We start from the raw sequence: 1,153,433 nt of genomic DNA, 5'->3' as shown, positions 1-1,153,433 counted from the left end.
ATGAACTGTTCGCCTTAATTATTAGCTATATTTTCCCATTTTAGTAATAAGAACACTATTTCCTAATATTGCTGCTATTGATTATGTAAAAATAACCAGGCGACATAGCTGCTCTTATTCCTCATTCGGGTATGATATTTTCCATTTTTACATCACGACCATTTGATGGAAAGAAGGATTACACAATATTTGTTGTAAAGTTAGGTTCCAGTCCTTCCTCTGATATGCATATAGTGGCCTATTTACAAGCCTCTTACACCACTTTTGCGACATTTTTAACATGGGAAAAGTGACATACGGGCGGCGCTAGGGGCTTGTAAATAAGCTCCTAGTTTTCCATTGGGTGTTTTTTTTGTGGTGTGTGTGTGTTCTTGCGTATTTGTGTCTGTTTGTGAATGCTTTTCATCTGCCATTTCAAGACCATATTATATGAGGAAACTAAAGCTAAACTAATGTAAACACGAACATTTTACGCATACTTTAAATCACATTCCATTTTACACAAAGGATGCACCTCGTATATCAAATGTATTGATAAGGGCTATGAGCTTTTCGTCATGCACAGAGCATGCATAGGAGGAGTCAGGGATTCATCCTTGCAAAGGTCGCCTTTATTTGTCAAACATTAAAACCCATTAGAATATGTCTATTACAATAAACGATTGATCGTCTCCAGTCGCCATGTTACCTTCCCAGTAATTTCCTAGCGGGACGCTCCACCATATTTCCGAAATTACTAAAACGTTAAAGTGACTATAGTTATAGACACTAAACCAGGCAGGCGCCCAGTTGAAAAATGCAACTGTATTGCAATAACGGACATTCCCTTCTTCTTCAGTGACCTTTTCCTTGACCTGGAAGAAAACAGCCCACTTCATCAATACAAGATTATGCTCTGACTACCAGAGCTCGAGGGCGCACAGCTGTGTTTATGTCTAGTATCTGCAACACTCCTTATCAGCGACGCTGAGTTATTCATTACCACAAGGTTGTGAAACATAAACAGTGCAAACAATGCTGCATTTATCATGGGAATCCAAATGCAGGTTTCCTTAGTTTGGCTCGGTTTATCAACTGATATTTGTGATACAATATTCTGTAAATAAGAATAACCCAAACGGCGCCGTGGATACTGCCGGTAGAAACCAATGACAATTAATACGGCAGGAAAAAGTATTTAATAATTCAAATTCAATCAACTAGGTCTCTAAAAACGACAATTCCGTTTACACTGTTAGGTATTAAAAAGAGACACGCAACCACATAGTTTTCTACACTTAGGGGTCTAGTTATGAAAGTCACCTTGGAAAAGACATGAATGCACCTTTTGTAGGGCTATTTGGCGCACTCCTGCCTTTTCCTTTGCGCTGGCGGCCGGGCGTCAACATAGAACCCGTGCACCATGGTGCAAGGGAGCCTGTGCTGCATGCAGGATTGCTTTTGTGCAGGAAGGGGCACCTTCCTGCACAAAAACAATCCTGGGAGGCATATCCCTCTATCTATGTGTGTTGAAGAACGCAGCACACATAGAAAGAGGAAGTAAATAGGAGAAATAAAGATATTTCTCCTCATTTCGATCTCCTGAAACCTATTGTTTGGCACATTCCCAGGTTTACCAGATCTGATACATCTGGGAATGTGTCAAAAACCATGGGAGTGTCATGGGAACACCTCGCAACAACCACGGAATGCCTTCTCAGGGCAGAGTAAGGCAACACAGCACTCGTAATTCAGATGTATGGAGCCACTTAAAGTGGCCTTGCGTGGCTTCATAAATCCGACTTAGGGTTTGGGGCACTCTTGCACCACGTTGCATGGTGCAAGAGTGATGCAAACCAGCTTGAAAATAAGTTCCTTTTTTACATTCTCTTTTTTTTAAGCAAATATTTGTGAGAAGTGTTACATAATGCAGATCTTGCCTGAAATTAAGTTTCTGGTTGGCAGAGGTATGCACCCTGTCCAAGCAGGAACCACAATCCTAGTCAGGGTAAGTACACACTAAAGGTTTCCCTGTGCTCACCCTCTGGTAGCTTAGCACAGAGCAGTCAGGCTAAACCAGAGAGGCAGTGTGTAAAGTATTTGTGCGCACGCACACACATACATACACACACACACACACATTAACAAAGTGAAAACACCACAAAAGTACTCCACACCAGTTTAGAAAAATAGCCAATATTTATCTGGGTAAAAAAAGAGCAAAACGATAAAATTCCAAGTTGCAGAATTCAAGATATACATTTTGCAAGATTAAATCAAAATGAAGTACTTAGAAGTCAATAGCTCCTAGTGGGTGCTATCTGGTCTTTCTTGACTGTGGCAAATCCAAAACTTCAGTACAACCACAATGGAATACAGGCTGGATACAGGAGTCAAACAGACCTACTGAAGAGTACCTTGGATGCGTCAAAGCTCGGGACGATATGTTAAACAAAGGAGGGGATGCGTTGCTGTTGAAGGTGATGCGTTGTTTCCGAGGCCGGGCAACGTTGCTGATGCCTCGATGTCAAGAGCGCAGTGAGTGAGGCTGAGGTGTCGATGTAAAACCAGCAGGCTGTAGGCGAAGCATTGGTGCGAGGCCGCGTAGCGCCAAGGTTTTGGCGGAGTCAGGAGAACAGTGCAGCACAGACGACAGTGATGCAGTGTCTGAGAGTCCTGCAGCTGCAGTGATTCGGAGGTGCTGTCTCAGCAAAGTCGAGGCTGCATTGCAAGACAAGGTCATTGCGTTGCGCAGTCGGTGTCCATGGCTTTAGTGTAGGCAGCGGTGATGCGTTCACATTAGCAGAGAAATGCACCGGTTTCAAATGATGTTTCGTTGCCGATGCGTTGCTTTCTTGGGTTGCAGCCCTATCCACTCACTTCCAAGGGCCAGTACTGAATTTGGCACCATTTGGCAGAGCCGGACTCACACCATAGGAGTCAAGGTGCTGGTAGCAAGATGCAGGTGAAGTCTTTGATATCCCTAAGACTTCAGAAAAAAAAGACAAGCCCTCCAAACCCTTGGAGAACCTTTAGAGATGCAGGAAGTGGAGAGTCAAGTCCAGCCCTCTCACTCCTAAGCAAGAATCAGCAGGCAACAGGGCAACAAGCAAAGCGAGCAGCAATCCCTCCTGGCAGCACAAAAACCCTTCTTCCTGGTACTGTCCTCAGTTCCAGAAGTGTTCTGAGTATATGGTGTCAAAGGTCCAGTACTTATATCTTTTACAACCTTTGAAGTAGGGAGACTTCAAGGAACGGTCTTTGTAGTGCACAAGACCCTGCTCTTTCCTGTCCTGGCTCCAGACACACTACGGGGTGAGGTATGAAACTCTCTGTGTGGGGACAGGCACAGCTCTATTCAGTTGCATGTGTCAGCTCCTCCCTCTCACACAAGCTCATCAAGACCCCTCAGCCTTGTGATGGGTCATCAGGATATGCAAGGCACACCTCAACGATCTTTGTGTGACTGCCTGGAGGGAATGTACAAAGCCCAGCTTTCATCCAACCCAGACTTGTATTTCAAAGACAGGTAGAGGCACAGAGTGGGTAAAGTAAGAAAATGCCAACGCTCTAATAGTGGCATTTTCAGACCTGCAATTTAAAAGACAACTTCACTAAAATATATGTTTTTGAATTGTTAGTTTGTCCAAAAGGTTGTTATGCCGTTCCTCTAGTGGTAGAGTCACAAGTTCAACAAGAGGCTGCGTTCCACTACACCCTTTTGGGTTTATAGTTGGGAATCCACTTGTTGGATTGTAATGCCCTCACACACCCTTTCAGGTGTCATGCTTCATCATATGGGATGCTCCTTGTTGGGTCAGCGGTGCAATACCCAATGGGCTCCCTCAGAAGGGGCACTTTATCGGAGATCTTTTTTCCAACAGCCGTAAGGTGAAGTGCGGGTTTGGGGCCAGCACCGTGTAGATGTGTAGTGGTGAATTTAAAATAAGATTGGGAGTACCTAGCATGAATTGATTTATTCTGGGGGTCTCCTATCCTAGTTAAAAACAGTGAACAAGGCACTCATCCAAGTGTTATGTCTCGTGGTGGAATGTCCTTTGTTAAAAATTGTTAGTCAACATGTTTCTCGCTTCCAGTGAAGTATACTAGCGATTCTTCAGGACCTAGAAAAAGAACTATCTACACTTAATGTTAATAGTATGAAAAATACTCACTAACCAATTTATCTCACGAAAAAGTGCCTGATGCGACCTGGATCTACCTGTTACAGGGAAACAAAAAGTTTTTGGGTATAGGTATCATGCAGGTGCTACAGTATACAGTACATATCGGCGCGGTACTTGTGGTGACTCTTAAATCTATTTCTTATTTATGTTCAGTGAGGGACAATGCATTTGAGGACATCTCGTGATAAAAACAAGTGATGAATCCCCACAGTGAGCTATTGTGGCTAATTGCCCAATGTGGACATTCAGTATTGTAGCAGAAATACATAGGTCAGGACTCACCCTATTCAGTAAATTCCCCAGGCATCATCAGTACCCGGTGGATCACGCATACGGTTTAGCTCCTATGTGTGCAAGACTAAACAGTGAGGGAATAAAAACAAACAGTATGACAGTAAAATGGCGGGTGACACCGACAGTATACATTTCCTTACAATTGTAACTACCTCAGGCAAGGTGCACCTGGTAGCGTTCTGGTTAAGTGTAACATTGTGGTGTCTGCCTAGTCTTTTCATTGATAACATATTCACAAGTTAAGTGCATGCCATTCTCAGTTGTTAAATCTGTATTGAAGATCACATAGTCTCCAAGGGTGTGTTTCCTTAAGCTGTTAGGGAAGGCTGGTTAGTGTATTATCTTGTGTGTTTCAAAACCCCAGCCTTAATCGGAATGTGCATTGTTGCTCAATTGCTTGCCTTAATGATTAGCCTTTCTCAATACATTTATTTTACCCTCACCAAAATCTGCTGTAGCCTCCTTGGTATTATACACATGCTAACGTTAGACCAGTGTATTGCGATTTTTATTGTTACGGTGCGTTTAAAGAATTTGCACGTGATAGTGCATCTGTCTCTCTTTCACTCCCCACGCCTGCTTTGCCTGCATTTGCCTGCAGCCGCTTCAGTAGCCGTCCTGAAGCCGGGTGTTGGCCGTGTATAGATTGATGCAGTAGAACGGCAAATAGTACGGTTCCCCATCTAATGTGTGTTAGGTGGTTACTTAGCTCTGCGTGTTTCGTGATCTTAATATAGCGAGGAGTGGTGCTGTTATTATGCGGTTGTCCATTTAGCGTGTTTAGAATATTTACACTGTGCATAACGTGTCATTGGTATTACAAAGAGTTACCACTACACTCTCCTAATGCGTAGTATCTCTAATGGCTGTTATCCGATAGCATTACCTAGTGAAAGCATGCCCAAGGCATCACAATTCCTCAAGTACTGCATTTAGTCCGTTCTAATAATCGTTCGTGGTGAGGCACCCTGCTGCCATAGTTTCGACAAACATGCAATTGCATTTACTCACTGTTATCAGCATTATGTTACACCCACGACCTGCCCTATCCACCGGGTCCGGTAGGTGCCATGGTGTTTGACTGCCATTCTTTTAACACTGTGATGTATCACATGACCTGGGGTGGGTCATGAGGCTGCCCCATAGTACCGGATTTACCTTTGTGGCCATCTTGCAATGGTGTCCATTGTGATCAAGTGTATTGTGGCACTTATTAAACCTGTTTAGAACCTGCTTCTTTGCAATTCTGGATTTGCGTCTATACTTATAAGCCCTATTGTAGTTTACCGCAAGTAATCGTGGTAAAGAATACGTTATGTGCGAGGGCAGCAAGTACAGATTAAGCCATATTTCTTTATGCTTGTTGAAATGGTTTAATCACTACCTCTGGTGGCGGCCATCTTGGAGCGATGTTCATCGCTTCAGATGCGCTGGTTGAGAAGGTCAAACCCTGTTACTGTTGGACAATAATCTCTCATTCCTACTTGGAATCACACCTGAGTGGTTCAAGGTACTTGTACATCAAGGATTTTAATGGGTAATGTTACTGGGCATGGTGCTCAATATTGAGGCTTGCACCCTGTGTTGAGTTTAACCAGGCTATGGCTCTCGAGATTTAAATGCAATTGGTCATGGTGGTCAACGTGAGGTATCAAGTATGTTTGTTGTGTAGTAATCATAATATTATGTATGCATTTATCAGTTCAAGTATCTCTATTTGGCAGGTGTTTGACAAGTCAAATGGGCCAATTGTTTTGGTACTCGATCTCACTGCTTGCATTTCCCCTTTGTCTGGGTGTCTACTTGAGTGCATATATCTAAGGTGATGTTGGGATGACACTTAGGTTCTGATAGCACTCCATGGTATCTCCTCATTGAGGCCCTTATCATAAGTGAATAACCCATGTATCCATCTTTGCTCCTTCGAGAACAGGTTTGATTTTGATATTGTAGTTGTTGCCTCTAGGATGACCCACTTCAGGGAGTCTACAGAGTGGTTCTTTTCTAGATAGTGTGCACACATCTTGGTGTTGTTCTTGTAGCAACTGAAGTTTCTGCGATGTTCTGATATCTGCAGTTTAATGGGACGGGTAGTCATCCCTATATAGTAGAGATTGTATGGACATGTCAATAGGTATATGCAATTTGCTGTATTGCAATTTGTATGTGATCTCATCTCCCATTGGAAGGTATTGTTCAGTGTTATGGTTTTGTGTACAGACATGAAAGCACAAGCGTTGCACATACCACATGGGTAGTGTCCTGTGACGGCTGGTAGTTGCCAGAGGTTTCCTTGTAGGTTTTTTGCCTTTGGCTTAGGTCTAGTGTGGACGATCATGTCTATAATGTTTTTAGAGCGTTTGAATGCAAACCGCGGTTGCTCTATATTCATGGCACCGGTGTTCAATATGTTCCAATGTTTTTTTATTACTTCAGTCATTTGATTGGAAGCCGGTGTCAATGTTGTCACACAGTTAAGGTCTCTGACACAGTTATTTCTTTGTGTTCTAGTAGGCCTTCTCTGTTGTTGTAGCGTGCTCTCTTTCTAGAGAGTGCATACTCCTAGGGGGATAATCCCTTGCTGAAGGTTTTTTTGCGAGTATTGCGGATTCTTGTTTGTATGCCTCAACTGTGCTACAATTTCTCCTTACTCTAAGAAACTGCCCGAATGGCAGGTTCTCTTTGAGTGATTTGGGATGGTGACTCCCAAAGAGTAGAAGGCTATTGCGGTCTGTGCTTTTCCTGCACATTGTTGTGGATAACTGACCTCCTTCAGTTTTGATGGTGAGGTCCAAGAAAGCTATCTGGGAGGGAGATGCAGTGATGGTGAAGTTCAGGTATGGGTTCAGATTATTGATCCACTCAAAGAAGTTCCCATAGGTTTCTGGTGTCCCTGTCCAAAAGACCAGGATATCGTCAATGAAACGCTTCCATAGCCGGATGTTGTCACGGTATGGGTTCGAGTCATGGAAGATGTGTCTACCCTCATATGCCGCCATATAAAGGCAGGCCACACTGGGAGCGAAAGTGCTCTTCATGGAAGTACCTTGCATCTGATGGTACAGCTGACCTTTAAACTCAAAAAAGTTCTCAGTCAGGGCGAGTGTGGCGCATTCCATGACGAAGCTGGGTGGGGTCAATGACTCCCAGGTGGTGGCATCCAGATCTTCCACAATCACTTCTAGGGTGGCCCTTTGTGGTATGTTTGTGTACAGAGCTTCCATGTCTAGAGTGATGAGGAAATCGATTTTGGTGGTATCTTGACATTGGTCAAGCAGACGCAGCACGTCCGTAGTGTCTTGTATGTATGACGGTATCTGTTTCACCAGTGGCTGAAGAAAATGATCATAACATTTTGACAATGGTTCTAGAACAGAATCAATTCCAAAAACAATTGGTCAGCCTGGCACTGGGGTGACTCCCTTATGAATTTTTGGTATTACTTAGAAATAGGGGTCTTAGGTTATTTTTTGATGAGGAAGGATGACTCCTTCTTACTCAACCATCCCTAAATCTCAGCGGAGACAACCAGTCCTGTGATAGATGTTGTTAGGCTTTCAATGGGGCTTTTAGGAATAGCTCTGTAGTATTTCCTATTACTCACTTTTCGTAGACATTCTGTGTTGTACTCAGAGTTTGCCATTATGACTGTTGCTCCACCTTTATCAGCCTGTTTTATAGTGATTGTGGGGTCGTTGGTCAGTGAATCTATCTCCAGCATTTCTTGTTTAGAGATGTTGTTGAACTGTCTCACTTCAGTCATGGCTTTTACATCTTTTAGGACTGCCTGTTCATAAGTTAAACCTCATTGGGTACCATCTCACTGGTGGCGGTAAAGGTGGAGGGGTTGTGTAGGCCTGAGTCCTCTTCAGGTTCAAAGGCTTTTCTGTCAAAAAATGATTTAAGGCGAATTTTGCGAAAAAACTGACGTATAAGCATGGGCGGATTTTGCGGATCCACGATCCGCGGATTTTGCGGATTTGCGGATCGTGGATCCGCAAAATCCACGGATTTTGCGGATTTGCGGATCCGCGGATTTGGGGTGGGGCTTCCATGCGAGTGCACATGCCTCTTGTGTGTTTGAAAGGTCTGAGAAAGATCAGTTCAGCAGATAAAGAGAAAGAAGCCCCTGGTCACAAGAACAGCACAGGTATTGTGCTTGTGAAAGTCAAGGATGCAAAGGCCTCTATCCAGCATCACAGCTGATTTTCCACGGTAGAGTTGGGAAGAAGGCACACCTGTCCAGCCTCGACGACGCTCACGATTGTTTTTGGGCTAATGAATGAGTCACTGAATTTGAGCATCAACTAGTTCGAGCGACCATGTGTGTGTTACTATGCAATCGCCCCGAAGGGCGCAGGGGTCCCTTGAGTGAGCTGTCCATCATAGTGGGTGAATGGCGGGAAGACGGTGCAAACCGCGAGTGTGTGGGCGGGGCCAAAGGGGCAGGGCTTCCATGCGAGTTCACACATGCTTCTTGTGTCACGGGTATTGTGCTCGTGAAAGTCAAGGATGCAAAGGCCTCTATCCAGCATCACAGCTGATTTTCCACGGTAGAGTTGGGAAGAAGGCACACCTGTCCAGCCTCGACGACGCTCACAATTGTTTTTGGGCTAATGAATGAGTCACTGAATTTGAGCATCAACTAGTTCGAGCGACCATGTGTGTGTTACTATGCAATCGCCCCGAAGGGCGCAGGGGTCCCTTGAGTGAGCTGTCCATCATAGTGGGTGAATGGCGGGAAGACGGTACAAGCCGCGAGTGTGTGGGCGGGGCCAAATGGGCAGGGCTTCCATGCGAGTTCACACATGCTTCTTGTGTGTATAAAAGGTCAGAGAAAGATCAGTTTAGCAGATGAAGAGAAAGAAGCTCCTAGTCACATGAACAGCACGGGTATTGCGCTCGTGAATGTCAAGGATGCAAAAGCCTCTATCCAGCATCACAGCTGATTTTCCACGGTAGATTTGGGAAGAAGGCACACCTGCCTCGACGACGCTCACGATTGTTTTTGGGCTCACAGGAAGGGCTTGTTGTAAATATTTTACAATGGCGCCGGCAAGCTGCCAGCGCCATCCTAAAATACTTACTAAATTAGCTTCAACAGGAAGCTCTAATAGATATAATAAAGCAGGTGCCATCGTAAAATAGTTACAAGTTGACAGGCCAGCCAGGCTTCAACTTTTGCCCCCAGAATCCGCCGCTCGCGGATTTGCGAATTCACGGTAAATTCGCGGGAGTTCCCGGATCGCGAATTTACCGAAAATTCGCAAAATCCGCGAGCGTAACGGATTTTGCGCTCATACTTACTGACGTAGTTCGCCTGTTTGTTTGAAGTTATCCACCTTAGGTGTGGGGACAAATCCTAATCCTTGCTGAAGGACTTTTTCCTCTGTGTTTGTCAGTTGTCGTGGTGAAAGGTTGACTACTAGGTTTGTTTTTTGGTTGTATGACTCCTGGTCTCCATCACCTGTTGTTGTGGTTCCTCCCATTGCACACTTTTCTCCTGTTGGTTGCCTCTTCTTCGCCTGCGCCCTCTGCCCCAACCTCTGCCTAAAAAAGGCTGGCTCATACCTTGGGGTCCGTATTGGGGTTGGCATTGAGGTCCAAACTGTGGTGGGCCTTGTGGAAACGTTGGGTACTGCCAAAAAGGTGGTCCTTGGTAATGGGGAGGTCCAGGGACACCAAACATACTCTTCCTATTTTTTACAATTGCAAGTTACACTTGAAAAGTGTGACATGGTAGTGCCAATGCTAAGCTATTGGAGAGATGGGCCTTACTGTAGTGAAAAATAAATGTAGCAGTTTTTCTCTACCACTATATGTAAAACTCCAAAGTACATGTCCTACCTTTCAAATGCACTGCACCCTGCCCATGGGGCTACCTAGGGCATACCTTAAGGGTGATTAGTATGTAGTAAAAGAGAAGGTTTGGACCTGGCAAGGGGATGAACTTGCCAGGTCGAAATAGCAGTTTAAAACTGCACACACATGTTCCTCAGTTGAGGGCACTCATTTGGGTGGCACAATCAGTCCTGCAGGCCCACTAGTATGGTTTAATTTATGGGCCCTGGGCACATATAGTGCACTGGACTAGGGACTTATCAGCAAATCAAATATGTAAATCATGGAGAAACCAAATGCCACTACACTTTAGACACAGAGCACATGTCCTAAAGCCAGCAAAAACAAATTAAAAAACAGAGGAGGAAGAAGGCAAAAAGCTTGGGGTAACCCCACAAAAACGGCCATTTCCTACTCCTGTGCTAAGCATTATCTATGTACACATACATATCCAGGACACTGAATGGACCTTCAAACCAGATGTAAAGATCTTGGGTTAGATTTTAATTGGAGAAGGTTAATTCCTTTTCCAGCCAAAGTTCTACCATCTGCCTCCATTTCACAAAATGCATAGGTTGGGAACCTACCTAACTTATGTGGGGCCTCTGCCTCCACTAGCAGGCTGAAACCCATCCAGCATCAGATGAAGATCATACTCATTGCTATGTTCAGATATTGGTGGCGAGACAGGGAGTGGGCCATTGCGGCAGCAGTGGGCATCCAAAGGAGAGAGCTGTTGGCTGTCCCCTGTGGCTCCTGTCCTGTACTCCAGATTTTCATATGACTTACACTGTGGTCTGCTGCACCAATCCATTGATGTATTCACAGCTGGATAGAAGTGGACTCCACAGACGTTATCCTTTGCTTGGTTGGACAAAGCAGGACATGGGTCTCTCCTATAGCTGGAGAGTGTGAATGCCACCAAAGAAGGGCAATGCTCACAAGGACTCAATAAATCTCTGCCACTCTTGGTTGCACCCTAAATGCCCACATGAAACCTTCAAAATGAATCCAACGTTTTCCTCAGGCCTGGCTATGCATATGTGGCCCTGTGCTGCAAGTGACCATTTCTGACTGGTTCAGACCTCTGACAGAACAGGACATCGTCATGGAGATAGTGGTATCACTGTAATGGTGTCTTTGAATACCATTACCACTCAGCTACCTTTTAAACTATGATTTAAAAAAAAAATTCATGTCAGACAGCAGAGCATTGGTCAGAGAAAGAATTGAGCAGAGGCAGTGTCTATGTCCAAGTCTAATTGAGGACCTTACAGGCATAGTAGGGCAATATCAAGAGTATCACATCCTTTTTTAATTCTATTAAACATTATGGGGCCAATTACCAAGTTCGGTCGGAGGCTTTCTGATCGACACTGTCGGTTTGCTGTCTGACCGCCGAATTATGATGTCGGCTGTCGGCGCGTGAACCAGTCGTTCATTCCGTTGTGGTTCCGACCGGCTCTCTGAGTCTTTCTGCCGGCCAGAACTGCACAGCCCTATGGACGTCGTTTCTGCCGTCAGGATTATGATGTCAGCTTCCCACAGACTTTCCGTGCCTGCCTTCCAGACAAGAAAATGCTGTCAGAATGCAACTTTGGGGGTCCCTAGTAGGGCCCCCTTGCCTCTATGGCCTACAGTGTGTGGCCGAGGGGTACCTAGAGTGCCCCACTGTAAATCCATGCACTGGGGTGCCTGCCACAGGGTGTAGGGTTTTACACACACACCCATTTCTTTATGGGAGCCTATATTACGTCCGGTTTTTGAGACTGGGATGGTGTCTATTGGAGGCAACACTAACCAACATCGTAATAGGCCCCATCATGTCCAAGATCAGTTTTTATTACATTCCACAGCTGCCAATTTCTACTAATTTACCCACTATTAAGTAGCACAAAAATAAGGCATCTGTACTATTCATTTTAATCTTAAATTCTGCCTTATACTAATTAGTTGTGCATTCTCTCTTTACTCTTTGACATAGCACATAAAATACCATGATCAAAAGGTATAGTCAATAACAAAAACATTTTAACATGAATTTTCCTTAACTTTGTGGTGGAATCACCTTTGAAATGTGATATCAATAACGCCAGCAACAATAATTATGTTTATTTGGAAAATAGATTCTACAAACAGTTGCATAAAATACTTAATGAATGCAAATCATGCAATCACAATTAAATAAAAACAAATCATATGCATGTCGTTACAATAACAACAATATGTTAAGTCCTACCATAAAATAGTCAACAAAAATGTGCTTGTACTAAATTAATATCCTAATTTAGAGATGAGCGGGTAACGTAAACTACACAGTGAAAATATTAGAAACCTATTTTGTGCCATAGGTGAAATTTGCAACAATTTAGAGTTGTCAGAATCAACAGTAAATGTAAAGTTCTTTATCTCCTTGGTCAGCCATTGTTTCCGTGAAAAAATCAGTAGTAAATTTGCCAAAAAAGAGATGAGAAATTCACGATATTGACAAGGGTATGTGGCTGAGATACCCGCCACCCCCTCTCAACACAATCCCCAAGGATGGGAAACCGGAAACAGTTCTGAACTTTTGGAAGACGGGAGGGAGTGACCCTCCCGGCCATATTTATTAAAATATGAAACAAAATTAAAACATTAAAATAACAGTTTCATATTATGTACAATTTCATTACCACATTGCGATGTTTGGCTAACCTTAACATATTCTCTAATACAAAGGTTCTCCTAGCCGAACTAACATCCTACAAAACATCTAACTTGAAATCTTGAAATTGTACATCCTAACGTTTAAGGGCCAACGGCAAGGTCGTAACCGGTGTCAAGATCCCTAACCAGAAATATCCCCCTCACTTGTGAGGGGCGACCGCACAGAGGTGTACCTCGAGTGCAACTACCAATTTCCCTTGACTTGACGGGGGCCCCAATAAACTCGACGCCACTTAAAGGTCGTCCGAGGACTCGTGTGAGGAATCTAGAAGGTAGCGTAGACCCCCCCCCAAACCCCACACAACTTACCACATCTGCCGTCGCAGATGTCCTGGCCCCGGGAAATTCTCCTGGAGGGGGCTGTAGCCCCTCCTACCCAGGAAGGGGCCTTGACCGCCTTCCCTTTCCTTTCGGCGTCCCATCCTTAGAAGGGACCGCCTTCCCCGTTGAGGGGCCAATGGCCACCTCCCTCGAGCGCTCCCATCCGTAATGGGTGACGCCCACTCATAGGGATCTTCCAATTAGTGCTCACCGATCATGACCTTACCGCCCGACCAAAATAAATACGACAGTTCTAAACTAAATGAGTTCTAAACTAAATGACTAAATTACTTAAAAGACAGTTAAAAGCAACAATTTTATTAAAAACATGCTACTGATCAACACTAGAGCAGGATTACTTTATTTGCAAAACATACCACAAATTGACCATTTCTTTATTGCATATTCAAAGTTAACACGATAATAATCCGGACCTGCAAACAAAAGAGTTACCACATCAAACTTTATTCAAAACCACTTGCTGTCCTCAGGGGCTGGTGGGTGGGTCAAAATTGGCTCTTCGTTCCGTCTCGAGCTCACGTGCATCGAGGTGGTGCAGCTTCAGAGCACAGGAACAAGAGGATGCTTCCTTGGCTTGTTGCTCCTTTTATCCGTCTTCAGGGCGGGCGTAAACCCGCCCCGGCCTGCCCCGAGGGCGTGGCCCGGCCGCGTCAGTGTCTAGGCCAGCCCACTCCAGGGCGGGAAAAAGGCGCGCCCCGGCTACGCCGCTTCGGGCATACCAGCCGAGACTCGCCTCCCGCCCAAGATGGCTTCCCGGGGGGATCGTGGTACTCCGCCATACGTTCGGGGGGACCGAATGGTCACCCCTTTCCAAAATACACTGTCACATCCCGTTTGTGGGTCCACAGGGAAGACAGGGGCTACTGGGCTCAAATGGTGGTGGTTTAGGATATTTTTCATGGATATCTTTGGCCCATCCCACAATGGCTCTGAAACTGGGCCAAGTACGCTCTTTCAGCTTTTGACTTTCAGGTAGCGAGGGTGAGCAGTCACAACAACTCAAGGGGTTAGCTTGGGGCAAAAGCTCAGAGCTCAATGATCAAACAATGGACTCAATAAATCAGTGGCCAGCCCAAATGCTTTTTTATTTTAGATAAGAAAGTACTTTCTTCAATCTCAACAGTAAAAGAAACTACAAAGTTAGATAGGTATCGGATTTAAAGTTAAACAATCTCACCACTGGGCTTATAATCAAGCACTGCACCTGGCTTGGTACGCTCCTCCTCACTCTATGGTGTCATTCTCCCCACATGTTTACGGTGGTCCCCTCCTATAAGTCAGGTGTATGGGAAATTAGGCACATGTGGAAGTTTCACTAAGCTGATGCCATGATTAACTGTTGAATCTACTCATATAGTTCTTTGTCTGGTTCCTAGTCCGAGGCAGACCTCCCGCTGAATCAGTGAATGGGTCCTCATGGGTGCACCACACATTGGTAGCATCAGTCCTCTGACTTCAGAAATGCTGCTGGCACAGACTTATGTAGGTGATTTTTTAATGATTGTTTTAAACCACTAAAACCATGCTGCTTTGGGAGCTCAGACTCACAGCACAATCCATCATGGTGAAGCTCCCATAGAATAATTAGCTTGTTTATTCTAGTTATGTCACGCACTGGGCAATGGCTAGTCAGCCTCTACTCCTGCAGCACCAGGCACTCTCCTCTCTCTGACCAGGCAGTCACATTTCTAGGCACTAGGCAGGCCTTCAGTATCTCCAGGAAGTTGCAGACTTTCGGTGATGTCCCCTCACCCCGGGCAAATGTCTGCCATTCATACACCAGCACTGGTCTCATAGCAGTTCTTAAAGTAATATGTGGAGCACTCACTTCCTTGCTCAAGAAGAAGTTAGAGCTGGTTCATAATGTGGTCATTTGGGTCCCACTTTTACACTCATTTTCCAGACATGGAATGTGGATCTTCGGTCTGAGGTGCTGGAACTGGTTTGATGCAGTTCACTTTCAAAGGTAATTTTCTGGTTACAGTGCAGATGCAAACTTTGTGCAAGGTGATGCCTCAAACAGCCAATGGAGATGATACTGGCTCCAACCAGAGTATACAAAACATGCACAGTGAAGTTTGGATACACTGTGCCTGGTTATCATTAGCCTTCTTGAAGTAGAAATCAAGGAAAAATTAAAGGATAGGCCCTGCAAAGGAATTTCCCCACTTTTAAAAACAGAAACTGCTGATTCACAACTTCCCCCATGTTGTCCACAGGTAGTGCTGAGGAAGATTTAATTAGTAATTGCTTGCTAAAGGTACTCAAAAGAATTGCTATGCGACCACCTTTCTCCATCCTCCCTCACTTCAATATCTGATACTCGACCCTCTAGCCCAAGAAATGCAAGGAATTCCCACATACTACTGGGGAGAGAAAAATCCATTCACCATGTTGTGCCATGCTAAACAAGTAGCCGCTCAGAATGGTTCCCTCTAGTCCCAGAAAACATATCCACATTATACATAGTCTCAATGTCTTGTAATTGCCACGCTCTTACACCAGCGCCATGAAACCGCTGGTGTAAGAGCGCTATATAAGAATTTTTAAACTCAAACTCAAACACATTCACTGTGTATACATACACCCAATGCACACTAGATGTCAGCACAATGGTCTAAGTGCAACACTAAAGCAGAACTTTTAATAGAATGTGGCCAGTAGGCCCTACTCTTTCCTGACACACAAAAATGTTTTGGTCAGGGCTATTATTTAAAACAAAATGGTACCCTGTCACCACCACATCCCAGAACACAGAGTAAAGTCACATGTCATGAAAAGAGGGCACATTTGGCAGAACATAACACCAACAAAATAGCTGATTGTGCACCAAAATTGCCCTTATGTATAAATGGAAGGTATTAAACAATAACAAAAGAAATTGTTAAAACACAAATGGTTACTATTATGTCACATTTTATGTGATTACATATAGTACATTTAAAGGAAGGTGGAAGGCATGACGTGTTGACATTGTCATTAACTATTGTTAATTCTGGAAAATACATTGAAGGATTACCATTAATGTCCAAGAGGACACCGGTTAAATTCATTGCGACTTGGTTTTTCATCAAAATTCATAGACAGTAATGAAGAACAGCCATTTATATGATACAGAGAATACACTTCTGGTACATTTGCTGTGTTTATGTAAGGTGCACATAGCCAACAAGCACAGTCTACTCTTGCAATCGAATGTAGGACAGACATCTCTTTACTAATACACTGGTTTTGGAGAGGGTTTTGCAGCGTGATACACATTGTATTTGTAAATCCATGCTATAAATACATGGAAATGTCCAACAAGTCTATGCTGGAATATATTGGCCTTGATGACCTGGCTGTTAGGATTTAATCCATTCTATTCACTCTTCTGGAGACTTATGGAAGAAACACAGCACCAACACCATTCAATATGTTGTCAGTTCTTTGTGTTCTCTGCTGGCAACCCTACCCACATGCACCAGAGACAGCTTGATCCGGCTCATAGAATGGATTATGGATTATGTTATTAGAGACTGCTCACAAAAATAAAGATGTATGCTTTTTTTCTTACTATAACTAGAATAAGATGTTCTAGGATAGTGTCAGGGATATACGCTGTCTCATGGTTCTGAAGAAATCCCCCGAGACATTCTGCACTTATCAAGGTAAAGACAGGTAGACCTTGATGGGTTGAGGAAGAGGATGTGCTATTCATTGCCTAGTTTTTACTACTTCTTTTGTTTTTAACCTTGTACAGAATAGGCTTTCAGAAATAAGATAATACAGTGTTTGCAGATACCTGACACCTTTTTGAAAGCTTTTATTGGGCCCCTCCGACAGGCCGCACCTTGCAATCATAAAATGAGCAAAGGGCCCTGGATCAGACCGATGAGCATCCAAGATAGTGCTAACAAAGAAGCAACCCCATTTATGAAGCATGCCATGTACAGTGGGTGAGGGGGTCTCATCCTCTTTGAAAACATATACTCCTGGTAAAACAATTACATCTGTAGCTATGTCTCACAACAAATAACAAAGTATCACATGCACATTGGGACTGGGACTCTTGCTACGTAAAGTGTTTATATTTTAATTAAGACAAAGCCTACAAGTCCTTCTGCTGTTTGGATATATTGTTGGATAGGAAAGCGATAATTGGTTAAATGCTTAATAATTCCTCTTATTCACCCATTTGTTATTATATCTTTTATTATAGCATTTTAAGCCTCCCAGAGTGTACCTGTACTGTCCCCTGATTGTTCATTGATGTCATTTTTAGAGGCTTGTAATGGGTTGTCTAATACTTTTATGTTGGTTAACTCCTTCCATGCTCATGACAAGCCCATCTCGTTGTGCGCATGACGACCTGGGCTCGTCATAACAGCCACGGCCCGCCCACGCGCGATTGATTCCCCGCCTGTGAGGGAGAATTAATCAGTGGGCGGGGTTGTGACGAGCCCAGCTCGTCATGAGCACAGCTCCACCGTGGCTCATGACGAGCACCGCGGCGCCCTGCTCCCCACCTCCCCCGCACCGTGGGAGAATTTCCCCCACAGCGAAGGGGTTAAAAACCATGATGGTTGTCTCCAGTCCTCAAATTATTGTAGCTGTCACATTTAACCTCATGCGCGCTATATGAATTCTGCACGTATGCTGGGTTTTTTAAAAAACCATGTTACATGACGAGCTGGGCTCGTCATCAGCGTGCAAGGAGGCTACACCATGACGAGCCCAGCTCGTCATGAGCGTGGAAGGGGTTAAAGGACAGTGAAAAGAAACCTCCTTCGCTGTGCAGCTTGCATCGGTGAATCTGTTCACAGTTCCCTATAGCATGTAGAAATGATGATTCCTAGAGTAGAAATTTTGAGCTATAGAGTCATAAGTTTTTTAGAGCCATGCCTGTCCGAATTCCAAAACTTTACACCTCCTCGAGGCAGGCCAAAGGAGGAGAAGTGTTTTATTTATCCTTATTTTTCCAACTATCTATATGTGCTGCATTGCACAGCACACATACAACGTGGGACACATTTTAAAGGATAGATTGTAATGGAAGGGTGCCCTTCCAGTACAAAACATAAGAAGGCAAATACTCTTATATTATAGTGCAAGGGTGTGTACATTGGCAGCCAAAAGTGTAGCAGAGCTATGGAGTGGACAGGTGCATCATATTTTCGTAGATATCACCATATGTTAGTAGCTCTGGCACATTTTGCCACACACCTTTTGACACAAGGCAGCACAGCAACCTTGTTCGCTGCACAACATTGCATCAAATATTAGTACATCTGAGCCCCATTGTCTTTCCATTAATCTAGTAGCGCATGTATCCTTTTGAAGGCATCCATTTGTGCCCCTCTTTGCCCAAAGTGGTTGGGCACCATAATGCATCTGCTATATTTTGTTGAGGAGCTGTCTCTCCTCAGGAAAGATAATCTGTAGTTGGAGGATGGAGAGAGGTCGTTCATACTGCACACCTCCTCAGAAGGCCACTGCTATTCAGTCTGTCAGCCCTAGAATGAATCAAAAATCTCCTTTAGGTCCCATACCCTTGGCCCAAGGTCCCCAAGGCATAATCCTTGCAGTGCCAACACGAGCCAGTTGTTGTGGACTGAAGAGATTGTTTGACAGGGTACCACATCTCTACTCCTAGACACAGTTGCTCAGGATAATCTCTGCAGAGGGGTATGAAAGGAAGAGGCAGGGTTAAAGAAGACATTAAACTTGGCCCATGTGCTTGGATCCCCTGGCAGACCCTGTGACTCCAGTTGAAGCAGATGATTGTCAAGGCCAGGCCTCAAGATTCCCACCTCCACCATACCGTCTGAATCTTTGGCCCCCTCCTTCAATGCCCTGGTGTAGGAAGGTGAGGTTCTCAGACCTGGCTATACTCCGGCATATCTTTCATCTCTTCCAGTCTGCAGGAAAGGGCTCCTCCTCACTACCCTGTACCTGCTCTGCGCTGTTACCCCCAGTGCCAGCACTGACCCTCTGGGTTCTGGACCAAGCAGGCTAAGGGTCATCAGTCTTTAAGGGACAGCTGACTCACCTTGCCACAGCTGCAACTGGAAGTCCAAGCCCACGGGACAGGCTATTTGCTCAAGTTAGACAATGTTCTGGTGGAGGCTTACACAGTAGAGCAGACCTCAATAATACTATTTGCTTTGTCAAGGAGACTGCATTGTGACCTCTGTTCTTTAAAAGCCACAAGCAGTGCCGCATTGTGAATTTAACCTTCTAGAGTACAAAGACTAGACCATGTAACTCCTGTTCTCCTCACCAACCCTCAACAAGCACAGCATCCACTGTCAAGAACTGATAGCTGAAACTGTTACCGCCTGCTCTCTGCAGGATGCAAAGCATTTGTGTATATCCATGTAATTTTCACTAAGGAAGGAATTCCTATTACTGGCCCCTTTCCCATGTTACTCACAATGTGTGCATTGCAATTTATAATGATACAAATTAATTGTGAAGCGCTGTTGTGTTGTGAAGTTAGGGCCCTATTTGCAGAATCACAGTGTTTTTGCCCTCAAACGAGTTTTTCATGATGTTCAGAAGCCTTACATAAGTCAGAAAGTTGTTTCTGAAGCAGAACAAGGGTTTGTGTAACCTTTTCCAAATAGGTGGGGGTGTGAAAGGGTTGTCCGCGTATTATTTGCAATTCCTAAAGGTAGGTAAAAAAGTTTTTTTTACCATAATTGTGTTTGTGAACCATTGATACGTTTTCATTCCTCGACTTGGGATGATAACTGATTCACATGGGAGAAACTGTCCCTGATAGACAGCTACCCCTTTGGGAATCGTGTGGGTGGTACCTGAGCCCACATGACAAGCGCCTGCTCCAACAATGTTTTCCCAAACATTTTTGTTCTAATTAGCACCTATCCCTTAAAGAGACATGCGTTACTTTAAAATATATATATATATTTTATTCAGGAAAGCTAACACAGGAATGTGGGTCTGCTGTCCCCTGGAAACCTCTGTCCCTGTATTTGCAGCTAATCGTACATAGTGGCAGGAACTGTGCCTTGCCTAATTACATGATGCAGGCTTTTTTTTAAACCCTTTGCATTTGAACAGTATGCATTGTGACCTAGTAGTATGTGCATTCCCATCCGCAAACCAGTCAGGGGCTTATTTACAAGCCCCTTATGCGCCCTTGCGTCACTTTTTGTGACGCTGCGACAGTGTTAAAAAATGTGCCACACTGTGCCATATTTACAAACTGACGCCTCTAGGCAGATGGGTCACTTTGTAAACCCCTGCGTTACATTATACATTTGTCAGGTATAATGTATCCAGGGTGGGCATGCCGGGGCAAAAAATCCTGCGTCAAATCCTTACGCCTTCTTTAAGAAGGCGTAAGGGGTGACGTAGGCCTTTTCACACGAGGCTTGCCCCATATGAAATGTCACATTGCTGGAGATGCGTCTGTTTCCAAACACCCTCCAGCAATGTGCCATTTTTGCACCAACAGATACGTTAAGATTCCTGACGTATCTGTCAACACTTGCGACATCGAGCACCGTACAGTAAATACAGTGCGCCCATGATGTCGCAAGGAGGGATACTGAAAACTGTTGAATCTCTGTTTTACCGCAGTGATGCAACACTTTTCATAAATGATGTCACAGTTTGCTAAATGCATGTCAATGGCTTGGAATGGAGATCATATATCATGCCTTTAGACTTTGCATTGGCAATGTCAGTTGCACTGGCTTTGTGACTCAAAGTCTTTTGTGCCTCGAGCTCCTCATCTTAATCAAGCTGCCCATGGATCGCACCCACATTTTTTGAAGAAATGTTTCACGCACTTTGAAATTCTACTAACGAACGTTCTCACCTGTGAAGGATCATTCTTAGCACGAGCGATATGCCCGCACAGGGCATGTTATTTCAGTTGATGGCAGTGATGACGAGTCTAATTCAATCCTGTGGAAGGAGCGGGCTGTGATGAATGTAAACGCCGGACATCAAAGGGGAACAAACATTCTCTCAGGTTCAGCCCGAGGGCAGAATGTTCTCGATCGTGAGCTTCGAGTAGATTCATATCTCAACACTCAACGTTGTTTCATACCTGCTTTACTGTTACTTCTTCAAGAAGCGGGCAGTTAAGGTACTAATATAAACATGCTGGCAGGGTGCTTCTGAAAGGCAGACTCCTATTGGTGACTTTGTCCAGGAATAAGCCAAAGCAAGACAAACCAATAAGTGGGCATTTAACCTCCTTGATGTTGTTTCTGCTTCAACAAAGTGTTTAAAATACAGCTGTTGCAGACGGGAGCACGGTCAAAACATTGCACAGAAAATCGAATTAGTTTGTTCATGAAAGAGATGTGTTGATTTCAGGTTTTAAGGCATCTCATGGCTGCAGAATGAGACAGATCAAGAGAACATAATTTAACTTCAGGATAAATCATAAAAGCAGGCTGTTATTTAATGCAGGTGGAGGGCAATGCCAAGGTGTTGGAAGTGTGCTAACAGCAAAGTTTGGTGTTAAAATGAAATTGCACTGCAGGCTTAAATAAAGGTCTGCATTTTGCGATGACGAGGTCTAACAGCATAAAATAATGTTACTTCAAAAGCTGGTGTTAGGAATAGCACTACAGATGTCAGGGCCCGAAACTTGGAATGGTGCCCAGAAGATGCCTATGTGCACATGACTTTGACTGCATATCTCGGCAGGAACTTTTTTTGCCCTTATATTTCATGGAAAGTCGTTTGTAGTGCTCTGCATTGTTTTCATTTGTTCTTCATATTTAAAATATGCATTTACGCAAAATCTATTAGTTTCATACAACAACGAATGTAGGGTGATATTTACAAAAAATGTTAGGCCATGGAGCTGTGACAAAATGAGCAGTGCTACATTCTGAAATTTTTAAAACGCAGGGATGCCCCCTATTCACAGTGTTTCCCCAAGTGCTGGAGCAAAAAAAGCTGCCTGTCGCGAGCTCAGGCCCCCTGCCGCCATGTTGCGAGGGTGACACCGCTGGAAGGGCAATTGTTTATGTGGAGGAAGGTACACCTTCCTTCACATAAACAATAATTCATAGCGATTTGCTCTCTCTATGTGTACTGCAGAATGTAGAATGCAGCAAACATGGAAAGAGCAATCAATAAGGAGAAATCAATGAATTCTCCTTGTATCGCCATTCTAATGCCGGGTAATCCATGGCGTTAGAATGGCGCTGTTTTTTGACACTGCCTCAGCCTTGTAAATCTGGGGCAGTGTCAAAAAGCAATGGGTGTTGTGGTGGAATGCCCATAGCAACATTCATTTCTCACCCCCTTGCAGCAGAGGAATGTGGCGGAAAGGGGCATATTTACAAGGTTGTGTTAAGCCATGTTAAGTGGCTTAGCTCCACCTTGTAAATATGGGAAATGGCGCTACGCTACCGGAGCGTCAAAAAAAGTGACGTGCCGGTGGTGATTGGGGCTTATAAATATGCCCCATAATTTTAACTCAAGTCCACATTATCTCGTATGGTCACACTAAGACCCAGATCTACAGATTTTTCGTGCAAAGCAGCAGAGCATCCAGATTTGCTGCACTATGTTGCACATGAGGGAGGACATATACTGCAGCATCAGTTCTACAAAGATTGGCCTGCTGTGGCATTATCCCCTGGGTTGGCACTCAAGTAAGTCTGCATTGTGTGACACACCACCTCACATCATTGTGTAGAGGTGAGAGTGCATTGTCTAGCATATAATTTGTTCTGGAGGTATTTCTTCTACTATAACTTCCTATGCATAGGCAAACCCAGGAGGTTCCCATGTTTTGGATGAGTACTGCGCATGCTAGCAAACAAACAATGCATCATGTTTTTGAGAAATATCATTTTTTGCCATTGTTTGTGTCTGCTTTGCGTAGACGCTGGCCCAGATTCACGGAGAAGTCACACAACAGCTGCAGCAAGTAAAGTTGCTGAGCTACATTGAATGAAAGGGAGAAAGTGAAAGGCGCCATATCTACTAAGAAGTGCTTCGCTTCTATTCAACTCTCTCCCTGCGCTGGAACTCTTTTGGCTGCCACGCGCCAAAGCAGACACCCTTGTATCAGCTTTTTCCACATAGTGCAAGGGTGTCTGCATTTTGGGAAGCATAGATTTTGTGCTGAGAGGGGTCCCTTCCAGTGCACAATCTATGCTTTAAGATGGTTCCCACAGTGTATGTGTGGTGTATAATGAAGCATTCATGCAAAGTAAGAAAAATGAGGAGAAATGAAAACATTTTCCCTCATAACACTTGCCTTGATGAGGCACATAATTTTGGTGCAAATCCCTGTCTACAATTTTTGTTGATAGGGATTTTTGTCAAAACCCAAGAGTGGTTGCATGGAACCTACATGCACCACCCATGGAACGCCCCTTGGCACAAATGCAAGGCAGTGCATTGCTCAGAATTACATTAATGTGGGTAACAATCCAATGCAAATCATGATTTGCATTGGTTTGGAAATCCCACCACTTTGCACCAGGTTTGTGTTAAAAAACAAGACCCACTGTGTTTGTTAATGCGGGCCATTATTTTTTTAGGCAAAGTACCGCCTGGTTCTCTTAGTAGGCCAAGCTTTGCATCCAAAACTATTAGTGTTTACGTTGGTCTGCTCCAGCAACACTCTCCTTGATGCCAAGCAATGCAAAACATTTTTGTGCGCTGTGAGCAATACACGTTTCCATTTGCAAAACACTTTTGAACTCATTGGGAAATAGTGTGCTGTGGTTTGCACTGCAATATAGCCTTAGTAACTCTGTGTTATAAACAATATAAGCCCTGCACTTGAAGGCAATTCTCAGTTTCATTAATGACTTACACTTGTGTTTGGAAATGGTATTTTCTGAAACAACCAAAAAACTTTACATTTGCCCCGTTCTATGGTACTCCCCCAGATTTCCAAATTATGAAAACCTCATTAAGAATGTAGCACAAAGGAGGGCTGTGGCTAGCACCCAAACTGCACAGTAGCCTATCCGCAGAGCTTCACTGTGACTCACCAACTGTTTTGCCGATCCTGTCACACAGGCTGCACACTACGAATGTATGACGGAATTCAGCATGCGTTTTTCACTCATGCCTTAGGAACTCTGTAATTTGAATGAATATGGCTTTAGCATACATTTGTTCGGCATGCAGGTTGTTTTAATGACTTGCGTTAGTGGGGCGCTGGATATTGGAATTGTTTAATTTACTATTCCAACTCCAGTCTGCACAACAGAAGGGAAAGTGTTGTACTTTAATTCCAACACCACTCCACCATTGCGCTCCCCCTAAAGCAAGTCGTTGCAATGACTTGCATGCAGAATTGCGTGCTAAATTGCATTTATTCTGTTGCCGGCGCTGTGATTCCGGCTTCGTCCTAAAGGACAATTCCCGCACACTACTTCACAGAATTCTGAAAATAAATTTCCTGTGGCCGCAAGAATCGTTTTTCCTGGGTGATTGCAGCTGCCCTACTCAGTACCGGCCTGAAAGGCCCAGCTGTCTCCTCTCCACCTCCTCCAGCATGATGTGAGTAATGCATCTGGGAGCCTCAACACACCGCTCCTTGGAATGCACCCAAAAGGCTCCTGTGGCACCGCTCCAATATGCCAGCAGCCATGTTTTTGGGCACAAAAGTGAGGCAGCCTCTGTCTAATAACAGTGTAGGCCTTTCTCTTCTAATTCTTCACAACGTGGATGATGCTCCACGGAGCTCCAGTGCTCTGCTCCCTGGTGCATGCCTGACCGGCTCACACAGCATCTTAGAATCGGCCTGCAGCTGTGCTCTTACATACAGAGATACTCCAGAACTCCAAGAAGATTTCACAACCACAAGTCTAGCCTCTTGTCTTTCTTTAATCAGAAGCTTTTGCCTGTCCGCCATCTCATGAGTGTCAGACAGGGTCAGGCGTACTTCAAAATGGCCGACATGATTCCACATTACATAGATCTTTCACCACTGAGGAAATAATGTTGGCTACGGCATAATTCCTGCCACTAACACAGCGCTTCTGCACTTGCTCAGTCATCTATTCACCAACCTAATCCCGGCCACTCAACTATTACAATGCTGTACTGATGCTTTTTAGCATATCGCATCATTCATCTGTTCTCTACAACATACATAGATTTGGATTTTAATACTTCTTCTCTTTGAATGAGCATTGGTATGCGTGGCTTATACCCTCTGTTACCTGATTAATATACCGAACAGTCTGCTGCTCGTGCTTCCAATGGGACCTATACTCTACTTGCATTTACTCTGCGCCACTAAGAACAAGCATTTGAACCAACAACCAAACTGGTTGCCTCATTGGTGCATGTGAGTGCCCTCCGACATTATCTAATTCCACCTCATCCAAATGATCATTCCATTCACAATGCTAACATGTCTTGCACGATCAAGGATCTTAAATACTCTAAACCTGGGGTCAAAAAACCTAAACTTGTTCCTCTGCTACTTGAGTCACTTATAAAGACTAAAAGTGACATGGGCGCTAACCTTGAGTTGGTAATACAAAGGCTTGCCTTAAAACTGGATCTGGCACAAAGGCTAAAACAAACACCAACCTTATGCAAGCACACCTAAAAGGCATTCACAATCATAATAAAGGCTTAACAAGTATTACCTCAGAAGAAGAAACCTGCACTGGTCATCCTGAAGACAGGTGCTTGTCCATAGAGAAAATATCATGATCAACATCTTCAAAGATCCACAACCTGTCCAGGGAAGTTACAGAAATGGAAGATGTCAACTGCCCTGGCCTACCAGAGGATTCTGCTAACTGTAGCTGAGTTCCTGGCAACATGGTTTCCTCATGTTCAATGTATCGCCTTATCCAAAGACTTCGAGATTGAACCAGCCCACTGTATTCCAACTGGCCAAGTGTCGCCTCAGCCTTACAGCAATATAACATTTCTTTGATACCCAATCTTTAAACCTTTATTCTACAAACATGTTGAGGAGATCATAAACCATATGAAAAAGAATATGGAGCAGCACATTGGAAGGAAACAGGATTTCCATTGCTCAAGACTACTCTAAAGATACAGTACAAAGCAGAAAAGTATTCCTTTCCCTTTGTAGCATGCTCTGCAATATTTCCATACCATTCACTTTTGTAGATCCATCCCACTTCAAAATCATTGTCAATGGAAAAGCAAGAATCTACACTGAACCCTACAACCTTCATTCCTTCATCTCAATGCTAATACTCTCCAAGATGAACCATTGAAATAAGCTGCTAGAACTTGACTAACACCTCAGTTTAGATCTCTTGATCAGCACATATTACAATCGCATACTGTTGTTTCTCCACAGTCTAACACAGGAGAGACCTCATCCTTTTAACTATCCTTAATACAATTTCAACATCATTCTCACCCCATCAACTATTCCCTTGTTTATTGATTTAGTAATGAAATCATTGTCACTTTAACAGCTACATTACTGCATTACCCATGATATCCCCAGTTGGTGTCTGTGGTAGATCTTTCACCAGCAAAATGTTTTACTTGGTTTATACAGCATTTCTTTATAGGAATCTTCTACATCTAGCCATTGCTTTTTCCTTACAGGCTAATGTCATTGTATTTTAGATTAAGTTGCCCTTATGTTTCAAATCAGCAACTGTCTAAGTAATCTAAGTAATCTTGGAGAGAAACTCCTCTCTAACTAATCGCAGTTTTTTCACTACAGGTTAATGCTATTGTAAACTAATCTGTATTCATGCTTTAACTCAGCAGCTTCCTAAGACATCTAAGTATGCCAGAGATGTCTTATTGGCTCTATGCAGCCTGTTTTGGGAGAAACACCTCTCTAGCTAATCACTGTTTTTCTCATACAGTATAATGTTATTGTCATTTAGCCTAACTTGAACTTGTGCACCAACTTAGCAACTGTCCAAGCTACTGGCCCTTTGAACTGTTGCTAACTATATCCTCATATGCTTATAATACTACACCAGTATTGAGCTTTTAATCATATATATGTCTCTCTTTATATTCTAGTCATGTCTTAAATTTCCATATTATGCTGCACCTTCTATGTATACATCACATACTATTAACTCTTCCCCAGCTCAAGGTTCTTTCCTGTTCTCTGTCAGTTATATGTCCTTGTTACTAAATCTATGTAAAAACATTTAGATAACCATTACAATTCCACATAAGGAGCTCCTGGTTTACAGTTTTCATATATAAGCCTGTTCCCAAGTCCATTTAAATGCATTTATGCATGAAACGTTATACATGGCCCTGTTTGTGGTTCTCCTCCTCTCGTTTCTCCATTCTATCCACATGTGGGGTAGCTTTGAGAGTGTACTCGCTCACAGGGAGGTTCAGAAGGGTTTCACTTCAGAGTTTTTCTTATGTTTTGTCTATGTCTTCCCTCCCTCCCTCCTTTTTATCCTTACCCCCCTTACTTCATTTCTTTTCCTAATCGTTGTTTCTTTTTCTCTGTAAGTTAGGGTTGGTTAATCTAACTACCCTCTCTAAACATTGTACCCATACACCTCTTACAAGCACCCATTGATGACATTATGACATTCAAAAATTAAAATATTATCCCTTAACACCAAAGGTTTTGACCATCGAGCCAAATGCAAAACAAATATTGACTATTTCTATAAGTAGAAAGGAGATGTGATGTTACTGCAAGAAACCAGATTAGATACTATTGACAAACAAATTTAACTGTCACTGGATTTCAGACCAATTTCGCTCCCGTGCTCCCCACAAAAAGAATGGTATTATTACCTTAATCTTTAAAAAATCAAATTTAGTATCATCCCTCATTTCTCAGGACAAGGAAGGTAGGTGGGTAGTCATATCTGTCAAGAATAACACAGTTGAAGTCTATATTATCAACATTTACACCCCGAACAATGACAACCCAACATTTTGGTAATCCTTGCACAAATCCATTTCATATATCCCCCTTGAACTTAGGGCTCATTCAAGGAAGATATCTCAATGTCCCGAGGATAGAAAGCTAGATAGAGATAGAATTTTGAAAAATAAATTTTGGCCTAATAGAGTTCACAGAAAATTCTCTCTGTCTCACCTATACAAGTACCTTAACCTTACCTATCCCTAGCATGACTTCAACCTCTTGGGGGGGGGGGGTGATTATACTTTTACTCATACCCCATTGCACACTCTCTAGAATAGATTATCTACTAGTCAATGCTAACTTGCTAAAATATGCCTCCATCCCAAAGACTGAACAGTTCTGGTATCTGACAATACCTGCATTTCTCCAGAGTTCTATCTTCTTCACTCAGTCCTCCCACCAAAATCATAGGCTTGACTTTCTAGTTGAAGTCCCTGCCCCAAAAGCTGAAATTCAAGCAAATATATCAAATTATATTAATGAAAATCACATTCAATCCACTCCACCTGTAACTTTCTGGGATACCCTCAAACCTGTACAAGAAGATCTATGATTAAATTAAAGCCTGTACCAAAGGCTCTACGATGAACCTCTTGGCTGCTAAAAACAAAAACACAATATTAGGCTGCATGATCTTGAAACAAAAATCAAAGCACTCGACCATAAAGCTCCGCCATACTAAAAGCTTGGGTTCCCTCCCAGCTCTGAGAAATCTCAAATATCAATATAATAACATACTTAGGAATAAAATACTTATCTGGATCAATTCAAACAATGCCAAATCTCTTACCAAAAACAAAGTAGGTCAAAACTTTACCATCTACCTCAAACCCAATTAAACAAACTATCTATCCCTTCTCTAGATGCTTCTTTAAGAAGCACATTGAACAAACCCATAGACTACAAGGAAATCAATGAAGCTCTTCATGACATGAAGATGGAAAAGCCCACGCGCCCGATGGCTTCAATAGTACATTTAAAAAATAATTTGTGGACCTACTAATCAACCAGCTCCTTAACCTATTCACTCATTTTGCTACTGCAGTTTTAATACAGGGGGAAGCCTCTAATTCCACCATCCTGATAATACCCAAATAACAAACACCATCTTAAAGTAAAACATCTATCAACCCATATCAGTGATCAATTTGGATTGGAAAATCTACTCCAAAATCCTTGCAAACAGACTCAAAAAGCACCTGCACCTTGTTATGTTATGTTATGAGACTTTTATATAGCGCACGGCTACTCGAGAGGAGTGTCCCGGCGCTTTCCACCTGCAACTCAGAGTAAAAATAACACAACACAGCGAAAATGAGAGAAGAACCAAAAAGAAAACAGTAAGAACAGCCTAAAGATTAAAAAGCCAGGTTTTCAGGCTCTTCCTGAACTGGAACAAATTTGCAATGCTGCTGAGTGAAAGAGGAAGTGAATTCCACAGCTGGGGAGCTCTGCAGCTGAAAGAACGCCCTCCCACACGGGCCTTCCTCACCCGCGGGACCACCGCTTTATAGAGGGATTCCGAACGCAAGGAGCGGACTGGTCGATAGAAAGCCAGTCTCCGCCGCAGATATCCAGCCCCTGATCCAAACAGGGCTTTGTGCATCAAAGTCAGGGATTTGAACTGAATCCGCTTCCGGATGGGCAGCCAGTGTAGCGCCTGTAGCAGCCCGGAAGCTCGGTCTCGTCTGCGCAGGTCAAAAATAGCCCGGGCGGCAGAGTTCTGTACCACCTGTAGGCACTGAACCAGGTAATCAGGGAGGCCAAGAAAGAGGGCATTAGCATAGTCTAGCCTTGAGCCAACAAGAGCCTGCACAGTGATCCGCCTGTGCTCCTCAGACAGCAGGGGCAGGAATTTGCGTAGCATTTTCAAAATTCCGTAACAGGTGCCAGCCAGAGCAAGAATATGTGTTCTCAGTGACAGCTGGTTGTCCAGCTTGACACCCAGATTTTTAGCCACCAAGGAGGACTGTGCAGGAGGGCTCATGTCGGACGGCCACCATTGCTGCCACTCCGGATCGGCGACGCAACCAAAGAATAGAACCTCAGACTTGCTTGAGTTGGCCCTCAGACTGTTCCGTTGGAACCAGTCGAAGACCAGTGCAAGACAGTCCCTTATTCTCTCTCCACCAAACTCCTGGTCTTTCCCGCATGTGAAGAGGAGTTGCGTATCGTCGGCGTAGGAGACGATCTGGGCCCCGTAAGCCTCCACCAAGGCCGCCAAAGGGGACATAAAGATGTTAAACAACGTGGGGCTCAACACAGAACCCTGTGGAACCCCAACTCCCAGTGGCGGCATCTCGGCAGAACTCTGGGAAACCCAGACCGTCTGGCGGCGGCCTTCAAGGAAAGATGTGAACCACCTGAGCACCGTCCCCCTAAGGCCGATGTCATACAGCCTAGCTAAAAGCGCCTGATGGGGGACGATGTCGAAAGCCGCCGAAAGGTCTAACATGACCAACATGGCCCTACCGCCGACATCCAAGGTCTCCCTGATGATCTCAGTGACCTCCACCAAAGCCGTTTCCATAGTAAAATTAGGACGGAAGCCGGATTGGGAAGTGTGGAGCAGATTGTTAGCTTCCAGAAAGCTCGACAGGACACCGTGGACGTGTTTTTCCGTGATCTTCGCTAGAGCTGGAAGAAGCGAAATTGGCCTATAATTGGCCAGAGCCTCGGCGTCGAGACCCGTTTTTTTTAGGAGGGGGATCACCATCGCTCTTTTCCAAGAGCTAGGGACACTCCCCTCCCTCAAGGAGGCATTGAGGATGGGGTTGACCAGCGGATTCACCACCGCCGCCATCCCGGCCAGGAATTTGGCGGGGCAGGGGTCAAGTGGCGAACCAGATTTAAGATTGGCCAGCAACAGCCTGGACACATCGCTGGGAACAACAGGGAAATCGGACAGCACCGCCGCAGGTGTGTGCGGAAGTCCGCAACCCGTCCTCCGGTCCCTCCACAAAGGAGGCCTGAATGGCCTTGATCTTATTGGTAAAGAAACCGGCAAGGTCACACGCCCACGCATCCGCAGAAGCTAATGGGGGCGATTGGGAGCTGGGGGTCGTGAACTCCTTCACAATGGTGAAGATCTCCTTACAGGAGTTCGCAGATGCCTCGATCCTCCTAGCCAAATATTCCCTCTTGGCTCCCAGGATGTCCCGATGGTAGGCCTTCACCGCCGCCTTATAGGCGAGTTTAGCCTCCCCATCATACAGAAGGCGCCAGGCCCTTTCGGCCACCTTACATTGGCTGCGAGCCACACGAAGCGCCTCCGTAAACCACGGTGCAGATTGCCGTGCCGCCGAGGACCGGGGGGCTGCCTTAGGGGCAAGGTCGTCCAGCCTGTCAGTGAGCCATAGCTGCAGAGCCTCAGTATCGCTTTCCAAATCACCCGAGAGATGGCATGGGTGATCCAGCAGCGCCTGCTCTGACATATCAGGTGTCACTCTGTGCAACGCTCTCGAGGCCGGTCTAGACAGGGTAGAGGCTCTGTTATCCGGCCGCGCGCACTCCAGCACTGAAAATCTGATCAACCTGTGATCGGTCCAAAGCACCGGCAGGGTATCAACCTCCGTGAGCGGGACAGACGAAAACACCTGATCCAGGGTATGCCTCTTCTCATGTGTTGGCCCTGACACGAACGGTATAAGACCCAGCGGAGATGTAACATCCAACAGTTTGGCCGCATCCGGGTCGTCCGCCGCTTCAAGGTGAAAGTTGAAGTCACCAGCCACGATGCAATGCTGTGTGGTCAACACCAGCTCAGAGACGGCTGTCTGCAGATCTTCCAGGAAGAAACCCACAGGGCCTGGTGGTCTATAAACCAGCAACCCCTTCAGAGCCTGGCCCGGAGACAGTCTGAGCGACTCAGCGCTCCCAATGGAGTTCAGGGGAAGCACTGAGCAGGAAACGCTCTTTTTCACCACTACCGCCACTCCCCCACCCCTTCCCTTTACTCTATCCTGCCTGAAGATATTGTACTCCGAAGGAATGGCTGAGAAAACATCCGGATTGGAAGCCTCTCCCAGCCAGGTTTCGGTAAATAACAGACACAGGGGATTTTCCCTGACAAGAAGATCGTAAATATGCAGGGCATGGCATCCTACCGACCTCGTATTCAGCAACAGGCAGAGATGCTTCACGCCAGCTGTTGCTGGACGAGGAACATTGACACGAGTCCAGGAAGGCATCCAGCCACAGCCCGGGCAGTGTCTTTTGCCCTTAAACCGCCCAGGGGAGACCTACTTATTCACCATGTGCAAAGAGGATTTATTAAAAGAAAATTGGCCACAGATAATATCAGAATGTTTTGCCATGTCCTAGAGAAATTCAAACCCCTTCTGTCCTCAGCCATGGCTATAACCCTAGACAAGGAAAAAGCTTTTGAAATGCATGGACCTTCTGGAAAATTATACTTCATACATTTAACTTCAGAGATCAGTTTTCCAAAATGATCCTCACACTATACTCTAATACTCTCGCTTAGTCAAACTCAATGATTTTACCCCCAAATAATTCAAACTTCAATGAGGCACCAGACAGGGTTGCCCCCTTTCATCACCACTTTTTCTACACTCTATTGAACCCCTACATCAGAGCAGGCTTTAACATCAAAAGGATACCCTTCTGCTCACGCACTCAGAAGGTTGCCCCATATGTGGATGAAATTCAGATATTCTCTGATAATGCTGACCAGGCTATCCCAAACATTATGAAAGTTACTTATGACTACGTGAAGGTCTCCAGATATTCCTTTAACAGGGATAAAACAGAGGTCTTCCCCTGAGCATTCTCTGCAATTGCGCTGTGATTCAGGACCTAGGCTTAAAAAGCTAAATTCATCACTAAAATACTTAGATATCTCATTCAAAAAAGACATGACTGGAACATTGTCCGTGAATAGGTAACATTTCCATGATAAATTCAAATCCCTTCTATCTCAATGGTCATCCAAATACATGACTTGATGGGGTCATGTAGAAATGATCAAAATGATGATCACCCCACTTGTCAACTTGCTAATATGCCCCCACAATGCCTTTCACTTTCTTTTTTCAACTCCATAGACTATACTGTCTCCAATTTCCTCTGGAGGGACAAAACCCCCAGGATCTCCTGTTCAAAACTTAAACTAAACAAAAATGAAAGTGATGCACATTATCCTGACTATCCAAAATATCAAATGGTTTTCCCACTTCACACCATTCTCCTCCCCCTCACTGAGTAGGCTCCAAATCCAGAATAAAGAATGTCTCTATCCTATCTCCTTATGTTCCCTATTAACCATGTACAACCAATCTCATGTGGAGATTGTGTACTCCCACTCAATGCTCCTCAATAATTAGAGGCCCTGAACTAATCGATTGTAAAATTAACAACAAAGTTCCAAAATCTTAAATGGCCTTCATCTTGCATAATAAACACAATAAACTGTAAAAACGTACTCTATACTGTGAAAATTGAGCATCAAAAGGGAACAGACCTCTGCTCCTAACACCTTCACTGATATCCAATCCACTTACTTTCTTCCCATTATTAAATTCTATAATTACTCAAACTGAAAGTCTTACTTAGAAAGTTTTAGATAATCCACGCTGCTGATCTCTCTGACTTCTTATCAAAACTCAATGTCTCTGGTCATCTTGCCTCAGATATCGCCAACCTTTTAACATCTTAGAAACTATACCTCACTAAGAGAAGACTATCAGGGCTTGGCATTCTCCTAAATCTCCTTCCTGGGATTCACTATTTTCTACTACCACACTCAAAAACATGTGGTCTTTCGACTTCAAAGACAATTATTCACCCTTAATTGCACAAACTAGCTTATGGTCACTAAATAACACATACTGGACTCCTTCTAGACTTTCTAAACTCGGTCTCATTGATTCTGACCTCTGTAGGAATTGCAATTCTGCTTGATTGGAAAAAAGGACTGGCACTGGGTAAAAGTGCTACATATTCAGTTGTGCAGCAATTGTATCATAGATATCCAAACATGAATATAATTCACACATTTATTTTACTGAAATATATCTTTTTTATTTCTTTTTATGTCTTAAGGTTTATGGTTGATATCAAAATATTTGAAAAAAGACATACATACATACAATATTAAGCTCATATGTTTGGAAAAACCTTCACAAATATTTTTTTATATGAGTATAACCACACAGAGAGATTGACAATAAAATATCATCTTCTTGTAAAGTGCAAAGGAATAGTAATCACAACAATGAAACTAGTTGTAGCTTGCACCTATTATAGGTAAAACACTGGTTACAAGACATGGTTGTCACCAACGCGTTTCGGTGTTAGCCCGTATGTGCATGTTAAACTTGAAGCGCATATATGTGATGCGGAATACCAATGAGCTAATATTCACCCCCTCATATCTAAAGGAAATAACACACTCTAGATAAGCCGGTATGTGCATATACATCTCAAAACACATGTAGGCGATGCGGAGTGCCGATGAGCTGATGATCACCCCCTCAGTTTTTTAAGATAATAACACACTTAAGTTAAGCAATTTCTAGAATTTGCCTACGGAATGGCAATATTCCATGTCAGAATTAGTGCCAGTATATGCATATTAAACGAAAAACGCATATAAACGGTGTGATATACTGATGAACTAATATTCCCCCTTTTATATCCCAAGGAAATGATACACTCGAGGAAAGTCGATATATATATATATATATATATATATATATATATATATATATATATATATATATATATATATATATATATATATATACCAATTAAAATGCATATGGGTGATGCGGTGTGCCGATAAGTTAAAGGTCACCCCCTCATTTCTTAAAGAAACAACGCACTTTACATATGGAATGCCAAACTTCTGTGTCAAGAGTATTAACAAAAATTGGCTTTGAGAAAGATATTTACGCCTAGCTGTAAACGTATGTGGCGAGAAGATTCAAATAATCCTAACGTCAACGAGTTAAAAATAACATTCAGTTCAAAATAGTATCGTCTTCCAAAGTGCTAACTCACTTTTACTTTACATTTTAGAGACAACACACACTTCTGTAAAGAAGGGACAACGTGACTTTAACTAAAAGTACTAATCTGTGTCTTATCCCGGCATCCGATAGAGAGTTAGCTCACCTGTGTCAAAAATGACGACGAACTGCGCCTCACCGAACCAGAGTGAAATGGGATCCCAACTGATCCTCATTTCTTTCTAAAAAAATATACCTCTTGCTATGCGACGACGTTTCGCGATGACGTCATCTTAGTGAGTTTCTCTCGGTCAAATTGTAAGCAAACAAAACGGCCATCTTGGTAGTACTGCGTGTAGTTTATAAGGATATTGCTGATCCATGTCCGATTTTCTAATACCATAAGACTCATTTCCGAGCTTATATCGGCCAGATATCAAACAAACGAGGTGGCCACTTTTGAAGTACCTCCAACTGAATTATGAGATTATGTAGGCCAAGACCGATTTTCTAATCCTATTAGACCTCTTGCTGAGATGGCAACTTGTATAATGAAGTTTTCAATGTAAAATGCAGTAATGATTTAAAAGGGGAAGCAGATGATAATAAACAGCAACCACCCTAACAAAATATTTTATTTGAATGTGTGTTTCTTACCATGATAATAAAAACAAACTGTGTTTGAATCAGTGTTTCCTGGGAGCAACAACCAGTTATAGACTGCAAAGATGTCAGTTGTTATGTATTGACTTTATGCTATAATTAAAGATCATACTCTTTTATCTGATGGTCTAGAAGTCATATGCCAATAATAGTATAAATTGCGCTAATGGTATTATATCAAACTGTATTATTTGCTTGTCTAGATCTAAAAGCGATAACTACCTCTTTTAAACTGAAGGTCTTTGTCTTTTGCAACATGCATTATTATCTATTCATGACCCAATTCTGCACCATGCACCTCAACACATATGTTGTTTGACTGTAAATACATCTCCCCTCTTTGGTCCCAAATATAATCCCTGATTTACTAAATATTTTGCATAAAAATGTCACTTTCCCCTTCTACCTTCTTACTAAGGATGCATCCCACTCTCCTTTCATTCCGCAGACTGTCCTCATGTTAATCGGCATCATGCTTATCTGGGAAGTTAAACTGATTCTCTCATAATTGAAAAGCTCCTCTAAAATCTCCTTCTAGAACTGGTGGAACTGGCCGTGCTTCACAAGAAGAACAGATCACATATGTCTTCGTTAGACACAACCTAAATTAATCTAGAAAATGTTGGGATTTCATTACCCTACACCTCCAAAAGAAGAATCCTCCGTGATCATTCACCCTCTTCACTACTCCATCCCATTATCCTTTCCTGTTGGCCAAATCTCCTCTCAGTCCTTAAGCTCCCCAGATACAACAATTCACCTTCTCCCTTAGTCTAGAATAGCTTCTTTCTTTCTTTCTTTCTTTCTTTCTTTCTTTCTTTCTTTCTTTCTTTCTTTCTTTCTTTCTTTCTTTCTTTCTTTCTTTCTTTCTTTCTTTCTTTTTTTCTCTCCCACCACTCACCTACTAACTCTTCCTCTGTAGAATCTCTACCCCTCCTCACCTTCGTCCCTTCTTACCCTTATTTATGCACTCTTTTTTATACATGTTCCCACCCTTCCCCCGCACCTTCTCTCCTCTTTTATTCTTCTTCTAATTGTTTTACAATAACATATCTCAACTATACCTAATTTTGATCAAGCTATCTCTATCCTCCATTAAAACCGAGGAGCATATATCCGAACTTGTCTTTCTTCGCCACACAGTAAATCACCTTGCTGCGCTGTACTGTGTGACAAGGAAAGGGAAGAAATTCATTATATTTAAGGCAATATGTTGCATTCCTGCCTTTTCCCCTGTGTTGGCGTCCTTTTGATATATATATAAAGAAAGTGGTCCTAGACACAATTTTAAACACAGCTAGTGATGTGAGTATTACTTCTTCACAGTCAACAAATAGTCAGACTTAATCTGAACATACAAACAACTGGAGATGTATTGGTTAGCTAATTCAGCTATAAATGCAACAAAACGCAAAAAATGCAATGAACCCAACACAAACGTATCACAACAAATTCTACTGCAGTTTATTTACAATTTCATAAAATTTCAGCAAGAAAAGGAAAGGAGGAAATTGGTGCTCAGGTGAAAGAAGGTGTAAGTAAAGGTTTTAGGGTGATTCAGTGCAACAAAGAGAATAATTTTACATTGCACAAGTAAAGCCTACCCATTCACAATCTATATACAATATCATACAGGGGGACAGGGAGGGACTGGTGTAGGCTTTAAAGAAAAAATGGGGGGGATCGTCATTAAAGCCTACACCAGTCCCTCCCTGTCCCCCTGTATAATATTGTATATAGATTGTGAATGGGTAGGCTTTACTTGTGCAATGTAAAATTATTCTCTTTGTTGCACTGAATCACCCTAAAACCCTTACTTACACCTTCTTTCACCTGAGCACCAATTTCCTCCTTTCCTTTTCTTGCTGAAATTTTATGAAATTGTAAATAAACTGCAGTAGAATTTGTTGTGATACGTTTGTGTTGGGTTCATTGCATTTTTTGCGTTTTGTTGCATTTATAGCTGAATTAGCTAACCAATACATCTCCAGTTGTTTGTATGTTCAGATTAAGTCTGACTATTTGTTGACTGTGAAGAAGTAATACTCACATCACTAGCCGTGTTTAAAATTGTGTCTAGGACCACTTTCTTTATATATATACATTTACCCAGGTCCTATTGATTTATTGGGTTTACCCCATTGTTTTCAATGATGGCGTCCTTTTGATAGGCTAGTGCCAACTCAGGCACCCTTGCTCCATGGTGCAAGGGGGCCGGTGTTGCATGCAGGTTTGTTTTTGTGCAGGAATGGAGACTTTTCACTAAAACAATCCTGAGAGACATATTCCACTGTCTATATGTGCTGAAGAATGCAGTACACATAGAAAAAGGAAGTAACAAGGAGTAATAAAATGCTTCTCCTCATTACGCCTCTCTGGGAAGGCGTATCTTTTTGGTGTAATCCCAGATTTAACAATTCTGGTAAATCTAGGAATGCATAAAAAACCTTGGGCGTTACGTGGAAAACCCATGCAATGCACATATAATGGCTCCCTTTCCCAGAGTAAGGAAACGCAGCAATTTCCACTACATTGCTATACTCCAGATTTATTGAGCCACCCAGAGCCAGGCAAAGTGGCCATGCGTGGCTTTATAAATCTCATTTCGGACTTGCTCACTCTTGCACCACATTATGTGATGCAAGAGCGACGCTATTTTGCTCGTAAATATGCCCCCAACTGAACATGCTTAAAATACATTGCCATTGACTCAGGTTCTGTTACAATATTTTGTCACTGCCTATAATGATACAACCACATGTATCCTGTGACTCGTTCATCTTCAATGTTTAAATGCTTGACTTTTTGTATCATTGTCAATAAAAGTTTTAAGTTTTTAAATTTGAAAAAAATAATGTAGGATAAAATGCATTTCCACCAGTGACACTAAACAACAAATTCAAAAGATGGCTCAGATGTAATGTATCAACTAGAACAATGAATGGTGGCTTATACCCCATGGCACACTTTTGAAAATAGTGGTGAAATAGTGGTGAAATAAACTACATTACATTTCTCATAAATGTCCCAAGAGACAAGTGCAGACAGATTCAGGCTCATTATGGAATTGCACATTCTTGCTTTCAAGGCTGTCTGACACTATATACATTTTGCTGATGTAAGGTACAGACTCTTAATGGAGGAGTTACTTGCAAACAGGCCTATTTAAAAACTGCATTTAAAGCATGCAAACGTACTACTAGAGTTCTACAAAATGCAATTAACCAACTTACGAGTGTAAATCTTCACCTCCACCTCTCCCATGTTTCCTAAGAGGAGATCCTCACAGATGTAAGTTTACTACATATGGGCCGAGTTCGATGTTGGATGGACCTGAGCCCATTCAACATCGATCTGGAACTGGAACCCACCAACCTTCTGTCGGCAGTCCCAAACTAGCAATTAGGATGCGACCAAACACTGTTTGGTCACAATCCTATTCTTGACAATGGGAGCATGCATTCCCACCGCAATGCATGCTCTCATTGTAAAGAGCTTGGGTGCAGGGAAGCAAGGTGCCTCTGGGTGCAGGGACCAACGCAGGCTGCCATCCAGAGGTCTTGCGCCCATGGGTCCCATTTGGTTGCTGCCCCGAAATTATGGAATACGCTCCCCCAATCCATTAGATCTAGCCCAAATCTACTGTCATTCAGAAAGCAGCTGAAAACCTGGTTGTTTAACCTCTAAGAGCAAGAAGCCGAGCACAGGAGAGTTTACAATAGTACAGCGCTGAGACGCCTGCGGGCAATTGTTCGCGCTCTATTAAATGTCAAAAATAAATAAATAAATAAATAAATGGGGGCCTTGCTGTGGGCTCCTAAACTTGGATTCCCACAGCCATTCTGTGTCCGAAGGTCCACACAGAAAGGCTGTAGGAAACTGACTTCATAATCCCTCAAGAGGAAAAAGCCACCCTTGGGATAACAGGCCTCCTTCTGAATGGCAGACAGGCTCTCCAAGCAAGATGTAAGCCATTCAGAAATCCTGTTTGGATTAATTTCTGACCGACTCCATCAAAATCATTCAGGGGATTACAATGTCATAGGAACGGCTCCTACCTAGGGTCAGAGCTGTTTCCTACGGCATCGTAATCGGACCCTTAGTAGTAAATGTCTGTGAAACAAGGGAGATTGGCTGGAAAAAGAGCATACTGACTGCTAAATAAGTGGTGCTGAGAATAGAGCAAAGAGGAGTTTTGTGAAGATAAGACAGGGGCTTTTAGGATGGACTTGTATCCACTCATGAACGATCAAGCCCATTCCTATTCACAAACTGCACTTATAAAGCTACTACAGCCAAAAAGGGACCCAAAGCAGCAGTACATTACTTCAGCTGAAGAAATTCCAGCACCACAAAGGGCTAACCACTGGTATTGCAACACCCTCTCATAGAAACTAATGGTTTAAAAAAACAAAACAAGTTTGGTTCATAACATTTCAAAAGGCAGCCGTTGGCTTGTTCTCCAATCAGAATCTCAAAGACTGATGGAACATGTTTGGGGTAATCTCCTTCCTTCGGCTTAATACCAAAGAGAGGCCCATAATATTTCAGGACTCCTGCGAGGCAGTATAGTTTGAAGTTAGGAAGCCCCCATCTTCCTCTATCCCTAGGAAGAGACAAAAATAAGTTGACCCTCCTGGTACTGCCATAAGACCAAATAAACCTAGCCACCTCCCTCTTGATTCACCTGAACCAATCATTCTGTATTTCTAGGGGGATCGTACGAAAGATATACAATCAATTTGGCAGGATCATTATTTTATTTAAATTGCACTTCCCCATTATTGATAACTTTAAATTCTCCCATCGCCGAAGGTCATTCTGAATTTTCTCCAATACAGGGGCCAAATTCAAAGCTACGACATCCTCCACCTTTGCCGTAATATGTATACCTAGATAAACTGCTTCCTCCACAATCCTGCTCTCAGAGGCAGTGATGAATCTATTTATCAGGATCTGAGTTTTCGTCTTATTCAATGAAAAACCTGATTGGGCCCCAACATTTTCTGCAACATTTTCCACTGCATGCAGCGCTCTCTCAGGGTTGGAGGTAATTATAGCCACATCATTGGCATACGCCAGCAACTTAGTACCCCAGCCCTGTAAATTGACAGGGATGATATCAGTAGAGACCTCCAGCCATCTAAGGAGAGGATCTACATATAAAGCAAACAACAGGGGAGAGAATGGGCACCCCTGCCTTGTTTCCCTTCCAATTACAAATGATTCAGATTATTCCCTTATAATGGCGCTGTAGGGTTAGCATATAAAACTTGTACTGCCTTAATAAAGGAGGCCCATAGACTGTTAGCTTCCAAGATCCTCCATAAGTAGCTCCATGATACTCTGTCAAAAACCTTCTCGGCGTCCAAGATGGCAACTCCCATAGGCTTCATGAGGCCCGCTGTAGCGTCAAAGAGTGATATTACCTGCCTTACATGCTCTACTGTCCCCCTCCCCTAGAGAAAACCATGCTGCGAAGCCGACACAAGATGCTGCACTACATTATTCAATCATGTGGCGAAAATCTTTGAATATAATTTAACATGGCTATTTAAAAGTGTAATAGGTCTGTAAGAGCCCAGATTAATAGGGTCCTTGCCTTTTTTTTTAGAAAAGTAACAATATTGACAGTGTCACTGAACCTGAAGATGCAGCCCTATCCCTGGCCTCCATAAATAGTCTAAGTATTTCCTGGCTAGTCACTTAAAAAATGATTTTTATAAAATTCTAGAGGGAAACAATCAGTTTCCTTGGGTTTACCCGATGGGAGGGCTTGGTGAGCCTGATGGAGCTCCTCCAAATAAAAATACGACCCCAGTACGGCATCCTCCTCCTGAGAGACCCTCCCCTTTGGGTTAAAATCTGCCAGCTCACCATACGGTTGGAGGCCAACCTTAGGCGAAGCCCTATATAAATACTCATAAAATTCCCCAAAGGCCTCCCTAATGTCCGCAGGGTTTGAGACTATATTTACGTGCATGTTCCAATCCTGCTCTATATGCCCTGCTGCCATCTGTTGCCTAGCCCTGACTGCTAATAATTGGTCAACACTTTCACTGTTTTCGTAGCAACCATGTCTCGTGGCAAGGTATTTCCCTGCTGTCTTCTCGGCAATAAAATCATTCAGACAGGTTTTAGCTACAGTTATTGAATTCAGAGCTGGAGAAATATCTCATCCTCTAGTCACGGTACTAATTAACTCTGTTTCTAAAAGAGCAAGTTTTTGATAGAGCCCTTTAATATGACCTGCCCCTTTCTTTTCTTTGATCAAGCTATATCACAGCATTTCTACTCTTACTGCGGCATTGAAAGCATCCCAGATCATTCCTGGGGGGGCACTATCCTTGTTGATATAAAAAAACTCCATAATCTAACCCTTCATATAGTTAACGTATTCTTGATCAAATAGGAGGGCCCTCTCAAAAGACCACCTCTTATATTTCTTTCTCAGTCCCACAAAAGGAAGTTCCAGAATGATGGGATTATGATCTGACATTACTCTGGGAAAAAGCTCCACGGGCCTCCTGAAGTAGAGATGGTGAAGTTAAAAAGTAATCCAGCCTAGCAAATTTGAAGTGAGGAGCAGAGTAATAAGTGTATACAGTCTCCAGGGCTTTTAAACTAGTGCATACATCCACCAATCCAATATCCCTTATGAAATTTTCCATTGCCCTAGAGGACTGTGGTTTACGCCCCTCATTAGAGACCCCCTGACCACCTGAAGCACCTCTGGATCCATTAATAATCATATACTCACAGACTACATAAGGTGCAGGCCAGGAGGGTAATTCAACAGCTAAAAAGTTCAATAGACCAGGAACATCTAATACTGGAGCGTAGACTGAACATAATGTAAATGAACCCATACCTCCTCTACATTCCAGTATTACCCATCTCCCAATTTTATCCACTGCTTTTCTCCCAGGTATAATAACACTGCCTTTCATTAAATTGGCCACCCCCTTGGTCCTAACATCTTGAGTTGTATACTCAACAACTGTTAGCCCCAAAGACTTAAGAAAATTACTTTTACTATTTGTTTTGAGTGAAATACATTTATTTTCTTACCTTTCCCTATACTTTAATATAAAGAAAGTCGGGGTGGAGATCTCCCTATGATAAAGTATAGGGACATTTTAAAGGTTTATTAAAATATATTATATATTAGTAAAAATATTTTGTGTTAAATTTTATATTAAGTGCATTTTATAAACCTTAATTATCACAGTAAATTCAATTAAAAAATACATTCCCAAATAAAGTACCAATGTAATAGTTTTTAATAAGTATTATTAACTATTACACATGTATAGAAATATTTACAGTATTTTTTAATTTTAAGGTAATATAATGTAATATTGCTTTCATTTATCAATTTAAAAAAGGTTGTCAAATATTTCATGATCAAAAAATAATGTTTTATTTTGAAATGCTTTTTCACTTCAAATTATATGTATTTATAATTAAACAGTTTTTAATATTTTAACTTAATTTAACATTATCTCCTGTAGGTTTTATTTTAAGTCCCTATCTCCATTATTATCTTTGTGAAAGTGATACAGTATCAGTGGTTGACCACATGTTGCACTGGACTTACTACTATTTGTTTTTGTGAATATTAACTTCCCCTCATAAAATTGGTTCTGTCTCCTTTTTCAGGGGCGGAGATTTTATTTTTTTATTTTTTTAGATTTTTTATTCTAATTTTGAGAATAGCTAAAAGTAGTAAAGATACTCAAAAGGGGATATTCTGACAAAAAACTGGATAGACCAATTAACAAAGTGGATCAGAAAACTAGGGTATATCTACTTTTCAGATCTTCAAAGATGTACAGCAAAATACGGGACAAAATAAGATTGACAATAAAAAAGTCTCACTCCAATTTATGAAAATAGAATATATTTTTTATTTTTAGTTAAACACAAACAACACAAACAAAAGTCAGATGAAAGTAAGTGGAGTTATGATTTTTGCAAGATTTTCATAATTCACTGCTTGTCACTATAAGAAGATTTAATTTTTTTTGAAAAATGTTATCTATCACTGCTTCTCGTTTTTAGTGGTAGTCTATGAGCCTCAAATGTGAGGGCCTGGGGAAACATCAAAGTTTCAGGGCAATCGAGATGGAATTTTGATGCAGGAGCCGGGTTGGTACATGTCAAGATTTTATCTTCACAACTAGCAGCCCGCCCCAGCGTTGCCTGGGGCAGAAATGGGCTGGGGACAGTACACCCGCTCCCGCCCGACCCCCTCCCGCACCGACTCCCTCCCGGCCCGACTCACTCCCGCCCCCCTCCCGCCCCCCTCCGCCCGACTCACTCCCGTCCCCCTCCCGCCCGACTCACTCGCGCCCGCCGCGACTCACTTGCGCCCACCTCCCGCCCGACTCACTCGTGACCCCCTCCCGCCCGACTCACTCACGCTCCGACATTTTCCTTTACTGCTGCCTCCTTCTTGCCTCCCCCTGAATCACAGTCTCGCACTCAACTTTCCCTTTCCTTACCTGTGCCGCCGCTCGTCACTGCACCGCTGCTCCTCCTTCCTCGTCATCACGCACGTCGCGTTGCGGTCATCACGCACGACGCGTCGCGGCAGCGCTAGGTCCCGGCCGGCGCTACTTTCAGGAAACTACTTTGTTTACAAACTTAATTTTTTTAATTTACTTTTTTATTTATTTATATAAACTATGTCCATCTACACACCCTGACATTTCCATAGATGTATCGGGTGTGTAGATTGGCGCTGTGGTTCCCAAGTTTACCTGGCCAAAAGATGCAAGTTCTCTCTTTATAATAGTAGTATAGATTAGAAACATTGATGGTACTTTTTCTCATTGACAGTGAGGACGATGGAGTCCTCTGCAAAAGGACTGCAGCCTTAAGTTCAACATTGAATGTTGGGCAAAGTCCAGGAGTACTGTGAAAAGCTTGGTTCTTAACAACATTTGAGGTTACACTCAAACTAGCAAGTAGCTGTAGTCTATAAGCCCTGTGTTAAAAAATAATATTTTTGGCATTGGCTCACAATTTGAATTACTGTGGCGAGAAAGAGTACACATTAGCACTAACCAATGGTCCAGGACCTTAGAAAGATCTCCTGAGGGCTAGGGCTTGATTTCTCAGCTACACCAGCAGAGTTCAGGGCAAGTCTAACTCAAATTGGACAGAGGGGCACTTTGCAGGCACAGCTCTTTTTTTGCTTTCGTGTTCCTGAAAATTAAACGGAGGCTAGCCAAATAGCCCTTAGGAGTCCACACACTGATCTTTAGCTCAATTGGGAGCAGGTCCAGCCCTCGGGATTTCTCACCACTGGTCCAACAGTATGAGAAGCCCTTCTCTTTTTGAAGTGCTGTCTTAGTCCAGTAAATGCAGCAGGTGCAGACTTCCTTCATGCAGCCTCTCTTCCTGGGGTCCATCAATTCAGGAGGTACAGTATTTTTCTGTTAGTTCCAAAGTCATCAGCGATTTTATTTTGTTCTTTATTTAAAATACATATATAAAATTAATTTGCAATAATATTTAACAAAAAAACTTTTTACAAATGTTTTTCAACTGTAGTAAACGTTGAGCCTGGTTTAAAGTTTGGTGGATGTGTTACACCATCACAAACATGATAGATATCCCATCCGCCATACTAGAAGTGCATTATATCCATTGACACTTGCAATACAGTGGACCGAATATCCGTCATGTTTGAGACAGAGTAACCTATCCTCGGAACTCTAAATCAGGTCCTTTGTTATTTTACCCATTATTTATCATTGGGACATGTTTGCCATCCAGGCATAAATCTTCCTATAGTAAAGTATAGGGAGAAAACTTTTATTGAGCTTGAAAGAAACTACAACGAAAATATTCATGTTAAATGTTATTGTAAATTAATTTTATATATTAATTTTAAATGAAGAACAAAACAAAAAAACCTACAACACAGTTAACTTAATTTCGAACAAAATAATAAAGGGTACCATTATGATGGCGGGCGGACCGTAACGGTATGCGGGACCGTCCACCAGGGATGCGACGGTCCTGCACCTGCAATCAGGATGCCACTGCTACCGTGATGGTGGGATCCCCCATTCCAAGCCTTGTGGCAGGCGGTGCTCACAGCCCCACCTGCCACAATGCTGAGAATGCACGTTGTGCATTGGCATGCACAAGGTGAGAGGCAATGCGTGGTGCCTGCCACCTTTGTCCATGCCAATATAGGAGGGTACCACAGGTTCCCCCCAAGTGCACCCCTCAACCCCCAACACTCAGGGGGCTCTCAACGGGCCCCCACAAGCGGAAACCGCATGCCTTTCCACCCCCCTCAGCCATGCTAATATGGCGGGGGTCATTCAGGCAAGGATGGCAGGCAGAACGCCAACGCTGGGAAAGCGGTGGCTGCCACCAGCCCAGAGGAGGCGATCCACCAGCCATCCTAATGGCCCCCAAAATAATGAATTTAAAGATACTAAATTAATTTAACAGGTTTTTCAAAACATTAATAACCAAAACAAACTTACCTGAATAAAATTATTTATAGGTAATTATAATGTATTTTAAATTACTAAATGATATGTGCAGAATTATTTTAATTTATTTAATTATTTTTTACAAATGAGTTGCATTTAATTTCAAATAAAAAAAGGCTATTAAAGTATTTTAAAGTATAATATATTTAAATTACATTTAATTTTGTTAACAGAGAATTAATTGTATGTATATTTTTACAAACACCATCATGTTAGCCCCTATTGAAGAGTCTTCATTGGCTCCAGGTGGCCAAGCGCTGTAACTTCAAGTTGGGTTGCACTATTTTGAAAACTCTTGCTGGCATTGGTCCAGTCTTTGTTTCGTCGAGGTTTCAGGGCTATATCCCCTCCCGGGAGCTGCACTCCTCCTACCTGAACCTACTGACCACTCCAGCTTTGTTATGTTATGTTATGTTATTTATTTTTGTATAGCGCTCGACTCACCCGGGGGCATCTCGGCGCTGCCTAGCAATATTCCTGCAGCTGAAAGGGGAGCAAATAAAACTAGAATAGGAAAGCTTTAAGCTGTTTCCTGAATGTGCTGTAGATGTTCATTGTTCATGTTCAAGGATGGCAGGCAGAACGCCAACGCTGGGAAAGCGGTGGCTGCCACCAGCCCAGAGGAGGCGAGCCACCAGCCATCCTAATGGCCCCCAAAATAATGAATTTAAAGATACTAAATTAATTTAACAGGTTTTTCAAAACATTAATAACCAAAACAAACTTACCTGAATAAAATTATTTATAGGTAATTATAATGTATTTTAAATTACTAAATGATATGTGCAGAATTATTTTAATTTATTTAATTATTTTTTACAAATGAGTTGCATTTAATTTCAAATAAAAAAAAGGCTATTAAAGTATTTTAAAGTATAATATATTTAAATTACATTTAATTTTGTTAACAGAGAATTAATTGTATGTATATTTTTACAAACACCATCATGTTAGCCCCTATTGAAGAGTCTTCATTGGCTCCAGGTGGCCAAGCGCTGTAACTTCAAGTTGGGTTGCACTATTTTGAAAACTCTTGCTGGCATTGGTCCAGTCTTTGTTTCGTCGAGGTTTCAGGGCTATATCCCCTCCCGGGAGCTGCACTCCTCCTACCTGAACCTACTGACCACTCCAGCTTTGTTATGTTATGTTATGTTATTTATTTTTGTATAGCGCTCGACTCACCCGGGGGCATCTCGGCGCTGCCTAGCAATATTCCTGCAGCTGAAAGGGGAGCAAATAAAACTAGAATAGGAAAGCTTTAAGCTGTTTCCTGAATGTGCTGTAGATGTTCATTTTGCGAAGGAAATCTGGTAGCTCGTTCCAGTACTTTGGAGCTAGGTACGAGAAGGATTTTCCTCCAGAGCGACACAGCCTTCTGCGTGGAGTTAGCAGGAGATCTTGCAGCCCGACCTAAGGTTTCTGTGGGGTACATATTTGTTAAGTCTCTTTTGGAGGTATTTGGGGCCTCTTCCTTTAAGTGCTGTATAAGTAAGACAGCAGATCTTAAAGTGTGATCTTTTTCTCACTGGTAACCAGTGAAGTTCGCGCAGTAATGGAGCTGATGCGGTGCCCGCTTTTAAACGCAAAAAGCATGGGGGTCTTAGATTTGCGGTCGTGGCCCACAGTTCTGGAACTCTCTCGCCATGGAACAGAGGTCTACGTCCTCTTATGCCCAGTTTAGAAAACTCCTCAAGACCTTGTTGTTTTCTCAAACTTACCCGTAAGCCAATGTCCTGCTCTGTCGATGCCACCTCCCCTTTGTCCCCAGCACCATAAAACCGCTTGGTGACAGTGCGCTTAATAAGTACCTTTAAAATAACATAACATAACAAGTCTGAATAATATAATATAGTTTAACATTATTTCCAATGAGTTCCTATTTTAAGTCCCTACCTTCATCATTTTTTATGGGCGAGAGTTGGACTATCAGCGGTTGGCCATTTATGGTGCTAGGCTTACTACTTCTCCTTTTTGGCAGTAGTAACTTTACATTTGTAAATTATGGCTCCACTCCTCAGGGAGTGGAGACACATAAGTCTACAATTTTGAGTATATTTATACTTGAATTTTGTGAAGTTCAGAAAGTAGTTAAGTTAATCAAATGTGTAAGAATAAAGGGACTGAATATGATAGTGGACGGACTCTAGTCTGTTCGCCATCGTTTCGGGAAGTTGTACCTCCTGCCAACAAGGTGGCAGTCCCACAGGGGGTATTAGGATGCGGCTGCCACTGTGGCGGTCGCACTTGCCATACTTTGCATTGTAGTGGGTGCTGCTGGCTACAGCACCCGACGCAATGTAAAAAGGGAACTGTTTACATTTCCCTACACTATGTGGCAGGCACCATGCGGTGCCTGCCACATTGTGCAGGGAAATGTAGGGGGGACCATATGTGCACCCCAACCCCAAATCAAAAGTGCCCAGGATGTAGGGGGGTCCACTAAAGGCCCCAAAAATCCATCCTCACCAGCCTTTCCAGGGCAGGTGAACCGCCATGGAAATGCTGGCGAGGATGGACCATCGTAATCCCAACGGCGGTGCCTGGTAGGCACTACTGCCATTTATGGGAATACGAGGGTCTCCGCAGCAACGGCGGGCTCAAGGAGCCTGTCGGATGCGTGTCGGTCAGAGTTTCCGACCGCCACGGTACCGCCCACCATTATAATATGACGGCCAGAAAATGGCCTCACAATGACAGTGAACCCGCCATCGACAGCCTGTCGGTGGCAGGTTCACCAGCATCGTAATCAGCCCCAAAGTTATTAGTAGTGAATCTGCATGTGTAGATTTTCCTTTGTGAATAGACTATTCTCTTTTTCTTTATCTTTTCCCACAACTTTCTTTTTTGTTATAGAACAGGGGACAACTTACTTTTGCAGATGACTCATCCGCAAACCTGAGTTGACCGGAATACTTGATGCAACCTCTCGTTCTGACTTCACCGCACCTCGGTTACAGCCTGCTATGACATAGTTGGTGTGCTCTATTGCTTTTTCATGAATGCCACCATATTTCACTTTGAATATTCTTTGCAAACGACCTCCATTTTATGTTGTTCCCCTACTCCGTTAGCAATTTTTTTTCATTTCTTTCTGACCTGGGCGTTTTAGTATTGTCTCATTTACTGTCCGCCTTATGTTTCAGATGTATCTACTCATTGACTTTCTGGTGACTTGCTCCAACTTGAGAAATGTCTGGCTGTGTTGATACTATCTACAAATGTGTTGCCCTCTTGTTTATTTTACTGCAGTTACCTCTGGACTCAATGGGATTTCTCCTATACCATTACTCTGTGTGTGTGATTTCAAAGATGGGAACTTCTAGTGTTTATCGTATTCTCTTATTTAAGCTATTATAGCTTTCTTCAAATGGAAGTTTGATGTTGCATTGTCATGATGTTTGATGTTGTGATATTACATTATATGTTTCTGGTCTTCCTAGCAGGTTTTCCTATCGCTGTAAAACCTCTGAAGAGGTGCAGGGGTACGAAATGCATTGGGAAACGATTAACATAAATGGAAGGAAAAAAAATGACGTTGGCTATACCGAACTCTCATTTCCTTCAAAGGGATTGCTTTCCTGACCACGAACCCATCCATGAATAATTTTCAAAAATACATTTAGCCTGCAGCTAACAGAAGTACAAGATGGAATCTGGAAAATTCTCCAGGTCACAAGTAGCATCATTTGAGCATGTAAATGCAGATGCTAGTACTAAAATAAAGGGGCATATTACCAACAAGTAGCGATATTTATCGCTAAATAGGCTTAGCAACGATTTTTTTTATTGCTGCCTATCGCTGGATTTGTTAGTGGAGAGAACATGCTATTAGCAACGTTTTTCTCCAGTGTGCTAAAATATCTAGCGATAGCGGCGAAATGCGTGAATATCGCTGAGAATACAGCGATATTCACGCATTAGCGACAAAATGCTCTTAACCATGTTATCCACCTCCCATTGGATAACATGGCTAAGAGCTAGTCGGGGCAGGTGTTAGTATTTGGAGATATTTGCGATTAGCGCAAATATTTCCAACGCTACGCCTGCCTTTCTAATAGGTGATAGCGACGTTAGCGACTGCTTTCAGTCGCTAACTGGTTGGGTACGCCCACTTAGCATGTCATTAGTGATAAATATCGCTGTCATGCAAAGCGGGCCCCAAACTGCTCCCTATCACCTAAAAGCTGTCGCTAACATCAGTTAGCAACAGCATGCTAGGAGGGCGATAGAATTATCGCCGCTTAAAACAGCGATAATTGCCTATTGCCCCCCTTGGTAACATGCCCCAAAGTATTTTCCTTGGTGGAGATCAATTCCAACCCTGGATTGTATCCACTTAAATGCATTCCCTTTAGACTCTCTGGGGCTGATTTACAAGCTCCTTGCGCTGCCAGTATGTCACTTTTTGTGATGCACTGGCAGCGCATTACACTGCCCCATATTTACAAGGACAGGAAAAGCCACCCTGTGTGGCATTTCCTGTCCTTGTAAATACGGCACTTTACATGCAGCACTTTGCGTGAAAGGGGCGTTCCATGGGTTTTGCTGTGGGTGTTCCCACGCAGCACCCATGGAAGCAGACACATTTCTAGATTTATGAGGATTCGTAAACCTGGAAATGCGTCAGTATGCTGCGCCACCCTAGGGGTGGTTTAGCGAGGCACAACAAGGAGAAATGTTTTAATTTGTCCACGTTTTTTTCCTCTTTCAATGCGTGCTGTATTCTGCAGCATGCATTGAGAGAGGAAAATGCCTGTAGTGATTGCTTTGGTGCAGGAAGGTGCCCCTTCCTGCCCAAAAACAATCTCCCCGTGACACAGGCAGCCTTGCACCATGGTGCAAGGGTGCCTGCACAGGCGCACGGCAGCTGTTTGTGCGCCAGCGCAGGGGAGTGCACAGTAATGCGAGATATTTTTTTTAAATATGTCGCATTCCTATGTTGTGAAAGTGCCGCAGCGTGGCGCAGCCAAAGGGCTTGCGGTGCCACGCCACGCATTTTTAAGACTGCTCGTTTTCATATTTCCCTTAATCTGTTATGCGTTGAATATTAGTATCGTTTTGACTTCATCCGTCTAAAATTGCACAATCTACTTCTTCAGATTATATTGTTTTCTGCTTTCATCTTGAAGCAAGGTGAAATCTCACATGGATCTCTGAGGAAAGTATTTCGAAGTCGTTCATATTTTTATTTTGCTTGCAAATAATTTAAGATGCAAAGAGCTTTTCGTGCATTCGTCTTCAGACAATGCTACAATTTCTGCTTCAAAAACAAACAACTCATCGTGAAAGAGGTTGTTAACAAGCCACCTGCACGCACCATGTGGGATATTTTTCAATCTGATGTTTTTATCAAGTCACCGATTTATCTATGAAAACGTTGTCATTCTTTAGTATTTTGAATTGATATAGAAATATGTGCTTTCACTCATCACTCTAAAAAATGATGCTCCCTTTAGAGTGATATCTGATCTGTTTGAACTCAGCTATTCCTCAAAAGGCAAAGTGTGACTTCATCCCAAATCAGTACGTTGTATGTCTACCTCCTTTGTTTCTTGTTATTTATTTTGTTGTTTTAAATTCTTCAAAGAAAATTGAGGGATTATTATCACTCTCAACATGTCCTGTTAAGCTTTCTCGAATCCTGAACGCATTTGACAGCGTGTGTGTTAGATATAAAAACATGTCTAGAAAATCTGTGAAATATTAAAATTCCTTTTGAAGTGAGAGTGAACGTATGCAAGTGAAGGCTCGCAAGCAAAATCACAGTACCATCTGTACACACTATTCTGACTGTAAGTAATGCAAAATAAATGCCAATAAAATCAAACGTAAGTTGAAATAGCATCCAGCTAAAATAATGTTGATTCCTAATGTATATTGATCTCTAATATGCCCAAATCCTGAGAAGCAGCAGCATGGAATGACCATTTTCCACCTCTGAACATTCTCCTAGGACATCCAGGTATGTCTGTACTGAACAGTATATTATTACTACTTTGTAGTTCTATCACAGTTATACAGAATCTATCAAAATAAATTACTTTAATGTGTTCTGTGGGAGCAGACAGTTTTCCTCCATTTGTTCAATCCCTGCTCTGCCAAATGGCCATGTAACTGATGCTCTCCAAGACATTGATCAAGGCAGCCATTTTGCATAAGGTAGGGGCTATTTACCTGCGCACCTAATAAATTGCACATTTTCTCTTTTATACTGCCTTACTTGGTTACTGGCTTGATCCTGCTTAAAAACGTTGTCCCCTTTTATAAGAGCAACTCTGACCTACCCCTCACTGTTATCATCTACCCTATGTTGTCACTCAGGAAGTACTAATAATAAGCACCCTTTTGCTAGCAAGGACCGCACAGAATTTCTATGGGTAGCATTTCCTCCATACTTTCTCAATGCAGTTCTGAGTCTTCACTCACATGGATGCGGTTAATATAATACACTTGGGAAGCTGTATCCACTCTTCATCACATGCCTTGCCAATCAAGGGCCAACCAAAATGCACGCTACTGGTCCTAGCATTAGACTTTCATTACACATGAATTCTTACTACTACACCCTTGCTACATATCTCCCAAAGTTTCATGCACACAGAATGTCAGCGTGAAGATGTTGGAGACACACAGACTACTCTACTGATCTTGACAATCTGCCTCCTTGCTTGCGTTCCAAACACTTCTGCCACATTGATACTTCCAACACCCTTCATCTATCCCTAAAAACAATTCAGGGAAAAAGTGTGGTACTCATGAAATCACTGCTGGGCTTGTTTGCCTGTGTTATCTCAGCTGGCAATCAGAAACCTTTTTACTCAGAATCTCTCTGTTGGACATCTGAGCAAATCTACCTTGAGCCTGTGTCACCCTCTCTTCTGCTCACTAAGGCCTCCCTACGATCCTGAGCTCCCCTTTGCTGATTGTGTCACGATTCGACATACTACTCGGGGTCAGGGTGATGCTTAAAGGGGTCCACCTCCTGACCTGCCCAAACTCTGACTAGTGATCAACACACAGAGCATAGAGGTAATCAAGCGAGGGAAGGAAGGGAGGGGCAGCAGTGGAAGGGATACCTGAAACGAAAGAACACAAAAGGTTTAGGCAATCCTTACATCCTATCTACCCTCATTAATTCTCGCTAATCACCACACCTACCTAAATGAAACAACTCCGGAGATGAACCCTTCCTTCTGCCTCAAACCATAATAAAGTCCTACAAAACCAAAACACGGATTATGGACCCAAACCAAGAACCAAAACTGCACTTTTATCAACATTCGTTCATTGCATACGTACACTAGCTCGCACTCCCTCTAAAACTAAATCAACATTAAAGTTCTTTCAATAGTCTTGAGTAACGGAAAAGGATTCCTGGATAAAGTGACTAACAGAACCTTGATCCTTACTGAACCTCTGAAGCACGGTATAACAGTTCAGAATCCCAGGGCTTTCCCACTCCAGAGTATTTCAAAACGTAAAGCAAATTCCAAATGAATATGGCAGTCACGATAAGCAAAGAAGAACCAATGTGCATTAGAATCCCCGGGCTTGCCCACTCCAGAGTACTTCAAAACGTAAAACAAATTCCATTTGAAGATGGCAGTCAAGATAAACAAAGAAGAAACAATGTGCATAACAATATGGTGAAAACCAGTCCATCCCAGGCGAGACGGCTTACCGAATCTGCATCTCCCTTTCAGCCATCGAGAATGTAGCTCTGCCAAACATCCTTGGGAGATTAGGGGTTGGTTCCAGGAGGAAAGAACAAGATCCTCGTAGCAGCCGCTACACAAGGAATGCCAAGATAGACCTGCTCTGCCGAACAGTCTAAGTAGCCAGTATCCACTGGCTCGAAATAAGGAGGGGGTCCCGCCGGACTCGGACAAACAATCCCCGTAGCAGCCGATGGCGGAGGGGGGAGATACACAAAAGGAGAAACCTGTTCAGCCGAACAGGATTTGGCCAACACCAGTTCACTAACGAGTTCAGCCGAACTCGGAACTTCCGGGTTTCCGCAGCTGCCGCTAGCGGGACTCCCAGAACAGAAAACACTTCTCAGCCAAGCAGGAAGGGAGCCAGCAGCTATGGGCTCAATCCAACCGGGCGTCCCAGCAGGGAAGCTCCAATGCGGCAAAGTAGACAGACGCGGAAACAGGACGGCGTCTCGTCTTCTTACAGCTACAGACCAAGTACAAGAATCACGTACAAAGCGCTACTGTGTCGCGTGATTGAAATAGAATTGATCCTCCCAGAAGGTAATGTAGTCCTGGGTAGTTCTTTTGTAGGTGCCAATGTCAGTTCCTGACAGATTGCCATAGCCCTTTTGCCCCAACCTTTGGTAACCATTAATCATTTTTGCAGGCTTCAGCTAATTTAAGTTTCTCAAAGTCTTTCTGCTATCCTTCACAGACCACACTCCTTTTCATCCATCCACATTAGGACTTCTCTGCCAGGTTTCAGCCCCTATGGCCTCTGATCTACCCTTAGACTACTGTGCCAGCATCAGGCAGTGTCTGCTATCACGCAGGGGTGTAACATTACTGGTTTTCTATTTAATATGCATGCATGATATTTAAGCAAATACTTACCAGTTCTATAACAAGGCTGAAACTGACGGAGTTTCTAATGGTTGACAACATATGAATCATGAATAAAGACAGTTTACAAAATGCATATTCAAGTACATCTGGCCTAAAATAACATAGGTACCCTCCTGCTCCTAGTCTTCTTACTTGTTCCCCAGGTCCTTATATGCCTTATGGTGTTCATTCTGCTCTTGGTCGTGTTCCAAGTCCTCCTTCCTCCTGGTACTCATCATGACCCTGGTCTGACTAAATTGGTATACCCTGACGGTATTTTGCTGGATATGATGCTTCTGGTTCTAGTCCTAACACTAGTCTTCCTGTTACTGCTCCAGGTCCTTCCCTGTATTAACCCTTCCTGGTCTCCTGATCCTGGTACCACTGATCCTCCCTACCCTTTTCTGGCTAGTTTGCTTGGTCCTTCTCTGCCTAGCCCGGCTGTCCTTGTTCTCCTAGGTCAAACACTCCTAGTCTTCCTGGTTTGGGTCATCCTGATTCTTCTTGCCCTGGTCCCCATCCTCCTGTTCCACCTTGTACTATGTTGACCTGTCCTGGACCTGCTCATTAGGTCCTCCTGATCTGGGCCTGATGATTTTAGTCCTGGTCTGTGTCCATTGGAGCTCATGACTCTGATTGTCCTGGTCTCCCTGATCCTCACCTGCCTGATCCGGATTCCTCAGTTCCGGGTCATCCTGATCTACTTAGTATTTTAGGTCATGGTGCCCTTTGTTCCGTCCACTGTCATCCTCCTAGCCCTGGCTATCCTGATCTTTCTACTTCACCTAAACCTCTCTCATCTGGTTTATGGTCCTAATTTCCATAGACCACCTGCTCCTGATCTGACTTGTTCTCCTGCTCCTCAGCCATCTTTCATGATAATCTGGGCCCTTGTCCTCCTGCTTCTTGTCATCTTAGTTTTGTACTAACTTGTCCACGTAGTCCTGATCCCTTGTTTCAGGTCATCCTGTTCTTATCCACCCAGCATGGTCATCCGGGTCCTGATACTCCTTTTCCTTCTCATCCTGGCCTTTTTTGACCGAGTACTCAAGGTCCTGAACCTCTTTTCTCTGATATTCATGGTCCTTTGTTTCCTGACCTGGTCCATTTTGTGCTATTCCTTTCTGGTCCTCTTGACCCTGGTCCCCTTGTCTTGGTTCTCCTGACCATGAACCTTCTAGCCCTTATACCACAGACCTGGCCCTGCTGTTCCCTTTGATCCATCTGGCCTCTCTTGTCCTATCCCTCCTGGATCTGTTCCTTGTCTCTTAGTTCTGGTAGTGCTGCACCCACCGGTCCTAGTCCTCCTGACACAGGTTCTTCTTGTTAGGTCCTTCTAAGCCTGGTCATTTTGGTTTTGGCCCTCCAGGAATCAACTGTTCAATTGCCTTGGTCTATCAGATTCTGGTTGCCTTTCTTACATCTGATCCTCCTCACCCTGGTCTTGCTACCCAGATGATTGTTCATCCCCACTTGGCAATCCAAGCTCTGGTCCCCCAGGTCCTAACTTTATGGCCCTCTTAGCCTTTGTTTCCAGTCTTTCTGGCCATGATCCTTTTAGCCCATCTATTCCTCCGTGCTTAGGTCCTCTGGGTACCCTTGGTCCTGGTTGCCCTGGTATTCTTAGTCCCAATTCTGCTTATCCTGGTCTCCCAGTCCAAGTGACCATTGCCTTCCCGAAGTTTATAGTCACCCTCATTTTGGTACTGATCCTCATGGCCTGAGTCCTTCTACTTCTTGTCCTCATGATTCTGCTTTAACTTATACTGGCTCACCACAGATCGTCCTTGCATTTCCTAGTTCTGATGGGCCAGGATGTCTGTTTTATGCCAGCCTTAGTACTTATTGGACCTGTACTTCCTGGTTCCGTTCTCTCCAGCTGTCATGTACTCCTGCCCCTGGTCTCATAGATCTGTTTCACAGACTCCCAGATCTGGATGTTTCATTCTCCTTAACCTAATTCTGGCACCTCGGTCCTTTTGGTCCTGCTCCCCTGGTGTAGCTAATCTTTTTGGTTTAGTCCATGTTGTCCTGGTCTTTGTTCTGATACTCTTTTGACTCATCCTTCAGTATCAGGTTTTCTGGTGCTGGTCCCACCTCCCTTTATTTCTCTAGCCCTCTTAGTCCCTGGCCCTACTGCTCCATCCGAGTCCTAATAGTCCCTCTTTGTCTCCTGGTTTGCCTATTAAACCTTTTCCTTGTCCATATGACATTGGTCCCCTCTGTCATGTAATGGTCCTCCTGGGTCTCGTCTTCCTAACCCCTGTAGCACTGGTCCTTCTAATTCCCATGTTGAAGATCACTGGGATTCGTGTAGTTCTTGTAATCCTCTTTTAGTGACCCCTGAATCTAAGCCTCATTGACCTTGTGATCCTGGTCACATTGTGCCTAGACTTTTTGGTCCTTTATTTTCCTCTTTGCCCTGTTTATATGGGGTCTCTTGCCCATATCTGGGTATGGTCTTCCCATTCCTGGGCAATTAGCTCGCTTCTTGGCCCTCCTTCATCTGATCTGTGTAGCCCAGGTCCTCCTGTCTCAGGACCTTTTTCAATAGTTTTTCTGGTACTAGTCCCCTTTGGTCTGACAACATGGGTCTGCTACGCCTGATTGTCCTCATCCCTCTGGTCCTATATTCGGTGTGCTCAGGTCCACCTAGCCTCTTCATCCTGCTGGTCCAGGGCTTTCCATCAATCTACCTCTGGTCCTTCTGTTCCTAAGGGCCCTCATCCACTGGACCATCATACCCTGTTCCACATTCTCATGGCCCTCCTGATCCTTCTCACATCTAGCCTTGTTTTTGCTTGTCTTCATCCCCCTCGTCTGTTTGTTCCTGGTCCTCTCTTGCCTTGGAACCCTTGTTATCATGGATGATGTCTCCCTGGTCCTGGTTCTTCTTGTACTGGTCCTTCTGGCTCTGTTCACCTGGCCCTCCTGGTGACCCACGTCCTGGCCTTATCCTCCTACTGGTCATGACCTACTACTAGTCCTACTTCTTCAGTCCCCAGACCTGCTCAACAATGAGTTTCGTTGAGTACAGCCTCCAAGCCTGTGAATCAGATTTTATCTTTTTTGGCCTTTAGATTTCTTTTGGTGAGACAGCACTGTCACAGAAAGAAATGAGCGATCAGTAGAGACAGGACCTTGGCCACTTAACCCCTTGTCTGCTTATGACGGAACCGCTCCGTCATCAGCTGCAGTGGCGCTGTGCTGATGACGGAGCGGTTCCGTCATGGCCCGCTCGCTGCTCATGCGCGGCGCGAATTCCGCGCCTACGCTGAGCGTTCTATTGAGCGGGGCGGGCCGTGACGGAACCGCTCCGTCATAAGCACAGCGCCACCGACGCTGGTGACGGAGCGGTTCCGTCACCAGCATGCGGCCGCCACGTGGCCGCCCCGCCCCCTTAGCACTGCGGCGGAATAGCCGCCGCAGTGAAGGGGTTAAAAAACAGGTTATCGTGGTAAAAGCGAAACTACCATTTACAGGATACATTTTGCAGGCGACTAACATGTAAGTGTGGCTGATGGGGCCATTCATGACATGGGACCATTAAGCATCTCTGTCTAAAACCTACTCTGCTGTAGAATAGCATGAAACCATTTTTTATTCACCAGGCAGTTGAGTGAATAAACACTCCAAGATGCATTGCTTACTTTTCGCCTGCTTTCACTTCCCCATTCCACAGAAGCCTCACTGCTGTGTCTCACTCCGTTTTTCTCCTGTAAGTGTTTCTAAGCATTGTGACCCCAAGCTCCAATTGCCTACTATAGGTGTCCGTCCCTCTTAGGCCCAGATACCTCGCTGCATTCCCTGCTTGCTGCTACTTGTTCACTGTTGCTATCTTGTCAGGAGTTAAATACTGAGCTAGCAAGCACAATTCTCCTTAAAATAAAGAATAAAATTAAGACAAGTTCTTCCACAAGAAGCCCAAAAGGAGCTCAGCCCTAAAAAATGATCAACGGTAAGATGATGAGCATTTAAAAAGACAATGTATCCTAATTAATGACAAAAAAATGTGTATGTAACATGCTTTAAAATCATAAGGCATTAATCTTTGCGGGCAGCCAAATACTACTAGACTGAAGCGTAAAATATCTGTGTGCTATTTCCTGAAGCTCCTGTAACAGAAGTTTGATTCCTACATTTCTTATTACATTATTTATAACATAAATGTTTTTATTCACAATTGCTTTAATCATTTTTTCAGTTGTAATCTTAGTTTAATTCCTGCACTTACCTTTGTGCACACTTTTGTATATTTGTATATGCAGTTACTTTCAAATGCTTCAAACATGCTGCATCCCGCTTTACAAGATGGCCATCATACCACTATTGGAGTTCCTTTTTTTCTTCATGTCCGTCTAAATAAAGACCTCTGTCACACTATTTATCAGGCCTCCAGTCAAAAAGTACACAATCTCTATGATTTAGCCTGCGGCTGGATAAACAGTGAAGTTTCAGATACTTAGCTGGTTGCTAGCTAAAAAGCTGAGATTATGTACTATTTTGCTGCCTGCTGAATACAAAGTACAGATTATGCACTATTGACTTGCGACCAAATAAAAAAGCATTTCCTTTCCATAAAAGCACTATTATAGCACATTATTTTGTAGTTTGTTGCCAGGTAGAGGGAATCTGTAAAACTTGGACTGTTTTATTCCAGTTCCCATTACCAACAGATATGCCACTTCAATGTCTATATGGCACCCCTTGCTAAACTAGTCAGAGTTTTTGGGTTTGAAATTATGTCATACGCTGACGATAAACAGCTGTTTTTTTCTCCTTTGGAATAATCTATCCAAATCCAAAGCTTCATTGTCCTCCGGGATAAAAGCCATTGCTACCTGGATGTTGGAAAATAGACTGCAGCTCAACCCTTCAAAACCAGAAATCATGTTATTTGGACAAGCCCAACCTCTTTGGGCTCCTGACTGGTGGCCAGCAAAACTGGGCCCTGGCCCTGTACCCAAACCGGTGGTAAGAGATCTGAGAATCCATCTGGACCAATCCTTCTCCATGAAAGAACACACCTCGGCCTGTACCGGCTCTTGTTTTCATATGCTAAGTCTGTTGAGAAGAGTTTTCCTTCTTTTACCACTCTCTTCAAGGAAAACCCTCTCCAAACCTTGGTAATCAGTCGCCTTGATTACAGTAACTCACTCTTGGCCTTCATAAATGAGAATTCGCTCTCTAAACTTCAGGTTGTCCAGAACACTGCAGCTCGTCTCATATGCAACCTCCCCCCGGCCTTGGCCACAGTCCCACTTTTCAGTCTTTACACTGGCTACCGATGAGAAAGAGAATCATTTTTATTAAAATATGCTGTCGAACCCACTGTGCTCTTCATGGTTAAGGGCCCTCTTACCTAGCCTCGAAGCTTCTGCTCTAAACTCCTTTGAGACTTCTTAGATCATGTGATAAGGCCCTGCTCAAAGTCCCTAGGTTTAAGAAGCCCATAGCAGGCTGCACATTTTTCTCTTTCCTTGCCCCTCACATCTGGAATAATTTGCCTACGCAAATATGCTTCTGTGAAAATCATTCCCTTTTCAGGAAGGCGCTTAAGACCCATCTATTTAGGTTCACCTGCAGCCTGTCCCTATTGTCCTGGTCCTGCACCGAGATATTCCTTTGGGGGGAATTTGAGCGCGTAATAAATACAAATAACATAACATATGCATCAGTCTGCAACTGGTGCAAACCTTTCTCATTGGGTTGCATCGTGTGCATATTCATGGGATTGCATTATAGCTATGTGACCATAGAACTAGAGTACTTCTTTGATATGAAGAAGATATCAAAAAGGAGCATAGCTAGCATACGTACAACACATCTGTCATTACACAACACATTTACCACACAGTCTTTATCACGCAGGTAAGTACCAAACAGTCCATTTATAGGTACTTTACAATGCAAGACATAACCACTGAGGTAAGTTATTTTTTTAGTGACAATTATGTGTGTGTGTGTGTGTGTGTGTGTGGGTGTGTGTGTGTGTATGTGTGTGTGTGTGTCTGTGTGGATGTGCAGTGAATGTGTGGCAAGAAGTGAGGGCTCAGACATTGAAGTGAGAAACAATGGAGAAAACACATCCCTTTGAGATTCATTGAGTCTTTGTTAACCCCTCCCATGCTCATCATCAGCTATGGTGCTTGTGTGCTGATGACGAGCTGAGCTCGTCATGGCCGTTAGAACGCTCACACACGAGGATAATTCCCCCGCTGTGCTGAGCGTTCTAAGGAACGGGCATGGCCGTGACGAGCTCAGCTCGTCATCAGCACACGAGCACCATGGCTGATGACGAGCTGAACTCGTCATCAGCACCGGGGCGCTGTGCTCGATCCGCCCCGCCCCCCAGCACAGCAGTGGAATTACCCCCGCTGCGAAGGGGTTAACAGAAGGCTGCTAATTAGTTTTTCCTGAGCACTGCTATTTGTTAGTTTGTCAGTTTTGTTGTTCGAAGTGAGAAGATTTCTAGCCAATGCCTCTCATTTAGTCTGTCCCGTTATGTTGCTTTAGGAAGACTGAAGACTGTCAGGTGCAGAGATCTCACACTTCATTGTGTCCTTATTTTGAAATACTTCTGCTTGGACTGAGCAACGTTTAGAACCTCTGTGAGAGCCACCACCTTGTGCAACGACTAAAACAAGTAAAAAAGAATGAGGATGTGGAGTCATACCCCCCAACTAGAAAAAGTGTATACAATATTTGTCCAAACCACTTAGAGTTATTCTTCTCCAAATTCTTCATTAGCACGGATTGGAGTGTTTCACAGAGTACTCAAAGTCTCCCAGAGGTGTAATGACTGCTCCAAATGTCTACACTTCCTGCTGGAGAATCTGAGGGTCTGTCTGCTGCCTATAAGCCTTAACCCTTGATCAGAGAAGGAAGGAGAGTGCCTGAGATTGCAAGAGCAGAGACTGTCCATGAGGAGAAACTGAGCATGGTGCCAACCTGAGGAAAACCCAGAGCAAAGCTGACTACAAGATGGAGTGTAGCTAGGAGACACCCATGCTGTTAGGGAGTCTCCTGGTTCCTCTTTTTTCTCTTGTCATTGAGATCCGCACCTTAACTTCATGGACAAGCATCACTGTGTCATCTACAAGTCTATTGTGAGCTCGGGAGACTGGTACTGCTGATGTGAATAAGAGGACCCGCATTTCTGCCCAAGTAGAATCCCTGTTCAGCCTATGTTTGCAACCGCAGAAGACACACCATGGTGGACGATTAGGCATGGAGGATGCACCTGTTGTACCTGAGCACCTACCTGGCCAGGGAGACAGTCACAGGTCAGGGCTAATTCTGATGTTCAGGCATGCAGCTCTGCCTATATCCAAGACTTACAATTTCAAATTCATTTTGAACTGTGTTTTATTTTGCTTTGGTGTGAAATTCAAGAGTTTATTTTAAGTGAGAGATAAGTACTTGCTGGACAACACTTTTCTTGTCTTGCATACTACCGCCATAAGAACCCCTTGCTTGCTCATTCATGCTACCTTAAAAGCCAAGCATGGGAAGAATTGTACTTGGCCCAGTTTGGTAGCTGTAATAAGATGGTCCCGAAGACACTAATGGTATCCACCTAAACCACCATGGTTGGGGCAGAGTAGCCCCTGTCGGCCCTTTGCTCAGCCCAAAAAGGGGTCTGACCAGCCTGCACAATGAGTACAGGGATCAGGACATGTAGTTTGGCAATCTCTGTTTTCCTGAACCCACTACACTCACACTTTGACTGACTGGATGCACAGTCAATTGTCTTCAGCTGTGTCTTACAACCAGTCATTGTATCTCAAAAAACACTGCACATTCACATAGCTTTGGATCTGTGCAGCTTCCATGCCTGGGCTGTAAGTAGTGCTTAATTTGAGACGTGGTTTCCGGTGCTAGGGACTAGGACTTAATTGTCAACACGTGCTTGTGACAGTCAGCCACAAGGTGGCTCTCTGTAGCTAATTTAGATATGACAACCAAAAAAAGTTAATTATTAATTCAATATACATTGAAATGACTATTACCTGCCGCCCAAGCCATTTTTGTAGCTTCAGACGCCTGACATACTCCGAATTGTCGCACTTGTAGGAATGTGATGGTTTGAGGTTCTGTTGTTACTATTATTGGAAGCATGGCAGGGGCAATGTGTGGCGCAAGCTGCAGTGGCCTCCTAAAGAGAGCCCTTGCCCGTATTTTTTTTTCTTTCAAATTAAGCACTGGTTGTAAACCATGTCCTATACTCTGTACTTACGCTGCTTTGCATGGAGTTCATTCCTGTGCAGACTTGGGTGATGCTCCATCCAGCTCCTATTTCCTTAGACTCACTGGGCCTCATTTATGAGGCCATGCGTCACTTTTACGCTGCCAGTGCGTCACTTTTTAAATCCCTGCGCTACATTATACCTACGCCAGGTATAATGTATGCAGGGGGGCATTCTGACGCAAGAAAGGGTCATTGAAGTGACGCAGTGAAATCTATAAGATGTCACTGCGCCGCTTCTAGGACACAAATGCGTCAATTTCATACTCCTGCCTCACAGCAGGCGTAAGACTGACACAGGCCCTTTCACATGGGGCTTGCCCCATGTGAAAGGACACATTGCTGGAGTTGCATCAGTTTTGTGACACACTCTAGCAATGCGTCACTTTTGCGCCATACAGATACGTCAGAAATACTGACGTATCTGTAACTCCTTGCGCCATGATGCGTCATACTGTAAATATGATGCATCATTGGTGTCGCAAAGAGGGCGCAGTGAAAAGTGACGCATCGCTGTTTTCACGCAGCGATACGTCACTTTTCATAAATGAGGCCTACTAGGTGCAGGACATGGCTACCCTTCAACTAGTCTTTCTGCCGCCAAACTGGCCTTCAGCTGTGTGCATTGGCTACTGGCATCTGACCATATGCCCTATTCTAATGACAACATTAATCTCTGTGCGTAACCTTCACAGCAGTCAAATGGTGCAGGGAATGGCATATTGGTATGCCCTGCGCCAATTCACATCTCTTCAGTGCCCACTTTAGAGCAGAGATTATCTTACGAGCTCTCCAACAACGCTCTGCTTCGAGATAGCTGTGATCCTGATCACTTAAAAAAGTGCAATCGTTTGTTGAATGGTTTGAGAATTGCTGCAGTTGAAAGGGATCATGATCAACTTGAAATCATGGTGCTTCTTGCTAACCATTATGCCTTACTTTGCTCTTTGTGCTCTCAGTTCTTAAGAGTGATTAGAAATAATGATCCTTGTACTTCTTTGGTATATCTATGTATTTGTTTCTGCTCTGTGGGTCACAGGAAGTAGCACATCGCATTTTCAGAAATGTTGGGTTTCAGTCGGATTTCATTGCTTGCAGACTTTTTTTTAAATATTAATTTTATATGCCAAAGCACCTTACTTTTTTTCTTCCAGAGCAGTACTCATCTGCCCCAGTTTTCTTGTGTGCATATGGGGAGGATAGTGCATTGGTGCAGCTGAGGAATGAAAGTTGATCACGTGACCACCTTTGGCTTATGTTTTTTGTAACTGCTTTTTGGTTCTAAAGCCTCCCTTGCCTGTTTCAGCTTTTTACTTTGTGCTAGAAATCATTTTCCTTTAGACTAGAATGTTCCGGTGGGTTTTTGGATATCTTCTACCCAAACCCTCATATTCAGGACTAGGCAAACCACATCTTGGACACCCGAATCCGTGCCCCACTCCAGACAGGCTCCCGCACACACACAAAGTAAGCTGGATGAGGCTGTTTTGCTGAATGTGTGTGGATTAATATGATTGCCTCCTGCCCACGTGCGGCTTCTCCGCGAGCTGATAGAACGGATCTCGGATGAGCAGCGCCGAGGGACAGGCTTTGTTTGCTTTTTGAAAGGCAGAAAGAAGGCCAAGGTTTGGCAGTTTTACAACGGTACACCCTGTTCTAAGATTTCGTGTAAGAAAGACGTCATGGGTGCTCCTTGGCAGTATTCCTGTATTTGTTTTTCATAGAGATCGGGTTGATCCGTATACCCTCGTGGGCCGGGTAATAGAAAGTATCAAGTAAAAGAGCCTACACGGGATATTGTTTGAACATCAATTATATTTCTTTAGACAGTGTTTATGAATGCCCTCAAATTCACATCCTAGCAAATGAATTTCAACTAAAAATAATAAGCCATCCTAATAATGAATTCATATTTATTAAAGATTAATCCATTATTAATTTGACTTATATAATAATAATAATAATAATAATAATGCATCTCAATAATGAATTAATCTTTACTAAAGATTAATTCATTATTAATTTGCCGCATATAATAATAATAATAATAATAATAATAATAATAATAATAATAATAATAATAAGGCATCTTAATAATGAATTAAGCTTTATTAAAGAATAATTCATTATTAATTTGCCTTATATAATACCACTACTAGTACAAATAATAATACTAATAATAAGGCATCCTAATAATGAATTAATCTTTATTAAACATTAATTCATTAATAATTTGCCTTATAATAATAATAACAATCATAATAATAATAATAATGACAATGCGTCCTAATAATGAATTCATCTTTATTAAAAATTAATTAATTAGTAAGTTGTCCTATTATTTTTTGTTGAAATTCATTTGCTAGGATGCTAATTTGAGGGCATTCATAAACACTGTCTAAAGAAATGCAATTGATGTTCAAACCATATCCCTTGTAGGCACTTTCACTTTATACACGTAGCATTCATGGCACTCTTCAGATCTACAGTTACAAATCTGCAATATTTTAGTGGTAAACCATGTAATGAAGCCGAAGACAGACTGTTGCAAGGGCCAGGTTTGGATAAACGCTTTGCTGGTAACCCTCGCTTTCCACATGTTGCACCTCCCCCGGTAGGTCGAAGCACACAGCATCCCTTTTCTCCCAGAAGACACTCCCTCATCAGAGGCCTCATTTATGAGAAATTACGCATCGCTGCGTGAAAGCAGCGATGCGTCACTTCTCTGTGCGCACTCCTTGCGACATGATTGATGCGTCACATTTATAATATGACGCATCATATCGCAAGGAGTTACAGATACGTCAGTATTTCTGACGTATCTGTAGGCGCAAAAGTGACGCATTGCTGCAGTGTGTCACAAAAGTGACGCAACTCCAGCAATGTGTACTTTCACATGGGCAAGTCCCATGTTGTTAGTGCCTGCGTCAGTCTTACGCCTGTCATGAAGCAGGGGTAAGATTTTGACGCATTAGCGGCCAAGAAATGGCGCAGTGAAATCTTATAGATTTCACTGCGTCACTTCCATGACCCTTCCATTACCCTTTCTTGCATCAAACCCCCCCCCCCCCTTGCATACATTATACCTGGCGCAGTTATAATGTGGCGCAGGGGTTTACAAAGTGATGCATCTACCCAGATGTGTCACTTTGTAAATATGGCGCAACAAGGTGCATTTTTTACGCCACTGGTGCGTCACAAAAATTGTTGCACCGGCGGCGTAAAAGTGACGCACAGCTTCATAAATGAGGCCCCAGGTTTCCACCGCATGCACAAGTCACCCCCCCCCCGAAGGGCATCTCATATTCCACCATTTGAGGTCCACTAATGCGAATACCCTTCACAGTGCTACCGCAGAACAGGATTAACAGATGCTTCAGGCTAAAAGCGTTCCATTATTCCCCATTCTGCCCCCTGCCTAGATTTGTGCTACTTGTGTGTTTTCGACAATTTAGGCTATGAACCAATAAGCTCTGTGCGCACGCAGCATTATGGGAGAATCCCGCAGTGGGCACTGCAGGGAATTACAATATTTCCCCTAATGTACTGATGATCACCAGTAAATTTTCAGAGCATTTGTGCTGTGAGGTGCTTAAACTGGATGGATTGCTCCTTGAATAGAATGCTCTTGACTGCGCGCTCAAGGTCACAAGTTCGAGGAGATGTGGCATAACGGCCAGAGCTGCCGATTTTGGAGCTTGGGGGCCAGGTTCGAGTCTAGGCGGGGGCTCAACATTCTGTGATTGTGAGCTAATCACTAATTCTCCACGCCTCTACATAAAAAAAGGAATGTGTCCTTGCCTGATATATGTGGTGCTCGTGTAAAGCGCTCCAATACCTTCTGGTGAGTTCGAGCTATATTAAAACTGCAAAAAGAAAGAAAGAAAGAAATGTGTGTTTGATCATGAACTTCAAAAACTGCAAAGTTCACTAGAGAACACTATTGACACACTACACTACGTTAGGAAGTTCAACATATCAATACATCCAGATAAGCAAATATATGAAGCCTACAAACATATAGTGCCCATTCAAGAAGGTAAAGGGCCTTCACCTTTAACGTTCACATAAAGTATGGCTACAACCACAGGTAATATTAATTGCACTTTTCCGTTTTCACAATAATTACACTTGTAGTGTTTCCTACACGAGCTAAACAGCTCGCATTTCTATATTCAAGTTACGGATTGATTGACATACTTCTAAAGGTAGAAACTGGAAGGTATGACTTTAAAATGTATGTATATCCTGCAAATGCATTTCACTCCACTCGATGTAGACGGAATGTTTCTTACTGGAAACATGCGAAGCACAGGACTCGAAATGGGACTAGGAAACTAGCCATAGTCAAGATGCTCCTCGGAGTGACAGTTGCGCTCTATAAACATACCATTACATTACATTATATATGTGGCCACGACTCAGCACACCAGCAGCAATCAAATGTTAAGCACCAAAGTAGAACACATTCCAGAACCCTGCCCTTTCCCAATTTTGCCAAATGTAGTTGTGGATCAAGAGAATATAATGTTATGAGAAAATGTATGACATTCTACTCAAGTGGAAAATGAACTTGGCTAAGGTAATACTCTGGGGTGACCCACTATGTGGACTTCACCCTTTGCCTACAGACACGCACAGTGGACCAGAGCAACAAGCTATTTAGCAGGAAGTCACATATCGATGTAATGCTAGGAGGCGGAAGTAAGCAAGTTGCGAAGTGCAAAAAAGTGGTAGGATAAGAGGAAAGATGGGAAGGATAAATTGGCCAGGATGCAGGGGGCAGCTGTATTCCATTGTGGTACCCTGGTATATACCTTTGACTCTCACTGATTAAGCAGAATAGCCGTACCAAAAATATGCACCCCACCATATGCAGGGTCTGAATGTTCCTGAGACTATAGTCATAAGAGCAGGTAAAAGTCAAGCGATATTCATGCATTACCGAGCTAATGCTCTTAGCCATGTTATCCACCTCCCATTGGATAACATGGCTAAGAACTGCTCAGGGCAGGTGTTAGCTTTTTGAGATATTCGCGCTTAGCGCGAATATCTCAAAAAGTTGGTAATAGGAGATAACGATGTTAGCGACTGTTTCCAGTCGCTAACATCTTGGCACGCCTACTTTACATGTAATTAGTGATAAATATCACTGACATGCAAAGTGGGGCCCAAGATGGTCGCTATCTCCTACTAGCTGTCGCTAACTGGTGTTAGCGACAGCTAGGTAATAGGGAGATAATTTTATCTCCGCTTTCTTGGCTTTTAAAGCCAAAAAAGCGGAGATAAACCCCCTTGATAATATGCCCCCAAGTATTTGTAAAGCGCACAATTACCCAAGGGTGTCAAGGAGTCAAGGCACACAATTACCCAAGGGTGTCAAGGAGTCAAGGCGCTGGGGGCCGTCGGGAAGATTAAGCAAGCTATTGCCCAGAGTAACATGGTGCTGGGCTTACCTTTCGCCGGCACCAGGGATCGAACCGTTCTCATCAAAAAGCGTGGTAAAGTGACAATTAATGTTAGGCCTATTCACACAATACCATGGACTGTCACATGACATCTGATTGGTTAGTTTCACCTACCCACGTGTTGTCTTCTCCTGTATGGACCATCCACTGCTTGTTTATCTGTGCTCTTCATATGCTTTTCTGCAATGGAAATCTATAAAAATATGCTTGTCCTGGTTCATCCATATATCTATTGTCTCCTCTTTTGCATGATCTGGGTTGCTACCCCCTCTGCTAGTAGTCACAACCTCCAGTGATTTTGTTATTCCTGCAATGCTGTTAGGACTGATGACACAAACTAAAGACAGATTTTGGAACATATTGTTCATCAAGTCAGAAACTGTTTGTAAGAAACTAGGTTACAAGTTTAGAAGGGTTAAAAGTAATAGGACTGCAACTTTCTCTTTACTAGGAACCAAGAACCCCATTGGAGCACTGGACTCTCTCAGTGTAGAGAAGGAGAGCAGTCCATTGCCTACTCAGTGGAGGTGATGTGGGCTTATAACACTGGACTGTTAGTATACAACAACATCACTCAAAAAATCATTGTCCAATCTGTGTTTTTAATTCTGAAAAGGAAAAGTAATTCATTACACAAACTCTACTGAATACTAGAAATTAATTTACAGATATATACAAACAGGCAATTGGAAAACCCCTAGGTGACATCTGCAGAACAGTTAGCCCCCCAGCATGCCATAGCCAATAATCCCAGTAGTACTCCTACACATATGCCCACACACAATGTCGAAGGGTGCAATTATAAAAAGTGAGGCCTATTGGCTTTATCACAGCAGAGCCACATTGCAACAAGTCAACATATGGAATAAAAAAGCAATATAACACCATCTTATATGACTCTTTATTAAAGCATAATCTATTGAATTGTCAACATCACCTTTGTCATTAAAGCATTATTAAAATAATTCAAGCTGTACATTAATCTTTTTTCTACTTTGACCAGACTGCTAATGCAGCCATCAAACTTACCAACAGGAACCACATAATTCCTGAACCAATGTGCAGAAGCATAACCTCCAAAAGTGCTTTAAAATGAGCTGGAACCTCTTCCAGGAGCATAAAAGCAACTCTCTGGCAGACTTTAAAACAACTTTTGGGGCCAACTTAAGGGGAGGCTGCTGCTTCTCTGGTAGCCTCCACACCAGGGGTGACTCCTCCATTAGAGCAGAGGAGTGTTGCCCCACTTAAAAATCCCCCCAAAGATGAAAAATAAAACGTTAATTAATGATCATTTTATTTTTCATTCCCTGACCCAAGCTGAGCGCCAGAGCGGAGGCGGGGCTGCTGCTAAGAGACAGAAGCATGTCACTCAGCAGGGAGGAGGGTGGGCTGGTATGGCACTGTCTAAAGTGCGTATGTCTTTTTGGCTGTCTGTCTTGCGATGCCCAGCCACACATGCACACTTTAAACCTCTCAACCCAGCTATCATATGACAACTGGGTTGAGAGACAGTGCAGACCTGCAGGGTCTGTGTAACGCTGAGTGAGGCCACTCCCACCAATCCTGGTGCTGGTCACATGCTGCTTGTGAGCTGTTCCATGTTTGGGAAAGGGAGACCAGCATCTGGTTCCAGTTCTGAGTTGAGAAGAGGTCCAAGGCGAGGACCTCGTGTCAGGTAAAAACATTTATATATTATTTTCCCCGCACGTACCCCCCTCCTCCCGGTAGATGCCAGCTGCCACTGGCCCAAACACTCTACAGCAATTTTGGTAGTTCCGCTGCCATACTGGGGCACCACAGTAGAGTGAAATGGACATTTCTGGCCTTTAGCAGGGGATTATAGGGGGTTCCAGCACCATGGTCAAAAACAAATGATGATTGCTGCAATGCTTCTGGTTTCTCATGCAGCGTTGCTCCACAACCCTTTTTCATGCCGGGTGTCCCCGCTTCTAACGAATACCTACATCTTATATAGTGTGGGGCGCCACTCCTGTGCTGCCGTGCCAGTCCAATATTATTTTGCACTGGTGCCGGTATATGTCTTTTCTCCAACATGCATGAAGCATGGGTGGAAATGACAGCAGGGTGCATCCCTCCCTCGAAGATACAGGGATAGGGGGATGGGAGAGACATCATGATCCTTAGTCTGGGGCAATAGGGTCCGTGGGCAGTTCTTAATGTGGCAGTCCCCAGGAATTGGATCTGAGGATGGGGTTCCATGAATGCCACCTCTCCATTAAATTAAATAAGTGAGTCTGCACTGACCACTGTGTGCTTAGTCTCCCTGGTAGATTTTGTAGAACTAGCAGCGGAGTGCTATGCACTCGGTTTCCCGCCCAATCACAATGGTGAAGACTTTGCTTATAAGGTATGATGCAGTGAGCGCAAACCCTTTTCAGCAAAGCACTAAAACCCTACACTATGTATGCCCACTTACATTATAAGGCCTACAACAGGTCAGAAACAATCCCTGAAGGGTCCCTTCTGTGACAGGCTACCTGTGCAAAGATAATTAGCTGAGCTAGACAAAAGACTCACAAGCTCAGCCCACACTTACTTGCCCACATGCACTCCCAAGTTCACCTGTAACCATCCTGCAGCAGCAGTGGGTCTACTTTTAAAATGCAGACTGGCTTTAGTATTCTTAGACCACTTTTTTACAGAATTTAGTGAGACTCGGGTAGTGAGGCTCATCTACTGTAAAGGTCCAAAACAGGTAGTCTGAAAGCGAACAATACAGGGGGATTAAATAGTCGGAGCATATTTCAAATGTCATTAAACTCTTTGTGCAGTATAGAAAGCTGAATTCACTCCACATGGTGCTGAAAAAACACCAGCATGTGCATAGTTTGTCCAACACTGTCATGTAGTGGGTGTGCTCATAAATCCCAGCTTGTTTCCGGTCCAGGGAAGACATGGCTTGGCAGTTCGGGCTGGACTGTTCCCATGAGGCACAGGGTCAGACTGATTTGCATATAGCCATGTCTGAACTGGGGTGGCAGAGTGGGCTAAAGAACGGTGATGGATTAAACCCAGATCTTTTGACTGGGTGTGAGTGTTTGATTGATTCAGATGCTCCGTCCATCATCACCCCCTTTTGCACCGCTTTTGGCCGTCATAAGTGCGGCAGGGTATGCTCAAACGTGAGTCCCTTGCTCACTTTGCCACTGGATTCAAGCAAGCCGGGCTGAAGGCGGCTGGAATGCCAGAAACCGGTCCTTGTAAGCTTGTTTCCGGTCCAGGGAAGACATGGCTTGGCAGTTCGAGCTGGACTGTTCCCATGAGGGACAGGGTCAGACTGATTTGCATATAGCCATGTCTGAACTGGGGTGGCAGATTGGGCTAAAGAACGGTGATGGATGAAACCCAGATCTTTTGACTGGGTGTGAGTGTTTGATTGATTCAGATGCTCCGTCCATCACCACCCCCTTTTGTACCGCATAAATCCCATCTCAGCTTTGCTCTGATCTTTCTGGCATTCTAGTGTTGCCCATCCCTGGTATCTATAACCTCTAGCTTTAAATACAAGCACAGTTGTGTCTAGGCAATATTGTTAAAGTTGGTATATGTTCGTGACGTCCAAATGTCATGCCATAGAATGGGGAGTTAGTCAATGTGATCAACATTTATACATCTGCAATATAATGTACTTTCACTGGGCTTGCATGGTATTTCGGCTACATACTAACATATCGAGAAATGTGACACCTTAAAATGCCACATCCTGCCTAACAACAGGAAATAACATGATTGTGCAAGCCCAAGTCACAGAGACTGGTACGTGGTAACATCGTATTGCCTTGATCCCCAAATATAGTGCACCTCGTAGTTCAATTTATAATTTAATGACATCCTATATCTAAATGTATGATAATTACATTTTCCATGTGTCAGTACTCATGTATTTAGAACACCATTTCATGCGTATGAGTGCAACTCCTGTTCTGTGCATAATGTGCATGTCACCCTTGTTTTCACCAAATACTGCATCTTTCAAGTTCATGATTGCCACATCCGCTGGTACCATGGTGGCAGAGCTATGTACAAGATCAGGATCATCCAAACACAGACTCCCTGTGCAATGGGAGGGAAGATATGACATGGGGAAATAGCGCCATGCCCAGTCAGAACACTATGCAGAAGCAGCCTTTCTTGTTTGCAAATTGTCAGTGTCATGGAATGTCCCATCAACTGTCATTAAGTAACCTGACATCAAGTAGCATGTCATGAAAGTATTGACATCCTTAGATTACCACATGTTCATTAAAAAAAACAAGTGTTTTATTGGATTCTTGGGCATTTTACAGCAGATAAGTTACCAAATTTGGGCTTGTGTCTGTCTAGAGTTTTTTTGTCCACATGATAGAGTTTAACTGTAGTAACTACTACTAGGTAACAACAATCCAACTAACCCCATCTTGTACTATTTTTGTTTAATGTTCTGTGCTGCTGCAATTTCAACATAAAGCTGTCTGGCTGCCTGTCTTCATGTTGTGTGATTGTTTCTTACTAATTCCGAATATGTGTGTCCCCTGAGCCTATGCTTTTTTCTGCTTATGAGGAGGGGGGCCTGTGTGGGAATGCATTCTGCGTTTTTCTCCCTACCTCCCCTATACCATTGCTTCTCACGGCCATTGATTTTCCTCACCTATCCCTCTTCATAATCACATGGTCCAATGCTCCAAATCCACAAACCATGGGGCATATTACCAAGCAATAGCGATAATTATCACTATTGCTTTGTTAGAGACAAAAATTTACCGCTGAGCTGCGGCGATTTTTACCGCAAATAAACCTTGGTATTACCAAGGTTTATCGCAAATGCGATAAAAATCGCCGCAATGCATGAATATCGCTGAAAAGTCAGCGATATTCATGCATTACCGAGCTAATGCTCTTAGCCATGTTATCCACCTACCATTGGATAACATGGCTAAGAACTGCTCAGGGCAGGTGTTAGCTTTTGGAGATATTCGCGCTTAGCGCGAATATCTCCAAAAGTTGGTAATAGGAGATAGCGATGTTAGCGACTGTTTTCAGTCGCTAACATCTTGGCACGCCCACTTTGCGTTGTCATTAGTGATAAATATCACTGACATGCAAAGTGGGGCCCAAGATGGTCGCTATCTCCTACTAGCTGTCACTAACTGGTGTTAGCGACAGCTAGGTAATAGGGAGATAAATTTATCTCCACTTTCTTGGCTTTTAAAGCCAAAAAAGCGGAGATAAACCCCCTTGATAATATGCCCTCATGTCACTAGTGTATACAACACTTGTGGGAGAGGAGCCGAACATGAGCACTTCATCAACAGGTGGTTTTACTAAGTAGTTCGATGAGAGAAAAGTCCTACTTGTCCATGCCAACATTCCAGATACTCACAGCTCGGTTTAGCACAAGAAGTTTATGATTCCAGTGCAAAACCTTATGAATCCTGTACCTACCACCATTTCTTCATCCAACAACAAAGGCATCCGGAGTACATTGCTGGTCAGCAGTCTCTGTATGGCAATCTCCTGCATTTGCATTGATCAAAGCCTCAGATACTTTGTGCTACTTTGTACTACTTTGCGTCAATGGCGCAAACCATGGGTCACACATGGACATTTCCATGCAACGACCTATGATTTTTGATGCAAAGCCCTATCTATTAAAAAATGGTAGCCTGGGCTTGCCACAAAAAGTGTGTCTCTAAAGGCAGGTGTAATGGTGGAGAAAAGTTTTCCTTAAAAAGAAGTGGCACCAAGAAGTTGATGCTGCCCAAACACAATCTCCCTTCAGAGATTGAGGAAATAAAGAAAACGGGTTGAGCCGCGGTAGTGGGGACATATTTATTGTTGCAAGGTGAAAACACCATCCTTGTCTAGTGATTTTCATTTGTCTGGACAGTGCTCCAGGAGAAGGAGGGACAGGTGAGTGGGCAACATTATAAGTGATTGTTGTGGCCTGACCCATGAAACCACTTCATTAACCTCGCCTGGAGAACCACCTGCCTCACTGTTTTCTGAACACATGGTTGTGTAGAGGTTTACTCATCTACCATTGCTTCTGATTCCCAGGGAGAATGTGTTGATTTTTTTCTCAGCCTTGGGGGGTTTAGGTGTGAGATAAGCTTCTCCTGTGTCCAACTTCCCACCTTTCTTCTCCTTCATGATTGCTGTGGGTTTGCTTGCCTTCCCTTCCCTTTCAGCCAAGGGCATGTGCTGGGGAGGTCTTTAGTGCTTGCTTTTTCCTGTCTGGGACCACCTGCTGCAGACAAAAGAGAGACTAGTCCATCAGTCAAGATGTGAGTGATTGAATTGTATACTGCACATAAGTTATGTCATTTTGCAGTGTCCAGGATAGGACTTAGCACTAGTTTCTGTGCCTCACATTTGATCACGTTAGTGGTTGATAAATGCCCTAATGTCACCGTTTTCTGGAGCTTCTATGGATAACGTTCCACTCTACATGTTCTGTCCTTTTACTGCATAGAGCAACAACACTAAACACATCTGAAAAAAGGGCCAAAGTGTGATGGATTCTCCTAACCAAGCCATATGTCATTGCTACTTGGAAGACACTCCACCTTTTAGACATGAGGGTGGTTCCAGTCAATGTAAAGTTGTTTAGAGGCAACTTTAAGTTCGACAGATGGAGGTCCCTATGGATGGCAGCTATAGTCCTCTATCATTCCAACATAATAAATTCCATTGGACAAACTCTAAATAATATCCTTGTGTTACACATCACTAAACCCTGCCTCACTATGCAAAGGGGACATAAAAGAGAACTCTCACAGGGATTCTGGTAGTAAAGCACAACTGTTCCTAGGGATAACAGGCTGTAAGAATGCAGGGACTGAGTCTCTCCACCACGTCAGCACCTGTAGGCCCAAATACAGCATGCTCACTGTGCCTTACCTCAACTCCTAACCTTTCCAGAGTAACAGGTGATTTTGGTAACCTAGAACATGACCCTCTAGTCCCCAAAGGAACCGTAGAAACAGATCATCACCTTTCATTTCTCACTCATGCATACCCATAGTAAACAAAAGAAAGACATGGAGAACGTTTACAATATATTTATTGAAACTATGATAGTCTGTTATGAACCAGATGTGCTGCAATTAGTAGACAAATACAACTAAGCAACTTAATCATTACTAGCAGGCCTGAAACAACAAACAACCAAACCATGGCAAATAATATATCTGTCTAGGACTACCCTCACTTTGTGAGCAATGGGATATATTATTGATCTCTGGGATCAGCAATAGACCTCATACCTGGTGTATGTGTAGTTAGGTGGTCTGCATTATAGGTGTAAACTCAGTTTGCGCAAGGCTGCTGCCTTTGTTCCAGGACAGGACTCTCTGCTAGAATTCTCCTCTCTGCCCTCGTGGGGCCAAGGCACAGTTTATATGATAAGGAATGTCGTATTGGAAAGTTGCAGTTGTTATACTGTGTTATGTTTAGAACATTGGGAGCTGTTGCTGACCAAGTAGAAAACAATACAACATGGTGCTATGTATTCTAGATGATCTTGTGCGAAATGTACAGACTGAATCCCTAGAAGAGTCACTAAGTAACAAAACATCATGTATAGCGTGTTTCTAAAACAATATCACAACATCAAAAGTGTTATGTGTAGGTGTGCATGCTGGGCAGCCTAAAGCGTCTAAAACGTTAAACTAACGGAGAACTAAAGTGAGCCCAAAAGGTAAATCACTACAGAGCCATCATTAGCAACCCAAAGAAAATCAGATTTACTAAAGTAGTGCAACCTGGCTTTGTGTTGAATATTGGACCCAAATGAAACTAGGGGTAAGCAATGGATAAGCAGATCATTGTGCAACATGTAATTTCAGCAATATTACGCATTTTATGTTGCTTATCCATGGAAGCTTCTCTAAGCATTGATATTTGTACTGGGGTGAGTGAATTGAGTACATATTTCATGCAAAAAACACTGCTCACTTGCAATTGTGCTGAGGCATGATGTTTAGCATTGTGCTGAAATGTTTTTTTTTCCCACAGGCACTACTGATGACATCATAGGCGCAGCTCTGTGGAAATGTGGCTCTGCACATTTTTTTCCATTTTACAGAAAGTTGTGCAATAGGGTCTCAAGCATTGCTGCAAATAACTATATTTAGTAAATCTCACACGCCATTTTCCTGTGCCCTGCTGCCGCCTGGGTTGCCTGAAAGGTACTCCATTCCCTAGAAGCCATCACTCTCCCAGAAGGGAGGAGGATCTGCCCATGCGCTCAAAAGGGCTACAGTCTTCCCACGGGGCGAGGTGCCGTTTTTCTGCGCCCTGCTGCCGCAGCCTGGGTTGCCTGCAAGGGTACCCCATTCCCCAGAAGCCATCCCTCTCCCAGGAGGGAGGAGGAGCTGCCCACACATTAAAAAGCACTACAGTCTTGAGAGAGCGCAATTTGAATAAAACATATATCCGAGCCATATTTACAAGCATATCGTATAAACGTAGGAATGAAATGTATACCGTAACATGAAGTTGACACTTATAGCATAAAGTTAACCGATGTAATCAAGGTAATATAGGAAATGTAACTGTATTTACTCTTGAAATGCGTTAGATTCAGAAGGTCGTATACATAGTAGACTAATGTAGAAATGTGTAGAAATGCTTACGAATTGAAGAACGTGCAAAGTAGAATTCATGTACATGTGTAACTTTAAATGGAGAAACGGCGAGAAATGTAACATGGAGAGATGTGCAGAGAAAATACATAACGATGTAACGAATGAGAATATAACTTTATATTCTAGGTAATTTATATTCTATGTAGAATGTATTCACTTAAGCAAACGATTTACTAAATGCGATTATATATAAATATGTGTTAAAGGTTATACTGTGTAGAAAGCTTCTTGTAAGAATGTTAGAAGGGTTTAGGTCATGTGTGATTTTAACCTAGCTGACCAAGGGTTCGCAGGAGTGTAGTCCGCTGTTTGTAATTTAGTGGGCTCACAGGAGTCGTGAATAGCCTTGATGTGAACGTGCGAGCCAAGGGGTCTAGTCTTTGTTAGATTTAAGGTGACAATGCCGGACGGAGTTTATGGCCTAAACGTGATAAGGGGCGCTTGGAATTTGAGTCTTGTTTTGAAATGACCATTCACAGGACCAAGAAAGGTTATGCATATAGTTGTAAAGAGTAAAGTTCCGCTGAGGTGATAGACTTTTGCTCCGAAAGGACAACTGATATGTCAATGAAGTCACCAACAAGAAGACGAAGATGGCGCCTAAGGAGAAGGGTCAACTTAACGGACGACGGGAAGAGATGAAGCCATGGAAAAGAGCAAAGAATGAGATCATGGGGAAAGTCCGCGGTGGGCGTCGAAGGGGCGTTCCACCCACACTGTGATTGTGTATTTTTAGGGACAGCACCCCGGGGAGAAGATAGCGAAGGCGAAGGCGAACAGCTCAGAGCGAAGGGGGAAGAGTAGATGACTTGAGCAGATGCGCTGAGAGAGATCAGAGCGCAAGAGAGCAGTAGGCCGAGGACCCTTAGAGAGCGGATGGGTAGGCAGAGAGGGTACTGCTACTCGATAGGAATTACCTTTAGAGGCTAAGAGAGTTTGTACTTCTTTGGAAGTCAAATTGCTGACACCTTTTTAGGTTAGGAACTTGCGAAGTAGGGATGTCACTTAGTATAGAGTAGGGACAGATTAACTTGATTATTTTTCTCTTTCTTTAGATGACGCAACGGAACCACATCATATCTATGCTTTTAATTTGTTGATTCTCGAGCTGACTTTAATTGTATTCGTTTGTAGACTGAGGTTCTTTAGGGAATATATGTTCCTTCTAGTTTCTGTATATTTGATGAACCTTATCCTGAGAGGATTGTACTTGCAACTTTTCTTAATTTTATATTAAAACTTTTAACTTTATCTAACCTATGCGGGGTTTGTCTTTTACTCAATGACAGAAAACAAGCGATCCAAAATTGACGAATGAGATAAGTTATTAAATCGATCATAAAAAGATATTAAAATCTCATTCCCCGCAGTTGGTAGCAGAGAAAGATGGTTTTCTTCTTGAGGAAGACAACCTAGGTCAGGTCTAGATTACCCTAAGGTCCCTAGTCATCGACGACCAGAAGAAGAATCCCTGCCGAAGACGGTGCTGACGGTGCGTCGAGAGAAAAGCAGCAGAGTCGGTCGAGAGTGAGTATAAGGGTCATGCGTTGTAAGATTGCGGTATTTTATGTTGTACCTGTGTTGTAATGTCAAGCGGAGTTGAATGCCTGTAGTGTGATTGAGGGAAGGTTGTGAGCGCGCGCAACCGGATAAAATCTTAAGTTCAAGGAGAGCTTAAGTGGTTCGGGTGTATCGAACACCCAGAGTAATTTGTCTACCATTGAAAGGGGGTCATGAGGTACCATTGATCGCCCGACAGACCGATGATAGGGGGAGCGTAAGAGTGAGTGTATGAGTAACGGACGCTGGTCGTACGTTTACTGTGTGTAAGTAACCTATCAGTTAAGGCGATCGTCTGACCGTGAGAGGAAAGACGTTTCGTCAGTTGAGGTGACAATTACAGTTAGACTGTGGCCGTACAGTCAGAGAAAAGTGATCGCTTGGACGGAAGTAGTCATTTTTCAGCGTATGAATGAAAACGCATGCGAGATCGTGAGACGAGTTGAGAAAGAAGGGGAACTGCTGCAGAGGGAACGAGTGACGTCAGCATAGAGCCGCGCTGAGATTGGTTAGTTTGTCATACGTCAGCGTAGAGCCGCGCTGAGATTGGTCGGTCAGCGTAGAGTCGCGCTGGGATAGGCCGATTAGCGAGAGTCGCGTAGGGATTGGTTGGTTTGTCATCGGGACGTAAACAAGGAAGAGAGTAAAGGAAAATTGTAGTTTATTAAAAATGAGGTGTTTTAAACATTTAAGGGCGATCTTTAAGAGAGATAGAGGAAACTTGTATGCCGGAGAAGAAGCTCCACCAGAAGGCACACCAGCTTATCATATGGCAGTAAATGTAGGCTTACACTCGATACTATGGATCTCCGAGTGGAATAAGCTAACAGAAGGGAATAAGGAACTGACGTTTCCGAGATACGGGACGTTTAAATTGGAAGTATTGAACCAACTGAAAGCGGTAATGCTTGCAACAAGACCTCTACCGAGGCCAACACAGTTCGAAGCCCTTAGTGCATGCTTTAGAGCAGCACACGAAAAGAGCGTAAAGAGACGCCAGGAAAGAGTAAGGCGATCGGTAAAAGCAGTGCAGGATGCTAAATGGGACGATGAAGCCAAAAAGTGGAGGGTGCAGAAGATAGAAGCAGACAAGCTGTACCCGATGCTAGAAGTTACGGGGGAAAAGAAACCTCTAGAAGAAGATGAGGATAGCGAGACAGAAGAGGATCTGATAGAGAGACTACTAACAGATAGACCACCTCCGTACAGCGGAGAAGCCGAAAGTCCTGTATTACAACAAGGGGACGGAGCTAGATGGGGGGGATTATAAATCACTTCCAGTAACAGAGTGGGATGCCAAGAAGGGTGAGGAAGTACCTCAATCTAGTTCCGAACAGAGGGTAGTAGGAAGATTCGTGGTCCAGAAGGTGCCAGAAACACAGTATGCAAGGTCGTATCAAATGCCAGATGCTCTGCAAGTACCTGTTACCATAGGGCCTATAGTGTCAATCTATAACCCGGAGGGAGTCCAGCAGGAGGAACAGGCACAATGGGACAGGGAAAGGGCAGAGATGGAGAATAGGAATAGGACGATGAATCCTCAGAAGCAGATACTAGCACCAATGAGTCGGAGTACCCCACTAGATCCTGCAACGGGTCCCTGGGTAGAACAAGGGGGCCAAAGAGGACAGATGGATTTAAGGGGACCGAAACCGAAATTCTATAAGGAATTAAGGGAATATTTGAGAGAATGGGATACTGCCGAAGAAACTGAGAATAAGAAATTAGAAACAGGAGCAGAATGGAGTGATCAGGATAACAGGATCCTCTCTCATTGTGGAGCTGGCGAAAGCAGCCCAGAGTGGGAGAGAGGGAGTCAAGGAAGCAGAGGAGATACTTGCCATATTACCAGCGGCAATAGGAAAATGTGTAACGACAGGAGTGCAGGGTGTGGGGAGGTGCCCCGCGTCACCTTTAGTGAGGGAGAACGAAGGACGCAGGAGTACCGAAATAGTTTCAGATGCACTCACCATGCCCCAGATGAAAATGCGCGACATTGGAATCACGGGAACATGGAGAGTCGTGAAACGTCTCGACATGCCTCCGGTGATTACAAACGAAATCACGGAAACATGGAGAGCCGCGAAGGGTCTCGCCATGCATCCGGTGAACACGAACGAAGTCACGAGAATATAGGGAGTCGCGAAACGTCTCGCCATGCGTCCGGTGATCACGAACGAGATCGCGGGAGCATGGAGGGCCATGGAGGATCTTATCGGTTGTTGAGCGACACCAGACAGCAAGCGAGTTACAATGGTTTAGAACAGCACGGTGGATCCTATATCGTATCTGGAGACACCGAGCCAGAAAGACGGAATGTAGTGATGGGGAATGGAGCAATGTTCCACCACACCCCAAGGGAAGATGGAAAGGCTTGGGATTTAGAGAGGTGGGAACAAAGAGATGGAAGAAAAACTCCTCATAACTCACCTGTGCTTAGGCGTAGGGCGCATAGTGGAGGTGAGAGGGATGTAAGAGAACAACCTAGGACTGACGTACTGAGAGCTGAAATAAAAGCAAGACGGATTGATGTAATGAGTTTAAAATCAGACTTGGATGAAATAATTGACGGCACTGTGGCAATAGAAAGGTTAGAGCTGTACGAACCAGATGAAATATTGTTTTTATCTAAGGATGTTACTCGGAAGGCAAGGGCAGCTCATGAGAAATTATCTGAATTGGCAGACAAGAATATGATAGACATGTCACGAACTAAAGCCTTACAGGCCAACCATAGGCTGAATTGCACAGATCGAGATCTAGATGAGCGTAGGACGATTGGGCTAAGAGTACACATAAGGGAACTGATCATGTGTATTAGGATATGGAGAGATCTGGATAGATGGGAGGAAAAATGGTCCAAGAGGGGATCTGTCAGAAGGAGTGCACTTGTGAAGTCCCAGGATGGAGACCTAATGCGAATGGAAGCTTTCCCTTTGCGAGAAATCGCGAACGGAAACTACGTTCATGTACCTTGGAGTAGGGGGGATTTAGCGGCATTCACTAATTCTTTCCCCAAGTTAAGAGAGAACCCCGTGGAGTGGTACAAGCAGGTAGAGAGGTTCGTGAAGATCTCTAAGGTGCTGTGGATCGATTTGAACACCTTGTTCGATATCGTAGTACCCGGAGATTTGTGGACGGCATGCAAGCTTAGTGTCGAATGGCCCGCTTGTGAGCCTCCGAGAGATGCCAGGACGAATGGTCCATCAGATAGAGTCATGGAAAAGTACGAGAGAGTAATAGCATGGTTAAAGGAGAAAGTGCCAGTGCAAGATATAGACTGGGTTAAGATAGATCGAACAACTCAGGAACCTAAAGAGACAGTTCACGAATTCTACGAGAGATTGCTGAAAGCATTTAAACAGTATAGCGGGTTGGATGTCATGGATCCTAAAGACATAGGACAGTTTGTGTCAAAGTTTGTTCTAGGATTGAGACCAGACATAAGCCTAATGATACAACAGCATTTGATTTGTTGGCAGAACAAACCGTTAGATGAGATTCTGAGATATGCAAGGTACTGTAGCGACGAAATAGACTCAAAAGCAAAGAAACTTAAAGAAAAGCTGATGTTGGTGCAGATGCAATCAGCTGGAAGGGGTGGACAGAGGCAACAGGGAACAGGAACACCAGTAAAGAAACAGAATACTCAGATTAGAGATGAGGAAGAAAGACCGAGACCGAGAATGGATATCGCGACACTGAAAAAGACAACGAGGTGTCATCAGTGTAACGAGGTGGGACATTGGAGACGCGAGTGTCCATATAATGTCGAGACGGGGGAATTAGAACAGGAGGAGGATGAGGTTCAACCCAGCATGGTAAAGGGAACAGCAGCCCCGAAGGGAAAGTTTATCAAAGGGGGGAATCAGACTCCTCGAGCCCCGTTTCCTCAACCGCCTCGCATTACAAATGGAGGAAAAACCTATAGACAAATGCCATTGTTCGTAGGAGGAGAAGAATGCTACTACGTTGATCCTCTTACAGGGCAACGAGTGAATAGAGAAGAAGACTGTACTCTAGGTGCAGCCCTGGAAGTAGATCAGAGAGGACCCTACGTAGAGGCTGAAGTAGCTGGATGTCCTACGACCTTTTTGGTAGACACGGGGGCCACTAGATCCACGTTGAGATCAGCGGTAGTCCCAGGTTTGCCAATGTCGGGAGAGACGATACAGGTGGTAGGAGTCGCAAACAGGAGGATGACGAATCCCCTGACAGAACCAGTATCAGTGAAGATAGGGAATTACAGTGATGAACATCAGTTTGTAATCTGTGATTCTAGCCCTGTGTGTCTGTTAGGAAGAGATCTGTTGTGTAAATTGAATTGCACAATACATTGCACACCTGAAGGAGTAGAAGTGCAGACCAATGATGAGGATGCCGATTTTAGAGTTGTAAACTCGCAGGAATGCGTGGAACTATATCCTACCTTGACAGTGGAGGAGCTTCCACAGGACTTGAGGGAGAAAGTGTCAGCTGAAGTGTGGGATTTTACAGGAGAAGAAATAGGATTGATTAAAGGGGTAGAACCAGTAAAGATCATGGTAAGACCCAATGCCGAGTATCCGAGAATACCACAATATAAGTTGACACCAGAGACGATTGCAGGAATAAAGCCTGTGATCGAATCCATGATTAAGCAGGGAATACTGAAGGAGATCGTGGGAAGTCCATGTAACTCCCCGATTATGGGTTTACAGAAGCCTAGTGGAAAATACAGAATAGTGCAGGATCTTCGAAAGATTAATATTATTGTTGTCTCATGTTGTCCAGTGGTACCGAATCCATCAGTGATATTATTTCAGATACCGTTCCAGGCTGAATGGTTCACCGTAATAGATTTGTGCCAGGCTTTCTTTTCGATTCCTTTAGATGAAGAGAGCCAGTATCTTTTCGCTTTTAAGCTGGAAGATCGTGTTTTAACATGGTGTCGTATCCCTCAGGGGTATACAGAAAGCCCATCGATTTTTAACCAGCTACTGAAGAAGAATCTTGAAAGTCTAGTACTGCCCAAGAACTCGGTTCTAGTCCAGTACATAGACGACCTCCTAGTTGCGTCAGAAACTGAGGAAGCTTGCAGAGTAGACACCATTACCTTACTAAATCACTTGGCCGAGAACGGACACAAGGTGTCTCCAAGTAAATTGCAGTATTGTAAGACTGAAGTACAATACTTGGGCCACAGGATTGAAAAGGGAAAGCGGAAGGTGTCTCCAGACAGAATAGAGGCGATCATGAAAATGAACGCGCCTACAACACAAAGAGAAGTCAGGATGTTTCTAGGCATGGTCGGTTATTGTCGGCAGTGGATAGCCAACTTCTCACTGAAGGCAAAACCATTATTACAACTGACGCACAAAGGAGTAAGTGATCCGGTACCATGGGACAAAGATTGTTTGATGGCGTTTTTGCAGCTGAGGGAGGACTTATGTCGTGCCCCGGCTTTAGGAATGCCTGATTACACAAAGCCATTCTTGCTTTACTGCTGCGAAAGAGAGGGATGCGCTTTAGCAGTTTTGGCCCAGATACACGGAGATGCGCGTAGGCCAGTTGCTTATTTTTCGGCTACATTAGATCCAGTAGCCGCAGCGTTGCCCGGATGTCTCAAATCCGTTGCTGCAACGGGTGTCAGCATTGAACGTTGTGAAAGTGTGGTAATGGGACATCAGTTAGTGGTGTACGTACCGCATTCTGTAGAATTGTTAATGACCAGGACTAAGACTCAGCATCTGACAAATAGCAGGCTCACACGCTACGAGCAAGTCATACTGGCTGCCGAGAATGTGACCTAAAAGAGATGCTCCGTCTTGAATCCTGCAACTTTGATGCCACTTCCAAATGAGATTGATGATGAAATTTGTACAGATCATGACTGCCTTGATGTGACTGAACTATGCACCAAACCGAGACCAGATATCGTGGATGAGCCATTGACTGACCCCGATGAAATATTCTTCGTTGATGGTTCATGCGTAAGAGACGATATTGGTCAGCTGAGAGCAGCTTATGCAGTTTGTACTATTACCAGAGTTGTGGAAGCCGCCTGCCTGGAAGGAGTACATTCCGCTCAGGTAGCTGAAATTATTGCTTTGACCCGTGCCTGTTTAGCAGATAACAAAATTCGAGTCACCATATACACCGATAGCCAGTATGGTTTCGGGGTAGTTCACGATTACGGGCAGTTATGGTCTCAAAGAGGTTACATGACCTCCTCGGGTTCTCCAATTAGGAATGGAGAATTCGTGAGACTATTGTTAGAGGCATTGCAAGGTCCGTCAGCCATAGCAGTTGTCAAATGTGCCGCGCACACGAAGAACGTAGACTTTGTGTCGCAAGGCAACCGTTATGCTGACGAGGTAGCGCGTTATTGCGCAGAACAAGGTTATTCTCACACCAATGTAGAAGTGGGGGGAATACAGGAAAGAACTGAATTGACAATGTTGTTAGACACTGTAGATACGTGGGATGAGCTAAAGAGTGTTCAGGAAAATGCACCAGAGGATGAGAAAAAGGGCTGGGAGACAGCTGGATGTACTAGAAGTGAGATGAATTTTTGGATCTCTGCAGATGGGAGAGCAGTTTTACCAAACGAGCTTGTTAATCCAATGGCAAGGAAATTGCATGGATCAGCACACATAGGTAGAGATGCTATGGTGAGAGTATTCAGACAAACGTGGTTTAACCCGAAGTTTAGAGTAGCGGCAGAAGCAGTATGTCAGCGATGTGCGATCTGTCAGCAGCTAAACGTAGGAAAGAGAACGCCAGTCACATTGAGTCACATTGGGAGGTCTGGGGGGCCTTTCAATAGAATGCAGTTGGACTTTATTGAAATGCCCAAGTGCAATCGACTCAGATACGTTTTAGTGATTGTCTGTATATTTTCTAGATGGGTTGAAGCTTACCCGACACGTAGGTGCGATACACTCACAGTAGCGAAATTGTTACTTAGAGAGTTGATACCGAGGTTTGGGGTGCCATCCTCTTTGGAATCGGACAGAGGAACTCATTTTAACAGCGAAATAGTGAAAATGTTGTGCTCAGCTTTGGGTATCGATCAGAAGCTCCATTGCAGTTATCGACCAGAAGCTTCAGGGATTGTAGAGCAAATCAACAGCACGATAAAATCCAGACTCGCCAAAGTTTGTTCATCAACATCCCTGAGTTGGCCAGACGCACTTCCATTGGTTCTTATGAGCATACGTAGCACACCCAATAGGAAAACAGGTCTCTCTCCACATGAGGTGCTAATGGGGAGAGCTATGAGATTGCCATCGGTTCCGACTGCAGCGTTGTTGAACATCACAGACGATTTGATCTTGGACTACTGCAAGGGACTATCTGATGCCATTAATTCTGTGTCCCTCCAGGTCCAGGCTGCAGAGGTTCCATCAGCACAAGACTTGTGCCATGACCTGTGTCCGGGGGACTGGGTCCTGGTGAAGAAGCACGTTAGAAAGAACTGTCTAGACGTGCGTTGGCGAGGACCGTTTCAAGTCATACTTGTTACGAACACTGCAGTAAAGTGTGGAGGCCTGCCAAACTGGATACATGCTTCACACACCCGAAGAGTACCAACACCTCTGGAAGAAACAGCTCCTCTCTCGGATGAGAATCCAGCGGAAAGCGGAGAAGCCACAGAGGGGGAAAGCCAAGCTGTAGAGGGGATCGAAGAGGTTGAGTCGGTGTCGGAACAGGTTGACGACGGTCAGGACACCAGTGGGACCGAAGTCGCCTCAGGAGAAGAAAGTAATTGGGAGTCCGAATCAGATACCGAACAAGCTGAGAGTGACCAAGAGATAAGTCCAAGAACAAGGAGTAGGAGGACAAGGAGTGACGAAGCTAGTTGGCCGGAGAGAAGGAGAAGGCCAAGCTTAAAAGCAGATCAAGAAAGAACCCTTGTCCCGATCGCTGAAGAGTCGGACCAAGAAGAAGAAACTACAGACTCAGGCACTGAGAGTCCAAGGAGATCAAGAAGGGTACGTGTGCCGTGCAGAAGGTACGCCACCCCAGAGTGGACCTATCTAGCAGATGTCTTGGGGACAGAAATCTGGGAGAGTGAAAGAAGTGAAGGTAATCGATCTCGATCCATTTGTGGCAGTGGAGATATGGATGTTGACGCCTGGACTCGAGACTGAGGGGTTACTGACCTTCACACTTCCCATACCCCCATACCTAAGTCGGATCAAAGATCTAGTGCTAAATCGATTACAGTTTCCAACTTTTGGTCATCAAATTCCAGAAAAAGAAGAAAAGGTTGTTCGTTTTGAACTATTGGAACTTGTTGTTAAAGCTGCAGGTACGAGAATAATTGTTGATGCATAAAGACTTTTGTATATAAGCTATAAAGAAGAAGATAACCTAGAGCCGAGTGGAAAGAAGAATAAATTTAGGGATTACATTTAGAGGACAGAGAAGGGTTAGGGTTGTCTGTTGCTAAAGAGAAAAAGACATTGTTGTGAAAAGAGACTTTTGTTGATAAAGAGCACTTTATAAACTGAGAGATCGAACAAGGCAATTAAAGCAAAGACTGAAAAGAAAAACTTTCCTCGCAAAGGAAGGAGTTACGCTGTTTTGATAACATGGAGAACGGCAACCCAAACCGAAAAGCTAGATGCATAGTGGGTACACTAATAGCAGTAGTAATTTTTCTCATAATTACGGTAGTTACCATATCATACATGGTAGGACATGAGAGTGATGAAGAAACAGCAGATGTAAAGCCTGTAACAACTTTGAAACCTGCTCTTGTTGGGAAGAAGGAGGAGAGCAATGTCATCCGTGAAAAGGCGTTACTGGCGAATGAAGCTCGTAGGTTACACGTAGACGAGTCACAGGGAAACTTTAGGTCAAATGCATATGCCAAATTGTTGTACGAGTATATCGATGCCATGGAGGCCAAAGAGTGTTACGTTTGTATGCAATTGCCGGCTTCCGTAGACGAAGGCATCCGATATCATCATCTCCCACTGACTTATGGGATAACATGTAGTTTACTGCTTAGTATATTTTATGGTAGGGAAGGATTTGAGTACTACTTTTCAAATTATGATTCGGTACTACCTGAAGTTCCGAATTATAAACAAATGAATAAGTGGGACTATTATAAAAAGGAGGATAGACTAGCTAAATTCTTTCTTCCTTGGGATACACTAGATACATCATACGCACGCAGAAATAATCTGACTTGCAAAGTGTCAGAAGTAGAGAAAAAGTTCATAGGACAAGTAGACGATAGATACAGAAGGCAGAAGATTCTGAAAATGTCAGGACAGTGGAAAACAGATTGGACCGAAGAAGAAAAAGCACACAAGGAGAAAGGTAGCAATGGTCCAATAGCTTTGGATAGAACGCAGAAAGGGAAGTTATGTTTAACTCGAAGTAAGACGTATTATGAAAGTGTATTTGTAGGTGAAGTAAATTGCGAACATGCTTTTAGGTTAGAGTACTACACGAAGGATTTCATGAAAGGGATGCAAGCGATTCCTAATGTATATTTTGTATGTGGAAGAAATGCCTATGTAAAACTACCTAACAATTGGTATGGTTCGTGTTACTTGGCAATTGTCTTCCCCAAAATATATCATGCAAAGGATTTAGCGATCATAGAAGGAAAGGCTTCGACAAGAACGAAAAGGGAAGTAGGAGATGCAGAAGTAGTTGGAGACATATTTGGAGCGATGTTTCCTATTTTAGGTTTGATACTTAACGATGTTAAGATCAGGAGACTAGCTACAGTTGTAGATAGATTATCTGCAAGTACTGCAAGGTCATTAATGTTAGTAGAAGGAGAGATGCAGTCGATTAGAGCAATGGTTCTTCAGAACCGACTTGCTTTAGATGTACTGCTAGCAAAAGAGGGCGGAGTTTGCAAGGCTTTGAAGGTCCAAGAATGTTGTACTTACATTCCAGACAATTCAAAACCACTTGAGAAAGTCATACAGAACATTACACAGATACATAAAGAAATCGAAGATTTATCAAGAACAAATGCTTGGGAAAAAGTAGGTCATGGAGTAGGAAAGGTTGGAAGTTGGTTTGCCAACCTTGGTAAAAGCATAATATGGTATATATTAAAACCTGTATTGATAGTATTGATTTGTATAATCATAATATTAGGGTTAGTGAAATTGTATAAATGGTATAGGTCGAACCGGTTACAAAGATCCATGAGAGAGCAAGAAAGGAGATTAGCTGTTTTACAAGATCAACAGTACAAAAGCTTAAGAGCTCTCGAAACGATAAAAAGAGGGAATATTGTAACTAGTTCTGTGTAAGGGTGCTATTCAAATTGCTTTTAGTGATGACTCCCAGAAGTCATCAAAGGGGGGAACTGAGAGAGCGCAATTTGAATAAAACATATATCCGAGCCATATTTACAAGCATATCGTATAAACGTAGGAATGAAATGTATACCGTAACATGAAGTTGACACTTATAGCATGAAGTTAACCGATGTAATCAAGGTAATATAGGAAATGTAACTGTATTTACTCTTGAAATGCGTTAGATTCAGAAGGTCGTATACATAGTAGACTAATGTAGAAATGTGTAGAAATGCTTACGAATTGAAGAACGTGCAAAGTAGAATTCATGTACATGTGTAACTTTAAATGGAGAAACGGCGAGAAATGTAACATGGAGAGATGTGCAGAGAAAATACATAACAATGTAACGAATGAGAATATAACTTTATATTCTAGGTAATTTATATTCTATGTAGAATGTATTCACTTAAGCAAACGATTTACTAAATGCGATTATATATAAATATGTGTTAAAGGTTATACTGTGTAGAAAGCTTCTTGTAAGAATGTTAGAAGGGTTTAGGTCATGTGTGATTTTAACCTAGCTGACCAAGGGTTCGCAGGAGTGTAGTCCGCTGTTTGTAATTTAGTGGGCTCACAGGAGTCGTGAATAGCCTTGATGTGAACGTGCGAGCCAAGGGGTCTAGTCTTTGTTAGATTTAAGGTGACAATGCCGGACGGAGTTTATGGCCTAAACGTGATAAGGGGCGCTTGGAATTTGAGTCTTGTTTTGAAATGACCATTCACAGGACCAAGAAAGGTTATGCATATAGTTGTAAAGAGTAAAGTTCCGCTGAGGTGATAGACTTTTGCTCCGAAAGGACAACTGATATGTCAATGAAGTCACCAACAAGAAGACGAAGATGGCGCCTAAGGAGAAGGGTCAACTTAACGGACGACGGAAAGAGATGAAGCCATGGAAAAGAGCAAAGAATGAGATCATGGGGAAAGTCCGCGGTGGGCGTCGAAGGGGCGTTCCACCCACACTGTGATTGTGTATTTTAGGGACAGCACCCCGGGGAGAAGATAGCGAAGGCGAAGGCGAACAGCTCAGAGCGAAGGGGGAAGAGTAGATGACTTGAGCAGATGCGCTGAGAGAGATCAGAGCGCAAGAGAGCAGTAGGCCGAGGACCCTTAGAGAGCGGATGGGTAGGCAGAGAGGGTACTGCTACTCGATAGGAATTACCTTTAGAGGCTAAGAGAGTTTGTACTTCTTTGGAAGTCAAATTGCTGACACCTTTTTAGGTTAGGAACTTGCGAAGTAGGGATGTCACTTAGTATAGAGTAGGGACAGATTAACTTGATTATTTTTCTCTTTCTTTAGATGACGCAACGGAACCACATCATATCTATGCTTTTAATTTGTTGATTCTCGAGCTGACTTTAATTGTATTCGTTTGTAGACTGAGGTTCTTTAGGGAATATATGTTCCTTCTAGTTCCTGTATATTTGATGAACCTTATCCTGACAGGATTGTACTTGCAACTTTTCTTAATTTTATATTAAAACTTTTAAACTTTATCAGTTGTAAGTGGTTCTTCGGAGTTGCGTCAGTTTATGGGGTTTATCTAACCTATGCGGGGTTTGTCTTTTACTCAATGACAGAAAACAAGCGATCCAAAATTGACGAATGAGATAAGTTATTAAATCGATCATAAAAAGATATTAAAATCTCATTCCCCGCAGTCTTCCCGCAGTGCGAATCACGGGCAGACCGCGCTCGAGCAAAGGGTGAGCCCGTCCTTGCCTGTCATTGCCAGGAAGAGGCAGGGCAGGGCCACCCCCCTTTCATTTGGCACATGGACTGAGGACATTGTTGCGGGCAAGCTTATTCCGGTTAAAGTACTGTGTTTATTGTTTCGCCTATGTTTTTCATCACACGGCCCTTGAACGTCTAAACTGTGCGTAGTAACCGGTCTCAACCCCTACATAGAGTAATCATCCCGAGCTCTTGTGCCATCTTTGTTTGATTCCAATTGGCCATTGTGTAACCCAGAGTCAGACGGTTGAGCTTTAGTGGGTGGGCCTGCTTACTTGTTCTGTCATTAGTCAGAAGCGTAGAAAGATGGGGAAAAGAAAATCTATGAAGGGTAGGGGGAGCAGTGGGGGAAGTGTTAATGGTCGGACTAACAAAGGTAAAAAGGCAAGTATGTTGCCACCCGGAAATTATTCTCCATTCAATTCAGGCGATTCCCATTAGTCAGCCAGTATAATCGTGTTGTTAGGCAATCACGTACTTATTTGGAAGGAAGCTCCTCAATGGATGCAAATGACTGACTACTGAGTGAGCCGCAAATTGCTTTGGAGCCTGTTATTGCTCCCATAACCTGTAAAGTCCTCACTCCCAGTAACCAGGTACCACCTAACAGCGCTGATTAGATGCCTAGAATCACACCAGCTAGACCTATTCTCGATGAAGAGAGGCAGGTTAATAGTGGCATGGCGCTTAATACACCGTAGGGCAATTGGTATCTTGCCTTACTCCAAACAAATTAGCTGTAATATACTGGAATAATCAAAGGGTTGAGAATTAAGGTCACTTCCTCTGATTGGCTCGCATTAAGTGAGGGTTATGGCATTTGTCTCTTCCAGGAAACATGGTTGATGGAGCCCCTTCATTGCATAGGTTATCTAAATTACCATATTCCAGCTACCAGTGGGGGAAAAAGCTGTCCATCAGGGGGCTTGACAATATAGGTTCGCCAAGCGATTAGCTACAATATCCAGGTGCTTCCAACACAGAGCAGGGACATCCTTGCAATTAGGTTGGAAATGGACACTAAGGGAAATATTGACATTTATAATGTCTATGTAAGAGGCCTGAGTTGAGGGAAGAAGTCGGAAGTTTTAGCGACTCTCGACAATCTCCTAGATTTGCACTCCATGTATTCCCAAATCTTAATAGCAGGAGACCTTAATTTGAGCTTTGAGCCCCTTGCCACAGAAGAACACAATCTTACATGCGAGGAAGAAGCTTAGTGGGGCATCCCAAAATTGAAACTTACTCCTATAAAAAAGTGGCTGATGTTCTTATGGGGTGCGATTAAGGCAGGGGACCCTGTCATAGTACAGTCAGCCAGACTAAAATATAGGAGGGCCCAGGAAAAGGCAAAGAAAGCATGGGATGAAAGCAGATGGCAGGACCTCAGCTGGCTTGTGTTAGTAATAACTCCAAGCATTTTTGAAATATAGTAAAATAGGACAGGGAAGGCCAGTCACCACCACCATAGAATCATGTAGCCCAGGAGCAATGGGTCAACCATTTCAAACCTCAATATGCCAGTAGTATAACAGAGGGTAATCAAGCTTAGCTTCTTCACTTGTTCTACCAAGGGACACTTTATGAAGGGGCCGTTGATATTACCGCCCTAGGAGTACTGCTCCTAGATGGTATCCCGGCTGCTATATTTCTTCATGATAAATCAAGATGGTGCCGGTATATTGTTCTGTTAGCAAACACAATTGCCCAAGGTGCACTGGTGCTGGATTCCTGGAAAGGGGCGGAGATTATCCCCGTTTTTAAAAAAGGGGATAAATCCCACCCAGGTAATTTTAGGCCTATCAGCCTAATAGACTCCTTGCAAGAAATAATGGGGCGGTTAGTTTTAAATAAGGTCTAAGACTAGATAGATGAGCTGGGCATTTTATTTTCGCAGCAGGCTGTGTTCCCGTCACAAATCAGTACAATTGACCAGGTGTTTAGGTTTATATTAGTGTATTGGAGGTCCGTGGTCCTAGCTAAGGGCAACTTGTATGCTGCCTTTGTCAGCTTTTGACCTTGTGTCCCGTACAAAATTATGGTCAGTAGAGCAGGAGTTGGGGATGCCTCTCGAACTGCTTTCCGTCATTGCTAGACTCCACGAGGACAATTTTACCCAAATTCGCTGGCGCACCCAGGGTAATGTTACCACCCTTTTCCCATAGAGAGAGGTGTGCGCCAAGGCTGTGTCATGGCTCCCACACTGTTCTCTCTGTTTATCAATGGGATCCCAAAGTTTTTAGAGTCTACACCTACTGATGCCCCAATCCTAGATGGTGTAAAAATTCCTATTTTAATGTTCGCTGACGATAAGTTAATCATCTAAAAAAAAACCCTTAAAGGTCTTCAACGAGCATTGAAACTTTTTAAGGAGTTTTGCTTTTTACCGGGATTGGAAATTAATGTGTCAAAAACAAAATTCATGTTGTTTAACCCACACCGAGGGCCTCATTTATGAGAAATGACGCATCGCTGAGTGAAAGCAACGATGCGTCACTTCTCAGTGCACACTCCTTGCAACATTCCTGATGCGTCATATTTAATGTATGACGCATCATGTCGCAAGGAGTTACAGATAAGTCAGTACTTCTGACGTATCTGTAAGCGCAAAAGTGACGCATTGCTGGAGTGTGTCACAAAAGTGACGCAACTCCAGCAATGCGTCATTTCACATGGGGCAAGCCCCATGTGAAAGGGCCTGTGTCAGTCTTACGCCTGCTGTGAGGCAGGCACAAGATTTTGACGCAACGGCGTCCTAAAAGTGACGCAGTAAAATCTCATAGATTTCACTGCGTCACTTCTACGACCCTTCCTTGCGTCAATACGCCCCCTTGCGTACATTATACCTGGCGCAGGTATGCGTCACTTTGTAAATATGGCGTAACAAGGCGCATTTTTTACGCCACTGGTGCGTCACAAAATGTGACGCACTGATGGCTTAAAAGTGACGCACAGCCTCATAAATGAGGTCCCTAGGATTTAGAGGAGGCATACTCAAGAACGATCACCCCCTGGAACAAGTTAGCACTTTCACAAATATCTAGGTTTACACTGCAGAGTGATGGGAGGTGGGACCGACTGCTTGACATGGCCACGTTAAAGCAGAACACTGGGGGTTTGAGAAGATGCCAAAGCTAACAGCAGCTGAAAATAGGTTCTTACGCAAGGTCACGAGCCTGCCGCAAAGCACCCCAGTCCGTCCATTGCTCTGTGATTTAGGAAGGAAAGCACTAGCTTATATAGTGATACTGCACCCTATATCATATTGGAGTAGAATTTGGTGCACCCCAGAACTGGCAATCCATGCTGTAGGCCAAAAAGATCTAATCAGGGCTGACCGCTTTCACAAAATCAAATGGCTAACGGAGGTCAGAGCATCCTTAGTAAGCATGGGCATGGCAACTCTCTGGGAAAATCCCTTATGTGCCCCCTTCCCTTCTATGGAGATCCTAAAAGAGAAAAATTGGGGACCCACAACTGCGACAGAAATGGTGACACGCCTTCTCTAATGGGCAGATTTATAGAATGTAAACCATCCCCAAGCCTGGAGCAGTACTGGGACACAGTAGCAAAACAACATGATTGGAAACTATAATTCCAATTCAGGGTAGGCTCATTACCAGTTAAGTCCTATACAGAAAAATTGGTCAAACCGGGCAACAGAGTCACTGTCCCATTTTCTGTTTGTCTGCCCCGGTTATGATGGCCTGCGCCGATCGTGGCTGATGCCAGTTTGTAAGACATTGGGCACCAGAAAGAGTTGACACGCACAAAGAATATTGCCACGAACACTTCAGCCCCCATTGTTATTGCAATAGTGACATTTCTGGGATGGTCCTGGGCTATTAGACCGACGACACTCCATGCACTTTGAATGGTTTATCAGCCAATTTTGACCTGAATTGCTACATAAGTACCATGTGAACATGTTTTTGTTGCCTGTGGTTTTATTTTGTACCCCAGTACCAATTCACGTAATTAATTTGAATTGTTTTTATGTCTTAGTATCTCATAGCTGTTTTCAACCGTTTTTATCTCTTCACCAATCCGTCCTAAGATCTGAAACATCAAATCATGATTTTAAAACGTGTATATGTATTGTGTTTTATGGAGTATGTACTGTATGTACCGTGTTTTTATGATTTGTACCTCGAATAAAGCTTGTTGGATTGATTGGTAAATCTCACTCACTTGGACACACATTTCTAGTCTAAAATCATCAATGCTTTAAGATGAATCTCTCCACTGAATACTGAAAGCAGAGGTCACACAAATGCTGAGAATGAGCCTTTCATCATTTCAAGGTCGGCAAATGAGAAGAATATATTGAGTAACAATAACAACTGTCGTTCGTAGCTCTTAGAAATGGAAGAAGTGTGGTTTGAAACACTATGTAAACATTTGGAAGTGATTCTAATGTCGTCCTGTGAAGAAATTAGTCTATGCTGAAAACGGTCTGCATTTTTTTTTTAGTTAGTCCGATAAAATGTGTTAAAACCTGAACTAACTATATGGGTGGATACACCTGGCATCAATCATTTCTTTATAAAGTATGTGATTAGAGTTTCTAGGTGATTTCGCTAGGATTTGAGGATTTTGGACGTTCGAATTTATTTGGTTCACGTCCAAGGAATGAAGGAAATTATAAAGCAACACTGCCATCTCGAGCTCATATTGGGAACTTTTTTCAGAGTTTGGAACAGTAAACAGCGATTATATTTATTGAACAAATCACATACTAATGTACATCGTTTTTTATATTTATATTAAATGTGTTACTTATTCATAGTAGTCAACATTCTCACGCGTTCCTTCATTTTACGAGAGTTTATAGAACTGCATTTATTCATAGTAGTCAGCATTCTCACGCGTTCCTTCATTTTTCGAGAGTTTATAGAACTGCATTCATGATGCCTGATCTGTGACATTTGTGTTAAAGGTTTTATGATTTTGATTATTGGAAGTCATTATTCAAAGAATGGACGTAATATTATATATAGAAATCAGTGAAAAAAATAAAGTTATTACACTATAGTTAAATGAAAATTTTAGTTAAACCATAACATATTAAACTAAAAAAAACACACTGAGATTTACCAGTTATTGTTACCTCAAACAACTATAATTAGGCTCTAAAGTAACTGTAAGTCATGACCCTGCAATGCTCAGTGTAGTTATCAATGATGTAAATTAAGTTGTTTTTTCAAAGATATCATACAATATGTCATAACTGAAGTCATGAGTTGTAATTGGTTAAGGGCACGAGTTGTAGTTAATTGAGATGACTATAATTTGTGAATTTGAGTAGTTTTATTAGTTTAAAACATTATGTTTCAACATTTTAAACTACACATTATGTTTTAACTGGCCTCTTCCCTCTAACTTTTTTTTAAGCAAATATCTAAGGTTTTTCTAACATAAAGTAAGATATTGTTAGTTTGGTGTAGGGTCTGGCCTGTGGCAAGGCCTTGCAACTTACCCCCTTTTTAAATATTTAACTACAAAAGGAAGGCCTATGGGCTTCATCAGGATGTGAGCACATCAACATATATCAAGTATACCAATTGACATTCTCAAAAAATCACTAATTATTTTATAAATATAGACATTGCAATATTTAATAATACTTGTTTGTCACAAATTTAAAGCAATCTTTAAAACAACTTTAACTATGTCCTTGGGTATTTTTTTTTTAGCATTTTTAAGGCCACAAAATATAGCCATAGAACCAACTACAAAGTCTCCCTGCACGCCAGCTTAAGAACATGCAGCTCTAGTGCGAGGTACTTTAAAATTAATGGTAAGCTCGCCTGGGCTCATCAATTTAATGACCCAGGAGAATTACTGTGATTTTTGTTTAATGTTGCTAGGGTAATGCTGTGCTCATTGTAGCCCTCTACAACATCATAAGGCATAATTGGGTGTTGCTTGCCTGTAGCAGTAAATAATAGAAAAACATTATTATAAATATATTTTTGTGAATGTCGGGGTCCCACTCCAGACACCCACATCTTATACAAACTTTGTATCCACATAGGTAGCCCCAAGGGCCCTGCAGACCTCTATCTGCTCCCCAGCCAACACCCATTGTGGTTCTGGATAATTTTCTTTTACTATGGGTGCCCCATTCTCTACCCGGGTCACCCACACCTTTTTTTAACGTTGGGTACTGTGGAGGGATTTCCAAGGACCCAGTGGCGCCTGCCAGCTCCCCAGCCAGCACTCATTCTGGGCATTGGTGGAAGCCAGACTTTTTTCTTCAAACATAGGGCCATATTCCCAAACCCCTATTGCCACCACAACGCCATTTTTAGTGATGTTGTGGTGGCGATAATGGCCTTGCCTTATTCACAAGGCAGCGTTAAGCCACGTTAAGTGCCATGTGAATAGGCCCCTTTCATGCTGTGTTTAGCGTAAAAGGGGCGTGCAGTGGGCGTTCCACCTCAAAACCCAATGATATTTACGCTGCCCCTTATTCACAAGGGCAGCGTAAATAGGAGCGAACGCCAAACTTAAGACCAGGAAAACCCAGGTATTAAGTTGGCGATATGAGGAGAAATGCTTAATTTCTCCTAGTTTTTGCATTTTCTTTGTGTGCTGCCTTGTGCAGCACACATGGAAAATGCAAAATGCCATGGTTTGTTTATGTACAGGAAGGTGTCCCTTCACATGTACGTTCCAAACTGGTATTTTAGGTTTGTTTCTGAGCAGGAAGGGACACCTTCCTGTACATAAACAAACCTCCCTGCTTGCAGACATCCTTGCACTCTGGTGCAAGGGTGCCCGTGTTTGTGCTAAGTTGTGAAACTTAGTACCATCGCAGGGGGAAAAGCAAGGCTGCACCATGTCCTTGTGAATATTGTGCAGCCTTGCTTTTCCGGAGTGGCAGAGAGAGGAGTTAAGCCAAAAAGGCTAACGCCTCTCTCCGCCACTTCCTTGTATATTTCCCCCATAGGATTTTTAATAAAGTAGAGATACTTTAGGAGAGCACCAGCTGCCCCTGGAGCCGCTGCCGAGTTCCTAGCCAGCACACATCCTTCAAAAGGGTTGTATGTTCTTACAACGCATTCCGTTGCAACGCATGCCTTTACACGCACCAAAAATGGTTTTTCTACGCATAACCTTTTCCTCGATTTCTTCCGTGGTGACGTTGGACGTCGTTAAGAGGAAGCGGAAGTTCCTTTCTGTTTCCTCTTAAAAAACGCCGTTTTCCAGCACATCTCGACGTTTCTTCTGGTGAGTTTTTTTTGGGGGGGAGACCCCCCCAATCCCCCCCTTTTTTTTTTTTACCCTTTACCACACATGCCTTTACTACGTACCTAGGGGCAGATTTATGTTAACTGGCGCATCCCCAGGGATGCGCCAGTTAACGTGCGCCACAGTGCTCCAAAGCTCCGCCACCCATGGTGCGCCGCATTTATAATGCGGCGCACCATGGTGCAAAAGCGGCACAGATGCGTGACGCATCTGTGCCGGAAATGTGGCGCATTGCTGGAGTTGCGTCGCAACATCGATATTTCTTACCTTAACTTCGATATTCTGGTTGTAGATATTCTTGACTTCGATTTTTTGTCCCTACGATATTTAAAACTTGATATAACTCTGCTTCGATATGTAAAAATTGATATTTTGACTGTCCACCCTGGGAAAGGGCAGTGTGAGCTCTAATGCCACATCCGCTTCTCCTTCATAGTCCCCTTCATGGGCTGAAGCATTAGTCCCCCGTTTTGAATCTTAGAGAAAAACGTTCTCATCTCCATAGTTTCAATGACCATGTCCTGCACAAGTAACAACAACATACTTTTACCACAAATTGTCAATTTCACAAAATGTCAGGGGCAGCGGAAGTGTTATCACACTCTTTGACCCCTCAACTTATGACTTCACAGGAAGTGACCCATACAACCTTTGACCCCAATGATATCACATAAAGGCATGTCTTGTGACTGTTGGCATATATATTAATATAATAAATTACTTATCTTCAAAAACATGTACAAAAAAAACAAGACTAACAAAATATACAGAAAAAGTACCAGAGAAGACAAACGCTACTCGAGTTACCAACCAAAAATGGTATGGTAGATGTGCAAACATGGTAGACCGGCGCAAAGCAATCATAGAATAGCAGTACAGCACTGGCATCTGCTAATGCAAAATCATTGTATTCCCCTACATAGTCTCACATGCTAAATTAGAGCTTCAAAAGAGTATCTGTGCAGGTTCTCCCCCTCAGAACTTATCTGTATGTTGTATGCTCACTCGGCCCTTAAAGCATCCAAATCCTATGGTTACTGCCCCTAACAACCAACTGTGTGCTCAAGACACTGGGGTGTCTATTCTAATGAAATCATGCTTAGTCTAATCACTCTGTTGTGTACTATATAGACATGCAAACAAAATGTTCTGAAAATGGTGATAGTTTGGTTTTACATACACTTAATATGTTTGGCATGTTTACAGCACACTCAACATCACTGAGTGGATTTAGTAGTAATAGTAGTTCTTGATGAGTGAGACCCTGACCCTTTTCTCTGGGAATAGCAGCTGTGCCTGCATGTCTATTACAAGGTGCAGCAAGCATTTAGCCCATGGAGCTATCACACCACCTATAAAGTTATAACAACTTTATCAGAATAGGGTTTTTGGGGCTATAAATGACATTTCATGGCATTTCATGTATTGAAAAGTTAAATTTGCATTTGAGAGATTTTTTATCAAAGTACATAACTGCCCTGAGATAGATATGTTCATCCCAATTGATGTAAACAACGTGAAGTAACCTTGTTCTTTAAGAAAAAACATTGCACCCATGTTGCTTTGCACTGTAGGAAGTATACTGGTTCTTCTTTAACTGTATTCCCCTTCATATAATAATCATTGATAACTGAAAAGGTGTTCATAAAAAGGGAGGAAAAGGAGTCAAGCTGCATAGACTGAAACCCAAATGCAATGCTAGAAATACTATAAATGATTAAAAATCACCTAATGCCAAAGCTGAACAAAATTATTTATTATTATCAGATAGAATTTCCATCTTTGGCTCTGACTTTAAGAAAAATGTTACCTCACTATTAGTCTTAATAGTTTGAATGTCCACCCAAACAACCCAATTTGCACATTTGTTATTAGCTAACTTCCTTTTTAGGTTGAGGCCTACCAGACAGCACAGCTGTCTGGCTTGCTAAAGACATCTTGGGGACATTCGGAGAGCTTCTCTGGGAATGCATTCCATCCATTCCTTATCAATTGCGTTGCAGTTTAAAACTCACATGTGCTCGGTTTCTATTTACAGGCTTTATTTGTTTTAGTTTGTCCAGCTTAAGTTTGTCCCTTTCATAGAGCACTCCTTGTTATCTTAATCCGACCAGAATACTCGATTTCTGGAAACAGATCTTTAAATCTTGTTCTTATCTTGTCACACTTGCTGTGCATTAAAAAACAGAGGTCCAATGTCAATCTATGTCTTCTGAGGGAGCTTGGTGTTTACCTTTCTTTCTGTGACTCCAAATTGAGAGAATTTTTGTGACAATTGTGCTGGCTACTGGGGGTGTGCTGGAGGAAGGCTGTACACTGTTATTTTTTTTCTAGCACAACAAGATTTAAGTTTCTGTAAATGAAATGTGCAGATATTTCAGAAAATATCTTAATAAGGAATGCACAAATTAAGATTATTTCTTGGTAATTCTGAAGTGTGTTGGAAACAAATATCTTAATACAATCAAAACAAATCAATACACTAGGGGATGACATTTACACACATTATCGTTTTGCGTGCTGTATACTTTTATTAGTAAAACTGTATCTCTGTAATGGCAGTGCAATAGCACACCATGCATACTCCACTTTACGCCACTCTACTCCACTCTATGCCACTCTACGATTCTATAGTTCACTTTGCAACACTCTGTGGAACTCCCTCTACATTTATCTCCTTTGAAAGCCCCCACCCCCTTTAGTCTCATGTTACAAATATTGCAATATTAGACTGGGTAGTGGAAATCTAGATGTATTCCTGGGATACATGTACAAAGGGGAAGTAGAACTCTATTTAAAACATCAGTTAGCCTTCTCTGAGGCCAATACCAGTTAATTCCATTCTGGCTGAACTTGTGACCTCTGTCCTTTCACTGCTTTTGTAATACTGGCTGAACAAACCTGAAAGCAAGGACAGGCTGCCTGGATTCAATCAAAACAATGATGCTCTTTTGTCTGACACATAAGAATCAGATAAAAAAAACACAAGTCTTTGTTGAGTAAGTGTTTTAAGCATTTGAAGGTAATCTCACCTGCTTTCATTTTGTTTTCAACATAAACAAAAACATAAATCAGTGAGCCCTTTCTGATTGTGGTCTGTAGAAGCCAGGGGTCGCAAGGGTACTGGTAGGGGTCTCAAAGATCCCTAATTGATGTACATGCTTTACTGCTGTGTTCAGTTCTTATTTTTCAAGGTAGGCCCAGCATGTTGTGATGTGTCCCACTGCTAATCAACTTCCTGCAAAAGCAATTGAGAGTGAAATGAAGAGAAAGTTAACGAGATATGATAGAAAGAGGGGTAACAACAATAAAAGAGCAACTGATACCATGCGGCCGTTACAACGCAAGTGCCATTACCATGCATGTTTTTACTACGCATTTTTGTATCCACAGATATACCTTTGCCACGCATGCCATTAGAATGAAATGTAAGTATAACGCAGGTAATAGTAAGTGTGTGTGCGTATGTGTGTGTGTGTGTGCGTGTGTGTGTGTGTGTGTGTGTGTGTGTAAATATATATTTGGGAAAGGTGATTTTTTTAGGGTTTAGGGATGGGTAGTGGTTTTGGGAGGGAACTATAGTTTTAAGGTTTAGGGATAATATGGGTTTTTGGGTGACAAGGGTATTTTTAGGGTTTAGGCTGGGTATGGGTTTTTGGGTGACACAGGCAATCGTAGGGTTTAGGGTGGGTATGGGTTTTTTGGGGGCAATGGACATTTTAGGGTTTAGGGTGGGTATAGGTTTTTGGGTGGCAAGGGCAATCTTAGGGTTTAGGTGTGTGTGCGTATGGGTGTGCATGTGTGTGTGTGTGTGTGTTTAAATATATATTTGGAAAAGGTGATTTTTTTAGGGTTTAGGGATGGGTAGTGGTATTGGGAGCGAAGTATAATTTTAAGGTTTAGGGAGAATATGGGTTTTTGGGTGACAAGGGTATTTTTAGGGTTTAGGGTGGGTATGGGTTTTTGGGTGGCAAGGGTAATATTAGGGTTTAGGGTGGGTGTGGGTTTTTGGATGGGAAGGGTCTTTTTAGGGTTTAGCGTGGGTATGGGTTTTTGGGTTGCAAGGGTAAGTTTAGAGTTTAGGGTGTGTTTGGGTTTTTGGGTGGAAAGGGTATTTTTAGGGTTTAGGGCGGACATGGGTTTTTTGGTGGCAAGGGTAATTTTAGGGTTTAAGGTGGGTGTGAGTTTTTGAGTGGCAAACTGCAACTTTTTAACATTGTATGAATTTGATTGATGTATTTTTAAAATACCAACGTTACAAACGTAGTCGGTGTCTCAGGCTCCCCAGCTGCTTCCTGGTCACTCCCCTCTGGGGCGGCCAATCACAAAGGGCGAGGGGTGGAGCTTAGGCAGACACCAGACATATACGCCAGCCGCAGCACGGGGCGCCAAAGGCAAGCCTGTTTGTGCCCGTCCCCGCCCATCTCGGCCCAATCCCTCACGTACTCCTTCCAAGAACTAAGACAGCTTCACTCAGCCTTATGCTCACTTAATCCTGCCACCAGCGCAAGCTTGAATCAAAATGCAATCTTGCTGCCACGGAAATTCTCCCCCAAAGTCTCACAGCTTAAACACCACACCATCCAGCCACACAGACAAAATAGACACAGGTGCTCTGCACTATCAATTTATTACTTAAATACAAGCTCCTTAGTCAAGCACCAGCTTGACATCTTTATACTTCTAGCATCAGAAAAACATGACATCCTTCTTGTAACCGAAACCTGTCTCTCACACAAATCTACATCCTTCAAACAAACCAGCCACCAGGTAAAACGGGTGGTGGAGTAGCGGCCATCATTCCCCAGGATCTTAAATTCACAGCTCTCACTCCACTCTGTCTCCCAGCAGTAGATAACGTTGTAATCAAATTGGAATCTGAATACACCCAATCATATTTATTCTACTTTACAGACCCCGACAGCACATGCCCCCATTCCCCCACTCATTGGGCGAACAAGTTGCCGATTTGGTAACTAATCATGATAGACTCCTGTTAACTGGTGACTTCAACTACTGGGCTAACGACATACAAGGTGAGCCCCAATCCTCCGAGATGACCGAATTATTTACTAATTTAAACTTTGCTCAGCAGGTATCCTCAGCCACACACATTAAAGGGCATAAATTGGATCACGTTTGGACCAATAACCTGGTACTGTCCGCACTCTCAATCTGACCGTGCATATGGTCAGACCATTACCTAATAAAGTTCACCTTACTGAACCCTACCACGGCTAAAAACCCTACAAGTGAGGGGTGATTGGCTAGGAAATGGAACACCATTGATAAAAATTATTTTTCATCACACTAGTCAACACAGCCACAAGCACTGTACCCGATGTTAACCTCCATGAGGAAACTATTTCAGCTTGGCTACTAGCGACCAGTAACAAACATGCCCCTGTCAAAAAAAAAAAACTGGCTCACTGTCTAGAGGCTCAGAGATGGTTCTCTCCTGAATTAAAATCACAGAAATTGCCCTCTGCCAACAGGAAAGGAAGTGGAGACAGAATTACTCACCAGAAGGAAAACACACTTACCTAACGGCAATGAGGGAATATAACAAGTCTATCTTAATGGCTAAAGCTGTGCAATTCTCCTCTAGAATCCTGACCTCTAATAACAGATCTAAGGAAATCTTTACAATTGTAAATGAATTGTCCAACTCAGACAGAGTCCTAATTAAACCTACACCCACTCAAGCTCTCTGCGACTCCCTGAACAAATTTTTTATTGAAAAGATCTCCACCATTAACGCCAGTATTCCCACATGCACCTCTCAGGAAACATCCTCTCCTATGCCTGGGAACTTTCACTCTCTCAAATCCTTTCCGGCCATCAACACCCAGGCCTTCCAGTGTCTTTCAGTCCAAAGTTAAATCTGGATCCCCTACAGACTGCTGCCCACCCCATGTCCTAAAAGATGCCCTCACCGCCCTCCCGGGTCCAGCCCTCATTCTTTTGAATGGCTCCCTATCCAAGGGTAGTGTCCCTAAGGCCTTTAAAGAGGCAATTGTGGTTCCCCTCTTGAAGAAACCAGGGGCAGACACCCAGATATTGTCATACTACCACCCTATCTCCTTGCTCCCGTACCTGGCTAAGGTACTGGAAGATCATGTGGTGCAGTGTTTGTCCAATTTTATGGAACAAACCAACCACCTCGATTCACACCAAGCTGAATTCCATCCTGCCCACTCAACGGAGAGAGTAATACTGGCAGTACTGGACTCCCTGTGTGAGAAGGTTGACAGAGGTACTCCTCAAGCCCTGGTGAGGTCAGATCTGTTGCCTTCCTTTGACACGGTCAACCATGGCATCTTGGCAGATCGTGTCAGGGAGGCTGGCATCCAGGGCTCAGCTTCTGGCTGGATCAGCACTTTTCTGGAGGATTGTTCTCAGTCAGTCCGCATAGCCCAGTTTATGGCTCCTAAGTTAAAAACCACGCGTGGGTGCAACAGGATTCCTCACTATCCCCTCACTTGTTTAACCTCTACCTTCTCCCTCTGATAAGGTCCCTGAAGGAAAGGAAAGTGGCCACCTTTAATTATGCTGATAACCTACAACTAATGTTCACCATCGACAATTCACCGCAATCAGCCTCTGGTTTTCAGTCTACCATGCTGTTCATCCGCCACTGGATGTACTGCTACCATTTAAAGCTTAACCCAGGCAAGACCGAACTAGTCCTGATGGGTGGCAGCCACAACTTCTGGGGCCCACACTATTGGGCAATGGAACTAGGACCCCACCCCCTCCTCCTCTGCCAAAAGCTTTGGTGTCAGAATAAACAATGACCTTTCTCTAAAATCACATATTGACTCTGTGATCTCTACTTGCTTCTTCCAGCTGTGAAAGATTAGAAAGATTAGTAGACTACTCACCCAAGCAGCATTGATACAGGTCAAGACAGCCATGGTTCTGTCACACCTAGACTACGCCAACTCAGTCAACCTTGGTGTGGTATTCTCTATTTATTTATATACAACTTGTAATGTGTTACCTGCATGTGCATGAAGTTCTAACATAGAACATCTGTAACTTAGAATGTTAGATCTCAAGCTGAGTCAGTTGCCTGCTTGACTTCTGAGGATGAGGTCTTTATCTTAGAGTTTACAATAAACTCTCCTTTAACCTACATCAGCCTACCTGTACCTTATTTCATGATACTATATTTTGGCGACGAGGATGGGATATGTATAAAGAAAATGGATCTGCATTATCTTCCCAAACTCAGTATGGTACTAGAACGTTTTCACTTTGGAAAGAGGATGCATAGGCAGGATGAAACTGTAGAACAATATGTTACTGCTCTTCGGAAACTTGCTACAACGTGTTCTTTTGGTGGTTCATTAGATCAGCGTCTTAGAGATCAGCTTATGCTCGGCTCTTCTCTTGAAAAGGCGAAAGACAGTCTATGGCAAAAAGACAATCCTTTACTTCATGAAGTAATCACAGCACTTAAATTACATGAGCACTCTAATACATGTTCAGAAGTCATTCGTAAAAATAGCTCTGAAGAGAAAAAGGGGTCTACTGAGGTAAAGGAGATAAAGACATCATCAAATTCCACATCTCAAAAGTCAGTTCCTCCTGAGGCAGGGAACTCCAATGATAATAAGAATTCAAGCTATAATTCAAAATTGTCAAATGTCAGGTGTTATTGTTGTGGTAATTTAGGTCATTTTACCAACGCTAGGGATTGCCCTGGATAATTGGATACCTTCATTCATGACTTTGACTCGAAGTCTGCTCGCGAGATTAAGACGTCTGCTCATGTGATTAATTCCTGCATTTTGTGTTCTCGTCGGACACTCTTCCCTGAGTCTCTTGGTTTTGGGTTGATGTGTGGTTCTGGCTGGAAACACGAATAGCTTCATTTTAAAAAAGAAGGGAAAATCTGTTTTACTCTTAAATCAGCGGACCGCTCATGGTGTTCTTCTTTGAATTGCAAACTAGCAACCCACAGACTCTCTACACAGTCACCCAAATGTGCTGACGTTCCGTCTTCTCTATCCAGTGGCTCTGTGTCAGTTGACGCTATGTGGAGCAACGTCTTCGTCATCACGGTGCGTGGGGACGTCGACACGTTTTCCGCCATCTTTAAAGTAGAAGTCGTCCGTCTACGCATTTCAAGCCGGTCCTTCTTCTGGTATCTCCGCTGATCGGCACAGCTTCAAGCCAATCTCTCCATCTTAACTGCTTCACCCACGCTAATCGGCACAGCTTGAAATACATTCCTGCATTTCCACTTTAATGCCTACGCTGATCGGCACAGCTTTATGCCGGTTGCGTTAAGTGTAAAAGCCGGTTGCTACAGATTAACCCTTTTCACTACCCTGATTGGCACAGATAGTGTTGTACATTCTGGTAAGACATTTATTTTCCTTAACTGTCCTCGCTGATCGGCACAGGTCCCGCCGATTAATCTGGTGAAGTTTTATTTTTTCACACTTCAACAGTAAAGGGGTAGCATGTGTTAAGTTGATCTTTTCTACAGTTTTACAACATCTTTCTTAAGTTATTATAACCTATATCTCATAAGTACATTTTGTATTCATTTATTGAGGAAAATCTTATATTACTCATGACTCAATCACTATGCAGAATGTAACAACACCACCTTTTTTCCTCACTGAGCCTGGTGATCCTCCAATTCCCTGGCTTAAGTGGAAAAAAGTATTTGCTCACTACGCAAGAGTGTGTGGTACCTCTCTGAATGCAGAGGGAAAATCCTCATTGTTTATGCACTGTCTGGGTTCAGAAGGCCAGGATGTTTTTGAAAATCTTCCTGATTTATCTAATGAAGATGGAAACTCACTTAATGAGTATGAGATATGTATAAAGAAAATGGATCTGTATTGTCTTCCCAAACTCAGTATGGTACTAGAACCTTTTCAATTTGGAAAGAGGATGCAAAGGCAGGATGAATCTGTAGAACAAAATGTTACTGCTCTTCGGAAACTTGCTGCAACATGTCCTTTTGGTGGTTCATTAGATGAGCATCTTAGAGATCAGCTTATGCTCTGCTCTTCTCTTAAAAAGGCGAAAGACAGTCTATGGCTAAAAGACAATCCTTTACTTCATGAAGTAATCACAGCACTTAAATTACAAGAGCACTCTAATACATGTTCAGGAGTCATTTGTAAAAATAGCTCTGAAGAGAAAAAGGGGTCTACTGATGTAAAGGAGATAAAGACATGATCAAATTCCACGTCTCAAAAGTCAGTTCCTCCTGAGGCAGGGAACTCCAATGATAAGAAGAGTTCAAGCTATAATTCAAAATTGTCAAATGTCAGATGTTATCGTTGTGGTGATTTAGTTCATTTTGCCAATGCTAAGGATTGCCCTGGATGGAAAACTACATGTTCAGCATGTAAAAAGAAAGGCCATTTTTCAAAATGTTGCAAATTTAATAGGGCACAAAGAAAAGTGAGAGAAGTTGATACTTATGATCAGCCACAAGAAGAATGTTTAGTGTGCCAAGTGAATGTAGTTGGTATGGATGGTCCAATGGAAAGAGTATTCATTGATGATTGTCCTGTGGATATGTTATTTGATTCCGGTGCAAAAAATTACATTGATACCTAGATCCTTTTTTGAGAAATATTTACAAAACAAAGTTAAACTACTTAAACCAGACATTATTCCCAGAGGTTATGGTGGTCAGATCATCAACTTATTGGGATATTTTGTGGGCACTATCGATTTCAAGGGGAGAATAACAGCTGGAAATATATATGTCTCAATGAAGGGAGATTCTCTCATTAGATGGGCACATCAAAGAGAGCTGGGTGTTTACCTTGATCCAAACCAGGTTCCTTCAGTATGTTAGAGAGACCCTTCCTCTGGTGTGGAAGAAATTTCAGTTAACTGTGATTGGGCCAAGAAATATCCAAGTGTCTTCTCCAAAGAACTGGGATGTCTTAAAAAGTATCTACACTTAATAAAATTAAAGAATGACACCGTCCCTAAAGTGGCAAAAGTAGGAAATGTTCCGTTTTTAGTTCGTGACAAAATGAAAGCCGAATTAGATAAACTATTGAAGAATGGGGTCATGGAAGAAGTTGAGGGCACTGAATGGGTTTCTCCGGTGGTTATGGTCCGCAAGGCCAATGGCGAGGCTTGATTGTGTGTGGATATGAGAGAGTTAAACAAAGCTGTAGTTGTTGACCATTATCCTCTGCCTAATATTACTGAAATGATGTCTTCCCTGGGTGGTGCCACGCACTTCTCCAAGTTAGATCTTTCCTCTACATATCACCAGGTCAGATTACACCCTTTGTGTCAAGATTTCACGACCTTCATCACACCTTTTGGCACTTATAGGTTTCTCAGGATGCCTTTCAGCCTGATATCGGCTGCATCAGTTTTTAAGAGGGGTGATGGAGGGCATTCTGGTTGGCATCCTTGGAGTCAAAGTTTATCAAGATGACATTTTGGTGCACGGGATTACTCGCAAGGAACATGATATAAGAATGTGTGAAGTTTTAGATACGTTACAGGAAGCTGGACTTACACTAAGGGGCTCATTACGATTGCGGTCTTTCCGCATCCTCCAGGCCGGCGGAAGCCACCGCCGGCCCGGAGGATGCGGAAAGACCGCAGCGGACCCACCAAAGACCCACCGCCACATTAGGATGGCTGGTGGGTCCTGGTTTCCGTCCGCAGCTTTTCCGCCACAGTTGGCTTACAACCGCGGCGGAAAAGCTCTAATATGGCGGTGTCTCTCAGACACCGCCAGCCATATTAGGATGGGTTTAAAAAAGGGCTTTTCCGCGGCGGGTTTTCCGCCGTGGAAAAGCATGTGGAACTTTACTGCGGGGGCCTGTTGCGGGCCCCCTGGGTGAAGGGGGATTGGGAGGTGCACATGGAGGGTACCTATGGTACCCCCCTGCATTTGTATGCATTTGTATGCAGAATTCGGCAGGCACCGCACGGTGCCTACCGCTTTCTGCATACAAATGCAATGTATGCATTTTTACCATTGCGGCGGGTGCAGCTTGAAGCCGCACCCTCCGCAATGGTAAAAATAGAGGATGTGACCGCCACGGTGGCGGTCACATCCTAATTGGACAGGAGGGAACTCCGCAGGTCATGCGGAGGTTCCCTCCTCCTCTATGGTCGCGGACGGACTCAAGTCCGTCCGTGATCATAATGGGCCTCTTAGATTGGATAAATGTAAACTTGGCGTTGATAAAAATAAATTGGTCATCTTGTTTCAGGTTCAGGCATAAAACCTATACCATCACTGTTGGAGGCTATTTTCAATCTTAAGTATCCAAATAATAAGGATGAATTGGCCAAATTCTTGGGAATGTCTGAATTTTATAAAAATGTGTTCCGGGGTTTGCTCAAAAGACAGAGAAGTTGAGAAATTTGTCGAAGAAAGGACAAGAATTTATCTGGGATAAAGGTTGTTGTGATGAGTATGATCTCATTAAGAGTTGCCTTAATAATGCTCATGATTTAGCCAGTTTTGATCCCAGTAAAGATTCTTATATCATGACAGATGCTAGTTGCAAAGGTATTGGAGCTGTCCTTTTACAAAAAGGAGAGAAGGTAGACAACACCATTCTGTTCATTTCAAGGCCTTTAAGAGGTGCTGAAAGCAATTATTCTGTTGTAGAAAAGAAAGCTCTTGCGGTTTATTGGGCTATTCACAAACTCAAAAAATTTGTGTGGGGAAAAAGATTCTCAATACTTTTGGACCATAAACCCCTGAAAGACGTTTTTGAAAAGAAAGGGATTGATTGTATTTCGCATAGGATAAGAAAATGGGTTGTGGCTTTACAAGAATTTGAATTTAATGTTTCTTATCTACCTGGATCCAACAATATCTTGGCTGACTACCTGTCTAGACTTACTGGAGATAGTGTCTCTGAAAAGCATGAGGATTTTTTCTTTTGTAATGAAGATTTTTCTGAGAATCTAAAAGTGTGTGCTGTTATGGAGGGTGTCATCACAGAGGGTGAGTGGAATACTGTGTTAAGTTCAGATGACGTTCTCCAGAGATTTATTAGATTTGTGCGTGATGGATGGTGTCAAAAGAAAGACTGTTCTGAAGAGATTAAAGGGTTCTGGGGTGTGAAAGATCAGTTATCTTTACTTAATGTCTGTTAGTGAGGGGCAGTAGGCTTGTTCCTCCTGTTATTCTGAGGTCCAAGATTGTTGACAACGCTCATTCTAGTCATATGGGTATAGCAAAGACCAAAGCGAGAGTTAGGGAGGTATATTGGTGGCCTGCAATAGACACTGAAATTGAAAGATTGGTACGAAATTGTGCACAGTGCTCTGTGAGTGACAAGATTGTAAAGTGTAGGACGCAACCTATGGTGATCAGAAAACAGTCTAATGGTCCATGGGTAGACATTTCCTTGGACATTCTGGGTCCGGTCAAAGTGAAAAGTCAGTATTTATATGTTATCGTATGTGTAGACATGTTTTCAAGATGGCCCTTCATCAAAATTGTGAATCGTGTGTATTCTTCATCTGTGATCTCTTTTTTTGATGAGTTGTTTGCGAGTGAAGGTCTGCCGAATTCAGTTCTTACTGACAATGGTGTGCAATTCACTTCTGGTTTGGTTGAGAGTTTTCTGAGTGAGAGAAGTATTCTTCACAAACGTGCTTCTGTATATCATCCTGAAAGCAATGGTGTTGTAGAAAGATTTATCAAAGTCCTTAAGGAAGCTATGCAGTTGGCTCTTGTTTACAGATGTGATTGGGAGGGGGCTATTAAGAAAAAGGTTTGTGAATATAGGTTTGCGGCACATACCTCTACTGGTGTCTCACCTTTTGCTTTGTTCAAGGGAAGATCCGCTAGCACTCCCCTTAAGCCCTCGTGGGTTTCTAAGAAGTTGCGTGATGCTGCAGACTCAAATGACATCTCTCACAACACTAATTGATTGGAAGGAGAAAGAATTGGAAAAAATGGAAAAAAGGAAGTGTGAGTATAATGCGAGAAAGGCTGTAAAGAAAACAGTGGTTTGTGTAGGAGATGTCGTAAGAATCAAATTGCCTGAGAGGAAGTTTGGAATTTCCAAGTTTAGTCAACCTATAAAAGTTGTCAAACTTTTAGGGAATGCTGTTAGGACACAAGATCATAAGGTTTGGAACCTTAGTGGTATACCGCTCCAGTAATGTTGAGGTTGAATCTTCCTCTCCCTCCACTTCCTCACTCGCTGGTCAGGTGAGAAGATCTACAAGAGAGAGATTTGTTCCTTCTCACTTAAATGATTTTGTTTCATCCTGAATTCATTCTTTTATCTGTTTCCAATGTTATGGTTGATAAGAGGGAGGTGTTGTGGTATTCTCCATTTATTTATATACAACTTGTAATGTGTTACTTGCATGTGCATGAAGTTCTAACATAGAACATCTGTAACTTAGAATGTTAGATCTCAAACTGAGTCAGTTGCCTACTTGACTTCAGAGGATCAGGTCTCTATCTTAGAGTTTACAATAAACTCTCCTTTAACCTACTTCAGCCTACCTGTACCTTATTTCATGGAAGATACTATACTTGGTATGCCACATTTTCTAACCAAACGGTTACAGATGGTACAGAATCAAGTGACCAGACTGGCTTCCCATTCCTCAACGCTGCACATTCAAAGTAGGCTGTTTGGCATTTAAATCCCTACATGGCCGGAGCCCCAAATTCATAGATAGCCTCATCTCACAGTACACCCCTGCATGCAACCTTTGCTCGGCTCACCTCCAACTTTTGGCAATCCCTACCTTTAAGCTGAAGCGGCGATGGGGATGCAGGTTTGCAATAAGTGTGGGCGCCAAATTCCTTCCGCTTGCGGATTTTGCGGATTTTTGGCAATTTTGCGATCCGCGAATCTTGCGAAATTGCCGAAAAATCCGCCCGCGAGCGGATTTGCAGATTTTTTCAACACAGTGGCATCTTCGTGGATAAATATGCAGGCAGGATTCATTCTGGCACGATGCTCCTGTCACAACAATTAAACCTCAACAGGAAGCACTTCCAGATATAAATAAAGCTGATGTCTGAGTTGCAGCTCAAATTCAGTCACGCATTATAATCAGCCCAAACAACTAGTGACGTAGTGAGCACGTTCGAGGCTATGCAGGTGTGCTTCCTCCCTATATCTAATGCCTACAATTAGATGTATTCCTTGACGGAGGTCTTTGCATCCACGATTTTCTTCAGCGCAATCCCCGTGTTCTTCCTGTGACCAGGAGGCTGCTTCCTTCTCATATGCTGCTTTGATCGGCCTCTGACCCTTTATAAACAAGAGGCATGTGAACTCGCATAGAAGCCCCGCCCGTTTGGACCCGCTCAACACACACTAGCGTATGCAACATCTTCCCGCCCTTTCCCCTACTGTGATGAACAGCTCACTCGAGGGACATCTGCGCCTATTGGCGTGGTGGCAAAGGTACAGACACACGTGGTCACTGGACACAACTCTTCTGGCCTTTTGTGCAGCTGTAGTGTACCAAAAGCACTATACATTTACCCAACGAGGTATCACTTACTGATTAGCCAGTAGAAAGTACTCCAGTAGAGTAGAGGTATGGCACAACACGGTGGCATCTTCGTGGATAAATATGCAGGCAGGATTTATTCTGGCACGATGCTCCTGTCACAACAATTAAACCTCAACAGGAAGAACTTCCAGATATAAATAAAGTTGGTGCCCGAGTTGAAGCTCAAATTCAGTCACGCATTATAATCAGCCCAAACAAATAGTGACGTAGTGAGCACGGTCGAGGCTATGCAGGTGCGCTTCCTCCCTATATCTAATGCCTACAATTAGATGTAATCCTTGATGGAGGTCTTTGCATCCACGAGTTTCTCGAGCGCAATCCCAGTGTTCTTGCTGTGACCGGGAGGCTGCTTCCTTCTCATCTGCTGCTCTGATCGGTCTCTGACCCTTTATAAACAAGAGGCATGTGAACTTGCATAGAAGCCCCGCCTGTTTGGCCCCGCCACACACACACTAGGGTATGCAAAGTCTTCCCGCCCTTTCCTCACTATCATGGACTGCTCACTCGAGGGACCTCGGCACCTTTCGACGCGGTGGCAAAGTTACAGACACACGTCGTGAGCACATATTTTTACAAATGGCAAAAAAATCTGCGAGTTTGCGGGAAAATCCGCGAACTTGCGGATTTTTTCGCCATTTTGCGTGGATTCGCGGACTGCGAATCCGCAAATTTCGCCCATACTTAGTTTGCAACTCTGGCTCCCAGACTGTGGAACTCCCTTCCTCTGGAAATTAGGTCATGTACCGACCTACTGAGATTTAAAAAATCCCTCAAAACATGGCTGTATATCCAGGCCTATGAATAAACTCCCACTCGGTTCGGTATTTCCTAGAAACAGAGCCAAGAAACCAACTGGGGTATGAGCAATTTATAAAACCATCATATCATAACAAGGGAACTTTTAGGGTTTAGGGTAGGTATGGGTTTTTTGGGTGGAAAGAATAATTTTAGGGTTTAAGGTCGGTATGGGCCGAGGGGTTGTGAGCTTTTAAGGAGAGATATATTTGTATATTCATATATATATATACGCCTGTATTGATTACAGTGGTCAAGAGGTATTTTACGTCCGGTAGGGCATTATGTTGTTACATGATTGTCCCCGCTTACTCACCTGGCCTGAAGGGCTGTAGCAGTTCGAGGGAAGCTGAAGAGGCGCCTTTTGAACTTTGGTGCAACTCTGGGGACTATTTTCGTCACAACCTGCATGCATAGCACTGTGTTTTTTCATGTGAAACACCTCCCCACACCACCGACCCAGATGCATGATCATGTTGCATTCTGGGAGTTGAAGTGTGATATTATATTGCTACGAGCTACAGGTGAGTCTTGACTGCTTGGGGAGGAGCGTATGAATCTCTATGACCTTAAAAGAGAAGTAGAACTATTCTTTGTTGATGAAGGTCTTCAATCTGTGTAGGGTGCTGAGGATGGCATATTTAAATGCCAAAATGCCTTTGCCGCCGCCGACTTTTGTTTCGAGGCAATAATTATAGTTAGTTGGACATTTCACTCGTACAAAACCATAGAACTTCCCCTGTTATAATTAGTTCAGCTGACTGTGAGCTCCCTCTGTGGCTATTGATTACTACTTAGTTAGAAATCTCAAAACTATATCATGCATATACTGTAGTCGTGCAAATCTGTGAAATACTAAGCATAAATCCATTTCATAAAATCGTGCATTGTTTTTCAGCTGTGCAAAAGCCATCTCTTTCTTAATGAAATACTGAATATCTCGGAGTGCACGCCTAGTCGAAAAAAAACATGCTCTACCTGACAATGCTCAGACACAAAAAGTCAACGTACTAGTCGATTAATTCTTTATAATAAACACATGACTTGGCTTTTCCCTTGAGAAAATCTCAAAGTTATTTCACTTAAAGCAACACAGTTGACAATAAATATCCTTGAACCGTATCTACAGTTTTTCAACACATTCTAACTTCCCAAAACACAGACTTCGAAATTTAAAACAACCAGATAAATCATTCATATGTACCACGCTTTGAAAGCATTATCCCACAGTATCACTTCGGCTCCCTTAATTGGTTCCTGTGAGAAGTCTGCCTTTTAACCAGCACAGAGCATAATTCCAATGTAAAATTGAATTCACATTGGATGGAACAATATTATAAAGTAGCACATGTTCATAAAACAACTTTGACTTAAGATTCTTTACTGTTAAGCTTGCACTGTTATTTTCTTCATACAGATCTGCAATATAAATCAGTGGTAATCAATAGATATTTCTTTGACAATCTCGATCATTTTGTCAAGTAAATCGTGTAGTAATGAGAAAATATTTTTTTCGTAATTGTATTTGATTATACTGGAAAAAGTAATTGATTATTTTCTGCTACAAGCTACAAGGAAACCAATTTGTGATCCTGTGTAACTGGAAAGTGAATGGATGTATTTTGGATTTCAGTTTGAAACTTCCAATTCAAAAAGTGCCCATAATTTTATTGTATTGTATTGTAATTGGATTTTTATAGCACTTACTCCCCCTGACAAGGCGTTGAAGCACTTCATTGTGAGTAGTACGCTATTCCGGACCCCAAGGTTAGTGGTTAGTGTTTAGTTCAGTGTTTATTGTTGGTTATTGTGGTTAGTCACGTGCTCTCAAGCAGTGGCGTAACACAGGCCCCTGCAGCCCTCACAGCCCCCGCAGTCCTCGCAGTGCGGGGGAGTCCCGAGCTGCAGGGACCCCCTCAGCTCAGTACTCTTTCTCCGAGAGCTCCTGATAAAATCTGGAGCAGGGTCCCCTCTCTGCACCTTGCTGCAGGGGGGCCTCCTCAGATTTCGTAACACCACTGCTCTCACAAAAACTTGCATCCATTTAATCCAGTTACTTTGTGATCTATTATTGCCAGGTAGGAGGATTATTTTGAAGGCGCTATATGGATTCAGGTGATTTGTCAGTGGTATAGATAGGCTGGTGGAGATTAGATAATGTTTGATTTCAGGGATAGCGGAATTGAATGTACCTATTTATTACATTCCTAACACAATTACTAAATACAACCCAGTTTGTGACTGAATTAAATTCATCTCATAGAATTAAGTAACCATTGGCAGTGCTATTTGGGTAGGATATTTACCTTCAAGTGCACTGTGAATTTTTTCTTGCCTTGTTCAGATCATCTTGGACTCAATCAGATCCCCAAGAGAGGTAGCCAGAACTCGGTGGTTCAAAGTAGGTCCTAATTATGAGTTTGGTGGTCCATAGGACTGCCAAACTTGTGGTGGGGGTGCAGTGGTGGTCGAGGACTGCTGTACCAGTGGTCTGACCACCGTATTAGAACTATGACTGGACTGCCATAGAATCGCAGCAATCGCCAGGGACTGTGATCGCCGGCAGTGGTGCGGTGGTCTAAGGGCTGCAATATGCTGGCAGTGCCCCTGTGTCACCGCCAAGCATATTACGAGTTTCCTCACCACCACAGGTTTCATTTCGGTGAGCCAGACATGAAACCTGTGGTGGTGAGGAGACTAAGGGGGCTCTACCGGGCCCCCCGTTTGCTCATGGCCTGAGGATGCCTGCAGAGGGGCACATGGTGTGCCTCCCTGGATGCATGCACCCTCTTTCCTGCAAAGCATGCACTGCACAGTACATACCGGGAGGCACGGGCTTTGGCATTCCCATTGCAGTGCCTTTTTTATTAGGAAACACAGTGGGAACACCAAAGGACCGCCCTCCAGACTATGAGAAATCTCATAATCTGGCGAGTGGCTGGCGGTAAAGTTTGGTGGTGTGCCGCCCCACTCCCATATAGCTGAACTCATAATCAGACACTCAGTAACCACAGCAATCAAGCAAGGCCAGAAAAATTTGAAAAAGCCCAAAGTGTAATTCCAGATAAAAGACCACTCAGCAGAGATCACAGAAGAAAGACCATCAAACCAAGGCTGCTAAGGAAAAGACAGAGACCGTAAAATGACTGTGGTTTATGTTATGGCACTTATGGTTGATTATTACTCATTTTTCATAAGGTGTGTACTAGGATAGTTATATGTACTGGCAGTTTCAATGCTCAGATATCAATACATTTTTAATCACTAGAAGTAATATTTGACCCCATCGGTAGCCATTTCCAGAAAAGCCCCTCATTTAGAAAATGCCTTGTGAATACTTTAAATTTTAGCCTCTGACCCTGATGGTATCAAACCATGTATTTTTAGCAGACGTCTTAGAAATATTTCGACAGTATTTTTTAGGACAGAACAAGCATTACTGTAAGTATGTTGAATACAATACATAAAACACACTTTAATGCTTCTTTATTTCACTTCTCATTTGAGGATGTTCTATGCTTGCAAATATCCATTGATATGTTATTTAAGTTTTCATGGAAAATGAATATGTTGCATTGGGCTTATATAAAACCATGAACTTCCCCAATTCAAGCTATTTTACAAAGAGAAACTGATATACTGAAAATAAGAAAATCTCTAACTTTTCTATAAAGGTGCCCTTTTTAAAACATGTTGACGTGATCCTCATTGTATTTTTTAGAGTTTAAAAGAGCTGTGAAAAAATGAAGTAAGAACAGACCAGATGACCTTGCACTCTTGGAAATTGATTTTGTGTCCACAATCCCGTTGTAGCCAGATCATGTTCACACTCCCATGCCCTCTTGAAAATGTATTTGCTAATATTCTCATTTCAGCAGGATTCATTTTCCACTGATTAATGATACGTCATAAAATCCCTTAATGTGGGGGGAAGATTTGCCACATCATTTTTTTAATCAAGCAATGTCTCAAGTGGGCTAACACAAAGGCCATCACACTGTATTATCTTTGTGTGAATTACACGAGTTTCGACAGACAGCCAAGGCTGTCTTCAAGGCAAACCTGAAAATGAACAGGTTTGACATTAAAGGAGTAGTCCCTGGCAGACAACAATCTCAGAGGCAGTGTGTAAAGCATTTGTGAACACATACAGTAATACAGTGAAAACATTACAAATGGACACCAATCCGGTTTAGAAAAATAAGTAATCTTTACTCGACTTAACACAAGACCAAAGGACAAAAATCCACAATACTGTAATCCAAATAAGTCTTTATAAATGGTAGAAATAGCTTAGTTCACTTTAGATTGTGAATGAAATACTTTACTCTCACAGTACCTGGATGCGTAATGCAAAACAAACAAAAGGGTCGCAGGGAAGGTAATGCGCCGTTCCCTACAATCAGGGGAGTGGATGCGTCAGTTCTTTACTGCTGCGCAGGGGAGTTGAGGATCGCTTCCTTACTGTGTGGGGAGTTGACGCGCCGGTTTCTTACTGCGATCCGATGCAATGATGCTCCGGTGTGATGGGACAAAATGGCGTCTTGGTTACGGTGCGACAATGTAGATGCGATAAGTGCATGCCCGATGGGCGTGCGGCGACTCGATGAACTTCTGAGCTGCAACAGGCCCTGCGACACGTTTTCCGGTGATGCAATGGCGACCTCTGCGGCGGCAGCACGCTTCTCCAGTGATGTGATGCGCTTCGGTGATGTGATGGCGACAGCAGCAGCGGCGGAACGCTTCTTCGGCGATGTGACGGCAACTGCTGCCGCGCGAACATGCTTTTCTTCTTTGAGTCGCGCTTCCAGCTCCCAGCGACACACAGTCTCATAGAAGGCCCTGCACAACAGCAGGCACTTCAATTCCCAGCAAGGGACTTCAGTGGGGAGCTGGTGGTGTAGTCTCATATCCATGAAACTTAAGGCAGGAAGCAAGCACAGTTCAAGCATTTGGAGATTCTTCTTCAAGATGATAAAAGCACACTCAGTCCTTTTTCTCCTTTCTTTGGCAATGAAGCAACCATTGCAGGCCAACCCCCAAACAGCACACACTCAGGGGTAGTCTCCTCCTTCAGTTTCTCTGGTTCTTCTCCTCAGCAAAGGTTTGTGTTGATTCCCAGAAGTGATCTAAATTCCTGGGGTCTGGGTCCCCCTTTTTATACACACAAATCCTTTGTCTCTGAAGGCAGAGTGTGTCTGTACCTAGTCCAAACCAGTTCTGGGTGCATTCTGCCAGTGCACAACTTCTTCCTTTGTCATTGTGGGCCAAGATCATCAGACTCACCATAGGAGGTGGAGCCAGCATTGTGGAAGGCAATCACAGCCCGATTCAGGCCCAGGTGCTACTTCTCCTACCACTCCCAATGCAGATAGGTCTATTCTGCCTTGTGCTGACTCACCCTGTCTCCTGGAGCCACCCCAGCCCCTGTCACTCACAAACCAGACATGGAATACACACCCTAGCAGAGGCAGGCTTGGATGGTTAGACAAGAAAATACCTACTTTCTAAAAGTGGTATTTTCAAAAACAATGTTAAAACCAACTTCGCTAAAAGATGTATTTTATCTTTCTGAGTTCAGGCATATTAAACTGAATTCCAACCTAGTTCTCTGAGTCAGTTAGGATTATAAGAGATTATAATCAAACTGGGCCTTCTGGCCTATGGGAACAGGTAGCCTTGCAATAGTGAAAAACGAAATTGGCCGTAATTCACTATCAGGACATGCCACACACATCAGGGCATGTCCTACCTTTTACATACAATGCACCCTCCCATGGGGTACCCTCGGTCTACCTTAGCGGTGACTAACATGTAGAAAAGGGAAGGTTTAGGGACTGGCAAGTGGGTACACTTGCCAAGTCGACATGGCAGCCCCAGGCTGCACACAGGCTCTGCAATGGCAGGCCTGAGCCATAGGTTACAAGCTGCTCCGGTGGGTGGCACAATCAGTGCTTCAAGCCCCCCAGCAGCATTTGATTTGCAGGCCCTGGGCACACGTGGTGCACTGTACTAGGGTCTGACAAGTAAACCAAATAAGCCAATCATAGAGCCACTAACCCATTACAATACTTTACAATAGGGAGCACTTGCACTTTGGCACTGAATAGCAGTGGCAAAGTGCAAAAGCATCTAGACCAGCAAAAACATTGCAAAAATACAGGATGCTAGAGCAAAAAATGGAAGGGAGACCCACGCCATTCGTACCAGGTCTAACAGAGGTGTTTTAAGGTGTGGTTTGACTTTAAAGTTTGGGAATACCCACAAACATGGAGGTTTTTAGCATTCCTAAACTAAGATCCTACCACTTGCCACGCTGCAATTGGGTGAATATTTATTTACTCCAGCACATGACTGGCGTAGTTCGCCTTCCAGCTTAGAATGGAGAATAAATCACTTCCACATTTGGCAGGGGTGTCGAGGAAGGTATTTCTGTAAAGGGAAAATATTTTTCCTGCAGACAAATAAAATGCAAAAAAAGAGCATTTTCACAAAGGAATCGATTCCGCCTGTTCTCCCGCATGTAGAATAAGAAAACTTCAGTTAGAAAGTGGGTTCCGTTGGAATCTGCACCTTTCCATGCGAAATTTAGGAAACCTGCACCCACACATAGAAATAGGTCGCTGTTTGCAGATTTACTCGCTTTATGTGAATGAGGCACTGTATAATGATTTTCTAGTGCTGAAAGACCTAGTGTCACTATTAAAACTTCAGTAAGGGTACGTTTTTTAAACAGCTTTATGTTTTTACTTCTAGGTCTTATTTTCATGCGTCTAAGTCTATCTTGTTACTCTTGTGTCTTTCTACTTGGACGTGTATTGTGATACTGTTGACGTTTTTTTTTACAGGTTAGTCACTTCCAAAACGGCATGTATTTATGTTTGTATTAAACCACAATGCATGAATTACTCCATTTCATAATTGTCTTCAAATTATTACAGGCGAAGGGCACAGATTCCAAGACTTTGCTGTGTGGTGTGACTTGCTCAAGGAGGCAAACCATCTTTGAGAATTCGGCCTTTGCCCACTCGTTCTGAAAACCTTTATGTCTGGTACCTTATGCACTGGTGCCCTCTTTCGGCAATTATCGGGTGGTTCATGTTACTTAATGGTTAGCTTACACTATCTAGCCGTAAGTACAGAAGAGCATGCTAGAGTAAAGAGGAAAAATATATTTCGCTTAATAAACTATATATATATTAGTTTAATGTTTTCAATCTCAATCGCAAGAGAGGCGTAGGCTTGAAACATCACGCAGCATAGCTCGCACTGTGAAGGAAAGAGGATTTCCCACTGGCACTGGGAAGCAGGCATTATTTGACGTGGGGAGGCCTAAATGGTATTTTGATCGAAACAGCCACTAATCCACTGATCCCTGTGACTGATATGGGAACAGGAGATGCCCTTTCTAAAACTAGGGGGTCTCTCAAAGGGGCGTGGTCAATGTAATTAGGGACGTGGCTTAAAACCCCAAAGCTAAAAATCTGTGTTTAGCACAGTGTGCTGCCTGACTTGTATTTTGCTGTTCCTGTCATTGCGTCCAGATATATGATACAACAAGTCACATCATATCTATAAGTCAGGACTATTGGCTTTGTCAATGGTTTCTAGTTGCATAGGATAAATACGCAGCAGCTATGGCTTGTATATAATATTGAAAAAACGTCCACTTAAAGCCCTGGTGACACCACAACAATGTTGCTGCTTCTGAGTATCAAAAAAAGAAGGGGAATCCAGGGAGAAAATGACTCTCTTTAAAGGATTTCACTTCATCTACAATGCTCACCAAACGCACATCAATGTGCCTGTCACTGCAGTCCAGAAAAATAAATGGACCACCTGTGCCAGGGCACAAAACAGAGCCCGATAGAGATCCGTTTCGAGGCCCCCTCAAAAAAAACTGCCGGTGCTCAGACCCGGCCCACTTAAGCCCAGGTGGTACGCTTTCTTTGCCACACATCGTCTCTACATTTCTAGCCTAGTCTCCCAGGATGCATCAGGAAATATACATTTCCCTGGTGTCCTTTAATGGATCTAAGTTAATGCAAAAGACTTTAGAGTGAATGATTGAGGCGCCACCATTTTTTTGTCATTATTCATCGCATAATAGGGATGATGCACCCAATTGTGTTTTTGAAGGGACATACGCCACCTGTCTAAATCTTAATTGGTTAAATGTGCCTATCGTGATTGAGGGTGTTTAATGTGGTTTCAGAATGAATTCTGTTAGTTCCACCCTCTTCATCGGGCCCTCGTGCCATAGCACTGTAGAAATATCATCATGAATTCCCAACCTACCTCATTCATAGACAATAATCAGCTGTTAGATGATACCCACAGCCGTCAGAACCCACAACCACCAGAAACAACTTCCACAACGGGATGAAGGCCATCACCACCCGGATGAGAGACAGCTGCCTCAAACTCAGACAAGACCGAAGTCCTCATCCTGGGAACCACGCCCTCAGTTTGGAATAACACCTGTTGGCCCTCCACGATAGGAACCCCCCCCACACCCACAGACACATGTCCTCGGCATCATACCGGACTCCTTGCTCACTATGAACCACCAGATCAAGGATGTTACTGTATCATGCTATCACACGCTTCACCTGTTACGAAAGACCTTCAGATGGATTCCCACTGAATCCAGAAAGACAGTCACTCACACACTCATCAGTAGCAGACTCGACTAGGGCAACGCACTCTACGCCGGCGTCACCCAAAAACTCCTCAGGAAACTACAGACCATTCAAAATGCCACACCCAGACTTGTCCTCAACATTCCCAGTGACAGCCACATCACTGAACACCTACAAGAACTCCACTCAACAAAATAATCACTTTCAAGCTTCCCACACACACATACAAAGGCCTTCATGACACAGAACCAGCATATCTGAACCACTGCCTCTCATTCCAAGTACCCACCAGACACCTGCGCTCCACCCAAAATGCCCTGGCCACCGTGCCACAGATCCACAAGACCAGGACCGGAGGAAGATCCTTCTCCTACCTAACTGCCAAGACCTGGAACACTCTGCCTCTCCACCTCAGGCAATCCGCTCTGTCTCGCTGACCAAATTCCGGAAGGATCGGAAGGATTTCAAGACCTGGCTCTTCGACTGAATCCCAGCCCCCAGACGGTTCAGCAGCCCCACCACCTCCCAGTGTTTTGAGACCCTCATGGGTGAGCAGTCGCACTACAAACCCTAATTGATCGATTGACCCAGTTTGGATTTAGAAGTAGCCACAGTACCGACAGCACTTATTCTGGCCACAGAGGAGATTAGGACAACATTAGATTAGGGCGGCAGTGCAGCACTTATTTTGCTTGATCTCTCCTTAGCATTTGATCATTTGATACAGTCAATCAGGTTTTGCTTTGCAGAGCATTAGAATTAAGGATGCTGCCTTGGCTCTTCTGCACTCTTTGTTAGCTGATTGCGTTCAAACTAGGACCAGACTTGGAACCAAACGCTGCCCTAATGTTGACAGACGAGTCCTCCTGTTGCTTTTGTTACTGGGGACCGATATATAAGCACCACTGCAAAACTGGCCCCCAATAAGAAAAACGGCCCCCACCACTTCAAAATCACACTCACATTTCTAGCCTGCCGGGGAAATGCCTGATGCCCACTACAGTCAGTTCGGCCCTAGTTCAAACAGTCTCCCTTAAGGAGTCTACCACTGGACCTTTTTAGATGCCATGCGGGGTCCAGCAGGGCTCTTTGTTAAGTCCAACCCTGTTAAACCTTAATGTTACTCCTCTGGCTAGCCTGGTCAAATCTGTTGGGCTGTTAACAGTATCTTATGCTGACAACACACAGATTGTAGTTTCACTTTCCTACAGCAGTCAGAATAAAGGGGAATCATTACGGAACTGCATGAGTGTAGTTGGCAAGTGAATGGATGGAAATTGCTGTAAATTGAATTCCTCTAACAATAAAGTCATTTTATTTGACCACAATGTTTCCTTCTGGTCCCATTGTGGTGGTCTCTGGAGCTAAGGCCTCTGCATCTCAAACAGTTTAAAAATCTAGGAGCTGTAGCTAATGAGAAACGAACTTTTAAAGACCAAGGGGAAGATTTACAAGGAAATGGAGGAGCGCAGCAAATTGTGCAACGCTGCGCCCTTCCATTTCCAAAATGCAAGGATGCACTGTATTTACAACAATACTGTGCACCATGTGTTTTCCCCACCACTGGTGCTAAAAATAGCTCATTGCATCAACACAGACACCTTAGCGTCATAGTACCATGGTGCCTGCCTTGCAGGGAAAGATTGTTTATGTGCAGGAAGGGACACCTTCTTGCACATAAACAATCATTCCCTACAGGTGTCCATTCCTGCAGATAAATAATCAATAATGGTGATTTGCTCTTTCTAGAAAAAGCAAAAACGAGGAGAAATAACAGTATTTCTCCCTGTTGTGCCATTCTAACGCCTGCTAATACATGGTGTTAGTTTTTGGCGCAGCCTCAGATTTACAGATCCTTGTAAATCTGGGGCAGCGCAAAAAGCAATAGGTGTTGCAGTGCAGTGGTCATAGCTGCACCCATTGCATGCTTCTTTCATGCAGATACCTGCGTGGAAGGGTACCATATTTACAAAGTGGTGTTAATCCACAAAAAGTGGCTTAAGGCCACTTTGTAAATATGGTGCAGAGCATTGCGCCACTGGAACGCCAGCAAAAGTGATGTTCTGGTGGTGCAATTCCCTTGCAAATATACCCCCTAGTTAGCTGTTAAAGAAATTGCCAAAAACAGTTGTTACTGCATTAGTTCTATCCGGGCTAGACTATTGCAATGGTCTTTACTAAAACCTTCAAACAAGATCTGTACACAAACTTCAGGTTCTGCACAACTCGGCTGCACAGATGCTTCTGAATGTGCCTAGATGGGAAGCAGGCTACATTGACATCACACAAAACAGCAAATCAATTTTAAGCCTTCGTGAGGAGGCAGGAGTTTTGTCATCTGCATCACCATGAATAGGAATAGTCTTCTGCCAGAACTGAAATCTAAGCCCTCTTCATTGGGATTTAGGAAATGTCTAAACACTTGGCTTTTCAGTAACTAGTGGACTTTACGTTCTTGAGTACTTTCAGTGTCAAGATGCCCTCAGGCATATAAGTGCTCTACAGCATCATCATCATCATCATCATCATCATCAGGAAAATATGTCAGCTAGGGATGCCTGGATAGAGAAAGATTGCAAAAACGAAGGGCTGTAGTAATGGCAAAGTGGTGCAGGAAAGCACAGTAATTCACCTTTCTGTGCTGCACTGCACCACTGGGAAAGGGAAGGAATGTGCTGTATTTTAGGCATACAGCACATTCTTTTCCTTTCCGTTGGCGCACAATGGGCTGCCTAGCGTCAATGTTGGCACCCTTGCACCATGGTGCAGGGGGGCCTGCTTTGCATGCAGGATTGCTTTTGTACAGGAAGGGTCACCTCCTTGCACAAAAATAATCCTTAGAGGCATATCCCTCTATCTATGTGTGCCGGAGAATGCAGCACACATAGAAAGAGGAAGCAATGAGGAGAAATAAAAAAAGATCTCCTTGTTATGACTCTACAAGGGAGAGCATATTCTGAGTTTCACCAGGTGTGGTAATTCTGGGAGTGCATCGAAAACTATGGGAGTAGTGTGGAAGATCCACGCAATGCCCTTGGAATGCCTCCCTTGCAACTCATCGATTTGTGCTGCATTGTGTTAACTCCAAATTTTTGAAGCTGCTCAAAGTCATGCAAAGTGGCTTTGCATAGCTTCAAAAATATGACTTAAGGGTTGCATAGCTCTTGCACCATACAACAAGTTGCAAGAGCGATGCAAACCTTAAGTCATATTTTTAAAGCCACACTGTAATGAAATGACCATGGAGGCCCCTATAAACTGTGATACTCAGTGCCCTGGGGTTATTGGCAATAAAGGAGTCAGCATGCTAGTAGCCGGCTTCTCTCCCCCCAATCAGAATAAAACCAGGGATGTCAGAGGAGACAATGGCACAGACCCAGAAGTGGAACGACAGCTTGAAGCAAGATGTGAAAGAGACTGGTGTGTGGAGAAGAGGAGTGTTGCAAGGGACCTGTGGTCTCTGAAGGACCTCTGGTGGATCAGCACATTATTAGAGGGGATTCCCCTTCCAGGGATGGACCAAAGAGAGGCAAAGAAAATCACCACAAGCATGGCGGAGGACACAATGTGGTATTAGGCAGGAGGCAAGCAGCGGAGGTCTTCCCTAGGGAGAGGCCTTCTGGACCTGGCGGCCGCGGCTCTAGACCAGAGCCGTGATCTCAGGCACATGATTGAAAGGGGCACAGAGGGTGGTTGCAGGTGAGTTTTTCATCAAGTTTTAATAATTTCACAGCTGGTCCCGCTTTCTTGTTAAAAAGCTCCTCCTTCATCACTAGACACGCTATAAACTGCACAACTGTATTGCATATGCAGTTCACTCCAGTTTATTTACAAATAGATGTGAATGCCTCTCACTATTTGTCTCATATCACTACTGAGACACTTGAATACAAGTAGAATAAAGAAAAGAGTAAAGAAAAGTCAGCAGATTGCAATAAAAACTTAAGATATTGATCACTGAGACCTATGACCTTTTCTCCCAGAGGATATTCCCCCCTTGAGGTACCAGAAAAAAGATGAGGAAATCCAGGAGAAAAGAAAAGGAGAAAATCAAGATGACCAATAGTTTGGCTGTATTGGAACGTTAAAAAGCATCATAGCAATAAAACCCCAAATATCTTCAAGACTTCTGTGGCTCAGTCTGATCCATCATCCTGTTACACACACACAAAGCATTTTGAAGCCACTTAAAGCCTTTGGGTGTCTTCAAAAATATGACTTAAGGTTTACGACACTGTTACACAATCCAACATGTTGCAAACGTGATGCAAACCATAAGTCATATTTTTGAAGCCATGCAAAGCCACTTGGCATTGGTTGAGTAGCTTTACAAATATTGAGTAACGCAATGCAGCACAAATCACTGAATTGAATTACTCTGCCTGGGTAGGTGTTCCATGTGCATTGCGTTGGTGTTACCAAGCAACTTCTGTGGTTTTTGACACATTCCCAGATTTACAAGACCTTGTAAACTTGGGAATGCGCAAACAATATACTCCTCCTCAGGGGTGGCATGACGAGGAGAAATATATTTATTTCTCTTAATTCTTTCCTCTTTCTAAGTGTGTTGAATTCTGCAGCATACATAGAAAGAGGAAAACACCTCTCAGGGTTGTTTTTGTTAATGAAGGTGCCCCTTTCTGCACAATAACAATCCTGCCTACAACTCAGGCACCCTTGCACAATGGTGCAAGGGTGCCTGCGTTGGCTCTAGACTGACAAAATGGCAGCAGAGGAAAGGGCAGGAATGTGCTGTGTTGGATAAGTACAAAACTAACAATTGAAGGACGGAATGCTGACAAAATCAATCATTCACCTCCAGTCACAGATCTGGGTTTAGTCCATCGTTGTTTTGCTCACCAATCTACCCCAGTTTGGACCCAGCCATATGCAAATCTGTCTTGACCCTGCTCCCCAAGGGAACAGTCCAGATTGAGAAAAAAAAACAATGGATTTAACCCAGATCTGTGACTGGGAGTGAATGTTTGATTTTTTCAGCATTCCTTCCTTCATTTGTTCTTTTTGCCTTTGTTGACATAAGTGGGAAGGGTATGCTGAGACATGGGTCCTGGGCTCACTGTGCCACTGGATTCAAGCTAGCCAAGTTGATGAGAGGTCATAACACTGAAAATGGTGCCAGAATGCTTGCTTCATGTCCAGGGAGGACATGGTCCCATACTCACTGTGCCAGTGGATTCAGGATAGCTTGGCTGATGAGGGGTGATACCCCAAAATGCAAGGTGGCCTTGCATTGCTTGGTGGATCTGACTCTAGGACTGTGTTACCCTAGGAACACCCTTCGTGATGCAAGGCCAACACAATCCCTTGATGAATTTTGGCCCCGTCTAAATGTTACTGTCCATAGCAAAGCAGAGTCATACATTCAGGTACATATTTTTAAACGTGAGGGGAAAAAAGGTCCCAATCACTTTACTCGCCTAAAAAATGAGCGTGCATGTATTTTCTTCTTCTTGGATGTTTCCCTTGACAGGGGGAGTGACCCCCTAGCCCCCTAAGGATAAGCAGGATTTTTATGGTTTGTCTGGGCAAGATTTTTCTTGTTTGAAGTATTCTGGAAAGAATTCCAAATCTGCACTGTTTTTTTTTTAAGGTGATACTAGATTTATTTGTACTCTGTTCTTCAGAGTAGGTGGAAAGAAACAGCCAACACGTGTTTCCCCCACCTTACTAGGCCATCTGGCCTGGGGCTTCCTCAGAGCGAGTGGAAAAATAGTCTAATCAGTCAGCGTCGTAAGTGGGTATAATCCTTGATGATTCTCATGTATCGGGCTTAATACCAGGACGGGATGCTGTGTTCTGGTCGCGTTGGGGGCAAAACATGTGTTGGCTGTTTCTTTCCACCTAATATATTCAGGGCAGTCTCATTAATTTACTCAAGTTCAGCATTGTATGGTGAACTGGAGACATATATAACTAGTACAGTCTCAAATGCTCAAGTAAACGTGTCTCATATGCTCAATCTGATGCACTTATTCTCATCACCCTCATACGTCTCCATGAGGCATCCACCTGCTCTTCAATCTTAAAATATTTACTATTCATATTGTAGGAGGGCAATGGTTCTGGAGGTAAAATGGGGGTATGAAAAACCTTTCCCATTTTACTTAAAAATTGCATGAACTCTTCATTGGCACCTCAAATAGCAAACCTCCTCCATGGCATTTCAGGTTTGGGGCGGTTACCAGGGTCAGCTTTACCCTGTTTAACTGTGCAATGGCCTGCCAGGGCAGCAAACTCTATAGACTCTGCTTCAGTAGCTGAGGACGACTCATCATAGCTAGAGATCCCTAACTGCCATTTGTAGCTCTTTTAAGCCTCATTTGCAATGGCAGGTGTGGAGGTAACAGTCAGTGGTGGCTCCTCCGCTAAGGCGGAAGAGCATCGCCCGCTGTTCAAAAAGAAAATTAAATGATAATAATGTATAGTTATTGCCATTTTATTTTTCCTATTGCAGTCAGTGGCAGGGGGAGCAGGGGGAGGAGTGGTTTGTACTCCCTAAGGGTGCATGACTGTTTGGCCAGCCCTCTTGGGCCAGCCAAAAAATCATGCGCACTTTGCATGTTCCCCACCAGGCAGCATTACACAGCCTGGTGAGGAACCCCGTCTGAGCACTGATCCAAGGTGCTCAGACCAATCACAGAGCTGCATTACAGCATTGTGATTGGCTCAGGGGAGCCTGTGAGTCCAGGTGCTTCCTGCTGCCAGCCAGGACTTGAGACAGGAAGAAGGAAGATGAAGAGGACGGAGGCTAGGCAGCGCCCGGCCATTCCAGGTAAGTCCTTTTTTCATTCCCTCCCGCCCCACCACCCACGTCCTGTAGCAGCTGCTACTGGTTACAGTGAAGGTCGCAAACTTTGCCTTGTTTGCGGTGCCCATTTAATATAGTATGTTTTTTCAGAAACTACCCATCATGGTGATGGGAGGTTTGTTGTTGTACTGTACTTGATTGAAATACGCTCCAAACAAGCACATATATATTTCTTGCTAGACCACAAGGCCCATTGAGTTGGCTAGCTGTTTGCCACTTTAAGAACATTTCATAAAAATTCACAGGGTCTACATACATTTTTGTAAATATTTGCAGACAGCATATAAAACAAATGAGGAGGATGTAGATTATAAGTACTGTAAATGTTTTCATTAATCTGCGGTTCTTGCAAAAAGTTGGGTCTTCACCATCTCTTGTGAAACTCCAAGTAAATGGGGCTAAATAGGAAGAAGAGAAAATAAATGTCACTCTTAATTTTCACAAAAGAAGAACAAATCAGTTATGCTGTGCCTTCCACTGCAAGCCCTAGTAATGCTGGCAGGTAGCATTCCACATCAGAATTTCAAGTGAAATTATTTGATCACCATTTTTTCATGTTCAACCGAGCAGACATGAAGAAGGGGATATTGAAAGTACATTTGGATAGGTCAATGATCCGCTAAGACAAGTTCTCCTTGGTGACTAACTTTTCTCTATTAATGCCTTCCAATTCCAATCCATACGTAGCCACTTTAACAGCCTTAACATTGAAATTCTTAGGGCCTGAGATTAGAACATACCACAATACCAGGCTGAAAATATTTTCATGGCCCTTTTCTCTTTGGCCAACGTTAGCCATCCTTCATTGTACACCATTTCCAATCATCACACAGGCAGACTCCCAAATATCACAATTTAGGGACTCTCTCTATAGTAATTGAGTCAAAGCTAATATTGTTCTTTTTGGACAGCACTTTTATTTGAGCTTTAACAAGTACAGTAGATCAATTTTAATCATCGCAAAAATATGTTTAGAGATCACAGTATACAGTAGGGGGCATATTCTCAAGCAGTTATCGCCGAGTTAACAATACCTTATCACAGTCAAAGTTGTGATAAAATTATCACCCCATTTACAAGCTGGTGGTAACAGTCCCTAGCACCAGTTTACCCGTGATAGTAGCCGCAAAAGAACATTGCCACAGATGACCCCAGCAACTATCACTAATGAGATGTAGAGTAGGCATTCCCGTGCAGAAGCGGCAAAAACACCACATTCTCAACGACCAGCCAGATCGGTGAAAAGACCACGGAACATGCAATAAGGCACATTAGCAGCAGGAAACTGACACCTGCTCTGACCTGGTGCAAAGTCAGATGACAGCCTGCACCACAAAACGAAGGTCTGCCCAGAGCCACACCTGAAAAACAACAGATGCCATGGAGCCACTGAAGATGCGGGCTGGACACCCAAGTGGGCCACAACACCCACCGCCACCACCCCCATGACCCCCCCAACACCCCGGACCCCTACAGCCCCGGACCAACACTGAGGCAGCGCAGACAAAGACAGTGACCCTCAGAATATGGACCAACCTCACAGACCCAACACAAGAGAATGTCATTGCCCACTACATGCTCAAAGGGACAACCGTCCTCCACATCCTGACCACCATTGTCCACAGGCTAACGGTACCACCAGAGCGGACAACCAACATCCCACCTCAGACCAAGCTGCTGGCTGTGCTGAACCTGTTGGCCTCTGGTACCCTCCAACCAACAATCGCCCGAGTCGGTAGATTCGCAAGGCCAAGCCAATCCAAGTCCCTTACAACGGTCATGGATGAGACCATCAGCTTGGTACCCCACAATCTATACTTCCCACACACTGCGCAGAAATAGCCAGAGACCAAGGAAGACTTCTACGCCACAGCTGGCTTCCCGCACGTGTCAGGAGGCAATTGACTGCACACATGTCCGACTTGTGCCCCCTGGCAACACTGCACACAATAAGCACAACAGAAAGCGCACATATCCCACCAATGTACAGGCACTAGTGGACTACCTGGGAATTTCCGCCAATGTCGCCGCCAACCACCCAGGCAGTGTGCATGATTCATACACCTCTGACAGTCCATCATAAATATGCGCTACCAGGATGGCACCCACGGAAATGCACTGCTTGTTGGCCAATACCAAATGCACACACAACACACCTCAACTCCACAATCATGCAACTCACAACACAGGAAATGCACACGTCAGAAGCTCACATACAACATGCACACCCACCAGACACAACAGCACAACTCACTGGGGGAATGTGGCCCAGCCATGTACATTAGCCAAAAACGGCATGGCACCTCAGCCACACAATAGCAGAATGTCGGAAGAGGTGGGGACCAGGCATGTGCAAAGGAGGCAAGTGATCGACGAATCAGAATGTACACAACGCCAAGTGCGGTGTGGCTGTGACTGCGGTATGCAGACCACACACACATTTTCATTTTATACACACACCGCTGGTATTTGGAGTGTAGTGGACAGTGGACGCAACCATGTCACTCCAGCCGGTGGGGAAGATCGTGGGAATGTAGCTTGTTATGTTCCCCTGTAAGCTTGAGCAGAGTGGGCTGGCCTGCCATATGCCAGGCCAGCGTAGGGGTGTGAAAAAAAGGCCCGTAACTCTAGGCATGGTCCTCTTCTGGAATGTCCAATGTCTCCACCAGGATGGCACCTCTCTCCTCACCACGAGGCAGACACCATCTCCAAGAGCGGAGTTGCCTGCGATCCTGTGCGCCTGCTGCACCCCTGGACGCTGGTCCCCGACACTGTCTTACTGACCCATGTGCACCCGGGCCTAAATGCTCAACTGCCGACATTGGCGTGTGTCGAAGAGGGCCCACCACATGCCAGTGTATGCTCCAAGCCTGAGGCCAATGACCCTGGCAACCTGCTACGACCATCACAGCCTCTGCAAGCAAGGCACACCGTACTCTTTTCACGTTATCGTACTCTACATGCTGACACAGCAGACTAGTTGGTCACACATTTGGAACTGAGTCTTGATTATACTATGGCAGACGACAATGTTTATGGCTGACTTGAAATCACAATACTCCCTTCGATGTGGTGCCACCAAATCTGTGCATAGCATGACAACCACACATGCATGTGGGCCCACAAGGACTATTGCCTGCAGCCTATGCTGTGCTCGAGTAGGTCACAGATTTGGAACTGAACATCCATTTTTCAAAGACAGAGTGCATATAATTGCACACAAGCAGAGGTGTAAGAAGATGACCCGTTGCATTTGGGAGGAAAAAAGGATCATCATTACGGAGGTGACCGAACACTAATGACGACTGCCCTGGTGTCACTAACTCTGTGCATCGTGAGCCAATGACACGTGGCTGTGGACCACTGCTGACCGCTGCCTCCTGCCTACACTGTGATCCAGTAGGTCACAGAGTCTTGATTTTGCTATGGCGGAGTTAATATCAGTGTACCGGCATCCTTGCAGACTACATCCCCTCTCAGCACCGGTGCCACTAAGTCTGTTCCCCGACAATTATGCTCACTCTCTGGTCGCACATTGGTGGCGTCCGATTCTATGGACTAGGGGGTAGTTTTCATCCTCATGCAGGTGATACTGAATTGGTGGTAGCAAAGAGGCTGTCGCGTTCCACTCCTCCATTTGCTGCTTCCAGATAACATCAAAGATCGGCATCATGCCCTGGAGGACATCATCCACTGTCCCCCGCAACCCTCTGCCACATTACCCCTGTACATTGACGAGGACATGCTCAGTCAGCGTGTCCCTACTTCAGTGCACCACAAGTCACAGTCCTGTGGCGGTGTGCCTGTGCCGGCCCCAGTGCATCCGGGGGCCACTAACTCTGTGTAGCTCAAGTCAGGGACCCTGTTTGATTCAATATTTGATGGCCTCTGAGACAATGGCCTTGGGTTCGTCAACGCCATGTGTCTGTGGACCTGTGCTGTCCACTGCCTCCGGCCTCAACTGAGGTCCAACAGGGCTCACACATCCAATCGAGTCCAGACCGGCCCAGACCACCTCGAACTGCAATCTGCCAGAGTTGAAATGGTGGTAATGGCAGAATAACGGAGTTGCTCACACCTGTCGTGGATGCCATCTTCTGCCTGTTACCCTGCTCAGCACTCCAGGTGCCACTAACTCAGAGCACCGCAATCCATGGACCGTTACTGATAAAGTTTTGTGCTGTGGAGAGGTTATCCGGTAATGTCACCTCAGGCAGTGTGGGAGACCTGGGACGTTTGGTTTGGAAGATGATGCTGGTTTAACACACCCCACTGCGTCTGCATCAGGAATATTCAGAAGGGACACAATCCTAGTAATTTTCCTCACATGAGCGCGCGCAGCTCTAGTGCCCCAACCTCAGAGCACTGCAACTCACGGACACTTCTGTTTGTATGTTGGGTGACCTCTGTACTTACTCCGGTTCACTACATGTTGCTCAGCAGTTGACTCTGTTATGCAGGTTTCTATGTTTCTATTGCTCTGGTGTCCACTGTTCAGGTTGTTGCCAGCACCAAGAACTCCATGCGGGCTGGCTTACACTCACCCCATACACATCCAGCACAGGCGTCACTGTACATGTGGCCCTGCCAATAAAGGGGCCGGACGCACGTGCCCGCAGCCAGTTCAACATGATATCTGCGTGTGTCCCTGTGGTCTTGTATCATGCATGAGGGCCCTGGGGCCTACCACATTGCATTGTGCTGTGTACCGCGGATGCAGACATGTCACCGCAGGCAGCGGGTTAGAGCTTGGAGATGTAGCTTCGTCAACACCCACTCAATTCGTAAGGGAGTGGACTGGGCTGTCGTACTCAGAGCCAACGTGGGTGTGTGACTGATGTTTGCGTGCCCCTGGCCGTGGTTCTGTACTGGGAATGTGCATCTGCATGTGTCTATGGCAGTGTGAGTCTCCTCGGTTGGGTGTAGGTGGTCAATGAAGGATAATCGACACCCACGTCTGTGATCTAGTTCGCCTTCCATGGGTTCGGACCCCACCGGCACCTGCTTGGCCACCTCCTTTTGGCATTCTGACACCTGGCATTGGGGTGCCATGTGTGGGTCGGTGAAGTGTTGTGAGCCAGCCGTGCTTGCTGGTCCTTCCTGCTATGTGGTCCTCTGAGTAGCTTGGCTGCCCTGGTCCTGGTGTTGGGTTTTGTGGGATGTCCATGAGCTGTTGTAGGGCGTCAGTGTCAAAGGAGTGGTAGTCCTCTCTGGCATCACTGATGTGTGGTCTTCTGTGCTCTTCTGGAGGTGTCGTGTCCCTCTGCAATGTGAAGGGGAGATGCATGTTGACACTGTGTTGACATGTATGTTGGTGCATTGTTCTTGTTTACATGCAGACTGTCTGACAATGTACATTGTGACTGTTTGGGAGGTGCAGGATTTGGATGTGGATCCGTGTACATTTGGACTACATGATGGATGTGAGGTCGTATGCCTACATTCCCATTTCACAGTTTCCAGCTCTGTCAGATGTAGTAGGCCTGTTTCTGTGTGTGTGCAGACCCAGTTGTGTCCTCTGTTATGCAGAGTCGTGTTTGCGCATTGTACCACATTGTTGTCAATGTGGGTTTGCTTTTCTTGTATGTGTGTGTGCTGGAGTGTGCCACAGGGATCATGGACATGATCCAGGATCATTGTGGGTGTGCAGTGTGCTACACCTCGTTGTACATGTGTGCCATTTTGCCCATCTCCCCCGTCCCCCCAGTCCCTGATCGTTACTCACCCTGTTGATGTTGTGTCAGGTCCTCTCGAGCTGTGTCCATACACCCTATTCCTTGCACCGTCTCCACACTGATGACTGAGGCCTCGGTTTACTCCAGCGCCTCCTGTGGCACAGGACTCCCACCTCTTGTCACCTTTGCTGCCTTCCTGTTGACAGCGGGTTTGTGCCTGGGTTAGGTTATCACATCATGCCAGCGCCTCTTGGCCTCCTCGATTGGCCTCCTCGACACTCCTACTGCATTCCCGGTGGTCTACTTGTGGGTCAGTTGATGGTAAAGTTCTGTCACCTCCGGGACGCTGATCTGGTTTTACTGTGGACTGCACCCGTCTTCCTCTCCCTCTTCTCCTTGGCCGTCCCTGTCCCTGTTGTTCCTTGCTGGTTGTCTGTGGGGTTGTGGGGTTCGCGTTGGACTTTGCGCTCGGTCAGGGTGCATCCATGTTGCTACACGCTTTGGATTGTTTCTGGTGTGTTGTTTCTGTCGTTTTTATACTGCATTTGTACGCCAGACGCGTGGGATTTGCAGGCCTGTTGCTGGTTTTCACTGCTTTTGTACCACGCTTTGCCTCATCGCAAGATTTTTTGCGTTCCTGTTTTGCATTTTTACGGCGTGGCGTTGATTTTGATGTGGACATTTGACACGTTATCTGGAGACTATCGCATGGTACCACTGTGTTGAGAATGCTACGTTAACATGGCATCATTTTCCTGTGATAGACTGCGATGATGGAAGTTGCGTTAAGTTACTTTTGTGATGGTTATCACACATTCTTGAGAATATGCCCCTAGGTTTCTAGTGAGTAGTAAATAACACACGAATGAATGAATTAATAAAACAGCATTCTCCGAGGAGTGTCCCGGTGCTGGAAAATTTTATCTGCACGCTAGAAGCTGGATGATTACCTCACTTGCTAAACAGGCAGGCTTTCAGCTTGTGCATGAAAATTGAAAGTTTTGTGGTGCCACGAAGTGCGGGCAGAAATTGATTACCAGCTTTAGCTCCGAGATATGAAAATGATCTACTGCCAATTTTGATCAGGTGGATTATTGGGATGGTGGCTAGGTGGCCATAAGTAGACCTTAGTGTCCTAGAAAGGCATAAGTAGAAAGCCTCCTCCTAAGATATACTGCGCCATTTCCATGCAGAGCTTTATGTACCTGGGCCATTGTATTGAATCAAATCCTCTTTTTCATGGGAAGAAGTGGGCTGAATATAAATGTGGGGACAAATGGGTTCTAGGGTGAGCTTGAGATTGAGAACTAATCTGGCTCCTGCATTCGGAACCATTTGCAACCGGCTCAAAAGATATTCAAAAGACACACAATTGGTGGACGGAATGCAGAACAAATCAAAACATTCACCCCAGTAAACAGATCTGGGATAAATCCATAATTCTTTTGCTCACCATGCCACCCCAGTTTAAACCTAGCCATATGTAAATCAGTCTTGACCCTGTGCCTCATGGGAACAGTCCAGCCCGAACTGCCAAGCCAGGTCCTCACTGGACCGGAAACAAGCATCCTGGGACCGGTTTCGGGGTTTCACCCCTCTTCAGCCAGGATAGCTTGATTCCAGTGGCACAGTGAGCCCAGTTCTGCATTCTGTCCATCAATTGTTCTTTTAGAATTTGTCATCCCGAGTGGGGCGGGTATGCTCAGACGTGAGTCCCATGCTCTCCATGCCCCTGGAGTCAAGGTATCCTGGCTGATGAGGGCTGAAAGCCCGGAAATGGTCCTAGGGTGCTTGTTTCCAGTCCATGGAGGACCTGGCCTGGCAGTTCGGGCTGGAATGTTTTCATTGGGTGCAGGGTCAAAACTTATTGCATATGGCTGGGTCCAAACTGGAATTGCATGGTGAGCAAAAAAACTATGGATTTAGGCCCAGATCTCTGTACTGGGGTGTAAGTATGAAATTGTTCTGCATTCTGTCCATCAAATGTTCTTTTTTAATTTGTCACCCCGAGTGGGACGGGTATGCTCAGTCTTGAGTTCCGTGCTCTCCATGCCACTGGAGTCAAGCTATCCTGACTGATGAGGGCTGAAAGCCCGAAACCGGTCCTAGGATGCTTGATCCAGTCCAGGGAGGACACGGCCTGGCAGTTCGGGCTGGACTGTTACCATCGGGTGCAGGGTCAAGACTGATTTGCATTTGGCTTGGTTCAAACTGAAATGGCATGGTGAGCCAAAAAAGTATGGATTTAGGCCCAGATCTCTGTACTGGGGTGAATGTATGACATTGTTCTGCATTCTCACCATCAATTGTTCTTTTTTCAAAAGATATTCAGGCGGACTTAAATACAGTCATTCAAATAGGGATGACAGGGGGAAGAAAGGCAATATAGGGCAGCCCCCCACTCAACAAATATGAAACAGAAAGTCCTATTCAGCCTGCATGGTTTGATTCTCAAAATCCCTGTAACTCCTAGGGCCACACCTCTTATTGGCTCACCAAGACGAGTTTAGTCACTGTTGTGTTACAGGTCAGACCATACCTTAAAAAATTGATAATCGCTGTGTACAGATTCACCCACATAGAAACAATATGTGAGAAAGCAAGGAAAGTACCTCACGGACGTGACACCCGAGGGGGTTCCAGGTTTGTTAATCACCGGTATATCCACTTATCATCATCAGTTACTTTCCTTGCTGAGAGGATGAAACGTGTGCAGAGGAGATGTGCACAAGTGAGAATAGATAAAGACAAACAAGGAGTGTACAGATACACTGCCTAGTAGGACAGAAAAAAGTGCTTTAGAAAAGAATCACAAGTGCCTACACCCAACAACCAACAAATATAAAACAAGTGACGTTTGGCTGGCTGAGTAGATTTTATTCTGATGCTGCCAAACTCCACCATTAAAAAATGGTTAAGTCAATACCATTGATTTTTATAACTGGACCGACATGTTTCATTGCCTTGTCATTGGCAACTTCGTCAGGGCACATGATGTGAGTAACCGCTGCCGAGTCCCTCCGGCGCTTGAGACGTCGGAAGCGCCGGAGGTACTCGGCAGCGGTTACTCACATCTAGGAGTTTCCACGACGGACACGTGATCTTCGACACGTTGTCTTTTGATGCTCGATGGTACGACCACCACAGTCGAGCATAAGGTCCTCACGACAAAAAAACGGAGGATTGAGAATAGAGACCCAACTGTGTGCCCTGACGAAGTTGCCAATGACAAGGCAATGAAACATGACGTCGGAAGCGCCGGAGGTACTCGGCAGCGGTTACTCACATCTAGGAGTTTCCACGACGGACACGTGATCTTCGACACGTTGTCTTTTGATGCTCGATGGTACGACCACCACAGTCGAGCATAAGGTCCTCACGACAAAAAAACGGAGGATTGAGAATAGAGACCCAACTGTGTGCCCTGACGAAGTTGCCAATGACAAGGCAATGAAACATGTCAGTCTGTCGTAAATTGGCCCGTCCGTGTTAGCGATTAGCTGAACCTACACGTTGTCCTCCTTAACTTGACTACATACGATGAACGCCATTTTGAATGTTGCGGCGGCCATCTTAGCTCATGAGCGGCCTCGTGGCCGACGTGCCCTTTAGTCCTTTGTCCGTTCCGCTGACCACTCACATCTGCCCAGCAACAGGCTATTTTTAGTACTGGTCAAGCCACACATGCGCAGTCCTTATTAACCCGTAAACCTTCAGGAATGTGCCGCAAACTGACCAGTGGGTTTGAAACCCTCCAATAAGCTGGCAGTATTCCAAAACATGACCATATATGTCTTTAAAACTGTGTCTTAACTTGTGCCGCCTGTCTTTTATTGCCCCAAAAGTGTATATAAAACGGGGTCACACCGGTGTTCGGTGTGATACCTCTTGCAATACCGAAGGGTGCTGTTTGAGTGTACCACCACCCCATGGGGTTTTAATAAACTTGTTCTTTGCCTTTTACAGCTTCCGTGCCAACAGTTCTTTTGTGTATGTGGGTAATCTCTGGAGCGTGTAGGCCTTGGGAACCCCAAAATACTTCAATTGGCGACCACGAAGGGACTCATCGGCGACTCGGATGCCCGAAGGAGAGGTCGTGACGAAGGCTTGGAAACTCGCCATGGACGCGCACTGCCACGAGTGACCCGAGTCTTGGCTGCCAAGGTGTTTTTTCCTTTCCTTCCGATCTGACCTTCCAGGTGGCGCCGGTCCCCGACTGAGTTTCCGAGTGTCCGCTTCACTGAGAAAGCGCCGTTTGGCTGATTTGGCTTACAAAACCTTGGCAGTTGGAATCTGGACTTTTGAGAATTGGTAAGCTTTGTGTTCGGTAAGGTAGTCTTCGGACGCTTACTGAAGTCTTGAGATTTGTGATCGGTGAGGTAGTCTTCTGACGCTCGCCGAAATTTGTGAACTTTGATTTGAGTTAGCTAACAGTTTGAATTTGTGATCTTTGAACTTATATGTGTAGTGCACTTCACATAGGCAGGCATGTAGAGATGTTTCTCTAACTCTGTTGTTTTTTTCCTTTGAGCGGCACAATCGTGTGAAGAACTGTAAGTGCCATTTGGGTTGGTGTCACGCTTTTGTGATACTCTTTGAACATGCCTGTTTTCAGCAAACTCCGGGGAATGTGTTGCTTAGGAGATGATGCATCAATTAGGTTAGCGGAATCACAGCCGGCTCCCCCAGAGGGAACACCAAATAGGGAAATGTATATCAAGCTCGGCCTTCCACCTATTATGTACAGTAAATTATGGCATAAGTATACTAAGGCCGATCCCGAATTGCAATGGCCCCTACACGGGTCATACGATTTGAGTAAAATCCAATTTGTCGAGCAATGTATGTTTCAACGTAGGTCCAGACAAAATATGTTTGATTGCGTGCGAATGTGGGAGAAAGCGGCGCGTGAACGAATGAAGCGTGAGGTTGCCTTGGCGGACAAAGAGCAGCGCAAGGCTGCTCGGGATAAGGCTTTACAGCTTGAGGAGAAGGAGGCTCAGGAGAAGAAAGAGAGGGAGGAACGGGAACGCAAATTGCAAACGACTGGTCAGTTTCCTATTCGCCGACCGCTTTATCCTGTCCTTAATAATGAAATTGATGATTTTTCTTTGTTAGATCGGTCACCGCCTCCGTACGTTTCACCGACGGCTCCGACTGCGGGTTCCGAGGATGATGGGCAGGTTCAAGTGAGCCAGAAAGGGGTATCGGCTCTCAGGTTTACCGCGGAGAGGTCCGCTCATTTGCGCAGTTGGGCTCGTAAAGTGAATAAGCATTGTGTTACTCAGGAACAGTTGGTAACAGAGAAAAAGGGGTGGTCGGATCTTGAATTAATGTATTTCTTGTCCACTTTAGCGGATGAAGTTGTAAATGCATATCGTGAAGTTTCTGAAACGTTAGAGCCTAAAGTTTTGTCGGTATATCGTGAGAATTTAGCTAAAGGTGATTTTGATCTTACAGATGTGGATGACCTGTTCAAACAGTTGATCGCGCTGCGGGATGAGACAACCTATTTGCGACAGGAACTGAAACGGAGGAAAAAGGAGTCCGAGCCGGGAAACGACGGGGCGGTTAAGGAGTGTTCTCTTCGTGGTTCAGATAAGAGCTCTGCGTTGCATGTTATGCCTATGCGTGAAGCCGCGCCTTTGTATGTTCCACCAAAAGGGGACGGTACGGATGATGATAAATTGTCAAAGGATGCGAAGGGATATTTTGTGTATAATTGGGTGTATACGCCATGGAATAGGGCAGATGTCATGGCACTTAAAAATTCTTTACCTGATCTCCGAAAGAATCCAGCGGCATTTTATGAGGGGTTGGAGGGGGCTATATCGTCTTGTGTGATGACTCTTGTAGATATAGATTTGTTTTTTGGGTTGATATTACCACCTGACATGTGGCGGCAGATTCGTAAAAATAATAATGAGACAATATTGGGAGGGACATGGAAAGAAATAAATGCTGCAGATTTAGATAGGGAACCAGCATGTAAGCCTTGTCAGCTAATCCTAGAACTCCCGGCAGCTATTTTGCGTAAATTGAAAACGCTTGTTCCCGCCAAAAAGATTGATTGGACCATGTTAACGTCGTGCAAGCAGAAACATGATGAAACGGTTTCAGATTTCTTTACGCGCTTCGAGGAGGCCTTTCATGATTACAGTGGTCAATCTTTAACAGACGATACGGGTCGGCATCTGTTTGTAGATAAGTACGTAGCTAATCTCCTACCGGAGATTGCTAAGCGATTGAAATCGAGCGAAAGTTCCTGGGCCACGGCGACCCCTGCGTCTTTGTTAACTATGGCTCAGTACTATGAGCGGCAGGAGGTGGAAGCTAAAGAAAGTGTGGAGAAAAAGGCGAAGGAATTGAAAACGAAGGTGATGTTGGCGCAGGTTCGGGGAACACAGAGCAGAGGGAATGATAGAGGTAGACGAGGTGGAGGAAATGCGTCGTATGGTCGTACGGACATTGCGGAGGATCAGTGTGCTTATTGTAAGGAGTTTGGGCATTGGGCCGACGATTGTCCGGTACTTCGTGAGCAGCGTAGTCAACGTGGTCGAGGCAGTGGAAGGTCAAGAGGAGGTTATACTGGAGTGAGAGGTGGCGGAGGAGATCGTAGACAGGTTGAGGAGGGGGGCCGTGGCCAGGGCGAACGAAACACGTTTGATAGACGGAATCAATATCAGATTTCGGAAGGAGAGAATGTGGAACACCAGGATTATGTGCATGCATAGGATTGCGTAGGATGGGGTAAGGAATCAGTTGAAGTGCGGGTAGATCAGCAAGGTCCATATGTAACAGCGGGTATTTTGGGCTCTACTGATAAATTTTTAGTCGACACAGGAGCTACTCGTAGCGCTCTGTCGAAAAACTTGGTTCCGAGGGCTCCCCTGTCTGGCGAAATGATTACGTGTGTAGGGTTCGATGGCACACCCTCCCCCAGCCCATTGTCCAAGCCCCTTGCACTATGCATCGACAAATATTTTAGCTTTGGCCAATTTTTGTTATCACCTCATACCCCAGACAATATCCTGGGCATTGATTTGCTTAAATATTTTCGAGCAACAATACGTTGCGCTCCAGAGGGAGTGCGGGTTATCTTGAATGACAACTACCCTGACCCTGATGATTGTATTGAGCCCGACAGATTTTATGCCATATTGGATATCCCTGCTTTGGCCTCCCTGCCGCACACATTGTGGGCGACATCGGATACGGATGTGGGAGAGATGCGCATTCCACCAATACGCATTACTGTTAAAGAAGGGGCCCCTCTACCACGAGTGCCACAGTACAAGATCTCAAAGGAAGGTGAAATTGCACTGACACACATTGTTCAGGACTTGATTTCTGCAGGGGTGGTGGAGGAGGTCCCTTATAATGTTTGTAATAGCCCTATTCTACCGATTCTAAAAAGAGATTCAGATGGCAAGATCTATCGATTTATTATTGATTTGCGTGAAGTCAACAAAATTGTCATTCCCCAATATCCAGTGGTGTCCGATATCACGACCTTGCTCACTTTGGTTCCCCCGACGGCCACCACTTTTACTGTTATTGATCTAAAGAATGCGTTCTTTTCTATCCCTGTTCATCCAGATAGTAGATATCTGTTTGGTTTTACGCTCAATAATAAATCATATAGATTTTGTCGTGTTCCTCAAGGATATACTGAGAGCCCTAGCATCTACAGCCAGGCTTTGAAACGACAATTAGATTCCTTTGAATTGCAGTCTGGCGTTGCGCTCATCCAGTACGTGGATGACCTTTTGCTTGCCGCCGACACCTATGCACAATGCGAACAGAGTACACTTGCATTACTTTCCTTTTTGGCACAGAACAATCACAAGGTTTCCAAGAAAAAGCTTCAATATTGTAGACCCCAGGTGACCTACCTTGGTCATCTGTTGTCTAAGGAGGGGTGGGCATTAACATCTGATCGAATTCAGGCGATTTTAGATACACCAGTCCCCCGCACGCAGAGAGATGTGCGTGCCTTTATAGGGTTGACATCCTTTTGTAGGCAATGGATCATGGGTTTCTCACGCATCATAAAACCTTTGCTAGCATTATTGTCAAAGACCACACCAATGCCTCTTGAGTGGACAGATGAATGTCAGAAAGCTTTCGAACAGTTAAGACAGGCCCTTTGTTCCGCACCCGTGTTGGGAACACCAGACTACACAAAACTTTTCACATTATATGTACATGAGAATGATGGGTGTGCATTGTCAGTGTTAGTGCAGTTACACGGGGATAGGCAGAGACCATGTGCATACTTCTCTGCCATCTTGGACCCTGTAGCACGAGGGCTGCCTGGGTGTTTTCGAGCAGTAGCGGCAACAGCAGTAGCCATACGACAGAGTGAGGGCATAGTGCTGTCACACAAATTGCTGGTGTTAGTCCCCCACGCAGTAGATGCCCTGCTAAACCAAACTAAGACCCAATATATTACGAGTGCACGACTCACAGGATATGAGTTGACACTCTTAGCGCCACATATAACGTTAAAAAGATGCGCTACTTTGAACCCTGCCACCTTGTTGCCTGATCCGGCCGAGGAGGGTCAGGAAGAAAAACATCATGACTGTGTTTTCCTGACTGAGGAACAGACAAAGGGTCGTGTTGACTTACAGGATGTGCCACTTCCCGATGTGGATGGGGAGCTGTGGGTTGATGGATCGTGTATACGGCTGCCAGATGGTACGACTTCCGCAGCATATGCGATCACGACTCTTAAAACGGTGGTAGAAACAGCTAGGATACCACAGAAATCGGCTCAGGCAGCAGAGCTGATAGCTTTAACAAGAGCCTGCGAATTGAGTGCTGGCCTATGTGTGAACATATACACGGACAGCCGCTACGCCTTTGGAGTGGCTCATGACTTCGGCCTTCTTTGGAGGGAACGTGGGTTTCTGACATCACACGGGGAGCATATTATGCACGGAGAGTTAGTGCGTGATCTCCTAAATGCGTTGCTTGGCCCTAAAAAAGTAGCGATAGTGAAGTGCAGTGCCCATAAGAAAGTTACGGATAAGGTGGGCCAAGGAAATGCCTTTGCAGACAGCATAGCAAGGCAAACGGCTATGTCTCGAACTAGCTCCCCCATGTACGTGGTACAATCACAGGCTGAACGATGGAGTGACGCTAGAGCAGAGATACGGGATATACAAAATTCAGCTACAGAATCTGAGCTTGCGGCTTGGGCAGCAGATGGGGTACTAGATGACGAGGGGTGTTGGAGAAGCAAAGACATGGAGAAGTGGAAATTGCCTGCGGCTTACTTACAGGCGATGGTCCAGATGACACATGGACTGGCTCATGTTGGAGCTCTTGCAATCACTCGGCTTTTAACACGAGTTTGGGAACATTCCGAGATTGCGAACACTGCAAAGAGAGTAGTGCAGACCTGCCTGGTATGTTTGCAACACAATCCTGGAAAGGGGGCCTATACTCCGAAAGGAGGGTTCGTTCCACCTTCTGCACCGTTTGAAGTCCTTCAAATGGATTACATCCAACTCGAGCGCTGCAATAACCTGAAGTACGTCTTAGTGGTGGTGTGTGCTTTTAGCAAATGGGTTGAGGCCTACCCCACGAAAGACAATACGGCTTTGACAACAGCTAAGGTATTGCTTAAGGAATTCTTTCCTCGCTTTGGAGTTTGCAAATTTTTGTGGAGCGATAATGGGCCCCATTTTGTCGGAAAGATTGTGGAGTATGTACTGAAGGGGTTAGGGATTCAGCAAAAGTTCCACGCTGTATTCCACCCTCAGTCAGCAGGTTTGGTCGAGCGGTACAATGCAACGTTGAAGCTTAAGCTGGCCAAAATTGTGGCGTCTACATCATTGAAGTGGCCAGATGCGTTGCCGCTAGCACTACTGTCTCTTAGATCAGTACCCCATTCACGAACTGGCCTTACACCTTATGAGGTGGTGTTTGGCCGCCCCATGAATATCTGGGGAGTGCCCAAGCCGCGATTGATACATGATGTGCCTTGTGTTATGATGAATGATTATTTGGCACGATTAACAAATGATTTGCTCTCCATTCATCAACAGGTTCGAGAAGCGCTCCCTGACAACTCTACTGGAGAAGGCCACGATCTTCGTCCTGGGGATCATGTGATGATCCGTTCGTTTGAAAGAGCAAGCAGTTTGGAGCCCAGGTGGAAGGGCCCCGAGCAGGTCCTTCTGGCAACCCGCACCGCCGTACGAGTGACCAACCGGAAGCGGTGGGTGCATTCGACTCACTGTCGTCGAGTCTCTCCGGATCTGGTGACTCCTGCTGTGCTTACAGATTATAAAGAGATCTTGGAGAAAGAAAAGAGCCCAGCTGTGACGTCGGCCGAAGTAGAGGGAGCCTTCCCGGACCAATCTGCTACTGGAAGAGAGCGCTACAATCTACGACCGCGATAAAAGAAGATTTTTGTTCCTTTTTGAACTGGTTGGTAACCGCTCCAGGTTTGTGAAACGGAAACCGGGAATTCCAAGGGGGGGGGATCAGTTCTGCCAGAGTAGCGACACCCGTCTTGGCCCGGAGAAGAAAACAACGGCTACCTCGGAGTTCAGCACCGCATTTTTCTTTTTTTTTAGGTATACACGTACGTGTATCAGAGACCACTTGTGAGAAACTGTGAACAATTTGTGTTATTTGAGACTTTGCACAGAACTTTCTTGAACTATGGCATCAACGGCATCGCGTGATAAGAAAATACTGGGTGCCTTTCTTTTTGTTTTCACGATTGTGGTGATAGCTGTTATAGCCTGGGTAGTCGAACTCGTAGTGCCTGTACGTGAACATTTGCTGCCGACTACCCCGGCACCGTCTGAACATTTCCATTTTACATTGCCTTTTCATGAAGAGCGCCACCGTCAAACGTACTTAAATAACAGCTTCATTCAGATTCTTCACCACACACATAATATGACCAATACCTCTAATTGCTGGGTGTGTGGAATGTTGCCTGGGCACCAGAAGAGAGGGGGCACCCCACTTATTCCACTCCCGTTTTCGCATAATGGGTCTTGCAACGCCTGGTACACCCTCCTCTTTACCCTGAGATGGCCAACCAAAGGGGGGGTGCTTTTCCGCCTCAATAAAGAATGTCCCCATGACAAGGATGGGTTTCCACGGGCTGAGGGTACTCGTTTTGAATGGGAAGAGTATAAGCCCGACAATGTGTCTGCTCCACGAATATACAGCAATCAGAGAAATGTGAATGTATCAAGTGCTCATGTTATAAATGTCATTGCTACAAAAGCTGATTTATGTATCCGAAATAAGGGCACGATTGCGGTGGGGAAAAGTGAATGTAACGTTACTCTCACGTTCGATAGCCCGAATGGCATTTCATTTGTTGCATCCAGAAACACCTACTTCATCTGTGGAACGAAGGGGTACCATCAGCTTCCAGTGGGGTGGTTGGGCACATGTTATGTATCGTTTGTGCTACCTCCTGTATTCATTGCCCCACCGATGTATCACAACGACTATACTCTGTACCACGATTTTGTTTTGAACAGAGTTAAGCGAACTGTTGCTTTAGAGGACATTGATCAAACGGACACTGCGTTGCAACAATATGTGGACTTTAATCTGGGACTCTTCTCCTTTGTGGGGGCTGCATTGAACAGTCGGAAAATCAGACGGCTGACTCGCGTTGTCGAGGCTGTTGCGAATGACACTGCTATTGCCTTGGGAAATATCACCGAAGAACTGCAGATTTCTAGAATTGTCACCCTCCAAAACCGGATGGTGTTGGATGTTGTTTTGGCTGATCGTGGGGGGGCATGTAGAATTATCGGAAGCAGCTGTTGTGTTTACGTGCCTGATAACTCTCCATCTGTGTATGATGCGATTTCCAAGCTGCACAAAATAGCCGCCGAAATACATCCGGACAATGGAACTTGGACACTTTCTGGATGGTTCTGGTCCATGATTGCAACTTGGGGCTGGAAACTGCTGACAATTCTCTGTATACTTGTGGGAGCAATGTTTTTTATCTGCTTGTGTATCCAATGTGGTCCTGCATTGTGTTCAATGTGCCTATCGGCCTGTTTGCCATCGAGACGAGCTCTTGCCTACGATAAAATGATGCTACATAAGGAGGTGACACAAATTATGTTAATTGACATCGAGGACGAACATCCGGACTATGTTCACTATGAGGTAGATTCAGCTAAACGCTAAAAGGGTCGTCTGTCGTAAATTGGCCCGTCCGTGTTAGCGATTAGCTGAACCTACACGTTGTCCTCCTTAACTTGACTACATACGATGAACGCCATTTTGAATGTTGCGGCGGCCATCTTAGCTCATGAGCGGCCTCGTGGCCGACGTGCCCTTTAGTCCTTTGTCCGTTCCGCTGACCACTCACATCTGCCCAGCAACAGGCTATTTTTAGTACTGGTCAAGCCACACATGCGCAGTCCTTATTAACCCGTAAACCTTCAGGAATGTGCCGCAAACTGACCAGTGGGTTTGAAACCCTCCAATAAGCTGGCAGTATTCCAAAACATGACCATATATGTCTTTAAAACTGTGTCTTAACTTGTGCCGCCTGTCTTTTATTGCCCCAAAAGTGTATATAAAACGGGGTCACACCGGTGTTCGGTGTGATACCTCTTGCAATACCGAAGGGTGCTGTTTGAGTGTACCACCACCCCATGGGGTTTTAATAAACTTGTTCTTTGCCTTTTACAGCTTCCGTGCCAACAGTTCTTTTGTGTATGTGGGTAATCTCCGGAGCGTGTAGGCCTTGGGAACCCCAAAATACTTCAAGTCCAGTTATAAAAATCAACGGTATTGACTTAACCATTTTTTAATGGTGGAGTTTGGCAGCATCAGAATAAAATCTACTCAGCCAGCCAAACCTCACTTGTTTTATATTTGTTGGTTGTTGGGTGTTGGCACTTGTGATTCTTTTCTAAAGCACTTTTTTCTGTCCTACTAGGCAGTGTATCTGTACACTCCTTGTTTGTCTTTATCTATTCTCACTTGTGCACATCTCCTCTGCACACGTTTCATCCTCTCAGCAAGGAAAGTAACCGATGATGATAAGTGGGTATACCGGTGATTAACAAACCGGAAACCCCCTCTGGTGTCACGTCCATGAGGTACTTTCCTTGCTTTCTCACATATTTTTTCTACGTGGTCGAATCTGTACACAGCAATTATCAATTTTTTAAGGTATGGTCTGACCTGTAACACAACAGGGACTAAACTCGTCTTGGTGAGCCAACAAGAGGTGTGGCCCTAGTAGTTACAGGGATTTTGAGAATCAAACCATGCGGACTTAAATACAGAACATTTCCATAATCGAGAAAGAAAAGAAAAACAAATCATATGTCTTTTGATATTAGTGCAATACTATATTTATTCAGATCTCCTCTCATCATGTTGTTTCTCAATTTTCTTTTTTGATTTTCTCAGCCTTACTGTCTTCTTCGCGAATGTCATCACCCAATAACACAAAGGTATGGTTCCATCTTTAACACTCACTGCACTGATGCTATAGAGTTCATTTTGTGCATTAAATGCTCTTATGCATCCTCCTGCCTGTGGCACTAATGTCCCAAAATATGCCCTAGATTCGCATAAAACAGACAGGAAATTGGTAGTCTTAAACATCAACCTTTCATGTAATGCTATTTGCATCAATTCTGATCCATTCATCACATGAGAGGGTAGTGGTCTTCCTCCAATGTCGTAAAATACATACTTAGGCTGTGGTCAAAGATGTTGTGAGCCATCTGTGAATCTGCTCCTGTATCCTTTTTATTGCATAGAAATCATGTTTAAGTGCTAAGTGTGCAGAGTGCGGAATTTCCAGGCTCTCTACAATGAATAGAATTGACTACACGTTTGACCAGAATGTTTGGATCATTTCACACTCCCATATTAGATGTATCAAGCCCCACCTGCAATATTTGCACCACCAACAATTTGACTGGTTCAGAAGCATTGCCTGTCAAAGCTTGAATTGTGGCCTGTGGAACATTTTAGGCCTTGCTTCTAAAATGTATTTATTGTGGGAAAGGAGTTGAAAGGCCTAGTCCTCCTCTGTGTATTCACTTTGCAGTGATGGCTGCAGGGGATTGATTGACTCAGACCCCTCAGAACCCGCCCACAGGCTGGGACACTCTGCTGATCGCCTTTTAGCGCATCGGTTCTCCGTTGCCTCAGAGCAGTGTCATAGACATATGGGAAGCCATATGGGCGGCATTGCAGCGGTCGGGTGGTGCCCCTCTGCATTCCCACCCATGGAGGTCATGACAGATGTTGTTATTTTACCGCAAACCACTCTGCCTATATTGGGAGTCACATTAAGTCTGCCTATGAGGCTGACTCTTGGGCTGCTTCTTGGCTGTTCTGGTAACCACCAACCACTGGCTATCCTGCCCAAAAGAAGCCAAATTAGAGCCTAGGAAGCTCACCTTCCTCAGCTGCCACCACGCTGAAATCACACCTGCCACTGCTTTCAACTCACCTGGGAACCTGAGTGAGTTGAGCGTGTGGCAGAGTGGCGGGTGGTCTGGCTGAGTCAGGCTTTTAATGCCCACAACGGGGGTCACCTGAGCATGATGAGGTAAGGGTCCTGAGGTCTTCAGGCCATCCTTTGACTGCCTTCCACTACCTCGGTTTATAGAACTCAGTGTTAAAAACTTGGGCAAAGAGGTTTGCGATCGCCCTGTGAAACTTCAAGAAGATTTGTGGAGATTTATGAGGAAAAGACACTAAAAAGACACTGAAAGTCTTTGGATGATACCTGGGCATTAAAAGTTTGTGAAAGTACATCCAAGTGTTCCCTTGTGTGAACATGTACGTGGAGGCAGTGGTGGGCATCAGTAGCGACTAAGAAAGGAGGTAAGTGGTTTATACTAGGATTCTCCACTTTATACTTGGTGGTTATATCTATTTCACACCTTCTGTAGTTGTGCTCAGCTGGCCCAGGCTGGGCTGGGGTGCCTTGGCTGACGTGAAATGGAATTGTTAGAAATGAAGGTCACTAGTTGGCAGAGGTAGGTACCTTTGTCCAAGGAGAGAACTGTGCTTCTAGATAACCACTGCTCACCCACTGGGTAGCTTGGCACGAGTAGACAGGCTTATCCCAAAGGCAATGTGTAAAGTATTTGTACTAAAAAACACACAGTAATACAGTGATAACACCACAAATGGACACCACACCTGTTTCGAAAAATAAAGTATATTGATCTAAACTCAACAAAACCAAAACAACAAAAATCCAACATAAAGGTAATAAAATATGAGTTTGTAACAGTTATTGCAAAAATAAAGGTTGTTATTGCGACATCGAGACAGCAATAAATCCAAAGTACGGTACCGACCGCGAGGAGTGGGGTGTCGGACGCAGAGTCACATTGACCCCCAAACAACTTGGTAACGAAGTCTATAATGATGCACAGAGTCGTAGAGGTGAGGTGTCAGTGCAGAGGTCGAGGCCGCCTCCATGGCTGCCACAGGGGAGGTGAGGCATTGTATTCTCTATCAAGTCCTGCATGGTTGCACTGATCTCTTCATGCCAACCTGGGATTCTGTATTGTTTAAAATGAATTACCTTTGTAGCCTAGGGCACCTTTACTGGGAGAGTCTTCAAGTGACCCACCCTTATAGCGCCAACTGAAATGTACTTCTTTGATCCAAATTGATAATGCCCATCTTCCAAATAATTAGGCCCGATTCACAGAACTAACTTAAGACAAAATCCTAAACTTTCCACCATTTTGGTATTCACAGAAGGCACTTACTCATTTTGGGATTCACAAAAGGTACTTACTCATTTCGGTATTCACAGAAGTTAGGACTCCTAACTTTAGGACTCCTAAATGCCTTCTGTGATTACCGAAAGTCTTAAATTAGGATTTTTCTCAGCTTAGTAGGAATAAAGTTAGGACTCCTAACTTTCGGACTCCTAAATGCCTTCTGTGAATACCGAAAGTCTTAAAATTAGGATTTTTCTCAATTTAGTAGTAGTAAAGTTAGGACTCTTAACTTTAGGACTCCTAAATGCCTTCTGTGAATACCGAAAGTCTTAAAATTAGGATTTTTAAGTTAGGACTCTTAACTTTAGGACTCCTAAATGCCTTCTGTGAATACCGAAAGTCTTAAAATTAGGATTTTTCTCAACTTTACTACTAATAAACTGAAAAAAATCCTAATTTTAAGACTTACAGTTTTGACAGAAGGCATTTAGGAGTCCTAAAGTTAGGAGTCCTAACTTTACTACTACTAAATTGATAAAAATCCTAACTTTAGGACGTTCGTTATTCACAGAAGGCATTTTGGAGTCCTAAAGGTAGGACTCCTAACTTCTGTGAATACCGAAATGAGTAAGTGTCTTCTGTGAATTCCAAAATCAGTAAGTGCCTTCTTTGAATACCAAAATGGTAGTAAGTTTAGGACTTTGTCTTAAGTTAGTTCTGTGAATCGGGCCCAGAGTCATTCCCTTCAAAATATCAATTCCAATAATATATTCAGGAAGGGGCACAATCAATACAGTGTATTTTCTTTTTGGTTTTCTCCCTATTTTCATGTGGACCTTGTCTGCACTGCTGGTGTCTCTTTACCACCTAAGCCTGTAATTGGGAAATACTGTCCTTTAAATTTCCTGAAATTTCCACATATCCAAGTGGCCTCCGCTCCGGTATCTACTAGGGCTAGGGCTCTCTGAACATTATGATGTTTCCAATCAATTTTTATATCAACGTAAGCGGGTCGATTCCGATTCGGGAAAAAGCGCTCCGATTAGCTGTACGGAGCGTTTTTCCAGTACGAATCGTACCCCTTCAACGTCCCCGTACGAACAAGCAAGTACGATCCGAACCCAAAGCGCCACTCCGTACAACTCGTACCAAACACCATACAACTAGAAAGTACATACGGATTATATCCGGCTGACGCGGTACGCTACGTCCGAACGCAAATAGGCCGCCCTTTCCGAACCAGGAAGTACGATCCGTGTCGACGACACTCCGTACGGCCCTGTTGCTACGAGAGCTGAGAACTGCCTTAAAAGCAGAGTCCGGCCAGACCCACACCCTGGTACGCAACATACAGGACATGAACCCCATCGTCCGTGTTATCCCAGTCCTGTACGCCTACGACCTCTTACATCGAAACCGGCGACGGCGCAAATGGTGAGTACAACGTACCACAACAACCTAAGTATACCTGTATGGTGCGCCACACGCCCACATCACCATTGCAATAGTGATAAGTGCCGCTCATACACCATCAATGTCGGGGTACGTTGCGCCACACGCACGCGCATATTACCATTGCAGTTGTGATACGTGCCGCACATACGGCATCAATGTCGGGGTACGTTGCGCCACATTAACGCGCATATCACCATTGCTGTAGTGATACGTGCCACACATACGCCATCAATTTCGGGGTACGTTGCGCCACACGCACGCCCATATCACCATTGCAGTAGTGATACGTGCCGCACATACGCCATTAATGTCGGGGTACAGTGCGCCACATGCTAGAGTATATCAGCATTGCAATAGTGATAAGTGCGACACACACATCTGTATTGTATGTGTACGGTGCGTCACATCTGAGTGGTGGGTGCATAGGACTCCCAGCAGTGCCCAGACAGTATAGGGGGTGACTGGATAGGACTCCCAGCAGTGCCCAGACATAGGAGGGGGGTGTAGATAGAACTCCCAGCAGTGCCCAGGCATAGGAGGGGGTGTAGATAGGACTCCCAGCAGTGCAAAGACATAGGAGGGGGGTGTAGATAGGACTCCCAGCAGTGCCCAGACAGTATAGGGGGTGGCTGGATAGGACTTCCAGCAGTGCCCAGACATAGGAGGGGGTGTAAATAGGACTCCCAGCAGTGCCCAGACAGCATAAGGGGTGGCTGGATAGAACTCGTAGCAGTGCCCAGACATAACAGGGGTGGGTGAATATGAATCTCAGCAGTGCCCAGACAGTATAGGGTGTGCCTGGATAGGACTTCCAGCAGTACCCAGACATAGGAGGGGTGTAAATAGGACTCCCAGCAGTGCCCAGACAGCATATGGGGTGGATGCATAGGACTCCCAGCAGTGCCCAGACATAACAGGGGTGGGTGGATAGGACTCCCAGCAGTGCCCAGACAGTATAGGGTGTGGCTGGATAGGACTCCCAGCAGTGCCCAGACATAACAGGGGTGGGTCGATATGATTTCCAGCAGTGCCCAGACATAGGAGTGGGGTGTAGATAGGACTCCCAGCAGTGCCCAGACAGTATAGGGGGTGGCTGGATAGAACTCCCAGCAGTGCCCAGACATAGGAGTGGGGTGTAGATGGGACTCCCAGCAATGCCCAGACATAGGAGGGGTTGTAGATAGGACTCCCAGCAGTGCCCAGACAGTATAGGGGGTGGATGGATAGGACTCCCAGCAGTGCCCGGACATAGGAGTGGGGTGTAGATAGGACTCCCAGCAGTGCCCAGACATAGGAGGGGGTTTGGATAGGACTCCCAGCAGTGCCCAGACAGTATAGGGGTGGCTGGATAGGACTCCCAGCAGTGCCCACACATAGGAGTGGGGTGTAGATAGGACTCCCAGCAGGGCCCAGACATAGGAGTGGGGTGTAGATAGGACTTTCAGCAGTGCCCAGACATAGGAGGGGGTGTAGATAGGACTCCCAGCAGTGCGCAGACAGTATAGGGGTGGCTGGATAGGACTCCCAGCAGTGCCCAGACATAGTAGGGGGTGTAGATAGGACTCCCAGCAGTGCCCAGACAGTATAAGGGTGGCTGGATAGGACTCCCAGCAGTGCCCAAACATAGGAGTGGGGTGTAGATAGGACTCCCAGCAGTGCCCAGACATAGGAGTGGGGTTTAGATAGGACTCCCAGCAGTGCCCAGACATAGGGGCGGGGTGCATATAGGACTCCCAGCAGTGCCTAGACATAGGAGGGGGGTGTAGATAGGACTCCAAGCAGTGCCCAGACAGTATAGGGGGTGGCTGGATAGGACCACCAGCAGTGCCCAGACATGGGATATCCTTCCACCTCTTCCTGATGTTACGGATCCTCCTGCGAGGGCCCCCCTCACTCCTGACAGCCCTAACTATGTCCAGCCAGATCTCCCCCTTCTCATAGGTAGATACCTGTCAGGAAGGTAAAGTGAAACAACATCACTACACCTGGTCCATGTCCCAAAGACACACACTTGCACCACATTGACGATGACAACAGGGCATAGGATGCTGACCGAACTTGCATCATTGTCCATGTAAATATGGCCTATGAGCAAACACCAATGCACTACATGCCTTTGAAAGGCAACAGATGCCATAAGGGGTGCAAACCACTCACTGAGCATGGCACCACTGAACAAGATATGCTACTTCAGGGTGGTGGACAGCACGTGACATGCTGTCACATATCCCACTACACCTAAGAACCCTCAGCAGACCACACATGCACACCCTGGCACAGATCATTTGCTTGTCATTGACAACAGTGTATACAACATCATTTTGCACATGTCACACTTTAGAAAGATGTGACACAGGCACCATGCTAACTGTCTAAGTCATGCATACTTGTCACATCAGATGGGTACAACTTTGGCATACGCCATGCATCAGTGTTTCAAAACATCACATACACAATTAGCCAGGTGACAAAGAACAGCACACTCTTCAATGTCCATGACTTTAAAGCATGCATTTGTCCAACATCCACACAGGTCATGAAAACCAATCATCAACAGTGAGTACATTCATCTGTCACTCTGGTGGGAACACTGTTACACCTCAGTAAATCTTGCCAAAAAAACATGCAAGGTGTGGCACAGCAGAAAGTGTGATTCACATTGCATTGAATGTCACAGTTAGCACAATGCAGGTAAGCAGTAAACACTATTTAACCACATCATTCACTGCATGGGAGATACCACAATGTACACACCCGGCACTCACTCCGAACAGCATTGCATCTGTGTTCCATAAATACACAATGGCTTCTGGCCACGACTTTAAGGAAAGCTCAGAAATTAATCCTATGGAGCATTGCTTACAATGTTTTTCAGTACCCCCTCCGGAAACGCTTATAAACATTTGCAAAAGCGTCAAATCGGGTTCTCCCCGTGACCCAGCCCCTCCGAAAGTACTTACCACTAGCTTACAAGTACTGGAATCTTACTTCAGGCATGTCACTCAAGTATCCTTTTCCTCTGCCTGCCTCCCGGAGGATTGGAAAAAAGCTATAGTATTGCCCATTAAAAAGAAACCCAATGTGAGTCAGGAGATATTAGAAAATCTGCGACCTATTTCCCTCCTTCCATATCTTGCGAAAGTGGCCGAAAAAATAGCCAACAAGCAACTTATGGCCCACTTAGAATCTAATAATTCCTTGCATGGATCCCAATCTGGTTTCAGAACGAACTATTCTACTGAGACAGCCCTTTTAAGAGCGACTGAAACTCTTCGGGCAGGAGCTGATGAGGGTCACACAATGGCACTTATCATGCTGGACCTCAGTGCTGCGTTTGACACTGTAGCACACTCCATCTTGCTACAGTGTCTAAACAAAGCTGGGGTCACCAAGACGGCACTAGGCTGGCTAAAAGCTTTCCTCTTAGGCCGCAGTTTTCAGGTCCAAAAAGGTACTTTCCTCTCAGACAGCATTACTCTTGAACAGGGGGTGCCTCAGGGCTTTGCCCTGAGCCCCATCCTGTTCAACCTTTATATGGCCCCGCGGGCAGATGTGGTACAATCGTACGGCATAAAATTAGTATCCTACGCCGACGATACCCAACTGCTCATCTCATTATCCCAAGCCCCTACCTTAGCTGCAACCAACTTCAAAATTTGCATGCAGGAGCTTGCAGGTTGGATGAACCAACACTGCCTGAAACTCAATGGCTCTAAAACAGAGGTTCTTGTGATTGGTGGTAGCGCTACCAGCTGGACTCAGGAGTGGTGGCCTCCTTGTCTGGGTCCTTTACCTACCCCCGGCAAGGAAGCCAAGAACCTAGGGGTCTGGGTTGATCCCAAACTCTCCTTTGACAGCCATGTCCACAAAGTAGTAGGGAAGTGCTTTGGGGTGCTAAAAACCTTAAATCGAACTCTGGACCTCCTTCCTTTAGAGGCCAGACGCACCCTGATCCAAGCACTAGTCATCTCCCGTATTGATTACGGTAATGTGCTACTCCTAGGGACAACAGGAAAGAATATGAAAAAGCTACAAGTCCTCCAAAATACGGCAGCACGGTTAGTCCTTAGGCTACCTAAAAGAGCACCATCGAAGCCCACCTTGGATGCTCTCCATTGGCTTCCGATAAAAAAGAGGATCCTTTTCAAAGCACTCCTCATATGCTACAGGATTAACTCTATGAAAGCCCCTGAATACCTCAAGGATCTAGCCATTCCCTATGAGCCCAACAGAGCACTTCGCTCTATGGGAACTGGTCTCCTCAAAATTCCACGTATAAGGAAGGCCAGAATGGGAGGACGATCTTTTTGTGTGTTGGCAGCCAAAAACTGGAACTCCCTCCCTATGAACATTAGACTAGCTGGAACAGAAACAATATTCAGGAAACTTTTAAAAACTTACCTGTATACCCTTTAATTTCGCCCTCTCTCTTGCTACTCTCTCCTGTCATGTGCTTATCTAGGTTCCTGATCGATACTGTGACCTTATGCCCCTATTCGGCTATAAAGCCCTTTATTCCCTATATTGGCATAACCGTTCAAGTATGATTTTCTGTAAAGTCATCTCTGGCCTCACACGAGCAGAGCCACAGAGCCACATTCCAGCATGACTCTCTGCTACTTCCTTTGCGACCAATTAGTGCAATGACAGAGCAGCAGTCACTATCTGATATTCCTAGATAACACTCCGAGTTCTTCAACAAGATAAAAACTTAGCAAACCTGGAAATCCCCGCTTGCTATGTTTTGATTAGTAATAGAACTCTAATGAGCAACTGATAGCTGCCACTTCCTAGTGACATCTTTAATTGACGTCTTATGTCCAGCAAACTTGCGTCAAACCCGGCACCTGTCAGGTATAAATATTACCAACGTTGCCTTAAGCAATGAGCGAACATGTTGCTGATGCCAGCTGCCTGCATGACCCCGTGTTGGTAAAAACTAGCACTCTGTCGCTGCAGCCTGCTATCCTGTGGTGGTGAAGCTACTGATTACCATTATCGCCGCTATAGCGCGACCTATGGTGCAGTACGCTTGAGGAGCCGTGCAGCCGTCCTCTGCGAAGACATCCAGCCCAGCTGCCCGCGGACGCTGTCACCCCTCCTTCCTCCAGACGCGCTGAGAGAAGCCGCTGCCTTTCTCGTGCAGAGAAATCCAGTCCCGGCGCTTCCGGTTTACCCTCGCAGGTGGACTGGGATATCGAGAGAGACCCCTGAAGGAGATACCAATCCTCCATCATTCTATTCAGAGGTATGGTGTTGACTAAACCCTTAGAAGAGAATTCTTGAAACAAACCTTGGCAAAACCAACTTAACTTAAGCTACTTACTTACTCCCCCTTCTCACGTGTTAGGCCTAGGTCAGGCACACTGGGGTAGGCTTAGTTAGAAGCACCAGTTGAGTATGTTAGCCTAATGTATATATGACTGTATAAATGTTTTATTACTTTTAAACCATTGTATGGCTAAGAAACCATATCAATGCTTTTACAGTTCTATTTCGCTATTCTTATCTTACTGTACGTACTTTTCATAATAACAGTTATTGCAATTGTGGCAATACATTTCTCTTGTATGAGAAGAAAGACTGTTCAATAAATGTTAACCCTTTATTGATACACGCCCGTCTCTCTATTCTCTACATACTGTGAAAGTAAACTGCACCAGACTGACTGAGTGAAATCTATGTCTATTGTTTCACACGACCCTAGAGATCGACTCTTGATCTGAGGAGCAAAGTTGTCATGTTGCACGGTTGTTGGAAAACTGAATCCCTTCTTGTCTGTGCCAAGGAAGCTGATCACTTCCTATGCAGAGAAGAAAGTTTCCAGTGACCTCTGAGCTAGTTGGTAACACAACCCAATTAAGTTTAGCATAGTCAGTGGAGGCCTGGAATATAGCCAGTTCCACGTCGATACTACTGTTTATGTTATTCCAATGCGCAGGGCCTAGTGGGAAACTAGGAACTACACTACATGGCGCCCTAACGTTTGGTAAGGCGATAAACTAACGTAAGACTTGTAGAGTAACTCAGTCGTGCATATTTCACACCCCTTTCTCCCGTAAATACTCCAATAGACGTCTGGAGTGGGTGAAAGGTTAAAATCCGCCCGACCTTAGTAGGAAGAGATTCCTATGTAAAGCTCTGGTTTATTCAACGTTGAAGGATACAGTGTTCCAAAATATTGTGCATCTAATCTTTGTCTCCTTGGAGACCTACTCTGCAAAAACTGCATTTATACAATGTCAGTAGAAAACAACGGCACCACTGGGGCCGCAGTAGATGCGACTCAGCAAGGTCCCGAATACACAGACCCGGATGCTATTATCATCCCGGTCCACTTAAGAAGATCTATAACTTTAAAACTTATAGAACATGGACTGACACCTCAAGGTGGTACAGTAATTTTCGTGATAGAGGCTCACGAGTATCGGCAGACAGAGGTATTCTATTCATGGATAAACTTTCCAGCGGTAAACGCTATAACACAAGAGTTTCACTATTACAAAATAGAGGAACCTCCGGGAGAGTACGCTCCTTTCGAGGAGGTTGAAATCCCACTTAAATTTCAAGAGCACCTGCTCTGGTTTAATGGCGCCCTAAAACACAATGATCACATAACTAGGCTCGGTCCACTAGGTAGACCAGGAGCCACGTGGCCGGTTCTAGCCAGCTACACACCACATCCTGACATTGCAAAAATGTCTAAAGAAGAGCTGTTAGCACAGCTAAACACATTAATAAAAATACATAGGCAATTAGTCCAATATGTACTGCGGACTGCAACAGTCCAGCCAGCTGTTAATTCACACCAGCTGACCCCTCATCAGGGGAACACAAATAAAATTACACCACAGAACATACAGTCATGTCTTGGTAAAACACCCGTAAAACGGGAACAAATTCCTTTCTGGTTAGCCCAGAAAATCACTCAAATAGAGGCAGTATTTCCTGATACTACCCCTATTGAGAAACACAGAATCTTGACCATCTGCCTTCCTATGGGAATCGCACCACACGTGGAGGACTGCGACACTTGGGGTACAGTCTTTGCTTCCATTTACACAAAAACACACGGTGTTCCGTCCATGGCGGTAATACCAGACGTGCTAAAACAGATTCAAAATGAATTCGGTCCAGAACCAGCCTTAAATCTAGGTATGAAATTACTGAAAGATTTCAAGCAGGTCACGGCTATATTATTAGCCAATGTAAAGGGAGAAGCAGCATCTGTGGCGATTCGCCAGAAGTTGAGGGAAACAGATATAAAAGATCCTGTTGAGCTTGCAAAAATCATAGAAAAGTGCTATGAAGAATTAGGTAGAGACAGCTTGGGTGGGAAACCAGTTAAGCCCCAACTGCTCGAAAATCCAGAAAAATTATTTATTAAAAATAATTCAAACACTCCTAAAAAGAGCTGGGATGGAAATAAACAATCCACTCCCAAGGAAAAAGTTTTCCAGTCCAGAGGAAGGTCTCCTCGACGGAGGGAAAGAACTCCGACTCGAGAACGCCAGTCTCCCCAACGGGAGCCCTCTGAGAAAAGATATAACCTTAGAAATAGGGATAATATAAAAAGACCTGATAGATATCAAAGTATTGATACACGTCCCTCTCGATCTTTTCCACAGAATTCGGAAAGAAGAGGACGGTCAGACCCAGGAGAGCACACCAAGTCCAAAGACAAGGAACCTGCTCAAAATAAGAAATCTCAATTTCAGAAAAAGAAGGTAGCCAGTATTAGAGTAATCAACCATGCCGAGAATACTGAGGACACAGTTGAAAAACGGGGAGTGGGCATTGACAATGTTGGACAGTGCAGCAGAAATCAGTATAGCGCGCAAGATCTTGATGAGTCATCTGGAGACAGTGGACACGAATGAATACATTCAGGTTGAAACTGCCGACGCCAGGCTTAGCGAGCCCCATAAAATATACGAAATAACATTGCGTATAGAGGGTGATAAGACTAGGAAAATTAAGGGTCTGTTTTGGGATAAGCTCTCGAAAGGCTATGATATTCTGTTAGCTGAAAAAGATTGGCCCCCAGAGTTTGTCAGGGAGTGCCCTCGTGGCGAAGAGGTAATTATGCCTGCCTTCTCGAATCACATACCGATTCACAAAAAATACACATATGCAAGGAAATGGGCAGTAGCCCAGGCACCTGCATTGTATAAAAATCATGTAGGATGGGATGAGGATTCTACGCCTCACAAAATCCAACTAAAAAGTGAACCAACTGCCCAACGGCAGTATCCCATAAAGCAAGAAGCTAAAAAACAAGTCAGGGAGATCTTAGATCAACTTGAATATCAGGGGGTGATTGAAACATGCACCTCTCAAATGAACAATCCTTTGTTTCCTGTCTCCAAGCCAGACAATTCATATCGTCTAGTTTTGGACTACAGACATCTTAATACATGTTGCAAAACCTTTGCAGTACAAAACTCGCATAGTGCAGCCCTAATGAATAACATAGTTAGGAAAAAATACAAAACGACATTAGACATTTCTAATGGTTTCTTTTGTCAAAACATTGCACCAGAAAGCAGATACTTGACCGCTTTCTCCGCATTTGGGTCGCAGAAAAAATTCTGTCGACTCCCACAGGGGTTCAAGAACAGCCCAGGACTATTCTCAGCTAGGGTAACAGAGTTACTACAAATCTATGATGATGAAGCATTATCTTACGTAGATGATATTTATCTCACAGACGACGACTTGGATACTCACTTGAAAAGAGTGAACACCATTATACTTGGGTTCGCAGCAGAGGGTTACAAATTCAACTTTAAAAAGTCCCGAATTGCCCATCTGACAGTACTGTTTTTAGGGTACGAATTATCAAGTGAAGGGAAAAGCCTAGCGGACAACTTCTTAGAGAAGTGCGCTGTACTCCAAGCTCCAAAAACGCTGAAGAATTTACAATCAATACTAGGTTTTCTGAATTTCGGAAGAACTTACATCCTAAATTACGCAGAGAGGGTTAAACCTCTCTACGAACTAATTAAACCTGATTTAAAACAAATCAATTGGACTCAAAAACACACAGAAATTTTGAGTTCACTGCAAACAGACATGTTAGCAAAAACAAAATTAGAGACACGTGACAACACACGTGATCTTGTAATCCGAGTCATCCCAGGAAGATGCGGATTCACATACCTAACCTCTAATGAGGGAGAAAAGGTACCAATTTCAATTAAATCTCACTTGTACACACAAGCAGAAAAAACATTCAGTCGCACAGAAAGAACTGTGAACGCAGTGCAAATCGCATTAGCAAATGAAAGAGAACTAGCACACGGCAAACGGATTAATATCCTTACAGTGGAATCCGCCTTCGAAGCGCTATTCAGCCCAGTAAACCTGCCTACAGTGTCACTGGATCCAAAATGGATACAGTGCATAGATTCTCTAGGAGCGGAAGATGTGAAATACTATTTCGCCCCGCAATACAAAGAACTGAATGATTTAGAATATGAAGAAGAATATCCTCTGCCAATCGAAATCCTGCCTCTCCCACTATATGCCTGTATAATCTATACAGATAGCTCTGTACAGCATTTCAACGTAGAGAGAAAATCCTACGATGCAGCATGTGCGATCATTAAATGTCGTTGGCTGTGCGGTAAAATCAAACCGAAAATAACAAAAACTGAATCTGTAAGAAACTGTTCGGTTCAGAGAACTGAAATCAGATCTTTAAAGATGGCGCTCGAAAATGCAGAACGCGAATTCCCCACACTTATCGTGTGCGATTCTCATTTTTGCGTCAATTCTTACAACAATAAACTGCAGAGTTGGATCGAAAACGACTACAAAGATGACACAGGTGCCACAATAAAGCATAAAATGCTTTGGGAACAGGTAGCTCTTTTACACAAAGAACTACAAAAGACTCACGTGATTCACGCACAGAGTCTTCAGCGTGATGGCGTTCACGTTGCAGGGAATTCATTGGCTAATACAGCCACCGCGGAAGCAACTAACCCGGCTTCCGTAGCCACAAAAAAGCGTACAGATAAGTATATAGACGGGGAAACCATGCTGGCAGTAAAAACGACCGTAAAAGGCGACTGTGCAGCACTACCCGTAAACTATCCACTCAATTATGCATACATAATCGATGCAAACTCCGTTCCTTTTGCTCGAATCCCTGGAGTGGGGGATAGAGTAATTCCAAACAGGAGCAGGAGGGGCTTCCTCCTACTGGAAGCACACATGGGGTTGGGTCTGAAACACCAAACAATCAAAGCCTCTCTGAAAGAATTGCAATCAGAGTACTGGTGGCCAGGAATGAGTATAGATATTCAATGTTTTGCTCAAAATTGTGAAGACTGCAACAGAGATCGCAGTAATGAACAGGCCAGTGTAGTTTCAGGATCCCTTCTAGACAGCATAAGGCGGTCTATCTGCGCAATCAAAGAAGAGAAGCGCGTCCCAGTGTACAACGTTTAAGACGAAATGCACTTAAAATATGAGGCCACCAGCGCTCGGCTGACGCTAGAACGGTTATAAAAAGATTTGCGAGTCCATATCGGCACATACGCAATTACCACGTTCCATTCTGACCATGGTCCTGCTTTCAGCTCTCGAGCCTATAAGGAGGCCATGGCCAGCATGGGAATTGGGTTGCGGTATTCTTGTCCGTCGCACAAGTGTGATAGAAAGAAAAAACCGGGACATAAAGCAATCTATAACAGCGAAGGTATTAGGTTCAGGCGCTGGGTGGGTCAAACATTTAATAAGTGTCCAGACTAGTCTTAACAACATGCCAAGAAATTCTCTAAAAGGTTTCAGCCCATACGAACTATTGTTCGGAATAAGAATGCGCGTTCAGGACCTCGATAGTCAGATGTCAGTGGTACAAAAAGAAACAAAGCAGTTTGAAGTAAAAGACCGTTTGGCTGTTTTACAGGAACTGAATGAAACAAGAAAATCATTAAGCAACATAAAGTTAAAGCAACAGCCAAGTACCACTGACGAGGCACCACCCGCAACAGCCCCAGCAAGGCCTGTCTGGATTCCAAAGATTGGGGATCTAGTCAGAGAAAAGATCGCGGTTAAGAAGGAATTTGGGCCTTCTTACAGAAAAGCAGTACCTGTCTTAGCAGTCACCGGAACAAGATCAGTTGTGCTACCGCCCCTTGCTGGTAAAAAGGAGAACAGAGTCGTGTCCATCGATCTGGTAAAACCACAAGCATGTGGCCTATAATCAACAGTAGGCCCAGTGGACTCCCAAGAAACAACAGAATACCCAAACTTGCAACAATCCAAGAGGTTCAAACTGAAAGACTAATCACATTCGATCAGCCTGCAGTGCACAATGAAGGACTATGCAATACAGCCATGGAACTCGTGCCTCTTGAAACACAGATTGAAACAGTTCGTCAAGAAACAACACCAGTCTACAATGATGTGGCATCAGAAAGTGCTACCGAGAGACAGATTGAAAGAACAATCCCATCAATTGACAGAACTGCCTCTGGTTATTTCATCAACTTCGACAACTTCTCTGAAGATCAAAACGATCCCGAAGTGATGCCAGAAACAAAAAAGTCTTTTAAAGAAAAAGCAACGGAACTCTTTCATCAACTGAAGGAAATCTACCTTGTTTCCCCTTGGCTAGAGTTCTGGTTTGGTCTAGGTGTATTTTTCCTCCTGCTTTGGCTCATCATGGTACTGTGTTTGGGAAAATTCATTGAAGGAAAATATATTACAATGGACACAGCAAGTCAGAACATCAACCTAGTCCTGAAACCACACAGATCATCCCACGTGAAGAAAAGAGAACTGTCAACAGTAAATGTCACAGCAATTCCAATACCTGGTGGGGTAGTATGGGAGAAAACAGACTATGAGATCTATGGTCCGGTCGAAATCCTGAAGTATCCTCATCAACTAAAGGTTTCTTTAAGTGACTTTGTTACACCAAGTACATTCTCTGATGATTGGGACTTTAACAGTATTAATGACATGATGTCTGATTTAGTAATGTCAGCTAGATTCACAGATCATGATTATTTACAAGGTTCATCTAGTTATGAGCAGTTATTCTGTTACACCCACTATGGGGATCATTACTTGCATAAATCTGCACAGCCTAGAAATGTTTTTATGTATAATCAATGGGAACATTGTAGTACACCACCTAAAAGCAGTTCTAAAGCATTTTTTGAGAAATTCAAATATTTTTCAGGGTTTAACACCAGTGATGCAGAAACGTTTTATTATAAACTGTTAGATAAAACAGGAATGAAAACAATGCTGACAAATTCAAAATTGATATATTCAGAAGCATTTTATGACAAAATGATGACATTTGGTTTTGATTATTGGAAAAATAATATTGAAACGAAATCAATTTGGGGTACAAAAGATTGGCAGGTGCAAGGCATAGAAGCACTATTTAGAACCTGCATGATACCAGAACAAATGTTATTTTTAAATGACACTGTACACCAAACATCTTGTCTTGGCCTAGCCAAAAACAAAGAAATGAAAACACCGTCTATACCAAAGCCAATAGCTGAGAATACAACTGCAGATAATGAGTTAGACGTGTCACACATTTTTCATTTCAACAGAACACATCCTGATTGGAAAAAGTGGTTAATCTGGCCTACAGACACAAATAGCTGTCAAGATAGGTTCCTGAATAAAACACAGGGTTTAAAAATGACCAGATTAGACTCAAGATATTCCCAGAGACAACATCCAGGAATTATAACCACATACAGTGTAGGCAAACTCTGCCTAGAATGGCTAACTACATCCACACTGGCTGAAATTAAGCAACACTTGTCTTTATTAAAAGATGGTGCTGATTTGCGCGATTTCATTCTTGGACCACGCAAACAGCGTCAAAAGCGTTTCATAGCGACCAGCATCTATGCGGCTTACAACGAGGCTTGGAAAGTAAAGCAAATTGAAACTGCAGAAAAGATACGAGAAATTGATCGTATTAATTTGGAAAAATCACTTTCTGTGGTAGACAATGGGTTAATGACTCTGTCTTCCAGAATATATTCTTTGGACAATATTGTATCATCTGCCTTTGATGTGATAGACAGAGATTTGCTAATGTTACAACATGGCCAATCTCAATTACGCTCTATTATAGAATTAGGCTGGACGCTGCAAAATCTTCGTTCAGGCTATGTGCCTTGGCGTCTGATAAACACAACGTCATTATTTTCCATTTTTAACCTTACTGATAAACAGATCAGTTTGGCACAGAAAGGAGCAGACTATACAATCTTGAGCATCGAGAAACTCGAGAGATTACCATTGACAATGTCAGAGAGCCCTGTCATTGAATGGATAATACACGGAATTATCACAATTCCGATAACAACTTTCCGCTTTAAAAAATGCCTTGAATACATACCTGCTGGCCAATATGAACAATTGGGTAAGGGATATGTTAAATCCGAATGGAAATTACCATACACTCATTCTTGCTATAGTGACAGCGACAAAAATGTATTTCTTAGTGGTGACAACTGTAAACACTCACTAAGCGGTATACTTTTGTGTCAGGGTATTAATTTACACGGAGCATGTGATGGCAATTCAAACAACCTTTCATGCCACCAGCTAGTCACACCTGCAACTCAGATAGAGCCTTTCTTTATGCAACTCGCAAACGGGAGTTACATTCTAAGAACGGATCACAGGTGCTGTGGCCTCGCGCCCGGACTAAGTTATCTAGTAGAAGTAACGTCCATGGTCAAATGTTGCATGCAAGCATTGTTTCCGAGCGGGCCTCCAGACTTAGTGACTCCCCTCTGGCCTCGTCTGAATCTCTATTCTATACGAATTGATACATTAAGCAAAATGAAATCTGTGCTTTTACAGACAACAGTGCCTATAACGTCATCTAAAGAGACGTATGATCTTCTAGTCGCAAGGACGGCTACTGAGGTCCATGACCTTTTATCAACAAATTGCCCCGTGCATTTCGTACAAATGCTCGAGCAACTCTTTAACATGTCTAGTGCTACGAGCATCCCAGGCATATTTAAGACAGTCTTTACGGGACTGCTAACACCCTTCCAGGCAATTTTGGGAATCTTTCCTAATTTTGTGCACTCCATCTTTGGTGGTATTCCACTATTTTTTGGACTCATCGCAGGGATTCTATTTTTGACCATCCTGCTACGTTATGGCAAACCTCGGCTCAGACATAGCTCCCATGGGAATGGAAGAAACAATCCTAGCAATGCGCTACAGGGACAGGATAACTAACGTCCTCGGATTGGCCAGGCTGAGAGATCTAAACATGACCTGGTTCCTTTCATTCAGACCGATATGGCAAAATTGCATTTTACCTGTGCTACGGTGTATGCTTTGCGGCGAGGAGTGCGTGTTGGACATCTGTCTTTCACTTCCATCAGCAGTACCAATGGACGTCGATACTTTGCTAAGTCCGATAACGGCTCACGCATTGTGTTGTCCCCAGCGGCTACCAATCCTGATGACGGCATTCGTGGAGACTCCTGTACTACAGCCAAGTGGTAACAGTGGAGCGAGTGACAAAAGCAACATCATCCAGGTACAACGTTCTGTGAGCATTGCTGATCCTGCCTTCGATGACAGCAATCATTCTCACACCTGCCAAGTTACAGCGCTATCTAATTTGGTTGAACTATCACCTGATTTTGTAGACCAATTCTTTGCGAGCCTGTCTGATACGATGTTCTCACCCACAGAGAAACAATAACTTTTGAAAAGCTTTCCGACACACGGCGTTCCCATGAACTCTGAATTCGGCCTTCAGTTTTGATCAACAAAAAACTGCCAGGAGCTTTGGTAAACTGATTTTTCTTTGAATTGGACAATTTTTAATATTGACCCTTTCTTTTTTTGGCACGAACAATTCTTTGCTTAACGTAAAAACTATTCTTAGAGAACAGAAGCTTCACACTTCTATTTCTAAAACACATCTAGAGACATAACAACATAACACCAGCCTCTAGCACACACATTATTACAATGCATTTTTATGTGATGATTTATCTCGCATTTCTTCTGTCAGAGATACTTCATGTGTAATTCTTTATGCATAATCGTTCATTGACTTCATATGCAATAATTTTTTGAATGATTACTATGCTTTTAAAAAACGTACAGTATCTAAATTCCATGTATTACAAGTACGCCTATTTCGAATGCATTTATGTATTTTGGGGTGGGCTATGTTACACAATGTTACACATGCATCTAATTGCTTAGTTTTAGTAATTTTGATGGACATGAATTCGTGGAGTGGGTGTCATGTGCTTATCTAGGTTCCTGATCGATACTGTGACCTTATGCCCCTATTCGGCTATAAAGCCCTTTATTCCCTATATTGGCATAACCGTTCAAGTATGATTTTCTGTAAAGTCATCTCTGGCCTCACACGAGCAGAGCCACAGAGCCACATTCCAGCATGACTCTCTGCTACTTCCTTTGCGACCAATTAGTGCAATGACAGAGCAGCAGTCACTATCTGATATTCCTAGATAACACTCCGAGTTCTTCAACAAGATAAAAACTTAGCAAACCTGGAAATCCCCGCTTGCTATGTTTTGATTAGTAATAGAACTCTAATGAGCAACTGATAGCTGCCACTTCCTAGTGACATCTTTAATTGACGTCTTATGTCCAGCAAACTTGCGTCAAACCCGGCACCTGTCAGGTATAAATATTACCAACGTTGCCTTAAGCAATGAGCGAACATGTTGCTGATGCCAGCTGCCTGCATGACCCCGTGTTGGTAAAAACTAGCACTCTGTCGCTGCAGCCTGCTATCCTGTGGTGGTGAAGCTACTGATTACCATTATCGCCGCTACAGCGCGACCTATGGTGCAGTACGCTTGAGGAGCCGTGCAGCCGTCCTCTGCGAAGACATCCAGCCCAGCTGCCCGCGGACGCTGTCACCCCTCCTTCCTCCAGACGCGCTGAGAGAAGCCGCTGCCTTTCTCGTGCAGAGAAATCCAGTCCCGGCGCTTCCGGTTTACCCTCGCAGGTGGACTGGGATATCGAGAGAGACCCCTGAAGGAGATACCAATCCTCCATCATTCTATTCAGAGGTATGGTGTTGACTAAACCCTTAGAAGAGAATTCTTGAAACAAACCTTGGCAAAACCAACTTAACTTAAGCTACTTACTTACTCCCCCTTCTCACGTGTTAGGCCTAGGTCAGGCACACTGGGGTAGGCTTAGTTAGAAGCACCAGTTGAGTATGTTAGCCTAATGTATATATGACTGTATAAATGTTTTATTACTTTTAAACCATTGTATGGCTAAGAAACCATATCAATGCTTTTACAGTTCTATTTCGCTATTCTTATCTTACTGTACGTACTTTTCATAATAACAGTTATTGCAATTGTGGCAATACATTTCTCTTGTATGAGAAGAAAGACTGTTCAATAAATGTTAACCCTTTATTGATACACGCCCGTCTCTCTATTCTCTACATACTGTGAAAGTAAACTGCACCAGACTGACTGAGTGAAATCTATGTCTATTGTTTCACACGACCCTAGAGATCGACTCTTGATCTGAGGAGCAAAGTTGTCATGTTGCACGGTTGTTGGAAAACTGAATCCCTTCTTGTCTGTGCCAAGGAAGCTGATCACTTCCTATGCAGAGAAGAAAGTTTCCAGTGACCTCTGAGCTAGTTGGTAACACAACCCAATTAAGTTTAGCATAGTCAGTGGAGGCCTGGAATATAGCCAGTTCCACGTCGATACTACTGTTTATGTTATTCCAATGCGCAGGGCCTAGTGGGAAACTAGGAACTACACTACACTCCACAGCGCGGGGACACACCGGGATGGCGTCACCAGGCGCTTTATAAACTCCTTTATTATTATTATTATTATGGCTGTAGTGTCACACACACAACAGGTGCACAGTCCAAGGTGGTGCAGTCATCACTCACCTGTTCCCCTGGTCTCCCATACAGCTTGCTGTAGTTTGGCAGGTGGGCATCCAGCAGGGCCTTGTTCTCCTCACTGAATACAGGTGCCCTCTCCATGCTCAGCAAAATCAGGGTCCAGGGAATGCACAGACAGCAGCAGTATGGTCCACTCCAATGTTGTGCAGGCAATTGCCCTCTTACAGCCACATGCAGCCTTAAATCAGTTCTGCTGAGGGGCTGTCAGTCCAAGGAGTACAGTGTGATAGGCCAGATACATTTGAATCCTATGTTTCATCTAATCCCATTACACATAAGGCCATGACACACATTTGCATGGTTTAAAAATTGATCTTGAGCACCACAACAAATTTTGAAACATTGTATAGTTTTGCCCAACTGAATTTTTCAGAACACCTGTAGAACACACTCAAATCTCTGTTCCCTTGAGAACTAGCCTGAATTCTGGGCATTTTACTCGTCCCCTAGATGTTCCCTATGGATTTCCTGGGATCCCCACACAAGTACGGTGCGTTTTTCCGTCACGAATGCAACTTATTCAATAGAGAAACGTCCCGCACACACACACACGCAATGGCTGGGTATGCTCCGCTCGCGTGTGGCTCGAATGCAATTGTGAAATGACCCGTACACACGCACGTACTATTGGGGTACGCTCCTCTCGCGTATGGCTCGAATGCAATTGTGAAATGACCCGTACACACGCACATACTATTGGGGTATGCTCCGCTCGCGTATGGCTCGAATGTAAAAGTGAAACGACCCGTACACACGCACATACTATTTGGGTACCCTCGGCTCGCGTATAGCTCGAATGCAATTGTGAAACGACCCGTACACATGCAAGTACTATTGGGGTACGCTCCGCTCGCATATGGCTCGAATGTAAAAGTGAAATGACGCGTCCACACGCATGTACTATTGGAGTACACTCCGCTCATGTATGGCTCGAATGCAATTGTGTAACGGCCCGTACACACACACGTACTATTGGGGTACGCTCGGCTCGTGTATGGCTCGAATGTAAAAGTGAAACAACCCATACAAACGCACGTACTATTGGGGTACGCTCCGCTCGCGTATGGGTCAAATGCAATTGTGAAACGACCTATACACACGCACGTACTATTGGGGTACACTCCACTCGCGTATGGCTCGAATGTAAAACTGAAACGACCCGTACACACGCACGTACTATTGGGGTACTGGGCGTTTGACACACTCTAGTGAATGCATGTGTACGGTGCGTTTTACGAGCTCACGCATGTGACCATTACAATAGTGATACCAGGAAAACACATGGCAGGGATGTAGGTGTAAGGTCAGAATGAGGATGTCGATGTATATATTGGCAGGCCCCAGGTGTGGCAGACCGTGATATAGCACAGGGCATGTGATCATGTGTCACAGTTGAGGTGTGATGAGCTGTTGAGACATGTCATTTGTGATGGGGCACTATGTGGGTCACATGACCTTTACACTTGTCACATAAGTAACCTCATAAACATGTTGTGATGCACATCAACACTGGGATGGCACACTATTCAGTATGGGCATCTGTCACATGATACCAGGGACAGGGGCACTGTCTCACTTGTAAAATTGACGCCCAGCATGACCCTGTGTGACAATGTAATGTTTGTGCCATGTGAAAGATTAGGCATGCTGTTTGTATCCTGTATACTTAATCTGCTGTAGGTGCATCTATGATGGGTCTGTGCCGTGATTGCAAGGGTTTTCCATGTACGCACACCATGCCACAGGGCCATTTTAACTGCTCATTTGTGTGATGGCATCATTGAACTTTTGTCCACAAACATACAGGTCTGCATTCAGATAATGGCAGTGGTGTAGTTTAGTTAAATGCTCACCTCATTCACAATTTTACAGATTTGTGCAATTGATGGCAAATGTGACGTGGGTGTGTGCCTTGCAATCAGCTGTCTGGATGTATTGACAACCTTCTCAATCAGGTCACGTAACGTGTGTCACAGACGTGATACTTTGTCCTGCTCACTAAGACCAGCCCAGCAGATCATTAGTGTGCATGTCATGTCAATTTCACATACAACAGGTGTATAAGTTCTAATGGAGGAGGTTCAGCCAGATGGCCTATGTGTCCTTGATGTACAGCCCATGCCAGACTCAATGGTGATTTGATGTGTTGAAGCATTGTTGCTTGTGCTATGTACATTGCAATAGTTGTTGGCTGACAGTTGTACACCTTTTTCCACAAAGATGTTGTGCAGGGCACCCCCTCTGCCAAGGCCGTTGCCAGACTTGGATGCCATGAGGGAACGTGATTGCATCCGCCGATACCGATTCACTCAACAGTTGATTCAGGACTTGACGGACAGGCTGGAACCACATCTCCTACCACGACACAGGTATCCAACTGCGCTGACACCCAAGTTAAAGGTGATGGCAGCCCTACATTTCTTTGCCACAGGGATGTTCTAATTTACCATAGCCGATGTGGGGGGGATGTCCCAGACCATGTTCAGCCGTGTACTATATGATGTGTTAGCTGCTATGTTGAGTCACATTTGTTAAGGGAATACATACAACTACTGGTTTCCCCACCTGATTTTCATAAGGTTGTTGATTCTCATCTGTACTCATTGTTCCTTGTCTCTTGCATACATTCCCCAAGTGAGATAATATCTTAGCCTGTATCTTGATATTGTTATTTCAGCTTGTTCATTTGTATTTACCAATGTTTGTTTGCTAAGTCAGCATTGCTGTTTGCACCTCTTAATGTTTGTTGGGCAACGCCTAAATAACACGTGTAATACTAACTGAACAATCCAGCGTGCGAGCTATGCAAATATTAAACTGCCGATCTGAAAGCTATTTAAAGGAGCGCTCGTAACGTGACGTTGTTTCGTCTCTGCCATTCGTCATGACGAGCGCTCCAGCCTTCACTCGAGAGTCCAGCCTTCAGCTCGCAAAACCCAGCCCTTCTTTCCAATTCCCCTTCCTTGCCGTCATCTTCTGATCTATCCTCCGCTTTCCCCTTCCATCCAACCCCCGTTTTCGGCTTCCCTACCTGAATCCTCGCTCAGACTTCCCTGGACTTGTCAGTCACCGGAGGACCTCCGAGGAGCTTCCGGAGACCATGAACATCCGTCTTCTTCCTGGAAACTGGCAACAGAGTCTAGGAGAGAGAAGTAGGACAGTAAGCTTACGAGAATTTGTTTTTCAAGGAATTAAAAGCATAGATAGTAAAAGGACCTCTGAAGGCTTCCCAAAACAAAAAAAAAGCCTTGGCCACAACAAATTATTGGAATTACAAAAACTTACTTTTTATTCTCAGAACTTTAGGGACATTACTGTTTAATGTTTTGGCATAAGATTATCTGCAATTGATATTACATTGTCTGTATTACCAAGTTGAGATTGAGTATAATTCTCAAGTACAACAACACCAGGATAGTCTGCTGGTCGCAGATGTTATTGGTTGCTCGTATCTTTGTTTGTTTTTTCCTTTGTTTTATTTACAGAACCCTTTGGAGGATTAACCAACTGGTACACAGGTATGTGCATGGTATTAGTGTGAATATTAACAACCACTAACCACTAATCTTATGCTAAATAAGGAAAGACTTCAGTATTGAATACATCCTATTTTATCTCTTAAGACAGTAGGGCCGCTTTCTCAAACGGTCAGTAGTATATGTACATTGTATATGATTTTTAGACAATAACTGTTACAATTTCTGAAAAGAGAGTATTGAAATTTGTGTACAATAACACAGGACACATGAGAACGAGACTTCGGCCAAGAACACTTCTTGAGAAGCAACAGCTGGAACTTGTGAGGAACCAGTGTTTGTTTGTTTGTTTCTCTTCCACTTCCCCTTTCCCTTGTGGACTAGAAGGCTCAGTAAGAGTTTAACTTCCTTGCTAGGCTGACTAGTCTCTGAGGGAGTTGGGACCTAACGGCGCAAAGAGGAAACAACTGGAGCACCTCACTTGATTGCGCTACAGAAGACGAAGCCGCACATTTGTTTCCTTTTGGCTCCGTAAACCTCTCCCATGGATATACCCTGGTTAACCCAGTTAGTGCACAAGTTGTCTGAGGAAATGGAGGAGTTGAGACTAGACAATCAGGGGTTTAGACAGGAATTGGACCAAGCCAGGGCAGGTTTCACTACTTGGAGGGACTCCTATCAGGAAAGAAAACCTATATTTGCTCCTCCTAAATTTGGCTCTACAACTTATCAGACACACTCTCTTAATAATCAAAATCTAGATCACCCTGTACAGGTCACAGTAGTCACTCCAGACCCAGTCCCGTTAGCTAACCCTAAAAGATTCTCTGGAGACAGTAGTAAGTACACTACTTTTGTAAGTCAATGTCAACTGCACTTTATGTGTAAACCACAGGTCTTTACCACTGACACTGCCAAGGTAGCCTTTATCATCTCTTATTTAGGGGGGTAGCTGCCAACTGGGCCATGCCATTGGTTGAAACTAATGATCCTCTTCTTCATAATTTAAATAATTTTAAAACAGCTATGTCCGGTTTGTTTGCTAAGCATGTGTTTATTCAGGCATCAGACAATGAGCTTCTAGGTCTACGTCAAGGTTCAAAAGACTGTATTTCATATATCACAACCTTTAACAGACTTTTAGAAGAGACTCATTGGCCTGCAGAGAAAAGAATCTCATTGTTTTATAGAGGTCTTAAAGATGATATCAAAGACTCGCTAGCTCACATTGTTAATTTACCTGATGATTTCGCTGAATTCCAAGACCTAGTGGTAAAAGTAGATCACAGGTTAGGGGAACGAAGACGTGAGAGACCTAGGGGAGACTTTAGAAACTTGCATTTTCGAACAGATAAGAAAGAGTCTGAGGACAAAACTTCTTCAATAGAACCAATGCAAATTGGAGGAATAAAAGGTCCCTTAACACCTGAAGAAAAAGAGAGAAGACGCAAAGGTAACTTGTGTCTTTATTGCGGAAAACCTGGACACTTCGCTAAGGATTGTTTTGTGAAACCTGTTAAGAAAAAAGCTTTGGTGGTAAAGACAATTTCCCAATCTCAGTTGGAAAACTAAGTTTCTCGAAGAAAGATGAGATCGTTTCTTCGGGAAATATTGTTCCTAAGGTCTCTCACTACGCCACTAATGTTACTACTTGTGTTCCTAAACATTTTACCATACGGGTAATTTTTATTTTATCTACCCAGCAGAGACACAGCATGCCAGTGCTTCTTGATTCCGGAGCCACTGGGAACATTTTTGATTTAGAACTTGCTCGGAAATTACACCTGGTTCTTCTTCCAAAGAAGGAACCTGAGCCAGTAAAAGCTGTGGATGACTCAGCTTTATCTTCAGGTCTGATAAGGTTTCACACTGGCTGAGGGTGGGCCTTCACTAGCAAGGAAACAGTGTGATGTAAAACAGTAACCCCACCCACAAAACATTAACAACATCGTATGTAAAGTAGAAATATATAATTTAATACCCTAACAAAAATAAACTATGTAAAAAAAAGCACACCTGACCCACCCCTCTCCCTAACCCCAACAAATGTCCGTAAAGAAAAAGTCGAACCTAATGTCCAATTGTCCAAAGAAACCCCAACGCCCGATTCACACCCACCAAAAGAATAAATAAAAAAGGGGCAATGAACAGGGTCTTATGTTCGGCAGACTCAACTCTGGAGGACACGTACTTGCTCCTCTAGGTGGGCAACATGGCGCTTCAAAGCGTGGCAGTTGCATCCATAGTGGGGAGGGCAGCAGTGATGGTAAAGGAGGGGATGGTGGCTTACGGCTACCAGACGGTGAAGCCGTAACACTGGAGGACGGTGGCTGTGGCCCAGGGCATTGGAGGAGGCTGTAGCTTCTGCCGCCTCTTCCTCCTTCTCTTCCAGAAGCTCCAGCCGACTGTATTCCCACTGTATGGCCTCCAGCTTCTGCTGCCGGGCCTTGGCAGCCAACTCCTTCCTGACAGGTTTCCCCTTGGAAGAGTAGCTATATATCAAGAAGAAAAAACAATACTATTGTAAAATATACTCTTAGCAAAGCAGTAAGACAAATTAATTTTACACATAGTGGCACGGTAGCACTAGCAAGCACAGTACATAACATTAGTGGTATGTTTCTATCCTCCCACTTCCTTAGCCTTTAACATCTATGGGAGTTTGAGGCATTCAATCAACCATGCATCTGATTCCTATCAGCCACCTATGCATGCATGCATCCCACGTATCCTTCTCTGTCAGTCATAAATATTAAATCTCGCCCGTCCTTCTTCCTTCCACCCTTCTTTCCCTTTTTGTTCAACCCATCCATCAAGGTCATCTGATCTGACTTTTAGTCTTCTCCATAAAACTTTCACAGCTGAGTTGAAATCAGATAGAAGAGGCCATTGGTTACTCAACACTCCCGCTGCTAATGCTTTTACTAATGCCAAGTAAAGGGTTTCTTCAACCGTTCACAACAACTTCTTACTTAGTAAGTCTCAACAGTACAGTATACAGTACACCCTTGCAGTGAATGTAATGTCAATAGGTAAGGATTAGGAATCTAACCACCGCCCACCACTGCTGCCGGCTCACCCCCTGCAGCTCCCCCTGCAACTGCCACATCCTCTCCTCCATCACCAGCCGCGTCATCTTCGCCGCTGGCCCTAGCACTGGTGGTCGGTAGTGCGTCTGGACAAAACATGACACATTTTTTAGGTGTCATATATACCTCCCCCTATTTTTCAGTATCAAGATTGAAAAATGAGTTAATAGTAATACATACATATTCAACATACATCACTAGTACAAATCAGGTAGTAGTAGACTAGACACTTGTAGTTATATGGTCCCTAGAGTCCTTCTAGTCTTTGCTTAGTTAGCCCGAGCCATGCAACCATTTTACCTTTGTATCTTTTATTTTTGCACACGTTACCTCGTAGCTTGTTGTATAAGACGCCTTTGAGCCCACATGTGCTCATACTGCTACTGTCTAAGTGCTGAGTGCAAGGTCAACCAAACCAAGCCACTTTGTTATGGAGTTCTAGTATTAGTCCATATTGCTTATCCATAAAAATGCTACACTTTTTGACACGACTGAGAAATGCTTGCAATATACTAACCCGCACCATTTTTCTCATAACAGACGAAAGATTCCCTTCTACGAACCAGAGCTTTGCAGAGCTTATGCTATAAGGTTCTTCTAAGGTTAGGGGTCCCCAGAATTTGCTCAGGGATCTTCATTTATAATTTTATATAAACTACATTCCTACCAAGGGGATGGTGGTGCTTCCACCACTGTTCAGTTATTGTCATGATTTCACATTTTTTCCCTTTGTTCTATGGACTTGTAGTTGTAAGGGTAACTAAGTGTGACAATGTTTATTGTTTTAATCTTATGCATTTTGCTGTTGGTGCTGCATTATAGAACAACGTACAGAGCGTGTCAGTTGCAAATAAAACTTTTGAACTTACATAGACTCAGTGGTATTTGGTGTGGATGGACTTACACAAGTGAGCGAGCGAAAGGAAGGGTGTGCATGTACATTGATTCCACGACTAAGAGGTCGGGAGTGTTATGTTCTGGGTTGTCTACTCATTGGGTATCTTGGGTGGGGGGTTCCGAGAGCTAATTAAGCATGGGCGAATTTTGCAAATTCAGAATTCGCGAATTTTGCAAATTTGCGAATTCGCGATCCGCAAAATCTGCGAATTTGCGGATTCGCGGATTTTGCGGATTGTGTGGGTAATGGCCGGGCGGGAAAATGGTGCACATCGCTAGTGTGAGGGGCAGGGCCAAACGGGCGAGGCTTATATGTGAGTTCACATGCCTCTTGTGTATATAAAAGGACAGGCACGGATCAGAGAAGCTCGTGGTCACAGGAACTGCACAGGGATTGAGCTTGTGAAAGTCAATTATGCAAAGGCCTCCATCAAGCATCATAGCTAATTTTCGACTATAGATATGGGGAGAACGCACACCTACCCAGCCTCGACAAAACACACATCGTCCTGTAACTATTTTAGGATGGCGCCGGCAAGCTGCCAGCGCCATCCTAAAATAGTTACTAAATTAGCTTCATCAGGGCACTAATAGATAAAATAAAGCAGGTGCTCGAGCACCTGCTTTATTTTATCTATTAGTGCTTCCTGTTGAAGCTAACTTAGTAACTATTTTAGGATGGCGCTGGCAGCTTGCCGGTGCCATCCTAAAATAGTTAAAAGTTCAACAGGCTTGAACTTTTGCCCCCCAAATCCGCCGCTCGCAGATCTCGCGGATTTTCAGTAAATTCGCGGGAGTTCGCGGATCGCGGATTTAGCGAAAATCCGCGAAATCCTCGAGCGGAACGGATTTTCTGCTCATACTTAGAGCTAATAGTTATGAGACACTACTATAAGTTGTTGGGAGGGGATTGTGGTGGGTTCTGATTGAGGCGGGAGGAAGGTCTAACCTCCCATCACCAACATCCTATTTTCTTGTGCAAAGTTCTGTATGTGAAAAATCCCTACAACAGTAGTAGTATGTCATATCCTATCAAAATAGGAATCTGGTTGGACATTTTGTTGGTCGGAATTGTCGAAAAGCTTCACGATTAATAAAGCCTCAAGATTAAGAAGACTAGAAGGAGCACAAAGGACTGGACAGAATGGCTAGAGCTACTGGTGAATCTGAGTTTTATTTAAAACCTTTTAAATTAAGAGTGGCCAACTGGGCAAGCTTAGCTACAGACAGACTAATAGTAGTAGTACAGAGTGTCATAGCAGAGGCAGTTAGAGGCAGAGATAAAAAGAATTTAGAAACAGATAGTTTAGATCGAAGGATAATTGTTGCTAAAAAATAGCATTAGGAAACGGAAACAACAGTTCGGAAAAAAATATTAAAAACAGGAAGACTTACTGGGGCCAGCAGAAGAGCCCTGGTCCTGGTCCTCATGTCGCTGGTGTTCATCTGCTCCCTCCGACTCTAACCCTGTCTTCTTGCCCCTGGGTGCTGATCATGAAAGTTATAAGAAAGAAAGAGACAAACATTGATGATTGGTGTGAAACTAATAAAATATTTTTAAAAGACGGTCAAAAAAACATTTATGTAAACAACAATTGCAATAAAATTGACCTATCTAATCTGGTCGATTAGTAGTATTGCGGGATTTGCGGACAGACTAGTTAATATTTATCAACACTAATCCAGTGTTCCATTCTGATTCCAGAATACTAACTAAGCCTAAGTAGGACATACCACCTGACCTTGCCCACCTGTTCCATGCATGCCAGTTGTACATTAAGTAATCATTTCCACATTTTTAGTCCTCAAAAATGCATAAATGGAGGACACATGCCTACATTTTTGCATACATCAAAAAGTTGGTTGGTTGATGCTGATGTTCTGCTAGTGCTAAGCCTATTACCACTCACTGAACAAACTACAAAAGGTTCTACTGAGGACTGGGGTAAGCACTAGCAGCACTCAGCACTATGTGACGTAACAAAGGGGGCGTCACGCAGACCACTAAAAAATTACAAACTCATTATAAGTAACTAAACCTATGTATCAATCCACCCCTATCGCTTAGTGACAGGACAAAGGAAGGACTAGAGTCACTGTAGCATACCTAACTTAAGTTCTCTAAAATAAACTCTTACATGATCATGCAAAACGAGTGCAAACACAAAGTTAAAAATAAGTAAGATTAGTTAGTAGCGCGGAGCACCTATGTCATAACAATCACAGAAGACTTTTAAACATAATTTACCTGTAATGTAAGCAGCAGCATTCTAGCTGGTCGGAAAAAAATATATATTTGCAATATATAACACAGAGCAGGAGAACAGACACAAAGTACTATTAAATAGCTACTCACCAGCATGTCCTGCTCCGGGTCCAGGATATTGGACGACTGGTGCGTCAACTGGTTCTGGGTGCACCGGACACCACAGCAGCAAAACACTGCCCGGCGCACCTTTCCCCACTGCTGCCGAAGCTCCCGGAGCCCGGACCCAGGCTTGCCGCCTGCTGCCAGGGTTAAAGGGAGGTGGCGCTGCACAAAAAAAAAGATAGAGCGACCAACTGCACCTCCCCAAATAAGGCCCGTGCCTGCACCCCTTGTGGGCGCCGCCTTCTGCAAGGAAGGCGGTCGCTGCTCTGGCTGCAATGATGAGCCCTGTGGCCCTTTGCCATGGTTCTGGGGTAGGCGTGGGCGGAAAGGAAAAGGTAGAATTAAAAAAGTAAGTAAAAGTAATGAATAAAGCAGGTAATAGAAAAAGAGTGAAAAAGTAGTTAAAAACACACAAAAAGTAGACAAAGACAAAAAATATACAATCAGAAAAATAGAGAGAGAGATTATAAATAAAAAAGATCCAAAAAAAGTTTCCAGAAACAAAGGATTGAAAAGATAGAGGGAGTATTGAAAAGCAGGCCCCAGAATCATAGCAATAGTGTGAAAAACAAGATGGCCACGCCCAGTTTGCGTGATATTTTCCCCCGAGGACGCAGAAAGCGTCGCAAACATGTAATACGCGTCCCCGAACAGGAAATACTTATTTCAAACGGGTGCGAGCATGCATTGCGTGACCCGGAACAGGAAATAGCATCGCGAGCGGGTGGGACAAGTGAAAACAAGATGGCCGAGCCCATTAGCGACCGCATGGGCAAGTTGGCGACACATTTCTAATGCGATCACGCAAAAAACATCACAAACAGGTGGGACAAGCACTTCCGCGTCTTCATGATATTTCCGCATGCTCGCGGAGATTTTTGACGTTTTCGCAAAGGTTTGCATAACGCGATTACGCAAATTCCACCCACCCCCAGTTCTGAGCCCTTTTGCAGCATTGCCAGTGTGTGGCCTTCTAAGATGGCGGCTTGCTACGATTAGAGTCAGCGGCTGAGCCGCGGAGTGGAGGGGAGGCACACCGCGGCACCGTAGAAATGGAGGCCACCGGCGGATTTCATCCCCCACCCAGAGCGAGCTCAATGGTGGCGTGACGTAGCAGTCCACTCATCACAGATGCTGAAACGGACTGCCTTCCAGGTGTGAGCGAACCAGAGGCGCTGTGCTGGTGGGAGAGGGCCCGCTGCCTCCAAGTGCTGCTATCCAGGGCCAGCCAGAGCTGAGCGCTGCTTCTTGGATGGTGCCTCAGGTGCGAAGCGGTCGCTTTTTCCCTGCCCCCAGCTGTTTGCTGCCTGCACGCAGTGGGACACTGTGAGTTGCCCGCTCTGAGGCCACATAACAGCGATAGTTCCTTTGTTGGGCCACAGGAGGAGGACAAGGTCAGCAGGCCCCTATTCTAGTTGCCTGGCGGTGCTCGCCCGAGGTCACCTGCGTGCTCTGGCTGTGGCCCATGGGACTTGCCGGTCTGTGTGCTGCTGAGGAGGAGGGAGTGGTGGGCCCTGGGGCGGGTCGTGCCGCCCAGGGCCAAAGGAAGTGGCTTCCGGGGTCCAGAGATCACGCACTGTAGATGGCACGGCAGGGGCGAGAGGTCAGACCTCACGAGTCTGGCATACAGGGGACTGCAACGCATGGTTCACACACCTCGCCACCTCAGACATGCTCATATTGAGGGTCCTCCAGAAACCATGCAGGCGTGAGGGCGACAGTCCACCACGCAGGCAGAGGGCGGCTTGGAGGCTATCCTGTTTTGCCTGGCCTAAGAACTGAGGACACAGCATGGGATACATTGCTGGGACACCAACTGAAGATCGTGGTTGAGGGTGAATGCATCGGCATTTGGCATCCTATTGGTCGACCATCAATGACGAAAGATAAGGAACCGAAAACATCCCAATAGGGTAAATTGGATTGTTTTGCCAAAGTACTCCCTGGCATGGCGGGAGCAGAGGGTGGTACAATCCCACTCCCAGATGGGGCGGCCATATTGCAGGCGATCTGTGAGTCCAGGGAAAGCTTGGAAGGGAAGTGGCTGAAGTGTGCTCGGAAGTCACACTGCTACGCCAAGACCTGCGAAAAGTGTCCTAGCGGGTTACTGAAGCCGAACACCGCATTTCGGAGCAAGAAGATACTTCTCATTCCATGCGAAAGGAGGTGACGGGCTATTAGCTTCAATGATGGCGGTGGCCTGGAGGGTAGATGATGCCAAAAACAGGGCCTGCAGACATAATCTCCGATTTATTGGATTTCCAGACAACACAGAGCAGACGGATCCGGGTCAGTTCCTCTTTCAGTTTTTCAAAGCCACCCTTCCAAATACCCAGATCTCAACCTGCTTTGTCATATAGCAAGCACACAGTATGCCAGCTGCTTGTCCGCCTCCTGGGGCCCCTCCTAGACCCTTGATAGCCCACTTTTTGAACTTCAAAGATAGGGATCTGATCCTACGTGAGCTGAGGAGGTTGGGGAAATTAAATATGAAAATACGGGGATGATGGTTTTCCCGGACTACTCCCGAGACGTGGAAAAACAACGGCGCACCTTTGATCCCATCACGGTGAAGCTTCGAGCACTCAAAATGTTGTATATCTTATTGCTCCCAGCCAAGCTCAGGGTCATCTTCCAGGACAACAAATTGTGTTTTCAGACTCCAGAGAAGACATGGGCATGGACTGAGGAACGACCTTAACTCAGGCGTCGAAAGCCCCAGGCTCCGGATCGGTTCTCCGGGAAAAGACTAGGGTCAGAATGGAGTGACCAGAAGAAAAGCACAGGAGACTTGTGCTAAAAACCAGTGGGACACCAGCGAGGTCCTTATGACCTAGAGAAAGTAGATCTCAGATATCGGACTCGGCGGAGGATGTTTTACAGGGCCAGATGTGCAACACCTTGTTAAGAACCAGTGACAATACACATCCTGAATTGTTGGAAAAGGAAGAATCAGCGGATGCAGATAGTGAGCACCTGCTACTGTAGAACATTCAACGTTTAGAAGCCCCAGATCTGGTTGTACTTGACGCAACCGCGCAACAGCAACATCAGATGAGCAATGGCGAAGAGGACTGAGATGGGGCAAGGCTATCCACGGACAGTAAGACAAACCTAAGGCTTGGTAGACATTGCATACCTGGGGCTTGAGACAGGGAAATACATAGAAAGTTGTTTATTTACTGTTGATTAGTTAAATTGAGGGGGTTGGGAGGGCTACAGACCTCTGATTGGATTACCTGCTCAAGAGTTGTCATGTTGACGATTTGGGGGAGGGTGTGGGTACCAGCATAGTTTAAGGTGGGGGGTGAACTAGAAAATGTCTCCTGTTGGGTGTTGAGATAGTCACAAGGGGGGGAATGTGTTTTTTCCGTTAAATCAACAGAATGTCGAGAATGAGCCGGATATGTGGAATGCGGGCAGGGGGTGGGGTGTGTAATGAGTCATGTCTCCTATTTCCATGACAGGGGATAGATTTACGGTGTTAACATGGAATGTCAATGGGCTAGGAAACAAATCAAGCGGGGTCTTGTATCTCAATATCTCAAACGCCTTAAACGTGACATAATTTTTTTACAGGAAACGCACCAAATGGGTTTGAGCTGTTCTTTTCTGGGAAGGGGACAATATACCACCCTAGCACATGCAGGCTTCACTAAGGGGTCTAGAAGAGTGGCAATTCTCATTAAAAAGTCACCTCCCTTTCGTATTACTCGACAGTGGCTAGACCCTGATGGTACCTATGCGGCAGTGCAGGGTATTTGGAATCATACAACATTCCTGCTTATTAGTGCATGGAACCTGCCCCAATCCATAAAAAGGAAATAAAGAGTTTGGGATTCTGGCTTGACCATGAGCTCACCTTAAGAGCCCAAGCCAGGAAAACAGCGGCCACCTGTTTTGGCCTGCTGAGATCAATACGAAAAATGCTGCCCCTACTACCTGAGAACTCTAAAAAAATTCTAATCCAAGCCCTCATACTATCGAGGCTGGACTATAGTAATGCCCTTTATTTAGGAGCCCCCATCTCTGTTATCCACAAACTCCAGGTAGTCCAGACCTCAGCAGCAAGACTCCTTACAAGCACCAACAACCGCTCCTCAGCTAAACCGGCCTTAAAAACACTCCACTGGCTCCCGATACAGGAGCATATACACTTCAAAGCTCTTTGAATCGCTCACAAACAGTTGCAGGACACAGGCCCAACTATTCTTACCAACCTTATTAAACCCTACAAAGCAACTAGGAGCCTCCGTTCTAATGACCTACTCCTAGCTGAGGTCCCCAGAATCAGGAAGTCCCGCACAGGTGGTCTCCTCTTCTCCTATAATGCATCCAAGCTATGGAAGCTCCCTGCCTTTCCCCAGGGAAAGGCAGGGATGCTTTTGGGTAGTTATGCGTTATATAAGAGCATATTCTATTCTATTCTTCTATTCTAAAGTCGGGTAAAACCCCGGGTCTCAACGCCCTCCCGGGAGAATTTTTCAAACTGAATAGTACTCTGCTTGCACCACACCTACTAAATATGTTCCTAACAGCAAAGGAGCAAGGGATTCTTCCAGCAAATCTTGGGATGGCCACTGCAGTGGGAATTCACAAGACTGGGAAATCTTCAGAGGATTGGGGGATCACAGCGACCCATATCTCTACTTAACATGGAGACCAAAATTGTAGCTACCATTCTTGCATCAAGGCTCCTGACTGTCATTACCCTTTGATCCCTACGGACCAATCAGGTTTTATGCCTAAGCGAGCCACACGTTTGTACCTATGTCGCTTGGGCAATTGGATGGCCGCGGTTTGAGGTTCCGTGACAATTGTAAGTGGTGTTTTCGACTCGCACGAATATGGTCGAGTCTGGTATCTACGAACCGCAAATGACGAGTTTAGTAAGTGTGCGCAGTTTCGCTGTGCTAAACTTAACCCGTTCGTTTGTTATGTGGGCTTTTCATCTGTACCCACGGGTTCCATCTTAGATACGGCATCCATTTTGTCTCTTGCCCTCAAGTAGTCAGCGAACGGACGCTGTCCGCTTCGCGACCCTGGGACTCCCAAGATATTTTGCGGAAGACACATGTTCTTTGTAAGTGTCTTTATGGCGGGGGGGTTGCTGCTGTAAGGCAGGTGGCGCCGCTCGAGGCTCATCTTGCCGCACGGGCTTATTGTCTCAAGCCGTGCATCTCATTAGGCACGTCCCTTTGATGCCTGTATCTCGTGTTTCTCGATACCTCCCCTTTTACACCCTTTCCGATCTCCCCACTGTCTCCGTCTTCCTCTGCACCTGTCTTCGCTCCTATTTCGATCTACTTTACTGCTGATTGGAATTTGTTAATGGTGGGAAGATGGGTTTTTACAGTTGGGAACCGCCAAATGTTTCCGCACTTATGTTCCGGACCTTGTGTGTTTCTAAGTGACCAAAGCGACCCCTCTGGGAGCTAAATGTGGGAACCGGGTTGTAAACTTTTGTGTTCAATGTTATCCTATGGGTAAAAACTGTATAAAAGGAGCGATCCACAGAACCAATTTGAAGCAGTCTCCCCGAACTACACTCGATGTACTTCCTGTGATTTCTGTGTTCCCTGCAGCAAATAAACCTTGAATCTTTGACGCCCAAGGAAGTGTCCCGTGTCTCTGTGACTTGTACGCCGGAGCAGGTTACCCACGAAGGTTTCAGGTGTTGTGCCCTGGCACCGCTGGGTCCAAAAGAACCCAGTCCTTCAGTTGGCGCCCAATGTGGGGCTGCATCAGTGGTACCGGTCCAAGCCCGACGATCGTGAGGAACTTCGTGTGAAATCTCCGAGGGAAGGTGCACCCCGCTTCATCGATCCTGTTGTCGAAATAAGTGGCCCGAAGACTTTTCCCGCGAAGATTCCCGCCTCCTGACGGCTGCGACGGACTGCTGCCCTGACTGTAGACCTGTTTTGGCGCCTGGCGTAGACCTTGGTATAGCGAGACAACTGACGGGCCTTCCTGGTGACGCCATCGATCTTTGAGTTAAGTATTTGTGGGTCGCTCCCAGAGTTCTTGGTTGTTGACACTTTAGCGAGTGTTTTTGTTGTTCACGCTGTGTGAGTGTTTTTGTCGGTGACACTTTGCTAGCGTACTTTGTTGTTGTATTTGTTTGACGACTGCAGCCGCCAAAAACCGAGGGTTTTGTTCTTTGCTGGGACTTGGTAAATCCCGTAACCCTTGAAGTTTGTGAAACTCGGCTAGTGTGCAACATGCCTGGTCGCAGTACTTTGTTCAGTTGTTTCAGACCTTGTGGTGCGGATTCCCTGCTGGAGGACTCGTGTCCGATACCTCCGGTTGGAACTCCTACTTATGACTTATATAGCAAACATGGGCTAGGCCCGATTGCTTTTAACGATTATTGGATTAAATATACAAAGAAAGACGGCGACCTTCGTTGGCCACCTCACGGTAGCTTCGAAGCGTCGATCTTAGATAATTTGGAAATAAAATTGTTCGAACGTAAATCAAGGCCGGCCATGTTTGATGCCTTTCGGTTGTGGCGCAAAGAAGCCCGACAGAAAGAGATCAGACAAAATAAACGTAGTCAGCGAGATACTGTTGCTACCATAGTGAAGAAAGCTGAGCAGTTCCAGCGTGATAAGGAGGATAAGGATAAGGAAGTGTTTGAGAGGCTACAGCGTATGACCATAGATAAATGTTATCCCGTTTTGCCTACGGAGTCGGATAATAAGGAAGAGGCAGTTGAGGATCCTTTAATGTCCTATCTTATGAAGTCGCCACCTCCGTACGTACAGGGTACCGCAGTTCCTGTGGTCCCTGCCGTACCTGTTCTTCCACCTATTGTTCCTCCACCTGTTCCTCAACCTGCACCCGTTCTTCCGCCTGTTCCTGCTCCTTTGTCTGTTTCTATCCCTACTGCTCCTCCGCTTCCACATACTCCTGCTCCCGCTACTGCTCCTGTGTTGTTAACCCCTGTTGTTGCTACTGTCTCTACTCCTTCTCTTGTTAGTCCTGTGTCGTATCACTCTCCCTCTACTCGTAATCGTAATTCTCCTATTGCAGCTAGTTTCTTTCAGTCACTCGGACCTGTTCGTGGGTCTGCTGGTTCTGATGGTCCTCAGAGACGTAGTCAGCTTCCTGGAAACAGAGAACGTGTTGCGCTATATAATATGGCGATGGGTTGGATGGTAAACCCCCTTAGAAATCCACCCCGTGTTGTTCTCGAGACGTTTTGTCAATTCAACATACCGACTCAGAGATATGTGTTTGACGAAATGTGCAAGTTCCTTCATGATCAGATAGCGGCCGATGCGCCTGACGAGGTGCTGACCGCCCTGTCTGAACTTCGGCTTCAGTTCGCAACTGGACTGATAGTAGATACTAATGTTCGACGGGCTATTGAGCGGTTGCTATCTCTTCGTCCCGCTCCTATTCCTCATGCCTTGTTTGTTGAGGATATTGAAAAACAAGACGAGTCTGGCCAATATCCTATGCGTGAAGTTCCGCCAGTTTGGATACCAGCGGATACTACTGCTAATCCCCAGGTAGTGGCGCACTTTGAGAGAGTGTGGATACACCTCCCATGGAAACGATCGGAAGTGCTTCAGGTGAAACAATCTCTGCCCGATCCTCGTAAAAATCCTACTGGGTATTATAAGGAATTATCGCAGCTCGTAGATGCTACGGTAATGAATCTTGCCGATATCGACATGTTGTTTGGTAATGTCGTACCGCAACCGGTATGGGCTAAGATTCGTCACCAAGATCACGCAAATGAATTAGGTGGTGATTGGGCTGCCATTACAGCGGCAGATGCTGGACAAGTGGCTGCTACTAAATCCGATCAATTGATTATTGCTCTTCCTCAGCGAATAATAACATTAATGAAAACGCTTATGCCAGCCATGAGAGTCAATTGGGACAAGTTGTCAGCCTGTAAGCAGAAGAAAGATGAGAATGTATCAGACTTCTTTACGAGGTTTGAGGAAGCATTCATTGATCATAGTGGACAGGATATGGGTACTGAGGGTGGACAGAGGTTGTTTGTGGATAAATTCGTGTCGAACTTGTTGCCCGATCTCAGCAATAAATTAAAGAATTCAGAAAGTGCATGGGCCGTTTCTACCTCAGCTCAGATATTGGCTACGGCACAATATTACGAGAATAGAGAGAAAGAGGAAAATGACCGTGCTGATAAAAAGACGAAAGAGCTAAAAACTAAAGTGTTGTTACAACAAGCGTATCCGCCACGTTCTAATCAGAATGCGTCTCAACAGAATAGATCGCAGCCGCAATCGAATCGATCGCAGCCACGTAATGATTCCTCTTTCCAAAGATCCTCGTTAGGGTACAATCAATGTGCTTATTGTAGACAGGAGGGACATATTAAATTTGATTGTCCTGCTTTAAATGGACGTAATAGCGGTAATGCGTCTAAAGGAGGTCGTGGTGGTTCACAACAGGCATCACGTGGTAGAGGTCGTGGTGCTCAGAACGACCGCTCAGACAATTCATCAAATTCTAATAATTGTTTCGATCAATGTGGATCATCGCAAGGACGATCTGCGCAGTACAATGTAGACGATTATTACGTCGATCAGGGAACTGACGACAGTAATTACTAGGACAGCCAAAGACAAGGAGAGGGAGTGGTATCAGTTCCGGTTGATCAGAGAGGGCCTTACGTCGCAGTTGCTACATCGGGCGTCGTTGAGCCTTTTCTGTTGGACACTGGTGCAGCGAAAAGTTCTATCATGCATTCGAAACTCCCTGGCGCACCTTTGTCTGGCTTAACAAATGTTTCCGTTGGATTCTCTGGCGCCCCCGTTAGCAATCCAGTTTCGCACCCTTTGCCCCTTAAAATTGGGCCTCGTGAGCTCGAAGCTCCGTTGATTTTGACTACTGGTTGTGGCGAAAATCTTTTGGGTCTGGATTTGCTTAAACGCTTGTATGCAACTTTGTATTGTTCTCCTGCGGGTGTAAAGCTTACGTTAGGAGAGAGAGTAGTCTCTCCCATGTATTTGTCTCTCGATAAGCTTCCACCGGAATTGAGTTCTCTTCCTGCGTCTTTGTGGGCGACGGGTCCAAATGACGTGGGCCTACTTGATATCTCCCCTTATGTTGTTCAGTTGAAAGCTAATGTGCGATTGCCACGTGTTCCCCAATACCGTATCTCCCTTGATGGTGAACGAGCTTTGTTAGCGATCATCTATGATTTGATCGAGAAAGATGTTATTGAGGAGACTCGGGGAAACGTGTGCAACAGCCCTGTACTGCCCATTCTTAAACGTACTGATCCTACCAAACCGCCTGTTTATCGTTTTGTTATCGATTTACGGGAGGTAAATAAAATTGTGGTTCCTCAATTCCCTGTTGTGCCTGACATCACGGCGCTACTGACTCTGATTCCAGCTACTGCTTCATGGTTCTCGGTGATTGATTTGAAAAATGCATTTTTCAGCATCCCGATTGCCGAAGAGAGCAGGGACCTTTTCGGTTTCTCTCTTGGTGGACGTAGCTTCCGGTTCAAACGCGCTCCTCAGGGCTACTGTGAAAGTCCATCGATTTACAGTCAAGCCTTGAAGGGTCAACTGGATGCGTTTCGGTTGCCGGTTGGTGCGGCTTTAATCCAATACGTCGACGACTTATTGGTGGCTGCTGATACTCAGGACATTTGCAAAATTGCTACGGTATCGTTGCTGCAACATCTCTGTGAGTTAAATCACAAGGTGTCACCTTCTAAACTCCAATATTGTTGTCAAGAAGTAACCTATCTAGGTCACTTATTGTCAAAGGAGGGAAGGAGATTGACCCCAGAGAGAATTGCAGCGATTGCGCGAATGGCTGTGCCAAAAACCCAAAGAGATGTGCGTGCCTTTCTAGGTATCACGTCGTACTGCAGGCAATGGATTCCTAATTTTTCATTATTAGCGAAACCATTGGTGGCTCTTACGTGCAAGGATGTTTCAACTCCTTTACCATGGACGGAAGAATGTCAGAAAAGTTTTTCTGAACTACGTGATTCATTGTGTTCGGCTCCTGTGTTAGGTACCCCTGATTACAGTAAGCCGTTTACGTTATATGTTCACGAGCGGGAAGGTTGTGCTTTGAGCGTCTTAACGCAACCTTTTGGTGGTAAGCAACGTCCATGTGCATATTTTTCCTCGACCTTAGACCCAGTAGCTAGAGCATTGCCGAGTTGTTTGAGAGCAACTGCGGCAGCTGCGGTCTCCATCCGACAATCAGCAGGATTGGTCATGGATAATATGCTTACGGTGATGGTTCCGCATGCAGTTGATACTCTGTTGAATCGTACGAAAACTCAGCACTTGACGAGTGCGAGGTTGTCTGGGTACGAATTGACGCTCTTGGCAAGCCATATTCAGATAAAACGTTGTAATGTCCTAAATCCGGCAACTTTGGTACCAATTAGTGCAGAGTCAGATGAAGTAGCAGAACATGACTGTTACTTGCGGACAGAAGAGGAAACAAAAGGTCGAGTGGACCTTAAAAACACCCCATTGGAAGACCCGGATGGCACTCTGTATGTGGATGGGTCATGTTTTAAGTTGCCGAATGGCGATGTGACTACTGCTTATGCTGTTGTAACATTGAATACTGTTGTTGAGACTGCAAGATTGAATCAGAATTCTGCCCAAGCTGCAGAGCTGATTGCTCTCACTAGAGCATGTGTGTTAGCGAAAGGGAAACGTGTGAATGTGTACACCGATAGCCAGTACGCTTTCGGTGTAGCGCATAGTTTTGGACGATTGTGGCGAGAGCGTGGTTTCTTGACGTCGCATGGCACGAAAATACAGCATGGCCAGCTTGTGAACGATCTTTTGGATGCATTGACTTTGCCTGCGCAAGTTGCAATTGTTAAGTGTAGTGCGCATCGTAAAGTGACGGATGATGTTGGTCGTGGTAATGCGTTTGCAGATGAGATTGCTAAGGAGACTGCCCGGAACCTTAGCACTCGAATGTATGTGACGAGTTCGGTTAGGTGGCCTACAGAATCAAGTATGTGTGAAGATACCATAGAGAGCGTGAAAGCAATTCAGAATGAGGCCACTGAGACTGAAAAGACGAAGTGGAAAGAAAGTACGGGAAAGTTGGATGCGAATGGTTGTTGGATTGATTTGTCAGATCAGAAAAGATGGATGTTGCCTGATGCGTATGTGCTGGCCGTTGTGACAATGGCACATGGGTTAGCACATATTAGCGCGAAAGGTATTTGCAAGTTGTTGGCTGATGTGTGGAAGAATGATGGCATTACGAAATGTGCTGAACGTCTGGTGAAGAATTGTATGGTGTGCATAATGTACAATCCTGGCAAAGGAACCCCAACTCCCCCTGGCAGTTTTGCTCCTCCTTCGTATCCCTTTGAGGTGATCCAATTGGACTTCATCCATATGGAGCGATGCAATAACCTGAAATACGTTTTGGTTGTGGTTTGCGCATTCTCCCGATGGATCGAGGCCTATCCCCTCAAAGACAATACTGCTTTGTCTACTGCGAAAATCCTACTGAAGGAATATTTTCCTCGGTATGGAATGCCTAGAGTCGTGTGGTCAGATAACGGAAGTGAGTTTGTTGGAAGTGTGATGAAGAGTGTGTGTAAGGGCCTTGGAATTAATCAGAAATTCCACAGCGCCAATCATCCTCAGTCAGCTGGATTAGTTGAGGGGTACAACGGCACCCTTAAACTAAAGCTAGCAAAGATTCAGGCTACGACTGGTCTTTCGTGGCCTGACGCTTTGCCTCTAGCATTACTGTCAACTAGGGCGACTGTACACTCCCGAATAGGGCTTAGTCCCTATGAAATAGTGTTCGGCCGTCCTGCGAATGTGTGGGGGGTTCCTAGGCCAGGAATATTCTCTGATCTTGAGTATCCAATGTTGATTGACTATTTACATGACTTGACTGCTAAACTGAGGTTAATTCACCAACAGGTTTACGACGCCTTGCCGACGCAGACGGAGGGTCCAGGCCACCAGCTCCAGCCCGGGGACTGGGTGGTTACTCGTAACTTCTCACGCAAGAACAATCTGGACCCCCGATTTGTCGGACCTTACCAGGTGCTCCTGGCCACGAGGACTGCCGTTCGTCTTGAGGGGCGGAAAAATTGGGTACATGCTACCCATTGTAAGCGAGTCCCTATTCCTTTGCCGGCAGACCCGTGGGTGAGGAAAGGCATTGCGTCAACAGAAACAGAAACATTGTCGGCGTTTGTACCTTTCAGCGACGCACAGCTTGTTGGAGAACCCTCAGCGCAGCAGAGAGCCACTGTTGAACACTTGTCAGCAAAAGACTCAGGACCAGATCAACCAACTGATCAGCAGGACGCTGTTTCTTCAACGGATCCTTTGTTCGACGAGCAGACACGTCCCGGGAAACATCGATATTCTTTGCGATCTCACACTAAGGACAAATAAAATTTTCTTGCTTTGCTGAAATTGACAACTGCAATATCTTCGTTTCCCATGATCAGTTTTGAACATTCGTATCATTGAAAATTTTTTGTACATATATCAAGCTTCCTTCCTTGTATCTTTTTACTTCCACAGCTGAGAGACATTGTGCTTATATATAATACATATTGTGTATTGAAGGCCGTAGGGCCGCGCGCGTACTTCCTTCTGGACAGTAGGTCTTGACGCTAGGTTAAAGGCCGTCGGTTCCTAGGAATTCCTGGGGATTGACTATTGCTGCACAGAACGGAGTGCGTCAAGAAACGTTGCGGACGGTCGTAGGGAATGGCATTTTCGAAGCTGAATGATTTGGAAGGAGCTCAGGCGTACAGAGTCAAGCTGCAGCAACTCAGTCGTACCAAATGTTTCATATTTCAATTGTTTGTGTTGTTTCTGACTGCTTCTGCATTATTGGCGGGTGGGGTGTATTACACTATGTCTTACTTCTTACCTGCTACCCCTACTCCTACTCCTCACCCTAATCTTACCACTACTGCTTCTCCCCATTCCTTTCACATGTTACCGGAACACGAGCAGGCTAGACGTGTAGAATTCCGCAACAATTCCTTTATTCAGCTCCTCCATCAGCATCAGTTAGTGGTTAACACTACTAATTGTTGGGTGTGTGGGTTGATGCCACATACTGCGGGTAAGGGAATTCCATATCTGGTGTTACCGTATAGTTCCCAAGGGTCAGCTCGAGCATTCCAAACGATGTTTCGAAGCACACTGGGTTTCCACCCCATTCAAGAACAACGTTCCCCCAACTCTGGTCCTACCTCGTATCAGAGGCTGCTATCGATGGCAATAGAGGATATGGAAGATGAGATCCATGATCCTTTTCTTATCCCTGAAGAGGAGGTACAAGCCTATAGGGTCCTAAGTAGAGGGGAATATAGTATGTTCACTAATGAAAAGCAGCTTAAAAGCTCGCCTCCAATATGGGTCGTACCCCACACTGGTAATCTTTGTCTTGTGGGTCGTGGTTCGCAAGCCCTACCTGGAGCAAGTGCTTGCACTGAAAGTTACGTTCTGCCAATGTTCTCGTCCCCTGTGTTTCTGGCTGCCAAGGGTACATACTTCATCTGTTATGATCGTGCATACACATGGTTGCCCGCAGACTTTATGGGCTCATGTTTTATTGCAAATCTGTTGCCTCCGACGTTCACTGTAGATGCCGATTATCATAAGACTAGAGTTGTGCGAGGCGTAATTAGCGAAGAAGACACTGCCGGTCAAGAGGCAGGAGACTTTTTCAAGGGTTTCCTCCCGTTTTGGGGACCTATGGTTAATAGTAGGAACCTGAGACAGTTGACTCGAGTGGTAGAATCGACAGCTAATATTACTGCCAGTGCCCTTGGTAATATCACCGCAGAACTTCAGGCGGAGAGACTTATGACGTTACAAAACCGTATGGTTTTAGATGTCGTCTTAGCAGATCGCGGTGGGGTATGTAAGGTGATCCATTCGAGCTGCTGCATTTTCATTCCAGATAATGCTCCTACTGTCTATCAAGCCATCTCGAAGTTGCATAAGATCTCCGAATCCATACACGTGGATGTAGGGGATTGGACGCTACTTGGATGGTTTTGGGGCCTGATATCGACTTGGGGTTGGAAGATTCTGATGATCATCGGAGTTGTGGTAGTGTTCCTGTTCACGTGTTGCCTTTGTGTGCAGTGTGGTCCTGCCTTATGTGGCCTCTGTGCTACAACGTGTATGAGACAACCATCTGTTACCAAGGGGACTCGATTGGACAGAGCTATGCTACAACGACATCTTGATGGTCTGATGAATATCGAATATGATTCCGACTAGTGCTTGCCTACATGAGGGCAAAAGGAGCGTCTGAGGTTCCGTGACAATTGTAAGTGGTGTTTTCGACTCGCACGAATATGGTCGAGTCTGGTATCTACGAACCGCAAATGACGAGTTTAGTAAGTGTGCGCAGTTTCGCTGTGCTAAACTTAACCCGTTCGTTTGTTATGTGGGCTTTTCATCTGTACCCACGGGTTCCATCTTAGATACGGCATCCATTTTGTCTCTTGCCCTCAAGTAGTCAGTGAACGGACGCTGTCCGCTTCGCGACCCTGGGACTCCCAAGATATTTTGCGGAAGACACATGTTCTTTGTAAGTGTCTTTATGGCGGGGGGGTTGCTGCTGTAAGGCAGGTGGCGCCGCTCGAGGCTCATCTTGCCGCACGGGCTTATTGTCTCAAGCCGTGCATCTCATTAGGCACGTCCCTTTGATGCCTGTATCTCGTGTTTCTCGATACCTCCCCTTTTACACCCTTTCCGATCTCCCCACTGTCTCCGTCTTCCTCTGCACCTGTCTTCGCTCCTATTTCGATCTACTTTACTGCTGATTGGAATTTGTTAATGGTGGGAAGATGGGTTTTTACAGTTGGGAACCGCCAAATGTTTCCGCACTTATGTTCCGGACCTTGTGTGTTTCTAAGTGACCAAAGCGACCCCTCTGGGAGCTAAATGTGGGAACCGGGTTGTAAACTTTTGTGTTCAATGTTATCCTATGGGTAAAAACTGTATAAAAGGAGCGATCCACAGAACCAATTTGAAGCAGTCTCCCCGAACTACACTCGATGTACTTCCTGTGATTTCTGTGTTCCCTGCAGCAAATAAACCTTGAATCTTTGACGCCCAAGGAAGTGTCCCGTGTCTCTGTGACTTGTACGCCGGAGCAGGTTACCCACGAAGGTTTCAGGTGTTGTGCCCTGGCACCGCTGGGTCCAAAAGAACCCAGTCCTTCAGGTTCAGGGTCAGTACAAGCCTCACCTGCTCCTTTAATTGGACGGCGAGAAGGTGTTAGGTACCATTCATTGGTCCTTCATGAGATGCACCCTGGAGAGATTTGGCTTCTGCCCCATCATTAGAGGTTGATTAGCCCTCCTGTATAATGCTACTGTGGCCAAGGCCCAAGTTAACGGGGTAAACTTGCAGAGTTAGCCGATTCAACGAGATACTAGGCAGGGCTGTTCCTTACCGCCCACTATTACTTCCTCTTATATTGGAGCCACTGGCCTGTGTGGTCCGATCTCAACGAGGTTTCAAGGTTTTGTAGACGACTCACATTTTTTAGCAGAAGATGTATCTCATTACACGCTATGATATTTTATTATAAGTCATCGATCCGGTAGTGACACTCCCCAAACTGCTATACATTTTTGGAGAATAGGGCCGTCACGCTGGGTATAAGATAAATTGGGCCAGATCTACTTTGTACTCCATAGCTGGAACGGTGGAGCCCCATGCTTATCAAAGCTGCGTTCGGTTTTCTAGGGAGGGGTTCACCTACTTGGGCCTCTATATCACTACTGAGCTGGAAGCAAACTTAGAGCGTAATATCGGGCGGATCCTAGCAAACTTCCAAGGCGACATCAAGAGATGGAGGAAACTCCACTTGACGATTATGGGGAGGGCGGCTTTGTACAAAATGACTACGCTCCCACAATTGCTATACATCTTGCAAAATACTTATTGTCAGATCCCAGAGACCAAGTTTGCAACTCTCAACAGCGAGCTGCGCATACTGCTGTGGGACGGAGCCCACCCGCGAATAGCATTGCAAACGCAACAAAGTAAGCCATGCAATGGTGGCTTTGCCCAACCAGATATCAGAGCTTACTACAGAGCGGCTCATCTCATTGTCATTAATGAATGGATCCATGCTCCAGGGGACCATCCCATCTATAGGTTGTAAAGGCTACAATCTAGAGAGTGTACGCATTCACACTTTATTTATGGGAGCAAAGGTGGTACTCAACTCCTACCTGCATCCCAATGTGTACTGGAGGCATGGCAAACTGCTGGGAAGCAAATGAAATGGGATCGGAAACCAACTAGGGAGACCCTGCTGTAGGAAGGAGCTAGACTCCTTGAAATTAGGAAACTAAGAGGATTTAAACAGTGGGATTTAATAGGGATTTCAAAGGTAGGGGATGTACTGCAGGCGGGCATATTGGCCCCATTCACCTGGTTTCAAGCCACATATCAACTTCATGATAACCAAGCTTACGCCTATCTTCAACTGAAGCATGCTTGGCGGGCGGAGAGATTGGACACACAGACACTGCTGGAATATGCCCCATTGGGAGGCAGACTTTTGTAAGAGGAGATTCAGGCTCAGGCCATCTCCCTGACCTATAAAACTATGATTAATATTATACCTGATACACTTGGCGCTCTTTGCACTAAATGGGACCTTACCACATGTCCACTAGAGGATATCGACTGGGAGGCAGCCCTTATGCACCCAAGAGAAGTAGTGATTAACCTGCACCTATGTCTTATTCAATTTAAAGTTCTGCATAGGACCTTCTTTGACAAGGCACAACTTCATTCTATGGGGAGAGCAGACAACCCTGACTACCTCAGATGATGCACACACCGAGGCACATTTATCCACACCCTTTGGGAATGCGCTAGGGTTCAAGCTTACTGGGGTAGGATACTGCAAGAACTCAATAGCATACTGGAGGCAAACTTGAGTGAGACGCAAAACTCCTCATACTAGAGATCCCCACTGACGTAGACCTGACAAGGCATAAACTTATTATTGGCTAAATTGGAGGTTGTGGTTGCCAAAAGGGATATAGCTAAACACTGGGGTGATCATCGGCTCCCTACACTCGAAGAATGGAGAGCAAGCCTATACCTATATATGGTAGTGGAGAGGGTGACCTATAAGGCGAGAGGCTGCTCCTGAAGTTCCGAAAGATATGGGCGCCTTGGATAAAATATTATGGGTTGGATCTGGGCAATGAGGAGGGGGAATTTGCCCTTACCAGAGCTTGGAGTGGTGAATCTCCTGGTTGTCAGGGATTTGATTCAATTGGTTCGGGAGAAGAATGGCTCAATGGTTAGAGTGGCAGGCCCTGATAGAGAGGTCTGGCCCGGGACCAGGGTTCAATTCCCGCCTTGGCAGCTCCTGGACTCAATCTCCCCAGACCTAATAATTCTCGCCTCAGTGGCTAGTCTAATCATGGGTCCCACTCTATGACTCTGGGAAATAGCTTGCTTAATCTCCACAATGGCCCCAGCAGCGCTTGGATGCCTGGCTTCACCTTGGGGGTGCCCAGGAGTGGACATCTCACAGGAAAGCCAGGAAGGGTTCCACAGCGGTATGAATACAGTGCTACGAGACCTCTGGGTAGAAGGCGCTATATAAATACAAACACATTTACATTTACATTCTGATCTTTAATTTAGGTATATGCACTGTGGTGAAATCTAACCTTGTGTTCTCTTTCAGGAGAAATGTAGATGTACTTTTCCCCTATGTCCCTTGCGATTGCTTGACTGCCGGGCTGTAACATGCATTCATGACTTTTCTTTGGATTATATGTTCACATTATTAAAAACAAATAAACATATTTTGGAAGAATAAAGTACTTCATTCTGCTGGCCTAACTGGGTCCCTGTACGTCCCATGCTTCATCGCGGTTGGCCTGAACTTGGGATTTTGTCCCAGTCCGGTGCAACCAGCGTGTCATGCTTTTTGGAGCTATATTCATTGGAAACTTTAAACTTCAATAAATCCAATTCTACTAATTGGATTTTTGTCATTTTGATCATATTGTATTTATTAAACTAAGCTCTATTTTCCTAACTTAGTGAGGGATCTTTTTGTGTGGTGTTTCACTGTTTTAGTGTTGGAAGTATTGCACAATTACTTTACAACCTACCAGGTGGCTGAACACAGGTTAATTTGGGGTTGCTTGTGCCTTACCCTGTCTAGGATTGTGGTTGTTGCTTCAACAGGGCTCACACCCCAGTCAACCAGAAATCCAAATTCGAACAGAAGAATCTTTAAGAAATTAGATTTTAAACCAGCAAAGCACCCCAAACACAATAAGAGTCTCAATCCCTCTATTGTTGGAATAGTAATATTGAGGAATTCTTTAATATGTGGTTATCATCTCAAATCAGAGACATAACATGGGTCAGACAACTTGACTTATTTTGATTATGCTTACCTGACTGGAGCAGTAGAAAGTCAACTATCTAAACAAAGTGTTAAATTTACTAGAAATATCAGCAGGGTAAATAGACAAAAAGTAGTTATGGCAAATGTCTTTCATTTTAAAAATTAGAGGAGAAACATTTTTGAAACTAGAAGCGAAAATTCCATCCAAACGCCATTAAGAGAAAGAGACCTGAAGGACTTTTTGGTTAATCATAACTAAAACAAATGGTGACAAGATATGTAGAAAACCACTTCCTATAATCGAAGGCAATTGGAGGGAGTGGTGAGAATAATTTATCAAAGGATAAGTGTGGGCGACTGAGGTGATGACTGTATTGGACCAAATTCTAAAGTTATTAATCCACCAAGAGCTCAAGGCAAAACTGAATATGTGTAACATTATTAAAATCAACCCTTTAGATGGGCCTCTGCTTTTCAAGTCTGTTTGAATATTGCTTTAAGAATGAAAAGGAATCTGATTTATGGAAAGCGAGCCATGTTGTCCCCCTCTATAAAACAAGCATTAGAAAAAAAACACTAAAACTATTCTGCTTTTGACCATTTGGTTGCAGCAATAAAATCTATGCAAATGGTTTAATGAATTATATGAAAAAGACGGTAAACAGTATGTTAGAAATTGTAGTGTAGTTCCTATATTCCCAATAGGCTCTGCGCATTGGAATAATATACACTATAGATTCGACATAGGACTGAGGTCAGTATGTCTCTATTGAGTATACTAAACTTAATTGTGTGTGCCAACTAACTCAGAGGTCACTAGAAACGTTCTTGAATAAACAAGAAGGGATTAGTCTCTGACAACCGCATAAACATGACAACTTTGTTTCCCCTAGAATCGAAACATATCTTCAGAGTCATGGGAACAATATTTAACTATTTCGCTCAGTCAATCGTGCATGCTTCATTTCTACAGAGTTTGCACTGAAATAGATAGACGGGCGTTTCAATAAAAAGGGTTTATTGAACAGTCTTCTTTCTCATGCAAGAGAGGTGAACTGCTACAATCGTTAGAATATGAAGTATAATGCGTACAGAGAAAATAGTAATATAAAATAATACTGTAATAGCATGGTCTGTTGCTGTGAAAATACATACATAAATAACACAAGCTAAAATACTCAACTGGTGCTTCTAAAATACGTCTACCTCAGTGTACCTAACTTAGTTCTAGTACGAGGTTAGAAGTAGGTGTTTGTCTTTTAGCATAGGTTTAGTTTTGCCAAGAATTGCCAAAGGTTTCTCTGGGTTCTAATCAGCTCCATACCTTAGAATGAGAGAGGTTGGTATCTCTGTCTCGGGACTCAATTTCCCAACACCCCGCAAGGGGAGTCGAAAGCACTGTAGCTGGATTTCTCGGCAGGAGGATGACAGATTCTGGTTAGTGCGTCAGCTGAAGAGTTGGCTTCCTTAGGCACTTGCTGTAGCGAGCTGCGTCGTGCAAGTAGGTAGTCGAACTACACCGAACCATACCGTGCTTTGCCATAACAAGTGAAGGTATATTTATACCTTGAAGGTGTTTAGGAATGCCAGTATTGACGTAAAATCGGGCATATGAACGTCATGAATGAACCCCTATGGAATAGATGTTCATGCATAATAATGAATTTCTTGGAGAAATCAATATCCAGGCTAGGGGAAGTCCCTTCAGCTTAAGCATCTGGTTTTCCAAGAAATCATTGTGACGTACATGAACGGATGGAAGAAGCTATGCCTGTATTTGGGGAGCATGGGCTATGCCTAAATAAGGATTGGATTTCTATGCCTTTATAAGGGCAATGCGAATTATACCTATATAAGGGCACGAATCGGAAAGTTCATTTGGAATCTAAAATCAAACACAACAAAATGAGATTTCTGGTTGGCTAAGGCTTGCACCAAAGCCAGGCAGAAACCACCACTCTAGTCAGAGCAAGGGAGTTACACACTGATGATAACCCCTGCTCATCCCCTTGGTAGCTTTGCACGAGCAGTCAGGCTTATCCCAGAGGCAATGTGTAAAGCGTTTGCGCAACACAGACACAGCAGCTACAAACTAGACACACCACAAAAGAAACTCCACACAAGGATATATTACAAATAGCCTTTGTATTATCATAAACACATTAGAAACATAATCACACATTTACACTGTGCCAACTGGCACGTGCAATATTCACAGGAGATTATATACAGGACCAGGCCAATCGGGCCATGGCCAGAACCTTCAGAACAGGTCAATGTAAAACACAAACAGTAACTACTGGTACCATAATGACCTAAGCATTATCACATTAGCATTTAGACACCATCCTGAAATATCATATCATGATATTAGGCAATAGATCACATTAGGCCTAAACCTTATTAGCATAAACACATTATGCACTAGACCTTACCAGCATGAACACAGTTTACCTAAACATCCTAAACATAAACACATTATGTCATAAACATCACAAGCATAAAAACACATTATGCATCTCATCAGGCCTAAACCATATTATGCCTAAATCACATTACGCATGAATCAGCAGTGCACCACAGTACATTACTACCACGTGCATACATCACCTTAGGGCCTTGCGCCATTTTAACATCACATAGAGGACCCCAGGCCAACTAGCCTTTTCTAGGGCACCAATGCCCTATGTCCAGAAATCAATGCAATATGTCCAGAAATGTCAGGGCTCCTTCAGGACCGTCCACTGGTCCTTTAGCTGCCAATGCAGCAAAAAGCGATGTTCCCCAAAGCCCTGGGTGTGCAAATGCACTGGGGCGTAGGGTGCAACTCACCTCTTTTCTGGCACAGAACTGTCCCCCAACCGTTGCAGCTGCCTGTTACGGCGGCACAGCTGATAAAGCAAACAAGCACTGGCACGGGCACTTCTGGACCCCCACTGGGGGCCCTTCAAAACAAATGTTGCAAAACATTGCAGCTGCCCGCGCTGGTGCGGTGCAGCTCTGTCAAAATTTAGGACAGAAATGAGACCTGGCACTAATGTGCCATGAGAGCCCCTGAAAGGAAAGCAGCCTGGTTACCGTTGCTCAGAAACAATCCCGCATGGCTGCCCAGGTGCCTCGACAGCACACATAACAAAGAAAAAGAGAACGACCTCGGCCCCACTCACCGGGGTTTGGATCAGGCTCCGTCTCCTCTCTCTTGCCAGCTCTTCTTCAGTGTGGCAGAGGCAGGCACAGCGGCATCTGGGGAGCTCCCGCTCCTCAACGACTCTGCCTCAAGAGGCTACTCTTCTGCGGGCCGTGGCAGTGATTTTCAGCAGCAGGACGCGGGGTGGGCACCCGCCTAAAAATAAACAATGCGGGGTGAGCACCCACCACCAAAGGCACCGTAATACGGGGTGGGCACCCACCAACATAAAATAAGCATAAAGCAGGGCTTCAATTGCGGGGTAGGCTCCGGCTGACTAAATTAGCATCACGGGAGAATCTCTACACTGGGATTCCCTCTAAGAGGGTCTGCAGCTCAGTGCTGTGAAGCCCTCATTCATCCTCGTCTCCTGGGGAAACTCAAATTTAAGCGCTCCCAGGGCGCAAAATGGAGCAAAGGTCCTGGACTATAACACAAGGAAAAAGGTCCAAAAGCAAAGTTCCTAGGGGCACAGCTTGGCCCAGGGAGGCCAGCACACAGGGCCCTCCAGCAGGAAGGCAAATCCCCATAGCGGGTCCTCCTGGGCCCCCAGCAGCAGCACGCCCCAGTAGCACAGGGACAGCACCTCTTCATGGGGTCACAGCCCAAGTACTCAGCACAGGGCTTTGGGGAAACAAGATACAACTGGTTCAGGGGTTTTTTGTAGCACTCTGTTGACTAGGCTTCTCTTCCACATTGCTAGGTGGGGGTTCGTCACCACAGGGGGGCGGACCAGCATTCACTAGGGCAGGCACCATCCTATACCTTTACACCTTGTTGAGCTGGTCTCAACATTTTTTTGCTTGTTCTGCTTATCTGTTTGGACAATCCACACCAAGGTATTTCTTTTCTACACGTATATATGTATATACCCACCTCATGGTTCTAACGATGATACTCTATTTATTTTCTCAATCTACACAGAAATCTGGGTGAGTTTCTTTGGTTATTGTATATATCTTACTCTCTATCTTGGTCCACACTCCTCCCTTTCATTAATTGATATTGATTCTGGACCTTTAGTTAATATAAAATGATCCATAGTCTCGTGGCTAACATATTCTCCTCCCTGAGGTATCACATTGTGGAAAATTGTTTTGATAATCTGAATGTATAAACATGATCATTATCGACTATTGAAAAATAAGTATTGATTGTTTTTACTCCTCCCCTCCCTAACCCTATTAGGTTTCTTCTCTTGTGTCCCACATATGTATCTGTGTCGCCCTGATGAAGGTGTTACCCGCATTGGGTCAGACACCAAAACGTGCGTTGGCGCTGAACAACCTTGTGCTTCCAGATCTAGCTACAACCTTTAACCAAGAGAATGCATGAGAGCCATTTCTATTAATAACAATGTTCTGCATAGGATCCCCCATTGTTTTGCAATCTTATGGATCTGTTTGTTGTTATACTGTTTTTGACTGGTTTTGAGTGCTTGATTGTGGAACCGTATCTATATTTATATGTCTGGTGTGTATTATATGTATAAGTCTTTATCCTTGTTCTGCTAATTTTGATAAATGATATGAATGACAATAATGAATTTTTATTTACACATTATGTAAAATGTATTCTTTGGATTCTTATCTTGGGAAATACCTATATGTTAGCCCAGCGTTGTTGATTATTTAGTGACCCTAGTGGGCACAATTTATCCTATATATAGGCTGATTGATCTGTTTAGTACTATTTTTGACCATCCTATTCAGTGACCAGGGACTTCCCCTCCCACTACGGCACTCTGTACCTTCTCTAGTCAAAATGCTTCTTTGCTTGTTAACTTAGCCTAGAGAGACACATGAATGGTCAATTGTCTATATATTGACATATTTATATGTGCATGAGTGCTGGATTACGAGTCACTTACACCACCATTATGTGTCTTTATATGTATTCAGCAGCTAAAGTGACATGTGGACATGCCCCCAGGGTACCTATGTATCTGGAATGTGATCTGCACAAAGTGTGGGTGGGCACTGTGACATATTCAGATGAACAGAAGCAACATTAGTCCACACCCCTCAAACCCTCCTGTCCCTGGTTGTTACTTACCCTGTTGTTGATGTAGCTGGTCCTATTCAGCACAATCCTGTCCCTCAACTGCAACCACTGACTCCTTGCAGATGACTGTGGACACCTGTTCCTCCAAGTCATCGAGTTTCTCCTGTGGCGCTGGATTCTCACCAGCAGTCTGCAGTGCTGCCTGTCGATTGTTGGACAGTTTCGGTTTGGTCTTGCGATTGGCATCATGCCAGCGCTTCTTGCAGTTAGTCACTGTCCTCTTGACCTCTGCTACTGCATTCACCATGGTCACAATGTACTGGCAAATAAAATTGTTGGTCCCCAATGCCACCCTGGAGCTGACAAAAAGCTACTGTTGTTTCTCTGTCAACTCCGCAATCAGGATCTAATTTTCCTGCTGGCTGAATCTGTTTTTTCTCTTCCCCTGGGACTTTGGCTGGTGCTCTTGCATGCTAGGGCAGTTTAGGGGGGTTGTTGACTCTTGCTGAACTGGGTCCAGCCTGCACAATTTTGCTTCCAGGTACATTTTTATTTGTATTTTTTGGGTGCTTCGCGGATTTTTGTAGTTTATTTTTCCTGCAAATCTTGAAAAAAGTGACGTACTGCTGACTAACGTGAGTGCAATGGCTGTTAACTGGCCGGCCGTCACTTTTTTCACGTTAGCGTCAAACATTTTATCGCTATGATGTTGGTGTTAACGACAACATTTGCCGCCGCAAGAATATTCTATTGCCATGTAGCAATGTACTGTAAATATGTTCATACCATGGTGATAGTTTTAGCGGTACGCTGCGGTAGGAAAATTGCAGCTAACTAACGCTTGCATTAGTTAGCTACAATTCTTGTAAATATGCCCTAGCCAACTTGGTCTATACAGATATTTACTTTGCATTTGACAATGTTGACATTGAGGAGAAATGATAACAAATGAATACCCTGGGTTTACTATAAAAGGCCATTAAAACAGTGTATCTTACCAATTGAATCAGGATCATTCTAGGCTATAGTTATGAGCTCGCTTAAAAAATTACTCTGTTGAATGGCTTATGCTGAAAAGTGTAGTTGACCCCATTCTTTTATCCCCAAATTTTGCTAATGTGTCATTCTTTCAAAAAAGATTTGTTTGGACCAAAGATTGCAGGAAATGCATTTTCCTGCACTTATAACCTTATGTATGCATCATTTTTTAATCTGACAGAATACTGGAACCCAAAATTTTGAAAGACACAAATATTGTGTACAAAATAAAGTTGACCTTAAAATGGAAAATGGAAATCAAAAAAAATATTGTCTAAATATATAGTGGAACAGAATATCGGCAAAAACCACGAACACGTTATTTAAAAAAAAAAGTCAGTTTAAAGATAATTTCAAACAATTTAAACAGTTAAACTTATTGTTATGTTAAATATATATTTATTTACTGCCCATTGTGTCATACAAAGAGGAGCGCTCTTGAGAATGTCCCCAGATACACTGACCACTTTCTTAGAAATTATGTTGTCACTTTGCCCTCCTATGTTAGGTATACAAAAGACTTCCTTACGAAAATCAAAGATCTTAAGTGACAAGAGGGTTACCTCCTTATCACCATGGATGTCAACTCTATATACTGTCATCGAACATGAACAGGGGTTGGCTGCCTATGTCAAATACTTGTCCAGGAGACCCATTTGGGCACTTTGATCATACACAGATGCTCCTGGACATAATTAAATACTGCCTCGAGAATAACTACTACATGTTTGATGGCCGTGTCTACAGAGAGGTTCTTGGCACTGCCATGGGAACTTGTTTTGCACCTAGTTTTGCAAACCTGTTCCTGGGTGCCTGGGAGGAGGAAAGTAGGAGTGACATCACCTTGATGAATGACTCCACCAAGGTGGTCCTATGGCTAAGGTACATTGATGACCTGTTTTTAGTCTGGCAAGGCACTGAACAGGATGCCACCAACTTCACAGAAAGGTTAAATTCAAACACAGAGAGAACAAACGAGAGGAGTATCACCACAAAAACCTTTAAAAAAAGAAGAAGGTTCTGAATGGGATGTGCTTAGAACATTATCCTTTTGTTAAAAAAACCCTCACTCACCAACCTGGTTGGTGAAATGCTTCATCATTGTGGTCCACCCTGACGACCGAATGCCATCAGGGTGTGCTGCGACTCCTGAATTACAGTGGAGCTGGTTTCTTTGAGTGATTAGTTTAAAAAGTGGTGTTAAAAATTGTCCTGGTATAACTTTTTTGAAAAAACTTTATTCATAAGCAACTGGACAACATTAAAAACAATAAGAAGATACTCGTGGGTGATTATGACAGTGAGTGTCTATGTGAATGGTCTACATGCTTCAACCTTTACAAGGTAAATCCCAGGTTTTCATCAGGACCAGAAAAAGGAAAAAGAATGGTCTACACACACTAACGTGCATCCAATCCTAGATTCCTGTGGCCTAGTTGCAAAAATCGGCAGTAGGCAATATCTCAGACCTAAATTAGGAAAGGAAAAAAGACTGCTATTGCAGGTCTAAAAGGCTTCGAGGGGGCAGAGGGACGGCTTTCTCAGCGAAGAAACATACTTGTTTCGCCGAGTCTCAAGGGCAGTCTACCTACGTGCCTCTCTGGTGTCCCCGCTACCTAGCCCCATTCAGAACCTTCTTCTTTTTTTAAAGGTTTTTGTGGTGATACTCCTCTCTTGTTATCTCTATATTTAAGTCCAAGGGACTGGGAGTACGTTCCTTTCACACATGTTTAAAATCCCTCACTCTCTCCTTCTGTTTATACATAAATTCAAACACAGACAATCTCACACTTACCAGCATAGTGAGGAAAAAGGAAGTGGAATTTCTGGACATCAAGGTGGAGATAATAGACAACAAGATTCACAGTAGCCTTTTTAAGAAAAGCACAACGGGCAATACATTGCTCCATGCCTTAAGCAGCCACTTGTACAACCTCAAATGTAGTATCCCCTATGGGGAACTGTTCAGAGCCAAACGCAAATGTAACTCTGTTAATGCATTTGAGACTGAGCAAATGACCATGACCTCAAGTTTCAGGGAAAGAGGATATCTATGTGGGTACTCTGAAGGGCAGTTGACAAGGTTAAGGAGGTCAATAGGAGTAGGACCTTGCATGACAATCTTGTTGGCACAAAAACCACTGGAGAAAACAAAGCCAATGTCATACTTACCTACATTTGGAACTCGGGAGACATGCAAAAAATCCTATCCAACCACTGAGGCATGCTCACCAAAGATCCCATTATAGACAACACCATCCCAGAAAGGCCCAAGACAGGAGAGGTCACAGTCTACAGGATCTCTTGGTACATAGTGACATCACCAACACACACCAAAGTAGAGGTATTAACCTACATGGCTTCTTTCCATACGACCACTGCAAGGCCTGCAGCAGTAGGCGTATGAAAAAAAATATTTAAACACCTGCACCAACACCCTGATACCTATAGAAGAATTTCTAACCTGCAGCTCCACCTTCATCATATTTGTCCTTGAATGCCCCTCCAACCTTAAGTATGTTGGAAGTAACACACACATGGGCAAAAAAAGAATTTTGGAGCACATGAGAGCCATCACTAACAAAGACCAACATTACCTCATTGCCAGACACTTTGCAACTCACCATTACTCAGACTACTCCAAACTGAGCTACTATGCCATTGAACAAATCAACACAAACATCAGAGGGAACAGGGTACTTCAGCTTAGGTAGAGGGAGTTTAGACATATCATCAGTCTTGGGACCCACTATCCAGAGGGCCACACATTGAATGAGAAGATGGCTGTTCAGTTACAGGAGGAATACAATTCTGTCTTCTATCACCAATTTGTCCTTTGCATTAACATGGGCTGGATATGTGCTAGTTTTCGAAGGTTTGTGCTGTTTAACTCCAAAACAAAGTTGGGGGTAGTGGTTTGATTTATATACTTATTTATGTATTGTCTATATACTGTTGGTGTACATCTTTCCCACCATTTCTAATTTAGACCTGTTCTGTCTGCCTTTTCAGGAGGAAAGGAATGGACCCAAGATCCGATCCAGTGGCAACATTGGGGTCCCTACCCTGTTCTTTGAGACATCCACCTAGTGTATCGTGCCTTCCAGATAAGACATTTTCACGCATTCTTATATTTATTTTATTGATTATTGTGCACTATGTTTGGGTTTTAGAGAGTTTGATACAACAGTAGCATTGTATTGAGTGTCCATACAGATGTTCTTATTACCACTATGACCACTGTTTGCTTTACCTTTCGCATTGACATGGCACCTGGATAGGTCTTTTACTGCTATTATCTGAGCACCCTGGTTTACCATGCGGGTGCAAGGCACTATGCCGCACATGACACTACACATCCAGGGATTTTGAGGGCTCCATTAAGGCACTTGCCAATCCAATGAGAAGCTCAATCACTTATGACACTGTAGACTTTTTAATGAGCAGACCACGCTCATGCAGCTGACAAGAGTACTTGATCTTATGTCATACTGAACTCTATATGCCATTTCGGGTATTCATTGTAACACACTAAACATTCACTTGTCTTTTTCACTACATGACAGGTGTCTCACAGCCATTATTTTTTATGCCCTGACCTACTCGTGAAGTATGGCACTATGCTGTATATGATATATGATATTGCACATCCTGGGCATTTGAGGTATCCACTTAAGCACTCGACGCACTTATGCTCATTTGTATGTACTGTACATAGCAGAAAATATTCACAAAAAAAACAAGAGTACTCAAACTTACGCCTAATCCAACTCAACGTATATAACACTGAGTACTTACTGAATGTAATGTAAGCATTTACATGTTATTCTCACTGTGTTCAAATGTTTAATGAATGTAACATAAGCATTTACATGTTACTTTCACTGTGTTGACATGTTCCAAGATGTCTGCCACAGTACTGGCTATCTTGCAAGCATGCTGTGAGTAGTCCTTTGTCAGTGTCTAGCATGCAAAGTGTATGTATGGATACCAAATAGTGTACTCCGGTGTGTGATCAAGACCGCGCTACAGTCAAAACGCGTCACAGAGGATTTACACCAGCAATAAATCCCTTTTTCGTTGATACCTTTTCCTCAGTTTTTGGCTTGAGTGCATGCTCCATTGCATTTTGGTTGGGGATTTACAGCCGGTAACTCAGCCGGCAAGCGCGCCACCTTCCATGGGTGCAGTTTCTCAGAAGGAATTTCACCTATATATATATATATATAGGTATATATATATATATATATATATATATATATATATATATATATATAAAAACCATAGGTTTCACACCAGTTATGGTTAGCTGGAAATTTTACTGACATAAAACCATAGAAATTCCAACGTTATAGTTAGTTGGACTCACTATAACAAGCACGCCTGCAATGCACTGCTGAAGACGTCACATATTACATCACTCATGACTCTGTTCCGTAGACGCCTCAAAACTTGGCTATTTTCTTCTATTTGGATTGCTCTTTCTCCTCCTGCTGACAGTTTTTAGCGCCGGGACACCCCCGTTGGGGGTAGCCGTGCGCTTTACAAAATCCGTAAATAATAATAATAATAATAATAATGACATCGTCAGTGACATCACTCATGACATCACTGATGACACCAGCCAGTGAATGTATGTCTTTCTGAAAAATTAATATGTTTAATATTTGTATTTGTAAAGGTTGATGGAATAATAAATGCTTAAATAAGTGTGTAAATTGATGTTTTAGAAAAAAAAAAATATTGGTTAACTGCCTTATTAAGTGTATTTTATTGAATACATATATTAGCGAGTAACTTTTAAATATTGAAATATATGTATCAGTGTTTCACTTTGTGTATAAGTAGCTGCATGGGTTGGTGACTGACTCACTGTTTGTATGTGTTTTGAAGACAGCATATGTGCAGAACTGTATGGGTGGATGAGTGTGTATATGGTGTGTTAGTGAGTGAATGACTGTCTCACTATTGTCTTTTTTAGTAACGACATATATTTTAATCTAGTGTATGTGAGTTTTGATGTATATAAGTGAGTATATGTGAGAGTAAGAGATTGTAAGAGTTCCTGTTTAAATAAGTATGTGGTTATATAACTGATTGTTTAAGAGAGTAAGTATGTGTAAGTTTCCTTAGAAGTAAGGAGGTAGTGTGTGCATAGTTTTATATGCAAATAAATGGATGTTCAATCATTTATTTGCATGTGTGAGTATGTGTGTGAGTAACTTTTGGATGACTGTCGGTGTATAACAGGATGTATAGATGTATCACTACATATGATGAGTGAGTATATGTATGAGTGACTATATAGAACTGTTGGTAAATGAGTGGATGTGTATATAGATGGTGGAATTACTGAATTGGTTGTTGTAACTGGTATGTGTAGGATGTATGACGTTATAACGCATACCATTACAACTACCTACCATTACAAGGCGACCATTACAACGCATACCATTACAACGCATAGCGCTTAGAGGTGCTGGATAGTGGTAAGTATAATTTACTATTCCAACTCCAGTCCCCGTGGACTCTAGGGAAGGTGTTGGATAGTAAATTAAACTTATTCCCTATCCTAGAGCGCCCCCCAGCGCAATGCGTTGTAATGGTATGCGTTGTAAAAGTTGCGTTGTAATGGTAGGTAGTTGTAAAAGTTGCGTTGTAACAGGTGTATACCGTATGTGTATCTCCATTTTTTTGAAAATGTTAGTTTCTATTTTTGAATATGTGTTTCAAGGGTTACATTACACTAAAAGGAGGTCTGTCACTCTGTCACAAAGATGGTGTCATAAGTGATGTCATGAGTGATTTCACTATTCAAAACAGATTGGAGGTGCCCCTGTTTCTTATGGCAGGGAGGGGGCTAGAAACGTTAGAAAACTTTGAAGTCCCTATTTTTCCCAATGATGGGTAAAGTGTTCCTGTGTTTTTCACTATAAAGAAAGTCTGGCTGAGGGACAGGTTTTCCTATATATTCTTAGACATTATACAAATACATAGTAGGGCAGAGGAAGCTATTACCCTTGAATGAAACAAATTTTTAAAAAAACGATAATTGATAATTGAATATGACGGACAAACACTAAATATAAGGTTTTTAAAAAAGGGATATAGGTTTTATTGTTTTTCCTCCCGACTGGGTTACAATCTAAAAACAGTATCACAAATTCATTAAAAAATCACGAAATCTGGTATTCCAAATAATATATAAAGTGCACAACAATGGTTAAAAAAGACAGTCAAAATAGTCAAAACAGTCGACACAGCGTTTCGGTGCTTTCTTTCTTTTGACACCTTCTTCAGGACATTTGGACTTTTGACGCCATATTATTCTAAAAATAGAGTAAAAGTATTTTAGTGTTTGTTCTTAGTTATTAAGCTTACTCTCTTCTTGTTTAGTGTGCTCCCTATTGTTCTATACTTTTTAAATCATGCCAGACCACTCTCTAAAAAACAACCAGGATCTTTATTTATGTTGGTTACATCAGGGAACTCCTATGGAGAACACCTGTAAGGTATTCCTTTACCAGACGATGAATGGCTAGATGTACCATTTTAAACACTGAACAAAAAATTGTTTTTACATTATATACGGGTTGTCCACAATACCTGAATCATGGAACCAATCAATTTCAATTTGATTTCTCGCAGGTTGTTGGCTGCTCAGGTTTATTCAATTCCCTTGAGCTATATTGATTATAAAATAGAAACCCGATTTAATATTTCATCTACATTAGATTGAAATGACATATTCCTACATACAAGACAGTTTTACCTTTATAAAACAACCGTCAGCATATATTCACACGGAGGAGCCACCGTCAATGGGGGGGATTTCTTGTGGTCTTTTAAACCTACATAATTACATAAGCAAACAGTTGTATACTCGCCTGATTTTCTATGTTATCTTTCACAAAAGCAAAATTGCGCTATCAAGTTATAATGCGCACCATGTACTGACCTGTACATGTATTTGTACTTCACTGAGCCTGCTACGAACGCTTTCAATTGCTCGGGCTCTTATTGGATATTTTCTTAGTGCACAATCCTACAATGCGTGGAATAAAAAGAGAAATTCACCTAGGGGTTCATAGATACTCTAATCTTAAGAACTGCATTTGATCTCTAATTCTATATATTACGGTCTAGTGTGCTCACCTAACTAGTGTTCCCCGCGTGAAACGAGGTGCTTTACACCTTTGTATATTTGGGGCTGTTGCTACATCTCTCAGGTGCCTTTTGTCATCCCGAGGAAAATGTCACTTAGGCGTTACGTCGGGTACAGTTATGTACGAAAAACGGCTCTAAAACAATTCATTATGCCTAACATGCATCCACCAGTTAAATGTACCTGCTCATATTGAGCGTGGGGCGTTATGTCGGGTACAGTTATGTACGAAAAACGGCTCAAAAACAATTTATTATGCCTAACATGCATTTTGTACCGCTCATGTTGAGCGTGGTAATAAGTTAAAATAAATTATCGCTGGTCGGGATTTTACACTAGGATAACGATCTAAAGCCTAGTGCAGAGTCTCACCTTGTAATTGCAGTGCGGCCTCCCTGCTCCTCCGTGTTTACGTCTTCGGTTAAATGGAAGAATGACACGGGTATCCTGGAACCGCAGATTTAAGTTCCGCGGGATGAAGTTGACCCGGAAGCACTACCGGTCGGATTTTAATCAATTAGTGAGCCTTAGTTTATGTCGGTGGTTTCGAGCGCCTACATCTATTTAAATAAGGATGTATATGGCTAGAGATGCATGATATTCATTATTCTAACAATTGTGCCGATAGTCAAATTTTTAATTAAAATTGAATGTATGATGACCCGGAAGTGTACCTACGGGAACCGAAAACATTTTTTAAGATATTTTTAGGTGGATAAATAAGCCTATAATTACTGATAGACACGTAGACAGGAGGCATGTTAATCTGTCTGGTCTACATAATGAAAATGAAAAAAAAATTTTGTTTCAAGAAATTATTTTCGGAGGAAACGGCGGCCATCTTAGAACGGGCGGCTCGCAGTCAAGTGCTATACACAGTGTGGGTAACAGCGAACTTGCTTACTCGATATTAAGGGATATTCCAGTGTAGCCTTGACATTATCATCACGATTAAGGAAGTTGAACATACATTCATATCTATTATTAATACATCGAGTCACGCCCCAGCATTATTTTAAAAAAACATGTATTACCATCTACATAGAGAAGGGTACATGTATCTATTGGAAAGGCATACAATAAAATGTCACAATTGCATAACAAGATCTATTAATTTCGACATATAGATATAGTTTTAAATCTAGTACATATGCAAAACGATTTAATAATATATAGATTGGCTAATTTGTATTTCAACCGAAACTCATATTCAAAAAAGCAATGCCATTTTATGCATCAAATACATTTTGCATTCCTGTGTATTAGACAAAACCCCCCCGCAACTGTTGCCTGAACGCAAGTTATAACTTAACATATGTCTATATTGTTTAATGTCAGGGCAAAAAAGACAACGCACTGATCTATGGTTTAGGGTGGGGATGTCTAACTAATGTGGGAACGAGTCAGATACCAACTGGGTTTGTTACATATCCCATGGGTTGAGTTTATAAAATTAATCTCTCCCACTATTCCCTGTTATTCAGTCCTGTGCGGAAAGTGTTAAAGAGGGACATATAGAACTGCTCCCTTTTCTTTCTTTTGATGTCTATATTGCCACCTCTGGTATTGTGTGAAATAGCTTCTAATACACACCATTTGAGATCGTCTATCTTGTGTTTATGTGTTATCCAGTGGTCCACTAATGGAGCGGATTTCTTCGAGGTTCTGATAGCGGATTTATGTTCTGTAATCCTTGTTTTTATTTCTCTTGCAATTTCGCCGATGTATGCTTTGTCACACGGACATTTAATCATATAGATTACGTTTCTGGTTTTGCAATTCACGAAATTTGTGATCTTATGTTCTGTTCCGTTATGTGTCACTGACTTGCCTTTAATTAGTGTTGTACAATTTAAACATATATTACATGTAAAATTGCCAACTGGGAGAGGTACATTATTTATGGTGCTTTGATTAGTCCGCTTTTTTTCTTTAAAGGTGTGGACAAGACAATTCCTGATAGTTCTATTTCTCCGAAAGCTAAACATCGGTTTAGGAATCTTTTCACCGGGTCTGTCATTCAGTAGTGACCAGTTGCGGTTTATGATGTTTTTAATTTTATTACTTGCCGTACTAAAATTCGTTACAAAGATTAATCTATCTTCCTTGTTGTTAACTTTCATTTCATCATTATTTTTGTCAAACAATGCCTCTCTGTTATAATATTTCGCACGTTTGTATGCCCGTTTGATCAAGTTTTTTGGATAGCCTCTCTGTGTAAGTTTTTCTGATAGCACATCTGCATGTTTATTAAAATCTTGCATGTTAGTGCAGTTTCTTCTTATGCGCAAATATTGTCCGAACGGTATATTGTTCTTCTGACTGTTAGGATGGTTGCTCTTGTAATGCAACAAGGTGTTGCGATCAGTAGGCTTGGTATACAAATCAACCCCTAGTTTACCGTTCTCCACTCTGATTTTGATATCTAGAAATTCTATAGTTTCCTTATTGAAATTGCATGTAAATCTAAGATTTTTATCTCCCAGATTCAACCAAAGGATAAATTCGTTGAGTAAATCTGATGTGCCGGACCAAATAAAAAAAATATCGTCGATGTATCTCGACCAGTGTGTGATATTTTCACTGAAAGAAGCTAAGCTATTGAAGATATGTACTTCTTCAAATGCTGCCACGTACAGGCATGCCAGACTTGGGGCGCAGGTCGCGCCCATACTGGTCCCCTTTGTCTGCTTGAAGAATTGGTTATTGAAAAGAAAAATGTTATTTTTTAAAATGATTTCTGCACAGTCTTTAATGAAGGTTGCATGTTGATTTAAATCTTCCATGCCGACTCTTAAGAGACCCTCTAACATCATGATGGTATCATCCTGTGGGATGTTTGTGTAGAGGGCCTCTATGTCCATTGTGACCAACCATTGTGAAGAGATGTCATATGGGAGGCCTTCCACTTTGTTGATCATACTTGTCGTGTCTTTTACATATGCCTTTTGTTTACACACTATCGGTTGGAGAAATGTATCGATATATTTACTTAGAGGTTCTGTGACCGAGTCGATGGATGACACTATGGGCCTCATTGGGGGGTCCGTCATGCTTTTATGGACTTTTGGGAGCCCGTAAAGGGCAGGAATCATGGGTGCCTCATTTCTAAGAAATTTATATTCGTCTTGACAAATTATTTCGTCATCGCGGGCATAGTCTAAGAGTGAGTTTACTTTTTGAATAAGAGCATTCCATTCTGATCTGCTGGAAGTACAATAATGTTCTTTGTTATTGAGAAGGGACATCATTCTTTTCTCATAATCGTCAGAGTTCATTAAAACAATGCTACCGCCCTTGTCCCCGGGCTATCTATGAACCCCTAGGTGAATTTCTCTTTTTATTCCACGCATTGTAGGATTGTGCACTAAGAAAATATCCAATAAGAGCCCGAGCAATTGAAAGCGTTTGTAGCAGGCTCAGTGAAGTACAAATACATGTACAGGTCAGTACATGGTGCGCATTATAACTTGATAGCGCAATTTTGCTTTTGTGAAAGATAACATAGAAAATCAGGCGAGTATACAACTGTTTGCTTATGTAATTATGTAGGTTTAAAAGACCACAAGAAATCCCCCCCATTGACGGTGGCTCCTCCGTGTGAATATATGCTGACGGTTGTTTTATAAAGGTAAAACTGTCTTGTATGTAGGAATATGTCATTTCAATCTAATGTAGATGAAATATTAAATCGGGTTTCTATTTTATAATCAATATAGCTCAAGGGAATTGAATAAACCTGAGCAGCCAACAACCTGCGAGAAATCAAATTGAAATTGATTGGTTCCATGATTCAGGTATTGTGGACAACCCGTATATAATGTAAAAACAATTTTTTGATCAGTGTTTAAAATGGTACATCTAGCCATTCATCGTCTGGTAAAGGAATACCTTACAGGTGTTCTCCATAGGAGTTCCCTGATGTAACCAACATAAATAAAGATCCTGGTTGTTTTTTAGAGAGTGGTCTGGCATGATTTAAAAAGTATAGAACAATAGGGAGCACACTAAACAAGAGGAGAGTAAGCTTAATAACTAAGAACAAACACTAAAATACTTTTACTCTATTTTTAGAATAATATGGCGTCAAAAGTCCAAATGTCCTGAAGAAGGTGTCAAAAGAAAGAAAGCACCGAAACGCTGCGTCGACTGTTTTGACTATTTTGACTGTCTTTTTTAACCATTGTTGTGCACTTTATATTTTATTTGGAATACCAGATTTCGTGATTTTTTAATGAATTTGTGATGCTGTTTTTAGATTGTAACCCAGTCGGGAGGAAAAACAATAAAACCTATATCCCTTTTTTAAAAACCTTATATTTAGTGTTTGTCCGTCATATTCAATTATCAATTATCGTTTTTTTAAAAATGTGTTTCATTCAAGGGTAATAGCATCCTCTGCCCTACTATGTATTTGTATAATGTCTAAGAATATATAGGAAAACCTGTCCCTCAGCCAGACTTTCTTTATAGTGAAAAACACAGGAACACTTTACCCATCATTGGGAAAAATAGGGACTTCAAAGTTTTCTAATGAGTGATTTCACTGACAATGTCATGAGTGATGTAATATGTGACGTCATCAGCAGTGCATTGCAGGCGCGCTTGTTATAGTGAGTCCAACTAACTATAACGTTGGACTTTCTATGGTTTTATGTCAGTAAAATTTCCAGCTAACTATAACTGGTGTAAAACCTATGGTTTTTTCAGTGAATTTAATAGGTTTTTTAAATGCTAATTCCTAACTATAACTGGTGTGAAACCTATGGTTTTTTCAGTGAATTTCATAGGTTTTTTAAATGCTAATTCCTAACTATATATAGGGCCTCAAACCTATGTAATGTAATATTTTTTATAATGAATCCTATATTGTATATTTATATAATACTATTTTTTTTTTGCCCTGGAGCGCTCCCGGAGCACGCCCCGGTGTGCGCACCGGAAAGCGCAGTGAGCGTCCTGTTAGCGCTATTGCTGCGAACGAAAACATCATCGTGACGTTTCGCATAGCCGCGTCCACGTGATACGCACGGCGTAAGCGCACCCGGAAGCACTCGAGCTAATACGATCGCGCAACGTAAGCATCCGACGTGCTTACGCGGCGCACCCCGGGGTGCGCTTCCGGGCACGCCCGGGGACGCGTCGCGTGAGCGCGTTGGGTCATGTGACCGGAAAATAACACTTTTTATTGGTGCAGAACAGTTTTGGTTTCCAAATGATGAAAGCTCAGGTCATGTGACCTGAAAATAACACTTTTCATTGGTTCAGGAAAGTTTTTTTTTTCCAAATGATGAAAGCCCCCACCTTTTTTCTTTATTCTGACGTTGTCCTTTGACTGAGGAAGACCTGTTTGGAGATCTTTGAGTAATATTTTGTACTTTAAAATGGCTACAGTAGCAGCAGCAGCTGGAGCATCTGCACCACCACCACCAAGAGGACCACCACAACATCACATTGGTGGTCAAGAAGAAGAAGAGGAGGAGGAGGAGGAGGAGGAGGGGAGGAGGTGGCTGCCAGAAGACAATACCCCATACAGGCCAAAGCATCACATTGTATGGGAGTTTTTTTCCATCCCAGAGGGAAAGAAGAAAGTGAATGCGCCAAAGGGGACTTGCCAAATCTGTGGCATTGAACTTTCAAGGGGGAAACCTAATAAAAAATATTCATTTGGTAATAACACTATGATTCGACACATGCAGCGCAAGCATCCCAACAACTATGCTGTGGCAGAGGTGAGAGAACTGGCCAGCAACACTCCCCAATCTTCACCCAGCACCTCCAAACGAAAGCAACCCACTCCATCGGGACCAGAAACAAGGGAGATGGTCCCAAACATTCAACAAAAGTTTGGGCAATACAAGATCACTTGTATTTTTTGTGGTAAGACCATCACCTATGGTGAGCAAAGCATAGCGCTCATCAACCGTGCTGGTGACAACCACAAATGCCCCAAAAATCCATAATTTTTTCATGGTTTTTTTTTGCTCCAGTTGAGCCGTTTTCAATTCCCTGTTTTTTGTTTCTCCCCATAAAAATAACAAAAAAATATAAAATAGTTCATAAAAGCCAAAAAAAGAACAAAATGTTCCAAAAAACATAAAAAAAATATAAAAGAAGAAAAAAAACAGTTCTTTTTAGAACTACCTCCAATTTAAAAAAAAAGGCTAAATTTTTTTAAAACTCTACTTTTATAGCCCCCACATCAAACCTAGGGGGTCAAGGGGGTCTACTCTGCCCCCTTATGGTCATTTCCCCCTTTATTTTTGCCCCCTCTTGTGTCTCGATCTTACCGACACACAAGATGGCGGCCGCTCCGGACTGTTTGGAATGTTGACAGACACCCGAGAGCCAATCAGCTTTCCGCGCGCGAACTCGCGTAGCGCGCTGGTTAGCGCCCCGGTGCGCGTACCGGGGAGCGCTTATAGATATATATATTTTTTGAACCTAAATTACTCAAAATCCACTGGAGCACATTTCTTGAGACATAGCAAAGGCACATCGGGCTACCAGTCCCTACAATTTTGCCAAGTTTGGTGGAAATCCATTCAGCCGTTCGGGCTAAATGTGAAGTCGACCGCCCTATGGAAATTAACATGGGGAAAACACGTTTTGGGACCCCCCTTTTTTCTTGCCCCCGCTTGACAAATCCCCCCCAAACTTTCAGGGAAGGACCAGAGCGCTGCGAGGCAAATTTGAGGAACTTTTCAAGCAGATTCGTCAACCGGCTCCAAAGTTATGCACATTAGAATGTTGAGATTTTCTATTGAAAATAATCCTAACTATAACTACCTACTGGCGACCGCCAGTAGGTAATATATATATATATATACAAAACGCAGCCAGCCATCCACCAAACACTGGTACTTTCACAGTGTTTCTGCTTTCACTAAGAGCCGTATCCCGAGACTACTTTCCAAATCCAGGAAGACACCAATCATCAATTATCATCAAATCCCCGGCTCTCGGCTCCCGCAAGCCGCCAGATTTAGATTGTAAGATCCCTTCATTTACAGCCGCATGACCACCAGAATCGTCATCCTTTTAATCAAGCCTTGCGCCCATATAATTGAATGTGGCTTGAACAAACGCTATAAATACGGGCCTATTTTGAGGAATTACCACTCACAGCAACTGACGTTGTGGCACTGACCATCATGCCCACCTTTATCCATTACTAGTTTTATCAGGAGAGTTAGCGTTTGATGACTGGCGGTCTTTATACGCGCTCTCTCTCTTTCGTTGTATGGCCTGGATAATGAATGAATGAATGAATGAAGGCGTTTTTGTAACGCGCAAACTTAGCCCCGAAGGGCGTCAAGGCGCGGAGACAAACAAACAGAATGTCCAGGCTACCAACTGCATAACCATAGAGCACTGGGAAGGTAATCACTAATATGCCTGAGAGAAAAGCCAAGTCTTCAGGTGTTTTCTAAAAACCGCCAAAGAAGATTGACTTGAGAGCTCCAAAGGAAGGGAATTCCAAAGTTTTGGAGCTAGAGTGGAAAAAGCTCTACCTCCCCATCTTGCCTTCGCAAATCTGGGGACCGAAAGCATGTTCCTGGATGCTGAACGGAGAGTTCTTTTTGGAGTGTACCATTAAAGTAATGGGGTAACCCTAAAGGTACTGGACCTGGGTAATAACTAGTATAAACAAACAATGGTCCGAGACCAATCTATTTCTGAAAGCAATAGGTCAAAACTTAAACAATTTTAGGCTTGTATTATATTCACCAACCTGAACACAATTAATGAAAAGCGGAAAAATAGGCAACAGCAACAGATCCAAACCATATGCAATATTTTAATCTATTGTCGTAATGAAGGATCAATCCACAGTATTATGTACATTTTATATACAATGCCCCGTATCAAGAGCGTGCAGTAAAGAAAAGGAAGTGTCAAAAAGGCGTGATCGTGATAAGATAAAAGGAAAAGAAATCACACAGAGTATATAAAAATTATTCTGTATTATTCAGAAAAAAACAGCCAATAAGGACTGGAACAATATGTCCTGGCCACTCCAATAAGTCAATATACAGTCCTTAATGCTATTCATAAGACATAAGATGTATAAATGTCTGCACTAATAGAGGGGGGGGAGGGGGAATAACATTAGTGGTCCAGGTTTTTGAGTAGGTGTCGACGTTTCGACTCGTCTTGCGGCCTTGCGGTTGGTTATGCCTGGGCCATGCGAGTCTTCTTCAGGACAAATATCACGGGGCAAGGGATCTCGTAGATGACCCTATAGAAAATACAAACAACCATGAGGGTTGGGGCTGTTGCCTATTTAAATTAAAAACTAAGGGTAGAGTTCCAAGAATGCTTACCCTTCACAGGATGAAATGGACGTAATTTCCTTCCAAAGTAACTTAGTCCTTATATATCCAATGGAAATATTGTCCAGAAGCTCTGGAAAAATCAATAAGGAACCTGTATGTAACAGCAATGTATATTTTTCTCGCAGGATTTACACCAAGGATGGAGAATATAAAATTATTACCTGTTCTGTCTGTTTTGGGGTTCCTATCTTACTCCTAAGACCATGTAACAATACATGTCTTTTTACTTGAATTCCAATGTAAAATAGCCAGCTTGTAAATCTTCACCAATATATTATCCTGAGGAGTGAAGGACCAAATAGTGGTAAACCTATGTACAATAGTAATCCAATTACAGATAGATTAATAACCGAATTGAAGGAGCCATTTACCTGAGTTAGGCTATCTGTAGTGGATTCATGGGAAGAGTTAATTTGTGAATCACTCGCCGATTCTGAAGAAAACCGGCAGCTGAAAACAAAGACCAGGGATGAGTGTCTTATCCTAAATGGCTAAATTGCTCAGGGTGGTTTGGCAAGGGTCTCGAGGAAAGCTAGCTTACCGGTAAGACAGGCAGCGTGGCTAATGTTAGGCACGCGTCCAGGTAGAACCCCAGGGCAACCGCTCACGGAATGGAGCGCGGCGTGGTCTGGCACCCTGTGTAAGTGCCTTGTTATTCCGCGTTCAAATAGTAGAGCGCGAGGAAGGACTACCCCGTTCACCGCCCGCTTCCGGGTAGGAGAGGGTAAGGAAGGACTAGTCCAGTCACTTCATGGAATTCAATTTATTCCTAAAGATCCCTAAAGACACAATTCAGAGGGCCAACTGTACCACTAATTGCGCATTTACGCGGCAGATTATTATGCGCATGGGTACAACATTATCCCATGGTTGGCGCGGTGCACATTCCAATTCTTAGTAATTAGCGTGTTGACAATCCTAAATTTGACACATTAAATAAAAAACAATGTAATGCATGCAGGACAGTCTTGGTACACTAATCAAAAGAAAAGCAGCCTAAAATGAAAAGCGTGGCGGCCATTTTGAATTGGGAAGACAGTTGTCAATCCCCTATTGCCACTATTATGCACATGTTAAAAGCATATTTACAAGAAAAGTAACTTAAGACACTATTTACAAATGCCAACAGACAATACATACACAATTAACATATTACTTAACATCAAAACAAACGAGCGATATCTGTATATCATATAGTCATTGATTTATTCGAATCAGAAAAGCGGCATTGGTTAGAGGATTGCCACTTGTCTATTGATCTCCTCCAATTCATTTAACCCTTTGTGTGCCGTGTCTAGAAGGTGTATCCAACGGCATTTTCTCCTACTCAAGATGCTCTGTAAATCACCTCCTCGTGGATTAACTTGTACTTTCTCCACGACCCACCATTTGATACTCTCTGGGGGATGTGCAAATGTGGTGAAATGCTGCACGAGTGGAGCACCTATTGTTTTGCATCGTATCCGGCTAACATGTTGGAGGATCCTACACTTTACTCTCTGAATGGTTTGACCCACATACATAAAACCACAGGGGCAAAGGATGGCATAAATCACCCCTGTGGTGTTACAGTTACTGTGGACTTTCAATGTATGTGTTTGATCGTTGTGGGTAAAGGTGGTACATTCCACAGACAAGGGGCATGCTTTACAATTCCCACATTTCTTGTGTCCAATTACAGGTGGTAGACCCCATAGTGTGGTTTGGGAAGGGACTGTTGGTATTGGAAGAAGTGATTTGATGAGATGGTCTCTAATGCTTTTCCCTTTTCTAAAAGCATGTAGGGGGGTTGGAAGTCCACCCACTTCATCTTGTACCAGATGCCAATGACGATTGATGGCTTTTTTTATCTGGTTGCTTTTTGTATTGTACGTCGTTACACAGACTAGCCTTTCTTCATTTTTGTCCTTCTCTTGTATCGTGAGCAATTGGTCCTTATGATTGTGCCAAGCTCGTTTTCGTGCCCTATGAGTAGGCGGATGGGGTAACCTCTCTCACTGAGTCTGGCAATCAAGAGAGAAGACTCATCAAAGAAGTCCTCCTTCCTGGTACAATTCCTTCGGAGCCTCAGGAACTGTCCAAAGGGAAGGTTGTCCCTGACGTTCCGAGGGTGATGACTAGAATACCTAAGAAGTGTGGTACGTTCACTACTCTTCCTGTACAGGGTAGTATACAGGTATCCCTGTTCTGATTTTATTTGTATGTCCAGAAAACTAATCATATATTTGTCGCACTCTAGGGTGAATTGAATATCGGCCAGTTGTTGGTGGAGCCAGTCATGGAATTCAGTCAGAGATGATTTACAACCGTTCCAGATAAGAAGGACATCATCGATGTACCTGGCCCAGAGTTGGATTCGGTCTCGATAGGGGTTTGTTTGACTCAGCACAAACGTCTGTTCATATTCATTCATAAAAATGATAGCTAGATTGGGGGCAAAGCTCGCCCCCATAGCTACGCCCTTCGTTTGTATATAGAATTTGCCCTGAAATGTAAAGAAATTCTGAGTCATGGCTATATTAAAGAGTTTAAGGATGAATTCAGTGGGAACTCTATGTGGGGCCGGTCTGCGGTTTAAAACGACTTCAATGCAATCTAATGCAGCCTGTTGCGGAATGTTAGTGTAAAGGGCAGTGATGTCCATAGTTGCAAGCAGGCTGCTCTCCGGGTCATATTGGAGTCCGTCTACCAGCTGTATGGTTGCCGTAGTATCCCTTAGGTAAGTGGGGATGGAGATTGCTATCGGTTTCAAGAATATATCAATGTATTTACACAGTGGCTCCAAAACGGAGCCACATCCTGAAATGATGGGTCTCCCCGGTGGATCTTCTAGGCGTTTGTGCACCTTGGGGAGTGTGTAAATGGTAGGCATGCGCGGGTGTTTATTGTTGAGAAAGTCGAATTCATGTTTGGTGATATATCCTTCCTGTAATGCAAGGCTGGTCACAGTGCTCACTATTTGACCAATTGTCTTAGTCGGGTCTTTTTTGAGGAGTTTGTAATTACCCTCAACATGTAGTTGAGACAGTATCTCAGTCTTATATTTCTCAACACTTTGAATGACAATCGCCCCCCCCTTATCGGCGGGCTTCACTACAATATTGGTATTGTCTTTTAGACCGTAGAGGGCCATTTTTTCTTGTTTATTCATATTGTATGGTACATACTGCCTGGTGTTCAGAATCTGTTCTACGTCTCGTGTGACCACTTGTTCATAGGCCAGGATCTTACTATTAACCATGTGTGATGGCGGGTTAAACTTGGAGGGAGGTCTCAGCCCACTAGCTGAAAATATTGGATTGTGGGGGACTTTTTGGAAATAGTGTTTTAGACGCACCTTCCTGAAGAATTGCTGTAGCTCAATTTTTAGATTAAAGTCGTTGGGCATAGATGTAGGGACAAAAGAGAGCCCTTTTGAGAGCACACTCTGTTCGTCTTGGGTCAGTACATGATCGGACAAATTTATGACCGGATTCTCTGGTCTATGGACTACCATCTGTAGTGTTGGCGTCTCGTCCTGAACTCGCCGTGGGAGTCCGACTGGAATGTTTTTTTGCCCCTGCCTGTCCCTCGATTCCATGTTCCACCCCGTGCTCCCCTGGGTCGTCCCCAGGGGCGGCCTCTGCCGCGTGGACCCCACCATTGATCCTCGCCTAAAAAAGGCTGTTGGTCTTGGAAATTCTGGGCTGAAGAGTTTGACCCTGTACTTGTACTTGGACGTTCTTGATCACTATCCGAGCCACTGCTTGCCGATGAGCCCGAAAAAGTATTGTAGCGTCTATACCCTCCGCGGCCTCGGCTAGAGAAAACACCTCTCTGGTCCTGTGTGTAATATCCCTCCTGTAGGTAGGGGTATGTCACCTTTTTGTCATATGCCTTGATGTCCTTGGCCACTTTCTCTAATTTAGTTCCTTGTGTATATATATCAAACTCCTGGATGGTTTTTTCTAACCTCTCTAGTGCTTCCTTAGCATTAACTAAGGCTTTGTCATCAATAATTTCCTTTCTAAGTATTGCTATCTCCCTGGTCAGCCTTTCTACTTCAGCTACTGCCGTTTCAATGCCTAAGACCATCCAATGTCTTGAGCACGTATTGGATATAAAACTGAAGCCCTCCTTAAACTTCGGGTTCTCCAGGAAGATGGCTGGTTCGTTCCGGACTTGTAAACCTATAGGGATGACGTTTGATCTTAAATATTTGGCCAATGTATGCCCATGCAACCTGGTGCGTATTAGCTTCTTTTCCAAGCGTTCTAATTTGGTAATCTTCTCATTCAGTGTCAGATCATTGGTAGTAGTGGGGTCAGTAAGAATGGTCCCACTACCCTCTTCTAATAAGAGTTTATCTATATAGTCCTCACTATAAGATAAAGTCTCTTTTTCAGACATTCTATGAACAATGGGTTCCTATAAACAGTAGTTTCAGTGACTATAATAAAGACATCATAAACACAGTAATCCACAATTAAACAATACACACAACCCTCGCAGACGAACTGCACAAGGTGACCATTAAAGTAATGGGGTAACCCTAAAGGTACTGGACCTGGGTAATAACTAGTATAAACAAACAATGGTCCGAGACCAATCTATTTCTGAAAGCAATAGGTCAAAACTTAAACAATTTTAGGCTTGTATTATATTCACCAACCTGAACACAATTAATGAAAAGCGGAAAAATAGGCAACAGCAACAGACTCAAACCATATGCAATATTTTAATCTATTGTCGTAATGAAGGATCAATCCACAGTATTATGTATATTTTATATACAATGCCCCGTATCAAGAGCGTGCAGTAAAGAAAAGGAAGTGTCAAAAAGGCGTGATCGTGATAAGATAAAAGGAAAAGAAATCACACAGAGTATATAAAAATTATTCTGTATTATTCAGAAAAAAACAGCCAATAAGGACTGGAACAATATGTCCTGGCCACTCCAATAAGTCAATATACAGTCCTTAATGCTATTCATAAGACATAAGATGTATAAATGTCTGCACTAATAGAGGGGGGGGGAGGGGGAATAACATTAGTGGTCCAGGTTTTTAAGTAGGTGTCGACGTTTCGACTCGTCTTGCGGCCTTGCGGTTGGTTATGCCTGGGCCATGCGAGTCTTCTTCAGGACAAATATCACGGGGCAAGGGATCTCGTAGATGACCCTATAGAAAATACAAACAACCATGAGGGTTGGGGCTGTTGCCTATTTAAATTAAAAACTAAGGGTAGAGTTCCAAGAATGCTTACCCTTCACAGGATGAAATGGACGTAATTTCCTTCCAAAGTAACTTAGTCCTTATATATCCAATGGAAATATTGTCCAGATGCTCTGGAAAAATCAATAAGGAACCTGTATGTAACAGCAATGTATATTTTTCTCGCAGGATTTACACCAAGGATGGAGAATATAACATTATTACCTGTTCTGTGTGTTTTGGGGTTCCTATCTTACTCCTAAGACCATGTACCAATACATGTCTTTTTACTTGAATTCCAATGTAAAATAGCCAGCTTGTAAATCTTCACCAATATATTATCCTGAGGAGTGAAGGACCAAATAGTGGTAAACCTCAGTACAATAGTAATCCAATTACAGATAGATTAATAACCGAATTGAAGGAGCCATTTACCTGAGTTAGGCTATCTGTAGTGGCTTCATGGGAAGAGTTAATTTGTGAATCAGTCGCCGATTCTGAAGAAAACCGGCAGCTGAAAACAAAGACCAGGGATGAGTGTCTTATCCTAAATGGCTAAATTGCTCAGGGTGGTTTGGCAAGGGTCTCGAGGAAAGCTAGCTTACCGGTAAGACAGGCAGCGTGGCTAATGTTAGGCACGCGTCCAGGTAGAACCCCAGGGCAACCGCTCACGGAATGGAGCGCGGCGTGGTCTGGCACCCTGTGTAAGTGCCTTGTTATTCCGCGTTCAAATAGTAGAGCGCGAGGAAGGACTACCCCGTTCACCGCCCGCTTCCGGGTAGGAGAGGGTAAGGAAGGACTAGTCCAGTCACTTCATGGAATTCAATTTATTCCTAAAGATCCCTAAAGACACAATTCAGAGGGCCAACTGTACCACTAATTGCGCATTTACGCTGCAGATTATTATGCGCATGGGTACAACATTATCCCATGGTTGGCGCGGTGCACATTCTAATTCTTAGTAATTAGCGTGTTGACAATCCTAAATTTGACACATTAAATAAAAAACAATGTAATGCATGCAGGACAGTCTTGGTACACTAATCAAAAGAAAAGCAGCCTAAAATGAAAAGCGTGGCGGCCATTTTGAATTGGGAAGAAAGTTGTCAATCCCCTATTGCCACTATTATGCACATGTTAAAAGCATATTTACAAGAAAAGTAACTTAAGACACTATTTACAAATGCCAACAGACAATACATACACAATTAACATATTACTTAACATCAAAACAAACAAGCGATATCTGTATATCATATAGTCATTGATTTATTCGAATCAGAAAAGCGGCATTGGTTAGAGGATTGCCACTTGTCTATTGATCTCCTCCAATTCATTTAACCCTTTGTGTGCCGTGTCTAGAAGGTGTATCCAACGGCATTCTCTCCTACTCAAGATGCTCTGTAAATCACCTCCTCGTGGATTAACTTGTACTTTCTCCACGACCCACCATTTGATACTCTCTGGGGGATGTGCAAATGTGGTGAAATGCTGCACGAGTAGAGCACCTATTGTTTTGCATTGTATCTGGCTAACATGTTGGAGGATCCTACACTTTACTCTCTGAATGGTTTGACCCACATACATAAAACCACAGGGGCAAAGGATGGCATAAATCACCCCTGTGGTGTTACAGTTACTGTGGACTTTCAATGTATGTGTTTGATCGTTGTGGGTAAAGGTGGTACATTCCACAGACAAGGGGCATGCTTTACAATTCCCACATTTCTTGTGTCCAATTACAGGTGGTAGACCCCATAGTGTGGTTTGGGAAGGGACTGTTGGTATTGGAAGAAGTGATTTGATGAGATGGTCTCTAATGCTTTTCCCTTTTCTAAAAGCATGTAGGGGGGTTGGAAGTCCACCCACTTCATCTTGTACCAGATGCCAATGACGATTGATGGCTTTTTTTATCTGGTTGCTTTTTGTATTGTACGTCGTTACACAGACTAGCCTTTCTTCATTTTTGTCCTTCTCTTGTATCGTGAGCAATTGGTCCCTATGATTGTGCCAAGCTCGTTTTCGTGCCCTCTTGAGTAGGCGGATGGGGTAACCTCTCTCACTGAGTCTGGCAATCAAGAGAGAAGACTCATCAAAGAAGTCCTCCTTCCTGGTACAATTCCTTCGGAGCCTCAGGAACTGTCCAAAGGGAAGGTTGTCCCTGACGTTCCGAGGGTGATGACTAGAATACCTAAGAAGTGTGTTACGTTCACTACTCTTCCTGTACAGGGTAGTATACAGGTATCCCTGTTCTGATTTTATTTGTATGTCCAGAAAACTAATCATATATTTGTCGCACTCTAGGGTGAATTGAATATCGGCCAGTTGTTGGTTGAGCCAGTCATGGAATTCAGTCAGAGATGATTTACAACCGTTCCAGATAAGAAGGACATCATCGATGTACCTGGCCCAGAGTTGGATTCGGTCTCGATAGGGGTTTGTTTGACTCAGCACAAACGTCTGTTCATATTCATTCATAAAAATGATAGCTAGATTGGGGGCAAAGCTCGCCCCCATAGCTACGCCCTTCGTTTGTATATAGAATTTGCCCTGAAATGTAAAGAAATTCTGAGTCATGGCTATATTTAAGAGTTTAAGGATGAATTCAGTGGGAACTCTATGTGGGGCCGGTCTGCGGTTTAAAACGACTTCAATGCAATCTAATGCAGCCTGTTGCGGAATGTTAGTGTAAAGGGCAGTGATGTCCATAGTTGCAAGCAGGCTGCTCTCCGGGTCATATTGGAGTCCGTCTACCAGCTGTATGGTTGCCGTAGTATCCCTTAGGTAAGTGGGGGTGGAGATTGCTATCGGTTTCAAGAATATATCAATGTATTTACACAGTGGCTCCAAAACGGAGCCACATCCTGAAATGATGGGTCTCCCCGGTGGATCTTCTAGGCGTTTGTGCACCTTGGGGAGTGTGTAAATGGTAGGCATGCGCGGGTGTTTATTGTTGAGAAAGTCGAATTCATGTTTGGTGATATATCCTTCCTGTAATGCAAGGACGGTCACAGTGCTCACTATTTGACCAATTGTCTTAGTCGGGTCTTTTTTGAGGAGTTTGTAATTACCCTCAACATGTAGTTGAGACAGTATCTCAGTCTTATATTTCTCAACACTTTGAATGACAATCGCCCCCCCCTTATCGGCGGGCTTCACTACAATATTGGTATTGTCTTTTAGACCGTAGAGGGCCATTTTTTCTTGTTTATTCATATTGTATGGTACATACTGCCTGGTGTTCAGAATCTGTTCTACGTCTCGTGTGACCACTTGTTCATAGGCCATTGATGACAAAGCCTTAGTTAATGCTAAGGAAGCAGTAGAGAGGTTAGAAAAAACCATCTGGGAGTTTGATATATATACACAAGGAACTAAATTAGAGAAAGTGGCCAAGGACATCAAGGCATATGACAAAAAGGTGACATACCCCTACCTACAGGAGGGATATTACACACAGGACCAGAGAGGTGTTTTCTCTAGCCGAGGCCGCGGAGGGTATAGATGCTACAATACTTTTTCGGGCTCATCGGCAAGCAGTGGCTCGGATAGTGATCAAGAACGTCCAAGTACAAGTACAGGGTCAAACTCTTCAGCCCAGAATTTCCAAGACCAACAGCCTTTTTTAGGCGAGGATCAATGGTGGGGTCCACGCGGCAGAGGCCGCCCCTGGGGATGACCCAGGGGAGCACGGGGTGGAACATGGAATCGAGGGACAGGCAGGGGCAAAAAAACATTCCAGTCGGACTCCCACGGCGAGATCAGGACGAGACGCCAACACTACAGATGGTAGTCCATAGACCAGAGAATCCGGTCATAAATTTGTCCGATCATGTACTGACCCAAGACGAACAGAGTGTGCTCTCAAAAGGGCTCTCTTTTGCCCCTACATCTATGCCCAACGACTTTAATCTAAAAATTGAGCTACAGCAATTCTTCAGGAAGGTGCGTCTAAAACACTATTTCCAAAAAGTCCCCCACAATCCAATATTTTCAGCTAGTGGGCTGAGACCTCCCTCCAAGTTTAACCCGCCATCACACATGGTTAATAGTAAGATCCTGGCCTATGAACAAGTGGTCACACGAGACGTAGAACAGATTCTGAACACCAGGCAGTATGTACCATACAATATGAATAAACAAGAAAAAATGGCCCTCTACGGTCTAAAAGACAATACCAATATTGTAGTGAAGCCCGCCGATAAGGGGGGGGGCGATTGTCATTCAAAGTGTTGAGAAATATAAGACTGAGATACTGTCTCAACTACATGTTGAGGGTAATTACAAACTCCTCAAAAAAGACCCGACTAAGACAATTGGTCAAATAGTGAGCACTGTGACCAGCCTTGCATTACAGGAAGGATATATCACCAAACATGAATTCGACTTTCTCAACAATAAACACCCGCGCATGCCTACCATTTACACACTCCCCAAGGTGCACAAACGCCTAGAAGATCCACCGGGGAGACCCATCATTTCAGGATGTGGCTCCGTTTTGGAGCCACTGTGTAAATACATTGATATATTCTTGAAACCGATAGCAATCTCCACCCCCACTTACCTAAGGGATACTACGGCAACCATACAGCTGGTAGACGGACTCCAATATGACCCGGAGAGCAGCCTGCTTGCAACTATGGACATCACTGCCCTTTACACTAACATTCCGCAACAGGCTGCATTAGATTGCATTGAAGTCGTTTTAAACCGCAGACCGGCCCCACATAGAGTTCCCACTGAATTCATCCTTAAACTCTTAAATATAGCCATGACTCAGAATTTCTTTACATTTCAGGGCAAATTCTATATACAAACGAAGGGCGTAGCTATGGGGGCAAGCTTTGCCCCCAATCTAGCTATCATTTTTATGAATGAATATGAACAGACGTTTGTGCTGAGTCAAACAAACCCCTATCGAGACCGAATCCAACTCTGGGCCAGGTACATCGATGATGTCCTTCTTATCTGGAACGGTTGTAAATCATCTCTGACTGAATTCCATGACTGGCTCAACCAACAACTGGCCGATATTCAATTCACCCTAGAGTGCGACAAATATATGATTAGTTTTCTGGACATACAAATAAAATCAGAACAGGGATACCTGTATACTACCCTGTACAGGAAGAGTAGTGAACGTAACACACTTCTTAGGTATTCTAGTCATCACCCTCGGAACCTCAGGGACAACTTTCCCTTTGGACAGTTCCTGAGGCTCCGAAGGAATTGTACCAGGAAGGAGGACTTCTTTGATGAGTCTTCTCTCTTGATTGCCAGACTCAGTGAGAGAGGTTACCCCATCCGCCTACTCAAGAGGGCACGAAAACGAGCTTGGCACAATCATAGGGACCAATTGCTCACGATACAAGAGAAGGACAAAAATGAAGAAAGGCTAGTCTGTGTAACGACGTACAATACAAAAAGCAACCAGATAAAAAAAGCCATCAATCGTCATTGGCATCTGGTACAAGATGAAGTGGGTGGACTTCCAACCCCCCTACATGCTTTTAGAAAAGGGAAAAGCATTAGAGACCATCTCATCAAATCACTTCTTCCAATACCAACAGTCCCTTCCCAAACCACACTATGGGGTCTACCACCTGTAATTGGACACAAGAAATGTGGGAATTGTAAAGCATGCCCCTTGTCTGTGGAATGTACCACCTTTACCCACAACGATCAAACACATACATTGAAAGTCCACAGTAACTGTAACACCACAGGGGTGATTTATGCCATCCTTTGCCCCTGTGGTTTTATGTATGTGGGTCAAACCATTCAGAGAGTAAAGTGTAGGATCCTCCAACATGTTAGCCGGATACGATGCAAAACAATAGGTGCTCCACTCGTGCAGCATTTCACCACATTTGCACATCCCCCAGAGAGTATCAAATGGTGGGTCGTGGAGAAAGTACAAGTTTATCCACGAGGAGGTGATTTACAGAGCATCTTGAGTAGAAGAGAATGCCGTTGGATACACCTTCTAGACACGGCACACAAAGGGTTAAATGAATTGGAGGAGATCAATAGACAAGTGGCAATCCTCTAACCAATGCCGCTTTTCTGATTCGAATAAATCAATGACTATATGATATACAGATATCGCTTGTTTGTTTTGATGTTAAGTAATATGTTAATTGTGTATGTATTGTCTGTTGGCATTTGTAAATAGTGTCTTAAGTTACTTTTCTTGTAAATATGCTTTTAACATGTGCATAATAGTGGCAATAGGGGATTGACAACTGTCTTCCCAATTCAAAATGGCCGCCACGCTTTTCATTTTAGGCTGCTTTTCTCTTGATTAGTGTACCATGACTGTCATGCATGCATTACATTGTTTTTTATTTAATGTGTCAAATTTAGGATTGTCAACACGCTAATTACTAAGAATTAGAATGTGCACCGCGCCAACCATGGGATAATGTTGTACCCATGCGCATAATAATCTGCAGCGTAAATGCGCAATTAGTGGTAAAGTTGGCCCTCTGAATTGTGTCTTTAGGGATCTTTAGGAATAAATTGAATTCCATGAAGTGACTGGACTAGTCCTTCCTTACCCTCTCCTACCCGGAAGCGGGCGGTGAACGGGGTAGTCCTTCCTCGCGCTCTACTATTTGAACGCGGAATAACAAGGCACTTACACAGGGTGCCAGACCACGCCGCGCTCCATTCCGTGAGCGGTTGCCCTGGGGTTCTACCTGGACGCGTGCCTAACATTAGCCACGCTGCCTGTCTTACCGGTAAGCTAGCTTTCCTCGAGACCCTTGCCAAACCACCCTGAGCAATTTAGCCATTTAGGATAAGACACTCATCCCTGGTCTTTGTTTTCAGCTGCCGGTTTTCTTCAGAATCGGCGAGTGATTCACAAATTAACTCTTCCCATGAAGCCACTACAGATAGCCTAACTCAGGTAAATGGCTCCTTCAATTCGGTTATTAATCTATCTGTAATTGGATTACTATTGTACTGAGGTTTACCACTATTTGGTCCTTCACTCCTCAGGATAATATATTGGTGAAGATTTACAAGCTGGCTATTTTACATTGGAATTCAAGTAAAAAGACATGTATTGGTACATGGTCTTAGGAGTAAGATAGGAACCCCAAAACACACAGAACAGGTAATAATTTTATATTCTCCATCCTTGGTGAAAATCCTGCGAGAAAGATATACATTGCTGTTACATACAGGTTCCTTATTGATTTTTCCAGAGCATCTGGACAATATTTCCATTGGATATATAAGGACTAAGTTACTTTGGAAGGAAATTACGTCCATTTCATCCTGTGAAGGGTAAGCATTCTTGGAACTCTACCATTAGTTTTTAATTTAAATAGGCAACAGCCCCAACCCTCATGGTTGTTTGTATTTTCTATAGGGTCATCTACGAGATCCCTTGCCCCGTGATATTTGTCCTGAAGAAGACTCGCATGGCCCAGGCATAACCAACCGCAAGGCCGCAAGACGAGTCGAAACGTCGACACCTACTTAAAAACCTGGACCACTAATGTTATTCCCCCTCCCCCCCCTCGATTAGTGCAGACATTTATACATCTTATGTCTTATGAATAGCATTAAGGACTGTATATTGACTTATTGGAGTGGCCAGGACATATTGTTCCAGTCCTTATTGGCTGTTTTTTTCTGAATAATACAGAATAATTTTTATATACTCTGTGTGATTTCTTTTCCTTTTATCTTATCACGATCACGCCTTTTTGACACTTCCTTTTCTTTACTGCACGCTCTTGATACGGGGCATTGTATATAAAATGTACATAATACTGTGGATTGATCCTTCATTACAACAATAGATTAAAATATTGCATATGGTTTGAGTCTGTTGCTGTTGCCTATTTTTCCGCTTTTCATTAATTGTGTTCAGGTTGGTGAATATAATACAAGCCTAAAATTGTTTAAGTTTTGACCTATTGCTTTCAGAAATAGATTGGTCTCGGACCATTGTTTGTTTATACTTTTTGGAGTGTAGACACATAGAAGGGAGCTTATACCCTCTGAGCCTGAGCCATGTATAGTGCTGTGACAGAGAAGTTTAAAAGAGATCCTAGAGGAAAATCGGAAGCCAGTGAAGATCCCTTCTGGCCATGGTTACAGAAGCTAGTCTAGGAAGGTTCAAAACCATCCTGGCCGCGGCGTTCTGTACCATTTGAAGACGGTGGATGGAACCCTTGTTTATGCCACTGTAGAGGGCATTACAGTAATCTAGCCTAGATGACACTAAGGCAACCGTTGCTTGTTTCCGAGCTGCCTGGGATAGATATGGGGCGATCTTCCTCAGTGTTCTAATAGGGGCACAGCAAGTGGACACCGTTCGGCTCACCTGTGTGTCGAATGAGAGAGCCGGATCAATTAGGACACCAAGGTTTCTAGCCAAAAGGGTGGGGAGGGGGCAGTCCCCCAGGGAGGGTGGCCACCAAACCTTTGACTATAAGTCTTGGCTGCCTCTAAAGACCATAATTTCGGTTTTATCCCCGTTCAATTTCAAATAGTTGCGCACCATCCACTGGGAGACTGCCTCCATACAAGCTCTAAATTTGGGAGCCGAGTCACTTACCGACTGAGTGATAGATACCAAGATCTGGGTATCGTCGGCATACGATAACACCTCCAGACCGAAGGATCTCACCACTTTGGCAAGTGGGGTGATATATATGTTAAAAAGTAAGGGGCTCAACGAAGAGTCCTGTGGTACCCCACATTGCACTTCTTGAGGGGCAGAGAGAAAATTGCCCATTTTGACTCTCTGCTCTCTATGATATAGAAAGGAGGAGAGTAAGCTAAGGGCAGTGCCCTCTACTCCAATATCCATAAGCCTGGAGATCAGGATTGATGGGGACAGGGTATCAAACGCTGCTCTGAGATCTAATAACACTAGCAGCGTAGGATGTCCCTTATCCACCTCCGTACGGATATTGTTGATCACCACCGTAAGGGCAGATTTGGTGCTATGAGCTGCCCGAAACCCATTTTGGGAGGTGTCTAACAGGCTAGTACTCTCAATAAAAGCAGAGAGGTTCCGATTGATGTGAGACTCCAATATCTTGGCTGGGGCAGGGAGAAGGGAGATTGGACGGTAATTTTTAAGTACTCCCGGGTCCAGAGAGGGCTTTTTAAGCAGTGGTCTGACAACAGCCGTCTTCCAAGATGAAGGGAAGATACCCTCACTGATAGCCAAGTTTATAACCTGCAGTAGGGGAGGGAGAACTGACACTCTACAGGTCTTCAAAGTTCTTAAGGGACAAGGGTCAAGGGGCGAGCAAGACTTAGTGGAGTCAAGAAGAAGGTCAAGATCTTCCAGGGTCAAAAGGGGGAAGCAGGAAAGCAGCGGATTAGAAGAAGCAAGGACGTTCTCGGGATAGGGAAAGGCACCCTGCGTTGCCATGATGGGGCATGCTTCATTGGCATCCAACTCATGGTTGCGAATTTCGAGGGAGGCATAAATATCCGCAATCTTGGAGTGGAAGAAACTCGCGATATTATTGCATAGTTCCTGTGTTTCGGTGGTAGGGTCAGCTATTTTAGGTGCTGATAAGGAGTCAATTATATTAAAGAGGTCTCTGGACGATTTAAGGGAGGCCGTCAGATTAGTAAAATGGCTCCTTTTTTTCTCAATAATGGCTTTCTTGTAGTCTCTAAGTAGAGATTTGTGAAGAGCTTTTCCCGATGGGTCAGGATAGGCGTGCCAACTCCTCTCCTGTTGTCTACACTTCTGACGAAGCAATCTTAAACGGTCAGAGAACCAGGGTTGAGAGGGGCTCTTGCGGGCTGAGTAGTGCCGTTTAGCCGGGGCAAGAGTCTCTATAGCATTGGCTAGTGCATTAGAGAGACCGGAGGCAGCCTCGTTGGGATCCGATAGAGAGAGACGTCTAAGAGCATCCAAAAAAGGTGCCAGAGTGTCATTATTAATCTCTTTATAATTTCTTCTGGTTTCCCACACGTTGCACTTGGATTTATTGGTGGGATAAGGATTAATTTTACAGTGAAAGGGGACTGCCCAATGACCAGGAGAGAGGGATTGGAGTACCAGTCGAAATTCTGGCGTCGTTTGTGAAGATGCCATCCAACGTGTGGCCAGCAGAGTGCGTAGGGTCCTTGACCAATTGGCCCAGACCACAAGAAGCTAGACTATCTGTTAGTGCCACCGTATCCTTGTTATCTATGGCCTCCAGATGGAAATTGAAATCACCCAGAATGCTAAAATGAGGCTTATCAACAAAGGGCTCTATTAGTTTAAGTATATCCTGGGGAAAGGTAGTTCTGGGACCAAGAGGTCTATAACAGACGATGCCAGCGAAGGCAGCTGAGGGAAGAAAATTTAAAGAGAAATACAGTGCCTCGAAGCTATCAGAAGGCGAGGAAAGAGGCTCAATACGACATGTGAAAGTGTCTCAGAAAAGAATTCCTAGCCCACCACCCCTACGCCTGGTCCTGTCCATTCTGGACATAGTGTAGCCTTCGGGAACTGCCTCCACCAGATCCGGGCCTGAAGAATCACAGCCCCACGTTTTAGTGATAAATACCCAGGGGGGCTTTTTTGGGAAAGAAAATCCCTAAATGCTACGTTGTTTCGAACTAAGGACCTGGCATTAATAAGCAGACCAGCCTCATTTAAAAAGTTAAAATCAGGCGGTGTGCTCCTATATTTAGCCTGATTTTTAAGGTGGTAACGAGAGCGTATTGATCTAGCAGCCCCTTTACAACATTTATACTCAGCCAAGTTATCAGGAGATAGAGTAGAATGACAAGGCCTAAACGAAGGTTTGAGTGCATAAAGCATTGCATAGGAATACAACTCACAATTTGCTTGGAGTGTGAAGTGAGGCCCAGCCCGCCTGGCCTCAGGCGCGTCCTTAACGCGGACGGGCGCAGACGGGCTTAACTTTGGCGCAACTTTGGCGCACGACCGCTGTGCGCGCCCGCTGTGCGTGGAGAAAAACATCCCGGTTACATGTGTAATAATTTTTTCTTGCAATAGACGGTCACCTGAGGAAGGCTGCCTAGCCGAAACGCGCGTAGTAAACTACCCTACCGCATTGCCTCCATCATCTGCCATATCTAAATCTCATTGTCTGCTTGTTATGTGATTTTAATAACTTTTGTACATGAATTGTCTATCATCTTTATAAGAAAAAAGGAGAAAAAAAGACAAGAAAGTGTCAAAAAAAGATAAAATATATATACAATTTATGAATAATAAAATGAATAATTGATTTATCAATTAGATGGTTAGTCTTTGTACTGTTGGGCGATATCACTACACATTTTATTAGGGGTTTCTATATATATTGTTTTGTATTTTCAGTTCCCTCACTTGGCTATAGACCGTTCTCAAAATAATTTGCCTTCCCAAGGAGAATACATTTCGGCCCTGCAAATTCAGCCAACATAAGAAATAGCAAAAAGGCCTCTCATCGCAAAGCAGAGAAAATCAGTTAGACTATTACACGTTTAAACATGTCTTTCCTAAGGTACATTATAAGTGAGGCCCAGCCCGCCTGGCCTCAGGCGCGTCCTTAACGCGGACGGGCGCAGACGGGCTTAACTTTGGCGCAACTTTGGCGCACGACCGCTGTGCGCGCCCGCTGTGCGTGGAGAAAAACATCCCGGTTAAATGTGTAATAATTTTTTCTTGCAATAGACGGTCACCTGAGGAAGGCTGCCTAGCCGAAACGCGCGTAGTAAACTACCCTACCGCATTGCCTCCATCATCTGCCATATCTAAATCTCATTGTCTGCTTGTTATGTGATTTTAATAACTTTTGTACATGAATTGTCTATCATCTTTATAAGAAAAAAGGAGAAAAAAAGACAAGAAAGTGTCAAAAAAAGATAAAATATATATACAATTTATGAATAATAAAATGAATAATTGATTTATCAATTAGATGGTTAGTCTTTGTACTGTTGGGCGATATCACTACACATTTTATTAGGGGTTTCTATATATATTGTTTTGTATTTTCAGTTCCCTCACTTGGCTATAGACCGTTCTCAAAATAATTAGCCTTCCCAAGGAGAATACATTTCGGCCCTGCAAATTCAGCCAACATAAGAAATAGCAAAAAGGCCTCTCATCGCAAAGCAGAGAAAATCAGTTAGACTATTACACGTTTAAACATGTCTTTCCTAAGGTACATTATAAGCAGCAATTTAGTTACTCTCCATAAATGTATAAGCAAAACTACACGTGCAGACTTTAATATAGTGCACATTTAATCCAAATGCAGCACTTTATACGTGAACTAATCCATTGTGCACCATCTAAAATACATTTTTGATTAAACACCACATTGCTCTTCATAAATGACATGGTTACATTTCTATTCGCACTAATATATGCTGTTTTAGTATCGCATTTCTAATGAACACTCGTTAATACATTCCTCTAAATATACGGGTGCTGACTATCGGTAATTATGATGCACCCCTACAAATTTCAGACCATCATGTTATGCTAAAATTACTTGTAAAGCGCACGTACACCAAGCGGTTCCATGGCGCTGAGAGCGGGAGCGCAACAGTTACACAAGACAGGTACTTTACTTAAATGCCTGGGAGAATAACAGGGTCTTCAGGAGTGTTCTGAACTGAGGGTAGGAGGTGCCTGATCTCAGTCCAGGAGGGAGAGTGGTCCAGAATTGCGGGGATAGAATTGAAAATCTGAGACCACTGTGTTTTTTCTGTTTGAAAGCGGGGATAGTGAGCAGGTTAAGATGAGAGGAGACAAGTTCACGAGAGGGGGTAAAGCGCTGAATTCTAGAAGAAATGAATGCAGGGCCACTCCCAGTAAGTGCTTTGAAGATGGTGCAGCTCAGCTTAAAGGCACATCGTTTAGCCACCGGGATCCAATGGACGCTCTTCAGCAGGGGGCTGACATGTTGATGTCTAGTTTGATGATGGATCAGCCTAGCTGCCTGGTTTTGTAACAGTTGTAAGCAATGGAGTTGATATGCAGGAATCCCGACATAGAGTGTGTTGGAATAATCAATTCGGCAAGTGACCATGGCCAGGGTGACTAGGGTCAGGGCCTCAGTGGTCAAGAATCTGCAGATCCTACAGATTCTGCGAAGCTGGAAAAAACAGGCAGAGACCACCACGCTAATCTGGGGTTTCATAGATAGGTCGTTGCTAATTATAACCCCAAGGCTTTTTACAGCTCCTACTGGGCAAGGGGGACTACCTAGAAGTGGGGGCCAGAAGATTGAGTTCCAGGGATTGGCCGTTCCTCCAGTTAGTTTTATCAGGGTTAAGTTTTGATTGATTGGCATACATCCACTCGCTGATAAAACTCCTGGTGATTGAAAGTTGGAGACTGAGGTGTTAGAGGAGTCAATTTCAAACACCAGCTGGAGGTCATCGGCATAATTAAATGCCTTGACCCTTCTTTGGCGCAAGGACCAAATCAAAGGAAGCAAGTATATGTTAAAAAAAGGGGCGAGAGGGAGGAGCCCTGAGGAACCCTGCATATCAAATTAATTTTCTTGGTTTGAGAAATTGGCAAAGCAAACTGCCTGAGAACGGTTACAGAGGAAGGAAGGAGGAGATCCACTTCAAAGCCAGACCCTGTATGCCAGCATTACTGACACGGTCGATCAGGAGCCCATGATCAACTGTGTCAAACGCGGCAGATAGATACAGGAGTACCCGAGCCTGAGTGGGATTTTTATCGGCCCCTCTCCTTAACTCGTCCATGACTGCTAAAATGACTGACTCCGTGGAGTGTGCTGGTCTGAAACCACCTGGTTAGAGTCAAGTAACTGGGATTGCTCAATGAAAGAACTATGGGGCATAATATCAAGAAACGGCATTAGAATTATCGCCGCTTTAGTGGCAGGAAACTGCTGCTGAAGCAGCGATAATGGGCTTGATAATATGCGCTTGTGAATTCCCATAGAAGACCATGTTCTGGTGTGAACATGGGCTTCGATTGGGATTCTCAAGGGCATGTTATCGAGCCCATTACCGCTGCTTTAGTGGCAGTTTCCTGCCGCTAAAGCGGAGATAATTTTAACACTGTTCTTGATAATATGCCCCTAAGACAATTAGCTACGTGGGCGTCAAGGATTTTGCTTAGATAGTGTGGCAGGAAATGGGGCGGAAGTTACTAAGGACCAGGGGATCGGAGTTGAGTTTCTTCAGGATCGAAACAATTACTGCATTTTTAAGGTGTCTGGGACAATGCCTTCTTTGAGAGAGTTATTCAGAAGTGCCAGGGGCGGGCCAGGGCATGTGAGGAAGGCCTCCCGCAGGATATGGGGGGGCAGCAATCAGTAGAGGATCCTGATCCAACTATTTTAAGTAATATAACGAATTATTCCTTAGAGTTTGGGGGGATCTGGACAAGGAGAAAAGGGTTTTTGCATGTAATAGAGGGGGTAGATGGGGGGAATGAGAATAGGAATTTTGGGTTTCATGGTGCTCTATCAGGTAGGAAGGCCAATTTGTCCTGCTCGAATAATGGGATTAGGGACATTGGTGTACTTACTACCCTACTGAAGATAATATGCTCATATTACTTAGCACCAATTATGTGTCTTTCAAACGATCCTGTTTCTGACACGCCCCGCCCCATATCTAAATGCCAAATTTTGGAAGGTGTGTTATATGCATGGCACTAAACCTGGGAGGCTACTACAAACATGATCAATTGTGTATCAATGTGCGACAGTGTAATGAAAATTAGAACTAAGCTGTGTGGTGCAGACTCTGCTATAGACATGGCGGCGGGGGAGAGGAATGTAAATGCTTAGCCAAAGTTAACTAGCTTGCTTCACTTTTGGGAAAAGGCATGCATACACCTCTTTGAACTAAATTAATGGACGCATCTAGTTTCACTTAACCGTATAATTATTAGCACAAAATACCTTTTTATTATAATGCACTGACCAGAAAAAAATCAAACGAAAACAAGTCATCATACATCATAAAAATGTGCGCATCCCTCCCCAGTGACAGGCCATTTAAACGCACCCACAGAGGATCACTTTAGCTCCAACCCTACTACTGCTTTGCCTGTCCCTCCTACTTTCAATCACACTAGAACCACAGCTGCGCTGTTCCTGGGCACTGTGTGTCACGTGATGGTAGGCACTGTTCAAATTGGCTCTTTAATGTCCTAAAAGATAAACACATAAGCTTCCTTTTCCGAGAATCACATTAACTTGACGCTAACACTATGTCACCATGAGAGCTGATTTTCATGTTTGTGAGAGCTAAATTTCTTGTTTGTCAAATAGTAATTGTGGTGACGCAGGTCGCCGGGGCAAAGGGTAGCCGAGGCCACAGGTTTTGGGCCTTCTCTAGATCAAGGAAGGCCGAAGACCCCGAGTGGTCTCGCGCTCTTTCATTTATACCCTTGGGAGAGCCCGCCCTCGGGGTGTGAGTGTGTGTGTGTGTGTGAGTGGACGGGCCTGGTGGCTGCGTCATTACATCCCTCCAATCTTTCGGATGCATGAACTCTCCTCCCGGGAGGACTCAGATCTTGTGCGCACACCATGCAAAGTCTTTCAGTCTCTGGCTCTGGGTGTTCTTGCTTGCTTCCGACCCTGCCGGATACTCCGCGGGGACGGTCTCACACTCCGCGGGACCCTTCCTAGTTGCTGTCATTTACGGTTCTCTTGAAAGTTGCTTTTGCGTTTCCTCCTGTCGGCTCAGTGAGGTCTCTGCAGAGATTGTTTCTTTTCCCCACCATTGCTCTTCAGTCAGTAGGTCATGAGCCCCCCGATCCTTGTGGACTCTCTTGAACCAGGATCTATTCCGTGTAACCACTCGGGTGCCTCTCCTGGCTGAAACCATGGTTCCTTGGGTGTTGATCACTTCCCACACTTCCGGCTCATATGCGGTGCGATAATTCCAGATTGGGTGGCGATCTTTCATTATTTCTCTGTCCCAAACTGCAATGTTCATGGGTTGAGCCCTTCGAGCCTGACTTGCTTTGTCACTAGACTGCTTCCTTCTTCCTTGTGTGGCATTCTGGTCTAGTTCTGAGGGACTCCAGGACAGGTCAGCCGGTAGGCAGTCTCTGGGGGGTTTTCGGAACAGCAGGTGTCCTGGGGCGCACCGGGCGGTACAATGTGGAGTCTGGCGGTAGGCACTGAGGAATTGTGAGAGGCATTGTTCGGCGTTGTCTCCCTTCTCCACCCCGATGCGGAGGGCCCGGTTCAACGTTTGCATGAACCGCTCCACCTCCCTGTTTGCCTCGGGCCACTGTGGGGTAATCTTCCTGTGCTTGATGCCCCGAGATGCTAGATAGGTCTGGAAGTCTCGGCCCTGGAAGGGTGGTCCATTGTCTGACCGGATTTCTTCGGGCAGACCCATCATCGCGAATGTGCGATCCAGTACCGCTTGGATGTGGGTGAACGCCATCCAGGGAACCACTATCACCACAGGAAATCGTGAGTATGAGTCGATGACCACCAGGGTGTTCCGTCCATCTGGGAATGATCCAAAATCAGTGCTCAGTTTGGACCATGGGTCTGGACATGGGTCTTCGGTGATTACGGGGTGTGGCACTGGGTCTCCGCTTGTGATGTTACTTGAGTGGAAGTTGAGCTCCACCTCCTCCACCATGGCGTCCATCCCAGGGAACCACACTTTGCTTTGGAGTCTGGCTTTGGTTTTGGTTGCACCATGGTGGTCCTGATGCGCCAGACGGATCACTTCATCCTGCAGGCTAGTCAGGATCATGAGGGAGGTTCCTCGGATTATCACCCCGTGAGGGCCTTCGCTGAGCTCACTTTGAGCTTTCCATACTTGCTGTCGAAAACATTGTTCCTTTGCTGTGAGGGAGCTGACGCCATCCAGGAAATGTCTCCAGTTCCGGTAGGTCAGAGTACTCTTTACTCTCATGAGGCATTCATCGGATTCTGTGGCCTTCCCTACGTCTTCCAGCGTGAGAGCGACAAGGCAAGCTTCCTGTGTGATCATCTGCACAAATTTTTCGACTTCATCCACATCAAACTGCGGCTGTGATGAGGGATGGCATGGGCGCGCCCGGATGATGCAATAGGAAATTAGCCGGATTGTTGGCCCCTGGTCGGAAATGTACCTCGAAATGGTAAGTCTGCAGCTGTACAGCCCATCCCTCAATCTGGGGGGGTGCGAGCCTGGTAGTTCCAGCGAATAGCGGGACAAGGGGTTTGTGATCCGTGATCACCCAAACATCATGGCCATAGAGGTATAGATGGAAGTGTTGGCACGCCCACTTTATCGCCAGTGCCTCTCGCTCTATTTGAGAATACCACATTTCTGTGGCAGTCAGCGCCCGACTGGCGAATGCGGCGGGTACCCAGTCTCTCAACTCTGTTTCTTGCATGAGGACAGCCCCCAGGCCGGTGGGGCTCGCGTCCACCACGACCTCTGTGCACCTGTTCGGGCGGAAGTATGCCATTACCCGATCGTCAATGAGGGCATCTTTGACCACCTGGAACGTTGTGTCTTCCTTAGCTGACCAGGTCCATGGTTGTCATGCCTTGCTAAGGACCCGAAGTGGTTCGGAGAGGGATGCGAGGTTGGGAATGAACCGGCCATAATATGTGCCAATCCCCAAGAAGCTTCGGACTTCAGTAGCTGTTGTTGGACTTGGTGCTGAGTGGATGGCCTGCGCCTTTCTTGGGTCAACGCGCAAATCATCCCTGGAGAAGATGTAGCCGAAGAAGTCTACCGACTCGTGGTAAAATGAGCACTTTGCTCGGTGCAGGGTAAGTCCATTGTCCACCAGACATTGCAGTGTGGCCCTGAGGTGTGTGTGGTGGTCCTCGAGGGACTTGGAGAATACGAGTATGTCGTCACTTAAGTTGATTACACCAGACAGTCCGGACAGCGTCTCCCTATGGCGTTTTAGAACACCTCCGCTGCCGATGAGACGCCGAAACATAGCCTTTTATAGCGACTTAGCCCGACGTGTGTGGAAAACGCAGTGATGTTGCGGCTGTCGAGGTGGAGCTCCAGTCGGTGGTATCCCGCGTTGAGGTCCAACTTGCTGGACCACCTGGCACCATTTAAGTCAGCGACGATGTCATCCATCGTAGGTGTGAGATGACGCTCTCGCTTCACGGCCTTGTTCGGTAGGTTTGGGAGCCTGCTATGGGGATGTCACACATTGGCGGTGGCCGTCTTTTGGAACCTTCTCTGCCAACAAACGACACGAAGAATACATTTTCGTCATCCTCTTCGAGGTCGAAATTTGATTGTGAGTTGTCGGTGCAGGGACCTGGATCCTCCAAAGTTAGTTGTCGCACTCCTTGCGCAAGTCCGCGTGGGCCTGGGGCATTGCGCCGCCCACCACTGCAAACTTTAGCAAAATGGTTGAGCTTGCCGCACTGTGAGCACGTCTTCCCTCTCGCAAGACATTTTCCACCCGGGGGATGATCCATGCCACAGTTACTGCACATGGAGGTCTGCGGAGCCCTCGCTCCTCCTCTGGGCTGTTGAGGCCGTCTGATGATCGCGACTACCTTCTCCTCCTTGATTGTGGGTGTCCGTGGCACGATTCAGGGCCGCTTCCATCTCGTCAGCCCGAGCATTGGACAATTCGTGAGATCTGGCAAGGACCAATATTTTGTCGTGGGAAATGCAAGGCTGCCGGAGAATGAGACGCCTCAGAGGGACTGAGCGGCAGCCTTGAATGAGCTGTGCGTGGATTTCTAGTCTCTGATCAGGCAGTTCACATGAGGTAGCAAGTTTCCTCAAATGGGCATAGTAGACATCCACGGTTTCCATCTCCCCCTGCCGTGCTTGCCGTAGCTTAAACCACTCGTAGTCAGGGTTGATCCTCTGGATCAAAGTGGCGATTTAGAGCTGCAACTGCCCGGCGTAATCGTCATCTTCGCCTCTGTCCGGCAGAGTCTCAAACAGATCGTATAGTTCTGCTCCGCCATAGCACATGTGGAGCGACCTCTTCACCCTTCCATCCGTCTCCCTGATGCCTACGAAATAGTGATTGAGGTGACCGATCCAGGAGCGCCATCTTGCTGCAGCGGTGGACGGGTCCAAGAGCTCACTGAAGGGCGACAGCAGGGTGGCTATTCCATGGCTGGGGGGATGTGGACGTGCTGGGCCGCCTGAAGTGTAGCAGGAGCCTGGTGGGCTGCATGGTGTGGGGCGAGGCCCTTGAGCGCGGCCTGTAGGGGAGCTGGCACCGTCAACGGGGCACCTCTGCTGGCGTTGACCGGATCACTCATCTCTCATGGGCGCAGGCGGTGCTGGCGCAGTCCCCACGATGTTGTAGGTGTCCGCTGCGGCGGGTGTGAGCATGCAATATCTTCCCCCTTCAGTGACAACTCCTGGGCTGGGGCCACATGTCTGTGTTCGGCTACCGGCGCCTCCAGGCCTCAACCAGGCGAAGGCTGCCATATCAGGATCTGCTGTATGAACCGGGACCCACGAGTCTCTTGGTCATAAGGGCCTTGGTGCAGAGCCTGGCGCCTTGAAAACGAGGCCTTAGAAGCCCAGGGGCGAGGGTCCGCCTGCCAATCAGGCAGGCCAGGAATAGCAGGCTGAGAGTATTTACCCCTGTGTTGAGGCGAGAGGTGCTGGCCAGCAGGGGGCTACACGTGTGGGGCAGTGGGGGCATTCGTTGTCGAGCAGGCCCCAGCTCGCGGTGCCGACTCCTCCCCCTGTTCGACCACGCCGTGCAGAGCACACAGGCTCGACCGCCAGCGCCGTCACGTGGGGCGGGAGCGCGAGCAACAGGACAGCAGAGCAGGGCTCACGGCCTAAGGCGGTGCAGCGCGGGGAGGTAAGCGCGCATGGCAGGCTATCTCTTCCTGCAGAAGCCTCACCTTGGCGCCCGTCCTGGCGCGATGAATAGCGCTTCTCTCTACCGCACACCTGGTGAGGTGCTGGTGGCGGCAGCAAGCGGGGTAGGCACCCGCGACCGTGTCCCGGAGGCAGCTCAAGCGCAGGCAACACGAGCACCACGGACACAGGGTCTGAAGGCCGGTCAGCGTCTACAGGGTCGAGGCGTGGGGCAGACCCGCCTCGTCGCCAGTGTGGTGACGCAGGTCGCCGGGGCAAAGGGTAGCCTAGGCTGCAGGTTTGGGCCTTCTCTAGATCAAGGAACACACTCAGACTCAATTAACTATGCTGGGCCGAAGACCCCGAGCGGTCTTGCGCCCTTTTATTTATACCCTTGGGCAGGCCCGCCCTCGGGGTGTGGGTGTTGGTGTGGGTGTGTGTGTGTGCATGAGTGGACGGGCCGGGTGGCTCCGTCATTCTAGTAAGTTGTCAAAAATATTTAACTGTGGCAATCGAATGCGTCCTTGTGTAATATAAGTGGTGCTCAAGCAAAGCACTCCTATACCTTTGGATGAGTCTGAGCAGGCTATATATAACTGAAAAAACATGATACTTAACCCTGACATCTGCAACGCCATTTCTTGTAAGCTAGTGTCAAGCGTCAGAAAGCGCCTTCAAAGACAAAATTTGCACGCAAAACTACATGTCCCAGAATCCTTAGGCACAGTGGGAGGAGGATAAAATTGGAAGTCTGTGGATGCTGTGCGTCGGATATTCTGGTTCCGGACCTGGTGTGGAGAGCTGCGTGTTGTTGGAGTTCCTGTTTTGCTGTTCCTCGTGCACTTTGTTTCCTGTTCGTTCTCTCAGCTTCGTTGTTCCGCTGAGGATCCTTCCTTTCTCTGGCTCGTGTGGGTAACTCCCAGATTGTGTTCCATCTTTCTGGTGCCCCTGTTGGCTGAGCCTTCTTTCACCGGCTTGTGCAGGGTGCGCCGCGTTCCTTAGCTTGTTTACTCATTTGGCGTCCCCGTTGGCTGAGCCTTCTTGCACCGGCTCGTGCTTGGAACGCCAGCAGTCCCTTATTCATTCGGTGCCCCCCTGTTGGCTGAGCCTTCTTGCATCGGCTCGTGCAGGGTGCGCCACGTTCCAACGTTTGTTTTCTCTTGCGGCGTCCCCGTTGGCTGAGCCTTCTTGCACCGGCTCGTGCGGGGAACGCCAGCAGTTTTCTACACATTCGGTGCCCCTGTTGGCTGAGCCTTCTTGCCCGGCTCGTGCAGGGTGCGCCACGTTCCCGTTTGGCCAGACCTGAGGGACATATATCAGGTACTGTAATTTTTATAATTAAGGGTGACGTAACCCTCTCTAATTTCTTTACTTCTGAATCATGGTACAGTAGAACCCTTTGGTCCTTGCATTGTGATTTGAAACATTCTCAGCCACCATCAGTATATGTCTGGTATGTACTTAGTAATATTCTTATATAAGTATCAAGAAGGTAATATCCGCGCTAAGCAATCATATGCTTGTGTGTTACAGGTGGAGTATAGATACGCTTCATACCTATACCTCGGACCAGATAGTAGGGGAAGAGAAGTATCTTCAGGGCCTACTCTTAGTTTTGTTACAGGTATAGGTTATAGTGGTTCTTTGAGTATTGTTGTGTCTAATTACTCCAAGAAAAGATTCAATCATTATTTTTTCTTCTTTGTCGTTACAGTTCTCCCTCCCTGCTGTTCCCTTCCTTTCCTTCCTGTTTATTATTTTGTCCTTCTGCCCTCGCTTGATCCTACCTGGACCCAGGCTATAATAGCTTTCTGGGTTCGGTTAGATCAGGAGGTGGCCTTGTCACATCAACCTGCTGATTCCGAGGACTTGGAGGATAACAGCTAGTGGTGGGCGAGCGGGGCCTTGCACACCAAGCTTTCTACCTTAAAATCTACACTAGCATAGGAACATCTGTATCACACACTTCTTACCAGGGCAAGTGATTGGTGTTTTTTGCCTATTTGTGCAACAAACGAGTGGAGGGCAGATGCAAGGGAGAATGCAAAATACAAATTCATACAATAGTAGAGACCTTCAAATAAACCTGTTGCCTGTCCATAATGAGCCCCTTTTCTTTACCCCCATCTCTGAAGGTGTGCGAGGCCTGCACAAAGGATCAAGGGCAACAAACACATTGTGGATCATTTTTGCAAGAATGACTTTGGTGAGTGGCGGTGTGTCTGAGAAATTTCATCTCATCATATCTGGTAACAATGGCAAACCCTTCTGGAATATTCTCTCTGCACGTTCAAACACAAACACGGCTCGCAGAATGTTTCTCGTTCATAAACCTCAACCATGTCATGTGATCAGCTCTGGAGGAGACCACAGTGGTCCCGAGGCAGCAGGTGAGGGGGGTTAATGTTAACCCATCAACAGAGAGGGTGCTCACCGTAAGGGAGAGTTTGTTGTGGTTGAAACAGCAGGTAGGGGGCAATGTGGTTCTAAAACAGTGGGGTCAGCAACAGAGGAGGCATGGCATCAGAACGAGGGTGGAGGTCAGACTGTAATCAAGTGTTGGCGTGTACCCAACAATGTAAGGAGGGCAGTGTGGGCCCAGGGATGGGGTGATACGCTGGAGGCCCAGCTGATAGCGCCTCTCTATCAATACAGCTACACATGGGTGGGTATTTATTTTGCTCACTAGCGGGAAATAGACATAGGATTATTTTCCCTGGCAGTCAGCAATTTTAAGAAAGGAGTTAAAAAAGAGAAAAAAAGCTAGCATAACCAGTCAGTGGTCTATGGCCTGAGGCATGGAGTTTAGGAAGGAACAGATCAATATTTCGGAGGCAAAGTTTCAAATAATATTAAGTCCAAAAGAGCACTACTCTCTACCTCACGTGCAAATTAGGATGCTTTGCGAATTTATTATTTTGCACATTTGGCGATGTATACTCCCAGTAGTATGCATTTGAAAAGTGGTTGTAGAAAGCCGCCACCGACCATCCTCTAAGCCTGAATGCAAGGATGCACTCAAGTGCACACTCACTGCGTGGGGGATCCTATTGGCTGAAACTGTAGCTTCCGAGGAGGCAGAGGGAAGAGGCCTGCCAGGGATTAAGAGAGAATGAGTGAGGTATTATCATAGTGCGGTGCTCAGGGAAGCATTCTAAAGGCACCTCGGCAAGGGGTAAATCTTTTGCAGCTGTCAACAATTGCCTTCTTTAGGTAGGTGCAACCGCCTGGATAGTCTTTTTCTGGCCTGTGTCTAGTACCAGCTTTTTAAAGAGCTCCCCTGGACCGCAGCTGCTGGTACCGAGTGCCTAGAACAGTTTGAAAAATTTCGGCAGTGGAAAACATGCATTTTTAAGACAGCTAGTGGATTTAGAAGGGCTTTTAGGAAACTTAGAACGGCTGGCCAAACTACAATACGATAAACACTTCATCACATTTGCGTACTTGTGAATAGGGCAAACATAAATAAACAAGCATACTTTTCTTGGCGAAGGGGGGGGGGGGAGTTTCACTATAACATTAAAAGACACCATAACCTAAACGTCCTCTCTTTTGCTTTCATTACTAAAATATATCGTCTATAACTTGGCTCTGTTTTTCATCCTTAATATAACCTGTTCTGACAACGCTGATTTCTAGACCTGTGGAACCTTCATAGATCTTTTTTGGGTGCTTTTATATACTGTGACACAATTATTTATCTTGCTGCGTCCAGTCTTTCTAAGCATGTTATTTTTTGTGTTTTTCATACCTGCGTTGGACCAAGAAAATATGAATGTCATCCTGTGCTCCGCCAAGGGGCATGGCACCTCTTTCTACAGACTAATTGGCTGTATGAAAAACAAGGCTTCAGGGGACTTGGGACAATAGGATATGACACCATCTCTGATGCCGTGTTATCATACTCATAGTTAAAAGATTGTGCCTGGTAGTTTACATTTTGGATTGTAAGGTGTCTCCGAGTTGGGGGCGGAGTTGGCCACACCCGGAGATGGCCACACTGTAAGTGAGCTCCTTCTTCGGTTGCTTCATTATCCTGCAAAAATCCTGGGCATATATCCCGCAGAATGCTATAAAGAGCTTGACGGCCTGAATCGGAACAACGTGGCACCCTGCTGTCTCGTTCTCTGCTACTAAAATCATTCCCGAAGAGAGAAAACTCGATTGCAAGTACGACGACGGCCTGTCATACCAGAGCATGTTATGTTATGTTATGTTATTTTTGTCTTGTATAGCGCACGGCTACTCAGAGAGTGTCCCGGCGCTTTATTGCAAACCTGTATCACAACATAACGGAAAAGGAAAAACAGAAAAATGGGAGATCCCTAAGCTAACAATCAGGACTGATATCTACATAGTAAAAAGCCAGGTTTTTAGGCCCTTCCTAAACGCCAGCAGATTGGAAGTGCTGGGCAGTGTCACTGGCAGAGTATTCTAAAGCCGCGGAGCCAACAGTCTGAAAGATCGACCTCCTATACGTGCCCTTTTTATGCGAGGGACCACGGCAAGAAACAAAGACCCCGACCTCAGGGTCCTTGCAGGATGGTAAAAAGCTAGCCTTTTTTGAAGATATTTTGCTCCTGAAGCATGTAGAGCTTTATGGGCCAAGGTCAAGGCCTTAAAGATTATCCGCTTCCGGATGGGCAGCCAATGGAGTGACTGCAGGAGGCCCGAGGTTCGAGCAGGGCCAGGTAATCCAAAGATGGCCCGTGCTGCCGAGTTCTGGACCACCTGCAGTCGTTGCAGCAGATACTCCGGCAGGCCGAGATAAAGGATATTCGAATAATCCATTCTTGAGCCGATTATAGCCTGGACCGTTATCTTCCTGTGATCCTCCGGAAGTATAGGAAGAAACTTGCGGAGCATCCGGAGGAGACCGAAGCAGGTGCCAGTGAGACCAAGAATCTGGGATCTCAGCGTCAGACCGTTGTCGATCTTAATCCCCAGGTTCTTGGCTAACTGGGAAGAGCCTGCAGGGGGAAACCTATTAGCAGGCCACCATTCCTGCCAGTCTGGGTCCGATCTGCAGCCGAAGAAAAGTACCTCCGATTTATCCGAGTTGCACTTGAGGCTGTTAAGCTGGAACCAATTAAAAACAGCGCCAAGGCAACCCCGGATACTCTCTCCGTCAAAATCTGCTCCTCTCCCACAGGTAAAGAGGAGCTGGGTGTCATCGGCATAGGAAACGATCGGGCCCCGAAAGATTCCGCCAGTGCCGCCAGAGTGGTCATAAAGATGTTAAAAAGAGTTGGGCTCAGCACAGAGCCCTGAGGGACTCCGACACCCAGTGACTGCATCTCGGCGGAGCTGGAGGAGGCCCAAACCGTTTGTCGACGGCCAGCCAAGAATGATCAAAACCAGCTGAACACCGTCCCCCTCAGACCAATCTCATAAAGTCTGGCGAGCAGACCCTCGTGGGGGACGGTGTCAAAGGCCGCTGACAGATCGAGCATCACAAGCATCGCTTTGCCTCCTGAATCCAACACCTCCTTAATTGCCTCCGAAACTTCCAGGAGCGCTGTTTCGGTGCTCAGGCTGGTACGGAAGCCGGATTGGGTGGAGTGCAGCAGATCATGGGATTCCAGATAATCGGAGAGCACCATGTGTGCGTGCTTCTCGAGGATCTTAGCAAAGGCGGGCAGAAGCGAAATAGGCCTGTAATTAGCCAACACCTCCGAGTCCAGGCCGGGCTTTTTAAGCAGAGGGATGATCATCGCCTGCTTCCAGGCCTGAGGGACCGCACCCTCACTCAAAGAGCGGTTCAGAATAGGATTAAAGATGGGATTATTGACTTTGGCCATCTTTGCCAAGAATTTGGCAGGGCATACGTCAAGAGGTGATCCCGATTTAAGACAGGCCATCAGGTCCAGCGATGAGGAAACTGAAAGTGGTGGAAAGTCTGCCAGAACCGGGTCTGCACTAGCTGTTAAATCAGAGACACCCTCGGAATAGTGAAAAACTTCAGACCCCTTCAGGGGAAAAGAGTCCTGAATCAATTTGATCTTGGAGGTGAAGAAATTGGCAAGGGCACTCACCCCTGCCTCAGTAGGGGGTACATGAGTCGAGGGAGCACGAGCATGTGAGCCCTCACTGCTCCGCCGGGACGACTCTGAGGGGGAAGAAGACACCGGCGCATGGCAAGGGGACACCAAGCGGGACACTGCATGAATATCCGAGAGGCATGCTGAGACCCCTGCTGCGTCTGACACTGTTCCTGCTGGAGCCGAGACTTGTGGAGGCGCAGAGGGAGAGGCGCTGAAGTCCCGGTGCCGGCATCGCTGCGGGTGAAGGACTCCCTGCACAGCATTGAGACACCGCAATTAACAAGGAGGAGGGACGCAGCAGAAGCGACCGTGGGGGCTCCAAAGTGCCCAGTATCGCAAGAAGCCAACAGATGTCCACTACACACAGGACATAGCACCATAGTTGCACATAACTAATAGCGTGCAGTGATGGACACGCAGTAAGGATCACCCGATTTCAAATAACCCTGGGATCATGCTGGGCCTTTGATGTGGAGCGACCTGGAGAACAAGAGAACTCAGACCGGGTGCTTGCCCCCTGTCTCCTCAGATCCTGTGTGCGGAGGACACCGAGGCCTTCAGGGACCTGAGGTGGCGGTCCACACAAGTGTCTCAGAGTACAAAGACAAACTTTGTGGGACACACAAGGGGCCCCCAGAAACGAAAGGCGATGTCGAGACGTTTGTTGTTCCGGCCTGATTCCTGCGCTTAGCCGTCTACTTCATCTATGAACTGCCTTGGGTTGACCCCTGCTAGTGTATAAGCAAGACGCAGTGGGCCACTGCTGGGGCGTTGCGTGTAGTGGGGCGCAGCCGTCTCGGTCCGCTGACACAGTGGTGGATGTGCCATACAGCTCAAGCGATTCGCTCCTGCCGCAAAGTGAGAATTCTGGAACTCCTTTTGGGGGCCTGAGATTGACCAACGTGTCACAGCCAGGTAGGCAAATGCAGTTCATCCTTCTTATCACTGCGACTGCCGAGTGTCGCCGTTCACGGGGTGAGGTCAGCGCAAAGATACAACACTGCTGTAGCACTTGAACAATGGGGAAACCAGACATGAATCAACCAAAACTTCACTTCGGACAATCAAGGAAGGCAGTCGACTAGGGCAATGATGATCACCCCACCCCCCGAAATCCGCAGCGACGGCAACCTCGGATGCTCTTGTGGACTTCCAGTCCATGTTCACAACGATCCAATCAACTCTCTCTAACATTGACGGAAAAATCTACTCCTTAACGCTTGCATAGACACATGGAAGGAATAGACCAGCGGAGTGACTCATATAAGACAAGGAAGATGCTCACCATCAACTCGAGACCAAACAAGAGAAAATCGATAAGACCTTAGCGACGCTTATAGCGAAGTCAGAAGATTTGGAAGATAGGTCTGGCCGAAATAATCTGCGCTTCATGGGGATAGCGGAATCAACAAATGTGGGCAACATGCAGCGCTACATTGAGAATCACCTGGTTGCGCTTCTGAGTAGGGACATATTCTCGGATGTATTCATTATCGAGAGGGTGCACAGATCCTTGACGCCTCCACCTGGGTCGCGCCCACGCACGGTCATTGTGAAAATACTAAACTACAGAGACCAAGATGCAGCGCTCCGCAGGACCAATGAACTGGGCAGTCTGAAACACGAAGGCATGGACATCTCCATTTATTAAGACTTCACACCACAAGTCCAGGAAGTACCAAAGACGATTTTGGCAGTAAAAAAGAAGCTATGAGAACTCAATATTCCATAAGAATGATCTACCCGGCCAGGCTGCAGGTGATGGACGGCGGCAAGAGCATAGTCTACAATGAGCCCAAAGAGGTGCTCAAATTTCTACAACTGAAAGGCGCACAAGCACTGCGCAGATGATAGCCAAGGGGCGGACAGGAGCACGGAGGTGCCTCTGACATTGACTGATGAACTGCCAGGGCGGTGCTCACTGTTTCTCCGAGCTACCCTCCCTATGGACACAGATAAGTTGAGGACACGGATGGGAGATTTATTGGTGGGCACGTAGACCAATGGGTACAGCATATATTGTTGCAAGGATCCTGCTCCTACACAGAACTGTGCAAAGAGACTCAGGACATCAGTGAATTGTGGTGTACCAGAAACTCACCTTAGTACCTAGAAAACCCCAACCAGCTAGCATCTGTGTCACATTAGCTATTCGTCCTACAGCAAAGTAACCAATGATTAGACAACCTAGAACATGCAACTTAGGACCAACTCAGGAATGGTGGGAAGGGCGAACACTCTTTCGTTATACTCTCATACCAGTCCACAACTTGAGTAAATAAGAGACACGGGTAAGGTTAAAATATTTATTTTAACAACGTGCTCTCAGGTGCAGTATCTTTTCCAACATAAGCAGACATATGATTAGAAATAATATGATCAGCATTGTTACAATTCCATAAAATACAAAGAGAGAAATAATATTACAATGATGGTGAAACAGGTCTTATAGCGCCTAGTTATAACACACTCCCTATTTAGATACTATGCTTATAAACTATAGAAGGTCTCTTAGGCTTCTACGGGGGATCCCATTACCTCTCAGCTCAGCAAGAGTGAATCACATCAGGATCAGCAAAAGCTCTCTCCAGCCCTGGAAATGGAAAATGTTCCAAGTGTGTGAAATCATGGCGACTCTGCAATAATAAAGGCTCCCGAATCTCAGCTGGCTCACAGCTGCCATTTGTTGTGTCTAAAAAGCATTAGCTGATCAGTTCAAACAACAGCTACCATGTTATGATAACCTTGACGGCTTCAGCACTCACTGTGCAGACTAGGGTCATGATGTAAGTCTAGGGATGTCGAAAAACAAGCCTTTCTCTTGTGAAGACATTCCCGTAGCCTAACTTACAAAAACAGCTATATTCAGTGTTGTGTGCAAAAGGAGCGAAAGGCAAAAATTGGCGTTTAAACTTCTGATAAGCCATGCCAACATAATATGTGTGCAAACCAGGCCTAGGCCACACTACAATATAATTGCAACACAAGTATATTAGCAGAGATAGGGAACGCACTCTAGATCTCTATTTGTCAGTTTTTTTTCTTAATATAGCAGATAATGCTGACAATTATGATCTTTGTTCCCCTAAGGGGACTGGTTCAGCAACCCCCATGTGACATTGTCACTGGGGTTCCCAGGTTGCGGCTTCCGCCATCCTGTGTGCATCACAATACATGATTGATTCCTCATGGGACTGTTTGGGGGAAGGGTGGCGGGGTTCTTAGTTTCTTCATGGGATGGGTGCACCTTGAGCAGACCCTTACATTGAAGAAATATGTCAATCACACCGTGCGCTCATGCGTTCACGTCTTAGGCCTACTGAGGAGAGTTTTTCCCTATCTTTCAGACACAGGGAGACAGACCCTGTTTCAGACCTTAGTACTTAGCAAGCTAGACTATTATAACGCCTTATTAATTGCAGCTAATCAGACCTCACTTAACCGACTACAAATGATACAAAATATGGCTGCACAGATAGTCCTAAACGCCCCCTTCAGATCAGCCTCACTCCCCCTCCTTGACCAGCTACATTGGTTACCCATAAGACAGCGTGTGAAGTTCAAGATATGCTGTCTAACACACATAGCAATCTGGGGAAAAGTACCCTCCTACCTGGCGGAGAGGCTCCACCATTATACCCCTAACCGAACCCTGCGATCAAGCTCCAAATCCCTACTCAAGATCCCTTGAAAAAAAGACGCAAACTGGTATCAAGCGCCAGTAATATGGAAACAACTCCCTATCTCCTTAAGACAATGCCCAGACCACTGAAAATTCAGGAAAGCCCTGAAAACAGCTCTGTTCTAAGATAGCCCACTACCGTTGCCTCTACTGCATGTCCAGAGCGCTGAGATACCCTTCCAAGGGTGATTCAAGCGCTATACAAAACTATAAACTAAACTAAACGAAATGGCTTTGGCAATTGGGGCATTCTGAAGTGGGTGGGGGAAGGGGGATGGGTTTGTTTTGGGTTGGGGTGTGTTACTGTGATTGAACTGACATGACAGATTAGGCTTGTGTTAATTACACTATTAGATGAATGCAGTGAGATATGGTATTCAGTAGGAGCTGTGTTTCAATTTGAATATGGCTGAGAAACATAATTGTATCACATGGAACATTTGGGGGCTCCACACACCCAAAGAAATTAGGCAAGTGTTCGCTTATTTGGATCGTCATAATATTCAGATTGCTCTCCTCCAGGAGACACATTTGCCGACAATCTCTGAGACTAAAATCACTCTTAAATGGGCTGAGTACAAATTGGCTTCCTCGTACTCCTTGTATGCTAGAGGAGAGACCATACTTATCAAGCGAGGGCTCTCTTTTACACCTATAAACACATACACGGATGGTGAGGGACAATGTGCCATGGTACATGGTAACTGGGAGTCTCCCTGGTCACGTTTATCAATGTGTACGGGCCCATAGTAGATGAACCAGACACCTTTACATGGTCGTACAGTACTATGCGCGATTGGCAGGAGGAAGCAATTTTGGGGGGGCGGGGGGGTGATCTTAACATGTACTTGGCCCTCAATTAGATAACTCAAGTCCCCAAGGTCTATATACACCCAAAATCGTTCTCAGTGTTAATGGTGCTATGCTCAAATTTGGCCTAGTCGACTTATGGAGGGTGCGTAATGGCGCAACGAGGGAGGGACCACATGCCACACCTGCACATAACAGTTGGTCCCGTTTGGACTACTGGCGCCTTAGTGATGGAGCAAACAGCTGAGTCGCAGATGTCTCAGCACTCCCGCGTACACTGTCAGATAATAACCCAGTGCTGCTTGTCCTTGCTATACCTGCTAATATCTAATGCCCCTATACATAGCAATTCCGTTCAGAGGCCCTTCTGGACCCGGTGTACAGAGAAACCGTATGGAATGCCATAGAGCAATACTTTGTTCTGAATACGGGCACGGTAGAGAGTGTGGATACGCTGCGGGAGGCTTTTAAGGTGACCATAAGAAGGGTTGGCATTAGCACCACAGCTAGCATCTTGAAGGACATTTGAGGTCAACTTGCAAAGACAGAACCAACACTGAAGGTTTTAGAACACCAAAACACAATCGCACCCTGTCCTGAAACACTTCACCGAATAGATGAAGCACTGTTAGAGTATGATGAACTAGCAGAATCTGAGATTCGCTATAGGTCTCGCAGTCACATGGCGCCGGCATATGGCGAGGGAGGACGTCCGAGCCGTAACCTGGCCGCCAAAATAAATCATGTGCTGACTTTCACTGTATCACTAAAATTACAGTTAACCTAGGGACGGAGCACTACGCCCCTATGGAGATAGTAGATCAAATCTGTGGCTTCTACGCGGATTTGTATACATCACATGGATCTGTAGAGGATGCTGACCTAAACGCCTATCTGTCTGATAGAGCATGCGCATGGCTACTAGATAATCACCAGGAATACTTGAATCAGTCGATAGATGAAGCAGATATAAAATCTGCAATTCATGAATTACCCAACCAAAAGGTGGGCTCACAGCCGAATTCTATAAATTATTGATCTAGTTGCGCTTCCCCTTCTCGAGATGAACGCCGAAGCGCATGAGTCAGGTATATTGCCACCCTCTCTTTGCCAAGCATTAAATATCACGCTATTTAAAAAATATAAAGCCCCAGATCCGTGCAAATCCTACCGACCTTTATCGCTCATTAACATAGACGCCAGGATTCTGGCAAAGATATTGGCCACCAGATTGCAGCCTTTAATGCCCAGCCTGGTACTGCCGGACCAATCTGGCTTTATTCCTGACCGCTCTACCTCGCACAATCTCAGAACAATATTCGCCATGTTCCCTGTTCTGGATCCTGAATTGCAGGCCGCTGGGGTCATGTTGGACGCAGCAAAGGCGTTTGACTCGATAGAGTGGAGCTACATGTTTCACATACTACGACGTATGGGATTTTGCCTCTATTCCTTGGCTGAGTGCGATTATTATACATTGCGCTGTCTGCACTGTTGCGAGTGGGGGGATAAACTTCACAACCATTTTGGATTCATAGAGGCACCCGTCAGGCATGCCCGCTCCTGCCATTATTGTTCGCTTTGGTACTTGAGCCGCTGACATGCATTATTCAACTGCATCACAGAAGAACTGCCATTAATTTCCTACACCGACCAGTCAGCATCTCACTCTAATCTGACAGCATGATGTTATTTATCAGAGAACTGTCATTGTACCGGACAGAGGTGTTGAGGGAATATATTAGATGCAACTTATTCTCTGGACTACAAATTAATTGGGACAAGTCAATAATGATTCCACTAAAACCCCAAATATCTCCCCCGCACATGGAGTATCCACCTTGGTGTCTGGGTGCCTTGGTGTCTGGGTGCATCGTGACCCTGAGGTTGTCATTTAAGAAAACTTTGACAGAGCATATACCTCTCTAGAATAACAAGTAGATATATGGATTATGCTACCCTTCTCTCTAGCGGATCGAATTGCGATCATCAAAATGGTCATAGTCCCATGCTTTTTATACCTTTTCTGTAATATCCCATTCAAACTAACTCAACACTATTTCACCGAGGTACAATCCTCACTTATCCGCTTGACATAGGGAGGCCGGCAGGCGAGGGTGAGCTAGGCCACACTAATGCTAGACTATAACTGAGGGGGATTTAGCGCTCCAGACTTTTATTTATACTACTTACGCGCCCAAGCGCAATACACGTACTACTGGTTCAAATCGCTTGCATTCACGCCACATGTCGCAAAGGAAGACGGTGACGCCTACCCTATTCCCCTAGCTGGCATTCTTACACATACCCGAAGAGGGACGCCCAGAACTAAAATTAATACAATAGACACGACAATTGCAGCGCGGAAGGCCATAGGTACTCTTACCAACAGACTCCCTCTATATGCACCGGCACTCCCCATCGTGCATCACTCGGCACTGTCCGTGACTCGTGAAGAAGGCCTGCTCAAGGCACTGAGAGAAGTGGGAATAGTAGCCATGCAAGACATATACATAGACCGACACTTCCTTATCACAGAAGATCTAAACTACATTACTAATCCTTCACTATTGTTTAATTTTACTATCCACAGATTAAGGCAAGCCATCAAAGTCCATTACCACTCATACCCAGCTGAACCCCCAAAACTATGTGCGCTACAGGTGTTACTAGTTGCACCATTGAAGCGAAAGATAGTAAAGAAACTATATAGAGAAATACGGTAAGAAAGAGGTCCCGAAACGGATAAAGGCCTGGCCCGCTGGAATGATAGCCTAACCCCACCACTACTAGACAAAGACTGGGAACATATTTGTAAACTGACCAGCGCCCTCACGCCCAACGGAAATTTGCGCATCATACATTTTAAATATGTACATCAGATTTACCAACCCCCCCCAGGTTTACCCACCCTTAAACTGCACATCCCATACAAATCGCTTTGTATAGTTTTCAAAGCCCTTCACAGCACAGGCCCAGATTTCTTAAATCAGCTGTTCCAGTGGTACACTTCAACAAGAACACTATGTTCACTGGGGGCCAAGCTGATCACTGTTCGGCACACGAGAAAAACTTTGTGGAGGGGTGGAAGCTTTGCTGCATGCGCGGCGAAGGCCTGGAATGACTTCCTTTTTACCTTAGAAACGCCACTGATCTCCTTAACTTTTGGAAGAGATTAAAAACCTGGCTTTTTACTGAATAATTCCTTTCCTCCTTGCTCTCCGCCTTCAGGATATGTAATCTAGAGCCAGGATACTTTTAGGTAATTGATGTACTTTATAAAAGTTATTAACATTAGATAACATAACATAACAAGTGTGGGCTCAGGGAAACAAGTAATTGTAAACGATGTGGCCAGTCAGACACTGACTTTCTGCACCTTGCATGGGAGGTGCAGCTATTTTGGATAAAGGTGATGGAAATTGTACAGAAAATGACAGGGATCTTATTGCAATGCACACCCTCAAGTTACCTGTTATATCATGTCCCACACCTAAAAGGACCAATGGGTAAGTTAGTGCATATTGCACTGTTAATGGCCAAACGTTGAGTCACTGTGCACTGGAAATGCACCTTTGCCCCAAAAACTAAGAGCTGGATCAAGGACTTGGTGTATTGTAGTGAGAACCTGACTTTTTTATGCAGAGGAGTTGCCCTTAGCATCTAAACCTAGAGACATATGGGAGCCTTTACTTCAATACGTACAATAACAGGATGCCACTGATTGATAGTCTAAATAGAGATGATGTTACTGTATATCGGATATCACACTGCTCCAAATGTATCTGTAGAAATTGATGTGAATCTTATCAGAATACTCATGATGTAAAAGTTGATCACAGAATGGATATGTGTTTTGTTCTTGTATTTCTCCCTTCAAAGCAGAAGAAGTATCAGTATTTTTCAAAATGGCAATAAACAGATAAAAAAAAAGATGTCTCAGAGTCGTAGCCATTATTTATTCATCTCAACCAAAATTTTGATCTAGCAGAATGCATTGCCTTTAGTAATGTAAAACCCACTCAAGGATGGAACAACACACTCAAGGTTGTAGCACAGGATTTGTGTGCCGGTCCTAGATCTCCATCACCCTACACGCACACTAGGGCATGCCACCCTTCAGGCCTTGGTTTGTCTATGAGTTGTTGGACTCTCAGGACCCCTTTAGAAAAATGTACGGCATTAGCTTGCTTCTTTGTTTACACTCATGACCACTGAACTCTTGTAAATAAATAGCTTTTTATCCATCTGTAATAGAGTGATGCTGCCAGAGTCTCTGATTAATTGTTGCAGCTGAGAGTGAGTATCAGGTCTGTGCATCAGTGGAGCTCTGGTGCAGGAGAGCTGCTTTGTTAGCCCCACAGACCACTTGCTTGTGCACACAACCTCAAGCACCCTCTACTTTCTGAACCTTTCTTTTTTTCTGTACTTCTCTTTCCTCTTTCTTCACCCCTCTTGACTCTTTCTGCACCTCTGTTGGTTCTTTCTGCACTGCCCTCGCTAGTATCTGCTACTCTCTTGCACATTTCTGCACCCCTCTTGCCTCTTTCTGCACCTCTGTTGGTTCTTTATGTACCTCTCTTACCTCTATGTGCATCCCTGTTTCCTCTTCGCGCACCTCTTTTGCCTGTTTCTGCAACTCTCTTGTCTCTTTCTGCACTTTTTTTGCCTCTTTCTGCACCTCTGTTGCTTCCTTCTGCATTTCTCTTGCCTCTTTCTGCACCCATTTTGCTGCTTTCTGCACCTCTGTTGGTTCTTTCTACGCTTCTCTTGCTTCTTTCTACACCTTTCTTGCTTCTTTCTGCACCCCTGTTGCCTCTTTCTGTACCCATTTTCCCCTTTCCTGCATGTCTTGGTTCTTTCTGCACTGCTCTAATGTATGTATGAATTACGGAGTTTTACAGGTAAGTAAACATTTAAATAAATTAAACGAATTATTTAGACAGAAAGGTATGGTGGATTTGCTATTTTGATTCGCACATCAACATTGGTTCTCATTAATCATAAGCCAATTCAATTTTACACACACTGAACAGTACGGAGTGCTGCTTGGCGTTGGATGCACATCCACCTAGGGCATCAAACCGCATTGGCTGTGGACCATAAAGTGGGCAAAATAAAGGCTTGAAATTTCTACATCTTCTGGCTTTTTGAAATTGACTTTTTGACCAAGGACATGGATTATTGATGAAACGCTAAAATAGCGAAGGGATCAAAGAGACCGTTATGGAAGTTCACTGGTATTTTTTTCATAAATTAAACAAATTACATTTCGTGCTCTGCATCGCATTTGACGATGCAGTGCACTCAACGAACTTTGTTTTATTCATTTAAATGTTTACTTACCTGGGAAGCTCCGTAATCCATACATTACTACCCCCCACCCTGCCCCATCCCCTCCCCAAGCCACCGCCCTGCATTTACTTCCACTGCCGGCCGCGGCTGACGTTATCGTTAGAAATTATCATTTAAAAAACCTTTGAAATTCACTGAAAAAACCATAGGTTTCAGGGACGTTGTAGTTAGAAATTAGCATTTAAAAAACCTATGAAATTCACTGAAATAAACCACAGGTTTCAGGGATGTTATTGTTAGTTGGACATTTCACTCTTATAAAATCTGAGAAATTCTGCCATTATATTTAGTTGAACTCAGCTAACTATAATTTACGTCCCCGCTATTCACTGCTGATGATATAACATAATTAAGTATGGGCGGAAAATCCGTTCCGCTCGCGGATTTTGCGGATTTTCGGTAAATTCGCAATCCGCGAGATTCGCGAATTTCCCGCAAAATCCGCAAATCCGCGAGCAGCGGATTTTATGGCTTGCTCGCACTGTTCGCGTGAGTTCGCGGCTTCCCAGTTCAACTTCGCGCCCCGCGAATAAGCGCTAAATTGCAGAAATACGATCTTAGCAAAACTGAAACTACTTACCAGGTTCAAAAGTTTAAGCTCATCATTAGTAGCCATTTCCTGTAGTGCTTCCTGAGGGGCCCCTCCAGAGTTCAGTTGCCTACTTGCAACTATTATGTTACCCTGCTCTGACCCTCAGAATAGTTACACATATGCCACAAAGATCCTGAATTACAGCTAAGGGAGACAAGCAGAATCCAGGCTGGAAGTTCAAATCCAGTGACACATTAATCAGCCCCTAATTCATTATTGTCAGTTGGGGCAGGGCAGGTGTTGTAACTAATTTTGCAACAATGAAAGCACTTAGCAAGTGCAAAAGATCACTAATCAGGAAGCACTAAGGAAGCAGGTGCCAGCTAAAAAAATATTCTGTGACACATTAATCAGCCCCAAATTAATTCAGGTCACTTGAGGCAGGGAAGGTGTGCTTTGCTTTGCCACAATAATGTACACTGGACAACCAGAGGGTGCTGTGATGAAACAGAGGGTGGCATGGGTGAGCCAGAGGGTGGCATGTGGTGACAGAGGGTGGCAGTGATGAAGAAGAGTGTCCCAAACAGGCTGGACACGTAGAAACAACAAGTTCGCAAAACTTGCGACCCGACAGGTAAGTTCGCGTTTGCGAAATTGTACAAAAACCCTCGCGACCTGGCAGAAACCCGCGCGAACACAAAAAAAAAATCCGCAAATTCGTGAGAATTCGCGGATTTTGGGGATTGCGAGTTCGCAAATCCGCAAAATTCGCGAACGCGAGATTCGCAAAATTCGCCCATGCTTAAACATAATACATTATTCATGACATGGTCAGTGACATCACTGATGACATCTCAAATGACATCACTGATGACATCATCAACGTTATATTCCGATACACCTCTTCACACCCTAATATAACCTTTGATACACCCACTCTAAAATACAGACTACCATTTTCGAAACCATAGACACACCAATATCAGTTACTACATACCCACTAACTGATTCCTAGGTCTACACACACATCCACTGATTCACCCATACAGTCACTCATTAATACAGCACTATCATATGCACTCAAATATCTAAACAGACACCCACACACTGCCACTTATCCATGAAGTTACTGACACTCCTAGTCAGTCATGCAAAGAATCGATCACACTCCCATTTACTCACCTATACAGTTATACACACACCACCTCACTTATTCATACAGATACTAACACATACTTACTCTCTTATACAATCACTGACACAAGCACACACTCATCCATACAGCCACTCTCACAATCACTCACTCTCACATATAGTCATTTATATACTCCAACACTCACATATACTGTCTTTCACATATGTAGATTACTCACACATGTACCACTGACACATCCATTCACTCACCAACACACCCATATACACACTCACCCACCCATACAGCGTCATTATCTTTTCACTCAGCAGCGTCTCAGTGCAGAGCCTCATGGTCACACTCAAAAAACAGGCGCCCACATTGGATAAAGAGGGGGCAGCTCTGGGTCTCGCTGCTCCTCCGACGCAGTCTCCCGGGGGCCCGCTCCTGATTACGCTGCTCCGCTCAGTTACACATTAGAGCGAGTCCGCTCAGCCCCAGGTACCATTTTGAGGCGCGATCGCCTGGCAAATTTTAGCCAATTACACAGCCACGACGCACAACTCCCACATTGGCAGATGCTCCAAATGCTTTCCAACTGGTTTTGGTGTAATGAGGCATTGCGCTTGGTTGTTGAGCCTGGGGCTTCCACGGAGCTTCAGCTCTGTGCAGCCATGATGGAATCAGCTCATCCCAAGGTGAGGCCCACCTTCTTGTGACTTCCTATAGAAGGATTCAAAGCCAAGAGTAAGTTGAAAGAGGTTTGGTTAAGTACAGAAACTTCCTGGAAACTAGAGCGTAGTGCTCGTCACAGCCAGCCTTGAAGCAACCGACTTGCTTGGAACGCTCCCTCTATACAAAAGATACAGAATGTAGACTGCTGTCCATGCTCCACATTATCTTACCTCATGCTGTGCCCTGGAAACGTGTAGATACAAGATTAAAACACATCTCCCACCTTAAAACAAACAAGAACAAGACAAATAAGACAAAACAGCAAAAATAACAAATGAATAAAAATGTTGCTTTGGAACAACCACAAAGTAATATTATTATTGAGGAAAATCCCTCAAATACACGGGTGGTCTATGCAATCTGGGATTCCTTTGAGCCGTATGTCCTACACTTTTTAAGACTCTAACCACAGCATCACTAGTGCCTAATGAGGGAGAACAACCTGTCCGCCTAAGTATGAATGTGCTGTCCTCCTGCTCTTTTTCACCACAACTGTGACCACTTCTTTGATACAAAGCTACACGCCTAATAATTGAATTTTCTCCATTCTCCAACAACACAGAGACGCGTCACACTTGCTGAGGACACCAAGGGCCTGATAACCCTTGCGCCATCAGAATTTCACTTTTTGTGATGTTCCACGGCGCAGAAGCCTGCGTGATATTTATCAGGCAGCACTAAGCCACTTTTTAAAGCTTAATGCTACCTGATAAATACCAGTCCCTTTAACGCAGGGCAGCAGGGAGGCCTGCTGCGCTGCCCTACGGCAAAACCTCATAAATGAGGGCCCAAATCTTGACCCAATCACCAACCTAGAGGCGCAAGTTGCTTAAATTCATGCAGTTTGACCTCATGTATCCCTTCACATCAGCATTAAGCCATACCCTATCCTTCATTCATGCTGGTTACAATTTAGAGCCTACCACCCTTCCTCTCATCAACTCAAATGGGCACTTCTGATTTGTCTCATGAATACTTGTACGATATATGCGGACACCATGTCCAGGACCATGCTTCTGATATCTTGCCCCCTGCAACAGCCATTTGGATGGAGCCCTTGACCAATGTATTCACTCTCTTCACAATACCATTTTCTTGTGGGTTGTAAAAGGACGTGCAATTATCCACATTCCAAAAGACTCTAAAAACACATGCACCTCTGCAGAGACCAACTGAGTACCGTTGTATGTCATGATGACACAAAGTACACCCTCATCCTGAAAAATCTCATTCAATATTTGAATAGTGGTTCTGGTGGTGATCTCGCTCAAAAACATGACAATAAGCCACTTAGAATAAACGTCTCCCACAACCATGACATACCTCATCTCATGTGACTTGGTAATAGCATGTGTATTATCCAACTCCAAGACATCATGCACAGTTACCACAGCACCCTCCTTTTCTTTGGACAAGAAAGCTGGACCATCCACAACTTTTCAATCTAAATCTCAACAAACAGTCAGCCTGGCAACTCTTCCACCCTGGGATGTGCTTCACAACATAGCAAAACTCTTGAAGCCTTACTGACAATCTTTCCAACCTCGCTGAACTGTTACTTACCCCCCCCTGTCAGCAGGACTTTAATCATTGGCTTGGTGCCCGTGAATGAGAAATTTAGTACCACAAAGATAGGTTCTAAAATTCTCTGCTCTTCAAGCTGTAGCCAGCGCCTCGTGCTCAATAACAGAATAGTTCCTTTCAGAGTGGTCAAAGTGCGGGAAGCAAAGGCGACAGGCCTCTCACCCTTAGTATGTACATGTAATAGGATTGTGCCTATTCCTGTGGTGCTTGCATCCAATGTAAGTAGCAACTTCAATTTGGTATTGAAAGGAGCTAGAATCCCTGCATTACAAATCTCTTTTTTGATGGACTCAAAACACTGTTGTTGCTCTACCGCCAATCATAAGCAGAACCTTTTTTACAGCAATGCCCTCATACATCTTGCTTTGACTGAGAACCCTTCAACGAACTTGGCATAGTACTCAATGAGCCCCAAGAATGATCTCAACATGTCCTTTTCCGTGGGAGCTGGCACCATCTCAATAGCTTTCAACAGATCATCCTTAGGCTTAACTCATTCCGCAGTAATGCTGCATCCTAAGCAATTAACTTGTTTGACTAAGGCTTTACATTTATCTTGACCGAGAGTCAAACCAGCATCCTTCAGCTTATGTAGTGCCTGCCTGAGTGGCAAGTTATGTTGCTTCATGGTGTCTCCAAAGATCAAAATGTCATTTTGAAAGTACACAATGTTCTTCATGCCCTTCAATATTTTACTCATCATTCTTTGAAACACGCTGGCAGCAGAGCAAAGGTCAAACAGCACATATGTCAACCCAAATGTCCCCTGCATAGTGATGAACAAGGTAAGCAACTTTGAATCCTCATGCAACTTGATCTGATGATAGGCATCTTTCAGATCAAGCTTGGTGAAGTACCAAAGGCTAACACCAACTAATTTATATTAGGCAAGAGGAAAAGTGTTGACCATTACATTTGGTTGTGGACATTTCTTTCTCTCCATCTCTTTCATGCACAACTGCGATCGTTCAACAACTTTGGCCATGTCTATGGCATCTTTCAGCGATGGATTCTTGGCTGCTCATAGACGCTCTTGGACTTTCTTACTTCTACAATGAAATATCAACTGATCGCGTATCAATTCGTCAGACATCGCACCAAGCATGCACTTTACCGATAACTCTCTTAACCTAGCCACAAATTCATCTATGGTTTGGTTTTTCTTTTAGGGGAGAAGAGTAAAAGTTAAACCTATTCATGACTACATTAACTTCTTAAGTCAATCTGTTCTCCGACCTTTTTTGTGCTTTAACATACATATCTGTAATAGCATCTTCATTAGCTTGGGTACTGTTAGACTTAACATCTTTGGCATGGTTTCCCCTGACTTTTTGCATCTACCTCCTGTATTTTTGATGTTGTGCTGGATTTCGTTTTTGCTGGCTTAGATGCTTTGCACACTTTGTCACTGCTGATCAGTGTCAGTGTCAAAGTGCAAGTGCTCCCTGTGTAAATTGATGTACAATTGTTTCTCCCTGATTGGTATATTTGATTTACTAGTCAGTCCCTAGTAAAGTGCTCTGATTGTACCAGGGCTGGTAAATCAAATACTACTAGTGGGCCTGCAGCACGGATTGTGCCACCCACATGAGTAGCTCTGAAATGTTAACTCGGGCCTTCCACAGCAGTGCCTGTGCACAGTTTGTTAACTGCCATGTCGACCTGGCATGTGCACCCACTTGCCAGGTCCAACCTTCCCTTTTCTTACATATCAGTTACCCCTAAGGTAGGTCCAAAGTACCCCAGTGGGCAAGGTGCAGTGTATGTGAAAGGTAGAACATGTCCTGATGTGTGTGGCATTTCCTGATAGTGAATTACTGCCAATTTTGTTTTTCACTATTGCAAGGCTACCTGTTCCCATAGGACAGAATGGGGAGTTTGTTTATAACAATGTATAAACATAACTGCCCCTGGGAACAAGGTAGGAAAATCAAGTTTAGTAATACTGAACTCAGAATGTTAAAATGCCTTTTAATGGGTGATTTTTCCATTCTGTGTTTGAAAATACCACTTTTAGAAGGTAGGTATTTTTGTGTTTAGTCATCTAGTGTTCCTCTGATAGGATGTGGATTGTCTGTCTGGGTTTGGAGTGTCAGGGGATGGGGAGGCGCAGTGGCTATACAGACCCTGATGAGTCAGGGCTGAGCTGAAAAGACCTGGGCTGCATTTAGAGTAGAGGAGGAGATTTCCTTTCACCTGAATGGGCCTGATCTGTCTCCTCCCCTGCCAGGAATCTGTACCAGAGAGGACAGAACAGGTTTTGACTTGTCACAGGGCTTTTCTGCACAATGAGAACAAAGACATTTTGGGGTATAGATATTAGCCCTAAACCCCATGAACTTTAAACAACTTCTGGAATCAAGAGGAACCTTTGCCAAAGAGAAGAGCTGGAGAAACTGAGGAGAAGTACTGCCCTTGCTGTGTGTCTGTGATTGGCCTGCAGTTGCTGTTTCTGCCAAGGTAAGGAGAAGGACTTTGCTGTGTGCTGTGTCCCCTACTTGAGAAAAGTCTCCAAGGGCTTGAGTATAGCTTGCCTCCTGTTCTGGAGTCTCAGGAACATAAAGACTTCACCCCCAGCTCTCCTGAACTTCCTTGCCGGGAGTTCTGACTTGCAAGGAGTGCCTGTGACTATGTGGGGCCTCTGGAGGTTATTTCTGCTGCTGGGGGCTAGAAAGCAATGCAACAACAAGAAAATTGATGCATTGCCCTTCTTGCGACAGTTTTTCCGACTCAACGCCTTAGTGCAAGAAGAATTACCCTGCACATTCACACCACTGTTGAAACTGATGCAGCGCCTGTCGCCGCTGCAAGAATCAATGCATCGAAGGATCACGGCTGAAGAAATTGATGCAGCTCCGTTCGCCGACGCCGCATCATTCGCTGACGCATCCCGGATTTCCATGCATCGCCCCTGTGTGGCAAGTTTTCCCCGACGAATTACCCTTGGATCGGAGTCCTCTCAGGATCGATACATTGCTTCCCCCTAGAGACCGGACCTGACGCATCGCTCCCCTGGTTGACCGGAACTGTCGCATCGCATCCACGAAGGTCTCAGGAAAGACACATGTCTTTGTTTTTCTATGCTTCCCATCGCTGTGGCTTAGTGAATTTTGTCACAACAACTGGTACAGGTGCCAGAAATCACGCATCCATCATTTTCTATAGACCCAGTTGCTAAATCCTTTTGAAAGTCATTTTTATATACTTGTATGTTGGATTTTTGTTGTTTTGGTCTTATTAAGTTTAGATAAAGATACTTTATTTTTCTAAACCGGTGTGGTGTCCATTTGTGGTGTTATCAATGTGTTACTGTGAGTGTTGGTACAAAAACTACTCAGTCAGATTTATTGAAAAAGATCACCAAACCAAAGAACACCCGGGTGGTGGTAGTATATAGGTTTTTTACTTTTAGCAGTACCTTCAAAAGAATCATCAAACGACATTGGCCAATGTTAAAAGCAGAACTAGATTTCAACAAAGCGTTCACACAACCACCCCTATTTGCACTTACAAATAGTAAAGATTTGGGAGAGATTCTGAAGCAGGAACACAGAGACACCCCTATATACAAAGGCACACAACCATGCTTGAATTGTAATAACTGTAATAACGTTATAAAAGGCAGCAGTACCTCTCATCAGAGAAAAGCTTACAGCATTAGGCTATGTGACACATCCAGATGTGACACAATGAACGTAATATACATGTTAAAATGCCTGTGCGGAAACATATTTGTGGGCAAAACAGAATGCAAGATAAAAACGCGCATCAATGATCATAAATCGAACATTCGGATAAAGAATATGAAATCTACTGTTGCAGCACATTTCTTGCAACAACATCACAGCATTTCTCAATTGAAATTCTTAATACTCGAGGTGATCCATAAAATTGAAGGGAGAGACAATAATAAATATTTACTCCAAAGAGAGAACTTTTGGATCAGTAAACTCGAATCATTGAAACCACATGGAATGAATGAACGCATTGAATACGCGTGTTATTTATAATTTCGATCTGTAATATTGATTATCTATGTTATCATTTGTTCTGTTCATTGGTACATCAAATGTAAACCATTGCACCTTAAGCTCCTGCTAAGTCCTGCGATATGTCATTCAAATGAAATTAGGACTTGCTTCTTTAATCATTGCACACAAACACACAACTGACACTTTGAAACATGGCCACAGCAGTAGCTTTTAACAACCTGTCCTATGTTTATGTTGACTATGCGAGAACGCAAATACAAACACGTCAGTTACATAGCCCAGTGATGATGACTTATCCACGCTCTAAGAAACCGAAACGCCAATACTAGGACACCATGTATCCCGCCAAGGGGGTACCGAGCTAGATTCACCATGAGTAAACTTAATGAACCAAAATTGGTAATAATAGAGAATTGATACGATTTACAAGGTTTCTAAATGCTCCACCTTTTTACCCGAAATGCGTTGGGGCCAAAAAGGAGATTTGTAGAGAAAATGTTAAAAGCATGAAGAAATTAAGATAATGTCTTATTATCTGGGAAATAAACAAAGTTCAGCAATATACACACAAGACTATATCTATTTGTCAAACTAAATTGCTGAAAATTGAATTACTCCTTTTTCAGGACAAAGGAGTGACACAACCAGGGGGATGCAACCAATTGAATTTGGAAGCGCAACAAAGGTATTTATGACACTGACGCTGTTGAGCGGAACACGCCACCCTTAGGAGCACACTATAAACTATTGAATTTTCAAAACCTTTGAAGGAAAAAGGTTGTGCTCAAGCAGATAAATAATTGGTACAAAAACTTTACACATTGCCTTTGGGATAAGCCTGTCTGCTCGAGCCAAGCTACCAAGGGTGTGAGCAGGGGTTATCTAGAATGTGTATCCCCATTACCCTGACTATAAACAAGGTTCCCTATTTGGACAAAGGTACCTACATCTGCCAACTACAGACCCCCATTTCTAACATTGGTGGTGAGCCGTGTGGATTTGAACTTGTATTTGTACTTGACCCACAGTGATTTATGTACATCACTAGTTTAGTGCAGAGCACTACGCAGCCACATACTGTTTTTTAGTCTTGGTTCTATTTTTTATCTGACCCTTGAGTTATCGACCCATCAATTCTCGGAATGGTAAAGCAGCAAGTGAGATTGCAGATTTGGAGTTTGAGTTTGAATTGCTAAGCAGTTACAAGGTAGAGCAACTCAGGCAATTCTGCAAACACTTTGGTTGTCCCATGAAGAGCCACTTTAGAAAAGAGGAGCTACAGAAGGCCTTAGGGGCCTGGTGGGAGGCCAGACAAGCTGATGAGACAGTGGATGCAGGTGTGCATGTGGGAGCACCAGAGAATGGTTTCAGATCACAGGATTTGCCTGTGGGAAGAGCAGCCTCTAGAGCTGGCAGCAGTCATTCTACTAGAAATTGGGCGCCAGAGGATATAGAGGAAAGGCGCAGGGCCAGAGATCATGAGTTGGATATTATAAGATAAAAGGCAGAGGAGAGTAAGAATGCTCTTGCTTTGGAAGATAAAACTTTAGTCATGGCCCATGAGTTGAGTATGAGAGAACTGAATATTAAAGCCAAACAAGTGGAGCTCAGTACAAATGGTGGCAGTACAAAACCAGTGCAAGGGGGCAAGGTTTACATACCCAAGGATGTAGTACAGAATTTCCAGAAGTGGGGGAATGTGTATGCATGGTTTGCATCTTATGAAGCTGCACTGCATATGCATGAGATCCCTGAGATTCATTGTGGGTAAGGCCTGTGGAAGCCCTTTAAGGCCACTGTGCGGGACACCCTGACACCCCTGGATGGGGCGGGTACCCTGCCTATCCCTATATGAAGGAAGCTTTATGCCTCAGCTATGGACTTACACTTGAGCAGTACAGGGAGAAGTTTAGGACTTCAAGAAATTTGAATCTCATACTTGGTTTGAATGTGCGAACATGTATTGCAGAGCACCGATGGTTGGATAAAGGGCAGCAAAATAACTGATTACACTGGGTTGTACAATCTGATTGCTTGGGAGCACTTAAGTAATCTGTGCGTTCCAGTAATCTGACAGAGAGTAAGTTGACAGGTCCCAGGTAGCTTGTTCAGGAAGGGGACCGCTGGACGAGTACTAGGGTCCACAAGGGGATTGTGGGAAACCCAGCCAAAATTGGTCAGGTTCCCCAGCAGAAGAGTGGAGGGCACAAGGGTAACCAAAAGGAGTTCTATAAAGGGCCCCAAAATAGTTCACAGGGTAAGAAGCCCCAGTCCACTAGATCTAAGAAGCCATGGCCCACTAAGGCTAGGCCAAACAACCGGGGGCCCAGCAAATGTTTCAGACGTGGTCAGGAGGGCCACCTGACGAATTATCCCCAGTGCCCCAGGCACCACCAGTACCCACTGGTGCACCATCACAAGGGGTAGTTGGTGTAGTGTTGGGGGAGGAGATGGTTCCCAGTGAGGTTGGGGAGCTAACAGTAATGACCCTTGTCTCATTAGGAGACAGAGAAATAGTTCAGGATACCTGTCTGTTGGATAACACTAAAAAGTACCTTCAGTGGGGGACCATCAATGGGAGGAGGGTGGAGGCTCTGAGAGACACAGGAACCAATGTGACATCTGTCAGGTGTCAATGGGGTCTGAAGAGCAGGTAATCCCCAATGTACTTCACCCTGTAGTTGCTGCAGACAACTCTGAGCACCCTTTTAAGGTGGTGAAGGTTCCCTTTGAGTGGGGGGTCTCAGGTCCTTTTTAGGTCATTGTAATTTCATCCATGCCTGTTGACTGTGTGCTTAGCAATGACCTGGAGAGCTCTCCTTGGAAGGAGGTGGAGTGCTAGGCTCATTTAAAGATGTTGGGACTGCCTGAGTGGGCCTGTGTGACCACTCTGTCAAGTCAATGGCAGCCAGTAACTGTGATCAAGAGGACCTGGAGCCTGAAAGAGTGGCCCAGGTGCCTGCCAGAAAGACGAAGGGCAGGGGGTGTAGGAAGGTGGAATCTGACTGCATGGTTACCCCCACTTTTCTCCTGGTGTTTTGCTGGTTTTTGACTTGTCTGACTGGGATCCTACTAATCAGGACTCCAGTTTATCCACTTTCTCCCTAAATTGGTTGTGCATGCACTTTAGGTACACTCCAGATTGGGTACTGGGGCACCCTTATCAGTCCCTAGTATATGGTACACCATGTACCCAGGGCATAGGTACCCCAAAGGCCTCTCAAGGGCTGCAGCATGTATTATACCACCCCTGAGCGACTATTCAAACTGACACCACAGGTCTGCTACTGCAGCCTGTGTAAGGTGGTACATGCACCCCTTACTTAGTTATAGGTTCACAATGTCTATTATAAATCACTACACATATAAACCTATCAATCACCCCTATGGCAGGCCTTATCAATCCTGAAGGCAGGGTGCTGGGTTTTACGTGAGATGGCGCTCCTGCAGGAGCAAAGCCCCTCTGCGGCCTTCAGAACCTATTTTCCAGGGTTGTTTGTGATGCAGCCAACCATATATATTTAAGCGCATTATAACCTTGTGGTAAATGCTAACTTTAAAACGGCTGCTTAGAAACATGTAGTGTTTCTTGTCAAACACCTTTTAATCATACCTCCACACCAGTAACTGGTGTGGGGGGTATGATTTCTCCGTTGTAGATCCACTACTGTGGGTCACCGGTCTACCCGGTACCCAGCTTTCTCTATATGGGCATCACAAAATGGATGCTGCCAGCCAAGCTCAAGCAGGGGCAGGTTTGACAGTAAGTTATCTGTCACAGGGAGGTGTGACCACCTCCCAAACAAGATTTAGTGTATTGGGGCTGGGTGGGTGAGTCTGCATTGGGGGCACATTTGGTGTCCCTGTGCATAGTCCATCTCAAACAGGTTGCAGGAGCCATTTGCTCCTGCTCTGGAGTGAAACTGGACAAAGGACATGGGTGTAACTACCCCTCTGTCCTGTCCTTCCACTAGGAGGGTCCCCAGAGTTTGTCCAACCCCTTCCTTGGGTATAAAGTAGGAAACCTAAACTACAGGACTTTAGATTTTCCCTGGACTAAACTCTGCAAGCAAAAACCAAGTACTTCAATGATCTACACTATGCTGGATGACTGAAGAATCTCCCTAGTAGTAAAAGAGTTACTCCCCTGCAAGGCAGGTACCTTTAACACATCTGACCATTATGCATCTCCCAAGCTCCTGAGGACTCTGAAGATTTCTGCAACACAGGAGGTTGGTTCCAGAGTGTTCCTGAGGTTGATCTGACCTCTCACATATTCTGAGACCAGTATCCCTCGTGGGGACCGTGCAACCTGAACCCCTGTGCACCATGTACTTTTACAGCAGCATATGCTTTTTGGCAATCCCTGAGGCTGTGCTTTGGGCTACCTGTAGTCCTGACCTCGAGCAGTAATTGCACTGAAGATTTCCCGCCTACACTCCACGAGTGTTCAGTGGGCTGCTATTTCGTGATTCAGCTCAAGGTCCCATCGCGATCTGTGGTCCGTTGACCTGTGGGTCCCTGTAAAGGTAATTTTGATTTCTAGTGGTGCTTTCCTGGTTGCTCCAGATGTGCCCTGACTTCCCATAGCTTGGAGAGTCTCCAGGACCTTGCTGGTCCACACCGGGTCTGCTTTCCTCTGCCTGTGTGGGTTGCATTTGCCAAGGCTTTTTGGTGTTCAATCCAGACAATGGCCCCTCAGCACTCAACTTCTTTTGTGGGACAGCTCACCTCCGGACTTTGGTAATTGTCGACATCTCCTGATCCCCGTGGCTGCAGAGTCAAGCACCCCGTCAACTCACCTGAAGCACCCAACATTGCTGGCCATTTGTCTACCGAGCCCCTGGTCACACTGTAGTGACCAGACTCTGTCCCCTCTGCTTTCAGGTTCTTTTCACCTCAAATCCAGGTTTGGATATCACTGGACACTTTTCATCTTCCCGGCAGCAGCACATTTTTTAGTCAAACCATTGAAAACAACAAAGGTTTCGAACACCACTTGACTCCTATGCACCCGGCTCCTGTGGGATAGATGGGTAACTCAGTACTCTCAAGGGTACTGGCCTTAGAACCTTCTATGTTCCAAAGGGTTTGCTTGAAGTCCTCTCCGAAGTGTCCTTAAACTCTAAAATTCCAACCGCGACTTTCCCACAGAGTTGTACGGAACTTGCGTCTGTGTTCACACACTGCATCCATCCTCCGTGGGTCCCCTGTGTCACTACTTTGGGTGGCTCCTTGGGATCCCAGAGATTCTACGTGCTCTAGGCACTTTGTCTAGTAAAGTCGTGGTTGTTATACCATTTTTTTAGTATATGGTTCAGTCTCCCCCTGGAGCCCGCTGTGTATATGCTACTTACTGTTGTTCTATTGATTAATAATTGTGAGCCTTGTGCTCTAATCTCTTATATAAGTTAGTAGAGAGTGTTTAGTGATAAATACATATATTTTATATATCTCTTGTGCGGGTCTCCTTTCATTTGGTTATTCAGGAGGTTATAGATTGGTTAAACAAGCTGCTTTACATTCCTTCAAGACTTAGCCTGAAGGCTGCTCTCCATAGCTATCACTAAGATAGCTTTCATAAAGGTTATCTTTGACCTAATCTAAGCATCAATAAGGGTTGTTTGGACTGGTACAGAGTGCCCACTTTAATTATTGGACAGCAGATACCAGGCCAACTTCGCACATTGTTGTGCAGCGGTTGGGGTTTGAGCTTGCTATTGTTTTACTAGATAACCTCATTGAATAATTAACTGAAAACCACTAAAGGTACTTAGGTACGTGTAAATCAAGATTGCATACAGTAAGTTCTACTGAACTTGGAGTTGGGTAGTCAAGGGTTTAGCACACCCTTTCTCCAACTCAAGAGAGTTTAGTATCCCACTAGGTTAGGTAGGTGCCTACACCACATAACACTAGTATGTATTCTAGAGAGGAGCCCTGTGGCTCATTGACAACTAGGTACAATGTTATTCCATTTTTAGAATTGAAAGCCATGTGAGTGTCTGGGAAGCTGAGGGCAGGGTGGAGTGCCAATACTGAATGTCTCATTGAGTTATTGCTTCTAGATGACCTCAGAAAGACCCCAGAGTCTGATGAGGTTGGTAGAGTGGGTGGTGCAGGGGATGAGAAAAGGCTAGGAGGTCTCACTTTCCCTGACCTAGAATCAAACCCTGACCAGGAGAATCAAGATGATTCCAACCTGGCAAATCAGGCCCTGGAAGAGCAGGGAGGAGGCCTTGAGGGCCCTCTCTTTAACCACATGACTGCTAAAGCAATTCCCCTCCTGTGCTGGAAGTTCCTATATTCCATGGATCATGACGAGCTCAGCTCGTCATGAGCACACAACCAGTGTACTGCATGACGAGCTGAGCTCGTCATGAGCAGCGAAGGGCTTAACTTTCCTGGTATAATTCAGAGTTTATCCTGGAGACCTAGGTCTCCCTCTGAAGAATCTAGACACTCAGGGACCTCCATAGGGACTTCTATATCTAATAGGAGAGAAAGCTTCTATGACAAGCAGTGCCAATTCTTAAGGATTGAGGAAATCAAACTTAAGCTCAAAAGAGAACAATTGGCATTGGATAAGGAATCCTTAGAGCTCTAGAGAGCTAGTAGAAGATTGGGACTAGAGTCCCATGGTGGCAGCAACAGTGTCTCTAGAACTAGAGAGTATACTCATGATCATAGGAACCTGAACGAGATAGTCCCTCCCTATAAGAGTGCGGATGACATTCACAAATGGATAACTGCACTAGAGAGGGTCTGTAAAGCACGTAGGGTCCCTCGAGAGCAGTGGACAGCTATCTTGAAGCTCTCCTTTGCTGACAAATGTAGAGACAAGCTCCTCAATGTAAGAGAGGAGGATGCAGACAATTACTCAGTCCTGAAAAGTGCTCTCATAGATGGGTTTGGCTTAGCCACTGAACAGTACAGGGTTAATTTCAGAGACACCCAGAAGGCACAGACCCAGGACTTGGTTGACTTTGTAGATTGTGCCACTAAGGCTCTGGAAGGTTGGATACATGCCAGCAAGGTGCATGACTTTTAAGGATTGTACAATTTGATTATGAGGGAGCAGATCCTTAATAATTGTCAAAACCAGCTTTTACACCAGTATCTGGTGGACTCAGATTTCACTTCTTCCCAAGAATGAGGAAATAAGGCAGATAAATGGGTCAGGACCAGGGTGAAGCCAAAGAATCAGGGTGCTAACCAGAAGACAGATTCTGTTAAGAACAAAGAGAATGGTGGGGATAAATCAAAAGGTAAATCCACTACAGGGTCCCAAAAGTCCTCTTCTGGGGGTGGGTCCCAAACTCCTTCCTCCCCTGAAATGAAACATTATTGCTTTGTCTGTAAAAAGCCAGGCCACTGGAAAAATGATTCCCAATTGCCCAAAGGTCAGCAATAAGGAAAATGTTCCTCCCAGCAATATTAACACTCCTCCTGGTACTAGTGGTAGTAGTGCACCTAAAAAGTTAGGTGGGTTCTCATGGGGAACTGAGGTGGACCCTGGTTTAGAAAAGTCCTCCTCACAGACCTCCTCAGTCTGATGGTGGCATGGGATTTTCCACTTTTACTGTCAGTCCTGATTCTTTGGACAAGTACAGACAGGAGCCACTAACAAATGGCCAGAAAGCTGTGGCCTTTAGGGACACTGGTGCTAGTGTCACCATGGTGACAGGGAACCTAGTACCCCCTCAACAGCTTTTACCTGAGTTTAAGTACCAGGTAACCAACATTGATGGCATCAAGGCAGATCATCCCATGGCCATTGTCAATCTCAGTTTAGTAAAAAATACATATATTTTATATATCTCTTGTGTGGTTCTCTTGTGTGGATAATGGTTATTCAGGAGGTTATAGACTTGTAAAACAAGCTGCTCGTCATTCCTTCAAGCATGAAGGCCGCTCTCCATAGCTACTACTAAGATAGCTTTCATAATGGTTATCTTTGACCTAATCATCGATAAGAGTTGCTTGGACTGGTACAGGGTGCCCACTTTCATTAGTGGACAGCATATACCAGGCCAAGTTCTCACAGGGGGCATCTGAAACCAGCCCCCGAAGTTCCCACAGTCCAGGAGGAGGCAGAGCCTGCGGGGGATGCCCTTGAATCTACAGGGGAAGAAGTGGCTGGACTGGGAGACCTGCCTGAGCTGACCCATTGGCAGCAGGATGGAGATCCCTCCAGGGAGGAGTTGTGCAAGGTGCAGATGGAATGCCCTACTATTGTTAGTATGCAGCAGCAAGCTGCAGACCAGGCAGCAGGTGGTCCGTCCAGAAAACATTTGATTTATTGGGAGAATGGTCTCCTTTACAGTGAGCCTAAGGTCCCTGAGCCTTAGGCAGCCCTGTGCTGGTGGTACCCATGTGCTACAGGACCTTACTACTGGGTGTGGCTCATGAGGTGCATCTGGTGGTACATTTGAGGTACGACAAGACCTATCAGAGGCTTGTCACCCACTTCTACTGGCCCCAAATGCAGAGGAATGTTGGCACACATTGTAGGTCTTGTCAGACTTGCGATGCAAGTGCCAAGACAGAAGGGGAGTGTAAGGCTCCCCTCCAACCCTTTCCTGTGGTGAGCACCCCTTTCAAACGGGTGGGCATTGACATTGTGAGGCCACTGGAACCCAAGACAACCATAGGCAACATATTTATCTTGGTCTTGGTGGATCATGCCACCCGGTACCCGGAAGCCGACCCTCTGAGTACAATCAAGGTCCCTGTGGTGAGCCGTGCATTGAAGAGGATCTTTACCCGTGTGGGGTTCCCCAAAGAGGTGTTCTCTGACCGCAGTACAAACGTCATTTCCAGGTATATGAAGTCACTGTGAGAAAAGTGTGGTGTAATGTACAAATTCACCACTCCTTACCATCCCCAAGGGAATTGGCTGGTTAAGAGATTGAACCAAACCCTGAAGGGCATGATGAAGGGTCTTGCAGAACCCATGAGTTGTAAGTGGGATGTCTTTTTACCATGCCTGTTGTTTGCCTACAGGAGAGGTATCGCATAAATCATTAGGGTTCAGTCCCTTTGCATTGCTGTATGAGCACCCTGTGAGAGGACCTCTGAGTCTGGTGAAGGAGGGCTGGGAGAAAACTCCTGGTAAGACCCCCCAATATGTGTTCAGCTATATGCTGGCCTTCAGAAACCAGACTCAACACTTTAGGAAACTCACTCAGGCGAACCTGGAAGCCAGCCAGGAGGAGATGAAATGATGGCCTGCGACAATGAGAAGGCTCCCTTTCAAGCACTGTGTGACAGAATTGCAACTCACTTTACACAGAAAATTGAGATGATTCATGATTAAATCGCAGCCGGGAATCCACAGCAAGTTTTGGCTCCCTGCCGCCCTTCTGCCTTAACTAAAGTATAGATGCTGGGAAATTGTCCTCCTCTCACCGTTGATGAGGTGTAATTACTGTTATTTACAGTAAAATAGGCTCCCTGCTGGATATTCCAGACAACATTTCCACTATTCTCTCCAAACAACTATCACCTCACATTTTCTCAATTCTCAATCTCTCATTGAGAGAGGGACATCTGCCCGGGGAATGGAAGGCGGCACAAGCTATTCCCATCCACAAGAATATCAAGGCCCCGATGGATGATTTAACCAATTCTCGTCCCGTTTCTCTGCTACCCCTCCTGAATAAGATACTAGAAAAATACATCAACAAACACCTATCTGAGCATGTTGAATCCACAGGATGCCTCGATCCAAATTAATCTGGATTTAGGCCTAGGCACAGCACTGCGTTGGCCTTGATTGCTGTCACTGTCAACATCAGGCAGTCCCTGGACAGCGGACAAGCAGTACTTCTTGTGCTGCTGGATCTATCATTCGCTTTCGACTCAGTCTCCAATCCGATCCTACTCAGGAGACTCAAACAAATTGGACTCCGAGGACAGGCGGTCAAGTGGATGGTGAGTTTTCTTTCCCTCCGTACCCAGACTATCAACCTAGTCCCCTTTCAATCAAAAATTGTGTGACTGACTAAGGGAGTACCTCAGGGCTTCTGTCTCAGTCCCACTTTATTCAACAATTATGTGTCCCCCCTAGCGGACTTAATCAGAATATTAGGCTTCATACCAATTTCAAACACTGATGAAACTCAGCTTTTATTCTCATATAATAAATCCACCCCTAATGCCCACTCTTCCTTCTCGGAAGGTATGATAGCCATAGCTAGCAGGATGAGGAATAATTTCCTCGAGCTAAACGTAGGGAAGACCGAGATTATGTTGTTTGGAGATACACCACTGCTGTGGTCACCACATTGGTGGCAAATGGATCTAGGTGACCCTCTGGAGCCCAAGACTGTAGTCAAGAACCAAGGCATATCCCTAGACCAGGATCTGACCATGAAAGAGCATACTGCAACCACCACTGACTCCTGCTTTCATGTAATTGGCTTACTATGGCGATTCTTCCCCATCCGCCCGATGTCCATATGGAAAACTCTCATCCAGGCATTGGTACTAAGCCGCCTGGACTACTACAACGCTCTTCTGGTCTCAGCTAATGAGGCCTCGCTAAGCAGACTACAGGTGGTCCAAAACACAGTGGCATGCCTAGTCACGAACACCCCCTCTAGAACTGCCTACCTTGCCCTCTTACAACAACTGCACTGGCTCTCGGTACACAAACAAATCTGTTGTATTGTGCACAAGGCATTAAACTGCAAAGGCCACAGCTATTAAGCAAAAAAATTCAACCACTACATACCTTCTAGGTCACTCCGCTCGGTAACCAAATCTCTGCTTCTCGTACAGTGGTTAAAAAAATTGCGACTGGGTGGGAAAGCTTTCTTTCACCTAGCCCCTCTCTTCTGGAACCAGCCTCCTATCCATCTGTGGCAATGTTCTGATCATCTCCAAAATTCAGAAGGCTCCTTAAAACTACACTATTTTAACATGTCCCTCCTCACGGCCTACCACAGCAACTCCACAGCACTGAGATACCCCTTTGGGGGTGATTCAGGCGCTCTATAAATAAATAAATAAATAAATACATGGTACAACCAGAATACTACTCTGGTTGAGTTTCAGCCTGGCCAAAAAGTGTGGGCGAGGCACCAGTAAAGCCTTGTGCACTCCAAGACTGGTGGACTGGTCCATTTGAGGTGGTGGAGCACAAAAGTGATGTCACGTACCTGGTTAACTTGTGGAGTCCTAGGAACCCTTTGAGGGTCCTGCACGCCTCAAACCTCGTTTTGAGAGGTCTGAAGTCACAATGCTCCTGGCTACAGATGATGGAATGGAAGAGGAGAGTGAGCCGATTCCTGACCTCCTGTCAGCCAAGGAACATGATGGGTCAGTGGATGGAGTGACCTCTCTCCCATCCTGACCCTGGATCAGCAGAGGGACTGTCGCCAGGTGCTGGGACAGTTTGCCTCCCTGTTCTCCCTGACTCCAGGATTCACCAATTGGTGTGTCCATGATGTGAACACTGGGGACAGTTTACCTGTGAAGCATAACATTTACAGGGTAAATGACAGAGTCAGGGCCAGCATTAAGGAAGAGGTTTCCAAAATGTGACCGTTATGGGTGATAGAGCCTTCCAGCAGCTCCTGATCTAGCCCAGTGGTCTTGGTTCCCAAAGCTGCTGCACCCAGTGCAACTCCTGAACTCTGGTTCTGCGTGGAATACAGTGGGCTCAATGCCATCACCAGGACTGAGGCGCACCCCATCCCCAGAGCTGATGATGTCTTTGATTGGCTTGGAGCTACCCGGTACCTTAGCATGTTTGATCTAACATCTCTGTACAGGCATATTGCCTTGACTGATGGGGCAAGAGAGAGGTCTGCATTTTCAAAGCCAGAGGGGAACTACCAGTTCTGTGTCATGCCCTTTGGGTAGAAGAACGCCCCTGCCACGTTCCAGAGACTGGTCAACTAGGTACTGTCTGGGCTGGAGGAATTCAGCGCCGCTTACCTGAGAGGAACACTTGCAACACCTCTGTGAAGTGTTAAAGGCTCTGCAGAAGGCAGGCCTCACTATCAAGGCCAGTAAGTGCCAGATAGGGCTGGGCTCTTTGGTGTACTTAGGGTAAGAAGTAGCCAGGTGGCGCCCTTACATTCTAAGATCGACACCATTCTGGTGTGGGAGCCCCCAAGACCCACACGGAGGTGAGAGACTTCCTAGGACTCACGGGTACTACAGACGGTTTTTCTAAGGATATGGCACCATTGTTGCCCCCTTGACAGAGCTGACTTCAAGGAAGAAGCCAAGGAAAGTGATCTAGAACGGTGATTGTCAGACCGCTTTTGACGGTCTGAAATCTGCCATGTGCACAGTGCCTGTGCTCAAGGCACCCATCTTCTCCCAAGAATGTGTTGTGCAGACAGATGCTTCAGAGTATGGTGTGGGAGCTGTACTCTCACAATTGAATGATAAGGGCTTGGACCAACCTGTAGCTATCATTAGTAGGCTACTTCCCAGGGAACAGAGATGGCGTGCAATTGAAAGAGAAGCTTTTGCTATTGTCTGGCCACTGAAGTAGTTAAGACCCTACTCGTTTGGGACTCACTTCCAGGTTCAGACAGACCACAGGCCCCAATCCCCTCAGATGGTTGATGCAAATGAGGGGTGAGACCAAAAACTGTTGAGGGTGTCTATCTCCCTACAGGGCATGGATTTAATGTAGAACACCGCCCTGGTACAGAACACGCTGGTCTGTCCATATTCTTCTGCCTTAGTGATGAGAACTCCCAAGAGGGTGGGTAGTTCTCACCATCTTTCAGTTTGAGGGGACACATGCTAAACTTGGCATCTTTGGCGTGGCTTCCCTTGACTTTTTTGGCTCTAGCTCCTGTATTTTTTATGCTGTGCTGGATTTTGTTTTTGCTGGCTTAGATGCTTTCGTCACTTGGCCACTGCTGATCAAAGTGCAAGTGCTCCCTATGTTAATTGTTGTAAAATTGGTTCTCCCTGATGGCATATTTGATTTACTAGTCAGTCCCTACTAAAGTGCACTGAGTATGCTAGGGCTGGTAAATCAAATGCAACTAATAGGCCTACAGCACTGATTGTGCCACCCACATGAGTAGCTCTGAAAAAAAGTAACTCGGGCCTGCCACCACAGTGCCTCTGCGCAGTTTGTTAACTGCCATGTCGACCTGGCAAGTGCACCTACTTGCCAGGCCCTAACCTTCCCTTTTCTTACTTATCAGTCACCCCTAAGGTAGGCCCAAGGTACCCCTGTGGGCAGGGTGCAGTGTATGTGAAAGGTAAGACATGCCCTGATGTGTGCGGCATGTCCTGATAGTGAATTGCAGCCAATTCTGTTTTTCACTATTGCAAGGCTACCTGTTTCCATAGAATAGAATGGGGAGTTTGTTTAAAACCACTTATAAACATAACTGCCTCTGAGAACAAGGTAGGAAAATAAAGTTTAATATGCCTGGACCCAGAATGTTAAAATTATTCTTTTAGCGAGGGTGATTTTTCCATTCTGTGTTTGAAAATACCACTTTTAGAAAGTAGGTATTTTCTTGTTTAGTCATCCAGTGTGCCTCTGATAGGATGTGGATTGACTGTCTGGGTTTGGAGTGTCAGGGGCCGGGGAGGGACAGTGGCTCCAGGGTGTCTGATGAGTCATGGCTGGGCTGAATAGACCTGGGCTACATTTATAGTAGCCAGAGGACATTTCCTTTCTCTTGAATGGGGCTGGTCTGCTTTCCACAATGTTGTCTCCAGTCCCTGCCAGGAAGCTGCACCAGAGAGGACAGAACTGGTTTTGAATGGGCACAAGGCTTCTCTGCACAAAGAGAACAGAGACGTTTCGGGGTATAAGTACTAGACCTAAAACCCCTGAACTTTAGACTACTTCCAGGATCAAGAAGAACCTTTGCCAAGCGAAGAGCTGGAGAAACTGAGGAGAAGAACTGCCCTTGCTGTGTGTCTGGGGTTGGCCTGCAGTTGCTATTTCCGCCAATGAAAGGAGAAGGGCTTTGCTGTGTGCTGTGTCCCCTGCTTGAGGAAATCTCCAAGGGCTTGAGTAGAGCTTGCCTCCTGTTTTGAAGTCTCAGGAACACAAAGAATTCACCCTCAGCTCCCCTGAACTACCTTGTCAGGAGTTCTGACCTGCCAGGTGTGCCTGTGACTGTGTGGGGCCTCTGGGGTTGTTTATGCTGCTTGGAGCAGGAAAACAACGCAACAACAAGGAAATTGATGCATCGCTCTTCTTGCACCAGTTTTTCCAACACCATGGTGGGAAAAGAATCTCCCTGCACCTCCACGCCTCTACTGAAACTAATGCAGAGCTTGTTACCGCTATAAAAATTGACGTATCGATGGATCACGGCTGAAGAAATTGATGCAGCTCCGATCAGCGCAGACGCATCATTCGCTGATGCATCCCAGAGTTCCATTCATCGCCCTTGTGAGGTAAGTTTTCCCTGACGCATGACTAACAGATCAGAGTCATCTCAGAATGGTTACATCGCTTCCCCCAATGACCGGACCTGACGCATTGCTCCCCTGTGTACAGCAGAATTGTTGCATCGCATCCACGAAGGTCTCAGGAATGATTCATCTCTTTGTTTTTCAACACTTCCCATCGCTGCCGCCGTTTAGCTTTGTGAATTTTGTCGCAACAACAGGTACATTGCCAGAAATCACGCATCCATAGTTTTCTATGGTCTCAGTTGCTAAAACCTTTTGAACGTCATTTTTCTTAATACTTTTTTGTTGGATTCATTGTCGTTTTGGTCTTGTTACGTTTAGATAAAGATATTTCATTTTCTAAACCGGTGTGGTGTCCATTTGTGGTGTTATCACTGTGTTACTGTGAGCGTTGGTACAAATACTTTAAACATTGCATTTGGGATAAGCCTGTCTGCTTGTGCCAAGCTACCAAGGGGGTGAGTAGGGGCTATCTAGAATGTGTATCCCCCTTACCCTGATTAGAAGCAAGGGTCCCTATTTGGACAAAGGTACCTACCTCTGCCAACTAGAGACCCCCATTTCTAACAGGTACACATATGAAGATATTTGAAAATTTGTTGACCCTCTTTGCCTAGGGTATTTATTTAGTGATAAAGCTTTCTTTCGTGCAACACAAAATTTGTGGCCATCTAGATTTTCTACGTATGTCTCACACATCTCTCTCCAGTCCTCCCATTCGACATCCAATGGATAAGACTGCATTAAAAATAAGGGAAGTGTAATTATAGTGCTTTGAGATTGCATGACAAATTTCAGCACTTTTTTTTTAACCAAAAAGTATATTGAAGTGCAAGTACTGAAAGGAGCAAAGCAGCAAGATGAATGTGATAACCCGTACTTGAAGTCAATGTAGAACATCTTCAGGTAAGGGTGTGCGTATCACCAAAGTACAATGTACTTTGAAATTGTACAATGTACACTTTGAAATTAGCATGCGTATCACTGAAAAAGTAGAAAATAAAATGAGGATCGAAGCAGTAGTAACTTACAGGAAGGAGTGTGCACCTCGCTGAGTGCACTAGAAATTGAAATTAGTGCGTGTCGCTAAAAACATAGAAAATGTAGGAGTTTCAACAATGAAGAAGCGTGCATGCCATTGAGTGCACCATGAGATGAGCACCTTGAGTTGCCAAGGAAGATGCTGAAGAAGTGCAATATGGCAGATGTACAGCATAAAGGATTACATAAAGCTATGGGTCACGCTGACTGATATGCCACTGTAACTACACTTGCACCGATTGTGAGCATGTGCAAGAACTGTACTTGCCCATGCACTCAACAGCCGTGTACTGCCAAGGTTCGCGCCGTCCGCTGTGTCACTGCACCTCGATGGCCATGCAGAGACTAAACTGAGTCTGATAACATCAAAGTGTGCCAAATAATGTGCCAGTGCCACTAAGTTGCCTAAAGAAATGATACGGAAAAACGCTGCTTAGACTCAATAAGTTCATCACTGCCTCAGGGTTTTCAGGAAAAGGCTAGCCAACTTGTTGCCAATTCTTGTGCCTTCTTATAAAATTACTCAAAGCCAGAGGTAAGTTGATGGAGTTTTATTTAAGTACAGAGTCTTCCTGCAAACCAGAACGCAGCCCTCCTCACAGCCAGCCTGTAAGCAGCTGATTTGCTTGGAACACTCCCTCTATACAAAATATATAGACTGTAGACTGCTTTTCACACTTCACATTTTCTTACCTTATCCTGTACCCAGGAAACATGTAGATACAAGATTACAACACACCTCCTCCATGTTTCTCAGAAGGGGAATTTGAACCCTTTCCACCCACCTCATTCTGGGACCTGCCTGGGTCTCTTTCGACCTCCGCCTCACTCTGCTGGGTGGAAACTGAACCACCCTTTTTGGGGTCACTACCAGGCACCCTCTTGGACACTCTGGTGCTGACCCAGAGGTTTGCCTCCTTGGCAAGCTCTTAGATAAAGTCAGCTTGCTCTCAATCAAGTGTTGGTGCAACTCTGTTAAGCATGTACTGAGCATGCGCTCTCTCATAAGCAGATCATACAGCCCATTAACATCACTTTACTGCACCTCACCCACCCACTCTGTGCCTTATTGGTGTCAACCCAAGACTGATTCGGCAGATAGTTATGCTGCTTCTGACTGTCCCTAAATCACATCCTGCACTTCTCTGGGTAAGCCCGCATTCGGTGACAAGAATGGCTTTTATGGTGGCATATCTTATCTGGTCCTGTAGCTCCAATGTCAGAATCTCTCCACACTGTAGGCATGTGCCTCCCGAGGATCATTCCACAATCCTCTTCTGAAACTCTGAGCATCCTAAGACTGAAAACCATTTATCATTGTTATTCCTCACAATATCTAGGTACCAGGTTTTTGGAAATGTGAGCCCTCATATCTACACTGAACACTGAATTATTGCTGGAACCTGTGGATTGCTTGTCCTTTAGGTCTAGCGCTTTGAGACTCACTTTATGAGCCAATACGATTTTTGTGTCCTCCAAAGCTCTTTCAGCCTTCTTCTCTGCCAGCCTCTCTGACAGAGGCAATCTCCTCTTCTTCAAGACCCTCTTAGAAGCTACCTCCTCCATGGCAGCCACTGCTTTCTTTTCTTCTGCACCAAGTTTCAATTTGACCAGCTGTAGCTTGAGCTCTCTCTCAGCCCTCCTGTCTGCCAGTTCCTCAGTGGACAGGATGGAAGGCCATAGTGTTCACTGCTCTGGTAGGGAGATTCACTAATGTAGGCAAGTTGCTCTCCTCCTTCTCAGGGTGCTGCAACCTAGGTCCTTTAGCCGGACCATCTCCTTCCTCCTCACATGCCTCCAAGTCCACCACCCCAACCTCAGTGTCATTCTCCTCCTGCTCCTCTGAAGTGGTGTGCATTCTCCAGACTTCCTCAAGGGCTCTAAAGGCTATTTGGAGGTCCCTTGCTCTGGCTTTCCTTGCGAAAGGCGGCCCTTTGCACCTCCACCTTGCTGAGGCTGTTAGTGTTGCCCAGCTCCATCTGCATTGTAGTAAAATGATTGTGAGGCAAGACTTTTGATATCAAGTTATTGTTATGGAATTTATGTTTTATACAAATCACTGAGTGGCACTGCATAAACATAAATACTGGATCCTACTACTGAACAGCAATGTAAAAAATTGGGTCATTGGTGGAGGGGGTGAAAACTCAACTCAAGCAACAGCCACAATTTGTTGTCTGGGTTAGCCACAAAAGTCAATAAATTAACCTGTACTTAACCTTCTGGTAGCTTTGTACAAAATAAGTTAGGTTTAACTTAAAAGCACTATGTAATTTATTTATTCAAACAGTAATACTAAACAGTAATAAAGTGAAAACACGAAGAAAAATTCTAATACAATGTAGAAATATAGAGAAACTTTTTAAGAAATAAAAAGACACCAAAACAAATCAAATTTATTTAGTAAAACTGGAGTTAAGAATTTTGTAATGCTTCTAGGGAAATATAGCACCTAAATGGTCAAAGTACCACACGCAGGTGTGTGCTCATGCTAGACCGGGGCAAAGTCAAAGGTTAAGGCCAACCGTGATGGAGGCAAGGTTGGATACCAGTGGTCGATTTGGCCCTTCGAACCTGGAAAAATTCTTGGAAAAAAGTCCAGTAGTAGGTAGAGTTCAGCGGGTCAAGGCAGCAGGCTGTATCCAATGAGGAGGTGTCATCACTAGAGAGCCGACAAAAGCCATTGATGATCGCAGGAAAAAGCTCAGAGTGCAAAAAGCTGGATTTCTAATTAAGGAGGTTGTCAGCATTGATCGGGAGCAGGTCATCGTCAAGCCCAGTGAAGATTTTTACCATCGGATTTAGACAAAGTTTTGGAAGTTGAAAACCTCAAGCAGTACAAAGCTACAGGCTGTTAACAAAGAGGGCTCTACAAGGTTGGATACCATCGCTAAGAGGGCCAGCTGAAAGGGGTTTGCTGCTGTGGTAAAGAATGTAGCAAGAGCTGACTGGTGATGCACCTTGGGCAGATCGGTTGGCTGTTGAGTCCCAGTCTCCTCTCTGTTCTCAGAGCTGTTCTCAAGCTTTGGATACTGACTATCTTGGCACATTTGTTACCACTTTCAAAGGTCTAGGACTGGAGGGGCACCACTTGAAGGGTCAGGACTCACTCAGTCTGGGTGCAGATGCGGGTCCAGTATGATTGGAAATGTTTCTGTCCCCGAGGTTCTGATCAGGAGACCAGCCAAATAGTCCTGGGAGTCACTCTAGTAGTCCCTCTAGCTATTGGACTCCTGAGGCGGAAGCCAGGAGAAAGCATAACTTTGTATTTTTAAAATTTGAATTGTGATAACGTGTTCCTATCACTTCCCCATCCTACCTGCACTTCTTGGCATCTTTTAAACAGCGCTCCACGCTGCAACGACCCTCTCCTCCAGCCGCCATTCTCGAGCGCGAGGCGCGCCACAGACACGCCCACTCTGTTGGCCACGCCCCCTCGATTGCTTGTATATATAGTGCGCGCTGAAGCCAGGCGCCTCACTAGCTATTGGACTCCTGAGGCGGAAGCCGGGAGAAAGCATAACTTTGTATTTTTAAAATTTGAATTGTGATAACGTGTTCCTATCACTTCCCCATCCTACCTGCACTTCTTGGCATCTTTTAAACAGCGCTCCACGCTGCAACGACCCTCTCCTCCAGCCGCCATTCTCGAGCGCGAGGCGCGCCACAGACACGCCCACTCTGTTGGCCACGCCCCCTCGTTTGCTTGTATATATAGTGCGCGCTGAAGCCAGGCGCCTCACTAGCTATTGGACTCCTGAGGCGGAAGCCGGGAGAAAGCATAACTTTGTATTTTTAAAATTTGAATTGTGATAACGTGTTCCTATCACTTCCCCATCCTACCTGCACTTCTTGGCATCTTTTAAACAGCGCTCCACGCTGCAACGACCCTCTCCTCCAGCCGCTATTCTCGAGCGCGAGGCGCGCCACAGACACGCCCACTCTGTTGGCCACGCCCCCTCGATTGCTTGTATATATAGTGCGCGCTGAAGCCAGGCGCCTCACTAGCTATTGGACTCCTGAGGCGGAAGCCGGGAGAAAGCATAACTTTGTATTTTTAAAATTTGAATTGTGATAACGTGTTCCTATCACTTCCCCATCCTACCTGCACTTCTTGGCATCTTTTAAACAGCGCTCCACGCTGCAACGACCCTCTCCTCCAGCCGCCATTCTCGAGAGCGAGGCGCGCCACAGACACGCCCACTCTGTTGGCCACGCCCCCTCGATTGCTTGTATATATAGTGCGCGCTGAAGCCAGGCGCCTCACTAGCTATTGGACTCCTGAGGCGGAAGCCGGGAGAAAGCATAACTTTGTATTTTTAAAATTTGAATTGTGATAACGTGTTCCTATCACTTCCCCATCCTACCTGCACTTCTTGGCATCTTTTAAACAGCGCTCCACGCTGCAACGACCCTCTCCTCCAGCCGCCATTCTCGAGCGCGAGGCGCGCCACAGACACGCCCACTCTGTTGGCAACGCCCCCTCGATTGCTTGTATATATAGTGCGCGCTGAAGCCAGGCGCCTCACTAGCTATTGGACTCCTGAGGCGGAAGCCGGGAGAAAGCATAACTTTGTATTTTTAAAATTTGAATTGTGATAACGTGTTCCTATCACTTCCCCATCCTACCTGCACTTCTTGGCATCTTTTAAACAGCGCTCCACGCTGCAACGACCCTCTCCTCCAGCCGCCATTCTCGAGCGCGAGGCGTGCCACAGACACGCCCACTCTGTTGGCCACGCCCCTTTCAACACCTCGCCTCACGGCCATAAATTATGTGTCTTGGTAGGAAGCGCAGCGGGCGCGACGATTGCGCGCCGAAGGCGCGCCTAAGGCAAGCCCGTCTGCGCCCGTCCGCGACCGGCCGGGACTAGGGGCTTTACACTCTGCCCCACTTATCACCTATAGCCGGACCTACTCCGCAGCTACCAGGGCCCCTGGCCCATCACGGCCTGTGTCAGCTCCCGCATCTCTGCTCTCGGCATAGCCTCCCTCCTTCCCCTTCCTCACCTTCCTTCTACCCTGGATACCCCGCCCACGACCTGTAAGTCTGCTCCCCCGCCGAACCCCAAAAACATCACAGCTTTCTACCTCAACACCCGTTCTGCCGTTGCCCACGCGCACGAACTTTCGGTCTTGCTAGATTTACAGGCTCCGGATCTCCTCTTCTTAACTGAGACCTGGTTCTGCGATGACTCCCTCCCCGCACTCCTATCCACCCTTCCAGCCTCCTACTACGCCCTCAGGGCCGACCGCCCTTCGGGCAGAGCCGGGGGCGGCGTGGCAGTCATCGCACGTACCGATCTCCCTTTTCAAATTCTTTCCCTACCTAACATCGCTACCACCGAATTCCTGGTGATCCGCACAGTATCCACCTCCCCCTCTCTTACCTGTTTCCTCACTTATCGTCCTCCTCAGTCCCCCCTACAGTTTCTTCCCGATTTTCTGGAGGTCTTGGCTACCATTACCATCAACAATTCCTCCATCCTGCTCCTTGGAGACTTTAATTTCTGGCCTTCCGATCCTGCCGAATGCCCATCATCAAAGGATTTTTCCGAAACCCTCCACTCCCTTAACTTCATACCTCATGTTCACTCCCCCACCCACATCAAGGGTCACCTGCTTGACCAGATCTGGTCCCTGAACTGCCCTGTGGAATCCCTATCTATCTCCCCTTGCACCTGGTCCGACCACCACCTGATTTCATTTCTCCTTCCAATTCTCCCCCCTGCTAAGCCCTCCCGGCCTAAAAACACCTGGGTCCGATCTTGGGGCCGTGTCAACCTTGAGAATCTCTCCTCTCTCCTTAGCGGCTCTCTCCCACATCTTCAGGGCCTTACTACCGTCTCCCAGGACGACGCCATAGATCAGTGGCTCTCCCGCAGTTGCGACTCCGTTGCCCCGCTCAAACGCATTACATCTAAACGCGACAAAGACGCCAACCGATGGTTCAACCAAGAGCTTAAAGCCACAAAACTAACAGTTCGCCGCGCAGAGCGGGCGTGGAGGAGAAACTACTGCCCCACTTTGAAACTGGAATATATCAACATCCTCAACCAGTACAAAAAAAGCATCCTAGAGGCCAAAACAGCTTATTTCTCCTCCAAAATCTTAGCAGCGGAGAACCAGTCTAAGGAGATATTCACCATCGTTCACAACCTGGCGTTCTCGGACAGAACTACACTAAAACCAGCCCCGTCCAATGACCTCTGTCTTTCTCTTAACGATTACTTTATCCTCAAAATTGTCACCATCAAGGCCAATATCCCCCCACCTCCCCCATCTTTTGTGGACCCCCAATGTCCCCCTCCCAAAGGCAAACTGTCCACCTTTACCCCTATCACTCGGGAAAACCTGGCTTCACTGGTGCCTTTGATCAAATCTGGCTCCCCTCTTGACCCTTTTCCTGCCCACATCCTCCGTCACATCTTTGTCTCTTGTCCAGACCCCCCCCTTCACCTCCTCAACAGCTCCCTTACGCAAGGCATAGTCCCTAGCTCCTTGAAGTCTGCGGTAATTGTGCCCATCCTGAAAAAACCTGGGGCAGATCCCTCTGTCCCGGCCAATTTCCGTCCCATCTCCCTCCTGCCATTTCTAGCCAAGGTGCTCGAGCGCCACGTCACCTGCGCCCTGAGCTCCTTTGTGGAGAAACATGGAGCCCTTGCCTCCCGCCAAGCCGGTTTCCGCCCCGCACACTCTACGGAGTCCGTTGTCTTGTCGGTCCTTGACACCCTCAGGGAGGGTATGGACACCAATCAGCACCAGGCCCTTGTGCTCCTCGACCTTTCAGCCGCCTTTGATACGGTGGACCACAACATCTTACTTTCCCGTATCAAGGCGGCGGGGATCGAGGGGACTGCCCTGGTCTGGTTGTCCTCCTTCCTGAGCGACCGCACCCAGGCTGTCCGCCTGGGTGACTTCACAGCGGACTTATGGAAAGTTCAGTGCGGGGTCCCCCAAGGCTCTTCTCTTTCCCCTCTTTTGTTCAATCTATATATCGCACCTCTTATTTTTTCTCTCCAACAGATGGAGGTCGCCGTATTTAATTATGCGGATGACCTCCAGCTGGTCTTTGATCTTTCCTCTCCTTCTGCTGTCCTTAACTTCCAAACCGTCATGTTTCACATCAGGGACTGGATGGGCCACAATCACCTCAAACTCAATCCAGACAAAACCGAGTTGGTGTTGACGGGTGGTTCATCCAGCCCCTGGTCCCCCCTCTTCTGGCCCCCCTCTCTTGGCTCTCCTCCTGTTCCCTCCTCCTCAGTCAAAACACTAGGCATTAAACTTAACTCCCAACTCACCCTCCACTCCCAGGTCAGCTCTGTGGTATCTTCTTCTTTCCTCTCACTGCGTACTATACGCAAGGTGTCCCGTTTCTTTACTTTTTCTGCCCTCAAGCTGATCATTCTGGCCATGGTGGTATCCCGCCTGGACTATGGGAACGCTCTGTATGCCGGCATTCCTGCATACAGCTTGCGTCGCCTACAGCAGATCCAAAACCAGGCGGCCCGCCTGGCTTTCAACCTCCCCAAATTCCACCACTCTACCCCACTTCTGAAATCTCTTCACTGGCTTCCCGTGCGGGCTAGAATTCAATTTAAACTGGCATCCATCACTTTCCTGGCCAGACTGGACCAGGCACCCGCCTTCATCTCCTCTGAGATTGTTCCTTATGTCCCCTCCAGGGACCTACGTTTGTCTTCTCAGTCTCTCCTCACCATCCCTCGCTTCCGGAGAAAGAAGTGGGGCGGCTCCAAATTTGCCATTCTGGCACCCACCCTCTGGAATTCCCTTCCCCTTCATCTTCGTTCTATCACCCTATATCCCCAATTCCGCAAAAGTCTTAAAACCTACTTATTCACAAAGTCCTTTGAATAAATGCTCCTTCCTCCCTCCCTGCTCCTAAACCTCAGTCCCCGATAGCTACAGCGCCAAGAAACCGCCGGTATACGTGCGCTTTAAAAGTGCTTTTAAACTCAAACTCAAACTCCTGGGTTCAAATGGTGGAATAAGGCTCCTGCAGCAGAGCAGGACTTGGAGGGCTCAAGGCTGGCTTCAGGCAGTATAGCTATTGAGCTGGTTGCAGCAAAGCAGTTTTCTAAAGTACACAACAGGTCACAGCACCAGACAATTCTCTGAGAGTCCTTCCACTGGTCAAGAAAGTGAACTGAAGAGTTGCTCTGAGTGTCCTATTTTTATACCTGATAGCCTTCTTTGGAGTAGGAGAAACCTCTAGAGAATTCCCTTTGAAGTGCTTGAAGTTTCCTGCCTTCCCTGCCGTAGCTTGTCTGTATGAACAATGAAGTAGTGTAAGTCCTTTGTGTGAATGCAGGGTAAAGCCTATTGATATGCAAGTGGGGCTGTGCCCAGCTCCACTTCCCCCATTCTGCCAGTGATGGCTCATCCAGGCCCACCTCTTCCCTCTATTGTGTGGGTGTCTGAGAGGAATAAACATTGTCCAACTGTCAACAACACCCAGTCATGTGACCCAGGAACAGGTTGAAAGCACACAATCTGTGGAAAATTCCAACTTTCTAAAAATTGCATTTTCAAAATCGTGACTTAATATCCGACTTTACCATTAAAGAAGATTTTAAATTACAATTTCATAAAACCCTTACCTGCTCCCAATCAAATTTTATGACTTATTACATGTAATGAGGTAATGTTTCCCATTGGAGAGCTAGGTCTCGCAGTAGGAAACATGAATTTAGTAGTGTTTCACTACCAGGGCATGTAAAACTTAAAATTATATGTCCAACCTTTTAATTACAATGCTCCCTGCCCTATGGGTTACCTAGGGCCTACATTGGAGTGACGTGTATGCAATAAAAGGAGAGTTAAAGTCTTGGCAAGGGTTTAAAAAAAATCTTTATACAGGCTACAATGGAAGACCTGGGACATGTTTTAAGTGGGTGGTACAAAAAGTACTGCAGGCCCTACATAGTGTCAATTAATTTACAGGCCCTGGGTATATGGTATACCACTTTCTAGGTACTTATAAGTAAATTAAATATGCCAATCAGGTGTTACCCAATTTTAATATGTTTTTAGGGAGTGAGCTCTTTAGCACTGTTTAGCAGTGATAAAATGTAGAGTCCAAAAGCCAGCAAAAACAAATTCAGAATCATTGGATGGTGAAGGCAAAAGGTTTGGAGGAAGGCCAACCCAAGGCAGAAAAGTCTAATATTCACATTGAGAGGTATGCATTTTTGAACCTTGAATTACATTCATTTGTGTCCTGCTGTGTATTTCCAAGAAGAGAATGTAAACCTAAATTCACTAAAGATCTAATTTTTACACTGATTGTTTCACAAGATATAGGAGCCTGTTCTTAAATTGCAGTTTGTAGTTCATATAGTAACACTACTATTTTCTCTTTTCTCTACCTCTCCCATTACAAAAAAGGAAAGAGGTATGCACTTTATCTGGAAATGCTCAGAGTAAGTTTATTTATTGATTACTGCCAAAAATGTCGGTGCTTTACCTTGATTGCATTTGCCATTGATTATTTAGATATATTGTGCCAGCTTGTCGGTAATTTTCCTGAGCTACGGGGAACATCTAGTGGGAGAAAAATATTTTTGGAATGATTACAGATGCAAGCACTAATTTTTAATGTGTCTCCCAGCTTATACCTAATAAAGGCATGTACGGTGCATCACAAACTCTTCACTACCTTTTGTTACAAAAAAGGAAGCACAACTGCAGTTTATCTAGTACCTAATTCATTAGGATCTGAAAACGTACAGGGTCAGTGTATTTATTGAGTATTTCTAAAACGGTTGCACTTTATCACTTTAACTTGGCCACTGCATATTATATTTTATTCTGCCAGTCAATGGGGCCATTTTCAAGAGTTGAGCAGAATATACGGGGTAGTGGCTATTTTGGAGGTATTGCTGAGCCATGCACAAGATTCCAATATGCTGCCTGGCATATATCTATTTAGAAGTGGGCACTACACGTCCACACAGTTCGCTTGACAATGGCATGCCAAAGCCGAATCAAAGGCAAACCCTCCTGCACCCATACACGCCTCCCAGTCATTATGCCCAAATGACCATTGATGGACCCAAAAGAAATTCACAGCCTCTGAGTAAGTTACTAGAAGCTCCAGTCTATATTCATATGCACCAAAATACACGCTAACATCAAGTCTAAAAACATATCTAAAACAAGAACCCTTTTATGTTTATATAATGTTGAGATATCTGCTTCTGCCTCTACTCCAGTATCCATAATATAATTTCCAATTATCCTAGAATGACTAAAGGGAGCAGCCATCCTGGTGGCCCTTGTGCCACACAATTCAATTTTAACTGTAACATACTAATGTGTAATGGGGGCTCTGCCATTAAGCATCATCATTAGATTGCAGATATATATGAGTTATTAGTTCTTGATATATGCTGTCTTACAGTGATGAGGGCTACAGACTCTGCTGACTTCTATTTATTCCGTCATAACATGTGATTATTTAGGTAGAATTTGGGAAGAGGATTGCTTTAATTTTTAAATCAAACTTGACCTTTATACTAAAACCGGTTGAGGAATCAAAATGTTATCCTAACAGATAATATGGAATTCTTTGACCTTAGACAGGGCCGGCTCTAGGCTCATGGTGGCCCTGTGCAGGGAGCGTTGGTGTGGGCCCCGGAAGAGGGGGTACGGGTGGGGCGGAGCTCAGGAAGGTGACAGTGAGATTTAATATTCGCCCAAGTTAATGTAGAGATCTTCGTTGTATTATTTTAGTAAGTCAGCATACTTAGGCAGTGCGAGCGGGGCGATAGGCATAAAATCATTTTACAGAAGAGCAAGTGCTCAAAATCGTGAGAATCTTAACGGTCCCTGTATTAAAAAAATGCACACAGCACTTGTACCTATTGTCGAGAATGTAGCCGGCCATCAACCTTAATGACACTTTCACTTTCGGGGCAAAGCTGTAGGTCACTCTTACCCTGGCACAATGGCCTGCATAAGCGACTTGCAAGGAGCGCGCTGCTGCCTTTGCTTTTGCGCTGTCCAGCATGATCTTGACTGTGCAGTCTCTCAGCAGGCGGGCAGCAGCTGGCACACTGCAGTACTGCAATAATATGTTGGAGATGAACGAATCGATCTCCGATTTCACGTCGCAATGTAGAAAGGCTGCCTGCACCCTCATGATCTAGGGACGAGATGCCCACTTCCACCTCGAGCAGGCCGATTAGCGGTGCCTTAAGCTTATGCATCTCCTCCTTTTTGCGCCAGAATTTGGAAAGGACAGTACTACTACTCCAGGGTCACTCACTCAGTCAGAGTCAGTGACACCCTGCTCCAATGGATAAGAAGCCAAGTAAATGATCACACACTGCTACTGGTCATGGGTGGAGATTTGGGAGGGCAGCCTGGAGGCTCCAAGTGCCACCTTCATTCAGGTCGCTTTCTACACAGATGTAAAATGGGGTACATTTATATCATGATGTTAATATGCTCCGGGATTTTGTTGTTACCATATGACCACAAAGCTGTACCTTCCTTGCCACAGACCGTAAAGTTATTCTACATCATGAACGTAGACTCACAAAAATAGCAGCAGACGTGACATCACCCACCCATGATGACATCAGAGGAAAGTGACATGAAGTATTCTATGGCCGATTCACACAGCAGAGCCACGCTTCTTACCACAGACAGCAGAGCCACGCCTCTTACCACATACACCAGAACCATGCCTTTTACTTCAGACAGCAGAGCTATCTGGTGCCTGGCACAGTCGGGTGATTGTCAACAGAGAGATTCTGAAGGGTCTCTTGCAGCCCCCTATAGTTCCGGAGTGAAGGCCGCAAGGCGCTTTGTTTCTGCACTCACTACTCCGCGTCCGACCTCGCGCTGCGGCGGGCCTCAGCTCGGGCCGGCCGCTGCTGACATTAAAGCCAAGATCATGTGAAACCCACACACCTTCCAGGTTCACGGCGTTGATGCAGTCAGTCAGACTAGTCAGTGACACTGACACTGCAGGATCAGAATCGACTCTACATTCAGAGAGATCATTCTGCCCGTAACCCACCACGCGCCAGGTGCGTTTAATAATCCTTCTTCATTGACCTTATTCTGAGCTCAGCAGCTTTATAGGAGGACCAGTGCCACCACCACCACAGACATGGCTGCAGAGTCTCACATACGCGTCGCCACCACAACGCACGGGAAGCCTGCACTGTCTGCAGATCATCCTTGTTACTAATAAAACTACACAAGACACAAACGATAGAGAACTGTGGAGTTTTAGAGAATGTTTATATCATTTGTGCTTCACCAAGTGAAGGGTCTTGATTTGTTTTGTTTGTATTGAAATCGTTGTTTCTACCACACTTCTGAACTACAAAAGATGTGCCTCATTTGTCCTTTCCTAATTGCAGACAGATTTTAAAATATATGAGTAGAGTTAATTTACGAGTATTTAGATTTTCTGTGCACCTGGGAAATAAATACACATTCAGCAGCCTTTCCATTCACCCAGTGAGACTGCCACACAGTTCACTTCACAAAATCCTCTCACTTTGCAGCCAGAGAAAGAAAACGAAACACTAGTCTCCCTGTTAAAAGAGTAAGCAGCAGTTTGCCAGAAGACAACGCCTGACATTTGACTCCTGTCTTCGAAGGCACCACAAAGATGGCAAGATAACATCAAAATGTAAAGGCCTCTTCATTGCTCATTGCCTTCTGAACTCCAGCACGAATATTGTATGATTAGTATGGTATCCGATCCGATCCTCGTCGTCGTGGCGGCCCCTGGGGTTTGGCGGCCCTGTGCAGGTGCACACTTTGCACATGCCTAGGGCCGGCCCTGCCTTAGAACTTTTTTTACTCAGGGGCAGCGGGGGCAAGATGGCGGCCAGGGCGGTAGCTGTGCGAGTGACTTGCTAAACACTCCTCAATCAGTAACCCTCCTGTGAATTCCCTCCCCCCACTTACTCCCTTACCCCCCACTTACTTGCGGTGATGTTCACTTTAATGGGGTTCTGTTGTGACAGTACTTTCCTGGGTTTCAAGTGAGTGCAGCGAAAGCAAATCTGAGCGGTTTGTGGCGTCCCGCCCTTAATCAGTGGCGGTGGGTCCATTGGGGGCGTTGGGGCGTTGCCCCACAAGCCACCGTCGTCACGCCATGTGCAGTGCAGTGATTCAAAAATAAATTATTGTAAGAAGCGCACTCACAGTCTGCGTGCGTGCGTCAATGAGAGCCAGCTGCCTGTAACGAATCAAGCAGAATCGGACATTACGGAATGGTGTGGGGGCGGGGCTGCGGGAGTGAGTGACAGCGCCAGCTTAGTAGAAATAGGAGCGCAGCAGGCAGCACAGTGTGTGCGCATTTTGGCATAGTCCTTTTTCACGACTGGTCCACGCATGCGCACAGGCGGTAGTCCCTTCCCCCCTCCCCCTCCTCCCCTACTCGCAGACAGGCAGGGACCTGGGGGTCCCGGGTCTCACATGGGCAGTATTCACCCTGCTCGTTATCCAATCCTGGCGCAGTGGCACTGTTAAGCTGCGCCAGGATTGGCTGAGTAAATACACTGCGCAGAGTTCAGCACTGGTGCCGCGCGTGGGTGGTGCAGAAGTCGGACCCATTTAGAAGATGGCACGGGACGGTAAGTTTTAATTTATATCTTTTTTCATTAAACCCCTCCCGCCAAACCCCACCCGGTCGGCGAGACGACCCCATTTCAACCCCCCACCCACCTATGCCGGCCGACGACCGTGACTGTGAAAGAGGTTGTCAACTTTGTCAAGAAGTTATTAGGCACGACATGTTAACTCCCAGCCTCGCTGCAGCCTGTCAGGCTTTCTGCCCCCGCCTTTATTTTGAAACTTATTTGAGGAAAGGCAGCACGCGGGTTTGGTTACCACGGCAGGCTCGGCAGCTTCGGTTGAGAGGGCGCTGCTGGCTCTAGGGTATTTTTTACATTTCTGGGACAGGGGATGCTGTGGGGCGCCTTGTAATGCCACAAGCCTGTAAGTAATGCAATTTATTAAACATGCTTATTCGTCCTCGTTTTCTTTACCTCTTTGTTCTTGCACTTCTCTTAATAAATGGTTACCATTTTCTTTACATTGTGGATTCCGTTTTTTTGTGCTTTTTATTTGTGCTTTCCCTTCCCTCTTTGACTCCCCATGTATCTGTTCCTCTCCCCAGACCGTCTGTGCTGCTCTGCTGTGTCTCCTTCTCCTGCCTCGTCTTCCCTGAGTACCTTCCAGGTTTCGTTTCTTTTGTCAGCTCCCAAACTACGCAGTGAACTTTCCCTCCGAGATTTACTCTTTTTTGTTCATTTTTTAATGAAAATGGTGATGGGGCATCTTGTTTTGCGCGCACTTCAGATTCATCACACGCTGGTGTCACCTGTTGTAGTTTCCAATGGAGTGTGCCCTTCCAGGGTTCACAAACGTAAAGCACATTCATGTACTACATTTAACACACAACATTAACTATGTTATAGCGGGTGCGTGTACAGTAACAACACGCAGCAAAGGTGAAGGAAGCGTACTATTGGCCCGCTTCCGTCCATGTCATCATGCTAAGCAGGTTTCTTTTCTTTACTTGTGGTCACATGGTAAGAATCCACCCTCGATCACTAGACCAACGTGAAGCATCATAGATCATGATGCATTGATGTAATGTAGTGCGCTGGTCACCCTGAGCAGTATTTGGCACTGCAATAACAGCTGTTGTTATTGCTACCCTAATCAATGGTAAGGATTTTACCGGCCTAAGCATGATGAAGGGCTTAGTAGACCTGTCAGAATTCTAATCTATAATCCTGTCAAACACAGATCCCTACTGCAGTAGCGGTGCACCATTGGGGCATAATATCCTCCAACTCAATCGGTACTAAAATCACAGGTTTAATCTAATCCTGAAAGGGCTGTTCATGCACAGTCCTTCTAAAGTCGAAAATGAGCAGAACTGACTTTGGTACTGCAATCAAAACTTATATTTCGTCAGTTTGTGTTCTGCAAAGATGCACTAATCACTCCTTATTTAGAGCATATTTTGCCGTTTAAGGTGTGTTGGACTGGCTGACTGACAAAATGGCATGGATTCTATAATATTATCAAGGTAAAGGTCTTTGATAGGCCCACAGTGCAACTGGAACTGAAAACAGCCCTAAACGGACACTGAATCCAACAAGCATTAAAAAGTCACTCTTAAAATCATATTGCAAATATGTCAACTTGGTATCGTTTGTATGGTTGCAGTGTGAGTTCATGTTGCATATATAAGCTGGTGTGTGTTTTAATTTGTGGATTATTTTTTAGGAACAAAAAAACATTTTAGTGAAAGTTGTAATTGCTATTCTCAGTATCTGAGTTAACGGAAAAAGAGGTCTCCTTCTTATTAATGCATGAAGGTATTAGGAGATTTCACTTCATCAGTTGCAGCGCAGCCGATATTTCCCCTAGTTAGTGGAGCTTGGGTAAACAGTGCGCCTGCACTTAAGGATTAAACAGGTGGTCGCACACAATCTTATCCAGGACTCGGTTTTACTGAAGTGGCAGTGCAGAAATCTGTAGCCTGTGGTCTGGTATCTTAGGGAGCACTTATCCTGTACAGTTTTTACTGCTCAGAATCCTCTATGTCCGAAGAAATATTAACCCTTCTGAGTCTAAAACTTTTTTCCAAAACTGCTACTGAAAGTGTACTCCGCCGTTTCTGTGAGAAAATCAAAATGCAGTATTTGTAGAAATATATTATTTTAGATACATGTGCACCTAAATTGCACTTTACAATTCACTTCTAGGTAGCTTATTTATAAATAAAGGTTATTATTTCGGCAGGAAATGAATAGACGCATAGCCATCGCTCAACAAACTCATAATATTGTTCTAATAAAAATAAACTCTGCTGTGAGAAGAAAAAAATATGCAGCGTGGCATACAACCTTAGCGCTTATAGTGTTAGGGAGTTCTCCCTTTGGGTGTGCACTTGGGGGTGTTGCAAAGCTCATGAAATATCTTTGGAATAAAAGAACTTCGCTTTTGGTTTTTTTCAAACTAAACTTACAATTCTATCCATTTTATTTCAGTACTACATCCCACTCTCCATGTTTTAGCAATCCCACCTTAAGATGATGGCGTGTTGGAATGGGCTAGAACTGAAATAGATAACAGAGTGAGGTGAGGTATTGAACTCGCTTACACAATCTACTGCCCTGCCCAGGGAAAATTGGCAGAACAAACTAAGAAGCCTGTAGGCCATTAGTGACTTGACGATATTGTTCTGTTTGACAAACAGCCAATTGACTGGGTAGAACTGGAGGAAAGATGATAATTTTACAAGCAAGCCAAGAGGTAATATATACAGAAGAGAAATATCTTTTGTGATCTTGATGTTGTAGCAGTTCACATTTGTGATAATTACCAATATCCATAAGCATCAGAGAAGTGTGGGCCGTGGTAGCAAGGATTAAGAGTGTAACGCAGGCCCCTGCAGCACTGGTGGTGCATTGGGGGAGCCAAACCTTTCGGAGGGCCCCAATCCTTCATAGGGCCCCGATTTAGCCCACAGCCAATGAATATCTGTGAGACATATGGGAGACTCAGATACCCCTTATTACCTTCTGTAGGGGTGTCCATCATGTTGGTTTACACAGCTAGTAAGGATCCTAAGAACTGTGCGCCCTGACACAAATTCCTCACCCCTCATGCTTCTTGGGCGCCCAGTGTTCATGTGGGTCACATTTTCTGGTGCCTTTCTCCAACGACTGAACCCTCCAACTCCACCCCACTCTAGATAACTCACACACAGGCGTGCAGCTTCCTCGTCACAGCTCACCATAACCAAGGTGGACTCTATAATATCTCAGCAGCCTGTGACCTAGGCAACCATTCCACTGCACCTGTGACTTACTACCAAGTGTGACCAGCATGTCATTGACAGATTCATTTCCTTTGCCCCTGGTCACTCCTTCTAGATCTCCTGGTAGTAGTCACCCTGCTCATACCACTCTTGGGTGTACAATCCATAGTTGTGGTGGGTCTATTTACATTCCTTGGTGTTTTCGTCTAGTCCTTTGGATTATTTGATCATCACTCTTCTAACAACACAAATATCTCCTCCTTTCCACAAATCACCTCCTAACTTTATTCACAGAGATCTTCTCCTTTCCACAAATCACCTTCCAGCAGCTACCTATGTTATATGACCTCTCTTTATTAATGTAATAACTACACTTTCACAATTGCTTCATTAACCTTCCTGCTTTCTCAAATTTGCTTGAAAATGCACAATTTTTCCACTATTTTTCTCTAAAATTTCTCGGGGGGGACATTCCCCCCGATCCCCCCTCAGGTTGTTCGAGCTCACTTGCTACGGTACTATATGCTAATCATTTTACGCCCCACCACTTTCAAATGTCACCAGCCGCCACTGCCTCTGGTGGAATTCGGCTTCCTGCTGCTTTGGCGTACGAAGGCAGACGAGGCAGTAAGGAGGCAGTCTGCATTCACAATGGCACCAAAAACAGGCAGTAAAGGCGCGAAGACCCGGGGGGCTGTTGCACCGACGCTGGAGGCTGAGCCTACTATCCTGGTAATGGGGACTGCTCTCTCCCCCACGGCGAAAGGAAATCAGCCTGCTGGCCGGAGTGAGGACACTGGTGTAGGCTCTGGCGTGGGCAAAAAGGTGGCTGTTCTTCTCTTGCGCTGCCAGAAAATGAAAGTGAATTGATGTCTACAAATGCAGTTGTGCCTGGCAATATAGTACCTAATCTTAGAGAAGAGGAGGGGAAGCCGGCTGCAGGGCCGGAGACATTGGAGATAGCTGAAAATATCCAAAGCCAGTAATGACGCGGCTTTGGATATTTGTGGATAAAATGGATAAAACGAGAGTGGAGAGCGGTCAAAACCCAGTTAATAATAATAATAATAATATTATTAGGGAGATTTGTAGAGCGCCTGGTTACGCGCACCGGCGTGTCCCCACGCTGTGACAAGTGGAAGCGACAGAATCAGGTGGCCAATACCAGTACAAGTCTTGCGGATAAAGAGATAGATTTTAAGTTTCCCCCTGAATCTGGATTCGGATGGCTCCAGGCGCAGCTCCAACGGCAGTCCATTCCCGCTTCTGGCTGCCAGATACCGGAAGGACCTGCCCCCCATCCGAGCCTTTCTTATTTTGGGGACTTTCAGTAGCCCAGCACCAGTGGAGCGCAGGGCACGAGATGGCTCATAGCGAGAAATCAGGTCCCGCAACGGTATCGCCGCCTTACCGTACAAAATGCGGTGGCATGTGCACAGTGCCTTATACTCAATCCTACTTCTCACTGGGAGTCAGTGAAGTGCCTGGAACGCTCCCCCTGAGGCCGACCTTCGGGGTAATCTCAAGGCCAAATGGGCCGTGGCATTCTGCAGTACCTGTAGACGACAGATGTTCTTTCCCATCGCCCCCAGATATAGCAGATTGCCGTTGTCCAGTCGCGCCGTTACCAGGGCATGCACCAGTGTCCTACGGGCCTCCACAGGAAGCAAATCAAGGAACGTCCGTAGGCTTTTTAGGACACCGAAGCATACCCCCACCACTCGGCTAATCTGGGGTCCGAATGTGAGGTCAGCATCAAGACATACACCAAGATTTTTGATTTCTTGACACGTGTAGGTGTCATCCCCAGACGCGATGGCCACCATGCCGACGACCACACCGACGGGCCTCCCCCCACCACGAGCACCTCCGTCTAGCTGCCATTTACCTTTAGGCAGTTGGTAGACATCCAGGCTGCCAACTCCTGCATGCAAACTCTAAATTTCTCTGCAGCAAGACCGGGGGCGTGCGATACGGAGATGGCCAGCTGCTTGTCGTCGGCATTCAACACTATGCGAAGCCCATGGCTCCCCACTATGGTACCCACTGGGGAGACATACAGGTTAAAAAGAGTTGGGCTCAGGGACGACCCTTGGGGCACGCCCTGACCCAAATTAACCACTCTTGAATAGTAGTCTCCCTGTCTGACCTGAAAGCCTCTGTCTGTCAGGAAGGACTGGATCTACTTCAATGCAGCACCAGAGATCCCACCTTCATTCAGACACTGTAGCAAGATGGCATGAGCTACAGTGTCGAATGCTGCGCTTAGATCCAACAGGATCAAGGCCATAGTTTGGCCCTCATCCACCCCCTGCCCCATGGTCTCAACTTCCCTAAGTAGGGGCGACTCCGTGGAGTGAAGGGGCTGGAATCCGAACTGAGTATCGTGAAGGAGGCTTGCCTCCTCCACAAACTCCATTAGCTGCATATTCACGGCCTTCTCGGCCACTTGGCCACGTAGGGTAAAAGGGAGATTGGACGAAGATTTTCCAATTTTTCGAAGCTAATGTTTGGCTTCTATTGCAGGGGGAGCACTACCGCCTGTTTCCAATCTTTGGGTACGGTATGGGTCCTAAAGGAGACATCTAGTAGATGCCTAATGTAGGGCTCCAAAAGTGGAAGGCTATCGGCCAAACGTTTAGGGATGTCGGGTCCCTTGGGGAGCCCAATTTTACCAACCTACAGATCTGTATCAGCACATCTGGAGGAGGAGTAATAAAATTTGCCAGCACATATAGGCCCTTGGGGGCATATTATCAAGGGGGTTTATCTCAGCTTTTTTGGCTTTAAAAGCCAAGAGAGCGGAGATAAAATGATCTCCCTATTACCTAGCTGTCGCTAACACCAGTTAGCGACAGCTAGTAGGAGATAGCGACCATCTTGGGCCCCGCTTTGCATGTCAGTGATATTTATCACTAATGACATGCAAAGTGGACGTGCCAAGATGTTAGCGACTGGAAACAGTCGCTAATATCGCTATTTCCTATTACCAACTTTTGGAGATATTCGCGCTAAGCGTGAATATCTCCAAAAGCTAACACCTGCCCCTGAGCAGTTCTTAGCCATGTTATCCAAAGGTAGGTGGATAACATGGCTAAGAGCATTAGCTCGGTAATGCATGAATATCGCTGACTTTTCAGTGATATTCCTGTATTTCGGCCGATTTTTATTGCTTAGGAGATGAACCTTGATAATAGCAAGGCTCCTAATCGATAAAAATCGCCTCAGCTTGGCGATAAAAATATCGCCGCTAAACCAACATAGCGATAATTATCGCTAGTTGTTGGTAATATGCCCCTTGGTTTCCCTAGGAGCTTCAACAAACTTGGATCCTGCCATGGTTTGGCTGGGAAAGGAGGAGTATATTTTAGAGACTTTTTCTGCGAAGAAGTCCGCTATACGATTGCACGAGTCCACCGAGCAGTCCCTAGGTGCAACAGCGGACTTTCCTACCGAAAGAGTGTTATAAATCAGGAACAATTATTTTGCGGAATTCTCTGCCTCCCTGATTTTATCAGCATAGTAGGCTGCTTTAGCCTTCCTAATCTTCCCATGGTAAATGCGCCTCTTTACTAAATATTCTTGTTTGACCTGGCTCCTAAAGGCCATCCGCCACTGCCTCTCTGAGTGCTTGCACTCCGCCTTAGCTGCCTGCAGCTCATCGTTGTACCACTGGGTCGTTCTCTGAGTACGGCAGCCCAGCTTCTTCCGGCAAAGAGGGGCTGTGTAATCAGCTGCCTGGTAGCTGTAACTATCAAGAGGAGGATATAATTAAAGATTTTGAATCTGGGGATTCAGGGGGGAAGTTTAATTCAATGTCCGATCCTTCCAACTCCTCTGAAAATGAAAGTGAGGGCAGGGACTGGGCTGATGATAAAAGTGAAGCCAACAGTTTTCCACAGGATGACGAGGAGCTGAGCTCTGAAGTATCCATTAATCAGGGGACAGTATGAAAGACACGTGAAATACGAGATGCTACAAGCTCAGTGGTAAAGAAGAAATCTGCCCCTAAGGGATTACTCGTTTTCCCCTCAAGTAGAGAAGAACGGTGCTCTGGCTAACCATTCTTGTGGGATGCCTGAATTAGCGGTAGGAGAGGAAAGCAAAATCACTCTCTGTACAATATACCAAGTAATTATGGCGCATCGAGAGGAGACCAGGGCGGGCTCTGTAAACTGAAATATACGGTGCGTCGAGTTGCGAAGTCATATACAGAAATATTGCAAGAATTGGAGAAGCTGGGGAACGGATATCAGCTGTGGAAGATCAAATGGTACAGCAAGACACAAGAGATAATACTAACTGGAAACTAATTGACCTGGAAAATCACTCCAGAAGGAATAACTTACATATTTTGGGTATTCCAGTGGGGCGGGAGGGGAAGGATGTCAGGCAGTATGTTATTGAGCTCTTGTCTGATACTTTTCCTGAACGCAAGCAGTGGAATTGGGAACTGGAACTTCAGAGGGCACATAGATTCCCTTTTATGCAAAGGAGCAGAGTGGGGGGGGGGGCATAATGAAATACCCAGGGCAATACTTATATGCCTGAATCATTTTTTGCTTCGCAAAGCATTGTATGATCTGGCAAGGCCTAACAGGAAGAGGAGTGGGAAGGGGTGTGAGTTTTTTGTCCGCCCAGAGTTTTGTCAGGCCACTGTATAAAAGCGAGGGCAGCTACGCCACTTAATTCCATCCTTACAGGCTAAGGGGTACAGGCATTTTTGCTTAATCCTACGAAGTTAAAGGTTATACATAAGTAAAAGACTAAAGACTACATTTTTTGTTTCAGAAGTTTTGGCAAAAGATTTTTTGAATACTATATAATGGCATGGGGACATTTGCTAGAAAAAAAATCCTCTTATTAACTTGTCGGGCAAAGTCTTGCTTAAAGTTTTGGGGCTAGGGGTGATTATTCTGGCTTTGGGGTTTTCTTTTTGGGTTAGACCCTCTTCTTATCTTTCTTTGGTGGGGAGGCAGTCTGGGAGGGGTTCGGGGGTGCTGAATGAATCCACTACCCATCACAGAGGACCTAGTCTTTATGTCCCATTTGGGGGGGAAAGGGCAGGGGGGTGGTGTTGTGGGGTTGTTAGGGGGGCATGAGGTGGGTGTGGGGTTGTGGTAAATAGTTTTACCTAATCATTTTTCCGTATAATTATCATTAAAAGACAGCTCATAAAAATGAGAGGCAGAGTCCGTGGTATCTGAGTCTTACGGGTTTTAATGGAAAAACCTCGAGGTTGGAGATCATGTTCCGTCACCACTAGGGTTCGGGAAGGGACAGTCAACGTTTTATTAACATTACACATTATATATAGTAAAGTAACATAATTGAATACAATACAGTAGTCGTAACAGGTGAAAAAGAGAAGATAAGAACACATGTGCGTAACAGGAGGCGTGAAAGAAGGCGTGTAATAGGCGTACACGGAGGCGTGCACTGTACATGTCAGAGAAACATCATAAGAATCGTCACATGTGGGTGGGTGCATAGAGAAAGTTGCAGGATCAGCAGAAAGTGCGGATGCGCGCGCAGCTAGCATGACGTGACATAGACGTGTAACTGGGGAGAACTTTAACACTAGTAGAGGAGACAGAAGTCTGGGATGTCAGAACGACCTGGACCTATAAAATATCTGGTATCTTATGTTTGGAGGATGTATTATCTGGAGTAAAAGGTCTCTCGGGCAGAGGTTAGTCTATACTGAATGCTAGTGCGTGCATATGTATCTACGTGTCTATGTGCAGGGGCCATGGGCCTACTATGGCAACGGGAACTGTAAATTACTTGCATGGAGACAGGAAAGCTTGCTCTTTGCTCTGCAGCCGGGGAGATGTTTACCTAAATCACTAGACAGGAATGTATTTTCGAGGAGGCTGGACAGATAACTTGAAGGCAAAATACGATCTTGGCAGGCAGGCCAGGTCGAGCCAGGCACCGCTTCGCTTGGCAGGAAGTAAGGCAGAGGTCAGGGATACGTGTCCATGCTGCAGCTTTCAGAGGCAGGAGGCAGAAAGGGCTCGGAGACAGAAATCAGGGCCTAGCTCGGCAGAGCCAGGAAAAACGTAAAAGTGTACCATGTAAAGACGTTGGCATGGTATGGTTAGGAACTGAATTATCGATCCATTCATGGTGGATCTGAAAGAGGACATGTTAACGTTGGACGCAAATGTATTTGCGTCTTCATATTCGGTCATGGAGGGAAATTACATGTACTTGAAGCACGTACATGGAGCCTTTGGGGTTCACGATAGGGGACATACTTGACCATAAAAATTTCAATTACCTCATTCCCTCCTTGTCCCCTACGGACCCTTCAGGATATGTCAATCTTCATGAGTCCATCTATCTGTTCATATAACATCATTTGCTCATCTTTTTTCATTCGGGATTTAGAACGTGGGCTTGGATGGGGAATACATGATGTGGCACACAGACCACAAATCGCCGGCCCACATTGTAGACATAGGCAACAACTGAATACTATGAGTAGGGCTATTCCAAGGAAGGATAAGACTTTCCATTCCCAGGCTGATAACACGCTCCAGAGCCAACCGGACCAGGTCCAGGTGCCTGGATTCTGGTGTATCTGACTTGCAATCTTGTGGAGCCGAGTTATGGCTCTATATACTGACGGTGCGTTATTTGGAATGAAAACACAGCAGCTGGATCCGATGACTCTACAAGCCCCGCCCCTATCTGCCAAGATGATGTCAAGGACGAGACGATTTTGAAGAACGACAAGTCTCATAGCAGACTGTTCGTCCGTTAAGTTACCTAAGGCAAAAGTAGTTTCATTTATTACTGCTTCAAGGGTTCTGGTCAATCTACGTATCAGTTTACTATTAGAGACAGTGCCTAAATAAGGGAAGAATCCTTTATTGAAATCTGTGTATTGTTCCCATGTCGTCTCAGTGTAATCGACAATCGGGAGATCTCTCTTAGGTCTAATATGAACGAGGTGTGAATTTCTATGGTAGTCAGGTGGGGCTAGAAAAACAGGTGGCAGTAAGAATGCAATGTAACAAGTACCATCCCAGTCTGGAGGTAAACTTATATAAGCTGTATGGCCACAAATGAAATAGGAATGTCGGGAAGCTTTGAATGTAGACTTGCCCTTATCACTGAATTTAATAACTGTATTACAATCGCTGTGTCCTAGGTGTACTGAACCATTCTTTCTAACGCATAGATCACCCTTCACTGGTAAAACTGAAATTGAGGGTAAGTTCGAACTAGTTTCTGACTGAACATTCAAAATCATGAGGTTAAGTGTAAAATCACCTAATCCATACACTTCATTTTCTAGATCGGTACCTGTCATCTGGGGAAGACCCTCCTTGTCAGGGAAACACGCCTTATGCATAACTGTATTCAGGTCTCCCCATATCCAATTACCTTGGGAAACTTGGGACTTACTATCTAACGAGGACATTAATGTAAACCATGCACCACATGAACCATTATGTGTAAACGGGTAAGGAAAAAGAGGCAAGGCTCCCGACATTTTCTGGTAGGGAGGGAGTCGGCCACATACCCAGCAATTAGTGGCATTGTTAGTCTGGTGAGAATGATGTAACATACGGATGAATGAATTGTTACGCAGCGCAAGTCGATATGAGAGTTCATGCGGGGGCAGATCACTAAAGGTGTGATCTGCGGAGTCATTGAAAGAAGAATGTGCTTGTATAGGAAAATATACATGTAAAACATAGCTTAGGCATATAATCGTAAGACTCAGAATAAACATGACAATTAAGGTAACAATACATCTACTTCGGAGATTCTTGCAATATTTCTGTTTCTTGATCTCCTGTCTATCTCTCTCACTATGGGGGTCTAGCTTGTACATGTCAGGAACCTGTCTAACCGCTTCACCCAGGGGGGGACTTAAACAATTAAACTGTCTGACTTACTAGACCTCAACTTTAATCGGTACTCCTGGGATGGAGTTTTCTCTACCAGGGGGAGTTTAGTATCACTGTCTGGAATGTGAGAGTCCTGGGAATCCGTTTTTGGCGGAAGTCCATGGAATTTTTTCACGTGGCTCGAGTGGAGCCAGCCTTTACGGCCCTCTAGTTTGACTGCAGTCCTTGTAGTTAACAAAACAAGCTTCGGCTCCTTCCAGCGGGGCTCCAGCGGACTCTTCCGATCGAAATTCCTCACGAGAACCAAATCTCCTGGCCGGACTTCATGTGGCTTTACTTGGGTGTTGTCCGGAAAGGCTGCTGCGACCTGTGAACGACATGATTGTAGTGCAGACATCAAGGAAGCAAGGTAATCTGTCAGCATATTACTGTCAACATCGGTCAATTTACGGGGCAGAGGCGTCCCCCACATATTCCGTGGCCGACCAAAAACCACCTCATACGGGGATAGCCCTGTCCTAGAATGGGCTACCATTCGCATATAGAAGAGAGCAACTGGAAGGGCTACTATCCAGTCTACCCCTTTTTCTGCACAGACCTTGGCAAGACGTGTTTTCAGAGTCTGATTGTGTCTCTCTACTAATCCAGCTGCTTCGGGATGCCGAACACAGTGGAACTTCCATTGATAACCTAACAGAAGGGAAACCTGCTTCATGAGCTCGGACGAGAATGGCTGTCCGTTATCTGAATACACGACACGAGGCAAACCAAACCTCGGGAAAAATTCACGAACCAACTGCTTGGCAGTGGTCGGGGCAGTGTAATCTGGGACTGGATATGCTTCTGTCCATCGGGAAAGTGCACATACAACGACGAGGACATACTTGAATCCTCGGCATCTGTCCATCTGGATATAATCCATCTGGAGGACTTCAAAAGGGTGATCAGGAGGATGAAATCCACCCTGCTCTACGGGAATGCCTTTACCTGGGTTGAACTGACAACAGATCATGCAAGTACGCACTTTCTGTTTCGCTGCTGCTCGTAAATGCTTGTTGAACCAAAGGTTTTGGATACTGTCTAACATGGCCTTTTCTCCTAGATGTGCAGGACTATGTGCTGTGTTAATGATAACTTGAACCATCGAGTCGGGGAGAAACCATGTGGCTTTTCCCTTTGTCATCCATCCCTGTTCTGTCTGGATCCCTCCTAGTTATGTCCATTTCTTGATTTGGTCTGGGGTAGCATGTGTCTGTATGTCAATTACATCTAGGGCGGGATCCCTAACTGTCATGCAATGTGTTGGAACTTCTGCCTTTGTCATATCAGTCATATGAGTATGAGTCTGAGCTGTATGTTTGGCTGGTCGATCTGCCAGGTCGTTACCCTGGGAAATGGTGTCTGTGACTTTCGTATGTGCTTTACACTTCATGATGGCTATTGTTGTAGGCAAATGTATTGCTTTTAACAGAGCTTGAATGAGGGGACCGTGCTGTATCTTGGCCCCGTGTGAAGTTAAGAAACCTCTTTCTTGCCAAAGGACTCCGAAGTCGTGTACAACTCCGAATGCATAACGGGAATCTGTGTATATGTTAACTTTCTTGTTCTTGGCTCGAATACAAGCTTGGGTCAGAGCAATGAGCTCTGCTGCTTGGGCAGACAGAGTGTCAATTCGATGTGTTTCTATGACTTCAGTTTCAGTGGTCACTGCGTACGCGGCCACTAACTCTCCTGTACTTGTTCTCATGCATGAACCATCCACATAAAGTGTCAGGTCTGGATCTGGTAATGCGATATCTGTCAAGTCTTGTCTGGCCTTTGTCATAGTGTTAATGACTTCCACACAGTCATGTGCCATAGGGTCTGTGGTACTTAACGGTAAAAGTGTAGCAGGATTCAGTGTATTGCAACGCCTGATTTCTATGTGTGGCTGGAATAATGTCAATTCATAACCTGTCAGTCGTGCTATAGTCAAGTGCTGAGTCTGTGTACGGTTTAAAAGAACTTCCACGGAATGTGGAACCTGTACTGTCAATTGGTGACCTAATACCTTGGAATCGCTTTGTCTAATTGCTAGAGCTGTTGCTGCAACTGATTTCAAGCACGCAGGCAGAGCCTGGGCTACCGGATCTAATGTACTGGAAAAATAAGCACATGGTTTGTGTGAACCTGCTTGATCTTGGGTGAGTACTGACAATGCAGTACCTTCGCGTTCTGTGACAAAAAGTGTAAAAGGCTTGCTGTAACATGGTGTCGCTAAAACAGGTGCTTGACATAGGGCTTTCTTCAAGTCGTCAAAAGCTTGTGTATGTTCCTGAGTCCGGGGGAGGACAGTCGATGACGCTGCCTCCTGGGTTGTCAACTGTATAAGGGGCTTGGCTAGATATGCGTACTGAGGGATCCATTGTCTGCAGTAAGAGGTGAGGCCTATAAAGGCCCGTACTTCTTTTTGTGTCTTGGGCTGTGGCATATGTACAATTAACTGGATGCGGTCAGGTGTAAGCTGTCTCCCCCTCTTGGACAGCAAGTGACCAAGGTACACAACTTGCTGAACACAGAATTGCAGCTTCAAAGGAGACACTTTGTGTCCCTTGTCGGCCAGAAAATACAGGACTGTCAGAGATGCTTGTTCGCATTCTTGTTCACTTCGGGCGGTGATCAATAGATCATCGACATACTGAAGTAGGGCAGTGTTAGCAGGCATGTGGATACTGTCAAGTTGTCTTTTTAATGCTTGGCTATAGATACTTGGACTTTCCGTGAACCCTTGAGGTGCACGTGCAAATTTAAAGCTTCGGCCATTTAAACTGAATCCGAAAAGGTACTGGCTTTCCGGATCTATGGGAACACTAAAGAAGGCATTCTTGAGATCAATTACAGTAAAGAACACCGCTTCAGGATCAATAGCTGTCAATAGGGATGAAATATCTGGGACCACTGGAAACTGAGGTATGATACACTTGTTAAGCTCTCTGAGGTCAATCACTAGACGATATACAGGAGGTGCATTTGGATCAGTACGTTTAAGAATCGGAATGATTGGAGAATTACAAATATTGGAGTCAGTTTCTACAACTACTCCTTGAGCAATAAGCTCGTCTATGATTTTCAATAAGGCTGCTACAGCCTCAGGTGGCAATTTGTATTGTCGCATTCTGGGCAGAACAACACCTGGCTTGAGTGTAACACAATATGGTGTGATATGCATACAACCTACATCAGTAGGGCCTTGTGCCCATAAATGCTGTGGTACATTCTGTAATTGGGGATCATAATCTCTCAACACATAGGGACCCTTAAAGTCACGCAAAAACAATCTCACTCCTTCCGGAGAACAACATATTACTGCTCCTAGAGCCTTCAGTGTTTTAATACCTAACAGGTTTTCTGGACATGACTTCGTAAGCAATACATCTGTAGTACGTGACAATGGACCAACTGCAAGGGGAACTGGTTTCGATACTTCATTAACAATAGGTTTTCCTGAAAATCCAAGGGAAACATTCTGTGAGCCTGAGAGGGGTGCCCCTGGAACCTCGTCATGACTAATGGTAGTTCTGCTTGCCCCTGTGTCAATCAAAAATTTTCTGTCTTTTCCTAATACCTGACTATGTACATAAGGACCCTCTTGATCTACAGGAATCTCGATGAGAGGCAAACCTACTTCCCTCTCCAGGCTATTTCATGAATACTGTTGGTAATCCGGATACTCTGACTGTGCATACTGGTACATCTGTTGTGTAACGTGTTGTGTTGCGGCAATGGGCTGAGGCTGGGGTACCGGTACGGTTTGTTGCTGAACATGTTGTGGAGCAGGTTGCGGATTCTGTTGAATATTCTGTTGAACGTATTCTGGCCTAGGCTGACGTGGTCTTTCTTTCGTTTTGCCTGTAGCAATATTGTGTTTCAGAACGGCACAATCACTAATAAAATGACCTGGCTGTTTGCAATAATTGCAATTTCCTTTAACAGGACCTGTAGGGCGACTAGTCTGGGTGTTCTGCATGTTACCCCTCTTCTGACCATCTGGCGGAACAGATTGGGCAACTAATACTTTCATTTTAGTGTCTTTCATGTGTCGCTGTTCATGATCGTGTTCCTCTCTGATCCTATTCTGGTGGTACTGTAACATCTGTAACATTTGGGAAGGCGTATTTCCTTGCCATGTACTTTCGACTTTCAATACTCTGTTCTTAACCTGAGGTAAGGAATTCTCAACTAATTTAGTTACAAAAAGATGTGGATACGACTCGCTACTTGTTTTCAGGCCACTATTAATAATAAAACATTTCTCGAATCTAGAATAGAAATCACTAGTGTCTTCGTCTGGTTTCTGCTTGCAGGCTGAAATTGCATCCCAATCTTCCTTTTTAATTGTCAATAATCTAGGCAAAACCTGTACTAACAATCCTGGTAATGCTTGAGTTTTTTCCCCAAGACCTAAACCTGGGGTACGTCCTTTTTCTTCATCTTCTAATTTGGTCCACTTAATCTTTTTATCTCCCACCTCCCAATCCTTCTCTTTCAATTTCTCGTAAATCCCTGCTGGCAACAATACTTTTAACATTTTAAGAATGTCCGTATATGTGTAATCACCCATCAGTAACATGTCTTTTATTTCACGGTGGAACCCTGCAGGGTCTTCATCGTGACAAGGTACAATTTTCTTCATTTCCAATAATTCCATTTTAGTCAAAGGAGTGTATACAAACACACGTTCAAGCGTATCATCTGGCTTCCTGTTTGGATGTACTTCTCGTAAGGGATTCTGTCTGTCTAGGTGATAGGGTTGTCGTACCGGGGGTGGAACGGAAACAAGCGTGGAGTCAGGAACGTACTATATTTGTGACGTTGTTCTAGAATGATATCAATCAAATCGGTACCTAGGCCTCTCCATCTTCTCAGGAGTAAGTCTTGCAATAAATTATACAGTGGACCTGGATCAGATTGTTGGTTTTCATACTGGATAATGAGATGTTGGGTCATGTATATACCAGCTAATCGCTGTTCTTCTGGAGTAAGACTTAAAAACGTTTGCACTACTAGATCATCTTTATATATACTGTCTTCCCCGGCCCATTGGACTGCTGACCGGGCTAGTTCCTGATCACGTAAGGTAGTGAGTTTGTGATAACCTATTCTTTCTTTCAGGATATTATTAGTAACTTGGAATATATGTTCAAGAGAATATCGCTCTGGTATCGGTGAAAGGTATCGTTTCTTGCTTTCTGGACGAATGGGTTTGTCGAAAGGATTACTTAAAGGATACTGTTTAGGGAGTTTCGCTCTACCTACATACGCTATCGTCTCTTGAGTCGCTGCTGGATTCTCTAGATCTTCCTCCTCGGAGGAGTCTTTATCGTCTGACTCTACTGCCCTATCGGCATTCTGTCGGGTATGTATGGCTACTATTTCTTTACGGATTTTCCTAGACATGCTATCTATGCAATTCTGCCTTTCATGCTTACAATCTGCAATATTCTGACTCCATTTAGTCAATACATCCATCTCTTCTTGTACAAAACCTGGTCTATCTCGTTCTCTTATCAAACAATTTATCAAGAAACGTAATATTAACCCTTGCGTCTCAGTTTTCTGATGTGCCATGGCTTCACGAACACATTCAGGACTTTCTCCAGTCTGAATAAAATGATATATTCTGTCTAGATAGTCTAACATTCCTGGTAGTGTAATCAAATAATCTGCAGCACGTCTTACACGTAACGAGGCTAATATCATGGCCCCTTGCTTGCCTGGCACGGGATCATATCTACAATCTGTAAGATATTCTTTAAGCTTTTCTGCAGGGGTAGCTTTCGGGGTACGCTGTAATGCCAATTCTCTCATTGTCAGTCGATGTACTGGTGGCGGGGTTCGGTGGTGGCCTCCTACGGCACCTCCCGAAGCGGAAGCATGAGCATGACTTGACGTCATTGCATGTGGGAGAGGTACATTTAACGGGGACGACTGAGTCGTACCTGTACCAAAAGGGTTAAGAGGACCAGAAGTAGGGGGACCAGTGGCAGCAGCAGAAGGGGAAACGTCAACAGGTGCGGGAAGCAATCCTGGACGTGGAGGGGTCGCGGCTCGATCAGCAGGAATCTGCTGTGGCAGATTATTATTAGCAGGATGTACGGGTACATTGGTATATGCGGGAGCTACATCATCTAAATAGGAAGAAAGGAAAATATCTGCTACGGTCTTATGGTGACGTACTTTAGTCGGAACCAATGGTGGTGGCAAGTTACTGGGTACTTCCGGGGTCGCCTTAGGCAGGCCCTCGGCAAGAACTGGATACATGCCTGTATTAAGTGCATTTCTTTGGCGGTTCAATTGTTCTGATCTGACCTGCTCTCCTTCTTCTAGTAACTCTTTTTCCTTGGCTTTTTCGGATTCTTCTCTACTTCTATCTACTTTTCTGAGTGCTTTTTCTGTTCTCCTATGCGATTGTTTACGCCACAATTCTATGGCATCTTTCTGAGATTGTCTGGCTTTCTTTTTCCATAATGCTTCTTCTACTCTCATGATGCACTCGGCATCCCATGTCCCTGAAACAGGCCATCTAAACTTTTCTTCGAGATTCTTAGTATAGTCTACCCACAGATCTAATTACAACACAGCGTCTAAGCCGTGCTTGTGGTACATAAAATACCCTGGAGTGTCCCTAGGCGGGACATGAACTGCTTCTTCGAGTATCCCTTTCCTAGTCCCTATCTGACGTAATTTGGAAAATAACGGCATTTCTACTTTTGCTCGAACACAATAAACACAGTAATGAAAAGCGAACAGTCATTCATACCACGACATGAAACACATTAAAACATTTCAAATAGATACTGTCTAGTACATAAAACACAATGCTTGTATTCACGAGAAATAATACTTGAAGGCTTGAATCACTGAATCACTGGATTACTAGATGCACTGCTAAACAGTACAGACCGGTCCCATAAAGAGACACGTCATACCGCGCTCACCTAAGTGAACACGTACGGACCAGGACTGTGTACCCAGACCTGTCTTGACCGGACACAAACTAATGCACCCGTCTAGATGCGTCCCTAGCAACGGTACTCACCGGGAGCAATACTTGAACTTGAACTGGAAGTCTGAGACCTTCAGACTGGACTGGACATCTACTGGTACTGCTACTACGCATGCGCCTCGGAACAGGTGGGCCTCTGGATACCTCGGACACTGCTACTCTCGGCTGGGCTCTGGTCGGGATCCTCCACACTCCTCACCGCCTCGTCTGGATGTCGACCGCAGTCTCCGTCACCTCCGTAGGCCTGAGGGAGATACAGGAAAACCTGCAGATGCGCATGGATGTCCGTCACGGCTGTGGCAGGGGGCAAGGCCTGCGACACATCTCTGGCGCGTGGGGTGGGGGAGGGGTCCCGGTTCGGGCGCCAAATTATGTGGTAAATAGTTTTACCTAATCATTTTTCCGTATAATTATCATTAAAAGACAGCTCATAAAAATGAGAGGCAGAGTCCGTGGTATCTGAGTCTTACAGGTTTTAATGGAAAAACCTCGAGGTTGGAGATCATGTTCCGTCACCACTAGGGTTCGGGAAGGGACAGTCAACGTTTTATTAACATTACACATTATATATAGTAAAGTAACATAATTGAATACAATACAGTAGGCGTAACAGGTGAAAAAGAGAAGATAAGAACACATGTGCGTAACAGGAGGCGTGAAAGAAGGCGTGTAATAGGCGTACACGGAGGCGTGCACTGTACATGTCAGAGAAACGTCATAAGAATCGTCACATGTGGGTGGGTGCATAGAGAAAGTTGCAGGATCAGCAGAAAGTGCGGATGCGCGCGCAGCTAGCATGACGTGACATAGACGTGTAACTGGGGAGAACTTTAAAACTAGTAGAGGAGACAGAAGTCTGGGATGTCAGAACGACCTGGACCTATAACATATCTGGTATCTTATGTTTGGAGGATGTATTATCTGGAGTAAAAGGTCTCTCGGGCAGAGGCTAGTCTATACTGAATGCTAGTGCGTGCATATGTATCTACGTGTCTACGTGCAGGGGCCATGGGCCTACTATGGCAACAGGAACTGTAAATTACTTGCATGGAGACAGGAAAGCTTGCTCTTTGCTCTGCAGCCGGGGAGATGTTTACCTAAATCACTAGACAGGAATGTATTTTCGAGGAGGCTGGACAGATAACTTGAAGGCAAAATACGATCTTGGCAGGCAGGCCAGGTCGAGCCAGGCACCGCTTCGCTTGGCAGGAAGTAAGGCAGAGGTCAGGGATACGTGTCCATGCTGCAGCTTTCAGAGGCAGGAGGCAGAAAGGGCTCGGAGACAGAAATCAGGGCCTAGCTCGGCAGAGCCAGGAAAAACGTAAAAGTGTACCATGTAAAGACGTTGGCATGGTATGGTTAGGAACTGAATTATCGATCCATTCATGGTGGATCTGAAAGAGGACATGTTAACGTTGGACGCAAATGTATTTACGTCTTCATATTCGGTCATGGAGGGAAATTACATGTACTTGAAGCACGTACATGGAGCAGTTGGGGTTCACGATAGGGGACATACTTGACCATAAAAATTTCAATTACCTCAGGGTGGTGGTGAAAGGCATATACAGTACTCAATGTTTTCTTTGTACAATGGTTATGGCATGTACGTTCTTTTGATAGATAATGTTATCTTTAGGGATGTGGAAAGGTTGTGTAGGTGTTGGGCAGGGTAGACAAGACTTGATTGTCCTTAATGCTTTTTATTTGATTAAAGAGCATGGGTAAATTATGTATATGTTCATGGGATATTTGTGGGTTGAATGATAAAAAGAAAAGGGGGTGATGGCCCAATTTTTTTCAAGATATTGCAATTAGATTTGTTGTGTGTACAAGAAACACATATTGCATGGAATAATCTCAAGTGGTTGCATGATTTGGGCATGGAGATTCTAGGTTATACTGAACAAGGTTCAACTACACGTGGTGTAGCTATTCTGATAAGATATGAGTTAGGATTCTGTAAACGCGTAAAAGAGGATGCTTTGGGGCGCTGGGTATTTGTCAAGCTAACTGTTAGGGTCTCCCCATTGACTGTATGTTCCATTTATGGATCTAATATGGAAGATCCGGGGGTGTTACATTATTTAAGTATTGAATTGGGACTTGGTCAGCCCCCTAATCCTATGTGGAGACTTTAATCTTCACCTAGAGGGTGATTTTGATATTTGGATATTTGACATCCCATAGATGGGAAAAAAGGTAAATGTTTTCAAAGCTACACAAGGATTAGAGTTTGGATTAATGGATGTATGATTTGCTCAAAGGAGAAATGTTCCAGGAAATACTTTTTACTCAGCTCCCCTTAGGAAGCATGTGCATTTAAATTATTTTTTTATTCCTTCTGAAAAAGTTACAAATGCTAAAATAGAGATCATACAGAGGATAATCCGGACTATAATCCGGTGGTATTAGAGCCTGATGTGAGTGCTCGGCCTCAACCAAAGGTGTGGACTTTTCAACGTAAACTCCTATTAAATCCAAAGTACTGTAGACACATGTATGGTTGGATTACAGAATTTTTCAGAATAAATCGGGGAACTGCTTCAGACCCTATTGTTTGGGATACATTTAAAGCTGAGGTGCGGGGGCAAACACTAAGCTATTCGATAGCTAAACAGCAAAATGTACTGTCTGAGATTAAGGCTGGAATGAAGCAGTTAAGATTATTGGAAATTGAGCTAATGGGAGAGGTATTTCATCAACAAAACTTGGATAAAACTTTAAAAGCCATTGCAATTTTGAAAACGAAAATTCATCAGCATTTTGCAATGAAGGTAGCAACAAAGCTGGCTACCCATAGGGCTCAGATCTACAAAGTTGGGGAAGATTCTGGCAGGATTTTAGCTAAGTGATTGCAACAGAAAGAAGTTTCTAATAAAATGTATAGGATACATGATCATTGTAATACCATACAGGAATCTCCGGCCGAAGTTCTGAATGTTTTTTGCAAATTCTATACTGACTTATATACAGAGAAGGGGCAGTGATTGAGTTTAGTTCCGATATTGAAACCAATAAAGTTTCATAAGAACAAAATGAGGAATTATCACAAGTTATAACTTGGGAAGAAGTAGAGGGAGCAATATTATCATTGGTTATGGGGAAAGCAGTCGGCCCGGATGGTATCCGGCTTGAATTTTACTGAACATTTCATCAGGTTCTAAGACCAGAATTTATGACATTATTTTGTGCTGCACAATGTGGTGTTTGCAAAAACAACAAGTGATGGACCGAATGTGGATCAATGTCACACATTCCCCCAGTGAAAAGATCTGGGCCCAAATCCATCGTTTTTTTGCACTCCACACCACCCTGGGTTAGACAATGGCGATATGCAAATCAGCTCTGACCCTGTTGCCCCATGGGAACAGTCCAGTCCGAGCTACAAAAGCCATGTCCTTCCCAGAACGGAATCAAGCATCCGAGGACCGGACCGGTTTCAAGGTAACACCTCTCATCAGCCCGGCTAGCTTGACTCCAAGTGGTGTGGAGTGCCTGGGACCCATGTCTGGGCATCCCCAGCGCACTTAGGGCGGCAATTGCAAAAACAACAAGTGATGGACCGAATGTGGATCAATGTCACACATTCCCCCAGTCAAAAGATCTGGGCCCAAATCCATCGCTTTTTTGCACTCCACACCACCCTGGGTTAGACAATGGCGATATGCAAATCAGCTCTGACCCTGTTGCCCCATGGAAACAGTCCAGTCCGAACTACAAAAGCCATGTCCTTCCCAGAACGGAATCAAGCATCCGAGGACCGGACCGGTTTCAAGGTAACACCTTTCATCAGCCCGGCTAGCTTGACTCCAAGTGGTGTGGAGTGCCTGGGACCCACGTCTGGGCATCCCCAGCGCACTTAGGGCGGCAATTGCAAAAACAACAAGTGATGGACCGAATGTGGATCAATGTCACACATTCCCCCAGTCAAAAGATCTGGGCCCAAATCCATCGTTTTTTTGCACTCCACACCACCCTGGGTTAGACAATGGCGATATGCAAATCAGCTCTGACCCTGTTGCCCCATGGGAACAGTCCAGTCCGAACTACAAAAGCCATGTCCTTCCCAGAACGGAATCAAGCATCCGAGGACCGGACCGGTTTCAAGGTAACACCTCTCATCAGCCCGGCTAGCTTGACTCCAAGTGGTGTGGAGTGCCTGGGACCCACGTCTGGGCATCCCTAGCGCACTTAGGGCGGCAATTGGAAAAACAACAAGTGATGGACCGAATGTGGATCAATGTCACACATTCCCCCAGTCAAAAGATCTGGGCCCATATCCATCGTTTTTTTGCACTCCACACCACCCTGGGTTAGACAATGGCAATATGCAAATCAGCTCTGACCCTGTTGCCCCATGGGAACAGTCCAGTCCGAACTACAAAAGCGGCACCAGACTTTTGGAGAAAAACCACTATCATCGTTTTTAAAAAAAAAGGTAACCCTGAGCTGTGTCCATCTTCGTATAGACCGATCTCACTGATCAACTCGGATAGTAAGATCTTTTCTAAAATTATTGCTTTACGGCTCGGGCAGTAATTGCTCCTCTTGTATCAGTAGTTTAGCATGGGTTTATCCCTGGGAGGGATACAGCTGATCTTGAGAGACGGGTGATAGCTCTTTTAGACTAGGCTCAGGCAACCGATTCTGAACTGGGGGTGATCCTGTTGGACGCCTGAAGGCACTCAACAGGGTCTCATGGCAATATATGTGGGAGGTTTTGCGTTAGAAGGGTTGTTGTGGCTAGACAGATCTCTGTCCTTCAATGCTCAAGCCACAAAACTATCAGCCACCTGTTTTGGCATCATGAGGATGCTAAATAAAATCTTCCCCCTCCTCCCCCTGGAAGCCAAACAGGTGGCCATACAAGGCCTCATACACTCACGCCTCGATTTCAACAATGTGCTCTATCTAGGCGCCCCAGATTACACTCTGCGCAGACTGCAGATAGTGCAGAACTGCGCAGCGCGCTTACTGCTCAAGATCCCTCGGAGACAATCAGTGAGGGCCGGTCTGGTCAGCCTTCACTGGCTACCGGGGAAACCTCTGTGGATTTCTCTGTTTGTGGGTGCCTGAGGAGACCTTCTACCTGCCACGGGATCTCTGCCTATCACCACCGCACCGACCAGCGACTTGACGGACCCGCTGCGCGGGTCCCGCTGCGCCTGTGAACTCCCTGTGTGGCACTGGTGGGGAGCCCTTTCCTGAAAAACTTACTGGTCCACCGGCAGGGCTGCGAGCTGCCTAGCAGGGACTCCATTGTCCAGGAGTCCCTGCGTGCTTCACCTGTGGCCGCTCTCCCTGCCGGCAACGCCCCCTGACTGCAGAGCTTAAGTGCAGCGTCTCCCTTGTGAAGCGGGAAACCTCTGTGGATTGCTCTGTTTGTGGGTGCCTGAGGAGACCTTCTACCTGCCACGGGATCTCTGCCTATCACCACCGCACCGACCAGCGACTTGCCGGACCCGCTGCGCGGGTCCCGCTGCGCGGGTCATGCTGCGCCTGTGAACTCCCTGTGTGGCGCTGGTGGGGAGCCCTTTCCTGAAAAACTTACTGGTCCACCGGCAGGGCTGCGAGCTGCCTAGCAGGGACTCCATTGTCCAGGAGTCCCTGCGTGCTTCACCTGTGGCCGCTCTCCCTGCCGGCAACGCCCCCTGACTGCAGAGCTTAAGTGCAGCGTCTCCCTTGTGAAGCGGGAAACCTCTGTGGATTGCTCTGTTTGTGGGTGCCTGAGGAGACCTTCTACCTGCCACGGGATCTCTGCCTATCACCACCGCACCGACCAGCGACTGCCCTCCTCCATATCTTAGGGCGGAGCAGCCGCTGCGCGGGAGCGCGCGGGAGCGACCGGGGCGAAGACTGGGCAAAGAGCGGGCCGTTTGAGGCCGTTCGAGTACAGCAGAGTCCGGCCTAGGCCCACCCCCCCGGTCGATCGGAGGGCCTTAAGGTAGGCGGCGGTCTTTGCTGCTCCAACCCCTGCTCTTTGGTGTAACAAAGTCAGTCTAAAACTATTGCGATATCCAATCCTACGTTCCCCCTGCAATGCCGTTACGGTCAGGTAAAGAACGATCAGTGCAAATCCACACTACTAAGGGAGTCGTATCAGGTCCCCTTGATGCTTTTATATCACGGGCTACGGGGATCCTGGAGAAGGAAATTGCTATGGTCGAGAAAAGACTCTCAATTGACCTTATTAGTGGCAAGCGCTCATCACTGGGGGGACTAGCTACTATTACCTCCCCTGCACCACATGCTGCTCTTAACTGCGTTCATACCTCTTCCACGGACGCTATCGTCCACTTAGAAAGTGTGGGGGCGAGTCCATCAGCCTCTATCTTGAAGGAAGAGGGTACAGTATAGATGTCTCACAAGTTAGCCAAGGGGATGATTCACAGAATAGTGGGGGGCTAGAGCCTAGCCAGTTATCTGGATACATTCCCCTTAATAACTCTAATCTTGCTGAAACTACAAACAACCCTGTGCCCAAATACAAGTCCCAACGTAAAAAAGAGAAAGTTGGATCTAAGACTGTCGGGGGAGAGAGAACGGAAAATTCCTAAAACAAATGTGAGTCAGGGGTCTGAGCCTCCCCCTGCCACTCTAAACCCCCCTGTACTTGCCAACATGCTGTGCCCCTCTCTCCTGTCCTTGGGTTCTTCTAGCACTTGCCCCATGTGCCTTAATAGCGATGAAGTTTTGTTAGTAAAAATGGAGGCCATGTTCAAAACTCTATTACTACCTGTTTTGGAGCGGACAAGGCTCATGACTTTAAAAATTGATAACATGGAGGCTATAACTAAATCAAACCAAGCTATGCTACAATCTTTACTTGGCACTAATCACACGGGTCCCAGTAAAACACAACCAGTTACTAAGGCCCCTGTCTGTAATAATTTGGCAAGGAGTATACCACCGCATAACAAAACCCCAGGGCCAAACACCAATACATAAAAACTGCGGTTAAGCAAAATACCGGTGGGGATCAAAGTATGGGACCACCCCCTCAATCTAATACAAAACCTGCCCCCCCCCAGTGCATATAGAGACCAACGCACCAACAACAATAACCACAGGGAGGGGAACCGCAAAAGATCAACTACCCCTCGTGTTGATTTACCGCTCGAAGCAGCCCAACACACTATAGTCCTGACAGGTGTAGCCACATTAAAACCGGGCAGCAGGGAGTCATATGGGGATCTCCGCAATAAAGTCATCTTTTGGCTAAACAAAAACCGCCCCTTACCACCCTCCTCTCCTACGGAGATACTATTTGTGAGAAGAGTAGATTGGGTGGGTCATGGGACTAAAGACTTGGAGGGAGATTGCATCTTGATCTCGTTCAAAGATGCATGGGTGGTAGATGCCATTCGAAGAGAACCTAGGTTCGCAAGACAGGGGGACGGACAAACCTTAGCCCTATCATATTTCTACCCCCATAGGCAAATACCCCCCCAACCTCACCCCCTTTTTTGCCAGGCTCCACCCATAAGACACCCCTTGGCACTAACCCCTCTCGATCGCCAGCGCCCCTTCCTTTTTAATCATTTTGGCCCCCTCTCTGACCTTGAGGCCATCGATTGACTCCACGATAAACCCAGTGAGCCTTCTCCTGTTAAAGCAACGGGTTATGAGCCTATTGGGTATTGCATGGTGAGCCCTTATACACCAAGCAATTTAGTAGCTGTGGGGGGAAGCCCAGGGACTAGGACATCCATTCTATCAGTTTCTAGAGATGTCCAAGAGGTCATGATAAATGATGATCCTATAGATTATGTCAAGCCCATAGAGATTAAGAATGATAGAGGGTATAAACAGGTAACTATACCGCTTCCACCTCTGAAATCTCCCCCTCTGGTCGCATTGAATGACAACTTGAAAATCTTGTCCTGGAATATAGCAGGAATTAAGGCCCGCCTCGCCTCTACTGACTGGCTGAATTTTGTGGATAACTACGACATCATCTTGCTCCAAGAAACCTGGGCAACCGAGCCAGTCTTCAAGCCGGGATTCATCAACTTCTTTAAACCTGCGATCAAAGGGGGCAAAGGGCGCGCCTCAGGTGGCTTAACGACTTGGGTGAAGCAGTCCTTGGGTCTCTACCCAACTGAGCTCCCTGTACAGCATCCGGACCTCCTCCAAATCAAACTAAGCAAAGCCAACCAATGGGATGTGCAAATTTTTAACATTTATGCCAGAGGCTTGCCTGGTGGCCGAAGCCCGCCACTGTTAAACATCATCGATTACAAAATCGCCGAAATGGGCAGTGGGATTGTTACTATCCTAGCGGGAGATCTAAATTGCACCATAGAGCCATTGTTCGATATGGGGGACAGTTGGAGCATGGCTGAGGACTCTGCCTGGGACATCCCCGATCTAAATGTGGTTAAGAGGGCTAAAGCAACAGAGGCGGCAGTGAACTGGCTGGCATTCTGCCTAAATAGGGGTTTCCGAGCATGTAATGGCCGCTCAATCTCGGATAAAGAGGCCACTTGTACCTTTGATAACGGGCTGAGGCAGAGCCGCATTGACTATATCTTGTTAAATTTGGAACATTGGTCTTTATTAACTGACATGGCAGTATTACAGCGCCCAGAAAGTGACCACAACCCGCTTTCACTATCACTGAAACTGCCAGCCTTGAAGAGACAAGAGGAGCCTACTACCTCGCACACAGGGGACGTTCTCAGTTTCAATCTTTATTTCGACCATTTGGTCATAAAAGATACACAATACAAAGAAGGAAAAACACATATTCAAACAACATTACATTTAAAATATGGATACGCAGAAAGAGTTCAGTACAGGGATAAACAACTTTATAGTGAATTTAAAAAAAAGTTCAGTCACTACCCAACATTCTTTAAAAAACGGTTTCGTGTAAACCACACATTGGTAAAAAATTTAGAAAGTGCAAAAACAGTTGGGCCAGTAACATCAGTTTTTAAAACCCTGTACATTGGTGCGTATTCCCTGCCACCCATGTTCCTTATCAACGGAAGCAGCCAATACTTTCTAGCTGCCCTATAGGCTGGGCAAAAAAAGACCACATGCAGGTCGTTCTCCTCCCTATCCTCACACACAGGGCAATACTTGCTGGGGGCAGCCGGCGACCATCGACTAGTAAAAGACCGGAGGGGTAGTGTGCCATACCGCCACTGGAGATACAGTCTTCTTGCCAGTAAGGGAAAAATAGGGTCCAGAACCTTTTCAAACTTATAAGTGTCCTTGCTTTGCAGGAACACGGCTGACAAAGACCCGTCTGGTTGGGCAGCTATAGCCCCTGCCAATTTATGTTCGTGGTATAAATTCGACAGAGACTTCTTAGAGATATTGGGTGCTGCCGTGGCCGGGTCTGTCCATAGATCAGGAAGCCCCAAATCCATGCAGATGGCTTGGATATTTTTAACCCAGGGGACACTAAGCACCTTGGGGTGTTTCAGTATTTCGACCAATTCTGCCCTGTAATCCGTAAGATCGTTACTACTCCATAGCCTGCGCCAGAAGGCTATGGGTCTCAGGCCTATCTCATCCGCTAGAGGCCGTAATCCTAAATCAAGCCTCAGTGGAAGAAGCGGAGTGCTCGGGGGGAGAGCAGCCACCCTTCTTATAAACTTGTTTTCTGTTACAGAAAGGCTATGACAAGGCATGTGCCCCCACAGTTCAGCCCCATACATAATTGCTCCCCTCGCCTGGGCCTTATATATCTGAACTAAGGCGCCCAACGGCCGGTACGTCGAGCCGGTCATAATTCGTGCAATGCCCCCAGTAGTTTGCACGAGTTTGAGATTTGCCCTGCTCTGGTGGGATCCCCAAGTCATAGTTTCATTGAGGGTTACACCCAGGTATTCGAAGGTGGCCACTCTCTCGAGCCGCGCAGTTCCCAGTAACGGACTCTGGCGCAATTTGTGACTCGGGTTTAAAACCATATATTTGGTTTTAGTGGCGTTAATTTCTAACCCTCTATCCAGGCAGAATGCGGAAAAGGAGTCAAGTATCCTTTGAATACCCATAGGGGTTTTTGAAAGCAGCAGGGTGTCGTCCGCAAACATGATTGCGGGCACCCTGCGGCCATTTAGTTTAGGGGCGTCGGTATGCTCAGTGGCGTTGAGATGGGCGATTACCCCGTTGACAAAGAGGCAAAACAGGGTCGGCGCCAGCACACAGCCCTGTCTTACCCCTCGGTCAACGGGGAACCTATCAGTAAGCTCCCCAGACCTCCCGCACCTCACTCGGGCATAGTTCCCATGATGCAGCCTCTGTAAGATTGACAGGATGTCCGGGGGGACGCCCATCTCAGCCAGGACGCTCCATAATTTCCCCCTGGGGACCAGGTCGAAAGCGGCCCGTAAGTCCACAAAAATTGTGTACAAACTGCCGCCATCGAACTTTGCTGTCTTCCAGTATATCAGATTTAGTCTAAAAACCTGGTCCACTGTGGATACCCCCTTCCTAAACCCCGCCTGATAGGGACTAAGGGCATCCACCTCCTCTATCCAGTCCTGAAGCCTATTCAGCAAGACCCTGCCGAACAGCTTCTGCGGTACAGCGATCAGGCTGATTGGCCTGTAGTTGGCTGGGAGAAGAGGGGAGCCCTTTTTAAAGATAGGGACCACCTCTTCCCCCAGCCAAGTACCAGGGATTTCCATCCCACCGAGAACACTGTTAAAAAGGGCCGTGAGATAGGGTGCCCAGACAGTGGGCTCCTGTTTAAACAGGTCCCCCGGTAAGCTATCCAGACCTGGCGCCTTTGCGGAAGCCAGGCCCGAGATAGCGGCAGTGACCTCCCCCAATGTTATTGCCTCCCCTTGGTGGCCCGGCCCCTCCACCTCGATAGATTCAGGGACTTCACCTGGTTCAGAGCTATAGAGCGATTGGAAATGGTCCTTCCAAACCCCAGGTGCTATATTTGGCTCCAATGCCGATTGTAGATTCCCTGACCCCCCATTCACTATCCTCCAAAATAACCGTTGGTTTTGGAGTGCTAGGGCCTTTGTGAGATCTTCCCACTGATTTTCTTCCCATTCTATTTTGGCCTGCTCCAGTATTCTTTTATGGACTTGCCTGCTATGTTTCAGGTGTTCTCCTCCCACCCCCTCCTTTACTACTTTGAGCAGTTCTAATTTAGCCCGTCTACAAGTTTGATTATACCAGCGTGCTTTACCTCGGGGCCTCTCTCTGGTCTTACGTGCGCTACTAGTAAAATGTAGTGCCGCAATTTTTGTGAGATCCTCATGGGCATTGAATACTCTGGTCTGGGAGTCTATATTATTATTCCTCATGTCTTCACTCCCCACAGCTTCCAAAATGGGGACAATCTCAGCATACAGCAGAGGAAGTTTGTCCTTGGTTGCAACCATATTTTCCCACCTAATTCTTCTCCTGCTGTTATCTAGGAGGAGCGCAGGTTTATTCCCTTCCACTATAGTCCCCGAAACTGTGGGGCCTGGATGCACCAGATCAAGCTCCAGGGCATTATGATCGCTCTCACTCCTTTCCATCACCCTAAAGTCCCGGATTGTGGCCCACCTCGTTAATTGGACCATAACATAGTCCAACCGAGACTCTCTCCCCCGTCTGTTATAGGTAGTTTTGCTTGGAATATCGGATCCCAACCGCCCATTACAGGCTCTAATTCCAAACCTTAGGGTAAGGGCAGTAATTTGTAATGCTAGAGGGGACCAAGCTTTCGCAGGCGGTGCTTCCACCGCGGGAACTGACCACCTTGCGTCTTCTTCCACTGTAAGCCCTTCCAGCCCTTAATTGAGAGTTAAAATCCCCACCCACCACATAATATAAATCATTCGACAGTTCAGATAAAAAGCTCGAAAGTTCATCAATGGTTGGTGATTCCTTTGCCCTTCCCATCGGCCTGGAATACAGGTTAACCAGCACAAGTTTCACATTATTTGGCCAGAGTAATGAGACCACAAGTATGTCTTTAGAATTAAATGGTAAACGGGTGGCCACACACCCCAAATGAGAAGCTACCCAGGTCGTAAGCCCGCCAGACGGACGACCCTTACCTTCCCACTGTGCTGGAATGTAGAATGATGCAAAGCCTTGGTGACCATAGTCCTCACGTGCCCATGTTTCCTGGAACATACAAATGTCCCCCATTTTAATGTAATTTTCCCAGTCTGGCTCCCCCAGTTTGTTGGCCAGTCCCGCAATGTTCCAACAAATTAGCTTCAAATGGTCAGGCGCCACAGTGGGTAGGCGACAGGGATTGGGGGGATGAAATCCGAGTACCCCTTCCAACTGGGGGACTGGGACAGGGACAGCAATACAAGAAGATGGCTCAGACTGGCTGAGCAAACCATTGGCCAGTACCAGAGAGTCCCGTACACTTCCCTCTGATATATCCTCATCCACCACAGGTCGGTGGCAAGGGCTACAGATGTCACTTTCGGGAACCCCTTGATTATCCGAAATGCCTATAACTATACCAGTTGTTACAATAGAGGGTGACTGTGGTCTACCAGCCCCCTTATCCCCGGTATCTGGCTTATGAGCAGTAAGTCAATCAACCCCATCCAGGGCACTCAAGCAATTGAAACGATTGAAATGAGAATACGGTGTCTCTGGCACTTGGGAGTACTGGTGTTGTCTATGGTCCTTGCGACTGCGTCTATGGTCCACCCTTGTCCAATCCTCATACAGTTGATCCCTATGCATACGAATAGGGGGGAAGAAAAAAGAAACTGGCAGGGTCTGGATAGTAGAATCCAAGGATCTGTTGACGCCTTCACAAATATGCAGCACCGTACCCTGGTCTTTGAAGGTTACCAGGACGCAGTCCCCTGTTATTGATTTCCTGGCCTTCCCTAGCCACGGGACCCTTCTCACCATAATGATCTCATTATTTAAATAGGGAGGTAATGGTCGGTTTCAATTGAGCCATTTAATAACCTTTTTCTTGAGGGCTAAGTAATCTTCTTTTTCCCCTGATCGTAGGTGGGGGGCACCTGCTAGGACCACTGTAAGACTATTGGCTTCCGGCGGGAGATCTGGTCTCCTAGGTCTTGGGGGGGGCCCAACCGGGGAGCGTGTGGTACCTTTGTCAGATTCCTGGCCTCTTTCCTTACGCTCTATCTGTGGTCTTTGGGGAATATGATCTAATGCTTGCGGTGGCCCATTAGCTTGGTTACTGTGCTGCGCCTGGAATTTAATAGCCATAAGTGGCTGCAAGGGGGGGGCAGAAGGCACACCCTGAGGTAGAACTTTGTTAGCTGAGTTTAAAACTCCTGTTTCCAAATGGTCCCCTGCCGGGAGTTGAGGTCCCACTTGCTTACTTACTATGGTGTTCAGAGTAGTAAGAGATGCTTCTAGTGAAGTGAGCCTACTCTCCACTTTTTCTAAGCTAGCACTAATGGGCTGCAGGATAGAGCGGAATAGGGTTTCAATACTCTCTAAGGATAAGGGTGAGGGATTTTTAGCTGAAGGATTAGCCTCTAGGTTCATGCCGGTAGCCTCTAAAGTAGGGCGTGGAACCTTTGTAAATAAGACAGTGGGGACTTTCTCATCCACCTTCCCTGGCAAGAGTGGGTTGGCATGTTTCTTGCCAAAATCGAGGTGAGACAACTTGGATTTTCCCCCACCCCCTAATGATTTCCTAGTTCGTTTGCTGGGCGGAGGCCCATGCACCTCAACAACAACAGTAGGTTTTAACTTCTTCTTAACCATTTGCGGGGGAGAGGGTTGGTCTAGAAGGCTGACTGAGGTAACAGGTTGAGTATCAGCTACTAGGACCGGTTGGGTTCCAGACGCCGCTCCTGAGGGACAGGGGATTTCCCTTAATAGAAGAGGAAAGTCCTCAAGGGTCAATGGGTTTGGGGTATCAAGAAGCGTAGCTTCGTCTTGGGAAATTGGGTAGGGGACGATATCTGTCAGAGATCTATTTTTCATAGATTCAATGGAGCGCCTGCGCTCCGCCCTACGTTTCTCTAATGTGATCTCTTTGGCCACCTCTCCCTTAGAAGGTTTAAAATAATTATCCAGCGTCCCAGTACTAGAAGCCCCCTCCCTTAATGTGGTTTCGCACGGGGTGGCGAAGGCATAACCAGAATCAAAGTTTTTACAAAATTTCAGGGAGTTGGCCCAGCCCGGCCTCCTTCGGCCTCGGACGGCCACAGACGGTCCCGCCCTTGTCCCGGGCTTCTCCCGGCGCGCTCCCGCTAAGCGGGGACAGTGGGCCAATGTATACCCAATAGGCACTTGTCGATTGGTAGACGCACAGGGGGGTGTGGCCAGCGGGGAGAGCAGCCCAGGTGTGTTAAATGGGCGCGCAGGGGCTCCTGGTCACTGGAGTCCCTGCCTGCGTGCTCGCAGCCCCGCCGGCTTGCTCACCTGCCCGCGCCTCCTGTCCTCAGCTTACACAGAGTCTCCTGCCTCCTGTGGGCGAGGCGCTGCGGGACCCGCAAAGCGGGTTCCGCGAGGTCAAGGGTGGAGAAGGGCTCGGGATTCCACAAAAGTCCTCTGGCAGTGCAGGTCTCCTTCCCGCGGTCGATCTCAAGCAGGCAGCAAAAGAGGTAAGGGTTCCGTTGTAATCAGGGTTCTCCCGCTATTTCAGGACTGTGGGCGGGGGGCGTGGCCAGCGGGGAGAGCAGCCCAGGTGTGTTAAATGGGCGCGCAGGGGCTCCTGGTCACTGGAGTCCCTGCCTGCGTGCTCGCAGCCCCGCCGGCTTGCTCACCTGCCCGCGCCTCCTGTCCTCAGCTTACACAGAGTCTCCTGCCTCCTGTGGGTGAGGCGCTGCGGGACCCGCGAAGCGGGTTCCGCGAGGTCAAGGGTGGAGAAGGGCTCTGGATTCCACAAAAGTCCTCTGGCAGTGCAGGTCTCCTTCCCGCGGTCGATCTCAAGCAGGCAGCAAAAGAGGTAAGGGTTCCGTTGTAATCAGGGTTCTCCCGCTATTTCAGGACTGTGGGCGGGGGGCGTGGCCAGCGGGGAGAGCAGCCCAGGTGTGTTAAATGGGCGCGCAGGGGCTCCTGGTCACTGGAGTCCCTGCCTGCGTGCTCGCAGCCCCGCCGGCTTGCTCACCTGCCCGCGCCTCCTGTCCTCAGCTTACACAGAGTCTCCTGCCTCCTGTGGGCGAGGCGCTGCGGGACCCGCGATGCGGGTTCCGCGAGGTCAAGGGTGGAGAAGGGCTCGGGATTCCACAAAAGTCCTCTGGCAGTGCAGGTCTCCTTCCCGCGGTCGATCTCAAGCAGGCAGCAAAAGAGGTAAGGGGACGTTCTGCTAACCAACGATAGGAGGAGATTGAAATGGTCCCGGGTCATGGAGGACAAATTATTATGGGACAATGTCAAAACAATGGCCAATAACATGTATAATGAGATGTTGAAAATTGATCTGTTGGGGGCAAATACGGGTTTGGCTAACAATGTTATGAACCTACACACTAGATGCTTTGACCAGTTAAAGTCCCTACTATCCCTCCCGTGCCGAAATGCTTCTACTAAAACCAATCCCTTGCCCCAGAAATGGTATAATAAAAAATGCAGGGAGGCACACTCGGCTCTTATCTCGACTATTAAATCTCGGGACATGGTCGCAGTTAAGGCAGCCAGGCTCCACTACAGAAAAACCCTCCGGGAATCCAAACGGGAGTGGGAAGATAGGTTCTGGACAGATCTTCTGGAGGCGTCCATCTCAAACAACCAAAAAAAGTTTTGGGATTTAGTTAAATGGGTGAAGGACCCGGACTCATCAACCCCGGCTAACAATGTGCCCCTTGACGATTGGGTGCTCTTCAAAGGGTTATGCATTGCACATAAATCCCTTTACGGTAAGGCACCAAGATACATCAAGACCCGCCTGATTCCATATAAACCTGCCAGGGTGCTAAGATCTGCTGAGGCAACTCTTCTCATGCAACCTCGTTTCAGATTGGCGACAGTGGGCGGTCGTGCCATCTCGAACACCCTCCCAGGGGCTTGGAATAGTCTACCGGCGGACTTACGCAAAGAACCTAATTTGCTGTCCTTTCGGAAGAGGTTGAAGACTGTTCTCTTCCAGAAGGCCTGGGGAGGGCTATAAATTTCTGGGAAGTATCTTCCTTTTGGTTTCCTGCGGTGCTTACTGGACAAGCGCTTAGAGACCCCTGGGTTATAGGGCGCTATACAAATCGAAATAAATAAATAAATAAATAATATTCTACTCTGCCCAATTCAGAGCCGATGACCCCGAAGCTATAAATCCCCCAGTTAGGACACTCCCGTTAAGTACCCTCGGGGAGAAATTAACCTTCTCAGTTGCAGAGGCCGAGCTGGCCCTGGCCCTGACCCTGCGAGGGAAAGCCCCCGGTATGGATTTGATTCCGGCGGACCTATTTAAATCCAATCCAGCCCTGTGGCTCCCATATATTACCATGATTGCAAACTCCCTAGCCAACGGAGCCACGATCCCGAAATCATGGAAGGGAGCTGAGATAATCCCGATATACAAAAAGGGTGATAAGTCCAAACCAGGGAACCACCGCCCTATTAGTTTAATAGACTCTATACAAAAAATCATAGCACGTATGGTCTTGGGACGGGTCCAGGGCTGGATTGAAGCAGAGGACATACTATCTCCCATGCAGACGGGCTTCAGATCGGGAATAAGCACCATAGATCAGGTGTTTAGACTCTGCCTGATCTATTGGAAGGTGGTCTGGCTTGGTGGCGGTACCATCTTTGCTGCATTCATTGATCTGAAGTCCGCCTTCGACCTGGTGCCAAGGGACAAATTGTGGGGTGTGTTGAAAAACCTAGGATGCCCACTAGAACTATTGAACCTCATTATTAGATTCCATGAGGACAACTACGCGAGGGTAAGGTGGGGTGGTCAGGGACAAGTGACGGAAACATTTCCCGTAACCAGAGGTGTCCGTCAGGGGTGTGTCCTGGCCCCAACACTTTTTCTCCTATTTATCGACCAAGTCGTAAAATTCTTCATGGATACCCCCACTGATGCCCCAATGTTGGCTGGGACGAGATTCCCCCTTCTCATCTTCGCCGACGACACCCTACTCCTCTCAAGAACATGCAGCGGGCTCCAGCGGGCCTTGGACCGCTTTGAGGAGTACTGTGCCATTAACAACTTAGTGGTAAATGTGGGAAAAACTAAGTTTATGGTTTTCACTAGAAACCACCCAATCCGGAGCTCCGTGAGGCTGAACGGAGTTAATCTCGAGCAAGTTGAGTCCATGACCTACCTGGGGGTTACCCTTGACAGCCGTTTGAGATGGAAAGATCAAATCAACACCCAACATCTCAAACTTGCACGGTTGACTGGCTGTCTCATAAAAGAGCAAAAAGAATCTACCACCAAGCGGGTCCTCCCAGCCCTTAGGATCTATGACGCCAAAATCACCACCGCCATTCTTTATGGCGCCGATCTTTGGGGCTATATGGACCTGCTTAATCTATTTAAAATCCAGTGTAAGTTCCTTCGGAACTTAGTAGGTCTTCCACAGTCGACCCCCTCCATTCCCCTCTGTCTGGATCTAGGGTGCCCTCCGATCAACAAGATGGCTAGATTTAGGCTGGTGGCCTTGTGGAGACGAATATGGTCCTCCCCTGACCTGTTCCTCTTCGCAAAAGAACTAGCCGAGGTCAGGTCAATCACTGGATCCGGGAAAATCCCATGGTTTTCAGCAGTGAAAACCATCCTCACTGATATGGGCTTAGAACATCTCTGGTCATCCCCCCAATCTAATGCTTTCCCCTCCAAGCAAGAGTTCAAATCCCTGTTCTGGGCCTCGATTCGTTTAAAAAGAGTTTCAATCTCTAGCAATAATAGCCTTACAGGCAGGTTTCTAACATTTAAACTTGACCTATCCCGAGAGCCCTATTGGGATGTAATAACCAAACCGCTAGACAAAAAACGGTATCATCAGTTCAGAGCGGGGTCTTTGCCTCTGAACTCTTTTGCAAACAAATGGTCCACAGGGTTATCAATCAACTGTAAATCTTGCCCAGGTCATAAAGAATCTGAGGGACATTTCCTTTTTGCTTGTCCCAGATATTCAGTACCCCGAAAGAAATGGTTAAAACCACTGTTTCAGAGATTACCATTTAAAACATCTGCCGAAGCCATCTGGGCGCTAAAGACCAACACCTCTGAACTCTTTGTTGTAAGTCTGGCTAAATATTTGGGTTGGGCCTGGTTGTTAAGGTTAAAATGCATGTTATAGCTCCCAGGGCCCACACATAGTGTCTCGTATAGTGACAAAATATGTATATTGCTTAAATTTCCTGCTTCCAGATTTTTTCCCATCGGCATCCTTTGTACACCAAGCAAGAAATGGTTACCCATTAATCAATATGAATCGTAATGCATCTCCAAAATTCTATGTGGTTTTTTTTTAATTCAATTTATTCAGGTTCTTTTGTGACTGAGATTTAATACTTCTTTTAACTATTTCCTGTTTATTGGTCTGTTCGATATGCGCCTAGTCTTTGTTCATTGACGTTTTGTTCTTTTTTCTTTTTCATACAGTTCCTTTTCTTGTTTAAATCCTTATCACTGTTAAAATTTTATTGTATTTTAATGTGTCTTTTATGATTTGTTAAAAATCGAAATAAAGACTTGAAACCTGAACCTGGCTACCGATTCAGCAGAGAGTCCTTTTTAAAGCTATGTGCATAGCCCACCAAGCATTCTGGGACACAGGCCCCAGCATTTCACGTGACCTAGTTACTCACTACATTCCCAACCGAAGCCTTCGCTCCAGCCAGACCTTTTTAGCAGTGGCGCCAAGAATAAAAAGGTCCAGGTCAGGCGGAAGGACGTTCGCCTACAATGCGTCCAGAACCTGGAACACTCTGCCACTACATCTCAGAGCCAATCCCAACCTCACTGTGTTTCGTAAACAATTAAAGACTTTCCTGTTTAATTCCCCCCACTAATCCCTAGCTTCCTCCTCATCTGCTCTTCGGTAGGTTCTGGTTACCCTAGCGCTTGGACGCCTCCGGGCAGCAATCGCGCTCTACAAGTCTACAGGTTTACAGGTTTACAGGTTGTTCACAGTTTATGCAAGCAGTTAACACTTTGTATAGACGTCCGGTTGCTACTATTCGTATATCTGGTCTTGAGTCTGAAACTTTTCAGTAGGGGCACAAGGCAGGGATGCCTGTGCTCTCCTCTTTTATTTGCTTTGTATGTTGATTTATTTTTGGTAAGTTAAACCAAGATATAGGTATTAAATCAGTCAGCCTGTGTAATAGAGAGTACAGAGCATTAGCCTATGCCGAAGACATAGTGGTAGTATCTACAGACATTTCAACAGCTCTCCCTGCGATAAAATCACGAGCGGGCAGTTTGGTCGTTTTTCGGGCTATAAATTGAACGTAGGAAAAACACAGGTATTATACTCTGGTAAAAGTCCTCCTGCGAATGTGATAATAATCTCTGAGGCGACATATCTGGGAGTAAAAATCACTCTCATGGTGGATGAGATTCCTGATTTAAATATCCTCCCAGTGATCGAGAAGGCTAGTGTAACCCTGGAACGATTAGATCATTTTCATTTTTCCCTTCATGTCAGAAGTAACAAATTGAAAATACTGATTCTCCCGAAGAATTTATATATGTTGAGAACAATTCCTTTAGAATTTTCTGCGTCTTGTTTTTCAAAATTATAGAGGGTATGTTCTAGATTTTTGTGGGGATATAAAGGATCAAGAAAGGCATATAAGAAAATGAACCTTCCAAGACACGTGGGGGGGCTGGGGAATCCCACATTTTATTATGCACTATTGGGCAGCCATGATTCAAGTTATTGGGCCATTGGTAGTGGGGGGTAAAGCTCATATCCCCGTATGTTGTAGACCTGCAATTTACAAATTTGGGCTGGGAAATGATGCTAATGGCTTCCTATTAAAGATCATTGAACTCAGTTATTATAAAAAAACCAAATTGAAGGAACTTAAGGCGGAGTATAAGGTCTGGAATCAAATTAAACGGAATTATTGAATTCTTAGTTTGAAAGCTTACACTCCTTTCTCGGCCTCGGGGATATTGCTTATAATTTTTCGGGATTTGGTTGCTTTTAAGCATGGGCGAATTTTGCGAATCTGTCGTTCGTGAATTTTGCGAATTTGCGAACTCGCAATCCGCAAATTCCGCGAATTCTCGCGAATTGGCGGATTTTTTATTTTTTTTGTGTTCGCAAGGATTTCTGCCAGTTTGCAAGGATTTTTGCCAGTTCGCGAGGGTTTTGTAACAGTTCGCAATTGCGAACTTACATGTCGGCTCGCAACGGTCACAATTATGTTGTTTCTACGTCTGGTTCATCATCACAGGTTCCCAGTACCCTCTGTTTCACCCCTTCCACCCTCTGTTTCACCCATGCCACCCTCTGGTACATCAATGCCACCTTCTGGTTCATCATCACTGTAGATTATGGGGGGAAAAAGCAAGCACACCTGCCTGCTTCAACTGACATGAATTAATTTAGGGTTGATTTATTAATGTGTCACTGTTTTAAAATTCCAGTCTGGCACCTGCTTCCTTATCTGTAATTTGCTTTCTGTTGCAGTGCAATTTTTTTTTCCAGGACCTTTGTGGCCTACTTGTAGCTATTCTATGAGCCTGCTGTGAGGGTCAGACAGGGTCATACAATTGTTGCAACTAGCAACTGAACTCTGGAGGGGCCCTTGTCAGGAAGCACTACAGGGAATGGTTATTAATGATGAGTTTGAACTTTTGAACCTGCTGAATGCTTTCACTATTGCAAAACTCGTTTTTCTGCAGAACAGCATTACAGCAACTGTAATGTCCCAAACAAGCTTATATGAGAAAGTTGATTTCTAATCCAAAAGTTATCCAAAGAAAATCAAAAGGCCTCAAATCCAAAAAAGTGCAGGCAAATGCCAACCTGAGGAGTTATTCTGATAAAAATCATCATTTTCAGAAGGTCTATGCTGCTTGCTAGTAGTTTTCTTGTGCAGAATTGCAATTTTTGTAATTTCGCGAGTGCGAGATTGTTGCTGCCCGCCGCACCTACATGTTTGCAATTGCGAACTTACGCCGCAAAATTGTATCACCAAGAAAAAAAAAATCCGCTGCGTGCGAATTTGCAGATTTTCGGTAAATTCGCGAGCGTTTGTGGATTGCGAATTTACCAAAAATCCGCAAAATCCGCGAGCGGAATGGATTTTCCGCCCATGCTTAGTTGCTTTTAGATGGGGCTCAAAAGGAATTTGCTGCTTAGGGGACGTGTTTGATCAAGGCTCTCTGTTAGCATTTGCAGATCTACAGGCTAGATAAGCAAGATTTTTTAAAATATCTGCAAATTCGTAGTTTTTTTGTAAAACTGGGTCCAGATACAATACAACAATTTTGAAAAATCTTGTTAAATGAAAAAATTATGAAGAAAATACTAATAGGGCAATATTACCAGCAGCTGTGAAAGTTTTTCCGGATGATTTGGAAGAATGTAAAACAAAACGGGAAAATAAATTGGATGTTAAGGAGCTTAATATTAGTAAATCGTTGGAACTTGCCAACAGTGTGCTAATGACAGGGAGATTATGCAGTCAGCACTATATGGCCCTTTATGTTCTATATTATTCTCCTAGTAAGGTATCCCGCTGGGGAGTGACAGTGGGGGATAAATGTAATCGTTGTGGATTATTCCCTGCAGATTCATCCCTTATGTTTTTCTCATGTCCTAGGTTGGGGGAGTTTTTTCAAGTAATTGAGAGATTTTTAAATATTATATTCGGTACCCCGATGACTATCACAGGAGATCTAGGGCTAGATGTAGGTAATTTTATTTTACCACTTCTTAAATACCGAATTTTACCGATTCGGTATTTAAGAAGAGGTAAAATAGAGGGGGGGGGTGTAGGTATTACAGAATCTGTAAATACCGAATCGTTTAGATTTGGTATTTACCGATTCTGTAAATACCGATTCCGTAATGCCCATTGATTCCTATGGGCATTGAAGCCCATAGGAATCAATGGGCATTACCGAATCAGTATTTACCGATTCGGTAAATACCGATTCCAGCAAGGGTGCAGGGGGTGTCACTGTGACACCCTCTAGCACCCCAAATACAGGCATGTGTGCCATTTGGCACACAGACATGCGCTAAGGGCATGTCTGTCTGTCACATGGCATAGGTGTGCATGCACACATGTGCATGCACACCTGGATTCGGTATTTTACCACCCAATTGGATTGGGTGGTAAAATACCGAATATGAAAGGCCTTTGGGACTCAGAAGAGTCCCACCTACATCTGGAAGTTACCGAATCGGTAAAAATACCGATTCGGTATTTTACTGATTCGGTAAATTTACCGATTCGGTAAAATTGGCCCCCTACATCCCAAAAACCCATTTACCGGTCGGTAACGGCCGGAATCGGCTGTTACCAGCCGCTAAATGGCCCCCCACATCGGGCCCCTAGTTATTATTGGCACTGATAGGTTGGCCAACGTAAAATCAGCAGCCTCAACAGCCCTTTTCTATATTATAATGGCAGTGGTACGACGTGTATCACCAATGAGTGGATTAGCTCTGACCTTCCTACTTTTATGAATTGGAGGTCAAGATTTTTAGCTATGTTTAATTTTGAATCATCGATGTACAAAACTAAAGGGAGAAGGAAGAGAATGATGGGTGCTAAAATTTGGTCTCCAATAGCGGATTCAATCAATCAATCAATCAAGAAATCTGTATAGCGTGCTACTCACCCGGAGGGTCTCAAGGCGCTTGGGGGAGGGGGATCCGCTACTGCTCGAACAGCCAGGTCTTGAGTTGCTTCCTGAAGGAGAGGTGGTCTTGGGTACGACGGAGGTGGATGGGGAGGGAGTTCCAAGTCTTGGCTGCCAGGTAGGAGAAGGATCTTCCTCCCATGGTGGCTCTTCGAATGCGTGGAATTGCGGCAAGGGCGTGGCTGGTCGATCGTAGTTGGCGGGTGGGAGTGTAGAAGGTCAGGTGGTTGTTGAGGTACCTGGGGCCCAGGTCGTGGAGGGCCTTTTGTGCATGGGTGAGAAGACGGAACGTGATTCTCTTGCTGACGCGGAGCCAGTGCAGGTCTCTCAGGTGTCTGGAGATGTGGCTGTGTCAGGGGACGTCCAGGATGAGTCGTGCGGAGGCGTTCTGGATGCGTTGGAGTCTTTTCTGCAGTTTGGCTGTGGTTCCGGTGTAGAGGGTGTTTCCGTAGTCCAGACGGCTGTTGACGAGTGCTTGGGTGACCGTCTTCCTGGTTTCGTTGGGGATCCAGCGGAAGATATTTCGGAGCATGCGTAGGATGTTGAAACACGATGATGAGACGGCGTTGACTTGTCTGGTCATCGAGAGGGAGGAGTCCAGGATGAAGCCCAGGTTACGTGCATGGTCCGTTGGTTTGGGTGCGCTGCCTAGGGCCGGGGGCCACCAGGAGTCATCCCAGGCAGAGGGTGATGATCCAAGGATGAGGACTTCCGTCTTGTCTGAGTTCAGTTTCAGGCGGCTGTTCTTCACCCACTCGGCTACTTCTTTCATCCCTTTGTAAAGGTTGGTTCTGGCGGTGGCTGAGTCATTGGTGAGGGAGAGGATCAGCTGGGTGTCGTCGGCGTAGGAGATGATGTTGAGGTTGTGTTGACGTGTGATGGCTGCGAGGGGGCTCATGTAGACGTTGAAGAGGTTGGGGCTGAGTGATGATCCTTGTGGTACGCCGCAGATGACTTCGGTGGCCTCAGATCTGAACGGGGGAGGCGGACTCTCTGGGTTCTTCCGGCGAGGAACGAGATGATCCACTCCAGTGCCTTCTCCTGGATACCGACGTTGCTGAGGCGTTGTACTAGGGTGTGGTGGCAGACAGTGTTGAACGCTGCGGAGAGGTCCAGGAGGATGAGGGCCGCTGTTTCCCCGTTGTCAAGCAGGGTTCGGATGACGTCAGTGGCAGCGATGAGGGTGGTCTCGGTGCTGTGGTTAGCTCGGAAGCCGGACTGTGAGTGGTTGAGGGATCCGTTCGTCTCGAGGAAGGCAGCAAGCTGTCTGTTGATGGTCTTCTCGATAACTTTGGCAGGAAACGGGAGGAGCGAGATGAGGCGGTAGTTCTTGAGGTCGGTTGGGTCTGCAGATTTCTTCAGGAGGGCGCTGAGTTCGGCATGCTTCTAGCTCTCCGGGAAGGTGGCGGTGTTGAAGGAGCAGTTGATGATGTCCCGGAGTTGGGCAGCGATGACGGAGTCGGCCTTGTTGAAGATGTTCATCGTGTGGATGGTGTCTTTGGTGCTGACCGGGGTCCAGGCGTGGTGGGTGGTGGTGGGGGGCATTGGTTCTGTGGTTGGGTGCGTGGACTGTTCACTGAAGCTGTTGTGTATGTTTGCGATCTTGCTGTGGAAGAACGAGGCGAATGAGTCGCAGAGGTCTTGTGAGGGAGTGATGTCATTGTTTCCGGCGCTGGGGTTGGACAGCTCTTTGACGATGTTGAAGAGTTCCTTGCTGTTGTGTGCGTTGTTGTCTAGTTGGTCCTTGAATGCTGACTTCTTGGTGGTGTGGATCAGCTGGTGGTGTTTGCAGGTGGCGTTCTTGAGGGCGGTCATGTTGTCTATGGTCGGGTTCTTGCGCCAGGCTTTCTCGAGTGTACGGCAGTTCTTCTTGGAGTTCTTGAGGTCGTTGTTGAACCAGGTGGCTTTCTTGCTTCCGGGCCTGCTGGGATGGTTTTTCAGGGGTGCGAGGTCATCAGCACAGTTGGTGATCCACTTTGTGAGGTTGTTGGCTGCTTGGTTGGGGTCCGTTGATCCGGTGGGAGGGTTCTGGTTCTGTAATGTGGTGAGCTGGTCAGTGGTGATCTTGTTCCAGCTCCTGTGGGGAACCTGTTGCAGGAGGTGGTGAGTCATGGTCTTTCTGAAGCTGAAGTGGATGCAGCTGTGGGCTGTCCAGTGGAGTCCGGTGGAGTGGCTGAAGGAGGTGTACTTGCTGGAGGAGAAGATTGGGTCGAGCGTGTGTCCGGCGTAGTGGGTGGGGGTGTTTACCAGTTGCTTGAGTCCGAGGTTGGCGAGGTTGTCCAGCAGGGTGATGGTGTTGTTGTCGTTGTTGTTCTCCAGGTGGAAGTTGAGGTCCCCTAGGAGGATGTAGTCAGCGGAGGGGAGGGCGTGTGGGCTGATAAAGTCTGCAATGTCTTCGCTGAATTGTGTACGGGGTCCTGGGGGTCTGTAGATGAGGATGCCCCTGAGTGTGGTCTTGGGGTCGGTGTGTATCTGGAAGTGAAGATGTTCGGCAGCTGTGAGGGTGTCGTCGGAGTTGGTCGTGATGCGGATGGTGTTCTTGTGGACGATGGCGATGCCTCCTCCTGTCTGGTTGACGCGGTCCCTTCGGGTGATCTTGTAACCGTCCGGGATGGCTATGGCGATGTCGGGCGCTGAGGAGGCGTTCATCCAGGTTTCTGTGAGGAAGGCGACGTCTGGAGAAGTGGTGTCGAGCAGGTTCCATAGTTCCACGGCGTGTCTGTGGACGGAGCGGGTGTTGAGCAGGATGCACTTCAGGTGGTTGCTGTTGGTGCTCAGCTTGGTGGGAGCGGGTGCGGTGCAGGTCCGGATGCAGGGGAACTTGCAGGAATGGCAGGCGAAGGGTCCGTGGGTGCGTCCTGAGGTGGCTTGGTGGAAGCCGGGGATCCGGCCGGTGTTGAGTGCGATGAGGGTGGCAGCGTCGTACGTCCGGCGGGTGGGATGGCATCTGCGTGGGCCAGGGATTCTGGCGCTGGGCGCGGTCCAGGCGCAGATGGGCTTGCCCTTGGCGCACCTTCAGCGCACAATCGGCGCGCCCGCTGCGCGTGAACACTGCGCGTGCATGCGGACTGTGCCATAAGTGGCGCAGTGGGGGGGCGGAGCGAGGGAGGAGCAGCTGGGAGGCGGGAGCGGGGTGGAGAGTGGAGAGGGGAGCATTGATGCTGGAGGGAGTGGGGGTGGGGCCGCGGGGGAGCAGCAGCAGGGAGCGGGGTGGATCGGCGGCAGAAAAGGCGGTGGAGGTACAGAAACAATCAGGGGCACAACAGTGGACTATGCAAACGAGAGTTAAACAAATACAGGCACAACACAGAGGTCAGGGGGCAGGGGGCATGACGATGCAAATGAAGGAAAAAACAACTACAGGCACAGGCACAATACAGAGATGAGGGGGAAGATACAATTACAGGCACAATACAGAGATGAGGGGGCAGATACAAACTGGCAGCGGCGGCCGATACCGGGCACACTCGGGGTGGGCTACGCGGCGGGAGGAGCGACCGGCTCTGACCAGGTCAGGTCAGGTCAGGATTGGATATCTTGACTGGTTTGTTAACAGGATTCTGTGTGCAATATTGTATGTCGGTGGGATGGCATATAGGCCGGCGAGTGTCTAAATTTGTGATAATTAACCCATAAGTTCTTGGAAGTTAGGAATCGTTTATTTAATGGAATGTTCTCTTCTTTCTTTCTATGCACTGTAGAAGTTGTACCCTGCTCCCACTTTGGGTATCTTTTCTGTAAAGCAGCAATGATCTAAGCTTTAAACGTGATGTTTTGATAATGAATTTTTGCTCTTTTTTGCTGCTTTGAACTGATTGTATCATTGTGCATGAACTATGTCATAACCATACACTGTATTATGTAATATGCCTTGGTCAACAAAAGGGATGAAAAATCAATAAAAAAGAATAAAAAAATAACTTCTTTTACTCTAGTGCCCTCCTCAAGCATCCATGGAAATTACCAGTAAACCTTTATTTGGATATTGGAGCGTATTCCCTTGAACATAAATGTATTGCTAGACTGTGCAATATCAACCTATAGTTTGATACTAATGATTCTTCAGCAAATACATTTCTTATGGAACTTGAGATATACAACTTAGTGTAGATCAATCACAAACCTACACATGAAAAATGTAATTTATTAGATGCAATATTTTGCTCCCCAAATTCAATGTACAAACTAGGCACCTACGTACCATTTGAATGGAATAATCATATGGAAGTACCTTTCTGCATCCAGCTAAGTACCAGAGTCTGCAATCACACAAATCAGACTACCTCCATTTTCAGAAATTGGAAGAGCATCTCTGAGGAGAAATTTAAAGAACATCTTAAAATGTGTCCCCACTCCTCCCTTGAAGAGGAAATTAGAGGAGAAGATACATCTACATAAAAATATTTTCCAGGGAGTAATGCATACAAGAATTACAAAATTGTTCACTTTTGACTTGTGCACTTTAAAACTTCAAGTAAGATAAGCAAATAGGAAATGGTATTTTAGCTATCGCCCTGAAAGCGAAGTTGATTATTGAGAGTAAGTATGAGCGGAAAATCCGTTCCGCTCGCGGATTTTGCGAATTTTCGGTAAATTCGCGATCCGCGAACTCCCGCGAATTTACAGAGAATTCGCAAATCCGCGAGCGGCGGATTTTTCCGGGGGCAAAAGCTGAAGCCTGCCTGTTGTAACTATTTTAGGATGGCGCCGGCAAGCTGCCAGCGCCATCCTAAAATAGTTACTAAGTTAGCTTCAACAGGAAGATCTAATCGATAAAATAAAGCAGGTGCTCGATTTTATCTATTAGAGCTTCCTGTTGAAGCTAATTTAGTAACTATTTTAGGATGGCGCTGGCAGCTTGCCGGCGCCATCCTAAAATATTTACCATGCCCTTCCTGTGACTTCTTCACATTCTACCGTGGAAAATCAGCTGTGATGCTGGATAAAGGCTTTTGCATCCGTGACTTTCACGAGCGCAATACCCGTGCTGTTTCTGTGACCAGGAGCTTATTTCTCTTCATCTGCTGAACTGATCTTTCTCTGCCCTTTTATACACACTAAAAGCATGTGTGAACTCACATGGTAGCCCTGCCCGTTTGGCCCAGCCCACACACTCGCGGTTTGCACCGTCTTCCCGCCATTCACCCACTATGATGCACAGCTCACTCAAGGGACCCCTGCGCCCTTCGGACGATTGAATAGTAACACGCACATGGTCGCTCGAACTAGTTGATGCTCAAAATCAGTGACTCATTCATTAGCCCAAAAACAATCATGAGCGTCTTCGAGGCGGGACAGGTGTGCCTCTTCCCAAATCTACTGTGGAAAATCAGCTGTGATGCTGGGTAGAGGCCTTTGCATCCTTGACTTTCATGAGCGCAATCCCCGTGCTGTTCCTGTGACCAGGAGCTTCTTTCTCTTCATATTATTGTGTTCGCACGGGTTGCTGCAAGTTCGCACGCGTTTTGTACAATTTCGCAATTTGCGAAATTGTACAAAACCCTCGCGAACTTGCAGAAACCCGTGCGAACATAAAAAAAAATCCGCAAATTCGCGAGAATTCGCAGATTTTGTGGATTGCGAGTTCGCAAATCCGCAAAAATGGCGAACGCGAGATCCGCAAAATTCGCCCATGCTTAATTGAGAGACTCCCAGATGGTGCAATCTGGCAATTTTTCAAGCAAGAATATCATACTTCTCTTGTAAGATTTCTGAAACTGTAAACACTTCCAGAGACCCTTAAAGTATTTGACCCCACCTTAAATAGCAAATAATACAGTCCTTTCTTCACTGGATTTCTGTAACACATTATGTAAACATTTCTGGCAAAAGTTGATAACCTTTGCTGCCAAATCAGCATAGACCAAACACCAGATCGGCTTAGGGTGATAGAAGCTTCTAACGCACAAGAAAATCATAATTTAAGCAATGTCATTTTTGCATTTAAGGCTCTTACCTCCATCTAAATATTTGTGGCGATTAATAAAGCAAAACCTTCAGGTTTCCTTAAATGCTCTTGTACTACAGCAACTATAAAGCAAATAACACTAATTCTTATACTAAAGGTCATGCTCTCGTTAACCTTTCACTTAACCACAGGAGAGTACTCACTAGCTGGAAACCTGGGGGCATATTATCAAGACAGGCGATAAAATTAGCACCACTTTAGCTGCAGGCGATAATGGGCTTGATAATATGCTCTATGGAATTCCAATTGAAACCCATATTAGATGTCTTTCACATCTAACATGGGCTTCAATTGGAATTCCATAGGAGCATATTATCAAGCCCATTATCGTCATTTTAGCTGCAGTTTTCTGCCGCTAAATACGCAATCCTTTTATTGCCTGTCTTGATAATATGCCCCCTGGTCTGGTAAAACCTCTATTGAAAACAAAAACAGATTGTTAGCATCAGAATTAAACAACTATCACCTAATATCACTGCTACCTTTACAGTAATATTACTGGAAAAACTGGGTTTGAACCAATTTCAACCCTTTGTGAAATTGCAGGCTATTGTCCATCCTCAGGAAGCAGGTTTCATAGCTGGTCACAGCACAGAGACAGTAATCGTCTCAGTGCTAAATGATCTTAGAGGGAAAATGGACAGGATCGAGGCACCTGTCCTCATCCTTTTAGAACTGTGTGCTGCTTTTTATACCTTTGACCGTAACTTATCGGTAATCTGTTTTGAAGCATTTGGTTGTAATCATCAATCAATAAAATGGTTTAAGTCCTTTTATAACAAATTAGACAAAATCAGTGACATTGTCACCTTTTGCATCACAGCCCAAAACCATTGAAAATGGAGTACCTGAAGGCCCCATTCTATATCCCCTTCTGATAATATATGTGGCATTGATAGAAATGGCCCTCTTTACAGGGCCCCCACCCCCAAAATATTTTGCCTTTCTCCTCCCACTTTTTGATGATTTCATTTTTGTTGGCCTTAGGACTCCCTGCACTTTCCAACTGCTAACCAGTGGTATATTCCTTGTTCTCTCTACCTAAACATGTTTAATTTACTTGTGAGTTCCTTCTAGGGAGGTGTGCCATATACCTAGCGCCGGTATATTAAATGATCAAGTGGGATGCAGCATTTATTGTGCTACCCACCTAAGTAGCACCCTAAACATGTCCAAGGCCTTGCCACTGCAGCCTGAATGCAGTGTTACACTGACATGTTGACTTGGCATTAAAACCCCCTTGCCAAACCTTAAACTCCCCTTTTATTAAATATAGGTCACCCATAAGGTAGGTCCTCGGAAGCCCATAGGGCAGGGTGCTCTGTAATTAAAAGGTAGGGCATATATTTTTAATTTTTACTTGTCCTGGTAGTGAAATACTCGCAAATGTGTTTTTCACTACTTGGCAGCCTACCCCTCTCATAGGAAAATATTAGGGATTCCTTATTACATTTAATAAGCTGTAAGTCCTAATTGAGTGGAGGTAGATATGTCATGATTTGTACCTATGAAATTGTAATGATGAATGTTCTTTAATGGTAAAGTTGAATTTATCATTACACATTTGAAAATGACACTTTCTGAAAGTTGGCATTTTCCTGCCTTCAGCCCTTTGTGCCTGCAGCCTGTCCTATGTCACATGACGGTGTGTAGCTGAGAGTTTGACTTTGTGAATTCTTCCCAGACAGTCACACAATAGTGGGATTAGCTAACCTTCAATGGGACATCAACAAGCAGGATGGGGCTGAGCTTAGCACAGTCCCCCTTGCATCTGAATAGGCTGTGTCTTGTCTCCTCACAATAGGCCTAACTACATAGAATTATCACTGCAATCAGCTTGGAACAAGGGCAGGTGAGACAGGAAACTCTCAGAACTGCAAAGGACCATTATAGAAACTTCTCCCACCTTCTGAGAGCAGTGCACCAGGGTATACAAATAGGACCTTCAGATGCACTCTTCTGTCGATGCCAGACCTGTGGATACTCTACCAAGAAGAAGGACTGCAGTTCTGCTGAAAGACTGCTACTTTTCTGGACTGCAGCTCTGGAAGAACTTCTGCCCTGCTATGCTGATCTTCTGTCTGGTGAGAAGGATAGGGCAACACTTGACTGAGAAACCCAGAGTGACCCCAAGGGCTAGCTGCCTGGCATCCTGTTCTGAAGTCATAAGAGACATAAAATACATTCAACCACCCTACTTCTGCACCTAGGCTCTGCCATCTGTGAGTCTGTCCTGCCAAATCATGCCACCCCAGTCCTAAGGTATTTGCTCCAGGAGAACCTAGGCATTCTCTGTTGGGCCAAAGAATTGATGCTTCTGCCTGGATCAGACCCGCCTTATCACCTCGGTTGCATGGATTGGCACTGTTGCATCATTGCTGCTGCATGGATCAGAACTGGTGCATCACCTTTGCTGTGTGGATCAGCACCTACGCATTGCCTTTAGAACCACCACTGCACATCACACTTCCCACTGCAAGGTCCTCACAACCCCGTTAGCATTGACGACGATAACGAACCTCCATATCGCAGCTCTTCACTCATCGGAGCCGACGCATTGCCGCTGCTGCATGGATCGGCACTGATGCATCGCCTTGACTGCACCATGCATCCTTGACATTGATGCATCTAGGTTTAAGGTACTTTTGTTCAGTGGGCCTCACTTGGTCACTGTAGTTGGCCCGCGCTCCATTGAGGTCAGCCTGAACTTTTGACTTTGTCCCGGTCTGGTGCGACCAGATATCCTTTGTTGGAGCTTTGTGCTTTTTGGCACTATTTTCACCTAAAAGCTTTAAAATTCAGTATCTTAAGCTCTACTTATTGGCTTTTTGTCGGTTTGACCTTGTTTTATGTTTTAAAATATACTCTATTTTCCTAAACCGGTTTAGGATCTTTTTACATGATGTTTTCACTGTTTTTACTGTTTGAAGATTTGTACAAATACTTTACTCATTGCCTTCACGTTAAGCCCAATTGCTCTCTGCCAAGGTACCAACATTTGAGCACAAGTTAATTTGGGGATTGCTGGTGCCTGTCCCTGACTAGGATTGTGGTTACTGCTTGACCGGGGCTCACATCCCAGCCAACCAGGAACCCAATTTCTAGCAGGCGTCATTAGTAAACTTGCTTAAAGATAATGGAGTCAACTTTAAATGCACGCTGAAGGTACGCAGATAGTTTTTGCTCTGCAGTAGTCTAGGAACTTGAGCCCTAATAGCACTAATTATATCCGGACTTGGACCCCAATTCAGGGTACCCTTCAGCTGTGGAGGGTAATATTTTTTTAAAAATAAATGCCAGGTGGAATATTTAATTATTTTATTATTACTTCCTTGTTCTATCTGGGTGAATACAATGAGTCCATGTTCGCCACCGGCAAATAGATGTAGATGTAAATGTGGAACTTAAGCTAGATTCATAAGTAGCAAAGCTAGCCACTAACTGTTTATGGCATCTTTCTGGAACCTTATATTATTAAAGATCTTGTTGCTTTTCATTGAAAAGGTACTCCATTCACTAGTTGTTAATACTTCCATCCTTGCTGGGTCGGACTAAGAAATGTGGGTCTTACTAATAAGCAGATTAATCATTTCCAGTTAGGCCAGAATGCTGCTGCTCGCTACTCATGGGCACTGGGTGTAGAGAGCATATTTCTCCCGTCCTCAGCATCCTGCTTTGGCTAACAATTAAAGAAAAAGAGTTTTGTTCAAATCCCTAACCTTGGATCATGGGATGGTACAGAGCACTGTTCTTGAAAATCAAGGTTCAATCCAACCCTATATACCTCTCCAAGATCTTTAAGGCTGCGGGGCACAAATATGCTCTGTGTTCCAAGTACAAAAACTAGTACTTTTAGGTAGGTGTTTGATAAATTCACACAATTCACTTTCATGTAATTTTGTGAAGTTAGGGCAAAATTCTAAGAAATTATCAGGAATTATATGAAATGCAAATCCATCATTTTGCACTATATTTTAGACTGATCAATTTTTAGCACAAATACACATTTAAACAAAAGCACTGTGAACTACAGCTGCTTGTGTTCCTACTGCAATTAGTGCATAATTAAGCTGTAGTGTAGTTCCTATTTTCCCAATAGGCTCTGCGCATTGGAATAACATAAACAGCACTGTAGATGTAGGACTGAGGTCATCTAGGTCTCTACTGACTATGTTAAACTTAATTTAGGTTTGTGCTAGCTAGCTCAGAGGTCACTGGAAACTTTCTTGAATGAATAGGGAGAGATAAACCTCCCAGGCTCAGACAAGAAGGGACACTTTCTGAAAGTTGGCATTTTCCTGCCTTCAGCCCTTTGTTCCTGCAGCCTGTCCTATGTCACACGACTGTGTTTGGCTGAGAGTTTGACTTTGTGAATTCTTCCCAGACAGTGACACAATAGTGGGATTAGCTAACCTTCAATGGGCCATCAACTAGCAGGATGGGGCAGAGCTTAGCACAGTCCCCCTTGCATCTGAATAGGCTGTGTCTTGTCTCCTCACAATAGGCCTAACTACACAGAATTGTCACTGCAATCAGCTTGGAACAAGGGCAGGTGAGACAGGAAACTCTCAGAACTGTAAAGGACCTTTACAGAAACTTCTCCCACCTTCTGAGAGCAGGGCACCAGGGTATACAAATAGGACCTTCAGATGCACTCTTCTGTCGATGCCAGACCTGTGGATACTCTACCAAGAAGAAGGACTGCAGTTCTGCTGAAGGACTGCCACTTTTCTGGACTGCTGCTCTGGAAGAACTTCTGCCCCGCTAGCTGATCTTCTGTCTGGTTGAGAAGGATAGGGCAACACTTGACTGAGAAACCCAGAGTGACCCCAAGGGCTAGCTGCCTGGCATCCTGTTCTGAAGTCATAAGAGACATAAAATACATTCAACCACCCTACTTCTGCACCTAGGCTCTGCCATCTGTGAGTCTGTCCTGCCAAATCATTTCACCCCAGTCTTAAGGTATTTGCTCCAGGAGAACCTATGCATTCTCTGTTGGGCCAAAGAATTGATGCTTATGCCTGGATCAGACCCGCCTTATCACCTCGGTTGCATGGATTGGCACTGTTGCATCATTGCTGCTGCATGGATCAGAACTGGTGCATCACCTTTGCTGTGTGGATCAGCACCTACGCATTGCCTTTAGAACCACCACTGCACAACACACTTCCCACTGCAAGGTCCTCACAACCCTGTTAGCATTGACGACGATGATGAACCTCCATATCGCAGCTATTCACTCATCAGAGCCTACGCATTGCCGCTGCTGCATGGATCGGCACTGATGCATCGCCTTGACTGCACCATGCATCCTTGACATTGATGCATCTAGGTTTAGAGTACTTTTGTTCAGTGGGCCTCACTTGGTCACTGTAGTTGGCCCGCGCTCCATTGTAGTCAGCCTGAACTTTTGACTTTGTCCCGTTCTGGTCCGACCAGATATCCTTTGTTGGAGCTTTGTGCTTTTTGGCACTATTTTCACCTAAAAGCTTTAAAATTCAGTATCTTAAGCTCTCCTTATTGGTTTTTTGTCGGTTTGATCTTGTTTTATGTTTTAAAATATACTCTATTTTCCTAAACCGGTTTGGGATCTTTTTACATGATGTTTTCACTGTTTTTACTGTTTGAAGATTTGTCCAAATACTTTACTCATTGCCTTCACGTTAAGCCCAATTGCTCTCTGCCAAGGTACCAACATTTGAGCACAAGTTACTTTGGCGATTGCAGGTGCCTGTCCCTGACTAGGATTGTGGTTACTGCTTGACCGGGGCTCACATCCCAGCCAACCAGGAACCCTATTTCTAGCAGGCGTCATTAGTAAACTTGCTTAAAGATAATGGAGTCAACTTTTAAATGCACGCTGAAGGTACGCAGATAATTTTTGCTCTGCAGTAGTCTAGGAACTTGAGCCCTAATAGCACTAATTATATCCGGACTTGGACTCCAATTCACGGTACCCTTCAGCTGTGGAAGGCAATATTTTTTAAAAAATAAATGCCTGGTGGAATATTTTATTATTTTATTATTACTTCCTTGTTCTATCTGGGTGAATACAATGAGTCCATGTTCGCCACCGGCAAATAGATGTAGATGTAAATGTGGAACTTAAACTAAATTCATAAGTAGCAAAGCTAGCCACTAACTGTTTCTGGCATCTTTCTGGAACCTTATATTATTAAAGATCTTGTTGCTTTTCATTGAAAAGGTACTCCATTCACTAGTTGTTAATGATTCCTTCCTTGGTGGGTCGGACTAAGAAATTTGGGTCTTACTAATAAGCAGCTTAATCATTTCCAGTTCGGCCAGAATGCTGCTGCTCGCTACTCATGGGCACTGGGTGTAGAGAGCATATTTCTCCCGTCCTCAGCATCCTGCTTTGGCTAACAATAAAAGAAAAAGAGTTTTGTTCAAATCCCTAACCTTGGATCATGGGATGGTACAGAGCACTGTTCTTGAAAATCAAGGTTCAATCCAACCCTATATACCTCTCCAAGATCTTTAAGGCTGCGGGGCACAAATATGCTCTGTGTGCCAAGTACAAAAACTAGTACTTTTAGGTAGGTGTGTGAGAAATTCACACAATTCACTTTCATGTAATTTTGTGAAGTTAGGGCAAAATTCTAAGAAATTATCAGGAATTATATGAAATGCAAATCCATCATTCTGCACTATATTTTAGACTGATCATTTTTTATCACAAATACACATTTAAACAAAAGCACTGTGAACTACAGCTGCTTGTGTTCCTACTGCAAATAGTGCATAATTAAGCTGTAGTGTAGTTCCTATTTTCCCAATAGGCTCTGCGCATTGGAATAACATAAACAGCAGTGTAGATGTAGGACTGAGGTCATCTAGGTCTCTACTGACTATGTTAAACTTAATTTAGGTTTGCGCCAGCTAGGTCAGAGGTCACTGGAAACTTTCTTGAATGAATAGGGAGAGATAAACTTCCCAGGCTCAGACAAGAAGGGATTCAGTTTCCAACTACTGCATAAACATGACAACTTTGCTCCCTCAGAATAAGAGTGTATCTCTAGAGTCGTGTGAACACAATAGACAGCTATTTCACTCAGTCAGCAGTGCATACTTAGTTTCACCAGAATGCAGAGAAATAGAGAGATGGGGGTTTTCAATAAAAGGTGTTATTTATTTAGCAGTCTTCTTTCTCATGCAAGAGAAATGAATTGCCACAATTGCAATATTTAAAGTAAAGTAAAGTAAAGTGCGTACATTAAAAGTAGTATTAGGAAATAATACTGTAAAAGCATTGATATGGTTTCTTAGCCATATGATACTTTAAAATAGATAAAATATATACATACATAAATACATTGACTAACGTACTCAACTGGTGCTTCTAACTAAGCCTACCCCGGTGTACCTGACTTAAGCCTAACACGTGGGAGGGGATGAGTAAGTAGCAGTTTAAGTTAAGTTGGTTAAGATACTTTTGCCAAGTATCTGCATCAAGAATTAGTCAGCTCCGTACCTTGGTAATAGAATATGGGAGGTCTGGTATCTCTTTCCTCAGGACTCGATATTCCAGCAAACCGCAAGGGTAGGATGGAAACACCGGAGCTGGATTTTCTGGGCTGGAGAAAAAGACAGCGTCTCTCTCAGTGCGTCAAACGGGAGGGGCAGCTTCCGTGGGCTTCTCGCATTTGCTGGGCTCTCGGGCAAGTAGATGGCCGCTCTGCTCCGAACCACCGTGTGTTTGCTTAAGGTAACTGTTGGTATTTTATACCTGGAAGGTGCCTGGTTTGACGTAAGGTTGGACATAAGACGTCACTAAGAACTAACAGTTCTTTCTGGACTTCAGGAGTTCTTGTTCAAATCAAAACAAAAGCAGGGGGGATTTCCCGGGCTGCTGGAGGCTTCGTTTGTTTAAAGAATGCGTTGTGCTTTCTAGGAGTTGATGGGAGTAGCCGTGCTGTGCTTTGAACTGCATGGGCTATTACTGAATATGGATCTGATTCTCATGCCTTTATCAGGATATTATTGATTATAACCTCACAAGGGCATAAATTCCGAAATATTGAATTAGGGTCCTAGATATAAACACAACACCCACTCCACGGATTGATGTCCATCATTACTAAAAAACTAAGCAATAGTAAACATTCAACAATGCATGTGTGTTTTCCGACCCACCCCAAAATACATATTTCGCATTTGAAATGGTATAAGGTAAATACACGAAAATGAGTGTTGGTACTGTACGCTTTTCAAGCAGTGTCATCATTCAGATAAATGCATATATATATCAGCTGAATTAATTGCGAAAATTACACATGAAATGGCTCTAAATACAGAAAAGAAGGTTGAGACCATTTCATCACATATTTATACAAAATGCTGTATATGTGCTAGAGGCTGAGGTAAAATATTTTCTCTAGTATCCTAAAAAAGAAACTCTGTTCTCTAAGAATAGTTCTACTTTAAGCAGAGTTCCATGTGCCATAAAAAGTAAATATTTTGCAGAATGTACAAAAATAATTTCGCTTTCAGGGGAAAAAAATAGTTCCAAATATTTCCTGTAGTTTTGTTTTTCAAAATTGAAGGCCGAATTCTGAGTTCAGGGAACACTGTGTGCTCATTGTTTTTATTAAGAGTTATTCTCGTTGACTGGAGAGAACATTATTTCAGACAGACCAGCAAAAAAATGGTCTACAACGTCAGGTGAAAGTTCGACCAAGTATGAAAATGCTGCAACTGTGCAGTTCTCTGCGTGATTGCTATCAACGATGTTTGGATCAGCAATGTTCACAGAAGGCTGTACCTGTTCGGTGCTGCTTTCCTCTCGTACTTCACCGCCACCTATTCGTAGTGGTGAAGTCTCAACGAATGCCGTCATCAGAATCGGTAGCCGCTGGGGACAACATGATGCATGAGTCGTTACAGGACCTAGCAAAGTATCGATATCCATTGGTACTGCTCATTGTAGTGTAAGAAAGACGTCTAACACGCATTCTTCTCCGCATAGCAGACATCGAAGCACAGGTATGATGCAATCTTGCCAGATCGGTCTGAATGAAAGAAACCAGGTTGTACTCAGATCTCTTAGCCGGGCCAATCCGAGGACCTTAGTGATACGGTCTCGGTATCGTATTGCTAGGATCGTTTCTTCCATCGTTGCTAGAGTCTTGCCTGTGGATTGGCTTCCCATATCGGTGCAGAAGGAGCAAAAATAAGATTCCTGCCACGAGTCCCAAGATTAAGGTAGGCCGCCAAAGACAGAATGGACAAAATTCGGGAAGATACCCAGAACTGTTTCAAAGGGTGCTAACAATCCCGAAAAAATTGTCTTAAATACATGTGCGATGCCACTGGTATCAGACATGTTCAAGATTTGGCTTAGTATTTCTACGAAATGCACGGGGCAATTTGTCGATAAAAGGGAATGTATCTCTGCCGATGTCCTTGCCACTTGCAGATCATACATTTCTTTTGATGACGTTAAAGGCACAGTTGTGTAAAAGAATAGACTTCATTCTGCTTAAAGTATCAATTTGAGTAGAAGAGATATTTAACCGAGGCCATAACGCAGCCCCCATATCTGGATAGCTGTATGGATACAATACTTGCATACAGCAAAAGGCCCTGGAAGTTACAGTTGTCAGATAAACTTTTTCTGGCAGCATGCCACAACAGCTGTGGTCACTTACTAAATTGTAACTGCCGTTAGAAAGTGGTCTAAAAAATGTCTCTATCCGTTTTGCAGGCCTGCCATGCAGGTGACATGAAAGGTTTTTTGAAGACCCATCGCAGGCTCCATGCAAATTAATACCCTGACACAGAAGCGTACCGCTTAGTGATTTTTTACAATTTTTACCACTAAGAAATACCTCTTTGTTCCCTTCACTATAACATCTGTGTGTATAGGGTAACTCCCAGGTTTATTTGATGTATTCTTTACCCAACCTTTCATACTGGCCTACAGGTATATATTCTTGACAGTATTTGAACTGGAAAGTTGTTATCGGAATTGTAATTGTTCCATGTATTATCCATTCAAATACAGGTCTCTCTGACATTGTCAATGATAATCTCTCGAGTTTTTCAATGCTCAGAATCGTACAGTCTATTCCTTTTTGTGCCAAACTGATTTGTTTATCAGTAAGGTTAAAGATACCGAATAATGATGTTGTGTTGGTTATACGCCATGGTACGTAGCCTGAACGCAGATTTTGCAACATCCAACCAAGTTGTACAATAGAACGTAATTGAGACTGACCATGTTGTAGCATCAATAAGTCCTGCTCTATTATATCAAAAGCAGATGATACAATGCTGTCCAGTGAATATATTCTGGAGGACAGAGTCATTAACCCATTGTCCACAACAGAAAGTGATTTTTCCAAATTTATACGATCAATTTCTCGTATTTTTTTCTGCTGTTTCAATTTGCATTACTTTCCATGCCTCATTGTACGCAGCGTATATACCGGCCGCTATGAAACGTTTTTGACGCTGTTTGCGTGGTCCCATTGTGAAATCACGCAAGTCAGCACCGTCTTTAAGTAAAGTCAAGTGTTGCTTAATTTCAGTCAGTGTGGATTTCTCTTGCCACTCAAGGCATAGTTTCTCTACACTGTATGTTGTAACTATCCTTGGATGTTGTCTCTGGGAGTATCTAGGGTCTGTTCTGGTCATTTTGAACCCCTGTGTTTTGTTCAGGAATCTATCTTGACAGTTATTCGTGTCTGTTGGCCAGATCAACCACTTTTTCCAATCAGGATGTGTTCTATTTTGGTGTGAAATATGGGTTACGTCTATCTCAACATCTGTAGTGCTGTCACTATCAGTTATGGGTTTCGGAATAGACGGTGTATTTAAATCTTTATCTTAGCTAGGCCAAGACAAGTAGGTTGTTGAATTGTGTCATTCAAGAATATCATTTGTTCTGGTACCATGCAGGCCCTAAATAATGCTTCAAGGCCTTGTACTTGCCAATCTTTGGAACGTTTTTGTTTCAATGGTGTTTTTCCAAATTTCGAAACCAAATGTAGACATTTTGTCATAACATTTTTCAGAATAAATCAGTTTAGTATTTGTCAACATTGTTTTCATTCCTGTCCTACTTAACATTTTAAAATAAAACCTTTCTGGATCACTGTTATTAAACCATGAGAAGTATTGGAATTTCTCATAAAATGTTTTCGAACTGCCTTTTGGTGGAGTTGGACAGTGTTCCCACTGGTTATAAGAGAAAACATTTCTAGGCTGAGCAGTTTTATGCAAATAGTGATCACCATAGTGGTTGTAACAGTATAACTAATCATAATTCGATGAACCCTGTAAGTAATCATGTTCTGTAAATTTGGCTGACATTACTAAATCTGACATCATAATATTAATGTTTTCAAAGTCCCAGTCATCAGAGAAGGTACTTGGTGTCACAAAGTCACTTAATGAAACCTTGAACTGGTGTGTATACTTCAAGAGCTCAACCGGGCCAAAAATGTCATAATCAGTTCTGTCCCATGCTACCCCACCGGGTATTAGTTTGGCTGAGATGTTCACAGATGACAGTCCTCTTTTCTCGACGTGGGAGGATGTATGAGGCTTTAGGACCAAGTTGATGTTCTGACTTGCTGTGTCCATTGTACTATATTTTGCATCAATGAATTTTCCCAAACAGAGGACCATGATAAGCCAAGGCAGGAGAGCAAGTACACCTAACACAATCCAAAATTCAATCCATGGTGAAATCAGATATGCTTCTTTTAGTTGTTGAGAAAGTTCAATTAACTTGTCTTTGAGAGTTTTTGATGGAGGCGTTTCTGCATTCTCGCTTGGATCTTCAGAGAAGTCGTCGAAATTGATGAAGTAGCCAGATGCAGTTCTGTCAATTATTGGAATTTTTTCCGGATTTTCATTTGCTTTTGCATTTTTATTTGTTTCATTAGCATAGTCAGAAGCTACATCATTGTAGACTGGTGTTTCTTGACGAACTGTTACTATTTGGGTTTCAAGAGGCACAAGTTCCATGGCATTACTGCATAGTCCTTTTTTATTCACTGCAGATTTATCAAATTTGATTAGTCTCTCAGCATGAGCCTCTTGGATTGTAGCAAATTTCTGTATTCTGCTATTTCTTGGGAGTCCACTTGGCCTACTACTTATTATTGGCCACATGATTGTGGTTTTACCCGGTTGATGGATACAACTCTGTTCTCCCTTTTACCAGCAAGGGGCGGTAGTACAACTGATCTTGTTCCGCTGATAGCTAAGACAGGTACTGCTTTTCTGTAAGAAGGCCCAAATTCCTTCATTACCGCGATCTTCTCTCTGACCAGATCCCCAATCTTTGGAATCCAGACAGGTCTTACTGGGACAGGAGGGTTTTCTTCAGTGGCTGTTGGCTGTATTTTCAACTTTATGTTACTCAGGTCTTTTCTTGTTTCATTTAAATCCTGTAAAACAGCAAAACGATCTTTGATATCAAAGGATTTATCTTCTACCACTGAAGTGTGACTGTCAAGATCCTGAATAAGCATTCTAGTTCCGAACAATAGTTTGTATGGAGTGAGACCTTTTTAGAGAGTTTCTTGGCAGATTATTAAGACTACGTTGGACACTTGTTAAATGTTTGACCCACCCATCACCCGAACCTAATACCCTCACCGTTATAGATTGCTTTATGTCCCAGTTATTTCTTTCCACAACCGCATTTCCCTCAGGATGGAAGGGAGAAGAGTACCGCAATGCGATGCCCATGCTGTTCATGGCCTCTTTGTAAGCTCAAGAGCTAAACGCAGGACCCTGATCAGAATGTAGCATGCCAATTGCGTATGTGCCGATAAAGACTCGCAAATCTTTTATAACAGTTCTGCCATCAGCCGAGTGCTGTGGTCTACATTTTTATGTGAATTCAGACTTAATTATTATGGGGACGCATTTCTCCGACTGGATTTCTGTGCTATATATAGCCTCATGCTATCTAATAGTGGTATCTTGGCTACAGGCTGGTCCGGTTCACAACTGCGATCTCTGTTGCAGTCCTTGCAATTTTTTGAAAAATATTAGATATCTACGCTCATTCCCGGCCACCAGTACTCCGATTGTAGTTCCATCAGAGATTTCAGGATCTCTTAGTGCCTCAGACCCAACCCCATATGTGCTTCTTAAGTAAGAAGATTCTCCGCTTCGTGTTTGGAATTACTCTATCCCCCACTCCAGCAAACGGAACGGAGTTCGCATCAATTATGTATGCATTACTGAGTGGATAATTGATAGGTAATGCCACATAATTGCCTTTTGGTGAGGCTTTTACCGCCAGCATGGTTTCCCCATCTATTTGTTTTTCTGAACGCTTTTCAGTGGCTACGGAAGCCGGTTCAACCGCTTCTGCTGTGGCTGTGTTAGCCAATGAATTCCCTGCAACGTGAACGCCATCACGTTGATGAGTCAGTGCGTGTATCACGTGAGTCTTTCGCATTTCTTTTTTTACAAGAACTACTTGTTCCCAAAGCGTTTTATGCTTTATTGTGGCATCTTTGTAACCGTTTTTGATCCATGTCTGCATGTCACTGTTGTATGATTTGACGCAGAAATAAGAATTGCACACTATTAGTGTGGGGAATTCGCGATCGGCATTTTCAAGCGCCATCTTTAAAGTTCTTATTTCAGCTCGCTGAGCTGAACATTTCCTGAGTGATTCAGTTTTGGTAATCATTGGTTTGAATTTACCAGAGCGCCAGCGACCTTTAACAATCGCGCAGGCTGCATCGTAGGATTTCTTTTCTACATCGTAGTGTTGTGCGAATCTGTCCATATAGATTACGCAGGTATATTGTTCTAGAGGCAGAATTCCAGCTAGCAGAGGATATTCTCGTTGATATACTAGATCATTTAGGGGCAGATTTATGTTGGACTTGTGCCACGTTTGCGTCACGCAACGGCGGCGTAAACGTGGCGCATCCTTGCGACCCATTTACAACGTGACGCATCTAGGCAGATACGTCACGTTGTAAAGACCTGTGCCACATGTGGGCGTTCTGGCGAAGGGAGGGCGTTCCGGGGCAGGTGCGCCTCGCAAAAGTGGCTGAGTGAAATCTGCAAGATTTCACTCAGTCACTTTTAGGCCAATGCTGCGTCAAAACCCTGCGCCTGCTTGAAGCAGGCGTAAGGCTTGACGCAGCATTGGACAGATAGGGCCCCCCAGAGCATTGCTGGAGCTGCGTTGCGCTTGCGACGCAACTCTAACAATGCGCCGCTTTTACGGCACAGATGCGTCACGCATCTGTGCCATTTTGTCCCATGGTGCGCCACATTGTAAATGTGGCGCACCATGGGTGGCGGAGCTGCGGCGCACAATAACTGATGCATCCCTGGGGATGCGCCAGTTATTGTAAATCTGCCCCCTAGTTTTTACAGTTTTGGGTCAAAATAGTATTTCACGTCTTCTGTGGCAAATGAATTTTCCCATTCTATCCATTTTGGATCTAATACCCCTTTACTCAGATTACGTGGACTTGTTAACGCCTCAAGGGCTGATTCTGACGAAAAAACTGTTATTCTTCTGCCTTGGGCTACGGCTCTTTCTTTTGCTACAGCAGTTTGAACCGCAGTCAGAATTTTTTCTGTAGAACTGTATTTTATTTCAACTTCAGTCTACAAATGTGATTTGTAAGCTATAGGTACAGTTTCTCCCTCATTAGAGGTCAGGTATGTGAATCCATATCTTCCTGGGATGACTCGGATTACAAGATTGCGTATATTTTTGCGAGTTTGTAATTTGGTTTTAGCTAACATGTCTGTTTGCAATGATCTCAAAATCTCTGTGTGTTTCTGAGTCCAATTGTTTTGTTTGAAATCGGGTCTTATCAATTCATAGAGAGGTTTAACCCTCTCAGCGTAATTTAGAATGTATGTTCTTCCGAAATTCAGGAACACTAGTATTGATTGTAAATTCTTCAGCGTTTTTGGTGCTTGGAGTACCGCACATTTCTCTAAGAAATTATCTGACAGGCTTTTGCCTTCACTTGATAATTCATATCCTAAAAATAGGACAGTTAGATGGGCAATTCGTGACTTTTTAAAGTTGAATTTGTAACACTCTGACGCAAAACCCAAGTTTTATGGTGTTCACCCTTTTTAAGTGAGTCTCCAGGTCATCATCTGTGAGATGGATGTCATCGACATATGATAATGCTTCATCATCATATATTTGTAGTAACTCTGTTACCCTTGCTGAGAATAATCCTGGGCTATTCTTGAATCCCTGTGGGAGTCGGCAAAATTGTTTTTGCGATCCAATTATTGAGAAAGCGGTCAAATACCTGCTTTTAGGTGCAATGTTTTGACAGAAGCATCCATTAGAGATATCTAATGTTGTTTTATATTTTTTTCGCACAATGTTATTCATTAGTGCTGCACTATGTCAGTTTTGTACTGCAAATGTTTTACAACAGGAGTTAAGGTGTCTGTAGTCCAAATCTAGACGATATGAATCATCTGGCTTGGAGACAGGAAACAAAGGATTGTTCATTTGAGAGGTCCATGTTTCGATCACCCCATGGTATTCAAGTTGATCTAAGATCTCCCTGACTAGCTTCTTGTTTAACTGGGTACTGCCTTTGTGCAGTGGGCTGATTTTTTAACTGGATTTTGTGGTGAGGTGAATCCTAATCCCATCCTACATGATTTTTGTATAAAGCAGGAGCTTGGGCTACTGCCCATTTTCTTGCCAACGTGTATTTTTTATGAATCGGGATATGATTCGAGAAGGCAGGCATAATCATTTCTTCTCCATGAGGGCACTCCCTGACAAACTCTAGTGGCCAGTCTTTCTCAGCTAACAGGATGTCATAGCCTTTTGAAAGTTTTTCCCAAAAGAGACCTTTTATTTTCCTAGTTTTATCTCCCTCTATACGTAATGTTATTTCATATAGTTTATGGGGCAGACTAACTCGTGTGTCTGCAGTTTCCACCTGAATGTACTCATTCGTGTCCACTGTCTCCAGAAGATTCATCAGGATCTTGCGAGCTATGGTCACTTCTGCTGCGCTGTCTAGCATTGTCTGTGCCCACTCTCAGTTTTTCAGTTGTGTCCTCAGAATTCTCGGCATGTTTAATCTTAATACTTGCTACCTTCTTTCTGGAAAATTGTAATTTTTTACTTTGATGAGCAGGTTCCTTGTCTTTGGACTTGACGTGCTCTTCTCTGTGTTCTGACCGTCCTCCTCTTTCCGATTTCTGTGAGGAAGATCGAGAAAGATTGTGTGAGAATGATCGAGAGGGACGTGTATCAACATCTTGATATCTGTCAGGTTTTCTTATTTTATCCCTATCTTTAAGGTTGTATCTTTTTTCAGAGGGCCCCCTTTGGGGAGACTTGTCTTCTCGGCCTGGAGATCTCTCTCTACGCTGAGGAGACCTTCCTCTGGACTGGAAATGCTTTTCCCTGGGAGTGGATTGTCTATTACCATCCCAACTCTTTTTTGGAGTTTTTAAATTATTTTTAATAAATGTTTTTTCAGGATTTTCAGTTAGTTGGGGTTTTACCGGTTTCCCACCCAAACTATCTCTTCCTAGCTCTTCATAGGATTTTTCTATGATTCTGGCGAGTTCAAATGGTTGGTCTGCTATATCTGTTTCCTTCAATTTCTGGAGGTTTGTTATATCATCCCTTGCCAATTGAACTAATTCTCTATATGCCTTTGTTAATTCTTTTAGTTTAACTAGGAGTTCTTCGCTTGACATTATTTTATAGTCTGGGTGTGTTGCATAGTTGCACAGGACCGGCCCCGTTGCTTCGGGTCTACCTAGTGGACCGAGCCTGGTGATGTGATTATTATGTTTTAGGGCGCCATTAAACCAGAGCAGGTGCTCTTGGTAATTTAGTGGGATTTCAACGTCCTCGAAAGGAGTATATTCATCCGGAGGTTCCTCTATTTTGTAATAGTGGAAGTCTTTTGTCATGCATGTGCTGCTGGAAAATTTATCCATGAATAGAATACCTCTGTCTGCCGATATTCATGTGCCCCTACCACGAATATGACTGTACCACCTCGTGGTGTCAGTCCGTTTTCTCTAAGTTTAAGAGCTATAGTTCTTCTTATATTGACCGGAATGATTATAACACTCTGGTCATTGGCTTGGAGGGTTGTGTCTTCCTCAAAGAGTCGAGCTGCTAAGGCTTCTCTTTCTCTCTCTTCATCACTTTCTGTCATTTTACTGACTGAAAGTTTTCTGTTGCAGATCAAGTTTCAAGGGAACAAAGATTAGGTGCACAATATTTTGGAACACTGTATCCTTCAACGTTGATCGAACCAAAAACGAATACATAGGATTCTCATCCTACTAAGTTCCGGCGGATATTAACCTTTCACCCACTCCAGACGTCTATTGGAGATTTTACGGGGAAAGGCTTCTGTGTGAAAAAGCATGACTGAGTTACTCTGGTGTCTTGCGTTAGATTATCGCCTTACCAAACGTTGGGCGCCATGTAGTGTAGTTCCTATTTTCCAAATAGGCTTTGCGCATTGGAATAACATAAACAGCAGTGTAGACGTAGGACTGAGGTCAACTAGGTCTCTACTGACTATGTTAAACCTAATTTAGGTTTGCGCCAGCTAGCTCAGAGGTCACTGGCAACTTTCTTGAATGAATAGGGAGAGATAAACTTCCCAGGCTCAGACAAGAAGGGATTCAGTTTCCGACAACTGCATAAACAACTTTGCTCCCTCAGAATAAGAGTGTATCTCTAGAGTCGTGTGAAAACAATAGACATCTATTTCACACAGTCAGCAGTGCATACTTAGTTTCACCAGAATGCAGAGAAATAGGGAGACGGGTGTTTGCAATAAAAGGTGTTATTTATTGAGTAGTCTTCTTTCTCATGCAAGAGAAATGAATTGCCACAATTGCAATACTTAAAGTAAAGTAAAGTGTGTACAGTAAAAGTAGTATTAGGAAATAATACTGTAAAAGCATTGATATGGTTTCTTAGCCATATGATACTTTAAAATAGATAAAATATATACATACATAAATACATTGACTAACGTACTCAACTGGTGCTTCTAACTAAGCCTACCCCGGTGTACCTGACCTAAGCCTAACACGTGGGAGGGGATGAGTAAGTAGCAGTTTAAGTCAAGTTGGTTAAGATAGTTTTGCCAAGAATCTGCATCAAGAATTCTCTTAAGGGTTTAGTCAGCTCCGTACCTTGGTAATAGAATGTGGGAGGTCTGGTATCTCTTTCCTCAGGACTCGATATTCCAGCAACCCGCAAGGGTAGGCTGGAAACACCGGAGCTGGATTTTCTCGGCTGGAGAAAAAGACAGCGTCTCTCTCAGTGCGTCAAACGGGAGGGGCGGCTTCCGTGGGGTTCTCGTATCAGCTGGGCTCTCGGGCAAGTAGATGCCCGCTCTGCTCCAAACCACCGTGTGTTTACTTAAGGCAACTGTTGGTATTTTATACCTGGAAGGTGCCGGGTTTGACGTAATGTTGGACATAAGACGTCACTAAGAACTAACAGTTCTTTCTGGACTTCAGGAGTTCTTGTTCAAATCAAAACAAAAGCAGGGGGGATTTCCCGGGCTGCTGGAGGCTTGGTTTGTTTAAAGAACGCGTTGTGCTTTCTTGGAGTCGATGGGAGCAGCCGTGCTGTGCTTTGGACTGCATGGGCTATTACTGAAAATGGATCTGATTCTTATGCCTTTATCAGGATATTATTTATTATAACCTCACAAGGGCATAAATCGGGAAATATTGAATTAGGGTCCTAGATATAAACACGACAAAGCAAACTGGTGTAATGAAATAATTTCTGGATTTTTCCTTAAAAAGCAAAATGCTACATTTCTTAAAGTATCTGAATTATGCCAGTGTAATTTAAATTCACCCCAGGCCTACTTTTGAAGATGGGGCCTTGTCAGTAACAACAGTTTTAGAATGGAACAATTTACTTGACATCCCATGTGGTGCTAGAGGCCTGTGAAGTTTCTGTATACCTTTGACATCATACATGTTTAATTTACATTCTTTAGTTTTATTCCGTTTTACTTTTACCTATCTACAGCACCCTGAAGTTTAATGCTTACATGCGCTTTATAATTAACTCAATACAATACACGATTGTAGTACTTCTTGCATATTACAAAATGCTATTCACAAACCTTTGAGCAGAGATGTCCAATTCGATCTCTTCTATCTTTTCTGAACAGAGATCTCTTCACATTTAGGTAAATGTTTAAGGAGGAAATATTGGAGGGACATAGAGAGCCAGTAGGGAGATGATGAGTAGTTACAACAAAATGGAAGGGGTTTAGAGACATTTACAGAGGGATTTAGGAAGAGACATGCTAATACAAACATCCACAACAAATTAAAGTTATTACTATTTTAAAAAAAACTTCTAAAATTACTTTAGCCCAAAAGATAACAAAACACGTGCAAATGCACTCTGGCCATGCCTTGGAGTAAGCCAAGTACCGATCATTATTTGATGAATGAATGTGCTGTAAACTTTTTTAATTCTAGGTTAAAAATATATATTTTAAATTTATTTACACTCATATGTTACAATACAATATTTTTACATTTTAATATGTAATTTTAGGGAATAATAAACATTAATTACTTTCCCTATTCTTTCCCACAAAGAGATCTCTGCCACTAGGCATATATATTCCAGTGCAAGTGAGAACAAGGGTACATATTGTTCATTCGAAATGCTATACCAAATAGCAGAATTTAAATGTTCCTGGAGTCACCTAGTCATGAGGCAAGGTGACTGCTAGTTATTTCGATAGTCATGTCAGCAAAGCAGGAAAACTATTAAGAGACCAGCACTTTTATCAAATGAACACAGCTGCACGTCTGCATAGCTAACACCTGCTGTCTGTCCATGTGTGCTTCACTACATCTATTTATGCTACATTTTCCACCACCAACAAGGTTTCATGACTTGAGATTGTCTGTAGACAATGAACTCATCTGTACTAACTCACACTTAAATTGTTTGGGCACCAAAAATGCATTCTTAAATCTAGACTTACCTGGTATGCGCACACCCAGTTGAAATTAGGAATTACATATAACACATTGGTTACTGGTGTATTCCTGTGTTAGTGCAGCAGAAGAGAAATTGGAATCTTTTGGTACTGTTAGGAAAAATTAACAACCTGCTGTTTCTTGTAAAGTCCTCTGACCCGCCAAGCAAGAGGGGAGGAAGGACAATTTCTAACCAACAGATATCTTAGCTCATGTTGAATCTAAAAATATGACTGTGTTGTTCACCCACATTTCCAACAGTTCCAAAAAGGTGAGCAAAAGACTGATTTTGACAAATTTTGTTTTGAAATCATGGGCATGAGCTGCTCTTTTTTTTAATATTGGTGGGGAACCGAAACCCTTAGAAAATGTGTGTAAACCAAATTATCACCACTCAAAAGACCTCCAGAAATCACACCCAGGACCGTCTTGCCAACTGACATGTTGTTATAGAAGGATGGCAGAAGACAAGTATATCATTTTAGAAAATATCATAACTAAGGGGCCGATTATGATAGAGGATAATCCGCATCCTCTGGGCCGGCGGAAGCCACCGCCGGCCCGGAGGATGCGGATTATCCGCTGCGGACTGAGAAAAGACCCCCCGCCAGATTAGGATGGCTGGGGCATCTTTTTTCAGTCCGCCGCTTTTCCGCCGCGGTCGCCTTCCGACCGCGGCAGCAAAGCTCTAACATGGCTGGCGGTGTCTATCAGACACTGCCAGCCACATTAGGATGGCGGCGCTCCTATGCCTTTCCACGGCGGCATTTCCGCTGTGGAAAAGCATACGGTGTTTTCTTCTGGGGCCCTTTGTGGGCCCCCAGGGGTGAAGGGAGGGTGGGGGGTGCACATGGGGGGTACCTATGGTACCCCCTTGCCTTTACGTGCATGAAGTGGCAGGCACCACACGGTGCCTGCAGCTACGTGCATGCAACGGTAAACATGCATTTTTTTAACATTGCGGTGTGTGCTGCTTCAAGCAGCACCCGCCGCAATGTTAAAAATACAGGATGTGACCGCCAGGGTGGCGGTCACATCCTAATTAGCACGGAGGGACCATCGCTGCCCCTGCGGACGGTCCCTCCTCCTCTGGGGTGGCAGACGGACCCTAAATTCAGAAATATCATTTTAAGATCATAATTGGAAAATATGAGTGTTCTATGTTTTCAAACAGTGCTAGGGTTAATATCTTTCAAAAAGTAACATGATGAAAAAGTAAAAATATACATTGATTAATGTTTCCTTTTAGGAGTTGTGAACACACAACATCAATAGCATTTATATTCTCAGGAGACACACTGACTTAGATATCTACGTCCTTCTTCCCAGCTGATTCTCTTGTGAAGTAGCAAGAGGAGAAAGTCAACTGTCTGGCAAATTCATAACAAAAATAAAAGAAATGTGTTCACAGTTTCCTTTGACCAGTCAATCAACAGGAACAAAATGTATATCCAACAATTAATTCCGTAGAGTGAACACATATCGAAAAAATTAAGTTACATTTTGCAAGAGTCCAGGCGTTACCATATACATCAAAATCAGTCAAGTCCTGGTCAAGCGTTTCTGAGACTAGGTACCAGGACCAGTAATACTATTGTGATTTAATGGTAATGGTAATATTACATCACTGTATTTGCTGACATTCAACCCTAGTATGGTATTGAAAGATGTGTGACTTTAATCTCTGCTTGGCCCTAGACATTAGGATGTTTGTCAGGTAGGGAAACACAACAAACCATTATGCAGTGTTGTCATTGCACAAAAAAATATTGATACACTAGTTGGTCAATTAAATAGCTTTAGTTGAAGACAAACGCAGAACATTTGTCTGAATATCTGACTGTTCTACAAGACTAAGGGAAAATATGTTAGAGAAGAGGAGAAAGAAAACTTGAAACTATCTGTTTATGAAGAGTTAAAAATGAATACTATTAATGCAGCTGAACTAAAATCCATTTAATATTTCAATTAGGATTTTCATGATTTGCTTGGTGATTCCTTCCCAGTTTGATTTACATTTCAAATATCACATCTGGTAAAAGGAAAATTAATTTGGCGAAAAGACAGTAGTGTTTAAATGAAATTAAGAGGAGGCACATACTTGTTGGCATATTTATAAAAGGTTTGAAAGTACAAATGTCTTGACCTACGTTAAATGTACAGCATGCTTTAATAACCAATCTGTTCAAATTCAGAACTATATTGTACCTTTTAACAATATTTTTAAAAATATGTGACATTCATTGTTTCAAGAAAAGTCAGACTCAGTCAATGCTTCTTTAAATTTATTCTTCATAGATCATTGTTTTAGCATTTTCCACAATCTTTAACAATTTCCCTTTGTCATTTTGAAAACATGATTTTTATGGTGTGATTCATTGTAATAAATTATTTTTCAAAGTTCTTTGTAAAAAATTAAAGATAATATCAGTTGCTCAACTAAAATTGCTATAGTAGTACAATATGTAATATAATATTATATTATACATTTGTTTTAATATAGGTTTTTTAACAGGACCATTCAGCCCCCTCTTTAGGGCTATAACATGTTGGACATTCTATGTGGTTTAAAACACTGACACCAGTTTAGCCCATTTATTTAAAAAATCTAGTCATTGGGGTAGAGAAAAAAACAGAATAAACATAGTTTAATTAAATCTGCTTTTATAGATCTGAGCTTCATATTTGTGTACATATTGGGAAAACATAAAAAAGAACAAATTTAACTCCAAGTTGTTCAATCAACAGAAGTCTTAAATGTATAGCTGCATAGATCCGTTGGATTTTGAAAGAACCCAAAAGCTCTTAAAAAAGGTCAGCTTCTGCAAACAATTTGAATTAAAGAAATAGTATCCTTATTGTATAGAGGCAATAAACAGATGTTCTGATGTGATTCCACTGGTACTTAGGGAAACTTGCAAAAACATTTCCATTTGTTTCATCGTCACTTCTTTTGTTTTAAATATTAAAACAAAACTCAATATGTCATGTATAGCCAAATACTAAAAAAACGTTTACATCAAATCTTTGGCTGAACATGACTTTTATGTCTCCTGCCATCACAAAGGGTGCGGCTTCAAAATGTATTCTTAATATTTATCATAAGAAACACTGGAACAAATGAGAAGGTATTAATTTATGTATTTTGTACATGAGGTTTGCAGATTTACTTCTTTAGAACAACACCAGGTATTTAACCTTTCCCTCAAAATGCCAGCAAAGCTGGCAAAAGTGAAAAGGCCCATCATGATTTGAAATTTGACTGACTTACAATTCCATCATCATTTTGTAACTATTCAATGCAGTATTGACACAGTACCAGCTCTCACTTCTATTAGAGTGTCAGGTTTGGATAGCCAGGTTAAAGCGGTACGGAGCAGTCATCCTGGACGTCATACCAATACATTTATATTTTTTAACAATCAATTTACTCAAACAAATCTACCATTCTTTGCACTATGTGCATTATATGCATGATCTGAGTTAATTATGTTTGAGTTTTGGTGATATAGCCTACAAGTGTTAGGGAGTGCTTAATAAATGTAAATATCCATTTCAAATTTCACTGCATTTCGTCCAGGAAACACACAATGACAGCAGAGGTACTGACCCAGGTTTTTATAAATTTAGCTCTCTGCAGTTTTATTTTTGCTAATGATACATAGCAAAAAGAAACATTGAAACCCCACCACATTCCATGCATCACCATCTGTAACCCATTTGGTACTACAAGTATAATCCTCATTGTTCCAGATTCATGTTTTCTTCTTTTTTTATAAGAAAATCAATGTGCATGCTTGCTAGCAAATCAAGACAAAATTTAATTTAAAAATCTCATTTTTATATTTTTTTAATGCTCCAAGACCAAACATATTTGCCATTTATGGATGATAATGGAGCAGTTTCTTCATGCTCTTTTTCACAAATCATGGTCAGTGCTTACCTCCCATGTCTGCAAAATGGATACTGTCTCTTTAATCTCAAATAAACTACTACACAATACCCGATGTTGATGCAATAAATAATAACATATAGCTCTTTTCATAATGTGACATTTGGCTTAGCAGTGTTAACATATTGCACAAACTCTGAATCTTTTCTATTGCAGAAAATAAGATATAGAAATGGGAATATCTCTCGTGCTTGATAATGAAAAATAAATATTCCTTGCTTCTTTTACTAACAACTTCTTTGTTTCTGCCAACTGTTTTGCAATGTGTATGCATTACTAAACATTACAATGCGATATGAGACAAGATGGTAGATGCAAGCCAGAGTTGCAAAGAGTGGATTCATTTTGTCAAATTAGGATGCATACCAAAACAAACGTACTGGAACCATCATGAAAGCAAAACAAATAAAATTACATTTCACACAGAAATACACATTGTTACAGTTTGCATGAATCTGTTTCATACAATAGCTGCTTCTAGCTTTTGCAGTCTGAACAAACTCCTGTAGGGGATGTACCTCGGTTGAATGACTGCAGATTTAATGTGACAGCAAGATTGTCACTGGAAATGTGATTATAAAAACTGTGGCAGGAATCTAAAGCAAGAGCTGGAAAGAGCGGCAAGATAGAGAAAGGAACCAAGGGGGAGGGTATAGTGGTACTAAGAAAACGTTGTTGAGAATACAAATGTATGAGAAAAATTAAAGCGTCATGGGAGGTAGGCTTTGTGAGTGTGAGTCAGAGAATTCTTTCATGAACTTGTGTGTGCGTGCCACTGGTTGTGCATGTGTGTGTGTGCATGTGCATGTGTGTGTGTGTGCTCATGCACTTAAAGAACAATACATTTCCAGGAGTTAGGTGTGATCAACAAAGGCAAAAAAAATCAAAAGTGCAGAAGTGGTGGTAATGTCAAAGGCTGTGTTGTTTTTTCCATGTTGTTGAAGAATGTTTATTCAATGGTTATTGCAATCACTGTTGTTCTGAGATGTTCTGTTTTTTATAAATACACTAGACGTATGCAGCAGAGATCATTTTATGAGTATATCATGCAAAAAAATTTAAATGTGCTAGCAAATTTGGGGAAATAAGATAATACTGTCCTAATAAAAAAATATGGTGCGACATAAAGTGGTGAAGTTAGCAATGTGATAAAAAAAAGGAAAAGGTGACCAATGTTTGTGCATCAGCCTACATTTTATGCTTCCACACAGCTCCGCATTCTTACTTGTATCCCAGTCTATCTAGTTATGCATTTGTCAACAGTTCTTTCAGCGAGTTTAGTGCTACTGTTAAAGACCAGCTTTTATCATTCCAGGGTAGTAAAATCCAAATAGCATCATAAGGAGCTGGGAAGTTGCTTTTATATGCAATTACCATCTCAACAACTTTTCCTGCATGTAATACAAATAAGAATAATGTATGATTTACATTTTATAATTCAAAAATATACATTTAGTTAAGGTGACATGGCTTGACATACCCTGAGACCTCAAGGAGCAGGTAAGCTTTTCAAGAAACACAATAAATCTAGAAACACATTGATGAGTGCAACGCTTCAAGAAGATTCTAAATAATCATTTAGAAGGAAAATATGGAGCATAGAAGAATTGGGTCTGTCAATAGGTTTGACCCATGTACAGAGTCCTGATCGGCTTTGCATATACTGTTTAAACGTCAAACCTATTGACTTTGCAAATCCTGGTTTGCCCAGGAACAACGTGGAACACAATCAGACAAAAAGCACGTGAAAAATCAATGTTACAAGAGAAAATTGTTGCGTTCTTTTTCATAGTACCCAATTTTCAGATACTTTTGCAAGTGCTTGCTCCTTTGTTCTACCGGACTGCACACCAACTGATTATAAAAGTGATAGAGTTCTTGAAATGACAAAACAATAATAGTATTTATACAATTCCATCCCAAGATAACCACAACATTTATAATCAATGTGATAACTGTGTTATATATATAAAACACAGTATCTGGTAGTGTTATTTTAATTTTATATATATATATATAAAATATAATTACATTTTAATTTATAATTAAGATAACCTTGCCGCATATTTGTGTCCTTCAAACCAGCTAATCCTAGTAGCCCTGGTAACATTAAAGCTCTGCAAAGTGGTTCAGGGGATTTCATTATGATGATAAAATCCGTATTTGACATGTAACTGTGAAATACTTCCATGTATATTTAATATTTTATAATGATTTAAGCCCTGCGTCCGGTCAAACTGTGCGTCATTTATTGTTCCCTAGAATTAATTTTGCATACTGGTTGAAATGTTTATTGCAATAATATGTAATGTCCAAATTATCCATCTTATTATACTTGCCACAACAATGTCAAAGGTCATCACCTTGAGTGAAGCAAAAAAAATATTCCTTTGAACGCTTCTTAAACAGAATTGAATTGCTCTGCAATGATAATTTCTGGTTTCGAAAGTAGTACACATCTATTGAACCACTCAGAATTAGGTCAGTACCTGCCCAGTACCAGAACTTGTGAATGTATTCTAACAGTGGTCACTTTTACAATTGTTTTCCTTATCCGAGCTACTCATTTCACCACTTTATTCTGTGTGATATTATTATTTAAGTTTTGAGTGCATACCTAGATGATTTAATTTAGCTACATTTTTCATACATATTTTAATACTTCATTATTGCATGTTATCTCCTGAATACAGTTGCTAAATGTAAGACCAAAGTAACAACAAAGTGCTACTAAACGTACCATTATATAACTGGAGTGATTCTCTTATTATTTGGTGAAAATGTTCTAAATGATAAGAACTAGCTAAATATAATTTGAAGAGTAAAGTCCTTTTTTACCTAGTGTTTATTTGTTGACTTAAAATGACTTGCCACAGCACCAATTTGGAGAACTAATACCTGGAAATGTATTGTTTTTTTGCATGTGTGTGCTTAAGTAAAGGGATGGAAAGTATGGGTGAGACAGTGAGAGAGAAAGAGTGAGGACATGAACTACCAAAGACATGAAGGTAAATATAAAAAGTTAGACTAAGGGACTGAGAGTAAGTAAATGGAAAGAGAGAATAACATATGGATAAGGAAAAGAGCAAACGAATTGTATTGGAAGAGATACTATTTGAATTCAGACACAAACTGCATAGAAATAAATACTTAAAGAAGAAAGACAGCAGGACTTATTTAGTCAGAGTTAGTTGATGTTTGATGTGTAAGGCTGTGAAATGATTTGCTGTTGTCATTTTTCCTCATTCATTACATTTTGCTTCCGGGCATACATTGCTGACACTGTGCAATTTCAGTGGCCTTTCTGTGATGCAACCCCACGTATCTAGGAATAAAACACGTTATCCCTCTTTGCACCACTAGCCACATATTATAGACCAATCACCGTTACTGAAAAGCATACTTTGTAGTAATAGGCCCACACATGTTACCAAGGAGAGAAGCAGGGTCACCTGGGTGGACATCATGACAACATGGCTGACGCCATTACATTTCAGAGGATCATGGAGAGAGGCTGGACACAGTACGTGAGCGGTTTGGACATGTAGATGAATGCGAACTGTGGCGTAAGCATGAAAATACACAGAACATCACATACATGAACTTTCAAATGGCCTTTGCCCAGCAGAGGTAGATAAAGGTTATAACAAACTGGATACTGACCATGTACACTTAACACAAGAGGTCAGTTGAACAAGAGCTCACCTAGTAAGTGCTTTTTCTGCAAAGTGACTGATTTGTTCCCTTACAGTACTTGAGTACTCTCCAGTTATTGCTCCACTTCTTTCCAAAGGCTCTACTTTCGCTGAAAATCTACATTCTACAAATTCTTAAGGCGTTAAATTTTTCATTTCTAAAATTCTAAATATTTGCAACGCTTTGATGAATTTACTGTGTGGCCCAAGAGAAAGAAGAAGAAAAGAAAAACACCGTGAGTCATTGGATGTAATAGTTGGAACAGATAGTTCTTGAACGTTTTCAGATATGCAACTTCGAAAAATTATGCATTCTTCAGTGCCTTTTGCATGTCAATGTTTTGATTTGCAGGACGTATTCCAGGATCATCAATTCCAGCTTTTGTAAAATGATATAAACTCTAGCCATGAAAAATATTTGAGCTACTACAATTATACTAACAAGTGTGTTATGATTTTAATGCGGAGAAATGACTTGCACTCCCGCTTCTATAAATGCATACTTGCTCTGTGTGAAATGTTGTTACTACTACGGCAAACACTATAGCCAAAATAAACTGTTACACTCGAAGCTGTTTTCAGGGTGATTTCATTGTTACAAAATAGGTCACTAAATTGCATTTGTTAATGTAATTTTGCCTACAATGTTCCTTCATCTCCCAGCTACACAGCAAACATCTTAGAAGTGCACTTCCCAAATGTACTCAGAGAACTGGAAGGAATATCGTTTTATTTTTTAAAAACAGCCCTTATAAATTTTCCTTCCATTGATTCTACTGTAAACTCTAAAAGCCTTTGTAAAAAGCAAATTATCATATACTCAGAATGTGAACTATTCCCACCCCAAAAAAGTAAAGTCAATTTGAATCCACATTCCTGCCATTGACCCTTCATATCCTGGCATGCTGCCCACTGGTTAACTGCACACAACCTGGGGAAAATTATGAAACACGCTGATGTGTGCCGATACATCACCATAAATACTGGGGAAAAGTTATATTTATCTTTCTGTATTTCGGTGTAGCTGTTTTCTAGACAGTGAACTCCAGCTTGATTTTTTTTATTCTATAGGTTTTTAGTGCTTGTTGAGTATTTATTGGGTACGTATTACCATACCTCAAATAAATTAGAACAACGAAGCATTCCGACTTCTATTACTCCCCTTATATCCCACCCTCCACGTATTACAATAGTCGCTGGTAAAAATGTGACTGCAGCAGAACTTAAAAAGTAATTCACAATGAATGCCAACCTTTGTACCTCCAACATGAAGGCCTCTATCTACCCAACATATTGAGCTTAGCTAATGCCACGTACTGAAATCTAAAGGCTGCTCCTGTTCAACTGACCAGCAGGTTTGGACTGGACTTCTTTGAAACGGGAACTGGAGCAACACAGTTTGTTATATGTTTAAACATGGGTGAACTGTCCAACTCCACCATTTACGGAGGGCACTTCTTATAGGGACCCCTCCCCGCGCCTATGTTCCCCTGGGATTGCTCAGTCAGCTGGTTTGTGCAACAGTGGCAGAGGCACACTGGGATATGTGTGCCCATTCATTGTGATTACACAGACAAAAGCAAGCGGATGTTGTCTGCTTAAGAGAGATGGGGAAAAAAGGATGGTTTGCATGGGTAAAAAAGACATAAACATGTCTGCTATGTCATGATGCATTACTCTGGTAAAAACCGACAGGACATAAAGGACGAAACCATCAAATGAACAAACACAATGACTAGAAATATAAAGACAGTGAAAATACTTTTTTTTAGCTTTGATAAACCATCCCAAAAATAAAATCCTGTATTAAGAAGTGCAAAAAAGAAAACAAAAATAAACTCCAAACATTAAAACACAGTGTATAAAATGGTGTGAGAAATTTAAGTCACCGTACAGCCTTTTAGTCAATAAAATGCTGCCTTTTATGTCCTTGTTGATTGGACCCTGGCCCAGTTTTGAAATCTATCCAGAAGGCCTTGCAAGAAGTGAATGTTGGGCAAAAACACCCAGTCTCTTTGACAACTGACTGTAGTAGCTTGTACATTTGGGCCGCTTTGTCCATCATATGACATGCATCCATACATCCGGTTTTATTCCTCATTTGCTGAGTTATCTTCAAAATTTGTTAGGCTTCCAAAACCCATGTCTGTTGAGTTCTGTGCTGCTGAGACTGTAAGTACTGTATGTAAGAGAAATAACACAAGTACACACAGTTTAAGTCTGCTGTTACACAGTCTTGATGCTGATGAAGCTGTGAGTGATGTCCTATGACACAACGTTGAGTCACTTGGTTTTATAGTCCCTTTGGATTGTTTATCTGGTAATAGATCCCATCTGACGTCACAGCATTCTGGTTCTACATTGGTTGGATGGTTTTCATAGAGCCCTGTGGAGGAAGACGAAACAGGACAGTTACCAGAACAGTTGTTTAATTGTTTAAATACAATTATTTCTATTTTATCATTCCAATAGCACATGACGATTAGAAAGTATCTGCTTTCACAAGCAACAATCTTTGAAGTAGAAGAGAAGCTAACCAAGAGCATACGAAAAGACAATAGGTCTAAGCCAAACTGCTTCTTCATTGATTGAGTATTTTGCATCTGTGCTTTAAAAAAATTCCAGAATGAATGAGATATTGTATAAAAAATGGACGAGTCAGTCGATAGATGAATAAATGGTAGAGCATCTGTGTGCATGTATGAATGGGTGAATGAGGATGAAGCGGGCAGTAAACCAAGATACAAGGGTACTGGTAGGAAACATAAGAGAAAGGAAGTGCAGGCAGGCCAAGGGAGCACAGATTGAGGCATAAGCAACATGTGGAAGCACACTGTAATGGATAGAGGTAGTTGGATATGGGTAGGGAGGGAAGGACAATGAAGGACGTACAGATTGATAAAAGAAGTAAGAAAAATGGATGCAGGAAGTCGCGGGGGCACAGGAATGAGTTTGGTATTGGCAAGGCTGCAGGAGCAGACATGATATGGACATGGATAAATACAAGGAAAAATTTTATGGTGGCCTTCAGCTCTGCAGGAAAGGAAAACCGTTAACATACAGTAGTAAGTTTTAATATGTTTAATACTGTAACACAACAGAACAATGAGTTTTACTACATATATCAATCCTATTAGATATTCAATGTGAATGTGTTAATCATGATTGCTTTGACCACAATTTATATTTAGTAATAGGATGAGACAGAATACTATCAAAGGCACGTTGCACTTTATTGATTTATTGATTATTTTGTATACAACTCAAGACCATAGGAGCAACAAACTAAGAGACAGCAAGTGGGTGCTGGCTTCTGATGCTCTTGTCTTGTAGCATTTAGTGCTATTTACTTAACACAAAAAGTCTCATTGGGCCCATTTTGGATGCAAGGGTGCATTCTGCACTATTAAAATAGTGCTAAATGCTGAATTATGCTTATCACACGAAATTACACTAACAAGAATTGTTGCAGGCGATTCTGTTCAGGAACAAACTATGTTTGGGATCATAAAACTTCAGTATTTAGGGGACTAAGGGGCATATTATCAACAACTAGCGATATTTATCGCTAAAGAAGCTTAGCGACATTTTTTTTATCGCCAAGCATCGCCGGATTTTATTGCAGAGATAACGTGCTACTAGCAACGATTATCTCCAATGCGATAAAATTTCCGGCAACAGCGGCGAAATGCGTGAATATCGCTGGAAAACCATCATCGCCAATAGGGTCTTAACCTGAATATCCACCTCCCATTGGATATACAGGTTAAGAACTGGTCTGAGCAGGCGTTAGTTTTCAGCGATATTCGTGCTTAGCACAAGTTTTTTTATCGCTACGCCTGCCTTGCTAATAGGCGATAGCGACGTTAGCGACTGCTTTTCGTCACTGACTGGTTGGGTACGCCCACTTTGCATGTCGTTAGCGATAAAAATCGCTGACATGCAAAGCGGGCCCCAAACCGCTCGCTATCACCTAAAAGCTGTCGCTAACTGATGTTAGCGACAGCTTGCTAATAGGGCGATGAAATTATCGCCGCTTTGCGGCCGAAAACGGCCGCAAAAGCGGCGATAATTTAATTTCATCTGCCTTGATAATATGCCCCTGAGTCACCTTACTACCTCAGTATCTATGACCCGAATCCGACTAGCTATATGCCTCTCACCTCCTAACCTTTCTAGAGAGACAAGTCACTTGGCATCCTAGAACACAACACTGTTGACCCTCTCAGGGATCGAGGTAACAGGGCACACCCTTTCGCTCTCTCAGTCGTACTTGTCCACAAAAATAAAAGAAAGAGACACAAAGGAAGTTTACGATGTTTATTTTAAACTATTGTGCTCTAAGATGCAATAATTGCACCACAATTATTATACAGATACATGTCAATAATGTCATTAACATGGCAAATAAACCATATACAATAAAGAGCTCTATCATGTTATTTGACAGATCTGCCTGAACCCTACCTCGCTAATAAACCAAAGGGAATAAAGATTACAGATCTCTGGGTTTTGTAGGGGACCACATACCTTAGCATAAATAGGTGGGTGTTCTACATCACAGTTGACCCAGAGCTCTTGTCTCAGGACCCTTGTTCTGTGAGTCTGTTTTCAGTTCTATGACAAGATATGTGTATTCAAAACAGCAGCCACATACTTATAATATATCTAGGTGCTAGTGTCTGACCACAGAAAATACCAAGGGGCAATGTTGTTTGACTGTGCCTAGACTGTTCAGACTAAATCCCAGGAAACAATAAAATGAGAAAAGCATATGCTGGTTCTGTGTGAAAATGCAATGTGGCACAAAAGCAAGCGTAATATTTAGCAATGTGTGGTAAACAAAAGCAGCCTACAATGTGTATAATTAGACCAACATAGGGAAAAAACAATGGGCCACGTGAGAAACACATGACAGAATTACACCAGTTACGCCCACCACTAGTCAATATTAGAGCAGTGACTCATAGCGTGTACCTGGGCACTGTTACTCCCAAACATGCTATTAGGAAAACAAGGTGCCAGCATCACACTCAAAACATCTGCAATATCAGCCTGAGGATAAGTTACGACCAGGAAAACCTAATGAATCTTTCCTATTTGAAGAAAGAACATAAATCTCTAGTGAGGAAGCAGAAAAGGATTTTCAAAGAAAAATGATGGGAAAACCTTTTAGAGACAATAGAAACTAAAAATGTAAAAGGTTTCTGGAGGTTGATACAGGATGCCACAGGTAGGACCCCTGGAAACATGAGCTGCGTTGTAGAGGAGGCTGCATGGGTAAATTATTTAGGTAATTTATATGAAGCGAGTAGAGCTCCAGAAATAAATAAGGAAAAACCTAATTGAGCAGGGTCGGTAGAAGCTCTAAAAACAGCTTTTAATGTGGAAAAAGAAAAAGAAACAATCATGAAACTAAACTTATCTTGTGCAGCAGGGCCTGATAATCTTCCCGCCATTATAATCAAAACACAAATAAATTGGTGGCCGGGATTCCTATCCCGCATGTTTATTGCCATTTTAGATTCAGGTTATATTGGCAAAACTTGGAGAGGGGCAATTATCAGACCACTACATAAAAAGGGCGATAGGAAGGATCCAAGGAATTACAGATTAATCAAATTGTTGGACATTGGAGAAAAGGTATTCTCTAAAATAATTCTTGGTAGACTAAAGGAGTGGGTAGAGTGGCGGTCGCTAGTGTCAGTGGAACACGGAGGCTTTAGGGAAGGTCATTCTACTATCGATCACTGCTACGCCCTGTGGATTGTGGCGTGGAAGTCCTTGGAGCTGCAAGGCAGGCTGTATTGCTGCTTCGTGGACTTTTGCGCAGCATTCGATTCGGTGGATAGGGAGTGTTTGTGGGAGACCCTGAGAAACTACAGGGCTCCTGAGGATTTCCTGTTGGTAACTCAGGAGTTGCACAGCCAAAACTGGGCACAGGTAATTAAAGATACATCAGGCGGCCTAACACCCGAAATAGCTATAAATAATGGCCTTAGGCAAGGCTGTGTTTTGGCCCCGTTTCTCTTAGTCATATTTCTAGGAGATTTGCCTTCTATCCTGGGGTCTGTCAGAGGTGCTTGCCCAAAAGTAAATGGGAAGCATTTGTCCTGTTTGCTGTATGCCGATGACCTAGTAATATTGGATCAAACTGAGATGGTTCTACAAAGGAAGCTAAACATTTTCAGCTCATATTGTACAGCAAAACGACTTACAGTAAACATGGACAAAACTAAAATTCTGTGATTCTAGAAGAGGAATAAGAAGTTCAATTGGTATTTGGATCAAACCAAAACAAATATTGTAAATTAATACAAATACCTTGGAATATGGTTTACAAATTCCTTAAAGTGGGGCACACATCTGGAGGCACAGACAATAAAAGCACAACTAGCGGTATGTGGGCTGAAAAGATTCAATCGCAGTTATGGTGATATGTCCCATAGACCATTGCTAACGGCCTACAAAGCAATGAGCCCCTCGCAACTCCAATACGGTGTGGAAATCCTTTGTATAGATGGTAAAAGCTGTTGGGATAAGGACGAAGGGAAATGCTTAAAATCATTATTATCCCTCCCTAGTTTTTCAATGATTCACGCAATTAGATTGGAACTAGGTCTGACCACGTGGAATGTCCAGGTGCAATTAAGCCTACTTAGATTCTGGAATCGTTTGGGTTCTGGGGAGGTTACAAAAGTGTCCCAATGGTGTATGAAGGAGATTCAGCTCAGCTCAGTGAGTTAAAATGGGCCAAAGCTACAATAAGTAAACTCCAGACCATTTGTGACCTCCTGAATGTGAAAATAGTTCTGCAGACATTGCAAATTGATGTAATAAAGAGTGTACTTAAATTGCAGGGAAAAGAATTGTCTAGAGCAATAGACCGGGAGTACCTGAGTAAGAAAGACTCTGTACAATTTATGAGTAATAGCTGGGAGAAAGAAAGACACACTACTGAGCCAATGGTTAAGAATGGAAGTTTTTAGGATAAGAATTGGTGTAACCTGGCCTTAATGAATAGTTTAATAAAATCAGGCTTGATGCAACCAGATGGAAAATGTACGTGTAAGATAGGGACGAAATGTGATATATTACACATTTTATTGGATTGCCGAAAATGTTTAAACCTTCGTTAGCTGTTTTTACATTCAATCTTTTTAAACTATGATGTAAGGTTGCGTACACAAGCATGATAGCGTCTTGCTGATATGGAAAACCTAGATAGTGCAATAGCTATTGGAAAATATATGCAGGGTGTAAATAGGTCTCCTGCTTGATTATAGGTTTAAGTGGAGCTATGAGTATTGTGATTTAAATTGAAATTTTACTGTTTTAAATCTTGCTAGAAAAATTGTTAGGAATGAAGTTTTAAGAAAAATAGATGTTAATACATGGGTACCTTGATTTCTAATACTTATGAAAACAAAATTTCTAATGTTTTAGAATTTTTAAAGATTTTGTTGTAAGAGTTTATGTGGTTTGAAGACCTATGGTCTAAATAAACATTATTTTTGAAGTGAATACTAAGAGCTAACGTTCCTTGAGGTTACAAACTAGTGTGAAGCTCCAGTGCAGCGTTAAAGTATAGAGATGCACCCCAAAATTATATCTGCCGCGGCTGTAGCAAAAGCAACAGATTTTTTAAGTCTGGGCTTTGTTGGTTCAATGGAATATAATAAGGGACCATTTTGGTGAGTTAATCTGGGGCAAAGCCATAGTGGCCTCTCCGCAAATATTAGTCAATCTATGGACTTGAAAGGTAAGATCCACAGCATGTAAAGCACCAAAACCTGCTGCTCCAAAATGCCAAACCTTCCACAAAGCCAATGTCAGAAGAAAGAAATTTTTTTGAAAATGTTTGGAAATTGCATAGCATGTTTATTTTAAAATATGTGCAATTTGAAACTATCTCAGATTACATTATTTGCCATCATTCTTTTCATGATTTTCTTCTTGAGTTTAAAAACTCAAAAAAATGTATTTCCTGTGCTGTGGCACCAATTTGATAAACATGTGAGGAGTAGAATGCTGTGGTTGTTTATCAGGCATTCAGTAGAAAACTAAGAGGTTAGTGGTTTATTGGAGTACATTTAAATAAATATTAAAACTGACAATAGGAGCTTGTTTTTTTATTTTAGGAATGGTTTATGTGCATCAAGCAAGATGTGCTGTGTGTGTACAGGTCTGCATGATTGTGAGCATTAATGAGACACTTTTATGCATTAAGAGCCTGAGCAGAAATTCAAAAGAATAGGTTGGCATTGAACTTTTATCCTTTTGTCCATAGATTGCTGGCCCAGAACTGAATGACATTATTAGTGATGCAACAGTAGTCCTTGTTAAAGATGCCTAGCGGGTTGCACTGGCCTGCTAAAAACCTCAGAATCATCATTGACAACAAGCTCAACATGAAATCACAGATCAACACCATCTCCCCATCTGCTTCCTGACTCTGCCCATGCTATGTAAGATCTTCAAGTGGCTACCCCTACACACAAAACGCACTGTGACACAAGCCCTCCTCACCAGCCGACTGCACCATGGCAATACTCTCTATGTAGGAATCGCCACACACCTTCTACAGAGACTTCAGACCATACAGAATGCCACAGCCAGACTCATCCTTGGCCTTCCCTGATGAGCCCACATCAACCCCCCATCTCATGGAACCTCCACTGGCTCCGCGAACAGAAGAGATGCCAATTCAAGCTGCTGACCCACAACCATGGACCCACCTACATTAATCACCGCCTGAACTCCACCAACCACCAAGAATACTATACTCCACCTCCCTATCACTTGCCCATACTTCCTGCATCTACTGAAGCAGAAGTGGAGGACACTCCTTCTTCCACATCGCAGGAAATACCTGGAACAGCCTCCCCACGCACCTGCAGATCATGTCCTCACTTTTGGAATTCTGAATGGCCTTCAAGACCTACCTGTTCGAATATACTCCGGGGCATGCGAGCACCTGGATACCTAATTGGGTGATTAGCCGGGCTTTATAAATCTTGATTGGTTAATCCGCTTGCAAACAATGTGGAGTTCTACGTTGTACACCATACATGCAAACACACGTAAAATTCCCACAAATGTCAGCAGAGTCTGGTCAGTGCATGTGATTGGAATTGTTACTTGAGTGGGCGTGTAGGCATTGTTCTGTTGGCTTTGAACAGGTAAAAAGAATGTTTGGCTACAGATCACTAAATCAGCAGTACGGCCCTACTGCCACTCCCTGTATATGTATTGTACAAGACAGAGGACCCTAGTTATTTAGGATCATACAAAGGAATAGACATATACTGAATAGTATATAACCTCTGTCCAGCCGGACAGGAATTTAATATTTATATTTTTTATAATAGTTCAAGTATCTTAACGTTTATACAAAAGTGGGCACAACCTGTGACCCACAGGAAACAAGACAAAACAGGTGACAGGGTTTTATGTAAGAAACGCACAAGGCGGTCTGCACTATTACTCAATATAGCAGACTGAAATTCATTTTGAGCAACCCATTGTTAACGACATTTCTTTGAATTCAAAACAACATATGGTGCTTTTAGAGTCGACGACGTTTCGATGCAATTCAGAGATACATGCATCATCTTCAGGACAAAAACATTAAGTCATGTTTGTCTTGGAATTATTTTGCATATGTCACATAACCACTGTTGCGATTTACATAATTTACAAGCGGAGAAAAAAGGAAAAAAACATAAACAAGAAGATATCAATTAGACACTAGGCATGACTGAATTTCATAGTCTGGTACTACTGTAAAGGTTTTAGAAGTAACATAGTGATGTTTAAAACATTGGTGAAGGTTGTGCAACGTTTTTTTTCCATTTGCATGCGTACCACCTAAGAGTTTATCTGGTGCTCGGCGTTCTGCGCAAGATTATGGGTGACATGGGTGACAATTCGTGCATATTCATGCCGACGTATCGCATTGGGCATCGACATAAAAATACTTGTATTCAGCATTTTCTACTTTATAAGTTGCGAGATTGCGAGTGATGTTGGTGATAACACAAGCCATTCATAAAAGCTATGCTTGGTACATTCTCATGCAGGCGTATCAACTCGGGTTCTTTCACTGAAAAAATAATTGTATGTGAGCTTAAAATACTTATGAATTGAGCCGCGGTACCATGCGAAAAAACGTGAGGATTCGTGGTGAAAACGTGATAATAGATTAACGGCGCAGTGATAACTTAGCGGCGCGGTGAACTAAGTGAGGGTTGAGCGGGCAGGGGGGTAGGGAGGCTATCTCGTGGACAAGGTAATACCTGGAAGGGCTGAGAGAGATATAGCTGTATTGCAGTCAAGGACTGTATAAAAGGGCGCATTGCCGTCACGGTGCCGCGAGAAATTTCATTGGATCTATGAGGGCGGGAGAGTCGAAAAAATAATTTAGGCAGTTACTAAGGAAGGCTTGTCGTGCCAGTGAAAGTACAACTAGGATACTCACTTATGGGTCGAACAGATCTGGAAATTATCGTGGGAAAGAAGGGGAGGGATAATTAGCAAAGTAGTGATATGGATTTCGGCGATCGGGAACGCGGCATTGCCGGGCTTCCACGTGGGATGCTGAGGAAACAAGGATATTAATTACTTAACAGCCGAGGGTCGGGTATTGTACATGGGGGTGTGGGGGGAAGGCGCTGACATCAAGGGTTACTTACTGTGAGGGGTCTTGCTCGATGGCAGGACGGATGGGATTCTGGCGGTGATCGCTGCATGGGGGTGGGAGGGACAAGGTTTTGAAGGTGCTGGAAATGAAAGAGGGACTCGAGAGTCCGTGAACGGGCACCCATCTTGGAATGGTGAATGTGGATAGAGAATCCGTGAAAGATGGTGCTCTTGTGACATGTGGTGGTGCTTTATTTACAAAAACATGTTAGCAGACATTTATTTCATTTCATTTAATTTCATCAGGGGGGCCATTAGAGGAGGTCCTGCTGTGAAAAAAGAAATTATTATAATAATGAGGTCCAGTCCTCAATCCTGTTTAGCCCTTTCCTTATACTGTCTGTTTTCAGGATCCAATGCAGCTCCTCTTTATTCAGAATCTGGGAAATGTCTGCTCCTCGTGGGGGGGCTTTGATCTGTGTGATGACAGTCCAAGTAAAGTCATCTTCCGTGTGTCTCTTTTCTTTGAAGTGTTCCACAAGAGGCGCATTGGCGGTTTGGCATCGGATTCTGCTCCTGTGTTGTCCTATTCGCAGTTTAATCTTCTGACTTGTCTGTCCTATATATATTAACATACACGGACATATAATCGCATAAATCACGTTGTTAGAATTACAATTTGTGAAGTAGTTTCTGTTATATTTAATTGTGCCATAGGAGAAGGTCTTGCCCTCAATGGTTGAGTCACAAGAGACACACTGACCACATTTAGCGTGACCCTTGAGGGTCGGTAAGTCCCACATGTCATTTAACGTAGTTCTTATGTCAGGTTGAGGAAGTGATGCACGGACCAAATGATCTTTTATATTTTTCGCTCTTTTGAAGGCGAACATTGGTCGTTCTAAATTGAGGACCCCAGCATTAAGTACCGGCCAATGTTTTACAACACTTTTCTTAATAGCATTGGATGCAGGTGAGAACGGTGTCACACAGGTAATTCTTTCTGAATTATTCTTGATACGTGGTTCTAGTAATGTCTCTCTGGGGCAGTACCACGCTCTTTTCAGTGAGCGGCGTACTAGTTTTCGTGGGTACCCTCGTTGTCTTAATTTTTGACTCAATGTTTTTGCCTCTGCAAAGTAGTCTTGTTTAAAATAACAATTTCTACGTATACGTAGGAACTGCGAATAAGGCAGGGAATCTTTTAGGGCACGAGGATGGTGACTACTGTAATTGAGTAACGTGTTTCTTTCTGTGGGTTTTCTGTGAAGACTTGTTATCAATTGCCCCTCGCAGTGTTTTATCTCAATGTCTAGGAAAGGTAGAGATTCCTTGCTGGTGTTTAGAGTGTATTTAAGCCCACCGCTGTTGTTATTTAGCCAGTGTAGGAATTGGTTAAGTGAAGCTTCTGAGTCTGCCCATATCATAAAAATGTCATCAATATACCTTTTCCACAGGGCAATGCCACTGTGGAAAGGGTTTGATGCATCAAGGATGGTAAGGTTTTCAAGGTGGTCCATATACAGGATGGCCAGGTTGGGGGCAAAAATAGCCCCCATAGATGTTCCACGGACTTGCCCGTAAAACTGTCCTTCAAAAAGAAAAAAGTTTTTTGTTAAACATATCTCTAGCAGTTGGAGGATAAAAATGGATGGAACATTATGGGGCCGAGGACGTGTGTCTAGAACAGTTTCTATCACTCGGAGAGATTCAAATTGGGGTATGCTGAATACAAGTATTTTTATGTCGATACCCAATGCGATACGTTGGCATGAATATGCACGAATTGTCACCCATGTCACCCATAATCTTGTGCAGAACGCCGAGCACCAGATAAACTCTTAGGTGGTACGCATGCAAATGGAAAAAAAACGTTGCACAACCTTCACCAATGTTTTAAACATCACTATGTCACTTCTAAAACCTTTACAGTAGTACCAGACTATGAAATTCAGTCATGCCTAGTGTCTAATTGATATCTTCTTGTTTATGTTTTTTTCCTTTTTTCTCCACTTGTAAATTATGTAAATCGCAACAGTGGTTATGTGACATATGCAAAATAATTCCAAGACAAACATGACTTAATGTTTTTGTCCTTAAGATGATGCATGTATCTCTGAATTGCATCGAAACGTCGTCAACTCTAAAAGCACCATATGTTGTTTTGAATTCAAAGAAATGTCGTTAACAATGGGTTGCTCAAAATGAATTTCAGTCTGCTATATTGAGTAATAGTGCAGACCGCCTTGTGCGTTTCTTACATAAAACCCTGTCACCTGTTTTGTCTTGTTTCCTGTGGGTCACAGGTTGTGCCCACTTTTGTATAAATGTTAAGATACTTGAACTATTATAAAAAATATAAATAATAAATTCCTGTCCGGCTGGACAGAGGTTATATACTATTCAGTATATGTCTATTCCTTTGTATGATCCTAAATAACTAGGGTCCTCTGTCTTGTACAATAGATTACTGCCCAAGGACCCTAGTGTTACTCCTTTTGGGTTTTCCCTTGTCCAGAAAAAACACTCCCTGTATATGGCCAGGGACAGAGAGAGTAAACTTGTGCTGAGCCAGGGTTATGTGCTTGGTGCTCCTACATTACTTCAGAGCCAGACTATGGGACTCAATGTCGGTTCGAAGTCTAATGCACTTGAAGGATTTTGTATGGGATGAGGTCATAATAGTATCAAAATACCTAGTGCACTTGCAGTTGGGTCAAGCAAGGTAGAAGTACATGTACTTAATCATGCAAAGGGGCATTCCCATCTCAACAACGCCTATTTCAATTTTTTTCAGTTACCTATTTATGCTTCTGCTTAAATTGTGGGTAGACATTGAAGCTCTTTGTTTCATATTGTAAGGTGATAAAGGTTGGTTTGGTTAGCACAACATCTACAAATGCTTTATTGGCCTGTTGCATTGTGCTCAAGTCAAGCTATCAAAGGAGAATCAAGTTTGCACTTGATAAAAAATAGTTTAACTGTGTAGGTGGACTACAGAGTATCTTAAAATTGTGCACAAGAATACTTCCAGCAGAGCGTTTATAAACATTCTGTCTAATCATCTCTCAATTGAGAAGGCTTTATTAATAAACTTTCTCTGCCACTCTTGTTTGCGGCTCTTTCTTCCAGTTCAAAGCAGCACTCCTACCCACAATGGGAATGAGCAGTACTCTAAATAGACACATTCTGCCTGATAGCTTAGCAGATTTCTTGGGCTGGTTTAATAATATTTAGCAGTCAAGGCAGGTAACCTGAAATAATGGCTACAATATAAATGGTTTTTGCTCATGGGGATTCATTTTCTATACTGTCTGTTTTAGATCCAGAATTCGGTGTTATGAACCAGAGCTAATTTTTCAATATGGCATACTTCCTTCACAGTGGAAGGCATATTTATGGCGTCCTCTTTTCTATTTGCGGCCCAGCAGCTGATTGTAGATCAAGATGTATGAGGCATTGCTATTGAAGTCGGAAGGGCAAAGAAAGATTCATAAAACGGTGGTTTTATGATGAAAAAAACATTAAGTCTGCGTCTCCTTTCTCATAACAAGTTTTCATAAATACCTATATTTCAGGTACGATTGATCCCTACGTCATTGCTCCACGTGATGCCATAAGATGACGTTCCTACATTATATTAACAAACTGAGGAAAGTTGGGATTTTTTCAGCGGCCTTTGGCAATGGTGCTGAAACAATTTTCAGGGCGGGAGTGCTGTCATGAATGCTACATCAATGAAGGCCTAGGGATTGTGAAAAATCCAAGCATCACAAAACACTGATGTAGGAAATGAGCCATGTCCATTCAAGTTAAGTTGTGGTATGTAACTAGTGGTGCATTTTAGAGCACACTGTCGCAGGAATATTACTGAAGCACTGACATTTACAGACAGCACATTTTCTATTAAAATGACAACTACATTTGCATAGGCACACATTTTACCGATAAAACAATACAGTGAGCAAAAGAATATTGGGTCAGATGTGCAAAAATCTAGGATTCGGATTTCATAACTGTGATTGTTACCGAATATAAATTTGGAAATCACAACTCCTGATGTAAGAAACCTGACATCTTTGAAGAATTGATTCCTAGTGGCTCCCACATTGACCTTCTTCGTGACTATTAATGAGGTAGATCTCAATTTGAGGACCATTAGGAATTGCAGTCATCACAGGGATGGTGGCCTGCTGACGGCAGCAGACCACCATGTTTGTGATTGCTTTTTATTAAAGCAACCTTTTTTCCTTTTTTTAATGCAGGCTGTTTTCCTTAAAGGAAAATGGAATGTGTTTAAAAAGGAAAAAAGGAACATTTGAGTCAATATTTTTTTTAAACAGTCTCAAATGGGAAGGGGTTCCAAGGGGACACCCTTCCATGTTTGCGAATTGGTTAGCACAATTGATAAAATCGTGGTAAACTATTACTGTTTTGCTTAGTGTATTTTTAATCAGCAGAACTAATCAATAATTGATAAATGTTTACAATGTACTAGGATTTTTCTTGGATATCGAAATCAACCTCAAGGAAAACATCATCAATAAAACTAAAACATCCAATAAACAGCTTGGGACTGCCTTTTTATTTGCCAAAATAACAAATTCATGAACATGTGTTTTATTACTCATTCCAAAACCCTTTTGCGGGCCATATTGTAAGCGCCCATAAAAAAATTATTACATTTTCAACAGAATAGATTCCTTGGTCCAGAAATCAATGTTCTCCTGTTAAATGGAAGCAAAAAATGTATTTCTCTCATATAATAAAGCAATGACAAAAACTACATCCAAAAGTACTTTCGGGTGAGCAAGCTGCTTGCCTCAGATTAGTAGCCAAGTTTCAAATAATTTATCTCAATTATACCCTTGCTAAAACATTCATTAAAAGCAAAATAACCACAAAGATGGACCTTGAGGTGCTCCAAGACTGGGACTAGATCAACAACAATGCATCTCCTGCACAAGTTGGCATTAGAGTTGTACATGTTATTGTTGATCCAATTTTAATAGTATACCATCTACTAAGCACATACATCAAGATCAAAGTTGGAGCAAAAATTGTTCAGAGTTGGAGTAGCATTAATTGGATTTCTGGACTTTGAAGCAACCTTTCATTTAGCGGAGAAATGAAAACTCCAGAACATCGTCGACATTTCATTACAAACTTCCAATTAGTTAGTATACTACAATTAGGAATAGACTTGAAAATTATCACTTTACCCTATTTATCTGAAGTTAGGGATTAGGTAGAGAAATTCTGGGATGAATGACATTTATTTTCTCTGCTTCAGCCATTGAGAGAGTGAATTGGCCAGGGCAACTACATGCTCATACAGTTTTGTATAAAACTGGCTTTGAGCTGCAAACCCATCTCAACACAATTCCACAGTTCTGATTTAATACAAAACTACGGTTAAATCTCAAGAAAACTAACATTTTGATCTACTAATGAATACAGGCAACACAGACGAAGACAATCTTAATTCTTGACTTTGTAATTCTGGGTACAAAGAAAACATTTAAGATTATAGGAGTGACTGCATCATGGAACCTGAAATTGAAAGCATTCATTACGAGGATAATGACTGATGCAGAACCTTTGGCAAACAAGATTAGATGATGTGATGTTTACCACATGTACAATATGTAAAAGCCATTGGAGAAAGGTTATCCTAGTAAAAGCAGCATAGTTTCTTAGGAGTTGATATCAGGGTAACTTGTTAAAAATGTGATTGTAAGAAGGGCTCTATGTCTCACAAGGTTTGCCAATGTCTTCCTATAGAAGGCTGACATAGTCAACCCGAACTTGAATCAAGGTCACATAAGCACCAACAAATAAACTTTTTGGTGGACAAAGTTTGCAGCTCAGAACATGAATTATCTTTTTCTTTTGATAAACATGGAAGACTATTTATTTGTCAGGGCTGTGCTAAAGCTAATAACTTCATCAAGAAGCATGTCATCACTTGGATAGAACATTTTACTATACTACGAATATTAAAACTTTCAAAAACCTTTCACTATAAGAGTGACTCAGTGGTCAGTTTGCTCAAAGCAAATACTAGACCACAACAATATAGGATGACCATAACTGATATTGAAGAGTGACTGTTTATGTAGGTCGACTGAATTCCCTACCATTCACCTCAAATCTGAAAGTGATTAAGAAACAGAAACAAGAAGATGTGACCTTGTGATTGGAAACAATGTGAATGAGTTTCCTGCTCTTCTCTGTGCAATTAAATAACACGAAAAACCGTACAATTCTTCTAACACCAGCAATCAAATAATTCAATAGAGACAAGAGCATTTCATTAATGATCATGATGTCAGCCTGAAAGCTATGTAAGAGAGATTTTTATGGTGCCTTTGGCAAGCAAGATATTTAGAGAATAATACAATATATAAATACATACAAGTGCCCCCTTAAAGTTATTGACGATACTTTGAAGGTCACAGAAAAGTGATATGAGATTTGAATGGCAAAGTACATCTAAGATTGCATAGAAGTGGACCAAAGTGTCTTTTAACCTTATTCTACCTCTGCCTGTTCTATTAATCACTATTTCTCACTCATGCTCACACCATTTACATTGTTGATTTCATACAAATTCTAACATCCTTTCCTCCCAAAGGAAGGCTTAGTGGATATTACATTAATTATTTGTCCTTATTTCTTCTTTTTGGATAACCTAATTCCAACTCCATTTTAGTGAAACAATGATATAACACCCTTCCCAATCCTCCATAGCTCGTCACGTGATTATATTCCTTGCTTAGTTGTCATGATTGATTTGAATAGTGATAGGTTTATAGTACTTATGTATAAATCTGTTTTTTGCAGTAATTTGCCAAGGTATTTACATGGCAATAAAAGAAATCAAGTAAGAATGCCATATGTATCCATGGTGAATAAAATAAAGGGTAATATGTAGATTGTAGTATACAGAGCCTGAATCAAGATTATCTACAACATTTAAACAGAGGAGAGTACACAGTGTAATAAAACATTATGTATTCATCTTACTTTATTATCTTTTTCATACTTTTATTTTTAGATGATATTTAGTATACTGACATATTCTTCTTTCATTACGCCTTGTCTCCCCCTTGTTCAGACGTGAAACCTATACAGCTGCAAGCATTTGAAATTAAATGCTGCTGGTGGCAAAGGAAGAAGTACAAGTAAAACAAGCTAGAGAATTGGTTCAACCATTGGTTTTAATACATGTTAAAACTCCAGTTTGATGGTGAAGTTAGAGTTTTAATAAATGGTTAGGAAAAGTAACATTTGGAAAGTTACCTTTTCCCTGCCCAAAGCTCCTGGAGGGTAATTTGTATTAGCCTGCCAGCAGCTGACCCTGCAAATGTTTGCCCTTATAAAGTGTGAAAAACACTCCCAGAGAAGGAATAATGGCTATGCCCTTTCACAGGAATACCTGGGGATGAGGTATGTGACAGATATATATTCTCAGGAAGGACACCTGATGGGTCAAGGAACTTCCTTACCTTGAACACTGGCTAATGAACTGTACAAAACCGAACTCTCAATCAGCTTCTCGAATATTATCTGGACCTGAAGAGAAACAGAAGAAGACTGGCCCTGCTGTTGGAAACCCGTGTTAAGAGCTGAATGGCTGGACCTGCTCCCACCGGTACCAAGGAATTAGAAGTGTACTCAATGGTCAATTGACTACCGGGTCCAGGACACAATAATCTGCAAGAGGCCTTGTTCCTGAAGTGCCCAGCTGACCAGTAGCAACTGGACTGGACTCCGCTGGTAGTCTTTGAAACAGAGCAGCCTGGACCCTAAATGCTGGCAAGGTGGTCATGGGAGCCTTAGAAGTGATCATGAGGCGCGGTTCCAGAAAATCTGAAAGTTGGGATTTAGGATATTTTTAGACTTCCAGACGTCTGGAGTGTCAGCTTGAATTAATTGCAAAGATGTTCGATTTCAATGTGATTTCGTAAGATAGAGCTTTAGGCTCAAGCTCCTAGAGGATGTGAAATTCTATAAAAAACTAAGTTTGAAGGTAGAAAGTTTGACCGCGTAGAAGGCACTTAAACTATCCACCTGACACAAGAACTTTGTTGGTCATTTTCTACCACTTGAAACCTTCCCCACCAAAAAAAAGGACTTCAGCAAACCCTTGTCTACTGCTGCTCATCCAGCTTTGGGTGGTCTTTGCCAGTTAAAGCCTTCCACCTTGCCCTGCTAAAGTATTTTAACTTCTTTTTCAGAATCCAGGTCAGCAAGCAAAATCTTTGGAACGAGTTTGCTTTGTGTACCCTAACCGCACTCTATTGCAGTCAGTCTGTAATCATGCATTTGTCCCAGTCAACTGCGTACAGTGGCTCGTTATTGGTGTTTCCTTCTCAGCATTTATGTTATTTGGGGCGCACTCATTTTTGTATTCTCTCCAATCCTGTTTTGAGAATGTTCTTTGCACCTAAACAACCACCTCCACCCCTCACTTTTCACCTGACACTGAACCTCCGTTCCGCTCTGAGCAGCACTAAGCAGGCACCAAATCAGATGCTAAACCTTGTCCACCATCACAGCGAAATAGGCTTCTCAGGTGACCTGAAGAAGGATGACTCAGTTTGTTAGGCTCTCACTCCCATATGGGGGCATGTTGCTTTTTGCTTCAATGCCCAGTGCAAGCAATATTCCAGATCTTACCTCCTAGTGCCCATCACCATCTGCGGAGGGGAGGGGTAGACAGATTAAATACTTGGCCCTTATCAGGGTCAGATTAGTTAAAAGGGGCGATTTGTGTGCCGCAGCCAATTTAGCATGGCCGGAGTGAGAAGTGCGTATACTGCTCAGTGCAGGAGCGTGGCTGAAGTTGAGTCACACAAGTGAACCTGCAGTGGTGTTGGGACGGCTGACCAGATTGGTTGCCATTGTAGGAGGGTGAATCTCCTTACTTTGCAGCAATCAGGGATGTTTAAATATGTCATCTGAAACAAAAACATTACATTGACAGGCTTCAATTAATGGGGGAGATTATTGCCCGAGCCAACGTGAGGGGAGAACCACATTGTATATTAGTGCGGTACAGGGCATATCGGTTCCGGTCTTGTTTTATCATCCCGTCAATCACATCCACCAGCTCCCACATTACTCACCCCAAGTCACCCCTATTACACACACCCACTTGTTTTTCATGCTTTTTGTATTCAATACCATAGGGCATGGAGGAATTTACAAGCATTTTCAGAAACAATCAGTGTATTGACATGACACAGTGAAAGCAGCCGGGAGAGACAGCTCACCGACTTAAGTATTCACTCCTGGAACCCTACTGCAACTCAATGCATGCCTTTGGTGCAACATTTGGCAGGGTGGTGAGGGCTTTCTTCCTTTTCAAGGTGGATTAAATGAACATCATAGAGATAAGCAGCCATGCAGTGCTATAAAATGGCTAACACTTCTTTTTGGGCGCAATTTTATATATCGCAATCCATATCCTGTTTTCCATGGAGCTATCCTCCCCAACCTTTGTGATATCAACCTTCCTTATGTCACCTTCCACTGGTCTTTTTCACCTAAAAGCCTCTGTCTATCTCCTGCTCCAAAGGTAACATTCACCCACCACCCCACCCTCAAAGTCAATCACCTAACAGGGATGCATGATTTGGCGGCAACGAAAACAGCAGTCTAGAGAGTTTTCAAACCCTGGAGGACAAAGCTGTTGAATTTCCAGATCCGGTGTGCAAGTAACTTCTTTACATTAGTCCTGTTTTGTAAAATCTGTACCACAAGTACTGGTAAGCAATGGAAAAACTTGGACTGTGAGTATTACTTGAATATGAGTGGGGAACATGAGAGCACCCTATATTTGGCAACAGTTTCCTCTACTTCCACTGAACAGAGTGCAGGAGAGGGAGTCTGATGTGGGTGCTCCAAGAGACTGCAACACAAATGACCCTAACGCATTACTTTGAGAGATGAGTGGAAGTGGTAGCTGCAGTATTGGGGCCACTCATGGAAACATACCAACCACAGAAATTTTTGAAAAGTAGACACGTAGTGGATTCCATAGTGCTGTTCCTTGAGTAGACACCATTGCTTTTCCTTACCGGCAATGGCCTGTAAACATCAAAGCATGATTAAAAAACCCTGTTTTCCTTTCATTTCATTGCTGGAAACATTGGTAATCATCAGATATCCACAAATTTCCTACCACCCGGTGTTACCCCACTTGTGCCAATATAAACGCTCTCTCACATGTGTTGCTGGACCCAGTGCCACAACTGGAACAGATCAAAACCAAGTCAATGGGAGAGGGGGCAGATTACCGCAAACTGATGTCCTTATCATTATAATTTTGAACATATTTACTGATGCTTTAGGTGTAATATGGCTAAGATTGAAGAGGAACGTTCTACTGCAAAGCAATATGAGAAAAAGAATCATTATAAAAACAGGATAAAGAGAAGAAGGGGAGCTTGATTTAATATTTATTTTTGGTATTTAAATGTCTGTGGTCGAATCTGCAGTCAACGTGTGCATAGACCGGATAGTTTTTCATAATAATGTTAAAAAATGTCTGATTATTGAAGCAATGGACTTGATACGACAGTGCCATGAATGTGTAAATTGCAGCTAGCTAACTAGTAGAAGTATAATGCCACTTGCAATGATTCACAGATGAAGGGGACGTTATTGCAATTTTATTTATTTTAGAAAGATTCCTGTGGACCACAGTGATTAATTATCCACACACACACACGAACACATAAAAAATAAGGAATTAAATGTAATTTGGGATTTGTGGAGCAGGTTGTTTTCCTGTACTATCTTTCTATTCTGGTGGTCAATTTATTTTAAATTCATTCCGGCTTCACAGTACATTATAAGCTTGTATTTACTACCATTCAAGCTGGAAGAGGGCTGATATTCTGCATGCTGAGTGTGAATTAATAGACATGTACACAAAAAATCTTTGTGTTTCTTTTGCTTTCTTTCCCTAAGTACGCGAGGTATGCACAGACGTGGGTCCTGGGCTCACTGTGCCACTGGACTCAATCTATCCTGGCTGAAGACTGGTGAAACCCCAAAACCGGTCCTAGGATGCTTGTTTCCGGTCCAAGGAGGACCTGGCTTGGCAGTTCGGGCTGGACTATTCCCATGAGGCACAGGGTCAAGACTAATTTGTGTATGGCCAGGTCTAAACTGGGTGGCATGGTGAGCAAAAGAATGATGGATTTAACCCAGATCTCTTGACTGGGGGTGAATGTTTTGATTTGTTCTGCATTCTGTCCATCAATTGTGTGTCTTTGCACAAAAATCAATGCACAACTAGTTTTGGTGTGTTTTGAAGTAGATACCAGATGACAGTCTCCAAACCGATCACATTTATTTCCCAACTTTGCCATCTTCAGCTCCTTTGGAGAAATTTGTAAAATTATACATACTGTAGTAATTGGTATGAGGGCCTCGTGACAATGCTTAATTTAAGAAAATTTGGAAAAAAGGCAGCCTAGTCTTTATTCTACCTCATGCCACTTTCTTTCATATTTCTACACTTAAGTGCATTTCACTGCGGTACATGTACACCTTGGTGTAAGTTAGCGATTTTGCTTCCTATTCACAATATCTTTGTGGTAATGATTCACAAAAGTAAACTTAAACTATTGTGTAAGTTTACGATTTTTTCCTATTCATGAAGATATTTTACGAGTAGTATATTAACGACTGCGGAGTCTCGGCATCATAAAAAGATAGGAATGTCCTCTCTTTTTATGTGTAGAGTCTCCGCCATGAGTGCGGAGTTCCACAGTCATAAACGTACTACTCATAAAATACCTTTATGAATAGGAAAAGAATCACAAATGTACACAAAAGTGCAAGTTTACATTTGTGAATCAGGCCTTTTGTGCCTATTTACCTCACGCTTGGAGGCTGTGTTCTCTCTGCTTACAACCTTTGTCCAGCCGTGGCCCGGGCAGGTATGAGCGATCGAACCGGGTGCGGACGGATTTCGACAGACGATGACAAAGGAAAATAAATAAATAAATAATTTGCCCTGCTCATCCTCCGTCGAAACCCTCCCCCACCCGCCACCACTGCTCTTACCTGCATGGGCCGTGGCCACCTTTGTCACTGTTTCACTAGCTTTCTCCTCCTCTTTTTTTCTTGTTTTTCTGCCTTGATCTGGTCCACAAATGAGTGCCAGTGTACATCGACTGCATCCATGGTCACTAATTAAACGTTGCTTGATTGTCACTTATTACACAAAGAACGCTTTATGCTAGAGCTAGGCATGTCTCCACAAGGTTTCCCAGGCATGGGTTTAGAAGTCAATTGGGCATGTGATTAATTATAGACCACAAGTCGCTGCATGCACTGATTTGTGTAAATTGTGTGTTTCACCTGAGATTAGTCTGTGAAGTGCAATGGTGGCAGAGATTTCCCTCTCATTTGTTGGTTGGCCTAGTTATTCATGCATTTATATTTGTGCTACTGACTGAAGATAAGTTTTGTTGTATCACAGTATCGAAGCAATTTGAGAGCTGAGGATATATGTGTTCATTACATTTCTACAAGCTCTACATAGAAAACAATTGATTACATGTTTTAAGCCTGAAACTATGTGTTCTGAAAATAAAGTACGGATGGAGTCATTTGGAGTTTGGCAGACAAGGTACTCTAAGTACTCTTATAAATGTGGTGGAGGGCCTGTCTTCCAAACTGACGACCTTCACACTATATAGTGTCAGGTGGGCTATTGTGGTGGTGCCCTGCTGTCTCCACTGGAAGAAATCTTACACTGATCGCCTGATGGACACAGGGCCTATTGAGGGTGGACATTCGGATGTGCATTTTTTTTCCTGTTTAGGACCACCATAAAAAATCTGGTGGTCTCGAACAGAAAAAAATAAAAATGACACTCACACCCTGGAAGAAAACTCCTGAAGTATTAGGATCATTAGTATTTGTTTATTTTAAAACAAACTCCCACTTTGGGAGTTTGTTTTTGAGAAATAAAAAGTTTACTAAGCGGTTGCATGAAACATGGATGCCAAACTTACCAGTACTTCAGAGGAGCAGCCATGGTGTGTCTCCTCTATAGGCATAAAAATCCGACCCGAGCAGGAGAAAATCTCTACCGGCACTACTGCTCCTCCGGAACATCATTTTTTTGATGTTCCGGTAATGCAATGTGCCATTGGCATATTTATAAGGCTGCGTAAAGCCACATTACGTGGCTTTTCATGTCCTTATAAATATGTGCCCCTTTCACGCAGACAAATGTGTGAATGGGGCTTTCCATGGGTGGTGTTGGGGGTATTCCCAGCAACATCCATGACACTGCCCCAGATTTACGAGAAATCGCAAGTCTGAGGCATTACCAAAAAACATACGCCTCCCAGGGCACATTGAGGCAAAATACCTTTATCTCTCCTCGTTTTTCCACTTTCTATGTGTACTGCAAAAATCCTCTTGTGATTGTTTTTGTGCAGGAAGGTTTCACTTTCTGCACAAAACGAATCATTCCCACAATGCAGGCCCCCTTGCACCATGATGGAAAGGTGTCTGCATTGGCACATGGTAGCCCATAGTGCGCCGGCACAGGGGAAAAGGACAGAAATGTGCCATATCTAATATACATGGCACATTCCTGCCCTTTTCTTTTTCTGTAGGGCAGCACAGCAGCAAGGCCTGCTGCGCTGCCCTATGGAAAAAACCCCATAAATAAAGCCCTAAGTATGTGGACATTAATCTGACAGGGTGAAAGAGTTAATTATGATCTCCACACCACCAGTGGATAGTGGTCCATTCACCATATCTCTAAATAAGCCCCTATGTTTCTCTTTAGCTGGGGTTCCTTAGACTTTCAACTTGTAGACATAAAAGGCAGTCTTTTGTCGAATTCACTTGTGGAGTACTCATGCTTCAGAAAATGTAGAAAGATACACAAATGTTGGATTTATAGGGCACGATAGAGCAATGTTTGACTGCTGGACGGATACTAAGATAAAAGCTTGGACATGAAAGCTGCCAATGCTCAGAGAAAACAAAAATACATTTTGAGGGGAAAACTTCATGAAGGTTAGGTGAGGCATTAGTAAAGGCATCATCTGGGTTGGGAACAACAGACATACAAAAGAAGAACATTAAAATTGAAGAAAATGTTATTTTCCATTTCAGAAACCCAGTGGAATATGGCAAATGCACAGAACCTCAAAGTTCCACAAACAGACCTCAAAATGACATGGAGCAGGCCAGGAGGGATGTCTAAAGATTTTGCCTGTAGCACTTGAAATAAGGTGTATGTACCCAACTTAAACTATTGGTGGCAAAGTTCTTAACAATATTAAACAAAGACAACTTAAATATTGTCCCACAAATATTTTGGAGTAAAAGCATACCGAATGGCCAGGCTGCCACTGCTCAACAATCCAGGGAATTTACAAACAACTACTTAACAAGCAATATAGGGGCATATTTACAAGCCCCTATCACCAACACAACATCACTTTCAGTGACATTGCAATGGCGTTAGAGGCCTTCCCTTATTTACAAGGCAGCGTTGAGCCACTTAACGTGGCTAAATGCTGCCTTATAAATAAGGCCCCCTTTCACCCTGTATTTAGCGTGAAAGGGGAGGGCTAAGGGTTTTGTGGTGGGTGTTCCACAGCAACACCCATTGATTTTGATGCAGCCCCCTATTTACAATGGTGGTGTAAATAGGAGGCAGCGCCAAAATCAAGACCAGGGAAAACCTGGTCTCAAACAGTTGAAACAAGGAAAAGTGCTTTATTTCCACTCGTTTTTGCTGTTTCCATGTGTGCTTCCCACATAGAAACAGCACATTGCCTATGAAAGTTTATGTGCAGGAAGGTCTCCTTTCCTACACATGAAAACAAATATATTTTTTAATTCAGTTTTGCAACTTCTATGTGTGCTGCTGTTTAATTGTGCGGATTTTATGTGATGTGATTTTATGTTTATGTGATTTTATGTGCAGGAAGGGGGACCTTCCTGCACATAAAAATCTGCCCCCCCATTGCAGACACTCTTGCACTATGGTGCAAGGGTGCCTGTGTTGGCGCTAGGTAGCTGAACTCAGCTCCAGCTCTACGGGAAATGCAGAGGTGCGCCGCATTCTTGTGAGTAGGGCACATCCTTGCGTTTTCAGAATGGAGAAGCGTGGCGCTAGCAATGTTTGCTTAACACTACACTTCTCCATTCTGATGTAAATACACCTCATAGTGAGCATGACTTTATGGTCTCCATATGTGTCCCATTCTTCAGCATCCTAACCATATGGCAAGCTGTGAAATCTAGAAGCAACAATCACCCACTTAACAGCGGCATATCAAGCTATGAGCTGAAAGGTACAACCTGTCTATCAAATTTATAACAAATTCAAAAACATCACCATACAGAAAGAGCATCAGGGCCACCACTAGCTCCAAAGTGAAGATAAAACACTCTTTAAGATGGCACTGAAACTGTGACCTTGAGAAGTGGGCCCGTTTCTAAAAATGGTCATCATGCTGCACCCTCCTAATCTTTTAGTCCCCATCTATGTAGTTTACAATATTGGGGTACTGGTAACTACGGGGTTAGGGAAGATCCAGCCCATTACGAATTAAACCCTGAGGGTTCAATAAAAAATGAGGAACTACTTGTATAAATTATAATTAGGGGTCTCGTTCTTTTGATAATTTGGCACTTTTAGCCAGACTTTCATCCAGAGTTTTCACCAGCAGAAAACCGCAGGTGAAAGCGAAACAATGTGTAATTTTGATCGAGCCAGCAGTGGCGGTGCGTCCAATAAGGGCGCTGGGGAGTTGCCCCACCAGCCGTCCGGACCGCAGCTCCCTCGGCTTTTGTGAACTTAAGTAAACTGAACTCTCAGTCAGTTTACTTAAGTTCAGTCTGAGATGCATCATGACAATGCCTGTGAGTTAGCATGACGTCAGACCAGGGGGGGGCAGCAGCACAAGTGCGCATGAGTGGGGACGGAGGGCCAATTTTTCTCCGTGCCCACGCATGCGCACTAGTGCCTGCTGTGGCTGGCGCATGCCCATTAGAAGAGCGAGGGTTGAGCAAAGGCTCAAGTCTCCGTCTTCTAATGGGCTAGGTGGGCAGAGAGTAACTGTGCCCTAAGGCGCCAGGATTGGCTGTGAGGGATCAGCGGATGTTCCTGTAGGTGGCTAGGCGCCAACAGCAATGGGACCTGGACTCCGGAGCACAGACGGCGCGGACCTGGTAAGTTTCTAAAAAGTTTCATTTTAACCCCCGGCCCTGCGCGACATGACCCAGGTTAATGTAAGCATACGTTGCTTTAAGACTAGTGTTCTCCTGGTGGTGGGTGATTTATGTTAAGAGACAGAGTTTTGTGAGTGATTCGGCAATCGACCACTACGCCTGACACCTGACTGACGTCTCCCGGTCCTGCCAGCCGGTCTGGGCACACTTCTGTTTGCTAATCCACCCAAAGGGCCAGTTCACCGTTGATAACCTGTTCCAGGTTAACAACAGCAAGGACACATGACGACCCCCACGGCACGACCGCGAGTATTGCAAGAGCTGGGGAAGACGGTTCCGAGCACTAAGGTGTTCACTTAGTTTCACCCTTCTAGAAAAGTCCCAACAGAATCGTCATTTTAGCTACTCCAAGGAGAGCCAGGTACCCCCGCTGGTGTCTGTCTGGAACGAGAAGTTTGAGGTTTTACACTGCCATATCATCCGTTAAACTAAATTCACATGATAACTCTCCTTTGCTTCATTTTTGGAAATGATGCACCAGTTTTTCTCGTAAAACTAAAGACTAGTTTACATTTGTAGGTACAAAGATGTTTCTGTTGCTCTGCTGAATCGAATTGTTTGTCTTGTATCATTGCTTTAAATGGAAATATAGAAGTTACGTTTAGTCAGAAGAAGAAAAGTGAGTATTTATTTGGGTGCTTTAGCATACAAATGGTTTCAAAATCCAAAGTACGAAATAGCATTGTCAAGCTAGGTGGTAAATAGGAAAAATAAGTGGGGTTTTAGGAGAGAGCTTTGTATGCCAGCAAAGCATGTAGGGAGCTCACTACAGCTGTGAAGTGCTCTGGGAGCCATAAGGGGTGAAGAGAGAAATAGCTGCAAAGTATCGTCAATGCTTTGCTTGTGAATACTAGAGAGAGGCAAGGATTGTAAGGGTGTGTGTGAAATCAAAACGAAGCGTGCATACCACACAAACAGACTTAGAGTGGATCAATATTTGCTGTAGGTGAAAAGCATTTGCGTGTGTAAGCTGCGAATTAACGGTATTAACCTCTCTTTACACATCTGCAAAGGGCTTCTAGTAACACAGCACACCCAGAGAGGAGAGAGAAAGTTGGAGGGGAGAGGGCGAGTCAGGGGAACAGGTTCTTCTTTGATGGAATACCAGATGAAAATAAAGCGTATTTAGATTTTAGCCCATTACTACCTTTTGGAGACAAGTTCATGGGGAGCCAGGAAACTTATTTGTCGATGTTTGTTTTGGTTTTCCTGGCTCTAACAGATGGTGGTTGAATGATGTCAGTCCTCGGGGCGCACACACGGCTGGGGGCGATTGCTGAACGTCTTCGCATGAAGTGACTAACAGCCTACAACTACAATAACGCCAGTGTCTGTGGGGAGGTTGCTTGCATTCTCGGGTCTGTGCTAAGCACCGCCACCTGCTCAGAGGCCCCAGCAGACGTGGTGTTATCTACTGTAGTCTGTCACCAGGGAATGTCAGGCCTAGACAGGCTATAATAAAGGAAACCTATTGAGTGCAGTGCAGTGAAGGGTGAGTGATGTCTGTGTGAGTGCAGGTTGAGCAGTGTGCCTGTGTGAGTCCAGGGTGAGTGATGCCTGTGTGAGTGCAAGTTGACCAGTGTGCCTGTGTGAGTGCAGGTTGAGCAGTGTGCCTGTGTGAGTCCAGGGTGAGTGATGCCTGTGTGAGTGCAGGGTGAGTGATGTCTGTGTGAGTGCAGGGTGAGCAGTGTGCCTGTGTGAGTCCAGGGTGAGTGATGCCTGTGTGAGTCCAGGGTGAGTGATGTCTTTGTGAGTGCAGGTTGAGCAGTGTGCCTGTGTGAGTGCAGGGTGAGTGATGTCTGTGTGAGTGCAAGGTGAGCAGGGTGCCTGCGTGTGTGCAGGGTGAGTGATGTCTGTGTGAGTGCAGGGTGAGCAGTGTGCCAGTGTGATTCCAGGGTGAGTGATGTCATGTCTGTGTGAGTGCAGGGTGAGCAGTGTACCTGTGTGAGTCCAGAGCGAGTGATGTGGATGGGTGATTGCTTGCTTAGTAATGTGTCAGGGAAGGGTGAGTAATGGGTCTATGAGTGCAGGGTGACTGTGCCTATGTGAATGCAGGGAGAGAGATGTATCTGTGCAAAGAGACCTGTCTGGCTACTCCCAGAGATCTATTCGCCAAGCCACCTCTTTCTCAAATGTGCTTGAGAATACACAATTTGCCCACTCTTTTTTCAAAATGTTCTCGTGGGAGAACCCCCCGAACTCCCCATAGGTTGTTCGGCCTCGCTTGCTGCACTCGCTCGCCACAGTGCAGTATTTACGCCCTACCACTTTCAAATGTCACCAGCCGCCACTGGGAGCCAGTAACTACTGAACCTGTCCAGCAGAATTCAGAAACCCCTTCATAATGAAGGTCAGAATGGTGCAATCTTTAGAGGCTACTCAAAACGGCTTTAGAAATGCTGCCATGATAGAACTTCCAAAAACTTTATTGTCTCCCCTCAGAATCGTGGCACATTTAAAAGCAAGACTTGAGAATTGAAAAAGGTTTGATCTCATCTCACATTGCTTAAAGATCTCCATTGTCTTTCAACAAAATTAATAATTTGTTTTAAATTTGCTTGCATCATGTTCAAGGAACTTCATTGTCAACATGAATCATATCTTGCAGCTTGTTTGAAAATCTCATGAGGAAATAAAAAAATTTTAGAGCAAAGACAACCTGAAAATCAGTTAGCACTAGACTACGCCTAAATCCTTCTCCTGTGCACCTTCTAGGTGGTAATTTATTTCCCCAAATACCTTCAATGCCAACATTAGCTCCTGCAATTTAGGAAAAAAAAAAATTACCTGCTTCATTTCTTTTTTATAATCATGCCAAACATTCCCTCCTGGCTGCTATTTTATACACGTATCCATGTTAACATTTTCAACAGATTTTTCTCTAATATTTTCAAAAGATCACCTCCACACAATCTTCATTTGGCTAACAATCTTTCATAGCGGACCTTCCCAATCTAAACATGATAATGTTTAGATCATAACAAACACACAGAAGGTGATGGGAGGAATGCTTGCTATTTGTCTAACCATTGGCAGTAATTTGGGGTAGCATTCCAAACCATTGTTTCCAAAACAGGAACAGAAGCATCACAAGACCAGTTTATCCCTGATTTGCGCTCTTCAGTTGGGTGTAGCTTGGTACCAGTGGCACAAGGAGCATGGTACTCATGTCTGGGCATACATTTACTACTTAAGGTGGTAGAATAAACAAACAAAATGTGATGGGAGGAATGCTTGCAAGTCACGTAACCATTGGCAATCATTTGAGGTAGCATTCCAGCTCATTGTTCTGTTGCCCACAATGACACTTAAATGTTTACATCATAACCTGTAAATTCTGAAACTCACGTTGGAACACATGGGATTATTGAGATCAAACAGCAAGGGTTCAAGGCAAAACTTGGCACAAGTCTGCTTTGTTTGATGTTAAGGATAAGTGTTGAAAATTATCAGGCAGATTGAAGCCTAATGAACGTCTTGGACCTTTATGCATCATTTGATACTGTGAATTACAACATTTTGGTTAATTGTATCAAAGAAGTCATTGGAGTGTTTCTAGAAATGAGGGTCTCTAGTTGGCGGGTTGTTATCCTATCCAAGAAGGGACCCTTCTTCCGAGTCGGGGTAAGGAGGTACACTACTGAAATAACCCCTGCTCGCCCCTAGAAAGCTTGGCACGAGCGGTCAGGGTTATCTCAGAGGCAGTGTGTGAAGCATAACATAACCAACAGTAATACAGTGAAAACACTACAAAAGGACACCACATTAATTCTGGAAAAATATCATACTTTATCTGTTAAAACAAGTCAAAAATGATACAAATCCACCATACAGGTCTCAGAAATGTCAATAATCAAAAATCGGCTTAAAATACAGTTCCTTGAAGATGATACCTCTGTTTGGGGCTATCACAGCATCGTGAACCAACAAATACGAACAGTTTTGGCTGACCGCAGCCTCGCAGGCCAGCTACAGTGTTGGGAAGACCCGCAAAACAGTACCTTTAAAAAAGGAGTGCATCAGTGACCTCTCATTGAGCTCTGAAGAGCCGGCGTCGGCAGGCGTCAGTTCCAGAGGTCAGTGCAGGAGTCGACGGGTCCTCGAAGTCACACGCTTTGCAGATCGAACTCCTTGCAGTTGAAGTCTGGAGCGCAGTCGATGGTAGGCATCGGGGCTGTGGTGCGAAGTGCAGTGGTGCAGCCTGTGGTGCTTTCAGGTCTTGGTGCAGGCAGTTGCTCGGTGATGGTTGTCCAGCAGCGTCCGTGTGACCAGGGCTGTGGTGCAAAGTGATGCAGTGCTTGTCGTGGTACTGGGAGGTCATGGTGCAAGCAGCATCGTTGTTGTTGCTGAAGTGCTGTCGTAGGCTGACGAACAGGAGTCGATGGCACCGGCTTCGGAAGGCCAAGACTGTGGTGCGGAATGAGGGTGGTGCATTGCGTAACTTAAAAGCAGTGCCCTTGAACCATGGTGCAAGCAGTGGTATCGATGTCGGCATGGAACATCGTCGTTGGGATAACAGGGCGGCAGAGTGAAGTGAGGCAGTGCAAAGTGCTGTGTTCACAGGTGGTGGTGCAAGTAGTGGCTAGGTGGCAGCATCGGGCGGCAGCGGTTAGACCAGGGTTGCAGTGCAAAGTGCTGCGGTGCTCTCTGCAGTACCTTTAGGACACAGAGCATTGTTGATAGTGTTGGGTTGCTTTTTTCTTCTATTGCAGCACAAAACACGCAGTTCCCAGTGCAGCATAGCAGATGAACTTGAAGTCTTTGCTGTTCCTGAGACTTCTTGAGCCAGGGTAAGCTCTACCTCAAGACCTTGGAGAATCTCAAACAAAGAAGTTGAAGAAAGTTCAGTCCAGTCCTTTCTCTGCCCAAGACAGAAGCAGCCACTGCAAAGCACACAGCCAAATGGTATTTCCTCCCCACAGCTTCTTCAGCTCTTCTTCAAGAAAGGGTTTCTGAGACCTAAAAAGTTCTAAAGTCCTGGGGTCTGGGCCCCAATATTTATGCCACATTTCCCTTTGTTCTCTATTGGCAGAGAGCCTCTGTGCTTAGTCCCAACCAGTTCTGTCTTCTCTGGCTCAGCTTCCTGGCAACAGGTGGAGACAGCATTGTGTAAGCCAGACCAAGCCTATTTAGGTGCAAGGGAATCTCCTCCCACTACTTCAAATGTGACCCAGGTCTATTCAGCCCAGCCATGACTCATCCTGGAAAGGCAGGACACACCTCAACCCCCAGTGGCTGTCTACAGTGAATGCACATCCCCAGTGCCTGTCACTCCGAAGCCAGACAGTCAATCCACAATCCATTAGAGGTGCACAGGATGGTTACAGAAAAAAATGGCTACTTTCTAAAAGTCGAATATGTTAGCGCTATTCCAATAGGGAACGACGTTCTCATAAAGCACTCAAAGGAGATTTCCTTCAATTTTAAATTCTTTTCATTGATTTTTATTCAAGAATTATTCAAGAATTTTCTTATTCAAAAAGTCAATTTTCTTTCATGATAACATCATTTTAAACCAAAACAATCAAACGCCCAATGCATTTCGGGCAAAGGCCCTTCTTCAGGGGAATAGTAATTCTGTAGAGGAAAATAACACAACTATATTACACTCATCAGACCTTCAAATGGTATAAAGCAAAACAATTATTAAATTAGGCATGTTTCGAACATCATCTCATTTGAAATGCATTCTCAATACAGTATACAAAGTATTCGTCATTTTGACTCCCACGACTCAGAAGGGAGATCCCATTCAGCACCTACATACATGTAAATACCAGTACTTACCCAATACAAACTACATGAGTGCGAAGATTCTGTCAATATAACGTGTACTTTCTAAAAGTGACATTTACAAACATATAATTTACAAACCACCTTTACTAAAAGATGTTTTATTAAATCCTGAGCTCAGAAAACTATATTTCCCTCTCCGGTTACAATGGGAAGTTATACTTGTAAGGTGTTACAAAGTATCTCCCATTCTATCCAAAGGGACAGAGAAAGTGCTCAGAGACACCAAACCAGCAAAAACAAAGTCAAAACCGGGAGGTTAGAAAGCCTGGGCAAACACGTCAAAAGATACCAGGTCTAACAAGTGGAAACTGAATCTAGCAAGAGGTGTTCATGCTTTCTCTACGAGAGAGATTTGTTAGGACAAATGGGCATTTTTTTCTTCCCTAACTTTAAGTATTACATGCAGATTTCCCCAGGATTACTAGGATATTCCTTCTTAAGTAAACACAACTCTGCATTTCAATCTTATGATAACCCAGATTGCAAGAATTAGGTAATTAGTTGAAAAGGATGTGGGTACTAAGTAATAAGTCCTAAACCTTCAGCATACTTTGAACCAAGTACCCCGTTGTAGCACTTGACTCAATCAGAGCAAGGCCTAAGAATGGGAAGTGGTGTTGGCTAGTACCAAAGACCATGAACACACAACAAACAACACCCAGTAAATCTTGTCCAGTTAGTGCTTTTACTTAAAAAAAGGGAAATGTACTTTATAGCATACACACTGTCCAAGACTATGCATTAATATACAAATGTATGCAAATAGGCAGGTGGACCTATGGGGCTACCCTCCTAATGGTTCACACTACTAGCGAGCCTTGAATGCCTATAAACAATTAGAACCCTCACATATATTAGACATAATACAATTCGGTGTACTTTTCAAAAGGCAGGCCTACTGGCTTGTCAATTACGTAATGCTCAACCGCTAGTCATGTCAATCTTCAGACCGCAAGCACAGGCTACCGACCTCACCCCTATATTCTCTCCACCACATGGGGTCGACACCACCAGGGGAATTTCTCAGGTTAATACCTTGCCGAGTCAGCAAGAACTCTCCCTGACTGTTCTACCTCAACGAGGACCTCTGACCCCCTGAACCCTAGTCCTCAACGGCACACCTCAGCCCACATCACCTGTGGTCTGTCTGAACGTGTATCTTTGTCTCTATTTTACCTGCGGACTATCTTAATGCTCATCTTTGTGTGTTTTTTACTCGTTGACTGTATCTGATTTATTCATATCATGTTGTAAAGCGCTCTGATACACTCGGGTCTTGCCAGCGCTATAGAAAACTCCTAAAATAAATGTCATACATTCACCCCACTACAGAGATCTGGGCCTAAATCCATCGTTCTTTTGCTCACCATGCCATTCCAGTTTGAACCCGGCCATATGCAATTTACTCTTGACCCTGCGCCCAATAGAAAAAGTCCAGCCAGAACTGGCAGGCCAGGTCCTCCCTGGACTGAAAACAAGCATCCTAGAAGCATACCCCTTCTTCAGTATGTGCCCCCAAGTCCCAACATTAGGTTTTATTAAAGAAAAAAGACCCAAACTCAGAAGCATTGAGTTTATGTGCATCCCTTGCTTTAGTAACAAGTGAACCTAATGTATCAGTAATCATTTTAAGTAAAGTTTCCTGTTAGAGTTTATCAGTCTCTCACTTCACCTGGTAAGAATTCTGGACCACTCTTCCTTATAAGACTATAATATATGAAGGAATTTGGTTATGCACAGCCCTTGTTACATTTTCCCATACCTCTTATTGGTGGTGAAGTCTGAACTTTGATGTGGCTATTACAGAATCCTAACTCTTTTCTTTTCTACCACTTTAGTCATGGGTTTATGGGTGTGTTTTGGGTCACTGTCTGGAATAAATACACTGCAATTAAGGCAAGCCTGAATACAGCTTTACATTGGTTACTAATTTTAAGGCTAAAAGAATTAGTTTGATACATAAAAGCAATTGGAACTGCCGGAGCCCTGCTGGTCTCTGCTAGAGCGAGACCCTGGTCCCCAAGAGGTGCCTCCCCAGGTTCTGGAACCTTGGATGGCATCAGAGTGTACTTCTCTTCACTAAAAGGAGAAATCCTAAGAATTTGGTCTCTTCACAACCGCAAACTGACTCATTTGTGCCAGGCTTAGAGCAGATCACATTTTTTCAGAGGGTCTAACCTGGTCTCTTTAGCTGGGCTGTGCCCAATTGTGGTTGGTCAGAACTTGTGACTTTCCCCCAGTCTAGGACGATTAGATGATCGCAAGAGGTGCTTTGTGATTTCAGGCGCTATATTTGAACATGCATATCTCCAGTTCTACTGAAAGGGTTTTTGCCATTCTGATATAATATTATATGAACTAAGATAACTACTTTACACTTTGCCTCTAAGTGAAGCCTAACTGCTTGTGCCAAGCAATCAGAAGGTTAGGTACATGTTAATTTAGTAATTGTTTTGGTCCACCCTTACAAGGACTGTGGTTGCTGCCTGAGTGGGGCTTCCACTCCTCACAGCCAATAACCCAATTTCTTACTTTGGTGTTCAGTACTAGGATCCAGTACTTGTGTTGGTGCAGTGCCGCTCAGTGATTTTCAGAAACACTAAAACTCATATGAATATCATGATACCAGATTCAACCTTTTCAAATTATCATTAGTTTTTGATATGGCTATTTTTGTGTTTTTCAAATTCAATTCTCGCCTCACATCCTTTTTGCTACAATGGAGATGGAGCTGTAAATGTTGACAACCTCAGCAAAATGGCACTGCAGTGGCTCTGCAAGGAGAGATTGCAGAATGCGGGAATGAAGGGCACCAAGGTATACCTCTAGATAGTTGTCCATGCATTTGAGGAAGTCAGAATGTTGCCAAGGAGGAGGCAGTCACTCAGAGGGCCTTGGATGAGAAAACTCTGGTCCTAGAAAAGGAGGAAGCAGAGTCTGAAAGGGTCTTGGCTGAAAGAAAGATGTTATTGACACGGGAAAGGGAGTCTAAAGGAACTGGACCTCAAAGGCCAGCAGCCTACCGGATTCAACAGTAGTGGTGGCAGTGACAGTACAGTGTCAAATGGAGACAGGAAGGGCCACATAGCCAAAGACCTGGTGCCTAACTTTGAGGCCGGGAATGAAATAGCCAGGTGGGATGAGGCATATGAGATAGCTCTAGAGATGCATAGGGTCCCTGTAAGAATTGGAGGGCTAGTCTTTTGGGGTACATACCTAATGACTCACTGCTACTCCTAGCTATGAAGTACTATTCATTGAAGAAGCCCTTGTCGGAAAGCATGGTCTTACTCCTGAGAAGTATAGGCTGAAGTTCAGGGGAAGCCAGATGCAGCCCACCAGTCTTGAGTAGATTATGTGGATTACTTCTGAAAGGCACTAGATGGCGGAGGGGTAGTCCTTTTTGCTTCACACACATGTGAATGTGGAGATATGTGATGTTAGATATTTTACTGTTTGCTCAGTTAAATTCACTTGCTAAAGTATTTAGGCTTGTTTTAACACTGGTGCACAATTTTAGCCGAGCACAAATTGCACACACTCAAATTTTGTGATCACAGTCACCACCACCTTTTCAGTGTCGGTATAAAACATGTAAAATATGCTGATAATGTGTGGAAAAAGGGCAGAAAATCTGTTTTTCTTTGTTACGTCCTTGTATATGTTCCTCATCTGCATAAACTACTAATGTCTGCTGCAAATACAATTCCTAAGAGTATTTTTGTTTTGCTCCAAGTTTTACCAAGTGGATCTCAGTGACCCCACTAGTAACTTAAATGAATGCTTTGAGGTACCAATTGTGAGACTACACAGTTAGACCAATAATAGGACTTTTGTGTAATACAGTTTTACCTGCTTGCATTAGCTTTAAAGGTTGTTACAATTGGTCAGGGGCTATACTTGTTAGAAAAGCTGGAAACATGATCACAAACGGCTGGCTGTTGTGACTTTGTGCAATATGTGCTACATTCCTCATGGTGATGCACCACATACTTCTTTTAATGCCTCAAAGCAGAGCTGTGACCTACTAAATGCAGTTTTTTCATGGTCAGTATGTTGCTTGCCAAATTGACAGGTAAATAGTATGGGAACTGATCAGCACTAAACCCAGAAGGATAGAAAGGGTTCCATGCAGAGGTGGCTGCTGAGGAATGAAAGTGGTGAGGCGTATATTTTGACCCACTGAAAGGCACTGATGACCAGCAGTGCCCTTAGGTCAACGCTAATGCCCTCAATCAGGGTCCATTTTAAACAGTATTTATAACAGGTCACAACTGAAAGCTCTTGAGTTGAGGCTGAAGGCAGTACGAGTTTCTCACAGTTTCCAGTACTGAGTCAAAATTGAGTTTTCAGAAAAAAGTAAGAAGTTCACTTACGTACTGCTCCTTTTCCTCTTCATCCCAGCCGTCTGAGTCTGTGACTCAGAGAGCCGGCTCCCTAAGCCAACTCCCTAACCAATTGTGTATAGTGCAACTATTCATCTGTTAGGGTCTCGAGGTGCTGTGTGTGAGGGGGGGAGGGGGTGGGGGGGGTGGATCTGCAGTTCAGTTGAAGAGCCAGGTCTTGACATGCTTTCTGAATTGAGGCAGCAGCGGTGATTGCTGGAGATGTAGAGACAGGGAGTTCCAGGTCTTCACAGCGAGGTAGGAAAAGGATTTTACTCCGGATAGGCCCTGTGCATTCATGGGATGGTGGCCAGGGCCAGTTTGGCAGAGTGGAGATGTCTGGTGGGTGTGTAAGAGGAGAGGCAGTGCTTGAGGTATGCAGGTCTGGCATTGTGGAGGGATTTATAGATATGCCTGAGGAGCTTGAAGATAATTCTTTTGTTGATCGGGAGCCAGTTAAGGTCTCTCAGGTGGCTGGTGATGGAGCTGTGGTGGGGGATGTTCAGGATGAGTCTGGTGGAGGTGTTCTGGATGTTCTGCTGTTTCATTAGGAGTTTTTGGGTGGTGCGGGTGTAGAGTATGTTGCCTTAGTCGAGTCTGCTGCTGACGAGTGCATGGGTGATCATTTTTCTGGATTCGTTGGGGATTCACTTGAAAATCTTCCAAAGCAGGTGGAGTGTGTGGAAGCAGGAAGACAAGACTGCATTGATTTGGCAGTTCATTGAGAGCGAGGAGTCCAGGATGATGCTGAGGTTATGTGCGTGGCCCCTGGGTGTGTGTGGTGTGGGGGGGTTCCGAGTGCTGCAGCCACCAAGAGTTGTTCCACGTGGAGGGGTGGAGCCCAGGATGAGGACTTTGGTCTTGTCTGAGTTGAGATTGAGGCAGATCTCCTTCACCCAGGTAGTGACTGCCTTCATACCATTGTCAAAGTTGCTCTTGGTGGATGTGGGTTAGTTTGTGAAGGAGAGAATCAGCTGGGTATCATCGGCATAGGAGACGATGTTGAGTCCTTGGCTTCTGACGATGGCTGCAAGCGGGCCATGTAGATGTTGAAGGGGGTGGGGCTCAGGGAGGATCCATGAGACCCTCCGCAGCTGATCTCTGTGGGTTCTGAGCAGAACAGTGGAAGTCTGACTCTCTGTCTGCGGCCGTCGAGAAAGGAGTGGATCCATTCTAGGGCTTTGTTGGGGATGTCGGCATCATGGAGTCGTACAGAGAGGGCGTGGTGGGAAAATGTGTCAAAGATGGCTGAGAGGTCTAGGAGGATGAGGGCTGCAGTTTCACCTTGATCAAGGAGGGTGCAAATGTCATCTGTAGGGGTGAGAAGAGCAGTCTTGGTGCTGTGGTTGCTTCTGAAGCCCGATTGGGTGAGGTCCAGGATGTGGTTCATTTGGATGAACTCTGAGAGTTAGTCGTTGATGGCCTTCTCAATGACTTTGGCTGTGAAAGGGAGCCGAGAGATGGGTCTGTGTTTATTGAGGTTCATCAGATGTGCAAAGGTTTTTTTTCAGCAGGGTGTTGATCTCTGCATGTTTCCAGTCTTCAGGGAAAGTGGCGGATTTGATGGAGCAGTTGATGGTGAGGCAGATTTCATGGCCGAATGAGTTGCCGGCTCTGTTGAAGATGTGGGGAGAGCAGGGATCCGACGGGACTCTGCAGTGGATGCTCTTTATGGTCCTGCAGATGTCATCAGAGTTGAGAGTGGTCCAGTTAGGCAGGGTCTGCTGGGGTCTGGAGTCACTGGATGTGGAGGTTGCAGGTGGGGTGGGTGGGTCTTGGGTTGTTGAGGTGGTGGTGTGTGGTGACAGCGATTTTGAAGGTTGTATGGTCTGCCAAGCTCTTTCTGCTCCTCCATCTTTTCTCGAGCCATCTGCAAGCACACCTGGCGTCTTCAGGACAGAAGAGAACCCGCTGCCTTCCTTGGAGGGCTGCTTGCCTAAGGGTTTCCTGATGGGAGCCAGTGAGTTGATGCAGTTAGAGATATGAAGGTGGAGATTGTGTGCTGAGACTGTTGATGTCAGTGGTGGGGTTTTGCTGAGGGACATGGTGAGATGGTCTTTGTTGACCTTGTTCCAGCTTCTGCAAGGAAAGCAGTGGGTGTGGTGGTGTACGGTGGGTTTGGTTAGGATAAGTGGATGCAGTGATGGTGTTAGAACTGGGGGTCTCTAGTTGGCAGAGGTAGGTACCACTGTCGAAATAGGGACCCTTGATTCTAGTCAGGGTAAGGAGGAAACCCTCTGGGATAACCCCTGCTCACCCTCTAGGTAGCTTGGCACGAGCAGTCAAGGCTAATCAGAAGGCAATGTGTAAAGTATTTGTACCAACACTCACAGTAACACAGTGAAAACACCACAAACTGACTCCACAACAGTTTAGAAAAATAAAGGTATTTAATTTAAACTACACAAGACCAAAATGACAAAAATCCAACAGACTCGGGACACCGCAGCAGGACTACAGGTTTACGGAGCTTGCAGACCAACAATTTCGGTCCTCTCTCCCCCTGCCAGGTGACCCATGAGGCTTTAACAGCTAATAGCGAGTTAAAGCGGAGGGAATCCCCCTCCATACACGTATAGCACCTTAGCGTGTGCGACACTTTTTAAACAACACTTACCACTTAAATATAGTTTATTTTTTCACCCACACACTCATTGGTCCTGAGGAAAGCCAGATGTAAATATAAAAGGCCTGGCTGAAACATGTCGACCACATAGGACGTGGGAGCTCATAATTCACTCCACTGCGTCCGACTGCCTTTTTATGTGCTAGCGTGGGCCCAGATATTAAAGTTTTCTATATACCCTCGGGAACTGGGACCTACTGCATAGCTTTTAAAATCACTTTCTTACACACCCCCTCACAGCACACTCAGAGAAGTATACCAGCTCCTCAGTAATCTGGAGTCGAAGCACACCCGGGACACATTCGGTGTCACTGTGGTGGGCCCGATGATGAAGCATGCCACCAACTAGGTTGGTGGGTGAGGGCTTAACAACCAAACCAAGTGGTTTGCCATCATATGTACGTACTGAGTCTCCCTATAAACACAACTAAGCTAGTCCTTTATTGATACGTACAAAAATCCAACATACACAGTTCAAGAATATGGTTTCAAAAGAGTTCTTAAGGTTGCAATAAAAGTTCTTTAGGTTGCGATAAAATAATCCGCAGTTGCGTGAAAAGTTCACAGTTGCGTCACGTTTCAGACACAGGACCTTTAGTTGCAACAAAGTTCCAAAAGCAGAAGCTGGTGCGGTGGAAAAGAAGCGATGCGTTGCTCCTGAGACCCTGGGGAGGCGATGCGACAGCCCCGCTGCAGCAGCGGGCGTGTTGCGACGAATCCGGTCTGTATGGGGAGGAAGGCCACTTGTATGGATTCCGATGCGTAGGTTCCGTGGGACTTTTGTTCTCGCAAAAGGCACGACGCGACAATCTCGTAATGGCTGCGACGATCTCCGGGGCGACGATACGCGATCCAGCGGTGATCCTCTCTCTCGCAGCTCCTCGATGCGATGATTTCGACGATGACTCTCGCAGCGACGTGATGCGGTCCACAAGCAGGCGGTGCGGCAATCTCACCCAGTGACGACAGGCTCTGCAACGACACTCGCAGCGATGTAAGGTTCCCGCACCGATCGGTGCGTCCCGCAAATGAAGGATGCGACGACTCTGACAGCGGCACATGGCGCTGCGACGATCTTCACCTTCGTGACTGCGAAAACTTCCTCGCACTGTGGGGGATGCGCTCTGCAGCGAGCGATGCAATAACTTTTCTGTAGCAAAGTTTCTCAAATCTTAGTTTCCAGCTTCCCAGCACAGGTACAACTTCCAGAGGCACCACAGATGGGCCAAGCACACCAGGAAGGACAGAACTCTCTCAGTAGAGCTCAGGGGAAGCTGGGTGTGAAGTCCTTTTGTTCCTGGGACTTCAGAACAGGGAGCCAGCTCCTCTCAGGCCCTTGGAGATTCCTTCAAGCAAGGGGACACAGCACAGCAAAGTCCTTCCCCTCTCCTTAGCAGCAAAGCAACAGCAGGGCAATCCAGCAGAGCAACAGCTGGACAATCTTCCTTCTTCAGTTTCAGCTTTCTCCTTGGCAGAGTTTCCTTCTTGATTCCAGGATGATCTAATTTTCTGTTGTCAGTGGTCCTGTACTTATACCCCTAAAAGTCTTTGTTCTCTTTGTGCAAGTGGGCCCTGAGCCCGGTCTGAACCAGTTCTGGGTGTTTCTTGAGCACTTTGTTTTCCTGGCTTCTCCTTTCCTTTCAGAGTGAGGGGCAGGGTTGTCAGCTGCCCAGCAGGAGGTGGAGCCAGCATTGTGGAAGACAGGCACAGCCCTATTCAGGCCCAGGTGCTATCTCCTCCCACCACTCAAGTTGCAAATGCAGTCATTCAGCCTAGGGCTGACTCAGCCAGCCTCCTGGGGAATCCCCAGCCCCTGTCACTCTCAAACCAGACAGTCAATACACAAACAGGCCAAGGCACAAAGGAAGGTCAGACAAGAGAACAGCAACTTTCTAAAAGTGCTGTTCTCAAACACAGCATTCAAAAACAACCTTTACTAAAAGATGTGTTATTACATTCTGAGTTCAGGGATACTAGACTCTTATATCCTATCTTGTTCCTATGGGAGGAAATGCTGGTAGGCACTGTAGCCAGCATCCCCCATGTTAACCTATGGAGCAAGATAGCCTTACAATAGTGAAAAACGAAATTGGATGTGATTCAATACCAGAGCATGTCACCTGCACCAGTACATGCTCTACCTTTCACATACACTGCACCCTGCCCAGGGGGGTACCTTGGGTCTTCCATAGGGGTGACCAATGTGCACAAAAAGTGAAGGGTTAGGCCTGGTCAGTGGAGACACTGACCAGGAGGACATGGCAGTTCACAGACTGCACACAAGCACTGCAGTGGCAGGCCTGGGACACCATTTTGGGGCTACTCATGTGGGTGGCACAATCAGTGCTGCAGGCCCACTAGTAGCATTTGTCATCACCAGCCCTGGCACACCCAGTGCACGTTACTAGGGACTTCTTGGTGATACAAATATGCCAATCATGTACATCGAATCATCATAACAATTTACACAGGGAGCACTTACACTCTGGCACTCATCAGCAGTGGCAGAGTGTCCAAAGCATCTAAACCAGCAAAAACGAAATCCAGTACAACATAAAAAATACAGGTGGTAGAGGCCAAAAAGACAGGGGAAACCATGCCTAAGATGCCAGGTCTAACAGATGGTCAGTCCAGTGTAGGTCAGAGGTGTGGCTGACAGAGATGTTGTTGCTTGCAGAGAAGATGGGGACGAGCGTATATCCTGCTGAAAGGGTTGGAGAGGTGGTCAGTTGTTTGAGTCAGATGGTAGTGAGGTTCTCCAGTAGGAATGAGGTTGTGGTCGTCGAGTTTGTCCAGGCAGAAATGAAGGTCACTGATGAGGATGTAGTCTGTTGAGGTGAGAGCGTGGTGAGTGACAAAGTCTACTATCACTTTACTGAGGGTGTGCGGGGTCTGGGAGGTCTGTAGACAAGTGTGCCGCCAAGGGTGGAGTTTGGGTTGGTCTGGATCTGGAAGTGGAAATGGAGGTGATCCATATCGGATGAGCAGTAGTTGGAGCTGGTTGTGAGATGGAGGGTGTTCTGTGTATGCTGGCGATGCCTCCTTCCGGCCATTTGTCATGGTCCTTGTGGAGGATTTTGTAGCTGTCGGGGATGGTAGTTGCAATGTCCGGAGCTGAGGTAGGGTTCAGCCATGTTTCTGTGAAGAAAGCGACATCAGATTTCCACGGCTGAAACCCTAATAGTGGAGTGCCAATGGTGCCATTACCCTAATACAAGCAACAAAAATGGGCCAACTAACCACAGGTTCGATTAAAATTGAGGTCCAAATCAACCTCCAAACTCCCGGCTTCTGGACCACTGTGACTGCTGCACTATTGATAGCTACGCTCCTGCTTAAACCTAACAATACCAGCCAGGAAAGAAAACGGTCTGAAGCCACTCAAGGGAAGGCATGCCTTTAGCAACCCAGCTCCTGTGCCTTCTGACTATAAGAATGAAAATGCAAGTGCACATAGACGTGTACCTTAAAAGTACCCCTGGTGGCAGCTTGGAAAATACATAACACAGAGAATAGGCCTAGGAGCAAAAATGAGGCTCTCATTTGTAAACCTAGAGCTACAGTTTAGTACCACATAGATATGTGATTACAATATGACTGCTGTTGTGATGTTTAAACAAGATGTTTTGTAGCTGCAAATCTGTCTTTGGGTACTGCTAACCTTTTACAGTCAAAGTGCATCACCAAAGAATGAGACATGATTTCACCATGCAAAATATTAGCTCATCTGTTAAAATGTGAATAAAAATGGAAGTTTTAAATTTAAGAAATATTTATTTTGTAGAATCATAAGGACTGAGGAAACAGAAACAGAGCTGAGAGGAGGGGTGGACCCAGGACACAAATATTAGTGGGATGGATGAAGAGTATGAAAACAAATTCAAATCATGAAAGCAAGAATGATTTGTTGTGAATATTTATGTAAATGTTGCCACAAAAAATCATTCTTTCCTCTGTTCCAAAATGGTGTCCGAGAGAATAAGGGTTGGACAGATTTTGAGACCCTACACTATTTAAGCATGTAAACAGGGCAGTGCGACTGCTGCGACCGCACTGAGCGCTGACCTGTTGAGAGTGGTGCTGTGACCTCAGGGGGCGCTGTGTTTAGCAATATCTTATGATAGGAGAGATGAGGAGCACTTTTGCAGGTGGAAGGGTGGGAATCCGAGGAGGCTTTCAAAGGACATGGGGGTGCCAAGTGATTGTCGCACCAGGTGCTACCAACACCAAAGCCAGCCTTGCATGTAAACATTGAGTAGGTGACTTATTCTATCTCAGACTGTCAGCCAAAGTAGCGATTTTCTGCAGTGATGCAACGTCCCTAGGACGCAGGCCTGCACCCATCGGGGTTGCTGCCTTGTAGACCCCTCTGTACAAGGCTGATATGCATTGCAGGAAGAGTAACATACATGTAGTTGAAATAAACCGTTCTTGAGTTAAAAACTGCAGCTGACAGTAAAGACTAAGCTTTGGGATAGCATAGGCTTCTGTTTAGTAAGCTGATGAAAGTTACTACCCATCGCGAAACCAATCTGATTTTTGAGGCTCATCTAAGCATTATTGGTGTCCCTAAATCTTTGGTCAAAGAGAGCTGGAATGGGATGAGGATAGGAAGAAGGCTAAATCTCCATTTGGATCCAAATAAACTACCTTTATTTCTACTGTCTAGCATGGCATGATGGGCAAAAACACAAAAGGCTCAAATTTAATGACGATCCATTACCGGTGGATGCTATTAGTTCATTATTATGCCCATTAGATTTGTTTCGAACCAAAATGTGCACAAGCACTGTCAGATGGCATAGATCTGCCCTGATGACAACAACTGTAGAATAATCCAGTGCACACTTCAGATCACATGTTGGAATTAGTCTTTTCCCATCACTTGAAGGTAAGTACCCTCACCGCTCAGCCCCAGTCTTGGGCCAAAATGAACAGATAATTGAACATTCGGTGATCCAAAATTTAAGAACCAATATTTGATTGTATGTTGAGATAACCTAATAGTAAATAATTTAACACGTAAATAGTTTTAGTTATGGACATTTCCAAAAGGCTTATGGTAAACAGGGTGGCATTTGTATGGTGGTGTGCCTACTATTTAATAGCTGATAAATCATAGCATTAGCTTGCTGTAAAAAGACTTTTGGCTCAATGTAGGTAATAATGTAATACCGAATTCTAAATACCGAATTTTACCGATTCGGTATTTAGAAATTGGTATCTCAGATGTAGGTAAGAATACGGTAACAAATACCAAATTCCTAATATTTGTTATTACCGAATCGGTAATTGAGATTCGGTAATAACGAATACCTACCCATTCATTCCTATGGGCTTGGAGGACTATAGGAATGAATTTGAAGACATTCTGACACCCTGTTGCACCCCTGAAATGTGCATGTGTGCACATTTGGCACACATGCATGACCTAAGGGCATGGATGTGTGCCACATGGCACTTAAAAGCAAGAAAGTGCTTTTTGAAAGGAATTTGGTAATTACCACCAACTTGAAGTTGGTGGTAATTACCGATTCCTTAAGGCCCAAAAGCACTTTTTTATTTGCTTTCTACATTGCATTTAAGGAATCGGTATTACCGATTCCTTAAATGCAAGGCCAATTAGGAATCAGTATTAAGGAATCAGAATTTACCGATTCCTTTTTACAGAATCATTCCCTGCATCACGAATGCCTGAATATCGGTTGGTAACAGTGAAATTTACCGGTATTTGAGCCACCTACACGGGCCCTTTATGTCTAGAGTGACTAGTAGCTGAGAGATGGGAGTCAAAGGGGAATTCTTAATAGTGTTCATGATATCTGTGCTACGAAAAATAAATGCTGCAGTAGAGGTTCTTAGTAGTTTGAGAAAGAAATTAACAAATAGCCTCCAAAACAAAGAGTCACCCAGAGACAACGAGTCGTCCAGATGCCAAATATTAGTGTGTTTTATCGAGTACTACCCACTAGACATGGCCAAATTATTATTTGTGTAATTTGTGGATGTAATTTTAACACATTGAACAAATCGTGACCAATCTGCCAATATGACTCTGTAAAAGGGCAAAAATTGTGTCCCCACATTTTAATTTGTTAACCACACATTGAGCCGTTTTACTTTACTGTTGTCATAGGTTTTGAGTCAAGAAATGAATGTTCTCATAAATCATTTGTTTTCTTAGGAACTGGTCATCCTATTTTATAATAATCTATTTGTTTTCATCAAAAATGTGTTTACTTTGCTCAGGATCCACTTGTTTTTATGATATTTTAAGCCAGACTGTTTGCGAATACATTGCACTATTATGGACAGACAAACATGCGGAAGGTAAACGCTAACAGATTTTATATGCTTGCAAACTAAAGAAATAAAATAGCTCCAGTACACATCATTATGAATGCAATAATATTCCTTAATAATCCTTTGTATAAATATTAAAAGCTACCACAGAATTATTACATTTAGCATCAGTAATCAATTTCTTCTTTCTTCAAGGATGATTTTGTTTTTGCACTTCTAATTAAATGACGTTTTATATTATTAGCTTATGTATTTTCTAGGAACCGATTTATGTTTAAAATGTCTTAGGCATTCTGCATAACTAAACTAGCGGTGCTGGGCAGACTGCAGATACGTTGAGTAGTTAATAGCACAAGGTGAGCAGGGTTCTGTAGAATCCTATGAAACATTTGCTTTCCGATTCCGGTTCAGAGGAGAGACCGCTGGAGTGTTGGCGTGAGCCACCCATGCTGTCCGTGCCTGTGCCTGTGTCCACGGTCACCAGAGCTAGATCACTAGAGTGACCCACAACCGCGGTGGTGAAAGGCGGCGGTCCGCATTCCAATTTTCACAGCGGATGCCCGGAGGACCCCGCGACTTAAGGCAGGCTTTAACTCTTGACCCCCTGGTCCTCGGGCCCCGGCTCAAATCAAAGTGAGCAGTGCAGAGCAGGTGCAGGTGTTTTTTCGTCTGTCCCGCCTGCCCGCCTCCGTCTGCCTTGTGATAGCTGCACACAACGGCCACATGTGTGCCAGGTGAACTGCAGCAGTGGAGGCGCAAGGGTGCCCAGGCGGATTTTGGCAGGGGTCCGTGTGTGAATACAGTGAATAATGAACGCTGAATATTGATATTGCCATTGCCATTGGGCTGCCACGAGTGAAAAAAGGAGTCAGGAGCAAGAGCAGGAGGAATTGAGAGAATTGATAGAAATTGAGGCGCTGTGGACTTGTGACCTGCCTTTTCGGTAGCACTCCCCAGAACTTCCCAGCTGAGGGCACAGACCTCTTTGCTGCCTCTTCCCTCATGCGGCCCGGTAAGTCATAATAACTTATACCGGGCACGGCTACTGAGTGTGGGCGCGGTTTTGGGCGCTGTAAGACTGTATCTCTCGCTCTTAAGAAAGTCTGTGAAGTTTGTGGAGAAAGTAGAGCAGTTGCAGAGGAGCAGAGAATCAGACTCCCTATCCATCACATCTCCTGCCAGCCTATCTGCCTGCCTGTCCACCAGCTTGCTTGCTAATCAGTTCGCCTGCCTGCTCGCTTAGAGCTTAAGAGCCAGGGCCAGTGACCCAAAAATCCTGTGGGACCACAAAAGACTATAATAGGGTGTTTTGTAATGCCATTCGGGTGCTTGCACTCAAATGCAACAGAAGAATTATTTACTGGACTGTTAGGGCCATCTGCAAGCTCAGCAAGTAGCTCTACGAACTACCGTAGTCCCCTTAAACTCCCAAAAACGATCCAGCGGAGGAGAAAAAGGGAACACCTCTCACATCTGAAAGCGTATCCATTGGTAATGTCAATGTTCACTAAGGGTGCAAGATGCTCCAAACATGGTAAGGGGGCAAAGTAAGAGAAAAGGGAGGTCGAGGAAGTCCAGGAGTTGGACACCCATAAACAATCCGAGGATAAAGAGGAAGTTCAGTTTGCTCTCTCAGAGGTTAAAGCGGCCCTTTATCCCGCCGTAATTATTCACCATCAGAATAAAGGCACAAGTTGAGATTTGCAGACTTCACACGTATCATCCTGTAATAAAACTCAGATCAGGAGTGACCCTTCTTCTGAATATCCTACGGTACGGAAGGCCTTCAATGCAGGTAGCATCCTTTTTGGTGTAGACCACCAGTCTCTGAAGCTTCCTCCCAATACTGGTGAGAAAACTCACAAATCTCCAGGTGCACATGTCTGTTCTTCCCCTATGAGCCTCACCTCCCCACTAAAAGTGAGCAAGTGGCTTGCCATAAAAGAACATTTCATTATAGCACTCATACCAGATAAATCACCTCCTTGGTATGGAGCAATGGCATATACCAACTATTCATATGCTGAAAGATCACCAATAGGAGACAGGTATTAATAAGATTGGGAATTTTGCACCACAACACATAATCTCTCACACCACACTTAGATCACACAACAAACGTGCACTTTACCAAGGATGTATACAAGACTAGCTTGTGGCAAACTAACAATGGAAAGCACCGTGTTTTGAGCAACTCTAGTGTATCAACATGCTGTATAAATGGTAGAGACCAAATGATATGTTGATCCTTCTCCAAGGAGTAAAGCTTCTCTTACTTGAAGAAGGCTTCAAACTGGTAATTCAATACCTAGACTTATCAACACTGGATTATTGTAACTGTCTGCTGAGAGAAGTCATAAAGGTCTACCCAGCACCACTCAAAGTCAGGCTACATTTTGCAAATAGGTTGGTCACAGAAGAAAGGAAAAATGACCATACCAAACTTCTTCTGGCCACCTTCAAGTGTCTTCCTCTGAAAGTAAAACACTTTCTTAAAATTGACAGCAACAAAATACTGTGGGGCAGATTTACAAGAAGGTGCCACAGCATGGCACTGCAAGTCCTTTGGCTGCGCCACGCTGCGGCACTTTCAGAGCACAGGAATGCAACATATTTACAATGATATGTTGCATTCCTGTGCTCTCCCCTGCGCTTGCACACAAACAGCTACCATGCGCCAGCACAGACACCCTTGCACCAAGGTGCAAGGGTGACTGCGTCATGGGGATATTGTTTTTGTGCAGGAAGGGGCACCTACCTGCACAAAAATAATCACTGCAAGCATTTTTCTCTTTCAATGCCTGCTGTAAAATGTAGCATGAATTGAAAGAGTTAAAAAATGGAGAGAAATGAAAACATTTCTCCTTGATGCGCCTCTCTACGCCACCCCTAGGGTGGCATAGCATACTGGCGCATTTCCAGGCTTACGAATCATCGTAAATCTGGAAATGTTTCTGGTTCTATGGGTGTTGCGTGGGAACTCCCAAAGCAACACCCATGGAATGCCCCTTGCATGCAAAGTGCTGCATGTAAAGGAGCCGTATTTACAAAGACAGGAAAATCCCTGCAAGGTGGCTTTTCCGGTCCATGTAAATATGTGGCAAAGAAATGCCCTGCCAGTGCGTCACGAAAAATGACGTACTGGCAGCGCAAGACGCTTGTAAATCTGCCTGACCTAAATAGGAACTTAGAGGGAAAAAATGGACCGGGTCGTCCTCCACTCAAACATTAACCAACAACAAAAGACCCTATCCAAAGGACGCTACTTGTGCCAGTTACTTATATAATAGGACAGTCTAAACATACTGATAACTATTATCCTCCCCTACATACTTTCGTTCTGATAAGGGGACATTTCACTGCACCTCGTCCATAGTTTTCTTGCAATTAGGAATAAAAACCAAAGGCCAGACCTTCTTGACAGCTACACAGAACACCATATAGAAATGTCTGACACTTCTAATCAATACCAAACATCCACAACATCAGTGTTAGACCAAGTTCTACTTAGAAAAAATGTGCGAGAAATGAATGACACCTCACGGAAACACCACCAACGGGGTAACTGGTATGTAATCTCCAGACAGGCCCCTGTCTCATCATCGGTTGTCATCCGATTCTCAAAGAGGAGAAAGAGTGTCCAAAACAACAAACCAAACGGTGCAACAAACAGTGGAAGCAGAAGAAATCTGCTAGTGACAAAAGAATTACATAAACAAGTGCATAAAACACAGCATCCAAATCTCTTTAATAACTTTATTCATAGAGAGATGAATGTCTGCTGTTGAAATTAAAAAGGCTGGTAGCTATTCTTGTAAATCTGCCCCAGGTACTGAAACCACAATCTTCTTCTCAGCAAAATGACCCTCTGGGGTGAGGATTGTGCTGAATTCAGGGACTCTTCTGCAAGAAACACCTGCATTTGATAAAGAGAAATCACTAAAGGTGTCCCTTTAGGAAGCACACCAAGTGTAAGGATCGCCATTTCACCAGCCATCTGGACAATCATATCCTAGGAACAAATAAAAATTGAACTATAACGGTTGCTGGCCCAACAACATTTCACCCTAGCAAGGGATGGCTTGAAGATATCCCTTGGTTTGAGGTTCTCAAATGTTCTGAACTATTTGCCTCTAGTTGACGTGCTACATGTGTGTATAAACCGCAGTTCTGAATACATAACCCCTAGGATTGTCATTTCTTATACAAAGGTGTATTGAATACCCTGTGCCCCTCAAACTTTCTTTGCTGATAGAAGCAACGTATGGATTTCTGCTAAATGTTAAAAAATACTTTGTTTCATATGTTATATGGATATTGCAAGTCACTGCGAAATTATGTGACCAAATGTAGGAATGAAGCTGAAGGCCTTTATCAAATCATAGAACCTCTGAGACGGTTTGCAAATTTTCTTTACTGTAAAACAGAGGATACTATTGCCGAACTTATATTACTGTTTAGTGCGTATGCACGAAGTTGTAGTATTTAGAAAATCAATAAAGTTTGTTTAAAAAAACAGAGGGTACTTTATTCCTTATAAGACAGTCTCAATGTTAACTGGGTGTGTTCATTGATGTTGTACATGATTTAGTTCCCATCGACACGTGTTATCAGTCACTGGGCAGTTTTCAGACAGTAAACCAATTGCTCTTTACCTGTACAGATGAAACTCGATAGACCTCCGTAGACAACGTCATCGTTGTCTGGTAGTATAAACGGACACCTTGTCTGTACCTCCAAACAATATTGCTTGCAAGGAATTTTGCTACTGCAGTCAAGTTGTGTGACTTCAAAATACTGGGAACACAGCCAGGCTTTGTAGACAGTCTGCAAAAAGAATGAAAAGGAGAAATGAGCTATGATTAAACTGTCTCGGTTAAAAAAAAAATGCTTGCTCAGCCTACAAACAAATCATGTACAAACACACATTAAAGCAGAACCTCTCAACAGTTACATAAATACGTGTTTCCAGTCTTTGTAAGGTATTAAAGTGAAAGCCACGGGATTTAGAATAGCTTACAAATGGAAAATGCATATTTTAAACTTAAACGAATAAAGAGCAATGGCTCTGCGATGTAGCTAGCAGTAACATTTGTTTTTCATCTGAAAAGAGGAAGGCGCAGATCTCTAGTTGAAACAGCAGGTGGCAGTATTTACCCACTAATTATTTATATTGCTAATTTATTGCATCACTTATGCTATGTTTGGACACGTAAAGGAGGCATAAGATTTCTAAATGAACTGAATACATACACAGACTTTTAACCACATTGTAGGATGTAACTATGAAGAGCACAACAAACCCGCAAAGCAGCAAATTAGTGTCAGGCTGAATAAAATGCGATATTTCCCCTAAAGGTGACCTCACAGCGTAAAAAATAATGTCTGTGTTCAGCGCCATCTCCTGCTGCCTAAACACGGATATAATTCAGACGTGTGATGTGATAGAAAATCCAAGCGAGCAACAGGGACCTCTAGAGGAATGGCACTTGGGAAACACCTCGGTGACTAAGGCCCCGAGCAATCTGACGTTGTTTCAGGTTTTCATTAGTCTGATTGGCGGCACAATATCGACTGGCGAAGGCTGTGATTATGGAGGTTATTGCTGGGTGAGAAGTGCCTTTCACTGCACAGGGTTCATTCAGAAATAATCGCATGGATCAGTCACAATATTTCTATCTTTTCCTGGGTGATAAGCAGCAGGTGCCGACTTGTCTTTGTTTCCATGAAAGGAAAGAATTTCCCAGCACCAGTAAAAAAAAAAAATCATCCCAATTAAAAAGTGCACGTTAATCATTGAAAGGTGTAATTTGTCTCAGTGTTCTCGTTTCCTTCATTTTTTCAAATGCTATTCAAGGCAGGCACATTTCGTTTTCTGTACTGGTGTTAATATTAGAGTAGGTTAACGCTACGTAACTGCATTCCTACGCAAATGATTATAACACACATAGGGGCAGATTTACAATAACTGGCGCATCCCTGCATATCAGCAGGGATGCGCCAGTTATTGCGCGCCACTGCTCTGCCAATGAGGCGCACCATGGGGCAAAAACGGCACAGATGCGTGACGCATCTGTGCCGGAAAGGCGGCGCATTGCTGGAGTTGCGTCGCTAGTGCAACGCAGCTTCAGCAATGCTCTGGGGGGCCCTATGTTTACAATGCTGCGTCAATCCTTATGCCTGCGTCAAGCAGGTGCAGGGTTTTGACGCAGCATGGGCTCAAAAGTGACTGAGTGAAATCTTATAGATTTTACTCAGCCACTTTTAGGAGGCGTTCCTGTGCCGGAACGCCCCCCACCCCCTGCGCAGGAACGCCTCCTTCTGTTGCAGGGCTTTACAACGTGACGCATCTCCCAGATGCATCACGTTGTAAATACCCCGCAGCATGGCGCATCTTTTGCGCCGCCGCTGCATCACAAAAGTGACGCAAAGGCAGCGTAAAAGAGGCGCAAGGCGCTTATAAATCTGCCCCGTAGAGCGTATATTTGAGACTCATTTGACAGAATACCATAGATAAGGTTGCTAGGCAATCAAATGAAAACATACCCACTGCTCTTTGAGGTCTGATCTCTACATGACAGTGCTTCATCAGTATTCAAAATATAAGAGTAGCGTGCATTAAGCTAAAATTGTAAACCTTCGGAGCATATTTACGAGGAAGTGGCAGAGCGTGACTTTAGGCACCATGGCTTAACGCTGCACTCAGCCACTTCCAAAAGCAGGTCTGCACCGTATTTACAAGGATACGGTGCAACCCTGCGTATCCCCCCTGCACTAGTGCCAATTTTAACAGCCTGGTGCTAATTTTAGCTGCCTAGCGCCAACACAGACACCCTTGCACCATTGAAGGGTAACATTTATTATGTGCAGGAAAGTGTCTCTTCCTGCACATAAACAATCTGAAATGGCATTTTGACATTTCTAAGTGTGCTGCTTAATGCAGCACACATCGATGCTGCAAAACGTCATTTTTTGATTGACTGTTTATATGCAGGGGGGGTCAACTTCTTGCACATAATCAATCAATGGCATTTTGCTGTTTCTATGTGTGCTGCACAACGCAGCATCCGTAGAAACTGCAAAACCGAGGAGAAATGTATTTCTCCTCGTTGAGCCTGTTTAAGACTAGGGGGCATATTTACGAGGAAAGTGGCAGAGTGAGGTGTTACTTTTCGTGGCTTAACGCTGCACTCCACCACTTGGAAACAGCAGGGCTGCACCATATTTACAAGTATATGGTATGGTGTATCCCTGCGTCTCCCTTAACAATGCAGCACACATGAAAACAGCAAAAATTAGAAGAAATTAAACATTTCTCCTCGTTGCACAAGGGTAAGACCAGGTTTTCCCTGGTTTTAACTTTGGTGCTGCCCCATATTTACTCTGCCCTTGTAAATAAGGGGCAGAATAAAAATCAAGGGGTGTTGCGGTGGAACACTCACAGCAACACCCATTGCCCTCCTCTTTCACGCTACCATAGCATGAAAGGGGGCCTTATTTACAAGGTAGCGATAGCAAGCACCCTGAGACCTCTTCTGGTGAATTGTTGCGCTATACAAAAGACTTTGACATTGACATTGACATAATCCATGTTAAGTGGCTTAACACTGCCTTGTAAATAAGGCATTGCCCCTAACGCCACAGAAATGTCATAAAAAGTGATGTTCTTGTGGCGATCGGGGCTCCCAGGTTTTCCCTGGTCTTAATTCTGGTGCTGCCCATATTTACGCCTCCCTTGTAAATATGGGGCAGCGTCAAAATCAATGGGTGTTGCGGTAGACCGCCCATCCCAATACCCATTGCCACTCCTTTTATGCTAAGTATAGCATGAAGGGAGGCTTATTCACAAGGCGGCTTTAAGCCAAATTAAGTGGCTTGACACTGCCTTGTGAAAAACGCAATGCCCCTATCGCCACCACAGCGTCAGAAAAAGTGACAATGTGATGGGGATAGGGACTTGTAAATATGCCCCTACTGGTATTTATGAGGTCCCTAGCGCCAACAGAAACTCACATTGCGTGACGTTTCAAGGCGCAGGAGCCTGCTCCATATTTACAAGACAGCACTAAGCCACATATTTTGGCTTAATGGTGCCCCATAAATATTCTTTCCTTTAACGCAGTTTTCTGCTGTCTGCAGTGGGTGATGCTGAGGGCGTTCTTAGCAACATCCATGGCTTTTTGAGACTGCCCAAGATTTTTGAGAAATCGTAAATCTGAGGCAGCACCAAACACTCATGCCTCCCCAGGGGAGGCGTAAGGGAGGCACAATGAGGCAAAATAGAAAAAGCCTTTTGTGATTGTTTTTGTGCAGGAAGGTTTCCTTTCCTGCACAAAAATAATCGTTAAATAATGAGTATTTGCTACTTCTATGTGTACTGCATCTGCAGCAATCATAGGAGCAACAAATTGCTATTAGTAATTATTTATGTGCAGGAAGGTGCAAGGATGCCTACATTGGTGCAAGGCAACTAAATTTAGTGCCAACGCTAGGGAAAACACAGGGATGCGCCATATTCTTGTGAATATGCAGCATCCCTGCATTTTGAAAATGTCACATGTCGCAGGAGTGTGGCACATTCCTGCCCTTTTCTTTTGCCGTGGGACAGCACAGCAGGAAGGTCTGCAGGGCTGCCCTACGGCAAAACCTCATAAATGCAACCCTACATTTTGAGGCTATTATTTTTTTTCATTAAAAATAATTTTTCTAACTCAAAACAAATCTGACCCTAAGTAAATGGTTTTCTCTTAGAAAATTCTCCAGGTTTGTATATAGTTCATATTAGTAAACATAACTGGCGCAGAGATGTCATAAAAATACATATATGTACACATTTTTCATTAGATAACCCCCCGGATGTTATAAAAGCAAAGGAGGTACCTTGACATTCTTCCTTTCCTTTATGAACTGTTTAATTCCTGGAGAAGGTTCTCTAGAAGGAGTGTTTTTCCAAGTCAGCAATAGTGGCAGACCGGGAATGTGCTCTCTGGTTCTCATTGAACGCAAAAGAGGCCCTTTGCAGAGCCCCGCGATCCTCTGACCTGTCTGGATGAGAGTGGCTGCTCCCTTAGCCAATGTTGATTAAAAGTATATATCCCCTTTGAGGGTAGAGATTCTAGTCACTGCCTGAGGAATGGTGTCCACTAGCCACTTGCTCTGAGCTACCTTCATTGTAGCTTTGGGTAGTTCGCCAGAATGGGGATGCATAACTCCAGGCCCTTTATTTCTTGTGAATTTGTTCATGACAGAGGCCTGTGTGAGTCAGCAGTGGCTTCTTCGCAATGGGGTAGAAGCGTCGCCCCACTGGCTCAGGGCCAACTGCTGAAAAATAATACGATATGTTACTATTGTTTTATTTTTCATTTGCTGACCAAGCCAGCATGTGTAGGGGGGCTAGACTGGGGGTCACAGGTGGCAGTGGTTGTGTACTTCTAACTGTGCATATCTGTGCCGGCCAAACAGTCATGCGTAGTTAGGTTTCTCTTACCCGGCTGTATTCTACAGCTGGGCGGAGAAACGTGCCAGACTCCCGGTTCCTGAGCAGAGCGTCTTAGCAGCCTGCTCAGGCCAATCGAAGCACTGCTCTCATAGTGAGAGAGCAGCTTCTGGATTGGTTGGGGAGCCTGTTGGAGGGACTGTCAGGAGCTGCAGGCAAGAAGAATCTACGAAGCGCGAGTTGGCCGCAGAATCAGGTAAGTATTTATTTTTTTATTCAAACATCCACCCCACCGCTGCTGCAGCCCTGCCCCCTCCCATTTTTCCCCGAACTGGAAATTGGCAGCAGCCGCGACTGGTGTGAGTGCTCTTCTACAGAAGCCTCTATGATGTCACTAATGGAATATTTTTGGGCTGAGGTGCAGAGAATTTGCGAGAGTTGGGAGAAAGAGTTAGCAGTGAAAAGAAGAGTCATCGATTATAATAGGCAGCCGCAGTCGGTAATGGGTGTACCTGCAGGACGGTGACGTGGGGAGGGGGAGGGGCAGGGTGGGGGTAGTAATCTATGTATTACAGAGCTTTACAGGTAAGTAAACATTGAAATAAATACAACGAAATTCGTTGCGTGCACTGCATCCCCAAATGCGATGCAGTGCACGCAACGAAATTCGTTTTATATATTTAAATGTTTAATTACCTGTAAAGCTCCGTCATCCATAGATTACTACCCCCCACCCTGCCCCTCCCAACGTCACCACCCTGCAGGTACACCCATTGCCAACCGCGGATAATAGGTAAGCTTGAAGGATTCCTTTGTACAGATAACTCACGGTGAACCTTAAAGTTTAGGGTTTCTCTGGCAGATCTCAATCAATTCTGAGAGAGTTCCTAAGTCCTTGAAACCAGAGGAGTGTTTCAATGAACCTAGTCCCTTTCTCAGTAGGAGTGCTGCAGAGGAGATGAAATCCTGAAATAAATAGAATAGTATTTCAGGAGAACTGTCAGGATTCCATCTATTAAGCAGGCTTGTTCTTACTGTACTGATGTGCCAAGTCACAGAATGGTATCAAAATGTGTTCTGCTTCTATCCGTATGTTCGGAAGTAGTGGGGCACACTTCTGCTGCTAAGCTGTCATGCCACGTTTCCTATGCATTACTGTGATGTCATTGCAGTTCAAATCAGATCCCTTACCCTATGGTTGCTCTTTGTATCCTATTAGGATTCCCTACGGATTAATAACATACTAACAAATATGCCCTATTGATTTAAAAAAAAAAAAGCATTTGCTCCACAAAGAGTGAGTGAAGTAAAAGATAAATGTAGGTTAACTGAGATAAGATGGTGGGTAATTAGCAATATCCTTGAGTAAGAGGTAATGCTAGACTTAGGGTGCAGGAACATTACCCACCGTACTCTCAATCAGTTACTCTATAGGCACATGTGGTGGGCATTATTGAGGTGTCTTTACTCACACAATTTGTAGCAATGAGTTATGATGTTTAAGTTTGATTTAAGGCAGTGCGTTGTTTACTATATATAAAAAAGCAATGCATGTCTTGAAAAATACATTGAAAGAAAAGGAAAAAGACAAAGAGGTGTAATTGTAACAAGCATTGAAAAATCTAATTGATGAGGCCTTGATATCATCCATGTAGAAGCATACTCCATATATTTACGTGCATACATCTATTCACTATATAAATAGCAACACATATACGGACATCCAAGCAGACAGACCAATGTTCATACTGATACTATATCCTTCTCAATTTATTTTCCTCTCCTCCAAATTCAGCCCCTCTGCCCCCTTTCAGAGATCAGTGATAGAGTGGAAATGAGCAAATACTTTGCAGAGTGTAACATGTTTATAACATTTGACAATTAACACATGCTTTGGACCATTGTTTGCCAGATATATCAATTGCAAAATACAAGAATACAAAAGGCAAATGTTTCTGTGTAAAGTTTGCCTCTAGTCGTTATTGTAATATTAAGGAACTGGTTTATGCTACTGCTTCTGAGACTGAGACATATTGCTTTGTGGCCACAATGCCTGACAAGATACAAATGGGTCCAATCTACTCCAAGAACGACAGGAAACAGACGTAAAACTACTGCAATCTCATTTCTGTAATGCACTGCGATGGTTTTCACAAAAGTAATTACACCATTCCAGGACAACAATTTTCAAACTTTGAGCGCAGAGTATTTTTGTAAACATCACGCTCCAATGATATAAGTAAATGCTAAATGAGCAACAGCTAAACTCTATGCATCATGCATACCTCATGCATTCCTTGCACTGTATTATTATTGTGAACCATCTGTCAAGTGGCCTAGAATACTACATTTGTCACCAACTTATCCCTGTCCAATATTTTACAAAACTATTTTGTTAGGAAAAGAAATAGATCACAAGTAATTCCAAACAATAAAATGTAACTGCAATTAAAATAGTATCTAAACACACTTAACTGTGAATTAGGAGATTAGCGTTTAGGGAAAAAATAACATGTCAGAACAAAGGAAGCTATTGGGAGAAATATTGAGAGAAATATTTCATGCAAGAATATTTGGATTTAATACAAATCTTAGCTACATTACAGTGTGGCTGCTTTTTCATTCCCTTACGAATATAACAAAAAGTGTATACTCTCTTCTTCTACAACTACTGCTTTTCTCATAGCTAATGTGTGTTGGACTCGCCCCCTTTTGCAGGGACCTCCCCAAATCTTTTGATTTCTGACCCTGTTTTATGACTTTTAGGATTCTGCACACTTTACCACTACTAACCAGTGGTAAAGTTCTTGTGCTCGCTTTTTTAAATATGGCAGAACTGGGTTACAGCCAATTGGCACATTTACTTTACCTGTAAGTCCCTAATAAAGTGGTGCTACATGTACAAAGGTCTTGTAAATTAAATACTTCTGGTGAGCCTTCAGCGCTGATTGTGCCACCCACTTAAGTATCCTGCCAAACATGTCTCAGGCCTGCCATTAAAGCCTGTGGTAATCTGCTATTTCGACCTGAAAAAATAAAAAAAATCCAGGTCTAAATCTTCCTTATTGATACACATACGTCACCCCTAGGTAAGTCTTAAACAGCCCATAGGGCAGGGTGCAGTGTATTTACAAAGTTGGATATGTGCTTTTAACTTTTACATATCCAAGTAGTGAAAAACTCTTACATTCGTTTTTACTGCTGCAAGGCCTGTCTCTCCCATAGGATACCATTGGTTTACCTTGTTACATTTAATAAGTGGTAACTTTCAATTGGAAGCAGGTGACAACCTCGAGTTCGGTGTCTAAAGTTCATTAATTTAAAACGCTCTTTAATGGTAAAGTTGGATTGTAAGTCACAATTCTGAAAATGCCATATTTAGAAAGTGGGAATGTTCTTGGCCCAACCATTTAGTGCCTGCAGCCTGTATCCTGGGTCACGGGTAGGTTTAGCTGGCAATTGGTTTTGTGTGTTGCTCCCAGATAGTGAAACAAAGGGGAAATAGGTGCTGGCAGGATGCGCCATCTATTGTTTGATAAGGAAGCGGAGCTGTCACCTAACACATCACAAAGACTCTGCCTCGGTACATCACAAAGGCTTTCACACTAGTCTTTTGTGCCCCCGGACAAGCTGGAGTCAGTTCAGGGAGGCAGGATATTCCAAACATTCTTGGGAGAGTAGGAACCTACAGAACATTCTCTCATTTCATGGGACCAAAGATAAGTATTGACCCTCAGACCCAACTTTTCAGTACACCTCTGGGAGACTCAGAAGGGTTTCTGTGCTGCTCTTTGCTGCTATGCTACTCTGCTGCCGTGCTACCTGAGAGAAAAGGATGGACCTGCCTTTTGAAGCCAGGATCACCAGAGTGTCTCCAAGGGCTTGGTGGCTGGGCCCCTGATCAGAGCCTCAGGGACAGAAATGCTTCAACCACCTTGAACTCAGCAACTGGACTCTGTCTGCTGAGAGTCTTGCCCCCCAAATGGTGCCACCCCTTTTCTGGACCCTTGCAAGTGGGCCTGAAGGTGATCTGACAACCTAGCTGTGAGCTTTTTAACAGAACTGATGCAGTGCAACTCATCTCTTTACAGCCTGCATCGGAAGCGCCACTGCATAATGCACCACTGCATTGCACCCAGCCACTTCGCAAAACCGCTGCTACAAAATGGATCCCCAAAACAGACTGCACATTGTAACTGTGCATCAATGGCATCCCTGACGATGATGAAGTACCTCGCATTGCAAGCCTCATTGATGGCTTCATCAGAACCGATGCTGTGTGACACATCCTCGATACAGAACCTCGCATCATAACCCACAGCTTATCAAAATCCTTGCTGTGTGACGCATCCTCAACATGGTATCTCGCAATGCATGCAACAGGATTTAAGGTATTTTGTTGAGTGGGCCTAACTTGGTCCCTATATCCAACCCGCACTCCATCGTGATCAGCCTGAACTTGTGACTTTGTCATGGTCCAGCGCAACCAGATAACCACAGTTGGTGCTATGTGTTTTTAGGCACTATTTTCACTTACATCTATAAAATTGCAGATCTATGGTTCTACTGATTGGATTTTTGTTGTTGTGGTCTCAAATAATGTATTTATTTTAATCTATGTTTCTTAGTTGGTGTGGGTTTTTTCTTGTGTAGTGTATTCACGTTACTGCTGTTTTAATTGCACAGTGCCTCTAAGTTAAGCCTGACAGCTTTTGTGCCAAGCTACCAGAGGGTTAAGTACAGGTTTTATTTATTTATTTATTTATTTTGAAGCTTATAGAGCGCGCGGCTACCTCCAGCGGGGGTGTCCCGGCGCTAAGATTACAGGAATATCACCAGAGGGGGTTGCCTAGTTCATGTCCATCCGAAAACAAAACTAAGGGCTGCAGAGTTGATTTGGGGTTTGCTTGTGCTTCACACTGACAAGAAATGTGGTTGTTGCTTGAGTAGGGTTTCACCCCTTCAGACAATAACCCGATTACCTACAATGCAAATATCTGTTGACTTCTTCAGACCCAAATTAAGTCCTAATTTTACTAAGGGTTTCATGTCGCTCTCGAACAGCGCTATGAATTTTTGTGCAGCTCTCTTGGGCATTGCTAATGCTAACTAAATCTAAACTATGCTTTGCTTAACTTTTTGTGTCATGGAAGAACACATGCAAAACTTAGTAAAACGTGTACTGCTGCGTTATACAGTGTGTAAGTCACCCTGTGCTGCAATTTGTTGTATGGTGTGTAAGTCACCCTGTTCTACGGGTACATATTTATTTGTTATATGGTGTGTAAGTCACCCTGTGCTGCATGTTGTTTTATGGTGTGTAAGTCACCCTTAGCTGCACGTTTGTTGTACGGTGTGTAAGCCACCCTGTGCTACACGTACACATTTATTTGCTTTATGGTGTGTAAGTCACCATGTGCTGCACGTTGTTTTATGGTGTGTAAATCACCCTGTGCTGCAAGTACACTTTTATTTGTTATATGGTATGTAAGTCACCTGGTGCTACACTTTTGCCTTTAGCTCCTAGTGGCTGTTTGGGCAAGAGTCGGCCAACTTTTCATTTTCCTCTAATCTCTTGTACACAAAGGATGTTGGTCGGGTGAGAGTGTGCCCTGTTTTTTTTTTAGATGTCCCTAGCCGCCCTTGTTTTGGGGGCGTTTTCTAGTCCCATTCAGGCGAATCATTTTATATACCCTTCCTTGAGTGCTATTTTTGTGTAAGTCACCCTGTGCTGCACGTTTGCTGTACGGTGCATTTGTTACTGTGTGCCACACATTCTGTTTTCTGCACCTAGATCATAGCAGTTGTATGGGATGGAGTCATTTTCCACTAAACTCTTATTTATAGGATGTTGTTGAGTGTGGGTGTCCCCTGTTGTTTCAGGTTCTTCCACTCACCCGTGTTTTTGGGTATGTTCTTTTGGGTGTCCTTCACCCATTTTTACTATGTTTTATTAAATTTATAGAGAAGGAGGATGTTATGTTATACATATTATCTTGTATATTTTACTATGCGTATCCTCTAGGCTTCTTAATTTTCTCGTATATTTTACTATACATTTACTTCTTGTTCTTGTTCTTCTTTCCATTCCATCTACTTCATTTTCTCTTGTATTTTCTCCTTGCATTTTCTGTACTGTTGCACATTTCTCTTTCTTGGGTTCTCTTTGTTTGAACCTTTTTCTAATTTGCAGTTTCATTTTTGTGTTGTCGAAGGAGGAGGATATGTAGTTATCTGTATTGTAATTATACTGTTACATTTTCCCTAGCTGCTCAGCCATTATGGATGTGGTGCATGGATGTTGGTGTGATAGACATGAATGGAATTTTTGGGTGCCTGGATATTTGAGGTGTGACAGTTGGAGGATGGGCTGAGCAGCAGGCAGTCTGCTCCTGGTGGTGCTGCTTCACTTGAACTTACCAACTGAAACTCAATAAATCTACATGAAGTACCTCTTGGTTACTGCACATCATTACTACAGATTGCTGTTTGCAGCCTTCTCCACTTAGTGTTTGTGAACTGAATTGGCCACTGCTTTTACTGACCCATTTGCACAAAATGAGCATTCAATAATGTCTGAATAGCCAGATCATATTTTTCCTTACAAGCTGCCGGCACAAAGCATAGATATGATGCATTTGTTTGTTTGTGTTTGCTGCTTCATTTTCAATCCTGTCTGACTCTTTTGATATTTGTTGGAGGGACAAGTTTACATCCACCACTAGCAATAAGGTCACCCAAGCAATAAACAGGCCCAGACGATCTCTCAATACATTAGCCCATGGCTCAACCCTTGGTACAGAGCTGTGAACAGGAAGGCTTAACTGAGGAGACAGGTATGTGAAGCATTTAAATACATCAATAAATTAAATAAGTAAGACACAACACACAATAGGAATCCTGCACTAACTTTTAAAAAAAGGAAATATTTGTATCTTTAAAATGACACCAAAAGGACAAACAGCCAATGTAGGGAACAGGCGATACGATATGAATTATTTAATATTTATCCACTTTATGGTGCTTAAAACATATCTCGCCAACCTGGGACATCTGGTTGCACTTGACCTGGACAAAGTCAAAGTTTGAGGCTGACGACAATTGAGCTCTGGTCGGATACACTTAGTGGGAGGCCAAGGTCAAAATTTCTCCTTCAGCCTCAGAAACATTTCTGGAGGATTTTCTCTCGACATTGTGCAGTCCCCTCCAGCAGGCCAATTTTGATACATTGTTGGATTGCTTGTCCACAAGGACCTGGTCAAGTTCTGGAAGTCTGTAGCTCCAGAGCTTTCAGTGGGAGGAACCTGAAATCCAGGCTGGGTCGTGGTTGTAGATAGCCAGCTTGATTCTCGAAGTCGTGTCGATATACTTATGGAGTTTTTCCAAACGTTCCTCCAAAATTCTGGAACATCTTTCTGAAGCTTGTGTTGAGGGTTCAATGTGTCCAAAAGACAAATCCAAGGGTCTAGAAGCTCTGAGATGGTCCTGGGAAGTCTGGACTTCAGTTCCCACAATGCACCTGGCCAATCTTTAAAAAGTCCACTGGACAAACTCCAGGCTGGGGTCTTCTTGAGGGAGAGGAAGCAGGGAAGCTCAGTTAACTTGGTGCTTTAAGGGAGTCCACTCCTTAATTCTTTTCAAAGCAAGTCAAAGTCCTCAGAGCTGTAGTTCCAAATGTGTAACAGGAGCAGTCCTTCAGGGAGCAATCCTGTGTGGTGCAGACAATGGTTCTAGCAGGGCAATACTTCTTGTAATTTCAGGCAGCAAATTCAAATTCAGAGCTAGAACTGAGTTGCTCTGCAACTCTCACATATTTATTCAATGGTCTGGGGTGACAAGCAGGGGGAACCCCTGTCCAATGAGGTGCCGGGTGGCACCCAAAAGCCTGACAGCTTTTGCCAAAGTGTGGCATTTTCTTGTCCCACAAAACACTGTACTTTCAAATTCGAAATGACGATTTTCTCTTCTTTGGACTAACAGCTGGCTAAACTAACACACCAGGGTGGAACATTTCTATTAGCACTCCTCCTTGGCCTCCTGCAAATTCCATTCCCAGAACTTCCATCTGGCTTGGATGACAGGAAGAGGGAGTGGTTGGTTTGTCATTCCTTACTGTCCTGCTGTCTCTTTGAAGCCAAGTTTGATTTACCCAGACCCCTTTCTGACCCATCCTGTGCAGCTGCAGAGCTCTCTACATCACATAACCTCTGCTTTGTGTGGCTACTTATTACCTCATCAAAGTAGCATGGCTAAGCCTGTTAAGGCTGACCAATCAGGATAGATTACTTTAAGGCTGGATTTTGGATCACAGAAGAGAAAGGGCTATAACGTGTTTTCTGTATTAGTTATGATACATTCAACAGTGGCAAGTTGTTGGGTTTATCATTGCCAATTTGTTTAAGGCTTTGAACTATATTTTATCTCCTTCCTAGCCATATGTGTAATTGAATAACATATTCCAATGTTCGCCTATGGAGCTAATAATCTACAATGGGGGAAATTAAATTAGCAGTTTTTCCCTCACCGGGTCTTATACAACATATTTTATAATGTCCCAGATTATAGTTGCACGGCACCCCTCCCCTGAGGCACCTATTGGTGTCCTTGGGGGTGACTGATATGTAAAAATAAGATAGATTACCACTTTGAAAGTACCTGGAAGTCGAATTTGCATGCAATTATACCTAATTACCATTTAACTTTTTCATCAGAGCACTGGCCCTGGGCCTGGTTAGAAGAGCACAGGACACAGTCAGAGTCAGTTACCATTTCTATCAGTCAAAGAATGGGGGTAAACTGGTCCAAAAAGGATGACTTTTTGACAATATTGATATATCTGTGTGCTTTAAATATGGTTACATCACCATTCCACGTGATCTTGTATGTAGTGTCCTTTTGAGTTCATATCAGATACTAGTTGATCACTGAGCTATCTCATATCCACTGCACGAAATATTTGCCCACAACTGAAGTTTCCATGTAAATATTTAAACCAACATATAAGAGAAACATTGGATGTATATTTAGAAATGTATTTGCAAAAATATACTCCACTAGCAGCTACCTTTCAGTATGGTTGCTCAGAAAATGCTTATGGCCTCGTTATGCGGGAGGAATTATAATAGGATACAAAATCATCCCATTAATGCACGTTCAACAAGGTAACAGTTTGGAAAAGTGAAATCATTTATGGTAGTGGTGTTTGGGACTGGTATACCGCCCAGTATTCCACATTTTGCACCAAATTAACAACGTTATTACTCGGATCACTTTATAAGAGCAAAAACGAGGGTAAAATTCAGGGGTGTAGCTCCCGAGGGGTGTTTGGGGAAAGACGTCGCGATAAATGGATTTTGTAGTGTGTAGTTGGGTCCTGGGGCCTCCAGTCAGACTAGCAGTGACTGTGGTCGGTTTTCTACTCAGATTAGCAGCCCTAATAGCACAGACACACCTCTTTATTAAATTTCACAGAGCTTCTATACTTCTACCATCCTCTTCCTTCACAGACACAACAGGTCAAGAATAAATGAAGGACAAGATGGATCTTATGTGGTGAAGCGAAGCCTTTTAAATGTAGGACTATTTTCATTCATTTTGGTATTACAATGGCTGTGATGGTTGGGAACTCTCTTTTCCACCTCCACCCCCCAAACCTAAATGAGTAAACTAGGCCCGTGATTAAATTAGAGCGCAAAGAATGTCATCGGCGCCACAGAATCCTTCAGCAATTTGTGAAATGAGAAGTAAAAAGAAAGGCATAAGTAATCACCAGCAGAGGGCAGGATAGTCCAAACTATACGGTAACAGTCTCAGAACTAAAATAGAGAATTGTGTTTATACCGGAAATGTACGATGTCTAAACAGGGGAAAAAAGACTTACTGGGGAGTAAGGGGGGGTGGGGGGGTCATTTTCTAGGTGGTAGGTTGTAAAGCATGTTTTCAGAATTCTAGGAGGAATTAACTAATTGCTCAGTTTTTAAATCAGCTTTTATCATGAGTACATATGAAATCACTATAATTTGTTAAAAAATGCAGGTTCTCAACAAAGCCAAGATTTCATAGCTTTTCTGTGTTGTAAATGACACAACTGTGAGGTGGACTTAATTCCAGTGGCTGCTGCTCGAGGGAGTGCTGTGGGGCTGTGGGGCGGGCGGGGCAGGGGAGGGACAGGGTGGGGGATAGTAAACTCCGGCATACAGCCAAACCGAGTTAAGAACATGAAGAAATAAATAAAACGAATTACATTGCACGCGCTGCAACCCAATAGGCGATGCAGCGCGCGCATTGTAATTTGTTTTATTTATTTATTTACTTACCAAACTCTGTTCGGCAGTATGCCGGAGTTTACTACTCCCCACCCTTCCCTTCCCCCGCCCTGCCTCACCACCCCACAGCATTCCCTCGGGGAGCCACCACTGCTTCATTCTAATCTAAATATTGGGAATATAACAGCGAAAAGCCTTAAACCAAGATTTACAAATGTTGTGGTGCTCTTTTGTGGAAGTAGGATACGAATAAATGTAATCTACAAGATGACTGGATTTACAAACAAAAGATAACATTACAAATTGTCTGTACTACTAACGCTACTGGTTGGCTTCGTAAATCGGCCTTTACCTGGAGGAAGGCTGCCATTAAAAATATGCAGCAATGCCATAAGGAGCTTATGTGCAAAAAAACTGAAGCATCTGTATAGATGCATGTTTCCCTGAGCCTGGGTGTGAAAAACTTGTTCCACCATGGATGCGCTGTATTTACAATATGGCGCACCGTGGCTCAAGGATTGACAGTTGCATTAGAAATACTGATGCATCTGTCGGCACAAAAGTCAAACATTGCTGGAGTTGTGTCGTAAGCATGACTCAACTCTAGCAATGCATGGGAAGACCTATTCCTAATACACTGCATCACTTCTTACGCCTGCTCCAAGAAGGCACAAGGTTTTGACGCAGAGGTGTCCTAGAAGTGGCGAAGTGAAATCTAATACATTTCACTGCGTCACTTCTACGAGGCTTTCCCGTGTGGGAACGCCCACCGTGCATACATTACACCTGATGCAGGTATAATGTGACGCAGGGCTTTACAAGGTGACACATCTGCCTAGATGTGCCACGTTGTAAATGGACCTCAATGTGGCACATTGCTTACGCCGCCGCTGCTTAACAAAAAGTTATAAAACTCAAAAGTGTCACAAGGGGGTTGTAAATCTGCCCCATAGTGTTTGATTTGTAAACAAATACATAAATAAAATAAGTGTTTGGGTCAAGACTTTCCTTTAGCTGCCCCCATTCCTTTTCTGCCGAATGCCAGGGTTTCCGAAGTCCGGGGCTGCTTAGTTTTGCCCTACAATTCCTCTCTCTATAGCTCGCACCGGCAGATTCTTATTATCCCCGCTTTCTTCCTACAATAGTTTTCCTGTCTTTCTCTTCTTTGTACTTTATTCCTATTACTGCCCATATGTCTTTTGTTCTGGGTCGACATTTGATGATGAAAAATTAGTCTTTGTAGCCATAAATGCGTGGCAATGCCCACCACTTGAAATCATCTGCGCAAATTAAGTACTAATGCACAAAAAATGTAATCCTGCAAAATGAATTGCCTTACCAAGTCTGAAAAGGATGGAGTGATCTTCGTGTACCATGAATCATGTGGGAGAGGGAAATTCACTGCTGGGAAAATAGTTTCTGCTTTTAGGAAAAATGGTTCAAATATGTTTCAGTCTACTGTACTCCAGTGGATTGTTTGCACCGTGAGCAGTCTGCAGGAATAATCACAAACTAACATGCATAGCAACTTTTGACTTACAATACATAAAGATTGTGCATGTCTGCCAATTCAGAAATGCGTCCAAATGTAAGGCTATACCTGCAATGTCTAGATACATAACTTTTCAAATGATCTGGAACTTATTTGAGATCTCATATTCAGCTAGTTTTATGTAGAGTTTTAGAGCTGCAGCTCAGCAGTTATTTTTGATTGTTTTTCCATGGTTCAAGTTCGATCTCAAAGGTATAGAAAAGGTAATTGGTTGATCACCATTGTATGACAAATTAAGCAATTTTCATGGTCCTGGTTTGACTTTAATATAAAGTGAGAATTGCTTTCAAACAACCTTTCTAGATCTTGTCACATTCTTATCAACATGTCTCAAAGACTACTTCCATTACTGTACAGTTTTCAAAGCCAGCCCAAAAAGTGACCAGTGTTTACATCTACTAAGGGTTTGACAGTCAAGAGAATAGAAGAGAAGGACCACACAGAAAAAAAATCATTAAGCAAATCAGTCCACCAGTCGTTCTCTGAGAGTTGGAAAAAACACAATTCTTCATTCTTCTTATCTTTCTTTTTATTTAAAAACATGCCCTTTGATTTATGAACATCCATAAATCTTGATATGGATTTTCTTAACTTCATAAAAACTATTTCTGACCAACAGCCAACATGTATTTCGCGACAACAGCTTCTTCAGGGATAATTAATCAATCAGCCAGTTTATTCAAATTATATTATGAAGGTAATGTGTGTTCAAGTCACCGTCACCTAAAGTATTTTATTATGTTGTTTACAGGAAATAAACTATTAAAACTGTGATGGACAAGTGAGCAGCATATCTGAAAGGATAAGCACCTCGCAATAATGCTGTTTATTGTAGATGCTCCTTAATTGATTCATCATTGGTAAAATCCAGTTACTCAAGCACCTGTGCAGTGTGTTGCAGGAGATTAAATAATGAAGACAATGTGAGATATTGTGTTATCATAGAATTATTTTACAGCACTTACTCGCGCCATGGCACTGAGACCTGGGTTTGTGTTGTACTAACAGAATGATGCCAGAATCTGCAAATTGGTTGTGCATGTAGAAATAGAGCAAGTACTAAAACTGAAAATGTTCCTACACAATTTTAATAAAAGATACATTCTGTTTTCCATGTTTGAAAGAAAGCATCATATATTTCCTTAAACAGTAAAAACATTATTAGAAAAGATGAGCTCAATTTTGAAAGAGGCTGGGATAAATTATATTAAGGCCACTGGCCCGATGCTTTACAGATGACTTCATTATGGCTGTCTCATTCACCTCAAAGGCTTGGGACACCGCTGAATTTTCAAAACAATTAGGGGCTGATTCTGATGCAGGTTGGAAATGCTTCCTGACCGAATCGGGTTCGAAATGGTTTCCGACCCACTCGGATCGGGTAGAGTCCGACCGACCAAGTACGATGCATCGGATGCTTCCAGATATGATTTGGTTGGACTCCCATTGACTTCAATGGGAGCACATGTTCCTAATCGCATGATAATTGGGCAATGGTTCGCTCCCGATCCAATTTGGAAGGAGCAAATGCCATTAGGAGGCCTTCCTAACCACATCAGAATCAGGCCCTGGGTGGGAATGCTTTCCAACCCGCATCAGAATCGGGCCCTAAGTGTAAGAGTCCTCGTCAGGAGGCCACTGCATCTTGCACCACACATTGACCCTGCCAGGCTGCCAATGATAGTAACAATACAACTACTAACCATAACACTCCCACAAGTGTGACAATTCGGACTATTTCAAGCCTCCGAAGTTTTAAGAATGGATTGGGCGCCAGGTTTTAGTCCTTTTTAATGTATATTAAATTAATAAACAACAGTTGTTGTGGTCATCTGTAAAATATCCAGAGAGCACCACCTTTTGGCAGATTGTCACAAGCTCCGCTGGTGACAATTAAGTGCTGAGTACCGGAAACCACTGGTGCAAATTAAGTAATAACATGGGGTGAAATTATGTTGGCAGTACTGACCAAGTTTGGGTTACCCCGGCATACTGCAATTGGATAAAGTTACTCTACACTACCCCTACAGCCCGTGCTAAGACTGGATCGACTATCTCATCCACTTATTTTGTTTATCGTGGAATGCGCCAAGGATGCCCCCTGTCGCCTTTATTATTGCATTAGCGCAGGAACCTTTGGCGCATTATATACGTCAGGTTATGGTTCCATACGGTATTCCAATAACTGGTTATCCATTGTGCGTCACTCTATGCATATGACTTGCTCTTCTATTTTCGGAATTTGAATAAAAGCCTGCACACAATAGCTGCCGTGTTCTCTGACTTCGGGGAGGTGAGGTTTCCGGCCTATGTCTCAATGCCTCAAAATCTGTAGTGTATTCCTTCTATAACATGTATACTAGTCCCTATTTAAGGTTTGGCCAGATGCAATTAAAAGTGGAACCCATAACATTTAAATATTTAGGAATTTACATCTGTAGAACTAGTGTCGATACAATAGACAGTAATGTGGTTAGGTCTATCAACTCACTCCACTCCCAAATCTCTTTTTAGAATACTTTGCCACTGACAATAGCGGGTCACCTAGCAGTGTCTATAATGGTTATGTTGCCAAGAGTACTTTATCAGTTTGTGAACCTCCCGGTTATTTTCCCAGCATGGATTTTTAAAAATTAGATTCCCATTTATCCTCTTTATTATGGGGTTCAGATAGACATAGATTAGCATTAGCCAAGATGCAACTTCCATGTGCTGCGGGCGGGATGGGGCACCTGATTTTAAAGTGTTCTGTATGGTCGGGCAGTTACAATAGCTGGCATATTGGCTAGCAGGCCATAATTTATTTGAAATAGGATATTCTCCTGACCGATTTAAGCGTGGACCCCTACAGGCAATGCTCTGTCTGGGGGCTGATAGGCAGCAAAATCCTCCTTTTCTTCTACACATAGCATTGCACTATTGAAAACGAGCTTACAAATATGCAAAAATACTTGTTCTATTGATGCCCCGAATATCCCATTGTGTGGCCTACCTACTAGATGAGGAATAGTGTCAAAATGGCGCAGATAAGAGGTTGGGCACAGGCGGGTACAGCAACAGTCAGTGATTTCTTCTTAGATGGTAACCTGATGCCCCACAAATAATTTGTACATACTAACTCAGTACCAGAAACCCTATTTCTCACACATGCAGCAATTACACAATTCACCCGTAAATAGTGGTTGGTAGATTGGAGGGAGCCTCCCACCTTTCAATTATTTAAGTCCATCCACATAATGGGACACGGCCGCCACCTTGTTTGGTGGTAATATCGAGGGTTGAGGGATTGAATACCCCATTACGGCATCTCCGACAACAATGGGAAAGAGTACTAATGCAAGAATTAGAGGATAGAGAGTGGGCCTTAATGCTAAAACACCCTAGGCGAATTTCTGGAAATTGCTGACTAAAAGTAATACAATTATTTATATAATATAGAACTTATCTCACCACTAAAACACTACAGAAAATGTACCCAGCTACCTCTTCAAAAGGCCTGAGATGTCCTGTTCAGGATGCAGATTTTCTTCATATGTTATGGTCCTGTCCAGTGTTGGTTGGGTTCTGTTCGGAGATTATCCGAAAGCTATCGTCACTAACAGAACGCACATCTTGGGACACTATTGAGGCCTGTCTCCTGGGCCTTTTTCCTCTCCCTAAGAAAGCAAAGTGGCTTCGCCGGTTTGCGGAGTTAGCCCTGATGCTTGCAAAAAGATTGATTACACAGCGCTGGAAATCCTGAACAGACCATACATAGACAAATAGAGAGACAAAGTTCTCCGTTGCGCCGTAGCAGAGCGAAAGGCGCTGCAATGCGAGGAGTACAGGGGGTTGAGAAAACGTCCAATATCCTTGGAAAGAGCACAACTAATTGAACTTTTTAAGGCAGAAATAGAGCAGATGTCGGAACACTCTCAGAGTGCACGAGAACAGTGATGAAGTTTTTGATTCCTATCCATGCAGAGCCTTTGCGTAGTGGGGATGTCCCCGTTCTGCCTCCTCCTTCCACTCCCTTCCCCCGCTCCTCATCCTTCCTTTCCTTATTCCCCTGTCTTTCCCTAAGTCCTCGGATGTGACTATCGCATAGAACTATGCGCCTGGTACGGTGCAAATTGATCACAGTGTATGTACATATTAGAAGCATGAAAACAGAACTGTATACCATCGTAACTATGAGGTTATCAACACATGTATGTAATCGGATACAGTTGCAACCATTATGTCATTGGAACATTTTAAAATGTATAATTTTTATAATGAAATGCCAGAAATATATCCGCCATACTCAATAAAATCTGTGTTAAAAAAAATACTTGGGGTCAAATGAGAAAAGATAGTATCTTTCAAAAAAGAGGTGCTGGATTGCCTAGAAAATGTGTTCAAATTGGTTACTATCAAAAATAACCAAACTTTATTGCATTTAAACAATCCAGCTCAATACAAGGATTGAGTTCCAATCATGGTCTCACTGAATGTTTCGAACACACTAGCTTAGCTCCTTGGAGGTAGCACACCCAAGAACCATGTGTCTCCTTTCACATGGTTTCTAAGCTTATTCTAGACAAAGTCTTCAATCAATAAACAAGCCACAACTGCTTCCAAAGCAGTATTTGGCTTCCCTTTGCAAAAAACAGGTGTTCTTTCTTAACTTATCTTCAAAATACGGCCACAAGTTATATTGTTCCATTTGTTTTGCCAAATTTATACCCTATAAATGAGAATACCTCTTGTTTCTGTTTTGATGGTTTTGTCAAGATCTATTGAAGCATTTTATCACAGGGTTATTACAGGTTTATTAATGCTGTTCACTGCCACTTGTGCCTTCCTAGTATCACGTTCTAGGTGAAAGCTCGATGATACATTTTCACTTATAGCTCTTGCAAACCAGTCAAAATTATTGACAACTTCTAATTTGTTGTTAATATTTTTAAAATGATAATACCCCTTTCTTTGTTGGGATAATCAGATGGACATAATGTTATATTTCCTTTATTGATTAACAGCACCTCCATGCAATATACCTAAGGGGTGGCAAGCAGGGTACTGAGTGGGGCTGGGTTAACTATTTAGTGCTAGTTCCATGAATTTGTGCCTAAAAAAATGTGGCAGCATTTGCCATAATCTCAGTTAAAAGTAACTCCATAAAATGTCCAGAAATTGATGAAAACAAACGACGTGTGCATCTGAGCTCAAACTGATCATTAGGTTATATGATCAAAACCAGTTTATTGAATCTCTACACTGCCTGTAACACAGCCCTTACTGAAACGTTACTAAGGTGGTTACATATCGGTGTTTACCTCCGGAACACCAACACAGGGCAGATCCAAAACAAAGTGTAGACTGCTGGAGGGGTTGTAGAGCTAAAGGAACACTAGTAAAACTTTTATGGGAATGCCCACAGATTTTAATCTACTGGACCCAAGTAATTGAAGATATTGATCGGAATCTTGATACCCAACTTCCTAGTTTGAACTCCTACACCTTACTGGATCTACGTGACGCCCTCACATACCCCTTGAGGTTGAGGCAGGAGCGATAGATAGGACTGGCGTTGGGCGCACATGTCCAAAACATTTTTAGACACTGGGGGTTGACATACATGGCAACACACGTGGGATGGCTCCACCGTCTGTGGTATTTTCTTGGTAAGAAAAAGATTACACTATCCCTCTCCAATAAAGGTGCATCCTTTGGTGGCCTAAGGGTTCCCTACTTGTCTCTCTTCTGGTTTTACTTTCAGGAATTAACGTGCCGTAAGTATTGCCATATACAGCGATGTCTGAGTTTATCCTCATAACTCAGTCGTGGGCTGATTCTTAATGGTATGTATTGTGCTGTTGACAACTTACCTTCACAGGAGTACAATGAGCGAACATTGGGGGGGAGTGGGAGGGCTATTGGGATGGACTCTTTTGTTTTATTTCATTATAATTCAATGCCAAGAATTGTGGTACTTTGGATGATGTTGTATACTATGTACTGTGTTACACCCATGTTTCATCACTTGGCGTATTTGAATAAAAATATTTGAAGCATAAATCTCCAAATTATACCCAGGCAAAATTTTAATTACGCCAGCGATATTCCACTAACTTGTGGGAATTTCCCATTACATTGGTTACATCATATTCCCAAAATTAATAAATGAAGCCAGTTGCATAATTATTCCACAGAACACAGTAAAAATTGAGTGCAGGAGCACAGGAACAAAGCTAACAACCAGAATGTGAGTGGCTGTTAGTTATGGAAATTGTATTTTTTATAACCATATTTTAACTTTAAATGCTAAAATATAGTTCTTTTCAGGTAAATATGTAAAAGCAAATTGCACAAATGTCATACACCCCTATTGTAAATGCCCTAAAATTGTACTTTTCAACATATAAGAAGCTCAAAGTTGATTTGAATCTGCCTTTACTCCAATACAATATAAATGTCTCTAAACGAATGCCATTCTTTTTCTGACATATACGCTTTGGCTTCTCAGTTATGAATTTAAGCAAACACTCTTTCAGGTATGGCTAAACCTTGACTTGTTGATAAGTATATTTCATATAACTCTGACCTAAAAATTCCATAGAGAAACTGCTATTGCTCTTGTCAATACATTTTGGTTTGGAAATATAAGTTAATAGCAATAATAACAACAATGATAATAATAATAATGATAATAATGTTAATGATAATAACAATAACAATTTCAAAATAAAAACAAAAACAATGAAATACTAATATTAATAATAATATTCATAATAATCACAATAATGATGATGATATTAAATAACATCAATGCAAAAGTAATGATGGGGAAATTTGTAGAGGTTTTATTAATACTTTTTATTTTACTACTAATACTACCAAAACACTGATATTTGTACAATTGTACAAATGAGTATTCATGCTTGTTCACTGTGTTGTACTGATCAATGTAATTTCTAAATGAGAAAAAGCTCATTTTCAACAGCACAGAGGTGATTTCTTTTATAAATTGTTCAATATCACATTCACTGTAACCAGTCATACAGAGGCACAGCCCTGGTTATTCACTCTCATTTCATTATGAATGTCCCAGTTGGACCTGTCCAAGTTCCTATTGATAATGATGACAGAAGATTTAAAAAAAAATCATATTACACAACACATTTACTGTTTAAAGACCTGGAAAGCTGAAAGTGCACTTTGCACATGTTAGACACAGTGACACATGAAACTGAGACAACTGTAGGAGAAGCATAGTAAAAGTGTGCTTTGGAATGCAAGATTGAAAAAACATACAAACAAAGCAATACTAATACACATAAACGAGTTGCACTAATGAGAATTTTCAAATGAACATGTTGTTTATTAACATTTACTGATGAATTTGTGCTGTTAATAAAGTGGCCTAGAAGTTTGATTGCCTTCTGTTAAAATTAATCATTTAGAAAAGTCGGTGAAAAAATGTGTAGAAACTAGGTATGATACTGAAATTTTGCATAATAATACTAGAGATTCTATAGTTTTTGATAAATGAAAAAACACATTTTGTAGTGTGAATTCAGAAAATATATAATTATATGAACGTTGAAAAGAATTGTGGTAGTCGGGTATTTTTACCGTTAGCTATTTCCATGTAATATTATTTGGTGAAAGTCCTAAATGTTTCTTCAATGTTCACAGTGAAATACTCCTGTGGGAACAGGATTTCAACTATTTCTACAGATGGATACTGTTAGACCAGCAGTTTCTGGCTGGGTAGGATGTGTCAAAGTCAGGCAGAATCCACCACGCTAGAGAGGATGAGTATAATACATGTGTACGATAACCTCTGCTCACCCGTAGGTAGTTTGACACAGAGCAGTCAGGCTTATCCTCAGGGTCAAAGTGTAAAGTGTTGGCAGCACCCCATCCTGTCAACACACTGTGTATGCTACAAAAAGACTCCACAACGTAATTATAAAACACTGATCCTTGTATTACACACATATTGGAATCAAAATTCCATACACATAGGATATATACTGTACAGTTAAAGGCAATTGTGAAACTCTTCCATTAGCACCTGAATGGCATGAACATATATGTACTAGTAATAGGTATTCACTTGCCACGTTATCCTGTCCTCGTAAGCAACAGAGGCCCATGTGTGTACTTCCAAGAGGATTTTATGATCCAAGCAATCCCTTCCACATCAAAAGCAACAGAAACATATCTGCAGTCCGTTCAGAGGTATTCCCCTTCCCACAAACACATTAGCATAAAACAAGACATTCCCAATATTGCATAACCTGTACAATATATATGTACTAGAAATAGGTATTCACTTGCCACGTTATCCTCTCCTCGTAAGCAACAGAGGCCCATGTGTTTTCCTCCCTGAGGAGTTTACGATGCACGCAATCCCTTCCACATCAAAAGCAACAGCAACATATATGCAGTCCGTTCAGAAGGATTCCACTTTCCCACACACACATTAGCATAAAAGAAGATTTTCCCAATATTGCAAAGCCCGTACAATTGTAATGGTCAAGAAATTACAGGCATTGACTACACCTTGTGACCCAGCCCCTCAGCCTCTCAAACTCCACCTATTACATTCAATATGGTAACCCAGTAATCCCTCAGAACCTAGGTATTGTCAAAAAGAACTACAAGTGGTTCTGTCAGGGAGCACAAACAAATTCCTTTGATACATATAAGAAATAGTCAACAAGGTGGAATTCTAGGAAATGCTTTTGAGACTTTTGAACAATGGAACACAAAATCAGGAATTATCTCAATACGTAACATTTAATACTTCATTTGTTGGCTGTCAATTATAAATAGTTAACATTTTCAAAAATGGTGACATGTAATAAGAGTGAAGTGAGTGAAAAAAGTGACATCAGTGACCATGTTATATGTTACATAAAGTGTACAAATGACATCCAGAATGCTTGGTTTAAAATGAAAGCTCAACCCCTGAACAATTTTACAAATTCGCGCAATCCTTCTATTTCATTTTTTCTCAAGGCAGAGTGGTTTATGGGGCATGAGCTGGGGCAACTGTCAATGTTTCCACCCTATCGTTGGTGCAGATGAAATGCATCACAGTGGGTCTTCCTCAGGACTAGATGCAGTAGACAGCCAATTCAAACCTGATTATGCTATTCCGACTTCATGTGATTGGAAGGGAATTGGGCTTGAGTCCAGAAACATCCATCAGGTGAAAGGGCCTGTGATGGTTTAAGTCATGCAAGGGGGCACTGTCCCCTTAAAGAAACGCATAGTGGAGTGTGGCGAAGGCGAATCTTCCACTCTTTCCGTTTCTTGAGTCTTGAACACAATGAATGTGTATCCATTCAATTTTTGAGAAAAAATGAAATAGAAGGATTGAGTGAATTTGTAAAATTGTTCAAGGGGTTGAGTTTTCATTTTTAAACCTAGCATTCTGTATATATCGTTTGTACACTTTATGTAACGTATCACAAGGTCACTGATGTCACTTTTTTCACTCCCTTTACTCTTATTATATGTCACCATTTTTTAAAATTTGAACTGTTTATAACTGACAGCCAATAAATGATGTAGTAAATATTACGTATTGAAATAATTCCCATTGTTCAAAAGTCTCAAAAGCATTTACAAGACTTCTACCTTCTTGACTAATATCTTATATGTCTCAAGCTACACCAGCCAAGAAAACATGTTGCACCCACTTGCAACACATTGATCAGTTTGTCAGGACCACCTAAAGCAGAAAGAAACAGTTACGTGTTCTCGTCCATCGGATTAGGTCCCTAGACACACAGTGGCACCTCCATGAGTGCAGATTCACTATCCCCTCATAGGAAAAAGACTCTGACACTGGAAACTATTGTGCTTCCAATTTGGAGAATTTATTTCTTCTACGGCGGAAGTGCAAGCTGCAGTTTCTCCAGGGAGCCAGCCTTGAGTACACACAAGGCAAAATGAGAAACTCCAGGACCAGTCATGGTTTTCTCAACAACAGAGTACCTTTTGTCGAGGGTCTGGGGAGAGGGAGCTGGTGACCTCAGACTGTCGCCAGTATGTCAGACACTGTTGTCCTCCCAATCTAGATGTTGGAGACAGTCTAGGCTGCCAGCTTGGGCCCCGCGGACTCAGCTAACATCCCTCAAGACCTCTCGGCCACCACACTTTACAAAGTGCGGGCTATCACAGCTTTCCGGTGGAGAGGTCGTACTCAGCTAACTTCCCCCGCACTCCTCGTGCTCCTCATGCTACTGCACCCCAAGGTGGGTCACTGATCTTTACGAGCACACTCCTCGGCACAATGTGATAATTGCACACGCCAGGACGGTCCTTGTCCCAACAGATGATCATTTCTACCCATCTCCGACACACACTGTGCCAACGAACCGGCCCTTGGAATTTGTTTAGGGACCCAAGACATGACAGCAGGCAATTAACTGTAGGCTAGCAAAATCAAGGCAAAACCCACCAAGTGATAGTCCTCTTCCTAGAGCACGACAAACCACAGGCCACCACAAGTCTGCAGATAATCCAGTTGCAGTCCCTCCTGCCCCAATAGTTACTCTTGTCAATGTCCCAGCATCGAACCAGTGAATTATAGTTCAAATGCCACAAGTGTCTGTAAATCCTGAGGACAGTGCCCCAACAGATATATCCACAATGGCCTTTGAAGATGAGATCAGTTTAAAAGGCGTCTATGAAATGCACAGGCTCTCCATAAAGTCTGCCCTGTCTCCCTTCCTACCCCGGGAGGCTTGATCAATATCTTTAATGGGGCCAAGACCCTGCCCCTTGGAATGCAGCTGTCAATTAAACCCCCACCTATCCATCACAGGAAGGAGTCAGGCAACTGCAGTTTCCCCTGAGCACCTAGTTTATGACTGTGTTATCAGAAATGTACAGATGTAGCTGTCACCCCAGCACCCCAATGTGGATTGGAGACAGGCTGACAGGCTGACAGCCACACAGAGCCACAAGCACAGAAACGCCCACGTTCCTCTAGTGAAATTTCCATGTTATTTAATGTTGATTGTTCTCTCACCACGGAGGGAATCTGCCATTACCAACTCATTGATATCAAACACTATACTGCCACTCTGCTGCACACAGGAACAACAGCTCAATAGCCTTTCCACAGATCCCTCATGTCAATCTAATGTGAGAAGCAGGCCCTACATACCGAACACACCATCCAATACCAGTTATTGCCAGGGCATGTAGCGCATATGCGCAAATGCCTTACCTCTTCCTAGCACCACACCCTGCCCCCACGCAGTACTTCAATGTAGCGAGAAGCATACAAAATCTTGGCAAGTAGCTCTTTAAATATCAAGCCAAGTAGCAGTAACCTACACATCAAGGCCCCGTCATTGCAAACCTGTGGCTCGTTTGGAGAGCTACTTCTGTGGGTGGCACAACCAGTGCTGCAGCCCCACACAAGAGCATTCAAGTTACATGCCCTAGCTATATGTTGTAACCTTAGACAAGGGATTTACAGCAACCTCAAATCAGCCAATCATGTATGTAGCAATCACTAGTATGTATATGACAAGCGCAGCACTTTGGCACTGAATAATAGTGTCAAAGTGCTCAAAGTCCTATCCAAGCAAAAACAAGGTTTAAACAGGAGGTTGGAAGACCAAATGATCAGAGAAGACCTAACAGATACTTTGTATTTTTTTTCACTGATGTTAGTCCAATGTGGACTTTCAAACCTTTCGTTGGATATTATGTGAATCTGAGCATATGGCAGTGTTTTGATGGAGATTTGATGCAACAATATTGGAACTTTGTTCGGGACTTTACAAAAGAAGAAATCTCAAAGGAAGAACACCAGCATTGGTTTTTTTTGACGAACGTCATACTTTTCCTTTTTGCCTTTTGAGAAGATGCTATGCTGATAGATTTTTTATGATTATTAAGAACTATCCTCTTCCTTTCAGACCGCTTTACTAATGATACAGTCAGTAGCTAATGGACTGAAACCTTCTTTGCCAAACCATTCCAATATCAATTTCCTTATTTTCTTTCGTTCTATGCTAATGGACTTACCCTCAATGGACTTTAAATCTGAACCCTTTCAATTTCCTTATAGGATTTGAGTGGTTAGACAAACAAACTATCCTGCCTGATTTTTATGCTAACCACCAGATAAAGCCTTTCCTAAATGTTTGGAGCATTATTGCAAGCTGTGATATTCTTAACTGAAATTCTCAAAAGATTGCTTACTGCTATGAATTTTGAATCTTTACTACAATAACCAGATTAATCGAATATCTGCATGAGTCTATTATTGAGTCTTGTTGGTTCTTCAATTTAAACTGTTCTATTTTACAAATTATGTAAATATGTTGCATGGAGAATCAGCAAGCTCAGTCAGAACTTCAGGTATTACTTCTCTTGTTCTGTGTTGCTGTTGTAGAGCTTTTGGTCAGCATAATTCTAGTCCTACTTAACTTCTTCAGGAGGTTGGTTGTTCCTGTTGCTATTCTTTTTTTCTACATCATGGTTTTTAGAGTGGTGTACCTAAATATGATCTAAATTTTAGAGTTAGCTGTCAATTACTGGTCCTCCTTGGACAGCTAACATGGTGTTTCGGCTGCCCTAATTTCCACCTCTCTTATTGGCGGAGAAAGATTCATCAGAGGATCATTGCCTCTGTGGTAAATAGGACTGCTGGAGATTGTCTAATGGTAAAGAGCCCAGTATGGTTAGAGTATTAAGGAGAGTAAGCGCATATTAAATTGTTACCATGCTTGTGCTGCAACAATAATAATAACAACAGCAAAAGAAAAGCAACAAGAAACAACAATGATAATAATAATATGAATTATAATTATAATATACCCATCACTATTCTATTACAGAATAAACAAACTCTAATCAAGCTGCCCATCTCTGGAGGCTGCATACTAATTTGTACAGACACTGTAAGAAACACGTACCTTGTCATGGTTCTCCCCGTACCCTGTCATGGTTCACCCCAGTGTTTACCCTCTTCTGGAGCTACCTGAGAAGATGGGAAACATGCCTACCATTTCATTAGAAAAATTGTTTAGTGTAACTAGGATCATCGCTCGAGCCGGGGGAGCCGAGCAACATGGCCGATGCTCTGCGAAGCTGCATCGACGGCCACAGAGTAGATTGGCTCTGGCTCACCACGGTGGCCATCACCTACCCAGCTGGACATCAGACGTGGGTCTCGTCATTTCTCCGCTGCTGTCTCCTCCCTCCCCTGCCTCCAGATGAAGCGTTGTTGGTCGCCTGTCGACAGTCTCAGTCTTAGTGATGCTGATGCCTGATTTGAGTTCTCTGGACGGCCCGTGAGGTGCTGGGCGGAGGTCCAGCCCTCCTGCTCTTCCCCCTGCCTTTCCGATCACGAATGCCTCATCTTTCCCTGCAGCCTGCCTCCCTTCGCCTCCCCTGGGATGTTTGGCCCCATGAGTATTCTGCCAGGTACGGGGTTATGGGGTGGTGAACTTTCGCGACACAGCAGTATGACGCCCCTGGGCTTTTTGTTGCCTCCCGAGCCCAGAGGCGAGCCTGGACTCCGCCGCTGCCTCCCCTTTCTCCAAAGTCTGCTCCTTTTCACCCAGACAGATTCCCCCTGATTCACGATGTGTTGATCAACAACCCTGATGCCCTTTGCGACACTGTGAATGTGCCCACAAACAGGTGACATTCTACTGCCCTCTGCCCCCCGGTACTGTTGCTACGTTCCCCCTACGACCCGACTTGACGGAACTCTTCTCTCTTGGTTTTTTTTTTGTGATCATGCCTTGTATGTATCCTGCCACTTTGAAATGGTTCCCGTCGATACCAATGACCTGAATCCACCATCTTGTTGAACTTTGTCCTTTCCTTCGTTCCATTGGACTCCATCCTGTTGACCTTCAAACATTTCTCTTTTGCTGGACTGCCTTACCTCTAACTCCCCCTCAGGTCCCCCTCTCGCCTCTCGCCTATCTCAGCCTCTGACTCTGGTCCCGCCAGCTCTCTCTACCCCTTTTGATGTTTTATTTTTCCGGTCACACATCTACTAATTATGCATTCTTCTGTAATAATTATGCTTTCATCAGTTACCCTTATCCGCTATTCACTAGTAGCACTTGTTTTTTATTGTGTAATCATTGTGCAGCTGTGTAATTTTTGTACATTGCAACTTCACTGTTTCTTGTGTTCCTGTTCCATGGTTTCTCACCCCCTCCAACCCTCCCGCGCTACTCTGACACTCTCGGAGTACACCTGTTCACTATCCTGACAGCAGAGTCGAGCATTATGTCCGACGCCCGGTAGAACTGCTTGGTTCAGCTATTGAGGCGATCGGCCCTGGTTCATCACCTTGGCCATCACCTACCCAGCCGGACATTGCGCATAGTTTCTCCCCGTCTCCCTGTTTCTCCCTTCCCTCCCCCTCCGATGACGAATTTTCTTTAACTCTGCCCTTTGTCTTTGTTTACTAAGTTTTGATTGCTTTTAACAAATGTAACATGTTATCCTGTAACTCTGATCCTCATTGTGTAACCTATGTAAAATGTGTAACTGGCAACTCGCTGTTCCTTATGTAAAGTGCTCTGATACCTACAGGTCAAGCAGCGCTATATAAAACTATGTAAAATAAATAAACACCATCAAAGACATTCCCTTCTTTAGATGGAATGACAGCCACATGCAAATAAGGGAACACCCCCTTCCATTTAGTAGGAAGTGTTAGATGTGCATGCACAATGCATATTATAGAAGGGGCATACAGGCATATTTGCCCTTTTCTGCAACACAGAAATTACCCAGAGCGTGAAAAGAAGGTACTAACATCAGTGCACTTTCCAGGCACTCGCATGATTGGGCCCATGGCATTGTGGGTACAAGTAAATTATGCATCTAGAAATTCGGACAATGTATTTTATGAGAGGTACTCTTTACAATAAATATGTGACAGTGATCAAAGCACAATATTTCCACGTAAAGCACGTAGATTTCCTGAGAAGGGCACCTGGCCCTGTCTTAATTGTTTCCTGTCATGAGCCCCGTCCGTCTCCATCACTTTCCTCTCGGCAGGCCTTTTTCAGAATGGCTCAAGCATACAGAATAAATCCAAAGCCACATGCATCCGGCATCAATACGGGATAAACGAAAGTAAAAAAAAACGTCGACAATCAATTTCCCTCTGATTTACTGACAATTCCCTTCAACGCGGCAATTATGTCTGTTTCTTGCACTCTAACCGAACCGACCTCCTCAGACGCGTGTACAACGCGCCCCGGTGCCTCTGCGGGAGGGAACTGCGCACTTTGTGCTTATCTTCCAGTGAATGACTTTGGAGAAGATGAAGAGAAAGGATGTAGCTGGACGGCGTCCAGCCTTCAAACCGGGCCTGTTGAATGAGCCAGGCACCGATGGCATGGAATGAATTTAACACAACTGGAAGGCGATGTTCAATGCCGGCGCAGCAGCCTGGGCGCTGTACACAGTACTTAGGTGTCAACGCAATGATCTGGCCTCGCAGAATCTAGAAACCTTAGGGTTCAATGGCGCCACAGCGCTGTACACACACACCGGGCCGCGACCGGCTTTTTATCATAGGCGAGTTAACAAGTATCTCCTACAGAAAGCATAACAGCTATCGTCCGCTTCACGCAGGCTGATAAAAATGTAACCTTCAGCTCGTTCAATAGAGTGCGGCAATTGTCGGCGCAAGGCACAGCGGGCTGTATTTCAGGGGCATTGGGAGACAGGCGTTCACAGCCGTTTATACAACAAAGCGCACCGGTTTCAAAATGGACGGCAGGCGGCAGCGCGTGCCGCGAATGACCCAGTGTCGTCTCTGTCAAGATGCATTGAAAGGTTCGCCCGAGTCCAACATTCAACCCTCTCTACGTCGCTAGTAGTCCATGTTCCTTGTGGTGTCTGTGCGACAGAAATCAAAGAATCTACGCTATGCCTCAAAGGCATACAGCCTGATTCATGTACGGGCCGTTTTGCGAGGCTCAAATAGCGAATCATAAGGAATCGCTATTTGAGACTCGCAAAACGGCATTCATGTAGGAATTGCTACTTAAATAGCGATTCCTACATGTTCTTTATTTGCGAGTAGCAATTTGCTACTCGCAAATACTCCCCATTCATTCCTATGGGCCAAGAGGCCCATTGGAATGAATGGGGATTTGCGAGTAGCAATTTGCTACTCGCAACTGAGATAGCGATTTTAAGGGTGACAGGGGTGTCCAAAGGACGCCCTGTAGCACCCCTAAAATGCACTTTTGGACAGGTGTTGCGCACACACATGTCCAAAGGACATGTGTGTGTGCTACATGCAACTTTGAAAAATGCTTTTAAAAGCATTTTTCGGAGTTTTTGCTATTTACCGACAGGTCTGACCTGTCGGTAAATAGCGGCCCCAAAAGTCCCAAATCGCTATTTTGTTGTGTGTCATGAATAGCATTTAAGGAATCTCTATTAGAGATTCCTTAAATGCCATTCCACGCAAATATGCGAATTCTTAAATAGCGATTTTTGCATTTGGTATCATGAATACCAAATGCGAAAATTGCGCTCGGAAAGGGCCAGATTCTGAGAATCTGGCCCTTTGCGAGTGCAATTTAGCTACATGAATCAGGCTGATAATACATTACATGGATGAGCTCAGCTTGACTATGCCGCCCCCTCCCGCCCAGCCCTCCCATTTATGCACTCACTAAAGCAGGAAGGGTGCCTTGGGCTCAAATGCAAGCAAGGCAATGGGTCCAGTGGCCACTAGTCGAACAGCATAAGACAACCATAATTGGCGTGCATCATGCCCCTCACACCACTGGGCTCCAGTGCAGCTACATTTGCTGCTCCAATTATAGTTGTGCCCCTCTGGGAAGATGTGTCGAATGAATGGACACGAGGAATCATTCCAAAAGAGGCAGACTGCGAGTTAAAAATCACACAATCACACAAAGGGTTGGAAATGAGCTGGGAGTGAATGCGTGCCTCTCCCTGTTGAACAACCCCTCCACACAGAAGTTTATGGACCCAAAGAGTGAAAGAAAGCTCACCATGGGAAAGATAGACATGGGAAATGTCCAGGGAGTAAAAGACAGGCAACTATGCACCCCATACACACCAATTCGGGAGAGGGGAGCCTGAATGAAATATCCGCTCATCATTACATGGGATTGGTATTGCAAACGCGGCAGGCTCTCTTAATGAGTGAAAGTTTTGTCTTCATTCACATGAATAATCCGTGCTTAGGATTTCTTTCCTCATATCTCTCCTTCTACCTAAGAGTAGGTGCTATCAAGTCCAGGTACAATTTTCCTAAGGAAAAATTGGCTATAACCTGCCGAGATGACTCACATATGTTACATGGACTCAATATATCGGAATCATTTTCAGAGTCATCCTCTATCAAAACAATACATTTACCCTTCAGTGCCTGGGCCCACTCTCGTAAATATCTTAACATAATATCCAGGATGCAAAAAACAACAAGCATCGGCATAGCCAATAGGTCTCACCTTTGGGACCTTATACGTGTTTAGTTATCCAGCACAATATCCTTAGGTGCAACAACATCAAGTGTTGCATGGCTAACCACTTATAAGGTCCCAAAGGCGAGACCTATTGGCTATGCCAATGCTTGTTAGAAATTCTTGCTATATTTGGGGAACACTCAAGAGTATGCATTAATTGGACTAAGTCAATAACATTCCTGCTTGCTCTGTGGCAATCCCCAGTACGCTTGGAGTGCACAATATGCTGGCCACAGGAGGGGTCCAAATATCTGGGCATATTGTATAACATTAGACCAGGAAGAATTCCACAAGCACAACCTAGGGATGGTCCTTCAACACTATAAAATGTGCGTGAGTCACTAGAAGATGTCAGAGTGCTGTGTTAGCACCAATAGCTAAAGTGGGGGATGCAATATTATCAGACTTTCGCAAGACCTGGCGCGACTATCTAGAGTCACTGAGGGGAACATGTTAACGGACAGATGAGCAAAGATGGTCCTTAGTGTGTTAAACAAAATGTGGTGATCAACATTTGGTCAAGATGACCTGCATATGTGCTGAGTACTTTCCCTGTCTCCCCTCCCAGGTAGAAGTATAGTCCCCACACAACGCGATGCACTGACTGAAGAATAGGTATTGCACCTTAGTAAGCATGGGGAACTAGACACACACAGCACATGGGTGACAAGTTTTATTATGTCGAATGCGGGGGTGGCAAAGGTGTGCCACAGGGAAATGTATAATTCTACTGTGAGTGCCTCATGTGTAGGGTGCAATGTTTTATGTTATGTTGTTGTAATATAGGAGTTATTACGATATACTGCGCTGTTGAGCAAACCGCTACCACAAGAAATATGTAACAGAAGATGCTGACCAATATGAAGCATGACATAAGTGTTTTATTTCTGTACAGCTCTGACTGGAATTGTAATCATTAAAGTGGCTATACGATGTAAACTACAAAATTCCTGAAAACCCAATGAAACAAAGTTTGAAAAAAAAAATTATAAAAAAAGAAAATGGGTAACTGTTTGAAACTCCCACTTCTGCTGCAGGGCAGAGCGGCCTACCCACACTCCTATATTTGCTCCAAAACACTCTATACAAAGTGCTGCAGCTCTTCTTTAAGGCGGTGGATGAAGTAACCAGACTACTACGTTGGGATGGGGTACATCACTTATAGCCCTGTTGACATCCACCAGGAGCCTTTATGAGAGAGGAATCGTCCTCCTGAACATAAGACTGTACTACTAGACAACTATAAGAGAACCACTGCTTATGTCCTTGGAAGACAGGGTTAAAAAGGAAGAGGTAAAATCAACAAAGTGGCTAGATGGCTCAGTGGGTTAAGGCTCGTTGCTGACAACCGGGGATATCTGCAGGTCACAAGTTCAGATTCTGTCAAGGTAGACTTCGCTTTCCAAGATCAGTAAAATGAATACTATTAAGTTGAAGAGTAGTAAGATCTTGTGTTAATAGTGCTAAAATTGGGAGAAGTGTGGTAAGAGGCGCTAAAATAAACAAGTTATTGGTCAAGGATGGATTGGTGGAGCGTAGGTCTGGTATAAGGCAAGGGCACAATGTGTTCAGATTGAAATTGGAAACATCGGTGAAGAGAGAACAGCATTGTAAAGGGCAGGGGCAGAAATGCCAGCGCAAGGTCATTAAAGTGGTTTGACACCACCACTGAATAGATAGCAGCGCTCTACAAAAACACTCCTAAAAAATAAAAGTGAGATAGCAGATGATCGGATTGTCTGATGAATGGAGACATAAGAGTGTTCACTTGTGGCCCAAGGTAGGAACGGAAATGGGCGGCATAAGATTACAGGCAAAATGGCTTAGTTGCTTGAGGCTTTCTTCCGACAATGAGGGTGGTCAGGAGTTAAAATCCTTCCTCCTGACGTTGGTAAAAGAACACTAGTACTTAAAACATCAAAGAATTGTGTCATGAAGAACTATATAAAAACAACTTAAGAAGGAGGCGCTGAGGAAGCAGAGGTCTCGTACAAGGCAAGGGCACAGAGGAAGGGAAGAAAATTGAAACTTCAGTGAAAGGGGAAGAGAAGTGTCGGAGCAAAAACACCAGGGGACGTGGGGAAAATAAAGCTATAGAGACCGGTAAAAGGCAGGCGGATGATGGAGTACTAGAAATATGAGAAAATTGAAGAGGTCAGAATGGCAGGGCAGAGGAAAAGCATGTGACTTACCTTGGGAAAAAATTTACATAACAGAGCTGTTGTTTGTGGCCCATAGAAGCAAGGTAGGAAACAAAAGAAGCAGAATCGGTATTCAAGAAAGATGACCAATGAATAGGTAAGGCTTGTTGCTGACTTTTGGTCAAGAGCTGAAATCACAGGAAGTTAGTAAATGAAGAATCAATCAAATAGGCATGGATAAAATAATATTTATGGCGCCTGGAAGCAGCAGTAAAGTGAAATGAAGCACTTTATTAAACAAGCATTGGCTGCGGGGCCGTAAAAGTAGAGCCGCGCGGCCGCAATATGCAATTAAAAAAAAATGTGAGTGGTGATGCGCGTGGTGGGCATGGGCATCACCGCAAGTGCTACCTTGCTGGCCACCAGCTTGCTATTATGCATATGCACGCGTGCTCTTGTGTGCGTGATAGTAAGCTGGTCGCCGGGAAAGCAGCACTTTTCTAAGCAGCTACTAAATGTCTCGGCCAGATTAGCGCATGCGCTGGACCAGGCCGAGACCTAAAAATGGCTGCACACGAGGGACAGATCAGAACCTCTTGCCTGTTGACAACTTGGGGTGTGTGAAACTTGCGTAATTTCCATTGGTGTAATTGCTTGAAATTTTGTGAAAATTCCATGATATTATGTGAACTGCAAACCTGGCAGGTAATGGTATTTGTGGCGCAAAATAGGCCCTTGCAATAATTTTGGATGCAAAGATACAATTTCTGCTACAAAATAGCAGAAAATTACACATGCTGCATACAACAACCACTTTCTGTTTGTTCATGTTGTTCCTGTGCGCCTGCGATAGGATTTTTCCATGAACAAACTGAAAATTATGTGACATGGTGTAATGGCATCATTTCGGGCATTTGCATTAGAAGCGTATTGTGAAAAGCTAGAAATGATGGGAGGTTACACTGGCATTATGAATATTTCATACTGCCTGGATGCAGCGTCCTGTCAGTAGGTTCATCTGGTACAGCACAAACAAACAATATCTCACAGGAGCCACATTGATATCAGATGAAACAAGAGACAATCTATTTCATGTGTTCAAACAAGACTGGATGCAGAACTGAGCCGAAGAACTCTTTCAGATCATATCAATAAAGCAGATGCTTCGACCTCAAATTTTATTTGGGCAATGTCAGGTAATTTAAATGTGTCTTCAAGCTGCCCTCAGGCCCACTCTCTCCTGATCGTCAGACTGACCACCTGAATAACAGCTGGTGGGCCAGGGACATATGGAAATATGGACAGCTACCAGCTGTCATTCCCCACAATTTGAGGCATTCAGAGACCCATGAACTTATCGCTGAGGCATATGGTCTCAATGCTTTACCTGATCCATATAGAACTCTTCCTTAATGGAGGAGGAGGCACTTGGAACTTTGATCACAACCATGGTGATCTTCACCTGCCAGCTGCTGCCAACAAGTAACTCAGTAAACAGTAACAACTCGTAGCCTAAAAACCAGAAGAAGGCAACAAAGGCAGTTCAACGTGTCACTAATTCTGCCCTCATATAGATCATTGGCGTTAAAAGTGAACCCCAGTCAGCTGTGGAGGCTGCTAAGCAGTCACACCCCTCTGGAAGTAGGAGAAATTATCAGCAGGCATTATCCAGGGCGGGTCAACCATCAACCATTTCCACTTGATTAGGTGTATGTTGCTGGATGTCTGTATTTCATTCCATTGGTTGCCTCATATAAAATCTTGCAAGCAGCAAAAAATGTATTTCTGGACTTCGGTTTCTGGATGGATCCCATGTTTCTAAAACATAGGCCAAGTGTACAAAACTCCATTTCAGGGGTGCCCAGTGTATTTACTGGGGGTCCTAGTCATGCACGATTTCCATGATAACCATTTGGCATGTCAATGGTTTCAATTTAAATTGATTTAATGTGAATGTATCTTTTTTCCTAAATACCTGGCCCTCTGGGGCCTACACTGGACAATGCTTCTCTCTTCTGTTTGGGGAATTTCATCGCATTGAACTGGCCGGTTTGGTGTATGTTTTCAGTTAGATAAAGAAGGCCAGTGTGCTGCAACTAGATGTCTCAGAACATCAAGGCCAGGTTGTGGCAATGTACTTCAGTATCAGAGGCGTGATGACAAATAGCAGCTGTTTTCACCTTTCACACCCCTGCAAATTGAGCTCCCTGCTGTATTTGTGAAGGGCTTTACCGCATTAGTACCCTTGCCAGTGAGACAAATGTTCTTGAAAGAAATGGCAGAGGCTCATCAGTGTCCCTTGTGTATGCAGTGACTGAAATCACAAAACAATGCTGCACACCGCACGCGGGAAGTAAGGGTACTGTGGATGCTGTAGAAACCCAAAAATAACCATGATGGAGTTCCGAAAGTGAATGAGCAAAAAATATGCCTTTAAATTTCAATTTTATCTTGTCATATTGCTGTGCATTCAAATAAAGAGGTCAAATCTCAGGCTTTGTCTTCAGATAAACTGCTGCTTATTGTTTTAAGATGGACATTGATGTTTGTTTACTATTCTTTCTCTTACTATGAAGTGAGAAGATTTTCTAAGTTGCACAATGTGGCAGCCCATTGTTGATTTTCTAACTCACAGCAAAATTTAAATGCCTAAAAGCAAACTGTATATATTTTTTAAAATATGTCTGCAGTTAGGAAAGCACAAACCAAAACGAATATTCACTGAAACCAAACTTCCACACATTATCATTTGTGCTCTATGTACCTTCATCAGTCAAATTATGTCAGTGGAAAGTTTCAGGCCATCTCAATGGAAAATGTACTGCCTGTAAATGAGAATGACCTACCATACTATGCTTCAGTAATGTATTGGTGCAAGTGTGCTCTGAAGTTCACCATGAGCTACATCCTACATTGTTATACCTGCTGCTCAGCAAGTATGAGTGTGCTGTGTGGAATGTTGGTGCCTCTTACAGAACTTACACCTCAGCTTCCAGACCTCTTTTAATTACAACATGCACCGTTACCGCTTTGCGGCTGAATGAGCTTGGCTCATTTGCTACACTTGTTCTTTGAGTAAGGCTTGGATTATTCACAGTTCCTAATAAGTTCAGTTCTGTAATTTTGATGGCAACACCCCCGCTCTGAAATTTGCTCCAACACCACTGGATGCCCACAATATAACTTACACTCTTAGGGGCTCATTAGGATCGCGGACGAACTTGAGTCCGTCCGCGACCCCAGAGTAGGAGGGAACGTCCGCATGGGCAGCGGCGTTCCATCCATGCAGATTAGGATAGACCGCCATGGTGGCGGTCACATCCTCTATCTCTAACATTGCGGCGGGTGCAGCTTCAAGCTGCACCCGCCGCAATGTTAAAAATGCATGCACCTCATTTATGTGCACAAAGCGGCAGGCACCGCGCGGTGCCTGCTGCTTTGTTCACGCAAATGCAGGGGGGTACCATAGGTACCCCCCCCCATGTGCACCCCCCACCCCCCTTCACCCAGGGGGCCCGCAACGGGGCCCCGAAGTGAAGGTCCGTATGCTTTTCCACGGCGGAAAAGCCGCCGCGGAAAAGCATACATTTGACACCATCCTAATATGGCTGGCGGCGTCTGATAGACACGGCCAGCCATGTTAAAGCTTTTCCGCCGCGGTCGGAAGGCGACCGCGATGGAAAGGCTACGGACGAATTTCAAGACCCACCGCCATCCTAATATGGCGGTGAGTCTTTCGAGGCTCCGCAGCGGTTTTCCCTCATCCTCCGGGCCGGCGGTGGCTTCTGCCGGCCCGGAGGATGCGGGAAAACCGCTATCATAATTGGCCCCTTACTGTGTTCAGACACTGCAAGACCAAACTGGACACAAGAATTTAGTGGAAGGCCTGATTATACTTGCCGATTGAGTTGGTTCAAATGTATATTCTTCCATGACTGTTTCCGGGTTTGATGAGCGATGCATTTTTTGCACTAGGGCTATGTCATACTTTCATATGTCCCAAGACTGCAATTTGCACTCACGTATGCATTTTCCAAGGGGTTTTGTATGCAAATAGAACACGAAATAAGTTAACCTACTAATCTGCAACAGCCAGAAACTAAGTAGATATAAGAACAGTTCTCCATACAGTGAAAAGAAGAAATATTTCAGTACTGCACATTTTCAGCACTGCACAACACACAGGCTCTCATTTAGAAAAGGTCAGAAAACTGAAAATAATACCAAAAACTGTTAAGATCTTTCAATATAATAAGCAATCATGATATTCCAGTTAATTTAGCTTTGAATGGGCAATGCCATGGAAAACAGATTTTTCGCACAGCTTTCCAAAGATAAAAATCTGGGATCATCCTGCTGAGAAGAATGACTGTCCAGTCCAAATTGCTAGATCGTGTCTTACTCTATTGAGAACCCAAGACACATTTTGGTATTGCTGTACCTCTTTAGTGAAGTACTAGTGGGGCCCTAGGGCACAGCAAGCTCTGGGACCTGTATCTGGGCATACACGCCCGACATAGGGTTATACACTAAAATAAACAAAAGGTAATGGCTGGAAGCCTTGAGTTGTCTTCAACCACTGAAATGTACTCTGAGCTGCATTCCAATCCACAGATTTGTGCTTATTGTATCATCATTAAAAAATAATGTACTGCCAGGATAGCTAGAAAATGAAGAACAATATATATGTCCTCTGAAATAAAATATGAACTTGTAGGGCATTTCCAACGTTCAAATCCACACTAATGAGAGCATGTAATTCATTGCAATATGCATCTTTCTGAAGAAACAGCAAACGTGAACACACGGACTCACATCTTTCGCGTGTTTATAGAATGAAGTGCCATATATATAAATAATGCATAATTTTACATTTGCAGTGTTAAGAAAATAGGTGTAGCTCTCCACTGTGTAAAAAACGAATTTGTTAGTAACAAGAGAATGTATGAGCATATCAAAGAATTGAATACGATGCACTTGCCAAAACTTAAACTATGCCTTGTATCTGGGTTGTTTCACATAAAGTGAGCACCTAAAGTTCTACTGTTGAGAGATCCCTTCCACTGTTTTGGGCGGACACGTGCTGTCAAATATAAAGGATTTTGAATAGTGTTATTTTGCCACACAGGAGAAATTTAAATGATTTTTTGTCAAAGGCACTTTAAACGAATGTGCTGCTTTTGGCTGGAACCAAGCAGCATTTGATGACACCTTTGGCCACATCAATGCTTATGACATTCATCGTCAATGCTGAATTTTTTAAAATCCCATTGTTCATGACGAGCTCAGCTCGTCATGAGTGTATGGAGGTGTACATCATGACGAGCTCAGCTCGTCATGAGCGTCCAAGGAGTTAAGATAATCGAAAAGCAGAAAGAACACAAATAACACAAAGCAACATAACGCAACAAAACATTAACATGTCAGATCACAAACCCATAGTCAAAAGAGAAAGGAACGCGTAAACCATAGTACAACATAACAATACAATTTAATAAAGCAGCATAAACATAACAGAATATAAAATAATACAGCACATCACCACCAGAACAAAAAGCAAAATTAAACGGCTAAAAATTCATTAGTGTGGAAAATTAACACACCTACAAACAACGTTTGTAACGCAGCAGTGAATGGTGCTTCCATTGACCACTGCCTTATATACCACCAAAAGACATGTTATAATGCCAGCTAAAAAGTCTGTGGTCTCATTCTATGTCACTATCCTTATATTTGTAAATCTGTCATTGTTTTTTCAACAGAGGCTAATCTATAAATGTTCACTAATATTAATGAGGAAAAGTCATTTTGATTTTATTACCATCAGAAGACAGAAGACAGAATTGCAGCCCCTAAAAAGTAAATGATAGCAGTTTTAGATTTGGGATGATTTTTTTCAGTATAATGTGCTACAAACTGAATCATTTTCAGGACACTAAAAAGGGAGAAGATGTTCGCTGGTATCTATCTTATCAAAGCTGGACTGGGAACCAGAAGCAGCCTTGGCAAACATGTTGAAACTAACCCTGTTCCCTACCTCCTCAAGCTTCTCTCTCTTTCCACTCTCTCTCTTTGGGAGCCACTCCCACTCCACCACTGCCTGCTGTAATTACCTTGGGAAAACGAAACAAGTTACAGCAGCAGTCCCTGCCAAGAAAATTGGCCTTCAAAGGCTCCAGCCCTCGCGGGGAATGGCAAGTGAAAAAAACATAGCTTACAATCTATTTCAGAGACAGTACTCTCAGTCTAATGCTCAGAGTTCAATCCGGATCTCCTTAAATCCTGCCTCCCCAGCTATCTTGGAAAAGGGCAGGGCCTCTATTACAAAGGTACTAACGGAACTTCTCAATTTGTCTTTCTGCACTGCCCTAATCCTGGAAGAATTGAAGCAAGCCATGGTCATTCCTTTGCTCAAAAAGCCTACCATAGACACATTACTACCTGAGAACTTAAGACATATCTCATTACTTCCCTACTTTGCAAAGATGGCGAAGAAGTTTATCAACCAACAGCCTAATGCAGTTTGTAGAGGAATACGACCTCCTCCATGAGACACAGCCTGTCTTTAGACCCCTCTTTTGCACAGAATCAGCGCTACTTCTCGCTTCAGGCTCTATACGTAAAATTGCTGACGATGGTCAAGCGGCGGCTCTAGTCATGCTGGACCTAAATGCCGCCTTTGATACAGTTTCTCATGGACTGCTACCTGAAAGATGGCACCAGGCGGATATAGGAGGTTTGGTCTTGGACTGGCTGGCAAGCTTCCTGGAGGGTCGCACTTTTCAAACTACTCTGCTCCGGTGCAGGAAGGGACAGCTTCCTGCACAAAAAAACAATCCTGGGAGGCATATTCCTCTTTCTGAGTGCAGCACACGTAGAAAGAGGAAGAAACTATGAAAAATAGAGATATTTCTCCTCGTTACGCCTCCCCTGGTAAGATGTGAGTTTTTGGCGCATCCCTAGGTTTACAAGTTCTTGTAAATATGTGGATGCAACAAAAACCATGAGAGTTGCGGGGGAACACTCCCGAAACACCCATGGTACACCTTCCCGGGTCAGAGTAACGGAACATAGCAATTTGTGCTGCATTGCGTTACTCCAGATTTTTGGTCCCGATAAGAACCACAAAAAAGTGGCTGTGCCTGCTTTAAAAAATCTGTCGTAAGGTTTGCATCGCTCTTGCACCACGTTGTGTGGTTCAAAAGCTAAGCAAACAACCTCATAAATAGGCCCCTTAGTGTGTTTCATCATTGGATCTTTTAGTCTGTATGTAGCATTGAAACACTAATGGAGGCAAATAAAGAGTTGAGTTACATTTCTACAAAATGTATTTACACAACAAGGAACCAAATTCGTAACATACAAAATTTAGGAACATTCACGTATGCAAGCCAGGATAGATGTAAAATAGACTGATATTTGCATGATAAAGAGGATTATAACTTTGGCCACCAATACCCAATATTTCCACAGTGTAGTACTTAACAATGATAATAATAAGAAATTGACCGCAATTAGTGACTAACCATAATTGTAATAATTACGAATGCATCATTATGCTTCAAATACCATTGATTACATTGCCATTGTAAAAGCGAAAACACATATTGATTTTGCTGCAAACAACAACCATTGAGGAGGATGAAAAGTGTAACATTTTTAGAAACAGGAAATTTCACGTTTTATTATCTGTTTAACTACAGCAATTGTTATAATGATACTTACTGCTTGCCATGATAATTTTTGAGCCATTGTTTTTCGGGACTGTTTTATGTAAAATTGAAGGCTGATGTTATATGGCATGTTATTTTATGAGGAAACAGGACTGTATTTATTTGCAGAGGTTTCGTTGCTAGAAAAGATACATTTTCATCTCAAACATCTATTATACAGACTTCTGAGTGATTAGCAATTCGCTAAATTAAATGGTAGACTTAGGCCCTGATTACGAGTTTACCAGTATATTCCAACCAGTGGGAGAGGATGTGGCATAACGATTAGGGCGGTCCACTTTGAAGTTGGGAAACCAGGTTCGAGTCGCAGCAGGGGGCGCAACATCCTGTGATTCAGGGCAAATCACCTAATCTCCCCGTGCTTAACAAAAACATTAATACGTGCATCTGGTGCTATTGTAAAGCACTCTGATACCTTCAGGTGTAGTTAGCGCTATATAAAACTCCCCCCTCCCCAAAACAACAACCTATGTGTAACCACTGTTTAAGTATGGATCGTAATTAAGAGTTTTCAGAATCTGTTTGCTCAGGTTTATCTCGGAAGAGCAGAGGCTCTGGGTTCTCCGAGGAGTTATGTGTTTGGCGGATTTTGATGAAAATGGCAAATCGTGTGTTTGTGGTGTTGGTGGGAATTTTCAGCCCATCAGATTCACGTCTGCAAAAAGGACAGTCGTTTCTGTCACTCATTCAGCACTCTGAAATGTTAACAGTTACTGGCAGAAAACTACAATCGACGATGTATTTTAAATGTATGTTTGTGCTTTTATGAGTCTAATCCTCGAATAAAGCTTTTTGAATTGAATTGAAAACTACAATCACAGTCATTTCTTTTCTGCTTTTTTACACACCCCGACCTTGGCCCCACTGTTAGAGCGGTTAAGATGAACAACAGATTATATTTCAGTTTTTTTAAATGTATAAAAAAAATTAAGCACAGGGAGAATAAGTGTTTGGCCCAAGTTCACAGGATGTTGAGACCACACCGGGTCTTAGACCTGATTCCCCAGTTTCCAAGCTGGCAGTGCACATAAAGATGATTATTGTGTGTGGGCACTGCTGCCAAGGTATGGGCGGGACTTTGGGTACTTGACAGAGAAATCATATGTGAGAGAAGGTTATGCTGCTGCTGCCCTTGAAGTGCCCTTGTTGTGCATGTGAGGAAAGCTTGCTGTTCTGCTGCCAGTGCGATACCTAAGCTGTACACAGTGTGGGCGTAAGTGAATACAAGTTTGCTTGCATGCATGTGTATGGGATGTACGGTATTACAACGCGGGCTTTCACACCACGTGCCGTTACAACGCTGTTTTTACAACGCAAGTCATTACAACAACTTGCGCTGTAAGGGCTGGATAGTGGAATAGTTTAATTTTCTATTCCAACTCCAGCCCACGTTACAGTAGGGAAGGTGTTGGAATAGAAAATTAACTATTCCCTATCCAATAGCGCCCTCCAGCGCAAGTCGTCGTAACGACTTGCATTGTAAAGGCAGCGTCGTAATAGCAGCGCGGGTAATGCCCGCGTTGTTAAGGATGTTTCCCATGTGTATGGGTTCTGTGTTTGTGTACCTGCGTGGGATATTCTCGGACAACTACTGCAGCTGTGCTTTTTCTGAAGAAAGCTTGTGCTACTGCTCTGTATTGTGTTTCTGATGGGGTTGTGAAGATAAAGCATTTTTACAATCCAGTGCTTATGCATTCCCCCTTTGCTTAGATATTCCAGGCAGATATGCTCAAGTTTTATAATTCACAATCCATCCTGGCCCTTATTAAATGAAGTGACACGAGCGTCAATTTCAGAATTACAAATGGTGTCTTGTGCCCAACTGCCCTTACTGTAATAGCATTATGCACTGGCACAATTATGCAGAGAATCATATGCTTACATAGCAAGGATCATTTGTCTGGAGCTTTCCATCTAGATACCAGCAAATATTTATAACTTATTTTCGTAAGAGAATGTGTGCTTGCTCTTCCAGCCCACAGAAATAGCCCATCATTTAAGAAGTTGCTTGTGATAAAGTGGAAGCGTGGTTTGGAATGGTACTCAATGCCATATAAAACTCTTTATACAAGCTGAAAACTAACATACACAAATCATGGATATAATATATCAAGAAAAATATTAAAAGGGTCAGATGCACAAAGATTCTGCTGTGGATATACATGACTTACCATAATAGTACCACTGAATTACTCCTGAACTTCAGGAGTAACTTTTCACAAAGATTCTGCTGTGATTTAGGGCCTGATGTAGGTAACCAAATACCGGTCGGTACCGGCAAAAATACCGAATTTCGGCCGTTACCGACCGGTATTTGGTATTTGAGATGTAGGGGACAGAAAATCATCCGAATCGGTAAATTTACCGATTCGGTAAATTTACCGAATAGGTAAAGTTTCCGAATTGGTAAATTTACCGAATCGGTAAAAAATACCGAATTTTTACCTACATCTCATTTACCGATTAGTGTTAACCGAATCGGTAAAAATTCGGTATTTAAGAATCGGTAAATGAGATTTACCTACATCTGGCACTTACTCTTGTAGCACCCCTGGTTTACTTCTAAACATACAAAAGTAAGTCACAGCAAAATCTTTGTGATATTAAATACCAATGAGTTTCTGAGCATATAGTAAAGGTAACAATTTGAGCCCTATTACAAGTGACCCGGCAAAAGCACCTCTTTTCACCGGTACCGGGTGGTATTTCCAGCCGCGTCGGTAGTGGGATGCCCTGCAGGGCGGTGACGTGGAGAGGGGGAGGGGCAGGGTGGGGGGTAGTAATGTATGGATTACAGAGTTTTACAGGTAAGTAAACATATAAATAAATAAAACGAATTTTGTTGCGCGCACTGCATCGCATTTGGTGACGCAGGCCCATAGGAATGAATGGGGAGGTATTCCTTAATTGTGACTCGCAATTTGAGAGTCGCAATTAAGGAATTTTAAGAAATCGCTATTTTTTAAGCGAGTTCTTCTTGCATAGTATTTTGCTAATCCTTATTAGTGAATCGTTATTTTTCGCTAATAAGGAAGCGCAAAATGGATGCTTGATGCATCTGGGGGATAATCTCTTATATAGATGAAATGTTGTCAACTAGCACATTAACATACAACAGCATTTGTTACTGTAACTATATTGAAATGTTGAAATATCCGAAAAATAGATACTAGTAACATAACTCCCCGGTTAGACTGTGCTTAGTTACAAGGCTTGCTGATGCATTACCCTGCACCCACATTAGGTGATAAAACACTACTATAATTGTTAAAAATATTCACATTATGCTATTGCAGATAGAGTGGGAGAAGACTTCAGAGTAAACACCACATGTTATATTGTCTGGCACACATTGTTTTTTCTTGTAAGAGGCAAGAGCAAGAACGCCCTGCAATCATTTTTGTACTTGAAATGCCATGTTCCAGTCTAAAAATAAATACCTTTTCACAGAAAATAAAAGCATGGTAGGGTTGGCTGGGGCAAAATTCCATAGGACAAACAAATATAGACTTGCCATGCTTAAAATGTGTTTTTACATGTTTCTGCTCCGTATAATTTTGAAGGAGGGATATTATGCAGTGAGAAAATGCTTGTCTAGTATGATTATTCGCAAAGCAGTTAAAAGTATCAAAAAAGCTAAAAGGTCAAAGAAAAAAGAAAAATCCCACTTCAATTTCTAAAACTAAAGAATTATTTAATTAACAAAATGACATCAAAATGATAAAAAATCCAATAGGGCAAACTAGAGATTTATTTTTTACACTTTTAGGCAAAAATAGAGCAAAAAAGCTTTAAGCGCCAACTCAGGTCAGCTGGTTGTGCTTGACCAGAACCTGTTCATGACTCAAGGCTGACCATGATGGAGGGCTGGTTCGAAACAGTCTCAGAAATGGTAGTAAAAAATCCTCCGCACGGCAAGGCACCAGGCTGTGGCCGAGAAGTACCCTGTGAGGCTGGAAGTCCACTGGGTGAGGTCTCAGTGAAGCCATTGACTTTTAGCAGTAAAGCTCTGAGTTGGAGAAATTCAAATTTGAAGCACAAGGAAGGGTCCTTCTCCTGCCAGATACTGTTAGCTAGATTCAGAATTACGGCCTGATAACCCTTGGCGGATGGGATACTCTATCTCAAGCATGAAAGATATCCCGTCCACCAGAATTCTATTATTACCTATGGAACTTGAAATAGTGCGGGCGCGATATCTGTCACGTTTGTGACAAAGTATCCCATTCGCCAAGGCCATAATCAGGCCCTTAGTAATTTTTTGGGAGCTCTGATTCCCCCAGCGGGCCAAGGCTTCAAACTGTAGTTAAACAGGGCTCCACAAGACTAGGCCTGGGCAGTAAATTCTGTTCCGCTCGTGGAATTTGCGATTCACGGCTTTTTTCCATGAAGGAGTCATCCCACCTCTGTTAACCTGGCATTCCTGAGAAATACTAGTGCCCAATACAAAAAACATATCTTCAACGAAAAGGCCTCCTTTCTCCGGTCTCAACTTGACCAGGCTAGAAACCGCCCCAAAGAACTCTTTAATATTGTTAAAAAACAAGCTACCTCCGGCCCTCCAAACTTAGCAGCCTCTGTGGATAGATGCAAAGAAATCTCCAGCTTCTTTATGAATAAAATAAACAACATCAAACTATCCTTCTCTTCCCCCCTCTCTCTCACCAACCCCCCTTAACCAATGCATCCTCCCTAACATTCCTAACTCACTTTCACCCTCCCCTCCACCACATCTTGACCCCTCTCAACCCATCCCTGCCCTCCCCCATCTCGATTCATCTCGGTCAGGGCCCCTTTTGAAAAACAAGGCTGCATGGAGTGAATTTAGTCCAATTTCTGAAACCACTATCATTAACATCATTTCTAAACTCAAACCATCCTCACACTCCAAAGACCATCTTCCCTCCCATTTAGTTCAAGATCTTAAATTGATCATAGCCCCAATTTGGACAGACATCATCAACTCCTCACTTTCCACTGGCTTTGTTCCTGACTCCCTTCAGCTAGGGCAAATCTCCCCCATTCTTAAAAACCCCTCTGCTGACCCTAATGACCTTAATAATCTGCGCCCTATCTCTAACCTCCCATCCTCTCTAAAGCACTTGAAAAATGTATCCTATCCCAATTAAATAACCATATCAGCTCCTTCAATCTCCTCGACATTTTCCTATCTGGCTTTTGAAAGGGATGCAGTACCAAAACTGCTATGCTCAATATTACTGACAACATTCATCGCTCTCTAGACAAAGGTGAATCCTCTCTACTAATCCTCCTTGATCTCTCAGCTGCATTTGATACTGTCCACCATCCCACCCTTCTTAATACCCTAAAATATCACTTTGGAATTGAAGGCACTGTACTTAAATGGTTCTACTCGTTCCTCCAAAATAGATCTCAACAAATTAAGTGGGTCATTAGGATCGCGACCCCAGAGTAGGAGGGAACGTCTGCATGGGCTGCGGCGTTCCCTCTGTGCAGATTAGGATGTGACCGCCAGGGTGGCGGTCACATCCTCTATCTTTAACATTGCAGAGGGTGAAGCTGCAAGCTGCACCCGCCGCAATGTTAAAAATGCATGCACGGCCTTTGCGTGCACAAAGCGGCAGGCACTGCGCGGTGCCTGCTGCTTTGTGCACGCAAATGCAGGGGGGTACCATAGGTACCCCCCATGTGCACCCCCCACCACCCCTTCACCCAGGGGGGCCGCAACGGGCCCCCAAAGTGAAGGTCCGTATGCTTTTCCACAGCGGAAAAGCCGCCGTGGAAAAGCATAGAAGTGCAGACATCCTAATATGCCTGGCCGTGTCTGATAGACACCGCCAGACATGTTAGTGCTTTTCCGCCACGGTCGGAAGGCGACTGCGGCGGAAAAGCTGCGGACGGAATACTAGCTATCCTAATTTGGCAGTAGGTCTGTGGAGGCTCCGCAGCGGTTTTCCCGCATCCTCCGGGCCGGCGGTGGCTTCCGCCGGCCCGGAGGATGCGGGAAAACCGCAATCATAATAAGCCCCTAGGCTTGGTCACTGCCTCTCCAAACCTCAACCTATCTCACTCGGTGTCCCCCAAGGATCCATCCTTTCCCCAACCCTATTCAATCTTTTCATGGAACCACTCACCCTCATTCTCAAACAAGCAAAAATCAATTATCACCTCTATGCCGATGATCCTCAACTTTACTACAAGATTAAATCCCACAAGGACATCCTTCACCTCAATGACACTCTGATGAAAGTCCAAACCTGGTTCCATATCAACCATCTCAATTTTAATCCTAAAAAAACAGAAATCATCCTGTGCACTCCCAAAAATAACCCCTTTCCCATTCAACTCTAGATTAATGATATCCAAGCACTTAATTGCACCCTCTCCACCTCTAATTCTGTCAAATCACTAGGCATCAGCATCAACCAAAATCTTAATCTCATCCCCCACATTAAAAATGCTGCCAAAAGTGCTATTTTTACCCTTCACTACCTCAAAAAAATTAAACCTTTTATTCCAGCTGATGACCTCAAAATTGTTGTACAATCACTTGTCCTTTCCAAGATTGACTATGGCAGTGCCACTCTTGCTGGAACCCCTAAAGTCCACTGTGCACCGATCAAATCTGTTCTCAACCTTGCCGCCAGACTTATTTCTGATTGTAAAAAATTTGACCATATCTCCCCTGTCCTCAAAAACCTAAACTAGCTTCCAGTTGAAAGACGATCCACATATAAGATTGCTTGTATCACGCAAAAAAGCTCTTCACCAAAACACCCCTTTTTACCTTTCAAGCAAACTTCAAAATGCAGGATGCTCTAGATCACTGAGGAGCACTAACTCCCTTCTGCTGATCCCTCCTAAACTGAAACGTAAAAAAACCCAATCTCGTGCATTCTCTGGTACTGCTCCGACAATTTGGAATTCTCTCCCCAAAGACCTTCGCTGCAACCCCTCTTACCCTCTCTTCAAAAAAAGACTCGAAGTACTTCTCCTCAACAAATACTGGGGTTCCTAATGTTTTTGACTCTGACCCCGCTCTTTACCGCCCCACTATGATTCACTTTTTAGCCACCCCCTCTCCCTCCTTCCATTCTCTTACTCCCCTTCTCTACACCCCCTTCTCGCCCTAATGTCAACTCCCTTTTATCCTTCTTATTATCCCGTTGTTTCTCTGCCCCCTCTAGCATTTAATTCAATGTTTTACCTTTTTGTGAATTTTTCTGCACATTTTAAATTGTTTATTATTTCTTAATATGTCTACCTACCTTGTAAAGCACTCTGATACTCTTGGGTCCAGCAGCGCTATATAAAACTTCCTAAATAAATAAATATAATGCGTGTTCATGAGATATTTCTCCCCGAGCACACAAACAGCATTCGCGAACAGGAAAAACGCATCGCAAACGGGTGGAACAAGCAATTCCTTGTGTTTGCAGAACTTTTGTGTGCATGCGGAGATTTTTTACTGTCTCACGGAGCTTTGCGTAGCGTGCCTACGCAAATTCTGCCCAACCCTACACAAGGACTGATACCCTGTCTACGACATTCTGTTGACATGGATTTGCAGCTGCAGAATAGCTCCGAGAATTAGAATATAAATCTTTGGCTCAGCAGCAACCCATCTTTGTAAGATCAACTTGGCAGGTTTATCCTGGTCCTTCGGAGGACTTTGGGGCAAAACGTTTCCAAGTTACAGGTTTTCCGAGATGTTAGGAGGTGCACATTGTGACACAGCCAATGATCCCCGGACCTCAGGGACAGCACTTTAAGGTCAAGACTCTTGCCAGCAGAAGCCACCAGCAGGGTCCAGGGCAGGTCCTGTTAGAACTGGTAATCTATGGTCTTCAGGAGAAGAGATATCCTACAAGTTTTTGTAGCCCTCCTGCCTCACAGGAGGTCAGCAAATTAGTCTTGAAATCTTCTTCTTTCTCCTGAATATAAATGGGAGCAGCACTAGCCCTTCAGGACTCAACAGCAGGTGTAGGCCTTCATTTGTCTTCCACAGGTCCTGTATTGTTCTTAATAAAGTACCCAGGCGTGCCCCATCTTGTATGGCACTAGCTTGTGGGTGGGGTGGATCCTTGGCCACTCCATGACTAATTGGAAAAAGGGTAACCCTATCCACCTATGCAGCAATTCCTGTTTGCCTTACTAAAAACACATCATGCTGCATCTCTTAACCTAAATTCAGCATGGTAGAACTATTTCCCCCCTTCTCCTGGTTTGTCTACCTACCTAGATGTATGTTCATAATAATGAGACATTCCCTCTCCCTTAGTCACTCTAAACCAGTTCTGGGGCCAGTCTCTCTCCCACTAGGATTGATGGCTTCCTGACTATGTGGACAAGGAAAGGGAGCCGGCCCAGGAATCAGCTATATCTGCCTGTTATAGTTTAGGCCTCTTTGAAATTAACCGAGTTCCTGGGCACACCCCTCAGGCAACCCTGTCAAGAGATCACCAACACATCCCCAAACCCAAGGTCTTTGTCTCAGTCCTGGGAGAAAGTTATCAAGGGAGATATTCAGCTCCAGGGTGACAGCTGGAGCTCATGCAACTAGGCCTCAACAGAGTTTAGAAGGTAACTTCCCATGAGTACCTTTTTCTTAACGGTTATCACAGATTCAATGTTACCATTGAATTGGATTAGAAATAACTACGGAAAAGAGTCTTCGAAATACAATTCTAACTGTTTCCTAAGTGAAATTAGCATATTGAATGTAATAAAATAATCCTGTGCTTTCCTATGGAACAGCCAGCCTTGCTACAAAGAAAATAGCTATTGGGGCTATTTCTCTGTAAGGACATCTTTAACATTACATTTCTACATGTCCTACTTTAAAATACCATCCACCTTGCCTTAGGGCTTGTAAGGCCTAAATTGTGGTGAGATTAATATTTAAAAGGAAGATTTTGCAAACATGTTTATTGAGACAAGTTAAATTGCAGTTTTAAAATGGCAATGGCAGTCCTTGAGCTATGTTTGACATTGTCCCTGTAGTGATGGCACAATAGGTGCTGTAGCCCACTAGTAACATTGACCTATAGGCCTTGACTGTACTTTGTACCATATACTAGGGACTTACAGTTAAGTTAAACATGTTAATTAGGAGTATCAACAATTTAAACCTGGTTCAGAGTACACTTGCTGTGGCCTGGTTAGCAGAGTTCCAATGCACAGAGTAAAGAAACCAGCAGCGTCAGTCCACATAAAATAGGGCAACCCCACAATTTTTTTTTTTTCCTACAGATGAATAGCTAGAAAATAAATATAAGCTGACACTTTTATATTTTGCTATCATGAAGACTTCTCTGTTTATTTGATATCCTATATTTTGATCAAAAAACGTTGTAAAAATGTTCAAATTATCATTTGCTGTAGTCCACTAATAGAATTTTCCAAAATGTAATTTGTTTAAATGAGTAAGAAAAGAAGTAAGCATGAAATAATCAATTGTAATTATATATTTTTGATAATTTTTTTCATAGCCTACTGACTCAAAATAATATTTTTGTCTTGTTAATCAAGTTTAAGTAGTGCTTTTATAACCTAATTACAAAAGGTGTTACAGCATTTAGCAAAACAGGTGAGTTGCTCCCACGTCTTTTCTCCCCCATGGTGGGTGGTGGGGGCCGTAGCAGAGACCGCGACGGCCGGCCCGCCTGCTCCAGTACTGCCTGGGGGATCTTCACTGTCAACGAAAGTGCACTGTCTGGGAGGTGGCGAAACTGGGCCCACAGACCCCGCACTAAGTTCTATATGTGTTCCGGGGGGCCCGGGGTGGTTGGTGGTGTACTGTTCACCATCCCCCCTGCTGCTTTCAACGGCGCGGGTGCAGGAGGTCGAGGGACGTGTGCAGGGAGCTGCTGAATCTGCAGGCCCAGGTGTGTAAATCTCGAGCTGCCGGCTCTCTGGGGATATAACATTTCAGTGGTGGCATGGAGTGGGCTTAGCAATTCCCTGGCTCCGAGGTGTTGAACTTTACAAAGCGATCAGCCCATTGCTTCAGACGTGTTCCAACAGAGGTGTTGGTAGGAACCATCGATACAAGAGAGGCACCACAGTCCACCACTTAGGTGGAGATGAACCAGGAACATATCCTGTGGTTAGCCTGGTGGGCCTGGATTCGGATCTTGCCTCATCCCTCTTTTTTGCGACCTTGTTCATATCAAGAGTGCATTGAGACAGACAGAGTGGAGGGGACTGGAGACACGGGCTGAGACCTCTTGGTTGCACTCATCCATAAAGGACGGCGGGATTTGGGGTTTACACACCGGCCCATGCGGTCTGATAGCCATACATTACAGCTGACCTGGGACTTACAGGACACTAGAGTGGGTGAGCCACTGAGACGCCATCAGTAGTACTATGAGGGTGCTGCTTTCATGCCGCTTGCTGTTTCTGTCTGCACAGGGGACTCCAAGCCCCAGGGTGCCTCTCTGAAGGCGGGTGGAGCTAAACAGATGTCCGGCCTACAAAAGCGCCAACTCTCCAGGCCCGTCCGAGACCATCCAAGACTGGAAGAGGCTGGGATGGGCCACCCCTCTAACATCAACTATGGGTAAGTGGAAGCAACTATGTAGCCAAGACCAGGGGGTTTAAGGACTAAAATCCCCCAAAAATCTGTGTCTATTATCTCATACTTAACCTCAGCTGTGGGCGTATTAAATAAGGAGATAGCTAACGCAGAAAAAGAGCAGAGTTTGGGCACGAGCCAGGACTCTGGGGAGAGGGTTGCTGTAACTGAGTCCCTGAATAAACCTCCCGTACGTTTGGAGCCACTGGTGATGATAAATACCGTGTTAATAGGGAGAGAAGTAACACACTATGATGTTGCTCTGTCTGAAGGCACGTATGGCACAATAATTGAAATTCCGGAGGATCTGAAAAGGGTATCAACAGGACCTATTCTGGGGTATTTGGGAAAAAGAGGGCCATTAGAAAAGGTACCAAACTGCCCAAAGGCTCCATAAAGAACAACTCATTGCAGGGGATTGCTGCAGATAAGAACATTCAATTAATATTATGGAATCTGGTATATTTAGCTTGCGGTTGGAATCAACACTTTCAAGAATAGCTAAAGACATAATTGACACTCTGAATACTTTTGCTGCGGGCATTTTGAATAAATGTGAACGTATTGATTCCTCCCTAAGGAAACAGATAATTCTGTATGACACACCCAGCCTAATTATGCTACCCAAGGTGTAAACAGACTCTAGGCCTCATACCGGAGAGAACAACCCTGTTACTCAAACCCAATTGCACTCACAGGCCAGGTCAAAATCTAGTTCCCCAGAAAGAACCAAGGTAATCCAGGGTCCCTCTGTAGGGAGGGGTATACCGACCCATGGCGCTCAGAGTTCTTTAAATGGTTTGATTCGGGCTACCAGTAGGACTCCTGCCCCTCTAGAGAGGAATTTAAGACCGAATTGCTGCAGACTTAACCTTCTCCAAGAAGTTACCCCTCTGGTAGCGGATCTTGTAGGGGTACCCCCACTTTGCGACCATGATAATGAATCCACCCCATCTCTGCTATGAAAAACCAAACACTGGTGTGATCAATGATGTAATGGCAATGCTGTTATTTCAACTCACATTATAATGGCTAGACGGGTGGGGTGGGTCGGAAATTCCCCAAACAGATCGACGGTGATTGCATTATTGTCAACTTTAATAAACAGGATATAGCTGGCAAGTTGTTCTTGGAAGCTGCAGAGATGGAGAAGGGGGCATTAGGGCTTTGCCACTAGGTTTTTTCTATCCCCCATTAAGTAGTTTAAAAACACCGGCAATTCTCCATACTGAGGTACACTCTTTGAGGTCCCACCAGACCGTTAATTACCAAAACCATCTTAGAGAGCCTGAATCCCACCCAGTAAGATCTTGCTGGAGAGATGTAACAGACACACATTGATTATCCCTGCCACTAGGGCAGGAAAGAGGTGGTTTAGCTCCAACAAATAGATTGTTCCCATTGTCCCAGCTTGATGCGAATGACTGACTGGAGGCGTCCTCTGATTGTTCACCTAATCCCAGTCAAAATGTTCTTGCCCTAGATGTAGAAATTGCCCCTAACTGTAAAATCATCAGCTGGAACATAGCTGGTCTAGGAACCAAAAGAGACGACCCAAGCTGGCTGAATTTTATACAACAATACAATATAATCGACCTCCAGGAAACATGGAATAGGGCCAACAACTTTTGGTTGGATGGGTTTAACTCTTATTGCTTACCTGCACGCCCTGCCCTGCAAGGTAGAGCTAAGGGGGCCTTATGCTTTTTTCTCAATAATACTTAAAGGGTCTCCAAAGAGACTGGAGACGGGTTCCCATAATTGTTTGGTAGTAGAACTAACCACTACTAATTCTCCTAAAACATTATTTGTTAATTTTTAAAATTCCGGGGAAAGTGATTTTATGAATCAACACTTAAGCTATCTGAAATGTTTTATAGATGGTTACAGGCTAAAGCAATACACTTTTTATTATATTATACTTATGGGCGATTTTAATATTCATTTGTGTGACCTGAAATGTTATGTTGAGGATCACTTAGGGCCTGCTCACTCAATTATACACCACGTTGAGCATACTCATCAGGGGGAGGCTTTGGAGGACCTCTTGGCCGGAGCTGATCTCTTCGAACCTGGTTTTAATGATCGAGCTGATCGGTTCCCCACGTTTGAAGCCAAGTTAAGGGACACTGTTATTGATTATATATTTATGTCGATGTTAGCTAAGGTAGTGTTTTACAATGCTAGGTTGTCTCCCTTCAGTGACCACAACCCAATAATTTCAGTGCTTGATTAAGATTGTGGCCTTTTGGGAATAGCGGGAAAGAAAGTGGGAGTAAACATTTCAAAATGTGTAGATTATATGACCCCTTGGGCAGAGGTTCTTAGCGCCTTTGAAGGTATTTGTGGCCAGATTGCATCTGATTTGACTGTGATAACTAAACCCAGATTAAATATGGGTGAAAGGTGGTTCGATAACATCTGCTCACAGGCCCACCGAAATCTGGTCCAAACCCTAAAAAACACTCCTTGAGACAGGGTACAGATAGCTACTTTAAAGAGGCAGTATAAGTATGAGGTGCATACATGGAAAAATGAGATTAAAGAAGAGGCCTGGAATGCACTTTTATCTGTCGAAATTCTAATGGATAGTTCAAGATTCTGGATCATTGTTAACACATATTTTTTGTCCGACACAGAGAATAATGCTTTGGAAAGTAACATCACAGAGGCGCAGTGGCTTTCTCACTTTAAGGGAATTTATGGTTCTAATATGATTCCGGACCCCTTACCAAGCCAAGAAAACGAGAGTTTTACCTTTGTTTGTTTTTAAGGAGGAGGATATTGAAAGAGCGATAATAGAGACATCTAGTAACAAAGCACCTGGCCCTAATTGTGTGCCTGCAGACTTGTATAAATGTGACCCTAAGTTCTGGGCTAAGATATTAACAAACGTTTTTAATGCCTCTGGTCCTCAGGGGTTTCCTGTATCTTGGTCCCTGTTGACAATCATACCACTTTTTAAAAAGGGTCAGAGAGGGAACCGCGGTGTTTCAGACCAATATCATTGATCGATTCTGCAGTCAACAGTTTAGGCAAAGTGATTCTAGTTAAAATCATGGACTGGGCGAACGACAATGAGGTTTCTTCTAATTTACAATATGGTTTTAGACAAGGCAAAAGCACCATGGAGCAGTGCCTTAATTTACACTTATTAATAAGTAAATATGCCATAGCCAAAAAAGGTTCTCTGCAGATGGCTTTTATGGACCGTTCCTCAGCGTTCGATCTGGTTAACAGATTGAAGCTGTGGACTACTTTGCTTGACATGGGCATTGACCCTCCCCTTGTTTATTTTTTGGCAGATTTACACCAGTACCTCTCAGCTACAGTTAGGGTCACTCCCGATGGTAAATGCACTAGGCACTTTTAATCGGGCAGAGGCATCCGTCATGGATGTTTATTGGTGACACTACTTTTTACCCTTTATATTAATGCGTTATTAAAACCTTAGATTGTGCTAGCTTGGACATTCCGCGGGTAGGAGAAAGGACTATTCCAGTTCTTCTATACGCAGACAATGCTATATTATTAGCTCGTACATCTATAGGCCTCCAGAGGATTCTGGATGCCTTTGGGAGGTATATGAAGTCCCTGGACTTGATAGTCGCATTTCTCGCGAGAAATGCGCATGCGCGGGCGGCCGCGCATGCGCCTTAGTATCCGAGACGGCGGCGCGATTACAAGAGGGAGCGCCGGGAACACAGCGGACAAGGTAAGTGGTTTTTATTCATTTTTAAAAGTTAATTTAAGTATCTAGGGAGGGCGGGAGGGAGACGGGTGGCGGGCAACTTCGCTACGCCCATGGAGTGGGCGTAGTGTTACCTGCTACGCCTACTTCGCAAAGGGCGAAGTAGGCAACACTACGCCCATGGAGTGGGCGTAGCGAAGTACTTAGCCTAGGGTTAGTTACAGCCTAAACCTTTCATAAAACATTCCACTTAATGCTTAACTTTTGATTGATAAAAGTAAAGTAAACTTCTTAAAGACACATAATGTATTTTAATTACAGCTATTATTTGGGGATGTTAACATTGCTTACAATTTATCCAGCCACTGTGTGGGATACACAGATGCAAAGCCAGTGTTTGGGGTAAGACCCTATTAGGAAATGGAGATTGAGGGCCATATGTATCAAGGTTCCAATTTGTGATTCTGTAATAGCGATTTTTAAGAAATCACTATTTCAGAACCGCAAATTGGTATGTATCAAGAAAATCGGATTTTTTTTGCGATTTCTTGATATTCCTTAATTGCGAATGCGCAAATTGTGAATTCGCAATTAAGGAATACTTTCCCATTCATTTCTATGGGCCAGGAGGCCCATAGGAATGAATAGGAAGTTATTCTCAATTTGCGATTCGCAATTTGCTAATCGCAAAATGAGAATAATGTCAAGGGTTCAGAGGTGTCCAAAGGACACCCTGTTGCACCCCTGAAATATGCATGGGTGCACATGTGGCCCACATACATGCTCTAAGGGCATGTATGTGCGTAACATGGCACTTTGAAAAATGCAAAAATTTTGCATTTTTCAAGGAATTCACAACTTACCACCAACTAGAAGTTGGTGGTAATTTGCGATTCCTTAAGGGAAATTTGCAGATTTTTTTGGCTACATACATTGCATTTAAGAAACCGCAAAATTTGCGATTCCTTAAATGCAATCGCAAAATAAGGAATCGCAAATTGTGCAATTCCTTATTTTGCATGCAGATTTTGGTGATACATACCATTTTGTGAAAATGCTTTCGCAAACACTGAAATTTGCAGAATTTCGGCATTTGCGAACGCATTTGGGCATGATACATATGGCCCTGAGTTCCTAAGCAAGTCATCTTCTTCTTGAACACAATAGCCATTCCACCCCAGCAGGAGGACAAGAGCAGAGAAAGCAGACCAGCCATTGATCAACTGACACATCATCAAAAGAAAGTGTGATGGACCCCTGTGGCACTTTCCTTTATTTTTCAGGAATATTGTTTGGTTCATTGGCAACAGTGTATAGTTTTCTGTTTGGTTTTCTCTATGCCCGTGGTTCATGACCTGTGATTCGTAGACTCCTGGGGGTCTGCAAGGCCTGCTCATAGGGGAGACAATTGTTTACAATATTAAAATATATTGGAAGATAAATAAAGTAAATGTATCCAAATAAGTACAATGTAAAATTGCAAATTTTAAAATAATCTGTAAATGTGAAGGAGTTTAAAATTGGATGCCAGATATTAAAAAAACTGGTATCCTTCGTGGGATATATAGAAGCGGTGCAAGAACAGTAAACAGAATGCTGTAAGGATATTTTGTGACCTCAATTGAAGCACTGGTAGTCATTGAAAAAAATGAAGCATGCAGGCAGATTACAAAAAGCAAAGTGAGTGAGAGATGTGAATGATGTAGCATATCACTTCATCTTTTAGAAATAAGATGACATTTTGAAATACTCCAACCTTCCCATTGAAATAAAAGTTTAAATTGTGTACACATTTTTTGTTGATGAATTTAATTATTTTAAAATGTGGGTATTTGTTCTATCTAAACTTGTTTCTGTGTATGAATGTGAGGGCCAAATTGCATACATTTCTTATGCTGCGGTCCCCGGCTTTTAGTTGTGATTAAGTGTGGTTCTCCAGAAGTCGAAAGGTTAAGAATCATTGCTCTAATGCACTTGAAAATAACCCTTGCAGTATCAGAGGGAAAACTGATTGACGTTAATGTGTTCTAACAATTGCCATCACAAGAGCATAAAGAAATAGGTCCCTGACCTGATGTCAAGTCCCTCAGCCTTTGGATTGTATTAGGTTGCTGTAAAAGGTAGGGAGAGTAGATTATGGGTAGCTAGGCATTGGTTTACAAATTCTTTCTGATGAGATCTGAGATTTACCCTTTATTTTGCCTTGCTGCTCTAATCCATTTTAAATCCTTAGGGAAGACATGTTGTTGCATTCAACAAGGGTAAAGTGCCTCTCTTTATATGAAGTCACTATGGACAACAACAAACTATCAAAGACAGAGCCATCTGCTTATTAACACACCCCCAGACCCACTGGAGACCAGGTCAGCTTTTCTACTCTTTGGAGCCAAGTACCTCATGAAAATTGTATTTGGTGTATGAGTTATTGTTTGTATAGCTGCTGTGCGAGTCATGGATTGCAGAACTGAAAATAACTGGTGAATTTCAGGGAGTTTAATGTTTTAATTCATAAACATCAATGTACTTTGAATGTGTGTTGGAAGGTGATTTATTAGCGGGGGTATGTCTGCACCAACCACTAGCAATAAGGCCACTAATGCAATATAAGGCCCAGACAAGGTTTTAATAATTGTTCCCTTGCTCAACCATTGGCAGTGAGCTACACGCAGGCAGGCCTAACTTAGGTGACAGTAATGTAAAGTATTTCAAAACACCAATACATTAAAGAAGTAAAACACAACACACAATAGAAATCCCACACCAATTTATAAACATAGGAAATATGTTTATCTTTAAAATGACATCGAAACAACATAAATTCAGTATAGGGAACCAAAGATATAAATGAGTAAAGATTAAACAGTATAGTGCGGAAGAACATAGTGCGCCAACTTGGGACATCTGGTGGGGGTTGACCAGGACAAAGTCAAAGTTTTAGACCAACCACAATGGAACCCTGGTCAGAGAAACTAAGTGCGAGGCCCCATTGAAAATTTTAACCAATAGGACAGGGAATGTCTCAGGATAAAAGTTAAAAGTGGCAAACACGAGTTAGTAAGTAAAGCTAAATTACATCCCAATAATAAACCCTGGTTTGATGATGATTGCCGGAAAATAAAGGCTGGTATTAAGCAACAAGAGAGATGCCTTAGAGGTAGATATAATGAAGTAGAATCATCAGGAAATTAAAAATAAAATACAAGGCAATTATTAGAGATAAAAAAAGATCCTGTAAGGATAAATGTTGGGGGAACTTACTCGATGTAATTGAAAAAAAAATGTGAAAGGCTTTTGGAAATTAATACAAGAATGCACGGGAACGTTGTAGGGGCCCTGCAGTGCTCTGTGCCAGAGAATAAGTGGGTGATCTATCATGAGGAAATCTATGGTAAATGGCCAAGGAGGGTGGAAATAATAGCCAATAGTTGGCCTGGAGTAAGGGATGAAGTAAAAGAGCATTTCTCCCCTGGCCAAATTATTAGCATAATAACTAGGCTAAATTTAACACGAGCTGCCGGCCCAGATAATTTACCAGCAGCCATTATAAAAACAAATCCAGAATGGTGGGCCGAGTTTTCTCGAATATGCTCCAGAGGATATTAAAGACTGGAATTATTCCAGATAGTTGGAAAGGGGCCATTGTCAGACCAATACATAACAAAGGTGACGTAAATTCCCCTAAGAACTATTGTTTGATAAATATCTTGGACATAGGTGAAAAGGTATTTTCCAAAGTAATTTTAGGTTTGCTAAAGGATTGGGTAGATGAGAAACAGATAGTACCCCCAGAACACGGTGGGTTTAAAGAAGGTCATTTAACGGTTGACCACTGCTTTGCTCTCTGGTCCATTGCACGGAAGTCGATAGATCAGAGGGGTAACTTATTCTGCTGTTTTGTGGACTTCTGTGCAGCATTCGATCGTGTGGGCAGGGAGCAGCTGTGGTCATCCCAGGTAGGGTATGAAATACATGGTGATTTATTAGCCCTGATCCAAGCATTGCACACTGGAAACTGGGCTCGGATAATCTTGGATGAGGAGGGAGGATTATCTGAGAGGATCCAAATTGGAAATGGCTTGCGGCAGGGGTGTGTACTTGCCCATTTTCTTTTCTCCCTGTTCTTAGCTGACTGGCCTTTAAAATTAAGAGAGGTTAGAGGGGCTAGTCCGAAAGTGGGAGGAAATCATATTTCCTGCTTACTATATGCAGATGACCTGGTGATTATGGACCAGACAGAGATAGGCCTCCAGAGAAAATTGAACAGGTTTAAAGAATACTGCCTAAATAAATAATGAATAGTGAACATGGAGAAGACTAAAATGTTATGTTTCGGGAGGAGAAAAATAAAGTTCTCATGGTATCTTGGTACAGAATTGCTCGCGAGGGTAACAGAATACAGATACCTGGGAATGTGGTTTACGAGTACCCTGAAATGGTTTAACCAGTTGGAAGCTTTAATAATGAGGGCATCGGCTGCTGTGAAGGGCCTAAAAAGATGTAATAGTGTTTATGGAGAAATGTCGGATAGGCCGGTCATAAAGGCCTACCAAGCAATGGTCCCTCCACAATTTCTGTAAGGGGCAGAGGTACTTTATTTAAGTGGTAGGAGCTCCTGGGATAAAGAGGAGGGAAATATCCAAAAAATCTTGTTCCTGTTGCCTAATTCATCAATGGTACAGGCAGCAAGACTTGAGCTGGGAATTACCTCCTGGGCGTAACAGCCTGTATGGCCCTAATACGCTTTTGGCAGCACTTAGGGTCAGGGGAGTCTAGTAAAATTTCCCAATGGTGTTAGGGGGAAATTGCCATTAGTGAGCTGCCCTGGGTGAAAGAGACTAGAGCATTAATAAGTGAAGTGTATGGGGTGCTTGGTTTGAGGGTATGCTCGCAGCAAGGCTAAGTGATAATACACAAGAAAGAACTAAGGTCATTGGGATTTGCAATGTCTCGTATACATGATGGGGAGTACCTCTTGCTGAAAACCTCAGTGGCCCATATGACTCTGGCCTGGGAAAATGATCAACATTTTCCTTATGTAGATCGGTTACCCAGTTACCATTTGAGGCGGGAAGTGTTAAAAATGCGAATTGGGATAATTCCATGTTATGCGAATAATGGGGTTCGAAACTTTATGATATAGTAATGGTAAATGCACTTGTATGTTAGGCACCACTTGTGATATCTTACACATTTTATTAGACTGCATGAAGATTTTAGACATACGAAAGGAGATTTTATGTCCAATTTTTTAAAAATATAGGATTAAAAATAGGATGCAAGCTGTTAACCTTTTGGTGAGAATGGTGAATTAAGAGATACCCTGTGCTATGTGGAAATTTATGAGTAAAGTTAATGTGTTCCTCAAGTGCACAGAGTAAGCATTGTATGTGGTTCCCTTAGGATAATACAACATTGTGCTATCAAGGGATAACAGTATTGCTCGCCATATATATAGGATTTGATGTACATGTATGAATTACTTGATTTTAAAGGAAAGGTGTTATTTTATCTGTGTGGGTATGTGCTATATTTTTTATGATACTGCCATGTTTAGGTTATTTAAACGGTATGATAAGATGTAAATTGTATACTTTCATGGTTGTAACAAACCAAATAAAGTTTTGTTTGACTGACTGACATTGAACATTTTACCTTCACACTTTTTTTCTCTCCATGGCGAGATAGGCACTTCATCAGGCCAGATTTGCAGTGGGATTTCCAGCTTGGTTCAGTGGGAGCTCCTGGTCAACTCCTGAAAGTCTTGAGCAGGACAAACCAGAAACTCAGGCCGGGTCACGGTTGAAGGTAGTCAGCTTGACACTTGAAGTCGGGTCTGTTCACTTATTCTTTTTCTTCATAGTTTTATATAGTGCAAACTTAACCCAAAGGTATCAGAGCGCTTTACATGAGCACCAGTTGTGTTACACAAGAACACAAATTTTTGTTAGGCACAGGGAGATTAAGTGTTTGCCCCAAATCACAGGATGTTGAGCATCATTGCCGAGAATCCAACCCGGTTCCCCAGATTTGAGATTGACCGCCCTAGCCATTAGGCTACATCCTCTCCCCAATGGAGCTTATGTAGCTTTTTCCAAAAGTTGTTTTAAACTTCACCAAACTTTTGGAGCTTTTTTTAAAAGTTCCTTTTGAGGGTTCAAATTGTCCAAAACACAACTCCAAAGGTCTAGAAACTCTGAGATGAACCTTGGAAGTTTGGGACTGCAATTCCCAAAATGCAGGTGGCCAAATCCTTATAAGTTCACTGGACGCATCCAGGCTGGGGACTTCTTGAGGGAGATGGGGCAGAAAATCTTTGTTTACCTTTTGCATTCAGGAAGTCTACTCCTTAATCTTCGTTGAAGCAAGGCAAAGTACTCAAGGCTGTAGTCCCAAGTGTGTAACAGGAGCAGTGCTTCAGTGCGGTGTGTTGAGTCCTGTGTAGGGATGACCAGGGTTAGAGTAGGGCAGTTGTTCTTCTCGTTGTTCAGCTCTCACATATGTATTTAATGATGTGGGGTATCAAGCAAGGGTACCCCTGTCCAATGAGGTGCAAGGTGCCACCCAAAAGCATGACAGTTTACTCCAACATGTGGCATATTCTTGTCCCACAAAGCACTGCACTTTAAAATTCAAGATGGAGACTTTTTCGACTTTGAAGTAGGAGCTGGCTAAACCAACCTACTGGTGTGGCTCATTTCTATTAACACTCCCCCTCCACCTCCACCTCTTATACAAATTCCATTCCTAGACCTGCCATCTGACTTTGGGTGCAGGAAGAGGGGGTAGGCCTGGCTGGCCTTCCTTACTGTTCTGCTCTCTTTGAAGCCCAGTTTGAAAAACCCAGCCCGACCTGGCCTGTACTCTGCAGCTGCAGAGCTCACCCTCATCAGATGATCTCTGCTCTATGTAGGCCACTTACCACCTAATCAAAGCAGCTTGGCTAAGCCTGTTAAGGCTGGCCAATCAGGAAAGGCTGCTTTATATAAGGCAGGATTTTGGCTCACAAAAAAAGTCCTATAACTTTTTTTCTGTATTAGATATGATACATTCAACAATGGCAGATTGTTGGATTTATCCGTGCCAAGCTTGCATGCTCATGAACACCATTTCTAGCCCCTCCTTATCAATATTTATACTTAAATAACATATTCTAATATTAGTCTACCATTCTAAACAATCTACATTGGGGGAAACAAAATTGGCAGTTTTGCCTTCACCAGGGCACAGAAAACATCTTTTATAACGTCCCTGCTTACAGTTACATGGCACCTAGGGGAGACCTTTGGGTGACTTATATGTAAAATTACGGTAGATTGCCACTTTGGAAGTACCTTTAATTCCAAATTCAAATTTGCATATAGTTTACTTTTAAAGGCAGTTTACAAAGCAGGCTGCCTTTAAAAAATAGTAGCAGGCAACACAGTAGTGCACACTGCAGTGCAGGAAATCAACTGGGCCTCTAACCGGCCCCACCCATTCTATTATGTGCTAGGAACTTAGACATGGTTTGAAATATACTAGGGACTTACAGGGGTCTCTCATTGCCAATTGCAATTATATCGATTTATAATATAATGTTTTCATCAGAGCACTGGCCCTGGGCCTGGTTAACAGAGCCAGGGCACAGTCAGAATCAGGTACCACCAGTGTCAGTAAAAAGTGGGTGCGAACATGGCAAAAAGAATGACTTTCTCACACTGTGTTTTTAATTGAATTGCAGTTCATTTGTAAAGCATATAATCCAGTGTTTTATTGAAAGCTCGCAATAACTTCAGATTGACTGTGTTTTTTCAGTGAACAGCTGTCTATGTAGCAGAGCCAGTGTTAGTGACTCTGTATGTCCAGTTATGTCAACATTTACTTTGCAAAGCTATTTTGCTTTGCTAATAAAAACGTTGTTGTTGTTTGATAACTCCACAATAAATCTCTCACTTTGGGTTTGGCATGCCAAGTTTCATGCAAATCAGGTGGTGGAAATAATTGTTGGTAAAAAGTGTAATTTCACTTTTTAGTTCTTTTGGTATATTTGGTCTCTGGTATGGAAAAAAAATTGCTGAATGTTTTAGTGTTAATCTTTTCTATAGTTTTAGAGAAATTAGCGTTTCAGGGTAGGCCTGAAATTAATGAAAAGATAGAGAAATTTGGCACATTAGTGAGCAGCAATCTGTGAAACTGGGGTTTTAAGACCATCGGCTGATAATGTAAAAGTTAAACAGATCTGATTGGATGAGGGAGCTTTTTCTCATGTTGTCCATTTTGAGTCTGCAGACTCAAAGTCAGGTCCACAGGACCAGAGCTCTCTGATTGGTGGCTGTAACTTGAAGAAAAATGTTGTGGCAGCCATTACATAACTTGAGAACTTAGTCCTGGGACCTAAAAAATAACAGTGAAGAACCATAATGGGGCAGCATCTTCTCACCCTGTGATTCTGGTAAAATACACAAAAGGACTGCCCTGGGTTCAGTAATGTAAAAAAAACTTGATTTCTTGACAGCGCTGCGGACCTCTGGGTTCTGAACTCATGGCAAGGAGTCATGGACCATTGCTGAACATCATACCTGGTTCACAGACCTGAAACCTGGAATCTGATCCACATATATTGGGAGAGGTTAAACAAGGGTCATAGAGTCTGCAAGGGTTTGCAAACTCCACATTTTGCAGGCCACTGAAAAAGTAAACTACAGAAGGTGCAGGGCCAGGCTCTGTGGCCCATCCTAGCAATGGATTGGGCACATGGCCTGACTAAAAGCAAAGCCCTAAGTCCAATCCCCTCAGTGGCTGATCACCATGTGCTGAGAGCTTTGGTCACAAATGACCAGTTGGGCACAAGGCCATCCACCCAAATTTTGGATATGATATATAATTTTTAAAAGGCGAAATTCACTGAAAATATTATAGTGCCTTAACTGATGTTCAGACAACAACTTAAAATATAAAGCTAAAGTAAAGTTATGGCTACTAATTACAACTGAAATTCAATGTTATGGTTAGCCCAACAGTACGCAATGCACAAAAGAGCAATCCAAACCATAAATCAAACAGCAAATGCTATGCTCATGACCTCTCAAAAGCAGAAACTAATAAGTAACACCAATAAACACAACATTAAAAATGTGCAACACCTAATTGATAACAGTATATGAATTGGTGTCTCAATGTTACTGTTACTGTTAATATGATAAGTAGTGTAACCTGTAACATTGCTAATATATTTTGTCTCAAAATCTTTTTATTGGTCATTTACAAGAATATAAAACCAATGAAGCTGGTTTTGTACAGGTAGATTGTACAGAAAAGCGTACATAATAGGTATGGTTGTGTGTAGTGTGAGTTATTCTTTGAAAATACCAATCTTTCACGCCTTCCTGGTACCCTGTTTCCAAACATCTGCAACTTTGCAACCAACATTTATTTGTACTAAACCAATCAAAAAACAATTCAACCAGGGGACACACTTTTGTATGTCATTCTCATTTGCATTTAATTACAACTCAGTGCAAGCAAGTTAGAAGTCTCTCCAAGGCTGTAAAAAATGTGCTATGAAAGTCACTCCAATGTGTAAGAGTCCACCCAGTAAGAAAGTGACACTGTTGAATCATATTCTGTAAATGATTTACATTACTTCACCACAGCTAAGCACTGAGATGTAAAATGACTTGGACTATGAATAGCAATCGGATGTGGGCCTCTAATGAGCATGACCTAAAATATTATACATTGTTTTTCATCATCATTGCTCCTACCATATGCACAATTACAGCAAGCTCACTTAAAACATGCTGTTTCTGACTATGCGGCTCTCCTAGATGCAGTTCTCCAAGTCCTTTTTAAAGATTTTTTAAAGGAATCATGAAGTTGAATTTAAGGTGGAAGTATGCATCTGTTTGAAGTCACACGTCTTTTCCCTAAAGTTTTATTTATTTTTATTTACTGGCTTGTATAGCGCTGGTATCGACTCCCATGGGAGCATCTCCGCGCTTTTGACATCTGCCACAGTGCGATCGGGAGAACGTGAGCTGTCTAGGAGCTGAAAAGGAAGGTCTTTAGCATCTTCCTAAAAGGAAGGTATTCTGTGCAGAGCCTTAAGGAATTAGGAAGGCTGTTCCAAAGAGACGGTCCAGCTATTGAGAGAGCTTTACTGCCCTGTCTTGCCTTCCTTGCCCTAGGCACTACTAGAAGGCCTTGTTCGCTCGAGCGAAGAGGGCGGGAGGGCTGATAGGGGACAAATTTGGTGGCCAGGTATGTCGGACCCATACCTTTGAGACTCTTATGTATGGTACAGCATACCTTGAATTTAGCCCTCTGTCTGATGGGTAGCCAATGAAGATTTTCCAGTAGGGGCTTAGAAGGGGAGCGAGGGGGCGCATTTAGGACTAGCCGGGCAGCCGTATTCTGGACTACCTGCAGTCTTGCCATGACTCCCTCATTGGCAGCTAGCAACAGGCCGTTACAATAGTCAAGGCGACTTATGACTAGTGCCTGTACCAATGTTCTTCTGCTGGCATCTGGCAGGAGGGGGAAGATTTTGCGTAGCATACCAATTATGTGGAGGCAGGATCCCACCACCTGGTTGGCGTGTTGCTTGAGGGAAAGTTCCTGGTCCAGCCGGACCCCCAGATTTTTTACAGATGGTTTCGGTTCTGGTACTGGGCCAAGGTCTTGTGGCCACCAGTCCGGAGTCCAGAGTTGTCTTATCCCCCCAAACAACATGACTTCCGTCTTTCCAACATTGCATTGTAAAAAGTTGGAAGACATCCAGTGCGCTACCGCTTTCATTCCCAAGGAGAAGGAGTTCCTGACTTCGGGTGTTAAGGTTTTAAAGGGAAAGAGGAGTTGAGTATCATCAGCATAGGATATAGGAACAAATCCATATGCTCTCAAGATGTTAGCCAGGGGTGCCACATATATGTTGAAAAGAGTTGGGCTCAAACATGAGCCCTGTGGCACCCCCTTGGTGATCTCAACTTCCTCTGACCGAAAATTGCCCATGATTACCTGTTGGGTCCGATTGGTTAGGAAACTCCTTACCCATTCGAGGGCTTCATCTTTTAGGCCGATGTTTTCCAGCCTGGTCATGAGAATGGGGTGAGATACGGTGTCAAACGCCGCAGACAGATCTAGTAGTACCAGGATGACGGAGAACCCCCCATCCTGGTACATATGCAAATCGTCTGCGACTGACATTAAAGCGGTCTCCGTACTGTGTTTGGGCCTAAAGCCCGATTGCGATGGATCCAGTACTCCTGCAGACTCAATGTATCTCGACAGATGTTTATTCACATGTTTTTCTGTGATTTTGCCCAAGAAGGGGAGTAAGGATATTGGTCTGAGATTGTTAAGCTCACTCCAGGAAATGGTGGTATTTTTCCTGAGAGGTTTAACCAATGCCTTTTTCCATCCAAGTGGGACCTGCCCCGTACAAAGTGAGAGGTTTATTAGTCTCTGGATGGTAGGTCCTAGGGCTTTGGCTAGAGTGGGCATAATCCGTGCTGGGATGGTGTCTGTGGGGGAGCCACTCTTTATCTGGGACGTAAGCGCCAGTACTTCCTCAATCTGGATAGGGGGAAATACAGAGAGGGAGTTCTCAGAAGGGGGAGGGCTAGCAGGGTTTGTTATGAAGTAGTTTGTAGTGCTGTATATCAAGTTGGAAAGTAGAATTTTGTCATAAATGGCATCGATTTTATTTGTAAAGAAGTGGGAAATATTGTCGCATAATTGTTGCGATGCCACTTCCGGACTTTCACAAGCAGTAGGTTTAGTGAAGGTCAGTAAAATCTGATACAGAGTCTTAGAGTTATTACCGGCCGCCAAAAGCTGTGAGGCTATATGGCTCTTCCGTGCTGATCGGATTTCTTTGTGGTAGGCTTTCAAAGACTCTTTGTAAATATGTTTGTCGCTGTCTAGGCGGGAGACCCTCCATTTCTTTTCTAACTTCCGTGTGGCTTGTTTGGATAGTCTCAGGCTTTCTGAGAACCATATCTCCTGTTTAGGAGTGGGTTTAGGTTTAAAAGTTCTCAGAGGGATGGTCTTATCAATTGTATGTGACAGCATTTCTTCATATTCTTGTAAGGCTTTATCTATGTTGTCATTTCCACTCATTGTGGGCTTCCCAAATGCTTTACAGAAGTTTTCCTGAGTTAATCTGTGCCAGGGTCTTCTTTTACAGGGTAAGGTCTGATGTTTTTGGGTGTGAGGGGTGGGAAAGAGGGTGGAGAATTCCAGAACGTAGTGATCTGTCCAGTCTACTTGGTAAGGGAGGGAGCATTCAATAGATAAAGAATTAGTAAAAATTAGGTCCAACGTGTGTCCCGCCGTGTGGGTGGGCCCGTTGTTGATCTGTTTTAAACCTAGTGAGCTTAGATCACTAATAAAAGTTTTAACTTCGGAGCTGTTTACGACCTCACTGTGAATGTTGAAGTCCCCTAGGAGAAGGAAGTCTGAATTGTCACATACATAGGGCGCCAGAGCTTCCATTAATGTCACAGAGGTGTTTTTACATGGACCAGGGGGGCGGTATATTAACGCTCCTTTCCTGCTAGATTTTGTAGAGAAGTTAAGATTAAAAATCATAAGTTCTAACTCAGGGGTACATATTTCATCCAGAATGTTTACACTGATTTCCTCCTTGTGTACTATCGCTATCCCGCCACCGATTTTCAATGGCCGATCCATCCTGGCTATTTTGTAGCCTATAGGGATTCCCAGTGTTATAACGGGTGTTAAATGGGGTTTAAGCCAGGTTTCTGTCAAGAAGCATAGGTCCGGCTCCCTACTGGAGATCAGATCCCATACTTCGACGGAATGTTTTGATAGTGACCTGATATTGCAAAGTATGTTTTTACTGGTGGTCTTAGTCTTAATATTGGTTGAGTCATCAGATGGATCCCTTGTATCTTGTTGATCAATGTGAAAGCGAGGATTGGAAATATGTACTGTGCTCGTGGGGGCCTCGAATTGAGTTTTACAGTGACGAAAGGAAAATGGACCCTCAATATTGTCCATCATCCTGTTAGAGCAGTCGCTGGCGGAGTTACGCAATATATTTAGTAGTACCTGTGAGGTATAACGTAGTCGGTGTGCTCGTTGATCGGACATGGTTGCCGGCCCCCGGTCACGTCCTGTCGCGGACGGGCGCAGACGGGCCTCTCTCTGGCTTGTCTCAGGCGCGTCACTGGCGCTTCCCTGCGCGCGATCGCTGCGCGCTCAGGGCGACGAGAGGGCTAAGTAGCCCCTCCTAACAGCAGGCTAGAGCGCTAACCACTCCGCTAATGTGGAAAGCGGAAGTGGTGTAGTGCCGGTAAAACGCGACCCAGTGTTCCCCCAACAAATGTGTGCAGGTAGCAGCAAAACAGGCTGATTTAGTTCAGGTAGTGTGCAGCAGGTAAACAGCAATTTAAAAATGAGCGAGTACAATTTTATCAAGTACGATTTTTAAAAGTGAAAATTTCACAATTCTCTGTTAAAATTTACAACTATGCTTGGAGCACTGGCAGGCGTCAAGTAGCTCGGTCGACACTGCCACTGTCTCCCTTACCACCGTCGGCGGCCGGCTCCTCGCTGCCTAAGTAGCCCCTCCTAACAGCAGGCTAGAGCGCTAACCACTCCGCTAATGTGAAAAGCGGAAGTGGTGTAGTGCCGGTAAAACGCGACCCAGTGTTCCCCCAACAAATGTGTGCAGGTAGCAGCAAAACAGGCTGATTTAGTTCAGGATTTAGTTCAGGTAGTGTGCAGCAGGTAAACAGCAATTTAAGTAACGCATTGAGTTTGAAAGATATCTCCTATGAGTCCATATTTGTAGCATACACAAACCTTTAATTCATGTAAGTTTAAAAAGTCGGTGAGCCATTGATCCTATTTACATTGAACACTTTGATAGAACAACTCTTGAAGAATTGGTGTGACTCTTCTTCCCTTGTGGTCTTTTAAAGGCCAAGGAGGGTTCACAAAACTACTCCGTAACTTCATTGACTTCTTGTGATTGAAGTGTGGAAATCTGACTTGTTATCAGAACTGTAGGTTGACAAAGTCTCAAAGGAAACAAGCATTGGCAATGCTAATATGTCTCACCGTATAGTGGAGTTAGTGAGTAAATGGTAGTAAAGAGTAGTGTTAGGATAGAGTGCTGTTGTATAGCGGTGTGCAGTATAGATTTGTAATGATAGATGAGATTTTTTATTTTATTTGTTCTAGCATTTGTGAAAGTTAGAGATTTTGGCGTTGTAATTTTTTTTTTAGAGGAGTCTAGAGGGCTACGAATGAGGAATTACCACTGGGAAGAGAGACAGATGCAGCACTGCCTAGAGGACTAAGAATGAGGTATTACTGACAGGACCAGAGAAGCAGCTGCAGCACTGTCTAGAGGACTAAGAATGAGGAATTACCACTGTGACTAGAGAACTAGCTGCAGCGCTACAGAGAGAGCTAAGAATGAGGAATTAACAGTGGGACTAGTGAAGCAGCTTCAGCACTTTCCAGAGGATTAAGAATGAGGAATTACCACTGTGACCAGAGAAGCACAATGCATTGCAGAGCAGTGCATGCGTGCTGCTAGGCGCGACCTTAAAAAAACCACAGTTGTGAAATAAGGGGCAGAATGCCTGGTGGTGAAAGAATGACGCACAAGGTCGAATCCAGACTACGCATCCTGACATTCGTGGGTGCCGTCTGGTGGCATTGGGGACCAGCATGTATTATCTCATAAAGTGACAGCTGTGCGCGAAGAGGCAAGCACTTTCACACACAAAACAGAAAAGCTCAAACATGCAAATATTATACAGGCATTTAAGAAAACACACAAACAACCGATTAACATACACAACACAATAAAATCCAGAATCTCATACACACACATAAAAAATGGACTGCAACGCATACATACTGAAATTTACTGTCATAGTCACAGAGAAACAAAATAAAGAGAATTCCACAAGGAAACACAAAGAGGCTTGTCACACAAAAACAAAAATATAAATACAATAGAAACAGACACCACTCACAACATGAACTTCCCTGCCCAGCATCACATCCAGGGGCACAGATGAGCTTCCTAAATGTAAAAGTAAGAGTCAATACAGCTGACTTGTGGATGCCTTCACAGATAGGCACTGGCATTGAGTGGGCAAGCTGCTGAGAGACACAGGTCAAAGCCAGCCTCAATTATTTTAAAAGGTACTCCTCAACTGGACTCACTGATGCCAAAAATCATAATACCCCGAGCAATCAGTCAACCCCCCATTTTACTTCCCCCTCCCTCCCTGCCGACAGGTAAGAAGTGCGACTTGTACTATGTTGCACAGCTCCTGAAAAGTACTGTACAACACAGACTAGACTGAGACTGTGGGTGAACTTCAGCTGTAACACATAGGGCAGGCTGCTGATGACCGCATTACAACCTATATTTAATAAATTATTATAAACCAACCACATTTCTATTAGCAGAGACTACAGTAATAAAATATACACAATCCAAGGCACAGGCACACTTGCTGTGTAAGGCGAGCAGAGTGGCAATTCAATTACGGGCCGCCTCATGGTTGCAGCGAGTCCTGCAACAAATGTGCTGCAACTGCCCGGGCTCCAGTCTTCTGCTTGAGACACTGTCAGCAGCAGCTGCTACACAGTGGTGTTCTGGGCTCCACTATAGCCTCCTACGGTCCTTGGGATTGGGCCCAGGTCCGTATGGCGGTTGCAGTGCTCAACACTGATTTTAAAAGTTTGTTAACAGCGTGGTTATACAAGTAAAGCAAAATTGCCGGAGCCAGCCTCTCACCACTGCAATCTTATCATGCATTGCATAATGCCATTGCTTCTCATTCACATCGCCTCTAGCTCATCAGAACCCTGCATGTCTGACATTCTTCTCATTCATGTGTGCATGCCTTGCAGAGGAAGAACCACCCTCATGGACTCAACGTAATCACCTATGCACGCCTGATGAGAATCCACGTGTGTGTCTAAGAGTGAGAAGAACGCAACACAATTTGTTTTCCATGGAAACTGGGTATCCAACTTTCTTAGACTCTGTAACAACAGGTTTCTCAGACCCATGGCAGGCTAAATTGCTTCAGAGGCAGAAGCAACAGTGGAAACATCAAGCACTGTGTGCAAGGCTGCTCTTTGGAGCACCTAACATTGTTTCGGCGATTTGACATACCTATTTAAATGAACAGCAGGGGTCTTCACACTGTCTGAGGCCTCATCAGAAAAAACAAGGGGGTGTGGGAGGGGGTGCAATGGCTCAAGTGCTCGGCAGCACTCCATGGAAATATGTCAGAGAGCAGACTGCAATTAAAAAAGAAAAAGGCAATGCATTTCCTGCAATTGCCAGATAGGAGGCAGGAGGGGAGGCCATTACAATCTTTACTGTGTGATGGCCAACCAAAATGCTCTCTGAGTGAACTTGCTGGAAAGAGAGCTGAACACACAAAGGAGGTACTTTTACAGAAATGCACCAATAAGAAGCCAGCATTTATGAATGCCACAGATAGTAAAGGACACTAGAAGGTATGAGCCGGGCCTGAGGGATTTTAAAGACCAAGACACATTCCTTAACTACATGTAGAAAAACAAAAGAGTGTCAGAGGGTCTATCCAAACTATGTAAGGGTCATTAAACTAACAGAACAGTGTCAACTCATCTAACCAAAAAGTATGTTCGTCACATGATAGGGGGAGTAAGAGGCTCCACCCCGCCTTGCAATGGCTCAGGGCACGAGGGAAGCACCTCACTCTCCATCGGTACTCCTAATCCTCCTTCAGAGCCAGATGCTCCCCCTATCATGTGATGAACATACTTTCTACAAATAGAAGACTACACCTCATATATCAGGTGATCTTTTTTCATGTTGTAAGAATTGTTAATACTGAGTCACTATATCTAGTTTTATCACTTCACCTCACTTTTTGCAGTAGCACTTAAACATTTTCCGGTCCTGATGAAAGCAATGTACTCGTTAGTCCCTAGAAGATTGCTGAAACATGTTGACCAATGTAAGATCAGAGTAGATATTTGTTAAACCTACTTATGCTGCTTTTTAATATTGGCGGAGCGAGCACAGAACCTAATAAAGTTTTCTATTTCTGCTCACTTACCCAATTTTAGATATTTCTCACTCACTTCTCTACACACCCCTTCTCACAGCACTGCAAATCAGTCACCCACCAAACGAATTGATGGGTAGTTTGTGACACTCTACCACTGTTTGGCCGCCACTTGGCTCTTGGGAGGTTATACCATCTGACCTTACCGCTTCTGAGCCAGTGACGTACCAATCCTTGTGAGCTACAGGAATGCCAAATGATGAAGGGCGGTTCCGTGTGGTGACTGATGGATATCCTGTAAGTGATCACGGGTATCCAACAATTCTTTCTATTTTGGTTAGATGAGTTGACACTGTTCAATTAGTTTAATGACCCTTACATAGTTTGGATAGACCCTCTGACACTCTTTTGCTTTTCTGCCACAGATAGTACCCAATGGCAATCAGTGGGTTTGCCAAACCCCACAGAAGAGATATAACAGGTTGATTAAGCTCGACCTCAATAACTGTATTTTAAATTCACAGTCGACATTTTGATTATTTTGAATCAGAAACATCTTATTTCCTATTTGTTTAAGATAGTCTTTCCTGAAAGTTAAAAATGTACTCAATTCAAACCATGGTACTCTCCTCGCAAAAATCCCAGTCTCATAAAAAATAAATTATAAACCTTTCTTCACAAAGGATTACTGTTAGACCTGGCTTTTCCAGCAGGTTCATCCCGAGACTTGTTGCTTTTTGGCCTCCTGTTTTTGACCCTGTTATTGTTGGTTTTAGGACTCTGTGCACTTTACTACAGCTGACCACATCTAAAGTGCATACACTCTCTATGTAAACTGTTATTATGGATTGGTGTTTCCATGCTTTGCTTATTTGGCTTACTTCTAAGTCCCTAGTACTGTGCACTGTGTGTGCTGAGGGCCTGTGAATCAAATGCTGCTAGTGGGCAGTTAGGGCTGGACTGTTCCCATGAGGCACAGGGTCAGACTGATTTGCATATAGCCATGTCTGAACTGGGGTGGCAGAGGGGGCTAAAGAACGGTGATGGATTAAACCCACATCTTTTGACTGGGTGTGAGTGTTTGATTGATTCAGATGCTCCGTCCATCACCACCCCCTTTTGTACCGCTAGTGGGCCTGCAGCACTGATTGTCCCACCCACAAAAGCAGCCTTGCAAAAGGTTCTCAGACCTGCTACTACTACAGTGTCTGCATGCACTCTCTACTGCCATGTCGACCTGGCAAGTGCATTCATTTGCCAGGCACTAACCCTTCCTTTTATTACATGTGAGTCACCCATAAAGTAGCCCCAAGGTACCCCTGCGTGCAAGGTGTAGTGTATGTGGAAGATAAGGCATGTACTGGTGTGTGTGACACGTCCTGATAGTGAAATACAGTGTAATTTGTTTTTCACTACAAAAAGGCTGTCTGTCCCATAGGATATCATGGGAGTTTATTTAGAACATCTTATAAGTATAACTTCCCTTTGGGACAAGGTAGGAAGATGGAGTTTAGTGTGCCTTAACACAGAATATAAAAACACATCTTTTAGTAAAGATGATTTTTATATTTTGTGTTTGAAAATACTACTTTTAGAAAGGGGACCTATTCTTGCTAAGCCATTCTGGGTGCCTCTACTGGTGTGTGGATTGACTGTCTGGCTTTGGAGTGGCAGAGGCTGGGGATGTGCATTCTCTCAGACAGTCACTGGGGGGCTTGAATGTGTGTCCTGCCTTTCCTGAATCAGGCAGGGCTGGGCTGAATAGACCTGGTCTGCCTTACACAATGCTGTTTCCACCAACTGCCGGGAAGCTGGACCTGAGAGGACCGAACTGGTTTAGACTGAGCACAGAGCCTCTCTGCCACCAGAGAACAAAGGGAAATTGGATATAAATATTGGGGCCCAGACCCCAGAACAATTTAATAATTCTGGACTCAAAAGGAAACTCTGCCAGGAGAAGTACTGCCTGTTGTGCTGTCTGAGGTTGGCCTGCGGTGCATGTTTCTACCAAAGAGAGGACAAAGACTGTGCTGTATGCTGTGTATTCTGCTTGAAGAAGATATCCAAGGGCTTGAAGTAGAGATTGCCCCATGTTCTGAAGTCTCAGGGTCACAAAGACCTCACCATCAGCATCCCTGAATTTCCTTACTGAGAGTTCTGACCTGCCAAGAGGGGCCTGTGTTGGGGCCTCTGGTGGTTGTTCCTGCTGCTGGGAGTTGGAAAAGAGAACCAACTAAAGAAGCACAATGCATGCGCACCCTTTTCCAACGCAACACAGCTGTGCTCCTGAAGAAACTGATGCAGCACTAGTCCGGGGCTGGAGAAATCTCTGCATGCTGAATCTTGTGCACCGATCTCCAAAGTCCGAGATCACCCATTCCGACGCAGGCCCTGCTGTGCGACTGCATGAACTAATGCATTATGGAACTGGAGCTGAAGAGATCAACGCAGTGCCGTTGCCCCCACATCAGGAACTGCTGCATCCCTGAATCTCCACGCATCGTACAAGGCATCACGTCTACAACAATACTGGGGCTGCAGTAAGAAACAAATGAATGACCTCCCTGCACAGTAAGAAACTGACGCACCACCTCTTCAGTAAGGAACTGACGCATCACCTCCCCTGTGTGGCAGTAAGGAACTGACGCTTCACCTCCCCAGGAGTAAGGAAGTAACGCATCACCTTCCCTGGGCGTAAGGAACCGAAGCATAACCTTCCCTGTAACTGTTTTGGATTATGATTGTGACGCATCCAAGGTACTGTATGTGGAAAATGTTGCATCTATAGCTTGTTATGGAAATAACTGGTTTTACCTTCTAAGTCATATTTTGATTATTGTATTTTGGATTTTTGTCATTTTGGTCTTGTTTGGTTTAGATAAAAATTACTTATTTTTCTAAACTGGTGTGGTGTCCATTTGTAGTGTTTTCACTGTATTACTGTATGTGTGCACAAATGCTTTACACACTGCCCCTGAGATAAGCCTGTCTGCTCATGCCAAGCTACCAAGTGAGTGAGCAGGGGTTATTTTAGAAGTGTATCCCCATTACTCTGACTAACAAGAAGAGTCCCTACTTGGACAAAGGTGCAAATCATTGCCAACTAGAGTGATGTATGTATGTACGTTTGCATGTATGTATGTAAGCATGTATCTATGTATGTGTGTATGTATGTATATATGTACTTATGTACGTATATATGCATGTGTGTATGTATGTATGTTTGTAGCCTAAAGATAACTTTAGTAGAGTGTTGTATGTAAGCATATATGTATGTATGTACGTCCTTAGGTATGTATATATGCATGTGTGTATGTATGTATGTTTATAGCCTAAGCGCGAATATCTCCAAAAGCTAAGACCTGCCCTGAGCAGTTCTTAGCCATGTTATCCAATGGAAGGTGAATAACATGGCTAAGAGCATCAGCTCGGAAGTCAGCGATATTCATGCATTGCGGCGATTTTTATCGCATTTGCGACAAACCTTGGTAATACCAAGGTTTATTTGCGGTAAAAATCGCCGCAGCTCAGCTGTAAATTTTTCACGCTAACCAAGCAATAGCGATGATTATCGCTATTGCTTGGTAATATGCCCCCTAGATTTTAGTATACTTTGACTTCTTTCACAGAAAAATATCGTTATGTGATATACGTTTTAATAAACTCACAGAGTATAGTATTATCACATGTCTATCTCCTTTCACGGTTCCATGTGCACTGAATAAAATTAGAAAAATGTTGACAATATTGTCCTACTGCAGAACACTGTGTTCACATTGCTTTCCTTTGCCAGAGCTTGTAAAAGCCAATTGTTCGAGGCAACGCTTTTTGTTTCCTCCTCCTGCAAGACGTGCCAGTCTACCCTTCGGGTTAAGCATCTCGTGGAAGATGACTAATGATGCTCTCACACGAGGGCTTGCAATCTTTCTACACAAAAGAGAAGAGTACAAATTGATGAGACAACTTTGCTCAATACAAGACGAGGCCACCTTTCCCGCAGGCCGCAGCTCTTGGTGTAATCAGCCCAGTGCAATCCTGGCCCTACCAGTATCAAGCTGGTATCGAAGCATCAAAGGGACAGGCATCCGTTATCAGGGTTGTGTTGCCGGTAACACAACTTATCTCGAAGATTGGCATATTAGGGGCTCCTGTTGTGTATGCTTTAAACATATAACTCACTGTTATCATTTTTTCTCCAGCATCTCTCCCTGATTCTCTCTCCACTGGGAGCGAATATGCTTGTATTATTACTAGGACCCAAGTACCCTTTGCAACTGTGGATGAAAGTGGAGGCAATGCACTTAAGCAATGAAGGAGGCTGAGCAGCGTGTAAAGTTAGAAAATCAGACAAGGCAGAAGCACAGAAAGGAGAATGAAATTGACTTTTTGCACCTACTTGTTTTAGTTTCAGGATGCTCGGATAAGTATATGACTAAGCTGATATTTTTTTTAACATTGGTGAGTTTACAGTGGAATTATACATTGAACAAAGTCGAACTGATTGATTTTCTGTGTTTAGGGATGTGTATTTTGATCTGACATTTTTGTAAGCTAAGTCGCCAAATCGACAAACTTTTGACCCGTGTTAAACATTCAAAATTCTCTTTGGTGTTGTGGCGACTTGCCATGCAGTCTGACAACACGAACACAGGCACCTCCTTTACAACGGCAAAGTGTTTCGATTGTGCGTGAAAATTCAATAAAATCCCACATAAATTAGTGATGGATCTATAACTCATAGGGAAGACATGTTCATGCACAAAATGGCAGAATTATCAATCTCTGGACTCCACAGGGACTATTGGCCTCAGCAAATGCTCATTTCATCACTCACTTCAATACTCCAGATAAATATAAGAATTACAATTGTGCAGAGTTTGCAAATGAACCAATATGTGATCGATTTCCACTAGTGAGTGCAACACAATGATCTGCTAGGCACATTGACGCCTGCAAGACTGATAGAGGAAGTTGATTAAAAATGAGATTACTAAAGGCTGTTGTCATAATGGATTCCAATAACTAAAGCAAATCTATATGGAGTAAAGTAACCTCTACCGTGCAATATAAGATGAATGCAAGCAACTGATGAGTTCTTGGAGAAAATAGAGGTGAGAAATGAAAGCCTAGTTCCTTGTAAGGTCATGCAGCTCGGAGGTGACCTGGACTATCATGCAGAGCAAAGGGTTTTTAATTTAATATAATACATTGTCTTATTAGTTTTTCGCAAAAAGCTTAAATTGTTCGTCGGTATCTACTTCGAATGTAAGACAGTGATTTTGTTTTCAAATATATGGATTGTTAAAGGAAACACACCTATATGTAATAATTGTTTTGCGAAGCACACTATAACCAGCTGAAGGTAATCTAAAATATATTGTTGCAGTTCAGAATGTATTTTAACATGCAGAGAGATTCTTGGTTTCATGTAATGAATAAGGGGTGTGTGCGAAATTCAGTAATTTGCTTTTGTGTAATTATACGAAGTTTCAGCAAAATATCGAAAAATGACACATCATTATGACAAATGATGTAAGTCTATCAGTTTGCACTATATTTTAGTGCGAAATGAGTCCTCTCAACAATTTTGAAAGAAAGAAGCAAACATAGTGCAAAAAAGGTAAAAGCACTATGAACAACTGCTGCTCACATTATGTTGTTTCCATGCATTTGAGTGGTGTGCAAGGGTCACAGGTCCCGATTTCGGCAATTGTGGCCCTTTCACATCACGCTATTTCGTTAGTGATCCAATCGCCTTGCCCTGCTTTGCCACTTGTGAGTCTTACACCCTGGCACCCAATACGACTTGCCAACGACCTTCCGGTCCCCTCAGATTGCTTTGTGGCGCCATGTGTTATCTTAACAGCCGCGGGCGGCAGTGGGAGTACCTGCAGGGCGGTGATGTGGGGAGGGGGAGGGGCAGGGTGGGGGGTAGCAATGTATGGATTACGGAGTTTTACAGGTAAGTAAATATTTAAATAAATAAAACGAATTTCGTTGCGCGCACTGCATCGCATTTGGGGATGCAGTGCACTCAACGAAATTCGTTTTATTTATTTAAATGTTTACTTACCTGGGAAGCTCCGTAATCCATACATTACTACCCCCCACCCTGCCCCTTCCTCTCCCCATGTCACCGCCAGCCGCGGTCGGTAGGGGAGTACCTGCCGGGGCGGTGACGTGGGGAGGGGGAGGGGCAGGGTGGGGGTTAGTAATGTATGGATAATGGAGGTTTGCAGGTAAGTAAACATTTAAATAAATCAAACGAATTTCGTTGCGCGTACTGCATCCCCAAATGCAATGCAGTGCGAGCAATGAAATTTGTTGGATTTATTTAAATGTTTACTTACCTGCAAACCTCCATTATCCATACCTTACTAACTCCCACCCTGTCCCTCCCCCTCCCCACGTCACCGCCCCAGCAGGTACTCTCCTACCGACCGTGGGGGTCACCGCCCTGCAGGTACTCCCACTGCCGGCCGCCATGTGTTATCTAGGGCCCCCGCCTTTACTTACAATTCAACCTCCCAAGCCAACAGCTTTCTTTTGGCATTTTTATCTCAGGCATAATTCTTTATGTCTTAATGATGGTCCCCACATTATATGGAGGGATTAAAATGTCCTCGACATTAGTACCATGACTTCTACTATTGTTCTATATATAGATTTATGAGCATTGCAACTGTATGACATATGTGAAATGATTATTATGCTTCCATTGTAGTCACACGAGCATTGTCTGAGCCTACAAGTGTGTTACGTCCATTTTCTGTTTTTGTTTCCCACTGCACACATTATTAATTCTTTGTATTAAATGCATTTGTAATTCCAACTGGACATTTGACATACATTTCATCGTATCTCTATGTAATATGGTTTATGGCATCTCTCATTAAGGGATCCTTGTTCCTTTAAAATGCTCATACCCATGGTCCCTTAAATAGTCCCTGGGTTTCCTTTGTTTCAAGAACCACATAACTCATTGATGACCATATAGGCTCAGTTACTCGTTATGTAGCCTCTGTATATAATAAAGATGCACTCTATAAATGGGACTGTTTATTGCTGTGATCAAAAATTGTGGTAAGAGAGGTGGGAGTGGTTTACTAAATGTAGTGATAAATGTGACCTTCAGGGTTTCAGAGGTAAATACATTCCATTTGACGCACCCACTTCAACCTGCTGCACAATTGCATTCTTCTCCCTCAGCAAATGTGTTTCTCTGCATATAAATAATTCATACAGATCCAAATTTCATAGCACCATACTCGCAGCAACTTGTGAGAAGCGCTGCAGCAGTTTCCATGGGCAGAGATGTTGCTGCAATAAAATACTGTCACATGCCTTAAGTGACTCAGCTGTCTAGTCATACCTCCAGCTTAAGAGTAAGTGGTAAACACTGTAGGGCGGATTTACTAATATCTGAGGCAGTGTGGCAAAACAACCCAAGTTGCTGTGCTGAATTGCCTTAGAGTGACAGCAGGACCATATCAAATCTCCTAAAATATGGTTTTGTTGCTCCCTTCCCCATCGCCGGTGTACAATTGGCTGCCTTGCACCACGCACTCATCTATGCACCAATCTGTCTGTAGGAGGGTAAATTAGGTTTTGTACTGCGATGGTGCCCTTCAAGTAACTAATATTATGATAAGACTTACTTTTAAACTTTTCCCACTTTTTATGTGTGCTGTACAGTACAGCACACATTCAAACTTAGAAACGTTTGGGTAGAAGAAAACTTTTCTTATTCATTCTGCCTGCTTCGATGTGTATTTTTTTGGCAGACACCCCTTTCTTCAAATATTAGTAGGTAGGGCTTTGATTCAAAAACTATGGGTGGTTACATCGGAAGCCCATGCTCTACCCACCGGATACCTCCTTGACAGAAAGTAGTGCAAAGTAGTATACAATGCTATTTTGTGTTACTTTTAGACCACCGGTATAATACAAAATTATGAGGCATCCCTGAGAAATGTGCTGAGTGGGCCCTGTGTTCCTCATAACCCCAGATCGTCATTGAACTTGGGCTTTATGGGGTCCCGCTTAAAGATTAATTGCCTCCCTCACCACAGGGGCTGCAGTGACATGCCTTACACCCCTGTTTTAGGCAACTTTCAAGCTGGAAAGCAAATCCCAAATCAACATGCTGCACCCATTTACATCACCTTTCGTGGCTTTGCACTGGCGCAAAATGCTGATAAATTTGGTTGTATGCAACCAAAATTTTGATGTGCGGCTGAATTGGATGGTGCAATGACAGTGAGCTTCAGGATTCAATTGACACTGTATTTTGGTGTCAGTCAGCATCCATGCCATTCCGTTTGAGTCGAATCACAATTGGTTGCCTCCTAGATGCAATGCAGTGGCAAAGCGCACCTCATATACCTGCACCTATTGCTCTTTGCGAATCACTGACAGAATATCGAGGAGCTAAGTATCGACCTACAAAAATATCGATGACAAAATATCGACTACCACAATATCGAATTTCTATCTACAAACAGGTGTGTGCAAAAATATTGAATCCAAAATATTGTTGTAAATAATATGGTTTGTTAAAATATCGAATTTTTTAAATGTATTAAAAGTAATGCAACATTTATGAAATAATTAATATAATTAAATAAAACATACTTAAAAATACTAAAATAACCTTAAAATTAGTAAATAATTAATGTAATAAAAAAAAAATATTAAACTTGCATTTTTATTTTTTAATACATATATATTAACTGGGAGGGTAGTATTTACTATTCCCACTCCAGTGAGTGCAACAGTAGGGCAAGCGTTGGATAGCGGGAGGGTAAAATTTACTATTCCAACTCCAGTGAGTTCAACAGTAGGGAAAGTGTTGTATAGCGTAGGGGTTAAAATTACTATTCCCGCTCCAGTGAGTACATCAGTAGGGAAAGCGTTGGATAGTGAGATGGTAAAAATTACTATTCTCACTCCAGTGAGTGCTTCAGTAGGGAAAGCGGTGGATGTGAGAGGGTAAAAATTACTATTCCCACTCCAGTGAGTGCAACAGTAGGGAAAGAGTTGGATAGCGAGAGAGTAAAAATGACTATTCCCACTCCATGAGTGCACCAAAAGGCAAATGTTGGATAGCATGTGGGTAAAAATTACTATTCCCCCTCCAGAGAGTGCAACAGTAGGGAAAGTGTTGGATAGCGTAGGGGTTTACATTTTCTATTCCCACTCCATTGAGTGCAACAGTAGGGAAAGTAATGATTTAATATTTAAATAAAAATACATTAATTATCTATACCAATAAAACATTTATTAAACATAATTACCAATTAAAAACTATTTAATAATTAATTAATTATACATACCAATAAATATTATTTATTACAAATTAATTACCTATCAATAATTAATTAACAACACATTAATTTTAAATACCAACACATAATAAGTAATAAAAAATACCAATTAATAATTATTTAACAGTAAATTAATCATCAATGATTCCACAAAATCGCACCAGGGCTTGGCCGACCAAATGGGGAAGATGGCGGCCGGCTGAAGACGCTGGTCGCGAGCTCCGTGAAACTTCTCCAGGTAACTGCCGTGTATGTCTTCCCAAATGAGCAGAATACTTGCAGAAACATTGTGTTAGTAATGCGTTGGTAATGCGCATCTAACGAAGCTTTCAGGAACTCGCTGCGGTAGTCCGCTAGGATCTCTCACCTAACGCTTCACTCACTCGATACCCGCCTCCCACCACCCGCCATCTGGCAATTATCGTGCTGATATTTACTTTTGGAGCAATATCGGAAAATCAGCGAAAATCAGTGAGACTCCCCCTAACGATCCCTCGTTACCTGTACCGGGAGAAAGTGAGAGCCGCGGAGAGCCGCGGTGAACCGTGGTGAGCCGTGGTGAGCCGGGGTGTTCAGCGGAGGTAGAGAGACGCGATACTGCTGCTGTGCGACTGACCTGCTGCTCTGCGGGCTCCTAAGCCGCGCAATCAGAGTGGAGGAAGAGGGAAGAAAGGGGCTACATGACAGGCTGGTATACAGCTACAGCTCCAGTGCGAAGCCTGGATCCGACCGCACCTCAAGCTCAGACGCCCCCTACAGCTGAATCATTAGGCGGGCTGTGGAAGAGAGCTCGAGAGGCCGCCAGGGAAAGCAGGAAACTCCTTAATTCTGGTTTTGTCTGTCGGGGGAAGAGCGGCAGAAACAATGGTAGTGAACAGAATCGCGCTATTTCAGTCACAATAGTGACAACTCACACGGACAAAACAGAGGTGGTAGGAGCTAGCATAAAGTCCAAAGAGGGTGTAATACGAGCGAATAAACAAGTTTTTCTCAACGTGGAGGAAAGGGCAATTTGGACAATTTGGACAAACACTAACTCTTACTCTAACTTAGGAAACCTCACTCAAAGGTCCATTGGCGGCGTTGGCGAATTTGGCGGCATACTCTGCAAAAAGGGTCACTGCGGCAGAGAGAATAAAACTCAGGTAAAAAAGTCAGTAAACACTTGCTGGATGAGTAAAGAAATAAACGAAAGCCTCTGTCCCCTTGCTGCGGAAAAAAAGGAGGTTACATTTGCGCTGGTGCAGCTAAACATGCAGAATTAAAACCAGATAGTCAAGAAAACACGGATCTACTAATTAAAACCATTGGAAATACCACTGGAAATACCCATAAATATCACGCTGTCTTAACACGAGGAGTAAGTGAAAGCAAAAAAAGCAAAAAGGAGGAGACTTCTTCTAACACTAACTACTTCACAAGATCCAGAGCAAGAAAGGGAGCAGCAAAGCTCTCAGGAACCATCCCTCCTGTGCAAGAAGGTCTTGAAGAAGGAGTAAGGAAATCAGCATACTGTCTTAGGAACCAAAACTTAAGTAACCAGAGCCTACAATATACAACAAAGAGAAAGTGCATGACCCCCAAGAGCACCAAAAAATCTGTGAAAATCCCCTCACGATTAGAGGAACTAACGGAGACCATAAAAAGCAGAAGATCAAAGAAATCCAAAGATAAGATAATAAAGATTACTCCTTCATTGAGGTCATATTTTAAAATACAACAAGTGGTGCAAGTGAGAGGTGGAAACCACGCTCGGGACAGTAGTACGACCAACTCTATGAATATAACGAGTACAAAAAATATATCTGATATATCTCCTGTACAGTTTTCAAGCATAACAATAGGCACTCAGAGCACTAATCACTCTCTTTTAAAAGAAATTGAAGAATCTGCGTAAGGAAACATGCAGTCAGTAGCTCCTCCAGACCCTTCTACAAAGATGACTTCTTCAACGGAAGACACACTGTTACTAACTCAGCCTTCACAGCCAGTTTCATTAGGTCAACCAAGTACGAGCACTTTACCACATATTGAAATCGTACATGACATAGAACCCCAAGATTTTCAAGAGACCTATGAAGAGGAGCAAGAAACCGTAGACAAAGGCGAGACAGGAAATTTTTTAGAGCTATGTCTGGATAAAATAATGGAAAAAATAATGGGGGAAATGAGAGAAAAATTTGCAATTTCCGAGACAAATCAGAACAAAATACAAGAGGCGGTAGAAAGTTTAGATCAAAAAATAAATGACTTAGGGGTCAGAGTTGCAGCAGTTGAGAGTGAGTTGGGCTCCCTAAGCAAAAGAGTGGACAACGCTCAAAGAGAGATAAGACTTCTAAAGGACAACGATAAAATAGTCAAGGAGAAACTTGAATCTTTGGAAAACCAGGGAAGAAGAAATAACATACGCATTTTGAACGTCCCTGAAAGTTCAGAAGGAACGGATATCAAGGCTTATGTGATATCTCTACTAGAAGACTTTCTTCCATGGACAAAAGATTGTGATTTAGCGGAAGACATCCAAAGAGTCCATAGAGACCCCTTTAGGAAGAGCAAAGAGAAGAAAACTCCAAGGAAAATCCTGATAAATTTCAGAACATATACCCTAAAAGAGAAAATATTGAGCGAGGGTCTGAAAACTGGGAGTTTCAACAAAATGAACTGGTCATTCCGCATCAGATCAGATATTTGTAAGATCACGCAGGACCGGCAATGGGAATTGGGGCAATATATGCAAGAACTAAAATCACTTGGAGCAAACGTACAACTAAAATTCCCCGCCTCCCTCAGAATAATGGGGCGAAACAAAATGCACAACCTAAGGGACCCGAAGGAGGTAGAAAATCTCATTCAGTTAATAAAAGACCAAATCGAAATTGACAAACTGAATAAGGAATAAACTTTCAAAAACAAGAGTTATATGGAAAAATTTGTCACACTTGATATAGTATAAATAAGAATGAACTAAAAATAGAAAACTGACAAAGGAACACATTTGGGGAAACGCAAATCTTTCTCAAAAGAAGAAACTACCTGGAGAAAACGGAGCACGAAACCGGGTGAAATACACCTGAAAAAAGAAAAAAGGAGGCTTCCCCTGGGAGGGAAACCAAAGGAATTCACAAAAATGCAACACTGTAAATACACACGGGTGGGGAGCAAAGTAGGGAAAAAAACAAAAAAAAATCCTCAAAATTGGAATATAAAAAGATTGGCAAGGGGGTTAAACGCTGCCTCAAAGGTAAAAACATCTTAAAATGGCAAAAGAGAAATCAATAAAAATCATAACATGGAATGTTAATGGGCTTAGAACTCCGTCACGAAGAAGAAGAATTATGGAATATCTCAAAGAAATAGAAAGTGAAATTATTATTGTACAAGAAACTCATTTAACAAACACAGAATGGTCTCAATTAGCAAAAAACCTAAACTGGATTGGAGCAAGCATACACACAACGCAAGAGTGTAACACAAAGGGAGTAGCAATTATCATAAAGAAATCTCTCAATGCCAAAATAGAACTGGATAAAGCGGATAGCAAAGGTAGATGGATAATTGCCAAAGTCAGAATTGAAGAATGTATTCTTTCTATTGTGGGATATTATGGCCCAAATAGGGACGACGCTGAGCCACTTAAAAAGCTTTACTCTGAACTCCTCACATACCCAGCTCCAATCATAATGGGAGGGGATTTCAATCTCATTGGAGATCCTAAAAATGATAGATCCCCACCAACAAAACAATGGAACCTACCAAAGATGAGGGAATGGTTAGGAATCTATAAAAAAGATCTAATGCTAGAAGATATGTGGAAACTAAAAGGAGTAAAAAACTACCCATTTACCTTACACAATAAAAAATTAGGACACAAATCAAGAATAGATTTCTTTTTAATAAATAAAAATTTGCGGGATAAAGTTAAAAGTATCGAACACTTACCCGCACATCTATCGGACCACTCTGCCGTCCAGTTAAACATAACACTTCCACAACTACAAACGCCTAGTAGGTGGACCGTTGACCGTACAGTTCTCAGGGATGAGCGATGTGTGGAGGAACTCATAACAACCACCCAACAATACTTTGAGGATAATGCAACAGGTACAACAAAAAGAATGACATGGGACGCTTATAAAGCGGTAATAAGAGGAAAACTGCTTAACCTGGGTGCCTATAAACACAAAACAAAAAAACAGGACATCATGAAAATGGAAACAGAAATCAAAGAAGCTGAATTACACTTAGAATGTGATGTCCCGGATGAACAAAAGGGAAAATTGGAAGAAAAACTTCGTAACTCCAAAGAAGACCTGACAATTTATCTAGAGAACATAATCAAAGAGAAATGGGAGAGCAGTAAATTAGCAAACCATGAATATGGTGAAGGATGTGGAAAATTCCTAGCTTGGAAAACGAAAACAGATCAATCCAGAAACAATATTTTAAACATATATAACCAGGATCAATCAACCGTCTCTTCAGATGATGTCGCAATAAGAAAGGAATTCTTCAATTTCTTCACTTCAATATACAAGGAGGACACAAATCCAACAGAAGAAGAAATTGAAAATTACCTTGAAAAGATCCAACTCCCGCATTTGACGGAGGAAGAAGCGGAGCTTATGAATTCTGAAATAACAGTAGAAGAAGTAAGGAGCGCCATAAGTCAACTAAAGAAAGGAAAAGCGGCAGGTCCAGACGCATTGCCCAACGAATTTTATATCGCGCTGAAAGAAACACTAATCGAACCTCTAACTGAAACGATGAACAAGATATATCTGGAACATGAAATGATCCCAGACTCATGGAACGATGCCACGATAATCATACTGCTTAAACCAGGAAAAAACCCAAAGATCTGCGCATCATATAGACCAATATCGCTCCTAAACTGCGATTATAAGATCTTCATGAACATAATAGCGAAAAGAGTATCTAAAGTTATGCCTAAATTAATCGATAAGGACCAAAAGGGTTTTATAAAAGGCAGACAGATACAAGAAATTACGCATGAACTAATAGCAACAATCGACATAGCGATACTGGAAAATCTTCCTCTTACACTTATCACATATGATGCCGCCAAAGCGTTCGACCGTGTAAATTGGGCTTTTCTAATCAAAAGCATAGAGAAAAGCAAGTTTGGTTTCAACTTCATCCACATGGTTAGTGAAATTTATTCGAACCCAAGAGCAAAGGTAGCTGTCAATGGCAACCTTACTGAAAATATTGAGATCCAAAGAGGCACACGTCAGGGATGTCCTTTATCTCCATCACTCTTTAATTTATATATTGAACCCTTGGCATGCTCCATTAGAAATAACACCAATATCACACCTTTCAGATATTTACAATGGATAAGGAAAGTAGCGCTCTACGCAGATGACCTAATGGTGTTCACGGATAATTATAATTTCTCTAAAATGGCAATTGATGAAGAAATGAATAAATTCGGTAAAGTTTCAGGATATCTGATAAATACTGATAAAATGGAGATAATGAGCTGGAATTCACAATTAACTTCACCGCTTTTGAAGGATAAAATAAAATATTTAGGAATTACCATAACACAAGATCTTGGAAAACTAGCGGAAATAAACCTCAATCTAATTATGAAAGAAACGAGAAGGCTCTTCAAAATCTGGTCAGGTCTACCATTAAGCTTTTTAGGTAAATCTAATATAATTAAAATGTCAATTATTCCAAAATTCACCTATCTTTTCAATAACATTCCATTAGAATTCGAGAAGGAGGCCCTAAAAAAAATACAAGGAGAAATATCTAGCTTTATTTGGTCATCAAAGAGTGCAAGAATTTCATGGAATAAACTCAGGAGAAAGAAGGAACAAGGGGGCATAGCAAGTCCAGATGTATATGAATATTACAGATCCTTTCAATTCAAAAACGCTAGAGTCTTACTGAAAGCACACCAAGCATATCCAATTTACTTGCAATACCTGACAAATGGCGAAGATTATTTCCTCTTCAAGTTTGGCCACCCGAAATTTTTCAAAAAAGTTAAACTAAAAGTTCTGAAGAATGCCGTCAAGATATGGAATCAGATAAGATCCGTTACACAGATCCCATATTATAGTAACATGGCTCCAATTTGGGACTCCCCAGGCACCCCTGACTGTTTAAAAGACTCTTTATCAAAACCACTTAGGCAGCATGGCATTGAAAAATGGGGACAACTTTTATCTGGAAACTCCCTGATATCATGGGATCATTTGCAAATAATTACAGACCGCAAAATTTCAAAATTTAAATATTATCAACTGAGCAGTTGGGTAAGCAACATTCCAAAGGGAGCCTCAGATCCGGAAAACCCAGAACCAGAAATGGTGGGTGAAACGGTATTAAAGAAGGAAGTATCAAAATGGTATTGGGCATTAATTGAAACAGAAAAAGAAGAATTAACAACTGCTGAAAAAATATGGAAGAAAGACTTACAAAATGAAGCTTTAGACCTTTGTCAATTCTGGAAAAAATCAGTAGAAAAATTTTGGTTATGTGTAAAGGCCGCCCCACTAAAGAGGAATCACCTTTTTTCTATACACAGAGCGTACTGGACCCCCAAAAAGTTATCAAAGTTCAAAGGAACTTCCGTAAAATCATGCAACAAGTGCGGAGAGGAAAAAGCGGATGATATACATATGTTCTGTGGGTGCCCCTCGCTCACACAATATTGGCAAGAAATTGGTAAGACTCTAACCGCAATACTGGCAACTCCAATAACTGTGAGTATTATTTTAATTATTTTTGGGATATATTGCACTACTCAACTGAATCAGATAAAGCTAGACAATCACCAAGAAAACTTATTATTTGTCATGATCTTGTTAGCTCGCAGAGAGATCTGTATTAATTGGACAAAACCGGTTCCCCCAACACATGAAAGCTGGCTAAACACGGTAATAAGAACTAGTAGTCTACATAGAAAAGGGAAACAAACCAAAAAAATGAAATACTGGGAGATCCTGGAAAATTATATTGAATCTAGACAATAATCTCTTCGAGCCAGAGGCCCCTTTGCCGGTTTCCCTTTTCTTTTCTTTTCTCTTTTTTCTTTTCTTTTTTTTTTTTGATTCCAATGATTAAGCGGACAATAATTCCTGGCATGACTTGAAGTCTGTCAAACATCCAAAGGGTCACATAACTCCTGAAACGGTGGAATTATTGAGTAAGATGGAGGTGTGCAGAGGAGAACTGATCAGATCAAGAACGAGGCCTACCCCTTGTACCTCCCGATAGACGATCAGGGGCAGTTTTGTGAAACACCTTGTTCAGATATGTATGTTCCCCCAAACGCCTTTCTTTTCTTTCTACTCAACCCGCAAAATGAGGATAGAGAAAAAAAAAAAAAAAAAAAAATTAATCATCAATACATAAAAATAATTTCAATAATTAATACATTACAATTAAATTACTTCCTACCCTGTTCCCCTATAAACCCACAACCCGCCCCGAATAATTTAATTGGTAATAAAAATGTATTACCAATTAATAAATATTAACAATAAATTAATTATCAATACCAATAAATACAAATAACTAATTACTTAATTACAATTACATTACTTCCCACCCTATTTCCCTAAAACCCACAACCCGCTACAGAAATAAAACGAAAAATGTAATTAATAATTAATAATTCCTAAAAAATAATATTTTATTTTCTATAATTAAATTACTTTCCACCCTACTCCCTTATAAACCCACAACCCACAACCCTGCTAATTACGCAAAAATTAAATAACATAAAATTCATTACTTTAAAAATTCAAACATACATTACGAAAATATTACATACTTTAGGTACATATACTAACACTTAAAACACTATAAAAAATCGATTTTTTAACAACTATATTATGACTGTTGATATTACTAACTCGGATATTATGACAATCGATATTTCTTACCTGAATTTCGATATTCTGCACCACTATATTTTTTTTGCAATTCGATATTATGTCCATTCTCTATAAAAAAACTAGATATTGTGTCCAGTCAATATTTTTTTCCTCGATATTGTGACTAGTCACCGCCCTTTGCTAAAGAGGATTGTTGTTCATGTGTTTCTACAATAAAATAGAGAAAACCTGTTTTTATTTAGAATTCAGTTAATAAAAGAATAAAGTTATAGAGTAGTTATTTGCCCAGGGCCGGACTGGCTACCGGGCAGTTGTGTGTGCTGCCGAGCTAGGGGCTAATTACTCTGTGGTGGGGGCTTAATTCGTTGATGGGGACCTGCGTGCGATTTGAATTAAAAAAGGCAAAACGGATTTCGTTTTGCACACACAGGTCCCCATCAACGAAATTAACCCCCAGCACGGCAGCACACACAACTGCCCGGTAGCCAGTCCGGCCCTGTATGTGCCGCTGTCGATTTAGTATCAACTACATTTATATTTTATACTATTTTATAGAGTTATTATTTTCAGTGCTGTCTTCAGACGTGAATTTTGGAGGGCATCTATCTATCTATCTATCTATCTATCTATCTATCTATCTATCTATCTATCTATCTATCTATCTATCTATCTATCTATCTATCTATCTATCTATCTATCTTTCTATCTATCTATCTATCTATCTATCTATCTATCTATCTATCTATCTATCTATCTATCTATCTATCTAAAAATACGAGTGTGTGTATATATACATATATATATATGTGTGAAGTGCTTCATTTGACTTCGTATGCGTGAATATACATCTATATGTCATACAGTCAGATTTAAACATTAAAGCAGCACTGCTTTGCAACAAAAGGTGGTTTGACAAATTGAAGTGTGGCAAGATTCAGTGTCTCTTCGTGTTTTTTTTCTGTGTAACCTCTTGTTCGTGGGTCATAAGAGGGGAGGTTACACATATCGCTAGGACACGAGCCCCACCTGCCCTCCTCTACAGACCCCACTGATTATTTGGACATTTATGAGAAAAGTAATGTCACTATTATAGATCAGAGCAGCCAGGGCGGCCATGTTGAAACAGTTCAACACAGAGAGAGACTTCATTTGCCCTTTTTATTTATTTCTTCCCTTGACCTCGCACAGCCTTAGATTACATGTTTGAGAAATGCCATGTTCCATTTTGGCAGCCCACCCACATGCCTTTGCCGATCCTCCAAACCAAATAGAAAATCCCTTCAGTGGAAGATTGTGACAAAGGACGACCAACGACTGAGGGAGGTTTCAAATTTAATTGAACAGAGAGCAAGCTTTTCAATCTCCGTGATCTTTAAGCATTTTAGACAGCTTGAATTCCGATCCCCAGCACAAACAACCCTGAAAGACTCTGGTTCCATTATCTTTCAGATTATGTGCAACATCTATTTTTCCCTTTTCAATTTAATGTGAGATTATAACCAAGCTTACAGTTCATTTAAACTCTGTGTTGTTTCCAGACCTTCCCACGAGGTAAGGTTTCCTGAACAACATAATCACCATGTACAGTACAGTGAAAAACATTAGCTCTTGAGACTCTTAAGAAGAACAAGGCCGAAGGTCATAGGTATTATGTCTGGAAAATGATATTAGAGACCGCATGAGTCTGTTGTGAAGGTGGTTGCCCATACGGTGATATGTATCTGTTTATAATACATTTGTTGGGAAGCTGATTTTGTGACATTGTTATTTAGAGAATATGTTGACATTATTCACATAGATATATTTCATTTTTTATCTAGGTGTAATAACCATATTTCTTCCTCACTATTAGACATCTCATCAGATTTAGGCATTTTTTTAATTGATATTGTAAGTAAGCTCGTGAGATGTTTTCATTGGCTGCGTTGCTATACAACTCACTCGGGATGAAAGTGGTGTCATGAAGCAGGAGCACAAACAGCAGCTGACTAGCATCAACTGAAACAAGGCCATGCGTTGTGCAACCTATTTCCAGTGCTACTGCTGTTGATGCGTAATGGCGGTCTGTGTCTTGTTGATCTGCCCACTCCTCTTGTGTTCTACCTATGGGTCTCATCACTGTACCTAAACTCAAATCTGGTCCCTGTGATCTTTGAAAGAAAACACAGAATATCTTCCTGGATCATTGTCACGGCTAGGGGTGGGCGGCCAGCTACGCTCCGTGCACGGAGTGTGCGTAGTGCCGTCTCCTACGCATTTTGCGTAGCTGGCGTAGCCAGGCGGCACTACACGCGCTCCGCAGACGGTGCGTAGCCGGCCGCCACCCGCCTCCCTCCCGCCCTCCCTAAATACTTCAATAATGGATAGAACGATTTTAAAAACACTTACCTTGTCCGCCGCGTCCCCGGGGCTCCCTCTCGCCGTCCCTGGATTCAAGCCGCCATTTCGAATACTAATGCGCATGCGCGGGCGCCCGCGCATGCGCATTAGTATTCGAAATGGCGGCGCGAATCCAGGGACGGCGAGAGGGAGCCCCGGGGACGCGGCAGACAAGGTAAGTGTTTTTAAAAGCTTTCTATCCTTTTATTGCAGTATTTAGGGAGGGCGGGAGGGAGGCGGGCGGCGCGTAGTGGGGCTACGCGGAGTGCGCGGGTGGGCGTAGTTTTGTGCCCACTTCGCGTAGCTCCCCGTAGCCCCACTCCGCACACTACGCCCAGGGTTAGTCACGGCTAGCCATTCTAATGTTACTTTTTTGTTATTGCCGGCAAGCAGGGCCGGACTGGCCGTAGCAGGCAAAATCGGCCCTGTAACAAAATGGGCCGAAAACAAGCTCCGGCAAAGAACTCTGTGGCACCCACAACCCCCCGGGAAGGCGGGCTGCGGAGCTCTTTGCCAGGGTCGGTTTTGGTTCCCATTCCGATCCTGCTGGCAAGAGATGCATTTGTATTGCTATGCTAAAGCTGCTGCTTTGTTGGATAAGCGATCTTTGCTGGTTAGGTAGTTCACATAACATTGACTTCGCCATCATCTTATTCCTTGAATGATCTTTGAGAGATTTTTTTTTAGAGTCAGGTCTTAAAAAGAAGACATTTTCTATAATTACTTTATGGCTTTTAATTCTCATTTCTGTCACACATATAGAATTGCGTTTATAATAACTGTACATTAAACAAATATTTCTCGTTGTGTGCATGTGTTTGAGTCTGTGTATGTGTATGCTTCTATGTGTGTGCGTATGTGCAGTGCAGTTAGATTTTTTTTAACCCAAACGGACCCTTCAGGTAATTTTTAAAAGGTGAGCGGTAGTTCCTTTAATGAGAGTGATGAACAAACATTTCAGGTAGATTTTGTACCCAAGTGGAAAGTTCAGGTAATTTTTTAGTACACAATTACAAATTCGAATATGAGCAGCTGTGTTTTGAAGATACGCAAAGGGAATTCCACTCAAAATTACATTACATTAAACCATTCATACATTTTTTGAGTGTGAGATGTATTTTGTGTAATTATGTGTCATTTTGTTGTAATTTCACCTATTTATGCTTCACAAAATTTCATGAGATATGCCCACCCCTAAAACCAGGTATTTTGTACCTAGTAGCAAACGGTGGTGGGAGTAGCTAGCGGGCGGTGACGTGGGGAGGGGGAGGTGCAGGGTGGGGGCTAGTAATCTATGGATTACGGAGGATTACAGGTAAATTAACATATAAATAAATAAAACAAAATGTGTTGCATGCCCTGCATCGAATTGGGGATGCAGTGCATGCAACGAATTTCGTTTCATTTATTTATATGTTTATTTACCTGAAATCCTCCGTAATCCATAGATAACTACCCCCCCGTCCTGCCCATCCCCCTCCCCACGTAACCGCCCGGCAGCTACTCCCACCACCGACCGCTACTGTTTGTACCTATTTTCAATTTTTTTCGAAAACTAATGCATAGCAGAATTGTTTTAATGGGCATTCACAGCATTAATATACAAGTATGTAGTGCACCCTTGTTCGTAAGTTGCCTTTCATTGTTCAATGTTTTGCTATTATCTTGCATTTTGGTGTGGACATCTGTCGTAATCAGTGAATTTCTTTTTCTAAGCATCACTCTTATGGATGAAGATCTGGTCTATATTCAGAAAGTCGCGGAAATAAATAAAAGTACATATAAATAAATACGATAAAATACAAGGTCGGTGTTAAGCCAAGATTGCTTGATTAGTTGGGCACTCCTTGCACAAGGGAAATGTAAACAGTATGGGCTGATCCAGCCAACCCTTGTCTTGCTACTACAAATCTGGGAATTTCTTTTTCTGATAGTTTTACAAACAAAAGAACATTGGAAAGATGACCACATTCCATAACAAGCAATATTGCACCATGCTGCAAGGGACCAGCACTGGTGTTAGTCAACACACAGAGCACCAGTGGAAGGAGAGAGCAGAAATGCTCTTTATCTTTATAAATATGGAGCATTCCTGCTTTGTCCCTGTCATGCAGTGCAGCACAGCCAGTTCCCTCCCTGTGCCCCATTGCATGAATTGATACTAAATGTGCCCCTGAATGTTGTATCTGTGCATGAGGTTGATTATATGCTGGAAGAAGAAGAAAGCTACAAATGGATACTGGATATCATTGTTGGTAGATTTAAGTCAAAAAAGTTAACTTGAGAAAATCGCTTGTTCTTCTTGGCTCATAGAAAATGTTTTCACTTTGAGTCTGAACCACGTTACCAAGAAAAACTACATCCTCAATTATTGTTTTATAAAAATAGAAACTCGAGTTATGAGTCCCCCTAAAACAATTTCCTCTTGAAAGATATCCCGTCATGTGACTGACAGGAATATTATGCTTGAAGCATTCAAATTCAGGGATAATGTCAGTCTAAAGCCTTCAACATGAAAAAGAAGAAATGTAAATACAATCCTTCATCCTCTGGCTTTTCAGATGATGTAACCTTTTGTCTAATTTATCTTAATGCCGAAACTCTGCAATGGCATTTTTGAAGCAGCACTATTGTGAGTGTTGAATATGGACCAGAATATTTCTCCGTTTCTGACACCAATTAATGAGAATATTGCCCGTAGGGGTCGGCTATGCAGTACAATTGCCTGGTAACACACTTTAATTGCTAAATATAAATGTGTGCCCTTCATGCAGAATCTCTATAGTTTGTTCCTTATCATCATCTTTGTGATGATTTGTGGTTGTTTCAATGGATGGAGAAGTGTTCTGTTTCTTAGGGCCTTAGCTCCTGCACCGCCAAACCCATATTTAAACCGCCTTCCAGATTAGGAGTTTTCTTCTGTCTGGCGGGCTATAAATTAGGCACTGCAACGGGAGCATCAAAGGCAGAACCTGCATGGCAAGGACTGCTGCAGTCCATGCTGTGCAGGTACTGGTGTGCATGCACACCGGGGGGTGCATGCCGGTCCCTCTAGTGCCCCCTTTGTTTCCCCACCACCCGACTCTTCAAGGCAGTCGCACTTTTATGACCCTCCTTTTCTCAGCCCATGCTATGCCTTCAGGTGGGGGGTACTGCTAATCACACAAACTGCTTCTGAGCCAAAGAGGAAGGTCTGAGCAACTTGTCACACTACAACGCCCTGAAGGATTTCAAAGGCACGTGCATGGGTGCGTTCATAGGCAAAGACTGGGCCAAGAGCTAAGGAATAGGTGTGGCGCCGCAGCTAGGGCGACTGACTCTGGAATCTGGGGATCACGGTTCGATCCCCGGCACCGGCGGAAGATTAGCTCAGCGCAATGTGACTCTGGGCAATAGCTTGCTTAATCTTCCCGATGTCTCCCAGCGCCTAGAGACCCTTACGGGTGATGGTGCGCTTTACAAATATGGATTATTAGAGCTGGCCCGTTTGTGCATAACCATGGCCATTTGAGGGTGGGGCGGCCCACCTCTTGGCCTTTTACCTTACAACTGCCTAATACATAATGAAGGATAGCATCGCCTCACTGACTACCATGAATAAGAGAAAATCTACTGCTAGACCTGTCTCAAGTAATGAACGTCTTGCGTCTGGCACCATTACTAGCTTCTTGTCCACTGCAATGGGTGCAATAAATTCTGGAATAGAAAGTGTGGAGGAGACACTGGGAGCCACCAAGAAAGCTCTGTAGATGGCACTTGTTGGAGGTCTTGACCCAGAAACATTGGCAGCTCATCCAGTCTTAGCGCATGCACAAGGGGGCACAATTGCAACTAGCAATCCCTATTTTACCAACGTCATGATCGCCGGTGATTTTTAGCACCCGTATTTGCCAAGAGCTTTGTTTTTTTTTACATTTTGTCAGTGGGAAACCATGGAGTGGTAACTGGACACACACAGGGTCTTGTAACATGGACCTTATGGTAATATATACTGTGGGCTTTGTTGTAAACTACAGTAGACAGAGCTCAAACATAACAATAACCAAAACGGACTCTATCCGTTCCACAGCTCTAAATAGCATGAACTAGCTTCAACACTACCCAGTCGAAAGGAGTTAACTACCACCTCCTCACCCCTAGATACTCCTGCTATAAACAATACATTGAGCATTGTCACAGATACATAAAGTATAGGTAAACATATTCATGACCTACAACTTAGCCCTCTAGACACACCTAGTCTAGGACTTTATGTTCCAAATTTTAAACCTAATGATTGTGACCCATATGTTTTATCTCAGCAATACACAAACTTTGGATAACAACTGCAAGGTAGCCTGTATGTATTTATGAATTACATTGACTCTAGATTGTAAACATCACAAGGTCTCCATTATCATTGTAAATACCACTGAGATCTTTCCCTCTATATAGCATTGTGGTGGAAGATTTCCTGAAGCTTTACCCGCTGGACACTGTTGTTGTCTGATTGTTTTTAACTTTAGGTGAGTTATGAATAACTGCGTGCAACAAATACCAATTTGGTATTTCCTGTTAAACACAAGGTTTTTATCTTCCCATGTCACTCCCACCGAATCCCCACTGTTGAGAGTGCTTGACACACTTGTGTAATAATGCAATGACACGCATGAATCACAGCATGCGTTACACACAAGTATCACAGTCATTAATGCAACGTGTTATAACTTGTTTGCGATATGTTTTTTACCCCCTCCTTTTTTGCCTCCAACAGGTATTAACAATCGCAACCTGAAGAAGGGTAATATAGTAATGTTCTCCCTTTCACCCACTAGGATGGTAGCCAAATGAGCTTACATACACTATACCATGTGGCAATAGTGTAGACAGTTACATATACTCTTAGATACTTGCTAACTAGTTCCCCTGGTCCTGAAGAATCGCTCAATACATTTTAGAGTAGCGATAAACATGTCGACCGGACTCTAACACATTCCAGAAGAGAGTGGGAAACATCACTTTCCACTACTCTCCTCTAGGATATCGTTTTTAACTAAAGCAGTGGCCCTCCTGAAATGTGCGTCTCTGGTACCACTAGCTTTATTTTATTTCACATAGTTACGTCTACCCTGAATCCTGGCCCCATACCCGCACTTCATCTATACGGCAGTTGGAAAAAGATCTCCGCCAAAGAGCCCCTCTATGAGGTGTTGCCCGTTGGGTATTGCACCGCCGACCCAACGAGGAGCAGGCCCAAATGATGAAGCATGACACCTGAAAGGGTGTGTGAGGGCATCAAATCCAACAAAATGGATTCCCAGGGTGACCACCAGGCTACCCTGTTCTAATCCGCTTGCACTACAGACTGTACTAATACCTTTCTCTGTCATTAGGAACAACGCAACAACCTTTGCATTTCGTGTAATTTGGGCACGTCGTGTATGGACCTTCTGCTCCTGCAAGAGCAGTAATAGCCCAAGACTCCTCTCTTTTGATACTAAACCATGGAGTCCCATGTCAGGTCTGTGAGCCCAGGGACAATACCAGGTGCCTGTAAGTGGAAGGGAAGCACTGAAACCAGCAGGGGGGAGAGAAGATGTTCAGGCAACTGAACAGAAATATCTCGGCCCATAAACATATGTACCAGAGGACATATTGGCTCCTGACGAAAAGAGGCAGTTCCACTCCCGCCTGTTGAAATTAGCCTCAACTTAATCAAGGAGGCCAAACCAGTTCAAGTAATCCTGAGCCCTATAAATCTGCATGTACCCCCTTGGTGGTCATCCTAAAATACTTCCCATCTTTGCAACCAAGTTAAATTTAAGTTGAGCCACAACTGAAGAACAAAGTTAAGCTTTGGCTGTGTATCTCGCTTGTGAACTCAAGATGTGATATGCTCTATAGAGATTTAATTTCCATCTGTGGGGTGTCCTGGACAGGCATAAACCCTAGAAGAGAGGAAGGGAACTGTAGAGTCATTAATTTCTGCAATGCACATCTGCCTATATGACATAAGTTGTCTGGGATTGAGCACCCTAAGCACAACATGCAGGGTGTCCACTGGGCTATTGTTACAGGCCAACTTCAACTATGCTGGCCAACCTTGCCACCTGAGACCTTTAGAACCCAGGCCATTCAAAATCCTGATTCAAAATAATCTCTTCCCCTTAGCAGAGGTTGACTGACTCCCCTTAGCATAGGTTGACTGACTCGGTTGAACTAAGTCAATGCCTAAAACAGGAAAGGGACTTCATACAAACAATCCTCTGAGCAGAAATCACATGGGAACAGAGAAAGTCATATGGGCACAGACCCCTATCCCAGGTTTTGCTGTCTCTACGATATGCACAGCACTATGCCACTTGTGCGAGTTTCAGCCCCTCAGGTGGAATGTGCAGAACATAATGTCAATATTGGTGAATCAAGTAACTTGAACAAACCGTCAGGCACAGAATCATCAATTCTTGTCCGGACACTGGTATCAGGAGTTGCTGCGAGCAATAGACCATGTGCCATTTTAGCTGTCTCTGATCTGAATTTGCTTTTTAATAACTTTTCTCACCTTTCAAATAAGCTGAATGATGCTGACTGGTTTAACATGATTTCAGATTACTAGACTGTGTGCTTACAGGAGACGTGGTCTTACAGCAGCCACTATTGCTGCAGAGTCTACTCTGTGACGACACCGGCTATCCCATCAACATCTGGACACCATAGCAGTGGATTGTTAGCCCTAGTCACTGTGGCCCTCATTGGCAAAATAATCAAATCCTTTCTAGATTCAGCTAATTTGCGGATAATATATCTGACACTTGTTGCGTCTCTACTCATTGTATGGATGAATTTTTATCATAACAGATTTAATGGCAGGAACTTCTCAATAGTGGAGTCTCTTGATCTACCGCTCAGTAGAGTTTTATACAGGCTAAAGGGGGAACTTGTTATATTATGGGGAGGGGATTTTAATTGCTGATTGTTCCCCATTTTCAATAATGCAGTGTGTGGCTTAGGGGATAAACCAACTGTGGACTAGTCTAATTTTGAGCATAATCCCTGTAAATCCTTAAATAGAATCCTCAACATCAGAACATGTAGACCAGTTTTATATTACCTTCAACTGTTACAATTTTGATGCGGTATGTCTCACAATCAATAGATTTTTTGCGGCCACAATAAGACTGCACAAACAGGTGGGCAAGTAACCGTAGACTGATACAGTGTTACGCCAATAGAAGGTATCTTTTCGTCATGCTCCTTGTGTCTGATGCAGAGGCTATAAGTTGTATAGAAAATTTACATTTAGCCTTTTACATCTTCACCTTCTGTACTCCCTTGTCAACTCTAAAAAAGAACAAATGGATTAATCTTCTTTCCCTGTAGTGAGAGGGTTGCAGTGAGTAGAATCATTGGTGATTTCACATTGCTTATTAAACACAAGCAACCTCATGATGTGTAAATATAATACTATGGTGCATAATAGTGGCATCTGCTTTTGAGCTCTTTCAATATGGTTTTGCTTCATACGTTCAACCGCTGACCTGCTAGCCCTGAGCGGACCTATTGGGGAATTAGATTGGCTATTAAATATAAGTTATTTCATGAAGGTATGATTCATCAATGCTGCTGGTGGCGGCTGCTTTTTGCATATTTTGCAAACGTCTCATTTGGTGAGCTGTTTTTATATGAATATCTGATACTCCTATTTGTAGTTCTTTCTGTGTATTTCAGACATGATTTATTGGCAAATTGGCCTTGATCTCTAGAACTGCTGACCATGATGTTATGACATGACTTTTTTTATCTTATGGAGATTCTACATAGCAAGTCTGTTTCTAAAGATCTGTGTATATCTTTTTTTAATTGTTTGTAATATGCAGAATTGCTGACCAAGATGTTATAGCATGGGGATTGTATTATAAGAAAATTCTTTATAGTTTTTTATCAATAAATTTGTTTATAATGAATCGTGGACACTCTTTTATGTTTTTTTTACTGAATAAAGATTTTCTTGACTTGGCATCGGCTTCACCCTATCTGCGGACTTTTCTCAGCTGCCTACTTTCTGAGCATCAGAGAGTATTAAACAAATGAAGATCCGAACTCCCACTTCTGAACTTCACCATTTTCCTTTGTTTAATTAGTAAAGAATTCATGAAATCTAACCAAAGTTTACAATTAAAATAACAATTAGTAATCTCTACAAAGCAGCCTTAAAAACCTCCCACTTCCACAAGCAGAAAGTGATTATTTGTTTAGAGGAATGTTTCATGACCAATTTCCCACCATTTGATCCACATAATGAAAACTATTTTTTTTTTTTACTTCAGACAACCAAACAGTATAGCTCAATATTTGGCTAATAGTGTTCCCGTACCTGTTTGATTGCAAGCAGCATTAAAAGAAATATCTGGTATAAAAACACATGAAAAGCATTCTCTGTATTATGGTCGAGCAAAACCATCTTTAAGTTCTGATCACATTTATTACACGCTGACGGTTGGATTCTTAACACACAGTCATACATTTGCACCATAATGGTTATTACCTCACATGCATGCACATTTACAACTTTAAGGCATTCACTAAGCTTTCAAGACTTCTCCTGGTAAAACCATGACAGTTGCAGATTTCCAAGTATAATCCTGGAACTGGATCCTATCCCTTGCCCTTTTATTCTTGTGTATTTCTTCACCAGACTGCTAAGCCCATCAATGGAATTAACATACCACAATTCACAGTCATTAATCGTGTATCTTCTCTTTCCCCATATAGCCAACTATTGATCAGTAGGTGAAGTTAGTGCCAAAAGTGAAGCCAAGCTGAAACTGTACATGACTACATAAACCAAATTGGATTGTCTTATTGCTTTTATAAACTAGTGTTTTAAATATCTTTTTTAAAAAGGTAAACAAAGCAAAAACTACTACTGTACTGTAGCCAAAATGCAAATTCTTCCACTTATCGTCGCTTAAAATATCTTGTGGCAGGCCATTAAAAAACATCCAAAGTGGGCTCAGTTGGCAATGTAAAAAAAATGGAATGTATTATTCATTATGAAATGTGTGACGGACGAAGGAAATCTCCGAATGTAAATGATGCAAACATTTCGAGAAACACGCTTTTAGTGAAGGGGAGTTCTTTGCTGATTATCAAGCCCTTTCCAGCTCTCTGTGTGATGGTAGTTGATTCTGAAATATAAACAGTGCAGGCCGCATGCCACTGTCATTGACATTAACCAGGCAATCAGGGGGAGTCAACAAAAAGAAACAATGGGGCATATTTCCAAGGCAACATCACCACCAGACCGACGTTCTGGTGGCAATATTCCATTCTCCCTATTTACAAAGCAGCTTTAAGCCACTCAGTGTGGTTTAAAGCCACCTTGTACATATGGATTCTTTTCACGTTTGACTTAGCATGACAGGGGAGTGCAATGGGTGTTGCAGTGGGCATTCTATCTCAACACCCATTGCGTTTTGACGCTGCCTCTTATTAACAAGGCTGAGACAGCCCCAAAAACCTGGTCTTAGACTGTCAATATGACAGAATGAAAATAATAGGAAATGTTCTGTTTAATTTAGTTATATGGTGTTTAGTTTTCCCTATGTATATGTAAGCAAAAGGTGTTAGAGTACTCCTGTTTAACAAACAGATATTATCAGTAGTACATACAGTTGCCATACTTAATTTGAAAAGTCTGAAGGAAAAAAGTCAGAAAAAACAAATTGGAATAAAATCATTCTTTATATAATTGGGTTTGTATGAAGAATTCACTGTACTAGTGAAATTATGTTCACTGCTGTGACAAAGTATGAAATCAAAAATAATGTTAAATGATTCCTCTAGGGATATCTGTATTATGTGATGCATTACCAATTTTGGCATAACACCAAAATCCAACATTTTTTTCTAAATATTCCCCAAGGTTTCTACAGCACAGTCTTCTCTGGTATTGACTGAATATGTTCCGTTGTATCTCCCACCATGTTGTTGTATGGAGAAAAAAATAAAAACAAGGATAATCTACTGGCCGTAGTCATTAAAGCATCAGTGATTGTTATAACAGAATAATGGGTCTTTGTAGCCTAGATAGTTATCCAGGTATAATGCACTTTACACTCACCTAAATGTATGGGATACCAGAGAGTCGTTAAAGCATGCAGTTTTGAAAATGTGCCTCAAGCTAATTAATGTAAAAGGATGGTGAGAACACCATGTAGTTCAATATTTTGCACCATCCAACAGAGTATGGAGTTATCAAGCACAACTGTATGTGTAATGTGGAGGCAGCAACCAGGAAGCACAGGTTCTGGGGTCTGTTTAATGAAGCCCATTCATATATGAAGGTTGCTGATAGATTAAGCAAGATAGAAAAATATTCATTATTCTTGGTCTCTGTGTTCGCAGTCAGCTTGGTTGATCACTGCATCTATGCATTCCTCTAAGCAGTGTCAGGTTAATGTTTAATATGAGACAGAAAAATATAATATTTGGATCACAAAACATTTTTGACTGGTGCTTTTTCATGTCCCTGTTGGTATGAAAAGGATGTTCTTCGAAAAAACCTATTGTACCACAGTATTATGAAAGTAGGTAGGTGGTAAAGTGTTACTTTTTGTTGTGGGGTGATGTGTACTTTGGTTTCTATGTCACTGTGTATGTGTGCCTCTTTATTTTACTGCAATGTTGTCTTTTGCTTTGTGTATGCTATTGTGTGAAGTTTTGGTGTTTAATTTCAGTATGTTAAGAAGTGCTGCTGCATTTCCAGCTAAAACAGCATGTCTTTAAATTTCCAGTGACAAGCAGTCAGTTACAACTCTCTAAATAGCAAAACAGCCCTGTTCAAACTCTTAAACTTAAACTATCTAAGAAAACAAACAGCCTTAAATTGTGACAGAAAATGTGTATTAAACTAGACCTTTCAATGCTGATTTTATATGATATAGCACGTTTGTTTTGATGTATACACCTATGGAGTCCTTTATCGTATACATGTGTAATACTTTAGGGCACATTGGAGCACATTTATCATTGTGCTGCATCGCCCTTACCCCACGCAAGGGGGTGCAAGTGAAACGCAACAACAAAGTCAGACTTTTCAAGCCACACAAGCCTACCTTGCATGGCCATCTTTGGCATGATAAATCTGCAGTAACGCAGGGCAGCACAAGTCCCTGCCTTGCATTACTCTGCTCCAGGGATTCATTCTGTGGGTGGAGTGTGGGTGTTCCGGAACATCCACCCATGGAATTTGGTGCATTCCCAGATTTTCCATTAGTTGTAGACCTGGGAATGCTTCAAAATGTTATGCCTCCCCAGGTGAAGTGTAACAAGTAGAAATACCTTGTTTACTCCTTTTTTTTTCCTCACTTTGGCCTTTCTGCAGCACACATAGAAAGAGGAAATTGTGTCTCAGGATTGTTTTTGTGTAGGAAGGTATCCCTTCCTGCACAAAAACAATCAATCCTACTTCCAAGACAGACACCCTTGCATGGTGCAAGGATGCCTGCATTGGGTTGATGCTAGGCAGCCAAACGTGAGCCTATGCATAGAAAGGACATGAACGTGCCATACGAGGTTAAATATGGCGCATTCCTGCTTTTTCCCTTTCACATTGTGCAGAGCATAAGGTGGCTTATTGCATTGTGTGAAAGTTTGATTAATATGCCCCATTGTACTTTAGTTTATTTTTTCCTTAAAAAAATAACAGTTTCATCCCACAAGCTAGAGATGTAGAAAAAATATTGCACAAATTAAAAATGTGTTTATATCAAGACCATGTAATTTAAAACTGAGAACTTTACACTTTCGCTCCAAAGATGCATTGGCCACAAGTAAATGTTCTGGTGTTCTGAACCTATAGCCTATAAATCAAAGGCAGGACATCAAGTGCAAACAGACCTTATGAATATTGAATCTTGGAGGGAACATAATAATTAAATATACATCACAGCATGAGATTAAATAAACTTCCAGCTCAAATGGGAGCATCACACTAGAGAACATGTATGTCTTAATATTTTGACATACTGGTTCCAAATACTTGAGTTTGGCTACCTCCACAGCCCTTTTCATAATCAATTCTGCGTGTGTCTAAAGATGAAGAAGGTATAAATGGATTACAGTACCCTAGCATTTTAATCCATAGAAGTACCCCGATTTCCTCCTGCATCAGAAAATCTCTAATTGATTTTAAATATTGCAGCCCAAATTTATTTGAGGATAACCTTATCCTAATCAAAGCAGGGCAAATAACGTTCAAGTCACAGATGTCAAGACCACCTATCTCTGATTGAACAGATAACATTGTTGAGGTGACAACTGAGCAGAGTTTTAAAATATTTATTTTCAGTAGTAAAAATGGCAGGTAAGGTACAATGGTACCAAAGCTGAGTGCCATAATGGCCAATTATGGCCAATTTTGGCTTAATCTACCTCAGGCACTTTTACATCTGACCATGAGTGACTTTAGTACGTTGTTTGACAGAGTTCTCTTTCACCGCCTTCAAAATAAATATTATCTCTAAATATATTTTTCTAAACTTTTTTACGATTTACATGCTTAGGGGTGTTTTATCTCTCCTTAGCATTCTCAAGAAATTGTGTTGATCCTTTAGTCTTTTCAGTTTCTGCACCATTTCTGGTTTACTGTCATAGCATCTACACACAGATCCCACCTGGCTCCCAAAATCAGTTTCAAAATGATAAGCAGTCCAGAAGAATGCCATACATCTATCATTTGGTTTGTAATGTCTTGACAGCATGACTACACTATTAACATTCGTTCAACAACTTCTGAAGAAAGAAAGATAGCACTTCACCACCTCTATATCATTCATAGGATTCATTGCTGTTCAACATATTGATTTGTGAAGGTGCTTGTTCTCTCTCATCTATTTAGAAGTAAAAGGACAGCAAACCACAACCTAATCACTGGAGGTGACAACACAGTAGGTATGTTTAAGAATACAGGGGCATATTTACAAGTAAGTGATGGAGCGCAGCCCCGCAAGCCATGCTCATATTTACGCAAAAACAACAATTGATGGTCAGAACGTTGCACAATGGCAAAACATTCACCCCCAGTCACAGAATTGGGTTTAATCCATCGTTATTTTGCTCACTACACCACTCCACGGGACGGGTATGCTCAGACATGAGTCCCGTGCTCTTCAAGCCACTGGAGTCAAGCTATCCTGGCTGAAGACGGCTGATAGCCAGAAACCGGTCCTAGGATGCTTGATTCCGGTCCAGGGAAGATATGGCTTGGCAGTTCAGGCTGGACTGTTCCCATGAGGCACAGGGTCAAGGCTGATTTGCATATGGCCATGTCTGAACTGGGGTGGTGTGGTGAGCAAAAAACGATGGATTTAGGCCCAGATCGCTGTACTGGGATGACTGTATGACATTGTTCTGCATTCTGTCCATCAACTGTTGTTTTTGCATGCGTCATATTTACAGCATCCCTGATCTTTTACCTGTGCTGGTGCACAATTAGCTGTCATGCAATACCTCAGGCACCCTTGCACCATGGTGCAATGGGGCCTGCATTTTAGGGGAAATTGTTTTTATGCAGGAAGGGACACCTTCCTACACAAAAACATTCACATGAGGTGTTTTCCTCCTTTGCATAGAAAGAGGACAAAACAAGGAGAAATATAAGCATTTTGCCTCGTTGCTCCACCTTATGCCTCCCCTTGGGAGGCGTAGGATTCTGACACATTTCCAGGTTTACGAAATGTTGTAATCTAGGAATACAGCAGAATCCATGGGTGTAGCCACACCCATGGCAAACCCCTTTCACGCAAAGTGATGTGTGAAAAGGGGCTTTATTTACAAAACCATGAAAGCCATGCATGGTGGCTTTACGTGGCCTTGTAAATATGGAACAGCACACTGGGGTGGACTAAATAATGCAGTACATTCTGTGACAGTTTTAGTTTGCTGCACTGCAATTTTAATACAGATTAATGTTGTCTTGGTATGTTTCACCGCTTAGTATCAGTTTAATGCTGTAATACAACAAACAGGAACTAAAAGGTGAGCAAGTTCTTTGCAAGAAATATTTTTTTTATAAATTCTTGGAATTATATACACCTGGCTGAAATGTGCATAATTTCTTTTCTGGAAAGTATGCAAAATGCTGAAAGAATTACATGAAATTACTCCACAGGCCATGTTGGGCACTTTGCACTATTATTAGTGTGAAATACATCCTCATATCCATGTGAGGATGTATTCCATGCAAAACAAATCGCAAAATCACTTGTGGCAAAAATGAAAGCTGATCGCTTTTGGTTCTTTCACATTTACCCTGGATCCTGCTATAGGATTTGCACTTGAACAATGTCTCAAATATGCGATGTTGTGTAGTTATGTAATCACAGGAATTTAAAACAACAATTGTAAAATGAAATGCTGTAAATTACTCACTCTTACACTGGTGTACATGACATTTCATCTACACCTAAACTTATGTAGCAGATCGTGAAGTATGTGGCAAGTGCAGTAAAAAAACTTATGAGGTTGAAAACACCTTAGTAACTGAATGACATCATTAGAGTGTGACTGCATAATGTGCATAACTTGGTAATAGCAGCCAAAACATTATTTGGTCTTTACAAACTCCCAAAATGCAGTTGACCCTTAGTTCAGCACCTCACTCCCTGTTCGATAAATGTGAGAGTCCTGTGCACAACACTTCCCGAGTCCGCCGGGCTCCACTGGGATCCAGACAAGAATATTTAAGATAATTGAAGGTGCACTAGGAAAAGAGTCCAAACTCTAATACGGAAGTCCTTTAAGTTTCTTTTATCCTTTATAGTAAAACATGCAGTCAGACATCAGCAAACACATTTCGTTTTTTAAAAAAGAACTTCTTCAGGGTCATAGTTCAATGAAATGCTATAACACCACAATATAATAGACCAAGTATCGTGAGATCCAGAATTTCAACCTGAACCAAGATCAGTCATTAGCAGTGGTCATGCCTCGGTCAAAAACAGAGGTATATTAATAAGATCACTACTGGAAACCCATAATAGGGGCTCCAGTACATAAATAGCAGTCACAGCGATCTATCTCAGTAGCGTAAGCGAATAATTGCAGGGTTCGTCTCAAATAATATATATATATATGTATATATATAAGTATATATATATATATATATATATATATATATATATATATATATATATATATATATATATATATATATATATATATATATATATCTCTCACAGGAAATCCCATCTAGAGGCTCCATAGTAAGAGTTCCAGTTCATCAAATCCAGCCCCAAATGTCTGAAGTGTCCTGGAAATGTGGACGGCAAATGCGCCTAGCAAAAAAATATTATTTGGTCTCTGACTAGTTAAATTTTGCTAGAATTCATAAGCCATGTGTTTATCACTAAAGCAACTGGAAGATGCTCGAAAACATCAGTCACAACATCAGTCGAACTCCTGAACCTTACTGTAGATTAGCAAATCGGATCTGAAGGAACATAAGATACCAGCATAGTGTAACTGTACAATAACAGCAGCATGAATAATCCTGGATTCCCAGTACGTGATGTACATCATACTGCCTTCCTATGTCGAACATTTTGTAAGGTATAGACCATGGTAGTGTAACAATTTTGACTACTGTGTAAGTGGCTAGCAGATTCCTATCAGCCCTGTCAAATCATGCACCTCATTGAGGTACAAATCATGTAGAATTTCAGTAGTAAAACAAACCGACAATACCAAATTACCATATAAAACAGGCAAAAAGTATAAACCGTATCAGAGAGTCTAAACGGACTTACAACAATTTAAGTGAAATATGTGTTAATGAGCTCTTCACCCTTCCAAAATAAATGTCACAATATCACCATTCCACTGTTTACCTCTGTTCATGGGAGGTCTGTCTTTCCTGCATCTCTCTCAAACACATACAGGGTGGCGCCCGGTGCAACAATACTTTTTGGCGCCCCCACACTCCATGCTCACCTACTCGGATTCTCTCACTACCACCCTCATCTCTTCAATCATAACTCATAGCTAAACACAGCACCATCCCAAAAAAAAAACAGTGTCCCCTCCACACCCTCCACAGGTCAGCTCCCAGTGTGGCTGCACCAGTTGCACTGCCTTAAAGCCTGCCCTGGACACATATGGTACATAGTGCCACTATACCCCTTGAAATTATTTATTTATAGTGAGTTTATAGCATTTAACAATATGTCAGAGTATTTTACAAAGTAACAAAATAGAAAGTACAACACAAATTCTAGGTAGTACAGACATTGGACAGTAGCCGATAAAAAGAGCAAGGCACTAGTCTATGTAAAATAACATATATAAAAAGTAGATAACATAATTGAGCCATAACTTCAAAAGTGATCAAGTGCAGGCAATGTAAAAGGTTAAAGAGAGTCATAAGGAAGACAGTAGATTATATACACAGAGCTGGCTTTCCCAGTATTGATGTGAAAGCAGTTGCATACAGCAGCAATTCAGTCTGAGAGAGTAGAAACACTTTAGAAAGAAGATGGTTCTATTCATACAAACCTTATTTCAAAGAGTTAGAGGCTGCAATGAGAAGGTAGTGTAGCCTGCTAGGAGAACATTTTGTAAGAGTACATTTTTTATTTCAACATTGAAGACCTTGACTTAGTTGTTTCTGAAAGGTAGAAAGAAGAATTGAATTCCACAGCTTGAGTGCACTTCTTGAGAATTATTGTTTGAGTGTTCATTTTCTTGGGCAGGAGCGTTCTTCTAGTAATAGAATGTCCATGCTCCAATGCAGTCATTGTCCTAGAGAGATGACCATTTCAAAAATAAATAGTTCAGTCATTTCCTATGTAAGACTATGTGGATACTACATGGCAGTTTCAGAATACTTCTTGCTTCTACCGGGAGCTAGCTAATCTGGTCACAGAATGGATAAATGCTTTCAATGGAGTCAAGTGGGATTTGAGAATGCCAGTTTAAATTTTCAGGTGTGAGCAGAGGTTTCACTCAGTGAAGGAGCTTTACCTTTAGTACAGTAGTTTATGTGGGATTAAATGTTCAGGTCCTTATTAAATTAATTGCCAAGAGACTTTGCTCAATCAAAGATGGTGGGTTGGCAGTTGAGGATGGTGGTGACCATTAGCCTTGATTGCACCAGTGTAGAGTTTTCAGGGGAAAGATCAGTAAGAATTTCATCTTCAAGGGGTTCAGTTTGATGTGTTGATTGGACATCCAGGATTATATATTTTAAAGAGTCTGAGTGGGGATTCTATGTCTTTGGATAAGGTGCATTTCATATACAGTTTGGTGTCATCAGTGTAGACGTGATATGATATGGTGGAGGTGTGAAGAAGCATGTCCAAAGGTCCCATGTGTAAACTGAAGAGAGTGGGAGAGAGAATAAATCTTTGGGGTACACCGTGTTGGCATTGAACATTTTTATGATTTAGATGTGGTTGCCTAAATATGGCGTAAACCAATTGACTACTGTTCTTTTAAACCCCATTCTAACTTCCCGAGTTCTGAGAAGAGTGGGATGGTTGACATTGTGAAACACTGCAGAAAGGTCGAGGGGGGTGAGGGGATGAGAATTACTATTGTCCTACTTAAGAAGCACATCATCAATATGAAGTCTTGCTGTATCATTGCAACAGCCTACTCTGAAGTGTAATTGTAGATGGATGAGCAGATTGTTGGTGTAAATAAATTGAATTTGACCAATTTTGAAGGGGTCCTGTATGATGCCTTGGGCAAGGGAAGCATTAATAATCATGGTCCCTAAAGGCTCAAAAGCTGTGCCCTGATTTTTTATGATGAAATCAATAATGAGATTTGAGAAGAGAGAATGTTTTCAGTTTGCAGATGGCTTTGTGAAGAGCTGTAAGAGAAACTGCTTTGAGTTCTGACAAGGTGGTTGCAGATTTCAGATTTTTGAATTCAAGCCTGGGTGAAATTTAAATGACACTGGCATAATTTGTGTAATTTCAGAAATTTTGCAGTGAAAATGTACAAATTGATCACAAATGCATTGAGGCAACGGAACATGAGTGGCGGTTTTGTTTAAATGTGCCTGTGAGGCCAAAATTGACGTGAGGATATGCTTCTGGCTGAAAAATAGCCCAAAAGAACAGATATGCATTCCGTGAAATGACATGTAATTTCAGATAATTCTGAAAGGTAAATTATGCTAAATCTGCACACCAAACTAGTTAGAACACGGAGGGGGTCAGTAGACTTATAGGGAGAGAGTTATATTTTCTCAATTTTGTCCTTGATGAAGGAGGTGAAATTCTCACAGGACATTTCAGAGTTAGTAGTTGGTAGGGGTATTGGTGTGTGACCTGAAGATTGTCTTACTATTTAAAATAATTTATTAAGTTGGATTTTGGTGAGGTTGATTTCCGATGTGCAGGGCTTTGGCTTCAAAGAGATGTTTTGCTCTATTGCCTGGGATCTGCGCGAACCTTACCACTTCATGTTAAATACGAAGACTTTATCCCCCCAATGCCTTAATACTTTTCATCTACACAGTAGCAGGCAGGCTCTTTTTTAAGCACATTCCAAATTTGAACAGATGAATAGTTGGTTGCATTAATCTGAAAAATTGGTAATGTTTTCCCTCTCCTAATTTGTATACATCCCTAGGGGATTCTTTTGATGAATTTACAGTGCAGATGGAGGCTACAGTTTTCTGTAAGTTGCCACTGTTATAACTGTGCTAGCTCCTTTAATTGTGAATGAAAAATCTTACAGTTTCTCCTATACCAAATGAATCTAGAAATGGTGAGGAGATCATTTTCTCTCCTTAAATCTCCACTGACACATAGCAAGGGGGGAGTGAACTTACAGTTAAGTGAAGATATCATGAATGGCTTTGGAGATCAACATTGGAACTCATACCATTGACATACAAAAATAATCTCATCAATAATGAAATCAAGAGCTCCGTGCCAATTGGTCATGTGACAAGTTGAAATTTGTTTATGTAGTGAAGATGTGATTCAAAACTTTTACTATGTCTTTACTATATAGGAGAGCACTAGGAAAATTGCTTCTTCTTTTTATTAAGGCTCTTTAATGTAAGTTTCACAGAGAGGCTTATGCACTCTCCTATTGACCCAATATTCTTATTTGCAATTGTTATGTTTTAAACCTCTGCGAGGCACTTCTTACATGCTGTATTAATTGGTTTGCTGTTATGATTGTATGTGTGTTTTAAATTATTTTGTTAAAACATTGTATTCATGTTTTTGTATTGATGCAATGGTTTTGAAGTGTTTTAATCTAAACGGACTTGAAAATTGAGAAAGTCAGGGTGACCTTTTTTAACATCAACACAACACACAACATTTACAAATTACAAGTTTCACAGATTTTATAAAATATAAACATTTTGCAGATATTAAGATTGTTTCCTGTGGGAGACTGGTTTCACACAGATAATGTCTCAGGATAGACATTGTCTCCTCAAGCTTGCCTCCTGCAAGTATGTCACATGATTTCTTAATGCAAGATATGGCCTTGCTTTTAATTTTTACACATGATGTGAACAAATTAATTTTGTAAAGTTTCACATACTTTTGTATGTTTTTGTAAAGTTTTGCGAAATTTTTTTTATTTTGCATACCTTTAATTTGAGCCCAGTGAGTTCTACGAATTGCTGACTGCCGTACAGTGAGCAACATTTAGTTATGAGTTTTTTCTATTAGACTGAAGGGCTCCTTGAAATTTCAAGAGAAGTTAAACATTTCCCCTGTTGAGAAAAAAAAAAACCCTCAACTGCTCCTCGTTAAATATGGTGATAGTTTCGTTTTCGAAAATAACTTCCCCCTACATTTAAAATGTCTACTTTGCAGCGTACTTCCCAGATCTGAAATTACCTAAGAAATGTTACACATGTTTCATTTTCAGCTCATTTTAATATTCAGTGAATCTGTATACTGCATTTTTAAAGCACACGCTGTTTTTTTTTTGTTGCATATCTAAGCCACTCTTACATGCTTGTAAGCATTTATAAACTGGACCCTACAATTTACCACGCCTTTTCTTGCCCTTTTACACTTAACTGGTAGTGTCCCAAACACTCCTCCCTTATTTTCTCAGTATTCACATTGGAAGTCCTATTTTGATGGAGTCATAAATTATCTTCCCACCATCACTTATGCACTCACTACAGGCTCCGTTGTATTACCAATACCTTTAGGGCTATTTAAAACAATATAGCAAATGCTGAAACTGGAGGAATCCTTTCTTAAAATTGTGCATTTTCTCCTTTATTGTTATTAGTATTGTCTCTGTATGTGGTGCATGGTGCTATGTCTTTCCTCCACTCACAAGCTGTTAAACACATGACCAATCTTAACCATATCAGACAATCTAAAGGGTTTACCACAGTATATGGCTATAACATTACCTCCTCATTCTCTATTGACAGGCTGAGGTACATGCATTGTTTGCTTGGTTTGCAGACAATATTTCTCTATAAACATCAGAAAATGTAATCATTGATCAGCTGGTATATTAATAAATGTGATTGTTCCTGTTGGGCCAGCAAGTCAGGAAGGTGGCCCTCAATTTCATGTGGATTGGATATCTATCAGGAGTAATGGAAATTCAATGAGAAGTACTGTAAAATCCGTTTAAATTTCCTTTTGATAATGGTGTCTATGAAAGAATCACCATATGCTTTTCCTCTCTGCTGATCATACTGCTTGTGCAACTGATATTATTGGTTACCTAGCAACAGCAAACAGCAGAAAGTAAGACCTGAACAAATGTATTTTTAAGTTCTGCTTCTGTTGCAATATTCAAAACTTGTAAAAACGTGCAAAAAATTAAAATGCAGCTCATCTCGCTTACATGTTTACATGAAAACAGCAAAGAATAACTATAAATATTACATGTTTATTTTGTGACTGGAAGCTAAGTCACGGTGACAGCCTATGAGCAAGAACAGTATTATCAAATCACATGGGTTATGTGTTTTGTAGTGTATCAAAGCAAATTTAGAGCTGAGCTTTCACTAGGATACGGATTTCAAAAAAAGGATCCTATGCCAGAGTTATGCTTTTGCATAGGCCGTGGAATCTAGGAATTAGATCGACATGTTTGGTGCAATTATGGCACAGCAGTAATTTACAAAGAACTACGCAGCACAACCCACAATGAATTTTCCCCATCATCAAGCTGACCCAAGTTTATTATCCATTTTCACAGAGTTCTCCTTTGATGTCGTTTATTTATTTGTAAATGTATTTATTTTTATTTTATTTTAGGTTTTTATAGAGCGCGTAGTCACCCAAGAGTATCCCAGCGCTAAACCTCTTTACCCTGAAGTGTGGAAGTACAGGGTGGGAGTGGTTTAAGGGAAAAGGAGAGTTCTGAGAGATTTCCTGAAGCGCAGGAGGTTGGATTCTGATCTAAGTTTCAAGGGGAGCGCGTTCCATTGTTTCGCTGTGTGGACTGAGAAGCGACGGCCACCAGTGTCAGCAAACACCTTAATAGCAATGGAGGAAAATATTACACGTGATATCTGTTATGCATTTTTATATTACATGTTTATTTTGAGTTACTTGGCTGAAATGTTGTTTACTTGGAAGTGCAGCTCACAATTGCCATTGATGTTGATAAAAATGGTCAACAATCAACTCAGAGGATTTATGTAATTCTTTTGCTGCAATGATTATGATATAGTAATGGATTTACCACTTGATTTACTGTATTTGCCACATAAATTGCCACATAATTTGTGTAATTTGTAGATTTTAAAACAAATCTTATTTCTTCTGCATATGGATGAAAATAGAGTTGAGAGAAAATGTACCTCATACTTTGCAATTTTACCAGCACAATTCAGATAAACTTGCCACATAACGTGGTCCTCTATGCTGCATAGTCCTAGTAGCCCTGACAATGGTAAAACTCTGCATTTATTCTGATAACAAAATCGGTATTTTAATGCCAGTCAATCAATACTCTTTATTTTCCTAACTTCACAGCATTTCAAGTATAGATACAAAAATAATTCACAATAAAATCTAATACAATAACAAGGTAACATTTAAAAACTAGCAATAAATACGTTATAAAAAGTAATTTACAATATTCAAAAACTATTTCATTCATCCGACCAAACAATAAAATGACTTGAGCATCAACACTTAAAAGTGAGGAGAAAAACAAAAGAAACCTCTAATATCTAATTTCATGAAGTGATTGCACTCACCTTTCATTCAAAGCAACCAAAAGGAATGTAGTCAATCAGTAACCCACTACAGAATCACCTAGCATTTGAAAGAACTACAGTGCTGGTCTACAACTTCTAAAATTATATTTGGGTAGGATAGGAATTATAAATCACTTCCTCTGAACAGTACAGAGGGAGCACAAAAAGAGTATGTACAAATCTGTCTGAGAAGACGTCCCATCACTGGGGTATAAAGTCAAATCATCTGCAGAATATACATTACAGGGATATCCCAACATCAAAGTGATGCAATTTAAACAAAACCTCGTTGATATGAACCTGTGCTGAAGATTAGACACAGTAGCTAAGTAAGAACACAAAATCTGGTGATTTGGGAGGGCAGATGATACAGCTTCACAGTTACTTCATTGCCATTAGTCTCCCTTCCACCAAACTTCATTTTCTGAAGGACAGTTTCTTTAATCCTCGCTTTAAAGATGAACACACAATTGGAAGGGGTCTCATACAAATCTAGTAAGCCACGAGCCCCAAGAGTATACTTAACATGCTTTAGCCACATAATTTCATTAGTTGAGTCCAACTAAAAACAATCCTTCAGAATGATGTGGTTCAGGCTAACCATCGCCCTGCGCCACACAAAATGCCACAATAAAATTGGAGTAAGGCGGCATGCATCTGATAGGTAAGGGATATCTAGCTCTGTATGACACAAGTAATTTGAGCAACTACTTGGAGGAGCTAATAGTCTTGTCTTGCGGCAGGATACCATTTTCCACAAACCCCAAATCCCTGCCCCTTACGTGGCTGCTGAAATAGCCATAGCTAATTACACCTGCAGAATTTTGGGAATAGATTTTGATCCCAGCTTTTTGTCAAAAGAAAAAAAAGACAAATTTCAAGGCAATCATGAAATATTTTCCTTGTTTCTTGTTTCTGGTGACATATGGGGTTTTCAGTAGGAAAGAGGTGAGATGGATGAACTTTCTTTTGGAAAGTTTCATGCAGATTCATTAAACAAGATCAAAGTTATTAGCAAAACAAAAAATGCTTTTAGTTAGAACTGGTAGCTTTGGCATGGGTTTCACCTGTATTTTTGCCTTTGCATCCTGTGTTTTTACTGTGAGTTGGACTTCGTTTTTGCTGGTCTAGATGCTTTGGGCACTTTGTCACTGCTGTTCAGTGCCAAAGTGCAAGTGCTCCCTCTGTAAATTGTTGTCATGGATTAGTGTTTTCATAATTGGCTTATTTGGTTTACTGGTAAGTCCATAGTACAGCGCACTGTGTGTGCCCAGGGCCTGTAAACCAAATGCTGCTAGTGGGCTTGCAGCACTGATTGTGCCACCCACACAAGCAACCTTGCAAAAGGGTCTCAGGCTTGCCATTACAGTGTCTGTGTGCAGTCTAGTACTGCCATGTCGACCTGGCAATTGCAGGCTCTAACCGTTTCTTTTCTTACATGTCACCCCTAATGTAGGCCCAAGGTACCCCTGTAGGCAGGGTGCAGTGTATGTGAAATGTAGAACATGCCCTGATGTGTTTGGCAAGTCCTGATAGTATAATATTGCCAATTTTGCTTTTCAGTATCAAAAGGCTATCTGCCCCATAGGATAGAATGGGGAGTTTACTTTTAAGATTTTATAAGTATAACTGCCCGTGGGAAAAAAATGGAAAATGGAGTTTGGTATGGTTGAACTCAGAATATAAAGATGCATCTTTTAGTAAGGATGATTGTTATATGCTGGATTTCAAAATACCACTTTTAGAAAGTAGGTATTTTCTTGCTTAGCCATCCAGTGTGCCTCTGCAAGGTTTGTGTATTGACTGTCTAGCTTTGGAGTGACAGGGGCTGGGGTTGGTCATTCTGTTCAGACAGGCACTTGAGGAGGGGGGAGGTGTGTCCTACCTTTCCAGGGTGAGTCAGGGCTGGGCTGAATAGACCGGGGCTGCATTCAGAGTAGGGGGAGGAGATTTCTTTGTCACCTGAATGGGCCTGGTCTGCCATGGACAATGGTGTCTCCAACTCCTGCCGGGTAGTTGCACCAGAGAGGACAGAACGGGTTTTGGCTGAACACAGAGCCTCTCTGACACCAGAGAAATAAGAGAAATTGACTATAAAAAGTGGGGCCTAGACCCCAGACTTTTAGATTACTTCTGGAATTCAAGATGAACCTCTGCCAGGGAGAAGAGCTGGGAAAACTGAAGGAGAAGTACTGCCCCTTTGCTGTGTGCCGGCTGGGGTTGGCCTGCAGTCTCTGTTTTTACCTTGAAGAGGATAAAGACTTTTTTGTGTTCTGCCTCCTGCTTGAGGAAGATTGTAAAGGATATGATGTAGAGCTTGCCTCCTGTTTTGAAATCTCAGGGAAAAAAAGACTTCACCCCTAGGTTGCCCTGAACTTCCTTGCTGGGAGTTCTGACCTGCCAAGAGGTGGCTGTGACTGTGTTGGTCCTCTGGAGGTTGTTCCTTTAATTGGGAGCTGGAAAAGTAATGCACCTACGAGAAGCGTGACGCATCTGCACCTGAAGAAACCGACGGAGCGCTTGCCCGCGGCTCGAGAAATCACCAAATGCTGCATCAAGCGCACCGATCTATGAAGTCCGAGATCACCGCACTTATTCGGATGCAGGCACTGCTGTGCGGATTCACAAACCAACAATTGTGTGACTGCGGCTGAAGAAACCAATGCAGCGCAGTTGCCGCGGCCGCATCGAGAAACAACGCATCCCTGATACTCACGCATCGCACCGGGGCACCAAGTCTACAAGAACGCCAGGGCTGCAGTAAGACACCGACGCATCAGCTCCCCGCACAGTAAGAAACCAACGCATCACCTCCTCTTCAGTAAGGAACCGATGCATCACCTCCCCTTCATAGCAGTAAGGAACTGACGCATCACCTCCCCTGAAGTAAGGAACTGACTCATCACCTTCCCTGGGTATAAGGAGCTGATGCGCCATCTTTTCTGCAGCTGTTTTTGTTTGTAATTGTAACCCATCCAAGGTACTTGGTGTTGAAAGTGTCGCAGCTATGGTTTGCTATGGACAGAACTGTTTCTACCTTTTAAAAATCATATTTTGATTACTGTATTGTGGATTTTTGTCATTTTGGTGTTGTTTGTCTTAGATAATGGTTACTCATTTTTCTAAACTGGTGTGGTGTTCATTTGTAGTATTTTCACTATATTACTGAATGTGTACACAAATGCTTGACACACTGCCTCTGAGATAAGCCTAGCTGCTCGTGCCAAGCTACCAAGGCGGTGAGCAGGGGCTATTTTAGAAGTCTACTCACCTTACCCTGACTAGGAAGAAGTGTCCCTACTTGGACAAAGGTGCAAACCATTGCCAACTACTGACCCCCATTTCTAGCACTTTTCCTATGGAAATTCGGACCCAACTGTAACAACACTGCAATAACTACCACATACTTCTTCCAGGTGCAGGCTACACTGTCACTCAGAACTTAGAATAAGTAGTTGGCCAAATCAGCACAGATTTAGATCTCAGCAGACGGGTTACTCCATCACAACGGTGACAGACATTCCATTTGCTGAAATATAAATCTCATTATATCCTACAAGGTTTAAATTTCAGCAGATGGGATATCCATCACCGTTGTGCCGAAGTAACTTGTCAGCTGAGATCTAACTCAAGCCCTATGTTCTCCTGATGCAAGTGAACATTGAGAAATCAAAGTCACAATGATAAAGCAACAAACACAATGCTAATATTTTGTCTGGATATGCATATATTTATAATGAAAATACACACACTAGATGTTGTAATAGATTTATATTGTTACATTATTGTATCATTATCGGTTTTGAATCTTTATAAAAAGTGTTTAAGTGAACTGGAACTTGACGTTCAATTTTCATTAAGTTTGTTTACCTATACGTGTCTACTTGAGGATTTTTTCCTTGGGTGCGGTTAGCAAATGTGAGAATTATTCTTCAATAAACATGGTTATATAAAAGGGACTTTTTTGGTATTCACTCATGCCAAGACACTTTAGAAATCTTCCATAAATTGAGAACTGCTCCTCATTAAAAATGCTGAGTTGCTGTGTTTATTTGTTATGTCCTATTGATCGTGTTTCTGTGCAGCAAATATTGCTTCAAATATTCTTTAGCTTCATGTTTACAAGCAAAATAAGTATGTCATTATACATATCCTGCATGAAATCCAGCGCCATGCATTTCTGTATATATCGTGTAATGAGAAGTATTTTGTAAAAGTGTGTGCGTTCTGTACACCTTCGTACCTAATGTTCCTGGTGAAATTACTTTTGTGGAGTAGGGTTTCATCTAAAGTACCGCTTTTATAGGGGGTGCATCATCTCAGTATTGTGTCACAAGATGTACTGTCGCTTGAAAATCTCGTGCTCTATTCAGTATGGAAATGTACACTAAACTTTGCAAAAGCAAGATGGGGAGGTAAGGCTTTTTCCACCTTAGTACCTAAGCTCTGGAATTCTCTCCCCCCTGATCTTGTAGGACAACCCTCTTTGGCACGTTTCCGCAAAGAATTGAAAACCTGGCTCTTTCGAGAGGCCTACTCGTAGCCATGGATCCGGTGACCTGAGACCTGTTATTTTGATATTTGTTCTGTTGGACGCCTTGATGCCCTTGGGCCAAGTTGCCCGTTATAAGTCTCCCCTCATTCACTCACTCACTCACTCACTTCAATCTTGCTCTTGGCTTCGCTTATGACCATAACATAAATATGTTTATTAGGAATCAGACACAATGCTTGTCACAGTACTGTGTGGATATGAACTGCGAATACATGCTTTACCCACACACCCACCCAGCGAACCAGATACTCAAGTTGTTGCAGATGAAAGCATTAGCTGATTGTAGTCGTGGGCTATGTATCTCAGAGACTTTACATTGTCTCTGAAATAGCAGTGTTACATATGTATACTGACCAACTTGCAGAAACAAACTACTACTCTCATTAGCAGTGGAGCTCAGGACCATGCGTGAAAGCTACCAATGACTAAACCTAATGATGTATTATTAATAAGGCTCCCAGTTTTCCATTTTTACTGATCTTTACAGATAAATACAGACAGAAAACAATATGTTTCCTCGCTGTACTTATTGGTAAAAGTGGGAAAATATGGAAAATTGTGCTTCTTGTGGGTGGCTCTCAATGCTGTCTTTCGTGATTTTCAGGACAGCAGGTGAGCAGATAGACAGCATGAGAAGTTAAAAACAGGTTGAAATTTCCCTAAATACCTGCGTATGTCAACATAAATTTGTATTATAAAAGTTATGCTTACCAGTGGGTGTAATGTTTCACTATATTTGCCTCCTAAATTTTATTAAGCACAACAGCCAGCAAAGTATAGTTGCATGTTTTTCAGTTAAATAAATGTGGAAATATAAAATTGTATGACTCCATGTAGTCTCAAAACACAAAAAAATATGGATAAATACCAATAAGATGGGCAAAAAATAAATAAGGATCAATACAGATGAAAATGTTAAAAAATGAATATCATAAAACAGGGTGGCCTAATCATTAATAGGTGTGCAAAGGTGCAATAAAACTGAAGGTAACATAATGCAGTATGGTAGTGTACAATAAGGAATGAATAACTTGGTTTGTCTTTGGTCATTGTCAAAATCAATTGGAACAAAGCAGGTAATCTAAAAATTTTGTAAGTTATCTAAAACGGATTCGTTTTGCTGGCTTGTGACATGTACACATTCTACAATGCGAGTTTGAGCCCTCACCACGTGAGAGACAATGCATTATATCTTGGAAACAACCACGAAAATTGGAGGCCTTTCCATAAGATGTATGAGAATGCAAAAGATGTGATGTGAAAAGAGCACAAAGTGAGGCATATTTTTTCAAAGACAAATCCGCAAACATGGGGTTTGTCTTTGAAACAGAACAAAAAGTCCTTGACACGCTGCAAGTTCCTTCTTTTGTGGTGGCACAGTTGTGCGTTTTTCATTCCTTGGACCACTATGGGGAACATGGTGGTCCTGGCGATTGGAAAAGCTCACAGTAAGTAAATTGGAGCACGATTAACAATAATTTTCTTCTCTGCACCCTTCCCTACAGCAGAACTGAGGAAGGGAGGTATTTCTGAATGGAGAGCTGGAGGAAGCTTGACTGTTTGAAACCCAGCAGTTGACAGGTCTGTAGCTTAGCCAGTGTGATTCGGGGATTGTGAATCTCTTACTTCCCAAATAAAAAAGCTGTGACCCACAGGGTGAAGTGGGGGGGGATGACCAAGGTTCAGGGTGGACTGTTCCCATGAGGAACAGGGTCAGTACTTGTTTGCATTAAATGAGACTCGGTCTAGAGAGGCAAAGTGGATACAAATGATGGTAGATATTAGGCCTGAGTGAAATTTAGATTACGCTGGTGTAATTCGAGTAATTTCTGGGATTTGGAATAATGCTTGTTATGTGAAATTCAGAACATTATGCCATTACACCACTTTGCTTAGTTATAAACCATTTGCTGTAAAGATTTACTGCAAAACTTGCCATTCACAGTACAAATTTACTATATTAAAAATATATCTACGAATATCAGCAGGTAAGCAGTTGTTTTTCATGGGGCTTTGTTTAAATTCCTCCTTGAACTAATATTTGATGTGAGGATTCATTTCACGCTACAGTATTGTGCAAAACGACATGCAATTTCACGTAATTTTGGTGAAATTTTGCATAATTACTCAAAAGTGAATTTTGCACACCCTTTATTAGAATGCTACCCTGAGCAATTGCCCTGTTTTGACTATTAGCAAGCATGCTTCCAATCCGCTTTGTGTGTTTGATTACCAGCTACCTGGATACCTTAGAGGGGTGCAGCTTTCCAAGCCTACAACTGCAAATGTTTATGAAATCCACAAAGTAGTAAATTTGCGCCCGTTCAAGGAGTACTTCTGTCAGTGCAGATTGATCACATTTTTTGGTAAACCTGTCACTATATTTATTTAAGTTCTTGAGCCAACAAATGAACACGAAAAAACCTCTTAGTGAAATGAGAACAATGAGATAAACCAGCACAGTTCTTGCAGACCAGACTCAGGGCCCCAACATCTAACTACCAAGCCAAGATGTTATGTATTTGGAGGAAGTCACATCGCAGACACCCCCCTGAATCTATGCCCCTGGCAGTTGCCCCAACTCTTACAGCTAGATTCATCAAAGAGCCGCTTTGCGAGTCCTTAATAGCGATTATTAAGGAATCGCTATTAAGGACTTGCAAAATGGGATTCATGTAGGAATCGCTAAATAAATTGTGATTCCTACACATTCCTTATTTGCGATTAGCAAATTACTAATCGCAAATAAAGAATAACTCCCCATAGGAATGAATGGGGAGTATTCCTTATTTGCGATTAGCAATTTGCTAATCGCAAATAAGATAGCGATTTCAAGGGTGCCAGGGGTGTCCAAAGGACACCCTGTAGCACCCCTGAAATCCAAATTTACAGAGGTGTTGCACACACATATGTCCAAAGGACATGTGTGTGTGTAACATGCAACAGAGAAAAATGCACTAAAGTGCATTTTTCTATTTTTTTGCTATTTACCACGAAGTCAGACTTCGTGGTAAATAGCGGCCAAATATTGCGAATTCACAATTTAAAATTGGTTAATGAATTGCATTTAAGGAATCTCTAATAGAGATTCCTTAAATGCAATTCCTCGCAAATATGCAATTTCGCAAATAGCGATTTTTGCATTTGGGATGATGAATCCCAAATGCAAAAATTGCGCTGGCAAAGGGCCAGATTCTCAGAATCTGGCCCTTTGCGAGCGCAATTTCCTTTCATGAATCTAGCTGTTGGTGAGGTAGGAAGCTCAGATTTGTCATGTCATGTCATGTCATGTCATGCCATGCCATGCCATGTTATGCTATGTTATGTTATGTTATGTTATGTTATGTTATGTTATGTTATGTTATGTTATGGAGGACGCAGGCCATCTCTGCAGTGTTTCCCCAACCCTCCCAGAGCAGCACAAGGTGACTCAGAATGTTCCAGGGTTGTGCCTACTCAGGGATGAGCAGAGGAATGGGAAGGCCATTGCAGAGTATGCACAGATTTGCGAGGCTACACCCTTGAGCTGTGGTGCAAATAAAAGTGAAGGAGAGAGCGGCTCTGACTTAGTCCAAGACAAGCAGTGAAGGAGGCTTCAAGAATTGAGAGGAGAGCGGGACTTGTAAGAAGGGTTAGAGCAGGTGGACTTTGGGACCTGCAGAGCCCCTAGCAGGCATTTCTCTAGTGGAAAATTGGAGTTGGCTGACCAGCCAAGAGAGTGGGATGCATGTAATGCCAGAAAAGTGCCTGAACCTCAGGGACTCTCACTCAATTAAGAAAACATTGGGAGGCAGATCCAGGGTGGAGATGAAATGTCAATCTATAAAAGGGTGCAGATGAAGAATCTGAAACTTGGCATCTAGGGGGAATAGCTTCTGAGCAAGGATCTTTCATTTGGTGGGGATGTCTGTCCCTTGGAATTACTTTTGGACGTGAAATTGGACCTGCTTTCCCACACCAATTCTGACATCAGTTCCAAGCACATCCAGAGAAACCAGGTGCAGATGAATCTGATACTGTGCTAACTGGTGGGCTGGCAGAGAACCGAAGGATGGCAAAGGGTAAATAGTTCAATAAAGACCTGCACCCACTCACCTTACAAATGGTCCAGGGGAGTATGAAATTCATGAAATTCTACTTTGGCAGAAGTCTACATGTTAGCACGACAGAGAAGGCAAAGGGGAAAAACATGTTATTTGCGATTGTTCCTCGGAGAATGCATGAATTGCGTGGCATCGCAATCATGGGACAAGGTTGATTTATTCTTGATGACTCACAAACAAGTCAGTTGCACAACCAGATTAGTAGGTCACTTGACTGTGCCAGAAATTATAAAAAAGACAAAGCTGGCTTCACAAAAAGTGACCTCAACTTCTGTATCTAGGATCTAAGGATAAAGTGTAAGCTGATTCATACCAGGAGCTTGGAGATTTTGTAAGAGCCTGAATGAAACCATGCAAGCCATTCATGGAGCTGAGGTACTGCTTGGTGTGAGGGTAATCAGGACAGAGAACATGACAGCCAAAATTTCCATAAAACAAACAAACTCTGATGGAATGACTAAGCCGTTAATGCTCAACTGAAAACCCTTCAACTGAAGTCTAGGAGCTTAAGAAACAGGGCATAATGGAATAACACTAGGATCCAGAGCGCTGCTTAATTTGAGCACTGGTTTCCGGTGCTTAGCACAGGCCCTTAATTGTCAACACCAGCGCTTGTGACAGTTTGCCACAAGGTGGCGACGTATGAGATGACCACAACAACAGTCAATTATAAATTCACTACACATTAAAAATGACTATTACTTGCCTCCAAAGCCATTCTTGTAGCTTTAGGATCCTGGAATAGTCTGAATTATATGTCACAACTTAATGATAGAGCGACAGTTAGCACAAAAAAGGGCACATAGAATAGGTTTGATGAGGAGAGCTGCCTCTATCTACCATAGTAGTAAAACTGTCATCCTAAACCCAAAAGGGGTAGATCCTCTGGAAATGGAAGAAACTCTCACTCAGGGCCGGACTGGCTTCCGGGCATTTTGGCGCTGGGGCTGATTTAGTTGATGGGGACCTGCGTGTGCTTGAAACCATTTGTGTTGCTTTGTTTATTTAGAAGCACACTCAGGTCCCCATCAATGAAATCAGCCCCCAACACAGTGAAATCAGCTCCCAGCTTGGCAACTCACCGAAACGCCCGGTAGCCAGTCCTGCCCTGCTCTCACTCTCACTCTTGCTCTCCTTTAAAGGCAAACTTTTCCTGCTACAAGATGTGTACCTGTCTGCTTTAACAAAATAGCAACTCCCAAGTCACAGACAGATGCACTGAATTAGAAGCAGTGCAAGTTTTCAGTTTAAGTACAGAAACCATCATGCACAATCAGTGCAGGGAGGCCTCAGGAAGCGGGGTATGAAGGTCAGTGGTGAAGAAAACTCTGACAAATGACATTCAAGAACCAGAGAGCGGGAAGATTCCCCTCCAAGGAACTGAGAAAGAGATAGTGATAACCAATATGTGGCTAAGCTAGGGACAGGGAGAGGCACAATTTATTGTCATTTGCCAGCTAAGAAACTCAAAATGGAGGTGAGCACTGAAGACATGAACTCATGGATAAATAAATATGAGAAACAAGGAGGAAGAATAGAATTGTCTATAGAGAGGAGTTCTGAAAGCCTGTCCCGATAGAAGGTTGCTTCAGTTTAATATTGTTGCTTAAGTTTCCCCTATCTGATCCTTAGGTAGGGGGCAGATTTGTTGCAAAGTTCATTTTGTGTGTTGTGGGAAGGAGGAGTGATAGATCTGAGCACAAGGATAAAATAGATGAGAGGATTACCGCATTAGATACATTTTTTATTCCATGTGCAAATCATGAAAAATCTGTCTTTTAACTGATATCATAAAGATGTTTAAATCCTCATCCAACAATTACTGATTCACAATTTCTGAGAAAATGCAAGCTGTTATGATGCCAGAACAGCAATAGGTAACAAGGGACTCTGGGAGATTCAAATAAAAAAATTACACTATGGAAGTTCGCATGACAGCATTATCTAAAGGATGTGGGTGGCCATCTTGCTTCCTCAACTATACGATAATAGAAACACTGTTAAATTGAAATGCAGGTATGCTATGTGGAAGGCGAGGATAGAAAAAGACATGGTGACCACAGTCGCCCTCTATGCACTTAATGAGAATCTGAATCGATTTCAGTAAAAGACATTTCAAAAGGTTAGTGGATTTGCAGAAGCACTCTTTATCTTGCTAGCGAATTCAACTTGGTGACGGATAGGAAAATTGACAAATCCTCTTGTCGAGGCGTACTGTTGCAACATTTTGAGTGTTGTAAAGGTGTTACTAAGGAGCTTGACTTTGTAGATGTGTGGAACGTGAAACACCATGGGAGAGACACTTTTTTTTCTTTTCAGAAGTGCACCACATGTAATGTAGAATAGCCATTATCCAAATATTCTGTCAGAGGATGTAATATGTTAGAGAAGCTACGTTTGGAACAATCACTGTCTCTGACCATGTACGGTATGAGTGGATATTGAAATGCAGTTTATCCCACTATGAGAAATGTGTCAGGCTAGGCAAGATGAAGATAATAAGGTAGACCTCTCCAAAGCTATAGACTATTATATGGAATTCAATCATGCACTTGGTGTGGCCAGGGAAACCCTTTGGAACATTTTAAAAGTGGTGATCCATGGAAGGCTAATTGCTCTAGCAGTTTTTACATTGAGGAGAAAGAGCCTTGGTACAATTTGGACTGGAGGCTTGCCTAAAAAAAACTACAGACAGCAGGCACAAATCTTCTGGATTTTCAGTAGAACTCAAAGCAATGAATAATGTATGGGAGTAAATGAGGGTGCTTTTAGTCAACAAATCAAGATGCACAGTTACCACTTAACCCCTTCGATGCTCATGACGAGCTCAGCTCGTCATGAGGTACACCTCTCGTACAGTCATGACGAGCTGAGCTCGTCATGAACAATGGGAATAAATCGGGATCAGCACAGGAGGGGAATACCATCAGCATTGATGGTGTTAAAAGAAAGATATATGAAATGGAAATAAAGTCCACAATTGCTGCTAGCATATGCTCTGAAAGTTAAACAAAATGCAGAAGGTATGTACAGACTGAAAGATTGCTCCTGCTGTTTACTTGGAACTACATCCCTGAGGACTTCCCCTTGCTTCAAACAGGATTAAGGAGTGGACTCTCTGAAAGCAACAGATTAAAATAGTTTACCTGCACCATCTCCCCCAAGGTGTCTGCAGCCTGGAGTGTGTCCAGTGGACTTTTAAGGATTTGGCCAGGTGCATTGTGGGAATTGTAGTCTCAAACATCTAAGGATCATCTCAGATCTTCTAGACCCTTGGATTTGTGTTTTAGACACTTTGAACCCTAAAGAGGAACTCCAGGAAGAAGTTCCAGAAGTTTGGAGCAATATTTGGAAAAAGCTCCAGAAGATGACTAACCGTCGATGAAAGTTAGGCCACTGACGTTTAACCGTGACCCTGCCCGCATTTCAGGTCAATCCTGCTGAAAGCTCGGAGCGCAAGACTTCCAGGATTTCACTGAGGTCTTGCGCTGAGCCATACTGCCATTGTCGACTCAAGTCCCGGCCTAAAGATGAGCCTCGCTTGATGACAAGAGAAAATCCTTCAGAAACGTTTCTAAGTCCAAAGGTGTGCTTTTGACTAAGGCCTTGGGCTTAGTGTATCTGGCCAGGGCTCCATTGTGGTCGGCCTCAAACTCTGACTTTGTCCCGGTCAATCGCGAGCAGATGTCCCAAGATGGCATTATGGGGCTCATTACGATGGCAGGCGAACATCAGTCCACCCGCCATGGTTGCGGTGCTGAGACCGCCAGCCAGAAAGGCGGCAGTCCTGCTGAGTGAATTAGGATGTGCCCACCACTATGGCGAGTGCAACCAGAGTTCTGATCATTTTGGACAGTGCTGCTGGCAATTCCAAAATGCCACGTAGTGCATTTCCATGCACAAAGTGGCAAGCACCACGCAATGCCTGCCCCTTGTGCATGGAAATGTAGGGGGCCCAGTGCACATACACCCTCTCCCCCCACACAGAGGGGTCCCGCAAAGGGCCCCTGAACCCCGCCTCCGACAGCCTTTCCATGGTGGATCCACCGCCCTGGAAAGTCTGGCTGACGCCAGCATTGTAATCTGCCGGGCACCGCCTGCATTTTACCCATGCTGACCACTCCACCAGGCAATTGTGACGATTGCCTGTGGAGGAAGCCTGGAGGGCGGTCTTTGTGACCGCCGCAGTCACAAAGCGATTCCCCCGCCAATCAATCAAATCAATCAATCAAATATGGCAAAGGGACTTCCACCATCATAATTAGCATATTTAGCTCCTATGTTTTGAAGCACTAGAAAGTGTTTATTATATAAAAGTTCATATCTCTTAAATTGGATTTTTGTTGTTTTGGTCTCATTTCAATCATAAAAATATATCCTATTTTTATAAGTTGTTTGTGGATTTGTTATGTGTTTTTTGTCTTACTAATTTAATTTATTGGTGTTTTAAAATGCTTCACCCATCTGTCTCCTAAGTCAAGCCTGCCTTCTTGCAGCCAGCTACCAAGGGTTGAGCCATGGGCTAATGTATTGCGACCTTGACTGGACCTTACATTGCATTGATGGCCTTATTGCTAGTGGTAGGTGCACACTTACCCATACCAATACTCCACCTTACAACAGGCATTTTATATTATGATGTTATACCTTGTAAACTATTTTCATACAAACTATTGCCCTGATATATTTTGCATGGGGAAAACAAATTGCAAATTCACACATCTCTAACCTATGTTCATGATCAACTCCTGTCTCCTAGAGGATAGAGGTTGCAATTGCAAACATTAGTGAACATTTGCAAAGTGGCATCAGATAAAGCTGAATCTTAGCTGCCCACAGCTGTTATTTTCACAGTGGCATTTGTTCCTTGTACACAGCTTCTGATGTACACATTTTAGGGATGTGCATAACTTATGCATTTGCTGTAGCATAGTTAGTAAAATAATGGAAACATTATGTGAGAATATGCTGATTTATGTGATGAGCCTGACACATCATTTTTCTATATTCTCTAAGTGAAAAATGCACCCTTGCGTCCAAAATGTACCTGGGGTTGCATTTTGCGAAAAATAATATAGTTGAATGCAACAGAGCATGAAAAGCAGCAGCTGCTTGCGCTCACTATATTTTTTATTTATTGGCTCCTGGTGTGGAATTTTTTGTGCTAACTACGAATAATTCCGCTAACAAGATAATTTTTCAGTAATTTCATGTTAAAATAGTACCACAAAATTACTGCAATTACTCATGCATGATTGAAATTACCCCCAGGCCTAAAAAATATTCTTATAGACAACGGCCGTCAGCAATCTTGTAAAAGTTTGCAGCAGGTGGAAATTATGCTCAAAATTCTATGCAAATTACAAGAAATAGCAATAATTGCTTGGTGCCCCTTTTCCTTGGAATTCACAAGGAATCACAATGTAATTTGATACAGATATTTGTGTTTTTTAACCCTCACAAATCCTGCCAATGTGCAGGTTTAGCATGGTCGAAAATCAAGTATTACATCTCTGTTCAGCATTTAGAACTTGCCCCCAAAGGGTCTCTTTAAGTGTTCAGAGTTCCCAGTTGACTCCTTACTGCCTCAGCATGAGATCAGATTGTCTTAACCTTTATTGAGGAACATAAACCTCAGGGCCGCATGTCCTTACACACTCACACCCACATATTTCCTATTTCCTAAAGAAATGCAAGTTTGAATATATTGCATGCGCGACAACAATCTTCTGTCTGTGTACCAATCACTATCATACTGTATTCTGTTTCATGTACTACTACAAGAAAAATTATTATCGAGATATGAGAAAAAAAGAGTTCGGAATAAAGTGCAAAAAACCCAGGGTCTTATTTATGGATGCCTGTGTCACTTCTGCACCACGTAAAGTGGTGCATTTGTGATAGAGGGCTCTATAAAGATTCATGAAGTCTCCCCAAGCCACCTTGCATGGCTTTGAATGGCCTTATAAAGCATGAGTAAGGCAACACAGTGCAAATCGCTGCGTCACCATACTTTGCGCCTGGGAGGCGTTCCATGGGTGCTGTAGTAACCATGGGACTCTATGCTGCTCCAGATTTACACAATGATGTAAACCTGGGGTAGCTGCAAATCCATACGCCTCCTGACAAGAGGCATAACAAGGAGAAATATATTAATTCTCCTCGTTTTTTCCTCTTTCCATATGTGCTGCATTCAACAGCTCACACAAAAAGAGGAAAATGCCTGGTAGGATTGCCTGCGATGGAGGCCTACGGTGGTGCTAAGCTGCCAAAGTGGCACCAGTGCATGCAGAAAGGACAGGAAAGCACTGTATTGTTTAAATGTGGTGCATTCCTGACATTTCACTTTGGCCAAGGGCAGTTAGTGCAGCTAGGTGCCTTGCTTCATTGTTCTATACCAACATGCCATAAATGAGGCCCTCAGTCTCAAATACATTTTTACCAGCTTTCCATATGTGCATATTCCAGCACAAATTGTGTTGTAATGAACGAAAACGGTAGTAATTATTATTTAATATGGAATTATTACACCTTTTATGTTTTTCGTGGACTACTACCACATACAAAAAAGTGCTTGCAAAACCATTAACAAGAGGCAAGAAAGCAAAATTTGTATTTCTCTCTTATTTCAATGGCTGTACAAAAACAGGCTGTAATGCTGTTTCACTGCTGTCTGCAGTGGCGCCAAGCAGTAAATGATCCTTCGAGAAACAGAAATTGACCTACCTTTTAATGTCTTATATACTTTTACAATTATTAAACATTTTATCTTCATAAACCTGTAGCATGAACATTGCAAAATAATTCTTGCATTGAGCACTGTGTTGTTACAAAAAACTGAATTTCCATTCCAATGCTGTACCATGAAACCATAGATTATGCTGTGGGCGAGTACAAACTGGATCACTGATATTTTATTATGCTATATTTGGCTCTTGCTGTGAAATGTATTCCTGTTAATGTATAAATAAGTTTTTGCCTCCAGCAACCCCAACTTGGGGAAGCTCATAAAGTTATAACTATTTCGCCTTTATTAAATCTTCTCGACTTTTCACTCTGGCAATGGGTGGTGCCTGAAACTTTTAAACATGCAGAAATGATTCCATTATTGAAAAAGCAGGATTTGGATACACTGATGCCAAAAATCTATAGACCAATAGCTGTGCTACCTTTCCCAGCGAAACTGTTAAAGGCTTATGTCGCTCCTGAATGATGCAAATGTTTACAAGATACAGAGTTTTTGCTTTCTACTTAGGTGGGTTTTTTACAGTTCTTTGCAGAATTTTACAGAATCGGTTTTGCCATTTGTAATCGCTGATCTGAGGTGGGAAGAAGATCACGTTAATGATGCAGCATTGGTATTGCTTGATCTCTCAGCGGCCTTTGATCACAAGATATTGATCGAGCGTGTGAAGTATGCCTGGGGGATTCAAGACAATGTACTTTGAAATAGATTGAATATTTCTTGAGGACCGTACTAATCAGTGAGGCTAGGGCCTCATACCTCCCAGGCATAAAGCCTGGTATGTGGGGTTCTTCAGGAATCCTCATAATTTCCTCATCTATTTAACCTCTAAATAAGGCCCTGTGTTGCTGAATTGGTAAACAACTATAAGGAATATCCCCCCCCCCTAAGGGTCCATGGAAGCAAGTAAAATGGCTATGGCTTCCGTTTTATCCAGGTTAGACTATGCCAATGTGAGTTTGGCTGACCTGACTTATAACCCTTTACATAAACTTCAAGTGTTGTAGAATGAGGTGGCCAGACTGATTTTTGGTGATCCAAGGCATGCCCATGTCACACCATTGCTAAAAAACACACAGACTCCCTGTAAAACACAGGATAGATTTTAAAATTTGTTGGACAGCTTTTAAAAGTGTAAATATTTTAGCTCCGAAATTTGGGCAGACAGGATTACAAGGTATGTCCCCTCCTGTAATTTAATTCTGCTCACTCTAATTTACCAACTGTTCCCAAATTTTGGAAGAGCATATCAGGAGGCAGGAGTTTTGCCGTCTTTGCTCCCACTACTTGGAACTCTCTGCCATGGCCGTTCTTCCAATCTATGGCTATTTTGTCCTTTAGGAAACACTTGGAAAGGGGCGACCACTCGGTCCCCCCGAACGTATGTTGGAGTACCCCTATCCCCCCGGGAAGCCGTTTTTGGGAGGGAGGCAAGCCTCGGCTGGTATGCCCGAAGCGGCGTAGCCGGGGCGCGCCTTTTCCCGCCCAAGAGTGGGTTGTCCTAGACACCGAAGCCGCTAGCCACGCCCCGGAGGCGGATTGGAGGTGGGTCCACGCCCGCCCGAAGAAGGATAAAAGGAGCGACAAGCCAAGAAAGCATCCTCTTGTTCCTGTGCTCTGAAGCTGCACCTCCCCGTTTGCACGTGAGCTAGAGACGGAACGAAGAGCCAATTTTGAAGGATTTAATTTTGTCTTTATTCTTTCAGAAAGTCAGCGTTGGACGATGCCGGGCAAGAAAGTCGGAAAACGGGTCGGTACTGATCAGATGCTCCGCATGCTGGTGAAAGACATGGCCGAGATGAAGAAGCAGATGGCGGCAATGAATGGTGTGGGGGGACCCAAGCGAGTCGTTGGACCAGCATTGCCGGGAGTAGTCCCTAACGGGAGAGGTAGAAGGGCCAAGAAGGGAGCGCAAGGGGGGGAGGCCCCAGTTCCCGAGGCGCCGCCGGTGCACCCAGATACACCAACTGAGGCCCCGATCCCAGTCCCGAACGAGGGGCAACCAATTCCGGTTGTAGTCACCCCCGTGAATGGGGACGATATGCCTCCCGAACTGGCTGCACAGTTGGCAGCATGGTTGGGGAAAGATAGCGAGGGGGCCACGGCTGATGAGGCCAGAGCAGTGATGAAGCAGTTGCGGCAATCGAAAGATGCTGCGAAGGCACCATGTCCTCTTGTTCCCCCGCAGGCTCCCGTGGAACAACCAGTAGCGGGCGTGAGTTCGGCAGCGAATGCGGTCACAGTTACCGGTTCAGGTAAGCAGCTATTGCCGATGGCGGGGGAGGGGTCGGTACCCTCAAGGAGGGAAAAAGTGGCTCAGCATATCCCGATGGAAGTCAAAGAGAGGATATGGGCTGATAAATATGTAAACATGTTTTCGTTGCTAACTGATCATTATGAGATTGAGCATGTGAAAATTCAAAAGGAATTTCTGCACCCAAGTGTTTGGCGCGCAAAAATGGCCGCCTTCAGAGTTGACGAAACGATAGGTAATTGGGGCAGAGCGTTTGGGATGTTCACCGCAATTATGGGGGAACGAAGGCCCGAACTGTTGGCTGAATTACCTGTGTATCAGACACGTATCATGGAGTTTTCTCAGACATATGAGGGTAATCAATGGTTCTTGTACGATAGCATATTCTGTAAGTCCAAGGAGTTCGACACATCTCTGACGTGGGATTGTTTCGACTCCATTTCCTGGCATAAAATGGAGAAATCAGGCATGGCAAGGTCGCCATTGTTGGGGGGGAACGGGGTGAGTTTTCCCGCCACTCGTCTGGGGCGCCCTTTCGGGCGGGATCAGGCAATGATCAGCACTCAAGGACCAATGGCAACTCAGGTAAAAAAGGGGCATGCTGGAGTTTTAACAGAGGCAAGTGTACAAGGCCCCAGGGGTCATGCAAGTTTAGACATGAATGTACAGGGTGTGGGCAGTCCTCGCATCCTGAGACCATGTGCAGAGCCAAAACGGGTGACACGGGAAGTAGGGGGGGCGCCAAACAGGTCTGAAATAGTCCGAGGGGCGCCTCTACCTACCCCGGTTGATACCATGGCAATGATTCCTTGGCTCAATGAATACCCGGATCATAGCTCCGCTGGGGTGTTGCGAGATGGGTTCTTGTATGGTTTCCACATCCCGGCGGGGAATTTTCAGGGTAGATCACAATGTAGGAACCAACTGTCGGTTCTGCAGAATACAACTGTGGTTCAAGCAAAGATTGGGAAAGAGGTGACCCGGGGTCGGGTTGCCGGTCCATATGACAGACCGCCAGTTCCTGATTTTGTTTGTTCACCCCTGGGAGTAGTCCCCAAAAAGGACCCAGGCGAATTTAGGTTGATACGTAACTTGTCAGCTCCGAGGGGTCTTTCGGTGAACGATGCGATTGACCCGGGAGTTTGTTCGGTGCGGTACGCGTCTTTTGATGAGGCCGTCGCCATGTTGAATTGCCTGGGGCCCGGAGCGCTGATGGCCAAATCGGACATCGAGTCAGCGTTCCGGTTGCTCCCGGTACACCCAGACGACCAGCGTCTCCTTGGTTTCATGTTTCAGGGACGCTATTACATGGATAAATGTATGCCAATGGGTTGCTCCATATCTTGTGCGTATTTTGAGAAATTCAGTAGTTTTCTTCAATGGGCGTTCACAAGAATAACGGGGTTTACGCATGTGATGCATTATCTTGACGATTTTCTGTTCCTGGGGGCAGCCGGGGACTCCGAATGTGCACAGGCTTTGAATGAATTTTGTGATCTCATGAGACATTTCGGGGTGCCATTGGCGCCAGGTAAGACTGTGGGACCGTCTACTTCGCTCGAGTTTCTTGGAATAGAGCTCGATTCCGAAGAGGGTTGCTTCCGGTTGCCCAAAGAAAAGGTAACAAAATTCAGGGCCTCGCTGGAAACATGTATTAGCGAGACAAAGGTGAATTTGCATCAATTACAACAGACTGTGGGTCAGCTGAATTTTGCCCTTAGAGTGATACCAATGGCTCGCCCTTTTTCCCGCTCGAATGCACAAGCCATGGTCGGCCTTAAAGAGGGGCACCACTGCACAAGGCTCACGGCTGAGGTTCGCCAGGACATGCGCATTTGGTTGGCATTCCTGGCGGATGTCAATGGTCGTGTGGTCTGGAACAAACCGGCGGTGTCCTCCGAGGAGCTGGGGTTGTGGACAGACTCGGCAGGGAGTATGGGCTTTGGCGCCATATTGGGTAAACACTGGTCAGCCCAGACATGGCCGTCGTGGTGGCATGAGAGTGGGCTTACAGGTAACATTGGTTTTCTCGAATTGTTCCCTATTCTGGTGGCCTTGAAAACATGGCCTGAGGGGTTTCGGGATCACTTGGTGGTGTTCTGGTCTGATAACATGACCGTGGTTGAGTGTATCAATAGTCAGGCAGCACGATGCAAATGGATTTTGAGATTGCTTAAGGAAATTGTCTTGCTATGTATGCAACTGAACGTCCTTTTTAGGGCAAGACATGTGCCAGGGGTGCTGAATCAAGCAGCTGATGCGCTTTCTCGTTTCCGTATGCAGGCCTTCTGGGATTTGCTGCCCACAGCAGACCCGGTGGCGGCACCATTTCCCGAAGCTCTCTGGTCTCTCGGGGCCCCGAACTACAAAACCTCGTGGGAGAGAGTTTAGCACCCAGGACAAGGAAGGCATACGAAGGGGCGTTCCGTTCCTATTGGTCCTTTTTGGGTTCTGCTAGGGGGGAGCTTTGGGGCCAAGAAGAGTATGTCCTGAAATTTTTGTTGTCGTTACATCAGGCAGGCAAATCAGTAGCTACGGCTCAGAGGCACCGGGCCACCATTTCTTTTATGGCTCGGGCTCATGGTATCCAGGACCCCACAGCGTCTTTTGTGGTACAGAAGGCGCTGCGTGGGTGGCAACGCCTTGAGGGTCGCAGAGTGGACGAAAGGCACCCGATAGGTCTGGAAAGGTTGGCCCTGTTACTGTCCGTACTCCCTGCAACATGTTCATCTCAGTCTGAGACAGTGCTATTCCGGGCCGCTTTTGCATTGGCATTTCATGGGGCTATGTGGGTTAGCGAACTGGTAGCAAAGAACAAGCAGGATACGGGGGGAGGTCTGTGCCGAGACCACATACAAATTAAGGGGGAGACGATGATGGTCTCGTTTGCCAGGTCCAAGACCGATCAGGATGCGATCGTGGACAGTGTAGTAGTTCAGCGGATTCCCGGATCTCCCATGTGCCCGGTTGCATGCGTTGAGGAGTATTTGGCACATAGGGCGGCATCATGGGGGGAACCTTGCTGAGGCACGCAGACGCTACCCCACTGACTAGATTTCAGTTCGAGCGGGTGCTTGCGATGGCAATTACAGCCGCGGGCTTGAACCCGTGCGAGTTTGGGACCCATTCCTTCCGGATAGGGGCTGCTACAGAGGCTACAGCCAGGGGTCTGAGTGTGGAAAAAGTAAAACAGTTGGGGCGTTGGTCCTCGAATTGTTACAAAAGGTATGTGCGGTTGCACATGTTGTGAAGCTGATATCATGCACTCACGCTTCTTGTTTTTGTTTGGTTTACAGTTTCGCAAGCTTACGAGGCGGGGCGGACTGTGCAGTCGACCCGACACCTGGGAACCAGCGGTCAAAGACCACCGGCTGAGGAGAGAGTGGTGTGGGTCGTGGGCCACTCATACGTGAGGCGTGCCGCGGACGTATTCAAGGCAGGTGACATGATTCACATGGCTGGGGAATACGGGTACAGGGTGACCTTCTACGGAAGGGGCGGGCTCTGTATTGACCAGTTTCAAACTTTTATGGAGGGCTTGTTAGGGCGGACAAGGTCACCGCCATCTATAATCATAGTGCATCTTGGGGGCAATGATTTGGTGACCACTGGTAGACGACTACTTCTCGAGGCGATACTATCCACAGTAAGTTGGTTGGCGAGAAGGGTTCCAGGGTGCACGATTGCATGGTCCCATATGATTCCACGAAAAGTGTGGCGGGGGGCTATTTCGGTGGCTGCTGTAAATCATTCAGTGAAGAAGGTGAATAACAAGCTTGGTAGATTGTTCCGTACTAGTACATTGCATTCTATTCCGCATGGGTGTATCAGGGGGGACCGAATGTATCTAGAGGATGGAGTCCATTTGTCCCGGGTGGGGAATGCTTTACTCATAGGAGACTTCGTAGCTTGGTTAAAGAGTTTGCAGCCATGACCTTTAAGTAGGAGTTTTTGTGGGGGGTCCGGATAGCCGGTCAACTATCCGGCCTGTGGCGGTAAGGTCATGATCGGTGAGCAGTAATTGGAAGATCCCTAGAGGTGGGGGCGTCACCCATTACGGATAGGAGCGCCCGGGGGGAGGCGGCCATTGGCCCCTCAACGGGGAGGCGGTCCCCTCTAAGGATGGGGACGCCGAAAGGGAAGGCGGCCATAGGCCCCTCCCTGGGGAAGAGGGGCTGCAGGGCCTCTCCTGGGAATTTCCTGGGGCCAGGACATCTGCGACGGCAGATGTGGTAAGTTGTGTGGGGTGGGAGGGGGGTCTACGCTACCTTCTAGACACCTCACACGAGTCCTCGGACGACCACTAAGATGGCGTCGAGTTAACATGGGGCCCCCGTCAAGACAAGGGAAATTGGAAATAGGCACAAAAGGTGTAGTCCTCTGTGCGACCGGCCCTCACAAGTGAGGGGGGAGTTCTGGGTTAGGGATCTGACACCGGTTACGACCTTGCCGTTGGCCCGTAATGTTAGGATGTACAATTTCAATTTTTAGAAATGCATTTGCAGGATGTTTAGTATCGGCTAGGAGAACCTTTGTATTAGAGATGTGTTAAGGTTAGCCAAGAACATCGTAATGTGGAAATGAAATTGTACCTGATATGAAACTGTTATTTTAATGTTTTAATTTTGTTTCATATTTTAATAAATACGGCCGGGAGGGTAACTCCCTCCCGCCTTCCAAAAGTTCAGAACCGTTTCCGTATTCCCATTCTTGGGGATTGTGTTGAGAGGGGGTGGCGGGTATCTCAGCCATATGAAACCTGGGACCCGATGTAGGTAATCCCAGATTACCACTTCTTAAATACCGAATCATACTAATTTGGTATTTAAGAACTGGCATTGGGGGTGTAGGTATTTTTACCTAATTGATTACCGAATCGGTAAGATTCGGTATTTACCGATTCGGTAATTAACGAATCGGTATTTGGTATTGATTCCTATGGGCCTTGAAGCCCTTAGGAATCAATGGCAAATACCGATTCGGTAATTACCGAATCGGTAAATACCGAATCCTGCCAGGGGGAACAGGGTGTCACTTTGACACCCTGTAGCACCCCTGTTTGTTTTTGGCTTATGTGCAATGAGACACACATACATGCCCTTAGGGCATGTATGTGTGCCACATGGCACAGGTGTACATGCACAGTTGTGCATGTACACAGGAATTCCTTATTTACCACCCAATTGTATTGGGTAGTAAATAACGAATTCTTAGAGGCCTCTAGCACTGTCATCAGTGCTACGTACATTAGAATTTACAGATTCAGTATTTTTACAGAGTCTGTATTTACCGATTCCTACATGGGAAAAGGCATTTACCGGTAGGTAACGGCAGAATTCGGACATTACCGACCGGTAAATGACTTCCTACATCGGGCCCCTGGTTGCTTAGAAAAGCCTTTGGGCTTTAAATGTAATTTGTACTTGTAAAGCGCACTAATACCCGAACTGGGATGTCCTGGCGCTGTAAAGCATACCGCTGTGGAACCCTTCCCGGCTTTTTCCCTGTGAAATGTCTACTCCTGGGCACCCCCAAGGTAAAGTCAGGCATCCCAGCGCTGTTGGGGCTGTTGTGGAAATTAAGCAAGCTATTGCCCAGAGTTGCAGAGTTGGACCCATGATTAGAATAGGCACCGAGGCGAGAATTATTAGGTCCAAGGAAATTGAGCCCAAGATTCGCTGTGGCAGGAATTGAACCCTGGTCCCGGGCCAGACCTCTGCATCAGGGTCTGCCGCTCTAACCATTGAGCCACACTTCTCCAGTAAACGGAGTTGAAAATAATCCTTCCAATTAGTGTGCTCTATAAAAGAGTGAAAACATAGCATAACATATGTGGAATTTTCTGCTCCTTAGATGTGTTTTGCACCACTGGGGTCTCAGCTAGAGCCATTTTTGCTTAGACCAGAGGTACTTAACCTTTTAACTTCTGTGGACCCCCACTGAATCATTCCTGGAATCTGGGGACACCCACTGAGACTTCTTCGGAAGCAGGGGACCTCTGGCATAAGCAATTCTCAGTAATTTACAAAAGGAAGCATACACCAAACAAATGCTCCAATGTTGAATTATGTTATTTAATTCACTATCATATATAGACACAAGTATTACATTTTGCTTCTTTATTTGTATATACTTCAACCATTTTAATTTACTAATTTCGTAAAACAGTCACAGACCCCCTGAGTGGGCCTTGAGGACCCCCAGGGATCCTCGGACTAAAGTTTAAGAACACTAGCTTAGAACAAAACATTAAAATGACAAGTAGGGCATGTTTTTAAAAAGGTTTATTGTTTCCCTTACATGGTGGGTTTCAAAACTAAGTTAGAGCTTTCTTTTGGTTTCTTATGTGCTTTTTTGTAAAAATAAGCCTTTTCACGAATTGAGCACTCACAAAAACCGAGAGACACATTTGCCTTTCAGCTAGCGGTGTGCTTGAAGTGTAGTTAATCTGTACAGCTTGTCAAGTACAACTCAGTCTGTGTTATTTACATTTTGCCTGATTGATATTTTCAATTAGATGTTTTGGACAGGCTGAGAAATAAATGATTGACATTTTAATTCCAAATATAAAGTTTAACGAAGGCCTCCGTAGCTGGGAAGCATGAAGGAACAGCACACGAGGCTGCATGTAAAGACCTTTTCATATTATGGGCATTTTCAGTGAATACAGCATTAGCTTCCAGCTTTCCCCGGATTAACTGACCATGTCTTCATATAGACATAAAGACTGAATCTTGCTTTGTTTTGATCTGCTGTCTTCGTTGCCACCTCAGTGTAAATCCTAGAATCAGCTGTTGTTATTGAAGGGGGTGGGGTGATACAGGGTAATAATCTAGAAAAGTACCCCCAGATGACCTTTCATTTCTGATGTATAGTAGGTCTATTTGCCCTGTGCTGCATTCCAAAATCTTACATTTCTTATCTCAACTGTGGTTCGAGATCTTTTTACAAACCTCATGTTCTATGTAAAAAAGAAAATTCAATGTGGCTGAACTGAATTAGTGGGAGCAGAAATATGTAACAACACTTTAACAGACCTGAAAGTACGAGGAACTGTGACCTCGCGGGTAGAGCTGCCACCATGGAACTGGGGAGCTAAGTTCAGTTCCTTTATTCTACTCACCATTTGGCGATTCTAGACAAATCACCTACCCTCCATGTGCCTGAGAGAGCGCAAATTTGAATAGAAATTATGTATAGGCCATATTTACAAGTACATCATATAACGTAGGAATGAAATGTATATCGTAATGTGAAGTTGACGCTTATAGCATATAGATAACCGAGATAATCCAAAGTAATATAGGAAATGTAACTGCATTCACTTTAGAACATGTATTAGATTTAGAAGGCCCGTATATGTAGTGGGCTGATGTAGAGATAGTGTAGAAATGCTTACGAAATGTAGAACGTGCAAAGTAGAATCCATGTACGTGTGTAACTTTGAACGGAGAAACGGAGATATGTAACGTGAAGAAATGCGTAGAAAATGTATAACACGATAGCGGATGAGAATATAAAGTTATACTCTATGTAGTTTGTATGTAATATAGAATGTATTCACATATATGTAACTGACTTTTGCTAAAAACGAATATATAAATGTGTGTTAAAGGTTACACTGTGTAGAAGGTTTTTAAGAAAGTTAGAAAGGTTTAGGTCATTTGTGATTCTAACCTGACTGACCGAGGGTTAGCAGGAGCACAGTCCAATGTATGTAATTTAGCGGACTTACAGGAGTCGTAAATAGCTTGATGTGGACGTGAGAGCCAAGAAGTCTAGCACTTGTTAGATTTAAGGTGACAACGCTGGACAAGGTTTATGGCCTGAACGTGATAGGAAGCGCTAAGAATGTGAGACTTGTTTTTGAATGACCATTCACAGGACCTAGAAGGTCAAAGAATTTCAGTTGTAAGTTAAAGTCTTGTTTAAGTTCATATGACTCTTGATTTGAAAGTGTCAGTTGAAGTCGACAATAAGAAGATGAAGATGACATCTAAAGAAGAAAGGTCAACTTAACGGACGGCGAAAGAGATGAAGCAATGGACGAAGCTAGAAGCTGACATCATCGGGGAAAGTCCGTGGTGGGCGTCAAGGGGCGTTAAACCCACACTGGGATTGTGTATTTTAGGGACAGCACCCCGGGGAGGAGGTAGCAATTAGCAATTGGCAATTGGAGATTAGGAACAGTAAGGGAAGTGCTCAAGAGAGAGACAAGGGTATATGACTTGAGCAGATGCGCTGAGAAAGATCAGAGCGTAAGAAAGCAGTAGGCCGAGGACCCTTAAGAAGAGCGGATGGGTAGGCAGAGAGGGTACTGCTTCTTAAACTTAAGTTACCTTTAGAGGCTAAGAGAGTTTGAACTTCTTTGGGAGTCAAACTGCTGACACCTTTTTAGGTTAGGAACTTGCGAAGTAGGGATGTCACTTAGTATAGAGTAGGGACAGATTTAACGTGATACTTTTCTCTTTCTGTAGATGACGCCAAGGAGCCACTTCACTTCGATGCTTTAATCTGGAGATTTGGGATTGATTTTGTATTCTTTTGTATACGCTTTGAGATTTATCCTGAGAGGATTGTAATTCGCATTTAAAATTGAATTTATATAAAACTTTCAAACTTCATCAGTTGTAAGTGGTTCTTCAGAGTGGCGTCAGTTAATGGGGTTTGTCTAACCTATGCGGGGGTTGTCTTTTACTCAATGACAGATACTAGCGGTCCAAAATAGATGAATAAGATACGTTATTAAATTGATCATAAATTGATAGCAAAATCTCATTCCCCGCAGTTGGTAGCAGAGTAATGATGGTTATCTTCTTGAGGAAGACGACCTAGGCCAGGTTTAGTTTACCCCAAGGTCCCTAGCCATCGACGACCAGAAGAAGAATCCCAGCCGAAGACGGTGCTGACGGTGTGTCGAGAGAAAAGCAGCAGAGTCGGTCGAGAGTGAGTATAAGGGTCATGCGTTGTAAGATTGCGGTGTTTTATGTTGTTCCTGTGTTGTAATGTCAAGCGGAGTTGAATGCCTGTAGTGTGATTGGGGGAAGGTTGTGAGCGCGCGCAACCGGATGAAATCTTAAGCTCCACGGAAGGACTTAAGTGGTTCGGGTGTATCGAACACCCAGAGTAATTTGTCTACCATTGAAAGGGGGTCATGAGGTACCATTGATCGCCCGACAGACCGATGATAGGGGGAGCGTATGAGTGAGTGTATGAGTAACGGACGCTGGTCGTACGTTTACTGTGTGTAAGTAACCTATCAGTTGAGGCGATCGTCTGACCGTAAGAGGGAAGACGTTTCGTCAGTTAAGGTGACAATTACAGTTAGACTGTGGCCGTACAGTCAGAGAAAAGTGATCGCTTGGACGGAAGTAGTCATTTTTCAATGTATGAATGAAAACGCATGCAAAATCGTGAGACGAATTGAGAAAGAAGGAGAACTGCTGCAGAGGGAACGAGTGACGTCAGCATAGAACCGCGCTGAGATTGGGTAGTTTGTCAGACGTCAGCAAAAAGTCGCGCTGAGATTGGCCGATTAGTGAGAACCGCGTAGAGATTGGTTGGTGGTTGTCAGTGGGACGTAAACAAGGAAGAGTAAAGGGAAAATTGTAGATTGGCGAAAATGAAGTGTTTTAAGAGTTTAAGAGCACTCTTTAGGAGAAATAGAAGAAATTTATATGTCGGAGAAGAAGCTCCACCGGAAGGCACACCAGCTTATTATATGGCAGTGAATGTAGGCTTGCACTCGATATTATGGATTTCCGAGTGGAATAAGCTAACTGAAGGGAGTAAGGAACTGACGTTTCCGAGATTCGGAACGTTTAAGCTAGATGTGTTGAATGAACTAAAAGCGGTAATGCTTGCAACAAGACCTCTACCGAGGCCAACACAGTTCGAAGCACTTAAAGTATGGTTTAGAACAGCACAAGAAAAGAGCGTAAAGAGGCGCCAGGAAAGAGTGAGACGATCAGTAAAGGCAGTACAGGATGCCAAATGGGATGAGGAAGCTAAGAAATGGAGAGTACAAAAGATAGAAGCAGATAAACTGTACCCGATGCTAGAAGTTACGGGAGAAAAGAAACCTCTAGAGGAAGATGAGGAAAGCGAGACAGAAGAGGAACTGATAGAGAGGCTATTGACAGATAGACCACCTCCGTACAGCGGAGGGGCCGCAAGTCCTATATTACCACAAGAGGACGGAGCTAGATGGGGGGAATATAAATCGATCCCAGTAACAGATTGGGATGCCAGGAAAGAGGAGGAAATACCTCAATCTAGTTCCGAACAGAGAGTAGTGGGAAGATTCGTGGTCCAGAAAATGCCAGAAACGCAACATGCAAGGTCTTATCAAATGCCGGATGCTCTACAAGTACCGGTTACCATAGGCCCTATCGTGTCAATCTACAACCCAGAAGGGGTCCAGCAGGAGGAACAGGCACGATGGGATAGGGAAAGGGCAGAGATGGAGAATAGGGATCCTCAGAGGCAGATACTAGCACCGAGGAGTCGGAGTACCCCATTAGATGCAGCAACAGGTCCCTGGGTAGAACAAGGGCGTCAAAGAGGGCCAATGGACTTAAGGGGACCAAAACCGAAAACCCATAAGGAATTAAGGGAATATCTGAAAGAATGGGATACTGCTGAAGAGATTCGGAATAAAAGTTTAGAAACAGGAGCAGAGTGGAGAGACCAGGATAACAGGATTCTCTCTCATTGTGGAGCTGGCGAAAGCAGCCCGGAGTGGGAGAGAGGGAGTCAGGAAAGCAGCGGAAATAATTGCCCTACTATTAACGGCAATAGGCAAATGTGCGACGACAGGAGTACAGGGTGTGGCGAAGTGCCTCGCGTCACCTTTAGTGAAGGGGAACGAAGGACGCAGGAGTACCGAAATACTTTCAGATGCACTCACCATACCCCGAGTGAAACAGTGCAACATTGGAATCACGGGAACATGGAGAGTCGTGAAGGGTCTCGCCATGCATCCGGTGAGCGCGAGCGAAGTCATGAGAATATAGGGAGTCGCGAAACGTCTCGCCATACTTCTGGTGATCAAGAACGAGATCACGGGAACATGGAAGACCGGCGAGGACCTTTCATTTTATTGAGCGACACCAGACAGCAAGCGAGTTACAGTGGTTTAGAACAGAACGGTGGATCCTATCTCGTATCTGGAGAAACCGAGCCAAAAAGACGGAATGTAGGGATGGGGGATGAAGTGATGTTCCACCACACCCCACGGGAAGATGGAAAGGCTTGGGATCTAGAGAGGTGGGAACAAAGGGATGGAAAGAAAACTCCTCATAACTCACCTGTGTTCAGGCGTAGGGCGCATAGTGGAGGTGAGAGGGGTATGAGCGAACCACCTAGGACTGACATACTGAGAGCTGAAATAAAAGCAAGACGGATTGATGTAATGAGCTTAAAATCAGACTTGGACGAAATAATAGACGGCACAGTGGCAATAGAGAGGTTGGAACTGTACGCACCAGATGAAGTATTGTTCTTAGCCAAGGATGTTACTCGGAGAGCGAGGTCGGCTCATGAAAATTTATCTAATTTGGCAAATAGGTATATGATAGACCTGTCACGAACCAAAGCTTTGCAGCCCAATCATAGGCTAAATTGCACAGACCTCGATTTGGATGAACGTAGAACGATTGGATTAAGAGTACACATACGGGAACTAGTCATGTGTATCAGAATATGGAGAGATCTGGATAGATGGGAGGAAAAATGGTCTAAAAAGGGATCAGTCAGAAGAAGTACAATTGTGAAGTCCCAGGATACAGACCTAATGCGGATGGAAGCTTTCCCTTTGCGGGAAATCGCGAACGGAAACTACGTTCACGTACCCTGGAGTAGGGGGGATTTGGCGGCATTTACCAACTCCTTCCCAAAGCTTAGAGAGAATCCCGTTGAGTGGTACAAGCAGGTAGAGAGGTTCGTGAAGATCTCTAAGGTGCTGTGGATCGATTTGAACACATTGTTCGATATCGTAGTACCCGGAGATTTGTGGACGGCATGCAAACTTAGCGTTGAATGGCCTACCTGTGAGCCTCCGAGAAATGCCAGGACAAATGGTCCATCAGACAGAGTCATGGAGAAATATGAAAGAGTAATAACATGGCTGCAAGAGAAAGTGCCAGTACAAGACATAGACTGGGTTAAGATAGATCGAACAACTCAAGAGCCCAAAGAGACAGTTCACGAGTTCTATGAGAGGCTACTGAAAGCATTTAAACAATACAGTGGGTTGGACGTAATGGATCCTAAGGACATAGGACAGTTTGTGTCAAAGTTTGTTTTAGGATTAAGACCAGACATAAGCCTGATGATACAACAGCATCTGATTTGTTGGCAGAACAAACCTTTAGACGAAATTCTGAGGTATGCAAGGTACTGTAGCGATGAGATAGATTCGAAAGCGAAGAAACTCAAGGAAAAATTAATGCTGGTACAAATGCAAGCAGCTGGAAAGGGTGGACAGTGGCAACAGGGAACAGGAACGCAAGCAAAGAAACAGAATAATCAGAGCAGAGATGAGGAAGAAAGACCGAGACCGAGAATGGATATCGCGACACTGAAAAGGACAACGAGGTGTCATCAGTGTAACGAAGTGGGACATTGGAGACGCGAGTGTCCTTACAATGTTGAGACAGGGGAATTAGAACAAGAGGAGGAAGAGGTACAGAATAACGTGGTTAAGGGAGCCGCAGCCCCGAAGGGAAAGTTTATCAAAGGGGGGACTCAGACTCCTCGAGCCCCGTTTCCTCAACCACCTCGCATTACAAATGGAGGGAAACCCTATAGACAAATGCCATTGTTCGTAGGAGGAGAAGAATGCTACTACGTTGATCCTCTTACAGGGCAACGAGTAAACAGGGAGGAAGACTGTACTCTAGGAGCAGCCCTGGAAGTAGATCAGAGAGGACCATACGTAGAGGCTGAAGTAGCTGGATGTCCTACGACCTTTTTGGTAGACACGGGGGCCACTCGATCCACTTTGAGATCAGCGGTAGTCCCAGGTTTGCCAATATCGGGAGAAACGATTCAGGTGGTAGGAGTCGCAAACAAGAGGATGACGAATCCTTTGACCGAACCAGTGTCAGTGAAGATAGGGAATTACAGTGACGAACATCAGTTTGTGATCTGTGATTCCAGCCCTGTGTGTTTGCTAGGAAGAGATCTGTGTGTAAACTGAATTGCACAATACATTGCACACCTGAAGGAGTAGAAGTGCAGACCAACGATGAGGATGCCGATTTTAAAGTTGTAAACTCGCAAGAGTGCGTGGAACTATATCCTACCTTAACAGTGGAGGAACTTCCACAGGATTTGAGGGAGAAAGTGTCAGCTGAAGTGTGGGATTTTACTGGAGAAGAAATAGGACTGATCAAAGGAGTAGAACCAGTAAAAATCTTGGTAAGACCCAATGCTGAGTATCCAAGAACCCCACAATACAAGTTGACTCCAGAGACGATTGCAGGAATAAAGCCTGTGATCGAATCTATGATTAAACAGGGAATACTGAAGGAAATCGTGGGTAGTCCATGTAACTCCCCGATTATGGGTTTGCAGAAGCCTAGTGGAAAATACAGAATAGTGCAGGATCTTCGGAAGATTAATAATATTGTTGTCTCATGTTGTCCAGTGGTACCGAATCCATCAGTGATATTATTTCAGATACCGTTCCAAGCTGAATGGTTTACAGTGATAGATTTGTGCCAGGCTTTCTTTTCGATACCTTTAGATGAAGAGAGCCAGTATCTTTTCGCTTTTAAGCTGGAAGATCGCGTCTTAACATGGTGTCGTATCCCTCAGGGGTATACAGAAAGCCCATCGATCTTTAACCAGTTATTAAAACGAAATCTTGAAAGTCTAGTACTGCCCAAGAATTCGGTTCTAGTCCAGTACATAGACGACCTCCTAGTTGCGTCAGAAACTGAGGAAGCTTGCAGAGAAGACACCATAACCTTGTTAAATCACTTGGCCGAGAATGGACACAAGGTGTCTCCAAGTAAATTGCAATATTGTATGACTGAGGTGCAATACTTGGGCCATAGGATTGAAAAGGGAAAGCGGAAGGTGTCTCCAGACAGAATAGAGGCGATCATGAAAATGAACGCGCCTACAACACAAAGAGAAGTCAGGATGTTTCTAGGTATGGTCGGTTATTGTCGGCAGTGGATAGCCAACTTCTCACTGAAGGCAAAACCCTTATTACAACTGACGCACAAAGGAGTAAGTGATCCGGTACCATGGGACAAAGATTGTTTGATGGCGTTTTTGCAGCTGAGGGAGGACTTATGTCGTGCCCCGGCTTTAGGGATGCCTGATTACACAAAACCATTTTTGCTTTACTGCTGCGAAAGAGAGGGATGCGCTTTAGCAGTTTTAGCTCAGATCCACGGAGATGCGCGCAGGCCAGTGGCGTATTTCTCGGCTACATTAGATCCAGTAGCCGCAGCGTTGCCCGGATGTCTAAAATCCGTAGCTGCAACGGGTGTCAGCATTGAACGTTCCGAAAGCGTAGTCATGGGTCATCAGTTAGAGGTATACGTACCGCATTCTGTAGAATTGTTAATGACCAGGACTAAGACTCAGCATCTGACGAATAGCAGGCTCACACGCTATGAGCAAGTCATACTGGCTGCCGAGAATGTGACCCTAAAAAGATGCTCCGTCTTGAATCCTGCAACTTTGATGCCACTTCCAAACGAGATTGATGACGAAGTTTGTACAGATCATGACTGCCTTGATGTGACTGAACTATGCACCAAACCGAGACCCGATATTGTAGATGAGCCATTGACTGACCCAGATGAAATTTTCTTTGTTGATGGTTCATGCGTAAGAGACAATATCGGTCAGCTGAGAGCAGCTTATGCAGTTTGCACAATTACGAGAGTAATAGAAGCCGCTTGCCTGGAAGGAGTACACTCCGCTCAGGTAGCTGAAATTGTTGCCTTGACTCGTGCTTGCTTAGCGGGCGACAAACTTCGAGTCACCATATACACCGATAGCCAGTATGGTTTCGGGGTAGTTCACGATTACGGGCAGTTATGGTCTCAAAGAGGTTACATGACCTCCTCGGGTTCTCCTATTAGGAATGGAGAATTCGTGAGACTTTTGTTAGAGGCATTGCAAGGCCCAACAGCTATAGCAGTGGTCAAATGTGCAGCGCATACGAAGAACATTGATTTTGTATCACTAGGTAACCGCTATGCTGATGAAGTAGCGCGTTACTGCGCAGAACAGGGATATTCTCACACTGATGTAAAAGTGGGGGGAATTCAAGAAAGAACTGAATTGACAATGTTGTTGGACACTGTAGATACGTGGGATGAATTAAGAAGTGTTCAGGAAAATGCACCAGATGACGAGAAAAAGAGTTGGGAAACAGCGGGTTGTTCCAGAAGCGAGATGAATTTCTGGATCTCCGCCGATGGGAGAGCAGTTTTACCAAATGAACTTGTTAGTCCAATGGCAAGGAAATTGCATGGATCAGCACACATAGAAAGAGATGCTATGGTGAGAGTATTCAGACAAACGTGGTTTAATCCCAAATTTAGAGTAGCGGCAGAAGCAGTGTGTCAGCGATGTGCGATCTGTCAGCAACTAAATGTGGGAAAGAGAACACCAGTTACGTTGAGTCACATTGGGAGGTCTGGGGGGCCTTTCAATAGGATGCAGCTGGATTTTATAGAAATGCCTAAATGCAATAGACTCAGATACGTTTTAGTGATTGTCTGCATATTTTCTAGATGGGTTGAGGCTTACCCTACACGTAGGTGCGATACACTTACAGTAGCAAAACTGTTACTTAGAGAGTTGATACCGAGGTTTGGGGTGCCATCCTCTTTGGAATCGGACAGAGGAACTCATTTTAACAGCGAAATAGTGAAGATGCTATGTTCAGCTTTGAGTATCGATCAGAAATTACATTGCAGCTATCGACCAGAAGCTTCAGGGATTGTAGAGCAAATCAACAGCACGATAAAGTCCAGACTTGCCAAAGTTTGTTCAGCAACATCCCTGAGTTGGCCAGACGCACTTCCAGTGGTTCTTATGAGCATACGTAGCACACCAGATAGAAAAACAGGTCTCTCTCCTCATGAAGTGCTAATGGGGAGAGCCATGAGATTGCCATCGGTTCCGACTGCAGCTCTAGTGAACATCACAGACGATTTGATCTTGGACTACTGTAAGGGACTATCTGATGCCGTTAATTCTGTGTCCCTCCAGGTCCAGGCTGCAGAGGTTCCATCAGCACAAGATTTGTGCCATGACCTGAGTCCGGGAGACTGGGTCCTGGTGAAGAAGCATGTCAGAAAGAACTGCTTAGACGTGCGCTGGAGAGGACCGTTTCAAGTCATACTTGTGACGAATACTGCAGTAAAGTGTGGAGGTCTGCCAAACTGGATACATGCCTCACACACCCGGAGAGTGCCAACACCTCTAGAAGAGACAGCTCCTCTCTCGGATGAGAATCCAGCGGAAAGCGGAGAAGCCATAGAGGGGGAAAGCCAAGCTGTGGAGGTGATCGAGGGAACTGAGATTGAGACGGAACAGGTCGACGAAGGTCAAGACATCAGTGGGACCGAAGTCGCCTCAGGAGAAGAAAGTAATTGGGAGTCCGACACAGATATCGAACAGACTGAGAGTGACCAAGAGACTGGTCCAAGAACCAGGAGCAGAAGGACAAAGAGAGACGAAGCCAGTTGGCCGGAGAGAAGGAAAAGGTCAAGCTCGGAAGAAAAGCAAGAAAGAACTCTTGTTCCGATTGCAGAGGAATCAGACCAGGAGGAGGAAACTACAGACTCAGGAACAGAAAGTCCAAGGAGATCGAGAAGGGTACGTGTGCCCTGCAGAAGGTACGCCACCCCAGAGTGGACTTATCTAGCAGATGTCTTGGGGACAGAAATCTGGGAGAGTGAAGAAAGTGAAAGTAATCAATCACGATCCATTTGTGGCAGTGGAGATATGGATGTTGACGCCTGGACTCGAGACTGAGGGATTACTGACTTTCACACTTCCAATACCCCCATATTTGAGTCAAATTCAAGATCTAGTGCTGAAAAGATTACAATTTCCAACTTTTGGCCAGCAAATGCCAGAAGAAGAAGAAAAAGTTATTTGTTTTGAATTATTAGAAATTGTTGTGAAAGCTGCAGGTCCGAGAATAATTGTTGATGCATAAGAGACTTTTGTATATAAGCTATAAAGAAGAAGATAACTTAGCGCCGAGTGGAAAGAAGAATAAAATTAGGGATTACATTTAGAGGATGGAGAAGGGTTAGGGTTGCCTGTTGCAAAGAGGAAAAGACATTGGCGCGAAAAAGGGACTTTGTTGATAAAGAGCACTTTAAATAAAGAAAATAAAGACTTGCAAAGAAAAACTTTTTCGCAAAAGAAGGAGCTACGCTGTTTTGATAACATGGAGAACGGCAACCCAAACCGAAAAGCTAGATGTATAATAGGTACACTAATAGCAGTAGTAATTTTTCTCATAATTACAGTAGTGACAATATCATACATAATAGGACATGAAAGTGATAAGGAAACAGCAAATGTAAAGCCTGTAACGACTTTGAGACCTGCTCTTGTGGGGAAGAAGGAGGAGAGCAATGTTATACGTGAAAAGGCGTTACTAGCAGATGAAGCTCGTAGGTTACATGTAGACGAGTCACAAGGAAATTTTAGGTCAAATGCATATGCTAAACTGTTATATGAATATATCGATGCCATGGAGGCCAAAGATTGCTATGTTTGTATGCAATTGCCGGCTTCTGTAGACGAAGGCATTAGATATCATCATCTCCCATTGACTTATGGGATAACATGTAGTTTACTGCTTAGTATATTTTATGGTAGGGAAGGATTTGAGTACTACTTTTCAAATTATGATTCGGTACTGCCTGAAGTTCCGAATTATAAGCAAATGAATAAGTGGGACTATTACAAAAAGGAGGATAGACTAGCTAAATTCTTTCCTCCTTGGGATACATTAGATACATCATATGCACGCAGAAATAACCTAACTTGCAAAGTGTCAGAGGTTGAGAAAAAGTTCATAGGACAAGTAGATGATAGATACAGAAGGCAGAAGATTTTAAAAATGTCAGGACAGTGGAAAACGGATTGGACCGAAGAAGAGAAAGCACATAAAAAGAAGGGTAGCAATGGTCCAATAGCATTGGATAGAACGCAGAAAGGAAAGTTATGTTTAACTCGAAGCAAGACATATTACGAGAACGTATTCGTAGGTGAAGTGAATTGTGAACATGCTTTTAGATTAGAGTATTATACGAAAGATTTCATGAAGGAGATGCAAGCTATTCCGAATGTATATTTTGTATGTGGAAGAAATGCCTATGTAAAACTACCTGACAATTGGTATGGTTCGTGTTACTTGGCAATTGTCTTCCCCAAAATATATCATGCAAAGGATTTAGCGATAATAGAAGGAAAGGCTTCGAGGAGAGCGAAAAGGGAAGTAGGAGATGCAGAAGTAGTAGGAGATGTATTTGGAGCAATGTTTCCTATGTTAGGTTTAATACTTAACGATGTTAAGATCAGGAGACTAGCTACAGTTGTGGATAGATTATCTGCAAGTACTGCAAGATCATTAATGTTGGTAGAAGGTGAGATGCAGTCGATTAGAGCAATGGTTCTTCAGAACCGACTTGCTTTAGATGTACTGCTAGCAAAAGAAGGCGGAGTTTGTAAGGCTTTGAAGGTTCAGGAATGTTGTACTTATATTCCTGATAATTCAAAACCACTTGAGAAAGTCATACGGAACATTACACAAATTCATCAAGAGATCGAAGATTTATCAAAAATAAATGTATGGGAAAAAGTTGGTCATGGAGTAGGAAAGGTTGGGAGTTGGTTTGCCAACCTTGGTAAAAGCATAGTATGGTACATAATAAAGCCTGTATTGATAGTATTAATTTGTATAATCACATTGTTAGGTTTAGTAAAATTATATAAATGGTATAGGTCGAACCGGTTACAACGAACAATGAGAGAGCAAGAAAGGAGATTAGCTGCTTTACAAGATCAACAATACAAAAGCTTAAGAGCTCTCGAAACGATGAAAAGAGGGAATATTGTAACTAGTTCTGTTTAGAGATATTATTCAAATTGCATTTAGTGATGACTCCTAGAAGTCATCAAAGGGGGGACTGAGAGAGCGCAAATTTGAATAGAAATTATGTATAGGCCATATTTACAAGTGCATCATATAACGTAGGAATGAAATGTATATCGTAATGTGAAGTTGACGCTTATAGCATATAGATAACCGAGATAATCCAAAGTAATATAGGAAATGTAACTGCATTCACTTTAGAACATGTATTAGATTTAGAAGGCCCGTATATGTAGTGGGCTGATGTAGAGATAGTGTAGAAATGCTTACGAAATGTAGAACGTGCAAAGTAGAATCCATGTACGTGTGTAACTTTGAACGGAGAAACGGAGATATGTAACGTGAAGAAATGCGTAGAAAATGTATAACACGATAGCGGATGAGAATATAAAGTTATACTCTATGTAGTTTGTATGTAATATAGAATGTATTCACATATATGTAACTGACTTTTGCTAAAAACGAATATATAAATGTGTGTTAAAGGTTACACTGTGTAGAAGGTTTTTAAGAAAGTTAGAAAGGTTTAGGTCATTTGTGATTCTAACCTGACTGACCGAGGGTTAGCAGGAGCACAGTCCAATGTATGTAATTTAGCGGACTTACAGGAGTCGTAAATAGCTTGATGTGGACGTGAGAGCCAAGAAGTCTAGCACTTGTTAGATTTAAGGTGACAACGCTGGACAAGGTTTATGGCCTGAACGTGATAGGAAGCGCTAAGAATGTGAGACTTGTTTTTGAATGACCATTCACAGGACCTAGAAGGTCAAAGAATTTCAGTTGTAAGTTAAAGTCTTGTTTAAGTTCATATGACTCTTGATTTGAAAGTGTCAGTTGAAGTCGACAATAAGAAGATGAAGATGACATCTAAAGAAGAAAGGTCAACTTAACGGACGGCGAAAGAGATGAAGCAATGGACGAAGCTAGAAGCTGACATCATCGGGGAAAGTCCGTGGTGGGCGTCAAGGGGCGTTCCACCCACACTGGGATTGTGTATTTTAGGGACAGCACCCCGGGGAGGAGGTAGCAATTAGCAATTGGCAATTGGAGATTAGGAACAGTAAGGGAAGTGCTCAAGAGAGAGACAAGGGTATATGACTTGAGCAGATGCGCTGAGAAAGATCAGAGCGTAAGAAAGCAGTAGGCCGAGGACCCTTAAGAAGAGCGGATGGGTAGGCAGAGAGGGTACTGCTTCTTAAACTTAAGTTACCTTTAGAGGCTAAGAGAGTTTGAACTTCTTTGGGAGTCAAACTGCTGACACCTTTTTAGGTTAGGAACTTGTGAAGTAGGGATGTCACTTAGTATAGAGTAGGGACAGATTTAACGTGATACTTTTCTCTTTCTGTAGATGACGCCAAGGAGCCACTTCACTTCGATGCTTTAATCTGGAGATTTGGGATTGATTTTGTATTCTTTTGTATACGCTTTGAGATTTATCCTGAGAGGATTGTAATTCGCATTTAAAATTGAATTTATATAAAACTTTCAAACTTCATCAGTTGTAAGTGGTTCTTCAGAGTGGCGTCAGTTAATGGGGTTTGTCTAACCTATGCGGGGGTTGTCTTTTACTCAATGACAGATACTAGCGGTCCAAAATAGATGAATAAGATACGTTATTAAATTGATCATAAATTGATAGCAAAATCTCATTCCCCGCATGCCTATAAGGAAAATACATGCTTAGCATCTGGTTTTTTTGCAAAGAGCTCTAATGCCTTCGGGCCAAGTTTGCACTGTAAAAAAACTGCAAACATTGCAACTAATGAACGTAAACTAAAAGTAAATTAACCTTTTATTTAAACTTTTTTTATGACAGAGGTGAGATGAAGTTCATTATTACAAGAAAATTAACAAGTGAATAGATAAACTTTCCTAAGGATGAGTGTGCAAATGAAAAAAAATCATACTTTTTCTTATCATGGATCCTTTTTTTTAAATTTTATCGGGTGCACATAAACAAAAACACAAGAATGTAGGGTAAAATCCAAAGGGGATTCCTACAACATGTACCAAGGTAAATGTTAAGTAGATTTTTGTTCATTTTGGCTCCAGTTCTCATCTGGTTTGCTTAGTGTTTCACTCACATACTCTGCCTACCTGCTTTAAACAAGAAAAGTGTCTAATTGACAACACTATTACCATCGTGTTTCAGCTGGAATTGTAATTCCTATGTGGCCGATTACTCCTATGATTGAGGTTACCAGTGGCCACGTATTCTGGTTTACAGGGGCTGTACAATTTATCACCTTAGCAGCTATGGAACGTCCAGCTCCAGTGCTGAACGTTCCATTGCGCAGGTGAGGTTCGAACGGCCGACGGCAGCACTCCTGAGGTAGCGGTGCCGTGGGCCGTTGGAATAGGCGCAGCATCTAAGAGGTTAAGAATGATGCAATCCAAAGTTCGAAGACACTCTGTAAATAAGCATCATTGAACTGGGTGTTTGTTGGTCCTGGAGGAGGGCAATCCGTTTATACTATCAGGCACCCCCAGTGCCCACCATACCTTCTCAACTCTCTGGCCCACAATGCATGAGGTACTGCTGCACCCCAAAGTTCAAACTAACTTCTCCAAAGAGACTGCATATTTTTGTTAGAGCCCAGCAGCAGCTAACTGAAGTGTGGATGGGGAAGTTAAGTGCCATGATGGAAAACAAATTGGGAGACTGGAACCCTGCATTGAAGTACACAGTGCAGTAGGCTGTTAAAAGACACCCATAGTCACCAACCCTGACATTTTCCTTTCAACTACAGAGCATTTTGCCTTCTTTAAATTCAGTGGGAAATGGGAATTCGAGTTGAGGGGGTGTTAAGGCTGTCAGGAAATGGAAAGTGCGGACGACTTACTGTCAAACGAGTTAAACCTATTGAAGCACAGGAAGTTGGGAGTAGGTGGTGTGGGCTTTTAACTAACAAAATGGTTTGTTATTCTTTTCTGCTTAGCTTTATAAACTGAGTTAATGACGTGTTTTTCTTGATATTGTTGGCAATCAACATAGAATGGTACTTGTTGTGGTTGAATATAATACAGTGCTCAGCAAATGCTGCACAGTTCTGTCACGACAAAAAAAGTGTTCCATAGCATTGTCTCTAGTTATGTAACTGAAGTGTGCCATCTTTCTCTTCTCTGTATTTCACGCAACCCTATTATGTGACTAGTCATTAAAACAGTTCTTATGAGGTATTACTAGTTATAATTTTTTGGGGTATTTCTTCCTCTTTGTGTGCTCCGGCATTTCCCAAGTTTCTGTCCAACGCTGGCCTGCTTTACTTTACCCACAGATTTCTTGTGCAGGCTTATGTCTGCATTGCCTGAGTGATAATTCCTTTCCTACTCAATTATTGCTGGCTACTGGCCTAATTGTGCGCCCAAAGAAGAGATAACATTCAGTTAGAGTGCAGGTAGGAAATTGTGTGAACTGGCAGAAATTTCATACACCGAGACAGGGCCTGAATGGGAACCAATATCAGCTCTATTCATTTTGTAATCGATCCAATACTAACAAGTTAGCACTCACAACAGACATTCTTGCATGGGTGTTTGGGTTTCACATGAGCAGTTTTCTCCAAAAGAATATTTTTAAGAAAAGTCCCTGATAGATCTGGGGGTCTCTAGTTGGCAATGGTATTCACCTTTGTCCAAATAGAGACCCTTACTTCTAAGTCAGGATAAGGGAATTACACTCCTAAATAACCCCTGCTCACCCCCTTGGTAGCTTAGCACGAGCAGACAGGCTTATATCAGAGGCAGTGTGTTAAGCATGTGTGAATATACACAGTAATACAGTGAAAACACTACAGATGGACACAACACAGGTTTTATAAAAATAATTATTATTTATATGGACTCAAACACAAGACCACAAACAACAAAAATCCACAATACTATACTTAAGATTGACTTAAAGATGGTAAAAGTTACTTAGTTCAAGTTGATGAATTATGCGACAAAGTTCTCAACAAAGTACCTGGATGCGTAACGCAAGGTAAACAAAAGGCTCGCAAAAGGGGAGATGCATCGGTTCCGTGATCCAGGGGAAATGATGCGTCGTGCCTCAATGCTTGCGCAGAGTAGGGGATGCATCGAAATCCTTACCGGTGCTGATTGATGTGTAGATTCTCGGCCTGCGGGCCAGCTGCGATGCACAAGATGGCGCTTTGATATGATGCAATGATCCGGTTGCGATGCAAGAAGATGGTGCCCTTGAAGCGATGATGCAATGCTGCTGCGATAGTGATGCGTAGACAACCTAGCAGCCTTGCGATGACTCTGTACTTTGGAGCCGCGACAGGCGCTGCAACATGCTTCTCTGGTGATGTGATGGCGACTGTCTCAATGGCGTCACGCCTCTCCGGTGATGCAACAGCAGGCAGCTTCGATGAACACACGCTACCAGGGAGATGCGGCGAAGGCTTGCTTTTTCGGCGATGCGACGAGCTCAGCTGTGGCGGCGACAAGCTTCTTCTCGATGCTTTGCGCTTCCAGCTCCCAGCGACACACAAATGTCTGTAGATAGAATTCCCAGCAAGGAAATTCACAAGGGTAGCTGGAGATTAAGTCTTTTGTCCTGAGACTTCAGCAGGAGGCAAGCACAGTCCAAGCCCTTGGAGAATATTCTGTAGATGATGAAAGTCCTTTAAAAGTTTCTTCTCCTTTCCTTGGCAATGAAGCAACCACTGCAGGACAACCCAGCAAACAGCACACTGGCAGAGGGGCAGTAAAACTCCTGCAGCTTCCTTGGTTCTTCTCCTTGGCAAAAGGTTTCTTGTTCCAGAAGTGATCTAATTTCTTGGGATCAGGGTCCCAATATTTATACCCCAAAATCCTTTGTTCTCTGAAGACAGCAAGGCCTCTGCCTAGTCCAAACCAGTTCCCGAGCACTTTGTTTACAGGACTCTCTCCTTCCTTTCACTGTGCAGGGCAGAGACAACAGACGCCCCACAGGAGGTGCAGCCAGCACAGGGGACATGTTTCCTTCTCTCCTTTCACAGTGCAGGGCAGAGACATCAGACAAGCCACAGGAGGTGGGGCCATCATTGTAGAGGGAAGGCCCAGCCCTAATCAGGTCCCAGGTGCAACTCCTCCCTCCCACCTAGATGCAGATCTCTCTATTCACCACTGGGCTTCCCCGGCCTGTCTCCGAGAATCCCCCAGCCCTGCCACTCACAAACCCAGACAAGGAATACACAACCTAGCAGAGGCAGGCCCGGACAGTTAGGCAAGAAAATACCCACTTTCTAAAAGTGGTATTTTCAAGCACAAAATATTAAAACCAACTTTACTAAAAGATGTATTTTATCATTCTGAGTTCAGGCATATTAAATTCGAATTTCTACCATGTTCCCTGAGTCAGTTAGGATTATAAGAATGTAATAATCTAACTGCCAATTCTAGCCTATGGAGAACAGGTAGCCTTGCAATAGTGAAAAACGAACATGGCTGTAAGTCGCTATTAGGACATGCTACACACACCAGAGCATGTCCTACCTTATACTTACAATGCACCCTGCCCTTGGGCCTACCATAGGGTTGTCTAATATGAAGCAAAGGCAAGGTTTAGGGACTGGCAAGTGGCTGCACTTGCCAAGTCGACATGGCAGTCACAGACTGCACACAGGCCAGAGACACACTTTACAAGCTGCTTCTGTGGGTGGCACAACCAGTGCTGCAAGCCCACCAGCAGGATTTGATTTACAAGACCTGGGCATACATGGTGCACTGGACTAGGGGCTGACAGGTAAATCAAATAACCCAATCATGGAATCACCAATTAGTACATCAATTTAACATAGGGAGCACTTGCACTGTGGCACTGAAAGCAGTGGCACAGTGCCCATAGCATATAACCAGCAAAAACATATCAAAACAGAGGAGGCAACCCGTCAAAATGGATGGGAGACTCAGCCAATGATGCCAGGTCTAACAGCCCCTAGTGCAGTACTGAAAATGGATGTAAGTGGCAGGCTATAGCAATCCTTTGGAAAATATTCCACCTTCCTTTAAGTTCAGTTCAGTCCTAAAGAAGGGACAGAGGGAAGTGTGACCGAGATATTGCTTCACCATAGGGAGGATATGGGGCATTTGAAAAACATGCCTGCTTACACCTCTGCTTTTCAGTTCCTGTTTTTAGAGAACTTCAAGTATTGGAGAAGAATGCCAGAAAAGAGAAAATATTGTTTCTGTAGTGCTATTTGCCATGGCGCCGACCAAAAGTTCATCAAGTTATTTGCACGCTACTGGCACCTGCTGAATCTTGTAGGGAGCAAGTTTAAATCCTAATTCTTCATATGTCAATGAATTAACGATATTTACCCTTGATAATAGCAACTTATTATTACAGTGCTAGAAACTGCAGCTTTAAGTGCTTGATAGCAAACAGTAAGCATTAATTATCACCTCACCTTTGGACCTGTTCCACTTGAGAGGGAGTGTGATGAGCAGTTTTAGTGTAAAGAAATACTGCTATTTGGCTGGTTGATAGGTGAATATTGCTATTTGGTTCTAGTTGTGACATTACAGGTGCAATTACTGGAAACTCAATTTCCATCCCCATCCCCAGAGTGAGTTGTCAAGGAGCCTTAAATGTGCACCTGTCTGGCTAAAATTATTGTGCAAAGTATACTTAACTTTAACTTGCAATATTTATTATACACTGGATTCTAAATTAGTTCTCTACCTCCCATCTTCACAACGCCTGGTACTTTCTATTTAGCTTGTAAAATGTTCACTGTTGTGTGTTACTTATCTTCCTTAAATTCTCTCTTCTACACATGGGTAGATTTCCAATGATAATTTTACTTTCTTTGTGTTTTAGGGAAATCAATGACCAAATGTAAATCTATCTTTAATGCCTAGACGGGAAAGTCGAGCTGTTCTTAAGAAAAGAAAGAGTTGTCTCTGAAGCAGAATGTACAAGTGTCTTATCAAAGATTTGCATCGTGGCAGAGCAGCCTTTAAGGATCACATTGAAATAAAAGCGCATCTGATCAAGTCAGAGTCTTTTTTCATTTGGAAGAATACCATAGACGAGATACATGTTTCCACAGATGAAGCAAAAGTAGCCTTGCATAGTGTGAAATTACCACATTTTCCCCACAATTTGAGTTGGATTTACAAGACTTTTATAAGATTATTAATGGACTCAAACATGGTCAAAACGTTTTAGCTATAGTATGTAAAGTGCCTGTTGAAGGGATCTTTTTCTGAAGTACACTTTTAGGAGCCCGAGCAGTTGCAAGCAATCGTGATGCAAAAAAAGATGTTTTCTCTTCTTATATAATAGTTGTCTAGGCCTTGTAGTGGTCTGCAGATCAAGCGTCTGTCTATTAAACAATGCCAAATGAGGCAGCTGATACAACAATTACAAATCTGGAACCCTTGAAAAATATGGATTGGATGATGAACGTGCTGCTTTTCGATGAGAAAAGACCAACACAGATTTTGGTGGTTTGAAATGAAAAGGTCAAATAATGTTTTCATACATTTGGAAAAACATTTGAAACTTTGGTCATAACATCGATGGTGTCAGTCACACAAGAGCAGAAATATTATGTGGCTTTATTAACAAATAGTACAACATATTATTGTCACATCCATTACATACCTTGGTGGCTTTCACTAGTTTCCCTGATCCGAGCAGATGTTCTGAACTAAATAATCGTTTTATAGCAAATATAATATTGATGAAATATGTAAAATTTAATGGCGCTTTATCACAACCCTGGAGTGATAGTCCTGATGAAGCTGTACAATGCCATGTTGTGGGTACTGTTAACTAAGTAAATTATTACACTGCCACAAACTATAATACTTTGTTGACAGGCAAATCCTAGACCTATATCACTGAAAGGGGAAACCTTCTTCTATGTTGACTTCAACATTTTAGTGCATGTTCTGTTTCAGTGGTGAGACTGAAGTCCCTTCTTTATTTTGCTGGTATGCTGTTGGTAGGTCCTGGTTTTCTGCATCGGGAATGTGGTAACCATAGGCCCACATAGTGAGCGTTTAACTGTTCCTCATCAGTTACGTTTCTCAATTCTAATTCACCTGTGAACTGTTGCATCCTTTTCTTTCCCAACAGTGTGTCACACAGAGTGTCCTTCCTCTCACATACGCATTTTCTCTCAATTACCTACATTTGTTTTAAATTACATTTATTGGAAAAATAATTATCACCATTTATTGATAACTTATAACTTTCACTTTTAGCATTACGCTTAAATAATTCAAAAGCATAAAATACGAACTGCACTGCCTGAAAGTAATATGCATTGAACTCCTTTGGCACAAATTATAATGTTCACAATAAAGATACGGAAAAATGCTCCATTTATATATTTTAAATCAGATGTTTGAGATTTTGCAAAACTGTGCTTGGTACAAAGTTCAATTCAAGTCATCTTGTTAAAAAATTGAATGTGGCGGCATTCATCACGCTCAAAAGTGACACAATAATCAAGTATGGGACTGGTTTCAATAGAAAATTCCTTTCGTAAGTTGAAACAAAATTGAACTTTTGCAATTATTCGCTGAAGAAAGTGACCACGAGATTCAACAATAATCAGAAATTATAAGCCTGCATTCCAGGAGGCCTAAATCGTGAGGAGACGTTTGAGATGCTGCAGTGGTTTGATGTTTTATTTTCACAAAACGTAGAAAGTCAAACTGCCATATGTATACTGTCTTTAAGTCAACTTTTAAACGATCTCTTGATTATAAACAACTCCCTGCGTCTAACTTCCTCTGCCATCTGATCTCTGGCACGTGATTAGTCAAAATATAAATATATATCAAAACACTACCCTTGCAGGCATAGAGTGACGCATTAATTATGCAAAAAATAAGGAGAGAACTCTGGGTAGTTCCCAAGTTTAGGTAAAAAGCAGCTCCTGTATAGAGCACCCTCAACACCAGCGACACTCTAAATTTGCTCACCTCAAATGTCTATATATATATATATATATATATATATATTATCGCTACTCTTGCACCAAGGTTGCGCACTCTCGAACCGGTGCTTTTCACAGAGGGGGGTGCACCGCCAATATTACCGCTACTCAACTCATCTCGTATGTAGAAAGACACAGCACTCAGGGCGAAGAGTCCACAAAGTTTATTATGACTCCCTTAGAACCAGACGCGTTTCGGCAGTCGCCTTCCTCGATGAGTAATGAAATATTTAGGACTGGCCACAATACCACCACATGAGAGGGGAGGCAACAGAACACAGAAACTGAGGTGACTTGAGTCCAGACTCATAATTAGGTTCAAAACCAAAATGCCCCTTGAGTTAAAAGGGGATGAGAGAATGTACGTACACCTGTAAGGACATTTAATGCAATAACAACAATTGGTACTTAATTTGAAATCTCGTCCTGAATGGAAATAACTGTATATTTTAATTGAAATCAGTTACTCATAATGTATTTCGAGTATTGGTGTTCCAAGCATTGACAATATTTTGTATTGTAGCATATATTTTTTGTTTGATGTATTGGCTGGACCTCTGCAGATTACCCAGGGGTAAATTTGACCTATCAGCCAGGACACTCAGCCTATGTAATGATATAAGACACTTTGGGCCATATGTAGGTGTCCCAATACCGGTCGGTAACGGTGAAATTTAATAAATTTCACCATTACTGACCGGTATTTAGGCATTTGAGATGTAGGGAGGATTCGGCATTAAGGAATCAGTAAATACTGATTCCTTAATACCGATTCCTTATGGCCTTGCATTTAAGGAATCTGTAATACTGATTCCTTTATTAAATTTCACCATTTCTGACCGGTATTTAGGCATTTGAGATGTAGGGAGGATTCGGCATTAAGGAATCAGTAAATACTGATTCCTTAATACCGATTCCTTATGGCCTTGCATTTAAGGAATCTGTAATACTGATTCCTTAAATACAATGTAGGTAGCACTTAAAACAGTGCACCTCAGCCTTAAGGAATCGCTATTTACCACCAACTGAAAGTTAGTGGTAAATAGTAATTTCCTTTCAAAAAGCACTTTTTTGCTTTTTGAAGTGTGCCATGTGGCACACATCCATGCCCGTACGGCATGCATGTGTGCCACATGTACACACATGCACATTTCAGGGGTGCAACACCCTGGCACCCTTGAAATAACTCCCGGTATCACCGATTCGGTAACACCGAATCTGTAATACAGATTGTCTTCACATTCATTCCTATTGGCCTCCAAGCCCATAGGAATGAATGGGTAGGTATTCGTTATTACTGAATCTCAATTACCGATTCGGTAATAACGAATATTAAGAATTTGGTATTTTTTACCGAATTCTTACCTACATCTACCGATTCCTTAATACCGAATCGGTAAAATTCGGTATTTAGGAATCGGTATTTCCAAGTTACCTACATCTAGTCCTTAGTCTGCAAACATGCATGTTGAATCTACATATAATACCCATGACACTATTGTCAGGAACAAAATAACCGTTGATGCAACATGTGGCCAATCTGAACTGGGCACTGGGTCTAACATTGTTTGCTGCACAGTTTAAATACATGCACTTAAAGAGGAATGATATTCTTAGTGTCAAATTATCATCGGGGATGCTGCGCAAGGCCAGCCAAGTACAACAAAAATGTCACAATTGGAATGATTGGGAACACAGATTAACTGGTTTGAATATCAGAACTACTAGTCCCATAATGCTTCATTATAGGCACTAATGGATGCCTAGTATAAAAAGCAGAAATGAAGGAAGGACTCTGTTTTACTACCATGATCAAGAACTTGACGTTCGAAACGTGTAGGAAGAGGAGAGGAATTGTCTTAATAAACCAGTTTTACAAGCCAAGAAGAGTGCCGCGTAATTTTTCAACCTTGTGTGAAATAGACGTACGAGAATTGGCCATTTTCTCGCCGCGTGCACCAGATAAATTGTGCTCCCCGCAAAGGACGGATATATTTATATATATATATATATATATATATATATATATATATATATAAATATATCCGTCCTTTGGCGGGGAGCACAATTTATCTGGTGCAACACGTTTCGGCGGTTAAGCCTTAACCGCCGAAACGCGTTGTTGTTGCCAATAAATCTTTATTGAATTGCAAAAAAAAGGTGTCCGGGCAATCTGTTCGTAGTGAACTGATCTTTGAAGTCTATATATATACATATATATATATAAATACATGCATACATATATCTATCTATGTTGTCAGCACTGTACTGCAGTGGCACATCAGAGCCATCAAAAATCAAGATCCAGCCTACCCAGTGGTACGTCACTTTGGCGAGTTCCACAATGCAGACCCGAATGGCCTAAAATATTACCTGGTAGATACAATCCTCCTATCCAGTAAGAGAGGAGGAAATAGGGAGCAAGCCCTCAGACGTTTGGAGACACGCTATATTTTAAATTTCGACTCCAAACAGCCACAAGGCCTTAATGCCACAGAGAAACCTTATACGTTTCTTTAGGTGATTAAGTGGGAGTTGTATATCAGAAGTAGGTGGCAGCTACTTTTACATCCAACATGAAACCATGAGAAAAGGGAGAATATGAACCGTTATACCACCCCGTGTAATTTATTTATATTTCTACACGGTATTAGATGGGTTTTAATACACATTTACACTTGAGGTGTAATAAGTTTTTACACATAACACTTTTTATCAATCAATTTGCCCTAAGCACTTTATCCTGTGATAGTCGTAGACAACAAGTTTGGTTTCACCAATAGTACTGTAATTTTCATTTTTTTGCACATTGATCAATCATTGACAAGGTATTTAAACAATGATATTGTTGTCAATAAGGCGGAAATGTGCAACATATCAAACCTTTTACATTATAGGTTTTATGTGAATCTTTTACTGCTTTGTATACAGTACAATGAAATCCATTTAATTGTAAGGTCTCTTAAATATTTTATGGTTTTCAATGAATGTTGATTTTATGCTTTTTATTTAATGTATTGAATTGTGGTATTGATACCAGATTGTTTAAACAAACAATAGCATAAAAGCCAATAAAGCCACCAGGAAATATGATAACCCGTTTTGTGGAAAGGGGCGACCACTCGGTCCCCCCGAACGTATGGCAGAGTGCCTTGATCCCCCCGGGAAGACATTTTTGGGCGGGAGGCGCGTCTCGGCTGGTATGCCCGAAGCGGCGTAGCCGGGGCGCGCTTTTTCCCGCCCTTGAGTGGGCTGGCCTAGACACGGACGCCGCCGGCCACGCCCTCGGGGCAGGCAGGGGCGGGTTTACGCCCGCCCTGAAGATGGATAAAAAGAGACGCAAGACCAGAAGACATCCTCTTGTTCCTGTGCTCTGAAGCTGCACCTCCCCGCTGCACGTGAGCTCGAGACGGAACGAAGAGCCAATTTTGAGCGTTTTAATCGTTCTTGTTTGTTTTTCAGTTACTTTGTTCGAGAATGCCGAAGAAGGTTGGAAAGCCCATGAATACCGACCAGATGCTGCGTGTTCTCATGAAGGAGATGTCCGAGCTAAGGAAGCGGGTGGACAAGAATGAGGAAAGGGGTCCAAAACGTCCTTTGGCGGGAGCAGCCCCGGGAGGGAAAAACAAGAGGCCCAGGAGGGGGGCAGCGGAAGAGGAGATCCCCGGTCCCAGTGCTCCGCTCGAGGCTCCAACTCCCGTGCCGGAGGAGGGGAATCCGATCACCCCCGTGTCCGAGGATGATATGCCGCCCGAGTTGGCAGCACAATTGGCAGCGTGGTTGGGAAAAGGTAACGAGGGCGCCACGGCTGTCGAAGCGCAGGAGCTGATTAAGCAATTGCGTGAGAAATGGGAAGCAGCCAAGGTGCCCGTGCCGGCTGCAGTGGGGGACAAGACACCAGGGACGGTTGCGACCACAGAGGCAGCGTCAGGTGCAGGTAAGCGGCCATTGCCGATCGCGAGGGATGAGTCAACACCCTCTCGGAGAGAAAAGTTGGGGCAACATGTTCCTTTGGCAATTAAGGAAAAGATTTGGGCGGGGGAGTATGTGAACATTTTTTCGTTACTTGTTGATCATTATGAGGTGGAGCATGTAAAGAGTCAGAAGGACCTAATGCATCCGAGTGTTTGGCGCGCAAAAATGGCCGCCTTTAAAGTTTAACCTGGGATTGTTATGATGCCTTGACCTGGGATAAAATGAAGGAGTCAGGGATGTTAAAAATGCCGTTGGTGGGAAGTAATGTGGGTGAATCCTCCCGACAATATGCGGGGACGCCCTTTCGATCAGGTTCGGGGGCCGATGATCACTCGAAACCTACCGGCAATACCGGAAGAAAGGGTTTCTGTTTTAATTACAACAGAGGAAAATGTACGAGGCCGCAGGGATCGTGTAAATTCAAACATGAATGTAGTGGTTGTGGGTCGTCCCATCCTGAGGCCTCGTGCAGAGCCAGAACGGGTGATAACGGGGGGAGAGGAGGTGCCAAACAGGTCTAATATAGTCCGAGGGGCACCTTTACCCACTCCCATTGATACCCTGGCAATGATCCCTTGGCTCAGTGATTACCCGGATCGTACTTCTGCTGGGGTGCTGCGAAACGGTTTTTCGTATGGTTTCCGCATCCCGGTAGGGGACTTTCAGGGTGTGGATAAGTGTAAAAACCAACTTTCCGTCCTGCAGCATACAACCGTAGTACAGGATAAGATCCGAAAAGAGGTGACTCGAGGTCGGGTCGCTGGCCCGTTTACTGTACCCCCAGTCCAGAATTTTGTTTGTTCTCCCTTAGGGGTAGTCCCCAAGAAAGACCCTGGAGAGTTCCGACTAATTCATAACTTATCAGCTCCACGGGGTCTTTCCGTAAATGAGGCAATCGATCCAGAAGTGTGTTCGGTGCGGTACGCATCCTTCGATGAGGCCGTAGCCATTTTGAATCGCCTGGGGCCCGGGGCGCTGATGGCGAAGTCAGATATCGAGTCAGCGTTCCGATTGCTCCCGGTACACCCAGACGACCAGCGTCTCCTAGGTTTCATGTTTCAGGGTTGTTATTACATGGATAGGTGTATGCCAATGGGGTGTTCTATATCCTGTGCTTATTTCGAGAAATTCAGTTGTTTTCTACAATGGGTCTTCACAAAGCATACGGGTTTCCAAGATGTAATGCACTACCTTGATGATTTCTTATTTCTTGGGGCAGCCGGGGGTCTTGAATGTGGCCGGGCCTTGGCCGAATTTTGTGTGTTGATGAAACAGTTAGGCGTGCCATTGGCGCCGGGTAAAACAGTGGGTCCTACGACTTGCCTCGAGTTTCTGGGGATCGAGTTGGACTCCATTGAGGGGTGTTTCCGTTTGCCAGCCGAGAAAGTGTTGAAGTTCAGGGCTGCGCTGCAACTGTGTATAAATGCATCAAAAGTTACGCTGCAACAATTACAGCAGGTGGTGGGACAGTTGAATTTTGCCCTGAGGGTAATACCAATGGCCCGCCCCTTTTCCCGTTCAATTGCCCAAGCGATGGTCGGCCTTAAAGAAAGCCATCATCGCACGAGACTATCGGCCGAGATCCGCCAGGACATGCGTATTTGGTTAGCATTCTTGGCGGATTTCAATGGTAGAATCGTCTGGAATAAACCAGCCGTGTCTTCTGAGGAGCTGGGGCTATGGACAGATTCGGCGGGAAGCATAGGTTTTGGCGCCATCTTCGGCACAAAATGGTCGGCACAAAGATGGCCGACTTGGTGGCATGAGAAGGGTCTGACGAGTAATATTGCTTTCCTCGAACTGTTTCCCATCTTGGTGGCCTTGAAAACATGGCCCGATGGGTTCAAAAATCACTCGGTCATATTTTGGTCGGACAATATGACTGTGGTCGAGTGCATCAATAGTCAGGCAGCACGTTGTAAACTGATCTTAAGACTGCTTAAAGAAATTGTTTTACTATGTATGCAATTGAACGTGCTATTCAGAGCAAAACACGTGCCAGGGGTGATGAATCAGGCAGCTGACGCACTGTCTCGTTTTCAAATGCAGGCTTTTTCGGGTTTCCTTCCCTCAGTGGACCCGGAGCCGGCACCCTTTACCGAAGCTCTCTGGTCTCTCGGTGCCCCGAACTTCGTCACCTCGTGGGAGAGAGTCTAGCACCAAGGACGAGGAAGGCATATGAAGGGGCGTTTCGGGCCTATTTAGCCTTTTTGGGGAGTGATAGAGAGCGACTTTGGGGTCATGAGGAATGGGTGGTGAATTTCCTGATGTCCTTACGTAGGGCTGGGAAATCGGTGGCTACGGCCCAGAGGCATTGTGCTGCCATTTCCTTTGTTGCCAGAGCACACGCTATCCAGGACCCAACAGCGTCTTTCGTTGTACAGAAAGCGCTGCGTGGGTGGCAACGCCTTGAGGGTCGCAGAGTAGATGAAAGGCGCCCGATAGGTTTGGATAGATTGTCCCAGTTGTTGGCTACACTTCCTGCCACATGTTCCTCTCAGTTTGAGGCAGTGCTGTTCCGAGCCGCGTTTACGCTAGCATTTCACGGAGCAATGCGGGTAAGCGAACTAGTTGCAAGGAACAAACTGGATGTGGCGGGTGGTTTGTGCCGGGAAAACGTTCAGATCAGGGGAGAAACAATGACTGTCTCCTTTGTACGGTCTAAGACTGACCAAGATGGGATGGGTGACTGCGTCATCATACGCAGGATTCCTGGGTCCTCCATATGTCCGGTAAAGTGTTTAGAGGATTACCTAGCACGAAGGGTGGCATCATGGGGGGGGACTTTGTTAAGACACGCGGACGCCACCCCACTGACGAAATTTCAGTTTCAGCGGGTGCTTGCGATGTCAGTTGCCGCTGCGGGCTTGAACCCGGGCGAATTTGGGACCCATTCCTTTCGGATAGGGGCTGCTACAGAAGCTACAGCCAGGGGTCTTAATGTTGAGCAAGTGAAACGAATGGGGCGTTGGTCCTCCAATTGTTATAAAAGATATGTGCGTTTGCACATGTTGTGAAGCTGTAATTATGTACTCTGTACTCACGCTTCTTGTTTTTTGTTTGGTTTCAGTTACGCAAGCCTACGAGGCGGGGCGGACTATGCAGTCGACCCTACACCGGGCCAGCGGTCAGACATCACCGGCTGTGAAAAAGGAGGTGTGGGTCGTGGGCCACTCATACGTGAGGCGTGCCGCAGACGTATTCAAAGCAGGTGACATGATTCACGTAGCTGGGGAATACGGGTACAGGATGTCCTTCTACGGAAGGGGCGGTCTCTGTATTGACCAGTTTCAAACATATTTTGAGGGTTTGTTAGGGCGGACAAGGTCACCGCCGTCTATAGTTATAGTGCATGTTGGGGGCAATGATTTGGTCACCATCGGTAGACGACTACTCCTGGAGGCAATGCTTTCCACTGTAAGTTGGTTGGCGAGGAGAGTTCCGGGGTGCACGATTGCATGGTCCCATTTGATTCCACGAAAGGTGTGGCGGGGGGCTATCTCTATACCTGCTTTGAATCACTCTGTTAGAAAGCTTAACAATAAAGTGAGTAGGTTGTTCCGTTCCAGGACATTGCATTCTATTTCTCATAGCGTATTAATGATGACAGGATGTATTTGGGGGATGGTGTGCATTTGTCTTGGGTAGGGAATGAGTTGTTCTTAGGAGACCTCTTAGCATGGTTGAAATCTTTAAAACATGACCTTTAGGTAGGAGTTTTGTGGGGGGTCCGGATAGCCGGTCAACTATCCGGCCTGTGGCGGTAAGGTCATGATCGGTGAGCACTAATTGGAAGATCCCTATGAGTGGGCGTCACCCAACACGGATGGGAGCGCTCGGGGGAGGTGGCCTTTGGCCCCTCAACGGGGAGGCGGTCCCTTCTAAGGATGGGTCGCCGGAAGAAGAGGAAAGGCGGTCAAGGCCCCTTCCTGTGTAGGAGGGGTTACAGCCCCCTCCTGGGGAATTTCCCGGGGCCAGTGACATCTGCGACGGCAGATGCGGTAAGTTGTGTGGGGTTGGGGGGAGGTCTACGATACCTTCTAGATACCTCACACGAGTCTTCGAACGACCTTTAACTGGCGTCGAGTTGATAAGTGCCCCCGTCAAGACAAGGGAAATTGTAGTAGTTGCACGTGAGTACGCCTCAGTGCTGTCGCCCCTCCCAAGTGGGGGGGGTATGTCTGGTTAGGGATCTTGACACCGGTTACGACCTTGCCGTTGGCCCTTAAACGTTAGGATGTACAATTTCAATATTTCAAGTAAATGTTTTGTAGGATGTTAGATCGGCTAGGAGAACCTATGTATTAGAGAATCTGTTAAGGTTAGCCAAACATCGCAGTGTGGTATGAAATTGTACATTAATGTTTAAATGTTTTAATTTTTTGTTTTAATAAATACGGCCGGGAGGGTCACTCCCTCCCACTTCCAAAAAACTTCAAGAACTGTTTCCGGTTTCCCTCATTTGGGGATTGTGTTGAGAGGGGGTGGCGGGTATCTCAGCCATATGGAAAGGGGCGACCACTCGGTCCCCCCGAACGTATGGCAGAGTGCCTTGATCCCCCCGGAAAGACATTTTTGGGCGGGAGGCGCGTCTCGGCTGGTATGCCCGAAGCGGCGTAGCCGGGGCGCGCTTTTTCCCGCCCTTGAGTGGGCTGGCCTAGACACGGACGCCGCCGGCCACGCCCTCGGGGCAGGCAGGGGCGGGTTTACGCCCGCCCTGAAGATGGATAAAAAGAGACGCAAGACCAGAAGACATCCTCTTGTTCCTGTGCTCTGAAGCTGCACCTCCCCGCTGCACGTGAGCTCGAGACGGAACGAAGAGCCAATTTTGACCCACCCACCAGCCCCTGAGGACAGCTAGTTGTTTTAATAAAGTTGATCAGTTATTTTATTTCGTTTTTCAGGTTGTTGGGTGTTATGTTGATATTTAATGTGTAATAAAGATTGGTACAATGTTACAAGTTGGTGATTAAAGAATGTCGGATTTAAGGTCCATTTAGACACAGGTTTTTTCGGTCATAGTGGCCAATGTAGTTTCGTTTAGTTAGCACTTGTCGTATTTATTTCGGTCAGGCGGTAGGCGGTAAGGTCATGATCGGTGAGCACTAATTGGAAGATCCCTATGAGTGGGCGTCACCCAACATGGATGGGAGCGCTCGGGGGAGGTGGCCTTTGGCCCCTCAACGGGGAGGCGGTCCCTTCTAAGGATGGGTCGCCGGAAGAAGAGGAAAGGCGGTCAAGGCCCCTTCCTGTGTAGGAGGGGTTACAGCCCCCTCCTGGGGAATTTCCCGGGGCCAGTGACATCTGCGACGGCAGATGCTGTAAGTTGTGTGGGGTTGGGGGGAGGTCTACGATACCTTCTAGATACCTCACACGAGTCTTCGAACGACCTTTAACTGGCGTCGAGTTGATAAGTGCCCCCGTCAAGACAAGGGAAATTGTAGTAGTTGCACGTGAGTACGCCTCAGTGCTGTCGCCCCTCCCAAGTGGGGGGGGTATGTCTGGTTAGGGATCTTGACACCGGTTACGACCTTGCCGTTGGCCCTTAAACGTTAGGATGTACAATTTCAATATTTCAAGTAAATGTTTTGTAGGATGTTAGATCAGCTAGGAGAACCTATGTATTAGAGAATCTGTTAAGGTTAGCCAAACATCGCAGTGTGGTATGAAATTGTACATTAATGTTTAAATGTTTTAATTTTTTGTTTTAATAAATACGGCCGGGAGGGTCACTCCCTCCCACTTCCAAAAAACTTCAAGAACTGTTTCCGGTTTCCCTCATTTGGGGATTGTGTTGAGAGGGGGTGGCGGGTATCTCAGCCATATGAGAAAATATAGGTACATGACTGACACATGTCTAAAAACCATAATTATAACAATTAATGATACTGTTCATGATAATAACTAGAACTTGTGGAAATTCCTAATTATAATGTGTGCATTTAGTATTAATCGCAAAATGTGAACAGATGAGGAACAACTTTGAAAAGCTGCTGGAAGCATTTAATGCAAAGAAAAAATGGAATCAAACAAACGACGAAATTGACACAACAGAAAAGATGCTTCTCTTTACAAAAGGTATATTTTGTTAGCGGCCAACATACGACACACATGGGTGGTCTGGTGGACATTAACCAAGTCTCCATTAAACATGTGATAGAACCTATGCTATCACCAAGAGAGGAGTGCAAATTGGTAGATAAAATAAACACTGTGTCCCAAAACACGACAGACAAACAACGAGACCAAATAAATGCTGAGCAGTGATTGAGGTATTAGTACGGTGGCCATTGAAATTAGGATCAATCTTTTAAGAAGCAAAATCTCACTTCGAATTGCGCGTGACCCCTTGAAAGGCAGGCCAAGGACACCGCTTCAAGCTGTGTAAAGTGATTTCTTGTCACCATTTGCCATATAATTTTACCCATCAGGAAGCTCTCTGTTTAAGGCACGGGAGATTTGCTTTTCTGACACACTTTGTATCCTTGCAACGCAGCTCAAGATTCCTGATCGCTGGCCGAAGTGGCATTTGTTTAAAAATTAAACATGAAATAATGTTATTGAGGAACTCCAGCCGCAGAGAGTGTGCTTATTGTAACGTGCTCAAGATCTAGCAGCCAATGACACACATCACAGCATATCCTGTCACATTCGAGTGCTGCATTTAAATGCCAACCCTGCTATTTATTTTCAATTTAACATGCATTAATATTAGCTCTGTCATGCTGACAACACTTGTAATGAAGAGAGTTGATTCATATTTTTGTTCTGAAGGACACACAAAGGCAAGGGCATATTTCAGTTACTCACATTGATAGAATGTTGGCAAGCAAAGTCTCTCCGCCAGACATGTCCTTTTCCTGGCAGACAGGATGCTTTTGCAGGGGACACGCGTTGTCTACAGATCCCCGGGCCCTGACAGCTTGTGGGGTAAGTCATTCATTGTGCCTATTAGGATAAGGGGCAGTAAACATTGCGGGGCTTATTTACAAGGCCCTTCCGACACTTTTGTGTCATTTTTAACATGGGAAAAATGACGCAAATATGGTGCAAGGGGCTTGTAAATGAGCCCCTACGTTTCTCATCAACGTCTAAGGTAGAGTTCTTCAGGTAATTCTGTGTGCGGGTAATGTGGTGGTTGGGTTCTCCTCTATGTGGCTTCCAGGATGCTGAAGACCAGACCCGTTTTGGGCTTCAAGGTCTGCATGAGACTCCTACTCCCTTTAGTACTTGTCAACATGCTTCTCTTTGCCATTACTATAAGGTTGGTAACAATAAAGGGGCATATTTACAATAACTGGCGCATCCCTGCAAATCAACAGGGATGCGCCAGTTATTGTGCGCCACATGTACAATGCGGCGCACCATGGGGCAAAAACGGTACAGATTTGTGACGCATCTGTGCCGTAAAAGTGACGCATTGCTGGAGTTGTGTCGCAAGCGTGACGCAGCTCCAGCAATGCTCTGGGGGCCCTACCTAGTTAATGCTGCGTCAATCCTTACGCCTGCTTCAGGCAGGCGCAGGGTTTTGACGCAGCATGGGCCTAAAAGTGACTGTGTGAAATCTTGTAGATTTCACTCAGCCACTTTTAGGAGGCATTACAACATGACGCATCTCCCAGATGCGTCACGTTGTAAGTACCCCAGCACCATGGAGCAGGATTTGCGCCGCCGCTGCATCACAAAAGTGACGCAACGGCGGCATAATGAGGCACAAGGGGCTTGTAAATCTGCCCCAAAGGGTTTTGTTGCCTTTCTGCGTGAGGTTTGGCTTTTATTAATTAACTAGTTAGTACATAGTAATCTGCGGGGGCTCACTTTACTACAACTTTACGCGGGGTGGTATGTCACTGGAATTTGATGAGGCCAACAGCATCATATATTACTAATTTCTAAGACATTATTTTCCCATTGTTCAATTTACTCTGCTCCAAATGTTGCTTCAATACTAGTGGGGGGCTACGTTTCCCATGGTGCAGTTTATAGTGGCATTTGTCACAGTGTGCATCTCCTTAGCCATGAGGCAACACTCCTTACTTTCTTACCATGCTTTGAGTTCAACACCTTTGACTTTGTTTGACAGATTTTGGTGTGCAGCCCTATTAACAGCAGACAGCATGTGTAAAATATAAAGAGGAAGTGAATGATGTTCTTTATGTCCTGTTCATTACTTTTGTTGGTCAAAAAGGAAATGCCACACAAAAATACATAATTTACAGAAATATAAAGAAAAGCTAAGATAATAAAGACAGTATTGCATGGTCTCTGGAGCTTGTAGTTTGCTAGTTATAAGGCGAAGAGGGACACTCTCTGCATGGGTTCTATCAACTTGAATTTAGCAGCAGAGGGGACAAAGAACACAGTGTGCCCTCCAGTCGTTTGTGGAACTAATCGAATGTAGTAACAGCGATAGGAAAACCCACACCTGTACTCACATTTACTCACACAACAATTGCCCACTCCATACCAGTGCATAATTCCTACTCACTTTTTCTATTCTGATCCATTTATCAGCAAATCGACCCTAATTATCTAGCCTGCCCTACAAATTCGTTTAATTTCACTTCACTTTGTGACCTCTCCTCTCTACAAAATGGAAAATAAATGTTTGAATTTCATCTCTCCTGCATATGAGTATATGAGTATATGAATAATTGTTTGTGGCAACATAAAGAAAAGGATATTCCTGAATCATCAAATGTTTCTGCTCCTCAAGAAAAGCAATAAGAAATAATTTGCAGAAGGCCGATTCAGGAACAAGAAAAAACTGGGAAACATGCCATGATATATGAATCTTTATCACATGCCCCAAAGAGAAAAACTCAGTGCTAGAAGGGTAAAATGCAAATTCTGTGACCTGATGTTGAGCATGGGACTGAGAGGTATTGCTCCTTTTGTATTCAAATGTGAGAAGCCAACTGAAGCAGAAACATGAAAAACTGTTTGAAAGGTCTGCATGACCAAGGGCACTAAAGCTCCCAACCTCAGGAAACCAAGACACAGAAACACCAAACATATTTTCTGGCGAGGTGGTGCAGAAGATTCACTTGGAACACCAGCAACATTGGTATCTTTGCATTGCACTGCAATCAATTCAGAACTAATGTATGGTGTGGTGAACAAAATCCTAGGATTGGGAAAAATATGATTGGAAACCACAGAAAATATTGTCAGTAAAAAAATTGTTTAGAATTTTAAAATGACTGTTTGCCATTACAGTTTTTGATGTTTATTGAGAGAAAGTTGCATAAAGAAATATACAAATTATAAAAATAATCAAAAAAGCACAAAAAGGTTTTTTTCAGACCCACCTACAATATTCCTTAAAGAAACATTTCTTTATTTACTAACAGGGCCCGTGGGTACCTCTCCATGCACGCTATAAAAGGCCATTCCTAGCAGGCCTAGTACTCATTGTAATTATGCCAGAAAAAATGTAGTAATTACAAAAGTTCCACATTACTATTCAAAGTGGAATTATCAATAGTTATGCCCCCTCACGTAATTTAGAGTAATATGGAAGAAAAAATCTTACACTGAGAGCACATATAGGGATCAGCTACTCATGCACTGTTTGTGTTCTGTGTTCATTTTTTGAGTCTATTTGGACACAAGGATGCATTTTGTGCTATGAAAGTATTGCTAAATGCCGAGAGTAAGCTGAAGGAAAATCCTTCCCAAGTCCACATTTTACAAGCTTGAGTGTCTGTTTGTGCTGCTATTTTCGTTCTGTTTCATTAAGCTCTACAGCGATAATTATCGCTATTGCTTGGTTAGAGACAAAAATTTACCGCTGAGCTGCGGCAATTTTTACCGCAAATAAACCTTGGTATTACCAAGGTTTATCGCAAATGCGATAAAAATCGCCGCAATCCATGAATATCGCTGAAAAGTCAGAGATATTCATGCATTACCGAGCTAATGCACTTAGCCATGTTATCCACCTCCCATTGGATAACATGGCTAAGAACTGCTCGCTCAGGGCAGGTGTTAGCTTTTGTAGATATTCACGCTTAGCGCGAATATCTCCAAAAGTTGGTAATAGGATATAGCGATGTTAGCGACTGTTTTCAGTCGCTAACATCTTGGCACGCCCACTTTGCATGTCATTAGTGATAAATATCACTGACATGCAAAGTGGGGCCCAAGATGGTCGCTATCTCCTACTAGCTGTCGCTAACTGGTGTTAGCGACAGCTAGGTAATAGGGAGATAATTTTATCTCCGCTTTCTTGGCTTTTAAAGCCAAAAAAGCGGAGATAAACCCCCTTGATAATATGCCCCTATGTCTTTATGCAAAATTCATCCTCGAGTCCATTTTGGACATAAGGAGGCATGTATTCACTATGAAAATAAAGCTAATTGCAGAATTATTTTTCTCAAATAGTTCTGCATAACCATGCAGCCCTTTTTAGTTATTGCGCATGATTACACTACACAGAAATACTCAAGTTACACCTACCCCTAATTCACAGTCTAGGTTACTGCAAACAAGACCATGCCACATACACCTACTGTGCATGTTCTTTACCCGTTTGCATTGGGGGTTGCACCAGTAGGGGGTTGGCTGCAAGACCAGGCTTTAGGCCAACTGATGTTTGTTACAACCGTTTGACATGTGCAGTTGGGGTTGAATACCCTGCTGTGCACAGTCAAAGACCATCCACATCAGAAGGGATTTGCTTTTATAGAAACTGCACATACTATACCTTAAAAAACATTTTAAAATCACTGAATACCGTGTCTAAAGCATTGGAAGAACGTGTCGTTACTTGCTGACAGAGTTCTCTCCTCCCCCTTTTTTGTTACACTCTTCTGAGAATAATTTGGTTGATGGCCCAGGTGATGCATCAGTATGTCATGGAGAAGTACTTTACCTGATATGCTGCATGCAGCATTTTAAACACTCACAAACCTATCTGCTACTATATTTTGAAAACAGACAAGAAACTAGAAAGACATGCCGGAAATGCAAGCATTTGCTGCACCCACACTAGTACAACAAGAACAATTGATGGACAGAATGCAGAACAACATCATACATTCACCCCAGTACAGAGATCTGGGCCTAAATCCATAGTTGTTCTGCTCACCAGGCCATTCCAGTTTGGACCCAGCCATTTGCAAATCAGTCTTGACCCTGTGCCCAATGGTAACAGTCCAGCATTAAATGCCAAGCCAAGTCCTTCCCTGGACTGGAAACAAGCATCCTAGGACCGGTTGAAGGCTTTCAGGAGAACCTGGTTTGGCAGTTGAATGAAATGAAATGAAGGGATTCTTATAATGCGCGACTTTGCCCGAAGGCGTCAAGGCGCCTACCAGAAAAATATATAAACAAATAAAGAGTATCTACGGGTACGCCTTTGCGAACAACCAAGTTTTTAATGCTTTACGAAAAGCGGGGACAGAGGCCTGCAATTTGATGTCAGAAGGAAGAGTATTCCATAGCTTAGGGGCAATTAAAGAGAAAGCCCTCCTGCCCCATCGACTCTTTCGAAAACGGGGGACCACCAGCAGGTTCTTAGAGGAGGAACGTAACGATCTGCTTGAAGCATAAGGCAGCAACAGTTTCCTGACCCCACCCGCACCCTTCCCAGAGAGGGCACTGTGGGTTAGGCAAAGCGTCTTGAAAGTGATCCTAGCCTCAATCGGAAGCCAGTGTAAGGTTTTCCTGGCTGCCGTTGATGACGAAAATCTGTCGAGAACGAATTTGGCTGCCGCATTTTGAGCAGTCTGAAGACGTTGGATTAAGCTCTTATTCATGCCGATGTAAAGGGCGTTACAACAATCAAGACGCGAAGCGACAAGTGCTACTACCACCTGCTTCCGCGCCTGGAGGGACAAGTAATGTTTTATTTTACGGAGAATTTTAATGATTCCCCAACAGGTGGCAGTTCGGGCTGGACTGTTCTCATTGGCGCAGGGTCAAGACTGATTTGCAACAATGGATTCAGGCCCAGATCTCTGTACTGGGGTGAATGTATGACATTGTTCTGCATTCTGTCCATCAATTGGTTTTTTTTTGCATTTGGCACCCTCACTAGTGGCAACCACTTTATTTCAACTTGTGAGCAGTAGAAAAACACTGTGAACTGCACCCACCATAATGCAATTGGAGAATATGGATTGGCTAGACCTGGGAAAAGTTTAAATTATGCTGCATAATATTGTGTTACGTTTAGTTCACAAAATTCCCCAAATTACTCCTCTATGCCATATTATGTGATTTCACTGCCTTTGTGGCACAATTATAGAACAGGAACAACACAAATAACCACAACACAAGGAGTTTTGACATTTGTCTTTCTTTCACTTCTTTTACTGTGAAATACATGCTTGCTTTAAAGATTTATGAGAGGATGGATTTCCAGCTATAATATAAGCCCTAAATGACTGACTGGCATTTTGCACACTTACACTTCATTTCACAAGGGCGCACAACAGAATTCATTTTATTTATTTAATTGTTTACTTACCTCCAATTATCCATATTCCGGTGTTTAGCACCTCCCACCCTGCCCCTCCCCCACCCCGCCTTTCAGCCCCATGGAACTCCTTTCATGGGCCGTGGCTGCTCCCAAACCTCCCAGCTTATTTCTGCTGAAGACAGGCAGGAAACCACAAACACACATCCAGACATTTCAAGGACTAATTGCACCCATACAGGTGGCAAAAATCTTTGTACAAAGCAGGTCTACAAGAACAGATCATTACTTCCTGGCAGTGTGCTCCCTCTTACCATGAATGGGACTATCTTGAATTACAGTCATGATTTGTTAATCCTCTCATCCCCAAATGTTCCATGTTTCTAAATACAATTTCTGCATTTGTAAGCAGACTGCTTTGTACTAGCTCGCAGAGGTGTACAAGCATAAATGTGGCATTCAAGCTACTTTAAAATTCAAACCCATATATTTTTCTCCGAGATATGAGACTGGATATTAAAAAAGAACTCCATGAGCTCGAGGCATGACACTGGAAAAAAAAAATACAAGATGTACAGTTAAGAACTGTGTATTTCCTGACAAATCCTTATTATATATGGTTTTGAAAAACAAACATTTGCATATGGTATTGCAGAGCTGTCTGGCCACTCACATTAGTGTAGTTTTCATTTCAATCTGAACATTTTTTTAATTCCTGGACTTTCCCAAGAATCCCCCTTATGAGAAATAGCATGATTGAATGAATGCTCCTGATATATTTCTCGTGTAATTACCTTGTGATGTTTATAATTAAGGATCTTATTGGTATCGGATCAGTCTTTGCACAGGTAATTGAAGGGAAATTAAGGTATCTGGGATTGGATGTTGATGTGGCAAGACTACTTTCTAGGCAGTAGCACAGTCTGTTTTTTACCTAGAGAATTAAATAGTGTTCTAAAACCCTTAATAAGTGATTTCACCTTGTGGGAGCTGATAAGAAATTAAAATGAAGACCCGACCCATCACTACATATTTTAAATACAGAAATATGCCCCTGCTCAGCAAATGAAGGATATTTCTAATTAAACAAACTCATTCAGAAGAAACCATAAAAAGCCTGAGACTTGCATCCTTGATGAGGGACTACCTTGTGTTAGTGAGGGTTTGTGTCATGTTTATAACATGGGTAAGCAGCAAACCTTCAAATTTAAATTCCAACATCAAAGAAATGCCCTACCCTCAACCAAGTTGGCAAGAGTTCTTATTTGTAGTGATCAGAGTACTGTGTGTGTGTGTGGGGCGGGGGGGGGTTCTATAACCTCTGGCAAAACCAAGTCGGTCTAGCCAAGGGTTCAGAAACTCTGGATTACCTTTGGTGGCTAGGAGTCAATTTCTCACAATGCACCTGTGCAGTCCAGGGAAATCCAGTTGCTACTGGTCAGCTGGGGAGTCCTCTCTTTGACTTTTGCAGGCGCCTTTGTCCAGCACTTTGGTACCTTTTGCTGATGAGTCAGGCACAGTCCTTTCAGGGTGGAGCTTTGTGAGTGCAGCAGGTGCAGTGTTTCAGAGTGCAGGCTTTCTGTGATGCAGTCCATGGGTCCAGCAAGGCCGTTATTCTTCTTCTGACGTTCCAGGCAGTGACTCGAGAGCTTCTGCAGCTCCATCTTATTTATCCTTCATTCTGGGCTTGCAGGAAGAGGGGGATACAATATACAATGGGAATAAATCTGCCTCCCTCTGCTATGAACACTTCCTGCGAAGTGTGGTATATTTTTGCCCCTGAATGCATTTATTCTAGACGATTCCTTCATGCATTTCTACAACTTCTTCAGTTACTCCACCTTCTTGTTTACAGGTGTGTATTAAAGTCAATCGAGGTGGACAGCTGCTTATGTATGTCAGAATCTGATTTCTGTGGACATTGAAAGTATAAAACTATACTGTGTTTTTTTCATTAATGCTGTACAAGGAGAGCACTCTCTCTAATCAATTGCTGGTCCCATTGATGTTTTGGTGTTCTACATCATCCCCCAGTCTGTGTTCTTCACAAGTCATTCTATGATCCATAATTTACTCTGCTGAACCTAGATTTATATTCTTTTGAGTCAGCTGTATATGTATGTGGTATTCATATAGCGCAGAAATAGACTACAGCAGTCATGTTCACAGACAAACCTAAAGTCGACGAGTAATAGGAGAGATAGCTGATTTGTGTACTGTTAATGAACAGTGATGGAGTGTACTTCGAAGAGCTACATCTTCAACTGAGCTCTTAATTTGAGCAGCATTTGGGTGGTCCTAATGGATATGGGTATGTGTTCTAAATCCTGGGTGCATGGATGTAAAAGGCATGCTGCTTTGTTTTTTCTATTTACTCATTTGTGTATTCCTTTAACCAGTGACCTAATCGCTCTTTAATAGTGTTTCTTTTTTTTCCCTGACTGAAGGCAATTTTGTATCCTTATGAGTAATATCTGCATTCACCTCCATATCTGATACAGACTTTTGCTAGTATCGTACCCTGAGGTAGGGTCCTTGGTGATCTCCACTCTTGTCAAGATCATACTTCTGTATATGCTCCTTACTGTCACCATACTGCAGCCACGGCCCGTGGAGGGAGTTTCGGTGGGGCGGAGAGGCGGGGCGGGGGAGGGGCAGGGTGGGGGTTGCTAAAAACTGGAGTATGGATAATTGAAGGTAAGTAAACAATTTAAATAATAAAACGAATTTCGTAGTGCGCCCTGCATCGCAAATTGCGATGCAGGGTGCGCTACGAAATTCGTTTTATTTATTAATATGTTTACTTACCTTCAATTATCCATACTCCAGTTTTTAGCACCCCCACCATGCCCCTCCCCCGCCCCACCTCTCCGCCCCACCGAAACTCCCTCCACGGGCCGTGGCTGCCATACTGTGGTGTAATTCAGTTTTACCAGTTTGTTTACTGACTTCCAACAAACCTCATGATATGGTCTCTCTGTTTTACCAATGGCCATTGCAGTACTACCACATTATGCTGTGTTATGATGCTGATCTTCAATTAATGTATAAAGTTAAAATGCAAAAAACACGTGGTCACTTTATTAACGACTACTGTAATTTTTTTCAGTAGTTGGAACTACCAAATCAATCAGTCTTCTGATACAAACACAATTGCCCTTCTATTCTTTTTTTTAAAACAGAGGAAATACTTTCCCCTTTGTAAAAACCCCTTTACCTTCTCAAACCCTAATTTAAAGAGTCTTCCCATCTTCTTTTTAGCCTAGAAAGCCTTGTCAAGCATAAATTCCCAACCTTTTCCAGGTTGGGAAGATATCGAATCTAAGTGCATTCCAGTCTTGGGATATCCAATTCCCACCAACTCACAGCTCAGTGCTCAGCAGTGGGAGTTGATTTACTCACTTGAAGGTTTTTGTGTTGGTAAGCCCCTTTATGAGTCCCAAAAATATTTTTGCACTGATAAAATTGGCTACGTGTGTGCAAGCCGAACGCAAGCGCTCATTGCTTAAAGTTTTGTGATTTGGGTATATTGTACTTGCTTGAAAATTTCTAATTTACCCAGGGCCCAATTTTAACAGCTCTCCTTTTCATTCAAAAATATTTTATTGCTCCGCTCAGTGAACATGTAATAGGAAACTGTACAAAAGCCTAATATCTGGTTAACTTTAGTGAAATCGGCCAACCTTATGCAGTTTTGAGTTTAAATGATGTATATTAGTGTTTCTTACGATTAAAAATTGATGACCTTCTTTCTGCATCATATCTCAATTGAACAGATGAACAAGATGCTAGATATCCTACAAGACATAACATGAAGGCTTGTGACAGGCTCTAACAATAAACCAGCAGCACCAACTAATAATTACTCAGGTCAGTGGTACCAACAGAAGCAGCTGATACTGAAAAAACAGTAACACCTGAGCATAGATAACTAAACAAATGCTCTACTGTTGTGATCACAAAGGAGCAAGACCCCTCCAGCGAAAGTTTTTCTTGAGAGTTAGTTGTGAAGAAAGAGCACCTGTGTCACTGATTTCACATAGGCCAGTTTATCTGTGTCTAGTGCTATCCTGGATCTCATCAGGAAAGGTCTTTCCTCCTTGATTTCATTCATATAAAGCGATATAAAAATCACCAAATACACCTTTATGGATCAAGAGGTAAAGAACTGAGCTGGAACACCATCCCTCTTTATATCTCCATGGCAGTTAACAATTCAAGCTCTGAAAAGACCTGAAAAATCATCTCTCCAAAGCTTCTTAACTCTATCCTAGCGATATCTCTCAAGAACCCCCTTTTTCTTGTCTCCTTTCTTTCATCACTGCTTATGTGTGGCCCTCTGTTTCCTGCTATAGTTGCAACAATTTCCTTGAAAACATATGAGTAATAGTAATCATGTTAATGGTGAAAAGACATTGCTGATGAATGTGAAGTTTCAACAAGTCCATTAGGTTGAACAGGCAAAGAAAAGTTAATTTTACAGACTTTTTTCAATGAGGTGCCTCTCACCACACCAACAAGAATCACTTGAGAAGAAAAAGCCACTCATCAAAGTAGCAGATCTCTATATCAGGCAGAACACCGGGCACCAATATAGCAAGGGTATTTCTTTCCACATCACTCTGTTTATTGGCAGCCTGAATTTCATATATACCTATGCTCATTGGACCTAACCTAGCATCCCTATAGGTTCACTAGCCCTCTCTAACCCTCATAAATAGGTCCCTAGTTACCAAAGTCAGATAAAAAGCAGCATAGAGATTATAAATAAATGTTATTTTCAATTTTCCATAGCTTATAATAACATACTCATTGAATCACCATATTCTCATTCAGAGAATCAAAGTTTTCTTTGATGTGTCTTATCTCATTCAGCCACATCTCATAACAGTTTCCATAAATAACGAGCCTGGGCATGCTACAATTGTTTGCAACTTTGGAAAATTACACCTGTTCATGAGCGGTTTATTAACCTGAATATTGATGAATGTTGGGCAGCAATGAGTGAATCAATTGTAGATGGCAACCCACCTTTTAAGTCTCAAAATGGCCTGAAATAGGGGGAAAAATGGAATTGACCTTCAATAATTAAATTTTGCTGCACCGAACTTTGGTGTGCAGCAAGTACCTTAAAGTGCAAGAGGCACTGTAGATGTGTATTATATTTTTCTTTAATTCAGTCCAACAAAAAGAAAATCTTTGCTTCAACTATTAAGCAAAGCAGGATTTATTAGTTAGTGTTGCGCAATAGGCTTTTTAACATTGGCAAATCATTTAAAAGTTTTGTTATACCTTGAAAGGGTTCTTAGCCAGTTCAAAGAGTACTTGAAGCATTTTGATGTCTCTATTAAGTGAAAAATTATACAAAATGTTAAGTTTTGTATAAAGTTACTGCTTTCATAATAATTTTGGATCATTATATATTAATGCATTCATTCTTATTTATTGGTTTGCTCAAAACATATTTTTTGTAACAACTGTATTAAACAGGTGTAAGACTATGCTGTGACTTCCTTAGGTCTCCTGGACAATTGCTGAATTCTAGGACACACCCGGGAGTAAGCCAGGTAAGCCAGGAACACCACAAGAGTAAGTCACACTTACCCATGCACCACTCTTTGTGCATTTCCCGATTGTTTTTATTCTAGAGAACATGTATTGCACGATGACAAATACAATATATTAAATTATTTAACAAAAAAACCTTTTTGTAACTATGGTGTGAAATAAACTCACTTTGATTTGACTTCACAAATAACCTTATCGCCTTCTTATCATTGGGCTAAATTCACTATTGACCCATTACTATCAATAGGTACATATGATCAATAGCTCAGTATTGAGCCTTCACTGATTCTTCCATTCTACTATGCCTTTCCTATCTCTCTTACATCATTATTTTTAGCTGTTATAATAGAATGATCCCTGTAGATGCTTGGTGTTGCTCATTAGGTAGAGAGGATCAAGTACAGTGAAGCAGACTTTAATCTTGTATCATAAGGACTAACAAAGATTGGGGGATGGCAGATCTGTGTTCATTGATTGTACCTGTGGGCCATCCTATTTTGAACATAGTTTTCCTGATTTCTGTCATTGCGCATAGCATTAGTGATCTGCAAAGATTATTTCTGTGGAATTTCACACACCATAAATAGCACAGCTTGAGCACATACAACACAAATTGGGCAGGTGAAATTGTGTTTGTGTGGATGGAAATAGGCAATGTTCTCAATTTGCAGCTTTGTAATAATTAAAAATATATTCTTGAACAGGTAAATATGATCATGAGTGTTTATCAAAATGACTTCCCTACTAGTTCTGGCTAAAATACATTTTCTATAAGGAACATTAATTTGATATTGATGTGTATAGATTCTTTTTGGCTCCTTGTGGCTACATTTCCCATTAATTATGACTTTTCTGTGAATGTTGAAGACACTAATGCTGTACTTTTTCATTTTAGGAGTCTTAAGCATTGTTTCTTAATCTGCAAATAGTGACTTTTTCATGAATAAAGAATTTAAATTTTGATGGTGATGAAAGGTATGTAAAGTAACTTAAGTTAATTTGTGAAGCACTATGTTGACCAAAGAATGGCATTCACATGGTACGGTGCAGATAAGGCAGAGACAGGCAATGTTAGGCAATAAGGTGAAGAGAAAAGGCACATTTCCACTTTTTCTTAAATTAAATTGCTACTGAAAATTAGATTCCAGTTGAATGTGGACATGAATCTTAATCAATTTTCTTGGCACACAACAGGAGAACATGCACCCACCCTACCACCCTCCGTTAAAGGCCAGGATTGTCAACAGTCCCAACAAACTGTATGAGCACAGAAGCCTCTCTGTAAGTTGAGACTAGAAATGTTCAAGAAAGTACTTGGGTCTTCAGCCATTCCTGGATAGGTGTGCCAGCCTAGGGCTTTGAAGACAACTCTCATTCAAACTGGCAGAAAGAATGCAGATCACAAAGAGATAATAAGATGTGAACATGACAGGGGAAATTAAGAATCATGCTGATGGCCAAGATCTGTACCATTTGCAGACATCGAAACACTGCAAAGTGAAAGCCCAGATATTGAGAGTTGCCATAATCCAGCCTGGATATCATAAAACCGTGGGTGACAGATCTGTGAGTTTCCAAAGAAGAACATTAAGAATGTTTTTGAGTATTTTTAATGTGCAAGAGCAGATAGCTGGGAATGGGCATACTTGCTGGGCCATCAATAGCTCATACTCTTGGACAATTAATTATTCACAGAGGAAACTGGAAGAGGGGCCAAACCTACAAATATCAGACACCTTTTGCTGGAGCACAGATCACCTAATTTGTGAGGGAGATGCGCCTCAGTCTTACCTGAATTTATTTTGAGGCAATTGGAGTACACCCAGGTTATAACTGCACACATACATGCTTGAAATTTGACTTTGGTTACGGTGGTGCTTTATGAGATGGTACCAATAATAAGAATGTCATCAAGATATGATGTAATATTAAAGTCAAATAATCAAACTAATTTAGGAAATGTCAGCATGTAAATGTTAAACAATTTAGGGCTCAGTGATGAACCCTAAGAAGCCCCTTGCTTCATCAAAGAAGCAAAGGATATAAAAGAAGCATGAATAACTACCCGAGTTCTTTCTGTTCAAAGCAAAATTGGACAGTTAGCTACAGGTGTGGTGGTTGTGCTATCATAAGCAAGGAAACCGTATTGAGATGCATCAAGAATAGAATTTGTGCCTAGAAGTTGTTATGTTATTTTTATGATCATTTCAAAAGATGTTTGAGTGGCAGTGGAAGTGACAAAATGTGTCAGTGGTTGTGAGGGGTTGAGGAGTACGCTAATTCTTTTATGCAAAGAGATCACATGATCTAGTTACCATAAGTCAGGTACTATGGCTGATTTTATGTAGGCATTGTTGAGTGTAATTAGGCGACAGATAAATAGATCAGTTGACTAAAAAAAAATATTGAATGGCAAGGATGGTAAGTAAAGCTGCCTTTGTTTTCAATTCTGACAGTTGTTGAGAAGTCAAAAGCAAAGCGCCATTCTGGGGAGGGATGATATTTTCACAGCAGTTAACTAAATCATCAAAGACTGATGATAACCCACTGTGAAAAAGAATATATTGAGTTTTAAATAACGTACATTTACAAAATGATTCTCATTCTCAAAGACGTGCAAAGGATTTCTCCTGTATTTGTTATTAGGTAATCCCTAGTGATAGTTTTCATTAAAATTCTTGAACAAGTGTGATGATTTTGATTCTTTGTGCTTAAGTGTATATAATGTTTAATGAACTGTGGATAGAATAAAGCTCAAATGAAGTACAGAGGAACATTTCTGGGTTTATTTAATTTTATTGTTCACTCATGAAAACAAAATAACAAGTACAAAAAGGTAAGAGAATGTTATAGATAAATTGCTTTTGGTGAATTTGAAAGGACAGTGAAGAATTTGATGGGTATATTCTGTAAATTCATCCAATTGTACTCCATGTACTTTTCTTGTCATGCACATTTGCATGAACAGCAAATTTGTGAATGATTGAGGGCACATATGTAGCACCTTTTAAATAAACGTTATTTTCAGCTGCTGGACTGTAATGTCTGCAATAAGTGGAATGGTAAGTCCAAAAGAGGAGAGTCTGGACGTTTGCGCTAAATGTTTGGGAATTGGAATGCTTTCATGAATGTGATAGGAAGGAACTCTAGAACATACCCCAAAAATATTACGGTGCTAACCTCCTAATCAAATTTCATCAACGCTGCTCATCCTTCTGGCTCTTTTGCTGGAAGCAATCACATATACAAGGTGTTGATTCTTTCTTCAAATGGTTTTAGGAAACAATGGTGCAATGTAAAGTTTATTTGACCTCATCCATTGTGTTTGTTTTTAATAAATCTTTGAAAATGACTGTACGTCAGGTTACTATTTGTAAATAAATGTTTTAATTATTCCATTATTGATAGAAAATGATAAGTATCAGAAATACTAGAGTACATTCTTGCAAAAGCTAACATTCTATTTACATTAAAACTTTGAAATCTATGACATTTGTTTATCTCAGGCGTGTGTCTAACTCTCTTAACAAGTTTCAGTAACAAACATAGTGCTTGTTTTGCCTTTTTTCTGTAAGGATATTTCTTCTATAAAGGAGGATATTTGCGCCTCTAGAATATTCTTTTTGACAAAACCCCTAAAACATATGTATGTGTTCCTTTCCCTTTCATATACAAGAAACACACATATTTGGGGTTTTCTATATATATTCAAGGTTGGAAATCATATGGAAATCTTTTTGGGGGGAACTCACAAAGCTATGACTTTGTGGGTGCTTTCAGGATTTCTCTTACTCTTCACCATGTAAACCCTCTTTCCTTCATTCCCCCCTACCACCAATGTACTCATGCTGAACAATCAAAAATACAGGTGGGCTTCACCTTAGGAATAAGTGTGTTTTCTTTTTGTAAACATCTAAAAATATTTGTCCTTTAAATTAAAATTTGGATCTCTCTGAACATGGATTCAAATTATTTCTGCACTAAATAATATGTGCTCAAATGATTTATGAATTTGGTTAATAACTCTAGAACTCCACTTGATTTTCCCCCAAAATTAAAATCAACGTTTTTAGTGTGAAATATTTTCAAGAGTTTTTAGAAGTTGAAAGAAGAAATTGCTTTATATATTTTGTTGAAGTTACTATTTTGGAAAATGGAACTCAGAGGGTTTTACAAGAGTGGTGTATTTAAACGTATATGGAGTTAATACTGACATATTACAATCTTAGCCAATGTTATAGTATTCATTACGTTTTCCTCATACAATATAGTGGCAGGTTTGCAAATATGCTCCATCAGTAAAATTGATGTTTTCAATGAAAAAATATTCTGCTTATTTTGTCAATTTTTCTCTTGAATATTTGTCGAAGTGTGTGTGCACCTGTAGCTGAAACAGTTAACAGTGTTATCAGTGATAAAAAGTACTAAACTAAATGTCAAAGCGTTAGCTTTCAAAATGGCATTGTTTAAATATTTTGGTCCAAAGATGAACTCCACTAATATATATTAGCACAGATGGTTATAATTTCAAATGTATAATAGTTCTATACATTTACTTCCTATACCTATTTAATACTTCTTATACATTAAAGAGGACTAAAACAATGATGTAATTGGAAGAGGTGAGAATAAGCAATGTAAAAATAATTATACTTTAAGGAATTAGTATAATGTCTTATAGTCAGGGAAGCAGACATTGAATATTGATCCACTTACACATCTTGTATTCTTATAAATGGCTGTAACCTGTTAAAAATATTCTGCGGTAGACACATTAATTATCTATCTAATTGGTGCACAGAGCATTTACTAAAGTGGAAGCCAATCCAATGAATGAATTTCTAAACAAATAATGGATAGATTCTAAAGTGCCTAGACTACCAAATTCGTTTCTAAGTAATGACTTTATAAGCTGGTTATCTCCCATAATCTGACATGTGACACTAGTACCAGATGATCTAGGACAGTGGTTCCCAACCTGTAGGTCTGCAAAGTCTCTTCAGGTGTCTGTGGCTACTTAGAAAATTAAACAAAATTAATAGATTAATATAGTGTGTATAAATAACACAGCTAAATGTACAACTGAAAAATTTAAAACATACTATAAATGTGAAGGAGTTTAAAATTGGAGGCTGAAAATGTAATTAGTATCTTCAGATTGATTCATGGGAGCAGTGCAGATGCATCAAACAGAATATAGTATGGACGATGAGTGGCCTCAATTAAATTTAGAAACCTTTCTATTAAGATTAAAATGTTGATGTTTGTTTTATTTATATGTGTTTGCGAATTGAATAAAATGTGTCCTCATTTGTATATTTTTTGATGAATGCTTTTTTCTGCATTTTTTTGTATTGCTTTGAGATTCAAATCATGGACAAGGCTTAAGTGGGGTGCTCCACAGATTCAAATAATAATTCATTGAGGGTTCCTGTGGTCCAATAATGTTTAAGTGGGTTCCCCCGAAGTCAAAAGATTGAGAAACACTGATCTAGGATATCAAGATAGGTAATATTGTGCTAAAATGATAATTCTGTCATGGCATAATCATCACAACCTTTCACCAAGTAATGACCTTCTGCTAGATTCTTTCATTTTTCTACCAATATTTGTTCTCCAAGTATTTTGAAACTATTTATAACTATCGAAAACAATGGTGATGACAAGTTCCAATTTAGTGCTCTGTATTTTTGGTGTATTAGGGTAATGTACGATGTCCAGAAAAAGGCTGATATAGTGTTTGAGTGTTAATTGACCATGATAACTACAATTCGAACAAAAAGGTGAGGAAAGATCTTTTTTTAGAAATCATTGCAGAATAAACTGTTTCTGTTGATTTGGATTAAGAAAAAGGTTGCCATCCACATATAGATACCAGAAACTAATATGATAGCAACCCTAATCACCAGAGGTCCTCTGAAGTCCCTAGGCTTAATGATATTCATGGTATAGATACCATCATAAATAAATACATCAGAAAGCAAATATAAAATAACCAATGTGGAACATTGATGATCAAGGTCTGTGGCTATCTAGAAGCCAAAACATTCACAGTGCCTTACAGACTTGCATACCACAATTACTCATATAGCATAATAGGCGTAGTTGTAGAGAACACACCGTAAACAGATGTTTATTGTTACTAAACTCAATAAGACTCTTTCTAACCACCTCTAAGCGATGAAGCACTGAGTAGACAGTCCATGATTTAAAGATTCGACCACGAGGTAAAAAACAGATCCCTGCAGCTTAGGTTTTGATCTAACAATTAACCGGACCCTGCTTTCACTTTTTGTAAACTTGGAGAATCCATTTACTAAGTGTGTTTACGTCCGAGGCACAAAATGGAAATTCATTGTTAGCATACTCAAAAGACAATGGGAGCGATTATGATGACAACTGATCACACATATGGTGCCATTTCACATAAAATGAGCATCGGAAGTGGCAATTTAAAGCACAGTCTTGCCAAAATTTTGGGCTGATTTGTGTATTAGGATGTTGAGTAGCTGAACATGTAATATTTTTACCACTATAGGCAGGGGTAAGTGGCTATTTTTCATTAGAAATTTTAAAGAAATTTGTTGCTTTTGTCCGGAAATGTATCAGTATTTGTCTATATCTCAAAAGTAAATACAGGGCACAACAGAACACGACCCAGTAACATGACGCCTAGCAAAATAACAGCAAAACCACGCATAAGACTATAAAGCAGTCAAAACAGCACACAACACAGCAGCCACACACCAATACAACAATGAACCAATACAATACAACAAAAACACAACATTAAAATACACAACACATCACTACCACAACATCAACCTATCAAATATGCAGAAATATTCGTGCAAATGTTACCACATCCACAAATCAAGTTTGACAATACAGTGGGTAAAAGGTGTTTGCACCAAGGGTTGCCTTACCTTATCACCGATGACACGTAATCGTGCCAGCCAAACAATGTTTGTGATCCGGTCGAGCATCTTGAAGATGCTAGCACATTTGCTTTAGTGATAATAAAACGACAGTTGTTTTCAATGTTGTTGTTTTGGTTTTCCACCCTTCCGACAGAAGCTTCTGATTGCAAAACGCGCTCTAATTTCTAAATTGCTGTCTGTCTCTCAGGAAGAAGCCTGCTCTGGTTCAGTAATCATACTTTGCAGGGTGCTAATGTGCTATTTTCCATGCAGTATTAGCTGCTCAATCTGTTTTGTATACATTTAATACTGATGAGGATTCAACCTTCTGTAAAAAAAAAAAGGTGGGGGGGGGGGTGGCATCAGGCTGACTGTAAATGACACCCCTACCAACAGCTAAAGGGACATTTTTAACGTCCGGGTTTTTTAGAAATGCCACATTTGCAGAGGGATTTCCCGACATGCCTTTGACAGCAGAGATGTCTGAATGTATGTTAAGTACTTTCATGTGTGCGCTTTCTGAGAATGCCCTCTCAATGTTTTAAACGCGGAGGCACTGCAAAATGATGTGACAGGCATGGTGCACTGACATATTTTATTTTCAAAGAGACGACTTTTTGATTATTGCTGCGCAAATGTGGGAAGACAAAATGTCTCTGTTCATCAGCCCATCCGTGCCTAGACCGGCCATTTCCATTGGAAACCGTAGCAAGGCTCTACTAATGGCCTATTTTTTGCATTCGAATGCGCTTACCGCGGACTGGCATTCTAATGGCATTTTTCTGTGAAATAACTCGCTATTAGAATATTCCAAACCCACAACCAGACAGACGTGGAGTATGTTAACAGCACAGCTGAATTTCAAGAATAAAAACGTAGAACACCAATAGCAAATGGATATTAACACAACGTCATGCGTCCTAATACAGTTGTCTTAAAATACAGGAATCATAAAGAATGCCTGCAAGCAGGAGCAAGGTGTTGGTAAAGGCAATCGACGTCATCCCCCCCTAAAATTTTATGTGAGAGGTGAAAATAATTGCTTATTGAAACAACCAAAAGGCACTTTACACTATGACACATAACAACACCAGTTGTATTACCTCCTGACCAAATTGAGCACCTGTTTCCTAACCGTAGAATAAGAACCTGATAGCATGAATAAGAACGAAAGTAAAAAACTAGAAAGTAGCTCGCTCTCTTTTCATATACACTACCCAGTCCAATACTACACTTAACTATATATTGCTTTACTGGCATTTTTTATTTAAAAGAGACATGTTCATTCTAGTCTAGATTTGCTTCTGAAATAGTTAAAGCTGCTGATGGTAACTTGCATGAGCATTTAAAGAGAAGTTGTAAAACCTTTGCAACCTATGCAATACAATGTGTGTGTGTTTGTGTGTGTGTGTGTGTACAGACACTCTTAAACATTTGATATCATCAATTATGTCATGGGTGATATCATACTTAGGGCAAGATGATGGCACGAGTTATGATTTGTGCTGTGATCCATAACTTGTGAAGTTCAGTAATTTGTTCAATTTGAGTCAGCATCACAACAATTTTTCTGTTTATTTCCAGTGATTTTCTTGGGTTCTTATGACACTCTTGAATTCCAAAACCTTCTGGGCACTTCTTTTCGCCATGAGCCATGCAGTCTGGCTGCAGCCAGCCGCAACCGGACACAGATTTGGGCCTAGCCAGCAGTCAGGTCTTCTACCAACATGCATTGGGCAGTCACCACAAGCTTCAGCAGTGTGCAGTGGTAGTTTGGCTCACGGCTTAGCATTTGGTGCCATCCAACTGTGGAAAACAATTGTTTTTTACATTTTGTATGTTTTTTGGTAGGTTTTTTAACTCGTATTCACATTTTCAACTTTGGAGGAAGGACTTGTAGAACTTTTATTAATTCCCTTCAAGAATACATTTTTGTTCATTTTTCTGAACAATACCTTTGCATTATTTGCACTATGTGGTGAACATTTGCAATATGCAATCCTCTTCCACGTCTGCTGATTAGGATTTTTGGTTGAAAGGTTTCTTCCTACCCTTCCTCCTGTTGCTACTTCCACATCTCCACTCAATAGAACTCTTTTGGGTGCTTCACCATGCCACATGTGACGAACAAGTACATTCCTAGATGTCTACGCTGCAGGACATGATCACATAAAATTTACATGACCATTCAGGCATTTTTGTTTCTTATCTACCATGGAGCGTGGGAAAATTTCCAGCCCAGGGTTTCTCATCCCAAATTATCTCCACTATCCTTGATGTTGCTCCTACTTTCACAACATCATTATCTTGATGTCTCTAAGAAAAGAACTACTCATGACTGAACACTGCTGTTTTCTGGCCTTTTCCAGTCGATTGGAATGTCATACTTGTCAAAACAGACGTTTCCTTCTCTCACCCTCGGGGAACAGATGGAAAAGGTGCCCTTTAAATGTTGTGCTCCTTGTTGATATAGGTTGTGGACTTGTTTTTTTTTTTTTAAAGAGTGGGGTTTTTATTCACTCAGAGCCTCCTATCTCGGATGCTCTGTATCTCCAACAGCATCAATGCTCCAGGTATGTGATTCTATTTCTCGATGTGTGGCTCCTGCAACAATAAAAAGGTGGAACTATGTGTCCAAGTGTCACAAATCCGAAAAGGATAATTGAAAGCTGTGATTGATTGGAAAAGGAATTTGTTTTATTGTTTCATGGTAGGGGATTCATAACTGAAATTTAAAATCCACACTCGTAGTGGTACATTTCAAAATGTCCATCTTTTAACCTTCTAAGATTCTCAGAAACAGGAACCTGACCACTGTTCCAGGTTGTTCTTCTAGAACCAGGTAGGATTTGTGAATCCTTGTAGACCACTGGAAAGGTGTCATAAGTTCCTGAGAATGTTCAGCTCATTATTCATATAGTCCCTGACCTTTTCACATATATCATCATACCTCGTGGCATAGGAGAGCTCCTCAGCAATGGTTTATTCTAGTTTTACTATTTTGTGGATTCGACATATTCTGATCTTGAGCAGTGGCTTCTGTACAGGCAGAGAGAGAAGCCCAGAGGAGTATATTCATGAGAGCAATAAAGAACAGAAAGATACTCACCACAAAGGTGCAAGATCACAACTTAAGTCCATCGTGTGACTTTTTTTCTATCCCTCCTCAAAGTATATGATGCGCAGAAAAGGATCCATAGAGCAGACGCAATTACAGTTTCCGGACGTCTTACATGCAGAATCATCTTAGTGCTTGACATGAAAGCTGGTTCAATGCGAGAAGAAAAAGAGGGACGAAGAAGAGGAAACTACTTTTTTTTCCAGCATTATGGCAAGCCATCCCACCTGACAAGTGATGTATGCAAAATGTCCTTCTACACTGTGGGGGAATCAAGATGAGATTGATCTCTTTTGTTTCTCTAAAAGAAAACCTGCGAGAATATTTTTCCAGTTCCCATCCTATTTTTCAAGTAGAATTTTGGTATTATTTTTTTTTTTTTTTTTTTTTATCCTCATCTGCCCGACACACGTCCCTTAGATGCAGAAGGAACCGACCAACCATCTCACTGCCTCTGGGAGCAAGGCCCTGAAGATTGAGCCGCTTCACAACTTGGCAGAGAATTTTATGAGTTGATAGGAACAACCATACATCTTATGACGATGTCTCAAAGCAACTTCGTGCCAAAATATTCAGTATATATATTATTTTTCTTGAAAAGAAAAACCGTACAGACGAAAAAAAAATTCATTAAAAAAGTAGCTCCTTTCAGACCAATTTCTGTTGTTTGTTTTGTAAGTGAGTGAGTCTGAAACTCAGTGCACAACATTTAGTAGAAGCTTGTCAGCTTTGTTTTTTTTATTAGTTGTGTTCAAATCCGGTGGAAGAGCGGAACATTTTTGATTTACCAAGAACTTTGGTACCGTCTGAAGGGTCTGCACAATAGTGGGCACACAGGCGAATGTGATTGGACACATGGCCTAGCTCAAGCCTGTGCACGGCACTTAATTGGTACACGGCAGACCATGCAGAGTAGTGGTTTGGTTGGCAGTAGTTGGTTGGGCACAGGACACAACCTGCCAGCCAACACCCACAGCGCACAGTCAAAAGGCAAAGGTTGTTTGACACATGAGTAAGGAAATCATGCAGTTTGGAAGCAGGTCCTGACCACAGCCTTGCTTTACACAGCCAAACACCATATGCAGCAGGCCTGAAAGTTAAGTACTTCATAAAAAAAAAAATATATATATATATATGAAAATACTACGATTAAAATGAACTATGGTTCTGGCTCAAACTCAGCAAACCACTGAATCTCACCAGCTATGGATGGCAATTCTCACAACACATGCCATGAAGTGAGGTTGACCACCCATGGAGAGAATGCAGCATGCTGGAGGATAGGCCCTTCGGCCAACCCTCTCTGAGGATGACTGAAGGCCAAGCACAGCGGAGGTTGGCTACCTACTGAATGTTGGACACAGTGCTTGGTTTCTGGTCAGGCTCTGCAGCCAACCCCAGCTATGGGATTGATGCATGGGCTGGCCAAGCCCCACCGTATATGATTGAAGTAGGTGGGCAGCCAAGTTCAGACAACTATGAAGTGTTGAGGGCAAGAAACCCCATTGTGCATTGGCTGTTCGCAAAGGGGTTTGCTGCCCTTGGGAAATTCTGCACCGGTCTTGGGTCTAGCCAAGGCCTTTGGATAACACCAAGTGTGGGTTGGATGCAAGGGCTGGTCAAGGTCCCGCAGCCAAACCCCACTTCGCATTACCACAGGGAGAGCAACATGCAAACCTATAAATACTGAGTCCAGTGCCACGTTTTCCCTTTCCAGGAAGAAATAACATGCCCAAATCTGCAAACATTTACCACATTCTTGAAACAAATTGTAAATGTTACAGGATCGTTTTTTGACCCGGGTGGGAGATAAAGAGGCAGGTGTGATGGGAGGGAAGGGTGTTTTTTCTTCAGCTGGGGGATCTACCTCTGCTCCGCTATACTGAAGATTGCAGGACGTCAGGGGCTGGACCCAGCAGCTGCACACTGCGCCTCCAGATGGCTTTGGTATCTCCAGGCCTGCACTTTTCTGGTCCAGAGTTTTGGAACCCAATATTTCTGAGCCCAGAAACACTGGAAATCATGCAGTTGTTGGAGCGATATTACAGCACCCATCCCCAGAAATACTGCTCTGTGCAAATCATATGTGTGCGAATTAGGCAGTAATAGGGCTATCAAAAAAATAATCATTGTGTATGATTTTATTAAAACAGTATGGATGGATCTTAGCCAGCTGGTGTTTTCAGAACTAGTGGGAATAATACTGTTTTCTCTTTACTCACATCACAGGAACATATGATCCCTACTGAACCAGTGTAATGGCACTTTGTCTTTTGAATTACTGTAATCCGAAGGCATCGTTTAAACCTCAAAGTGATGACTATAAGAAAGGGATAAAAAATGTAAATGAAATGGCAAAGTAAAGTATTGGTCCATCAGCCCATGCACATAAGCGCACTTTTTTTAGGCTATGACCAGGAAAACGTTTGTCACTCACATTGCAAAAGAGCTGAGAATATGCAGCTTTTGGTGCAAGCACAATGTGAATAACGAGTGAATCAACCAATGAATGGAGAAAGCTGACCTAAAGCACTCTATATATGTATGTATTTGTATTGATATTTTATTGATTAAATTAGGCTGCAGGACAGCTACAACTCTTTCTGGGACTACTTTTTTTAACAGCAATACATTCTTTTATAATTAACAAAAACTGTTTCTAAATAATAGGTATTTCATCAATATCACATTGTGTTCTGTTTTTCATTGACACAGTATGCTATTTGGTGCATTATGTCTTACACCGTGGGCATATGAGCCTTTTCACAACATTAATGGAGCCCAAACGCTATTTTCCATTTACTTTTGTTTGACTCACAGCAATAGTCTTTGCCTGGAAACCCCAGCCAAGCTTTACACAGAAATTCACAGAAATCGAGTACATGTGTCACAAATCACGAAATGACAAAAAAAGTAAAAATATAACTCAAGCATCAGGCCTTTGAAGAAAAGCACAAGCGGGAAATAGGGAATATATATTAAATTTCCATGATGATAAATAGATGAAAACTAATTACTGTATAAATAGAAATATCTCCAAAGGCCATCCACAGAGATTTTTCATTTCATGTAATTTCCAATGGGAGAAGCGTGAAGCAGAGCGCACAAGTCTGTAGTCTATAGAACATGATCAGACGGAATGTGATGCCACCAGTGAGCATCCTTTCCTTCTGTCTTAAACTTGTGTCTGTCCATCAATCTATTTCTTCCTCACCTGGAAAGTATTCAGTTAGAAAAGATCTCCCAGGGGCCAGATTTATTACAAGTTAATTTGCCGAGGCAGAACATATGTTACATGTCAAATTAATTTCTATCAAGCTGTAAAAAGGTAACATACATGCTGATATAATTCGATATTGACGTAATACCTTCACTTTTCAGTTTGTTATTTTTTTACCAACAAAGATAACACGCTGATAAGTGTGCTTTCCTTAATTTACTATTGGAAGTATCTATTACATCAACTTTACCCATATTGATTATCCCAATATAGCCACAATATACACACATATGTCACCTTTAAAAATACAAGCCATACAATATTTTTATGTTAGTCACATGCAGTATGCCATCATTATTAATTTCTCAAGTGCTGTCTATGGATGAAGAAATGAGCCAAAAATTCCATATTTCAACAAATTTACTGTCAGCCAAGCTACAAAACAAACAGCCTATAGTTGACATTGTAGAGTGCCTTCCACACAACCGAATAAAGTGCTGCAGGTGTTATCTGGTTGTGTCTAGTTAGTGCCAGTGACACCAGAAAGCACAGACTTTAGCCAATATGTTGTTTTAGTTTTACCTCTGTTTTAAAAAAAATATATCTTTACTGAAATTTTTCATATATTTCCCTCCCGCAAGCATATCAGCATATATATACATCAGACAAACAAAGTGAAGGAGCAGCCATATCTAAACATAAAAAAGACTACTCAACTTATTAGTGATTAGAAATCTATACTCCACTCCATAGAGCAAAAATTGTATCTTGGACCTAAGAGAGACAAAATAAAATCAGAGAAAGCGTCGAGACACAGCAGTATTTGAAAAATAATATTACCATCCTTAAATTCTTCCCTACCCTTCATTAATCATTCTTTTTCTTTCCATTTTATTAAAGGAGCCCAAATGCATTGACCCAATAGTTCGATTTCCTACCCTTTCTATCATAAATTGCTCTTTCTATTGTGTATATAGAGGGTAGGCGGGCCAACCATTGTTAAAATGCGGGGGGTAGAGGATCTAACAATGCAGAGGCAATTTTAATCCATAAAACAGCCATAGCGACAAATAGAAACCAATATGTATTCTCCACATGGGTCATACTGCTGACTCCTAGCAGAACTAATTCATGGGTTAGTTTAATTTTGATCCCAAGTGACCAATCCAGGTATTCCTCAATTTGTTTCAGTAACTCTTGCAAACGGGGGCAGGATGCAAACATATGAACCAGATCCGCATCAACCCCCCCCACACCTTGGACAGGTTACCCCTGATGACCCGCCCCACTGAGCAAGTCTTGCCGCGTTGTAATACAACGAAAACACAGTTCTATAATGCTGTGCCTGAAGCCAAGCGGAGCATAGAATCGCCTGACCCAGCTCTAAAGACCTCAAAAGTACACCCGGAACAATTCCCACTCGCTCAATCCACTTAGCCTCCTATTTAATTAAATCCTCTTGCTTTAGCCTTATTCTACGTATATCAGCTTAATAACCCCCTTATTCCTTTTTTGCATAAGGTCAATAATACCATTGGTCTTGAACCTACAATCCCCCCCGTTTTTTTAGCAAAAAAACACTGAATCTGTAAATACTTAAAAAAATTACAATTCTCCAGCATAAACTCCATCTGCATTTCGCTAAATTGCCAAAAGCCATCTATTCCAAATAAATCCCCAGCCTTATGGACACACTTGGCGTCCCACCCTGCCATAATTTCGTCCGAAAATATTTCTGGAAATGTGGGGTTTTTATATAAAACTGTATAATAATTAACTCCTCCCAGGCGAATCTTCTTCAAACCCCCCCAGATCATGTAAGCAGCAATCAGAGTTTTAAATTTCGTTTTTTTGTAATAACTGGGTTTTGAGAATTTAAAAAAGCCCCTCCCAGCATTTTCGACCAGTAGCAATTTATAAACATCAGGTAATTTGATTCCCCCTTCGATATCCGGGGGATATTCCCCTATAAGTACTCCCATATATTGTAGAGCTGCAGCCCAGTAATAGCTTTTGAAATCAGGGATTGAAATTCCCCCCCTTTCCCATGGCAAAGACATAAAACGCAATGCCTGCCTAGTTTTTCCATGTGCCCAAGAAACCTGTTAAATAAAAACTTTCTAACAAAATAAACCAAAATTTCTGAAACTCCAAAGGGATTGCCCTAAATAAATATAAAAATATTGGCAAAAAAACATTTTAATAACATTATAATGCCCCACCAACGATAAATGAAGATTGTTTTACCTCTGTATAGAATCATTTCATACCTTTCTACTATTTTAGCGATGAATTCATGAAATATTTGATCCTGTTGGTGACACTTTGACACCCTCTGGCACACTCACACACCCACTGAGAGAGACACACACACCCATTCACAGAACTACTAAAAAACTCTCACACACACTCAAAGACCCACTCAGACACTCATGCACCCTCTCACAGAACCACTCAGACACTCGCACAACCACTCACTGACCCATTTGGACACTGATGCACCCACTCACTGACCCACTGACAGACTCACACATCACTCACAGACCCACTCAGACACTCATGCACTCACTCACAGACTGACTCTCACTCTCTTGGAGGTACTCGCAAACCCCCTCAGACCCTCATACACCCACTCACGGATCCACTCACACACTCACAGACCAGCTCACACACCCGGTGAGACACTTATGCAGCCACTCCCAGACCCATCCACACACCCACTGACAGTTCCACTCAGACTCTCTCACACTCCCTCACAGACCCACTGAGACATGCAGGCACTCGCTCATACACTCACTCTCAAATGTTCCAGGTCGCTGTTAGGAAATAAAATTTAAGAATGTTTGAGAAATTCCCTTAAAAAAACAAAGGTTACAGGGACCTTATAGTTAAGATATAACATTACAAATGAATTTCCCCGAAAAAAACAAAAGGTGACAGGGACATTATAATTAGTAAGTACAATTATTAAAACCTTAACAATTCCTGGAATACGCCAACGGTGACAGGGACATTATAATTAGGCTCACAATTCATTCATACAAATCCATAGAAACTCAGCAGTTACAGGTAACTCAACTAATTATAACTAAGACTCCCTGTTTTCCATTTATACGGATTTTTACAGATAAGTACAGACAGAAAACTATTTGTTTTCTGTGTGCATTTACTTTTCCAAGTGGATAAATACAGAAAATGGCGCTGCTTTTAAGTTACTCTCCATGCTGTCTTATAGCCCAACTGCTGAGCAGATGGACAGCTTGGGAAATTTAAACAAAGGATGACATTTCTTTATATAACGGCATGTGTCAATATACATTTGTGGTATAATATTAGTTTTTACCAGTGGATGTATTGTTATGTAATATTTGGCAGCTTATATAGCTAAAACGTGACGGACATCAAAGTGTGAGTGTGTGTCTATCTGTTAATTAAATATGGAAACGTACAGTGTTACAACTTCATTTATACACAAAACCTAAAATTATTATGGATAAAGACAGAAAAATGGCCAAAGCATAAATATGGATACATGCAGACAGAAATGTTAAAAAATAAATATCATAAAACCAGGAGCCCTAATTATAACTCATGCCTCCGCAATGTACTGTTTATGCCCTCACATATTACATATCTCATGAGCTGGTCAGTGATGTCACTGATGACATCCCTGATGACAACATCCACAGAAACACTTACACAACTACTTACACACCCATAGAACCTCTAATACACCTTCTCACTCACCCACAAAACCACTCACATACCCATTAACAAACCGATATACTCATGCACCCTATGACTTATGCATAGAACCACTCACACGCCCACTCACTCACTGATACAGCCACACACCCATAGAGATTCTCACTCACCAACTCACTCATACAGATACTAAAATGTGAACTCAGTCATCTAAAAAGTCACTGAGACAACTATGTAGTCCCCCATAGAGCCTCTCTCACACTGAATTACTCACCCATACAGCATCTCACATACCCACTCACTCTCCCATACATGCACTTACACACCCATTCATGCACCAATACATACACTCATGTACCCTCTCACTTACGCATATAGACACTCACACACCTGCTCCCTCACCAATACACCCACTCATGCACCCACACATTCTCCATTTATAGCCACTCACACACCCAGTCACTCATACAGCCACTCATGCACCCTGCTATTCACCATTTAGAGCCACACCCACTCACTCACCCATACTGCCACTCACACAGCCACTAACCTACTCATACAGTCATTGACACAGCCAATTGCTCTCCCATACAAAAACTTGCACACCCACTCACTTATCTATATAGTATCTCACTTACCAACTCACTCATCCACACACAGCTTACACTCTCACTCACCCATTCAGGGACTCACACAGCCACTTACTCACCCATACAGCTACTCTCACACCTACTTATTTATCAATACAGCCAAACACACAGCTACTCACATACAGTTATACACAGGTAAAAAGACACTCACATAATCTATGGTTTCAAATAGAATCACGCATTAGTAGCACACTAAATAAACTAGTTTAACTTTTCAGGTGCCTTAGTATATATGTTTAACACTCATAAACTTAGAAAACACACACAATCACTGGATGATGTCATCAGTGATGTCATTTGTGATGTCATCAGTGATGTCATCATCAATATCACTGACCATGTCTTCAGTGATAAAATACGGGAGGTCATAAGCAGTGCATTACAAGTTTGTCTAAATTGTCCATACTGGAGCTGCTCTCCACCTAAACTTGGAAACTACCCAGAGTTCTTTTTTATTTTTTTTTATTTTATTGTTTTATGCAAGGATATACAGAAATGGTCAATCACATTTTAGCACGAAAAAATAAAAAAATAAAAAGATAAATGGGAAACAAAAAAACAACAAAAAAAGAAGAACAACAACAGCATATCACTTCTGTTATAAGCAGCATCAAAAGTGTTAAATCCATTCAGTTATAACTCCCACATTTTTTCGCCCAGAGCTCTTCTTTTGACCCCCTTGAGTTTATATATAGCAGATTCGATATTATACATATATAATAATCTTTCCCTCCAACTGAAAAAAGAAGGGGGGTCTAAATTAATCCATTCCCTGGCAATACATGCTCTAGCTACCACCATACAAATAAAAAGAAAGCAGGTTAAAGGTTTAGGTCTTGACACACCTGCCTCTAACCCAATTAATACCATTTCAGCCGTTACTTTAATATTAGACTTTACCACGGCACCCAGAAAATTCTCGATTTGTTTCAAGAACTCTCCCAATTTAGAGCAGCCAAAAAACATATGTTCAGCATCTGCAGCGTACGAACCACAGCGATTACATTTTGTCCCAGTTGTAGTACTCCATTTTGTAACTTTGCTAGGGGTATAATAAAGTCATGTGAACACATAAAAAGTTGGGATTTCATCATCCCAGTTATTAAACATTCGGAGGCAATTTTAACTGAATCAAAAACCTTAGTATCAGGTATCCCCAATTTGCCGGCCCACCTCCCCTGACATTCAGTTAAGTCATCCCCAAATTTGTGCATCAGGCAAGAATAGAGAGTGCCTATTGGTGTTTTTTTTGCAAAAGATCCAGAAGGGGAATTTTATTCACTTTAGTAACTGAGACAAATGATGAGTTTTGAAAAAAAACTGTGAATTTGAAGAAACTTAAAAAAATCGTTTTTACTTAAAGAGTACTTGCTCTGTAATTCTTGAAAAGAGGCCAACTGGCTTCCACAGAACAAGTCGCCCAAATAGCAAACACCTTTCGAGTTCCATCTAATCACCGCTAAGTCACAGGAGATTGCGGATGGTAATAAACCAGATGCTTCGAAAGGTGTGTATGCATTCAGTTTAGTTAACCTCAAATGTTTCCGAATTTTTTGCCAAACCGCAAAAGCTGCTTTCAGTGTCTTAAATTTCGTCTTCTTTTAATAACCTGGCTCTGTCATCTTAAGAAAATGGGATTTTGCTCCTTCTCCTAAAGTCAACTCATATATAGAGGGAGAGCTACAGGCAGGTATTCGAGCTCGCTCCCCCATTATCAATGGACTAATAAATTGCAGAGTTGCCGCAAAATAATAAAACAAAAAATACGGAACATTCCATCCTTCACAATCTTTGCTAAGAATCATTTTTTTAAAGGTTTTTCGAGGTCGTCTATACCCCCATAAAAATCTGGATGTTGCACTTTCTAAATTTCTAATACAAATAGAAGAAAATGCCAAGGGTATAGAGCGAAAGAGGTATAAGACCTTAGATAGAATCAGCATTTTTAAAACATTGGCCCTACCATGCAATGATAGATGTAAATGATCTAGCTGTTGCAATGTAGAATTAATCTTAGCAAGCACTGGATTCATATTTAAATCCGGGATGCCAGATACAGGTAGCAAGATTTTGATCCCAAGATACGTAACCTCCGAAACAGTCGGGAAATTGGTCGGCATGTTATGACCTGCACATAAGATCTGGGTTTTCGACAAGTTTAGTCTATACCCGGAAAAGATGCCGAACTCTGATGCCAGATCATTAATTGCTGGCATCGCGTTCTGGACGTCAGTTGTAACGACAACAATATCATCAGCGTAAGCTAATGCCCGATAATTTACATTGGCCAGACAAACTGGTTTAATCCTCTCTTCCAAATTAAGATAGTTAAGTAAAGGGTCAATATAAAGTTCAAAAAGTAAAGCAGAACAAGGGCACCCCTGTCGGGTACCCCTGGTAATTGAAAAAATAGAGGATACCTGTGAATGTATTCGAATACGTGCTTTGGGGGTGACATACATAGTCTTAAGTGCAGTTATAAAGCCCTCACCAAATCCCTTTCTACCCAGAATATCCCACAAGTAAGCCCAGGCAACCCTATCAAAAGCTTTTTCAGCATCTAACAAAATGATTCCAATATTCGATCGGGTTGCCTGGGCCCAGTCTAGGAAAGTGATGAGTCGCCAAATATGGTCAGTCGTGTCACATGCGGGGATAAAACCATGTTGGAATCTAGAAACTAGTGGAGTTATGACTGCAGAGAGTCGAGAAGCCAACATTTTTGAAAAAATGTTGCTATCTGCATTTATTTATGAGATAGGATGAAAGGAAGATTGGAGAACAGGAGGTTTATCCTTTTTTACAAAAACCGTAAATGTTGATTCTTGCCACGACGAAGGGGGAATACCCTGCTGTGCTGCTGTAAATAGAGAGACTAATTCAGGCTTTAAAATGAATCAAAAAATCCTGTAGAATTCAAGAGGGATAGCATCGGGCCCTACTGCCTTCCCCTGCGCTAAGGATTGAAGAGAAGACTCTATTTCCTCCCTAGAAATAGGAAGGTCTAATTGTTCCTTTTCCTCCTCTGCCATTGATAGTTAATTCCATAAATTTCAATATCCTATCTTCAAGGTCCGAGCCACCATCCTCTGTGTAAAGCCTAGAATAAAATCCACGGAACACCTCCAATATTTCTGAAGTATCATTGACAGTTTTCCCTGTATCAACCATTATTTTGTCTATAGAGGAAAGCACAGCCTTCTGCCGCAGCCTTTTAGCCAGATGTTTCCCGGAATTTTCCCCATCTTCATAAACTTCCTCACGAAATGCAGTAAGTTGTTGTGCAAATTTCATGGCAAAGCATTGATGAATCCTAACCTTGTGGACCAATAAATCTCCTAAAATGCTGTCGATATCCGATCCTGTATTACATGCCCGCATTAATTGTATTTCAAGATCTCTCAATTTGTGCATCTCAGCTTCCCCCTTCTTTGTAATCTCCCTCTGTTTTCTAAGCGAGTAGCTCAAAGCTTTCCCCCGAACCCCACACTTGAAGGCATCCCATATTATTGCAAGAGCAGCGGACCCTTTATTATTCTCAAAGAATTCAGGGATCCATTTACTCATATGTTCAATATAGGATGAATCATACAAGAGTTTACGGTCGAAAGACCATGGTCTAGGGGTTGGTGAAAAATTCCAATCAAAACTAAGAACAATAGGATTATGGTCAGAATTAACCTTAGGTAGAACTCTATATAATAGATTTGCAGAGATATTAATAAGGGCTGTAGCAACAAAAAAGTAATTAAGCCTAAAATGCGTCTGGTGTGGGGCGGAGAAAAATGTATGCCCATGCAACCCTCCTGCCCTGGCATAACTACCCAGAGTTCACTGCTTCTTTTTTGCATAATTTATGCAGCACTCTATGCCTGAAAGGGTATTGTTTTGATTATGCTTGGTGATTCCTTGTGTCTGGAAAAATCTAATCCTCTTTGAAGAACTATAATGATGGCAAAACACATGTCAGGGGTTGCTTGTATTCATTCTTGGTTGGTTTTGATGATAATCTACCAATCCAAGACTCTAATGCTGTGCCTGGAGTGGTAAAAGGATGTTGTCATTTTACAGCTCAACATGAAGAGCACTGTGCTAATCCTATACTTAAAGACTTTGCTGTAGAAATGCCGAAAGACTTTGTCTCTTTCTATCTCTGCGTGGGTGGCAATGTGCTAATCCTATGTATAAAAACTTTGATAGAAAAGCAGACATTTGAGGTGGACAAATTCAGAGTGTGGTTGGTGTTTTATGGTGCTCTATACAGGAGCTGCTCTCTCCCTAGCATAGCAACTACCCATATTTCTCTGCTTATTTTTTTCATAATAAATGCACCACTCTCTTCCTGAAAGGGGATTTTGTGCGTGTTTGTGTACATATATACAAATATATATATATATATATATATATATATATATATATATATATATATATATATATATATATATATATATATATATATATATATATATATATATATATATATATATATATATATATATATATATATACCAGTTCACATCCTTTGAGAAACCGGGACCCTCGGACTGCGGTGCAAACCAGGGTCAAAGGCACCCTGTTTGTATTATGCTTCACCACACGCTAACAAACGTGTAAATGCACTCGAACTCCATGCAATATTCACCATCAAATTAGACCATCCAGCAAGGTTCGTGAGTGTATTCTTTATTCCAGCATGGAACACAGTTCACAGAACTAAACCCCCAGTTCTGTGTTCCATCCCCTTTTTCCTTATACAATCACAATCCTTTACCCTCCCTTTCCCTGGGGCACTATGACAATTGTGTTATCAATTTGGTACATGTAATGTGAATAAGCACATTGTGATTAAATAACAGTGTGTGGAAGGCTTTGTCTGCGATTTGTTCCTCCCTTTTTAAAAAAAATCTTCATGTGCCAAAAACTGCAACTTAAACCTTTCACAGCCCTGTATTACTTCAGCTACAACACTCCACTGAATGTGCGATAAACATTCATAATCGCAAAAATACGTCATGTCCACCATCTTTTATGTTCGCAACTATGAACAAATATAGAGTCAGTGATACCCCGTACCATCCATGTTGGCCAAGTTGTGGAACTTTACAGCTATAATGACACATTTGCTTTTAAGACCCGGGTGGCGTCAGCACTACAAAACGTACACCCGAATCACTTGATTTCTCATATAGCTCTTGAAGGGACGACTCCCATAGGTCCGGATTCATGGTTCAGAGCCTCGCGCAGCACTGGCATACGTCAGACCAGACCACTCCGCTTAAGCTACCAGGAACAAGCAAAAACGCAATATTGCCCAGATTTCCATTGTAGTGATTTCGTAGTCCAGGTCTAGGTGTCAAAATGGCACACACACACTCCCTCATGGCTGGTATACACCCACACCACACCTATCTAGCACATCCAGCACATGCGTCACTACACACGTGACCCTACCAATAAAAAAGACCGGGCAGACGTGCTCTACACCTTTTAGAGTTGCTCCCATCCCAAGCAATGTGATGGCCCGTCCTACTGGTTCAAACACCTCATGTAGGCCTGAACCACCGAACAGGGATCCCACTACCACATGCGTGGCGTCTTTGGTCACTGAGTTAGTGGTATCGGAAGTACTGAACGGGTGAAGAACCTGCGATGATGATGATGGGGGCACAAGTACTCCCTGGCTCTTCTCCCAGGCTTACTAAATTCTGTGGTATCAGTCATTTGTTACTATATGTCTGTATGTTGCATGTGCCTTGATGCCCTCGTGGTTAAGTTTGCGCAATACAAGACATCTCTCATTCATTCATTCATTCATTCACTCATTCATTCAAGTATGTCATTAGCCATAGAGATATCAACACTCAGCACTTTATGTGAGACTTCTTTGTGGCAGATCGGGACTACAAGATGTAGAAGGTGTCCTGTCCACGAAAAGGTGAGCAGTGAGGCCTGGGTGCGCATCGAAGGGAGTCGATGGGGTGCAGCAGACTGGATACAAAAAAGCAAACACAACGATTTAGACGAACGCAGTGCTATATAGTGTATCAAATTACATGTATATATTTTTTCCAATAGCAGGAACGGTTTTATAATCGGTCAAACGTCCGGAATATAAACCATACAAATAGTTATTTTAAATGTGAGAGGGAACGTGTGTGAAAGGCCGATGTTATTCAACTCCACATTTAGATAGTAACAATTACCAATCATAACATCTTTCTTTTACTATCTTTTAGATGTAGAGCTTCAGGGTGCATTATGTCCCGGCACATGATGAAAAACACTCTGGTGACAGAAAGCTTAGCTGCAAATATTCTTTGCAGTCACTCTCTCACTTCCTCTCTCCTTTGATAAAAAAATTAGACACAATGTTAACTCAAAGTTTGAGGATTCTGCGATGATGCGTGGCCATTGTAACAACTTCGGAGAAAGCTGCTTCGACACGTAGTGCACCCTCTTTGAATCGGGCCAATAGCACAAGGTGAGCAAAAAAGCTTGTGTCACTTTTAACATGCGCAAGAAGCTTCTAAATCTGCCTTTGACTTCCAAAGAAAAACACTCACCTCCGGACTCTGCGAGTCAACGGGGTGCAACAGTCTAGATACCCAATATTGAGAATTCACTGCTATGCAGTGGGAAGGCATGGGATTTGGGCCTAGATGTAGGTAATAGCAATTTACCGAATGGTAAATACCGAATTTTACAGATTCGGTATTCACTATTCGGTAATTGCTATGTAGGTAAAATAATCGGTAAAAATACCGAATCTGTATGATTCGGTAATTACCGATTCTGTAATTACAGAATCGGTATTTGCCATTGATTCCTATGGGCCTTGAAGCCCATAGGAATCAATGGCAAATACTGATTCTGTAATTACAGAATCGGTAAAATTACCGATTTTGCAAGGGTGACAGGGTGTCACTTTGACACCCTGTTGCACCCCTGTTTCTGGCTTGTGTGCCATTTGACACACAGACATGCCCTTAGGGCATGTCTGTGTGCCACATGGCACAGGTGTACATGCACAGATGTGCATGTACACTGGAATTCGTTATTTACCATGGAATAGTATTCCATGGTAAATAACGATTCGGTAAGGGCCTGTGGCACTGATTACAGTGCCACCTACATCTTGATTTACAGAATCGGTAAATTTACCGATTCGGTATTTTACCGATTCTGTATATTTACCGAATCGGTAAATATACCGATTCTGTAAATAAAATGCCCCCTACATCTCAAAAGCCAAATACCGGTCGGAAACGTCCGAAATCGGCCGTTTCCGACCGGTATTAAGGCTCCTACATCTGGCCCATAGTATTTGGAAAAAACACCACACAGACATCTCCTTACAGTGGAACTTGTAATATAGTATCCTGAGTGTACAAAAAATGTACGTGTGCATTTGTATATACTATGCTATTACTAACTCTATATACTATCTTTCGGATCACTAAACTGGAGGGTGCACTATGAAGCAGCACGTCCTTGAACACACAACGGAGGCAAAAGGTGAGCTATGAGTATTTTCTCCAGTATTAGCTGCTCCATCTATAATTTTTCTCTCTCCCACGTTTTAATGTGGTTTTTCTCTCTTTCTCACTCTCTCTCACATTGTTTCTCTTTCTCTTTTAAAATTATGGACGCTGCTGTCCACTTTGCCGTGTACAACCTTAGCTGAGTACAAGTTGTGAATTCTGTTGGCCACAGTGTTTACAGAAGGTAAGTAGAGCGGCCTAGATATAAAATACCTCCGATTAAATACATTAGAAATAAAATACCTTATTTACAAGCCCCTTGCACCATTTTTGCGTCATTTTCAACATAAGAAAAGTAACACAAAAGTGGCGCAAAACTCTTCTAAATAAGCCCTAAAGAATATTGTCCTGCATAATGACTTGATCTCTCACCTAATTCTGTCTCATCTCTGAATCATTTTAAAGACCTGTTGATCTGTAATGTAAATCTGAAGCAGTAGGCACTTCCATACAGACACCGCTTGAATGCAGGCCTATAAGGCAAGTGAAATGTATCAGGCATACTGCACACATAAAAATAAGGAAATATCATTTAGTATTACCTGGACTTGTAATGTTTGACCTCATTTAGTCACATCAATCTATTTTTAAACACTAATTTTCTTTCTTGTTTTGCAGATTACCTACCGTACTTCTAATGGGGTCCATATCACATTTTGTTTATTATATTATTTTGTTAAATTTATGTTTCTAGTTATTTATTATATTATGCTTAAGTTACGTTTCCAGTTATTTATTGTTGTTTTAATAAAAGTTAATTAAAAAAATATATACGACTTTCTTTTGGGGGGGGTAGCGATCTCCAATAGAAATCATTTTTATAATTTGAAGTATAATTCTGATGTTAACTCTTTACCAGATCTTTACCAGAGTCTATAGCTACAACTAACGGTTCCTATGGAAAAGTTTTAAAACACCAGCCCAGTAACTTTTCCATTAGCAACATAGTGTGATGAACTTCTAACCTCTGTGCTCACGTAAATGTTCCATGAACTGTTACTATGGTAACAGGCAGAAACCCATTTGGGGGTAGGGTTGAAGGTACTGGCTGTACAAAAACCATTATATTTACCCCGGATACTCTACAAGATAAAAAGGAAAGCAAAGTAAAACAAAACACTGTGTACCAGATTTACGACCCCTTTGAACCACTTTGGTGTCCAAGGCCCCCCCTACAAAATTAGAAGTGTGGGCAACTCAACGACCCCCCTCAAGCCCCGGGAACTACCACCCCTGGGGATTAGTGTATTGTGTGAGGCAGGCTGCGTGGCCCTCCGCCTGGTGCCCTCAAGGGCCCTGGGGACCGCCACGCCCAGGGCCGGTTCCTGCAGTGTCCCAGGATGCCTACCCCAGGACACTGCTGTTTGCTTTGAGAGGGCTTGAGTCTCACGGCTTCCGCCCTCCCATAGCAAACTTAGTTTGCATTTTGATAGACAGAGCAGTGAAATCTGTTCTCACTTTCAAAATCCAAAGCAGATTGCTTTTCCACGTGCAAGTTAGCATCTCCATTTGAGGAAAAGCAGTACCGGCTCCTGAACAACGTGGGAAGCCGGTGGGACCGTGGGGGCATTGTGGCTCCCCCCACAATCCCTAACTTTTTTTATAGGACCCAGGGGATAGGGTCCCCGGGAATTTTAGAAATTACTGATAGGGGTTATTTTTTTACGACAAAAGTAAAAGTTGTGCACCCAGCGCATCGCTCAGTGCGGCGCCCTGGATGCACAACTCATAATCTGTAGGGTACGCGACTCCTGCACCTTTGGTGCACAACTGCTACGCGTTTGGGAGCCGGCATTACTTTTCCACATCAGAAGCTACTAACATGCAGCTCCCCATGTGGAAAAGCAATCTCATTTAGATTTTGAAAGAGAGAATAGATTTCCTTGCTATGAGAGGGCTGGATGGGCATCCCGGGACACTGCAAAATCCGGCCCTCCAACAATACATAAAGACCCAGGGAGTGGTAGTCCCCAGGGCTTTGGAGACATTACAGCCACCCCTCCCCAGCCATGATTTTTTTTGTAGCCCCAGGGGGTAACGGGCACTCAAGTGCTCCAGGAGGGGGGCCACGTAGTCCCCCTCCCACAATACATAAGCCCCCGAGGGGTAATGTTCCCCACGGCTTTGAGGGCCTTCGATCCCTCCCCCCACCATTATTTTCTTTTTAGCCCCGGGGGTGACGATCCCCGAGACTGGGGGGCTGTTCGGGCTGTAGCCGTGGCTAAAGGTCCTATGGAAAATTGCAAGGGGAAAACACGTTTTGGGACCCCTATTTTTCTTGGCCCCCGCTTGACGAATCACACCGAAACTTTCAGGGAAGGAGTGGAACTGAGCTAGCCAAAAGTTTGGAAAATTTTGGGAACATTCATCAATCGGCACCAAAGTTATTGAGTTATTGTCAATAGAATGTTGTGGATTTTCTATGCATAACAGGTCCTAACTATAACTACCTACTGGCGACCGCCAGTAGGTTATATATATATATATCCAAACAAAGAAGTTGCCCTCAAACAAAGGAGCCCACGACAGGTAGGTAATGCTGGTTAATTTTAATTCAGGCTGCAGCGTCAACATACAGGGTGTCAACAGCCTCTCTCAAAAAGCCGGCGCTCTTCGGGCCACTGCCCTTTGTCACAGGCTCAGTTCAAACAGTAATGTGCTGGCGTTAAGTGCACATATATTCAACCCCAAGTACGCGCCCCAGTGGGCTCAGCTGCTCGCATGGCCTCATGGTACTGGTAGTGCACTACGTGTTTCCCCAGTGGGATGGCAAACATTACTGTCACATAAAGTCCATGAAAACCCCCAGTGGGTTGCTGTTACAACATGAAATGTTCCGCTGTGACTCAATAGCCTTCCTTACAGCACCTGTCCCATACTTAGCATTCACCATTAGGCGTCACCGTGGTCTGTTTTCTCCACAGCAGGGCTTCCTCCACGGCTGAGCATAGCCATAATAAATCCAAACAAAGAAGTTGCCCTCATACGAAGGAGCCCACGACAGGTAGGTACTGCTGGTTAATTTTAACTCAGGCTGAATCTAAGGTGGTGGCCAAATTACAACTTACTCAAAATGCAGCAGCAAGGCTGCTGTCAGGCACCCCTAAATTTAAATCCGTTAAGCATGTAATAAGGAGCTACCACTGGCTCACAGTAAGAAATCAGATTAAATTTAAAGTTTTATGCCTTACCTTAAAAGCACTGCAAGGTCTTGGCCCGGTGTTTCTCAGACAGACACTCACCTTATATCAACCCAAAAGATCACTTAGATCCGAACATCTGCACCAACTAAGAGTGTCACGGACTAGGACGGTCACTTGGGGAGATAGATGTTTTACAAACACAGCGGCCAAACTCTGGAACACTCTGCCGATGGTGATAAGATCGACATCATCACTGTGGCAATTCAGAAAGTTCTTGAAGACTTGGTTGTTTGACCAATGATTTTTTCTTCACCATACCACTTTTAAAACATGACAATGTTCTTACTGAGGCAATAAGATGAGTCACAGTGCCAAGACACCTACGGGTATACGCCGCGCTTTACAAATCGTAAAAATAAATAAATAAATAAACATACAGGGTGTCAACAGCATCTCTCCAAAAGCCGACACGCTTCGGGCCATCGCCTTTGTCACAGGCTCAGTTCAAACAGTAATCTGCTGCTGTTAAGTCCACATATATTCGACCCCAAGTGTGCGCCCCTGTGGGCGTAGCCACTCGCACGGTCTCATGGTACTGGTAGTGCACTACGTGTTTCCCCAGTGGGATGGCAAACATTACTGTCACATAAAGGTCATAAAAACCCCCAGTGGGTTGCTGTTACAACCCACAGGGGGCCTTGTGAGCGGCTACGCCCACTGGGGGGCGTATATGTGCACTTAACGAGAGCACATTACTGTTTGAACTGAGCCTGTGACAAAGGTCGGAGGCCCGAAATGCATCGGCTTTTGGAGAGACGCTGTGGACACCCTGTATGTTCACGCTGCAGCCTGAATTAAAATTAACCAGCATTACCTACCTGTCGTGAGCTCCTTCGTTTGAGGGCAACTTCTTTGTTTGGATATATAGGGACAAAGCAGACTTTGAAGAAGGTCGCATATTCACTTTTGGGAAACAGTATGCACAACGCCAAAGCAAGAAAACAACACGCAATGACGGGGATGACATTTCAAGCTTTGATTCATTGACAAGCCTGGAATCGAATGATCAGGATGAACCCACAGCACAGCAGACAGATCAACAGCCAAAAAAAAATGACTTTTTAATAGAAATGCGCAAAGCGTTGGATACCAAACAACAACAAGGGCTACAATCACCGAGGGGCAGGGGCAGAGGCAGGGGACGATCCCCAGGAAGAGGAGGAAAACCAGAAGAGGTCAGAGAGGCCGGAAATCAGGCAAAGGAGGACCCCTGGTCAAAAGCGAGATTGAGACAACCACGACGTTAAAGAATCAAGAACTGATCTCACAAGAGTTAAATGTCATCAACCTCTCTAACAGACATTTATCAGAAAGTGAAAAGAACATCTTAAAGAAAGGTCTCAATTTCTGCCCAACAGCCCACATCAACATTGCTGAAACCCGTGTGGACCTATATAAATACACATGAAAATTAAAATTGGCTAAGATCTATGCAGAGAAATCAAGAAATAAACAAACACAAAATACAAATACAGACATTGAACTCAATGTAGAAGATCTAGAGGGATTATCTACCCTCATGACAATGGGCGCTATGACAATCTCCCAGGAAGAAGCAGAACTAATTGAATTGGAAGAAACCCTTGCACAGGAAGGAGCCACAGAAAGTGGTCTGAAACCAAAATCAAAATTTAATCCCACTCTGCCACCGAGGAATAAAATTGATACTTCCCAGGAACTAGTGGTTGAAGAACTATACAAAATCAAATATAGCCAAATCAAAAACAATCTCACGCCAAAAGAGAAACAAATCATCAAAAACCTCTCGGAGTATAAAAATATAGAAATCAAGCCTGCAGATAAGGGCGGAAACATAGTAATCATGAATAAGAGTGACTATGTAGCTGAAGCCCAACGCCAGCTAAGGGACTTAAATCGCTATGAATTGCTGCAAATAGAACCCTCGGAAAATCTGCAACTTAAAATCTCCAGACTATTAAAAGACTGGGTAAACGCAGGCCTAATAAGTGAGAATGAACGGAAATACATGACTAATGAACATTCTACATTCCCCACGTTCTACTGCCTCCCAAAGGTCCACAAAGATGCTCAAAACCCGCCTGGATGGCCTATTGTTTCAGCCAACAACTCCCTATTAGAAGGGATCTCCAATTACATCGATCAGTTCCTGACGCCTCTGGTAAGGGACCTTCCATCATTCATTAAGGATACAACAGATCTTCTGAAACATCTAGAAGATGTTGTCTGGAAACCATCCTTTAAATTAATCACCATGGATGTAACATCTCTGTATTCGAACATCGAACATCAAATTGGCATAAAGGCATGCAAACACTATCTGAACAAAAGGAACATAAAATATAAGGAACATAACAAAATGTTGAACCAAATGACCCAGTTATGTTTATACAACAACACTTTCCTTTCAACAAAAATATCTACAAACAAATACGTGGTTGTGCCATGGGCTTTTCATTCTCGCCCAATTATGCCAATCTAACTATGGGGTGGTATGAACAAAATGAAGCCTGGAAAGTAGAACATTATGCATGGAAAAAAAAACAATCTTATGGGTCAGGTTCATTGACGACCTACTCATAATTTGGGACGGTGAAACATCTGACTTTGAAAACTATTTTGAAAGGTTAAACAACACCTCCACCAACTTAAAATTCACCTACGAAATAGATAGCAAGCGAGTGGTATTCTTAGACACAGAAATTTATGTCGAAAACAATCATCTGGAAACCACCCTACATCGTAAAAAAACGGCAACCAACTCCATTCTACATGGACAAAGTTTCCACAATGTAAAACTGAAAAACAGTATCCCATATGGGGAATTTCTCTGCCTCAAGAGAAACTGTTCTCAGCAGTCAGAATTCCAGCAAAATAGCATGCGAGCTACAGAAAGGTTCCATACCAGAAAATATTCACCCAAGACAGTACAAAAATGTCTCAAAAAGGTGATTGAAACAAACAGAAACGACATCCTACACAAAGTAAAAGACAAACAAAAAGATGACAAGATCAGACTCATAACATCTTACAATGCGGAAAAACAGACACTGATCAAAATAATCAAAAAACACTGGGCCATATTACGCGCAGATCAGACCCTAGCGCCAATTATCGGAACACAACCTAATATTTCGTTTCAGAGAGCTAAAAACCTGGGAGATCAGCTAGTGCACAGTCACTTCCAGGACAAAACACAAAATACCTGATTACATCGGAAAGGCTTCTGGCCTTGCAAGCATTGCAAGGTTTGTGAGATAGCAGCAGCCACCAGGGAAATAGAAATGGATGGAGGAAAAATGTGGAGGATCAAACAACATCTAACATGCAAAAGCACGTTTGTCGCATATATGGTAATGTGCCCTTGTGCCAAAAGATACATTGGCAGCACCATCTTTGAGTAAAAAAAATGGATCCTCGAACACACAAGAGCCACCACCCACGGAGATCAGTCAAACGCAATTGCTAAACACATGAGTCTAAACCATGATAATAACTGGGAAAATCTCAAATTCTGCATCATTGACCAACTAGCGGACACAGAAAGGGGAGGCGATCGCAGGAAATCCCTGAGACAAAAGAAATCGCGACACATCATCGCCTTCATGACCCTGGAGCCAAGAGGTTTAAACCAAACAGAAGAATTATATATACATTTATAAAAGGAACATGAAGGAATAACGTGCTCACCAGAGAGAGCATAAAACAATGGATTTTTCATTAACTGTTATATAAATCTCACTAGAGAGAATGAAACTGAAATCAATTGTAATTTCACCAGATAGTAAATTATAGTCCAAGAACTTGAAATATAAACATTCCTTCATGACTTATTGTGAAACGCTACAAGACTGCTATCCCATTCCAATGTTAATATGAACCAGAGCAATTCTAAACACTCAGAACACAGATGCAAACTACGTTTCCCACAATGCATTTGCATGATACTTATAAATTATTTTCACACTGTGCACTAACATAAAAGAAAGCTTGTGTTCGAGCTCTGTACCCGTGATCAAGCCTTCGGCTGAAGGCGAAACGCGTTGGGCTAGTGACGATTGATCTAAAAATAAAGCTGTTGGTCTAAGCTTTACACCTGCCTGTTTGTGTGCCTCCTTACCTCCGGTGCTGGGCCGGATCCGTGAACATATATATATATGACTCTGCCCCACGCGCACACTGGCGACAATCCTGGCAAGAACCACTGCTTGCTGGGACATGTAGTTTGTTTCACCCCGTTACATTGAAGTAGGTGACACTGATCTCCGCTTGTGGGTGGAGCCAACTAGAACTATTTGAGTTGGGGCAGACATGTAGTTTGTTTCACCCCATTACATTGAAGTAGGTGACACTGATCTCCGCTTGTGGGTGGAGCCAACTAGAACTATTTGAGTTGGGGCAGAACTGTTGGGCGGCAAATCTCACCTGTTACACCTGGGGCGCTGAAGAGGCCACACGGCCGAAATGCATACGCCCATGCTCACCTGTTTCAACCTCAATAAAGAGACTCCGTTGTATTCCCCTACTGTGGCTTCTGACTTTCTGTGGAGAAGGTATTCATGGCATAAAACTGCACTGCTAGCCAGCGACGTGCAACAGAAGCCCCTGCACGCAAACTGTCCTGGTCATCACTGGCGTTGTTCTGTCTTGACAGAACTTTCTTTAGTCCAAGGTATCGGAAGGACCAGGCTCACCACTGCATTCAGGAGGAACAGAAGTGGTGCAACTCTGCATTGGGAGAAGCGCACTGCCGCATTTTTTTCCCCCATGGAAGTTTACCTGTTTGTGGCGGTTGTGCAGGTGGGGACGCAAGGAGCTTCAACATTGTGGAAAGACAGTGCGAGACATCGGGTGAAAGCTGGTTGCAGACTCTGCCCCACGCGCACACTGGCGACAATCCTGGCAAGAACCACTGCATGCTGGGACATGTAGTTTGTTTCACCCCGTTACATTAAAGTAGGTGACACTGATCTCCGCTTGTGGGTGGAGCCAACTAGAACTATTTGAGTTGGGGCAGACATGTAGTTTGTTTCACCCCGTTACATTGAAGTAGGTGACACTGATCTCCGCTTGTGGGTGGAGCCAACTAGAACTATTTGAGTTGGGGCAGAACTGTTGGGCGGCAAATCTCACCTGTTACACCTGGGGCGCTGAAGAGGCCACACGGCCGAAATGCATATGCCCATGCTCACCTGTTTCAACCTCAATAAAGAGACTCCGTTGTATTCCCCTACTGTGGCTTCTGACTTTCTGTGGAGAAGGTATTCATGGCATAAAACTGCACTGCTAGCCAGCGACGTGCAACAGAAGCCCCTGCATGCAAACTGTCCTGGTCATCACTGGCGTTGTTCTGTCTTGACAGAACTTTCTTTAGTCCGAGGTATCGGAAGGACCAGGCTCACCACTGCATTCAGGAGGAACAGAAGTGGTGCAACTCTGCATTGGGAGAAGCGCACTGCCGCATTTTTTTCCCCCATGGAAGTTTACCTGTTTGTGGCGGTTGTGCAGGTGGGGACGCAAGGAGCTTCAACATTGTGGAAAGACAGTGCGAGACATCGGGTGAAAGCTGGTTGCAGACTCTGCCCCACGCGCACACTGGCAACAATCCTGGCAAGAACCACTGCATGCTGGGACATGTAGTTTGTTTCACCCCGTTACATTAAAGTAGGTGACACTGATCTCCGCTTGTGGGTGGAGCCAACTAGAACTATTTGAGTTGGGGCAGACATGTAGTTTGTTTCACCCCGTTACATTGAAGTAGGTGACACTGATCTCCGCTTGTGGGTGGAGCCAACTAGAACTATTTGAGTTGGGGCAGAACTGTTGGGCGGCAAATCTCACCTGTTACACCTGGGGCGCTGAAGAGGCCACACGGCCGAAATGCATACGCCCATGCTCACCTGTTTCAACCTCAATAAAGAGACTCCGTTGTATTCCCCTACTGTGGCTTTTGACTTTCTGTGGAGAAGGTATTCGTGGCATAAAACTGCACTGCTAGCCAGCGACGTGCAACAGAAGCCCCTGCACGCAAACTGTCCTGGTCATCACTGGCGTTGTTCTGTCTTGGCAGAACTTTCTTTAGTCCGAGGTATCGGAAGGACCAGGCTCACCACTGCATTCAGGAGGAACAGAAGTGGTGCAACTCTGCATTGGGAGAAGCGCACTGCCGCATTTTTTTCCCCCATGGAAGTTTACCTGTTTGTAGCGGTTGTGCAGGTGGGGACGCAAGGAGCTTCAACATTGTGGAAAGACAGTGCGAGACATCGGGTGAAAGCTGGTTGCAGACTCTGCCCCACGCGCACACTGGCGACAATCCTGGCAAGAACCACTGCATGCTGGGACATGTAGTTTGTTTCACCCCGTTACATTGAAGTAGGTGACACTGATCTCCGCTTGTGGGTGGAGCCAACTAGAACTATTTGAGTTGGGGCAGACATGTAGTTTGTTTCACCCCGTTACATTGAAGTAGGTGACACTGATCTCCGCTTGTGGGTGGAGCCAACTAGAACTATTTGAGTTGGGGCAGAACTGTTGGGCGGCAAATCTCACCTGTTACACCTGGGGCGCTGAAGAGGCCATACGGCCGAAATGCATATGCCCATGCTCACCTGTTTCAACCTCAATAAAGAGACTCCGTTGTATTCCCCTACTGTGGCTTTTGACTTTCTGTGGAGAAGGTATTCGTGGCATAAAACTGCACTGCTAGCCAGCGACGTGCAACAGAAGCCCCTGCACGCAAACTGTCCTGGTCATCACTGGCGTTGTTCTGTCTTGGCAGAACTTTCTTTAGTCCGAGGTATCGGAAGGACCAGGCTCACCACTGCATTCAGGAGGAACAGAAGTGGTGCAACTCTGCATTGGGAGAAGCGCACTGCCGCATTTTTTTCCCCCATGGAAGTTTACCTGTTTGTAGCGGTTGTGCAGGTGGGGACGCAAGGAGCTTCAACATTGTGGAAAGACAGTGCGAGACATCGGGTGAAAGCTGGTTGCAGACTCTGCCCCACGCGCACACTGGCGACAATCCTGGCAAGAACCACTGCATGCTGGGACATGTAGTTTGTTTCACCCCGTTACATTGAAGTAGGTGACACTGATCTCCGCTTGTGGGTGGAGCCAACTAGAACTATTTGAGTTGGGGCAGACATGTAGTTTGTTTCACCCCGTTACATTGAAGTAGGTGACACTGATCTCCGCTTGTGGGTGGAGCCAACTAGAACTATTTGAGTTGGGGCAGAACTGTTGGGCGGCAAATCTCACCTGTTACACCTGGGGCGCTGAAGAGGCCACACGGCCGAAATGCATATGCCCATGCTCACCTGTTTCAACCTCAATAAAGAGACTCCGTTGTATTCCCCTACTGTGGCTTCTGACTTTCTGTGGAGAAGGTATTCGTGACATATATATATATATATATATATATATATATATATATATATATATATATATATATATATATATATATATATATATATATATATATATATATATATATATATATATATATATATATGGTATGTCTGAGTTCCCAAAGCAGGCAAGCGCAGCGCATACAGCCACACAAACAAACAGGAACCAGCGAGACCCAGGAAGGTGCAACTTTTTCTTTATTTAATTTTTTAGCCCAGCACCAGTCCGCCATGACGCGTTTCGGCTAAAGATAGCCTTGATCACATGACAACGTCATGAGGGCTGACCACCCATTTAAAGTGCAAGAGTGCCATCACATGTTATGGAAAGCGAAAAAATACTTTACTTTCCAAAGTGTTACATACATTATATTGCAGCATAAATGCAAGTATTGCACAAAAAGTATACAAGTAGCTAACCTGTGTTACACAATTGCGGTAAAATACATTTAACACTCACGACTTGTAAAACCTCAGTAATCAAATGTGATTGTACGAATTCATGGCAATGGCTAAAAAAACTTCTAAAATGAGTATAAAAGTTAAAAGTCAATAAATAATTATAAATAATTATATTGCCATTAAAATTCCATCAAAACACTATTCCATGTGCAAGTTAAAACAAACAGATAAATGGAAAGTGCAGGTAAAAACCAGAAAATCCCTGTTGTCATGGATTCAAATATGTTCAGAAATCATAATGCCCAAGTGGGCTGTACAAAGGTACTGAGGTAAAGAGGTACTAATTTCAATGTGCAAATACGCATGATCAGTGCAAAACATGTCAGATGGCTCTAAAGTGCTACCGTGAAAAAGTGCAAAAAATGTTAAATCATTGATCTTATTAAAGATCTTTTACAGAAAGGTCAAAGAGGGTCCATGATGCATGTTATTATAACTATTCCCTAGTTCAAATACATATTTACAGGATAATCACAGTACGCTGTATTGTTGTAAATATGGCGCATCCCTACACTTTGGAAATGTCAAAGCATGGTGCTTCCAAATGTGGCTCACCTCAGAGCTCTGAGATTTTGTTGTGAATATGCCACAATATTTATACTCTTAATGGCTCAAGAATCACTTTTCAGGAGAAAACAATCAAGCTCTTATTCACAAGACTTATCTCTCTGCACCAATTTAGCCCCTTGTTCTCTGCTTCTTGAGATGTGTGTTCAAATTGGTACAAAATAACGTAGCCTTATATGCAGATACACTGAAGTGTATATGCAATTTAGTACTAACATTTTATGTATTGCGCACATGCACTGAATTGATCTTGGAATGCATTTTATGATTATTTCTTAAAAAAATACTAAGGTGGTCGCCAGGTGTGCACAACCGCGTTGGAAAGAAAAAAACACTGGCACAGGCAACAGGTTTTGACACATGCAAGACCTATTGTCTTTGGCACTCTTTGCTGTTAAGTTGACCTGAATAAGTATCCCTAGTTAAGGTCTTTCATCTCCGTTTATTGCATGCAGGTCACACTTGCGCACACAATCCAAGGTATCCCCACAAGCTTTATCCGTGTATCTTTCTGGTTCCTCTCTGAAAATGATTTCTTTCGATTTTATTTCTCATAATGCATCTCCTGAAACAGTGAAGGGTTCAAACCCAGTGTGAGATTTAAAACATTATAATGGAGCAATTTTTGGTCTAGGGGTTTTACATCACTGTTGTTTTATTGACTGCATTGAATAATAAAAAGTACATAAGTGACCAGAGAACCCACATCTTCAATCACGTTTGCTCAGCATACCCCTAGGGAGAAGGCCTGTTTTCCGGGATCAACTTCATCCACGGAGATCTTCACATTCTGTCAAACTCAGCCGTGAGGCTGCAATCTCCGATGATGAATATGTATGTTGTCATCTAAATCGGAGACTCGATCGCTGTAGGATTTTAGAAGCCTAAATGATATGATACAGAAGGATGAACTTCCCGACCTAGCCAAAAGCAGAGTTGGCAGTTTGTAGCCGCGGGTACAATGAGTAATCTGTATTGATAACACTTTGTTGTGTGCACGAAAATAGCAAATTCTACGAAGAAACATGTATAAATAGGAAATTCGGATGTTTCAACTTCGGTGCCTCATGTACACATACATAGTATATATTTAAATGCTTAAATCCTTGCCTTTTTGTAAATAAAAACTTCATAATGTTTCGAATTAGGAATTGCAACAGTTTAAACAACAGAAAATGTCGTCTGGTGCTTTTGGCCCGTGGAACAAACACATTTTGCTACACGCGAAATTATAGAATGTTTTTTGCTCCAGAGGAAAGAAGAAGCTAACGTGTTTTAGAAGTATTTCTAAACATTTACAATGTACTTTTCGAATATTCATGTGAGAGATTTTAATAGAGAATCAGTAGTTCATAAGCACCACTTTAAAAAAATACAAAGCTTGTACAAAATGTGAAATGGAAGAAAAAAAGTAACATTTTGTAGCGAGTTTATTGATGTATGTATTTATTTATGTCATTTTGTTTTTTTTCATGCACTTATTTGACTTGGTAGTTTCCTAGTGTGCCACCCAAGCATTGATGGGATTATTACTTTTTCAGATTATCAGAGATTTCTTATTTCAAAAACTGACATAAAACAGAGAGCCTTTATACGTGATGCAATGATATACATAATTAAGTACAAGGGCCTTTAGATGGGCTAGACGTTTAGCGTGTTAAATAGAAAGGAGCCCTACAGCAAAGACAATGTGCCTTGCCAAACAGTATACAGACATTCTTCACTCTGGCAAACTCCCATCCTTAGTGTCATGGTGATGGTGGATTAATAATTGACTTATCTGGAGGGGTGAGTAGTGAATATCCTTGTAGGAGTGTTTTAAATAGGGAAATGAGAAGGGCAAAGGCAATACAATGGTAATACAAAGGCATGCACACCGAGAAGAGAGTCTATGGCAAAGCAATGGCATGCAAATGGGTCCAGATGAATTGTGGGTAGCTTAGGTGAGCGCCGGTAAGTTTTAACAACATCAGGTTATTATGGGTGGGAGGGATGAGGCGGAAGAAACCGACGCACAGAAACTATTTCTAGAAAGAGCTAAACCTGTCCATCTTAAGGACATCTACCTATGTTTGTGAAAGCCTTAAAAGTAGGGCACCTGAACGGTTCTGGTCCTAATAAAGATTATTTCCATTTTCAGGTGAACAGTTTTTCACTGAGACCAGGAATCAACTCTTAGGGGGGTGACCGATAAAAGTTTCAGGGAAAATATTTTCTCTCTTTAACTAATAAGGGAACTGGTTAGAATGGGTGGGTACCTTGCCTTAGAAAAGAACAAAGGTGGCATGGGAATAAGTCAGTGAGTGCTACAAAAAAGATGAAGGTTTCAACTACACAAAAGTGCTTGCCCTCCACCCAGCAGTGGTCATTTTGTTTATTTATTCAGCTGCCTGAGGTTGAACTTTCAGGGGCAGACACATGGCACTGTAATGCTTAGTGTCTTAGATAACTAGATAATTAATGGTGTGTGTCCCTTGCAGCAGCACAGATGAGAGGAGGAAGCTATTAACATAAATAGATGTTTAGGCCTGGCTTGACAGTGTAACTGTCACATGAACTTTCAACCTAGACCAATATTATTCTACTGTTCTTTGCTTCCACACAAATACATACAATTCACATACTGTTTGGTTATAGTGCTTCACATTACCATACAACATTCATCGAAAGTCAGATAATACTTGTTGCTTCAGTGATGTTTGTTTACCATATACATCTGAGGATATTTTGTTTTATTTGTATTTTTTCTTACATTCATTTGCCTCATGTAACCATTTTAAATGAGCACTGCTTCTGAAAATAGGCGGTGGAATTCTATTAATTGCTATTCATTATTCCAACGTTTAAATAAATTATGTTGTTCTTATTTTTGATTCAACCAAACATTAACTTATCGCAGTTATTCTTTTCACATTTTAATGATATTAATTATAATCGTATCACTTGCATCTTTCATCTCACATTATCTCCTGATTTTGAATCAAGAGCGTGAGCTGGGAGCTTACTTTCTGTGCTGAAAGGACCTATTTCCATCACAACTAAATAGTCAAAAGGTTTCAAGTTAACTAGGCCATGAGTTTGACAATCTGTACATGGAAAAAACAAGAAATCATAACAAGTGTGTGTTTATGTCCACAAATGCATTTGTCTGGTACTTGATGCAGTGTTTTCCCATCTTTAGGATATCTGACAAATTAGGTAGCCTCCTTCTATTATTAATTTCACAAATTCTAAAGCTCAGGCCGATCCAGCGGTTTCTGCTGTTTGGACTTCACATAGCAGGATATGACGTGAAGGAAGTTGTTTCAGATGCCCTAATAGTACAGTGTCTTAAAGTGTTTGTGGAGGATTAGCCAAGGGAATTACATAGTTTTTTTGAATAAATACCTTACAAATAACTAAGCAATCCCAGTGGATCCCAGAATTGAAACTGTCCCTGTATTTGTTAAAACCAACTATCAAACTGTCCCTCCATGGGTTTAATCTCAAGTGATTGTATACATAATTTCCAGTGGCTTACTAGTATTATGTATTTCGTTTGGCAACACAGGAACCAAAGATAAAAGTTCATGGAGTAATGGAACAAATAAAATGACTGTGTCTGTGGGTAAGACTTGGAATGTTATCATCAGGATCAACATGAACTCAAGGAAAAAAAGGATCAATGCCAATTGTGTCTTGGTGGTGCACACTGTGCAAAAACACTATTTCAATTATTTATAATGTTTGATGAAAATGTACCCAGAAAATGCAAAGTATTTGCCACAAGTAGGGATCATGAATAATTCTGTGTCTGACAGGGCAAATGTATGGAATGCACATGTCTCTTTCAAAGGCAAGTGTCTAAATAAGCAAACTTAGTAGTGGATCCCCACTTGTAGTAAGATCTGACTGCAAGTGGTAATTCCCTCCCTAGTTATAGATGGAATTAATAATGTTCATATGATTGCCTGTACCTTAGACCTGCAGTGTAAAATTCCCAAAATCTCAAGGGATTTGGTTCAAGGGTGGTAAGCTGTTTTGACACAATTGCTTGTATACTCAACTGACTCAAAGCAAAATTTTATTTGACAGTGTTAGACCTGTCAGCCTTAGGGTGGTCTTCCCCTACCTTTTTGCCCTTGCGCCTTCCATTTTCACTGTACCTTTTTGTTGGACCTAGGACTATGGGTGCCTCGCCACTGCTAAACAGTGCTGAGTGCAGGTGCTCTCACCTAAAACTTTGTGACACGAGCATATCTGCCACAAGCCCTTGCTACTGTAGTAAGGCTTAACTCTCATTAGGCTTGCAATGGGAACCCCCCTTATGGGATCATTTCTGACAGAGACCTAATAAGTCTGTCATGTTCGGTCTTGTTGGACTCTGGGCGGGGAACCCTTTCCTGTGATATATGGGGTTTGGGCACTACTACGCTAGGGATCCCACTTTTAGAAAGTGGACCTTTTCTTGTCTACACTTAGATTGGGCACTGTAGACTCCCCCCTCCCCTCTGCATACTGATAGCTGCCTGAGTTGGGAGGTGTGAGTGGTGATTCACACCTTCTTCCCTTGAATGGGCTGTGACGGGCTGTCCACTGTAGCCTTATTTATTTATTTTATTTATTTATTGTGTTTGTAAGGCGCTCAGCTACCCAAAAATGGTTTCCTGGCACCAGGACATACATAGGCCGTGTGCGGGTCCTTCAGTTGACATCATTAACCCTAATGGCCCTGTCTCTCCCCAATGTGACAGCCAGGTCAGGGAAGGCAGGGAACATACCAGGATGCCCTGGACTCTTCCAGAAGCCCCTGCCCCCAGACCCTTCCAGAGACTTCTACCACTTTCTAGCCCCTAGACTGTAAGATATATAAGGGAGGGTCCTGGCCTCACTTCTTTGTTACACTGCTGGACATGAAAGAAGCTCTGCAGGAGTGAGGACTGCTGTGCCAGGGAGGATTGCCACTGGGAAGGAAGCTGACTACCCCAAGGAACTGCTGCCCCTACCTACTGAGCTGCCCTAGTGCCTGATGATCCTACCCTGCCAGGGAGACTGAAGCAACATCCCCAGAGTGTCTCCACACCATCCAGAAAGACTGATCCCAAGGGCACTGGGATCACCAGGACAGAAAAAACACCAAGGACTGTCCCTGCAGCTTGGGGAACTGCTCAGCTGCAGAATGGAACTGAAAGGACAACAGCCATCTGTCATCTTCCCAGGAGTCACCCTGCAGCGCTGGAAAACACTGCTGTTGCCTGGGGACCCTAACTGAACTGTGAGGTGCTATGAGGAGGAAGCGCTGTGAGCCTGACCCTTCGCTGTCTCCCTGGGACATGAGAACGCTGGGTAGCGCTGTGAAGCAAAGCGCTGTGCAGCAGAAAGTACAGCCGCAGTCCTGGGACCTGATTGTGCTGGAAGGCTTTATTTGAACTGAGTAGCACTGGGACAAAGGAGCGCTGTGTGCCCCTGACCGGTGACGCTGAAGGGGGAATCGCTACTGTGAATTCACTGCCATTGGTTGGGGGAAGTGTACCCAGATGACTGCTGGGCCGTCACATTCCTGGCGTGAGAGGATCACCATGCAAATTGCCCCTCGAGATCACCACCGTGGGCCCGAGTTCAGGCGCACCACAACCGCTGCTAAAATCACTGTTGCTGGCCCGGGAGAATCAGGAACTCCGTGCGCTGCCCTGCTGATGTCAGAGCAGGGCCGCGCTGGGATTGGTGCTGCCACTGAGGTTGCCCGGCGACGAGGGGCTCAGCCTGCAGAGAAGCCGCACTGAGATTGGTTCCCCCTAGGCGTTGCCCAGCAACGATTGAGCCTCCACAGCGCGAGCTGCGCTGGGATTGGGGCCCCTTGTGGAGCTGCTCAGCTACGAAGAACGTCATCGGGGGAAGCCTCGCTGATGGCCTGAGGAACGCGAGGCGACCCGGCAGAAACTGTGCGGAAGCAACGCCCAGCCACCGGGAGCCTCTCGACGATCAGCCGCTGCCGGAGTGACTGCCTGCCCCAGGTAACGGTCTACATGGGGAGCGAAGCAGCCGTGTGATATTCGAAGGCTCGGGTGGGATTTGAGTGAGTACCGTGGATTGTAATCTTTAGTAGCGGGCATGCTGGGGGAATAAGTACACGTGCTAGCGGCCTGCCCGGAGGGGGTAACCTCATTTGGTAGTCAACCTGCTGGGGCCAACTAGCTCTGACTCCCTTGCCTCAAGCCATTTAGAACGCGCTCCTACTGAGGAGCAGTGCAGAGGGTGACACGCCCCTGGTCCTCTCGATCTGGGCATTTTGCACAGGCTGCCTAAGACACATTTTCTGGATACAATTAACTGCGGCCCCAAAGTTCCTGGTGCTAATAACTCCTGTGAACAGGGTCGCATCCACTACTACTAAAGGAACTGCCTTATACATATGAGGAACTTTTCTACCAAGGTGGGATAACTTTCAAAAAACTGTGAACAGGGGACAACTTATTGCACACAAGGTCTTTTCTTGAATGAAGAATACTTTTATCCACTTTCCAAAGACATTACACTGACCCCTTTTTGATCATATATATACCTGTGAAGCCATATTATTTTTTTTATCTTGCGCAATTTCTAGATAGGGATAACTTTACTTCCCCTATATGCAACTGGCTTCACTTTTATTATTGATCTTGCCTGCAACTGCATTTATCTGATGATTAATCTTGCCTGAAACTGAGATAAAGATATTCATATTTTTATATTACAATGGTGTAGTGTCTCTTTCTTTTGTGCCCGTTTTACTGGGTACTGTTGGTGTGTTGCACAAATACTTTACACATTGCCTCTGAAGTTAAGCCTTCCCGCTTTGCGCCAGGCTACTCTGTCGGAAGCGGTGGTCCCTACTTGGGGTAGGGTGCATACCCCGGCCAACTAGAGACCCCGGTTTCTAACAGACGGCCTCTCTCGATCTGCTCTGTGGGATTAAAGTGAGCCTCATCTGTCATTCAGGCAAACAGGCAAGTACTATTCACTGAGACTGAGGCCTAGGGCACACTTTTAAAAAAGTGGATCCACAGTCAACTTGATTTATTACATTTAAATAAATATCTTACTTAAAAAAATGTGTATAGTTGATAGCAAGCACTAAAGTAGTCTTAAAAAAGACTTAGGTAATGAGTCATAATGGCTCATAGACTGCTTGGATACAATGTTCTGCCAATCCCAGCACTTTCCATGAGTTTCTACCAGCAAACATAATGGTCAACTTTCGAATTGCTACTTTAATTTAAATTAATGTATTATGTACTGTCTTGTGGGTTTGGCCTATTTTTTCATAGTGACTGCAGTGGAGTGAAACGTTGATCCACTACAGAACAGCAGATAGGCACTGACTACAAAAGTGCTAAGAAAAACAAACACAGGCCAAATTCCTTAGTGGACAGCCAAATATAATTGAACAGAAATTCTAAGATTAGGAGAGCACAGGTGAAAGTACATTAATAGGGGTTGTCTCTCTCTCCCTTGTTACAACCTGCTAGATGTTCCCCTGCCCCGGCAACCTGCATGATATATCTGCTGCCTTTATTATAATTTCTATATATTTTCCATTCTAGGAATCCCCTTTTGAAGTATGTATGTTAATTTGTTTAGCTTTATGTTTCAAATATAAATACTAAAGTATTAATGTCATTAATCATTAGAACATGATAATTCAGCTTGCTTGAATATATTCTGCATGGTTTGAAATATGTCTATAGTTATTATTTTTAAGTAATGAACAAGGGCTCAAATCAGATGAGGTCTTAAATTCTCATTTTTTGTTTTTAAATAAGAAGTTATGTTACACAGAATTTAGGCAATTAAACAGTACAGGAGGTTTACTACTAATTATTAATGTTATGCAGGGTGGTTGCATTCCAGCAGGTTCGCAGACTCAGGTTGGCATATTGACTAATTCCTTAGTAATAGGGGTTCTAATAAAAACAATGTCCAGGTTATGTTCTGGAGGTAAATACTAAGACTAGGCATACAAAGCTTATCACCTTGACCTTTTAGTTGTTGCCCTCTATTGAATTTTTCTGTTTTACCAACATGGTCATTGTACATAAGCAACTTCTTCTCTACTAGTCTGCTTTATCCCTTTTTTGCAGTTTACAAGATTCCTCTAAACCAACTACACTGCCATTCCTTCGAGTTGGTTCAGTAGGAGAGTGATGAAGGGAAAATGGGTGTCTCATACCATGACTCCCTTGAAGAGGTACAACAAGACTGCTGCTCCATTACCACAGATTCCTGAAAAATGCAGATCTAACTAAATCAATCACAGTAGGTTCCACCAATCATGGAAGAGCTACTTCTCTTACTGCGGTTGGCCTGAAGCATGTCACCAAGGCCTGTGCACCTACTCATGTGCTTAAATTTGAAATATCATCAGTATATTGATATACAAAATGTGACTACATTTCTGAGGCAAGCCTAGATACACATAAAGGCCTCAACAATACAGTCAGGGTCCGAAGAGTAGATTCATGAGTTGTGGAAAAGAAGAGCAGAGTGCCACAAATACATAGAGGATGAAAACTGTACTCAGTTTTAAACATCATATAAATGTTCACACTTCATCATCATTGCTGGAAAGGACCATCTTTTATGTGATGTTCAGTCAGATCTTTGCCTTCTCTAGCTGAAAACATTTAGACTCTGAGCACTTTACTCCTGATAATCAGTGGTAAAGTGCTTATGCTCTCCCATTTAAACAAGGTAAAATTGTCATCAACCTAATTGGCACATTTAAGTTACTTATAAGACCATAGTGTATGTAACTACCTATACTTGGGAACTTTAAATTAAACTCTATAAGTGGGCAGCAGCAGTCCTTGTCACAGCCACTAAAGTAGCACCGTCAAACCTGTCTACAGGCCTGGCCTTACAGCTTGTGTGTGCAGTTTTAAACTTTGTATTTGATCAGGAAAAATACACTTTTGCCAGGCCTAAACCTTCCTTTTTAAAATGTATAGGTCACTCCTAAGGCAGGCAGTAAATGCACTTACGGCAGGGTGCATAATAGTTAAAAAATAGGATATGTATAATTAAAGTTTTATATGTCCTAACAGTAAAACACCTTTAAAGTTGGTTTTCATAGTGACAAGTTTGGCTCTCCCATAGAAAACTTTGGATTACTTTATATCAGTTTATAATGTGTAACTTCATTTTGGGAAGGGCCAGGGTCATGATTCAAGGCTCAATTCAATAGTAATTTAAAATTTAACTTGATGGTAAAGTCAGATTTTATTTCATTTACGAAATTACACTTGTAGAAAGTTTTCATTTTCTTGCCTACGCCCTAAACCCACCTTGCTGACAGCATCCAGGTGTACCTGCCCCCGCTGGCTCCCTGTAGTGATAGTTGTATTGTTCCCAGACAGTGGACAACGGGCCTGGGTGTGGGGAGGTGTGGGTCCTCCTGACAGGATTGCTGGGGAGGAGCTATGCCTTTGCCCTGATTACACTTCACAGAAGACCTGCTATACAAGAAGAACCTGACACCAAACTAGCCACTGAATTTTTTCCACTAGCCAACCTAGAGACAACCCCAGAGGAGTGAGACAAACTTGTGAGAACCAGTTCAGCAGGTAGAAACAGGGTTGTCCCCCACTCCTGGTTGGCACTATGCATAACATTGGCATGCACAGAACCTGAAATCAGAACACTCCTGGAACTGTGAAGACTCGGGGAAGGACTGCTCTGCGGTCTGGAGCCTGAAGGAAGACTGGACCTACTTTCCTTGAACCCAAGACCCCAGAAGTGACTACAAACATGCCATCAAAACATTTCGTTAAAAGCTAGGGTTCTGTATTCAAGACCAATCACATACTTTAGATACGGATATACAACAGAATGCATTTCCCCCAAAATTCAAATGGTTCTCAAAAAACTACATGAAGTGGCTCATATCAATTGATTACTTGTATGGGCCAGAGTGTTATAAAGGGCTTTCTATAGCAGCAAGCACCCTTGCACTGATGACCCACATCTTGCCCAGGAACTTTCCTACTACACATTCATAAATAAGTCTAGGATCTGAGCTAATAATTTTGAGGGCAATAGCACTGCTATGTGTGCCCATTGACCTACAAATTGCTTTGATCCATGTCCAGCGAGGAACTGCATAACCCAGACAGGCAAATAAAACATGACCAATGGATTCAGATTAAATATTACATATGGGACATAATACATTTCTTCCAGGGACCCCGATTTGAGTAAATTATCTAAGAGGCAAGGATCTTACCCTGAATTGGAAATATAATTCCCTGTCCATTGGTACAGTGATTGCATCCCAGTAAGGTTCCAAGGTGTTGGTGAATTTGAAGTCAAAGAAGTTTCCAGTCAAGGGGCAGCTAATACTCACTCTAGCCATATTTTCAGCTACCCATGACCATTAACTTTGCTTTATCGTCTCGGCCGATGTGAGTGGGTTAGAATGAGGATTGTCCCAGAGCGCACCAAGACCTAAAGCTGATAATACATTTTGGACCTGCTTTAGCCAAACAACCTTATGGAATCTATCAGCCTCCAAGACATCTCTTAAAGCTGAAACATACTGAGCTAATTCCAGTTGGGCCAATAGCCTCCTCCAGAACAACAGTGGATGAAGTCTAGCTCAGTCCAGCAAAATTGCCTTGCAATGTCCATCATCCGGGGCTTAAGTGGGGTGCTCTGCAGTAGCAGAACCAGGTTTCTTAGGAATCTGGTTTCAGGGCTAGTTAGCTAATCTATCTTAGTAAAACCCCAAAGCTCTGAACCATAAAGGACAGAACCGATGCTTTGGCATTGCATTTTTGTAATACTGGTAGAACAGGCTTGGAGAATTATTATTATTATTATTATGTTTCTTATATAGCGCCAGAATCGACCCCCAAAGGGGTATCTCCGCGCTTGCCTTGGGAACCCGTCCTGGCTTTTCCCTGTGAGATAGCCCCTACAGGGCATCCCCAAGGTGAAAGCCAGGCATCCCACCGTGGGGGGGGGGCGTTGTGGAGATTAAGCAAGCTTAATGCTTAGAGTTGCAGAGTGTGAACCCATGATTAGGTCAGGCACCGAAGCGAGAATTATCGAGTCCATGGACATTTGAGCTCAAGACCCTGCCGCGTCGGGAATTGAACCCTGGTCCCAGGTCTGACCTCTGCTTCAGGGTCTGCCTGCTCTAGCCAGTGAGCCACACTTCTCTAAGTTCTAAGTTCTCTAGAGAGGGCGCCTGTGACATGATTATGTTTAAGGGTCAAAAGTTCCACCTGGGGTTTCCATGCTAAGTTAGAAGATAAAGTAAACCCCAGATACCTAATAGACTCAACAGTTTCAATGGATATACCCCTCCCAAATCAAACCTACCTCTAAATGTTCCATGTTTATTAAACACCATAGGCTTAGTTTTCATTAAATTGGTTCCAAACCCTGATTATTGATAACTTCCTCAAAGTGGGATAGAGCGTGCTGAATACCACTTAAAGTTTTTTAAATTAATAGTGTCATCCACGAAGAGCAGAATGGGTGTTTTTAGACCAGCCAGAGAGGGGCATCAATTGAGAATGAGGACAAATGTTGAACAACATCATTAAGATATAAAGAAAAGAAGGTGGAAGCTAGGACACCGCCCAGGTGAACACCTACATTGAAAAAGAATCCTTCTGTGACTTGACCCGAGCTTCCCAATGAACGTGGTCAAAGTTAGTCTCATTTAGATAAAACAATAGACCTAAAGGATACCTGGGGGTGCCCATATCACTTAACACCTGCCTATTCCAAGGAACCAGTGCCCAAACTTATATTGTTTGCTTCCTTTGGAGGTGTGTTTAGGGAGAAAGGAATCATTTTAGCAAGCTTTTAAGATGGAATAGACAATTATAGTTTCCTAGCTGTCAATAATGGGATTGTTTTCCCCTGAGGGTTCCCAAGGCTCACCAGATAGACAGCCAGATTAAGTTTAGAGTTGTGCATGATGCCATTCAAAATCCAGAGGATGAAAGCTATACATTATTACAAGCTTCTAACGCACAATTGTATGGTATGTATTCCCCAGAATCCATTTCCTCTGTTCAATTGACCACAGAGATCAGCTGCACAGGGAAAGAAGAGTCATGAAAGAGCCAAGCATACTAGCTTTTTTCCTTTACTCTTTAGGCCATTTTGCCCCTTACACTGCTCAAATATTGAAAAAACCTGGCGTCTTGCCACTCTTCCCTCTGCCCTTATCAGTACCCTCTCCCACGGGTACACCAAAATATTACCATATATCCTGCCCCGTACCTTCAATACCATGCTTTTTCACCTCATTATTTTCAAAGAATCAAGTATCTTGTACCCTACCGTACACCACATGGGCATGCACTACCCTAGACTGAGAAAGCCACAATTGCTAGTCCCAATATAAGAGTGAGAAATCAGCACCAGACTGACAGCAGATCTGTGAAAGCCACTGATCAGTGTGGCCTATATTGTTTTGTTGAGTCAGGGCGCTGACTGAGTAGATGGAGATTGGAGGTACAAAAAAGCCAACCTCATTTTTATGACTCCCATGGGTGTCTTGAGACCAGGATGATGCAGCCTACTAGTGACTACCAATGCACCATCTTCAGAGTCCAGTGTATTACTTGTTTTACATCAGAGCAATGGAACTAATTTTTTCATTGCTCTTATAGCAGAGCATTGTACAACTGGGTTTGATAACCTGTTTTGACATTAATGACTTTTAATGAATGCCATACAAAAGAACATGTTTTCAGTTTCTCAGCATACTCTTTTAACTTGACAAGTGAAACGATGGTAAGTGCTTTGACTTCCGTTCCTCTTACACACAGGAGGAAAAGTACTTGTACAGTGAGAGTGAGAGGCAGACTGAAAACAACTGAACAAGAAAAAGAAAGAACCGTGACTTCACCCATGTCTCTAAATCTTCTCAAGTTATCCAAACTGTCATCAAGATAAAGGCATTTAATCTCTTTCTTAATCACATACCATTGCCTTTTCTAGGAGACTTCTAAAATTCAGACACAATGCATGTACATATTGATGAATGCTGGAATGAATCTGAGGGTCCAAAGTAGCCAGCTCTAAAAAAATGATCGCTATGGCTCTCAAATACAGAAGAACCCATTTCTGGTCTGAAGACTAATTTAATATATTTATGATAGAACTATCATTTTTAAATAATTTAACTGGTAACATTCATGTGGAGAGCTTCGCTAAAGGCTGACGTAAGATAAATGATCTTCCTCTGTGACATTAGTGGGATCAGAGTGGACACTGCGGAAGAGAGCCCTGTGGATTGATGCGAAATCAATTTCAATAATTCTGTGCCCTGCATCATCTGAATATCACTTCAAATGTCAAAACATTTGAAATAAAAAATGTTGACACATCCTTGAGCAGTCTTTATATGCAGTCCTCCTAGACAGCAATCTATAAGGAGGAAATACATCATTAGCTATTGTGAAAAGTATTGTTATCATATCTGTAAAATATGTTTTCATTTATACTGTTGAAGGTGCATAAGATAAGCAACTTCCTGTGTATCCACAATCATAAGCACAATTAGGGTGCCAACAGTGGTCTAGAAATGTACATTTCAGAATTGAGAAATACAATTATTTAGTCAAACAAGGTACAGATTGCTGCTTAGAGTACAGGTTTCCTCTCTCTAAAAAGATAATAGGCACAAAGAACACAAAAGACACACTAGAATCTAAATCATCATAGTTGAGATTGTTGGGGTCACTGGCATAAGTAGGGGTAGAGCCTAATTAACAGTAAAGTATGAGAAAGGTCATTTTGGATCATGTATTTATAATAAATTCAAATTCTTTATAAATGTCTTATCAATGATACAGAGGATAAATGCATGGCAACATGGTCAGACTAAGACAAACTGATAGCTTGTTTCATAAAAATCAAACCATGAGCTGTGAAGATTACGGTGTAGATGGATATGCAAATAAGTTCAGAAAGTGACTGTTCTGACCAAAAATACAAGAATTTGCCAAGAGGTGGTGGTTATCTAAGTGGGTGGAACCGTCTAGCCAATTGCTGAGCTGACATAATCTAATGCAATAAATTTAGTGACTAGGAATTAAAATTCAAATTGTATTTAACTGTATGATTAATTAAAAGCTTTGCAAAGAGGATTATTAAAAACAAGGTAAAGCATTATCTAGAAATGTATGAACCTATAGAATCATACAAATCACAGTTTTAAGGTACTTCAAAACATTCTCTATGGGTAAATGCTGTGCATCTATATTTCTTTATTTATCCCTGTTGGGGTTGAGATTTTTCCTGACTAGGGGAAAAGATGATAAACATTCCAGCATTGTTGCAGCTCACTAAATGTTAAGCCATGCAATATTAAACGTGTGCCCACTAATACATATTAATGATTAAAAGGGGGAAATGCAACATTACACCGGGAAATAGATTCATGTTCTATGACTACTAGTTAGTAGTTGTATGCAAATGTACTGTTTTTAGTTTCTCAGCTGCAGGCGCACAACCTACATGCCATATGCACTATGGCAGCACTGCAGAGCAAGTGTTGGGTAGAAAAGGTTGTGCCTGGTCCTTTTGTAAGAATCATGAATGGTAGCACACCAGCAAAGATGAGATATGAAAGGAATGTAAAATGAGGAGGCTGGGCTCAGCACTGGTCCATGCATGGTGGCAAGAAGTATTGTGCAGGTCGGTTTATACATCATGTATCAAACATCTTTGATGTACCATGAGAGAGAACAAATATAAATGGTCTTTTCTAGGTGCATTCAAATTTTACTAATAAGAGCTGTCATATTTTATAGCTGCAAACTGACCACTCACTGCTAAGTTCCAGAGTAGGGACATCCCTCCACCTTGTTAGGTTTACTTTATCTGATATTATTTTACATCGAAGCTTGGTATTATGTCTGCAAGCTTCACGTTTTAAAGACTGTAGCCTACTCTAGTGCAGGACAAGAATTGGACACATCCCATTCAGAAGTATGTGGTTGGAGTTTGTACGTGGTCTATGGTCATCGGACATAAGTCTTGGTCCCTGTTAGCAAAAGACAGGACAGAAATGTGAAAATGTCAGGAAGACAGTCATACTACAAACATATGTAGTATAAACTTTGGAAGCAGAAGAGAAATTGATGAAACAGTGGGAGAGGGCTGTGACTGCTCAAGCCAAAAATGGTGTTCTAAAGGAAAGAATCAGTCAGACCTGCAGGCCGGAGTCGCTCCACCATAACTTAAACCACAGGCAATGATTTTTATGTGGATAGATATAAAGGGATCATATTGGGCCACTCAGGTCCTTCCCAATCCAAACACCATCAAGTAGTGAAAACATTATTGTTGTAATTGTCCCCACAAGCAGTGTCTCAGTGGTGTCCAGAGTGGAACATTTGTCTGTGTGATGGTTGTGCGGATGTGAGAAAATAGTGCAATATGGAGATTTGGACCAAAATTCTCTTGATGCATAAATGTGTTGAATGTTATGTTCCCATGCATGATTTACCACCTGGCAAGCTGGTTTTTTTCGTTATGTATTTGTAGTTTGCAATCTTTCAATAAAATCATAGTTATGAGGGAGCATAAATAGGTGAAGTAGGAAATGGATTATATGGCATGATAAGATTAAGTATGTAATTAAAATAGGGTGTGTTAGAACCCGCAGAGGTAGGTACCACTGTCCAAATAGGGACCCTTGCTTCTAGTCAGGACAAGGAGATAACCCTCTCAGATAACCCCTGCTCGCCCTCAAGGTAGCTTGGCCTGAGCAGTCTAGGCTAACCAGAGGCAATGCGTTAAGTATTTGTACCAACACTCACAGTAACACAGTGAAAACACCACAAACTGATTCCACAACAGTTTAGGAAAATAAAGATATTTATTCTAAACTACACAAGACCAAAACGGCAAAAATCCAACATACGGTTCAAGGATATGGTTTCAAAAATGAGTTCTTCAGATTGTAATCAAAGTTCTTTAAGTTGCGTTAAAATAATCCACAGATGCGTGAAAAGTTCACAGTTGCGTCACGTCGACTCACAGTACCTTTTAGATGCAACAAAGTTCCACAAGCAGGAAGCTGGTGCGGTGGAAACAAGCGATGCGTTACTCCTGAGACCCTGGGGAGGCGATGCGACAGCCCCGCTGCAGCAGCGGGCGTGTGGCGACGAATCCGATCTGTATGGGGAGGAAGGCAGCTTGCGTAGATTCCGGTGCGTAGGTTCCGTGGGAAGTCTGTTCTCGCAAAGGCACGATGCGATTATCTCGTAGGGGCTGCGACGATCTCCGGGGCGACGACGCGCGGTCCAGCGGTGACCCTCTCTCTCGCAGCTCCTCGATGCGATGCTTCTGCAGCGATGTCTGCAGCGACGTGATGCGGTCCGCAAGCAAGCGGCGCGGCGATCTCACCCAGACGACAGGCTCTGCGACGACACTCGCAGCGATGTTCGATTCTCCCGCACCGGTCTGGTGCGTCCCGCAAACGAAGGGTGCGACGGCTCCGGCAGCGATGTCAGGCGCTGCGCCGATCTCGACCTTCGTAGCGGCGGGAAACTTCTCGCACTGTCGGGGACGCGCTCCGCAAGCGAGCGATGCGACACTTTTCAGCTTTACAAGTTTCTCAGCTTAGTCTCAAGCTTCCCAGCTCAGGTTCAACTTCCAGAGGCCCCACAACTGGATCAAGCACTCTAGGAAGGACAGAACTCTCTCAGCAGAGTTCAGGGAGACTGGGGGTGAAGTCCTTTTGTTCCTGGGACTTCGGAAACAGGGAGCCAGCTCTTCTCAGGCCCTTGGAGATTCCTTACAAGACAGGGGACACAGCTCACAGCAAGGTCCTTCCCCTCTCCTTGGTAGCAAAGCAACAGCAGGTCAGTCCAGCAGAGCAACAGCAGGACAGTCTTCCTTCTTCCACGTCAGCTTTCTCCTTGGCAGAGGTTCCTTCTTGATTTCCAGGATGATCTAATTTTCTGTTGTCAGGGGTCCTGTACTTATACCCCTAAAGTCTTTGTTCTCTCTGTGCATGTGGGCCCTGAGCCCGGTCTGAACCAGTTCTGGGTGGATCCTGAGTACTTTGTTTTGCTGGCTGCATCTTTCCTTTCAGAGTGAGGGGCAGGGTCCTCAGCCGCCCAGCAGGAGGTGGAGCCAGCATTGTGGCAGGCAGGCACAGCCCTATTCAGCCCAGGTGCTAACTCCTCCCACCACTCAGGTTGCAATTGCTTCATTCAGCCTAGTGCTGACTCATCCAGCCTCTGGGGGAATTCCCCAGCCCCTGTCACTCACAAACCAGACAGTCAATACACAAACAGGCCCAGGCACACAGAAGGGTCAGACAAGAGAACAGCAACTTTCTAAAAGTGCTGTTCTCAAACACAGGATTTAAAAACCATCTTTCCTAAAAGATGTATTATTAAATTCTGAGTTCAGGGATACTAGATACTTATGTCCTATCTTGTTCCTATGGGAAGAAATGCTGTTAACCACTGTAGCCAGCATCCCCCATGTTAACCTATGGAGCAAGATAGCCTTACAATAGTGAAAAACGAAAATGGCTGTAATTCACTACCAAAGCATGGTACCTGCACTAGTACATGCTCTACCTTTCACATACACTGCACCCTGCCCAGGGGGGTACCTTGGGCCTTCCATAGGGGTGACTGATGTGCACGAAAAGGGAAGGGTTAGGCCTGGTCAGTGGGGACACTGACCAGGAGGACATGGCAGTTCTAAACTGCCCATAGGCGCTGCAGTGGCAGGCCTGAGACACCATTTTAGAGCTACTCCTGTGGGTGGCACAATCAGTGCTGCAGGCCCACTAGTAGCATTTGTCATCACCAGCCCTGGCACACCCGGTGCACTTTACTAGGGACTTCATGGTAATACAAATATGCCAAACATGTATATCCAATCAGAATAACAATTTACATCGGGAGCACTTACACTCTGGCACTGGTCAGCAGTGGCGGAGTGTCCAAAGCATCTAAACCAGCAAAAACGAAATCCAGCACAGCATCAAAAATACAGGAGGCAGAGGCAAAAAGATAGGGGTAATCACGCCAAAAGATGTCAGGTCTAACACGTGTCCCCTCCAGCTGAAAGTGGGGAGAACTACCCACCCTCTTGGGAGTTCTCTTCACTAAGGCGGAAAAACCTGGACAGACCATCAGCGTTGGCGTGTTCTGTACCAGGGCGGTGTTTCACCGTGAAGTCCATTCCCTGTAGGGAGATGGACCACCTCAACAGTTTTGGATTTTCACCCCTCATGTGCATTAACCACCTGAGGGGCCTGTGGTCGGTCTGAACACGAAAGTGAGTCCCAAACAGGTAGGGCCTCAACTTTTTCAGAGCCCAGACCACAGCAAAAGCCTCCCTTTCAATCGCACTCCACTTCTGTTCCCTGGGGAGTAGCCTCCGACTAATGAAAGCTACTGGCTGGTCTCCATTCTCCTCAGTGGCTTGTGAGAGTACTGCTCCCACACCATGCTCTGAAGCGTCCGTCTGAACTATGAACTCACTGGAAAAGTCAGGTGCCTTGAGCACCGGTGCTGTGCACATCGCAGTCTTCAGGGCCTCAAAAGCAGTTTGGCAGGCGTCAGTCCAGTCAACTCTTTTGGGCAACTTCTTGGAAGTGAGTTCTGTCAAGGGGGCGACAATGGTGCCATATCCCTTGACAAACCGTCTGTAATACCCGGTGAGTCCTAAATAGGCTCTCACCTCTGTCTGGGTCTTGGGGGGCTCCCAAGCCAGAATGGTATCAATCTTTGCCTGTAGGGGCGCCACCTGGCCGCTCCCCACCTGGTGTCCCAAATACACCACAGATCCCTGCCCTATCTGGCACTTACTGGCCTTGATAGTGAGGCCTGCCTTCTGCAGAGCCTTCAACACTTCGCAGAGGTGTTGCAAGTGTTCTTCCCACGTGGAGCTGAACACAGCAATGTCATCCAGGTATGCGGCGCTGAATTCCTCCAGCCCGGACAGTACCTGGTTAACCAGTCTCTGGAACGTGGCAGGGGCATTCTTCAACCCAAAGGGCATGACACGGAACTGGAAGTGCCCCTCTGGCGTTGAGAATGCTGACCTCTCTTTGGCCCCCTCAGTTAAGGCAATCTGCCAGTACCCCGAAGTCAAATCGAACGTACTGAGGTACTTGGCAGCTCCCAACCGATCCACGAGCTCATCAGCTCTGGGGATAGGGTGTGCGTCAGTCTTCGTGACCGCATTGAGCCCACGGTAGTCCACGCAAAACCGGAGTTCTGGCGGGCCACCGGGGGTAGCAGCTTTCTTGGGGACCAAGACCACTGGGCTAGCCCAGGGGCTGCTGGAGGGCTCAATCACCCCTAGCGCCAACATCTTGGAAACCTCTTCCTTGATGCTGGCCCTGACCTTGTCAGCTACCCTGTAAAATTTTTGCTTCACAGGCAGACTGTCTCCAGTGTGCACGTCATGGACGCACCAGTTGGTGACTCCTGGGGTCAGGGAGAACAGAGAGGAGAACTGACCCAACACCTGGCGACAGTCGCTCTGCTGTTCTGGGGTCAGGGTGGGCGAGAGGACCACACCATCCACTGACCCGTCGTGCTCCTTAACTGCCAGGAGGTCAGGGAGAGGATCACTATCCTCTTCCATTCCTGCATCTGTAGCCATGAGCATGGTTACTTCAGACCTCTCAAAGTGTGGTTTGAGGCGGTTCACGTGCAAAACTCTCAGGGGCTGCCTGGGAGTCTTCAGGTTAACCAGGTAGGTTACCTCACTCTTCCTTTCCACCACCTCGTATGGCCCAGACCACTTGTCTTGGAGCGCGCAAGGCTCCACTGGTGCCATCACCCACACTTTCTGCCCAGGTTGAAATTCGACCAGAGTGGTATTCTGGTCGTACCATCTTTTCATTTCTTCCTGGCTTGCTTCCAGGTTCGCCTGAGCGAGTTTCCTGAAGCGTTGTGTCTGGTTGCGGATGGCCAGCACATAGCTGAACACATCCTGGGGGGTTTTCCCACGGGACTTTTCCCAACCCTCCTTCACCAGGGAGAGAGGTCCTCTAACAGGGTGGCCATACAGGAGTTCAAAGGGACTGAACCCTAAGGACTTCTGAGGCACCTCCCTGTAGGCAAACAACAGGCATGGTAACAAGACGTCCCACTTCCGTCTCATGGGCTCCGCTAGGCCCATAATCATACCTTTCAGGGTCCGGTTGAACCTTTCAACCAACCCGTTTCCTTGAGGATGGTAAGGAGTGGTGAACTTATAAGTTACCCCACACTCCTCCCACAGAGACTTCATGTACCTAGAGATGAAGTTGGTACCCCGGTCGGAGACCACCTCTCTGGGGAACCCCACACGGGAAAAGATCCCCATCAATGCACGGCCCACTACGGGTGCTGTGATTGTCCTGAGAGGGACTGCTTCCGGGTACCGGGTGGCATGGTCCACCAAGACCAGGATGAACCTGTTGCCTAAGGCTGTCTTGGGGTCCAGGGGCCCTACGATATCTATGCCCACCCGCTCGAAAGGGGTGCTCACCACTGGGAAGGGTTGAAGGGGAGCCTTCAACTTCATTCCAGTCTTGCCACTAGCTTGACAGGTTTGGCAAGACCTGCAAAAGGAACCGACGTGCTTTCTCATCTGGGGCCAGTGGAAGTGGGTGACAAGCCGGTTTAGGGTCTTGTCTTGCCCCAGATGTCCTGCGAGAGGCACGTCATGAGCCAGACCCATTAGGAAGTTTCTGAAGCGCTCGGGTACCACCAGCACACGGGCTGCACCGGGCTCAGCAAACTTAGGCTCGCTATAAAGTAGGTCACCTTCCCAGTAAACATAGTGATCTTTGACTGCTCCACCTGCTGCCTGATCTACAGCCTGTTGCCGCAGACCAATGAGGGAAGGGCATTCCTTCTGCTCCCTGCAGAACTCCTCCCTGGAGGGACCACCTTCTTGCTGCCAATGGGTCAGCTCAGGTAGGTCTCCCAGTTCGGCCACCTGTTCCCCTGTAGGTTCCAGGGCATCCCCCTCAGGTTCTGCTTCCTCCTGGACCGTGGGAACGGCTGGGGCTGGTTTCCCGCGCCCTCTGCCTCTTCCTCTCCTGGCAGGTCTCTGGGCCACTGTTTCAGGCTCCAGTTCTGCTGATTCACCCTTACTGGCTGCCATAGCACGCGTGGTCACGCAGATCCACGCAGGCAGACCCAACATCTCCAAGTGAGTTCGGTGTTCTATGTCTTTCCATGGAGAACTCTCCAGGTCGTTGCCTAACAGACAGTCCACAGGCAAGGCATCACTGACAACCACCTCCAAAAGACCAGAGACTCCTCCCCATTCAAAGGAAACCTTCGCTAGCTTGCAGAGGCGCACTGAGCTGTCAGCGGCCACTACGGGGCGGAGTACACCAGGGATGATTTGCTCGTCAGACACCCACTGACACCTCACGGATGTCACACTGGCTCCGGTGTCTCTCAGAGCCTCAACCTCCCTCCCATTGATGGTCACCTTCTGCCCATATTTCTTAGTGTTAGAGGGCAGTAAGGTTTCCTGGACCACCTCTTGGTCTCCTAGCGAGACAAGGGTCATAACTGCTAGCTCTCCCCAGTCACTAGAAACCAAATCCCCACCCAAAGCTACACTAGCTAACGCTGGGGCGGGAGCACCAGTGGGTGCGGGCTTCTTCTTGGGACATTTCGGAGCAATATGGCCCACCTCGTTGCAGTGATAGCAGGTAGGGGGACCCTGGTTATTTCTCTTGTCCCGCCTACCCTTAGAGGGCCATGGCTGTTTAGGCTTGGGGGGTTGGGAATCCTTTTCCTGGGAACTATTTTGGGGCCCTTGCGAGAACTCCTTTTGGTTACCCTTGTCCCCCCCACTCTTCTGCTGGGGACCCTGCCCACCTTTGGCTGTGGTACCCACAATTCCTTTGTGGACCCTGGTACTGGACCAGCGGTCCGCCTCCTTAGCAAGCTCAATGGGGTCTGTCAGCTTGCTGTCTAAAAGATGCTGGCGCAGCTCTGGAACACAAAGACTACTCAAGTGCTCCCAACTGATTAAATGCAACAACCCCTTCAAATCAGTTACTTTACTGCCCTTCATCCAACCTTCCAGTGCACGCGAGTACCCATTCACACACTCCATCCAAGTCTCAGACTCTTTCTTCTTGGAGTTTCTAAACTGCAGTCTGTACTGCTCTGGAGTAAGGCCATACCTGAGACATAAGGCCTCCTTCATATTGGGGTAGGTCATGGCACCTGTCAACTCTAAAGGCTCTAGAGCAGTAGTTCCCAAACTTTTGACTCATGTGGACCCCCATTGAGCCACCACAGGAAGCCGGGGACCCCCAAGCAATTTGTAGGGTTTAAAATTCAAACATTAAAACAGTAATTCCCCCCAAAAAACATGTGTGCACACAAAACCAATTCTCGAATTAGTAAGTATTTTAGGGGCATATTTACAAGCCCCTATCACCATGAGAACATCACTTTTTGGGACGTTCCCGTGGCGTCAGGTGCTCCGCTTTATTTACAAGGCAGCATTTAGCCACTTAACATGGCTTAACGCTGGCTTGTAAATAACACCCCCTTTCACCCTATGCTTCGCGTGAAAGGGATGGGCAGTGGGTGCTGCGGTGGGCAATCCACCGTAACACCCATTGATTTTGACACTGCCCCCCTATTAACAAGGGCAGCTTAAATGGGAGGCAGCGCCAAAATTAAGACCAGGGAAAACCTGGTCTTAACTTGGCGAAACAAGAAGAAATGCTTTAATTCTCCTCGTTTTTGCGAAACGCCTTCGATTGTTTATGTTCAGGAAGGCGACCCTTCCTGCACACAACAATCTTTTTAAAAAATGACATTTTGTAACTTCCATGTGTGCTGCATTAAGCAACACATATGGAAGTGACAAAACAGCATTTCAAACTTATGTGAAGGAAGGCGGACCTTACTGTTCATAAACATTCTTCCCCTGCACGCAGACTTCCTTGAACCATGGTGCAAGGGTGCATACGTTGGCGCCACAAAGTTAAGTGTAGAGCGAGCGCAGGGGAAACACAGGGCTGCATCATATTCTTGTAAATATAGGTGCAGCCCTGCGTTTCTGAAGTGGTGGAGCATGTCGTTAAGCCAAGGAGGCTAACGACACTCCCTGCTATTTCTGTTGTATTTTATATTGAAAGAATTTGTAAAAAATGAAGAAAATTAATGGGAAGCTTTGTGCTGCATCTCGTGACTAACTTTTAAATAGTTGGTTTTATTTCGCAGTACGAGGCTCCTGCTCCTGCCAGGGCCAGACAAAGCAGCCCTGGCAAATGTTTTCAGACCAGTCCCCAAATGGTGCAGACCAAGTGCAGTGAGTGAGCCTGGCCACTACAAGGGGGCTTTGGGATGCTCACCCCCCCAAAAAAAACATTTAGGAAACAAGGGCCCAGTCTACAACCCAGCTGTCATTACATATTGAATTGTATTAGCTTTTAAAGAACAGTAAAGTAAGTCCTTACTATGCACCAGAATACGACAATCTTTCCTGGGGCTCTTCAATGACTCCCTCACTATCACCCTCCAACAGTGCTTCTCATCTCTCCATAGCCCTTCTGTCACATGTATTACATTTTTATAGCATCTTTCATACCATTGTAGGATGTCAAGCACTTTACATCACACACATATAGAGATAGTGAATCATGTAAATCAGTGTATAGAAAAAGTCATATAAGGCAAAGAGGACTACAAGGAGTAGAATTCACGTCATTCATACTGTTAGGCATTTTTAAATAGTGCGTGGTCTGGAAAAGAACAAACTCAGGATTCAGAACATAACACAGTGATTAGCATTGACTTTAACAATAAAAATGTATTTCCACCCAAATAAACCTTTTTAGCAGCATCAGGATAATGGGAAAAACATGTCACTAACTTTTCCCTTGCAGTTTGCAAGCAGCTCCTTGACAGTGTATAGGTCACAGTGCTAGATTACGATTATCACTTATGATTTGCACAGTAACAAAATAATCTGTTTTGAAAAAGCATTATACATGTTCTTTGCAGTAGGCATATTAGCCCTCTGTGCTACATTAGATAATTCAAAGCTGACACTGGACAAAACTCTCTTCTCTCTCCAGCAGGTACATTAATCACTGGTGTTATCTTGACACTTTTATTGTCGTTTGAAAACTGCTAATTATACAAGAGACTTTGCAGTGCTTTTAAAACTGCTGCCTGTGGACCCCCTGGGAATGTGTCACGGACCCCTGGGGGTCCGCGGACCACAGTTTGGGAAACACTGCTCTAGAGCACTCCTCCCAGACGCCTCAAAATGTTTCCACAGGCCCGCCCCCCAATACTTGTCAGGCACATCATTCATCTTCAATGCAATTTCATACGAAGTGAACCAGGCATACATATCCTCACTCCTATGGTAATTCTGTACCAGGTCTTTGGGAATATATACTTTACCCCCATGCACTGGCTGCGCGCTGCCACCATTAGAACTGGCATCCACCTCCTTGTTTTTCAGATCCAGCTCTTTTATTCTTAATTCATGATCCAAAAGCAATTTCTTTTCCTCTAAGGCGCGGGCCTCTCTCTTGTCTTCCGCTGCCCTTTCTTTCTCCAATTCCAATTGCCTCAGTTTCATTTTCATGACTTCCAAGTCATATTCTCTTATTCTTTGATTTTCCTGTAACTCTTCTGGGGTGAGGCCCCTACCGGAGTGGTTGCTGCCAGCTCCTGAGCCTACTCTGCCCACTGGCAGATCTTTGCTTTGAAAACCATTTTCTACATCCACATCATCTTCCTCTTGTGCCTCCCAATGGGCTCTCAAGATTCTCTGTAGCTCCTCCTTTCTGTAGGCGCTTTTTATGGGGCACTCAAACTCAAGGCAGAATTTCCTCAGTTGCTCAACTTTGTATGAACACAAATCTGCAATGCAAAACTCTAATTCTGCTTCTGCACTCTCACTGGGTGCCTTCCCATTCTGAGACATAATGCTTTTCGAAGAGTTACTCAAAAATAGAATTCAAAAAACTCAAAAACCAATAGTATGCGGTGGCGTAATGGTCTGCACTCACTAGTGATGTACACCAATTACTGTGGGTCAAGTACAAATACAAGTTCAAATCCCACCGCCTGACCACCAATGTTAGAACTGGGGGTCTCTAGTTGGCAGAGGTAGGTACCACTGTCCAAATAGGGACCCTTGCTTCTAGTCAGGACAAGGAGATAACCCTCTCAGATAACCCCTGCTCGCCCTCAAGGTAGCTTGGCCTGAGCAGTCTAGGCTAACCAGAGGCAATGCGTTAAGTATTTGTACCAACACTCACAGTAACACAGTGAAAACACCACAAACTGATTCCACAACAGTTTAGGAAAATAAAGATATTTATTCTAAACTACACAAGACCAAAACGGCAAAAATCCAACATACGGTTCAAGGATATGGTTTCAAAAATGAGTTCTTCAGATTGTAATCAAAGTTCTTTAAGTTGCGTTAAAATAATCCACAGATGCGTGAAAAGTTCACAGTTGCGTCACGTCGACTCACAGTACCTTTTAGATGCAACAAAGTTCCACAAGCAGGAAGCTGGTGCGGTGGAAACAAGCGATGCGTTACTCCTGAGACCCTGGGGAGGCGATGCGACAGCCCCGCTGCAGCAGCGGGCGTGTGGCGACGAATCCGATCTGTATGGGGAGGAAGGCAGCTTGCGTAGATTCCGGTGCGTAGGTTCCGTGGGAAGTCTGTTCTCGCAAAGGCACGATGCGATTATCTCGTAGGGGCTGCGACGATCTCCGGGGCGACGACGCGCGGTCCAGCGGTGACCCTCTCTCTCGCAGCTCCTCGATGCGATGCTTCTGCAGCGATGTCTGCAGCGACGTGATGCGGTCCGCAAGCAAGCGGCGCGGCGATCTCACCCAGACGACAGGCTCTGCGACGACACTCGCAGCGATGTTCGATTCTCCCGCACCGGTCTGGTGCGTCCCGCAAACGAAGGGTGCGACGGCTCCGGCAGCGATGTCAGGCGCTGCGCCGATCTCGACCTTCGTAGCGGCGGGAAACTTCTCGCACTGTCGGGGACGCGCTCCGCAAGCGAGCGATGCGACACTTTTCAGCTTTACAAGTTTCTCAGCTTAGTCTCAAGCTTCCCAGCTCAGGTTCAACTTCCAGAGGCCCCACAACTGGATCAAGCACTCTAGGAAGGACAGAACTCTCTCAGCAGAGTTCAGGGAGACTGGGGGTGAAGTCCTTTTGTTCCTGGGACTTCGGAAACAGGGAGCCAGCTCTTCTCAGGCCCTTGGAGATTCCTTACAAGACAGGGGACACAGCTCACAGCAAGGTCCTTCCCCTCTCCTTGGTAGCAAAGCAACAGCAGGTCAGTCCAGCAGAGCAACAGCAGGACAGTCTTCCTTCTTCCACGTCAGCTTTCTCCTTGGCAGAGGTTCCTTCTTGATTTCCAGGATGATCTAATTTTCTGTTGTCAGGGGTCCTGTACTTATACCCCTAAAGTCTTTGTTCTCTCTGTGCATGTGGGCCCTGAGCCTGGTCTGAACCAGTTCTGGGTGGATCCTGAGTACTTTGTTTTGATGGCTGCATCTTTCCTTTCAGAGTGAGGGGCAGGGTCCTCAGCCGCCCAGCAGGAGGTGGAGCCAGCATTGTGGCAGGCAGGCACAGCCCTATTCAGCCCAGGTGCTAACTCCTCCCACCACTCAGGTTGCAATTGCTTCATTCAGCCTAGTGCTGACTCATCCAGCCTCTGGGGGAATTCCCCAGCCCCTGTCACTCACAAACACAAACAGGCCCAGGCACACAGAAGGGTCAGACAAGAGAACAGCAACTTTCTAAAAGTGCTGTTCTCAAACACAGGATTTAAAAACCATCTTTCCTAAAAGATGTATTATTAAATTCTGAGTTCAGGGATACTAGATACTTATGTCCTATCTTGTTCCTATGGGAAGAAATGCTGTTAACCACTGTAGCCAGCATCCCCCATGTTAACCTATGGAGCAAGATAGCCTTACAATAGTGAAAAACGAAAATGGCTGTAATTCACTACCAAAGCATGGTACCTGCACTAGTACATGCTCTACCTTTCACATACACTGCACCCTGCCCAGGGGGGTACCTTGGGCCTTCCATAGGGGTGACTGATGTGCACGAAAAGGGAAGGGTTAGGCCTGGTCAGTGGGGACACTGACCAGGAGGACATGGCAGTTCTAAACTGCCCATAGGCGCTGCAGTGGCAGGCCTGAGACACCATTTTAGAGCTACTCCTGTGGGTGGCACAATCAGTGCTGCAGGCCCACTAGTAGCATTTGTCATCACCAGCCCTGGCACACCCGGTGCACTTTACTAGGGACTTCATGGTAATACAAATATGCCAAACATGTATATCCAATCAGAATAACAATTTACATCGGGAGCACTTACACTCTGGCACTGGTCAGCAGTGGCGGAGTGTCCAAAGCATCTAAACCAGCAAAAACAAAATCCAGCACAGCATCAAAAATACAGGAGGCAGAGGCAAAAAGATAGGGGTAATCACGCCAAAAGATGTCAGGTCTAACAGGGTGCTTGAAGGTCATTGTTTATTCCGTCTTAACTGGAATGGGTGCATGACCCAGAATGGGTCTTATGGTGCACTGTGATAACTCAGATGAAGAATGAGAGAGTTTCCTTGAAAGTGACAACCTTATTGACAGCTTCTAGATTAAAGTTGTTGATTTCAAATGGTGGTACACAAACATGGAGAAAGACTTGATTTGATGTGGGGATTATAATGTGATGGCAAAGCAGTGTTCAGGGTCACTAGTGAAGAATGATATGTATGTTCGGTGTCAGATCTAGGTTTGAAATTTAAGCCAATTGATGAAATGACAATACTCGAATCAAGATATAACATAGCAATCGGTGGGAGACTCTTAGAGAATCATTTGCTTATCGGATGGGGGTGGTTTTGCAGTATGGCAGGTAATAGGGTGCATTAAGATGTATAGCCTTGCCTAGCAGCCCTGTGGTGCAGCTATCCCCACCTTTTAATAGGCTTCACGAAATGAAACTTTACAAACCACTCACAAAATTTTGTAAGGTTTGTACCATTTTCCTATTGCACAGATAGGTGCCTGTTGACGAGCATTTTCAAGAAATTGAAGAGAGTAGTGTTGAGTACTGAGCAGGGAGTTGTTGCAATGTTGAGTTTTCCACATAGCAAAAAAACAGGAAAATATATTGTAGATGATTGCTGGTTACAATTTTGCCTGTCTTTGCGATAATTAAGGCTGGCAGCATTATTTCACTGTACATGGAATTCCAAAAATATGGCCACATGAATAACATATAAAGAGAAGGAGAAACTAGAAAGATGCTTTCGGGACAATTTATGTGGCAAAGTACATGACCTGGTCTTTGTGGGAATGGGGATTATCAGTGAGTGACCATCCAAACGAGAAGTCAGAAAGACAGTTGGTGAAGGAAGAAAAGTAAAAAGAGGTTTGGGTAGTGTCCTACATCTGCAAAGGTATGGTAATGTAATTCTTAATGTGTTTCTTAGATGTTCCTAGGTGGAAACATCCAGACTATATTTCGCCCCTTATGGAATACCAAATATGTTGATGGTTAGCTTTAGTGTTTCACCTGCATCTTCCCCATGTCACATACACATGCGTTTCTTCACACATGAAGTAGTTGCCAGAACACTGACTCAGCTCTGATCGTGTCCCCCTTACTCAAGAGCAGCTGTCAAGTGTCTTTATAGTTGTTGCTAATTCCAACTAGAGAGGCACATGCATCATTGTAAGAATTTGCGATTCCTAAATTGCGAAAACTAATGAATCGCAATTAGGAATCGCAAATTCCTATGCATCAAGAAATTGCAAAAGTTTTCGCGATTTCTTAATTTTCCTTATTTGCGAATCGCAAATAAGGAAACGCTTTATATTGATTCCTATGGGCCTAGAGGCCCATAGGAATCAATGGGAAGACATTCTCATTTTGCGAATTTGCAATTAAGGAATCGCAAAATGAGAATGCAATTTCAAGGGTGCAGGGGGGGTCCAGAGGACCCCCCCTGCACCCATGGAATGTCACGTAAGTACATTTTACTCACACACATGTTCCAAGGGCATGTGTGTGTGTAACATGTAAGTTTTAAAAATGCATTTATTTGCATTTCTGGAACTTTTCGCAAATTACCATGAAGGTTTACTTCATGGTAATTTTTCCCTTCAAAATTGCGAATTCGCAATTTAAAATTAATCAGCATAACATTTAAGAAATCGCAAAAGTTGCGATTCCTAAAATGCTATCGCAATTTGAGAAATCGCAAAAAATTGCGAATTCTTAAATTGCGATACATGAGAAATAAATGATGCATCCCAAGAAGTGATTTTGGAATCGCAAACGGCCGAATTTTGCGATTCACACCGTTTGCGATTCCAAAATCGCTTGATGCATGTGCCTGTTAGTGTCTTATGGCTTTTAACAATCACAAATTCTAACCTTGTGTTTGGAAATTCAAACTGATTGAGAGCTTTGCCACCTAGATTGTGTGCACACTCTCGGTATTTTTAGAACTGTTGCACAAAGATACAGCACTATTCCTGGGGCCAAAAAGGCAGAATGTTTATTTTAGTAAATGCAATAATTTCGCAAACCAGAAACACGTCTTGAATCTACTTCTTTACATTGTCCCATTACAGCTGAGATTCATTCCGAATTTCTTCCAGTCATTGTCATCACATTGTGTGAATTTCACACATTGTCTATATTTAGTAACAGGATGAAACTATGTCTGTAGCTGAATCACATACACATGCAGCAATTCTGCCAAAATAGCTCAGTGTATGCATTTATAAACTTGAGATTACACAGCAGATGTTATTACAGCTAGAAAAGAAGTAACACTGCAGAAAAACACCCTGGAAATATCAGGGATTGTTGAAAAGCCAAGAAAAATGCTAGCATTACCTACAAAATGCAGCATGCACAATTATTTGTTTTGCTCTCAGCATTTTGTTACCCAGGAGCAGCACAAATCATCAAGACTTTTTGGGGAATCTCTTTTCATTTCAAACCCCGAGATGAATTTTGTTAAATAAAAAAATCATGTATTTTTTCCAACAGTGATTTATGAAATGACAGTTTTTTTTACAGATAAGGCAACCGAACGCTATCCTTCTAGAAGTGTGTATAAAGAGCACAACTAGGGAAGACCCGCCTCAGCAGGAGAACGGGAGACTGAAGCCCAATGAATAATGAATAGTGCCTTCTCGTAATCCAAATGCTTCTGCTTGCTTTTCTGCCACCGTTTATAAATGAAGCCACATGAATCAGTTACAGGAGACTTTGAAGTATTCCCTCTGATGTGCTGATTACTTGGGTTCAGTCATCAAAGTTAACCCGACCAGCAGCTAATCATGAATGCAGGATTCCACTCTGTTTACATTTATATTTGTATGTTATTGTCACCAATATCCAGTGAGTTATCAACGTAAATCTTACTCAAGAAACAAGTATTTCCTCTGCCTCATGGTTGTGTTTTAAAACAAAAGGAAGTTACGCTGAACGTTACTGGTTAGAAGAGTGTACTACGGTCGTGTATTTGATGCAACCATTTTTAGGTCGAGCATTAGCCAATAACTACATACTTAGGGCCCGATAACAAGTTTGGCGGTCTTACCGGTGTACCACTGCAGCGGCAGTCCCAGAAGACTGCTGAGATAGCGGTCTTCCGCCACCAATATTACGATGCATGCAGCCTGAACCACCGACTCCATCAACGGATTAGTTTGCCACAGTGGTGAGGCAGACTGCAATTTTGGCAATTCGTACTCTGTGGCCATCAGGGCCATCGCTTCCCGTTGAGACGACTACGAAAACACAGTTGTACTGGCCGCCGCCTCGCTGCAGTTCCTCGATGGTGGTAGGCCGCCACTGTATGCTCCCAGCAAAGCACCAGAGAAGTGCCCATTGGATGGATACAAAAACAACACAGCTGATATCCATTGGCCAACTGGACTATGAAACACACCCCATCCCAAACCATGATACTTTGCCTGTCCGCTGCAGCACAGCAAAACTGAGACAACACTTTTCTGTTGAGCTAAGGCAGCCCTTTTTCCCTATCCCATTTAACACTCTCCAAACACTTTCCTCTACCTATTTTGTTTTTCCTAGGTCTTAATTTACTGTGTCACAAAAAATTTGGATGTAGATATCGCACTTTCACAAATAACAATGTTCTCTATTTCACAACTGGTCGATCTTACACAGCACCTGTACAAAGCTTGGCCACCGAACATACTCCCACTCCACCTCTGGGCTAAGCCCTCAGAGATGGCAATGCTCCTGGACATGTGGACATGGATGATAGTCCTGGAATATCTGGTCAGTCTGGGCAGACGGCAACAGTGAGTCTCACTGTGCCCACACCAACACCTCCCACCCCAGCTGCATTACCTCAGCCAAACCCTGTCCCCAAACCTGTGTACCTAGCACAGTCACTACCATCCTGTGCCCCCCAGTCCTGGATTCTGAGGTGAGAATCACCAGCCCAGTCACAGAGAAACCAAGGCCCAGTAGGAGGGTGCACCGTGGGCTTGATGGGCAGTTGAATGCCCAGGAGCAGCCACAAAGGGGTGAGTCCTGGGCAGAGTCATACATGTTACATTGCCAACTTTGTGTGTTTCAAGCAGGCATTTCCCCATTGATAAGGGGTGGCCAATGTGTAACGCTCAAGAGGATTTACTGTTTGTGTAGGTCTGGTAGTAGGTGCATGCTAATGTGCTGTGCCTATTGTCTTTATGACCAGGCACACAGCAGACCTCAGTCCACTACCAATTTATAGTCTTGAGCAGCCAGGATCTGGGTGACAATTGTACCACATAGGCCACTTGTCGTACTTGTGTAAGGGGTGATGATCCATCATTACTGTCTTTCATGTGATGGTGACCCTATGACATGTGACATGACATACAGTGTACTCTTTATGCAGTGACTGGACAACACTTCCCATTGGTAAGATGGAATACAACAGTGACATGAGTGTGCAAACATCAAGGTGCCATCAGCATTAGTTACTACATGTTGCCCAGCCTACATTTCCCTGTTCATCTGCAATAGTGTTTCAAGATTCATTCACTGATGGTGACATGCATCAGGGAGTGAGATTTGGAAATCTAGAGATAGTATGTGTGTGTCTACACTCATTCTTACAAGCAATTTGTGTTTCCTATGCCAAATAGTGCTGTGATGTGTCATCCCATTAGGACTATAGGGATCCCAACTCTTCATGTCATTGATATTCACTGACACACAACAACCTTCAAATGTGTATTGGCCTGTAGGAATGCAATCTTTGAATGGTGTTATCACCTGTACCAAGCAGGATTGTGGCTGTTCATATGGATATAAAACGTCTCATGAGGTGTGTATTTGGAGTATCTCCCAAAACCTTGGCCTTAATGCCTCCAGGCTACTTTTGTATGCTACATGTGATAAATAGCTAAACTACTTCAGTACAGCTTTCATTTGACATTTTTGGAGGAGGAGATATGATTATGTTTCAAGTCAAAAGTGTCAGCAGTGTGCAATGAGCATTTGCATGTGACATGATTTCTGCTGCAGCACACATTGTTGGTACATTGGTCTTTAACTTGACCTGCATGACATCATGATGTGTGCAATGTAAGTGAACATTTGGTGAAATCTGCACCTTGTGTGAACATTGTGGAAATGTATATTTTGTAGCCCTCCTATTTGGTAAAATCATTTTATTTTATTTATTTATTTATTTTGAAAGTTTTATATAGCGCGAACAAGATCTTCGCAGATATCAGAGCGCTTTACAGAGGAGGGGAGCATGTATACGCAGATACATCAATCATGTTAAAAGTACATTGAAGTGATATCATAAAACAATCAAGTAAGTCAATTTCAGAGTCAAAATAAAAATACAAAGGGTTCGAGCAAGTAGTACAGATGAGTATCGAGTCTTTGTAGTTTTTCCCCAGTAGTGGTTCAAGTGTATTTAGCCATGAGGATCGCTTTTACTTCTTTCTTGAAAAGTATGGTAGAGGTGATGAGCCTGGTTTCAGGGGGGAGCGAGTTCAAAATCCTGGGAGCCATTCCCGAGAAAGAGCGTTTATAGGTTTTTTCCTTGCAGAATCTTTTAGGCTTTAGCAAAAGATTGTTTGTGCCTCTAGTGTTTCTGGAGCCTCCAGAAATCGTCAGCTTCTGAGCGAGGTATCTAGGTGAGCTCAGGTGGACAGCCTTGTGCGTCAAACAAGCGATTTTCAGGTGTATTCTGGCTTCATACGGCAGCCAGTTCAGGGATTTGAAGTCAGGGGAAATGTGTGAGTGTTTTTTTGATCCAGTGATAAGTCTCGCTGCGGCGTTTAAAGAGGCTCTTATGGGTGCCATAGTAGCTAGGGGGAGACCGCAGAAGGCGGTGCTGCCGTATTCTATTCGAGGTATGACTAGTGATTGTACCGCAGTTTGGAAGTCTTTCGTATTACAGAGCACTGAAACATTTATATCTAAAATGCATATGTATACCTTTAGGAAATGATTGAAATTGTGTCTTCCCATTCTTTTATAGCATTTGTTCCACAAGTTTTCTATGACAGTGCGTAAAATACTAAACAATTGCATTGTTAGGTAATACAAACTGTTTTGGCTGTTCAGCAAAGAATATTGTGTAGCTAAACAAATTATTGTAGGATTTCCAAATGCAATCTGATTGGCGAACGCTTCACATTTCGGAAATTCAGTGTGTAAAATGAGTCCAGATTATCAATTATTTTTGCAATTATGGGATACACTGCTGCATATTTTTATTATTGGAACCTTTATGGCTAGCTACATGTCAAGCATAGGGATTGAAGCAATATACAGCAAACTATGCAATAAATTGCATTAAAACCAACTCCAAGGAAATACTGCAATCAGCTGTATCTTTCTTCAGGAATAACACATTCCGTTTTCAGATCTATGGAATTTACACACTCGATACTTCCTGTGCGCTCAATTTCTTTCCACTTCTTTCCTTTGAGACACACTAAGTTAAGAATTATGGGGCAGATGTAGGAAGAGACTAGCTGCGAAAAGTGGTTGCAGATCGAGCACCACAAATTAACAACCAGTGTTTAAATTTGTGATTCAACCTCTGTCCAAATAAACTGCATCACAAAATGGGGGGGGGGGGGGGGGTTTGGGGGGGGACAGAATGAACTACCTAATGAATATTATTTAGGCAAATCACTATTGGTAATCCGCTTTGACTGGCTACAAACACTGAAATTGTGCCTGCAAGGATTAGCAGACCACTATCCCTGTGGTTGCATTAAAAAAAAACAGATTTTTATTTTATTAGGTAACTCTAGCTCCATAAAGGAACTGGTGGACTTTAAAAATAACATCTTGAGGGGAGCAGGCATTGGCTCTTTCCCTGAGGATGTCCATCAGGATTCCTCAAGAGGAAGCTGTCCATCAGGGACACCGTCTCCTCTGAGAATCAGTAACTAGCTCCTTTGAAGAGGTAATGACTTTTCAATGGATTGAGACCCCAAGTCATTGATACATTCCATTCCAAATCACAATTAGGAGGGGATGGCATTTACAAGTCCCTTCCTAATCACAATTCAGAATGGGTTGGTAAACCAATTTTTTTGAGTAGGATATGCTTCTTCGATTTTCAAAATGAGTTTACTTTACAAGAAACATCCATTTTGCAGTAACAACTTTGTGATCTTGTGGATTGCAAGTTTACAACCACAAAATGAGTCTGTTCATCTGACTCTTACTTCCTGAGGGATTCAAATGACACACTTTGGCAAGAGTGATTGAAACCTACTCGCGTAATCCAAACCGACGGGGCCCATTTGCAGAATCGGATGAGGGGTCCTGAGCTTCACCATTTCTTACAAATATTAATTGAGATCCAGCTGAATAGGGGGTTCACTAAAGAGTTGGGGACCCTGTGGAGGGCGGGGAACCGTCCAGCAACTGCAGGGGGTGTGGGGTCCTACTTTACATCCTTGCATGGTCTATGTTTACAAACTCAGTGACCAACAAAACCCTTTGCACTGCACAGGCTAAGAATGGCAGTGGAACAAAAGAGGCATGAGAGAATCCAAGAGAACTAATACACTCATGAAGAAATGAGATTTCAGATAGAATTGCCCAGAATATTAAATCTTTTATAATTCATTGAAAATCGTTTTAAAGAAAATTAACTTTTCTAAATGCTCAATGTGTTTACCACTACGTTTTAAAGCTACTTCGAGAAAAGTCAAATGTTGACAAGAGTTATACAATGGCATATGTTTTTGTTACCATAGATAATTGTGCAAACTTCCATTACTCATGAAATATTATTTTGATAGGCATACTACACAACATCAACAACTTATTGGATCATTTCTCCAGGCTAAGAGACTTGTGCATGCATCCTTACGTGAGGAAGGTAGAGATCGATAATACTTAGAAAAATGAAGAACACACATCTTTTTCTATTTTCTCCAACAGGTCAAACTAATAACTTTGCCGTTTCCTATTAGTTTCTCCTATTAACAGGTGAAGTTCTTAGGCAATTAATAATAATAATCTTTATTCGACATATATAAAAAATATGACCATAAAGATGCAAGTTCATCAGCACAGCAATACAGTACATATGATCACCAAATAATAAAATTAGAGAAGTCAGGGCAATCAGGGCACTGCGTAAACATAGGAGCAATGCTCAGAAGCATCTTAAAATGTTAAAAAACAATAAATGGTGTACCACGCACGCTCCCCAATAATTCTTCCGGTACTTAAAGGTCTCCTCCTTTTATGTTCCCCTTTTGTTTCTTAGCTTTAGAGCAAATCTTGAGAAATTCGTGACACATGATAATGTAAAAGCATCATGGGACAGTTTTTAAAAGAGTAAGGCCACCCCGGCCTGTTTAAAATTATGCTTCCTTAAAAGTCCCTTAACCCCTTCGATGCTCATGACGAGCTCAGCTCGTCATGCAAAAGGGGATTCTGAAAATTTCAGCACAGGAGGGAAATCTGCTTAGCAGCCAAGGTGTTAAGAAAAGCTCTTCTCTGGAATGAGCAATACGGACACAAAAGAACAAAGTGGAGGGTATCCTGTGGAGACCTATTGTCGCAGCCACAGGGCCCTTTTTGTTCAGAAGGTGCAGTATAACCCGCCGGTACGGCCAGTAAATGGTGTAACAAGTTCAATCCGAACCATGTAATTAAAAATCTATCATGAGCGCTAGTTAAAACAGTTAAGTACGGTTCTATACTTTCTGTTGACCTAACTAAAATGTAATTTCTGAACGTGGGCTTTTTCAGTTCATTTTCCTCCCTGTGGGCCCCAATTAATTTATAAAACTGATCTTTGATTAGAACTTTATCCTGTGGACTCATCTTATCCGGGCGACCGAACAGCTCTGCCCTGCCAAGCATAGTAACGGAATCCTTTACATATTTTAACCACAGGATTTTTAACACATGATCCAAGGAGAGACAGTCTTGAATTACTTTCCTATTAAAACCTGTCTCCTCATTGGACCACATGTTCACCCAACACAGGAGGGATTCCACTGCCACCAGGTCAGAAGTATACTTACACCCCAGCTCCTCATGAGCAATAAACGAGGGAGTACTTTGGGAGACTCTCAGCAACCGAAGAAAATACCTGTTTTCTTCATTCTGTATTTGGCTTGTCCCTGTAAAACCCCACCCTTCACTTCCATATAAAATTTTTGAACTACAGAATGAGATATACAATTTTAGGATTGTCCCCGGTGACCACTCGCCTAACCTGTGAGCAAAGAATGTAATTGCTCCCGTGGACTTTGCCAAACCTAGACACTTACTCTCCACTAGTTGCTTAAAACTCAATTTATCATCAAACAAGATGCCTAGATATGAGAAAGCCGGTACTTTCCCCAGAATGTGTGTGCCCACTACATAAGATTTCCCCTTCCTCGTCCTTTTCCCTAGTTCCTTTATGTAGGATTTTGTTAGATTAGGTGTCAAATACAAATCGTTCATAAATCCCACAAACCCATCTAGTAGGATCTGCAAAGCATTGGGTGTATGAGCAAGGAGAGCCTTCTTTAGGGGAGTCAACTTGTAATGCGGTTAATGCTGAGTCAAGACCAATAATATATAATGTCAATAAAAAAGGGGCTAATATGCATCCCTGTCTGACCCCGCTTGAGCGCTTAAAATAATATGTAATCTTCCCCTCTTGTGTATATCTTACTGCAGCAGAGGTGTTGGAGTTTAGAGCCATGAGAACATTAATTAGGGCCGGGTCCACCACAATGATCCCATGAGCTTCCCCAATTTTGTCGATTTACACAGTCCAATGCTGTGGTAAGGTCCATGAAGGCGAGATAAAGACCCCCGCCTTTGACTATAGTGTCCTTTGCATTAATCAAATAGAGATTTAGGCATTGTGCGACCGTAGAATTGCCTGTGCGGAACCCATATTGGACAGCCATTACTATTCCATGGGTGTCTGCCCAATCAGACAACCTATTCAGCACCACTCTACCCAAAACCTTCACTGTTAAATCAATAAGGGATATTGGGCAATAACAATGTGGGCTATTCCTATCCCTTTCTTGAATATCAGGACAATGGTTGCCGTTGACCATGAGGGAGGCATCTCTGTTGAGACTGGCGTGTTTTGTACCCTCACCAGGATCGGTGCCCATACCTCTGGATTACTGCGGAATAAATCAGGTGGGATCCAATCTGGAACCGGGGCTTTATTCCGCGTGAGACAATCTATTCCTAATCTCACTCCATCTATATTAAAAAAAATAACACCAGTTCTCTGATCCTTAATCTGTAACTGTGGCTCATCTTCTCTCCGGGGCAAATTTTTCAGACCCTCATAATGAGCAATTATGTCTCTGAGCTCTGAGCCTGTCACTCTGAGCTTTGTTACTCGTGAACACGGACGTATTCTTTGAGGTTAATGCCGAGAGCACAGACAGGTGTCTACAACACCTTGTGTGGAGTTGGTGTCAACTGTAGTTTGATACTTGTTCCTCTATAATGCAACTAAGTGCAAAGTCAGGAATTTAAGGTGCATACATCCAACGTGGAAGTTGATCATAAGAGGTGAGGTCTCATGGGATGTTGGAGTTATCATGCTGGGTGAGCTCAGAATAGCTATACAATGTGAAATGGGCATGGATAGAGCAATGATAGTTATGAAATGCACAAGCAGAGGAGTAACTATTAGAAAAGGAGGAGATAGTCCCAGTAAACAAATGGTGGAAAGGGCCAAGCCAGTATCACAACATCCAGCAGCCTTTCCTGTCATATTTAGATCTGAGTCCCTTTAGGTTTTTATATTTTTCCACCTGCACTAGATCATACATTTCTGGCTCATATAATTCACCCCATTTTCAAGAAGGTGTTCCTAGTCTACTGAAAACTTATCATATGATCACCCTTTTAGACTCAGAGGCAAACATATATGCAAAATTGTTGTCTGCATTAGATACCAGATTGGGTGACGGGAGGAAATATTCAACTCGTATATGAGGCAGGGGGCAGACCCGATGGAGAAATAAAAGATAATGCCTTTGCAATGTTGTGACTGCCAGAAGGGATGTTAATATTTTCAATTCAACTCTTATGAATAAAATGCAAGAAGGCTTCACCGATTTCACTGCCATGTTTAGTTATGTAAATGATATCCTACTTTGGAAAAATCTATCTGAGGGATTTCTGTGTCCCTTTTAAGGACAATAAATACTTTCAGCAGCAAAACTTGGGTCCACGTAATATGGGTTCTGGGAACTATCTTACAAAGTTTTATTCATATTCGGGTTTGAAAGATATGTGTGTTTTGCTCACCTTAGTATTTTGTTCATATACATCTTACCTAGGCCAAATACTGAGTAAAAATAGGTGTTTTTCTTCAAAGACAGATGGCATGCTTATCAACAATATATTGTTTGGGACTATTCACCAAGGCCTTTTGTAGTACTCCTGTAGTACTCGTTTACATACTCTTGCATATTCACTCCAACATATTTAAAATGGGAATAAAATTGCATGATTCAGGGAATATTCATATACATTTAGTACAACTAGAACATACTGTGCCCTTTTAACACTTTTAATAATAGAGAGATCAATATTTAAGGCCCTACCCAAATGTATGATAGACTATGTAGAAGAGTCCTCCTACAGTACTACTTCCCATACTTATAAATGTTTTGGTGAATTGGCTGGAAGGCAGAAGACTTCCCAACTATACTACAATGGGTTTACTATGTTCCATGAATAAGCTGCTAGAACACACTTGGTGAAAGTGTCTGCACATAAATGTATGTAAAACAACGATTCTATCCTTTCATCATAACATCACTTATTTTGCTTGGAATTAGAGCACCTTCTAGGCATTTGTATTGATCAGAATGCCAGTCATTACCATTAGCATGTCAAAGGCCAGTACTCCACTATTTCTCAGCAGTAGGTTGCTGAAGAAACTTACCTCGCCAACAAATGCTTGTCTGCTGAAGGTAATTACCTCTACGGGCCAGATTTATTATATTCTCATGAAACGCAACACAGCAGCCAAAAATGCTACACTTTATCACATGAGAAGGAGAGAGCAGGAGAGCACCATATCTACAGAGAAAGGGCTCTCCCCTGCCCCCTTCCTAGTGCCAGGCACAAAATGATGCTTCTGAGAGCCATGCACACACCTGTGTGTCATAGTGCAAGGGTGTGTGCATGAGTTTAGTATAGGTTTGGACTGGAAGGCTTCCCTACATTGCACAATGCTCTGCCTAGACATCTATTTAAACTTTACCTTGCATGTGTGTTGTGCAGTGCAGCACACATGCAAAGACAGAAAAGAAAGTAGAAATGAAAACATTTCTCCTTTTAATGCCTGCTTTCAAATGGCATTAGTTTTTGATGCAAAACCCTTTCTCCATTTTTTTTTTCATCAAAAAGCATGGATGGTTGCATGGGAACACTCATATACCACCCATGTAAAGCCCCCTTGGTGCTAAGTAATGCAAAACAAAGCTTTCCGCTGCTTTCCAACACTTGTAGGCAACTTTTCAGTTCAAAGCAAGTTTTTGGTAGATCAATTCTGCGTTGTCAAGTATTTCCTCAAGCATGGACCAAATTGAAGACTGTTCTCAAAATGTATTGAGTATTTTATATCGATTCAAAGGTATTGAGTATTTTATATCGATTTTCACTACTATTATGTCAAAAATATTGACTACCGACATATCATCAAAATGAATACATATATAATCATAGATTTATTATTCTTGAATCCACATCCATGTACCTTCACAATGTACATATAAATACTCTGTATTTTAACATACATTGATTCCGCCCCCTCTCGTTTTTGTACTTTACAAGTATTCATAAACCTCCTGTACTGTTCATAACCATGGAATTGTGTGCCTTTCATAATGCCCCCACTGCATTCCTCGTGCTTGATGATTTACTCGTGATGAACAGCCATGCCATGTAAGCTGGGCTTGGTTGAATAGAAACATTAAAAAAGGAGGGTAATAATATTAAATATACAACATCAAAAGTAAGTAAGACCATGTAGGGTCTGTTTAAAAAGAGGTGGTGCGTTTGCAGAGATCACTTGTCTGTGAATTTCATATGTGTCGTTGTTTTCTGTGTTCAGTGGAGAATTGCATTCTAGTACCAGTTCAAAATATGGAAATAGAAAAAAGTGAATGCATTATTAAGACTGAATATTCTTAAAGGATATGAAAATGCTTCTGCTGTTGACCAAGATACTCCTGCAGAGAATTGAAAGGTGCAGCTAACAGTATGTGTCTATGTTTTAAATTCCTAGAGGACACCAATCGCAGACTGACATCTGCTGCTTGAAGAAAATATTGACATTTGTAGCAATTTTAAGTTATCATTGATGACATTTCTTGCCATTACTATATTACGTTTCCCTGCTAATAGAAAAAATACATTCTTATAAAATAAAATAAATTTGATTTGAAGAAATGTAAACTAACTAATTACATGTCACCAAATAATTCCACCAAAGTCTCTTTACTAAGGTAAAAATATAACACCACACATCTCCTGTGTTTGTCACAGCCCATCAGCAATGACATGTAATGGGAAATAAATTCAAGGACCACTTCCTAGTTGGCTTATCATGTTCCTTGACCTGCATTTATTGCATTTAAAGTAAGGTGGATTTGAAGGTACTCATCTATCTACATTGATAATTAATGGTAGGATGGTCTCCAACGCAATAGCAGTGAAATAAAATAGCAGACAGCACAAAAACAGGCGACATCCTCCACCCGTTGCCATTGGTAAGTGCTGCATGTCAACAGGGCATTGACAGTGCTAGTACATAAAAGCTAATGTCACTTCTGTGTACTGTGAGCATACTGTAGATGTCTGTCTGTGCAGCATTATTTAATCATGTTGTCAGAGAGAGTCCAGGTTCTTTAAAGTCTATTGTGGGTGAATATCTCCCTGAGGACACACATTTCTACTTTGCTTTATAACAAACCCTGCAGTAAAGTTACCAAGGACTGTTGTTTTTTTATTGTGTTCAATGCCATGCAGGGACGGTTCCTCTGCTAAGGCAGAGGCACATCGCCCCTCCCCCATTAAGCAGGAAAAAAAGGAAAAAATGATAATATGTAATATTATTATCATTTTATTTTGTCCTCCTGCTGCGGCAGCTTTGCATGAGGGGCGGGTGGTGCTGCAGAGCAGGGGAGGAGTGGTAGAACCCTCTTAAGTGCGCAATGACTGTTTGGTTGGACCTCTTGGGTTGACCAAAACATTCAGGTGCACGTTCCCTTCTCCATACAGGCTACATTACAGCATGCATGAAGAACATGCCAACCCCTCCAACCCCTGGCTGAGCACTGTGCCATGATGCGCAGACCAATCATAATGCTGAATAGCAGTGTTGTGTATGGTCAGGGGAGCCTGGGTGCCTACCAGTCAGTCAGGGGAGCCGGCTGTGATGTAGTCTGAGATGGGGGAGAGCAGGAGCAGAGACGCTTGGCCTGGCGGCAAGGTAAGTGCATTTTTTAATTTTATTTTACACTGTGCCCTGCGCCCCCCTCTGCCCCCTCCGCCTATCCTGCCACCCGCGAGCCACTTCCAAATAAATGTGATAATAAAACTGTACCACCTAATTTCTTGGGTTGAAAGGATGGTCAAAGAGTAGTGTTTTACACAGTGTTCCAACCATCTTCGAATACCACTTTAAGTCCAACTCTCTAATGGCACCAGAGCTACTGAATATTCACTGACAGTCGCCTCTCCTCCACCAGTGATATCAACTGACTGAATTTCTGACTCACCTTCATATGGAACTGACTGTCAACTACATACCTAATATCTGACACCAAAGAAAACATGCATTCCCCCTTATTATAGACAGCCATATCTGGGAATGTCTATTGGGTAAATTGAGAATTCAGTTCACCTTAAATGCCAAATCACTAAGATTGGCCCTTTACAACAACCTATCATTCAGGAAACACTATGTCAAGCAAACCTCCAGCATTTTGCCAGATCTCATTTTTGAAGGAAGTAAAACTTGTCTCTCAAGCATCTGGTCAATTGCAGTACATGTTTCACTAGTATGTAAGCCTCTATACCATGGGTACTCACAAACTTTCTGTCGGGGGCCAAAATTACAGTGAGGTTTGTGGCCAAGGGCCGCACCAGTAGGAGTGGAGTCAGTGGGGGGCGGGGTCAGTGTCTAAGAGTAAAAAAATCAAACCCGTTTCGAAACATTACATAGTGCGATAATGCTGTATTTCAAAAGCAGATGTAACTACAAAGAGCACATTTTGATAATACTTTTTTTATTAGCAGACAATAGCAATATTAAGATGTATTGCATAGCTTCCTATACATTTTAACCCCAATTCCATCAGTCTCTCTCTCTCTCCCCCAGTCTATCTCGCTCTCTGACAGTGGCTCAATGGTTAGAGCGGCAGACCCTGATGCAGAGGTGTGGCCCGGGACCAGGGTTCAATTCCCTGCCTCGGCGGGTCTTGGGCTCAAAATTCCACAGACCTGATAATTCTCTCCTCGGTGCCTATTCCAATCATGGAGTCCCACTCTGCAACTCTGGGCAATAGCTTGCTTAATCTCCACAACGGCCCCCACAACGCTAAGAATGCCTGGCTTCACCTTGGGGTGCCCAGGAGTGGACGCCTCACAGGGAAAGCCAGGATGGGTTCCACAGCGGTATTCGTACAAGCGCCTTGAGACCCTTGTGGGTGAGTAGTGCGCTATACAAGTATCAATTTACATTTTACATTTTAATCTTTCTCTGTCAGTCTCTCCCTCTCTCTCTGTCAGCCAGTCAGTCTCTCTCTCTGTCAGTCACTCTCTCCCTCTCTCTCTGTCAGTCTCTCCCTCTCTCTCTGTCAGCCAGTCAGTCTCTCTCTCTGTCAGTCACTCTCTCCCTCTCTCTCTGTCAGTCTCTCCCTCTCTCTCTGTCAGCCAGTCAGTCTCTCTCTGTCAGTCAGTCTCTCTCTCATGTAAACAAAAAATCTTTGCTTAGCATAGTTTGCCACCCTACTGGTATTTTTCTATTTGTCATTGTATCCTGATATATCATATACAACCAGTGACATTATACCTGCAACAGGTCCGGACTATTGGCTTTGCCAATGGTTGTTAGTTGCATAAGATAAATAAGCAACAACTATGGCTTTGTTGTATATATATTATACAATTGAAAATGCTTCAGTTCTGAAACTATGAGACTATGAAGGAACTAAAAAAAGTCTATTTGAATTAAAACAAAGTCTTTGAACAATGAAGCTGGTATTAAGATGAGATATTGTTGGTTTACCCTGAGGGCGAAAATGGAGACCAATGGTTGTTAGTAGCATAAGATAAATAATCAACAACTATGGCTTTGTTGTATATCATATCTAACATTGAAAATGCTTCAGTTCTGAAATTATGAAACTGTGAAAGAACTAAAACGGGCCTATTTGGAATTGCATCAAAGGCTTTCCACTGCTGTAGAGTTGATATTTATCTAAAGGCGAAAATTGAGACCCCAGTAGTTAGTTGCATAAGATAAATAAGCAAAAACTATGACTTTGTTGTATATAATAATGAGAATGCTTCAGGTCTGAAATGATGAGACTGAAAGAATGAAAACAGTGGATTTGAAATGAAGGCTTTTTGAGCAGCAGTGCTGCTGCCGAGTTGATATATTTTATTTTCACCCTGAAAGCAAAAATGGAGGCCCAATAGTTACACGTCTCAGCAGCCCTGCCTGCTAACTCGGGGAGAACAAACTCGCATAAAAAAGTACATTTGAGCCGATGATTAACTCACAATATGTCACAGAATACGGGAACAGCGCCATCTACTGCCATAGGCACTTAAATTAAAATGCAAAACTACTCGTAATAAATTGAAAAGAAAAACATACATAAATCACTCTTCTGCCCAAGATTTTAAGCGCCCTGGAAACCCCCAAACGATATCTTTAACTTTTGTGTGGTGCATAAACAAGATCTAGCAACAGAAAACCACAAAGTTTGGGGGCCCAGCAATAACAATGCTGGCATTGGCACACACTTACTCCTTTCAAAGGCGAAGAGACGCGGCAATTGGTGTCAGGTTGCAGTGAATCTCGGCTCGGTTTCAGCTGGGCACACACTGCTTCCATTGGTGTGAGTCCGAAGTAGGTCCTGCTGCAAGCCTATGACGTCACGAGGGCAGGTGAGGGGGGTGCTGCAGGTGAGCATGGAGACACTAATTGTCTGCGCATGCCCTATGATCTTTCTTGGCAAATGCGGCCCCCAAGGAGACACCACAATAGCAGTAATGGCGCTGGGTCCGTGTGGGGGCCGCAAGGAAAAGTCTGGCGGGCCGCAAATGGCCCGCGGGCCGTACTTTGAGTACCACCGCTCTATACCATCCACTTCTGAAGCATGTATACTGTTTTTGTGGGAATGATATTCCACCATTGTGGCATTTCTCCAAAATTAGGTTTCCTCTGCCTAATTTCTTCAGGCTGGCATTCTTCATTTCAGAAGATTATGGACTATTGGTCACTTTACCAGGAATAGAACAAATGATCACCTCAGGCACATGCTTAACACTAAAGTCACTGCTAGGCTTGAAGTCAAGAATTGCAAAAACCTTGGACCATATTTATTAAAGGGTTACATTGCTTTTGCACCAAGCAATATGGTAAATGTGCAACTCCAACCTTAAGTGCGTTTTATCAAGCCACACAAGGCCACCTTACGTGACCCTGAGTGGTTTGATAAATCCAGAGTAATGCAACACAGTGAAAATCACTGTGTTGCATTATTCTGCCCCAGGGAGGCATTCCATGGGTTGTTTGTGGCTGTTCCCAGGCAACACCCATGGATTTTGACGCATTCCCAAATTTGCCATAAATATAAGACAAGGGAATGTGACCAAATGTTATGCCTTCCAAGTGCTGCATCATTCATGCACCCATTGTGTGGTGCAAAAGCGATGCAACCCTCTAATAAATAATGCATCAAGGATCTTGAACAGCTTTTGAGAGTGCTTCAGATAATTATAATTAAACTCCCAGAATATTCTGTAAATCAAAATCTTTCAGTAACAAATATCAAGCAATGAAAAGAGTACTTTTTCAATAAAATATGTTTTATATTTTCTATCGAATGCAATTTAAGCAGTTTTTTTTCTAAAGTGACCGTAAAAGCTTCATGAAGTAGAGGAAAATAATCACTTTATTTCATTATAATTCACCATGTGCCAAGAAAAACAGCAATGTCGTATTTAGAAATTAAGCAATAGCAACAACAACATGAAAATGCTGCATAAATCTAGATGTAGTTGAGTGCAGTGTTTGTTAGAAATATCATCACAGCCCAAATATAATTTACAACAATATTGTCCCAAAGATTGTGGATTTTCTATTATTAATTAACGCTAATGAACCATATTTTCAATAACTAATATTTTGAAACAATATTTATGTGTGATCATATTCTGATTCTTATGATTTGGCACCACACTGCAGGGTCAGTATTATTTTTCCCTATATGATGCACATTGGCATGAGGGAGAAAGAATACCAGCATTTTGGGCCAAGAGCGCGTCAACAGGGTAAACCTTTGAGGTTTTTACTCTGTCTCATTCTTCTCCTCATAGGAAACAGTCAGTATATTCTTCAGTAGGAGTCTTAAAATTTGTATTTTGAAGAAATCTATTTCCTAATTTATCTGTATATATTCACATCAGCTGTAAGCACTTACAGCAAGGCACCCTGTTCTCCGGTACTCTAGACAAGGGTTCCTCATCATCATCAGCATTTTCTTTCTCTCCCAGAAATGTTGAAGAAACACTTAACACACAAATTAATTGGAGTTCCTCAAACTGATTTAGCAGCAAACACATTTACCAGATGACTTTGTTTTTTTTGTTGTAGAGTGCGTATTTATAATATCAAGATGCACATGACTCATTCACAGTGTTAGCAAGCTTAAAGGGACAAAAGAATACAGAAAGGAAGAAAATAAAGGGGGGAAGAAAGTCAAGACCTGGAGGCATTAGAGACTTCGAGGATCATAAGTAAAACATTACAATAGCTCGTTTGCACCACATACGTCATTTGGTGATAGTTAGGGGCCACAGGTGTGACCTCTAGTTTGCTCCCAGCTACTCCTGGCAAAATGTGTGCCCCCTCTGAGTCAAGGGGTCAGAAAGGAAGTGCCAGGAGTAGCAGGGAGCAAGCTCGAGAGGTCACAGCAGTGATCCCTTACTACCCCCAAATGACGTCCATGAATAATGCGCATACACAATAGTCAATGACTTAATTTCCCTGAGGGTCTTCCTTTTTTGCTCGTTTGAGGAAGTCTATTGTTAATGTCCATTTCCCTAATTCAGTCCTCAATGTACCTATTACTGTTTTACTAGTGTCTTCCATAGACCAATGTGGCTTGCTGGCTGCTCCTGGGTAACACATTAAACATCCATTTGCTAGAACCACCCTGGCACTAAACCCAACACAAACTTGATCCGTCCAATGCGGACTTTACAAGCCTGCAGGCCTATCAATGAATTCACCTTCAGGGAGTGCAGACTTATTGTCAATAAAAGAAAATGGTAGACCAGGTGGCTCTACTTGACAAAGCATATACAGGTTTGAATTTGGAACCAGGGTACACTTAAAAATTATGTGCATCGTCTACAGAGATGTTGCTTGTTGCCCACTGTGTCAACTTCTGACAAACTGTTATCATAAGAGTAATACAAAAGTTCCCAAATTTCTCAGATTCCTTTGGCATAATTACAATTTCACTCAGGCTTACTAAATATTGCTGTTCAGTTACAGTTCTAGCTAACCCTATTCCTGAGATACAGTATTAGTATTAAACTCTGCACTCTGGCTTTCTACGTAGGACAGCTAGGCATGAGACAGTGAAAAATATCTTTTGGGTTCAAGTGGCTGTAACCACATGTTCACATTAAGGGGGTCTTTTGGATGGTGGGCGGACTTTAGTTTGCCCGCCTCCCTCGCATTGCCTGGACCGTCCGCCGGACATGCGGCGGTCCAGCACTGCTATTTAGGATACGACTGCCACCCTGGCGGTCGAATCACAACATTTCCAACACTCCGCCATGGTGAAATGGCATGTTGTGCATTGACATGCACAATGTGGCAGGCTCTGCGTGGTGCCTGCCACCTTGTGCATGGCAATGCAGTGGGGTACCATAGGTACCCCCCAAGTGCAACCCCCCACCCCTTGGGGCCCGCAACAGGCCCCCAAAGTGAATCCCCGCCAGCCTTTCCATGGTGGCATCCCACCCATCCTAATATGGACCACCACTATATTGAGGCCCAATTCCGCCCGGCCGGCAATCGGAACGATTGCCGACCGGCGGAACAGCTGCGAACGCACTTTGCATCTGCCATGATACCCCAGCCATTGTAATATGGTAGGGGGTAAATTGAGTTGCGATGGCGGGCGGATCGCCACCTCCGGGCCAGCAGTGGTGATGCTCCCGCAATCCTAATCAACCCTTACATTTCTACATGTCCTGCTTAAGTACCATACACCCTGACTTGTGGAATATATGGGTTTCATAGTGGTGACTTATTGATATTTAAGAGGGAGATTTTGACCTGTCAAAAGGGTTGATTTTGATAGATCCAATGGCAGTTTTATGCTGCTGTGGACAGGTAACACAGGGTAGGTCTCAAGCTGTGTTTCACTACCAAAGTAGGGGAAGGCACAATAGATGTTTCCATCCACTAGTGCCATTTAACTTCCAGGCCCAGGGCACAACTTGTACCATCTACTAAGGACGTGCATGTATGTTAAATATATAAATTAGGAGTTTGCCAATTTATTCATGTTTAAAGGGGGAGCAGAGGCAAGGAGTGCACAGAGCTTTCAAAACCAGCAAAAATGTATTGTCGCACAAAAGGTAAATAATTATGGAGTGCCCATGCAGAAAAAAGAAAAGAGAATTTAGTACGGTATTTTATCAATTGAAAGCTATAATATTGTGCCTGAAATAGCAGATTGCTTTGTTATTTTTGTGTTGCCAATCCTGTACCTGCTAATCCTATACTTAAAGACATTGACGAAAAATAGCAAAATGCTTTGTCGTCTATCTAGCTCCGCATGGATGGCATTGGGTTTATCCTATGATGAACAATTCTTCTAAAACAGCAAATAGTTACGGCGAGTCGATTGAAGGTGCTTCTGTCCACCCAAAACTTGAGAACTACCCAAGGCTCCTCATTACTGATTTGCACAATGTAAGAGGTATTCTAAGCCTGAAAGAGCATTGTTTGTGTAAGTAGATACATTTCAATATGTAATACAGTGGTATGAAACAGTTTATTACAGGAAACTGTGAAATATGAAAAATATTTTGTGGTTGACTGTGAAATAATTATTTCATCACCATAATGACAGTCCCAAAACCACTTTTTAGAACTTGAACATTGTCAGACTTACAAAGATTAAGCACTATGAAAAACCAAATCTTGTGTGGTATGGTTGCAGTAAAAAGTATGTTGTTTATTGCCAATGTTACAGAGTGGAGAGGCATTGTGACCCGACTCAAAGCTTCACCTCTTGTGAGTCTTGACCCCTCAACATGCTTAGTGACATATTAACCACATCACTGATGACCTCTCAAATTACATAATCAGTGGCATAACTGATGACATTCTACAATCATTGTCATACTGTCCTATAGCGTTTGTAGACTTGAAGTAATTCAACAAGTCCACCTGTGGAAAATGTTATATTTGCTTGAATAGGATTACCCTCATAAAGACTTCACATAACCCGCAATTTTAAGTGATTGACAGGTATACATTTGCTTTGCCAGTGCAAAGTCACCTTCTGGCAGGGCCTATGAACAATGTACTGTAATATGGTAAAACACACTACACACATTCTTGAGATTGGCATATTGGCATACAACCTTTGAGACATGCTTTCAACACCAGTATGAGATAAACCAACTCAAAGTCGCACAACTCTGTATTCTACATTGCTCAATATTCTGCAAATATTTTTTTATTCACTTGAATAGGAATTCCCTCCTAAAGACTTCACATGACCCTCAATTTTAAGTCAATAGATTGACAGGTATACATTTGCTTTGCCAGTGAAAAATCAACTTCTGCCAGGACCTATGAACAATGCTCTGTAATATGGTAAAACACACTACACACATTCTTGAGATTGGCATATTGGCATACAACCTTAGTCGGACAACTCTGTTTTCTAAATTGCTCAATATTTTGCAATGCCTCAAACTCTTTGGTGACATTCTAGAAATAAACAAGTACAGCTTAAAGGATCTGTCTTTACAACATTTTTTCCACTGTATTTTAACTATTGAGCATGGTCACATGCCTAAATATCCAGTGGTGGTTAATTTATAACAACAGCTTTGGCCTTTTTCACAGATATTTTACAATAGTCTTTGGATTTAAACCACATCCTACATCCTACTTTTCATACAAACCTCTGCAACCAGCAGCATGTGCACTCAGTCTTTACCTTGTCTAACATGTACTACTTCTTCCGCCCAAACTAGTTATTTTTAATATATTTATACTATATATTAATTTATTATATTCATGGTATATTTTTATTAAACTTTTCAAATGCACAATTACACTTGTCTCAGGGGCTTATGTTGTTTCCATGCTATTGACCCACATGTTGACACAAAATAACTCTATGCTGTATAATAGTATGGTGTTATTGCTAGTATTATCACTGATGTCATCATGTATGTCGTTTAACACTTCAACAGTGATATGAGATGTGAGAACAGTGCATGGCCGGGTGCATGTTATAGTTCATTCAGTAAACTACAATTGGTGAATTTCAGAGGTTTTTTTTGTAGACTTTAGTTTTTACCTTATTTTCGCACCTTAATATAACGACACTTTAACCTTTTGTTTTTTTCAGTGAACTTCAAGGATTTTTTAAATGTAAAATAAGATCCTATTAGCACACCTAACTATAACATCATATTATCCTTTATTTTATTCAGTGAATTTGTATGTTTTTTGATATAAACTATAATGTTTTTTAGTGTATGTATTCCTTCAGACAGTTGAAAAACTAAACCAAACCAACACATTTGATAATGACTCTTTCCTGGCCATTTTTGATGTCACATATGTCACCATTATTCACCAACATACCAAAGTAGGATGGTTTTATGGCATTATCTGAAACTCCTAATAAAAAACTATGAGAAAGACATCAACCAACATGCTTAACAACCTTGCAAGAGTTATGCTTAAATCCAACATTTCACATAGATACAACAGACTTTCATGGGCACTCAGATGGTGCTACCTTATGTGAATATCTGCATAGGCAAACTAGTGCATAATATACATTCTACTTCTAGCATCAAATAACTGGTATGGCTAAGATACATTCATGATTTATTTATAGCATGGAATGCAGGAAGTTGAACATTGGAAGGCTTTACAGCTTTTATCAACACTATCCATCCTGACATCAAATTCACCAGAAGCAATACGAAGTACGAGCATCATCTCCCTTATATGGAAGTGGTAGAGAATATTGTAACTAATCTGTAGAACAAGCCTACAAATGTTCATTTGTATCTAAACTGGACTTTGTGTTGTGCAAACCAGACTAGACTCAGCATCATCTATAGCCAAACACTCAGATTAAGATACATTAGCAGCAATGAGGACATATTTAAAGAACATCTACAGGAGATTGCTCTATTATTTTAAACGCGAGGCTATATTCTGCACATCATACAACAACAAACAGGCAAGTCTTTGCAGTTATCCCCCAAAAATGTATTTGGAACAGCAACATCAGAAAAAAAAACATTTGTGGTTAAATATCATCCATCAGCTCCTGTATAGAACAATATAATGCAAATGAGATTTCCCTTATTATCCACCTGCAAAAAACTACAAAAGGTTTTATCAAAATTGCTAGTCATTGCTCATTGTAGCACTCCAATTTATGAACTCTTATTGTGAGAGCTGAACTCAAGCATGTTGTAACAAATGCTGGTTGCTGTGATTCTAAAATGTGCATAACATGTGAAAACCTTTTACACTCATCATCAGTAGTAAGATGTGTTACAAGAAAGGTCTATGACATAAGACAGCATCTTAGATGTTGATCAGCATGCATTATTTATGTGATTAAGTGCCAATGCAAAGGCTATGAAAAAGAATATGTAGGTCAAACAGTGCATGACCTCTGTACATGATTCAGGAAACACAAATTAGCAATAATTAATAGGAAACCTGGCCAGCCTTTAGCCATTCATATTAACCTTGTGGACCATTTGCTATCAGATTTGAAGATTTTCCCTTTGGAATATGTCTTAAAGGAAGAAATATTGGACCTCAGAGAACACTTCTGTGTGCACCATTTAAAATCGTGGCATCCCAATGGACAGAACATCATTGACAATACTTCTTAATTATTGCATATCTCAAGAGATCCCAGGACGGAATTGATTTCACATTCCAAATGCAATCTTCACTCATGATGCTTTTTGAAAATCCAGCAGTGTCAGCTGTGCATTCACTGAACAAACAATCTTATACTATCTGAGGAAGGCGGTAGCCAAAACATTGTAGTGGACATATGTGTTTGTTCTTTGATAAGTCCATCCACTGTAGTCACTTCTTTCATTGATATTTAATTTCTTTGTAACTCATTGTATCCTTTGGGATCCGAATATTTGCCCTGACTGGCTGATAATTTTTTGTGATTCTTCCTCCCTTCAACTACATATCTATAGATGTATATATGTATGTATGTATGTATGTATGTATGTATGTATGTTCGAATCAATGCCTCATTTTAAATCACAAATGCACATTGTAATTAGAATGTATGTCATGAATAGGATCTTAACAAATATGAAAAATTGGTTTTCTGATGTTTTATCTATATTTAATGGTACATGCCTCTAAGTATTTTTGCACTTTAATTCCAATCAGGGATCATACAGGCACAGTTTTGCACATGTATATCTTAATTTTGCTGCTTTGCACTGTTTTGCACATCCCGAATAGCCCAACTTACCATCTCCATTCAAATTGGTCAAATGAATTATTCATGAATTAGCATTGCAAGCAAAATGGGAAAAATGTTTGCACCAAGGATTTAACCTCGTATAGATATATGACTCCAGTGCCATTATATTGTGGAAATTTGCCAAACATGGTAATTTTTTGGAGGTTACATAAATTTTAGGAGTCGTTATACTACAAAGCCAATGATGTTGGATTGTAATAATGTCTCAAGCCAACCGTTCCCAATGTATTTAAACAGAGATATTTTCAGAAAGACCAATTTTAATAATTATGTTCCAATCATGGAGTCTTTATTAAAATAATTCATATTAACATAATATGCAAATTGATATAATGCACAAAACGAATTGTCATGCATTCTGATGTTTAGCTCTATTATCAGGTGACTGGAGCATGTGATTGGGGCGGAGTTGTAATAAGATTTAAAAATAACTGGCATTTACACAGTCTTCGTGTTAACAAGGGCTCTCGAGCCCGAAACACGTCATCTTTTCTTGCTGAAGAAACTGGGTTAAATAAAAGATCTTGCCAGTATGCAGTGGTCCCTCTCTCCTTCTTCGCCATATGGGAAGCAGCAGGAGTTTTCATATTGTGAATATATATATATATATATATATATATATATATATATATATATATATATATATATATATATATATATATATATATATATATATATATATATACTTATCGTTGAAAGTTGCCGTTTCCAGGGTGCTTTCACTCAACTTTTTGCTTTTCTCCATCCCAGTTTTCTGCTGCTCTGGATATGATTTCCTTAGTACTTTGAGCATGTTTGACACTGCCATTCAGTGTCAAAGCGCAGTGCTTGTCATATAAATGATTTGCTGATTCAAGTTAGATGTTAGTCCCTTGTCAAGGGATAAGATATAAACCAACAGCATGTGTCTCCAATGCTCCTCTGTGGGTCTGCAGCACTGGTTGTGCATCTAAAGAGGTAGCTCATCAATTGTGCCACAGGTTTGCCCTGGTGGGGCCTCTGTGTACAGGTTACTGTTACTCAGTTTGGTATTTAAATAGCTATTTGCCAAGGTTCTGATTGTCACTTGCTACTTTATTACTCTCTGGTGATAGTTGTTGAGAAGAGGTAGGGCATGTGTGTAAGTGCGTTACATGTAAGAGCTGTGAATGGCACTGGTTGGTATATGCAGTACGACGGGCCTGCTTCTTGCGTTGGATTAGCTTGGGGGAATGTAGAGAAAGGCTGTTGAGTAGTAGTACCTTTGGGACAAATAGTAGCAATATTGTGTTTGATATCAATGAGTTTGTACCGGTGAAATATCTCCAGTAGTTGTGCCCGAACCACAGGATGAATTACGCCAAATTTGGCAGAAAGCTATCTCTTGGTCCAGAAAGAGTGCTTTTTGGTATTTGTTAGAGTTATTCAAAGAAATCTAAAAATGGTTCTCTAAGGGTGCGAAGGCTCCGCGAACCCTCCCGATCTCATACTGAGATCTAATTGGCTGCCTACACTTCAGCCAAGAAGTGTTGGCAGCCATCTTGGGAAATCTGTTCAGCCGAGCCCCAGAAAAAAAGTAAAAAAAACAGAAAAGGGGGTCCCTGTCGGACCTTACACCAACCAACTGCGGAGTACCCCAGGCGTCATCTCTCAGCCCTACGCACTTCAACGTCTACTTGGCTCCACTTGCCCCCATCGTGAGAACCTACAGACTCAACATTGTATCAGCCCTATGTACTTCAACCAACGTCTACATGGCTCCGCTTGCCCCCATCGTCAGAACCTATGGACTCAACATTGTGTCATACGCACACGACACCCAACTCATCCTCTCCCAATCCAACGAAACCGACACCACCAGACACAACTTTTGAGAAGGCATGGAAGCCGTTGCCGAATGGATGAAAAACAGCAGCCTCCAACTAAACACCAGCAAAACAGAAGTACTCATCATGGGCCCACACTCCGATGCGTGGAACGACACTTGATGGCCTCCCGCTCTTGGAAATCCGCCCACACCCATGGACCATGCACGCAACCTGGGAATCATCCTGTACTCCGAACTCAAAATGAACTGCCAGATCAAGGTCATCTCATCCTCCTGCTTCCAGACCCTCCGCCTCCTAAGTAAAACCTTCAAATGGATCCCCCTCGAACACAGAAAGACTGCCATTCACGCCCTGGTCACCAGCAGATTCGACTATGGCAACGCACTCTATGCCGGAATAAAAAACCTCACACGCAAGCTACAGAACATTCAGATCACCGCTGCAAGACTGGTCCTCAACCTGCCAAGACACTGCCACATCTCCATGCACCTGTGCCCACTCCAGTGGCTCCACATCAAAGCTAGAGTCACCTTCAAGATGCTAACCCACGCTCAGAAGGCCCTCCATGACACCGGACCAGCATACCTGAACACCAGCCCCACTCATAGTGCAGGCCACACGCTTGACGCCATCTTCTCCAACATGGGCGATCTGGCTGTTGAGCCTCCCCAATCTTTGGACTGACCACATGGCCTTAAGCTTTACGCTACCGCCCTCTCATCCAAGTGGTGGGGACACACTTTCAGAAGAACTTGCGAAGACCATGGGCAGGAGTAACCTCCTTAGCCTTCGGCCACACCTTTATTGCTCCCCTGCTCAAATTGGAAGTAGATTCAAATTCTGCATGGGAGGAATTGGTGGGAGCAATTCAGGGAGCCTTAGACATCATAGCCCCTCTGAAAAGGGCCACTACTCTGGAGAGGGCAGCTCCTGCCCCCTGGTACTCAGATACCCTCAGAAAGGAAAAGTCCCTGTGTAGGGTCCTAGAGAGGAGATGGAGGAAAACAAAAGAGGAATTAGATAAATCAGCATACCGGAAATCACATAGAGCCTACCTAAACAGCTGTAATACCGCAAGAAGGACATAACTGGGTGCACGCATAGTAGAGGCAAAAAATCAATCAAGGGAACTTTATAGGATCCTGAAGGAATTCACAAATCTTAAGGCGGGCAAGGAGGCTCCCCCACCTCAGGATTTATGTGACGATCTAGCTAGGTATTCTACCAGCAGAATTGATCTGATCTATCAGTCTTTTGAGTTGACGTTACAGGATCAGGGTAAGGAACATCTACCTGGAGACCGACCTCATGAAGGGGTTTTGTCCAGTGGGTTGGTGTCCTTCACTAATGTAACGAGAGAGCAAGTTGAGTCCCTACTAAGCAGTGTAAAATCAAGCTCGCCACTAGACCCGGCACCTTCAGCTGTTATGGCAACTCTTAGTTCGGTCCTGGCAGACGCTCTTGTCAAGATATATAACATCTCACTGGACAAGGCTATTTTCCTAAATGATTGGAAAAGTGCGTGGGTAAAGCCACTCCTAAAGAAGGTGGCAGCAGACCCTAATGCTTTACAGAATTATAGGCCAATTTCTCTTCTCCCCTGCTGCCTGAAGGTCTTGGAAACTGTGGAGAACCGATAGCTATCTAACTACTTGGAACAACATAGCCTTTTGCACCCCTCACAGTCTGGATTTCGTGCTTCACATAGCACGGAGGCTGCACTGTTAGAGGTGACGGATACCATAAGGATGACTTTGGATAGTGGGACCCCAGTAATCCTCGTCCTCCTCGACTTGTCAACAGCGGTTGATACCATCTCGCACAAGACACTGCTAGGCAGACTGAGGGGGATTGAAGCGAAGAGTAGGGCCCTCAAGTGGATTCAAAGTTTTCTTTCCGGTAGCACCCAGAGCATCCAGCTAGATACGGTTGTATCACAAACCATCAAGGTAGACAGGGGCGTACCACAGGGATCTTGTCCTCAATCCGACCCTGTTCCACGTGTATGTAACCCCATTGGCCGACATCATCAGGGGCCATGGCTTTCAGACCATCTCATATGCGGACGGCATGCAGCTAATCGTCCCCATTGGGGAGGACATCATATCCACCCAATTGAGATTCAGAAGCTGCATGTCTAGCATTGCTACTTGGATGAGAAGGAATTTCTTACAGCTTAACTCCTCAAAAACTGAAATGTTGCTGTTTGGGAAGGCTGAAGCCATTTGGTCCCCGGAGTGGTGGCCCACCGAGTTGGACGAGGCCAAGGCACCTAGGAGCTGTGCGAAGAACCTTGCATCAAGATAGATAACAAACTATCCATGGAGGAACAGGTCAAGACGGTTTCAGGTTCATGTTTTGGCACCATGAGGATGCTTAGGAAGGTCTTTCCCTGGATCCCTTTGTCAGCAAGGAAGACTCTCATCCAGTCACTCTTGGTGAGTCGGCTGGATTATGGAAACTCGCTACTGGTGGGAGCAAGGGAAGATCTCTCATCTCGACTCCAGGTAGTGCAGAATACGGTGGCCCCCCTTGCCCTCAACAAGCCGGCAAGGACAACATCAGCACCGCTGCTGCATCAGTTATACTGGCTCCTGGTGAGGAAAAGAGTTATCTTTGAGATGCTTTGTCTAGTCTTTAGATCACTACAGGGGAAAGGCCCGGCCTACCTTAGGAATAAACTCAGGTGGTATCAACCGGCCCGACAATTGAGATCCAGCAATTCCAACTTTCTGTGCACCCAGAAAATGCAGAGGGCACGCAATGGAGGTAGAGCCTTTTCCTATTTGGCAGCTAGCCATTGGAATATGCTCCCATAGAACATCAGGTCCTGCGGTGAACTAACCAACTTTAAGAGACTGTTAAAGACATGGCTCTTTTAGATATACATCCTCACTTATCTCCCTCTTTGTACAGCGCCGAGAGATCCCCTTGGGGAAGATTCGTATTCGCTCAATAAATCCACAAAGTAAAGTAAATTCCACTCACCTTCAAAGGACCCTAGGGTCAGCCCAGCTCTCCTACGCCATGGTCCCCCACATGAGAAAGACCAGAACAAGCGGCCACTCCTTCTCCTTCCTGGCAGCCAGAGCCAGGAACGCCCTCCCGCTCCACCCCAGACAGACAGCATCTCTCCCCATCTTCACAAGAATCCTCAAAACCTCGTTCTTTGACAGACCTCTCCTTGTTGGACTGGAAAAAGATAGTATGCCCCCTACCCCGGTGCCTTAAGACCCTTACGGGTGAGTAGTAGTGCTTAACAAATGCGTGATTGATTGATTGACCCCTTAGCTGTGGTCCTGGGGCCCCAGAGGGACCCCGACAGGACAAACACTAATTAAATACATTATGCTGCAAAATTGCAACAGAGTTGTAAATCTGCTGCAAAAATGTAATACATTTTATAAAAACAAGGGCATTCTCCCACTCTTGTTTATATTATAGCCCCTTGGTGGTCCAGGTCCTGGGGCATGACAAACACTAATTAAATACATTTTGCTGCAAAATTGGGACAGAGTTGTAAATCTGATGCAAAAATGTATTACATTTAATAAAAACAAGTGCATTCTCCCACGATGTTTACATTATAGCCCCTTGGTGATCCAGGTCCTGGGGCATGCACGCATTTAGAAACAAAACGAGGGGGCACATGAGGCCTCCTTCCTAGGGCTTTTTTTTTTAGCCCCAGTGACCACCACCTCCACAGGGCTTAATTTCAATATTTAGGGGGGCCACGTAGACACCCCCTCCTCCTGCTCATAAGAGCCCATGGGACCACCACCTCCCTGAGGCTTTAAACTAACAAAGAAGGGGCGCTGTATGGGCCCCCCTCCGGGGACTTTGATATGCGCCAGGGACCACCACCTCCCTGGGGAAACTTTGAGTAATATATGCTGGCAGGCCATACAGACACCCCAAGGCCACAGGGACTGCCACCACCCCAGGACAAAATACAAGATTTAAATTGTGTGGTCCCCCTTCCAGGCCATATATGCCGGCCGGCCGGCCCATACACATCAAAAGAGTGTGGCCTCTGCCCCCCTACTGGAGTGATATATGGCACTGAAACCACCACACCCCAGGGCCACCTCTGTATGTCCCAGGGTGCACACCACCGGAACATAGCAGTTTACTCTGACTTGACATCAGCTTTGACAGCTCCCGCCAAGTCAGAGCAAACACTAACTCTGCTCCCAGCACGTGGGAGCTGTCAAAATGCACCTGCTTACTGAGAATGGAGCTTTCATCTATTTCCCTGCCCACATGCACTCATAACCCCACTCAGACACTCATGTACCCACCCCCAGGCCCACTCAAACACACTCACACCCACTTATAAACCCAGTCATGAACCCACTCACAGAACTGCTCAGACACTGTCACAGTCACTCACAGATCGATTCAGATACTCATGCAGCCACTTGGACTCACTCAGACACAAGCACCCACTCACAGACCCACTCAGACACGAATGTACCCACTTATAGAACCACTCATACTTTCTCACACCCACTCACAGACCTATTCAGAGACTCAAGAACCACACACAAACTCACACACCCACTCTCTGAGACCCACTCATACAGACACTGATGCACTCACTAACAGACTGACTCACATACTCATGGAGGTACTTGCAAACCCACTCAGATGCTCTCCTACCAACTCACAGACCCACTCCAACACCCGCACACCCACTCACAGACCCATAGAGTCACTTACACCCACAAAACCACTCACACACCCAGTCACAGACTGATACAGCCACTCACACACCCACTCACCTAGTTCTACAGCCACTAACACACACGCTCTCAAAGGTTACATGTTACTGTTCAAAAATAAAATAAAAACAACTTTCGAAATTAACTAAACAAAAACACAAAAAACGTCACAGGGATCTTATAGTTAGGAATCAACATTAAACCTCAGAAATTAACTGAAAAAAACAAAGGTTACAGGGACGGTTGGAAATGGCCCTTTTAGCAGGGTTAGCCCCAACTATTTGGTTCTTCTTCCTATTTTTTCCTGACCTGTGGTTGTTGGCTTTAGGACCCTGGGCACTTTACCACTGCTAATCAGCGATAACCGTGCAGATGCTCTCTGTGTAAGTTGTTATTGTGATTGGTTATCCATGATAGGTGTATTTATTTTACCAGTAGGTCCCTAGTGAAGTGCACTGAGTGTGCCAGGGCAGGTAAGTCAAATGCTAGTAGTGGGCCTGCAGCACTGATTGTGCCACCCACACGAATAGCCCCAAAGAGAGGTCTCAGACCTGCCACTGCAGTGCCTACGCGCAGTTTGCTAACTGCCATTTGTGACCTGGCCAGTGTACCTACTTGCCAGGCCTTACCCTTCCCTTCTCTTATACATAGGACACCCCTATGGTAGGCCCAAGGTACCCCCCTGGGCAGGGTGCAGTGTATGTAAAAGGTAGGACATGTACTAGTGTGTGTACCATGTCCTGATAGTGAAATACTGCCAAATTCGTTTTTCACTATTGAAAGGCTATTTTGCTCATAAGACAGAATGGGGGATGCTATGTAACATGTTTACCTCCATCAATAATTACGATAGACGCTGCTAAAGCATTCGATAGAGTAAATTGGTCCTATCTTAGGGAAGTATTAAAGAAATTCAATCTAGGGGAAAACATCGTAAAAGCAGTAGACAATATTTATAATTCACCCAGAGCCAAAATACTAATTAATGGTCACCTAACCAACAACATCCCGATAGGTAGAGGTACACGCCAGGGTTGTCCACTCTCCCCCCTACTCTTTAATTTCTATATTGAGCCGATCGCAGAACATCTTAGGAATCTCCATTCAATCTCCCCATTTTCTTACCAAGGGTGGCACAAGAAAGTCGCATTATATGCGGACGATCTTATGATCTTCACCTCAGATCTAGAAGAGGCTCTTAAAACAACAGAAGAGACCTTGTTAAACTTTGGGAGGCTATCTGGTTATCAGATAAATCAAACAAAAACCGAAACCATAAGCTGGAATGAAAACGTCGTATCCCCCCTTAGTAAAGATAAAATAAGATACCTGGGTATTGATCTGGTAAAGGAGATTGATAAAATCACCCAAATAAATCTACATAGGGTAGAGGTTGAAGTAAAAAAATTATTGAATGTCTGGAGAGCTCTGCCCTTAACATTCCTGGGGAAATCGAACATCATAAAAATGGCAACTCTACCAAAATTCACCTTTATTTTTAATGCCATCCCGCTTGAGTTCAATAGAGAAAAGATAAAAAAGATCCAGGGAGACTTATCCAGTTTTATATGGTCATCTAAAAAACCAAGAATTGCATGGCGTAAATTAAGAAGATCAAAAGAGCAAGGAGGAATAGCAAGCCCAGATCTACTAGAATACTGTAGAGCCTTCCAATTTAAAAGTAGTAGGGTATTACTGGGTCCATATGAAAACTACCCGCTATTCTTATGTGTATTAACAAACAATACCAGCCACTTCCTATACAAATTTGGTCATCCTAAGTTCTTTAAAAAAATTAAACTAAAGGTCCTGAAATGTGCCGCAAGAGTATGGTACTGTATCAGATCTACGTTGGATATCCCATTTTATAGTGAAAAGGCCCCAATCTGGGATTCTCATACCACACCAGACTGCCTTAAGGATAGGCTAGCAACATCGCTAAGATCAGCAGGAATAAAGGAATGGGGTCAATTCCTGTTTCAGAATAACCTGCTTGACTGGGATACACTATCTTATTGTACGAACTTTACTCTTTCCAAATTCAAATACTACCAACTGCAGAGTTGGAGTAAGTCTATCAAAGAAACTAGAAAAGGTAATACTACCCTGGAGATAAAGATGTGGACGCCTAATTCATTTTTGAAAGAAACCTCCTACTGGTACTGGGCCCTAATCTCGGCCGGGGAGGAAGATTTCCGAATTCCAGAAGATATCTGGGGAAAAGATCTGCCGACGCTGGATACAAGTAACATATGGCAAGTATCTATGAACATTTGCTGGTCAATTGTAACTTCTGCCGCACTTAAAAGAAATCATTTGCTCACTGTACACAGAGCCTACTGGACCCCGAAAAGTTTATCCAAATTTAACGGGGCCACAGTGAAGAACTGCCCAAAGTGTGGTTTGCAGAAGGCTGATGATTTACATATGTTTTGGCGTTGTCCCAGCTTGGATGTCTTTTGGAACGAAGTGGGTACTACCTTAGAAGGGGTATTTGGAAGACAACTTACTGTAAGTATGGATGTAGTTATTTTCGGGATCTCAAGAACAATTGTGGGAAGGCCTCTTACTAAAGTCCAAGAGAATTTACTTTTCACTCTGATTCTTTTGGCAAGGAGGGAGATCTGTGTAAAATGGATAACTCCGGTTTCCCCTACTCATAATGAATGGTTGGCCTCAATCTTGAAAGTGTTTAATTTAGATAAAAATAAGAGGCATGCCTCTAAAAGATATAGATTCTGGGACCTGTGGGAAGAATGCCAAAGGCGGTGAACTAAAGAATGTGGTATATATAATGTGTATTTGAAACTTGAAGGCAACATTCCTGGTTCTCCAAAACACCTCCTTTGTTCACGGTCCAATGATTACGCTATCGCAACAATGATGAGAAAGGCTTGTGAGAGTAGCAAAGATGGCTAGCTCAACCCACTATGAATAACCAAGCCATCTCCCTATAAGTATGGATGTAAGGGGTTTCCTCTCTCAAGGGTGCCACGAATATCGAGAAGGATCCCTGAAAACTCCTGAATTTTAAATAGTTGCGTAATGAGGACTTAAAAAAAAAAATTTAAAAAAACATGTTTACCTCCATATCTTCCCATAGGAGTGAGATAGAATAATGGAGTCTGTTATCCCTGAACTCAGAATTTAATAACACATCTTTTAGTAGAGATGGTTTATAAATTCTATGTTTGAAAATAGCACTTTTAGAAAGTGGCTATTTTTTTGTTCAACCTTTCTGTGTGCCTCTGCCTGTTTGTGTATTGACTGTCTGGCTTGAGAGTGACAGGGGCTGGGGTGGCTCTAGTAGTCTGAGTGAGTCAGCACTAGGCAGAATAGGCCGATCTGCATTTGGAGTGGGGGGAAAAGTAGCACCTGGGCCTGATTAGGGATGTGCCTGCCTTCCAGAATGCTGGCTCCACCTCCTGCAGTGCGTCTGAAGACCCTGGCCCACATTCACAAAGGAAGAAGTTGTGCACTGACAGAGTGCACCCAGAACTGGTTTGGACTGGGTCCAGGACCCCTGAAACATAGAGAACAAAGACTTTTGGGGTACATATGACAGCTGAAACCACTGTAATTTAGATCATCCTGGAATAAAGAAGAAGCCATTACCAAGGAAGAGAGCGTCAGAAACTGAGAAGAAGGACTGCCCTTGCTGTGTGTTCTGGGGCTGACTTGCAGTGGCTATTATGCCAAGGAAAGGGGAAGGACTTTGCTGTGTCCTCTACTTGAAAAGGAAATCTCCAAGGGCCTGAGGAGAGATGGCCTTCTGTTGTGGAAACTCAGGGTCATCAAAGTTTCCAAGACTACTTTGTGAGATCAAGAGGAACCTCTGGTGGTGAAGAGACTGAGGAGACGAACTGCCCTTACTGTGTGTCTGGAGTTGGCCTGCAGTTTGCTGCTGCTACTAAGGAGAGGACAAGGGACTTTGCTGTGGGCTTTGTCCCCCCCCCACTTGCAAGAAGGACTTTGCTGTGTGCTGTGTCCTGACAGAAGAGCAAGTTTCCAAGGGCCTGAGGAGAGCTGGGCTTCTGTTGTGGGAACTCAGGCATATCAAAGTTCCCAAGATCGTTTTACCAAGATTGTTTTACTAGGATTGTTTTACAGATGTCGTGAGCTTGTGCCTGCCTGCAGCTGGTGACCTCTGTGAAGCCTGCCGTGCAGTGGGGAGCTAGTAAGTTTCCCTGCCCTCGCAATTGTGTAGTCCCCGGTCCAGTCTACACTGAGGGCATCGTGACCTGCGTGGGGCCAACAGCGTAAGCACCAGAGAGGAACGTGTGCTCTGCTGGTCCGAGATCTACAGCAAAGCTACTACGAGGAAATACCGAGGCCATGCTGCATTCACCGGCTGCGAGGCCTAGCAAACGGGACTCCTATACCACGTGGAGCAGAGGGCCGCCAGCAGGACGTCAGCCCAAGCCGGTGGAGAGCCGGGCTTGAGTGAGGCAAAGAATTCCAGTCCTCGCCAAAGAAACGCAGCTGAAGTAGTAGGGCTCCATCAGAGGATCTCCTAGTGTGGACCCCAGCATGAGATTAGTCTCCAGGTAATACGCTCCCAGCAGCTCTATTGTCTGTGTGTGGCAGGGAGTGGGTTGGGAGCTGGAGGGGCTGCCAGGGACTGTGAGGGCGGGCCCTCGGCCTGAGAGGCGGCCGCTGATTGGCAGAGTGCCTGGGTCTAGCTATCGGGGCCTGGCGAGGACTACGCAAGAGTTTGCCTAAGTGGTGGGGACCCCCCTTGTTTGGGACACGTGAATACGGCCCATACTGGCACGATAGACGAGCCACAGTACTGGGCCGATCATCTGAGCTTATTTTGGTTTGAAAGCATTTAGGGGGCCCTTTTTTTGCAACTTCTGCTCAAGGAGCCCAAAACCAGCCAGAGAAAGTCTGTTGCTGACAACCAGACGGTGCAGGTGCTCAGGAGATCCGCGCTGGTGATTTTATCTGATGAGATACAGTCTCTGCATATGCAATACTGAGACTGAACTGTTGATCCCACAAAATTTGCTTAATGACTCACAAAATTTACAAATGTATTTCCTTTCTCTTACCAAGAACCTTGTCAAGGACATTTCTAAAGAAGAGCTTATCATGTATGTTGGATTTATGGAGTTTTGATCTTGCCTAATTTATAAAGATATCTATATTTTTATAACAACCTTTGTGGTGTCCATTTGTGGTGTTTCACTGTGTTACTGTGGGTGTTGGTGCAAATACTTACACCTTGCCTTGAGGATAAGCCTGTCTGCTCATGCCACGCTACGAAGGGGTTGAGCAGGGGTTATCTAGAGTGTGTTTACCCCTTACAGTGTTTAGAAGCAAGGGTCCCTATTTGGTCAAAGGTACCTAACTCTGCCAAATAGAGACCCCCAGTTCTAACAGGGACGTTATATTTAGGCTTAGAGTTCTCTGATACAAAACCATAGAAATTCAGCAGTTATAGTTACCTGAGCTAACTATAATTAGGCCATGACAATGCACTGCTCATGACTTCCCATATTACACCACTCATGACATGTTCAGTGACATGAAAAACACAACCAATGTCGCTGGGTCTAAACAACATGAAAAAATGTGGTACTTCTAAAGGTATGTGAGTGAGCTTACATATAGACAATTGTAAGACTAGGTGGGCACCTTTTGATCCATAACAGGGTACCCATCAGTCACCACTCTGAACCGCCCTTCATCATTTGGGATTCCTGTATTGCCATATGTTAGGTGCAGCACGGGTTTCACAATAGAGGTAAGATGTAAACACCTCTGATGAACCTAATGCTGTCCTATATGGTAAGAGTATCACAGGCTATTCGTTAGCTGGAAAAAAGGGGAGGGTGACTGGTGTGCAGTGCAAGTGAGAAAAGTGCTAGGTGAAACTAAAATTGGGTGAGGGAGCAGAAAAATACCTTTATTCTGTGTTTTGCTCGCTCCTCCAATATTAAAAAGCAATGAAGGTAAATTAAACAAATATTTACCCAGATGTAACGGTCAACATGTTTCTGCAAGTCTAGGGACTACAGAGTCCATTGCATTCATCAGGACCTTAGTAAAAAAGCTACTGCAAAAATTAGTGAAAAGTGAACTAAAGAAAAATGTGACTACAATTATCAATCTGCGACATGAATAAAGATCACCTGGATCCCTAGGTTTCGTCTGATTTCGCAGTCGATGTATCTCACATTATGATCGAAGTAAAAGGCTGCACCTCGCCTGGCAACGGCTCAGGATACGAGGGAAGCACCGCTCTATCCGTCGGTACTTCGCCGCCTTCCTCTGAACCGAAGGTGCAGCCTTTTACTTCGATCATAATGTGACATACATCGACTGCGAAATGTGAAATTGTATTTTTAACAGACATTTTCACCTAATTATAGGGTGACTTTATCCTTTGGCTTTGTCATATACTTTATTCACCCTTTAAGTGTTTAAAACGTGTTCATTAAACATTGTAAACAATATATCGACTTAGTGCTGCATCAGAAACAGAAACATTTCTTGGTCTCAGATTCCCAGAAATATTTGAATCTGTGTAAATAAAGAGACCAATGCAAATACTTTTCTTTGAAAAGACGATGTATTTAGTGCTTATGTCTTCTTGACGACAATCTTTCATTCTAGCCATGCCCTGCTTTTGTTTCCTAAGCTAACTGTTTTTCTCTCTGTCTATTTTCTAATTATTTTCTAAAATATGCGATAGCCGAAGTCACCATTCACCCTAATTGAATTTGTGCAATCATCTGGTAATTGACGTTTCATGTCCTTGGCCAGGTGTGATAAAAAAAACAATGTTCTGCATTGAATTGGTTGTGTTCTATTTGTCAAGAAAATAATTGCTGCAAAGTCAGGTTTTATTCTTTGTTGATTAAATAGCATTGTGTGTGTAGATCTTTACACCAATTGCAAAGACTTACATTCTTCCTAATTATTATTATTAGATATAATTCCTTAAACCTATAAGGAGTCTTCTCATCTCCCAATAATAGTCAGGGATTTCAACAACAGGACGCTGGGCAAGTTACTTAAACACCCTAGGCCTTCAGCAGAGGCCGCTTTCTGCAGAGCTCTTCTTGATACCATAGCTTAGTCTCTCGGTACTCTGAAAGAGGAACACAATCCACATTGGCTACCTCTTCCTACTTTCAGTAACATATCTACCATCAACTATATTTTAGTTAACTTCTTGCTGTCCTTTAGCTCAGCAACAATGAAGTCATCACAGACCCCTGAGGACAGTTCTGCAATTAGCCAGCAATGTTTCACCACAACTACAGTCACTTGGGGAACCCACTGGAGAAGAATGCCATGAAGTTCTCTGTATAATCAAATGGTCATCAAATCTTGACACAAAAATTTCTACATGGATAACAATAAATGAGTCACTGCCCACATTACTTGATTCAGTCACTCTCCAAAGCACTAGGAGGACCTCCTCGCAGAACTTCAACAGGCATTGGAGGGATTCCCATGAGGTGAGACTCCCCACTTGAACATCTATTCTAATTATTAAAACAAAGGGGCTACTCACAAGCAAATGCAGTCTCCAAAATGCCCTGATGGTAAGAGGAATGGAGGTGAAACAACTCCACCAGTCAGAGCAGCCCACAGACAGAGTCAGGTAGGAAAGATCAAAGATAATTGCAGACTGGCTGAAAAATCTCACCCTCCTTAAAGAGAAGAGCCATACTCAGCTTTGGAAGTACATTAACAATCGAATTAACTTTAGCCAAACAAAGGAGAATGAAATGGCGGACTGGGTGTGGGTCAATAACTTCAAGCATCTATATTCAAATAATCCGGATATAGAAAAAGAAACAGCCCCATTCATCTCCTATTACAAACTGCCCGGCCCTGCAAGCCTTTTGTATTTCAGAGGCCTCAGTATTTGACACCATTAACCAAATGAGGAATTATGACACCCTGGTACCCAACGGAATTCCTGCTACTGTTTTCAAATTACTCCAATATCCTTGGCTGGTTTGCTCACACTGCTATTTAACTATCCCTTCGCACTGCAATGATTCCGTCATCATGGAGAGGATCAATTCTTTTCAAACTCACAAAAAGGGAGATCATTTGAACTCAACAAATTAGGGCTCATTCTTTTACTAGGCCTTGAGGCAAACGCTCACACGCAAATTTTATTGGGAGAGCTGGAAGCCTGGATATCTAAAAACAGCATTCTCACTTTCAATCAGGATTCAGGTCCAAAAGCTCCACTGTGGACAGCATCCTAGCACTGGCATATTTGTCATGCTGAGCCACACGGACCTAGCAACCCCCTTTAGTTTGTTGCTTTGCTGACTACAGAGCAGCCTTTGATTTTGTAGAGCGGGAAATACTGTAGGAGAAACTAACCACCTTGGGATCCCTCCGTAACTTCTCAAGGCCATGACATCCTTATACCTGGAGACCTGGGTTAGAATAAAAAATAATCCTACCACAGCAACTGCTAAAGTGCCAATTAACAACAGTCTGAAGCAAGGCTACGTGCTGGACCCACTTCTTTTTAACCTTTACACAGCCAATCTGGGCAAAACACTGAAAGGCAGCAGTCTAATAACCCTGAGGCTGGGGCAGGTGCACCTCCAAATATTGCAGAATGCCGATGATATTACTATTATGGACCACTCCCGAATCGGTTTACAGAGAGCCTTCAATGCCCTCCACTGGTACAACCAAGCGAACAAGCTCCTGGTGCATCAGAGGAAGACCAACATTGTTTTCTTTGGGAAATATCCATGCAAGAAACTAGCCCAAAGGCAACTCGAAGACTTGCAAATATCTACATGTACAAGTTACATCAACCTAGGCAATTTGCTTACTGAAGGGGCTGAACCAGAGGCCCATTTAAACCTCAGAAGCAAGGGAGCCGGGGTCATTCACAGCCTGAAACACCTAAACCAGCAGCTTTATGGCCCAACTGCAGAACCTACATCAAACATTCTGACAGTGCTAGACACTTACCTCATAAACTCTCAAATCTCAGCTTATAAAAAAATCCTCAATTCTCCTCAACAAGCCAGGAAAGCAAAGCTGAGACTGGAGCTGGGCCTTAGAAGCCCGGATCTTACACGCTAAGGGGACCTAACACAATTTTATGATAGGTCCCTGTGGGCCCCAGCGTTATCTCTCAATGCAGAACTCTAAATAATTTCTGAAGAGGAGGGCTCTTCATGGCATACACAGCTAGCAGTGGCCACCAAATGCTAGAAAATTGAAACCTCCAACTTGCATAATCAGGATTCCATTTTCAGCCTGGAAAACGCAGTGAATGTGCAGGTCATGAAAGATTCATTTGAACAGGATACTGAAAGGCTCCACCACAGAACCATCTTTACTGCACTGGATGCCTCTTACATCCTGGGGAAAACCAAGCCCTATTTTCAGCAACCATTGTCAATCCAGGCACGAAGAAAAAACACTTTTATGAGGCTTTTTATGCTGCCCATCATGGACTTTAATCCAGCCTGGGCACAGAGGGATAAGTTAACATCCTGCCGACTATGCAATTACCTTTGAGAATCCTGGTTTCACCTGCTGAGTTGCTGCCCTAATTTGGCCAGTGAGCGTCGTCTACAGTTAGCTCCTTAATGCTAGTCCTAGGGCCTTAGATATTGAAGAGAATCTTCGGACCAGTGTTTTACACTAAAACACCACAGACCCTGGCCAGGTTGGGGAAATTCACAGATGTCATTCGATCTGAACTGCAAAACACAACAACAGGGTGAGAATTGCCCAGACACTGCAGAGAAGCACCGGTTCAAAGTTTCTATACCATACAGCCACTTAGCCCCAGAATCTAGTTGGCTGGTGCTACCCAAGGACATATCTCAAACCGCAAGCTGAGTGACTCTGAAGTGCCAATACACATGCTCCTCCCAGAATAAGCACTCCAAATGTGAAACTAAACCAGAAAAGGCGACAATGGACAAGTTGTTAGACTTTTTAAATGTTGGAATACATGGACTACCCCTAGTTTTACAAAACCTCTCAGATGGCCAAGCTCAATAGCAATAAAGGTCCATGAACCGTAGAGCTAGAGCTTACAATGTTTTTATTGCAACAAATGTTAACGTATTTTCATTAGTGCCCACACCGCCAGCGCTCCCTCCACCTTGCGCCCCCATGCAACTTCCATACCAAGGAGACTCATGAGACATAAATGTGGAAAACAGTGGTGCAGGTTTATTTTGCATAACAAGTAGCAGATAAGGTGGGTCATCTTACAGGCGATCCAATGCGGCAGCCCCTCGCTGACCCGCATGCCTAATTAGCCATCTTGCACGGTAAGTCGATGCTCTTGACGGTGCAATACGTTAATACTTTATTTCAGTTTACTCCCGCCCCCCGGAGCAATGAGGCACACCCCCGGTCGGTTCAGGCCCCCCGACCGCCCGAAGGACTAACGGGGCGCCGACGCTGTTTCCTGGGCCCCCTCGGCTCCAGGTTCTTGGCTCAGGCACCCCTACTGTGCCAGGCAGAGGTATTGACTGTATCCCCAAACGGCACGAATAGTGGTGCTGTGACACAACTCTTGTGCCATAAAGCACTATATAAAAACCCACAATGAATGATTACAATGTAATCTATCTGAACGAATCGTATCAGCTGTCTTCTTCTAGTTCTATATTGCTTGCTAGCTAACTGAAAACGGAATGAGATAAAGTACACTATGCCAGAGCGTTAGCTACCTTAGTCTCAATAAAGCGGCCGGCAGCTGCAGACTTAGGCTAAAAACGCAAAAGACGCGCTTTCCCGGACCAAGCGTTCCACGGAACAGGAAGCTGTGTCGGCATTGTCATCTCCCTGCACTTCCTGCTTCTAAATTCGCTGCCGAGCTTTAAACCTTCATTCAAACAATAGCGCCCGCGTGTGCGTCACCTAATGGCGGCTGTTCAAGGATTACACGTTAGCCAGCCGAGCCTCTGCCTTCATATCAAACGCTGAGCTTGCGTCGCCGTCCCTTGCAGGACGATATGTCACATCCATGCAGGGGCGCTCGCATGTATGAGCCACACAGGGTTAAGATTAAATATTCTAAACCCCGTCAAGAGCTCCCGTTGGCTTGTGTCAATATGCGCGTCTATTGTTTTCACCGGAGCAGCGTGCAACTTGTTTTTCTGATGCAGCATGCCAGGGGCTTAGTGCCTCGGAAGGTACTACCGCACATTTAGCTCACATCTCCAGCATCTACGGAGAATTTGGGGAAGGGAAGTGGAAAAAAGGAGTCAGAGCAGTATATGAGAGCCCCGAGCAGCCCTCTTATTCTTCTACCCGACCGCCCCGCAACCCGCACGCTCTCACACGATACCACGCCTCGGGCCACCTCTCCCACCCCCGTGGTATCCTTACCACAGGGCCCCTGTTCAACCTGGGCTCAGGCCAGGGACGGGGCCGGGGGGGAGGAGAGCGTGGCACATACCTCAAAACGACGAGGAAGACGACAACGGCAAACAGCGCAGAGCAGCCCAGGAAACGTGGCAGAAAAGACCGAGCAAAGCTTGCTCTGCTGATTATAAGTCCCGTGAGTCCGCCCCCCGCTTGCACAGTCTCGCCACCGATTGGCCGTTTCAAAAGAGGGGCAGCTCCCGGGCCGGCGCGCTAGTTGTGCTCGCGCGGCATGTGGCACTAAGACGCTGTCTCGCGTTATCTCCCCTTCGCGTCGCGCGGCCAGCAGCATAATGCTGCTATAACCTTCTAAAATTTTATAGATTATATTACCGTTTTTATGTAATTTTTAAATACTTTCCAGTAAGGCATACAGGAGGATGTTGTCCCTTGATTCCAGCATGCAAACATTTTAAACGAGCAAGGTGACAATAGACAAATCACAAGACATTTTAAACATTGTAATATATGGATTGCTCTCAGCCACCTAAAGTCCCCTTAAGGGCAAGGTCAAGAACAATAAGGGCCCATGAACAGCAGAGTTAAAGTTTATAATGTTATTATCTTAAGGAACACTAGAGCCCTTCACCAATGCTGCTATAATCTTCCAAAATGTATAGATCGTTTTATTCATTGTAATTTATTAACATTTCTTAGTGTGGTTCACATGAAACTGCTGGTTTTTGATGTTTACATGTAATTATTTTAAGTAATCTAACATCAATAAAATTACTATAAGGAGCCAAGTATTGGCACATGTAAGTTTATGGGTGGGCTACGATTTGCTTATAGAACCAAACCTAGCGACACAGTGAGTTCATTGAAAATATTCACTTATATTTTTTATTTGCTTATTCATTTAACAGGAAATGTAGACTTTCTCACACAGTATTAGTACACGGATGCATTGTGGAAGAAACATAAGTATTTAAAACATTTTATAAGCTTTACTGCAAAACACCGCCGTTGGAGGGATTTAAAGAAATACAGGGAATTAAAAATACAGAACATGACTAGTATTAATATGAGAATGTATCTCAAATAACACCAGTGATTCAACAGTAAACCTGATAACCACCGAAGCCATTAAGCAGCCTTTACCCCGATCAATTGCTCTTGAATTTTCATTTCAGGATACTTCACACAACAACGCAAAAAATCGATAACTGTGTGAATCGAACTTTGTGTTTATTCGAATATTTGCCTGCCAAATGATGCAAGCCTGTGCCTCTTCAAAACGCATGACTAATCATAAACATTTTTAATTACTCCATTCATGACTTCACATTTGCAAAGACAGAGATGAAATCGTGTATGTCAGGGGCATGCATTGTAGTTCCAGGAAGTCGGACCCATGCTGCATTGTCAGCATCAGCTTTTGCTTTGTAAATGTACCCTCCAGAATTATTATATGTGAATGTATCATCTATGGACAACTAGAAAATCTGACATGGAACTTCCAGCTTAGACCTACGTCATCATTCACTGCCCTCAACCTGCCTCCCTCATGTAAAAGTTAATCTAACTGCTAACACGTTCTCATCTATCTAGAAACGTAACTCCATCCATATATGCACCAGAAACAACCTGACAAGAATACATCTAATCACCACAACACTAAGCACTAATATTGAAGAAACATAACATTGCAAAAGCAAACTAGAGTCACAGAACTGCAGCGGTCGAAAACTATAATCAGGCTGTCAATACTCTAGGGGTCAGTCAAAATGAACAAGTATTTAAGATTAAAAAAACACAGATAGAATCTTCAAGCTCAAATAAACATTCACAAGAATGTAAATGTAAATGTAGTAGTTGTACTTGTAAAGTGCACGGCTGCCTCAGCAACGGGGCGTCTTGGCGCTGCACTCATACCGCTGTGGAACCCTTCCTGGCTTTCCTGTGAGATATCCACTCCTGGGCACCCCCAAGGTGAAGCCAGGCATCCAAGCGCTGCTGGGGTCGTTGTGGAATCAGATAGACAATAGATACACCACCACTAACATAGCACCCAACACTTATCTGATGTTCCCTCCCTGCTCCACATTTTCCGTAGAACAAGATGACCAGCCGCGGTCTGTGCAGGTAAGAATGGTGAGGCTGTGGAGCCGGGTTGGGAGATTTCGAAGGACGATAATGAGGGAACATTAATTATTTATTACATTTTTCATCGTCATCGTCTGTTGAAATACCCAGCCCCCACCCGTCCCCACCAACCCACCGTATTTACCTGCACGGGCCACGACTGCAGTTGAGAACATACTTTCTTTGACAACTTAATGCTGTTAAGTAGCACACTTTACCGAATGCTTAGGACAGTGTGGCAATCAAAATTTGGAAAACCAACTACCCTGCACATATCCAAATAACATAACACCTTGAATATTTCCCAACATTAAATAGCATAATGTAACATAACATAGAACATTTTTTTATTTCTAGTTACGTCAAGCAAGTCACATAGCCTGTGTATCCCCCCCATAACATGTTATCTCACAGAGATGTCACATGGGCTTCTAATTTCACATTTGAGGTAAATCCTTTACTATCTCTTTATTGAATGAATGAGTATACACTTATAAAGCGCAAGGCTACCAAATCCCTTCCAGCCTAGAGACAGAACCAGACCGAGATCAACAGAAGAATCAAGGGAACAACAGAGTCTTCAGGTGCTTACGGAAAGAGAAATAGTTGGCCTCAATCCGGATGTGGTCTGGTAACTTTTTGCCGCAATAAGAGAAAATAATCGTCCACCACTCCGTGCACTATTTACTCTGGGTACGGTTGCCAGACGTTTCTTCTCGGAGTGAAGTGAACTTTTTGGGAGATATGGCGTAATAATAGACCGAAGAATCGGGGGTGCCCTAAATGAAAGTGACTTATGGGCAATGCACAGGGCCTTATACCGGATCCTTTCAGCAACCGGCAGCCAGTGCAAAAAGGTGATATGAGGTTTAGCAGATTCTCAGTTATGAGCCTGCATGACCGTTTGCAGTTTTTTAATGGTGGAACAAGGTGAACCTAAGTAAAGCACATTGGCGTGGTCAAGCCTCAAAAGAATTAATCTCTTTCCTAATTGTATAGCATTTTCTTATGAATCAATAGTGTTTTGTGGATCTTCAGGGGTCATGCTCTGGGAAGCAGCATGTGAAGTATTTTGAATTTTAAAGAAATTGATGTGGTACTGTCTGGTTTTAATTCGGTATGCTCCCTATTCAAAACCTTATGTGAGGTAACACATTGAGAACTCATATCAAAATTTTATAGCATGATAACTAACGCTGCCAATGTGATAAACCCATGCATGTCATTTTCCGTGCATATGATGGACAAGGTATATGTAAGCAGCAAGGCTGAGAAAAAACATCTATTTAATCCCTTCGCTGCAGCGGCAATTCCGCTGTAGCGCTAGGGGGGGGCCCGAGCAGCGCTCGTATGCTCGTGACGGAGCCGCGGTTGCGCTGTGCTCATGACGGAGCGGTTCCGCCATGGCCCGCCCGCTTAATAGAACGCCCCGTGCAGGCGCGAAATCAGCGCCGCGCAGGCGCGGCGGCAGGGCCATGACGGAACTGCTCCGTCATGAGCACAGCTCAGCCGATTCTCATGACGGAGCGGCTCCGTCATGAGCATACAAGGGGTTAAAAACATTAATTTAGAAATTGAATACCTCATAATTATTCCATAGATATGTGCAGTTAATGAAAAGAAACACAAGAAATAATTCAGTCAAATAATACATTCATTTAATTTAGCCTCAATCATGTAAGTACGAGGGGGGAATGTTCTAATAATGCACCAGGCACAAAAGAGTTTATGATGCAGTTTAAAAAAAACTGGGACAGCTAGTCAGTTTGCATTTATTCAAGAGAATATATTTTTAAAACAAAAATGTCACATTACAATTGAGAAGCTCATAAATTTCAGAATAATCGTTCATTTCAAAATACTGTGTGAGAGGAAAGAAAAAACCGAAGTGCAAAATGAAATCTGGCAATTTATATTTCAATATTTGATCCAAAAAAGTCTTAGACAATGTAAAGTCATGACTATTTAACAGCCTTCTGGGTGATTAAGGAAATATCTAGGCCATATGTTTCTTGTGGCTAAAAAAGGCATTCAGTGCAAACATTGTGGCACAAAACTCACCCAAGTCTGGCTACAAAATGCATCTTGACAAAAATCAGTGGAAAAATAAAATTGCAGGTCTGTGTTTTGAGAGTCGAGCTGGTAAACAGACCTATTGTTAACAATATACATAGAATATTGGATGGCCATTTCATTCTTTCATTTTCTTGGACCAGCCACTTTCAGATATTGGCTCAGGTCTTTGTCAATCACATTGGTAGTAGAATATCATTGATAGAAAATCACATTACATAAACATTGTGTCCTAAATATCATTTAAAAACATCTCCCAATTAGAGTCAACAATATAAAATGTTCCCACAATAGGACATTTATTGTAAACAAAATATAGGACACAATAGTTATGCCAGACCATATTTCTGTATTCAGCATTCTGACGCGGAGACTGACAATCATGTCTTAGCTAGCCCAGTGGTGTAGTAATCTGCCACCTCATGTTATTGGCTGTTTGAGTATATCCTTCTGCAACTCCACTCAAATGCTTTATTTGAACACAAGTGACTACTTCAGCACTATAGACTTCTCTCTGTTAGAACTTCCTGCATAAACCTGCTTTTTAGGTTTCTTCCGCACAGCACTTTGCTGTGCCTTCAAAATATCTTGTACTGAACAAAAACATCTTAAAAGGAGCTTAGATTCCACCCATTACTTAGCTTTACTTACTATTGACTGGCTCTCATATGGTTTCTAGGTCACTTTACTTGCCATTGGCTGGCTTCTACAGGGCTCCCACGTCACTCTAATTTTGTTGCTTCCAATTGGCCAGTGCCTCCTGCTCGCCTTTGTCTTCGTTCTAGGCTTCGAGTCTTTGTTGTGCCGTGGAGCCTGGGCTAAGTCCTGCTTCCAGTGCCAGTGTCTTTCCACTGCAGGCTCCTGCAGGAAATAGTTTTGCTCTCTTCGTGCCATCACCAGTAAAAGATAGCTACACTTTTGTGTAGTTCTTAAAGTAAAAAATGTAAAGCGGAGTATTGGCAAGAAATATTCAGAACCGTAAGTAAAATACTCATGGCACGTAGAGAGCCCAATGCACTGACGGGGTTGTTGGCTTATATAAAGAAGGCCCCGGTTGGGATTCATAGACTACTGGCTATGTTGTTGTTACTGGCAAAACCTAGAGTTGCCATGAAATGGGGCAGACCAACCCCCCCTCCTAAAGGACTAGATTTTAGATGTAACTTATTGCCAAGAACAATTAGATGCTTTCTTGGACTTGCTGGCTGTTGCGTCCCGACTAAGGGGCATTTGGGGCCTGTTACGGTTTGGCTGAGGGAGACACAACCAGATTCATCTGAGCGTGCTGGAGGGGATGTGGATGGCTAAGTTCCCTTCCTGATACAGAACACTGACCACTTTAAGGATACATTTGTGACTTCTGGAGTCAGTCCCCTATATAAATTATGTCTCTGTACAATATGTATGTATGAACATATTTTCAAAAGCGTGATGCTCAGGAATATGAGTCGATTATGTAACCTGTTATATGTACTGCCCTCGACTGCAAAGATAATTGAAAAGTATGTATTTTATTCTGCTAATAAAAAATATAAAAATAAAAAGAAAGTAAAAAATTTAAAAATCTCAATGATACGGGTAATGCTGGCCATGTCATAGTGCTTTTTTATTTTCAGCCATGTTGCACAACAGCTCAACTGCTATGCAACATATAAAACAATATACTAGGAAAGCCAAGAGATTTCAAATAGGTGAAATATGTGGGCTTTGTCAATGCGTGTTCAATGTTTGTTATGAAGATGCAGTGATCCCATTTATCATCAATAAGATAGATTAGGTTTAAAAAAGCTCAAACAAAGTTTGGTAAATCAATCAAAACCGAGCTTTTTAGTGGGCTAATTTCCAGCAAAATAACTTTGATTGGCAATTCTGAGACTAAAAACTATTTTGCTATAGAGTTATCCCATAAAAAACTATTTTTGATGGAATATTTTGCCTGACAGCCAAAGCTGGATAAAGTGCATAAACTTCCAACTATGCAAAGTTATACCTTCACACCCCCTAATAGTTCTACATGCCCTCACATTGATTTTGTTATATATCAGCCATACTTTACACATCGGTGCCTTCATAGCATGTTTACTACTCCATACAGATTGCCTTTAGAAAGACTGAAAGTCCCCTGTGAATGTTAAACGAACTTGATATGTCTCTAGCAAATACAGGTATTCTTAAAGTCATCATGCTTATAGATCATGACATTTTGAAATGTTCCTTGATTGTTTCTGAAAAAACGCATTCCATTAAAAATTGAATAACGACTGGGTTTGCTAAGGGGTACACAAGTTTGTTTTTATTTTAACAGGGACCCTTGTTTTAGATTTATATTCGCAAATTCCTCTTTTTTGATGTTGCAAATAAAACGTACGACTGAATAACAATTCGAGCTTCTGTCCCAATTATTTTAACATTTTTGTACTGGACTGCATAATAACTTTGGGGCATATCATCAAGCGGCAGCGATAATTATCGCTGACCGCGTCTAACGTGCACATTACTAACGCCGTCTACCAACAGATTCTATCGCTCGGTTAGCGCACTATTACCAACGCGCATCACCGAGGCAATAGAAATCCCAGCAATAGTGGCAGAAAGAGGCAATATCGCAGGAATTCCAGCGATATAAAACCGCGTAAAGGAATGCATTGCAGATAGGGAGATGTGGACTCAGCATGACAATCCACCTCCCATTATAGCTAAGTAGGAAATATATCAGGCGTAAGAAACTGGCGATATACCCGGTTAGCGCTACTTTTTATGTTGCTAGGCGGCTTAGCGATTTATTTGTTAATAGGGGTAGCTGTGTCAGTGATTGTTTTCGCTGACTTACAGACGAGAACGCATACCTCGCATCTCATTAGCGATGCGAGGTGCAAAGGAAATGGGCGCTAAGGTGTTAGCGTGTTCAGGCTGATAGGGTGTTACAATTTTCGCCGCTTTTCGCCCGAAAACAGACGCCAAAGCGGCGATAATTGTTTTACGCTGCCTTGATTATATGCCCCTTTGAACTTTGTAGCAGAAGGAAATTAATGCAAAGAGTACACAAAGCCAGCATCTGTTTTGCATTCCTTATCACCAGTTCCTGTCCACTATTTACATTGCTTTTGTTGTCAAAAGAAGCCAAAAAGTCTATATATTGAAGCATTTTCAAATTTGTCACTCTAATTGCAAAGGGATTCAGACAGTCATAGGAAATCTGGCATGCAGTATTTGTATGAATTTGTGTTCAGAGTGAAGGAACGAATAGCCTTGCAAATGATGGAGAAAAAATGATGTGACAAAGCAAGCAGTCATTGGAAAATTAAGAGGAGTAAGAGTCATGTGTGCTGAATGACAGATGCTTTACTCTGCTTATTTTTTTTTATATGAACTATAAAAAACAACGGTCATAATGGGAACTTAAGAAAGGATTTAAAAAACAATTTCCCATTCCTTTAGCCTGGAACACTGTGCACGCTGCAAAAGTCAGCGAATAGTGCGATCGCTTAATTTTCAGCCACTTTTTCTATCAGCAGATATACTGTATTAATTAATATTATGATTACAATTGACGTGGTCACCTTTAATTATTGTCTTTGAAAAGGCAGGTTGGCATTTTCTGGGGTACAGAGATTGCTGCTGTGTCTGCTCTCTGGTTAGTGATTGCCTAGTAGACTTGCATAGCAATGAATGCTAAATAATTCCTCTGCCATGGATCTGAAAGAACACTTTACCTCTCTAGGTTGTCACAGGAATACTGATAGCTATTCAGTTGGTAGGCAAAAAATGTCCCATGTATTGAAAATATGCCATTCAGCTTACCTGCCCTTTTCTAATTCACAGATTCATGATTGCTTCTTAAGTTAAATTTCAGTGCGCACATATTTGTCTCTGATGTTGTTAACAACAGCCTTCACACCTGCGTTTGTCTATATTTAGCAATATTTCTATTTCGAGTCTCAGAATTGGTGGCATTGCTCATCTAACACACTGCTTCAGGTTCACAGGGTTTTGGTATAGAGACAAAATATCGACTCCAAAATATCGACTGGACATAATATCGAGTTTTAAATATAGACTGGACAAAATATCGACTGGACATAATATCGACTACAAAAATATCGTTTTTCAGGTAAGTGAAGTAATATCGACTGTATAAAATATAGATAGCAAAAATATCGATTTTTTAATAATATATAATATTTTATAGTGTATTTTTATGTAATAATAAGTGTGAATAGTGTGTATTAATGTTATAAAATATTTTATTACATGAATTTTGTTTTGATAATAATTGCGTAATGTAATTCTGTAGCGGGTTGTGGGTTTATAGGGGAATAGGGTGGGAAGTAATTTAATAATAATTAATTAATTAATTAATATATGTTTGTTAATATTTTTAATTAATAATTAATTGATAATTAATTAATATTAATTAGTTAATTAATTAATATAATTTTGGATATATTTTGTATTAGTAAATAATTGTTAATTAATTAATTGTAATTAGTTAATTACATTAATTAGAGTACATGTTTTATATATATAATTTTGTGTTATTTTTAAGTAATTAATTTTGAAAAAATAATATTAATTATTAAAATATTTACACCTAATGTTCTAATATATTTACTTTATTGTTGTTGTTAATTAATAATTAATTGGTAATTAAATAATATTGATAAATTTTGGGTAAAGGAGCATTTTTAGGGTTTAGGGTCAGTTTTCAGTTCATGGGTAAAGGGGTATTTTTAGGGTTCAGGGTCAGTTTTCAGTTCATGGGTAAAGGGGTATTTTTAGGGTTCAGGGTCAGTTTTCAGTTCATGGGTAAAGGGGTATTTTTAGGGTTCAGGGTCAGTTTTCAGGTCATGGGTAAAGGGGTATTTTTAGGGTTCAGGGTCAGTTTTCAGTTCATGGGTAAAGGGGTATTTTTAGGGTTCAGGGTCAGTTTTCAGGTCATGGGTAAAGGGGTATTTTTAGGGTTCAGGGTCAGTTTTCAGGTCATGGGTAAAGGGGTATTTTTAGGGTTCAGGGTCAGTTTTCAGGTCATGGGTAAAGGGGTATTTTTAGGGTTCAGGGTCAGTTTTGGGTTTTTGGGTAAAGGGGTATTTTTAGGGTTCAGGGTCAGTTTTGGGTTTTTGGGTAAAGGGGTATTTTTAGGGTTCAGGGTCAACAAATAAGATTTTAAAAAATTATTTTTATTATTTTCATTTATTATTTTATTATTATAATTTAATTTAAGTCGTTTTAAGTATATTTTAGTAATTAAAATTTAATATTAATTTAATTTAACACTGTTTTTAATAAAGTCGATATTTTTTACATCTATATTTTTGTTAACGATATTTTGTACTCAATATTTTTGTACTTACCTGTTTGTAGATACAAATTCGATATTTTGACTGTCGATATTTTGTCCACGATATTTTGGCAAGTCGATATTTTGTCAGTCGATATTATTTCAGTGATCCCCGGGTTTTGTATGAGGTGGTCAACCATAGCATGCTATGGTGATCTGAATAACACAACTACAAACAAATGCAACATCAGATAGATTCGAGCCCAAACAGTTCTGCTATCACCTTCCATCCCCTGCGCCCCCTCACACAGGCAAAATACAATTATCTCCTACTGAAGTTAGTATTCCCGCCTATTAAATTAGTCCTGACAGGATAGACGGTCTGCAAAAATGTTTATGTGCGTGGGAGTTAAGCATATGAGCATCCCTCATGGGTCTTTTCCTGTAACTCAAAACCTTAGTACAATTTGCAGTTGACTTATGTTCCTTTATTATATTCAATGAATAGGTGAACACGCTTACACACAAAATGGAATTTCCCCAGACCCCATGAGAAACAATAGGCAACCATAGATTCATTTCTAAAGCATCTGTAAATATATTTCAGGTTTTCTTTGAGTTTGTGATAGATTAAAAGGACTCTGATGACTTTCAGCAGAACTCTCAAAGCTAATGCCCCAGTTTTGGTTATCTTTACATCTATGAACCATTACTTTCCTCATTACTCACCCTACTAAAAAAGTGCATGAACTGGTATATCTGCATAGCATACTCAAATATGTATTTTGTTTGTTTAAATAAAGAAGTCTCCTTCTAAGTACAAATGACGAGCACTTCTCCGGTATCACAACCTGAAATGACTACATAAACTTCATCCCACCAGAATGCAATGCCTTTTGGGATCAGAGGACCAAAAGCAACACAGGAATTTGCAAAAAAAGTATGTATCAGTGTAATGCAGCACAATTATACAAATAACTGAAAACACAAAAAGCTAAAAGTATTGTTTGCACATGTTAGCCACAGTGACATGACACAGAGACAAGGTTAGCAGGAGCACAGTAAAACATGCGTTAAACGTCAGATGAACAAGACATATATATATATATGTATATATATATATATATGTATATATTTTATTTTTTTTTCCTTCTGCAGGTCCTTGCTGTTCCGCACTCTCAACACTGTTTTGTATTTACCCTATTTGATTTTGCCCATTCAGGGCTGAATAGACTGTTCAGATTCAGAAGTGTTGTAGAAGCCCATCCAGGGCGCAGATCTGAGTCAGTAAAAATTCCTGTGTGCGTTAACAATCTAAAAATAATGATGTGAGATGAATAAGAACATCTATATCGCAACAGGCAGGGTATAACTGTGTTTGACGAAACATATGCATGCATGCACTTTAGATATAAATTCATTGCTTACCTGAATGTTTTTAATTGGCACTGAGCACTTTATGTCATTACAACGCCATGAAATGTATACATTTTTGCGAGATTTGCACATTGAAAGATGGCTGCCATGAATTGTATTTCGAGAATGTTAAACCGTCATTGATTTCCATGACGAGCTGGCTTTAAATGGCGTTGTGTATTGTAACACGGGTGAACACTGACGAAGCCTCTTGGCGAAACGCGTCTGTTGTGGGGGTAGGGGCTTAAATTAAATACTTTTTGAAATCAATGGTATGGTGTGCTGGTCGTTTGTCTAGCCAGACTGGAGTGGACTGTTTCGAAAAAAAAAAAAAATATATATATATATATATATATATATATATATATATATATATATATATATATATATATATATATATATATATATATATATCCACCTCCACGTCCCTTCCTGTTGAAAAGAACGAGAGCCCACACAGGTAAGTCGATTCAGGCACCTTTAATCTCAGCAAAAGAGCGGCATTATGCATTTCGGCACTCTGTGCCTTCCTCAGATGCCATTTGCTCCGTAAAATTCACTGTCCACTTTTAAAAGAAGCAGAACGCCTCATTGGGTTGGTAGAGACGCTCCTTCCACCAATTGAAGGGAAGATGTTATTCGGACTTGCTGCCCCAAGTCTATTCGCTGCAGAGACACACGTGGAAGTCCTTTCCCTAGTGGGCGGTGTCTGCAGCTCCCTCTGCATTGTGGATTCTGTAGTGCGAATATATATATATTCTTCAACGAAGAACGGACCCAGCCAGCTCCAGTTTGCAGCCAGAAGGTCAGAAGCACCACAGCACAAACAGGGTCCAACACTCGATTTCAGGTAAGTTTTTTTATTGTTCTTTCAACACCATTGTGCAGACAAGGACGACGGTCAACTCGTTTGGCGATTGCCTTCGACTGGACCATATAATTACACTGATACATATTAACGCGTAATATAAATGAAATCCTAATGCATAGGTTGCTTATTAATGAATATTGTTGGAATTGTTGATGTTAAAGTGAACTTTTTGAAATGCTTCTATCTAGTGCTGACCTTTCACCACATTTTATAAGATGGTTTATTTTGCGCTAGTAAAATGTTGCCTTATTTGTTCTATGCATGTGTTTGCCCTGACATTCCTAAATGTTTCTTCAATTTTCAAAGTAAAATATTCCAGTGGAAATAGAATTTCAACTACTGCTAAATGCCCCAAGTTTGTATTTCTTTTCTAACAATGCTAGCCCTATGGGGACTCACACATCTCTTGTTTCTCATGACTGGCATGGGAGATCAGATTGATGTTTCAACCATCTCAAGTGACATGGTGCGAAAATGGACATGTGATATTCTTTCAATGGTGGTGTGATGCCACACCACTGGTCATTGATAAAAACTCTATAAAAGAAGAAACCCCAAAGGAGGGGCACTCAACGCCATATTTGTTTTCTTTCCTTGTGCGAGAGGATGGAATACTGATCGATCTTTAATTTGAATTGTTTGTTATTGCTACAATCTGTAGCTGATGGAATGAGAAATTCTTTGTGGAACCAATGTTATTTTTCAGTTCCATTATATCTTTAGCTCTGAGCTAATGGACTCACCCCTAATGAACCCTTTCCCTTGTTTCATAGGACCTGAGCTCTTAGAAATTTGAACCGTTCTTCTGCCTTAAATGGGGGTGGTACTCTGCAAAATGAATTTTATAATTACTCGACAAAGATTTGCCTAAATGTTTTGTGCTCTAATGCAAGCTGAGATATTCTTCACCACTGTCATTTAGAAATTGCATATTTTAATGAATTTTGATTCTTTACTATAATAGCCAAATTAATCTAAACCTTGTCTGAGTTTACTATTGAGTCCTGTTGGTTCTTACATTTCAAATGTGCTACTGTAATGATGTTTTAAATGTGTTGTAGGGAGAATCAGTGAGCTCTATCCAGGGGCGGCTCTTACGTTATGGTGGAGCAGTGTCACCTCACTAACCGCAGAGGCAAACTAAAAAAAAATATCTTAATGCGTATGATTTTAAGGAGGAATGGTGGGCTCTGCTGTCAGTGTGCATGATGGTTTGCCCGGCTGTCTGAGGCTGGCCAAGCCATCATGCGCGCTGACATCTCCCCTACACATCTGTATTGCTGTGTGAAGAGATCAGCAGGCACAGGCTCTATGCCCCAATGGAGAGCAAAACCAGTGCTCTCCACCCAATATCTACACTGCTCTCATGGTGAGAACAGCATTGGGATTGGTCAGAGGGAAAGCTGGCAGCTTCAGCCTGTGCCCAGAGTAAAAGCCCAGGGAGCAGCGTGACAAGCAGAAGACCGGCAGCTACGTTTATTTTCTTTACAATTTCAGCTCCCTCATGCTCACCCGGCGCTCCCCACACTACCCCTTGCGCTGCTCCCTCATACTGTCCCACCACATTTCCCTTACACCAGCAGCTACTGGCTCTTTCAGAACATCAGGTTTTACTTCTTTTATTCTATGTTGCTATTGCAGAGATTCTGGTTAATATAATTTTAACTCAACATAACTTGTTTAGGAGGTTGGGTCTCCCAGTTGCTATTCTTTATTTCTACAGCATTGTTTTGAGAGTGGTGTATCTAAATCTGATTTAAAATTTATGAGTTGGCTGTCAAATAATGGTCCTCACTGTACAGCTAACGTGGAGTTTGATCACTCTAATTTTCACTCCTTCTATTGGAGTACAAAGAGTCATCAGAGGATCATTACCTCTGTGGTAAATGAAAGTGCTGTAAATTGTCTTATCATAAAGGGTCCAGTATGGTTAGAGTTGCATGGAGAATAAGTATACAAGTATATATTTTACCACGCTTTACGCTGTAACAAATATATTAAACATTTCTGGTTATTAGTTAGGGAATCATCATCCTTGTCCTCTTCTTCATCGCAATATTCTCTAAATGACACAATAGGAATCATTGGAATATTAGGTCTTTAACTGAGCACAGTGGAACACAAAAAGAATAGTCTCTGGATAACTTCATTAGTGCAGATGGTATAAATGAGGAGAACATTGACATTTCCCAAGTGCAACACCGAGGTTACCATTTAAATACTGCAATGAACAACTAAAGCCAAAGTGGTGATCCAGTAAGATTCCTTGATGAATTCTGTAAAAACATACATAAAATCACGTCTAATAGCCGTTCTCAGTATGATATTACTTTGTGTCCAATCTACTAAGAAAAAGAAGAAGTCTGCTTGGAATTAACAAGAATACACCAAATGCTTCTATAGAAAATCACACAAATTAATCTGACAGCTGGATCAAACAATTATAAGACTGAATTTTCCAACAAACAGCCATTTACTATGTAAAGACACACCCAGGGAGAGAAGATATATGTCAGAGAAAGTAAAACACCCCATTGTAATGGAGAAAGCCTACTAGAGGAAAAGTTATACCATAAAACATAGATATGCCGGTGACCCAATCTTGCCAACAAAATATAAAATGTGTTGTCCTGGACCATTTAACTGCTTGGAACATGGACTGCTCAATCTAGAGAAGGCCAAAAGGTAAAGAGAAAGCTTGAAAGAGATTAAGACAAGTCAGATATGCACCGCCTGCCACAAACATTGACCAGCTCCCCAAAGTTCCTAAATGTTCTTTTTAGCAAATGGGTTCCACACATTTAACACCCCCTGGATTGTTTTCATTTTGGACTATGCAGTTTTTGATTTTTACTGCGACTCACCTATGGTCAATTTTGTGGAAATGGATTGAGAGTCTTGGTGGCCGTCTTTTAAAATAATGTCCACTGCTTATCAGCTAGAGTAAGAGGCTCTAGGCTCGTTACACATGAGTACCTAAGTACATATCTGTGGTCTAGGTTTGTGAGACAACCATCAAGCTCAGCCTGGTATCTCCACACAGGTATCCTGTCGCACAAGGTAACCATCAGCCAATGGTTCTGCACCTGCAATAGGCATTAAAATCTGAGTGGGCTTACATAGTGTAGTACTGTCATACCTGTGTGTTCATTGCATTATACCATATGGGCGAAATTTGCACCACTGCATAGTTTCACCTGACCTATGGAAAACTGCATGTAGAAATTGTGTTTTGGGGCCCCCTTTTTTCTTGCCCACCTCTTGACAGATCGCCCCAAAACTTTCCCAGATTAACTTTTTATGGGAAGGTTTTGAGAACATTCATCAAATGATGCCAAAGTTATTTGCAACCCAAACTACTCTCTTCCTATCGTAACTAGGACCTAATTATAATTCACAGTGGCGATCATGTGTGTGTGTATGTGTGTATGTGTTTGTGTGTACAAAAATACTAAAAGTTATTGTTTGACATTTTGCTCACAACCATCCTAAATATATTTATATTTCACAAGCTCCAAATAAACATAAATAAAGCCATTGTATAATGGATAAGTCACATTTTACGACCTGAATCTGAACCATGCTTGAAAATATATTGTTGGACGTTTCTCGTTTGCTTCGATTTACATATGTTGGAGTCGATTTACAAAACTACGTATGAGTATTGGAAGTAGTACTACAGCAGTACTAGTATGCACTCTCATGTGCCTTTGTGAACCAGCACCAAAAAGTCCAACTCCCTATTAAAATAATTCTTTCAGATTGATTTTACTAAAGCTCCTTAGACCCTCTCGACCCTCATTATATGTGGACTGATAATTTTCAATATACCTCTTTCACTGAAAATATCATAATAATGGGTTTTCTGCACATTATCATACCTGGTACATACGTGGCTGATAAAAATGTATACCTTGTTAAATTTGAATTGGCCAATCCTGCTGGAACCAAGTCCAAGAAAATACTGGGCTAAGTGGATGTTTTTACACTAAGCACAAAAATACCCACAGTATTTGCAAATATAGGTAAAAAAAAAACATAATTTGAGCTATTCATCCTCCTGATAAGGAAAGTATGGCTTACCAGGTGTGATAAATACCACACCTAACACCTAGCCACCCGCAATGAGGAACAATGTATGTGATTAGCGTCAATATATTACTTTTATATCTCAGGTCTCTAGACATTCCCGAAATAAATTTAAATACAATATTTAAGGGCCTCTTCAACCTAAGGTCTGTAGGCAGATGTCATGGCTCTGCTTAGTTATTTCGGGGCATATTACCAAGGGCCTTATCGCCGCTTTATCTGGAATTTTTCCCGCTAAAGCAGCGATAATTTAATCTCCCTATTACCTAGCTGTCGCTAACACCAGTTAGCGACAGCTAATAGGCGATAGCGGGAATTTAGGGGCCCACTTTGCATGTCAGCGATAATTCTCGCTAATGACATGCAAAGTGGGCGTGCTAAGATGTTAACGAGTGGAAACAGTCGCTAACATCGCTATCCCCTATTACCAACTTTTGGAAATAATCGTGCTAAGCGCGAATATCTCCAAAAGCTAACGCCTGCCCAGAGCAGTTCTTAGCCATGTTATCCAATGGTAGGTGGATAACATGGCTAAGAGCATTTGCTCTGTAATGCATGAATATCGCTGACTTTTCAGTGATATTCATGCATTTCGGCCGATTTTTATCGCTTAGGAGATAAACCTTGATAATATCAAGGCTCCTAGGCGATAAAAATAGGTGAAGCTCGGCGATATAATTTTGGCCGCTAACCAAGCTTAGCGATATCTTTCGCTTACGCTTGGTAATATGCCCCTTAATTCTTTATGCCATAGTCATAAGTTGCTGTAAATAAGATGTTTTTCATGGCTTGCAAACTCTGTCTTGATTCATGACATTCTTCGGAGCTGGGAGGTCAAAGGTAAATCATAGCTTATAAACTGGTGCTAAGGGTCAATATAGTCCTCCATAAATTAGACTCAAGGCCACTGCCTCATTAAATGGACGATCTATCACTGTGATCATTGAGCACGTTTGAAAGATGTATTTGGCTGACGTGCTATATAAAGTCAAGACCCTGCCTTTAGAATACAATATTTTATTTAGCGTTGGCTAGACATCACGAAAATGCTCTACAGCGGAGGAATTCATCCTTTTTCTCAATAAGTCTACAAATATCTGCCAATATTTGTTGCTGAGATAGAGCAGCATACTGTGGTTCTAAAAGAAATTGAACAAAACCAACGAAAACACAAACTGCTAAATATTATAGTGCAAATAGTAGAGTGGATTTTGAAACGTGTATTTCTCGCTACAATTCTATTTTTAAACTAACTTTGTGTTTATTGTGTGTGACATTTGGGTAAGGTACTATACCGAAATTGCCCCAAGATTCATGAATTAATATTCATTATTGTTAAATGCTCAAATCAATTTAATGTACTATACAGAAATGAATATTGATGTATACATATACATCATTAGAATATTTAATGATTTTTCATTTTCCGCTTTACCTATTAGGAATAGTGACATCACATTGATATATCCATTCAACCATTAATACTTGCCTGAAAAAACCGTGAAACATAAAGTACAATGGCGTGCTTTTTAAAAAAAACAGGATAATGTCTGACAGAGATAAACTGTGGTAAATAACTTGAAACTACATGTCCCAGAATTCATGGGAGTGTTTGAAGCAGGAAAGAGTATAAACAGTTGCAAAAAGTAGTGCCACCTACCGTGGGCAAGGCCGCAAGGCTGAAACGCGTTGGTGTGTCAGACTGGGCACTGAATGAATTGTAAAAATTGAAGTTGCTGTGTGCGGCGTCCTTTGTCAAAAAATTGACCCTGGCCACTGGTATGGCCCAACGCCAGCATCCGCTGTGGAGCGATCCTGCTGACAGACCATATATATATGTAAATATGCATATATAATCCAAGTTTGTGGCCCAGGTAAGGGCTGCCAAGCGCTCTTCTGGCGGTGCGTTCCAAGTGCAGCAGACCCTTGCTCTTTGTAAATAGTATCCGTTTTTGCACAGGCAAATTTCCTCGCGCACTCCCAGCTCTTATTTCACCAATTAACGACCAACACTGCAGAGTAGTTTCTGTTATTTATTTTTCATAACAGCTTATCCAGCATCACTGCTCGACGCATTTCGCGGCCCACGCCAATTGTTCACAAGGCTGTTTTACAATTTATTTGTCTGCTGATGTGTATAAATAAAGAAGTGCAAGGTGAAAAAATAAAAATGGAAGTGACCTAACTAGCATCATTTCCAACTCAAACACTGCTGTGAATTCTGGTATATGTAATTTGGAGGTTTTCCTATAATGTAGCTCAAAACCAATGTCAGCTATGTGCATGTTTGTTCCCTCCAGAGGATAATCAAGCATTTATCACCCCTGGGAATGCTGGTATATGTAGTATATAAGCTTCCACACGCTGTACACACTAGTTGGATGTTATGTGCATGTGTGCTTATTCCCTCCAGTGGGTACTATAGCATGTGTCAGCTTTGTTTTTTCCAAATTGACTTAACTTTATTTAACTTGTCTATATATATCACAGATCCCGGTGAAAATGGAGGCTGTCAATGGGGCGGTCCGTCCCTAGGTTACCAGTAACCCCAAAATACTATCCAACCACTCCTCCAACGTCAGAAGAAGAGGACGAACGCTCTGGAAAGTTTGCAGATATATAATGTATTGCTGCAGAAAGCTTTCTACAGCGCAAACAAAGAGACCATTGTTTATACCCATAGTCCGGCTGGCACAAAACACAGTGGGAGGAAACTGGTTTTCACTGACCACAGAGGAGGGGAGGTTTGTGGTCAAGGAAGTGAATAAGGGAGAGCCAGAAGTCACCTCCACTCACTAGCTAGTGCCAGGCATTAATGTGGTACCCCAAGGCACCAGCTTCAGAATACTTTCTTGGACCTGTAGAAATGGAGAAGGTTTGCACCTGCTGATTGCGACCTGTGAGGAGATCTGAGGAACTTGACCTGCTGGACTTGCTCCCACGTGTAATCAGGACAAAGAACTGAAATCTAAGAGTCAGTTGGCTGATGTCCTGTGTGGATACATGGACACAATAACCTGCAACCTAGTCTGGTAGACTGAATTCCTGGGGCAAAATTAGATACATGCTTTGGTAATTGTGAAAATGTGATCAGTACAAAATCCTCCTCATGATGTGTCCAACCTAACTAACACAACTGAACAATATCTACTCCTTTTGGTACAATGAAAGTTTAAGTGATGCAAGTCCACCATATTTAAGAATATATATTGATATATCAAGTGATATAAGGCCTTCCAGAACTACAATGCAACATTTTTAGACATGCATACACAAGGCCCATTGCTTCTGTATGCATGTCCACAGTTGTACATATCAGTCCTTGAATATACCGATAACATGTGCTGTGACATACAGGTCACACGTTAGAACATGTTAGTTCCAATTTAGCCTTCCATACCTCTGAATTTAGTAATCTAATACCATAAATTTTGAAAATAGTTATTTTTGTAACTAGAGTGTTTTGAGGCATCAAAGCTGTGGTGTCCAGTACTATATTTGTATTACAATTATTTGGTCTGATTATAAAAAACAAGTGGTAAATCTGCCCCATAGCTTTATGTACAGGTGCCGGTGCATAGTTACTACTTTTTAGGAACCATAACTATTCCTAGAAGTATAATTGGAAAGCTATGATAGACACAGGTTTCCCTGCATCTGTATGGGAATGTAATGTGACTATTTGCAAGGGTTTCTATTTCCACTATATGGAATTGCAAGATAACTGTCTGCAAGAAATACCTTAAAGAGCAGTGGGTAGCTTGCGACGAATTGCACTGTGTTAAAGAGCCAATAAAAATGGGCTTTAGCTGAGAATTAGGATCATCAATTTGGAAATGACCCAGGTTGGTAGTGAGCAAAGCTTAAGTGAAATGTTTTGATGGCCTACATCCAGTTAAATAATTGTTGATGGCAGCAAGTCCTACTTAGAAATACATTATCACATTCCAGCATTTTACAGGAAATTTCCATTTTGATTGACTTGTGTATACTATTTGCTTTAAATCCTGTAAGCATAACAGTGTGTGATCCTCTAAATCAGGTGCTCAAAGCATATGTCTAAGCCATGTAAAGTAGCCTGTGCTGGTATTTGTTGGAAATGGTGGTCTCCAGTTGGCAGTAGTGTACACCCTGTTCAAGTAAGGACCCTTCCTTCTATTCAGGAAAATGGGATTACACACTTGCTCACCCCGTTGGAATCCAGGCACGAGCAGTAAGGCTTATCTCAGAGGCAATGTGTAAAGCATTTGTACATAACACATACAGTAACACAGTAAAAACACTACAAATAAGACACCAAATAAGTTTAGAAAAATAAAGTATCTTTATCCAAACCAAACAAGACCCAGACAACACAAATCCAACACACACAACTCAAAATAGGTATTTTTAAAGATTTCAAGCAATTCTGTCCATAGAGAACTATGGATGCGTTATTTTTACACAAAGTACCTCAAATGCATCAACACCCATAAGGCAAAACAGCTGCAGAGGATGGAAGCATCTGAAAACATAGCCTTGTGTCAGCTCCTGAGGGATTTGGGAGGCAATTCAATAGTTCTGCTGCAAGCAGGAGAAGTGATGCGTCTAATCCGGACTGTAGGGAGAAGTGATGCATCGACTCCATGATAGTTCTGGCATGAGGGTGCTGCATTGGAAAACCTTGGTGCACAAGTGCGATGTGTGGAAATCCGGCACACACTGGAGCTCAAGGCAGTGGTTGCGAACAGGTGCTGATTCATTTCTTCAGTCACGGTCCCATGATACAGCAATCTTAACAGTCACACAGCAGGGCCAGCTTCAGAGTAAGTGTGGGGTCTCAGACCTCAGAGACCCAGGGCGCTGAACTCAACATGCAGCTGATTTTTTGGCCACAAACAGGCGCTGCATCACTTCTTCGGCTGCATGGCAGCAGTGCATTGAAATTTCTTCTGCATGGCGGTTCTGCGTCGAAAAAACAGGCGCAGGGAGAGTGAAACATCAATTTTGATGTCTTTAAGCAGTTATTTGCAACAGGAACAAACTTCAAGGACCCAGAACTGGATTTGGCAAAACAAGGCAGGTAAGAAATTCTAGCAATGGAGTTCAAGGATGCTGCAGGGGAAGTCTTTGTGTCCCTGAGACTTCTTAGCAGGAGGCAATCTCTACTTAAAGCCCTTGGAGAATCTTCTCAAGCAGGATGCAGCAAAGTAAAAGTCCAATCCTTTCCACTGTCCAATGACAGAAGCAGTAACTGCAGGACGGTACACAGACAAAATATCGATTTTTTAATATCGATAAGCAAAAATATCGAAGTTTAAATATCGATATACAAAAATATCGAAGGTAAGTAATATCGACAGTCTAAATATCGATATTGGTATGATATCAGTAATATCGAAGTTGTAAATATCGATGTCAATAATATCGAAATTAATAACTTTGATGTTACTAATATCTATTTTTAAATAAATTTAGTGTATATTATATTGTATTAATTATGTTTTATAATTTTTTTTAATGTTATTTTATTAAATATTGTGTTTTACTACTGTAGCGGGTTGTGGGTTTATAGGGGAATAGGGTGGGAAGTAATTTAATTATGTTAAATTAATTATTAATTATTAGGAATTATTAATTAATTAATTGAGAATTGATTTTAAATTATTTTTAATTAATTTATTAATTGATAAATATGTTCTGTAGCGGGTTATGGGTTTATAGGGGAATAGGGTGGGAAGTAATTTAATAATAATTAATTAATTGATATATGTTTGTACATATTTTAAATAATTAATTGGTAATTAATTTCTATTAATTAGTTAATTAATTATTATAATTTTTTTTATCATATTTATAATTATTAATTAGTTGGTAATTAATTATTATTAATTATTTTATTAAATTAATTAAAGTAATTTTTATATATATTATTTATTGTTATTAATTAATTAATTGTGCAAAATATTATTAATTATTAAATTAAATTAATTACAGCAAATGTGCTAATATATTTATTTTATTGTTATTGTTAATTAATAATTAATTGGTAATTAAATAATATTAATTAATTGTGGGTACAGGGGTATTTTTAGGGTTCAGGGTCAGTTTTCAGTTCATGGGTACAGGGGTATTTTTAGGGTTCAGGGTCAGTTTTCAGTTCATGGGTAAAGGGGTATTTTTAGGGTTCAGGGTCAGTTTTCAGTTCATGGGTAAAGGAGTATTTTTAGGGTTCAGGGTCAGTTTTCAGTTCATGGGTAAAGGAGTATTTTCAGGGTTCAGGGTCAGTTTTCAGTTCATGGGTAAAGGGGTATTTTTAGGGTTCAGGGTCAGTTTTCAGTTCATGGGTAAAGGGGTATTTTTAGGGTTCAGGGTCAGTTTTCAGTTCATGGGTAAAGGAGTATTTTTAGGGTTCAGGGTCAGTTTTCAGTTCATGGGTAAAGGGGTATTTTTAGGGTTCAGGGTCAGTTTTCAGTTCATGGGTAAAGGAGTATTTTTAGGGTTCAGGGTCAGTTTTCAGTTCATGGGTAAAGGGGTATTTTTAGGGTTCTGGGTCAGTTTTCAGTTCATGAGTAAAGGGGTATTTTTAGGGTTCAGGGTCAGTTTTCAGTTTGTGGGTAAAGGGGTATTTTTAGGGTTCAGGGTCAGTTTTCAGTTTGTGGGTAAAGGGGTATTTTTAGGGTTCAGGGTCAGTTTTCAGTTCATGGGTAAAGGGGTATTTTTAGGGTTCTGGGTCAGTTTTCAGTTCATGGGTAAAGGGGTATTTTTAGAGTTCAGTGTCAGTTTTCAGTATTTGGGTTAAGGGGTATTTTTAGGGTTCTGGGTCAGTTTTGGGTTTTTGGGGTACAGTCGTACAGGGTAAAAATTAAATAAATTTAAATTAAATCAATTAAATGAAATTATAAAATATAAAATTACATTAAATTATTACGTTTTTAATTTATTTTAAATGTATATGTATTAGTTTTATTTTTTTTATTATGTTTTAATATTTTTATTTAATATTTGTAACATTATATGTATTTTATAATTATTTTAACATTATTATTAATACATTTAAAAAAACGATATTTTTAATTCCGATATTTTTGTACTACGATATTATTTTTTCGATATTTTTGTACTTACCTTGTTAGGGATAGGATTCCGATATTTTTGACTTCGATATTTTTGTCCCGATATTTTTGTATGTCGATATTTTTGATTTCGATATTTAGTCAGACATTCCTGCAGGACAACCTAGCAAAGCAATAGACAGCAAAGGGGCAGTACTACTCCTGGCAGCTCTTTAGCGCTTCTTCTTGGCAGGAACTTCTCGATCAGAAGTGTTCTAAAGTCTGGAGTTTTAATTTCACTACTCACACACCTTTTGGTCTTTGAAGTCTTTATAGTTTACATGTTCTCATGCTGCCTGGCCTTGGCTCTGGACACACACCAGGGGGGTTGAGACAGCATAGTGAGAGGTCAGGCACAGTCCTATTCAGGTGCAGGTGACAGCTCCTCCCATCATTTTAGTTCAGTGTGAGAAACAGGGCTTCCCGGTAGGCTAGGGCATGCGCCAAAGCCAGGCAGAAACCCCTGTTCTAGTCAGGTCGAGGGAGCGGCACCCTGAGGATAACCCCTGCTCACCCCCTTGGTAGCTTGGCACGAGTAGTCAGGGCTATCCCAGAGGCAATGTTTAAAGCGTTTGTGCAACACATACCCACAGCGGCTAGCGACACACTACAAAAGAGACTCCACACAAGGTTATATAAATATAGCCTTTGTATTATGTAAAACACATTAGAATCATATTCACAGATATATATAAACGTTGCCTACAGGCACAAGGTCATTATTTACAGGGGATTATGTACAGGGCAACGCCAAGTGTGTCACCGCTAGAACCATCAAAAAAGTACATGTAATAAGTATAAAACAACCAGTAAAAACCCCCAGTAGCTACTGGTAGAAGAATGAAGCTAGCACTATATCATGATAGGCATAACTCACATTTAGATCAGGCATGAACCTAAAAATCATAGTATGACATTAGGTAAAATCATATGAACATCGCATTAGGTATAACCTACTTAGATAAGTCATAAGCCTAGATCACCATAGCATGATATTAGGTAACCTCATAAGCATAAATACAACATCATTAGATATAACCCTAACAGGCATAAATACCTTTTGGCATGATAACCATGATGCATCCCATTAGGCGTAAAACACATCATTCATCACTACATTAGGCATAATGTGGGGCATCTCATTAGGCATAAACATATGCATTAGGCATCATCTAAGCATCATGGTATGACATTGGGCATATTCACATGAGCCTAAACCACATTATGCAACAGGCCCTACTAGCATAGACACATTATGGATAAATAATGGTGCATGATATTAGACCTCAACACATGGTGCATCAATCATCAGCATAATCCAATATGCATTACAAGCATGTCATGCCCCTCATTGCAGCTGCCAATGCCACAAATAGTTTTGCCAAGGAACGCTGCAGCGGACCGCAACTGCGGCACCCCTGTGTAGAAAAGAAAAGAACACTGGCACGTTGGAGTCCCCTTTTTTTGACTCTGAAGTTAAAAGCACCAAACGTTGCTGCTGCCCGCTCCTGCGGTGCAGTTGTGACCAAAGTGAGCCCCCTCTGGGACTCTGAAGGAAAAAACTTGCCCCTCTGTGTTAGTTGGAGCCCCACTCTAGGGCTCTTAAGCACTCCAAATTGCCCAACATTGCAGTGGCCCGCATCTGTGGCGCCGCTGTGCACAGAGAACCACACAGGCACTTCTGGTGCCCCTTCCGGCACCCGTGATCCTTCCTGACGCCCCCACTCACCCCACTCACCTCCTGGCATCGGCTTCTGTCTGAGGCCTCTTTTGGAAGCAGGCAGAAATCAAAGTCCTTTTGGCAGTTGAAATATGGCGCTGGAAGGCTGGCAGAGATTCAGGGACATCCAAATAGCGCTTCTCTTCTTCTCCTGGAGCACAGTCCAAGGGCTCAGGCTGGGCAAGGATCAGCAGGCAGTTGGGCAGCTCAGCCAAAACTGGGTAGCAGTTCCTAGCTCAGCAAGGTGGCAATCCTCCTGGTGCAGCAGTTTTTACTCCAGCAAAAGTCTCTTCCTGGTCAAGTAGAAGCTAGAGAGGCAAAGTTGGGCACATGGGCCAGCACACAGGGCCCCAGGGCGGTTCCTCCTGGCATAGTGTCCCCTCCAGGTCAGCACAAGCACAACAACCTCATGGGGTCACAGCCTCTGCATTTATACACCTTTCTGTCATGTGTCTAGAAGGGGGTTGAAGCATCTGGAAGGGTCCAGGAAGTTCCAGTCCCAACTGGCACTGGGAGGATTGTTAGTTGGGGGACGGAGCCAGCATACCACAGGGCAGGCGCAGACCTATTCAGGGACAGGGGATTTCTCCTCCCACTACTCCAATTGCAGATCTCCCATTCAGCCTGACCCTACCCTTCCTGAAGTCACACACACCTCCCCAGTCCCAGTCACTTCTAGAAACAGCCATGCAATCAACATCAGACAGGCAGCTACAAAGCACACAGAAATGGCAACTTTTAGAAGTGGCATTTCTAAAATAGTGAAAGTACATCTGAGCACACCATTGCGCAGCATTTATTATTTCCATTCCAGACAAACCAAACATGACACTCATATTTTATTCCATGTAGGAGGTATCCCATAAGGGTGGAGTTCCCAATGTTAGCCTACGGAGGGCAGAGAGCACATGCACTTTACACTGAACTACAATGCTAAAGATCCCAGAGTCCTAAACCCACCAACACCATGTCAGCAAAAAGGCTAGGAGGAATGCAAAAAGGTTTAGGGATGACCCTGCAAAAAGGGCCAAATCCAACACAGCTCAGGAAGGCACATCAGCCTGGTGATGGGCCATCAGCACATGCAGGGTACACCTTAATTCCCTCTGTGCACCTGTCTAGAGTGAATGCACAGACAGGCCCCTCACAGTCTAAACAGATGTTGATTCCACAGGCAGACAGAGGCACAAGGATGATTACACAAAAGAATGTCCACTTCCTAAAAGTTTCAAACACACAATTTAAAAACCACCTTTACTAAAAATGAGTTATTGAATTGTGAGCTGAGAGAGCCCAAATTCAAAATCTCCAGCTGTCCCCAATTGAAAGTTACACTTGTAAAATGTTCAAGGCAGCTCCAATAATAGCCTATAGAAGAGCTAGACCCTGCAATAATGAAAAACGAAAATTGGTAGCATTTCATTATCAGGACACATAAAACAAACCAGTACATGTCCTACCCTTCACATACACTGCACCCTGCCCATGGAGGTACCATGGGCCTACAATAGGGGGACCTTAAATGCAGTAAAAGGGAAGGTTATGGCATGGAAAGTGGGGGGACTTGCCAGGTCGACGTGACAATTTAAAACTTCACTCACAGACACTGCTGTGGCAGGCCTGAGACAAGTTTAGAGGGTTACTCATGTGGGTGGCACAATCAGGGCTGCAGGACCACTAGTAACATTTGATATACAGGCCCTGGAAAACACAGAGCAATTTACTAAGGACTTACCAGCAAATAAGTCAATCATGGATAAGCAATCAGGATCGCAATTTACACAGATAGCATATGCACTTTAGCTCTGATTAGCAGTGGTAAAGTGCCCTTAGTCCTAAAGCAAACAAAAACAGGTCTGGGAAAATAGGAGGCAAAAGGCAAAATGTTTGGGGATAAACCTGCCAAAAGGGTCAGGCCCAACAGTATTATCAGAAGTAGTATGTAAATGGGACATTCGATGCCCTCCAACAATAAATATATATGAATTCCTAAAACAGAAAAGGGACCCTGGGTACGATACTTCGGATGCACATGGTGAATCCTTGCACGCGCAATAAGTAATCAAAAATAATTTGAAATATGTATATCTCATACATAGCATAATAGTGGAAGTCCTGGGAGCTCCACTTAGGGCAAAGGAGTGGCTCAGGACTAATAACTTCTGGCAGCGACGGCTCGTGGAGGGAGTTACGGTGGGGCAGGAGGGTGGGGAGGGGGAGGGGCAGGGTGGAGGTTGCTAAAAACCGGCATATGGATAATTGCAGGTAAGTAAACAATTTAATTAATAAAACGAATTTCTTAGCTCGCACTGCATTGCATTTTGCGATGCAAGGTGCACTACGAAATTCGTTTTATTAATTAAATTGTTTACTTACCTGCAATTATCCATATGCCGGTTTTTAGCAACCTCCACCCTGCCCCTCCCCCTCCCCACCCTCCTGCCCCACCGTAACTCCCTCCACGAGCCGTCGCTGACTTCTGGGATATGCCTAGTGCTACAACATTCCAATTTTCTATTTTTCCTGTTTCCTAATTTAAATTTAGAACATTCTCCCCTCAGTGGGTGGAATATTGTATTATTCCTTCCTGTAATGAACGGTGTGCATACGAAAAGCACATTTCCATCAACCTTTCCCTTAGGCTGATTATTGTTAATCAAAACAAAACAGTTTATGAGAATGAAATTATTTCGCTCATTTTTTGTTAAACCACAGTGATACTTCTTGACCTTCCTTTCACTATATCATTAGCTGTGGCAGCAGGCTTTAAGACGTCACAACTCTACTGCAATTACAGTCAAGCAGATACTTAATGTTCATATTACAGGTGACTAGAGATGTCACAACTCAACTGTAATGAGTAAATTAGAGACAAGTTTTTTTATTGGGATTGCAGACGTCTTTGTATAATACATAGAATTATAGATGCGTAACAGTGAATAAAAGAGTTCTGAGTGACAGAAAATAGAGCGTGAGAGTTAAGGTTGAGTCATCTATGATGTTACTTAGGACTCTGAGGGGAAATTTATAATTGTATTTTGTACATGGCGTACATGCTTTCAACATATATGCAGGGGCAGAGGTTTAATCAGGGGTGCAAAATAAAATGTAAAATATCTGGACTCTTGCCAACCACCTCCACCACCGTTAAGATTCCTCCCCCCTCATTAGGAAATAAATACCAGGCATCCCTGAAGTCCCCTACCCAAATCTAAATATGAAAATGCCTAGCCTCCTGACACACTGCCACAGCACCCTCTGAATATGACCCTGCCCTGTCCCCCACCCAAAAAAGGAAAACAATAACCAGCTCCCTGTCTACAAACCCCATCACGCTGGTGTGGGCCGGTGAGAGCTACACATAACAAGTAAATATCAGGTACTAATGTGCTCCATCTTCAGTATCGGTCCCTGGTAGCCGCATGGGTGTCGGGATATCAGGAGCAGATGCATGCAGGTCTCTAAGCATCTATGTATGATCGTGGATGGGGAATAGTGGAATGATTTCCAGAAATAATATTATGGAGCAGATTGAAGCCAGAATGCTAACATTCATAGTATTTATGACAAGGGTGCACTGAACATTATTAATATACACAGCTGAGCGTGCTATATAGATTAGTCACAACCCTTTTCAGGAAAAGGCAAAGATAGGGTGGGTAAACACGCATGTGTGCAACTTGGTGAATCAGGGAAATGCCTGTGCATTTGTTTACCACACTGTCTCATACAGATTTCGGGTATGCAATCTGTGCGAATGCAGCATAAATTGTGCACTGCTATGTTGGCTTGCATAACACAATTCTGAATTGAAGCATGCATGGAATTCACTTTCTTAACAAACACATGTATTTCCCATGTGAAGTATGACAAATCAATATTTTTCTAAGCCCTAATTTTGAATTGTGAATCCCAGTGCTAGAGAAGTATGAATACACTAGAGCACTGCATTAAGATTTCAGTTACAGCTATGTTTGATTGTTTGATGTGTTATATATTTGGTTTGCAGTATTTAATATTTCAGTTCCATAATTTACAGTCTGACTTTTTCAATATTGAATTAGATAGGGAACAGGTGACTGGGAGTTTAAATTATTAGCAAGATATATTTGAACACTTCCCAAGTCTTCCTTTTAGTCACAAAAACATATTCCACATGTATTATATTCATGTACACATTTGGGGCTACTGTGCACATCATCAAACCCCTCTTGAACCAATTCAGTTCTGAGAGACCGTCCTGTTCTAATCTGGAGTTATACTTTATTTTATATAGACATTCTTCCATGCTTTAACCAGCAATTCAGAAGAAGCTTTCTAGCTGGATTTAAGTAAATGCAATGCTGAGGACTTCACTACTTCCGGTCTTTCCACTCTGAAACCTCAGAAACCCACTCATCAAACTCTGCTGCCTTTTGGCTAGATTTAAGCTATAGAAATACCATAAACATACATACATACATACATACATCATGGCATTGTTTTTAGGACTAGGGTTATTGGGCCATGGGGAAATCAACACTGAATATCAGGAATGTATCGACTATTTCTAATGAGTCATCAAAAGCGTCAGCCCAGACCATATAGTATAGAAGACAGACACTCTAGTTTGAGTGAATCAAAACAATTCATGAAAATCTGAGCGCTCATCCTGTAGTAGAAATGCTTGTCCTATTGTCTACAGGCATTAACATATTTGAAACTGAATTTCCCTAACAATAAGGATGCCAAAATAATCATCAAGTAGTTCAGGTTTAGGAGAGCAGCTACTGGTTCATGAGAAATTCGATATTTGGGACAAAGATATTGCCTGACAAAGCATATAACTGGGGCTCTGTGATATTCAGATGTGTATCATTAATTTGAGAATGGCCCTCACCTTAACATAGTATCTATCCTCTGATGGCTGTTAGTTGTCATGTCCAGCAAGTCAATATCGTCAACATAAAGCAGCACACTGTATGGTGTGTTTTTAGGAGGGAGACAAAAGGAAGAAAAATAAATATTATCCTGGAACCGGAAAAACAAAAACAAAATATTTATTAATTGGCCAGATGCTTTGCCAAATATCTAATAGTTCAAAACTGCCACTAGCCATGTGCAGTGTTTGCAGGTCTAGCTAGACCACATTCAGCACTTCATCTCAAATCTTGACCTGCTCAATATAGGCAGAATGTCATCATGTCTCAATTACCGCCCGATTCATCAAAGAAAATAGTTCTCGCAAAGGGCCAGATTCTGAGAATCTGGCCCTTTGGGAGAGCGATTTTTGCTTTTGGGATTCAGCATCCCAAATGTAAAAATCGCTAATTGCGATCTCGCAATATTGCGAGGAATTACATTTAAGGAATCTCTATTTGAGATTCCTTAAATGCAATTCAATATCCGATTTCATTCAGCGAATTCGCAATTTCTTGCCGCAATTTACCGCGAGGTCAGACCTCGTGGTAAATTGCGAAAACTCAGAAAAATGCATTTAAAAGCATTTTTCTGAGTTGCATGTTACACACACACATGTCCTTTGGACATGTGTGTGTGCAACACCTGTGTAAAGTTTCATTTGAGGGGTGCTACAGGGTGTCCTTTGGACACCCCTGGCACCCTTCAAATCGCTATCTTATTTGCGATTAGCAAATTGCTAATCGCAAATATGGAATACTCCCCATTCAATCCTATGGGCCTTTTGGCCCATAGGAATGAATGGCGAGTTATCGCAAATAAGGAATATGTAGGAATCGCATTTCTTCATGCAATTTCTACATGAATCCCGTTTTGCGAGTCCTTAATAGCGATTCGCTATGAATCGCTATTAGGGCCTCGCAAAACGGGAGTATAATGAATCAGGCTGTTAGTCTTTTCAATAATCCATTTAGCGTGTTATAGTTGTAGTTTACTGTGGTGTCCTCTGCATGAAAGAAAGCTCAGGAACCAGAAAAGTAAGCCAAGAGGTATTTATTAAACCTCATCCACAGGAGACAGCATAGTAACTGATCAAGAGGGAACACAACCAAGGCAAGGTTCCAGAACCACTACAGCAAAGGTTCTTAGTACATTAAAGATACAGTAACAATAAATGAGCACCTTCACATATCTCCCCCCAACAGAGAAAGAAGAACAATAAGTAAAACAGATAAAACAAAATTCAAACGATGAAGAAAATGGAAAAGTCATAAAGCATAGTCTCTCAAATAGGAGGGTGGTCTACGTATTCTTTGACATCTAGAGGGAAGCAAGGGTAAGTTAGGATCATTGGCAGAATTGGAGAACATATGAGATGAACCTTGTCTATCATAAGAGAAATCAGGTATAGGTATTCTTGACTTAACAACAACAACTCTGCTTTTATTCCAAATTCTACCATCCTCAGTTTTAATGGCATTCCTAAATATTTTCACAACAGCTTTTACATCCGAGAATTTGGACCAATTTCTGCAACCAACAGGAGCTTTGATGCGAACCAGGTCACCAACAAGAACTTTTTGAGCATTTACACACTTTCTCTTATCAAAATAAATCTTTCTCTCATCTTGCTTCCTCTCCTCCCTCCTTCGCCACTCACCTGTTCCATTATCAACCAGACCTTTATCAAGATCCATCCAAGCAGGACACAGATAGGTGTTGGGAGCCCTTCCTTTAAACAAAACAAAGGGGGATCTACCAGTAGTTGTGTGTGGAGCATAGCGATAAGCATTTATTCTGTCTTGCAGGACAGATTTCCAATTTAATCCAGATGATCTTGCTAACTGTATAGCCTCCTTCAGGGTTTTATTAACTCTCTCAACAGCACCGTTGGTTTCTGGGTGATATAAAGAACATTTCTTTTGTAAAATACCTGATTTTCCCATAAACTCTTCAAAAACCCTTGAACAGAATTGTGGTCCATTATCTGACAGGAGACTATTAGGGAAACTTTCTTTTTTAAAGATGGTATCTAGAAACTTTATTACTTCTTCAGATGTGATCTCCCTTACAGCGCTCACCTCAATCCATCTGGAATAGAGATCCATAAGGACTAAAAGATAAGGTGTATCACTTACACCTGACAACGGACCAACTATATCTATGGCTAGTTCATCCCAAGGATGTCTTGGAAGGGATCGCTTAACCATTGGCATCTGTCTAGTTTTAAGTATTTTATCACTTGCAGAACATTCTGGACAATCCCTCACTAATCTTTCTATCTCCATATCCATCCCTGGCCACCAAAATTGCATGCGTAACATTTCTTTGGTTTTTACAATACCAAGATGTCCAGAGTGAGCATGAGATAAAAGTTTTTTTCTAATACCCAGTGGAGGAACCATTTTTGTTCCCCTAGTTAAAAAACCAGAGTGAATAGAAAGTTCATCGGACACCAAGGTCCACGGTTTCTCTAAGCGAGAGTTATTGCTCAGGGACAGCATAACTCTTTTTAAATCTTCATCTTTTTCAAGTTCATCTCTCCACTCCTTTTCCTCAATCGCTCCTTCTGTAATCTCACATACGTTTATAGATTCATCACAACAACCTACAGCATCATCTTCATCAAAATTCTCTTTACCAACCATTCTCGAGAGACAATCAGCAGACTTGTTTGAGACACCTGGGATATATTCAACAGAGAAATCAAACTCTTGTAATGAAACAATCCATTTTCTAATTCTTGAAGAGATTGAATCCAATCCCTTCTTATCAAAAATTTCTTTTAAAGGTTTATGATCTGAATAAACTAGAATCTTGGTACCCCAAATTAGGTTTTTTAACTTTCTCAGAGCCCAATAGATGGCAAGGGATTCTTTTTCTATAACGGAATAATTTAATTCCGAGCCCCTTAGACATCTTGAGGAGCAGCAAATCAAATTGTCCCTCCCATTTCTTTTTTGTATTAGGACAGCACCAAGTCCTTTTTCACTTGCATCATTTGTTATCATGTGAGTTTCCCCTTTTCTCCTTCTGTGACCACAGCATCCTATTTCTCCTTCCCTATGACCGTCCCTCTCTTCCTACCCTCCGTTTCCCCCCACAGTTTGTTTTCCGAAGGGAGAGTTGACTATATGTTTTGTACAGAGTTACTGAGTCTTAAGAAGTAACTGGAGATGACAATTGCAATGTATCCTCGGGAAAAGAGGATATTGTGGTGTCCTCTGCATGAAAGAAAGCTCAGGAACCAGAAAAGTAAGCCACGAGGTATTTATTAAACCTCATCCACAGGAGACAGCATAGTAACTGATCAAGAGGGAACACAACCAAGGCAAGGTTCCAGAACCACTACAGCAAAGGTTCTTAGTACATTAAAGATACAGTAACAATAAATGAGCACCTTCACATTTACCTCCAGCAATATACAGGACTGCATCTGAACCTACTCAGAAAAAAGGAATGTTTGAATACAATTATACATGTGTGGTTATTGGGGACACAGACACTTTTTTTTTAGACTTGAGGCACAAAGCTTCTTTTGGGAGTGAGCAATCTGAGGCTGCCTTGGCCCACCTGCCTGAAAGTGCTCCGGAGGGAGTGGCACATAAGTTCCGTAAATGACAATTCAGGCACCTAGGTGCCAGTTTCTGAAATTTGAGATGATTTTAATGAGTTGTTCTTTATTAAAATCCTTTGCTATTTATATTTGCTCCTTTGGTGCTCTATGGTGCCGGTAATAAAGAGTCTATTCCGGCTGCTTTTAGTTCTCATCCCAGTCTGTTCCCTTATTTTATTACTTCAGTTCACCAAATTACCAAAGGCAGAACTTTTATTAGTAGAAAACTACACAGAAGTACTGGCACTATTTTGTTCGTACATTTGGTTTACTTTTACACCTGTGTAAATGCTTAGTAAATGTCATTTGTAATTGTTTTCCCCAGAAGGAAAATATTTTTCGCAGAGAGAACTCCCTTTTTTACATTCCCACCAATTTATAGAAATACATATAAGGGAAATCTTCTAATTGATACAATAACACCAAAAATAATGCCCAGTTTCCCAGTACATTATTCCTTTTAATGAGGGGCGCATATTTTTTTGCCAAAGTCGCAATTTTGAGTGGATATCATTTGTTGTTGCATTGATTTCAATATAATGTGCGATATTTTTCAATGGAGGAAGGTGCAAAGTTGATCTGGAAGTGATAGAAGTGACTTATATTTGAGATAGTTTACGCAAACATACATCAGAGAAGGATCATACAATTGCTACTGGCATCTCAGAAACTTGAATTACCACTCACAAATGATCTGGAGTTGCCCCTATATGCAGTAAATGGTGTTCCATTTCCAAAGGGTGAAATTTAGTATGGTTGCTAAATCAAGAAATTCCCCTGGCTACATGCCACCCATTAAATCAGCAATCAGTTGTAACAATGATGTAACATCTTCTGGAATAACTTCCCTTTTGTGATTTATTTATGTCTAAAAAATGTATCCACTAAATTTGAGGTTGTCCATAAGTAACATTTAATAGCAATATTTGTGTTCCGTATCTCCGCTGGACCAATTCACCAGAAAAACTTTAAAAAAACAGGAAAATCATCTCTGTGCTGACAAAAGCTGGACTGCAAACCTGACCCTAAAAGGTCAAACTGTAAATGCGTGAGCCAGTTCACTGGGCCACTTCAATCCACTTTTGCTTTCTGCTGAATGAAAAGTTGCATTTTTGCTGTACGGTCCAAAGAGAAATCAGGAAACATGTGGTTCCTTTACCTAAATAGAAGAGCTTTTAAACAAATGAACAAATCAAAGTGAGTTGGTTGTTGCATGACATCCCAAAACACTTAAATGCCGCATCAAATCCTCCAAGAATAATACCCTTTTAACTGAATTTGGTTATGTCTGTTATTCAATATCATTAGTAGTACATATCTGCGTGAAGCTAAAGCCGCCCACTTTACAAAACCTTTTTCATGGGCAAAAACTATTTACTCTTCCACCAAAAATTTAGGAGTCAATCACAAAGCCACAAGCATGCACGATTTGCATGCAGAGGTGTGTCATCTGTGAGTGTGGAAGTTCTGAAAGCAAGCAGATGTAAACAAAAAATGTATAACTGCAAAATATAATTTTAGAGTAACAAACACAGTGAGCATTCCAAGCAAAGTGTCAGGATAATACACAACAATGTCAGAAATTGGCTTATTATTTGCAAAAGATTTTAGTCCTTCACAAGTAATGAGTTCAGGCTTGTCTTCCACTGTGAATCAAGTACCCATTTGTAGAATCTTATTCTCTGTGGGTAGTGAAACAAATCAGTACAAGGGCAACTGAGGGAGGTGCTGGAGGTTAATTGCTGCAGCTCTTTGATATGCAACAATGATACTCAATATATACTTGTGCAGTCAGTGCTTTTGTTATAACATTATTCACACACTGCTAAATACCATGCAATAATTACACATTTAAACTATTAGGTAAATGGAAATACCATTGGTGACACCCTTGTTACACGTTACACTTCTAGTGGGTCCAGAACTTTCTAACCACAAATATTCCACCTATTCTACTGCAATACCACAATATAACAGGCTGTCATTTTCAATTTGGCATGCCTACTGGCTTTGTGAGGGTATCACCACATTAATAAAAGCAGAAAACCTGTTAGAATGTTCCATTCCAATCAATGGGAACAACACCAATATGTAATGTATGTTATAACCTGCCATTGAAGTCAATGGGGTTAGTACCAACACGCAATAGCATTCAATATACCTTGAAACCTTGCATTGTCAACAATTACCATTGTCAATAAAGCATTCCACTTAATAACATGTCTCAGAGCCTGAATTTTACTAAGCTAATTCTGCAGCTTCATAATCAAACAGCAGGGCCCCCTGCACTCCAGAAGCCAAAAGCAAAAGCTACAACATCACAAATACTTCTGATTTTTGTGAACTTCTTCCGGGTGCATAAATGTACCCTCCCCCAAAGAAGATTCAGGGGGAGTTTTAAAAAAAATTGTTCTGAGGGCTGCTGCACTTGGTAATATCGTCATCTCGTCTAGTCATACACAAGTGGATATGCCAAAGTGCAGAGACACCACGTACACAGGGAAGGTGAATTGTGCATGCCGTATCAAGTAGAAACCATTTATTTCAAAACGTAACATCTGGTACTTGTGAGCAATTTACACACATTTTGTGAATGCAGTTAGCAGTTTTAAACATCTGCACTACATAGGCATACCCCAAGAATCCAGGGAAATACTATTCCCTATTGCATTGTTCAATGAAAAGTAACATTTTTCCATTAGATGTTTGCTTTTACATACCATAATTTAGCTATGATGATTGCATCCCTCTCTGATTCAAACTTTTGAGTGGGAAATAAATGGCTTTCGTCTATGGAGAAATGACCTCTGCAAGCTTGGTGTGTCCCTGTAACTCAAACAGGACATCAACCAACTGACCCTCATAGTCACTTTGGGTGTCTTTGGTTCAAGGCAAGCAGGTCCAGTCTTCCTTCAGACAGCAGGAAGTCCTTCTAATGTGTCTATACAGGTCTAGGAGTGTTCTGATGAAAAATTCCGGCATTATCACTTTTATACCACTGCCAGTGTGTGGGGACTCCCTTTGTCTAACTTTAAAACTGGTTTGACAACAGTCTGTCCAGCAAAACAAAGGTCCGGCAGATACATTTATGGACTGCATTTGCCAGTGAAAGGACAGGCATTTTCTGAAGTACAGCCCTCAGGCCACCCTTTGAAGCTCAGGAAGTGCTGGATACAACCTCCCAGGCCATCTTGCTTATGAGAGGAACACACTTGCCACACCCTAGGCCCTTTGTTCCCCTGCCTGGAAGGAATACATATCGCACAACAGGAGAGGCATTGACAGTCACATGCTCTTGGACATTGGCAGAAATGCACATTTTGTTTAGGTAAAAAAATGCAATTTTTCTAAAAGTGGCATTTTCAAAATAGTAATTTTGAAATCTTTCTTTCCCATTAATAAGGAATTACAATTAGAATTTGAATGAGTGGAAGAAGTATTTTTCTAGTTGTTTCCAAACTGAAGTTATCACTTAGTAAACCCAATGAGTCAACACAGTGTAAGCCTATGGGTGAGCTAGCCTTGCTGCAGGAAAAAATAGGACACATAAAACTTTAGCATGCATGCCCTTCTTTTTACATACCAAACACCATGCCTATGAGCTTTTAAGGCCTACATTGGGGGTGACTTCTAAGTATTAAAAGGGAAGGTATTAGGCCTGCAAAAGGTTTACTTTGCCAGGTTGAAGTTTTAAAACTGCACTAAAGGCTGCAGGGGCAGTCCTGAGACAGGTTTTACAGTCTCCTTTGGTGGGTGGTACAATGAGTACTGACTCCCATTAGTAGCATTACATGTACAGGCCCTAGGTACATGTAGTACTATATGCTAGGGACTTACAGGCGCACTTAATGGAGTAATCAGCTGTATACCAATGGGACCATATTTAGAAGGGAGAGCACAAGCACTTTGCCACTGGTTAACATGCGTAAAGTGTACAGTCCTAAAAGCCAACAATGGGTTCAGCAAAGGAAGGCAAACATAAGGGGGACCTTGCAGAAAGGGCCCGGTCCAGTACTCCTCTTTACGGATCAACAACATTATTTTATTCTGAAAATGACAAAAATCCAGAGCACACTATGTGTAATTAAATATTGATCATATGTACAAATATTCACTCCTTTGGGATAGATCAGCCAAATGTGTTTTTTTCAAAAAGGTTTTTATTATCATCAGTGTTCACCTCTTGGGAATCACTGTCCTTGTTACTAAAGCCTTTTAGAAAGGGCCCGGTCCAGTACTCCTCTTTACGGATCAACAACATTATTTTATTCTGAAAATGTCTAAAAAAACACCTTTTCAGAACCTTTTTTGCTGGTCTAGATCCTGAAGCGACCCCCTTGCTTCAAATTCTGGTTGATTCTAGTGTTCTCTTTTTGATAATTGACACTCATTACTATCTGCCCTTGCCTCAAATTCACTATTAAGTACATAGGTATATATACTCTGTTTATTTCTGTACATACAAACCGCCCTTCTTACAACCGTAATGAATCTTATACAGTTGTTTTATCCTGGGCAAGATCTATTTTCATTTCTCTTTGTTAAAGTACTGTTTTCACATTGGTTAGAAAAGTTTTTGTTTCATTAGGCTTACATTTCTGTACATTTACTTATTTACCATCTGCATAAAAATGGTCAGGCCAGTGTGTGTGTGTGGAGGGAATCAAATTGCATTATGCAAAGATCCCTGTCAGAAATAGGTTCGCCTTCCTACTTACAATAGGGCCACTACCAAAGAAAGTTGTGAAGTATTCCCTGAAGCACAATTCTTTGAACAATTGGGAGCTTAATCCTCAGATAATTTTATCAGTGCTTGTGGATGTACCTGTGTGTTTTTCTGCTCTCAAGTGACAAAAGATTTTGATATGGAAGAGCAGATTCATAGAAGGATATGGATGTTCCTCACAAGTACTGACTCTGGTGTGCTGAAAAAGGACAGAATTAGCATGTTTATTGTAATAAGTGGTACCTAAAGGGACTTGAAAATATCTCTGAGGATGTGCCTATTAGCTTGATGCACTGATGAAGGCGTTTACTGCTAAGAAATAAGGAACAGAATAAAAGCAACAAAATAAGGAGATAAAGTGATTGACCGAGTTCCAACCCTATCAGCATGTGTGTGCAGTGCAATTGCATGGTAGTAGGCATGCCTATGATGGAGCAGGGTTTTCGCGAAATAAAACTTGCTTGGGCTGAACTCCTCATTGTGTGAATAATAACAAAATGGGGTGGAAATTCACAACGCAAAACTAAAAAGGGTTTCAAATTAAAATTGTGCAAGCGCGCACTGGGGAGAGTGAATGTAGGCCGCAAAAGCACATGATTAATGTAGAAAATAACTGCTAAATGCTATGAGTTTCTTTTCACAGACTGTTTGAAAAAATGTGCAAAGCGTTACAATATGCAAGCAAAAAAGCATTCATAAAAGCGTTTAATAGTGAAGTTTTATAAAAATAAACGTGATAATGACACTTGTATTTGTTTTTCTTAGAGTGCAGTTTACTGCTCTGCAGAGAAGGCCTCAGAGTCTTTTTTGGTTTAGTCTGCTTATTTAAATGTAGAATGAAAATATGTAAAATGTCCTTCGCGAGTTCCTGATGATGGCCAAGGTTGTGTGGAGGAAACAATGAACATTTTGAATGGAACTTCCTTGCCGAGCGGAGTGTGTGGACACTTGTATAACAATATGGATACATTTGTGAGAATGGAGAATGCACACGCCACGGAAGAGGGATAGCTGTATTTCCTTTGCCGAAAATCTGATGGCGTGAACTGTCAAATACAAAGGTACTGTTGAAAAAAGTCAGGCACACCGAGAGTGGAGTGACTAGACACCCCATGCTTTTGCCAATGAAAGTTGATATTTTCATGTGTGAGGGTACATGAGGGGTTGGATCTTTAGTGAAAATAGAGTATAACTACTTGCAGTGTGAGGGAGGGGGTTTGAGCGAGATCATTTCCTTACTTTGCGAGAGGAGAGAGCTGTGTTGCTGTTTCCTAAATTTTACCGGCTGGCTGTTGTTCTGCTGAACCTGACTTATTAACTTTGCTCCTCAATTCTTCTTCGAGATGTCCATCTCACTCTCATGGCCAGAGGGTAGCTTTTCAGATTTCTAAACCTTGTCATTGGTTAGTATGATATTCTGATTTTGCATAAATCTTATTGCAAATGTCTTTATGCTTTTATCTCTACGCCTATCCACTCTCTCATTGCGCTGGACTTTGAGATGTATAAACATGTTTATTTCATTATTGTTGTATTATATTGAAAGGGAAACTTTTAAAGCGCGGCTGCCACCCAACGGGTATCCTGTCACTAGGATTACTATAAACACTGTGTGTGACTGAATTGAGAGGTAACTAGGGATTAGTCTCTAGGAAAGAGGCTTGTTTTCAACTCCTTCCGAAATCGTGCTAGAGTGTTCAATTGTCTCAGCTCAATTGGTAAGGAGTTCCAAAGATGAGATGTGGTAAAACTAAAAGATCTGCCACCCAGTCAGGCTCTCTTGATGCGTGGGTTACATATCAGAATGGCTGAGGAAGAGCGTACATTTCTAACTGGGCAGTACCATTGAAATTTTCTCTGTAGGGGTTTAGGCCCTGTTTTGTGTATTGCTCTGTGGACAATACATAATGCCTTAAATTGGACTCTCTGCGCTATAGGTAGCCAATGAAGATCTTTTAAGGCAAGTGAGGCTGATGCACTGTGTTGTCTAATTGATGCAAGCTTGGCTGCCATGTTCTGTATTCTTTGCTGTTTCTTCATCAGGTGAACTGGGGCTCTTAAAATAGGGCATTGCGGTAGTCTAATCTGCTCATAATAATACTCCTTACCACTTGAGGCCTTACTGGGGTTGGTAAAAAGGGGAGTATTTTACAAAGAGCTCGGAGCAGGGATAGACAAGTGCTCACAGTTTTATTTACTTGAAAGTCAAGTTGCAAGTTACTATCAAGTGGCACTCCCAGATTACATGCTGTCTTGGCAGGTATTGGAGAGTTATTAGCAGGGATTGGCCAGAGGTCTGCTGGTAGGGAGTGGGGAATTTTACCCACAGAGCAGCAGAATACTTCCGTCTTATCCCCATTAAATTGTAATGCGTTAGCTCTGAGCCAGTCTGCCGTCTCTTGCATACAGTTATGGAATTTCTCCAGGGGGACTGCATTTTTACCCTCCAAGGAGAAAACAAGTTCAGTATCGTCTGCGTAGTTTATGACCTCAATATCAAAGGATTTTATAAGCGGGATAAGGGGGCGCAGATATAGATTAAAATGAATTGGGCTGATTGCAGAACCCTGATGAACCCCATGTTTTACAGGGCTGTCTATGGAGAAAACAGGCATCAAAGTCACTGCCTGCTGTCTATTTGAGAGGTAAGACTGCATCCAATTCAGTGCCTTACCCACAATGCCAATCTCCTCAAGCCTCCTAATCAGGATTTTATGGTTGACCATATTGAATGCGGCTGACATGTCCAACAGCCCTAAAGTGGCTGTTTGGCCATTGTCAGCCCGCATTCTTAGGTCATCCAGGGCTGTCACTAAAGCAGTTTCGGTGCCATGTCCTGGCCTAAATCCAAATTGAACCTCGTCCAAAAGGTTATTTTCCTCCAGATGTTTTCAAAGGGATTTGGGTCTGTAACTAGACGGGCACTGAGGGTCCAGTGTTGCTTTCTTTAACAGGGGGGACACAACTGCCTTTTTCCAATAGTTAGGTACTATGCCGACAGTTAGAGATTGGCAGCAGATTTGGTATAGATATGGGAAGATTTAATTCTCAAAAGCTTTCCACATCTTGTGTGGGATTGGATCCAGAGGGGAGCCTGAGGTGACACTAGGTGCAATAACATTAAACTCTTCTTGTGACGAGAATTGGAAACTTTCCAGGGGCCGTGTAACCTCCCTAATGAGAGTTACATCTAGAGACCTGCCATTTAATGATAAGTGATTATCGGTTTCCCTATCCCGTTCAGTCTCCCTGGGAGAGTGTAGTTCGTTTACCATTTAGTTAATTTTTTCCTCAAAAAATATTGCCAAATGTGATGCTGGAATCTTAGTCTTTACACATTCTGGGCTGAACATATCTCTTACTAAATTAAATAGTGTTTTACACGTATTAGATGATTGTAAGATAGTCTCCTCCAGGAATTTAGCTTTGGCCTTCCCTATCATTTCTTTATAAGTATGCAGTAACGTTTTCAGGACTGCCTTATCTTCCCCCCAATTCTTTCTCCTCCATCTCCTTTCTGCTTGTTTACAAGAAGTCTTCAACAATCTCAATTCCTCATTACAGCAAGGGGCGTACAGTATCTTGTTTGCTTTGACTTTCTTCAGTGGGATCATTTGATCTAATGTGCTTGTGTTCTGATTACATAAGTTCAAATAATTTACCTCAACCAAATTCTTAAGATCAAGGCTACTGTTATCAACTAACCTTGGAAGTTCATTTAGCTTTAGGCCTTTAGACCATTCCCTACCTGGTCGGGCATTAGCCAATTGCGGAGTTTGTTCATATCGGGAAACTAACCTTATGTTGAACAAGACCAGGAAATGGTCTGTCGAGCACATTTGGAGTATCTCCTTTACAGCTACGTCTCTTGCGTTAGCAAAAAGGAGGTCTAACACATGACCTCCCTGATGAGTGGGGTGTAATACCAGCTGTCGTAAGTTTGTATTTTCACATGCCTGATTCAATTCTTTAAATGCCGTGTCAAGACTGCCATTCTCCCAAAGATTGAAATCTCAGAGAATCATTAATTTAGAGTGGGAGAGTGATAAATTGTATATCACATCTATCAGGTCCTGATAATGGGAGACCCTGCCGCCCGGTGGCCTGTAACAAAGTATACCAGAGCATAAGGTGCCATCATTATCCTTCAGTGAGAACCATAGTAGTTCAAAACCCTGAACCTCCTCTACACCCAGTGGGACAAGGTTCCAGATATCTTTAAATAAAATGCCTACCCTGCCGCTTCGCCCTCCCCCTCTAGGTTTATGAAATATTTTATAACCCGGGGGGCAGGCCAGTCTGAATTCTACTTCCCTATCTGGTCGTGTCCATGTTTCCGTAAGGAACAAGATATCCAGATTCTGATCTTCCAGTAACATATTGATCTCCAAATGATGTTTAACAAGAGACTTTGCATTAATCAGCTCGCAGTTAAGGCCATTTTGCTTAACATTTGTATGAGCAACCTTACCATCGCTCTCTCTTCTATTTTCTACGGCTCTATACTTCTGTGCTTTAATCGCAAAAAGCTCCTCTCTGGAGTATATACGACGCAGACCGGAGCCAACGGGCGCAGACAGGCTTGACTTTGGTGCGTTTGCGGCACGCAAAAGGCGCGCCGGCTGTGCACTTGCATCGCGTCTCCTAAATAGTGAAGAGCGTGATGGGTATCTAGACCGCTGACCAAGATGGCGGAGTTTCCGGTGTCTCGCTCTAACAGGCGAGAATACCAGCACACCCTGGGGTGGTTTAAGGTAAATAAGTGCAAAGGCAAGCGTCAATATCTTACGTGACAATGCCACCGGTACAGTACAACTGTAGAAGCACCTTCGGTACAATTGGTAACTTTTAAGAATTAATTTTCTAACAACACAGTTTAAAAACATTTAAAAACATTCAGAGGCGCAATAATTGTAATGTGAGCAATTCGTGAAATGCGCAGCGCGTAATCTGTCATTTACCACGCACTTGCATCGCGTCTCCTAAATAGTCAAGAGCGCAATGGGAATCTAGACCGCTGACCAAGATGGTGGAGTTTCCGGTGTCTCGCTCTAACAGGCGAGAACACCAGCACACCCTGGAGTGGTTTAAGGTAACTAAGTGCAAAGGAAAACGTCAATATCTTATATGACAATGCCCCCAGTACAGTACAGCTTTAGAAGCATCTTCGGTACAATTAGTAACTTGTAAGAATTATTTTTCAAACAACACAGTTTAAAAACATTTAAAAACATTCAGAGGCACAATAATTGTAATGTGAGCAATTCGTGAAATGCGCAGCGGGTAATCTGTCATTGTTCTCTTGTATGATGATCAATGATTCGAGCTGTAATGTACTTGATGAGTAAATCACATTGATTTAGATAAAGCATAATATTAGGAAACAGAGTTTGTCATTATCAGTGTCAATTTGGGTATTTTGAATGATTATGGGCCCGATGTAGGTAATTCCTATTTACCTACTCTTAAATACCGAATCATACCGATTCGGTATTTAAGAGTAGGTAAATAGGAAGGGGGCAGATGTAGGTAATTCTTATTTTAGAATTACCGAATCTGTATTTCCTATTGATTCCTATGGGCCTTGAAGCCCATAGGAATCAATGGGAAATACCGATTCGGTATTTACCGAATCAGTAAATACCGAATCCTGCAAGGGTGAACGGGGTGTCACTTTGACACCCTGTAGCACCCCAATTTCAGGCTTGTGTGCCATGTGGCGCACATACATGCCCTAAGGGCATGTCTGTGTGTTACATGGCACAGGTGTACATGCACAGATGTGCATGTACACCTGAATTTGGTATTTTACCACCCAATTGTATTGGGTGATAAAATACCGAATTCTGAAGGCCTGTAGCACTGTGAACAGTGCTACCTACATCTGGGATTTACCGAATCGGTAAAATTACCGATTCGGTATTTTACAGAATTGGTAAATTTACTGATTCGGTAAATTTACGGATTCTGTAAAATAATGGCCCCTACATCTCAATCACCAAATACGGGTCGGTAACAGCCGAATTCGTCCGTTACCGACCGGTATTTGGTGAACTACATCGGGCCCTAAATCTCGTAATGGCACATCTTTTGCCAATTCCTATCTACAATTAAAGATTCATTGCAAGAGGAAGAGGTCAAATGAGGTAATGAGTAAATTGGTAAGATTTTTTATTTGGTTTAAACTCACACAGCATAAAAGGGATCGGTTAGTATTAAATTGGGACTAGGTGATAGAAATGTGTCTGTCCCTAAATGTTGGATCACCTAGTTTTTAGCCTTATGTCTTTTATTTGCCTTGATGTTGTTGAATTCAACACTCTGAATTCAACTGTGAATACAATACTCTGAATTCAACCGTGAATACTTCCATATTACCTTGATGGCCTGCTGTAGATATGGAAATCTGGGGAACAAGGAGCATAAACAGGGAATCACATACTTTCATGGAATATCAAACACACTTCTATTCTTAAACGACAAGGGAAACGTTATATGGGTTTATGGATTCAAATATAAATGAAAAGAATAGTAAAAACAATTCTAACAATTGTGTTAACAAAGTTATACTTCTGCATTAATCCTTCTTAGATAATATTCTAACTTTGCTCTTTGAATATAGGTGTCCTACAAAAATGTGTGAATAGCACGTAGCTGCAAAGAAATTATGAAGTTACAAGAAGTCCTATTGCCTTATATTTCTGAAAGGTGCCTAGCCATATTTGTCTTGGTGTAACTAGCAGACAAACAAGGATAAATGGGAGTATTACGCAGAGGGGAATTCAATCAACGCCTTGGATATGATGGCAGAGATATATTACAGTGTTTCTGTGTTCGAATAGCTAAAAATATACAATCTTGCAGTATTGTGAATCCACGTCTTGGTTCAAGGCCTTACAGAATACTGTCGGGAACTGCATAAGCAATCTTTATTTTGGTCACATTGCATCCTGTTATAATGGGAGCAACAATATCATTTTTGGTGTTAGCAAAATTAAACTTTTAAGGGAAAATGTGTTACTCGGAAGAAATGAAGAAGCAGTAACGTGGAAAGCCCTATTCATTCATTTCGCCGAACTAGCACCAACTTGAAGGTTTCGTCATGGCAAAAAAAATCTTCTCTCTCTTTTTATGTAGGGTATGACTATGTCCCGATTTTTTTATGGCCACAAGTCAATCCAAATATTACCTTTCATTTGCACTGAATGTAGATGGGCTTAATATAGATCTAATCAGGGTTCAGGAAGGTGGCTGCAAATGTTCCCCCTGGCTCCATTAAATCAGTCACTCTAAAAACTCAAAGGTGATTAAGAGCTTAGGTAAAATAGCATGTTAAATTCTGTTCTAAAACAGTGCAAAATATTACCGAGCCATTCTGGACAACCATTTAGGCCATATGGCACAAATAATTCCTGCCCCTTCTTTCCTTCAGGTACAGTTTAAATTGCTTTGTGACTGTTGTGCTTAAACATAAAGAGCCCAAGAGAGGGTTTTTTAGTCTTTGTTTGTGTGCCTAAGGCCTCTGTGATGGCAGCTGCTCGTGTGCGGTAGTGAAATTCCACCAGGACCTCTGTCACTGTGTAGCGGCAGGCCCTCGCCATTTTTGCAGGAAACTAGGGCAAAGGACTCTTGTGAGGGAGAGTGAAGTCAGTGACTGTGACTGCTCCACAAATGCTGAATATGGGGGGGCTTCTGGAATCTGGATAGGTCACACTAGAGAGGCCCAGTCTCAGTGTGCACCCTTCCCCTGATGGAAAGCACCAAAGGGAAATTCGCCAGAAACCCCTTCCATCGGCCACCACTTGGGAATGCTAAATGAAAAAACATAGGGGCATATTATCAATGACCGGTGTTAAAATTATTGCCGTTTCATCGGCAGGAAACTGCTGATAAAACGGCGATAATGGGTTTGATAATATGCCCTTGTTAATTCCCATAGAAGCCCATGTTAACATCAGAACATGGGCTTCTATGGGAATTTACAAGGGCGTATTATCAAGCCCATTATCGCCGTTTTATCAGCAGTTTCCTGCCGATAAAACGGCGATAATTTTAAAACCGATCCTTGATAATATGCCCCTAAGTGCCACATTTACGACCCTTGTGGCGCAGGGCAGCACAGCAAGTCACATTGCTGTGCTGCCCTGCGTCACTGAGAAAGGGCAGGAATGTGCCATATTCATCCAATACTGTGCAATACTGTCCTTTCCCTTTGCCCTGGTGCTGTTTTGGCAACCTAGCGCCAACACAGGCACCCTCGCACAATGGTGCAAGGGTGTCTGTCTTGTAGGCAGGATTGTTTTGGGCAGGAAGGAGCACTTTCCTGCAAAGAACAAGCCTGAGAAGCGTTTTCTTCTTGCTATGTGTGCTGCGCAGCACACATAGGAAGAGGAATAAACGAGGAGAAATAAAGATATTTCTCCTCGTTACCCCTCACCTGGGGAGGCATATCTTTTTGACACATACCCAGGTTTACCAGGTTTGGTAAATCTGGAAATGCAAAAAACAAAGAGTAAAGGAGGGCCTGAGGGGAATCGTATTTATAGACCTCTTAGTACCTTGTCCCCCAACTTGACAGTAAACAACACAAGAGGTGCCAGAGGTCTGAATGTTGGAACCTAAGAAGTGTCCCTTCTGTAAAACAAAACCCACAGGTTAATGTTTGAAGAAAAATACTCCAAGGAAATGCGGATATGGACACACAGGAGAAGAAAAGATTTAGAAAAAAGCCTGAAAAGTGCTTGAAAAAGTACCCATCAGCCCACTCAATAGTGGAACCTCGTCATCTGGGTTTGGATGGTTGAAAATAGTGGTATCCAGTGTGCCCTTCCTCAGGACAAACCAGAGGCTAGCAAAACTTGGACCACATGGTTGACCCTCAACCATTAAGGATGATCAAGTACAGGCTGAAAGGGCAAAGTTGCAGTGCTCAAAAAATGTGAAAAAGGAAAAGAAAGGAAAAAATTGTGATCCAAGTGTTCTAAAAATACCTATCTTGATGTCATAAGCAAAACTTTATTGGGTCTGTCCATCAAGATGGTATGATTAAAAGCAGAGTGACAATAGCATGCAAGGAATTGCTATTCACCAAAGATGTAAATTGGTCGACATGTTTCAGCCTGGATAGGCTTTCTTCAGGACCTATGATGCACTACTGCAACAGGTGAGGTGAGGTGGTTCCTCCCTGAAATTAGGGTGAGTTGAACACTATAGGACTAACCAGTGAACAAGGACACATAAGGTAGCCTTGAGAACATGAACTCTAATTGTTGTTTATGTTTTTCCTTACACACAGGAGAAGATTTACCATTTTCTCACTGGAGAAATTGGAGCTGCACTGTAGTTTTTCACAGAAAGTAAGTGTTGCAGTAGTTTGTCCTGAGGAAGGGCACACTGGATACCACTATTAACCATCCAAACCCAGATGACGAGGTTCCACTATTGAGTGGGCTGATGGGTACTTTTTCAAGCACTTTTCAGGCTTTTTTCTAAATCTTTTCTTCTCCTGTGTGTCCGTATCCGCATTTCCTTGGAGTATTTTTCTTCAAACATTAACCTGTGGGTTTTGTTTTACAGAAGGGACACTTCTTAGGTTCCAACATTCAGATCTCTGGCAAATCTGGAAATGCATCAAAAAACATCGTAGTTGCATGAAATGCCTCCCTTGCCCAAGGTAATGCAATGCAACAATTTGCACTGCTTTGCATTACTTCTATTTTGTCAATGTTAAAAATCCCTACTTTCCAACTTCCATCTGTTGCACTTCATGAAAAGTCACATGCATGCTTTAACCACAGTTTTCTCAGAGTTGGAAAGAAACACATTACACACTTCAATTAATTACACACCCCAGTTCCTTATAAATTATTATAGGCTCTAGTCAAAGTGAAGAAAATGAAACACGATGTTCCTGTGTGCTTCTAATTCAAAGCCAAGCATGTCCTATTTCATTGCTCAAAATGCAAGAGAATAAGAAATACCACATCAGTCAAAGTCTATATCGTATTTGGTTATTTTTTTGTCTCACAGGCCAATTCCAGTTGGTGATCCTGCTCCTCGACCAGCCCAAACCTTCATCTCAATCCACTAAAGACAATTGAGCACACATCAGCAAGGAACTGAAGTAGTATATGTATATCTTCCATAAGTCATGCAAACCTTTCTTGCAAGTCATACGTTAATGCGAACTACCTTTAATCTTCTAAGTGCTTCCTATTCATGGGGGTTTGTGTATCAATGTCACATAAAACAGCAATCTTAAGAGAGAAAGAAGTATAAGTCAGGGGTCATCGAGTCATGCCACACATCTCCAAATTGTAGGGCCTTTAAACATACCTAATAAACAAACAAAAGAGGCTGTGCCAGAATTAGCATTATCAACAGCCATTTTTAAAGGTGTCCAGGAAAATTCAGGACTAACTAGATGAGGAATTCGGATGATTTGAATGGGGCGTTGTTAGACCTGGCATCCTTGGCGTGGTTTCCCCCATTCTTTTTGCCTATACCTCCTGTATTTTTGATGCTGTGCTGGAATACGTTTTTGCTGGTTTATATGCTTTGGACACTCTGCCACTGCTGATCAGTGTCAGAGTGTAAGTGCTCCCTGTGTAAATTGTTATTGTGATTTGATATACATGATTGGCATATTTGTATCACCAAGAAGTCCCTAGTAAAGTGCACTGGGTATGCCAGGACTGGTGATGACAAATGCTACTAGTGGGCCTGCAGCACTGATTGTGCCACCTACATGGGTAGCCCTAAAATGGTGTCTCAGGCCTGCCGCCGCAGTGTCTGTGTGCAGTCTGTGAACTGCCATGTCCTCCCGGTCAGTGCCCCCACTTACCCGGCCTAACCCTACCCTTTCTGTGCACATTGGTCACCCCTATGGAAGACCCAAGGTACCCCCTTGGACAGGGTGCAGTGTATGTGAAAGGTAGAGCATGTACTTGTGCAGGTGACATGCTCCTGTAGTAAATTACAGCCATTTTCGTTTTTTCACTGCTGCAAGGCTATCTTGCTCCATAGGCTATCATGGGGGATGCAGGCTACAGTGGCTACCAGCATATCTTCTCATAGAAACAAGATAGGACATAAAAGTCTGGTATCCCTGAACTCCGAATTTAATAACACGTCTTTTAGGAAAGGTTGTTTTTAAATCCTGTGTTTGAGAACAGCACTTTTAGAAAGTAGCTGTTCTCTTGTCTGACCTTTCTGTGTGCCTTGGCCTGTTTGTGAATTGACTGTCTGGTTTGAGAGTGACAGGGGCTGGGGATCCCCCAGGAGGCTGGCTGGGTCAGCCCTGGGCTGAATGACTGCATTTGAAACTTGAGTGGTGGGAGGAGATAGCACCTGGGCCTGAATAGGGCTGTGCCTGCCTTCCACAATGCTGGCTCCAACTCCTGCTGGGCGGCTGACGACCCTGCCCCTCACTCTGAAAGGAAAGGATAAGCCAGAAAAACAAAGTGCTCAAGGAACACCCAGAACTGGTTCAGACATTGATCAGGGCCCACTTGCACAAAGAGAACAAAGACTTTTAGGGGTATAAGTACTGGACCCCTGACAACAGAAAATTAGATCATCCTGGAATCAAGAAGGAACCTCTGCCAAGGAGAAAGCTGAAACTGAAGAAGGAAGAATGTCCTACTGTTGCTCTGCTGGACTGACCTGCTGTTGCTTTGCTGACAAGGAGAGGGGAAGAACTTTGCTTTTGGTGCTGTGTCCCCTGTCTTGAAGGAATCTCCAAGGACCTGAGAAAAGCTGGCACCCTGTTAAGAAGTCCCAGGAACAAAAGGACTTCACCCCCAGCTTCCCTGAACTCTGCTGAGAGAGTTCTGTCTGTCCTAGAGTGCTTGAGCCAGTTGTGGGTACTTTGGAAGTTGTACCTGTGTTGGGAAGCTGGAACCCAAGCTTTTTAAGACTTTCTGCAAGTTTTGTTGCTTCGCTTGCTTTCAGAGCGCATCCCCGACAGTGCGAGGAAATTCCCGCCGCTACGAAGGTCGAGATCGTCGCAGCGCCTGTTGCTGCTGCAGAGCCATCGCATCCTTCGTTTGTGGGACGCACCAGACCGATGCGGAAAGATTACCATTGCTGCGAGTGTTGTCGCAGAGCCTGTCGTCGCTGGGTGAGATCGTCGCACCGCTTGCTAGTGGACCGCATCACGTCGCTGCGAGTGTCGTCACAGAAGCCATCGCATCGAGGAGCTGCGAGAGGAAGATCACCGCTGGTCCGCGCATCATTACCCCGGAGATCGTCGCAAATCCAAAGATCATCACATCGTTCCGTTGCTAGAGAAAAACTTCCTACGGAACCTACGCACCGGAATCCATACAAGTCCGCCTTCCTCCCCATGCAGACCAGATTCGTTGCAACATGCCCGCTGCAGCGAAGTTGTCGCATCACCTCCCCAGGGTCTCAGGAGCAACGCATTACTTGTTTTCCACCGCACCAGCTTCTGCTTTGGAACTTTGTCGCTTTTAAAAGGTGCTGTTGGCAAAACATGACGCTACTGTGAACTTTTCACGCAACTGTGGATTATTTTATCGCAACCTTAAGAATTCTTTCGCAACTATATTCTTGAACTGTGTATGTTGGATTTTTGTTGTTATGGTCTTGTGTAGTTTAGATTAAATACCTTTATTTTTCTAAACTGTTGTGGAGTCAGTTTGCAGTGTTATCACTGTGTTACTGTGAGTGTTGGTACAAATACTTTACACATGGAAAGGGGCGACCATTCGGTCCCCCCGAACGTATGGCCGAGTACCACGATCCCCCCGGGAAGCCATCTTGGGCGGGAGGCGAGTCTCGGCTGGTATGCCCGAAGCGGCGTAGCCGGGGCGCGCCTTTTTCCCGCCCTGGAGTAGGCTGGCCTAGACACTGACGCGGCCGGGCCACGCCCTCGGGGCAGGCCGGGGCGGGTTTACGCCCGCCCTGAAGACGGATAAAAGGAGCAACAAGCCATGGAAGCATCCTCTTGTTCCTGTGCTCTGAAGCTGCACCACCTCGCTGCACGTGAGCTCGAGACGGAACGAAGAGCCAATTTTGAGCGTTGTAATCTTTCTTGTTTGTTTTTCAGATACTCTATCGGGAGAATGCCTAAGAAGGTGGGAAAGCGAATGACTACCGACCGATGCTGCGTGTTCTCATGAAAGAGGTGACCGATTTAAAGAAGCGAATGGCGGAGAAAGACGAGGAAGGGGGGGCGAAACGTCCTCTGGCGGGAGCAGCTCCAGGAGGAAAAGGCAAGAGGCCCAGAAGGGGAGCAGCTGGGGGAGACAACCCAGTTCCCTGTACCCCACTCGAAGCTCCGCTTGAGGCACCAACTCCCGTGCCGGAGGGAGGGAATCCGATTCCCGTAGTGGTCACCCCTGTGTCCGGGGAGGATATGCCGCCCGAGCTGGCAGCTCAATTAGCAGCCTGGTTGGGAAAAGGTAACAAGGGCGCCACGGCTGACGACGCGCAGGTGCTGATGAGGCAGCTGCGGGAAACAAGGGAAGCGACGACGGCACCATCGCCATCAGTTCCAGTCGCAGATACAGCTTCCGGTTCAGGTAAGCGGCCATTGCCGATTGCGAGGGATGAGTCAGCACCCTCTCGGCGGGAAAAATTGGGTCAACATGTCCCTCTGGCGATTAAAGAGAAGATATGGGCAGGGGAATATATAAACATCTTCTCGTTGTTAACCGATCATTATGAAATGGAGCATGTTAAAAGCCAGAAAGAGCTCATGCATCCAAGTGTTTGGCGCGCAAAGATGGCTGCCTTTAAGGTAAATGAAAACATTGGTAATTGGGGCAAGGCATGGGGGGTTTTCACATCCATCTTGGGTGAACGTAGGCCCGAATTGCTGCCCGAATTGCCAATTTATCAGTCACGGATCATGGGGTACTCCGTATCTCACGAGGGCAATCATTGGTTTTGTTACGACAATGTTTTCAGAAAAGCGAAAGAGCATGATAAAAACTTAACTTGGGACTGTTATGATTCTGAGTCTTGGTCCAAAATGGAGGACCCGGTATGTTGAAGGTGCCATTGGTAGGAAGTAACGTTGGGGAATCCTCCCGCCAATATGCGGGGACGCCCTTTCGATCAGGTACAAGTAACGACAATCACTCGAGGCCAGCCGGCAACGCAAATAAAAGGGGGGTTTGTTGGAACTTTAACAGGGGGAAGTGTACTAGGCCCCAGGGGTCGTGCAAATTTAGGCACGAATGTGGGGGGTGTGGGCAATCGTCCCACCCTGAGTCCATGTGCAGAGCCAAAACGGGTGATAACGGGGGTAGAGGAGGCGCCAAACAGGTCTGACATAGTCCGAGGGGCGCCTTTACCTACCCCGATTGATACCATGGCAATGATTCCCTGGCTCAGCGAATACCCGGATCACGCTTCCGCTGGGGTGTTGCGCAACGGATTTTCATATGGTTTCCGCATCCCAGTGGGAGAGTTTCAGGGTATGCCACGATGTAAAAATCAGATATCGGTCTTACAGCATACAACCGTGGTACAGGAAAAGATCAGGAAGGAGGTGGCTCGAGGTCGAGTCGCCGGTCCATTTAATGTGCCACCATTTGCTAACTTTGTTTGTTCCCCTTTAGGGGTGGTCCCCAAGAAGGACCCGGGTGAGTTTCGGCTGATACATAATTTATCAGCCCCACGTGGTCTTTCAGTGAACGATGCGATAGACCCGGAAGTGTGTTCGGTGCGGTACGCATCCTTCGATGAGGCCGTAGCCATTTTGAATCGCCTGGGGCCCGGTGCGCTGATGGCAAAATCTGATATCGAGTCAGCATTCCGGTTGCTCCCGGTACATCCAGACGATCAGCGTCTCCTTGGTTTCATGTTTCAGGGTCATTATTACATGGATAGGTGTATGCCGATGGGGTGCTCTATATCTTGTGCCTATTTTGAAAAGTTCAGTTGCTTCCTGCAATGGGTCTTCACGAGGAAAACGGGGTTTCAAAATGTGATGCATTATCTCGATGACTTTTTGTTTCTGGGGGCAGCCGGGGATCCCGAATGTGGACAGGCTTTGACTGAATTTTGTGTTCTGATGAATCATTTTGGCGTGCCATTGGCACCAGGTAAGACTGTGGGTCCCTCGACTTGCCTCGAGTTTCTGGGGATCGAGCTGGATTCCGAGGAAGGTTGTTTTCGTTTACCAGGGGACAAAGTGTTAAAATTCAGGGCATCCCTGCAAATGTGTATAAGTGAGTCTAAGGTTAGGCTACATCAATTACAGCAATTGGTGGGACAGTTGACGTTTGCCCTAAGAGTTATACCGATGGCCCGCCCCTTTTCTCGCTCGATCGCTCAAGCCATGGTCGGCCTGAAGGAGGGTCATCACCGCACACGGCTCTCGGCAGAGGTTCGCCAGGACATGCGCATTTGGTTGGCATTTCTGGCGGATTTCAATGGCCGAGTTGTCTGGAACAAACCGGCCGTGTCCTCCGAGGAGCTGGGGCTGTGGACGGATTCAGCAGGGAACATTGGTTTTGGTGCCATATTCGGCACTCAGTGGTCGGCACAAAAATGGCCTCAATGGTGGCATGATAATGGTCTGACAAGCAACATTGCTTTCCTAGAACTTTTACCCATTCTGGTGGCCCTGAGAACTTGGCCCGAGGGGTTCAGAGATCACTCTGTGGTATTCTGGTCTGATAACATGACCGTGGTTGAGTGTATCAATAGCCAGGCAGCACGATGCAAATGGGTCCTGAGATTGCTCAAGGAGATTGTGTTATTGTGTATGCAATTGAATGTCCTATTTAAGGCAAGACATGTCCCGGGGGTGATGAACCAGGCGGCTGATGCGCTTTCTCGTTTTCGTATGCAGGCCTTCTGGGGTTTTCTGCCCACAGCGGACCCGGTGGCAGCACCCTTTCCCGAAGCTCTCTGGTCTCTCGGTGCCCCGAACTACAGAACCTCGTGGGAGAGAGTTTAGCACCCAGGACGAGGAAGGCATATGAAGGGGCGTTCCGTTCCTATTGGGCCTTTTTGGGGGCAGCTAGAGGGGAGCTTTGGGGCCAGGAGGAGGGGGTAGTGAACTTCCTGCTGTATTTACGTCAGGCAGGCAAATCAGTGGCTACGGCCCAGAGGCATCGGGCCGCCATTTCCTTTGTGGCTAGGGCTCATGGGATCCAGGACCCGACAGCGTCTTTCGTGGTGCAAAAGGCGCTACGCGGGTGGCAACGCCTTGAGGGTCGCAGAGTAGATGATAGGCGCCCGATAGGTCTGGATAGGTTGGCTTCGTTGTTATCTGTACTTCCTGCAACATGTTCATCCCAGAATGAAGCAGTGTTATTCCGAGCCGCTTTTGTGCTAGCATTCCATGGGGCTATGCGGGTAAGCGAATTAGTGGCAAGGAACAAGCAGGATACCAGGGGGGGACTGTGCCGAGAGCATGTCCGAATCAGGGGCGAGACAATGACTGTCTCATTTGTCAAGTCCAAGACCGATCAGGGTTCAATGGGGGACTGCATAATGATACGAAGGATCCCCGGGTCATCCATGTGCCCGGTGAGCTGTGTAGAGGAGTATTTGGCACAGAGGGTGGCATCATGGGGGGGGACATTGTTGAGACACGCTGACGCCACCCCACTGACGAGGTTTCAGTTTCAGCGGGTGCTTGCGATGTCGATTACGGCTGCGGGCTTGAACCCGAGCGAGTTTGGGACCCATTCCTTTCGGATAGGGGCCGCTACAGAGGCTACGGCCAGGGGTCTGAATGTTGAACAAATTAAACGTGTGGGGCGTTGGTCCTCCGATTGTTATAAGAGATATGTGCGGTTGCACATGTTGTGAAGCTGTAACGATGTACTCACGCTTCTTGTTTTTGTTTGGTTTCAGTTGCGCAAGCCTACGAGGCGGGGCGGACTATCCAGTCGACCCATCACCGGGCCAGCGGTCATACTTCACCGGCTGTGAAAAAGGAGGTGTGGGTCGTGGGCCACTCATACGTGAGGCGAGCCGCGGACGTATTCAAAGCAGGTGACATGAATCACGTGGCTGGGGAATACGGGTACAGTATGTCCTTCTACGGAAAGGGCGGACTCTGTATTGACCAGTTTCAATCATTTTTTGAGGGCTTGCTAGGGCGGACGAGGTCACCGCCGTCTATAGTCATAGTACATCTTGGGGGCATTGATTTGGTCACCACTGGTAGACGACTTCTTCTTGAGGCGATGCTTTCCACTGTAAGTTGGTTGGCGAGGAGAGTTCCAGGGTGCACGATTGCATGGTCACATATGATCCCACGAAAAGTATGGCGGGGGGCTATTTCTGTTTCTGCTCTGAATCATTCAGTAAGGAAAATTAATAACAAAGTGAGTAGATTGTTCCGTTCCAATACACTGCATTCTATTTCGCATGGTTGTATTACTGGTGACAGTATGTATTTGGGGGATGGTGTTCATTTGTCCCGGGTGGGGAACGAGTTACTCATAGGAGACTGTATAGCTTGGCTAAAGACTTTAAGACATGACCTTTAGGTAGGAGTGTTGTGGGGGGTCCGGATAGCCGGTCAACTATCCGGCCTGTGGCGGTAAGGTCATGATCGGTGAGCACTAATTGGAAGATCCCTATGAGTGGGCGTCACCCATTACGGATGGGAGCGCTCGAAGGAGGTGGCCATTGGCCCCTCAACGGGGAAGGCGGTCCCTTCTAAGGATGGGACGCCGAAAGGAAAGGAAAGGCGGTCAAGGCCCCTTCCTGGGTAGGGGGGGCTACAGCCCCCTCCCAGAGAATTTCCCGGGGCCAAGACATCTGCGACGGCAGATGTGGTAAGATGTGTGGGGTTTGGGGGGGGGTCTACGCTACCTTCTAGATTCCTCACACGAGTCCTCGGACGACCTTTAAGTGGCGTCGAGTTTATTGGGGCCCCCGTCAAGTCAAGGGAAATTGGTAGTTGCACTCGAGGTACACCTCGGTGCGGTTGCCCCTCACAAGTGAGGGGGATATTTCTGGTTAGGGATCTTGACACCGGTTACGACCTTGCCGTTGGCCCTTAAACGTTAGGATGTACAATTTCAAAATCTCAAGTTAGATGTTTTGTAGGATGTTAGTTCGGCTAGGAGAACCTTTGTATTAGAGAATATGTTAAGGTTAGCCAAACATCGCAATGTGGAAATGAAATTGTACATAATATGAAACTGTTATTTTAATGTTTTAATTTTGTTTCATATTTTAATAAATACGGCCGGGAGGGTCACTCCCTCCCGTCTTCCAAAAGTTCAGATCTGGTTCCGGTTTCCCATCCTTGGGGATTGTGTTGAGAGGGGGTGGCGGGTATCTCGGCCATATGGAAAGGGGCGACCATTTGGTCCCCCCGAACGTATGGCCGAGTACCACGATCCCCCCGGGAAGCCATCTTGGGCGGGAGGCGAGTCTCGGCTGGTATGCCCGAAGCGGCGTAGCCGGGGCGCGCCTTTTTCCCGCCCTGGAGTAGGCTGGCCTAGACACTGACGCGGCCGGGCCACGCCCTCGGGGCAGGCCGGGGCGGGTTTACGCCCGCCCTGAAGACGGATAAAAGGAGCAACAAGCCATGGAAGCATCCTCTTGTTCCTGTGCTCTGAAGCTGCACCACCTCGCTGCACGTGAGCTCGAGACGGAACGAAGAGCCAATTTTGACCCACCCACCAGCCCCTAAAGACGGCGAATTGTTTTGAATAAAGTTTGATGTGGTAACTCTTTTTTGCAGGTCGGATTATTATTGTGATAAACATTGAATATGCAATAAAGATATGGTCAATTTGTGGTATGTTTTGCAAATAAAGTGATCTTGCTCTAGTGTTGATCAGTAGCATGTTTTAGTAAAATTGTTGCTTTTAACTGTCTTTTAAGTAATTTAGTCATTTGTTTAGAATTCTTTTTAGCTTAGAACCGTCGTATTTATTTTGGTCGGGCGGTAAGGTCATGATCGGTGAGCACTAATTGGAAGATCCCTATGAGTGGGCGTCACCCATTACGGATGGGAGCGCTCGAAGGAGGTGGCCATTGGCCCCTCAACGGGGAAGGCGGTCCCTTCTAAGGATGGGACGCCGAAAGGAAAGGAAAGGCGGTCAAGGCCCCTTCCTGGGTAGGGGGGGCTACAGCCCCCTCCCGGAGAATTTCCCGGGGCCAAGACATCTGCGACGGCAGATGTGGTAAGATGTGTGGGGTTTGGGGGGGGTCTACGCTACCTTCTAGATTCCTCACACGAGTCCTCGGACGACCTTTAAGTGGCGTCGAGTTTATTGGGGCCCCCGTCAAGTCAAGGGAAATTGGTAGTTGCACTCGAGGTACACCTCGGTGCGGTCGCCCCTCACAAGTGAGGGGGATATTTCTGGTTAGGGATCTTGACACCGGTTACGACCTTGCCGTTGGCCCTTAAACGTTAGGATGTACAATTTCAAAATCTCAAGTTAGATGTTTTGTAGGATGTTAGTTCGGCTAGGAGAACCTTTGTATTAGAGAATATGTTAAGGTTAGCCAAACATCGCAATGTGGAAATGAAATTGTACATAATATGAAACTGTTATTTTAATGTTTTAATTTTGTTTCATATTTTAATAAATACGGCCGGGAGGGTCACTCCCTCCCGTCTTCCAAAAGTTCAGATCTGTTTCCGGTTTCCCATCCTTGGGGATTGTGTTGAGAGGGGGTGGCGGGTATCTCGGCCATATTGCCTTTGATAAGCCTCACTGCTTGTGCCAAGCTACCAAGGGGGTGAGCAGAGGTTATCTAAAGAGTGTTTCCTCCTTACCCTGACTAGAAGCTAGGGTGCCTATTTGACAGTGGTATCTACCTCTGCCAACTAGAGACCCCCAGTTCTAACAGGCGTGCTCCCTATTCGGGCAACAGCCACAGTCCCTTCCAGGCTGAACCACAAAAGTCGCTAACTTAACCCGTGCTTAACTCTCTTGTTGCTTGACACAAAATCAGTGAGGCTGAACTCAGAGGCAATGGGTAAAGGACTTTTGCAGAACACAAATAGCAATAAAGTAAAAACACAACACAAGAAAAATCCAACAGCAACTCAGAAAAATACATTTTAATAATTTATTTGACCCCAAAACAAAAAAATGTTCAATCACTAGAACCAGGAAAATGTCGTTTTGAAGTTTTAGGTAAAAACTCTTGCCTAAAAGATCAAATATCCAACCTCAGACAACTAGTTCAGTGAGCCTGTGTTAAAATTGAAAAATATGGACTACCACGATGGAGCATAAGTTGAAGGAAAAATGCAGATATTCGGCAGGCTGCGCTTATCTTCAGACTTAAAAGGAATATCAAAGAAAATGTTCAGAGAAGGTAGAGTTCAGGGGGATAAGGCTGCAGGTGATGTTCGAGAAGTGGGCATCTTTGTCGGGGAACTGCTGGATGAAGACACAGTGAAGTTTTTTTCATTCAAAATTAGTCTCTTTTTAGAGGTCAAAATTCCACAAGGCCGGACACCCCCTTTTGCAAGGGACTGCTGAACATGATTTGCTGCTGTGGAGAAGAACGTAATGGGTGCTGCCGCGAAGTCCCGCTGACTGGTGATGCCCCTTTGGGTGGACAGACAAGCAGTTTGGTCTTGTCTCCTCTTGGTTCTCCAAGCAGTTTTTAGTAAAAAATCTTTTAAGCCCCAAGTGTTGGATTTTGACTATATAGGCACACTTACTATCACCTCCAAGGGTCGAGGTCTGAATGGGCATCACTTGAGGAATTAGGACTCCGATTGGGTCCATGCTTGGAGCTTTTTTGCTCCCTGAGGCACTGACCAGGAACACAGCCAAGCAGCCCTTTGTAATCCTGGGATACAGTGATGAAAGAGGCCACAAGCAGCTGTGCAGGCCTCTGAGGGTTCAAGGCAGGCTCCAGGCAGCTAAACAGTCATTCCATGGGGCAGCAAAGCAGTCTTGTGGATTACACAGCAGGCCACAGAAGAATGTTGTCCTACGAGAGTTCTTCCGCGGGACCAGCAGGTGAACTGACAAGTGGGTCTGCAGATAATATTTTTATACCTGGTGCCTTCTTTGAAGTAGGAGAAGTTTCTAAAAAACTCCCTTTGAAATGCTTGAAGTTTCCTGCTTCCCTTTCCCTGGCTCCAAGCTGTCTGCATTAACAATGCAGGGGCAAAAAGTCCTTTGTGTGATGGCAGAGCACAGCCTATTCAGTTGCAAGAGGGCTGTGCCCATCCCAACACCCCATACTGTCAGTTGATGACCCCTCCAGGCACACCTAATCCCTGCAATGTGTGGCTGTTTGGTAAGACTAAAAAAGTCAATCTGCCAACTACACCCAGTCATGTGATTTAGGACAGGTTGAAGGCACGAAATAGTTCAGACTGGAAAATGGCAACTTTTTGAAAGTGGCATTTTCAAAATTTTATCAGAAAATCCAACTTATCAGAAAATCCGACTTTACCAGTGAAGAGGATTTTTGATTACAATTTGTCAGACACCAAACATGAAATGTTTACCTTTTCCTAATCAAAGGTTAGTGCAGTGGCATGTTTGAAAAAAATCTGTCCTTTTACAGACACAATCTAGCATTTTAGTAGCAGTTTATAAACTAGTCTACAGCAACAGAGGAAAACCCCTAGCTGCATAACTTCCCTCTAAGAGTATCCTCTAAGATAGCACTCAGAAAGCTCCTATGGTTGCTCCCTTTCTGAGTGTTAAGTTCAGTCAACCAAATGAAAGATCGGGAAGAAAACCATGTTTACTATAGAAAGCATCTACCCTACCTGGACTACCACACTGTGATGTCACCCACACCTATAGTGTCCTAGTTTCTTTCACCTTTCTGTAATCTATGCCTACCTGATGCCTTTTCATTGGCTTAAGCTACCTGAGATCAAGAACTAGATTAGCTGGAGCATTGCAGTCAGGAATCCAATTTAGCAGACTCCCTTATTGTTCTACTTCCACCTGAAGCAATTTAAGATAAATGAATCCCAATCCAGAGTCGACAGTGCTGGGAAACAGCAGAATACAGTTCCTTGGAATATTTTCTCCCTGACTAATCACCGCTGTCCAGGCGGCTGCATGTCCAAGCACTTGTGACCAAGTATCAAGTTCCCACCATTCCTTAAATTACATTGCGCATTATACCATATCTAACCCTGGTTAAAAGAGGGACTGCGGTGCATCGTTTAAAAGAGCTTTGTGAGGTGGTCCTGGTCTTCTCTGGTGTCCAGAGCCTGTGCAAGTGTATTGGTAAGCTTCATGTAGTCACATAAAATACTTCTAATGCCACAAATCACAGCATTCCCTGGCAGCTGAAGATAAGCAGCACTGTGAAATAGTGCAATGGGGTCATCCCACCTGCACGGAAGCTTGAGTGTTTACAAGCCTCTGCCATTGCTGGTAATAATCAGTGCTTAATTTGAGCAGGTGGTTTTCGGTGCTCGGCACCGACACTTAATTGCCAGGACCTCCACTTATAATAGCTGCCACTTGGTTGTGCGGTTTGTGTAATTTAAAGATACACTGAAAAACAATTTGTGTTAATTCATTAAAAACAACTAATACCTGCCACCCAAGCCATTCTTAAAGCTTTGGTGGCCTTGAACAGTCTGAATTGTCCCATTTGTTGCAGTACGGTTGTTGCTAATTTAAGTACAGTGGCCAAGTGTGGTGCAAACTGCGGTGGCCTCCTGACGAGGGCCCCAGCACTTATTGTTTTACAAATTAAGCACAGGTAATAAGGGGAGCACAGCTCTCCTCTTTCATCATGGGAATGGCCTTTTGCATTCATGGCTGCCTTACTGGTGAAACTGCTGTGCTCTGGCCCAGAGTAATGGGTGGATAGGTTATCCTGCGCCCATATAAGGAGTAGGGCAGAATTCCCTTAAAGAACAAAGTACTGGTCCGTGACAGGGTGGCATGAAGCTTCATCTACCACTGCAGGTAAATAGTGTCACGAGAGGAACCTTACAGTAGAAACTCATACAATTCCAGCAAACCAACCTCAACCAGCACGGTGAACATTCATTATGTAGTAATGAGAATTTGAAGCCCTAAAAGAATGGCTGGAATTCCCTTCACGGCGTACGAAATGCCGGTCTTTAGCACCATAGAACACTGCACATTAAAACTATTTAAAGTGAGCCTATCCCTGCACTGTGCTGCACCCACTCGAAAAGATTTAACAAAGTACCAGATAGTCATAAAACAATAATTAACTGATAGTGCTTGCTTCTGGATGGGTGGCTTTGTAGTTTTGAAGTTAAAGTATATTGAGTGCACGTTACCATAGTTACAAGGAATTTTAGAATGACTCTTTTTCAGCATAATTGCTACATATTTCTCGACAGGCAGTTGAACGGCATCATTTGGTTCCAACGCGAGAGCGTTCTGAAAGCATATCATAATGAACTGGATGTGATGAGTAAAACAATCTGAAGAGCAAAAATGTGCACTTGATTAGTGTGGATCTGACTGTTTTGGGTCTCTTTCCCTCAGTACCGTATGCGCGTAGCTTTTAAGTGCAGTAAATTATATTAGAAGCGCATAGTATGTCTGACAATGACCAAAACGATTATAGATGCACAATATTATATTAACCCTTATATTAATGATGATGATAAAAAAAGAGGATGGTGGTAATGATCGCGATGATGATAATGATGTATTTTATTATTAATATTTCAGAATGTCCTTTTTTTATATGAGAGTACATTTGCACAGATATATTTCTAAAAATATAGTTCCTGAAATGCTTCAAAATTATGATGTACAAATAAAGAAATGCGTGGTAATGGAAATGTAATAACAAAACAATGAATAACTGAATTTCATTTGGACTGTTTATTTAATATTTAGAAATCTTTACCACTTTGTTTCCATAATTCTGCTAAAGAAGCAGAGAGAAATGTAACAGGCATAAACTGGCGTAAATTGCAGAGTGAACAATGTGAACAGAGAAGCCTAATATGACTTGGAGATTAGAGTAGGGAGAAGAAGATGATCATCAAATTAGAACTTGAGGTCTATGAGAAGAGAGTTTTAATGGAAGCGAACAATTAAATGGTGTAGATAGACCGTCAAAAGGAACTGGGGTGGAGAAGCAGACAGAACTGGAAAATATATACAAAGGAATGGAAAGGTAGGAAGTGGAGTTTAGAGATTTATAAATTATATAAAAACATTGAAATAAAATGTTTTAGGTGGGACTCAAAGAAGTTGACGAAGAATAGAATAAGGATGAAAAAATGGTGGGAGGTGAGCTTGAAGTGGGAGGAGGAATTATGTCTGGAGATAGTAAATAGCCAGAAATTCATATAAATCAACAGATAGAAAGGGATCACTAGAACAGAGACGAAAACTATAAGCATGTATGCATTGACCCAAAGCTAGGAGGCAACAGAGCGTTGTAGGTTACTTAGGGTATTAAGAGACATTCTACAAGACTGAGTACATCAAGTGAGGTTTACACAAATACAAACATTAAATTTCACATTTTTCCACATTCAGTCTGTGGACAATCCACAGTTGTAGGGTTCGGGATGACATACATAAATAAATGAAATTGTAGAAGGAGCAGTGTAAGTGAAAAAACACTTCAAATTATTCTCACAATCCCTTTCAGGGTGAACTACAAAGCCAATAACCTGTGCTTGACCTTCTGGCAGATTGGCACAAAGTGGCCAGGCTAACAGAGAGGCAATTTGTAAAGTATGTATACAGTACGTAAACAGTAATAAAGTAATAAAGTGATAACTTAAATAAAATCCCACAACAAACTAGAAAAGTAGAGCATATTTGAATAAATAAAATGATGCCAAAAAGAAAAGAAAAAACAGAGATAGAAATACTTTTTTCAAATTAAAAATGTCACCAAAAAACTAAAAGAGCTAATAGTGGTTATCCTATTTTGCTAGACTAAATCAAAGTCAAAAGTTAAGGCTGACCACAATGGGGTATGGGTTGGATAGAGAGGCCAGCTTCATTCCAGTGAAAAGTGTATCTTTGGACTTTGAAATTTAAATTTGTCGTCGATGACTTGTTGGCGGGGCTAACTGAAAGCTGTATCCAAAGACTGGAAGGCTCTGAGTGGGCGAAGTAAAAAATCAGTGCCCTGGAAGGCCTTGACGTAAATGGATTGCTGTTTGGCATCACTCTCCATGAAGCCCTCTAAGTTCGGACGTGGAAACTTGTCTGGAAGTTAGATCTCCTTCAGTGGTGCAAACCAGCAGGCTGAGGATGACTGGATATTTAACGTCGATGGCCGCTTTTGCAATATGGGCATAAGGAGTACATTCTAACACCAGCCAAGAGTCCAGGACCTGGGGTGCACTATTTGGGGGATAAGATTCACTTCACCAGAGGCCAGCAGCAGGGTCCAGAGCAGGTCCACATGAAACTGGTTAGATGAGCAATTGCATGGAGAGAAGCCTCTTGAAGCTTGTTGTTGGACTTGGCCCTTTTTGCAGGGTCATCCCTGAACTTTTTGCCTTCCTCCTAGCCCTTTTTATGACATGGTGTTGGTGGTTCTAGGACTCTGTGCACTTTAGCACTGCTGTCCACTGTAAAGTGCGTGTGCTCTCTGTGGTAAATATGGTAGAGATTGGTCTACACCTGTTTAGTATATTTAATTCATCTGTCAGTCCCTTATACAGTGTTATCTTAGGTACCCGGGCCTGTAAATTAAATTCTACTGTTGGGCTTACAGTGCTGATTGTGCAACTCACCAAAGTAGCCTTTCAAACATGTCTCAGCCCTCTGGCATTGCAGGGTCTGTGCGTGCAGTGTTACTGCCGCTGTGATGCGGCACCTAAAGTGTGTGCCATGTCTGTGACCCCCCTTTTACTGCATGTCAGTCACCCTTAAGGTAGGCCCTAGCTAGCCCTTTGAGCAGGGGGCATTGTAGGTGAAGGTAGGACATGTACCTTAAGTGTGTGACATGTCCTGGTAGTGACAAACAGTCATTTTGGTTTCTCACTGCTGTGAGGCTGCCCTCCCAAAGGAATACATTGGGGATTCCCTGATAAAGTGTGCCAATGGTAATTCCTGATATGGGAGGAGCAGCATGGTCAAGTTTGGCATATTTGGAATAGTGATAATAAATGCAACGCAATGGTGTGCACAGATTTATTATGCCTATTTTAGAAGTGCCACTTCTAAAAGTTGGCATTTATGTGTGCCGTGTGTCTGCCTGCCTGATGTGTATTGCATGTCTGGCTTTGGAGTGACTGGGGCTGGGGAGGTGTGTGCAGCTCCAGGGAGGACAGGATGAGTCAGCACTAGGCTGAATAGAGGATCTGCATTTGGAGTAGTGGGAGGAGTAGTCCCCTGAATAGGTCTGTGCTTGCCTGGGTTAATTGCTGGCTCCCCCCATTGTGGTGTGTCTCATCATCAGCCCCCACCTGACAAGGAGGAAGAGGAGACTTGTCAACAAAGTTCTCCAAATCCCCCCATAACCACTTCAGGCTGGTTCCCCTGCCCTGTGCTAGGGCAGACAAAGAAAATGGTGTATACATATTGGGGCTGTGACCCCATGAAAATGTTGTGCTGTTCCTGTGCTGTTCTTGTGATGTGGGGCTTGCTGCTGCTGGGCACCAGGAGGAACGCCACGAGGGACTGCCTACCTGCTGGAAGGCCCTGTGTGCTGGCCTGCCTGGTCCCAGCTGTGCCCCTTGAACTGTAAAGAACTCTAGCGCCTCGTCAGCACTATATTCTGATTGCCGGACGTAAAAGGAGCGCAGGTACCTGCAGCACTGGGCTGCGACGGGCTGTGAGGGAAATCCTGGCTTGTGAGATTCCCCCTGCCCTGCTTTTAGAAGAGGGAGGCCACCCCGCGTTTGTGCAGCTGATCGTCGGGAGCCTAACCCCGCATTGAGTACTTTTGTGGGAGCCCACCCTGCGTTTGTGCTCCTTTTGCAGGAGCCCACTCCGCATTTGTGATATTTATCGGCAGGAGCCTACCCCGCAATTGCATTTATTTAAACCGGGAGCCTACCCAGCATTGCCGATGCCCAGAGGAGCCGCTGAGATCTACAAAAGATCACCGCCGCGGCTCGGCCCAGAAGCCAGGTGGCCATGCCTGGTTGGGGGGCGTGGCCGGCTGGGAGAGAGGAAGTCCTGCCGTGCAGAAGAGGGCTCGTCCGGAGCCTAGTGGGCTCCACATCCAAGTCCTGAGTCCCAACAGAGAGACCAGGCAAAGTCAGGAGGAGTTCCGAGAGGAGGGGCCCAACCGGAGGAGCCAAAGCCTGGAGAGCTCTATTTCCACCCCGGGGAAGTCCAGGAGGAGACTGCGAGCTACCGGTGAGTGAGGCTGTGGAGGAGGGGTCATCCAGAGCCTCGAGGGCTCCATGTGCCAATGTTGAGGAGTGGGGAGCCTATTGGGCATTGTCGGTGCTGAGTGCTGTCCCCAGGAGCAGCCCGGTGAACGGAGCTCTCTGAGGCACTATTAAGTGCCTGTGCTGATTTTATTTGGGAGCAGTTATGTGTATAGGAGTTCCAGAGGCATGATAGTGCCAGCTCCTGTTTTTCCTTTCCAGCTGCACCGCGAGGGCGCGTGCATCTGCAAAGTTTGGGCAAGGTTATTTTAGGAGTCCCGGAGAGAGGCTTCCATGGCACTATGGGGCTAGTGCGATTTTCCTTTCGGGCATTTTGTTGGTGACAAGAAAGGAGTGGATACACTTTCCCACCCCACCACACATTGCACACCTTGGCTTTGCTGCTTTGGCAGCCAGTGGGCTACTTGAGAAGCCCTATCTTTGTACCTAACATTCTGTACAGAGGGCATTTTTGAGCCCCAGTGAAAGGCCAGTTGGCCTGGGGGTCATTTTGGAGGGTGATGCCTAATCTGATTGTGGCATACTGTGTTTTAGACTAATGTTATGCTCAGGATGTTTATGTATAATGTGTTTTATGCCTAATGAGATACGTGATGTGTTTTATGCATAATGTCATGCTATGATGTTTTAGTTTCAGGCTAATGTGATGCAGACATAATGCGTTTATGTTGCAGGTGATATTGCCAAGTACAGTATTTTACCAGTAGTCACTGGTTGTGTTGTATATGCCTAGTGCCAGGTGGCATAGTGTATATGTGTGATTATGATTCTAATGTGTTTTGGATAATACAAAGGCTATTGTTCTATAACCTTGTGTGGAGTTTCTTTTGTGGTGTGCCTAGTGTGTTGCTGCTGTGGGTGTGTGTGTGTTGCACAAACGCTTTACACATTGCCTCTGGGATAAGCAGGGGTTATCTTCAGCGTGTAACTCCCTTGCCCTGAATAGAGTGGTGGTTTTTGCCTGGCTTAGGCACATGCCCTAGCCAACCAGAAATCCCATTTCTAATACTTGTTGTGTCCCTGTAGCTCAAACAGGAGATCAGCCAATTGACCCATGGAATCTTTTCTGGGGTCCAGGGTTCAGGACAAGCGGGTCCAGTCTTCTTTCAGGTTCTGCAGACAGCAGTGCAGTCTTTCATCTGACTCTTCACAAGTCGGAGAATGTTTTAAAGCGGGCGCTGGGGATTTATGCCCCGTGCCAGCCTGTCAGTGGGTGAAACTCCCGGCCACTACTTAACCAATGGGGCAAAGTTTACTTGATTGACTCTGCCCACTTTTGCAGCATGTCCTGAGTATTTTACTGTAAACTTTTATATAGTGCCCCATGTCACCTAAATTCAATATGGCAGAGCCTTTCTTCCCCTTGTTAGAGCTTCCTCTGCTCTCCAAAGTATGGGGCTATGACAATGAACAAACCCTCTCTTCTAGACACTACAAACCAGTTCTGCAGCAGCTCCCCCTCCTACTGGGGTAGGGGCAAACTGATTAGCAAGACAAAAGGAAGACAGGACTATGTGTAAGCTATATCTGCCAGTGACAATGTAGGTTTCCTTTAAAGGTAAGCAAGATGCTGGGCACAGCCGCAGGCCATCCTGCCAAAGGAACAAATACACCTCTCCACACCCCAGCCTTTTGTCCAACATCTGGGAGTAATGCACATCTCACAAAAGGAGCCATCTGCAATCAGGTGACAATGGACTCTGGCAGATAGCCCCTTTTTGGCATAGGCAGGAAAATGACAACTTTCTAAAAGTGTAGTTCTCAAAATAGTAATATAAAATCCGACTTGACCATTAAGCTGGATTTTAAATTACTATTAAAATGAGTCCTTCAACCAATCATTGAACAAGATGCCCCTAAGCTGAAATTAAGCACTAAAAGCTGTTATAGTGCAAACCAGTATTGTCCTATGGAAGAGCCAGCATTCCCACTGTGAAAAATGATTTTGGCCATTTTTCACTGCTGGGTCTTGAACAACATTAAACACACATGTCTTACTGTTTAAAAACTTAGCAAACTACCACATGGGCATTTAGGGCCTCTCTAAGGGGTGACTTATGAGTACTAAAAAGGATGCCAGGTCCAAATGGCAGTTTTAAACTGCACTCCCTGGCAGCAGGGGCAAGCCCAGAGACATGCCTCACAGTGCTAATTTAGTGGGTGGAACAATGAGTGTTGCAAACCACCAGTAGCATTTGATTTACAGGCCCTGAGTAAATGTAATACCACATACTAGGTACTTGTAAGTAAATTAAAAGTGGCAACTAGGTATATGCCATTTTTACTAAATTTAAAAGGGATATCACAAGTACTTTACGACTGGTTAGCAGGAGTAAAGTGTGCAGATTCCTAGGGCCAATACAAATAGGTTAAACAAAAGAATGCAAAACTGTAGGATAATACCATACATACATGCATGAGAAAACCCACTGCAACACCCATGGAACCCCTTCCTGAAAGCAGAGTAAGGCAACACAGTGGTTTGTTATACCTTACCTTACTCCATATCTATGAGGCCATTCAAAGCCATGCATTGTGGCTTTGCGTGTCCTCATAGATATGATTTTGTGATTTGCGCTACAGTAGCATCGCAAATAGTAAAGCTCCGGTGGCGTAAGGGGCTTGTAATTATACCCCTAAGTTTATGTCAAGTTTTACTTAGTAGAGTAGACAAACCCAATCCACAAAGATTGTTCAGTGAGAAGACGTGAATTCCACATGTAGCACTCCAGGATAATTTATGCATTTCTGGAGTAAGACAAGGTTGCTTTACTCCTGGTTTACTCGTGGAATAAAGTAGTACTACGAGACTAAGCCACAGAAAAATCTTTGTGAAGCAGGCCTGAGGTATAACATTTCTTATCTCTTTAACAAGGATTAAAGGTGTGCGTGAATATTTTTTTCAACAAGTGATCAAAAACAGCATTTTAGAATTATCTCTAAGTTTTTTTACTTCTGTGTCCTAAAGCACCAGGACCTGCAATCACCATCATGCAACTGTCCCTGCTCACTTGCTGAACTAATGAATATGGAGGGTCCAGCAGCAACTTTGTCCCCTCGACATTTCTATTAGGCATGCAGATGTGCCCTGCAGTCACTGCTCGAAAATGTGCAAATCCAATGCAGAATTACATATGTGCACAGACCAGACTTGCACAAATTATAGTGTGTCTAGCTCGTAAAATAGTCATTCCTTCCGCTAGAAATACCAGTTCTGTACAAACTAGCACATCCTTTATTTGGATGTATGACGTTAGCACGCATACTATTACCACGCATACCTTTACAACGCGGTATTTACAACGAATACCGTTACAACGCATAGCGCTTTGAGGTGCTGGATAGTGGTAAGTATAATTTTATATTCAAACTCCAGTCCCCGTGGACACTAGGGAAGGTGTTGGATATAAAATTAAACTTATTCCCTATCCTAGAGCGCTCCCCAGCGCAATGCATTGTAATGGTATGCGTGGTAATGCCTGCGTTGTAATGGTAGTGCGTTGTAAAAAATGCGTGCTAAACGTTGTATACCCCTTTATTTGGATTACTAGTTTCTATTCATATTAGACTGGAAAATAGTCTTGCTTGTTGGCTGTGTTTTCTTCTTGGTATAACAAAAATCCTATATTGACACCGTGGTGTTTCCTGAAACAATTTTGAGAGAGAACATTGCAATTGTATGTGCTCAAGAGGATTTGTGAACACGCCAAGTAGTGCCATAACTTACTGCAAGTGTTTTGAAATAAAACCTAACTTCCCTCTGAGTGTTTTATAGAGAAACATTTGTCTGTCAAATATCACAGTTTGGGCTGCTGATCACAAGTTCTTTTTAATCTTATAACCTATCCAATGATATCTCATGCAATTAATGGGAAGAAAAACACTGCGAATGAATATACACCCTGCTAAGCATGATAGGGAAAAAGATAATTGAAAGGAAATGGATACATATTCTGCAAGCAGAGCATAACCTACCAAATAGCAGCAGGAAGAAAGTATGGCCTGAGGGGTTCCCTTTCACCTGCTGTGGCAGATGGAATTCCTCACAGCTAAAGAATTAAGAAGAAAGGCCCACTCTGCTGCTGTGGGCCAAAAGCCTGTCTCACCAGAATACAAATATTGATGCTGTCATTCAGGGTAATCACTCTGTTGACAGAGGCAGAGGATAAACGGTAATGTTTCCAGACAGCTTGCTGTTGTGACTGCAGCTCAAAATATCATCAAGATAAGAAACTCTACTTTTGGACAATATTAAAGTTGCATTCTTTGTTTTTTGACGCTGCCTGCAGAGGCCTGAACGCTTTGATAAAGCTGTGCAACTGGAACCCCAAATAACCTTTTTTAACAGTAACCTACTAAGGAAAATGCAGCCCCCAAAGCGTCAGAAAGGAGGTATGGCTGAAAAGGTTTTTCTTTCCCCATCTTCCTTATTGTTTTTTAATTATTATCCCCTGAAGGACAGCTTTAGATCAGTGTATAACAATATTTTCACCCACAGTAGCACTTTCAGATATTCTACGGAATTATTCTTTTGATATAGGCAAACAATTTTTTTACTATTTAGTAAATTAGGACATCTTTGTGCACTGTAGTTGTTTCTTGAATGACATGCTATATCGCATAATGTTAATAGCAATGACAAATATAGGATGCTGATTTTAATGTACAAGTTTAAATAGATATAGGTGGGAAATTTTCAGACAGATAATACAAGATTCAGACGTGAAAATATATTATACTATATTTGCTTCACTGAATGAATCGAAGTTCAAGATTTGTTGCATCTAGAATATGAAAAAGAGCTGAGTATTTCTATTGGAGGGCGGTAAATAATATTTGTAGTGCAGCTCTTTTGTGTGTACTCACCAGACTTCTCATCTTTCATGGACTTACTTCTTGCTGGTATAATGAATCTATGCACTGTGGTACTGAAATTCAGTGCAATAGCAAGGTTGATTTGTTACTGAACCTCTACTGTTAAAATCATTACAACCAATTTTCATGCTTACTTTCCAGTAAGTATATATAACATACAACAATGTCTCGAAAGGGTGTTAATGGGAGGTCAGTTACATATGGCACAATTAATTTCTGAGAATTGAATCAAAAAGGGGAGAAAGCCATGGGGACAAATTTCTTTTGGAACATAAATTGTATTTTAGTGAATAAACATATTTAGCTTTATATGATCAAACAAATGAAAAGGTGACACTGTGTTACATTGAATGACATGTAACCTGTGGGATACTGTGCACAAGTGCTACTTTCCAGTAAGGTTGTAGCAAGTTGGCAAATGATTTGCACCAGTGGCATTTAAGTAAAATGTGACTGTGCATTTAAATCACCATCATATCTGACTAATATTTGTTGGTCAAGATGACAATGATGTAATCTGACATGGCGGTACTGTAAAACCGCTGCAGTGACACATGGCAAGGAAAAGTACTTTGCAATGTATCACACCTTTTTTTAAACACCTAAGTCACCCTTAAGTGTGTCTCTTAAACCCAAAGTATACAAAGAAGTGATAAATGGAATGCTTGAATTAATCTCAGCCATTGATAATACCTTGTGCCTCTTAACAGTGCATTATTGTTGTGCACACCCTGACACCTCAGTTTGGACCGAGCCCTATGCAAATCAATCATGACTCTGCTCCAATGTGAAAAGTCTAGCCCAAATTGCCAGGCCCGGTCCTCCCTGAGCCAGACCACAAGCAATCCAGATGGGTTTCACCCTTATTAGCGGTTATCAGTTGGGTATACCTTGATTCACAGGGCACAGTGTGCACAGGACCCACACCTGGTCATGCACGTCCCACTTGGGGCATCACACTGATGGATACAAAAAAAGTGGGGATGTCATGCTTGAATTGATCTCAGCCACTGGTAATTTCTTGTGGCCACATACCAGTGAATCATTATTTTGCAAACCATGTCACCTCACTTTGGACCCAACCATATGCAAATCAGTCCTGAAACTACTCCGATGAGAACAGTACTATCCAATCTGCTGGGCCAGGTTCTCCATGAACCAGAAAATAAGCAACCAAAGACCGATTCCACCCTTATTGGGGCTCATCAGTAGGATGCAACTGGTTTGCCCAGCCGGGGTTCCCATGTCCACTGTGTCAGTGGAACCAAGCTGCACCCAACGGAAGAACCCCAATCAGGGCAAAACCAGTCCTGGGTTGCTTGTGTTCTGGTTCAGGAAGAACCTGGCTTGGCAATTTGAGTTGTAGTGTTCCTATTAGAACAGTGTGAAGCCTGATTTGCATATGGATGGGTCAAAACTGAGGTGGCATGGTGTGCTAATAAATATGGACTGGGATGCAGTGTCCCGAATAATAGAATAATTAACAGTGGCTGAAATTAATTCAAGCATTCTGCCCACCACTGTTTTGTATATTTCAAACCCAAAGGACAAGGAGTTTATATGCAAACGTGGAACATATAAATATTAGAAGAAAAGTGTGCCACCACAGTGAAAATTTGGCAACAAATGTTTGACACTGTGTATCCCAAGTTACATTTTCCATGGACAGGCTTGATCTTTCTATTGCAGCTTGGAAAAGTGGTTGATATTTCAATCAAAATTACATTTTAGATTTGTCAAAAATGTACATCAAAGTTGAAAGTAGATTTTTGAAATTTTCATTAGAAAAGTAACTTTAAAAAACTATACTTTGTGCTTTTTAAAACCAAACTGGAATTGAAAACAGGGTGGCTGGCTGATCTTAACCAGTTACTGTATTTAGCTTCCTTGATTTTCATTGAATGACTGGCCTGCTCATGGTAATGCAGTTGCATCTGGGAGCCTAAAGAGTGATGTGTTGTAAATAATGACCACTAAACGGCTGATTCTGATCTTGCTCGGTAGGGCTCAGAATGCAATCCGGCCCCAAAAAAGTTCAAGACATACGCGTGTTCTCCGCCTGACTCGTACAGCTGTACGAGCGAGCAAGTACAATGCGAGCAACGCAAATTTCGCCTGATGATTAGTTTCCGGGTCCGAAACGCTCCGTACGTCTCGGCCGTCAGCAAAGCGTGCTGTGCAGTGGAGGCAATTTCCGATTGAGCCAGTACGATGCACGTGTCGGACAGCTGGATCGAGTCGAAGTTTCTGGCTTGCAAAATGTCCAGGAAGCTGCCTTTTGCGTCGGACCCCCCCGTGGCCAGCAGCCTTCCGAATCGGACACAGGGGGAGACCCAAGGGTCTCCCCAATACAGGGTGCTGATGGCACTGAGGCGTACCCACTGTACAGGGCACCCTTGTGCAAGACGTACCCATTCAGTCAATGGGAGTCCATGTACACGTCGTACTACCGGCTTCCATTGACTTCTATTGGAGTCCGACCGAACAGAGTCCGGCAGCACGCGGCCGCATCATATTAGCTCGGGCAGACTGCAGGAGTCCGGCTCGGTTGGAAAACACTCCGGATCTGGCTTGGGCAGAAAACTTTCCGACCCAGATAGGAATCAGCCCCTTAGTATTGATGAGTCAATTTGGTGGGTACAGGAACAGATGGCAACAAAAAGAACTGCCACAAAGATGAAATCCCATATGCGGATTCCAGGAACAGAAACCATTGAGTTTCAGAGCCTTGACAGACATGTCCACAGAAGAAAAGGCAACTGTTTCATGATGGTGTTCCCTCATTTCCATAGGTCTGTGTCTCCAAGACGACCTGGAGTCTGTGGAGGAGACAACAACTGATTACCCAGTATTAAGAAATATTTGGGACTGAGAGAGTGTTTTGCAGTTACTTCAGGAGTAGCATACACCCGAGATACACACTTCAAGATATGAAGGTTTGTGCCTCTCAGAGCTTTTTATTGCAAGGAAAATGTAGAGGAACCTCTTAGTGAAAGTATCAGGAATCGAGGAGCCCTGCCTGGACACACGGTTAAACTTTGCCCACAGAGAAAAGAAAAAAAAAGTGGCTAGGTGTGAATTTTAAATTTGGCCATAGGAGCAAGGCAGCAATACTACACCGCTCGAGAATGCAACTATGAAATGAATCCATCTACATTCCACTTGGAGCTTTTAGCTCCAAAATTGAAGGCTTCAATGTGAGGGTGCTGAGGCCATATCTGTCTTTGAGGTTCCTTCAACAGCTTCAATAATCCTGTCTTGCCTAGCTGAAGAATAATGAGAACCATCAAAAGGTAAATGTTTTGTCTGGTGTAACCCACAAGGCTTATCCGACAACTTCCTCTCTATCACAGATAATTTTAAATCATGCCTAAATCCCAGTCTATTGCAATCATTGACTTTGATTGGTGTGTTGTATTTATTTGGTGCTTTTGCCTCTAAAAATTAAATAAACCCATGTCTCCAAGTCCCCATGTCTGATTTTAACCATTGCATATTATATTATTCTTGATGTTTCTGAATTGGTTTTGTAATATTATTGTGTGGTGGTCTTAACGTTAATGTACGTTGATGCCGCTTGACCTTCTCTGAGCAATTGCCTGATGCCTATGTCATAGCAACCAAATGAATTCCTCAAATTCTGACAATATACTTAAAAAGTAAGCAATGTTGGAAGTAAATTGACTGGCAAATATATCAGTCATGTGGCTGGAGAGGGCCACAGAAAACTATGGCCATACTAAATTAAATTAAATGTTTATCTTCAAGCACATTCTTTTCTTATTTACAAAAATATTTCAAGAGTTCATACAGTGCTACATCCCACTCCTAATTATACGTCTTTAGCCGTTCATTGTGGCATTGTCAGCTTATTTATAACAAGCATCAAAGAAATCACTATTATGTTATACCAGTATAATGGTTTTACATTTTTATTTTTCGAAATGGTATTCTTACAGGAAGAAGGTGTGTTTTCAAATGTGTTTTATATTTTTTAATTAGTGTTGAGTTAATCTAAGCCTTCCTTTGGTTTAGTGTGGTTTGATTGTAATAAAACAGACAGGGTGGCTTGCAAATAGTTTCTGGTATATGTAAATGAAGTACAATAGCGTTTTATTTGCAATGACTTTGCTACTAAAACTGGAACATTGTCAGTGCCTTGTGCAATATACTCAGTTTTCTTTTATAATGTTTTGACTAAAAAGGAGTGTTAGAACTGGGGGTCACTAGTTGGCAGAGGTAGGTACCAATGTCCAAATAGGGACCCTTGCTTCTAGTCAAGGTAAAGAGGAAACCCTCTGAGATAACTCCTGCTCACCCCCTTGGCAGCTTGGCACAAGCAGTTAAGGCTTATCAAGGGCAATGTGTAAAGTATTTGTACCAACACTCTCAGTAACATAGTGAAAACACCACAAACTGACTCCACAACAGTTTAGAAAAATAAAGGTATTTAATCTAAACTACGTAAGACAAAATGACAAAAATTCAACATACACAGTTAAAAAATATGGCTTCAAAAGAGTTCTTAAAGTTGCGATAAAATAATCCACAGTTGCGTGAAAAGCTCACAGTTGCATCACGCTTAGCCAACACTACCTTTAAATGCGACAAAGTTCCAAAGCAGAAGCTGGTGCAGTGGAAAACAAGCGATTTGTCACTCCTGAGACCTTGGGGAGGCGATGCGATAACCCCGCTCGATGTAGCGGGCGTGTTGTGGTGACTCTGGTCTGTATGGAGAGGGATGAGATTCCTTGTATGGATTCCGGTGCGCAGGTTCCATAGTGAAAAAAGCTCGCAATGGCACGATGCGATGATCTTTGGGGTTGTGGCGATCTCCGAGGCGATGATGCGCGGACCAGCGGTGATCTTCCTCTGGCAGCTCCTCGATGCGATGGCTCTGCGACGACACTCGCAGTGACGTGATGCGATCCGCATGCAAGCGGTGCGATGATCTCTCCAGTGACGTCAGGCTCTGGGCCGGTACTCGCAGCAATGGTAATCTTCCTGCACCAGACTGGTGCGTCCCACAAACAAAGGATGCGACGACTCTGGCAGCGGCAACAGGCGCTGCTAAGATCTGGGCCTTCGTAGCGGCGGGAATTTCCTCGCACTGACGGGGATGCGCTCCGCAAGCGAGCTATGCGACAAAAGTGCAGAAAGTCTTTAAAAGCTTAGTTTCCAGCTTCCCAACCCAGGTACAACTTCCATAGGCACCACAATTGGCCCAAGTACTCTAGGATGGTCAGAACTCTCTCAGCAGAGTTCAGGGAAGCTGGGGGTGAAGTCCTTTTGTTCCTGGGACTTCTTAACAAGGAGCCAGCTCTTCTCAGGCCCTTGGAGATTCCTTCAAGCAGGGGGACACAGCACAAAGCAAAGTCCTTTCTCTCTCCTTGGCAGCAAAGCAACAGCAGGTCAGTCCAGCAGAGCAACAGCAGGACAGTCTTCCTTCTTTAGTTTCAGCTTTCTCCTTGGCAGAGGTTCCTTATTGATTCCAGGATGATCTAATTTTCTGTAGTCAGGGGTCCTGTACTTATACCCCTAAAAGTATTTGTTCCCTTTGTGCAGGAGGGCTCCGAGCCCGGTCTGAACCAGTTCTGGGTGTTCCTTGAGCACTTTGTTTTCCTGGCCTCTCCTTTCCTTTCAGAGAGAGGGGCAGGGTCGTCAGCCATCCAGCAGGAAGTGGAGCCAGCATTGTGGAAGGCAGGCACAGCCCTATTCAGACCCAGGTGCTACCCCCTCCCACCACTCGAGATGCAGATGGAGCTATTCAGCCCAGGGACGGCACACACAGCCTCTGGGAGCCACCCCTAAGTTGCTGGCAGCCATCCAGGAGATTTAGGGGAATATTTACAAGCCCCTATAGCCACCAGGATGTCACTTTTCTCTAAGTTGTGGTGGTGATAGGGGCTTCGCCTTATTCACAAAGCAGCGTTAAGCCACTTAATGCTGCCTAATTCTGCCTTGTGAATAAGGCACTCTTTGACACGTCAAAGGGGCAGGCAAAGGGTGTTGTGGGGATGTTTCATTGCAGCACCCATTTATTTTGACACTGCCCATATTAACAAGGGTGACGTAAATATGGGGCACCACCAAAATTAAGACCAGGGAAATCCTGGTTTTACCCTGATGCAACAAGGAGAAATGCTTAATTTCTCCTTGTTTTTGCTGTTTTTATGTGAGCTGCATTGTGCAGCACACATAGAAACAGCAAAACACCATTTCACATTGATTATGTGCGCACATAAACAATCATTCCCTTCAATGCAGGCACCCTTGCACTATGGTGCAAGGGGACCTGCATTGGCGCTAGGCAGTTAAATTAGCACCAGCACAGGGGGAAATCCAAGGCTGCACAGTATTCTTGTACACGCAGTGCAGCACTGCGTTTTTTATGTGGCAGAGCACCAAGGAGGCTAACGCTGTGCTCCACCATTTCCTTGTAAACATGTCCCTAAATGAGCTATTGCCCAGAGATACATGATGCTAAGCTGAGAGCTACTGGTACCAGGGATCGAACCATGAGCCCTGAGCTCCATAGTCAGCAACTCTGTCCGCTGCGCCACACATCTCCCTCTGCAAACTGAGACTTCTTTTTTTGCCAGTGCTCAAAAGTAGCAAAAAGGACACATGCAGGTTTTGTGTAAATGCCTTAAAAGACAATTAAATAATGTAGTACAGTCAGAAAACTATTTACTTGATAAAACACGCTTACTTGATACAGCACTTTTTTCGCCCACCTCTATCACGTGTTCAAGGAGAAAATGAGTAGTGTTTTCAGTTGGCTTTAGTATTTTATTGTTAAGCATTTAGTTGTAAGCTTCTGTTCAATAATAGAATAGAAGTAAACATATATGAAAAGCCCACAGCGACTTGTGGTTTATCTTTTGATTAAGAAACACTGTTTGGCAAAAAGGAAACATCATGACAGTATTTTATTGTATGTATGGCAGCAATCCATTTTTATGAATACAAATATCCCATAAAGGAAACACATTCTTCATTGGAAATATATTAACAGAGGTGGGAGTAGGCATGTGAATTAATGAAGGTTACACAACTCCAATTTATTTGACAGTCCAACTTCCAACCACACAGTATGGTAACACATGCTAAGTGGCAGAGACTGCAGCCTAATACGACTGATAGCTGATGCTTTCAAGTTCAGAAAGGCTTAAAATGAGCAGCTCTAATGCTTTCATTTATTGAATAGATTTGCTTATGGGCCAGCCAGGATACAGATGAGAGGAAATGTGCCTCTGCTACAATTTTAGACATTTTTGCAAATTATCCAAAATAATAGCCATAAAATTAGTGTAAACTCACAAAGCTCATGTTCTGTATCAAAAGCGGCATTCAGAACACTTCAAAACAGCCTGGATATAATGGCTTCATTTTTAAGATGTGTCATCTGGAAGAAAATGTTCATTGAAACTATGAAGCCATTCTTAAAAGCACAATGTTTATCTCCCGAGCGAGGCAGTGGCGCTGTTCAGTTTCCGTCCGGTTTCCACCATGAGGTGCAGTCTTATTTGGCTTATGTTTCTATTAGATATAACAATCCACCCCGGACTTACCTAAAGTAAAGTGGTCCACATTTTACTGATCTTAATAAATGTCTTCCTACCATTATCTATGTTTAATTATTTTGTCATTTAAAAATTGTAATAAGTATACATCTGCCCGTAGAGTGTGACCCTTGAACAGTGTCATCACCCAAGACATCAAATACCGATATTTCAAGCAGCAATTATAAGGGTTTTTGGTATTAGGGTACATTTAGTCTGTGGCATCAAAGCTCTTCCGGATTTCTCATATGTAAATTACACTTAATATGTTTTTATTTCATTAAGAACATGATATATTAATAGCTGCTTCATGAAGATGTTGATATAAGACCAGAAGCACATTGCATCCGTCAATGAGACTCTATTAAGAGAGAGAGTTTTCCATGAAGGACAGTCTCTAAGTGAAAAGGAAGTCTAAAAGATTGTGGTTAACCCCTTCGCTGCTTCTGTCGGCCAACGGCCGTCGTGAGCTCTACCTCCATAGTGCTGCGCAAGTCCGTTGGCCGACGCGGCCCCGCCCACTTGATTAAACCGCCAACCGCGGAGGAATTGCCATCGCGGTTAAGCGGTTAAAAGGGCTCAGTGTATCATAGAATTAACATTACAATTATTAAAATAGGTATAAAATATAAAAATAGTATTTTATTTCAAGATTTTTTCCAATATTTTGAGATTCATTCACTTGCAACCACCTTACCAAGTGTGGTTCCTTTGCACTTAGACACAGTTTATATAACTTTTCTATTACATGAACAGTTCTTATTGGTTTTTTTAAACCACTTGATCATAAAAAAATCTGTACACCTCATATAAACTCACTTATAGAATACAAGATCTATCCCTCTTATTTGACAGATTAACTGCTTGTTTGACAAAAAGTCATTTACCCTTACCCTTATTACTTAAATGTAAAATCACACTTTTCACTTTGGACTAGATGTACTTTCACTTTTGTGAGCCCCTTCCTAATAGTGAGTCGCAAACCATATTTTGTGAATTCCTATTGGGTTACCAACTCCCAAAATATGGTTTGTGCATGGGGCAGAGCAATTTTGCAATCACAAACAGGTCGAATTCCCGTTTGCTACCGCAAAACAAACAGTTGTACATTAGCGCCTTTGTATCTAAACTCATTATGAAACCTAGTTTCTTATTTAACGTTTGACAGATGGTTACTCTATTACAAACGTGGCTGCACAAAATGGGAATAGGACTGTGATATCCACTTTCCAAACAATACTTGAGAGGAGGCTCTTACACTTGTATTTACAGCATCCAGAAATGCTAGATTAAGACTCATACAATTTAGCTTTGTGCACAGTAAAACTATTACTCCAGCGATACTGCATAAAATAGACCAGAAAAAAACATAGAATCTTCCAGATGTAAACAAGTAGATGTCATGTCATGCCTAATATAAAAGGCTAGTTAAAAGAAATGGGGGAATAGTCTGTTGCAGAAGAAATTAGAATTAGATTGACAAAAAGGGATGAGAAACTACCCAAAGACCTAGTACTCGGGCATGAATTAACTACAGAGCTACAACACACCCTCAGATGAGCTCCCATCTTGATAACATGAAGGTTGATGCAGTATGTGATGTTTGAGTGTAAAACCGGGTGGGTATCAACTGTAAAAGTACATTTCAGATTATACTGCATACAGATGTATGAAACACATTTCTGCAATTGTGTTGATACCCAAACTGTTGGCTGTAATATGAGCCTTCACTTTTATCATGAGTTCAAAGTTATAAATAATGTCAAAGTTAAATAAAATTATATATATTTTTTTAAACGATATCTTCACACTAGTAATTTCTCGATTGTCACAGTTAAAGAATCTCAACCAGCATATATGCAGCTTTATGGATACACTTACAATCCCTAGTCATGGTCTCCTGGGGCCTTCTAGAGATACATTTTTCATTTGATGGTCATTCACAGAGGATTGTGGTCACATTCAGCTTTCAATTCTATATTAAAGTTTTTAAATGTTGTCCATTGCATTGGTCGTAGAAGAAGGTAGTGTTTTTCTGACTATTGTATTATATTTGGTATCGCAACAATTGGTCCTTCAAATGCATTTAGGGAACCGAGCAATCATTTTACAGATTAATACCCTGGAGCATTGTGGATCATAAAATTATATTCTATGACTTAGTCAATGGAGGAAAAGCTATATTTGGAGTATGTAATAGGATGCATGTCAGACTAGTACAGAGGAGCAAAACTGTCTTTTGAGATGTTGCATCTGCCTTCAGCCACATTAACCTAGAGATTGTCTTGGATTTTAAATTCACCAGAGATCAAAAGCCTCAGTCTGTGAGTAGTGCTGAAAAGACCTGAAGGACACAGAACAGCAGGGACAAAAATGAATGCAGTGCAATGAATCATAGTGGGAGCAGTTCATACAGGATCTCAGTTAACACCAAAAGCAATTACAGTCATCAGCTAAGCAGAACTACAGCTTTTGCAATGGGCAAATAGGATGAGAATATGAACAGTGATTATTACTTTATGTAGAACTGTATCACTATATGTCAAACAATGCTCAAGAATAATATTGTTGGTGTAATTTAAAGCAGTGGCAATTCTTGCACAAATATGCAAAGCAATGAAGACTGGATGGGAATGTAAGATGTTCATGACAGTAATTTTATGCATTCTTCCTATAACTGCTTATTACGGCTTGGTAAAGCCATATTATAGTACACATATATACAGGAAGAAGCCTTGAGGTAAATGGACAAATATGTAGTGAATGATGATAGGAGAGACAGTTAATTGATATGTTGTTGTGACAGCTTTACATACCCCACTAACATATTCCTGAGTAGAAATCAGTATACAGCAACTCACTTTACTAAAACTGAGTTTAGTATAGCTATCCTATGGTTTTTAATGTCACTAATGTTAAAAGAGAGATACATCGAATAGAAAACTAAGACGCACAGACATTGCAGATTAAAGAACCCTGCTGATGAAGGAAATCTCCAGGAAATACCGTTGCTCTTTATTTGGAGTAAGGCAAATATGCTTTGGGCATGATTTACAGAGAAATCTCAGTGAGTAGACATATTTCATGTCTTATATTTATTGTTTGATCCCTATCATACCGCCTTGTGTTATTTGCAATAGAGTGCTTCCTAGTATAATGCACATAATTTTGGAAATGTTGCCCTGCACTTGTTATCCTAAATTCTTAAAATTACTCCATTATGCCACTTTGTGTAATTATGTGCCATTGCATTACAAATTTACTGCAAATGCTTGGGAAACCTGAAGGCAAGCAGTTATTGTTTGCAGTGCTTTTGTTTTTAATCTTTTTAGCGCATAATGCGTTGTTGCATCAAAACTTGATAAGAGGACAATTTCATGCTAAAATATAGCCCAAAATGACAAATTTGCACTATAAGTAATTACACACAATTTTGTGTAATTTTGCTGACATTTTGCATAATTAAGTGAAAACATTTAAGTGAACTTTGCACACCCCTACTAACCATAAACCTACATTTGACATATTTTCTGTACCAAAAAACCCATCTCTCTTAGTGTTCCTGACATGAGCAAACAGTGGATTACTCACCTTCATATGTTTTTATAATGCCAATTTGCCTGATTCTCAGAACATATTTTGCTGTATTTATTTGCAGCATTCCATTTACAAGTGAGACCTACATTTAGCTCAAAGATATGTAGTTAAGGGTAGGCATCAATAAACAAGTCACCTGAATCACATTTTCCGAGGTTGAATGTCATGCCTGATTTCTATTGGTTCACCAGGTAGAATTACTTTTAACTCAAAGTGGTCTCAGAATTGCCTAAGCTGTGTAACTTTGTAGGAATACAAATCCTCAATGCAAAACTCCAATTCTGCCTCCTCCACACTGGATGCTTTCCCATTCACAGGCATGATGCTTAGAAGAGTTACTCAAAAATAGAACCAACCAAAAAAAACTGTAGTATGCAGTGGTGTAGTGGTCTGCACTCACTAGTGATGTACAGCAATCACAGTGGGTCTAGTACAAATACAAGTTCAAATCCCACCGCTGACTTTCTTAGCGTGCCCTGCATCGCAAAATGCGATGCAGCCGCACTACGAAATTCGTTTTATTAATTAAATTGTTTACTTACCTCCAATTATCCATATTCTGGTTTTTAGCACCCCCCACCCTGCCCCTCCTCCGCCCACCTCTCTGCCCCACCGCAACTCCCTCCACGGGCCGTGGCTGCCTGCACAGGCATTCCATATGCATGTTGTTTGCATGCATGTGAGGTGATATAAAGCATGTGGGGTAGTAACACTCTGTGTATTCTGAGAGTCTGAATACTTGGATCTATTTTGGATGGCGTCTGTTTTCTCAAGGCACAAAATGTGGCAGAATGCACCTTCCCCAGGCAGTCGAAGAGTATTGATTGCATCTGTGTAGCTGGCAGTGGCAGATCCAGACACTGAATTTTAGAATGAAGGAGACAGCGCTATCCTTAGAAAGGCATTGAGGTACTTGTTAGCAAAGTGCTACTGATTAAGTCTTCATAGGCACTGCCATTTGGCAGATAGTAGGAGTAAGGCGTGGGGCAGCAGTTTCTGTTGTTACAGGTGAAGACGTTTCTAGACAGGGTCTGCCCTTTTACTTTGTTCCTGATTATTATTTAAGGAAATCTGATGACTGCCAGGTGCTCAGATCTCACACTTGCTGTGAGAGCAATTACCTTACACATATACTGTGCCTGCAAGACTGAAAGAAAATATAATTTGAAAGAGAACCATCCCAAAGCAAATGCAGAGCTTTAGAGAGTGGAACCAAATCCACTGTTTAAGACAAGAATATAAAGATGGTACCCATACCGCTGTACTTTGCTCCATTTCCAAGACTTTCTTGAGCAGGGGGGGGTGCTCTGCAGAATACTGAACTGCTTTGGGACTTGTGCTAGGATATTCATAACAGCCTGGACTTGAGAGGTAGAGGGCATCACCTGATTTATGCAACTTGCTGGGGAATCTGAGGATCTACTTCAAGCCGAGACATATACCTTTCTGCTTAGAGATAAAAGGAGAATCCTAGACTCTGTCAGAGAATAGATACTACAGGAGAAGAAACCCAGTATGTTACTGGTGAGAGGAACACACAGAGTAATCTCACTACCCATGATGTGCCCCTTGAATATACAACAGAAAAGAGCATTGTGTTATTTGGCACCATGCCATGCCCCGACCATGGCCCGATAGCCTGATGCTGCTGCTGCCTGTTGTTAGAGCTGCTTTTCAAGAGGACTTTTCATTGCTTCTGAAGTGGATGCCCTGATGTGGCCTGAAACCACTACTGTTGAAGATTAACACTTGCTTCAGATCTATCCTGGAGACTGCAACTGAGGAAGCCTAGCACCTGACTGTGATACCCTTTAGAGCAGCAACTACCAAAGGGGTGCAGGCATGACACACTGATTACTGTCCAGCAGTCCATATCCCAAGTGAGACTGCCATTGTGGTGCTGCCTATTTGACGTAGCTGCTGAAGGATCAGGTTTGCATAAGACATCTGCCGACTCCACATTATCTACATCTCCACCTAGCAAGTGAAACGGGTAATGCACAGAAGTACATCTCCCATAAGAACACTAGATTTATGTCCACTTGGTGTCATTGTGGCAAGTACTGCTGAACGGACCATCCCTTAATCAGTGGTGTAATCCAGAGTGAACTACACCTGTGTATAATTAATTCTTATAACTATCAACATGAAGTTCTTATTCATGGATTTCTAGAATGGGTAAAATGTATTGTAGGGAGTTCAGCACCTCACAGAAAATGGTTGAGAAATGGTCAAGTTTCTTAGTGTATTCCAATTAAACTGTGTAGATTTTATTCTGCTGTGAGACTAAAGTAATTACGTATTACTAACGTAAGTGCTGACTGGACAATTCCAGGAACGGCTCCTCCATTTGGATAGAGGAGCGTCGTAACACTGCTCAAAATTACCCCATGATGAAAAATAAAATGGTAATAAAGTTAATACATAATCATTATATTTTCCATCCTCTCATTCTCAACTGTGTGTCAGGATGGGGCCATTGCTGCAGAGAGTCAACAGGGAGCTGTGCACTTCAGTTTTTTGCCAGCTGTCTTGTGAATGCCAGCCAGACATGTGCATTTTAGAATTTTCTAACCTTAATACAGCTGGGTTAGAGAAAGCTCTCTCATGAGAGCACTGAGAGAGGCCACTCCCTCCAATGCTGGTGCTTCTCTCATGCTGGTTACGAGCATGAGAGCAGCGCCAGGATTGCTTAAGGGAAGTTACTGGATCCTGAGGAGACCAGAGTGAGGAGGATGCCGGGCATCATGTAACAAGCAAGGTAAGTGTTTTTTCTTTTTATTTACACACACCACTCACCTTGCATGCATGCACTAGACAACACCACATAAACCCGCCTCCCCTCTCAGCCTACATGCCAGCCTCTGCCGGAGAATACACTATTGAGAGAAAGCAGATTATTTGTTGGTGTGGATGGTAGTCCACCACAAGTAATAATATCAGTATTCTTGTTAGATTTAGTAAAGTTTTCAATAATTTAAACTAGAGTTTAACCCCTGATGGCTATGCACAAAGCCTTTACAAGTACTAAAACAGTTAGAAAGTCAAAAAACACAATACAATAAAAATCCCACTCCAATTTATAAAAATAAAAAATATTTTAATATACAAGCAGATGATACAAAACCACAAAAAGACAGACATGGTAAACTGGAGATATACATTTTTAAAATAGAAATAGCACTAAAGTGCACAGAGACAAAACAGCAGTCATCTGTTTGCACTTGACTGGATTAAGGGTAATTTTTTTAGGCTCAATGCGACTGAGGTGGGTTAGATACAAGGGCTTGGTTTACCCTGGTGAACAAGTTACATCCTGACATCCACAGAGATCAGTGGAAGCAGAAAGAAAGGGGTTCATGTTCAGCGGATCCCAGAATGAAGATGGGGCCTCAGCGAAACCATTGGTTTAGAAAGAAAAAGCTCTGGTAGAGAAAGTTCACGTCTTTGTGCTACGGAGGACTCTGGCATGGATTGGGTCTCCTTCGATAGACATGCTGTTAAAACTGCAGCTGGGAACCGAGGAAGGCATTGACTTCGACAGATTCCAATATCAGGCAAAGAACGTAGAGGGAGCTAATGTGAAGTCACGCCCACTATGATGATCCCTCAGCAGTTCAGTTTGCACGTTGGTCCCGGGCCATCAACAGTTCTTCAGGCAAAAAGATAGCATAAAGTTTCTAAGCCCCCAGTCTTTAAATTAGGCAAGAGTAGTACACTCTGACATCCGCAAAAGGTTACAGTACCTCAGAAACAGTACTTGGCATGTAGGATGCACTCCACAGATGCCACCATCAGGTTCCAGGGCATGTCCAGTGAGGACTGATCAGGTGGGCTCTTCCAGCAGAGCGGCAGTTTTGCAGCTTTTGTGTTCCTGCAGCTTAACAAGAGGTCAGCCAACATGAGGCCAGCTAACTGACCCTTTGAGTACACTTTTTAGTCCTGGGTTTAACGGAGAGCAGTTCTAATCCTTAGGGCTCTCCTCACAGTGAAGGTGTATGACTGCTATGTATTGCAAGATTACCAAAGCATAGGTATGGACTCTTAATTTCATATAGTTTCTCAAAAAGACAGCGCTAAATAGATATAAGAAAGTTACAGTATCAAAGTGTATTCAGCATATTTTCAATATATATACATATATGTTATTCCTTTCCCTGCAAAGCAGTGATAGGGTGTGAAACATTAAATGAATGAAGAATATGAACGTCAAAGGCCAATGAGGTTCAAGCATGGCCTCCATCTGAATATTCAGTCATCAAGAAAAACTATAATTTTTTCTTGTAATTATAGCTGTACCATTCTACGATGTCCATGACCTTTGGTCTTATGGAACACAATGTGTCTTGATGCAACAAGTCAGCCTTCTTGGAGTAATGTAACTACGAAAAATAACAGAAAATTTAGAATTCCATAATTGCTGACTTGTTGAGCCATGTTGCTTCTCACAATGCAATCTGGCTGCCATCTATGAATAGTGGGACAGATGTAATAACTTATTTTGCAACAAAAATTCAGAGTGTTTGCAACTGAAAAATATGCATTTCTTATTTGGGAAACCCATTTTGAGTGTCAATAAACTTTCAATGACTTCTGAAAGATTGCTAAATAGCAATTTGTAAGGGGCATGTTGTGTGCATATCTTCCAAATTGTGAATCAATACCATGTGTCTCAATGGTTTGCAACTGGAATCCTGGTTGCAAAACACTGGAAAGCTACAGGCTCCCAAGTTGAGGTGGTATCATAATAAAAAAGGGGCAGGTCCCCTGTGGACACCTTTCCTTTTGTGAATTGGAGTAAATGTTTCAGGGGGAATTGGCAGTGGGAATTTTAAAAACAGCACTGATTCCTTACAGTAAATCAGATTTCTTTTTTTAATGTCTTAATTTAAATGCAATCACAGACATCCTGGTCTGCTGAACTTTGGATATATTCTCAGTGAGTCATGATTTGTGTCCCACATAGTGAATAGTAATAAGGTGGGTCAGATTACAACCCTTATCGAATTGCAATTTTATGAACCAATCTATTATTCCATAGGTCGGTACTCAAAGTTCAACACTGATTACAAAAATACTGACCACAAATGGGATGAAGGCTATCAAAACTATGAGTTTTCACAATGCTTGTCCTCCAATTGTATACCAGTGACAAAGCGGTTCCCAGCAGCAATAGGCAGAAGCAGGAGGCTGCAGCGGCCGGGCAGCCAGTGAACGGCCATGTTTGATGTGTCCAGGCACAAGAAAAGAGCCCAGACACTTGGTCAAGATAGAAGGGTGGTGGTACAGCGGTGGTCACATTTAGTGCATGGGGCAAGGAGAAACAAGAGCAAAAATCAGGAAAGCCGAATGTAGTAGAGAGAACAAGGAATGAGAGCCACAGGGACAATAAAGGTAGGGGGTGGGCAGTGAAAGAGTACGTGCCACAAACTCCAATCAGTTGAAAAATGTGAAATGCCATAGAAACACACTAATGGAAAAATAGTTTCGATTTATTCATGTTAAAAAAGGGCTTCAGAAGTGGGAAAGCACAAGAATAGAGTGAAGGGTAGATATCCAATGAGAAGCACGGATCTGACAAAGATAAGGAAGCAGTCGAATGATAAGCAAGGGGTAGACCCAACGCCCAATATAAGTATATGTCAAAATATTGGATAGAAAGCAGCCTCTACTATTTAAAATGTGACCACAACAATTGTGAAGGAGTCCATTGATGTCCCTGGGATAATTATTTTAAAAAGACTGTTAAGTGGAAAAAGAAGCAACATTTATTAAAACTCTAACTTTATCAATGACTGAAATCCAGTTAACTTTGTGTATAAAGTAACATATTAAGTGAATGTTGGTTATGATTTTATCCAATGGGGAAAAGCACTATTATTGTATCCTACAAGTTTCCAGTGATGTAATGTATATCTGTGTTTGAGTAGTCCTGATTCCAAGAAAAATCAAAGATTATGAATATGTAACTACAGTTAATAATTGAAAGTGCCTCTACCAATATAGTTGATCTGGAACATACTGAAAATTGGCACCTTAGCTGTGGTACAATTATTTAACTGCATTAAAACAGTACCATAAAAATCTATTCTTTGCAGTGCTTCTGCCTTTCCTAAGCGATTTAAAACAGATTTAATTATTTGTGCAAATGTATCAATACATCAGTTCTCCATCCTGCAAAGGACAGAAGCCTGAGTTGGCCTTACCAAAACCACGATCAAAAGATCGCTGCAGATATCAGCTCTACGAACACTAAATCTCTGAGCCATCTCCCTGGTATAGTGACATAGGCCATACATACTTGAAGATAAAAACAACCTGATACATGATTACTTTTATGTAAGAGAAGAGCCCCAAACACCACCTTATTGTAGATGGGAGTAATGCGACACGTTTCCCCAAGGAGAAAATTATTTCCACTTTCCAAAAAGAATATGCAAATTCTCAGGTGTGATTCACAGCATTACAAACAAACGTTTGAGATGTGAAAAAGGACTGCCATTACATTCAGTGTGTGGAACCTGCAAATCGTAGCATGCTACCACCCCTTCACCCACCTCATCCATGGTTATGTGGTTATGTCAGATTCCATCCAAATGGGACCCTGCATGTAAATGCCTTCAACTATACATTTCTGATATTGATGTTGGGTAAGAATACAATTGTTTTGTTTTGCCATTACCCCGCATGTCGTTGCAACGTAAATCATTACCCCGACTTGCTGTCGGGTGCGCTGGAAGTTGGAATAGTTCAATTTACTTTCCAACTCCAGTGTGTGCAACAATAGGGAAGGTGTTGGAGTTAAATCCAACATCTTCTACCCACTGCTACACACCTTTCGCGTTGCAACGGCATGCATGGTAATGGCATTTGTTGTAACGCTTGTGGTGAAGCTGCAGTTTCCCAATTTTGTACTCAGCAGCTCATTCTTTTGATGTGTAGTCGAGAACATTTCTGTCCTAACTCAACTGTGCACATTTCATGCCCCAAGCAGGACCATTGCGGTGGAATGGGCTGTGCGGTCTGACTCCTCTTGCTGCACAGGACCGGACTGGCCGAAGCGGGCAACATGCGTTTTCCCAGGAGGCTGGAAGGGTGGAGGTCGGTTTTGCAGAAGTAGGGGCCACATTTTTGTTACTGGGGGCTGGTTTTGTAGCGATGCTGTAATATCGTCCCCTCAGTAACAAAAGCAGAAGTGCTTCACACGTGCACCCCCACCCGGGGATGGGGATGGGGATGGGGCTGGTCCAACAAAATTGCCAGGGCTGGTTTGGGTTCCCACTCCGGCCCTCTTGCCTTCTCCCTTTGAGAAGAAATGATTTAGCAAGGTATGTCTCTGCCACTACTAGCCTATGCCAGGGGAGCTATGAGAACCGAAGAGTTGATTATACCTACTTATGCAGAGACCAATCATTATTTTCGGAATCCTGGCCCCGGAGTAAATCTAGTCTGATGTCTTCTGTGCATTTCTCAATCCACAGCATTCAGCTGTCTTCCTTTCAGAGTGTAATTTGAATATAAACCTTAACAAGGCCAGGCAACACCAGGCTCCTGTTGTTCTTGTTTTCTGTTAAATGAAATGTGGACACTAGAAACCGTTCTGTTTGTGAAGCACTATTCACCCATCTCATTTAGTTTGCTGTGGCGCAAATGGGCTTGCCTCTGGCTGACTGTGACACTGTCTTTGAAATGTTGATAATGTTGCTAATTATCATATAAACAGCACATACTCTGAGCAGAAGACACAATTACCTGTCTTTGTGGAAATGACAGCGTTGCTTTTTCAGTCCTTATCGTAATCCATTTAGGTAAAGAAAATGAACAGAGCCTTCAAAATTGAAATCTTCTGCACAGTATTTACGGCGGCTGATCTTTGTCAAAAAGGATGCCGCTATACAGCCAGGTTTGAAAATCCCATGGCAACATCGTTTCACAGAGGGAAAGACTCAATGGGAACTATTTTGGAATATAGGGGCATATTACCAAGCAATAGCGATAATTGTCGCTATTGCTTGGTTAGAGACAAAAATTTACCGCTGAGCTGCGGCGATTTATATCACAGATAAACCTTGGTATTACCAAGGTTTATCGCAAATGCGATAAAAATTGCCCGCAATGCATGAATATCGCTGAAAAGTCAGCGATATTCTTGCATTACCGAGCTAATGCTCTTAGCCATGTTATCCACCTCCCATTGGATAACATGGCTAAGAACTGCTCTGGGCAGGCGTTAGCTTTTGGAGATATTCGCGCTTAACGCGAATATCTCCAAAAGTTGGTAATAGGAGATAGCGATGTTAGCGACTGTTTCCAGTCGCTAACATCTTGGCACGCCCACTTTGCATGTCATTAGTAATAAATATCACTGACATGCAAAGTGGGGCCCAAGATGGTCGCTATCTCCTACTAGCTGTCGCTAACTGGTGTTAGCGACAGCTAGGTAATAGGGAGATAATTTTATCTCCGCTTTCTTGGCTTTTAAAGCCAAAAAAGCGGCGATAAACCCCCTTGATAATATGCTCCATAATTTTTTCCAAAATACAGTGCATTTCAAACGCTTTAGACCCCTCCCTCCCTACCTCGTTATTTGCAAAATGATGAAACATTTTGCATTCGCAAAAGTCGGTTCGCAATTTGCGACCACTTTTGGTGGATGGAAACATCCACATCCCACAGTTCAATCTTTTCCCCCCCAAAACAGCTGTGGGGTTGCAGTGTTTATTTGTGTCTACTGCCTGAAAGTTAACAGTTACACTACACCCTTTTGCATTTCAAATAAACACATTCCTTGCTTTATATACACAGGAACATATTATGACATGCAAAATCGGAGCTTATATATTGTCATAATTTATTCCTGTTTGGCTTTACGCCTGCATTATTTAATGTCAGAATTCTAACACTTTAGTCAATGAATTATTATTAAATCTGACTTATGCCTCATTGCCTAAAGCTCTATATGCATATTGTGCGCACTGCATGCAGCACATATGACAAGGTTTAGTAAATTCCACAAATTACATTTTTAAGTTGGAATGATGTTTTCTTTTTTCAGACAATTCTGTTCCCGGTGAATGTATTCCATTAAAATCCCCAACTCTTAAATAGTAAAAGGCTTTCGTTTACATCAGTTTCACGAATTGTGAATCTGCCATAAATGTGTCATATACTTTTGGCCAAAAATATTTTATTTGGAATCTCTATTTTCACCACATCTCTTTAAAGTGCATTATGCTCTTTAGCCAGATCACAAAACATTTTTGATTGGACTTCAATGGTAAATAAGGCAGCGTTCGGTTCAAACACCTTTTTACTCTGTATTATGCTTGCACATTTGAGGAGGTGGTACTGGATCACCAGAATGTTTTTGCATATTTGTTATTTTACATTTTGTTGTCGTTCTGATGTTTTGTGTGTTTTTTATGCTTCTGTGTTTTTGTGATGGCTTACTTCATTGTGTTGTGCTGCATTCTGTTTTCTATATGTTGCTGTGTTCCACCTTGTTATGTTCTTGTTGTATTATTGTACTGCTCTTTCTTATTACATTGTGCTTTGTTCTGTCGTATGCATTATAGATGTAAACAAATACTAATATATTCCTCATCAAAAGCAGTACATTCCTTTAAAGTTCCAGTGAAAAACACCCATTCACAACTGTCCAAGCTGCTCGAGCACTTCAATTAAGACAACAGTCAGTCCAACACTGTGGCAGAGACCATTCCTTTAACAGCACTTTCAGTGCTCATGCTTTATGATATGGCCCATATCATAAAGCAGAGCCGCTGCCAATGCTGCTGCACCAGGAGAATGTGTAGCTGAGAATCCCCCAAGAAGATAGCACATGATCAAGAAATGTCTGAAATATAATGGTATTCTGAGATTATGTGTCTGTAACCCTCCTTCAGTGTGAAGCATTGGTCTGGGAAAGCACAGATTTCAGACCTAAAAGCCAGAAAGTTGATCTCCTCATTCAAAGAGGCATAACATTTGGATCGTGGGTGTCATAAGCCTTTCATTTCTGACATCAATGAGTTACTACATGATCAATTCCACCATTTAACCCCTTGGGCATGGCCGCGATTCTGCGCCTGTGCGACACATTTTGATCGCGGGTGCGGTCATGACGGCCGGGAGCCGCCATCAGCACACGAGCACTGTGTGCCATGACGGCTCCCGGCCGTCATTCAGCATGGAAGGGGTTAAATAACATAACCCAATATGTCAATGTGCTAATGTAAGCTTCATCTGAAGATCTTCCATCCACTCCTACCAGGGCTTCCATCTCACCGTCTTATGGAAAGGGGCGACCAATCGGTCCCCCCGAACGTATGGTGGAGTACCCCGATCCCCCCGGGAAGCCATCTTGGGCGGGAGGCGAGTCCCGGCTGGTATGCCCGAAGCGGCGTAGCCGGGGCGCGCTTTTTCCCGCCCTAGAGTGGGTTGTCCTAGACACCGAAGCCGCCAGCCACGCCCCCGGAGGCGGGCGGAGGCGGGTTTACGCCCGCCCGAAGAGGGATAAAAGGAGCGACAAGCCAAAGTAGCATCCTCTTGTTCCTGTGCTCTGAAGCTGCACCTCCCCGCTGCCCGTGAGCTTGAGACGGAACGAAGAGCAATTTTGAGCGTTGTAATTTTGTCTTTGTTCTTTCAGAGTTCATCGTTCGAGAATGCCGGGCAAGAAGGCCGGAAAGCGGGTCGGTACCGATCAGATGCTCCGCATGCTCGTGAAAGACATGGCCGTGATGAAGAAACAGATGGCGGCAATAAACGGTGTAGGAGGCCCAAAGCGAGTCGTCGGACCAGCATTGCTGGGAGTAGTCCCTAGCGGGAGAGGTAGAAGGTCCAAGAGGGGGGCAACTGGGGGAGAGACCCCGGTTCCCGAGGCGCCGCCGGCGCTCCCCGATACACCGACTGAAGCCCCGATCCCGGTCCCGAAGGAGGGGCAACCAATCCCTGTTGTAGTCACCCCTGGGAACGGGGAGGATATGCCTCCCGAGTTGGCTGCACAGCTGGCAGCGTGGTTGGGAAAAGATAGCGAAGGCACCACGGCGGATGACGCCAGGGCAGTAATGAGGCAGTTGCGGCAGTCAAGAAAGGCCGCAAAGGCACCATGTCCTTTTGTTCCCCCGCAGGCTCCAGTGGGTGAAACCGCGGCGGGCACGAGTTCGGCAGCTACTACGGTTACAGCCTCTAGTTCAGGTAAGCAACGACTGCCGATTGCGGGGGAGGGGTCTGTACCCTCGAGAAGGGAGAAAGTGGCTCAGCATATTCCGATTGAAATCAAGGAGAGGATATGGGGTGAGAAATATGTGAACATGTTTTCTTTGCTAACTGATCATTATGAGATCGAGCATGTGAAGGGTCAAAAAGAGTTTTTACACCCGAGTGTTTGGCGCGCCAAGATGGCCGCTTTTAAGGTCGATGAGAACATAGGTAATTGGGGCAGAGCATTTGGCATTTTCACTTCAATTATGGGGGAACGAAGGCCTGAAATGTTGGCCGAGTTACCCGTGTACCAGACACGTATTATGGAGTACTCTCAGTCATATGAGGGCAATCAGTGGTTTTGTTATGATAATGTTTTTAGGAAGGCCAAGGAGTTCGACACATCTCTGACGTGGGATTGTTACGACTCCATTTCTTGGCAAAAGATGGAGAAATCAGGCATGTTAAAGGCACCATTGGTGGGGGGAAGCGGGGGAGAGTTTTCCCGCCATTCATCTGGGGCGCCCTTTCGGGCAGGTTCAAGTAATGAGTATCACTCGAGATCGAGTGGCAATACAGGTAAAAAGGGCATCTGCTGGAATTTTAAGAGGAAAGTGTACGAGGCCCCAGGGGTCATGCAAGTTTAGGCACAACTGTGGGGGGTGTGGGCAATCCTCGCATCCTGAGACCATGTGCAGAGCCAAAACGGGTGATAACGGAGGTAGGGGAAGCGCCAAACAGGTCTGAAATAGTCCGAGGGGCGCCTTTACCTACCCCGGTTGATACCATGGCAATGATTCCTTGGCTCAATAAATACCCGGATCATGTCTCCGCTGGGGTGTTGCGAGATGGGTTTTCATATGGTTTCCGCATCCCAGTGGGGAATTTTCAGGGTAAGGCACAGTGTAGGAACCAACTGTCGGTCCTGCAGAATACGGCGGTGGTACAGGCGAAGATTGTGAAAGAGTTGACCCGGGGTCGGGTTGCCGGACCATTCGACACGCCACCAGTTGCTAATTTTGTTTGTTCCCCTTTGGGAGTGGTCCCCAAGAAGGACCCGGGTGAGTTTCGATTAATACATAACTTGTCCGCTCCGAGAGGTCTTTCGGTAAATGACGCGATAGACCCGGAGGTGTGTTCGGTGCGGTACGCATCTTTCGATGAGGCCGTCGCCATGTTGAATCGCCTGGGGCCCGGAGCGCTGATGGCAAAATCAGACATCGAGTCAGCGTTCCGGTTGCTCCCGGTACACCCAGACGATCAGCGTCTCCTCGGTTTTATGTTTCAGGGTCGCTATTACATGGATAAATGTATGCCAATGGGATGCTCCATATCTTGTGCTTATTTTGAGAAATTCAGTTGTTTTTTGCAATGGGTATTCACAAGAATGACGGGGTTTCAACATGTTATGCATTATCTTGACGATTTTCTGTTCCTGGGTGCAGCTGGGGATCCAGAGTGTGCACAAGCTTTGAATGAATTTTGTGGTCTGATGAATCAGTTTGGTGTGCCATTGGCACCAGGTAAGACGGTGGGGCCATCAACTTCGCTCGAGTTTCTTGGAATAGAGCTCGATTCACTGGAAGGTTGCTTCCGGCTACCCAAAGAAAAGGTGGGGAGATTCAGGGCTTCCCTTGAGGCATGTATTCGGGAAACCAAGGTGAACTTGCATCAATTGCAGCAAACTGTGGGTCAGTTGAATTTTGCCCTTAGAGTAATGCCAATGGCCCGCCCTTTCTCCCGCTCGATTGCTCAAGCCATGGTCGGTCTTAAAGAAGGGCACCATCGCACGAGGCTCTCGGCCGAGATTCGCCAGGACATGCGCATTTGGTTGGCATTTCTGGCGGATTTCAATGGTCGGGTGGTCTGGAACAAGCCGGCGGTGTCCTCCGAGGAGTTGGGGCTGTGGACAGATTCGGCGGGGAGTATAGGCTTTGGCGCCATATTCGGTAATCACTGGTCGGCCCAAAAATGGCCGTCATGGTGGCACGAGTGTGGGCTGACGAGCAACATTGCGTTTCTCGAACTGTTCCCTATTCTGGTGGCCCTACTAACATGGCCTGAGGGGTTCCGGGATCACTCTGTGGTGTTCTGGTCGGATAACATGACCGTGGTTGAGTGTATCAATAGTCAGGCAGCACGATGCAAATGGATTCTAAGATTGCTTAAGGAAATTGTGTTACTATGCATGCAATTGAACGTACTCTTTAGGGCAAGGCATGTGCCAGGAGAACTGAATCAGGCGGCTGATGCGCTTTCTCGTTTCCGTATGCAGGCCTTCTGGGGTTTTCTGCCCACAGCGGACCCGGTGTCGGCACCATTCCCCGAAGCTCTCTGGTCTCTCGGTGCCCCGAACTACAAAACCTCGTGGGAGAGAGTTTAGCACCCAGGACGAGGAAGGCATATGAAGGGGCGTTCCATTCTTATCAGTCCTTTTTGGGTTCGGTTAGGGGGGAGCTTTGGGGCCAGGAAGAATATGTCGTAAAGTTTTTGCTGTCATTACATCAGGCAGGCAAATCGGTAGCCACGGCTCAGAGGCATCGGGCCGCCATTTCCTTCATGGCGCGGGCTCATGGGATCCAGGACCCTACTGCATCTTTCGTAGTACAGAAAGCGCTGCGTGGGTGGCAACGCCTTGAGGGTCGCAGAGTAGATGAAAGGCACCCGATAGGTCTGGAGAGGTTGGCTCTGTTATTTTCCGTTCTCCCTGCGACTTGTTCATCCCAGTCTGAAACAGTGTTATTCAGGGCCGCTTTTGCATTAGCATTTTATGGGGCTATGCGGGTAAGCGAACTGGTGGCGAGGAACAAGCAGGATACGGGGGGGGGGACTGTGCCGAGAGCACGTTCTAGTTAAGGGGGATACGATGATGGTCTCGTTTCCCAGGTCCAAGACCGATCAGGGTGCGATCGGGGACAGTATAGTAGTCCATCGGAGTCCCGGATCTCCCATGTGCCCCGTCGTATGCGTTGAGGAATATTTGGCGCAGAGGGCGGCATCGTGGGGGGGGACCCTGTTGAGACACACTGATGCCACCCCACTGACGAGGTTTCAGTTCCAGCGGGTGCTAGCAATGGCAATTTCGCCCGCGGGCTTGAACCCGGGCGATTTTGGGACCCATTCCTTCCGGATAGGGGCTGCTACAGAGGCTACAGCCAGGGGTCTGAGTGTGGAAAAAGTGAAACAATTGGGGCGTTGGTCCTCGAACTGTTACAAAAGGTATGCGCGGTTGCACATGTTGTGAAGCTGTAATCATGTACTCACGCTTCTTGTTTTTGTTTGGTTTACAGTTTCGCAAGCTTACGAGGCGGGGCGGACTGTGCAGTCGACCCGACACCTGGGAACCAGCGGTCAAAGATCACCGGCTGCGGAAAAAGTGGTGTGGGTCGTGGGCCACTCATACGTGAGGCGTGCCGCGGACGTATTCAAAGCAGGTGACATGATTCACATGGCTGGGGAATACGGGTACAGGGTGACCTTCTACGGAAGGGGCGGGCTCTGTATTGACCAGTTTCAACCTTTTGTCGAGGGTTTGTTAGGGCGGACAAGGTCACCGCCATCTATAATCATCAGACGACTACTTCTCAAGGCGATACTATCCACAGTGAGTTGGTTGGCGAGAAGGGTTCCAGGGTGCACAATTGCATGGTCCCATATGATTCCACGAAAAGTGTGGCGGGGGGCTAATTCTGTGTCTGCTATAAATCATTCGGTGAAGAAAGGAAATAACAAGTTGGCTAGACTGTTTCGTACAAGTGCATTGCATTCGATTCCTCATGGTTGTATCAGGGGGGACAGTATGTATCTGGATGATGGGGTCCATTTGTCCCGGGTGGGGAATTCTTTACTCATAGGAGACCTCGTAGCCTGGCTAAAGAGTTTACAGCATGACCTTTAGGTAGGATTTTTGTGGGGGGTCCGGATAGCCGGTCAACTATCCGGCCTGTGGCGGTAAGGTCATGATCGGTGAGCAGTAATTGGAAGATCCCTATGGGGGGGGCGTCACCCATTACGGATGGGAGCGCCCGGGGGGAGGTGGCCATTGGCCCCTCAACGGGGAGGCGGTCCCTTCTAAGGATTGGACGCCGAAAGGAAAGGGAAGGTGGTCAAGGCCCCTCCCTGGATAGGAGGGGGTTACGGGCCCCTCCTGGGAATTTCCCGGGGCCAGGACATCTGCGACGGCAGATGTGGTAAGTTGTATGGGGTGGGGAGGGGGGTCCACGCTACCTTCTAGACACCTCACACGAGTCCTCGGACGACCTTAAAATGGCGTCGAGTTAATGCGGGACCCTGTCAAGACAAGGGAAATTGGTATGTGCACATGAGGTACAGTCCTCTGTGTGGCCGCCCCTCACAAGTGAGGGGGTAGTTCTGGTTTAGGGATCTGACACCGGTTACGACCTTGCCGTTGGCCCTTAACGTTAGGATGTACAATTTCAATTTAAAAATGTTTTGTAGGATGTTAGTATCGGCTAGGAGAACCTTTGTATTAGAAATATGTTAAGGTCAGCCAAAACATCGATATATGGAAATGAAATTGTACATGATATGAAACTGTTATTTTAATGTTTTAATTTTGTTTCATATTTTAATAAATACGGCCGGGAGGGTAACTCCCTCCTGCCTTCCAAAAGTTCAGAAATGTTTCCGTATTCCCATTCTTGGGGATTGTGTTGAGAGGGGGTGGCGGGTATCTCAGCCATATGGAAAGGGGCGACCAATCGGTCCCCCCGAACGTATGGTGGAGTACCCCGATCCCCCCGGGAAGCCATCTTGGGCGGGAGGCGAGTTCCGGCTGGTATGCCCGAAGCGGCGTAGCCGGAGCGCGCTTTTTCCCGCCCTAGAGTGGGTTGTCCTAGACACCGAAACCGCCAGCCACGCCCCCGGAGGCGGGCGGAGGCAGGTTTACGCCCGCCCGAAGAGGAATAAAAGGAGCGACAAGCCAAAGTAGCATCCTCTTGTTCCTGTGCTCTGAAGCTGCACCTCCCCGCTGCCCGTGAGCTTGAGACGGAACGAAGAGCAATTTTGACCCATCCACCAGCCCCTGGAGACAGCAAGTGGTTTGAAGCAAAGTCGTGATGTGGTAACTCAATTTTCTTGCAGGTTACTTGGTTTAAAAGTTGTGATTCATTATGTAATAAAGTGGTAACGCGATTTTCTTACAGGTTGCTTTTGATTAAAAGTTGTTATTCATTGTGCAATAAAGTGGATAATTTCTTACAGTATGTTTTATCAAATAAAGTATTTGCACCAGTGTTGATCAGTGATGTTTCGACAGTTCATATATTGAGCATCTTCTGTTTTTAGTGATTAGTCCTTTTAGTTTAAATGTCGTATTTATTTTCGGTCGGGCGGTAAGGTCATGATCGGTGAGCAGTAATTGGAAGATCCCTATGGGGGGGGCGTCACCCATTACGGATGGGAGCGCCCGGGGGGAGGTAGCCATTGGCCCCTCAACGGGGAGGCGGTCCCTTCTAAGGATGGGACGCCGAAAGGAAAGGGAAGGTGGTCAAGGCCCCTCCCTGGATAGGAGGGGGTTACGGGCCCCTCCTGGGAATTTCCCGGGGCCAGGACATCTGCGACGGCAGATGTGGTAAGTTGTGTGGGGTGGGGAGGGGGGTCCACGCTACCTTCTAGACACCTCACACGAGTCCTCGGACGACCTTAAAATGGCGTCGAGTTAATGGGGGCCCCCGTCAAGACAAGGGAAATTGGTATGTGCACATGAGGTACAGTCCTCTGTGTGGCCGCCCCTCACAAGTGAGGGAGTGGTTCTGGTTTAGGGATCTGACACCGGTTACGACCTTGCCATTGGCCCTTAACGTTAGGATGTACAATTTCAATTTAAAAATGTTTTGTAGGATGTTAGTATCGGCTAGGAGAACCTTTGTATTAGAAATATGTTAAGGTCAGTCAAAACATCGATATATGGAAATGAAATTGTACATGATATGAAACTGTTATTTTAATGTTTTAATTTTGTTTCATATTTTAATAAATACGGCCGGGAGGGTAACTCCCTCCCGCCTTCCAAAAGTTCAGAAATGTTTCTGTATTCCCATTCTTGGGGATTGTGTTGAGAGGGGGTGGCGGGTATCTCAGCCATATGAGACCACACTGAAGAAAATCTGTGCAGGATCCCGACCACCCTTCAGGTATTTCTACAGCTTTCTTTTTAGTACTCTCATACACCTTTAAGTGGATGCAGCAGTGTGCCGAGTCGTGAAAACAGGAGAATAAAGAAATTTATAAGTATCTTCAGCAGAAACGGCACATAACTCATTATAATGAACATTTGGCCCAGACTCCATGCAGAACATAATCAAATAGATTCACCACTGCATCCGAGAACGAGCATACACTAGTAGTATACATATTTCAACTGGGCAATACAAACAACGGGGCATCATTAATTAAAAGCAAAAGCTCACCATATTGGTAGAAAAAGGAAGACGACTGTTGAAGACGTTTAACACCCAGATGTAAGATTCACCCACGTTAGGACTGATGAAGTTGACATATTTTGACGTTAATGAAGCTTGAGAGGTTACTACAATCAAACAACCTCAATATAACCAATACATCGCAATATGTGTCAGCCAGAAAACATGATGTCAATAGATGTCTAAATGTATATGCTGTTATATGTTAACACCTCTAGTTATCTGCAAAAGATCAATCTCTGCCAGAATAGAACACAGTCACAAAGTACAAGCAGTGGACCAGAGAACAGACATCCTTCTCTTTCACAATTAAAGAAATAGTGTTATTACACTGTTTGAAGAAATAACTAGCTACAGCTGTACAATATTCTCCAAAATGCTGAATATTAACGAGAAAGCAAGTCAACAACTAGATGCCCGAACTATGTACACATATTGTTCACCAATACCGACTGTAGTGGTCTATAGACGATTTTAACATAGAAGCTGTAAAAACTAATTTACTAGTTCACTCTGAACAATGCAGATCTTTCAATGGAGGATAACAGAGCAGATCCTAGGAACAACACATTCTGAACCATGTAACACAAAAAGTCACAGTACAACACATTCATACCATTTGCTTTAAAAACATAATTATGCAATGCAAGCTTTAGATGGTTGGTATAGCTTATTTGCTGGTTCAACTTTTGCTCCGATTTCAAATTCAGATTTAAATTATGATCTTGGCACAGACAGGAGACTCTGCAAGACTTGAATAATGATTACATATTGCTGTTTTCCTCTGATAGATAATGCCACGGAAAGCTTCCTGAATTTGTTTCAGGGAAAACTCTCTTTGAATAAACAAAGTATGCGGATGGAAGTGTGATTGGTACTGGGACAACCTGCTATTCCTCATTTCAAATGGGAGACCTCAGAATGTGAGAACATACAGCCATATTCATCAACATGAATTGCGCTCGCAAATGGCCAGATTCTGAGAATCTGGCCGTTTGCGAGTGCGATTTTTGCATTTGGGATTCATCATCCCAAATGCAAAAATCGCTATTACCGAAATCGCATATTTGCGAGGAATTGGATTTAAGGAATCTCTAATAGAGATTCCTTAAATCCAATTCATCAACCAATTGGAAATTGCGAATTCGCAATATTTGGTCGCAATTTACCACAAAATCTGACTTTGTGGTAAATTGCGAAAAACGAGTAAAAAGCACTTTAGTGCATTTTTTTCTTTTGCATGTTACACACACACATGTCCTTTGGACATGTGTGCGCGCAACACCTGTTCAAATGTGTATTTGAGGGGTGCTACAGGGTGTCCTTTGAACACCCCTGGCACCCTTCAAATTGCAATCTTATTTGCGATTAGCAAATTGCTAATCGCAAATAAGGAATACTCCCCATTCATTCCTATGGGCCTTTTGGCCCATAGGAATGAATGGGGAGTTTTCCTTATTTGCGATTAGCAATTTGCTAATCGCAAATAATGAATCAGTAGGAATCGCAATAAATTTTGCTAATCCTACATGAATCCCGTTTTGCGAGTCCTTAATAGCGAATCGCTATAATTCGCTATTAGGGCCTCGCAAAACGGGAGATTGATGAATCAGGCTGATAATCTCACTTGGTAAGTACCCATTACCCCAACATATCCTGACCTACTCAGAATCAAGCCATTAGCATTGAATGTGGCCACCTAACTTGCATCCATGTAATCTGAACGAAGTGTATAGATTATTAAGGCATGTTTACCAACTGAGGCTGTTACTACTTACACTGTTAAAACAAGTAACTGCATAATTACAGAAAGTAATACTTTAGAGATGAATACAAATGCAACCTTAGACCTCTTGAAACTAGACAGGATGTAGATTATAGTTCTGACTAGCTGACTGGCTCCTCCTAGAATGAGTGCACGAAGTAAAAGCTTTTATGTAGATTTTGGATAGGTAATAGCACTCTGACTCACAATGTGGAGGAGGAGCCAAGACAATAGAAAGGGAAATGAATGACATAGTTAACTTCAACTAATGCTAAAATAGTATCCCAATAGCAGTACAATAAGTAATAGAAATTTGTTTAAAACAAGTACCATAATTGTACTGATTTTGTTTCAAAAGCTTAATAAAGTTAAACTGGCAGCGTGGAAAATCCCCCAAATATCCCACAAATGTTGCAATGATTTTTTTAATTAAAAAACAACCCCTTCATCATGGCAAAACCATGATCATATTCTGAACAGCATGGTATTTGCTGGTCGTTGAATGTAACCTAACTCATGTGATTCACACACAATGACTATTAAGTTACTAGTTTAGATAGTTGTTCTCTCTACATGAACCAATTGCATAAGACGTAAATGGTAATAATTCAGACTTTAAAAAAATTGAAAGGATTCTCGATATGAAAGTTCTTTATCAGGTTTCAAAGATGTTTACAATTTCAAAACTAGGAAGAGAAACATAGGTGTTTTGGAAAGGTACATTAAGAGAATAGAGTTCCAGAATTTTTTTAATAATGGACTAGTGAATGAAATTAAAGACATGCAAAAGAGGAAGCAAAAACGATTGTTTTGGAGTTTCAAAGAAGTGGTCTGGGACAGCTACAAATTAATCAGCAGACTCATAAATGAATAAATCAGTCAAGCGGAGTGTGGATTTACAGGATCTAAGGTACATGCCTATTTAAACATTCTTAACGTTTGTCAATACAGCCAAGACTATCATCTAGAAAGGCCAAATCGTTGTCAAGCAAAATGGCCAGTCAGCAGTTTTAATGCAAATAGAAGAAAATAGAGACTACTTTCAGTGGTGAAATTGGCAGAAAATGCTTGTGTCAATATTTCTTGCAACACAAAAAGGACTTAGAAGTAAGACACATATCATTTAGCCTAAATGAATTTGAATAAACACCAGTTTGAGTGAATGTTTTAAAGGGAACATGAACCATGTTGAGATAGTTGTCAACGTGTTAGCCTGAATGACTGCCACTGGCTAGACTATTCAGAAGCATTCCTTCCATCACCTTCTGTGTGATTAATGTAACACCCTAAGTGGCCACAGAAATGCCCAGATGTAGCTCACTGTGCCATAGGATCCACGCTATACATTTCTGACAAGGCCTAAGAAGACTGAAAGTGGTCTGATGTTCCATGTGTTCCATTCTGAAGGGGCCTCTACTTAGGCAGTTTAGGATGATCTGTTCCCATGAGGAGCAGGGTCAGTACTGTGTGGCCAAGTGTATGCCCAGCTGTGGGGTCCTTACTCACTGTGCGGTAGAATGCAAGGTATACCTCACAGACATGGCCTAATTAGGCTGAAAATATTGAGTTGTTTGTGTTCCCTTCTGGACGGAAGGCTTGATGGGCAGTGCTGGGAGAACTGTGCCCATGACGAATATGGTCAGTAGTGATTTGCAGGGCTTTTGTCTAAAGTAGCACAGTGGGTGAAAAACAACAGGTTATATTTAATTTAGCTACGGCCAAGTTTTTAAAAGCTTACAAAATGGAAAAAGGCGAGTTTGTAGGTGTAGCTTAATGGGGAGGAAGTTTCAGAGTCTTGCTGCAAGACAGAAAAAGCTTGGCCTCTTGATCTGGTTCAGTAGATCTGAGAGGTCAGGCTGAGGAAGATTTAAGGTTTCTGGGGGGATTGTAAAAAGTGAATTTCTCTGAGGATATAGGGGTCCTTGGTTGTGAATGAACCAAGCAAAGTGCATTAAACATAATTTACTTTTAAAGTTGAAACCTGTGATGGAAGTTTAACGCCGCAGTAGAAGATGAGCATTTTGAAGTCTCTGGATTCATTGGAAAGCATAGTCTGGGACATCTAAATAAAAGTCAACCCTGTTGAGGTCATTGTAGTGCAGAAGTACGTAAGATGCTATGATGTTGTTGTTTTCTGCAGATTTTATTTGTTTTTCAGTGCTCTGTGCTTCATCTTGGAACTACAGTCCTGGGCTACATGAATACAAAAAACTGTATTTGCAGTAGAAGGAGCTTTAGGCTGTGATTCTTTCCTTGATGATGTCTGCAGAGTTTAAACCTCTAACTCTATGTTTTTTATCTTTATTCTTCTTTCCATACACTATAATTCTGACGTACATTTTCCAGCATTTACTACTATATCTCACAATCTTTTAACGATGATGACAATTACCAAATGGTACTCTATACAAATAAATCCTCAACTGTGGAAATGTGTTTATGTAGATTTACATCTTTAGAGGCGTTCATGTAGAATAATGCGGACACCTCAAATTTCAAAATTTACTAGCTGAAATACAAAATGCAGCAGAAGAGAAATGGTTTTTCCTAGTCCTGTTCTTAGTTTTACATGGAATCTTTCTGAGTTTATGTTTACTAGGAATTTAAGAACCAGGACATATGTACATTTTGAAATATTTAACCCCTTATTTAGAACAACGGTGGTACATTGAATTAGGAAATAGAAAATGCTATTTTTTATGGTAAACATAAGTATAAGAAAAAGCTGAAATTGTATTTTTTGTACAGATGTGAATAGAGTTTTTTTTGCAGTCTTTGGTGCTTCTTTCAATGTTAAGTGCTGCATATGAAGCTCAGAAATAACATTGATTGGGCAGAAACAAGTGTATAAGTTTGAATGAAGGCTACCTCCTTCAGTTTTGTTTGAACTGTGTCTTGATGTGCATTAAAATGACTGCAATCTCTGCTCCTGATTGCTCAAATTATCAAATGTGTATTGGGACATCGTACACTGTATTACTTTTGTATTAGATCATCTATTACTGTTGTCGCTGCACTATACACTGCTCTGATGCTATACGCTATTGTCTATTCCCACTGCGTATGTAGCTTCAAATGTTCATCGGAAAGTCAATAGATAAATATTTTAGAAAAAGGTTTAAATGAAGGCTGATTAATTAATCTATTTGTAATAAACATTATTAAATGATTTACCTGGATTTAACTTTGTCTCAAATGGCTTTCATTTTTCACAGTTTCTACTTAAAATTTTTATTTAACTGCATGTAAGATAGTCCCCAAGCTTTCTAACAATGCCATAATTCACCTTTACATTTTCTCATGATTGTATGACAGAGGCATACCATGCCTGTTTTTACAATGATCATTGTAAAGGCATGATTGCCAAAGCAATATGCGTGGTAAATCCAAATAAAATCACACATACACTAGACACCCCAAGCCATCACTGAAAGATGCCCCTTACAACTGAAGCAACTGGAATCACCCCAAAAGCGTTTCTTCAGAACATCTGAAATGGGCCCATTCGATAAAATTAGACACTGGTACCTCAGAAACAACTCCTTTTCTACCAGTTCCACTTGACAGATCCTTTTCAAACTTGGAGGGACACAAGTCTAACTTATCCCCGACTACATCATCAAGCCCATTCCTGATGGACTCATGGGAAAGGGTAAGACATTAATACCCTGTGACGGGGTGGGATGGACAGGCGAGGCATCGGACGGTCTGCAGGACTGGTGGTCTCCCGTCCCCCTCTCACCCACCTCTGTGCGCTCTATACAGCAGCCTCCATCACTCGTGGACGAGTGGAATCAGCAGTTCCCTTGCGGTCACGAAGAAGAAGCGGCGAAACAGTATGGCACCTTTAAACAGCCCCGCCCCCTCCCTGGGACGTAATCGCACAGGACGACTCAAAGGAATACGGAACCAGGAAGACAGCGAACGGCGTTTCCCTGGAGGCGGAAGGTGTGAGGACGGAGAGAGGAGCGAGACCGGAGGAAGAAGGCGTGTTGGAGATTGAAGCCGGGAAGAGCGTCCACGACAAGCCAGGAGGCCAGCGTATCCACGAGCCTCCCTGCCACGTTCCCACGGGAGGAGTGTGGCTTGAGCAGGTTCGGGGGAAAGTAGCGGGCTGGGTGGGGAGAAGGCAACCCCCGTTGTAAATTCCTGCTGCATGTGTCCCGACCGCTCTGATTTGATATCCCGTACAAGTGTGACTATCGCTGCACAAGCACCAGTCCGCATTTACCCCCACTAGTATCCCGGAGCACTTAAACACTTGGTTTCCCTCACTCCCGGCCCCTGAGTTGTACATTGGAGGAGGTTTGTCCTAGTCCTTGGTTTCTTTTCTTTTCTTTGGGGCTACAAACACCGGAGGTCCTAGGACGCTAACCTTGAGAAGAAGAAAGAGGTTCCAGGAAGTCAAACCCTTTTGAAGGCCTTTTAAGGCCTGGAGTCGCATCCGCAGCCCACGACGGACCCTGCATTGTTTGCTCGTGAAAGACTGACCAGCAGGCAGCAAAGACAGAAACTTGTACTCATGAAAATAAAACCTTCTCTTAAGCATCCACCTGTAGCCTCTGCGTCAGTTCCTGTAGCCCAGCCTGCCCCGCAACATACCCCAAACACACCAAATTGCAGCCAAACCTTACCAACTCCAGTGTGCACAAAACTGAAATGGGCCCTGAGCCCTAAAATCGCATAGGCAAACCTCGCCAACGCCTTTGTGCACAAAATAGAAACTTGCCCTGAGCCCTAAACGCAGGGAACCCTAGCCCACTCCAAATCTATGCTCTAGAAACTACCCCATCGCATTCTGAGCCCTAAAGTCAATCGCCTAAAAGAAACTCCCCCTCCCAGTCACTCTTACTGGTCCACATTGAGCTTTCTGTCTCAGCGCTTCATGTTTCTCTCCCCACCCATCCAGACATCTAGACTGCGCACTGCCTTAGCCACTCATATGCATGGTTATGGCATTTGCATGGTTAAGGCGAGTGTGGTTCAGCCCATGTTGTTAAGGCCGTTTTCCTTTTATCATGGAGCATGAAAGCATGAATTTTATACCTACTGAATTATCTTGAATATAAATAAATACATTCTGTCTTAAAGCTGATAACAAAGCTTTCTGGTTTAGTTTAAATGCTCACCCCTTTGTGAAAACATATGAACAAAAAAAACATTTATTTTTTCCAATGTTACCATCCTTTAGATATTTGGCAGGTTTGTTCTAATTACACACTTCTGAGTACAATAACAAATGTAATGGGTTCACAAGTCATACCAGACACTCTTCACACACCCTCATGGCCTCCACAAAAAGATGGAATTTTCAAAGATGTATTTGAAGAAAACTGATTGATAGTGATCAAATATAGGTGCTGAATGATGTGATCTTTTTATTGGGGCAACAGACAATGTTCAGAAGAACACTTCTCAAAGGTCGAGAGAGCAATCAGAATTCTGTAGCCTATCTATGGACATCCATAAGCAAGTAGTGCAGCATCCATTTTAGGATATCCGCATTCCTCACTCCACATCTCTACTTTTCATCCATTATCCCTACTTCTTATCCATCACCCCTACTTGTTATCCCTATTTCTTATCCATCATTGCTATTTCTCATCCCTACTTCTTATCTGTCATGCCTATGTCTCATCCATCCTCCCTACTTCTCAACCTTCATCACCTATTCTCAAACATCTTCTCATCCTTACTTCTCAACCATCATCCCTACATCTCATCCATCACTCCTACTTCTCATCCATCAACCCTACTTCTCATTCCTACTTCCCATCCATCATTCTTATTTCTCTACCATAATCCCTACTTTTCTCCCATCAAAATCCATACCTATTTCTTATCCCTACTTCTCATCCATCATCTATTAGCCCTACTTCTCATCATCTCTACTACTCATCCCTACTTCTCATCCATCATGACTATTTGTCGTTGATCATTCATCATCCCTACTTTTCATCAATCATTCATCCCTACTTCTCATCTATCTTCCTTGCTTCTCCTCCATCATACCAACTTCTCATCCTTCATCCCTACTTCAGTCATACAACACACTTTCAATGTTGTGAATCTCCCCTTCACACTGATTGTTGGCAGCAGTCAATCAGACTTAAGACAGATGGATGCATTCTATTGGTGTAGCCACTGAAAAAGCAGCCTTCTCATTGCATATGCTGGTTGAGGACAGAGGAGAGGAAATACAGCTACGTGTTTGCTTCCAGTGATCCCAAAGCTGTACTGCATTTAATTATATTTAAGAAAGTGCTTTTCATTTTACAAAGGTTTCTGCAGTAAGCTCTGGTGGTTTGAGAAATACAAGGGACCTTTCTTGGGCCATAAATCAACATTCGGAGCATTGCAATGATGGATGTGAAGTAGGGATGAGGAATGAGAAGTATGGATGACGGATAAGAAGCAGGGATGAGAAGTAGGGATGATGAATAAGGAATAGGGATGAAAAGTGAGGAATGAGGATGTCCTAAAAGGGATGCAGCACAATTCTACCTTATTAACTCTTACCCTAATACACGTAGACTATTCTTCACCTGATTCTTGTCTCAAAGAACGTTGTTACTCTTCACCCACAGCTCCACAGACTTGCATGACTGCCGATTTGTGCTTTGCAGAATTCACAAAAAAACATTTGGGACCAGAACTCTGGTTTCCTGGAGCTCTTGTGGAAAATACTTGAGAATTCTTGTTTCTAACCATGTTTGTACTGCTATGCACAGAGGACTGCAATTACCTGTGCACAATGCCGCATCATTTATCCTTTTTTCTACATTGGAAAATTATTTTTTAAATAGAGAAACCCCTTTCCCTGCAGTATCACTAACCATATTCCCACCCAGGAAAGTGATGTACTCCTGTCTTCCACAGCAGTTAATATCTTACCACTTCCAGGATGGGAGTAGGTGTTAGAAAAGTCTTAGAACTCAGGGGCATATTACCAAGCAATAGCGATAATTATCGCTATTGCTTGGTTAGAGACAAAAATTTACCGCTGAGCAGCAGCGATTTTTACCGCAAATAAACCTTGGTATTACCAAGGTTTATCGCAAATGCGATAAAAATCGCCGCAATGCATGAATATCGCTGAAAAGTCCGCGATATTCATGCATTACCGAGCTAATGCTCTTAGCCATGTTATCCACCTCCCATTGGATAACATGGCTAAGAACTGCTCAGGGCAGGTGTTAGCTTTTGGAGATATTCGCGCTTAGCGCGAATATCTCCAAAAGTTGGTAATTGGAGATAGCGATGTTAGCGACTGTTTTCAGTCTCTAACATCTTGGCACACCCACTTTGCATGTCATTAGTGATAAATATCACTGACATGCAAAGTGGGGCCCAAGATGGTCGCTATCTCCTACTAGCTGTCGCTAACTGGTGTTAGCGACAGCTAGGTAATAGGGAGATAATTTTATCTCTGCTTTCTTGGCTTTTAAAGCCAAAAAAGCGGAGATAAACCCCCTTGATAATATGCCCCACAGTTTCTCAACTTTGGGAGTGTTTCCAAATTTTTCAGGGAAATGCCCTAGCCCCAAAGAACATCCTCTTCCCTGGATACCTTTTGAGAAAGATTTACTTAGCTCTGATATCACTTCATTGTGGAAACTTGGTACTCCTGAATCCAACAATCAATGGAGGTAAAAGAGACTTAAACAATGCTAGAGTAAAGGAAAAAAAGTTCAGAAAAAATGGGTCATTATTAGAATGTTGATTTGTTAAAAATGGTAGTTTAAAGTGTGACAAAACAGTTCCTGTTTAGGCAACCTTAATTTCATTGAAGTCAGGCTGGCAGCTCGTGAAAGGCTGGATGGGATCCATGGACTTTTCATCCTAAGCATTGCTTCATATTTGCAAATATGTAGACGCTACTGGAAAAATAATGCATTGGCAGGCTGCTCATGTCTATTGATTTATTTTTATTTTTCTATTTAATTCCTTACAAGAATGTGGAAAACAACATTCCTGGTGGAAGAAATGACTCATTCAACAGATTTGCTTATCTGGAGCTTCCATAGTGATGCCTGCTTTCCACAGACCTTTCACCAAACAGGAGTCACACCATTACATCTCGAGTGGGTCTTTAGAGCCGCCATTATAATTAAGATAGCCCAGATTCATCTGAAGTGCCAACGTGCCTCTCCTTTTTGAAGGCACCAGGCTATGAATGTGCGCAAATGTTTAACAGAATCTGCTGCAGGAAGGATCCAAGAAAACACCTCAGATTATAATTTGCTCATTTACACTTTAATGAATAAATTAGCATGCTGTGTCAGTTCTGCTCTGCTGCTATGATAAAACCTGAATTTATATAAGGTGTTATTAGTTTCAGCATGTGCACATGGGAAAACACGATGTTTGCTTGACAACCACATATGTTGTATTTTGCGTAGCTTTGGGCGATCTGGAGATTGTTTAGGAAAATCCAGAGACATTAGCACAATGGCAGGTGTGGCAGTACCATCAATTAATTTGTTGAAGGTAAAAATATGTGATGGTCACATCACCAACTATTTGGCCTAATTTTAAGTAGACAGCCATCACGATCACACATGCTGCTAACTTTCAAACTATGACTGCCAGAAGAAATAGTTCTCGTTCCTAACGTGAGGGAGAAATGGAATGAAGGACGAATGATATCACTTTAAATTTAAGCAAGTGTGGGGAGTGAACACTAATGGTTCTGAACTGGTGCTTTATGCCACATTGTAAGTATTTGGGTTATTAGTTGGGCAGGACATGAGGCCTGGTCAAGTAAAAGGACCAAACTTCCCCGTATTCGGGCCCAAGCACAGCATTTTAGCGCTTAACTCCCTCAAGGTAGCAAAGTAAGCAGTCCAAGGTTTTGTCAGGGCAGGTGGGGTGGGCTAGTAATCACCATTAGCTATCACTCAATAATAACACTCAATAAATGATTGTCTAGTAAGTGTTTTTATTTTAGAAAAGGTAAAGTGTACTGCACAATATTTTGCAAAGATATACATCAGGCACATTAGAAACACCTTAATGACAATCACATTTAAATCCTAAATAGCCTTGACCACCAAAATCGTTTTACCCCCAACCAATGCCAAAAAGCACATCACAATATAGGGGGTTATCACTCTAAACAAAACAGATCTATTGGCTTTGTCAAAGAATCATCAATACGCATACAAGGCAAGTCTATTAGCATTAGCTTTGTCAAATTGGTCCCCACATTAAGTGGGTCATTAGGATCGCGGACGGATTTGAGTCCTTCCGCGACCCCTGAGTAGGAGGGAATGTCCGCATGGGCTGCGGCGTTCCCTCTGTGCAGATTAGGATGTGACCGCCAGGGTGGCGGTCACATCCTCTATTTTTAACATTGCGGCGGGTGGAGCTTCAAGCTCCACCCGCAGCAATATTAAAAATGCAAGCATTGCATTTGAATGTAGAAAGTGGCAGGCACCGCGCGGTGCCTGCCGCTTACTGCATACAAATGCAGGGGGGTACCATAGGTACCCACCATGTGCACCCCCCACCCCCCCTTCTCCTAGGGGGCCCACAAGGGGCCCTGCAGTGAAGTTACACATGCTTTTCCACGGCGGAAAAGCCGCCGCGGAAAAGCATGTTTCCAAGCACATCGTAATCTGGCTGAAGGTGTCTGAGAGACACCGTCACCATATTAGTGCTTTTCCGCCGCGGTTGTAAGCCAACCGCGGAGGAAAAGCTGCGGACGGAGACCAGGACCCACCAGCCATCCTAATGTGGTGGTGGGTCCGCAGAGGATTTTCCGTATCCTCCAGGCCGGCGGTGGCTTACGCCGGCCCAGAGGATGCGGAAAATCCTACATCCTATTCAGCCCCTAAAAGACAAATAATCCATATGTTTAAAATCATGATAATTTCAGTAATCAATACCATGTGAAAATACAAAAATCAACATCAATAAAGAATTTCAGTATCATAAGAACCAGTTAGTATTGTACTAAATTAATACGTTTAAAATTAACATAATATGTGTCTGTATTCTTAATACACATTAAGGTCACATAAACACAGCCATAGAACCTCTCTCTAGAGGGTGCTGCACTCCAAGTTGAAAAGTAAAAACGGCCGCCACAGTAGCACTTTGAATAAAAATATGAAAATCAAGGGGGGTGGGGTGGCGGGATGGGGGGGGGGGGTTGGGAGGTCATAGATTCCTTGGACCCCACAAACGTAGAGTCACTTTTGAGAAGTTACTCTGGTGTGCTGTTGTGCCTACTGCAGGTGCCACAATAGATGGTGCCCCTGCCTCCTTTGGGGCCACCACAGGTGCTCTTTTTCTCACAGAGGGGTCAAAGGTTAAGTCATTTACAATCCTTTAAAAGGCCATAATTCGATAATCCTAAACTCACTTTACACCTGGTGGTGAGCTCTAGACATCAGAACTAGTCCCAGCAGGTCTCCTGGCCTACAAAGCAAATTACTTGGTAGGGAGCTTGTCGTGGAGAGACCCACTGATCCAGGAGTCAGCTGTAGGCAGAGCCCATCGGGGAATTTGCCCTTCAAGCTCTCCATGGTGATGCTGTGGTCGCAGTCCAGGTTCAGAGTCCAACTCCAACACCAACAACTTTTTCTCGCGCAAGAGTTTTTAAAACACGGAAAATTCTAGGTTACCAGGATCCCCTGGCCCATCCTAGGGTGACACATCACATCTCCATCCTTGTCCCAACCCTCCAGAACAGCATGCTGGAAGAATTCGAGATGGTGTCATCAAGAAGTCACTGGTCCCATATCCTTCAGGGACCTCCTCTCCACCTCTAGCTGAAATCAATGCCAGGGCCTTACCACCCAAAACCTCAAAGAATAGCACCCTCCTGAGTTGGCTCCAGAGGTCAAGTGTTCCCCCCTTGTTCGATGGACCTGGGCTATCGCAACCCTGGTACAATCTGACAGCTAATTAACAGATGCAGATGTTCCTCTTCACCCCATCCGACTCAGAAGAGGATTGAACACTGGTACTTAATTCCTTAGTGTGGAGGGGCCTTTGTTCCTTCTGCTGGGGGGGCCAGGTAATTAACTTGGCCAAGCACGGTAAAAAAGGGTCTGAGCTCTGATCTGGAGCTGAGTCAGAGAAATATGAAAATTCTGGATTACCCATAAAGTGTACATATATCAAATGGGACTTGTGTAATCAAACATGGCACACGTTTCACTTATACCTTGCTGCACTTTGTAGGCCAAATGGAAGTGATACTGCACTTTAAGGCAGATTTGCCTATATACATATTTGGAAGAAGACCGTTTGGTCGAAACGCGTCGCCATTAAAAACATCTACTAACACAGACCCTGGAGTGCGAGTCTCTTTGTGTGGTCCCGGCGTGGATGTTGGCTGGGAGCCCTTTCGGACATATATATATATATATATATATATATATATATATATATATATATATATATATATATATATATATATATATATATATATATATGAGAATATCTCGTACTGCTGAGGCACAAGGAGAGTCGCACACAGGATTTCTTTGTTACAGGAAGCTATTTATTGACTTCACGCGTTTCGACAGCACATTCTTTGTCAACAAGTCATACAAAGATCAAAAGGAGGCCATGTCTTTCTGAATATCTGTTCTAAGTGGTCTGTAGGAAAAAAGACTCACACAAAACTTTATCCATACATTCTTGATAATTCTGGTGAGCATTTTAAAAAGCATATCATGGTGGTGACAAATGGAAATAATGGTTAGTAAACAATACCACTAGAATCTACATCATGAAAGCTCATTGGTTGATAATAATTAATTACACGCTCATTACAAGCGTGAAGTAGTTGCAGCCCTGTGGTAGGCAACCCTCTGGAATATAGACGCTTGCTCGCTTAAAACAACGGGGGGCGCGGTGGTGGGGGAGTGCGCAATTACAGCAGTACTCAACTGCCCTATGTGTCAGGTGCTATGCGAAGTGGTGAGGAAGGGGCAAGTGCCCGATGGGATGTATCCCAATACAGATCACAGGTTGTCCAGAGGATCCAAGAAATGGGGTAAGGCCCACTCATGGTCTGTTGAGGAGGTTCAAAATAAATAAACATCGGATTTGCGGAGGAGCAGTGAGTTTAAAAATAGGTTGGGGGTTGGGATGGCGAGGCGCCAGGGGAAATTAATAGATTTACAGGATAGACATAAGATTAGAGAATGGAGGCTGCCACAAGGGTAATAATAATGTGTCAGTCACAAGTGGTGAGAAAGACAGTGATGTGGTATTGGGTGGCATGTGGGCATTACCAATCATGTGTGGGATTGAAGGGGGTACAAAGCGGTATCCAATGGGTTACATATGTTGTGGTTGAGGGGGGAGACGTCCGGCCCTCAAATTACAGTTGTGTAACTGATGGACGGCGATCAGAGTTAGTTCAGCCCAGGTGGACATGGAGGTCCTCCTCATGGTTGAGGCCTCCCGGGGTCTTGCTCTGCAGCCTCACAATGTATTCAGATTCCAGGCGTCGCAGATGACGTTCCCGATCTCCTCCTCTTGCTGACATTGGGACCCTGTCAATACCAAAGTATGAAATTTTAGTACTCAAGTCCTTGATAGCCTCATGTACCAGATCACAATGTTTAGCTATGCCATAGGCCATGTCACCATTTTTGATTGCGGTTAAGTGCTTTAAAACGCGCTTCTTCATGGGGAAGATTGTGCTTACCACATAACGTAGGCCACAAATACAAGTTAAAACTAAACAACAAAATCAGTGTTGCAATTTATGAAACTCATGTTTTTCCTATCTTGCATATATATATGGGCACGTGCTTCGCTCCCAGCTACGCGAACCTTTTCGTGGGCTGGTGGCAGAAGCACATGGCCTGGGCGGGGGAAAATGAGCGATGGCTGGATCGGATCACACTGTGGACCCGCTATTTAGATGGCTTGTTCGTGGTATGGCGTGGTCCACAAGGTGAAGCTGAGGAGTACATCAGGGGTCTAAATGTAAATGACCTAAACCTCCACTTCACAAGTAACATCAGCAAAAGGGAGGTCTTCTATCTAGACCTTCGAGTCTATGTTGAGGACAATGCCATTCAAACTGCAGTATATCAGAAGCCCACATCGGGCAATACCATTCTACACTCAGGAAGCTATCACCCACGTAGTCTGATCAATAATATCCCTCTAGGAGAGTTTCTGCGTATGAAGCGAAACTGCTCGACAGACAAGGAGTTTGAGAAAGCGTGAGGAGAGTCCAGGAAAAGATTCAGTCAGAGGGGATACTGCAAAGGAGTCCTAGACCAGGCTGAAATAAGAAGCAATGCAGTGGGGAGGAATGACCTACTCATTGATAAACCTAGATTAGGTGAATCAAAGGTCAGAATGATCACAGGATATTCAGAAAAATCAGCAGAAGTCTTCAAAATTATGAAATGAAATTGGAAAATCTTGAAGACAGACAGCGTGATAGGGAAGACACTATCGGAAAATCCCCTGATATCGTACAGAAAAGGAAACTCATTCAAGGACCATCTTGTCAACAGCCATTATAAGTGTAAGAGTAGGAGGAAACCACCAGTAGTGGGTTTTTACCCCTGCATGAAATGTAAGCCATGCAGAAACTCACACAAGGTGAAAGACTATCTAATACCTGAAAAAACGAACAAAACACAAATATCTAAGCTGCTCAATGGTAACTCGGACTATACCATATATTGCTTGATGTGCCCCTGCGGGAGAAAATACATAGGGAGCACAATCAAGCAGACCAAACTAAGAGTTCTTGAGCACATGAGAGCTATCTCAACGAGAGACCAGAGCTACCCAGTAGCTCGGCATTTCGAGGAGATGCATAAAAGTAACAGCAACCTACTTACCATCTTCATACTAGACCAATTGGTCAAGAATGAACTAGGTGGAGACTGGGTAAGAAAGCTGCGGAGTCTGGAATCCAGGTTTATCAGGTTTATCATCCTACTCCAGACCAAGATCCCGGGAGGTATGAATAATAAGGAAGAAATGTGGACCCACATCTAATGAACTGTCAAACCACTGGGGGATAGAGTACACCTTAGAAAAGAAAGGAAGGAATTTGTCTCCCAAATCTCAAGATTTGACATAAAACCGATTAGAACACGATAATGCCCATTCAGGGCTTCATTGTAAGGGCCACATTGAGTACCATAACCAAGGCAACTCCTAGACAGAATATCCGTGAACCACCTTTTACAGTTCCCAACTCCGAAAGCAAAAATAGTTGTTCAATAAAAGGAGTGATAATGAGAACTGTACAGGATAATGGCCTTTAGAAATAATAGGCGACCAGGAATATGTGATAGAGTATTATACTGAAATAATGAATTGATTAGTATAATCACGCAATGATCTGTGAATGCGCTAAAAAGTATTGATGATTGTATACAAATTGTATATATATAAATTTGTTTTAGCGCGATATTGACCACTACAAGATGGCTGCCATTTCAATGATGGAATTGTATGAAATGTGCCGTTTTTTATTTTTACTTTTAGCACATGTGACAGGAAGTCACAATGAACTGTTATTTAAATCACCCCAAAAAAATGCGATGGTTTACACTGACGAAGGCGGCAACGCCGAAACGCGTTTGTAACCCTTGTTATACTGCAAAGCTGTGAATAAAATGGCTAGCCACGCTGAAGCGACTTTGAGTGCTCTTCTTTGAAACAAGTCCCGGGTACGGAGGGGCTGAAGTGTTGGAAAATATAAATATATATAGTTAGGAACTTGTTTCTATTAAAAAAACATTTTTATTTTCCCAATACTTTTAGCACCGGTAGACGAATCAGTGCAAAATTTTAAAAAACTAGTGCGATGCTCCAGTCAGCTCCTATCTCAAATTTTTAAGGGTGATTCGGCAAGCGGGGGCTGAGAAAAAAGGGGGGTCCCAAAACGTGTTTTCACCAGGTTAATTCCCATTGGAAACTTTAGAAACGGCTACAGCACGAACAGCAGAACGGAATTGCACCAAATTTGACAAAAAGGTATCCCTTGTTTCAGAAAGAGCCCTTCTTGTTAAATGGTGTAAATCCATTCGGTAGTTCCTGAGAAATTCAAAAAATAGAGGTCGAAAAATGTTTTTCCATAGGAAACTTTAGACAAGGCTATAGCTCGAACTGCTGAATGGAATTACACCAAATTTGGCAAAAAGGTAGTGCTTGCTTCAGAACGCATCCTTTTTTTAAATGGTGTAAATCAAAAATAAAAGTTTCGATATTTAGAGAAACAGATGATCCGTGCACCCTTCTGATCACAAGCTTTATTCTAATTGGCTGTCAACACTCCAAACCAAGTGTTGGCAGCCATCTTGTGACTCTGTAGAACCGAGTCACAAGAAAAGAGAAAATCGAATGCAAAATACAAAAAAAGGGGGCAGGGTAGAAACACCCTGACCCCCTAGTACTGGACAGGAGGTCACACAAGGACCCCCAGGGTGAAAAAAAGCATTGAAAAAATAAATAAAAATTGGCACCGGATCCTGATGCAAAAATAAAAAAAACAAAGCATGGGCTCCCGCGCTTCGTTAATATTTAGACCCCGGGAAGGCCAGGTCCCGGGGGGCAGTAAAAAAATAAGCATGGGGGCCCCCCAATCCCCTCCCACACTGCCCCGGGGACCGCCACCTCCCCAGGGCAAGATAATTGAGTTGCAGGGGGCACGCAGCCACTCCCGCAGCCCCAGGGAACGCCACCGCTGGGGCTTCTTTTTTAATCTATGGGGGGCCTTCAAGTATGCAAGCCATCCCCAGGTTTTTGAGGGCCAAATAGCCCAAAAGGTATCTCCAGTATGCTCCAGGGAGCTGCGTTGCAGACAGGTGTTCAGAGGCCACACCCCTTTAACACCTCTCTGCAACGCAGCTCAATGGCGCTTATTGGAGGTACCTAGTGGGCTAGTTGGACCCTTAGGCTTGAAGGGGACTTAATCTCGCAACTTAGAATGGCCATAGGGTGAAGGGAGGGGACGAGGCCTGAGGTGATGTGTGCAAACACGCCCTGTGGTTCGTTTTAAGTTGGGGAGAAAAATTCCCCTTCAATCCTGAGGAACCATGGGTGCCAGGTAGCCCGCCAGGTGCTTCCAGGAAGCGCCACTGTGCTGCGTTGCGAGAGGTGGTGCAGGCCGTGCCCCTTTTTACATCTCTCTGATTCGCAGCTCTTTGGTACTTACTGGAAGTACCTAATGGGCTAGTTGGACTCTAGGGACCCTCAGGATTGAAGGGGAATTATTTCACTGACTTAAAACTCGCCAAAGGGCGTGTTTGCACAGTGGTGAAGGGAGGGGATGGTGTAGGAAAGTGGCTCTATATATAATGGACCGAAGTAAAATCAGACGAACTACGAATTCCGATTTATTCACCTGTTATCAGGAGAGACCTCAGTGCTGCATCTTTGAGCCCAGTACTGATCCTGAAAAGTAATTCTAACTGTACTTACCAGTAACTTTAATTGTCTTCCATAGGCTAACATTGACGTGTTTCACTTGGAAATTTTTCTAAGTGTGGAGTTTTGGAACTTTCACGTATTCCTCTAAAATCAGGGGAACTACGAATTCCGATTTACTCACCTGTTATCAGGAGAGACCTCAGTGCTGCCTCTTTGAGGCCAGTACAGATTCTAAAAAGTAATTCTAACCATACTTACCGTTAACTTGAATGAATGAATGAAAAAACTTTATTCGATTTCAAAATGCATAAAATCATATCGTATACAAAACATATATCCCAAACATTTACAATCATAAGAATAAATAAATGTGTTTTTAAAAGTTGATTACGCTTTTCCTTTTTTTTTAATGCTTTTTAAAAAGCCTATCATTACGGTTACGCAGTGTACATCATTTAAAGATAATAAAAACAATAGTGCCGGACGGCATTGACGCCATGTGCCATGTTTTTTTAGAAGTGGTTTGATCCACCTAGACCTTTCTACATCATAAAATTTACAAAAACAAATCACGTGCAGTGTGGATTGATTGGACAGATTATCACACGGGCACTTACAAAGGATTCTGCCTCAATCATTCAGTTTTGGAAATGTAATTAAGCGAAAAAAGACATCAAACCTAAATCTTGTCAATAAATAACGATCAAAGCCCTCTAGACACCAAGTTAAATAAGGCTGAATTGAATAAGAGACTAGGGTAAGTTGATGTTACTTAACAGTTTTTTATTTAATTCTACTCCTAGTCTGATAGCTTCTAGGTGATACCAGCACAATACCTTCAAGTCCTTCCTCGATAGAGTACACATGGAATCAGGGTGATAGAAAAACTCCGGTCTTCCTAGATCCATAGTACATTTACAGATATAGGACAGCCAGGGTATCCCAATGGCCTTGTCCAAACCCATACAGTCTGTGATAATGTCTCTGTTAAGCATAAGATCAGGTGATGTCCAAACTCTGTGCCAGAGCAATAGGGGTTGCATACTGATGAGGTCGCTCACATATCGGATGCCCAACTCTGAATGGCAATTAAATACTGGTGAACTTTGGGGAGTTGCCAGAATGAATCTTAAAAAAGCGTTTCCTACCTTTTGGATAGGGGTAGAATCAGAAATTCCCCACACACCTGCCCCGTAAATGGCTGTACTAATGCACTTAGCCTGATAGATTTTTACCAGGATTTCGGGAGGACTTTTTCCCAACTTTTTAGAGAAACACATAAGTGCTGCCGTAGCTCTTTTAAACATCATTGTCCTGTTTCTAATGGCAGGCCCCCAGGACACAGTTTCTTCTAAAACAATGCCCAGGTAGGAGAAAGTTTTTGTTGAAGCAATTTTATCCTTACCAGCAAATAGTCAACACTCTCTGTTCTTGTGTCTACCACAGGTCATAACAAAAGTTTTAGTTACATTGAGTTTTAGACCCCTGATATCCATAAAATTTAAATATGTGTCTAATGCCGTTTGCAAGCCTCTTTCTGTGCATGCCATAATCAAGGCATCATCCCCATACAAGAGAGACACAATTTGTTCTTTTTCCAGGTCGTTAGTGTATAAATTAAAAAGAAAAGGGGCAAGTACACATCCTTGCCTTACTCCCAGCATTAAATTAAACGACTTGGTGCATTCACCGTTGGTGCCGTATCTCACTTTCACCCTGGCTCCAGCATAGAGTTGCCTTAGGAAGGAAATTAACACCTCATCCACCTTCAAATGCTTTAAAATCTGCCATAATCGGCTGTGGATAACACAATCAAATGCAGCGCTTAGATCAACAAACACTGCATAGAGTTTGCCATCCTTAGCCTGTATATATTTCCCTAAAGCATCGAAAAATGTAAGACCTGTTCTATAGTACCCCTTCCCTCCCTGAATACGTATTGAACAGGGGATAAGATATTAGCATCTTCTGCCCATTGTTGCAGGTGGTTCAGGATTACCCTCCCTGTAACTTTCATAAAAAAATCCAGGAGGGATATAGGACGATAACAAGAGGGATTTTCCCAGTCCCCTTTTTTAAATTTCGGGATGATTATTGAGTCAGACTAAGTATTAATAAAACCCAAATCACAGGTAGCCTTAAGGACACGAGTGAGTAATGGGGACCACAATTCAGTCAAGTATTTAAATAAATCTATAGGGACGCCGTCCACACCCAGAGCTTTATTTCCCTTACTCTGTATAATGGCCTCTGAAATCTCCTTAACTGTGATCGATAAATCAATTGGAACAAATTTTTTCCGATACCCATGAGTTTTTGTCCCCATGTCTGCAATTTTATTTGCCCCACCTGGATTATAGACTTCTGCAAAGAAGTCTATCCAGGAACCTTCAGTTATCGCCACTACCATTCTCTCCATGTCCCCTGTGCTAAAGAACGGTGCATTGACTGCTTCCCAGAAAGAGGAACTATCCCTTTTCAATGAGGCCTCATATAAATTCACCCACGCATCATTTTTAATTTGACTTTTGCAGGACTTTCTTGCTAAGTTATACTCATGCCTACATTGTTTTATTTCTTCCTGATTTCCTGGGTTTTTATGCAGGGCCCTCTTTAGTTGTGCATGGGTCTTCGTGCAGATTGTATCAAACCACCCATTTTTACAAGGTTTCTTGCCTCTATTAGGGCGCTGTAAATTGGCTTGAATAACCCTGGTAATGTCAGCAAAAGAGTCTAGTACTTCTGAATGTGAAAAATCCTCCTGCAGACATTTGGTAATCGATGCTTTATTATTTTTATGTTAGTGACCTCCGGATTACTCTGTGACCATCTAAGAGCATATCCATTTAGTCTATTCAATGTGCAGTTAGTGGTCCAGGCCAACCTTTCTACCAGTGTACATTCTTTAGCTTTAGGGAGTTGAATACAAAAGCTAAGTGGGAGGTGATCACTTAATCCTATCATGTGGGTTACAAACTCAGCTAGCCAGGTTGCATGGGAATTTGAGAAAGTAATAAAATCAAGCAGCGTGCTGTGCCCTCTCCCCACATAGGTTGGGTTAAACTCCACTGTAGGTGTGCATAGCATGTTAACAAAGCCCATATTATATGAGGTCATCATCTCATTAAAAGAATTGCCCCCGTTATTATGAGAAAAATGGGGTTGGTGCTCGAAGTTATCTGCCTCTTGATCTCCACATCCGCTCTGAAACTGTTTTCAAAGATTGTGGTTAAAATCACCTCCCTATATAACGATGGAATCCCTCCCTGATTTATCCATCAAAATCCTTACCTCCTTGTTAAGGGTGTTTACCATATCACTTACTAAACCCTTTTAATATTAATGACGATTATCTCAACCTTAGGGGACACCTGTATTACAATAATTTGATAATTGCTTCACGACCTCACCATTTTCAGCGTTACTACCCCCAATAGGTTTGTTACATAAACACTGAGCCCCCCTTTGCTCCTCCCGTGATTAGATGGACCTGCTGGTACCAGTAACGTGAATTTTCTTCCAGAGGCTAACATTGACTGGTTTAACTTTCAAATTCTTTTAAGTGTGGAGTTTTGGAACTTTATAATATTCCTCTAAAATCAGCCGAACTACAAATTCTGATTTACTCACATGTTCAGGAGAGAACCCAGTGCTGCATCTTTTAGCCCAGCACTGACCCTGGAAAGTAATTCTAACCATACTTACCAGTAACTTGTATTTCCTTCCATGGGAATCCATTGTCTGGTTTTCACCAGAAAAGTTTCTAAGTGTCGATTTTCACAAACTACAAATATTCCTTAAATCGCCTGTATGACTTAAACGCATTCTTTCAACTGTTTACAGGAGATGCACCAGTGCTGGATCCAGGTCCACCACTGACTAGGAAAAATTAACAATACCACTACTTACCTGCTAAGTGAATATCCACCCACCGACCATGCACGGAACCTAGGATTCATCCTCCACTCTTCCCTCTCCATGGCTAAGCTGGTCAACGCCGTCTCCTCCTCCTGCTACAACACCCTCCGCATGCTCCGCAGGATCTACAAGTGGAACCCGACCGAAACAAGAAGAACGGTGACACAGGCCCTCGTCAGCAGCAGACTGGACTAAGGCAACACACTCTACGCGGGAATCACAGCCAAACACCTAGGACGACCACAACGCATCCAAAACGCCTCTGCCCGACTGATCTTCAATGTCCCCTGCCACAACCACATCACCCCCCACCTGAGAGACCTTCACTGGCTCCCGTTGACAAGAGGATCACCTTCAAGCTCCTCACCCATGCACACAAAGCACTCCACAACGCCGGACCTGCCTACCTTAACAGCAGACTCAGCTTCTACACCCCCATCCGCCAGCTCCCCTCCGCCAGTCTCGCCCTCGCTGCTGTCCCCTGCATCAAACGAACGACCTGCGGCGGCAGATCCTTCTCCTACCTCGCCGCCAAGACCTGGATCACCCTCCCTACCCACATACGGCAGACCCAAGACCTACTCGCATTCAAAACACTCTTCAAGCTTCAAGACCTGGCTCTTCGAGCAGTAGCAGCACCCCCTCCCCTCAGTGCCTTGAGACCCTCATGGGTAAGTAGCACGCTCTACAAGTAATCTTGATTGATTGACTAGTGATTCTATGTGAAAAAGTTTCTAAGTGTCAACTTTTAAAATACAATAATATTCCTTACAAATCACTACTGTAACCAAAACACTTTTACTCAACTGTTTACAGGAGATGTCCCAGGACTGAATCTAGGATCCAGTCCTGTGGTTAGAAAAGTAATCCATGAAGTAACTAATTGCATTTAACTAGAAATTCACATTGAGCTCAATGTTGCATTGTGTCTGAAATTGTGTTGCCCATTGCAACAACTGTAACTACTGTACTTAAAAGTCTACTGCGTATTTGCAAATTATTTAAACTAAAGTAATTCATTCTTAGAAAGTATATTTTTTAATGTAATGTATAACGTAATTATAATGTAATTTAAAAAATTAAAATATCTAAAAATAAATAGATTAAAAAATGTAGTAAATCAGAAGCAAAAAAATAAATATAACAATTAATACATTTAAAAATTGTCATTTACAAAACCTTTGAAATTCACTGAAAAAAACTATAGGTTTCAGACATGTTATCGTTAGGAATTAGCATTTAAAAAACCTTCGAAATTAACTGAAAAAAACATAGGTTGCAGACATGTTAAAGTTAGGAATTAGCATTTAAAAAACCTTAGAAATTCACTGAAAGAAACATAGGTTTTAGGGGTGTTATAGCTAGCTGGACATTTGACTCGTACAAACTATTGAAATCTACACTGCGTACAACAGGGTTCACAACTTGAATTCCGCTTTGCATCAACACTACTGACAGCATTGAATCTAGCCTTGCTTTATTTAAGGCAGAGACAATTGTACTGTGTCCTCAGATTCTGTTAACTGTGAGAAAATAGCATTCATCGATCTTTGTGTCGAGTACTGCCTTAAATCTACACTGCGTACAACAGGGTTCACAACTTGAATTCAGCTTTGCATCAACACTATGGACAGCATTGAATCCAGCCTTGCTTTATTGAAGGCAGAGACAATTGTACTGTTTCCTCAGATTCTGTTAACTGTGACAAAATAGCATTCATCGATCTTTGTGTCGAGTACTGCCTTAAATCTACACTGCCTACAACAGGATTCACAACTTGAATTCTGGTTCTTATGTTGACCACCTCCCCATATTTTCAACCAGAAACCAAATCTGCAATGCTACGTAAAAAAGCAGGCAATAGTTCCACTTACCACTAACAAATTAACATCAACACTACAGACAGCATTCAAGATATCCTTGATTTATGTATGGCAAAGATTATTTTGTTAAAGGATGCCACAAAAAACCATTCCTCAATGACTGTAGTGAGTTCTGTTTTCAAATGCACACTGCGATCAAAATAGTTCACAGCTTGATACCAGTGGCTCATAAGCACTACAGACAACTTAAAATTCAGTCTCGATTTATTTAAGGCAGAAATTGTACTGTGTCGTCAGATTTTGTTAAAGTATGTAACAAAAAAAGCATTTCTCAATGTCTGCAACAACTACAGCCTTCGATGTACTCTGCGGACAGCAGGTTTCACAACTTGAAGTCACCTTTGCATGTATACTACGGATAATAAGGAATTCAACCTTGATTAATTTAATGCAGAGACAATTGTATTTTATGTGTTTAGATTTTTTCAGATAGAATGACGATTTTACATGACGCATTCCAATATTCAAGAGTCATTATACAACTGCGACCCCCACCCGAACCACGAATCGTCACAGGGTACACACACGCTGACTTCTTTCGGTACCACTAAATCACTGCACCACAAGTCATTTCCCCATAGCCTTATTAAAGCAGAATTCACTAGGCAAAAAACATTGCTCCCAGTACAGCCCCCCTGCATTACGCAGTATTGCAGAGTACGTACAAGCTCAGCGCCAAAGATACTACTAACTCAGTGCACCATAAATCATGGGAAAGAAGAGTGAACAGTTTTATGTCAGCAATGAGGCTTACTATCACTTTTAGGTGGAATTCATGCAAAATCCAATCGACAAAAGACATTACTCCAATTACTGTGCCCCCATCCCCTCAGACCACGCATCATCTCAGAATATGAACACGCTAAGCACCAAAGGTAGTAGTAACTCAGTGCACCAAAAATGATTATCACATGGCTTTACTAAGGCAACATTCACAATACAAAAAACATTACTATCAGTAAAGCCTGCCCGGACCACGCATCATCGCAGGCTCCACAGAACCTTCCTGTTTTGGATACCATTAACTCAGTAGAAACCAAACTAAGTATAACACATATCAAACCCTACACAATATCCCTTCATTATGCTTCCTTGAAAAAATTATTTTACATCACGTATACATTTAGATGAATAATAAAATGCACGCTGCATATATGTTCTATCTTCCACTTCAATCATAATTGAGGATGATGCACTCCACCCTAAGATCTACACTGTGGACAGCAGGGTATACAACTTGAATTCACCTTTGCCTCTACACTATAGACAGTAGGAAATTTAACCTTGATTTATTTAATGCAGAGACAATTATACTGTATGGATTCAGACTTTGTTAAAATAAGTGAAAAAAAATTGTTCTATAACTGTACTGACTACTAGCTTCTATGTACACTGTGCACAGTAGGGTTCACAACTTGAATTTACCTTTTCATCTACACTACAGACAGAATTAAATTCAGCCTCGATTTATTTGAAGCAGATACAAAATAGTGCTGTTGTACTGGTAGTATGTGCAATCACATTTAATAGCTGCATCGGGTGAACTATGATAACAAATAATGTACAAGATTGCGCCGAAATGTACTTCCAGCACCAGCAATAACAAGTACCTCTGGGGTATCCCCTTCAAGATCGCTACCAGACATACATCCCCAATTTGTGAAACTGCGTGAAGAGGAATCGTTCAATTTGTTATGGGGAGCAATCAGTATACCTAGTTTGCACAGCAATTGATAACCATCGATGCTAGTTGTTTCCCCCTTGAAGTTCATATAGTCCAGTATGCAACAGTGAATGATGTCAGTGCAGCCCGCTCAGACCACGCATCACCGCAGGGTGAGCATACGATAAACACCAGACGTACCACTAACTTTGTACACTGTAAATAAACACCACGTGCCCTTGTTAAGGCAAAATTAAATAGTCAATACACATTTTAACCTGTGCGGTCTGCCTGGACCACGCATCATCTCAGGCTCCACACAAACCGCCCCTACCTCAGTGCACCAAAACTCATGAACACTTTACGATAGAACCTTCAGTGTATTATTTGACATACAATGCTCCTACCTTTGTACAGCAGAAGTCATTAACTGTTTATGAATAAATATCTGTATATTATATCATGATTACTATTCTATTTCTTACCACCAACAACGTAAAAAAATGGAGTCGCGCACCCACTTCAACTATCTATCTGTGTCTGTGTATTTATTGTGTTTGTAAAATGCTGCTCCTCTGGCCTACCACATTATATTGTGCTACAACCATCTTACCTCTGACAATAAGTGTGGTATATTCCTCCTCTTTTTTTTTTTTAGCATACTTATATAGCGCAAAATCAACCCAAAACTAATAAATTTTCAGACATGCGCACATTACGTCATTACTCTACAATAACAGGATGTGGACGCAACTCCGAGGCTCGAACACTGATTTCCAGCACCAAGTTCTAAAGTGTACCTGCATAACCACATACATATATATATATTAGCTGCCCTTCATGTGCCAAAAACTGCAACTCAAACCTTTCAGAGACCTGTATTACTACAGCTACAACACTCCACTGATTGTACAACAAACATTCATAATCGCAGAAATACATCATGTCCACCATCTTTTATGTGTGCAACTATGAACGAATATAGAGTCAGTAATACCCCGTACCTTCCATGTTGGCCAAGTTGTGGGACTTTACAGATATAATGACAAATTTCTTTTTAAGACCCGGTGACGTCAGCACTACAAAACGGACACCCGAATTACTAGATTTCTCATATGGCTCACGACTGGACCACGCCCATAGTTCCGGAATCATGGTTCAGAGCCTCGCGCATTACTAGCATACTTCAGGCCAGCCCACTCCACTTATGCTTCCAGGAAAACACAACAACAAAACATTGCTCAGATTTAATTGTAGTGATTTCTTAGTTGCTGGTCTAGTTGTCAGAACGGCACACACACACTCCTTCATGGCTGCTAACATGCACATCACACCATCCAGAGCATCCATCACTACACACATGACCGTACCAATAAAAAAGACGGGACGCACGTGCTCTACGCCATTTTAGAGTTGCTCCCATCGCAAGCGCTGTGATGGCCCGTCCTAGTGGTTCAAACGCCTCATGTAGGCCCAAACCACCTAGTAGGAGGGCCCACCACTACGTGTGTGGCCTCTTTGGTCACTGAGTTAGTGGTATCAGAAGCACTGAGCGGGTGAGGAACCTCCGATGATGATAGGAGTACAAGAATGTCGTTAGCCATAACAAAAAATAGACTCAGCGCCATATATTAGACTTCTTAGTGGCAGATCGGGACTACATGATGCAGGAGGTCTCCTGTCCACAAAAAGGTGAGCAGTGAGGTCTGGGTGCGCATCGGAGGGAGCCGAAAAGCTGTAGCAGAGTGGATGCAAAAAAGCGACGCAGCGATTTAGATAAACGCAGTCCTATATAGAGTATCAAATTACATGTCATTTTTTTTTCCTGTAGCAGGAACGTTTTTATAATCGGTCAAATGTCCGGAATATAAAGTATACAAATAGTTCTTTTAAATGTGAAAGGGAGCGTGTGTGAAAGGCTGATGTTTTTCAACTCCACATTAAGATAGTAACTATTATCAAGCATAACATCTTTCTTTTACTATCTTTTAGAAGTTGAGCTTCAGGGTGCATTATGTCCCAGCACGTGGTGAAAAACCCACTGGTGACAGAAAGTTGAGCTGCTAATATTGTTTGCAGTCACTCTCTCACTTCCTCTCTCCTTTGATAAAAAAATTACACACAATGTTAACTTTCTTTTTATCTTATAGGTTGTGTTTCACAAATTGGCGTCCCCCCAACACCTCTAAAACTCAACGTTCGAGGATTTTGTGATGATGCGTGGCCATCGTAACAATGTTTGAGAAGGCTGAAAAGTGCACCCTCTTTGAATCACGCCGATGGCACAAGGTGAGCAAAAAAGCTTCTTTCCGAAACAACAAGTCATCTGAGAAAGGAGAGAGTGGGTAGTGTGCAGCAGCTTCACTGTGTAGGAATGTACAATTACCTCCAAGCAGTGACAATAGATAGATTACAACAGTCTGAGAGGCAAATCTAAAAGCCGCTTACACCACTTTTGTATGTACTATACTATGACTAACTCTATATACTATATTTCAGATCATTAAACTGGAGGGTGCACTATGAACCAGCACATACTTGGACATACAACCAAGGCAAAAGGTGAGCTACGAGTATTTTCTCCACTATTAACTGCTCCATCTATACCTTTCACTCTCTCACAGTTTTAATGTTGTTTTCTCTCTCTTTCTCTCTCACTCTCTCCCTCTCACATCATTTCTCTTTCTCTTTTAAAGTTATGGACGCTGCTTTCCACTCTGCTGTGACCAACCAAAGCTGAGTTCAAGTTTTGAACTCTGTTGGCCACAGTGTCTACACAAGGTAAGCAGAGTGACCTAGATAAACAATCCTCCTATTAAATGTATTAGAAATGAAAGACCTTATTTACAAGCCCCTTGCGCCACTTTTGCGTCACTTTCAACATGAGAAAAGTAAAACAAAACTGGCGCAAGAGTCTTATAAATAAGCCCTAAAGAATATTGTCCTGCATAATGACTTGATCTCTCACCTAAATCTGTCTCATCTCTGAATCATTTTAAAGACCTGTTGATCTGTAATGTAAATCAGGCACTTCCATACAGATACCGCTTGAACACAAGCCTATAAGACAAGTGAAATGTATCAGGCACACTGCACATGTTAAAAGAAGGAAAAATCTTCAACTGTTAATTTTACTTGTAATGTTTGACCTCATTTAGTCACATCGATCTAATTTTAAACACTAATTTTCTTTTTTGTTTTGCAGATTACCTACCGTACTTCTATTGGAGTCCATATCACATTTTGTTTATTATATTGTTTTGTTAAAGTTTTGTTTCTAGTTATTTATTGTATTGTTATCTTTAGGTCACGTTTCCATTTATTTATTGTTTTAATAAAAGTTAATAAAAAAAAAGCATATACGTCTTTTTTTTGGGGGGGGGTAAGTTCCCCAATAGAAAGGATATTTATAATTTGAAGTATAATTCTGAGGCTAACTCTTTACCAGATCTTGACCTGAGTCAATACCTATGACTAACAGTTCCTATGGAAAAGTTTAAAAACTCCAGCACAGTAACTTTTTTTCCATTACCAACATAGTGTCGTGAACTTCTAACCTCTGTGCTCATTTAAGTGTTCCATGAACTGTTACTATGGTAACAGGCAGAAAGGCGTTTGGGGTTAGAGTTGAAAGGTACTGGCTGTACAAAAACTGTTATATTAACCCTGGATCCTCTACAAGACCAAAATGGAAAGCAAAGTAAACAAAACACTGTGTACCAGATTTACAACCCCCTTGCACCACTTTCACATCCAAGGCCCCCCCTGCAAAATTAGAAGTGTGTTGGCCTCAATGGCCCCCCTCGAGCCCAGGGAACTACCACCCCCGGAAATTTGTGCATTGTGAGAGACCCTATGCCTAGAACCCTCGAGAGCCCTGGAGACCGCAACGCCCAACGGCCGGCTCATGCAGTGTGCCGGGGTGCCTACCCCCGGGACACTGCTGTTTGCTTTGAGAGGGCGGGAATTTCACGGCTCCAAGCATCTCCCCTTGCGGAAAAGCAATGACGACTCCCGAGGAATGTGGGAAGCCGGCAAGACTGTAGGGGCATTGTAGCTCCCCTCACGGTCCCCAACATTTTTTATAAGACCCGGGGAATAGGGTCCCTGGAGATATTAGAAATTACTGATTGGGGCTATTTTTTTACAGTAAAATTACAAGTCGCACACCCAGCGCAGCGCTCAGTGTGACCCCCTGTTGTGCACGTGCTGGATGCACGACTCATAATCTGAAGGGTGCGTGACTCCAGCGCCTTTGATGCACAACTTCTATGCGTTTGGGAGTCGGCATTACTTTTCCACATCAAGAGCTACTAACATACAACTCCCCATGTGGAAAAGCAATCTGATTTTGATTTTGAAAGAGAGAACAGATTTCCTTGCTATGGGAGGGTAGGATGGACACCCCGGAACACTGCAGGGACTGGCCCTCCCACAATACATAAAGCACCGGGGAGTGGTGGTCCCCGGGTCTTTGAAGACCTTGCAGCCCCCCTCCCTAGCCATACTTTTTTTTGTAGCCCCGGTGGGTTACGGGGCCCTCGAGTGCTCCAGGAGGGGAGCCACGTAGTCCACCTCACACAATACTTAAACCCCCAAGGGTGATGGTCCCCGCGGCTTTCAGGGCCTTCAACCCCTCCCCCCACCATTTTTTTTCTTTTTAGCCCCGGGTGATGATGATCGCCGAGGCTGTGGGGTCCCTCTGGGCCCCACTTAAAATGTATTAATTTTGCCCCCTCGTATTTAACCCCCGGAGACAAATGATTTAAAAAAACTCCTTTTTATTTTATTTTATTTTACGCCACAGTCCACGCATCCCGTTTAAAAAAATAAATAACATGTGGGCCCTGGGGGTCCTTCTGGGACCCCCTAAGCAGGTCTAGAGGGTAAAATATTTCTACCATGCCCCCTTTCTCCGTTTTGAACACATATTCCACTGACTTCCTCAGCCTTGCTTCTACCGAGGCACAAAATGTCTGCCAACAGTTCCTGGTTTTGAATGTTTACAACCGCATAAAAGCCAATTAGCATTGAGCGCGTGATCTGGACGGTGCGCTTATGCTACGATGCCAATCCTCACACAATCTGCAGATCCACCGCGCCCATAGATATATATGTACTTTTAAATGTCATTTTCTCAGAAACTACTGAACAGATTTACACCAAATAAGCAATAGCCACAAGTCAGCCTTCCAAACCATTGAACAAAGGGTCACATCAGTGAGCCATAAGTCCTAAATGTTTGGGTTGGAGTGCCATCCATCACAGTTCTGAACTCATGAGACTTCTCTCTGACTTTAATATACTTCTATCATGCCTCAGTTCGCTTTTCTTCCCTGTGGTGCAGTAAATAAATAGGCAATTGTTTATGTTCCTTGTTTTATATGTTTTCATAAAGTGACTTGTATGATATTATAAATATCGGTTATGATATAGTGTGTTGCAAGTAATGCTAGAATCTCATCTTTCAGACACCCTCCCAATGTCTATATACCACTGCATTGTCCTAGAAAACGTATGTGCCTCATGGGGAAGCATACCTTCCTCACGTATATGCAGCACAAAAGTAAGACACCCCTGCAAACATCCATAGAGGCGCTCACCATCACATCTTTTCCTGCCTCTTCTCTGATTCAGTTAATCTCTTATGGCAGTGGGACAGTTATCTCCAATGAAAATACTGAGGAGGTTATTCCATTCTTTCTGCTATCAGCCACCCTCCTCCAACATTATAGATTGCAACAGTGTACAAGTTTTCTAATTTGCTTTGCAACAGTCAACAAAACTCTTAAACTCTATGTTAGTTTTAATTTGTGACTCAGGCTATATATATATATATATATATATATATATATATATATATATATATATATATATATATATATATATATATATATATATATATATATATATATATATATATATACATATATATATATACACATATATATATATATATATATTTATAATGTATAGGTGTGTGTGTTGATGTTTACTTCAATAAAACAGCAAGGAAGGCAGCAAATGAAATGGGGAAACAATATCATTACCTTACAATACATGGAACGGTCTACACATAAATAGCCTGTTAAATGACTGGAAACAGTACTTGCTACATTTTATGTGGAAATATTAATAAAAGAAAGAATTGACGCAAAAGCTGCAGGGAAAAGATCAGATTGTATAACTATACAATTGTGGCACTATCTTGAGCCTGGTGTGGCTCCTGAATATTTAGTCCAGGGTATTGTGAGGCACTACTGTTGTGGACAAAATATTGAAAGACAAAATATCAAAAGGTAAGTCTGAAGTGATATATATCTTCAAGGAACATAGATGTGGAGCTAAGAATAGTAATTCTATTCTTCTTCCCTCTGCGCGCTTACCTTAGAAGATTTTGTCCCTCGATATTTTGTCTGTGACATTAGTGTGCCACAATCTTCTTGTACTCGATATTCAACAGTACAATCCTCAGCCCAACATCAAACAGGATGTTATGATTCCAAACAAGCTGTAGTATGCAGAAGAGTGGGCAATATGTGGATAGTCCAAGTATCAGGAGGAGGTCATAGTACAAAACCTCTTGCCTTGATGGCATCCATCTTCAATTTACTGGAAGGCATTCAGCCATAGATAACCATCAAGCAGCCATACTAAGTCTAACAAAAACGTACCATGAGAAGTTTCTGCTTTAGAAACAGCTGGCACTTCGTAAAGTTCTATGCCCAGATGTGTCTTCAGGACAATAAAGCGAATGTTGTTAAAAACAGAAACATTGGCAAAGCCAAAAGGGTTGACATGGGCTGGATGTACCAGTGATTATTTCCTTGTGTCATTGATTTTGCAAATATTTAAGCTGTTTGCTCCTCGGCAATCGAAAAAAAACATTGGCTATCAGGAAACCATGCTTTTGATTTAAGAAAGATCATCTTGCCATTAAAGTCTCTGGCACTTAAGAGAACAGTGTTGTGTATGGATGTGCTCCTTGTGAATGAGCAGAATTACATCACTCACAGAGAAGTTAGTCAATGGCTAAAGTGGTCTCCCCTATTGCCACACTGTGCATGCTGTACTGGGCAAAGAAACATTTCAATAATAACACAATAAAAGACCCATCGAGGAAGAGGGGTAGCTGAAAGCCACTATTAGAAACTATATAACTATATTATACATGTAATTTTAGTAAAATCAAAAGCTCTTGAAACGCTAAACCTAAAATAAAAAAGGCAAGCAGTGCCCCTTTACTACATGACAATCTTGATTAATTTCCTTTTTTACAGAATGAAATGAAAGGGTGCATAAAAAAATACTAAAGAAAGGCTACAACAATCCCTAGGAAACAATAGAACAAGAATAATACTTCTGGGAGTGATGATGATACTGCTGTCACCAACAGATGGGATCAGTCGGGAAGCAATCACCAAGAGGATAGAGGGAACCACCTTGTTTCCACAATGAAAATGGGGAGTAAGAAACCCTGCCAGTGGCTTCCACTGACAGTGATATAAGCGCTATGACGACTGACACGTCTGTAATTCATGCAAATAACACAGGACCAATGAGGGTAAAATCACAGCTATTTTAAAGGGGGCAGGAACTTACACAAACCATCAGTGAACCTACATTACTAGTAAAGGAGAAGTGAGAATCATCAGACTATCCACTTGAGCCTCATGCCATTTTATGATGGGTGGGAGCAGGCCATTCGGCATTCCCTGATGTCTATTCAACATCTAAACTTCAATTTTATCCTTTTTTTTTATTTATCGACACATGCTTCTCTTTGCAGGCTTTACCTTTCAATTTCTGCTTTAAAATGTAACTTCAAAGCACCCATTCGTGTTGCCCATAGTTGAAACAAGAATAGATTACTCAACTACACATGGGGGGCAACATACAACAAAAAAATTGACATTTCACCCACACCATGCTAAACTCATCTAGATACGTCAGTTTGGGGCCTTTCCGTTCAAATGGAGAATGCCCTACTATTTCGTGGTACTTGTGCCTAATATTAGTAAATTGTAACATTACTGCTTTGTTAGGTTTAGGAACAAGACGGATGAGAAAGGAACTGAAAAACTGAGTAAAAATGGGGTGGGGGAATGACAGATTGAGTGTGAAACCCATGAATGGAAGAAAAAAATTAAAAGAAGGTCTAGGCTTTAAGTATTTTCTGCTGGATTTCAGAATCAGAAAAAAACAGATTTATATGCCAGGCACAAAGAAACAAGGGGCTCCAAGCAGAATTGCCAACAAAGAAGTCTGGGCACAGTTCTCAAATTTCTGGTTAACATTTAGGATTTGCGAGATCACTTATTAATATATGAGAATATTGCTATAACAGTAGAGCGATCGCTAAAGAAACATACTTAAAATTTAGGAGTGCTCCCACATTTTAAAATGTTATTCAAACATTCAAAATTATGACGCATGCGATGATGGTATGTGATATGTGTTTCCAATGCGTCCTCCGTTTTTAGAATGAAAATTCGAGATTTTACCTAGTCCAGCATGATCAGTCCCCGTGTTGAGCTGTAAGTAATTTTAGCTAAATGTCAAATGTATACGGGTGAAGTGCAAATATAGAAGACAAAATGGAGATTAATAACTAGTATTAATGTTTCAGAAAGAATACATCAAATGGACAGCAGTGTTTTGGAATGGTAACAAAGATTTAATTAAGAGTCATTAGAAGGGGTCACAGTAATATTTATTTGTTGAAAAATTAAAAGCATTACAAAAAGAAAGCATCAAATACAAACCAAACACAATAATTAATTGACCAAATGGAAATATAGTGCAAAAAGAAAAATTGACCATAGTTGATTAGCTATTTCCAGATAGGGATTATAATGCTACCAATATTTTCACAGATTAGGTAGCAATCTACAGGAGATAAAGTGCAATGTGCTTACAGAGCAGAGAATAAAGTACTAGCCAAAAATGATCTGTGACATTTTTACAGAATATCTATTACTGTCATATTGCAAAAACAATGCTAAGTGACTTATGCTATCATCATAAAGTGAACAGTGCATTAGGTAAAATTTGTTAGCTTCAAGTGTTCAATAAGGTCAGACAGAAATTATCAACACACATTGGATAAGACCCTACACCTACAACACACCTGTAATATTGCTTCCCATTGTTCTACTAATTACTTTTGCTAATCTACACCTATTAAATACATAGGTGAGTTACATTTTCTTGTTAGATTTATACTTTGCAATCATTTTATTCTCGCACATGTGAATAATAATGGAAATGGAAAAGGAAATCCATGCAATTTTAAAACTTAAAAAATGGATGGAAACTGTATTGTACACATTATTTAGACAATTGCTTAATATTGCGATTCATTTGCATTTTCTTTACCTCTTGTCACAACTAACCAGAAAAACACAGACATTATGTCGACATGATGATGGTTTGACACAAAAATATACTCTGATAGTTGTTTATGACAAGCTTGCTGTGTTTCATTACATTGTAAAGCATTATCTTTCAATCACAGACTAAAGTTAAAAGAGTCTTATTACTATGTGATTAGCTTTTTCAAATGTATTGGTATTCAACATTTTCTATCCAATGTTATTCCGTCTGACACCATCAATCCTTGTCTTTAGGGTCGGAAGTGCTCTGAAACACTAGCTTTAGAATTAGGAAACACATCTGAATTGTTATGAAAATATGCAAATAAACAAAACTAAAACGTTCACTTTGAATATTTGTATTCTCGAAGGCCATTGAATTCCTGCACAATAGAAAATGAAAAATAAAGTAAAGTTATTTTTCTTGGTATTCATTGAGTTAGTTCCTGACAACTTTAAAAGTTTTACTGTGATTACGGACCAATAGCATTTTTGATTTAATTTTCAGGCTACATTTAAATATATGCAGCCTATATTTGGACCTGTAGGGGTCGACTCTCAAAATGATTTTTGCATGTCACTAACATGTCATCTAACATGAATGACAGAATCATGCTCCAGATAGCAGAATGCAGAGAGCAGCAATGCCCAGTGGACTGTGTGCTCCACAGATTCAGCGGCAGTAGGGAGCATTATGGCTGTTCTCAAGAGAGTACATTGAGAGATAGCATTTCCAATTTTGGTGAAACAGCCACAAAGTTGTAACTTCACCGGTGGTGGAGAGACAGAATATCGAGAAAAAAATATTCACTTGCACAAATATTGTGGCAAAAATACTGTGGGTTAGGAATATCGACAGACAAATTCTCGCGGTCAAGAATATTGATTTTAGGTAAATAATAGCAATTTAAAAAATATCTAAGTGCTTAATATTGTTTGCAAAAATATAGTTGTTAAAAATATCGATGTGTTATTTATGTTATGTATTTTAGTATATATTTTATATGTGTGTGATGTTTGTTTTTTAATTTATTTACATAAAATGTACTGAATAATTTTTATTGATTAATATTTGTTTAGTTGTGATGTTAGAGTGGTAAATGTGTAAATTAATTCTTTTTAAAATGAATTAGTTTGCAATAATTTATGGTAATTGTGTAATTCATTTTAGGTGTATATTGAGGTGTTTATAGGTGTAAAGGGCGAGAAGGGTGGGAAGTAATTTATTTTTTATCGATTAATTATTAATTAGTTGTTAACTAATTTAAATGAATTAATTATTATAATTGTGTAATTCATTTTATGTGTGTTGTGGTCTTTATATGTGTAAATGGTGGAAAGGAATTTATTTTTTATTGCTGAATTATAAATTAGTTGTTAATTAATTTACATTAATTATTTTACATTAATTATGGTAATTGTGTAATTAATTATAGATGTGTGTTTTGGATATTATAGTGTTAAATAATGTGTACTCAATGAATGTTTATTATTTTTTATTAATTAGATTTTTTACATTCATTAATAATTATGTTAATTATGGTAATACATGTAAATAAAAATGTTGAATTCTTTTTTATTGGTGTGGTGTTATAAGGTAGGAAAAAAATCTATTTACATTTTAAATAATTTGATTGTTAATATTTGCTCCTTTTAAATATATATTATTTATAAATGTATTTATTAATTTATTTTATATAATATGTTTACCTTTTTGTTATATGTGTTCCTTTTTGTGTTTCATATATTTAATCGGCTATTTTTTTAAATATTGTTTATTTCTTTTTGAGATATTTTTTAATTAGTTTAGTTGTTGTTAGTAATTTTGTTTCTCTGCTATCCAACACTCTCTCTACTGTTGCACTCAATGTAGTGGGAATAATAATATTTACCTCGCCGCTGCCCAGCACTTTCCTTACTGCAGCCACGGCCAGCAGTGGGAGTACATGCAAAGCGGTGACGTGGGGAGGGGGAGGGACAGGGTGGGGGGTAGTAATTTTTGGATTACGGAGTTTTACAGGTAAGTAAATGTTTACTTACCTGGGAAGCTCCGTAATCCATACATTACTACCCCTACCCTGCCCCTCCCCCTCCCCACGTCACCGCACTGCAGGTACTCCCACTGCCGGCCGCGGCTGCCCTACTGTTGCACTCACTGGAGTGGGAATAAATGTTTACCCCTCCCTTATCCAATACTTTCCCTATTGTTGCACTCACTATAGTGGGAATAGTAATTTTTACCCTTCAGCTATCCAATACTTTCCCTACTGTTACACTCACTGGAGTGGGAATAGTAATTTTTACCCCTTCGGTATCCAAAAATCTCCCTGCTATTGCACTCACTGGAGTGGGAATAGTAATTTCTACCCCTCTGCGATCCAACACTTTCCCTAATGTTGCACTCACTTGAGCTGGAATAGTACATTTAAATATTTCCCAATCCTACTTTTTCCTTACTGTTTTATCTATTGTATTGCGAAATTTACTTTTACATTTTTTAAAAATATTTTAATGTTTTAAATAATTTTACAATGTTATTTCTATATAATTTAAAAGTTTAAAAATTAAATAAAAATAATAGTTAATAAATTATTTTAAAGTAAATATATGTATATGCATAAATTATTAGGCTTGCGTGTTAATATTTTTAAAATTAAGTTTATTTTTTGTATGTAGTTAAAATGTAAATCAAATGTAAATAATTTTGTTGAAGATAATATTAAACTTATAAACAAATGACATCTTTTAAATATTACCGCTTGAAAAAAAACGTTCCGACATTTCTAACAGGAAGTGTTATAGATCACGCCAAAAATGGGATGTCATAACAAATGAGACCAGCATGGGAATTCTAAACTGCTGTCACAAGCGTCAAATGTTTCTTCTTTGTCTCAGGGTACAAAAATCCTTTCATGTTCCCTATTTCTATGTTACACTACATTAGCCTTGGTGCTGCTCACATTATTGGTACATGGTCTCAGTTGTGGAATGTGCTACCGTGCAAACCTCTAACCGACTCTGATTCTGTTCGATTTCCTGTAAATCCCATTCCAATTTCAACAGTGGTTTATAGAGAACTCTTACAGGAACTTACCATCTCAAAGCACAGGCACAGAGCATAATGCTATTCAATTGCCCTAGGACTGAAAAGCCCAGACACCCTCTCGGGAGGTATGTTTTACTTTCCCTACTTGCTCCCTATGGGCCATACTCTTTTACATGCAAATTAATTACCACACACTCTCTCATCATACATTACCATAATTAGAGTCGCTGATGGAAGAGTGTAGCCAATGAGTATTGGGCCCTAGTGGACGGAAGGAAATGGGCCCCCTGACTCCTGTTTGATCTTTGAAAAGACAACGATAATCAGGATTCAATAGGACCATCAGGCTTCTGGGCCCGCTTCTACTGTACCTGCCGTATTAATGGAGCTACCCAACTGAATAGATTGGATGGGGCCAAATCGGTTGCCACTAGGAACTGATGCCTATTGGAAAGCAACAATGAGCCATCTGTAGTTGGTCCACACAAGTGCATGCCATTTTCTGTACCGTGAAGTGAAAATAAGGGCAATACCAATCACTTCAGGCACCCATTCTCACTAAGGGGTAGAGTTGTGAAATTGGCATGCAGTGCAACGCAGCAAGTCACCTTGATGCGCTGCATGACAGGGAAAGTGCAGGAAGGCACTGTATTTGAGTCAATATGGCGCATTTTTGCCATTTCCCCTGCGCTGGAGCCATTTTGGCAGCCAAGCACCAATGCAGCCACCCATGCATTATGGTGCAAAGGTGCCTCACTTGTTTACTGGACTGCTTTTATGCAGGAAGGGGCACCTTCCTGCACATAAACAATAGTGAGAGGCATATTCCTTTATGTGTGTTCTACAGAATGCAAAGAGGAAGTAACTAGGAAAAATAAATATAGTTATCCTTGCTATGCCTTTCTGGGAAGGCGTATCTTTGGGGCACACTCCCAGGTTTACCAAATCAGGTAAATCTTGCAATGCGTCAACATTAATGGAGTTTCATGGGAATGCCCACAGTGCGCATTCCCAGGGCAGAGTAAGGCAACACAGCAATTTGTGCTGCATTGCTTTACTCTAGATTTATGGAGCCATCAGGGCCACACAAAGTGGCCTTGAGCTGCTTCATAAATCTCAGTTAAGGTTTGCATTGTGCATATACCACATTGCGTGGTGCAAATACGACACAAACCGAGTCATATATATGTACCAGCATTTAATTGTCAACACAAGCACTATTGACAGTCTCCCACGGCACTAGAGATAAGCACAATAACAGTTGTTTATTAATTCCATATGCATTAAAAATGACTAATACCTGCAACTCAAGCCATTCTTATAGCTTTGGGGGCCAGGATGAGCTGAATTGTAAAAAAGAAGGAGTATGATGGTTTGCAGATGTGTTGGTGCTGTCAATGTTAGAACTAGCAGAGGCAATGTGTTGTGTGGGCTGCAATGGACTCCTGTTGAGGACCATGGCACTCATATTTTTTTTACAAGGGGCACAACTGGTCGTATTATTTGCTCCCAGACACATATTGACCTGCATTCTGTTAAAGGTGATTGGGACTTCTCTAATGACCAATGATTGTTCACTTGTAGTCCCTACAAACCATCTTTGATTAACAGTCAGGTTCACGGATGGATGTCTTTTATTGATGATCACCAGAAAATTATTTTCAGTACTGAGTGGCAGAAGTTCCGAATGAGATTGATTTCCAATTTCAAGTTAACATGTCTGGCTGCGCCCTTGCAAACCCCTTTATGTGTCTTAACAGAGCTTCTGTTGCAGAAATAAAGTGCGCTGCTGTATTTTAGTTCTAAAGACTATCACAATACACAGCTAAAGTCTTTAGTTAGCAATGGAAACATCTAATAATTACAATTGCGATAATTGAATGAACAAACAGCTTAAGCAAATGCTTTCCTGCCTAGCAGACAATGCACAGAGACTGCAATTCGCATCTCCTCTCTGTCTAGTAAAGTTGTTTTGTGGTGACATATGGTATGCAATTGTTCCTTAAACACTTTATTAAAACAACAGCACTTTCTCTGATTATAATGAAGAGAACAGAGGAACTAATCTTTTCTGTGCTGCACTGGGGCGCAATGAATAACATGCTGTGCACTTTATTTGTCAGGACAGATAAACATTTTAAAGGGTTGATTTCTCAGGTCTTCTAAATGTTTCACTGGCTTTTTTTTAAAACTACTATGGAAACAGCATTAATTGTAAGACTTGTTTACAAGAACTACATTTTTTCAAACACAAGATGCACATCTATAAGAATATAGGAATATATATATATATATTTTTTATACGCACACACACACACACATGTAGACAAACACACACACATATACATTTGCATATCCATTTCAGATTCACTGGGCATATTCTCAGAAGGTTTGTTTTAGTCAAAGCGTATGTGTCAATTTACTCATAAATTGCCAGCCATAAAATGAATTCCTAGCTGTAAGCCTTGCCCTCCTATAAAAGAGTACTGTAAAGCAGGCCATAATTTGCATACAAATAAATTCGGTCAGCCACACGTCTACTTGTAGAAGGAAGTTTCTGAAGTGCCACAAAACTACTTTAGAAGAATCTTTATAAAGTGCCAGACACTTCTTCATAGTGCCACTTCTACATCATGATCCACGCCTAGATATACAAATATGTAAAACAATTCTAAACCTGGATTAGAACATTGTAATGTTGAGAACTCCATTGAAGACAATGGAATGGCTCAAAGCTTATAATGGCTGGTATTGGACCAGAGCTTCAACATTCCAATGTTTGTCTTAAGTTCCGGTATCTTCCATTTTAATTTAGAACATTCTACTCTTAGTGGGTGGAATGTTCTAATAACCTTATAGCCCTTCTTCACTGGGCGATACTGGTTGTTAAAGGCCTTCTCCCTCGTTATAGGCCTTCGTCTGTGGCTCAGGCCCATAACTCAGGTTCAGGGCCTTTAACAACTGGCATAGCCCTCGGCAGCAGGCTAAATGGCTATAGTAACACAAACCTACTCACATAAAAATCTTTGTGAATCAGGCATTGTGAATTTATCTGACATTAAATATGCATTACTGATAAAATAAAAGAAAGAGTTTAAAGGGTTTGGAGGAAGTTGTATCTTTGCGCTCATTCTCAGGTTTACCAATTTAGGTAAATCTGGAAATGCATCAACAGCCATGGGAGTTGCATGGGAGTGTCCATGGAACACCTTCCCAGGGTAGTGTAGTTCCTAGTTTCCCACTAGGCCCTGCGCATTGGAATAACATAAACAGTAGTATCGACGTGGAACTGGCTATATTCCAGGCCTCTACTGACTATGCTAAACTTAATTGGGTTGTGTTACCAACTAGCTCAGAGGTCACTGGAAACTTTCTTCTCTGCATAGGAAGTGATCAGCTTCCTTGGCACAGACAAGAAGGGATTCAGCTTTCCAACAACCGTGCAACATGACAACTTTGCTCCTCAGATCAAGAGTCGATCTCTAGGGTCGTGTGAAACAATAGACATAGATTTCACTCAGTCAGTCTAGTGCAGTTTACTTTCACAGTATGTAGAGAATAGAGAGACGGGCGTGTATCAATAAAGGTTAACATTTATTGAACAGTCTTTCTTCTCATACAAGAGAAATGTATTGCCACAATTGCAATAACTGTTATTATGAAAAGTACGTACAGTAAGATAAGAATAGCGAAATAGAACTGTAAAAGCATTGATATGGTTTCTTAGCCATACAATGGTTTAAAAGTAATAAAACATTTATACAGTCATATATACATTAGGCTAACATACTCAACTGGTGCTTCTAACTAAGCCTACCCCAGTGTGCCTGACCTAGGCCTAACACGTGAGAAGGGGGAGTAAGTAAGTAGCTTAAGTTAAGTTGGTTTTGCCAAGGTTTGTTTCAAGAATTCTCTTCTAAGGGTTTAGTCAACACCATACCTCTGAATAGAATGATGGAGGATTGGTATCTCCTTCAGGGGTCTCTCTCGATATCCCAGTCACCTGCGAGGGTAAACTGGAAGCGCCGGGACTGGATTTCTCTGCACGAGAAAGGCAGCGGCTTCTCTCAGCGCGTCTGGAGGAAGGAGGGGTGACAGCGTCCGCGGGCAGCTGGGCTGGATGTCTTCGCAGAGGACGGCTGCACGGCTCCTCAAGCGTACTGTACCATAGGTCGCGCTGTAGCGGCGATAATGGTAATCAGTAGCTTCACCACCACAGGATAGCAGGCTGCAGCGACAGAGTGCTAGTTGTTACCAACACGGGGTCATGCAGGCAGCTGGCATCAGCAACATGTTCGCTCATTGCTTAAGGCAACGTTGGTAATATTTATACCTGACAGGTGCCGGGTTTGACGCAAGTTTGCTGGACATAAGACGTCAATTAAAGATGTCACTAGGAAGTGGCAGCTATCAGTTGCTCATTAGAGTTCTATTACTAATCAAAACATAGCAAGCGGGGATTTCCAGGTTTGCTAAGTTTTTATCTTGTTGAAGAACTCGGAGTGTTATCTAGGAATATCAGATAGTGACTGCTGCTCTGTCATTGCACTAATTGGTCGCAAAGGAAGTAGCAGAGAGTCATGCTGGAATGTGGCTCTGTGGCTCTGCTCGTGTGAGGCCAGAGATGACTTTACAGAAAATCGCACTTGAACGGTTATGCCAATATAGGGAATAAATGGATTTATAGCCGAATAGGGGCATAAGGTCACAGTATCGATCAGGAACCTAGATAAGCACATGACACCCACTCCACGAATTCATGTCCATCAAAATTACTAAAACTAAGCAATTAGATGCATGTGTAACATTGTGTAACATAGCCCACCCCAAAATACATAAATGCATTCGAAATAGGCGTACTTGTAATACATGGAATTTAGGTACTGTACGTTTTTTAAAGCATAGTAATCATTCAAAAGGTATTGCATATGAAATCAATGAACGATTATGCAAAAAGAATTACACATGAAGTATCTCTGACAGAAGAAAGGCGAGATAAATCATCACATAAAAATGCATTGTAATAGTATGTGTGCTAGAGGCTGGTGTTATGTTGTTATGTCTCTAGAAGTGTTTAGAAATAGAAGTGTGAAGCTTCTGTTCTCTAAGAATAGTTTTTACGTTAAGCAAAGAATTGTTCGTGCCAAAAAAGGAAGGGTCAATATTTTTTTTAAAAATTGTCCAATTCAAAGAAAAAATCAGTTTACCAAAGCTCCTGGCAGTTTTTTGTTGATCAAAACTGAAGGCCGAAATCAGAGTTCATGGGAACGCTGTGTGTCGGAAAGCTTCTCAAAAGTTATTGTTTCTCTGTGGGTGAGAACATCGTATCAGACAGGCTCGCAAAGAATTGGTCTACAAAATCAGGTGATAGTTCAACCAAATTAGATAGCGCTGAAACTTGGCAGGTGTGAGAATGATTGCTGTCATCGAAGGCAGGATCAGCAATGTTCACAGAACGTTGTACCTGGATGATGTTGCTTTTGTCACTCGCTCCACTGTTACCACTTGGCTGTAGTACAGGAGTCTCCACGAATGCCGTCATCAGGATTGGTAGCCGCTGGGGACAACACAATGCGTGAGCCGTTATTGGACTTAGCAAAGTATCGACGTCCATTGGTACTGCTGATGGAAGTGAAAGACAGATGTCCAACACGCATTCCTCGCCGCAAAGCATACACCGTAGCACAGGTAAAATGCAATTTTGCCATATCGGTCTGAATGAAAGGAACCAGGTCATGTTTAGATCTCTCAGCCTGGCCAATCCGAGGACGTTAGTTATCCTGTCCCTGTAGCGCATTGCTAGGATTGTTTCTTCCATTCCCATGGGAGCTATGTCTGAGCCGAGGTTTGCCATAACGTAGCAGAATGGTCAAAAATAGAATCCCTGCGATGAGTCCAAAAAATAGTGGAATACCACAAAAAATGGAGTGCACAAAATTAGGAAAGATTCCCAAAATTGCCTGGAAGGGTGCTAGCAGTCCCGTAAAGACTGTCTTAAATATGCCTGGGATGCTTGTAGCACTAGACATGTTAAAGAGTTGCTCGAGCATTTGTACGAAATGCACGGGGCAATTTGTTGATAAAAGGTCATGGACCTCAGTAGCCGTCCTTGCGACTAGAAGATCATACGTCTCTTTAGATGACGTTATAGGCACTGTTGTCTGTAAAAGCACAGATTTCATTTTGCTTAATGTATCAATTCGTATAGAATAGAGATTCAGACGAGGCCAGAGGGGAGTCACTGTGTCTGGAGGCCCGCTCGGGAACAATGCTTGCATGCAACATTTGACCATGGACGTTACTTGTAATAGATAACTTTTTCCGGGCGCGAGGCCACAGCACCTGTGATCCGTTCTTAGAATGTAACTCCCGTTTGCGAGTTGCATAAAGAAGGGCTCTATCTGAGTTGCAGGTGTGACTAGCTGGTGGCATGAAAGGTTGTTTGAATTACCATCGCATGCTCCGTGTAAATTAATACCCTGACACAAAAGTATACCGCTTAGTGAGTGTTTACAGTTGTCACCACTAAGAAATACATTTTTGTCGCTGTCACTATAGCAAGAATGAGTGTATGGTAATTTCCATTCGGATTTAACATATCCCTTACCCAATTGTTCATATTGGCCAGCAGGTATGTATTCAAGGCACTTTTTAAAGCGGAAAGTTGTTATCGGAATTGTGATAATTCCGTGTATTATCCATTCAATGACAGGGCTCTCTGACATTGTCAATGGTAATCTCTCGAGTTTCTCGATGCTCAAGATTGTATAGTCTGCTCCTTTCTGTGCCAAACTGATCTGTTTATCAGTAAGGTTAAAAATGGAAAATAATGACGTTGTGTTGATTAAACGCCAAGGCACATAGCCTGAACGAAGATTTTGCAGCGTCCAGCCTAGTTCTATAATAGAGCGTAATTGAGACTGGCCATGTTGTAACATTAGCAAATCTCTGTCTATCACATCAAAGGCAGAGGATACAATATTGTCCAAAGAATATATTCTGGAAGACAGAGTCATTAACCCATTGTCTACCACAGAAAGTGATTTTTCCAAATTAATACGATCAATTTCTCGTATTTTTTCAGCAGTTTCAATTTGCTTTACTTTCCAAGCCTCGTTGTAAGCAGCATAGATGCTGGTCGCTATGAAACGCTTTTGACGCTGTTTGCGTGGTCCAAGAATGAAATCGCGCAAATCAGCACCATCTTTTAATAAAGACAAGTGTTGCTTAATTTCAGCCAGTGTGGATGTAGTTAGCCATTCTAGGCAGAGTTTGCCTACACTGTATGTGGTTATAATTCCTGGATGTTGTCTCTGGGAATATCTAGGGTCTAATCTGGTCATTTTTAAACCCTGTGTTTTGTTCAGGAACCTATCTTGACAGCTATTTGTGTCTGTAGGCCAGATTAACCACTTTTTCCAATCAGGATGTGTTCTGTTGAAATGTAAAATGTGTGACACGTCTAATTCATTATCTGCAGTTGCATTCTCAGCTATTGGCTTTGGTATAGACGGTGTTTTCATTTCTTTGTTTTTGGCTAGGCCAAGACAAGATGTTTGGTGTACAGTGTCATTTAAAAATAACATTTGTTCTGGTATCATGCAGGTTCTAAATAGTGCCTCTATGCCTTGCACCTGCCAATCTTTTGTACCCCAAATTGATTTCGTTTCAATATTATTTTTCCAATAATCAAAACCAAATGTCATCATTTTGTCATAAAATGCTTCTGAATATATCAATTTAGAATTTGTCAGCATTGTTTTCATGCCTGTTTTATCTAACAGTTTATAATAAAACGTTTCTGCATCACTGGTGTTAAACCCTGAAAAATATTTGAATTTCTCAAAAAATGCTTTAGAACTGCTTTTAGGTGGTGTAGAACAATGTTCCCATTGGTTATACATAAAAACATTTCTAGGCTGTGCAGATTTATGCAAGTAATGATCCCCATAGTGGGTGTAACAGAATAACTGCTCATAACTAGATGAACCTTGTAAATAATCATGATCTGTGAATCTAGCTGACATAACTAAATCAGACATCATGTCATTAATACTGTTAAAGTCCCAATCATCAGAGAATGTACTTGGTGTCAAAAAGTCACTTAAGGAAACCTTTAGTTGATGAGGATACTTCAGGATTTCGACCGGACCATAGATCTCATAGTCTGTTTTCTCCCATACTACCCCACCAGGTATTGGAATTGCTGTGACATTTACTGTTGACAGTTCTCTTTTCTTCACGTGGGATGATCTGTGTGGTTTCAGGACTAGGTTGATGTTCTGACTTGCTGTGTCCATTCAATTGTAATGAACTTCCCTAAAATTAAAACTAAAATTAGGCATAGTAGGAGTATGAAAACTCCTGAGATAATCCAATGCTCAATCAACGGTGAATCCAGATATAGTTCTTTGATTTGTTGAAGGAGTCCTGTTGTATTTCCTTTAGAATACTTTTTTGTTTCTGGCATCACTTCGGGGTCGTTTAAATCTTCAGAGAAGTTGTCGAAGTTGATGAAATAACCAGAGGCAGTTCTGTCAATTGATGGGATTGTTCTTTCAATCTGTCTCTCGGTAGCACTTTCAGATGCCACATCATTGTAGACTGGTGTTGTTTCTTGACGAACTGTTTCAATCTGTGTTTCAAGAGGCACGAGTTCCATGGCATTATTGCATAGTCCTTCATTGTGCACTGCAGGCTGATCGAATGTGATTAGTCTTTCAGTTTGAACCTCTTGGATTGTTGCAAGTTTGGGTATTCTGTTGTTTCTTGGGAGTCCACTGGGCCTACTGTTGATTATAGGCCACATGCTTGTGGTTTTACCAGATCGATAGACACGACTCTGTTCTCCTTTTTACCAGCAAGGGGCGGTAGCACAACTGATCTTGTTCCGGTGACTGCCAAGACAGGTACTGCTTTTCTGTAAGAAGGCCCAAATTCCTTCTTAACCGCGATCTTTTCTCTGACTAGATCCCCAATCTTTGGAATCCAGACAGGCCTTGCTGGGGCTGTTGCGGGTGGTGCCTCGTCAGTGGTACTTGGCTGTTGCTTTAACTTTATGTTGCTTAATGATTTTCTTGTTTCATTCAGTTCCTGTAAAACAGCCAAACGGTCTTTTACTTCAAACTGCTTTGTTTCTTCTTGTACCACTGACATCTGACTATCGAGGTCCTGAACGCGCATTCTTATTCCGAACAATAGTTCGTATGGGCTGAAACCTTTTAGAGAATTTCTTGGCATGTTGTTAAGACTAGTCTGGACACTTATTAAATGTTTGACCCACCCAGCGCCTGAACCTAATACCTTCGCTGTTATAGATTGCTTTATATCCCGGCTTTTTCTTTCTACCACACTTGTGCGACGGACAAGAATACCGCAACCCAATTCCCATGCTGGCCATGGCCTCCCTATAAGCTCGAGAGCTGAAAGCAGGACCCTGGTCAGAATGGAACGTGGTAATTGCGTATGTGCCGATATGGACTCGCTAATCTTTTATAACAGTTCTAGGCGTCAGCCGAGTGCTGGTGGCCTCATTATTTAAGTGCATTTTGTCTTAACTATTAATAGGACGCAGGACGGGGTGTAGGCAGCGTTACGCTCTTTCTGATTGGTAGCCGGTTCGCTACTGCGATCCCTATTGCAGTTTTCACAGTTGTTTGCATATATTTGGTGTTCTACACTCATTCCCGGCCACCAGAATACTGATTGTAATTCAGTCAGTGATTCCTTGATCTCTCTGTGCCTTAGACCCAAACCCATGTGTGCGTCTGCTATTAAAAATATTCTCCTGTTCATGTTTGGAATTACTCTATCCCCCACTCCAGGGATTCGAGCAAAAGGAACGGAGTTTGCATCGATTATGTATGCATAATTGAGTGGATAGTTTACGGGTAGTGCTGCACAGTCGCCTTTAACGGTCGTTTTTACTGCTAGCATAGTTTCCCCGTCTATATACTTATCTGTACGCTTTTCTGTGGCTACGGAAGCCGGGTTAGTTGCTTCCGCGGTGGCTGTATTAGCCAATGAATTCCCTGCAACGTGAACGCCATCACGTTGAAGACTCTGTGCGTGAATCACGTGAGTCTTTTGTAGTTCTTTGTGTAAAAGAGCTACTTGTTCCCAAAGCAATTTATGCTTTATTGTGGCACCTGTGTCATCTTTGTAGTCGTTTTCGATCCAACTCTGCAGTTTGTTGTTGTAAGAGTTGACGCAAAAATGAGAATCGCACACGATAAGTGTGGGGAATTCGCGTTCTGCATTTTCGAGCGCCATCTTTAAAGATCTGATTTCAGTTCTCTGAACCGAACAGTTTCTTACAGATTCAGTTTTTGTTACTTTCGGTCTGAATTTACCGCACAGCCAACGACCTTTAATGATCGCACATGCTGCATTGTAGGATTTGCTCTCTACGTTGAAATGCTGTACAAAGCTATCTGTATAGATTATACATGCGTATTGTGGGAGAGGCAGGATTTCGATTGGCAGAGGATATTCTTCTTCATATTCTAAATCATTCAGTTCTTTGTATTGCGGGGCGAAATAGTATTTCACGTCTTCCGCTGCTAGAGAATCTATGCACTGTATCCATTTTGGATCCAGTGACACTGTAGGCAGGTTTACTGGGCTGAATAGCGCTTCGAAGGCGGATTCCGCTGTAAGGATAATAATCCGTTTGCCGTGTGCTAGTTCTCTTTCATTTGCTAATGCGATTTGCACTGCGTTCACAGTTCTTTCTGTGCGACTGAATGCTTTTTCTGCTTGTGTGTACAAGTGAGATTTAATTGAAATTGGTACTTTTTCTCCCTCATTAGAGGTTAGGTACGTGAATCCGCATCTTCCTGGGATGACTCGGATTACAAGATCGATCGTGTTGTCACGTGTATCTAATTTTGTTTTTGCTAACATGTCTGTTTGCAGTGATCTCAAAATTTCTGTGTGTTTTTGAGTCCAATTGATTTGTTTTAAATCAGGTTTAATTAGTTCGTAGAGAGGTTTAACCCTCTCTGCGTAATTTAGGATGTAAGTTCTTCCGAAATTCAGAAAACCTAGTATGGATTGTAAATTCTTCAGCGTTTTTGGAGCTTGGAGTACAGCGCACTTCTCTAAGAAGTTGTCCGCTAGGCTTTTTCCTTCACTTGATAATTCGTACCCTAAGAATAGTACTGTCAGGTGGGCAATTCGGGACTTTTTAAAGTTGAATTTGTAACCCTCTGCTGCGAACCCAAGTATAATGGTGTTCACTCTTTTCAAGTGAGTATCCAAGTCGTCGTCTGTGAGATAAATATCATCTACGTAAGATAATGCTTCATCATCATAGATTTGTAGTAACTCTGTTACCCTAGCTGAGAATAGTCCTGGGCTGTTCTTGAACCCCTGTGGGAGTCGACAGAATTTTTTCTGCGACCCAAATGCGGAGAAAGCGGTCAAGTATCTGCTTTCTGGTGCAATGTTTTGACAAAAGAAACCATTAGAAATGTCTAATGTCGTTTTGTATTTTTTCCTAACTATGTTATTCATTAGGGCTGCACTATGCGAGTTTTGTACTGCAAAAGTTTTGCAACATGTATTAAGGTGTCTGTAGTCCAAAACTAGACGATATGAATTGTCTGGCTTGGAGACAGGAAACAAAGGATTGTTCATTTGAGAGGTGCATGTTTCAATCACCCCCTGGTACTCAAGTTGATCTAAGATCTCCCTGACCTGTTTTTTAGCTTCTTGCTTTATGGGATACTGCCGTTGGGCAGTCGGTTCACTTTTTAATTGGATTTTGTGAGGCGTAGAATCCTCATCCCATCCTACGTGATTTTTATACAATGCAGGTGCCTGGGCTACAGCCCATTTCCTTGCATATGTGTATTTTTTGTGAATCGGTATGTGATTCGAGAAGGCAGGCATAATCACTTCCTCGCCACGAGGGCACTCCCTGACAAACTCTGGGGGCCAATCTTTTTCAGCTAACAGAATATCATAGCCTTTTGAGAGCTTATCCCAAAATAGACCCTTAATTTTCCTATTCTTATCACCCTCTATACGCAATGTTATTTCGTATATTTTATGGGGCTCGCTAAGTCTGGCGTCGGCAGTTTCAACTTGAATGTATTCATTCGTGTCCACTGTCTCCAGATGACTCATCAAGTTCTTGCGCGCTATACTGATCTCTGCTGCACTGTCCAACATTGTCAATGCCCACTCCCCGTTTTTCAACTGTGTCCTCAGTATTCTCGGCATGGTTGATTACTCTAATACTGGCTACCTTCTTTTTAGGAAATTGAGATTTCTTATTTTGAGCAGGTTCCTTGTCTTTGGACTTGGTGTGCTCTCCTGGGTCTGACCGTCCTCTTCTTTCCGAATTCTGTGGAAAAGATCGAGAGGGACGTGTATCAATACTTTGATATCTATCAGGTCTTTTTATATTATCCCTATTTCTAAGGTTATATCTTTTCTCAGAGGGCTCCCGTTGGGGAGACTGGCGTTCTCGAGTCGGAGTTCTTTCCCTCCGTCGAGGAGACCTTCCTCTGGACTGGAAAACTTTTTCCTTGGGAGTGGATTGTTTATTTCCATCCCAGCTTTTTTTAGGAGTATTTAAATTATTTTTAATAAATAATTTTTCAGGATTTTCGAGCAGTTGGGGCTTAACTGGTTTTCCACCCAAGCTGTCTCTACCTAATTCTTCATAGCATTTTTCTATGATCTTTGCAAGCTCAACAGGATCTTTTATATCTGTTTCCCTCAACTTCTGGCGAATCGCCACAGATGCTGCTTCTCCCTTTACGTTGGCTAATAATATAGCCGTGACCTGCTTGAAGTCTTTCAGTAATTTCATACCTAGATTTAAAGCGGGCTCTGGACCGAATTCATTTTGAATCTGTTTTAGCACGTCTGGTATTACCGCCATAGACGGAACACCGTGTGTTTTTGTGTAAATGGAAGCAAAGACTGTACCCCAAGTGTCGCAGTCCTCCACGTGTGGTGCGATCCCCATAGGAAGGCAGATGGTCAAGATTCTGTGTTTCTCAATAGGGGTAGTATCAGGAAATACTGCCTCTATTTGAGTGATTTTCTGGGCTAACCAGAAAGGAATTTGTTCCCGTTTTACGGGTGTTTTACCAAGACATGACTGTATGTTCTGTGGTGTAATTTTATTTGTGTTCCCCTGATGAGGGGTCAGCTGGTGTGAATTAACAGCTGGCTGGACTGTTGCAGTCCGTATTACATATTGGACTAATTGCCTATGTATTTTTATTAATGTGTTTAGCTGTACTAACAGCTCTTCTCTAGACATTTTTGCAATGTCAGGATGTGGTGTGTAGCTGGCTAGAACCGGCCACGTGGCTCCTGGTCTACCTAGTGGACCGAGCCTGGTAATGTGATCATTGTGTTTTAGGGCGCCATTAAACCAGAGCAGGTGCTCTTGAAATTTAAGTGGAATTTCAACCTCCTCGAAAGGGGCGTACTCATCCGGAGGTTCCTCTATTTTGTAATAGTGAAACTCTTGTGTTATAGCGTTTACCGCTGGAAAGTTTATCCATGAATAGAATACCTCTGTCTGCCGATACTCGTGAGCCTCTATCACGAAAATTACTGTACCACCTTGAGGTGTCAGTCCGTGTTCTATAAGTTTTAAAGTTATAGATCTTCTTAACTGGACCGGGATGATAATAGCACCCGGGTCTGTGTATTCGGGACCTTGCTGAGTCGCATCTGCTGCGGCCCCAGAGGTTCCGTTTTCTGGCATTGTAAAAATGCGAGGTTTGCAGAGTAGGTCTCCAAGGAGACAAAGATTAGATGCACAATATTTTGGAACACTGTATCCTTCAACGTTGAATAAACCAGAGCTTTACATAGGAATCTCTTCCTACTAAGGTCGGGCGGATTTTAACCTTTCACCCACTCCAGACGTCTATTGGAGTATTTACGGGAGAAAGGGGTGTGAAATATGCACGACTGAGTTACTCTACAAGTCTTACGTTAGTTTATCGCCTTACCAAACGTTTGGGCGCCATGTAGTGTAGTTCCTAGTTTCCCACTAGGCCCTGCGCATTGGAATAACATAAACAGTAGTATCGACGTGGAACTGGCTATATTCCAGGCCTCTACTGACTATGCTAAACTTAATTGGGTTGTGTTACCAACTAGCTCAGAGGTCACTGGAAACTTTCTTCTCTGCATAGGAAGTGATCAGCTTCCTTGGCACAGACAAGAAGGGATTCAGCTTTCCAACAACCGTGCAACATGACAACTTTGCTCCTCAGATCAAGAGTCGATCTCTAGGGTCGTGTGAAACAATAGACATAGATTTCACTCAGTCAGTCTAGTGCAGTTTACTTTCACAGTATGTAGAGAATAGAGAGACGGGCGTGTATCAATAAAGGTTAACATTTATTGAACAGTCTTTCTTCTCATACAAGAGAAATGTATTGCCACAATTGCAATAACTGTTATTATGAAAAGTACGTACAGTAAGATAAGAATAGCGAAATAGAACTGTAAAAGCATTGATATGGTTTCTTAGCCATACAATGGTTTAAAAGTAATAAAACATTTATACAGTCATATATACATTAGGCTAACATACTCAACTGGTGCTTCTAACTAAGCCTACCCCAGTGTGCCTGACCTAGGCCTAACACGTGAGAAGGGGGAGTAAGTAAGTAGCTTAAGTTAAGTTGGTTTTGCCAAGGTTTGTTTCAAGAATTCTCTTCTAAGGGTTTAGTCAACACCATACCTCTGAATAGAATGATGGAGGATTGGTATCTCCTTCAGGGGTCTCTCTCGATATCCCAGTCACCTGCGAGGGTAAACTGGAAGCGCCGGGACTGGATTTCTCTGCACGAGAAAGGCAGCGGCTTCTCTCAGCGCGTCTGGAGGAAGGAGGGGTGACAGCGTCCGCGGGCAGCTGGGCTGGATGTCTTCGCAGAGGACGGCTGCACGGCTCCTCAAGCGTACTGTACCATAGGTCGCGCTGTAGCGGCGATAATGGTAATCAGTAGCTTCACCACCACAGGATAGCAGGCTGCAGCGACAGAGTGCTAGTTGTTACCAACACGGGGTCATGCAGGCAGCTGGCATCAGCAACATGTTCGCTCATTGCTTAAGGCAACGTTGGTAATATTTATACCTGACAGGTGCCGGGTTTGACGCAAGTTTGCTGGACATAAGACGTCAATTAAAGATGTCACTAGGAAGTGGCAGCTATCAGTTGCTCATTAGAGTTCTATTACTAATCAAAACATAGCAAGCGGGGATTTCCAGGTTTGCTAAGTTTTTATCTTGTTGAAGAACTCGGAGTGTTATCTAGGAATATCAGATAGTGACTGCTGCTCTGTCATTGCACTAATTGGTCGCAAAGGAAGTAGCAGAGAGTCATGCTGGAATGTGGCTCTGTGGCTCTGCTCGTGTGAGGCCAGAGATGACTTTACAGAAAATCGCACTTGAACGGTTATGCCAATATAGGGAATAAATGGATTTATAGCCGAATAGGGGCATAAGGTCACAGTATCGATCAGGAACCTAGATAAGCACATGACAAGTAAGGCAACACAGCGATTTGCGCAGTGTTTTCTCCAGATTCCAGATTTATGGAGCCACTCAAGGCCACGCAAAGTGGCCTTGCGTGGCTTCATAAATCCCATGTAAAGATATCTTCAATCCTCTCGGATATCTGTACCAGTTGTATGTGATTTCACGGAAAAAAACGATTTAATGGAATGCCTATAATTAGATACCATTTCATCTAAAGGCTTTAATCTAAATTTTCAGGATGAACGGCATTTACCATTTCATAAAAACCAATTCACTGAAAATATTTTTTGATAAATTGACTTCTGCATACTAGTTTTTAAGGTGTAGATGAAATGAGTGTAGGTCTTACTTTCAGAAGCATTTTTACTGAAGGTATTTGTTTCAATCCTTTACGTCAAGGGACACTATTTCAGATGTATATCTTTTACATTGTCAAGCAATTAATTTGGATGTTTTTAATTCACTGAACCCTCACCAGCCCTAAACACCAGCCATCTTTGTCTCATAAAAAAACCCTCAGATAAACTCCACCCATCTCTGACCCCTAAACTTCACCTGTCGTTGAACCTTAAAGCTCTTTATACTAGTAAACTCCATCCATCTCTTAAATCCCCCTCACTACCAGTAAATGGAACCCTAAAACCCCCTTTCTATGCATATCCCGGCCCCATCTATGACCCCTTAAAATCCCCCACCCCTGAACTACACTCTTGCCTGGACACTAAAAAACCCTAACCATTGCCTGAAAACCACCCATTCATAACCCCTAAAACCCTTCACCGCCCCTAAACTCCCACAACCCTGAAACCTTAAAACACTTTCTCACATATAAACTCTGCCTATCCTTGAACACTTAAAACCCTACACAATCTCAAACTCCACCCATTCTTGAGCACTGAAAAACATTCCCCACCCCTAAAAATATATTCATCACTGAACCTTAAAAACAATCACCAGCCTTAAACTCCACTGATCCGTAAAACATAAAAACATCAACTCCCCCACATGCCACCCATTCCTGAATCCTAAACACCCCTCGCCACCTTTAAACTCCACTCATTCATTAACGCTATAAAATACTCTCCACTCATGCCTGATCCTTAAAAAACCCTCAAACAACTAAATACCGGCTACCCCTAACCGCAAACTCAAAAATAAAAACGAATTGCCCCCAAACATCACCCATCCCTGAACCCCAAAATACCTCACTATCTCTCTCATCACCCCAAGGTGTGATTATGGATGGTTCCTCAAAATTATCATTCCTTTCACATATTTCCTTTAATTTTCAATGTATTTATATTTCCTTCAAAATCTAAATTGTTTTTACATGTTATGGTTTTCTCCAATGTGATTTCACAGTTTTCATTTTTCCATTAATTAACATACATCAATCCGAGCCACCAGCTGCGGTCTTTCAAATTCTCAGGTAACTTAACCACCACCTGCAGCCTCCATAATTCCAAAACTTTCCAAGATCTTTTTCATTGGCTCATATATGCATACTTTAACTATTGCTCAAGGTTGCCAATTACGAAGTTCACTTACAAAAATATGTTCATGCACTGTGATTTACCCCAGCATTCATGAAGGTTCTGAGCTGCAACTTCGAGTTGCTGACTGCCTTACACATGTTTAATTCAGTATCTGTCAGTAAAGGCTTCGCATCTAGCATCCAAAACTGAGGTCAGGAGTAGTCAGTCAGTACAAATATGTTTATTAGACCATTGGTCTCTAAACAGCATGATACATGTTACAATAAATAGTATAAAACATATACAAAACTATTTTACAAATACTTTAAAAAGGGCGGTACCTTCCAGGGCAATTCCTACTTCACTCCCACAACTTAAAAGTGTCATATAACAATACTCCCACAATTACAATGAGCGACAATCGAGCAAACGTGAGGATAGTATTTCAACCTATACACAATTTAATTTGAATGTATCCCACTATATTTCCATGCCAATTTCTTTCCAATCATTTTGGCTCCAACAGAGTCCTTTTCACCGCCTTCATATATTTTGCCATGGCGATTTCAATATCGATGTTTGGCATGTCAGTAAGTAAGTTCATTGCTAGCAGGAGCTCAGATATACCATATTTTAAAAATATAGGTCGTAAAAACAATTTTCGCTGTGACACAAATTTTTGGCAATCTAGTAAAATATGTAAATTGTCGCACTTGGTACATAATCAACAGCGACATTTACCGTCAGGTTGTACCAATTCTGCTTTTCTATTTCCATGAGCTGCCCAATGGTTAACCCATATTCTCCATCTGAGCACTTCAGCTCTTAATCCAGCATTAGTTAGTGTATCCATATAGGGGTACCACACATCATTCTCCCAGCTATTCATCATATAATGGACTGAATCCATTATATGATGTCATGTCATGTCATTTTGCCTGGATACTTCTCTTCCTGCTGTTCTAAGCTCCCCATTTGATGCTTCAACCGTGTCGCCGGGTCAAATTTTACTTTTAGACTTTTACACGTTGCGCACAATTTTATTCTGATCACATTGGCCCATTTTAGGTTGCTGTGCAAAATCTCCTCTTTACACCAAGTGACACTTTTATAAGTTCCTCCGATCCCAATCTTTTTCAAAAGAAGGTCAGGAGTAGATCCAACAGTTATACTTTTCAGCATGCCTGCTCCCCTGAGATATCTACTACCTGTGTGATCCAAGGTAGGCTAGGCTTCTCTTGAATATGCACAGGTGTTACTCAATCATCTGAGCTATACCAAGAGAAATGCCTTTCATGTGATTAATGCTTCACCTTTTGACCAGTCCTCACATGATTGCCTTGATTTTTCCAGTGGTGATATTTCAGCTAGACTACTACAATGCAATACCTGTGGGTCTTAAAGTCGAGTTTCTGAGAATACTTGAAGAGGCCAAAAAGCTTGCTAGTGCAAAACTTTAAGTTTTATGAAGGCCTCCCATACTGCTCTAGCCGTCAAACGTTTTGACTTCTGTGATACCCCACTCAATCATTATTGGAATCACTGGACCCCCACGGAATCATTGTTGGAATGCAGGGACCCCTGATGATTCATTACTGGAAGCCAGGGACCTCAGCTTAAGCAATTATGATGTTTTGAACCTTAAAACAGCACACAAAAATGAGGCCACCTAGTTTCCATACTATATTCTGTACACACATTTGCACTGCTCCCACAACTCAATATGAGACCACCAACTTAATCTACAAACATTTTTAAAAATGTTATTTTCATGTTTGCTATTTTACATATAAACACACACACCATTCACACACACACATATATATATATACACCTTTGGAATGATATATATATATATATATATATATATATATATATATATATATATATATATATATATATATATATATATATATATATATATATATATATATACATATATCACCTCCTGTCTCATGACATCGATATCCACCAGGCACAGACCTTGTTCACACAAGGTGCGTCGGTCGCAGTGGTTAAGGGCATTTTAAATACCAATTCAAGTCATTGCCCAAATGAAAGATCCTGCTGTTTACGTTATAGTTAAAAACAAAAGTTCACATTTTTTAACTTATATCTAAATCGAAATAATAATAATAATAACTCAATAAAAACTAAAAAGAGAAATTATAAGAAACATTTTCCAACTGGTTTTCAAGATATTGTTTCAGTCTATTCATGTTAACAGTTTCTAACAGTGAAATTTGTTCACTGTTCATGCCTACTCTTATTGGACTTTTCAATACACCTTTAAGAAATGTTTGATGATATATCTTACAGTGTGGTTGCTTAAATGCTGTTGAAATTAATTTTGCTTAAGAGCATAAATGCCCTGTTGAATCTTCTTAACCCATTTGATTAGCCTAAATGCATTAATCAACATTATAAACTTAGGGTGATATATGTCTCAATAAAGATCAAATTAAATACTGACGATATGTGCTTGAAAATAAAAGAGAATAAAAAGAGTATAGCACTCTTGACAGGAAATAACCTAATGCAGATAAATTACAGGAACATATATAATTCCTTTACGACATTCAGCTCATTTGTGAATTTTGTATCGAGATTGATTATATATCTGCATTCCAAATGTCTCAATTGTTTTTCTCTATCTCCCCCCTTAGGAGATTTGGGGATCATGTCAATAAATCATCTTGTTGTAATGCATATCATGTATGTACCTCGCTACTGGACATGACCAGTTTTTGTGTTTTTTGTGTTTTTTTCTGTTCTTTTTATTAGACCAGTTGTTGTTTTTAACTGCTCAGAGGTGTTGGAGGGTACAGCAATGTACTTGCAAGATCGTACTTCCCACACATGAGAGGCCACACACACATGTGAGGACATATACTGCAAAATCAGATGTTACATATTCAGTCACGTTTTTACCATGTTGGCATGCTTTGCAACAATGACATTTATGGAAAGCCATACCTCTGTTGTAACTATGTGCCTGATGTGCTGATTTCAGGACTACTACATACTGAAACATCTTTCATGGAATACGATCTCTTAAAAGTGAACTGTTGTGTCCTAGGTACACGAGGACCTAATATGGCATCCCCTCTCACCAGATGGCAATGTTTTTGCATTATTTTTCTGATGTTTACCTCTTGGTCATTATATGTAGTTAATATATATATATGCATATACATACATATATATTATATATAATAATACATAAGATATACATATATTGCCTACTGGCGGTTACCAGCATATAAATATATATATATATATATATATATATATATATATATATATATATTTCGTGAAGTCCAATGCGAGCGCAGCAGAAAGCGCAGCCACGCCACGCCACACAGAAAGATTGAGTAAAGCCACAGACTCCGTGCTCAGTTGTTAGTGCATTTATTCGTGAAGAATAAACAGCCCACCAGTCGCCATATATATATAAAAGAAAAGAGAAACGCTTCTTCCGGGGTGCTGGGACCCATGGGAGTTGGCGCAAATGCCGGCGAAGCAATCCGGTAAATCAATATCCAAAGGAAACCAGGTTGAAGTTGCGCTCTCAGGCAATCAGACAAACGAATCCAAAGTGTAATATGAGCAGTTTATTACACAACGCGTTTCAGCATAAAAGCCTTGTTCACGTGTAACACAACACAAGTGGCTCCGGTATTTAAACACAAGTCTCAGCGTGATCTACAAAGCCAGCAACATAAGTGTAGGACTAATTCACAAAGTGTGTAAAAAAGCTTGGCAGACATGTTGGAATGGTAAAATCAACATCATTATGCTTTCCACAGACATCATATGTACAAAAGAAAGTAACTGTACAGCACAATAAATGTATAATACATAATGTCAACTAAAATTCATGTTATGTATAGTTTCTTTGAATCCTGGCTAATACATTGGTCTCCGCTAAACACTCACCAAAATTATAGGTAAACGAATAGTAGACATGAGTATCTTTATAACTCGAAACAAAGTTCAGCTATATATACCACAAAATCAAAGTGTTATTATAGTGTGGATTATCTGGGATCCATCGGGTTGCTGACAAACTGTACACCCGACAGCGATACAAACAGTCGGGAAAGCAGGTTGCCTCTATTATACTCTGTCATAGGCAAAAGTAGGACCTAGGTGGATCCCCCAAATAATCACAGTAAAATACACAATAATGTATTATAGTCAGAAATGACAAACAGTGGGACCTAGGTGAAACCCAAAGCAATCACAGTAAAATACATGATTAGGATTGATCCAGATACGAGCTTGTATTGCAGTTTCTCTTTGCCCTCAGCAACTCCCAGTAGGGGATACTCCATTTGAGTGCCTCCGGGTGGCTGCTGTGGGCGTGATCAAGGCCTCTGTGAAGGCCGAAACGTCATGCTGAGGTGTGCCGTCTCCTTGAGGAAATAAAAATTATCGCTCACCTGCACCTGAGGTCTCCTCTCTTCTTCCTGCGCTGCGGTATCCAGGACTGGGCTCCGGGCGAGAGGTAGCGGGGATTGCTACATATATATATATATATATATATATATATATATATATATATATATATATGTATATATATATATATATATATATATATATATATATATATATATATATATATATATATATATATATATATATATATATATATATATATATATATATATATTTATATATACATAAATATATGTGATCAAGACTGGTTGAAACGTGTCATAGCAGGCACTAGCCTGAACAATACAATGTGCCGTGATTTCATTTCATGAAAGCACTTTTCAGAAATGTAAACCTAGCGTCTACTGGTCCGTACCTTATTGCCTCACCATCTCCATGGTGGGCTAGGATTGCTTTTTCTTATATATATATATATTGAGATTGATAAGGGCTGCTGGTACAGCTGAAAAGTGTCTCTCCTGTTTGCTGGGCCTTGGGGAGCGGGGAATGTTCCATACTATATTCTGTAAGCGCATTTGCACTGCTCCCACACCTCAATATGAGACCACCAACTTAATCTACAAAACATTTTTAACATTTTTATTTTCACGTTTGCTATTTTACATATAAACACACACACCATACACACATGTAAATATATGATCAAGGGAGGGATCTCCCGAAACGCGTAATGGCGGCACTGGATGAATACAAATTTTTGCACTACAACATCTGGGTCCACGCTCGTCTGTTTGTGCCTGAAAGTTAGGTGAAGGCGAGTTTTGGAGGGATATATATATATATTCACTGAAAAACCATAGGTTTCACACATGTTATAGTTAGCTGGACATTTCACTTATACAAAACCATTGAAATTACCCCGTTATAGTTAACTATAACTTGCGCGCCCGCAATGCACTGCTGATGACGTCACATATTACATCACTCATGACATGGTCAGTGACATCACTCATGACATCACTCATGACATCTCAAATGACAACTAGCCCACCATGAACCTCCAGTATGTGCCAGGGGGCTGCCTTGCAGAGAGGTGTAAAAAGGGGCGTGGCCTCTTTACACCTCTCTGCAAGGCAGCCCCCTGGCGCATACTGGCCCCCAGGGACCCCCAGTATTCAAGGGGAATTATTTCATCCTCTGCAGACACGCCAGGGGGCACATTTATAGAGTGGTGCCTTAATTTTTTGGGGGGATCAGCAGGGTACACGTACCATACGCGTATCCAGCGATTTAAAAAAATATATATTTTATTTTTTTAGCCTTGGGGGTCCTTGTGTAGGCCTAGGGTGTCAGGGTGTTTCTACCTTGCCCCTTTTGCGTGCTTTGCGCACTTGTTTCACTGCTTTCTTGTGCCTCGGTTCTATATATATATATATATATATATATATATACATATATATATATATATATATATATATATATATATTTCCACACAAACGCTGCTCATTCTGCTGATTACTCAAACCGGCAATCCCAGATACAGGACATCCCAAAGCGGTTCGTGAGGCTCCAAAACCACCCAGTGATATGACAACCTCAAAGAGGCATGTTTTTTTCCCAGCGAGAATTGTAAGCTTATCGCAAAGAATCAACATCGCTATTAACAACGACAATTTGGCAAAACAAACTAAAGAAACAGACACTCCAAGCTGGCGGCCAAAAATCCAGGAGGAAAGGCAATTCCCATGCAGTCCTTTCTTGCTGAATACTGGGTAGGAGGAGCCCAACAAGGCTTTTTAATGAACTGAAAAAAACACTAACTTCTTGAACTACCAGACAGCATCTGAAGAAGTCGGAACAGATGAAACGCGTCATGCAGTGCATAATAAAGAACATCAGAACCCCAAAGTGTGCTCCGTGAGTGTCCTTTAAGGCGGGACACATTTGTGGAAATATATATATATATATATATATATATATATATATATATATATATATATATATATATATATATATATATATATATATATATATATATATATATATATATATATATATATATATATATATATATCAGCTATTACTATAATCTTTTTTCTTAGTAGTGGTGGACCATCTGAGTAGTTGTCGTGGACCCACAGTTTAAGAATGGCGGCCTTAAAGAATAATTTTTACTAAAATCTATCTTGTTCGTTAGGCACTGAATCTCCCAGGTCACCCTACATAAGCAAGGTTGTCTTTCTTTACCAGCTGATGTGATGCCTACGTTCAGCCTCCCACAATATGCTGTTAAATTGACCTGTTGAGTACAAACGATTTGGTGGATGATTGCTACTTGTACAATCCTCAAAATGCTGGAATTTTCTGCCTCAACACTTAGTAATACTGTATGGACTGTAACTTTTGTGTGCATAATATCTACAGTCAAATTTTTTTAACACCATTTGCCTTCAAACAACCACTCAATTTGACACAAACTTGCTCTTGAAGCAACTTTATTTTGACGATTGAACATAAGCAAAATAAAACATGAACTAAAAATTCAAGGATCACTCATTTATGTACATAAGACATTGGTACATTATCATACAGGAAGGGTATGCTCACTACGTTGACTCATTATTTTTAATATCTGAAGAAAAGAAGCTCAGTCACAAAGACACTAGTCTCAAAACTTAGATGTGGAAAATTTGAAGTTCAGCTTTGATAATCTGGCCACACAACAGACCAGTGCCAGATTCATACAGGGGGCTTGTAGTCTGAGGGCTCAACCGACAATGCGTGGTTACAATTTCTATAGGTTAACTTATTTATTTTTATTCTAATTATCACCTTCTCCTTCTTTTTCTTCATTTTTTTCTCCCTTTTCATGATAAAATTATTGTTGGTGCTGCTGTTGATTGTTTTTGGTTCCTATGTAGTAATGGCTAATATCGTTTAATTTTCCCAACTGTCACATCTCTACTATAAAACCAAAATTAGTAGGAATCTAAGTAAGAGAATTAAATGCAATTTTTTGTAGCTCATTTACTGTTGCAGGGGGCCTGTGACAGTTTGCTGTGCATTTCAGAAGCTGGCCTGGACGGGAGACATTCATCTAGCCCACCGCAGCAGCTATTTAGCACTATTTAACAAGGCTGAACTCTTCAGAATGTATCTTGACTTATCTGAACACCTTTAATGAGTCACTGTCAACCTCAACTTATTATGATTCAGGATTTGTCTGCCAAGTGCTGTCTCGAGCAATTGAAATACAATAGCAATGTTAAAAGACCCATCTTTTCAAACTATGGCATTTGGCCGTTGTCTGCCATAGTGGCAATTATATCCCTGACAATGCATGGCGATAGTTTGAATATTTTATTTTATTATTAATCTGCTAGCAATAGTCGAGCTACAACACAGATGCATGAAACGTTGAACGCTACTTTCTCTCCTGAACAACACATGCCACCATTAAATTAAATAACGATAATACTGAAATAGAAATCACCAACACAGAAAAAAATTGCGTTCACTAAGCCGAAAATTCCAATATTATGAAAAAAACTAAACCATCTTGTCTGGGTAATCCTGGCTCAATGTCTCTCCCAACCATCCCAAAATCCTCCAGGCGTCTTACTATGACAGGACACAACTCTTCTCCGGTATCTCCTTTGTCACTTATTGCTACTCCTTTTCATAAATTGTCCTCTTTTTCCGCTTTTAATCATCATTTATCATTGCTCACACACGTGAGTTAGATTAAAAGCAGCTGGTGTTTGCAAAATTGCTGTATAGTAATTTAATAACAGTGTATGTTAATAAGGTTGACTGTTATATTTATTTTGTAATACCCTTAATTATGACTCTAAATATGTAGTAAAGTAAGGCTTTCCCGCGAAATATGGGGCATATTATCAAGAACAGGCAATGAAATTATTGACGCTTTATCGGCAGGAAACTGCCGCTAAAGTGGCGATAATGGGCTTGATAATATGTCCTTGTGAATTCCCATAGCAGCCCAGGTAATGGTGTTAACCTGGGCTGCTATGGGAAGTCACAAGGGCGTATTATCAAGCCTATTATCGCCGCTTTAGCAGCAGTTTCCTGCCGATAAAGCGGCAATAATTTTATCGCCTGTTCTTGATAATATGGCCCTTGATTTCTGCATCTTAAACTTCAAGGATGCGCCCTTCTGTGAGTGAAAATAAGCGTTATTATGGGGCAGATTTAGAAGCCCCTTGTGCCATTTTTGTGTCACTTTTCCCATGTTAAAAGTGACGAAAAATTGGCGCAAGAGACTTGTAAATCTGCCCCTATGTATTTCTGAACAACGGAACGTCGCATCTCAATTGTAGCTCGAGGCTCTGAAAACAACAAGGAGATGTGAGGTATATGAGGCTATTGCTTCAGGATTTTGAAGAGTAGCAGGTCTGAACAGGTTCCATGAAGGTCAGTGTGGAGGATAGTATGAGGTGGACATGCTGGTGACCCTGGGCCAGAGGGATTCCTGGGACGTCTGTGTACGAGTTCTAGCTGGTGGCGCCCTGGAAAGGGATATCTAGACCTCTGGAAGACACAAAGATGCTCTGGAAGTGTCCCTGATGTCAAGCTAACCACGGTGTGCTGGCTAGTGGTGTAGTCTGCCTTGAGTGTTTTGGGCTGCTGTTGCTGGATGACCCCACGCTAAGAAGTTGCATGGAGATGAGGGTGCAGGAAAGCATGCCCTTGAGGCTCTTATTCAATGCAAGGAAAGCAGTTTAAAACTTGCTCCAAGATAATTGGTAAAAATGTAAAGGACAGAATGCAACCATATGGAAAATCTGTTACACTTATTCTGAATGCCGTATGTGAACCAGACTATTGACAGAGCTGTAACTTTCCTCTCATCACTGTATTAACAGGAACATGAAAATGAGCAACTTTATTCCAGAGAGCACATTTATGTATGTATGTATGTAATTATGCGCTTACTTACTTAGTTTGAGTTTTTCTCAAAAGACGATGGACCACTTTACAGTCATAAAGAGACACATAGGGTTGTGAAAACACTCTTAAGCTATAAAAGATTAGTTTCCCAAAAATGATAAGAGAGGTTGAAAACAGCATAATGTACAAAAGGAATAAGTAGTTCCTAGAAGCAATACAATTAGAATTGAGAAAATATAGAATCGGTTGAAACTGATTTATTACCCCCAGGTCCCTCCTGTCCTCGTCCCCTTCGTACTGAATAGTGAGATTAACCACGCCAACGACAGAAAAAAGAAAAGCAGGGATGCTGGGTATTGTACCCTTATGTACTCCCTATAGGGAGAGGGAGGGGCATACCAGCATCCCTGCTTTTCTTTTCTCTGTCATTGAGATGGTTAATCTCACTATTCAGTACGAAGGGGAGGAGGACAACGGGACCCGGAGTAATGAAGATTACCGGTAAGTAATAGGACAATACTGTAAATCCAAACTAGCAAACCAGCAATTCCTCCTAGGGGGACGGGAGGAATTCGAAATATACTTATACTGCATAATACTTTACAGATATTGAGGGCATGTTTCAAAACAATAAGTAAAAGTGAGAGGTGAAACAAGAATACATGGAGAGGGTAACATTTGTCTGGTTAAGGACAGGTATGCAAAAGGCAATTGAAGAATGGATCTTCCTACTCTATTACTGCCTATGCTTTATACCTGGCTAGGAGGATCAAAGTACAGCATTTAGGGTAAGGGTTATTGCAGGATAGCCCTATATGATATAATATGATATGATATGATAGCTTTCTATGATACATAAAAGAGCAGGTTGCATTTGCATTAAGTACAGAAAAAGGTCTTGTGAGTTGGTTTCAGATGAAAAAGTAAAAGAACTTAAGTAATATGTAGATGTCTCTCCTCACCATGCTTTCGTTAGGTCCTATAGCTCAAAGTCACAAAATACAGTACATAGTTTCAATGCTTTTATCACATCACAAGTCAAAGATGGCATCTCACCACAGTTACAAAAGTCTGGAAGGTGTGTAGCTGTTTTGCAGTATTATTCCGACTCAATTCTGTAGGCAGACAGTGCACACCCGCATAAGTTGCCGTGTATGTCTTTAACGTCAAAAGCTGACTTATGGAGGGCATCTTCCACTCTGGGTCTGGATCCTCAATCGCTCCATTGAAACATGTCAGACACTGGTGTCTAAAGCCAAACAAAAATTACACACTAGCTACTAATAATTCTGTCTCCTCAAGGCTTAAGGACTGTACTAGGGTTTGGAGGATGGGTCCTCCACCACCAATAAGAAGGATATTCAGCCCACCTTATTTCAATTGCATTATATCTTACTGCACTTGTAAAAAGGCAGACGGGGTGTCTGTCCTATATCCTAATGCACTTGTCATAAGGAGGAGTCCCCATCTGCCAAACTCTAAATTTTGCCTTTAGAATCTTTTCGTACTTGTATTCTCTTTCCCTTCCCTAATTCTTTTTTGTAAAATTTTTATTTTGCAAATAACAAGAAGGAAAAACAACACAAATAAGCCGCACCGGGGCACCATACGTGTTCCCACACAGTGGGAAAAGAAGCAAATTAAGACGGTGGTAATGCTACAACGCAAAGAGAAAGATCAGTCAATTAGTCCAGGCACCTGTAGAAAAAATAAAGCCATAAGAAAAAGCCACATAGGAGCCGAGTCTTGCGAAATCAAATTGTCCCATCAAGCAGGTCTTCAAGCTATACAAAAATCACAGAAATGCACCATCCGATGAAAATAGGCACCTCGGCTGCAACACAGGAAAGAAGAGAAAATACAACTCCCCATCCCCCCCCCCCCCCATGACGGCGACGCATACATACCACATTCATACAGCAGGCACACTAAGAAGAGGTGTAAGGATCGCAATGATGCTGGGCACACCGCCGAAGGCAGGCCAGTAGATAGGAAGGTTACCAAGGGGCCCCACACGTGCTTAAAGTTCTTGTAGTTACCGAGGAAGATGTCCGCCATTCTTTCCAGGCTCAGAAGCCTCCAGAGTCTCGCGTGCCAAAGGGAAATCGCCGGTGCCTCCTTCCGTTTCCAAGCCGCCGCCAGCGTGAGCTTGGCTGCTCCCAAGCACAGCCATAGAATCTTTTTATCCGCGCGCGTCTGGTACTCAAGACCGGGGTCCCGCAGGCCCAGGAGCACAAAGGCCAAAGAGTCCTCAATAGGATATCGCAGGATATCTTTGATATGGGAAAGAATTTCAACCCAGAACGGCCTGATTACTGGGCAATCCCACCAAATGTGGCGGAAGTCCCCCAGAAGGCCACACCCCCTCCAGCACTTGTCAGAGGCAGCCGGGTGGATACGATGGAGCCGAGTCGGAACCATATACCACTGCGTGAGAGTCTTTAAGTGAGCCTCCCGTAAGTGGATCGAGTGGTTGAATTGGTTCATTTCCCTCCACAGCGCTGACCATTCGGCGTTGGCGATATCCCTTCCCACCATCTCCTCCCACTGCTCCATATAACGTGGCCTAGGTGACAATTCAGATTGAAGCAGCAGCTGATATAGGAAGGAGATGGCTCCCATCATGGTGGATGTCCTCAGCAGAAAAGCCTCAAATTTCGATGGAGGCCTCGTGGCTGCCTCCAGCACTCCTGGCGACGTGGCCCAATGTAGCAATTGGACATGCCTATATCTATCAGTTTGCGGCACCTGGTAGTCCCGCATGCAGTTAGCAAAGGTCAAAGGATCAGAGCCATGAAACAAGTGAAGCAGCGCCCTGCACCCACCCTCCCTCCATGCATCAAAGGGTCCCTCGGCGAGCGCCGGTGGGAAGGCCGGGTTGAAATGCAACGGTGTGAACGGAGATGGGAAGGTTGTCCATCGCTTATCGCCAGCCAAGGTGTCCCATACCTTCAGCGTAGTGCCCGTGGGGGTACTGATGTAAGCATTCAAGGGGCGATCTTTCTTCGGCTTCCAGGCTAAATCCCAGATGGACCGACCCGCCACGCTCCGGCCAATATGCAGCCAGTGTTTTTCTGAGAGCTGCTGCGACCATTCCACCATGACCCTCAGTTGGGCAGCCTTATAATAGAGGCGCAGGTCCGGGAGACCAACCCCACCCTCCGAATGAGGTCGACGCAGAACCGCGAAGGACAGACGCGCTCGGCCCCCTTGCCAGATAAATTTCAGTACCAGCGTTTTGAGTTGCCAGAAGTAGGCGCTATCCAGCGGAATAGGCAAGGCCTGGAACAGGTACAAATATTTGGGGAGAAGGACCATTTTAATCGCATGCACCCGACCTAACCAGGACAAGAATTTAGGTTTCCACCTCTCCAATTCCGCCCGGGTCTTCGCCAAGAGGGGCGGGAAGTTGGCCGCGAACAGCTTACCCACCGTCGGAGTCAGGTGGACTCCCAGATAGACAATCGATCCCGAGGCCCAAGCCAATGGCGTCAACGCCCGCACCTGAGCAACATCAGCCTGCGATAAAGTCAGATTCAAGATGTAAGACTTGCCATAATTCACTTTAAATCCAGCCACACCCTCAAATTCAAGCAAAATGTCCCTAACACAGGGCAAGGAACCAGCCGGATCCGCCACCGAGAGCAGGATGTCGTCCGCGAAGAGAGAGATTTTATGTTGCTCTCCCGTGAACGGTATGCCCTTCACGCCTTCGTGTTCCCTCACCGCTATCGCCAGGGGCTCAATACTGAGCGCGAATAGCAAGGGAGAGAGGGGACACCCCTGTCTGGTGCCCCGCGAGTGTGGGAAGAAGGCCGAAAGGTGGCCATTCACTGCCACCCTCGAACATGGGCCGCAAAAGTTCGCCTGTACCATAGTAATGAATTTATCAGAGAAGCGGAAAGCTCGGAGCGTAGTAAACAGAAAGCCCCAATCCACGCGGTCAAAGGCCTTCTCCGCGTCCAGGCCCACCAACACAGCTGGTATGCGGAGCCTGTCCGCTTTTTCGATGAGGTGAACCACTCTACGGGTATTATCGTGGGTCTAACGACCCTTAATAAAGCCAGACTGGTCTGGGTGTACAATCGCCGGCAGCAGATCTTGCAAGCGGCCAGCCAGAATCGCCGAGTATAGCTTTGCGTCAATGTTAAGCAGGGCTATGGGACGAAACGAAGCGCATTGCTCCAGGTCCTTCCCTGGTTTCGGCAAAACCGTTATCACCGCCTCAGCCAGGGTCCCCGCGTTCATTCCGGACGTCGCCATATCATTAAAAAGAGCAACCAAAAAATCACACAACTCAGTGGCATACGTCTTGTAGAAGACCGCAGTATAACCATCCGGACCCGGGGCCTTATGTAATTTCAAATTTTTGATGGCGGAGAGAACCTCTTCTCTCGAAATCGGTGCCTCTAATAGTTCGTTCGATTCTCTAGATACTCGGGGTAACGGCAGACGTCGTAGGAACTCCCGCTGTGCCTCTGCATCCAGGACGTCACCCGTATACAACTCGGCGTAAAAGCGACCAAAAATGTCCGCCTTCACTCCATCCCGGTGGTGCAACACACCTGCGGCATCTCTGATCCCTCCTATGTATTCCCGCTCCCTCCTATCCCGCAATTGCCGCGCCAGGTGTCTACCAACCTTGTTACCGCAAGAGTACGATTGACGCCCCAATCGCAGAAGCGTAAGCTCGGCCCTATTGGCATAGTGCGCCTTTAATTTGCCCCTCACTGCCGTCAACGGGCGAAGAGTCACCCTCGAGGGGTTGAGTTTGTGGGCTCGTTCGAGCTCGACCACCTCAGCCTCCAATGCCTCACGTTCCTTCCTCCGCAGGGCGTTAATCTGCGAATTGAGTCCCAGGCATGTGCCCCTGATCGTAGCCTTAAAGGCGTCCCACGTGGTCGACAGTGAGGTATCTGACGGGGGATTAAGGTCAAAGAACTCTCGGATAGCGAGGCGCAATGCTTGATTAGACACATCGTCCCTGATCACCGACGCCGGGAAATACCACTTCCGATGCGACGCATCAGGTGGCGACCAGCGAAGGGTAAGCACCAAGAGACTGTGGTCCGAAATAGAGATTGGAAGAATGGCGGCATCCCTCACGTCCCCGCGTAGGGACTGGCTAAGGAAAATGGAATCTAAACAGGAATAGGAATGATGCACGTGGGAGAAAAACGTGTAATCCTTCGTGGTAGGGTGGAAAAATCGCCAGCCATCAACTAGTCCAAGCTCCTCCACCCCTTGCTGTGTCGAAGCAGAAAAAACTCCCGTACCCGCCCTATGGCCCCCTGAGCTGTCCAAATCCCACACCAGATTAAAATCCCCCAACAGGAACAAGTGACCCTCTGCAAAGTCCCCAACCTTCACCAACAGATCCTGCAAATACTTATTCTGACCAACATTGGGTAAATACACCACCACAAAAGTGCACAATCAACCTTGTATAAGCCCTTTGACCATCAACCAACGGCCCTCCTTATCGTGACGGACCTCCACAGGCTGAAAGTGCAGCGCAGCTTGGAAGAGGAGTGCCACCCCCCTGTGTTTCGTAGCAGCGGAAGATCTATAAATAATGGGATAGGCCTTATGGCGGAGCCGCATCTCATCTTTTCGTGCCAGGTGGGTTTCTTGCAACCCCACAATGTCAAGGTGATGGTCCACTACATACTTCCAAACCCTCTGCCTCTTCTGTGGCGAATTCATGCCCTTAATATTCCATGTCCCTATGCTAATCGGCATTGCAAAGATGAACCCAGAGAACTGCTCTTGTCATTCCAATTGTCCCCTTCCCCACAACTAGGCCACTCCCGCCACAAGAGACGTTCAACACTCGCCAGCCAACCACTACAATGTTATCTACAACGCCATTGTGCACACACATCCGCAGCCATACATCCAACAACCCTCCAGTCCCACCGTCATGGGTCCCCCCCAAAACCCCACTCTTTCCAACTCCCACCCCTCCCCCAGTCGAACCACAACCAAAAACGAGAGCAAAATCAAAAGTGTGAAAGCAAAGACAGTACTCATCGTGTCCAGAAGGCCGGAGTCCGTAAGAGGCCTTCCTTCCAGGAAGCAGGCCGGGGGACTAATACACTATCCCCCATGGCCACAGTCGAGGGTGTCTCCTCCAAGAGTACATTCATTCCCCCAGGCCAGAAGGCCCGAACCCCTCCGGCGCCGATCCATCAGCGAGAAAGAGGTCACGCCGCTCCGGAGCTTTGCTGCGTATCAGCCAATGTAGCCGAAGCCACCGATGCCACAGAGTTGCCCCGCTCCTGCAGGCTGGTAGTGAGGTCCGGTCTCCGCCGGTCAGGGGAAGCGCCCACCCTATGCCAGGAAGACGAACGGTGGCGCCTCCGAGACGGAGATGTAGCTGTGTTCTGCGAAGGCGGCACATCCTCCAGGCCCAGAAGGTCCTTTGCCGCCTGGAGCGTGCGAATTTGTGCGAGACGATTCTGCCACCGAAAGATGATCCGAAACGGATGCCCCCAGGAATAAGCGAGGCCCCGCTCTCTCAGAAAGGCAGTCACTGGGCGGAACTCCCTTCTTTTCCGCAGGGTGGAGGCCGCTAGATCCTGATACAGTTGAGGGCGGTGATCCCTGAATTGCAATGACGTGATTGCCCTGGCCTTGCGGAGGATTCGCTCTTTCACCTGAAAGTCATGGACGCACACAAGAATATCGGGAGGGGGCCCCCCCCGCGCCTGAGCAACCCCACCCTATGCACTCAGTCCATTTGAATTTCCCGCGTCTCCTCCTCATCCAGTATCTGGAGGAACAGGTCCTGGACATATCCACGCAGGTCCCCTGCCTCACCATCCCAGGGCACAGCCTGGATACGAATGTTATTCCTGCGGGAACGGTTTTCCAAATCCTCTGTGTGCGTCTGTAAGTCCAGGTTCTGCTCGGTGAGGCGAATGATATCCTGCTGCAGCGAGTGCACGTCGTTGGCCATACTTAGATCATGGTCCTCCAGGGTCGCCACCCTCTCGCCCAAGCCGTCTACGTGTCTCCGCACCTCCCGTAGATCAGAGGCCAATTGCGCACGGAGCTCGGAGATATCCTCCTTAATGGAAGCAAAGAGTTCAGTCATAAAAGCCTTCGTCGCCGGTGCTTCATCGTCCGAATGCTTCGAAGATCCACTAGCTCCAGGGGATGCCGGCTGTTGGGAAGATTTCGAAGTGCCATCTTTCCCCAGGTGCCCTTTGCGCTGCGCGTTAGACATGGCGGCAAGCAGCACTCCACCCAAGCGCCACGCGGCCAAACAAGATGGCGGGCCTTGTCACTCGGCCCAGACTGGAGCAAGTGCCGGCAATCTCAACGGCCAAGCCTCGAACTATAGTCCGTAGCACCCCTGATACGACTGATACGTCGCCCACAGCATACACAGCAGCTCGTTCCTTAGGCGTCACAGGGAACAGGGCAAAGCTCAAGCCCGCAGGCGACCAAAAGTCCAATGGCGGCCATGCATGAATGCCGTCGCTATCCCGTGGATCGCTTCCGTCTCACACGAGGCCCGGGCCTCACTGGAGTCTGCCGCTCTGGTACCGCTCACCACTACCGGTCTTGGTCAGGGTCATAGCCACCGCCCAGGCTTACCACCGCCGGTGTTCAGACGTCTCGGGCCACCTCCCGGCGACTACCGCCGGCCGCCGTTAAGCCTCTTCAGCCAAGCCTCGCGGGTCTGTCGTACCCCACAAGCCAGGGGACTCCAAGCCACCCTTGTAGCACACTCATCCGCTTCGCCGATTCAACGCGACTCTCCACCTTCCGCCAGCTCCGGGGTCTCCCGGCGGGATCTCAGAAGCTCCGCCCTCCTCCTACATCGGGCGCCAAGACCCACGAGAGGCCGGGGTCGCGCAGGCCGCGGAGTTCAGTCGATCTCGTGGGCGATCTTGGGGTCTCACCGCCCCATCGACGGCACCAAACCCCTCCGCCATGCCAAGCGAAGTCGCTCCCTCAGGACCGTGCTATTAGATGCTTTAGTCGGATCAGCGCCGGAGCGGCTCGGAAAGGCGTCCTACTCCGCCGCCATCTTGGCCACGCCCCCTTCCCTAATTCTTTTTTCGATCATTTAATGTCTCCCAAAAACTAGCCTTCTCCTTTATGCCCTTTTTTCCTAAAGGACCTATCTCCAAAGCAATATAACTGACTTTCTTAGATACTCAAAGGAAACAAGTGTTGTAATCTTGCCCCCTCACTAGTACCTTTTAGGAGAAATAATTCCTATATCTATTGAAAAAAAAAATTGGGGTCATGTCAAGAGTACTTATTAAATGTAGGAGCAAAATAACTGAGGACTCAGCTAAAATAAATAAATAACGTTTTGAGACAACAAAAAATTGTCTTTTATAGGGCAGAGGTTAAAACATCCGAAGGACCATAAAGCGGCAGCTTTGGCTGTTTAAGTGAAGCAATTAACAGCTTGACACAGCAACACCACATGCCTCCTCTCACTCTTGTATCTCATACCATATCACTATGTATTGGCTTTTCATCTTCTTGACTCTGTCAAGTGCACAATGTCCCTACACGACAAATAATGATCTCTTGACAACAAAGGCCCTGAAAAAAAGCAGTGTGTGGCATTTCACAGTGTCTCCTTTCTCATAAGCATTACATTTACACTAACGAAATATAATGATCACATTTTTTTTTAAAGAGTGGAAAAATGTTGTCCTCTTATCTATGTTTCTCTCAATTCTGCTCTCGGTCACTCCTTATCATCTCGCTGTACTCGCTCACTACTTTTCTTACTCACTATCAATTTATTTCTCTCTTTCTTCCAAACTCTGCGTATGTTTATGTCTCTCTTTTCTCTGTCACTTTCTCTCTCTCTCTGATTCTCATTCCTTCCTGTTCTGTTTTTTTCCTTACTTTTTTCTCTCTTTCTTTGTCTGACAGAGGACAGAGGGACTCCAATGCGCAGAGACCAGTAAACCACAATGTGTCATGGCTTTCAATTTGCACTAGTATACAACAGGGCTTGTTCTCGAATCATAACAAGTGTGCTTGACTTCACAGTTTAGGTAGGTAATTGGTCCCCTGACAGGTAACTGTTCAGCCTAAAACGTGCCCCTGTGAAGTGTATTGTTTTCAAGGGGCCTTACAAATAATAAAGTTATATTATCTGTTTTTACCTTCCGAACTTCAGAGAAGATGTACTGGCATGTTTGTCAACGTGCCTTAAACCGATATAACATAAAGCATTCTCCTGTTTCATAATTTGAATGAATGCTCCCAAATTGTTATCCTTACAAAATCTTTCTTCATCTGTGACAAAATGTTTTCAAAGTTTGATGAGCATGTATCAGACTTGTCGTTTTTGTTTTCTTTGTCTGAGAACTTTTATGCAATGGTTATTATTTTTTTTAAATGAAGCTTTCTTATAAAGGTGTAGGTATATAAAGTATATTGTAATGTAAAACTGTTTTACAAAGCTTTAGTTGTTTATAACCTTTTTCTTTCCTCTGTATCCCTTCATATATAAGTGTGTTCGAAATTTGACTTTGTACATCCTTGGTATATGTATATAGACAGGAAAGGGAAGGTGGCTTTAGAAAGATGTACAGGGGGTCAGGAAGTAAGGGGAGAGGCAAAGCATTCATTGGGACAGGACGATGTATGTGAAGGATTTAAAATGAGAACTCTTGAGGGTTATCATTGCACCCGATTGGTTGCCCTGCAATGAGATTGTAAGAACATACCTCTTTTTGTGAGGTCACCCTCACTCTTTGTGGACTCCTGCTTTTAAATGTTGCATGCTGAAGCTCTGACCCCTAAAAGATGAAAGAATTTGCTTATTTCTAATTGACATATTTAACTTTCCAGTAAAGCTGAACTGCATGGTTTAGGAAAAACACATGACTGGCATGGAAAATGTAAATGTCACCTGTTGACTGATGCACATTATATGCCACCCAATAGGATGACAAATAAAACATGGCTTAAGGATTATCCAAGTAGCCTGAATGCAGATGCTTTTAAACTTGCATGAAATCTGTCAAAATAACCCTTTCTGGTGAGAAACAGCACATCATTTAAATATTAAAAACGTGCCCCTAAATAGGCATTGTTGCCCATGAGGTAGGGTGCAAAGTGTTAAAAGTGGTACATAAAAATGTAGCATTAGATTATATCTGTAGTGACCAACCCCCAAAGGTTACTTTAAAAAGGCTAAAGCTGTCCATGAGAAAAACCAAAGTTCAAAATGAAATTATAACTCTGCTATCTTAGGTTTGGGACAAGCTACTGTGATAATTCAAGCACTATTTTTTATGTTTATTACAAATTCACTGGTTAAGTTGGAATTTTAATAAATATTTAGCAAAATAAATTTTAAAAATTTTCGGCCTTGTTTGCCTGAGCCTTCACTTGGTTAACTGGCATTAGACTGCCAGTGGCAGGCCACTGTCAGTGCTTTCCTTAATAAGATAGGAATATTGCTGGCAAAGGAAAAACAATGGCTGAGGTCTTTTACCAGGAAGACCTAAGTGTGAGGTGTGTGATACCTATGAGTTCAGGAAGGTCAGCTGGGCAGATTCAGGATAGACATCAACAGGAAGGGACCAGGGTGGGGCTTGCCCATTCATAATTAAGTGTCAGTGGAGACCTGGGCAAGAGAAGCCTTTTTTCTTTAGGCCATCTGTAGCCAGATTTTCGCGAGTAGAGTAGAACAAGGAGCTGATGCAGAACCAGCCTGGTACAGTTGTGGTGGTGGGGACTGTTTATTTCCCTAAACACACCACTGGCAGATACATCAACAGTCTCCAAGGGCAAATGGGTATTGACACATTGGATCTGCTCATAGTAATGCACTGTGCGATAGTATGAAAAGGTAGGAAGAGTTGCCCCATGGAAAACAAATTCGCATGAGTTAGGAGAGTCCAGCAGTCACTCCCCCCACTGGCTAGTGTATCCTACAAAGTGGCACCTCACAAACAGCACATCAGATCACATCTGGATCTAAAGAAAAACACAAGATGACTGAATCTGCTGTCTGTGACTTCTGTGGAGATCCGAGGTTCAGTACATGCTCCCATCTGAACCCAGTGCTGAGAAGTGGACTCCATGGGTCAGTTGACTGACCTCTTTTTTGGCTATTGGGACACAACAAGCTGCAGGGTTTTTTTACCTAAGACTCCAGGTGATCAGTAGCAACTGGACCTCAACTAGGCCCTGCTGGTGGCTTCTGATAGAGTGAGGACCAACCCCTAAATACTGTCCCTAAGATCCTGTGAGCTTTAGAAGAAGTTAACATGAACTGAGACCTTAAAAACATTTTGGACTTCCAAGATCTCTGAAGCGCCAACTGGACCTCTTAGGCAAAGGTGTCCGATTTCAAGAAGACTTTGATGGAATCAGCTTCAGACTTCCGCTTCAGACTTCCGCTGCTTTAGGGTTTTGAGTTCCATAAGAAAGACTTAGGGGCTGAATTAGAGTTTGGTCGAGATATTACGTTCTTACACCAGTTACCGAATACCCTCTCTGTAAAACTCAAGGTTGCCTACTCAATTTAGAGGCAGGTGGGGCTTTTGTATGTTAATGAAGCCTATTGAAGTTGATATATGCCTCTGATGACACGACGGATTATGGGTTGTCAGAGTTTAGCCTTCTGATCACCCATCCAAATTAGAGTAGGTGATTTGGTTGTTTTTTGTGGTCTGTCTCTGCAAGGTAAAACCTGCCAGTGATCTAATCAAGGTAAAACCTTGTGGTGAGGGACGGTAAAAAAAAATCAAATAACCCCACACCATGGAAGAAATACCTTTGGAAGTTTTTGGAGAAAAATGAAAAAGTTTGATGGATCACCATCATGTGTGACTGTGCCATCCATCAAACTTTTACAGCTTTGACAGACATTGTTATGATGTCAGTTCCTGCTAATGTTTAGAGTTATCTGCAGGGTCAGCAGACAACCCTTAATATAGCAGGCAAAAGTCCCTTGGATGGTGGGGAGAATGTCCTCTGCCATCCCTATTAACAAACCTCTACTTGCCATACACAAAATCAGACCATAAATACAAAAGTAGAACTATTGCCCTGGCAAAGTTGCAAAAAGTATAAAACCAATGAGAGAATGTCAACAGACAATCATTTTGAAATGTTTTGCTTTGACCATTTCCCATCATAACCAGACGGTTCAGCAGGACGCTGTCCAATGGCAATCCTACTTCCAGAGGACTTTGCTGGTACAGCCTACAGCCTTAGCATGTCTCTCTCTGCAAGGTAAAACCTGCCAGTGATGTAATCAAGGTAAAACCTTGTGGTGAGGGACGGTAAAAAAAATCAAATAACCCCACACCATGGAAGAAATACCTTTGGAAGTTTTTGGAGAAAAATGAACAAGTTTGATGGATCACCATCATGTGTGACTGTGCCATCCATCAAACTTTTACAGCTTTGACAGACATTGTTATGATGTCAGTTCCTGCTAATGTTTAGAGTTATCTGCAGGGTCAGCAGACAACCCTTAATATAGCAGGCAAAAGTCCCTTGGATGGTGGGGAGAATGTCCTCTGCCATCCCTATTAACAAACCTCTACTTGCCATACACAAAATCAGACCATAAATACAAAAGTAGAACTATTGCCCTGGCAAAGGTGCAAAAAGTATAAAACCAATGAGAGAATGTCAACAGACAATCATTTTGAAATGTTTTGCTTTGACCATTTCCCATCATAACCAGACGGTTCAGCAGGACGCTGTCCAATGGCAATCCTACTTCCAGAGGACTTTGCTGGTACAGCCTACAGCCTTAGCATGTCTGTCTCTGCAAGGTAAAACCTGCCAGTGATGTAATCAAGGTAAAACCTTGTGGTGAGGGACGGTAAAAAAAAATCAAATAACCCCACACCATGGAAGAAATACCTTTGGAAGTTTTTGGAGAAAAATGAAAAAGTTTGATGGATCACCATCATGTGTGACTGTGCCATCCATCAAACTTTTACAGCTTTGACAGACATTGTTATGATATCAGTTCCTGCTAATGTTTAGAGTTATCTGCAGGGTCAGCGGACAACCCTTAATATAGCAGGCAGAAGTCCCTTGGATGGTGGGGAGAATGTCCTCTGCCATCCCTATTAACAAACCTCCACTTGCCATACACAAAATCAGACCATAAACACAAAAGTAGAACTATTGCCCTGGCAAAGGTGCAAAAAGTATAAAACCAATGAGAGAATGTCAACAGACAATACATTTGACATGTTTTGCTTTGACCATTTCCCATCATAACCAGAGGGTTCAGCAGAACGCTGTCCAATGGCAATCCTACTTCAAGAGGACTTTGCTGGTACAGCCTACAGCTTTAGCATGCTTGAAAACCCAGACTTTCATTTTAGAGACAAAGTCAGAGAATAACATCTTTGACTGGGAAATCCAACCTTTGCTTCATTGCGGTCTGCCTGATATTGTGCCTAGGTTCCGGTCACCGACATACAGTGACTGATTAATACTTTACATATTCCTGGTGCTATTTTGCCCATAAACCTAAAACAAATTATATCTCTGCTTCCCCTTATTGGATTCTTGTTATTTTTGTGTAACCATTCTCATAAAAAGATTCTCGATTTTTCGAAATTGGTTGTGGGATTTTTATGGTGGTCTGATTTGACATTATTATATTGTTTTGGTACTGTTAAACACTTTACTCACTTTTCCGTACCTTAAGCCTGTCTGCTCAGTGCAGTAGCTACCAGGGGTCAAGCTCATGTTTATGTTTTGAACTTGTAGGTTGGACCTAACAGGATTTTTAAGTTTTTACTTAGGAAGGCCTCACATCCTCCCCAACTAATAACCCATTGTCTAAAAGAGATTTTACATAAAAACAATTGTTTTTCAGCTTACTAAAGAGTTTCTCTTCATTGCAGAAGTAGAGATAAGATGAAGTCTGGTGGATATGGACTTGGATGGTCTTTTGTTTCAGTGTTTCTCAATTGGGCCTTACACTTATGATCTGGCTTGGCTACACTGTCCTTTCAATATCGTTGCCTCAAAGTCCTCTAAACTGTTAATCCTGCTTCCAACAACCACACAGTGAAAACGTATAACAGATACGTTGTTGGAAATGATTCAGGTCAAACAGCGTTCCTCAAATGAAAATGAGAAAAGAATCAGAGGGGCTGTTTACCTATCTTTCTGATAACATAAGTCCTGCAAAAAACTGGGATCTAATAAACATACATATTGGCCTTTTTGGGAATACATATTTTCTCAGGACCTAGCATCAGCTTAAAACATGGTTATTAACAACATTCCTGGAGGTTTGTCTATTCTTGATTAGAATATGCTCCCATCATCCCTTAGCCAGCCTGCACAATCTGTAATGCTCAAATACTGCAAAAAGTAAGCTCAATAGGGAACTGCTCTCAGTCCTTCGGCTGTTTCTGACTTTAGTATATTTACCTTGATCAGTCTCCGTGGTCATTTGGTTTAGCACTCTAGAACTTCGGATCCAATGAGTGTTAAATAGCAATGATACTTAAAATTAATACGTCCAATCATGTCAGTATGACAGAAACCCAACCTTGACAACACAGAGATGCAATGTGCTAGCACTACTGATCTGCATGTGTAATTTGTTTTCAGTGACCAAGTGATTTTTTTGAGCAATAAGACCCACAAATCCTCACTGTCAGTCAGAACAGCACCATGTTTAGCAGATACACACAATCTGAACCTAAATGATTTAGTACTAAGTATAAGCTCAGCAAACTACATCAAATACAGCCTTCTCCAGACATTACCATCAATAACTAGGCGCTTGTAAAGTACAAGAAATGTATTATTTATGGCTCATAGATCTAAATTCAATTGCAGTTTAATGATGATAAGGTGATGGTTAGAATAGTATTCTTTATAACTCCTATCTGAAGTAGAGATCTGAATGTAATTTAGGCATAACAAAATACCAATTTTGGTGAAAATCAGTCGAACAGTTACAAAGTTACCATCCCATCTTTATGAAATCGAAATGCAAGAGTTGATGGGGAAAATGCCTTTGGTGTTACTTACACCTACACATACATATTGTTGGACTTGCCCTTTTGGCAGGTTCACCCCTGACCTTTTTGCCTTTAATAATGACGTGATGTTAGTGATATATGGTCTCTGTGCACTTTAGCACTGTGGCCAGTGTAAAGTGTGTGCGCTGTCTGAGTGTGTGTGGTGAGTTGTGCCTGCCCTCCCATAGGAACGCATGGGGAATATGTGTGTCCATGCAAAAAAAAAAACAACATACCGATGTCAGCATTGCCTGACAGAAACACATTGTTTTCATAAAATATGTTTAAAACCAGTGCTTTCAAAACTTTTTAAAACTATGACTCAATTTTTAGAATGACAAATTTTTGCGACACACCTAGCTTAATGGCCACGAGGCGGCAATTTTTTAATGTAACTAAAGCATTGTGTCGTAGCCCACTGCCATTTACAGGCAGCACATTCTTGATTGAAATGGACCCTAATTTACATTGCAATGAACTGTTACTGATAAAACTATATTTCACAGAAATGATGCTGTGTAGCAATCGAGTTTCAGTGAATATTTATCATGTGTCCATCACCAAGTAAATAGCCTTGAATTGTTTTTATCCAGTGGAATCTTTGTTTCAGAATTACAAACAAATGTGTTTCTTTTTCACTTTTCTAACTGTTGAATGTGTACAGTTCGTTTAAGGTATTTATAGCTTTTTGTGTGTTACAAACAAATACATCCTGAAGCTTTTCCTTTCACATTCTCAGTGCCCGAGCAAGATTGTGACATACTTCACTTTCACTTTTTATTAATACTCATGTTAAAAAAACATAAACAGCAATTTGTCAGAGGACATAGACTGACATTTGATTTGACTTCTGTGTTTGAAGTGCAGAAAATGTAACAATAGTAAGACAGAATTTAAAGGCATCTTTGATTTTTGTTTAGACTTTTTCGCCTCACCAAAAATCGGCTCAAGACCCACTGACCCACAGTTTGCGGAAACACTGTTTTACACAAAATAAATGGGTTGTGCTAGGTTAGAGAAAATCCTATTTTGGAGATATTTACTCTACATGCACACATTTGCTCACATTGATCCATGGGATGTAGGAGAAGGCCACTGGCATAGGGGACAAGGTGTAGCTTCATATTAGTGCATAACCTGTAAACCAATGAGTGCTGGTACCCAAACTCCTGCGCTGAAGTCTGAGGCTGCACTATGAATTTCAGCGTGCTGAAACACCAAGGTTGTGTAGTCTTGGATATACCTCATGTCTCTTTAAACCACCACCAGAGAATCCATGACTCTATATCTCACTCTTGCAGGTTAAAGCTTTCTCCCTTTGTTAGTGTTTTCTGTCTTTTTTTGTTCCTACTTTCCCCTTTGTGTGTTTTACCCTCTTTTGATGTTGGGAATATCTCATGAAAAAAATAAGTGCAGGTTCTCAAACATGAGTGGTTGTGGCTCCCACCGGCAACCACTGCTGGTTGGTCTACCACTAATTTCAGTCATGGTAGTCCCACCTAGTCCTACCTCTCTCCACCTGGCACCAGTGCCTCAACCATGTTTTGGAGAGGATAAAAGATAGGGAGCAGACATCAAGTCAGTGTTAGCATTGACTGCATCAATGCTACTAGTGCCTGCTTTACGGCCACCCTCACCAGGCATGCCAGAGTGCTAGCATAGGGGATTACTGCACTACACAGTTATTTCACAGTGCTACACTAGTCAACCTCAAGTTCAACTTGCCTCCAGCTATCACATAGGTGTAAAAAAGGGATTCTGGCAACTCTAGCAAAGACAAGCAAAAAATTACTAAAGAACCACGTTAAGACTTGATGATAAATATGCTAAGCAGTGTGGGCCACCACCTCATGGTGGCAGTGCTGCACGGATTTTTGTCTTGGAGAAACAAACCTCCAAAGCAGAGTTTCTTTTCACAGAATAAAAAGCAAACTACCTGACCATATGGAAATGTTCTCTCATTGAGTCAGGGTCATTTTTTTATGTTCATGATCAACTTGCCTTTCACATGGAAATAATAGCATCAAAAGGTTCACCCTAGATAGTGTGGACCTTATAACATTGTCATGCTGGCCGGCTTGTGCATGCTCCTGCACATGGTGGAGCAGTCTTAGTTTCCACCATTGGCTACTTAGTGTTTGCCACCACCCCTAAATAATGTAGGGGAGCTTCTAGTGTAGTGGAATGGGACAGCCGCTGATTCACGGCATATTGCATATTTCACCACAACCTAAAAGCCCCCTTTAACTCTACCATGCTTTCATTGGCGTCCGGCTTGGCTCTCGTGTGGCGGGCAGGGCGGTGGTTGTTGTGGTGAGGAGGTCAGCTGGTGGGGTTGAATGTCCAATATAAAAAATATAAAATTTACCTTTCCCCCCGTCCCACATCTCCGCTCCTGCTCTCCTCATTTTTCGAACAGGAAGCACAGCCAAGCCCAACTGACCAATCACAATGCTGCAATTCAGCATTGTGATTGGTAAGCACCCAGGCTCCCCTGACCAATCACAACGCTGCAATGCAGCATTGTGTTTGATCTGAACGCTGTGACACAGCGCTCAGCCAGTGACTGGAGGGGTGGGCATGTTCTCCATGCAGGCTGTAATGCAGCCTGCATGGAGGACAGGGAAAGTGCGCATGACTGGTTTGCGTGGCCCGAGAGGGCCTAACAAACAGTCATTGCACACTTAGGAGTTGGCAATCCACTCCTCCCATCCCCACCCACCCGTCCTCCACAAAGCCGCACAAAGCACAAAATGGAAAGTTATTATCATTTTATAAGTCAAAGAGGCTAGACAGTGGAACCCTATAAGCCTCAGCACCTAACTTGCTATCTCTAGATTATATAAGTGTAATCTGGAACTACCCAGACAAACGTGTGCACACTGAAAAACACTCACTGTCACAATGTGATTCAAGTACAGAAATATAACAATTTAAACAAACAGCACAGGTGCACCACAGATAAACTTAGACAAATAATTTTATTAAATCCATGTCCACAAGTATTCTTTCAAGTTCTTCTTTCATTTCAATGAAGTTTTAAAACATGATTGAGATGATCAAAACACAGCCGACACATTTCGTCCTTATCAGGAGGACTTCTTCAGGGCAAAGTGAATCTGTTCTATTGTTGGGGTTGTGAAATAGTCCACATGGTAAGCCGAGTAAAAGGTGTAAAATACTTCCGTCAACAGACGTATTATATTAAGGATTTGAATAGCGCCTTATCTCAAGTTATTATCATTTTATGTTTCGTGCTTTGAACTGCTCAAAAGCAAAGGGGCGATACTCCTCCTCCATATTGGAGGAGCAACCACTGCATGCTTTAGCAGTAAATTGAACAACAGTACAAAATATTTCACATCAAATCTCTCATGCAAACTACAATTCAGGCCTTCTATTTCAAATAAGCAACATAGGAAACCGTGATTTTATTTTCAAAGTCTTATTACCTGAAGCTGCAAGCCTTGCCGATCTGATATAGACTTCATAGCAATATTTAACACGAGGCATGGATTTCCGAATAAAGAAAATGTGTTACTTTTATAGCAAAGGAACTGTTGGTTATAAAATAAGCCTCCTGCTAGTCACTATTTATTCATTTGGGTGTGCAGCTTATCGTGATATGTATGTACGGAATGGAATACATTTGAAATTGAAAAAAGTAGGTCTGGACCTTATTACTTTTGACGAGGTTGGATGAAAAACAAGTGCAACATAGATATTTGCTCTTGTTTTTGCCTCTCTGTACATTTGATTTTGCAGAGGGGAGATCAAGGCTTTTGCTGTGTTTTCAAATTCCTTGACATTAATTGTGAGCCAATGACAATATGATAGTAGTGGATCTAATTTGCATGAGGCATTACAAAGGAACACTCAATGAACATGCTAGTCCACTGTTTTCATGATCTAACATGAGTAAACTTTAAGCAAATTTTGATGGCTTGTTATCTTTGTGCGAGGGAACCTTTGGACTCACCCTATAGGAGATACAGTTAGCACGGTGACCTCACTCAAAGTCTGTAACTGGCTGCCAATACACAAAGTTCAGACAGAGTCTACAGCCACAACCCTACAACTGCTTGACAATAAACCAGAGGATTAGGGCAAAAATTGTAGCATGGGCCACTTATCTTCCTCTGTTACATAAATCTTATACGAGCAATATGGATTCATTCCAATACGTCTGTGCTTGACTGCTGAGCATTGACTCTATAAGACCACTCTGAAATCTACCTTTAAGCTAACATTAGGATGTGAAGACTGATTATCCCTGCATGGAGTCATTATTTTCATTGTAACCCTTGGAATCATGTTCAGTTTCATAACAGTGATTACCAAACTATAGTCTGTAAATTACTTAAACATGCTCACACAATAACCACAGGAAAAGGGATATGAATAGAAAATATCAAATGATTGCACATGGAACGCTCTAATTTATTTTAATTCAGTAAAGATTATACAATACAAGATTCCTCCTGAAGGAAAAAATTCAGTTTTAGTTACTCATTTATTGCAATGCATGTAAGGATATCCATTCCCCAGCATACCTTGCGTGGAATAGTCAAAGATTAAAGGCTGACATCACTCATAATATAGAGCCACTTGACACTGGGGTTGCACCATAATAAAATATCATATGGGTATGTTTGCTATTTTGAAACAGCCAAAACTTGGCACATCAAAAGTTATTTGTGTGAAGTGCCCTATATATATTTGTAGCAATCATGCTTCATTTTTTATAAACATTGAAGGAAATTACCTTATTTTTTTGGCGCCCAACCAGATGTTTTTCCCTATCTGCTCTGCTGGCTTTAGAACTCTGTGAAATTTACCCCTGCTAGTAGAGTATCTGTGCCCCCTTTTAGATATGGTTAATTTTGCCTATTCATCATTGGAACATTTAACTTTCCTGGAAGTCCATACTATATGGTGTAGAAAGTGAACAATTGGTCTGGAACGTTAATGGCATCAGAGGACTGCAGGACATATAGTGACATCTACTGCAGCGGCTGTGCAAACAGGCCTACCCTGTGTATCCTGACTGCTGCCCTGAAAAACGTACTGTGCATTCTTTCAACATAACCTTTTTTGACAAGAAAAATTCCTTTTAAATATCATGGAGCCACCCCTATGTACGTCTTGAAGCCCATATAGGCAGGGTGCTTTGTATATACAAGTAGAACAATAGAAATTTAAAGTTAACATGCCCTTATAGTGTCTATCACCTAAAATCAAATTTAACTGAAAGAAGGCTCTTGCTATCCCAAAGAGAAAAACAGGGAATCAATAGCAAATATAAATGTTGGCATCTCCGGTTAAGGTCCAGCTAGAAAACTGAAAAACAACTATTTTTAATAGTCATTAGTCATTAAAATCCCTACTCATTGTTGTGAAGTCGTATTTTTTATGAATTATAGTGAAAGATACAGTTTTAGAAAGATACTTCCCTGCTTGAAGCTGCTGTGGGCTAATATGCATTCGAGCAGCAATTAGCCATGATGAATGGCATGAAAACTGATTGCAGGGCAGGGACAATGGCTTGGATGTTGGAAGGTATGTTTTTCTTCCCCTGGCAAGAAGATCAGTGGGGTAGGCGCTGGAACGTATCTTACTTCGAAGGACTGTCCCATGCAACAGCCAAATGTTTGGTGAAACCTGGAATGGCCCTGGCCTTTGACCTCCTAATCAGACTGGCGCCAAATGCAGTGGCAGGAAAGCTAGTCCCAGAACTGGTTTAGGGTGACCTCAGAGAAGAAGAGTGTTTATTACCTTGGCCACACCTCTGGGTGGGCAGACAGGCTCTGCACAAACAGAAAAGGATTTTCCCCATCTTGGATTTTTTAGACTGAGGGGGCACAGTGGGATTGTATACAGCAGGCCAAACAGGAACAGTTTCAAAATCGGGTAGGATTACCCCTCTGAACTTTTACCTATTCGCTTTGGGAAGAGCAAGGAGTAATACACTAGTTGGTACCAGGCATAAACATGGTACCTTCAGACACTCTATCTAGAACACGTTATGGACCTGTGAAAGAAGAGGGGTGGTCCTGCTGTCTGTAAACAGAGAGGAGCCTTGAAGGATTGGACCTGCTTCCCCTTGTAACCATGGCAAAAATGTAGACTCCAAGTGTCAGTTAGCTGACCTGTATAGCTACAGAGCCGCAACAAGCTGCAAGAGGACTTTTCCTTGAAGTGCCCAGCTGACCAGTAACAATTGGACCTGACTTGGAACCTGCAGATGGCCTCTGCTGGAGTAAGTCTTGACTCCCAAGTGCTGTTCCTCAAATCCTGGAACCCTGGGCTGTCTAACTGCGCTTGTCATACCAGCTCTGAAAAACTTTGGGATTTCAAGACTTCTGGAGAACCAAAATGAACAAACTCAGTCTATCCACCCAAGGCACTGCCTCGCTTGTTTGAAGAAAGAGGTTTCTTCAAATCAGACCTTCTCCACAGCAGGTAGTCAGTGGGCCTTGCCCTATAAGGTACCCGGCCTTATAGAACACATAGTCATTCACAGTCTGGCGGACCCATTGAAGGATTTTGACTTAAATTTCAAGGCCCCAAGGTAAAACTCAATTGTGACCATTGACTATCATTGGTGGTAATCGTTTACGGTGCTCTTATCACTTTAATCTTTAAAAATTCATATGTTTAGTACCCCTAATGGATTATTCTTGTTTTGGTGTCATTTTACTTATTAAACACATGGCCAGTAAGCTCACCATGAAAGACCAGTTAAAACCAGTTAATGAATTGAGCAAGAAAATTATACCTAATAATTAATTAAAAACGGCATACATCTTTGTATACTAACCTAAATTGTGATTGATTTGAAGACATTAAAATTATGTAGTAAGAGTCAAAACCAAATGCACTGCCCTCCTGCCAAGCATAGGTCACTAGCAGATTGTTATCATCCCAATAGTGATACTGTGATACACTCGGGACCACCCAACCCTTTTCACCTTGTTTTTATGGTTTCATTGAGAAAGGACTTTTAAGTTCTTTAAGTTTGCAGTTGTGGTAGTCAATCCATCAACGCAATCCATCAATGGTGTACAAGTATATGACACCATCGTCAGGACAAAGTGTTGAGCTTTCATGGGAATTGAACACCCTTTAAATACAATGATGCAATTAGAAAATCTCCAAAAGACGTTATCCTGGAATCTGGACCACATATCTGACTACAGCTCAGATGAAGAATTAATCAAAACCCTCTGAAACAGATCAGTCGATCAAAGAATGGGAAAACGTTCCATAAAATCCTCAAAAGTAATCCCCTGTGTAGCAAATTCACATGGGTAACAAAGCAACAATGCCAAGTGAATCCTGATATCCTTTTCTTTAGAGGGAACTGGTAACTTAAAGCACTAAGCGGCATATTATCAAGAAACAGAGTTAAAATTATTGCTGCCTTAGCGACAGAAAACTCCAGCTAAAGCGGCAATAATGGTTTTGATAATATGCCCTTGAGAATTCCAATAGAAGCCCATGTTCTGGTGTCAACATGGGCTTCTATTGGAATTCTCAAGGGCATATTATCAAGCCCATTATTGCCGCTTTAGCAGCAGTTTTCTGCTGCTAAAGCGGCGATAATTTTAACTGTGTGTTTGATAATATGCCCATTAGATGACCTTCTTCAAGTAGGACAGAAGGAGTGAGTGGTCCCCAAGTCTATCACAAGATCACTACTGGTACTGTAACAATCACTGCTTTACAGGGGGATAGTGTATCTGGTTCAGGTATCTGGTTTTGGCCCAAGCTAAATAAATGTATTGTTGTCAAATAAGTCACAATTTGGGTTGCTATACAAAGAAGTACATAATTTGAAATTCATTATTATATATTTTGACAAGTCCACATGAAATACAGCGCATCCCTCTTAAAAATAGCTAGGACTGAATTTTCTCATTTAGGAGGCATCTTGAATCGTATATGTTTATACTCATTCTTCCCCTGTCGGATTACTGAGTTGCCCTATTATGTTGGGTTCAAATAAAGATTAACACCTTGGCTGCTTGAGATATTCCTCTCCTGTGCCGGGCCCTAATGGAAATGGGTGTGGTCATGACGAGCTCAGCTCGTCATGACCACACGAGCACTGTGCCTCATGACGAGCTGAGCTCGTCATGAGCACCGAAGGGGTTAAGCATTCTCAAGTTCCTGTACAGCCAGGTAGGTAGGCATTTTATATTTTCTGCAAACTCACTGACAAGTGCATTTGTAATTATTGTTTTGGTCCTTTTATCAAACTGCCCAAATACAATTTTTGTGAATATGCACTAACATACAATCAACACAGATCTTAATATCTGCTTGAAAGGTGAAACACACATAACAGTTGTTTGCACAGTTGAGGATTTTTAACATTTTTAATTAGGCAACTTGATGGAATGAGAAATCTTAGAAGTCATTGTTCCTGTTGCCTGTGGTCATTTAAAATGCAAACACAGCTTCGACTAACAAAATGTATGCCTCAATAAATATGGGTAACACAAAGTCCAGTTTATTATTTATAATATTTTTATGTGTAATACATATTTTATAATAGGTTTATTGAACTTGGTTTTAATTAATACAATAAATTCTTAGCTACCCTAAATATGAATATCAACATTGCCTAGATGTATGAACGGTACCTATTACAGAAAACTCTAGACACATTTTTTAGTTGATCATGTGTTTTGAAACTTAGGTACAATAATGTATCTTATTCACAATAGTTTCTTGTGTACAGCTCCGTATTCTATATATACTAAATTTTCCAATGCATAGAATAAATGAAATTGAGAGGCTTCAACAATATTGTTTCCTTTTGCCCTTTTTGATTCTCTTTATGAAAATTCTTAGATTTTCACTCATGTTTTACTCATTATTCCCCATTTGGGTAGTTTCCACTGTAGATATGATGAAAACACAAGACACAGCATCACTCAAAGAAAATATTATGCCTATGTTTGAATCAAGGAGACAGTAGTTAATAGCCAAAGACCTTGTATATGTGCGGAAAGGCAGCCAGGAAGTAACATCCATGAATTGCTATCCAAGGAACCATCAAAGAATCTAAAATCTTGAAGTCTATTAAGGAGGTGTTCAACCAGTGGCATAACACAGGTCCGCACAGTCCCCTAGGGTCCCCCTCAGCATAGTACTCTGGCCTGAGAGCCCCATATTAAGTCCGGAGCAGAGGCCCCTCCATGTACCTTGCAGGAGGAACCCCCTCAAGCTTTGTTACGCCACTGTAGTCAACAAAAAATAATCAAAGTATTTGTAGCCATAGAAGACTATAAAATGTCCCTGTTACGTTCCAGAAGCAATCTGGAGTGAGTATAAACTCCAACAATCCCCAACAAAAAACGTTAGTGTTGCAGGAAAGGACAGAAGAATCCCTAGTGTTGTATGTTTTTACTGTACAACTCACTAGTGTATGAAGAGAACAGCCCCTTGAGGTCAAAAGATAATGATATCCCTAAGACTGCGGAACCCTTACCGACCCTCAAATCTATCAGAAATCATTTGAGAATGAGCACTCTGGGAGTGCTGAAATATTCTTTCGATCCATGTGAAGACATAACCGCTCACTGTTACCACAATTAAAAAACCACCAAATATAATGTCTCCACCTGCAATTTGTTTTCTTAATGAAGGAACTGCAACTTCCAAGACTGATAAGACTACAATGGAGTCATAAAAAAATAAGCTAGCTTGAGAAGAAGAGAGACATACTAAAGCTTGCGGATCACTTCACAACAATTTCACATTCATAAAGGCATTCCTATGCATATTAAATATCCTTTAATGGCTGTCCCAAAGATCTTATGCAAGAGGCAATAAGGAATCAGTGTCCAGGAACAAAATGATCCAACAGTACCAGACAAAGACAGTCAGAAATCCATACCATCAGAAAGTGAGAAATATTCACTAAGTGAACACAATACGTTTTTAAACTTCAGAGAAAGCGGCAGATTTGAAACAGGAAGAAGTGTAGGAGATGAAGAACAGGATGGGCTAAACTGTGAGAAAGAAGAAATTGCCCTAACTTTTTAATAGATACAAGATATCAATTATGACATCACAGATCAAAATAGATTACAGGGGGATCAAAGACTATACAGGCTAGCCTGCAGGAAATCTTACAGAGCAGCAATACACCAATTTGTTTTACTGAGATTCAACAAACATTCAATTTTGGAGTGGGTTTTAAAGTACCTCCAGATAAGAAGCTCTCTTATGATTATCAACCTGATCAATGCTGTGTTTCAGTGCCTGACAAGTCAAAACTACATAGGCCAAATATTATACACAAATTAGAAGGAACAAGACCGTTTATTCATACTAAAACATGTTAAAATGGCAGAAGATTGAGGTTCTGAACACATCCTAGAAGAGTGGAAATTGAATATGACTATGTATTAACTTAAAGTCAGTTCTAAGCTGTGGTAAACTCAATATTTTTTATTTTTAGCTTTAATTATACTCTCAAATGATTAAATAAAATCACAACAGGAATAAGTAACATTTCTACCAGATGTCTAGACACTGTAGGGGTTTGGAAACACTTGTTTTGGCATTTCCCCGAAATGTGCTTATTTTGGACTTGAAATAAATTAGTATTTTGACCTGAATGTGACATTGACTGGGTGCTGCCATAGTCTTTGGTAGATAGATATATTGTGACACAGAACTGGAGAGCTACAGACACATCCACCTTTTCTGAATGTGGAACTAAAATGAAGAAAATCTTGTGATTCGAAGAACTGTATTTACTGTGTGTTGGTTAACCCTTGAGATGTAGGTAGTCCAGAGGAAAAGTTTAGACTTGGCTACAAACTCTTTGATGAGATTTACACATCTCAAACTGAATGAACAATGCTGACAAAGTGATTTATTTAGTTTATCTTATTTTCCCCCGTCCTATCACATCAATAATTTAATAATAATGATAAGAACATACTTTTCTGCACAACCATGCTTATATGAAAGATCGAGGACCTTAGCATTTAGGAAAAAGTAATGGTATGTCTAACTAAAAGTTTGTTTGTCATATTTAGTACCTATTCTGAAGGGTTACAACCTTCAGCAGGAGAAGCCCAGAAGCTGTTGCCCAAAAAGATTCCATGATGCTGAAGATGTTGAGTGAGCTGTTTGGCTGTAGCATCAATCCGCTAACCGATAAGTGTGAAGAAGAAAAATATTCCAAAATCGAGCCTTTATGGCACATCATTCTTCAACAGGCTTAGCACCCTTTCAAAAATGTACTTTAAGTCAATTACTTTGATTCTAATATATCCAAAAGGCTGTAAATAGCCCTCCTTATTGGTCTACACAAGAAGTACATCAGCAACAATTGTCTACCTCTTCCACCCCAATGTATTCCAACTCAACTTCATCCTTTGTTTACATCGCACCTTGTCATTACAGCTGAGTTCAGATATCATAAATACCAACATGAAGTCTGCAAATGCACCATTGTGTCATTGATTGACTTGCTAGCCTCATACACAAAATCCTGCGAGATACGATTGTGCTTACACTCTTTCCTTGCAAGACATACAGACATCGCCTATTGTTTTGCTAATCACAGCTGACTGTATTTTAATTACTCCTATGGACATTTATCAGCTGGGTTTGAGGATTGTTCCTGGACATTTATAAGATAGGTTTGAGGATAGTTCCATGAGTGTGGGTTTTGCCTAGCTATGCTTCTGTAGTGTTCATGTAGTTAAAACATTGGTTTTGATGGAAGTAAGTGAATAAAGTTTGAATTGTGAAAATCACTAGTAGCACACTCTTCCAACAACTAATATAAAATACCTTAGTCAATGGCTCCCCTAGTATGTCTACAAAGTAAACCTTCAGTGTAGAAATGCATGTTCATTTGTGACATCTATGTAATGCTGAAATCTTTGTGCACAAACAGTTCCCTGATAATTTATTGACAGTTTTTTCTGTGTATTCGTTTCTTCCTTGTTAGAATGGAAGGCACTTGCTGAGCTGAAGTGTTAAATGAAAGAGTCAGTGAAGTCACTTTTAGAGCACAAACAGCATGTGTGGTCCTATTGAGACTTTTCTTGCTCAAAATAGCACCTTATCTGATTAAAGGAACGGCAAGTTTCACCATACCCATGCCAAAGTATAATAGCTCAGTTCTCAGCATCCTATAAAGGTCACATCTCAAATGCCCATTTAAATTGCATTTACTACTTGGTGATTCAGCTGATAAAGCAATGCAGTTCTAATGAGAATAATATGGTAGAAGTAGAAGCTGTGAAAATAGTTCTAGTGAGCTTGTGAAGCAAACCCCAAAATAGCCTGTGCTCAACCCTCTGGTATCTTGGCACAGAGCAGTCAGACTTAGCTTAGAGGAAATGTGTAAAGTTGTTATACAGCACTTCCAGTGATTGAGTGAAAACACAAAACAAGAAAAATCCCACACCATTGTAGAAAAATAGAGCAAAATGTCATATATAGATCAAAATCAAAATGACAAAAATCTAATCACTAGTACTGGAGGTATGCAATTGAAAATATTTTTGGGAAATAGGGCCCGAAAGCTCAAAATGCCACTTGCAGCTATCTGGCTGTGCGGGACTGGGGAAAAGTCATAGGTTTAGGCCAACCGGGATTGAGGGTGGGCCAGGAACAGGGCCAGGTTAAATTTGCCTTCTCAGTCCAGCGTTGAGAGTCATGCTCGAGGTGGAAGAGAGCCACGAGGAGTAGAGAAACATCACAGATGTTCATCAATGTATCACAAAGATCCTGTGGTTGTTGTGAGTAGACGGTCTGAAGCTCTGTGGAGGCACTCCCCAGTGAGCGGTCAATGCTATAATATGCAGGGTCAGGCTGATGGAACTTTGCATTGGTAAGCTCTGTGAGTGACAAGGTTTCAGTGCCAACACTCCCGTTTGAAGTCGCAAAGAAACCAAAAACTTCAATTCAGCCTCTCTGAGGCCACTCCAAGGGCCCAGGACTTGAGAAGCACCATTTGGGGGTCATGGGATTTCTCCAGCTGGATCTAGGTGCTAGTTCAGATGGTTGTGTGATTGTTATGTCCCACTGGCTCAGGAGGCCAGCCCACCAGTACTTGGATTCTCTCTGTGAGTCCTGGGTTTAAATGCAGACCCAATCCCTCTGTCTCATGCAGGAGGGCAGCAATCCAGCATTGCAGTAGCCCAGCAAGTCAGGGAAGCAGTCTAGCAGAGTGGCAGTCCTTCCAGCAGCACAGCAGTTCTTTTTCTTGGTAGTGTATCCACAGGTCTAGAAGTGCATTGAAGAGTTGGTGGGTGAGGTCCAATATTTACACCAGGAGCCACCTTTGAAGTTGGAGAGGATTCTACAGGTTCCCCTGAAGTGCGCAGGGTTCCTGCCTTCCCTGCCTTGGCTGTAGACTAAATACAGGGGGCAAGAATCATTTGTGTGGAAGCAGGACACAGCCTATTCAAGTGTATGGCGATCTGTGCCCAGCGTGGCCCTCCTATCCTGCCAGTGATGGTCCATCCAGACACACCAAAGCTTTTGATTGTGTGTGACTGTCTAGGAGGAATACACAAAACCCAAATGTCAGCTGCACCCAGTCATGTGCTCCAAAAACAGGCTGTAGACACTAAATGGTCAGGGCAAAAAAATGTAGCTCTCTAATAGTAGAATTTTCAAAATTGTAATTTATAAATCCGACTTTACCATAAGGGAGGATCTTTCATTACAATTCCAAAGATACAAAACATGAACTGGTGACCTGCTCACAATTGAAAGTTACAGCTTATTAAATGTAATTAGGTAACTGCAATGTTGTCCTAGGAGAGCGATAAGCCTTGCAGTAGGGAAAAAACATCTTTATTTTACCAGGACATGCAAACATGAAAAGTACATATCCTACTTATTAAATATACTGCATCCCACCCTGTGGTCTCTGCAGGTCCTACCCTAGGGGTGACCCATATGTATTAAAAGGGAAGGTTTGGCCTGGCATGAGCTTTATCATGCCAGGACAAAATGGCAGTTTAAAACTGTACACATAGGCAGACCTGAAACATGTTTAAAGAGCTACCTAAGTGGGTTGCACAATCAGTGCTTCAGGCCCATTAGTATAAATTTAATTTGCAGGCCTTCAGCACAGGTAATGTCATTTTACTATGGACTTGCAAGTAAATTAAACATGCCAATTAAGTATGAGACAATTCTACCATGTTTAAAGGAAAGAGCACAAGCTCTTTAGCACTGGTTGGAGTCCTAAGGCCTGCATAAACAAATTCCTCAAAACAGGAAGGTTGAAAGCAAAACATTAGAGAGAAACCTCGCCAAGGATGCCTGGTCTAAGTAGGATTCCATGTGTTATGTGATTAGCACCAAACATCACTGAAAGTGGTGAAATATTCTCTTTGAATAAAATCAATGTGATTTTCAGAGGACTGGTGATGATGCACTGGTAGAAGATGCCTTGTTTCATAAGTGTGTGTTACTGAAAGGTATTGAGGCGCTCTACTCTCCTGCTGTAATCCCCTGAAGAGTGAAATGCATATTTGGAGTTGCAGTTCAAAGTATTTCTATTCAATGCACATGGAAAACTGAACGAGGAACTGAAAATAAAAAGATGAGGAAGATAAAGTATGTTATACTAAACTATGAGGGTCATGATGAAAAGCTAGACCAAAGATAGAGAAAGGACTACGTAAATCACTAACTGCATCTGTAAGTGATTCCTGCTGACTAGATGGATTATATTGAGATATATTCTGCATATACCCTGAAAAATTGATATCCACTATTCAGGAACACATTTATTTAAATATAGGTATTTAATAGTGAAAGTCCTGAAATCTTATGTTGGATAATTTTTGACTATTTTGGTTATCACAGAGTTCCGGACTTATTAATAAGTCCATGAAGAAAAATGAGCTTTATCTGTTTGTAAACATTTTTTTCAAGGGACTTGCACATCTGTAGAAATTCTGTGAGATCTGTGAAAAATGTTGATCTGTAACTAATTATGAATTATTATACTACAGTAGAAACCCCATTACGCAGACAAAAGCTAGATGCACAAGAGATGAGTTAAGGCTTTAAAAAGGTTAGGGTGTTTTCTACTGGTGAAATTAGATAAGGTTAAGGTACCTTTTATAAAGCTCACTGTCATTGTAGGTGTTTGCATACAAATATACAATATAAAATCCTCATCTTTCACAAAATTTGGCAGACCTAAAGAAAAAATGTCTGATGTGCCCTTATCGAAAGAATTCCAACTCGTTCAGCAATTATTGATAACTCTAGAAAAATGCCCATCTGAAGTGCAAGCGGCAAATGTGTGTATATTTATTTTGCAGTTAAAAGGTTGATACATATGTGTGCATCAGTTTATAAAAAAATACCTAAAATGTCACCTGTCCTAATGCTACGAGTCATTAGTTTTGTTGAAATCATGTCTAGGACTCAGCTCGCCTGCATCCATGTTGGACACCCGTGAGGTAGACAGGCAGTTTGAACATGTAAAAAGAGACACATGGGAGAAAGCAATGCAGAAACATCCGCAATTGTGCAAAGATCGAAGCAGGGACGGCTTTAGGGCAGTGCGACTGGTGTAGCCGCACTGGGCGCTGATCTGTGGAGGGGGCGCCGACCTCAGGGGGGCACTGTGTTTAACAATAAGTTCTGATTGGGGTGAATAGAGGCACTTATGCCTGGTGGTACTAAGAGAATCCGAGGAGGCGTTCATATGGTGTGGGGGCACCAAAAATTAGTCTCGCACTGGGCGCCACCAGCTCTAAAGCCAGCCCTGAATCGAAGTACCAACTCTTTAAAACTGAACATGTCAAATTCCTGTTCTGTGTTTATAGCAATAAAATAAAAATGTTTTACTGAAAGAGAAAGGCATAAATGACAACTTTAAACATTACAGGGCTAAATATTACATGGGAATGTCAACACAATGGGCCCGATTCACAGAAGTAAACTAAGATGAAAGTCTAACTTTAGGACTTCCGGTATTCACAAAGGGAATTTACTACTTGTAAATACCCTTTTTGATTACCAAACGTTGAACTTTACGACTTTCAGTATTCACAAAGGGCATTTACCGAGTAGTAATTGCCATAAGTGAATACCGAAAGGCTTAAAGTTACATTTTTGCCTTATTTTACCTTTCTGAATCAAGCCCAATGTGTTAGCATGTTTGCCTCATTTGGTAGAGTAGGTTGTACAATTCCTTATGGTTAAACTGAGCAATGTTAGTCATATCATAAACACATATCACCAACTTTTTTGGCTTTGTTAGTTGTTGTTTTGCTTTTTGTTGTTTTTAGATTACTTTAATGTTGAATAGGCAGCCAGGCCCTCAAGAATCTAAAACAAATTGTCATAAACACGCATTGTCATAGTTGTAGCTGGCACTCAAGGAGACAACTTTGTATGTGTGGATGTCCTACTTGTGAAAAAATGCCAAAGCTTATAGTGAAGTTAGCCAGAGGCTCAAGTGGGCTGACCCACTGCCTCAAGCATAATGCTGTAGAGAGCATAGAAAAATGATAAATGACACAACAACAGACTGATGGGAAAATAGGGCTGGCTTAAAATCTCATATAAGTAAGCATATTGTACACAACATTTTTGTAAAATCAAAAAGTCTTGACTAACACCAGACCAGTACAAATATTGTCTGACAGCAAAAATATTTTGGGCCTAAAACACACACATTCCCACAGTAGTCCCCAGAACTATTGCTTGTGTGGATGTGTGCTTGTAAAAGAGCAGAATGGCGTCACTCACAGTGAAGTTAGCCAATGGTCGAAGAAAGAAAGCTAACGCCAGACAAAAAACAGAATTGAATTACATGTTCCTTAACTGGATAAAGAACAAAAGCTGCCTGGGCAAAGTCTTTTATCTGAGACCCTATTTTTCCATCTGTGGGAGACCAATGTGACCTGCAGAAACAGACAGTTTATCGGGTCACTGGCAGATGATTCTAATACAGTCCTTCTGAATTACTGTGCCTCTGAGCAGCACCATGTGACTCCTCCATGAGGCCATGAGACCACTCCCTGCCTGTCCAGCTCATAAAAACAAGATTTTGTTCCCTCCACAAAATGCCAGAACAGATGAGCAATAAATTGACCGCTGACTAGATTTTTTAGCATTGAGAGCACACCCAATGCCAATGCCCCAACATTATTATTCGTATAACAGTAATATAAATTAGTTTTTTGGGTTATTGTCACATTTACAGTGTGCTTGGGCACTGCAGATTGCTACCCTGCAGGCACTCCTGTAGTAGTGTTCGAAAGATAGAATTACACCACTGTATACAGCATTGCCCGTGTAGAAAATGACCAACCTGCCTCAGACTGTAAGACCATACGTGCCATAAAGAGAACCAGTCTGTAGGTGCTCTTTCAATCTACAGTGGCCGTGAAATACAGTCCACTTGAAAAAATGAAGACACTGTTAATACAACAAAAATGGGAGAATGTGCTTGTGGAGGTATGCAATGTGAATGCAGAAAAGAACTGAAATGCTAATGGCTCAACAATGGCAATTGTTTTATTTGATAGTCACATTGCCAAACTAGTTGGATAATCTAAGCAGCCCTTAGAAAAAGTTCAAATCAGACAACATTGCAGGAGTGTTTAGTAAATTGGGGCCATGGGGATATTATTGGATCCTGACAGCCACCCATTCTGAAAGCAGCCCCTATCCTGGAATGGGTGCCCTAGGTATTTAGCCAATTTACATAGCTAAGATATTTTACTGTTTGAAATGCGTTTACAGTTTTTTAATAATGCTAGCAATTTTAAAGCTTTTTCTGTACTTTATACATTCACTTGATTACGTTAGCGCCAATCGATCACGATAATAAATGTATATTTTTCCACTAGCGGCTGGTACGGAATGGGGGTTGGGGGGTAAAAAAAACACTTACCTCTGCATGGCTGCCATCTCTCCTCTGTTGTGTCTTCTACCGGAAGCAGGAAACAAACAGGTTCCCCAAAGCCAATCACGACACTGCTGTCACCAGCATGACAACAGCGTCATGATTGGTCAGAGTGGCCTGGTTTGGCACACAGATAGCAAGTGGGAGCCTGTGCATATTCTCCACCCAGGCTGTGCAATAAAGTCAGGTGGAGAACATGCTAAGTGCGCATGACTGTTTGGCTGGCCCCAGACCGCTGGCCAAACTGTCATTCTCACTTCAGTTCACCAACCACTCCTCCCCCTACAGCCGTGACGACAGCCAAGCCCCACTCCAAAACTGGCTTCAACATGGAAAAATAAAATGATAATAAATTTGTGTTATTATCATGTTATTTTTCCTTTTTTGCAGTGCTGAAAACGGTGGGGAAATGCTCTTTTGCCTTAGCGCCTTTGCTCTGGCTTGCAAATACAATAGTTAACACATGTTCACTGTAAACATCTGCATCCAACTCTGTTGAGGTGAGCAGACCCTGCTCAACAAATCTTGCTGCCCTGTAGGTGCTTTAGATTTAAAACTTTAATTTCCTCTTCAAACTGGTAAAGCATCTCTTTAGACTGCTGCACCATCAGTGGTCATCATTATCTCATGATAGGAAGGCACGTGCTGCACTCTCGTCTGTGAAAGATCACTTTGGAGTAAGAAAATACCCAAAGATCACAGAAAGTATAGAATTTCTCTCTTTTGAAAAGAAAAAGAGCTTATTAAACCTCTTTGATAATAGGTCCCCGAGCTCAACCCAAATGGAGAACTCAATTCATATAATATTGATGTCTAATGCCTTTTTTTTATAAAAGGGAATTAAATTCAGGCATGAGCGTTGTGTGTCTGATAAGTACAGGTAATGTGCTGCTCGACATAACCTTTTAAGGACTTGAGGAATCTGCGTATAAAGATTTTAAGCAACTGCAAACTGGATTAAACGTTAAACGGTTGTATTGGAAAGCAACATAGGAACTTTGCTGATCCTTGTTACAGAATGAGTGCAGGAGACCAAAAGGATGCACAAAGTTCCTTGATTACTTTTCAATACTATCATTTAATCTGATAGGAAGTTACTTAACATGTTTATATATATCTTACTATGGTTCCTAAAAGGTTAAGCACAGTACAATTGCATTACTGGATATCAACATATATCAAGGGAGAAAATATGGAAAGACTAGTGCATATAAGGAAGTGTAGATTTACTCCTCTTAACTCCACATCCAAGTACCTTGACGATACATGTACCACGTAGGGACATATATGTAGGATCTAGAGTTACTTACAAGTTGATATTTTTTTCTATATTTTCCCCTCGATATTGAGTACCATCGATATTATGACTTCGATATTTAGTATGCACACCACACAGCAGCAGTGGTTGATTTATTCAATATCTTTGTTTCTTAGATCATAATCTTAATTGCTGGTTTCACTCTTCAGATCTTCCACAAGAGTAGGAATCTTTCTAGTCTAGGGACAGATATAGTTCTTCAGAATTGCCTCTGACAATCTTTGTAGTACAGTTAATAGCATACATCCATACCCTACATTCTTTATTTTCTTACCTGTTGATATAGGACTGTCATTTTTACCATCTAGAAGTACTTTTAATACAACAAAGGATTGTTCATGACTTGTGATATATATCACTAGCTTGCCAACCGTCTCAATAACTTCATGTAATTGCACATTGCAGACACAATCTTACTTTAGAGCTTTAGGAGGAGTACACATTAATGCATAAATTAGGACCTACAATTTTCCATGACTCTTATAGATATTTGCATTGTGGAAGAAAGATGATCTACTGGAGTAAACTTCTACACTTCTTAAGACTGTAGAGTAGCTAGCTCTGCTTAGAATCAAAATCTCTCATAGTCAGATTTCTTATACTTATGCCATATGCCTTATGCAATGTGATCCCTATTGAAGGTCTAAATGTACTCCAATGTATTGGGAGGTAAACATAAACAAAATTAAAGATCTCACTGAGAATTGCTAAATAGATACCAATCTATAATCCACAATGGAAACAGTTGTTTTCATCTAGTACCATCTCAACAGAGCTCAGGATTTCCCACTACTAAGCCTTGTGTCTGTGAGCAATTTGACACAAGTATTTCTGACTGCTTAAAGTGCACCTGTTGATGGGAATCATTTGTTTGTATGTCATTGAATGCTACACCCAGGTCAGGTAGAGCAAGTGGAGAAGGGTCCCTGAGTGAGACTCAATGAACAATGGAGATACTTAATGGACTCTCCTGGTCAAAATTGCAGAAGTTAATGTTAGGAAGTACATCTTCCTGTCACACCACTCTCTGCTATTTTGGATTTACTCCTCATGATGGTGGAGTGGATTGCTATAGGTCAAGAGTGAAAGTACACTGATATTGAGTGTAAGAAATTTTAGTAATAATTGAGGGGGATGACAACCCACCTCAAATGATAAGCATAATCTTTGTCTGGAAAAACCACTAAAGTCGATAAATAAACCTGTGCTTAACTCTCTGGTAGCTTTGCACAAAGCAGTCAGGCTTAACTTAAGGACAATGTACAAAGTATGTTTACAGCACTCAAACTAATAAAGGGAAAAGACAACACAGGGGAAATCCCAAACCAATGTAAAAGATATAGTAAAGAAGTAAATCCCATAGCCAACAAACAATAACTTCACTAAAAAAGGGCAAAAACCCGGAGGAATGCCACAAAAAATATGGTAATTTCACACACAGTGGTAGAGATATCTGCTTCCTGATATATTAGTCTGCCATGTTCTACATTTATTTTAAAGGAACCAGACAATGTATCCTTTCAGGCCCACTTCTGCAAAGTATCTCAGGTCTCACTTCTCTAAAGTTTTAGAGAACGTTGACTTTCCTAAGCTTCATTGCAGAGAGTTGGTATTCATTCAAATATCCAACATTTTTATAGTCACTCCCTCAGGTCACCTCTCCTTTACACTCATTGTCCTGGGCCTGTTTGAAGCATTCTACATTGTTTATCACCGAACAGTGCCCACAACTCCCACCTCTTGCTTCATGGCAGGCAAACTATTGAAATTATCAACACCTACCTCTCTAGTCACATGGGCTAATACTCCTTCTGCTACCCTCTTACATCCCTAACTTTATACCCTTTTGCTGTTTCAGACCAATATGCTTTGTGCCTTGGTGATACCATCTGCGCTTTAGTTTCTCGTGACACATCTATGCTAGTGATGACATTTACTTATTTGCTTTCAATCCCTCACAGTCCACCTTAAAGACAAAATACAACTGTCTCCCATCCATCTAACACTAGTTGGTGCTAGTCATAAACCAAACATCATGTTTAGTTAATTGAAGACAGAGGCCTACTGCAATTAGCGTCATCACTGCAAATCTTCCACTGATATCATTACCTCTTGCAAAGAGTAAGAAATAATGTTTAATTTTTTCATGTGGTCGGAGTCTTCCATCTCCTCTTTTGCCATAGTTATTAGAAAGATCCACCCCTACATCCTTTTCACATATAAACATTTTTAATTAATACCTAGATATAAAGAAATATGATAATTGTAAAAGTGTACTATTCGGAATTCCAAAGACCATTGTCCGTCATGGGCAAAGTCAAAGGATTCTCTACAAACCTCCAAAGGCATAAAACTATTTCTTCCTTTAAGCAGTAGGTCAGATGGCTCTGAGTCAAACACAATGCCCATATAAACTCCAAACATTATTATTCAGACTTTTACATCTCTCAGCTCATTATTTGCCTCACGTATGCTTGTACACTTAGCTCTGCTGGTATGGATCTCATCTTCATGCAAATGAGATTCACATACTTTCAGTTACAAAGCCCCCTTTTATAGAATAAAATATGAATCAACCCGACCTCGATCAAAAAGGCTGACACCTAGCCCTGTAAGTGAACGAATGGAATCAATCAAACAGGTCCATGTCACGGTTCATAGGGGAGCTGACCATGACTCATGGAATTCGAACAGCACCCCTGCACAGGTAACTTTGCATCCAGGAACGGTCAAGGACATTAATTGGATGGTGCTGTCCTGAAGAGACATGTGAATTGGTTCCTTTATGGATTGAAACGTCAACATGCTCATGGGGTTTCCGCTTAGACAGTGCTCTATACACTGATATATTCAGAATTTATATGTTATGTGATGTGGATACCCTATGTCATCAAGATGTATATATATATATATATATATGAGGTACGTCCAGTCCCTAGCGCAGCGCAGCGTAGCGCAGCGCAGCGCAGTCAGCCACACCGTCAATCAGGAACCAGCGAGACCCAACGTGGTGCAAATAGATTTTATTTAAAGTTTAGCCCAGCACCAATCCGCCATGACGCGTTTCGGCTAGAGATAGCCTTGATCGAATGACAACGCCACGAGGGATGACCACCCCTTTTAAAGTGCAAGTAGTGCCATCACATGTAATAGAAAGCGAAAACATACTCAACTTTCAATTATGTTACAAAGTTATTGTAAAATCACTGCATAAATGCATTTGTCGCACAAAGAAAATATCTACATTCGTTTGACTCACATTGTTAAGATTCATGGCATGGCTAATAAATAAACTTCATAATGTACAAAAGTTAAAAGCCAATAAATAATTATAAATATTTATGTTGCCATTAAAATTCTCACTGCAGCAGGTACTTGTTGGTTTAGCTAGTTCCACCATTGATTAAATAACAAGTACTGCAGTACATATATAGCGGGCCACAAATCATGGTTACCATCATGTTAAACAAAACGGAAAACCGAAGTAGATATGCTGCCCAAGTGGGCTACTACATATTGAAATTGTCAGTTTTTGAGTCAATTGTGCAAAAACGCGATATCAAGTATATTACATGTTAGATGGCTAAAGTGCTACCATAAAGTGAAAATGTGCAATAATAAATGTTAAATCATTATATTTCTGAAGTTTTAAAAACACAGGTCAAAAAGACGAGGGTCCAGGGTTCATGTTAAAAATAGCCTCAACCATTATTCATTTCAAGTTGGAATTACAGGACAGATACAATTGAATGAGGTTAAAGTGCAATATGTAGACAGCAAGGGCATGTACATGTTATAGATGAGTGTAACAATCCTCTCCCATATTGAGACCTTCAGGTGTCTTGGTGTCGAGGGATATTATATAGCGGGTCTCCAACTTTCTAAGTAGGGCTTCCCTGTCCCCACCTCTCCTCTGTGGGGGAATACAATCTATAACAAAATAGCGCAAGGCCGATGCATCTTTACCATGCGCTAGCTCAAAATGCCTCGCTACAGGATATGTAGGATCAGCATGTGCAATCGCACGTAGATGTTGTAAGATCCGCTTGTGGACCTGGGGTCTCGTGCTGCCTACATATCTGAGCCCGCATGGGCATTCCAAAACATAGACCGCAAACTCTGTTTTGCAGTTTAGTTTTTGTTGGATCTTAATGGGAGTCGGAGATAAAGATGTGACTACCTCACTTTTACTCACCCCATGCTTGCATGCTTTGCAGGTGGAACAACGTAAAAATCCCTTGCTGTCATCTAACCATGAGCCAGTTATGACCTCGGGGCTGCTCGATACCAAGCTATCTTTCATAGATCTTGCTTTGCGGTATGTGATGCTAGGGTGTTTCGGCATGATAGTACCTAATATGGGATCAATTGAGATTAGAGACCAATTGTTTTTGATTATCTTTTCAATTGATCTATGCTGGTTACTAAACCCAATGATTAATCTGGTTACTTCATCAGATCCACTAGCAGGGACAATTGGTTGACTATCACCTCCTAAGCCTAGGAGTTCCAACCTATTTGTCCTGTTAGCCCTAGCAATGGCATCATCTATGATGGCTGGTTTGTAGCCTCGTTGCAGGAAGCGATCCCTACACTGTGATTGCGCTACACGGCATTGATCTTCACTACTGCATATTCTTCTGACGCGCAGCATCTCCCCGTAGGGGATGCTGCGAATCAGATGGGCAGGATGATGGCTATCCGCATGCAGCAGCGTATTACCTGCCGTGGGCTTTCGGTACAATTTCGTTTGAAGAGTGCCTTCCTGAACATACATTTCAACGTCCAGGAACACAATGGACTGCATGCTGATGGTGCTAGTCAGCTGGATATTGAGATTGTTATTGTTGAGCTTGTATATGAAATCTCTCACCTCAGTCTCAGTCTATACCACGTGACTCCTCCTCGAATTTCTCGGCGTCTCAGAACCAGCAAAGCCTCGCACGCCAGCAAACAAAGGGAGACGGACCACGATGAATCAGCATTGGTAAGTTTATTTGATGCACAGAGAGCAGCTACGCGTTTCTGGCTAGTTATGCCCTTGATCACGCTGCTGTATATATATATACTTTAAACATATATACAAAGGTTACAGGGATGTTATAGTTATGAAATAAAATGTAAAATACCTTAGAAATTCACTGAAAAAACCCAGAAGTTACAAGAACGTTATAGTTGGGCTCAGATTGCATTCACACAAAACTATGGAAATTCAGTAATTATAGTTACCGGAGCAATCTATAACTTATACTTCCGCAATGAACTGCTTATGACCTCACATAGTACATCACTAATGACATAGTCAGTGACATCACTGATGATACCTCAAATGACATCACTGATGACATCATCTACCTAACCACTGGCACACCCACTCACACCCCCACACAGCCACTTGGATGCCCACTTAGACACCCAGCCAACCAGACACATATGCATGCAAGACCTCAGAGATCCACTTACTCATCCATAGAGCCACTCAAACACCCACTTGCTCACTCATACAGCCACTCACATAACCCCCCACTCACCCATACAGCTAATACAACTAGTCACTCACTTATACAGCCACTCACAGAGCCACACACTCACCCATATAGCTACTACACAGCCACTTATTTACCTATACAGCTTTTCCCACTCCCACTCACTCGCCCATTCAACTACTTACATACCAATTCACACTCCCATACAGTATGCCCACTTGGACACCCAGCCAACCAGTCACAGACCCATATAAGTACTCAAACATCCGCTCACTCACCCATATAGCCATTCACATGGACACATGAGTCACTTAACCAAACTCCCACTCCAAGAGCCACTCACTCACCCATACAGCACACGTACACACTCAGCCAATCCCTCTTAGAGCCATTCAGACACCCATTCACTCACTAACTCACACACTCATACATCCACTGACACACCCACTCACTCACAATACAGCCACTCACACAGTCACTCACTCACCCACACAGCTTCTCACACAACTATAATGCCACTCAGGCACCCACTCATACATGAATACACACAGCCACTCACATATTATATGTTAAAAGTAGTGTCCCTCATTAGTAGTACACCTAGTGTACCAATTAAACTTTTGTAGTAGCTTAGTATATTGGTTTAACACTCATCAATTGTTGGATAATAATGGCATCAGTGATGAGATCAGTGATGTCACTGACCATGTAATGACTGATGTAATATGTAAGGTCAAAAGCAGTTCATTGCGAGAGCGTAAGTTATAGTTAGCTCAGATAACTATAACACGTTAGGGCTTCAACTCCCTTCTGCCCTCCATGCTCTGTAGTGCTGCAACTGCTCTTCCTGCCTGCTCTATGTGGTCTGTTGTAAATCCCCTTCCTCCATCCTCTCTTGTCTGTATCCAGCCCCTACCTTTCCATTCTGTCCTGAAATGTTTTTCAGTTTCACTCGACAGCATCTGTATTAATTAAAAGTGAATGGATTTTATTGAGTCTTAAAGGGAACCACCTTTGTCACCTTCACCGGGAGAGTAAGTAATTGTAAGAAAGCCAGTGGCTTCCAAATATTCTGATGGCTCCACAATTTAATTAAATCCTGCAAAATTCATGAAGGTCACTAAATTTCAAGGTGCATTTGACATGAGCACATTGAAGCAATCGAGAAAACTAGGAGGAGGATTCATTACCAAAGTTTCACCCCCAGAATGGCATCTTGAAATGGAGGTTGAGCTAGAGTGGTTGATGTCAGCTGTCAATCACAAGACATATAATTGAGGGAGGGTGAACGTTGGATTCCCTCTATGCCTGTCTATTGCACTCCAGGAATGATAATGTGAAAATAACTGACACAATTATTTCCATAGTAAATATGGAGCACTATAAAATGCATTAATTCCAAAGATTTTTCTGTTGCTATACATTGTTATAATGGCCACCTGCTTGGAAGATCTTGTGGCACCTTAATAGTAAGGTGCTGGCCAGTCACCTGTACATTTTGCAAAGAATGTCTTTCATTTAGCTCGATAGAAATATATAAATGACACTCGTACACACACCGGCAAATGCAAATATTCTCAATATGGCATTAAGCTGAACAACAATGTGCAATACTTTGTGTTTCTGCAAATCATCACTTTTCCACGCTAGCTTCCCTCTAACCCCCTTGCATGTGAAAAACACTGTAATACCTGCAAATGTGATATGAACAGAATTTGGATTTCAAACTTTTCACCACAAAATAGTGGAATTTTGTGTAGACTGTTCTTGCTTGGTTTCAATTCATACTAGTATATTTTTACGCTTTTCATGTACATGCTTGGCATTTCTGCTAATAACCCCCATGTGGAGCAGTTGCCAAAATGGATGGGCGGGAAATGCAGGCCCAGATTATCAGTTGCTCGCATTAGAAGTGGCATTTACTGCCTCCAGTAAATTCAATTTCCAGGAAGTGAGGTGTTTACATGCATGTTAAATGCCTCCTACGCTACATTTTGAGCTTGGAAATTAAGCACAACATGCAAAATCGATATTTAACACACTAAGGTCCAGATTTACAAACATTAGGAATACCGATTTTCTAACTACAATTATCTCCGAATTGCAATTAATAGATCAGTATTTCTAATGAATGAAGAACTTTTATACCCAAATAGGGATTCATAGTAGGTAGAAAATCAACCTAACTCACAAATATTAATGAGATAGGTCTCAATTTGCAACCCATTAGGAATCGCAACCATCAGTAGACAACCATGTCTGTGATTGCTCTTTAATGGAGCTTTTTTTGTTTTAAATGCAACCCGTTTTCATTAAAGGAAAATGGGATGCGTTAAAAAAAATGAAACTTTGAACTTTTAAGATTAGTCAGTAGTCTGTGGGACCACTGCCTACTCTTACAAATATTTTTTTAACATTCTCAAAGGGGAAAGGGTCCTAAGGGGACCCATTTCCCTCTGTTGATGGGTTACCACCACTTTTAAACTTGTGGTAAAGATTTACTGTTTTGCAATAAGAATTTAGGGACAGATGTATCTACATTGGATTTTGTGAGACTATGGTGGCGAATTTTACCGATTCGCTATTATAGACTCGCAAAATGCAATGTATGTAGGTTTTTGCAAAAAATGTACGATTCCTTTGCATTCCTTAATTGCAAGTCACAAATTGCTAGTCGCAAATAAGGAATGGCTTCCCATTCATTTCTTTGGGACCATAGGAATGAATTGGAATTGCATGTACAATTTGCGAGCACCTAATAGGTATTTGCAAATTGCGCATGCAATTTCAAGGGTGCAAAGGTGCCAACATGACACTCTATTGCACCCCTGAAATATGCATGTGCCCTAAGGGCATGTATGTGCGCCAAATGGCACTTAGAAAAATGCAAAAAAAAAAAATTGTTCTAGGAATTTGCAAATTACCACCAACTAGAAGTTGGTGGTAATTTGCGATTCTTTAATGCTAATGCGCAATTTGCGATAGCTACAAGGATTGCATTTAGGGAATCTCAAACTGGGATTCCCTAACTGCATTTGCAATTTAGGTAATCACAAATAATTGCGATTACCCACATTGCGAATTCAAAATGTTTCATACATTGCCAAACGCATTTTTGCGTTTGCAAACGGAATCACAAAAAACGTTGATACTTCTGGCCCATAGTGAATTGGGTTATTTGTGACCGCAAAAACGCTTTGTACATCTGGCCCCAGGTTCTTCATATTTTGCCTTATTTTCCTCAAAACATTTTGCAGGTTTGTCCCGTCAAAATCTGTCAGGAGAAAATTGCTGAGGTGCAATGTTGACTGCAATATTTGAAGATCTGCTCTCTGTGCCATATCCTGTTTGTACAAATTACGGATTTCTCCTCCAAACTCAAAATTAGAGACAAAGTATTGATCAGAAAGGAATTAGTATGTGTGATTTATGTATTCTTTTGAAATATTTTTAAAGCATATGTCAAGTGTTAAAATGCATAAAGACCTGCACCGAGAACAGGAAGCTTGCAACAATATTCAAAACACGTCAGCATAGAGGTATACCTGCGCTGACAGACTTGTGGCTGGACAGCACCCTATCACATGCAGCAAAGATGCCTCTGTTGACCTGTCTTGTAGGGTTGTTCTTTTGAAGGAACACCGTTCTGCACAAAAACAATCCTAAGAGGCAATTTTCACATCCTATGTGTGATGTAGACAGCATCAAGCATAGAAAGAGAAAGCAAAAAGGAGAATAAACATATTTCTCCTTGTTACGTCACTCTGTGGTAGTTGTACCATTGTCTCACAATCCCAGGATTACTACCTTTAGTAAATCTGGGAGTGCATCAATAATATATAGGGAAACTATTAAACAGTTGTACACTTTCAAAAACATTACAGTGAGACATTAATAGATGCATAGGCCCTCACCCCACCCCGCATGAGGATTTGAAGTGGTAGTTGCTCAACTGCAATTTATCACCTGAAATTTATAGTACAGTGAGGGTGCAGTAATTAGCGGGTGTACAGTTACAGCAACATTCCGATCACTGTTGCCAGAGGCCATATCATGAAATGATCGCTCTGTCCCTCTTTGTGCCACAGTGTACCTTTAAACAGATGCACCTGGAGCAAACAGTGATAGTGAGAACTATTAAAATGACTGCCCTGTCCTTAATGCAGCTGTGAACTTGCACGGCCCTTGGGTTTGTCCTTTAAGTTAAACAGAGTTATTGCTTCAAAACTGCTCAGTCTTTCGCAGTGTAGATGACAACTTTAAAGAAGCGCAGTTTGCACATTAAAGAATGGAGAATGATCCCCCTGAAGGCATGTGCAGTGAGTGACTGCACCCGCCTGCAGGGAGAGGTTTGGGGGGGTCCATGGGACCCCTTCTTCCTCCCTACGGCTACCTTCAGAAGATGCACTGACAGTGCACCACCTTTGTGTTGCACACTATGAGTACGACTCCTAAGGGCCTGTTTGTGTCTGCACCTGCATCTACAGTATGGTGCTGGTGCAGAGACAAAGAAATCCCCTCATTTGCATGTGGCCACACCCCTATGCAAATGAGGGCACATCCTTTCATGATATCACTGGAGCTACATGTCGAGCATTGGCCAATTCTTTTGGAGCCAAGATAATCTCTTACGCTGATGACACTCTGGTTCTGTTTTCCTTTGAGAAAATGAGCCTATTGCACAAGACACGCTTGGTCTCTGTGGCTCTATAAATGTTGTCTCCATATGTCCCTAGTAGGGCAGACGATACCACAAGCCAAATACCTTGAACGCCCTTATGTGAGAACAAATTAGCTCTGCCCTGTTCATTTTGAAAACCCTGTGGTTTTTTATCAGTTCAAAATTCATAAATGACCGGGGCCGTCCTTCTATACCCTTTTATATGCTTAGCCTATTAACAACCAGACCCCTCCCTTTTGTTGCCTTTTCTATTGTGGTCAGGCTGTTCATCTCCTTTAGATAAGCATGCAGGAGGTATTAGATCATTCATACTTCAGTAACCAAATGTGCCACAGATTACTATTCAAAAAGATCGAACCTTTTTTGCCATCAATTATCCTGCTATAGCAATGGAGTAACGGCACTCAGTATCATTAAATAAAGTTATTTCAGCTATTGTGACACCCAAGCGTTCCATTCGTGGCTTCATGCACTAGTTTCACAACACTTGATTGCAGGGTGGGATTATATTCCACGTACTCATAAGGTTGATGGGCATAACCAGGATTCTAGAGCAAAACCTTTTTTTTTAAATGAAATATGCTCTGGGTCCACAATTACGGTCCTATTCCACCAAGGGAAGTATTGTCAATGAAGTTTTTTCACTGTGATGTCAATCGGGGCAGCGTTCTAGCTGTTGAAGCAACGACCCTCCTTCCATTTCGCGTCATACGTCACTCCACGTAGTCACGTGTTTACGGAGCTACTTTTGTACCAGGAAGCTCCAGTAATCTGTAATATTCGGGCCAGGGAGTACCTTTACTACAGGAACATACAAGTCGGGAAGTAAGTTCTTCGCGGAATGTTTCCTCCCCCCTTTTTTCCTTTATCCTTGGGGGAATAGACACCAATGGGCATTTGACTGAGTATTGTCATTTTTTCTCCAGATTCCCGGGTGTCTGTTCCCCCTCCCTGCTGGTCCCATGAAGTGATCTACTTCCCGAGCATATGTAAGCCTGATTTCTCCATTTAATTTTGTGTTTGCTTTACCTTTCTGTCGCTATCCCTTCTTCCAGTAAGGGATGTGTATGCTCATTAATGAGCATTTTCTACGCATTCAGTCGCTCTGTAACACACCTCGAGCTATCTTTTAAAAAATGCTTTTGATAAAAGTTTGTATATACCCTAAAGGGATGGGTAAGCATATCGTGTGGCTCGAATAATTTTTGCTGTATTGAGACACGATATAGCCTCTAAGCACTTTGCCATAAGTGGGTATTCATATAATTAAAGAGACACATTCCCAATATGTTCTGTGATATCTTTTAAGACAAACTATTGGATATGTCCTGTGTGATGACACATACTTTTTTCTATAGTACTTCAGCATGGGTTTCCATTCTCCAGTATGTTTGTCAGCAATTTGCATTATGTTTTTCAGATGGACTTACGGCTAAGATATATGTATGGTTCTCTTTTTTTCTCCTTTTTTGCAGGCTCTAATGGTCTACGAATCTACGCAAGACCTACTTGGCATAACCGTGAGTTGTACCATACAAAACTGTTCCAGAGGTTAGTGTACGCCTTAGCGAGTGCATACCGCCGTGGAACTTACTATAGGTCCTGACAAATGCTTTGCTAATGGCATATATAAGCAGAAACATGTTGACCATCTTTTAACACCCAAATCAGATGTTACTAGCTACTTTATAGAACTAGACCACATCCGTTTCAGTCTATTTTAATGGTCTTTGGTCAGCCTGTAATAAAACAGTTGATAGGCTATTACCTTTTAAACTCACTTTTTTCACTTTCATCACCTTTGCACACATGCTTTTGAACATCCTGCTCCGCTGTAAACCAGGTGTAGAAGCACACCAGCGAGGCAATAGGCTTCTCTGGTGAAACCCTATGATGAAGCATGTCTCCAACCAGGGGGGTGAGTGAGGGTTCTTTTACAAACGCTGTTTTTCTTTGCCTTTTGCTGTTTAGTCCAACCTTTTGGTTGCACTAATAGTCACTCTTTCGTTGTTACATACCTATTGCACAAACATCATTAAACCCTGCCTATTAGCTGTATTCCAGTGGATGTATACCAATCAGCTTAAATGCAACACTGACAAGACGGAAATATTTTGCTTTTGGAATAGCTTTACTCTCAATCTGCAAACTCACTGGCCGGATGGGGCTGCCCTTCCCTCTTCCCAAAGCCCAAGCAGAAACAGTAAAAAATGTGAGACTAAAATTTGACATATAGTTTACTCTGAAAAATCATATTAACACAGTTCTGCACACTTGCTTTTGTAGCTCCTCTCCTTGCCTATGAGGATTATGGTTATTCTGGCGGTGACTGAATCCAGATTGGACTATGCCAATGGCCTTTCATCCAATATTCCTCAATATATGTTAAGGAAATTGCAAACAGTTGGGAATGCAGTGGCCCACCTGTTCCTCAAGTTACCCAGATGAGTAATGATTTTGTCTAATTCAAAGAAACTACACTGGCTCCCTGTTCAAAAGAGGATCCTGGTCAAGACTCTGGTCCTCATGCATAGAGCTCTAATCCAGTCTTCCAAGATCCAGTGGTATACTCCTGCGCATCAACGGTCAGGCAAGAAAAAACTGGAGGTAAATCATTCTCCTTCATGGCTCCTAGCCTGGAACAGCTTGCCTGCCGAACTATATCAAATTGCAAGTGAGCAGTCTTTCAGAAAGCAACTCAAGACTTGAATATTCACCCTCAAATTTGAGAATCTGTGGGGCATATTACCAAGCAATAGCGATAATTATCGCTATTGCTTGGTTAGAGACAAAAATTTACCGCTGAGCTGCGGCGATTTTTATCGCAGATAAACCTTGGTATTACCAAGGTTTATCGCAAATGCGATAAAAATCGGCTGCAATGCATGAATATTGCTGAAAAGTCAGTGATATTCATGCATTAGCGAGCTAATGCTCTCAGCCATGTTATCCACCTCCCATTGGCTAAGAACTGCCCAGGGCAGGTGTTAGCTTCTGGAGATATTCGCGCTTAGCGCGAATATCTCCAAAAGTTGGAAATAGGAGATAGCGATGTTAGCGACTGTTTCCAGTCGCTAACATCTTTGCACGCCCACTTTGCATGTCATTAGTGATAAATATCACTGACATGCAAAGTAGCGCCCAAGATGGTCGCTATCTCCTACCAGCTGTCGCTAACTGGTGTTAACGACAGCTTGGTAATAGGGAGATCATTTTATCTCCTCTTTCTTGGCTTTTAAAGCCAAAAAAGCGTAGAAAACCCCCTTGATAATATGCCCCTGTGTTCTCTTACCATCAACTCAGCACTGGGACACTTCTAGGAGTAGCCATGAGCTCTAGAAATCACAACATTCATTTACTCATTCATTTGCTCCAGCACTATCAGTATTACACAAGTGGATGCAAACACATCTGCTGCCACTTTTTTAGTATCATTGTGCCCTGGTGAAGCACAAAGCTGTTGCTAGGGCCCACGGTTTGCAAACCAAAAATTGATGCTGTGTGTGCATTATATGGTGCAGTTTACCTGGCAAAAATCATACAGACAAACACTAAGATAACTTGGTATCCTGACTTTGTGCAAATGGGAGTTTGCACTTGAAACTTGATTAGTGCCTAAGGTCGAATGGTAACCTCATTATAGGATCTCATATGCAAATTCAACATTATTTCTATATTTCTGCTATCATTCTCCTGCTGCTACTTTGCTATAACGAGTAACATCTTCAGTTTACATATGGACCATAGTTATTTACCTCTTCAATAATTTGCATTGTGGTTTTTGTCATTTGCATAGCCGAGGAACTTTGATACATCTAAAATATTAAGCTTGGCCATACCAGATGAAAGGATTACATTGGATTACACTGTGCCTTTTCCTTCTACTACAGCAGTGTCTTCCAAACGGCGTGTATTTATAAACGTGAAAGTATGCTGTAGCTTTTCACATTAATAATTTCCGTAATGATAGTACATATGCACAGCGGGCTTTCTGCAATTATGCATACCACATTATGCGTTCTTCTTATATCATCCTGCTTTGCATTTAAATTTCACCGTGTTAGATCTCTTCACACATTTCATTTCTTTCCTGTTTTCCCACTTAGTTAAAAAAAACCTTGGAGACTTTCTGGGAGTATTTCATTATTTAATCCATTAGCACATTTCATAATTCTTGGTATTACTTCATCTGATGAAAGAGGAAGCACTAGCAGACAATCAATAACATAGTTCTGACGAATTCATCCCGGAAGACCATATACTTCATTTACAACATTGATATAATTTTCTTCTAAATTCCAATAAGAATAAATGTATGCTTTGTAAGTGCTTCATAGAACCTTGCAATTGTTCGACGGGTAAGGGGGTGTCTGTTTGTTGGCGTGAGAGAGGAACTGAAAACGTATTTCCTCTACAAAATAAATACTTAAATGAATGTGTTACAGGGGTGCTTTTGTTTTCAGCCCCTTTCATGAGAACCTTTAAGATGTACAATAGAGTAGAAAGGTGACAAAACATGATAAATGAAAAGGCTGGAACACCAGGGTCTCCTGAGATTGCCATCATCTTCTGCTGTGCCTCCACAGAGAGACAAGCGTCCCCGAAGTACAGCTTTGTACACTTCCTGACTTACAGAAGGAAGCGGAGCATCAAACGTTATCCTGGCTGTCAGCTCTGTACCTAGCAACCAATTCCCTCCCCGCTTCCAACTTACCATACTGTACACATCGTCAACACAAGAATGATGAAAAATCCGGCATCTCGGAGAATGGTCTGTGGCTCTGAAACCTCTGCAGTGTATCAAATATGTCTTAAAGCACACGTATGTCACGTCAAACATCAATAATTGCGAATGCTAAGATTCTTTAGTTAATTTGTTTGTTTCTCCTGGGGGAATCCAAATGGGGTTGTCTCCCAACTTAATTTAAAAATCATTACATCAAAAGTTTAAACCTTTGTTAAAAATGAAATATAATTTGAATACGTTATCAAAACTTAGTACATTTACACATTTAAATGTACTTTTGTCTGCAAGGTACTAGTAGTAACTGTACACCCAACTATCCTGTGCAGGAGTTTCAACCCCTTGATTTGAAGGGGTCTTGGCATATAAATCTACACCTACGTATAATTCTACTCACGGAAATGTGATTAATAAAAAAGTGTAGAGTTACACATCGGTGTGGTAAATATACACACCCATATAAATATACACGTTTACAATCATCTTTGTCAAAAGGCCCCTAAGATTTTGGGGGGAAATCTAGGACAGTCATGGATTTACAGAAGTGCTCACATTCATCTCAATTTACACATATGAAAAATGGAGAGCGCCTCTTTAGGTTTGACTCAATGGGCCTCATTTATGAAAAGTGACGCATCGCTGCGTGAAAACAGCGATGCGTCACTTTTCACTGCGCACTCCTTACGACATTCCTGATGCGTCATATTTAATATATGACGCATCATGTCGCAAGGAGTTACAGATACGTCAGTTTTTCTGACGTATCTGTAAGCGCAAAAGTGAGGCATTGCTGGAGTGTGTCACAAAAGTGACGCAACTCCAGCAATGCGTCCTTTCAAGTGGGGAAAGCCCCATGTGAAAGGGCTTGCGTCAGTCTTACGCCTGCTGTGAGGCAGGCACAAGATATTGACGCAACAGCGTCCTAAAAGTGACGCAGTGAAATCTCATAGATTTCACTGTGTCACTATTACGAGGCTTTTTGTAGGGGAACGCCCCCTCTGCATACATTATACCTGACGCAGGTATAATGTGGCGCAGGGGTTTAAAAAGTGACGCATCTACCTAGATGCGTCACTTTTTAAATATGGCGCAACGAGGCACATTTTTTACACCGCTGGTGCGTCACAAAAAGTGACGCACCGGCGGCGCAAAACTGACGCAAGGCCTTCATAAATAAGGCCCAATGTTGTTTGTGCAATTCATTCTGAAACGATTTAACCTGAAAGAGATATGTGCAAAACATCATTACCCTCTGCAATGGCTATAGTGTCAGTCACACATAGATCAGTCTATAGTGGAAATTTATGAAAATGCATGGAACGCAGCGCAGCCCCTCACAAGGCTGCACTGCATTGCGCGACAGGGAGGAAGAAGGAGAGCGCCATATCTTCAAAGATATGCCTATCTCCTCCCTTTTCCCTTGCACACGTGCTGATTACAGCTGCTGTGCACCACGCACACACCTTAGCACTGCAGCGCTAGGGTGTGTGCATGATTCCAGCATAGGTCTTGTATAGGAAGGGTACTCTTCCTGTACAAAATACAATGCTCGACACAAGGGAAATCTTTTCCCACTTTGTATGCATGCTGCACAGTGCAGCACGCATGCAAAGTCAGAAAAGGAAGGAGAAATGAAAGCATTTCTCCTTCCTTGCGCCTAGTTGAAAAGCGCACAGTTTTCTCACACTAAACCCAATCTACTGCTTTTAGTAAATTGCGTTTAGAGTGAGAAAGCTGGGGTGGTTGCATGGGAACGCCCATGCACCACCCTTGGTATGCCCCCATGGCGAAAATAACGCGAAACAGCGCAATACTCTGATTCGCATTACTTTTACATTATTTCCTACGCTAAACAAGTTTAGCACTGGAAAGTAAATTACAAAAAAAAGATTTTGCCTCGTTTTGCGTTACTTTTGTGATGCAAACATGGTGCAAAAGCTTAGTAGCTTTCCCCCTATGAGTCATACTGTAACTGTCAGGAAGAGGTGCACTATTTTTTCTTTCATGCCATGCTTCCTCTAAATCTGAAACCCTTTGTACATCACATAATTTTAGCTTCTCTCTCAGTTTTTACAAAAATGTCACAGGTAACACCTGTGAACTCAATATTGAGTCCACATTGTCTTTGAACGTCAATCAGATTGCAGATCAACAGTTCTCCAAACGCTGTGGCAGACTGGCTAACATTTCATGCAACGCAGAACAGCAACCAAAGTTGCAATGCTGCCTTGCTTGAAAGGGAGAGAGACGAACAACACTATATTAAATAAATAGTGCTGTTTTCCTCTTTCCCTGTGCTGACACACTTTGGGCTGCCATGTGCCAAAGCATACCCTTGCAGCACATTTGTGCATGTGTATGTGAGTTCGGTCATGCATAGGTTTGGTGATGGAAGAGGACCCTTCTTCAGTAGAAATACTATGCTTTAATATTTTCTCCTTTTGTGTGCGTCCTGTAGTGTTAAAAAAAGTGTACACTTTTAACTTTCTCCACTGTTAGGCTTTGCCTCGAGAAGGAGTAATATTTTTCACAAATCCCTGTCTACCATTTTTTAGTAGATATATGCTTTCATTAAAACCCATGGGTGGTTGCACTGGAATGCCTACTTACCACTCATGGTACACACCCTTTATTCAAAGTAGCAAAAAGTTGAGTAACATTCCAACACAAATCATGATTGGTGTTAGACCTGGCGTCTCTGGAGTGGCTTTATCCTTTTTTGGCTTTGCCTCCTGTGTTTTTACTGCGTGTTGGGCTTCGTTTTTTGCTGGTCTAGATGCTTTGAGCACTTTGCCACTACTGGTAAGGGCTAGAGTGCAAGTGCTCTCTCTGTAAATTGTGTTTATAGATTGGTGATTGGTGATTCCATGATTGGCATTTGTGATTTACTGGTAAGTGCACTGTGTGTGCCCAGGGCCTGTAAATAAAATCCTGCTAGTGGGCCTGCAGCACTGATTGTGCCACCCGTGTGAGCAGCCTGGAAATGTAACAGACCAGCCACTGCAGTGTCTGTGCGCAGTTTAGCTCTGCCATGTCGACCTGGCAAGTGCACCCACTTGCCAGGCCCTAACCTTCCCTTTTCTTACTTGAGAGTCACAATTCAGGTAGGCCCACGGTACCCCTGTGGGCACCGTACAGTGTATGTCAAAGGTAGGACATGTCCTGATGTGTGTGGCATGTCCGGATAGAATGGGAGTTAGTTTATAACATCACATAAATATAACTTCCCATGGGGACAAGATAGGAATGTAAAGTTTAGTATGCCTCAACTCAGAATATAAAGATGCATCTTTTAGTGAGTATGATTTTTACATTCTGTGTTTGAAAATACCACTTTAAAAAAGTAGGTATTTTGTTGCCTAGCTTCCTGTGTGCCTCTGCTAGGTTTGTGTATTGGCTGTCTGGCGTTGGAGTGACAGGGGCTGGGAATGTACATTCTGTTAAGACAGCCACTTAGGGAGTGAGGTGTATCCTGCCTTTCCAGGGTGAGACAGTACAGGGATGAACAGACCTGGGCTGCATTTAGGGTAGGCAGAGGAGATTTCTTTCACACCTGAATGGGCGTGGTCTGCTTGTACAATGGTGTTTCCACTTTATGCCAGGCAGCTGCACCAGAGAGGACATAACTGGTATTGGCTGGAAATACCTTTTCTGTCACCAGAAAACAAAGGAATGTGTGCTATAAAAAGTAGGGCCTAGACCCCAGACGTTTAGATTACTTTTGGAATTCAAAAGGAAACTTTACCACGGAGTAGAGCTGAAGAAACTGAAGTACTGCCCCTTTTCTGTGAACTGTCTGGGGTTAGCTTTCAGTGGCTGTTTCTGCCAAGGAACCTTGCTGTTTGCTGTGTCCCCTGCTGGAGGAAGGTCTCCAAGGGCTTGAAGTAGAGACTTCACCCCAGCTCCCCCGAACTGTATTGCTGGGAGTTCTGCTTGGCCAAGTGGTGCCTACTGCTGTTCTGGCCCCCTGGAGGTTGTTTCTGGTGTTGGAAGCTGGAAAAGTGATTTAACTAAGAGAAGTTCGACGCATTTGCACCTGTTTCCATGCATTGTCATTGTGCCGCTGAAGAAACTGACGCACTGCCTGCCTTCAGCTGGAGAAATTGCTCCATGTCCATATAAAATCCCTCAAATAAATAGAGAGGTCATGAGGGAGTTTGTGCTTTGAGTAGTTGTTATATTATATTTCTTTCCCCTCTTCTCTCTGACCTGTAAAGTAGTACCTTAGAGGGGGTCCCATTACTTTCATGAGAAATTGCTTTACTCTGCATCGAGTGCATGATCTACGACGTCTGAGATCACTGCACCGACTCCTACGCAGGCCCTGCTGTGCAGCTGCAGGAACCAACGCATCATGGGCCCACAGCTGAAGAAACTAACGCAGTGCTGTTGCCACCACCACATTGAGAACCAATGCATCCCCAATCCCCATGCATCGCACTGGGGCACCAAGTCTACAAGGACACCTCCCTGCGCAGTAAGACACCCATGCATCAATTCCCCAAGCAGTAAGAAACCAATGCATCACCTCCCCGTCAATAAGGAACCAACACATCACCTCCCCTCGAGTAAGAAAACAATGCATCACCTTCCCTGTGCCTAAGGAACCAATGCATCACCTTCCCTGCGACTGTTCTTGTTTTTGATTATGACACATCCAAGGTAATTGTGTTGAAAGTGTTGCATCTATAGTTTGCTATGGACAGAGCTGTTTTTACCTTCTAAGGAGTTCATTGTGATTACTGTACTGTGAATTTGTGTCGTTTTTGGTCTTGTTTGGTTTGGATAAAGATTAGGTATTTTTCTGAACTGGTGTGGTGTCCATTTGCAGTGGTTTCACTGTATTACTGTGTGTGTGCAGAAATGCTTTACATACTGCCTCTGAGATAAGCCTGTCTGCTCATGCCAAGTACCACGGGTGAGCAGGGGTTATTTTAGAAGTGTATCCCCCTTACCCTGACTAGGAAGAAGGGTCCCTACTTGGACAATGGTGCAAACCATTGCCAACTACAGACCCCCATTTCTTACAATAGAAAAATAAATTACACCACCAACGTTTGCACTGTGTTTGAGTCACTTTTGTGACTTAAACCCACACAAAGTGTAAGTCAATTTGGACCACACTGTCTAATGACCCTGCATTTTATAGATTCACAAACTGTAAATGTATGCTAGAGATTTTAACAGCAATTTTAAAAACTACACTTAGGTGGCAGCTATTATTTAAAAGGATTGTGGGAATGAAGAAGCACATCAAGGGATTGTGGGAATCACAATATAATTTACACATCATTCCCTCCAAAGAAGTGCCTATTCTACTTTTTGTTTTTGTTTCAGGAAATGGCTTCTTACTCAAATGTTCACATCTCTGAACAGGAAGGAAAGAGGGTTGTTGAATGTGCCCGAGAATATGAGCCTTGACTACTGTGATTGGAATCAGAATACAGCACATAGATGGAAGTTTTGAGTTTTATGATCAGCTCCAAGAGTATACAAAGGCATGAACCGACAGTACACAATTCTGCTATTCTATGGGGAATAATGTGGAAAGGCTGACGTTTTGTTGACAGATGACAGAGGACCACACTCATGATTGCTTAATCTACCTACATAGTAATATGTCTGTTGCTAATGCCAATCTCTTTAATTGTGCTTCTCAGCTCCAACCCCTTCTCACATTGCCTTTATTCAGCAGGTTTTTCTTAAGTTTGCTGCTTGTGTTACACTGCTCCTTTTCAATTACATAATATTTGTGGGCTGATTATTTTGGCTGGGGGAGGGTTCTTCATTGGGATGACAGAGGACATCGCCTCCACAATGCCAAGGGACCTCTTTTAGCCAAATTTAGAGTTGTCTTCCAGTCCTGCGGACAACTCCTGACACTAACAGGAACTGCTGTCACTGTAGCCCTTCACATTTTTACAAAGGTTTTCATTTTTCAAAAAGAAACTCCAAATCTGGAAATTTGTTTTTGAAAAATGAAAAACTAATAACCCCCCACACAATAGGAGTTTTCTCACAGGTGCATGGCTTATTATTTTAGTAAACCCTGGTGAAGATGGACATAAAAAACAAAATTCCCAATTGCCATCTTTTAATTGGGTGGTGGTTGGATGGCTAAACTCTGATCGCTTGTAATTTGTTAGGCGGTTGGAGGAGTATGTAGGCTCTTAATTATTATAAATAGAGATTTTTAACTCGATTATATAATTCACTGAAATAAGTGCTTAAAAACAACATCTGTTGAATTAACATAGGAATCAAGACGATTACCAGCAAACACACTAATTTTGACCTGATGTGTCTTTGATTGTTTCGTCCATGTGGTATGAGTTCTGTGAAAGTAATCTCATGAAGTACTATTGAAATGGCACACAATTCTTGTTGTACAGGGCTCTCTAACAAGCATGTTATAAGAAACTGAAAGGGCCAGAAAAAACACACAGGCACACCACCGTTGTTTATATATCACCAAAGTTAATAGAATTTGCATGCAAAAACCCTGCCTTTATTGGACTATATATGGTGATATATATATCACCAAAGTTAATAGAATTTACATGCAAAAACCCTACCTTTATTGGACTATATATGGTGATAGTAGGACTATACCCACTAGATGTAAACTAGTTGCAAGGAAGAAGTAGCAGAGAGAAAAGACTAAGTGCTACTGGAGATAAAGTAGATAGTATGAGGCATAAATCAAGGGAGAAGGAATGAGGGCCACTTGGAATGGCAGATTGTTAGAGAGATGGCAGGGTCAGGAACTGACTGGAACCCATACCCCTGAAACAATACACTGAGGATACAACACATTGATAGTATTAATATAAGAAAACATATACACTCAAACACCACAGATAGAATTATAAAGCACACAAGCAGGTAAGGCAAGCTTGAGGGGGCTGAAGGTACAAAAACTAGTTGCCTAATGTTGCCTATCAGCTAAAGTTATGTTTTGAGGAAGAACATTTCATTCATAGGGTGCCTTCCCCGTTCCCCCTTTTCACTCTTTTGTCATATCTAGTGTTTTTGAGATGAACAGCATAAAGCACTATACATGTAACAACTTTGCCTATGCTTCTTATCTTTATGTTTTGGTGACTTCATGTCCTGTAGGTCTCAGCGAATAAGTGACAATATGTCCGCTGGTCTGTACATATGGGGGGCTCAATATTTATCTCTCTACTGGATTATTTGCATGTGTGTGTCATTCATCTGAAAGTGTGAGTGAATGTTGTTGAAATGTGTTCATGACTAAAGTTTCTAGAGTTTTCAGGCTTGGCCTGATCCAATATTGGTTTCTTAAGGATGGGGGACACCCATGGCTGTTTCCACCGTGTTGGCACCATGGCAGAGGCAAAAGAAAAATTAATAATCTGGCAGAGTGGGGCTAAGAACAATGAAAGAGACTCTTTAAAAAGAACAGGCTTTAAAGGGTCAGCTGGAAAGCCTGATTTAATTTTCGTAGTTAACCTAATCAGCTCCTCTAGAGAAATCTCAGGAATAACCATGAGACTGGAGCTCAAGCCTAAACTTAAGGGAGTCGGTCTAGCGGAAGAGGTCATAGGAGGGAAGGACCTATAGATAGCATGCACCTTTTCCACGAAGAAGGAGGCCACATCTTCACACTGCAGTTTCGAAGTAATAGCCAGCACCAAATTTTTCCTGACTCTAAGATCTTTTAAAATCTTAAAAACACATTTTGCAGGGTTAGAGCTGAGCTTAATCTCGTTGATATAATAAGCCGCCCGAGCTTTACAAACAGCTGTATGATACGATTTAAGTTCGGCCAGGTACAGTGCTTTTAATCTGGGGTCATATTCTTATCTCCAAGCATGTTCTGTTTTCTTGAAAGCCTTCCTCAACATGGACAAGGCGTTGTTATACCATGGACTAGAGTCACGGGTGCGACCCTTACACCAGCGCACCGGAATAGGAGAATCCAACGCCCGAGTGGTCCAGTCACAGAACATATCATAACCTGACTCGGCATTATTAAAAGGACCAAGAGGGTCAGCAATAAGGAGAGCATGAAAATCCTCTAGTCTCAATTTCTGCCACGGGCGTTTAAAAGCAGGTCGAGGAGCAGCCTTGCCAAATTGCTCTAATATAGAGAAGGACATTTCTACCAACAGATGGTCTGATTAACCCACGGAAATAGGGATCAGCACTGTAGCAGACTCGATGTTAGAAAAAATAGGGTCTAGCAGATGCCCACCCACATGCGTGGGACTGGGGACTAGTTGGATTAATTGAAATGCGATAAGGCCTGCCAATAAGCTTCCAATGGTGTTGTCTTGCGTAAGGTAAAAATGCAAGTTCAAATCACCAAAAATGCTAAAATTAGCAGTCCCCACCGCAAGCGAAACCCACCCGTTCCAGGAAAGAATTAATAAAACCAATGGCCGACCCTGGTGGCCTATACATCAGAATTCCTGAAAGAGTCAGGGAGACCTCACACTTATACTAAAACAAGCACATTCACAGCCCTCCACCACTTCCTTAAGTTGCATGATAATGAAGTGCATGAGAATGATAATTTGATTTGAGTTTTACATTATATTCAGGTAGGCAGCATTGAAATTAGATAAAAATAAATTAGTCAAGAGTAAACATCAATAAAACCATGGACGATAAGGATAATGAATAATGCCTGCAGTTTCACTTCATTTGAATGTCAAGACTACAAAACCTTATCTGAGCAAATATCATGTTTTCTGTGGAAAACCATGTTTACTCATCCCCATACGAGTTAAACAAGGAACCTTTTACTAACAGCAATGTTATACAATAAAGTGAAGTGCTTGAAGTAAACTACCAAATGCTATGTGCTATGAAATGCCAAAGGTAAGTGCTATTGACCACGTTGTGAGAAGCATGCACTTTCAATCTATAATTCTACTCTTAATAAATCAATACTACAAGCTTTGGATATTCTTACGTTAGCATCTTTCTAATGCACTTCATTAATATGATTGTTGGTGTTCCAATGGAAGCGTTTCACTTCACAAATGAACCTAAGTTGATGCAGTGTAAGCAAGGTAACAAACTATTTGTTTCTGCTTAGTCTACTCTCATTCACTCCTCTAACTGTACTGGGCCCTTTATGATTAGACAACTAAATCAAATTCATTTACCACAGAGGCAATGATCCGCTGATGAATCTTTCTCCGCCAATAGGAGCGATGGAAATTATGATGTATAAACTTCACGTTAGCTGTCAATGGGGACCAATAATTGACAGCCAACTAACGGGTTAGAAATCAGGTACACCACTCTCAAGACCATACTGTAGATATAAAGAACAGCAACAGGAAGTCCCAACCTCCAAAAGAAGTTAAGACAATAAAAGATTATACAAACCAATAACTCTGAAATAGCGATACAGAATAGGAGAAGTAACATCTGGTATTCTGTCAGTGTTTGCTGATTCCCCCTACAATACATTTAAATCATGAATCTTTGTCAAATGGACGAATCAACATTACTCAATATTAGACTCACACAGAAGTTGAATAATTTAGTTATTGTATTAGAGAAGCAAAATGAATAATTACCAACATGTGCTTAGGAATTTCAGTTAAAAATATAACAACGTTCATAACAGTGCCAAGTATTTAAGCAGGCATTCCAAATAGGTGGAAGGATAGTTCTTTGTCAACATCTCAGATTTTAAGAGGGCGGGAAGAGTTCAATTAGAGTCCATAAAGGGAGAGTCCATTAGCATAACCAGAAATATGGAAATAAGAAAGGGTTTGGCAGAGAAGACTCAGTCTGCCTAATACCGATGGTAGCATAGACCAGGCAGTCCAAAGTAAATAAAGAGTTAATAAATTGAACAGCATAGCTTTCGGATCTCCAATAGAGAAAATCAGAACAGCGGTGCTCAGTGGCAAAATTCAGAAGCATCAGCGCCCAAGCCTGTGGCTGCTACTTATTGCTTTACCCCTCCTTTGGTGTTTCTTTCTTTGTATGTTCTTTAGCAAAGTGCAGTGGCGTGGCATTACACCACCATCGAAAGACCATCACATGGCTATGGTCACATCATGTCACCTAAGATAACAGAAACATCAAGCTGGATTCCCATAATTGTTATGGGAAACAAAACTTTGTGAATCTACACAGGCCTAACATTGGTAGAGAAGAAATACAACGTTGCAGGTTATGGTAATAGCTAAAATTCGATTCCCACAGGAACATTTCACTGTGAACGTTGGAAAAATATGTGAGAGGACAGAAGTGCACAGGACTAAAAGTTACATTACACTTGCAAAGAATGATCAATTGTATTAAATCAAGGAAAGGGTCAACACCAGAGAAAAGTCAGTACGAAAAGGGCCTTTAAGTTAGCATTGCACATTTAAAATAAATAATTTTTTAACTTTACTTCAAATATTATTAAATTAAATCAATTCAAATAAAGAATATATAGACTCCCACATAGTATTATTATGCGGAAATAACTAACGTTAGAAATATTCTATGACTACAAATTCTCTCGTTAGTCATATAAATTCAAATTTTTCCAAAAATATATTTCTAGTATTATTTGAAGGTTTTCATAAGCTATAATGTCTCTAATATCATTCTATAAAATATCAACGTTGTACTTAATTGCTTACACATTTTTGCACCGTCTTTTCTAACTTTTGCACATTAGCAAAAGCATTAAAACACTAGGCCACCTTACTTACTTACTTTAATGCAAGATCAGTACCAAAACACTCCCTTGATATCTGGGACGTTTTAACGAGAAGAATCCTGATCTTGTTTTCATCACAGAAACGTGGTTGGATGAAAACAACGTTCCGGACATTGCAAACGCTCTACCAGCCACATATAAAATTATCAAACAAAATAGGCATGGTCGAAAGGGAGGGGGGTAGCGATATTATTTAAAGACCATATGACATGCCAATCTGTTCAAGTGGTACAACAGGAGGAGCATGAAATTTAACCGTTCCAACTACTTCATGCTGGCATCATTATATTAGCCGGCGCTGTGATCTACAATCCCCCAGGTCGCCAAGCTGAACTTGGAGCAAGATTACTTACCCAGCTCCTTTAGTCTGCTTGAAGCACAAGAATTATATAGTCATAGGGATTTTTAACGTTCACTACGAGAAATCTGATAATCCAGCTGCCTCACAACTACAGAGCGACATGCAGATCCTTGAACTCATGCAATGGATCAAGGGACCCACTCACAGAGCAGGATACACCCTTGACCTACTATTTTCCAACTTTGAGGCCACACTTATCCAAGAGGTGCAATCATTACTATGGACAGACCACTCGCTTATAGCACTTTCTTTGGGACTACCGGCCAAACTAACTAAAATTTGTAAGCCCCAAAAGACAATTAATAGAGCCTGGAAACTGGTCACTGAAACCTCGTTTCAATCTCACTTCCACCCTCCGAACACCCAGTTCATGACTGACAACCTAGTTAGCATAGGAGCAGCCAATCTTGAGATGGAAATTGGGCTGACACTGGATCAAATTGCTCCTAGACAAAAATTTAAGCGACGCTAAGATCCCCCATGGAGAAGTGGTATACACCCCAACTCAAGGTATTAAAAAGGAAGTGTCAGAATATTGAACATCAATGGAGACTGTCCAAACAGGAAACAGACATATTACGGTATAAGTCCGAACTCAAAACCTATAATCATGCCATAAGGAGTGCAAAGAAGATCTACTATGCACTATACTATTAACGAAAACTATAATTCAGCAAAGGAGCTATATAAAATAGTGAAAGAACTAAGCAAACTAGCTAGCATGTTCCGAACCTTACCCCCTCAGCAGAAGTTTGCGTGAAAATCAGCAACTTCTTTTCGGAAAAGATAAGTAAAATCTATTCTACTTTTAGCCCAATTATAAAAACAGATACAACTATCAGAAATTTCAAACCCCATATTCAGAAGTGTCAAAAGCTTTAAGCAATTTCACCCCCTTTACAGAGACAGAGGTCTTAAAAACAATGGGTGAAGTAAAGTCAGGATACCCCCTTGACCCTTGTCCCTGTTTCATTGTTGCCCAGATTGCACCGATCATCTGCCCATACATTACCCAGCTTCTTAACCACTCGCTCAATACCGCCACCTTTCCTGATACTTGGAAACAGGCAATAGTAATTCCTTTGCTGAAAAAAGCAGAATCGGATGTTCTCAATCAGGAAAACTACTGCCCAATCTCCCAACTGCCATACCTCTCCAAGGTCTTGGAGAAATTGGTAAACAGACAACTTTTGAACTACCTAGAAACTAACGATTTACTGGACTCATCACAGACTGGCTTTAGGGCTAACAATAGTACAGAGGCAACACAGCTGGCAGTGCTGGATAACATCATATCATGCACCGACCAGGGAGGAGCCTTAGCATTGATACTTTTAGACCTATCGGCAGCGTTCGACAAGGTCTCACACAATAAACTGTTGTAAACCCTTCATGAAAAGGGAATCCACTCTAAAGCCCTGAAATGGTTCAGTTCGTTTTTAGGTAACCGAACACAAACAGTCCAACTAGGTCAGTTCCAATCCAGATCTAGCGCCATTAGCTGTGGTGTCCCGCAGGGAGCATCGCTGAGCCCCACTTTATTTAATGCCTATGTATCATCCCTGGCTAAAATCAGTAGAAAGTGGGGAATCAGCATTTGCTCCTATGCAGATGACACACAGCTGATGGTAGCCCTAGGGGAAAGACCTGAAGTTAGGAAAATAAAACTCCACAACTGTCTTTCAGAGATGGCACAGTGGGTGCATGAGCACTATTTGAAACTGAACGCAGGGAAATCGGAGATCTTGCTCTTTGGAGGTGCCAAGTTAATTTGGGACGCCACATGGTGGCCACAAACACTCGGTGCTGCTCCTATCCCTAAGCAATGTGTAAGAAATCTGGGCATTCTTATTGATGATGCTCTTTCCATGAAGGACCATGTGCGGGCCCTTTGTGGTAACGGTTTTGTGACCCTGAAACTGCTATCCAGGCTCTTCCCCTGGATTACTTTGGATTGCAGAAGAACAATTAGGCAAGCCCTGTTCAAAAGTCAGCTTGATTACGAAAACGTCTTATTCGTGGGCATGACCGAGTACCTTTTCACGCGGCTTCAGGTGCTTCAAAATGCCATAGCCAAACTGGTATGTAATAAAAACAGATTAAGCTCTGCATCAAAGTGCATGAAAAACCTGCAGTGGCTACCCATGCATCAAAGAGCAGTATTTACACTGCTCGATCATGCACATAGAGCACTGTATTTAAGCGGCCCTAAGATACTCCAGGAGAAAATTGAGGTAATTACATCAAGCATTAGCCAGAACAAAGCGTAACAAGAAGGTGAGCCCTGGAGGGCGATATTTCTCATATCTGGCAGCTAGGAAATGGAATGAGCTTCACCTGGACTTACGGCTCACTCCTAGCTACTTGATGTTCCAAAAAAAATCAAAACAAATTTTTTCCCTAAATACTAAAACGTACTTGTATCCCTTTATCAGCAGTCATGCCTTGTTTGCTACCAGCGCCTTTATATCCCTTGGGATGAGTGTTGTGCCCTATAAGTAAATAAATAAATAAAACTTAGCATAAAACTCCATTATTATAGTATAATAATTATAAGTAGATCATTAGTGCAACTTCATTTATGCGTATTAACATTATCTTATGTGTATTTTCTTCATCTCACATTTTAAAGCACTCTTTTACAGTGCTTCTACTACACTTGTCCCTATTTCACTTATCACTGGACCTATCGTGTACAACGTGTACTTTCGACCTTTCATGTTCTCTATGTATAAATTTGTTGTGTATTATAATTTTTAAAATCTCACTGGATCAGAGTACCAAACCTTCAGACCACATGCTCTGTTGTGAGTGTGGTAGAGAATCAATTTTCTGACAGAGGTGCGCCTGCTTTCTCTGCCATTGGAAAACTTACTCTGATGGCCCCTCAGACTAAGGACATCAGTCGCCCACTATCTTTAGAGCAGATGGTGTGATGTCTTTTTTCTATCTGTCACTGCCAGGAAATCTAGACAGTCATGGACAGAAAATAATGACCACCCACACCCTTACAGAAAACTCCCAGATTGTGAGGATTATTAACTTCTTGTTTTCCACAAATAACCCCCTAGTTTTGTAGTTCTCCTGGGAAAGTTGCAATGAAGAAGGCGGCCGTGGTGAGAGAAGGATGATTCTTGACTCCAGCTGGAAGAAGAATACTCAAAATCCTTGGTTCCGCTCAGAGTTCATGATACATCACACTTTGACAGACCCCTGCCTGCCTCAGTGTTGGACCTTCAATTTCAGTCCAAAGGTAAAACTTTGACTGGATGTCCAACTTGTTGATTCTGTCTTGGGGCCGATCAACCACAAACGTCTGTTTTTAATGGCACTTTCTTTTTCTAGACACTTCTTGCCTGAAAAATAATTCTTCTCCGATTTTTAAGATTTTGCTCATTATTTTATATTCTCTACCGTTCTAAATCGATTTATACATATTGTTATGTTGTTTTATTGGCTTTACAGATGTTGGTACATCATACACTTTCTATATAAAAATGTTTTAGAAAACTGCAGAACACAAATGCATTATATGCTTTTTTATTTGTTCTATGAAACAATAAGGGGGAAGTACACCTATTCTCTGATATAAAGGTAAGCCAAATGTTCTTGCCATCAACATAATGTTATACTGAGAACAACAAATGATTCAATAGTTTTTTACACAATATCGATTTATTTTAAGCTATCATTTATATTTAGGATAAAAGAGTGAACAACAATGGCTCACCATCTAGTGTAATAAAAGTTTATTATAAATTCTATGAAATACTACGAATTTACAATGCACGTATTGGGTTTGGTAAGGATCATAAAGCAAGTATTATAAGCTGAAGCTCTATGCAATGGTTTGTTTCTTAATGAATGCACCTCCTCTCTGAAATTTTGCTACAGTGGCTTAAGCAAATTAAATCTGTGTACAGTTGCTTTGTCTGTTTACCTTTAATTGCAGGTTTTAATAGCTGAAGCTATTCGACATGTCTGATAAATGTGTGTGGAGTTGTTGACCCTATTTATGCTTTGCATAAAGACTGTCATAACTTTGTATAAATATTTGTGTGATTTGATGTTGCATGTGAAATAAGGATACAGAAGAAACAGTATTAAGGTTCTGTATTTCACTTAGTACTTACTCGTATAGTTATGATATTTTTTATTAATTTTAATTGTCTATAAATCTATTTAAGATATGGTTATAAAGCATGCCTTGATATACATCATTATGTCCCAACTTTGGTTGAATAGTTATTGTTGGGTTCCAGCCAGGGATAATGAACCCTCTCATTTTTCTGATATTCATACAATTTATTTGTTTGAAAGGTTTTATGTAGCGTGGACATGATCTGTAAGGGTATCAGAACGCTGTACAACATAAAGAAGATAAGATTGGGCAGTAAAAAGCATACATAATAAACATATAGTAGTTACAACTACAGAAAGAGCAAATGGTTGTATAAGTCACAGATCTGTTATCCTGTCACGATGTCCCCATTTCTTGTTGTTTCACACAGAGGGGAGTGAGCGTTGTGCGCTCTAAACTATCATACAAGGTTCAGCTTTCTAAACTGATGGTGTCATATTTAAAACATTCATGAAAGGAGAGCTCGTGATTACCACAATCCTAACTTTCCTCACTGCCTTACAGGCAAGTTAGGGAACCATTACTGAGTAAAATCCAAACTCCTGGAGTACACTCAAACCTAGTTGACAAATGTTCATAGGAGAAATGAAAACACAACCAAAACATGAATGACGCAACAACAGGCCACCGGATATCTTCCGGGTCCAATAGGGACTGTAAAAACAAGCTTGTCGGACACGATTGTGTGTGGGACACAAAATATTGACAACAGAGTTAACACGGTTGACTGTTAAATTTAGGAATTTGTAAAGTGCTGAGGTACAGGAGCTGTGAGGTGGGCTACATAGGAGGAAGTGTATGAACAACATGATTATTTTGGGTGGCATATACTTGGGTGAGGTGGAGTTTATTATTTCTTCAGATGAGATGATCTCTGAAGAAACGAGTGTTTAGAAGCAACCTGAAGAGAAGGCTTTTAGGAGCATGAGTGATTTGTATGGCCACTGTAGGCATAGAGGCATTGGATGTTAGTGCCAAAGTTGTTGCCCCCTTGTAAATGGAATCGGAGGAGTGGCCTGTGCAGTTAAGAGCGGAGTGGCAGTGGGGCCGGGTGGGGGGGTTTCGACAGACGACAATGATGGGAAATGTTTTTTTATTTGATTGTGCCTCGTGGTCGTCTGCCGTGTTTAACACCCACCCCCCCAACCCAGCCCCACCGCTTACACCTGCAGGGGCTTCTTCTGTCAGTAGTCTTGAGTGATTGAACTTAGCTGAGAAAAATGGAGTGTTGGTGCCAGACTAGCTAGCATTTCTTAAGAAAGTGGGTCTTATACCTGAGGTTGTCACTGAGCTAGAATCATAAGGATGTTGCACAGTGTGCGAGTTGAGGTTAAATATTTTAAGCTATTCTTATGTTAAGCATTGTCTAATATTTTGGTGATCAGGCCTGTGTTGGTTTTCAGGGGGTTCACTTTCAGTCAGGCCTTTGCCATCAAGGTTTGGAAGGAGGTAGCACCTATACTATTGATAGGGATTGTGGTTTAGGCAGCACACCATCATTTCCTTAGTTAGGACTACCAAAAGGGTACAGCACTCCTTTACCCCTTGTATCCTGTGTTGTTACTGAGCACACACCAATGATGAGATGTTTCTCACCCTCTCCACAGTTTGCTGGTGTTGCCTTCTAGGCCTTATTTTTAGAATATGCTTGTTGCTAGATTTGGCCTCAGAGCCTTTCTTCCTCAATTACACCTTTTGATATTTAACAAATAGGATATCCCCACTGCATTGCTTTTCCATAAGGAGAAGTTTAAGTGTTCATAGGCTTGTTTGCATTTTGCTGTACTTTTGAGGGTGATACTGACTCTGGTTCCCTCCGCCCTCCCCTTTTCTCATTTATTGGAAGGAGCTGAAACAACCCTTTAGAAGGTGATGTTGTCATGGAAGGGGATGTCTATTAAAAATATGTGACATATTGGTACTTGGACATCTTGAAGCTTCTGTTGGTTAATGGTACGCCAATCGGCTCTATATAGAGCTTAAAGTTGAATGGAGATAGGGTGGAACCATGAGATACTGAACTATTTATTGGGATGTATTTTGACTTATCTTATACAGGTGAAATTAGTGGTACACAAGAACACTAATTGGAATAACCTGCCTTTTTATCATCATTGAAGCTGTGCACTAATAATTTATGCAAAGTAGCAAATTACGTTAGAAATACTTCATTAAATGTACCCTTTCTTCCACTACCTGAGACATGCTTAATTATGTACATATGGTGCAACCTTACGAAATGACCAATTTTTGTCTAGTTTTATTAGAAGTAGCACATATAAAGTACCATGTGTATCTATAATAAGGATATGCTTTTCACTTTATCAAACTGAATGGTGTCATTGATAAATCCCCAATGCGAAAAACCTTGTGATGTGGCCTGAATATATCCTGCTTTAAAACTTTGCTGACGAAGGTTGTATTTTAGTATAAGTAGTGTAAATAATAGTGGCATCTCTGGGGGGTGGTGCAGATGGGGTCCTGCCCATCCTCCCTGCATCACCACCACAGCTGTTGAATCTACCGGAGGCAGCCCCACTAATTTTATCTGGGGTCCAATGTGTGCCCTCCCCCAAAAAATTCTCTTCTACAGACGCCACTGGTAAATAGATGTTGCTAGAAGCAATTTGCAGTGAGAGGCGTTTGATGCTGGTCTACTTTTTTTAAGCCTTGAGGTGATCAGCTGAACGACACACCATTATTGTCTTTTAAATTAAAGGCCACAGATTAAAGCACCACAAGGAAATAGCAACACTGGTTTGAGAAAGCCATGTCACATTGTATTATGGAAAAGTTAAAAACATTGCACTTGCAGTGCCACGGAGATTCTCAGCATCTAGAGGAAGGGAAAGCCGTATCCTTCAAACACAACGAATCATATACAGAATTCCATTGCTCTTTTTTCATTTTGCCCATGTAATTGATGATTAATCCTTTTTGAAGGGTGCTTACGAAGGTTTAACCTAGCCCTTAAGTGAAATGCCACCTCGTTTACAAAAATAGTCCGAACTCTTTCTCTGCGTGATCAGGCGGTTGAAAGCTGACTGGGTTGCTGCTAAAGTAGAGAATAGATTTGCCATTCCCTTCCAATCACCAGAAACGAAAATATTCAGCTCTGTAGCCACATCAATCTGGCTTTAATCTCCTTGCTGAAAATGAATCTTTTAAAATTAGAAGCCAAAAAACTCGAAAGCATAGATTAACTTAAAATCAATAAAGCAATCTGTGCAATAAGTGATTGCTTAAGGGTCAGATTTTGAGGAACGGTCATTTAGTGGAAAGGTACTGTAAAATCACAGGTAGGTTGGGTAGGCCAATAGAGGCTGCCTGTATGTCAACCACTCATCAGACATGGTAGTACAAGCTGGCATCACTATCTGCTAGCCAGGTGCACTGTATTACCTAGCAGCACAATAGTGTACAACAAGAGCAGGAATCTTTAATTAATCTCAGCTATACATAATTAATTGGGCTGCATTCCATTCCACTGTTTTTGCCCTCTATGTCACTCTAGACAGTAACCAGTTATATGAAAATCAGGCTTTGTCTTACACCACAAGCAAATGTCATGTCTGAAATACCATATCAGGTCCCTCCCTGGAGGGAACACAAGTGAACCTAGATTCGTTTTAGACTTTTTGGGTCTCATAACTGCAGCTTGAGTCCCATGGTGCAGTGAGTATGGGATCCACAAATAGAAATAACGATTACACTTAGGGGGTCTCATGTAGAGGACCAAAAGAAGATGGATGGAGGGGAACATCGTTTACAATGCGGTGTTTACACTGCACTACCTTCACCATGCGACCATTACAACGCAAGTCGTTACTACGACTTGCGCTGGATGACGCTGTTGGTTAAGGAATATTGCAATTTTATATTCCAACACCTTCCCTACTGTTACGTGGGCTGGTGTTGGAATATACAATTATAATAATCTTCAATCCGCGCCCTCCAACGCAAGTCGTTGTAACGACTTGCGTTGTAGAAACCGTGTTGTCAAGTACCGTGATCTAAAAGATCGCGTAGTACTGACATACATCCTGGTGGGAAGCTTGAATTAATCTCAGGCACTACTAAATAGTTTGTTATCCATCCGTTCCATAATGTTGTTCCCTCCTGGGCCACTCTAGACAGAGATTAGCCATATGCAAATCAGATTGATCCTGCTCCAATAGAAACCGTCAAAGACCAAACTGCCAGACTAAGACAGGATCAAAGGAAACCCCAGAAATTGGCCTCAAACTGCACCTCACTGAAGAGACACAGATAGGCTGAAACTGGTGGGTTGCATTGTGGAACAATGAATCTAAAACCATAGGAGCCGATATTAGCCAATGAAAATCATAAAAAGAATGTATTCATGCTTTAGTTATATGTTTGTGTGTATAATCAGTTACAAACAACCTTCTTTTCTTTATGATGGTGCCTGCATTCTACAACATACAGAGAAGGAGGAAATAGAAGAGTATGCATGCTTTAATCAATTATCCGGGTGAATCAAGTTTGAAATTATTGGTTTCTTAATTATTGCATATAGCTTTGCAAATCACCGATTTTAGAAAATGTGAGAAAAATAATCCAAACAATATAAATATACGTTTAAATTAATCTAAAACCTTATGAGAAGTGTCATTTGTCACTTCATGAGTATGAGCTGATATTGTTTCGAAATTTCTGTTTTTGTACAAGAAAACTAGATTTTGATCCTAAACGACTGAAAAACAATGTCTCAACACAATTACATAATGTTAAACGTTGAATAAATCAGTGTCAGATTTTTCAATAAGCAATGACATTTTAAAAAACAGGTGTGAACCCAAATTGAAGCTCATTTAACAAAGTTATTGACATCATTGGTGTTGTTTCCTCCCAATGTTTTGCCTTTCCTCCTCCTGTTTTTGCTGACTTTGCTCTTCCTGATGTTAGGACTCTGCATACTTTACCACTGATAACTAGTGATTGTACTTTCTCCTATAAAACATGGTAAAATTTGCTTATACCCAATTTCCACATTTAATTTACTTGGAAGACCCTAGTAAAGTGGTAGGCATGCACCAGGGCCTGTAAATTAAATGCTAATAATGGGCCTGAAGTATTTATTGTGTCCCACATTTAAGCAGCCTTTTAAAATATGTCACAGGCCTGCAATTGCAGCCTGTGTGTGCAATTTAAACTGCCACTTCGACCTGGTAAAATAATCCTTTTGCCAGGCCTAGACCTTCATTTTTTGACACATATAAGTCACCCTTCAGTAGGCCCTAAATAGCCTGTAGGACAAAGTCATGTGCATTTAAAACGTTGGAAATGTACTTTTAACTTTTATATGTCCTGATAGTGGAATACTCTTAAATTTGTTTTTCACTACCGCACGGCCTGCCTCTCTCATAGGATATCATTTGGTTAGCTTTTCAGATTTAATAAGGGATAACTTTCACTTTGGAGAATGTAGGATTGTTGAGTTTGGTGTCTAAAGTTGGATTTTAAGTCACAATTCTAAAAAGGCTACTTTTAGAAAGTTGGGATTTTCCTGTCCTAACCATTTGGTGCCTGCAGTCTGCATCCTGGTTCTTATGACTAGGAGAGGCTGGCAGTTGGTCTTTGTGTATTGCTCCCAGACAGTGAGAAAAAGGAGAAGGGGTGTTGGTAGGATGGGCCATCTCTGAGTTGATGAGTGGGAGGAACCATCAGCTACCACACTGACACATCACAAAGGCTCTGCCTGAGCACACTAACAAAAGGTTTGACACTAGTCTATTGTGACCCCAGACAAGCTGGGGCAAGGGAAGGGAGGCAGGAAATTTAGAGGAACCTAAGGGGGTGGAATCCTCCAGAACCTTTTCCTACTTCAAAGTGTGCAGCAGGTATAAATAATGGACTTTCAGACTCAACTCCTCAGTACACCTCTGGACCTGTGAAAGACTCAGAAGGACTGATGTGTGGTTCTGCAAGAAAGACTGCTACTCTGTTGCCCTGTTTCCCTGCTACCCTGCTGCCCGATTAAAAGGACTGGACCTGCATCTTGAACCCACGACCTCCAGAGTGACTGCAATGGCAAGTTGGCTGACCTCCTGATCAAAGCCTGAGGTACAGAATAGGCTTCAATCACCTTGAACTTAACACCTGAACTATGTATGGAAGAGCTGTACTTTCCAAGTGGTGCCATCCCAGTCGTGGGCCCACAGAAGTGGGCCTGAATGTGATTTGCCAACCCAGCTGTGGTCCTGCCAGCAGAACCGATGCAGCGCAGCACATCTCCTTGCAGCCTTATTGAAACTGCTTCAGAAAGATGCATCTCTGATTCCAGACCTGGCATCGTAGTCCTCAGTCTCCAGGGAACCAACACTGTGCAATGCATCCTCAACACAGGCCTTTGCATCACAAGCACTCATAAACAGCCTCTTTGATGATGACGTAGGACTCCAAATTCCAGCCTGGCACTTTCTTCAGAACCACCAGTGTGCAATGCATCTTCAAAGCAGCTCTTCGCATCGCATGCCCCTCATTGATGGTATTCTTGATGACCTCGTACTCTCCTCGGGATGCATCCTGGGCACAGGATTTCACAAAGTTCAGCAGACCAGGATTTAAAGTACTTTGTTCAGTAGGCCTAACTTGGGCCCTGTATCTGGCATGTGCCCCATCACAGTCAGTTTTAACTTGTGACTTTGTCCTGATCCGGCTCAAACAGATAACCACAGTTGTAGCTTTAAGAATTCTAGATTTTATTTTCACCTTGCATTTCTCCCATCTTACTACATGGATTTTTGTTGTTTGGTATCAAATAATTTTAAGAATGTTTCTCTATTTTTCTAAATTGCTGTGGTATTTCTCTTGTGTTGTGTTTTCCCTTTATTACTCATTAAGTGCTGCATAAATACTTTACACATTCCCTCTAAATTGAACCTAACTGCTATTATGCCAAGATACCAGGGGGTTATGCACATGTTAATTTGATCCTGTGAAAAAGCCCTGATTGCAACACAGGCTTCTTGTTCCTATTTTTGACTTCATAGTCACTAGCAAAAGTAGAACATGTCAATCAACTATTTGTCTGATAAAAATGGCATATCTTTTGTATAATGGCAGTCCAAGAAAGCCACACAATGTATAATGTTGTAGACGGCTTTTCATAAAAGAACTCCTTGTTGCTTAGCTCCACTGCAGCCCCCACCCTTGACCCCTAACAAGGAGCTAAACGTTCTCTTTGCCAACACAAATGAATTCAGGGGCTCATTTATGAGGAATTGGCATAGAGCAGCGCCACACGTCTTCTTGCTGTGCCAACCTACGAGATTGTGAATGGACAGGAAAGCACAGTATTTATGAAATATGGTACATTCCTGTCTTTTCCCTCTGCACTGATGCACCATTTGCTGCTTAGCGCTAATATAGGCACTCTTGCACTATGGTGCAAGGGAGCCTTCATTGCAGGGAGGATTGTTTTTGTGCAGGAAGGAGCACATTCCTACACAAAAACAATTCTGAGATGCATTTGTCTCTTTACATGTGTGCAGCAGAAAACGAGGAGAAATACAAATATTTCTCCTTGTTACGCCTGCTCTGGAGGCGGCGTTTCCCCAGGTTTACGTGATTAAGTAAATGTGGAGCAGTGTCAAAATCCAGGGGTTGTGCGTGGAAACACACACTCCAATGCCCATGGAATGCCTCCTTGATGTAGAGTAAGGCATGGTAGCGACTTGCGCTTATTTGTCTTTCTTCATATCTATGAGACCACGCACAGCCATGCCGAGTGGCTTTGGGTTGCCTCATAGCTATGATTGAGTGGCTTGCACCACTGGAGAAGCAAAAAAAAGTGACACTCCGCCGGCTCTAGCCTCTCATAAATAAGTCTCTCTGTTTTTAACATCCCTTTGAGGTATTAGATAAAAACAGAGACAGAGAAAAGGTTTATTAAAGACAGACTCAATAATGTATTCATGTAAAAATTGCTGAAAAACAGTAATGATATTTCAAGGTTCGCAATAGATGTCCAAATTCAGCAGAAAGAATGACACCTAGCCTATTGGCAAGTAAGGCCTTGCATCTTTCCTTCATCCATTCCCGTTAATTCCACACAAAAATACCTCATTAATGCAAAGGAGAAAGCAAATTGCTGATCCATTTCATGCAGTAAATGTGCTAAACATTTCTGTGGAACGAGGTGCTGTAACACTGTTTAGCTAATTAGAATCCATTTGTAATTGCCATAGGGGATCAAAGCGCCCGAATCCCTGAGAGGTGATCCTAGAGTGCTCTCTTTTACAGAGGAGAGAAAGATTGGAGAATATTATGAAATGCACAACTGATGGATGCTTTCAGTTTACGAATATTGCGCGAAAATGTCATAAGAAGGGCCACCGATTTACACAGCCAAGCTCTACATTCAAGAGAAGCCCCTGAAAGGCAGGAATAAATAGTATTCAAATATATTATTTTTAGATATACCTTAATTGCTAATAATGGCAGGAAAATATTTAAAGAAAAATTGCATTGCTGTCTCCTCTCCTACCAGAGACAGATTGTACAACTGGGGAATTAAGACTTATTTTTTGGGATTGGAGAAGAAAAAAGGTGGATTCTCTCCATGCCATACTTATTCACTGCTTTGATTACTCCCATGAGGACCTGCTTCTGTAGTGGTACTGTCACCACCAGCATGACCCAAGAATCCTTACGCAGGGATCGTCTCTCTCTGACTCTCCCAACAGATCTCATTTGAGAGAAATCTACTGCTATGTCATCTCTGACCAGAAGGACATCTCGGGAGTGAATATGTGATGCCATCCTGCTGCATTTCCCCCCGCAGGGAATCACAACGCGGTCGTTTCAACTACCATGTTGTGATTCCACATACCATTACTCCGCAAGTCGGAACAATGACTTGTGGAGGGGGGGCACTGGATGTTGGAATAGTATAATTTACAATTCCAACTCCAGTCAGTGTGGACAATAGGGAAGGTGTTGGATTTTAAATCCAACACCTCCCCCCCCTCTGCAAGTCGTTGTTCCGACTTGTGGAGTAATAGTAGCGGAATCACAACGCGGTTGTTGTAACGACCGTGTTGTGATTACCTGCGGGGAGAAAGATTCGCAGTAAACATTGTTTACCCTCATGAGTATATGGGGCGAACCGTGTAATTCTTCATTTGTAGTCAGGGTTAACTTGATCATTTTAAAGACAGAGTATCCAATGGAATTAGCATTACTTTTCCTGCTTATAGCCACCATTAAATGCTGTACCAGAAAGGTAGATCTACAGCTCCTCCTCTACCATGAGAGCATTCCCATATAACATTTTCCCATACTAGCATGTTTGTACTTGGAGTGTTAATAATAAATAATAATAATAACACCTTTTATATAGCGCCTGGTTACACTAGGAAACAGTGTGTCCCCGCGCTTTAAAACTGATTGCCAGCACTCAACCTAAAGGAAAGGAGGCCACTACAGGGAAGATCAGAAGAATCTAAAGATTTAGGAAAGAGGTGAGTTTTCAGTTTACGCCTAAAACTTCCTTCTGATGGCTCCATCCGAAGCTCAATGGGGAGGTCATTCCACTGTTTGCTAGCCAAATATCGGAATGACCGTCCCCCCATCCTTGCCCGTTGAATTCTGGGCACCTGAAAGAGGATACGGCCCTGAGATCCTAGAAGACGATTGGGATGGTATTGGTGAGTAGCTTTTGCAAATAGGCAGGACCTCTCTCATAAGCAATGTGATGGGTCATACACATGCTCTTGAAGATGATATAGGGAGCCAATGAAGTTGAACTAAAGCTTGTTTCCCTGAAGATCTTCTAGAGAGGTTGAGCGTCAGTCTCGCTGCCGCGTTTTGGACACACTGAAGCCTATGCAATCCTTTCCTACTCAGACCTAAATATAAGGCATTACAGTAGTCGAGGTGTGGCGTCACCAAGGTATGGATTAACGTTTTCCTGCTATTCGCAGGTAGCAAATCCAGGGTCTTGCCTTTAGGCTGTTGAGCTGTGCTACTGGCATCAACTGGATCACCTGTTGAGCCCACAGCCTGGCTTCTGCATGCTTTTTTGTTTCGCAAACTATCACTCCTGATGTTTGCCCATAAAGGCCAAATAAATCTAAAGGGAACGATGCAATGGACATTCTGATCTAGTCCTACAAAATAGACATACAACACGAATGCTTCCCATTTCAATTCAAACACACATATGTCCTATGGCCCCTGTGAATTCCCCAGCACATACAATGTGACTAAACTGTTACCGTCAGAAGAAGTTAGAATATTGCCATTCCGAAAAAGACATATATTTTACCTATTTTTTAATCTTAACAACCTAATAATAAATGTTCATTTATGAAGATATAGTACTGACTGAAGTATAGAAATAATGCATTTGATGTACTCTTGCTGGTGCTATCTAATCTTCCAAACCCATCACCTCCTTCAAGAAGCAAACTTTAACCACTCAAATTCACTCACCCTTAATGGTCATAGCCCACAAACGTCGGAATACTGTGAGTTTACAGTGGTATTACCTCTGGGCATTTCAGAGGCAATAGACTTCACAAGTTACAAAGACTTCTGAGGTTTCTAGACCCTGGAGAACTGGCCTGACATCTGCCATAACAGATGATCCTCTGTCTTTCTCTTTATTGGTATTGCACATACAGAAGTGAAATTGCAGAATCCCATTGGAGGTTCTTATTGATCTTTTGGACACCATAACAGATGTTCTGCTTTAGGAAGCATAGACCCTCAAACAAGAAGTATTTTGCCAGCCCCTACTCCAAAGTTACCCTTCTGTGCAAATTGGTGATTTTGGTTTAAATACCATATTTCACCCACAACAACTTCTACCTCAAATACCCGGAACAGTAATAAGCAGAAATAGTGTGGGACAGGCAAATGCCGGATAATTTCCCCTGTGGCTGCTTCCATCAGAGTTCATGTGCCAGATGAAGTCCTTTTGAAAAGAAACATTGTTCCACCTTTATATATTTTATATTTTCAATGATATAGCATGCTGTCCCTTGGATTGTGGACTCTGGGGTGCTGGGACAGTAGTCTAAACATTGCATACATTACTGAGCTATAACCCACACATCTCAGACATCCACCTTCCATCTTGATAAGAGGCCCACAAAATGATGGCTGTTCATTTAAACGTATAGGGAATGCCATTTACTTATATACATCAGCATCACCTTGAGGAAAATCATAAAGTCGTTTTTGAAGAAAATAATATATTAGCAAGGCTAGGGATCTAACCGATACCAACAAGAGGAATGCCTATACTATGCACAATGGGATAGTTCCTGTCCAGGAAGTCAAGGTGGCTATTAGAGATTTGTATATAGGATGTTCTTGATCTTTGACCTAGATATACCACATGTATGTTGTCTTCAGAGATTAACCACCATTCGTGTCAAAGCACCAAAATGGTCAGGATGAATAGCGGCAAGGAAAAAAAATAGCAGCAGCAATATTATGTTTTAATGTTGAGAAGTACAGTTGGCCTATTTCATGAATAATTATGATGAGAATAAGAGACAATGTTATGTTATCTTATGATGATTTGCATACTGTGTCTAATCACCCGCAAGTGTATCCAGACGCTTGAGGAGGTGAGTAGGCGAGTGGTCCCCGCCACATTATGTGAAAAGGCAAGTCTTCAGCTTGTTGTGAAACACAAGTAAAAAGGAAAAGGCTCTGATGTACTGTGGGAGGTTGTTCCATGTTTTGGGTGCTATGAAAGAGAAAGCGCAACCACCTGTTCTGCATTTGTGAATGCAGGGGATATGTGTGAGTAAGAGCAAGACTGAGAGTATGTCTATTGATGGGTTGTGAAGTGGTATGTGGCTGTTGAAGTAGGCATGTCCCATGTGTTGTAGTGCTTATAGGCGTGTCTGAGGAGTTTAAATTGGCTGTTTTTTGAATGGGGAGCCTGTGGAGCTCCTAGAGGTGAGGGGACATATGGGTGTGATGGAGTATGAGGAGTATTAGTCTTGTGGCAGTGTTCTGAATGGAATTAGGTGTGTTCCGGAGTTTTTCTGGCAGGATAGCTTTTCTTCTTGAGGAAACACTAGGTGCTTGTTTTCCACAAGATTTCAAATGTATGCAGAAAATTGCACTGCCATTGTTAATGTGCCTCTTTGAGCCAGTTTAATGAGAAGGAAGAATTTGAAATGAGAAAGACTGGAAGGCACTGTATTCCTTGAAGCACAAATGTTCGGCTCTGAAAAACTGATGCACTACTGGAACTGTTAGTCAGATGGAGTGCTTCGCGTCGCTGGCAGACAGTGGATTACTTATTGGCAGCAATGAACAACTCTCGGACAAGAAAATAATGCTGAAGACCCTTGGCAACGTATTTACACCTACCCCTTTAGAATAGAGACTTATGGACCAGAGGTTTTCATTTGATTCTCTAGTGAGAGCTAATCTTTGGACATCAATTGCTGACCAAAGGAAGATTTGTAACTTATTGAACATCAGTACTTCAAATTGCCAGATTGAGAATCGGTTATAATGGTTCAAGAACATACTTGAAACCAATGAAATATGACACAATTAATCTTCATCCTAAGGCAACTTGCACTTGGCATCTGGAGAAGACTGCCCCCATCAGAGTAACCCAAGTAATGCACAAATGTAAAAATAAGTGTTTACAGAGGTAGCAATCTGGACAGAATTACATTATTTACTCCAGGCAAACAGATATTGTTAAAATTAATATCTGTCCCGGTGTGTAATGCAGCCATCTTTTTTGGATCTCTCCCACAAGCTGTTGGCCCAGCAGGTCTTTCATGGTGTTTTTGAACAACTGTTTTACATATTGAACCTATACTATTTGGAGGGTAGACAGTGCAAAGATTAGCTGAAACAGAGACTGATTTACTAAGCATTTTCCACAACCAAATTTAACTAGTGCTTCAATGACCACTATGCTCACACACTCTTCATGCCAATTTACAGAATCAGACTTAATGGAACTGTATGGGCCAAGCAGATTTGTGAATGTGGAAATTCTGCTAGTGTCTTGGAATTGCTAGATTCATAAAAGTGTGCAAGTGGTTACATATACACAGCATCATACATTTATCGTTATTTATTTTGCAGGTTGTGCGCCTCCATGCACATGTACTGCTGAAAAATGCAATATATCCAATGAGAAAGAGAGTTAATTCTTTAAGCAAATTCTGCACCATTATTGTGTCATTTGCAATGAACAATGCAGCATTACTGTAGTTGTCTTCTTAAAGGCTGTTTATCTAATAAATCTCGAGTCTGGTAGACTCAGTTGGTAAATTCCTTTTTTCATTATTATCTAATTACACCTTTGTGTAGCAGTGTGATCAACGTGTAGCATGTTAGATACTTGTGTGGTACATTTGAGTGAAACCCACAGAAACCAGGAGTGGCCTTTGCAGCAAAAGCGGTCTGGCGGGGGAAGGGGGGAGGACTCAACAGATGACAAGGAGTGAAAATGAAATAAATAATGAATTTTAACTTGTAATTGACTATCGAGTCCCCCCCACCCTACCCCACCGCTTTCACCTGCACGGGCCGCTCCTGACAGAAACGTATTCTCTAACAGAAACGTAAGACTAGGGAGCTGTAAATATTGCTAGATGCCATCTTTAGTCTTGTGCATTTACTCTAGAAACTTTTATTCAATTAAGGGGTAAATATGTTTCTCATAGAGCAATGCCTTTGCATACACCCACAACAATTAGGCAAGGTTTCATCCGTGTAAGCAACATGGATAAGGATTTGCTCCAAGACATAACAGGAGAAACTGTTTGACTAACTCGAGGATGGTTATGTAACTTACAAATGACACATCTGTCTGAATGCACACGACCCTGCAACATTTGGTGCATTCATTAACTTTTATTTATTTATTGATTGATTTATTTGCTTATTTATTTATTTCGATATTTTTCCAAATGAGTATAAAGAGAAACTAGGACTCAAGAAGCTATTGTAGGCCCAATGTTCAGCCACCAGCCAAGTAATAATCATAGAGATGCAATGTCCAATGACTTTAAAATTCTGACTTTGTCTGGCTTTTCAATAAACCAAAAAAATATCAAACCATGGGCTCAATGTATAAAATACATTTGCAATCCCAAACCTATAGTGTTTAAAATCATAAGACTTATAACAAAAGAAAGGTTTACAATGTCTTAACACACTTTCACAAGCCCAAAACGTCTTTCTGACATGCTAAAAGGATTATGCAAACTTTCTGATTTGCAATTGGGATGGGACATGTTAGTCACAACTGTTAGTCACAACAAACCATCAATGCTGTGTGACCATAGTTGTGTTCTCAAACCTTTGATCAGTCAAAAGCTGGAAGTGATCCCTGTGAAAAATGGTCTTAGGGGATGCACACAGTAATGCAGTGAACTACTGCTTGTTCCCCCCATTGTCTTCCTTGCATGTCGACATATTGTTTTAAAAGCAGCCCCATTACAACTGTCTGCTGTCCCTCAAGGCCTCCATCACTGTGTGTGTAGTCATTTAAGAGGAGTAAAAAAAGTGATTGGCCATTTAAATACATGAGGCAGGAGCTTTTCAACAGCTTACGAATATTTAGAATGTGTTGCATCTGAGAATGTACATTAATCAGCAACAGTATCTAAAGGTAAGTATTGTGCTTGAAATGCAATTTAGAATGTTCATGATGAATCCATATTGAAAGAAAACTTTAGTTATTCTGAAAGAAGTAGGATCAGGTAGTGGCGTAAAGGAAATAAAATCCTGCCAACACCTAGCTTCCCTTTATCTCACTGTTGAAATGTTCAAGGAGCATCAGCCAACTAGACCTACATATCTGACCCAGGGGCAAGCTGCAGGCATCAAATGGTAAGGACAAGAATATGTCATCTTTCTAAAAGTGTAAGGTAGGGGAAGACCAGGATCAATTGTGATCCAGTAGGGCATTGATTACCATTCACAAGAGAAGGGAATGGAAGGTCCGGCCACAGTCTTAGCCCCAGATATGAAGACAACAAAAGAGATGACTGGGCTGTTCCTTAGGGAAGGAAGAAGGAAAGGGTCACAAGGGAAAAAGGGTTAGTGCTCAATGGAGGACGACCTCTGGGTATCCAATTTGTTGGATATAATGGCCTCACACACCCTTGCGAGTGTCATGCTTCATCATCGGCAATGGTCCTCGTTGGGCAGGCGGTGCAATGCCCAATGGGCTCACCTCAAAGAGGGGCTCTTTATCGGAGATCTTTTATCCAACTTCCTATGGGTGAAGTGGGGGTGAGGGGCCAGGACGGAGTAGATAGTGTGGGTGAGGATAAAATGTGGCACAAGGTACGGGAAAGCAATTTTATTCTGGTGGTCCTCTGCCACAAGTAAAATCAAGGATAGCCGGTGCTCATGGGGACTATGGTTTCCCAGAGTGGACCAGGGCTAAAGTGCAAATGGTGTGGTCAACATGTTTCTAGCTTCTAGTACATTGACTGCGATTCTTCAGGACCTAGTAAAAAACTACAATCTACAAAACATGACCTAATGATTAGTATCAGTTTAAATACAGCACATAAGTTGTACTACCTGTATGACACTGCTCTTGCCTAGAGAGGGGAGATAAAGGAGAACATTACCACAGGTAAGTAACAACATGTGACCCTGTAGTGACTGTGAACACACTGTGAGGAAGTGACATACTAGTGCAGTTAGTGACTAGTATGTGATTAAAAACAAGTTAAAAACTGGTAGCAGCAGTATCCATTTGAACTACTTCAAACACCCATGGAATCGGTAATACTGTTACTCATCTAAGGGTTAGAGTTATAGGGTGTCAACAGTACCCGGTGGGTCTGACATCAAAGGAGAAGCCATAAAGTTTGAGGCTGGGAAGGAAAGGACAAGAGTGGGATGGTATTGAGATAAGTGGTAAACTCAAATGCTGGGCGCATGTGTATCCTGCTGCCTCGGTGCAGACGTTCTGTCAACGGGATAGAAAGCCATATGGTGGAATATTGGTTACAAGATGTGCATTTGAGGAGCTACACAGCGCTATGTGGGAGTGATCTAAATACCTCTATCCCGCCAGTAATGACCCGTTAACTGATGGTGGACTGGGCTGGGTGGGTGGACATATTTGGTAGCTAACAGTGAGGAGACGCTCCCGGTGGTGTTGTATTGTAAAAATAGACCCGAGTCATGGGACACTAGTGCGCCGCAAAGCGTACTAATCAAAACGGATATTAGATCCTGGTCGCTGTAAAAGCGTACATTTCAAAACTACTGTTTGTTCTTCCCAGGGCCAGATAGGCTGCTATAAGAAGAACAGGAAAATAGTTATACAATAGGACCCTGCAGCGCGGCAAAAAAGTTTTAGTCATAATGGGTTGGAGATCCCTGCTGGTGTAAAAGGCGGTACACTTACTTTCTACTGCTCGTGTCAGGGCCAGTAAAGCCTACCCATCTCACCGGGTCCGGATAGTGGAGAGCCGGTCGTGTCCCTCCTCATTAAGTAGCAACCCGGGTGTGTTCCACAGGATCCCAAACAGGAAGTAGGACCCGCCCGTAGGTCATGTGGTTTCCCTCGCGAATCGGGCGGCCATGATGGAGTGGAGGGTAGTGTACAAAAAGTCAGTGAACATATCCAGGGTTATGTCGCTAAATGGCGGTGTAGCTCAGTTATAAGTGGGAAGTGATTGGCCTTATTAAGTGTGGTTGTTTCATAATCTGGCATATGTCTGTGAGGTCAGGCAAGTATTGCCAAAGGAACACATAGCTGGTGTCCACTCTCGTTTGTGGTTCCCATTTATGGTTTAAAGGAACATAATGTGGGGGTCTGTAAATTACAGCCAGTAGAGTGTTGGCCTATCTACTGAATTGTGGGCCCGATGTTGAAAACCCACAGTTGCCGCTGGGTTCGGGCATACATAGGAGTAAATAGTAAGAGAATGTCATAGGAAACTGCCCAGGAGAGTGCACCCACCTAGCTGGTTAGTAGGGGGCATTCCGTGTAAGCTACACTGACCAAAAATTAAGGTGGTAGGTACATAGGGTATAATAGGGATTACATTATGGTGGAGTAATCCTGTGGTATGCCAAGGCATGTGTATTGACCATGATAACCGGTGTAAGACCAAGCCAGCGGGTGTACACTGAACTTAGTATAGTTCGCTAGGCAGATTAGGGATGTTTTGGCAGAGATGTGTTCACAGAGCACTCCACGGTATATCCTCATTCAATACCTGGCTGTCGGTGGACAAACGATGTATCCACCTCTGTTCTTTCAGAAAAAGACTGTGCTTGGATTTGTCTGGGGAGGATTCAAGAACTAACCAGGACAATGAGTCAGCCGTGTGGTTCTGTTCTAGGTAGTGCCTGCACATCTTGGTGTTTGTTTTCTTAAAACAGAAGTTGCTTCTATGTTCAGAGATACGGATTTTCACAGGGCGGAAGGTCATGCCCACGTATTGCAGACTGCATGGGCATCTAAATAAGTAGATGCAGTTGTGAGTGTTACAGTTAGTATGGCCACGCAGTTCCCAGCGGAAGGTGTCTGTCAGGAGGATAGTTTTGTATGTGCTGGTGAAAAGGCACACACTGCAGGAGCCGCACTGATAGTGCCCAAGTACAGGCGGTAAGTGCAAAAGAGTGGTTTGTTTAGGTGGCTCAGCCTTCCTCGGTCTAGTATGCACCAGAATATCCTTAATATTCCTTGACCTTTTGAAGGCAAATCTGGGCGGTGTAAGATTGAGATTGCCCGTGTTCAGAATTTGCCAGTGTCGTTTAATTATCTTTTTAATTTCGTTTGAAGCTGGCGAAAAAGTGGTGACACAAGTAAGGAGATCTGACTCCTGTGTCGTCCGGGTCTTGTATTCAAGTAGGGCCCCCCTATGGTTGTTTTGTGCACGTTTGCGTGCCATATAAATATCTCCAGTGGGGTACCCTCTATCCCTCAGGTTTCTGGATAGTAAGGAAGACTCAGTTTTGTAATCTGACAGGTGGAAGCAGTTGCGCCTGACCCACAGAAATTGTCAGAAAGGCAGATTCAATCTCAAGGCCTTGGGGTAGTGGCTGGTAAAGTGGAGCAAGCTGTTGCGGTCTGTTGGTTTGCGATACATGGTTGTATCGATTTTGCCCCCCTCCAGTCTGATGGTGAGATCCAAGAAGGCAATTTTGGATGCAGACACCGTTATGGTGAAGTGGAGGTATTCGTTCATCGTGTTTAGCCAGCTGAAGAACTCCTTGTATAGATCTTCAGTGCCTGTCCAGAGTACCAGGATATCATCAATGAACCTCCTCCATAGTTTGATGTTCAGATGGTAGGGGTTCTCTTGTCCATTGATGTGTCTTTCTTCGAAGTCTGACATGTAGAGGCAGGCTACAGAGGGGGCAAAAGTACTACCCATGGAAGTGCCCTGGGTCTGGTGGTAATATTGCCCTTTGAACTTAAAGTAGTTCTCCGTAAGGGCAAGGGTAGCACATTCCATAATAAAGGAAGGCGGCGTAGGGGAGCTCCATTCTTCAGCACTGAGGATTCTCTCAATCACCCCAAGTGTGACCCTCTGGGGGATGTTAGTATAGAGGGCCTCCACGTCTAGGGTGATAAGAAAATCAATCTGGATACCCTCCTGTAGATTATCCAAGAGGCGTAGGACATCAGTGGTGTCCTGAACATATGAAGGTATTTGTTTGACCAGAGGCTGTAGAAAGTGGTCACAGAACTGTGATAAAGGCTCTAGGACAGAGTCGATGCCTGATACAATCGGGCATCCTGGTACAGGGGTAGTCCCCTTGTGTATTTTCGGGAGGATGTAAAAATAGGGGACCTTGGGTTCCTTTTTTGATAGAAAGTCAGCCTCCTTTTTGGAGATCCACTCATGACATTCAGCAGTCTCAACCAGCCCAGTGATAGCTGTTTTCAGACGCTCAGTGGGGTTGGAAGGGATGGGGGTGTAGTATTGCCTATCCCCTAGTTGTCTAAGACATTCTGTGTCATAGTCAGTGGTATCCATTAGGACTGTCACCCCGTCTTTGTCTGCCTGCTTAATGGTGATGGTCTGATCGTTGGCTAAGGAATCTAGCATCTGTCTTTCAGAATTAGAGAGGTTGTGGTGTTTCTTGCTTGGTCTCATAGACCCAATGTCTTTGAGCATAACCTGCTCATACGTTAGGATTTCATTGTGGACCATCCCACTATGTGGGGTGAAGTTCGAAGGGTTGTGGAGACCTGAGTCAGTTGGGGTCTCTTGTGGTCTCCCATCAAAGAAGGCTCTCAACCTGATCTTACTAAAACATTTCTGGATTTCACAGCTCTGTTGGAAGTGGTCAATCTTAGGTGTGGGGACGAACCTGAGTCCCTTTTGAAGCACTTCTTCTTCACCTGCAGTGAGTTGGCGTGAAGAAAGATTCACTACTAAGCTTATTTTCGTGCTGTCTTGCTCCTGGTGTCCATCCCTTGACCTAAGTGTCCTCCCATTGTACCCTCTTGTCTGGCCCGTTTCCTCGCTTGCGCCCGCGCCCTCTGCCCCAACCTCTGTCTGAAAAAGGCTGCTGGTTGGTGCCATGGGGGGCTAATTGAGGTGGATATTGGGGTGCATACGGTGGCATAGGGTGTGGAAAATGGGGGTATTGCCAAAACGGTTTGCCCTGAAGAGGAGTGTGTGGGTAAAATGATTGTCCACATCTCCCTCCTCTCTTACCCCTCCGGGGTTGTGATTGCCAATCGTCACCGCTCGAGTTGCTGTCACTATTTTATCCTCTCATGGACGAATTGGCACTGGAGTCTGAAAGGTATCCCGTCCCAGGATACCTTTCAGATACGGATATACCTTTTCTTTAGCGAAACGCTGTATAGCTTTCTGTAACTTGGTTACCTTCTGCTTTATTAGAAATTCTTTATCTAAAAGTGACATTTTTCTTTTTTAGAATTGCGACTTAAAATCCAACTTTACCATTAAAGAGGGCTTTTATTTACAATTCTTAAGACCCAAAACTCGAACTGTCTACCTGTTCCCAAGTGAAAGCTACCACATATTAAATGTAATAAGAAAACACAGTGTTGCCTTATGGGAGAGGTAGGCCTCTCAGTGATGAAAAAAGGATGTAGAAGTTTTTCACAACCAGGACATGTACAACTTAAAAGTACACTCACACATTTTTAAATAGACTTCACCCTGCCCTCTGGGCAATGCAGGAGGTACCTAGGGCAGACTTATATGTATTAAAAAGAAAATGGTGGGCCTGGCAAAAGGTTTAAATTACAGTTAAAAACTGCATTAACAGCCTGCAATGGCAGGCCTGAGACATGTTTTACAGGTCTACTGAAGTGAGTGGCACAATCAGGGCTGCAGGCCCACTGGTCGCATTTAATTTATAGGCCTTAGGTACATGGGGTGCCAATTTACCAGGGACTTAGACATAAATTAAATGCGTCAATTGGCTATAAGTCAATTCACATTGTTAAAATGAGACAGCACAAGCACTTCAGCGCTGGTTAGCAGTGGTAACGTGTGCAGAGTCTTAAAAGACAACTAAAATAGGCGCAGTTAAGAAGTCTGTAGCGGCCAACTGGAAGAAGAAGAGAACCCAGTGCTGGCACAATAACACTCACGCCTGTGGAGAATTCTCACAATAGAGTGGATGTCAGACCACTTCAGAGGTGTCGTATCTCAGAAAGGGCCTTACGCTGCGGTGTGCCCACGCACACTGAGGACGTCACTTATTTCGGTTTTAGGACCCTTGGAGGGGAGAGCTCAGATCACACTCACCAACAGAAGGAAGGGAGTAACCTAGAGGACACGTGGGAAGAGTCCACTCCACACAACGGGTTATAGCAGGGAGCAAGGATAAGACAGTTACAACTTCCCCACCACAGGGGAGGGTGGAGGGAAAAGAAGGGGTTCTAACAGTTGTGAAATTGTCATTATGATACAATATTGGCTTGCGATACGCAATATAATACTGTAACTCTGGCATTTTAAGACACTGTGCATGCATTAGCAGGGTGAGGCTTGCATGACAATCTGTGAGGCTGCTTGCCTTTTTTATGACGATAGTAAAATCTATACTACTATTATAAAGATAGAACTTGCACCTTTTGGCAAGGTAAACTCGAAAACTGCACCACCAATCTGAACACCCAAGACATCTTAGAAAACCTCAGGGCAAGCAGAAGGACATAGGCTATATAAAGTATAAAAATATTCGTTATTTAAAAAGTTAACATTAAAAAAAAAGTAGTCCCTTGGAAGTAGAGCCGGCCGTGACCTGCGTGTTGACGTCAGGAGCGTGGGGAGAGCGGCGTCCAGGAAGGTGAGTGACCTGCAGTTGGGGTTCCAGAAGTGGCAGGTACGTGCCCCTGCCAGCATGTCTAAATTTCCGCCAGCTGCTGGACCGCCGGGACGATAGTGCCAACAGAGCCTGGATGAAGAACAGGCTGCAGAGTGCACCATCGACGTCCCGGTTTTCCCCGGACGGTTCCCGTTTGTAGAGAAGTGTCCCGACACTTTTTTCCAAGTTAAGGAAATGTCCGGGTTTTTAAAAAGTGTCCGGGCGAAACATAGAAATGTCCCGGTTTTTCATTGTTCATTGGTGTTTTGGTTCAGCGTGTGTGCGCGTGCATGCTCTCTTTGCACTCCAGGTATGGCGTTAGATGAGCGTTGTAGGGGGAAGGAAATCCTTTGAAGAGAGACACTTTCTCTCGGGATTTCCCTCCTCTTAGTACAACGCAGCGCCACCTTCGTCATCGTGCCAGCCACCGGCCCTGGTGTTATGATTCTTCAGTTACTGCTATTGGTTATGTCAGAGGTCTTCAAACGCAGATAGTGCGCGCCGCTATGACCACTTTGCTTTGGAATTAAACTTAAGTGGCAGCGCCCCGCATAAGAGGAAAAATGTCAAGATCGAAAACAGCTAGAGAGTGGAATGGGAATACAAATTCCCTGCACCTGATGTACGATACATTTAAAGACTATTGCAGCCTGGATTGGCCTTGGACTTCTATGGTGCCATGTGAAACTCTCCTGAACATGGACAGACTCATGGAGATGTGTGTGTGTGTCATTTAAAAAATATGCCTCTCATACCGATGCAACCCTGAAACTGAATGAAAAATCAGAGAACAGGGTCTGGAAACTCTATGTGGGACTTCAATAACAGCGCACTCGGAAGTGCTAAAAGGAAGTGACTGGTAGCGTTTTGAAACAAAATGATGGGTGTCAAAATACCTAGATGTGAAAGAGGTGCATACACATTGAACTATTCAAAATAATAGCAGTTGGCAAGTTGGATTTATGTGTGCACTCGCTTTATTTAAGAATTACAAATGCAACAGTTCTGTTGTCTCAAGAAAGGAAAAAGAAAAGCAAATAAAGTGAAATACTTCTTTTCATATTAGTAATTGCAACACGGTGAAATAACAATATATTATAAAAGACACGAGACCCAAAATGCCCCTGAGGGTATAAAAGACAGTACCACACACTTCTAATTGAAAACAGACTACCGTGAATAAGGCCGCAATGGCTAAAAGGCATGGGTGATGTTTGTGCAATGCTGTTTGCTCATTAAAGAACATGATAATATGAGCTTCTGGGAGTGCAGCATCCTTCTTTTTGTTTGAAAATACTCTAGGCTACTGGTTATATCTCAACGCTTGCACCAGCAAATAGTGGCCGCGGCGCTTTCCCCACTTTGTTTTGGGAATATATATATACATACGTGTATGTGTGTGTATATATATATTTATATATATATATATATATATATATATATATATATATATATATATATACTACTATTATAAAGAGAGAACTTGCACCTTTTGGCAAGGTAAACTCGAAAACTACACCACCAATCTGAACACCCAAGACATCTTAGAAAACCTCAGGGCAAGCAGAAGGACATAGGCTACATAAAAATAAAAATAAAACGTTTAAAATATTTACTAATAAATATAAAGTAGTCCCTTGCAAGTAGTGCCGGCCGAGAGGTATGCGTGAGGGGAGTAGCGTCGTTCACAGCAACAGGAAGAGCGAGGAAATGAGTAGCGTCTGCGTGAGGGGAGGAGCGGAGTTCACCAGCAACAGCAATACGGAGCGGTGAGAAGCGGAGGAGCAGTGGCAGCGCGGGAGGTAAGTCGGGACCTTGGAGGGGGGTTTACAAAGCCGGGGCAGGAGGCGGGCGGGAGACTCGAGGCGGGAGGCGGTATGCGCTATGCTCAATGTCGGGTCGGGGCGGGCTCAAAGCGGCGCTATGCGCTATGCTCAATGCTCAATGTCGGGTCGGGCGGGGGGCGGCGGGCGGCGGGCTCAAAGCGGGAGGCGGTATAGCCAATGTCAAGGCGGGAGGGATGAGGACTAGGCAATGGGGGGGGGGTTGCGGTGCGGTGCACAGAGGCTTACAATGCTGCCCCCAGCCCCTTTCTGCCCCAGGCAACGCTGGGACGGGCTGCTAGTTATTTTAATAAACAGAAGTTTGACAAACCAATGGGCTCAGAAAACAGTAGGGTGAAGGCAAAATGTTTGGGGAGGACCCTGCTGAAAGGGCAAAATCAAACAGTTTGTTAAGTTGAGCATAACCCACTAAAAAATTAAACATTTCATTTCTGAAAATATCTGTTTGCAATAGTGATGACTATGAATTCATGCTTGATCAACAACATTAGGTAGGTTCTGGTCACTCATGCACAAAACATCACAGTCCAGTCTTTCAGACGATTGATGTCATGGCCAGATGAAACCCACAATTAGATCTAGAAGTCTTTCAAGACTTGGCAGATACTGGTATTCCTGCAGCCCATTAGGACTACCAGCTCCGTCATGTACAGATTTAAGATGACTTGTTTAAGGTTTGAGTCTTTTGGATGCCTGAGGTCACAAGGGTCTGCTCAGAGTTGAGGAAAAACCCTTACATCCTTACACTGGTTTTTAGAGCAGAAAGGAATTAATACGAGTGCATTTATGCTGTATTTCAATGTAATTGTTTGAAATAATTTTAGTTATTGTGCTCAGTTTGACATAATACTAGTTAATTTCTGCTGACATCCATGAGCCATTAGGGAGAGGGGCCTTGCATTTGTGCAATGGCAGTTTATCATTGCCTTCCCCTACCCTACATAAAGCCTACATACTGTTCATGAAACAATAGCAGTGCCTTGAGGTGTTAATCCCATCACATGTACCATGCTGATCTTTCCTAGTATAAATAAAAAGGAGCTAAGCCAGCTTTCATTTGTAAATGGAACAGTGCTTTGCTGGTTCTCTTAATTTAATTATTGTGTCCTCAATCTCTTTGCTTAAGCGGTGTTTGTACAACCCTAGACTTTCTTTCAGCAGTTTGTTAATTGCTTCCTCTCTCTTCTGATGACTATTGTCCCATTTTGTATGAGAGCAAAGACAATAAAAAACATCACTGGCTATTGAAAATGACTGCGTTCAAAGATCTTTAATATGAATAGCTATAATTGGCAGTCTGATGAGCCTGCATTTCTTTAACTTGAATAAAAGTAACTGCACGAGCATTAACTATCTTTTGAGAGGAGATCCAGCAACTGACCAGTAACTCCACTGCATTGACTGCAAAGATGAGGAAAAAAACATATTCTCATAATCATGGTAAGTTTTAATTTTTTTTCTCGCAAATGTGATCTTGCAGAACCTTGATTATTGGGGTATGCCTACCACATGTAATTTTGTTTTCCTTAAAGTTATGCTAATTCAGTAATTTTCTCCCGAAAGAGATTACGGGGTAAAATTACTAACATTCTACGCAATGCAGCACCGCAAGCAAAGTTGCAAAGTTGCAGCGTTGTGTGCATATACTAAGGTATGGCATGCTTCTGCTTCCTCCCTGTTCCGGTGCACTTGAAACTGTCAAATGTCAATGCAGGCACCCTTGAGCCTTCCTGCAAGGGTGCCTGTGTTATGAGCAGCACTTATTTTTTGCAGGAAGGGGTATCTTTCTGCACAGCAACAATCCTTTAAGGCATTTTGCTTTCTTTATGTGTGCTGTGGAATGCATCACACATAGAAAAAGAAAGTAACAAGGAGAAATAAAGATATTTCTCCATGATATGTATAGGTCTGGGATGTGCACCATTTAGGTGCAATCCCAGTTTACTGACCTTTTTAAATCTCAGATTGTGTCAAACTCCATGGGTAGATGCATGCAAATGCTACACGAATAGAATGCCTCCCTGACACAACACAATGCAAAGCAGTGCTATGTGGTGTGTTGTGTTACTCTGTATATACTAACCACACAAAGCCACACAAAGTGACTTTGTGTGGCTAAATACATTCCATGTAAGGACTTGTGTAACACAAGGTCAATACAAGTCCTTAGTAAATCTGGGTCTATGTTTGAACCGAACTTGCCTTGCGGGACTTGTGGAAATAGATATGTGCCTCAAAGAAGGTCCGACTAGAACCCCAATTAGCGATCCAGATAGGTAAAATAGTGGCCCTCATTTGCATATCAAGTCAGTTTTAAGCATCTAAAGACATGCTGTATGCACACTGTATATGAATTTTGCTAGGTTTAGGAGAATGTATACATGTGTATTTGCCGCAGGCTATGCTTGTGGTTAATATCAAGAAAATCAACAGTAATAACTGGCTCACTTGGTAATAAAATAGGCCCACAAACTGCTAAAAAAAATCGCCCACTCACTAACCGTTTATATCAGCCTATTTGGCACCAGTGGTGGCTGGTGTGGATCGGGCCGGGGGTACTAAAAAGAATTAAAAAATATTAAACTTATCTCCTTCATGCCTCATTCCTTCTTGCCATCTCTCCTCGTTGTTGCTCTGCTCTGGCTGAAAGAAAGATGCACCCAGGCTTCCTTGAGCCAATCATAACGCTGCAGTGCAGCATTGTGATTGGTCTGAGCACCGTTGTTCGGTGCTCAGCCAGGGACTGGGAGCTTGGCCATGTTCTCTACCCAGGCTGTAATGCAGCCTGCATGGAGAACATGCAAAGTGCATATGACGGCTTGGCCAGCCTGAGATGGCCGTCAAAACTGTCATGCACACTGATAACAGTGCATACCACTCCCCTTGGGTGCCTGTTATCCCTCTGGCCTGGCCCCAAGACTCTGGGACGCAAAATAAAATGATAATAAGCCATGATTTATTATTGTTTTTATTTTTCTTTACGCTGCTGGAAGGGGGGTGACCCTACTCCGCCATAGCAGAGGAGCCACTGCTGTTTGGCACTGCCTGATTGCCCTATAGGCCAATCAGACCCTGGCCTCAACCACATGTTCTGTGCAACAATCACAATTTGGCAGCAGGAACCGGATGGGCAAACATTTGAGCTTGTACCTCCTCAGCATTTATTACGCAAACAATTACCTCACAAGTAGTTCCCATGCAGGCAACCACCCATGCATAATGTGCCTTTAGTTCTTGAGAGAAATGCATGCTTTTCGGGTGGAACTAGTAACACAATTTCTCCTAACCCTATGCTAAGGTAGGGGAATACATCACATGATTGGATTTCACTCTTTCTATGGAGAAGCCATTTTCTCCCTTTCAAAATAAGAGGATTTTTATCACAAAATAATTTTCAATTTAATCTAGCATATTCTTTACTTTGTGAATCTTTGCCTGCAGATGTGACAGGTCTACAGACACTTTGATCACACTCACCAAAGCTCTTTCTTGACATTTGTGACACAGATCAAGGTCATGTTTCCTCATTGCTTTTGCACATCTAAAGGATACTTTCAGCAACAGCTGGCGATGTAAGACTGAAGATTGTATCTTTTATTAATTGCTTTTAATCCAATCAGACAAATGCATTATTAGCAGGTTTTCTGCAAATGTGCAGGTTGATAGGATTGCAATTGCATTTTAATGTTGTGCGATGTAGAGATGGGCTTTTTGACTAGCTTATCTTTTTCCATACAATGGTTTGATTAATGTATTTGATGACGTCAGTCTTTGCAAGTCCAGGCAATCACCAATGCCTAAACTTCCTATTAAGTCAAAAATGAACATGAAATGGGTTGCTATAAATAATTCCACTTTGAATAAATAGATTAAACAAATTATCTCAATATACAGTGTTTGATCTTCTTTTTCATTTCAGGTCTAAGTAGAAAAGTGGCGTTTATGATTCACACTTTTAAAGTTAGCTGTACTCTTTTAGATTATTTGTACACAATATAATCTGTAATGGATTTGCTCGCTCATGTATTCCTAGACAGATTTTTTTTCTGAATAAAGTAATGATTGATAATTACACAAAAGATATTTCATTTCTGATCAACATGTAAATTATATAGTTTATGAAGTTCCTAAGAGTAATTTTCTTTTTCTGATAAGATTTGCATACATTTTTAATCCATAGTCCAGTATGTATTATTGTTGGAGTACTTGAGCCACCCATTTAAGTCTGATCCTCCAGGGTTTTGCGATTTAGTGGTTTGCAAAGCAATCTCTAAATTGGTAGTTTTGTAAAAAGCCCTCACTTTTTACAAAAATGCCTGCGAAATTTAAAAAATATGACCTCCTTTTATTGGCCCAGTGTTCACCACTCGACCAATAAAAGCAGGGTCAGCAGACAGGCATGTGAGGCGTTTGTTTATTTACTCCTCGTTGCCTACCTACTGTGTCGTCATTCTCTGGATTGCAGTTTCGCTGCCAACTGCAGGACTTTTGAGCCTGCACCAGACTGGAGGAGAGACAGAAGACTACTCAAAGACGTAGACAGGAGAGAAGGTAAGTTACTCCCCTGGCCTCCTGCAGTACACTCGGACTTCTCCAGTCTGCGGATGCGAGCCGTTCCGTTTCATCACCCAGCCTTCAAGGCACCTATGGTGAGGAAATGGAAAGTGATATGGACCTTTGTGGTCACTGGGTCAAAAGGGCATGGATTGGGTTGAGGTTGGAAGGTGGGTGAGTGAGGGGTAGGCTGGTGGCCCCCCAATGAGAATTAGGTCCGCTGCCCACGGGGCATGCAGAATTAGCACAGGGCCTGTCACCCCCGAGGACATGCGGCAAGTCCTGAGGGGGAACAAACTGAATTAGCACGGGACCTGCCACCCAGGAGGCACACAGCGGGCCCTAAAAGGCCAATGTCATAATTACACAAGGCCCACTGCCTACGGGGTACAAAAAAGCGTCTGAGGTTGACACGTCATTTTATTAGCAAGGGGGCCTTGAGGTTCAAAAAGTAATGTAAATCACCACCAATGGCAGAGCTTGGGCACATAGCTGCCAAGATTCCCAGATTCATACGTGATGCGCTGTACCAGTCAAGGTTTTTCTTTTGAATTGTGGGACTTGTAGTCCTGTTTTATGATGGAATAAACAAGACTTGTTGTCCCAGAAGTCAAAGAAAAATATGGACTAGAGCAGCACATCATGTATGGACCTTGGAAACTTGGCAGGGCTACAGGAGGCACCAAGTATAACTGACAGTTTGGGCCCTGCTCACTCTTCCATCACCCAGATTACCACTGCCCTCCACCACCAATGACATATGCCTCTATAACAGGTACCAGTCACCTCTTGCTGACCCAAATCCCTACTATTACAAAATAAAGTGCAGGCTAAAATGCCACGGAATTTCCATATTTGTCTGATACAATGTCCATATCTGAGCTGCAAAATTTGGTATTCTATCCAGCACATCCCTGGGGAGTATTTTAGGTAGCTGGATAAACATGGCCCAGGCCTGCCATTGCAGCCTGTGTGTACTGTGAAACTGCCATGTCGATCTTACATGATAAACCACTTGGCACAACATGCATTACTTTTGAATATATCAAATCAAGCATTCACAAATTTGATCAAGTTCCTTACTGTATACATTTAATTATCATTCATAACAATTTCATGAAAAATTCTTACTAAATAATGCAAATTAACATTAATGCTGCCATTTTACATAATCAATTTATTATCCAAAGATTATTTCCTTCATTTGATTTACGCCCAATGCATTTGGGAATACAATTATTCCTTCTAGGAATACCTAATGGCATGGTAGGGACGTTACAATCTTGCTTTAGATTTAGAGAGATGTTGGAACTGTGGAGCATGACAGCTGGTTTTTATGGGTGACCACGATCGCCTAGATATTCTAAGGAACAAGGCGACCAATCAATGGAGAATAGCTTAAGATCTCAGCATGTCTCTTCTGTGGTTGAGTTTCGCAGTTCTTTGTGAAAGAAGGAATCATTGTGTCCCGAAATGCATTGGGTGTTACTCAAATGTAGAAAATAATATTCAGATAATAAATTGATACATTAAGGAACTTGATGAAATTTGTGAATGCTTTTTTTGATATATTCATAAAGAATGCATGTTGTGCCATACAATCATTATTGTATCAGCTTCTTGAAAATTATATGAACGTGCAATTGACAGGGCACGTCACAGCATAGTGAACTACAACAGGTTTAACACTTGAAGAAGGTTTTGAATCGATTTTGAATGCATAGTATAGATGTTTTTTTGAGAATTGTTTTGAGAAGATAAACCACTTGCCACACCCAAGCCTCCCTATTTAAGGCATATAAGTCACCACTAAGGTAGGTCCTACGCAGCCCAGAGGGCAGGGTGCTGTGTATTTAAAAGGATGGACACGTATTTTTAAGTTTTACATGTCCTGGTGGCCAAAAACTCCTACATTCGTTTTTAACTTCTTTGAGACCTATATTTCCCATAGGATATCACTGGGTTCCCTTTATTGCATTTTATAATTGGTAATTTCAATTGGGAGCAGATCCAATATCAAGTTTGGTGTCTAAAGAAGTCACAATTCTGAAAATGCTACTTTTAGAAAGTTGGCATTTACTTGTCCTAACCATTTAGTGCCTGCAGCTCATTCCTGGGTCACATGACTAGGTATATCTGGCAGCTGAACTTTGCATATTGCTCCCAGGCAGTGAGACACATGAGCAGGTCTTGGTAGGATGGGCCATCTCTGACTTGATAAAGTAAGGAGCTCTCACCTACCACACTTAAACATCACAAAGCCTCTGCATCATCACACTCACAAGGGGTTGGGCACTAGTCTATGGTCCCCCCCAAACAAGCTGGAGCCAGGGTAGGTTATCAGGAAATTCCAAGTACCTAGAAGCTTCACCTACTTCAAAGCTGGCTTCAGGTATAACATTTGCCTCTCTGATCCAACTCTTCAGCACAACTCTACACCTGTGGAAGACTCATAAGGGCTGCTTTTATTCTGCACTGCTGCCCTGCTGCCTGGGTGAGAAGGACTAGACCTGCATCTTGAACCCAGGACCATATGTGTGACTCCAAAGCTTAGATGTCTGGCCTCTTGATCAGAGCTCATGAACAGAGAAGGCTCCACTCATAATGAACCCAGAACCTGGACTATGCTGTGAGTCTTACATTTCAAGTGGTGCCATTCTAGTCCTGGACCCTTGGAAGTGGGTCTGAAAGTGCTCTGCAAGTGCCGCTGAGGTCTCTAGGGCTGAACCGATGCAGCACAATGCATCACCTCAAAGACTCACATCAAAATCACTGCAGTGAGCCACATCCCTGATGCACGACCCTGTTGCTCCTCAGAACCACCTCTGCACAATGCACCCTCAATGCAGGACCTTACATTGCAGCCTGCAGCTCCTTGAAACTGCCACTGTGCAATGTATCACCTCACAGCCGTGTCACATTGAAACCACTGCAGCAAGCCACATCCCTGATGCAAGATGCTACAGCTCCTCAGAGCCACTTCTGCACAATGCACACTGGATGCAGGACCTTAAATTGCAGCTCATTGAAACTGCTGGTGCTCAATGCATCCTTAAGTCAAGACATCGAATCGCAGCCCCTCAACTCCTCAGAATAGCTAATTTGTGACACATCCTCGATGAAGAACCTTACAGCACCTCTGCAAGATGCATCCTCAACACAGGACCTTAAAACACTCTTGGATTTAAGGTGCTCTGCTTAGTGGGTCTCAAATGGTCCCTGTATTTGACATGTGCTTAATGCAGTTGGCTTGAACTTGTGACCTTGTCCCGATCTGGCATGAATAGATGACCACATTTAGCGCCTTGTGCTTTTTTCACTTATATATTTAAAATTGCATATCTACAGTTCTACTGTTTGGATTTTTGTCATTTGGTCTCAAATAATTTATAGCATTGTGAGTTATGGTTGCTGCTTGATTAGGGTTTCACCCCCCTCAACCAGTAAACCCAATTTCTGTCAATTATTATTACAACTGGGTTACAATTTAATTACACTGGAGTAATCTGAGTATTTCTAAGTAATTATATATTAAATTTCTGATTTGAAATTACCAAAATTACACAAATATGACAGCTTAAGTGTGTAAGAGTAATTTGGGGCAACACTTCTTCACACAGGAGCACAGAAACAGCTAACTAACAGAGTGTAAATGGCTAGTGGCTACTGCTGTTTGTGTCCTGTGCATTCTTAGCACAAAATGCATTCTCTGGCTCATTTTAAGTGGAGAGAATAGAGCTAAATGATGGATTATATCACTAATTTGCCCTGAAATGTACCTGTATGTTCATTTTAATCTCTTAAGGAGATGTCACTGGCCATGTCATGAGTGATGTATTATGTAAGGTCATAAACCCAAGTTGCAAATGTTATAGTTAGCTTAAGGAAACTATAACTGCTGAATTTCAATGTTTTTTGACAAGTTAAATCTGAGATTAACTATGACGTCCCTGTAACCTTTGTTTTTTCTGTGTTTGTGTTTGTATTAGGGCATGGACGTTTAGAGGCCAGCAGATTTCCAGCACTTGCATGTGTGGACTGCTGAGTGCCTGCTGTCATTTTAAAGGCAGCCTGGCCTAGCAGACTGTCTTTAAAAGTAAAGTTGTCTGCAAACTCGACTTAGGTAGTATGGGCACTTTAGAAATTATTCTCTACCTTATTTCTAAATATTAGGTACCCCCAGTGTCTCCCCAAGGTATCCAAGGGGTCATTTAACCATAAACAGGGACCTTATAAAAGATGTGTTATATGCCCTGTTGAGGGAAAAACTGGCCATTTATTTCCAATTGTAGATACTGTGCTCCATAGTCAATATGGCTAGGAAAGGAGTCAAAAAACAATTCAAGGACTCTGTTGATAAATGCAACAACTTGCCATGTTTAATTTATCATAACTAGTACAGAAGAGATATGATGGAACTTTCTCATCTGTAAACCAAACTCCAGCCTTCTCGTGGTCTATGTTGATTGATCAGCCTTAACAGGTTTAGTCAGACTGCTTTGATTAGGTGATAAGTGGCATGGCAGGAGCAGAGGTTATCTGATGGAGGGAGATCTGCAGTTGTGGAGGATGGGGCCTGCTGAGGGTCTGTATAAATCAAGCTGAGCTCAAAGAGAGAGCAGAACAGTAAGGAATGCCAGGCGTACCTAACCCCACACCCTGTACCCCAGGTGTAGAACAGGAAATTCCAGAGGTCAGGGGGGAGAGGTAATGGAAATGATTCAAACAGTGGGTTGGTTTAGCTAGCTTGTATTCCTCTGGAGGGAAATCATCCATGTTGAATTTTAGAAGAGCAGTGCTCTCTGGGAATACAACACTTTGGAGGAAATTGTCATGCTTTTGAGTGGCACCCAGCATTTCATTGGATAGAGGTGCCCCCTGCTTGTCGCCACAGAACACTGGACAAATATCTGAGAGCTGCATAGTCTCTCAGAGCTGCTGCCTGAAACTACAAGGAAAAGAACGACTGCCCTTCTGGAATCTGCATTTGCATCCCATGGCCTGCACTATGACTGACTGCAACTGCTTCACTATTTGGTAGTACAGCCATGGGGACTGTGCCCTTGATTTAGGAAGGTTTAAGGAGTGGACTCCCTGCAAGCTACAGGTTAACAGAGCCCAACTGCATCACATCCACCAAGAGTGCGTCCAGTGGACTTTTGAGGATTTGGCCAGGTGCATTGTGGAAGTTGTTTGTCCAGGCATCCTAGAGACCATCTAGGAGATTCCGGACCTTTTGATTGGTGTTTTGAACACTTGGAAACTGCAAGGATACCTTCAGGAAGCACCTTCTGAAGATTACAGAAATTTGGAGAAATTTTGCCAAAAATCTCCTAGAGTTGACCTACACGACGCAAGAGTCAAGCCGACTACCTTCAACTGCGACGGGCCTGGATTTCATGTTCGTCCAGCTGAAAGCCCTGGAGCTCCAGACTTCCAGATTTGTGGAAATTAAAATCAGTGAACCCTCTGCGAATTCAGCCTGCTATGGAAGGTTGAGCACTGTTGGAAGAAAAAGCTCCAGCGAATCCGGTCTGACAATGCGCCTTGCTCACCATAGATAGAAAATCCTCAGGAAAAGTTTTTAAGTGTGAAGGCAACATATTAACCAGGCCCCCCGCTTAGTGTATTTGTCAATGGCTCTATTGCAGTTGGTCTCAAACTTTGACTTTGTACTGGTCAAGCACGATGAGATGTCCCAGAGGGGAGCTATATGTTTTCAAGCGCCATAAGGCTCATCTTCATAATGTCATATCTCCAGATCCCTAAATTGGATTTTTGTTGTTTTGGTGTCTATTTATTCATATAAGTATTTTTTATTTTTATACATTTATGTGGGATTTCTATTTTGTGCTGTGTTTTACTTATTTGATGAATTGGTGTTTTTAAATGCTTTACACTCCAGTCTCCTAAGTTAGGACTGACTGCTCGTTGTCAGCTACCAAGGGTTGAACAAGGGACTAATTTACTGAGACATTTACTAGACCTTATACTGTGTTAGTGGCCTTATTACTAGAGGTAGGTGCATACTTACTCTTACCAATAACCCACTTTCCAACATACAGTCACTCACACACCCACTTACATACCTAGAAAATCACTCATACATCCAGTCACACACCAACACAATCACTCACACACCCACGTACACACTCTTGCAGCTAGGGAAAGATCCACTCACAAACCCACAGCCACTTACACATCCAGGAGCCTGCGGCATGAGTTGGCTGCCTCTGGGGAGATTGCCAGAGGGCCTGGAAGATGGTCAGGACTTGCGACCAACCCTCTACTGTTCACAGCCAAAGTCTGTGCACAGCCTGCGGTTGACTGCATGCAGGGGGTAGGCCACAAGGACTGGCCAAAAACAAGGCCTTGTGGCCATCCCCACCTCCGCCCATCGCCGAAAGCTGTGCATAGTGGGGGTTCGATTAACATATGGTAAATAAATATTATGTATGTTTAAAAAATCTAGAAATTACCTTAGTGATAAAAACAAAGATTACAGGGTCACTTTAGTGAGGAAATAAAATCTAAAAAACCTTAAAAAGTCACTAGAAATCAAGGGTTACAAGCACAATATAGTTAGATTAAGATTGTATATACATAACACCATGGAAATTCATCCATTATAGTTATCTCAAGAATCTACAACTTGTACCCTAAGGGAACTATGACTCACGCCCTCACCATGCACAGTTTTCTCATCAATAATTTTATTGGAAATGTTACCGGGATATTATCAATGATATCATATAAGATGTCATGACTGATGTGGGATAATTAGCAGGGCATGGCAAGGACACCTATTTTTTTTACTAGATAATGTTATTTTATTATTTGGGTTTGTTTACAAACTGGTAATTCAATAAGCTATACCCCTCAGTTTATCAAACCTTAATCTGCATTGAGAAATGATTTGACACTGGGGCATAATTCGAGAATAATTGTCTCCTTTACAGCAAGTTCATATAGGAGACTTATACACTATGGGCGCCTGCATAATTGAAGAGGCATGATTGTGTATTCAACTGGCAAAAAATATTTGATATGATTATGGAGGGAGACTATACTATACTACATTTTACTAGGCCATAAGCAGCAGGAAGAATTATATCCTCGCTGAATGTTAACCATTCCCCCAACCACATTCAGTATGTACCTTTAGGTTTCTTTTATAGAGCCGAACTTACGGCACAGGCCCCCCAATCAAGTCATTGGCAGTTCCCCAGGTGCCCAGTCCCAGCCAGAATGGGCTTTCATCTATCCCTGAGACCTCTGGACCTTTTTAATAGGTAGACTTCTTTATCTGTTTTCAACCATTGTGACTGAATGGAAGGTTACAATGAAATGGAATCGGCAAAGGATAAGAAGGGCCTAAATGCACAGCCTCCCGGGGCCTCCTCTGAACATTAAGGGAAAGACCTCAATCACTTTACAGGTCAGATGCCTCTTCTTGACCGATATGAGAATACGTTTAATTTTAATAACCTGAATTCCACTGGTTTGGCAACAACCTGTGAGATTTTGATGGATTCGACCAATGCGGATAGGCAGAGTCCCCATGCCCATACAGTGTGGGTACTTCAGTAAAATCAGGTCCTGGAGCATCACAAGTATTAAGAATTAAAAAGTAAATAAGGACTGGATAGACATAATAAAAAAAACATCCCAATTGATTTGTTTACAGAAAACCTGGCACACAGGGGACTTTTACTTAAATGGATAAATAACCTTTAGTACACAAGGGGAAACAGCACTTACAACACAACTTTTACAACGCACTACCTTTTTAACAAAACTTTTACAATGCAACATCCATTACAACGCATGCCATTACAACGCAACCATTACAACGCATGTCACTACAATGCATACCACTACAACGCATGTCATTACAACGCAGTCATTACAACGCATACCATTGTAACGCATACCTACACTATCCAACACTTACCCTACTGTTGAACCCCCTGGAGTTAGACTAGTAATTTTTACCCCTACACTATCCAATACTTACCCTACTGTTGCACCCCCTGGAGTTAGAATAGTAATTTTTACCCCTACACTATCCAACACTTACCCTACTTTTGCACCCCCTAGAGTTAGAATAGCAATTTTTACCCCTACACTATCCAATACTTACCATACATGCAATGTAATGGTGTGCGTTGTAAATGTAGTATGCGTTGTAGTGGAATGGGTTGTAAAGGTAGTTTCAAATAATTAGTTGTAATGGCATGCGTTGTAATGGAATGCGTTGTAATTGATGTTGCGGTGTAAAAAATGCGTTGTAAAGGTATGCGTTGTAAAAGTATGCGTTGTAACGACATACATCCTTCACAAGCTACCCCTCCAGACATGGACGAGCCAAAGGGGTCCTAGCTTACTTATTTCTACCACCTTCCTGTTAAAAGTGAAAAAGGGTTTGCTTAATTTACCATTCTACCTCTTATTCTACCTCCAGACTACTTAGAAAGCTAATTTCATTTTGATTAATTTTTATAAAAACGTTTTCGACAACATGAGGAATAGGGTTGTTGATGATCTGGGAAGAGAATTGGAATCTATTGAGAGAAGTGCTTCCAGATGGCTGCATTTATAGTTGCATTTATATATGGGTTGGGGATTTTAATATAGAAACCTGTGATGAACCCACTAGTAAGATATGTGGGTATACAAACATTCATGGGGGCAACCAAACTCATTTACTACACAATCCTAATGATGAGGTCCTTAAGGAGCTGATCTTCAAATATAATTTAGAGTTCCTGGAATATACACCGGATAGCGAGGGAAAATTGATATCCTCTTTTAAGCGGAACTGCTCTGGGTCTACAATTGACCACATCCTAATCTCTGTAGAAGGATGTAGATGGGTGGACTCTTTAGAATTTGTCCCAAGGTTTTATTAGTGAGCATCATCCTTTGTTGATATTGCTTAATATATTAAAACACAGAGGACCAATGGTGCACAACTGGTGAAAAATGCTGAAACACTTGGTACTAATGGCTTTAGTCTCAGGTGGACCAATTTAATGGAGATGCTGTAATTGAGAAGGTGTTAACAGACTATCCCGACGTTTAGTCTACCTGTATTAAATAAAATTCCTTGCCCAAACAATGTATAGAAGCTTTTACCAAAACATTAGCAGTCATTGCGGAAAACTTGAGTTCTACGAGCAAGAGGCCTGACAATAAACCAGTTTGGTGGTTTAACCAGGATTGCTTGAGTGCAAACCAAAACCTGAAGAAATCTTTTCATACTCACCCAAGATATAGGGAACATATTCTAACCCTAGGGCATGCTTACAAGCAAGCACTAAGGAAAAGAAAGGCAGAGCTGCAGGAGGAAGCATGGGCAAAACAGCAACAGGCAGCGGAACCAAGAGATGTTACCCTTTTCTGGAAAAATATTAACCAGTCCTTTTTAAAGGATTTATCAGCCACTCGGGTAGAGTCGCCAGGCCAACAGGCCGACTGGCTAAGTAATTGTAAGGGAATTTTCAACCCAGAAAACCAAGATCTAGACGCCATCCCTGGAGCAATATGCTTTGTAGGACAATCACACCTAAAACCCCTTTGGTCTTGAAGAGGTTACTGCCTCCTTGGGAAAATTTGCTACTGCAAAGGCACCTGGCCCAGATGGGGTCCAAAACAACACATTTGAGTATGCAATGCAGCAGACAGAGGATATGTACCTACATCCTGGACAGAAAGCATAATAGTCCCTATTTTTTAAAAAAAGTGGACAGGGGGACACAAGGTGTTACTGCCAAATATCCCTACTTGATTCCTCTGTCAATCTAATGGGCAGAGTCCTACTGGAAAAGTTAGAAACGTGTGATAAACAATTGGATACTAACAGATACACAATATGTCTTTAGGAGGGATGTGGCTACTATGGAGCAATGTATTAACCTTTATCTCCTCACCAGCGAAAACACCTTTGTGAAAGAGGGCCATATCTATTTACGCTTTGCTGATTTGAGCAGGGCATTCAACCTTGTAAATCACGCCAAGCTGCGGCAGACATTGGTTAAGATGAGGCCCCCATTGGAATTTTGTTTTGTTTGTCAAAGTTATATGCACAGCTAACATCAAGGGTACATTACGGATCCAGGAAAGAAGTCACACCACGGTTTAAAATAACCAGAGGAGGTCGGCAAGGCTGCGTCCTTGTGCCCCTGTTATTCTCATTGTATACTAATGGGGTAGATGAGTATTTGCAAAAATTAAACTCAGACGCTCCAAAGGTTGGCCACCGCTAAACACCAATACTCCTGAACACTGATGACAGAATCTTAATATCTAGAACTGAAAATGGTCTACAGCTTCTAATATAGGGCTTTGCTGCATACATGGAGGACAAGAACATGATCATTTATTTTAACAAAACATTTATCATGACATGTGGGAAAGGGAAACCCAAGAAGAAAATCTGAGTAGTACTTGCCACAATTGAAAGTTTCTCCTATCTAGGCATAAACTGTTCTACTAATGGCAAAAGGGGACTTATGTAGAAGCAGCCAAATTTAAATCTATTAGATCTCCAGAAGCCATTTTAGGTTTGCATCAAAAATTAGCAATAAGACTACTGGAGAACTGCTGTCCCTATATAGAAGTAAAAGTATCCCTAGTGCCAATTATGGATCTCTATTGTGGGGGCTGACAAATTGAAAATTGCTGCAGACACAGGAAACATTTTTTTAATCAAGATTATTAGCCATGCCCCTTTCTACCCTTTCCTATATCGCCCACAAAGAATTAACAGTCCCTTATCTATCTGTTTGAAGACAAGTCCCATCATACTCCCATCATACTCTGGTATAACATATGGAGCAAGGACAGTTTTAAACTCTAAAGAGAATTAAGCCAGTTGGGTGGGATTGCATCTTTGGATTTAGATGTACTTTGCAAATTACAAATTAGGGTTTGGATTATTAATTGTGGAATGGCCAAATTAATTTTGAAGTCAGTCAAGAGTGAGACTAACAGTGTATTGAATGGTACACCCAAGATGGCGGCCAAAATGTGGTATTGTACCAGGACGGCGCAGTCTTCTTATATACTTATCAACATCTCTAAGTTCATGCCTGTGCTGCAGAGGACAGATCTCCGAAACACAGGGCAGGAATTTGCTCTTTGTGCATATTTTGCAGAGGACACATTCACCGCGGAGGAGTTTCTTGACAGGATTGATACTATAACATTTATTGTTACTCTAATCAGTGGTACTCATAATATAAACCAGAGAATAATCAAATGCTGAGGGGATCATCCACAATTCGAAACTGTGACCATAAGGTTCCCTGGAGAGAATCCATTAATCATTGAGCTCCCAGAACAGACTTATACCTACACCCAGCTTAACCCATGCATCCACAAATGTCTCAACTGTGTACACTGCCTACTGCACTTCACTCTACATTAGCAAAGAGGATGTGCATACCAACAGTCCTTTCCACAGTCAGATGGTGAAATGGTAGGGATAGCAATCATAAATACTGCAGTTAGAGCAGCTCAAGGACACCCCTCCTTCACTTTGTCAACATGTGTGATTGGTATGTCAGAATACATAACTGGTAGAATGTGAAAAACAGTGTAAGCCACGGAGTGCAAAGATCAAGGACAATGGGTCATCATCAGCAGAATAAGAAGATGAGGACAAGAGAAGGAGGAGGAATATGAAGAAAGGAATTGGGTTGATATAAATGTGCTCCTACCCTTGAAAAAAATGGATTTCCAAACATAACTGCAGGGGGAATGTGTCTGCCAAAGCTTAGCAGAATACCACAAACCTAGAGGTTTGTTGAAGTACGTCTACTTAGGCATGAATGCCTACTTTGGAGCACCCATATGCTGTCCCTGAAAACACATTTGCTCAGGTGTAATGTGACTTCACACTGGTGTAATACTAGGTGTGAGTAAATCCATTTAGAAGTATAAGTTCACTTTTTGTACAAAACAAAAGTTTGTCTTTACACTCAACTATTGAGGCAACTGCACAACAGTGTCTAAACACCATTATGTTTGGGTCCATCAAGTGCTGGATGAGCAAGAAGTTTGAACACGTTACAAGCAGATGGAAAAAAATCACCGAGTAGAACCAAGAAATTGAAACCTAAAATTACAAAATTTCTTTCTCTGCATTGCTGGAAGTTACATCATTAACCAAGAAATATATACTGAATATATGTAAATGGTGTTTAAGCAACAGTGGGCCTGATTCACAAAGGTAAACTTACACTTTTGTATAAGTTTACAATTATTTTGGTATTAACAAACTACAAGTTTAATTGTACTAATAGTAATTTTACGACTGTGGAGACTCCTAAATCGTAGCAAAGATCTTCGCACAAAAAAAGATAGGATAGGCCTATCTTTCTATATGCGGAGTTTCCTCCATGAGTTTGCAATCTCCTCAGTTTGTGAATACTAAAAAAATCAGGCTCAGGCTCTCTGTATCCAGTGCTGATAATTGTACTAAAGCAAGCATAAATAAGACAATTTACTGTAATGGGGTCCACTGGGCCCTCATGTAGCTGAGCCCAGTGCCACTGTACCTGCTGCACAAATGATAGCTATGTCCTGGTGCTCGCAGATTATTTTATACTAATGTTTGCAAAACATTACAGTTTGCATTTATAAGGAGTCTCTCTCTTGGTTGACACTGAGAACTAATTAAGATATGTGTGGGTAACCTTTCATGCACACCCACTGGTAAAGAAAACGCAAAAAGGCTGCCTCTTTTTGCATTTAGCTCAGTTGTGGTGTACTTTGTGCTGTTTTCAATTAAGAGGCTTGCTGAAGTCGTAGATGGTCGATTTCGCAGAGATACTACTTTTTCCGTTCCTCCGAATACAAAATAATTTCATCACATTGTCATGGCAAACAAGAGATGAATTAATGAAGGCTTTTGTTAATTAATTTCCCTGATCTTTGCACTTTGTAGCAGTACATAAACTGGCAAAAATGATATTTAATCACTCAATTTCTCAAATAAATGTTGAACAATGTTATTCCAGAGTGCTGCATTTTTTTGTATCTTTGTTAATTATGTTCATTATATTGTTAATTAGCTGAACAAAAGTGCAGCATCCATAACATTCGTACTTGCAGTGGTGGAAAAGGTTGCCTGGGTGGCAGGCACATTTTCTGCCATTGTAAAAACACGGTTTGGCGTGGGGACATCGCAAAGCATTAGAATGGCCACAGGAAATTACTTGAACACCCATAAAGTCATACGTTTGTGAGTGCTTCCTAACCTTTCCCTTTGAGTTCCCACCTCAAATACATTCCTATAGGTTCCCTTGAAATTGATGGACTAAGCATGGAAATGGTGAAAAAGTTCCTTAGAAACCTCAGGATGAAGGTGTAAGGCACATTTGGCAATCTGCCTTTTTAAGTATTCAAAAGTGTTCCAAAGGATGAGTACTCTAGAAAATCAGTGACCGTATTTTACTGGGTATGAGGAAAGTGACATGATTAAAATTCCACCTTTTCCCCAAACATTTCTAAATTAGTCACGCAAGATTTAGTAGTTATGCTTAGCTACATAGGAGGCTATTATGCAACATATCATTGAACTCTGAAAAATGCAATCACATATATAAGATTTGGCAACTGGCAGTAGGGAAATTACCTTAGGACACTGGAATATGTCTATACAAAGGCCTAACCTGAGAGTTTAGTATTTGACAGCCACATCACACAATGAAAATGATATTTAAGAACAAGAATGAGTTTGAAATGTTTTACAATATTGTCAGAACGGGCACCTTTGGCATGCTTTTTCCCTGTATTTTTGTTGCTTCTGACCTCCTGCTTTTAACTGTGTGATACATTTCGTTTTTGCTGGTATTAGAACTCTGGGCACTTTAGCATTCCTGATCAGTGCTAAAGTGCAAGTATTCCCTGTGTAAATCCATGATTGGCATATTTGATGTACTGGTAAGTCTCTAGTAAAGTGCACCGTGTGTGCCCAGGGCCTGTAGTGTACCCACTTGCCAGGCCCAAGCATTCCCTTTTCCTACATGTAAGGCACCCCTAAGGTAGGCCCAAGGTATCACCATGGGCAGGGTGGGACATGTACTAGTGTGCTTTACATGGCCTGATAGTGAAATATTGCTCATTCTGTTTTTCACTATTGCAAGGCGTATCTCTCTCATAGGTTATCATTGGAGCTGCCTTGTCACCTCTTACAAGTGTACCTTTCAGTTGGGAAGAGATGGAGATTTGGAGTTTGGGGTCCCTGTACCCACATCTAAAGAAACAACTTTTAGTGTAGATGTTTTTTAAATTGAATGTTTGAAAATGCAACTTTTAAAAAGTGGGCATTTTCTTGCTTTACATTCTGTGCCTGTGCCGGCCTGCGGAATCCATGTCTGGTTTAGACTGACAGGTGGGATGTTTGTGCATTCACTCTAAACAGTCACACACAGAGAGCTGAGGTGTGCACTGCATATCCTGATGGTGCATCACCAGGCTGATGGGTCTTCCTGAGCAAGAGTGGTGGGAGTTGTCACTGACACCTGAATAAGTCTGTGCCCAGTGGTTAATTTGTAAATAAATAAGTGCCGGGCTCTCGTCAGGACACTGCTTCTACCAGCCCATCTCTCCAGGTTAGCACCGCCTAAAACAGAAGCCATGAAAACCTACAATTTGGGGGAGGATGTGGTGTATTGGCCAGAACTGCCGACCTCAAGGCTTAGGAACCAAATTTAGTCTCAGTGTCGGCAACATCCTTTGATTCTTGGCGACTCACTTAATCTCCCTGTGCCTACCAAAAATTCATGTGTCCTTAACCGGAGCTCAAGCACCGAGGATGATGATTAAGTGCTGGTGCTGAGCATTGGAAACCACCGGCTCAAATTAATCATTGGCTGTGCCTGTCCTCACACAAAGCTGTCTCCACCCCCTTGTAGTGTTTCTGGAGCCTGGTCAGGGAAAGGAAGGGGCTTGTGCACTACAAAGACTTTTCTTTGATGTTTGCCTACTTCAAACGCAGAAACTGGTATAAGTACTTGAGCTTTGACAGCATAACATCAGAACGCCTGTACCGTGTCGCTGCTGGTTATCACGCTGTTCGGGACGCTTTGCTTTTGATAAAAGGGCGTGCTGGGGTTCTTTGGTTAGCATGCCACTTAGGAACCTGCTCTGATATAGGGTTGAGTATCCGTAATTATAGACCATTGCATGCCCTGGGGTTCGTCGGTTTACATGCCATATAAGACACATATATTAGAGATCAGGTTTACCCTGTTCCCATGATGCACTGGGCCAGGGACAGACTAATTTGCATATAGCCAGGTTCTGAGCTGGGATGGTGCAGTGAGCTAAAAAACGGTGTTGGATCAAGCCCTGATCTCTTGACTGGGTGAGAGTATTCTGCTTAATTCCGAAACTCTGTCCATCACCACCCCCTGTTGTTTAACCAACTTTAAGGCAGGCCCTGCTGTGCGGCTGAAGAAATCGATGAATCATTCCACACAACTGTTTCGCCATGGTCGCATTGACCCAGCGCATCAGGATAAACGAAGCATTACACCTGTGCACCAAGTTCTTCATTGCCATAGCCCAGCAGTGATGAACCAAGGCGGCATGTCTGGAAACTGGCGCATCATCTCCCCTCACAGTAAGGAACTGACGCATCACCTCCCCTGAGAGTAAGGAACCGATGCATTACCTATCCTGCGCTACAGTAAGGAACCGACGCATCACTTCACCATGCAGTAAGAAACCAATACATCACCTCCCCTGGGAGTAAGGTGCTGATGCATCACTTTGCTTTTCTGGCGCCTCACCTCTCCTGGGCATGTTTTCTTCTTTGATTTTTACACATCCCAGGTACTTTGTGATAAAAATGACTCATCCATAGTTTTCTGTGACAGAACTATTTTAAGCCTTTTAAAAGTGATATTGTTGCTTATGTATGTTGGATTTTTGTTGTTTTGGTCTAGTTTTACTTATATAAACATTGGTTATTTTTCTTAACTGGTGTGGTGTCCATTTGAAATATTTTCACTGCGTTACTGTGTGCTTATGTACAAATGCTTTACACATTGCTTCTGAGATGGGCCTGACTGCTTGAGCAAGCTACCTAGGGGGTGAGCAGAGGTTATCTTAGGTGTTTAACCCCCTTACCCTCACTAGAAGGAAGGGTCCCTACTTAGACAGGGTGTAAGCCACTGCCAACTAGAAACCCCCATTTCTACCAAGTATTGCTAGTGGTGAAAACATTAGCTGAAGTTAAAAGGCCATGCAAATGTATTACAAGATGAAATATGCATGCCAGACATTTGCTGATCTACATAAATTGCTTAAAACAAAATATGAAGAAAACAATATTAGGACATATAACACTGATTGAAAATAAAATATGAATGACACGGTACAGTGCATATAATACTGGCTGTCTAAGCAGTGCTCAGCCAAAACAGACCTATGCATTCAGACTAGGGTGTTAATGGGGACATTTTCTAATGGACTCAGGAATGCTCTTCTTTGCATAAAGGATGCCCACATGCAGGGTAGCTTATTTCATATTTCCAGTCATGGGCATTAGGGACTGAAACAGAGCCAGGAGACCTCTTCTTTACTACTAGACGGTGCCCCCCTTCAAGTCACGCTGCACATAAGGAAATCTGGCCAGGAGTGACAGTTTTTTATAATGATGGACATGTGTTAATGTTGGGCAATTCAGTTGCAAGCATTTCATCAACCTGAGGAGGTGAGAGGTCAAACAAACTCTTCCAGCTTTGAGGTCTGCTACTTGCATGCCACACATAGCCCTCTGCAGTACACTTATCTATGTCAATAGATACAAGGGAATATTCTTTTTATTCTGCACCCAAACATTAATGGCCTGACGTACTTGAAACAGGTTCCATTTACTTCTATAACGATTTGCTTTGAATAAGCTAGTCATGTGGTGGAGTGGAGAGAGAGACTACATTGTCAATGTACTTTGACTAAAGCTGACACAGAATCTACAACTATCTCCAAATACAGGGGAGGCAATTTTCATGAAGACACCCCATCTCAACCTTTTGCAGCTTGACCAATTCATGACTTAAGACTTCAAGAAATATTGTCAAGGAACAAAATACATAATAAAACGAGTTTAATAGGTAAATAGTGTATCGCTCAGACCATGCCAGTTATAAAAAACACATTCCGTGTAACTTGAAACTAATGAAATTACAAAAAAGAATAAGAATAATTTAAAAGAGATATTATAGTGTAAACAATGGAAAGGAGTTTCGCATTATGTTCTTGGAGAAAAAAAAATTATAGACTGCATGAGCATCTATGAATATGAAAAAGTCATAATGAATATGCTTTAGTATTAACATAAGTCAAGAAGGAAAAAGTTCTTGTTTCAACTGTTATTGGAGGCTACTTATCTTGTATGCTGGTAACGAATGTCTTGCGAGGAAAGGGAGTTTATACGTACTTATTTATTTATTTAATCAGATATTTTGTATTTATTTTTCATTCATTCATTTATTTTGTTTTCCGTTTATAAGGCTAATTTACTCTGGGCATCTAGAGCATAATCAATATCAAATGCAGAAAAACCTTCCACAATGAGATTCCCTAATATAGCCATTGAGCTTTTCACCGCTGGATATTAGTTTCAATGTGAAAGTTGTTTCAAAATGTCTCAAACACTGCTCAGTTATGTAAGAATGGATGCCGGTTCAAGTGGCTGGGGCAATTAAATGTTGGCAAGCCAAATACCAAGTCTTCACAGTCTTAAATAAACTTCATGTCTTTTAATTCACTATCAGACACTCTTTGCCGTTTATCTTACTTGTAGATGTTCCTCCTTTCTCCCTTTGTTACCTTATTTCTGTCTTTCGGCTTTTTGTGTTTTTCCCTATTTTCTCTGTAAACCTCTGATGCGGAAAAAAATGTTGTTGGCCTCCACCAGCAACCACTGGCTCAAATGATGTCAAATGAGAATATATCTGACTCTCCTTCCATATAAATTTTGATTTCGGGACCTGTACCAGGGATAGATTGTTTGATCACAAAGCCCAAGTGGGAGGGCAGATATCAATACGAAGGAACAACGTCTGGCACACATTGAAATATCAGAAATAATGAATGGGGATTACTCTACTGAAGCTGGATATACATTGTAGTTTGCTGAATTCCTGCAAAATATGATGTAATTTGTAGACTTGAGGCTGATGGCAATGTCAACTTGCTGGGAACCAGACAGTTGGAAGGCTGGTAACTCACTGAAACCTGCAAAGCTCCTACCACACCTTGATGGTAGTCAATGTGGATATGAAGAAGCACACATTCCACCTGATAAAAATATGAGACAGTGACCAGGCTAATGGGCTATTATGAACTTCTAAGCAAGATGCAAATCCCAATCCTCTCCTAGATTGTGTGCTTTGTCATCACATGGAATCACACATTTATGTTTAGATACTGCTGCAGGGTAGAGTTCTCTCAGAAGAGACCCTGTCACAAATATAGTTTTGCGAAGTCTAAATCTTCATTGCTGTTAGCATCCTTAAATGAGGCAGTTCGCAAGGTTTGTAGGATGTTCTTAGCTGTGACCAGTTAATCAAAACTGAGGACCAAGTTACTGATGTTGTGCTCCACAATAACTTTAAATACATGAAGCATACTAATTAAACTAAAAATATGTAAGCAACCAAGGCATAAAATTAATTAGAATAAAATAATTATCATCTACAGTATGATACTGTAAAATCCATGTTGACAACAAATATAAACAGCAAGGGAGACTATTATATCAGTAGTTTATTAAGTGTAGTTTCAAGATGGCTAATCTCCCGATTATGAAATTAAGGTTTCATGAGTTGAGCTGAGCGTGGTTACATGTCCACTGGTGATATGCATAATGTACTTTCTTTCCCAGTGATTGTCAATTAGTGAAAATTAATTAGATCTTTTAATATTGCGCCTTTAAGGGCTACAAGTTCAACAATTGGGTCATATTACAGTAGTTAATGACATGTTTTTCAGCATGGCAAAGAATAACATATTAAAACGGGAGCTACCTGCAGTGACAGGTTGGCCAGCACACTATGCTAATCCATCATTGCCGCAATATGCAGATCAGAGGACAGGCACAGCCCTGTGCTGTACTTAAGTGCTGCTCCACAGCTATAACCATCATTTCAAATAACAATGACACGCAGTCTTAGTTCGAGCCACACATGCTAGCGAGTATGTGTTTACTAATTATATTAAATTAAATTATATTAAATATATCATTTATATGAAATGAAATACGAGGCAGTCACAGGAGGGCGCAAATCTGGAACGGTAATTGCAGTGATGGGTCCATGTGATAAATTGTGCTATGTTGTACAAAATGCGTAAAGATCCTTTAGATGGGCAAGAGAGTACATAAAAGGTTTTAGTGTATATTGCTGAAAATTTTAAATAAAGATGATAAAAAATATGTATTATATATATATATATATATATAATATTTGTAAACTCAAAATTCATGGCATATGTACACAACTTTTTATTGTTTTTAAAAAATATTTAAAGTAAAAGCGCTTTATTTCATGTTAGCTTTGTAATTAACAGGTGTTACTATTATCCAATTAAACGTTACTCAATTTAACCACATTGGAAGACTGAAAGACTGATTCAGGCATTCAGGGGGTAAGAAATTACTGGCTAAAGGTGGTGAAAGCCTACTCAAACAGTAATCACAATCCTTGTCAGGGGGAAGCCACAAGGAAGCCCCACATTAACCTGTGCTCAACCATCTTGTAATTTCGCAAAAAAGAGTCAGGCTTTACTTACAGTCAATGAGTAAAGTAATTTATGCAGCACTTCAAACAGTAATAAAGTTAAAACACAACACAGGAAAAATCACACACTCACTTTAGAAAATTAGAGTTTAATGTAATACTTGAAACATGACTAAAATGACACAAATTTAATCTATATAACTGAAGATATGCAAAATTAAACTAAGTGAAAATAGTGGCAATAAAATGAAAGCGCCACTCACGGCTATCTAGTCGTGTGATACCGGGAGAAAGTCGTAAGTTCAGGACAACCAAAAAGGAGTGCAGGTTAGATGCAGGGACCAGGTTAGTCCTGCTAAAAAGTTACCATATCAATTCATCTCAAAGATCCCACTAGCATTGAATTTACAGGCCCTGGATACTGGTAGCGCCACTTTACTAGGGACAAACAAGCAAACTAAACATATCCATTGGATGTAAGCTAATTCTACCAGGTATTAGGGAGAGAGTACAAGTACTTTAGCACTAGTTATCAGTGGTAAAGTGTGATTAGTCCTAACGCCAATAAAAATGAGATCAGTAAAAATAGGTGGGGTGAAAGCAAAACATTTGAGGGAAGGCACACAGGTCTAACACAGGAATTAAGACGTATGACCTTCATATCAGCCTCTTTCTCAGATTCTACCAATAATTCACTGAGGAATTTTTGAATGCGAGATATTTTGCAACATAGTTGGTGAAAATGATGTGCTCTTTTATGTTGCCAGTAAAAGTCCTTGATTGAACAATATGAACAGTGAGTTTCTAGTGCAAGTAAGGAAAATAGTTTCAACCCCTTGTTTTAGTTGTGAAAAACTGCTACACTGGGGGTACAAGACCCTCACATAGTTTGGCCTCGGTGTCACAGAACCTGCCATACTGTTGATAGCTTCAAGCCGAACATGTATAGATCCTAGAATCATATAACTGTCTTTCCATGAATTATATCAGTCAATCAATCATTGCTTCAATTTAGTTTTTTAAAAAGCTTTTATACAACTACGTAAAATACAATAGAGGCAAATGCAAAAAATGCATTTTTGTTTTTAAAAACAATACACCCAAGATTCTAAACAATTAAAAAAATACAACTTTGCATATTGTATTGAACAATGCATACAAAAAATATTTTAATGCATATCAATAAAGTTAGCATCATTTTACTTTTAAATGAAATCACTGCTGAAAGAATGCCACCATCTAAGCAACAATGTATGACATTTCACGTAATATCACTATGCAGCTCGCATTCTGTTTCACATAGCTGCGGGGAACGGGATTTTGATATCAATTTATGATTATGATAAATTTAATAAAGAATCCCATTCATCTGTTTTGGACCGTTGATTTCTGTCATTGAGGAAAGGACCACCCCCGCATTAGTTAGACAAACCCCATTAACTGACGCCACTCTGAAGAACCACTTACAACTGATGAAGTTTCAAAAGTTTATATAAAGATTAATTTGAACACGATACAATCCACTCAGGATAAAATCTCAAAGAATACAAAAGACAAAATCAATTAATATCTCTGTCGCTTTAAGCTTCGGTGTGAAGTGGTTCCTTCTGCGTCATCTGCAGTAAAACAAAAACAATAATCGAATTAAAACTGTCCCTACTCTAAGCTATGTGACAATCCTACTTCGCGAGTTTCTTCCCTAAAAAGGTGTCAGCAGTTTGACTCCCAAAGAAGTTCAAACTCTCTTTAGCCTCTAAAGGAAATCTTAAGTTTCAGAAGCAGTACCCTATCTGCCTACCCATCCGCTCTCTAAGGGTCCTCGGCCTACTGCTCCCTTGCGCTCTGATGTCTTAGCGCATCTGCTCAAGGCATCTACCCTTGCCTTTGCTCTGAGCAATTCGTCTCGCTGTTCCTAATCTCCCGATTGCTACCTCATTGCCTGATTGCTCTCTCCTCCCCGGGGTGCTGTCCCTAAAATACACAATCAACGTGTAGGTGGAACGCCCCTTGACGCCCACCACGGACTTTCCCCGATGATGTCAACTTCCTGCTCCTTCCATTGGTCCACTCGTCGCGTCGTCCGTTAAGTTGACCCTTTTCCTTTGGATGTCATCTTCATCATTTCATCTTCGACATTTATTGACTCTTTCAGATCATGTAACATATGAAACTAGACAAGGCCTTAACTTTATGTCTCTTAACTTGACCCTGCTAGGTCCTGTGAATGGTCTTGGCAAAACATAGTCTACATCAAAAGTGTCTCTCCTCACGTTCGAGCAATAAGCTCCGTCCGGCATTGTCACCTTAAATCTAACAAGTGCTAGACTTCTCGGCTCTCACGTCCACATCAAGCTATTTACGACCTTCACAAGACCACTAAATTACATTTCATGTGACTATGCTCCTTCGAGCTCTTGACCAGTTGGGTTACATACACAAATGACTAAACCCTTCCAGCATTCCTACAAAAAGCCCTCTACACAGTATAACCTTTGGCATACATTTATATATTCGTACTTTAGCAAAGCCCTAGTTATACTTAAAATACATTCTACATCAAATATATGAACTACATAGAATACAACTGCATAAAACACAACTTATTCATTCCTTGGTTACATCTTTACGTGAGCTTTCTTATACATTTATCCACGTTTCTCCACGTTTACGTCTTTCCACGTTATATTTCTCCGCCGCTTCTATTCAAAGTTACACACGTACACGAATTCTACTGTGCACGTTCTACATTTCCTAAGCATTTCTACACATTTCTCTATATATATCCATCATGTATACGGGTTTTCTAAATCTAATGCGTCCTAACGTATGAATACATTTACATTTCCTATACCATGTTATCACATTCATTGGCCTTTATACTATACTCGCCAACTTTACGTTACGATATGCGTTTCATTCCTACGATTATAACATACACGTCTAGATATGGCTACTATATACTATATATTCAAATTTCGCTCTCTCAGTTCCCCCCTTTGATGACTTTTAGGAGTCATCACTAAAAGCAATTTGAATACATTCATCATATAGAACTAGTTACATCAGTTCCTCTTTTTATCGACTCAAGCGTTCTCAGACTCTTATACTGTTGATCTTGTAAAACAGCTAGTCTCCTTTCTTGATCTCTCATCGATCTTTGTAACTTGTTCGACTTATACCATTTATACAACTTTACTAAACCTACTAATGTAATTATACAAATTAATACTATTAAAACAGGCTTTAAAATATACCATATTACATTTTTGCCAAGATTTGCAAACCAACTTCCAACCTTTCCCACTCTATTTCCTACTTTTTCCCAAACATTTATTTTTGCTAAATCTTCAATTTCATGATGAATCTGTGTAATGTTCTGTATGACTTTCTCAAGTGGTTTTGAATTATCAGGAATATAAGTACAACATTCCTGAACTTTCAAAGCCTTACAAACTCCGCCTTCTTTTGCTAATATTACATCTAACGCAAGTCTGTTTTGTAAAACCATTGCTCTAATCGACTGCATTTCACCCTCTACTAACATTAATGATCTTGCAGTGCTGGCAGACAATCTATCCACGACTGTCGCTAACCTTCTAATCTTAACATCGTTAAGAATCAAACCTAACAATGGAAACATCGCTCCAAATACATCTCCTACTACTTCTGCATCTCCTACTTCCCTTTTCGTTCTCCTCGAAGCCTTTCCTTCTATGATCGCTAAATCCTTTGCATGATATATTTTGGGGAAGACAATTGCCAAGTAACACGAACCATACCAATTATCTGGAAGTTTTACATAGGCATTTCTCCCACATACAAAATACACATTCGGAATAGCTTGCATCCCCTTCATAAAATCCTTCGTATAGTACTCCAATTTAAAAGAGTGCTCGCAACTAACTTCACCTACAAATTCACTCTCGTAATACGTTTTGCTTCGAGCTAAACATAACTTTCCTTTCTGCGTTCTATCCAATGCTATTGGACCATTGCTACCTTTCTTTTTATGTGCCTTCTCTTCTTCTGTCCAATCTATTTTCCATTGTCCTGACATTTTTAGAATCTTCTGCCGTCTGCATCGATCATCTACTTGTGCTATAAACCTTTTCTCTACCTCTGATACTTTGCAAGTCAAATTATTTCTACGTGCATATGATGTATCTAGTGTGTCCCAAGGAAGAAAGAATTTAGCCAGTCTATCCTCCTTTTTGTAATAGTCCCACTTATTCATTTGTTTATAATTCGGAACTTCAGGCAGTACCGAATCATAATTTGAAAAGTAGTACTCAAATCCTTCTCTACCATAAAATATACTAAGCAGTAAACTACATGTTATCCCATAAGTCAATGGGAGATGGTGATACCTAATGCCTTCGTCTACAGAAGCCGGCAATTGCATACAAACGTAGCAATCTTTGGCCTCCATGGCATCGATATATTCGTACAATAATTTAGCATATGCATTTGATCTGAAGTTTCCCTGTGACTCGTCTATATGTAATCTACGAGCTTCATCTGCAAGTAACGCCTTTTCACGTATAACATTGCTCACCTCCTTCTTTCCCACAAGAGCAGGTTTCAAGGTCGTTACTGTTTTTACATTTGCTATTCTTTTATCACTTTCATGTCCTGTCATGTAAGATATCGATACTACTATAATTATGAGAAATATCACTATTGCTATAAGTGTACCTACTATACATCTAGCTTTCCTATTTGGGTTGCCGTTCTCCATGTTATCAAAACAGCGTACCTCGTTCTCTAGCGAAAAGTCCTCTCTTTTCAGCCTTCAGTTGCTTTTGCTTTTCTCAGTCTTTAAAGTGCTTTTTTTATCAACAGGTATCTTTTCGCAACAATGTCTTTTTCCTCACTTAGCAGCAGACAACCCTAGCCCTTCTCCGTCCTCTAAATGTAATCCCTAATTTTATTCTTCTTTCCACTCGGCGCTAGGTTATCTTCTTCTTTATAACATAAGTACAAAAGTCTTTTATGCATCAACAATTATTCTCGTACCTGCAGCTCTTGCAACAAGTTCCAACAACTCGAATCGAATGATTTTATCTTCTTCCTCCGATATTTGATGACCAAATGTTGGAAATTGTAATCTGTTCAATACTAAATCTTTAATCCGACTCAAGTATGGGGGTATGGGAAGTGTGAAAGTCAGTAACCCCTCAGTCTCGAGTCCAGGCGTCAACATCCATATCTCCACTGCCACAAATGGATCGAGATCGATTACTTTCACGCTCTTCACTCTCCCAGATTTCTGTCCCCAAGACATCTGCTAAATAAGTCCACTCTGGGGTGGCGTACCTTCTGCAGGGCACACGTACCCTTCTCGATCTTCGTGGACTCTCAGTTCCAGAATCTGTCGTTTCTTCCTCCTGATCCGATTCTTCAGCGATCGGGGCAAGAGTTCTTTCCTTCTTTCTCTCCGAGCTTGGCCTTTTCCTTCTCTCCGGCCAACTGGCGTCTTTGCTTTCTGTCTTTCCGCTCCTTGTTCCAGGACCTGTCTCTTGGTCACTCTCAGTTTGCTCGATCTCTGTGTCGGATTCCCAATTACTGTCTTCTCCTGAGGCAACTTCGGTCCCACTCGTGTCCTGACCTTCGTCGCCCTGTTCCAACACAGTTTCAGCTTCTTCGATCACCTCCACAGCTTGGCTTTCCCCCTCTATGGCTTCTCCGCTTCCCGCCGGATTCTCATCCGAGAGAGGAGCTGTGTCTTCCGGAGGTGTTGGCACTCTTCGGGTGTGCGAGGCATGTATCCAGTTTGGCAGACCTCCACACTTCACTGCGGTATTCGTTACAAGTATGACTTGAAACGGTCCTCGCCAACGCACGTCTAAGCAGTTCTTCCTGACGTGCTTCTTCACCAGGACCCAGTCTCCTGGACTCAGGTCATGGCACAAATCTTGCACTGATGGAACCTCTGCAGCCTGGACCTGGAGGGACACAGAATTTACGGCATCAGATAGTCCCTTGCAGTAGTCCAAGATCAAATCGTCTGTGATGTTCACTAGCGCTGCAGTCGGAACCGATGGCAACCTCATAGCTCTCCCCATTAGCACTTCATGTGGAGAGAGGCCTGTTCTTCTATCAGGTGTGCTACGTATACTCATAAGAACTACTGGAAGTGCGTCTGGCCAACTCAGGGATGTCGATGAACAAACTTTAGCCAGTCTGGACTTGATGGTACTGTTAATTTGCTCTACGATCCCTGAAGCTTCTGGTCGATAGCTGCAGTGTAACTTCTGATCGATATTTAAAGCTGAACACAGCATCTTCACCACTTCGCTATTGAAATGAGTTCCTCTGTCCGATTCCAAAGAGGATGGCACCCCAAATCTTGGTATCAACTCTCTAAGTAACAATTTTGCTACTGTAAGTGTATCGCACCTACGTGTAGGGTAAGCCTCAACCCATCTAGAAAATATACAAACAATCACTAACACGTATCTGAGTCTGTTGCATGGAGGCATTTCTATAAAGTCAATCTGCATCCTGTTGAAAGGCCCCCCAGACCTTCCTATGTGACTCAAGGTAACTGGTGTTCTCTTACCCACATTTAGTTGCTGACAGATCGTACATCGCTGACACACTGCTTCTGCCGCTACTCTAAATTTAGGGTTAAACCACGTTTGTCTGAATACTCTCACCATAGCATCTCTTCCTATGTGAGCTGATCCATGCAATTTCCTTGCCATTGGACTAATGAGTTCATTTGGTAATACTGCCCTTCCGTCGGCAGACACCCAGAAATCCATTTCACTCTTCTCGCACCCTGCTGTTTCCCAGCCCTTTTTCTCCTCATCTGGTGCATTTTCCTGTACTGCTCTCAACTCATCCCACGTATCTACCGTGTCTAACAACATGGTCAATTCAGTTATTTCCTGTATTCCCCCCACTTTTGCTTCAGTGTGAGAATATCCCTGCTCTGCGCAGTAACGCGCTACTTCGTCTGCATACTTATTTCCTAATGATACAAAATCCGTATTCTTCGTGTGAGCTACACATTTGACCACAGCTATGGCCATAGGTTTTTGCAAAGCCTCTAACAGTAGTTTCACGAATTCTCCATTTCTAATCGGAGAACCCGAGGAGGTCATGTAACCTCTTTGAGACCACAACTGCCCGTAATCATGAACTACGCCGAAACCATACTGGCTATCGGTGTATATGGTGACTCGAAGTCTTTCGCCTGCTAAGCAAGCTCGAGTCAAAGCCACAATTTCAGCTACCTGTGCGGAGTGTACTCCTTCCAGGCAAGCGGCTTCTATAACTCTGGTAATCGTGCATACTGCATAAGCTGCTCTCAGCTGACCGACATCGTTTCTTACGCATGAACCATCGACGAAGAAAATTTCGTCTGGGTCTGTCAATGGCTCATCTACGATATCAGGTCTCGGTTTGGTACATAGTTCAGTCACATCGAGGCAGTCATGTTCTGTACAATTTTCATCCTCCACTTCATTCGGAAGTGGCATCAAAGTTGCAGGATTCAAGACAGAGCATCTCTTTAGGGTCACATTCTCGGCAGCCAGTATGACTTGCTCGTAGCGTGTGAGCCTGCTATTCGTCAGATGCTGAGTCTTCGTCCTTGTCATTAACAGTTCTACAGAATGTGGTACATACACTTCTAATGGATGACCCATAACTACGCTCTCAGATCTTTCAATGCTGACACCCGTTGCAGCTACGGATTTGAGACATCCGGGCAACGCTGCGGCTACTGGATCTAATGTAGCCGAAAAGTACGCCACTGGCCTGCGCGCATCTCCATGGACCTGTGCTAATACCGCTAAAGCGCATCCCTCTCTCTCGCAGCAGTAAAGCAAAAAAGGTTTCTTATAATCCGGCATTCCTAAAGCCGGGGCGCGACATAAGTCCTCCCTCAGCTGCAAAAACGCCATCAAACAATCTTTGTCCCATGGTACCGGATCACTTACTCCCTTGTGCGTCAGTTGTAATAACGGTTTTGCCTTCAGCGAAAAGTTTGCTATCCACTGTCGACAATAACCAACCATGCCTAGAAACATCCTGACTTCTCTTTGTGTTGTAGGCGCGTTCATTTTCATAATCGCCTCTATTCTATCTGGAGACACCTTCCGCTTTCCCTTTTCAATCCTGTGGCCCAAGTATTGCACCTCAGTCTTACAATATTGCAATTTACTTGGAGACACCTTGTGTCCATTCTCGGCCAAGTGATTTAACAAGGTGATGGTGTCTTCTCTGCAAGCTTCCTCAGTTTCTGACGCAACTAGGAGGTCGTCTATGTACTGGACTAGAACTGAATTCTTGGGCAGTACTAGACTCTCGAGATTTCGTTTCAATAACTGGTTAAAGATCGACGGGCTCTCTGTATACCCCTGAGGGATACGACACCATGTTAAGACGCGATCTTCCAGCTTGAAAGCGAAAAGATATTGGCTCTCTTCATCTAACGGTATCGAAAAGAAAGCCTGACACAAATCTATCACTGTGAACCATTCAGCTTGGAACGGTATCTGAAACAATATCACTGATGGATTCGGTACCACTGGACAACATGAGACAACAATGTTATTAATCTTCCGAAGATCCTGCACTATCCTGTATTTTCCACTAGGTTTCTGCAAACCCATGATCGGGGAGTTACATGGGCTACCCACGATCTCCTTCAGTATTCCCTGCTTAATCATGGACTCGATCACAGGCTTAATCCCTGCAATCGTCTCTGGCGTTAGCTTATACTGTGGTGTTCTTGGATACTCAGCATGGGGTCTAACCAAGATTTTTACCGGGTCTACTCCTTTGATCAATCCTATTTCTTCCCCAGTAAAATCCCATACCTCGGTTGAGACTTTCTCTTTCAAATCTTGTGGAAGCTCCTCCACTGTTAAGGTAGGATAAAGTTCCACACATTCCCTTGAGTTTACAACTTTGAAATCAGCGTCCTCATCATTGGTCTGCACTTCTACGCCCTCCGGTGTGCAATGTATCGTGCAATTCAGTTTGCACAGCAAATCTCTCCCTAATAAGCACACAGGACTAGAATCGCAGATCACAAACTGATGCTCGTCACTGTAATTCCCTATCCTTACTGACACTGGTTCGGTCAGAGGATTCGTCATCCTCTTGTTTGCAACACCTACCACCTGAACCATTTCTCCTGATATTGGCAGACCCGGGACTACCGCAGATCTTAACGTAGATCGAGTGGCCCCTGTATCCACCAAAAAGGTTGTAGGACATCCCGCTATTTCAGCCTCTACGTATGGTCCTCTCTGATCTACTTCCAAGGCGGCTCCTAGAGTACAATCTTCCTCCCTATTCGCCCTCTGCCCTGTAAGTGGGTCCACGTAGTAACATTCCTCTCCTCCTACAAACAATGGCATTTGTCTGTAGGTTTTCCCTCCGTTCGAGATGCGAGGTGGTTGAGGAAACGGGGCTCGAGGAGTCTGAGTCCCCCCTTTGACAAACTTGCCCTTCGGGACTGTGGCTCCCTTAACCACGTTGTTCTGAACCTCTTCCTCCTCCTGCTCTAATTCCCCTGTCTCAACGTTGTAAGGACACTCGCGTCGCCAGTGTCCCACCTCATTACACTGATGGCATCTCGTCTTCTTTTTCAGTGTCGCAATATCCATTCTCGGTCTCGGAATTTCTTCCTCATCTCTGCTCTGGTTATTCTGTTTCTTTGCCTGCGTTCCTGTTCCCTGCTGCCGCGGTTTATCCTTTCCAGCAGCTTGCATTTGCACTAGCATTAGCTTTTCTTTAAGCTTCTTTGCCTTCGAGTCTATTTCGTCACTACAATACCTTGCATACCTCAGAATCTCGTCTAAAGGTTTATTCTGCCAACAGATCAGATGCTGTTGGATCATTAGGCATATTTCTGGTCTCAATCCGAGAACAAACTTTGAAACAAACTGTCCTATGTCCTTGGGATCCATCACATCTAACCCGCTGTACTGTTTGAATGCTTTCAGCAATCGCTCATAAAACTCGTGAACTGTTTCTTTCGGCTCCTGGGTAGTTCGATCTATCTTAACCCAGTCTATATCTTGCACCGGCACTTTCTCCTTTAGCCATGTTATTACTCGCTCGTATTTTTCCATAACTCTGACTGATGGACCATTCGTCCGAGCGTCTCTCGGTGGCTCGCAAGTGGGCCACTCAACGCTAAGCTTGCATGCCGTCCACAAATCTCCGGGTACTACGATATCGAACAGTGTGTTCAGATCGATCCACAGTACCTTCGAGATCTTCACGAATCTTTCTACCTGCTTATACCACTCGACGGGATTGTCTCTAAGCTTTGGGAAGGAATTGGTGAATGCCGCCAAATCCCCCCTACTCCAGGGCACATGAACGTAGCTTCCATTCGCGATTTCTCGCAACGGGAAGGCTTCCATTCGCATCAAATCTGCGTCCTGGGACTTTTCAAGCACACTCCGCCTAACGGAGCCCTTCGTAGACCATCTTTCCTCCCATCTATCTAGATCTCTCCATATTCTGATACTCATGATCAGTTCCCTTACGTGTACTTTCAGCGCGATCGTTCTGCGATCATCCAAATCCTGATCTGTGCAAGTTAGCCTGTGGTTGCTCTGTAAAGCCTTAGTTCGTGACAGGTCTACCATGTACCTGTTTGCTAAATTCGATAAGTTCTCGTGAGCTGACCTTGCTCTTCGAGTAACATCTTTGGATAGAAACAGTATCTCATCTGGTGTATACGAATTTAATCTCTCTAGTGACACTGTACCGTCAATCAATTCATCCAGATCTGCCTTCAAACTCATCACGTCAAGCCGTTTTGCTTTTATTTCAGCTTTCAGCATTTCAGTTCTATGCTCTTCTCTCATATCCCTCTCACCTCCACTATGCGCCCTACGCCTGAGCACAGGTGAGTTTTGAGGAGCTCTGCTTCCTTCTCTTCGTTCCCATCCCTCGAGATCCCAAGCCTTTCCGTCTTCACGTGGGGTATGGTGGAATAATGCCCTATCCTCCAACCCTACATTCCGTCTTCTGGGCTCGGTTTCTCCAGATGTGAGATAGGATCCACCGTTCTGTTCTAACCCACCATAACTCGCTTGCTGTCTGGTGTCGCTTAATAACCGATAAGATCCTTCACGGCCCTCCATGTTCCCGTGATCTCTTTCGTGATCACCGGATGAATGGCGAGACGTTCCGCGACTCCCTACATTCTCATGACTTCGTCCGCTATCGCCGGATGCATGTCGAGACGCTTCGCGACTCTCCATGTTTCCGTGATCCCAATGTCTCACATCCTCACCTGGGGCATGATGTGTGCACCTAAAGGTATTCCGGTACTCTTGTGTCCTACGTTCCCCTTCACTGAAGGTGACGCGAGGCACTTCGCCACACCCTGCACTCCTGTCTTCACACATTAACCTATTGCTGTTATCGGTAAGATAGGTATCTCTTCTGTTCTCTTGGCTTCCTCTTTCCCACTCGGGGCTGCTTTCGCCAGCTCCACAATGAGAAAGAATCCTGTTATCCTGTTCTCTCCACTCGGATCCCGTTTCTAAACTTCTATTCCGAGCTTCCTCAACAGCGTCCCATTCTCTCAGGTATTCCCTTAATTCCTTATATGTTTTAGGTTTAGGACCCCTCAAATCCATTGGCCCTCTTCGACCTTCCTGTTCTACCCTGGAACCTGTTGCAGAATCTAATGGGGTACTTCGACTTATTGGTGCTCGTGTTTGCCTGTGGGGATTCATTGTGGTATTCCTATTCTCCTCTTCTGCTCTTTCATTTTCCCATCGTGCCTGTTCCTCCTGCTGGACCCCTTCTGGGTTATAGATTGACACAATAGGCCCTATGGTAACCGGGACCTGCAAGGCGTCCGGCATTTGGTACGACCTAGCGCATTGCGTCTCTGGAACCTTCTGGACCACAAATCTTCCCACTACTCTCTGTTCAGGACTAGCTTGGGGTATCTCTACGGTCTTAGTAGCGTCCCATTCTGTTACTGGGATCGACTTATATTCTCCCCACCTAGTTCCGTCTACTTGCGGTAATATGGGACTCGCAAGTTCACCGCTGTATGGAGGTGGTCTATCTGTTAACAAGCTCTCTATCAGATCCTCCTCCGACTCGCTTTCCTCATCTTCCTGTTCTAGAGGTTTCCTTTCTCCTGTGGCCTCTATCATGGTGAACAGTTTGTCCGCTTCTATTTTCTGCACCCTCCATTTCTTGGTTTCCTCGTCCCATTTAGCATCCTGCACTGCCTTTACCGATCTTCTCACCCTTTCCTGGCGCCTCTTTACACCCCTTTCGTGTGCTGTTCTACACCACACACCAAGCGCTTCAAATTGTGTTGGCCTCGGTAGAGGTCTCATTGAAAGCATCGTCGCCTTCAGTTGGTTCAACACTTCCATTTTAAACGTTCCGAATCTTGGAAACGCCAGTTCTTTTTGCCCTTCTGTTAGCCTATGCCACTCGGAAATCCACAATATAGAATGTAAGCCTACATTTATTGCCATATAATGTGCTGGTGTGCCTTCTGGTGGAGCTTCTTCTCCGGCATATAAATTTCTCCTTTTCTTTTTAAAGATTTTTCCTAATCCCTTGAAACACTTCATTTTGATAATGTACGATATTTCTTACTTATTTGCGTCTTGATAACAACCGTCAATCCCTGTGCGACTCTCGCTAATCAGCCTATCCCAGCACGGTTCTACGCCAACCGACCAATCTCAGCGTGACTCTTACGCTGACGTCACTTCTCTCTTCAGCAGCTTCTCTCGTTTCTCAACTCGTCTCACGATTTCATATGCGTTTTCATTCATACGTTGAAAAATGACTACTTCCGTCCAAGCGATCACTTTTCTCTGACTGTACGGCCACAGTCTAACTGTAATTGTCACCTCAACTGACGAAGCGTCTTTCCTCTTACGGTCCGACGATCGCCTCAACTGATAGGTTACTTACACACAGTAAACGTTCGACCAGCGACCGTTACTCATTCACTCACACATACGCTCCCCCTATCATCGGTCTGTCGGGAAATCAATGGTACCTCATGACCCCCTTTCAATGGTAGACAAATTACTCTGAGTGTTCGATACACCCGAACCACTTAAGTCCTCTGGACATAAGATTTCATCCAGTTGCGCGCGCTCACAACTTTCCCTCAATCATACTACAGGCATTCAACTCCGCTTGACATTACAACACAGGAACAACATAAAACACCGCAATCTTACAACGCATGACCCTTATACTCACTCTCGACCGACTCTGCTGCTTTTCTCTCGACACACCGTCAGCACCGTCTTCGGCTGCGATTCTTCTTCTGGTCGACGATGACTAGGGACCTTGGGGTAAAACTAACCTGGCCTAGGTCGTCTTCCTCAAGAAGAAAACCATCAAATTCTGCTACCAACTGCGGGGAACGGGATTTTGATATCAATTTATGATTATGATAAATTTAATAAAGAATCCCATTCATCTGTTTTGGACCGTTGATTTCTGTCATTGAGGAAAGGACCACCCCCGCATTAGTTAGACAAACCCCATTAACTGACGCCACTCTGAAGAACCACTTACAACTGATGAAGTTTCAAAAGTTTATATAAAGATTAATTTGAACACGATACAATCCACTCAGGATAAAATCTCAAAGAATACAAAAGACAAAATCAATTAATATCTCTGTCGCTTTAAGCTTCGGTGTGAAGTGGTTCCTTCTGCGTCATCTGCAGTAAAACAAAAACAATAATCGAATTAAAACTGTCCCTACTCTAAGCTATGTGACAATCCTACTTCGCGAGTTTCTTCCCTAAAAAGGTGTCAGCAGTTTGACTCCCAAAGAAGTTCAAACTCTCTTTAGCCTCTAAAGGAAATCTTAAGTTTCAGAAGCAGTACCCTATCTGCCTACCCATCCGCTCTCTAAGGGTCCTCGGCCTACTGCTCCCTTGCGCTCTGATGTCTTAGCGCATCTGCTCAAGGCATCTACCCTTGCCTTTGCTCTGAGCAATTCGTCTCGCTGTTCCTAATCTCCCGATTGCTACCTCATTGCCTGATTGCTCTCTCCTCCCCGGGGTGCTGTCCCTAAAATACACAATCAACGTGTAGGTGGAACGCCCCTTGACGCCCACCACGGACTTTCCCCGATGATGTCAACTTCCTGCTCCTTCCATTGGTCCACTCGTCGCGTCGTCCGTTAAGTTGACCCTTTTCCTTTGGATGTCATCTTCATCATTTCATCTTCGACATTTATTGACTCTTTCAGATCATGTAACATATGAAACTAGACAAGGCCTTAACTTTATGTCTCTTAACTTGACCCTGCTAGGTCCTGTGAATGGTCTTGGCAAAACATAGTCTACATCAAAAGTGTCTCTCCTCACGTTCGAGCAATAAGCTCCGTCCGGCATTGTCACCTTAAATCTAACAAGTGCTAGACTTCTCGGCTCTCACGTCCACATCAAGCTATTTACGACCTTCACAAGACCACTAAATTACATTTCATGTGACTATGCTCCTTCGAGCTCTTGACCAGTTGGGTTACATACACAAATGACTAAACCCTTCCAGCATTCCTACAAAAAGCCCTCTACACAGTATAACCTTTGGCATACATTTATATATTCGTACTTTAGCAAAGCCCTAGTTATACTTAAAATACATTCTACATCAAATATATGAACTACATAGAATACAACTGCATAAAACACAACTTATTCATTCCTTGGTTACATCTTTACGTGAGCTTTCTTATACATTTATCCACGTTTCTCCACGTTTACGTCTTTCCACGTTATATTTCTCCGCCGCTTCTATTCAAAGTTACACACGTTTAAAGTTACACACGTACACGAATTCTACTGTGCACGTTCTACATTTCCTAAGCATTTCTACACATTTCTCTATATATATCCATCATGTATACGGGTTTTCTAAATCTAATGCGTCCTAACGTATGAATACATTTACATTTCCTATACCATGTTATCACATTCATTGGCCTTTATACTATACTCGCCAACTTTACGTTACGATATGCGTTTCATTCCTACGATTATAACATACACGTCTAGATATGGCTACTATATACTATATATTCAAATTTCGCTCTCTCATAGCCAACACGTTTACTTATGACATACCTCACCCAGCCAGCCTTAACCAACAAAGAGGACCAGCACCTATAAATAGTGCTCCATAGAATACATATATTTTCGAATTTCCTTTATGGCATCTATACATTCCCTGGCAAAGACAGGGGTGTTTATTTTTCACGTCCATTCTTCTGCATATATTGCATATAACAGATGCCAATGGCCTGCTTTCATGTCCAAGCAGGCAGTTTTCTCCCTTCATGTATGTCAGGTCTCACATGGTGCAAATGGCGAACAGAGCCAGGGAATAATCCGTGAGGATCATTGTGTCAGCATGACAAAGTGACTGACACTGTGACCTGATAGCTTTTTAGCAGGCAGGCCACCAGGTCAGAGGTTTACATTGGCAAAGCCAGTAGAGACTTTGCATGTAAAAACCTGCTGCTTCTCGTGACTTTAAATAGAGTAGGGGGAGACATGTGGTGGGGTAACCCCATCGATTTGTGACAGTGCACCTGCTCACCAAACTCTAAATATGGCTTTTAGTCTATTTCTTTTATTTTGTGTTTGATATTCAGCTATTCAGCAAAAACATACAAAAAATGAAAGCGTGTGTGCTAACTGATCTTATGTTATGATATTAAAACTAAATGGAGAGAGCAAAATCTATTTTCGTCTGATTCTACCATAATGGCTCATTCTGCATAATGTTACTTTCAGTGCAGAACAATGCTAGACTTACTCATTTTAAGTACCACCTGTGCATATTTTATCCCAGAAGTACACACACATCCTGGTACTAAACCTACCCACAATACCTTTTACTTACCTGCCTAGTTAATGTTTTCAAATCCCAGAACTCCTGATAGCTAAGGCCAGACCTGGTTAAAGTGTCACTCATGATATGTCGCTCTGTGTTTGGGTGTCTTTCAAACTCGCTGACCCAGAAATATATGTGTTGTGTGTGGGGATCTTCAAAATACACAATGATCACCCAGATAGCCCCTTCATTGAAGCAGTTGTCATTCACCATCCAGCTCAGGCCAGGATGCCATGCAGAGACTACGACCCAGAACTTAAAGTCACAGCATCCGCGGTCAAATAGGGAAGCACATGAAAGGGAGCTAGATAAGGACCAATGCAGCAGCAAATTGAATTCTCCAAACACACATTGTTCCTTCAACAGTTCATCCAATATTTTCACTATATATGTTTCAATATACCACCCCTTTACTATGTATTTCTGTGCACTATCACAAATTCCATTAGTAATTACCTATATTTTCCCCTCCAGTCCCTCTATTACAAAGCACCAGATTTCAAGGAACTTTGTAACACTTACCTAGCATATATGTACATAAAACTTCAATATGCAGGAGTAAAATAAATAGCCCTCTCAATAAACACAGCAGAAGAAGTGGAAATTTAAATGTCACATGGAGGCTGATATTGCAAATTGAAGCCAACAGCCACAAAGGCATAGGTTTGTAGTATATTTTGTAGGTAGATCCCCAATCTCAAAACGCATGCAAAACTATCTGCATGGAGGGGAAGAATACGTGCCTTTCCAGGAAGGGAAAGGGCAGAGAAATCTCCAATCTGGATATAAGGGTTTAGGTAAAGGCTCTGTAAACAGGGAAAATATTTTACCTGTAAAATGCACAAAACATTTTAAAAAAGTGTTCTAATTCACAATCATTCACGCAGTACTTTCTACCTGATGGACGTTTTGCATGATTGTACTTGGGTGCATTCCTGAAACTCTACGAAACACAGAGACTTCCAAGAGTAATGTCGGACTGTGCCTAAATCCCAGCCTTTGTTTGCAAATATTTTACTGAATCTGAACCATTTAGAATGATTTCCTTTCTGTAGTTTTGCTTAGTTCAAACAAGGGATATACCCAAAATGGTTATTTACCTCTGATTCTAAATGCATTTGGTTGCAAAGGTGATCAGTGATCTTCAATAATGTTAGCTGTGATACTATTTGTATTATTAGCATTCTTAATACCAATGTTGATGGGAAATTAAGATTGTGGTCCTACAAAAGGATTTTAACTTCAACATTTTACTGTTGATTATATTGTGGCTTTAACGTTATTTTATTAATGTATGTGGTAATCCTCACAGTAACGTGAATCTAATATATTTTTTATCGACTTCTGACAACACGTAAAATTCACTTTGTATAGAGGGAGCTTTATTAAAAAAAATACTTCCAATGGCCCTGTGTTAAAGGTTGTCCTGCAGTAATTCAGTTTCTGCCAGTGGTGAAAATTTACTTTTGCCAAACCTGCAGTGGATATTGTGCAGGTTGTAGGCCTTTGTCATGCACTGTGGCATATCACGTAGTGGAATGTCCACTAATGATGAAAATGCTGCCAGTAGAATTATCTCTTTTATGAGCTAGCATTAAAAAATAATTTGCCAAGAACTTTTATGTGCTCCATTGCAATAGCAAATGTTTATGATAATACCACCACAAATTCATGTTGTGAGAAAGTCATCCTTTTTGCCCTGATCACCCCCATTTCCTGACTGATAGTGGTGGTAACTGACTCTGACTGCTCTCTGGGCTCTGGTAACCATCGCCCCGGCGAGTGCTCTGATCAAGAAAGGAACATGGTAATTAAGTGTAATTTTAATTGGCACTGACAACCTACCTGTAAGTCCCTAGTATGTGGCAGGGCATGCAGGTGTTGAGGCCCAGCAATTGTAAGGCATTTAAGTGTGCACTGCTGTGTTGCGTGCTGTCATTTAAAAGTTGCCCTGCTTTGCAAACATCTTTTAAATCGAAATTACAAGCAAATTCAACTTTGAAGTTAAAGGTACTTATGAAGTATTAAACTACCTAGTTTTTTTTACATATGTCACCCTAAGGTGTACCCTAGGTACCCTCAGGGTAGAGTGCCATGTAAAAATACGCAGGGACATTTTAAAATATATTTTATATCACCTGCTGAGGGAAAACTACCAATGTAATTTTTCCCAATTATAACATTGTAGCTCCATAGGCTAACATGGGGATACTGTAATACACCATAATTATTGATAGGAGTGAGCGACAAAAATATTTCAAGGGCTTTAAAGATTGGTAATGATGAGCCCAACAACCTGCCACTGTTTAATTTATCATAACTAATACAGAAGAGATGTTATAAAATGTTATTTTCAGTGAGCCAAAATCTAGCTTTCTAGCAGCCTCTCTTGTTTGGCCATCCTTAACAGGCTTAGTCAAACTGCTTTGATGAGGTGATAAGTGGCCTACATAGAGGCAGAGGTTATCTGCCGGGTGGAGCTCTGCATCTGTTAAGAACAGGCCAGGAAGGGGGCTTCAAAGAGAGCAGGACAGAAGGAATGCCAGCCAGGCCTTCTTTCTCTTCCTGTTTCCCCCTCCCTCCCCAGCCAGATGGCATCCCCAGGAATGGAATTTGCAGGAGGTCTGGAAAGTGAATGTTAAAGGAAAGGAGCCACACCAGTAGGTTGGATTAGCAAGCTCTTACTCCCAAGGCGAGAAATTCTCAATCTTGAATTTTAAAGTGCAGTGCTTTGTGGAACATAATAAATACTACACTTTGGAGGAAGCTGTCATGCTTTTGGGTGGCGCCCTGTACCCCATTGGTCAGGGATGTCCCCCTACTTGTCGCCCCAGAACATTGGATAAATATGTGAAAGCTGCACAGCAACTCAGATTTGCTGCCTGAAACTACAATGAGAAGAAGTACTGCCCTGCTGGAACCCTGGTCTGCACCCCCAAGGATTGCACTGTGAAAGTTTGCACCTGCTGCACACTTGTAACTACAACCATGAGGACTTTGCCTTGCTTCAAAGAGGATTAAGGAGTGGACTCCCTGAAAGCAACAGGTTAACAGATCTCACCTGCACCATCTCCCCTAAGGCATCCCCAGCCTGAAGAGCATCAATTTAAGTATTTGGCCAGTAGCATTGTGGGAACTGGTGTCCCAACTTCAATAGCAGTCAGAACCTAAACTGGCCAGTTATTCTGACTGGCTTCCAATGGGCTCAAGGTGCCCATTGACCAGTTGGAACCAGCTTGTAATCCCAAAGTGCAGGCCTTTCCACCCTTGGGATTAAGATGTACATGGTTTTCCATACCAGCTGTCAGACATGGAAACCATGTCGGAAAGCATGTTTGGGGGCCCACAGCAGGGTCCCCTTGAGAGTACAGCCTCCAGTTTAGGGCTGACGGGGTACCTATGGTGCCCCCCTGTTGATCCCTGCACCCCTTGGCCTAAAGGTGCCTGCCACAGGGTGCAGAGATGAACAACACCTCCCATTTCCCTACGGGAGCATGTATTATGGCCAGTTTACGGCTGTAATGCATGCTCCCATAGTTAAATGTAAGAATGTGACTGAACAGTATTCAGTTGCATTGTAATGAGGTGGGCAGGCCAGTCGGTCCCAGGACCGAGACGGTGTCAGGGCTGACATCGTAATTAGCCCTTAAAGGTTTTAAGCACTAGAAAATGTTTATTCTTTAAAAAAGTATATCTCTGGTTCCCTATATTGCATGTTGTCATTTTGTTGTCATTTTAATTCATAACAATATTTCCTATTGTTATACATTGGTTGCGGATTATTATTATGTGTTGGGTCTTAGTTATTTAATGTGTTGGTTTTTTAAATGCTTTACACACCTGTCTCCTAAGTTAAGCCTGCCTGGTCTTTGCCAGCTACCACAGGTTGAGCAAGAGAATACTTTTTTGAGACGTTGTATGGACCTTACATTGCATTGGTGTTATTATTGCTAGTGGTATGTGCAGAATTACCCCTACTCATAATCCACCTTTCAACACATGTTTTGACTTAGATATGCCATTTGTGCTGATGTGGCATATGATAGCAAATAGTCTTGGTTGGTTCCGGTCACTCTTGTTGCATTGCATCATAGTTTCACGGAGTACAATTTTGGTATATAATCTACCTATTTGATTGCAGATATTCTGCTACCAAAATGTATTTTGCCAACTTTTTGAAGCATTGACCACTCCTCTGGGAAAAACCGAAGCACACCCAGTAGAATGGCTCAATACATTTTTTCAGCCGATTCATACAACTCAAAATCATCTTAAGTTCAACTATTGTTGGAAAATGTAATCACTGTCTTTTTCTAAATCAGTGGTTAACCCTAGACCTTTTAAATGGCCCAATAACAAGATACTTTTAAAATGGAGAATTACTTAAACACAGTTTATTTTTGCAATCAAAATAAATTCTCAACTGGAGTCCCTAAACAATAACTACAACTGCACGATGATATAACAAGAAAACATTAGTAACCAGAAAGCAGGGATTCACTATACCAAAATAAATAATTAAAGATCTTCAAAAAATGTATGAGTGGCACAGTTTTTGTTGCCAAGCCAACGCAGTCACCCTTGTGGTATGCTACAAGAGTGCCTGCATTATGGGCAGGATTGTTTTGTGCAGGTTAGACTAACATCCTGCACAAAAACAATCCAAGGAGCCATTTTCCTCTTTTTATGTGTGATGCAGAATGGATCACACATAGAAAAAGGAAATAATGAAGAGATAAAAAGTGTTTTAACCTCGTTATGCCATTCTCCGGGAAGCGTATTGATTTGTCGCAAGACCAGGCTTACAAATCTTTGTAAATCTGGAAATGTGTCAAATGCATGGCTGTATGGACATAATGCCCATGCTCTACCAATGGAAGGTCTAAAACCTCCAGATGTAAGGTAACTCATCACAAGCCACTGCATTGTATTATACGTCTTTACAGGGTCACGCAATGTGGTGTAAATCATCTCTTAAATGGCTTTGTAAATCTTACTAACACCTTTGCATTATCCTTGCACCACCTTGTGTGCCGTAAAGACTTGGGGGGATATGCACAATAAAGTGGCAGAGCGTGTTGCTAGCCTCCTGGGCTTAATGACATGCTCCGCCACTTCCGAAACTCAAGGGTGCACCATATTTACAAGAATGTGGTGCAGCCTTGAGTTCCCCCTGCAATGGCGCTAAGCTTAACAACTTAGCACCAATGCAGGCACCCTTCCACCAGAGTGCAAGGGTGTCTGTGTGCAGGGGAGGATTGGTTATGTGTAGGAAGGTGTCCCTTCCTGCACATAAACAATCCTAAAATGCCATTTTGTAACTATCATGTGTCCTGCTTCATGTAGCACACATGAAAGTTACAAAATTGTATTTTTTAAAAGGTTTGTTTATGTACAGGAAGGACACCTTCCTGTACATAAACAAACCATGGCATTTTACCTTTTCCATATGTGCTGCACAAGGCAGCACACATGGAAATGTCACCAACGTAAGACCAGGATTAACCTGGTCTTAATTTTGGCACTGCCTTCTATGTATGCCACCCTTGTACACAGGGGGCAGTGTCAAATACAATGGGTGTTGCAGTGGAACGCCAGCCACAATACCCACTGCACGCCCCTTTCACGCTTAATATAGTGTAAAGGGGTGTCTTATGTACAAGGCAGCGTTAAGCCAAGTGAAGAGGCTTAATGTCTTGTACATAAGGCGAGGCCCCTATCACAACGGGAACGTCACAAAAAGTGACATATCTATGGCGATAGGGGCTTGTACATATGCCCCTTAGTGCCCTGTCTGCCCGTTATATAAAAATAGCAATATAAAAATCAGTCTAGCGTCCACTGAAGTTCAGTTTCAAAGAAGTGCTTCTTTGATAACATCCTCCTTCTGCAGAGTTTTCATATCCAAGAGTTTTACCATTATGCAAATTGCCTCAATACAAACAGAAAACATGAAATCGGTATGTTACCACTGCAATGGCACGCACACTCAGTTCCCAGGTTTTTCTTTTGGACAATGTCCAAATGTATATTTCTTGCCTGTCAGTCAAACAAATTATTGAAAATTAATTTGCAGTCTGGTAGCTTTTTCAAGATGCTTCAGTAGCTTCGAATATGGCTGTATGCCAATGTTTTAAAAGCAAAAAAATAGATAGTCTAGCTTAGATGCTGTAGGAATTTGCAATATGTTTATTTTTAAACCATTCTTAAAGAAAACAGCAATCAGACAATGAAAAGAACCATATAGCTATGGATATCGCATGTGCTGAGGCAGTATGGCGATTGCCTGCCCTTTAGCACATTAATTTAAAAACTGGATAAAAAGCAAGAATATGAACCTGTGAAAATACGTCCTTTCTTCCATTCACCTTCCTCGGTTAAGCCTACCTTGCTGCCTTCAGATTCCATCTTTGCCCACTGAAAAGACAAACTCTTACCCCTGAGTTCCTGAGAAAGCAATTCTTTATTGGGTGTAGCAATCTATTTTTTAAATAAAAAAATATATATTTAAAAAAGCTTTATATAGCGCGAACAAGATCCTGAGGGATATCAGAGTGCTTTACAATATGATGGAAGTAAGGCAAAAATGCAATATGCATATTAAGTAGGAGAGAGAAAAACAGGACTGGTCGCAGATTACAGGACAGTTGCACCCAGGAGGGTAATGCAATAAACAGGTGTAGGTGGGAAACGTGGGGGGTTCACAGTATGCAGTATGGAAAAGCTGTATCAGAAGGAAGTACAATGGTAGAAGGAACAATGTCAATGTGCATGTGAGCCTATCCCTGTTACGGTAAGAAATTGTTCATCAAAGAATCTTTTGGCTTCCAATTTGAATGCTGTTGATGAAGAGAATCTGTGGACTAATGGTGGAAGAGAGTTCCATATCTTTCGGACAGCGCCGGAGAAGGCTTAGTGACAACTTCTCTTTTTGTTAAGGATGAGTGGTTTCAAGAGGAAGGTAGAGGTGCTTCTTGTGGCTCTTACACAACAGGATAGTTTATGTTTTTGAAGAAGGTAGGTAGGAGTGTTGAAGTGAAGGGATTTGTGCCTAAGAACAGAAATCTTTAAGTGAATTTGTGCTTCGTAGTGTAGCCATTTGAGGGATTTTAGGACTGGAGATATATATTTGTTTCGTTTGGTGTCTGTAACCAGTCTAGCCGCAGCGTTCAGTGATGCCCTTAGTGGAGCCAGGGCATATTTGGGAAGGCCACAGAAGGTTGCACTACCGTAGTCTAGCCTTGGAAACACAAGCCCTTGACCACCTGCTTGAAATCATTTAGAGGAAAGAAAGGTTTGATATTTCTGAGTGACCTCATCAGGCGGTTTGCTCCTTTACATTAAGGGTGGGCGGCCAGCTACGCTCCGTGCACGGAGTGCGAGTAGTGCCGTCTCCTACGCATTTTGCGTAGCGGGCGTAGCCAGGCGGCACTACGCGCGCTCCGCAGACGGTGCATAGCCGGCCGCCACCCGCCTCCCTCCCGCCCTCCCTAAATACTTAAATAAAAGGATGGAAAGCTTTTAAAAACACTTACCTTGTCCGCCGCGTCCCCGGTGCTCCCTCACGCCATCCCTGGATTTGCGCCGTCATTTCCAATACTAATGCGCATGCGCGGGCGCCCGCGCATTTCTCACGAGAAATGCGCATGCGCGGCCTTGACTCTTTGTGATATGTGGTGTAGGAAAGATAAAAATCATTGTAACACCTGATCAGAAAAACCCATTCGGTTTTGCAGGATGGATAGGAGGTTGTCATGATTAATCGTGTTGAATGCAGAGGAAAGGTCAAGGAGGATCAGGAGGAAGGATTAGTTTTGATCAAGCATTTTTAAAATGTCATCCATAACATGAGTGAGATCCGATTTGGTGCTGTGCCCCTTCCTAAAGCCGGATTGATGCTGGTCTAAGAGTTGGTAATTCACAATGTGGGCACAAAGTTGGGATTGACCCATTTTTCTATGGGTTTCGCTAAGATGAGGATGTTGGAAATGGGGCGGAAGTTATTGAAATCGGATTTGTCAGCGTTAGTTTTTTTTTAGTATAGGTTTTACCTTAGCTGCTGTTAGGCAGTCGTGGATCATTCCTTGTGATAGAGAGGCATTCTTGATTTCTTTGAAGATGGATAGGGGCAATGGATCACTGAAGGGGTTGGAAGGGTTGATATTCTGCAGAATCTTGTTGACGTTGTTTTCACTAAATTGGACAAAGGTGCCCCATGAAGCTTTGTTCTTGGAGTTCGTGGAGGTTGATTTACGCTTTTCAGAGGAGTCAATGGGTGAGGCAGCAGTGGAAGAAGGAATAGAGACTTCTTAGAGGCGATGTCTATGGAGATAGGTCTTGATTTCTCTTGGAAGAAAGTGGGAAAATCTTCGTATGAGGCTAGGTTGCCACCAGGCAACTTCGCATCAGAGAGGTTAGGACCAACGACTGATTCTTGTTTGACCAATTTGAAAAGTTTCCTGGGGGGGTTTGCCGCTTGACCCAGTTGGTGTCTGAAGTAGGCCGCCATAACACTCTTTTTTTTTGTTTAAATCTTTTTATTAACAGTTTTACACATTTTAAGAAAACATACAGTCAGAGATGCGCTCTTGCATCGTTTAGAAAAGAAACGAAAAGTGGTTGCCAATAACATGATGCACAATGTCCAATATTAACAGGAAAGACAGATGCATGAGTGGTGGCATACATATCGAATCGTGAGGCAATATCCCTAGACAGTACTAGTATGTTGCACCAGCGGGTGGCAGGTAGGTGAGTTAAACATAGTGCAGTTTGAATCCAACTGGGAACATAGGGTACAAGAAAATGAGGACAACATAAGTCAAGGAGGGGAAAGAGGGGGAGTTGCTTGAGACCTGCTGACACATCTAGTTTTGCCGGGGGACCAAGGCTGCCAGAGACCAGGGGTAAGGAAGTTCTGGAACTGGAACTAAGGGGCAAAGTCAGGTGGGGTGTCAGTGCTATTCAACACTATTGTCAGCTGGGGCAGCACCCTGAGTCCCATCCCTGGGCAGCGCATTTGTAATTCCCAGTACGGGTGATCATGTCCTGGAGCTTGGAAACCATTGTATCCCACAGAGGCGCCAGGGGAAATTTGTGAATGCCAAGCAGGTCCTCTCTATGCAGCTCCACTCCCTCCGCCTTAGCCTGTAGGCCACCTTAACACTCTTGGTTTGCTTGTTGTAGAGGCTCCTGGCATCTCTAAGGAGTTTTAGTTGGCCAAGGAGGGATTGGCTCACCAGGCACGTTCAAATGCCCCAAGGTTGCGGCATTCCGAGTTTAAGTTTTCATTATACCACGGTTTGGATATTTTTTTTGAAGCATTTTTTGTTCTAGTGGAGCAATATTATCCATGATGTTGGAGATGGTCGAATTGTAGGCGTCGATGAGTGAATGCACCTTAGCCAGGTAAACTTGGGAGGAGAGGGCAAATTTACAGTGTGCAGCTAGTTCGTCAGAGTTTATTGATCTGAGGTCTCTTTTCCATATCTTTGATATCAGTGGTTGGGCCATACTAATCAACACTTCCCTGTTAATATAAAAGAGGATGCTGTGGTGGTCAGACCAGTCACACAGTGTTATGGAATCTAAGGTGATAGTCAACCCTTTAGAGATGATAAGGTCTAAAGTTTCTCCTTTAATATGAGTTGGTTGGTCACAGTGCTGAGTCAGTTCTTGATCAATTAAGAAATATTTAAGGCAAGATAGAGCGGGTCGTTGGGGTTAGATTTGGGACACCGCTGAGTCAACATTGCAAGAGATCATTTCCATTAGTTGCTCAATGAAAGGGAGATTGTCTCCCGGGGGATGATAAAAGGTGTACATTTTGCACGCCGGTAGGTTATATATAATCTAAATAACAATCTTCCCTTTCAGTCAGAGCAACATAGATATTAGGTGCAATAATCCTCTTATTCTTCAAGGCAATGAATCAGTAACAGAAATATTGATGCTGACTAATTGAATGAAGCCAACCCTTCAATATATTGCCTTGGACTATATGTATAAGGTGATGCATCCCAAGGAGGTTCAGTAATTTTGATTCTAAGATTAGATAACCCAGTCGATTTTTCTAATCTATATACTCACAGATATAAAATGAAACATATTTGTCACTCAGCTGAACTGACACATTAAGTTTGCAATAACTGTAACATGTTTTATCTGACCAATCCAAGGTTTAGGCCCATTGCATTAAAAGATAAAAGTCAAAGTTTATTGATCGATCGAAAATATCATTTCATCATCAAAATGTAAAACACAACATAAACAGATGTATAATAAAGCAAAGCAGTTAATCATAATACATTGATAGAATAGAAACATTTAATTAGGTGCACAGAAAAAATATTAAAAAGATAAAATATTTTAAAAACCTATATAAATGGTGCCTGCATCCATCAATTCATTAAGATGGGGCTATTATTTTTTGTCTAGTAGACGATGCCACATAGAGAAAATTAGAAAGAGCCACCACAACCCCAGACAACCAATCGCTCTTACAAATCCTGATTGCTTGCATGAGATATGTCAGGCCTAAGCACCAGCATTGTCGTTTTTTGGATGGAAAAACATCAGGTGTTCCTCTGGTTCATTTAGAAGAGTACAAGAACAACATTGTGAATGCCCGGGCTCAGTTAAGTCTCACATTGCCTTGTAAGTGGCAACTGGGAGAATCCTATGCTTTACCTGCAAAAACAATGTACAGGCATGCACAGGACAAAAATAAATGAAAATGTTCCTCCATCTTAGGCACAGACTTGTACAATAGAAAATGCCTTGTACGGCTGCCCGTACGGTTGGACACTTCATTTTGGGCATTGATTCCCTCTCAAACCTTATTTTAACCATTGAACCCAGGTTGGCTGGGATGGATGAAGACTCTTCCCAAAAATTTGAAAGCCCCTACCCCATCCATTCTTTTTGTACATATGCCAACCACTAAAGCTTATTGGAGGATTGCAGTTTAAAGATGCAAATAAGTCCCTCTCTAAAATCATGCAGTTCACTAATAGCCCAGATGTGCATGCAATAAAGAAATGACCTCAAAGCACACAACTGAGTGAATGGGTCAACATCAAGTTCTAGTGCTAATGACACCAAGGGAGCTTTCCTCCCTCTAATAAAATTATTTTTATTGGTATCCAAGGTACCCAAGTTGCAATAGCACCATAATTCAGCACCATGTAGTGCCCCGCCCCCTTGCATGCATCTTGCATATTTGTATATTTGAAAGAATTGGGAACCAAGAAGCCTTGTTTGTAAACCTGAGAACTGCCCCTGATCTTCTGTGATCTGTGACGTACAGGAACTAGAATCACCCAGGCAAATCCCTAAACAATCTCATTTCCTGACTATTTGTGATACTTCACTACTAGATTTACAATGCCCTTCACCATTTTCTTCCTGGAATAGGTAATCAGTTTAGTTGTAGAGGCATTAATTTCGAGACCATATTCAGATCAAAACAAACAAAAATGTTCTACAAGATTTTGGAGACCCACCTTGGTTTTGCCCAATAGGTTTCGTCAGCAAAAAAGAGTGCCAGAACTTTCTGCCCTGCAATATTAGGAGAATCAATAACACAATTGGTCAAAAACTTGACACAATTGTTAATTTAAGGAAGAAAAAGGGCATGTGCTAGTACACAGCCCTGGCACATGCCTTGTTAATAGGGATTGCCTCAGTTAGTTCTCCTTTTACATGGAGATTATCCAAAAAGCTAATTGGGGGGTAGTTTGAGGGGACTCGAGGGGGTACTAGGGCTCCGCTTCCATTCTTGGAGACAGGGACAATGCCTGTCCCTTTCCATGAAGACAGCATTATTGCCCTGCAGCAATTGCGCTTGTGACGATATTGATATAAGGAACCTACATATTGGAATCAAATTTAAAGACATCCGCTGGGATCTTATCTAATCCCGGGTCCTTCCCTTGTTTCAATGAAGCTATCACAAAAGCAGTCTAAGCTAGGGAAAAAAACTGCCGGGTTAAAGGTCAAATTAGAAATAGAAGCAGGTAAAGACCAGATCTGTTTCATGCACACATGTGTAAAGGTTTCCAAAGTAGGCGATGTGCTTACAAGGCAATATAGTTGCCTTGGGTAGCTTCCCAGATTTCCCATCACTTACGCTGACTACATGCAAACATTTCTTCTGGTCATTATTAGACAGGACTTCTAAAAGATCAGACCAATTCTTGCACTTCCATGCAGATTTGTTTGCTCTATTTCAGGCCGATACTGAGCTCCACATGTCCTTATCTCCTGGCTAACTCCCTTTTTAATTGCCCTAAGGAGAGTTTTCTTGGCCTCTCTACAAGATTGGGTAAGTCACCAAGACCTTCATGGACTTAGTAAGAAGAAACTCTTTCAGCCTATCAGGGAATCTAGTATACTCAGCAATAATCACATCAGCAATAATCACATCACTATTCCCCCATATAAGCGTCAAGCACATCACTGATTCTTAGGGGTGCTGAGTTGGGTTTAGGTTCTGCCTGGCCTATAGGGAAATCTGGCAGTGATTTTTGATCCATACGGAGCTACAGGAAGCTCTCGGACATTGGGACCAGCCCTGTTCAGCCTTGTGACAGGCTTTGCTGCTGCTGCCGCTCCTCGCCGCACCTGCTTCGCGGGTGCCGCTTCGCGGCATTTTGACTCTGGGAGCCGACTAAAGAAGAAGCCTGTGACCTCGGCGGGGTAGTCCAACTGCTACAGGGGTGTTGCGCTGCAGGGACTCGCTCTACCAGGAGCCTGCGTGACCCGGATCACCTGCTCGGCGCCCCCTGTTAGCCCCGCCCCTAGCTGCCACACATAGTATAAATCTGGGCCACACTCCCGCAGCGCGGTTGCGCGCGGTCGAGCGTCGGGAGAAGGCCAGGCCGGGCCACCCCTCTTGGCTGGAGGAGAAAAAGTTCAAAATGGCTACCGGTTCGCGTTCTAATACATCCCGCAAAGGCGGAGGGGACCGAGTGACCGGCACCATGGACCAATTCATTACTCGGGCCTTCTCCATCGTGGAAAAGGAGATCGCCTTGACTGAGCGCAGAGTTTCGAGGGAATCATCCCGTCTTGCAGATAAGCGCTCATCCATGGGAAGCTTGGCCCTGGTTCCTTCCCCAAGCCACGCCCCAAGTTCCCTACTGTCTGTGGCCCCATCCCCTTCCCCTGATATAGATGAACGTGTTATCAGGATTAGGGCGAGTCTTGATAGGCTGTCCATGACCTCACATAGCAGGGCTACACCTCCCACTCCTGACCCTTTGGCATCTAGTGCTGTGCATATTGTCCCTTCCTCCATTGTCTCTGTAGATGCTCCACCGACGCCAGAGGAAATTGCGCTGGATGACACAGGGCCTGTTCCCTCAGTCATGGGTGAGGCCCATTCTGGGAATGCGCCGTCTGCCATTGCACGCAAAAGGAAGCGGCCAACCAGCCTGCACGGGGGAATGGTATTAAAACAATTTAATAAGGTCAGAAGAAAAAATGCATCTAGGGGGGCCTTACTAAGATTGGTACTTGTCAGGGGAAAGACCATTTAATGAGTGCCGCAAACAAAGGGCTGTTCAGTACACAACAGCCCTTTGTGTTTGGAACCTCCCACAAGCCAGCCCAGGAATCTGCTCCGGGTGATCCCCCCTTACTTCTTAACATAGAGTGCCTAATGAAGTCAATGGTCCTGCCGTTAATTGACAAACTCGAGGGGTTATCAAAACGTGTTGATTCATTAGAACAAAACATGTTGGATAACTTCTTTTCTGTCAAATCACTGATAAAACTGCACTCAAAACTTCGAGTTGAGGATAAGTCTGGGAAATAATCTAGTGCTCCTCCTCAGGGTTCCACCCCTTCCACTTCATCCCCAGCTGCTAACTCATGCCAACAAGGGCAACCCCCTGGGCCACCCTCTGCTATTTCCGCAGGTGTGCGGGAACGTATTGTTACAGCGGCAACAATTCATTCACAGCCAAATGCCAAGAGCTCCCCTACTAGATCCTCCCAACAGGCCCCAAAAGCCAAAAATCCCCCTAAACACAGCACTTCAGGATCCCCTAGTAGTATTCCCACTGAGAATAGCGCCCTTGTAGCTAGTCCTAAAGTAGCTAGTATATCATCCTCCACTAAGCAGGTACCTGCTCCATCCCCTCTAACACAAGTACGAGAAAAAAAGGCAAGCAGGCCCCTCACGCCAGCCTTCCGCCTGGGTGCCAGCCTTTTGTTGTGATCCTAACTGGGGTTCCTGTCCTTAAGCCAGGGACACATGAGTCCTTCTCTGACCTCAAAAACAAAACCATCTTCTGGCTTAGGGAAAACAGGCCTCTACCAGGCTATATAGATGGGAGGATTACTCATGTCAGACGAGTAGGGTGGGTTGGTAACAGACACAAAAATCTTAGAGGAGAGTGTGTACTGGTTAACTTCAATGACCCAAGAGCAGCAGGCATTATTTGTAGCCAGACTTCTAACAGTGACCTGCATGGCATTCAGACTAGGGACTTGGGATACTTTTATCGCCCTTTGCCATCTCCCTGGCCAAACCAGTCGTTCTATGGTGAGGGCAGTGGTGCTTGGTACCCTCGCCATGAAACTCTTGATGCAAGTGCCATGGCTCGGAATTTCTCCCAAGTACAAGGCTCCCATGGTTGGGGTCGTTGATTTAGTGGGCAGGATCCACTGTTAGCAACCCCTTTATTTAGCAGTAGGCTCACATTGGATAGGTGTTCTGGGGAACTGCGCGATCTTCCCTCTCCTAGTCTTCCAATCCCGATTACCCCTAATACTGCTCCCTTGCCAAATTTCTCTGATCCAGATGGTCTGAGCTGCGTGCAGACCCCCGAGAGAGACTTGGGGCCATCCAACGATATTCCGGGTCTTGTACCTGGCGCCTGTCGTTCTGGATTGCCTGCATTGAATACCGTGGTTGCTCAGGATACTCTCTATCCTACTCTGAAAGTAGTCAGTTGGAATGTTGCGGGGCTTAGTCGCAACTTAGATTTGCCTGACTGGAATTCTTTCATTGAGCCTTATGGAATTTGTGCCTTCCAAGAAACTTGGTGTTTAGAGCCACGTCATAGAGTAGGTTTCACATCTTTTTTTGTTCCTGCTTGTCCTCCTGTAGCAGGTAAAGGCAGGCCCTCGGGTGGGTTGATTGTGTGTGTTGATGTCTCCCTTGGTCTTCGGGTGAAGCAGCACACCCTCAAAATCCCGGATTTGCAGAGGCTTTCCGCGAGGAGCCTCGCGAGTGGCTCCTCTCTGGAAATCTTTAACATCTACACCAGAGGGGCTACGGGGAGCTCTATTTCTCCGACCCTGTTGGAATTAGAGGCAGAATTGAGAGAGAGTCCAGTTAACTCACTCATCCTTTTGATGGGTGATTTCAACTGTACCTTCAAGCCACTATCGGCCGATGACATCCTGGACCTAAACGAAGAGGACTCAAGGAGAGGCATACCCTCTCTTAACTTGCCTCCGGTGAAAAGATGGTCACAGAGGGTCGTGCAATTGAACGCACTAACGCTGGAATTTGGGTTAAGGGTGACGAATGGAAGAACCACATCTGATACAAATGGGGCCCACACCTATAATAGGGTGGGACACACCTCTAGAATTGATTATATATTTCTTAATTTCAACCTTTGGGCCCATCTAGTTGACATGACGGTTGTTGCATCTACCGACAGTGACCACAACCCCCTCTCCCTATCCCTGACCCCCTTGTGGAGGTCTAATGGACCCACTGTAGCTGTACCATCAACAATCACCATAAGGGAAACCGGGGAAGTGGTACCAGCAAACTGCCTTAGACGCTTAAAATGGGATAAGGTGGCTATTGACCCCGAGAAGGTTAGCAGCATTGGGGGGATTATGGCCAATGCTATGCTGAAGTTAGAACATGGGAAACTGTGTCCAGAGGATATCTCTTCCCTATTTTGTGAGACCTTAAGGTCCATTGGGGACATGTTCACTGTAATGAGCAACCAGAGAAGGGCGCATGGGCAAGTTCGCGCAAAAAAGAAATTGGGCTGGTATTCTCCTGCATGCCGGACAGTGAAGAGAGCAGTCATTATGGCAGTCAAACGCAGGGACGGGGCCGAGGTCTCATCCAAGCGCAAACTCTATAAGGCTGCCCTAATTTCTGCAAAAAAGGACTGGGAGGACATCTTTTGGAATGAGTTAAAAGTAGCCAGTGGGGATAGGAATTCCAGAGGTTTCTGGAATCTCATTAGGGAGAAACACAGACCCATTGATACCCTCTTCACTTGTAACATTCCTGAGGCAGCCTGGTACAATCATTTCTCTAATTTGTACAATGTAGCAGCGGAGGAGGAGGGGGATTTTGCCCTCTCGCCAATCGATTTTGGCCCTTTACTTGGTGTGGGCACTATCTTCACCCCAAAAGAAGTTGAGAATGTAGTGAACAGTCTTGTGCCACGAAAAGCTGCTGGACCTGAGTGCTTGCCGGGGGACCAGCTCCGCATGAATCCCAAGGAGTGGGGAACTATGATTGCCTCCCTGCTCAATGCATCCGCTGAGGGCGCTGCCCTACCGGATTCATGGATGGGCGCCGAGGTTGTTCCGATCTATAAAAAAGGTAGCCGGGACGACCCAGCCAACTACCGGCCTATTAGTCTAATTGACTCTTCCCAAAAAGTGGCTGGTAAGGTTGTACTGGGTCGGGTTTTAGATTGGGTTGAAGATAACAATATTTTATCTGACTTTCAAGCCGGGTTTAGGGCAGGAACTGGAACAATCGAGCAGTCATTGCGACTACTCATGATATACTGGAAAGTTGTACTGTTGGGGAAAGGCAGCTTGTATCTAGCATTCATCGATCTCCGAACTGCTTTTGATCTTGTGCCCCGGAATCAATTGTGGAGGGTTTTATTAGAATTGGGATTGCCCGAATATCTGTGGTCCCTGATTATGAGGCTCCACGAATCCAACTTTGCGCAAGTGCGCTGGGAGACCCAGGGGCAAAAGACAGGTCGCATCTAGGTTAACAGAGGTGTCCGCCAGGGGTGTGTACTGGCCCCCACCCTTTTCTCACTCTATGTAAACGGGGTAGTCGATCACCTTTTGTCATCTCCGGCTGACGCTCCCCGTTTGGCAGGGCGGCTAGTACCTACACTCTTATTTGCAGACGACACCCTGTTACTCTCGAAATCTCCTGTGGGTCTCCAGCGTCTGTTAACTAGCTTTGAGCAATTCTGTGCATCCAGGGGTCTCAAGATCAATACAGATAAAACTAAATACCTCATCTTGAACCCCCCAAAAAAACTTGGTCCACCTCCCTTGCTGGGCACTGTCCCCTTAGAGAGAACGAGGGAGTTTGATTACTTGGGTATTCGACTCGTGGACACAATGAGCTGGGACAGTCATCTGAATAAAATGCTCCTGAGCCACAAAAGGGTAACGGGGGCTTTGTTGAAGGAGCAGAGAGCCTCGACAATGAAGCCAATAGCGACGGTGCTTGAGATTTACAATGCCAGAGGCGTCAGCGCTGCGCTTTATGGTGCGGAGCTCTGGGGTGCATTGAATATGAGTCAGCTGACCATCTCTGAGAACACTTTCCTCAGAAACCTCATGTGTCTCCAAGCTTCCACTCCTATCATTCCCCTCCAATTGGACATGGGTTGTCGCTCTATAGAAGATCACGCGAGGCTCCGCCCCCTCCTCCTATGGGCTCGCATTTGGAGGGTGAAGGAACTTAGTAGCTATGCGGAGGGCTTGCGAGAAATCCTGGATTCCCCAAGTTGGGCGAAAGTGAAATGGCTTAGAGACATTAAAGCTCTCTTGTTGAACTTAGGGCTGGGAGAGGCTTGGCACCAGCGGACTGCCCCTCCCAAGCTAGAACTCAAAAAACTTTATTGGTCTTGGATCACGGCCAAAAGGAACACCAATACCAACTTGTGCAGATCATCCAGGTCTTTTTTGTTGATTAAAGATGTCCCACTGCGCGAGATCTATTTGGATATTATCACAACCCCTCGGGACAGAGCCCTCTTTTTTAAATTTAGAACTGGCATGCTCCCGGTAAGGGAGTTCACTTCCCAGTGGAAACCACCATACCAAACTGTTTCCTCTTGTCCCGTTTGTCCCACCAGGCCTGAATCCATTCCTCATCTGCTCTTCGAATGCCCTGCCTACAAGACACCTCGTGGACGCTGGATTAAACCTGTGTGCCTGGTTTTGGGCACCAGGCAGTGCTGTGTTGCCCTAAGAATTCTACAGACGGACACTCGTTCGATATATGCATGTGCCATAGCCAAGTTTTTAGGCTGGGCTTGGCGCATAAGGTCAAACTGGCTTCGCCAAATTGTTTAAATAAGGTCTGTATACACAGACCGTCTTAGTTAATTTATTACCCCACCGTACTGCAGTTAGGATTGTGCTATTGATGCATACTGTGGGTTTCTTAACTCTTTATATGTGCGGGATGGTTCTTTTTTTAACAATGTGTTTTTAACAATGTTTTTACGCTGTATGCTTTTTAATATATTTTGTATATCGAAATAAAGCCTCTTTGACTTGACTTGATTTGACTCGGTCTTATATGTCAGTGCATGGGCTAGTTTTCTGGCCGTTTTGTGAGCCTATTTTATGATGTGGTGGGCCATTTTGTCCTGTTTATTTTCCTGATATTACAAAAAGCATTGTCTACAACAAGCACAAATGCATCCATTCCCCCATACCTTGCAAAGCACCTCTACAGCATTTCTTTACATGGTAAAGTTGCTGCAATTTGCAAATGTAGGCCACTTTTTCAGCTACTTGATTCACTAATGGGGGGCACTTTAATTTTAGTGCCCGGACCTATTTTCTATCCCAGTTTAACTCTGTCTCCATCAACACCTCCCTCTAGTATGAGTCTCAACCTAGTGATGGAACATGCAACTCAAAATGGAATGGAATCAGGTGGCAAAAATGTAGCTTGCTTGCAATGGGGCAACCCTATACACTAGAGGACATGCAGGGCTTGGATGTTGGTCTACATATTTGATTGGGAGGACTTTCTTAGGGATAGAAATGAAATCAAAATTCTCGTCCAAGGCAGGTCTTGAAAGGCCCATTCAAGGAAACATCCTCCATTGTTCAAAAAGTGCATTTTGTATAACGAGTACCTCAGTAGCACCACATTTTTCCTTATCCTTCTGGTCAGTCTGGCCTTGGAACAATTGGAGGTGCATTTCGGGTTGGATTAAGCATGCCAGCAAAGGAATAGATTATACACCCAAACATTAAAGCCGAACAAAATCTTCAAGGGCAAAGGGGCTAGGTCTGGTGGCTCAGTGGACAAACTCATATACTCTAGGAACTTGCGTTTGAACTTTTGATCATAGTTTCAAATTCTTAAGCGTCCACTCAGCCTTTCATTCTAATGAGGTTGAGAATATGAGTACCAATTAGTTGAGTGGCAATAAACATCTGCTTTTCTGCGCCAAGATGCCCCAAGAGTTAAACGGGCACTTTAAGAATAAAAAAATGCTAAAATCATGCAACCAAATGGATCTGTCTTTTAATATTTTTCTCTGCATTTTTGTTTCCCATAAGTGGTCACATGCTTTCCCTTGATGCTGGCCTGTGCATGTAAACAGCTTGCAAAACCAATACACTACAGACATTTGATGTTAACAAAGCCCCTAAATAGCCCAGCACGCATTTCCACTAGTGAGTTCGCAATGTGTAATCAAGAATACATTAGTTATTTGTTCATTAATGTGTTTTTAAAGCTACAATAACGTATATCACCTGAGAGCACACACTTTTGCATTTCTCAAACTGTATACCCTTCAACTCCAATGTGGGTCGGAATACACATAATTGACGCAATAAGCATATTAACATGTCATTATTAAATTAAATAAATACGTATGCAGTATCCTATTCACGATGCCACAAGTTTAATTAAAAACGTGTGCATTCCTACAAATGTATGCCCATAAATAGGTAATATCTTGGAATGCACAAAGACTAACCTGGGAAGGTAAGTAGGCATGATCAAACAATGTCCCACCACGCACATGCACAGCAATTTCCAAAGAGCCATGTGTTCCCACAAATTACCACATGGACATGACTCCTAACATAAATGCATGTGCACACCTTACCACTGGATGAGGAACAGAAACAAGAATTGTACACTTGCAGTTTTCACCAGTAGAAATCTACAGATTGAATCAACAGCAGCAAACGCATCCAGCAGAAATCCTACTGCAAAATAAAGTGCTGTAACAAACAACTATGTGATGGAATGAATGCTTGAATCAGCCTCGGCCAATGGCAATAACTCCTTCCTACCAGAATTTGAATAAAAAGATAGGCATAATATATTATATCACGCGTTGATTAAAAATATTGTTTTGCAACTTGCATACTTTTTTACATTTCTTATGCTATTTTATAAACACTCCACCGAGATGTATTGCTGTCTATACAGTCACCCCTTTAAAGTCAAATTATTCTATATCTGAGTCATACACCCCATCATTTTCACTGACGAGCAGATTAACCCCTTCGCTGTGGCGGCAATTCCGCCGCAGCGCTAGGGGGGGCCCGAGCGGCGCTCACATGCTCGTGACGGAGCCGCTCCGTCACGAGCCGCGGTTGTGCTGTGCTCATGACAGAGCGGTTCCGTCATGGCCCCGCCTGCTTAATAGAACGCGCCGCGCAGGCACGAAATCAGCACCGCGCAGGCGCGGCGGCAGGGCCATGACAGAACCGCTCCGTCATGAGCACAGCTCAGCCGATGCTGATGACGGAGCGGCTCCGTCATGAGCATACAAGGGGTTAAACAACAAATCATAACAACAACATACATCTAAAAAGAGCTCTCATGACCATGTTTGGTGGAGGACTATTTGAACATGTTCATAACAATGCCACACCGCAGATTTAAGTACATTCTGCCATAAAACAGAACTGAGATCATGCCACAGCAGCATTTCCAATTCAATTTAGAATATACAAAATACGAGTTATCCTTGATGCTTGATTCCAAAATTGATTCCCTCTGCAGATAAGGAGATTTTTTCCCAGGTTTCTCCTCTTAACTTAACCTCACCATCTCTTCTCACATTCGGTATGTGTAACAAGGGCACAGAGAGCAAAGAAATAGTAGCCAGAGGCAATTGGTTCGTTGCATTCTGAACGCTTCTTTAAATTCAGCAGGCATTAGCACTTGAAAGGAAAAGACTACGGCAATACAGTTAAAGTGCAGAGAGCCCCGGTCTGCAACAACTCGCCTTACCCCGGGGACCTCTCCACAGATCCTAGCAGTAGCACTATTCAGTAATATAGGATGTGTGTGGACAGCTATCTCACTCGTTGACAGGGGGATTTTAGCGAATGTGTAGCTGAAATACCTGGCAATAAAAGATGAAGTAAAACTGGTACACTCAGTTTGTTAGGGTGTAAGTTACTTCTCTTTTGATTGGCAGAATACAACATCAAGTCATGAATATTAATACCTTCGATAACTATCATTTCATGATTTGACAGTGGCCCTGAAAGACTAGGGGGCATATGCATCAAAATAGCATTTTGCGATTCTCAAATAGCGATTTTTTGCAAATCGCTATTTGAGAATCGCAAAATGGTATGTATGTAGAAATCAGCTTCTTTTTAGCGATTTCTTAAGATTCCTTACTTGCGATTAGCAAATTGCTAATCGCAATTAAGGAATGATTTCCCATTCATTCCTATGGGCCAGGAGGCCCATAGGAATGAAGGGGAAATTTGCGATTAGCAATTTGCTAATCGCAATTTGAGAATATTCGCAAGGGTGCAGGGGTGTCCAAAAGACACCCTGATGCACCCCTGAAAATGACATGTGTGCGCATATGGCGCACATACATGCCCTAAGGGCATGTATGAGCGTCACATGGCACCTTTTGTTTTTACAAAAATTGCTTTTTGAAAGGAATTCGCAACTTACCACCAACTTGAAGTTGGTGGTAATTTGCGATTCCTTAGGGACAATTAGCAAACATTTTTTGCATGATACATTGCATTTAAGGAATCGCACATTGTGCGATTCCTTACATGCAATCGCAAAATAAGGAATCGCAAATTGTGAGATTCCTTATTTTGAACCACATTTGCTTCATACATACCATATTGAGAATTTGCATTCGCAAAGGCCGAAATTCGGCGAATTTCGGCCTTTGCGAATGCGAATTTCAATGATACATATGCCCCTTGGTATGAAAACATGCTTTAGGTAGGGCTTCATTTGAGTGTGCTCTAACCGTGTTAGGAGTGCAAATAGGAATGAGCGACTGAATAAGGACTGAAACTGCGAAGAAAAAGGTCTAATTCATGGCCCTGGCATTGTTACAGTTTTATCAGTTTGACACTACTTGCCAGCAAGAAAAATCGAGCACTATAATAGCAAGGGATACATTGTTTGGACAAACTGGTCCAATGAGACCAAATCACCCAGCAGTCTGAGCGCCGGGAGGTGCCTATGCGTATTGGCCGTGCCGGGTGGCACAGATAAGCGGCTATGGGCTTCCGTGGGGTGGGAGCGTTTGAACCTACTTGCCAGCAACAAAGCACCAAGCAGTTTAATAGCATAGGACACTTTGTTTGGACAGGCGGGTCCAACGGGATCACATCACCCAGCAGTCTGAGCGCCGGGAGGCGCCTACCCATATTGGCCACACCGGGTGGCGCATATAAGCGGCTGCAGGCTCCCACAGCGTGGGATGCGGGCTCCCGCAGAGCAGGCCACGTGCAGGCGTGCCCGGGCAAAGCCAGGGCCAAGGGCAGACCCATCTTTGCCCGTCCACGACTGGGTGAGGCTAGGCTGGGCTAGGTCCCTTGGCTATTTCTCAGAATACAAGGGTCATTGCTTCGCCACAGGAAGACCTCTGGGACACCTCATCCAAAGGTAAGGATATGGGGAAAGCACAAAACCGTTATGCCCTCTGCAAAGGATTGCCCTTTAACCACTACAATCACAAATATTTTGACAACAGCAATGCGGGGAATAACAAGTGAAATTGAATCTGTGGAAGAGAGACTGGAGGCAACACAAAGAGCCTTAGACAATGGTGTATCAATGGAGACTGATCCTGTGCTTGACCAAGCACCAGATCTCGATGGTGGTGGTGGTAAAAATATATATAATATAGTAAAGCCCTTAATGGCCCGAATAAACATAGAAATGTAGTCAACATTAGCACCACCCAACATGGGGGTTTCTGGACATCTTATGCCCCCTTCTCAAAAAAATCAAAGGCATGTGGTAAAGCTAAGAAAGACGAATTGCCCTTGATAACTCAAAATAAAACAATGGCATCTCTCCCAAGGAGAGCACCAAGGGCTCAAGCTTCAGAAACTTCTATTGCTACTGTTACGCACCCAAAAGATGCGGAGTTTACAGGTGAGTCTGTGCCTCTCACATACCTCATTAGCCGGCCGTCTTCAGCCCGGCTTGCTTGAATCCAGTGGCAAAGTGAGCAAGGGACTCACGTCTGAGCATACCCTGCCACACTTATGGCGGCCAAAAGCGGTACAAAAAGGGGTGGTGATGGACGGAGCATCTGAATCAATCAAACACTCACACCCAGTCAAAAGATCTGGGTTTAATCCATCACCGTTCTTTAGACCACTCTGCCACCCCAGTTCAGACAGGTTCCGTTTCTGGCATTGACTGGGTGTGAGTGTTTGATTGATTCAGATGCTCCGTCCATCACCACCCCCTTTTGTACCGCTTTTGGCCGCCACAAGTGTGGTAGGGTATGCTCAGACGTGAGTCCCTTGCTCACTTTGCCACTGGATTCAAGCAAGCCGGGCTGAAGACTGCTGGAATGCCAGAAACCGGTCCTTGGACGCTTGTTTCCGGTCCAGGGAAGACATGGCTTGGCAGTTCGGGCTGGACTGTTCCCATGAGGCACAGGGTCAGACTGATTTGCATATAGCCATGTCTGAACTGGGGTGGCGGAGTGGGCTAAAGAACGGTGATGGATTAAACCCAGATATTTTGACTGGGTGTGAGTGTTTGATTGATTCAGATGCTCCATTCACCACAACACCCCCTTTTGTACCCTTTATTGAAAAATATAGCATAGTATGCCTACAGGAAACTTGGACGCGAGATTTTGCACATATAAATAGCCTCTATTTCAGCCATACACCAGCTAAAGCCTCCCTAGGTGGACATGCCTTGCCCAGGAAAAACTTGACTCTGGTTCTTGTAAATTTGTATCATAATAATTTCAATGCTACAAACATCAGTATTGCTCAAGAACTGGAAACTGCACTATCAATACATATTGAGGAGATAAGTATGGTTTTTGTGGTATCCTGGGGAGGTGATTTTAATTGTAAATTGTGTCCTTTTCAAAACAATCTGTATTGCAGAGGCCGCCGCATCCACCCGCAGGGTGGGGGAGGCTCAAAGGCCGGCGCCATAACCCACGCTGTGCCAACAGGGGGATGGAACTGGTCCTGGGCGCCCCGAAGCGGCCAGGACCAGCGGAAGCGGGGTGCGCACCAGCCACCCCGACAGGAAGTGACCTTGTGACCTTGGCGCCCATGGGGGGCGACCAATGGCCAACCTTGCTACCTTTGAACCCCCCAATGAAAGGGGGTTCACCTGAAGCCCAAAGGGGGCTCAAGGGGGCGGAAACGGGGTGCGCACCAGCCACCCCGACGGGAAGTGACCATGTGACCTCGGCGCCCGCAGGGGGCGACCAATGGCTAATCCTGCTACCTTTGAACCCCCCAATCAACGGGGGTTTCACCTGGAGCCCATGGGGGGCTCAAGGGGATTTAAGCACCGCCGCTCCCCAGCCAGAATCACAACGTCTTCGAAGGAACTGGGAGAGCGGCGCGACAACGACATCGTTTGAAGAAGACCGACTACAACAGGAGGCGGCGAAGGACGGACGAAGCAGAAGGACGACCTCACGGAGCGGCGCGCTGGTCAAGTTCTCCACCCAGCTCCACGGGGACCCGAAGCGTTGGAGAGAAAAGACGAGCTCGGCGGCCTTGCCAAGCTCCAGCGCGGTAAGCATTGTCTAGCTTGAAGCGCGCATTGAGCCGCTTCTACAGACACACGGCACACACGTGCAAAGAAGTTCAAAGGCGGGTACGGAATTCCTTCCGACCCAGCGGCGCAGGCCAGCCCGCTAAAACTAGACCTAGGCTTTGGGGACAACATGGCGGAAGACCAGCCAGGAGACATGGCGGAAGTGCTGAAGAAGATCCGCGAGATATCGGCGGTACACGGCGACGATTGGCTCCAGCCCCATTTGGCCAAAGGAAAGGAGAATAGGCCGGACGGCCAGGCGGAAGAGGAAGCAGGCCCGTCAGCACCCAAGAAGCCGAAGACCTCGCCGAGGAAGAGGACGTCTAAGAGGAATCCCCCAAAGAAAGTGCGCCAGAAGCTCCCGCCACTGAGGTCAGACGACAGCAAGCAGAAGGAGACGAACGACAGAGCGGTTAATGGTGAGCATATTAGTACCATTGTGAAAGAATGCTTGAAATCGCTCGCTCCGTCTTTACTGAACAACTCAGGGCAGGGGGCGGCGGGGCCCAGGGAACAACGCACCGACGAGTCAGGGGGCTTAACTTGGCATGTGATGGATCCAGGTTGGGCCCGGCAGTCAAGGGTGCAGGACCAGGTGGGCCTGCTCCCACAGGGGGATCAGGTTTCCCCATTACCCGGTTGGGGGTATAATACTGGGTCCGGGAGCCCGGGATCAGGGGGGCTAGGCAGTGACTTGTACGCCAGGCCATCTCCCGGCCCTGCCTCCTTGACGACGAAAGCCACGGGGCTCGCGTGCCTTATTCCTCTCGCAGTGAAAGAGAGGATATGGCGCAAGGAGTTCATCGATATATTCTCGCTCCTAGAAATACAGCTAGAGGGCCTCGACCTGACCACGTGTGACAGGAGAGAGGACGAAAAAAGGGAGAGGCGAGGGGCTAGAAAGGAGCGGAACTTCGAGAATTGGCTAGACGCTTTTAGAATCATGGCGTGTATCATTGTAGAGAGGTTCCCCCATTGCGCAGCTGACCTATGGCTGTATGAGGCTAACATACATTCTGCGCAGAGGCAATTCCCCGGGGACGCATGGTTGGAATACGATAAGGGCTTTAGGTTAAAAATGCAGAGGCACCCAGAGATGGAGTGGAACGAGGAGGACGTTTCAGGTTTTATTCATAAAATGCTCACTGCCAAAGAAGTGAGAGCCTGGACGGGGAAATACGACCAGTCCTTTCGGAGTTCGTCCCACAAGGGGAAGAACAAAAGTTATCAGAAACAGTCCTCTAGGCGGTCTAACTCCCCCCCCGCGACCAAGGCCATATGCTGGCGATATGATGCAGGGGATTGTTCATGGGGTTCCTCGTGCAAATTCCAACATGCATGCTCAAGCTGCGGAGGGAAGCACGCGGCAGCAACATGCAAAGGCGCCAAGCGGGAAGCAAAGAGCGAAAAGAAGGAGAAGCACAAAAAGCACTAGCCCGAAGGCTAGTGAGGGCAGGACACTAGTAGACATTGAGCAGTGCCAGCTGGCTAGGTCCCCCATTAATACACAACAGCTGCGCAGTCTAGCAAACAGGTATCCAAACAAAACAGATGCAAAAACGCTGGTTGAGGGTTTTGAAGAGGGCTTCATTATCCCGTTTCAAGGCTCACTGCCGCTAACGGGAGCGAATAACTTACAGTCAGCGAGGCAGCATCCCCGGGTGGTGAGCGTGAAGATAGAAAAGGAGAAGAGCTTGGGCAGAATCGAGGGCCCCCTTCCTCAGGAATGGTGCGAGGGAATAGTCATCTCCCCACTAGGAGTGGTTCCGAAAAAAGAAAAGGGCCAATTCAGGCTAATACACCACTTGTCATACCCCGAGGTCCGTAAACGATGGCATCGACCAGGAGGCATGCTCGGTCGGTTACGCGTCAGTGGATGACGCTATCGCGCTAGTCAAAGCGTCAGGAAAGGGGGCCCTCATGGCCAAGGCGGACATCGAATCTGCCTTTCGTTTATTACCGGTGCATCCGACCAGCTTCCACCTGCTGGGCTTCCAATGGGAAGGGGACACGTACGTCGACAAGGCCTTGCCCATGGGATGTGCCATATCTTGCGCTTATTTTGAACAGTTCGCGACCTTCCTGGAATGGGCCCTCCATGACAGGCATCAGGAGGGCGGGAAGCTGCACTACCTGGACGATTTCCTGTTCACAGGGCCGGCGGGATCGCCGACGTGCGCCAGTACACTGGCGGCGTTCGAGGACCTGACCGAAACACTCGGAGTCCCCTTAGCAAAAGAGAAGACGACAGGCCCAACGACTAGACTGACGTTCTTGGGCATTGAGTTCGACTCCGAGGCCGGGACCGCCAGGCTCCCCCCGGAGAAGGTACATGAGTTCAGGGAGGAAATAGCCAAACTGCGAGGCCGGCGCAAAGCCACCCTCAGGGACATACAAGGGGTTATAGGCAGGCTGAACTTTGCGGCGAGGGTCATCCCGCCCGCCAGGGTCTTTTCCAGGCGCCTCACCGCGCTGACGGCAGGCGTTACCCACAAGCACCACCACATCCGGCTGAGCACGGGTGTAAGGCAGGATCTACAAGTATGGGACGAATTCCTGCAGGATTTCAATGGTGTGCTGATTTGGAAAAAGGGCTGGGTAACAGCCGATCAGTTAGCCCTGTACACAGACGCAGCAGGGAGCCTGGGATTTGGGGCGGTCCTGGGGAACAAATGGTGTGCCAGCCAGTGGCCAGACAGGTGGCATGCGCAGGGGGTCACAAAAAACATCACGTTCCTCGAACTATTCCCAATAATAGTGGCTCTGACGGTATGGAAAAAAGAGATAAGGAACCTGAAGCTCACTTTGTGGTCCGATAACTTGGGGGTAGTGCAGGCCATTAACAGAGGCGCAGCAAAATGCCCGGGCATGTTGAGGCTAATGCGAGAGTTGGTTAAATTGCAGCTCGAAGGGAACCTGGAGCTGAAGGCTCGGCACGTGCCGGGGACGGAGAACACGGTCGCCGATGCGCTATCCCGGTCACAGATGACACGGTTCAGGCAACTACTACCCGGTGCGGACGAGGTGATGACCCCCTTTCCAACATACCTGTGGGACCTGGGGGGGTCGACTTGTCCAGACTAATAGGGCACTCGCTCACCTCGGAGGCGCACAGGAGATACAAGAAATACGCGGCCACAGTAATGAGAATCGGGGGCATAGTGTCACTGGAGGACAAATCAACGGTCCGCACAGCGGCTGAGAAATTCGTGCAATGGGCATTCGACGCCAAGAGAACAAGGTCTTGGGCGCAGGCACACCTGGCCGCCATTGCATACTTCGCCAAGCTGCACATGGGCGAGGACCCCACGGCAACGGTTTACCTGAAGGCAGCCCTGAAAGGTTGGCGAAAACTTGAGGGGACCAAGAAGGACACCAGACGCCCCATTGATTACGACAAGCTGGGTCTGTTGCTCAGCGCCCTACCCAGCATCATTGCAGACAGGTATGAGCGGCTACTATTTGGGGCCGCGTTCACCACGGCCTTCTTTGGGGCTTTTCGGGTAAGTGAAATAGTGGCCCCCAACAAGTCAGGCCCGGCGCATCGCTGCTTGCAGGCAAGGGACGTCAAGCCGATGGTAAAAGCGGTGGAGCTCACACTGAGACAGTCCAAAACGGATAGGGCTCGAAAAGGGGCGACGATTCGTCTGCATTGTATCCCGGAAGTGGGGCGCTGCGCAGTGTGCTGGCTCCTGCAATACATGGCGGTTCGGCCGGCGGGGGATGGCCCCCTCTTTGTGCACCAAGATGGAAGGAACTTGAGCAGGTTCCAGTTCACGGCCATAATGCGCCAGGGCCTCAGTAAGGTGGGGCTCCAGGCAACATCATTTGCCCCGCACTCCTTCAGGATCGGGGCGGCGACCTCGGCATCGCAGTATGGCATGCCAGAGGACAGGATCCAGGCCGTGGGCAGATGGCGGTCCAGGGCATACAAGTCTTACATACGCCCGCATCTCATATAAAAAAAAAAAAAAAAAAAAGAAAAAAAAAAAAAAAAAAAAGGGGTAGCGGGGGGGGGGGGAGCAGCCGCCTTGGGATGCCGCACGGCAGGGTTTATTGCCCCCTTCCTCGTCCACACCCGGTGCGCAGAAAGCCACCTTAATGGAGCATTTTCTCTCGACAGGAGGACGCCCACAGCTGGTATGGGTCGTGGGACACTCATTCGTGTCCAGAATGGAGTCCTGGTGGAGGCGAATGGGGCACAAGCAAAGCAGACCCAAGGCGACGTACATCCGCTGGATCGGACGGCCCGGCATGAGGTGGGAGCAGTTACTACCGACCCTGGACGGCCTCATGGCAGACTCAGCCTGGCTGCCGGATGTGCTGATCATACATCTAGGAGGGAACGACCTAACGCGGTTGGGCCGCAAGGCGGTGGGCCAAGCCATCCAGAGGGATATCGCCAAAGCGGCGGCATGGCTGGGGACCACGACAGTGGTGTGGTCGGAGATGATCAGCAGGAGGCACTGGAGGGGTGCCGACTCAAACAAAGCGGTGGACAACGCAAGGCGCAAGCTAAATACCGCCATGCACAAGTTTTGCTCAAGCAACGGCCTGGAATCAATCCGGCACGGCCTCATCCACCCAGGCCGCCCAGAGCTATATGGACAAGATGGAGTGCATCTGTCCGATAAAGGAATGGAGGTGTTCTGGGGCAACTTGTGGGGCGCAATGACGCTCGCGGGTTGTCGTTGAAAAAGAGCAAGAGAAAAGGGGAAAGTAGGTAGCCACGAACCGAGGGGCAAAGGGGGGAGCCGCAGAAAGACGTGAGCCTCCCTGCGGCGTGGCGGAAATCCTACAATCGTTGGCTAACCAAACACACCGGTGGGCGGTGTGTAGGAGGAGGGCCACTCACTTTTCAATGCCGCACGGCAGGGTGACGTGGCCGCACAAAGGAGGGGAGGAAAAAACGGAGACGGCACTCGCGGCCCAGACCCGGCCGGACGGCAGGGCGCAAATGGTAGCGAGCTGGGGACCTAACTCCAGGCAAAGAAGCTCCCCTCCATGACACCCAAAAAGGGGGTGTGGCCAACCAACTACCGGAACACCAAGAAACTGATTAAGAACTGGTTGTACAAAAGTGCCATTTACGAACTGATGGGTGCACGAGAGACAGACACCTGTACCACGGGAAGGTGTCATAAACTGTAATGTGATGTGCATGATTTATGGTTAAAGTTCGCAAATGAGGATTGTACAACCAGTATGTTATTAATATTGTTATTAATAATCAATATTAATATTGTTATTAATAAATCTGCGGCCAACAATGACCATCAAACAAGAACTGAGATTGTTGGCTGACATTATTTGCCAGGTCTGTCGAAAAGATGGGGGAGGTATGCGGATGCTGACCGACAAGTAAGTATAGACGGTGGACCCACTGAGTAGGCACATGCGAGGGTTATTGCAGAGGCCGCCGCATCCACCCGCAGGGTGGGGGAGGCTCAAAGGCCGGCGCCATAACCCACGCTGTGCCAACAGGGGGATGGAACTGGTCCTGGGCGCCCCGAAGCGGCCAGGACCAGCGGAAGCGGGGTGCGCACCAGCCACCCCGACAGGAAGTGACCTTGTGACCTTGGCGCCCATGGGGGGCGACCAATGGCCAACCTTGCTACCTTTGAACCCCCCAATGAAAGGGGGTTCACCTGAAGCCCAAAGGGGGCTCAAGGGGGCGGAAACGGGGTGCGCACCAGCCACCCCGACGGGAAGTGACCATGTGACCTCGGCGCCCGCAGGGGGCGACCAATGGCTAATCCTGCTACCTTTGAACCCCCCAATCAACGGGGGTTTCACCTGGAGCCCATGGGGGGCTCAAGGGGATTTAAGCACCGCCGCTCCCCAGCCAGAATCACAACGTCTTCGAAGGAACTGGGAGAGCGGCGCGACAACGACATCGTTTGAAGCCCACCCACCCACACCTGAGGAACAGCAGAGTCGCAGTGCTGGAAAGTGGGGAAAGCGTTGGCGGAAATCCTACAATCGTTGGCTAACCAAACACACCGGTGGGCGGTGTGTAGGAGGAGGGCCACTCACTTTTCAATGCCGCACGGCAGGGTGACGTGGCCGCACAAAGGAGGGGAGGAAAAAACGGAGACGGCACTCGCGGCCCAGACCCGGCCGGACGGCAGGGCGCAAATGGTAGCGAGCTGGGGACCTAACTCCAGGCAAAGAAGCTCCCCTCCATGACACCCAAAAAGGGGGTGTGGCCAACCAACTACCGGAACACCAAGAAACTGATTAAGAACTGGTTGTACAAAAGTGCCATTTACGAACTGATGGGTGCACGAGAGACAGACACCTGTACCACGGGAAGGTGTCATAAACTGTAATGTGATGTGCATGATTTATGGTTAAAGTTCGCAAATGAGGATTGTACAACCAGTATGTTATTAATATTGTTATTAATAATCAATATTAATATTGTTATTAATAAATCTGCGGCCAACAATGACCATCAAACAAGAACTGAGATTGTTGGCTGACATTATTTGCCAGGTCTGTCGAAAAGATGGGGGAGGTATGCGGATGCTGACCGACAAGTAAGTATAGACGGTGGACCCACTGAGTAGGCACATGCGAGGGTTATGTCATTTATTAGCTGGGGACACAGATGGTGGTTGCCATTTTCATCATAACCCTTATGAGAATATTTTTAATTCACTATTGTCAAAATGTTCCCTTTTTTAACTGTTGATTTTATCAAAATGGAAAGTATTGATTTAGTATCTTATGTTGGGAAAGGCTAAGGCACTTTAATTGATTTTATTGCTTTGTCTGATTATTTTATAAAAACAGCTTGTGACTTTCACTATACACAAAATCTGTTTTAGTGATCACTACCCCTTAACTTTGGAGTTGGAGAGTCAATCTGATGACCTAACCATACCTGTCAGATCATCCCCATTAGCCCAAGATAAAAACAAGGGGTTATTATGGAAGTGGTTCACTTTAGATCCTGATTTCGTCTTAAATCAGATCATGAAAACTAATTTAAACCAAGTTTGGACCTGCCTGGAAGACAGCAGAAACCCTCAAGTCATGATAACATCTATTGAGGCTATAACAGAGACAATAAGGGTGGTAATGACTAGGAAACAAAGTGATAGACCACTGAGAAACAAAAGGTGGTTTAATAGTCAATGCACACACTTACACAACAAATTGATTAAGATATTAAAAGTTAAACCCAGAAATATACTTGAGGTAAAAAAGTCACAACTTGAAAGTAAGAAGGCATTAGAGAAACACAAGCAAGATGCTTGGAAACAACTTCATGTAGCCTTCCAGAGTAAAGACACTAAACTTTTTTGGCAAACTGTCAACCAGGAGTATTTTAATGGCATTAATAATGGAAGTATTGATGTCACAATTATGCCTGATACTTGGCTAGATCACTTCGCTGGCCTTTATAAAATTTGTAGTGGCCCACACTCCAGCACTCATTTTCAATATGAGGCATCAACATTGGCACCTCCCACACTAGGCGAGGTGGAAAGGGCTTTATCTAAGACTGTGAAGAACAAGTCATCCGGCCCTGACGGTATCCCTGCAGACTTGTTTTTAGCCAACATTCCTTTTTGGCTCCCGCTGCTAACAAGAGTCTTTAAATACTATGTGACTCAGGGCCCCCCTGAATCACAGAGAATGGTGACAATAGTTCCCATTTTTGAAAAGGGAGACAGGTCGGACTCCAAATGTTACCAGCCCATATCTCTAATTGACTGTTCCTGTAAGATTATTGCCTGAGTAATATTGGAGTGGCTGGAGGCTTGGGTAACAGAAAGTGAGAGCATTTCTGACATTCAATATGGTTTCAGGAGAGGCCTAGGCTAGGTTGAACAGTGCATCAACTTGCATTTGGTCATAGGTAAGTACACCTTAGCCAAACCTAGATCTCTTTATCTTGGATTCATAGACTTGACGTCTGCCTTTGACTGGGTGCAGAGGGGAAGGCTCTGGGAGAAGATGTTGACCATGTGCAATTAACCACCCCTCATGAATTTTTTAGCAGCAATGCACAAGAATGACGGGGAGAGTTCGATATGGAGCAGGTGGTGAACTTACTGCCCCTATAAAGATGGATTGCGGGGTCCAGCACGGCTGCGTTCTTGCTCCTTTTTAATTCTGTTTATACCTAAATGACCTGGAAAGACAAATCAAAAATGGGAATGTGGATGACCATCTGGTAGGTCATAGGCCCTGCCAGCATTGCTATATGCGGACAACTGTGTATTAATATCCAGAACCGGGGTGGGGCTACAGAGGCTTTTAACAACTTCATGATTAATTTCGGTTTAAAAACTAATGTAGCGAAATATCACATTATGGTGGTGGGTAAACTCCACAAGATTTTAAAGACATGCTACATAATTAATGAAAAATTGTCTCATGTGCCAACCTTTTCCTATTTAGAGATTCTCTTCAACCAAAAAAGTTCCTGGTGTCATCTAGTCGAAGCGAAGACCAGGGGTTTCAACCAAAATGTGGAGGCTATCTGCAGATTTGCCAAAAAGTTAGGCTCTCGGTCCATTAAAGCTATCATTGATATCTATAATGCCCATACGTGTGCTGTTACTCTGTATGGTGCTAGAGTTTGAGGCTTTTGTAATATCAAGGGCCCAAAGAGAGCAGAGAACACATTCATGAAATGATTGATGACAGTCCCTATAAGCACCGCCACCAACACCTGTCACAGTGAACTTGGCGTGACCCCGTTGTCTTTTCGTATACAACTTGCTCCTTCATTGCTCTGGCACAACATTTGGGTAAAAGAAGAAGCAGTTCTGAATTGTGCTGTCATTTTAGATTGTTTAAAATTGGATAGTGTTAAAAAATATCACTAGGATTACTTATGTTAATGACCTGCTGGAGAAATTGGGATTGTTAGACTGCCTCGACAGCCCCGGAAATATAGCCAAAATATCGAGAGCAAGGCTGAAAAGATATTTTTTTAACTCACTCCTTTCTGGTTAGAGATAACCTGGAAAGGGCAAAAAAAGGGTCTTTCACCATTCATTGTTAGTGTGCTCTCTAGGTATTGAGCCCTACCTCACCTTTTATTTCAGCCACGCTAAAATGTTTTATTTGATAAGGTTCAGGATGGGCACTTCCCACTTAATGGCCTCATATCTACATGACACGCATTACGATGCCAACTTGGATCTGTATCCATGTGATTCAAAGTCAGTCGAGAGCACCTTGCACTTTATGTTTTTTTGTAAACTTTATATTAAACCAAGATGTGCCTTTTTAAGCCACTTTTGCGATTTTTAAACATCAGAAAGTGTCTGGCTGCGCTACATCATCTACTGCTTTTAAAAGATGAATTTATCTACCTAATGGTTTACAAGTATATCTCATCCGCTGTTTGGTATCGGAATATTGTTGGAAAATGACTACCTTGTATGTTTATTATATTATTACGTTTAAGACTTAAGAATCCCTTATGTGGAATTAAACCATGACACTGACTAATTTTGGAAATTGAATTTGTCACTTATAAGGTCTCTGTATATAGATGTCATCTTTGCGTTTGGTATCACCCTGATTGAAATGCTGTTATGTTTAGGGATCATGGCTCCTTGTCAGTGATCAAATTGCTCCAAGAGATTGACATTGGGATGTCTGCAATTGTCATTGCTATGGAATTATCATTCATTGTCTGTATTTTATTATTATTATTATGAAATATTTTTATGATGTATTCTTTTATGGTTGGCATACAGCCGAATAAATATTTTTGACAGACTGACTGACATCAGTTTCATTATGATTTTGTGTCTTGTTAAGCCCACAACAGCGCATCTCGTATTTTGAGCTAATTATTAATAAACAAAAGTACAACACCTTCCCTCAGAATGAAGAAAAAAATGATTTAAACAAGATTAGTACAGAGTATTATGTTATAACAAAGGTCACGCAATTACACTGAATGTTACAGATATGTCTTTGAAGTAAACTCATAATTGTGTGCAATGTGTGGGTCATATGTTTAAATCATGTAACATATATTCATCTTTTCATCTTTCAGAGGTCAATTAATAATTATTCCATAGTGCACTTTAATGTTTGTTCGGGTCATCTTCTCTCTTTAGAGATCTGTATTGTGCACCATGTGTCATCTTTCTTAATCATGTACATACTATGATAATGTTTTATTGTATAAATTGTGTACATATCCAGGAAATGTTTATTATGCACTTTTATGGCCTATTCGGCCGAAATGAGGTTTTACAACAACATAAATATTTATGTAACTACAATCTGTTTCTTGAAGTGCTACAATCACAAATGCTCCTGACATCATGTAATAATATCATTTTAATTGCTTTTCACGGATGCTGTTTAGAGACTTCTGGCGTATTGATATTGGTATTCAACTGGCCTTCACATACATGTGTAGGTGAGGTAAAAGGGTCGAGTAGGGCCCTTACCTCTTTTACATTAGGTTTCACCAAAGATACTGAATAATGCAATGCCAGGTAAACTCTTAGTCAGACCAAAAATTTGAAATTTATCCTACAACTTATTCATGAAAGTTTTCATTTTTCAGCATTCATCAATAAAATATAGGGGCAGCTCACTCTGCACACCTTCACGAAGAGCCTCAAGACCTAGCTCTTCAGCTGACTCAGAGCTGCAGCCTCCCCCACCCAGTGCCTTGAGACCCTCACGGGTGAGTAGTGTGCTTCACAATTCCCTGAGGCATTGACTCTGGATCCATCCCAAGATAATTTAGATCATTAAGTAGAAAGAGCAGGAAATATTCGTTTGACTCTTTCTTGTTTGAAATGCAAAAAATACTTCAGAAAGAACAATATCTTCTCTAATTTAACTGGACAATGATACTTTTGGACCAGGAGGGAATTGATAAGCTTGTCTTCAGGTATGACATAGCTGCATAGCATGACTGTCATTTTCTATTATTGTCTCTTCATGAGGCCTCTTTAACAGGGCCGAGAAAATATTATAAAAATGTGTAAATGGTTTTGTGACAATGGCCTACCAAATTCATCTAAATAAGTCTGTGTATCTATCTTTAGGTAATTTTATAGGAAATTATCAAATAGGTGAATATATTGCATGAAATTTACATTGGGGGACTTGAGATCACTTTTTAAGGTGGTGTAGAGAAAGTAAAGGTTGTTGAATCACTGCATCTATTTTCTTTATATATATAATGGAATAAAGGTATAATATTGTTTCTATTACTCTCATTTGTTATTCCAGTTTACATAATGAAATTGATCTTGCCAGGATATATGCAGTTTTTGCCATTTCGGAGTTAACAAGTTTCTTACACAGTATTCTGGGATTCACAACATTTGCCTTTAAAAGTATTTCTGCAAATGTGCATGTTTCACTTTAAATAATCATTTCAAATTCTTGTAATTTTTCAATCATTCAAGTCCGATGATCTGTTTTCATTTCTATTTTGTTTTCTTAATACTGAGAAATGCAAGTACCCCCTATGTAGGGGCAATAGGTAATGCACACATTGTGCAAAAAAACCTGGGTCTATGCTACTACACTACTAGCGCTTTTTTGGCAAAGAATTACGGTTTGATTATTTCACATTAGCCTCACCAGAGCTCGCTTATATGCTTTAGTTTGAGAGAACTCTGATAATAGCAATACTTTTCTGACAATATACATACTTATTTACACAATTAAACCTGGTCTATTTGAAAATATGATTGATGCTGGGATAAAAAGAGGTCAATTACTTTTCATTGGGAAATATCTAGTTCATTATCTCTATGTATTTAAAACCATGAAGAAATGTTTTTATTCAACTTCTTGTTTCAATCATGGATTGTAGTTCATGCATAGTTTTGAAGGAGGGTAGACTTATCAGACTATGGATCTGTTAGAAAGTTGCTTCTCTCCTGAAGAAATAAAGTGGGGTATCATTTCTTTTTAATGATTTTGAGACTGGTAATGATGTGAAATCAACAGGTTTGTTTGAGTAGATGGATGACATTAAGAAACTACGGGTATATATTTACTTCTCCCTGAAATAGTTAGTTTTCCTCTTTTTTCTTTTACTTATACGAGCTTGAATTCACATTGCGGACATGCTGGCATATCTATTTCACTGCTGTCTAGTTTCTGTGTATGGTACTACTCTGACCCCAAGTGGTATAGCCATAGATACCCCTTAGAAAATAACAAAATGAACATACACCACATAGCTGGATTGTCTAATGCACCTTTGTCTTTATTAGGAGTTTGGTGGACAAGACATGTCATCAGAAATGTGTAGGATGTTCCATCAGCAGTATTAAAAGTGAAGCATTGCCTATGATACCTATGATGCTTGTAAAATGGACAACGGAATATCCACGATGATGTGAAAGAGTATAACATTCTCTAAACTCTAAATGAGTCTCATTATTGTTAATGAAAATATAATAGACAATTCCACCTTTGCTAGTGTGTCTGACTCAAGTTCTTTCTCTCCAAAACAGGATGTCCTGCAAGCAGATGACTTTGTCCTCATAAATAAAAAATTAATTCACTTACAATGTTTGGATGATGAGTATGTTTACATTTAGGGAGTTTGTATGTTATAAGTTAAAAAGTTAACAATATTAATGACTTGTTTTTAGGGCTAGGAAAATTGGTCTCATTGTGTTAGAAGAGTTGAGGACTACAGTTCAATGGGGGTCACAGATGTTTCTAAATTCATCCACTACACTTTTATTACTTTGTTACAAAACTGAGTAGCAGCTTCTAAGTTAGAGACAGATATACTATGACATATTATTGTATGTTATGTTGCTTGCCAACTGGCACATGTAATTCCTAATTTAAATTGAGTATCTTCAAGGATTATGTTTGAATAAAATAATGGGTTTTGAAAAGGTTAACCCTGCTATTTCTTTGAATGTGATTCTACTTGCACAAGACTGATCTTTTTAAGTATGAGGAACTGGTTGTATTTTATATCACACACAGCAGGCATCTATAATTTAAGTTTGATTCTGTAAAATGCATTGCTTAGTTAATCTTTTTACCAACGAAAACTGCGAATGGTTTAACTTTAGAATAGAAACTAGCATTACAAATTACATTTGTTGATGATGTATGAAGCATGTAGTTATATCAGCCACTCAATGCAATACATCTAAGGATGCAATAAAAGAAAATAAGTGTCACACTTGCTAATATTTTCATAACTGTACTTTAAATCATACCAGGTATGTACATGCAGACAAAATAGTGATTGATGCCATCCAAGTTACGTAGCAGGTATAAAATAATTGTTGATTGTTATACTAGTAAAAGAACATGTAGGTAGTGCATGAAAAGAATGCACTGTCACTATCAGAATGCATTATGATTACTTATTGCTGCTATTAGATAGAACAGCACATCACGTTTTATTAAAGTATGTTACATTTGCAGTGTATTTGATTAGTCTGATTTATTTAATTGTTTCCCATTAATGGGAAGCAGTCATTTCTGAACACTAAGTGATGATTATTCAATTCATGAAAGATCAAATACCTGTAAACTGATTATAATTTAAAAGGTAAATTGCTCTAATACACACATATTGGGTATATATCTCTAATGCTTGAGAACATCTCAATATATTAAGATAAGTCCAGTTGAATAACAAATCACTCTGTCAGTGTGAGGTGTAACAGTCCTATGAAATGATAATATATGAGCCATTAGAGCTCCCACTGACCACTTACTTGCCAAAATCCTTCTCTACAACAAGCAATATCAGTGGATTTCTCAGCATCCATTTCAATAGTGTTACGAATTGGGTTACTGGTTAACTGGGATATAAGCCCTGGTCAAGCAGCAACCATAATCCTAGTCAGGGTAAGGGGCAGGCAAACCCGAAATTGACCTGTGCTCACCCTCTGGTGGCTTGGCACAAAGCGGTCAGGCTTAGTGTAGAGGCAATGTGTAAAGTGTTTGTGCAACACTTCAAACAGTAAAACAGTGAAAATACCTCACAAAAAGGACCGCACACCAGGTTAGAAAAAATAGAACATTGTTGAATAACTAAAACAAGACCATATGACAAAAATCGGATGAGAAGATCTAAAGTTATTGAAAGTTAAAGTTTCTAGAGAGAAATAGTGCCAAAAAGCGCAAAGCAGTATTGGGCCTATCTGGTCACGCCAGACCCGGACGAAGTCACGAATCCAGGTCCACACCGGTCCAGCTACAGTGGCTGTGATAGGCCCCTTCAACAAAGTATCTTAAATCCTGCTTGATGAGCATTGCATGGATCCGAGTAGGAGATGCGTCACATAGCCAATGTGAAGAATTGGTTCCGGGATCCTGCTGAGTTGTGGATCTTATTGTGGGGGTGGCTTGCGATGCAAAGTCCAGTGTTGGAGATTCGATGTGCAGCTGTGGCGATGTGTTGATTTGGATGAGCAATTAATCTGTGATGCAGAGTTACATATTTGTCATTGAGGCTTCTGTCAACAAGAGATGCCAGGAATTGCACCTGGGAAAGGCGTGCACAGTGGCCATTCGGAAGGTGATGCATTGATCCCGAGATGCGGGCTGCGGTGATGATGCAAATCTTTAGCAACGGATCCAGTCCATGCAGCAGCGTTGAAGAGTTAGTCCTGCTCAGGGATGTGCCACTCAGCTGAGAAGATGTGTTGATTCAGCTCAGGAATGCATCACTCAGCAGAGAATATGTGTTTGTTCTACTGGCAAACCCTTGGGCAAACTGCCATGGCTCCAGGTCATTTGACAGTTTGAGCTGGACTGTTCCCATGAGGCACAGGGTCGGACTGATTTGCATATGGCTTGTCTGAACTGGGGCGGTGGAGTGACCTAAAGAATGGTGATGGATTAAACCCAAATCAGTTGACTGGGGGTGAGTGTTTGATTTGCCCAAACGCTCCGTCCATCATCCCCTTTGGTATCGCTTTGTTCACCCTAAGTTGACAGGGTATGCCCAGACGTGATTGCCTTGCTCACTTTGCCACTGGATTCAAGATAGCCTGGCTGATGACGTCTGAATAACCAGAAACCAGTCCCAGGATGCTTGTTTCCGGTCCAGGGAAGACATGGCTTGGCAGTTCGGGCTGGAGTATTCCCCTGAGGCACAGGGTCGGACAGATCTGCATATGGCCATGTCTGAACTGGGGTCGTGGAGTGAGCTAAAGGCTGATGATGGATTTAACCCAGATCAGTTGACTGGGGGTGAGTGTTTGATTTGCTCAAATGTTCCGTCCATCACCCCCTTTGATATCACTTTGTTCGTCCTAAGTTGGCAGGGTATGCCCAGACGTGGCTCCCTTGCTCACTGTGCCACTGAATTCAAGCTAGCCTGGCTGATGACGGCTGAATAGCCAGAAACCGGTCCCAGGATGCTTGTTTCCAGTCCAGGGAAGACATGGCTTGGCAGTTCAGGTTGGACTGTTCCCATGAGGCACAGGGTCAGACTGATTTGCATCTGGCCATGTCTGAACTGGGCAGGTGGAGTGAGCTAAAGAAGGATGATGGATTAAACCCAGATCAGATGACAGGGGGTGAGTATTTGATTTGCTCAAACGCCCCATCCATCATCCCCTTCGGTATCTCTTTGTTCACCTTAAGTTGGCAGGGTATGCCCTTACGTGGGTGCCTTGCTCTCTTTGGCACTGGATTCAAGCTACCCTGGCTGATGATGACTGAATAGCCAGAAACCGGTACCAGGATGTTTGTTTCTGATCCAGGGAAGATATGGATTGGCAGTTCGGGCTGGACTGATCCCATGAGGCACAGGGTCGGACTGATTTGCATATGGCCATGTCTGAACTGGGGAAGTGGAGTGAGCTAAAGAATGATGATGGATTAAACCCACATCAGTTGACTGGGGGTGAGTGTTTGATTTGCTCAAACGCTCCGTCCATCATCCCCTTTGGTATCGTTTTGTTCGTCCTAAGTTGGCAGGGTATGCCCAGATGTGGGTCCCTTGCTCACTTTGCCACTGGATTCTAGCTAGACTTGCTGATGACGGCTGAATAGCCAGAAACTGGTCCCAGGATGCTTGTTTCCGGTCCAGGGAAGACGTGGCTTGGCAGTTCGAGCTGGACTGATCCCATGAGGCACAGGGTCGGACTGATTTGCATATGGCCATGTCTGAACTTGGGTGATGGAGTGAGCTAAAGAATGATGATGGATTAAACCCAGATCAGTTGACTGGGGGTGAGTGTTTAATTTGCTGAAACGCTCCGTCCATTATCCCCTCCTGTATTGTCCAGGTCATTTCAGGTACCACTTTGCTGGGTAGATTGATGGATGGCAAACTCCAGGTACAGAGGTTGGAAGCCTGTGATGTCTCTGAGGCCCAGATTGGGAGGCAGGGCAACTTGCCCTTTGAGTCACTCTTGACTCTGGGGAAAAGAGATGTAGGTCAGTTCCTTCTTACCCTGGCAAGAGGGCAGTATAGCAGCAAAGCAGGAGTCTAGCAAAATGGCAGTCCTCCATCAGCACAGCAGTCTTTCTTCCTGGCAGAGTATTCACTTGTCAAGAAGTTTACTGAAGTGGTGGTGTCTGAGGTTCAGTCTTTTTACCCAGTGGTGCCTTTGAAGTGGGAGAGACTTCAAAAGATATGCCTTTGAAGTGCCTCCCCTGCCTGACTCCAGAGTAACTATAGGGGTATGCAGCACTTTCTGTGGGGACAGGACACAGCTAATTAATGTGTAAGTAAGGCTGTGCCCAGCTCCCTGCTCCCATCCTGCCAGAGAGGGCCAATTGAGACACACCTAAGGTCCCATTGCATCTGGCTGTCTATGATGAATAAACAAAGGCCAACTACAAACTACACCCAATCAGGTGACCAGAAAAAGGATGCAGGCACCAAATGGCTAAGGAAAGAAAATGCCAATTATCTGAAAGATGTATAGAAGCAACAGGAGGGAACCCATAGACCACGTTGGGATGGGTGTGTAATGTAAACAAGAACAATTCCCAACAGGTATCATGAGAAGGCAATTTTAACAATGTATGCAATTTGCATTACAAAAATAAGAAACACGGAGTCACTAGGGTTTTTTTTAAAAAAGGCGGTATTATTCACCAATAGAAACAGGAAGAGGTCTTTCACATGGCAATACAGTTAAACAGCACTGTACACAACAGATCATGTGACAACCCAGTGGCACTTGGTGCGTAGTGATATATACAATTGGTGATTGGGAAGGTGCAAGTGCTAAGGTGAACAGCATGATCGGCGCATAGAAACAAATTATAAATCAATAATGGCTCCACAAGATCAAGTTGTAGTCACTTAGAACATGATTGCATGAACAGGAGCACAAAACGTGATATGCGTCATATAGTTATGCTGTAGAGTCGACGGCGTTTCGATCCCCGTAGGTTGGGATCGTCATCAGGACAGGGTTGTCGATGAAGTCAGTGCTGATAGTAGATTGAATCTGGTCAGCGGGAGGGGCGGGCGGCGCCTGTATGGAGCTCCAGCATTAATTGCGAGCACCACGCTACCAGAAGAGCCCGAATCGCCCTCCGCCGCCCTGATTCATACAGGCGCCAACTGCCCCTCCCGCTGACCAGATTCAATCTACGATCAGCACTGACTTCATCGACAACCCTGTCCTGATGACGATCCCAACCTACGGGGATCGAAACGCCGTCGACTCTACAGCATAACTATATGACGCATATCACGTTTTGTGCTCCTGTTTAAATTCATGCAATCATGTTCTAAGTGACTACAACTTGATCTTGTGGAGCCATTATTGATTTATAATTTGTTTTTATGCGCCGATCACGCTGTTCACCTTAGCACTTGCACCTTCACAATCACCAATTGTATATATCACTACGCACCAAGTGCCACTGGGTTGTCACATGATCTGTTCTGTACAGTGCTGTTAACCTGTATTGCCATGTGAAAGACCTCTTCCTGTTTCTATTTGTGAATAATACCGCCTTTATTAAAAAAAAACCCTAGTGACTCCTTGTTTCTTATTTTTGTAATGCAAATTGCATACATTGTTAAAATTGCCTTCTCATGATACCTGTTGGGAATTGTTCTTGTTTACAATTTTCTGAAAGAGGCATTTTCACAATTGGAATTTAAAATCCGACTACACCATAAGATAGGATTTCAAATTATCATTCTAGAGACACTAAACTTGAACCAGTTATATCTTCCAATTTGGGAATTAAACGTATAGAAAGTAAAAAGGCAGTTGAAATGTTATCCTATAGGAGATATAGGCCTTGCCGCAGCACATAAAACTTAAAAGTAAATGTCCTGCTTTTTAACTGCATTGTACCCTGCCCTCTAGGCTGCCCATGGCCTACACTGGGGGTGACTGATATGTATTCAAATGTAATGTTTGGACCTGGCAAAATGTGTTGTTTGATAGGCCGCAATTGCAGTTCAAACGTGCACACACAGGCTCTGCAATTACAGACCTGAGCCATGCTTTAATGGCTACTTAAGTGGGTGGCACAAAACGTGATGCAGCCCCACTTGTATCATTTAATTTTCCGGCTTTGGGCACATGTAGTGCACTTTAATAGGGTCATATAAGCAAATTAAATATGCAAATTGCATATGAGACAATGAGAAAATGTTACCAGGTTTACACGAGAATTCACATGCACTTTAGCACTGGTTAGCGGTGGTAAAGTGTGAAGCGTCCTAATATAAGCAAAATCAAGGTCAGAAAAAGGGGTAGGGGTAGGGGAAGGCAAAAAGTAAGTCGAAAGACCACCCTAGGGCTGTCAGTTCTAACATGTGGAAGTGGTGTTATTTGTAAGTCAGACAAGAGTCAGAGAAGAGTCAGACAAGAGGAGCTCATTCTGCAGAATGCATCACTACTAAAAATGGTATCTCTGTCGTTCCCAGCATCTACCACAACAAGAAGTGAAATTATTGCATTTGCCAGCATTAATCTTTACAAGACGTGGCACCAATAGTTTGCTGCTGAAACAACCTTAAAAAAAATTACCTCATTCGTCAGCATTTATCTCTTCAGGAAATGATATCACTGAAGTTCACATCATTCATATGTACCTAAAGTGACATCACTAGCTTCCTACAAAAAACATATTTGAAAAAAGAAACCAGACATGCAGAGTCCTAGCATTCTAGCTATCATCACTACAGATCCTAATATCAATCTCCGCAGATAACAACATTACAATATTTTCAGACATCCATCTCTACAGGGCTTAATATTACACATTTCTTTAACCTCATAGCTGCGGCGCAATTCCCTCCCCAGTGCTGCGCTGTCCATTTGAACTAGTGCTGAATGGACGTTCAATGGTCATGCGCAGCACTGGGGAGGTAGTGCTGCCGTCGGCCAACGCACCGAGGCAGCACTTAAGGGGTTAAAAAGCATTACTTAAAGAAGAAGCTAGATGCACAGACCTCATTCCACAGCATCCATCTCTGCAGGAAGAAGTCACTGTATTTCTATTACTCAGCTGTACAGGACGTGGCTTCACTGTAGTTACTATGATCAATCTCTACAGTAAGTGACACCACTACATTTCCCAGAATACATCCCCATGGGAAGTGACATTACTTGAGATACATTCTAACTCATGCTGATTAAAATATTCTTTGAATTACTGCATGCTTAACAATTTGCAGATTGCAGATCACTTATCAGAACTCACTAGTCATCATTGGAACATGGCTCACCAACACATCTTCGCACAATATAGAATTAATTTTTCCCACAGATTACAGCATAACACACGCAGATCCTATACGTAAGAACGGAGGAGGCCTCAAGGTCACCCATAAGACATCTGGGTTCTGAACTCCAGGAAAGCAATTGACATACTACTCTATGGCACACCTAACCCCAACTTCTCACTCCCCACAACTCAGTCTGTCATCATTTACATCATCAGCAGACTTCCCAGACCAGAACATGCACTTCCTGTAGTACTACGCTCACCCTTTTCATCACCTTATCCTACAAGTACTCTCTCTGTGACTCCAATCTATGCAACATCCCAAGGATGAAAAATGCAAGAGGCACCAATCTCATCATCATACTCAATCTGATACAGCATGTCACCCAACCAACACTTACCAAAGCCCAGTTCCTTTTTAAATTCTTGACATCATCAGCCATCCTATGCAAACCTCCTGTACTCCTGGACTAGTCTGACCGCCTTGATCTTTCCATTACTCTGTTCAGCACACAGTCATCACACCAAGAACAATAAAAAAACACACACCTTGAGAGCCTTCAATGACTTCTCCATCTACAACCTATAGCTAAAACTCATCGCCACTTTTACATCTAACAACAACAACATTCGAACTAAAACTTCAACATATGCCTAAAAATCCATGTGAACATCTATGCTATAAATCAAACATGCAAAGACAAACCCAGCCTTTCAGCACCATAGAATCCTCAAAAAACATGCTAACAAACAAAAACTCAGTCTGCCGACCGGAATGGAAATGTAAAGAAATACAGAAATCCTGATGACATCACGCTTCTGAATATCCTCTGTACAACACACAGATTCATCAGACCAGCCAAGGACGAGTACTGTACCAACCTCCCTAATGAAGCTGCCAACAGAAGCAGGGTGCTCTTATAGATAATTAAGCAGAGCAACACCTCCTTTCATGCTTCAAGGCTTCTTCCTCGAAGCACAAAGCCACCCACTCTGGAAGAAAACAGCATTAGACCCTGCTCACCTCACCAAAAACTGGCACAATACTCATACTTGCGAAAAGTAAAAATGATTCTGTTAGCACTGTCATAAAGTGCATGGTGCAGTGAGAAGGTGGATGGTTAGCAATTGCTTGAAGCTTAACTCTACAAAAACAGAGGTCATCCAGTTCGGCAACCATCTGTCCTTCTGGCCCTCGAACTTGTGGCCCTCGGATTTGGTCACGGCACCAACGCTACTGTTCAAGGTAAAAAACCTGGGACTTTCTGGATAGGGAGTTAAAGTATAATGATCAAGTCAACAAGGTTAATTCCTCCACCTTCCACTGCCTTAGAATTATCAAACAAAATGTAAAAATTCCTTCAGGTTGACCTTCTAAAAGCTGTGGTCATTGCCTTATTTTTATCATGATTGAAGTATTGTAATAGTCTCTTTGTTGGCCTCCCAAAAGGTTCACTTCAGAAGCTGTAGATCATTCAAAATATGGCCACACATATCCTTGTAAAAATTCCTAAATCTGAATCAGTTAGGTCAACGATCAGACAATTGCACTGAATTCAGGTTAGCCATCGTATCACCTTGAAGGCACTCTGGCTAGCCTAAAAACACTCTATGGGAAAGCCCCAGCCTATTAAGAAGAACCTTGAGTGGTATAAACCAGGCAGAACTTTGCGTTCTTGTTCAACTAGACTTAGGAAGGTGGCTTCCTTCAAACTTTCCACCTGGGGGGTAAGAAGCTTTTTTTAGAATCACGGCTCTTCACTGGAACCGTCTGCCACTCAAACTGAAAACAGCTTCCTTACTCCAGGCATTCAGGAGGCAACTCAAAACCTGGCTCTTTATTCAGGGATCTTTTACAATACTATTCAGGATATCGTCGGCTCTTTTCTGTTTTGCATACGCCAAGGTGCCTGCGGGCATTTGCGCAGTTTATAAGTTACATCATTCATTCATATGTCCATCATTAGCAGGATCACTCAGAAACAGTCTACCCAGATCTCCAAGATCACATCAGTGTCATCTCTGACCTGTATGACTACCAATCAAGCTTCAGCTCACTTAGCAGCACAAAGATAGATACTGTACAAATCATAGACAATACAAGCTAGACCCCCGATAAAGGTGGCCCCTCACATTGCTGGACTTCTCTGCCACCTTCAGGACCAGTGATTGTCCTACCTTCATCCAGACCCAAATGCCTTAAATAGGATTCAGTGGTAATATTTCTCACTGGTTCTCATTTTACCTATCTAACTGACAACAGTTTATTCATATTGGTAGATTCGTGTTCTAAAAGAATGATTTTATGAGAGACTCCATGCATCAAATACCACAAATAAACAAGGAGCAAAAAGAAAGAGGTCTGTGGAGGATGCTTGCAAAGTCATTTCATACAGGAACGTTCTGTCACTGTGTCTGATCTTCAGCGTTAGAAGAAACATTCCACACAGATAAGCCCACTTTTAGGTCTAATGACTGCCACCATGTATACATGTGTGGCAGCAGCGTAATGCAATATGGGTTGACTCCCCTGCAGAATGTGATTTGGGGCTCCTGTGTGTCCCATATCTCACAGATATTCATTGACCCTGGACTGAATGGCATCTCTTTTAAGGATTGGAGGCCCCCGGGATAGTTGGCAGTCTCCCTGAGCCACAGGGCCTGCCGGCGCATGCGTTAGACCCGTAATGTGTGGATAGTATCACTCTCATTTAAAGTGTGATGAATCCATTTATTGAACTTAATATGAACTTGACTGGAATAACGTGAATTGAATAATTGAGCATAAAGAACTGACCTTTAGTCTTTATCAGAAGAGAGGAGGTTGTGACCCTACAGTCTCTGAACTGCACAACATGGTGACCTACACTCAATTCTTGCTTCCAGAAATCTCCAAATTGTGAGATCTCCTAGTCATCGCATTGCTTCACAATATATCATTTTCCTGAAACATCCAGGATGAGAATGCAGGTAATTCAGAACAGGATCTAGGCCCTACAAAAACTACACATATATATTTGATATGCTCCACAATGAATAACTAAGCAGGCTAAAAAAATAGAGGACACTAAAACGGACACATTTCAGGAAATGTCAGAAAATGTCATGTTGAAAAAAAGATTTTTTTTTCCTTTAATACATGTCACTTCACTGATGGAATCAAATGCACTTAATAAAGACTCAGAGAAACGTTGAAATATAAATTTATTATGTTCTTTAGGCTTGACCACAGTCAGTCCCACATTGCTACTTAGCCAGGCTAAAACTTAGGGGCTTATTTATGAGAGGCTTGAGTCGACTGAGCCTCACTTTTTTTTGATGCTCTGGTAGTGCAAACCTCTCAACCATATCTATGAGGTTATGCACGCAAAGCCACTTTATCTGGCTTTGCATGGCCTCATAGATATGGAGTAAGGCAAGGGGGCTTAAGCCGCTGCGTTGCCTTACTCTGTGCCAGGGAGGCATTCCATGGGTGTTGCTGTGGGTTTTCCCATGCAACACCCATGGATTTTGATGCTACTCCATATTTACGTAATCATGTAAACCTGGGCCAGTACCAGAATTTTACACCTCCCAGAGCAGGTGTAACTAGGGGAAAAAAGAAACTATTTAATTCTGCTATTTTTTTCTCCTTCCATGTCTCCTGCATTCTGCACTCATGCACAGAGGAAAATGCCTCTCTGGATTGTTTCATGCTGGAAAGGTCCCCCTTCTAGCACAAAACAACCCTGCTTGCAATGCAGACACCCTTGCACCATTGTGCAAGGATGCCTGCATTGAAGCGGGAAAACAAATGGTGTACCAGCACAGGCTGAAAGGAGAGGAATGCACCCTATTTTATAAATACTATGCATCCCTGTTCTTTCGCGGCGCTGCAAAAAGACTTGTGGTGCTGCTCTAAGCCAGTCCCCCATAAATGAGGCCCTTAGTTTCTTAAAAATGTGTGTTGATAAGGTCCATGCCACTTTAAGTTTGGGTGCTTTGCTTATAAAGATAATGCTTGAAATAAATGAAAATGCAAGCTCACCATGCCAGAATAATGTTTTGGTTTCAAAGTAAAAGTTGAGGCAGACCTGACGAGTAGTCTCTTGGAATTTCAGTGTTCCCATTCCAAGACAAGCTTTGATGTCTCAATGTCTCTTTCAAAATTGTACTCAGCACTGTAAAATGTTGAATTCATTTGGATTCGATTATAGAATTTATCCCTTCAAAGGAAAAAATGTAAAGTGATATCAACAAACCATTTTTGAACTTTTCTGTAAAGCCTTTGGAAAAATATAAGAATGATATTAATATTGATGTTGTTGCTTGTACATTAGGTATAACAAATAGATTTGTTTAAGTGATCTCCCCATGAACGTAATAGGGAATATGTCAGTTTTAGGCTTCAAAAGATACCTTATCATATGCACTTCCACCTGTGTTGTATGGGAATGTTCGACCTTTATCATATAATTAATTATTCAAATGGAAGAGGCCTTTCAACTCTGTCGTGTGTGGAACAGAAGTAACTTAATAGATTCTTTCCTTGGCAATGTGTGGTATATTTCTGCAATCTGAGCCGGAGAGATACCATGCCATATAAACTATAGGAAAACCACCACTTAAGCCTGCTTTCAAGATAAGCAGATTTGGTTTTGACTACGCTAGGTAGCTTGAATTCACGATTTTGGCTGGAATTACCACACCCACATCCACCTACTACAAGGTAATTTCCACAGAAATGAGGATTACCATGATCATCTGGTTTTTCCTGGTAAATTTCTGCAAGGTATTTCCTTTACCTAGTCGGTTATTGCCGCCATTTATCACTTGCTGTGAGCCGGTGTTTAGTGGCGGGTGCGGGAGAGGGTTAGGGAGGATGGCAAAGGAAATGACTTGGAAGTGGGAAACATTTCACACTCCCCCTTCAAGAGGAGGGGACTAGACTAAGCATGGGCGGAAAATCCGTTACGCTCGCGGATTTTGCGGATTTTCGGGAAATCCGCAATCCGCGAGATTTGCGAATTTCCCGCAAAATCCGCAAATCCGCGAGCAGCGGATTTTGCTTGCACTGCTCGCACTGTTCGCGTGAGTTCGCGCCCCGCGAATAAGTGCAAAATTGCAGAAATACGATCTTAGCAAAACTGAAAGTAACTACTTACCAGGTTCAAAAGTTCAGGCACATCATTAGTAGCCATTTCCTGTAGTGCTTCCTGAGAGGCCCCTCCAGAGTTCAGTTGCCAGTTGAAACTATTATGTGACCCTGCTCTGAACCTCAGAATAGTTACACATATGCCACAAAGGTCCTGAATTACAGCTAAGGGAGACAAGCAGGAGCCAGGCTGGAAGTTAAAATCCATTAATCAGCCCCTAATTCATTATTGTCAGTTGGGGCAGGGCAGGTGTTGTAACTAATTTTGCAACAATGAAAGCACTTAGCAAGTGCAAAAGATCACTAATCAGGGCGCACTAAGGAAGCAGGTGCCAGCTAAAAAAATATTCTGTGACACATTACTCAGCCCCAAATTAATTCAGGTCACTTGAGGCAGGGAAGGTGTGCTTTGCTTTGCCGAAAATAATGTACACTGGACAACCAGAGGGTGTGGTGATGAAACAGAGGGTGGCATGGGTGGGCCAGAGGGTGGCATGAGTAGTCAGAGAGTGGCAGTGGTGACAGAGAGTGGCAGTGATGAAGAAGAGTGTCCCAAACAGGCTGGACACGTAGAAACAACAAGTTCGCAAAACTTGCGACCCGACAGGTAAGTTCGCAAATTGCGAAATTGTAAAAACCCTCGCGAACTGGCAGAAACACGGGCGAACACAAAAAAAAAAAAATCTGCAAATTCGCGGGAATTCGTGGATTTTGCGGATTACGAATCCGCAAATCCGCAAAATTCGCGAACGCGAGATCCGCAAAATTCGCCCATGCTTAGACTAGACAGGAGATGGTGACCCCCGACTGATCTACTTTTGCAGCCCAAGCTAAACCAATTTTACCAGCTGAAATTTTTGACCAGTAAAATTGGGTCCGATACTGTTGCACCCTGGAATTCCCAAGGGGAAATACTTGGAATTTAGAAAACAGGATGACCAGTTTCCCTCTGGGGGACTCAGCTCTACCTTACTCATTATCAGGACGATACTCTCCTGTCAAATTCTTCATAAATTCTGCTTACTTTCACTGTGTATAAAATGCTGCCATTTTGTCTGTGTCTTATGTGGGCTATCCATTCCCAATGATATGTTAACCAGATTGTTGATGCATCACCAACAAGAATTTTCAGATATTTTTCACCAGAGAAGTGCTGCTTTTCTGCAGGTAATATCTCTGAAGTTTGGTGATATGCAAGTCAGGGTAAATATTATTATTATTTAGGCATTTGTTAAGCGCGCTGTCACCATTGCAGGCATCCTGGCGCTGACTGGATCATGAGGAGGGTTGTTTTATATGTGATGTACAGACGCAAGAAATTTCACCTCAAGATGCTTACATTAAAGAGTGGCATGCCTCCATTTTTACACAAGAAAAATATGTATTTCTTGCACATTTCACGTTTTCGCACAATGAAAGTGCAGAGGATATGCGTGCATGTCCTACTTACTGCATGTTTTTGATTAATTGAGTCAAGGTGTATTTGTTAAGACAACTAAGCTAGACATATTGTAAGAACCAATTACTCTAAATGAATTCTTCAAATAATACTTTTAAATAAATGTTTAGTTGTTGAAAGCACCTAAATACCTAAAGCACCTAAATACTAGCATTTACCTGTGTTTTACAACTTTTTGGAAAGAGAGGTAATTAACGAAATACACCGTTTGCATGTAGTTTTTAATCTGAATCAATACTTTTCAAGGTTTAATTATTATTATTATTATTATTATTATTATTATTATTATTATTATTATTATTATTATTATTATTATATTTAAGTTTATAAAGCGCTTAGCTACCCGAAGGTTTCCCGGCGCTAAAACCAACTAATAAAGAGGGGAAGTCAGAGGGGAGGAGGCTACATGTTGAATAACCAATTTTGCACCTGTTTGCGAAAGCTAAGGTAGTTGGGCTCTTTTCGTAACTGAACGGGAAGAGAATTCCATAGTGAAGGGGCTAGCCAGGCAAAAGAGCGGCCTCCCATTCTGGCTTTTCTGATTCTGGGCACTGAGAAAAGGTATTGGCTAGATGAGCGCAGAGTGCGGGGGGGCAATGGTGGTGAACCAAGGATGTCAGATAAGGTGGGGCCCGGCCAGTGTTTATTTTGTGCATGAAACAGAGAGCCTTAAATTTCGTGCGGTTTTCGATACGGAGCCAGTGTAGTGAGCGGAGGGAATTAGAGGTAGGAGAAGTGTTGGGGAGTTTGCAGAGCAGTTGTGCTGCCATATTCTGGACTGTCTGCAATTTGCGGGTCACCTCTTTGCTGGCACCCAGAAGAAGAATGTTGCTGTAGTCCAGCCTAGAAGTGATTAAGGCCTGGACTACAGTTTTCTGGGTGTCCGCAGGCAGCATCCAGATGATCTTGCGCAACCAATTAATGATTGTGATGCAGGTGGAGGAGGTTTTGACAACATGGTTTTTCATTGACAGCTGGTCGTCAAAGATCACGCCTAAGTTGCGTGCTGATTTAGAAGGGGTAGGAGGAGTGCCCAATTGAGTGGGCCAGTGTTGGGGTCCCCATAGAGTGGTATTGTGGCCAAACAGCAGAAGTTCTGTTTTTCCACCGTTCAGTTGCAGTTTGTTGTCCAACATCCAGGCTGCGATGTTTCTCAATCCTGAACATAGAGCGGATGAGGGGGCAAGAGAGTCAGAGGAAAGAGAGTAGATGATCTGGGTGTCATCTGCGTAGGAGTAAATAGTGAGCCCAGCTTGCTCTGCAACAGACGCCAGAGGTCTGACGTATAAGTTGAAGAGCAAGGGGCTCAAGATGGAACCCTATGGGACTCCATACGCAGATGTAAAAGTTTGGGAAGCGGATGATGAAGAGAAGACTTGGAAGGTTCGGTCGGATAGGAAACTGACAAGCCAGTTGAGGGCTGAACCGGTGATGCCAGATGATCGGAGGGCGTTGACAAGAATGGGGTGGGAAACAGTGTCAAATGCGGCGCTCAAGTCCAGCAGAATGAGTGCCACGGTTTCCCCCCTGTCAACACGGTGACGGATGTTTTCTGAGACTCCCAGCAGAGTGGATTCCGTCGAAAAGCCTGCTCGGAAGCCGGATTGTGACGGATGTAGGATTCCCCTTAGCTCAACATGGGTGGACAGTTGAGAATTAATGTGCTTTTCTAAGATTTTAGAAAATACCGGAATAAGCGAGATGGGACGGAAGTTGGCTGGAATGCTGGGGTCGGCATTAACTTTTTTTAATAACGGCATAATCATCGCGTGTTTCCATGCGGAGGGTACAGTAGCTTCTCTAAGGGAGGAATTTAGAAGGTCCATAATGGGTTCTAGGGAGGATTTGTCCAGTTTTTTTAGAATTTGAGGGGGAATAGGGTCCAGTGGGGAACCGGATTTGATTTTACTGATGATGTTAGAGAGGGTCTCAATATTGAGCGGATCCCATGTGTCCGCGCAATTCCTTCATTTGACGATAAAGTCAACGTATCCATCCTCAGAAAGGATACTGCTACTAAACGAATCAAAGGCATAGTTCAAATAAACTTACTTGTCTTAAAGATAACTATTAAGCTGGTCTTTCATCTGTTTTCATCCTGATAGTTTTATATAATTCACACAATTCAATATTTTCCTACATATATAGCATTGTATAAGTTACTACTACCCTTTTCCGCATCTCTATGTGGCTATGTTAGGGTTAATGGCGTTTTTTAGTAGTTGCCCAAAGTAAGAAACAATATTATTGATGAATCTAACTGAAAAATGCAGCAGCTCAATAAAAACAGTTGGCATACTTGCATAGAAAAAAAAGTTGGGCAACACTGTGCCTAGTATTAACTGGCAGGAAAGGAAGGTCTAGTAAAACTAAAAGATTACAAACTAAAAGGAAGAACATTGGACTGCACTGGAAGGTTATCAGTTACACATTGGGTTGGTGTTTGACTGGGGTGTGCACCCTAGGCAAGCAACAACCACAATGCCAGTCAGGGTAAGAGAAAGTCAAACATTAAATTAATGTATGCTCACCCTCTGGTAGCTTGGCACAGAGCAGGCAGGCTTGGCACAGAGCAGGCAGGCTTAACATTAGAGGCAATATGTAAAGTAGCCAACACTTTTAACAGTAAAATAGAGAAAACGCTACACAGTAAAATAGAGAAAACACTACACAGAAAGATTCCACACCAGGTAAGAAACATAAAGCTTAATTTAATAAATAACACAAGTCTAAAGTGTCAAAAATAGTGGAACTTGAGTTATGAATGTTTAAAGAATAAACTAAAATAGGTGCAACTGAGATGATGTATCGGTTCTGATGAGCAGTGATGCTGCGATGCAGAGGTTTGTTGTCAAGGCTGCTGGCGATGAAGGATGCAAGAAGCTTGCACAAGGGAAAACAGCATGCATTGGCAGTTCCAAAGGTTATGCATCTGTCCCAAGATGCGGGATGCGGCGGCAATATGAATCTTTGACAATGGGTTAAGTCCACGCAACAGAGACAATGTGTCATCAGTTCTGCTCGAAGATGCACTGCTCAGTCAAGGAGATGTGTTAGTTTTGCTCTTGGATGCATCGCTCAGCAGAGGATGTGTTGGTTCTGCTTAAGAAAAACCTTAGGTCCACTTCCAAAGGTCCTGGACTGGGGTGACAACACTTTGCAGGGTAGACCCATCGTTGGCAGAGTCCAAGTGAAAAAACAGGTTGGTTGGAAGTCTTTTATGTCCCTGAGACTTCACATTAGGAACCCAGGCAGCTAGCCCTTGGAGTCACTGTTAGTTCAAGTGATGCAGGATCAGTCCCCTCACCCAGGCAAGAGGGCAGCAGGTCATCAAAGCTGGACAAGGCAAGGATTCAGAAAAACAGCATTCCAGGCGGATGGCAGTCCTTTCAGCAGCACATCAGTCCTTTTTCAAGGCAAATTCTTCACAGGTCCAGAAGTGTACTGAAGTGATGGTGCCATAAGTCCAGTACATATACCTATTTTTTGCCTTTGATGTGGAGGAGATGTCAAAGGCAGGCCATTGAAGGGCCCAAAGGTCCTGCCCTTCCTGCCCTGGTTCCAGACTTACTAAAGGGGAGTATGCAGCCCATTGTGTGGGGAGAGGACACAGCCTATTAAGGTGTAAGTGAGGATGGGCCCAGCTCCACCCTCCCAGGATGGGAGGATGCAAGTCACACTTATACTTTCATAGTACGTGGCTGTCTAGGAAGAATACACAGAGCCCAACTGTCACCCACCCCAGGCATGTTACTAGAGGAAGGCAGCAGACACCAAATAGCTAAAGCAAGAAAATGGCAGCTTTATAAAAGTGGCATTTTCAGATTTGTAATTTAAAATCCGACGTCACCGTAAGTTAGGATTTTAGATAAGGGTCCCAGAGACACCAGACTTGGAGTTCTTATCTCTTCCCAATTAGAAATTACACTTTGTAATGTAATAAGGTAACCCTAATGCTATCCTATGGGAGAGAGAGAGGCCATGTTGTAGGGAGAAATGACTTTGGGAGTGTTGCACTACAATACCATGTACAACTTAAAAGTACATGTCCTTCCTTTTAAATACATTGCACCCTGACCTCTGGGTTGTCTAGGGCCTATCTTAGGGGTGATTTATATGTATTAAAAGGGAAAGTTTGGGCCTCCAGGATGGCATGGCAGTGTAAAACTGTACACACAGGCTCTGCAGTGGCAGTACTGAGACATGGTTAAAGGACTACTTAAGTGGGTGATACAATCAGTGCTGCAAGCTCACTAGTGTTGTTTAATTTACAGGCCCTGGGTACAGGGCCACCCATTTACTGGGGACTTCTAATAAAATGAAATATGCCAATTGGGCATTAAGCAATATTATCAAGTTTCAGAGAGAGAGCACCAGCACTTAGCAGTGGTAAAGTGCACAGATCTCTAATACCAGCAAAATTGAGGTCAGAAAAGGGAAGGAGGCAGGCAAAACGTTGAGGGGAAGACCACCTTAAGGCTATCAGGTCTAACATTACTCAATAAAACCCTGGGAGCTAACGAGTCGTAACCTTCCTTGGTAGAGAAAATACTAATTAGTTTCTCTCCCAACTCATCCTTGTGTATTTCAAATGCTTGCTCTTCAGTGACCATATATTGACTTAACATATCAAGCAAATCTTTAGGTTGTGCAGCATGTTTGTGTATTTAACCACAGAGAGCAACCACAGATCTGCAACCTCCTTTAACTGGTAGCTTAGCAGTGATGTAGCTGATTCTCTCATGCATTTCTGCACAAAAGTGGAAAGATTAGCTTTATCTTGCCACTAATGCCTACCTGCCCGTTCACAAAGAGTAGGAGCTACCGTCAGCATACAGAGTAATACACCACTGTGCCTTAGCCTCCGATAGTGCATTTAAACTGTGCTCCTTCCTGTCCAAGACTGGCCTTCTGATCTTCAACCTGACCACAGGGTGTCCCGATCGCATGCACAACTGACACATGTTTATGAGTTGGACTAGTGTGTTGGCAACAACATTGAGAAGAGGTTATATGTAAACTAGTCATATCAATGGTGCCTTACATAATACAGAGTCTGAAAACAGGCAAGGCAATGTTCCCTTATGGAATGTACAATGGGGTAATGGGCCCCACAATTTGTACTTTTTATAGAGGGCAATTGCAAAACTCTTACACAATGGTGCTTTACACACAGGTCAATGTAGAAATAATTGTAGCAATATGTGTTTTATATACAGGGCCATATCTGCATCAAATACTGGGCACGATACAAATGAACATAACAATGTGTGCTTCACCGATATGAAAATGCTATAACATTGATGTAGTTGCTTCCCATACAGTTCAATAGGGAAACTAGTATGTAGTGTGTATTTGATATGCATGGTAATATAGAGAAGTGAAGGGAAATCTGTGCCTAAGATTTAAGATAATTTAGGGTGATCCTGACATCTGGACACATGCTGTACCAAATGAAGAGGTTCCAATCATTGGATATTGCTAGAAGATTGGTGAGGGCACCCATCCATACAAACCTTTTATAAAACATCCCTTATCTGTTTAACAATCTACAATAAAGCTACATGTCACAAAGCAATATATGTTGAAATTGTCTCTGCAACTTTACTCTTGATTTCCCAGAAGACAAGTGATTTTCTGTAGCCACATTTTATATTTCACTATCAGTGGTCGAGATAAATACCTCTCAATACCTCCATATAAAGCAAGTTATGTTCTAGGCTTGCGATGATCATCCAAGAGCCAAGATCACAGATACACACACTAGATATAATGCAACGTATGTATATGGAGGTACTGATTGTACAATCTTACTCAGCACACCAAATTAACTATCCTGCAACTGGACTGTGTATACTATTGTGTATTTATGTGGATATATGACAAGTAAATTGCATTTATGCAGTTATCTTAAAGATGCCAGAGCCATCAGGTTCTTTGCCAATACACTAAAATTGTAATAACATTCTTCTCAGTCTTGTCCAATCACTAATGTGTAACATTGCTCTGCAATAAGTGAGTTACGTTCTGGGCACTGTAGAAAACAGCTTTTTAATACATGCTTTACATATTAGGCAATAAGGAAGTAGTGCTAATTTTTGATATGCAGATATTGAGGACATGCTTTTTACTTCGCCACTTTCAGGGTATTTGTCAGTTTTAAGGAATTAATGTTTTTGAACAATTTTTGACTTACAGACCATATTAGAAATATAATTGCACTTTAGAATGTGTTTAAACCATTGCAGAAATGTTTTCACGTAGAAAAATGACATAGATAAAATGTGTAAATGAATCACTTTAGAATGCATTTCAGTTGCTAAAATAATACAGAAAATAAGAGGTATGGAAAATGTGCTTACTTTAAACGTATATGAAAAATAATGGGAAGATGTTTTTTTCACTGAGCTGTCATTCCTAAATGTGCCCATGCAACTAGAACCAAGCCTTTTCTTTGGACTCTTGCTCATAACTATGTAGAGGTTTATTTAGGACATTTTGCCTAGCACCAGCATCTTGCAAAAGAATATGAGGTGGATTCAAAATGAATAGACTCTTAGAATGAATAATGATTTTGATATAATTTCTGTATGCTTAACTAGACAATTATTGATAGATTTGTTTCAGTGCATCGGACTAGCCTTTTTATTCACATAGGACACTGAAGGCAGCTTTTAGCTTATGTAAGAAGGTTCTCATGAGAACTTTCTTCCATGAAGCAACTGACATTGACGACACCATTGGATGAGCACTTTCCATTTGTTGAGAGTTTCAGAACCTACTAAGTGTTGTTACATTATTGTGTGATTTTATATTATATGAGTGTTTCTAGTTTGTTAGGAGGAGAACCCTTATGAACTGCTTATGAACTGCTGCAGGAGAGATGCTCTTTTGCATTTTTACCCTTTGTTGCCGACAGCTATTTCTTAAGGTGACTTTATTTTTCTTCCCTTTATCCTGATTTTCTCTGATCAATGCTACTGTAACGATCATTCCTCTATCACTGATATTCTGAAAGTTGCTACTGCAGCTGTGGGGAACTCGGCTGAGTTTCCAGAATGACTCTTAATGGGAAGTTTTAGTCTCTAACTATGCTCTGAAATCTTGCTCTTTTCTGAAAAGGAACTCTTCGTGCTGTACTCCGTGTAGGGTAGATTAGACTCTTTTGCTAGATAGTGACAATTGCCTTTATGGAACACTCTGTATTGATTTGAGCTGTCACTAATCAAGCTTTACTCAATATATCTGTAAACTAGAATAATCTGAATAAAGATGCAAAAACCATGCTAACCTTTTAAGATAAATAAAGGTTTTGAAAACTCATTCAACATCTCATCATTGACTGAATATTAAGGATCTGGCCATTGAAGATATATGCATGACTTGTGTTTTCGTTCAAGCTCCAATTCAATTATGGTGGCAATGGTCCAACCGACCTGTCAAACGTCATCTGGATTTCAGAAGGTAAATCCTGTAAGGCGGTGTTTTTAATCCTAAATACCATTTGGCCAGTCCTCCAGGCGCTAACACCCTTTATCTCTGTATTCTCACTTTGTACATATTCACAAAAGCCAGCATACATCATTAGGATTTTTACTGATGCTCTCAAGGGTGTAACTACAGCTACCTTAAGCACCTTTCTTCCCTGTGTTTTTTCCAACAGGCACTATAACCAAGTTTTGGATTGGATGCAGCCAATGTGCTTGCTTCCTTCCAGAAATTAATGGTGGAATTAAATGTGTAATCGGATATAATAGGCTAAGCATGGGTAAACTGTGGCTGTTAAGGCTACCCTATGGACAATTATTTTACCATAACAGGAAACCTTCCCCTATTGAGGGGGAGTGATATGGAAAAGGTACCGTAGGGAATGAGGCGGTGGGGGAAGATTAGGGGAGATAAAGAGGGTTTGAATGACCCAGTATGACCTTAAATGAAATGCATCCTAATGTGGCTTTTAAAGTTAGATTTTAACTCCCCACTCGAATTTTCTGAAACAGTACTATAGACAAAACATTGATATTGTCAAAGAATGGGCTATTAATTTGGGAAGGGGTGACCCCTACCAACTTAATAAACTCAATCTGGTTAGGTCAAAACATAGGAACACAGTGGTGAGAGAATTTATAGCTATGGCTCAAGCAGCCAACAATCCCCACAGAAGTGCCACAAAACTAAAGCAATGGCTTGAAAAAGTAAAGCACCACTGAAAATATCTGCTCCTTGCTGTCCAGGACACAGGTGAAATTTCAGACCAAACACTATGGCGCAGAGGTTGGATACTCCAAGTGGGATATCCTGGTCAAAGGTTTTACCATCAGACTTAGTATCTGAATTGGAAGTCAAAATCTCCCAGCTGCACAAGGTGCAAGATTATGACTGAAGTTGGATACATCTTTGTGGAGCTACCATTGAAGCTGTTGGTTTTGGCTCGACAAGCTCCAAGCAGAACAAAGCCTGATTTCAAGGCTGTTGTGGGTGCTTTGCTAGTTGGCTTTGTTTGCTGCCTCACTCTGGTCCAGGATTTCTCCTCCAGATATATCATTTGATGGAAGTCAAAATCCTGCAGTGATGCAAAGATGGAAGCTGTAGATGGGCAGGGTGTCACCATACGCAATACTTTTAATGCAAGGACCTGCTGAACCTGTTGTTAGTGCTACAAAATGCTCTGAACAAATGACAAACATTATTTTATTTCCTGCCTAGGGCATCTTCTTCCTGGGCGAGTTTCAGCAGCCTGTCCCTTCGGAGATGGATAAAATGACTAAGTTCCACTTTTCGTCAACGGCTGCAACTGCTGGTAAAATCTTCTATGCTCAGCCTTTCAGCCAATAGCTACCTAGGGCAGGCCTCTTGGCAGAAATAGGTCTCTCTCCGAATAGCTCTCTTGAAGGGTCTCCTGTGCCCTCCTGCAGTCAGAGGTCCTGCTGTTTTTTATAAACATGAAGCAGACAAACAGGGGACCAACAACTTGATTCTTCAAGAGCTGATCCACCCCCTGAATGCCAGCAGGAGTCCATGGGGGCTTAATTAGTGGTATTCGTCCCACAGGCGTTAGAAGTTCTATTCCAACAGGGTGTACTTTTTAAAGAGGAATTTTCCCAAAACCAAGAATGCTCTGGGCACTGGGTGTTTGAGGTGCCAGATTTATCCTGGGCACTAGCCAGCAACTGGAGAAATTCTGATGCCCAGTCCCAATTATTTTCCCACTGTCCTGCAATTCTGTTTGCTGTACTTTCTCTGTGTTCTATTGTAAAAGTTCCCAGGAACCCTTGTTTCAGAATGGAAGAGCACCTCTGCCACCAGGCAGGTCTGTTGCTGGCTCCTTAGTCACTGCCTTATTTAGTTGAGCTTTCCTGCCACCTGACAGGAACCACACTGGTTCTCTCCTCTACTGTGTTAGGAGTTTAGCTGTCTGGGGGGTACATGGAATGAATAAGGAAAGCCTTCCCTAACATCTTCAAGACAAAGAGGCAGTGCTAATGCTGTCCTTTGCTCTGAAAGTTGTTGCTGTCAACTCTAAGATAGCTAACCCCTGCTAAGTGGTCAGCAGTTAACACCTCCTTTTCTTGGGCTCACAGGTAGACCATTTTTAAGTCAAGGTTGTTAACTCCCTTAGCTACAATATACATTCCAGCTATGTAGGCATAATGAGTGGCAGAACTTGTTTTAAGCTAGTGCTAGCTCAGGAAGCCTAAATGTTATTTTTCGAAAGTTACTTTTCCTCTGAAGTTAAAATAAAATCTGATGTCACCATTAAAGCAGGTTTTGAAAAATAAGTAGGAAATACCATTGATTGAATTTGTTATGATTTTCCAAAGGTGGAAATATAAAATTAGTTAGAATCTGCTTAGAGTAGAATAAGAATTAATTTCCTTTATGAAACACACTGTAATTTACTTGATTGATTCTAGCTATGACTTTTCTTTATATTTATGTAAACAGATTTATCCATTTTACCAATTTGAATTAAATAACAAAACAAATACTAAACTCTTATCAATAAAAAATGTTTTCAAACGGATCCAAAACCCTTATAATTAACTGAACTAAATTACTAAAATGATGATGTCCATTGAGATGTTTCTGTTGATGCTCCATTCTAAAACAGTGACAAAGATCCATTCCAGGGTATAAGATTTTGGTGCAGTGTTGGAGACCCCTATTGTAAGTTAAAGGTTGAACTGAAATTATTAAAGAAAACATTTCCGCTCCAGTGATTGTTCTCAGAAAACAGCAATAGTGCTTCTGCAGGTTATTCTCTACGGAGTGTATCCCCTGTTTTACACAGATAAAATGTTTCCTCGTAAATGAGCACATACATGAATATGAGAGCATTTTATTTACTGTAAATTGTGATGCAAGTTCATCATAAGCATAATCACTGAATGTTTCAATTTAGCGTACGACAGTCTGCTTGACAGCAGAAACTGAACCTCATGTTCAAAATTTTTGTTTTCAAACCTGTACTATTAATGCGTGTATTTTGTATAGCTTGCTCTTTCCACTATCCATATGTCTTTATTGTGTAGATTTAATAGCATACACGTGCTAATCACAGATGTGAGGAATATATAATTAAGTCCAGTTGCTGGTGTTTTCTGTTTTCCGGTAATAGTGCTGTTTATCTGCGTATATATTTTGTTAATATTTTGGCATCTTTATCCCGTGATTCATGAAGCAGTTGCCATGAAAACTGTTCATTTGGTGGCTCAAAACAGAAATGATTCATGCATATAAATATATACATCATATTAGCAGTGAAGAAGCCCATGATGAAAGTAAAGAGTGCTAGATTGACTAAACCAAATGATTATCAGACCAAATAACATAATGGAGCAGTTCTTAACCTCTTGATTTCTGTGGACACCCTTGAATTATTACTCACATTTGTAGTCCCCCACTGAGTCATTGTTGGGAGCCAGGGCCTCCAGGCCTAAGATATGAAACTTAAAACAATACACAAATAAATAGAACAAATATACCCCAAACAAATGCCCAAATAGTGAAATATTTAGCTTATTTTACAATCAAATATAGAAAAGTTAAATAAAATTCAATTTTGCTTCTTCATTTCGATATACATTATTCATTTTAATATTTAATTTTGTAAGCTATTGCGGAACCCATGAATGGACCTCACGGACCACCAGAGGTCCTCAGAACACAGGTTAAGAACCACTGACATGAGCAGAATTGTATTGGTGGTATTTTAAACTGTAGGTGGTATTGGTTATGTCACACAAACAAATCTGTGTCAGCAGTAATATATGTGAACAGCCATAGCTGTCAAGGCTATTTTTACTTGTCATTAGTATACTATGCACTGCTTGAATTTGGCATAATATTGCACACTAGGGTGTAAACCTCATTGTGCGCATAGTATTTCAAAATATAACATTTTGTAAAGAAACTCAAAGTTGCTACAAATTTAAATATTGCACATCCAAAATGTATTTAAATAATTTGACCAGTATGTTGACAGCTTCAAATACCACAGGCACAATTATATTTACATGATATCCCTCTGATGTTCTGCAGTAGGTTTATACAACATCCTACAACATAATGATAGGGATGATGGGCTTTTAAGCATAGATAATCTGAAACTTACTGGTGTATATTATTTTCTCATATGTCTCTGCTAGAAATGGGATCCGTGGTTGGCTGAGGTATGCACCCAAGCCAGGCAGGGGCCACCACTCTAGTCACAGTATGCTTGATACAGTAAGATAACCTGTGTTCACCCTCTGGTAGCTTGGCAGAGAGCAATATGGCTTATTTACAAAAGCAATGTGCAAAGTATTTGTGTAACACACACACCAAGTAAAACAATGAATACACCACAAAAAATTCACACATGTTTAAAAAGATGGATTATTTTTTTATGAAAAAAGCAAGATTAAAAGGACAAAAATGAAATGACTAGAATCGGAGTTATGAATTTTTAAAGAAGTCAATAGTGCTAAAAGGCTGGTTTAGGTCGATCTAGATCCAGGAAATTCCAAAGTTCCGGCCAACTGTGATGGAGCTTGGGTCAGATACACTTCTAAACAGTTCCCTCTGATGTTTTATCATGTCAAGTTAAGCGAAGTGCCCCAGTCGTGGGGAAGACAGACAATGGGAGCAAGTAGAGCATTGCCAGTGATGATCCTGCTGGTACAAAGAATTAGCTGGGCTTCATGGATGAATGATGGGTTCTCATGGTCGTGGGTGGAGATGATTGCTGTGCAAGGACACGTTGCTCTGGTAGCTCACCCTGATTCTTTGAGCAAGCAGTGCAGTCCGTGTGGGAATTGGCCCGTTCCCGATTGTGAAGAGCCTAAAAGCTTGATTTCAGGGGCCAAGGATCTAAAGATGATGAAAGCAGCTCCAAGACCCCCTTCTGGGGCCCAGAGCTTGGATGGGAGAACAATAGACAAGGGAAGGACTCATAGAAGGCAGCACAAACAAAATTGTAAGAAGTATTTTGTACCTCTGAGACTTCAGAAAAGAAAAGGTAAGCCAGCCAGCCCTTGGAAATTTCTTGGGGGGGTGGGAGTAAGGCAGAGTCCAGGGTTCCTTCCAGCAGAGTCAAGGAGCAGCAGGCAGAAGGGCAACAAGCAGAAAAACAGTCATTCCAGAAAGGCAGTCCTGTTGAATTATTTAAGTAGCACATCAGTCCTCCTGATAGATCCAGAAGTGTCTGATTTTAGGGATCCGAGACCCAGTACTTAAAACCAGAAGTGCCTTTGATGTAGAGGGTGACTTCAAAAGAACTTTCTGAAGTGCACAAGGATCCCTTTCAACCCAGTCCTGTCTACCAGGCAAACCCTGTGGGGGAAATCAGTGTGTTGTGTGACTACAGGACATAGCCTATTCAGATGTAAGTTTGAGTCACGTCTTTCCATTCGTGCCCAGAAAGGCTATCAGAATGTAAATGAATGTAGATGACTCCTCTGTCAAATCAAGCCCTTCCTGTGTTTGTGGCTGTCTAGAGGGAATGCACATAGTGTACCTGTCAGCCAGCCTAAACGTGTATTGGAGACTGGCTGTCAGGCACAAAGAGCAGTAAATACAGAGAAATGTCCACTTTCTTAAAGTGGCACTTCTAAAGCATTAATGTTAAATCCAACTTTACCAGTGAGGAGGATTTATCATTGCCATTCCAAACATATCAAACATTCAAAAGCTACTCCTCTCTTACCAAGATTTACAGCTTAAAAGTATATTAAGGAATTACCAATGCTGGTCTATGAGATGGGTAGGCCTCACAGTCCTGAAAACTGAAATAGGCTGTTTGTCACTACTAGGAAATGCAAATCATAAAATTACATGTCCTACCTTACGTACATAACACTCTGCTCCTAAGGCTACCTAGGGCCTACCTTAAGGGTGTAGTAAAAGGGGAGTTTAAGTCTTGCCAAGTAATTTGAAATGTCAAATTAAAGTGGCAGTAAACTGCAGACACAGGCACTGCAGTGGCAGGCCTGAGATGTTTGCAAGCCTACTTCTGTGGGTCGCTCGATCCGTGCTGAAACCCCACTAATAGCATTTAATGGACAGGGCCTAGGTATATGGTATACCACTTTACAAGGGACTTACAAGTAAATCAAAAATGCCAAACAGGTGTCAACCAATTGTACCATGTTTAGAGGAGAGACCACATGCCCAGAGTCCTTAAGCCAACTAAAAGAAGGCAAGATAATGAGGAGGACGAGTGCAAATGTTGTGACCCTTCAGAGACAGCCATTTTCTCAAATTTATTAAATAAATCAAGAACAAATGACAAAAATCCAATCTGTAGAACTAGAGGTCTGCGTTTTTAAAGATTTAGATGAAAATTGTACCAACAGCCTAAAGAGTCAATCGTGGCTACTTGGTCTTGCGAGACCGGGAGAAAGTCACAAGTTTAGGCCTAGTGAAAAGGAGCGCATGTTGGAAACAGGGTCCAGCTTAGTCCCACTGAAAAGTTACCTGCTAAGTCCAGCACAAAGAGTCCTGTAGGTGGTGGAGGGGGTGTGAGAAGCGAGGAATAGGCATAGTTGATGATGATGTTGCGCAATGAGCAGGCCTGGCATTGCAGATGGGTGTCGCTGTAGCACACAGATGCTGTTGCCATTACGAATGGTCATACTGGACATTTGCTGTGGAACCACCTGCAAGCAGTGTATGCTGTAGATCAAAGGGCTTGGTTGACAGAACTGCATGTTGGCGGGCTGTGCTACCAAAAAGGTTTTGCGACCACAGGCCTGTTTGTAAAGAGCTCAATTCAGCTCTACTGAGGCCATATCAAGGGTACAGAACCTTACTCCAGTTGGATATCTGGATATTGGTGCTGGTTCTGGTAGTTGGGAGCCTGTTATGTCCCTGTGGCTCTGAACAGGAGGCTGGTAGACTAGCCTTTGGAGTCACTCTGGGAGTCTTCATTTCAGATACAAGTCCAAATCCCTCTGTCTCTGGCAGGGGGGAAGTAGGACAGCAGGAAAGCAGCCCATTAGAGTTGCAGTTCCTTCAGTAGCACATCAGTTCTTCTTAATGGCAGAGTTTCCACTGGACCAGAAGTGTATAGAATAGTTGGTGTCTGAGATCTAATATTTATATCACATGCCTCCGTTGTAGTCGGAGAAGCTTCTAGAGGTTTCCTTTTGAAGTGCAAATGTTTCCTGCCTCCCCTTCCCTAGCTCCAGGCTAACTACAGGCAGTATGCAGCCCTTTGTGTGGAGGTAGGACACAGCCTATCCAACTGTATGTAAGGCTGTTCTCTGCTCCACCCTCCCATCCTACCAGTGATGACCCATCTATGGACAGCTAACCTCTCTATGGTGTGTGGCTTTCTAGGAGGAATACAGAAAGCCCAACTGTCAGTTTCACCCAGTCATTTGACCCAGGGACAGACTGCAGGCACTAAATGGCCAAGGCAGGAAAATGTCAACTTTCCAAAAGTGGCATTTTCAAAATTGTAATTGGAAATTTGACTTTGAAAGTCCGAATATGACGCTCCTAGAGCAATCAAAGTGCAAAACAACGATTTCTTAGCAATAGGTGAAATAAAAAATAAAAACACCCTCTTTGGGGAATAAAACAGCCCTAATGATGCTAATCAGTCTCAGATAAGAAGCACAAGAAAATTTAGAACCCAACCCAGTACTTGAGCAAAAGGTCTCTGCACCGGTGCATCAGGAATATTCATCATAAACCTTCTGCCTGCAATATCTTTAAGGAGATAGCAACAGTGCAGTGCACTGGAGCCCACAAAACTACAATTACAGCTCTTTAGACCCACCAAATGGGCATAAGACCCCATGTTCCCTTATTATAAAGGCAAATGATTTCAAACAACTGTTCAATTCTTCTAGAATACTCCACAGTCTGGTTCACAAAACCTAGATGCAATACCTATAGATTTAACGATGTCAACCAATGGAAAAAAAACTTGTAATTAGATGTTGAAGTTTGTAGCAACGGTTAAAGGCAATGAAATAAATATAGACAAGCCGTGAACACGGTGAAGAAAATAGCTGAGAAGAAATTCAACACAAACAGCTTTACTGTAATTAGGGATTCACCTGTCAAGAGATAAATTGGGAATTTCTTTCTGTCTGCAGGAGAGAGACTCTCCTGTGGTTTCTAAAACGTATTGATGGCTGTTTTGCAGTGCGCTTTTCTTGTCTGCAGATGCTGTAGCAGAGCCGGGGTTGAATAACTAGCCTTCTTTTCCTGACTGAAGATGATATTAATATCTTAGCTACACATTTTTCACCGTCTTTACTAAAACGTAAAGACACGTTGTCAATACATAATTCGAAGGACAAATCCCAAATGTTCTTTGTTTAAAGTACATGTATTCTCTGCAATGTCAGAATCAAGAAAGACACCGGAAATCAAAACGTTTACTGCCTTAGAGACAGAAAAAAAGCCAGATATACCCATCGGTTATGCAAGGGGAACACACCGTTTCTCCTCTGCTATCAAACTAAAACTGCCCCCTCCCCCTTCCACTCTGAGATACGCTAATTCCTGCTTAAACTGTGCTAGGGGTCACTTCGGTAAAATGTTTATATCCACAACGTCTTATGATGATGAGCTGCGAGGGTGAGAGAGAAATGGGAGATGCATGGCAGGAATACAATTCATACCAGGAAACACAGATCCCAGATCATTGCAAATTAATTGAGTAATCCCTGTCGTGTACCAGGGCCACCACTACAATCCCGTCAAAACTAACACACAGGACTGACAAGTGTTTTCCCCCTTTTAACAGGCACTAGGAATCATATAAAACTAATGAGACGCGTGTTTAATGCCTTGCTCCTCTTTCACCTATTCGTGCACATTTCGATCGAGGAGGCGCTACCAGAATATCTTGGAGAAAATATTGTGAAACATAAATATTATGGAATATATGTTGATTAACATAAAAGTAAGTATACATAGGTTGGGTTTAGGTTTACTGCACTTAAATCCGCATACATGTACCTTGACTGACTGCCTGCCTGCCTGCCTGCCTGCCTGCCTGCCTGTCTGTCTGTCTGTCTGTCTGTCTGTCTGTCTGTCTGTCTGTCTGTCTGTCTGTCTGTCTGTCTGTCTGTCTGTCTGTCTGTCTGTCTGTCTGTCTGTCTGTCTGTCTGTCTGTCTGTCTGTCTGTCTGTCTGAATCTTAAAGGTACGAAGGTGTAAAGAAGCGAAGCTACTAATAGTAAGGACCTGATTACAGGTTTGGCATACATGGTTACTCTGTCACAAAAGTAACAGGTATCTCATCGGCCAAATTACAATTCCATTATATCCTATGGAACCTGTAATACATCGGACGGAATATTTGTCACCTTTGTGACAGTCTCTCGTCTGCCAAACTAGCAATCAGGCCCTAAATCTATAGTTACCTACATATACTTATCTTAGCAATATTTTTGTAGTGGCTATTTAGAACACAGAATCATTGTATCAAAATAATTTTTCCTCTGATGTTCTGTTTTGCAACCTTCCTCGGGACTCAACTGTAGTTTTCAAATGTAATTTACCTTGCAATCTCTTGTTTGGGCTTTTGAGAATTTATTGCTGTTTATATCTCTTTTGTACTCCTGAATATTGTGACGTAAGCCTGTTATTATCATTTTAATTAGCAGTATTACAAAAAACTAACTTGTTCATGCTGCATAATTCAGCACACAAAAATATTGTAAACTGCAAAATATCAGTCGCAAACCTTCCTGACTAGATCTATTTTGTGGAGTATTCAGAAGTATCGTTAATTAGCTCATTCTCACAAATATTCTCACAAATTTCCTTTAAGGGTTTCGAGAGCCTAGAACCATGAGTTCCTTGGAACTTGTGTTATGTTTTTGATGCTTGACTGCTTGTTGGTTGATCACATAGTTTTCTGCTGATTGTAGGGTTCCTGGTTGGCATGCTGTGGGTATTAGCTTTTGCATATGGCCAGGATGGATTAATACCGTGGTCTGTGGTTGGTACACATTTTTTGATTAATTTATTGTCTCAACCAGGAGCTAAAGAAGTGCTTTTGGGCAGGAATGGCTGGGACAGGTGAGAACAGTGGGGTGCTGGAGAAGGGGTGGGGGTGGGGAAGAACAGACGACAGGATAGGTCAAATGAAATACAAAAAGAAATAAAACCACTTACTTTGTGTTTGCTGCATCGCAGAAGTAAGTGGTTGTATTTATTTTTTATTTCATTTTACCTACCCGGTCGTCTGTCGACTTCCCTCCTCACCCCGACCCACCCCGCCCTGCCAATCTTACCTGTGCTGGCCACACCTGCTTTTGAATCCGTCTTTACATGTTTGCATGATGAGTTAGTTCCAAAGTTTGGACACTTTCTTCTTCCCAGGTTTTACATTAATATTTTTACCATATTTACTATATATAGCACCACATTTTTGTGTTCTGCTTGTAAAAGAAATTATTTTTCTCATCATGTCATATAACAGAATTGACTACACACATATATTTTGTAATCACTTTTACATGGAGTTAGAAGGCAATTATGAACTGCATTTATTTGAGATTAGGAGGGGATTATAAAGGAATATCGTAATGCAGTAATCAATGCCTGAAAACATAATAGTTCTGTAACTTGCAATTTTATTTTCTGAATGATCTAACCAAGAATGTGTTGTTCCGAATTCTCACTCAGGTTAAATGATTCCTTTCTTAAATAAATGGCCTTCGTGTCAAAACTTGTAGGTAAGATTTAATGATACAAAAGAAATGACCCATATACTCATGTAGCTACTCACCAACTGATGCAGCCACTTACAACTGACAGACTGATACAGACATTTACAGAGTTTAGTCACTAACCCATGCATTCAGTAAGACACATTTAATCACTCACTTATACAGTCTTGCACCTACTAAATCATCTATTCCGGCACTTATACACCCACCCATTCTTCAATACACCTTGGTATATATATATATAAAAACTATAGGTTTCAGGCTCGTTATAGTTAGAAATTAGCATTTAAAAAACCTTAGAAATTCACTGAAAAAACCATAGGTTTCAGGGGCGTTATAGTTAGTTGGACATTTCACTTGTACAAAGCCATAGAAATTCCCCCATTATAGTTAGATCACTCATGACATGGTCAGTGACATCACTCAAAACATCTCAAATGACATCTCTCATTACATCACTGATGACATCTTCCAGTGAATGTGTGTTTTTGTGAAATTTAAATATGTTTTATATATGTATAAATTGAGGTTGATGGACAAATACGTGGGTCTATAAGTGTCTAAATGGATGATTTTGTTTGTGTGAAACTGATTGTATAACTGACTGATTAAGGGTATCTTAGTGAATATATGGGCTAGTGAGTAATCTTTGAATGTGTAAATACCTGTAACAGTCTCTCATTTTTTGTATAAGTGGCAGCATGGGTTGGTGAGTAGCTACACAAGTGTCTATATGGGTTATTAGTTGGTTTTTTGAGTATCAGTATGAGTGTCTGAGTGTCAGCGTGGTTCATTGGGGGTATTACTTTGTGCATAGATACATGAATGAGTGAGTCACTGTCTGTATGTGTTGAAGACAGCATGTGTGCAGGACTGTATGGGTGGATGAGTGTGTGTATGGGTGTGTTAGTGAGGGAATAACTTCCTCAGTAGTCTCTTTATGAGTAACTACATATGTTTTAAACTAGTATATGTGAGTATTGGTGTATGTAAGTGAGTATATGCGTGAGTGAGAGTTTGGAAGAGTACCTGTATGAATGAGTATGTGTTTCTATAAGTGAATGTTTAAACGAGTAAGTATGTGTTAGTTCTGTAGAAGTAAGTGTGGTGGTGTGTCTATAACTGTATACGCAAGTAAATGGATGTTTTATACTTTCTTTGCATGTGTGACTATGTGTGTGAGTAACTCTATGGATGAGTGGCGGTGTGTAAGTGTATGTATAGGTGTATGAGTACATATGATGAGTGAGTGCATGTCTGAGTGACTATATAGGACTTTTGGTGAATGAGTGGATGTGTGTGTAGATCTTGGAATTAGTGAATGGGTATGTTGTAACTGGTATTGGTGTGTCCATTGTTTTGAAAAATTGTATTTTGTATTCTAGAGTATATGTTTCAAAGGTTATTTGAGGGTGAGAGGAGGTCTGCCACTCTATCACAAGGATGATGTCATCAGTGATGTCATTTGAGATTTTTTAAATGCTAATTTCTAACTATAATGTGCCTGAGCATATGTTGTTTTTCAGTGAATTTCAAAGGTTTTTCAAATGCTAGTTTCTAACTATGCCTACAGAGGTAGGACATGTGAAGAAAAAAGGAAAAACGCACAGAAAGAAGCACAAGAAATGCAGAAAGAAGCAACAGAAGTCCAAAAAGATGAAAAGTACAAGAAGAAGCAAGACGTGCAGAAAGAATACACAGAGGAGCAAAAAGAGGCCTTGTTGCAAAATCACCCTGTGCCCACAACTTTTTCAGACAGGTACTGATGGTAACTGACTCTGACTAACCAGTTCTAGAGCCAGTGCTATGATAAAAGACACTTAGAATACAGTGAAAACACCTACAAATACAAGAGAACACTATGCGTTGGGGTACCCCTATGATTAGCATGACTCCTCTGTAAGACCCTAGTACATAATAGGGCAGGGGGATTGAAACTACCTCTTAAAATGCACTATGGGGCACGTTTGCACAGTGGTAAAGGGAGTGGCGGCCTGAGGTGACATGTGTGCAAACACGCCCTTTGGCCGTTTTAGATTTGGAGATAAAGTCCCCTTGAATCCTGATGGTCCCTGGGATCCAACTAGCCAAACAGGTACCTCCAGTAAGCTTCACAGAGCTGCGTTGCAGAGAGGTGTAAAAAGGGGCGTGGCCTGGTCCACCTTTCTGCAACGCAGCATAGTGGCGCTTACTGGAGGTACCTAGTGGGGTTGTTGGCCCCCAGAGACCCTCAGGATTGGAAAGAAATTAATTCCCCAACTTAAAACGCAGCACAGGACGTGTTTGCACACATGTCACCTCAGGCTCCACCCCCTCCCTTCATCACTGTGCAAACGCGCCCCGTGGCGCAATTTAAGTTGGGGGATTAAGTCCCCTAGAATGCTGATGGTCCCTGGGGTTCAACTAGCTGACCAGGTACCTCCAGTAAGTGCTACAGTGCTGCGTTGCAGAGAGGTATTAAAAGGGGCATGACCTAGACCACATCTCTGCAACACAGCGCAGTGGCGCTTACTGGAAGCACCTGGTGGGCTAGTTGGCCCCCAGGGGGCCTCAGGATTGAAAGGAAATTAATTCACCAACTTTAAACGCGCCACAGGGCGTGTTTGCACACATTTTACCTCAGGCCCCACCCCCTTCCATCACCATTGTGCAAACGTGCCCTGTGGCGCATTTTAAGTTGAGGGATAAAGTCCCCTCCAATCCTGAGGGCCCCTAGGGGTCTAAGTAGCCTACCAAGTACCTCCAGTAAGCACCACAGAGCTACATTGCAAAGAGGTGTAAAAAGGGGCGTGGCCTGGAACACCTCTCTTCAACGCAGCGCAGTGGCACTTACTGGAAGCACCTTGTGGGCTAGTTGGCTCCCAGGGGCCCTCAGGATTGAAAGGGAATTAATTCCCCAACTTTTAATGCATCACAGGGTGTGTTTGTTCACATGTCAACTCAGGCCCCACCCCCTCCCTTCACCATTGTCCAAACGCACCCGTGGTGCATTTTAAGTTGGGAGATTAAGCCCCTTGAATTCTGAGGGTCCCTGGGGTCCAACTAGCCCACAAGGTAACTTCAGTAAGCACCACAGAGCTGCGTGCAGAGAGGTGTAAAAAGGGTGTGTGGCCTCTGAACACCTCTTTGCAACGCAGCTCCCTGGCACATACTGGAGGTACCTGGTGGGCTAGCTGGCCCCCAGGCACCCTCAGTATTCAAGAGAAACTATTTCCAACTTAAAACGAGCCAGGGGGTGCGTTTGCACAGTGGTGAAGGGAGGAGGCGGGGCCTGAGGTGACATGTGTGCAAACATGCCCCGTAGCACTTTTTAAGTTGGGTAATTATTTCCTCTATCATCCTGAGGGTCCCTGGGGGCCAACTAGCCCACCAGGTACCTCCAGTAAGCGCTGCTGCGCTGGGCTGCAGAGAGGTAACCCAGGCCACGCCCCTTTTTACACCACTCTGCAACGCAGCTATGCCGGCTCCCTGCCTCCTGCGGGAGCCGGCATTGCTTTTCCACACGGGGAGTTGCTAAGATGCAGCTCCCTGTGTGGAAAAGCAATCTCATTTGAATTTTGGAAGAGAGAGCAGGTTTCATGCTCTCTCTTCCAAAATCCAAACCACAGTTTGCTATGACAGGACAGGAGATGCACAGCTCCCGTCCTGCCATAGCAAACTGCAGTGTCGGAGGGGACACCCCAGGACATTGCAGGAGCCGGCCCTGGGGGGTGGCAGTCCCTAGGGCCATCACAGGCTCCCAACATCTGAACAGCCCCAGGGCGGTGGTGGTCCCCGGGGCTCGGGGTCCGTTACGGACCCCCAAATTTAAATATTAGTGCTCCGGGTTGATGGCGGTCCCCGGGACATGTGGGGGGCTTGAGCCCCCCTTCACATGTATATATATATTTTTTTAAAGAATCCCCGGGGGTGGTGGTCCCCCGGACTGCAGAGGGACAGTGTGCCCCCGCAATCACAGTTAATGAGAGCCCTGGGGGGTGGTGGTCCCTGGAGCTTGGGGGGCCCCTCAGGGACATCAATTAAATGAAGCGCTTCATTTTTTAAAATTTTCTCGGTCAGATTCGCGCACCCGGCGCAAATCTGGCTGATTTTTTCTTTTTTTAATGCTTTTTTGGGCCCTTAGAGACCCCCTGAGCAGGCCTCAGGGGTCAGGGTTTTTCTACCCTTCCCCCTTTTCTAGTTTTGCGTGTTTTTTTTACTGTTTTCTTGTGCCTCGGTACAAGATGGCTGCCAATACTTCCTGGTTTGGAGTGTTGACAGCCAATTAGCATAAAGCTTGTGGTCGGGAGTGTGCGCGGATCGTCCGTGCCTCTAAATATCGAAACGTTTATTTTTGATTTTCTCAGCAACTACTGAACGCATTTACACCATTTGTAAAAAAAAAAAATGGATGCTTTTTGAAGCAAGCACTACATTTTTGCCAAATTTGGTGTAATTCCGTTCAGCAGTTTCGGCTGCAGCCATGTCTAAAGTTTCCTATGGGAAATGCATTTTACGACCTTTTTTTCCCAAATTTCTCAGGAACTACTAAATGGATTTACACCATTAAACAAAAGGAGTTCTTTCTGAAACAAGTGCTAGCTTTTTGCAAAATTTGGTGTACTTCCGTTCAGCTGATCAGGCTGTAGCGGTGTCTAAAGTTTCCTACGGGAATTAACATGGAGAAAACACGTTTTGGGATCTGCCTTTTTTCTCGGCCCCCGCTTGCCGAATCACCTTGAAACTTTCTAGATAGGAGCTGACCGGAGTGCCTCACTAGTTTTAAAAATGTTGCAAAGATTCATCAACCAGCGCCGAAGTTATTAGGAAAAATAAAATACTTTTGGAACAGAAACAAGGTCCTAACTATAACTACCTACTGGCGCCTGCCAGTAGGTAATATGAAACATATTTAAACCTTACAGTTACACACATTCACTGGATGATGTAATCAGTGATGTCATTTGAGATGTCATCAGTGATGTCACTGACCATGTTATGAATGATGTAATATGTGACGTCATCAGCAGTGCATTGCGGGGGGGCAAGTTATAGTTAGCTGAACTAACTATAACGGCCGAATTTCTCTGGTTTTGTATGAGTGAAATGTCCAACTAACTATAACGTCCCTGAAACCTGTGGATTTTTCAGTGAATTTCAAAGGTTTTTTAAATGCTAATTTCTAACTATAACACACCTGAAACCTATGTTTTTTTCAGTGAACTTCAAAGGTGTTTTAGATGCTAATTTCTAACTATAACATCTCTGAAACCAATGTTTTTTTCTGTGAATTTCAAAGGTTTTTTAAATGCTAATTTCCAACTATGCCTACAGAGGTAGGACATGTGCAGCAAGAGGTCCTCAGGACACAAGTGGACCTCATTGCCCCACCAGCAGTGTGCTAAGAGGCGCGTTTGCAGAATGGTGGAAAAAGGGGCGTGGCCTCAGACCACCTCTGTGCAACGCAGCTCTGCGGTGCATACTGGAGGTACCTGGTGGGCTAGATGGCACCCAGGGACCCTCAGTATTCAAGGGGAATCAATTACTAACAATGCGCCAGGGGGCGTGTTTGCAGAGTGGTGGAGAAAGGGAACGTGGTATCTGGCTAGATGCCCTCTTTTTTAAATATTTTTTTACAAGGGATGCTGTGTGGCCCCTCTTCTTTTACATTTTTGGGGCCCTGGGGACCCCGCTTAAAAAAAATCGGGAAGGGGGCTGCGGGGCCCCCTCCCAAGGCCAATTTTGACCCCCGGGGATCCTAACCCCTGGGGCATGGCCAGATTTTTTTTATTTAATTTTATAATTATTTGGAGGGCCAATTATTGCCCCAGTGACCCCATCCCCCAGGGCCGACCTTTCCATTTTTTTAAATTTATTTTGTAATTAGAGAAGAGGGGGCTCCCCTCTCGGGCCTCTTCTGGCTTTTGCACAAGGGGAGCTGCGGACATGCAGCTCCTCTTGTGCAAAAGCAATCCTGCTTTGCTTGATTGACTGCTCTCGTTTCAATCAAGTAAAGCAGAGTTTGCTATGGCAGGGTGAGAGCCATGCTCCCGCCATGCCATAGCAAACAGCAATGTCCTGGGGTGGGCATCCCGGGACATTGCTGGAGCCGGCCCTGGGGGTGGCGGTCCCCAGGGCCATCAAGGGCTCAAGGAGGGGGGACTCCTCCCACCATTCCAAAGCCCTGTGGAGGTGGTGGTCCTGGGGGTGTGTGGGGGGGCTGCGTGCCCCCCGCAAATCATCAATAAAGCACCAGGGAGATGGCAGTCCCCGTGGCTGCGGGGGACCCCGCGGCCCCACTATATGATTTTGGATTGCCGCCGGGACTTCACCCACCTGGGGGCTAAACAATAACGAAGCACGGGAGCTCACGCTTTGTTTTATTAAAATTTTCTCTGAAGGATTCGCATACCCAGCATGAATTCAGCAATTTAAAAAAAAAATGCTTTTTCTGGCCCTGGGGTCCTTGTGCCTAGGGGTCAGGGTGTTTCTACCCTGCCCTCTTTTCTTGTTTTTAATGGGTTTTTTTCTAATTTCTCAGGAACTATTGAGCTGATTTATACCATTTAAAAAAAGGTTTCTGAACCAAGACCTATGGAACTTAACATGGAAAAAACACGTTTTGGGACACCTCTTTTTTCTCGACCCGCTTGACAAATCACCCTGAACCTTTCAAGACAGGAGCTGACTGGAGCACCCTATTAGTTTTGAAATGTTTACAAAGATTCATCAACCAGCGCCAAAGATATTGGCAAAAGAAAAACGATTTTTGAATAAAAACGAGGTCCTAACTATAACTACCTACTGGCAACCAAAAATGGTAATATAACACTTGAGATACAGGATAACCAACTACACACAACACAACAAAATGCCGACAGCCGACAACTACCTGCTGCACGCTGCTTGCCAACATCTGAGCAGTCTCATTATTAGCTTACCCTGTGGGAAACTGCTGTGTGAAGTCCTGCTCCCAATGAGTACGCACATGCAGAGACAGAAACTCTATAGAGATTTGGCTCAAAGGGGTATTGCTGGAAGGTGCTAGAAGAAGCATCAGTTAAGTAAGGCTCAGTTCATAGACCGGTAACAGCAGTTGATTGGTAAACAGTGTATGACAGAAGAGAGACAGTGGGAAAATGTGGTGAGATTAATCACTAATTTCTACTCTGACTCATCAAAATTGTGTCAAAATGTCAATAAGAATAGGAAGATGCAATGGTCCGATCACATATTTAGTCCGAAGTTAACATCAGCTCCATGGGTCACACATAGAATAGGGTACCTCTCTCAGGGATTCTCTTGTCCATGTTCATTTCACAGGACCAACGTTGGAGTAACCTAAGGATTTTTCCCTTGCACTTGTTGCAAGGCTTGTAAGTACAGTTATAAAATGAAGGACTATAAGATACCGGGAAACAGAAAGAGAAAGGCAGTCACCAAATGTTTGAATTGTAATTCGAATTATGGGCTCTATTGCCTGGTTTATCGATGTGTTAGACAGTATGTAGGGAGCATTGTGGATTAAAAAAAGAAAAGATTGCTGGAGCACATGCGTGCCATACTAATTAGGATGTTTCTTATCTCGCAGCCAGGCATTTTCAGACAGATCACAACAGCAATAGGAATCTATTGCAGTTCTTTTGCATAGATCAAGTCCGAAGAGATAACAGGGGAGGGGCCAGAATATGGTAACTGAGAAAACTGGAGTTGTGATACATTCCTGAGATGCTTACCAGATGATTACCAGACCTGAGGGATTGAACAGTATGGAAGAGTTATTAACACACATTGAATTGCGGTAGGGGATCAAGGGGATCTATGACATTACCAGTTTAATGTGGGATCTAATTTGATGGCACTGCTCACAGTCACAGTAGGGTTAGTCCCAACTAGGGCAACATAATAGTACATCAATTATACCTTGGTTGGCTATACCCATGCTGGGGATTTATGTTTACATGTGAAGGATAGGCCCATTCAGGGCATGATAATAGTATAGTGAGAGGCACGTGCTGGTCAGCTACACACTGACAATGTATGTCTAAGATGATAGTCTGCTGGCTGTTGGCACTTCATTTCTTTTTTACATTTCTTTATTTATAATCACAGGTAGACAAAGAAAGTATTGCATTAAGATTAATCCAAACAATTCCATCATTGAACATTGAAATGATGTTATGAATAGCCATCCCCAAAGTCACACATTACTTATATATGATCTTAAATATGGTCTACATCGTAAACCTAGCACAGTGTGTACAATTTCCACCCCCTAAAGGAGTACTCTCAGTCCGCCACCCCAAATTTCTTGAACCTCACTATAGCCCCTACTGTTTGAAATTAAAGCTTTTCCTTGGTTTCCACTTGTTTCATCTTACTTTCCCATTGGTCAAAGGCCGGAGCCTCCACCTATCTCCATTTTGGTAGGATCGAAGATTTGGCTATTAATGAGGCAAGAATAATAACAGTTATTTGATAGATTGGTAGGTTAAGTGTAGTATTATTATCAAACAGGGGTAGGAAACGAGTCAGAGGCTAGAGATGAATGCAATTTCAAAGTAAGGCACTGAAAAACTTGTCTCCAAAATTCCATAAGGACTGGGCAGCTAAAGCAAAGATGTAGCCAATCTCCTGTCTGGTGTCTACACTTAAAACATGAACCAGAAACGGACAGAAACATTCTTTGTAGTTGGGATGGGATATAATATAATTGCATACTTACAAAAAAATGCATGCATTTAAAATTAGCCCCTCTCATAGCTTTGTGTGCACACGTATTGAAAGGCTTCCATGTATGCACTTCTATTTTACATCCTGTAGAGATCTGAATCTTCTGTAAAGCTGCTGGGACAATTTTGTCATAGAGCTGTTGTAGGATAGTTCAATACCAATTCCATACCCCTCTTGTCCCACTCACATAATATGCCTGGCTAATCAAAGTGGCAAGGGTATCTCCAGATGGTAGTATCTTTCGCATAAAATTGATAAACTGGTGGAAAGAAAAAACCAAGGAGGAAGGGAGCTCTGGATTGCCCAGTTTTAAATGATCCCACATTTTCAGTACTCCATCCACAAAAAGATGTCTAAACTGACGGATCCTGACCTTTTCCCAGTTTTGTAAATAGTACTCATGTCACTGAGATGGAGACCAAATAAATTGCAGTCCCCTACCAAGATTTCGGAGTGAAAAGAAGCAAACCGAAATTCTTCCTTCATTTGGGAAAACCCCAAAGAATTATGTGTGGGAGATTAATCTGCATTTTGGAAACTTTGGGATTTTAATAAATGGAATAATGTGAGTATTGCTTTCTAGGAGCATTTGCCTTTGATAAAAATTACCCTCCAGATCTTGGGGAGCAACTGCAAAAAAAGTGGATTGATAATATTTCTTGAAGTGGGCAACGCAAGAGCCCCATATGCCATCTCATACACAGCAGCAAAGTTTCAAGTTTAGTACGGGGTTTCTTTCCTGAACAAAAATGTTTTGACAATGACTAGTCGATATCATTTAAAAAGCTTTTGGAAACCGTAATACTTATATCTGAAAATATAAAGAGAAAAAGAGGAAGAATCACCATGTTTTATGAATGCTATTTCGACCAATAATAGAAAGTAGCCAGGGGCTGCCATTCCCCTAATAAATTCTTGGTCTTGGAAAGAGTTGGAACATATTTTAGCTGGAAAAGGTGCAAAACGTACAGGAAACAAATGTGTCCAGATATCTAATTGAGCCTGCCCTACAAACCTGAGTCTGCATTTCAGTGGAAAGTACTTGGTCCGTGGCGTTAAATAAAACTATTTTGGGTTTTCGAATGATTAATTCTGTATCCCCTAGATTTGAGCATGTGTAATTTTAAATATGTTGGCAATATTTTGTTCTTCCGCCGCCATGTAAAGGATTAAATCATCTGCAAATAATTTGAGCTTGGGCGCCCCTGGCAGTAGCGCCCTAATTTGGGCATCTTGATGTAAAATTGAGGCTAATGGTTTGATAAACAGTGCAAACAGCACCGGAGACAAGAAACAGCCCTGGCGAGTGCCACATCTGATTTCAAGTGATCCCGCCAGATGGTAATTGACTATTATTTTAGCTTTTTATTTACTATAGAGGTTCAACTAAAGTTTCTCCAATTTGTGAGGAAAGTTGAACCTAAGCAAAATGCCAAATAAAAAATCCCACTGAACCAATAAAAGGCTTGGTGTGCCACAGGGCTCATGCCTAAGCCCCACATTGTTTAATGTGTACGTGGCCCCCCTGGCTGACTTGGTGAGATCCTTTGGGTTTATACCGGTGTCCTACGCCGACGACACCCAACTTCTGTTCCCTTTTAAGACCTTCTCTCCTGCTTTACAAAGAACTTTCGCAGAAGGCATGAGGGCAGTTTCCAGATGGATGACAAACAACTGCTTACAGTGCAACGTGACCAAAACAGAGGTTGTACTCTATGGGGAAGCAGTAACACTATGGTCCAATGAGTGGTGGCCGCTTGAACTAGGACCTGCCCCTATTCCTAAACAGACCATAAGAAATCTGGGAGTGCTGTTTGATCAGTCACTGACCTTTAAAGAACACGTCAACCAGGTTGCTGGTACCTGTTTCGGGGTTATTTCTTTGCTGAGAAGGGTGTTTCCTTTTCTCCCAGATCACCACAGAAAGACCTTGGTCCAGGCTCTGGTCGTCAGTAGACTGGACTACTGTAATGGCCTTCTTTTGTCAGCTAATGAAGGCCAATTTAACAAACTACAGGTGGTCCAGAATACGGCCGCGAGGTTAGTCATGAATGCTCCATCTAGGACTCCCTCCCGGCCACTACTGGCAGAACTTCACTGGCTGCCAGTGCGACTGCGGACCAAATTCAAAATCTTGTGTACAATTCACAAGTGCCTGATGGGGAAAGGACCGAAATATCTCACCTCAGCCTTCCTTCCTTATGTTCCTGGACGTTCACTACGTTCAAGCAACCTCCAGCTCCTTAAGGTTCCAAAAATTAAAAAAACTCGGCAAGGAGGCAGGGCCTTAGCATACACAGGGCCTGTCCTATGGAACACCCTGCCCCTCGCATTAAAACTTAGTACTGATCACCTGTCTTTCCGAAAAACCCTGAAAACGTACCTTTTTTCCAGCATCTAATTCACTCCCCTCCTACCACCCACTAAAAATGTTTATGGGCAGAGTAGCTGGTCTCATTTGTATGGCAAAGCGCGGAGATACCCCTTCGGGGGTCTATTCAGGCGCTATAGAAGCATATATAATAATAATAATTTGTCTTTGTCGATCATAATGATGGCCTGAATTAGAAAGTTGGTATTATTTGCAATAGTAATCCCTGGCAGAAGACCACATTGGTCACCATCCATGATTACTTGCTCTAGGGGAGTTAGTCTAGAGGCAATGATTTTGATGAACAATTTATAGTCCTATTACGCAAACTAATGGGGCGATATGAGCCTGACTTTTTCAAGAAGCTTACTCTAACAGCTTTGGAAAAGGATTTGGGGATCTGGCATCTGTTCAACATTTAATAAAAGGTAACATTAGAAGACTCGCTATTTGAGCCATAAATGTTTTATAGGACTCTATTGGCAATCCATTGCACCCTCAAGCTTTCCCATTGGGAGAACATGTAATGGGTTCTTGTACATCAGTGATCGTAATGTGAGCCACTGCCTGGACCTGCTGGTCTCTGCTAAGTATGGTTAGATCTATTCTTCTAAGAGAGTCACTAATTGATGGTGAAGAAGGCACTTACTCATTTTGGTATTCACAGAAAGCACTTATTCATTTTAGTATTCACAGAAGGCACTTACTCATTTCGGTATTCACAGAAGTTAGGAGTCCTAACTTTAGGACTCCTAAATGCCTTCTGTGAATACCGAAAGTCTTAAAGTTAGGATTTTTCTCATTTTAGGAGTAGTAAAATTAGGACTCCTAAATGCCTTCTGTGAATACCGAAAGTCTTGAAGTTAGTATTTTTCTCAGTTAAGGAGTAGTAAAGTTAGGACTCCTAACTTTACTACTCTTAAACTGAGAAAAATCCTAACTTTAAGGCTTTCGATATTCACAGAATGCATTTAGGAGTCCTAAAGTTAGGACTCCTAATTTCTGTGAATACCGAAATGAGTAAGTGCCTTCTGTGAATACCAAAATTAGTAAGGGCCTTCATTGAATACCAAAATGGTAGTAAGTCTAGGATTTTATCTTAAGTTAATTCTGTGAATCGGTCCCACCCTGTCTATTTCTGCCATTTGATCTACCGTTTGGCCACTCTCCTCATTATAGATTCACTTGATAATGGCATTGTTCTGTCATTTTTTAGGTGACCACGCCAAAAATCTCCCAGCGTGCTCGCTCTCCTCATAAAGTTGTTGCAAGCATGTGCTCTGATTAACTACTGTCTGGTATTCGTAATGCTCTCTAAGCCGTTGCCTGGATTCTCTCAGCCTAAACTCAGTCATTTGAGAGTAGTGATGTCATTTGAGTTGTCATTAGTGATGTCACTGACCATGTCATGAGTGATGTAATATGTGAGGGCATAACCAGTTCATTGCAAGGGTGTAAGTTATAGTTAGCTGAGGTAACTATAACTGCTGGACTTCACTGGTTTTGTATGAGTGAAATCTGATCCTAGCTATAATGTCTCTGTAACCTTTGTTTTTCAGAGAATTTCTAAGTTTCTTTTAATTCTATTTCCTAATTAGTGGAGATAGGGGGCAGGCCTCCAATGAGCTCACAACAATTCTGCTGTGTGGGACATACTGATGGTAACATATGGTTTTCTTGGTCCCCAAGGACCATCACCATCCAGAAGGACTGCATCCCCCAACCAGTGGTGTGTGAGGAGGTGCATTTGCTGGGTGCTGTAGAAAGGGGGTGGGCCTCTAACCAGCTCTCAGCAATTCCACTGTGTGGCACTTACTAGAGGTAACAGGAGGGGCTCTTTGTCCCCGAGGACCCTCAGAATCCAAGGGAAATTTATCCCCCATCCACTAGTACACCTAGAGACGTGTTTACAGAGTGGTCGAGAAAGGGGGCAAGGCATTGGATGTCCTTTCAGAAATCCCACTGTGTGGGACTTACAGGAGGTAACAGGAGGGGTTGTTGGCCTCCAAAAGACCCTCAAAAACCAAGGGGGCTTCATCTCCAACCAGTTGTGTGCCAGGAGGCCACTTTGCACAGTGGTTGAGAAAGGGGGCGGGGCTCTGATGGCTTTCCCTAGGGCCGGCTTTTTTTAAAATGTATTTTAATTAGGGGACAGGAGCAACACAGCCTCCCTCCCTGGGCTGATTTTTACCCTAGGGACCTCATCCTTTGGAGCTGGCCTCTTTATTATTGGCACCCAGTGACCTCTGTTGGAGACTGCAGGGGAACCCTCAGAGTCCCCGAAGTCTCTGCCATCTGCCTCCATCCTGCATGAGCTGTCATTGCTGTGACATAAGACTGCTGAATGTGCCCTGTCTGTCAGAGCAAATGTTTTCATCTGATTCCCTGCATGCATATTTGCATGCAAAGAGACAGATGAAAACTATTATTTCTGAAAGCCAGAGCTGTTTGACAGCTCCGGCTTGTAGAAAGCAGAGTTATGTTTGCTTTTGCTTCGTGGGATCTGTGAGCTCCCACCATGCAAAAGCAAAAAGTTACCTCAGGAGGTTGGGCACCTCGCGATGGAGCTAGCAGTAGCTGGCCCTGGGGGGTGACGGTTCTCAGGGCCCATCCACGAGGGGGGGTAGCAAGGGAGGTAACGGTTGGTAGACCTCCCCGGGACACCAGTTTTGCGGGCAGTGGTCTTCCCCCACCCTCCACCAGCAGGTGCTGCAGGAATCACAAGACCACCCCACCGTACATCGCAGTAATCCATCAGCACCTTCCCCTGCTCCTAAATGCATACATCAGGCGGCCAATAGTCTAGCTGGGCCACTGAAAATAAAAAAAGATCTTCATTTATTTAAGCTAGCATGTTAAGGGTCATGATAGAGAGATATGATAGAGCACAAAATAATAACAAAAAAACTACTTAAAACACCTTAATTTTGCAGTAAATTCACACAGTACATTTCTCTAAATTATTTTGTGAGATAAGTGTCCACTATTTTGTACAGCAACTGGTTTGGCATATCTTGCAATAAAACGCTGTTGGAGATAGGTCTCTAGTAATGACATCAAGCACACACCACTAAAGAATATAAAAAATGGTGAACAAAACTCCTGAACATATTTTTATTGTCTTTATGCAATAATCCTGGGGTTCAAAAATGAAAATGTGCGATTTATTTTTACACTATTGGGGCCAGATGTACGCCCAACAAAATTGCGCCTCGCAAATTGCCATGTACAACAGTGTGTTTAACACTGTTTGCGATTCCCAAAGGGGTCTCATGTTGCGAGGCTCATTAATATTGATTAGTCTCTCGAAATTTGCGAGCCCATTGGGAATGACAGGCTCCCCCAGGTATGGTGGCCTGCTGGGCTCAGCAAACCACCATGTCTAGGACTGCTTTTAAATAAAGTAGTTTTTTTAAATGCAGGCCGTTTTCCTTAAAGGAATACAGGAGGCATTTTTTTTTAAATGAAACGTTTTCGTTTCATTTTTTAAGGGCAGGTAGTGGCCCCTGGGACCCCTTCCAAATTGTGACTGCATTACAACCCTCTTGAAGAAGTTGGTCATTTGTGAGTGAATTGCAACTGCAATTGCGGTCGCAAAACATAAGGGAAAAACCTTTGCGGTCCCTATTAGGAAGGGAACGCCCCTTCCTAATAGCGAGTCGCAAAACATATTTAGCGAGTCACAAATAAATTGTGACTTGCTAAATAGTCTTTGTACGTGGCCCATGAGGTTTTTGCATGCGCAAACAGGTTGCAAACCCATTTGCACATGCAAAAACGGGTCGTACATCTGGCCCTTGGTTCAGTTTTTATTGGAATACACAGGCTTCTCTACATTACACTTTTAGAAATACGCCGCAACCTTAAACAGGTCTGTTTGATGGCCATGCAAGAGCAACAAAGCCAGGGCCGGACTGGCATTTGCGGGCACCGGGCATTTCCCCGGTGGGCTGGAGGGGTGGGGGCCGGTTTTGTGGCCGCAAGGGGCCGCTTTTCTTACAGAGTGCCGATTTTGTAGCAGCGCTGCAAACTCGGCCCTCTGTAAGAAAAGCGGTAGCAGTGCTTTGCAGGTAACAACCCCCTCCCCTCCCATTACCAGGGCCGGTGGAGAAGCAACCTGCCAGGGCTGGATGCTGGTCTCAGTCCGGCCCTGAACAAAGCCGAAAACGTAGTGCTTTTAAATGCGGTAATTGAGGACAAACACTCATTCTGAGAGTGAACATTGAAAGACATGTGATGTATTAAAAAGCGATTATAATTCAATGAATATGACAGAAAATGGTTTGTGTCTACAAACACATATAGATGCCAGAATGCCATATGCCATTTATTTCTGCAGCTGAGATCTGAAGGGCTGTAATTTTTTTTTTAAATGGCCGCAGATGGGTTTGCTAAAGGGGTTTCCTCCGAAGAAAACATAGGCTGTGCATTTTAATGTTTTGGTCAGCGCAATGTATGTTAGAATGGGCAGTGTCTATATTCCGTAAGCTCACTGAAAAAAAGGCTTTTTCCCATGTTGCATTCAAAATCTGGACTCATGTGTTGGCACTACAGCATGCAAGTCCTCCGATGGAATATTGAATATTCATTAGCTGGGCTAGACGAGCAGCAGTGCACTGGATGTGTTGGCCCAGAAGTAGTATTGTTCATCTGGTGCTGAGCAAACAATGTGACTGGAAACAGAAAGACGCCGCGCTATGCCAGCATCGTGTTACAACAGGCAACATTTATTTTTCGGGCTCACATATATCGTTTGACAATTTCTGTACTTTACAAGAGGACACTGAGTAGATAATTTAACACAAGGAAGTTTTTTTTAAAAGACAGCAACCACATAAAATCTAAAAGCAAATATTAGAGAAATAGACATCGTTATAAAACATTTAAGTAAGTTAGCTTATTGAAAACTGAGTGCTGGAGACCAAGGCGCCAATTTGGTCTGTTATCACTGTAGTTTAGCCAGCATCATTTTGGGACCTAATCAAAAGTTGTTTGCACATCATTTTGATACTTATGTGCACAAAAACCATAGTTTAAGACTGCAGATCCTATAAAATGATTAACTGAATGAGAACTTGCACATATACACTTAAAAGACAAACTGTATGGAAGGTGCTACAGTAAATATGTTCACAGGGGTGGGATGTTAGGAAAGTAGGTGGAGTGTGTGAGCATTCACACAAATCAAATAGCTACTTTCCCTCAATGGATTTTGGCTGTAGGTTTATTTCTGTCAAGAGGAAATCTATCCTTGTTAGGAATGGAAATAAATACCCTTAAAATTGGCGGCAGGGCAGCGGTAGGGGTTTCCAAGTGGAAATAGCTTTGTTTTCTAATAAAGTTAAGAAACAGAGAGATAACAAAAAGTGCTGCCTGAACCTCCTATTCAGTTTGATCTGATTATAGATTATTTCACAGCATGGGTGAAAATTAATAGCAGTAGCCATTTAAGCAATTACCAAAATCAAAAGATATTTCTGGATAAGAAAACTTCACTCACTTTTTTGTGTCATGCTTCATCATCGGTAATCTTACTCAACCTGGCAACATAGTACTGCTAAGATGGGCTCAACATCTTCATGAGTTCTTTAAAAGAGTCTATTGTTATTGAAAGGTTTCCAGGTTAATAAAAAGTACTTATTGGTAAAGCTAAAGATGGCTCTTTTTTATTAAGGGTACCATTGGTAAGATTGGAAAGGGGCGACCACTCGGTCCCCCCGAACGTATGGCAGAGTACCTCGATCCCCCCGGGAAGCCATTTTGGGCGGGAGGCGCGTCTCGGCTGGTATGCCCGAAGCGGCGTAGCCGGGGCGCGCTTTTTCCCGCCCTAGAGTGGGCTGGCCTAGACACTGACGCGGCTGGCCACGCCCTCGGGGCAGGCAGGGGCGGGTTTACGCCCGCCCTGAAGACGGATAAAAAGGGACGCAAGACCAGAAGACATCCTCTTGTTCCTGTGCTCTGAAGCTGCACCTCCTCGCTGCACGTGAGCTCGAGACGGAACGAAGAGCCAATTTTGAGCGTTGTAATCTTTCTTTTGTCTTCCAGATACTTAGTCGGAGAAATGCCCAAGAAAGGCGCGAAGAGAATGACGACTGAACAGATGGTTCGGGTCCTCATGAAGGAGATGACCGAGCTGAAGAAGCGGGTGGCGGAGCGAGACGGGAAAGGGGGACCGGAGCGTCCGTCGGCTGGAGCAGCCCCAGGAGGGAAAGCCAAGAGGCCAAGGAGGGGACCAGCCGGGGGAGACGTCCCGGTTCCCTGTACCCCGCTCGAGGCGCCAACCCCAGTACCGGCGGAGGGGAATCCGATTCCCGTGGTGGTCACCCCGATGTCCAATGAGGATATGCCGCCCGAGCTGGCAGCACAGCTTGCAGCGTGGTTGGGCGACAGTAGCGAGGGCGCCACGGCTGCCGAAGCACAGGCGCTGATGAGACAGTTGCGCGAGAAACGGGAGGCAGCCAAGGTGTCCGCACCGGCTGCAGTAGTAGACAAGCCACAAGGGACGATTGCGACCGCAGAAGCAGCGTCCGGTGCAGGTAAGCGGCCATTGCCGATTGCGAGGGACGAGTCAGCACCCTCTCGTAGAGAAAAGTTGGGGCAACATGTTCCTTTGGCAATTAAGGAAAAGATTTGGGCGGGGGAATATGTGAACATCTTCTCGTTGCTTGTCGATCATTATGAGGTGGAGCATGTTAAGGGTCAGAAGGATCTCATGCATCCGAGTGTTTGGCGCGCAAAAATGGCCGCCTTTAAAGTGAATGAGAATATTGGCAATTGGGGCAATGCATGGGGAATTTTTACGTCAATCTTAGGGGAACGTAGGCCCGAGTTGCTTCCCGAGTTTCCAATCTATCAGTCGCGAATCATGGGGTACTCGACATCGCACCAGGGTAACCATTGGTTCTGTTATGATAATCTTTTCAGAAAGGCGAAGGAGCATAACAAAAGTTTGACCTGGGATTGTTATGATTCTTTGACATGGGATAAAATGAAGGAGTCAGGAATGTTGAAAATGCCATTGGTGGGGAGCAATGTTGGTGAATCCTCCCGCCAATATGCGGGGACGCCCTTTCGGTCAGGTACGGGTACCGACGATTACTCGAGACCTGCCGGCAATACAGGGAAAAGGGGTTTCTGCTTTAATTTCAACAGAGGTAAATGTACTAGGCCCCAGGGATCGTGTAAATTCAAACATGAATGTAGTGGTTGCGGGTCGTCCCATCCTGAGTCCACGTGCAGAGCCAGAACGGGTGAGAATGGGGGTAGAGGAGGCGCCAAACAGGTCTAATCTAGTCCGAGGGGCGCCTTTACCAACCCCGATTGATACCTTGGCGATGATTCCCTGGCTCAGTGAATACCCGGATCGTACTTCTGCTGGGGTGCTGCGGAACGGATTTTCGTATGGTTTCCGCATCCCGGTAGGGGACTTTCAGGGTGTTGAGAAGTGCAAAAATCAACTTTCCGTCCTGCAGCATACGACCGTAGTACAGGATAAGATCCGGAAAGAGGTTATTCGAGGTCGGGTCGCCGGCCCGTTTAGTGTACCCCCGGTGCAGAATTTTGTTTGTTCTCCTTTAGGGGTGGTCCCCAAGAAGGACCCAGGTGAGTTTCGACTGATTCATAATTTGTCAGCTCCACCTGGTCTTTCTGTAAACGATGCAATCGATCCAGAAGTGTGTTCGGTGCGGTACGCATCCTTCGATGAAGCCGTAGCCATTTTGAATCGCCTGGGGCCCGGGGCGCTGATGGCGAAATCAGATATCGAGTCAGCGTTCCGATTGCTCCCGGTACACCCAGACGACCAGCGTCTCCTGGGATTCATGTTTCAGGGCTGTTATTACATGGATAGGTGTATGCCGATGGGGTGCTCTATATCCTGTGCCTATTTCGAGAAATTCAGTAGTTTTCTACAATGGGTCTTCACAAAGAAGACGGGTTTCCAAAATGTAATGCATTACCTTGATGATTTTCTGTTTCTTGGGGCAGCCGGGGACCTCGAATGTGGCCGGGCCTTGGCCGAATTTTGTGTGTTAATGAACCAGTTTGGTGTGCCATTGGCACCGGGTAAAACAGTGGGTCCTACGACTTGCCTCGAGTTTCTGGGGATCGAGTTGGACTCCAGTGAGGGTTGTTTTCGTTTGCCAGCTGCCAAAGTGTTGAAATTCAGGGCAGCCCTGCAAGTCTGTATAAATGCATCTAAAGTTACACTGCATCAATTGCAGCAGTTGGTGGGGAAGTTGAATTTTGCCCTGAGGGTGATACCAATGGCCCGCCCCTTTTCCCGATCAATTGCCCAAGCGATGGTCGGCCTAAAGGAGGGTCATCATCGCACGAGAATATCGGCTGAGGTCCGCCAGGACATGCGTATTTGGTTAGCATTTTTGGCGGACTTTAATGGTCGAGTCGTCTGGAACAAACCAGCCGTGTCCTCTGAGGAGCTGGGGCTATGGACAGATTCAGCAGGAAGCATAGGTTTTGGCGCCATCTTCGGCACAAAATGGTCTGCACAAAGGTGGCCGACATGGTGGCAGGATAATGGTCTGACGAGTAATATTGCTTTCCTAGAACTTTTTCCCATTTTGGTGGCCCTCAGAACCTGGCCCGAAGGGTTCAAAGATCACTCTGTCATATTATGGTCTGACAATATGACCGTGGTAGAATGCATCAATAGTCAGGCAGCACGTTGTAAACTGATTTTAAGACTGCTCAAAGAAATTGTTTTACTGAGTATGCAACTGAACGTGATATTCAGAGCAAAACATGTCCCAGGGGTGATGAATCAGGCGGCTGACGCACTGTCTCGTTTTCAAATGCAGGCTTTCTCGGGTTTCCTTCCCTCAGCGGACCCAGAGCCGGCACCCTTTCCCGAAGCTCTCTGGTCTCTCGGTGCCCCGAACTTCGTCACCTCGTGGGAGAGAGTCTAGCACCAAGGACGAGGAAGGCATATGAAGGGGCGTTTCGGGCCTATTTAGCCTTTTTGGGGTCTAATAGAGAGGGGCTTTGGGGCCACGAGGAATGGGTAGTGCATTTTCTGATTTCCTTGCGTAGGGCTGTGAAGTCGGTGGCTACGGCCCAGAGGCATCGTGCTGCCATTTCCTTTGTTGCCAGGGCTCATAATATTCAGGACCCGACAGCGTCTTTCGTGGTACAGAAAGCGCTGCGTGGGTGGCAACGCCTTGAGGGTCGCAGAGTAGACGAAAGGCGCCCGATAGGTTTGGATAGGTTGTCCCAACTGTTGGCCACACTTCCTGCCACATGCTCATCTCAGTATGAGACGGTATTGTTCCGAGCCACTTTTACGCTTGCATTTCACGGGGCGATGAGGGTAAGCGAACTGGTGGCAAGGAACAAACTGGATGTGGTGGGGGGTTTGTGCCAGGAACACGTTCAGATCAGAGGTGAGACGATGACTGTCTCCTTTGTCAGGTCCAAGACCGATCAAGATGGGATGGGTGACTGCATAATCATACGCAGGATTCCCGGGTCCTCCATGTGTCCGGTAAAGTGTTTAGAAGACTACCTAGCACGAAGGGTGGCATCATGGGGGGGGACCTTGTTGAGACACGCGGACGCCACCCCACTGACGAAATTTCAGTTTCAGCGGGTGCTTGCGATGTCAATTGCCGCAGCGGGCTTGAACCCGGGCGAGTTTGGGACCCATTCCTTTCGTATAGGGGCTGCCACAGAAGCTACAGCCAGGGGTCTTAATGTTGAACAAGTGAAACGAGTGGGGCGTTGGTCCTCCAATTGTTATAAGAGGTATGTGCGGTTGCACATGTTGTGAAGCTGTAATAATGTACTCACGCTTCTTGTTTTTTGTTTGGTTTTCAGTTTCGCAAGCCTACGAGGCGGGGCGGACTATGCAGTCGACCCAACACCGGGCCAGCGGTCAGACATCACCGGCTGTGAGAAAGGAGGTGTGGGTCGTGGGCCACTCATACGTGAGGCGTGCCGCAGACGTATTCAAAGCAGGTGACATGATTCACGTAGCTGGGGAATACGGGTACAGGGTGTCCTTCTACGGAAGTGGCGGGCTCTGTATTGACCAGTTTCGAACATTTTTTGAGGGTTTGTTAGGGCGGACGAGGTCACCGCCGGCTATAGTTATAGTACATTTAGGGGGCAATGATTTGGTCACCACCGGTAGACGACTTCTCCTGGAGGCAATGCTTTCCACTGTAAGTTGGTTGGCGAGGAGAGTTCCGGGGTGCACAATTGCGTGGTCCCATATGATCCCACGGAAGGTGTGGCGGGGGGCTATTTCTGTTCCTGCTTTGAACCATTCTGTTAGAAAGCTTAATAACAAAGTGGGTAGGTTGTTCCGTTCCAGGACATTGCATTCTATCTCGCATGGTTGTATTAATGATGACAGTATGTATTCGGGGGATGGTGTGCATTTGTCTCGGGTGGGAAATGAGTTACTCATAGGAGACTTCTTAGCATGGTTAAAAACGTTGAAACATGACCTTTAGGTAGGAGTTTTGTGGGGGGTCCGGATAGCCGGTCAACTATCCGGCCTGTGGCGGTAAGGTCATGATCGGTGAGCACTAATTGGAAGATCCCTATGAGTGGGCGTCACCCAACACGGATGGGAGCGCTCGGGAGAGGTGGCCTTTGGCCCCTCAACGGGGAGGCGGTCCCTTCTAAGGATGGGTCGCCGAAAGTAAAGGAAAGGCGGTCAAGGCCCCTTCCTGTGTAGGAGGGGTTACAGCCCCCTCCTGGGGAATTTCCCGGGGCCAGTGACGTCTGCGACGGCAGATGTGGTAAGTTGTGTGGGGTTGGGGGGAGGTCTACGATACCTTCTAGATACCTCACACGAGTCTTCGAACGACCTTTAACTGGCGTCGAGTTTATAGGTGCCCCCGTCAAGTCAAGGGAAATTGGTAGTAGTTGCACTTGAGGTACGCCTCCGTGCTGTCGCCCCTCCCAAGTGGGGGGGGTATGTCTGGTTAGGGATCTTGACACCGGTTACGACCTTGCCGTTGGCCCTTAAACGTTAGGATGTACAATTTCAATATTTCAAGAAAATGTTTTGTAGGATGTTAGTTCGGCTAGGAGAACCTCTGTATTAGAGAATCTGTTAAGGTTAGCCAAACATCGCAATGTGGTAATGAAATTGTACATAATATGAACTGTTTAATGTTTTAATTTTGTTTTAATAAATACGGCCGGGAGGGTCACTCCTTCCCACTTCCAAAAACTTCAAGAACTGTTTCCGGTTTCCCTCCTTTGGGGATTGTGTTGAGAGGGGGTGGCGGGTATCTCAGCCTTTTGGAAAGGGGCGACCACTCGGTCCCCCCGAACGTATGGCAGAGTACCTCGATCCCCCCGGGAAGCCATTTTGGGCGGGAGGCGCGTCTCGGCTGGTATGCCCGAAGCGGCGTAGCCGGGGCGCGCTTTTTCCCGCCCTAGAGTGGGCTGGCCTAGACACTGACGCGGCTGGCCACGCCCTCGGGGCAGGCAGGGGCGGGTTTACGCCCGCCCTGAAGACGGATAAAAAGGGACGCAAGACCAGAAGACATCCTCTTGTTCCTGTGCTCTGAAGCTGCACCTCCTCGCTGCACGTGAGCTCGAGACGGAACGAAGAGCCAATTTTGACCCACCCACCAGCCCCTGAAGACAGCCAGTTGTTTTTAATAAAATTGATCAATAATTCTATTTCGTTTACAGGTTGTGGTAGTATCGTGTTGATGTTGAGTGTGTAATAAAGAATGGTCTATTTTATGTAAGTTTTGTGATTAAAGAAATTCGGATTTAGTGTCCAGTTATAAGCATGCTTTTTCGGTCATAGTGGCCAATGTATTTTCTGGTTTAGTTAGCATTGTCGTATTTATTTTTGGTCGGGCGGTAAGGTCATGATCGGTGAGCACTAATTGGAAGATCCCTATGAGTGGGCGTCACCCAACACGGATGGGAGCGCTCGGGAGAGGTGGCCTTTGGCCCCTCAACGGGGAGGCGGTCCCTTCTAAGGATGGGTCGCCGAAAGTAAAGGAAAGGCGGTCAAGGCCCCTTCCTGTGTAGGAGGGGTTACAGCCCCCTCCTGGGGAATTTCCCGGGGCCAGTGACGTCTGCGACGGCAGATGTGGTAAGTTGTGTGGGGTTGGGGGGAGGTCTACGATACCTTCTAGATACCTCACACGAGTCTTCGAACGACCTTTAACTGGCGTCGAGTTTATAGGTGCCCCCGTCAAGTCAAGGGAAATTGGTAGTAGTTGCACTTGAGGTACGCCTCCGTGCTGTCGCCCCTCCCAAGTGGGGGGGGTATGTCTGGTTAGGGATCTTGACACCGGTTACGACCTTGCCGTTGGCCCTTAAACGTTAGGATGTACAATTTCAATATTTCAAGAAAATGTTTTGTAGGATGTTAGTTCGGCTAGGAGAACCTCTGTATTAGAGAATCTGTTAAGGTTAGCCAAACATCGCAATGTGGTAATGAAATTGTACATAATATGAACTGTTTAATGTTTTAATTTTGTTTTAATAAATACGGCCGGGAGGGTCACTCCCTCCCACTTCCAAAAACTTCAAGAACTGTTTCCGGTTTCCCTCCTTTGGGGATTGTGTTGAGAGGGGGTGGCGGGTATCTCAGCCATATAAAAAACAAAGCAGGGATGTGTAATGAGTACTTACGACTCTTTCATCTATAAAGGTGTCAACGTGTTTCAGCTTATAATAATGCTAAATAGGGTTAAAGGCTTTCATCAGGGTTTTTAAATATCCCTATTTAAACGCTGCATGCACTCATTCATACATCTTAATTATCTGAAAAGACTGTTTCATACCTTATTAGTTGAATCTAAAAACCTGAACCCATTTACAATGAGTGATATACTGCACCATACTAACACTAGTAATAGGAGAATTAATGCCGGCAATTGTGATTTAAGCAAAGAGGATTGTACCTATACAACACTTGGCTATGCAGTAGAAGTTAAACCCATTACAAAGTGATTCAATGCCATGACATCACAGACCACAGAAGTCACCTTTAAATATTGTACTGAGGTTTTGAAACAAAAAGTGAGTGTCAAATTGTAGGAATGGAGTTTGGACCTTAGCCAACACAGTGATATAGTATCTCATAGCTCAAATATCAATTTAATACTGATTTATGGATAGATTACTTGGAACTATATTATTACTGAATTCATTAGTTTGTGTTCTGTTTTTAACGTTAGATTGTCTGACTGCATTAGCTTAACTAATATTCTTTCCTTAATGTGCAAGTTATATTATCTATATTGGAGCAAAACTAAATGATAAAAAAGGACAACACACTTCAACATGCTTTCTGTTTTGGTGTGGTTTCATGCCACCACAAAACAAATAATGACAAAAGTTCAACTTACTGCTCTTGAAATACCCATATGAGTTCACTCCATATCCTTATCCAAAAACACCAACCACAAATATCTTTAAATAGCATACAAGCAAGGGCTTGAGAGCAGCTGTGTGTTGATATTAAAACATATACGGAAATGCAGGGATGTATGGGGACAAAAATAAAACACCTAAAAAAATAATGAATCAAAATTCACAACTTTCTAAAATTGAACAATCATTTTCGATTCTGGAAATACATAAATGAGCTAGGAGAGGAGTTCCCACAGTGAGATGATGGAGTATCACTGGACAAGTAAGACATTTTTTATCACATGGCTTTATTATGAAGGCTGTGGCATGTGATGTCACTTTCTCCACCTGTCTATGATGAGCTCATCAAGGAAGGTGTTGATCCTGGTGACACCGTTTTCTATCCAAAAGTGGTCATGAAAATTCTAAGCAACTTCAGATAAAGTGGGCCCCATTTGTGAACTGTATTCCAACAAACTTTTTTAAATCAGTCAAAGTATTTGGGAGCCCTGGTAGACTCCATTGTAGAGGGGTTCTTTCCAAGTAGGAACAGCTGTTGACTCCTGACATTGTTCCATCGTATGTTCCCTCTATAAAAACAAAGGCAGTAAAGCAGACACTTCCAGTTACCACCTCATTGCTTTGTTAGATGTGGGCATATTCAAAGGTTTTACTTCAGGAGCTTGAATGCTGGCCAAATGACAACAATATTATTCCTTTTTCAAAAACTGAATTCAGACCAAATAGTGGTACCATGGATAATATTGTGACACTATCATTTTTGGCTCATCATTCCATCACCTTTACAGGCCCCCCTCTATCTGCCTTCTCCTTGAATTACACAGCAGCCTTTAATAAAGTTGATTTACACATACTGTGGAAAAATCTGGTAGCATGGGGCATCAGTACTAATGACTTCATACCATTGTTTTATTGTATTCAGATGCCTAGGTTGAAGTAAAGGTTTGGAAAGACCTGACTTTCTCGAAAACAACTTTCACCAATTAGGGCTTAAAGCAAGGGTGCATCCTCGCTCCTCTCCTCTTCAGACTTCACACTCCAGACATTGAGGAAACTCTAGGAAAAGCAAGAACAACCCCTCAAAGATAAAGTGTCCACTTACAAATTTTACAGTATGCCGGCAACATTTTCATTCTTGATCAAACATTTGTCAGACTGCAAAGGTCCTAAATGAGCCCCACAGATATAATTGTGAACATAAATTAGAACTGAGCACATCAAAGTCAAGTTTAAAGAGCTTTGGAAAATACCTGAAAAGATCTAAAAAATGCTTGGCACCCTCTCCCTTTAACCCTGAGATACTGAATGTTCTATAAATATCTGCCCATTTGGCTAACAGCAAAAGGGTCACCAAGATATCACTGTCAAAAATGAAACACAAAGGCACATCAGTTGCATTCGCTATTCACAGTCTCAATGCAAATCTCTTCTATTCTTCAGCAAGCACGATTCTGAGGGTCATCAGAGCTAAATTATTCCCTTCAATGACCTATGGTCATCAATGTTTTCCATGTCATTTGCACCAACATTAGAACTTATACAGTGCAAGAGTCTCCGAAAGCTGTTTCATCTACCTTGGAGTTGTGCTAGGTTGCAAATTCAACTGTAATTTGTCCTAGTCCAGTAGGATGTTGTGTGCAAATCGACCTTTCTTGCTCAATGTTTTCTGGTCAAGAACACAAAGACAGGAACATTAAAAGCTGCCAATAGCCTTTTCCTGACAGGTGACTGTCCAGCTGCACACCCATGGGCCATGTATTTCATAGACTCAGTTAATGACCTGGAGGCACAATCAATTTGGGAAAGCAACCTCCCATATGCAGCATTTAAATCTGCCCTGAAAAACACAAGTTCTGTTGTTCAGTGTGTCTGCAGATAACTTGAACAACAGTATTGACTCATGTAACACCTTGTCTGCTCAGAGATATTTATTGGATCCAATGTATAATTCAAGAAGCTCATCTGCATGCAGTTTCTATTGTTTCCAGTAAAAGAATGTAGGCAGTCCTGACACACCTATTAACACCTATTAGAACTATAGATGCAGGTTATGCGACTATGAGCAGGAATCCATTTTACATATTGTTTGTTGCTGCTCAGGAATGAGCAGTGAGACGCAGGTCCTACTCAAGCAGCTTTTCCTCAAAAATAACATCGGACCCTGTAGGGAAGCACTGAAATATTGCCTGAATACACAGATCATTCCAGACCTATGTCAAGCTGCTAAGTTTTTTTGGAAGTCTCTAGGAAACTCCTTTTAACATGAATATAACTACACTTGTGGTTAATAGCTCCATGCACCTTTTGAGCTTATGGTGTCACAAGCAGGGCTTTGTTCTTAGTTGCAGTTCATAGGTACCTAAAGCTTTTAGTTACTAATGTATTTTAGCAATCCTTTCACGCTGTACTATTGTTACACCCTGTATTGTCTGGCATGATACAGTTACATAATCCAGCTACTACTTGCGTTATCATGTGCAGCTGCTGAACTAGCATGATCTTATGAAGAGGCCCACCTGCTCTTTTCATCATTGTTGTATTTTAAGATATTTTAAATGATTCAATTTTTCTTTATGTGATTAAAAATGTATTAAAAATGAAAAATTTACTTAGATAGGTAAAGATATTTGCTTTAAAAAAATGCAGATCATGGTCGCCAAGTATATTTGTCAGAAGACAATGACAAATCTGAGATTATGATTTATTGTAAACTGGAATTTGTGCATTAATGTCTTTTGTAGACACTTGATATCAAATGTAAAAGTTATTTATCCTGGTTGAAAAAGTACTCTTTTTGGCACGCTTCTCCTTCTAAGGTAACAAATTCCAAAAGGCATGCTCAAATCACCTGCAGAAGTCTTTTATGCACTGTGGCTCACTTTGTGTTATCTACATCTCAATCTTCTGTTATTATTTCTGGAAGCTATTAAAATTTTTTAAAACAGTTGGAATTACATTTCTTTCAAGATCCACATCAGTAACAGTTAAATTTCTCCTGACTTAATTTGTTTGGGTAAATAACTGGAGCTATCCTTACATAATTATTCTATATTGAATTTAAAAGCTATTTACCCAAACTATATTATGTGACTTGTTTGCAAGGTGCCACCAGTAGCAGCAATAGTGGATAAGGGGTTGCTATGGTACTAATCTGTCAATATCCTTGCACAATAGCCCAATTAAAGCTCTTCATTCTCGGTATTAATCTTTGCAAAACAGATTGGCACACTGCAATGGTTTCCGGTTTAGAGGTTGATAAAAATGCACTTCACAATGGACCGAATTTCAACAAATTTACTAATGAGTTTTTGTGCTTTATTTTACATCTGCAACATGCTATTCCTGATTTAGGTTACTTTTACTGACTTCTTTCGAGCTATTTTTCTTTTATTTGGAATTCATTGCTGATCCATGGCATGCCTTACTTCTTAAATTTAGACACTTAAATAAAATACGATTTGCAAATCTCAGACACTTAAATGAACTTCATGTTTAACTATAGACTGCACATCAACAAGAGGGATCAACAACCCTAAATTTCTATGCTATAGAATACAACAGTGTTTACATGTAGTTTTTATCTACAGCCATTATTTAAAACATGGAACCAAGCGGTTCTTATTTCAAAGTATGAAATAAATTTAGCATCATGCATCACATAAAAACACAGGTTTATCCACATTGTCCAAACAATAATGGAATAAAAATATGAGAGATCCACAAATACGTATATAAAATTATTGTTTTTAATTTACATTATGAAATTGTATTGCTTAATGCATCCTATGATGAATGAAAACGATCAATGATGAGTGAACTTTATTTTATTTAGTTAATTTGACGTCTAAGAAATTTTTGGATATTTGGGTGTCATAAATACTAGAAGTTGAAGAACGTTTCTTCTAAAAATTAAAGCATTAATGTCATGAAGATTAATGAATGGAATTTTGATGATGATCACAAGCCACTGAAATGAGTAAATCTTAATTAACCCCTTCCACGCTGATGACGAGCTGGGCTCGTCATGGCGTAGCCTCCTCGCACGCTGATGACGAGCCCAGCTCGTCACGTAAAGTGCGTTTTCGCAAATCCCAGCGTGCGAGCGGAATTCCGCTAGCGCGCATGGTGTTAACAAAAGCATTCACTACTTTTTGCCTAGTAATTGATTGATGGCCCTGCCCTCAAACCTGGATTCAACCAGGGCAATCTATTGTTCTTCCTACTCCAGTGGACACCTTATGGTTATTGGCCTCACTTTTCCCTACTGCCCAGGAACAGAATTTTCCAAATAGAGAGACAAAAGAAGCCTTGGCTACTGTCATAATTTCAAACAATTGGATTAGATAATTTTATGATGAGATTAAATCACCCACTTTAGATGGATTACACAATATATTAATTTTTAGCTGTAAGTAAAGAGGTTCAATGCAGAGAAGATCAAGGCTTTTGGTGTTTGCTCTGGAGTTTGGGGCTCATGTAAGACATGAAGACAAAGGCGAATTGCTGGTATTGTTTCTGACTGTTCTGTATTCAAGGAGTAAATTGAAGAGGCAGCAGAGGCTGGAGATAAAATCATTTTGAATTGGTCATAACTCATTTATATTTGCCAGACTGGCAATGAGCTACTAATATGATCATAATGATAATACCTTGATTTTCATCTAACACGTCACACCACATGTCTGCCATTTCATATATCTGTACATAGTAGATGCTGCTATTACACAATTCAATGGTTCTCATTTTACCCGCCTCAGAAGAATGGAAGGCTGAGACAGCCTTGTCGGGATTCCAACTCTTGAACTCTAAACCATTACCCTTCAACAGCAAGCTTTCAACTCAAGCTGATGGGCCAGTGATATCATGTTCAACACCAGCCTCTGGAATCTTACTATTCCTTTTTCAAATTGAATAGCGACTGGATAAAATTTCACATTCTATTTTAATTACACTGTGCATCATAGGGGATAACATAGCACATTCAGGATGCTGAATTTATTGTTGTGAGCACGGTGTCATATTAATAAATATACTTTTGGTGGGAAGACAAGCTGGTGACAGAATAATGTCATTGCTACTATTAAAATCATGGAATTAACAGTTACATAACTGGGGAAAAGTCCCATTTCCACAAAAGTTTTGAACACATTCGTTTGGTATCCGAATGTATAATCTTTTATGCAATATTGGATTTTGTGAGCATCTTCTGTTTTTTCTTCTCATCTGCGATGTGCAATGGGAAACAGACGTTTTATTGAAGCAAAATCGTACAGTTTTCTCTTGTTAAAGTTATGTACACAGCTTGTTTAACACTATAACTGATGCCAGATTTCCACAGCGCTAATTTTGTAGTTAAACGAGTAAGAACATCCGATTTAATATTGATATTTAGCTTCAGATGAATGATAGACTGGTGTGTGATCCTATGACCTTGATATTTTGCAGAGACCTTTCTTGCAGGCGCATCAACCCACGGAGCTACCTGAAAAGCTCTAGCTAATTTTATTTCTCACTGCACAGCTCACACTAGGCGTTTTATTATTCTAATGAAAAAGAAAGTCCTCCTAAATTAACCACTATGATGAATCAGAAAAGCACATATGGGCCTGACTTAGAGTTTGGCAGTTGGATTGCTCCATCATAAATGTGACAGATATTTTTCCATATTACGAGTGCAGTATCTCACATGGTACTTGTAATATGGGGGAGGCGAAATTTGTCAAGTTTTTAAAGGGTGTATCCCATCCATCAAACTCAACAACAGGCCCATAGTCTTTATAGCATAGCATCAATGAAACTCTTGAATCACAAGTTTTCATGTCTACTTTCACAGTCCTTACTGCTTCACAGACTGACAAATTATATCACTGTTTCAAGAAATACAATTTGTTCCCAGATCATCACCTGAGTCTGTAGTTGCGAAAGCTGTGATAGTACAGCATTAAAGGTTTAGTGGCAACAGGCCTACTTAGTGGCCGATTATCTGTCAGATTGTGTAGTATCTCTGCGGGGAATACCACCATCTCTGATTCTTAGTTTACCAGATGCAGACTCATACCTAGTGACTCCACTTCTGCTTCTAAAAGCAGGAGTAATTTCTTTGTGCAAAGAGGCAAATGTTCAGGACTGATAATAATTGCCATTCTTGAATTGATAAAAAATGTAACTGTATCATTCAGGGGTGAGATTACTGTCTAAAAAAAAATCATTACCCCCTCACGGGTCCTCCTCGTCCCAGTGCTTACAACGTGAGGCAGTCTTGCCTCCACCCAGCCAATAAAAATGCTAGAACCCAAAAGCTAAAGGTCACATAAACCCCTCCCACCCACCGACATGCTTGTTTTTTTCTTGCTTCGACGACGGTCAGAACGCTGGTCCAATATTCCTGTCTGTGTTCACTGTAAAGTAAATCAATCAATCAATCAATCAATCGATCAATCTATTTGTAGAGCGCGCTATTTATCCATGAGGGTCTCAAGGCGCTGAGGGGGGGGGGGGGTATGGGGTGGAAGCTTCGCTACTGTTCGAAGAGCCAGGGATCTGCCACCTGAGGTTGTTCGATGGTTGCGGGGGACGGCGGCGAGGGCGAGGCTGGCAGAGCGGAGCTGGCTGCGAGGGGTGTGGAAGCTGAGTCTGCTGTTCAGGTAGGCCGGTCCGGCGTTGTGGAGTGCTTTGTGTGCGTGGGTGAGGAGTTTGAAGGTGATCCTCTTGTCGACGGGGAGCCAGTGTAGGTTTCTCAGGTGGGGGGTGATGTGGCTGCGGCGGGGTTCGTTGATGAGTCAGGCGGAGGCATTTTGGATGCGCTGTAGTCGTCGTAGGTGATTGGCTGGGATTCCAGCGTAGAGTGCGTTGCCATAGTCCAGCCTGCTGCTGACGATGGGTCTGCCGCTTTTGACACAATTGATCATGGTCTTTTGATCAACCATATCGGCAATGCCAGAATCCAGGGCCTGGCCTGGCAATGGATTTCCTCTTTTATCAGCAACAGATCCCAAGCAGTCAGCATTGCTAACTTTTCTACCCAAAAAATTAAATTGCATTGTCGAGTCCCCCAAGGTTCCTCCCTCTCGACCCTTCTTTTTAACTTGTATCTACTACCCCAAATTTGGTCTCTGTGCACAAAAATGGTTGAAACCTTTAGTTACGCAGATGACTTCCAGCTGGTATTCAACATCGATTCTTCCACCTCCTCAGTGCTCAACTTCCAATCCATCATGAGCTTCATTAGCAAATGGATGTATGCAAACGAACTGAAGTTGAACCCAGACAAGACTGAGTTGATTCTCACCAGAGGAACTGCTAACTCATGGAACTCTAACTTTTGGCCTCCATCCCTGGGCAGTCCCCCTCGCCCAGATAACTCTGTTAAGAGCTTAGGAATCATTATCAGCAATGACCGGTCCATGAAAGCTCAAATCAGCTCAGTGATTTCTGCTTGCTTCTTCCATCTTCGCAGAATTCGAAAGATTAGCAGATTCTTGACCACTGAGGCCCTGACCCTGGTCACTCTGGCACTGGTAATCTCTCAAATTGATTATATCAACTCTTTGTATGTTGGCATTCCAGCATACCAATTACATCGCCTGCAGCTGGTACAAAACCAAGCGGCCAGGCTAATTTACCGTCAACCTAGACACCATCCTGTGAGCCCCCTAATGAAGAGTCTTCATTGGCTCCTGTGGCTAAGTGCTGTGCCTTCAAACTGGGCTGCACTATTTTTAAAGCCCTTGCTGGCACTGGTCAAGCCTTTGTTTCTTCAAGGATTCAGCGCTATATCGCCTCCCGGGAGCTGCACTCCGCCTACCTGAACTTACTGACCACTCCAGCTTTTAAACGCAAGAAGCACGGGGGTCTCAGATTTGCAGCCTGGGCCCCACAGGTCTGGCACTCTCTCCCCATGGAACTGAGGTCTACGTCCTCCTATGCCCAGTTTAGAAAACTACTCAAGACCATGTTGTTTTCTCAAGCTTATGCGTAAGTCAATGTCCTTTCGATGCCGCCTCCCGTTTTGTCCTCAGCCCCATGAAACCGCTTGGTGAACATGTGCTTAATAAGCACCTTTAACATAACATAACATAACAATATTTTGTCAATTCTTTAACTGTAAAGAAAATATAAATTGCATGATATATGCACAAAGGCTGTATTCACAAAAGCATATGAATAAATACTGATTTCGCAGTCTGGGGTGTATTACAAACAGAGATAGGCTATAAATAATTGAATCAGTAACCATTATTCTTTTTTCAAGTGTGACATGATATTCACGGATTTGAGCTGTTTAGTTTTAGGTGTGGTTAGAAAGAGTTCACCTTTTCAGACTGTTTTTCAGAATGTAGCCCAAAGAGGACACACAGGAAAGCCTTGTCGTCATGTGGTATTAAGCTGTGAAAAACAACATTTGTTGTGGTGTATTACTCCTTCTTGGAAGGATAAGCCGCTGCTTAAAAGACACAGAAAACAAAAATAGACGTATTTACATCCCACTGACTGCACAAAGAAATGTAATTAATTCTTCTATAAAAATGTAAACCCTGTTTTTTAAAAACAAAAGCCCATTCCGTGAGCCGCTGGTTGGGGAATATGTGAGGGCAACTTTTAATGTTCTGCAAATGGAATCCTATCACACTGGTTATTGTTTCTATAGTGACGTCACACATACTTGCAATGAACCTCATTTAGTATCACCGTTTACTTACAAATTCAAATTTCCTGTCGGATTCTCTGAGTGTTCTTCATTTATAAACACTGCCTTCAGTGAAACGAAAATGAAAACGTTTTCCTGTCTGTGATCTGAGAATGCAATTACAAATCCCGTGTTAGCCAAACTAGGCTTCTAAACAAAGATATAGGAAAAGCATAAACAGTTTTGCTCTAGGCATGCAAGGCTTTTACTTGCTTCCTGTACAACGTAAAGAGGTGGATGGGTGCTGAGAATCTAAATCACCACAAAATATTGTTTTTCTTCAAAATTCTATTTGAATTCGCTGTAATTTGTTTGCGATTCCCTAAATTCCTGCAGGGTTGTCCCATGGTCATAATTGTTGTCAATTGTTTAACAGGAAGCCTGTGTGTTTCTTTCTCTTCTGTTGCATGCTGTGTTAGGGTGTAATGAAAAATACTGCTGTTCCTGAAGTGGAGTGAAGGTCCTTGCTGTTGTAGAATGCACAATCAGGCGCGCTGTGGGGACAGAATTTCAATGTGCTCGCGGAGCCTTGTGTGGAATAACTAAATAGGAAGGTAACTAAAGTAGTGAGACAGGCGAATGACATATGAATCACTGTAGGCACTTCCGGTAAGTTACACAATGCTCAAGGTGCATGAAATGAATTAAAAATATATCCAATTGGATCTATCCTGTCCCACAATCTTATTAATGGGGAGGGGATTATCATCACACAGAATGAGTAGAGGGTTCCTTGCAGGATGGGCAGCCTTGATTCACAGGGATGGGCTCAATGTTCTCATCATCATCCTATTTGTTTGCCACAAAATAAATCAATCGAGCCCTAGTTGAATTGAATTGTTAACAAGTCCACGTGTGGATGGCCATTGGCCACTTACTGGCCACTTACTAGTGCTGTGTAAAATGATAAAATGTTACTTGCCTTGAATGAGTCCCAATTGAAAAAAAATATTGTGATGAGCATGTCGACCAATCAGGGACAGATCTGAACTTTAAGGGTTGTCCTTGAGCTGTTGAATTGTCTATTCATATTGTTATGCTATTGGGTGAGAGTTCCTGCACAGTGTATCAATCCAAGACACATTATAACATATTTACAAAAGTATCAATATGAGTATTTTTTTTTGTAATATTGGGGTGATTTTGTCATGGTCGTAAACAGGCGCCCATTTTGTTGACTTCTGAAAGATGACTGACTGAGACTGATGCGACTGTAATATGTCAGTGCCCTTCAGGTTTGCTCCCGTATTTCATTAGATGGCTCTAACGGCCAAAGGTCATCCTGGCGGAATAGGTGTGGCAGACATCAACTCCAACCTAGACCAACGCATTACAGAGGCCTTGGATCTGGTTGCTCCACTTGGTGCGGCCAAATTGGGGGGCCGAGCAAAGAGATCTGCTCTCTGGTTTAATGCTGATATGCGGGTGGCAAAAGCAGCGTGTAAAAGGGCTGAAAGGCAATGGAGAGTAGCATATTCCGTCTCCACTAAAGCAGAGTATACTAACCGTAGGCGTAGTTACCATAAATTACTACGGAAGGGCAAATCGGCGTACTTCTGCACTAGGATTGAAGGAGCTGAGCAGTCCACCAAAGAACTCTTTTTAATCTACAAGTCCATCACCATAGGCAAGTCTGCGGCATGCCCCCCGAAACTCTGCACGGTGGAGGGCTGTGACCGTGTTGCTGAATTTTTCACTAACAAAGTCACTCACCTTTACAATTCCTTTCCTCGGCAGGCAATAAACGCTCCCATATGGGGGAAGGGTGTCAAAAAGACGGGAGTGCGAAAGCTTACCTCCTTCCTCACCCCGCCCACAGAAGAGCTAATCCGCATCTGCGGGTCAATTAAATCTGGCTCTCCAAGAGACCCGACGACCCCTAGTCGGCTTAAGGGCAGCTTGCAGGTGCTTGAACCTTATGTTCGCAATCTACTCGATTCCTCTTTTCTGTCCCAGAGTGTCCCCAAGGCTTGGAAGCGGGCAGTTGTACTCCCCCTGCAAAAAAAGGCCAATGTGAATTTCGAGAAATTCGACAATCTCCGCCCCATTTCCCTTCTGCCTTACATGGCCAAAATAGCGGAGAAAATTGCTAATACGCAACTGATGCAGTTCGTGGAGGAGGCATCGCTACTCCACGACTCACAATTTGGCTTCCGTCCCCGTCACTCAACGGAATCTGCACTTCTGGCGGCGGTGGAGGCACTCCGACAGGGTGTGGATGAGGGCCAGACTATGGCTCTGATCCTACTCGACTTAAGTGCAGCATTCGACACTGTAGCACATACCATCTTGCTACAGTGTCTGAGTGAAGGAGGGGTCACAGGTGCTGCGCTTGGTTGGATTAAGTCCTTCCTGTCTGATAGATGCTTCCAAGTCAGGATGGGAGAATGCTATTCGAGGGAGATCGAGTTGGGCCAGGGCGTACCACAGGGTTCGTCCCTGAGCCCGACTTTATTCAATATCTACGTCTCCCCGTTAGCAGCCATCGCGGAGGGCCACGGTCTCCACCTGGTGTCCTACGCCGACGACACGCAGTTGGTAGTCTCCCTATCTCGTTCCCCCGGCCTTGCGGCGGACATCTTCAGGAACTGCATGCAAGATCTTGCAGCCTGGATGTCCGCACACTGTTTAAAACTGAACGGCAGCAAGACCGAGGTGATCGTGGTGGGGGGCGGGCCTTCTGCGTGGTCGCCTGCGTGGTGGCCACCCTGCCTAGGTGAGGCCCCCACTCCCAGCCTGGAGGCCAAGAATCTTGGCATGTGGCTTGATAAGGACCTTGCCTTTGGCCCGCAGGTTGGCCGGGTGACAGGGGTGTGTTTCGGTGTCTTGAGAACTTTGAGGAAGGTTCTAGATCTGCTTCCCATCTCGGCTCGTAGGACGCTGGTGCACGCCCTGGTCACCTCGCGCCTAGACTATGGTAACCTGCTTTATTTGGGGGCTTCAGGCAAGGTCATGGGGCGCCTTCAGGTGCTCCAAAATGCCGCAGCACGGCTCGTGCTAAGACTCCCGAGAAGGTCTCCCTCTAAACCCGCTCTCCAAGCTCTCCATTGGCTTCCGATGGAGAAGAGAGTTGAGTTTAAGGCCCTCTCAACGTGCCATCGCATTCTGAGCGGCAAAGCCCCTGTGCCACTTCAGAGTTTGGTGTCCCACTATGAGCCTACCCGCAATTTACGGTCCTCTCAGACGGGACTACTTGTGGTGCCCAGAGTTAGGAAGGCGCGGATGGGGGGGAGATCTTTCAGATACCTTGCTCCCAAGTGCTGGAATGTCTTGCCCCCAGACCTGCGTCTTGAGCCATCAGAGGCCCTGTTTAGGAAAAAATTAAAAACTTACCTTTTTAGCAGGTAGCTCCTGGGGGAGGGGGGGATGGCAACTGCTCACTTATCATAGCGCGGGGACACGCCTTCTGGCGTCACCAGGCGCTTTAAAAATGTCCAAATAAATAAATAAATGCAACACCTAATGTTGCAACAACACATAACATTTTTTCACCCTGGTGCAACTTTAAATCTTTTGGGTGTTAAACAGTTTGTCCTCATTAATTTTTTTTGTACTTGTGTAAGAAAATGTGAAAAAACTAAAAGTATTTCAGCAACACATGTATTATTAATGTTGCTCAGTGTTAAATTGTGCACGCATGGTAGGAAAAGGAACCTTGCATTTAAAATGCCTTGGTCAGTTCATAATAAAAGCACTAGAGACTTTTACTGCCATTTCGCCATTTTTGGTGAACAAATTATGGTTCAGTTTACCAGACATTACAACTCACACAGTGCTGACATATGTCCCTCAGTTTTGGCTCCCATCACTCGGTCTCCCGGTGAACAGATTATATCCCATGGTGGAACACAAGGAGAGGTGGAAACAGTGGTGGCCTGCACAGGTAAGAGAGGTGACACATGTCCCACAATTTTGGCTCCCATCACTCGGTGTTCCAGTGAACAGATTGTATCCCATGGTGGAACACAAGGAGAGGTGGGAACAGGGTGGTCAGCACAGGTAAGAGCTCTTACCTGTGCCGACCGCGACTGGGTGGAAACCTCCGGTCAGAATGGATTTCCAGGGCCGGTTTGGAGTCTCTGCACAGCTGATGTCCTAGACAGGTTTTAAAACATGGCCAAGACTTTGGCAGCAGTCTCAGGAGCATTTCTTCTCTTGACCGCAAAGTGGGCAGGTTTAGGCGCCTATTGTTGTGCTTAAGACAAAGCCCTGCCCCATTCTCTAGCACAATGAAAAGTTACTACAAGTTGGCAGTGCTGGTTTTCTTGCCCTCTAATGATTAGGGAAATACATTTTCACACCAAAAATAGCATTCACATTTTGTTTTGGATTTTCAAACTAACATGCCAAAGCGGTGGCGGCTCTTCGAGGGAGTGCTGCGGTGTGGTGTGGCGGAGTGGGGGAGGGTTAGGGTGGGGGATAGTAAATTCCGGCATGCGGCCGCACAGAGTTAAGTAAATAAATAAAACGAATTACATCGGCAAATGGCGATGCTTGACACGCATTGTAATTTGCCGGAGTTTACTACCCCCACCCATCCCCTCCCCCGCCCTGCCCTGCCCCGCTCCACAGCACTCCCTCGTGGAGTCGCTACTATATCAAAGAGCAGTTTTTCGTGGCTGGCCCTCTTTCTATCCTTCTGAAAAAAAACTACTGCCACTGAAATATCAGACCTCGACTGTGTTTTACTGTATAATTACCCACACCTTATTTCACTCTCTTAAAGCAATACACTCCTACGGTTTGCCTTTGCATCTCAATTTCATCTACACGGACCTGTGTTTGGTGCAAATTAAAGCACTTAAGAAACAGGCATCATGTAAATAATAGATGGTATAATTACTATTCTAATTCATACTCATACTATAAACATTCAAGGTATAAAAGACTGAGCCTGTCCTGAGATTATCCAAACCTCTGAGTTGAGGGAACACACATATCCCTAAAGCAAGTAATTAACTCATTTACACATACTTTGCCTTCTAGAAAGTTTGAAAAAGTAAAAAAAAAATCACAAAGGGGAAGAGGAAAGGAAAGGGGTCCTGTAGTGACATTACAAAATTGTCAGACACCCACAAAATATGCAGCAAAGAGAGCAGAAATAATTAGTCAACAGTGTATGATCTGCAGTGACCTCTTGTTCCATCGGCATTCAACAAAACACGTTTCTTTTACAGGCTCTTTTTCTTTAATGCAGGTATTCTAATATATAAGAGGGTTCACAAAATAATTACTGGTTACGTTAACACAAGTTTGAAACGCATTTCAGCAGTGGTGGCTCCTTGAGGGAGTGCTGTGGGGCGATGGGGTGGGGCGGGGTGGGGCTGGTTGGGGGTAGTAAATTCCGGCATAGGGCAGAACAGAGTTAAGCAAATAAACAAAATGAATTACATTGCTCGCACTGCATCGCCATTTGGCGTTGCAGCACACGCAAGGAAATTCATTTGATTTATTTATTCATTTACTTAACTCCGGCTATATGCCGGAGTTTACTACCCCCCACCCTGCCCCGCCCCTCCCACTCCCCCACAGCACTACTTCGAGGAGCCGCCACTGCATTTCATTGTTATTGGTATTACGAAGAAAGTTTGGAGAAAGTACAGTAGGTTGTTGGCATTACTAAACCCTTAACATTTGCGTGTATCCAGCCGCGGTCAGTAGTGGGAGTACCTGCCGGGCGGTGAAGTGGGGAGGGGAAAGTGCCGGGTGGGGGGTAGGAATCTATGGATTACGGAGCTTTACAGGAAAGTAAACATATAAGTAAATAAAACAAATTTAGTTGTGTGCACTGCATCACATTTGGGGATGCACTGCGCGCAACAAAATTTGTTTTATTTATTTATTTGTTTACTTACCTGTAAAGCTCCGTGATCCATAGATTACTACCCCCCACCCTGTCCCTCCCCCTCCCAAGGTCAGGGCTCCCACTACCAACTGCGGCTGTGTGTATCCATTGGGGAAAAAAACAACAGAGCAGAATGCGGTATACAGGAACAACCATTTGTAACACAGATATGACATGTCACTTCCCTCTTGCAAAAATGGAAAAGCAGAGCTTGGCAAGTCACAGTTTTTATTACATGATCGCAAATGCATAAGAAAAAGGTAATGGAAAATTAGTCTTAGGCACATTGGAACCAAGTTAAAAAACAATTGATGCACAGCTTGCAGAAGAAACAGTTATTTAAATGATGGTATTTATAAAGGCATGGGCTTATGCCGAAATGGCAGCAGAGTGTTATGAAGAGAAGGGGAACATATATCCAAGTGGTTATGAAATGTTTACTCACAGATTTTTGCTTTCTGTTGCTGAACCCGTTTTTGTTGACACATTTTCCCAGCTAATAAGTGTTAATGGCAGCCGCTGCCCGTGGAGGGAGTTGCGGTGGGGCAGGCAGGCGGGGCGGGGAAGGATCAGGGTGGGGGTGATCAACACCGGAATCTGGATGATTTCAGGTAAGCAAACAATTACATTAATAAAACAAATTTCGATCCGTGCCCTGCATTGCATTTTGCGATGCAGGGCATGGAACGAAATTCGTTTTATTAATTTAATTGTTTACTTACCTGAAATCATCCAGATTCCGGTGTTTATCACCCCCCACCCTGCCCCTTCCCCGCCCCGCCTGCCTGCCCCACCGCAACTCCCTCCACGGGCTGCGGCTGGTTAATGGCCTTGTACTCCCTAAAACATGGCACAATTGGCATATACCTGATTGGCATTCTTAATTTAGATGTAAATTCCTAGTAAATGGTACTAAATGTACATGGCGCATCTAAATTAAATGCTACTAATGGGCAACAACACTCATTGTGTCACCCACTAAAGTAGCCTTGCTAAACCTGTCTCAGACCTGATACTACTGCTTTTAGTGCAATTTTAAACTGCCATTTCGACCTGGCAAAATAAACCATGTTTGATATGTGAGACCAGATGGGCTCTGGTGTCATCCCTGATTGGCACACACTTTTATTGCGTTCCCTTGATCCAAGAAAACACTTTCATTCACTGTTCGTTATGATCATCATTTATTTCATGATTTACGTTGCAGTTTGTCTTGTTTCATTTCACTTTTCTTCAAAATCATCTACATTTAAGATTCAGGCAATATCAAGGCGTGTCCAATGCATTTCGGGCATTAAGATAACGTGCCCTTCATCAGGGAATTGACACTAGAAATAACAGTAAACATAAATGTCAAAATCTGTAGTTGTGTATCATTCTCGTTACAATACAGTTCAAAATAAAGGTACAATAAGAGTCAAGTGAATTCATTACATGTGTGTCATGCAGTTAAAAACTTGGGCGGTGGTGTGAGAAAAAGGAGGTGGGAGGTTGTGATAGATGTCGTGAGGTTCAACAAAGTGGGGGGTCCGGCGTTCACTTACATGCCTGTGATCACGTTCAGGTAGGTAATCTGAAAGAATGGAAGCTCGTCTAAGAAATTTGTCGAATAGCAAGCGTACAAGAAAATGTTCGTGCGCTATATTAAGTTCCAGTGCGAGCGTGGAAACTAACCTGAAAAGTGTTCAAAATATCGCGTCTCGTCCGGTCTGCCTTTCTCCGATTAGCCGGTGAAGCTGATTGCTACCGGCGTTCATTACTTCAAAAGACTCACGCGGTCATGTGACTAGTCACGTGTTAAAAAAAGAAAGAAAAGACTATCGTGCTTAAACCGGTGTGTGTTCGTAACAAAACGGTTTATAAATGTAATAGATGGTTAAAATGATGGTTAGAAACTTGTTTCTCCTAAAGTGAGGTAAAATGGTTGCAAAAAAATTGGTGCATATAAAAAAGACATGCTGGTACAAAAATCTAAATGTTAGAAGTACAGGGGATCAAACTGGAGGTGGGGGGATGTGGTTAAGTGTGGGTTAGTGAGTTGAGCTAACATAGATACAAAGCAATGTGGTGACAGTTTGGGTATGTGTAGTGTCAAGGTGTAGGGAACATGCACATTCACAATACAGTCGATTTACAGAGCAATTCTATTACAGGTAACAGGAAAATTCTATTCTTTCATTCAGGCCAGCTGGTTTCTGGGTTGATAATTTATGGATCCAATAATTTTCTCGTCTTAACAACAGTTTGTTATTGTTTACCCCTTCATATTTAGAAACAGTCTCTAGGACAATGAACTTGACTTGGGAAACGTTGTGTTGTGATTCTACATAATGGGCCGAAAGAGCTGATTTCATGTTCTTTAGTCTGATGTTTGACTTATGTTCAGTCAGGCGTACTTTTATGCGTCTTTCGGTTTTCCCAACATAAATCTTTCCACACGGGCATTTGATCCCGTATATTAGGTTGCTGGAATCGCAAGTGGCATTGACATGTAATTTTATTGAATAGCCCTGTGTTGGGTGGTTGATGGTATGTCCTTTAATTATGCTGTGGCAATTGCCACAGTTCAGGCAAGGTTTTGTGCCATAATATGTGGTGTGGTCGTTTGGTTTGCTTTGCAGGATTTCACCAAGGCTCTTAGCTCTAGTGTAGGCAAACAGCGGAGGTTGGTTGAATGCTCTATTGAAATCCGGTTCTATATTCAGTATCGTCCAGTGTTTCATTATTATTTGTTTGAATTTTTTGCTGTTAGTGGAATATTTTGAAACCACTACTATCCGAGTTTGTTCAGCTTTAACTGTTGGTGTCAAAAGTTTGGTTCTTTCCATGTTCGCAATTCTCTTTTTTGTTTCATCCACTAGTTTCTTGGGGTAACCTCTTTTCAAAAATTTGTTCGACATCTCATTTATTCTTAGGTTAAGGGTGGTTTGGTCTGAGGTGATTCGTTTAACCCTTGCCATTTGCGAATATGGTAGGTTTCTGATTAAGTTTGGTTCGTAAAAGCTGGAATGCAATAGCATGTTGTTCCTGTCGGTCGGTTTGACGTAGAGGTCTGTGTCGAATCCGTCTGGTGTTATGGTTACTTTAACATCCAAAAAGTTCACTGATGTGTCGGAGATATCCCAAGTTAATTGGATCCTTTGGTCAATGCTGTTAAATTTGTTTAGTTGGTGTCTCAATTTGTCCTCCGAGTCCGTCCATATGATGAAGTAGTCATCAATAAATCTTGATATCATTTTCAAGTGGTCTGTCCAGTTTGTGTCATTTAGAATGTGTTGGGTCTCATACCAGTGCATGAATGTATTCGCGTATACCGGTGCGGCCGAATTGCCCATGGCTACCAAGGGGGCTGTGCATCTTCCCAACTCTACTGCAAAATAAACCATGTGCCAGGCCTGAACATTCCTATTTATTAGTTATAAACCTAGTATTTGTTTAGACCTGTCAGCCCTAGAGCGGTCTACCACAAACTTGTTGCCTCTCCTCTTCCATTTTGCTGAACTTATTTTTGTTGACCTTAGGACTCTGTGCAGTTTACCACTGGTAACCAGTGCTAACGTGATTGAGCTCACTCCTCTAAAATATGGTTAAATAGGCATATTTAATATACTTATAAGTCCCTTGAAGGGCAGTATACCATATACTCTGGGACCGTAAATTTAATGCAAGCAGTCGACCTGCAGTACTAATTTGCCACTCACTTAAGTAGAACCTTAAAACATGTCCCAAGCCTACCCCTGCGGCCTGAATGCAGTTTTCAACTGCCATGTCAACTTGGCAGTAAAATCTTCTTGCTAAGCCCTAACCTCCCTTTTTATTACATACACGTCAACTCTAAGGTAGGCCCTCGGTAGCCTATAGGACAGGGTGCCTTGCAATTGAAAGGGTTTTTTAGCGTGTCCTGGTAGTGACAAACTCCTACATTCGTTTTTCACTACTGTGCCATAGCATAACAATAATATATTCCGTATTACATTTAATAACCAACTCGGAGCAGGTACCTATGCCATGTTTGGTGTTTTTGGAATTGTAATGAAAAAACTCTATTCAATGGTAAAGTCGGTGTTTGATTACAAATTTAAAAATGCCACTTTTAGAAAGTTTGAGAAAAACATGATAGAATGCACTCCTTTACTTAATGCCCTGTATATAAGTATTCGTAAAACTGAAATCGTTGCGGGCGTTACTGATATTGTGACCTATCCCATAACTCCCAAAAATATAAAGATAATGCTATAAGAGGGCGCTTGTTAAACGCCCCCATCAGTCGCACTGCTAAGTGACAGAGTTTTCCTCCCAATAAATGAATGCTCATTTTGTACTCCATTTATAATCCAATTGTTGAACCAGTCTACTTATCAAAATGTTTTCACTTCACAGTTAATCCAAAAATATATTCACAACGGGCACAGTGTATTTCCACCATCCATTTTCAAATGTCTTCTGCTCGCCCATCCCGGCTTTACACAGCAACACCTGGTAAACAATACAAATGAAAGAGACTCAAGTGTTTTCATCCAATGCATTTCAGGCCACAAAGGCCCTTCGTCAGGGGAAATTAAAAAAAGACATCTAAACCAGCTGCTCATAATGAACTAACAGTACCAATTGTATTTTCACCTAAACAACAATATTGCAACCCCTTGTGATTCGCACTTCCCTGAAGAAGTGCGAATCACAAGGAGTTGCAGTATCGTTGTTTAGGTAAAAATGCAATAAATACTTTACACATTGCCTCTATGTTTTGCCTGACTGCTTTTGTACAAAGGTACTTGAGAGTTAAGCACAGGTTAATTTATCGCTTCTCCTCTGAAGTCGGCCTTCTTATCAACAAGTAAATAGCAGTTGCATACAATAGAATTTTGGCTCAATGGGCTTCGGCCAGATGCGCCAAGGGGGTCATATAAAGGTTCAAAAGTGTGTTACGGATTGAGCCTTGCGGAACACCCACCTTTAAGGAAGGGGTGGGCGCTGTGAAAGGGGGAGACCAGACCATTGGTTGGCGGTTTTCCAGAAACGAGGCAAACCATTGGAGTACCGTGCCCCCACAGCCACATTCTTGAAGTCTCTGAAGGAGCTGATCATAGGGCACAGTATCAAAGGCCGCTGATAAATCCAAAAGTATCAGCACAGCCTTCCCACCTTGTTCTAAGGTCTGCTTAATGGCCTCAGAGACTTCTAGAAGTGCTGTTTCCGTACAAAAATTTGAACTGACACTGGACTGACTCTGGTGGAATACTTGATTGGTTTCAGCATGTGTGGTGATAACACCATTAACATATTTTTTCAAAACCTTCGAGAAAAAAAGGGAGCAGGGATCTTGGCCTATAATTAGAGTCTGCCCTTGTTTTTTTCAGAAGGGGGAGTATTTTGGCATTCTTCCACCTGACCTGCACAAGCCCAGACTCCAAAGAGGTATTAAGATTCCAATGTAAAGCAGGGTTAATTACCTCTGCTAGTGATACCAGCATCTTGGCTGGGCAGGGGTCAGACAGAGAGCCCGATTTAAGAGCCTTCATATTTTCCAGAGAGTTGTCCAAGGATATTGGAGGGAACTGCATGAGTAGCGGGCTGTGTAGGTGGAGTGAAAAACAATTGCTTTTCAACCTCAGTCCTGGGCAGCAAGGAAAAGGGCATCTTGGATGAATTTAATTTTCTCATGGAAGTAGGAGGCTAGGTGGCTCGTCCATGCTTCAGCCGGAGTAAATGGCCTTGCGACCGCGCTTGGGGATAGAATCTTTTTGACTATTTAAAAAATGTCTTTACTATGGTTAGCAGACTGTGCTATTTTAGAGGAGAGGAAAAAAATGTTCTCTTCTAAAACCTCTTTATAATGCACATTCAGTGCCTGTTTATAGGTTATTCTATCAATAGGGTCAAAGTTTTTTCACCATACCCTTTCAAGGCGTTTGCAATCACTCTTGCTTTTCCTGAGTGCGATCGTAAACCATGATGCCGAGGTGTGTGAGGCCTTAACAGGTCGCACGGAAGAGGGGGCAAGCTCATCAGCATGTAACTGAAGCCAATTGTCCAGAGCTTCTGCATCCTCCTCCACATTCCTGTGTAAGGGGATTGGATGATTGCAGATGGCAGTAGTGATAGCCTCTGCTTTAATTTGGCTGTAAGTTGGGTAAAAGGTCTGAAGCTTCGAGAGGGTGGCCTTCCCTGGGGATTGCAGGGGTTTAGAAGCTTCTCAATCGTAAAATCAATCATCGAGTGATCAGTCCATACTATCGGGACCGGGACTAAAGTCTTAGGCACATTGGAGCCAACTAATAAAAGAAAATCCAATGTGCTCCTTACTGAAGGCACAATTTATTTAATTGGTGTTATTAATAAGGCATGGACCTATTCCTGAATGGAAGTGGAGTGCTATGAAAAGAGGGGAGACATATATACACGTGGTTCAAGTAAGTATAAACAGTGTGCCAAAAAAGGCTGCTAATATAGTACATGCAAATGCATAGCAATGGGGACCTAAGATGTTATTACATGCCCTTGGAAGTTGAGTGAATACAGAGAAAACACACAGCTTCACAGAAAAATATTGCAAAGAGGAAGTAAAGCGAAACCCTCACCGTCATCTATCAAACTCTGCACAAATGTATTCACCCATCCCCTTTAATCAGAGAGAAAGTCAAGAATCTCTTTGTATATATCTCACATGGATGCATCCCTTCAGCAAGGTGAGTCCATTGTTTGTCATCTGTTTTCTCAAACTCACAAAATTAAAGAGCATTCTCCTACTCGAGAATCACTGAGACTCAGTACTCAGAACCTACGTTAGTTATCATATGAACTACTATAATGCTGGTTATTTCACCCTACCTTTTGTTTTAGTTCTATTGAGCTCAAATACAACTGTTAGAGCTATCACAGACTCCATGTTTTCATCCAAAGGAAAACCTCTGTTTTTAAAATCCTTAGCTATTGGGCTCCACCTTATTTTGACTCCACGTTACTCTCCTTTAGCTCTATTCCCATATTGGTTATGAAAGTGGCCCGATTGGCCCTGGAAGTGTATATAATCCCTGTAAAGTAATACCTACTGCCAGGTGGCACAGTGTATACATGTGATTATGTTCTAATGTGTTTTATGGATAATATAAAGGCTTTTTTTACATAACCTTGTGTGGAGTTTTTGTTTTGTGGTGTGCCTAGTGTGTCACTTCTGTGTGAGTGTTGCCCAAACGCTTTACACATTGCCTCTGGGATAAGCCTGACTGCTCGTGCCAAGCTACCAAGGGGGTGAGCAGGTGTTATCTTCGGTGTGTAACTCCCGTGCCCTGACAAGAGTGGTGGTTCCTGCCTGGCTTAGGCGCATGCCCTATCCAACCAGAAATACCATTTCTAACCCACTCCTTTAGCTCCATGCCTGTATTTGTATCCACTGGTTATATAATCAGTTCCCAAGTTCAGCCTCATGTCTTACGACTCACATGCCTTCTCTCTACAGCCCCCAACATTGTGGAACCTTCAACTGACATTAGGCTCTCGCCCACTTTTACTGTTTTTATGAAAAAGGCAGAAGACTAGTTTGTTTGCCTAGGCAGCAATGTGAAAGACCAGTGCCAAGCGTCACTGTTGAGTAGTGTGCACTTCTTAATGCAATTACACACTCAGTTCAGTCTGGCATTTAGTGCCAGAATGGTGAATCAAGGAATATTTTAGCTGAAAATCCTTCACAGTGAGTTTTAGAAAGCTGACACAGTTCTGAATATATTGCCAAATGAATGTTGCCCCCAGTGACGAAATGTGAGGCCTTTCTCTTCTGTAAATTAAATCCTAAAATAGATAACTCTGCCTAATTTTACTTTGAGAAAGACATAGCTTTATTGTACCATTTCTTTTATTACTCCACAACCCTGACTACCTCCTATATCGAACGAACTGAGTCCTCTTTTTTGTGAGTTACTAATACCTTCCAGTTTAGATGTTCTTCAATAGTTTCTCATATGGTATGTTGTTTTACTAAGTTCTGGTTATGACATTTCATAGGTCCTCCATCTTGCATCAGCACTCCTTTTTGGGGACCGGCACCTATTTTTCATCATTTTAAATTTACCAAGAACAAGAAAGGGAAAACACACTAGAAAGAAAAAGAAACGTGGGCGAAAGTAGGAATCTACAAGAATGAGAATAAAAACAGGGAGTGTCTGCAAGTGAATTAAAAAGGCATTAATGGGACTGAAGACTGTGCAACCTTGGTTGCTATTTGGTGTGCTGACATTTAATAGCCCCTCCTGCAGGTTTCGGTGCAGAGCTTGGGTAGCAGCACTAAGCCTTGTACAAATTAAGCACCGGCTTGGGATGTACTGAAAGTTTTTTAAGAATGGTTTCCGTTTAATTCTTTTAACATTGCCCCCTTTGGACCTCAAAGAAAATAGCACATGGGTGGCACACAGCAAAGGGGGTACTCACGTGAGAAAACATTGGTTTATTCATGTTAACCTTTGAAGTAGTGAATAGTTTCAATTACATGACAGTGTTATACATACTTACAGATCTAAAACACACACATGCAGAATCCACAAAAACGTGGAATCCAGGAATTGAAAATGTTCTAAAGTCTTTACTGAAAGCCTCAATCTGTTCCAGGAAATAATTCCGTTTACAGGTTGTTTTAGTGTTATGTTGATGTTGAATGTGTAATAAAGATTGGTCTAATTTTACAAGTTTGTGATTAAAGAACTTCGGATTTAAGGTCCATTTTATAAACAGGTTTTTTCGGTCATAGTGGCCAATATAGTTTCGTTTAGTTAGCATTTGTCGTATTTATTTTGGTCGGGCGGTAAGGTCATGATCGGTGAGCACTAATTGGAAGATCCCTATGAGTGGGCGTCACCCAACACGGATGGGAGCGCTCGGGGGAGGTGGCCTTTGGCCCCTCAACGGGGAGGCTGTCCCTTCTAAGGATGGGTCGCCGAAAGAAGAGGAAAGGCGGTCAAGGCCCCTTCCTGTGTAGGAGGGGTTACAGCCCCCTCCTGGGGAATTTCCCGGGGCCAGTGACATCTGCGACGGCAGATGCGGTAAGTTGTGTGGGGTTGGGGGGAGGTCTACGATACCTTCTAGATACCTCACACGAGTCTTCGAACGACCTTTAACTGGCGTCGAGTTGATAAGTGCCCCCGTCAAGACAAGGGGAATTGGTAGTAGTTGCACTTGAGTACGCCTCAGTGCTGTCGCCCCTCCCAAGTGGGGGGGGTATGTCTGGTTAGGGATCTTGACACCGGTTACGACCTTGCCGTTGGCCCTTAAACGTTAGGATGTACAATTTCAATATTTCAAGTAAATGTTTTGTAGGATGTTAGATCGGCTAGGAGAACCTCTGTATTAGAGAATCTGTTAAGGTTAGCCAAACATCGCAATGTGGTATGAAATTGTACATTAATGTTTAAATGTTTTAATTTTTTGTTTTAATAAATACGGCCGGGAGGGTCACTCCCTCCCACTTCCAAAAACTTCAAGAACTGTTTCCGGTTTCCCTCCTTTGGGGATTGTGTTGAGAGGGGGTGGCGGGTATCTCAGCCATATAGCCATCAAATCCAAATGCAATTCCAATCCACAAAAGTCTAAAATATTTATAAAAGGGTAAGGCGATGAGAAGACTTAAAAGAAAGCGATCATTTCAAAAAATGCCATTGCAGGAATCTGGAATCCTAAATCGGTTGGAAGGATGCCTTGGTGTTGGTGTGATGGAAGGTGACCTCACAAAAAGTTAAACACTCTATAATCTAAAAAGCGATTTTCTAAGAGCAATCTTAGACTTATGCTTGGAGTCTTTATACAAGCGCCAGGTATCAGAGAACGTGTGTGTGTTTTATCCAACATCAATAAAACAAAGTTAAAGTGAAGAAGTAAATTAGATAAACTCAAAAGCAATTTAGTACAATTGAACGTGATGTAATGCTCAAAATGACTCCAAACCAGCAAAGCTCTAATAAAGGGACCAATAATTTCCATTTTTTATAGATACAAATTAGGAACCTGAAAGTCAGTTTTATTCCATGAAACATGGAAGAACAAATGGTGGAAAAGACTTTGTGAGATAGGTGACTGGTAACCAAAATATGTTTAAGTACAATCGTGGGATTTGACTAACACGCACTTCATGAATAATATAAATTGTCAAATAGAGCAAAGTCAAAAAATACTCATATTTGGGGACAGTCCCCCGGTGTTCAAGTAAACAATCTGCAAATGGCATAGAAATGCAAGTATGAAATAAATCTGCCTCAAATGAAACTAAACAGAATAAAGAAACACTTGACAATTATCCTGAACGTGGAAATGAAAGTTCACTCAAGTCAGTGGGTCGAGTACTCATTCTTAGCATTCATAATAAATATGGGTCATTAACTTTATTGCCACAGTCAAATTGTCTTGAATTGGACATGAGTGGTAACCAAACTGCCTGCGACTAAATGTTGCATTCTACCTAAAACAAAGGCTGCTAGTGAGTATTAATTTTTCTAGCCAAATAAAACACGTCTTTTAGATGCTTAGTTTCTTGCAACTTGCCATTAAATGAGGCCTGGGTTTCTGTTTTAGTATCACAGCCTCGGCTCTATTTTTTTTTATTCGAATATGCAATGCCACAAAACAAAATAGTTTTTTCTTACATGGATTAAAATAATTGAGGTTACTTATGCGTTGTCACTTTTGCTTATCATAAGGAAACTAGTTTTGATGCAGATATTTCTTTATACCTTCCTGCCAGAGTAGAGACACACTTTCTCTCTTCTTCCAACGACAAGTTACACCGACTGGCTGCATAAGCGGAGCAGGCATAAGATCAATTGTTCATCCACATATCCCACGGATAACACTCAGTGTTTGCCAGACACTCAATGTAACACGGAAGACAGCTACATGTCGCTAGGCTCGTGCATCTATCATTGTCAGGGATTTTAATTGCAGAGGGCATGAACACACCAACTGTTTTGTCTCTCGGATTAATACATCTGGTGATTAAGTTTGTATTGTGTCACTATATCACTGTCCCCCGTCCATTAATCCAGTGACATGGCATGCCAGGCTGCCTCTCACAGTTTCATAAGGGACACAATGGCGATCAATTGAATAGCCAGTCTGCTCGATCTGCCAGAATCTTGCTTGTGACCTTCAGAGGACGGCTGTCTGCTAAGTCCTGCAGCTGGGGCTGCAGCTGTGTCAACCTCTTCGTCCAAGCCCTTCCTGGATTGAACTCTCGGAGTCAATTCTGGCATTTGGGTAAGCAAAGCCTGCAAAGCTTGAAATGATGATATAAAAGTGCAGGTACTCTTTGTCCCAGAGTCCCTGTTTCCTGCTGAGGAGTGCTGGCACTCCCCAATTAAAAGCATTGGTGCCGTGGTGGAAAGTGCAGGGCTATCTCTTCCAAAGTGAAGATGTGCAAGCAGGGCCGTCTTAACAGCATTCTAGGCCCCGGGGCAAAGCAGTGCACATGGACCTTCCTACACAAGCACTCACAGGAATAAAAGTGTGTAACAGGATATGTATGTTAAATTCTGGTCTGCATTTGGCCATGGCGGCCACAACCTGGAACGAGCTCCTGACAGACATCGGACTCGTCCCCTCCCTTAAAACACTTCAGGAAGGCCCTCAAGACCTGCCTTTTTGGGTAACGGCTCTGCAACCCCTCCCCCCAAGTGCCTTGAGACCCTCACGGGTGAGTAACGCAATTAACAGCCCCTGATTGGTTGCTTGATTGATTGAGTGATCGAGCGACTGCCCAGCGTGCCCATGTGTTAAGATGGCACTGTGTGCAGGTGCTGAGTACCTGAAGGTACCTGTCCATTTAAAGAACTGTTTTTTGTATATATTTTCTGACCAATATTCAAGTATTCAGGGCTACATCCTTTCCCGGCAACTGCTTTTTCCTATCTGAACTTACTGACTACTCCAGCATTCAAACGTAAAAAACACGGGGTTATCAGATTCGCGGACTTGGCGCCACAATTTTAGAACTCGCTTCCTGTGGAGTTGAGGTCTGAAACTTCTTCTGTTCAGTTTAGAAAACAGCTCAAGACCAGGCTGTTTTTTCAGGCATATAAGTAAGCCAACTGCCCTGTGGATGCCGCCTCCTCTATTATTCTCATCACCATGAAACCGTTTATTAGTACTTTTAACATAACATAACTATTGGGTTGAATGTATTTAAGACAAATGGTTAAATCAAATATATACAGGACAACATAATGTTTTATTTTGCATGACTCAGAAATTATTATAACTTCCCTATTTGATCACTCCAGTTCTTGACTCACAAAAAATGTCTTAAGGGGCAGCTATGTAGCAAAACAGCAAAATGGCCCTAACGACCCCAGTAGGACAGTAAAAGACACCCAAAATTGGTGTGCAGTGGTTCCGATGCTCCTTTATTTCTCCATTATTGATAGCTATGCCCTTTATCAGGGAAGCCGCATACTGGTTGGAGTAATGAACTGTACCTCTCTCTGAAAGGAGGAGGGCTATACAGTTTTCCATGTTGATGGTGAGGCAAGCATGACCAAATTTGAATTTTCTCTTAGCAGTTTACATCACACTTACCAGCATTTGATCAATATGCCTCTTGACCCGTTTAGTGGACCCTTTACATACCCTGGTGCCACTGAACCTACTGCACCAGCGGTAGCTAAACCCCTGGGCCCTTATTTATGAGGCCTTGCGTCAGGTTTGCGCCGCCGGTGCGTCACTTTTTGTGACGCACCAGCGGCGTAAAATATGCGCCTCGTTGCGCCATATTTAAAAAGTGACGCATCTAGGTACATGCGTCACTTTTTAAACCCCTGCGCCACATTATACCTGCGTCAGGTATAATGTATGCAGAGGGGGCGTTCCTCCGCAAAAAGCCTCGTAATAGTGACGCAGTGAAATCTATGAGATTTCACTGCGTCACTTTTAGGACGCTGTTGCGTCAAAATCTTGCGCCTGCCTCACAGCAGGCGTAAGACTGACGCAAGCCCTTTCACATGGGGCTTTCCCCATGTGAAAGGACGCATTGCTGGAGTTGCGTCACTTTTGTGACACACTCCAGCAATGCGTCACTTTTGCGCTTATAGATACGTCAGAAATACTGACGTATCTGTAACTCCTTGCGACATGATGCGTCATACATTAAATATGACGCATCAGGAATGTCGTAAGGAGTGCACAGTGAAAAGGGACGCATCGCTGTTTTCACGCAGCGATGCGTCATTTCTCATAAATGAGGCCCCTGGAGCTGGCCCCAACGAGAATCTGCTTGAAAACTCTTTTTTAATGCAGTTTAATATAGGGCAAACTCGATCTGGAGGTATCAGAGCATTTTACATGAGCACCAGTTGCACTACACAAGGACATAATCATTTTTGTAGGCACTAAAGATTAAGTGATTTGACCAGAATCACAGGATGTTGAGCTGACGCCAAGACTCGAGCCCGATTACCCAGTTTCAAAATCAGCAGCTCTGGCCTATGGCAAATCCTTCATCAATACAAATATTTAATCCATCACTTAGGACCAGATTCAGACTACTGCTACTATTGGTTGGCAAGACTCACTCTTGCAATTTTCCTGACATACTCCTGAATTCCAGAAGTAAGTCTGGGCCCTCTTGGCTTACTCCTGAAATTCAGAACTAAACCAAGGGAACTGGAAGTGTAAATATAAACAACATCTTTTTGAATCATACCCCAGTCTTTCATAATGCGAAAGAAAAAAATCCTTTGCACTGTAGAATGTACCGCTGAATCATCGTCAGATGCAATGGCTGTGCACCCTCGTGGCTGAGATTTTACTGTCCGTGCTGTACATGAGTGAAAGAGGCTTGTGATGTGCCGCTGCCCCAGCTGTAATCCCTGGGGATTAAAGCGATTGGACACGTAGTACCGTGAACTAGAATGTCAGACAGCCTAGGGCAACCAATAAGGAAATGCTATTATTGCAATGGGCGGTGGGAGAGTCTTGGATTTGCATTCCTCTTTTATGCTAAATATATCCTTGCAAAATACAGATGTGCGCCCAGAATCGCTGCCTGCATTTTTATGGACACGCATAACACAAAAAAATGCTTTAAGTCAGAGGGCTTTATTTCTTAGTTTTTGGTTTTTATGTTTTCTAAGAAGACACGCCAGACAGTCATGGCTATTGGAAGACAGAGACAAAAACATTTTCATGCTGGTCACTCTCAGAAGCAGCTGTCTCATAATTTTGTTATAAAACTATTTCCTGCTGCTGGAGGGTCAGAAATAGCATTTACTCGTATAATTCTAATTCTATTTATTCTGCCATCCGGCCCTAAATAAATAGCGTAAATTCGTCCCTGCTGAACATACTTTCCAGATAACCTTTCGGAACATTTCTGAATGGAATACAGTCTCTTAATGTGTGTTGCTAATCTTTAAGAAAATGTCAAGAAGTTATATGACGTTTAACATGTGGTGACATTGTAATGACACCTACTCATTATAGCTGTCAGATACCTGCTGTGTTTTATAAGGAAGCACATTTATTATACAATCTTCACAAACCAAATTCTTCTAAATACTGAGCCACATACTAGCAGGGTTTCACTACCATGGCAGGGAAACAGAACACATTTTGATGCACTTCTTTGCAATTCAATTTCCAACAATGATGGAAGTGAAATTTTACCATATGATTTAAGAAAATTCCGTAGTGCAAATAACTCCCGCCTGTGTAGTGTAATCCTCTGGATTTTACTTTGTTTGCTTTGGACATCTGTAATGTTGACCTCTGCATTGGACTGAAGCCTGCTCGTCAGACCTCTGCCCCATTTCCTCAGCTAAAATGATGTGTGTTTAGTCTCTTAGTTCACCTTTACCTTAGGCTGACACTGGGGAATAATAAAGTCTTAATAACTAGTCCATAGTAAGGCCAATCAGGTTTTACTTCACGGTCAGTTTTGGCGATGGGAAGCAGAATGCTGAACTGAGTGCTTATTACTTTGATACTGGATCTCATGATGGTAAACATAGTTTAAACCTTGGGAATGACGATATTGAAAAAAAAATCAATTCTTGTGTACTGTTGGTTCAAAGAGGATCAAATCTTGAATCATATTTAAGTTACCTATTTTAGTAAATCCAATTAAATGTTGCATGGCTGAGATGGATAAAATAAATATGCATAGAGCCTACTTATGTCAATAGCTGGTTGAAAACTGTAATTTTCTGAATTTGGTGAATTTCAGTGTTTTTTTGAGTTTCCAATGTTACATTTTAATTGAAATGTTCACCTTATTATGACATCACTGTAACCTTAGTTTTTTTTCAGTGAACTTCTGAGGTTTTTTTAAAGGTAAATTAGGATATTATTTCTATACTGAACTACAATATAATTTGTGTTGTTCAGTGAATTTCTATTTTTTAAATCTAAAGTAATATTTCATTTCCATACCTAACTTTGCTAACCCCCGCCACAAACTATCTTCAGCCATGCACATCATGGGGTTGCCACAAGGCATTGCCTGCACCCTGCAGCTAGGTTCTGCACTAAACCACCAGCCAATCTATCACAGCACATAGACGTGGACCATGTGTGACATGAGGTTGGTTGCTGGGCCTGCACCCACTCCCTGCGGATATATATATGGATGGCACTTTTGCTAGTTCAATGCATAAAGTCTTTATTCCTTTCTAACCCGGCATGAATGACACTGTGCTAATCCTATGCTTAAAAGCTTTGTTAGAAAATCAGACTTTTGAGGTGAGCAGATTCAGACTGTCACTGGTGTTGTAGGGTGCTCTATACAACAGGAGATGTTCTCCACCTAAACTTGGGAACTGCCCAGAGTTTGCTGCTTTTTGCTTTTTTGCATAATCAATGCAACACTCTAACCTTGAAAGGGTATATATATATATATATATATATATATGTACTAGCAGCCCGTTCCAACGTTGTCCGGGTATGAATTGCTGCCGGCCAGTAGTATATTGTTTTGTAGGATTTCATTTGATAGAATTTCTGATCTGTGACATGCCTGTGAAACGCTCCGTTTCACAGTGCACTGCTGATGCACTTAAGAGTGCGCGTTCAGTATTGTGTGAACTCGACTTTCCCTACTTTATTTTTCCTTGCAATATTATATAGCGCGGACTCGACAACATTACATGAGCACAATTTACATTACAGAAGAACACATTCATTTGTGGTAGGCACGGGGAGACAAAGCGATTTGCCTGGAATCACAGGATGTTGAGCTGATGCCGAGATTCGAACGTAGCTCCCCAGCTCTAAAGGTCGCAATTCTAGAACTTGTGGCGGGAGGTGTGTCTAAAAGTGTATGTCAGTGCTGGCCATCAATGAGAGAGAGCTTTGCATTTTTCAAATGGGTGGTGAAAAAATATGAGTATGTTGCTTAAGATGTGGGCCGCCGTGCCACCAATGTACTTAACGGGGGAGGGTAAACACCCATTATTCCGCAACTTTCTTTCCGCCTACCATCACTTTGCAAACTTTCATTACGAGAGTTCCATGACTCCGCAATGCCAATATAACGCATGGTATTAATTTTTATATGCTTTTACCACGCATACATTTACAACAAAATTCGTTGTAAATGCATGAATGGTAAAAGCATGTTTTTTTTAGATGTTTGGATAAGGTAAGTATGGGTATAGGGGTATATGTTTTGGGGTACTGGGGTATATATTTTGGGGTGTTTGGGTATTTTAAGGGTTCAGATATAATTTTGGGTTATGGGGTACAGGAGTAGATTTAGGGTTTAGGGATAGGTATGGTTTTTGGGGTACATGCAGGGTTATTTTTAGGGTTCAGGGTTAGGTTTGGGTTTTGGGGTATAGGGGTATTTTTAGGGTTTCAGGGGTAGGTTTGGGTTTTGGGGTACGGGGGTATTTTAAGGGTTCAGGGCTAGGTTTGGGTTTTGGGGCACGGGGTGTTTTTAGGGTTCAGGGCTAGGTTTGGGTTTTGGGGTACAGGGATATTTTAGGGTTCAGGGGTAGGTTTAGGTTTTGGGGTACAGGGGTATTTTTAGGGTTCAGGGCTAGGTTTGGGTTTTGGGGTACAGGGGTATTTTTAGGGTTCAGGGCTAGGTTTGGGTTTTGGGGTGCAGGGTATATTTATAGGGTTAAGATGGGTTAGTGTTTAAGGGTGTTGGGGTATTTTAAGGAGAAAGGGTGGGTTATGATTATGGGGTGCAGGGGTATTTAAAGGGAGCAGGGTGGGATTAGTTTTTAGGGTGTAAAGGGTAATAAAATAAAATAATAAATAAAAATAATATAAATAATGCAATTTAAAAGAATAAATGTTTTAATTAAATTAAAAAAATGTATATATATATATATATATATATATATATAATTGCACATATATACAAACATATATTTGATGTTTTAATAATGTACTTTTACAATGTATACACGTTACCACACATGCATTTCCGTTATGATGGCATGAGTGATAAAGTCATATGCCTTGTAAAAGTTTTAGAAATGAAGTGTATTTCAGTGCTGGCCATCAATGAGAGAGACCTGTGCATTTTTCAAATGGGTGGTGAAAAAATATGAGTATGTTGCTGGAGATGTGGGCCGCGGTGCCACCAATGTACCTAACGGGGGAGGGTAAACACCCATTATTTCGCAACTTTCTTTCCGCCTACCATCACCCCGCATACTTTCATTACGAAAGTACCATGACTCCGCAATGCCATTATAACGCATGGTATTACATTTTATATGCTTTTACCACGCATACATTTACAACGAAATTCGTTGTAAATGCATGAATGGTAAAAGCATGTTTTTTTTAATGTTTAGATAAGGTAAGTATGGGTATAGGGGTATATGTTTTGGGGTACTGAGGTATATGTTTTGGGGTGTTTTGGTATTTTAAGGGTTCAGATATAGTTTTGGGTTAGGGGTACAGGAGTAGATTTAGGGTTTAGGGCAAAGTTTGGGTTTTGGGCTACTGGGGTATTTTTAGGGTTCAGGGCTAGGTTTGGGTTTTGGGGTACAGGGGTATTTAAGGGTTCAGGGGTAGGTTTGGGTTTTGGGGTACAGGGGTATTTTTAGGGTTCAGGGCTAGGTTTAGGTTTTGGGGAACAGGGGTATTTTTAGGGTTCAGGGGTAGGTTTGGGTTTTGAGGTACAGGAGTATTTATAGGGTTCAGGGCTAGGTTTGGGTTTTGGGGTACAGGGGTATTTTTAGGGTTTAGAGATAGGTTTGGGTTTTGGGGTACAGGGTATATTTATAGGGTTAAGATGGGTTAGTGTTTAAGGGTGTTGGGGTATTTTAAGGAGAAAGGGTGGGTTATGATTATGGGGTGCAGGGGTATTTAAAGGGAGCAGGGTGGGATTAGTTTTTAGGGTGTAAAGGGTAATAAAATAATAAATAAAAATAATATAAACAATGCAATTTAAAAGAATAAATGTTTTAATTAAATAAAAAAATGTGTATATATATATATATATATATATATATATATATATATATATATATATATATATATATATACAAACATATATTTGATGTTTTAATAATGTACTTTTACAATGTATATGACTTTACCACAAATGCATTTGTGTTATAATGGCATGAGTGATAAAGTCATATGCGTTGTAAAAGTTTTAGAAATGATGTCTTTGCGGAGTAATAGTCCCCCGTTATAAAAATGGCGGAGTGATGGTATGCAGGATGTTGGTTTGCGGAATATCATCACATATTCCCGGGGGAGGGATAGTCCCTTTCTGATTCTGATTACGAATTACATGTAAAGTAAAGTAAAGTACTGGTTCTGGGGGATCTGAATCTACACTTGGAGGATCCTCTACAGAAGGAGGCAGCAGATGTTCGATTAGTCCTAAAAGAGCTGCAGCTTGACTTGTTAAGTGTGGCCGCTACCCATGAGCGGGGTCATTGTCTGGACCCTGTGTTCGCCAGCTGGATATGATAAAGCCACTTACTCCCCTACAGCTCCCTTGGTCTGACCATTTTTTGGTCCCATTCCTTCTCTCGTATCAGTTACATAAGTCTACTAGGTCTGGGCCTAGCAATTTCCCGCGTCGTAAATAGAGACTTTATTCTCAAGAAGCTTTTGTTCTGGCCATTCAGAGGGCGAGGCCACCGCTGGCCACTAACAGTGACCTGGCCAATAAGGAATTTAATCAGCTTGTGGCGACCACCTTGGATGAGCTTGCTCCTTTGAGTAAAGGAAAGGCCAAGGAGGGTAGACAACGCACTGCCCCTTGGTTCACACAGGAACTCCAGCACATTAAATCAAATTGTAAAAAACTTGAAAGGAGCTGGAGACGGAATCCCAGTGAACAGGGCAAAAGCAGCTATAGCATAGCACATAGAAGCTATCAGTATGCAGAACGCAGAGCGAAAGCTAAATGCTACCAGTCTCGCATTGAGGAAGCCGAGAGCTCCTCACGGGAACTGTTTAAAATCTACAAGGAGATATCCTTGATCTCCAGCTCTAACGCCCCTGCATGCGACTCCATGGCAGAGTGCAATAGAGTAGATGACTTTTTTCCAACAAAGTCAAGTCCATTTATGCCTCCTTTTCGAAACAGCCAGGGAGGGGCGTAGATTTTAGAGCCACTGTATTGCCTTTGGATCCTAGTACTTCCTTGCAAATCTTTGAGGTCCCCTCAGCTGAAAGTCTAATTAAGATCTGTCAAAGTGTGAAGTCTGGTTCCCCTAATGACCCGGCCCCTCCAAGGGTTATTTCAGAGGGTCTGGTAGGACTGGAACCGCACATAAGACATGTCCTACAGACTTCCTTCTCCTCCCAGCGGGTTCCAGAGGAGTGGAAGAAGGCAGTAGTATTACCTATTAAGAAAAAGCCAAATGTAAGCATAGAAGTGCTGGAGAACCTAAGGCCCATCTCACTATTGCCTTACCTGGCGAAAGTGGCAGAGAAGGTGGTCAATGTTCAACTTACCGAGCACCTGGAGAGAGGGAATATATTTCATCCCTCCCAATCCGGATTCAGAGCAGGCTTCTCGACAGAGACCGCTCTATTACAGGCCACGGAGACCCTAAGAGCTGGAGCGGATGCAGGGCACACGATGGCCTTGATCATGCTCGACCTCAGCGCAGCGTTTGACACTGTAGCTCATTCCATCTTGCTACAGTGTCTTAGCGAGGCTGGGGTCGGAGGTGCCGCTTTGTACTGGCTGCAGTCGTTCCTGACAGGACGATGCTTCCAAGTACAACAAGGGGCTGGTCGATCTGTAGAGATGCCACTAGACCAGGGAGTGCCTCAGGGCTCGGCCTTGAGCCCCACTCTTTTTAATCTGTATATGGCCTCCCTGGCTAAAGTGGTTTAGGCATTTGGGGTGGAATTGGTATCCTACGCCGACGATACCAGTTGCTGATCTCTTTATCGCAGAATCCCGCCACTGCTTCCTCCAACTTTAAGGCCTGTATGCAGGCCTTAGCTGGCTGGATGGACTCCCACTGCCTAAAGCTCAACGGTTCTAAAACAGAGGTTCTGGTTGTGGGGGGGGAGAGCGACAGCTGGTCGGCAGAGTGGTGGCCTCCATGTCTGGGTCCCACCCCCACACCATGTGAGGAAGCTAAGAATCTGGGAGTATGGGTTAACCCCACTCTCTCCTTTGAGGGCCACATAAGGCGCCTTGTGGGTAAGTGTTTTGGGGTACTGAAGACCCTCATTAAAACACTAGATCTGTTACCCCTAGAGGCCAGAAGGACGATGACGCAGGCACTGGTGACCTCTCGGTTGGACTATGGGAACATTCTGTTCCTTGGGTCCACCGAGGGATGCTTAGGTCGCCTACAAGTCATCCAGAATGCCGCCGCCAGATTGGTGCTTAGGAGACCGAGGAGAGCAAACTCGCAGAAGGCGTTGGATGCCCTTCACTGGTTGCCAGTGAAGAAACGCGTGTTGTTCAAATGCCTTCTGTTCTGTCACCGTTTTGTCTGGGGCAGGTCTCCCGCTTATCTCCGGGACTTAGTCAGCCGTTATGAGCCGCCAAGGGCCCTCCGTTCAGAGGGCATTGGGCTGCTGACAGTTCCGAGGGTAAGGAAGGCCAGAATGGGCGGGCGTTCTTTCTCGCTTCAAGCCGCTCAGCAATGCAACAAACTTCCTCCTGCTATGAGACTGGAAAGCAGTGAGACGGCGTTTCGGTCTAGGCTCAAAACCCTTCTGTACACTTTGTAGGGACGGGGGTTATGAATGAGGTCTGGGTGTGCTATTAGCTCCACCAGCGCAGGGACACGCCGTGATGGCGTTACTGTGCGCTTTATAAGCTCTTTTATTATTATTATTATTCAAACACCATATAAATTTCTTTGATATATTTCATGTACAACGAACATTAAAATCTTCCTAGTTCATAAAGTCTGTCCTATTCTTGTCCAGCCTCATTTTGCATTTCTCTCCGCAAGTGAATGCTTCGCCTGGGCCTCATTTAGATTCTGAGAGCTTTTTAGGTATTTATTCTGTTCTAATCTGTTCTTTATAACTTCCACTCTAAGTAGAAGGTCTCTTGTCATTATAGAAAACCTCTCTTTTGCAGTAATGGTCAGCAGACCCGGGCAAATACAGCAACTATAAAAAGTAAGCTTCCAGTTGTTTTCTAAGATAAGAGGTTTGAGATATAACATATTTCCAGGAAAGAGTTTGACATTGTCAGCCCAGCCAAGTTTTCCAGGTCCATATGTGATGTGCTGCACCAGCCTAGGTTTTTCCTTTGAATTCTGAGACTTGTAGCTCTTGTTTATTCCACTATAGAACAAGACTAAAAGTCCCAGAATTCAAAGTAAATAACCTGGACTCGAGCTACACATCATGCATGGACATGGGAAACTTGGCAGCCATGCACTGCTGCACCTTGATACATTTAGAATCAGTTGACCATTCTAGATTTCATGATGTAAGGAGTTTAATTAAGAAAGTGCGAGGCTGAGCGCAGCTGTTGTCTCTATATATACGTCTTGAATTTCTTGATTAAAGAAAGAGAACGGTCCCATTAAAACACCTGACAGATCATCAAACAACCATACAAATCACTCACTTATGCACAGGCAGCTAATACAGTGCCTTCAGGCGGCCTGTCAAACAATCCAATGTTTTGTTCAAATAACAGTTTAGGGGACGAGCTTTGAATGCGCCATGAATAAAATCAAGTACCTAAACAATCAAATTAACACAAAAACTATTTACAAACGTGATAACATACTACCCTTTTGTACTCCAGACAATGGTACACAAAAAGCTAAAAAAAAAATACTAAAAGGTTTACATCAAAATATCGTAGACAATAGTATTAACATTTTTTGTTGGTATACACTGGTTAATTCGTTACCATTACAATAAAAAATGATACTTTACCAAAGCGACAGCATCGGCTCTTTCATTGATTGCGGTAGATAATAAACGTACACGAGTTATAAAATCCATTTGAAAATTACCTAATTTCGAATTATAGAAGGATTTTTAATAGTCAATTTTAAGCGTATTGCCGAACGTACACATGTGGGTGTGAGGCCCTATACTTAAAGGTGAAAAAAGCACAATTACATCACAGGAGGAGGTGGCAAGAAGCCGGATTTCAGAAATGCTTCATTTTTGGACTGTTATCTCAAAGAAAGGAAAAACCTTTCAAGGGTCTTCAAGTAATGCTTCTGTGCGGTCTCAGCTTTTCATTTCACTGCGGCCTTTTAGACAGTCATAGTATGAGAAATTACTAATGATTTATCATCAGCCACTCCTGGCTCGCAGGGCCCTAATAACCTCGCTGACAGGTCCTGCCATCTGCTCCTGGATAGGAGTCAAGGACAATGAATGCCTCGAACAATAATGCATCCCTTTTTCTCCTTCCAGATGCATTGGAACCAATTTCTTTTTTTTTTTTTTTTTTTTGCAAAACATGATGAAAGTCAGTGGCATCAAGGTGTACAATGAGCACACTCTCAGCATCCTATGTTAATAGGGAAATCAATTATCTGGAAAATCACAGGAGGAGTTTGTCTACCTGATAGCAGACATTGTTTATGTGTTATCACGCTATCACACTGAGCAGAACACATTATTTTTTACTGTACAGTAGATTAGTACATGCAGATTGTAAGCGATCTATCATTTGCCAGCTATAACTAATTATAGCAATTGTCAAAACAATGTTTGGATATGGTAACCATAATGAGATCGCTCTGTTGAGATATGCCCGTTCACCATAATTGTGGATTAGCACCGAAAAAGATTCCAAAAAGATAGTTTCTGATTAACTGGATTAAATAGCCAGCCCCTTCAAGACATGCAATATTCTTTTACAAACAAAATCCTATCATCTGATAATAATCACAAACACATTTATATGCAAAAATTACTATTGTGGACAAATAACCTTTTGGTGCAGCATCAACAGCAGTGGAGCATAGAGAAATATTTTGGCGTTAAACACATTAATGAGCCAAAATCACATTTAGGTGAAAAACATATTTATTTATTTTATTTATTTATTTTCTTATATAGCGCAGGATTCGACCCCCAAGGGGGTATCTCCGTGCTTGCGCATAGGTGCAGATGCTGGACTGGTAACTGAATAGTAGAACTACCAGTGAACTATGAGGTCGAACAAAGATAGGTTTTAAGGCCCTTCCTAAAGGATTGAAATTTTAAATTAGTTTTTAAGGCAAGTGGAAGTGAGTTCCAGAGAATGGGGCCTTTGTAGGAGAGGGCACGCCCTCCCTGTCTTGCTCTCTTAATCCTGGGGACCTGAAGCAGTTGCTGGTTGCTTGAGCGCAGAGAGGAGCAAAAGAAGCAAAGGTGTGGTATTACTCACTCACAAAATCACAGTACAGGAAGAAAAAGCAGCATGTCACATTAGGTGCAAAAGGTCTGCTTTAATATAACATCACATCAAGTAGACAGGCCAGTGAGATGTAAATTACATTTGTTGCTGCATATGCATGAGATATGGAAAGCCAATAGGAGCACAATTCACATTTAGATGTAAAATCAATTTGTAGACAAAATCACGCTTGGTTCAGAGTAAGCAGCATTGTGGTATTACATTGGGGACCAGATATAGAATGTGGTTGCAAAGTCATATCAAGGTGCAAAATCACCCTTGCTAACCAGGAATAACGGGCACAATCATAGTTAGTAGGACAATCACAAGTAGGTGCAACATCGCCAATGATGGAGCATCACCAGCAATCTGGAACCACTATTAGGAACACACATACACATTCACTGTGGTGCATGACATCTCACTTCACTGTTCACATACTATGATGGAAATCGTAATTTAGGCAGGCAGAGAGAATGAAATAGTCCTCTGGCCTGTCCGAAAGAAAATGGAAACAAATATTGTACAAGCTTCACTTGGGGGATTAGAGAGCTCCTGGGCACGTGAGTATTACAAATAATGTTGTCAGTTTCCCAGCTTTCTTAGCTATTAAAATATTACATGTCCAGCCTTTTTTCATCCTTCCACTATGTCTTCCTGTCTTATGTGCCAAGTGAACGTGTGACAAGTCTGATCTCACAATTGCTGTGATAGATTTTTTAGTAAGACCACATTTAGAATGAGTCTTCAAAGGGAGTATGATTTTGAGTCCTATGGTAGCTCACAGAGACACACACACAAAACTACTAGTGGAAAGCCACTGCTTGATTACCATGAATGCAATTGACAGGCGGCCATTGATAATAGCACAGGTCAAGTAGTTGATAAGAAGTGACTCAATCGCGTGAAAGTTTTTTTTAAATTAATAGTAGCTGATGATTACAAACACAACATGTCAATGTTAAACATACTGCTACGAATTCGAAAACAAGTTTTTGCTCCCGTGTTTCACCAATGTGCTGCAAGACGGAGATATTTAGTGAAAAATTAAATTGCAGACATGCATGCTTCAAGGTAAAGCCTGCAGACACTAAAAACCCCCAACTGGACTTCTATTTCTCAGGTGTAAGTTTAGGTTTTTTTCCAGGATCGGAGCAGAAAATGGTAATTAGGAATATGGTGAACATCTGAAAAGTAATTACTTAGTGGGCATTACCCAGCATTCTCATTTGATCTACACACCCTATCTGACACGATTCACGAAAAAAATAATATATCTGCTCCCAGAGTTTTGCATCTATCAGTACAGCTTTAAATTGCTTTGGCATTCAGGATGAATGCATTGCTCATACAGTTATCCTTACATCTGTACATATCGCGAGAGGATTGAGCGGCATCTGCAGCAGCTCCCTGTGATTAGCTATAGAGGACTTCAATCAGTGATTGAAGAGAGCAAGCATCAGTGCAGCTGACCTTGCTGTAGCAATGACACCTCAGTGCCCCAGTAAACAGAAGAGAGTTGACATTTGCCAGTTAGAGTAAATGGCTGATTTCTGTTCTGTCCCTAAGTGATGAGGGAATATCCCCAAGTTAAATAGCCAATGTGCAAGGGTTATTCTATGAACATTTTTCTTTTCGAAAAAGGAAAGTGCAGTCAATCATGGGCTGCTGTACTTTGATTGAGCAGCACCTACGTCTGATGATGAGGCCTCTAGACAGACTGCTTGTTTGAGGACAAATGCAGAAGGAATCCTTTTGTCCTGATGATGTCCTGGTGATTGTCCTGATGATGGTCCTACACACTCTTTGCCCAGAAAAAGTAAAACATCAGCATTTTTGTACTGATATTACTTAAAACAAATGTTTTGAAATACACACAAAAAGCGCGGACCATATATTTGACATCACTTGCTTTTTTGTTTTATTATTCACTATTTTTAAGCATCATTCTGTATACAGCAACATCACTTGTACACTCCCACTCGTGTTGTTAGTACCTTCACACAGTCCTCTCTGATCTAGCAAAGTACATCATTTGTAATGAGTATTCGCTGATATAAATATTCATATTTCTTTATAATCAATTTTTTTGCTTTGATTTTTCTGTTTACGATTGCAAAACACGCCAATTGTTATTCCATGGTAAACATTAATGAAGTCCCAAAATGCAGTAACATAACCTTCAATACTACAGAATTCCTCCCCTAGGTGCCCCTCCTGTTGTTGCCTATAGATACGCATATTCATGGAAGCCTGTGGTATTTATTGTCCTGTGTTGTCTATGTTCCAAAATTAACAATGAACAGTTTATTAAATATGACTCCGTATTTATATGAGAAAATCAGTAACTATTAACTTCGGAGCTAGTAAATACAATTTTCAGGTAATTAAAGTGACTCTGAAATCCACACTGAAAGCATGTAAAACTGCTAATAAAAAGATAATAGCCAAACGTTCAATCTTTAGGTGCTTATGGGGTAGTTTAGTTCAGCTGAATGCTTACTGCTAAGTTCTTCTTTTAACCTACACCGTATTAGGTTTTGTCCTAGTAATGTTAATGTATCCTTTTGAACTCATCCATTCTAAAAATGGATGGAATAAAAGTCATGGATTTGGTTGATATTATCACCTAGATGTTGCAATGCTACGAAATGAAAAACAAATAATAGTAATCACTATGTATAACAAAGGTGATGTTGTTTCAATTTTTAGGTGCACAGAGTTCAGTGTTACTCCTCGATCAGCAGGGCTTAATTTGTAAAACAGGTGCTCACATTTTTGTAGGAGGCCACACCCACTCACTGGCTCCACCCACATTCTCTTTAAAAAAAATGTTTTAAGGTGCTTCACATGAAAGGTTTATTGCATTACAATGGTACAGAATAAATTCAAAAGATTTTCTATTTGCGCAATTCAGAAAACAACCTATTTTTGTGTAATGTAAAGGAATCATACTACCCTCATAGCAACATTCCTTTGAACAACATATTTTGTTCCAGTCATGTATTTAATATTTGTCGAACCCTAGCATTTTTTTTCTTTTTTTTATTGAGCAGAGCAGAAAATCAAAAAAGGATAAATATAACATTGAACATCAGGGAGGAATAATACTCATATAAAGCACATATATCGTTTATCATATATACATATCACCTACATCATATGTACGGTAAAATGTTGGAACCCACCAAACCAAAATATAGACATCATAAGCAGAAAATAAAACAGAGAGTCCTCAATACCCTAAGTTCATAAACATCAAACCAGCAATTAATTACTGCTTCCATGTCTAAAAACTATCTAAAATGACTAATACCGAAAAATACAAGGAATACAAGTACATCAGTTGGTTCATCGGTGTCTTTTCCATTTGACAAATCTTGGCAATTATTGTTACAATACAAGACCTAGGCTTAAATTAAAAAGGGCAGTGCTTTAAAGTGCTTGATTTGCTAAAGTGCTTTCGTGCTAAAGTGCTAAAGATCTTGTAATACAGCCAAGTTGTCAAAGAACTTCCAAACTACTGCAAACGTTTTTGTTGCACTGACCCGTTTAGCATATGCTTCCTCAAATCTCCTTATTCTTGCCATTTTATTTACCCATTTGAGATAAGATGGAGCCTCCTCCGACCTCCAATTTTGGTGGATTAAGAGCGTGCCACTGTAGAGCAAATAGATATATACATCTCTTCAGTTCTTGTCAATTCTGACCTAGCATTGGAGAGTCCAAAGAGTGCCACCTCTGACTCACGGTTGATCTTTTTTCTAATTGACTGGCTCATTGCTAAGAAAATATCTTCCCAAAAGGTCTTAAGCTTCGGGCATGTCAAAAACGTATGGAGCCAATCTCCCTCACCTTGGGAGAGACATCGAAAGCATTTATTGTCTACCTCTGGATGACATTTATTTAACTTTTTCGGAGTGTAGTAAGCCAGCCATCGCAACAGGAAAGCCATCCTTTTAAAATTAGCCACTCTTAGGGCCTTGCTTCCTAATTGGTCTATAGTTTTCCATTCCTGATGTGAGAAGACACAATTCATCTCCTGGGTTATTTTTCCCAAAAATTTGTCCACCAGAGGAGATGCCTTGTGCTTCATAAGTAAGGAATACCAATTTCCAACTCCCTTCAAATTTACTCTGAATAGTGCATTCGCTAGGGGAGTTGGAGCCAAACTTACCAGGAATATATATTTTTTTAATAAAATTGGTAATCTGTATATATTCTAAAAACCCTGGCTTTCTTCGGCTCCCTACTCTGCCTATTACACCTTACCAGGGAATCATTCTATTACCGATGAGAAAATGGCCCAGATACTCGAGGCCAATATCTTTCCATATCTTAACATGGCTTGAATGAATATACAGGCCAAACCCCCTGCATTCATCCAGCTTTAAAAAGGCAAATCCGGAGATAGTAGCTTGTTTAAACAGCAATTAAAGTTGATTTGAATAGTCGCGCACAGTCTTATAGCGCAATTTTTTCGGTAGTTTAGATGTTTTTAAAAATGTGGTGATTTGTGTACCAGTCTCAGCAACCATTCTCTTAAAAAAGAATGTGCCCATCTGATAATTCGGATCAACTAAGCAAGCAGTAAGATCTAACAGCGCAGCTTCGTAATATGTACTGATGTTTGGTAGGGCTAAGCCCCTCTGATTAGTCTCTAGTTGTAGTATGGGCAATTTGACCCTAGCTGCCTTTTTGTTCCAGACAAATTCCCTAAACATAGTGTTGATTTCTTTAAAATATTTAGCATTGATTTTTGAGGGGACATTGACAAACTAAAATATTAATAAAGGAAGAGTTGACATTTTTAAGACATCAACACTCCCAATCAGTGTCAAAGGCAAAGGGACCATTTGTCTAATAAAGTTTTAATTTTAATTCGACCAGCTGTATAGTTCAGATTGAATAATTGCTCTATATAGCATAAGACATTGGTGCCCAAAAACTGATTGGCTCAACTTTCTGGGCCTGAGTTCTTAAAAACGTAGGTAGACCATCTCCATTAGAATTAAATAATAGCACCTCTGTTTTCTTTTGGTTTATCCAACAGCCTCCTATTTGTTCCAACTTTCTAAACTCTAAAGAGCTTCTTCCACATTCTGTTTTTCCGGGTAGAGGTACACGATTATATTGTCTGCAAATAATTTTACTTTTGATAATCCTTCACAAGGAGCTCTAATGAGGGGGTTTCCACGAATTCTTACAGCAAGGGGTTCAATGAAAAAAGTAAATAAACGAGGGGACATCGGGCACCCTTGTCTAGTACCACGATTCATTTCCACAGTCCCTATTACTTCTCCATTGACTATCACCCGAGCTTGAGCACCTTGATAGATATTTTTCAACATGTTTAACACTTGAGCCGGAAAACCAAATTTACCTAATCCAAAAAAGTGCCTCCACCCACATTCTCAACTGGCACTGGCACTGAATGCCAGATGTAATACCCAATCTGAATTTCAGAAAAACACAGTGTTAATAAAATCAAGGCAAACCCACAACAGAGATTGGATGTCATAACTTTAAGAATAGAATGCGAATAGAGATAAAAAACAAGCGCAAGAGAAGACAGAGCCTGAAAGAGAGAGAGGCAAACATGAGGAAGAGAAAGAAATGAGATGGATGAAGGCAGAGTGAGTGATATGAAGGGTGCAAGCAAAGGAGAGAGACAGAGACATATGGGAGAAAGAGGAAGAGGATCTAAAAAGAGGAAAATGGAGTACATCTGTAGAAAAAAATGAAAGTTGGGGAAAGTTGAGCTGGCAAAGAAAGACATATAGACAAGAGTGGGTGGACAGGCAAAGTAAAGAAGGGGTGGATACACAGGAATGAAGGCGGAAAGTTATTTTGCCAATAATAACATTTTTGTAAAGTATATTGATGCCCTCTTTGCTCCGGTGGAATGCTGGTTAAAAAAACAATTATGCTAATGACGTGGTGCGCTCTGGTTTTGTATGGAGCAAAAGTTGATCAATTGAAGGTTGGTCTTAATCGCAGGGAAAAAAAACCCACGTCACCCATGAAAACCAAGGTACTTTACTGGTGTTTCTAAAAATCCATCTAAAGGGACAAAGTTGTATATTTACTTGATGGCTCTACGTCATTAGGGAAAGGCTAATCCAGTCATGTTCTATTGTTTTAGTAAACTACGTAATCTCGATTTAGTACAATGGGTACAATTAAAGTAAACCAAGATTACAGATCCCAGAATGTAATGGGATGTTAAAGAAAATCCAGGGTAAGACTTCTGTCTCGCAAGTTACAGGAATTCATCCAAATCCCCTATACATGGACCATGTATTAAACTGTATGAACGAAGGCCTTAACCATGTCTCTCAGCACTGTAAGTGGTGGGCATTGTGAAAAAAAGCTAGCTCACTCGATCAGATGTTGGTGATCAACCCAGCAACCCACCTTTCAACATTTCAGAAAATGTGAATATGCCACAAGAATAGTTTGGGGAACACTTTCAACATGGTTACCATTGCTGGGGAAACCACCTCCTTGGTAACTGTACTACACCTGACACTGTAGAGCCATGATTTTTCATTCTGAAACCTATGTCCTGATCACAAAGTGGGCATAATTGTGCATAACATTTATTACATTTGCCTTGTAATGAGCTGCAATTTCATTAAACCGATTCCAAGACACATTTTTGGCATACTCGAGTGCACTCACATCTATCAAATGTGTGTATTGTTTAATATTTTGTAATATAATTCTTTACTGAACATAGTTAACCCCTTCCATGCTGATGACGAACCCCAGCCGTCATGCACTACGGTGCTCGTGTGCTGATGACGGCTGGGGTTCGTCACGGCCCGCCTCTGTTCGTCTTGTTTACAGCACAACAGGGGAATCGCGGCCGCATGGAAAGGGTTAAAACCTTAACTGCAATTATGACTGGGTTTATCATTTAGACATATTAATCCTTATGTCACAAATACTGCAATCTCAAGCATCCAAGTTTCAAGCAAACTCGTCCTCCTCATTCCCTACTATCATTGGTTTCACTTTCTCTTTATATTAATAAAGCCCTAGCTCTGTGCTCGTTATGCTTTTTTCAGATCTCTGCAAAATACAGTAAGAAAGAACACAACACTGTATGAACCTAAATATGAACACTGGAAACCTGGTTGCTGTAAAAACAACATGCAGACACATTATTTATCATCACTCGGGTAGCCCGGCAATCAGGATTGTATGGCAGGTCATCTGCAGTAGAATTTGCAAATGAATTTAAGCTACTTTTACGTAAAAACAAGCACAAGAAATGAGAGGTTATACTTTTCTGGGCACATACCTCAACCATTAAACAAGACATACTTGCGCATGTTATGAAAATTAAATCATTACTTATTGCATTTTTGTTTTAAAACTTTTAATTATAGGGCTGCTGCTGCGTGACACACTGCTTGCTTTTTTTAGCTGACAATAGTGTTGCAGCTGAGCAGTGCGCTGGGGCGGGTAAAAAGTCAGGACACTAATCCGCATTGGTTCGACTCGAGAAGAAACACTTGCCGATTCACTAAGGAGGCATGGGCCGGGCTATTATTCCATTTTCAATACGTCATTGGTAGCTTTAAGCCGTCATTGGTAGTCCACTAGTGCTATGATTGCTGTTAGTTCATCTGAGGCAAGGACCTCACCCAGGCAGTTTCTGGTGGTTTGTGCCTCATTATGAGGCAGGTGGCCACGTCATCTAAATTCAAATATTATACGTGCAAATCCACGCATAATCACCTCAACACTGAAACCCAGGTATTGATTTACACTGGGATATCACCTCTTTACCAGGAAGACCTTGTGAATGTAGCAGTACTGGCATGTAGTGAGCTGATATCATGCATAGGCCCGGCCCTAAAAAATAAGTGCCGGTGCTAAGTATCGGAAAGCAGTGGCACAAATTAAGCACTGCATATCAGATTCATACAGAATACATTTATTTATGATTATATCAGCTTATATTGGGTTTATGATTGTCCTATTATATGTGATTGAATTTTACTAAATTGTTTAGCCATTGCAACTCTTTGCTTTTTGCTTGCACAGTATTATGTCTAATGCAAGATCCACAGTGTGTCTGTTAAGTCTTTTCTATTAGGGACTTTCCCATGTTTTACTTTATGCCATCCTGTCCCTATATAAAGATTAGGGTATCTCCCTCTTTTTAATACCACTGCTGTGAAACCACATTGGTTGACAGTAGTTTATCATAACTGTGTGAAACATAGCAGGGAATGGGACAGTGATGATTCTGTTTGAAAAAGAAGCAAACCGTGTACAATGTCGATGCCTCCTCTACCTCTTTAAGAGTCAGGGCAAACAATTGGTTGTTCAGCATTGATCCCACACCTCCTGCAGTGTTTGCGAGAAAAACACCTAAGTACGGTGTCATTCTACAGCGTTCTGAGACTGTGCCAGAGAGTCTCTTTTCATCTCTGCTCTTCTGAATGTGACATGAGGGGAAGCCAAAGGCAGAAAGCAGCATCACTGTAAAGATGTAAGAGAAAAATATACCTCTTTGAGTAGAAGATGTTAAAACCAGTAACTTTGAGAGAGATGGGGACGAATGCAATTGCTGTGAATGTATATTTTTCTGTGTCCATGGATGAAACTTGATAAGAGATGAGAGAAAATGAAAGAAAAGTATAGAGACAAATTATTTTATGTGAGCAGTGAGGTCCCTTAAGGTGAGTGATTAAGTGGGAGAAGAGGCTAAACTCCTGTTATGTAGACAAGAAGAAAGGGCACAAAGTAGCATGTGGGTCTTGGGGAAGGGGAGTGCGAAGGACCAGGGACATGGTGTGCTATGGAAAATTGAAATGAAAGATTTGCTATGAGAAGAAGGGATGACTTTGGCACCTGTGGATAAAGTAGCGAAGTATGAGTGCATTGTCTTAATAAAACTAGATACATGTTGAAGAAGAAATACAAATTTCAGCTTGGTTCTTTTGAATTTTTGATATAGTAGATAGGCTAGGATCAGGGGCAACTAGTAAGGAGAATGCAATGTATCTGAGAAGTTAAATATTGCAGTTAATTTCTTCAACCTGATTTATTTAATGCCAACAATGTAAACATTTGGGGCCAGATGTAGGAAGCCAAATACCGATCACAAACGTTGAAATACGCAGAATTTCCATGTTTGCGATCGCAAACCAGCCATGCGACATGTAGGGACAGAAACACTGAATCTCTAAATAAAGAATCACAAAATAAATAAAGGAAAACAGTTAGCGATTCTTTATTTAGCGAATATGCCACACCGACTCACTATTTTGCGAGTCGCTAAATAAGGACTCGCAAAATCAAGTCACAAACCAATGTACATAAACTCTCAAATACCGATTTCTTGAAAAATTGCTAATATGGAGTCGCAAATTAACACTGACTCAAAGCAGGTGGTAACCAGGTGCACTGTACATATACAGCCCCAGAATGCATCTGCGTGAACACAATGGCGGCCCTCTATGTCATTGCAAGGTGGATGCGGATGCAAGCTGCAGCACTGAGGATCTGGAGACGATAGGAACACGTACACAGGCTGTGCATCACACTATTCCAACTCACTGAGGCAGAAATCCATTAGAGGTAAGAGGCTTCACCCCACCACCATCCTAGACCTGATACATGACCTGCACCCAATCCTGTAGCACCAGACACCAAGGGCGCATGCCATACCTCCACATGTACAGGTCCTCTGCTGCCTGGAACTACAAGCATCCAGCAGTTACCAGGTGGTAAAAGCTGTGGCTGGTGGTGTCTCACAGAGTTGCCTGTCAAGCTTTTTCAACACATTCCTGGATTCCATGATACAAAGAATGCACCACTACATCCGGTTCCCCAGCACACAGGCGGAACTGCATAAGACGAAGATGGACTTTTATCAGAAGTCCCTGTTCCCACATGTAATAGGGTGCATTGACAGGACACATATACCAATCTTCCCCCCCCTCTGTTGCTGAGTACATCTACCATAACCGCAAATCAACACATTCAATCAACATACAGGTCATATGTGATGAGTCTCACATCATTACCGACATTGTTGCCAAATTTCCTGGGAGCACACATGATTCCTACATCTTCAGGAACAGTGGGATCTACACCTGTCTTGCTGGGGGTGAATTTGGAGAAGGATACCTGCTAGGTAAATCTATGTGACACACCCTGATGTATGCCTTTGAAGCATTCATTGCTGACTGAATAATCTTTCTTCCTTCAACACTTAGGTGATAGCGTATATGCGGTGCGTGCATTTATCTTGACTCCATACCTCAACCCATCTACCCCAAGTGAAAGGAGATTTAATGTTGCCCATAAATCTATGCAGAATGTGGTGGAGCATACATTTGGACTCCTGAAAAGCAGGTTCCGCTGCCTCCACAAAAGTGGAGGTGCTCAGCTGTACTGGTCTCTGATCTGCTGCAAAATAATGGCTACATGTGCCATGCTGCATAACTTGGCCACAAAGAAGGGAACACCCATGGAACTCACTGAATAAGAGGATGAGGGTGAGCATTGTCCTCAGCCAAAGCACAGCAATGCAGGTGTTGCAGCAGCACCAGATGGGAAACACAGACGGGCCGAGATCACACACAACTATTTCTGAGTAAGTAATGAGACAACGCGAGTAACTGCAATTGTGGTACGGTGTTTTATTGACCTTCGGTCAAGCAATAGGACAGCACACCGCCGCACCATGAAGGCCTCACAGTGCCTAAACAACCGCAGCATGGCATAGATACTCTCCATGCAAATTTCCAAATCCCATCATTTTGTCAAATGGGTTACTTCACCCATCTCCCAATGTCAGGTGATGCCTGGTATTATTTTCTGTGCCCACGTGCAGCACTGCTGCATTCACTAGGCACACTGTCCTCCCTAGAGGTCTGTCTTGCGGCTGGTCCGTGCCTTCCACTGTGCCTCCTGGACTCCTGTATTGGGGGAGTGATACTGCTGCGACTTGTTGCCTCTTCACTTTCCCCCATCCCCCTATCCTGTGGCAGCGATTTGTGTGGTTTGGAGCACTTCCAAGACACTGGTGACTGTGACCAACCCCCTTGCAATGTCACGGCTGCAGTTGGCCATTTCTAGCTGCATGGCCACCGAGCGCCTGCTAAGGACAGAGGTGGCAGTGCATAGCCAGTTCACCGCCTTCGTGTATCCATCCGTTCTCTGTCTGTCCCTGCGCCTTGCCCCACGTTCGTTGTCCATTTTGCTACACAACAGTCTAACAGCCTCTGCCATGTCCCGCATGCCCTCAGCCACGGTGTTGTTATGGCAGTATATGCCCTCCTTCATGTCTCGCATGTTTATGTTCATGGCCACCATCTGGCGTTGCATGGACCGCATTGTTTTAGCTTGCAGCCGCTGCACCTTCAACATCTTCCCATCCACACCTGTAAAAACACTGGATTCCTCTCCCTGTGCATCAGGAGTGTGTGCCCTTGGTCGGCGTTGTCAGGCACCTGTGTGGCCACGCTTCATGGGGGACTGTGTCCCTGATGTCTATTTAGCCTCTTCCTGCATGGACTGTTGGGCTCCCCTGCTCTCCTCCTCTGAGCACTCCATCCCCTGGAGGATACCCACTGTATACCTCCTGGCTCTCGTTGGTGGTGGTGGACCTCAGCAGGTGACAGGGCCTCCTCATCCTGGGTGTTGGTCTCTCTGGGTGCTTCTTCTGTCTCCCCTTCTGCAGCCTGGTGCGCTGGGTCACCTGTGGATACAGAATGTCCATTAACTCACTTGTCTAGCAGCATTGTTATGTTATGTTATGTTAATGAATCTTGTATCACGCATGACTCACCAAGGGGCATCTCAGCACTCACCAGAGGGGGTATACTGTGGTCAGAAAGTTTCTATAACATTTCTTGACTGCCAATCAAACTGACTGTATCCCACTTGTTTATTTACTGATGTGTGTGACCTGCATTTGGGATCAGTGGAGGAACTGTTATGCAATGTGTTAATTGAGACTACATCTCCCAAGATGCATTGCTGGTTTTTGGCAAATCATGCTCGGAGTGGAATTCATACTGGGTCATTGGGAATTGTGTTTAGGGAGGGGGGAACAGCATGCTGTGCATGCATCTTACCCTGTCTGTTAGCTCCTCTGGCTGAGCTGTCCGCGTTTCAGATGCCAGTGACGATCTGCGGCTGGAGGGTGGACTCCACCAATTGTTCCAAGCGAGTTGGTACAGTAGATGTCCTGCCACCTGTCAGGTTAGCTTGTTTCAGTCTGTCAGCCACCCTCTCCTTGGCACGTTTGCGAAGGTCGTTCCAGCGCTTCTTAAGTTTGTCTATCGAGCCCTGGGTGACGCCGGTGGAATTGATTTTTTCCGGGATAAGAAGCCAAATTTTTCTTTTTTGTTATACTGGAACGTGCAGGGATTTTTTGCCGAAGAGCTGGTCGTGATCCTTCACCACCTCCTCAATTAGTACCTCCAACTCCCTCTCACAAAATGTGTGTTTTCTCTTCCTCTCTCCGGCCTCCTTTCCCTTCTCCTGTGTGTCCATGATTGTTTCGGGTACCTGGGTTTTTCGTTCTGCTGCCTGCCTCTCCCACAGCTTCAGGCTCAGTGTAACAGCATGTGTCAGCCCACTTCCTGGTTGTGAGGTCATCAGGATGCAACGGATTGGCTGATTCACGAACTAGCAATTTTTTGCAGTAGCAAATTCGCTAATACCGATTCAGTAATGCAAAATCGCTAATACCAATTCGGAAATGAGAAATCTGTATTTTTTTAATGATTATTACCGAATCGCTATCTTTTAGCGATTTTTTATCTACATCGGACTTTGCGAGTTTATAATAGCGATTCGGTAAAAAACGCTATTAAGACCTTGTAATTTGGGTTTTACCTACATCTGGCCCCTGGTCTCTTATGCACACATATGAACAGTTTGTTCAATCTACCAACGTAAAGGGATGATACAAATTACTGGATATGTTTTCAGTGCTGAGGGCAAGGTTTGGTTATGACTGTAATTGCGAAAGGTAGATATAATGGACCAATGGTTTATTACAGCATATCACGTAATCAATAGTTCTCAATGTTTGAGTCTAGTGTCACAGAAAAGCCTTTTCTTGAAAAATATGTGTTCAAAAGTGATAATGTTATTGTCCTCTTAGTAATAAGTAGAGTTAATTCCAGTTCTAGCGAAGGATGAGTACCCCAAAAATAACACCTTCTGTGCTTGACCTATATTGTCAAAATATATGAATTTTTTTTAATGCTATCCACATAGTAATAAAATACAAGTTCTTACTACTGATGTATTATAGTTATGGTACCTTCAATAACTAACTGATGGAAAAGAGTAGTTCTGAAGTATGCAATAAGCTAATAAGTAAATAGTTACTTTTTCAGACCTGTAAATATATGTGAGTAAATGCACGGCAATGCATCTATCTCACAGCAGTTATAGTGAGTCTGATACACAAAATTATTGCACAATTAAATGTCAATTTTCTTAGAGGCATATGTGCGCCTATGCCGTACTGTCCTACTTTTTTTGCTGCACCTCCTGGCCTTTTAAATAGCAAGTCACTCTATTTACTACTTTGGACCACTAGAGCACCCATGCAAAACATAAGTGAATAACATCCTTAAACTTGAATGTTTGTGGTTATTCAGGAAAATGAGGCAGTTTGCAACAATTAATACATGCAATAATTTACTCCTATTAATGATAGGTGTAAATGTGGGGAAAGATCAGGAACCATGCTTACCCGAAAAACGCATTGCATAAAGACGTATATGCGTGGTTAAGGCAAATGTGCTCTAGAGTTCGGGATGAGTGGAGACTTCAAACAGGAACAGGAGCGTCACAATGGGAAGTGGAAACGGACAGGTAAGTGGGCTGGGACAAGGCCTGGGGATCGCTTTCGGGGGACATCGGTGGCAAGTTTTTAGGGTCAGGGAGGGGGAGGGAGTCAGGGTACTTTTAAGGATGGGCATGAGGATGGGATTGGGATAGCTTTAAGGGCTGGGTTGGGTCATTTTTAGGGCTCAGCGAGCGAGGCAGGTAGGGTTTTGTAAATTAGAGTTTAGGGCAGGTGGCAGGTAGGGGGTTTGTAATTCATGGCTTAGGGCGGGGGCAGGTCGAGAGTTTGTAATTTAGTGCTCAGGGTTGGGGGCAGGTAGTAGGTTTGTAATTTAGGGCTTAGGTCAAGGGTCAGGAGGTTAGAGTAGTAGTGAACTTAGCCACGCATACACCCTTACCATTCATGACTTTACCAAGCCTTTACCACAAAATTGCATAGTACAGGCATGTGTGGTAAAGGAATGTGTGGTTAAGTCACATTGTCATGGATGTCTTTGAACTGGAGTTAATATCTTCAAACATTGTAGGACTGTAGGGCTGCATAGCTGCACTGTTCAGATTTTTTTAAAATGACTGCCAAGTATCACCTCTTAACTAGGAGTACCAAGTTTGCACCCTTACCCGATATTTAGCATAGCTGCTAGTCATACTGTTAGCTTTTCCATGTTCAAAGTAACCATTAAAATGAGAAATGTCCCAAAATCCTGATTCAGTGGTTTTCTCAAATTTGAATCATTAAACCAACTTTATACAGTGGTCAGTGTAGTTCACAACTGCAAAGTCTCAAGACTATTAAAACTTGATATAGTATAATGATAAGGGCAGCAGAAATATATGAACATATTGCATTGTGTGTGACTACAAAGCCATATGTAGTCAAAAAAGGTCATGTATTTTATTATTTTTTGCAAGTATACATAATATAGAAATGTTTTAAGCTTAAAACAGAGCACATCACCTGGTTTTTCTGTCCTGCAGAGTTTAGAAGAGTTTACATGCACAGCAGCATAAAATATATGTATGGTTTATGTAGTAAAGTATGTTTTTAAGCAGTAGCAGAAAAGGTTACCTATATTGATTTTCATTTCATAACCAGGCCTATATATAAGGATGTTCAAACTTTTATTTTTTCCAGAATCATACCTAAAACTAGGTTCATTTAAAAGAAACACATAAACGAGGTTAGTCGGTGGATGTAGAAAACAATACATAGCATACAATGCTAATTGATCATATTGATGTTAGCAGCATCACACTGTATCAGGTTTGTCAGTTGCAAACCCTGTATAAAGGTCAGTTCTCAGCAGCAGCACATTGACCTAACTCTAGTATATTCAATCCAACATAAGGACGAGAGTTAATAAAAACAGAGGTTTTCCTTTTCATTCCTTCACATTAAATCCCACACGTGTCTCTATGCAAACATGGGGTTTGCTGCAAATCCATAATTGTCTGAAATGCAAGGCCTTGGGCCTAAGAGTGAAGTAGTGTTTATTTTATTTACAATGAAATGTCAGGCAGTAGCAACAAAGACAAATACAAGAAAGAAGAAAAGCAATTTGTTTAGAGCTATATGTACCCCTTGGAATATATTAAAGTAGAGCGTGGGCCTATGCAAACAGCAGTAACTGTTCTGGCGGTGCAGGCTCAATATCTGATACTGCAGATGTAGCCAACATCTCCTTCTATGAAAAAAATTGTGAGAGATGATTTCTGTGCCTACACATTCATAATTGGGTGATCCCTCAAATGCATGGATTCTAAAACAGTGGACTCAATTATACCAGTGTCATTTTAATGTATGGAATGTTTATGAAACTGAGCTTGTGATTTGCTTAGTTTGCACACAGTGGGAATGCCTTCATCTAAGATGGTTATTGGGTCCTGACATTGGCACATTGACTACAACGCCTAGAGGGCTCTGTTTCAATCCTGTAGCATCTATTATATGATCTTCTCACCTATCAAAAATTGCATAATAAGATGTAAGCATCCAAAAAATAACATGAGCTGATGGAAGATGTGACAGATAGCCCATCCAAGGGATGACTAACAGGGAAGCCATTGCCAGAAGGTGCTAACCCAGAGCCCTCTCTTCCTCTGTATCTGTTTATTTTGCCTTTTTGAACTATTCATGACATGATGACGCCACACCCAAAGCTGTCTGCACCAGACCAAATAAGGTGCACTGTGTTGTTTATTCCCATAAAGGCAATAGAAAAATATGGTGTCAACAACACACCATACACCATACTGGTCTATGTATAGCACATCTCCTGAACCTAATGCGTGCACAATAAAATTGTTCCCTTTAAACACTCTATTTCTTCTTGGTGCTGCTTCCACACAGAATTCCTGCGCGACACAACCGTAGAAGCACAGCAACAAAGCACCATATAGTGCTCTCACACTTTGTAAAGGCATCACCAATGACAATGACAGATTATCCTCAACTCTACGGTTCATGAAGTGTGACATGTTCTCCTTTCTTCTCCAAAAACCTTTAAACATTTGTGGTAAACAACAATTGACACAGTATGCCGATGAATCCTGTGGCAGTTCTCTCAATCAAATGCAACTTTAATTTACCTCCATGTGTGTTGCCTGTGCCCAAAATACTCATGACAGTGCTAAGGAACAAGGGAGAAGCAAATGCGACCATGGCACCTTCAAGCACATTTCAGACATCATTTGT

This window comes from Lissotriton vulgaris, chromosome 8 (assembly GCF_964263255.1).
Source record: "Lissotriton vulgaris chromosome 8, aLisVul1.2, whole genome shotgun sequence".
Lineage (NCBI taxonomy): Eukaryota > Metazoa > Chordata > Amphibia > Caudata > Salamandridae > Lissotriton > Lissotriton vulgaris.
This window is presented reverse-complemented; position numbering follows the sequence as displayed.